The sequence below is a fragment of the Podarcis cretensis genome, assembly GCF_951804945.1.
Source record: "Podarcis cretensis genome assembly, chromosome: 4".
NCBI lineage: Eukaryota > Metazoa > Chordata > Lepidosauria > Squamata > Lacertidae > Podarcis > Podarcis cretensis.
In genome coordinates, this window is record NC_137173.1 from 40,933,055 (window position 1) to 42,059,690 (window position 1,126,636).

The 1,126,636-nt window shown below is 40.7% G+C and overlaps 18 protein-coding genes and 8 long non-coding RNA genes across 60 annotated transcripts; 11 read left to right on the forward strand and 15 right to left on the reverse strand.

Annotated features, from left to right (window-relative positions):
- Nucleotides 1-66,957: 66,957 nt before the first annotated feature.
- On the reverse strand, nt 66,958-79,112 carry LOC307215481. The gene is made up of 3 exons (XR_013838523.1): nt 78,909-79,112; nt 67,579-67,624; nt 66,958-67,433 (listed from the first exon to the last, which is right to left on the reverse strand). It is a non-coding gene; the product is annotated as an uncharacterized lncRNA (long non-coding RNA).
- Nucleotides 79,113-89,863: 10,751 nt separating this feature from the next.
- Nucleotides 89,864-96,003, reverse strand: LOC307215531. Its single transcript, XR_013838541.1, has 3 exons — nt 95,876-96,003; nt 92,386-93,661; nt 89,864-90,141 (listed from the first exon to the last, which is right to left on the reverse strand). It is a non-coding gene; the product is annotated as an uncharacterized lncRNA (long non-coding RNA).
- Nucleotides 96,004-96,886: 883 nt separating this feature from the next.
- Nucleotides 96,887-105,384, forward strand: LOC307215537. Its single transcript, XR_013838556.1, has 5 exons — nt 96,887-96,942; nt 98,171-98,306; nt 100,003-100,165; nt 103,692-103,860; nt 105,227-105,384. It is a non-coding gene; the product is annotated as an uncharacterized lncRNA (long non-coding RNA).
- Nucleotides 105,385-139,864: 34,480 nt separating this feature from the next.
- Nucleotides 139,865-487,625, forward strand: EPHA6 (EPH receptor A6). Of its 4 annotated transcripts, XM_079974767.1 has the most exons (19): nt 139,865-141,843; nt 172,256-172,320; nt 222,512-223,175; nt 305,633-305,788; nt 308,954-309,289; nt 369,820-369,944; nt 381,242-381,289; nt 381,676-381,838; nt 392,656-392,764; nt 397,492-397,562; nt 400,749-400,874; nt 403,227-403,412; nt 421,973-422,098; nt 431,747-431,808; nt 449,117-449,326; nt 480,933-481,082; nt 484,685-484,878; nt 485,979-486,128; nt 487,008-487,625. In XM_079974767.1, the coding sequence occupies exons 1-19, from the start codon at nt 141,738-141,740 to the stop codon at nt 487,120-487,122; spliced, it is 3,162 nt and encodes a 1,053-aa protein (XP_079830893.1). In that variant the 5' UTR covers nt 139,865-141,737; the 3' UTR covers nt 487,123-487,625. The 4 variants fall into 4 exon arrangements, with proteins under 4 accessions (XP_079830893.1, XP_079830894.1, XP_079830895.1 ...); XM_079974768.1 differs by lacking the exon at nt 381,242-381,289; XM_079974769.1 differs by lacking the exon at nt 421,973-422,098 and having other exon boundaries at nt 139,866-141,843.
- LOC307215551 lies at nt 269,978-276,535 on the reverse strand. The gene is made up of 4 exons (XR_013838571.1): nt 276,386-276,535; nt 270,857-270,948; nt 270,307-270,458; nt 269,978-270,143 (listed from the first exon to the last, which is right to left on the reverse strand). It is a non-coding gene; the product is annotated as an uncharacterized lncRNA (long non-coding RNA).
- LOC307215546 lies at nt 419,039-426,628 on the reverse strand. The gene is made up of 2 exons (XR_013838566.1): nt 426,482-426,628; nt 419,039-419,138 (listed from the first exon to the last, which is right to left on the reverse strand). It is a non-coding gene; the product is annotated as an uncharacterized lncRNA (long non-coding RNA).
- A 14,375-nt stretch (nt 487,626-502,000) lies between the features above and the next one.
- Nucleotides 502,001-513,990, forward strand: ARL6 (ARF like GTPase 6). 2 transcript variants are annotated; one of them, XM_079974684.1, is made up of 8 exons: nt 502,001-502,142; nt 503,831-503,981; nt 506,287-506,348; nt 507,241-507,309; nt 507,931-508,025; nt 510,058-510,187; nt 511,819-511,874; nt 513,298-513,990. In XM_079974684.1, the coding sequence occupies exons 2-8, from the start codon at nt 503,859-503,861 to the stop codon at nt 513,321-513,323; spliced, it is 561 nt and encodes a 186-aa protein (XP_079830810.1). In that variant the 5' UTR covers nt 502,001-502,142; nt 503,831-503,858; the 3' UTR covers nt 513,324-513,990. The 2 variants fall into 2 exon arrangements, with proteins under 2 accessions (XP_079830810.1, XP_079830811.1); XM_079974685.1 differs by lacking the exon at nt 502,001-502,142 and adding an exon at nt 502,210-502,426.
- A 12,262-nt stretch (nt 513,991-526,252) lies between these two features.
- On the forward strand, nt 526,253-589,240 carry CRYBG3 (crystallin beta-gamma domain containing 3). Its single transcript, XM_079974734.1, has 22 exons — nt 526,253-526,752; nt 537,958-538,036; nt 541,915-542,354; nt 555,356-560,171; nt 562,711-562,758; nt 563,323-563,432; nt 566,456-566,600; nt 567,276-567,409; nt 569,378-569,492; nt 570,461-570,496; nt 571,322-571,455; nt 572,966-573,092; nt 574,605-574,747; nt 575,736-575,862; nt 576,581-576,613; nt 577,676-577,785; nt 578,215-578,341; nt 581,251-581,390; nt 582,520-582,643; nt 582,930-583,088; nt 584,316-584,475; nt 586,171-589,240. Exons 1-22 carry the CDS (start codon nt 526,601-526,603, stop codon nt 586,257-586,259), a joined length of 7,548 nt encoding a protein of 2,515 aa, XP_079830860.1. The 5' UTR covers nt 526,253-526,600; the 3' UTR covers nt 586,260-589,240.
- On the reverse strand, nt 589,239-605,441 carry RIOX2 (ribosomal oxygenase 2). Of its 2 annotated transcripts, none has more exons than XM_079974811.1 (10): nt 605,225-605,441; nt 601,106-601,538; nt 599,015-599,134; nt 597,591-597,719; nt 596,379-596,482; nt 593,433-593,535; nt 592,476-592,641; nt 591,860-591,942; nt 591,400-591,504; nt 589,239-590,881 (listed from the first exon to the last, which is right to left on the reverse strand). In XM_079974811.1, the coding sequence occupies exons 2-10, from the start codon at nt 601,532-601,534 to the stop codon at nt 590,723-590,725; spliced, it is 1,398 nt and encodes a 465-aa protein (XP_079830937.1). In that variant the 5' UTR covers nt 601,535-601,538; nt 605,225-605,441; the 3' UTR covers nt 589,239-590,722. The 2 variants fall into 2 exon arrangements, with proteins under 2 accessions (XP_079830937.1, XP_079830938.1); XM_079974812.1 differs by lacking the exon at nt 605,225-605,441 and adding an exon at nt 605,049-605,218.
- A 1,056-nt stretch (nt 605,442-606,497) lies between these two features.
- On the reverse strand, nt 606,498-640,678 carry GABRR3 (gamma-aminobutyric acid type A receptor subunit rho3). Of its 7 annotated transcripts, none has more exons than XM_079974806.1 (11): nt 640,658-640,678; nt 632,478-632,663; nt 631,831-632,340; nt 626,325-626,437; nt 622,890-622,957; nt 622,001-622,224; nt 619,611-619,693; nt 617,725-617,865; nt 615,165-615,317; nt 610,915-611,111; nt 606,498-608,817 (listed from the first exon to the last, which is right to left on the reverse strand). In XM_079974806.1, exons 3-11 carry the CDS (start codon nt 631,959-631,961, stop codon nt 608,512-608,514), a joined length of 1,416 nt encoding a protein of 471 aa, XP_079830932.1. In that variant the 5' UTR covers nt 631,962-632,340; nt 632,478-632,663; nt 640,658-640,678; the 3' UTR covers nt 606,498-608,511. The 7 variants fall into 7 exon arrangements, with proteins under 7 accessions (XP_079830932.1, XP_079830934.1, XP_079830933.1 ...); XM_079974808.1 differs by lacking the exon at nt 640,658-640,678 and adding an exon at nt 639,005-639,649 and having other exon boundaries at nt 631,831-631,899; XM_079974807.1 differs by lacking the exon at nt 640,658-640,678 and adding an exon at nt 639,005-639,649 and having other exon boundaries at nt 631,831-632,073.
- A 3,558-nt stretch (nt 640,679-644,236) lies between these two features.
- Nucleotides 644,237-693,687, reverse strand: DCAF6 (DDB1 and CUL4 associated factor 6). 4 transcript variants are annotated; one of them, XM_079974779.1, is made up of 20 exons: nt 693,436-693,687; nt 682,666-682,727; nt 681,066-681,158; nt 680,012-680,197; nt 679,412-679,525; nt 678,398-678,533; nt 675,911-676,125; nt 671,232-671,307; nt 670,221-670,340; nt 667,989-668,231; nt 662,148-662,315; nt 657,216-657,327; nt 654,897-655,012; nt 651,885-651,968; nt 651,351-651,669; nt 649,448-649,586; nt 646,321-646,477; nt 645,818-645,906; nt 645,238-645,343; nt 644,237-644,674 (listed from the first exon to the last, which is right to left on the reverse strand). In XM_079974779.1, the coding sequence occupies exons 1-20, from the start codon at nt 693,527-693,529 to the stop codon at nt 644,610-644,612; spliced, it is 2,694 nt and encodes an 897-aa protein (XP_079830905.1). In that variant the 5' UTR covers nt 693,530-693,687; the 3' UTR covers nt 644,237-644,609. The 4 variants fall into 4 exon arrangements, with proteins under 4 accessions (XP_079830905.1, XP_079830904.1, XP_079830907.1 ...); XM_079974778.1 differs by having other exon boundaries at nt 671,214-671,307; XM_079974781.1 differs by lacking the exon at nt 693,436-693,687 and adding an exon at nt 683,075-683,180 and having other exon boundaries at nt 671,214-671,307.
- Nucleotides 693,688-694,213: 526 nt separating this feature from the next.
- Nucleotides 694,214-704,207, forward strand: MPC2 (mitochondrial pyruvate carrier 2). Its single transcript, XM_079974866.1, has 5 exons — nt 694,214-694,546; nt 698,871-698,911; nt 701,300-701,384; nt 702,037-702,148; nt 703,974-704,207. Exons 1-5 carry the CDS (start codon nt 694,441-694,443, stop codon nt 704,011-704,013), a joined length of 384 nt encoding a protein of 127 aa, XP_079830992.1. The 5' UTR covers nt 694,214-694,440; the 3' UTR covers nt 704,014-704,207.
- A 6,291-nt stretch (nt 704,208-710,498) lies between these two features.
- On the reverse strand, nt 710,499-740,642 carry LOC307215521 (myelin protein zero-like protein 1). Of its 2 annotated transcripts, none has more exons than XM_079974858.1 (6): nt 740,447-740,642; nt 724,703-724,863; nt 723,965-724,178; nt 722,570-722,702; nt 718,810-718,915; nt 710,499-713,402 (listed from the first exon to the last, which is right to left on the reverse strand). In XM_079974858.1, the coding sequence occupies exons 1-6, from the start codon at nt 740,625-740,627 to the stop codon at nt 713,301-713,303; spliced, it is 897 nt and encodes a 298-aa protein (XP_079830984.1). In that variant the 5' UTR covers nt 740,628-740,642; the 3' UTR covers nt 710,499-713,300. The 2 variants fall into 2 exon arrangements, with proteins under 2 accessions (XP_079830984.1, XP_079830985.1); XM_079974859.1 differs by lacking the exon at nt 718,810-718,915 and adding an exon at nt 721,034-721,107.
- A 15,151-nt stretch (nt 740,643-755,793) lies between these two features.
- Nucleotides 755,794-791,967, reverse strand: LOC307215460 (myelin protein zero-like protein 1). 5 transcript variants are annotated; one of them, XR_013838517.1, is made up of 4 exons: nt 791,810-791,967; nt 790,528-790,721; nt 787,716-788,404; nt 755,794-755,920 (listed from the first exon to the last, which is right to left on the reverse strand). XR_013838517.1 is itself a non-coding variant. In XM_079974693.1 (3 exons), the coding sequence occupies exons 1-3, from the start codon at nt 791,919-791,921 to the stop codon at nt 759,451-759,453; spliced, it is 618 nt and encodes a 205-aa protein (XP_079830819.1). In that variant the 5' UTR covers nt 791,922-791,956; the 3' UTR covers nt 759,419-759,450. The 5 variants fall into 5 exon arrangements, 2 of the variants coding, with proteins under 2 accessions (XP_079830819.1, XP_079830818.1); XR_013838518.1 differs by lacking the exon at nt 791,810-791,967 and adding an exon at nt 791,624-791,690; XR_013838519.1 differs by lacking the exon at nt 791,810-791,967 and adding an exon at nt 790,887-791,611.
- On the forward strand, nt 765,189-787,055 carry LOC307215458 (myelin protein zero-like protein 1). Of its 2 annotated transcripts, none has more exons than XM_079974688.1 (4): nt 765,189-765,468; nt 774,092-774,252; nt 780,894-781,107; nt 785,742-787,055. In XM_079974688.1, the coding sequence occupies exons 1-4, from the start codon at nt 765,204-765,206 to the stop codon at nt 785,915-785,917; spliced, it is 816 nt and encodes a 271-aa protein (XP_079830814.1). In that variant the 5' UTR covers nt 765,189-765,203; the 3' UTR covers nt 785,918-787,055. The 2 variants fall into 2 exon arrangements, with proteins under 2 accessions (XP_079830814.1, XP_079830815.1); XM_079974689.1 differs by having other exon boundaries at nt 785,745-787,055.
- Nucleotides 791,968-794,774: 2,807 nt separating the features above from the next.
- Nucleotides 794,775-800,249, reverse strand: LOC307215457 (myelin protein zero-like protein 1). 3 transcript variants are annotated; one of them, XR_013838516.1, is made up of 3 exons: nt 800,232-800,249; nt 796,840-797,036; nt 794,775-795,183 (listed from the first exon to the last, which is right to left on the reverse strand). XR_013838516.1 is itself a non-coding variant. In XM_079974686.1 (3 exons), exons 1-3 carry the CDS (start codon nt 798,212-798,214, stop codon nt 794,800-794,802), a joined length of 735 nt encoding a protein of 244 aa, XP_079830812.1. In that variant the 5' UTR covers nt 798,215-798,247; the 3' UTR covers nt 794,775-794,799. The 3 variants fall into 3 exon arrangements, 2 of the variants coding, with proteins under 2 accessions (XP_079830812.1, XP_079830813.1); XM_079974686.1 differs by lacking the exon at nt 800,232-800,249 and adding an exon at nt 798,061-798,247; XM_079974687.1 differs by lacking the exon at nt 800,232-800,249 and adding an exon at nt 798,074-798,224.
- Nucleotides 800,250-800,674: 425 nt separating this feature from the next.
- Nucleotides 800,675-844,367, forward strand: LOC307215533. Of its 4 annotated transcripts, none has more exons than XR_013838546.1 (6): nt 800,675-802,139; nt 834,091-834,198; nt 836,454-836,543; nt 837,710-837,801; nt 840,796-841,007; nt 842,324-844,367. It is a non-coding gene; the product is annotated as an uncharacterized lncRNA (long non-coding RNA). The 4 variants fall into 4 exon arrangements; XR_013838548.1 differs by having other exon boundaries at nt 800,675-802,133; XR_013838547.1 differs by lacking the exon at nt 836,454-836,543.
- RCSD1 (RCSD domain containing 1) lies at nt 810,517-837,287 on the reverse strand. The gene is made up of 6 exons (XM_079974841.1): nt 837,074-837,287; nt 819,602-819,706; nt 816,353-816,442; nt 814,856-814,927; nt 812,990-813,187; nt 810,517-811,521 (listed from the first exon to the last, which is right to left on the reverse strand). Exons 1-6 carry the CDS (start codon nt 837,122-837,124, stop codon nt 810,907-810,909), a joined length of 1,131 nt encoding a protein of 376 aa, XP_079830967.1. The 5' UTR covers nt 837,125-837,287; the 3' UTR covers nt 810,517-810,906.
- A 6,102-nt stretch (nt 844,368-850,469) lies between the features above and the next one.
- CREG1 (cellular repressor of E1A stimulated genes 1) lies at nt 850,470-858,794 on the forward strand. Its single transcript, XM_079974862.1, has 4 exons — nt 850,470-850,876; nt 854,931-855,050; nt 856,001-856,188; nt 856,847-858,794. Coding segments are annotated over exons 1-4 (585 nt in total). The 5' UTR covers nt 850,470-850,600; the 3' UTR covers nt 856,848-858,794.
- Nucleotides 858,653-861,846, reverse strand: LOC307215554. The gene is made up of 2 exons (XR_013838574.1): nt 859,538-861,846; nt 858,653-859,165 (listed from the first exon to the last, which is right to left on the reverse strand). It is a non-coding gene; the product is annotated as an uncharacterized lncRNA (long non-coding RNA).
- A 9,775-nt stretch (nt 861,847-871,621) lies between these two features.
- CD247 (CD247 molecule) lies at nt 871,622-915,855 on the forward strand. Its single transcript, XM_079974863.1, has 8 exons — nt 871,622-871,859; nt 904,840-904,943; nt 907,379-907,435; nt 910,770-910,856; nt 911,466-911,501; nt 914,102-914,158; nt 914,330-914,365; nt 914,866-915,855. Exons 1-8 carry the CDS (start codon nt 871,802-871,804, stop codon nt 914,932-914,934), a joined length of 504 nt encoding a protein of 167 aa, XP_079830989.1. The 5' UTR covers nt 871,622-871,801; the 3' UTR covers nt 914,935-915,855.
- A 1,686-nt stretch (nt 915,856-917,541) lies between these two features.
- On the reverse strand, nt 917,542-1,021,740 carry POU2F1 (POU class 2 homeobox 1). 8 transcript variants are annotated; one of them, XM_079974786.1, is made up of 17 exons: nt 1,021,588-1,021,740; nt 967,516-967,584; nt 960,076-960,170; nt 953,177-953,230; nt 950,379-950,498; nt 947,888-948,067; nt 944,225-944,351; nt 943,008-943,076; nt 940,324-940,418; nt 939,380-939,553; nt 936,295-936,436; nt 934,875-935,020; nt 934,375-934,554; nt 933,823-933,928; nt 933,126-933,468; nt 932,603-932,691; nt 917,542-930,863 (listed from the first exon to the last, which is right to left on the reverse strand). In XM_079974786.1, exons 1-17 carry the CDS (start codon nt 1,021,643-1,021,645, stop codon nt 930,553-930,555), a joined length of 2,358 nt encoding a protein of 785 aa, XP_079830912.1. In that variant the 5' UTR covers nt 1,021,646-1,021,740; the 3' UTR covers nt 917,542-930,552. The 8 variants fall into 8 exon arrangements, with proteins under 8 accessions (XP_079830912.1, XP_079830911.1, XP_079830913.1 ...); XM_079974785.1 differs by having other exon boundaries at nt 939,380-939,556; XM_079974787.1 differs by lacking the exon at nt 1,021,588-1,021,740 and adding an exon at nt 972,261-972,303 and having other exon boundaries at nt 939,380-939,556.
- Nucleotides 1,021,741-1,044,714: 22,974 nt separating this feature from the next.
- On the forward strand, nt 1,044,715-1,056,978 carry LOC307215410. The gene is made up of 2 exons (XR_013838500.1): nt 1,044,715-1,052,029; nt 1,053,535-1,056,978. It is a non-coding gene; the product is annotated as an uncharacterized lncRNA (long non-coding RNA).
- On the reverse strand, nt 1,056,520-1,072,396 carry STYXL2 (serine/threonine/tyrosine interacting like 2). Its single transcript, XM_079974610.1, has 6 exons — nt 1,072,222-1,072,396; nt 1,070,632-1,070,756; nt 1,066,471-1,066,565; nt 1,064,066-1,064,297; nt 1,061,090-1,061,307; nt 1,056,520-1,060,236 (listed from the first exon to the last, which is right to left on the reverse strand). Exons 2-6 carry the CDS (start codon nt 1,070,736-1,070,738, stop codon nt 1,057,358-1,057,360), a joined length of 3,531 nt encoding a protein of 1,176 aa, XP_079830736.1. The 5' UTR covers nt 1,070,739-1,070,756; nt 1,072,222-1,072,396; the 3' UTR covers nt 1,056,520-1,057,357.
- A 5,479-nt stretch (nt 1,072,397-1,077,875) lies between these two features.
- Nucleotides 1,077,876-1,099,093, forward strand: GPA33 (glycoprotein A33). 2 transcript variants are annotated; one of them, XM_079974635.1, is made up of 7 exons: nt 1,077,876-1,078,162; nt 1,088,669-1,088,823; nt 1,089,869-1,089,929; nt 1,091,367-1,091,531; nt 1,095,591-1,095,701; nt 1,096,926-1,097,049; nt 1,098,560-1,099,093. In XM_079974635.1, exons 1-7 carry the CDS (start codon nt 1,078,120-1,078,122, stop codon nt 1,098,699-1,098,701), a joined length of 801 nt encoding a protein of 266 aa, XP_079830761.1. In that variant the 5' UTR covers nt 1,077,876-1,078,119; the 3' UTR covers nt 1,098,702-1,099,093. The 2 variants fall into 2 exon arrangements, with proteins under 2 accessions (XP_079830761.1, XP_079830760.1); XM_079974634.1 differs by having other exon boundaries at nt 1,077,878-1,078,162; nt 1,089,869-1,090,082.
- A 6,364-nt stretch (nt 1,099,094-1,105,457) lies between these two features.
- Nucleotides 1,105,458-1,120,039, reverse strand: MAEL (maelstrom spermatogenic transposon silencer). Of its 2 annotated transcripts, none has more exons than XM_079974837.1 (12): nt 1,119,767-1,120,039; nt 1,118,486-1,118,569; nt 1,116,664-1,116,769; nt 1,113,223-1,113,378; nt 1,112,732-1,112,773; nt 1,111,663-1,111,790; nt 1,111,040-1,111,094; nt 1,110,812-1,110,953; nt 1,109,652-1,109,714; nt 1,108,545-1,108,677; nt 1,108,136-1,108,217; nt 1,105,458-1,106,329 (listed from the first exon to the last, which is right to left on the reverse strand). In XM_079974837.1, exons 1-12 carry the CDS (start codon nt 1,119,896-1,119,898, stop codon nt 1,106,229-1,106,231), a joined length of 1,224 nt encoding a protein of 407 aa, XP_079830963.1. In that variant the 5' UTR covers nt 1,119,899-1,120,039; the 3' UTR covers nt 1,105,458-1,106,228. The 2 variants fall into 2 exon arrangements, with proteins under 2 accessions (XP_079830963.1, XP_079830964.1); XM_079974838.1 differs by having other exon boundaries at nt 1,119,702-1,119,768.
- Nucleotides 1,120,040-1,126,636: the final 6,597 nt, after the last annotated feature.

Here is a 1,126,636-nt window from a genome sequence, read left to right on the forward strand (position 1 = left end):
ACTTTGTTGCGAAATTTTTTGTAATCCATATTTTTTAAGAAATTCTTCAATGTCTCTTTCGTTTTCCGGCCCTTGTGCATACAATCTTCTGAAATAGCTCTGAAAGCAGTTGCTGATCTCATTTGGTTTCGAAATATTCTTTCCATCTACCTCCAAGCTTGTAACTGTGTTCAATTTCAGTCTCTTCTTCAATTGCCATGACAGGAGTTTCCCACATTTATCTGCCGATTCAAATGTCTTTTGTCTCATTCGTTTAATTTTCCATTCAATCTCCTGATTCATCAATTCCATATATTGCTTCTGATACAATTTGATTTGTCTCAAGATCTCATGTGACTTTGGATTAGATCTCAATTTCTTTTCACTGTCTTTTATCTTTTCCAAAATTTTGTCTTTCTTCTCCTGTTGTTTCCTCCTTTTCAAGGAATTCTGCTGTATCAAGAAGCCCCTCATCACGGCCTTGCTTGCGTCCCAGATCACTCGTTTCTCCACTTCTGTCCTTAGATTTATCTCGAAATAGTCCTTCAAAGTCTTTTGGGCCTTTTGGTACACCTCTGGATCTTTAAATAGGGTGTCATTCATTCTCCATCTGAAGGAGCCAGCTGTTGTTGTTTTCATTTCCATCTTTACTGCATTATGGTCGGAGCAAGTCTTTGGGCAGATTTCCACTTTCTTTATCTTAGGAGCCATCCCACTAGTAATCCATATTTGATCTATTCTTGTCCAGGTCATCTGTGATTCTGAAAAGAATGTTCCCTCCCTCTCGAGGGGATTTCTTGTTCTCCAAATGTCGATCAGATCCAAGTTGTCAGTCATTTCAAAAAAAGTCTTAGGTAGTCTCCCGTCCTTGGAGATCACCTGTCTTTGTGCTTTATCCATATTTGTAGAGACGACCCCATTCATATCGCCTAATAAAATCACTTTGTAATCCAGGTAGTTTATTAATGTCTCATGTAGTTTCTTATAAAATTCTGCCTTCCCTTCATTTGGTGCATAAATTCCAAATATCAAAATTTTTTCTCCTTGAATCTGTATCTCAATTGCCAAGATTCTGCCCTGTTCATCTTTGAAAATCTGTCTTGGAGCCAATTTCTCTTTTGCATATATCACCACTCCTCTTTTCTTAACTTTATCTGATGAGATAAATTCTTGTCCCAATCTTTTATTTATGAGTAATCTTCTGTGTGCTCTTGTCACGTGGGTTTCTTGTAGACAAATCAGATCCAATTGTTCTTTCTTCAAAATGTGAAAAACCTCACGCCTTTTCCTGGGAAGGTTCAGTCCATTACAATTCCAAGTTAAGATTCTCAGAGACATTGTTAGTTAGTTACCTCCAACTGCACCTTGCAGCTGTTCTTCGTCCGTTGGTGATTTGAGTCCAAATGTCAAATTCCCCAGGTCTGTATCTGCAGTTGAGTTGAGGACCCCTTTCACCAGATCTTCTCCGTATTTATGTAGGAACTGTTCTTTATCTTGTACAGTTTTTATCTTAACTTTCTTTCCTTGGAAGTTGAAAGACAAACCCTGTGGAAATTCCCACCTGAAAGGTATGTTGTTCTTCTTCAGCAGGTCCACCAAAGTCTTGAACTGAGTTCTCACCTCCAAAATGTATTTTGGGATATCCCTGTAGATTTGCACAGAGACGTTTTGAATCTGAAGTGTTTTCTGGTAATGCAAACTAAGTATCTTGTCTCTCTCCTCTTTCGACCTCAATGTGATCAGGCAGTCCCTTGGAATCTTCCTGCCTTGTCTTCTACCCAATCTGAAGGCGGTTGTAATCTCAAATTCTGTTCCCTCTAGATTTTCCTGCCAGAAGTCTGCAATTTCTTTTGTGAGAAAGTCCACTAGGTTGTCCCCCTCACTCTCAGGAACCAACCTAAGTCTTAAGTTCTTCTCCTTACGCTGCATATCCCATAAAGAAAGGGTCGCCTCATGCTGGTCAAGCCTCCTACAAACAGGAACTAAATTTTCCTGTGTAGATTCCGCAGTAGATTTAGCCTCTTCTGCAATTTTCCTTATTGTGGCGTTCTCCTCTACCAACTGTTGTATAATCTGTGTATTAGACGTTACGCTCTTCGTGTTCAATTCCAATTTTGCCGTTAGATCTGCCAATTGCTTGGTATTTTCTGTACTCTGTTTATTCAATCTTTCTAAAGATTCATTTATCTTCAATAATGCCTGTGTCACTGACTCCATGAATGCACTTATTCCCTTTTCCTGTCCACCTGGGCCTGTTGGCAATAGTCCTGATAAAGAGCCCCTTTTCTTTTGTGCTGCCTTAGACTTGGATCTTGTTGCTATCTCATCCCCAGGGCCGCTCATGTCCCCAAGGTCGTTCTCACAGGAACAGGTTTAAGTGGAAAAAGCCAGTGACTAACAATCGTGTTGCAACTGTTACTTCCAGCCCTCTAGAGGGAGCTGAGACCTTCAATACAGCAAAGAAACAATGAATCCAAAAGCCCTCAGAGGGAAAAGTTACTAAAAAAACTTCTCTCAGTCTTTAGTTGCAACCATATAATTTTTACAAAGTCTCAATAAATTGTAGCAAATAAAGTCTCCTCTTTGCAAAGTCTTTGACAGCTCCCTGTCAAAGTGTATCACTCAGGCAGTCCGTTCCCAAAGATAGAGTCTGCGGTAGATTGTCCCTTTAAAAAGTTTTCCTGCAGGTTTCCTTTCTTCTTCACCCCCCCCCCCCGTTCCTGCTCCCTAGGGGGGAGGACTTAAGTCAATGCTGGGGTTAATCCTTTTTCTTAAATTTCCCTTAAAAGATGTCAATTGCAGCTTACCAAGTCCGTTGCTTTAGCAGTCATGCAATCTGGGGAAGGCAGGCTTCCTTTGTTTACCGTCCCCACTTTCGGCCAAATTTTAAAAGAAGTTGAATTTAAAGTCCCGAAAGGGTTGCCAATCCTACTCACGGGAATCTCTTTCAGTCCAAATAACAGGAAGAAGTCAGCGCTCTCCGCTAATGGCGATGCGGCTTCACTCCACGAGCTGGGTAGCGACTCTCAGCTCTGCGCTCCCCCCGATGCTCCTCCGGAGCCTTTAAAAAGGCTCTTTCGCAGTAAAAGGGGGCGCAAACGATGCCCACCGAGTCTCCTTGCTCACAGGCTTCCGCGCCTGTGATTTTAGGGGTCCCCGCTTCGCCGTAGCGGTCAGACCCGAACTCGCGGAGCAGCTCTCTCTCCGGAGAACGGAGAGCGAGCCGCCATTAGCGCCGGCGCCAACCGGAAGCCCCTGTGCCTCTCATTTTTTTTGCCCAAGTGCAATACTTTACATTTCTCCCTGTTAAAATTCATCTTGTTTGTTTTGGCCCAGTTCTCTAATCTGTCAAGGTCGTTTTGAAGTGTGATCCTGTCCTCTGGGGTGTTAGCCATCCCTCCCAGTTTGCTGTCATCTGCAAATTTGATCAGGATGCCCTTGAGTCCATCATCCAAGTCATTGATAAAGATGTTGAATAAGACCAGGCCCAAGACAGAACCCTGTGGCACCCCACTAGTCACTCTTCTCCAGGTTGAAGAGGAACCATTGATGAGCACCCTTTAGGTTCGGTCAGTCAGCCAGTTACAAATCCACTGAATGGTAGCATAGTCAAGGCCGCATTTTACCAGCTTCTTTACAAGAATATCATGGGGCACCTTGTCAAATGCTTTGCTGAAATCAAGGTAGGCTACATCCACTGCGTTCCCTTCATCTACCAGGCTTGTAATTCTGTCAAAAAACGAGATCAGGTTAGTCTGACATGACTTATTTTTCAGAAATCCATGCTGACTATTGGTGATCACAGCATTCCTTTCGAGGTGCTCACAGTTTGCTTAATGATCTGCTCCAGAATCTTCCCTGGTATTGATGTCAGACTGACTGGGCGGTAATTATTTGGGTCCTCTCTTTTCCCCTGTTTGAAAATAGGGACAACATTTGCCCTCCTCCAGTCTGTTGGGACTTCGCCTGTTCTCCAGGAATTCTCAAAGATGACTGCCAGTGGTTCTGAGGGAAGGAACGCTGAGGTGCATCTGCAGCACCACAACCAGACGCCTCCATCTGCCCCAGGTGCAACAAAATATGTCTCCTTTGCATTGGTCTCTATAACCACAGCAGGCACTGCAACCATCCAACAGCTTGACCTCACTCCCAAGGACACTTCCCCATTGTCTCCCAAGGCAGAGGGGTGCCAGCTCTTTCGCTGGGATTTTTTTATCCATCCCCCCCCCCCCGGACTTGTATCCTCCCCTCTCAAAACAAGTGACTTAGTGCTGTGGTGGCAACATCATTTGACCATGTTGCTGGCAGCATAGAGTGATGCAGATTTATTGTGATGTGGCTATTCATATTTGTCCCTCAATCACGGCATTGTACTAAGAAGCTCATACAACTATGGTTATCTGCTTTCTGACCTGTAAAGCGGGGGGAAGGGGCATTATAACAGCTTCCTGAAATATTACATCTTAATCCTACAAATATTTTATTCAACAAACATATTGCATTCAGTATAATGAATAATGCACTTTATAGCACAATCCTAATTATATTTATTAGGCCCTCTTCTTTCACACATGCCCATACATCAAGAACAGTGATATTGCATGTGCTACCTGGAAAAAGCAGAAAGCAAAAAGCAAAAAGAGCAGGGAAGACCGGGTTCATACACCAGTAAATCATTTTGAATTCTCCAGTCATATATATGTTTCTGACTGCCAATTGCATGATGGGGTGGGAGGTGGGGGGGGGAGAGAGTTCTTTCTTTCCTAATCAGAGATTTGCTCATTCATATGATGATCTACAGGGCTTGGAATCTACTGTGTGTATGGTTTGTCCTGTTTTCTGAGCTCCCTGGTTCAAGACTGGCTCAAGTGAGTCAAGGGAGATGCTGGACTAGATGGGACAACTGCCTGATCCAGCATGCTCTTCTTATGTTCTTAACTTTCCACCCTGCTGAAACCTGCTGCTCCTTGGTGGCTTGGTTTGTATTACACTGGAATGGTGGCCACAATTGCAAGTGGATTCCTGGGTTTCAAGTGGAAAGTGTCAAAAATGTTCCATTTTCAGAATTTCCTAGCAAGGAGTCAAAGTTCAATTTTGTATTTATGGAAACTTGCCAGTAATGTTAGTAGCAAAGTGTGTGAAATTCAATCATACACAAGAGATTTAAATTCCATCCTATTCCCTGTATTCAGAGGGAGTTGCATATATTGAATTGTGTGCTGTTCCCCCCCCCCCAAGCACTGGAAATTGATGGTTCTCCGTAGTTTGATCTTCCTTGAGAATTAATTTCTCCAAAATACAGGATTAGCATTTCAGCTTCCTTGATCATTCACTCTATTTAACACAGCTTGTTTACTTTCACCCTTTCCTAACAGCAAAATACGTTGCTTTAAAAAGGGGGAAAGGCTAAGGCTAAGGCTAAGACTATGACATGCCTTTTAAAACACGTTAAGTGAAGAAACTTAATAGACTGCATCAGCAGTGGCTATGAAGTGAAAAATTGTTCACCTGGGAATTAATTTTTAGATGTTGACTGATGCTGGTTGTGGGTTTGGTTTATAGAGAGGAGACACAGGTGCACTCCAGAGAACAGCAGGTCAAGCTTTAAAAAAGATTGGGTTGACTGACATATTTAAGAAGTGCACTCATAGCCAGCTATAAATATGTTTGGTATTTGCTGAGGTCACGGATTTTAGAGTTAGGGTGCCATATTAGCATCTGAAGTTTACTGTAGCTCAGAAGGGACTCTTGTTTTAAAGGGCATATTATCATTTCTCCCAGAAGTAAATGCAATTGTGGATTCCTAAGTAATTTTCATTAACATAACCAGACCTTCAATAACCTTATTTAAAAGAGGGAAACCATCTGTGGCATTTGGAAAGATGCTCATATTTTGCTGTTTAAACAACTTCTGTGTGTCTGTTCCACGTGAAGTCTGTATGGAATTGTGAAAAGGCATTGACTTTGATTCAGAATGAATAAACAGGGAAACTGCTTTAAGAAAAATATAAAACTAATAAATTGAATTTAAAAACAGCAGCAAAGCAAACTTCATATGCAGTAATAAATTATCTGTCTTTAAGGACAGGCATTACTGCATTGTTTGTAAATTATTCCCTCTTCAAAATATTTACAGCAAACTAGTCTAAAATCCCAGAGGCTGGGGCTGTGTGGTCTAAGTTTGAACAACAAAACAGTTTAAACTAAGGAAGCAGTCTTGGGCACAAGAAGCTGACATGAAGCACATTGGTGTAGATTAAGCTGGTGTACAGTTTCACCAAATCCAAATCCAAACCATATTCATCAGTGGGGTGCTGTTGCTGGTCTACTGAAGACTGGCAGTATGGAATAGTATTCCATACTGCCTTGCCAGGTCATGTGACCATGCTGAACAGCCAAAGGCCCCCTTCTCTAGTCTCACCCCCATACCTAGGTTATCTTTATGATGCATGAAATTTTCATACAGATTTCCTGGGCAGGGTGGAGAGGGAGAGAGACATGTGGGGAGAGATTAAATGAATCCTTAATGACTCCCTCTCCACACAAAAATTAATAACATTCAAACCAAACCTTTCCAGTATATAACGAGAATAGTACAAAAGTAACGAGAATAGTACAATAGAGCTGAACTTTTTGACCTTCCTCGCCATTTTCTAAATATGTGTTTCCCTAGAGACATACAAGCCATACAAGAAACCCTCAATAAGTTGCAGTCTTATTTATCCAGACATTTGGGACAATTGTTAGAAAGCCATTAGTTATACTGTAAACAAAGAAAAAAGCTTATTGAAGACTATTACATGCAAAGGCAATTTCAATTAAAGGAATGTGCAACCGATCAATAGCAACTATGCTTTAAACTGTTTCACTCACAAGACCGATTTGTGTTTTCAAGGTCTTTAAGGCCTCTTTCCCACATCACAAATAGTTTAACCTCTAGCTGGAAGCAAAGCTAATGTTCTGGAGTCAGAATCTCCTTATCCATTGATAAACATAGACCTTTGGTCTATATTGGCCATTGGCAGCACTTCTTAAAAAGTTGCCAGGACCTAACAGTGTAAAAGATTTATTACCACTAAGAACAAATGTTTCTAGATATTCTGTAATGAGTCTAGCCCATCTTCATTTTGAGCCGGGGTTGCTGCTGCATATTTTGGATGTGCAAAGAGAATAGGAAGTTGATTTACAAGTCAGCCTTTTTGTCAGCCTAGGGCAGTATTGCCTACTGTGACTGACAGCAACTCTCGGGGGCGTCTAAAGGAGATGTTTTTCATATCACTTGTTATGGGAACCTTTAAGTGCAGGTGTCAGGCTTTGAACCTGGGACCTTCAGCATGGAAAGCATGAGCTGCACCATGGAGCTAGAGCCCCTAATTCAAGAAATCCTACAATATAGGTAAAGGTAAAGGGACCCCTGACCATTAGGTCCAGTCATGACCGACTCTGGGGTTGCGGCGCTCATCTCACTCTATAGGCCGAGGGATCCGGCGTACAGCTTCCGGGTCATGTGGCCAGCAGGACTAAGCCACTTCTGATTAACCAGAGCAGCACACGGAAACACCGTTTACCTTCCCACTGGAGCGGTACCTATTTATCTACTTGCACTTTGATGTGCTTTCGAACTGCTAGGTTGGCGAGAGCAGGGACCGAGCAACGGGAGCTCACCCCGTCGTGGGAATTTGAACCGCCGACCTTCTGATCGGCAAGTTTTAGGCTCTGTGGTTTAACCCACAGCAACTCAACATTATTGTTGCAAATTGAAAGCTCAGAGCCACTTGCTAGCTTGTTCATAGTAGAGTCATAAGGTATGTAAAATAATGAAAGTTTACTACCCCCTTCTCCCCCACGCTCTCTCTCCACCTCTCTTCTCCCTCAACCTTATACTTTCTATAACATTATCGTCTCACATCGAATATAACTGATCTGTAGAAAGGATTCTATGAACTGAAAACAGAGACTCTGTATGTACTTTTGTAACCCAATAAAATCTTTAATAAAAACAATTTTTTAAAAAGATATAATCTAGGGATTTCCCAGCTCGCAACTCATCTCTTAACAGACTACTTTGTTCTTTCATGATGAGCAGATGGAAGAGATATAAACTGAAAGTAAAATATGTATGTCACTTTTTTCTTAATTTGGAAATATTATTTATGTGACCACACAAAGTCCTTTTAATTTGCTGACAATACGTGTGGCAGCTGCTAAAATGATATGGCATTATTGTGCCGTAGTATTTTTAGCAATAATTACAAGATGGGATTTAAAAAACAAAAACAGAATAATAAAATGGTGTGCAACACAAATGCTGAGTTGTGATAGATGCATTTTACCTAATATGCCACTGCCCATTTTGAACCCTGCCCTTCTTTAAAAACGGAAGATTCATGTTAAAGGCATCTACACCTGTAAAATAAAAGAGAGCCCAGTTTTTAATTAGACTCTGCATGTATTTTGACAATAAACAAAGGCCAGAAAACCAGATAATGTTGCTTCCAAATACATGGAACCCTATGAACTGTTAGTATTGTTATCTGCAACATCCATTGTATTGGAAGTTTCTACTTGAATCCAGCCCATTTGAAGCTTAATGGCATTTTCTGTGGCAGAGATAGTACATTGCTAGACCAGAGTAAAATATATTAGAAGATTCTAAACTGTAGGCATTAGTGAAAACAGACGTTAAAATCCAGGAGGGGGTATCATTTCCTAAATGAGGATAAGAGCTAATCAATCCATGTCCTTCTAAAATCTCATTACAAAGTCTTTTTAAGTGCTTTATGGATAAGAGGTTCTTATAATGCCCAAGCTGTTTAGCAATTGGAAACATACCTCAGGTGATAGTTTTACTAATGGCTTTAGCTGCACACAGTCCAATTGTGGCCATAAAGTTCCAAAACAGCTAAATAACTGTTTATTCAAGGGTAGAAAAGATGGGAAACATCCACAGAATGTGAACCTTTCATACTTTTGCTTATAAGAGGCCCAATGCCCCAGTGAGACAATTGCCTACGAAAGGGCACAGATTTCGAAAATTAATTATCGCCAACACAATAGTAAATCCTAATTCAGTTTTTTAAATGTTGCAAAGAGTTGCATTTTTTCCTTCTTTGTCTTTAGAATTTTTAACAGTTAATTTCTCATCAGGCCGATTTGATATGAGGGGCCGAGGAATACGTTCAGAAACACAGGATAAATGTTGCATTCATCAGTACCAAAGGTAGATACTGGAGAGAGAGAGAGAGAGAGAGAGAGAGAGAGAGAGAGAGAGAGAATTTATCAGGAGGGATTCAAGTACATACCAGAAATGTAGATTTCTGCTATGCACTCTTCTAAGCATTCTTTAGTCCAATGCATGCATATCCATTGTGGTTCCCTCTAGATACCATAGGAATACAATTCCCATCATCCCTTATCATTGGCGATGCCTGCTGAGGCTGATGGGAATTGTAGTCCAACAACATCTGGAGGGCTACTGCTGCCTTACTGCAACAGATCCATTTGCTTTATTTTAGTTAGGAAAGCACTTTAGAAATTAACTGAAAATTGTAGGATGAATGAATGATCAACAGGAAGATGTATAACCATCGTATAAGCAGCTGACGATGAATGCTCATTGTCTCATGAGCTCCCTGCAAAGAAATCAGAACAAATACTCAATGAAGCTCTTCCAAGTTCACCTTGGTTTAACTAAGAAATTATCTGTGGGGGACACTGGAATGCCACTTTATCAGGAGCTGCAGGGTGCAAACTAATGCAAGGGCTCAGAAAAATGCCTCTGTCCAGACTTTGTATTCCCCAACAGCATGTGAGCAACCCCAGAAGCTCGTTCAACACAGACTCCCTCTGTTCACTTTGTTGTTGTTGTTTAGTCGTTTAGTCATGTCTGACTCTTCGTGACCCCATGGACCAGAGCATGCCAGGCACTCCTGTCTTCTACTGCCTCCCGCAGTTTGGTCAAACTCATGCTGGTAGCTTTGAGAACACTGTCCAACCATCTCGTCCTCTGTCGTCCCCTTCTCTTTGTGCCCTCCAGCTTTCCCAACATCAGGGTCTTCTCCAGGGAGTCTTCTCTTCTCATGAGGTGGCCAAAGTATTGGAGTCTCAGTTTCAGGATCTGTCCTTCCAGTGAGCACTCAGGGCTGCTTTCCTTCAGAATGGATAGGTTTGATCTTCTTGCAGTCCATGGGACTCTCAAGAGTCTCCTCCAGCACCATAATTCAAAAGCATCAGTTCTTCGGCGATCAGCCTTCTTTATGGTCCAGCTCTCACTTCCATACATCACTACTGGGAAAACCATAGCTTTTACTATACGGACCTTTGTTGGCTAGGTGATGTCTCTGCTTTTTAAGATGCTGTCTAGGTTTGTCATTGCTTTCCTCCCAAGAAGCAGGCATCTTTTAATTTCGTGACTGCTGTCACCATCTGCAGTGATCATGGAGCCCAAGAAAGTAAAATCTCTCACTGCCTCCATTTCTTCCCCTTCTATTTGCCAGGAGTTGAGGGAACCAGTGACCATGATTTTTGGTTTTTTGATGTTGATCTTCAGACCATATTTTGCACTCTCCTCTTTCAAAATTGGGAGCAGGCAAAGCAGCAAGGATGTGGAAGGGAAACAAGGAAGTTCTATCCCCCTTCCCTTCTCTATCACCAATATATGTTGGGTAACAACAACCCCGGTGTGCAAAAATCAGGGGAAATAACATTTCCTCTTGTCTTTGGGCTATTCTGCCCCTGCAAGCTGCTAATCAGTGTGTCAGGGTGATGGAGAAGAAGGAAGAGAAAGGAAAACATTGAACATTCTCAGACAAACTTTTTCTCCACATTCTCAGGCGTTATGGCAAAAAAAAATCAGAAAGGTGAGAGAAGGTGTGGAATAATCTCATTCCTTTGTTGCAGCATTCTCAGGGAGGGGTGGATTAATTCAGCAGAGAGACACATAGGCTTCTCACCCTTTCAAAGCAAAACAAAAAACAAAAAAACCCCATTTTCTCCATGTGTTAAACAGTTTTTGCTTCCACTTTCGCACAGTGGCAGCTATACTTAACTGTCTGTCCAGGGTCACCTCAGCCCACAATGCATCTGAAGCAAAAAATGTATCTGAGGAGAAACAGAAGGGCACAGGATAAGCCTGAAACTGCTTGCTGGGTGGCAAAAGATCACTGCTATTCTGGGAAAGTAGGAGCAAAAACTGTTTTTATTTTTTAAAAAACAAACAGGAGAAAAGCTTGCCAAAGGTAGAGAAGCTTCTGGCTATGTACTAATGTCCCATGCCACCACAAATGAAAGTTATTTGAACAATTTCTCCAGGCCACCTACTAGTGTGCAGAAAGTAGTTTCCCACATTCTTGGCCTGAGAACGGGGTTGAGGAGGCAGAGAAGCACTTTGTGATCAGCCCAATAAGAAACCTCTGTCCACTGTCCTCCCCACTCACCCACAGCGTCACTCTTGCTGCTTTTGCCACCACTTAAAAGTAGTTGAATGGGAGGGGTGTGTGGTTTGGAGGTTGGAGTTCATAGTAGGGTTTGGGGAGACTATGAAGGCTGGAGGGTTTGGGCAGGGAAAAGCCAGAAATTCTTGTCTAGTTCAGATTTTAATAAACTTGGAAAACTCACTTCTCTTTTGTGAAAGACTCTTAGGAACTTTTGTTGCTGGTGGCACCTATGTTGCACTCACTGCGGAAATTCAAGATGCCCTCCCTGTAATGGCATTCTGCCAGTTGCTGTAACCATACAAACCATGCTGCACACATAACCCAGCTCTCACCTCTTCATTAGACAAAGCCGGATTGGAAGTTAAAAGATTGCATGGGGACCATAATAAACCAGAACTGAAATTAAGATAAAGGCATAAAATGAAAACGTTGAAGTCATTTCCAAGTGATACTTGTGTTTGGTGGTGCCTGGTACCTGAATGCACTTCTTTAAAAATTGTTATAGTTTCAGTTATTTCAATGAGCAAAGAAGAAAGCTGTGAACTGAATTAACAGGAGGGATGGAGAGGTGACATGTTTTTTTCTGACATGTATAAATTAGTACATCTAATTTTTTAACCAAGAAAAGAATATTGGAGGAAGGTTACATTAAGATAACCGCAGGGTATCTTAAATGCACCAAAAATATTAGAAGAAGTATTGTTTGACTGAGGTGCGTTGGCTTTAATAATGGGTCTGGGGCTGTAATTAATTTTTTACCATCTTGAGTAATTCCTATTTTAAAATTTGAATTGCACAGAACAGCCTTCAGAAGTAAGCCAACTTTTTTTAAAAAAAAAAATTTAAATGCTAAATTAATTGCAATGCACCTAAGTACAAAGCGGGAGGAAACTCTGAGAAAGTAAAGAAAAAAATCCTTCAAGATTCATTGAGTTTATTTAGCCTTTAGTCTTCCAGAAACAGGCACTTCTAAACTCGAGATATTGCATTTGCAAACCTGGAAGCATAAAAGAAAAGAAAATCAGGACTTGGTAGGAACCATTGTGCTGTCCTAGCCCCAAGTGCTGATTCTTCTAGCATGCTGGTTTTAGTACTAACCAGCGTGTGGTTCACTACAATACATCTAGCTTGTTCCTTACCAGTATGCTGACATATCTGTAGGTGGTTCAAGGTTTAAGCCAAGCAAGATGCCCTCCAGGCAAGGCTGCCTTCCAGGCCTGTGAATCTGTTTCAAAGAGTCTTAGAATGTAGTAGAAGAGACTGCTGAACCAGTTAGGCAAGTTTCTTCACAACACAATGTCCCTAACTGCTCTTATCAGCATTGAAAAACCATAGAAATAAATGGGTGGGCCTTTTCCCACTTCATCTTGATGGATGCCATATCACCCTAGAGTGAAGGACAACAGGCCAAGGAGATGATGGATGTGAGAGTTGTGAGAAAGCATTGGGCTGGTGTTGGAAGCTGTAGAAAGAGATGTGTCTTGCTCTGTGCTGAATTTGGGACTTCTCTGGAAACTGAATAGAGAAGCAAGATCTGTTAGAGTGCTAACACTGTGAGTCCTCACATCCTATGCTCAGGTTATATAGGTGTGTGAATAAAACCATATATCCTAAATACACCACAATATCCGCTGACCATTTGAAAGAAAGTGAACTCTGTACAGGCACCATTCAAACCTCTTGCCACACAGAGATTTGAGCTGCCTACAACAGAATGTATATAGGCAAATTGTTTTTTTTTTATATAATATTTATTTAAAAAAATTAAAACAATAAAAAGCATACATAATAACATAGTATTTTCCAATATCCACATTTCATTCTCATCCTAGGACTTCCTCACACCTCTTGTTCCTGCATTCTAAACTCATAAATTTTGCTGGCAAATTATTAAGATGGTTCCATTCATATAATATAATTTCCCAAGATTAAATCTCAAATTTTGGAATTTAAAATCACTCTTTTAGAGATTTAATTATAAAATACTATTTAACCAAAATTTATCTTTTCTTCCAATTACACTTAAGTTTGTATTCTTTATAACTAATTTGTTGAAGCCATATTATTACTAATCTTACATCTTTCTTAACATTCATACAATTTACAATATTTTTGTAGATAATCCTTAAATTTCTTCCAGTCCTCCTCCACCAGTTCTTCTCCCAGGTCTCGAATTCTGCCAGTCATCTCCGCCAGTTCCATATAGTCCATCAGTTGCATCTGCCATTCTTCCAGTGTGGGCAAATCTTGGGTTTTCCAGCATTTAGCGATAAGTATCCTTGCTGCTGTCGTAGCATACATAAAAAAAGTTTGATCCTTCTTTTGCACACTCTGGCCGACAATGCCCAAGAGAAAGGCCTCTGGTTTCTTAGGGAAGGTATACTTAAATACCTTTTTCAACTCATTATATATCATTTCCCAGAAAACCTTCACCCTAGGGCAAGTCCACCAGAGGTGAAAGAAAGTTCCTTCAGCTTCTTTACACTTCCAGCATTTATTGTCAGATAAATGGTATATCTTTGCAAGCTTGACTGGAGTCATGTACCACCTATATATCATTTTCATAATATTTTCTTTCAAGGCATTACATGCCGTAAATCTCAAACCTGTGGTCCATAACTTTTCCCAGTCAGCAAACATAATGTTATACCCTATGTCCTGTGCCCATTTTATCATCGCTGATTTGACCGTTTCACCCTGTGTATTCCATTTTAACAGCAGGTTATACATTCTTGAAAGTATCTTAGAGCTGGGTTCTAACAATTCTGTTTCTAACTTTGATTTTTCCACCTGGAATCCTATCTTTTTGTCCAACTTAAAAACTTCTTTAATCTGAGCATAATGTAACCAATCTCGCACTTTATCCTTTATTTTCTCCATACTCTGCAACCTCCAATTGTCTCCATCTTTTTCTATTATTTCCCAATATTTCGGCCATTTGGCCTCCATATTGAGTCTTTTCGGGGCCTTAGCCTCCATTGGTGATAACCACCTTGGGGTCTTGTTTTCCAATAAATCTTTATATTTCGACCAGACATTAAACACTGCTTTTCTGACAACATGATTCTTGAAAGCCTTATGTATTTTAACCGTGTCATACCACAAATATGCATGCCAACCAAAAGCATTGTTAAATCCTTCCAAATCCAAAACATCAGTGTTTTCAAGAAGTAGACAATCCTTCAACCAGCAGCAAGCTGCTGATTCATAGTACAACTTTAAGTCTGGCAGGGCAAAGCCCCCTCTTTCTTTAGCATCGGTTAATATCTTAAACTTGATTCTAGGCTTTTTGCCCTGCCAGACAAATTTAGAAATATCTCTCTGCCACCTCCCAAAACACTCCATTTTATCCACAATCTGCAAAGTTTGAAACAAAAACAGCATTTTTGGCAGTACATTCATCTTAACAGCAGCAATACGTCCTGACAAGGAAAGTTTCAATCTTGACCAAACATCTAGATCCCTTTTGATTTCAGACCAACATTTTTCATAATTATCTTTATATAAGTTCCTGTTCTTCGCTGTTATGTTTACCCCTAGATATCTTACTTTTTTGACCACATTTAAATCTGTCTCTTTCTGAAACCTTTCTGATTCTAAAGAAGTCAAGTTTTTTTCTAGAACCTTGGTTTTTTGCTTATTAAGTTTAAATCCCGCCACTCGACCAAACTCATAAATCAGCTGCAGAACCCTTTTGGTACTAGGCTCTGGCTCCTGTAAGGTCAATACTAGGTCATCTGCAAATGCTTTAAGTTTATACTCTTTCGCTCCGACCTGAATACCTTCCACCAACCGGTCTCCTCTATGTATATAGGCAAATAGGTTTAAAGAATGTAATAAAAATGGCCAGGGATGAAGTCCATGCCCGTCAACATTTCTCTGATGAAAATAGGGATGTCCTATTCCATCATCATCATAAAAACAATAATTTTACTATTTATACACCACCTATCTGACTGGGTTGCCCCAACCACTCTGGGTGGCTTCCAACATATATAAAAACATAAATAAATAAATGCACATTAAAAAAACTTCCCTATATACGGTAGTCTTCAGATGGCTCAGGGGTCGGATAACTCCATACATTGCAACATTTCTCTGATGCAAATAGGAACATCCTCCCATACTCTCCAACATTTCTCCGATGAAAATAGGGACATCCTAAGGAAAAGTGGGACATTCTGGGAACAAATCAGAAGAAACTGGGACAGCTTCTGAAAATCTGGGACTGTCCCTGGAAAATAGGGACACTTGTGGATCGAGGGCCCGACCCCCGCTATGTGAAATAAATACACAAGGACACGCGATATAAGGTTAATGGGCAAGGAAAGGCCACAACTTTATTGATTACAGCAGTGAAAAGGTATTGGCTTAGGCATTGGATGACTATAGGAGGTGGGTTTATTCAACAGTAGGTGGAGCCTGTTGATGCTAATCCAACTATAGGCTCTCCCCTGATGTCACCGAGGGTCGTGCCATGGCCTCCCACCAAGCAGGCATCGGACGGAATACACGACCGCCAGATTCCTTTAACAGAATAACCCACGGTAGATAGCATAGGCGATGGCCACACCTAGCCCTTGACACAGCACGACACATGAATCCAATGCCTAACCTACCCACCAATACCACAAAAGTTGTGACGATTGCTACAAGGTAGGCGAAAAAACCAAAAAGCCTAATGCCAAATGGAAAAATTCCTACCAGGCCCCCCAGACAACCGGGGCGACCAACCTAAGATCCATAGCAAGGCCAAAAACCTAGACCCTGAGCTAAATGGGAGTGGAGGGTAGGTGACTCGCTGAGGGACGACGACGAATGAGGAGGCGGAGCTGGCGCCACAGCATTAAGCTGCTACACACGCCCCCCGGAGACACCTGGTTGGCTGCCTCCAGTGGGCGTGGGCGCCAGCCAGGTAAGGAGGGGAGGGGGCTAAGGCCCCCTACCAGGGGCGGAGCTCGGTCTCCCGCCCACAACCACTCCCCTCTCTTCCAGGGAGGAGAGTCTTTAGAGGATCTAGAAATCCTGTGATGAATTTAAAGAAGTGGGCCTGTTTACTCCTTAAAAGACTTAGCAGGAACATCATAGCAGTTTTTAAACACTAGAATGGCTGCCACAATAGAAGATGGCAGAGACTATGTGTGTACAGACTTGACACAGCAGGGCTCCCCCCCCCCCCACTGCATTTCAAATCACATTTACACACAGTTGTACACATCATTGTAGATGGATAAGTTTCAAAGTCTCCACTGTTTGTACGCTCCAATGAGTACAGAGTGGGTATGTATGTCTTCATATGATTTATGTTCTCAAATTGAATTGAACCTGGTTTTGAGGAGAAGTGAATCAACGTGCGGTATTTCTCAAGAAACTACTGGATAGATGTGGCTTGTGGTTAATGTTGTGTGCATCACAAACCAACAGTGCAAGTCCAATGGATGCTGAGTAAATGGCAATGTGTAGACAGCCTAGTTCTCAGTTGTTCCAGAGGGCAGAAGCTAATCTAACTGGTCTAAGTAACAGAAGGCTAGATTTTGGTTGAATATTAGGAGGAATGTCTTGTGGGTACAAAAGCTCTGGATTTCCGGCATCAAGCAAGGGGTTGGAATAGAAAGTCTACAAGCAATGCTTCTTAAAAGCAGCATTTGCATACACAGGTAGGCTCTTTATATTCTGTTATAGATAGGATTAAAGTGTTAAGCAGAGACTCTAAGCATGCCTATATGATGTATATTCAGTTATAATAAATGGCATGCACTTCAGATTACATGGTGTTTAAGCTTGACAAGGGACCTATGAAGGATTCTCTTTAGGAAGATAAATTTGATATACACCTGAAAGTGATGTATTAGGATTAAGAGATCAATGCAATTGTCCTGCATAATAGAAGTATCTAGAAAAGGTGATCTCATAATTTTCAGTGCTAATGTTCAATGAATATAGAACATACACATACATTCTAAATAGTATCACCCAGTTATATTGCTTTTATTATTTTTAAATGATCACAGCTCATCTAAAAACATTACATATGAACCGTTACCAATATTCTGATTATGTCTTTTTGTTTTTGCCTGCACTGGAGCTGTAAACTTTCTCAAAATTTTAAAGGCATAGACAAATTCAAATTTATTTTGAATTTTAGGTGAGAAATGTAAATTTTATATAAATTTTATATAAATGTGAATATATATAAACTGAGTTATTTTTCTTTGACCAGAATTGGGGGAAACTGATTCCTTGAAGTATATAACAATTACACTGGAGAAAAAATAATGTCTCTGAGTCTATAGTTAAATATTATTTTCTTGTCCAATCCCTGTGTTTTATGACCTGTTACAATCAGACTCATATTTTGCATTCAAAAACAAAACAAAACTCCATGGCATAAGATCAAGTAACAACCCAATCCTGTACATATATTTACTCACACTGAAGTAAGTCCACCTAATTTAGTAAGATTTAGTCCTAGGTTAAGTGTATACTGTATAGGAATGCAACCTAGAGCTTCTCCAAAGCAATTCAGGGAACTTCAAAGTAGAAATTCACAATATTTGAAAGAACTATCACTAGGCTTCAGCACAATCCATCAATAAGGAGCTTTCTTCCTTTTCTCCCTTCAAACAAATGATCAGAACTGTCAAGTGCCAACCATATAATCAGTAGGTAGTCATGCAAAGTTATGTGCATAATTTTTGGGCATTTTTTTAAAAATGGGGGTGGGAATGGCTGCAATCCTACAAAGTTATGTGCCAGTAGGAAAGGGCCCCATGAATGCTGCTAGATATGTCTTTGAAATTTCTATTACAGCTGTTTGCATGGCTGAACAAGCAATCTGGTCATAAACCAAAAAGTTGCTTGCCGGCAGCCAGGCTAAGAGTTGCTTGAGAAACATCAAAGACACATAGTTTATCCTCAATACCCACATAAGTTTATTTTATTCCAGCCGAAGCATAAAGATAACGCATATGAAACTAGCTATACTGTAAGCGAATAACATGAGTTTACTATTTGTTTATTGCAAAACTATTAAACTTTCATTGTCTAATCTGTGTCTGGGAGGGGGGAAATGCATTATGGTCAATTCTGAAATTAAATTGCTGTTTCCTATAACTGTCAATTTCAAATAAGGAGCTCAATTTATTTAACTGCCTAGCATTAAGAATTATGAAGGGCAATAGTAGCAACATATTACTCTAAATTATTTTAATATTCATCAAGACAGTGTTTCATGGGATAATCACTTTTCAACGGCACGATTTTCCTTCAAAGGGCTGGGGAAAGGAAGATGGAGAGGAAATGTAAAAGTAAATATGCTTTCTCCTCTAGATCTTAATGCCCCTATCTTGTTCCCAGTTTCAGTACATGCAGAAGATATTGGCTTTTTAATGGAATATTTCATAGCACATGGTAAGTTTTATAAGATGTACTGTGGTCCTTTATTCTATTTAACATTTTAGTTAATGAAAAGTTAATGAAACGACATGTGTTGTAGTATATTTATGTAATTTCTGTTGGCTTACGGAATCATTCCAGTTAAGGACCTTCCCAGTCCTGGGTAACATGGTGCAGTACAATTCCAAGTCTCATATGTTGTTGCCTGCAGACTTATTAAACTTTAAACAAGGTTCATTAAGGTTTCAGGGAAGACTGGTAGCTGTGGGGCCCTGCACTATAAAATGATATTTGGCAGGCCACCAGCTAGAAAGGGAGTGCAAGAATAAAATGTACCACTTCACAGAAACACACACTAACAGCCATTCCCCAGACCAGCATTATGTCTAAAAGACAAACACTAAATGTTGCTCGGAAGTGTGTATCTGTGTTTCCTTGAGAATTCTCATAGCCTGGAAACAATCTGTTCATAGCCTGGAAATCATAGATTTCTCTATGAATTTGTTGTTACTGGAATTAATTGTGTGTGAATTCACACTTACTGCATTGTGCGACATGTGGAATTTCTCCAAAATGTAAGTAAGTGTGTCTGAGATTTCAACTCTGAGGAGCTTCGGGAGTATGGTGAGGAGCACAGGTAAAGGATTCAATGCCTCTTCATACAAGTGAAACCATTTTTCAAAATACTTTCCTCACTTATTCTCTTTTAACTTTACTGAAGTTAATTGCAGGATGGCAGAATGAACTAGAATATCTGTGACTTTGAGGGCAGGTTTCTTTCAAGGCTTTAGTGCTAAATTCAAAGCACTAAGAAGAGCTGACATTAAATTCTCTTCATTACATGCTTCCTTTGAATGTATGGCTTATGAGATAAACTAGAAACTCTGAAAGAAAAGGTTTAAAAGGAGCAGCTGCTTTCAGCTCTGTCTAAATAACCATTATGGCTTAGGCTAGTTTCTCTCCACAGTAGCTAATCTGCCCTTTGAGTTACTGTTCTAAATACCCTAGATGTATATTGTCTAGATGTGGGGGGGAGGGGAGAGAGAGAAACTATTTTTTATATATTTAGGCAGTATGTTAACAGTATTTTGTCTTCATTTTAGAAATATATTTGTAGCAAATAGCATACATCGAGTTTTCACCCCCAAAACTTGTCTCCAATTATCCCTGCCAGCTCACGAAACATTACCACTGAGGCAAGAATTCACACTAAAATATTAGTACCTAATATAAATTAAGTACAAACATGAATCATCCATAACATAAACAACTTAAAATGCATTAACTAGGGAGAACGAAGTGAAGGCACAGATTAATTTCCAAGGGAGGTTTTGCTCTCTCTTTTTTAATGTTTTTAGACTGGGCTATCTACAAAACACCTTACTTCCCTGTTTCCTTGGATATATTTTAATTTTAGTACATAAATATTCCCAAATGTTTGTGTCATCTATAGGGCTTGTAGGCCGTCTCTTATTTAGGCACTGAAAAGAGCCAGCCCTCTTGAGCTTCAATATGGTTGCCACATCACATACCTTCAGACCACAATATACCGGTAGCTCATTTTAGAAATGTCTAGAACAATAAAGTATAGAGAAAGTCTACTCATGTTGGGAATGGTGGAATCCACGGCAGAGGAAACACACTATTTCCAAACCCTACCAGGTGTGTTCCTCACCAGACAGATATTTTATTTTATTTTCTCCTTGAAAAGTCTGAACTTTTTATTTCTTATCCTCCCTTTAACCATAATAGAGAAAAAATAATTTATCCAGGCTGACAAAATTTCACAAGTGGATTTTTGTGTTTTGGGGTTTTGTTTTGTTTTTGCTGGATATGGGTGATGTCAAGGGAATGGGAGAATTTTTGATCTCAAAGGTCTCAGGCTTTCCCCATCCATACCACACATACCCCTTTCACCTCCTACCACTATTGATGCATAAACAGCAGGACAGCAATACTAGTGGAGCTCTTCACTACAACAACTTGTGTGCCTCCAGTGGCAAACCTCCATCTTCTAGATGTCGAGAGACAGCTCTGCAGCATCTTACATGCCTTCCATTGCCCTTCCTAGAAATTTAGGATTTCTACCTAAGAAGATTTTCTCCAGGTCAGACAAGAAGAAAAAAGTCCATCATCCATAATCATAAACTCCTGCTCATGGATATTCCCTACAAAATCTGTGTCTATTATGTTTTCATTACTGATAAAGTAAGGAGTAAATTCAACTGCAGAACTCTCAGCTCACTGCTAAACACAACTCCTTCAAGGTACAGTGGTACCTCGGGTTACATACGCTTCAGGTTACATACGCTTCAGGTTACAGACTCCGCTAACCCAGAAATAGTACCTCAGGTTAAGAACTTTGCTTCAGGATGAGAACAGAAATTGTGTGGTGGCGGCGCAGCGGCAGCAGGAGGCCCCATTAGCTAAAGTGGTGCTTCAGGTTAAGAACAGTTTCAAGTTAAGAACAAACCTCCGGAACAAATTAAGTACTTAACCCGAGGTAACACTGTACGTTCTACTGATTTCAGTGGAAGTCATTTCCACGTAACTGTGCCAAGATGATAGAAAGGTTGGTAGTATTTTGCTCATTTTGTGCTGAAATTATGAAAATTGTACCGATAACCTCAGTGTTTCAAGAGCCCACCTCATCAAGCAGTTGTTAAGTATGACCATAGAATCATAGAGCTGGAAGGGACCATGAGGGTCAGCTAGTCCAACTCCCTGAGCTGCAGGAATCTTTTGCCCAACGTAGGGCTTGAAACCACAACCTTGAGATTAGAATCATAGAATCATAGAATCAAGGCCAGTGAGGAATCTGTTTGACCTTATGCTCTTGGCTGAGTTTGACATCCAACAAATATCCGGGTAACTGAAGTCCCCCATTACTACTATCTCCCTTCCTTTTGCATGCTTGGCCATCTGTTCCAGGAAGGCATCATCTATGTCCTCCATTTGGCTTGGGGATCTATAGTAAACTCCCACAATGAGGTCACTATTATTCTTCTCTCCCTTAATTTTGACCCAAATGCTCTCACTTTGGCTTTGAGGTTCTAAATCTTGGATCTCTTCACAGGTATACAATGTCTCATGTTCTGCGACTGAGCTATCCCAGTAGTCATTCCATATATGATTCTTCATCAGGTTCAACTTATTTTCTCCACTTCACTGAGAAGCGGCAATTGTCTTATGTGCAGCACCCCCCCCCATCTTGTTCCTTCTACACATTGTGTATGTAGAGTTGTTGTTGTTTAGTCGTTTAGTCGTGTCCAACTCTTCGTGACCCCATGGACCAGAGCACGCCAGGCACTCCTGTCTTCCACTGCCTCCTGCAGTTTGGTCAGACTCATGTTTGTAGCTTTGAGAACAGTGTCTAACAATCTCAACCCCTGTCGTCCCCTTCTCCTTGTGCCCTCCATCTTTCCCAACATCAGGGTCTTCTCCAGGGAGTCTTCTCTTCTCATGAGGTGGCCAAGGTATTGGAGCCTCAGCTTCACGATCTGTCCTTCCAGTGAGCACTCAGGGCTGATTTCCTTAAGAATGGATACGTTTGATCTTCTTGCAGTCCATGGGACTCTCAAGAGTCTCCTCCAGCACCATAATTCAAAAGCATCAATTCTTCAGTGATCAGCCTTCTTTATGGTCCAGCTTTCACTTCCATGTATGTAGAGTAGACATACCATATTGGTTCCTGCAGGTTTGTTCCAGCTGTGTGGACTAGTAAGAGACCAGTGAATGAAAAAGCAACCATGCTGCTTGTGAATCATGGCAAAAGCTGGGTGGTATTGCTGATTAGCAGCACTATTTCTCCTTAATGCAACACTGAGCAAGCAAAACAGTGTAATGTGTGAGCTTTTAGGCCATTTAAAAGACAAGGAAGACAGAGAAGACTCTATCCCTGTTTGTCAAGGACAGGATATAATGTTCCTTTTTGATACCATGAATCTGTTCCATGCTTGTGCCGTTGTAGCGATATACATTCAGGCAAGAAAAAGGGAATGTTAACAATGCAGTAATTTATTACGGCATGTGTTATTTATACACAAACCAAAACTAATCATTTCACAGTGAAATGCGCTCTGCCCCACTTTTCCTGCTATATACCGTATATATACAAAGCAGGTCAGACTCGTTCGGAAGGCCAAAATATGCCAGCATGACACTGCAATCCCCAAAGCATCTGCTCAGCAATCTCTACTTTACCATGCATGCTTGACTTTGTACTTTGTTGTTATATGCGCCGCACAAGCCAGATCACTGAACTGGTTCCCTCGTTCACCTCTAACTAGGAGCCAGCAGGCAGGAAGATCGAGTGCCTCTTCTGATATGAAGATCTGGCAGTCGGCACATCAAGCCGTGCCTCAAATCAAACAACGGCTGTCAAGAACAGCGGGCAGGGCGCACAACAGCCGCCCAACGTACTGAGCTTTCATGCTCACTTTGATCATCTGAAATGAATAGTTGTGGTCTGGTAGCAGGAGGGGTGGTGGGTGCAATTTAAACAGCTCTGTTTGAATGCCTTTGTATTCCCAGCTTCGTTTCTGTCATAGGCAGGCAAGGGAAGGGCAGATGAGCCAGCGGGCAGAGAAAGGGTTAACAGTCTCAGTGCATCATGTGGCAGCTGGTTTAAATCTGACGTATTGTGTTCATGCCAGTCTCGGTCCTAGGTAATTTATAATAGCCTAAAGTTCCAGTATAAAAAGCACATAGCTGCAGGGAGACTTGTCAGCTTCCCTTACGCAGGCTGTCATTTCCTTGGAAACATAATAATTAAGATGTCTTGTATAACTGCTTCTGCCAGCAATATTTTTAGATTTCAAGCCATTTCGAGAAACTCTAAATTCAAGGAGAAAATTATTAAATGCTGCATGACAAACTTAAGAAAGGGATTCTTTACTAGTTGATTCTGCCAGAAGGAAGAGATACTCTTGACTCTTGACAATAACAGTAAACATGGCTTGCCTTGGCATGGGGGGAAGGAAGGGAGATAAGGAGGGAAAGACATATTAATCTGATAAAGGAAGAAAAGGTACAATTGAAAAAGAGGTGAACTGTAAAGTATTAATATCAAACTGCTTTATTTTATGTCATTTTTATGTGCTGTCATTCCAGTAGCACTGGCATCATGACAGGCATGCCCTTGTTTTTACATTGGAGTAACTGCAGAATTTATCGGAGGTGAAAGACAGTTCCCAGACCTGCCTAATTCCTTTTTGGTTCAGAACTTTGGACACTAGCACCATCAACAGTGCCAGCCCAAGACATATGCTCCGCTTGAGGTGTCCCATTCTGCCTAATGGTAGGGATAGCTCTTGCCATATGATCATCCCCATGTCACAGGTTTAGCTGTGTTCGGGTGAGGACCAGAGGGTGGATTTCTCTGAAACCATGTCCACTACTCAAATACTTATTCCAGCCCATTTGATATAAGAAAAAATACATCACCACCACTGCATACTTACATCTCAGCCCTCATCTAGTGGGTTACCAAGCTAATTACTTCCAGCTGAGGATCCTGGTCTTCCCTGACACTGTTACCTTCTTAAGGTAAAGGTAAAGGGACCCCTGACCATTAGGTCCAGTCGTAACCAATTCTGGGGTTGCGGCGCTCATCTCGCTTTATTGGCCGAGGGAGCCGGCATACAGCTTCCAGGTCATGTGGCCAGCATGACTAAGCCGCTTCTGGCGAACCAGAGCAGCGCACGAAAACGCCATTTACCTTCTTGCCACAGCGGTACCTATTTATCTACTTGCACTTTGACGTGCTTTCAAACTGCTAGGTCGGCAGAAGCAGGGACCGAGGAACGGAAGCTCACCCCGTCGTGGGGTTTCGAACCACCGACCTTCTGATGGACATGTCCTAGGCTCTGCAGTGACAACCTAATTTAAATTGTATATCTTTATTACTTACTTAGCAGGAAAAACTAGCTGCAGAAATATAAGATGGGGGGCACCTGGTTTGCCAGTATTACATGTGAAAAGGATCTAGGGGTCTTAGTGGACCACAAGCTTAACATGAGTCAACAGTGTGATGCAGCAGCAAAAAAGCTAATGCAGTTCCAGGCTGCATCAACAGAAGAACGGTGTCCTGATCAAAGGAACTCTATTCTTCCTTGGTCAGAGGCTGGGTGGCCATCTGCTTTAGTTGAGATTCCTGCAATGCAGGTGGTTGGACTAGATGACCCTCAAGGTCACTTCCAATTCTACAAATCTATGTTTTATGAATATTAAACAGAGCTTATGGTGGTGATTTAGAAAATCCTGGTGGGTATCCGGGACCTGACTGAAGTGGGTGATGGCCTGCCACTTTGAGACTGCTTTTTGAGCCGATTGGGAGGCTGAGGTCTGAGAATCCACCTTCCTCTTCCAAAGCATCATTCATCCCATTTGTGGCATTTCAGTCAGAAAGTATTAAAACAAGGCTTGAAGGTGACATTGCTTTGAAAGTTGGGCTAGATTTCAATTTGACCAGCTTGATCAGCAGTTGCAGTTGTTGTTGGCTTAAAAGGATTTCATCTTCCTGTCATGTAGAAAATCCTGAACTGTTGACCCTTAAATAATGAGTGTGGCGAATGTGAGCAAGAGCAAAGAATATCGCTGAATCAGTTGCTAAATCAACAGACGGGAAATCAGCAAGATCACCAGTCTGAGCCGATATGGTCTTAAGGCAGACTTCTGTTCTCATGAGAGCCAATGTCTCCCAACTGTTCCTTGCTCTGACATGCTGAGAGTCTGCTGAGCCCATTGCAGACTATACTGACATGCCCGAACTCATGTGACGCTGCTTCTAATAGCTCAAGGCATTTTAATTTTTCAGCTAATATCACCACTTCTCAACTCTCTTCCCTTAGCAACAATTACTTCTGTCCTGTCCTTGTCTTTCATGAGGCTGCTTGAAACTTTAGAGGATGCAGAAAGATGTCTTGCACTGAGCCAGACCATTATTAGTCCGTCTAGCTCAGTTCTGTTTACAATGAATACAGAACTTCAGGATATGAGGCAGGTTTCTCTTGCAGCCCTGTCTGGAGGTATCAGGAACTAAACCTGGGACCTTGTCCATGCAAAGCAGATGCTCCACCACTGAGTGAATGCCGTTCCTCTGGGAGCCAAGAAGTAGTGGATGCACAGAACAAGTAGCTATATCTTTGTTATTTCTGATCTAGTCATGAGATTCTTGGGAGAAAAGCAATGACAAACCTAGACAGCATCTTAAAAAGCAGAGACATCACCTATCCAACAAAGGTCCGTATAGTAAAAGCTATGGTTTTCCCAGTAGTGATGTATGGAAGTGAGAGCTGGACCATCAAGAAGGCTGATCGCCGAAGAATTGATGCTTTTGAATTATGGTGCTGGAGGAGACTCTTGAGAGTCCCATAGACTGCAAGAAGATCAAACCTACGCATTCTGAAGGAAATCAGCCCTGAGTGCTCACTGGAAGGACAGATCGTGAAGCTGAGACTCCAATACTTTGGCCACCTCATGAGTAGAGAAGACTCCCTGGAAAAGACCCTGATGTTGGGAAAGCTGGAGGGCACAAGGAGAAGGGGACGACAGAGGATGAGATGGTTGGACAGTGTTCTCGAAGCTACCAGCATGAGTTTGACCAAACTGTGGGAGGCAGTGGAAAACAGAAGTGCCTGGCGTGCTCTGGTCCATGGGGTCAGGAAGAGTCGGACACGACTAAACGACTAAACAACAACCGTCATGAGATGCAGTGCTAGCACACAGCTTTCCCACACTTATGACCAAAAGACCTAAAATGTGTGAATCGCTCTCCATCTTATGCATACATCAATTTTACCCCCTTTGTCTTGGCTTACTCCCTTTTGGAGGGAGAATGAACCTTTGCATAGCTAAATAGCTGGTCAAGCGTATGTAATTTGTTGTCTTTGGAGCTAGTGGTCCGAGATGTCATTTTGAAGCAGTAGCTTATTATGGGTGAGGTGTCCCAGTGGCGTAAAGCCTGTTGCAACTAGTGGATCCCCCTTTTAAAAACAAACAAACAAACCTGAATCTACCAACCACATCCAGCTCTCTTACTTTGTAGTTGAAAGTCCTGAGTCTGCAGAAAAGGTTTGCTAGGAAAAGAAAAAGGAAAGTCAAACCAGTTTCTCTTGTTAAGTAGATATTCTGTTTCATTGGGGAAATGGACTAACTTGATCTGGACTAACTGTTTCATTGGGGAAATGCATAACTGGCCAAAAATACAGTAGGTGATTTGCTGCCATAGTAGCTAATGGTCAAAGATGCCTCTGGAAGCAGCAGTGTCTGCATAATATACACTGCATTGTTGAAATATGAATTAAAAAAAACCCCTTTGCTAAAATATCTGGTGTTATAACCATCCATTATTGAAGAGGCTAGACTCGCACAATTATTCTTCAGTGCCTTTGTAGTTCTGTAGTTCTGTAGCTGCCGTAATCCTGGTGTTTACAAATATTTCATAAGTTACATAGGTTTGAGAGTTCCTTCATTGCTGTGCCCTTATGACTGTATACCTTTTACCGTCTTATGCTGCAAATATTAATGTTGTATCACGTTATAAGAATATGCAAGTTTTGTGCAGCACACTTCTGATAGTAAATCCACAGTTTACAAAATAAAGTACTGTTACAGAACCTTTATCCGTTGTTTGTTTATGCAATATTTTTGCATCAACACAACTTTCAAACCTGGAAAGCTACTTTACATATAACATAACTTTGCAAAAGAAAGTCCACATGAATAAGAATAGCATCTCAGAGGTCTCTCAGAATACATTTAACAGCTGTGCTCAAATAAGAATGTCTTTAATTAGAACAGCATTATGATCACACAGATTTTATAGACTCATTGCCAAAGCCTTCAGTGTTGAAATGATACCTAACAAGAATCTCTTGGTGTACAGTAAAGGATTTACTAGAATCAGCACACCTTTAAAAAAAATTAAAAAATGGTTGACTGCATTAATTCTTCTGCATATGAGTATCACAGGCCTATGGGATAGTCAAATATTTACTGTTATACTTTTGTATCCTGTTACTGGTGAAAGTGTATCCATCCTAAAAGAGGACACGTGTTGCCGTGAGACCTGAAGACTGACCTCCTGGTTGTGGGTGGGTATATTGGACAGCCACAGTACCCGATTGGTTAGTCCCTCTTTGCTGGGTTTAGTATGGCCAATGGGGAGCTTTCTAAATGGACCGAGGGACCTATATAGGCACATGACCCAGAGCTTCCTTTTTCGGCTCATGCATCGGAACAACCGCCCACCTCTCCCTATATGTAGGGCATTTTGCAATTGACCTTGCTATGCCGTCGTGTGTCGTCTGTCATTGGGACAGGGGCACGGAAGGAATTTTCCCCACTTGGCTGATTGGCTGCTGCCATTTGAGTTTTGCCTGTCACATAGCAAATCGTCACAACTTGTAAGGTTGCGGATAGGCACTGGTTCAGGTGATAGGGATGGGAGAACGGTCTTGCCATCCCTATGTGAAGGGTATTCCGTTAAAGGAATCCAGGGACTCAACTTGGTTTGGTCAACCCCCAAGAGGGGGTTGTGCCCGTGCCTGAGTCCAGGGGAGCATCTGGGGAGTGGACATAGTCTGTTCCCGGGCTTTCCACCTACCTCAGGTGTTCACCCTTGGCTGACCTATGATAAAGCTAAGGGTCAGCGCTACCTGCAAGTGTGCAGGGAGCTAGTCGAACCAGAGCCTATGCAGACACTCACTTTCTCTAATCAATAAAGTTGTGGCCTAAATTCTGCCAAAAACCAAAACTAAAATTTGAGTCAAATGTGTGTTTATTTAGGGGGGAGGTCTCTGGGTCTGAACATGCAAATGAGTGGCATCTGTAAGTCAAACAAATATGTGCTCCTTTTGTCTATATTTTTCCAACAGTGTCCTATTTAAAGTCCATAGGAATTTGTAATTTTATTTAATCGTATTTTTATTATTGCATTATAATGTTTTGTGTTTATGCTGCAAGCCACTCAGTTGCAGGAGCAAGAAAGTAGGTTATTTATATATTGTTTGTTTGTTTCTACTAAGCCTAGGTGAGTCTTTCAAATATTATAGCATTCTTAAATAGTGCTGACACATAGAAGAATCAACTGAATTTGCTTTGTTAGTCATAACACTGAATGGGCCAAAGTGTTACTCTTAGAGATGCTTGAGAAATTCAATTTTGTGAACTCCAAAATGATCTGCACCTCCAGGAATAACATGTCTATTAGGTAGGATATAGTTATCTACTCACATTCACAATGTTCACATATTAAAAAAAAAAACAGTTATTGGTGTTAGAGAGAGAGATGTTTTGAGACAGAATATATGTATTTTGAGATAAAATGTGCATTACAACTCTATGACACTTTAAAAATATCCCACTATTCTGAATTATGCTTATTAAGTACTGTGTGAGAGAGCACAGGGGTTAATCAATTAAATTGTATTATGTTTTAAATGGTCTGTTCATCTACTTGTGCTATTTTAACCCGATCATTCTTAGCTGTTGTGAGTTGCCTCTGGCAAGAATGGCAGGATATACAACTTTCAAATAAATAATTATTCCTGAGTAAATTGAGGAAAGGACCACAGCTTTGATCATTTTTCTTCCTCTGTAAAGTCAAAAGAAAGGATAATTGTACTTACACCTCTAAAAACGAAAGAGAGAATGAAGAACAAGAATGAAGGAGCTGAACTATGGGCAACAATTTTTTCCCATGTCTGATCTGAAGCATTTGTAGCTAGTTAAAGCCAACACCCTAAACTCATTATAATTGCCACCGAGGTGGAAGACAGAAAGTAGCTTCTCTTGCTGCTCTCTTCTGCATACGACCCACCCTACCTCCAAATACTGGATTAGAGTGTTATAACCATAAGATCAGTGAGGATGTTAGGCACCAAGGGCTGATCCCTATTTGAGTTTCCCTCAAACCGCAAGAAGTGATTTAGGATAACCCTGTCTTCACAAGCTCCTCTGTGTGTCTCCTTCCCATGAACCAGCACTGAACCTACCAATGGTGGTGCCAAATTTATATGGCAAAAGACTGTGGCCAACTGAAACCAGTTCTTGAACCCATTGATGTAGCAGTGCAGAAGAGCTGAGAAAGACCCCTTCCTGAAGCTGATTTTAAAACACTTAAGCAAATGGCTAATCTCTACTACCAAAATTCGTGTACTGTAGGTGACTGAGGTCTTAGCACAACAGGGTGAATGGCTTGCTTAAATAGGTATGGCTACTCTTACACTGCCGCACAAATGACCAACCTGCCCAAGAAACAGAAGCCAGCCCAATATCAATTTATTGCCTCATCTCATTAAGGATGATAGGGAAATTCTTTCCCTGGTTCATGTGGTGGGCTGGAAAACGTTCAGATTAGCAAATTTTAGGCATAAATGGAAGAGCATACCTATCTTCCTGTTTATAGCATGGACTACTAATTTCACTGTAAAAGTTCCTTCTATTGAGCATTTTCCCCAGTTTCCTTTCACAAAGCTTACACAGAGGTTAGCTTATATGTGGCCTTTACTAAGTATTCATTCTGATTTTTCTGTAGGGTAGTTATACAACAATGAGCATTCATTCTCCATTTATCCTGATTTGCTTGCAGAGCATTTATATGCCTTCCCATTAATCATTTGTTCATCCTACACTTTTCAATGTGTTTCCCCATCACTTTGTATACCACAAGAAGTCTGATTCTTTTTTTAAAAAGTGTATTTGTTTTCCTAAGAGGGCAAAGGCCTTTAAATTTCAGAATCCTAAATTTTCAGCATGTGTTTACATTTGTCCCAGAAATTAGTGACAACAGAACTAATTGGAGTCAACAGAACTACTACTCTGAAACAGAATCCATGCAAAGCGGGATAACTTGAAGAGAAAAGGGAGAATATGAATTTGATGTGTTAGGGGGAAAAACATTCTTGATTCGTTTTTAGCAGCTTTTCGTCAATTTCACACTGTTCCCTATGTCGTTTGGAGCCATTTTCCCTACCTGCAGGACTCTCTCAGTGATAGTCTTCATTACTTAAACGTAACAAAGGAGTAATGATTTGTCTGTCTCCTGCAGATGGATTTTGTTAGCATGTGTGCTTTTTCACAGCTAAAAATGGAATTACTGAAAAGGCAGGTGCTAAATACACATGCTGTTTTTACATAATAGATCTTTGCCTCACCTCTCCTGCCTGCTACCTCCACTCCCCGCCCTGCTTCAATGTTTAGGAAAGTTTGGGAAGAAAAAAATGGTAATTATTGCTAAGTCCAAGAAAAGAGCTGGAATTAGCCTAGCTGCTCAGAACTAATTGAAGTTCAAGTTGGTAATTACTGACTCTGTCAAATAGATTTATTCTGATTATTGTGCTGTATTAGGACTGTCATTCAAAAAAAAGTGTTAACAATATTTAAATTAACCTGTCTCTAGTAATTCACATAAGTTACACAATTACACAGATTGTAATTAGAAAAGCTTAGGCACCAAGTCTAAATAGTGCTAGCATTGTGAAAATATACACCTTGTCCAATATATGATTTTAATTGTATAGCTAATGAATAATGGGTACTTTTATTTCTTTTCTTAACAAAGCTCACTAATTCCTTCATCATGTTCAGAGTTCTGACATTATAAACAAGCAACGTTTAGCGTCCAGTCCCATGAGCCATTGCAATTGAAATAACGTATGTAAACATGTATACTCATTCAACTAATTCATGCAGAACTAATGGCAAAATTGCAGCTATCACCCTGTCCCAAAGCCCCTTGAACATGTCCTGGTAACTGCAACAAATTATACTTACTCATACACATTGGATGGATGGATCCAATCAAAATGTATATCCTGAAGACACTAGTCCTATTTGGGCATTCAGACTTCTCACAAGTAAAAAATACAAGAGCAACGGTCGGTGGGTGCTGCCAAGCCCTGCCCCATCCAACACATTATGTGTACGTACTTTTAACGCACCTTCCACATACCTGAGGGTGAAGATTTGAAGTGGGTTCTTGATTTAACCCTCTGCTTGTGCAGGGTTCTAAATATTCATCTTCAACCTTGTGGAGGCCCTAAATTGTGGACAGATAACACACCGGAGGGAAGCAAGACTTGGAAGCACTTCCCCACTTCTTGTGAACTTGCTTATGTATAAAGGAGACTGAACACCCGAAGAGTACTACAGGGAGAGATGTCTGATCATTTGCAATAAATGAGTATGTTCCTCTTAGTGGGGAAACTTTCTAAGCGCATTGGATATACTGTAACCAGAAGGAATTCCTGGACTGGGGCATCACTGCATCATTTGAATGCAGAGAATGTTCTACAACCGCAACAACGGTAGCGTCGCTCAGCCACTGACATTCTTTCATTCCCACAGGAACCTAAAGTTTTTAATAAAAGCCTTTTGCTGATGTACTCTTCTGAAGCCAGAGATCATGCCCACCAGACCTGCATTCTAAAATATTGCCTTCTTAGAGGGAAAACATTGGCAACATTTTTATTTATCCATGCTATGAATAAAAGCATATAATATCCATATGACCATCCAGAATCTGACAATTATCACATCATAAGCACATGAGAAGAGTTTGCAGGATTAGACCAGTGGTTCACCTAGTCCAGCATCCTGTTTTCACAGTGGGCAGCCAGATGCCTGTGGGAAACTCATGAGCAGGACCTGAGTGTCAGAGCACCCTCCCCTTTCCAGCAGCTGGCATTCAAAAGAATCCTGCCTCTGACCATGGACCGTCATCAAATATCATAATCTACTGCACACACCCAAAGCAGCAATCACTATCAGAAATATAAAATCAGCTCAACAATGGAAAAGCCTATAGGCCAAATGCATTACTGGTGTAGTGCCAGTGGAATAAAATTTCCACAAGACTCAATGGATATAAATGAATTATGAATAATTTAGCCTCCCTTTCTTATCTCTGAGAGACTTTAAGTTGCATATAGACTCTCGGAACTCCCTTCAGTCATTCTATCTAATGGAAGGGATAATTGGAAGTATATGCCTCCTTGGCTGGCACCTTTATGTTGTATTTAGATGGAACAGATGGAACTGTAGCCCTATGTGGACTCAGTGAAATATCCCGACACACAGAGGACAATTAAGTAGGTATTTATGGTTAACATGTGTTTTACTCAATTGTAATAAAGCAGATATGAAGAGAAAATAAGAATGTGAGTGGCTGTGGCTAGCTAAAATATTGAAAGCTGGCCTTATTTTGCATGGTATGGTAGAGTTTATGCATATAAACTCTTCCAGAGTGGTTTGGGGCAGGGTACAAATAATAAAATTATATTATTAAATTATTATATACCAAAAATCCCTAAACCTTCTGAAAGGTTGGAAGAAATGGAGGACTCATCCAGACTTTTGTTTGTGTTGCATTTCTAGGCACAGGTTCATTCTTTAAAGACCTATGTATGAGCACTTTCTTTCCCCCAGTGCTTTCCCTGTGAAAAACCTCATTTTTACTGCTGAATCCGAGCGAACGGCAATCTGCGGAAAACCAGAATTGCCATTTTTGTTCTGATTCAGTGTTAAAGTGTGGGTTTTCCTGGGGAATGTGGCAGTGCAGAAACAAAAACAATAAAATGCTTGGAAATGGAGTTTTAAAGCACACCCCTATGCCTAGAAAGCATGGGGCAAAAGGTTAATGTTGAAATATGCTTTGCATTTGAATAATTCTGTTCTCAAGCATACAGAAAGGAAGAACCCTTTTGCCTATGTTCTCCCAGCCATGTGGGGCTAATTTTAACAATGATGTTTAAATAAACAGATCATATTGGCATGACCCTACCGATCAGGTCTTTCCCACAGAATCATCACTAGGCTATACGTCCGGCTCCATTGGAAAAAATTAAACTTTCTCCATATAGTGCAGGAGCTATCCACAAATAAGCACTGTGGCTGACAGTTAGATCAGCTAATGAATATGAGAGAAGACACTCGTTTCAATGGGACATGCTCCCAGATAAGCTGGGTCTCTCATCATCCCCAGACAGCAAGTCCAGTCAGGAAAATATAAGAAATCTAATAGTAATAGTAATAATGCACTATACTGTATTTATAGTATAGCTTCCTTTAAATCAGTGCAATGCATATGAACACAATTCCATTGTAATATTTTAAAGCACATACTAGAGCAAAGCTCAATGGAAAGCCTTAGGTCATACCTCCCAGAGTTCCAGTGCAATCTGTTTTGCTAGTGATATATGTGAGAAATGGGAATCAATCTCTTGTGCACAAGGATCAATAGATTTCATAAGAAGGCTTGTGTTTTCAATTTAGGACCTTTCCCCAATATCATCAAGAGGAATTGGTTGGTGGGCACTGCGCTGCTGGAGCATTTCAATCCAGTCCTTAAGCTTCTGAAACCAGAGTGGACCAGTTCATTTGTATTTAATCTCACGCCTTGCTGAAATCATTGTTATTCAGCTGAAATAAATATTGGCAGAATATGGCCCCAGAAGGTTGACACTCCAATCTAGACACCTTAATTGGAAGAAAGTCCTTGTATGTCAGACAGAAGTTACTTTCAACAAAGACCACAATAATACTGTAGGGGAACCAGTGTAGCACAGTGACTGCCATTTGGGCTTGGAAGCAACAAATCAGTGTTTAAATCCATGTTTCGTCATGGAGCTCATTGGCCCTGCCTCTCGGTAGTTGTGGCTGTGGGCCAGAAACATATCATTTCATGAACACCTTAGAGGAACGATAGAACAACAGTGCAACATATAATCAATAAGGAACATGGTCCAAACCAGTGTAAGCACTTCTAAGATGGAATCTACACACATATAAAAACCATTCTGAAAATGCTTTTTTTTTAAAGCGTTTTTAAAAATACATTGAATTTTCTATAAGGCTCACTATCGTCATCTAAGGTCACATTGTATATTGCACTTAAAACATTTTATTTGCAGCTGTACTGTATAGCTGAGTCCTAAGTCCCATTGCTTCAGTGGGAAAGATAAACAAGGGTTTAAATCTCCTGCACTAAAATATCAAAGGGACTTGAATGCACTACTGTTTGATTCATTATGCCTAATAATAAAGAAATAGAGAGCCAGAACAATTATAACCAGGGACTGGATGGTGCAGAGGAGCACATGCACCACCACATTCAGGGCAGTGTTCCATTATTGGCATCCTGTTTCTAGAACTCTCTCGGAAGTGACATCTGCATTTCTGTCACAAAAGGTACCGGTATATTTAGGATCAAGTTAAAAGTGTTTTTATTTGTCCAAGTTTTTGGGACTTATCTGATTTGGAGTCCTGGAGTAGCTGTGGTTGTTTGATTATTGCTGCTGAACATTGTAAGTTATCTTAATTTCGTATGGTTTCAGTTTTGTATTTAGTGTATTACAGTACATCATATTCTGTTAGCCAACTTGTGGTGTTGTCTGGAAAAAGGGCAGGATACAAAAAGGGATGCGATGGATAGATAAATAAATATTAACTGGGGAGGGGGTGATCAAGTCTGAAATATCAATTCATAAAACAAGCTTCAAATCAAATTCTAGTACATTTCAAAAAGAATTTACTGCAGAAAATCTGTAAGTTTCTTGTCTCATGGTCTTCTGGCGACTAGAGTGTGCATTTCTACCTGAGCTATTAAAATTGCAATGAATAGAGGCATTCAAGGAAAAATAAGCTGCAAGACTAACAAACTGCCAGCATGTCATTAAAGGACGAAGGATGAATTTATGTTAAGCCATTGCAACAAAGAGCTTCTAATTATTTAAGGGAAAAGTCAATTGAGTCAGATGACTAGAGCTTTCATTATAGTCATGATGAGCAGAACAGACTTGAATTACAGTTTAGGGGATAATATCTTGAAGTCAGAATGCCTCCTGATTTTGATTAGTCCGCTGAGAGCTGTCTTATTATTATTATTTCTTTATATTAATAATTAGAAGATGCTTACGTATGCCTTTTTTAAAATATCAGAAGCAAGCTATTCAATGTTCCTCAAAAATTAATAAAAAATGCCTTTTGTATAGTCAGGAGTTAGGAACTTTCAGCCCATAGACATAATTTGGCCCAGCAGGATTCCCATTTGGCTCGAGTCTTTTTGCTCAAGCCATGCCAATCACCTGACATCATATATGGGCCAAAAGGGGTGATCTGTGGTGCTTCAGAAGCCTCACACATATTGCTTTATATTGCTTTAGAAGTTGAAAACACATCACATACATTCACTTGTAATCTTTGCAACAACTGTATATGATCATTTGGTTTTATTCTTTGCTGTAAACCCATTGTTATAGGTTAGCATATAAATGTTAATAATAATAATAATAATAGTTGTTGTACACCCACCCACCCAAAGAAATCTGCTTACAGCATATATAAAACATAGTAAAACATCAAATATCAAAAACTTCCTGATACAGGGCTGCCTTCAGGTGTCTTCTAAAAGTTATGTGGTTCTTTATGGCCTTACATCTGAAGGGAGAGTGTTCCACTTTACATAGGGTTTTTCAGAGTGACACTCCCAATACTAGTTTGGTGGCAATTCTATATCAAATTCCAAACATTTTTTAACTCAGTGGGTCTTACTTTTTAGTAGACATGCATAGGATTGTGCTCAAATTCCTATGCATACAGGATTATAACCATCCTATAGATATTTACCTGGATATTTGTTTCATTGGATTTGCTTCCGAGTAGTCATGTTTATGATTTTGCTGTTATTGAATTTATGGCAGAGGAGATTCCTGATACAAAACTGATTCTTAGGTGACAATCCAAACCCCTGTCCTGCGGCATCAGGTTTTCATGGACCAGGGTGGCCACCTTTGTATCCACAATTCTGCCACTCACAGGCGGAGCTGAGACAGGAAACAATACAACTTCAATATACCACTTCCCATCCTGATGCACCCAGATCAGACCCAGATCACTGCAGTTCATATGACAACAACAGGGCCAGTTCAGCTTCCAGTGGCTCCTGTACCAGCCCAGTTCTGCTCCCTCTCCAGCCACAAATTGCCCCATTTTGGTTGGTTCTGCTGCCATCGGTGAAGATACAACCATCAGTAGCTTTCAGATGCTAACCACTTATGCACCACCTTGGGGGCAATCTGTGGTGGACCAGGCTAGAGTCAACAGTAGGCAGAGTTGGAGCCCAAAGTGGTTGGCACCAAAAGTGATGGAGGTCAAACTAATGGGATCTACGCTTTCATCTCTCTCTCTCCCTCCATCCTCCCCTTCCCTCTGTCTTTCTGCCATCTCCTTTCCCCTCCTTTCCGTCCACATGAAATTAGGCCAAGCACCACACGGTACTGGATCGAGGGCAGTTTGCCCTAGAATAAATATTCCCCATATTTTACAAATAACTATTAAAATAGTATGTGCATAATATAATATTAATAGAGTGTGATGCACCACAATTTGGAGACAATTGAGCATGATTAAGCAAGTGCCATTAAAATCAATAGAGCCCAAGCAGACGGTAAAGCACTCAAGTTGTATTGATTTTAATGGGATTTCAGGAAGCTTTTGCTACAAGATTGCATGCCATAGTAAAATATCCCATTATAGCTATGTCCCTTTAAATTACTCTGGTTTTACGGCAGCCTGAATTACCATCTCATATATTCTTACTGGGCTGGCTGTCCTTCATATTCTGTATTTGTGGTCCTCAATCATTCTTTGGAAGGGGAGCTCCTAGGAACAGCAAGGAGGATTGAAAGTCTTGGAGTTGGATACATTTTTTATTACTTTGAATTTTCAGTAGTCAGAAAAGAAAACCCTTCATCAATCACCCTGATAGAAGCCCACAGGGCAAACAATCATTCTATTCAGAACAGGATCCGATGAGTTCAGATCCTTATTTATGTTCTCTCAGTGCCCAGACATTACACTTCCTTGGCTGTTATCTGAACATTACTATTTATTATTAGTCCGCAACAGAGATTCTATTGTAATGAACTGTAAGATACACTGACCTAATTCATGTTTGCCAGTCATATCAGATTTATTGCAACTGGTCTTGAGAGGAGTAGTGTAATTTACCAAAATCTCACTCTGTGGGAGGTCAACAACGTCTCTGTGTGTGCGCTTGTGTGGGAGGGGGATCAGGTCTAACAAAGATGGAATATTTTAAAATCAAAGAGTCAACTAGTGCAAAATCTAATTTAACAAACAGGTTTCTGGTTGCATTGTGTTTTTCTCCTAATGGAGCATTCAGAATAGTGGTTCCTCCTACCATCCACAGTCTGAAAGGATATAGCCCAGATGTTATGAAACTGTAGTCTGTTGATTACTGATGGTCCACAAAGCCCATGAAGATGATCTGTGTAACAGCTGTGCAACCTTCCAGAATATCTATAATTAGCCCTGCACTTTATTTTTACTTTTTTATGACAACAGAGATGCAAGCCATTGTGACCAGAGCCAGAATGAATGAATAGGCTGGTAAAACCCTGGTTTGGGGTCTCTGCTTTTCATAATATGGTGCTGGTGCATTCTACTAATTTTCCCCCAGGGTATTCTAAGGGGCCTTCTTTGCAGCCTGGCCTAGGACTGTGATTTTCATAATACAGTGCTGGGTTTGACAGTGATGCCAGCATGAAATTTTTAAAATTATTATTAAATGGTCCACAAAGGCCCCCTGCACTTTTCATGCAGTCCATGACAGCAAACCACTGATACAGTCAGTTCACAGAACTTGTCTACCTCATTACCACCTTATTCTACTACATGTCTAAACTTGACTGGCAGCTCATTGCAGAAGGCTCCCTAATGAATATATATACAGTGGTACCGCGGGTTAAGTACTTAATTCGTTCTAGAGGTCTGTTCTTAACCTGAAACTGTTCTTAAGCTGAAGCACCACTTTAGCTAATGGGGCCTCCTGCTGCTGCCGTGCCGCTGGAGCACGATTTCTGTTCTCATCCTGAAGCAAAGTTCTTAACCCGAGGTAATATTTCTGTGTTAGCGGAGTCTGTAACCTGAAGCGTATGTAACCTGAGGTACCACTGTAAACATATTACATATGTCTAAGGATTTCAGTAATTTGGAACCCTCCTAAAAAGCCATCCCCTTGCCAAAAATGTTTTTAACATAAAAAGAATTCACCGTTTGAAATGGTTTTAAATTTGTAAAATGATAAAGCTTGCTGCGACATAAGCAGGGTTACACAGTGAACACTATCAAGAGCATAACAGATCTGTCAAAGTCACTGCAGTGCACAGTCACAATTAAAAAGCCCAAAACATTATATGCATTCAATTATATGCCTCTGGAAACAGTACTGCTCTGGTGGTCCTTTGGATACATACTCTGCTTTTCAGTGTGTGTGTAAACATGGGTTGGAGCAGCACCAATAACTGTTATTCAGACCCTAGTACCTGTCATGCTATCTTCTGATAATGAAACAAGGTCTGTGGGAGGATTATACTGACCAGATTTCTAAGAGTGTGCAAGAATTTCAGTTTAGCTTTTTTCATTGTCCCATATGTTTTGTGGTTAAAACCTTAGTTTGTTGTGAGTTGAATGAATGAATGAGAACTTGTTGATTTGTACACCCATATTCATTTCCAGGTATAGGCAAACTCGGCCCTCCAGATGTTTTGGGACTACAATTCCCATTATCACTGACCACTGGTCCTGTTAGCTAGGGATGATGGAGCATGCATACAGAAAATGGTAAGCCTCCTCACAAATGTGACTAACAAAATTAAAATAAAATATCCATTTGCACACAACCATACCCATTCATTCCTCATGGAACTCATTTTGCAGAGAATGAAATCAGTCCAGATTTTCATTTATTCTGAAATGAATGCATACCTCTAGAAATGGACATACTGCAAAAACTAGGAATTGGACAGCTGGTGTGAACATTTTACTTTTTAAAAAATGGCAAAACAGAAGAGTTGTTGAATTGTGAGAGAAAGGGTAGGGGTCTAAAAGATAACTAAAATAAATGTCACAAAAGGCCACCAAAGATAAAACAGACAGTAATTCAAGCCCAGAATAGGGTGGGTTTGTTTTTTCCTGAGTTCAGTTCTGAAATTTGAAAATCTATTATGATCCCAACGACATCAAGAATACAATGTAGACTGGCAGCCTCTCCTCCATTCTGCAAGTCTATCAAATTATCTGCATGCCCACAAATTCCATCCTACTTATGAGTCTTTAAGGCCTATCTCACTGTCCTTTCTGCTCACTCCAAGTGTACCTGGGGAGTCAGTGCCAACAGGTACCATTTGGCCTTGCAGATTAGCTTCCATTTTTCCCTGGCACCTAGAACAATGAAATGGTAGCTTTCCAGTTGCCAGGGACCTTTTCCATTCTAAGCTAGAGAAGAGCTTATAGGGAAATGGCACTTGATCCACAGAGCAGCTAAGAATTATGGGCTGGAAAAATTCATATAGGTAAATATGAATGCCATTAGCAAAAAAAGAGGTTGTTTTCAAGAATTCCTAGAAATCATTATTGCATGTGGGAGGCCTCGTCTCTTTAAAGAGTCTTACTAATAATAGCAAAGGCACTTCACTGTACAAAAGAGTATACAATTTACCGTATTTTTCGCCCTATAGGATGCACTTTTTCCCCTACAAAAATGAAGGGGAAATGTGTGTGCATCCTGTGGGGTGAATGCAGGCTTTCGCTGAAGCCTGGAGAGCGAGAGGCATCGGTGCGCATTGACCCCTCTCGCTCTCCAGGCTTCAGGAAGCTATCCGCAAGCCTTGCAAGCCCCACGGGAGTTCACGCGGGCTCGCAAGGCTTGCGGGCAGCAGCCTGGAGCACGGGGCGCCCTCCGGAGGATGCCCCGTGCTTCAGGCAAGTGTCCACAAGCCTTGCACACCCGCAGGAACTCCCCCCGGGCGCGCAAGGCTTGGGGCGGCAGCCTGCAGCCCAGAGCACGGGGCACACTGTGGAGCACGCCCCGTGCTTCGGGCAGATGTCCGCAAGCCTCGCGCGCCTGGCAGGAGGTCCCGCCGGGTGTGCGAGGCTTGGGGCGGCAGCCTGTTCTGGGGGCTGGGGTCGGGGGAAGCTCGGGCTTCCTCCGCGCCAGCCCCGCACCTGGGGGGAAAATAATTTTTTTTTCTTTATTCCCCCCCCAAAAAATCTAGGTGCGTCCTATGGGGCGGTGCGTCCTATGAGGTGAAAAATACGGTAAGCAGAAAGAAACAGAGAGGTTTGTCCTTTTTGACAGGACTTGTTCACTGCAGGGAGACATTCAACTAAACACTTACAAGTTAACTTCCTCACACCTAGACAGCCTCTCAGAGCTTGTGCTACCACACAAAAGATAATGCTACCTTCACTGGTTGCTTTGCAACGTCTCCAATCACCCCCCTCCCCAGTTAGTTAACGTACTAAGAACAGAATTGACCTTTAAGATACACACTGAATGATTTCTGCTAATGCATTTCCAACATGTTTAACCCCTAAAGACTTATAATAATTAATTAATCTAGAGCCTGGGAAACAATGAGGAACCTTATATCTGTAGCATCTCAATAAAATGTGACTCTTTAGCATGCCTAATTTGTAATATGCTTCTCAATCTATAGTAGGTTTGCAGCCACAATAACCTCGGGGCATAGGGCATTTCCATAGCCATTTGACAAACTGAAAGATGCCACTAATCAAGAGTGGCTTGTCCATGAATTTATGGTAGAGGCAGAACTTGGACTTCCATCTCCCAGATCCAGTCCAGGATCCAGATCCAGTTTCCCAACCCTGGATAACACTGACTCCCCTAACTTCTTAATTATAAAGCAAAATAGATGCAGAGATTGATAGAACAGGGCCAGTTGCCAAACAGCGGGTTCCACATCATTTGTTTCATCTGGGCATATCCATCTTTCATGTAACTGTTACTCCATTGATTTCAGCAGTACTTGCAGTTTAATCTTAAAAACAGAAATTGAAGTGTTATTGACAGAAATCAAGTGAGCATTTCATTATTGTGCTCCTCAATCCTGAATATCAGGAGGAATTATTAGAAAGGGAGGAAAAGGCTAATCCATAAATTTCTCATTACCCAACAGGAAAAAAAAAACATTTGCTTGAATAATTGAGTATGTTTAGCATCATAGCTAGCAGTTAATCATGTTTACTCACTTTTATTTTTACTATGCTAAGAGACTCTGCTCATACTTGTATAGGATTTTACAGGGCATTTTGCAGATAATTGTTCTCTGTATGGAACCAAAATGTTTAAAACACCACAGTCAAACATACAGAATTTTAAACTAACAGGAATTCTGTGGTTTAGAATGATGAGAAGAAGAAAAACAGAGCGGGAGGTGATATATAGGAACATAGAAATCTGCCTTGCATGGGGTCAGATTATTTGTCCATATAACTCAATGATGTCTACTCTGTCAGCAACTCTCCAGGGTCTATTTACCTCATGTGTCACCTGATGGTTGTTGTTTTAACTGAAGATGCAAGGGATTGAACTGGAGACATTCTGCTTGCAAAGTTATGTGTTCCCTCTGCAGTGTTGTGGGGAAAAGGGAACATCAGAAACAATGTATGCAAACCATTCCCAATGAAAAATGCATGCAGCGGCTTGAATCAATTTCCTGCTGCTCCCAGAACGACGAGGAAATCACAATTTTCTTGAATGTATCGAATGAGCACAAGTTGGAGGGGAGTGAGAATTAAAATATTGAAAAATTGGACTTGATTGCTTGGAAGCGATAGATCACATTTGAACTCGTCATGCCTTTGCTCTGAGATGGAATTATTTCCACTAAAATATTGACCTTTTTTTTTTTCCAAAGGAAAGATTTACAATGTTGCCGTTGATTTAGCGAAATTAATCCTGTTGACTCCATAATGAATGGAATGAATGCCCTTCCACATGTTTCAGCTTCTAGACTGAGTCGCCTATTTTGCAGTCACAGTTAGGCGTAATTTCCCAAGCATCACCAGAATCTGCCATAGATTATTCAAGAGGCTGGATCACACACTATCCAGCAGTCTGTCTCCCCACCACCACCAAGGGAGTGTGCAAAGCTCCTGCCTAGAGAGAGTGAATGGTAAGAGCTCATAGGGAGGCAACATTTTATGAACTGATGCCTCCATCTGACTGTTGAATACGAATCCGCTACACAATCACGATAGCTCAGAAAGGGCCGTTATGAGCATACAAATACTCCAGGTTTGGCAATGTCTTGTGCAAGGGTGGCAGGAACCATTTTTAGCCCAAGGTCCACATTTTCCCATAAGCAGTTATCTAGGGCCACATGCCAAAAATGAAAAAGTGTGTGGGGCCAGAGGCAAAGCAGTTGGAGTCACCAGTGAGACTCTGACCTTGGTCTTGGCTACATTCTAGCCATGCAAAAGCCAGATGTTTTCTCCTCATGCACCTCTCTGTCCTGGCAGTTCTTGGAAACATTCCAGTTAGGCCAAAAAACTTGATAAGGGTGCCGAAGAGGGTTGGTGAGTGGTGTGGCCTGGGTAGGATCTTGAGAGCCAACTAGAGAGGCCTGAAAAGCTGCCCTTGGTCCCTAGGTCTGAGGTTGCACTGTAGCTCAGGAGTTTAGCATGCAAAAGGTCTCAGATTCATTCTGTGTCAGGTAGCTTGGAGCAGCCATCTTTAATTTCCCACTATGCCACTGATGTACCTTCACCCCAAGGGATTGAGTAAGAATGTAAATAGTGGCTCTACGCCACTCAGGGGAGTGCAGCCTATAAGACAGGTGTTAGCAGTTGGCCCTGTTGAGGCCTAGGCAGCTGTCCAAAGATGCCATCTGCTAGCACCTAAATTGCAGATTAAGGTTACTGTGCGTACTTTTTCTTTTTCCTTTTTTTTTAAAAAAAATTGATTTTACAACTCCATTCACATTCATAATCACAAATAAAAGTAATAACACAAGAGTCTTTGCTTCTCAAGACTTCCCTCCTCCCCTCCATGGGTTCTTTAAGTAACTTTTTTTAACTGCATATTATGCCCATCTAATTTACAATCCTCCATTGTATCCAAAGTCTGTGTAACATTGCAAGAGTTATTTAAAACCTGCCAAAGAGCTCAGGTGTTTACAGTGGTCTTTCAAATATAATGTAAATTTGTCCCATTCTTTGTTGAAGTTTTGATCCTTCTGGTTTCTGATTTTCCCAGTTAGTCTTGCCATCTCTGCGTAGTTCAATAATTTCATATGCTAGTCTACCCTGGTAGGTATCTTATCATCTTTCCAACTCTGGGCAAGAAGCATCCTTGCAGCTGTTGTAGCATACATAATCAGTCTCTTCAGTTCCTTTGGTAGACTATGCATACTTTTTCAGTGTTCATACAAATGTTCACACCTCTGCTTGAGCACCATCCAGCCATAAACTTAGTATCAGCTCCATGTCATCCCAAAACACTATATTGTGGAAGCTGCTGAGCCAGACCACATTCATTCTATTCTCAAGGGAATCTAAATATAACATAGTTTGGCCACCAACTGTTTGCATATTAACATGTAGTTTAAAATGACATGTGTGGTTTTCAAATTTAAAAAAAAACCTAAAATGAGCTTTCGCAACAAAAAATCTCCAGCTTTATATTCCGACTTCCAGTTCACCTGCCACAAAATGTAATATACATTTAATTTCCCTACTTTGAAATAAGCATAGTTTCTTGCTACCTTTTCCAGCAGCAGGAAATGTGGACATAGCAAGAACCATGCATCTTTCATTGGTGAGGATAATATGCGGATACATCTCCTGTTCTTAAGCCATCAGATTCTTCTAGGCTGCAGTAGCCCCTGGAATAAATTAGCCAGTGGGTTAATGTATTTTAAATGTTAATGGTTTGGTGCTGTAATGGTGTCGCTGGCCTCGTCAAAACAATCTTAGAAACTTCTCATTCCGCAGGAGCTTCATTTCAGACACTTTTCATTTCAGAGCTTTTAAAGACACAGGGCTGCACTACGTATTATATGCTCTGCCATATTAGATTTGGATCTCCTTTCTAGTAGCACAAGTTTGTCTAAAGCAGAATTACACATTTTATGCCCCAAGACATTTTTCTGCACGAGTTAAATGGCAAAATGGAACACACACCCCTTCCATCTATGAAATCTAACTAGACAGGCAGTTGTTGGCGCTCTTCAGCACATTCAAAGCATAACCAGTGTACCTTTAAAGCAAATTATTTCCTCCAAAGAATCATGGGAAATGTAATATGCCCCGACAGATCTAGTTTCCAACACCCTTAACATTGGATGTACTCTAAGTGTATGGTGTGGACCTGCCCCTAGTTTAGGAGGTGGTACAGGACAGACTGTGTGGAACGCAGACCTCTTCCTGAAATAGAAAGAAACACCTGGAACAGGCTTCCTCAACCTCAGCCCTCCAGATGTTTTGAGACTACAATTCCCATCATCCCTGACCACTGGTCCTGCTAGCTAGGGATCATGGGAGTTGTAGGCCAAAAACATCTGGAGGGCCAAGGCTGAGGAAGCCTGACCTAGAAGGTCAGCAGAAACAGGGAGCTGCCACTGCTGGTTCCCAGCATCTGCCACCTGAGGTAGCTGTCACACTCTTCTTAATAGCAGAGCCGGCCCTGACAAGTGATGTTCCACATAAAACATAAATTGTGGGTCACCTTTGAACACCTAAGCATATTGCCTATGGGAACCCTAGCTGGACTGTGTGAGCACATGGATATTAAAAAGAGCAAGCCATCCATTTTCAGTGGTGCTGCTAGGTGCAAACTCAGGGATACAGGCTCAGAGCCCTGCAGCACCCCACTAGCAGCAAGGCTATAAATAAATAAAAAAAGATTATAAATAAAAAAAAACCTTTCGCAAAGCAGGTGCACTGCTATGGAGCAGAAGCCAAACCACCTTCATTTTCCCAAAGTGATGGCAATCTGGAAAATGAAAATGCTGCACCAACGATCTAAAGCATAACTTCGGGGGGGGGAGGGTTGGGGGGAAGAAAAACATTGGAATGATCACAACCACTGCAACCTGGTAAGGCCATAAGGCAATGGGTGGGAGTCATTTTTTCACTCTTTAGTTCTTTTTACAGATGTTTCTGGGCATGCTGCAGCAAAACAATCCATACAAATATCTCAAATTACACCAAAATAAATACAACATGCATATATAAAAGCAAAAAATGAAGTGGTTCAGTGCCATAACAAATTTATAATAATGAATCAACTTATAACATTTTGATAATATAGTACCATCAGTGTTTACTAACAGCATAGCAATAAATATAACAAACTGCAGGAACAGAACAACACGTTAACATTGACAGAAGAAATTGTTAGGCATTCAGATATAAAAAGAAGCCACAACAAATGCTCCTAAAGCACCTTGGTATACTATTTTTGCAAATATATCTTGAATATATCAAAGAGCAAGCTGCTAAACTATACTGAGAATATCCCTACACAATAAAATAAAGACAAGATATGCAGCGAAGAAAAAGACATGCAAAATATCCTTTATTTCTTAAATTTATTTCATTTTCCCCCTCAAGCCATGTGGACTAGAAACTTGCTTTCTTTTAAAAGGCAGTATGAGAAAATTAGGCATCTTGAATCTTTGCCAGAGCTTCTTGGATTATGTGTTTGAGGCCACATGCTATCAAACTAGTTACAAGGCCAAATGTGTCAGTGAGAACTCCCTTGGTTGATTGGCCTTTCTGATGGGGCAGCTGGGACAGAGAACAGGGGACTACATGTTTAACAACAACAACAAACAAACAAACACCAATGCCTCTTCCTGCTCCTTTCTGATTCGACTGCTGCTCAGACTCTGCTGAACTGGGTCCGGGGAATATCTCCCACCCCAGGAAATAGCTACAAGTAGCACTGTACTAAAAGGTGTTTCGTTGGTGGGTAGGTGGTTTCTCCTCACCAAGGATTAGCATGGTTCCTTGGCCAGTATGCTGGCTGGGTAGCCTTTCTCCCAGAGCAGCAATGAAAGATGTTAAAGAGGGTTAGATGCTGAAGTCTGAATGCTCCTACCAGCTCTGAGCTGTCCTGTCTGCTGAGCAAACTGCCTCTGCCATCCTCAAAAACCAAATTCTGGCTACTTAACTGGATCTGCACACCAGTGTAGACCTAGACCCTGAAGAAGTCACATTCCTTAATCTCTGATCATCTGTGGTGGATAGAGCTGTTTATGTATTGTTATAAATCTAGGTAAAAGTAAAGGAGTTGCGGCGCTCATCTCGCTTTATTGGCCAAGGGAGCTAGTGTACAGCTTCCGGGTCATATGGTCATCTGGCGAACCAGAGCAGCACACGGAAATGCCGTTTACCTTCCCACCAGAGCGGTACCTATTTATCTATTTGCACTTTGTGCTTTCAAACTGCTAGGTTGGCAGGAGCAGGGACCGAGCAATGGGAGCTCACCCCGTTGCAGGGTTTCGAACCGCTGACCTTCTGATCGGCAAGCCCTAGGCTCTGTGGTTTAACCCACAGTGTCACCCACTAGCCAGTTTTAAATGGAGCCATTCTGTTTTCGGTGTTTATCGGTAAAATTACATTTTAGATTTCCCTTCTCATACCAATCAGAGTCAGATATACTTATGTGTTTGGCATGACTGCACACTTTCATTTCAGCCCCAGTCAAATGACTGTGGATCTGGAGTGTTAAGAGCTTTAATGCTGAATAAATTCCACACAGTTTCAAGTCAAATCCAAGTAAAGGAGTTCGTTGTGAATTTCCTTATCAAGACAACATCAGTAACATTCGGGATGCTTCACAATAAGGATATATGTTGCCATATAGCAGCAGCAAATCAGCACTTTGCTCAAGATTTGATCTTAGTCTACAGTTCAGTTTCTGTCTCAGTGTTAGCTTCCAAAAAAGGTGGAAAGTAGGTTTCAGGGTTTGTTCATCATGAGCTGATGCAGTATTTTGGTCAAGAACCTTGGTCACAGACTCACTCTGTGGCTTTAGACAAGCTGTTCTTGTCTGCCTTAACAAACCTGTCAGTGTCTCTATCTGTGGTAGAAATAATATCTGCTTACCTTGCAGGGATGTTGTAAATATTTACCAGAATGATGTAAGCTAAAAACTTTCAACACGTGAGAACAACAAATTATATAGTTAAATTTGTGGTAGGAGGGAGAACCAGTGGCCTAAGCTAATATAAGGCAGCATTGCATTGCATGGCAATGTATGTTTATAGTCAAAAAGCACATAACTGTCAGCTTTGTATAGCTTCCATAGCACTGCTCTGGCTTTTGTGGTGTTGTTTTCATGTCTGTTATTTTAACTGTGTTGAATTTTTATACTATTTTTACTGTTTTAGTTCAATATTGTTTTGAGGGCTCATTTGGTTGGAAAAATAGCCTGTACCTTAAAATAAATAAAATTAATAAAGCCAGCCAGTGTGTAAGAAATCTGCAGCAATTCCCAGTGATATTAGGTAAATGTTTTATTAAAGTTGGAGCATACAACAAACTATGATTTAGCATTGCATGCATAAGTCTACACAAGCTTCTGTCCTCATCCTTCAGTGCAGACCTAAGAAGACATTTTGGTACCTGAGGCAAAGCCCAAAAGCCCCATAAGCAGTGCCAACTAAAGTTGGATGTGCCAGGCTTCACCTTGCAAGGCCAGCCCTAGAAGATTGGAAGTTTTCACTTCTCCTTTTCAATTTATCAGATGTTATCTGCCACCAGCCAACGTGATGTAGTGGTTAAAAGTGGTGGACTCGTAATCTGGTGAACCAGGTTCGTGTCTCCGCTCCTCCACATGCAGCTGCTGGGTGACCTTGGGCTAGCCACACTTCTCTGAAGTCTCTCAGCCTCACTCACCTCACAGAGTGTTTGTTGTGGGGGAGGAAGGGAAAGGAGAATGTTAGCCGCTTTGAGACTTCTGAAGGGGAGTGAAAGGCGGGATATCAAGTCCAAACTCCTCCTCCTCTTCTTCTTCTTCTTCTTCTTCTTCTTCTTCTTCTTCTTCTTCCATCCAAACTCAGATGAACTCTGGCTAGTTTAAACTATGGTTTGGTCTAACAAGGCAGGATCAAACGATAGTTTGTGGGTCTGATTTATTAAAGTAAACAGAGTCCCCTTAGTTTCAATGTAGCAAGGAACTCAGATTAAACTGGAAATGGATGATTCCAGTCTCCTGCTTATGAGCACGCTAGAGAAGAGTGGGTGAACCCACAAGCCTAAGACATATGCACATGACACTGAAACACCGGTGTTATATCCAAAACTTGGCCAATGTGTTGTAGCCAGGAAAGCAATCTGGATAAGGAATGGAAGAATACCTGAACAGAAGTCTTCAGTGAGGAAGAGTTGTTAGATAGCTGGGTAGCCATTTGCTGTTCATAGAAAAGACAAGTGTCTCAGACAACACAAGTAGGTTCTCGGGCGTTAAACTGCTAAGTGGTGTTTCATTGATTCCCAGTGTCACCTGGCAAACCACTCAGTTAGCAGGGCTCAATTTGCACATGGGAGACAATATGCTTAATATGTCTGCAGCACCCAGAGCCAACAAGCTAGGCTCAGTGAAGCACAAGAACAGCAGGGGACTGGCTTCATGTATCTGCAGCTCCATCTTCTGGCAGATGCCTCACTTATGTGGGAAGTGGACATGCTTGTTTTTGCTGGTTTAAGACCAATGGCACCTTGCGGTCAGCGATTATCTAAGATAAAAAATCAATCAGGTGTTGAGTTGGATTTGCTCCATTCTGCATATTATTATACTTTAGGTTGTTTTCATATCTGTTTTTAGAGTTTTAAGTTATTCTTCATTTTTTTTGTTTTGAAAAAGCAACTAATAAATACAGTGGTACCTCAGGTTAAGTACTTAATTCATTCCGGAGGTCCGTTCTTAACCTGAAACTGTTCTTAACCTGAAGCACCACTTTAGCCAATGGGGCCTCCTGCTGCTGCCGCACTGCCAGAACACAATTTCTGTTCTCATCCTGAAGCAAAGTTCTTAACCCGAGATAATATTTCTGGGTTAGAGGAGTATGTAACCTGAAGCGTATGTAACCTGAAGCGTATGTAACCCGAGGTACCACTGTATAATAGTGAGAATAATATTTGCAGCAATAACAATATTGCACCTGATATCTGGAAACGCTTCAGGCTTTCAAAGGACACATATCCCCAAGATTCCCATCCCCACTGACTTCACTTCCAACCTCTGCATTTGAGACTTAAGGGAGATTCTTCACACATTCAGCAGGTTGTGTTTAGCAACATTCCCACAGTCCTCCACACCCTCTGCATCTTATTCCCACACACTTCTTTTTTCAGCATCTGCATAAGGCTACTGTATTGGTGTGGAACTACATATTTCAAAATACAGCAAGTCTGTATTGAATATGTCCCTGCCTTCATAATTTTTGGTTGAGCTTGACCCAGGTCCATAGACATCATTATCCACCCCTGCTCTCCATGCCATTCACTGGTGTTGGCAGGGGTGAGCAATCTCACATTTTAATGAAGTCAAGATACAGAATGGTTTGAACAGGATGTTATGGAGTGAGGCTCCCTCAACATGGGGATAACCTTCTCCTTTTTTGCTGTCAGCTCTATACTGTTCGCAATGTGTCATTCTTCCACCTTGAATTGCTCACCCCACCAGTCTGTTTAAGACTGTTGCTGCTGTTCTGTGGGTCACATTTCAGTGGCTTTTAATCACAGTTAGTGCAGAAGACCCCAAAGTTTGTAAAACAAGCACAGGTACTTTTCATAAATATAGAAATACCATGTCCCAAAGATGTAATTTTCTCCCAGCCCAGACTTCCTGTTTGGCTTAAGCTACAGGGTAGTATGCTGAAAAGAAAACAAGTCTTTAGAGATCACAAACAACCAATTTCACAGTACAAGCAGACATAAATAGAGCTGAATTCCCTTTCCTACTACACTATTCATCTTTGAGCTTCATTGAGTTCAAAGAAAAGCATTTTTCAGAGTTTAAGCAATTACGTTTATTTTTCTCTTTCCTTCCCTAGAAAGGAAATTATCGCAAAAGCATGGGATTAGGAACCACCATGATGTTGGAGGTACCTTCTGTGTATGAAATTTCAATTTAGAAAAGCATGTAAAACCCTAAAGGCATTTAAGACTTAATATACTAAAACCATTTTGTTTTCACAGTATATTTATTTTTGTATCGTCATTGACCCAGGCTAGTTACTGAATTAAAATGGCCAAGCATTTGAGACATGCAGCAACGTCTGCTGCAGCCCGTCATGCTGATGATTTACTGGGCAAATTAGCCAACTTTAAAGGGATGTGTGCTTACAAAAAGAATCCCAAAAGGCAGGGAGAAACTAGTACATGGACATGCTCAAAATTCAGATTAGAAAACTGACATGCCAATCTGACTGGGAACTTTGAAATGGAAAGGAACCGCAAGGAGGCTCTGAAGTAATAGCATAATAATTTCCCTATGGCAGATATGCCCTATTAGCTAGGCTGAGTTGGAAGGTTTCTGGCTCTCTCTGTAGCAATATAAAGAACACCCTGAAAACAGACCCATCAGGATTCCCTGCCCTCCTACCTTCTAGCTAATAATCCACATGCCCTCAAAGTAGCCCTACTTTCCTGAAACCCAGATACAGTAACTACCCTCTCTTCTCTACCAGTTCTGGTCTCCTAGAGTGGATTAGCTGATGGGTGTTATCTAGCTCCAAACACATACCCTTCGGCTAACTCTGCATTCACATTATTCACGGTAAAGGCATTTACTGCATATTTTTAACTGAAAAAAATACCTTTACTGCAATGACAAAATAAGCAAAACTTATGACTGTGAAAGGTAAAAGGAAGATAAATTAAATGATACAGAATCAGCAATCAGATTTAGCAGGAATGCTTTCACCCTCATGCCTCAAATATATGCCTCAATTTACAAGTGGACCAAGATTTATTTATTTTGGAGGGTCCCTGTTGTCAAGAATAGCACTTGTTACTCTAGCAACAAGTGCTACTGTTAAATGTGTGTTTGTTTCAATCTCACTGTTTTTGTAAGTTACAGTGATCTTTTGAAGATGCATGACATGGAGCCAAAGGATGCCATAGGATCTGTTAATAATGTGTACCTGACTAGGCCTGCAGAACCAGCAACTGCCATGAGCACACGGTAGAGCAGCCATGATGCACCAAAATGGATGACTGTGTCATTTGTATGTTGTTTGGAATTTTCCATTAACTATTGCTGCCTTCTATGGGAGACCTTGTATGGGTTTAGAAGGTAGAAAACAGCCATGAAGCCAAAATAAAAGTGAAACCTTCACATTGTTTTGGCAACCAGTGCTGTAGTGTGTCCAAGTGCCCTGAATGGACAACTGCTGATAAAACAGGGCTCCCAGTTACAGATTCTTCCTTCCAGATCAGTTAGATAGATAGATAGATAGATTCTTTATTGTCATTACACAAGTGCAACATTGCACAGTGCAACGAAATTGGATGTCATCCCTTAAAAAAACAACAAAAGCAAAACAGCAACAACAACCAAACAAACCACATTCCAGCCACACCCACACCCACACCCATCAAACTCCCAGGTCACACTATCGAGTTACAGCATTCAAAAAGGCCACAGCTCTTGGATAGAAACTATTTTTCAGTCTATTTGTCCTTGACTTGATGTTTCTATATCTCCTGCCAGAAGGCAGTAGTGCAAACAGACTGTATCCCGGGTGAGATGCATCCTGCAGGATGTTGTTTGCTTTCCTAAGACAACGGGAACCGTACAGTTCTTCCAAAGATGGGAGAGGATGACCAATAATCCTTTGGGCTGTGGTTATGACCTTCTGGAGCACCTTCTTCTCCCTAGCTGTACAACTGGAGAACCAAGCACAAATACAGTATGTGAGAATGCTCTCTATGGAGCCTCGGTAGAAGGACACCAGCAGTTTCTCACTCAGATTGTTCTTCTTTAAAAGTCTGAGGAAATAAATTCTCTGCTGAGCCTTCTTCACCAGAGCAGTGGTATTTGCGCTCCAAGTCATGCCCTGATCGATAGTCACTCCCAAAAACCTGAATTCCGCCACCCTCTCCACCCGTTCCCCGTTGATATACAAGGGCTGAATGACCGCCTTTTTTGTCCTGTAATCCATCACCAATTCCTTGGTCTTAGCTGTATTAAGAGCCAGATTGTTCTCTCCACACCAAACACAGAGCCGCTCCACCTCGTCCCGATAGGCGGACTCATCCCCTCCTGAAATGAGCCCCACCACCGTAGTGTCATCAGCAAACTTGATGATTTTGTTGCTGGAATAGATGGCTGTACAGTCATACGTATAGAGAGTAAAGAGCAGGGGACTCAACACACAACCCTGTGGTGAGCCGGTGTTAAGGCTAAGGGCTTTGGACATATGTGACCCTACTCTAACCCTCTGAGAACGTTCTGACAAAAAATCCAAAACCCAGAGACAGGTGGAGTTGGAGAGTCCAATCGCCTCTAGCTTGGACACCAGTCTATGGGGGAGGATAGTGTTAAAAGCAGAGCTAAAATCCACAAACAGCAGCCTCACATAACTCCTTTACAGTAATTACAGTAATTCATAGATTATGTCTTACTTGGGTTTGCTCATGTAAAGTAAAGGCATAGATGAAAACATTCGGCTACCTGAGGCAGTTCCTGATCAATTTAAAATGTGTGTAGAGAGCCATTTTGTGACAGCTAATGGTTCATTTTGAAGTTTTCTGGCCTTCAATTGACAACTATGAACTTTAGACACCAAAAAAGCTAATAAATGATTTGACTCAATTTGTTTATAATCCTGAATCTGTGGTTTCACTGGTTATGCTTACATACATGCTTACTGTAAAACTGGCACATCTGGGGGTTACAGAAGCCACCCCAGCTTCTGATTGGATCCTGAGATGTTCCGTTTTGACTCCCACAAGAGCATGGCCCCAAAAGACGCACATTTTGGGGGACCATGCTCTCATGAGAGTCACATGACTTGTTCGGGAGCAGGGTCCCAAAAGACACATGTCCTGGTTTTCCTCTGTGGCATGTTGGAGAGTATGTGCTTTGTTCCAATGGATTGCCTCTGAGCAAATCTCAACCTTGATTTAAATAGCCACATAGTGTTGGTGCTTTGGCCATGGTGGTATGTTCTAGCCTTGATCAGATCCCTGAATTAACAGGGTCTACCTACCTTCACTGCTATAATTCTATGTGGAACAAACTTGGAGTACAGCCAACTCTACTGGTGCCTGTTCAAGAGAAATTGCTTCCACGATTTGACATTTATTATTGTTTACCAACTCAAGAGTCTCTGCATAGATGCCTCATGGATTCCACTACTAGTGTCAAGGAGAGACATCAGCAAGAGCAGAATACAGGGGCCATATCCAACTATAGCCGTAGAAATTAATGGACATCCATTTCAGTAAGTCTGCTCTGAGTAACCTAGCTGGATACAACCTCAAATGTTCCATGAATATCTGGTACCAAAATCCAATTGGGGATCCTTGCAGAATTCTTTAGTGATTTTGTCTATCTCTAAAATGCCTTGAGAAAATATCTCTTTTCAAAATCCTTAAAAACATGAAGGAAATGTATAGAATTAGAGTTCAGGGTTTTTTTAAAAAATAAACTGTTCTAGTTCAATAAACCATTAGAGTCTGGCACTTCTCTCTGTTCTCAATTTAATCATATGTGCTGCTTTAAATGTACAGGAACCTGTACAAATTATTGTCTCTTAATTTATTTCCTACAATGCAATATTGACTGACACTCCCAAGCACTTTGATCCTAAGCACACTTTCTTGGAAGCCAGATATGGATATTGAAGGCACACTTTCTTGGAAGCAAGATATGAATGTTCTTAATGTGAAGGCATAATTATATTCCACTGCAGAAATTGATACTTTGCTTTCCAGGCTTAGGCTGTGTAGCTAAATGTCAGCAGTCTGCAATAAATCTGTTTACTGTTTAGAATCAATGGCAGTAAGAATAAATCTATAAAACAGGTGGGGAAACTGATCCATCCAGCTTGATGGTTCCTGGGTCCCCCATCTCCCGGTGAACCACATTAAGAGGTATGTGGTGCCCCACTCATCCATTTTTCCTTTGTACAAAGCAAAATCTAGACCAAGCGAGGTATTTCTGGGCAAAAGTTGTCATTAGACCTGAGTCAGGGCCTGGGAAGTATAGACTTTCAATGTTCTTATATAAGTAAGCCCACAACTTACGCACATTTAACTTGTGCATATTCAGCTTTACATGTGTGGCAAAATAAAAATAAATAAAAGGGAGCAGAAAGGTTGCAGGGTTCCAGGAAAAAATATTTTGGCAATCCCACCCACCAGTGAACCCAATGTGTTTTGACTATACATGATTTAGGCCAGGCTTCCTCAATCTCGGCCCTCCAGATGTTTTGAGACTACAATTCCCATCATCCCTGAGCACTGGTCCTGCTAGCTAGGGATCATGGGAGTTGTAGGCCAAAAACATCTGGAGGGCCGAGGTTGAGAAAGCCTGATTTAGGCTTTAGGTGCAAACCCCAGAACATAACCCCTGCATAAGTTGCAGGCTTATTGTGTTAGATATGTAGCGGCTAGACTTCTTTTCAGAGTATTGTCTGTTTAGATCTGTTCATGTCTGAGTAGCAAATCTTTTGCAAAAGCAGCCTATCCCATGACATGCAATGATGTGTGACCTTGAAAATGACCTTCAAAGGCACTTTCCTTTTTTTAGTGTTGCAGCCACCCACATCTTCTTCGCCACCCAATCTGTAATTGATTTGTCATGGATTCCAGTTTTCAACACACTGACACCAGCAAAAAATTATTATTATTATTATTATTATTATTATTATTATTATTATTACTACTACTACTACTACTACTACTACTATTCTTATTATTAGTTTGCAGAGCACTTTCTGGATATCAGTTAGCCTACCAGTACTGATGGGCAAGATCTACTTGGCTCAGGTTGTGCCATTACAAGAGGCACTGAATAAACTCTTCCCCTTCTCCAAAGACTCTAAATTAGCTCCTAAGTCTCAGCATGTAGGGAAGGGTGTTCAGATGATTCTTTGGACCTTTTCTGGAATCCTGTGTGCTATCCAGGAATCTATCTTCAAATCTAGATAACCACTGCACATTTCATCATTCCAAATTTCCCTATCCTTTCTAATAATTTATTTGCCTGTAAAATAAGCCCAAAGAAGTGGAAACTAACTGTAAACAAATCTCCTGAACAAGCATTTCTATATATGCCTCAACATTTCAGTTCTGGTGAAGTTTGGTTGCACCTCCAAATAAAATATTGAAATTCCTATGCATTCTAAGATCTGTGAATATAATTGTGTTACCTTTTTTTTAACAGAATGTCCAAGCCATTCACCAGTTGAGCTTTTCCCATTTCTACAAAAGGGGGGAGTACTATTATTGTATTGTGCCAGTTGAAATGTTGGACCTGTAATTGACTTACCTCAAAATTTCCCACGTTTTAAACTGCTGTTCACTGCCTTTGGGTGTATCCTCACTGCCTTAAGGTTTCCATTCCTTGTTTAACCTGCAATGAAAACATTGCAAAGAACTGTTTTGTGGAAAGTATAGATTATACAGAAGCAAAGTCAGAGAAGAAGCTTTCCCTCTGGTTTCTGGCACAAGAGATGTAGGTAAAGCTGCAGGGCTTACTTTAGGCAGGAATAACCAAATCATCAGGCCATTTCCAAAAATAAAAAGAAAATCAATTTTCTTTTGGCTAAATTATCCCCAGGCAAAAATCTACCCTGGTGTATATCAACTGTGGTAGGATTTACACGCTCAGTAATCTGAGGATAACCCACCTTGTTATTTCTGTCTCTTTTGTTATATTACATCTGAATCTTAGGACATGGTGTCGAGGGATAGGAAGATGTTCTGTTTGTTGGCAGTTTTATTTAAAGAAGGACCTTTTTTAAAAAAAAGCTATCTCTGTGCTGGTCATCACAAGAGTTCAGTTCTGTTCTGCTGACACAGATTGACCTGAGAAACATTTCTTTCCTTGTCACGCAATGCCTTAAGGAAAACGATTATGAAAGCACAACACTAAAACGCAAAGGAAAGGATGGAAAACAACAGGATCTTTTTATTTAAGAAATGTCTCTTAATCATGTAATCACTCCTCATTTTTCAGTTCCTCAGTACGAAGTATTTCTGCTAGAATGATCTCACCAAAAGCCATTTCCATACCACTAGAGAAATAGAACCGATTTACTTGCAAGAGCTATGACATATACCTATGGGTATTGCTGCAGAACTAGATCTTGCTAAATTCAATGGCATAGTTCTTTTTTCAAGTAAGAGTACACCAAATTGTATACTTAGAGACAGAAAATGCCTCATGGTGCAGTAGGTGGTGCATCTGATTCATCTGAGAGAATAACCCTGATGTAAATTCCTGGTTATCTGTGAAATTCACTTGGTGGTAATAATAACAACAACAACAACAACAACAACAACAACAACAACAACAACAACAACGTATTACTTATACCCTACCCATCTGATTGTGTTGCCACAGTGACTCTGGGCAGCTTCCAACAGAGTATTAAAAACGAAGCATCAATCGTATAAAATTTCCCGATACAGGGCTACCTTCAGATGTCTCTGAAAGTCATATAGTAGGTGGTCTTGGGCAGGTCATTATTTCTTGAGCTTACCTGCCCCAAGGCTACTAACCCTGTTGACTATGTTGTACCTCCCCTGTCAGAGGTAGTATGATTCTGAATACCAGTTACCGGAAATGGCAGCAGGGGAGATTGTTCTTGTGCTCAGGTCCTCCTTTAGGCTTCCCACAGGCACTATGGTCTAAACCACTCAGCCTCTTGGGCTTGCCAATCAGAAGCTTGTGAGCTCCCATTGCTCTGTCCCAGCTCCTGCCAACCTAGCAGTTTGAAAGCACTCCAGTGCAAGTATGAATGAATGTATCTTTATTTGCGTCAGCCATCGGCCATAGCAATAAAACAACAATACGATATACAAAGAATAGAAATAAAAAGTCAATTATATAAAATACATTTTAGGGTTTTGAATCAATAGTTGAATATTCTAATTGTCCCAGCTAAAAACCTTCCAACCTTTGCTGTCACCTGCTCATCTTGATCTGCCAAGAGAAAGGACACTGTGGCAGTGGTTGGGCGACCCAGAATGGATAATAAAAGAGGGGTGATAACCTCATTCCTCAAGTATTTATAAAGAGTGCAAGCCAGAAGGGCATGCACCACTGATTCAGTACTGCCATCTCCACAGAAACATAAGCATTTTTTGTGTGGAATCGTTCCTCAAGTACAGCTGAAGGCAATACATTAAATCTTGCAAGAGTGCAAGTAGATAAATAGGTAACACTGCGGCGGGAAGCTAAATGATGTCTCCGTGTGCTCTGGCTTACATGACAGTGTTCTGTTGCTCCAGAAGCGGTTTAGTCATGCTGGCCATATGACCTGGAAAGCTGTCTGTGGACAAATGCTGGCTCCCTCATCCTGAAAGCAAGATGAGTGCCGCAACCTCAGAGTTGCCTGACGTTAGCAAATCACTCCTCTGATGCTGCATATGTGACTAGTGTAATTCACATGCTGTATGAGTAGAGTGTGAGAAGAGGAAGAACAATCTTATCTCTTCCACTGTGGGTACTGTTACAATGTACTTTCGCTTTTATATCTGTCTATCGTTCTCTCCAAGCTGAAGAGAACAGACACCATTATGCTTTGTCTGTGTATAGTGTGTAAATAAATACTTAGTTTAGACCAACGATGTCTTACACTTCTTGCTGTGCATAAATCAGTTGATTAGTGTGCATAAATCAGTTGATTTATGTCGCTGGAGCGCCCTTGAGAAGAGGGAAATGCCTTCTCCAGAGCTGCGCTCACGGGAAGACGTTCGGAGTTCCGGGGGCTTGTAGGCGGGCCCAGAGTGTAATCCAACACCTTTGAGTAGACTCAACCGTCCAGAGGTCTTTTACCTTTTTACCTTTAGTTGGTCATTATGAGAATAGGATGTTGGACCAGATGGACCCCTGGCCTGATCCAGCCAGGCACTTTCCCGTCCTGCAGTTTCCAGAAACTGATATTCAGAAGCATACTGCCTCCAACCACATAGGCAGAACATGGTTTTTACTTTTATGAATTTATCTAAACATCTTTTCAAGTTGGTGGCCATTCCTTCCTCCTGTAAGAGCAAATGCCATAGTTTAACTGTGCTCTTTGTGAATAAGTCCTTTCTTTTATGTGTCCTGAATCCCCCAACACTCAGCCTCAATAGGCACCTGTGATTATGCCATGCATAATTTTATGAACTTCTATCGTGACTTCTCTTACTTGCCTTTCCTCTAAACGAAAAAGGTCCCAAGTGCTGCCACCTTTCTCAGAGTAGTGTTGCTCACTTTGGCTTGAACTTTTTTGAGCCTGTTTCCAACTGTACAATATCCTTTCTGAGGTGAGGTGCTCAGAATTGAATAAACTTCTTGTTTACAAGCTATTAGCTTTGTCGCCGCCTTTCAAAATTATTGGCTTATTTGGTGTTAGATCACTTACTGACAGTTCATTGACAACATGCACCATTTTTGAACATGCACTCAAAATTCAGTAGTCTCGTAAGCTCTGTTGCATATACAAAGCTTTTAAGTGTACATAGAACTCTGTGGAAGCAGAGGTTGTCTGCTTTGCTTAAATTCCACCCAAAGTTCCAAGCATGCTTTTGAAATGGAAGGTGACCCTTTGCTCAACATCAAAGTAAAATGGTCAGATAAATTTGTGAGATGTGGAGAAAGCACTGAAATAGTAATGCCTATTAGCAGTGCTGTAATACCAAATAGGCAAAGTACGCACTGGCCTGTAGACCCCACATCTTTTAGGGGCCCTGTGACAATATTGATTTGATCTTGAAAGACAATTACAAAAACGTGTTAGGAGATAATTTGTGAGAGGTCCCCCAATATTTTGACTGCCTAGGGTTTAATCCGGCACTGTCTATTAGAATGCTTTGTGCCGCAGACTAGTAGGGGCAAGTATGGTAAGAATTGGGTGAGACACAGTACTCACCGTAAGTTGACAAAATTCACCCACCACCCAAAGAGCACAGTTGATACAGTAGAAGAAAGCCAGAAGGCAAATGAAATCACCCAGACCAAATGTAAAACAACATTTGGCAGATTACTTCTTTCTACAGTAATTGCTTACTCCCTTTCCGTCCTTGAAAACAATGCAATTTACTTATTTTTTATATTAAAAAAAAATAGCTAGCATTTCCAATAAATTCAGAGATCAGTTAATTGACTTTGAGACTTCTGGGGAAATCATAGCACGGAGACAGCTCATATTTAAGGGAGACTTTAATCCAGTGAGATATTTACCTTTGACACCAGGATTCAGAATCTCCAGGAATTTGATAAGATTATACTGTGTTACTTACCATCTTGTGTCACTGGGTCATCTACACAGGACTTTAGAGCAGCAGTGAGATAATGCTAATGAGGTCTGCTGTCCCTTAGCGGTGCTTATCCAGAGTTATCTGAGTCTGTATTATTAGCAACACTGCTGCACAATTTCTCCATTGAGAATCTACTGTAGCAAAATGTAAGCGGGTTATGCAGCTGCAGTATGGAATCCATGACCTGAACCCAGCCCCCATACTGTCTGATCTTTTAATTAAAGAAGATTACCATAAGGCTTCCCACATTCTTTCCTCCTCAATCACACACCAAATCCCCCGAAATCCAAGCTTTTCTATTTCAGGACCATTTAGAGCCAGCACAGCTTTGATTCACCATAGTGTCATTAGAGAACTCATTGTCAATCAACCATTGTTGTCCCTTGCCCTATGAATGGCAGAAGAGTCATGATTAAAACTTCAGGCTTCCAACTTTTTTATTTCATTTTTGAGTCACTTCCTTTGAAAATGTCATGTGTACGTGTGTTGCTGGAACAAATGTAGAAAATTGGATTGCTGTAAAAATGCCAGCAGGGCACATGGATGTCAAGAAGAATGACTCCAACAAGAGCAGATATAATAATTATGTCAACTTTATCTTTGCCATAAAAGAGGAATTAAAAACAACAACACTGCTCCACCATTTAAGATGCAAAAGCCCCCCGGGCAAATATCAGAGTCAGAATACAGCCAATAAATGAAATTTTGGAATACTAATTAAATACGTATGCATTTTTAAAAGAAGGTCATATGCAGAATATATCGTATATATATTGGAAGCAACAAAAAAGTGAAGTTGGCATGCTTTGGTTTTCTGTCCTTTTTAAAAAAGAATCTGTAAATAGCTGGGTCTAATATGATTTTATTAATTTGTCAAAATATTAATAAAACAATATTTATATTTATTTAAAGCTGGTACTTCAGATTTTTTAAAAAAATAATTTATATACCACTCTTTATCTCAAGATTGCAGTCCCCAAAAAACAAAAAATACTTAACACAATAACAATCGCCTCGCACACTAGTTATAATTAAGAATTCAGTTATCTCTGGATATGACATTATATTTATTTATTTATTTATTTATAAGAGGATTTATAACAATGGAGCAGGCTATAAAATGCAAACACAATACATACATTACAATATATAAAAATCGGGTAGCATAATGAAATTGTAATGTGATATAACAACGTTATGGGTGGCATCTAATTGTGGCATTTCACTTGAACACCAGACTTCTGCTTGCTGAGTGGGGGCTTCCCATTCCTCTCCCCCTTGCAGTCAGTCCTTGTGCATCTACAAAACCTGCTCTGGAGGGTTGGAGAGAAGATTTGAGGTGTGTGCAAAGGCTTCAGGGAGAATAGAGGAAGGGGAAGTCCCATCATGCCCACCAGCCTGGTGTTGGCTATCACCCTAAGACACACCCAAGCAACTAAAACTGCAGAGTAGGCTATTCACTGTCCTCCAGAGCAAACCCTTGTATTACCATAAACACTGTCATTTCAATACAAAAGAGGCAAAGTGGTGCCCTGTGGCATCCTGTGAGCCGAGGACCATGGAGAAGGGCGGCAGTTACCCTGAACCTTATAGACTATTGTGGTTTTGCTTCTAGTCCATGGAAAGAGGACACAGTATAGCATTAGAGAATGTTGCAAGAGTGAAGACTTGACTTTGTGCCTCACCCAAACCCAACAACTATTCTCACACTATTTCCAGCCTTTCTGGCCCTCAGTTTGGCTAACATCAATTTAGCTCTAATAGGTTCTCATGGTCTGGTCCATTATATCCCTCGGAAAAGTAGTTTTTTAAAGTTTTTAGGCAGCTCAGAATCACAAATACATGCATATCTTTCTTCAGTAGAGATATAAAGGTTTTGTGCCCTTCAGTTTATATCACCAGGATTCCTGTTTCTGAGAAGCGCTTCCAAACACTCCATTAACAGGCAATTCTCAAGTAGGACTCATGCTATCACAGCCTTCATGATTGACTGGGTCTTCATTTTGGGAAGGATTTACAGCTAGCTCCACATGTGACAACAATTTGTGGAACTGTTGTGCCCTGGTCATATTTTTTATATGAACTTTGTAAGAGCTAAACGTTACAATATCCATGCAAATCAGACACCTAGGACAGCAAAACAGATTTGATAACATCATCTTCAGGCAGATAGATGACTTTTTTATTCTTAATCCCTAGCAATACTGTTGAGAATCTAAGAAAGTTGGACACCAGTATCGTATTAATGCTATCGGGACTTGTATATACAAATCCCTTATGGAGTTGAGTGAATCTGATCCTTAATATTCATAGCCTGATTTTTTCTGAGATTCATGTATAACCTGCCTCCAACTGCAAGTATAATTCTATAACTAAATACTATAAAAGGCTCCATGAATATATGTATTCCTAGTGATGCTGTGTAGAGCAATAGAACCTTATCTAGTATAACTAAAATTGATTTAAGAAGCACTGATCATATGAAGATAAGAGTGTGCCAACAGATTGCAAGGATAAGAGAGAGAGCATAGTTATATTTCATGTAGGTTTTAAAAGGACCATGTTAGATGAGGAAGGAAAGGCTCATAAAGTATTACAATGTTATGATAAGTGGAGGAAATGGTAACGGGGAAAAAACACATTATCAAATGATGTCAAATCAAAAGATGAAAAGGTATCCTGCGGAACCACATATTGATTGGTACTTCAGCGAGCATCATTCAGCATATCAGTAAATGACCTAAGGGAGAATCAAATCTTTCCAGCATCACAGCTGACTTAGTACCACCACTAGGCTTAACATAGTTTATTACATTATCTGAGGCGTCCTTTTAATTTGCTAGAACAAATTCAAAAGCAGCACATTCAGGATGCCATTGTCCTGTGATTATTATTATTATTATTATTATTATTATTATTTTCCCAAAGCAATTTTTAATTCTAGAATGGATAAATATTTTTAGCATGAAGGAAAGTAGAGGAAAAAATTCATATACTTGTGTCAGTATAAATATTTTTGGCTGCTTCTTTTTTCCCCTTCATGGAACACATTTATGGCAGTAATGTTAAAAGGAAGTAGAAAGCTGCGTTTGGCTTTGCTGCACTTCTTTGCTGCAGAAGAATTCCTTTTAGGGTATTTCACGGCAGCTCCTTAAAAATAAATCCATGCAGCACATGCCACCAATTAACTCAAGCTTAGAGAGGGAAAACTCAGGCCTGGGAGTCAAATGTAGCTCTCCTGTAAGGGCTCTGAGATCTTTGGGGGAGGACCTTTTCTCAGTCCCACCCTACTCATACGCACACTTGGTGGTGTCTAAATGATTTTTCTAAATGATTTTTCTCTATGTTTTTATAGCTGTTTCAAATTTATCTGGAAGCCACCTTGAGTCTCTGCCAGGGAAAAAGGCAGGATATTATTATTATTATTATTATTATTATTATTATTATTATTACATGCTTCTGCATGGCTGATGTGTCCTTTGATAATACCAATTGTTTGCTTTGACTGGTTCTCTCTCTCTCTCTCTCTCCATGTGCTTGTGTGTACAAAGCTCTGGCTGTTGCCTGGATAGAATGTGAGTAAGAGTCATGTACGCAGCTTCACCTATTTTGCCTCTGGCCACATCCACTAGTGACATGCAGGCACCAGAAGGTTGCCCACAAGGGAACATGGTCCTTATCCTGATAAAGGCTCCCCTCTCTGTCCTCAACACGTGTTCTCTCTGTCTCACATAATACATGCATGATCAATGAGCAGAAGGGGAGCTAAACAGCACTGACTGGCCCCACTGACACTGCTATGTTCATCATTAGTGAGAAAAGGGACCTACATGTCCACGACTCTTCTGTATGATTAGAAACTCTGTTCACACAAATGGAGTAGTTCTCATTTTCAGGGATTCCCTTGAGGCTGGTCTTAAATTCCCTCAAAAGAGTTGACCATGCCTTCAAATTGTAACCAGCTCTCTGAAAAACATTATAAACTTCAAGTAACATAAAAGAACACCTGTACATATTTCTCTGAGAATTGGTAGACTTCATAGACCCTGAAGACAGTGGCGGAGGAAGCTGGCATGGGGGACGGTGTACCCCGGATGCCATATCTGGGGGGTGACAAGAAGGCACCACGTGAGGGGCTTGCCCTGCTGCCCCAACCCCGCTGCCCCTGCAAATGGAAGATCCCTCCACCGCCGCTGCAGCCACAAGCAGAGAATCCCGCTGTTGTCCATACGACGCTTGAGCAGCACCGGTGGCAAACCACCTGGCAGCACATGTGCCGCTGGGTGGTTTTCCCCACCCCCCAACACCCCACACCTTCCTTTACCCCTGCCTGAAGAGGCCACTTTGTCTGTGAATTCCACCATTTTTGACAAATGGTTAAAAAATTAGCTCTAACTTTTTAACCATTTGTCAGAAAAGGGTGGAATTTGTAGACAAACTAGCGTCTTCAGGGCTTTGTTGCTATCCAGTCAGTGCAGTTATATGATGCAAGGGAACATCAGGCTTCAGTCCAAGATAAAGCAGATCATGCCTGAGGCAACCTGAAGCAACCCACTTTCTGCGGTAGTGAAGTGGGATTTAAACCCCATCTTGTCTTGGGTGTACATACCTGTGTAAAGAAGTCACCAGTGCTGCCTTCATTATGTGGGTGTCACCAACCTACAAACATTTGAGGCAAGGCTGCTGTAATTAAAATGGGAAGTGACTCCATGTGCAAATGAGTCTTATGTCAGCACTGTGAACAGACAGGCAGCCAACCAAATGGTAAGCAGATGGGCAGGCAGGTTGCCACCAGAGGTCTCCTGAGGGCAGCTTGCCTATGACTACAAAAAGTGGGGAGTAGCCCTGCTGTAAGTGGTTGGTGATTATAAAAGGAAGTATCTTAGATGCTAGAGCACCATTCTAGCATCTACCTAATACATTACAAATGTAATATAATATAAAGATTAAAAAGCATTGTGTATGCCAAGTTATAAGAGAATAAAGCTTTCAAGGTCATGTTTATAATAGCAAAAGGCAGAAACAAAATTATACCTGTACCGAAGTCAATAAAACTAGAATTTAACTCAGTCTTTATAATATAAAAAATCCTTACTGCACAGTGTAAGAAATGCTTGTTTTATGAGAAACAGAAAACAATTTCTATTACCTTTTAATGAAAAAACAAAGTCAATAATAATTGACTTTTTCTTCTAATTCTTGATCTCCTACTATTGGTTTAGGAAATACTCATTCTACTTGTTTGCTTTAGGCTAACCTTGTCACTGCTGAAACTGATCACACAGTAGATGCTGAAAGAAAAAGAGTTCTTTTTATAGCATTTCAGTTCATGGGGTAGATTTGTAAACATGGTAGAGCAAGCCGCAAAATAAATAAGCTAAATTAAGTTTACAGACCACAGAACCAAAAAAATTTAATGTCAAATGAAGAGTTCTTGACTACCATTGGAGGAAATCTTGTGTATCCCATTTCATAAAATACTTAGCCTTCTTATATATTGTCTTCTTTATGCGAGTAGCACATATAATGTTCAAAAATCCCAGGTTAAGCACTACACAATTTCTTTCATTGCTTATAAACATATAAAACTCACAGGGACCCATGCCTCTTCCTCGGAGAGGGTCTCCCTAGAACCTTCGTAGGATAGGATCCTGACAGATAAACTCCAGTCAGGGTTTATGAGATTTAGAGGCTAGTCTCAAATCTTCCATTCTTGGGCAAGGTGATTGAGCGAGTGATTGCTGAACAACTCCAGGCACGCCTGGAAGAAGCAGACAATTTGGATCCCTTCCCGTTGGGATTCAGGCCTTTCCCCCATGCTTTTCAACATCTACGTTCAGCCGCTGGGAGAGATCATCAGGGGGTTTGGGCTGGGTGTTCATCAGTATGTGGATGATACCCAGCTCTACCTCTCTTTCAAATCAGAACCAGTGAAGGAGGTGAAGGTCCTGTGTGAGTGTCTGGAGGTGGTTGGAGGATGGATGGTAGCTAACAGACTGAGATTGAATCCTGACAAGACAGTACTGTTTTGGGTGGACAGGAGGCAGGCAGGTGTGGAGGACTCCCTGGTCCTGAATGGGGTAAGTGTGCTCCTGAAGGACCAGGTGCGCAGCCTGGGAGTCATTTTGGACTCACAGCTGTCCATGGAGGCATAGGTCAATTCTGTGTCCAGGGCAGCTGTCTATCAGCTCCATCTGATACGCAGGCTGAGATCCTACCTGCCCGCAGACTGTCTCACCAGAGTGGTGCATGCTCTAGTTATTTCTTGCTTGGACTACTGTAATACGCTGTACGTTGGGCTACCTTTGAAGGTGACCTGGAAACTACAACTAATCCAGAATACGGCAGCTAGACTGGTGACTGGGAGCGTCCGCCAAGAACACATACCAACAGTCTTGAAAGACCTACATTGGCTCCCACTACGTTTCTGAGCACAATTCCAAGTGTTGGTGCTGACCTTTAAAGCCCTAAACGGCCTTGGTCCAGTATACCTGAAGGAGTGTCTCCACCCCCATCATTCTGTCCAGACACTGAGGTCCAGTGCCGAGGGCCTTCTGGTGGTTCCCTCACTGTAAGAAGCCAAGTTACAGTGAACAAGGCAGAGGGCCTTCTCGGTAGTGGCACCCACCAGATGTCAAAGAGAACAGCAACTACCAGACTCTTAATGTTTAATAGACTATTGTATTTTAATATTCTGTTGGAAGCTGCCCAGAGTGGCTGTGGAAACTCAGTCAGATCGGTTATAATCGGGTATAAATAATAAATTATTATTATTATTATTATTATTATTATCATCATCATTATTAATCTGAAGAATTCTACTTCTCCATTCCCCCAGATGACAAGTCACTTTAAGATGAGGACATAGCCCATTGTTCAAAATGTTCCAGGTCAAATTCCTTTCACTATTGTCTCAGAACCAGGGGGTACTACTCATGGGCAGAACAAGGATTTTTGTTAGGGGGAGCAGGCCTTTTGTTGGGGGGGGGCAGAACATCAGTTTGCTATGTATTTTATTGATTTTTATTGATGGGGGCAGCTGCCCCTCCCTGCCCCACCTTGGCCACATCCATGATAGTGCTGCTTGCTGTTTGGAACAGTGGAACACCACCAGCACAAGACATTTTCCTGATTGCAATGAAGGGCATGATGGTGCCCTCTTGTTCCACATACAGAATCTGACTGGTTTGTTACAACATTAGTGATTGTGCAACATCTACTGGCTTAGAGGACTCAAGGTGAATGGTGAGGGAGCTCCTGCAGACTTCTGATGTCTACCACCTCTGTCTAAGGCTAGGGTCAGTCCTGCAGTGGAATAAGAGAGAGGCTATTATAGATTATGCATATGCATTATAGACCATTTTAAGGAAATATAACCATATGTGTGAAAGTGTGCATTTTTTGTGAACTAAAACTTCTATAGCCAGTGGTTCAAATTCATCTCACTCACCTACAGTCATCTTGGTTCAAATTGGTCTCAATCACCAGGAGTAAATCTAAACTGCTTGTTTTCTAATATATGTTGGAGTCCAACACATGACACAGGTTCTGCCTGACTTCTGGGTTCAGAAATATATATATATATATATATATAGAGAGAGAGAGAGAGAGAGAGAGAGAGAGAGAGAGAATGAATATATGCATTGCAAAATAAAGCACTTTTGATAGGAAAAGGCAATAAGAAAGATAACTGTGATGCAAAATTTCAAGGATTAGAACAGAAATGGGGGTTAAAACTACTCCATGAATAGCCAGCTGTTCTTCCAATTTGCTAACAAGGATCAGTGAATTTCCAGGTGATCGATGCAAGGAGTTTAATGAGCCTTATTTCTAACTGATGCATCTGTATGCGGAAAGGTAAAAGAAAGAAGACGATGGAGAAATGGGCAGTGTACGTGATTAAAAATTGTTCTACTCTTAAAAATAGCACCTTTTCATGTGACATTTACTTTAGCAAATAACAAAATACATATTATTCTCATCCATTAACAGCACAATCCTAAATGTGTCTTCTCAATGGATTCCATGGGACTTAACTACCAGGTAAAGAATATAGGATTGCAGCCTTATCCTCCTAATGAATGCATTATCAATTTTCTTACTATCCTTATACAATTACATTCAATGTTTCTCTGCTACTTATAGGACTGCAGGTAGCATTACAACTTATGGCTACACTTCAGATGAGTGTGCAAGGCAGCAACATTAATTTGATTAAGTAATATTAACACATCCCTTCATTGCATCCCACATGGCTTTTTAAATTTCTTTTCCCCCTCCCAACACTTCTCAGATCAAAGAGCCTATTTTCTTTTTAATCTCAAAGGGGTTGTGTGTTAAGAAAGAGGTCTGAGTGTAAAGATACAGAAACTTTCAGAGTCATTTCCACTCTGCTAAACATACACCTCTGGATTATGTTGTGTTTGGGCTGGGATGTCCTTTATGTTTGGGATGTTTCACAATTTTACCTCAAAATAAAATGATACAAATTCCTATAATTAAGAAAGTGATAATGACATTGTGCCATATAACTTATTTTATTGCATCTTTTTGGTCCTGTCTGGTAGCCATGGAGTTGTGGTATCAGATATCAGCATTCACAGCACACAGATCAATTGCTTAATCTTTATGTCAGACATATGATCTCTGCCCTTTGTATAATAAGGTTCACGTTTCAAAAGTTTTCATGGCAAGAGATAATGGATAACATTAATCCAGATCCGAAATGCAATGCTTAAAGAGTTTCAGCTTCAGTTTTAAATTCTTCATGATACTTCCACTAGGATAGAAGTTGAGAGGACATCCCGTGGATAAGTGCAAATTTATTGGTAAAACCCAGAAATCTGAGACGGAATAGGGAAATCTTGCTTACAGAAGCAATCTTATGTGAAAGGGTCATTTAGATGCTCTGGAAAAATAAAAGCAACTTTGAGTGTAATTGTAACCCACTTTCAGATTATATTACCTCTTCCTAGACCTTTTCTTTTGGTTGAAATGTGCTTTGTTGTAGGCACTGTACTTCCATTTCTTTATTATCATTGTTCATAAAGGTGGCAGTGTGTGTGTTATGAAAGCCTAGTCAAATAGCTGGTATTTTTATCAATATGTATTAGCATTTCTATTATAAACCTTCACATTGCAGAATAATTGACACTTGGATTGTAAATAAAATCCATTGATGCTAATATTTTGCGGGGGTGGGGGGATTAACTGGATTTTTTTTTCTTCTTATCCTGAAGAGTCTTTCTAGCTTCTACTCATAACAGGAAACAATAGCTAACTCATCAGTTTCATTAAATATTCTGAAAACACCCCAGAACCTTAAACTGACTCTGTATTGAAGTAGGACATGCCCTCTATCCTTCATATAAATATTCTTCATCATAAAGAAAAATGGGAGTGTTGACGCAGTGAATCATATACAGGAAACCAATCTTCACATATTCCTCTTTTCCCCTGCAGCTTCCTATGTCACCTGATGTACAGCTCAGCCCTGAAGAGGAGCTTTTCAGGAGACGCAAGTGGCTGAACTTGCAGAAATCACCTCCCTGCCTCCTTTTTCCACCATGAGCAGAACTCCATTGACTTCAATAAGACATTCTAAGGCAGCAGTTTGAGCATCTCTGTTTTCAGCACTGAAGAGGTGCCTGAGGATGGTTCTGTTAGCATTATCTTTATGACCCTTAGTGTGACTTGTAAATGTATGATGGCTTCTCTGTTTGCCCCTGACCCTTTCTTCCCATACTTCAGGTTGTTTGCCACTGACTCCCCAGCTGGGATGCAAACTTTTCATTACAGACATCTTTCTTAGATTTTTGAGGCTCTTCACATTGCACCAGGTGTCTTAGGCCTGATTTGCACATGCATGTATATATGATGCACTTATTTAAATCCTGCTATGAGTATAGACTAAATTAATTGTGACATAGTCTTCTTTCAAGTAAGTAATCTACATAATGCCAGAATACTTGTTTTCCATGGTGTGCCATGTTAGGACAGTTAGGTGCTCATTTGGGGCATCCTTTGAAGCATATAAATTAACTGACAGCTTTCCCCCCCCCTTGTATTGCCATTTATGTAAATAATGGTAGGAGAACAGTTCTACTTCCTGTTAAAATGAAATAGTGTAGATACCCTGTGCTTCGCCATGTGACCAAAATAAAAACCACATGACCAGACATGATGTCACCAGCTGTCAAAACTAATGCTGTGGGGTTGTTCACATGACCAAAACAAAGACCACATGACTGGAAGTCACATGCTTTGTACATGGCCAGAAGTGATACCATGTTCAGCCACGTGGTCATATTTAAGTCATGTTGCCAAGCACACGTTGGCCCTATTATCTCATTTTAACAGGTGGCAGTCTGTACTACTTATAGTTTTTAGTGTCCTTTTCAGGAAAATGAAATCAATCACTGAATATCTCAGTGTTGTTTGACATTAAACTATATGAGGCATTATTTCTGATTGCCTTCCTCCAGTAGAAGTCCCTTCCTCTTTTATGAGGAAACTCAGCAGAAGTTTATGAGAGATCAGCCCAAATTCAATACAGACTGCCCATGTCACCAAATGCCCTCCGAAATCTGTCATTATCCATTGCCCTCCCACACCTTTTGCACCTTAGAAAAACTAATGAAACTTATGAGTTAATGACCAGTGAAACAGCTGAGAAGGCTGACATTTAAAGCATCATTTGCCCCTGAATTACAAACCATCAAAATATCACAGGCAATTGACACCTGCAAGTATGTTGTGGATTTTTGTAAACTCAGGCCAGCACAAAGGAGCCTAATATCTCTCGCAGTCATCAGATGACAGATACGCATGGATAAACTCACCCTTAGTGCAATAAACCTGGTTGGTTGATTGGCTGGCTGTTGCTCCAGGGATATTTATTTTAATTATTTGTTTAGCACATTTTAGTCCCACATCTCCTTTAAGGAATTTAGGGCACCTCACATCATTTCTCCCTCTCCCACTGTCATTCCCACAACTCTGTGAGGTGGTGTGTCACTAGGCCAAGCTCAACCAACAAGGTGCATTTATTTATTTACCATACCTATTAGTATCGCACTTACTATCAGAAAGATTTTAAGCAGTTTACAATGATATGTGCATAGGGGTATATGTCTGTATACACTAAGAACACACTAAGTACAATAAAGCCATGTCTGTCAAATGACTCACATAATGAACTACATAAACAACATCCATATACATCAACATAATATAAAAACAAATAACATCAGAGAGCACTACAAGGCAGTATAATATAAAAAATTCAATCTACACAACTTATGTGAAATCACACACCATCCATTTCACACAACCATTCACCACTGCAAACATTACTTCTATCAACCACTTATACATAAACCACTCACACGTGACAATATATATGCCGTGCAGAGAAAAGAATGCAAACTAGATGCCCATCTCAGATTCTTCTTGAAAACCCTCAAACCAATATTATGGCTGCCATCATGTGAATGCATGAATGTATAAAGATGCCATATCATGAGTCCGATCATCTAGGTCAGTGTCGTCTGCTCTGGTCATATTGTTCAGGTGCCTGATTATTGTCTTCCAAAGCAACCTCTCTATTCCCAACTTAAGAATGGAAAGCAAAATACCGATGGAAAACAAAAGAGGTTTAAAGATGCTCTCAAGGCAAATCTATAAAAAAAATGTGGCACTGATAACTGAGAAACACTGGCCTGCGAGTGCTCCAATTGGAGAACAAAGGTGTCATGGACTCTGAAGAAGCACGAACTGAGGGTGAAAAGGAAAAATGAGCTAAGGAAGGCACGTTTGGCAAACCCACACCGTGATCAACTCCCACCTGGAAACCTATGTCCCCACTGTGGAAGGACGTGTGGATCCAGAATTGACCTCCACAGTCACTTACAGACTCACCATTAAGACCATATTCATGGAAGACAATCTTATTCAGCTACAAGTGATTGCCAAAGAAAGAACTCCAACTGACAGCAGCTCTCCAGGGTCTCACCTGCTACATAATCTTTTGAACTAGGGATCCTCAGGACTAACCCTAAGACTATCTGAATGCAATGCATGAACTCCTCACAGAGACGTATGCCCAGACAGGAGCCAGTGTTGTATCACATAGCTTAAGCATCTGGAGACAGAGCCTTTCAGAGTTCCCTATCAGTCCCAGGCTACACCAATCTATTATTTTGAAAAAAAATATTAAGCATTTTTATCACATCCAAAGAGATAACATGTTTGATTTTCTGAATTTCAGTGTTTTTATTGTTTATTATTTCTCACTTTTTATTACTATTTATTATAAAGGGGATGAAGCATTTCAATAAACTGTAGATAAAAAGCATCTTTATCAAGATGGGAGGGGGAACCTTGTGGCAACTATCCTCAAGGAAAAAAATCCTCTTTAAAATATGATCTGCAGAAGAAATCAAAAGCAAACAGGCGGGGAGGGGAGAAAAATAAGAGAAAAATGGCAGTCATAAAAATGAAAACATAAAGCTGTTAGTATAAAGGATTCCACATTGGGGAAAATAATAAAAAGCTACTTAAGCAACAAAAAAGGAAACAGAGAAATCATTAGAAGAAATAGAAAATGCTTAAGAAGCAGAATGTCATAACTGCACGGTGCACAGTTCTTGCTGCATTAGCATGCTGCTGTGGTAGTATAATTTTTGAATTTTCGGTGATATGAACAGATTTTATCAGTGCCATGTTATAGCTTTGGTTTGTATTATTATATAAAGTCCTATCAGGGGCTCCTGTCTACACCACTGAAACCAAGCATTATTGAATATAATTTGTCTGTTGCTGTCTAATGGAGGCAGGCTTTTAACACCTATTCATGGTGTCACAGGTGCTAGAAAACAATCCTTTGTTAGGCTGTTGCCTCACAAGGGGAGCTATCAGGAGAAGTTACCTTGATAACTGGGAATAATTCTCCATTGTTTACAATGTCATACTCATCAAACTTTGGAATGCGACACCATCAAGCTAATGCAGGGGTAGGGGAACTTTGGCCCTCCAGATATTGCTGTCATCCCTGACCACTGGCCGTGCTTGCTGATGGGAGTTGTGAGTTCAGGAGGGCCAAAGGTTCCCCACAACTGAGATAATGCAAGGGGAGTAAACATGAAATGGGAAAAGAGGGGACCACAGGTGTTATTGCCTTCCACAAATTGGAACACATCTGTCTGTAGCAGGGAGTCTGTTCTATCCATGTGGTCCTATCGTGCAAGGTAGAACCATGGTTTGTGCAGGACTCTGCATTGTGCATGGAGCCTACAGAAGTAAAGCAAGGAGCCCACTAGAGATGCTCACCCTCCAACTTACAGAGGGCAACAGCAGGTGGAGTTAGCACGTTGTCCCTCACAAGTTTCAATTCAACTTAGAATATGTATTCCTGAATTGGGGTAGAGAAACAACTCACATACTGCATTGCCCTTTTGTGTTAAGTATATAGCAATCCCCTTTGGGAGGATAACTCATCAATTACAAGGCCATGAGCTGGTTTACAAGAGGAAAAGGCTGAGATTCTGAGAGAATCAGGGAAGGATCAAGGAGCAGAAGAGCTGGCATTTCTTTGGCCTTTTAAGAAGGATAAGGTAACATTGGCTGGATAATTGTAAAACTGATGGGGAGAAAACTGAGGGGGAAATCATGAAGCCTATGATGAAAAAACATTTTCCAATTTCTAACTAGCTCTAATTCAGGGAAGCTGAGATCAATAGTAATCAAGTCACTTTACCCTTGTAAAATAGACCATTACCTTGACTTTCCAGGATTGCTATTAAGAACTATCATCTCTCTTAAAGACAATATCTCACATCAATAGGTGGTCATGGTTGTACTGGGACACAATACTTGTCCTTACAGCCTGAGACTATGCATGTTTGCTTGGAAGTAAATCCAACTGAATTCAATGGTATTATCCAGGATACTCAAATAGTTGAAAAATGGAGGCCAACCTAAACACAGGGGAAAGTGATAAAATGTTTACTGCTGACTTACAACTCAGTTTGCAAAGGGTGAATTCAGAAACACTGAATACAAGTAATTGCATTTACTGTTTAATCTAAACCTATGGAATTGCTAGACTTAGTTATTAACTGGTGGTACATCAGTCAAGGATCTTTGCTTTTTATCTTGTCAGGAAATAACCCTGCAGGAAAGTCAAGCTGGTAGGTGTGAAGTCAATCACAGCTTAGCTATGTATTATTTGGAGTTGGCTGGCTTTATTGAATATGTGAATTCACTGAAAGACAGTGGAAAAATGAAATTATTACGTTGAATATTTAAGTTATTCCTATAAATGCAAACTGGCAATCACTGATAATCATTAACTCATTAGTAGCCAAGTTAGCCTAAAGAAAAAAATAGCTCAAGAAGAAATAGATTGCGAAGTACAGCCATGGGACATAATATCCTGCCCCCCCAAAAAACCTAGGTGTGCTTTTGTTTTACTGAATAACTGTGGGTCTAAATCCTGTTAATTTAAATAAGATATTATTGTGCCCCTTTAACTTCTTTATGCCCTTAGTTTGAGTGAGGACTCACTAATGTGGGGTTGGATCCAAAGTAAGCTACCCAAACCAATTTTAGTTCCACTAAAATCAGTGGTAACACGGTTTCATAATTAACTTCAGTTCCATTGATTTCAACTGAACCTAAATTTGACTAAGTTTGCAGTGCAATGCTATACATGTCTAATTGGAAATTACTCCTATTGACTGATGCTTACACCCAGGTAGCCGCATCCAAGACTGAAATGTTAATCTAAATCCAACGCAGAAAAATAAAATGAATGGATTACTTTTAAAAGATAGAAATAAACTTCACAGTTTAGAAAGATTTTTTCCCCAAACACAGCTATTTAATAGTGCCTTGGGAAAGTAAGGTTTTGTCATTCTGTTTTTCAACATTTATTTATTTTTTTGCTACCCTAACCCTTTGTATCCAAAAAAGTTTGAAAAGATAAAACTTACTTTAAAAAGAAGGCTTCTACCTATTATCACAAGATCAAGTTTTTAAGCGACAGTATGACATTTTAAAAAGGAGGTATACCGAGATTCTCTAATTTCTGTCAGACCTTTAATGTGTTTTGCATGATAATGGTACCACAGAATTACTTGGCTCAGGGCCCAGAGTAATTATGTTTCCTGTACTGATGTCTTAGCTTACTGCCAAAAGTGGCAAAGTAGGCATTTTCCCTCAGACAACACTGTTAATGAAAACTGTCAAAGTCCTTTCAACCCTCCTTATTTTGTTATACTTACGTTGTCATCGTACTTGGTAGATTTCTTCAACTCTTTTTTCTGGGAGGGGAGGCATCCCTTGATTGTACATTCATTCTTTCACAGGAACACAATGAAGCGTTTCAACTGAGTAGATTGTTTTGGTTTAAAAATAATCCATTCTCTAACTTTTAGAGGAGGGGAAATCCATCCGTTCTCCTCAGTTTGGCAAAGATACAGGCCTGCATACTTTCCTGCACCATGTGAACTTCAGTACAGTAATAATGAATAGAGAGCTTCTTCCTGTTTCTCTGGTCAACCATAGAATTAGTTCAAAATCAACCTCAAACTGGTGCCAAGTTGTTTAACAGCACATTCATACTAAACATATTTTGGCAGTGCTTAACCACCACCTCCTTTCCAAAGGATGGCTTTTTCCTTTTCTTTTTAACTTTACTGGATTTAATTAAAAAATTAAGGCACACATTCCTATTTATTGTTCCAGTTAGGTCAAGTGCAGAAAATTTTTGTAGTCTCCCTTTACTTGTGTGTTGCTTTGTCTAATATTTATCTGATCTATGGTCTGTGGTGCTGTAACTAGTGTCCTAGGATTCGTCAACACCATACCAGGGACCATCGCTGCCAGCTCAGCCAGGGATAAGGTTAGGCAATGGGGTGGATGGCACACCAGCAAGATCTCTGTTCTGTTTCCGCATCCTTCACATCCAAGTCCCAGATGGACTGGCTTCCAGGTAAGAATAATGGAACTTTTATGGATCATTGCAATACCCCGTCCTTCTTCCGCTGACTTTGACTTGTGCTTCACTGAATAACTGAATATCCATGTAGGCACAGCTGACTAAGATCAGGGCCTGCCAGCTCACCCACACAGGTCTCAGTAACACACCCCTGATCACCAGCCCCATCCTGAATCAAATCATAGATGGGAGGGGTTTTTTGTGGACAAATCTGGCATTAAGCAACATCATCACCAGATGGGAGGGCAGGTCAGCAACATGGCTACCCAGATCTCTGTTAAGAGAAGGCTGAACGGGGGCGACATATGTCGTGTCTACCTCCCCATACTATTCTATGATAATATTGCATAGCCTCCACTCCAGGAACCCTGGTAATAGCCCTGAAACTCCTCTACCTCCTCCGTCTGACCCTGGTACATGCTGCCATTATTGATTTTCTTTTTTTAAAAAAATAATATTTATTACTTTTAAAACTTACAAAAAAGAAAAAGAAGAAAGACAAAAGAACAAAAGAACAAAAAAGAGAAAAAACAATACAATACAATATATAAACTATACAAAACACAACCTTAACACATTAAACTAAACACAATAAACTAAACAAAACAATACAAAAACAATTTAAAAGCATACATCATACCTTTTCCATATTCTATCTTTCATTCCCTTGTTTCATCGACCTCCTCTCACCTCCCTTTTTGTATTCCACTTCTATTAGTTGTCTCAGCAATTCCTTTCCCTCTTTCTCTATTTTCTGTCATATAAATGTCTTAACATATTTTTTATCTTATTTTCCATTAAAACTAGTATACTTATTTAAGCTTAACTCCTTAAAACATTTCCACTAAGGCCATAAAATTCCATTCCAACATTTTTCTATCACTCATTAATTTTACAATATTTCTATATATAAACTTTAAATTTTCCAATCTTCTTCCACCATCTCCTCTCCCTGGTCTCGGACTCTGCCAGTCACTTCTGTCAACTCCATACAGTCCATCAACCTGGAGATCTTATGTCCGAGGCTCTTAACTCTTTTCCACGTCCCTTCTGCAGGTCTTCTTCATATTCTTTGATGCTAAAGAGCAGATCTCGGGGAAACTCCGACCTAACGATGCTTTTATTCCTTCTCGACAGGTCAGCCAAATTTCCATAGTTAAAGCTAAGATCCATAAAGTATTTCAGGGCATGTTTCAAGATTCCTCCAAATCCAAAGGCCGCCAGAACTCCAATCTCCTCCTGACCAAAGTCCATGTCCCAAAAGTCAGTTAATCCCTGCATGGAGGGATCTTTCCAACTTTCCTTTTCCAGTCCAGGCCGGGCTCCGATCCTCAAAATCTGACTTTTTCTAGTTTCAATCATAAAAGGCCTCAACTTATAGTCCTCAATTTGCCTCTGTAAGGCTGAGGCTCCCACTTGTATTACTTTAGGTTCAACAACAACAACTTTCTCCTTCTCCTTTTCCACAATTTGTCCTGCTAAAGTAAATTCCTGTACCAAATCCTGAATAATTTCTGTATTGGTGCTCACTTTTTGTCCCAAGTTAATCCCTTTTTATCCCAAGTTATCAATTTTAGTAGTCAAAACATCCGTCTTCTTGTGAAGTTGTTCCAACGAGTAGCTTATCTTACATAATGCAGTCACTAAGGCTTCTCCTGTCAACATTCTTAAATGGTCCAAGGTCAATCCCTGATTCTCACAGTTCTTATCATGCAGCTGGAGATTCCCCAGCTCCACTCTTGTAACAGTTTCAAAAGCTCCCTCTAGAGGGAAACAGTCTCCACTTGTATCAATCCTTTCAAGCACAGTTCAAAAAGTAAAGTTAGTTTCAATTTTCAGTTACTTTTCCTCCTTTTTAAACGCAGAAGAGGACAATGGAAACAATATATTTCTCTTATTTAACTAACTGTCAACATACGTTCTCTTCACTGTCAATGAACTCTCCCAAAATGTCAATCTACTGGCAGCCCGTTTCCAGGTTCAGAGCAGTGGTAATTTAATTTTTATCACTCTCTCCTGCAGGCTACACAATCCAAAATTCCCCCCCCCTTCTCCTGCTTCCAAGGGGGGTTTAATGATTTCAATCGATGGAAGTTTAATCCTTTACATAAGGCTTTCCAAGACCTTAGCTTGCAGCTTCTTTGCTTCAATCTATTTACAAAAGGGGAAGGCGGACTTCCTGTTTGAAACCTTCCCATTTCGGTACCAAATTAAGACGTTTGTAAATCCAATTTTCCGTTCTACTCACGGGTAGTTGTTTAAAGTCAAATTGTCCACAGGAAAAAGTCAGCGCTCTCCGGCAACAGCAATGTGGCTTCACTCCATGAAAAAAGCAATCAATTCGAAGCACCGTGCCACTCACCCCATGTCGCTCCGGACCCCCAAAACTGGGTTTCCCCACGAGCAGGGGAGGCGCAAAGGGTGCCAGCCAAATCCCACATTCACAAGCTTCTCCCGCCTGTGATTTTAGTGGGTCTCCGCCTTCGCCGTGGCGGTCAGACCCTGATTTCCACGGAGCAAATTCCTCCCGATCGGAGGAACTCCGCCATTGCCGGAGCTGCCAACCCGGAAGTCCCATTATTGATTTTCACTCTCAGCCCCAATATCACATCAGCACCCACCAATCATCCAGTTTCCCAGGCTGGCTCAGTTGGTTAGAGCATGGTGCTAATAACACCAAGGTTAGGCACATACATACCCTCCTCCTGGTTATTCCTGCCTCTCGCACAGGAACCAACCCACATAGAATATAAATTTCTGGCTGAGGAAGAAAGGCGCACCCAGTTCTCCTAGTTCTGACCCTGCCATCAGCATCCAGCATAGTAGGGCAATTGCTATGGCCTCACCATGCGGTTCATTTAAAATGGCTGAACCAATTAGCTGCAGCTGCCTTTTCCCTCAATGCCTCTGGGCCCATATATTGTTGGGGGAAGGGAAGGGACCAGAAGAATTGAGGATAAGAAAAATGGCAGTGTCTGCCTTGCCCAGAGCTCTGAGGGAGCTGTGGGTAGCTGGAGCTGCACTAGCAGCACCACGTCACAATTGAGGCCTGCCTCCTATGTCTCAGTAATGTTATCTGAAGCAAGCACCTAATTCAGAGTCCCCTCAAACCTGGCAGCATCCCTACCCAGGGCATATGTCATACTCTTAACCACTCCTTCATAGCAGCAAGCAAATCCCAAAGAATGCATGCTTAGGAGAAAATACTGTGTCTCCACTGAAGTGCTCCAGGAGCAAATCCACAGGAAGTTTTTGCCAGTTGGATTCTGGCCAATTTGTGCTTCTGTATATATGAGGTGGCCCATGCTTAATGCTTGAGTGCTGACAATTGGTTTGATTATAGGCAGATTTGGTGCCAGAAACACAGACCTCGTTCTGTCAGCAATTGAGCTGTATCATCAAGCAGTCTCTTCCAGTGTGAATTAGTATTTTAAGGAAAGACTGGCCTTCAAAAGCACTAATAGATTCAACAGTTTAATACAGGCTGCTTTGCATTTTTTACTTTTAGATTGTGTGCTAAAGGAATATACCTCCATTTTCTTCTCTTCTTGGTTAGGGGTTGTTGTTATTGTTTGGTTAGTATGTATTTTTGAGTTTTTAAATTGTGAACCACCCTGTGATCCTCGAATTAAGGGCAGTATAGAAATTTAATAAATAAGAATAATAATACTTTTGTGTATCTTAGCAGGTGATAATTCTATTTACCCAATGTAAGCATCACACTCCCCTATGTAGTATAAAATCATTATTGTCACTATTTGTTTAATATTACTGATGGTGCAAGCACATGGCTCAATTAGTCAGCTTGTTTGTAAATTAGGAAAATCAGGACCTTTCACACTGACCAGCTACATAGGAGAAAAAAAGATCTGTGCCAAAGCAATTCTCATGAAAAACAAACCAAGATGTTACAGAATTAAATACCAAGTCTACCACCCCTCCATTACATGAGCCTTCCAAAAGTCTCCTCATCCAGTATGTTTACAAGATTTCAAACTTCTGGCTTACCTGATCCTTTCCAAAGTCAAACAGATACAATGGGGCAGGGGTCCTTCACATGTTTGTTTCTTTTTACTCTAACTCCCATAAGTCTCAGCCATAATGGCCAGTGGTCAGGGATGATGGGATATAGTCCAACAACATCTGGAGGGTCTCAAGTACCTATTCAAGCATTTGGAATACACAATTGTTCTGTAATTAAAATACATAGTAAAACAGGTATAGTAGGTTTGCCATACATCAACGTATTGTGTATGGCAATCCAAGTTGGCAGTGTCGTTTTGGCTGACTTTCCTTTAAAAAAAAAAACTCAGCAAAAAGCTCTGAATTTTCACTTTTTGAAATATGGCAACCCTAAACTACAGTAAAACATCTATGACTAATATATATATTAAGCAAGCTCATCAATACAGCATGACAGTTAAAACAACAATCAAAGTTGGAGATCCAGGTTTAGATTTGGGGAATGCTTGTTTAAACATTCAAGAGCTCACAGAATGCCAATACTGATGGGGCCTCCTCCCCTATTTTAGCAGATACAGTGGATATATCTAAAAATTCTTTTGGTGTGGTGTTTTAATAATTCACTGGATTGCACATCCACACTACACAATTTTAAAAATGTGATAATTAGAATCAGATCTAAATCTTCTTCTTCTTCTTTAGTGCATTGATGAGTTATACAACATTAATATAGAAGGAAGAAGGAAATATACATATTACCTGAAGGAACTAAACATTCTGGCAAACTGTGCATGCTACAATTCTGAACTTAGTTTTAGAAATGGGATGTGAGCCAAAGCAAACTCATAGACTGCACATGCTCACACTCAACAATATTGGATGTCCAAACTGCACATCTATTGCACTACCAATTGTTCCCTAGCTATACTTCTTGTGTCTTAAGCTATGAGTAAGGAGATATTCCACCTGCCCAGGTGGTCCATTTGTTTTTCCTGGAAGAGCTGTCATTTGGTTCCTTCTCCCTGGAGCTGCTATTTATTAGCAGTGACTCCACCTGGTTGCAACATAAGTGATGGGATAGTGCAGGGCTCACTCTGTTGTCTTGCAGAGAGACCAGCTGCCATTTGGCTGTTCTTCTCCCTGAACCATTTCCATTCAAGCTGGCCATTCAAGCTGGCCGAAGTTTGCTTATTTCTCTTTCCATCCCCAATTATTTTTTTCTGTATGTTGTATGTATTAGATTGTAAGTCTGCAGGTGAGATCTGTCTTGTTTTGCTATCTTTTCCAGTGAGCGGTAATTTTTCTGGTAATTTATATAAATAGATAAATAAGTAATATATTATTCTGATTATATAGAAGATTTCCCCATAGGTTCCCCTCACCTCACCTTTCAAACAACAGCTGGCAATGGGGGATGGCATCCTGCCTTTAATTGCCTCTTGCCTTCTCTTCTGCTTTCTCTCAATTTAAGAAAGTGGGAAGGAAAAGTGAGTATGTGGGAGGTTGTCAGAAGCGAAAGAGACAAGGAGAAGCAGGTGGCTCTTCTCCTACAATTACCTTCCTAGCAACTCCCAACCTGCCCCCTATTATGCAGTCTCTACTATATGAAGCATGTTTGTACATTTAAACTTAATTATCAAGGAACTTTCTGCAGAGTGTGGCAAATGTTATTTGCTAATTAAGGATGTATTTATGCACACACTTTGCCCTTATGCCCATGGAGGGAAGGAACAAAACAGCAAATGGATTTAACCACTGGCCACAAGTTTATTATAACTTACAACAATCTGCAATAGACATTTATTTCACCCCAAAAAATTAACTTGACCCAGATACTGCAGGTTTCCCAATTTTTAATGCAGGTGTGAGGAACCTTTGGCCATCCAGGTGTTGCTGAACCACATCTTCCATCATCCCCAGCAAGCATGACCAATGGCTAGTGATGATGGGAGTTGAAGTTGAGCAACATCTGGAGGTTCCCCAGGCCTACTTTAAGGGGGAAATTGAGTGAGCAACCTATATTATTCTGGGGCATGTCAACTCTGGTTCCAATGTCCAGATCAGTCTGATAACTGATCAATGCTTTTCCTTACCTGTTTACCTTCAATGAGGTGGCTTAGGGACAAAGTTGTCCTGGGCTGAACATTGTAGGAGTAGCTTTTTCCCTCATGGGGTAGTATTTGTTGATTGGGAAGTCCGCATGAAGGCCATTCATCCAAATTGTCTCAATGCAAGAGAATACTCAATATAAAAAGAAGGCTCATGACATGTTTTTCTGCTATGCTACCAGCCAGTCTTCACAACTGAACAGATGAACAAACTAACTAATATAAACTGAAGAAAGCCTCAGTCAGTCAAACTTCCCCTCACTCCCCTATTCACTGCTTTTTCCTCCTTGTTCTGCTCCTGTTCCAAGTGGAGGAGGCAGGAGAGCTTCTGATTTATGGATGAGTGTAGAGCAGTTTACTAACTTGCAGCAGTCAGATAGGGACAAGGATGGTGACTGGGAGCTACTGCCATAAGGACCATAGCTAAGTGGTAGGGCATTGCAGGATGTCCAGGTTCAATCCTTGCAATCCCCAGGATGTGCTGGGTGCCCCCTGCCTGAAAACCTGGGAAGCCAATACTAGTCAGTGTAAGCTATAGTGAGCTACATGGAAAAGTGGTCTGACTTAGTATATAAGGCAGCCTCCTATGCTGCTTTGTGGTTAAACCCAGGGTAGACTCCAAGTCCCAAGAACCATCTCTCTGGTGTTTCTTTTATATATACAGTGGTACCTCGGGTTACATATGCTTCAGGTTACATACGCTTCAGGTTACAGACTCCGCTAACCCAGAAATATTACCTCGGGATAAGAACTTTGCTTCAGGATGAGAACAGAAATCGTGCTCCGGTGGCCCGGCGGCAGCAGGAGGCCCCATTAGCTAAAGTGGTGCTTCAGGTTAAGAACAGTTTCAGGTTAAGAACGGACCTCCAGAATGAATTAAGTACTTAACCCGAGGTACCACTGTATATAATTTTTTTATTAGATTTTCACATTTTTATACACTTTATCTCTAACCAATTCAAACATCAAATTACAAGGTTCTCTGAACCTTCAGACTTCCTCCCCTCCCTCCCATAGGTTCGTATAATAAAAGTTTTAGTTTTCTGGATCTTATGCTTTATCCAACTATTGTATATCCCTCATTATCATAACCAATTTCACATTACAAATGTCATTATAATACTACCAATAATCTAAACTGTTTACAGTGGTTTTTTAAAGTAAACTACAAACTTACTCCGGTCTCTAACAAATACTTGTTCCTCTTGGTTTCTGATCTTCCCCCTCAGTTTTGCCATTTCAGCATATTCCATCAATTTCGTCTGCCATTCTTCCTTTGTTGGTAATTCTTCTTCTTTCTATTTTTGGGCTAGTAGCATTCACCTCTCTGGTGTTTCAGTCACTTTCCCCTCCCTGCTTCCCATTGCTTCTGCCACCATCACACCTCTTTCCCTACTTCCAGGTAAACAAAGGGAAGGGTGCCCAAAGGTGTACACACACACATATTGCAAATAATAATGAAAACACGGTAAATTCAAATAATGATTGTGTGTGTGCGCGCGCGTGTGTGCTTGTAAGCAGTAAAATAATAATATTGTCAGCAAACCATGGCATTGCCATGACAATTTGAAACTGTCTCTGAAAGCATTTCCCCATGAATTCCTTCAGCCGACAGTGCAAAAAGACACCCTCCAAGTTGCATATGAGGGCAATCTGGCTGCAACATCTGTCACCCCATCGATCACGAGGGTTCATTTAGCTGATCTGGATGGCTAGCTGAGTGTCCTCCCTCACCGCTTCATGTACATGCCTGCCAAAGCTGCATGCTCAGTGGAAGAAAACAATCTTCCCTGATAGAAGGGGATGTGATGGTCAAGGATATATTATAGCTGAACTCCCCAGCTAAAACCTCCAAACATCCTGCAAGAAAATGCTGGTTTCAAGCTGCTCTTTCCAGAAGTGGACCTTTCAAATCTATTTGAATAAATCCTCATGTTTTCATAGGCTGTGGCACCTACCCTAATGTGATTTTTCTCATCTTGCTGGCACTTCCCTTTCTTGGCACATGAGACATGAATGTGCCTGTCGTTTAACAACCTTTGCCATGCCAAGCCAAAAAAACCTGTCTGATGCCCAGTCAAATATCTGTCCATAGCCCCAAGTGTCCAGCTGCATCATTATCATGCATTCAAGTACTTTTATCTAAGGATTCAAGCATTAAAAATCCTTTTAGCTCCCACAAGCAAGTATGTTTCCAACAGAATCAATGGATGTATTCTTTCTTCCCCATAACTGGGTCAAGTCTCCCCTGTATATGTCTCTGTCAATACATCCGTTGATTCACTATATACAGCCTAGGGTCCTTAAATTGTTCCCTATATTGCCTTCCCAGGACTAGACTATATCTGCTTTCACTGCTCTTATTTTCACTGCTGAGAGCATCTGTGACTCCATTCTGCTTTCCAGGTTTCTGATGAATTATGAATGCATATTCAGACAGTTTGTAGATCCATCTCCACGGGTCACCTTCTGGATTGTGTTTTGTCAGTAGCCACAGCTATTTTTGAGTATTGAAAGTCCCTACCGCTGATGAGGAATGAAGGCTGGGGCAGTGTGAACAGTGGCTTCCTATGGCACCAGGCAAGTTTGTGGCTGAGGTGAGATCTGAACCAGGAATGGCATTCTAGCCCGTGGCTCACACTTTTACCCATCATGTTGCGTCGAACCAGCAATCTGATGGAAGAATTTGTTGCTGTTCCTTGCCACCAGTGACGTGAAAGAGGGCTGTGAGGGGTTTGGGCAGCTACTTCTATCACCTGTGGATTTTGTGTAGCGAGGGAACATTTAGCCTGATGGCTACAAACATCTTTGCGCTGGTAACAAGAGCTATCTGATGGCATCTGTGCATCACCATCTCTCTAGAGAGAATGAGATATGGTGGGTTGCACGGGAACTGTGAGATGTCATTATTTCTACAGACATCTGGAGGAAAGGAGCAAGGCTTTGTTTACTAGAGCAACCAAATGCCCCTTCACACAAAGAACATTTGTCAGACTGTCTCAAGGAGAGAAAGCACTGCTGTGCTCATATTCAATCAGACTGGTATCACGAGAGCCACGGGGGGGTACAGTAGCTAGAGGCTGAGCATCTGTCTCATCTACAGCCAGAGTGCTAATTTTCGCTTTCTAAAAAAAAAAAAAACCTGGAGGAAATGTGTATTAATTTGGAAACAATTTTCAGAATACTACTTTCTTCCTCTCAACAGTGCGGTAATTACTGCCCTTATTCTGCAGTGCCCAAGAACACATTCCTCAGTCATCTACGTAAGTCATAATTATTTATCCCCCTCACAGAAAACAAACAAATTTTCAAACTATTCACAATCACTCTTTTCTCTTATGACAAATTCTCTGGGTGATGTTCCCCAGATGTTCCTCAGAATGTGGCTACCCCCCCACCCCAAAAATGGCATGTGAAATGAAAATAATGTTTTGTTGTTGTCACCATCACCATCAGGTTATGTATTTCCATAGGATGTGCATTTGTGTCAGAACACAAGTGAGCAAAATGAGGCCATTCAGTTCACCTTCCACTCATTCCAAAGCAAATGCACAAAATAATGACCAGGTGCTTTCCATCTATTATAAGTTACCACATAAAAAAACTCCAAAACATCTAAAAGCACATGAAACGCCACCAGAGTGCTAAAAACCCACAACAAACTTCCAATATCAGCATAAATAATACCCATTTAGCTTCTCTCTCAAAGGCTTTGTGAAGTTAAATGTTCTTGGCCACCCTCTGAAATACCCTGAAAGAACTAGCCTAATTGGCTCCCTAAACTGGGAGTTCCATAATGAGAAAGATATGGCCCTTGCAGCTACACACCTAACTTGAGATAACTGAGACACTCAAGAAGAGGAGTGCCTGACCAAGCTGTATGCTGACAAAGCTATGTGGGAAAGTTCATACTGAAGAAGTCATTCTTTTAGATGCCTTGGAATCAGACTTTTATGGGCAGTGCATTCTGGTACCTCACCGAGAATAATTGGTGGATAGAAGCTTTACTGGCCTTGAACCACTGTGTAATTGTCAACAGATTAAAATTGAGATTAGATTCAGATGGCTGGAGACCATGATAGTGATATGTCCTTAAAAGCTTTTCAGATGTCAATCTGTACTGCATGAAAAGGCAGCTCTCCACAGTCTCTTACGTTGTTAACCCCATGTTATCACTATTACAAATCCTGGAGAATCTGAGTGGTCATGTAGACTTGCCAATGCAGTGGTAACGTTGCATTAAGTCAAGCGGTCAGAGGCTACAGATGCAGTTTTATTTAAGGGCCGCGGAGAAAAGTCTTGTCTTTAACCACAATGCAGAAACCTTGTAAGGAAAATGTTTGTTGTTATTGTTACAAAGTGTCTTGCATAAGAAGAAAGCAGTATAATGATTGGGTTGTGTAGCTAATTAGAATTATGCTGTTTAACGTCTACACAAAACCACTGAGTTGGGTTATCTGGAGTTTTGGAGTACATTGTCAGCAATATGCTGAAGGCACACAGCTCAACTGTAGGTGTAGTGGTGGATGTACTAGACCAGTGTTTCCCAAACTTGGGTCTCCACCTGTTTTTAGACTACAACTCCCATCATCCCTTAGCTAGCAGGACCCGTGGTCAGGGATGATGGGAATTGTAGTCCAAAAACAGCTGGAGACCCACATTTGGGAAACACTGTACTAGAATGTTGTGTACCATGACAGGCAGAGACATTCCAAAATTTCAGCCAGGGATCTCTCCCATCACTACCTGAAGATGCCACAGATTAAACCTGGAACTTTCTGCACACAAGGCAGAAGCTGTACCACTGAACAGCTTCCCTTGATGTTAGAGCAGTGCCCTCCCATTGTGTTCCCACTGACTTTCAAGCTAAAATAAGCAACAAAATGGTGTTGGGTTAACTTTAGCAAACAAAGGTTTTTGCTTTAAATGAACACCTTTAGACCCCCTACCAAAATGCAAACTATATTGTTAGTGTTCACATCTGAATATATTTAAGCGACATTTCTGCATGTGTTACAAAGTCACACAGCAATCTGCATTTTCATTGAATTGTAAATATTTGCGGACCTCATACAGAAAGCTTTGTTGCTCTCAGATTCGTATTGTTTTAAAACTTGCTACCGCAATGCATTAGAGAGACAATAATCCAGGACAGCGAGCACCAATTTCAAAGAGTTTAATCTAACAGCTTGGTTCTAAAATGATTATGATAATGATTTCATATTGTATATTTTTCTTTTAAAAAATGTGTACTGTATAAAGCATGGCTCTGTATAAGAACATAAAAAGAAACTTACTGGATCAGACCAAGAGTCCACAACCTATTTGCAACACCGGGCAAGCAGATGCTTTAGGGAAACCCACAAGCGGGGCACAAAGACCTGATTAGCATTAGAAACAGGCCGATCCATTTTACATTTTGCAGGGATTAAAAGCAAATCTAGCTCGGTGTTCAGTTTATTACAGTCAGAAAACAAGCTGCTGCTGTGCTGGGTCAACTGTTGTATTGCAACACAAGCCAGCTGTATATCTTCTTCCTGAAGGTTACCCAATGCTCCTTGTTTTAACCATATGCACGCAGACACTATTTGGAGAGAGTTATTGGCAGCATTAATTATTTATACAATGTCACCATTGTACAACAACACAAGCATTACAAAAAAAGACAGCTCCCTGCCCCATGGAGTTTGCAATCTAAATATTGACAGCCACAGAAACAACAGAGGGAGACGGCAAAGGAAAGGAAAGGAAAGGAAAGGGCAAGGACGACTGGCAATGCCTTGCCGGGAGGGCAAAGGAAAAAAGAGATGAAGTCCCACAATGGGGTGATCTGCATTAGGGTAGGCTGGTTTTTTACTGTTGTCATCGCTTCTTGCCTCCTTGAGATGCACATGATGTTTACTGCCAATTGTGCTGATGCCGCTACTTCTGACCATCAGTTTAGCTTTATGCCAACTCAGTTTTTTAATGTGGCAGCACCTAAACTTTGGAACTCTCTGCCTATTGAAATCAGGCAGGTGTTATCACTGCACTCTTTTTGGCACCTGCTGAAAACACTTTTGTTTAGACAATGATACTCAACATTGTTTATATTTTGGAGCTCAAAAATAAAAGCTGGCCTATCCCATTCACTCCCTTCTAATGACATTACACTTCTCCTGTTTCCAGCCTTTATATCTTGAAGTTCATTTTTCAGATCTAGGTGAGAGCCACTTAGCTTTATGACCAGGTTGATTTCTTTCTGATTTGTGCAATGCGAGTTTCTGGTCTCTTGTATCTGCTTCCCAACATGCTTCCAGTTAGTCTGAAATACTGGAATAAGAAACGAGTAGAGATGTTAATATACAGTCCTTCATTTACTCTGAAACCTAAATGTTTATAGGTATATAAATCTGAAGTGTCATGCTGGATGCTTCATGAATTGTAAATGTAGACACGGCAGCTAAGGGGACATGGTGCCTTGTTTTATAGAGCCGGCAGTGACTAACAAGATGTTAGGTATAAACCTGATTAGGGTATTTTACAATAAAGCAGTATTGTATTTTAAAATGAGACTATGTCCCCCACATTCAAAATCCCTGTCTTAAATAACACCCAATAAAGAACTGAAAGGAAGGACAGAACCTAACTGAACACAAAGCTTCTAAATCCAATTGGCCTATGTGTTTACGTTCTCCTATCTATCAAGTAGTAACTATAAAAAGGCAAGCTAGACATAGTACAGTGTTTATTCATTTTTTTAAAAAATGTACGTTTTAAAACAGCACAATCCAAAGCAAGGATCACCTACCTCAGGCATGGACAAACTCGGCCCTCCAGATGTTTTGGGACTACAACTCCCATCATCCCTGACCACTGGTCCTGTTAGCTAGGGATGATGGGAGTTGTAGTCCCAAAACATCTGGAGGGCCGAGTTTGCCTATGCCTGACCTACCTCCACCAGAACCTGCTCATATGTAAAGATCATCATCAGAGGCAAGGATGTAGCTAAGTAATTACCATATTTTTCGCTCTATAACACGCACCCAACCATAACACGCACGTAGTTTTTAGAGGAGGAAAATCTGTAGGCATGCCACCCATAGGCATTTCCTCCATAACACACACAGACATTTCCCCTTACTTTCTAGGAGGAAAAAAGTGAGTGTTATGGTGCAAAAAATACGGTAAAAGATGCAGCCCTGTGGGCCCACATGTCACAAATGTGCATACACTGTGCTGTTCGTTTCCATCACTCTCACAGCCTGGATGGCCTGTCCCATTTCACTACCTGAGGCAAAATGGGAATGTGCCACTTCCTGTTCCCCCTGCTGCCAGATAAAAATGATTTTTAGAAAGAGAGAAGAATAGGGATTCTGATTAGAGATTCTTCCGAGAACAAATGTGGATTACTGCAATAGATCTAACACACGATGATGGGCTTGAGATAATAGGGCTATGGCCTAAAAGGAAAGTGGATCACTTGAATGACACAAACTATTACAAATTGATTGGGGGAGACCCTCTATTTAGAATATGCATCTTTTTTTAAAAAAAAAAAAAAGTATGTATGTATGTATGTGTATATATATATAAAGCTTCTGTTTCCCCTCAAATGAAGATTTGGAGGGAAAACATCAATATTCCTAATCATTCCAACTCTATGATTCTATGATTCTATGATTCTTTCATCAGACATTGACAGAGCAGCATCAAGGCTTAGGGCCAAACTACACATAACACCACAATTCACAATTACATGAATAGTTTTTTTCCTTCTTTTTTACCATGGGGGGGGGATCAGGACTCTGGCATTTGGTGAGGGGGCTTTAATACTTTGCTTGGTGCTACAGTTCTAATCCACATCAAGGCTTCCACTCCTTACAATACAAAGAAGCTCCCATAGAAGCAAATGGGATTTTTCCTCCCAATACAAAACTCAGGAGCTGACCACTGACTGTGGCTACAGCAGGTGACAAAGAAGAAAAAGAAGAGTTTGGATTTGATATCCTGCTTTATCACTACCCTAAGGAGTCTCAAAGCGGCTAACAATCTCCTTTCCCTTCCTTCCCCACAACAAACACTCTGTGAGGTGAGTGAGGCTGAGAGACTTCAGAGAAGTGTGAGTAGCCCAAGGTCACCCAGCAGCTGCATGTGGAGGAGCGGAGATGCGAACCCGGTTCACCAGATTACGAGTCTACCGCTCTTACCCACTACACCACACTAACTCAAAGTGTAAAAGGTCCCCTAACTCAGACATGAGGGTCCCAGTCCCAATTGCTTTCCAATGCCTACAGTCTACTTTAAAGGCTGTTTATCCAATTGCTAATTGTGTGAGTGGCACCCCCTCTAGTTTGTCCTTTGCTCCTACCTTTCATCAGCTTCAGAAGATTAGGCAGGAAAACTTCTATCCGTTACATCCACAATTTCTTGGCAACAGTTGTGCAAAAAAGTAAAGGTAAAGGTAAAGGTACCCCTGCCCGTACGGGCCAGTCTTGACAGACTCTGGGGTTGTGCGCCCATCTCACTTAAGAGGCCAGGGGCCAGCGCTGTCCGGAGACACTTCCGGGTCACGTGGCCAGCGTGACATCGCTGCTCTGGCCAGAGCCAGAGCCGCACACGGAAACGCCGTTTACCTTCCCGCTGGTAAGCGGTCCCTATTTATCTACTTGCACCCGGAGGTGCTTTCGAACTGCTAGGTTGGCAGGCGCTGGGACCGAGCAGCGGGAGCACACCCCGCCGCAGGGATTCGAACCGCCGACCTTTCGATCGGCAAGTCCTAGGCGCTGAGGCTTTAACCCACAGCGCCACCTGCGTCCCATGTGCAAAAAAGTACTTTTCTCTAATTGAGCACATTGAAATCTCATTGAAAGACAATTTCATTTAGTTGACAGGTACTAAATCAAGCAGGGGTTCTACTTGGAAGGAGAACCATGAAAAACAGGGGTACAGAACATGTGACAATGAGGCAAAGTTGCATCTACAGGAGTCCTTGCAGCTGAATTAAAACTGGAACACTGAACTGGAAATTGAGGCAGAAATATGCAGCTGTCCCTTATGGGGATTGAACCTGCGACCTTGGCATTATCAGCACCACAGTCTACCAACTGAGCTATAGCCCTGCACTTTAATCCCTGCTGAGACTTTGAAATCCAGGCTAATTAAGTTGCAGTAGCAGTAACTAGCTCAGGTACTGGAATTTTATTGTAAACTGCTTTGGGAGTGGATCTTAGCTAAAAAGTGTGGTACAAATAAAATGAAATCATTTCCTTGTGGCTTCTGGATGCCAGGTGAAAGAAGTATTGTATCTTCCATCTCTAAATTGTGATGAGGGGAGTGGCTGGGGAAACTCACCCAGATGGACAGGGTATAAATAATAATTATTGCATGACCAGGCGGTGACAGCCCCAGCCCCCAGGGATCATAAGGAAGGAGTAAAGACTCTGAAAATGTTATATGGAATTAAAATTATGCCACAACTTTATTAAACTTCCAAATGTAGGAAGACCTTGGCTTGGCCCAGCCCCCCAGTCGGGGGGAACTTGGGCTCATCAGGGTAAATGGGATATGGGGGTGATCTGCGAGATGTGTAGCAGGCAGCCAAGCCTATGTCCCTGCACGCAGGGTAGTTCACTGACAACCTTTCAGTGTATGGCCAGTGACACCCATATATATATAACCCCTTTAAGAGGGGGACCCTGGAATCACTGCCGCAGGGGGGTGAGTCACCACTTCACACACACACACCCATATAGGGAAGAAAAGACTAAAGGATTCCACCCAAGGCCATAACCGCCAAAGTTGTGACGAAATGCTACGGGGAAGACAAAACCTGCCAATGCAGGAAAATTTCTTCCCGGTCCTTCAATAGCAACCAGTCAAAGACTGTAGCAGCGCCCGTTAAACAGGAAGAAAAAGTTAACCTGCAAACAAGAAACATCAAACAAACGGAGGGTAGGGAGGGTGAATCTCCAGAGCCGACTGTCTGGCTATTGTCAGCTCCACCCCCTATTTATAAATGGGGCTGGCCCCACCTCCCAGCAAGAAATTTCATTACTGAGGCTGGGCGTGAACCTCCAAAAATTAACACTGAGAGGCAAACCAGCCCCTGTTTGCCAGTAAGCTCCCTTACTGGTTCTAAAATTCTTAATGGTAAATTGAGCTAACATTCATTTTTCCCTCTCTATGTTTAATTGCTTCAGCTTACCTCTTCTTCATCTTCTTCTTTTTAAATAAATTCTTTGGAGACAAATTGTGTCACTATGGTACAGCACCGCATTCAAGCTAGCTCTATAAAAACAGCCTCAAAAGTACCATTTTTGTCTGAGACAAGATGATTTTTCTCCTGTCAGTCACAGACCTTGAGAGGAGCTGTAAAAATAACCACAGTGGCTTTTAGCCAATAGACTTCTTTGACAGCATCACAAAAATGCTTCCAGCTCAGTAGTTTCATATCTACTGATACAAACACTTGTGCTGGCCCAAATGCTGAAATCTGGATTAGTGGTCCTCTATCATTTGGCCTCATAGAATTGTTTGGTGTCTGACAGAGCCTGACTAGAGTGAGACGTGAGGGAAGGAAGGAAGGAATATCTGTAAATGTATGTGATACATTAAGAAGTGTTGGTTTTTCTTCCAGGATTAGAAGTGAAACAGTGGAGCTGGACTCTCCTTGCCTCCTTGTACAGAGAGAAATATCCTTAAGGGGCCTCAAGAGTGCATGGCCCCCTTACTACATCCCTGGGAGGAATGGGCAACAGTCATGGGAATGGCACTAACAATCAGGGTTTTTCCAGACAACCTGCTCATCAAGCATTGCTCCTGATTGGCTGGCACAGAGCTGACACGACGGTTAGATCACGCCCAGCCTTTACTTAGCATTCATTTTTAGTTTTTTATGGGGTGGCTATATGACAATGAATATTCATCCTGCATCCAACCTGATTTGCTTGCAGGCTGTTTACACATCTCTGCATTAATCATGCATTAATATCACATTTTTCAATCCATTCCCCCGTCACTTAACAAATCAAAAAAAGTCTGTTGTTTTTGGGGTGGATGCATTGTGCTAGGGCTACAGTGCTTTAAGCCACTTTAAACATACAGACTTAACACGTGCAACTCTCAGTGGTCTTTCCTAACCTCACCAATTCACCTAGCAGCCAAGATCAGGTGGGTTTTCAGAAAGAGAATCTATGCCAGAATGGCATGCCATAGGGCTCTAGGTGAATGGTGGAGTCAAACACCCAAAGTCATTACACTAGGGTTTCTAGGAAAATCTTTATATGACAGCATCAAAGTTATATTACTTATCACTGCTTATACGTAGATTAGAATACATGACGGGATAAAGTTAGCCATCAAATACCAACAATAAACTGTTGGGTGTACTGGTAGCTGGATGGATTGGTGTCATGCATAACAGCACTTCTACCTGCTGGAGATACTTGCCTGAGTGCTACCAGTATCCTCATGTCCTGATCCTGTCATCACTATAACAAAGAGAGAAAAAGAATTATCCAGCAGTTCCTTTCAAGGGTTGCATTTACAGTGTTTATCCCATAAGCATTAGTGGTATTATGCAGACTTAAGTGATATTTCCCAACTAAAACGGATTGGCTAATCATATTGGATGGGATGCCACTGTCCTGCCTTTCCACTGCAACTCTTCAGATGCTCACACACATAAAAACACACACACACACAGCTGTTCTTGAAGTTCAGGCGACTCTCTAAAGCAGAATTTAACATGGCATGAAGGCTGCCAGGAAACGCAGTTAGCAAAATCTGAAATAGTTCTGGGTTGACATTTTTCAATTGGCACAGAGAAGAGTGTTAATGCAGGAAACAACCCACCCACGTATATTCAAACACTTGAAATGTAAATAGCTATCTTAGTAAAAATAGCTTCCTACTTCCAAAATTACATTTTCTATTTATGGTCAATGAAAATTATTGTACCATGCAATTATGAGTTATTATGGGTGCGTAACTCCTATGCTCATTTCCCCTAATAGCTTAACATTTCAATATTCTAGGGTAAAGAAATTGTGTGAGTACTTTCATGATAGTCACTGCCTACTAAACTGGAATAAAAATTCTGTAAATTTCCTAAAATCTTTATTACGTTCCAAGTGAACCTTGCAAATATGATTTTAATGGACATATCTCAGCAACCTAATCCTTAGATATCTGTTCCATCCTCTGTGAGCCAAACTAAAGAGTATCTTAAATATGTCTTTGCATTTGTGTGTATGTGGTTTTTGAATGAAAAGCAGCTAGGGGGTGGGGCTACAATCTGGATAGTTTCTCCTGGTCCCATTGTCATGATGAAAATACCCCTTTAGAGGGACTATTTGCCCCAGCCACTTTTGGTGTCAGTTAGTGGAGAATCTTAGTCAGGACCACAGTGCAGGGGAATTACCGGTAAAAACCCCTCCATCTACTCAATGTTCCTGATCTAGATCAGGATCCCAAACCAATTTCATTTTAAACACAAACATGGGTGTACAAGGAGACATTTAATGAACCCCACTTACAGATTCAAAATAGAAAAGTTATATAGCCAGAATGTTCTATAAACATTTTGTAAAGTTATAATAGTACTCATTTGATGGTAATTTGAACACTCATATTTACAGATAGCAGTATCCTTACACTAGAGGAAGCTACGACAAATGCTACACTGTTAGCAAAAGGGTGTGGAGTGGGGTATACCGCAAAGGCCTATGATCTCCCAGGACTCATTTTCTCTCCTTTGAGTTGGTGTTATGTTGTGGTAACAGAAGACATAGCATAAAACATTCCCAATAAAGTCAGTGGGCAGCCCTAGAACATAGATTTTCCACTTCTTAGCCCTCCAGTCCCACAGCCAGTCATAGGTAAAAGCCCTACCAAGATAACACAGATAAACAGAGTCAGCCCTAGCATTAGGCAGGGAGGCAGTTGCCTCAGAATGCAGATGCTTTGGTGAGGATAAGAAGAAGAAGAAGAAGAGTTTGGATTTGATATCCCACCTTTCACTCCCTTTAAGGAGTCTCAAAGCGGCTAACATTCTCTTTCCCTTCCTTCCCCACAACAAACACTCTGTGAGGTGAGTGGGGCTGAGAGACTTCAAAGAATTCTGACTGGCCCAAGGTCACCCAGCAGCTGCATGTGGAGGAGCGGAGACGCGAACCCGGTTCCCCAGATTACGAGACTACCGCTCTTAACCACTACACCACACTGGACATGTGATGGAGAGGTGTTGGAGAACAGAGCTGTGGGTGCCAAGCAGCCTACCATCCAGTGCACCTCCTAAAAAAGCCCTCTGTCCATATGTGCAGTGCATGGCATCATCCTCTTGGCAGCATCAAAGCAAAATTCAACTGTCAATCTAGTTTGCTTCTGTATGTGGAATAAGGGAGGGCATCCTCTTGCCCTTTGCCTCAGGCAACCACATGTCTTTAGCTCCTCCTTCAAATAAAATATATCAAGATGTGCAACCTAAAGTTTCATCCTTATGTCTTTAGAACTATAGGCACACAAAAGAGAACACAAAAGAGATAACTTTGCACAAACTGAACACTATGCACAGAAACTGAACATCCACCATGGGGGGGGGGGAGGCAGCACAGTGTTCCAATAGCGTAGTATTCCCATTGCAGTATCCCAAACTTGTCATTTTGATTTTATAAGCAGGATTGTACTTCTAGTACCTTAAGCTTTTGTATTGTTGTTGTTGCCATCAGTTTAGAGTTGGGAATGCCACTTATATCTCATTATTATTTGGTAAAAAAAATGTTGTTTATCTAACAAGTAAATAATATGTAACATTACAACAGGCCACTGTCAAAATGCCATATTGTCTTCCTCTCTCCCATCTGAATTCACAATTTATAATGTTAGCCAGGAAACCTACAATGGTCATACCAATTGCATTTTTTTCTGCATGTTATTTGCAGGTGGATCTCTTTCTTCAAACATAGAAAGTTTGGGGGCAGGGAAGGGAGGAGTTGCTTCAAAATTATGGAATTTGTGGCCCTGTCTCACACTATACATCTACATTCTGGATCGTATGCAATGCTGCAGTTTCACTCATGCAACAGATTTTTGCTTTTCCCACAGAACCTCCTTCTCTTCTCTTTCCTGCAGCCACCCCATGAGGGATGTTGGCATCCAAAACACATATTAAAGGGTTAATTGAAGAGCTGTAGAACTCTAGAATGTCATACACTCTGTGGCAGTTATTTCAGTTGGTACAGTTATGGCAGTTAGTAGGCCAGTTTCAACAGAGCAACAGGTATGTTGTGTTGTGCTGCTGCCTCAATGTCAGTCAGTCTGTAAATGTTAGTCAGCCTTCGATACAAATCTATGTAAGATGTTTTAGCAACTTAAGAAACATCCACCTGCATTGTATATTTTAATCTGCAAGCACAAATACACTAAGTAAAAGTTATATGTTACTTAAACTTTAACAGAGAGTGTCTTGCGCAGGTGTGGGGGGTTTTTTTGGGGGGAGAACTAATTAAAGGCTGATTCCACATACAGTTGTACCTCAGAAGTCGAACGGAATCCATTCCAGAAGTCCATTCAACTTCCAAAACGTTCGGAAACCAAGGTGCGGCTTCCGATTGGCTGCAGGAAGCTCCTGCAGCCAATTGGAAGCCGCAGAAGCCAAGTCGGATTTTTGGGTTCCAAAGAACACAAACCGGAACACTTACTTCCAGGTTTGCGGCATTTGGGAGCCAATAATGTTCAACTCGCAAGGCTTTCAGGATCCAAGGTACAACTGTACTCTGCAAATGGGAATGAGAGTCTAATTCCCACACACCCATGCACCCACAAAATCTGGTTCAGAAGGCTGGGGGACTCTCTGGAACATTGGGGGGGTTGGTGTGGGTGCTGGAAGAGGAGATGATGGGGAGGTTCTGTTGTGCAACCAGAGCAGCCCTTCCAAGGGGAGTTCTGCTGTGTAAGTGGAACACAGCTTGTGCAGCAATGGATGCAACCCTCTATTTCTACAAATAGTCTGCAACATTTTGTTGGAGGTTCTGTCTCCTCCCATCCTTGCACAGGTGCTACTGTTCAGGGTTTCTGCCAGCCAGCCAGCCCTGCTGTCCCTCAGGATGCTATAAGCTGCAAGGAGCTCACAGGCATTCTCATTTCCCTGTTTTCCATTTTTAAGCAGACTTGTTCTGTGTTTGTCCAGAGGGCACAGCTAAAAACAAGGGGGGGGGGATTGTAGGGTGGCCAATTTCAGATTAACACCAGGAGACTAGTGCAAGACAGTAAAATGAATGCTTTTCTAATATTGCAGAACATGGTCAGATCCCCAAACACAAGAAACTCCTGCAGATCTCTTATAACTATGCTAGATCATTCCAATGTTCTGTGAGAGAACTGTATAGATGCAGTTCTGAGGTGATGTGGTGAAATCCCAAGTCAGTTCTACCAGCTGAGTTCTCCCTCAAAAACATGTCTAAATCCTATCTATAGAGAAATTAGTCAATAAATTACAAGGACTACACATCAATTAGCTCAATCTTCACCAAGCACATCATTTCGTTACTAAAACATCACTAAAGGGATGTGTACACAGAGACTTAACTAGTTTTGAGTACTTACTTTTAGAATACAGACACAGTACAAAAGGATTAGTTTCAAAGATTTAATCTTTATTGAATGATAAAACAACAAACTCTCTTCATTAAAGGGAATATGGGGAAAGACATAGAACAAGTAGTTTCAGATAATGAGGCATGATCAAATATCTGGAATAGACAGCTAGTAAAATCCACTTCTGTGATGGCTGGGGAATGTTCTTTGAAATTGATTCATCACCCTTGAATTTAGCACACTGGCCCTAAAGGATACAATTCTTGGAAGGGATGTGAGACTCAAGGGTCTTATGTACACTCCTAGTTGGAGAAGGTTAGACTATTAATATAATTCTGGCTTAGATCTTTTATATGGTTTGGGGTAGTATTCCTAATGTATCAACTCCACTTCAGGAATAAAACTAGGATACTCAGAACTTCAAAACCGGGACAAGAAGAATTTTAGAACCATCTCTGAGAGCCAGTGTCTGTATCTGGATGGAGAGGTGTACTCAAAACTTCTGCAAATGCATGACCCCTCAGGCTTTGAGTGAGTACCTGATGTGTCCAAAGATATGCATGTTTGAGAAATTCAAGAGTTGTGATTCCTATGTACAATGAGCTGATCTTCTCAGACTGATGTGCGGATCAGAACTTAACAATCCACCACATGTATTTTGCCACATGTAGTGGTACACTTCTCAACATTTTAAATGTATCAGCATATACATATAAACATGGGACACAGGTGGTGCTGTGGGTTAAACCACAGAGCCTAGGACTTGCCAATCAGAAGGTTGGCGGTTTGAATCCCCGTTTGACTGGCCACTGACCTGATCCAGCAGGCTCTTCTTATGTCCTCATATCCTTAATAACAATTCATTTCTCTGACAGCTGGTCCATATGAAGGGGAAGGCCATAGCTCAGTGAAAGAACATTTTTACATGCAGAAGGTCCCAGGTTCCATCCCTGAAGGAGCGTCTCCACCCCCATCGTTCTGCCCGGACACTGAGGTCAAGCGCCAAGGCCCTTCTGGCGGTTCCCTCACTGCAAGAAGTGAAGTTACAGGGAACCAGGCAGAGGGCCTTCTCAGTAGTGGCACCCGCCCTGTGGAATACCCTCCCACCAGATGTCAAAGGAAAAAGCAACTAACAGTCTTTTAGAAGACATCTGAATGCAGCCCTGTTTAGGGAAGCTTTTAATATCTGAAGGACTATTGTATTTTAAAATTTTGTTGGAAGCCGCCCAGAGTGGCTGGAGAAACCCAGCCTGATCGGTGGGGTATAAATATCATCATCATCATCCCTGCCACAAGGCCATTCATAGGGGATGGTGGGAATTCTAGTCCAGTAATGTGGAGGGCTAGAGGTTCCCCACCCTGGTATACAGCTTCAGAATGAAAGCACAGAAACAATGATTCAGTAATAACACAAAGTAAAAGAAAGTAACTGTTCTGTTAAACCAGTAATCAAGAATCTGTAAGGAATGGCTTTATCAAGCAAATTTATTGCAAGCAATGAAAAAAATGTGCAATCATACATGAAGCCTTTCTTTAAAATAACACTTTAACACTAATATTAATTGTACAGGTTTCCTATATAATTTTATTCTTGAAGGATGTGCAGGGGGAGACAGGAGCATCATTCACAGCCATGAACTTACAGACATATTTTGTAGGTATCACTGCAGGAGTCTCACTGCCAACGTAAACATCAATGAATGGCAATTTTGTCACTGACCTCTTTGGGTAAAGGATCAGAATGCAGCTAATTAAAGCTGACAGCATCTATCAAGGCTTTTGAGCTACTGCAAGGCTCCTTGGGAAATACCTGATTACTTGTGTGAAAAGGGAATTGAAAGATATTTTTCATCTCCTAATATATCATGAGGATTTCTTTCATCATGGTATCATGATCTTCGGGCTCATCCACAAGGTGCTGTAATTTAAAGAATGCCCATCCTTGACTCCCAGAGAAGAAAAAGAACAGCATTATCAGGACTGCTTAAGCAGGTGCTGGCAAGGCAGTAAACAGACTGAAGGCATTGGTATTTGACCGATTCTCCTCTGCTGAGAGAGCACTCAAATATTCTTGCACCGTTCACTTGCAATCCAGACCCTGAAAAGGGAGAGAGACCCTTCAGCTGATACTACAAGTGGTGCTCAGGGGAGACTTCAACTGTAGCTGCTTCAATAAATGGCATATGCTGTACAAATGATCACTCTCTTCTCTTTCTCTTCCTGCCAGTCCTTCATGGTTACTTTCAGTGTCCCTTAGTCAGCTGCCAGAAGAAGTTGAGGGCCCAGGAGCTGACACCGCAAAGCCTGAGGGAACTTCATTGCTATACAGCAAGGAGACAGAAAGAGAGAAAGAGAGAGAGATTTGAAGAATATATATAGCTGCCAGTTATGTGCCCCCATGCCTGTGGTTCAACTAGTGCAGGAAAAATGGGATATAGGCATAATTGGCTCTCCTACATCCTTTGGGATGGCTGTTGCTACCTGGTAACATCTTCCTACCTTCCAGCAAGGCAAACACCATCAGCCCCATGTGTACTATACAAACTTCTTCTTTCTTATGCTTTCATGCTGAAATGGAAAAATGACAAGAGGAAAAAAATATATAAAACCTGTTGTCATTTCATAAACAATTAAGATTTGAAGATATAAAATATAATGAGAATAACAAAGCTGCAATCCAGAGTGCCGTTATATGTCTTACCATGTTCAAGATTATAGCCTAGAGATGAGATTTATTTTGCTGATGGCATGCATTAAACTACATTACTGTAGGTAAAGGTAAAGGTACCCCTGCCCGTACGGGCCAGTCTTGACAGACTCTGGGGTTGTGCGCCCATCTCACTTAAGAGGCCAGGGGCCAGCGCTGTCCGGAGACACTTCCGGGTCACGTGGCCAGCGTGACATTGCTGCTCTGGCGAGCCAGAGTCGCACACGGAAACGCCGTTTACCTTCCCGCTGGTAAGCGGTCCCTATTTATCTACTTGCACCCGGAGGTGCTTTCGAACTGCTAGGTTGGCAGTGCCCTATTAACATATATTACAGTATCTATTTTCTAAAGACACAACTCTTCTTCTACTTTGATTTTATTTATCAGGATTTTAGCATAACCATTCCTGGAAATTAAGAAACAACATTTCGTACAGCTACACACCTCTCTGGGAGTAATGGGCCCTTTTCAGTGTTGCTAGAGCTAATCAGTGAATTGGTGTTTTTCACTTGCACTTTAGCAAGACTCAGGAGGACACTTCCAGACTGTGACCATTTTGTGACAGGTTTAAAAATTTGAGCCATGTGACTGAGGTGGATTTGGTGCTCTTGTGAAACAAATCCATGTCCCGTCCCCCCCCCCCCCCCGAAAAAATAATTTTTGTGGCAAAGAAAGCGATAGGGAAATGCAGTAGAAAATGTGAAATGAGCATTGTTTCATGTGATGCCATACCACTTTCCCACAAACAAATTAGAATGAATACTCAGTGAGAGACCAACAATTTATAACCTCCCCACAAACTTTGTGTAAACAAATCAAGATGAATACTGAAAAAACAAGTAATTTGGAAACAACTTGAAACTAAGGAGAGGATTCAATAGCATTTGCACCTCTACAATTCCATTAAAACTTGTGGGACTGTGCCATCACAATGATCAGTGCTGAGTAAGGGAACAACCAATTCCTTTCACATAAAAAGTAAAACTATCAGATTATGCAATGGAAACTCTCCTGGGTCTTTGATGATTTTACTGTGATTTTGAAGTCTTGGTGCTCGAAAGCATGTAGGCAAACTCTTCTAAAATTAGATAATTGTTCATTGATATGCCAGTCATTTTGCTGCCTGTTCAATATAAGCTTCCTATAAATATACATTACAGACATATATTTTTTTAGAAATATAGGCTTGTTACCTAAAAATGAACATTATTGTCAGAATTCTCGTGTTGTTGATTTCTTGCAGCACCTCAAGACACTATAAGAAGTCCATAACACAGCAATCAATTTCCCTTTTAACAAAGGTATCAAGATCAATATCCATTACTTGATGCTTCAGCTGTAGTTGCAGTCTCTCCCAACAGTGCCCTCATAGCTCCCAAAAACACTTATCACTGTCCTCAATCCTATTGGCATATTTTTTAATTTGATACTTTTGATATTTTACAAGCCAGTGCAATTACAATATCAGATAGCCTTTGCCCATAGATTGAACCATAATAGCAAATTATATTTTACAATCCTAAGGAAGCTGCTGATGAAATGTACCTGTGTCCCTTGAACCTGAAATCATGGGGAAAGCAAAAGTTCACCTTCCATTCAGATTGTAAATTTCTGTCAGTGAAAAGCTTTGTGCCCTATAAAGTTGAGCTCCCTCCACATACAAAATGCCTCGCTCCCACATACAAAAAAATGCTCTCCTACTTAGAATCAGTAAATTTGGAGGTCAGCATTTCAGCATTGTTTTTTTTGGGGGGGGATGTTGAAGCAATTTGTAAGTTTTGTGGGTTTCTTTTTCTTCGATTTTAAAATATATGTTGTCTACTCACTACCAAAATGATGAAGGCTGGCTCTACTATTAGGCAGAGTGAAGTGATTGCCTCAGGCAGCAGCTGCAGGGGAACAGCAGAGCCCCTTTAACACTTCCTCCTGAGCCTTTGCCTGTACAATTTCCTTGGAGGACACAGCTGTGTGTTGTCAGACTTGGGTGTTGTGGAGGACACCATCCTATCGTCAGTATACAACTGCCAGTCCAGTCAACTTCCACACATGGAATGGAGGGGGTGCCATCTTGTCCTCCACCTCAGGCCTCACAGAGCTACAATTCACAGAATGGTCTAACAGTCCATCCCTCTTCCCAGGGAACTCTGGGAACTATACCTCTGTGGAAGGAACAGGGGCCTCCTAGCAACACTCAGCACCCTTAACAAACTACACTTACCAGAATTCTTCGGGGGAAGCCATGGCGGTTTAAAATGGGCCTTACTAAATAAACATGCAAGAAGGGAGAGGAGGGATGCACGTGGTAGCTCTCTCTCTCTCTCTCTCTCTCTCTCTCTGTGTGTGTGTGTGTGTGTGTGTGTGTGTGTGCATCCCACCACACCCTTCTACTAGTTGGAGAGTGATTAATTGCAGTAGGAGGTCTTCTCTGCTTCTGTAGGCACATTGCACACTTGTTCCCACTCATGTATTCTACTAGTACAGATGGTACCTCGGTTTACAAACTTAATCCATTCCTGAAGTCCGTTCTTAAACCAAAACCATTCTTAAACCGAGGAGCGCTTTCCCTAATGAGGCCTCCCACTGCCAGTGCCCTTCCACTTTTCAGCTTCCATTTGAGACCAAGGTGAAGTTCACAAACTGGAACACTACTTCGGGTTTTGCAGAGTTCGTGAACCAAATAGTTCATAAACAAGACTGTTCATAAACCGAGGTACCACTATATTGCAATAGGGCGATTGTCAAAACAGATTTGATATGCATAGCTGTCAACTTTCAGATTTGAAAATAAGGGATCAGCATCGTTGAAAATAAGGGATCAGCAGCCAACTGTCCAACCATCTCGTCCTCATGGTTCTATGTTACTAGTGAGCAAAGTTACCCAGTCAGGATTTGAATCTTGGTCCTAACTTTTGGGGTTAAGTTTCTATTTAGCTGTCCATTAATACTGACAAACCGTATCTCCCATTCATCTCTCAGATCCCCTTGTAAATCTAAAGTACTGGCCTCACCACATCCTGCAGTAAAAAAATTCCCCAAGTTAATTACACATTGTGTGAAGGTAAGTGTGTGAAGCTACAGCATTCCTACTATCGGCTTAAGTGACACATTCACTTTCTCTCTCTCTCTCTCTCTCTCTCTCTCTCACACACACACACACACACACACACACACCCACAGAGAGAGAGAGAGAGAGAGAGAGAGAGAGAGAGAGAGAGAGAGTAGAGCCCCTCCGAGCCAAAGGCCCAAAGGCAGAAAGCCCAGCCAGCAGTCAAACGAAGCCTCGAGCAGTGGTTCCCACAGCGCAGCAACCCGGCAAAGGGATACAGCAGCAAGGAAAACTACACGGTCACCTCTCCGCTGGGAAGCGCTGAAGCAAAGGTGAGTCCCCAGGCAATGAGGCCGATTTGATTGGCACAAGGCATGCAAGCTCCACCCCCCCAGTCGTTCTCAGACTCTTTATTGGTGAGCAATGCAGCCGAGCAACACAGTTGAAGAGCCTCCCTGGCTGGCAGGGAAAGAGAGGAGCTGCTTCCTTTGAAATCCGGGAAATTTACAGGATATCAACAATCCAGGATAGCAGCGGGAAATGGCGCTGGAATAAGGGAGTTTCCCGCCAAATAAAGGAAGGTTGACAGCTATGTTGATATGCTTTATCAATTAATTTACATGAAAGCATTCTCTTGAGTGATTCGTATAGTAAAACATACTATTTATAAATTTATATAATATCTAAACAGGCAAAAAATATGTGTTATCTGAGACATGAATATTCCAAATGGACTTTCCTGCCAGTTAAAATGGTGTTAGGAAGGCATGCCCTGCATTGCCCCCTGTAAGCTTCTCCTTTACAATCTTCCAGTGGCTGGGTGCATGGCAGCAGCTTGATACGTACACAATACAGACATAACACCTGGGCACAAAATCTATTTATTCCCTGGTGCTCTCTGGGGATGATACACTGAATGAAGAAAAATAACATAGCAGAAGCTTCAATGTGTTTAAGCCTCTGGCTGACACAATGTAATAGAGGAACGAAGGCTTGAGTTGAGGACACTTCATTGATCAAGGACTAACTCTGGCAGCCCACTGTAGGCAGTCACCCAGAAAAAATTCCTAAAGCACAAGAAAGATGATGACATTAAACAGGTTGTACTTGTTAACATGCAAAAGAAACTGAAACTCAGAGGCGGACAAGACAATCAGGACATTAAAATGGAGTAGAATATATGGGGAAAAGTTAGAGCTAGGAGGCTAAGGAAAACTGAACTGTTTCCAGTAAGAAGGGCTTTTAAAACATCTTATCGTTTTTCATTGTTTCCCAGCGCCATCCTTCTGGAAAGTTGTGGATTGATTCCTGTAAACAAAGCCAGTCTATATTTGTAATACAAGCAGCATGGTTCCTTCCCTGATCAACTCTTTCTCATTAAACTCAGAAGAGTTAACATCAAACTGAACATGTAAATCATATAGTTTATATTAAAATTTTGCTTTGAACATCTAAACCTGACCTGACAATATCTGAGCTGAAATATCTTACTTCCAGCATTTTAAAAGTTAGTGTACAGGTAAAGGTATCATCTCATTAGCTTTCATCTTATTATTCATTTATTTAGAGGATTTGCACTCACACTTGAGCGTAAAAATTCCCAGAGCATCTTACATAAAATCAATTAAAACAAGACTTTCTCTGCTTTCAGCTACATAACCTTCATTATTACACTTTTTATTCTGCTGTTTTTCTAAGGAGCTCGAACTGGTGTTCACAACTGTTTGGCACTGATGGCGTACTTTCAAAGGGGATATCATGCACCCATCAGCTGATTAGTGCCAAGAAGAGACAGTGTGAAATTGTTAACTGATGTCATAATGACATTATGTGAATGACAGTTAAGTGGTCCTGCCCATGTGACAGTGTTGACCCAATGGTGGTAGGGAAGCTAAGGGTTTGGTCTCACTCTTGTTGTTAAACATCCTTTCCATTGGGTGATGTCTGGGGCTACTGGGCCTAGCCTGCTCCTAGGCAGCTACTGTGTTAGTACTAAATTTGGCTCCATAACAGCTGCCTCTGCAGGGGGCTACCCCAGGAGGCCAGGGAGCATGCCAACCCATGGAGCAAGCACACATGGAAGGGTTGTCTCTTGCTTGCTAGCCTGACAGGAAGAGTAGTGCCCAACTATTAACCTTCCCCATAAGGTCCCAAGGTAGGTTACAACAATATATTCAGGTCCAAACCGGAAGGGGGGTGTGTGAAATGGTGGACATTAAACAAAAGTGATGGGTTCCACAAAACAAAATACCTGAATGGTCAAAGCCCAGGTGTGCTGGTCCCGGGGGAAAGGTACCGTGATCGTAGTCAGAGTTCACGAGATGAGAGGCGAGGTCCGAAACAGGGAGCCGGGCGGGGAACAGGAACGCTGGGAGGTCAGAAGCAGAAGGCTGGGCAGGGAACAGGAACGCTGGAAGGTCAGAAGCTGGGAGCCGGGCGGGAACAGGAGCGCTGGAAGATCAGAAGCAGGAGGCTGGGCAGGGAACAGGAACGCTGGAAGGTCAGGAACAGGAGGCCGAGCAGGGAACAGGAACACTGGAAGGTCTGAAGCCAACAACGACGTTGCTCCCACAACCTGGGACCGGGCTGACTGACCTTTATCTTCTTCTAAGGCCAGGGGCAGTCCCGGCCCCCAGGAGCCCCGCCTCCTCTGGCCTTAAGGCGAGCACTCCTCCTGGGAGCAACCAGTTCCCTTCGCCTCTCTGCCCTAAGCCTCTGTAGTTCAGGAGAGGCCGAAGGGTTACTGGGCCCCGGAGGAGGCTCACCTGTAGCCACTGAGTCCTCAAGCACCTCTGGGGCCAGAAGGGTTTCACCTGGTGCCTGCTCCTGAGGATCTGACACAGGTGCAGGCTCCTCAGAATCTAGGCCTTGCCCCAGTTCAGCCGGCCCTGGAGGCGGGGACTCCTGTGCAGGCTGGGATTCCTCTGGTTCAGCCTCTGAATCGGAATCCCAGGCCATCACACCAGGGTAAATTATTACTCTTGTTGTTGCTGTTTGTTTATTACATCTCTATTCTGCTCTTAAACTGAAAATCACAGAGTGGTTCACAATATAAAAATACAAAATGAAAATTCAGAATACATAATAAAGCAACACAAACCAATAACCCCCTCCCACAGAAACATTTAAAAGGCCATAGAACAGGCATAGGCAAACTCCCACCCTCCAGATGTTTTAAGACTACCATTCCCATCATCCCTGACCACTGGTCCTGTTAGCTAGGGATGATGGGAATAGTAGTTCCAAAACATCTGGAGGGCCAGAGTTTGCCCATGCTTGCCATAGAATGTTAATCAACCCAATGCCTGGTTGAAGAGAAACATTTTCACCTGGTGCCTAAAGATATGTAATGAAAATGCCAGGCAAGCTGCCTCTGGGAGAACATTCCACAAGTGGGGAGCCAATACAGAAAAGGCCACTTCTTTTGCTGCCACCCTCTGGAACTCTTATGGAGGAGGCACCCAAAGAAAGGCCTCAGATGATTATTGCAGGGTTTGGGTTGGTGTGTCTTCTGATAACCATCAGAGAGAGAATGGGCTCGTAAAGGATGAGACTGGACCAGAAATGGGAAGAAAAGGATGGAAACTAGGGAGCTATCTTCCCTCCCCCACAAAGAGAAAGAGGTAATGGAGTTGGGACAATTGAGATCTCTACCTCTCCTCTCAGAATTGGTCCCCTCCAACCAAGATCAAAGCCCCCTCAAAATCTCACTGAAAGGGGTTTTGCTCCTATATCTAAGACACTAGCAGTGCTGCTTCTCGTACACTTCTTTCATTTTTAGAAGTCCACATGTTTAGAACCCACAGATTTAAATATAAAAACTCTTATTCTCAATTTACCACATACTAAGCTGCTTTATGAAAGGGTGAACTCTGTCCATGACTAAACAACCCAATATTTTAATCATACTGAAAAAACTTAAAATATTCTATTGCTGAGAAGAGAGTGATTTTTAAAATAATGTTATTTATTGGGAATTTAAAATATTCTATATAGAGCTATTAGAGGGTACATAGCAAATACCCCATCTGACAATGCAGAATTATTGTTAGGTAGGTTATTCATTTCTTCACAGGATGGCAGAAATGATGAACACGTTTATTCTCTTCCTTTATATAAAAAAACTAACAAAAATGATGCTCTCAGCTCACTAAAACATTCATAGCAATGAACAAATGAATCGATAGCAAATATTAAAAGTTTTATCCCTATGAATTTGTTATAGCAATTTATTGAATGTTTGACAGCTCCATAGTTGAAGTCACACATATTTTATTTAAATAATAAATAATGGCTGTCAGTGCATCTTGTGTAAGGAAAGAGAGAGTAGCTTGAGAAATGTTACCGGTATACCTTTCCTTTTCCTTCACCTCTACTTGAAAATCTAACCCACCAAACCAATAACACAAAGGGAGCACTGAAAATTAACCTTTGTTTCCAATACATTAATTGTTGCATTAAGGCAACTCTCCAGTCCTAAACACATTTACTTGTAAGTGAGGTCCATTGATATCAGCAAAATTTACTTCTGAGTATAAGTAATTTAAGTATTCTAACTTGACTAGCGTATGAATAAATCAGGAAACCTGCTGAGCAAATTTCTGAGCAAAAGTGCTAAAGGCAACACAAGTGGGAGGAACAATAGATGAAAGTGTTCTTGACAGAATGAGTATTATACAGAACAGAAAAAGGGAAGTGAATTAAATTGTGCTGGACACATTCCAACCAACCAAGGTTAAGCACTGCTAACAATGGGTTAAGTCCCATTGATTTTAGTGGAAGAGAGTTAAGTGTGTGCCACACACAAAAGCTCCATAAGCCTCATTGCCCCCCACATGCCAAGAATGAAGACTTGAGATAGGAACTGGGTGTAGAATAGAGGGGTAATCAGTAGCAGGGCACATGTTTTGCTTGCCAAATACCCCAGGTTCAGTCTCTCTAGTTGAAAGGATCACAAAGCAGACACACGGGTCTGTACTGTACCGCCACAAAGGTCAGAGCCACAGCATAGATGTAAAGCATGACTCTTCCCCACAAAGAATCAAGGGAACTGCAGTTTAAGGGAGCTGGGAGTTGTAGCTCTGTGAGGGGTAAACTAGAGTTTTCTTTGGGGGAAATTGTGCTTGAAATGTGCACTGAATGTGCTTTAAATGTATGGTGTGGATCTGCTTGCACAGTGGACAGTATTGAGCTAGATGCTCTTATAGTCTAACTTGATACAAGGCAATCGTCCAAACATCTCTTGAGACATCACAAATAACCAGGACATCATTGGGCCAAAGTTTTCCTTTTCTTTTTGAGCAGGAGACCTGTGAAAGAGCTCACATTCATCACTGTTATCTGGAAAACGCTGCTGTCAGAAATGCTGGAGAACTTCTGCTTTGACAGCACTGAACTAGGTGAATCAATGGCATGAGTTGGTAGGAGGATTATTAATTTCCATATCTAATCTACAATGATTCTTAGATGAAGCCAAGCTGCCCAACACACTGCTGATATGCTTGTTACCAATTTATTTATTGTTTTTACTGGGTGTGTTGGACCAGAAGCAGATCCTGGAAGACATCCTGACTTTTATTTCCAGTCATGAACCTTTAAAGATCAGACATTGGTGAACATTCTTCCTGTGCCGTACTTGATAGGGTCATACAAATGTGCCATTTATTTTCTCTCATTGGTTTTCTATGAACAGCTACTTAACATGTAATGAAAAAAAGGTGGAAACTTGAATTTGTCATACTACAAATAAGAAATAGCTGAAGAAAAGCTGATCTGTCATTTGCTTATTGCATGTACTTAATTACTTTCGTGTGAGGTTGGGAGTTGTATACAAGGAACCTGCTGAGTACACACTCTTAAATATCATATTTTGAAGTCCTGCATTGAGTATTTTAAAAACTCTAGTCGCTTATTGAAATGTAGGCTAATTTTATGCATGCATTTGGGGAATGATAAATGATAATGACTTTTGTCCCCCTGCTTCTCATCACTGACATCTGCATCTGGGAAATACCATGCAACAAATGAAAAGCAGAATATATCCAGTCAAAACTATGAGAAACTGTAGCTTTTCACCCAGATAGACTGACATACTTTCATCACTGTACATAGAGTGTTCTACTGTATATATTAACTTTAATGAGTTTGAAGCAGTTTTTTCAAACACTGCACATTTGCATTTTATTAAACAATCCTAAATGAAAATGAAATAGTCTAAATACAATATGGAAATAGAGCTTCATTGTGTAATGTGTACTTATAAAGTGCATGTAAAAAAACCCACATTATTAATAGTAAGATTATGAAAGATAGCCTTCTCCTCTCTATAAATATTTGAAAACATAGGAATCGCTAACCACATGGATGTCCTAGCATTAATCTCAGGTGCAGTCAGGTATAACTACATTGTCTCAGCAGTGGTAAGGGGAATGTTACTCTCATTGTGCCAGCAAAATGATTGCCTATCTAGGGGTGTGTGAAAGAACCATAAGAGTCTTGAATGATGACCCACCCAAGGTGAAGGGCTTTGGGGGGATTTGAGGCTTCTATGAGGAAAGTAGTGCTCTCTACAGTGTAAGCATGAGTTGATGCAGAGGTCCTATAATCAATCTTTATTTCAGCAAAATTCATTCCCACAGAAGGTGTAGCCTTGCCTGCAAATTTCATCTAATTGTGCCCTTTTTAAAAAGTTATAAACATTGCCTTTTTATAAACAGACAAACTTTTTAAGGATGTCCAGCACAGAAGACCCTACTCTGAAGGGACTAGTACACCAGCATGCACTTCTGTCAAAAGAGGCAGCAGGGTGGGGGAGTTATAGCTATTTATAAGTTTTCCAGTAGTGAATGTGGAGTGGATAAACAAAGCTGATGTGACGGACAGGTAATCCATGGAACGGCTGAGGCTGTCTGATTGACAAGTGGCAAATCTTGTGCCTGTGGGACACCCCTTGTCTATGTATCATCTCAGTGGCCTGGTGCAGCTGTAATATTCCCAGTCCCTCCACAAATTACTAGGTTGGCAGCATGCTACAAGCTTCTGTGTTGTTTCTCCCTCCCTGCCTCCTCCCTCATATAAATTCATTTTTCAGTTTAAGAGCTCAATTCCCTTTTGGGGCAAACTTTAGAGTTCCATATAGCCGTGTTGGATGTGGCCAGAGGAAATTTTACCTTTGTACAGTAGACTCTCTATCCTCCACGCAGGCAAGCAAAAAACATTATCAGAGTACATGGACACATTCCAGCCAGGCAAAACACTGGAAGAGGTGTGGAGCAAGGCCACTGGCGAGAGAAGCTGTAGCTGGTAGTTGTGGCCTTCTGAAAGTCCTAAGAGTCCACCCCTGATTTATGGTACAGTGATACTTTTGTATCATTCACTCCTAACCATGGAGTGACAACTTTAAAAAAAGGAGGGGTAGACTTGAATAGTCTACTTTCAAACTCTAGAAATCTAGTGAGAGGTATTTTCCCAGTCCCCTGATCAGGAGTGTTCTGTCTGCACTAAATCACTGTTTGAACGCCTGTGCTTTCAACTAGATAGACTCAGGTTCTGATATCTCATACTAGCTCCTTCAAATCCTGACAAAATGCATTTTGTTAAAGCAGAAAAAGCTAAGCAACAAACACGTTGGTTTTTGACGAGCTGCTAGATTAGCCTGTCTGTTAGGATTAGTATATTTCTAGTTGAGTGTCATCTTTCTTCAACACTGAAAAAAAAGCATTACATTAAATTTAAAAAAAACAGAAAAAGAAAGGTTTGAAGATTGAAAACATAATGGATATTCTTTATAGTTCTCAGAATGTTCTTATTCACTATTTTTTTATTTTTCATAGTCTTCTTATTCTTTATTTTAAAGACAGTCTTGTCATTAAAACAGTACTAACCATCAAGCGATATTTTCAGAAGCAGTTGGGGTGGGGGAATTTCCTAGGCCTTGTTGCTGGGGAAAATGATAGCCTAGTTCTCCCCCTTTCTTGTCCAGTGCCTTGAGACAAGCACAATAGATTCTGAACAATGTTAGTGGAACGATGTGGCTCCCTACTGGAGCTTGTTTTATTACTGTATGAAGTGTGATTGTCTGTAGTCTTCAGTAAAACCTCAAGGAAGTGGTTCTGTACAATAATCCTATTCACAGACTCTCCATTCTTCTCTTTCATTTGCATCTGAATGTTCTGATCTTTATACTTTGCCATGCATCAGTATTCAGTGGATTAGATCATTTTGCCTATAAAAGAGTAACCTCAGTACAAGGTGAGGGAAAAAAATATTATTTTTTAAAAAGAAAGCCAACCACCTTGTTTCAAATTTAAAGGAATTACATTTTTTTGCTCACAATCTCTTCTCTAGTCTTTGGAGCCACATCTTCAGTTATTTGTTCATTATATGTGGGATTCCAATTCATAGATTTTAGGATACATGACTGATTTCCTCAACCCTTTGGTTTTATTTTGTTACACTCAACTGACAATGTGGGGAATCTCATGGGACAGGCAGGAGCCTCCCAGTTGGGCCACCATCTGCACTCTGAAGTTGACTCCAAAGCCTACAAAGCCCACACAGGTCTGTTGCTGCTATACTGACTTCATGCATTTGGAGTAAGGAGATTCAGAATAATTAAATATTGTTCTTAATCCCAAGATGTATTAAGTCTCAGACAAAACAAGTCCACTTTCAACATGCTGATAGAATTGACTAGCTAAAGGCAAATATGTATACAGTGGTACCTCTGGTTACATACGCTTCAGGTTACATACACTTCAGGTTACAGACTCCGCTAACCCAGAAATAGTACCTCGGGTTAAGAACTTTGTTTCAGAATGAGAATAGAAATTGTGTTCCAGTGGCGCGGCAGCAGCGGGAGGCCCCATTAGCTAAAGTGGAGCTTCAGGTTAAGAACAGTTTCAGGTTAAGAACGGACATCCAGAACGAATTAAGTACTTAATCCGAGGTACCACTGTACACCATGGACATCAACAGAGCTTTATTCACTTAATTGCACCTTCTGTATTTTTATTCCATTAAAGTTGCTTAAATTTGTTATTTTATTTACAGTGTTCAGCACAATTCAACATTTGTACCATCAATTATATACTAAAAAAAGGACTTACATCTCTTCTTAAATAGCTCGAATTGTCAAGCTCGTTCTCTTTGCCTGCTTTCAAAATTCCCCAGGTGATGTATGACTTGATAAGAGCAATGTACAAGAGCTTGTAGGATGCAAGCAATCCAGCTTCATATTTAGCTTCTATATTAAATAATGGAGCACTGATTGGTCCCTGGAGTAATTTACACCCATGGATTAAGTGTCAAGATTGAAAAATTGGACTTTAAATCATCTCACAGCTATAGTGAGAAGGTTTAAGCTATAGCTCAGTCACTGCTCTCTTGAACACTATATTTAGTCACTCTGCATGGATTCAATAAACTCAGCCTGGGAATTGATGTGTAAATGATCTTTTTTTTCTCTCATGGGAGTCATACCAAAATGTAGCAACTTTAATATAAAAGAGTCCTGGAACTCTATTTCTTAAGGGAGATATTTGAGCGCCTCCTAGCCTTAAAGGTGTACTATTAAATAGAACATTACATTGGCTTTTCTGATTGAAGCTGGTATAATATAAATATTATTTGTGGCAAATTCCTTTACTGGGCAAAGGAATAAATTGTTTTAAAGAGTCTTTGTACCATCTGGGTGAAGTTACTCCTAGTCTATAACTAACCCCACCATCTTATACTGAAGAATCATTCATTTGCTGAATGCCAAGGCAATCATATTCTTACTGCTCAAGACAGATTCATAGTCACTCATAAAACAGAAATGCATTAGCAGTAGGAGACTGGCTAGGGAAGCAGTTGAACCTCTGGACAACAAGATAGTCAAGGGTGTACTGAAGAAAGGAAGGGATATTGCAGATAAGATGAATGAATTCTTTCATCTGTCTTCACAGCAGAAGACATAGGACAGATCCCTGAGTCTGAACTAACTTTTTCAGGAAGAGAGTCCGAGGTAAATAATGGTAAAATGAGATTAAGTTCCAGGCCTTACTGTCAAATTAAAAACTGACAAATCATCAGTTACAGATGGCATCTGCCTGCAATACTCCTCCATACAAAAAAGTCGTGCATCTAGAAACTATATGTCAGAGAGAAGAGACCTACCCTAGCCTTCTCCTTGAAGCACTCATTTTCAAAGTGTAATGGAATTTTGGGAGGGATTATTATTTTGAGGCCTCACCTTCAGTGAGCACCCTATCTCATGTGAGCCACTACATGCAATCTGAAATACAAAAAACTAGACAGATGTTTGCAATCGTAGTGAGCACAAGGCCACTATTACTGAAGATAAAAAAAACACGTTCAAGTAAATTTCAAGCAATAAGCAACAAGTGGTAATATCCATTCTGAAGCTTTCAAAATTCTCTACAAGGCCAGCTTTACAAGAAAGCATTTTAAAATATATTTCTCTTATTTAGAAAATAAATATTTCCTGGTTAGGTTTTAAATCAAGGTCTTTGCAGAATGGGGTGGGTACATTTCCAGGTCAGAGAAGAATGAATTTATAAATAACCTTGGTGCAAATACGTTGTTGTTCAGTTCAACACAGAACATACAATTTTGTTAAAATATAATACTAGAATCACATTAAAATATACACATATCCCTTTAAAAGGTTTGAGGTATAGCTATGAATATTATATTGCTGCATGCCACCCCAATCTCTGAGCGGTGCGAGATTCCAACAGTTCCAGGCCCTTACCTGGGGTCCATATTTCCTTTTTGAAGTAAGGCACAGCAGAGACTGTGGTGTCTTTATGATATTTGGTTTATTTACACACACACACACACACACACACACACACACACATATGCCCCGCCACTTCCACCACAGCTAAAACACCAAAACTCTCGCCAAAACTTGGTGATAGGGTGGCATTCTGCAAAGCCTTGGGACTCATCTTCTTTGCCCCAGGGGCGAGAAAGGCACATGGCAATGCCATATGCTGGAATGCCTCCCTCTTGCCAAAATTCAGCGAAAGGGGTTGTTCTTTTAGTGGTGGAAGCAGTGAAGCAAGCGGAGCACCAACTCTTGCACTTCCGCCACCTGAGGTGGCTGGTTAAGATGTGACATTAAGGGCAAAATAAACCCATTTTAGGGTGACGGTCATGTTTCTTTAATTGTTCAGTTTGTTTGAACTTTTTCCTCAACAAACACTTTTTAAAAATGCTGGGGAGGGGTGTCTTTTCAACCAATTCCACTGTATTCTCCTTATAGCTAATTCTATGTTCATTCCCAATAATATATGAGATGCAAAATATAATAATGCAACCATCCAATTTGTTTAGGGCTTGTTACTTCTGTAGATAGTTGGATATAATTCAGTATGTTCACTGAATTTAGTTCCCATACATTCTCACAGCTACATATTTTAATTCAGCATCATCTTTCCAGACTGCATTATCTCCTTTGGAAACCATTTCACACAGGTAGTTATTGTTTTGTGAATGGAAACATAATATATTCAAATTGCAAATGGTAAGAACAATCACACTAAGAGCTCTCATATTAAATAGAACAGAAGTGCTCTTTTCTCTCCAGAACTTGCTAACAATTTTTCCCTCATGTATCCAATTCCACCATCTTCATCATCTTCTATTACTCTTTCCATATTTTATTCCATTTTTTTTTAATGCTTCTGTGTGGGCTTTTTGTTTCTTATGGCTCTAATCCCAGCTGAGGGAGAACAGTAATTTCAGTATAATAATGACAGAATATTCATAGTTTCAGAAATCAGAAGGCATTCAAGAGAAGGATTTGTCTTAATTTAGCCACTGTTGAAAGGATACATGAAGGAATTCAAAGAGTGAATATTTTTTCCCAAAAGTAGCATTCAGCCACTTTGAAGGCTGAAATTTGATCCCCATGTCCTCTCTCACACAGTTTTATCAGCAACCCTGTAGTGGAAATCCACTTGGATTTGATACCTTCCATTTAAACTGATTCTAAACCTCACTGTTTGGCAGTAAGCAATTAGTTGTTCAAACAGGATGCTGAAAGGCCTTTGGTCCTATACACCAGGACCTCAGTGTTGGCTTCAGCCAGAATAAGTTTATATGCTACTTGACATTTGGCTGGCAACCCTCTCACCATTCATTCATTCATTTATAGTTGATTAGTTAGTTAGTTAGTTAGTTAGTTAGTTAGTTAGTTGATTACTCAGAGTGGTTTACAATTTTCAAATACTAAAGCAAATACTACAAAATACAGAACAAGGAGGAGTATCTTTGCAGGTTCATGAAGTAATATGGTATAGTTAAGTCGTACAATATTTTTGTTTTGTATTGTGTCAAACCCCTGGTGCTCTTCTTGGAAAAAGGATGGAATAAGTGGAAATGGAAGCGTTAATTTTTTTAATCCAGGATAGAAAACTACAGGAAATACAACAGTAAATGGGAACAGAAGATACAGAAATTGGTACAAATTCATTAATACATAAGAAAGGAATTATGGAATATTATTTTAATATATAATTACAGTGAAGAGACACTTGTGTGGACAAAGAGGGAAATATTTATTATTATTTCTTATGGAGGAATGATTGTTGAAGTTATTAGAGACAAGGTTGATATGCTTGATAAGAGAAAAGCTATTGATGACATTTATTAATAACAATAATTACAGAACCCCTTTTGGACTTTTTGTGTAAAAGGGAAAATGAATTAATCTGAGACTTTTGAGGCGGAAGGCTGGGGAAATGTTGCCTAACAGAAAGTAAAGTAAACCAGTTGGATATCATCCTAAAGTAATATTTCATTGACTTCTTTGTCTATGGAATGAACAAATAGAAAATCAGAAGTCCTTTTATTTTTTTCTCTTTTCTTCTATTTTTTGGTTTTCATTTGCTGTTTCCTCTTTCTTTTAATGTTTTTTGTTTTTATTTAGATTAGTTTATTTTATCTTACTGCATTATGAAAAAGCTTTAATAAAATCTTATTAAAAAAAAACGATTGTCATGCAAATGATCCCTATTCAAGCTATATTTCCAGAGAATTATTCTAAACAACCTTTATCTCAATACACCTAAGATCCATCAAGTGATTCATGTATGTATTAGACATTGCAAATGTGAACTTGGAATATTGGAATATACATCCCCATCTACATTCTAGTGCAACTAGTCATGCCTTTTTCAAGTGTGCCTAGAGCAAATCGACATATATCTATGACAAAAAATGAAATGCATATAACATCCCAGGATACCTATTAATATTCATCTCAATAACTTAATAATCCAAAATCAAATAAACTCACACACAAATATGCAAGTACTAAATAATTTGATATTCACAGTAGACCAAAGACAAGCTCTTGAAAGCAAAATCTTGCTTAATCTAAAGCACAAATATAAATATGAGACTAAATTTGAAAGATGCTCCAGCTTCATAAATGCCTCCCTGTATCAGCATGAAAGATTAAACTGATCTCACTGAAATTGGCATCACATTATTTTGTTGTGCCCTTTATTTTTGTGCTTTAGGGATTTATTAATACAGAACTCCACACTGTGCCTGCAGGTGAGTTTTGTTATTCGTGACTGTCAATTTCATAAAAAGCAGACAAGGGAGGAAATTAGACTTTTGAGTTCTGAACAGTGACAGCTATTGGCTGTGTCCCTTTAAGATAGAAAAGCAGCTGCGCATAGCAGTCATCTCTGAGCCAAGTTACAGCTAGTTCACACACACACATTTTTCCCATTGTGCTGCAAGATTCAGACAGTTGTATTGCCACAGAGATCTGTGCAGAACCTGTTCCTGTGAGTGCTGTTTATTGTGTACTATCATTAGATACTAGGTATGTCTGGAAAAAGAATGGATTCTGTGCTGATCTGTAACACAGATCCAACCCTACTTCAATCTGGGAAAAGGGTAAGGTGAACTGAGCTTTACACTCAGTTACACTAAACCAGTTTCAGATATTTATTATTATTATTACAGTCATACCTCGGGTTACAGACGCTTCAGGTTGCATGTTTTCAGGTTGCGCACCGCGCTGAACCTGGAAGTACCAGAATGGGCACTCACGCATGTGCAGAAGTGCTAAATTGCACTTTGTGCATGCGCAGAAGCACTGAATCGTGACCCGTGTGTGTGCAGATGCAGCGCTGCGGGTTGCGAACACTGCGGGTTGCAAACGTGCCTCCCGCACGGATCACGTTCGCAACCCAAGCGTCCACTGTATTATTATTATTATTATTTATTTATTTCGTTTTATATAAAGGTAAAGGTAAAGGTACCCCTGCCCGTACGGGCCAGTCTTGACAGACTCTGGGGTTGTGCGCCCATCTCACTTAAGAGGCCAGGGGCCAGCGCTGTCCGGAGACACTTCCGGGTCACGTGGCCAGCGTGACATCGCTGCTCTGGCGAGCCAGAGCCGCACACGGAAACGCCGTTTACCTTCCCGCTGGTAAGCGGTCCCTATTTATCTACTTGCACCCGGAGGTGCTTTCGAACTGCTAGGTTGGCAGGCGCTGGGACCGAGCAGCGGGAGCGCACCCCACCGCAGGGATTCGAACCGCCGACCTTTTGATCGGCAAGTCCTAGGCGCTGATGCTTTAACCCACAGCGCCACCTGCCGCCCTTTATTGAAAGATCTCAGAGTAGTGTACATTAGAAACACATTATAAAACATCAACAGTTTTCTTTCCCACACTTTTACCAGCCACAGATTATTTAATAGCCATAGGCCTGGTTAAAGAGGAATGCTTTTGCCTGGCATCTGCTTGTGTGAATCCTGCATTCATACTAAGCACCCACATCACGTGATGTTATCTACATGGAGGAGGAGCTTTCACTAGCCTGAACTAATGACAGTGCCAGGCAAGCCTCACTGGGGAGAGCATTCCACAACCAGGGAGCCACCACAGAAAGAGACCATTCTCTTGTTGCCACCCTCTGAACCTCTCTGAGAGAAGGGACATAGGAGGAGGGCCTCAGATGACAAGTGCAGGGTCCTGGTCAGTTTGTACGGGGAGAGACGATTCTTAAGGTATTGAGGTCCTGAACCATGTGAGGCTTTATCAGTCAACACCAGCATATGAATGTCAGAGTTGTGCAATTCCTTTCCCTCAAAAAAATTGCTTGTGTGAATCCTTCATTCATACTAAGAACCCACATCACCTGATGTTATCTACATGGAGGAGGAGCTTTCACTGGCCTGAACTAAACTTGTCATTTTAGTGACACCATTTGCACAGTCTTTCAAGAAGCTACCTACATCATTAAAGGTATATCACCAAACGTCAGGTTAGTATTATGTTAAGCAGTGGAGGGACAGCTGTTCATAGGTTGTAAGTATGGTCTATGCATATTTCCTGGTTTCAGATACAATCCCTAGAATCTCCAGATAAGTAAGAGATGGGGTTCCTATCCCTTAACACCTTTTAAATCTTTAAGCAAAAGCTAAACATCCTGCAAGTTTCACCTTGTTTACTACCTTTGCTCTATTGCATGGAAATATTCCTGAGCTGCAGAATTTATTCTTTCCCTGTTGATTTTTTTTTAATAAATTCACATCCACCTCTGGCTATAACATTAAAAAGTCATGAGAAAGAAGTTTCAGCTATTTATAGTCCAAGGTAAAAGTACGTCGCATTGGTGTCAGAGTCTGGTGCATTCATCCAATGTTTCACATACCAAGCAAGATGGAATTAAAGTGATCAAGATCCAAAGGAGTTATTAAGGCTGCTGACATTCTCTGTTCCAAAGACTGCTTTTCACTTCAGTTACATTTCCCAAAATTTAACTTCACTTGAGATTGAGCTGAAAATACATGGAATTATTTCCATGTTAGTAAGTGTACACTCACCCATTCTTACCGCAGCTGATTACTGAAAGTAGAGGAGCTGGTGGGTAACCTAAAAAGTAGAATCCACTCTTCTTCACACATTCACTCGGGGAAAGCACTGCTATAGTGTTGTACAGTTACCTGACAGTTCCACATACTATAGATAGCCTATAGCTTGAACAAGCCTTGCCAAATGAATATCCCATCAGGTGGAGGCCTGCTGTAAACTATCTTCTCCCACTTTGTTTTTTTCTAGGGGGGGGGAGGGACATTAATTTTTAAAAAAACAGGCTTATTTGTGATGGACCATTGACCAGTGGCTTTGCTCACACTGCAGGCTATAAACAGGGCAGCGCAGGGAGGCTTGCATTACCCCACTACTGCAGCAACAGCACACAGTGAATGTATGAACCAGGGCTGTGTTATCTATCTTTCTATATTTATATTCTACCCCATCATGAAATATTAGGACAGTTAGCAGCAGATTACGCTTCAGTCTGTGAGTATAAGCTATGTACTTTATCAGAGAATTAGAACAGCTGGGTGAAAGCAAATCTTAAAATCTCTCCCCCTGCCCCCCACTTTGTTCCATTGCAACACGTAAGGACATCCTTACATGGCAGTTTTCTGTGCTGTGAATGCTGCACTGGAATGCTAATCTGATATAAGGTATTTCCATAAAGGTACCTTCCCCACGACTTAGAAGTTAGGAAGCAGAAATAATACACACAGCACCCTAATAATGCAAAAGGATCCCTGCTGGAGCAAGCCAAAGTCCTACCCAGTCCAGCATCCTGCTATCAGAGTTGTCTGCCAGATGCCTATGGGAAACCTGAAAGCAGAACCTAAGTGCAAAAGCTATGTACTCCCAGCTGGAAAGCTGTTATCCCTAGAAACTGGTAATCAGAGGCCTTCTACCTCCAGCAATGGAGGCAGGGCATAGCCATCATCTCTATCCTTCATGGATTTATCTAATCTGATTTTAAAGCCATCCAAGTCGGTGGCCATCACTGCCTCTTTTGGGACCAAATTGCAGTTTATCTGTGTGAAGAAGTACTTTCTTTTGTCTGGTCTGAATCTTCCAAGGTTCAGGTTCATTGGGTGGTCCCAGCTTCAAGTATTATGAGTGATGAAGAAAACCCAGGGTGATCCCCATTAGTAGTGTAGACTGCACAAGCAAAAGAGGAGTGATGCTGCCCACAGACCCATGCATCTCCATTAGTGCATCAAATTCAAACCACCTACAAAGTCACACAGGAAGCCATCTGAAATACTATTTTTGATGGCCATATGCGTTGTGTCAAGAGCCCCTTTCTTCTCAGTGTCTGTGCCCATCTGAGTTGAACATGATCACCATCAACGTACAGGATATGACACAACCTCTGGAGTATTCGTTCCGCCTAGCACCAGAATCTCGCAGATTAAAAAAGCACGGCTCATTAAACAGGTGGGGAGGAGTATATTGCCTTAGAAATATTACAGTCTGTCAGGACTGCCTCATCCCAGAACAGAAACTTATCTGTAAAACCTGCACACAATTACATTTTAATGATTTTTATCTTGGCTCATTAGGAGAGCAGTCACCACTGAGACTTTAAAAATAATCATGCAGATGGACCAGTGATACAGCTACAGCACATCTTTGGAGGAGAAAAGCATTTGCTGGCTGGAATAGAACTACAGACCCAGAACTGTTAACTGAAACAAGAAGAAAAATAGAAGTTTGTGTCAGGTCTGCTAGCCAGGCAGGCAGTCCTTTGCTGTTCAATCTGCACTGAGCAACAAGCTGAGCCAGAATGAGGAACCAGGACTATAATTAGATGTTATCTCATTGGCTATTTAGGTCACCTGATTCTGCTGGGCTGAAGGCTCCAGCACTGAGTAATAGCCTCCCCCTTTGTTTTTAACATCTAAGTGTGAAATCCAGTGCAACTGTTCTGCACATGGAATGGCTTTTGATCCAGCAGAGGTATCCAATATCACTAAGTTAAGAGAAGACAATTTTTGCTCATTCCCCTTTCTTGTTGCAGCGCCCTGCACTCCCTTCCATGGATCCCCCAACCATCTGGGACAGATTGGGGGAGTGTAAGGATGCAGCACTTTCCTTTCACTTATATTTATGGATACATCTAGTAGATCAAAAGCTGCACTGGAAGCAGAATGGCAGTGCTGTTGTTTTCCCCAAATATTTTTTGGTGGCAGTTGTAAATTATGCATCAACTTCTGAATGGATCTTAAAATTTCTAATGCATGATAAGCGTATGAACAATTTTTTTATTTGTTCTATTTGTTTTATTTGTCTATTTAGGACATCTGTATACTGCCCTTCATAATATATATCCCATACTAGTTGGAATGTATGGACACGCACCTGCTTTCTGCACACACACACACAAGACACACCAAAAAAGAAATCAGTTTGTTAAAGTGATGGATACATTTAATATGAAGGGAGCTCCATTTTGTCGCTCCTCTGGAAAATTAAAATCTACTTTTATTTCCTGGGCACTGTGTGAAAATATCCAACAAATGTCTATGTTCATTGAGCACAATACACAGCAAGCTTGGCACACCTGTGCCTTACGGCAATAAAAGAGGGTTTAAGGCCACAAGCATCCCTTCTTTTCAGCATGACACACAGGCACACCTATAGCTCGGTCTGGATTGCGCCCAATATGTCTGATTATTTACACCAGCTTGCATAGAATTTGTCAGTACATTATAATTTACAATTTCATAAGTAAATAAATTATTAATGGCATAATGTTCAACAGCTGTAAATAATTTACAGCCTGGAAATGGTGCAATAGGCATGCTCTTAGAGGAAAGCATAAACTACTGCAGTGTATCTTGAATACTTAATCTGAGTGTACTTAACAAATCAAAGTCCATTATTAAACTGTGCTTATGCATGTTATCCTTTAGCAATTGTGTTTTGGTTTGTAAAGGAAACTATGGCTTGACACATCAGATGCTTGTTCTTCATTTTGGGAACTCTTGTTTTGCACAAGGCTAGAATCCATATTCATTTTGTGCATAATGAAAACAACCCTTTTATAACTCATTTTAAGCAGACGAGGTGTTAAAGCATGACAGTTCAAATACCAAGCGCAGTTAAATAAGCCCTGCGTGATATCATTTTTGCATAAACCTTGACACTTCAGTTAAATTGAGTTCATTCCATTTTAACTGAACTGATCGTTTTTGCATAAATTTTGATACAGATTTATGGAACTAAGCAACATGTGAAGCTAAACATGAAACTCAGCCTTAAGCTGTGCAAGACCACTGGTCAATTTAGCCCAGTCTGTTTCAATATAATTCAAAAGATATTTCAGAATGCTACAACCTGAGATATTGTAAACTACAGCTACTGGGAACTGAACATGGAATTATGCATAGACTTGCATGCATAGTCTATGTTTAGCCACTGAGTTATGACCCCTCCGTGAGCCAACACTGCACATCCATATGTGTGTCAAGTGTGAGCACACATTTCTATAAAGATAGAAATGGTAGCATGAAAGAGCACATCATTTTTCAGATGAAAAGGTTGAAACCTTTAATGTGCCTCTTATTATTAAATAATAGTAGTAGTAATACCAATCCTAGACTGCAATGCTAACCCATTTACCTCGGAATAAGCCCCACTGAATTCAGTAGGACTTACTTCTGAAGAGACAGATTGTTGTGTTAGTCTTCTAAGATCTCACAAGCCTCTTGGTTTTTTTTACTGCCTCAAACTGACATCGTGGTAATAAGAACCATAGCAGTCATGTGACATACTTCTACTTCACAAATGTTAAGCTGCCAGGAATTTTAATTAAGTCACCTATGTAGAGTTATATTGTTTATCACCCATTTGATGGGGGGGACAACTATAAAGTTGGTTATATCTTTACAGTTCAATTCCATACATGTCTGCTAGGAAGTAAGCCTCGCTGACTTACTCCTAGGTAACTGTGTTTAGGATCACAGCCTTAGCAATCTTACAACCTCAAACGAGTTACTTCCGAAATTGAGAACAAAGAATTCTGCATGAAGGCACTCTGTGTATGTCTTCTGTAACAAGCTGAAGCCATTCTGAGAACAATGATTACTATTTCTGCCCACAGGCAGAGATCTCTGAAGTGTGAAGGTGAGGCAAATAAAGAAAGAGTACAACAATCTAGAAGTCCAGGATTCCATGAACAATTGTACTCTTTGTCCAGTGATTAAAATGTGAGGAGCTCCATACAATTGGGTGGATTTACTGGCTGACAATGAAATGAAACTCTGGGCATGGTGTTGCAATTTAAAAGTGGGCAGATGAAGAAGTCAGGAATTAGACTCGGTTATGATGAAGTCTTCAGTTGGATCACGGGTGATATACATAAGAATTTCCAGCCTAAGAAACTGGTGTTGCTGGGGGAGTGCAGGCAGAGATATGAATTTACAGCAACAAAGGGACAACTGTCTGAGCACCCAAGTTGGACAGAAGAACTGGATGCACGTTATTATACAAAAAAGAGAAATACACTTTACTCATTTTGCTACAGGTGGGATCAGAAGATCGTGCTCAAAGCAGCTTACAATGAAGAAGGGGATACATTTCAAACAAACACTACATAATAACAAAGCAAAACAATAGCAAGGTCACAATTTCATAGTAACATAGCCAAGCAACAATATGACATGCAGAAACTACATTTCAATACTTTGAATATAACAAGCTTATTTAAACAACATGCAGCATCCATTAGCAAAAATAACAAGAGAGCTTCACAGTTTCTCTTTGGTCCTAGAAGCACTCCTTCCATGATGTTGCTCACAGTCCCTCTCCAGCAGCAGCTTCTTATAAGGCTTCCAAGGGGGCGTAGCTGGAAACCTCCTTCCCATGATGCTGCTCATATTCATATGATGTAGGCAAAACTAAATGCTCACAAGTCCATGCTTCCTTTGTAATGGAAGTACGCTTAAAGATAAGGATGAGTAAATTCCCTCAGTTCTGATTCAGACTGGGCCAGCAATTATGAGATGAAGCAGAGCATGCTAAGAAACTGTTTCTAAGAGTGCTACCTCGTTGCTCAAACCATGACATGCTAAGCAAGCATGTTCTAGATCTGAACAACCCAGCAAGTATTCAGAGGAGGTTAAGAGATTTTTATTCCCATTGCTAGCTGGTCATCTCTTCCTGGTCATCTGCTGGGTCATTATATGCAACTTAATCTTCTCCCATCTTTGTGCTAGCAGAAAAGCCGTTCTGTTTGTGCGCGGCAAGACAAGTGCTTTTTGCTGATTGCCCCTTACTTACTACAATCCTAGTGTAAAACCACCATTGGATTCAACCTCAGAGTCAAATGATAAGATCAGAAATGATCTTTAAATGAGGAGAAATGGTAAATTGAAAATTATTTAGGGTATTAAACTAGATATGTTGCTCAGTGCCCATTTTGGCCAATGGCTATAGCAAAAACATCAACAAATGTACATGAAGGATGTTGATAACAGATTTTATGATGATTGTGCTGCATAATTTAATCCTTTTATGATCCTGTTGCTATGTACTTACTTTACAGTGATTTATTGTGACCTTTGGTCTTGTCAAATAAACCAACCCCTCATTCATTTGTTATCCATGCAAATTATTTCTCCTGTCCTTTTGTCATTCACAGAGTCATACATTCTCAGTGATTACAGAGCTTCCTGCTAAATTTAGCAATGAGGCTAAGATTTATGCCACTGTTGTTCAATGGCACTGAAAGGAAACAAAACACAAAGCTGAACAAATGTATAAATGTGCAAATATATATTCCATTATAATTACATTTTACAGGACCATATAGTTAAATGGGTACACACTCGTTAAATGAGAAATAACATGCCTTTCGTTCTTCTTATGAAATTTACAACCTAAAATAGAAATGCACAATTTGTCCATTGTCTGTTAATAACAATTTATTTGCTGCATGTGTCTTTCTGCATGTGTCTCTTGCTCATGCAAGAGACTCTTGACTGTACAAGTCCCTCTAGTGGTGTCCTGCATGAAACTGAAGATTGCAGTTTTGTTTCACACGCCTGAGTTCCATACTGTATAGGGAAGCTTTTTAAGGTTCAGTGTTTTACAATAGTTTTATATATGCTGGAAGCCACCCAGAGTGGCTGGGGCAACCCAGTCAGATGGGCAGGAAACCTATTATTATTATTATTATTATTATTATTATTATTATTATTATTATTATTATTTCTTGAAAATCTTTTCAACTAAACATGAGCAAATATACATATTCATTACAAGTAACTTATTATAATTCTGGGTACAAAATGTTATAACCTGAATAGTTTTTGTGAGCACACAAGAGCATACATCAGTCAGAGTAAGAGACAATGTCTGAAATATTTCCTGCTGGAATGCCTGTCGTATGAGTCTGTTCTATATGGAGGGGGAAAGGTTCTAAATTTGATTAAGAACACTGTAACCAGTTTTGATCTCTCATTCTCCATAAGTGCATGGAGCACTTTCCCCCTCCATTGCCAAATATTACAAATCCCACCCACCCCATGGGAGGGACTTCACTGCAGTTATTTAAGACTTCCATCCCATTCTGTATCCAAATTGTAGCAGAGTGAGGATGGGGAACCTGCTGCCTTCCAAATTTTGTAGGACTCCAAATTTTGGGAGCACCCTTGGCCATGCTGGCTTGGGTTAGTGGACATCTGGAGGTCTGCAGGCTCTCAACCCCTAAATTAAAGGTTAATAATAATAATAATAATAATAATAATAATAATAATAATTTATTGCTTATACCCTGCCCATCTGGCTGGGTTTCCCCAGCCACTCTGGGTGGCTTACAACAAAATATTTTTAAAAAACATTAAAATATCAGTCACTAAAAACTTCCCTAAACAGGGAATAATGTGCATTGAAGTGTCTTAAACATAATGGCCACAAAATCTGTTGTATGGTGTTCCATCAAATATAATTTCCATGTATATCTTGGCATATATTTCAAGCTGGATTGGTGAGCCATTAAATGTGAAATGATTACTTGTATGTGCAAGAACCCTGGTTCCCCTTATCCTGTCCCTCTTACCCTGATCCATTGTTTTTCTGGCATCATTTTAAGACCCTGGAAGATAATGCAATTTTCTTTTCTGCTGTAACTGTACTATATGTCCTCAAGGGTTGTTGATCCTGTAATTACATTGGGTAAGACCTGCAAGTATCATCACATGAATTCATGCAGTTGAGCATCTGGAAGGAAGGAATTATATTGCTCAAAATATCAATACCATTCTCATTTCTCTGAGAGAAAAAGGTAGCTGCCTGCAGTGAGACTCTGACTACAATGGTTTGATTAGCTTACAAATTATAACTGGTATATTTCTGCATGATTAGACTTTCTTTTTAAAAAGCAAAAACTAAAAAAGCCACTCAACTCACACTTGTTTCACAGGTAGATTTGTGGTCCTATTTGTGAATGCTGTAGATCAAACTGTTCCGCAAAAAGGAATATTCCGATCCCAATAAGAAGGCATATTAGGCTGAAATGTAGCACTTACATGAGATGACTCACTGCTGTCTTCAAGATGAGTTCATCAAACATTTGCACGGTAGAAGCAAAAGTTTTAAACAGAAGGAAAATGAAAGGACAGATTTTCTCATGGGGTTTAGCTGTGGTTATGCGACAAAATTCAATCCATTCAGAAGAAACTGCTGAATGTATATTGCTCGTTGGTAGCATATTGGAAATTGAAAGGATTAGTATTTATTTTTAGCCAAATCTATCTCTATGGCTCAGGGCATGTAACAATACTTCTCTTATCTCAGCCTTTCTCTCCCCTGTCAAGCAGGTTATTAATTGCATTTTAGAGGTGAAAGGCTGGCAATTAGAGAAATCATCGTGCCAGGACTATCCATTAAACACTGAGTAGCTGTGAACTGAATCCTAGTCCATATATTGTAATGTAGTGCAACCAGCTTTACCATATTAGTGCACCATGGCACAGGAGCATGAAGTCATTTTGCTGCTTGCTCCATTTAGGTTGATGGTGTCCACCTCCTTGCATGATTTTTCAAAGCCTCCTGCGTTATCAAAATTATCAGTAGCACACTTTGGGCATTAGCTTTCCCACATCTGTAGGTACCTAAATGCACTTAAGCTATCAAAACTATATAGATGAAATTGTTATAATATTTTTGTATCATTCCATGCTTCATCAAGGCTCGATACAGTTTCTGTTATTGTGCTTCAAAGATGTGTTGACTTCTCGAGTCCAGTCTACCACTATTACAATCAACACAATCTTCTCTGATACTGCAGCTTTTCAGAAATTCACCAAAAAATGGCAATTGCTGTTTTATTTTTGTGTATTTAAAAAGAATAGAGCAACATGTGACCTTCCCTACATAAAAATACAAGATTAAAAACCACAAAATACATAATAAAAATAAGAATAACAAATCAATAACCCCCCCCAACACATTTAAAATGGCATCAGATGTCAGTCAGCCAAAGGCCTGATTGAAGAGGAATATTTTTGCCTGGTGCCTAAAGGTGTTGTATCATGCAATTTCAATTTAGAAACAACAAATGGTGTTCTCTGAGGCCCATACAAATGTGGAAGCTGTTGTCCATGTGGTAACTGATAACTAAACAAGGCATCATTTACACAGCTTGGTGATTTGTTCTGTTGTCTGTTGAATTTAACCTTGATTATGGCTTTACACACATGTTGGCACATTCATTGCTTTTATCAACAGGTTCTAAGCAGCTCCCTGACAGATATGGTGGCTAGCTGAAAAAGAGAACATCTTCTTCACTTTTAACAGTTGTGAAGAACCAATGCCAGCAGTTCTAGTTTGTGTGACAAGCTGCTCCTGCTGAAATGAAATCCTTTCTACTGCACAACTATTCAATACAATAAAATTGTCTAAATTAGTGGTTCCCAATTAGCTAATTACTGATGACCCCCTATTTTTCAAAAGCCAAGCCATGGACCCCTTACTTTTGAATTTTTTTATTACTCTATGATAGTTACTTCTGCAAAAACAAATTCATGGAATCTGAAATTTAATCTCCATGGCAGATAACTTTTCAGTATTTGTAAATTTAATCATAGCTTTTATACAAGGTTAAATTAGGCAAAGATTACAAAGTTGGATATCATCTGATTCTAATACTTTTGAGTAAGACATTTTGGCTGCAATCATATACACGCTTACCTGGGAGTAAGTCTCACTATGGGGCTTACTCTCAGTAAATATGTATAGGATTGCACATGACATTTTACAAGAAACAGATGCACAAATGAATCTGATAATCAGTGGTAAATAATGTAATAAGCTATGCACTACCTCGTGGGGTATATAAATTCGTTTTGAATTTAGTATTGGAAATTATTTACTTAAATAGTTTAGGGGCAATAGAGTTTGACTAGTCAATCTATTATAAGAGTTGTGAGAAAATAGGATAACACAAGCAGCAGTTCTAAGCACACTTACTAGGGAGTAAGCCCCAATGAAACAATATGACTTACTTCCAAGTATGGATGCATAGGATTGCAAGGTCAATCAGACATTTTTCATTAGCTTTATGTTTGGGAAAATTGCAAAATAAATTGCTGTATCATTGAACAAACTTTTTTTTAACTTGTAAGTCACTTTGAGATTTAAAAGATTGTGGTGAAAAATAAGTATAATAAATTAAAAAAATAAAATTAACAGTGATAGATTTAAATTGATTAGGCAGATTTTTTTTTCTTATTTAATTATAGTGAAATTGTTATAGTAGCCAGTCCTATTGACTCCCCCAAAGTGAAGGCTATTGTTTAAATAAACGGTTTAATATTGGAATTAGATCCAATTTTTATACTGATAACTTATTTGGATGAAGAAGATAAAGGAGCTCGCAAAAAAAAAACTTATGCATAATGTTTTGAGTAATTGTGAAAAATAGGAAAAATATATAAAATGTATTGGTCAAATTAGAAGAAAACTGGATTCCAATTACTGCATATTGCAATATTTACTGTGGAAATTTAAGATTGGGGGAAATGTTTTTCTATTCTTACCAATATAAGAGAAAATTCTTGCCTTTAAGGTGACTTCTACCACACCATCATTCTTTCTTTCTGGCATTTAATCCTGATTTTCTTGAAATTTTAAACCCTGAATAAAATATTAAGCAACAATTCAAACTGTTTATTTGCCAGTCACTATTGCAATTCTGGAATAGTTTCATTAAACAATTTTGATGGAAGTTCCAGAGTATGCTCATTTCCATTTTTACTCCAAGATTTTGTCCATTTTATTAGCAGTTACATTAAGGGATAAATGTTACATACGGTAAGCACTTTAAAATATTTAATACCATATTGCTTAGGCAAAGGCCACAAATTCAAATTTGTTGAACTAATTTGTAATAATAATTATTAAAATTTATTACAAATCAAAATTATTGCAAAATATTACTGGATGATGAACCAATAGGAAGGAAGAGAAAAGAGACTTTAAAATAATGGTCAGTAAGCTAGCTCAGTCTGAAGTCAAAAAGTTAAGAAATTACAGAAGCTGTTTTCTTTATTTAAAAAAACAACAACCCAAAAGTAAGTTGTATTGTACTCAGTAGGATCTACATCTTAAGAAATGTGGAGTGAGTTACACAGTCAGAGACTGTCACCAATCAAAAGTTCCTATCATGAACACGGTGTGTGTTCCACAGTCAGAGGCTTCCCTATTTATGTCAGGACAGGCACATGCACAGACATTTTCCTGACATTAATATTAAGACTGCAGGTTTAATTTGTTTTACATGATAGAGTATTCAGTCAAAATTTGAGTGAACAATCCGCTGGGAGAGTCTCATGAATGCTCCCCACTGAAAGCAATGGAATCAATGCAAGAACACTGCACCATCATATTTATTCCAGGGCAAGTCACTATATTTCACTTAACCTACAGCACAGGGCTGTTGTAAGAATAATCAAGGTAAGAATTGTGGAGCAAACTGGCATTAAGCTGAGTGAAATCTCTGGATGAGAAGTCAAAGCCAGATGGAGGTTCTGCAGGCTTTTCTTGTAGTTCCTCAGCTGTGTTATATAGTACATTATCCATGCTAAATGCTAGTGAATGGAATCAGCCATGCATTTAGCAAGTTGCTAGTTTAAATCCTTCTCCACATTGTTCCAATGCCCTCCAAACACTGCCAGGATTAGACAGAGAGGCCACCAACTTTAATACAGACTGCAAACAATCTGTAAGGAAGACCCTAGTGGTGACTCTCCAGGGTGTGATCTGAGGCAAATGGTGGCTGCAAAAGAGTTTGAAGGTCCCCAGTTTTGTTTTGTTTTTTGCATTCTGAGATAATGCAGTATCTTACGTGGGCCTCTGGTAAAAATAACCATTCACCTTCTCTGCATTTATATTTTAAAATTACTGTTAAATTGCATGTGTCCTAAAGAGGGGGAGGGAGAGGGAGAAATCAGCTGAGGAGGGATTATGATGAGATGCTCATGATCTAAGTATTTAATAGCAGCAACAGCAGTGACAGCAGTGTTACTGCTGCTCCTTGCTTTAAATTCCATATGGAGGAAGTCCTTAGCTCAGTGACTGAGTGATAATTTGCATGCAGAATGACTCTGGTTCATTCCTTGACATCTCCAGATGGGGCTGGGAAAGACTTCTGACTGAAATGATAGAAAACTGCTACCAATCAGTGGGGACAATACTAACTTTGAAGGACCAATGATGTGACTTTGTCCCTACACTTATTCTCCACTCTTATTTATCTTCTAGGCAGCCTGCAGTATGTAAAACATTAGAGATTCTGAGGCTTAATGAAGTGATGAAGTTAATTAATCCAAGTGTCATCGTGGATTTATTTATTTATTTTAATTGGGAATCTTTGTAGTAAAGTCTCTTTTTATGTTTCATGAGAATTTCCTGTCACAAAGGGAACACGGAGTTCAAAGGAAGTGATGCTCTCAGCCATGTCTGTATAATAGATACTGTGAATAACTGAAGAACCCCTGCCATTATTTTTAAACTGATGCATTTAAAAGTAACACTGTCTCCATGTTTGTGTTGAAAATCTTTGGAGACATACATACTTTATTAGCTAAATCAATGGTTACTTGATTACAACCCAGAACATGTATTGACAACAGAACTATCTCAGACCCTCCATCATTTTCCAGGGACAGTCCCAGATTTACAGAAGCTGTCCCAGTTTTTGATTTGATTCCAGAATGTCCCACTTTTCCGTCCCCATTTTCTTAGGAGATATATTGGAAGGTATGATAGGATGTCCCTCTTTTCATCAGAGGCTATGTGACCCCTGAGCCAAGGAGATTAGTAACTATACTATACAATGTTTAGAAGACCTCTGAGCCGTGTACAGGGAAGTTTTTTTTAATGTTTAATGTTCTATTATGTTATTATATATGCTGGAAGCTGCCTAGAGTGGCTGGGGCAACCCAGTCAGATGTGTGGGGTATAAATAATAGCATTGTTGTTGTTGATGATGATGTTGTTGTTGTGGAATAGGATGTCCCTATTTTCATTGGATAAATGTAGGAGGGTATGCAATCCTATGCACACTTACCTGGGAACAAGCTCCAGTGGAACTTACTTCTCAATAAATGTGCATAGGATTGCACTGTGAAATATTTTCAAAATGCTTCCAGACAGGAAAAAAAATGTAAATATGGACCAAGCCATGAATTATTCTATGCCACTAGTTGCCAATGATTGTGCTGTGGATTACAGACTACAATTCTAGTTGCCTCATCTTAAAAGCAGCTAAAAAAGGAAAGGAACAACCAAAATGCTCAAGGGAGGGAAAAGAAGGAAAGGCTAAAGTGTTTTGACACTTTGTATGTAGAAGAATTTAACAAAAACCTAATACAGCATGCGATAGAAGTTTCAGGACCTTGAGTGCTTATAATACCTCAAAAAGAAGCAAGTGCCAGGAGCCCTGAAATTGTCTCCAGCTGAGACAAAAAAAAAAAATCCCAGCATACTCCTAGATGCATTTTGGTGCCTGGTGAAGAGCTTTGTTTTTAATTGCCTAAGTTGTTTTATCTCTATGAGATTCTGACACAGCTCAGTTTAGATTCTGGATCCAGCTGTTTTCAGTATATAGAGTTTTTGTGTTTTTTAAATGTTTCCATTCTAGCATTGATTTTGTATTGCTAGTTGCCCAGGGAATTTAATAGGATGGTAGACTATACATTATTGTAATAGACAAATATAATAGAATATTTGCATAGCATAACATTTTGCCCGGGTCACAGGACACGGCTTGGTTTCCATTTGGGTGCTGTGGTTGCAGATGCTTGAGCATGAACAGTGGAATTTGTGTATAGTAAAAGAGAAAACGATTTTCAGCCGAGATCGGACATGTTCTCTGTGCAAGGGATTGCAATCATGCCCCACATTAGCATAGTGTCCTGTGGGATGAATTGCTTGCTTTTACTACAAACAATCTTAGCATAGTGCATAGAATCATACATGCCACATCATGCCAAACAGAAAGATAATACAGGCACAACAAAAGCCAGAGTTATTGTTCAAACAGAACATTCATCTGTGGTGACGATAACCGTGTCTGTTCTTGAGCCTGAAGCACTTTCTTCATTATGGATAAGGGCAAAGATATACGTCTCAGTAATAAGTCGAGTTGTTTGCATTTCTTGTTATTTGTACTGTGTTGTGGTTTACAACCTCAGTGTTTTCTCATTTTCATCTGCAAGGCACCTGTACTGAGATGGGACATAGGAGAGAAAAAGGGGGGGGGACCTTTAAAAATCCAAACAATTAAAATCTTTAAGTAGATACCATATTAGGTCCTGACAGTCAATCAGTAGCCAAATGCTTTCAATTCAAAACCATGACATTTCCCCATTATTTCTTATAACGAAGGTATTGTGAAATGAAGTAGAACATGTAGAAGTGGAATATATAGTAGCAATTTGCATTTGCTCTAAACTTACAGTGCTGTCATGGCAAGGGCTAGGATTTGTAATGAGATTTCTCTGATCGTGTATGTATCTTAAAGCCCCATCCCATGTTTCCTCAGCAAAGCATCACACTATTAAGAAGGCTCATACCTGAGTAGAACTGGCAAATTTTAGAACAGCAAAGGTGTTGATGGTGACATATGGAGCCCTCTATCAGCCAGCCAAGGCTTGTTTGTTTGATTGATTGATTGATTGATTGATTGATTGATTGAATTTATATACTGCCCTATACCTGGAGGTCTCAGGGCAGTTCACAGAATATACTATTAAGATTGGCAGAGTAGTTCCTGCTTGTGGTTCCACCAAGGGTTTTGTGTAAAGGTAAAGGTAAAGGTAAAGGTACCCCTGCCCGTACGGGCCAGTCTTGACAGACTCTGGGGTTGTGCGCCCATCTCACTTAAGAGGCCAGGGGCCAGCGCTGTCCGGAGACACTTCCGGGTCACGTGGCCAGCGTGACATCGCTGCTCTGGCGAGCCAGAGCCGCACACGGAAACGCCGTTTACCTTCCCGCTGGTAAGCGGTCCCTATTTATCTACTTGCACCCGGAGGTGCTTTCGAACTGCTAGGTTGGCAGGCGCTGGGACCGAGCAGCGGGAGCGCACCCCGCCGCAGGGATTCGAACCGCCGACCTTTCGATCAGCAAGCCCTAGGCGCTGAGGCTTTAACCCACAGCGCCACCTGCGTCCCTAGGGTTTTGTGTAGGAACCCAGAATAGGTCCTTCTCTGTGGTTGTGCTCTGACTGTGAAACTCTTTTCCCTCAGAAGCACAGGTGGCCACAACATTGATGGGGTTTCAGAACTTAGTGAAGATCAGCTTGTTTTCTCTAGCTTATATAGCCACAGTTAAACTGTTTTGAACCTTGAGTTTATTAGGTATTATAGCCGTGATTGTGTGTGTATGATTTTATTATTCATGCTTTTTTATTGATTTTGAAAAACTGTGTTCTTGTAATGATGTTTATTATTATTATTATTATTATTATTATTATTATTATTATAGTCATCACTGAAATAGATTACAACACAAAACACAAACGTCAATTTAGAAATTAATAGCTATGCAATATAAAAATCAAAACAGTTATATAACTGCAATTAGAATAAGAAATACATAATAAAATACAGATTCTCATAACAGCAACAGCATAAAATGGGAAGGAGAAAATCAGCATCAGGGTTTCTAAAACAGTGCTCACAGATTTTTCTTTCTATCCAAAGGTGGGACATAATACCAGCTCACCACAGAAAATGGCAGACTCTTCCAGCTCTCACCTGAGAACTTTCCTCTCCTCTCCCAGTGTCTCACCCTGGGAGATCTTCACTCAGGATCCTTCTACCATCTATCTGCAACTTTTATGTGGGTGCAGTCCTTGACTCCCAATGGCATCCCAGCCCTACAGTGTTCAATGAGGTTTCCTCCCAGATAAGGGTTTGTAGGACTGCAAGTGTGTGTGTGCAGTATACATGCACTCCCCCCCCCTAAAAAACATATCATATCTCCTGACTTTAGCACTGCTTAATCCAGAAAACATACAAGCATTCAGTTAATGAAAGATTATATCCACAAATAACTAAACCTTTGTGGCAACCTAACAAGCCAATGCCTTGTTAAAATTAGATTAAGATCCAGAATAGAACCGAATGAAATACTGGGTGAAAGCTCAATAACTAGTAGACATATCAGCTTTACAAACCCACCTAACACCATATTTTATTTATTTATTTTGTTTTTGTTACTCTCTAAAATGCTATGTACGCTGATTAGACCATCCTCATTATCATCACACCCTGTAAGGTTGAGAATTAGCAATTTTTCAAGGGCCAAGTGTTGAACTTCAACTTATATAAAGATGAATTGCAGGAATGTATGAACAGGTGCTGAAGTTCAGATATGAAACTATAAAACTTAGCAGGTGTCTACTGGAATTAGAACCAATATCAAAGAAAATCAGATTGGTATACTCAAAAATGTTGGCAATTCACCTTAGCAGTACAGTTTAAGGTTCCATTAACAGATAATGTATATACACATTTTTAAAATGGAGATAGTTGTAGGAGAAAGTAGTTTTGCATCCCTGGCATCAAACCAGAAATAATGTGTTGGCAGGACACAAAGGTAAACATCTGTTATTGCATTCTTTGCTATATCTACAGCACAAGTCAATAACAAAATCTGCAAAAATTTACTAGAAAAGAGCTGCTAGCCACTGACAGTGAGTAAATGTTGGAATTGTACCAGACTGTAAATTATATCAGAGCTCAAAATTTTAAGAGCATTGTGTGATATAATTTCCCCATATTATTCTGTATAAATATTTTAAATTTCTCCATATGATTTTGAATGTCATTGGATATAAGGCTGACTAACAAAATCACAATAAAATTAAAGATGTTTAATTTGTTTTTTATACTATGTTTTTGAAAAGTGGTCTCAACAGCTGATAATATCAATTGAAAACCACATTTTTTCCAGCAGTATTTCCAACAAAGAAGAGCATATTTTATATAACTTTGTAGCAGAAATCTATTTCATCTTTAACATCTCTTATTCTCTTTGATTGTGTACTGCTATGTGTTTTATTTCCTTCACATGCTTCAAACATTATACATGACCTTTCTGCTGAATGCTTTTTTTGATTCCTGACGAACTATTACTCACTTTGCTTCCTAAAACATGAACTCTGAAAATTACTAATATAATTGAACTCTTTGCATTTCAAGCCTATGCATGTCTACTCCAAATTAAGTCTCATGAGGTTCAGCGGGGCTTACTCCAAAGTAAGTGGGTACAGGATTGCAGTCTTAACAAATGAATAGCACATTTTGTGAAACTGTTAATTACAAAAGAGAGTGAACTATTGACAGGGCTTTGATTTGATTTTATGAAGGCTGAGCAGCTTGAGCTAAATAATCAGCCTTCTTCCCTTCTGCACCAATTTTGTAAATAATCAATCACCTATCATTTGCTTGGTCTATGAAATACTGAATGGCCCCCTTGTCTTAAAATCACTATAGAAGACCACTTCAAGTGACTGATGGAAGTAACTGTAGGGTTGGATTAAGATGCAGTAGAAGTGGGATAACGAATTGGCCTATGAAATGAACAGTAGACCTAGACTGTAACTCTATACTGGGAAGTCAGTCTGCATAGATATGAACCACTTATCCCAAATTATGGCTGCAACCCTAAATTCTAATACAGGATGACTTAGAATAATACATTTAGGAACAGGCAAAACATGAACTAAAACTACGGTGACTTATTAAAATAAACCATCAGCTAACAATGGGTTGTTAGCTTTTTTAATCTTCTCTCAGTTAAATAGATTTTTTTACAACCACAACATACCATCTCTTTCAGAATCCATATATATATATATATATATATATATATATATATATATATATAAAACAATCTATTTCTGTTGCCTAAAACACACACAATCTTTAAATAGGACAGTAAAGTTTGGATCACAGTGTCCTTTTAATACCTGGGATAGTGTCAAACTTCCAAGTAATCTCACTGCACATTGCATCCTGAAGAATGACTTACAAGACAACCACACAGAATTTTGATCTATGCAGTATGGCAGAGAATTAAAAAAGAGAGAGAGATTGTCTTCCCTCCAGATCTAGACAAGGCGCCTACAGAAAACTGCAGACAAAGTATGCTTCACAGCTGCTTCCTCTGTAGTTTCTTGACTAATAAATGGTTTATAAGCATGCCATCAATGTGTATCAGTTGGCAAATTTTTCATTGTCTATATTTCTATATGTTTTAAAAAGCAAGAGAGAATCAATTAAATAATAGGACAGTTGGATACCTCCTCTCAGCTCTGAGGACAGTTAATTAACATCAAAAGAATATTTTTTAATAAACACACACACACACACTTTTGTGCGTGTCTGCCAAGAGCAGGTCTGTCTGATGAAAGCTTTCCCTTTGATTCTGCCCTAATGGAATAAATGATTTTACGGTATAAATTGTAGTTCTCTATAGAACGCCATACTAAAATAATATTTAAACTGTTCAGGGAAGTTCTTTGTTATTGTTGGTAAACAGGGTGCCAAATTCTATTCTGATTCTGGAGATGTCGATAGATAGATAGATAGATAGATAGATAGATAGATAGATAGATAATGTGAAACATCCATACCTGATTTACATTTGTAATTGGAAAATATGCATTCTGGTTTTTCTAATCACAAAAAATACTGAATGTGAGCCACCCCCTTCTATAGAGGTGATAATATAAATCCTTCTCCCCCACCAGCTATTACATTGTGAAGGTTTTTCAGGGTGATTATGATTTTTATAGGATGCACATAATGATTATAATTAACTCTAAGCTTAAAGAAAATTAGCCTAAAAGAATTAATGGAAATATAAATATTAGTAAGTTTTTCTAGAATCAATTTTTCAAACTATGATAAAGAACAATTAATAAGAAATTCACCAACAAAACATGCACATAAGATGTACTGTTAGCTCTTGCCAGTGTTCTGTTGTGTAACTGTTTCCTGTGTCTTGAAGAGTTCAAGGTTATTTGGAGTTCAGCCTTTACTCGGCTTGGTAGTGGAAGCAATATTCTTTTTTCCCTGTGATTTCCCCCCTGTTATATTGTCAGTCACTTTTCCCACAGCCTATGACACAGCACGCGAACATACACACAGAAATACATAAAAGGGTTAGGATCTTATCTGTGGTGTTAAAAAAAATACCTTTTTACATGTTTGTTTTTTAAAGTTCAGCTAAGTGCAACTTAGATAATATAGTAAACTTTCTTGATGTGGTCCATGGGTCCACTTTTGTGGCAGACATAGTCACACTGAAAGTATGACTATGAATACTATGCTGGTAGAATTTGTGGAATGGGAGGCCTCCATTCTTTCATTGCAATGTTCCTATATTTTCCAAGATATAAGGGCATTGCCATAAGACAATGGTCAAACACTTGCAGATCTGAATGCAGAAGATCCCTGGTTCAGCACCTGGCCTCTACAAGGACAATGTTTGCAAGTAGATAGACAAAGAAAGCTTCTGCTTGAGACCTCAGAGAACCAAGCCAGAGAAGACAACAATGCTGATTACAAAGCACTTTCCTGAGTTCAAATATTTCCAAAATTCTGCTAATTTATTTATTTTTTAAAATGTGTGAAAATGAAATTATGCTTCTGATTAGGGAGTCCTGTGTTTTCATTCCATGTCAATGAGGTAAATGGGAAGTTATAGGCATCTGGACAAAGGTACACACAAAAAAAAGGTAAATCCCGACCTTCTGATCTGCAAGCCCAAAGGGCTCAGTGGTTTAGACCACAGCACCACCTGCGTCCCAAAAGGTACACATAAAAGCATCTCAAACAAAGGTATAGGAGAAGTACTGAAGAGTGATGCTCTTGTGCGCTTTTTTCATCCACCTGTTACATCATGGTATGGGTTCTCTTTGTACTCCCCCTCCCTTAGTTACCTTCACTAGGGACTCCCTGCACCCTAGCTCCAAGCAGAGGGTGTTTTGGGGTGTTGGTGTACCCTCAGGGAAGCGAGCTTCTACATGCTGCTTTGACTGAGACCAGTCCATCACCCAAGCACTGCCCCAGGTAGGCTCCTCATTTGCTTGGGCTCCCAGGTCGGTCCTCCTTGGCTGAAACAGTGGTGCCCTCCTTCTCCCTTCACCTTCCCCACCCGTTTCTTCAGTAAAAATCAGTGGATATGGCATAGGCTGTCCTTTCTCCCCCAGATCCTTTCTTACTGCCAACTCTGTTTTGCCCCCATCCTCAACATCTCAACTTGAGACTCCTGTCAGCTTTCCTTGAGGCAGGGTAGCCCTGCCCTCCATCTCCTCACAGGGAGTTGAAGAGACACAGAACTTGTAACCATCCTGGATCCCACACAGCTGGCTAGCATCTCCTCCTGTCACCATCAGGTGCCTCTTCCCTTGCCTGGCCCTCTCCATTCCTTCCCTGGCCCCAGACTATGGGGGTCCTCTTCCCCTCACCCCCACCAAGGAACTTACCTAGGGGGTTGCCTTTTCCTCCTGCCCCTCCTTCTTGGCAGATCAGCCTACTGCCTCTGAGGTTGCAGCTGTTGCAGACATACTCACTGAAGTCAGGCAACACAAAAGCTTTGACCCAGGCAAAAAGCTGGGCTGCTACCAGTACCCTCAATATCAGCCTCTCCTCTGTTCTCCCCACTTGTAGCAGCTAAGCCCTGTGTCTCGCCTTGGCCAGAGCTCCCTCCACCCCCAATTTTGATCTTGCCAAACAACTGATCAGTGCTGATCAAGTGGCATTCAGCTGCTGCCAGATCCGGGGAGGGCACAGCACCCATGCATGCTCCTCTCCAGTGGCTGAAAACACACAACTGTACTTCAGGGCAGTTGATCTTGGCACAGGCATTCCATTCTCACGTCATTACACCACTCAGCTTCCCTTTGCCTCACAGTCTTATTGTAATCCCCTCTCCCCCCCCCTTTCCCCCCCAAGACGTTTTAGCTCTCTTTGTGCCACCACTGTACAGTATTTATATAGCATTTCCCCTAATCTGGACCCATGGGCCTCCAGATATTACTGAATTGCAGTTCCCATCACACATGGCCACTGGCTACACTGGCTTGGGCTGATGGGAATTGTAGTTCAGGAACATCTGGAGGGCCACAAGTTCTGTGCAATAATGCAATAAATGCTTCACTTATGTTATCTCAGTTATGCTTACCTCGATGCTGTGAGATGTGAGATGTACCTACATTAAAACTTCTGAATTCAGTGCTCGTTTCCTTACCCAACCCCCAATCGCTCACCTTCCTCATGACCTTAGCCTTGAGCATTATAAGTGGCAGAAAATAAGAAGGGAAAGTAAGTATTCCATAGCGAAGGAAGAAAGCAACTTGCGTTGGGGAGTGGCGAGAAAGCTGGAGATAGCAACTTGCCACCTGCGCCCTAAGGATTACCAGTGTCCTTTTAAGCTAATGCAATTTTAAAGTTTAGCCACAGCCGCCCTCCAAAAGCTAAATAGAGAGACCTTTTTGTGTTTTGTTTTCGGAGTTTTTTTTTTGTCTTGTCAACTAACCCCCTCTAGTGCCGAACAGGCTGTATTTGACCCGCGGGCTGCTCACAGCTTCTCAGCTTAAGCGAGAGTATCATCTTCCCTCTCCGCCTTTTGCCCACACATCCATATACATACCGGTCTCACCTCTTCTCCAGAGAACTGGGGAGGTGACACAACAAGAGTCCGATTTCTTTTATTGCTTGCTTTCCTCCCTCCCCTCCCCTCCCACACACCCATTTAAGGATCCAATATTATCGTGACCCCCCTCTTTTTTTGGCGAAGAAGGAGGAGAGAGAGAGAGAGAGGGATTTCTGCAGCAAGCGGTGGCTGCTGCTTGAAGTGTGGCGTGCCCAGAAAACCTCAGCAGCCCTCCTGCCGGCTCGGACGCCAGGTAATATTGATTCTGCTTAGCTCCCCTGCCCAGGGCTTCAAAAACAACCACCCTCCAGAAAAGCAAAGGAGGAGGGCAGGGCGGGGAAGAGAATGGTCCATCCCCAAACCGCAGGCGATGGGAAGGCGCGGAGATGCCGGTAGGCGCGCGGAAGACAACCAGCCCAACTGAGTGTGATCCGCGACTGCTTGGCGTCGGGGAGCCACCGTCCCAGCCAAAGGGAGTCCGTGGCGGCGGCGGCTGGGAAATCCCGCCTGGCAAGTTTTCTTGACGGCTGAGCGGAGGCGGGGAGCTGTCCAGCGTTTCAGCACCTTCCAGCCGCGGACCGGAGAAGGCGCCTCGGCGAGGGGACCTTCCCACCACCAAAGGGAGGAAATTATTCTGGCTCCCGGGCGTTGCCTGCCCCTCATGGGCAGCCGGGAGGACGGGCATTCGGCGAGGGGGGCGAAGATGTCGCTGCCCCCCAGGAGGCTGTTGCAGTTGTGGGGTTGGCGGCCAGTAAACGGGATGGTGCTGCAAGGCTGAAAGAGAAGTGAGACGCAAGAAGGCAGCCAGGTGGGCGCCACCAGGCTGGGCAATTCCCCCCCACCCACCCTCCACACACATACACACACACACGGATTTTACGCACACTGCGCCTCAGCCAGGGAAAGTTTGCCTGCCGTGCGCTCCTCGCCTTGCTCGCAAGCCCTTCGCCTTCCCAACTCGACGGTGTCCCTCGGCCTCTGCTGCTGCTCAGAGGGAGCCTGGCTCGGCTCAGGACGCCCTCTCACTCAGGTGGATGCGATTTCTTCAGGCTCGGCAGCGCCTGGTAGCCTGGACCCTCCTTCCCCTTGGGGCCTCAGGCATTGCCCACTAGCCTGGAGGAGGAAGAGAAGCTGAAGCCCCCTGCCTCTCCCGGAGGCCAGGACAAGGGGCTCCAGCACCAGCCATGGGCAGCAGTGAAATGAGGGGCTTCTTCCTTTGGAAATTTAGCCTGGTCTTCCCTCTGCTGACAGCGTGTCCGGCGGGCTGCAGCCACGTCTCCAGCAATCAAGGTAAAGGGAAACTGTTGGGTGGGAAGGGAGAGGGATGCGCTGGAGAGGGAGGCAAGACTGAATGTGCAATAATAATAATAATAATATTTTTTAAAAAAGCAGCTCAGGGCTGCAGGGTGTTTGCTGGGGGAAAGGGCAGCCCCCACAGGCATAGAAGGGTTATTGGATCCTCGTGATGGGCTGGCAAAAGCTTGGCTGCTTCTCATCAGCGAGTGTCTATTGACTTGCCCCACTTTGGTCGCTGACAGTGGGGGTGGGAAGAAGCCTTTGCATTCTCATGCACAGTGGAGAGGAAGTGGAACTCGGGTTGGTAATTGCAGGATTCCCCAGGCTCTGGCCACAGTGGCGGGTCAATTATTCTAAGTCTGAAGAGTGATCTGAAGCTGTGCTGCTGATTAGAAATCTCAGTGAAACTTCGGAGCTCTCCATTTTAGTTTGCATACACATCACGACTCTTGTTTTACTCGTGAGTTAAAGACCATGAGATCAGACCACTGCTTGATGGAAAGCACTGCTTCTCCTACAGGTATATGAGATGGATGGGATTTTTTTTAACACTGCAATTAAGAAAACCGGGGGTGGGTGGGAACCAGAGGGCATCAGTTTCAGTAGCATAGCCTAAACAAAAAGCCGAAAGCCAGTGCCTCTGGGTTCATTTGTGGGTTTTTGCTCATTTTCTTTTTCCTTCATCACATTGCCATGAAAGCGTACCCACCCACCCCCTGGTCACCTTCCTAACAACAAACTTAGTATTCTTTTGTTTTGGTTGGTATTCTGAAGACATCAGCATTGCTTCTGCAGATACACAGTAGGCTTCTGAGGCCTATCTTCACACAGAAGCCTCTTACTTCCCTGAAAAGTCAGGGGTTCCTGTAAAATAGTCTCCAGTATCTGCACAAGCCCTTGCAACTGCAAGGGAAACCTTGGAGAGTTCATATCATATTAGTCTGTGCACATGGGTCTTTTTGGATCCTATTTATTTATCATTTATTTCACAGGATTTGTATACTGCTGGATTGTAATAAAACCTAAAGCAGTTTACAAAGTGGGATCCTGACCTTAGCTTTCTGTAGCAAAGGTATCTTTTATAGATGTGATCATCTGAAACTAATTATCCCATTTGCATGCATGTGCCCTTTCACTATTACCACCCTCTCTAGCATTATCTTTTATATAATTATTTTAACACGCAACATGCTTTTGCATTCTTTGTCTTGCTTGCCCTTATACAAGTCCAGCTCAGGTGTCCTAAAACCCAAACACTGTAGTGTATGTTTTCATGGTTTGATACTTTTTATCAAATAAAATTCATTTAAAATATCAGACACTATATCCAGTAGACTGCATTGGCTGTCCCACTAAAAAAAAAAAAAAAAAACCAAAATGTTTCAGATTAAATCTTTTAAAGTGACCAGCTCTGTTGGCTGAGTCAGTAGAAAAGCTTTCAGGTGGGTCCTGCTCTCCTCAGGAGATTTCTGAGCACTTTCTACTCTGCCCTAGCAGCATAATTGGTCTAATAAAAGGTAACATCTGAGCCATTCAGGATCCTACCTTTCTTTCTTTTGGGAGCCTCATGGCAACCAGTCTCGTTACTACTTAGCAATCTGTGGATACTCATGATGACAGGAAAAGCCACAGAATGTCAACAGATGAATCTCTATTGATTTCTGAGAGTACAGAATTCTACCCTTGCAGGAGACATTGGGCAAAAAACAAAAAGATGCTCATCAAAGCAAGGTTATTTTGGGAAAGCCTTTTTTTTTTTTTAACTGAGCTACGTGTGAGAGTGCTATAAAGAAACATATAATGTAAGATGAAAGAAAGAATCAATCTGCACCGCTGTAAGTAAGGCTGCAGGCAGGCTCTCTCTTTTAAGGACTATTTCCAGAGATTTATAATTGGGTAACTAAAGTTGCTGTCAGCTAAAAAAAAATAGGCAGCCAAGGTGTGGAAGTGCAGTATGTTTTTTCAATTTGGATACCAGTTGTAGGTTTTGATTTTGCCAGTAACTAATTCAGTTTTCATACTGAGGATCCAATTTTACAGGTCCATGCAACCCAACATGGATTGACTGACACACCATTAACAAACAATCTAAGTCTCTTCATCTATCATCATACACATAATGAATGTTCAAGCCCACCCTAAATACCATTCTAAATACCTCATCATAAAGCCATTTTAGAATTGTGGATCTTAATCTTCATTCATATTTGCATAATGCAAAATGCATTTAGCAATGTTTTACTAGCTGTGGTATACTGTATTTTAGCTCTCTGGCAGCCTCTGTACAGACCAAAATTTACTGCTTTGCCTACCTTTATTAAAGAGAACCACTGACTCCTGCTTTGAGCCCTATGGCATTTGACTAACTAATGACTGTTAGCCTTTCATGCACAGCCGGTGTTCTGTACAACATCCAGCATATTGCTGATTATTAAATGGGAGGAGATTCTCCAGATATATATTTTTAAAAATATAACAAAAAATGGTGAAATTTACATTTTCTGTGCTATTACTTTCAACAACATACTAGAGCCTTAAAAAACCAAATACATTTGCTCAAATGCACTATGTACACTATCACGGGGTATATAGGAAATATTTAAACCCATGTTGCGATATCCCTTCATCTGCGAGCTTGAGCATAATTATCTCCTGATGATCCCCCATGTAGTGTGCTATGAGAACAAAATTGCATGATTTGACCCCTTCATTATTTGTGTCCACCAACATCCAACACCTGCCCCTCAAACCATTTGTCTTATTTGAATTGATCCAATTTTATCTCTAGGCCAAGCAACATAATAATTAAATGTGTGTTCCAAAATACATTAGACAGAACTTTGTATATGTCAGTTGCCTTGACCCTAGTTGTTCTTTGGTCTCATCTGCATAAATCAACACAGCAAAAAAACATTTTCAGAAAATAACTCAGAGATGTAGTCAACAAACTAATACAAGGCAATTTTTTTAAATAAACACTTGCACTGGCAGCTACCTCCATTTCTTAAATAGCTAGTTGACCTAGCATTTTATTTGTCTACATGCTCTACTAAAATTGCAGTTAAACTACACTGATAACCTTATCTGCTCTTAAACAGTATCTGCTATATTGCACTTAACTAATAAATGCTGTGTTATAGATTAGCCTTTAAGCAAAATTGGTACAGTGCGTGGTTTTTTCCCTAAGAGCTCAAATCTCTTCACATACTTTGTCTGGGTCTTATGATACTAAAATGCTGTGTGATTGCCATCTCTCTTTGACTTCACCCCAAACTGCTCCTCTGGTGTCTATATAAATGTGGGACACCCTGATGGTGATATTGTTTATACCACTCACCCACCCACTCCAGAGAAAGGCAATTGTAACAAGGCAAAATGGATGTCACTGACATCAGTTGGATTTACTGCATGAAGGTGAGCCATCACTAATCCATGCATCAACCCTGTGATATTTCTGTTTCCATACTATTCCATACTTAATCCAGATAAGACTTACTTAGTATTGGTGAGTAGCTCTCTAGACCAGATAGATAAGGTTCAACCTTCTCTGGATGGTGTTGCACTTTCTCTAATGAAAGTGGTGTGCAGCTTAGGAGTACTTCTGGGTTTGTTCCTGTCTCTGGAGGCACAAGTGACATCCATGACACAAGAGTGTTTTCCATCAGCTTAGGCTGGTGGCCTAGCTGCGACTGTTTGGATGGGGATAGCCTAGCTTCTGTTGTCTGGGTTTCGTGTGGTGCAATAGCTTATACTTGAGTGCACTTTTGAAGATGGTTCAGAAATTGCAGCTAGTGCAGTGGTTGGCAGCAAGATTGATGAATGAGACTAGATGTTCTGAGCATATAACACCAATCCTTACCCAGCTGCACTGACTACCAATTGGTTTCTGGCTTCATTTCAAAAATGGTGGTTGTAACCTATAAAGCCTTATATGGCTTGGGACACTGATATCTCAAGGAACATTTCTCCCCATATGAACCTACCTAGTACTTATTATCACCATCATAGGATCTTCTCTGGGTATTTCCCCTGATGGAGGTACAGAGGTTGTTAATGAGACAATGGACCTCCCCAATTGTGCAACACTCTCCCCAGGAAAGTCACATAGCACCAGTGCTATTTTTCTAGAAAAAGAGATGCCAGAACTCAGCATGAAGGCCTCAGCATGAGCAACATCCTTGTTCTCTTATAATAGCAATGGCGCCCACCTGAGAGGTGCTGGAACTGAATTCCAGTGTGTTCCAGCTGAAACAAGCCCTGAATAGCACCAACAGTGGCAGCTTTTTGAACACCAGAAAAAAACATTCCTTTTCCCCTGGATTTTCAGTCTAAATTTAGATCATAATGTACAGTAATATGATCTGTAACCTGATTTGTCCTTCTGACTCTTGTTGATGGATGAACACCTTCATTCCTTCATTAATTTAATAAGTTTAATATTTTATTGTTGTGTTTATGGGTTTTATCTGCTTGATAAGTCACCGTATTTTAACTATATTGTAAGTTGCTTTGAGATGTTTTCTAAAAAGCAATGAGATAAATAATAATAGGCTGCACATCAGATTTAGTAATTTGCCTAAGTCAATTCAATGAATATTGTAAGTTGCTTTGAGATGTTTTCTAAAAAGCAATGAGATAAATAATAATAGGCTGCACATCAGATTTAGTAATTTGCCTAAGTCCATTCAATGAATTCATTGACCTAGAACGGCCTTTCTCAACCGTGAATCCCCAGATGTTGTTGGACTATAACTTCTATCATCTATAACCACTGGTCCTGCTAGCTAGGGATGACGGAAGTTGTAGTCCAACAATGTCTGGGGATCTAAGGTTGAGAAGGGCTAATATAGGGATTTTCCAGCTTATAGCTCATGCACTTAACCACCAAGCTGCACTACCTATTTTATTTTTACAAATTTAATTTCCTTAAATGTATTATGAAGAGGAAGAACTTTAAAGAAATTCAAATTAGATATCATGTTTATCCTATAGGTTTGTTGTTGTTGTTGTTGATTTTTATGCTGCCTTTCTGCCATAAGACACCCAAAGTGCCAAAGCACAGATTGTTTCCAAAACAAGAAACTTTAAACCAGCAGTGTTTAAATGGAAATTATTGTAAAAATAGCAGTATGATTGTGAAGGAATGCTCAAAACTAGGCTAACCACTACCCCAGCAAAAACTGTCAAGGCGGAATTCCATTCTCAAATGTTATTAGGAAGTTTTAAAAAAATCAGAGTGAAATAGTATTCGGGGACAGGATGCCTAGCCTTTTTGTGAAGATTATAATTTATTCTAGACTTGTTAGCCCAAATTCACCACCACTCTTGAGCTTGTATTCAAAATCATTAATACAGATTCAATTGCTAGACCAGGCACTTAGAAAAAATCAGTTGATCCTTTCCCCTAGCATAAGCACACTAGCTGTGAGTCCAAAGGAGGTCATTGAAGTGACTGACTAAATTAAATCATTCTGCATGCTTTGGGGAATGTCTACTCAGGAAGAGGAACATGGCGCCCCCACCCACCCCCGATGTTTATTTACATATACAGTGGTGGTACTTTGTTAAATAAATAAATAAATAAATACTAAATGATGAATAAACAAAAAAAAAGTTCTATATTGTAGATAGCACTAAGGCATATTTACATGTTGGTTCTTTGTATTTAAATGGCATTTCTGTGCACTCTGGTTTCCATCACGGTGTTCCATTGCACCAGAAGCAGTTTATTCATGCTTGCCACATCATCCAGAAAGTTGTCTGTGGACAAACACCAGCTTCCTCATCTTGAAAGCGAGATTAGTGCCACAACCCCATAGTGGCCTTTGACTGGACTTAACCATCCAGAGGTCTTTTACCTTTTACCTTTACCTCTTTTTATTTAATGGTTGGTTCCTTTATTCAAACCTTTCCACAGTCTGCAAAATGCCAGTCTTAGGCAGCATGATCATGCTGTCAATCATATAATTTAAAAATCTGCTCAGATTGATAGACTGATCAAGTCTATGAAATATTATTTGTAAGCTCAAAAGCACCACACAGCATCCTCCTTAAGGATACACTACACATACTTTGCTTAAACAAAGTATGTTGAAAAGTGAAGCAGACTTACATAGCCTTGAGGTGGAATAATATAGAAAGGGGGCATTGCAAGTGTAGAACCACTGACTGCATAAATATACCTGAGCAAGTACCAATTAATTATTTTAATTGATAGGAGGCAAAATAAAATAAAATTCAAGGTTCTATAATCTGTTTCTTCTGTAGTCAGCAAAAACACAATGAAGCACTTCATGAGGATATTTTGTAGTGCTAATTTCACAAAACAGTTTGCTTAAGAATATATGCAAAGGGCTGAATCATTTCTATTTGCATATTGCTCTGTCAGCTACAAAGAAAGTTTCGACTTGGGTCTGCTTTGAGCAACCAATGTCTTTGTCCTCCTTTGTGTCAAGATAATTTAGTGATAAAGCACAAGTTGCACAGAAATTATCTCAGGGTGAGGGGGTAATGGGTGTGAACCAGAAAAGGAAAAGTCTTGGTTTCCCCTCTTTAGCCCACTAAAAATGCTTTTGAAGTAAACTTATGGACCACTGGAATGTTAAGCCTCATTGATTTCAGCGGCATTTAGGCATTGCCAAGTTGCTAATAGCATCATTATTGACATCGTCTTCATATTACTGTGGCTGCATATTGTACAAATTCAAACCCACTTTTTTGAACAACTCAGTTTCTGTTCCACCATGCAAGGCATGGGGAGAGATCATAGCTGAGCATATGCTTTACGTGTATGAGATTCTAGGTTCAAACTCTAGGATTTACAATTGTTAAAGGTAAAGAAGAGAAATAAGGTGCAGGCGATGGAATGATCTCTTCCTGAGACCCTGGAAAACCACTGCCCACAAAAGTAGATAATATGGGCTAGAAAGACAAATAGTCTGACCCAGTGTGAGGTGGTGTCATGTGTAAGAAAAGGTTGTATCTACAGTTCCTCTTTGAAAGCATAATTCCCCATAATAAGAGGTAGAATTCTAATCGGCTGCATGAAACCACAGGGTCTTGTGTTGTGGGTTTTTTTAAAAAAAAAAGATTTTAAAATTGGTATTCATGAGGTGATGGCTCTTTCTTCTCTGCTGTGCTAACAGAACGGAAGCTTTAATTCTTTAAATTTACTTCCTGAGCTTCTCTATGGTTTCCCCTCCCTTGTAAATCAATGGATGGTGCCGACTTCCATCTGTGGCAAGGCAGAGTGAAACAATAGTATTGACAAAGGAGTAAACTTCTTCGTTCTGTCTTAATTGAGTGGTAACTTCAAAAATAAATTGTGACTGAGGTAAGGACTGGCCTCCACTATTGAAGAGATCTGTGGACAGCCCAGATAATTGCTCACAGAATGCTGTGCACAAGCACTGCATCAAAAATCAACTTGAAATCTTGGTCTTTTGGCTGTGTGAGCTCTCCATGCAAACTGTTGTTGTTTTTAGTTCCCTTCCATTAGTATTCAACCAATAGCCAAGCCTTTGAAGGGGTAACAAAACAAACAAACCATCAAACAAAAAACCACAGTGGTTTTATTGCTGGCTGGAAAGTTCACAACACCCCTAATCTCAGGTGAAAGGGCTCAGGTTCCAGAATTGGGTAAGAACACTCTAATTTCACAAACCGAAAATACCAATAGGAGCAATTAAGCACAGTAAGTAAATATCGAAGATTCACTTAACATGCATGTTTTATCTTGATTATAATTTCTTTCTAGGTTTGTTAGGGAATTTCAGTTCCATAACAAACATAGACAGAAAAAGAAATGATTATGTTTTTAAATGATTGGAATAAATTTAAAGGAGCATAATGACAGGTGCTGAAAATAATGCAGTAGGACTGAAACATTTACTGAATGAGGAAGTCCTAGGCCTAGAAAGCTGATGCAGAGTAATGGCTAAAAGATTGCCTAATAGATAAGGAAGTCTATGGTTTGAATTTCCCATCTATCATGAACACATACTAGTTGGCGTTGGACAAATGATGCTTTGCCTGTCTTCTATATGGATAATAATTGTGGCCTGCCTTAAAGGATTGTTGGAAGGATTCCAGCATGATAATATATGTAAATATTTTTGCACATTTGAAAGAGCTAAAATGACATACATTTTAAATATTATTATTATTATTATTCGTTTAGTAGTGTCGATAGAAATGTCATTCTTAAGGCAAAGCAGCTTCAGAGAAGGTGACTTTAACTGTGAGGAGGGGAACAGAGCCCATGCCTCCTCCTTTTGCAATGTAATCCTGATCCTACTCTCCCCACCCCCAGCTGGTGCTGCTAAAGTAAAAAAAAAAGTCACATTAAATAAATGCACACATTTAAAGTTACACTTGCTTTAGCCCTAAAATGAAGCCTACTGGATAAAGTCATGTCAAATTCATCCCATCAAAGAGTATATTTATATGATTGAGTGAGAACATGTGAGACAGCTATCATCTCAAGAGCTCAACATGTTGAACTGTGTTGGCTCAAAAGAGAGCGTTCCTAAACACAACCCCTCCTTTCCTGGCATTTGGTTGTGGTCTTCACGGTGGTGAACAGCACCCTCTGGTGGCTATCTTTTATTTGTTTATTTTGTTAACCACAAAATACGAGACCGAGGGCAGAGAGCTTGGCCCTCTCTCTGATTTTGCTTTTTTATTATTGTTGCAAGTTGTTTTAAACTGTTTTTAAGGTTGTGTTCTAATGTTGTAACCTGCCTTGGCACTTTAGGGTAATAAATAAATGAAATCATTATTCTATCCTCATTCTAGGTATCTTGTGAATATGAGAGAGAGAGAGAGAGAGAGAGAGAGAGAGAGAGAGAATTGTGTAATGAGATTCCATGTATTTAAAATACTATTACAAACAATAGCAAATACATATTGGGAACTAGGTGCACAATAGGGGGTGGGGGTGGAATGACCAGGGTAGATGAAGAATTGGGGCAAGCCAAAGGCAGATAAAAGTATATAAGTGGATAGGGAAAGGATGTGGCGAGTAAATTAAAGGTTTACAATGGTGTCCTGCAGCAGAAAGTGTTACTACTTTCAGGGTAAGTGTTAGGAAATAATGCAACCTAAGAGCTAGCTGACAAGCATTTTGGATTAACAATATTAATAATACCTTTATTGCAATTGTACAACCTGTGTACAATGAAATTAAACAAGCCTCCCCCCAAAAAACACTCAATCTCTTATCAAACAACACACCACCTCGCAAGTCAATTTCACTGTTATTTTTTGTTCAACAGCCTAACAGCCCACGGATAGAAGCTATTTTTTAGCCTGTTGGTACTGCTGATTATACTTCTATATCTCCTGCCCGAGGGTAGAAGATTAAAGAGGTGATGGCCGGGGTATGAGTCATCCCTGAGAATTTTTCTCACTCTCCTAAGGCAATGATCCCTTGCGACTCTAGCGGACTCAAGGGACAGCCCATGATATCATGTGCTGTATTCACCACCCTCTGTAAAGACTTTCTGTCCGTGGCTGTCAGGCCAGCATACCACACTGTGATACAGTATGAAAGGACACTTTCTATTGTGGACCGGTAAAAGGAGTTCAGGGACGCGGGTAGGGCTGTGGTCTAAACCACAGAGCCTAGGGCTTGCCAATCAGAAGGTCGGCGGTTCGAATCCTCATGACGGGATGAGTTCCTGTTGTTTGGTCCCAGCTCCTGCCCACCTAGCAGTTCGAAAGCATGTCAAGTGCAAGTAGATAAATAGGTACCGCTCCGGCGGGAAGGTAAATGGTGTTTCCGTGTGCTGCTCTGGTTTGCCAGAAGCGGCTTAATCATGCTGGCCACATGACCCGGAAGCTGTACGCCGGCTCCCTCGGCCAATAAAGTGAGATGAGCGCCGCAACCCCAGAGTCGTCCACGACCGGACCTAATGGTCAGGGGTACCTTTACCTTTACTAAAAGGAGTTCATCAATTGTTGTTTAACATTATTCTTTCGCAAGACCCTGAAGAAAGGGAGTCTCTGTTGGGCCTTTCTGACCACCTGAGTTATGTTGATTTTGCAAGTGAAGTCCTCACTAAGGTAAACTCCCAAGAATTTAAAAGAGGAGACTCTCTCCACACAGCGCCGCCCCCCAATATACAACCACAAATATTTACATTCAATCTAGAAATACTGTACTATTTAGATGAGGAAAGAACAAGGCATCCAATGGCATCCAATCAGGTCGCGAAGCTCATGTGGCCACTAGTCATCTGAACCAGTTCTTAATTTGGTGACTACATAGAAGAAAATCAAATTATTTACCATTCCTTTTGGCCGTTGGGTTAAGCACAGCCATTGTCTTCTATTTGTGGAATATAAATGAGGGATTTATGGATAATTGAATATTTCTCTGAAGCATCCTGATTGAATAATTGGTTAGGTTACTTTTGAATCTCAGTGAGGCCAACAAAACAGGCTGACATAGGTGCAGCCATAGAGCACCAAGTTCATGATAGCATTTGCTAAGCACATAAACAAAGTTTAAGGGCTCTTCATAGTTTTAAAATGATTTAATTGTTAGCTTTAGCCTGTGGCTAAATTCAATTGTCCTTTAACAATGTTTCTAAGCAGTTTTTTTTTAAAAGAAAGAGTACCTTGATGGGGTACTTGTCTTTGGTGGTACACTCAGTCCTAACAAAATCCATTAATTTTCTCTATAGACATCTATGAAAGCAAATGTGGTATAGTGGTTAGAATAGCCTTTCTCACCCTTGGGTCTCCAGATGCTGCTGGACTACAGCCCCCATCATCCCTAGCTAGCAGGACCAGTGGTCAGGAACCATGGGAATTGTAGCCCAACAACATCTGGGGACCCAAGGTTGAAAAAGGTTGGGTTTGAGTGTTGGGATGGGGAGACCTGGTGTGAATCCCTGCTTCAGCCATGACACTCAGCGGAAGACTTTTTGCCAGTCAACTTCTCTTGACTTATCCTAACTTAGAGTCGTTATGAGTATAAAAGGGTAACCCAACCAAGTATGTCTCCCTGAGTTCTTTGGTAAGAGGGGTGGAATATTAATGTGCAGGTTAATACTGAAATGGAGGCCTTGAGAGCTGTCTCATTAAGTAAAATTTGAAAAGTATAATTTTGTGAAACCACTACAGCAGTGTTTTGTTTTTAAAATAAGCAATGGGATTTGTAAGAGAGATTTTGAACCTTTATAGTTAAAAATCTTGAATAAAACATTTATTTATTCTAGGGAATCATATTTATTCTTCAGAATTATGAGGAATCTTTAATCTAGCCCTTTTCAGACTATGCAGAATATTCTCCCTGTACAGCTGCTGTTAGGGTTACCAACTCATGGCCTAAAGCTGTCTCCTGTTCCATTAACATATGTATGAAGAAATAAACTTAACAGTTGTTGCATCTTCTGGAATATTGTTCCATCTGTCTTACTCCCTATAGAGATACTGCCACACTGTAATGGGAGGAACCACGACTGTCAACTTCTCCCTGCATGCAGATGTTCAAGGAACTCTAACTCCCTTAGGGTCAGAAGTTTGCAGCCCAAGGCAGCCTAGACGTTCTTACAATACAACCACTGCACACTGTATGCCCCAGATAGGAGACTCTGGCAAATCGTCCCTATCAGCAAGTTTCATACTCAAAATGTGAAGAGCAGATGAGAAAGATCAACAGCTTTCACCTGTAACTTTGATTCATGACAATTTTTTTCTAAGATGGAGTAGAGGGAGCCAGACACTTAAGTGAGACTAAATGCATTTTCAGTGCAGCTCATCCCCCCTTTTTTTTCAGTGGAAGCTCTGTTCAGGGACCAGATTGGCAGCACTTTCCAAAGAAGACTCCCACAGTTGCTTTTTTCATCAATATAAAAGTGACCAATTTAAGCATACTTTTTAAAGCACACGTGTAGCGTCACATGCTATTGGTTCAATGGGGACTCAGCAGCAGGAAGTGGGGGTGTTTTATAGGATCATTCATTTAATGTGGGTGCTACTTGGGGCTGAAAGTACAGTGGTACCTCTGGTTATGAACTTAATTTGTTCCAGAGGTCTGTTCTTAACCTGAAAACAGACTTAACCTGAGGTACCACTTTAGCTAATGGGGCCTCCCGCTGCTGCTGTGCCGCCGGCACGTGATTTCTGTTCTCATCCTGAGGTAAAGTTCTCAACCCGGGGTACTACTTCTGGGTTAGCGGAGTCTGTCACCCGAATTGTTTATAACTCAAGGTGTTTGTAACCCAAGGTACCACTATATATTATATGTGGCCAATCTGTCAGCTCAAGGCTTTCAAACATCAGTAAAGTGAGAAAAATAGTGTATTCTTGACTGGCATTAGATTTCTAGATGCTAAAAGCTAATACTTAAGCTTTATTAATGCTTTCATATCCCTGAACATTTTGCGGACGAAAATAGAAACATGTGTTTTGAGACATCTATTCTTACATCAAAGATCATGACCTGCTGAGTCCTTTCTTTCAGGCTGACTATTGTATCCATTTACTCTAGTAATCTGTGGAAAGTTGGCTAGTAGGGTATGTTGTGTTGTCGTTTTGTCATACGTGCTTTTCTTTTTAAAGACTCAGTCATGTTTAACAAAACATTCACATCACAATCCTGTGCATATTTACTTGGAAGTAAGCACCAGCACGGTGGCAAAAATAATAATAGATTATTATTGCTGCCCAAATAGAGGGCTCTGTTTTGCATATAGTATAGTTGCAATTTAGAAATAATCATTTAAACAGAAATATAATACACTTTGCCATAGTAGGGTGCAGTGTAATCAGGTGTCTACTCAGTCTGCTGACCAGGTTTAAAGGGTAAGGGTTTGATTCTCCCTTCTTATGGTTATTTATATTCAAACAGGATTTGGACTAGACTGCTCTTCAGATATAGGACTGCCCTCTGAAAGACCTTAAAACAGAAAACTGACCTCTGTAGAACAGGGAACATAGTCCATTAACCCATGCATTGGGTGGATTAAAGAGGTAGAAAGCAAGTAATACACTGGCATTTTGTCTCCTTGCACACACATTTACATGCATGCAAACTAGAATCAATATCCATCCACCAGATTCTGCATGCATGTGTAAACAATAGAGACAGGAATAGGTGAAAACCTGAAGGACTTGAGTGCCTATGTGAATGTGCTAACACAAATGTATAAAAAGGCATCCTGAGCATGTCCCCCTAAAAAAGTAAAAGGGACCAAAAAAACCTGAGGCTGAGCATCACTGGTAAATAGGAAAAGTTGAAGCATATGTGCTATTTTATTTTAAAGGAATGAAATGCCATTTTATATTTTGGTTATTGGAGAGACCAGAAAAGAAGTCTTTCCACAGTATAATGCTTTTGTCATTGTCTGATGGCAATTTATAGTCCAAAACAGCCATTGTGAGTAGAGCTTTTCATGTAGCTGTAGGATCTGACCATGACCCAGGAAATCGCAGCTGATACAGACATTTACATAAATTTTCCCCTGCCTGAAACCAACTTTAAGGTGACAAAAAGGTTGTAAAGAAAATTACTCAGAACACTCCATTAAATTTTACTTAAGAATTTATGATACACATAAATCCTTCAGAGACTCGGAGAGGTATGATCCACATATTTTAACCCTCTTGGGCCTCTGTAGAAAAATGTCTACAAGTCTGTAAAGTTCCATGTCGTGGTTGTTGGTTTTTTTAAAAAAAATCCTTCCCTCCCAATTAACCTCTTACCCAATTATAACTGCTAAATTGCTTCCAACAAATTAGAGCTAAATAAAAAACAACTGTTCCTATTTGTATGTGTACGTGTGCCTGTGTGTATGTGTCTGAAAACATGATTTCATCATTACAGTAAAGGCATCAAGAGGTTTGCTGGGTAAGTTTATTTGCCATATTACCTCCAGTTTGCTTTTTAATTGGAAAAATAGGCATGCCACTATGTATATTTATTATGGCCCTCCAAGTCATAATATTTGCACATCTTGCTCACTAGTGTCTACTCTGACTGGCAGTGACTTTCAGACAGAGGTCTTTTACATTGTCTTTGCAATCTGATCCTTTTAACAGAAAATGCCAGGAACTGAACCTGGAACCTTCTGCATGCAAATCTTGAATGCACTGGTTCTTTCCTTCAGTGGTGGACCCTGGGGTTTCAAATTTCAGTGCCCTCACCCTCTGCTTCTCACCTTCCATGCTACATCAGAAAATGGGTGCCCCAGAGACTCTGCACCCAGTGTGACTGAACCGGTCACACTCACCTCTGCTTTCCTTTATAGTCTAGTAGCCTATTACTTCACAGAGTATATTTATGCAGTCAAATTTTTTGTCTAAATAAGAAAACAAATTATATTTTAGACATTTTACTTTGGAAAATTAAAACTACAAATACCAACTATTCAGGCTTCATGAGCTGCTTCATACGAAACATAATAACTACCCAGCAAGGTGTGAATAGATTTATTTCACTCTGACAAGTGCAGTTCCTACACTGAAGAAATGAGGTAGACATGGCTGTTTCTACCACCTAGAAACAGTCATGAATCTGAGACATGTATCTATGTATGAGATTAGGAGTATCTCTGCTGATAGGTCCTGAGATTAAGCAATGGGGGCTCAGGTTATTCATGGCCCAAATTAATCTTCTCATAAGCGATAGAGCGCTCTGACCTTTTCGGACTGGGGACAGGCCTAAGTGCTCAGAGGACTGGGTTATTCCATCTGTGTTGGCACTGCAGACTTCTAGGTTAGTGCCTCAGTACAGTGTGTGGTCATTGATTGCTTATTCACAGGATCCCTGTGTAGCCAAAAAGGCAATGGAACCTATCGTTGCTGTCCAGCAGCTGTTGCTATCATGGTATAGAAGTTCAGTGGCCACTTGCCCTACTGCTTACTTGCCCCTGTAAACTTAAGCAAGACTTCCCAAGGGTACCTTTCATGTAATAAATATTTAGGGAAATATGAGTAAATTAACGTAATAGCACATTTGAAATATAACAATCCTATTTGGATGTTCTATTTACTTGCCATGTATAAATAAACACAAGAGAAAGAGTTGGGGTGTGCTGTTAACTGCGCTCCACCTGGAACATAATCTTTATCCAGTATTATAAACTATGCATGGTGCTTACACATGTAGAGGAGGCTCCCATCCTCATACTTTCACTCTTAAACACTTAGTGAAGGAGACAGGGCCTGGGAGATGCTTGCACTCCCCTGCATGTGTTTATTTTCATGCAAGTAAAGAAGATGCCTGAATAGGTTTATTATGTCAACAGGGCTTGTATTAGACCTGAAAGAGAAAAGGTGCAGTGATGATATTCTTCTTCCCTAGCCAGTTATGGAAATTTGATGGTGAAGATCAATGATACCTGGAACTTATTTTCTCTTGTAATATGTAAGGGCTGAAAATGAGCAAACATGTGGCTAATGGTACTCACAAAAGAACATCGGCTTTTCCAAGGATTTCCCTGTGCAGTTGTGCATCTTCATATTATAGCTAAATGATGTACTATAGAATTACATTACATCCAACTTTGGCTACAGTGGGAAAAAGGGACAACATTAGTTTTCTATCATTCTTCATTTTCATGTTGTGACTGCTGCAACTTCTATGTATAGTTTTGAATGGGAAGGGAAGTGCTGTATTGGCATCTCTTGATGGAGAGATAAGTCAAACCAGTCAGGATTATCTCTGACAAAACACAGCGTGAAGGTACTATATATGCACATACAAAATACGGGGCATGGTAAATTATATATTTTCCAAGAGCATTTCAGTCTCAATCCATTTTATGGTCTCTGCACATAGAACAAAAGGGGGAAAGTCATATATTGTAAACACTATCAGTGGTGCATGTAATATGTGACTTGCTGTAGCTGAGGCCCTCTGGTTAGACTGAAGTTGCAGCTGCCCTTTATATTTTCTGACTGTTCTCTGCTGCTTCCTAGGTATTCTCAAAGGTTAGCTGCAGCTTCCTACATACAGAGACACATAGGCTCCAATTATCCTATTTATGAGGGCAGTTTTAACTTTCTGATGTCAGTCTCTGGAAAACATTATTTCTATTTTACCTTTTTAAAATGTTTTGAGTCACTACGTATGGGGAAAGGAGTAGCCATCCAGTTTCAATATGCTAGAGTGGTTAGCTTGTTAGACTGGCACTAGGGAGTCTCAGGTTCAAATCTCTCCTCAGACATGAAACTCATCAAGCGACCTTAGGTCACTATCTGTCAGCCAAATCTACCTCACACAGAACTGTTACAGAAGTCAAAAGGGGGAAGAAGAATCACACATACAGCCTTAAGCACCCTGGAAAAAAGGAAGGATATAAATAATTCTAGCAACAGGGTTGTGGGTGCGGTGAGGTTGAGAATTAAAGAATTAAATATGTTTTACATATCCTTCAGCAATATATTTTCCTCATTAGGATTATAGGCTGTTGTTATACAGGCTGTTGTTGCTTCGTGCCTATTCTGTGACCATACAGTATTAATTACGGTAACTATGCCTAGGGTTTTACAGTGCAATTGTATACAAGCCTGGTCAGAAATAAGCTCCATTAAGAGCAATGGGACATGTTCACAGGTTAAGTATGTCTAGAATTGCTACCTACACCACCTTGTTAGTATGTACTGAATTTCAAAATTCTAATATTTAGGTGACAAAATGGGCTATGACAAAAAAAAAATCAAATTACAACCTCTAAATGTGTATGTGGGGGGGGGAAACCTTTTCCCTCAGACCTCGATACAATAATCTTTATTGTCATTGTCCTATACAGAACAACGAAATTGAAAAGATCTACATCAGACATGCAAAAACCAACAAGCCTGCTATCCCAATTATCCCAGCCTGGTTAGCCCCTAAAAACTCTGATACCCCATAATTGAATACAATATACTCACATAGAGACTACCTTACACTGCGTTTAAAACCAAAATCGCATTTGGATAGAAACTGTTTCTCAGGCCACTTAGACCAAGTCCTAGTCTTGGTCTCATGGAAACAGCACACCAATTTTGTTCATTACTGCAGCATTTTGAACCTCACTAATGGCTCACCGATCTGATCGCTACTGCTACATATTGAATCTTTTGTTCACTTAGGGTCCTTTGTACAATAGATTTTTCTTCTTCACACAAACAGCCCCAGACTTCCTTGGACAAACGTTTCCATGGACCAAAATAGCATGTGAATCATTGTTGATGCTGGGGTATCTCCTGCACTACTATTATTATTATTATTATTATTATTATTGAATCATCCATGACAATATATACCAGGGTACAGCTCATGTGAACTGAAAATAGATGGTGAGAAAATAGATGGTGTGCAAAAGCTACATATATATACAAGGGACTACCCAGTTTCTCTATACTGCATATATTTGCTCTGAACAAAAAAATTCCTTCCAGTAGCACCTTAAAGACCAACTAAGTCAGTTCTTGGTATGAGCTTTCGTGTGCATGCACACTTCTTCAGATTCATGTGCATGCACACGAAAGCTCATACCAAGAACTGACTTAGTTGGTCTTTAAGGTGCTACTGGAAGGAATTTTTTTGTTTTGACTATGGCAGACCAACACGGCTACCTATCTATATTTGCTCTGGTTTATCATAATGCTGTAGTGTGTGTACAGTTGCTGTAGAATACTAGGCAGTGGTAGCTTCAGAATGGGGGGGGGAGGTGAAAATGAGGTTTAGTTGTTGCAATGTGTTGAAGGAGGAAGATCCAGGTGACTGAGGAAACTGCCTGCATACAAGTGGGGTGGCAGAAAAGGAAGGGGGGAGAAAGTGGCATGTAAATAGGGGTGAAGCTTCAGAAATGGGGTTGGGAAAGTGCAAAGCAGGCTAAGTTGGATTTGGAGGAAAGGGAAAGAGGTGTAGGGTGTTACTATGGGAAGAGTAATGGAGGGTTGGCAAGTGGTGGAGGGTTGGAAAGCAGGGGGACAGATTACAGTGTGCAGGCCCACATGGGTGAATTTATTTTACATCTCCCTTGATACTTTTCAGTAAGACATTTAGCAGAGCTCAAACTAGCAGGCAACATGGTATCCCTGTTCTCCACCTTGCAGCCTTGAACGGATTACAGAATTCAAATGAGGGAAGCAGTAAGGCAGATATGGCAAACCCCAGATTCCCTGTGCCCTTATTCCATCAGTGCTGCTTCCTGTGCTTACAACTTCCAGCATCAACTGAAGCATGGGAAGCTTCCTCTGTGGATATTCATAATGCTGTCTGCTATAATGCAATGATCAGTATGTGCTGAAGTGAAGAGATGTGTCTTGTTTTTTCCACCAGCCTCTTTTAAAATCACAACACAGCAAACAAAAAAACCACACATCATAGCTATTCCATGGGGTTGCCAATCACCTAGTCTGTTTTCAGCCATTCTTTCCAGCAATTCTGCTATCCAGATGCATTTTCTTTCAGTAGCTTAATGTCAATTGTAGATAGCAGGCAAATTTAAGTGTGCATATATTTAAATGTGCATATATTTTTGAACTCATTAGCATAGATAATTGACAAATTGCCTTCTTTCTGCTTTGCTCTGGAAAAGATGGAAAACACCATGCTTCATTTGTGCACAGCAGACAGCAGTTAGTCATTTTTTCCAATTTACAGAAGCAGATATATATGTTTGCTTAATTATTTTATTTTATTTAAGCATATAAAAATCCAACAAATTGAAACAGAACAAGCCATTCCATTATGGTGACCACACTAGTGAAGCATACTGCTATACTGGTATATTTCACAGCCTGAAGAGCAGTATGATTTTGTGTTGCTTATGTATGTGTGGCATATGGGTTGGCAAAAGGCACCTATGCCCTTTAAATAAATTTCTCTTGAGAAAGCACCCTTCTTTCAAATACTGCCTCTGTTAGGTTCAAACTGACGGTCTTTCATCTCAGCCTTCTTGTAGTGAAAATGGCCAGCTAAATGACTGTGAAGTATAATAATGCTTCAAAGTTGAAAAGAATTTTTTACATGCATTAGAAACCCCCCAACCGTCTCATTAACCATATTTCAGGATTATTAAAATACTCTGCAGAGAGTGAGGACTGGCTTCCTGCCATAATTCCCTTGGATAGCACCATTCAGACTTGTAATATCTGGTAATGATCTTTGTATGTCACAGTTTAAACAACTGAAATACTGGTCTGATTGAAAAGGGACAGTGTATGTGTAAAATTAAGATGAATGGAATGAAAAAGTCAGAAAGATTTGTCATTAGCAATTGGTTTCAGTAAGATATCTGAGTTTAACCATACACACAATCATTACTCTTTTTGGTTTAAAAAATAAATAAATGATGTGCTGGTAGATAGAAGTGTCATGGCTGCCAGGACAAATTACCAGTAGCTGTCGTGTGCAGTAATAAAAGAAGTTATGATACTCTCTACTGGTGAGTACCAAACAAAAAGCACTACACACAATCCTTTTAATAGTAGAACCCTGAATGCTAAAAACAATTGACCTAATTCCAGATTACATAAATTGGAGTTTCTGGTCAGTCAGGTTTAGCTTATCCTAGCAAAAACGCTCGAATCACTTGGAATTCAGGGGTTAAAGATGCAACAGTGGGCATTCAGACAGGACCTCCAAAATCAGAGTGAGGCTTCTGATATCATGCTGCTTGTTTGACCTCATAGGGTCTTTCTGCAAAACCTACCGAAATCTCAGGACCTAAGATCACTTATAGTTTTTGAAACAAACACTACAAAACAAAGCTTTGAAACTAAGGTTACAAAAAAAAGTAGGGTAGTCTGGAAAGAGCAAGTTTCATGTACACAATGACCACGGCTTTTAGTGGTGTTTAAAGTAAATCTCGTATTATTTATTTCTTATATTTTTAAATCACCCCATAACATAGTTCTCTGGGCAAGAAATATTTAAATCAAATTACAAAAGACAAAAGCACAAATGATAAAGGAAACACACAGTCAATAACATCCAAAACAGAACAAACAAAAATATATAATGTGAACCGAATCCATTTCATCAGAGTTAAAAGACAACATATCAGTATCAGTCTTACTTTAATAATAATAATAATAATAATAATAATAATTTATTACTAATACCCTGCCCATCTGACTGGGCCTCTCCAACCACTCTGGGTGGCTTCCGCAGGATATTAAAAACACAATAAAACATCAAACATTAAAAACTTCCCCAAACAGGACTGCCTTCAGATGTCTTCTAGAAGTCAGATAGTTGTTTCTTTCCTTGACATCTGGTGGGAGGGTGTTCCACAGGGTGGGTGCCACTGCCGAGAAGGCCCTCTGCCTGGTTCCCTGTAACCTCACTTCTTGCAGTGAGGGAACCACCAGAAGGCCCTCGGTGCTAGACCTCAGTGTCTGGGCTGAACGATGGGGGTGGAGACGCTCCTTCAGGTATAAGAAAGAATGAGAATGTGTCAAAATAACATAAGCCTTTCTCAGGGGACACAACTGGGAGAAAGGTAGCTATTGATGAAAAGATTCTCTCACTCATAGCTAGCTACTCTGTACACTTGAGATTCATTTTTTAATTCTATTTATTATTATTTTGTCCTACCTTTCGTCCCCAATGAGCCTATTTTGTCCTACCTTTCCACCCCAATGAGGTGGAAAAAGTCCTCAAATGGTAGGTCACATACATCAAGTGTTCCTCTTGTGCAGGTCAGTTAAAATCTCTACAATCAACTGATAGATGTTTTGATTAGATTAGAGCTAGTGCATTTCAATAGTTTGAGCAGGTGATTTTCAAGTGCACTTTATATTAGTTTGCCATATTCTTACTAGCTCAGTTCCCCAGTGGGGACACCAAAATGATGGCAGAATGGTGCTCTGTGGCTACATCCCCCCCCCCAATAACCTAGTGGCAGAACACATGCTTTGCATGTAGAAGGTCCTATGTTCAACCACCAGAATATCCAGTAAGGCTGTAAACTCTGAAGAGCTACTGCCAGTTAGTAGTGAATGTGGAAAAAATGATGTCCCAAATTATCAAAATTCAATTAATGCATGTTGTATTACTTATTTTTATTCATCACTCTGAAGGGTCTTGTCTCTTACCTGAAATATGCAGAATAACATATGCTTATTGCAGAAAGGGACACAGATGGGCATTTTGCAAACAAGAAGATAGACTCGATAATAGATTAGGTTTGATTATGTGCTGACATTTAGTACACCATATCCGCAACTTAACTTAAGGAAACAAGCAACCAGTTTCCTGTTGATATATTAATGTGCTGCTTCTAGTGCTAACAAATATACAAATGAAAATATGACCTCATATAATCCTAGTACTCTATATTCTAAAAATAGAGAGTCCTTGCCCTAGATCTTCCATTTATTTGTATCTAGCCTTTTTGTAAAGACCCGCCCCCCATTTGTTAGTACATTGCTGAACTTCTTAAGGTTAATTCACAAAACCAATTTTGCACTGCAAACTGCCTTTTGGGAATTGCTCAGGTCAGTTGAAGATCCACCTCTGTTGCAGTGTTATAAACTGTACTATTTGTATAACAGGCCAATATTCATTCAGAAAAGGTCAATGTTTATTATATCAATTGAAGTTGGGGACCCAAGTGCAGAGTACCCCAGAGACTGGAAAGTGTAAGGCAGTAACAGGTGAAAAAATTAAAACAATTTTTTTCAGTTGAAAAGTGCCAGAACTTTATTGAATACAGATGTAGGTAGACTTTGGCCTGGGCACTGAGTGGAGCATTTTTAAAAATAATTTTAACAGTATTTGTGATCCAGTAAAAGAATAAAATTATTTTACTTCTTATCTTTCAGAGTGGTCAGATAGCCTTTTACCAGAAAACAAATATTCATATCCCTTTTAATGCTGTATATCCTTCCCCTCTCATTTTCAAATAATTAGATCTGTCAAATATTCTGAGGCATTTAAGCTTTTTTTTTTTTAATGAAGAGAATTAGTTTACACACAAAAAAAATGCATTGGAAAATAACTGCAGTTAGTCACTATGAAAAACACACTTTGCTGAAACCCAGAAGCTGCAAATATAGAAATTCTAAAGCCTTCATCTTTGCTGTTGATGCAGCATGCAGCATATATATTTGGCTTTGCCTTCACAGCTCCTCAGCAGCACTCCAGAGATTCTTACTGACATTCCCCTTGCCTCAGTGGGTTACATAAGAGGCACTTAAGGCTGAAGTAGACCTTTGGAGAATTACTTTGAACTAAGTCACTCAAAGTGACATTACTTCATTTTCAAGAGTAGTGATGCAACACTTCTGCTCCACTCCACCGGCCTAATCATCCTTCCCCCAGATATATTCACTACAGGCCATTGGAAGTCTCAGAAGAACTGCTTTCCTAGGACATATTTGTCACAAATCCCTTTCTCACAAAGCAGAAGGGTTTTGATTGTTCTGCAAGAAGTTTATTTATTTAATGGCTGAAGCACAGATTCCTATTAGTAATATTACATTCTACACTAATTTTGACTACTTTGGCCCATTTAACGCACAACAAAGATTTAGTGGTTGATTTTATTTTTATTTTTACTTGATGGCACAACAGAATGCTTCTTTCCTGCTAGGGAGTGACAGTCTGTTCAGATGTGGGCAGTTTGTGATGTAGGGTGGGGAGCCTACTTTTGAGTCCTTTGGCATTCTCAACAAGGTGTGTCTAGCAAGCTGGAAACAGACTTTTAAAATGGAATTTTCTGAACTGGACTGGGGTTCGCTGCCTCCCTTAGTTGACTCTCTTGTTCTATTACTCATATTGTTACTATGAAATGAAAAAAAACATAACTAATAAGGGCTGGTTTTTTGTAATGTTGTTGTTGTTGTTGTTGTTGTTGTTGTTGTTGTTGTTAATAAAATTGTTAGTCACTCTTCTCACAGAGTGACCCACACGTAGCTTTTGTGCTTTTCAAGGTGCATGACAGGCGGGAAAGTAACAGCTGCAGATATTCCCACCGTACAGCAACAGGAAAAACAGTATCACATACTGTAACATTTTTGCTAGTCACAAAGCTTTTAAAAGGCACAAAAGCCCTCACCAGACAAAATGAAGTGGCAAAGATTGTCCTGGTTGAAGCTTTCTAAAACACCACCTTTCCTTGGCCAGGACCAGCCTGTCTCCTTCCCTCAGAGTAGGAGACACCCAGTTTCAGGCCTATGTTTTTAGAGCTATGCCAGACAGTGACTTGAGAACTCAGTTAAGCTACCTGAACTTGTACAGCACCATAAATCCGGTGCTCATGGTTTAGCAGGCAGCATTTTGCCTCATGTTCCTAAGGGGTAGGATGCTTTTATTTTGTTTTATTTCATTGCTAAAAGCTTGCCTCAAGGATGGGACTGTTTTTAGATTGTGTCTGGTTGTTAAGTGTGGCAGCCTGCCATCCATGACCTACTGACTCTGAAGCTGACTGTATCAAGTGTAGTGTATGAGGGATGCTGTGGGCTCTTATGGGGACCCCAAAAAAGCAGTTGAGCAGGCTCTGGCAGCCAGGTGCCCCTCCACATATTTTGGACTACCATCAGCCTCAGCCCCACATCATTCTGCAGAGAAATAGGTTGGTGAAGGTTGCCATAAAGCCATATGTCTGATGGCCATGACCTAGTCAGGCTTGTTTCTTTCAGGCATTTCTTCCTCCTTGGATTCCCACCTGCTTTGTCCGTTTAACTTCCTGCCGGTACTACTGAGTTTCTGCTCCCTGTGTGAGCTTTTCCCATATCCCTTTAGTGTACTCCATTTCTCGGGTTTGCTCTTTTCCTCAGTCAGTTTCTTGCTGTTTTCCTCAGTCCTCTCCTGTAACTACGTTACCTCAGGTTTCTGTATTTCTCTCCCCTAGCCTCAGGGCTTTCTTCTCCCCCACCTCCTTTTATTCCTCTCCCATTTATTTGGAACAAGGGTATCTTACTTTATGAATAAAAACCCAGCAAAGACAAAAAGCAAATAAAACAACAACAAAAGTAAACAGCTATAAAGTGAGAGGGGGTTCTCCTATATGCTCTTCTCATACCTTGCCAGCACAGCTCTTCTTGCTTCTAACAATCTCCAGAGCCACCAATGTATCTTTTTTAAAATATTCATTCATTGATATTGTTATATTGCCTTTATATAAGCTGTGTAGGTATTCTTATTATATTGTGATTTATGGGGGGGGTGGGTTATATATAGATAAATAATGGTTGTTGCAAGAAGCAGATTGTACATTGGGACTGGGACATTCAGAAGTGTCTCACATTTAACAGATGGAAATAGGGACATCGTGGTACACCTTTTTCACAACGCCAAAAATGCATTGCCTGAGTTCTCCCACAACTGTTGAGACTCTTTCTTGCACCTGTGGTGTGCTGTGTTGGTTTTCCTTGCAGCAGCCAGCCTCCCCACAGGCTTCTGAAGCAGGTATATTCGGAAACTGGTTGCAATTTTCATAAAGCAGCTACAACCCAAGCACATTTGGCAGTGCTTACAATCTGGGCAGGGTGCAAGACCTCTTGAAATAATGAATTTAGACATAGCCTAGGTTTGTTCACATAGCAGAAGCCAATTCCAATGCAGGCATGCAGGCATGATAGTACCATTTTAAAATCCAAGTATCTGGGCCTCCATGTACCCCCAAATGCCAAATAAGAAATAGTGATTTTCCAGAAATATCTGTAGTGGCTCGGGAATCCCAGCCTGATGGGCAGGGAATAAATTATTATTATTATTATTATTATTATTATTATTATTATTATTGAAACACTGCCTTCAAATATCTTTTAATTTTATCAGAAAAGTTGTCTGTGAACACTCTGTATTTCTGTCAATACATAAAATGTTTATGAACATTCTAAGCAGGGGTGGCTAACCTCCAGATTTTGTTGGACTACAACTCCCATCAGCCTTTGTTTGTTGTGATGTTACTACACTAACAAAGACGTGTATGTAAGTGTTCCCTCAATGCAGTGCTTTTTTCTGGGGGTACGCAGGGGTATGCATACGCCTAAACATTTTTTGAATCTTTGTACTTTTGTCTATATACTGTAATTATTTTTCCTGATTTGAATTACAAAATGTTGATTTTCTTGAGTCAAACATTTTTTTAGAAAAAAGCACTGTCTCAATATATTGATGTACATGGAGAGTCCCTTCATGTATGGGGCATTTAAACTGATTTTTTCTCCTTTCCATTGAATTAAATGACAGACTTTTATAGTAAACTAGTCCACAGCAAACAGAAGGATCATGACTTCTAATTATTCACGGATAACTCTTGGGGTAGGCTAAGATTATTATTTTTAAAAAAATTAACCTGCTAAATCCAATACAAATTTGTTCTTCCTCTTTCCCCTCTTTTAATGTACAAAATAGGAAGCTTATTTCTGCACTTTCAAACCTTAGAAAGGCCAACTTCCACACTCAGTGTATTAATGTAAATTTTTAAATCCCCTTTATACTTTTTGTTATGCTTTTGGATTAGGCTCTTTTGGAAAACAGGCAGCTATTTGGGGCTTCTGAATATATTCTGAATGCACTGTTTTCTTCAGGCAGAACAATTTGCACAGCGGTAAAAATTATAGTTAAAAATACTAACCCTGGGTAGGCATCTATTATACCCATTATCCTAGAAAAGTTTCTATGCAAATATTGTCAAAGATTTCAGCATAGCAGGAACATTTTCTAAGCCATTAGAGTTGTTTTGGTAGAAAATGCTGCTAGTGAAAGTTGAAATAAAAAAGCTGTATTGTTAGGAGGTCCATATTTTCCCCATTTTAATTGCCTAATGGTACTTGCCAAAGAGACTGTAATTTTATTCAGCTGTGTAGCTTACTTTATAAAGCTTCAACTCTTAGTTGTCATTATTTTTTGAAGAATAAATTGACACCAAAGAATAAATTGTGTGTGCAAACTTGATGATCACACTAGGATGACTTTAATATCAGAAAGTCTGGGTACAAGAGCTAGACTAGTTCAGCCATCCTCAACCTGATGCCCACTAGCAGGGGCTGGTGATTGTTGTAGTCTAACAACATCTAGCAGGCACCATGTTCAGAAAGTTTCTTCTAGAACCAGGGAGAGGATAGCTTAGAACACATATCAAAAAAAAATTAGTCTTCTGAGCATATATTTAGGACTATGACCTAATAATGTAATGGGAATACTGAGCAAACATCCATAGACCAACCTGTATGTCCTTGTGGAGTTGCTTTACATAGATATGAAATGTCTTTTTGGCAACTCTAGGCAGTGGAGCAGTTAGGTAATTTTTAGTCTGGACTCAGTGTTCTTACAAAGCCTCCCTCTGTGCTCTTCTATGTTATCAGTGATACAAAACAGTTATTTCTAGTGTTCACCAAAGACATACTTGGTGAATATTCAGCAGCATCCTGTTTGGCTTTGGGATGTAAAAGCCATTCCATGTATTGCTTGCCTCATCACTCCTTTTATACTAGGATGAGGATTAAAGGTAAAGGTAAAGGTACCCCTGACAGTTAGGTCCAGTTGCAGATGACTCTGGGGTTGTGCGCTCACCTCGCTTTATAGGCCGAGGGTCGGTGTTTGTCCGCAGACAGCTTAACCAATTAGTCCAGGAGGTTTACTATAACTGGACAGCTTGTAGCTTCATAACCCACTTGTCTTGTATTGCATTTTCCTAATCAATACCTTTGTGATTTGGTTCTCTAATTATGTCACATTTTATTATTCAAACATCATACATTGACTTCTAACAAACTTTCCCTGACGAATAAGCAAGCCAGAGACTTACTTCAGAGATTAGACTTTATGGCCACCTAATGCTGCTGTTGAGCTGTCATTTCTACTTAGAGAAATATTAGGTGCATAATGTATTATCTACAGAGGCTTACAGTTTAAAATAAATTGCTGAAGACAAAACTCACTACCCTTGGGTCTTCCAAAACTGAACTTTATTTTTCTCCATAGAGCAATTAGACACTTTTTCAAAGTTCCACAAAATACCAAAAACTACGTTGGATGAATAATGCAAATAAAAGCATTTTTACCGGCAATTTAATTGCCTTTGTGGCTCATCCTAGTTTGTGTGTTCCTTCTTCAGTCACACTCATCCATGCAAAATTTTGGATGTTCTTAGTAGAGCTGCCTCCTATGTTATGGAGCAGAGGCAAAATAGATTATGCCTCTCTCGTTATAATCTAGTTCAGTACCTTTTAAAGGAGTCAGCATGCGTTTAACTATCTTAAAAACATAAGAAGATCCCTGCTGAATCAGAACAAGCCCATCCAGTTTAACATCCTAGTCTCACATTGGCCAGCCAGATGGCTATGGAAAGTTCACTAGCAGGACATGAGTGCAACAGCACTTTCCCCAGTTGTGCTCCCACCTACCAAGGAACTGATACTTATTACGCTAAACCCCTTTTAAAGGAACTGATACCTATTTGTCTAAATCCCTTTTAAAGCCATACAAGTTGGCATTGATATGCCTCATGGTAACAAATTTCATAAACAATTTCTGTGTGAAGAATAATTTCCTTTTGTCTGTGCTGAATCTTCCACACTAAGCTTCATTTGATGACCCTGATGACCCATATGAAAGAGGGAGTAAATGATTCCCTATCCACTTTCTCTACAGCAGGGGTTGGCAAGATTTACCTCTCCTGGGCTGCTTCACTCCAGTGGAGATCCCTCCATGAGCTGGATCGCGCCCGCCCACCCACGATTTCCAGCATCTGTGTCTTCACAGGTGTGATTTCCGGTGTCTGCGTCTACACAGACGGGATTTCCAGTGCCACAGAAGTGAGTCCCTGCCCCACACTGCACCGCTTAATGCAGCCCATGGGAACTTGCCAAGCAGGCAGCTCAGTTTGGGGCAGCTCGTGGGCCAATTAAATGACCCCCGTAGGCCACTTGTGGCCTATGGGCCTTAAGTTGCCGACCTCTGCTCTACAGCATGCCTCATTTTATACTACATCATTCATTTACACAGCTCTATCATGCCCCCTCTGTACTTGCCTTTTTTCTAAATTAAAAAGGCCCAAATGTTGCAACCTTTCTTCCACCTAGTAATAATGTTAGACGCCCTTTTCTGAACCATTTCCAGCTCTACAATATCCTTATTGATATAAGGCAAACAGAACTGTACATAGCATTCCAACTGCAGTCACGTCATGAATTTGTATAACAGCATTAGGATGTAGAGGGCCAGTGTGGTATAGTGGTTAAGAGCAATAGACTCGTAATCTGGGGAACTGGGTTTGCGTCTCTGCTCCTCCACATGCAGCTACTGGGTGACCTTGGGCCAGTCACACTTCTTTGAAGTCTCTCAGCCCCACTCACCTCACAGAGTGTTTGTTGTGGGGGAGGAAGGGAAAGGAGAATGTTAGCCACTTTGAGACTCCTTCGGGTAGTGATAAATCCAAACTCTTCTTCTTCTTCTTCTTGGCAGTTTTATACTGTAACCAGCTTAGAGGTCTTTTGTTCCACTAATTGGTATATAAATGTGGTTAAAATAAATTTGCAGGTTCTTTCCTAATGATGCTTAACACGTAATAAATTTCACAGCTACCATACTGTGGATCAACATTTTCATACAGCTATTAACCATGGCCCAAAATCTCTCTCATGCAGTCACTGCCATTTCAGGCCCAGAAACATATACAGTGGTATCTCAGGTTAAGTACTTAATTTGTTCCGGAGGTCCATTCTTAACCTGAAACTGTTCTTAACCTGAAGCACCACTTAACTAATGGGGCCTCCTGCTGCTACCGTGCCGCTGCTGCTGCCCGATTTCTGTTCACATCCTTTTTTATGTTTTAGGTGATATCACCATTGATATCCTTGATTAATTTATGAGCAGAGGGCGATGTATAGGCTACAAATTTATTGTAATGTATGATGGTGGTCTTTGTTTTTGTTTTGCTTCGGTTCCTGTCTGTCTTTTGTAAGTTTTAGCGGTTTTAAATTTGGAGGTTTAAGTATAACATGTTGGTATGGGAAACTGTCGTGTATCGGGCCAATGGCCGTAATAAAGATCAATCCAATCCAAACCTGAAGCACTATTTCTGGGTAGGCGGAGTGTGTAACCTGAAGCGTATGTAACCCAAGGTACCACTGTATATGAAGTTAATATATTTCCACCCCAGTGGGCATTACTTTACACTTGCTTTCACTGAATCACATTTACCATTTTAATGCCTGTCCACCCAGTTTGGAGAGAGAATTTTGGAGCTGTTTGCAATCTCTTTTTGTTCTTGACAGCCTCTATCATTTGGTGTCATCAGCCAGCTTGCTCACCTTGCTGCTCATGCCTAACTCCAGATCATTTATGAACAAGCACAGTTCCTAGTACTTATCTTAAGAGGACTCCACTTCTTATATTTCTCAGTTGTGCACATTAGAAAATAGTAGCAGAAACGTATATACTTTGCTGATACGGAAAACAAAGAGATTAGGTTAGGTTCAAAATGGCAGTCAAAACTCAGGTGGGAGTTATGCACAACCACGGGCGTTTTGAACATTCTTACTTTGCAGCAAGTCATCAGCACTTTAAATTAGAAACATGGTTTGCTTGTTCCAATGGGCAAGTGGAAACTTCCACACCTGGGTTTAATACATTGAGCTCTTAGGTAAAGGTAAAGGTACCCCTGCCCGTACGGGCCAGTCTTGACAGACTCTGGGGTTGTGCGCCCATCTCACTTAAGAGGCCAGGGGCCAGCGCTGTCCGGAGACACTTCCGGGTCACGTGGCCAGCGTGACATCGCTGCTCTGGCGAGCCAGAGCCGCACACGGAAACGCCGTTTACCTTCCCGCTGGTAAGCGGTCCCTATTTATCTACTTGCACCCGGAGGTGCTTTCGAACTGCTAGGTTGGCAGGCGCTGGGACCGAGCAGCAGGAGCTCACCCCGCCGCAGGGATTCGAACCGCCGACCTTTCGATCGGCAAGCCCTAGGCGCTGAGGCTTTAACCCACAGCGCCACCTGCGTCCCTACTACCTGTGTGCTATTGGTGCTTTAGATGTAAGGTCACATAGAAGGAGCCCATGCCTTGCCCCCTTCCCACAACAGCATCTCCCTGTAATGGAAATGGTGTTGCTGTGGAAAGAAATCATAGCATGGGGCTTCTTCCCATGACCTTGAACTTTTAGAAAGGAAGGAGGAGGAGCCTTATTGCAGAGGCTGATGTAAGAATGGGCATTCATTGTCATTGAACTGCCCTTCTTTCTTCTTTTGTTATGGTTTTTCAACTTCACTTTGTATTTCTCTGTTAATTTGTTATGTTTTAATACTAACCTCAGAACATGCCAATCTTTTTTCTTATTTTTGTAGAAAGTAAATGTTTGCTATAAGTAAGTTTTATTATCTGAGATGAAAAAAAAATCAAAGCAGCTGTTATTTACAGACAAGTTGTAAATCTATATGAGGTTTTTTTACATATCTGTATAAAGTGGGTTTTTCTTTCAACTAATTAACCTTTTATTTATTTCTAGTTGTATTGCTTGATACAACCTCTGCAATTGGAGAGCTAGGATGGAAAACCTATCCTCTAAATGGGGTAAGTCTATCTATTTAGATTTTCATTATTCTGCATTTGCAGTTTTAAAATAAAGTCAAACAAATGGGCAGTAACTTTGAGGACTAATGCAGTAGGGACAAGTGTACTCAGCTCAATGAAAAACTGGGATTTAGTAAATATTTCTAATAATAGAACTGCATACATAAAAGGCTATACATACAAAACAGCATAAATATTTATGACAGTTAGGATTTTTGTTGTTAAGGTGTGAATATATTTTTTTTGCAATCTTGTGAAAATTATGATTTACTTTTTTAAAAAGTATATGAATGAATGTTATACTTCAAATCATATTGAGCATGATTTAAAATGTATATTAGGGCTATCTGAAAAGTGTAAATAGGAAATTTCCCTACTTGCTGTTAAGAATATGAATGTTACCTAGATTTTGTTTTGTCAGGTTTAAAAGTTCATTATTGCAAACATTAACCCCAGTTCAATGAACCATCTGCAAAACAGGGTCCCATTGCTAGCCATGGAAGTCATGGATCAGCAAATGCAAGCTGTTGCTTAACAAGGGGAAAGCCCTAGCTGCACTTGCATTAGTCAGCTGTTGGATTCTGGCCGTGATGTTATGCAAATATAAAATACTGAGGATACAAATTGTTGGGAGTGCTTTATGAAGCCTCAGCTGTCATAGCTGGTGAACTGCTAGTCTTGCCACATTTTGTTATAAGTTATTGCAACACTCCTACTTGTAGAAATGAAACAAAGTTTGAGAATACTATGGGTATGCAATGAACCCATGGAGTGATTCTGTACACCTGTTTCAATCTTGGTATGAGACCAATATATAAACATGATAGCTCCAGTAAATAAAATATGAACAGCAAAATAATCAGATCTAGCCTAGCCTTTTGTCGGTAGGTCCATTCGCTCCTTCTCGGACAGGAGGCTTTGCAGGCGAGCCCCAGGGTTCCTCTGTGAACTGGCCTATTACGTACAGGCTGGATTGTCCTTCTGCTGCCAAATTGGCCAATGGTGGCAGGAATTAGAAGACATTCCCCTGGGCACAGGACCAACTGACCAATAACGGCACTTGGCCCCACACCCAGGGCAAAAATAATTTCCCAGCCTGCTGGGCCTTTTGGCTTCTCTCTTGGCTTCTGTTGTTCAAGGAGCCTTCCAGGATTGCCAACTTGACTAAAATATTGGGGTGGCTCAGGTAAGCCCTGCCCCACATAATCTATCACATGACACAGCACACGCACACACTACTTGAATGCCAATGCCCATCAACTTGGGGGGAGGGCCTCCTCAAATATTTTATTGGGGAGGGGCAAAGAGACCTCAGCCCCTAGGAGTTGGTTCCTACAGCTCCTCTTGTCCTAGCATTACATTTGACATTACATTACTGGTGTATAAGCCACTGCGGTATGTGGTCTACTCACTGTGGTCAGGTAATGTCAAAAGTACTGTCATGTGAGAATGACAAGTCCATGATGTGGCCCCTTCAGATTCTAGCATTGTTGAAATTTTCATAATGGGCACCTCTAGTGAACCACTTATCTCCAGCTTTGCTTATGTGATCTCAATCTTATGGCACTATTAAGGTATGAAGGGATTATTAAAAAAAGGTCTTGGAATCAGCTTCTGATTGGCAAATGGAAGTAACTTCTTGCAAAAAAGAATATTGACAGTCCACATGCTTTTCTGTGCATAGCAGTACCTATAAAACTAGGCCCTATATGTTTACAACTGGAAGTAAGTGGCAGGAGTGCTCTCATGATTAAAACATAAAGGTGGGAGCAGCTGTAAATTCATAATTCAATTTGATTGGTGCATGTGAGAGATTGAGAAAAGGAGATCCCCCCCCCTTAGAAATCATTAGTTCTTCACTTCAGAGATCAGGTTACGCTTTCCACTTGGCTAGTTCACTTAACAGCACATTGGAGGAACTTGTATAGTTCAACTTTTAATTAAGATGCAATATATTTAAGCACTTAATCCATTTTATAGATTAGCTTCTTATCCTGAGAACTCTTTAAATTAAGCAATTCTGTTGGCAGTATATAATTTATTTTTATGTGTTGTGTTGCCTTTTCAATGCTGAGTTTTTATGACGATGCTTGAGATGGTGCAAAATAATCAGAGATGTGGGGCACATATCACCATGCAACTCCTTTTCAATTTAGTGAGTTTTGTGCAGCAGAACATCCTGCTTGGTTGTGTGCACAGAGTATTGAAAGTGGTTTAATTTTTGTTTCCTCCTTTGGCTCTTTTTTTCTAGGAATATATATTATATTTCCTCAATACCGAAATATATATTTTTTTAAAGTTCTTTTAGTGACTCTGCCCTTAGGGACTTTAAGCAATATGGCATTTCTTAATCTTAGACTGTTTTCAAGTTTATGGATTTAATTTTTCAAGGTTTTACAATCCTTTTTATTCTCGGGTTGTATTTCCAGTCTATTAATAAGTACAATTTACATTTGCAGTCCTCTGTATTTTATATTTTTAACTCTGAAATGTGTTTTCCTTGGAAAACAGAGAGAAAACAAGATGTGGTATACTGTATTTATTATTATATTCATCTGCAGAATCCTTCTTAAAATCAATAGGATGATAAGAGGCAGATGACTCCAGTTTTTTAAACTAATTCATCTTCATCTGAGATTAAAAGTCCCACCAGATTACTCCTTAATTGATGCTGGTAGTAGCCAGATGAAACTGGGTGTTTTGAAGGAGATCGCAGAGCTAGGGTCAAAGAGCCACTGCATTCTAAACCAGTCAAGTTAATGGCAATGAGCCTAATTCAGGCCTATTGGCCTGCAGTTAGAATTATACAGTACTAACACTCACCTTCCACTCAGATTGGCAGAAGTAACAGGGCTCTGAAGGCAGCAGAGATTCCACCGCTCTTTACTGATAAAATAAAATAAAATACTGTACAAATTGTAGTGTAAATTACCAAAGACTTGTTCAGAAGGGAATGGGAAATGAAAATATATTGAGACAGAGGGAGAAATATGGGATAATGAACAAAAAATGGCTGCTTAGTGTACAAGGGAAAAGAGGTGATGTGCTGATGTTGAAAGTCTGAGAGGGAGACTAAATTAGAAAAATGAAAGAGCATGATATTACCTTCTTACATTTATCCTTCCTTTATTATTTATCCAAAGCATGCCAAAGGGTGGGAATCCTCAGTGTTGGCACCTAAAGGGAACTTACGTGTGAACGTAAGGGCAGGGTGATAATCTTTACTTTTCAAAATGGGGTGGAGTGTTAGCCAATAACCAGTTTCCTGGTTTGGACATAATGGAAAGGTATACCGTAGTTAACAGAACACATGAATGGAGGAGCAAACCAGCTGAGTGTGGGGAGAACAAGGCTAATTTACATCTTGGATTATTAAACTGAGAGATGACTGCTGAAACCCAACCATTCCATTGAAAGCCTGAGGAACCTCCACCCCACACACCTAATTAGAACTAGCACGGGTCCTAATTTGGCCGCCAAGGTAGTTTTCCCCAAGCCATGCCTACATCCTCCACATCTGGTATTTTATATGAATTGGGCTGCAGCCACACACAGAGAGACCAAGAGGAAAATTTATCAGCTTTTTTTTTTTTTTAGAGGTGAAAGTTTACTGGTAATACCACCTGTGAGTGATAGAGGTTATTTCAGCTGCTAAGAGAGTCTGTTAGTCTTGTTTGAAATTCACTAATATTAATTAAACCCTAGAAGTGAGCATTAAAAAGAGCTCTGAATAGGTCTATATGAATAACTGAATATGGCATATTCTGTTTCTTTGTAAAAAAAAATAGAGGCATACCTTTCTGAAAACTGTCAAGTTTAAACCCTTATGTTGATTACATGACCGCTCTTTAAAATGATACCCAGACAACCTCTTTTATTATTTCCATCCATCTGAAGAAATTAATGAAAACCCAGTAACAAATTCCTATACTTGATTCTGGGGGGAAACAAGCAAATAAGAGAAGACCGAACTGATTGCTACTCCCCACTATTCCAACAGCTTCCTCACTACCTTCAGTGTCTTCTTTCTCCCCCAAATCTATACTCTCTATTATCATTTTATCACTTCTGAATAGGTAGGGGGGATATCATGTGTATTAGATAAAACTTCAGAACTGCTGGGAAGATCTATGAAGGGTTTGCTTTCTGGTGTGCTGCTTCACTCAGTGTTTGAAGTGACAATTTTCCTCATGTTTCAATCATTTGTTATTTTCTCACTTTTATAATTCCATAAGCAGGAGTTGGGCTCAGTATTTCAGAAAAGGGCCCGGAAAGTTATTTGTCTTTGGACCTATTAAAATCAGAAGGCCATTTCATGAAATGTGCATGTAGGCTGTGTGGTAATACTGCCATTAAAGAGGGGGGGGAGAGGGAGGGAAAGAGAAACATCTCTGAAAGATCAGGTTTATCTTTAGAACTGTATTAATCAGAAATAAGGTATAGTCAGTAATGGGTTTGGAAGAAATAGGTAGTACCTGGCAATTCTGTACAACAGTGGTTTCTGGTGTATTGAAACTCGATTCTTGCCTAGAGCTGACATTTTGTGATCCAGGTACATAACTTTCAATTTTTTATTTTAAATTTTTACTGGAAATTTTATTTACAACATAACATAAATCCCCCACTCCAATACAGAAATCCACCCTCATTAAACATGAACATAACATACAATAAGCATAACATACAACAATGCAAACAACCAAATAAAAGACTTCATTTATCCTGTATCTGGCTTCCTTATTTACTTCTTATAAGCTGTTTCCTTCTGAGTAATTATTAAGATTTTTCTAAATTATAACTTAAATATCCACAAAGTCTCCTGCAGACATTAATCAAAACAAGTTCAGGTATGTATTTTAGGGCCAGGTGCATAACTTTCAAATATCCTTATGTGAGAGATAAATGGACATAGGAAGCTGCCTTATACTGACTTTATCCAGTGGCCTACCTTAGCTCAGTAATGACTATGCTGACTGGCAGCTGTCTATACTGTCAGGTTCCACTGTTTCTTTCAAGTGTTTCCTTCCCAGTCCTGTTGTCTGCTACCTCCTTTACCAACCATGGTCAAGAGCAGAGTGGTGAGCAAGGCAAGGGCAGGAGTAAGTCCACCTAAAGTTGCTACTTTTCATTCTTTCCTCAGCAGGATCGCTCTGTCTTAAACAGGTTGAAATATATCAGGCAACACTTTTCCCTGAATGGAAATGCAGTAGTGGAGAAAGCTGAATTTTGGCTGTTACACAGCTTTTATTTATTGTTCGAATAAATACATAAGATAAATAAGACTAGTTCAAGGTAGCTAACACGAAACAAGATGTCAAAGCAACATAAACATGCAAAAGTAAAAAACTTGAAACATGAAGCTAAGACCAGTGGAATAAAAAAGAAATCATCCAACTAAAACCAATTTCAGCAGAGCTTTTCTTTTCTGTTTTAAGTCTCAGCAAATAAAAACACTTATGAACCAATGCTGTTTATAAGAAAAAGGAATGTTGGGTTTTTTGTTTGTTTTACTGCCCAGTAAAGGGACATTAGCAAAGAGGCAAAACAGACATCCCTTAGAAGTTCCAGAGCTTAGGTGCAGCCACTGAAAGAGCCCACTCCCTACGTTCCCTACAACCACATGTTCACCTGAGGAAGCTGGGGCATTCAAGAGGGCTCCACTGAAGATTTAGCAGGTTAATATTAAAGGAATAAGAGCCTTGCTAGGACAAGAGGTGCTAAATTTACTCTCACTGTAGCTTCAAAAGCCATAGCTTTCATCTCAGTGGATCAATTTGAAGTTTACATTTTCAAGGCTATCTTTACAAGGGGAAGGGCAACAAACACTATTTTATTTTTAAATGAATGCTGAGCCTGGAATCCACATGGTGCCAGTGTTAAACAGGGAGTTTCTTGTGAATCTTCCAGCACATCAGTAAGCTGTGCTTACTTTTTTATATGCACACCTGTGTCTAAAATAGCTAATTAGAACACATCTGCATTGAACAGTCTAGTGTGAGCACCCCAGATTGTTTGGCTACAGCAGGACTCCTGAGAACATGTAATCCCTGTGATTGCAGCTATTGTAAATGCTTCCTTGTCAGTTAGCAAGCTTCCGATGAAATTAACCACAGATGTAATTACTTCACTTCATAAATGTATTCCACTCCCTGGTGAGCTCTTCTAAGGCTTTGAATAATTTCCAGTTGCTGATTTATTTATTTATTTATTTATTTGAAAGTTTCAGGAAGGAGTCTGTGGTGCTAAATTTATCATAGTATGCAAACAGTTGTTTCATATTGTTGATTTTGAGGATTTTGTGGTTTGTTGCTTGCTTCCAGTTGATGTATGATTTTGCTCTTTCCTTTTATAATGATTCACAGTATATTTTTCACTCAACCATAGAATATTTGTCTTTTCCTAAACCAATTTGATAACATTGTTAGGCTCTCTGGCATCTCACTTTTGCTCTTCCCCTCTCCCTCTCTTTGCATTGTTTATCTCATAGCTGTCAGTCCACTAGCAGTTTGTTAGCTATGATCATTTGTCTTGAAGTGATACATGTTTGTAGCTTCTCAAGGCTTTTAGGGCGAAACTAGATGTATCATTAGAAACCACACCATGAATTTCCCTTCTGAAACAACAAGTGTGGACACTTTGCACTGCTGATGAAAGTCACACCTCCCCATGTGGCTTCTTGGGACATATTTAGTGGCATGCCTGATTTCATCCTTAAACAATGGCCAATCTGGGAGGACACACTCTGCATTGACCCTGATGGGCCAAGATTGGCTTGCAGTCCAGAGGTTCCTTGCCTCTGATGTAGGTCAGTCCCTTATTGAAAGGCAATATGTCCTTTGTTTAAAATTGTGGTAGGAACCTGCAGCTTCAGTTGCAAGTAGCCTTCAGTGTCCAAAAACACTATGCACATTACAGCCCACTCTTGTTCTCCAGATTGCATTTCTGACATCACTTCTCTCTCTGTGTGTGTGTGTGTGTGTGTGTGTGTGTGTGTGTGTGTGTGTGCATGCTCAACTCTATTCTATTTGCTAAAAGAAATTGATTTGGTTTGAATATTCACCCAGTTGGAAAAGTACAGTTTGTATGTTTATAGTCATACAGACAATAGTGAAAAGGGCAGTAAGTGTAAAGAATAAGAAGTCTACTTGAATATTTGAAATCTTGGGAAAGATGGGAAATGAGCTTGTATACTGAACATAAAGTCAATGTTTATGGAAATTCATATCTGTATATGTTCTGATATATTTTAGAGTCTAGGGAAGTACCACTAACAGTAATTTTATTCAGAATCACCCCCTGAAGCTATCAAGTGGAGTAGTTGCATGTCACTGCCTCAGAAATGTTTCAGAAATTGCCATGTTTCCACAGATATCGTGATGCAGGAGCAAAGTTCAAGCAGTTGCCATTAGAGATTCTGTTATTTTCAAAAAGACTCAAACTCTCCTTTTAGCCACAAAGTTGGCACCTTATAGCTAAGTGTCTAACTACCGGGTATGTTAAATGTAGCACTACAGCATTGTATGTATCAAATCTGAAGAACCATTGAGTATCAGGCTCAAAAAATTAATACACATTTTTGTGATTTTCATTATCTCATCCATCCACATAGGTAAGTTGTTAAGATTTCTATTCTACAAATTGGTGAGGCTGAGATATAAAAGATTGTCCAATACCATTTAGTATATCAAGGGTTGTTCTGGAATTCTCTCTCATATTTGGGAATAGCAGCCTGTCCACTTGGTAGCAGAGAATGTCTGTGTAACTGAAGCTATCACTCTAAAAAAAATTAAAATTGATGTTGTTACATTAAGAACTGGGCAGCCTGGATTCAAGTATGCTAGCTCCTGCAGTTTCTGAGTTGCTCCGTATTTTAAAATTAAAACTATTTTATTATTATTTTATAATCTGTAAAGGTTATTTCCCCACTTTAAATTAAAATTTATTTTATTTTTATTATTATTATTTGTTTCATGTGAGCTGCCCTGAAAGCTTTTTTTGTTCTGAAACTGAAGGGCACATTTAAGAATTTTAAAGAAAGCAAAACCAAATCAATGCTTGTTGCCAAACTGAAGGGCACTGCTTGTAGAAGGGACCCACCTAAGGAGGTCAAAGGAGATGTACTGTGGGAAGGGGAAGAGGGAGGAAGGCAGGCAGCGGGGGAAGGGAGGGAGCAAGCAACAAGCTGAGGGAACTGCTGGCTTCCCTGAACAGCCTATAGACTTAGACATCACCAAAAACCTAGTGTGCGAGTTGCTGCAGGCACTGACTTACATCTGAACACTAGAGACACAAACCTTGTCCTACTCATCTGATGACATCTGCAGCACTAGTATGGAGGCCATCCAACAGTTTCTGTGTAGAAAATTAGGAACTGAGTTGGAAAGCGACCTAAGAGAGACTTTGGTGGATGGAGTCAGCAGGATGGTAACAAAATATGCAGAGAATGAAGCTGAATGACAGACAAAAAAATCAGGTGATACCAAACTGGGAGGGGTAATTAATGTTGCAGAAGACAGAATTGGGATTCAAACTGACCTTAACAAATTGGAGAACTGGCCCAAAACTAACAAAATGAATTTCAGTAGTGACAAATGTAAGGTTCTGCACATAGGCAGAAAGAAACAGATGTACAAATATAAGGGGGGGGCACCTGGTTTACTAGTAGTACATGTGAAAAGGATCTAGCGGTCTTAGTGAACCACAAGGTTAACATGAGTTAACAGTGTGATGCAGCAGCAAAAAAAACTAATGCTATTCCAGGCTGCATAAACAGAAGTATAGTGTACAGAGGTAATAGTACCTCTGTATTCTGCCTTGGTGAGACCACACCTGAAATACTGTGTCCAGTTCTGGGTGCCTCAACTTAAGAAGTATAAATTGACAAGCTGGAACGTGTGCAGAGGAGGATATCAGGATGATCAGGGGTCTGGAAACCAAGCCTTATGAGGAATGGTTGAAGGAGCTAGGTATGTTTAGCCTGGAAAAGAGAAGACTGAGAGGAGATATGATAGCCATCTGAAGGGCTGTCACATGGAAGATGGGGCAAGCTTGTTTTCTCCTGCCCTGGAGGGTAGGAGTCAAACCAATGGCTTCAAGTTACAATAAATGAGATACTGACTAAACTTAAACATTGGGAAGAACTATCTTACAGTACGAGCTATGTCACTATGGAATGGACTTCCTCAGGAGGTTGTGGACTCTCCTTCACTGGAGGTTTTTAAGCAAAGCTTGGGTGGTCATATTTCTTGGATGCTTTAGTTGAGATTCCTGCATTGTAGGGGGTTTGACTAGATAACCTTTGGAATCCCTTCCAACTCTATGACTCTTTGACATTTCTGGAGTATAAGAAGCAGAAGTGACCATGGAGCAGATGCTGGCTGACACGTACAAGAACAAGTTCCTTCAAATGGCCTGCGAGTCACGCCAGCAAGATCTTGACTGTGAGTCCTGAAGACCTGCTCCCTGCGTTACAAGCCTTTTTCCCACCTGGTCTGGGAGGGTGGGGCCCTGAATGACTCCAGCTACAAAAGCTGCTAAACACACTCTTGGGCTGTGGTATTGTTTAGGGTGCTTTGTTTGGGTTTGGGTTTGTTGTTGTTAATGATATTAATTTTTATATCTTTAGTTTTAGATCTTATGACTTATGTGGATACTATTTCAATTTGATTGTGTACTTGTTGATTGTTTGTGTGACTGGACCTAATGGTCAGGGGTCCCTTTACCTTTTTATTTATGAATTTTGTTATGTTTGCGATTATGTTGTAAGTTGCCTAGAGCATGGTTTTAACTATGGGAAAGCAACATAAAAATAAAATGATGGTGATGATGATAAAAAAAAGGATTAAGATGCACTTGGCGCAGTAAACATCTGGTCCAATACTGATTCTACTTAGCAACCTCACATATAGCTCAATGATCCAATGTTGACTTCATATTGGTTGTTTAAATTCTTCCACAGTGCAGTGTTATTGTGGTCTGAGGCAAATATATCCTCAACCACCACCACCACCACCCGTCCTGCAGAAAAAATCTGCAGCTATGTGGAGCCTTTCACAACTAAGGTGGCATCTATCAGCTGAAGAGTGACTGGCTGGTTCTTGGAAATGTATGGAAACTGGCTGCCTAGTCTGGTGTTGAAGGTTTTTGCCCAATGTATTTCAAGGTCCCTGCACTAATGTCCTTAGAGTTGCACAATATTAAGACCTAGCACTTCATGAACACAATGCCCTATATGGGAAACTTTTCAAGGGTTGCATTAATGGTCAATGACCTGTCAGGTAATTATGGATGAAAGCACGGGCTGTCTTTATCCATAGTTCCCAACTTTCTTCATCTTCTGGTCTGCACCTTTTAAAATCACGTTTAGTTTTGTACAATATGCTCTTACTGTGATTTATATTGTCAATATAAGTAATTAAAAAGAGCAATTAGCATGTAATATATGAATGCAACCAGTTCACTGCACCAGTAGATATTATTGTTTCCCTAATTAGGGCCTTTCTGTGTTGAGAAATATGTTAGTATCCATTTCAAGTCATAATGGCTTAAAGGGGTTGATGGAGTTCCTTTTTAACTCCAGCATAGCTAAAGAGATTGCTTTGACTCTCTGTTTCATGTGGGATAGCTAAGGGGATTGACTTTAGCTCCCTGATTCTTGCCATAATGATTAAGGGGATTTGCTTAAATACCCCATTTCATGTGGTATAGCTACTGTAAAAGGATTAGCTTTAGATCTCATTTTCATGTGGGATAGCTAAAGGGATTAGCTTTAGCTCCTCATTTTATGCCACAGTAACTAAGGGCATTTACTGGAGCTGCCCATTTAGTTGCTCTAAGGACTCCTGCCTTTTATAACAGCTTTATCTTTTGCTACTAGTATCAGATAAAAATAATCAGGTTGTATGTGTATTTTTATTCCAGTTACCACACACTACATGGCACTTAATTTTTTTCCTTAAAGTGATTAACCTAGCACCTTTTCTGTGTATGGATTTAAAACAAGTCATAGTAGCGCTGACCATCTCTCAGCCGATTAACAGTGCTTTTTTTCCTTTAAAAAATGTTTAGGGGTACTCTCATTTTTACTCAAGAAAATCACTATTTTATAGTTCAAATCAGGAAGAATAAATACAGTGAATGGACAAAAGTACAAATATTCACAAAATGTTTAGGGGGTATGCGTACCCCTGCGTACCCCCAGAAAAAATGCACTGCTAATTAGACATCCTCCTTTTACACCCTTCCTAGTCTCTGCATTCAGCATACTATATTGTCTGTACTCCCTCTAATGTCTCTTTACTCCACTTCTACGTTCACAAAATCTGCTGTCCAGTTTCTTCTATCTCTTATTCACTCATCCCATAATTGTTGTGCATGTCACTAATTGGAACCTTGTTTTTCTATGTTTATATGTTGGTCATCACAATATGAATACCAATTTACAACGTAGAAGCTTTCCCTAGGCCATTTCTGGAACTCGATCCCAAATTCTCCCTGACTCCAGTTCCAGTGGTGTATCCATTATTTATTTTTCTCTTTCCTATAAAAGAAAAAAGTAAAACCAGGAGGACATTAGCAATGTAACGTGATATTTACAACACATAATGGTTTTGATTTTGAAACAGAGAATTCAGGGGTGTCTTGTTGGCATTAACTTGCCAATATAGCACATCCCAAATATGTCATGATGCCAAGCATAAAGGAGCAAACAGGTGTTACTGCAATGACTACCGTAAGGTTTTATCTTTGGGGAGGTCTTTTCACAGATTGCATTAAACTTAGTAACTTTCACATTCTTTTTTCTGACACTTAAACTGTATAAGAACATTAACTTGCCATCCACACACGCACATATAAAATGCACCTTTTTTCTCCCAAGCAATATTGCCATATGCACCAGTAAACATCAATGAGAGTTATGTATAAATAATAAGAGGCCGAATTGCAGCTTTTGTGGATAACATCTAAAAGCTAAATATAAATAAATATGCACAGATTTCAAAGAAAGCAAGACACTATATATTACAGTTGTGATGATTTGTGAATAGATGCTGGGCTCTGTGCTGGACACTAAATGGGCATTTAAATTCTTTCCAATGGCAGTCCTTTTGATGTACTGCTACTAGATAATGCGCCTTTATTAAAATTCAGAGTACATTTTATACCCTACAAGTAGGAATATTCAGGGGGGAAAGATACGGCACTTCAGTAAGAAAGCAATAGCTCAGTAGTAGAGCACATGCTTTGCATTTATAAAGCACCTTCTTCAGTCCCTTGCTTCTCCAGTACAGGGAGGAATCTTCGGAGGCTGGACTGGAGAAGCCCTCTGCTGAAGACACTAGAGCAGGCATAGGCAAACTCGGCCCTCCAGATGTTTTGGGACTACAATTCCCATCATCCCTGACCACTGGTCCTGTTAGCTAGGGATGATGGGAGTTGTAGTCCCAAAACATCTGGAGGGCTGAGTTTGCATATGCCTGCACTAGAGAATCATTGCCAATCAGAGTAAGCAGTGGTAGTCGACATTAACCAAAGGCATATCATAGCAAGTAGAAACAAGCCTAGAAGCAAATCCATATTCAGTCTCCTCTTCCATTTTTCTAGAATATCTGGTGTTCAGAGGTATACTTCCTCTGTCCCACTTACCTACCTTGGCTCAGCGCCCAGCTTCAACTTCTTCCTCCTGGAAGCATGACTGGTGTCAACACTTAGCATTTCGGCATCAGGTAAAAGTGTACCTGTTTGCCCAAGTGTTTGCGGGATTTTAGCAAGCCATTGTAATGAGTGCCATTGTAGGTTCTCTAGGGTTTTTTGAGTGATTTGTATTGTTGTTTTCTCTGCTATTTATTTGTTTTTGTGTTTGTGGTTTCAAATGAAGTGTAGTGCACCCTCAAAACTTTAGATGAAGGGTTGGCTAAAAATATGTTTCATAAATACATTGTTTTACTTATTTGACATCGTTCCCGCTTCCCATGAAATTCCTTTTGTGTTTTGAAAAATTGTTGGATTTGATGGTATCCTTTACCTTCTTTAAAACCTATTGCTTAAGGTCCCTATGTTTCTGGGTGCCTGATTTATATTTTTAGTCAGACATGGGAGTAAGGAGTGTGTATGCATGTTAATTATACACAGTTGACAAATGCCCGTTATACATTGTTTCCTGTCCCTGGGAACTGTCAGATATTCTGGGTATCATGGAAATTGCTCTGGAAGAAAGAAAAGCTTTTTTTCAGATTCATTTAAAATATTGTTAAATGAATATTTTGTTCTGCTAAAGTTATATTATTCAAGTGATTTTGCAATGATTTTATTGACTAAAAATTCAAATTATATCACTAAACATGCATGCACATAACATTTGATACAATAGACATCTTGACAGCATACCTTCTCCACTGAGCTCTATTGTTAAATCTTATTTGGACTGTGGGAAGACTGCAAAGTTACCCACTTAAGCAAGTTGCAAGATTGAAAAATGTATTCCTTTTTCCCGCTCCTTCCAGTTTATACATGGTATAACATATCTTGGCACTGTGCGTTGTTCCACAGTTTCATTTGCCTTGATGTAATCTTGCACATGGCAAAGCCCTACCCAATGGCTTCAATATACATAAATATGTTTGCACTTTAAAAACTACCTCCTGAATTAACTAAGTGAATGGTGAGCCTCTTATAGAAGGGGAAACTGTGTGTATGCAGTGGAACTCCTGAACTGAAAAGGAATCACTGAATTAGGACAATTATCTCATTTCCCAGGTTACCAATTACAACTACACACTTCTGTTATTTGCTGATAGCCTTGAACAGTTTAGGCAGCAAACATGTTCCTAGAGAGACAAGCCTAATCTATACATTATTTCTTCATATGCACCACAAATAGAAACAAGAAAATGTAAAGCTAATACATTTCCTTACTTTCCTTAGACACTTTTGCTTGTTTATGCATTTCTGAATCAAGGTCACTGTAATCACACTAGTCACTCCTGGATACTTAGAAAGGTGTTGTTTTCTATTTGATTCATCATTCTTTGTTCCTAAACTAACATTATAAAGATGCTGACCAACATAGTATTTAAGATGGAGAATAGTATTTGGTATCTGAAGAAGTGTGCATGCACACGAAACCAAGAACTGACTTAGTTGGTCTTTAAGGTGCTACTGGAAGGAATTTTTTTGGTTTAAGATGGAGAATTATTGATCTTGAGATTTTAAAATTCCCTTTAAAGTTAAAAGTATTTTTATTAATTATTAAATATAAAAAGTACACAATCTTCCTACCATTATTTTAGTTTGTTTGTGTGTTCCCAACCCCCCCCCACCCCTTTTCAGTATATGACAAAAAACAATATGAACTTTAGGCTACATTCTAGTGCTTATATTTGGAGAACATGAGTTTGTAATTACACTGTTTTCCTGTGGTAGATTTTTTTATATTATAGCTCCCATAGCCTGGCACAAAATCCTGAAAAAGCCAGCTATTTCTCTGAGAAAAAGAGAGGAACTAAATGTTTCTAAAAGCCTAGGTTTCCAAACCATCATTTGCTAATATATTTACTTATTGTAAGCATTTATCTATCCTGCCCTCCCATGAATCATTCCAAGGAGAATTAAGATAATGAAAAATAGACAATTATCAAGTACAAAAATAAAACCCAATAAACATGTTAAAATGACCAAAAGCAGACAAATTATTCACAAAAATTGTACCAAGTGCATAACACAAATAATCTTAAGAGTACAGAAGTCTCTCTAAACAGGTTTTCCATACCACAGGAAAAAGCCGTAAGTGTGAGAGCTAGGTAAGCCTGTCTTGGGAAAGAGGCAGACATGCCTCTTTTGTCCCCAGCCAGCACAACTCTGAAACTGATGGGATATGCAAGAGTCTTTGCACAATATTTTAACAATCAGGGAGATTCTACCTTGTTTTTAATCCATTTGGGGCCATTAAAACCATAGCCAGTACTTTGAATTGCAGTTAGTGTACGGAAACAAACAAGAAGCTGTTTTTTACAAGAGAAGAGAGCAGGAGGAGAGAAATATTATCCAGAGATTGGAATTTATTTCAGAGATGCATTAAGAATTTTTATTTAATTTTATAGGTTTTTAAAAATAGTTTCCAATTTTAGTAATGAAGATTAAGGCTTTTCCAGATTCAAGAAATTAAACACCATTCACATCAATTGATAAGGAAGTTTGAAAAACAGCTGAGCAGAATAAACACTATATTACAACAAGCACTGGAGCTTATCTCCTTTCTGGTCCACCTACATTTATAAGGGAGGAACATAATCCCATAACCAGCTGCTGTTAACATTTTGGCTGCTGCATTGTGCAGTGCACTGAAGTTTCTAGATACTTTTTAAAGGCAGCCCCATGTAGAGGTCATTGCAGTAGTACAATAAGAATATAACTAAGGTATCCGGCACCATGGTCAGATCCAACTTCTTTAGGAACAAGCATAGCAGGTGCACAAATTAGACAGAAGCACTTCTGGACATGAAATGCACCCAGGTTATATACCTGAGGAGTGCAACCCCATCCAAAACAGATTGGATTTATATTCCAGTATCAACATTTCTGCAGACTAGGTGCACTGCTGTCCTGCCTAGATTAAGTTGCAGTTTGTTCACACATATCTAGCCCATTACCAACACCAAAAACCAGTACAAATGGGAAGAAGACATAGAGCCATTAGTATGCTGATGATGATACTCAAAACATATATCCAATTTCCCTCATTATTTTTATGTAAATTTAAAAAACCATAGGTGACAATAGGAAGCATAGCTAATAAGATAGCCTCCTCTGGAGCTGACCCTGTAGGAAAGACTAGAACCACAGTAGCACAATATCGCCAAGTCCATCGTGGCCAGGCAGTCTAGAAGGATCCCATGATCTATGGGAAGTGCTCTTTCATTCCCACATTCTCAGCATGTTCACACTTGGCCATATACACAGAGATTGGAAGATGGCAGGATTCCCAAGGATGTGCTTTACAGGGAGCTGGCTTCAGATACCAGGCCGTTGACACACCAATTCTGTGTTACAAATATGTCTGCAAATGAGACCTGAAGGCTGCCATGTGGGAATCCCTTGTGGACCACCACAGTGCTTAGAGACAAACAATTAAGTCATGTACTGTATTCACAGCAGCGACCAGAGGAGTAATGACTGCTGGGAGGAGCACAGAGAGAAGAAAAGCCATGGTGCCTTCATCCAGCAGCACAACTGGATGCCTTCATCCCAACTGTAGCAAAACATTTCTCTCCCTTATCAGTCTCTACAGCCACAGCAGGCACTGTAAGTCTCCAATGGTTTGACTTCACCCCCAAAGGCACACTCCTCCATTGTCTTCTGAGACACACAGATGCCAATAACAAAAAGAAATGGTAATTATGTTGTATTCCCAGAGGCATTTTGGAAATTCATCTATAGACAAAATATCCTAGGAATTCCTAGAGGAGCTAAATGAGTTTCAGTGGAGCTCATGAAAGTTTTGGGAGAGTAAATATACACTTGCCAACATGCATTCCTACTGGAATGGCTCTTTTTAATGTATGCTGCATCACAAGGAAGATTGAACTTATTTTCAATGCCAATAGAACTTTTTCATGCAAAGTTATGAGACTTCTGTGTTTTTACTCTGCATAGTGAATTTATTTCCTTTCACAGCCATGACAAAATTTTCATCTCTCCTCCCTCGCCCCCCATTCCTCTCCTTGAGTTGTCAGATGTACTTTTTATTCTGGATAAGTAATTCCTTTCTAAAATTGGCTTCTCTCTCTTTCCTTTCATCTTCCCCCTCTCCCTGAACTTGGCAGCTACATTAAGGCACTTTGATGTCAATACAATTTACCCTCCTTGGAAAGCATAAGCTAATTGTTATTTGGCAACTATAAGATGGCTGGCTACCTGTTACCTATGTACTGTTAAGCGGCTGCTAAATTCTCTTTACTGGGCTCCTTTTTATTGCTGCTGTCTCAATTTTGCATTGCTGACTGCATTTTCTCCTGGCTTTCATTTGTTCCCATTTTATTTGTTGTATTCAAAGTCACCTAGTTTTTGACTTCTTCCTTCCAGTTTTATCCACATGAATGCAGATGACTGCAACAAAGGAGCACTAATGCTTATGGGCAGGTGAACACACTTTATTAATCCAGACAGCTTGCATACACTTCAGGATGCTAGCCATACTTTGTCAACCACAATCCCTTTGTTTCTTTTCTTTGCTGCAATATTTGAATACTAATTACGCTGTTCTACATCCCTTAGAGCTCAACTAGCACAACCAATTCAGCTCCTATCCACTGATTGGTTATTGCTGGCACAGTCTTCATTACCTACTTTTGTCTCTTGGTCTTTTCTGACCTCAGCTATGTTAACTTATTAGCATGTAACACAGAGCTTAGGGATCCAGCCAACAGAAAACTAATATATGCCTGTAACAAAAACACAATGTTCTAGAATATAACACCACAACTTTCTGTCTTTGCATCATTCTCACATGAATACATATACATACACTGTGTGTGTGTGTGTGTGTGTGTGAGAGAGAGAGAGAGAGAGAGAGAGAGAGAGAGAGAGATTTATCTTATGAAAGAACAAATTTATATGAGTTTATGGCTCAAATTGCTACAGCTGGTTGTTATTATTAACTTCCCTTCCTATTTCCTCTTCTTTTGAATTGTCTGAAAGTGTGCTTTCGCTATATTTATGTTAACTGCTGGTGGCATATATCAGCAGAGGGGCATGGCCATTTTAATATATGTGTGCAGATACACACATTCTTCTTTACTATTACATTACCTTTCAGCCCTATACCTACCATTCAAGCATTTGATGTGCCAAATCCCAAGAATAATTTGGTTTTAAACTGAGCATTCTCTGCATGAAGCAACTGTGAACTTTAAAGCCCCTTGGCTGCAGGGAGCCTTTCCCACTTGCAGAGCCAAACAATAGTCCATATTTGCTGCAACTAGTGCTGCCCCATAATTGCATGCTTATTACCTGTTTTCTCACCCTTGCCTGAAGTCACACAAGCCATTCCTAATGTAAAAGGCCATCAGCAGCAGATAGAGGAAAGCAAACAGCAGGTGGTGTCAGCAAAGAAACTATTAAAAGAAAGTAAAATTGAGTATTAGCTTGTTTCACACAGACCAGGATGCCTCCACAAACCAGCAGTGCCCTGTGTAAACTTGCTTCAGGCTGGAGCTAGACTCTCCCATTTTCTTAAAGTCTTAATGAGAGGGCTCACAGCCAGAAAATCTGTTGGTGGAATTCAAAGCAAGATGAACAGAAGTAATATGAAAAGGTGAAACAATTCACAAGGTAAAATAGAACCTGTGCAGACAATGTCATTAAGAAGGGGAAGTTGAGATTACCTGAGAATAACCTGACTTCAGACACTGAAGTGCCACATAATAGTAAGAGCTTTTCATTTTGGAGAAACTTTATTGAAATGTGATTGCTGGGAGAATTTAGTCCATGCTGCAAAATAAATTTGACATGTTGGTTATGACAGCTCAGCTTGACATTGTAGGAAGAATCAATGAAGAGGACAGTAACAGCTTATGTAGTGCAATTTACTGGTGGAGAACGCTTATATAATGTAAAGGAAGGGGAAAGAAGCCTTAAAAGGAAATAAACTGTTCTGAAAGCAGTAGCAGACAGGGGAAAACAAACAGTTTTGAGAAACAACAAAGCCCTATTTGGTTTCTGTATCTTGTCTCAGATTTTTTGGGGGGAGTAAGGGAAGATAATAACCTAGCCTAAAGAGATTACTAACTACTAACTTGCATGGTGTGTTTTGTTCCATAGCACAGACCAAAATAGTGACCTCAATAGTGTCATCTAATCTTCTTTACAAAACTCCAGAATACCAGGTGCTGAATACAACACACAAGCGCGCGCACACACACACACACACACACACACACACTATCAGCACCCTGCTTGCATTCTCATACTGTACTGTCAGGAGTTTCATTCATACCACTGACTTTTACTCATTGGAAGGACAAGGGAATGAAAGGAATGTGGCTACAGCCACAGACGTTTTCTCAGTCTGAACATATCCCATCATTTGTGTGGATGGGGGAAAGCATGATCCTGCTCCAAAGCAGAGCAACACATCACCAGCGATTTGAATGGTCTGTTACAATTTTACTTGAAAAAACATTGAAACCAACAGCAACAATAGTGCTAAAAGCAGTGTATATGGTACTCACTCATTACTGGTACCTACTCACTGATTCTAAATGACCAAAGACAAAATTTCTGGCAGCTACTTAAAACAAAACTCTGCAAGGCTTTGCAGGTAGACAGTCATAACTCTTAGCCTCCCCTTCTTTGAGCTGGGTTTCTTAAATGCAGGTCAGAACTTAACTATTACTGCCAGTAAAAAACAAAACAAAAAAACTATTACTGCCAGTGCTCAGCCCTAGAAAATGTGAAGTACCTTTATTTACTCACCAAGTAATGATAAGCAATCTGGCATAGGCCTCAATTACAAAACTTCATACAAAAGTAGTTTTATTAAAGGCAGCTGCAGTTTTTACAGCAATTGTAAACTTTTAATTAGGGTTAAGATTATACTTTTCCTTATGACTCCACCTCTGGACAAAAAAAAATGTAAATAGAAGGAGATGGGACTCCAAAGTCAAACACCATATTCACAGAACATGGGAAATCTGGTGAGTGACATTCATTACCTTAATAATGTGCTGAGTTCTTGATCAGTGCAAAATGAATATAGACAGCAGAGATTCAAGCAAAACAAAGCAGATAGTTCCTGGTGCAAATATCTCTGCTCAATAACTGACAATGAACTCAGCATGGAAAATGGCACTGAACTGAGCATGTTCAGTAGACTTTAAAACAAAATATTTTAAGATACTAGACATTCTGAGGAACATGCAGCAAACTAAGGACTTTGAGTCATCTCCTGTTGCTTTGGGGAAATTCAAGGGACGAGACTGCTGTGTTTGAAGGCCACTATTGTAAATAAGTTATTTTTTGCAATTGTTTTTTATATTTATAGAGTTCAAATAAGGAAACATGACGAATTTGCCAAAATTGCTTTTGCTGTTTTGTAAATATGTTATTTGCCATTAAAGAAAATGAAGGAATAAATACATCAGAAGGTGTCAGTCAGTATGGTTATTAAAGAAAATCAGACTCCCTGACCTGCTCTCTGCCTGCTGCAGAAAACAGTTTCTCAACTTGGAAAGGTAGTAATAATAGGAAGGGATGAAACTAGCCAACTGCATTTCCAAAGATTATATTAAATGATTTGAAATATACTGCTGCATACAACCTTCTTCATTCACAAAAATGAAAAGTGCTGTTCCCCTTGTGCACTCCTTTGTCTGCAAGGAACTGTCCTCTCCATTGAAAAAAGTGGGAAGCTCAGTGTGTGCACCAGAACATTGTTTTCAAAGGGATAAATTTGCTCGTGACAGTATGTGAATAATTTTTTAGGCCAGATGTTCTTTCCAAAAAGATTTTCTGATTAAAGATCAAAAGTTACATTAAAATCAAAAGTGTATTGCAGAAACAGATCATTAATCCTCTGTTTGTGTGCTGAAATGCTTTTGCCCTAGGCACTGGCAATGTTACTGCATTATTACACAGAGGTTCAGTGTGTATATTGAACACTTTTTTCTTCCTCTACCATATGATTACTTGTGTAACCTACAGATGACTCAGTAAGACATGCCTTTTGAAGCCAGCTAGAAACTCAGCAGTTCTTAGTGTGGTTTTTATTTTTGTAGATTAAAGGGATGTTGCTCTCCAGTGACACTGCAATATTACCAGGTTAGAACTGTTTATTGAGTGAACAGAAAATACCAGTTCGCATCTGGAAGTCTATGAATTCGTATAACTCTGCATCTTTGCTGCCCAGGAATACTTATGTTCTAAAACAATTAATTTTATTTACTTTGATGTATCACCTGATGTATCAGAAATGGTGAAAACTACCAAAATGAGAATTTAAAACAAAAACAAAAACACAACAACCCTGGAATTCTGACATTTTAAATTAATGAACCCAAAACTCTGATAGCCAGTCAAATATTTCCCATACTTTTAAATTTAAATTTAGAAATTCAAAATACTTGCTTCTGCTTGAAATTCATTAGGGGTAAATGTTTTAGTAGACACAGGAATACACACTTTTACAAACTGGGTGGACACTTCTTCAGCATCTCATTTTATTTCACAGGTGCAGTGTTAAATATCCTCCCAAGAAAAGGTGGTTTTGAAGCAGGTGAGGGAGTTTAAAGATTAGGCATGCATAGCACTACACTGCTAATCAGAAGCAAGCCTCATGAGTTCAGTGGAACTTACTTCCAAGTAAACATGGTGAAAAATCATTAAAATCTAAGACTTTGAAACAGGACTGTAAAGTACCATGTAAATTAGAAGTGTTGCATTAATTATTGATGTTTTTATTTCTAGAAGGATGCCATACACTAGAAATGTAACTACACAGGAATGAAGATTATTTGTTGATAGCATCAAACTATAAGGCCCCCCCAAAAAAAAGTTAGATGGCAGTCTACAGAAAAAACAGTAACAAAGCCACCCCCTTCGTGATCAATAGCGGGTGGGAGGAATAAAGAGTATTCACATTTCAAACAATTGTAGTACTCAGCATAGCATGCACAATGCTTTTTGGCTTGATCTCATCCATGTATGCTGCACTAAAACAGATGGTTGGCACTTACCATTTTGATAGAACCAATAATCGGGTTAGGCAGAGTGAGATGGTAACTGTTACAAGCAGTCTTTGCCCAGTAGGTAACCGGCAGTGTTGAACCTGGCAGACCTGGCCACAATTCTGACAATTTTAAGCATGTTTTAAGCAAATGAGACAGTTAAGCACATTATTTTTTCCTGTTGAAATCAATCTGCCTTAATAATGTTTAATTTTGCCTAGATTATTCACTATTTCTCTAACTAGGAGATTCGGCTGCATGCTTACAACCAACACCTGAGTACAAAGATGTATGAACAAAGTTGTATATATTTATTTCATATATTTATATGCCACTTAGTATCAAAATAGCCTCTTAAGTGGTTTAAGTGTGTGTGTGTTTGAATTTGCCTTAAAATTATGGATTTTTAAATATTTAATGATAATGTGGGGAAACAACACATGCAAAAGAGGTGAACAAATAAACATACACATCTACTTAGCATCTTTGCAGTTGAAATATGTACGTCATATTATTTTATACATACACCATATACATACATATATATATAGACACCCCAGGAACAACTTTGACTGGCTGGCTAAACCAGGTGAGGGTAGCCAATGGGTCTCAAATCCTCAGTGAGTTAGGGAATTCCCCTGCATGAGAAGACGGGCTGTGGTGGATTGAATGGACAAGGCCAATAGTGGTTCCAACGGTCAAGAATGTGGTTTCTGCAAGTGCTATAAAGCTTATTCTTGTAACTGAACTATAAGAAATCAACTTATCCAATTCAATTATTGTGCAGATTGTTGATTGTTGATAATAGTAATGAGGTAAATGCAGCACTTTGGTGTTTGGATGAAGAAGATGCTTCTACCATCACCAACATCAAGAAAGTCCTATTAAAAGACTGATAGATGTGCACACAAAGAGGTGTATGTTTCCCTGGCTAAAATTTGGATCACATATCCCCTCATAGAGTACCGGTATTTTAAAGTCAACATAGCCTTGAAATTGATCAAACTGCTCTGAATAAATATACTCTGAGGAGAGCTTTTACCTGTCTCAGATTTCAGTTAATGCCCTCTGCAGCATTAGATGGAAGATGTCACAATAATATTCCTATAATGATAATGTGTGTTATTTCTATCTGCAGAATCCAGAAAAAAGAGAATTTGCTACATTCTTTGTTTTGCTTTCCATTATGGAGAGTGCAAGGATAAAATTCCTCCCCAGGCTGCTAAAAGGTCATGAGCATTGGTCAGACTCAAAAAAAATGTGATTTTTGCTCAAATCACAATGGCATAACTAGCCAGAAAATGACCACTTTTGTACTGGCATTGGCCAAAGCAAGATCATGTTTTGACTGCCATCTGGATAAATGAACTCTACAAAAATGTGATCCCATGCTTTAGACTATGTAACTATCTCATGAGAACAATCTTGTATTGTTATGATTGAAACAAATTTCAGCACTGATCTGAATGTAATGTGTTCAAATATCTCTTTTGATAACCCTTTAACCCCCCCCCCTTAGTTAAGAAAATCATATTATGCCTTCCTGTTCTCCTGTCCCTAGCTGCATTTTACATGAGTCTTATTTTTCTCTGCTAAGGGGGAAAATAAGGTGATCTCAGCAGACAAAGGTGTTTGCTTTGGACTGTAAAATGTATAAAAATACATTATTTTTATTTACTTATTTATTTTTAGCAAGTAATTCCTTCTCAACAGAGGAGTCATGTGCTACTTTCACATCTCCATCATTTTATATATGAAAGCAGAGGGCTGAGCACCTAGGAGGAACCAAAGATGGCATCTAGACATTCAGAGATGGGCCCAAGTGTATGGTGCAGTGGAAAGTATTGGGTCAGCAAGGATATGCATAGAAAGTGCAAGAGGGAGGATATATTTACATGTTAAACATTTTGAAAGTGAATTTAACATAGTGGCCATAGGGTTCTACATTGGGTGCTACATATTAACAATAACCGTATTAAATTACTATGTATGCTGGCTGTGTGACACAGCGCTGACTTCAGGTTTAGCTGGCAATTATAAGTGTGGTTCCCTTCTATGCCAGTGGGCTCCTGGACACCTGAGTTTCCCACAGTGGCCCACAGCACCCAACATATGGCCAGTGCCTTCAACCATAGCATAGGAGGCTTGGCTGCATGCTTGAGCCTTGGCAGCTGCTCAAGGATTCTGGGTGCCAACACCAGCCTTTGTGTGAAGCTACAGCTTTTATTCCAGTTTATCCCAGATAGCATGGTAATTTGGAAATTGTACATGGTGTGATGATCATACATGACTTGTGGCAGATCCAGTTAACAGTTTACTTTAACTATAGATTGCATACTGCTGCATACTAATATTCTCTGTTGTGTTTACACCCTCAAGCAGAGGCCACTATTTCAAGGTTGGGAGGAAGTGTTTGCTTCTCCCTCTCTGCCTTGTGACCTGATGGCTCTGCAAGAGAGTAGTATTTTGTCTTTCTTTTTTGCTACATAATACGAGTGTAGTTAATTGGAAATAAGTGTCACTGGAAACAAGTTACCATGCTTCTGAATAAACATGCCTAGCTTTCAGCTGTCTAGCAGGCTCTCTACCTTCTGAGTTTGTTGCTCTGTTGAGAATTCCTGTTTCTCTCCTCTCATTTTATAAGAAAAAGTATCTGATTATTTGCAATCCTCCACAAGCTGTTGCAGTCACTACAGACAAGGTGTCTACCAAATAAAGGAAAAGGAGCAGTAAAGAGAGGGAGTGCAGTTTTTTACAGAAATAGAATAACTTGTGGAAAATTTACAGAAATAGAATAACTTTTTCTTCAAGTCAGCCAATCAAACGCTCTCTTCCCACCTATGACTGACAAATAAGCAGATAGACCTAGCTAGTAGTAAAAGCTTCAAAAGCAAACCACCAAGCCAAGTGATCATCCCTCCACCAAATGGAGACTATTTAAGGTGAGCTTTTTCCCTGGGACAGTGCTTTGAAAATTATGGGAGCCCCAGCTAAATCTAGTTCAGACTTGTTGGACAGGTGGGGAGGGACGTTTGTCATTTTCACCAATGAGCAGCATGCACATGTCTCCTACATTAAAACACTGATTTTATCATTTATTTTTCCTACCAGCTTTCACATCCAGTGAGCAAGGAATTGTGTCCCTGTTGGGAATTAAGTTGGGTAGAATCAGATATAAGAAAGATCCATAAAACTTGGTCTACACCTGAGCTGCATTTTTTATGTTGGGAATTTAATATTGGAGGCTGCAGCAGCATTCCAAATTATGGATGATGCCCTAAACGAACCTACACAATAAAGGGTGGAGTATTGATACAGCATAGGTCAGAAAAGGAAAGACAGAATATTATTTTCCATTCTCTCACCCTGTGGATGAATAGCAGCTCAATAGGGAGTTGAATGCTCCATAAGAAATAAAATTGATACACTTTTAGTCCTGGAGAATATGCATACAGTTGTCCATTGCACTGAGCACAGCAGATATTTTCTGTATTGTCCGTGCTAATTCACAGGAGCCTGAAAGTATTAATACAACCTGCTCATCAAAAGCAAAGATCTGAGATTCGTGCTTGATGCCTCAGGAACACCACTAGCCTTGGCACACCTGTCTGTTCTTATGTATTCTAAACCCAAGGTATCTCAGCAACAACAGCTGTGATATTTGGCATTCATAAGCAAAGAAGACAATTTACAGAGTGGCTGTTGTAATTGCATGAGCCAGCAGCATTAACTACAGAAAAGGTGGTGAGTCTTAAATCCAGAAGTCTGCCTTGAGAGCAGTACATAAGTGGGGAAAATTAAGGTTACACAGCCAATATAAATCTAGCAACTCGAATCTTTGGAGCTCTTATTTAAACTTACTGGAAAGGGATCTAATGAAGTGTGATTTATTATAGATTCCTAGATGTAGTTGTAATTTAAATATTAATCATTGCCATATTAAAAGTGCTTCACAGACATAAATTCTGTGTTCCTTACGGCAAGCCCTGTGAAACTGGTGACTCTACAAAAGGCAAATACAATTCAAAGACCAGTCTTCTATAAAGTACCTGTTTTTTACAGACCCTATGTAATACATCTGGGTGTTTCACTGTTCCGCTTTCTCAGCATTGCAAGGTGCGCTATCAAAATATCCAGAAAAATACAGTAAGAATGCTGAAATGATTTCTGTGTATTTTGAAAGACTGAAAATCATGTGATGTATTAATAACAAACAGTTAAACATTATTGTGATGTCTGTCCAAGTAACAGAACTTCCCTATGTAAAGCAACCCTTGGGTTTATAACTTGGGATATTGTTGGATAGCACAGACAGCTGTTAATGAGTTTAGACATCACACCAAAACATAGTTTTGCACTAATCATAATTTAGAAACAAACCATAGTGTTAGGTTGCCAATGCAAATCATTGTTTACCTTTCTATTCAAGACCATTCCATTCCTTTTTGCTGCCCTTCGGATCATCTGAATGTTACTTGAATCCCCAGACACTATCCCAAATCACTGTATTTAATCTCACTGCTGGCAAAGTGATACCATGTGTGCTGTCAAATTATCTCTGGCCAGCTACTCCTAGGCAATAATGCTAGCCTATAGCTTGTCTCAGTAGCAACTTTGATCCATTGTTGGCTTGTAAACAGCAGAGCATATGCCTGCCTTTTCAGGTATCAGTCTCTAGAGCATTTCCCTCCCCTTCATCCCATTTTTTTTGTGTAGTCTCCTGTGATTGTTCTTCAAACATTTGTAGAAAGTATTATTTCCTCTACGGTATTGCTCACTCCCCATCCCTAGCTTTGTACCACAGACGAGAGTGTAGGTCCAGATTTTAAACTTCTGTAGTTGTTGCTAAAGCATCCCTACATGGTCACATTCTTCTTCTTCTTGATCCAGTGGCGTAGCGTGGGGGGTGCAGGGGGGGCCGGCCGCACTGGGCGCAACATCTGGGGGTTAGGGTTAGGGGGCGCAAATCCACGGATTAGGGGGCACAAATTACTTGCTTTGCCCCGGGTGCTGACAACCCACGCTACGCCACTGTCTTGATCAACACATATTCCAGCAAACACACTCCCGCAGGATTTCCCAGTATTCCCAGAAGGTTATCTGTCTCCTCCAGCAATATGCCTTCTACTAAAATGCAACAGATTCTCATAACAGCAAGCATTTCCTCTTCCATATACAGGACAGTGTAGAAGAACTTCTAGCAGATGTTAATGTTTAAAAATATTTCTTTATTCCTGTTTTCTTGAATATGGTAACATCTCAGGTGGCCCTATGGTATAAACCACTGAGCCTAGGGCTTGCCAGTCGGCAGGTTGGCGGTTTGAACCCCCGCGATGGGGTGAGCTCCCGTTGCTCGGTCCCTGCTCCTGCCAACCTAGCAGTTCAAAAGCACGTCAAAGTGCAAGTAGATAAATAGGTACCGCTCCAGCGGGAAGGTAAACACCATTTCCGTGTGCTGCTCTGGTTTGTCAGAAGCGGCTTAGTCATGCTGGCCACATGACCCGGAAAAACTGTCTGCGGACAAACGTCGGCTCCCTCGGCCAGTAAAGCAAGATGAGAGCCCAACCCCAGAGTCGTTCGCGACTGGACTTAATTGTCAGGGGTCCTTTACCTTTTTTATTTCCTTCTTGGTCCTGTTCAGATTTATCATTATTTAATTAATCCTGGTTGTTATATTGATACTAACTAGGGTGTAATTTCAGATCCAGATTTACAGCAGCAGCTAAATGCAGTAGCTGGCATAACTGGATTTTTCTCCAGCTAAAGTGGTTATGAATATTGGTCTACTGATAATGGAATTGCTGGCACTGCAGAACCAGGATCAGAATGTGTTGTCACATGTGCCTGAACTGTGGGAGGTGTTTGAATGGCTAGTAATATGCTCTTGCCTCATCTCTTGTGTCTGTGTGGCTGCTGAATACTGCTACCCACAGTATGTCTAGAGCATGAGAGAGCCTTTCTTAACCACCTCGTCTGACCATTAAGTGAAAATAATTTCCTTCTGGAAACAATTACTTCAGTCACTCGTGAGCATAGCTGCTCACCCACAGATCAAGGAGACCTCCATTTAAGGTTGCCACATTTCAAAAAGTAAAATTCCTCGCCATACATCTGGGCTTTCCCTGATGCCATTTTTATACCTGAAAACCAGGACGTGTCAGGCTCCATTTCTGTGTATAATGACAGCTCTGGCTTTCTTGCTCAGGAATACTTAGAACACCTAAGTTTGAGGAGAACATTACAGTGAAATTTATCTTTAAACTGGAGACTTTAAAATTTATTTTATTTTTCTTAGAAATAAATGTTGTAGGTTTTTTTATGTTGTTATTGTTTTACTGTTCTGCTGTGAATGTTTCTGAAAACTCTTTTATAGTGGGAACAGGTTGTGGTCAGGAAAAATTGACACAACAGAGGATGTTGCTAGGTAACCACTAGTGGGACTGCCTTGTGTGCTTTCAGTTTTCCACTAAGTACTACCATCTCTATGGTGCAGTGGCCTTCAGAAGTGGAGCATCAGCTATGACATGAATAAACAGTTGCCAAAAAAAAAAAGTTTCTAGCTCTGGTTTATTGACTGAATATAAATCATGATTTGTCAATTTCAATGTCATGCCAAGCCAAGGTTAAAATTCTACAAGGATATCTGAACTGAGATAATAAAAGGGAATGTTTGGGGGAGGGAATTAAAAATTGCATAAACACTGCTAACTCTTAAGTGCAGTCAATTTAAATTAGTTGGAGGCAGATCTGACTGAAACCAGGCTCCCTCCAGGTCCACCCCAAGCCTCGCCTTTTTGTTGGTGTTGATTGGCCCGTTTAAATTTGACTGTGGAAAGCCCCAAGAGTCCCTGCAGCTGATGACTTTGTCAGCTGGTTTCACAGGAAAGGAATTTTGACCCCTCTTCACCTCTGCCTTACGTGCATCCACACTGGGACTCAACCACCACCACTACTGCAATAAACAATAAGCAGTATTTATTTGTATATATGTATGTATGTGTATGCAAGGGACGCAGGTGGCGCTGTGGGTTAAAGCCTCAGCGCCCAGGACTTGCCGATCGAAAGGTCGGCGGTTCGAATCCCTGTGGCGGGGTGCGCTCCCGCTGCTCGGTCCCAGCGCCTGCCAACCTAGCAGTTCGAAAGCACCTCCGGGTGCAAGTAGATAAATAGGGACCGCTTACCAGCGGGAAGGTAAACGGCGTTTCCGTGTGCGGCTCTGGCTCACCAGAGCAGCGATGTCACGCTGGCCACGTGACCCGGAAGTGTCTCCGGACAGTGCTGGCCCCTGGCCTCTTAAGTGAGATGGGCGCACAACCCCAGAGTCTGTCAAGACTGGCCCGTACGGGCAGGGGTACCTTTACCTTTACCTTTATGTATGTGTATAGATGATAGATAGATAGATGATAGATAGATAGATAGATAGATAGATAGATAGATAGATAGATGATAGATAGATAGATATAGATAGATACAGATAAAGCCAGAAACTACAGAGGAAAAATAAATAAATGCATTTTAGAATGAAATGTTCTTTAAAGCACAGTGTAAATGTGTGTTTGCTCTTTATGGTGCTTCTCTAAGCTGTCAGTATAAACTATATTGAATATGTAGTATTAAATATGGCACCATAAACACACCAAACTATCAGGAAATAAAAAACTGCTAACAAATTGTGTAATAAATCTGCAGTATTAATTTTTAGTCATGAGACTATTGCTTCTATAACTTACACTGTGATCCCATACAAGTCTTCTCACTCAGTTCTTACTGCTGGGTAAGTCTTACTTCCAGGTACATTGGCATAGGACTGCAGCCTTAATGTTAATATTATGCCTTTGTGCATATGTAAAGGGTGTGTGTGGAATGATTTTATCTCTCCGTGACTTATCACAGTCATTATTTTCTTTCGTGAAACAGGCATTTGCAAATATTCCTCACTGTAATTTTTTTCTGAAGCCCTAAATTTGTCTTTAATCTACTTTTGAGCTAGTTTGTCAGATTTTCTTTTAAGATAAAAAAAATAAGCCAGATTGACTCAATGTACATGTTTTGAAAGTTTCTATGCCTATGTAACATTTCTGAGCAGCTGTTTGTTGAGTTGCTGTGGGTGAAGACTTATTTTAACCTGTCCATGGTGCACTTCCTTATATATTTTCTTTTTTTCTCTAGTACCATAATGTGTATTGTAGGATCCCTCGCTATGCTATTTTTTGTTCTTTGTTAAAAGTAGATATAAATCTTGAAGCTACTCTATTTTCTCTGCTTTAACTCGTCCTTTTCTATTTTTCTATTTTCTTTTTAAAATCTAACTTGGCTCCCTGTTGCTTTTAAGCTAAGTAACAATGCACCAGGCAGAATTTTATCTGAAACATTCTATAGTGAAGATAACTGTTTTTTTTTCATAGCACTGCCTATTTTTTAATTGCAAACACTTCAGAGGATGGCTGAGAGAAAGTTCCTTTGTTGGTGCCTTTTTGAACCTATGCAGTTCCGTTGATCCTTTCTCTAAACCAAGTGTGTCTTTCTAGCCACATACCAAAATCTTCAAATAGTGTTTATCATCAAATAATGTCATGGGGGGGGGGGGAATTATGGCTGCAATTCCCCCCCCCCCCCCCACACACACAATTTCCCCAGAGTACCAAAGCATGATCCACCAGAGGGGAACTGGGGGGGGGGAGAGCAACTGCTAAAAGGAACACCTGCAGGTACAGTACTCTTTTAACTTCAGCCCTCAAATTGCCAAAATATTTGCCACTAATTTTGCTGCCTGTTAACTGTGAAGTGAAAATTGGCATGGTTTAGCCAAGACACTGTTTATGTATCAAGCATGACCATCTTATCCATAGGCACTAGGGGTGTGGGGCACCCAGGTGCGGGCTCTCAGGGGCACCAGGCCGAGAGTCCGGAGCCCAAGAGCTGAGTCCGGGGAAGAGCCTGCCCGTCGGTCAGGGTGTTGCAACCGGCTCTTCTGCTACTCCTGCGAGTTTGGGAGCGACCAAGCCAGTGAGGCACTGAGGCAGCTGGCTGGCTCCGTCATCCTGTGTACCTGAGACTGGGCAACCCAGGGGGGGGGGAGCACCGGACAGATCTTTGCACCTGGGATCAAGGGCTAATTTTTATTCTTCTAGATTCCAGAAAACATATATAAGGTGATATTCAGTTGTGTTGTCCCACTTCTGCTTGTGCAAACAAGACTTACCCTTTGTTTCCCTTTACCCAGACCCTCACATGCTCCAGAGGGTTGGGAGGCCCTCTGAAGTAAATTCCCAGCATGTGGGAGGCTACATTGGGGAGCCAGCATCTGCTTACTCAGAGCTGGATCTCACCCTTTTGTTTGCTCTCCTTTTTTAAAAAAAAGGCAGTAAAAGATCTAATTAGATCAAATTTTGTTTTGTATATTAATTTTGAGGTTAGGGTGCACCTCATACAATTATCCATAAATACGTTGTATATCTTGGTACCACTGATCACACGGTGGCCAAAATATTAGAGCCTCAGCTCCAGGATCTGCCCTTCCAGTGGGCTGATTTCCTTCAGAATGGATAGGTTTGATCTTCTTGCAGTCCATGGGACTCTCAAGAGTCTCCTCCAGCACCATAAATCAAAAGCATCAATTCTTCGGCGATCAGCCTTCTTTATGGTCCAGCTCTCACTTCCATACATCACTACTGGGAAAACCATAGCTTTAACTATACGGACCTTTGTCGGCAAGGTGATGTCTCTGCTTTTTAAGAAGCTTTCTAGATTTGTCATTTCTTTTCTCCCAAGAAGTCTTGGGTTACTGTCACCCAAATCTAACTCCTCCTCCCCTGTGGCTTGGCTTGGCCTGAAGCAGGTTGAGTGGCAACCTGGTCCAAACCTTTAAATTCCTGTCAACATGCTTTAAGGGGCTCCCTACCCCCACCCTCATCTCATGGGACATCTGGATCCAGTGCCACCAGTAGATACTTTCTAGTAAATACAGCAGTACTGCTCCTAGCCACTCTGCAAGCCATTTGGTAGCTACAATAATTGCAACTGCAGACTCTGTGCCACTGCCTTCAGAATTTCTCACCAAGTCAGTCATCCTACTGAAGCCCAGATACCAAGTGGAGGTCATTCAAGTTTGGACCTGGACATGAGCTAAACTGAACCAAACAACTAAGTAACTTGAGACAGGCTCATGGTGGATTTTAGTCCTGTCCCTCTCTATAATAGCAGGATATTTGTAAGGGTACCTTTTCACCATTTTGAAGGGACCATTTTGCTTCTTTTGTAACAACCTTGAATTTTAGGGCCAGTCTATATATTACATTATCCTGGGTCAGGAATCCTGCAGCCCCTACACTGCAGCTGTAATGTGCAACATGACTTGCCAGTCACTAGGGGAATTTCAGCACCAGCATTTGGATGTTTCAGAAGCATGGAAATTCTCCACAAAGTCCCAAGTTTCTCATGGAAAGGTGAGGCCTTGTGCAGGAGTCTTCAGTGATAGAGAATAGTTAAGTAAGTAGACTGCTGCTTACAGCTTGGTGGCTTTCTAATAGTATATAGTATTTCCACTTAGTTGCCTAATATAACTTAAAGAGATCATTTTAGGGTAAAAAAAGTGTTCTGTTCACCATTAACTAATTTTTTGCAGTCTCTCTTGAACTAGAATTTGGGGATTTCAGTTTAATGAGTCTGGATATTTCAGCTTATCATACTAGGCTAGTCTATCAATTTGAGTAAAGCTTTTATTATTACATTACATTTTTAAATTAAAGATGGCAGATTTGATCTGCCATTTATGGATCAACTATTTCAAGCTTATTGAATTTAAGTAATAAAGCATTCATAGCTAAATAAATTACCATTTGCTTGGGTATAAAGAGCCATGAAGGATATATTGCCCTATCCAATCTTACTGTGAGAAATTAATTGATTCAAAATGGCTGCAGTATTGTATATTTTAATTTAATTTGCTGCTACCATTTTACTGCAAACAGGTGATAACCAAAATGTAAATGGGATGCAATAGTCTGGTAACAGGAAGCATATTTTTGTTACATTTTGCAATTATTGATCAGACATAAAAAATAGGACATATACCTTGACATTGACATAAAACATTCACAACATCTAAAAGGCTTATAGGTCATCTTGGTGTGATTTTTTATTTATTTATTTATTTATTTATTTATTTAGGATCTAGTATTGATGGTAATAGTTGGGGGGGATACTGTATTTGGGCTGTAGTATTTAATTACAATTGCTTGCTAGTCTGCTAAAATCAGCGGCATGTTTCATGTGTTAGCACTGCAATGCCACTGCTGCATAAAGAGCATTTTTCATTGTGAACTGCATATTGTACTGGGCACAAATTCGTTTCTAGATCATGTGGGACACCCAGAACGTGGGGATATTTTCCAGTACTAAATCTCCATTAGGGTCACTGAAACCAGCATGGAAAGCCGAAACATTATCCAGGCATCCCATTAATCTCTGCATTCAAGTGTGACTAACCCCAGGGGAGGTTCTTTCAGCACCCACTCTATATCATCACCATCATCATTTTTGCAGAATACAACATTGCACAAACAGACCAGCTCACATACAGTAATGGGATTTCACCTTCCTCTGTTCCTACCTGCAGTCTCCCATTGCCACAAACATATGCTCCAGGGGCTCCACCAAGTCCCCTTTGGTAAACTTTGAAGTGGGGCAAAAAGGGGGGAAGAAAAGGGAAATTGTTTTTTGTGGAGGGGTGGAATAAGTTAAATTTATTACTTTTGAGGGGGAGGGTGGAAACCCAGTAGCTCCTTTTTGCATAGGGAAACTCAGCTTTGTGCATTACACACTGCAAAGGTTTTCTGGATAAGAAAAACATGTTAAATCATAAAATATTTCATATATGCTGTGGCAGACCTTGGCGTCTCAAATGTTAGTGACACCCTATGCAACCCCAAAATCCAGCACCCCTTGCCTCTCGCCTTCCATTGGATATGATAGTTGTGCTCCCCCTCCCCCCACAGTTCTACACCAAGTGTGACCACACTGGTTGTGCTCGCCTATGTGTCCTGGATACGTCCAAGGTCAGGCCACTGGCACCAGCTGGATTTGATTGTCACTAGGTAATTGGTACTGAAGTGTGTTCATGTCACATGGAGCTAACACAGTGCCAAATGCAACACAGATCACTCCCTGGTGGTGAACAAGGTCCTTCTCCAGCCAAAGAGGACCCATAGCAGAAAGCAGCAAGTGCCGCTTTGAATCAACACTGCCAGAACAGTCATAACTGAACTCTTGATTCCGTCCAACATGCACTACTGAACTGCCCGAGACAGACGTGAAGCAAGGTGGAACTTCATCAAAGAGGAAACCAACAACACAGTTACATCCTCTTTTGGAAAAAGAGGACAGCAGATATCCAACAGTTTGAGGCTGGCATTAAGAACATGGAGCCAGTTATCACTGTAAAGCACAAGGCACTTGTGAACTACGAGTGTGCACCCTGTCAGAAGATGCTTACTGCACTGAGAAAGGCAAGGAGAGACACCCTTGTCAGGCAATATGCTAATAACTACTGGCTAAAGCTGTGTCAGAGCATTCATCTTGCTGCTGACAGCAGCAACACTCGCAAAGTCCAAAGGCATGGACTTTTAGACCAACAGTCAAGAAAACTGTACTGCTGAAAACCTTGTCTGGAGAGATCATCACAGACTGCAACAAGCAGTTGAAGCAATGGGCAGAGCACTAGCAAGAACTGTACTTGTGGGAAAACATCAGAGCAGAGGCTGCTCTGACTGCAAGGAAAGGTAAGAGGTGTTGCCCATTATTGACCTCAGAGAGGGGCCCAGTGGGAACTGGCCAGTGATGTCAGAGTAGTGATTCCAATGAGTCATTAAAAGTGGAGATTCCTGAGAAGAGACCAACCTCACCCCACTGGGCACCACTCCAGGGTCATCCATGGGCAACACCTTTCTCCCGATCTGACCTTCATCACCATGGTGCCCATGACAAACAGCTGATTAATGCTGTCCAAGTTGGCACTACTGATCATCAGTTTTGTTTGAGAACTGGCTTTGTGAGCACATGTGTGTGTAATTGAAGTAGTATTTTTCCCCCCATATTATAACTTGGATTATGCAGGATCTCTTTGGGGGCTTAAAATTTGCAAAGTGATGTGAATAGATTTGGAGGAGCATAAATTTGAATGGCAAGTTTTAAAAGTACTCCACAATCTTGACTACTTCAATCAGAAACCATAATTTGTGTGTTATTGTAATGAAACAGAATCTTCTGTGTTAAAGAACAGGACCTATTTATACAATCAGCAGAATCAGGTGGTAAAGCTTTTCACAGATTGCAAGACTTCAGGTTGCTGATGGGAGAATGCTCCCCCAAAAACTTCTTCAACAGTGATGAGAAGCACATGAAGAAAGAATCAGTACAGTCTTCTCCTTGAGTTTTTTATGAGGGATAAACAGCCTGAAGTGATACAGTCCAGTTGATTATCATGTGATTCTACTAATCATCTTACTTCATTCTGCGTTTGACAAAATGCAAGTTACACATTTTTGTTAATTCTTATCCTGGAGACATATTTTAAAATATAGTTTCACTTTACCATTTGATAAGCTAAAATACCATTTTAGAAAAAAAATGTGAAAATATTGCAGCAACCTTAAAATGGTTAAGTTTATTTTGCTTTTTTTGTTTGAGCCCAAGTACTGATTTGTCTCCACTATGTCATTCCAAATAACAACTCCCGTTTCATTACTGTGATTTAAATTACCCAGAGACCTGAACGATTCTCTGCATCATTTTTTATGCTAAAGTTAAACATGTTCCATCTATATTTATGCATACTTTGGATTTGCATTTTTATAAGCAACTTCTATTCTACTGGAAAGTGGATCAAGACACTGTGTGTATAGTGTGTGTGTGTGTGTGTGTGTAAAGTCTTGCAATGGAAGCTCCTGTTGAACAATAAGCAAGGGAAGTTCCAAAAATGTTTTATTTCCTCTGAGTTAACCTTCGACTCAACCTTCAGAGATGATTCTCATGGAGTTAAAAACAAAACTTTATTACCCGTGCCCAATAGACTAAAGGTTGTTTTGCTTTTTTCCCCCTTCTATTTTCATACCATGCTAATGATTTTCACCTCAGTGAATTTTAATTAAGGAAAAATAACTAGCTAGCTTGATAGCTCATCATACTGATGTGTGACCATGTGAAGTCTACTTGTGAATATATACTGGTAATGGAGATAGGAATTTGGCCACTGCAAAGACAGAAGGAAGCTATTTTTGCTGCAAGGGGAAAAATAGCCTATCCACATTCCTTCAATTAAAATACCATTCAGTATTAATGGCCCCAGTGAGAAAAGTTAATGTTAAGTTTAGGCAATCAGTTCAAGCTATTGGTTGTGGAAGAGTGGGCATGTGAGGAGCACGAGCAATGGCTATACATCCTTATGGAGAATGCATAGGTATGATCTGTATTTGAGAATGTGCAGCCTGGATCTAATCCACAATTAAAGACATGAGAGAGCAGTTTCTGAAATAATTTATATAATGGAATCTGGAAACTGTAGTACTAGAAAAGCCTTAGCAGCCCATTGAACAAATTTGCCCAGTTTCATGCACAGCTATTTTGAAATGCAATTAAGTGTTTCTTTTATAATATAATAACCTGTAGTTATTGCACAAAAATGTAGAGCACTCTCAAAAAATGTTTTTTAAAAATTATTTAAAATATATGAATGTCTAAAGTTACCAATGTGCAAAACAGAACTAATTGACCAATTGCTGTGCTTTTTATCAAATATCTGTTGTAGTTGTATCTGTTTTAATTTATGCTGTGAGAAGACTTGGCTGTACTGGGACAAAGTGGGATAAATAAATAAATTGTATATGACTTGGAGATGGCTCAAAATGAGAAGGAGCAGTTCATTATTGTTTCATTGACCTCAAAATTCCCTATCTGGGTCCATCTTTCTTCCCTTGGGGGTGCCGAAATAAATTCATGTCACCGTAGAATCAGACTTGACAAAAATTACCACATTGGAAAATGCCCTTGCCTCTCAAAGGAGGGGGCACAAAAGTTTAACATATTGCACAGTTGGCCAGGTTATATCCATTTTCTAGCCAGACCACAAATGCATGTTTGCACCATTGGCTGGCTCCAAATGCCCCTCTCTCTCACTCTCCTTTTAAAAAATAGAAGTTATGGACATCATAGAATCAGAGATACAAATCAAAATTAGCAAGCACTTTTTGTCACCATATGCAGTTGTTTCTCAGTCTGCCCCTGTTTACCTTGAATAATACTGGAAAATAAACTGCAACTTGCACTCTCCTGTAGTCGAAAGCAGCTGTCTGAGAACCCAAATTGACCTTATTGTGTGTTAAGTGGCATTTTCCTATTTGTTTGGTAGTGCCTAGGTAACCAACAAAACCAGCTTTCACATTATTTTGAGCCTTTTTAACTCTCCTGCAGACAGAAACAGCTGTAGTCAGAACACAAGGATCTTTCATTGTGTCACCAAATGGCTTTTTCCTGTTTTGCTTGCAAGTGCCTACGCAACCAACCAAAGCTAGCTTCCTCGTTATGCTGAATCCTTTCTCAAGCTGTCATTCCATTCCCTATGTACTCCCTGTTCCCCAAGCAAACCACAGACTAATCTGTGAGATATGACTGATAAACTCTCTGAAATATTTCTCCTCAAAATACTTGCTTAGTATCACAGTTTTGTGACTCAGCATCTCCAATATGTGGCCTTTGATGAGACCCACATATTCCAGGGCACAAAGGATATTTCATGATAGTCAAAACTATAAAATTAGAATGCCTTATGAATCAGCCCTTATTGCTGCAAATAATTGTGGCCAATGTAACATGAGAGAAGAATGTGCACAGAGAAAAAGATGGAATATCTATTCCCCCATTTTAATTGTTTGTGGGAGTTGTCATTACATCTTCAATATTAAGTTTTCATAATTTGCAGTTGTGGTTTCTCTTGCTTTGTAATAAGCACTGCCTACACAAAATAAAAATCTGACTGGTTGATATCTTCTATGAATATTGTTTCTGCTAGGCATTGTTCATACAGGATGAGACCACTATTGTGAGTTGATTGTTTCACAGATTAGTTCAACTCATAATGTATGAATGGGCCCCCTGAGGATTCGTGTAGTGTTGCAAATATTTCTGAGTCATTAGCATACAGAAGACCTGTGACAGGATGAGATCACATATAAACAGAACATAAAATAAAAATGCTGCAGACAGCAAGAGAAAGAAAAAACAGAGGCCTGAATACTTGAAAGAGATGCTGTCAGAAAGTATATCACAAGATGTGTGAAGAGATTTTAAGAGGTTGATCAACAGAGTCTAAAGAAGAAAAAAGATGAGAATGAGATGTGGGCAGGAAGAACTTTAATTAAAACCTTGGAGCATTTGTGTTATATTGAAAATGTCAGTCACATAGAAATAAATTTTGGGTAATATGTGACAGCAAGGAGAAGCTGAAGGTCACTATTTCTAGTCTGTGTTTTAAGATCTGCAGTATATCTCTGGTGCTTTATAATACAGTGATATATTTATTTCATTTGTGTTTTGCTTTGCATACAGAGAGTTCAATGGTCTCATTTGTAGGAACAAGCCAGTTGCTTCATTCTACTTTACTTCAATGTTTCACTGAATATTTTTTCTCTTGATGGGAGAGAGTCATATGTAGCCAAAGATTTACAGTTCAATGGTCTCATTTGTAGGAACAAGCCAGTTGCTTCATTCTACTTTACTTCAATGTTTCACTGAATATTTTTTCTCTTGATGGGAGAGAGTCATATGTAGCCAAAGATTTACAGTGGTACCTCGGGTTAAGTACTTAATTCATTCCGGAGGTCCGTTCTTAACCTGAAACTGTTCTTAACCTGAAGCACCACTTTAGCTAATGGGGCCTCCTGCTGCTGCCGCACCGCCAGAGCACGATTTCTGCTCTCGTCCTGAAGCAAAGTTCTTAACCCAAGGTACTATTTCTGGGTTAGCGGAGTCTGTAACCTGAAGCGTATGTAACCTGAAGCGTATATAACCTGAGGTACCACTGTACTATCAATATGTTTATAGGCCCAAGAGTTTGTTTCTTAGCCCAACCTTTCATAACTTTGTCAGTCTCTCCATAAGTAACATTATACTTTGATTTATGAGAATATTCTCTTCAATTCTTGTTTGTGCTTCAAGGCATTTTTCCCATTCTCCTTACTGCTGCCTCTTCCTGAAATATTTAGATGGGTAAATTCAACTAATTGTGGCCCACATAACATAGTGGTATGTATGTATGTATGTATGTATGTATGTATGCACAATTCTGAGTCAGCTTCCAGGATACACATTTTAAATGATGCTTAAGTCAACATCAACACATTTTTTTAAAAAAAAACACACCTTAAGATGTTGTATAAGCCCTCTTTCTCTCTACCTTGTAATGTTTACATTCCTTATAGCATACTGTTGGAATTAAATGAGACCTTTGTGGTGTGGTGTGGTGTAGCAGCTAAGAGACTGATCTTTGAATCTGATTTGACTCTCAGCTCTACCTTAACTCATTAGGTGAGTGAACCTACAAAGTTGTTGTAAGTCTTAGAAGTCATATTCATGAAAAGTGCTTTGAACACCAAAAAAACTCTGTACAAATGTTAAGCATTATTAATGATTGTACTGTAGTAGTATTAGTAATGTTGTTGGCGAAGCCCATCAGGAAGAAGAGCTAAGGTTTTAACTCTATTGTTTTGTATAGATTTCAGATCCGGTGTCCGCTCTGGGGCATTTTACAAGCTGCGGATCTCACTACTGTTCAAATTGAATATGAGTCACAGATTTTTAATAAGATGTAGGAATTACATTTCAGAATATTTTATCATGCAGACAAACTATCTCCAGAGCTTAAAAAAGAAATACTAGCAATACAAAAAGAAGAACCCTGAGTGTAGAAATGCCTGTTCAAGCACATTTGGCTACAAGCCTATAAAATGTCATTGCTAAAGAATGTCACTAATATAAACTTTTATTTTAAATCTTTAAAACTGGAAAGTGCAAACCATAAGAAAAAGTCTTAAATTTCATGTAATCCCTCTTTAAAGAGGCAGTCAAAATTACTGTGGTAAATATATTGTATTCATATTTATTTTAAGAAAATCATGAAGATATAAATTATTAGGATTATCATAGTTTTGGGATTATAAACTGTTCTTACGTTGAGAAGATTTATTGTGAAGATTTGGGTTCTTCAGTATAGCCAACATAAGCTATAAAATCAGTTCTCCAAATATCCATTCGGCATTTTGTTTTTCTTCAATACAGTCTTGCCCTCATTTATGTATTTTGTACAGTCTCCATAGTTTCATGGTATTTTAAAATGCTTCATTGGTTGCAAGATACTGACCTTAATATAGCAATATTTACAGTGCAGTAAATATTCAGGTCTCATTCATATGTGCAGCAATCCATATATGTGGTTTCTTGAAACTATGTAAACAAAGCTACACATCAAACCCTAATAGTGGCTCCATGGATCTTTTGTTCATGGATTTGTACTGGTATGACTAAAACTGCCCAAAATATATGGAGCACCTTTCATACCCATAAGGATGGAATTTACTCAGTTTTGACCTTACCCTCTGAATTTTTTCTACTTCTTGTCTTGACCCTGATGAGAAGCGAGGTTGTTTCCCCCCAGTTCCATTTAAAATGTGAACATTTTTCACAGATTGTATTTATTATTATACGTATAATATTAAGCACATATTATACACATATATGCATGTACATCAGGTTCCCTAAATTTACCAGCATATAAACAGATCCATACAATGCATACTACTTGATAAAAATACATGTGAATTAATGCTTATATGCTCTAGGAATATAGTCTCACGTAGAGCTTGACTTTTACTCATATACAATATACTTATTTTTTTGTATATAATTTTGCATATGGGCTTTTTAAAAAGACAATTATCCCTGACAGTGCACAAGCAGCTCAGGCATAAGCAGGTAAGAGAGCGAATCAATCGATAGTGTATACTTAAAAAATGCACACTGCCTCTCAGTTTCCTTTAATTATCAAAGAAAACAAATTCCACAGCCTGTCAAGCTATTTTGTTCCATTGCTGAACCAGTCAAGGTTAGAAAGATCTTTGCAATGCATTTCATTCAAACCCAGGAAACAGCAGTTGATATAAACATAGAGGAGGTGTTAATAAATTGAGCATTTCACTCAAAATGTTTCTTCTTGTTGTGATTCTTTCTCTCTACCAACACACTTAAATTCATAAAAATTTCATGCTCTATTTAAGTGAAGGACAAAATAGTGCTGACTTCAGCTAAGTTTATATACAAAGTTTCCCATGCAGGCCAATAAATGTCAGTTCTGATGTTTCAGCAGAAGTTTCATATCATGTTTAAATAATAGTTCTCTAACCCAGCCTTTGGAATGTTCCCCCATGCAAAAATACACTCAAAGTAAAATCGCTAGCATATGCTTCATCAGAATTCTGCATGTGTTAATAATATCATAGTACTTCTGTCTTCCAACTGTGGATCTGACAGTGAAAAATTCAGTAAAGGTAAAGGTAAAGGTACCCCTGCCCGTACGGGCCAGTCTTGACAGACTCTGGGGTTGTGCGCCCATCTCACTTAAGAGGCCAGGGGCCAGCGCTGTCCGGAGACACTTCCGGGTCACGTGGCCAGCGTGACATCGCTGCTCTGGCGAGCCAGAGCCGCACACGGAAACGCCGTTTACCTTCCCGCTGGTAAGCGGTCCCTATTTATCTACTTGCACCCGGAGGTGCTTTCGAACTGCTAGGTTGGCAGGCGCTGGGACCGAGCAGCGGGAGCGCACCCCGCCACAGGGATTCGAACCGCCGACCTTTCGATCGGCAAGCCCTAGGCGCTGAGGCTTTAACCCACAGCGCCACCTGCGTCCCGCAGTACAGCAATTCAAAAAAATTCAGTACAGCAATTCAAATTTGTTTATGCAGAGGTTTCACTATAGTAGTTCAAAACAGGAGTTTAGAAATGTGCAGAAGATTTGCTGTGGGTGTAGAGTCCAACTGAACTCTGTACTCAGCAGATGGGCAAGTCTTATACTTGGCTACACTCCATATGGAGTGTTTATCTTCACAGAGTAGAAGGATAATACTTTGCAAAGTATTAGAATTTGCAAAGCATTTTGTACATTATGAAGGGCACAGGAATGACAAGCCATAATTTTGTGTTCCATAAGTATAGGCATGTTAGTCTGCTACAGCAAAAGTAGAAATGATTCATACCTTAAATATGAAAATATTTATTACTGTGGTGTAGGCTTTTGTGGAGTATAGTCTACTTCACTGATAAAGTAATTAGAGTGCCATACTGAGAAACCTTTGGGACTTGGGTTACTTGCTATCCTATGAGAATAAAATGGGAATGGGGAACAACTGTGCATTGCACTGAACTCCTTGGAGTAGTTAATTAACAGAAGAATTCAAGAAATTATTTCAAAAGTTGCTTATTTACATTTAAATTACCATATGCAAATTTTATCCATAATTTTTGTCTTTTTCAATTATGCATATGCTATTCATTATGTGATGTGTAAGTAGGCACAATAGATCTAAGAGTGGTTTGGTGATGAACCCTCTGCCTTTTTGGTGGCCTTCGCCCACTTACCTCTCTGGACTAATGTCCCATTTTAAACAAGTTGCCAGCCAAATGTGTTGTAGAGGTTGTCAAACCATCATTAGTTTGGTTTGGAGACAGTGGCTAGATACTAACTTACATTAAAATAAATTAGTTATCCATCATTTATAGATACCCTTTGCATTTTTTTACTGTTTGCCTTGAATTCAATAGAGATTATCCATATTTGATAGCCCTCACCACCATTTTATCCTTTAAATTAGTCATTATTTAAATTTGGAATCCTTTCTTTCCTCATGAAGAATGGAGATTTGCACTATTAACTAAATGCCTAGTAGCAGAATTCAAACCTCTAATTTCTGAAGTTCAAACCAGGATATTGGTTCAAAGTGATATTTAAATAGTTTTCATGGAAACTATCCCATTAGGAGGATGACAGTTCAACCATTTTTCTTTTTGGTGAGAAAGAAGCACATTGTAACTTTTGGCTTTAAAAGTAATTCCCTGCAGCAAGACAATTCCATGCTTAAGCTGTTCAAATTCAAATTATTACAGTCATTGTGTTCTACTTTACTTTTCTACTTCCTTTTAAAAAGAAGAAAAATATTTTAAATCAAACTTTTTTGGAGTAACTACATAGCTGTCACAAATTGTAATCACATTTCTCATTGAGGCTATAATCCTAAACATCATTTCTGGGTAGTCTATTGAAGTCAGTGGAACTTGTATCCAAATAAGCAATCTGTCTACTATCTGATTAAATTTAGAGCAATTCTTTTTACTTTAAACAAGTCCAGAGTAAAGGATGGGAAATTGTAGCCTTAGTCTGAAAAAAATTCACAATAATTGCTGCATAGATCCTTGGGTTCAGAATTGTCGTTGTCATACTGGATGAGTCAGGTGCAGCCAACACCATTTTTAGCATTTTGGCATATCAGATACATAGGCTTGTGATGGCTCTAATACATATAATGTAATGATTTGGTGGTTCTCTGCTCCTCACATGCCTGCTCCTATATCTGTTTTTGTGATGGATGGCTTCATATGATAGAACATGCACACATTCGCAAGCACCCATGCCAAAATAAACTTGGTTGTGTTAGTACTGGTTGTTGCATGCCACCCCAATCTCTGAATGGTGTGAGGCTCCAGGCCTTACCCAAGATTTGTGTTTCCTTTTACAAATGAGGCACAGTGGAGACTGTGATGCCTTTATTATTGTTGTTATTTAGTCATTTAGCTGTGTCTGACTCTTCGTGACCCCATGGACCAGAGCACGCCAAGCACTCCTGTCTTCCACTGCCTCCCGCAGTTTGGTCAAACTCATGCTGGTAGCTAGGGGAACACTGTGGTTTATTTGCGTATACTGCATATACAACCTGAGTCTACGATGGAGAGGTTTCCAAGAGGGTCTCTTGCTTTCCCGTAGGCACAACAGCCTTGGATTAAAATCAGAAATCAGACATGTGTTCTGTCTCCTTCTTACAGCCTGTCCCAGTTTTTGCCAGCGCATCACTGCCAATTTTCATCCTAAAAATTCTGTCCTTTTGTCTCCTACTTACTGCCTCTCTAGAGGAAGGAGGGGCTCACACCCCCACTGCTGTCCAGCACAAAGTAACTGCTTTGTTAATCACCCACCTCCCTTCCCCCCTTGTTTCCATAATGACTCGGTTATTAACAAGCTTTGCTCCCCTAATAACCCGTAACAAACTGATGAGCGATCACCAGGTTGGCCTGCCTTGTATTTTTAACATAAGAGATTTGTAATGGTTTAACTTCCCAAATCTTGATTAAGTCTACCTTTTATTGGACCCAGGAATTTAGGGTGTCACACACCCCATAAACTGGTAACAGTATCATGGGTTGGTTTGCAGTGTTGCCACAATGCATTGGAAAATCTGGTAAGTGCCTTCTGGACAACATTTCCTGACTGCATTTCCTAAACATGCAAAACCAAACCAAAATACACTTGCATAAAACCTTTGCCTCTAATATAATCAAAAAGAAATCCATACAGTTTTTCTTATAAGGAGCTAATGCCTACTATGGGCTGCTTAGTTTTCAAAAGCATCTATGCTACAGTAACATTCAACAGACTTCCAATCTTTAATGGCAAATATATAAACTATTACTTACTTAAAATCAAAGAGCTTGAAGGAATGTCAGGTATTGTCTAGGTACATACAAATGCGGAGACAGGATTCCCTGTAATTAAACCTTCTCTGAAAGAACACTCCTTGGCATATCTTTAAAAATATTTCTTATAGGAGATTATCTGTGGGCCACTATGTTATATGTTACTCTTGGATTCAGAGTAAATGTGCAAGATTGTATATGGAACAAGTACTTAGGGTACCAACATTGGAAGGGAGGTAGGATGGAACTTCTAGTTGACTTGAATATGCACCTCGGAGTGCTTTGTGTAGCATATCGTGCACTACAGCATCTTATATTTTTTGAGTTATAAGCTTCAATAAAAAAATTCAAAAAAAGAACCAATTCTAAAAACAAAAATGAGGTGAGCAGCATAATTTATAAATACTATGCTTATAGAGGCACCATTTGGGTATGTGTATTTTGCCTCCAGCCAAGCAGACACATAGGCTGTACATGTACACATCATTCATAATATTTTGGAAATACTTTCTTTGTGCAAAAAAACAAGAGAGTGGAAAATAAAAAGTAGCAGAAAAACTCTGGCTTCATTAACTTATTCCTCAACAGTATTCATCAATTCTTACTTGTATTGAGAAACATTTGCTAATTGCCACCTTACCATTCCTATAGCTCAGATCCACTGCCTGCTGCTTCTCTCTGTGGCAAAGACTAAAAACAGTGAATTCCATTATCTTTAGTGCAGTTCTTTAAATATTTGAAAGTAGATCTATCCTCATTTCTCATATTTAATGTAGTATTAACATATTTTAAAAACTTCTCTTTCATTTCTTCATGGATGTGTTTGCACACATAGTCAGTGAATCCCAAGTCATGGACCCAACTGTACATTTGTGGTCAATAATGGCTATAAATGGTGAGTTTGGGTCTAACCAGGCATTCTGAAGGCATTCAATATTTGTCTTAAATTGAATTATCCATTGTTTCCAATTCCAAGTAATCATAGATGAAGGCAAACTTAGGTTCTTTATGCATGTCCAAATTTGTTCTTTTTTGATTAAGTGAGACTAAATCCCTGCCACCTCCCTTTCAAACATTATTCTTTAGAGAATTATGTTTGCATTTCAAATAAAAAATGTATTCAGTATGTTCGACTAACTTAGCACATGCTTTTATAGTATCTTTCTGCCTTCTCAGCTTTCTGACAGGTAATAAGAGATTGTGGGTTATATATTTGTTTATTAACATTGCTATTCAAGTTGTACCACTAGAAAAAAATGATATTATGTCTGCTTCTGTTGTACATTTATAAGCATGAAATGCTCCTCTTGTGAAATTTTGTCATCTGTAAAAGCTGCTACTGTAGAACAATGAGAAATTGACATACTTTATATTGAGGTCTGTTCTGACTTTAAACAGACACGTGCATAGTATTCGAACACAGTTATTGTTCTCGTAAACCAAATAATGTATTTTGGAGCTTGCTTGCATGTGTATTTTAAATAGGCAACACTAATTAGACAAGTTACAGAATCTAATTTAAGTTTTGGGAAATAGGAAGTATGCTGCAAACATTGTGCACAAGAACTATGAATAAATAGCTGCACTTGTAATTCCTACTAGCAGGGCACATTTGGAGGACATGAACATACAAAATAAAGAAATTCTAATTTGAGTATGTTGGAAAGGCAGAGCTGTGTGAAATCTATATACTTATAGATATTTTTAAAACTTTATTTTGATGTCTCTAGGGCTGCCTTTTTCAACCTTTGGTCCACAGATGTTGTTGTAGTTCATCAGGGGACCCAATATTGAGAAAGGTTGTTATAGTGTATGTAGATATGCATGCAAACAACTTTTATTCCATTTTCCTCAGAACAATTGCACAGCAAATATGAAAAACTGTAAAAGTTAGTAATAGACATTATGGAATTTTATAACAGTAAGAGGAAGAACTCTGGTAGTTGAAGTGGTATTTATGAACAGATGCTCATCTTTGTGGTATATCAATCAATATACAGACAGAATGCTACTCATCTATTGCCTGTCTCAAAGGCCTTTGTAGCTCACATGCTTAGTATTAGTGATTTTCTTCCTCAGGTGCAACGGTGCACACATTTGGAGGCTTTGTTTCTATAGGAGTGGTTAGAGCAAACATAATACGTTCTGTTGTACTGCATCTGTTGTCACCTTCAATGGCTATAAACGTACTGTATTTTTCGCCCTATAGGACGCACCGGCCCATAGGACACACCTAGTTTTTTTGGTGGGGGGGATAAAGAAAAAAAAATTATCCCCCCCCAGCTGCGGCTTCAGCGCGCCCCGCGCTTCGGGCAGCAGGCTGCTATCCGCAGCCTAGGGAGCCCTGTGGGAACTCCCACGGGCTCCCCAGGCTTGCTGATAGTTTCCCGAAGCCTGGAGAGTGAGAGGGGTCGGTGCGCACCGGCCCCTCTCGCTCTCCAAGCTTCAGCGAAAGCCTGCATTCGCCCCATAGGACGCGCACAGATTTCCCCTTCATTTTTGGAGGGGAAAAAGTGCGTCCTATAGGGCGAAAAGTACAGTAATAGGTTTTTCTCATTCCCACATGGAGAGTCATGTTTGCTTCCAGTTGCTAAGCAGGAAGAGTTAGCAGGAGGCAGGGACTTATTTGCCTCAGATTAATGGGTCTTCTCATGGTCAAAACCTAAGATGGTGCCATGCTTTCCCCCTATTTAATTGTTGCAGCTGCATTGCCATAGCACAGCTGACAAAAAAGAATTGCACTAGTAGTTCTCCTTTTTGGTGGCAGGCCAGTGTGGGCTGAAACTGATTGCCTATGAAAGCTAATTGGGAACTTTTTCCATTATTGCCTCTTGCTTTGTGGGTCTTTTCTCCTTTTCTGAAATACTTATGAGTAGAGCAGTCCGGCCTCTGGATCTTTCATGCTGGAGGAGGGTTGGATACTTCTACCTAGTTTAGTCTGGCTGTTCCCAGCTTACCCATAGGGAATAGACAGTGCAAACTGCCAAAATAGGGTGTACTGGGGCAAGGAGGAGGAGGAGTTCAAATAGGCAAGGATCTGCAGGACCCTTAGCCAGTAACAAGTTATGCTGAGAGACCTAATCTTGGTCTGTTTGCTGTTCAGGCATGATCACTTCCTGTGAAATTGCGGGTGTGCCTCATATAACAGTCCAAAGGATTTTAAAGAAATCTCTCAAGGACCAGTTGGTCTGCTGCAAAGCAGCAGAGGCTCATGAGTGTGTGCACATGTGTCCACATGGACCTCTGTGCATTCTGGGGCCTTTGGAGTGATGTAGCTTCAAAAAGGTTTACGGCAATATTCTATGCCTCCTTCAGGGTGCTCTTCCTTCCTGGGTGAATTTGTGTATGAGGCTGTGGAAAGCATAGCTTTATGATAACTTTCTCCCCACTTTTAAATAAAGACTCTCCTTCATGTGTGCATGTGTGTGCATGTTTAATGACAGTGAAGATATTCAAATTCATGCTGGAGTGAAATACAAATAAAGTGGAATTTCCTCATTTTCCTTCTGTATGGAGAATAGAGCGGTATGATTAGTTTCCTACATGACTATACTTTGGCACAGCTGTAGTATTCAGATCTGCAGCTAATATGTATGCCTAGAAGTGCTATCTTCCGATGCATTATTTAACTTTTTGCATATAGTATGATCTTTTATTTATTCTGTGTAAACTTTATTCTTCATGATGATGTTCTTACATATATTATCCATAATAATCCACTCAGTACTGCTGGCTTGTTGTACTGTATTTATCTTTACTATCTACTCTGCAAGTGTTTGCAGAGTAATAGCAAATAAGTTCAAATTTTCTTTTGAACGTACAGATATGAAATACACTGATATTCTCAGTGTCAGGGTTATAACCATGACTTAGATTTCAGTCCTGAATAAATCTAATTGGATAAAATATATGTTGATTTAAAATAAGACTAAAGGGTTATTCATATCTGTGTGTCCGTCATATGAAGTACAGTCTTCACATGACAATTGTGCCACATCAGTTTCATATGGAAAGTCACCTGTTCATATTGCTCTGATAAGAGAAGCTTGATCCTGGAATATAGCATGACAAACAAAATACAGGAAACCTAATATCCCTGCTGTTGCTATGGCTCACTTTTCACATGAAGGTCATTTTAGACAAATGCCTTCCCATATGAAAGTAAGTTATAGCTTGTATGTGCAAACTGTACACATATATTTGGTGCCTGCTTGCAAATGTGTATTGAGGTTCAGTAACTTAACAGGCTGTTTATTAAGACAAATCCCGTTTACCTTTTCAACTGTGAGGCCACAGTTGTGGCGCAGTGCAGCTGGCTGTCATTGCTGGGGCTTCTCTTCCCACACACCTCAACAGCCATGGGGATAATCATTTCCTCTCCTGTTCGCTGGGGTGGGGGGAAGGGGTTGAATTTTTCCCGCCCACAAATCTAGGAATTGTGGGTGGGTTTTGAGCACATTGTCAGGGGGTGGATCCAGTGGCGCAGGAAGGGGGGTGCGGTGGATGTGGGACACCCCAGGGGTCATCACTGAGGGGGGTGACAAAATGGCAAAAATATGTGTTTTTGGAAAAAATAACTCCCGCACCCACTGCACCCCCTTCTTACGCCACTGTAGGAGCACTCTCCCCTCGAGTGATTTCCAGAAACCAGAAGTATTGCTGCCTCCAACTTTTCAGGCAGAACACAGCCTTTATGGTTAGTAGCCTTCGACAGCCCTCTCCTCCACAAATCTGCCCAATCCAGAGGCATAGCTAGGTGAGGCAGGGGGCACTGGGCACCACACCGCAGGGCCTGCAGCATGCCTGAGCTACGCATCTCTCCTGAGAGGGAGGGGGCGGGCAGACTGCCTGCAAGCTCCGTGCTGCTTTTTCGAGCAACGCAGGGCTTGTGTCTGCCCACTGCCTCAGCCGCCCTACAGCTGAGGGAAAAGCTGCAGAGAGACTCCACGCAGCACGCCCTGCCTTGGCTCACCCTGCCCCCATGGGCAGCTCTCTCTCTCCCGGTTGCAAGGATCCTAGGGGAGGGGCTTCTTTCTGAATGCCCAGACAAGGGCTGAGGGGTGATCCTTAAGAATTGGTCTTATTCAATGTACCATATTTTTCAGTGCATAAGACTAGATTTCCCCCCTAAAAAAATAATGTCAAAAATTTGGTGGGCGTCTTATAAATAGATATATCTCCCCCCATTTCCCTAAATCTGAGTCCCCCAAAATAGGGGGCATCTAATACATGGGGGCGTCTTATAGACGGAAAAATACAGTATGTCATAGGGCAATCCAAACCCAAGATCAAACCCCAATTGTAATCAGCCAGCAGACTGACTGGATGGTTCAGGATAACCCTAAGCCTACTTACATCTGTAATCAATAAACGCTGTGGCCTGTTTTGATCCCAGATCATCCACTTAGGTTATTTTTTGCTTCTCACTCCCCAGCTTCAGGGGTGGTGTGCTCACTGCACCTGGGCACGCAACTGAATATTAATACACATTATTGTGTGGTTCAAAGTCATCTAGAGGAAAATAAAATAAGAATCATTAGAATTATAATAGCCTGATCCTTAATATGCATCTGATTTCAATATTTGTGTTGGTTTCCTTTCAATTTTAAGGTCAGTATCTATACTGGCAACAATTGAAAGTGTGGATAAAGATTTATTTATTTTCATGAATTGTATTTTCTTTTCAGTGGGATGCTATAACAGAAATGGATGAATATAATCGCCCCATCCACACTTACCAGGTATGTAATGTTATGGAACCCAACCAGAACAACTGGCTTCGTACAAATTGGATCTCCCGTGATGCAGCTCAGAAAATTTATGTGGAAATGAAGTTTACACTGAGGGACTGCAACAGCATTCCATGGGTACTGGGAACATGCAAGGAAACATTTAACCTCTACTACCTGGAATCAGACGAATCCCATGGAATTAAGTTCAAGCCAAACCAGTATAGTAAAATTGATACTATTGCAGCTGATGAGAGTTTTACTCAGATGGATTTGGGTGATCGCATCCTTAAATTGAACACAGAAGTTCGTGAGGTGGGACCAATAAACAGGAAAGGGTTTTTTCTTGCTTTTCAAGACATTGGTGCGTGCATCGCTTTGGTCTCTGTCCGCGTTTACTACAAAAAGTGTCCTTTCACTGTTCGGAATTTGGCTATGTTTCCTGACACTATTCCAAGGGTTGATTCTTCATCTTTAGTGGAAGTACGAGGTTCCTGTGTGAAGAGTGCTGAGGAGCGGGACACTCCAAAATTATACTGTGGAGCAGATGGGGATTGGCTTGTTCCTCTAGGACGATGCATCTGCAGCGTTGGGTATGAAGAAGTGGATGGTTCCTGCCATGGTAAGATCATTGTTCTTAATTAATTCCAGGGCACTTTTTGTTGTTTTACCACTTGGCCTGTCATCCAGGTTTCACTGAACTTAATGGTGAAAACAGTTTTAATAGGAGATGGATTGAGCTCATGATCTATTTTACTGTTGTATGTTGCTCAGGATATATTCAAATCAGAACAGTTTTCAACTAAGAATACAGAATGTGCATGTTCAGGGAAAACAAAGTTGCTTACTTGTAATAAATTAATGGGTAAAGCACAATAGTTTTTCGTTTGTTATGAAGAATACAAAATTTAAGTTGCTGCATGAATACCAAATATGATTAATTCAAAGGAAGATTAAAGTTTTACTGCTATGTAGCTGAGGATCAGAGTATCATAGAATTGTATAATTGGAGGGGATCCTGAGGGTGATAAATAAATTCATAAGTGTGAAACTATACAATATATAAAGGCAATATTTGTCTTTAAAGCACTACATATTGTATAAGATAAAATAAGCAGTTACTTCTGAGAAAGGAAACCGCAGATACTTTGCATGAATACTAAAGAACAGGTAGATGGTACATCCCAAGTATTGTATGGGAGGTCACTGCAAAAAAATTTCTGCTGCACAGTTACTTTGGTACTAGTTATTTCTGTGTTCTTTCTCACAGAAACAAATGCTCAGTGTAAATCATTACAGTGTGATCACTATATTTGCAAGTGCATGTAGAAAAGATTGAAATGTATATATTGTTAGTAAGTTGAGGCTATAAATGAAGGCTTTTGACAATTGAGTATGAGGGAATTTATTTGCGTCTCAGTATAGTACCTCCCCATTTCAGGTTAAGCAGTGGACTAGGGGGAAAAATAGCATTCTCATATTTGGGCATGTGAATAAATCTTCATATATTTTAAATATATATAAATAGAAATATATATATTAAGTATTTTATTTTATTTCTATTTGATTGTTTGTATAAATTTGTGAACCACTTTTTAATACCAATACTTTTGGGCAGCTTACATCCATGAAAGAAAATGATAAAAACATGCAAACAGATAATGCTTCTGTGATGGGTATCTACCTAGATAACCTGTTTAATATGACTAATAATTACAAATAATAAATATATGTTCCATTAAACTTGGGCTTAAATAGAAGAAGCACATGGCTTATGGAATGTCCATCTTTTTGGCCCAACCAGCCACCACAGCTTGACCTAGCATTCAAAATAAACAGATAAGATAGCTCTGAGCTTAATGTTCTTGAAAAACTCTTTGATTAAAGTTCTCATAAGAGCAAATTAAAGTTGTGTAGTAATGCTAGTACATTAATCTGGAAATGCAAAATGTAACCACATTATTATTTGGGTTTGGGCGAGGTGGTAGGACAGTTAGAACATCAGTTAGCCCATGAATTGTGTCCAAAATATATTAATAATTTCTCATATAAAGAGTAGAACTATCATCTAAATGCTCCATGGCCAATTATAAATCTATATATTAGTCCCCCACCCCACCTCTCATGTACTTTTTGACTGTGTATATTCAATAAGAGGATAAGGTCTGTTACAGAACCAAGAATGCCTAGGCAGAAGCATAATGAACTTAAAGTAGAGTACCTATAAGCATGCTTATTCAACTATTTCTATTTAATTGCTTAGAGGGTGGGAAATTAAACAGATCGTGTTGTAAGATGACTATTTTAGTAGTTCCTCAGTTCGGCTTCCTATAGAGACAAGTGGTTTTATGAATTATTCTCGGGGGTGAATTGCATTTTCATACGTCTGTACATCTTTGAATGGCTGTTCTAGGTTGGTGCTATATTTGATGTGTTTTAAAATTCTACACAACACATTTGTGTCCATGCATGTGTAAATGAGTTCTAAAGTAAGCTGCAAGATTAAGAGCACTAAAAATCCTCTCCTGTCTGCCAAATGTTTTTTTAAAAAAATGAACAGTAACAAAGAACTGCTCAAATCTTCTGGTTCAGTTGTCAGTCTCTGTATAAGCAATCAATTGCCTTGCTCTACAGTGATTGGAAACGTGGTCTGGAAATGTCTGGAAAATATGCACAGCAGTAGCAGACCATACAATCAAGAGCTGTGTGACCAGTGTAGTTCAAGAAAATGGCTTGTCACCTAGGACTGGTATGGGAAACCAGCTCTTATCCTCTGAGCCAGAGCAGCTGCAGGCCAACAGAACTGCTGTGTCAGTCCTTGGAGCAGCCCCTTCTTAATGCAAGTTTGAAAAATCCTCTGTATGACCTTGTATTCTGACATTGTCAAGAGTGTCTCAGCACTAAATGCCCTAGCTTGGAAGACCTAGATAGAGGATAACAAGTATGTGTAAAACTAGACTGTTGCAGAAATGTAAAATGTACATTCATTGCTTTTGCTTCTGGATCCATGTGCCATGTGGCCCCCAAAAGGTTTCCCGAAGGGAATGTGGCCCTTGGTCTGAAAAAAAAAATATCTATCCCTGGTATAAACAATTAGAGGCTTTTAGAGACGATTATTACCAGCCATTAAGCATCTTAATTCCTCTTTTGAAAAGTAAGTGTTTTCCGGAGATAAACCTTTCATCAGGAGCACCTGCTTGTATGGGGATATATATTGTTGCTTAGGACAGCACATTTTAATCACTAGGTTAAAGCTTTAGGGAGGAAAGCTTTGGAGATAGAAACTTTGGGAGACCGTGTTCTCCTTCATGGAGAGCACGGGTTGTGGTGGGGTTAATACGACACCTCACTGTTGCCGGACGGGTTAGTTTGGATGTCCACCGTTGTGATTGGGCTCCTCTTGTTATTGGTGAGAGTTTGATGTTGCCAATTACGGATTGACAGCCTTAGGTTATATATTCTCTGTGCGCAGCGTGGAGCTTCCTCTTTTCGCTGTGCGCATCTGATTAAGCAGTGGAGAGAAGCATTTCTTTCAAAAAAACGGTTGTATTGCTCCTTGCTGATACGTTGAATTTATACTTCTATTTCTTACGTTTGTACCTTCCTTCCTTTTCTTTCTTTGTTCTGTCCATTCTTTGCTTTACCCTTATTTAGAATCCTACCCTCACCCCTTTTCCCCTCCCCACAGGCAAATTTTAATCAGTGGCACTGACAATTAAGCTGTACTTATTTTTAAAACTGTTTTTGTGGTTGTTGTGTTATAGGGAGTGATAAAGAAAATATCAAGTAAGACCTTTTCCTATAGCAATGATTGGTATCTTTTTCTACATTAAGTTTTAATTTATCTTGTTCTTTTCTAGTTTATTTAAAATATATCTATATTTAGGTTTGGGTAATATGTAAATTTATTTAAATTTAATCTTTCAATTGTTTAAAACAGGGATGGGCAACCTGTAGCCCTCCTTGATCAATCTAGTTGGGACTAATGGGAATTGGAATTCAGCAACATCTGGATCCCCCATCCCTGGTTAGAAGGCAAGGGATCAGCTAAAAATTATTTCAAAGCCGACAGCTGACATTTTTCAGTTGAAAATGTGGAAAATACTCTGTACACACTCCATTATTGCTATACCTTAATTCTAAACTCATACATGCTTCTAATATTTATAATACAGTGGACTTATTTAAGACATAAAACTTCATCTAATCCTAAATGAAATGAAAGCAGCACATTGTACAGCATTGATTTTTTGCACACACACAAAATCCATATCCAAATTTATAAAATAGGAAGCTATTTCCTTTTTACTTGTAGTCATTAAAGGTAAAGGTACCCCTGCCCGTACGGGCCAGTCTTGACAGACTCTGGGGTTGTGCGCCCATCTCACTTAAGAGGCCAGGGGCCAGCGCTGTCCAGAGACACTTCCGGGTCACGTGGCCAGCGTGACATCGCTGCTCTGGCGAGCCAGAGCCGCACACAGAAATGCCGTTTACCTTCCCGCCGGCAAGCGGTCCCTATTTATCTACTTGCACCCGGAGGTGCTTTCGAACTGCTAGGTTGGCAGGCGCTGGGACCGAGCAGCGGGAGCGCACCCTGCCGCAGGGATTCGAACCGCCGACCTTTTGATCGGCAAGCCCTAGGCGCTGAGGCTTTAACCCACAGCGCCACCTGCGTTACTCGATGATAAAACTGTGTTTTCCTCCTGATGTTCATTGCAACATGAAGCCACTGCCATTCTCTTTTCCTGGCAAACATGCCTGTGTGTTACATTACATCAGGGGTCAGCAACCTTTTTCAGCCATGGGCCGGTCCACCGTCCCTCAGACCATGTGGTGGGCCGGACTATATTTTGAAAAAAATAATGAACGTATTCCTGTGCCCCACAAATAACCCAGAGGTGCATTTTAAATAAAAGGACACATTCTACTCTTGTAAAAGCACGCTGATTCCTGGACCGTCTGCAGGCTGGATTGAGAAGGCTATTGGGCCATATCCGGCCCCTGGGCCTTAGGTTGCCTACCCCTGCATTAGAGCAAGAAGCATGCATTGCTACAGTTTTAAGAGTACATTTTTGGGCAGCAACATGAAGAAGAAACATGAGGTACAGAAACCTAATAAAAGGCAAATATGAAAATAATGAATGAGTGAGAATGCAGTGCCTAAGTAATGCTTAAATCTGGAAACATCATCAGTCTAGGATTATAATTACATTTTATAAAGTATCATTTAATGCCATAGATATGGTAATATCTCTAGGAAACAACATAAAATCAAAATCAGACTTCTAAGATGATCATCTGTACTTTCATTGGAGTAAGTTATTAGTGCCTGCCATATTTTTATCTAAACCACATAATAATGCCTATTTTCCTTTGGGTTAGTGATTAACTATCAAAGCATTATGCTGAGAAATATGCTTTCAAAATCAGTAAAGGATTTCCTTTTGAATAATGTAGCTTGGGAAGTGCAACAAAGTTCATACAAGACCTAATTCATATTAAATCGCAAAAGCAAGCACAGATCTTGGGGATCATTAAGAGATCATGTTTATTTTCTTAAAATACTTAAGAAACATTTTTTTGCAATACAAAAATACATTGTTGAAATAAGTACTTGCAAGTATTGTGAAGTAAACAAACTAGCCACAAATTAGTTAAAACTCAGAGTAATAACTCTTCGGTTGTTGACAAGATCTGCATTCTCCCTGGGATGTTTTGATTCCAATACAGTACAAATTTCCTTCATTGCTCCATAAAAATGGGCACTGCTTTATTGCTGCTTTCACATGACTTAGTGATAGGCACTTCTTATTTCCTGCTCCAAATGTCTTTTTATGATTGCATGGAACTTTTCCTGGCTTTTACTATGATGGTTTTGCACATGCCAACAAATTCCCTACCAGCACCGTATTTCCATTCCTTACACATTTTCTCAAGCCATTTCAAGTATTATCTTTGATGTACATGGAAACCTTGAGTACAAAAGTATAATTTCTTGGATATTTCCCATATCTGGATTGGCTGCAAATGCCACAGGCTGGATCTTTGTAACAAAACTGGGATTGTACTGTCTCTCTCAGTGTTGTTGGGACATCTATTTAATGAGGATGACTTTCATGTGGATGCTGCAAAATACTGAGTTCAACTGCTACGAGGAAGCATCCTCAGTCCACTAAACAAGCCAATTAGCTCCTAACCTGGGAAGGATTAGCAGTCTTTTCTTCACCCACAGGGCAAAGCAGTGAATCTCCTACTTTTCTATTGCAGCAAAACTGCATTCTGTCCATATTAGCTTCTTCTTTTAAAAAATAAATAAATCCAAAATCACTAAATATGAATTGAGATTGGCAACAGAATTCTAATCAGCTCTTGAGTATTTCCCCAAGACTTTGTCTTGACTACACTTCAATCCAGTAACTACTCCAATCCAAGACATGAAATAATATAATTCACATTATGCATTCCCACTTGTGCTTTTTAGAGAACAAAATTATAATCAAAATATGCAGATTGCTTCTTTTCTGGACTTTCCCCCCTGTATCTCTGCAAGCATTATTTCCTTCGTGTACTACACTAGGTGGCAGTATTCTAAGACCTAATCAATTACTGTACTTACAACAGAAAAGCATATATTGACCAGGCCTTTGAAGATGATCAGCTAAATCAATGTTGTTTTCCTCATGCTGTAGTATTGTTAGTATTATGATTGCTTCTGATTTGATTTTACTTGATGTTTTAGTTAAAGCCTTTTAGACGGACATTTTCATATAAACTTCTCTGGGACCATTTGGAGAAGGGTGGGCTATAAATAATAAATAATAATAAATTAATAAATAAACTTCAGATGTTATTGCTTCCCTCTTTGCTTGTCTTAGACTGCTAAGCAGAGCTAGAAAATTAACGTTTATAAAATTCTTTATTAAATCCAAGATGAATTCTACATCTATACTAGAATGCATCCTTTCCCTGCAGAAGGTCCGAGATTCCAGCAATGGCATAGACTGTTTTTATAAAAGAATCTGATAAAATGTAATGGAATATATTCCTGCCTGAGACACCAGAAAGCTGCTGGTAATCAGAGAAGACAACATCAGGTTCAAATAATCTGACCTGGCATAAGGTAGCTCACAATGTTCCTAGAGTTCAGAATTACCCTTTTACACCCACCCACAAAGTTAACACATCACATATATCTAGGTCAGCACTAATCCAGTATGTCTCCTAAGCAGACATTAGATCAAGTCAGCACAAAAAAGTTTTGCACCACTCTTTATCTCTTCCCCCACCCTTTTTTAAATGTAACTAGATCTGACTTTCACACCTGACCTGGATCTCCCATCAGAGACAAGGGCTATAATCTATTATATATACTCACTTGGCTTCTGTCCGTGTGGAGTGTCACACAGGCTGGACCCATCTCATTCTCTACAGTTTTAGGGAACAGTGCCCTGTGAAATACAACTGTGTGCAGAAAGTAAATGCCACTCGCGTGGTTCTGTGTACACACAGTAGAAGCCCTTAGCTCACATAACACCCTGTAGTCGAAACAAAATTAAAAATTTCCTTCCAGTAGCACCTTAGAGACCAACTAAGTTTGTTATTGGTATGAGCTTTCGTGTGCATGCGGACACAATTTTTTTATTTTGTTTCGACTACGGCAGACCAACACAGCTATCTGTAACTGTAACACACTGTAGTCCTCAAATGAATGCAAAAACACTTTACCAGAGTAATTTCCTCTCAATATGTAATAATCTTTCACTGCCTTCACTGAGATTATCTGTAAAATACTTTTTGACTTGTATGATGTTGAGATTTTATATTATAACAATGGAATACATTAGAAACTGGAACTCATCAAAATAGTACTGAAGGAGGAGGAGGAGGAGGAGGAGGAGTTTGGACTTGATAGCCCACCTTTCACTCCCCTTCAGGAGTCTCAAAGCGGCTAATCTCCTTTCCCTTCCTCCCCCACAACAAACACTCTGTGAAGTGAGTGAGGCTGAGAGATTTCAGAGAAGTGTGACTAGCCCAAGGTCACCCAGCAGCTGCATATGGAGGAACAGGGAAGTGAACCCAGTTCGCCAGATTACGATCCACCTCTCTTAACCACTACACCACTACTGGGAAAAGTCTCATTCCTTAAATCTTTGAGCTTGTCATAGCACTGGAGGACATAGCAAAAGGGTCAAACTTGTTTTGATGGCAGGACGATGACCTGATGAGGACAGTCTTTAAAACTTCTAATTTGAAATTGATGTAACCCACAAAGTAAATGTTCCTAGGAGATAAAGATGGATATTTGAAACTTATCTTTTGCAGTTTGCGCTAACCAAGATATTCACTCTATCTGCAGAATAAATTATGTAAAATAAGTCTCCTACCTACCAGTAAAACATCTAACAGCGTCGAAGACTGCACTTGAAATGTCTCTCTTTTAAAGAAGTGTTACTTCAAAGGGATAATGATCAAAGTGTGCATAAATTCCCAAAGGATATCAGACTGTATGCACAGAAGGATTTTACTCTAAACACCAACAATGAATGCTTAGTTATTTGGAATCTACTTATTTTATAATAGTCTCTATGTATGTAAAATGTCTTAATTTTGCTATGACAGCTTGACTATATTCCCACAAGCTAAGTATTTCAAAACTGATCCTACATGTATTCACAGACAAGATGAAAGTGTTAATTCTAATTAAAATGATGTACAGTCCAATAGCATCAATAATAAGTCTTCATTTGGAAAAAGTTACAGAAATATTTTGATAACTTCCAATGTGGGTCAAACATTTATGCTCCAATTGTTTTTTTCACAAACCATTCTATTTCTGGGACAATGAAATCTTTAACAGAATCTTTCGGGTTCTTTAAGGAATTGTACCTCAGAAGACATTTGTATTTATAGCAAAAATGTGTTTAAATATTCTTTTTTTATTTGGGTGTTTTGCTTGTGTTTTAGGCTGCATGGTTCATAAATGTTAAAATACCAAAAATAAAATTGTAACAGTTATATAATGATAATAACTAGTATTATTATAAAATATTCCTACGTTGTAATTTAGAACAGTGTTTCCCAACCGGGGGCACCAGGATATTCCAAGTTTGTTTGTTGGTTTGTTTCCAACAGGAGGGGGCAATTGCTGAGGCTCCAGTTTTGACCACTGCTTGTAGCTGCTGCCAGTGCTGGGCCAGGTGGCAGCCTGGGCCTGACTCTGCAAGATATGGGGTGCAATCCACTCCAGCGCCTAGCAAATCGGGGCCTTCAGATGTTGCTGAGGAGCACAGCGCCCGTCGGCAGCATCAGCCTAGCTCTGCTAGGTGCGGGGTGAAACCTTAGCCTAGCTAAGCAGGGTGGTCTGGTGTTGCTGACTTGCATCTAGTAAATAACTGTCTACTCAGAAGAAAGCTGCACTGAGTTCAGTGGGCCTTATGTCCGGGTAAATTTGTGTGGGGATATAGTGTTTTATCTAGGCAGCCAGGGCTCCTTCAGATGACAAGATCTTTTGCACCGTCAGTGAGGACCACTTGCTTTTAAAAATTCTCCTATATATACAGAACTCCCTGTGCCCCTTTTGCAGACCCTCCAAGTGTCCCTATTTTCTAGGGACAGTTCTGGATTTACAGAAGTTGTCCCAGTCTTATTTGATCCTGGAATGTCCTGCTTTTCCTTAGGATGTCCCTATTTTTATTAGAAAAATATTGAAGAGTATGGAGTTATCCAACCCCTGAGCCATCTGAAGGCAGCCCTATAATAGGGAAGGGGTTTTGAATGTTTTGTTATGTTTTTATATATGTTGGAAGCCGCCCAGAGTGGTTGGGGTATAAATTGTAAAATTAGTATTATGGAATAGGACGTCCCTATTTTCATCAGAGAAATGTTGGAGGATATGCTTTTGAACTGTGTCAAATAACTGGGGTCAAATAAGTGTTGTTTACTTTTAAAATACACAGCAGGTAGATCTCCCTCGGGAAGTTCTGGACTCTCCTTTCTTGGAGGTTTCTGAGCGGAGGTTATCATGAATGCTCTAGCTGAGTTTCCTACGTTGCAGGGGGTTGCACTAGAAAGATGACCCATGGGGTCCTTTCCAGCTCTGTGATTCTATGCTCTTCTGCTTCAAAAATATTTCATTATGTTCCTATCATTTTATATAATTATATTTTGTATAAATTTAAAAAAATTTAATAAAACACGTTCTATTTACAAACAAAACATTTAAATAGCTACCTTTCTACCAGTAGGAATGGGTTAGGGGGCCACAGGAAAGAAACAAGGTTGGAAGGGGGCCACAGTCGAAAAAAGCTTAGGAAACACTGATTTAGAACACAATGTGCAGAATCAAATAGTATTAAATTAATATTTTATCACAAATTTGTATTGTACGCAATACTTGAAGTGCTGGCTTCTTTGAAGACGGGAGATTAGGTTTTCTGGATTAAGGTCTGCACAGAAATAATATAGAACTATACAGATTTGTGGAAGCATTGAGAAAATGTCATAGTTCAAACAGAACTTCCTTGCCTTACAGCTTTGCCCAATCCAGTAATGATAGGTTGACATACTTCAGTGCAACATCCATATTTGGTTGGCATTACCAGCACAATGTCTCAAATTGTGATCTGAACTGTGAAGAAGTCCTTTCACCATATCATATTATGATGCCACAACTTGTTGAATTGAATTGTATGTGCTTTAAGAAAAATTATTAGCAAAATGTCATATTGGATTTATAAAAACTAGTGACCCATATTTTGAAAAATAAATTGCGGGATACCTGTATTATGTTTGGGCAAATCTACAATATATGAAACAGATTATCCAATCTCAGTTCCTGTTGAATCAGCACCGCCTCTTCTCACCAAATGTAAAAATATTAAAATGTATCTTTGAGCCTGAATTATGATGAGGATGGCACTATGGAAGCATCATCAAGCAATGTGACCTTGATAATTTTCCATTAGTGTGACCTGTTGATTTTATACATATGTAGCAGCTACTGTATTATATTTGAGCTCTCTGTGCATATAAATATGCCGAGTTTAAACAGCCAGTGCATGAAGCAAACCTGTCACAAGGCTTTATAGATCTGTTTTAAACATCAGTTTTATCAGCCATCTGACATTTGCATGTAAATGTATTGCACTGACATTTAAAAATAACTACTTACCCTGCAGAGTGCTGAAATTCCAAAAAGCCTATAACTCAAGTTAGAGTTGAAATAAAATCTTTATAGATGATTGTTTAAAGTTGTGTGGCGTAGCTGAAATCAGAATAAACTTTGAATCTTTTTTTACATCTTTCGTATAATATTAATACATAAAGTTAGTGCAATGTTAATAGATCAAGGAACAACTGCAGAAATGCATGTTTGTTCAAATATCAATACAGAAAATTATGTTTATAAATTATTGCACGGTATCCTAGCTTTTCAGTTCTGGCTATTAAATTCATAGGAAAAACATCTATGGTAATTAGTTGGATTGAAAGGTGTGAGGAAGATCTTCCTTCATGGAGAATTGAAGAGTGGTAACACCACAGCAAACCCAAAATGCTAGAATTCCACATTGTCACACTACACAGATATCCTCTAACAATGTGTACTAATAACTTGGTGTCCTCCAGCCACATGGGGCCTTAATTCTGTGCATACTGCACATACCTATAAATCTGCATAATAGCAACTGGCTTACAAACCCTCCAAGTGTCCCTATTTTCCAGGGACAGTCCCAGATTTACAGAAGCCATCCTGGCTTCTGATTTGATCCTGGAATGTCCCGCTTTTCCTTAGGAAGTCCCTATTTTCAACAGAGAAATGTTAGAGGTTATGAGCTTACAATGATAAGAATTAATACAGTGGGAGAGGGAAGTATCCCTGCCAATGTACACCATAATTGACCCAATCCAGCAATGGCTACCCACGTGAAGGGGTAGGATTCAACACCCAGATCTTGGTAGATCAGGTCCCACACATGAAAGAATATGCAAAAACATTGATCCATACTGGTTTTGTCCGTATACAGATTCAATAACTAATAGTTGGTTTTGGTTGGCTTTGACAATACTGACCACTTGTTTGGAAGAAAGTTGACTAAGTCCCTTTTTCCTGTTAATAGATGACCAACCTTGTCAAGACTGATTTCACAACTGGGTAATAAATATAGATATGCATCTTCATGTGCATGCTATGTATATTAGTGATGGGTGAATTCCTCTGAATTCAGTTCAGAACTGGGTCAACAGTCAGAAGCTTCAGTCTCAATTCATAATACTCTGAAATATAGGCAAATATAGGCAAATCTGTATTTCAAAATAAAATTACTAATTTCAGCAACAATGCATTCCGGTGGATAAAGCACTGTATTGTTATTTTCATAAAACTGCAGTGGCCAAGATCCAATTGCTATGTGTTCCCAGAGGACCTCTGAGTCCTTGGGCTAACCTTAAGTTGTCACATGGATCCTAATAATCAGGTGCCCAAAATAAAATTTGGCATTATAAAACGAAAATATGTATGTAGGAAATATGGGTTTCTTTCAATAAATACCAAATAAAGATCAAGTTGGCTTAAAAAATGAAGCACCTGAAAGATTCTGTTTTGATGGTTATCCCAAAGCCTCATAGAAATTCCTCCCTATCTTCTTTCTTTTGCATTTAAACATAGAAAATATGTTGCATTGAGAATGCAACAACTCCCTCAGGAAAGCACTCTAACAGCAGTCAGTATTCAGTTATTCACCATGTGTCTGCTGTGAGAAATGTTTATCACCCTTCTCCCTTAGGTAGCAGTGGCTTTCTCTCTTCTAAAAGAATGTATACTGGTCAGTGTATTTCTAATTCTCTCAGAACAGTCATTTGCATATCAAAGCCCTGGTATGAGTAAACATACTTCATGGTTCCATCTGTGATTTCATTCCCCATTGAGACCTAAAATAAGAACAGAGTACTAGTGAGGGAATGTTTGTCCTTCAAGTCCATACTGTTTTTCTTTTGAATTTTGCAGCAAGCTATTTCACATTTCATTTGTTGCAAAGATTTTGCAGGAACCTCTTTCTGTTTGTAGCAGGTTTAAATAGAAAGAGATGCAATTTCATTTTTGCTTAATTCTAGTTAAGATTCTTCAAGATTCCTTAAGATTCTTTATTCTTTATTCAGCAATATACATGCTTACTCAAAATTAAGCTACACTGTATTCAGTGGGGTTTACTCTGCAGTAAATGTGTTTAGGTTTGTAGCATAGATTTTATTGCAGCATAAATTGTAGAATAATTTGTCAGAAACAAAAGTTGGTATTTATTCATTCGTTCATTCATTTGGACTTGGGCCCTTATGGAACAGGATATTTATGTTTCATTTTCCCAGACAACTAGGAGATATATAATGCTTTATTGGAAAAATAAACTATGTAGTTATGACTGTATTAGGAGCTGTAATGTTATTTGGAAAAGTCAATCAAATAAACTTTGATTAAAACCTACATATTGCAACATTAGTTTTTATGTGCACTTCTACAATTAATTACTGAAACAGAAAGTTATTAATAGATTTTTTCCTCTTGTATTTGCCATCCTTCAGTTTTTCTGTTGTTGAGTATACTGCAGAAAATTTTCATGGGAACTGACTTTCCAGAGAGAGAATTGATTAAACTAAGAATTTCCTTTGAAGAGGTTGAACAGTCATATCCCTGAAAGAAACCAAGTCTGTTCACTACTTATTTGTATGTGTGCATTTATTAAAATATGTGGAATTGCAATTCCTCACAACCTGACATTAACGTGTAGCTTGTTAGGATCGTCCTACTCTCGTGTAGGACCCTGGTCGAGACACATGCCCGACTGGCATGTTCTTTCCCTCCTGGTCAATCGTTCGGGAGCTTCAAAAGCTTTTTCAGCCAGAACATCACAGCGACTTATACTAAGAGGCAGGAACACACTTAGGATCCTGCAGAGTATTGGTGGTTCGTGTAACAGACTCAATAGCTCAGCATCTTGGCTAATCTACTTTATTTACATATAATACACTCGGAGAATTTTGCCTTAGCTCCTTCCTCTTTCTCATCAGACAGCAAAGAGAGAAGGAAAAAGGACAATAGTCCTACTTCACGGAACACAGTAACACAAAACATCCTGTCTTCGCCACTTCCCACTCTGTGGAATGAAAACATACACTGTCATGTGATAGACAACAATCTCATTACTGCAAACACGCAGCAAGAATCCTAACATAGCTATGGGGTTGGGAACTAGGGAGAATTTATTTTCCTTCTGCCTTCAGTTGTCCACCTGTTTAGACAGAACCTATTAGGGAGTGGGACCATGATTAGTTAGGAACAAACTTCAGGTTATGCTTAATGCACAACATGCAGCTAATTCACTTGTGGTATTTTCTTAAATTAATTATCTCCACAGAAAGAAAGGTTGCTATCAGGACCATACCCTGCAGGTAGGGAAGACATATTTCACTGCTCCTTGCCATACGCTCTACCCTAACGATCACACCCTGCATAGCTATAAGACTCAGTAACAAAGTGTCCATTGGTGTAAATGGGAACATTCTTATTAAGCCTCATAGCTGGGCAAGGCCAGTTCTTTTTTTTTGGGGGGGGGGGGTCACAGCTGAAGAGGAAAGGAATAAACATATGCAGTCTAATTATTATTATTATTATTATTATTATTATTATTATTATTTATTTATTTGTTCCCCAGCCACTCTGGGCGTCTTCCAACAAAGATTAAAAATACATTAAAATGTCACACATTAAAAACTTCCCTGAACAGTGCTGCCTTCAGATGTCTTCTAAATGTCAGGTAGTTGTTTATCTCTTTGACATCTGATGGGAGGGCACTCCATAGGGCGGGCGCCACTACTGAGAAGGCCCTTTGCCCGGTTCCCTGTAACTTTGCGTCTTGCAGTGAGGGAACTGCCAGAAGGCCCCTGAGTGCTGAACCTCAGTGTCCGGGCAGAACGATGGGGGTGGAGACGCTCCTTCAGGTATACTGGGCCGAGGCTGTTTAGAGCTTTAAACAAGTCTCCCTCTCCACAGCTTTTTTATTTTATTGATTTTATTTTATTAGAAAGAGGCGTAGCTGTGCACTATGCATTGACCATAATGTGTAGTTTGACCCTTAGTGTCAAGGTGATACCCACGGAAACAGCAACAAGACAGGCTCCACTTTCCTGTCGCCATTGTCAGTAACGCCACAAGTATTGGAGAGCAGCAGTAACATAGGATCCACCTCATTCCTTGTCCTAACCAAAGTTATATGGGCCAAGTTTGTAGGCAGTGGTGGGCAGAAGAAACATCCCTAATCTGCTGGATGTCTGTGCTGAGAGCACACATGAGGGCACCTGAACACATCTGGACTTTTCATCACTTTCTTACCTGCTGGGTCAACATAAAAAGTTGAAAGCAGGTTTCAAGCACTGCAAACCCCAGCAAGGTTCAAGAGAATTTTCAAACTGTGCAAGCTTCAGCAATATATCTATTATATTAACTGTGACATGCGAATCCATTCAGCTCTACTGTTTTTGCAGATTTATTTTACTTTTAAGCAAAAGGGCAGCTTGCACAGGGGAGAAGACAACAGAGGAAAGCAAGAGAGAGATTCATTATGGATACGCTTGGGATGAAGCCACACTCCAAATCGGAATTTGGAAGCTTCAAAGCTCACAAATCATCAGAATCCATGGGAAAAAGATATATTGTGTTCTGTGACCTCATTGCCCTCCAACAGCACTGTTCCAGAAGGAGACCAGCTGTCACTGGCTGGGTTCCCATTAAGCTGCTCAGTGGCAGCTGCAGACAGCACAACAAAGGCTTAATGGGGCTTCAAATATTAATTCCCATTTTAATATTTTCTATAGTATCTGGTTTTTTTCTAGGATACCATGTTGGTATGCTTAACCTCTTGAAACACAAATGAATGGTGCCAATTCCATGTAGCAAGCTGGATCTTTTTGTTTGCTTGTTTGTTTGGAGGCTGCTTTCCATTATGGTTATCATTTGACATAGTGGGCAGGGTGGAGACAGCACAGTCCTTTTAATGGCCTGGATATTTGTTGGTAGACAAAAGGGGTTAAAGTCACCCACACACATACACACAAAGCCTGGAATATGTCCTGATTTTAATTTGTGTACTGTATCTGTGTGTGTTGATTTTGTTCATGTCACCTTTGCAAATGCTCTGGACTGGAAGAGAGTCAGAAGTATGTGTTTGCATTCATTCACACGGTGTTAGAATGCGCACACAGAATTGGAAATGGTTGTGTCTTTCACCTGGCCATTGTCTGAGTCTTAATCTGTTCCTTCCCAAACTCGGCTAGGAGGAGGAGCAGCAAGAAGGAACCTAGTTCACAATAGCATCTTTCCTTGTTTCTAGGCATAGTGAACAATAGCAATAAAGCACTGCTGGGTGGTAAGAGGAGGTGGATCAATGGTGTGTGGCAACTCAGGGCTTGCCCACACTTCCACTTGTCATGCCTCTCCCCACTGGGGAAGCCTACTCTTTACAGTTGAATCAGAATAAATATCAATCAAGTTTTCGTAGGATTGACATTTGCTCCAATTTAGCGGTAAAGAACAGGTTTTTCCAACGTAAGTAGTGGGGCAAACAGAGAACGATTCTGACATATGCTTTCTAGAACAAGTGAAGTGTGGGTCAGCCCTCAGAGCCATACTGGTTGGCTGGTTGGCTTTTTGTTTTGTTTTGTTTTATTACTCACACGGGATAGGATCAGCCTGAAGAAGGCAAGGAGTTACAGACAGGAGCCACTGGCTTAAACAGCAGAAGAATTGCAGGCCAACAGGCATGGGGCAGCAACAAAGAGCCTCTAGAATGGGTTGCTAGCCCATTCTTCTTCAGCATTAATGGCCAATATGCAGGCTCTCAGCTTGCATTTGTGTTGAATCGCAGCTGGCTCACTTGGCTACATGTATGAGACTATTTAGAAAACTGGTGAATGGGAGCTTTCACTTCTCAGAATTACAAAGCAGACGAAGATTGCCATCTATGTATGGGATCAGAGTCAAGCTGAAGCTTGGAATTTGAATTCTTACAGATACCTGGATCTAATAACTCTACCAAACAGCCTCCAAGCAGCGGGGGGGGGGGGGGGGGGGGAATGCAGTTGGAAGTAGAGAAGCAGGTAGAAGAGTTTTCCCTAATTCACAACCAGTTCTCCCTGCAGTCCTCTTTTCACATTCTTCTCTCTCAGTTGTGCTTACCATATTATAAGTAAAAAATGGTGGAAGGAAGGGAAGGGATATGATTTGGGACATAGGGAAAAGAAGAAGGGTTAAATACCCAAGCATTCATTATTTCAAATTCATCCTGCTGCTGCTTTGCAACAATTCAGTGGAAACTCATGTTCTGAAAATTAGTGTTCTAACCCTGGGAGATAGCACTGTATATTGCTGATTACTGTAAGAGCACCGCAGGAAGAAGCAGAAAAGGTAGCCGGGAAAGAGAATTTTAAAAAGAAGAGAATTCACAATATACTCTCAGCAACTATTTACAGAATTGACTCCTGAACTCAGTTTGTTTGCATTCTAACTGTGAATCAGTCTCAATGAGCTGGAAGATGCAACCTCCACCCCAACAAAATCAGATTCTTAACATATCTCTTTCACCCATGGCTAAGCAATCATGCAAACATTAACAGGGTTTCTGCTGCACAAAGATCTGCAATTCAAGTTGCAGATATTCCTAGTGAAGCATAGTGGTGTGTATATTAGGCAGACAGTAAAGTGCAGGCATGTGATTGAAGCACTACAGAATTGTTTGTACACTGGATAACTTGTTAGTCCATTCTACATACCTGTGAACAATGAACACATGTGGAAGAGGAGCATCGCAATATCGGAAGTGTTTTTTTCAAGTTGGCAGATATAACTGTCCCCACTCTGCAAAAGTCAGAACCAGAGCCCACTTTTTCACCATCCCACAATCGTGAATCATGACAATTTGATTACTTATTCAGTATCTTTGTGTCTATTTTCAATCTCTGCTATCAGCTGAAAGCCTGTGGACACATATATCCAATTAGCAATTGTCATGTGCTGCTAGATGCCAGTACCTTCCATCATAGATAGCTTTTAGCAAGACCCACTAAAAATAGCCTGGAAGGGTGTCATCACCAAGTCAACTCAATTCAGCCCCTTTTCCTTGTGACTGAAAACACCTAGCCAATCTGGAGTCATTTGCATGAAAATGCCCCTTACAGACACATGCAACCAATTGTGTTGGTGGTGAAGCCCCAACTTCCCCCTGAGCCTATGTGCATTCAGCTGGCTCTGAACTTAATCACTTGCTCTGTCCCCCACTCCCCCCCCCCACACCTATAAGCAGGAGTGCAATGTGCCATGAAGGGAAAGAGCAGTTTCAAATTTGAGATATAGAGATGGACACAAGTTTTCATTCTTGGTGGCATCGCAACAAGATTTTTACTATTCCTTTTTTATGAAAGGTGAAAAGTCATAGGATAAAACAGCAATACTGCTTAAGTTTATTGCAGCCTAAATGTTTCACCTTAGAGGTTAGCATTGGAAGACTATTCAATGGTTCTAGGAAGCTGACACTTTATAAGGTCAATAGAGTTATGGAACTGGGCTTACCAAAAGGGACATCTGGGCTCTTTGAATTTGTTTTTCTGCTAGTTGTGTTAAGACCAGAAAGAATTCTACCAAGACTACCTCTGTTTCAGTATTGATTTAACCTGCAGCTGAAGGGTATAGGAGCTGAGAATTTCTAATTTAACAGGAGGTTTGACTGAGTACAAAGACAAAAATACAAACTGACTTACTGGAGAAATTATAGCTTCCATGTCATGAAAAAGTCATAAAAACAAAAAGGACAAGGCAAAAATACTGGTTTTTTTCTAACAATAATATAGGATTAGTGCAGGGAAGCAGGAGGGGGCAAATTTAGACTCTCTTGATCCCAAACTACTGTAGAGCAGCACACAGGAAAACAGTGATTACAAAGTCAAAGAGTTTGCCAAAGTATCATTGCTTTACTGGATGAGATAGTTGAAAGTTCTCTTGCGCAAACCCCATAGATATGAATGAAAGCTGTGCATGGGCATAGTCATATATTTCATAGTAATTTATTCTGCACCTTTAACTTTGTCCACCCTTAGTTGAAGCTGCCATAAAACCAATGCTAAGAACTCCCCCCCCCCAATATTCCAAGAGTTACAAAAATGCTTAGGTATTTGGGTTAACGTAATTCTTACATAATTTATATTTAAAGCCCATGTAAATGTTGTTGCTCACATTCCCTGAGCATATGCCTGAAATTCCCAATGTTATCTGGTACATCTGAAACGTAGTCTCTTAAATCCAGTCTGTTCGTTTTGTCAAGTGTCCAATAAACTTGTGGAATATTCTGCACTCTATCAAGCTTCACACATCATCTCTTATTGTGCAGTTCTTTCCTCAGCCCTGTGAATTAATTTCTGGCCTTGTTTTCTCATAGATCTGAAAATAGCATAACAAGTACTTGACAAAACTTCAAATATTTGCTCTATTTTTCTTATTTATTAACTACATTGGTTAAAACTTGTCTCAAATACATATCTCACAACTTTAAGTTCTTATTCCATCATTTTTTACTGCTCTTCAGTGCTAAAAGTTGCCATTGTGATGTAATAAGTACCTTGGTTAAAATGATTTTCCTCCAGTTCTTTCAGTATAATCCTTGACCGTTTATTTTAATGGTAAATTTCCCCAGATATATGTGTATTTTCTTGGATATGATTTTGATATATGCTGAGATTTTATCTGCACTATCCACTATGGCCTGGTTATTGTTTTTGTTGATTGTAAAGTTTGCCATTAATATTAAGAGAGCTTCCCCTGGGTTGCTAGTTTCTATGATGAAGTTTTCTTTCCTTACCTAAGGCATTAATTTTTCATGTTTGCTCTGTACTGTTATATTCAGCAGTGAAATTCATTTGCCATATTCTCAGACTGCTGGATAACCAATAATCTACTGTTTTGTAAGGGACTATTGCAATTCCCACTAAAGTTAAATTATGTCTTTCAGCTAATAACAATTGGAGTCAGAGGTAGTCTTCATAAAGAATAAAAACTAATTTTAATCCTTTCAGTAAACAGTAACTTCTAAATGATTTTCTCCAAGAATTGCACTGTCTGCTTAACACTATTATTTGAAATGGATTTGCTTAAATATATATACAGTAGTTGTACACAATATATCAGTCAATATTCCCTTTAGTTGTAACATTACAGAATACATATAGTATTAAAAAAGTTAGCAACTGTTAACAGATTTTAAGGGTGGGGAAGAGAACTCAAAACAATAATCTATTCCCAGTTTCATTTCTATCTGTGTTCCTGTTGTTCTGAACCACAGACATCCTAGAAATGTAACTTAAAATAAATCACTCCTTTGTATTGAGCAACAAACTAGCCAATAAGTAATAATTTGATTCAGACATACAGTGACCCACATGAATGGGTGCTCATAACTCAGTAATGAGGTTTGGCCTTCCCAGTGGCACAGCATTTATTGAGCAAAACAGTGAGTATGCATTTTAAGGTAAGCCGGCCAGTTCAGATCTAAAGTGCACTGATGTGACTATAATACACCTAAACCAATGGCTTGTTTGACCACACCACACACTGAAGCCATATCCCACCCCCACCCCTGAAAAATACTGTAGTTTGTTAAGGATGCTGGGGATTGTAGATCTGTAAGTGGTAAACTACATTTCCCTTTATTCTTTTTTTGGGGGGTGCACTTTAGCTGTATTCTGTCTATACAGCATTAGTGCTGCTAATTTTGGGGACTTCCCGGGTGTAATGATATGAAGGATTAAAGTGCAGGTGTCCAACATAGACCCAGGGTGTTGTTGTTTTTTGCTTGTTTCCTTGCTTGCTTGTTTCTATGCTACAATAGTTTCTAGAAGTATGGTTTTGTGAAGTGGGTTATACTTTGGAAACTGATAATTTCCCCTTTGCTCTTTTCTTTCATTTTCTTGTACCACCACTTTTTTCTCTTTTTTTTTAAAAAAAAAGAAAATGTTGTATATGGGCTTATTGAGATAGAATAATAATTTTCATACTTGTGTCACAGTAAATGTGCATTTGCCACACTGTATCTATCCTGGCTGAAAGTATAATGGGATAATTAAGCCAGTGGCAGATTTGCAGATTTGGGGCCCTGAAATTTGAACTGTTATTGAGGGCCTTTCACAATCAGCAACGAGGTGTGGGTAACCACTGTTAAAATTCAATGCCTGGTTTAAGAATTGTTGAAGTTTAATTTACATAAAATGTTTGAATTTTTTTAATGTATAGTATTTAAGTTGTTGTAAAAGAAGCTTTAGGGACATAGCCAGTATCCTTCCACCGGGAGTGGTAGACTACCTTGTGATTAAGCCTTGTGACTACATCACAAGTGTTAGGTCTGTGACTCAACAGGAAAACTGTAATTTGAGTACCTTATCAGTGTTTGTACATGTAAATTGAGGTTGCTTGCAACACAGAGCTGCACGTAGTCAGTTGCCAACATGCAGGAGAAAGGGACAGATACAGGATGTGCTTTTTAGCAGAGAAGCTACAATTTAGTAAAGATCATAGAATCGTTGAATTGTAGAGTTGGAAGGGACCACAAAGGTCATCATCCTTGCATGCAGGAATCTTTTGCCCAGCATGGGACTTGAACCCATGACCTTGACAGTAGAAGTCTCATGGTCCACCAACTAAGCTATCTTGATGTTTAGAGTCTCACCCTGGGATCAGCATGAGAAAAATTTGTAATGTAAAACTAATTGCTCCTTTTTGCAGTGTATCATTCTTCTTGTTTTGTAACGTTTTAAACCAAGTTCTGTAAGTAAAGCTTTAAAAAAATATTATTTTAAAGAAGATTTATTTCTACACAAGGCTCAGACCAAAGACTATATTGGTGCTATATCTAACAGGTTATAGGCCCAGAACATTCTGGACACCCAAATCTACTGGACATATTTCTCAATCATCCAGTTCTCTGGATAGCCTGACATAGGATTTTTTTAATATATTTTTTTTGTAAAGCTGCAGAACTACTGAACTACATACACACCAGTTTCCACATGCTTTCTCTTTCTCTTGACATAAAATCAGCATCTTGCAGCTAAGGGATATTCATATGTGTATGATTCAAAGAACTATCATATCATATTAACAGCAAAGGCATGAGGCAAATGCATTTGTGCCCTGAAAACTAACTCTATGAAAACGGCAACAATTATTCTATAGTTGTTGTCACATTGATTTTATTACTAAACTAACTAGGAAATTTCTTATGAGCAGGGAAGTTATCTCCGCTTTCAAACACTGTTTTCTGTCAAAAATATATCTTGATTGATGCGATCACAGGATTTGATTAACAGCTTAAATGATAGAACATTCTGGGTCATAAAAGCACGGTAACACTGGTGCTATAAATATAAAGTGATTCACCATATAGCTAACATGTTCACGCTATATTTCTGGGTGATTTAATGCTTGCATATGACCTTGCCTTAGATAAGCTGTTTAGTGAATGCTGAAAGTATTTAGCAATTTTCATGATGTATGACTTGAACTGGATGAACATGACAGTAAGTTGTCAACAGCATTTTACTACATTAGTGTATATATAAGAAATTTTGGCTCATGGTTTCTTGTACACATATATACTGTACATATGGGGAGCAGGGGGAAGAGGAGTCACAATTTCACAGAAAACTATTTTGGGGCAATTTTTGAAGTCTGTTTTTCAAGCTGCTACTAACTGTTGAAAATTTTTCAGTACTATCTTGGAAAATATTCAGTGAAATTACCTCCCCAGTTTTATCCATGAATTTTGGGTGCATTCATGGATCCAATTATAATATATTTGAAAGATTCAGTAGGCTTGCCCCTGTGCTTTCCATTCTTTTTTGCTTGCTTTCATATCCAATTCACTAACCTGAACGAACAACAGATTTTCATTCAGCAATAATAATGCCATACTATTTAACACACAGCGACCTCAGATATTCGACAAAATTTCTCTTAACTGTTTCACCACCCACAAACAAGAAATATGGGTAGCAATTTTTCCTGAGCTCTAACAAATGGATTACAGGGTTGTACACATCTCCTGCATATACTAGGGCTGTTTGTGCTGCATGTGAAATTATGGTCACTTGGTTAAAGTAGGATCAACTGTTATCTACTCTGATGGCATCCAAAGTAGACTCACCTGTTACCTGTTCTGATAACATCCATATTTTTAGTAATCAGCTAATGCGAAAGGCTGTTGGTAGGTTGAACAACATTTAACATGTGGGGCAGATGGTCCCTTAGATAGATTTTGTGTTAAACCCTGGACAAGAAATCCAAAGGGAGTCTTCCCAGCAAACTGTCAAAGTATTTTCTTATTATATTCAAGCAGGATAAACAATCCTTCTTCAGCCAATTCAGAGACTGCTGACTTCTGCAAAAAAAAAACCAACCACCCTGAACTTCTACTACTACTGGCAACTTATCTTCTTTACTGCTTTACATTTTTTCTCAGTTGTATTATGTTCCCCAGATTAGTGAGATATTTCTTGCAGTAACATTTAAACTATTATACCTTATTCATTTACTAATAAGACTAGATGTTTCATATTTGCCATTATTCCTCTGGCTTTTTGACAGATTAATCATATCAATTTCTTTCCAAAACAGTTATTGTATCAGTTCAGTGCAGCTCTCATGATATGGTTTTATATCCTACTATATAATTATAGTTTGACAGTCTTCTATTATCCATATATCATGACCAATTTGGTTCAGTTATGACCAGAAAGGAGAAGCTATAGCAATGAATATGCAGTGTCAGATGTTACTCATTATGACTGCATATTGGTGCCCTCAGTCTCATCACATGGAGTTATTTACTAATATATAAACTGGCCCTAAGGTGAATTTCTCGAATATGGTCCTGTGAATTAAATTATCTATACAATGTCCACTGACAAAACTGGTGAAATATCCCTGTAACTAGTTTTTGGCACACATTTTTCTTTCTGGAGAGGCTGATAGATTGTCAATAGCCATATGCTGAAAATAGGCCAAGTGTTGCTAATATTTGGGGCCACTGGGCACCTGTGGGATTTTGAGAGTGCCAAAGGCACCAGTCACAAGGTGGCTGCTGTGAAGATGTGAAATGACACAAATGGCTGCCACATCTAAAAGAGCAGAAAAAGACCACAAGGTTGTGTGTGTGTGTGTACTTAAATCAATAGGAAAAAGGGATTTACATCAACCACTACTGGTGAAGTTTTGTGCATCCTGTCCTCATTTCAGAATTGAAGGGAGGCTGGGTGTCCTGGCCTGGTCAATGAAATGTGGGCATTTTTAAGGGAGCATGTCCAATGTGGGAGAGGGGCTGAGCTGTGCAAAGAGAAACTGCACAGGAAGAGCCAGCAGTCTCTCTTGCATTGTGGATGTTTGATGGGATATTTACTGAAGCACTATGGGAAAGGATAGTTGTTTGTCCCCTAAGGAATCAGTCCCTTCTAAGACAGTCTTTTAATCTTCCTCAGAATGACATTGTACTTCCCTGAGACCCTCGTTCTCTCTGATAGCAGGGGAGTGGGACACAGCTATAATGCCAGGAGCTCATTGCACCTTGGACACACCCCTGAATTCTGTCCAACAGGAGATAGTTGTACATGTGACAGGCAGTGCAAACCACCGGAAAGCCCCTGATTACATTCCCCCTGCACAATTGTTTTTATAGTTCAAATTACCTTATTGAGAGCTTTATTTTTCTTTAGATCAAGGAAAGGAGGGACAGGGTGGTGTGCCCTGCTCTCCTTGCCCTGATCTCAAACTCACAGCTCTACTAAACTTGCCAAGTACCTGATCTATAGTATAGGCAGCACATAAGGTGTGAGGTGGGAAGCAACAGAATGCCAGAGGGCCACCCCAACTAAGACTGTCTATTCTGTGGTAAGCAGAGCATGGAAAGAGCAGCCTGGCCCAAAAGGACATAAAACCTCACCAGAGTTTCAGGCTTCATTGGACAGGTTGTCTCTGTGGAACTATCCATGGTACTGCAACTTCAGCCTGATGCTACTTGCTATCTGACAGTCTAGGCTCTCTCTTGTTGAGTTGTCTTGTGCACCATGTGCTCTCACATGTGGTCAGGCTACAACATGCTCAAAAATTTGAAGGAGTTGCAAGTTTTTAAAGCACCTAAATCTGAGCACAATAAGAATTGCTGGCTTTCCTGCATGACAAATTCAGACAGAGTAAAGTTTTTGTTAGTGAGATATCCTGGGGACTTACTAGCTAGAGCTACCATTGCTTCAGCTGCCAAAGCTCCCACATACTCCTTAAACTTAACCCTATACAATATAACATAGCCAAGCTGCAAGAGGCTATTTTTAAGAAGTGCAAGATAGAATCTGAGAGTTGGGAGTAAGGACTAACAAGGTATTCCCCCATGGCTTCCACTTTTGCCCCTGTAGCATCTTTTTTCTACCCTCAAGGGAACTAATGCCTTCTGGTGGATGTTGGGGAAAATACACTGCAAAGGGGCCAAAGGCCAATTTCCTATGAATCACTGTGGATGGAGTTATTTGTCCCTATGGATGCAGGGGAAAGTCCCCTGCGGATATATATTGTAGGTTCAGAAAATTTACCAGAGTTCTCCTAGAAGTTTTTTTTTTTTTTTTGGGTGGTAGGGAGAACCCATGTAATAGCCATTGGGAAGCTTTGGGAATGAATGAATGAAAGAAAGAAAGAAATTTATTACGGTCCCAGACCAGATTCACATACCGTACTAAGCGAACATAAAACACAATAGAATTAAGTTTGAATTAACAAATGAATATGGCAATAAACAATACGAATATGACAGCCATTAGAAATGTGGTTTAGGTCTTAGTCTCTAAAATATTATCTATATTATGTTCATTTAGGTCTTAGTCTCTAAATATTATCTTTGGGAAGATTGCCCATCTCTAGAGATTTGCCATTTACATTGCTATAACTTTAAATCATGTACCTGTATATTTTTAGATTCAGATTGCTGAGATGCCTTTTCTTTACTTACCGCATCTAATGCTGCAATTTCAAATTTCCTGAGAGAAACAAAACTCCTTGCAGCTATGTTAATTATAACATTAGACTGGCAAGCATGGTTTGAGCCAAATTCCTAAAGTATAATTGCAGAATATCTAAGTATGTACTTAGGGCTTTAACAGCTATGAGTATGAGATACCACACGCTAAAGCTGCTATTTCTGAAAATATGAAGCTATGTATGGAAAGTATCCAAGTAAAAAATGAGATGCTTTTCTAAACACAGATAATCCAAATATTGCATTTTGATCTGCTTGACAACTCTCCTATCTATCAGTCCCAAGCAAGTAGTAAGCATACATGATTTATGAAGCTATCCTAATAAACCATGTATGACTGGCTGGCTGTTTTTGGCTTGGTGGGTTGTCAGAGCTAAGCGGTAGACAGTTGTTGAGCAGGAGCCAGAAGAGGTCATCAAAGCAACAGCCAGAGAACAAGCTAAATATCAGAATCCAGAGATCAAACAAGGAGACAGAAGCTATAAAAACTAATGTTGCCCAGGCAATGTCCCCCACATATTTTTTTTTTAAAAAAATAGCTCTTCCTTCTGGACTGGTCATGTTGTTCAGGTGCCTGATTATCATCTTCCAAAGCAACTACTCAATTTAAAAATGGAAAGTGGAATGCCGGTGGACAACAAAAGAGGTTTAAAGATTATCTCAAGGCAAATCTAAAAAAATGTAGCATGAGCACTGATAACTGGGAAACACTGACTTGCGAGCGCTCCAATTGGAGAACAGCCTTTACCATAGGTGTTGTGGACTTTGAAGAACCATGAACTTAGGGTGAAAAGGAAAAATGAGCTAAGAGGAAGGCATGTTTGGCAAACCCTCACCATGATCAACTCCAAACCGAAAACCTATGTCCCCACTGTGGAAGGGCATGTGGATCCAGAATTGGCCTCCACAGTCACTTACGGACTCACTGCTAATACTGTTTTCAATCAAAGGTCTGTAATGATGCATAGTCAAGAAGAGTGGCAACACATAGTAAGAAGTAGTAATACATTATTTACCATGCCTTGCAGTTTTGTAGGCAAAGAGACTTCTTATAAAACTATGTATTTGGTTCATGCCAAACAACTCTCTGCTATAGGAATGAGTATTATGTTGCAGTGACTACTTGCTACTTGGTGTTACTCATATTAAGTTATACCAAACCAACACAATCTGCCAAAACTACATGATACAGTGAATCTTAGGAAGTCTGTCACAGATTTCCCTCCTATTTCTCTGCTGTAATTGGGGTTTCCCCCCTCCTTTTGTTGAACAAGTTGTCAAACTTATCTTCCACCTGATGGAGTCCTATATGTCCTACAGAAAGCCAGTCCCATTTGGATATCCTTCAGAACATGAATTTAAAAAATGACATATGTATTTCAGGGATGGGGAACCTTTTCCAGGCCAAAGGCTATGTTACTGCAGTGACAAGCTGCCACAGGCCATATTACAGCAATGGATGAGACCAGACAAGACACCCTTAATACACAGATAAATAGTCATATATCCAAAGATATATTTTCTTGGAAGGAAAACCATATATTTAATTCTTAGTAACTTCACTCACGTTTAACCTTCCTTTTTTCCATAGTTATTGTAAAAAGAGAGAGAAGCTCTCCAACACCCTTCATCTGTCCTGACTGTGCAAAAGGCACAAAGAACTCTGTAATCTCAGCAGAAGAATGCAAATAGGGCCAAAGCACAAATGAACTGCAAGCCTTGCCTTATAGCTATTTAAAACTTCAAACTTCAAAATGCAACTGCATCCTGAAACTTTTGTGCATATTTTGCATATTCGCAAGGAATGTAGTTCTTCTGAACCATTTCCAACTCTCTTATAATCTTTTTGCAGCAGATCTTCTTGCAGAGGAAAGAGCTGCATTTGTATACTTTGCACAACAAAGCCCTTTCCTCTCTTAGTTGCCTCTCACTGAACAGCTCATGATTAACAGGGGATTTAGAAAGTCAAATAAAATCTGGCTGCAGATGTGGGCCGGGGTTTCACTAGCCCAGTGCATTGGCATCCCAATGCTTACATCCGAGCAAAAATATATTTGTGTCACTGTTAATATCTTACAAGATTAATTGCCATGGCCTTAGCTCAGAAAAAATTAAATGCACCTAAGTCCCATTGCCATCAGTGAACCCAACTTTTTAAATTTGCTGTAATATACAAGGCAGATCTTAATTAAGATTTTTTTCCTAAAATATATGAAAAGCATATGTGTATATTTGGTGAACGATTTCTAGTGGATGGGATAAAAATCAGTCTATATGGGAGTGAAATTCTTAGGCCTTTTTGGGGTGAGGGGGAATATTCTTATTTCAATACGAGGTGCCAGTGTGTTTTTCTTCATCCCTTCATCTTAATAATAATAATAATAATAATAATAATAATAATAATAATGTCTTTCCCTTGCTTCAAGTGACAACTTGGTTTCCTACAGCAGCCCAAGGGCATTGCAGGCTGGAACAAAATGCCCCACAGGAATAGTGCTACAGCAAGGTTGTTTCTGTTTTTTTGTTTTTTGTTTTAGAAAAAGGAAGGAAGGAAAAGAAAGAAAGAAAGAAACCACTTGACCACCTCGTATTAAGGTAAGAAAACCCACACAGAAGACCTTAGAATTTCACCCCATGCACCTAATTCGCTGAATACCCTCCCACTTTTGTGTAAGTTAATTGCCCCACGATAATGGGACAGGGATATTTGTCCTATCATTAGGGGCAGGGAAACCACATGTTCCGGTAGTTACATGTTTTCAGGGATTCACATGCCCTTCTGATCTGTGGGAGAAACATGGACTCTATCTTTCATAGCAAAGCACAAACCACAAGGTTATTGTGATTTCAACTGGACTTAAGAACCTAAGAATTCCCTGGCTAGATCAGATCAAGGGCTCATCTAGTGTAGCACCCTGCGCTTACACTGGTAAACTAGAGGGCTCTAGAAAGCCTATAGGTAGGGCATGAAGCCAGTGACCCCTCCATGCCTGGGCACACCTAACTTTTTGGATTCTGTTCACTGCCAGTAGAAATAATATATGAATCTGCCTTCAATGTTCACACATTTGCACAGTCACATTTGTGAGCTTTTCTTCTGCTCTGATGAAAGCTAATACTTCATGTTGTGCTAAATATTGTGATTTTCAGTAAAATAAACGAAAAGAAGAAGCCCCCAGATAGTCCCCATTGTAGACATTCTGATCAATGGCCAACGCTACAAGCTGTATAATTCCTAATAAGCTGTAATGAAAAGAGGAGTTAGTGTGAGATTTTCATTCACATACTTGTGCATTTCAGGATCAATGCCAGGCAGACAATGTGATCCAGTGGCTTGTTAATAATCATAATTGACCGATTTATCCTTTTTATATATCACAGGCTTAATGGGGGGAAATCAATTCAACTGTGGGGATAAAAGGCAGGTATTTAAATTATATTTTCTCAGGGAAATAATCACAGCCAGTAACTTAGTTCCTCATCTTTTGTAGTAAAAAGTCCAAAATGTATTGTTTTGACATCTATATCATTTGCAATGACTGTCTTATTAAGAAAAAGTATGGTGATAATTTAGCAAAGAACATGACATACATGAAAAGAAATATTCAGCACATTTAATGTTTTGAATGGAAAATAGAGTAATAAAAATTAAATTGAAATTTGGTCTGTCTCCTTAATTGCTGTGCAATGCACAATAATTGATAGCTAAAGTGCTAATCATTTTAAATGTAATTACATTTAATGATTGTAATTGCCACTCATATCTTCTGTCCTAATAGAGGCCTTATTCACAAAACTGTTATCTTCCTGTCATATAAAAATGTGAATTGGAAATTTACAACAGTTTATTCAAAATGCCGTGCTGGTTCTATTAAGCAGAAGCTAGAATAACAGCAAGACAGTGTGGGTAGTATTTTCATAATGTGCATGCAGCTTTATGCCTGCAGCATTGGACACTCAACAAAGTAAATTCTACACACCCTTTACTTTTGGATACAGTGATACAACTGGCTGCAATGATCAATGTAATCCATTGTTACAAGTTCTCAAAAGAGTAGTAGAATAACAAGTGTTGCTCAGTGGTCAGCATGGCAAAGTAGGTTCAGGAGGATCTGGGTTCTAATCCCCACTCAGTCATTAAGCTTTTAGTGGAAACTTGTGTCATGAACGTGCCCCCCCCAAGCTCAGGAGATGAGTTAGACTCAGATATTGAACTAAGTGAACAAGGGACTGACTGCAGATGAGAACTGGCTAACAGAATCAAGAAAGGGCAGCTTGACCCCCCCTCCTAGTGAAGACTCTATTAGCTTTCAAGGAGAGGAAGAGCTGGAAGGCAGCCAGAGTGTTGATAGGCAATCAGCAGATAAGCAGAGATCTGAGTCTGTGTCAAGTCAGAGTGGGGAGGATGGGGGAGGTCAGTATCTCAGTTCTAGGCATTTGGATAAAATCAGAAGGCAACAGAAGGGCAAGAGGGGAAAGGCGGGAGTCTAGTGTCCTTCCTGCTGTGGGAGGGGCAAAACTTCAGACTGACGTAAATGTGAGCAGGAGAGAAGCTGGGCTCTGAATGTGTCTTTTTGTAAATAAACATACATAAAGTTGCTGGAGAGTCATTACTTCTTATCAGGGCTTGCTGGGGAGAATCCTGTGCTCTTTGGTGGAAGGGCTGGATAAATATGTAATAGGTAAACAAACCATTAATGGGTTAGGGAGCAATCCTGAAATGAAGTCTGATAACTGGTAAATACTTTTGAATAGATGTTATAGGATTGCACTGCTAGCCATAGAGCTGAATAAATTATACATAATTATTGGAAAGGCAGTCTGATCCATCACACTGTTGCAGAGAACTCTAATTCGTACATACAGAAGGTCTCAGATTCAATCCCTGCCATTTCTAGGTATGACTGGGTGAGTTGCTGCCAGTCCTGAGCTAGATAGACCAATAGTCTGATTCGATGTGGCAGTTTCCTAATATTGCTGTCCTGTGTCAGCCTTCTACGTGGCTCTTAATACCACTATAGTACTGTTCCAATTCACAGAGCACTAAATCCTCCAAGCACAAGGGTGGGCAATCTTTTTGATCCTGATGGCAACATCTCCTCATTGTCAAGCTTCTACCACCTAGATCCCAGTAGTGAAAGGGACCCAAAGGGTAGGTGTATCTTTATCTCTCACTCTCACGCACTCTCTACACTCATGTAAATATACACTCACATGCAGCCAGCCAGCCAGCTCCCTTTCAGAGGATCCGTGGGGGTATTGCTTTCATCTCCATTACAGCAGGTGGAATAGATGGGGAGGTTTAGACTTCTCTGTCCAGCCTAATGCCACAACTGAGGTGAAAATAGCACCCTTCTAATTATAGCACCCTCCCTTGGATTTGAAGCTACTGAAGACTCCTCAGTAGAAAAATGTGGGAGGAAGGCCAGTAGAAATGGAATTTTCCTGCAGATCTACATTAATCAGATGTTGGCAAATTGTTTCATAGCTCCAGGCGTACAGTGGAATGGCCTCAGTGACACATCCATGTGAAGGAAGTAATATCTATCCCGACATGTCCATTGGTATTGCTACTTCTTCCAAGTACTGATGTGTGTGAATGCAGCAGCATATTTTTCAGTTCCTGCCACATTCCTATGAATTGTCAAGGACAGTGGTTGGACCTGCGCAGTCAGGTGTAACTGGGTCACCAAGCACAAGATGGGCTGCTTCGTGCAGAGTAATTTACAGGCATCAAATGTGATTGTGTGACTGTTTGAAAATTTGTGCATCGTATTTGGCACTTCAGTCAGAAATAACTACACCAAATGCATAGCTTGCATTTCAACACAACTGCATTACTACTCAGCACTTTTTTTGGAAGCTTTATAATGCTGTGCCATAGTGTGCATACAACAGTATTATATGGTTGCTGTACCACTATTTGCCCTATTATTATTATTATTATTATTATTATTATTATTATTATTATCATCATCATCATCATTATCATTATTCATTTTATTTATATACTGCCCTTCCATCTGCAGATCTCAGGGCTGTTCACATGATAAAAAATAATAAAAATAAAAACAACAGCAGCAGCAAAAACACAAATCAATAACGCCCACCCCTCCCACAAAAACATTTCAAAGGGTATAGGATGTTAATAAGTCAAAGGCCTGGTTGAAGAGGAACATTTTTGCCTGGCACCTAAAGGTGTATAATGAAGGTGTCAGCAAAACCTCCATTGCTATGGAGTGAAGGCTGCAGCGATCTGCCAGTACCTTCTAGTTTTTAGAGGAACATATGTTTAATATGTTTCTCAGACTTAAGCAATTTATTCATACTGTTAACAGAAGGAAATTTTAAACTGGGGAGCATTTGAACCTATAGCCTAGTTTCAAAAAAACACACTCTACTGAATGTAAACTGGCCCTCTGTTACGTTAGCAGTCTTGGCAAAAATCAGATATAAGCAAAGAAACTAAGAGAGAGAAACACACTACTCTGAAGTAGCAATAAACATACTCGTCTTGCCTACTCTGGGGAGATTTTCTCATGCTTGCCTGGGTTTCTGAGTCACTGACAATGTAAGAAGCAACTGCATTGAGTCTGTTTCTGTTCATTCATCTGTGCTATGACTGATAATGTCAGAGAAAGTGTTTTTCATATATTTGTTGTTCATTTATTATAGGTTACAGTGAGTAGTTCAAAGCCTGAAATATGAGTAATTCTGGAAACAGATCTGGGAGAATGTACTGTGTGGTTTGTTTCAGCCTGCTTTCTTGACTGTTCTTTAGCAACAGTATATGGAAAATTTGCTTGCCAAGAGTGAAGCTTTGTGATGTATTTAGACAGTTTGATATGATAATAGAGTCCTAAAATGTCACATATTGCTCTACATCTGTTTTGATCCTTGGGAAGGGGGTTCATTTTAGTAAGCTCACTTGAGCCAGCATAACTTTGATCAGTAACTTTGGGTTGCATCCCGTTCTGCTCCAGAAGGGTTCTGCTGCCACAGTGGGGTTTTCATTTCCTCTCCTCACATTCATTCATTTATTCTCCCCCACGATCTGTTTCAAAGTGCCCCCCAGCTGTCCAGATCTGATTTTGAGAATGTGCAGGGGACATGTGGCGGGGACATGTTTCTTTCATTCCTTTCATTCTTTAGCAGCTTTTTGCCAGGTAGAGGGAGGAAAGACTGTTGTTGCCTGACAACCACCAGACTTCTCAATTAGTTGAGAAGTTTATCCTAGACAATGACAGTGTGAACACACCCAAACCTTTAAAAATGAGCGATTGGAGCAGTAAGGGTAGTAGGACTGGAAATTCACCATACTAAACTCTATATTGTAGTGGACAGATATATCCTGTTTCTTCCAGTCCTAATATCATTGCAATCGTAAAGCTAAAGATTTGTGCACTTTCTATTTTTCATGGTAGCTTATATTTTTGGCCCTTTCCATTAGCTACATGGTATGCTATCTGTTTGGCTATGTTATTTAGAATATTCAGTATTTGCTCATATCCTGAGTTGATCCACCTAACCCATGTCCTGAAACAACCCTCTGCTTCCAGCCCCGAGCCTCTCTTAAGCAAAATACAAGCAATCATCTTGAATTGTGCAGTAGCTTTCTGATGTGGACAAATGTCCCCCAGGGATCAGGGTTAGATAGCCTAATGCATTTTGCTTTCCTTGTCACCATAAGCAAGATTTGCACACAGGCTGAGTGCTTACACATTAGCCTGCTACACTGCGGCTACACATCGAGAATCTGAAATATTAAATAGTTTACTTTCATTCCTCCAATCCATTTTCTTGTTCTGCTTCTATTTCTTTCCATTTTCAGCAAGAGAATAAGTGAAAAGAATTATTTAATTTAAGTAACGTGCTAAGAAACGTAGAAGCTATTAAACATGCAGTTATGGATTTTTGATAGTGGCAAATGAAATGCAAAATAAACACTAATTTGCCAATTGTGTATTTCTGTTTCTGTTTTTCATATCGATAACATTAACTCCAAAAGCTCCTAATGCACTGTTTAGGAAGAGTTTTTGTTTTCTGGTACCAGGCCCTGGAAGATTTATCCCCTTAAATTTTGTCCCTGTTTAGCCTTTGAGTCAGTTTGGGGGACAAGGCTGACCCTACCATGAGGAAAGTTTAGCCTCTTGCCTCAGGGGGTGGAAAGAGAAAGCAATGAAGCAAAGCGGTTTTCCTGCCCATCCAGCCAACCAACCACTCAAAAAAAAAAAGGTGTGTGCCTTCTGTGTGAGCAGGCTTTCCATTTCAAGTACAGCTGTAGCAATAGCAGAACAACAGATCCTGGATGGCAGCAGCTTTATCCCTCTGCACTCACCCAGCCCCTGCCACTGACGGGCGGGCGCGCATGCACTAGGTGGGAACAGGGCACAGAGGGTGTTCTTCAGCCTCCACGGCCTGCCCCTGCCCGATGGTGATGGCAGCGAGGGCTGGGTTAGCATGCTTCAGCCCCACTTTGGGGGCGTGCTCATGCCCAACCCCGGGTGCTGGCGGACTGCGCTACACCCCTGCTTTGCAATACAATGGTACCTCGGGTTAAGTACTTAATTTGTTCCGGAGGTCCATTCTTAACCTAGAACTGTTCTTAACCTGAAGCACCACTTTAGCTAATGGGGCCTCCTGCTGCTAACGCGCTGCCGGAGCACGATTTCTGTTGTCATCCTTAAGCAAAGTTCTTAACCTGAGTTACTATTTCTGGGTTAGTGGAGTCTGTAACCTGAAGCGTATGTAACCTGAGGTACCACTGTACTGCTTTTACTCACTTGTGGCACCAACTGTTTGAGTGGTCATGAGTGAAATATTTTTAAGATTTGGCATCTTAGTATTGTTGTCTACTTATTAAAGTATACAGGCAATGTAAACACTTATCCAAATTAATGTAAAATGTATGGGACACATAAATGTGTTTATTCTACGTCTGAGAGTACTGTGTCTAATCTTACGTTGCTGAAACATAAAATGGCACATTTAGAGTGTGGTGGGTTTCGTTGCCTCCAGATTTTTCCATTACTTATACTATCTCTCTGTAAGTCAGTCCAATTACTGCACCAAAAAAACCAAAAAATTCTTCAGTACTATTATACTTTTCATCCTCTTAGCCATACGTATCTGCTAGTTCTTTCTTTTAACAGCACAAGTATTCTGTAACAAAAGGCATGTTGTTAGTTGTTCTTACCCAGAACTTTTTATCATTCCATTTCACAGTGCTTAAAATTCATTAGGTATGGAAGTGTGTTACTCCTAAACATCATGTTTCATAGCACCCTGTTTTATATGTCATCTATTGCTTGAAGGTTATCTTTGCAGGTGTTTTGCAAATAATGCATGAAGCTTTAAAGCAAATATTTAACAAAACCAATTTAAAGTTGTTCTTTATTGTGCTACAAATCAGCTTCTGTGACTGATTTACATTTGTACTAGTCTTATGATTTATTGCTCTTTGAAATTAAGCTTAAAGATTCTTAAACACATCCTGTTTAGAAAAGTACAAAGGAGCCAAAACATGTGAACTAACAAAAGAATTTAGGTTTACTTAGTTGAATTTTTTTTATTTTTTTATTTAAATTGCAGATACACTTGCACCCTCATCCTCCAAAATCCATACTGTACTCTCCTTCTTTAAAATAAAAATAAAAATGAATTCCTTCAGGTTCAAATCACATGAGGATTGCTGAGTTGCATGCGAGAACTACAATTTGAGAAACTTAAGTTCAGAGTTTCCTTGGGCATAGGTGATGAATTGGGGGACAGCAGTGCAGCATTTTACATGTGGGGTAAGGCAAAATTTCATGATGATTGAGGAGGGCTCATTGGTGACAGCATCAGCAGGCAAGCTCCTCTCATTGGAAACCTTGGTGGCCTCCACAGTACCCCATGAAACAATATATCATGTTGTGTAGTATATAACATTGTTTAAAGGAGGATCAAGTGTATGGAAAAAAATACTGCTGCCAAGAGGACTTCTCCTGTCATGGGAAGAAACTACCACTGCTCCAGACAAATGGTAAAGCCCCCCTGGAACTTTTTATATGCACACACAAATTGCCAGTCGAGTTTCAGGCCCTATTTTCACACACCAAACTAGTTGCTCAGAAATGCGAGTGGTAGAGTGTTTTTGTGCTCATGTAGTATTTACAGGCTTCCAACTGTATCTGGCTAGCCGCTGTAGGAACAGTATACGAAACTAGATAGGGCTTTGGTGGAATCCCAGCACAACTCTTCTTACGTATCTTCATAATTTTGGTGAAGGGCAGGTAATAAATTAAAATAATTTATTAATACTGCATGCATCCTTATTTACAAGAACTTGGTTTGCCATGGATGACATAATACTTTCATGAAAGAACCTCTTAGAGTCCTAATAAGTTGTCAGTGCTGAATGGCTGGTTTAATGTTTTGCTGGAAAGAGCTATTCAAGTGAAAAAGGGTTAAAAGGGGGTTAAGGCTCTAGTGAGACACTCAGGCTTTTCTGACCATCTGAGAATAATTACAACTGAAAATGACCTATGAATATTTATGGTGCTGTTAATTAAACAGGTGAATAGGCCTTGTAATGTAATATTCTTACTGATGCTTACAAATCCCAGACATTTTTTGTCTGTCTTAAAGAAAATCATAGAAGCAGACTATTTCAAAGCCTTTATTTTCTTGTATCCCTCTAAAAATATTTTTGTATATGGCAGTAATAAATAAAAAATGCAATGGGATGTTAAGAGTTGTTGGACAACAGAGGCAAATACAAGGGGGGGGGCATACTGGAAGTGTATAAATCCATGATCCAACTTTACCATCAATAGTGCTGCTCTAGAGTCTTTTCCACAAAAATAAAGGTAAAGGTAAAGGTAAAGGTACCCCTGCCCGTACGGGCCAGTCTTGACAGACTCTGGGGTTGTGCGCCCATCTCACTTAAGAGGCCAGGGGCCAGCGCTGTCCGGAGACACTTCCGGGTCACGTGGCCAGCGTGACATCGCTGCTCTGGCGAGCCAGAGCCGCACACGGAAACGCCGTTTACCTTCCCGCTGGTAAGCGGTCCCTATTTATCTACTTGCACCCGGAGGTGCTTTCGAACTGCTAGGTTGGCAGGCGCTGGGACCGAGCAGCGGGAGCGCACCCCGCTGCAGGGATTCGAACCGCCGACCTTTCGATCGGCATGTCCTAGGCGCTGATGCTTTAACCCACAGCGCCACCTGCGTCCACAAAAATAATGTATAATAGAGAGTGTATTAAAATAACCATAAACATGTTCAGGGATATTAAACACAGTTTGCAGTTTGAAACAGACTAAAATTTTATTATTGAGAGGGACAGATATACTGTTGTTGTTGTTGCTGCTGCTGCTGTTGTTGTTAAGATATATTAGTCACTATTTACCCAAAGGTATCCAAGCAACTTACAGCACATTTAAAAATACAAATGTATAAATACATTATACCACAAAACAAAGAACAACAAAACTCATAGGAGCCACACGGAGCTTAGGCAACACACTAGTAACAAAACAATATTATCTCAGTCCAAAGGTAAGTCTTTACATGGTGCCCAAAAGATGCCAGCAAAGACAGAAGAATGTAGTGGCTGAACTGATGCCTAGAGGAAGCCTGCAAGCTGGATATGAGTGCAGCAGTACTATCCCATCTGTGAAGTAGAGAGGGTGCAGGAAATCTTTTGCATCCTGGGTCTCCAACAACAAAATTCTTTCCAAATATATGTATCTGGGTGTTTCATATGTGTTTCAACACATATCTCAATAAGTTTAAACTGTACTGCAGCATTTAGAAGTGTGAAATTCATATTTTAGATCCACACATTAGTCCAAGAGGTGTGAATTGGATAATTTCATATCATAGCAGCATAAGAAATACTAGAGCCCTTACGATTCTAAGAAAGTGATTAATTCTGTAAATGATGCAGTTGCTGCCCAAATATTTTATTGTTAATTACATTAAAGGTCCTAAATTTTATTATGCTCAAAATGGTAGTATTTTCATATTCACTATATGTTAGCTGCAATAATATCATTACCTATAGAAATATCAGGTAACTCTTACATTAAATTATATGTAACCAGCTTTTACATTAAAGTATACATCAACTGTAGGGACGCAGGTGGCGCTGTGGGTTAAAGCCTCAGCGCCTAGGACTTGCCGATCGAAAGGTCGGCGGTTCGAATCCCTGCGGCGGGGTGCGCTCCCGCTGCTCGGTCCCAGCGCCTGCCAACCTAGCAGTTCGAAAGCACCTCCGGGTGCAAGTAGATAAATAGGGACCGCTTACCAGCGGGAAGGTAAACGGCGTTTCCATGTGTGGCTCTAGCTCGCCAGAGCAGCAATGTCACGCTGGCCACGTGACCCGGAAATCCCTGGCCTCTTAAGTGAGATGGGCGCACAACCCCAGAGTCTGTCAAGACTGGCCCGTATGGGCAGGGGTACCTTTACCTTTACCTTTATACATCAACTGTATGTGTGTGAGAGAGCGACTTACCATGTGACTTATTGTTGTAAAATCCAGATACTTGTTTTTTTAAATACCTGTTTTTCTGCGCTAAAAAAAAGTGTTCTTCCAGCCCACCCCGCTTCAGCCTGAAAGTGAGAAAACTCCTGTGAGAAAACAGCTGTGCTGGTTTAAATGATTCAGCTGACAAGCTGGTACAATTCAGGTTTCAACACCTGATGTTTTTTCTTAGGTACTGTATAGGAAATCAGTGGTCTAGATTTCTTGCAGTGTTTCCTATCACATAGTTGTGGGACATTTTAAAAATAAGGAATTGGGAATTACTGTAACTGGGTTTTTCTTTTTTTAAAGCCTACAGCTTTAAAAGTCTTTTTCATTTTTATTTTTTTTAAACCAAAACTAAATACATATGCCTAAACGGGCATGACTTTAGGCATTTTGAGTCTTCAAACAGCGTGTTTGAATGAAGACTTCTGGATCTGCTGCTCTAATTGATCAAGTAGCCATGGCTTCCAGTCATATCATAAAGAATCATAACAAATAAGCAGATAGAAAACATGTAGCCTCTGTGTGTGTGTGTGTGTGTGTGTGTGTGTGTGTGTGTGTGTGTGTCAAGTTGAACTATGTCTGGTTCTAATTGAAAGATGTGGGGTATTTTTTCATGTTAATTATTTTACAGAATAATTAAGGAAGAGTGAAGGGAGATATAACATGTTAAGTGTGGTGGAACTGCTTTGTATCCACATTTGGAAGATTCTGAGGCATTTCTTTTTTAAGCAGTGAATTTGTATTCATACTATGGCTGATATGAAATCATTTCCCCAACTTCATCTACAAAAAGGTGCTCTCTTATAGTGACTTTTCAGCACGCCCTGCAAACATTGGACATGTGATGCCCGGAACCCAAATCACACCTGGCCCAGAAAGTTTACTTTGTTCTGATTTGATTTGATGATAATTTCCAATCGCCAATGATATTTGACTTTGATTGAAGCCAAATAGTCCTGTAAGTCATGGGGGGGGCGGGGTTTCCACACAATCTAGATATATTGCCAATTTTTTCCACCTGAAAAGCACTTATGAAGAAACTGTATTCATTCCCAAAATAAAAGGTCATTGCATATTGATTCTATGTTACCCTGCACTGTGTCCAGTTGAAAACAGATGTAGATGGTCCCAAGAATGGGTGTGTACGAACACTTGCCCAGTGATGCTGTGGCTAGGCATATACCAAGATGGCAATCACCACTTCATTTGCCTGGGACATGTGGATGAAGGGGGAAGTGTGGGTAACCTAATCAAGGGAAGCTTTTTCAAACACATGTCAAGTAACCACACCCAATCCTTGTGGATGGCAGAATCTAGAATCAATCTAGATTTAAAGCAGCATGTTGAGGACAGACATGAACAATTCCAGATTGAGAAAAACTACATTTTGGTGCTACAAAAAAGTTAGTGTGTATGCAGCCACCATCACTGTCAGGGCCACAAACACCCAGCAAAGAAGAAGCAGAGGGAACTTGAGGAAAGGGAAGATTTCTCAACAGTCCCTACAACCCTCGGAAGCCCTCCTTTCAAACCAAAAATGAAACTTCTGGCTTAGTCTTCATTCAGACAGCTCCCACTACATTTAAAACATTACATCAGGCTCAGTTTTTTGCATACTTTTTTGGGCACGATCCATTTTTAAATTAAGAAGATTTTAATCCCAGTGATCTCAGGGGAGTTGACAAATGTCGATGCATTCTTAACTTTCCTTCAGAGGAAGCAATAGGACAGAAAAGTGGTCAGACTTTGCTGGATCATGCCTGTAGTGTTCGTTTATTGCATATATAAACTTTTTTAAAGGATAGTATTTGCAATTAGAAAGATGGGAAGAGTAGAAAATGTACATCGAAGCTGTTTAAATAAGCCACCAAAAGAAAACCCTTTGTTATACATAGTCAGTGACCTGAAACATTAGACTGTTGGCTCCTGGCTTGTTGATATGTTAATGTGAAGTAATTATTCCAGTGAATTGAAGCTGAAAGTCAACATGTATATTCATTAATTCAGTATAAGCACACTCATTGTTAATCACAGTTGGGAGATCTATTTTCAGCAAGCAGATTGAGAACCTACCCATCATGCTTTGCCAACCATAACATTTGATCACTTTTAATGTTATCTTTAAAAGTCCCATGGAGGAAATATTTGTGATAATGTTTTTAAGCATTCCATATTGCAAAAAAAGAGAACGAAAATAATTATATCACATATCTCTTGCTTTCAATCAAGACTGAATGCCATATTGCATTTATTATAAACTGCAGGGTGTAATTTCACACCACTGTATCATTTGGGGAATTATACTAAACACAAGAATAATTCTCAATTTTGTAATCAGAAAACATTACTTTAATTAAACCTTTAATGCATTATGAAAATCTCATATCTGCTTTGCATAGGGAAACACAGTATTTCAGGACAATCTGCATAAACTAAGGTAAAAGAGACCATAACTTTTGTAGCATTTTATTTTATTTATTTACTTATTTCATTTACCTTAGATCTCCAAGGAGAGCAATGTGATGTACTGTACATGGTTCTCCTTACTTCTCATTTAATTCCCACAACTCTGTGAGGTAGGTTAGGCTGAGAGGCGGTGACTGGCCCAAGGTCACCCAATGAGCTTCATTGCTCAGTGGAGATTTGAACAGTCATCTCCCAAGGTCCTAGTCTGACACTCTAACCACAATGCGACAATGGCATTTAATCTCCATTGTGATAGTATAAAGTGTTTTGGTATTGTTTACTGACCCAGTTCTGTCCAATTTTTCCTTTCTTTTCTCTTATCCGGATCAGCGAAAATTCACAGAAGAGCAAATTTCCATTTTCACTTGTGAAGTCAACAATGTTGTCCAGCCTTTCTTTTAAAATTGGCATTTGATATAATTAAAGTTCATTTTCCAGTTAATTTTAACCAAGCCTCTTGATAATCAGCAGCTTGAAAAAATATTTTGTCCTGAAAAATTTTGCACCACAGTTCCAAGGATTCAAATAAGGGCTCAGCTACTTTAATTTTGAACACCTAATGGCAAGTCCTTACTGCAAAACAGCCAGGAATCAGATTGCACACATTTTACCACCAGTCTGTTTATTTATTGGTTTGTGTTGGCTTGCAAAACAAACCAGTTTTTTTGCATGCCAGCTGCCTTATGCATCCAGCTTACCATACATGCAAATGAAATTAAAGTGACCATTAAACAACATGGCATTTCTGATTGTGACCAAAGAGGGAAATAAAGGGACAGGAACCAAAGACTGAGTGAACTGGGCCACATTTACGATCTGAATAGGGGAAACAAGGTGTGGGATCTAACTAATAACCAACTTTTGAGTGACCCAACCCTGCCAAACGTGAGGGGTAGATTTTCCTCTTCCCATTTACTTAAGACCCACATTTTCAGATGAATGGCTTTCCTGGTCAACCTCCTCCTGGGACTCCATAACTCTCAACAGGTGTTACATACAGGTTGACCCAAAGGTGCTCTTTAACCATACCAACAAGTCCCACAGCCCTGAAGAAAATTTTCAGGACAACTCTTTTAACCTTTAAAGGTGTCTAAGGGTGCTCACCCAACCTTAACTACTGCATAACATCCTGCACCTACCTGCCAATGTGGCCAATTAACCTATGTAATGACTGTGTAATGAAGCCCATCAACAGCTTCATTAACTACGAACCCCAAAATTTAGACCACCTCCAAACAGTGACAAAGTTTTATAGTCATTTTGTAGGGTTTTGTAGTGTGAATCGTGTGTTTTGTAAGGCAATCCAAACTGAGTAATGGATACTCAAACTGGAATCATTGGTATCACCCAGAAATCCAACACTGTCTGGTTCACGCCAAACTGGTGCCAAAGTTTTGTAGTCATTTTGTTGCGTCCTCATGGGAGTCAGGAGCTAAACTGACTGAAATATTGGGTTCTTTATAATATATTTTAGCCAAAGCATTCTTATAGGGAAGTAAGGGAACTTTGAAATGAGCCAGTTCTGCAATTTCAATAGTTCTGTGATTTTCTTTCCTGCCCAATTCTTTCCTTGCCCATATTGAAAATTAAGAGCTGAAAGAACATGCTCCTGTTGTACAATGGCTAACAATGGCCATCTTTTGTCTGTGTCCTGTCTCCCACCATTATCTGGATGCCAACCATAAAGGAATTATTCAGATTTTAAAGGTAGCTAGATTTAAATATGCTCATCTTTAAAGAGGTATGATGAACTCAGAATATTTCCTGAATCAGACAATGCTGGATTTTGAGTTCTGTTAAACAGGAACCCTGGTTTTGTAGCAGGAACCCTACAAAATGACTGCAAACCCTTGGGACCAGTTTGGAGTGAATTGGACAAGGATGGATTTCTGAGTAAAACCTATGATTCACCAAGTAGAGTATGGATTACTCAGTTTAGGGAGGGGATCACAAAAAATGGGGTTCATGCTACAAAACCCCACAAGACTACAAAACTTTGGCACTGGTTTGGAGAGGATCCAAAATTTTGGGGTTCATAATTAATGAAACCTATCACTCATGAGCAAAATTCCTACTCAGCTCCCAGATGGCAACCGGCATGCACTCACATGTCAAGCTTCCCAGGGATTTTCATTTCCTAAGTGACTACAAAGCTACTCACTGCCACACCTGTTTCAGGTGCCATAGTGTGTGAAACAACTTTACAGGTAAACGAAATCCAACCATTTGCATTTAGGTACCTGCTGGTTAATTTGCAGAGCAGGTTGAGAGAGAGAGAGAGAGTTCTTTCCTGTTTTCTATGTAACTGTGGAAAATCCAAGCCCTTTAAACATAGCCAATACCAAACATGATTTTGCAACTCACAGTGTCACAATAAATCCAACATACTATATATGCAGCTTAATTTGTTCTTGGACTTTTGAAGTGTAAATTATTCTCCTCCATGCCCATTTTCTGAAGTGCATATTGTTTTCATCCTATAGTAATTACTCAGAAGACTTATATCTGTGGGACTTATTTTAATGTAGCACTTTGAGGACTGGCCTGCCCATGACAGTATTTGAAGTATTCTTTTTCTAACCCAACCAAGCCTAATGCTATGGCTTTCAATTACTTAGTCCATAGCTTAATGAATCTTTCAACTCATTTTGAGTCTGTTCCTATGCCACCTGCTCCCAGCTGTGTTACCAGATTCGTATGCACATCACAAGAATGCTAATGAGGGCAAGGACCAGGGCTCTGAATGGTGTATAACTGTGATATATCTATGGCAATATTTTTTGCATCATACTCCTTGCAGAATAGCTTTCTGAAAATAATAATAATAAAACACTTTTCCAGTTAGAGCTAATTCATATCCATTAGTAAATGAAAATATTACCTATTTTGGCAGCTTTGCTATCCTGTAATAGGTTCTTTATATATTCAAATTCAAAAAAATAATAATGTCACAATAGTTGGCTAGAGTTTTGTGTTCACAAATCTCTTGCATTAAGTTAACTATCTGAAATGCAGGTTGTCTCTTCTTCCCCCCCAGCTGTCAGGATTAAAATAAATTAGATTACATTAAGATCAATTTAGCAGCAAAATCCAAATTGTTATGAGCAAGTCAGGCAGAAGACTACTTTATAGCCAGGGTATGACCTCACAGTTATGGTTCTTTTCTCAGTCTTTGAAGAGATCAGATTACTACAAGCTTCTCCCCCTTCCCCTTTTACACAGTATTAACTGAAGAAGGAACCCCTGCTGTATTCAGATACTAGCAAAGTGGTGTCATGAACAGCTTTGCTATCTACCAGATACGTCCACAGTAACTTGCAGTAACTCAAGCTAATCAGAGCTGAAGGTGTACTGAAAGCATGAGAAGATTTACCTACTTCCCAGATTGCTGGGCCAGCTTCAAGAGCACTTTGGCCCAGTCAAATACAGAAGGACTATATGGCATTTATGTAATGTGTTATTTTTTAACCTTGGATGTTTGGATCATCTTCTAGAAATGAATATAAACCAAAAACAATTTTTATAATGTGTACAGTAGTGGGGTAACAATACTTAATTGACTTCCTGATACCTGAGCTAATGCTGCTTACCAGGACAGAGAGACAAGGTGGTGGAGAGCTCCATGTAGTGTAAATATATAGCAGGAGTGCCAGATTTGCTGCACTGGGCACCATGGTGCAGAGGGCACCAAAGCAGTGCTGTAGAAGGGAGAGAGGCAGGAGCCCCTGAATGTTAGTGTTGCACAGGGTGCTGCTGTAATTTGAGATCCTGCAGTCCGCCACTGCAGTAAGCAGTAGTGACTCAGCTGTTGAGAAGTTAGGTAAATGCCACACACTCTACCATGCTGTTCATTACTGAATATGTAAGGACATTTAAAAAAAAAATGTTTTCATCCTATGTTTGTCTGACTCTTTGTAAGGAAAAGTTATATATTAAGGCCAAACTGTTAGGAACACATTCCTGGAAGTGAGTTGCCTTGAATACAGTGGGGCTTGTTGCAAACAAATGAAAAATGTAGTGTTTTTAAACAGAAAACATAAATCAAGCACAAGCCTTGCATGTATACATGAGAATTCCTATGTGTCAAAGGAGTACAGTACCTCATTTACTTCAAGCACTTACATTTGCAGGTAAGATTATTTTATTTTATTTTATTTTATTTCAATGTGAATGAGGAAGCTTGTTCATGCAGGAGCTCCATGGGTACTTTGTAGTGGCCACTGAGTTCTGCTAGGCTATAATTTTACTTTTTCATAAGCTATATATAAGTCATAATGAAATCAATGAAACTTGCCCATAGATAACAGATGGCAAGACTGTGTGGTATCTGTCTCCATTAAAAGCATTGGGTTTTTGCCATTGACTTCAATGGAATGTAAATTATGCCCACAATGTGAAACATAGAGAAGTAGGCAACAGACTGTGTTTGGAACAATATTTGTGGCAATAGTACAGAGAAGACCCCTTCCCCTCCCAAAGAGGAGTGAAAGGACATATAATGTAAAGGTAAAGGGACCCCTGACCATTAGGTCCAGTCGTGACCGACTCTGGGGTTGCAGCACTCATCTCGCTTTATTGGCCAAGGGAGCCAGCGTACAGCTTCCGGGTCATATGGCCAGCATGACTAAGCCGCTTCTGGCAAACCAGAGCAGCACACGGAAACACCATTTACCTTCCCGCCAGAGCAGTACCTATTTATCTACTTGCACTTTGATGTGCTTTCGAACTGCTAGGTTGGCAGGAGCAGGGACCGTCACGGGGATTCGAACCTCCAACCTTCTGATTAGCAAGTCCTAGGCTTAAAACCACTCAAATTAAATTGGCACATATGTCATATTGTATTGTGAAGCAGGCTGGGAGATGACTAGAGTCCTAGTGACAGAAGCCTTGCTCTGAAGCAGACTGAATGCTTGTTAAGTTACATAATTCTGCTTACCAAATACCAATTTGCACAGTACTTTCAAGCACAGTTTTGGAACTGAAACAGCCTTGGTCACCCTGATGAACGACTTGTATCAAAAGCAGGATGAGGAATGCAATTCTGCTTCTGCTCCTTGATCTCTTTGTGTTTATTTCTCTCTCTTTTCTCTTTTTTATCCTCTTTGAGGTTTGTCACACCATTGACCATGGTATCCTCTTCAACCAGCTCTGTGGAACACAGTTTTATAGTGGTTCCAATCCCACCTGCAGAGTTGTATCCACAGACTAGCATTGGGAAACTGTATTTTGACTCCACACTGTGGTGCACCACAAGGTACAGTCTTGTCCCCAATGCTGTTTAACATATATATGAAGCCACTGGGTGTGGTCATTCAGAGTTTGGGGGCAAAATGTCATCAATACGCTGATGACACACAACTCTACTTCTCCATAACATCCAAGTCAGAAGAGGCTGTGCTCGAGCTGGATTGTTGTCTAGGTGCAGTATTGGACTGAATGAGGGCCAATAAACTGAGTTTGAACCCTGGGAAGACAGAGGCACTGTGGGTTTGTGAGTTCTGTGTCCAGAGACTGGCCAGTGGCCTGTTCTGGATGGGATTGCACTCCTTCTGAAAGAGCAAGTTATGAATTTTGGAGTGTTCATTGGCATTGGAAGCTCATGTGGCTTCAGTGGCTAGGAGTGCCTTTTACCAACTATGGCTGATACATAAACTATGACTGTTCTTGGAGAGGGATGGTCTGGCCATAGTGATTCATGCATTGGTAAATGCAAAACTTGATTATTTCATTATGTTCTATGTGGGGTTATGTAGTCTCCCACCAGTGTAAAACGCTGCAGCTAAATTGTTGATGGAGACATACTATTGCCAGCACATAACTGGTGCTCAAAAGCTTGCATTGGCTGCCCATATATAACTGGGCTAGGTTTCAGCTTCTGGGCTGTCATTAAAGTTCAGGTATATATCAGTATTAGTCCAAAATTGTTCATTGACCTATTTATTGACTTGCTGTGATTTTACAATATTCTATGACTGCCCTATGTAAATAGCACCTTGCCTGTTTTATTGTATCATAGTGTCCTCCTCTGGTATCAAATACAGAAATGTTCTCCAAATAATGGACACACATTCTTTCTTTGGCTGTGGGACCCTCTGCCCTGTGCTATAATATAACCATATTCTAAACTTGCATCTTCCCCCTGCAAAAAAACCTCAAATATTTTAAAATATGACCTATTAATTTATATTCAAGAAATGCAGTTGTTGATAAGCCGTAAACTTGAATTATATTTAAAAGAGCTGTATATATGAATCAATGGATTTATGTGTCATGTGCTTGACAGTCAGTATGAAACAGCAATTATATTCTTCCTGGTCTATATGTTTCCAGCATTTATTATTAATTTTTCAATCTAAGGAGTTTTGCTGTATTCCCACTTAAGCTTTTGTTTTCAGTTTTTAGCATAATAAGCAGTGTGTGTCATCATAGTTTTAATTTTCATGCCAAGCAGAGAGTGACAGCTGGGAAGCAATATGCAAGACAGATTTGCATCTTCTACGAAACTGCAAGTAGGGAAGAAAAAAAATGTTCAAGTCACCATGTTTTAAATTTTCCTTTGTAAACATTATTTATCTTCCCCACCATAAAACAAATGCTTTTTTACTGATCCCTCCATTAATGTTTCAAATATATGTGCGATGACAAGCAAAACAAAAAACTAATTACACAGTGAAAACATTTTCCTCCCTTTGTGGGGCTTATGGGGTCCAGTTGCATAGCATCTGTTTTAACTCCTTGTTGCAGGAACTTTTAGGGCACTAGTTTGAATGACAAGTAAGCCCACCCTAAGATGACTTTCTCTCCTCCTTGTTGAATTCCTGTGAAGTATAAAACATATAAATTAATCATTTAAAAATGGTCATCTAAAACAGCATTGGTTTAAAATGATGGCTCTGTTATCCTGGCTCAGATAAAACAGAAGCTTAGCACTGAATTTTCATTTGCTTATTAGAGTACAGTTAACTGCTTCCTCCCCATTTTGTTCATCTAAAAGTTCCTTATCCAAAGGTTCACCAGTTTCCACACATCTTAACAAAAATATTATGGTATTTCTAGAGTGTTAAATCTGTAAAGGCGACAAACTCTGATTAAGATACTGTCTCCGTCTACCTCTTTGATGCTACAATCCTGCAACATTGATTCACTTTAAGTTTATTTGAAACCATTGTGACAACCAGCAACATTGTTAAGAAATTGAGAAATATGGGATCCTTACTTTTCATGCACCCCATTTTTACCATTTTAGTTTACGGCATAAGCGTTGACAGTTAGTAGTGACTTCTCTTTCTTCCAATAAACCCATTTCCCCTAGAAAATGCAAGAAATAAAAATCCAGCACAAATATTAGAGTATTATAAAGTGAAAAAATGCTGTCTATTTTAACCTACATGAATGCAATAATTATTGTTCTCTGTTGTTCAGTAAATGATGTGTATAAGACAGGAGTAGTTATGCTGGTAGTATTTTCTAATTTAGTTTTATTATATTTCTTATAAAGAACTATGTATATAGAATGATGATGATGATAATAGTACTAATCTGTAAGTTTGTTATGATTTGTTTATTTGATTTCTATCCATTCTATTCAATCTAGAAGGATCTCCTAGGTGGCTCACACAAATCAATAATGTAAAATATGGGGGGTGACAGATGTAACAGCTGAACCTCAGGTGAGGTGCTGAGCAATGGCAGTTGGATCTTGTGTTACTAGGATGTTCTGCTCCGTCGCTGGGTGCTCCTTTAAAAAAGTAGTATTTTTCTTGAAGACTAAGCATTTGTAAAGAGAGATAGCTTGCTAAAGCAAGAAATGGGTGAGGATAGATCTGCTCTTTCCTATGAGCTGGAATGGCTTATATCCTAATAAATATTTCATAACCATTTTGTGTGTCACAGTATCAGACTATAAGCACTGCTATTCCAGAAGACTGATGTTCTTTATAGGTTATTTTAGTTATGCTAAAGAATACAACTTTAATGAAGTGAAAATGTTTTTTTTAAAAAAAAGAAGAAGTAGGGCAACTTCTGTCTTCTTATCTTCTGTCTTGATTTAATCAAGATGGTTAGTGAGTACTGAATATCGATATATAGGAGTTTTCAGACTACCCTGACAAGACATTCTATTACAGTGGACACAAAAGTGACACAACAGATTTGAGAACTTGCTAACAGAAATATGGGCTGTGGGCAAGTTTTCAGTAGAAATAAAAAGGAAGTGTCAGATAGTGTTTCTTTAGCTGACTTGTTATAGTAATATGTCCATCTTAATTTCTGTTCAGTCAGATTCTGGTAGTTGTTCCTTAACCTGTGCATTTCCTTTGTGTCATCAAGTTTTTCTCCCTGACTGCTGCCCTAACCCTCTTCTGTGTTCCACATACATTGATACAGATAGGAACTTAATTAATTTACTTTTATTTTCTCAGTATTTTGCAACTATTTTCTTGCAGAAGATTGACTTATGTCTTTTGTATAGTATTATTTGAAAATGGCCTGCATTTACAGAACTGTAAGACTAGGGCCCCATCTGCACTTACACATTTAAAGCAGTGTCATACCTAGCTTCCCCCATCTCAAAGAATCCTGGGAACTGTAGTTTATTAATGGTGCTAAGAGTTGTTAAAGGTAAAGGTAAAGGTACCCCTGCCCGTACGGGCCAGTCTTGACAGACTCTAGGGTTGTGCGCCCATCTCACTTAAGAGGCCAGGGGCCAGCGCTGTCCGGAGACACTTCCGGGTCACGTGGCCAGCGTGACATCGCTGCTCTGGCCAGAGCCAGAGCCAGAGCCAGAGCCGCACACGGAAACGCCGTTTACCTTCCCGCTGGTAAGCGGTCCCTATTTATCTACTTGCACCCGGAGGTGCTTTCGAACTGCTAGGTTGGCAGGCGCTGGGACCGAGCAGCGGGAGCGCACCCCGCCGCAGGGATTCGAACCGCTGACCTTTCGATCGGCAAGCCCTAGGCACTGAGGCTTTAACCCACAGCGCCACCTGCGTCCCGCTAAGAGTTGTTAGTACACATCAAATCTTCTCCCAAAGGTATAATTCCCAAAGTTACCTGGGAAGAGGTTTGAATGTTAAACCTCCCTGAGAATTGTAGCTCTGTGAGATCAGCTATTTCTATTCTATGTCAGGTTTCCATGCATTCCATATATCCCTTATGTGTAGGAAAAAATATGATATATATAGATATAGATATAGATATAGATATAGATATAGATATATAGATATATCCCCAGTTTATCTACTATGTATGCTTTTTTCTCTATTATTTACATTTCCCTCCTAAAGTATGAATTTTTGTGTGATTTTCTATGCATTTTTGTAAACCTTGTCCACATAATATATCATTTTTGTGCACATTTTAAACTGAAACTATACTGAAAAATTCAGAGAAGTGTGTAGTGCAGTTGCTAATTGCATTCCAATTCACATATAAGTCTGGAAAATGCAAATTAGGTCCGTTTGCTTTAAAATGCAGGCCAAAGGAAATTTCCCTTCATATCTAGGATTCTTCGCAAGGAAGGGGAAACAGGGGGGAATCTAGAGACTGGGTTATACTTCCAGGAACTGTTTTTTGTTTACTCACTATAAAATACAAAAGGAAGAAGTTGCCTGCTTAGTTACATATTAAAGATTACATACTTTATTTCAGCAATTGGAAAGCAATGTTATATCAGTTCTGGAACATATTCATACTGCATGAACATATATAATGCATATAAAAATAACAGAATGTCTTCCACTGCATAATTCTCCATGACAAAGCAGAGGACAAGTTGCTTGGAAACCTTTAAGATAAAAAAATAAACTTAATCCACTTAACTCCTCTTTGAATTGATTTTCAAAGGTTAACATGCCTATTACTTTAATTAAAGTCCTTCTCAGTTCATAAATTATGTGTCTGGCACTTCAGGGATGCCAGCAATTGTCAAGAAGTAAGGAAGGCCAAAGTGTCCTCCCGAAAGACCAAGGTTAATATGGTCTGAGGACAAAAAGTCTTCTGTCTCAGTGGGGTTATATCACAGCAATTTATATACTGTTGCTCACTGTATTAGCTGTATGTCTGAGTTTCTTAAAAGACTATTATACCTTTTTCTTTAAATCTTTCGGCTCATGGCATTGCAAGTTTCAACCCTGTATGATTATAAATATAATCATACATAATAGCTGTGATTTTGAAATATTAGCCAGTCAAATTAAGTGGTAGTTTTCAATCATGATATTATTTCAGCTTTGAGAACAAGCCCATAAAATTTAGTAACCCACCCAAAAAAGAAAGAAAGAAGAAATCTAGTCTTCCTGCTTGGCATTATAGGATTTATAGCATGTACACAACTAATAAACGCCCTTTAAATGTAGTGTTCTGTACCTGGGATTTTGTGTCTGTTACTCAATGCAGTCTGGAAACCTGAGACCCAAGTCATTTGCTCACATGCATTCTGGGACCAATTAACTATCCTGGTTATCTCAGTGGCCCTAATTATTATAACACTTGTCCTTCTCTTTTGGCCAAATTTAGGAGAAGATTTGAGGGTGTTAAGCTTTGCTTGCTTCAACTGCTGCTGCCTGTGTTTCATGGTGGTTGGTGGTGGCAGCAGTGTTCCTCATAGCAGGCTTCTAACAGCCATTGTTTTCTCCAGAAGTCTCTTCTGCATGATTCTTTATTGCAGTGTTACATTGGTGGCCAGCAGCAGCTGCCAATGGTTGGAGAGGTGGGGTTGTTGCTTCTGCTGCCACCAATAACCCCACCCCTAAAACGTTTGCCCCAATATGTCTGCCATCAATGAAATGCCTCTTCATTCTTTGCCCCCTACAAATGGGGCTATGCAAATCAAGTGGGAATGTTTCACAACAGTTCTAGTAACATTTACTTAGTCCCTCCTTCCTGAGCACAGGAAAGGCTAGCAGAGACTAAAGAAGCACAGGGAGCTTCCAGACCAGCTGTTTATTGAGCATTCATCCTGATATGTTCATGCAGAGGTTATACAACATTACCAGCTAGTGGCTGTTATCCTGCACTTTTTAATACAATTTTTGGTAGTTTTCCTGCCGGATTTTTTGTGGACAGAACAGCGTTGGGATAATTGCACTAGACAGTGTGGGATAACAACCAAAATTTGTGTGAATAAACAGCCCACCTAAAAGCACCCTGAGACTTGATCTTGAACCATCATTTCACATAAATGTATCTTGGGGGGTATTGTGTTTTTTGTTATTGTCTTTTACACTCTGTGTTTTTATGTTGTAAACCACTCTGTGATCTTTGGGTGAAGGTTGTTTTATGAATTACATAAATATTAATAAGGTGTCACATATTTCTCTCCCTCCATTGTAGCAGAGGGCCTGGAGTAACTATTCAGCTTCAACTTAAGGCTTTTGCAATATGGCAGGTTTTAATTTAGGAAATAGCTCTCTGTTTTCCACTGTAATTTGCAACCCTTGCAGCTTCACTTTGTAAAAAACAACAAGAGCAAAGAACAACTGCATACAACTAATTCTGACAGGAAGTGTGGCTCACTGGGGCAGAGAGACACCATGACTTCCAGATGCATCACTTCCAGAAATCATGTCTTCTAGTTTTAAAATTAAGGAATGCTTCCCCTATTCCCATTCTGGAGTATGGTAGATATTAGGTAAAGGTAAAGGACCCCTGACAGTTAAGTCCAGTCGCGAACGACTCTGGGGTTGCGCGCTCATCTCGCTCTATAGGCTGAGAGAGCCGGCGTTTAACCGCAGACAGCTTCCGGGTCATGTGGCCAGCATGACTAAGCCGCTTCTGGTGAACCAGAGCAGCACACGGAAATGCTGTTTACCTTCCCGCTTGAGCGGTACCTCTTTATCTACTTGCACTTTGATGTGCTTTCAAACTGCTAGGTTGGCAGGAGCAGGGACTGAACAACGGGAGCTCACCCCGTCACGGGGATTCGAACCACCAACCTTCTGATTGGCAAGGCCTAGGTTCTGTGGTTTAGACCACAGCACCACCCGAGTCCCTATGTTAGATATTAGAGGAGTTTATAGTGTATTTTTAAGGACATGGCATGATTGTAATATATGGGGGAGGGTTGTTTTGTATATCTTGTTAACCACCTTAGAGGCTTTTAGTTAAAAGCTGAGATAAAGGTAAAGGTAAAGGTACCCCTGCCCGTACGGGCCAGTCTTGACAGACTCTGGGGTTGTGCGCCCATCTCACTTAAGAGGCCAGGGGCCAGCGCTGTCCGGAGACACTTCCGGGTCACGTGGCCAGCGTGACATCGCTGCTCTGGCCAGAGCCAGAGCCAGAGCCAGAGCCGCACACGGAAACGCCGTTTACCTTCCCGCTGGTAAGCGGTCCCTATTTATCTACTTGCACCCGGAGGTGCTTTCGAACTGCTAGGTTGGCAGGCGCTGGGACCGAGCAGCGGGAGCGCACCCCGCCGCAGGGATTCGAACCGCCGACCTTTCGATCGGCAAGCCCTAGGCGCTGAGGCTTTAACCCACAGCGCCACCTGCGTCCCCTAAAAGCTGAGATACCTGAGGCTTTTAGTAAAAAGTAAGAGTACCCAAAAAGCTGTTGCTTTCAGAGGTAACTAATATTAACAACGGGTGCTTTATGGCAGAATCTGCTTATTATTTTCAAAATGCCAGCTCAAGGGAATCAAATACACCCACGCATAGTTTTGTGCTTCAATACAATAGGTAACTGAAGCAATAATTAAAGCTGCTACAGATACTTGTTATTCAAACTGACTGGCTTTTAGAAGACTTACCTCATTAGGGTAACAGTAGTGATGCCTTATGCAGTGGTGTCAACTGTTAGAACTTTGGCTGTGATCTTGTCCCAGAAGTGCCAGAAGTTGTGTGATTTTATGTCTATTCTGACATTTTTGGTTGTTTTAAGCTTCCACCAAGAAAATCCGAGCACTGTGCTGAATACATCATTTAAACATGTATTTTAATATGTGCACCTCATAATGTATTACAGTTTATGTTCTTGTGTACACAGATAACTTTTGACTAAGGATTGGGGCAAATAAAACTCAAGGGGAACACTTTGGATGTACATCTATGTATATACATAAAAGTAAAGGTGAGAGAGTACAGTAAAGGTGAGAGAGTACAGATGCTTCGGGTTGCGCAATTTCTGGTTGTGCACCACACCAAACCCGGAAGTACCGGAAAGGGTTACTTCCAGGTTTCTGCGCTTCTACATGTGCAGAAGCGCTAAATCGTGCTTTGCGCATGCACAGAAGCGCTGAATCGTGACCCGTGCGTGCACAGACATGGCGCTGCGGGTTGCGAACACTGCAGGTTGCGAACGTGCTTCCCGCATGGATCACGTTCGCAATCCAAGTGTCCACTGTATTGTCAAGACTTAACTAATAAGAACACAGATTCCTTATTCCCTGATTGGCACAGCTGTTTAACACTGTGATTGATAGATATTGCATACTTATGAGAAGAACTGCATAAGCAGCTGCTGCTTTTCTGTGACATCATCTGCACATTGCTGACCAAGTAATCAGCTTTTGAAACTAAGCAGCAGCTAGTCTCTTTGACAGTGGGAGCTGAATTTCAGAAATGACTGGCTGTTATTAAATTTGTTTTTAGCATTTACAGCTGGCAGTAGATGTCATTTTGGGGGTAAATCATTAAAATGATGGCAGCATGGTTAGCTTCCTAAATATATTTTTTAAATTACTAGCAAACTTCTGACATTAATAATAATAATAATAATAATAATAATAATAATAATAATTTATTATTTATACCCCGCCCATGTGGCTGGGCCTCCCCAGCCACCCAACCATACCATATACTATAAGATATGGTGAATAGCTGCACATTCAATAAAGAAAAGAGAACTAAGCTTACAGTGCAAGGGGTTTTGTTCTTAAGGATATATCCAAATTAGGAAAATAAACTTTCAGCATGATTTTTGTTTGAGCCACTTGCCTCCTATGAGACATTAACAGGGGGGAATGCTTTGCTTTGGCAATGATTTCTTAGGCAATTACAGAACTCTCATATAAACATTTGCTTATAATATCTCTGAAAGGAGACATTTAGTGTCACCTCTTGAAGCCTGGATAGGCAGTGTAGGATTTCCTAGTCAGAATCCAGCCTTTGGCCATCTATGCATATTTTGATAACCCCACCTGGCAGTATATGTTTGTAAACTACAGAACACGACAGCAGATACCATTTGTTTTAATAGGAAGGACAAACATAACTTTACATATTCATATGTTAATGCTTTTGCCTAAGAGGAAGTGGCAACATAATTCGTATCATTTTCGCCTCCTGCTGCTCCAGGAGGGAAATCCAACCTATGTGCACGTTTGTGGCTCTTGCTTTCATTTCTGCTTCCTGCTGCGGCTGCTGTAAGACAGTCAAAGCAACAGCGGGGGGGCACGAAATAAAGGGGAAACATAGGGGGAAGTGGAAACACTGCAGCTACTGTTGTCATTTTGAATTTGACACATTCTGCAACCTCACAGTAGCTGAGGGGCAAATAGATTTCTTTCTGAACTTCCCAATTTAACTGCAGACAGAGAGAAGTGCCCACATTTATTGCTGAGAGAAATAATGAAAAAGCATTTCCCCTACTCTGGAGGGCTTGGGATTCATATTCTTAATAAAAAGATGTCAAGTGGGGCCTGGAAAGGTTGTCACTGATGTAACTTAAGATGTGGAATTAGGAGGAATGACCTTCTGACATGCATTCCCCTGTGATTGATGAGCAGAAGGAAACTTGTACACCCTCCTCGCTAAATATAACACGAGTATAAAGCTTTTTGCAAAAGCAAAAGGAAAAGCATTAAGCATCAATAATAAGCCTGAAACCAGGTTTCTAATAGGGTAGTAGTTTTAACTCTTCTTTAAGGACTTCCTCGTGTCACATTACCTCTGGCTGCCCAAATGTCCATCACATCTAATAGTCATAGCTTTATGATGGCATGATCTTACTTTGGGTTTTAACCTACAAGATGATTGGAGAATCATACCATGCATATTATCTGCAACAGTTGAGATCCAGATCTGGCTTGTTCTGGTCATTTTGATTGTTTGGATGTCCTCATGCTTTACAAATATGAGTACCAGGGTCTCCACCCATTAAGAAGTGTGATGGTCCCTTTCTTTCTCTTTCTGGCCATTTTCTGTATAATGAGTGAAATGTGTTAGTGACCTTTGTCTCAGCATAGGTTGAGGCAGTAAAAAAGGGGTCACATAAAATATTTTGACAAATTTTTGATACTGGGAATGTTGCAAAAATGCACATTTCTACAGGAACAGCTTCCAAGTCACAGTCATGGCGGTAGGGTGAAGAACAGCATAGTACACATGCCTTCCCATCGCCCCGGTCCTTGGACCAAAAAAAATCACTCCTAAGCTAAACAATGCTGTTTTTAATTTTAAGCACACAAATACTGTAACAGTGGGAGAAATGCCAGGTTACATAGCTCACAGAACCAGAATTGCCTCAGTTTAGGGAAAGATTATTATACTGGCAGCACGTTTCAAATCCTGTATAGACTCTGGTTGTTATTGATATATTGATAGTTATTATGAGGAAAACAAATTTATGGGATATAAAAGGGAAAATCCATGGAAGATGTCACTCTAAAACTTCTTAATAAGCACACTTTAATATTTTGTTGCAATATTAATTTATTTGTGCTAGGTTATTAAGCAGAGCTCTTACATACAGTGGTGGAGCTTCATGCTCTGGCACCGGGGGGCGGAGAGCAGGTGGGGGCTGGGCTGGCACGCGTCCCAGGGGCGTGGTGTGCTGCCCGCAGGGGCACAGTGCGCGTCCTGGGGGCATGGTGCCAGCTCGGGTGGGGGAGCAGCCACAATGGCACCCCACCGGGATCGTGCTGCCCGGGGCAGTGCGCTCCCCCTGCATTCCTCTTCCTCCACCAGTGCTTACATACTCAGTACAACACTGTTAGAAGAGGATGCTTTTTTCACCTCCATCAAGCCTGCACAATGCAGTCTGTGGTTTTACCTCCCATCAGGGTTTGACAGGAATATTATTCTAGTATTGCCAGAAGCAAATGGTGACCACAAAGGTGTGTTGTGAAATTTGCTGCAATATTGTAGAGGATGTGGCAGACCTGATGAAGTGTTTTTGGAAATGTTGTTTGAGCTGAGAGGTGCACTCAAGCACCTCTGGTGCTTCTGGTCTTGTGTGTTTAATTACTGTTTAATCAAAAGCATTTATATCCTTCCTTTCTGATTCAGGACTGAGAGATCCAAGGTGGCTAACACAACAAATTAAAAAAAGCAACTCAGTATAAAACATGAAAGAGGCAGACTGGTTTTTTTTTTTTTTAATTGAATAAGCAAAATAATAGCAGGAAAAAAGAAAACCAGGCATCATGAAAGAACAGGCTTGTAAAACTTAAAGTGTCTTCAGCTAGCAACAGTATGCCACCAGAGAGAGGGCAAGATTGATCTCCCATAACTAAGAACTCCAGAGTCTGAGATTTTGGCACAAAAAATATTATCCTTTGGGTTCTTACCAGTTTCTCTTGAGAAGCAGATGGGACATACTGAAGGATCTCTAATCCCCACTTCACATAAAGGAGTTAGCAAGATCATAGGAAGCTGCCTTATACTGAGTCATACTATTGGTTCATATAGCTCTGTATTGTCTACCTTGATTGCTAGTGGTCCTCCAGTGACCAGTACTTTGAATTGTAGCTGAAACTGACAGCAAGTTCCTACAGCATAAAAGAAACTTTAGTTGGACTTTTCAGAGGCAGCCTGACATAGAGTGCATTACACTAATCCAATCTTGATATAATTTTAAATTATGTGTGACTAATTGTGACCAGCTCTGCTTTATCCACACAAATGGGTGAAGCTAGCACCAGACGAAGTTAAACAAAAACACTCCTGAGCAGAGATACTAAAAAGATATTGCAGATTTGATTTTAACCCCATGCAGAATAGCTTTGAGTTCTTCTACTGCTAGCTCAACAGCCATACTGACCAGGGTCACTTCTCTCTACCTTACAGCAGTAGTTGGGTAAATGTGTTCATACAGTGGAGATTTCCTAGATGTTTCCACCACAATGGAATTCTCCCCCGAAGTTCTACAATATAAGTAAAAGATATACCATCCCTTAATACATTATACAGCATTCATATGTAGTGTGTATTGTAGCTGAAAATTAACATTGCTACACTTCTGAATATTGCATTAGATTTTTCAGAGAACAATTATAAATTTCTTATTAGCAGCCTTCCAAAGGAAAAGAGTCCCCCATCCCTAGATCCCTTTATAGAAAAGCATGTCTCAAAAAGATGCATAGCCATGCTCTTCCAATGTGGAATGCTGTAACATACCTGGTGCAATCATTACATTTTTCAACTTATACCTGGAAGTAACCATTCTCTGTCTGTTAGTAGTGACAGAAAGCATTAAAAGCTGAGAGATCCAATAAAATGGCATTTTCATTGAATCTGGAATCAGATATTGCTAAATTTGGGTGGGTGGGGGTTAAAAAAAACAACCCTGGATGCACCTGTCATGGGGAGGGTAATATTTTGTCTTGCTTGAAGCAGTGATTCAGAAACAGCAATGGGTTTTATTGTAGTCAATAACAGTTTCAACATCTCAACTTCCTTTCATCGCAGTATAGTAGCTGGAAGTTCTAATTCGCTGCTTGGCTTTGTATAAACGAATGTCCAACCCAAAGAGCAGACTGCTGCCGAAATACTATATATGTTCTGCTGTCCATTCTTCAAAAATGATGAGGTGATACTGAATATAGAATATTAAACACATCCACAAAATTTACAGCAAAATTTTAAATTATTTCTATTGCATAAGTGTCAGGGGGGAGGAATCCTTTTTCCTATTGTCAACAGTTCATCATTTGATAAAAAACCTTTATTTTATATTCCCAACACACATCTGTAGTACAAAACAAATTTGGTCACAGCGAATACTGAGAACTGGGAGCTAAATATTTTTCTTTCTTTTTTTAGATGGCCATAAAGCCATCTAAAATTGTTATTGTTGTTTCAAAAACAGCTTCACACTTATCACTGCTTATAATTTAAGAAGCTGATAGACTACTCTGTACTCTGACCAATGCACATTTCTTTATATTCTCTGATTGATTGATTGATTGATTGATTGTATTTCTATGCCACTTTTCATTCAAATGAATCTCAAAGCGGCTTACAACCAATAAATAACCATAACATAATAAAACATATTAGCACATCACGCACACAGCATATATCATATAAAATATTTAACAAATTATAAATAAAAAGCAATCTATAAAAAAACTTAACAAAACAGCAGACAAACATAAGACACATATTCAGCTTTGTGTTTTTAAACCTTAACAAGCTTGTTATGAAAAGTCCTGTCAAGGTTGCTCCCTTACTGTTATGAGGATTTATTACAGAGCACCACTAAACATCTTTTACCACTTCAAAAAGTGGAAGATACTTACATTTCTATTGGACAAGCATCATATTAGTGATAGGTTTAACCTTGGAGTACTAAAACCTCCAGATCAACAAAATATTTATTCTACATATATGGGTCTGTGCTCTTTTTATAGCCACCTAGGTTTTGTCATTTTCTATTAGTATTGCATCATAGGTAAAGGTAAAGAGACCCCTGACCATTAGGTCTGGTCGTGGCCAACTCTGGGGTTGTGGCGCTCATCTCGCTTTATTGGCCGAGGGAGCTGATGTACAGCTTCCAGGTCATGTGGCTAGCATGACTAAGCCACTTATGGCGAACCAGAGCGGCGCACGGAAATGCCGTTTACCTTCCTGCTGGAGCAACACCTATTTATCTACTTGCACTTTGACGTGCTTTCGAACTGCTAGGTTGGCAGGAGCAGAGACCGAGCAACGGGAGCTCACCCCGTCGTGGGGATTCGAACCACCGACCTTCTGATCAGCAAGTTTAACCCACAGCGCCACCTGTGTCATTTGTTGTTGTTGTTTAGTCGTTTAGTCGTGTCCGACTCTTCGTGACCCCATGGACCAGAGAACGCCAGGCACTCCTGTCCTCCACTGCCCCCGCAGCTTGGTCAGACTCATGCTGGTAACCTCAAAAACACTATCCAACCATCTCGTCCTCTGTCGCCCCCTTCTCCTTGTGCCCTCCATCTTTCCCAACATCAGGGTCTTCTCCAGGGAGTCTTCTCTTCTCATGAGGTGGCCAAAGTACTGGAGCCTCAGCTTCACAATCTGTCCTTCCAGTGAGCACTCAGGGCTGATTTCCTTCAGAATGGAGAGGTTTGATCTTCTTGCAGTCCATGGGACTCTCAAGAGTCTCCTCCAGCACCATAATTCAAAAGCATCAATTCTTCGGCAATCAGCCTTCTTTATGGTCCAGCTCTCACTTCCATACATCACTACTGGGAAAACCATAGCTTTAACTATACAGACCTTTGTTGGCAAGGTGATGTCTCTACTTCTCAAGATGTTGTCTAGGCCTGTCATTGCCCTTCTCCCAAGAAGCAGGCGTCTTTTAATTTCGTGGCTGCTGTCACCATCTGCAGTGATCATGGAGCCCAAGAAAGTAAAAACTCTCACTGCCTCCATTTCTTCCCCTTCTATTTGCCAGGAGGTGATGGGACCAGTAGCCATGATCTTCGTTTTTTTGATGTTGAGCTTCAGACCATATTTTGCACTCTCCTCTTTCACCCTCAATAAAAGGTTCTTTAATTCCTCCTCACTTTCTGCCATCAAGGTTGTGTCATCTGCATATCTGAGGTTGTTGATATTTCTTCCGGCAATCTTAATTCCGGCTAGGGATTCATCCAGCCCAGCCTTTCGCATGATGAATTCTGCATATAAGTTAAATAAGCAGGGAGACAAAATGCAGCCTTGTCGTACTCCTTTCCCAATTTTGAACCAGTCAGTTGTTCCATATCCAGTTCTAACTGTAGCTTCTTGTCCCACATAGAGATTTCTCAGGAGACAGATGAGGTGATCATCTGAGATGAGGTGATGACCTGTTCATCTTGGGTGCCCTGCTCGGCATAGTTCATAGCTTCTCTGAGTTCTTCAAGCCCCTTCGCCACGGCAAGGCAGTGATCCATGAAGGGGACCTGTGTCATATAAGTCCCCAAATGTTTTGGGCTGGCCTACAATTCCACTTGTCTTTGCTAGCTTTTAACCAATGCTTGCACTTTCAGTTTGCAGCCTAAATGGAATATTAAGTACCAAAAGTCCAAATTCTTAGACAGATGTGGTAACATAGCAAACCTTTCATCTTCAAGGAGAGGGGTTAATCAATTGTCCTCTTATTTTCTTCATTATATGCATTTTTGGGGTACTGGCAACATGCATCCTTGTATCATTTTAAAACATTATGCCCAAGAGGCTGCTGTTTGATTTCTGACCTCACATTCCAAGTATTGAATTATAAGTAATAAAAGTCAGGTGTAGTATTAGCCAGGTCCCAAAGTAGAAGATACAATCATTATTAATATAGGTCTCATTATTCAGCTGGTGACAGTCTGGATTTCAAGACTCTGCAATTTACCTCTTGTGTCTTTTAAATTAACTTGTGATGGAAAAGCACAGTTATATATCCTACTAGGGTGGGGAAGAGGGCAGCGCTAATCTTCTGAACAGCAAACAGAAGAAAAGAATTCACTACCTTATGTATTTATAGGAGCACACCAAATTTCCTGATGTATTTTGAGTACAACATGCTCTTCATCAGCAGCAATGGTCACTTCTTATTTGCTGAAAGAAAAAAAGGAACTCTTTAATTAGGATAAGTGATCATTGCCTTCATTGAATTTTGAATGTATTGCACAATTTGGAGTGCCTTGGTAAAAAAAAATTTAAAAATCTGTAAATAAATTATGCTGTAAATAAATTATGTAGACGGTGCCTGCAGCATAGGACCCATGTGGGTACCATACTTTAAAATAAACTATAGTTTAATATGAATGCTGCTTGAAAGTTCCCGTGACGCTCTGTCTCTGCTTCCATTGTCTAGGGTGTAGTGTCACATGAAGCCAGACGCACAGTTTGTTTCCTTCAGACAAATCACGCATGGTAAACAAACAACAAACCTTGGTTACTGCTCATGGTTTGTTTGGAGGAAACAAGCTATGAACCCTGGTTCAGACAAGCCAGACTCTATCTTGTTCTGTCTGCAGTGTTGAGAAACAAGGAAAGAGCACTGTGGGAACTTTTTGGATAGTCTGGATTAGGATGCTCCTTGTTCTCATTAAACTACAGATTGCTTTAAATTAAGTTATGCTACATGTTTTGCTGGGGAATTTAAGCTTCACAAAATAGCTTGTAGTTTTCTGATTCCCTTTTCACTAAAATACCTGATTACTCAGTCCCACCACTGGCAAATATTCAAGGAAGGGGAAGGCTCCTGATGCGGAAATGCTAGTGGGAAGTAGCAGACAAGGAGATGTGAATATGAAAGCCCTGCTGGGTCACACCAAAGGGACATCTAGTCCAGCATTCTGCTTCTAGCCATGAGCAAAGCCTACAAACACGGCATGGCTGCAGGAATGGGAGAGTGCAGGTGCCTCTTTTAACACTATTTGCAAGAATTTTTTTTTAAAAAAAACGCATATAGTGTGATGCTTCCAGATGCATCTCAGGAACTTTAATTATTTCTGCTTTTAAAAACAATACGTATAATAAGGCAGAGTTGAAAAGCTGAAACCTAAACTAATCTTGCATCTGAGGTATTTGGAACGTCATACAAGAGTGCAAAAAGAATGACTAATTTTCACACTTCCGGGTAACATTGTGAAGGATTAACTTTTGCACTTCTTCCATGCTAAAATGTGCAAGTTCCTCATGCATTTGAAACTCACAAAATATGCAAAGCATCTCGTAGTTCTGCCTTTGTCCTATTTATTTTATAATTCCTAATTAATCAAATCTGTGGTCTTCTCACTGACATTGACTAAGTGTATACTAAGTATAAAAAAATTAGATCCTTCCAGGTTTTTTAAGAAATTGCACTTTTCAATCTTGCTTTCTCACAAACAGTCCTTACGTACATTTCCTGATCTGAAAGGGTATGGAGCATATCTTAAATCCCCCGTCTTACGCCTATGAAAAGCATGATGGCTGTTGCCTGTTTCAATCCGGGGCTGCTATAGCTATGGGAGAAGCAGTATCATCTTGGAGTGTGAATGCTGTGGGCCCTTCCATTGTATGCTCAGGTTGTATATTATCTGAAAATAACCATATATCATAAAGGCACCACAGTCTCTGTTGTGCCTCATTTCCAAAGGAAACACAAACCCTGGGTAAGTGCCTGGAACCCCTGGAATCTTGCACCACTCATAGATTGGGGTGATGTATAAAAGTATATTAAAATATACAGAGAATTGTCAGTGGAGGGGAGTTCTGTTTGATGTCTTGATGTGGATAGAAATTAAAATCCTGGTTTTGTTGACATGTAATGCTAGTTGGTTGTAAAATAATAAAATCCAGGTTGTGTTTCATGTTCAACACCTATAAGGCAGAGTTAAATAATACATTATCGGGTTAAATGTTAAAGGAAGCTTGAACTTGTTTATTGGATCGTGCTTTGCAGCTTTGCTGTAGAAGCACCTTCTGTCAGGATCTTGTCGTGTCAGCAGTGTGAATTTGTACAGTTTCTAATGCTTCATATTTCATTAAATTAACCAATCGATGGGCAAAACGATCAATGGGTTCAGCAGCAGCTGGATTAATCACAGAAGGATAGGAAAGGTGCCAAATTTCATGCTGCCACTTAAATTGATTCTGCCAAGTTTCTCTTGCTGAAGAAGATTCAGCTGTGGAGCAAGTTACGTATTCTTATTTACAAACTGCTTCTGCAATTGGTCCCACATTTTCTCTTAGAGTATGCAGTTTACACAGGAGTGAAATAAAAACTATGTACAATTGCTAATAAATACCTGCTTCACAATTCCAAAGAGCAGAAATACTGTACACGCTTCCCATGGTTGCCTGTTCAGGGTGCATGTGGCACACTTCCCTCCTCATGTATGGTTATGGAAAATGTATGATTATTAGGACAATTTTGCATGATGCATAGGGATAGTAGATTTGCAAGTGTACATTCAATTGAGACAAACAGACAGTACTGCTGTGCTGAGTGTACCTGTATAATATAAGCTGTTTTCAGATATTACGGTGAACTAAATTAATGCCATTGGGAGCAGAATTGTGGCAGCAGGCTGCATCCCCAAACAATGCCCATTTATTATACATGCAGAGCTATCTGCAATCATTCTAAAATGCATGTTGGTTGGTGGAGAAAGCTAATATTGTGATGCTGCCCTTCTCCAATACGTGTGCATTCATTTAGCCTCTACAGTGGTACTTCTACTTACGGATGCAATCCATTCCAGGGTGCCATTCGCACTCCAAAAAGTCCATAAGCAGAGCGCCGCTTCTGCGCATGCGCATGATACAATAGAGCGCTACTGCGCATGTGCAAAGCACGCAGAATGTTTCTATGCGTGCACGCGCAGCGAAACCCGGAAGTATACACTTTTTGGGTTTGCAACCCGAAAATCCGCAACATGAACCTTACGCAACTAGAGGTATGACTGTACAACATATGAAAAGGCCTGTGTATGCTTTCACAAATCTGCTTATCACATTCATATTTTTATTTTTAAAAATACACCTTAGAAAATCATAGGTGTTCACCTAAGAATAAAGTGCAGGCTTCCTCAAACTCAGCCCTCCAGATGTTTTTGGCCTACAACTCCCATGATCCCTAGCTAGCAGGACCAGTGGTCAGGGATGTTGGGAATTGTAGTCTCAAAACATCTGAAGGGCCGAGTTTGAGGAAGCCTGATATAGTGCATGTAGAAACTATATATAGGCCCACCTGTTGGTGCATGAGCATCTACTCTTGGGTTTTAATTTCTTTCTGCAGCAGAGTTCCTTTTACAGAAAAGTTTTCCTGCATCTTTTACTTCTTTGCAGCAGCAGCAGCATTCCAGCTATCTCTTAGTGAAATTCCCATTACAGGAATAAACACCATTTGGTTCTGTTTCTCAGAGTCTTTATTATTTACAGAACTTTACACTGGTCATTAATAAAGAAAAGAAAAACAGATAAATCAACATAATCATTTTCTCTTTTTAGCTATCCAGCCAGAGACCTAATTCTGACTCATTCACATACTCATTTATACTGACCCAGACTTAGTTGATCGCATACCCTGATAAGGACACCTGTTGCTGGAGAGTCCCCTAATTTCACTTTATGCACAACTCAGGACAATTCAACAAGTCTTGACACTTCAATAACTATACATCCTACTTTAACTGAACAATCCTTGGTTGATCTGATATATAACATTCCTGATTTGTGCCAGAAAACTTCATAAGATTTATATAATAGATACAGGAAAATTGTTGTTGTTTAGTTGTTTAGTCGTGTCCGACTCTTCGTGACCCCATGGACCAGAGAACGCCAGGCACTCCTGTCCTCCACTGCCCCCCGCAGCTTGGTCAGACTCATGCTGGTAACCTCGAAAACACTATCCAACCATCTCGTCCTCTGTCGCCCCCTTCTCCTTGTGCCCTCCATCTTTCCCAACATCAGGGTCCCAACAACAGGAAAATAAGCTTCCATAAATATCCTCAAGCATGTTCTATGTCAGTTTCAATTTCTTCCTCATGGTAATGGGCCCTAGTGAAATTCCCTCTGCCCATGTGCATGTGCACAATTCCTGGCTACAGGATCTTGACTACTGGATTGCATGATAATGTTTTACATTGTAGTCTGTGTAGTCATTTTACATGAAAGTAGAAATGCTGAGTGACATAAGTCACATTTTTACAAGTGTTAATCTCACATCCGGGAATCTTAACTACAAATGTGCATTTTAAATTATGGTTCCAACTTTTATGGTTCCAAATTTTCTCCCATAGTTATGTTTATCACGTGTAAATTCACAATGCAATAAACTGTAATCAACAATGGAAGCAAATCTCATCTGTGAGGAAGATATTGCTGATATGAAGGAAGTACCAAAGCAGTTCAAGTCCTATTCTAATGTGATCTGGAATGTTCTACCATTCATCATAATTTAGTTTCTTTATCAGTTTTTTCCAGTCTCCTTTGCAGCTTGTGCATAGTTTCCTTTTTCTAATTCTAAAAGGACAGCTGATTAGACATGCCCCAGCTGGATGCCAAGAAGGACTTTCTGCCAACAGCAGAGAGGATTTTTTGCTTAGGATACATCATCTTCCCCAGTATTGTTCTTTATCTTAGGACAGTGATGGCACCCACTGTAGCATACAACAACCTTTTCTCACATCACACTCCAGGTACCTTTTCCAGCAAGCTTCTAATTCCATAATTTACATTCTGCATCCCATAATTTGTTATGATACTGAGTAACAGTTTGTGGTTGTAGAAGGGACCAAGAAAGAGCCTAACTGTGTCTACTCAGAAGCTAGTCCTGTTGAATTCAATGGATATTACTCCCAGGAAACTGGAGTTAGGATTGCAGCCTTAGTTTCATTAATGCATTCATCTCCTGTAGCTGGCTCTCCATAATGTCTAAAACTGCTTAGTGGTGTTTAACCTCCTGGCACAGATTTAAAAATTAATCCTCATTATTTTAAGCATTCTTCTAGGATGCAATAAAAGTGACTGAATTATATATATACAAATTTTCAGAGCACTGTCCCACATCAATGCTGATTATTGATATTTAAAAGGTTATGTGTAGCCCAAATGAAGTATTTCCCAGTAAAAAATTAGATTTATCATATCTCAGGCATTACTATATTACATTTTGTCAATTATAAAGCAATATAACATTTTTGCAATGAAAACACACAGCCGTGGAGAATAATTGGTCTTCATCACTAGAGGGATCAAGAAGGCAGAACCGTCTGTAGTTCTGCAGAAGGGTGAAGAGATTATTGTTTTGATTTTGTTTTGTTCTCTCTCATTACTAGCAACAATGAGAACCCTTCTGCATTACATGCTCAATGGCGTCTCAGTGGAATGGAAGATGGCAAGTGAAAAATGGATCCCAATCAAATAAAGCAACTTCTAATGTGCTTAGTATTAAACTGCTGTTCTGGGAGTCCTTTGTCCCTGGAGTTGTTTCTAGGCCTGCCAGTCAGCAGGTTTCAGAGTTCTCTTGAGGACCTGGTGTTTCTGGTCTGGCAGCAGCCAAGTGAAACTGCTGCCAGATACGATGCCACACTGAAGCAGAACTAATTTCATAGTTTATCAGTAACAAAATATAAAGCATAAACCACATTAACAAAAGGCTACAGAATCATCCATCAAGGAGTCATTTCAGGTCCTTGCCTGTGGATAAAGAATTATTTCAGTGTGTGAGCAAGTATTTTTCTCTCCCAGTTCCTATTTTATTATCAGATTAGGGAGTCATTGTGACTGAACTGTTGTTGGGTGAGAAACTACAAGATGGTTTGCTCTTTTGTTTGGATTCCTTGTTTTGTTTTGTCTTGCCTTGGCAGAGCTTGATAGAATATCTGCGTTGAGAATCACCTAAGCATGAGTTGCAATATACCATGTATGGCATCAATACCAAATACCATGCATACATTTGTGCAAAGCAAACCACCATATTATCATCTATTTTGCCATTTTCATAATTTGCTTTACTTATGTGAACTGATGTTTGTGATATAAGCAATACTACTAACACAGCAAGGCTATGGAAGTTTTTAGGTAGCATAGTCAAAACAAAATAAAAAAATTCCTTCCAGTAGCACCTTAAAGACCAACTAAGTTAGTTCTTGGTATGAGCTTTCGTGTGCATGCTAACTTAGTTGGTCTTTAAGGTGCTACTGGAAGGAATTTTTTTATTTTGTTTTGACTATGTCAGACCAACACGGCTACCTATCTGTTTAGGTAGCATACTTTAGTGAGTTTTTGACAATTATTTGTACAAAGTCTGCTAGAAATCATATTCACTATGTCCAAACCAATGGTTATTCCCACTAGTTCACTTGATTGTCACTTGCTTTCTTAGGAATGTTTAATTTTATTCTATTCTAGTATGACATTGACATGCTTTTCACTGTACTCAATGAGTTTGCATACTGCAGTTATTGGGGATATCGTGGTAACTTACTGGGGATCGTTTGTGTGAATGAGAACATGACCATCTTGCTAAGACTGCAGTCCTTTCCAAGCTTTCTTGGAAATGGAAGGAAACTGAACACGTCACATACACCACAAAGATGCTTGCCTAAAATGTATGAGCAGCATTTATGGATAGAAAAAAAGCCATGTGTCTTCTATTCATCACTACTTCATTTGTCGTCTACTACTACTACTACAGTGGTGCCTCGCAAGATGAAAAGAATCCGTTCCGCGAGTCTCTTCGTCTTGCGGTTTTTTCGTCTTGCGAAGCAAGCCCATTAGCGGCTTAGCGCTATTAGCGGCTTAGCGGATCAGCTGATAAGAGGCTTAGCGGATCAGCTGATAAGCGGCTTAGCGGATCAGCTGTTTAGCGGCTTAGCGGATCAGCTGATAAGCGGCTTAGCGGCTTAGAAAAAGGGGGGAGGGGAAAAAACCCGCAGGAACTCGCAAGACATTTTCGTCTTGCGAAGCAAGCCCATAGGAAATTCGTTTTGCGAAGCACCTCCAAAACAGAAAACCCTTTCGTCTAGCGGATTTTCCCTCTTGCGAGGCATTCGTCTTGCGGGGCACCACTGTACTACTACTACTACTACTACTACATAAAGATTCTGCAAATAGAATAGATAGATGGCACTTTTTGGAGAGAGAGATATGTTTATCCACTAATATTATTTTCAATCTTATGATTAAAATAAAACCAGAAATGTAACTGTTCATGTAATACAAGTTGAAATTTAAATACTAACAACCCAGGATAATAATGACTAGATGGACTGCATCCACCCTGAATTCCTCCCCTGCTCTGAAACAAGTCTCACTGGGTTAAGGTTGTTTGTTTTATCAAGCAACTAAATTCCTCTGCATTTTATATGTTAGGTTGCAGCAACCATGAACTACTTAAGTTTTATTGGGATGGAACTAAGGAGAGTTTCATACAACAGATTGAGACTATAATTTGGGCATGATCCAAGAGGCAGGATAAATCACTGCAGGTGTATGGAACTCACTGGGAACAAAAGGGAATCCTGAAGTCAGATTAAGGAAGGCTAGCTAATTCAAAGTAATTCATCAAGTGGAATATATTGTATAGAGTCTACACCTTAGCGTCAGATAGGAATTAATGCTGAAAGGCCAAGCCAATGAGCATGGCAGTACTGAGGCTGGAACAGGAGCAAATAAAAACAGTGATGGATTGGAGTTGCAACAAAATCCTTGGCAGGAAATTGGTAGGCTTGTACCCAGTAGAGCAAGGCTACAAAGCACTGCATGTATAATTAGTTTATTGCACAGGTGGGAGCTGCAGGCAGGAAGAGGAAAAGGGGAAAGGGGGAAATTCAGCCAGTTACACACAAGATGCCAAAGAGAAAGCTAAGTAGACCTAGAAACAATAGTGGCTAAAAGGGAAAATTGGTGCTTAAACAAGTTTCACACTTGGTTCCAAGAAGGTCCTGTTAGAACCATAAGAACATATGAAACTGCCTTATGCTGACTCAGATCATTGGTCCATCTGTTCTCAGTATTGTCTACTATGACAGTTGGTGCTTCCGGATTTCAGACAAGGGTGTGTCCTTGGGGTTGGGTGAGTCTATCAATTTCCACATTTCTACATAAGTATGTGATTTATTTAATTTTTTAAAAGTCATCGTGAGCATTCGTCAGTATGTTAGTTTGGATTTGTCTGTATTATGCACATTTCTTTGTATGCAGATTCCCCTAATACAGTATACACTTTTCTGCAAAGCAATATTCCTTAATAAAATTCCTTTTTGGATGTTACGTTCATGAATACGTGTGTTTTCATGCACACTAGTATATGCATCTTTGTACACATTAAAGGAGGGACGCAGGTGGCACTGTGGGTTAAAGCCTCAGCGCCTAGGGCTTGCCGATCGAAAGGTCGACGGTTCGAATCCCTGCGGCGGGGTGCGCTCCCGCTGCTCGGTCCCAGCGCCTGCCAACCTAGCAGTTCGAAAGCACCTCCAGGTGCAAGTAGATAAATAGGGACCGCTTACCAGCGGGAAGGTAAACGGCGTTTCCGTGTGCGGCTCTGGCTCGCCAGAGCAGCGATGTCACGCTGGCCACGTGACCCGGAAGTGTCTCCGGACAGCGCTGGCCCCTGGCCTCTTAAGTGAGATGGGCGCACAACCCCAGAGTCTGTCAAGACTGGCCCGTACGGGCAGGGGTACCTTTACCTTTACCTTTACACATTAAAGGGTAAAGGGGACCCCTGACCATTAGGTCCAGTTGTGGCTGACTCTGGGGTTGCGGTGCTCATCTCGCTTTACTGGCCAAGGGAGCCGGCGTACAGCTTCCAGGTCATGTGGCCAGCATGACTAAACAGCTTCTGGCGAACCAGAGCAGCACACGGAAACGCCGTTTACCTTCCCGCTGGAGAGGTACCTATTTATCTACTTGCACTTTAACATGCTTTCAAACTGCTAGGTGGGCAGGAGCAGGGACTGAGCAACGGGAGCTCACCCCGTCGTGGGGATTCAAACCGCCGACCTTCTGATCGGCAAGCCCTAGGCTCTGTGGTTTAACCCACAGCACCACCCACGTCCCTTGTACACAGTACCTGACTGGAAAACTGTACTACAAAATTCAGAGAAGTGCAACTTCAATTTGAATATTGTTTTGGAATGTGTGAATTAGGTAGGTTTGCCTTTAAATGTAAACAAAATAAATTTCCCACTCTATACCTATCCCAGTCCTACCTGAAGATGCTGGGAATTGAACTGGAGATCTTCTGCATGTAAAGCAGATGAGCTGATGCCCTTTTGAGCCTTTCTGCTTTCTGCTTTATAGGTGGCCTAGCAGGAGAATAATGTTTAAAGATACTTTAATACAAAATTATTTGTTGCAATCCAATTAACATTCTACTTTTATCTGGAGCAATTTCATTTCTGGCCTCCTATTTAATATGTGAATTGGCATCTTCTAATGCACAGAAGAGCTTTACACGCTATAAAATCACTTGTAAATGAATTGAACTGGATAATTAATAGAAGTTCTATTTAATATATCTCAGAAAGCTTACCAACCTAGAAAGAAATGCCACCTGATGATGTATTATTTATTAAAACTGACATTTGATTTATTGGTATTGACGACTGATGCTGAGTTTCGCTCTGTCAGCTTAAGAATTTGTACATAGATTTCTTCTGAGGTAAACAACAAATGCAAAGATTGCATGAACACAGGATTTGTAGATTAGGTGCAATAATTGGCTAGTGTAGCTATGCATTAATCACTGCTGATATATGAAGCTGATATTCATTGCTGATTCATATGCTCATGTAGAATACACATTTCATTTTTGTCACACTTGACATGTTATCAAATACACATTTTCCAGTAAAGAAATTTAGTCTGCAGAAATTTAGTCTGAAATCCTGTGTAAACTTTCTTCTGAGTAAGTTCCACAGAATATAGTGGGACTTACAAGTGAACAACCATAGAACTGCACTGTTAACTTTTTAAAAAACGTCTGTGAAGTAACTTGTAGTTTCTTGTTAGAAATTGGGCTATGTGAAATGGCATCTCAGAATTATCCCCCTTGTTTGTGGAATGAAGATTTTTTTGGCAGCAGGGGAATCATTTAATTGAATTTTTCCAGGAACAGAATAAGCATTCCAACAGTTTCTTGGTAGTACATGTCACCATTTGCAGTTGTACGGCTTCTGTCCTTTTTACAAAGATAAGTTATATAGGGGGGAAAGCACTGATTATCAGTAAGAGCCAGTGTGGTGTAATGGCTAAGAGCGGTAGACTCGTAATCTGGGGAACTGGGTTCGCGTCTCCGCTCCTCCACATGCAGCTGCTGGGTGACCTTGGGCCAGTCACACTTCTCCGAAGTCTCTCAGTCCCACTCACCTCACAGAGTGTTTGTTGTGGGGGAGGAAGGGAAAGGAGAATGTTAGCCACTTTGAGACTCCTTAGGGTAGTGATAAAGCGGGATATCAATCCAAACTCTTCTTCTAAGCTACAGCCCATTTTGTAGAATGACAGGTTCCTTCTCACAGGCCTTGGGTGGAAGATCTGAATTTGCTTAAAGACAGCCCACTTCTTAAATTAAAATGGTTTCTCCCTAGCAGTAGCAAGCAGCATGGTGAGGCACCACTCCTCACTTGACTTCTGTTGAGTTGCATTGCTGCTGCTTACGGGGAGACAGGGAGGGTAAGGTGGCAAGGCAGCAAAGTTGGCATGGTGCATATGCACTGATGGAATCAATCTGGCCACCTCTCCCCTCCCCTTCTACCTCCTGGAAAGCAGCAGCAGTGGAACCAACCAGGGGTCAGGTGGCCAGCAGCACCCCACCACAATGTGCCCTGCTGCTCATCAGCAACAACTGGCCATATAACAGAGGTATCGGTGCAGGGACCAGCCACTGATGCAGACCCAGACATCTTTTTTTATCTCTGTGCCTACTCTGGCAATACTGCTACTGAATTAATTGTTGTTGTTATTATATATATTTATATTCCGTCCTTTCCCCTGATTGAATTCAAGGTTGCTTACAGATAGAAACCTGAACTCAGTAATGTAATCCACTAAAATGGGACTAGGAAACAGGTAAACAGGGCTATGCTAGTTTTGCTCTCATCGCTTGAACTTGCAGGAAAGGGTATTTTGCAGATTTTGTTGATGTTGTATTCAAGCTGGTTTTTCAAATGAAGGCAAAGTGTTCTGGCATTCATCAAACCAAGTAAATGATCACAGACTGTATTTAGAGGGTAAAGTTTTGTGCCTGCAGTGTGCTTCCAAAGTTTAATTTATCATTAAGAAGCCCTGATGTTCGTTTACTAATAAAGTGAAAGAGTGGCCTTTTATTTATCTTTTGGTCTTTGAAATTTCTTTAATTTGTTTATCAGAATTAGTGGGCTAATGAGCTGAGGTAGTGAAATTAAATTATAAGTAGATATGGGAATACAGGTCTATTTTGATACTTTATAGCGAATTTCTTTGCAGCTAATATGCACATTCAGTTTAATACAGATGGTATGGGGAAAGACAGCAAAATGTACCCCTCTGTTTTTAAGTTCTATCAATTATTCTTCAGCAAAAAACATGGAAGCCAATTCTTAATATTGATTGTCTTTTAAAGATAATAATAATACAGAATAAAACTTCTGAAATAGATATGTGGCCTAAACGTTTTATCCTGGCCTCTAGACTTTTTTCCCAATTGCAGTATTGGAGTAATATCCAACTAAGTCATACTCAGAGCTGACCCACTGAAATTGATGTACTTAAGTTATTTAAGTCCATTTATTTTAATGAGTTTGTTCTGAGTATGTCTGACATTGGATATCACCCTTAGGGCCCCTCCAAAACATCATTCTTATTCCATATTCATTATCAATTCTACTCATGCTGATGGTATTAAGGCGGTCATACCCAATCCTGCTTACAATACTATTTGAACGTGCAAATATTTTGGGGTGGAGGGGCCACTAGGGGCGCATCGGAAGATGGCTGACAATAACATCTCTCCGACCCACAGGAGGTAATTAGGAGGCTGTGATGGGAGTAAATAGCCTCCCTACCCCCCCCCCCGGATTGTGGGGGGGGCTGCCTTTGCCTGCTGTGCCCTATACCACCCCTGAATTTGTGGGGATGGGGGCACTAGGCAGAATGCCCTTCTGTGGATTTCGGTGCTCCTGGACGCTGTCTCTGATCTGCGCCACTAGTTGCAAGAACTTTAAAAGGAATAATTAGGAAGAAGTGAATGCACATATTTCAAGGAAGGCGGAGGAGTAAAGACTGCTAACTGAAGAGTTCTCTGATAAACAAGATGAGTCGGAGGAACAAGAATCAATCATGAGAAGATATGCCAAGACTCGGTATGGCAAAGGGACTGGATGGGGGAGGGGAAAAAACTTTCCTTTCTTTCCTCTATGTGATTAAATAAGAATCCCCCCCCTTACAAGTCAGAAATGCCGTTTTAATGACTTAAGCTATGGATTTACGACTGTGTGGAGATGAATTTTCTAACCAAAGCATGTTTTAAGAAGAGTGTGGAAAGTTTAAGAGCTTTGGAATGACGCAGTTAAAAATACCGTCGCCATGATGGCCAGCTCTGTAGGAGGACTTGAGTCTGGGAGGAGGAAAAGAGATGTTTTTATATTGTGAGTGACTCCTCAGTGGGACTTAAGAACGACAGATCCTGAGATTAATGATGGAAAGAGCGATGTTATTTATGAAAGTGATGATATATGGAAACCATCTTGATACGAGGATTGGATGAACGGAAAAATTCACACAGGGTATAATTGGTGTTTATCTGCTTAAGGAGATTATCAGAAGAGATCATAAAGAAAAAAAGAAAAAATATACGAACAAGATGAGATATGAGATGTGGAAACAGCAAGATAAGACTGGATAGAATTATGAACTTTATTTGGACTGATTTGGACATTAACGCAGTAGCAAGAAGATGATCAGAATCCCCCTTCGGATCTTAAAATATGGGTCCCCTCAACAAAAAATTAAAATTCGGCTTTGTAATTCGGTATTTATGTGATGTGATTTGATTTGATTTGATTGGTCGGTTAATAAAAAATATTTTTTTTAAAAAAGCAAATATTTTGGGGTGGTCATACTGCTTCATTTCCAATCAGTGCATATCCTGTAACGTCCTGCAGAAATCCTGTAACTTTTCATACCACAAATGTTCAAGGTGAGGGGTGTACAACTTTTGTTTCACTACAGCCCCTCCAGACTGCCATAAAGTGGTAGGTAGGATTGAGGAAGCATTACAGAACAACTAATAAAGCAGAATACATCCACTGCTAATGAACTATAATTGTATCAAAAACATGTTCCAGAATACACTTACAGTAAAATACCAGTCTGGAGGGGCCCTCTATCTTCTTCTTTTTAACACTCAAGAATCATTATGGATTTTCTCTTTAAGTTAATAGGTGTATTTCATTATTACCTTGGCCTCATGAGAGGTGTTTGAGTTAGAAACAACTTCTGCTGTAGGGTTCAAGTGGTACTTAGATTCAGATGGTTTCAGAATGCTGTCAATTCTAGATATGTAATCTTCAGAAATAAAATAAGAATTGCAACTCATGGGAACAAGTGAAAGCACAGTTCAGCTTCTTTTTAAATCTTTTAAGTTCAGGACTGACTAAAAGAAGTTAAATAAGAAGTTATCATCTTAAAAGCTTATCTTAGGCATAAAACTATAAAAAGTACGTTAGAACAATTTTAGATAAAGCTAGAAACATAAAAGCCTTAAAAGACGGCAATCTGAAATGGATGAAATTGAACAAAATTTTAGCACAGCAGGACAGAGAACTATTGATAGAATTTCGGGGGGGGGGGTGGAATTAGAAAGAGAGTGAGAAAAAAAATCATCTCTTCAGACCATAATATTTGTTTGTTTATTTATTTATTTATTTATTTATTTATTTATTTACATTATTTACAGCCTGTCTTATAAGAAGTAGCTCTCTGGGTGGTTCATGGAATATGTATATATGTGTGTGTGTGTGTGTGTGTGTGTGCGTGCAATAAAGTAATGGAAAGTCTTGGGAATTGCCACAAACTCATTAAGGTTGATTCAGGTTGCCTATCAACTACCATTCTTATCTGCTGTCTCACACATTTTTGCCAAATGTGACCAAATTAACCTGTTGAAATACAAACACACACACACACACACACACACACCCCTACTTGTTCCTCCTCACCCATCTAGACAGTGCAGAGAAGGTGAAAAAACTGGGTGAAACAGAGGGTGGAAGGGTAGGTGGGCTCCAGAAGCAGAAAGAAGCCAAGGTCAGGTCAACTGAACTTAAATAGCTTCCTAAGCCCTGCTGACTGCCCCAGTATGGCATGTATCTTCACACTGATTTCATGCCTGCCTTGCCTCCTTCTAGCCCAGACCCAATTCTGTCCCAGCCTACAGTCTGCTGGCAAGGGTAGAGGCACAACTTTCTAATGTTCCATTTTATTCTACAGATTTTGCAAGTCAAGTTTGCAAATCTCCCATGAACAGCAGCAACCTGCTCTAACATTATATCTTGCACATTACTGTACTAGGCAATGCAATATTTAATTTACCCTATCACTGGGTAAGACATGATATAGCACTAATGGGTACATCTAAGTGGGGTCACATTATATGCTAGCAATTTACAAATTTAATCAAGCACTGATTAGTTATCTGGCTATTAATATATCAAGTAAAATGTTTTACTGATGTTCCTTCTACTTTCTAGCAAGGATTTATATTAGAATGCCTCCATACACACAAATCTCCATCCACCTTGTACAAGCAAATTATGTGCTCTAGAGCTTGTTTTTAAGTGCAGACACATTCCAGTTTTGAATCTCTGCTATTTAGGACCTTTGGTTATTAAAGGAAAATTTCAGTGTTCCAGAAAGTTCATTACATGTTCATACAAAACAAATTGTATGAACATGTACTGTAACAGCCTCTCTGCCATGACTTCATCTATTAAAGGTGCAGTAGTGAGTCCAAAGGAGTTTTATCCATATACGGTATATTGGGCTGTATCCAATGCTTGCACAACAGACTCCTCCCTCCTTTCCATCCCCATGCAGCCCCCCAGTCTTACTCCCATACTTCAAAATCTGCTCCAGGGGATTGGGAGACCCTCCAGAAAAGATTGTTGGCATTCCTGGGAAGAGGAGAGGAAGGGGAGATCCATTGGATGCAACTGCCCTGTGATCTTTGGCTGAAGGGCAGTATATAAATTTTACAGTAAGGAATCATAATAATTATCATCATCATAAATCAATAGCAACTCTGCCTTATAATGGCAAATGGGTCTCCAACAAAATATTGTAGTGTACAGTGCTTCTCTTCTTGCTGTATGCTCCATTCCCCCTCTCTAGCAGTCAACTTTCCATGCCAGTGAACCTGTACAATCCTCCACATTACCTGTTTGTTTGTTTGTTTAACTACGGCAACTTAGGGTTTCCTCAAAGCCTGCTTATACACCCCTCATGTGTGTAGATGGTGTCATTTTGACTGTATGATAACAAACTTTAATTGTTCAGTCTTAGTATATATGTAAAATAAAATGGTATACCTAAATTATGGGAGCAAAGGAAGTCAGTGCATTGGTCCATCTAGCATTCTCTGTGCTGGCTGGCAGCAGGTCTACAGGAGTATCCCACAATACCACAATAAACACCAGTCTGGAAATAACAGCTGTTATTTCATGCAACTGGATTACAACTGTTTGACCTGACCCCCCTAAAAAAAGCTCAACAACTCTGGACATCCCTGCCATATAGGAATAAAGAAAGAAGAATTAAATGAGCATTCCATATGAGGAACAATTCTAAGCTTGTTTGTCCACAGCAATTTTGCATCTGTATTAAACAGAATGCTCCTTATAGCAGTTATATGTAGGATTTCATCCTTATGATAGGATCCAGTTCACCATTTAATATCCCGTTAAATCAAAGGGACTTGACTGTGCTTTATGCTTGATTGTCCCTTCTCTATCGACTAGAAACTGTGGGTATTTTATAAGGGAAAGAAGTTGCACTTTCCTGTACTCTGAACAGTTTTGGAAGATTACTTTGTCAAATGTAAGGGGGGCAGAAGTCAAAGTGTACAGTAAATAACTAGAATCCAGTTTGGCATTTTCTCTGACCTTTTCTATGACAAATGCATCCAAGGTTATTTTAAGCAATCTAATTGCATCTCTGAGGTGGTTTTTTAAAATCCTGTTTCCAGCATAACTGTGGAGCATGTCACCATGACCAAAAATGAAAAATAAAGGTACAGTTTCCAACAAATAATTTCATTATAAGATAATAAAGACAAGATTGAGAAAGTCCAGAAAAGTTGCTATAGACTTTTTTTTTGAGGGGTGGGGATAGTGGTAAACAGACTCAATGTTAGAAACTCTTCTAAAAGAATTCATTCTGGTCAAAGTTAAGCACTTCTCTTATGGGTTCCATTTATTTCATTGGAAAGAGATTTCAATATATAAGATTTACAGGTCATTACACCGTGCTGCCTGTGAGCAATGCAACAAGTTACATAGGGTTGAAGAAGAAGAGGAGGAGGAGGAGGAGGAGTTTGGACTTGATAAGCCCACCTTTCACTCCCCTTAAGGAGTCTCAAAGCGGCTAACAATCTCCTTTCCCTTCCTCTCCCACAACAAGCACTCTGTGAGGTGAGTGAGGCTGAGAGACTTCAGAGAAGTGTGACTAGCCCAAGGTCACCCAGCAGCTGCATGTGGAGGAGTGGGGAATCAAATCCAGTTCACCAGATTACAAATTCACTGCTCTTAACCACTACACCATGCTGGTTTATCCTTTAGTGAACATATTTAAATGGCCACTAAACCACAGTGCGATAATCATGTTACAGTTTGTGTAAACTTGGTGTAATTTGAAGGTGTTATACAACAACTCTCAATGCAATTTCCCATTGCCTACGTATTGCTGCAGCACCCTCTGTTGTCACATTTTTTATAACATATTTTTAATGATAGAACCAACCGGTGCAGATTTTCCCCAAGCCTTTTCTAGTAAGGAAATATAGGAAGAAGAAAAACTTCACATGTTGACATTTTGTTTGTCATGCAGTTTATTAGTTCTGTGTAGCCCCTGATTTATTTGGAAGCTTGTCACCTGACCCAGAGAAGAGTATGTAAATTTGCATATGACACAAAGCATATGCAAATCTGGGTCCTCTTTTACTGGTAGAGTGGAGGGTTCCCAAATCCTGTTGGCAGCCTTGGTAGAATGTCATACTATCTGAATGGCTGCCCAGATCTAATGAGATAAAGGTGCATTTCCTCAGCACTCTGTACCCAGAGAATTCCAGAAAAAGAGAACCAAAAGAAAAATGTTCCATAGCACAAACTGAAAAGGAATTTAAAGGCCAAGCTGTTCATTCTCACAGTATCCTACCACTTCTGGCACTTTGCTAGCTCCCACGACTTGTTACAGTTTTCCAGATAGTGAGACACAATTGAATCACTAAAACTTATAAGAACAATTAAATAAAAATATAGCTTCGGTAAGATATATCTGTAGCTATGAAAACTTGATATAATCCAATTTAATCTCTTGAGATCTCTGACAATTCCCTGAGGGTAATTTAGGAGAGCTTCTGACAAGTATTAATTTCACATCACTGTATATATACACGGGCTAAAGCTGATTTCCTTACAAAGGAGCAGTGGGAGTTTGAGTGAAAGGACTTTCTAGACACTACAGAAATGGTTTCGTATAACTTGGTTCTCATTCTTGGTAAACCTCCACAAACAGCCTGTATTCGTCACTTTGAATGACATTTTATGGCAAAAGGTTTTGTGAGGTGATATTACTGGGTTACAGAGATAAAGCTTTATTGCATTTCATTCCTAGAAAATATGGATTTATTCATTTCAAAGTCAGTAAGAGGGAATATAGGCTACTTCCCATCCTTCTAAGAAGGCTGTAAAACCCCTGCTTGCAAGTCCGTGTACTTCTTGAGGTAAGAGGGAAGAGTAACATAGCTGTTAGTCCAGATTTGCTCCAGCCTGGCAACAGCAATGAACACAACCCCTTACACTAATACCTTTGGTTCTGCAGTGCTAGGTGTTGGGGGTCCCCAGTGCCCTAGCAGCATCGGACTGGTAGAAATTAAAATATAGTATTCCATCCCATTATGTAATCAGCTCCACCAGTTTCTGTGTAAGGATTGTCTACTTTTCAAGAGAGAGAGAGACTGAAATTGTTTCTCTTACAACAAAATCATCTTTCACATAACATTAATTTAAACATAAAGAAGAAGACTTAAAAGACATACATGTATTACCTTAGCTATAAGTTGTTTTCAGGTATGAATTTACATATACTCTCTTGGAAATTCAAATTATCTTTCTTTTGTTCTTCTTACTGAAAAAACTTTGTAAACAAGTTTTTTAAAAGCATTACTAGCACTTATGGGCCTGGTAAAATCTTAATGGAAACTTTTGTTTTGTGCAGACATTAATAGGTGAGCTATTACTACTGAAAATCAGCTATACACTACCACTGCATATAGGCACTGAGATGCTTATTTCAGATTCTGATTGCATATGCATTGGCCTGTAAAAAAGAACTTGCTTATTTTTTTCATCTTGAATCTGGCAATCAACATTCTGCACCGTTCAATTATTCCAAGCCTGTGATTGTTTGGACTTTCTCAGCATGTTAGCATATAATATCTATAAAGCCCTGATTTTTATTTTAATGTATCTAGTATCCATGATGGTGTCATTTTGTGTATGGCCTTGAGGTTTTCTAGTAGTTTTGTAAAACTAACCATAAAGCTTCTGCGCTATCTGCCTTGCATGATGGCATAACTGGATTATTAGCTAAATTTACTTGGACTGACCTTGTTGTGAATGGTCTTAGTCTTCCAAATGTATTATTTGTGTTATATCGACTTCCCATCAGGTTATCAATTCCACACATGATTCCCTGTAGGCTAAACACTTGGAAAAATATATTTATATATATTTGTAACATTTGAATTGTAACAACTATTGCTTGGTCACAACTATATTCTTCCTGAGCAGTTTGTTCAAGTGGCTGCCGTTTGTACAGCTCAGACACTCTTAGATGATTCTGACTATCTGCATCCATTTCAACCTGCTTTCAGACCAGTTTTCACCTCAAAAATGTACCTGGATAATTCTGCTTTGTGACTTTTGATACCTTGGTTGCAACATGCTCCTGGATAAACCATCTGGATTAGAGACTGGCAGACTATACATCAGTGGATCTGTTCCTACTTGGAGGCTGCTTCCATAGGGTGACACTGTAAAGCTACTGCACGTAGGGGTCCTGTCAGTCTATATTCTGTTCTGGAGTCTGCCTAATTAAAGCCTGTCATTTCTCACACACTCTGCATAAACCCCCTTGTCTGCCATCTGAAGGCCTGCTTCTGGTCCCATCTGAGGACCTCTTCCAGGTTACCCTGCTATCTTAAGTTTGGTGGATGGTGACTGGAGAGGGAATCTTGGCCATTGTGGCCCTTTGAATATCCAACACTCTCCCTAGGAAGGAATGCCTGGTCAAAATTCTAAAGTACTTTCAATGATGTGGAGGACTTTTGTTTGCTCAGGCTTGTTATAACTGGTTTTATTACCATTTTATAGCTTTGCTGGGATTTTTAGTGATTTTGATGTAATCTGTGATTCTGTTGCAGTCTTTAAAATGATTCCCCCTATGGCTGAAATGATTTGGTTGTACCTGTTTTTAAGGGTATGAAACTGCTGTTAACTAATGGGTGGCTTTAAAATTCACTAAAGAAAGAAAGAATACTGTATATGCTGAAGTTAAGAGGTATACACAGTGGAAATGAAGTTCCCCAATAGGAAATTATTGCACATAATCACATTGTTCCACTTCCGCACCTGTTCACCTTCCCTAATATCGGAATTATTTGGAGGAGAAGAGACTTGTGGCTTCTGTTCCAAAAGAACACAGGTAGAGCTGCTAGGGTTGTGAGCGCGTAGTCCTTTTTTAAAAAGCTGAACATTGATCAGAGGCAGTTTTAGGCTGGTGTGAATGCTGTAGAATGGAGTGAGAGAGGCAAGGGGCGCCAAATTTTAGCGCTGCGCAGGGTGCCACTGAAATTTGAGAGCCCCAGATCCACCACTGCATTGATCAACCAACTGTATGACATAGAAGAGGAAGCAAGGGAGACTGAATTGAGCTCCTCTTCCTCCTCTTGAACTTCTGACTGATGAAATTTTATTTGTACTTAAAGGTCTGTATGCACACAACTCTGCTGTTCAACTAAGAAGACAAATCACATACATATTGGTTTGCAGTTCCTTATCTAGTTACATAGATAATGGCTGATAGTAGTCTACTTAAATACATATGTGAGTATGTATTACATACAGGAACTACATCAATTTATAGTACCTAGATAACTCAAAAGATCAATAGTTTAGATTCGTTCTGATATGCAGTGACCACGTGGCATATATGGGATCTACCAAATTCCTGTGTTGGTTATGTGTATGATGTATGAATGCATACTCATCCCATAGGGATTTCAGTGCATTTCAGTGTGTGTGGCACACAAATGCATACTGCATATATATTCTGCAGGATCAAAGTTTTCATTAATGCAAAAATCAAAAGTACTAAGAAAACATCATCAAACTACAGTATAGTGGTTGACATTTCCAATTAAATAGAGAGCAGATAATATAGAAAAATAAAAGCAGCAAAACACATCATGAAAGCAAAAGTTCATAATTCACTGGGGGAAGAGAGCTTTGTATATCTGAATTTCACATGTAGGAAATGATCCCCACCCAATGATACAGAAACATGGTCTTCTTTACCTCTAGTCCCATGTGATGGTCTTTTAGGCACTGAGTGAAAATCTTTTTCTTTCCTCCAAAGCCTTTTAATTTTAATGGGCACATTATTAATTTTTGGTGCTTTCAGATTCCTGCATCAAGTTAATTTACTTTGCTGGTTTTATATTGGCATAGATACAAAGCTAGGTGGTGTGGTAGTTGTTGTTGTTGTTTCTGCTGTTTTCTATTATTATAGGTTTTATTGTCTAAACAAAGGATTGTATTTTGCATTTTAATAGGGCTATAAACTAAATTATAATGAATAAAAGAATACAATAGTGCCCCTACTTCTCTTGCTCATATATAGGGCATTCATTCATATGGGGGAAAGCAAGGAGAAATATAAACATTCATTATCTGAAGGGAACCTGCTTTCTTCCTTTATTGACCTCAAACATTGAGAATCAAACTTGCTGCTGTCTGTATAAACTCAAGCTAGGTTCTGTTTCTAGGTCACACTGGGAGAGTCAGGCTGAATGATGGATCTGAATTTTACATTTAGAAAAAGAGGTATACTTAATCAAATCAACTGTTCTTCTGTTTTTACAGCTTGTAGGTCAGGATTCTACAAAGCATTTGCTGGGAATATAAAGTGTTCAAAATGCCCTCCACACAGCCAAACCTTTGTGGAAGCAACGTCTGTGTGTCAGTGTGAAAAGGGTTACTTTCGAGCTGAGAAGGATCCAGCAACTATGGCATGTACCCGTAAGTGTGAATCATACTGGTATTTGAAATTCTTTCCTTGTCTCTCTCATTATCTCAGAAGACAAAAATAGCACTTATTTTATATTCCTCTCACAAAAGCTAAAAGTATGAGAGCATGTTTTCGTTAATCAAGAATGCAAATCAGGTTTTCATTTATTCCCAGTGCTCCTTTAAATAAGCAAAAAATGCTCTTCAATCTAAAGTGCCTTTTAAAAACACCACCACAATACTAGATAGAATGTTACCAGAACTGTGTTAATAACAGAGTGACCACACGTTTCAAATCTGGGTACTAGTATACATAATATATAATGTGTATAAGGGGGGAAACACCCTTGTACAAAATGAGCATTTCATCCATGCAGTACATGGATGAAAACACTCCATGTACTGCAACATATCTATATATATCCTTATCCTGAAAATGCCCTTGGAAAAATAAATACCAGACCCCTTTTACAGACTCAGATATAGTTGCAGTGCTTAGAGTTTAAAATGGGACTATAACATTATGGCTCAGGATGAAATGACCAATTAAAACAAAATAAAGCTATTCCAATTCCCATCAGCCACTCCCAAAGGCAGTCCTGGCTGGCAAGTAACATAGTCTAACTGTGTAAAAAGTCATACTGAACTTCCATTACAGCACTCTGGCGAAGAGTCTCAAACAGTTATACATATTGCCATGGCTCTCACAACCCGCTCATTCAAATGAATTGCTGAGGAAACCCGACCCACATTACCAGCCCCTTCCCACATGCCAATAAGCCTTAGGATGGTGATTCTGGCAGGCTCTGAGGAGCTTGATTTATGAGTAATGGAAGATAGCTTAGGAAGCTGCCTTTACAACTGCTTCAGGATATTTATCATGTTCTCGCACTTTCTCAACTCCACTCCGAGATTACATTACAACACCCAAGTAAACACAGGTGTCATCGTAGCCTGACAGTACAGAATAAGTGGACTAAAAATAACTCCTTAGCAATGTCCAGTTTAGATGTGGTATTTAAAAAATAAAAATCATGCTCAGCACCATGACAACTGGCCGAACCCATAGTGCTAGGTATCTGAAGAGGATGGGTTGTCCTGTTCCAGGAGGTGATGGTGATGGTTATGATGACAATAATGGCAAACAACAACAACTTCTACTATTACCCTGAATTTGTTGAACACTTAAATCTAGGTTGCACATACTCTAATTAAATACTATGAGAACTGTGTTCTAACTGCCTTTGGGACTGTTAAACCTCCAGGACAGCTGCAGAGGCAAAGGGTCATTAGGGTGGAAAAGAGACATTTGCAAATTGTCTGATACCTCTTGCCTTCCTGAATCACTTTCTGATCCTTAATAGTCATCAGTGCTTAATATTTTGTTTATAAACAAGACATATTAATAGTTCTAAAAGAAAATAAACCACAGTTGGCTTCTTTCTAATTTATGATTTTACCATGTGCACATCAGTACAATTTCAATCTATCTTGTTCGTGAATGGTGCAACACTTTATTCTACTTATATGATGGGATAGGCTAATGGGATGTTGAAGCTGGATTGCAATTCAGTAAGAAAAGCATATATTAAAGATATACTGATCAAGGACTAGATAATGACATAACAAATCCTTCATCCTTACTACGACTTTGGCATGTTTCTACAACAGCAGCTCCACACAATAAGCCATTTCTGAAGCACAAAGTAGTGTCAAAATAATTTTTGAATGTACACCAAGATCCCTTTGTATATTCAACATACCTTTCTGGATCCCAGGCAGCATTTTATTCTTTTCTATAAAATAAATTAAACAGGCATTAGTATAATCATTATACCTTTACTGTGCAAAACTGGAATAGTCACAATGTCTGATGCATGTTGGTGAAAAACATTAATCTTTTAAAACTGTCAGTATACTTGCTTGCCTAAACAAAATATATAGCATGAAGAAATTCCTGAGCGTATTGCTCACAGATGCCTGCAAAAAGGTTATGGCTGCCAGTTTTTTCCCCCCAATGTGACATATAATCTATGCATAATTTATAAGTGATAACAAAGCAATCAGGCCACATTCATAAAAATCCCAATGACACATAATTTAGCAGAATCTGAGGATTAGAATTAATTGTCTCTCTTTGTTCCAAGTTCTAAATCTTAGTAAATGATTCACTGCATGTCATTACAGCTTAATATTTGCATGAAATCACAGTTTAGATGGCATAATTTAATGGCAATTAAAAACCTATTTAATCGTCATGCAAATTGGCACGAGGGCCCTTGAGTATGAAGGGTGTCTATATCTTCAGTATCTGCAGGCGGACAGTTATAAACTTTGAAACACTCCTACTACAATTGATAACAATTTTCCTGTTCAGAGCAATATGAATGCATAATAAATCATATTTTTATCCTAAAATAAGACCAAGTTTCTCTGCACATTGCTTTACCAAACAGAACTATTAGCAATCATTGGGAAATTGAAAAAGAAAGAAACTAACATGCATATATTTTTTCTGGTGCACACTGAATATAATTATACATAACATACACAAACTAAAATAAATCAAGATAGCATAAAGGTGTTTTGTCAATAACTGGATGTGATGCTGCACATAGTCTCCCTCTCTGATACAAAAGTCTTTTTTTAAAGAAAGGGCTAAAATTCTTAAGACTGATTCTTCAAGAGCAGAAATGGGAGGAAGTTTCAACTCCCTGAATCTGTTTCCCCTACAAACATCTGATTGGTAGAATTCTCTGTATTTCTATTCCTGTTGGCATTTGTAGATAAAAGTCAATGGGTGAGAATAGTTGTGGCCCTGAGAGTTTAAAATCCAGATACCAGATTCTATGGTGTGGGCATATTTTGTCATCCTAACCATACAAGCCCCATCCTGACTCTGTCTCGAGTTCTGTTCCTAGTATATTATCTGACTTTGTTTCCTGATTTTGTGTCTAACATGTTCTTTTGTGATCTTGGCATGAGTTCCTGTAGGACAGTTTACATGTTCCTTAAGAACAATATGAGGGTAGCTGGCTTTTGTTTTGTTTTTAAGAATGTACCATGTTTGCCACATTTAATTTGTTTCTGTAAATGATGAAAGAGGGCTTTGGGGGTTAAAACGCACACATATATATATACTAGTTCTAATGACAAACTATTTCCCCTTTTCCTTAGGGCCTCCTTCTGCTCCAAGGAACGTAATTTTTAACATAAATGAAACAGCTCTCATGTTGGAATGGAGCCCACCAAGTGACACAGGAGGAAGAAAAGACCTCACATATAGTGTCATTTGCAAGAAATGTGGATCTGATGCCAGCCAGTGTGAGATATGTGGAGGAGGTATCCGATTCATTCCAAGACATACTGGACTAATCAATTCCTCAGTAACTGTGCTTGATTTTGTGTCTCATGTGAACTACACTTTTGAAATAGAAGCCATGAATGGAGTCTCTGAATTAAGTTTTTCACCCAAGCAGTTCACAGCTATCACAATCACTACAGACCAAGATGGTAAGTTTGTGCTATTTGTATATCAGATATACCTAGAGCTTATGTCAGTTTTGTGACACACACACCCCCCCTGGAGTCAGTAGAAACACTTAAAGCTACTCAGATCATTTATTCTTCCATGTTATTATTTTGTGCGGTGGAGAGGAAATGGTTTTAGGATGAAATAGGAGGTGTTTTGTTAAAATTAATGGGGCTATCCAGATGAAAAGGTGTTGCATTAACTGAAATTAATACAATGCTGGGACATATACTTAATTTTTTTAAGGCATGCCTGAGGTTCTGTGTTTTTTCTCTGTTTTACAATATGGAATTACTGGTGGGAAAGTCGAGGCTTGCTGATGTGTAAACTCTGTAAACTCCATTCATTTCAATAGTACACAGAGGAGTACCCAGTGGATATGACTGTAATTGCAGCTGTCATCCCATTGAAGTCAATGGTAACATTTCCATGGACTTCAGTCATTTGGTTGCACCCAGCATCTCCGTGTTTACCTGTGTAAAAAAAATGTACTTCAGATTTTTAAAATATCAATATATACATATTGATACATGTCTCATGAATTTAATTTCACAAAATGTATCTCTCCAGCTAGTTTGATAGGTACAAATGTAAGGTATTTAAATATTCTTATATGAATGACCATATAGAATTTGATCCATATAGAATTGGTATTGGAATTACTAAAGAGAGAATATTCAGTTCTTGTCCCCCAGGCCTCCCTATTGTTTTTGTGCCAGTTGCATAGGAAAACAGTTGTATACAGACTGACAAGTATGGCTTCATTTTGGTTTTATTAAGTTGACATCTACAATGATCAATATGTATGTCCAATAGAAAACCAAACCTTCAGAACTTAAAATCAAATTCACACTTACCAGTAATTTAAAGCTTTATGTAGGTATTTAATCAGTGTGGTGGCTGCATGATGACCTGGTGTATCTGCATGCCAAGGAGAACCCTAGATGCAACAACAACAACAACAACTGGCATGACAAGGTTTGAGCATGCTCATTGCTGTCCAGGAGACACATTGGCTAAAAGGGTGGAATTTGGCATCTTCTACTTGTTCTGTCTGTGGAAGCATTCCAGCTGGCCAAATGGAACCATGCTTCCTCCCCCTGCGCAATGTTCTGGAAGTTCTCCCAACCCTCTGCCAAACCAATTTCAGCTGGCATAGGGGGAAGAGAGGGAGGAAAGCTCCTTGCAGAAGCAAATGTCCTTGTGCAGGACTTTCACTTACGGGACTGGTTTGGCGAATCCTGCCCAAATTATCAAAAGGGCTTCAAATCAATTAGGATCAGTGGGAAAGCACTTCTTCTAATCCTAATTTGTTTTACAAGGATTCTATCAGGTGCAAAACCCTTTTTGCAGAGGTGCAAAATCTATGAGCCTCTGGTTGCTATTGGATTCCCATCAGCCTCTACCAGCATTGTCAGTGGTCAGGGATGATGACGGCTATAATTCAGCAACAGATGGAAAGCTCAGGTTCCTCACCTCTGGCTTAAAATATCCTGGGTTGTGAGTCCCTTCATCCCAATTTCCTCTTCACCCCCACCCTCCCCTCCCCGCAACACTATTGGGCAGAAAAAATAAAAAATACCCCCCCACACACACACACCAAGAAGTTTGGGGATGAATGAGCAGCTTTGTAATCACCTTGCCTCAAACCTCAGCAGTCAGAACCTAACAGTATCATCAAAAGGGTATTTCCAAACCAAAGGGTATCTCATCTCCTCATGACTCCTTGTGAGCCACCAACTTTTCACTGTATAGCCCTGTGGGTAGTAATTCCTGTTCTAATAGCACTTCTATAAAAGGGAGAGAAATCATATTGGTAAGTGAAATAAACAGCAATAATTAAACAGAGTTCACATGAGCTTCCTTCCATATTTATATATTTTTGTCTATAAGGCTTGCCCTGCTGCACTGCTTTTTAGTTGTTCTACTAACGTGTATTTTTGAAAACACTCTAATGGCCTATTTCAACTACATTTAAATTTACTTAACAGCTTATTCTCTACTTTACATTTCCTCAGTTTCTAGGGAGGAGAAGAATACCTGTTCACTACCATTGTTAAGATATGTGTGCAGCCCTTTACTTACTAGTGTGCAGTTTTCAAATGACTATTGCACTTGCTATATAATTTGCATCAATGCCCCCAAAGTCATTAATTTTCTTTGCAAAGATACTGACATAATTTACCTTTGCTCTTTAAAATATATAGTTTTCAACCATCCCTCTTTTGTACATCCATTTCTAGGCAGCAGAACTGGTGCTACCTTCATAAACATGCTTTATGAAGGCTTGCCATTTCATTTATCACCATGTCTTTTTCTGCAAAACTCTTCTTTTATGTCCAAATAAACTGACTGAGACTCTGAAAAGTGATCCTTAAATTCTTTGAAGCTTTACCAGTAGCACTGTTAATAATGGAAGAATTATTGTGGGGAATGCAAGCAGCGTACACACTTGGGTTTTACTGTCGGGCTATCATAGATTACAAAGGCAGAGGCCTTTCCTTGCTTGGATAAACTACAATGGAAACCAACACAGTTATATGAAAAGCAGACAGTGGTAAAAGATACATATCTGCTGTCTTTAAAGATAAATCTTATGCCATCTCTCTGGCCATGCACATTTACACAGGAATCCCAAGGATATGATCCAGCATAGCTTTCTTTCCATTGCTGGCATAACAACTGTGGTAAAGGAATGAAAAGATTAGAGCTCCTTGGAATTTGTTGTAGAGTATTGTGCATAAAGTCCAACCTCAAAAAGATTAATGAGATTCTTATACGAGGGGAGGGGATATAAGCATACCTTCTAAGTGCCCTGGGGGGAAACGGGTTATCCCGTTTTTTTTCATGCAAGTTCTCAGCAGCCATATTTGGTGCCTCAATCTCATCCTTTCTTGTGCTATGCTCTTGCCCTGAAAAGAATACCGGGGGGGGGGATGAGGCATGGGTCATGTGACTTGCCCGGGAGCCTGTCTCAGAAGACATGCATTGTGGTTTGGGGTAGTAACAAGTTGTACAATATGTTTAAGACCACCACATTTGTTGAATAAAGGTCAGAAAATCAAAGCTCTCTTAATTTATTTATCATTTGTTCCATTAAGGTATTACTTCCCATGAAACATTTTGAAGCTAGCAATAATAAAAACATCAACAAACAAAAACAGATGAAACAATTTCAAGTCCAACACAGATATAGACTGCGAGGTAAATCTATATATTAATTAGTTTCAATGAAACACTCTGTGAGAAATGCGGTAAGATACATAAATGACCAGAGATAGGTGCTCTGACTGCTAGATGGTCAGTCTAGGACACTATGTAGGGCTGTGTCATAACAGAGTGGGGAATGGGAACACTGTGTTACAGTGGTTCCTATGTCCAGGACCAAAGGCAAACAGTAGTATTGGGATAGTGCTTTTCAGCTCCCTGGGGGTTGTGTTATGGGCTGCTGCAGAGGATAATACCAGTGCTTTTTAATATCTATATAAAGCTTCTGGAAGCGGTCATTAGGAGTTTGGGAATAAGGTGCCATCAGTATGCTCTGTTTCTCCGTAACATCTGAACTGAGAGAGACTGTGCAGTCCCTGGACTGGTGCCTGGGCACAGTTGTGAGCTCAATGAGGAAAAACAAGCTAAGCTTGGATCCTAACAAGACAGGAGCATTGTGGGTGAGTGGTCCCCCACGTCTGAGAAATTGGTCAGTTGCCTACCATGGATGGAGCTGCACTTTCCTAGAGTTCCTAGTGAAGATTGATTGACTGGTAAACCACTCTGAAAATTATTGCTCTGGGAGGGGAATAGGGCCTCCTAACAACTCTCAGCCCCCTTAACAAAAAATAGTTCCCATAATTCTCTAGAGGAAACCATAATTGTTTAAAGTGGGTACCATATGATGTGAATGTGGCCACAGTCTCTCACACCAGTGGTAATGAAATGCCTTCATATTCCCATATGTAAGTGCAATTGGTCAAATTTAGATCACATGATTCTGTTGCTGGTGTGTGCCTGTCAACTTACCATAATTTTCATGTCCAGTTAACATTATCCTGCTGGGCCCAGTGTGTAAGGTAAATTTCCAAAAGGAATTCCCATCAGCTCTAGCCAGCGCAGTTATAGCCCAAACCATCTGGAGGGCATCAAATATCAAAACAGAATCCAGGATGTTACTCTTGAGTACGCCTGAGGGAAGTGTGACTCTTCCTTCAATTTATCTTGCTTCTCCAACTGATGAACAGAACAATTTTTACCTGACAGGCAGTTTAGAAACAAAGGTGATGAGGGACTATGTCATAATTAAATATGATTGGCTTTTACTAATATCTGAGTCAGAGATAAAACATCTATTGCAGACCTGAATCTGAGCACTTTTATCATGATAGAAGAGTAAGAAGAGGCTTCAGGAGGGTGAAAAAGAAAAAAGTGTCATGTTCCCTTCCCTCAAATTTTTTTTCCTGCTCTGCAGCATAACCTCTTTCCTTGGAAGTTTTAAAGCAGAGCTTGGATAGCCATCTGCCATAGATGTTTTAGTCGAGACTCCGGCATTGTAGGGGGTTGGACTATATGGCCCTTGGAGTCCCTTCCAACTCTACAGTTCTATGATATGACATCATTATGATATTCTCTGTGAACAAACTAACTGCCATCATTTTTCATTGTATACAATATCACATTTGTGTTTACCTCGTAAAAGACAAAGTGAGCCATGTATTTATACTATATTTAGTGCTTTTTTCTGGGGGTATGCAGGGGTACCCCTAAACATTTTATGAATCTAAGTTTGGCCTCATTGAAAGGCAGTATTTCAATATGAGTAGGAAAGTGAGAGTACCCCTAAAAATTTTTTTAGAAAAAAAGCACTCGTATGTGTGTACGTGTGTGCGCGCAGATAATGTATTTATCAAAGCATATAGCTAAAGAAATGAAAACATAGGTTTGGTTTTCAAGTTTTTGCAATTTGATCTAACAGTGTACAGAAATCTCTGCAGAGTTGATACAATGAACCTTAAGAAGCTCTTGAAACTGTTCTACAACTTGAGTGTTTTTTCCTCTCAAGAATAAGCCACCTTGTGCTATATATATTCCTGCCACTGCAAAGAACCAAATTAAAGTAATCAGGCTCGCTTCATTTAGTTGGAATCTTTATCACTGACTGATACAGTTAGAAGAGTCATTACTGACTGATATAGCCTCAGTTCAGTACAAGATATTCCCAAGATAAGATTGTGACTTCAGTAGTGTAATTAGAAACCTTTGCCACAATACTTAATTGACTGACTGCTGAAATTCTTCAGTCACATTAGCAGTATTCTTTTTTCAGAGTTTACCCAAACATTTCTGAGAGGGATTTAAATTAAAACACGATCTCTGGTGCTCTCACTTCATGACAAGCAAACTGAAGGCTTCTTTCCTTTCCTAGCAAAAGGAATTAGTTTGGTCAAAAGCAGTAAAGGGAGACATTAATCATGGATAGTCAGTCTGGAAAAAATTGTTCTTGTAGGTGTCATGACTTTCACACAAACCTTTAGGGAGCATGTTCAAAGTGAAGGACGTGGTAAATTACAAACCAATTCTGCTGATGTTTGCTGTGGGGTCTTTAAAGCAATTATGTTCGTAACAGGTTGTTTCAATTCATTTGCTTCTTAAAATGTAGTTTCTTCATTATGCTCCATAACCCCTTCTCCTTCTATGAGTTTGAGTCTCTTCCATACGGATTTGCCAAAGGCCTTGGCCCAGTGACTGATTTCATTTCTATATTCTGATGGCATTAAGTTGTGCATGCTGAGATAGTTTTGAAAGCCGATTTAAAGTTTTCATATTTTTGCAGCCCTTATAAATCTATTCATTCTACTGCTGAATTAGCTTCAAAACAGTATTTTTAAATAACACATTCACCTACTTATAATGAAGAAGCCTTGTCTTCCAGCTCTGGTTTTAGATTGCATTTTTACATGCTTTCAAGCTTGCCTCTTAGGGAATAGTAACAGAAAGAGAGAGTTACTGTGAAAAGGTTTTAATACGTTTTGGAAATATACAGTAAACAATTCATTTTGAATGTTGTGCAAGATACTTTGCAGAACCTCAAGCACAAGCGCCCCTTGTTTTGTTTGTTCTCTTCAGCACAAACAAAATGTATACCTAACAGTTACAGAATGAGAAAATATAATTAAAATTACAAGTAGTTTGCCAATGTATATACACATGAAAGACTGAATTATAATTACCTTAGGATAGTAGCATCCAGTGGTAACCGAGGAGTTGTATACACAGGGAGAAGATTCATGTTGTTGTCTAGAAAATATATTCTGTTATCAGGAAATAACATTTGCCATTGTGGCTAGATAGTCAAATGCCAAGGTTGGGATTAATGTTTCACTAACCATTCCTCTTCTTCTCGTCTCAGAAAAATTTCTATAACCAGCCATTATAACATATTTTCATTTCCTTCCCCTTCATTGAAAATCCAAAGCTACTAGTTTCCCACAGGCAATTGTTCATCCATTGTAAGAGCAGGGTCCTGGACTAGGTGGGCAATTGTTCTGATCCAGCAGGCTCTTCTTATGTTCAAGGCCTTTAAATACACTTAAAAATAGCCACCATTTGTTTATTTTTTACTGGGAATTTTATTTATTTATTTAAAACATATATAAACCACTTAATATGTTTTTTAAAATATCTGAGCGGTGTACAACAAAAAAACAGTAATATAATTAAAACAAAACTATAACATAAAAATAGTAAAACAGCAGAATAATAGCATATTAAGACATGTGATTCATACAGATAAGGTGTCTCTCAGCACATGGAATTTGTTTCCAGTACTAGAACTGAGCTCACAGACCTACCACTCAATAATCCACTCCTGATTTTCTCTCAAACATATCCAGACTTCCTTCATGTTAGCAGCCTAATTTAAAAAGGGAAAACCTTTTTTGTTGTTATCCTTGTTAAACAATTGGGAGCCTTTGATGATCTGCTTCGAATAACTAAAGAGATCTACTACAAGATCTCAATCTACCCTCTGTCCACCCCTACTCTAGAGCTTTTAGTGGGCTGATTCTTATATCTGTTCAGACACAGTGCATATTTTGATCCATTGTCCAATCCATTTGTGTACATAAACGGTATCTATACAGTGGTGGCTGGTGGCACTGGTAGGGCACAAGGCAGGAAGCAAACAGTATGTGGAGCCAGAGCCAATGACAGGCAGAGCCAATTGTAGTCCCCTCCACCACCACCCCAATTTTCCTGCTGGACTGGTTATAAGCAAGAAGGCAGATTAATAATAATAATGCCCCACCCATCCGGCTGGGTCTCCCCAACCAGACAGGTGGGACTGGCTGAGGGAAGACTGACATTTGTGGATCAGTGCCCCATTCACCCTAATGGACCATTGTGTTGTTAAGGGCTTTAATAATCTTTGCCACTTGCAATCAGACTCATCAATGATTATGGACATGGTGTTTGTCATTTGACACTAGACTCATCACTGACTATGAACAATTGTGCAGTCTCCCTCCCCTAGTGCACAGCTTTGGTGGACATCTACTGGACCATTGTTATTGTGGTAGAATTGGAGTTGGGTGTAAAAGATGTGTTAGCTTGTGCTTTTCATCTTGGAGTCTGTGGGATTGTAAATTATACTTATTAGTCTTATTTTTTTATTGTTTCCAATCCTTTGCAACATGTCCTGAGCCCCTGGGGAAAGGTATGATGTACATTTATGTCAATATAGTTAAATTCACACAGTGTGGATTTTCTAATGGCTCAGTAGAAATAATTTCCGAAGAAGAGTGCTTAAAACTTCAGCCTTAGTTAAATGTTAAAAGTCAAACACTTGTAAGACGTATTATGCTGCAGTAAGCGCAAAGCAAAATGTGTTTATCCAAAAGAGAGGCATGCCATTTTGTGTAGCAATTCATTCCCTGGAGTAACTTAGGCATTATTACAAGAACTTTAATTCTGCCTCATGTGCATCTTTATTCATGAATCATAACAATAGGCTTAATTATATGAGCGAGTACTCCTGTTTCCCTCTGTAGTTGTTGAGTAGTTGTTGAGTAAGTCCTGTTCTTATCTTTTTCATGTATATTGCTATGTTTACAGCACATCTTCTGGATCTTGGATGTAAGCCATTAAAAAGTGCTATGCCGAAATAGCACTTGGTGAATTGTGCCTCTTATATTGAATTTTTAAAAATGCTTCATAATTTTGTTGTTGTTGCACCTGGTTCCTGGTTCAGTTCAGTGATTTGTAACTGGCATTATGAACTGTAATGAGGGCTGTCAAAGTATAACACATCATGCACGTTTAATGAATCTGTCTTTGCAGTAGGGGCTTTCAAACTTGGTTTGAGTCAGTCTCCTAAGTTCTACTTGAGCATTCCCCTGGTTAAGGAAAATGATGGGTGGGAGGGAGGAGGAAATGCAGATGGCAGTACTTGTTCTCATCTGAAACCTGACAACAGACAAATTAAAAGAAATGGAAATGAAAGCTACCTGATTCCATGGTGGAAGAAACCACATTGCAACACACCTTTGTGGCCTTATTGGCTCAGACAGTAGACATTCGCTCTTGTAACAACCCCTCACTGCTGTAAGAAATGAGAATCTTAGGGAAGTGGGGAGCAATCCTTTGAAGTAGCCCACCACTCAGCAAAGTCATCTGTATACGGTAGTCTTGCAATGAAAGTTCACCTCTGGGAGTCAGTATTAGAGGCCTTGTGTGAGAAGATTCTGTCATTAGCAACTTAGAGTGTTTGTTGTCTGCATAGTGACTTGACTGCCTGATTGCAAATATTTGGTATGGGTGGGATAGGTTTTTGATAACTAAGGTGTGAAAAAATGCAATTTTAAAAATAAACAAATTAGAGAGGATGGTCAAGTGCATATTCAGTACTGCTTGGTTGCAGTCAAAATAAAATTTATCCTTGCACAGTCCAGATCACAAGCCCACATGGTAGTGACTTGCCAAATCGTTCTTGTGCAAACATTACAGGACGCACTGTACAAACTCACAGGAAGCACTTAGGGAACAAAACATTTGAGGATCTTGCACCAATGAATCCAGAAAGTATAAAGTAGCATGGGTCTCAAAGCCTGATCTGACACAGGCACTTTATTCCCAGAAATATCCTGGCAGCTGACAAGCAGTGCTAACTGCTGATCTGATTTTTATCTCTGTGGCAATATAGCACCACCATTACAGATGTTCATAGAATAGAACTGCAGCTTCCAGCCAGCAGAGATCAAGCGACAGAATGGCAATCTGGTCCCAACTGTCCCTGATACACTCTTGATTTTATTCTGGAGTCTGTACCTTTGTTGCTCAGGTGCAGGTTGAGGCTGCTTACAAATGGTCTTGCTTGTTTTCTGCTAACACTGAAGTCCAGTGGATGTTTCCTCGATAGTAAGTCCCACTGTTTTCAGAGAGACTTACTCTAATAAGTCTTTTTAGGGTTGCAGTCTAAAATATCTCCTTCATGCGTCCAGCCTACCAGCTCGAACAAATAAATGTGATCTATATATAGTACATAGCAATGAGCATGTGGTATTTTTATTTTTATTATTTTTATTTTATTTTATTTCTGGCAAAGTCAGTGAAATTTCACCATTTTAGTATGTATTTTATCTTATTGTGTGGTAGTTTTATTTAATAAAACCACTCTGATATTATTCAAATGAAGGGTGTTTTAAATAAAAACGGAATTGAACTAAAGTATGCATTAACGTTCATATCTCTTTGTTGGTGTTGGGAAATGGCATTACTTTCCTTGCTAATTCGTCTTATGCTACTGCTGGGAATGACTTTCTTACTTAACTGATCTGTTTCATTAACACTCCATACATTTTTTAAAACAGAAATAAAAATAAAAGTAATGGCCTAAGAGAAATGAGGTTCTCCATGCTTCTCTTGATTAACCACAACCTGCCTTGGGCACTTTGCTTCAGAATACATTCAGGATGTATTTTAATGCACTACCTATGCTCACAATAGAGTGGATTATTGCTGTAATGAAACTTTATTTTAGAAGGGAAAAAAATGTTTGGAACACTAAACTCATTATTTAGGGCCACTGTGAATTAACTAACATAGATTCAGTTATAAAATAGCATTTTTAATGTATATTTTCCTTTCGGTTTTTCTTAAATCTAGAACTGTCATGGCTTTTAAAACCTAAAATCATTGGCATGAGAATATAATTGACAACTGATAAATTGAGACTGCTGCTGGCAACATTGGACAAACACAAACACCACGGCTATGGTGTTAACCATCAGTGCATGCTTTATTTCAAATTAAGTGTGACAAATTAGAATGTTAATTGCTAGCTTTGGAATGAATACTGTGCTGATCATTGGAGGAGACTGATCATGTTGGAAAAATGAGTAATCACAAATAAAAACTATTGTAATTGATGACATAGGCATATGCTGATGGTAAATGGTTATGGATATTCCTGCAGAAGTAACACTTCTTTAAAAATACTGTTGCCAGTCTAAAAACTAGTAAATTGAAAGATGCATTAAAGTTAGTGTATCTAGGTCGAGCAGGTTCTTGAGAGGAACTGTATCATTATTACTGACTCAAAGATATTGTTACTGTCAACTACTCTTGAAGCAGCAAGTGCCAAGATGAACAATTGCTCTTTAAGTGAGTGTGACCTTAAAGACCCAGAAACACTGTAAATTACATGTCTCCTTCTGTACTTTTTAATTCATTTTGCTCTACATGCACTAGGTTCATAGATGTTCAGTATGGCTATGTGTTCTCAACTACAAATGTTTTAGAATTAACACTGGGAACATTCTGATATCGTAACTATGCCATAAGGGAAGACTGAAAATATTATTTGTATCTTTGGACCAGGATCACACAAACAGTTAAGAGTTAAGTTGTTTTGGTCTACCACCCTGATGGTGTCAAGCATCCAAGTGTAGATGAAAACTGCTGCTCCCGCCTTGGGAACCTTCATGCCAAGTTTGGTCACGATATCTCAAGAGGCATCCAAACCTATAGAGAACAAATGGACAAACCACTTTCCCAAATATATACTAGATTTCATCCTTTTTTATCATTTCCATATTTCTTTATAATTATTCTCAGCTTAACTCTTACCATCTGCTCCTACTAAAGCAGCTCCTAAAAAGCAGCTGGAGTAGAAGGGACAGAAGCTGGAGAGAGAACTGTGGGTGGTGCCCTTTCTCCATCCTTGGAACCCACTGGCACTCACCAAACCTACTGTACTTGGAACTGGGTGTGAAGAGTGTAGCTGCCTGCTTAGTGGGTGGAATGTTGTCAGGGGCTGGACTGAGAAGGAATGGTGGAGACTGTCCCCTCTCCTCCTGAAACTTCCAGAGAAGAGGAAGTCAGTATACATTTACAACAGGGGTTTCAAAAGGTCACAGCTCTGAGGCAGAAGAGGGACAAAGCTGTGAGATAATAGGAGAAGAGGAGAGGGGAGAAGCAGAGCCAGAGTAGCTGGCTGACACGTTATCACTAGAACTCCAGACCCTTCCTTCTCCCAGAACCCGGCAAGCAGTGAAAGTAGGAAAGCAGAGAGCTAAGAACAAATGGCCTTAAGCAGCCTCCATAAGGGGGCTGGGGTGTTGACGATTGAGAAGAGAAGGGGGTGGAGCTTACTTGAAGTAACACCATTACTTGGAGAGACAGCATTTCTAAGCCTCTCTCTGTGAATATTGAATAAAAAACTTGATAAGAGCTTCTTGTCTATCTGTTGCTAGCAGCCTGCCATAGGGGAGGAAGATCAGGTTCCCTGAAGCCTGACAAATATGGCTGTTGGCAGCCTGAGGTAGCTCCATACATCTTGGGCCTGCCCATAGAAAGCAAGCCTAGAGTGGGAGACTAGAGTGAAGTTAGCAGCCTGTTGAGGAGATTTGGTGGTTATGTTTTGCAGTCATCGGTCTGTCAATAAATAAGGCTTCCATTGCACCCAGCAGAAGAGAGGTGCAATCCTCCATGGAGTCTCTCACACAAGCTGCTTCACATTATCAATTAAGAGAAGATAATGGTAGGGCTGGGGAACATTTTTTCTTCAAAGGGTCATTGACCCGACCCACATAACTTTTTCTAAGATTTATTTGTTGTTTGGGGACCCAATGGCAAAGGTGTATGTGGTGATGTGCCCCTAAGGAAAGGAATGGGGTTCAAAACTTTATCCACCTTTTAAATGCAGCCAATATATTAATCTTGAGCAGTTAAACTGCAAGCTCTTTGCTACTATAACACAGCTGTTCTTGCATTCTGATTTATATTATCAGTAGCGTTACATTTCTATTATGGTTGCTGAGGTGGAATAAAAGATGCATGCCATTTTTTCCAGTATTTTTTGAATCAACTGCATATATTCTGAGATTGTTTGTAATTTGGTTGTAGCTATTGTATGAAATTCCATCTTATACAACAGTGTCACTGAATAGAAGCTGCTCTGTTCAGGTATATGACTTTTAAAAAGCTGTTTTATTTGACTGGTTTTATAACCCTGCAAAAAGCCATATCAGTTAGTAAAAATCTTTTTCTTTGTGCTTGCCTTACAGCCTGGTCTTTTAACAAATAAATTGCTTCAGAGGTTTTGTCCACACAGAAAGGTGATGAGTGCAAGTGCTTTAGAAACAGTAACTTTAAAACATTATCTCTGCTTTGAAGTTATGTTCAGAGCTGCAACAAGGTAAAAAAATAAATAAATCCAAATCATGCTAAGTTAAACCAGTGTAGTCGGCTACATAATCATTCAGTTCAGCCCAAGCTAACAACAATGTGGCTGCCACAGACTAACGCATTCATGTACATAGAAGCTGAAAGAAGCATTTTGAACTTGTGACCTAGGAGAGATATGTACCCTTCAGTTCATTTTGATCGATCTTACATGGTGCATACTAATTCTAGTGAAATTGTTTGTCTACATTAAGGATTTTTAGCAAGATCACTGATGAGTATATATATGAAAAGGTGATAAATCTGACAACAAGAATAAAGGTCACTTAGTCTGCTAAACATTGTTTCTAAATCAAACTCTCACTTGCTATTGCACAATCTAGAAGAATGGGCTGAATTGAATTTCGTCAGGGAAGTACAAGCCTGTGGAAATGGTCGTCTTCTGTTTCTCGGCTCTGTGATTCACTGTGTGACACATGAGCACTGTTTGGCTGCTGCAGTTTTTATTCTGACTTTTTGGGAGTAGATTTGTTGTCTGTGCTCACTTTTGTGAAAAATTCATGTATTTGATCCTGCCTATCAACAAAAAGAGTCTGTGCTGTGGAGCTTTCTTCATTAAAGGAGTATTAAACAGATGCATTTTGAAAATGCCATGTGGTTGTAATAGTCCTTCTAAATATGACATTTCCATTCCCCCCCCCCCGAAAAAAAGAATTATGCTATAGAAGGGTGAATCTTTTTTCTGGGGTTTTTTTTTGGGGGGGGGCAAAGCAAACCTGTAGCTCAAGCACATGTTGTTCAGAGGAAGACAAACTCACATGTAAGATCAGAGTAGGTAAGAGTGAGGTAGGTGGGAAACAATTATCTAGCTTCCTAAGTGCCTATTCACATGATCCTTTCAGTGTGTAGTGGCTGTCATTTCAGAGGATATTCTGAGCCAGTACAAAATTTGTTAAACTACAACAAAGCATCCGTAGAGCTGTGGTACATCGGGAGGAAAGGCGAGATGTGAATTAAAGAAAAAAAAATCTGGGTTTTGTTTTGTTCCAAAGGACCTGCCCTTTCGTACAGGCAGGTTTAAGCATGAGCAAATTTCAGAGCAAATCCCCCTTGGAACTAGTCAGATGCAGAATGTTTTATAGGATGGGAAGTGAGGCATTTATTCACACCTGAATTACAGAAGGAAGTTATTGCGGGACCTATTTAGGGATTTTCAGAGAAGCCCTTACTGTGACAATTTAATGACACACTTTCAAGGTAAAATACTTTGTCCACATCAATTTTTCATATGTAAGGCAGGCACTGGGCAATTTCATATCTCTGAGTAAAGTGAAATGGAAAACTGCTGAGTCTATTCATTATGTTGCACGTTTTATTTAGCACATTCTGGATAGGTGTTTTTTTGGGGGTTTTTTGCTTTGAATTTATTCAGGTAACAAACTGATCTAAATAATGAAAAGCAAAATGTTGCTTCACAAAATAATCTCTGCTTAATTTATCTTTGTGAAATTTTAATTATCTCAGCACTCAGCTCTCATAAGTACAATCTTAAATTAAATGAACTAATTCAATAGCCTTTTTAAAGCAACAATAAACAATTCCCTATCTAGCCAATAACTAGTGATGTCATTCATTGACAGTACATACAGGAAATTAAAACCCTTACAAACTTTTACTTAATATTTTCCTTCATTATCACTAGCAATATCACCATAAAGCACCTTCTCTTTTGGCATATTTATGGACCTACTGCCACACAAACTTCTTGTAGAATATAGTGCTTCCCCAGAACTGTAATTCCTTGTTGGGATTCAACACAATGGTTAAGCTTCCTTCCCTCTTTCTTCAAAGTGTAATATTTGAAAATAGGCATTTCAACTCCAGAATTGGTTAAATACAGAAATAAAGGTTTTCCAAAATAAACGAGTAGAATTTTGAACAGAGCCCTGAATATAAATGTTCAGTTTTTCTTCACCTGCCAAAATGTCCTTCCCTCCAGCATTTCCTTCAAATTTGCTACAGCCTATGTGTGTGTGCAAATATATGGTTGACAAGGTTGATTCAGTCCCAAGCAAATTAAAATGTGTGTCCATTGTTATAAATCTTTCAGTGTGCTTTGGGGAAAGGAACGAGAGTCTTATACTTTTATCTATTTCACCTTTCTAGCTGTGTTTCATTACTTGATACACATATAGGTAACCGAATGCAGCTGGATCTATATTGAAAATCTTATTGGCATGGAATTGCTATGTCAGTTCTGTTGTGTTCAGATGCTTCACATGCTTTCACATGCTTTCTCCTAAATTTAATACCATGTAGTATATTTTAGGATGCCTTTGTTTATACTTTAAATGAGATTTGTCCAGGATTTGTTTTTCTTGAAAGTTTGAAATATAGATAGCATTAAGAGTACCAATGCAAGGGGGAATGAATTTCCAGTATTTAAAGGCACAGAGTCAAAAACTTTTCTTCTCATTTTAGCATCATCTATTCCTTGAAATCTATGAATTCATTTAGTATATTCTATAGGAGTGGCTGAACACAGGGTATCCACTGGAACTACTCCAGCACTGTGTGCTAAAGCAGTATGGTAATTTATCTAAAACATCCCTGGCAGATAAATATCTTCTTTCAACATATCCTTAACCATCGAGGAGGGGCAATGAAGTAGTGGTTTTTCTAGTCAAACGCACATGATTTACTCAGCCATGATCGGTACATAAAAAGGTTCTCATAAAACAAGCATAAGTAGTAATTGTAGAGCTTCCCATAACAACATCTCACTCCCAAGTTATAATGCAATGTCAAGCAATATTCTTATAACCTTTCTTTACTCTTCTAAAAGGGATGATATATGCCAGAAATCATTAAGTATGAAGGTATTTTTAAACACTGAGCAGTATGATAGCAGTTTTCCAGTTCTACAATATCCTTTTTGAAGTGCCGGAACCAGAACTGTATACAGCAGTGGTTTTCAACCAGTGTGCTGTGGCACCTTGAATGATGGTCAGGGGTGCCACAGACAACACTGGCCTCTGTCCCTCTTTCCTTCCATCCCTCCTCTATTGCCTTCTCACGTCTCTGCCTCCCAAAGGCTTGCACAGCTGTTTATTGAAGCAGCTCTGCTGCTGCCACAGCTGCCTCCCAAGATAATGTGCTGGCCTCACATTCACGTTTGGTCAGTGTCCGTTGGGCCACTAAGGCTGGGGGCATCCTCTTCCCAGGCCCCTGTGGGGCAGTGTGAAGAGGCACCTCTCTTTGGGGGGCTGCTCAGAGACCAGGGTTGGCAGCAGCAACTGCCTGAAGACCCCCAAGGAGAGGAGGCTGAGGGAACACCCACAAGGGAGCATGTTCAAAAAAAGGCAAGAGGTAACATAACTGGGCTCCTAAGCCCCACAGGGGTGCTGCCGAAAGAAGGTAGTTGGTCAAGGGAGCCATGGGCTCGAAAAGGTTGAAAGCCTCTGGTATACAGTATTACAAGTTTAGTAGCACTATTCAATACTGTACTGTAGTAGCACCATTGATTTGTACAAAGATATTGTGATATTGGCAGCTTTACTTTTGATTCCCTTTCTAATTATCTAGGAAAATGGTTTACTGGTTGCTGATTTGACAAAGGTCCTCAGCCCTGCCACACACTATGGTATTTTTCCTTATGTTGGAACATACCACACTATGGTATTTTTCACATGGATCCACATACCATCCCTTCCCAGCCCCTCGTTAGATTTGCTCTGCAATTGCTAATTATTTTATTACAATGCAAAGTTGTAATAACCTAACTGGAGATACCCAAATTGTCGTTTTGTGCTATATAACCAGCATAATATAACCAACATGCTTAACTTTAATTAACGCATGAAGCTGTCCTGCCAGGCTTAGCTAAGTCACAACCCCTCACCTTGGGAGAAAGGGTTACCAAACTCTTTGTTCTCTCTCCTTTCACCACGTGAACCTGACCAATAATGATGTCTAAGCTGGATACTCCGAGCTTTGATCATACGGCTTTAACAAGCCATCTGTATGTTTTATATAAATAATTTAGAAACGTTTACGATTTTAAAATTAAGATATACTGCCTGTCTTTTCTTGGCGCTGTATGGGAAAGCACACAAATCAGACCTTTGAAGAGTTTGTAAGTAAACAATATTTAATTTACCAAACATGGTCTTTTTCTGTGCTAGAGGAAGTGGGGAGATTTGGAAGCAACTTAGAATGGGATATTTTAACAGCCTATATTTCCACGCTTTACTTTGCTGCATGTTTTGTGATTTTAAATCTCTGCTGGGTCTGTCTTACCAAAAAGTACTTGCCCCAAATCTCGATTTAGGCATCCAGGAAATACTCCTTGTTATTTTACTTACAGAGGAACGTGGGTGGCACTGTGGCCTAAACCACAAAGCCTAATGTTTGCCGATCAGAAGGTCGGCGGTTTGAATCCCTGCGATGGGGTGAGCTCCTGCTGCTCGGTCCCTGCTCCTGCCAACCTAGCAGTTCGAAAGCACGTCAAAGTACAAGTAGATAAATATGTACCATCCCAGCGGGAAGGTAAATGGCATTTTCGTGCGCTGCTCTGGTTCGCCAGAAGCGGCTTAGTCATGCTGGCCACATGACCCGGAAGCTGTACGCCAGCTCCCTCGGCCTGAAAGCAAGATGAGCACTGCAACCCCAGAGTCGTCCGCGACTGGACCTAATGGTCAGGGGTCCCTTTCCCTATTTTACTTACAGTATTCTATATTTTCAAACAAAATACAAGAACCAACACTTTTTCTATGAGCGGGGCCAGTCATCTTTTTGAAGTTCCTCAGTCTATGCTTGTATCCATTTTTAAGTTTCATATGAATGGCAGCCTTCTTTAGAGGAGAAAACAGAAGCAATCTACACAAAATTGGTGACATTCAGTGATCTCTATAGAAGTCTGTTTCCCTACATCCCAGCAAGTGATTTCAGTCAACAAGCCCTTATGATAATAAACTGGAACCTTTAAAATCACTATGCGTAAAAAACAACAACTCTACAGATTTGTTGTTTAAATAAATTGACGGCAATAATGATATTTAGTCCATATTTATATGGGCTCCTAACTGCTACAAGCATTTAATAAGGCTGAATGAAGGGTAGATGTTTTCAACAATTATGTAACCTTTTAGTGTCAGTCATTAGCTAAACAATGGTTGACTCTCAATGACTGATCTTTTCCAGAAGCAAAAACAAATGGAACCCGAATCCTGACTTTGTTTTTGCTTTTCTCAGAAGACAGAATTGTCTTTAGTAGATTCACTGTTAATAGTTGGCAAGATTGGTTTACAGCAGTTGAAGCCACACTGTTTTAAAACATGGGGGAAGGGGGCAGAATTTATTTTGTAAGCATCTTGCAAATGCAATACATTTAAATTTAGGTATTAAATTTAACATTTTTATGACAGATTATCTAAATATATGATAAGTGGATAAGGCTGTTGGCAATCTTTTTTCATTTAAGCCTTTCATGACAAATTATCCTCTAAACATTCAGTTTATAAAGGCAGTCAATCTATGAACTTTAAAACCTTTTTTAAAAAAATAAATAAAAACTGCCCCACTCTGGGTTAGGCAGCTGCAGCCATTATCTTCATTATACCAAAAGTTTCTTGGTTCTGTCCCAACTTACACGGCACTGAGATAAATTAATCTGGTAACTGAATCAGTTTTGAATCGAATTGAATTTAATATGGTAATTTGATCATTAGTACACTGGTGGCTTGTGGAATAAATTGTGATTGAAACAAATCCATTGTATTATCTTTACACAAACATTTCATTTAAAGAAAAATATTTGCCTGATAAGCAAGATATGCTGCAGTATCTTTGGCTGAGCCATGGTTGGGGACTTAAATGCCAGCTGAGCATTCATCTGTATGAACTAGAGATCTTCTGTAGATTAAACTGTAGATCTTCTGTAGATTAAACATCACAGTGGATCTTGCCATAGGATTTCCCCCAAAGTGACTGAACTGTTAAGCAAGTATGTGATTGAAACAAACTGAAATTCCTTGCCTGCTTAGAGAGGAATTCTTAACTCAAAATTTTGTTGTTGTTGTTTAGTCGTTTAGTCGTGTCCGACTCTTCGTGACCCCATGGACCAGAGAACGCCAGGCACTCCTGTCCTCCACTGCCCCCCGCAGCTTGGTCAGACTCATGCTGGTAACCTCGAAAACACTATCCAACCATCTCGTCCTCTGTCGCCCCCTTCTCCTTGTGCCCTCCATCTTTCCCAACATCAGGGTCTTCTCCAGGGAGTCTTCTCTTCTCATGAGGTGGCCAAAGTACTGGAGCCTCAGCTTCACAATCTGTCCTTCCAGTGAGCACTCAGTAAAATAGTAAAATATTAAACTGATTATAATTCAACTAAAATTTCTTAAATCAAGTGAGATCTCTACATTAGTATGAAATATATAACCAAGCCATAAAACACTTACTGACCAAAATTAAAAGTTGATGCACTTCATAAATACAAGAATAAAGCCAACTGAAGTGAATAATTGATAACACAACCTCTGTCCCTACAAACAGGATGGTAGGATGCTTTGATGTGTGTTAATCCTTTCTGATGTTAATTTTAAACACCTTTAAGCATTTTTAATTGTTTTAACTGTTTTTATTGATAATTTAACTGGTTCTTCTAAACCATTTGCAGTTTTACTTGTTTAGTTTAAATAAATAAATATGATGCCATTCAAATCAATTTTTAGATAATATAGGTTGATTACGCCAACAAAAAGCTGCAAGGCTTAGTAATACTTCAGCAGTTCATTTCTTAAAAGCTACAGTACAGTAGATGGAAACAGCTGGACTTATAAGGGAACACACATTTGTGTCTTCTCTTCCAGAAAATAAGCTGAAAGGTCTTGGAATCTGAAGGCTGTAAAAGACCCAGCTAAATAGCTGCAATTTAAAATTTCAAGGTGCTTTACAAAAATTGTGTGTAGTTTTTTCAGAAAGCTACCATGGAGACAACTTAAATTGTATAGAGGTCCATTTGCCTGGTAATATCTTCTGCTCTGAGCTGGATCTGGGATGTAAGATTCTTTGTTAATGACCCACTCAGGCCTAGTTCTGAGAATCCTCATGAGTTCAAGTAAGTGGCAGATGTGTAAGTCACAATTGGCTTTTGTTTCTGGAATGTAGTAAGTTGTTCCTCAAGGCATAATATTGGCAACTTATTTGAATATCTGCTGAATGTTTGGTTCTAGCAGCTAATGATGAGGCATTGCGTGTTAGACACAATGCAAAAGGTCTATCTACCCAAATTCAGGAAGTGTACCCCATCACTTATAACCTCTTGTCTGCTTTCCTAACTCAATGAATGGGCCACTCTTATACACATACTGACAATAAGAATTATCCTGAACTAGTTAGCTTGTGGTTGTGGTGGGCATGGTAACTGATTTATATGCCATACACCTAAATTTAAATGTTAAACAAATTTGTTCATGTCAGTCCTTTGAATATGAAGTTGACAGAAAAGCCATTTCACCTCCATCATAATATTTAAACAGAGCAGAGCAGGGGGCGGGTATCAGTTAGGGAGTATATTCTGTCTCCAGTTGGTATGAGGTACCCTAAAACTTGCCAACAAAGGTCTGTATAGTTAAAGGTATGGTTTTCCTAGTAGTGATCTATGGAAGCGAGAGCTGGACCATAAAGAAGGCTGATCACCAAAGAATTGATGCTTTTGAATTCTGGTGCTGGAGGAGACTCTTGAGAGTCCCATGGACTGCAAGAAGATCAAACGCATCCATTCTTAAGGAAATCAGCCCTGAGTGCTCACTGGAATGACAGATCCTGAAGCGGAGACTCCAATACTTTGGCCACCTCATGAGAAGAGAAGACTCCTTGGAAAAGACCCTGATGTTGGGAAAGATGGAGGGCACAAAGAGAAGGGGACGACAGAGGACGAGATGGTTGGACAGTGTTCTCGAAGCTACCAACATGAGTCTGAACAAACTGCGAGAAGCAGTGGAAGACAGGAGTGCCTGATGTGCTCTGGTCCATGGGGTCCCAAAGAGTCGACAACAACCCTAAAACTGCAATACTATACTTAATACGAACCGTAGGATGAGATCCACTGAAACAGGGAGACAACACACACACAGGATTGTACTGTAAGTAACCTATTTGCTGATGAAATTTTGAGAGACTTTTCTACAAAACTGACAGCCCAAGCAACTGCCTGTTGATAGAGAACCCAAGAAAAGTTTTCCAAAGTATTAAATTCAACTAACTTATATGAGAAGGCCATACATATGCATATGGGTTCAGTAATGTTTGTACCCAGATAAGTGTGTATAGATTGCAGCCAGAGTTAGTTAGTTATTGCATTTATATCCCACCTTTCTTTCCAAGGTTCTCAAGGTGGCATACCTGGTTCTCCCCAAAACAGCCGTACGAGGTTGGTTAGGCTGAGAGGTAATGACTGGCCGAAGTACTCCATAATTACTTATCAAAAAGCAAATGATGTCAAATTTCAAAATAAATGATTTCTGAATTTGCTTTACATATTATTTATACATTTCTGAAATAAAAACAAATTTACTATAAAAGATTATAATGATGATTGATTTATATGTTTTATATGCCCATCTGGCTGGAGAATATATCTCCTTTTATATCTTGTATTAAAAATATAGTAAAATGTCAACCACATATTTGCTTTAAACTACAGGAATGGCAAAGTTCAGATATTAAATCCACATTGCTCTAAAGATATCTCACCATATGAGATGTTATCAAAAAAATAATAAGAGTAGTACCTACCAATGTTTATATGTAAAGGAAGAATATTATTTAGGCACAAACCACCACTTTTCAGGATGTCCAAATTAATAAAATCTTTAGAATTGTTCCCTGACCTTCAATATTGTACTTTCCTACATTTGTGTACTATTGCTGCTGTGTAATTAGTGATGTAAATTCCTTTACATACATTTCTAATATTAATTCATATTACAAGAGTTCAAATAAAAAGGAATAAGTAGAACAGAATGAAGCCCACCTCTTTCTGAACTCAAGTCAAGAAAGTTTATTGGGTTAAAACATAACATAAGGGTGTAAAAGAAATTGGCTGGTCTATTAAATGTTAAATGAGCATTTTCAGTTACTCTTTGGGGATTTTCCTGTGGGTAAGCTTCAGGATCATTAAAGGCTGTTTCCAAGTGTCTTTTTGGCTAAACTGTTCTTTTAACGGTTCAGGAGATCATTGCATTAGGAAGGAAAAGAAGGGAGCAAGAAATAAGAATTTATCCAGCAATATAGCAGAGCCCTATTTATGCATGTGTAGAGCAGAATGGTGTAGAGGAGGAGGAGCTAGCCTGGGGACACGGGTGGCGCTGTGGTGTAAACCACTGTGAGGCATCTAATCATAAGCCTGCATTTTTATCAAGCTTATATTTTGATCAGGGCCTGTATTTTAAAATGAGCTTAAAGATTTTCAAATGTTTCATGCCAGGCAGAAGAGCAGCTGCCTAAGAACCTTGGCAATGTTTATCCTCCTAGACAAGGGGGTCCCCCTGATTTATAGCAGAAAACAATTCTCAAAGTCAAAAAGGGAATTACAGGCTGAGAGCGAGGACACTGACCCTACATATTACAGAAGATAAAAAAGCAGAGATAAACATAATTAAGAGTGGGTAAATAGTAAAATAAAGCCATGTGCCTCCCATTAAACTTGAGCCATATTTTCCTAAGGTTCAAAGGTCAAGAGCAATGGAAAAACATCTAGCTGGCAGAAAGGAAGAGAGTATTTTGGGAAGTCTGTTTCTTTCTTAAACTGAGATCCTTTTAAGATTTCTTTTCCTTTTAAAAAGCTATCTATGTTATGTATTAAATATATTGGCTTAAATGTAATTATGCAAAGGAATTAGAAGCTAAGAAATGTTAAATCCTTATGCTAGATTCTTATTTCATATAGTTGGAAGAGATCACAGGGGCCATCAGCCACCAGCCCAGCCCCCCTGCCAAGCAGGAAACATTAGAGCATACATATGGTTGTCAAGCTTTTGTTTAGAGACCTCCAAAGGAAGGAGATCTTTCAATGATGATCCTTGACATCTGTTTAAGATAAAAATTTAAGATTAACCATCTGTTTTGGAGGGCAATAGGGCGAGGTGAGCTGGTAATTAAGGTTCCTTGTTGAGACACATGTAAGATATATTACTACTTATTTGTCATTTATAGATAGAAGAATATATAGCTTTTTGTTTCCCAAAAAAGGACAAGAGGAAATGGGTGTATCTTTTGTGATTGGTTCTAGCAAACAGCCAATAGGAATTTCAACCAGGCTGATTGGACAGAGGCAGCCACAGGAGGAGCAAGGGGGCTGGATTAAGGAAATATAAGTGCTGGCCATAACGGCAGGAGGCCAGGCCAGAGCTTGGTAACCATATACCACTGTGCCTCATATTTATTTGTCTGACAAATAAATTATTATTTTAATTTCTCTATTGCTGCGTTGAATATTTCATTCCAGCTAAGCGTTAACCACAAGCAGGGTGCTACAACTGAGCCTAGGGCTTGCCGATCAGAAGGTCGGCGGTTCGAATCCCCGCAATGGGGTGAGCTCCCGTTGTCCGGTCCCAGCTTCTGCCAACCTAGCAGTTCAAAAGCAAGTCAAAGTGCAAGTAGATAACTAGGTTCCACTCTGGAAGAAGGTAAACCGCGTTTCCGTGTGCTACTCTGGTTTCGCCAGAAGCTGCTTAGTCATGCTAGCCACATGACCCAGAAAAACTGTCTGCAGAGCGGACAAACGCCGGCTCCCTCAGCCTGAAAGCGAGATAAGCGCCACAACCCCAGAGTCGTTCACGACTGGACTTAACTGTCAGGGGTCCCTTTACCTTTACCCTTTTTTAGAGCAGAAAGATGTAGAGGAGAAGTTAGCCCTTTTTGGCCTGGGGAAAGCATTGGGAGTCAGACACACAGTGCACTCACATGCACATTCAGCACACACATTCAGGCTCACACTGTGGTTTACGATTCTGGCTTGTTTGCATTATGTACAGTTAAAACCAACTGTCAGTTTGTTCCCAGTTCAAACAAAAACAACTGGTTAGTTCAAAAGAGAATCAAAGACTTCAAATGGCACACCAAGAAGAGCATGCACAAGGATGTAACACTCGAGTTTATAGTTACATCTGAACTAGCATTATATCCAATCCACACCATACATTAAAAACATATTTGACACACATTTAAAGCACATGACTTCCCCCTAAAGAATCTTGGGAACTGTAGGTTTTAAACAGAGATACAATTCCCAGCATCCTTTACAAACTACAGTTCCCAGAATTCTTTGGAAGCTTTGTGCTTTAAATGTACACTGAATGCACACAAAAGTATCCTTTTGAATAGTACTTTGAATATAAAAAACCCCAGAGAGAATTAGCTTAGATTTGAATGTTTTCAGTAGGTTAATGATCTAAATATTTTTTGCCATATCTAAGTTCCTCATTAATTTATATCATGAATGGTAACATGGTAAAATATTGCACACCTGCCTTTTGTTTAGCAGGTTCTGCTTAAAGGATAAAATATCATTTGCATTTTCTCCCCATTAACAAGCCAGTCCCTTGGTGAGAAATGAAACCTGCAATACAATAAAATTTACATGAAACAAGCTGTCATATGAGAGCTATGTAGTTGGAATGGTGCCAGTCAATAATAGATTGCATACCTTTGGTTAATTTATTAGCCACCTGTTCCTGAATTACATTATAGCAGCGCATTAAGAAGCTATCTTGAGAGAAGCATTTGGTGTTTGGGGCCTTTGGGGTATCTTTTCTTAATAACAATAACAATCGGAGAGGTGAAGTTAAAGAATATTGCAGAATACATGGAAGAGCAAGAAAAGCAAAACACTAAAGCTCAACCTTTTTATTTAGTATCAATGAATTCCCTCAATTAATTTGGCTTTCTTTTTCCTTTGAAGTTAATAGACTTTCCTGAGATGATAACATTGTTTCTCATTCAGGTAAAGAGGAAACTATTATGAAATAATAATTTAAAACCTATCTGCACTGTGCAGTGCTATTTGTAATTATGTGATTTATATAGCTCTTTGTGAAACCATAAAGAGGGTTTATAAAAGAGGATTTATGTATTATGAAAATATCAATTCCTTGATTAACACAGAGACATTCCAAAGAATGAAGGTAGTGGACTTTTCTGTTTTGTGGACTTGGATCAGATCTTTGTTTTGTAGCCTTTGGTTCCCCACAAAACCTTTATAGGCCCAAACTAAGAGACATCCCAGAAATTAGAACTGCATTTAGATTTAGTCCACAACTTTTACCTTAATGGAGGTTTTGACACTGATTTCAGTGATAAATTCCATTCAGTGTGCAAGGATGGCTGCTTTTTTTTAAAGCCTTTTAATAACTTAAAATGTCATTTCACACAGTGATTGAGAGTTAAGAGTTTGTTTTTCTGTGGCTTTTCCTGTTTGGCAAATGTGTGATTGAAGGAAGGAGACCCTTGCTAAAGAGTGTTCCTGTGAATTAAAAATTGCCAAACAGACGCTAGAACAAATATCATTGCTAATACTATGCAGCTGCAGGGGTGACACTCAGTAAGGAAAATGTTAAGCTACCACTGATTTCTTTGTGTGAGAACAAAAGTAGCAGGGGTGGAGGAAAGGGACATTTTTGTGTGGTACCATCTTGCCGGTAAGTGGTGGTTGTGGCCCGACATGGCATCTCCTCTCTCACCCAGATGCACAGTGCCGTTTTAGAACATTTCCTTGTCCCCTCTGGCTGCTGCGGAGGCTCCCAGCAAACCCATCCTTCAAATGAGCCAATCTGTGGCATCCCCTGGGAGGGAGACAGGACGGCCATCTATTTAGCCCAGCTGACCACTCAGCAAAGTAGCAGCAGAATGTGCTTAAGCTTTTGTCTTTCCCTTCCTGCCATTTTTCTGTAGCATGATCATGCTCTCTCTCTCTCTCTCTCTCTCTCTCTCTCTCTCTCTCACTCACACACACACACACACACACACACACACACAGTATCCTGATTATCCCTCCACAGACTTCCAGTTGTGTGAATATTCTTACAAGAACAAAGCTGAAAACCTGTAGGAATAGTAACTTTGGAGGGTAGTAGAGAGGGAGAAATGTAACCTTTAGTCAAATGACCTGGTCCCATATCTAAACACGAAACCCAATAGATAACCCTAAACAGTATCATGTAAATGGAATAGGAAGTTAATGGACTTCTAATTTAATAAACTAGACTATATTGTACAGCCTATTTTGACATTATCCATTGTCCTATATGATCTGGGTGAGTAAAATAGGAAACTGTCTTTCTACAGAAATGCACAGTGGATTAGTTTTGTACTTCTATTTATCTGCAATTAATTGGGTTATACACATACACAAATGAAACATGTATCATTGTGTTCATATTCCTGTTCTGGGTCTAATTATTTAGTTATCTATATTTGTTTCTGTTCTTGTTGCTTTACTAATTGGCTATATTCCATGACTACAAAACACTTCTAAACTGAATACAATACACTTCTTTGAATACAGGATTTATTTTCTTCAGATATAAAAATAGCATTGAAATCAGTAGTAAGAAATCATTTACAGCATTTCTATATTTAAAACATTTTCCCCTCACTTTTCAGTCAAAAAATTATCCCAGAGAGGATTACACGATCAATAAAAATAAGACAGGCCCTCAAAGTTATAATATAAGAGACAAAGCATAGTTACAAGTTATTTAAGTCACGTGCTGGGATAGAAGCAGCTCAAAGAAAGGCGGATCCAAAATTCATCTGCCAAACTTGCGAAAAATGTCCAGCATCCCTTCCCTGACTCCCCACTGCTTGCTATAATCTGAAGTAGTTGCTGCTATTTAGCAATAGTCATACCTTGGAAGTTGAACGGAATCCGTTCCAGAAATATTCGGAAACCAAAGCGCAGCTTCTGATTGGCTGAAGGAGCTCCTGTAGCAAATTGGATGCCGAGCTCCTGTAGCCCCATTGGACTTTCAGCTTCCAAAATAACGTTCGAAAACCTCAACAGTCACTTCTGGGTTTCCATCATTTGGGAGCTGATTTGCGGGGGGAGCCAAGGTATGACTGTAATTGATGGAGGGAGGAGCTTGACAATCATTACTTTTTAAAATGAGCATTTTTCAAATGTCAAAAACAAAAAGTATTCGCCAGATGCAAAACAACTTAAATACACTATACAATCCTCTGTTTGATATATTATTATTTTATCATATATTATTTTTTAACATATTTCCTTACAGAGCAGTAGGATACCAAAACTGCATAATAACTATCAAGTTTAATGGTGTGGCACTGTGAAACCCACAAGGAAAGAACTATATTATTATTATCATTGTAAAATAGTTTTATTGAATTTCCCATTATAACGGATAGGAAAGAACTATATTAAAAATGGACATTGACAAATGGTACCAGACTTTTTTTTTTAAAAGGTCTTTTCAGTAAACTACTTTGTCTTGCTTTTAATGCAGTCCTGTGGGTTATGGATTAATCCAGTTAATGAAGGAAATTGATCAATTCCCAAACATGAGATGGAAGTTGACTGTCTTTAGCTATTTGTTCTCATGCTGCTGAAATAGCCATTTTCAAGCATTAAGAAGGATGTGAGCAGCTCAAAAACAGCCAAGTATATTAAAAGCAGTCAAAGAGCTGTCTTATGACAAAGCGATAGAAAGGGTCTTACCCAGCAAGTTTTGTATTAGTAAGAGGGATCCATATAGTTAAGGTTGCTAGAATTGTTTGTGTTGTTTAAACACGGTCAAAAGCAGAGACAGAATCTCTACATGTTATTGCATTATACTGTGCTTTTCATATTCCAGTTATTGAATTTTACTTTTCAGAATTGCAATTTGGGATTTTTTAAGTTGAAGAATTCAATTCATCTCATGATTTATCAGTGTTACTAAACATTCTTATTGCTTAAAGAATCTTAGCTTGCCATCAATGGATCCATTATTTGCACTAGAGATCTAGGTGACCCCAGTGGCTCGGAATGCCCATTAACAATTTAAGTTAATGTGCAAACTACGACTGGTCCTCAACGGGGAATTCCCAGTGCTTTTTGTAGAACTAAGACAGTAGTCATATTTTTAAAAGAAACCTTATCAGCAGGCAGGAAACACAGCAGGAAAGGTATTAATGTTGGACTCTTCAGTGCATTCAGAGGCCTGACCGGAAGAGTCAGTGTTCCTAGTATGAACAAATATATATGAGGGGAGATGCAACAGTTTGGGCTTCACTCATTCTTAGAAGTTAAAAGATTTTCAATTGTTTATTATGATATGATGATAGTCAATATTGCATTCATTCCAGAAGTTAGCAGATAAATAAGCTTTGAATACCCATTTTTGTGTGAAAAGTATTACACTGCAATCACTAACAATTAGTTTTCCAATGAATGGGGTGCATCTGAATTGTACTTATTACACTGAAATATGCTGTTAAATGGGACGCGGGTGGCGCTGTGGGTTAAACCACAGAGCCTAGGACTTGCCGATCAGAAGGTCGGTGGTTCGAATCCCCGCGACGGGGTGAGCTCCCGTTGCTCAGTCCCTGCTCCTGCCAACCTAGCAGTTCGAAAGCACATCAAAGTGCAAGTAGATAAATAGGTACCGCTCCGGCGGGAAGGTAAACGGTGTTTCCGTGCGCTGCTCTGGTTCGCCAGAAGCAGCTTAGTCATGCTGGCCACATGACCCGGAAGCTGTATGCCGGCTCCCTCGGCCAATAAAGCGAGATGAGCACCGCAACCCCAGAGTCGGTCAGGAATGGACCTAATGGTCAGGGGTCCCTTTACCTTTACCTTTACTATGCTGTTAAATGATGATAATACATTTCAAGCATTACCTCTTCTAAAATGGCAATGTATATATTTGGATGGGAATTGTAATTTGATATTGATAAAATGTGGTTGTCACTGGATTTTAATAAAAATTATGTACAAAAAATAAAAATAAAATAAAATGGCAATGTAAAGGACCAACTTTGTACTCAGCAGTTTAGGCAGCTGGTCAGGACAAAACTTGTGCCGGACCAGGAAACACAAGGGACTTTTCCTGTTCAGCACCACCTGTGCACATGCTGATCAGGAACAACAGGGAGCAAAATAAATGTTGAATACCTGGGCAGGCCAGGTAAATTATCTGATTGGGTACAGGAGTGGTGTGTGGGTGTTGTTGATTTGGTGGCTGGAGCCTGTCTGGACCTGACTACCAAGATTTACTGTGAACAGAGCATAAATTAATGAGCTAGTATCTGTAGTAGATGTTGGCTGCTTGGTAGAGCTTTAAAAGCAGGAACAGGGATGGTGAACCATGTTTGTAGCCTAACAAGCTACATGGTTAGCATGGGTGCCTGATCAAATGTTGGCAGTGCCAGTTTCCAATGTTAGGTAAGCAAAAAGGAATTCTTTGCAATACTTTAAGTGGGTTGCCTACAAATAAGTTTCATATGGGAGAAAAGAGGTTCAGTAGTTTACTTTATACAGGTAGGTACAGAATGGCTATTAACAGTTGCGTTTGACTGGACTTAACCTTCCAGGAGTCCTTTACCTTTACCTAACAGATTGTTTACTCCAAGTCTGCTAAATAGAAAGATTTCTAGCTATTCTTGCAAAAGCTATTTATTCTACATGAGGGTAGTGAAATTACTAGTAGGAGAGACTGGAACATTTCCTGAAATATCATTGAACTTGGAAGTTGCTACTGATAGAATTAATTAGGACTGTTGATGAATGATGCTGTTTTAATTAAAAATGATTTGGTCTGCTCAGGATTTGTACATTTCATGTTCAGCATCATGTTAATGAATCATTACTATGTGCTTATTGTTCTGTGATTTCATTGTTTGCATCATGCAACTTGATTGACAAAGTTGAAATATGTAACCCAAAAGCTGAAAACTATTTCTGCTGTTTCACGTGCTATTTAAATTGTAATTTTAATATATTGTTTAAATTAGGATTTCAGTTTGATTTTTGTGATCCTTTGTAAGTTGCCCTAGGAACTTGTTGAAGAGCAGAGCATACCTCCGTAAAATTTCATAAATGAAAAAAATCCCTACATATAGAATTAGCATGTAGGGAGAAAATTAATGTATCAGCTAATCTAGAATCATTCTTCATTTTATCTAATTTTCCATTGGATTTCAAATAATTTTCACTTTATTTTATTTTATTTTATTTTTGTATGTGAATCCTCATCTGCAGTCTGAAATAGTTCCCAAGCAGCCACAAGTTTACTGTCTCGGTGAAAACTTTGTCTGTAGGCTTGTCTGTATATACATCATTTCATAAAGAAGGAAAGATTTACAGTTGCGAGCAGCTGAGTAAAGCAAGTCTAATTGTTAACAACCATAGCCACAAAACACTTATTACTCTGTTACTTTTTACAAACACCAGGCCCTCAAACATTGGGTTTTGGGTTAGGGTTTAAAATGGTAACTAGCTGACCATTCCTTTAACAGATCTGTTTATTATTCCGTAACAGAAAGCGAATATCTCTTCTGAAGGAGCTACTTGATAAGAGAGATTTTTCTGATAGGTGCAGATTCTTACATATCAATGCTAAACCAAAGGCAAACCAAACCCAAAGAGTGCTGCCCCAGATTTATTTTATTTTATTTTATTTTATTTTATTTTATTTTATTTTTGTAGTAGGTAGGGGCAATCTCTTGCCAACAAAGGTCCGTATAGTTAAAGCTATGGTTTTCCCAGTAGTGATGTATGGAAGTGAGAGCTGGACCATAAAGAAGGCTGATCGCCGAAGAATTGATGCTTTTGAATTATGGTGCTGGAGGAGACTCTTGAGAGTCCCATGGACTGCAAGAAGATCAAACCTCTCCATTCTGAAGGAAATCAGCCCTGAGTGCTCACTGGAAGGACAGATTGTGAAGCTGAGGCTCCAGTACTTTGGCCACCTCATGAGAAGAGAAGACTCCCTGGAGAAGACCCTGATGTTGGGAAAGATGGAGGGCACAAGGAGAAGGGGACGACAGAGGACGAGATGGTTGGATAGTGTTTTCGAGGTTACCAGCATGAGTCTGACCAAGCTGCGGGGGGCAGTGGAGGACAGGAGTGCCTGGCGTTCTCTGGTCCATGGGGTCACGAAGAGTCGGACACGACTAAACGACTAAACAACAACAACAACAGGGGTAATCTCAGATTAAGAAGTAAATCAATTAATGTATTCCGGGTTCTGCTCCTCTTGGTCATTCTGTTTCTCATAAAACCTTATACCTTATGCCTTATACCTTATGCCTTATACCTAGTCAGACGCTGGTTTATCTAGTTCAGTATTGCCTGAACTGACTGATAGTGACCACTGGTAGACGAAGGTGGGGGCAGGGGGTGGTCCGCCCCGGGTGCCATTCAGGGGGATGATATTGTGTCCACCCCCGCCCCCACCCCCCAGGACACTCGACACTCACCACATACCACCCAAGGTGCTCTGCGCTTGCCACACACACCCTAGGACAGTCACCACGCATGCCCCCGACACGCACCATGCCCCCCGCAGGCAGTGCACCATGCCCCCTAGGACATGCGCCAGCCATGCCCCTGGTGCCGGAGCAGGTAGCTTCTCCACTGGTAGTGGACTCTTCATAGTTTCAGGCAGGGATCTCACCCAGCCCCACCTGGAGATGTTGGGAATTGCACAAAGACTTTCTGCATACAAAACAAATGCTCTACCCTACACTATGGCCTTTCCTCTCGTCCCTCAGGACTGTCACAACTGTTGCTGTGATGGATAGATATTTGCTCAGATACGGCTCTTATTCATCTGGCTTGGTTGATTGGGTGAGGTGGCAGTGGTAGGCCTCCGATACACATCTTACCACACAAGAAATTGGGAAACGTATAACAATGTAATTGCAGATACTGTGTGTAGTTTAGTATTCTATGCTGTGATTGAAGTGCTGTCCATTTATTTGGAAGAGTGGTGGGAGGGAAATGCAATCCATTTGCAAGGTATATATACCACATGCGTACCGTTTTAGGATCAAAATTTCCCTCTGCACGCACAAATGTACGTACATGGTTTCTTATTTTCTCCCAGTTTTGCAGGAAACCATTTTGACTGGAAATATAGTGGGGGGGAAAGGATTTAACACATACACAGCCACTGATTTGAGGGAATTGGTGGCCTCCCTCCCACTCACTGCATTTCAGTTTTGTTTTTTTAAAAAAAGTTTCTGAAGATCCATTCTCCTGTGTATCAAGTATAAGTTTCCCTTATTCAAGGATAATGGTAATGCAAAACCCATTTGGCAGACAGTTCCTCAACTTTACAGGATGAGGTGCTCATGGCAGAAGTAATAAAACAATACTCATGAGTGTTTAAATTTCATGCCTAGTAGAAAACAATGGTATCATCTGAGGCATATTCCTGCTTGTTCTAACTTGGGTTTTCTACATATTCTGTTATGTGCATATTTTCTTTTTAAAACTGGAATCTTAGAAGAGAGCCTATGTTTTATACAATGGTTTATTCTAGCTTCTCAGTGAATATATTTATAGACATGGGTTCAGGATAATTTTCTTCAACAAGGGAAACCAATTATCTCAATGAAAAATGGACCATTACTGATGTATTGTTCCCATTGTTTTTAAAAGAAACACACAGATTTCCACTGAATGTATTTTTACATTTACCAACAAAACCCATTGTTACATTTTCTCCTGTGGGTCTGAACTCCTGTGAGTTGGAAGAAAAGTGAATCGGCAATGCACACAAAATATATTTTGTGTTGCTTACATACAATAGTGTCTAAGAATTGGGAAGTCTGCTGTGAATTCACTATGGGCAAACCACTTACTCAGAGCCTACAGCTGAGCTAAAAGTTCTTAAGAGAATCTTTTTTGACTCGGATTTGGAGGCCAGTGCCAAAGACTTGACCTCCACTTGCATCACTCCCACTTGCCTTTCTCTCTCTCTCTCTCTCTCTCTCTCTCTCTCTCTCTCTCTGCACAGCCAATTCCAATTTTCCAGGTACTGGGTGTTTGTTTTTCTATACATAGGAAGCAATACTCTCTCCACATAGGAAGCAATACTTCCTAGTTATGCTCTCACTGATGGCATCCATATTAAAAGCAGTTTTCAATGTCAGAATCAGAAAGCAAAACTTCTTCTATGGCAAGGAAGAGAAACAGAAGTGTTGTTTGTGTTTGTTTGTTTGTTTGTTTGTTTGTTTGTTTGTTTGTTTGTTTGTTTGTTTTTTAAAAGCATCAAGTAGCAAGGCAAGTGAACAATGGCACAAGAAAGTCAGGCAAAAATCCCTCCCTGTCCCCTCACCACAAAAATATGAAAACTTCACCCAATTTTGCAGCCAGCAAATGGAACTGAAAAGTTAAGTGCACATTTCGGCTTAGCCACCTGACTCAGTCCTGACTTCCATCCATGTATAATATGGGAACAATAACACTTCCCTGATAGGGTTTTTTTAAGATAATGTATGTTGAAAATTTGAACACTCTAAAATTCCGTGTAAGTATGACGTGTTATCGTTTTTATAACATGAGAGGTATCTCTGTTGCTAAAGAACAAATAATGGTGTATTTCTGTTCCCTTCTATGGGGAAATTTGGTACTTGTGTTTTGCATATTTGTTTTCAGTATAAACCACAGCTTTGCTGGGAACCTTATATCAGAGAATTTTGTTTATGATTCTAAACAAACTGTTTTTGAGCTATCCTACTGGGGAGAAATAGAGCTCAGAATACTTGGAAATTAAACCTACTATGTACAATCCTAGCCTTCCTTACTTAGGACATTAGCCTGCTTCTCATGCAATGTTTAACCAGAGTTTAAAAGAAGCTATGGTTCATTGCACGTTAGAATAATACAACTGCAAAACAAGCAAGAGTCCGGGTTCTTGTGATGTGTGAACCTAATCTCTTTACTTGTTTCCTCCATACAAACCATGACATACTGTAGAAGCCAATGCCTGTTCTCCTCCACTGCAGATTTCAATAGTAGCCTCAATACCACTGCAAAAGTTTTACATGTTCTGCTGGAAGATACCTATACTTGGAAGAACAGATGGACAAGACTGCCTTCTGAGGTTTTGTTAGTTCTCATTTTCCTGACTTAAGTGTTGCTCACAGGCATTTCTGTGGCTCTTCCAGGCTTGAATGCCTGCCCCATTTGCTACCAGAAGAAAGTGTTTCTCCTGTTTTCTTATTATCTTCACTCAAACGTTTATGTAAAGGTTAGAGAAGTGAATGATGCCTGATCACTGCAGGGTGTAGTTCTCAGGTCCCCCCCCCTTATATTTGCTTTACACCCCCAAGCCTAATTCCTGCATTACAATTGTTTTGAGGAAATCAATTCGTATTCACATCTCTATTTATTTGCTAATGGCGTTTTTGAAATTCATGTCTGTGAATCAATTGCCACAGCAAAAGCCAAGGCATTTTTAAAGAAAGTATTGAACTATGAGCTCTGCAAAGATAATAAATGTTATCTCATTTTGAATTTTATTGACCACATTCAGTTGAATAAAAATCCTACCAGGTCTGGAAAAGCTGCAGTCTATCTGTCATATTGCAAGTGCCCTAGTTTGCTCAGTCATTAGTGAGAGAATTGACATAGACTGGAATGGCTTGACACTCTGTTTGTGCTGGAGCCAAACGAGCGGCTGAATAAAAAATTCATTTTGAAAGCTGGATAACTTTTTGCTGGCTGTAAATAATGACTCAAAAAGAAGACAGCTTCTGCTGTGAATTTCACCTTTTCTTTGCTGTGTATCTTCCTCCTCCCTTGGTTTATCTAATGAATAGCACTAAAAGAGATATCATTGTTAAACATGCCATACAACCATAAGAAAAAAAAGTAAACCTGGGTATTATGTCCATAATTGGGGGGGGGGTTATTAGATTGATTTGCATACTTACATGTAAGAGTAACTATCTTAGAAAACAGGTGAAGAATTGAAATAAAAATGCATTATAGAGGTAGCTAAGGCAGCAAGTTTCCTTAAAACACTTCATGGCTTAAAATCAGGGTCCCTGATGGACTTTGTTCTCCATGTAAACCTACTAATGCTTTAAGATTATATTCTGAGGCATTTCTTCAATGTCCTGCTATTGTAGATATTGCAGTGGTCAACAAAGGAAAGAGCCATTTATGTTGTCACCCCAATTACAGAAGATTCCTCCCTGAGTTGCTTAACTGGTGTCATTTTGGCACCAAGCAAATACCTTATTTTATTTTATATTTTAGTTATGAGTTTTAAATCTCCAGGGAGTTTTTTAATGAGCTTTGTTAGCCACTTTTGTATTCATTCTCGGTGTTTTATTTATGCTTTGATTTGTGTATTGTTCTGAGCACAGGATTCAACTAGATCAGGTATGGACATCTGTGGCCATCCACATGCTGTTGCTGTAACAGCCAGCATGGCCAATGGCCAGGGATGATAGGTGTTGTAGTTTAGCAATATCTGGAGGCCACAGGTTCGCCACCCTTTGGTTAAATGTGATCTAAGGGTCTGGACAAGACAAAGACTGCTAAAGTGTTCAGACCAGTTAGGCACCCTGTGATGTGTCTTCATGGGAACAATTATCACCCAATAATAGATGGAGATTATGAATAATGCATATTCTTCCCATCTGCTGTAGCTAGAAGTGGCATGAAAGGTCTTTGTGAGAAGAAACCAGAGCCTTGAGCTGGGAAGCATGTGGATTCTGTTTCTAGAGCTGTGGCATGGGAGCAACTGATTGTGAATGTTTGCTGGAATATTTAAGATGTATCACCACCTATGATCACTGCAGATGGTGACAGCAGTCACGAAATTAAAAGACGCCTGCTCCTTGGGAGAAAGGCAATGGCAAACCTAGACAGCATCTTAAAAAGCAGAGACATCACCTTGCCAACAAAGGTCCGTATAGTTAAAGCCATGGTTTTCCCAGTAGTGTTGTATGGAAGTGAGAGCTGGACCATAAAGAAGGCTGATCGCCGAAGAATTGATGCTTTTGAATTATGGTGCTGGAGGAGACTCTTGAGAGTCCCATGGACTGCAAGAAGATCAAACGCATCCATTCTTAAGGAAATCAGCCCTGAGTGGTCACTGGAAGGACAGATCCTGAAGCTGAGGCTCCAATACTTTGGCCACCTAATGAGAAGAAAAGACTCCCTAGAAAAGACCCTGATGTTGGGAAAGATTGAGGGCACAAGGAGAAGGGGACAACAGAGGACGAGATGGTTGGACAGTGTTCTTGAAGCCACAAACATGAGTCTGACCAAACTGCGGGAGACAGTGGAAGACAGGAGTGCCTGACGTGCTCTGGTCCATGGGGTCACGAAGAGTCGGACATGACTAAACGACTAAACATCACCACCTATGCTCAACCGGGATATTTATATGTATAAATGAACACAAATATTACAATACGTCAATAAGTCTTCAATGACCTTCCTCCAAAGGGAATAAAACCTAGTTAAGTTCTGTGCCCCTGGGACCTTTTACTACTTCAAGAACACTTACCACCACTTGAATAAATTTTACTGTAAGCTTTCCAAGAAAAGCTTTTTTGAAGGACGGAGTACAAATATTTAAAATAAACAGATAAGATTGTATCATTAAAAGTATCAGTATCAGAGTGTGCATGACCCAGGTTGTTCTGGGTTGTCCCATCATACAGTAATGCAGGTGAACTCGTTCCGTGTGCCATACATTTATTTTATTTGCTTGTGCAACATTTCACTGCGCCAGTGTATTGGAATTAAGCAGATTGGTTATTAAGTGACAGCTAGTGCTTCAGAGTACAAATATAATTTCAGCAGAAGTCCTTTATAATGCCATCAATTTAATGTAATACAGAAACTTGTATATTTATGGATACATGCATATTAATCACAATCACTTTTGACCTTGCAAAAGATTGTTATCAAGATCATATTCTTACTCTCATTTTGGTTTCCTCTAAGATGGACAGCATTTAAATCCATAATTCCTTGCTCTACTTGGAAAAACATAGTTCATTTGTTCCTTGGTAGAGAGCATATAAAAGGTAAAGGTAAAGGTACCCCTGCCCGTACGGGCCAGTCTTGACAGACTCTGGGGTTGTGCGCCCATCTCACTTAAGAGGCCAGGGGCCAGCGCTGTCCGGAGACACTTCCGGGTCACGTGGCCAGCGTGACATCGCTGCTCTGGCGAGCCAGAGCCGCACACGGAAACGCCGTTTACCTTCCCACTGGTAAGCGGTCCCTATTTATCTACTTGCACCCGGAGGTGCTTTCGAACTGCTAGGTTGGCAGGCGCTGGGACCGAGCAGCGGGAGCGCACCCCGCCGCAGGGATTCGAACCGCCGACCTTTCGATCGGCAAGTCCTAGGCGCTGAGGCTTTAACCCACAGCGCCACCTGCGTCCCACAGAGAGCATATACATAATGACAAAATCATTTAGAATAGTAACAGGAGTTGATTGTGGCTTTTTTCACAACCCAGTGAAAATTGGACTGTTCTAAGTGTTTAGCCTTGAAATTCCAATGTGAAAAAGTTGCTGATATTAAATTTCCATTGTGGAATTACTTTATACCCACAAATTAGCAATAAGATATCTAGCTGTTCATTTTTGTTCTGTTGCATAACATTTGTTTCACAGAGACCTATTGCAAGGATGAAGTGCAGAGGTTTTTGCATAGTTAGCAAATTGAAGCTCCCACTAGTTCTCATAAACCAAAGATGTGATAGTAAGCATATATCTGGACTGCTTCAGACTCATATAATTGGCTTTCCAGACAAACATGTATGGATCTGATGGCTCCACATATGACCAAATTATATAATGTTCTTCTAACTGGAGACCCATTACTACCAACCTGGAAACAGTGAAGGATTGTAATAATCCCCAAACCATATAAGGACCCCTCAAAAGTAGACACAATTTCTCTACTTAATCTGGATTATAAAATTTGTATAGCAATCCTGGTCAACAAAATCAAAAAGAAAAAAGAAAAATACATTCATCTGCATCAACCTAGTGTTGTCCAGGGATGTAAAATTACAGATCCATTTGGTAAGATATTGAACATAATTTATTATAGTAAACAGACCGCTTCATCACCAACGTGCCTATAATTATCAAATTATCTGATTGAAGTAATTTTAAAAAAATGATTTTTCCATAAATTTATTAAAAACATGCTTTCTCAGCCACAGGACAACGCAAGGCTGCCCACTATCACCACCGTAATTTGCTTTAATTTTAGAATTATTTGTATTAAATCTACGCCAAACATTAGCTACAAAGGGAATAACTATTAATGGAAAGAAATACATCTTGGACTTTATGCTGATATTATCTTATGTACATCAGATCTGATGATCAGCAACAAGGGAAAGAGTTCTCAAATTTATACATGAATGGTATGGAACTCCCAAACGTTTTATCTTACCTAAACAGCTCTTCCATGTGTTGGAGATCATGCACTATCATAAGCACATATCAACATATTTGATAGAATTCCCCCCAAATAGAAAAAAAATTGGAAAGCTGTTTTTACAGAGATATCTCTGATCACAGCACAGACAGTCCCCATGACCTATATTGAATACATGTTACAAATTAGAAATACAAAACCTATAATACATTCCTTAACGGCTGCAAGAACAACCATTCCTAGAACATAAATTTTTTTACAGTTTTTAAATATGGACCAAAGCTACATTATTGTGCTGGAAAAGAGCACTGGTAGAAAAAAATACACCAAAATTAAAAGTGGCAAGAGGACAAAAGAAACATGACAGCTTTTATGCAGTTTGGTATGGTTTTATTAATTACACAAACCATGAAGCATATGGCAGGGCAGGACTTAACAGTATACAATACAGTCTGGCGCGTATAAGTCACCCCTTTGCCTTCACTCCTTATTATTTCTCTGTTTAGTTTTGATTTACGCAACCAGTAGCAAAAAGAACAAATACTGAAATACATATATTTAAATTATTATCGATATAAACTATTTTTTACCTGTGTTCACCAATCTAAACATTATACGCCATTGTATGTTGTAATGTAATTGTTATTTTTATTATTATTGAATTTATATAACGCCCTTTACCCGGAGGTGTCAGGGCAGTTCACAGAAAAGATCAACATAAAAATCACAATATATCTAATCAAAATAATAACAACCCAATAACAACAAACCCCCCCCCAAAAAAAGAGCCACATTTTAAAAGGGCATAGGATGTCAATCAGATCAACCTGCTTAAATCAGATAAGACCTGGTTAAAAAGGAACATTTTTGCCTGGCACCTAAAGGTGCAAAATGAAGGTATTCATCCTCACCTTTAACTCAGTCTGCAAGTTTAAATTAATATTACTTTATTTATTTCTTATAAGTTATATGTTAATATGCAACCAAATTTGTAAGTCAATGCAGTGATGTTTGTATTTTTCTTTCTTTTGAAAGCATGTTGTCTTTGTTGCCCTCACCGCCACATGATAGGTAAATTATGTGTTGTAAGCAGTGTTCCGTTGACCTCAAAATGAGATTTCCACCACCAGCACTGTACTCACTGCCCGACCTATTTCATATCCTACCAGTATACAGAATATCAAGTAACTCCACAGTCCCAGGGAGGACACTTGGGAGTGATTGTATCTAAGCCCCTTGATATCTTGCCCTGGGGAAGGGAGGGACTGTAGCTCAGTGGTAAAGCATTTGCTTTGCATGCAAAAGTTCTCTGGGTTCAATCCCCAGCTTCTTCAGATAAAACTGGGAATATCCCCTGCCTAAAATTCTGGAGAGTCAATGCCACTCATTGCAAATAATTCTGAGCAGGATGAACCAATGGTCAATATCCACTGAAAAATACCATCAATCATGTAAGAATCCCTGAGATTCTGTAAATCTCCAGGGTGGGCCATCTAAATAAGCCCCCACCCTGGAAGGGAAATGTGTCAACGCAAATCCAATACCATATATTAATAGTGATATAATTTAGAGCTTATAGTTGCTAGGAACTAGATGGGAAATTGTCAACAGCCAATAAACTAACGATTTGGAAGCTTTAAAGCTCCGTGCAACTTGCTTTTTTTCCTGACAGCTTTGTAGCATTCACAGGAATACAGCTTAATAAATAAATAACTTCTGTCAATAGATTGTTCAATCTTTTAAAAATGATTTTTTGAAGCACCTTTTATGCAGTGCACATTTAAAAACTATTTCCATTAAAAAGACATGGGGCTGTCACTTGTAGCATGAGATGACTGACCTCATATAGATTTGCCTCTACACCTATTGATTACTCCCCCCCCCCTCTTCGTTTTGACATTTCACATGAGTTAATTTAAGATTCATCACTTTGGAAATGTCAAGTTTAAGGGCTGCCTCTCATTGTTTGGAGAGAGTAATGTTTGAAATCGTTTACTTATCTTTTTAAAACAGTAGGCAGGATACATCCTTGCTGTACTGGCTCAGCGCTAAGTCAATAGATTGTTGTTTTCTTCCACAGAGTTTTCCAATACAGTATGTCATTTTTTTAAACAGGAAAGTTAATTGACTCAATTTTGGAGATATCAGTAACATCCCAAATAGATTTTCAGCATCTCAGCATATTCAATCAACTACACAACTTCTTGTAAGAAACGCTTTATCTTACATCACACTCTAGCAGAGACTGTGAGCAAGCCAGTGGGTGTTAAACACATCATTAAGTGTAGAAGTCAATGAGAGGTATAATGGATTTGAACTCTTATTTCCTCAGTTCAGTTGATAAGACGTTATTTTCTTCAGGTGAAAAAAAAGTACTGTATGCATTTTTATTTTATTTTTAATCCACTAGACAGAGTGCAAAATAAGTGATTTGCCTAAGGCCACTCAGTGAGCTTCATAGCTACATGGTCATTTGAATCTGGATTTCACATCTTCAAGATGAACACTTTAACCACTGACCCTGAAGTCTGATTTAAATTTAACAAGGCTGCATTGCAGGGGGATGGGGACTTCCATGTAGGTGTTTCATACCACAGCCATCTTATTTACAAGGTGTGTACGTACTACATGTATTACCTTATCTTTTACAATTGCCTTTTTCAGCCTGAGAGCCAGATCAACAACTGGCCACCCACCTGTCTATCTGCTAATCTCATTATGATGTCAGTTAACAACTTCAAAGAGGTTCACTAGCAGCACCAATCCTGCAGCCTCACTGGCCAAGGAACAATTGGAAGTGCACTTTAAGCTCCCATTTTTTTTCTTTGCAGTTGCAACTTTATTGCCCCACAACTGATATTGCATATGATGTTAAATGTAGGTCAAGTGGGTGTGGCTTAAGGAACAGCCTTGCAGGCCAAATTAGGACCACCTGCCAAACCTAGGTCTGTGGGCCCGACCAGAGGTTCTGCACTACAGTTTTATAAGAAACACAAGGAAAATATGATTGAGAGGATAAGGAACAAAATTGCCCATTGCATTCAACAAAGATCCTGGAGAACACAGAGGCTGACTTCGGCTGGATCTATACACATAAAAAGAATCGCTACAGAAAAACACATTATAAAAGCTCTTAATGGAAAATTCCATTAGCAACAGATCACAGCTCTACAGCAGCATCTTGTGTCACATGTTTATAACAGAGCTATACGGATATAATTGATGAATGTAGCTGAGTCCTTTGTCTCACTTTTGCAGAAATAGCCTGGGGTGTTAAAAGTGTTCCCTGTCTATCACCCATTGGGATACCAGAAAATACAACTGTCACTTTGCACGAAACTTACTATTCACTTTGGGGTCACAGCAATGGTCCCCCTCACCACAATCATAATGGCAACTCTTAATTAATGATCCCTCCCACCCCATTCAAAAAAAAAAAGATTGTTGCAGCATGTGTTGTTGAAGGTTGCTCATAACACTTCCAGGACACAATGTCACTGGCCATCTTTAAAAGAATCAGTGAAGATTTGATTATTAGTTTCAATGTCAAAGTACCAATGTGAGAGACAAGCTTGTACCTGTGTATGACCTGTGGGATATGTTTACCAAGACTGTCCCATAATGCTTTATGGCATATGATAATGTTAAAATAGATGGATCATTAATTTGCCATTCAGATGAGAATATACAGAGAGGCACCTTATTGCATCCAAAGCCCACACAATTACACAATTTGTAATTCCCAAATATCATGAGCAGCTTCATGTAGAGTGCATTATAATAGTCTAACATGTGACAAGTACATGGAATGCACTGAGGCAAGGTCCTTTTTTTCTCTTTTTTTAGATAATGTTGTAATTGGCATGCTAAATAATTTAATAAAATTTAGATTAGGCCAACCATTTTTTCCCAATGATTAAAAAAAAAAAGTACTTGTTCCAGAGAAGTAGCCATGTCTGCTGCAGTAAAACAACAAGCATCTTGTGGCACCTTAAATACTAAGAGATTTATTATGACATAAGATTTCATGGATGAGAGCCTACTTCATGCAGTTGACAAAGTGGGCTCAAGTCCATAAAAGCTTTTGCCACAATACAGTTGTTCTATTAATGGGTTCTATTAATCATAGAGGACTTGGGCAGTGATAATGTCATTCTTTTACTAAATGGGCCTTTTGTGAAAGTCATCTAACTGCACTGTACAGTATGTTTTGACTTCGAAGGCAAGCTAGCAGGCAGGTTTCGGAGTACATTATTTATTTCCATAAGTTGTAGGTGCATTTAATACTAAAAATTGCCTGTACAAAGTGAGGACCTCAGGATAATATGAAAGGTGTTCAGCAATTGATGGGAATAAAGTAACCATTCTTTACCTCTGTTGATAATCCTTTGGCCATATGAATGTTTGACCACATTTTAAATTCTAAACGTTATAGAAAACCATATACAGCTCATAAATCATCATTAATCATGGCACAACTTCAGCAGCCCAGGTTCTCCTCAGAGTCTGATCAATGTTCTTCCTGGAGCTTGATGAGGAGAATCTCCTCAAGTAGACAACATGTATGTCACTTTCTTCCTACCCACTTCTTGCCACTATACAAGAATACCAAAACACTATTTTTAGAACAAAATAAAAAAAAATTCCTTCCAGTAGCACCTTAAAGACCAACTAAGTTAGTTCTTGGTATGAGCTTTCGTGTGCATGCACACTTCTTCAGATACACTGAAACAGAAGTCACCAGACCCTTCTATATAGTGAGAAGGTGGGGAGGGGTATTACTCAGAAGGGTGGTGGGATTGGGTGATTGGCAGATAGCTGTGATGAGCCTGTTGACGACTCTTAATGAATCAACAATACAGGATGGGCGCATAGACACCACCTTATACCGTAAACCAACTGACCGACAAACATATCTACATGCCTCTAGCTACCATCCCAAACATACCAAACAGTCCATTGTATATAGCCAGGCACTACGTTACAGCCGCATCTGTTCCAATTCTACAGACAGAGACTCTCACCTAAGAGATCTACAGCAAACCTTTTTAGAACTAAAATACCCAGCAGATGAAGTTAGACAACAGATCAACAGAGCCAGACTGATACCCAGAGAGAACTTGCTGCAAGACAGACCCAAAAAAGAAAATAACAGAACACCTCTAGTCATCACATACAGCTCCCAAGTTGAAACAGTACAACGCATCATCAGAGATCTACAACCTCTCCTGGACAATGACAGTTCTCTTTCTCAAGCTCTGGGAGGAAGACCTTTCATTGCCTACAGACAGCCACCCAATCTTAAACAACTCCTAACCCACAATAATACTACAACCAGACTTAACACGGACACTGGCACCAGAGCCTGCAATAAACCCAGATGCCAACTTTGCTGCCACATACACCCGGACAACACCATTACTGGCCCCAACAACATCACACATACCATCTCAGGACTATTTAATTGCTCATCGTCTAACATTGTGTATGCCATCAAATGCCAACAGTGTCCTTCAGCTCTCTATATTGGACAAACAAGCCAAACCTTACGCCAAAGAATAAACGGACATAAATCTGACATCAGGAACCACAAGACAGCGAAACCAGTAGGAGAACACTTCAATCTCCCAGGACATTCTATACAAGATCTCAAAGTAGCTGTTCTATTACAAAGGAATTTCAGAAATAGACTGGAAAGAGAAGCTGCTGAATTGCAACTTATTACCAAACTTAAAACCATGGAGAGACCTGGTCTGAACAAAGACATTGGATTCTTATCTCATTATACATGACAAAGCCATTTTTCACCTTCTCACCCCTTGCTTTTTCCTGTAAGACCTATTGCAGTCGTTAAGAGTCGTCAACAGGCTCATCACAGCTATCTGCCTATCACCCATTCCCACCACCCTTCTGAATAATACCCCTCCCCACCTTCTCACTATATAGAAGGGTCTGGTGACTTCTGTTTCAGTGTATCTGAAGAAGTGTGCATGCACACGAAAGCTCATACCAAGAACTAACTTAGTTGGTCTTTAAGGTGCTACTGGAAGGGGGAAAAAAATATTTTGTTTTGACTATGGCAGACCAACACGGCTACCTATCTGTAACTGGAGCTATTTTTAGAGAGATTACTTATTCTTTGCTTTTTATTCAATTGCTATTCAGGACACCAGTCATTCCTGTTTCAGAAGTATGATTCTTAAATGTTGATGTATAATTAATAGTACTGTAGTTTTGAACATCCATCTGAGCTTTTTTTTTTTAATTGACAGGGCTAAAAATAAACTATTTTTCAGTGACTGATCATGTTCAGTTCCCTACCTTACATATCACAAACACAAGTATAAACTGCTCCCCCCAATCCCTGCTCCTGCTTTTTCTGCAAACTAAAACTTCAGCCTTCATTCATCTCACGGGACCAGAGCATTATGAATTCCATTGAAAAGTCCCCTTCTGTCATAGCCACCATCCAGAAATCTGAATGGGAACATATAGGGAAGATTAGAATCCAAAGACCAAGTAGGCTCTTATGGGGAGAGGCAGTACACAAGGTATGGAGATCCTAAACCATATAATTTAGATTTTCGACAGTGCTGCTTATTTCATTGCACATAGAATCATAGTAGAGTTGGAAGGGAGCACGGGGATCATCTAGTCCAACTCCCAGCAATGCATGTGGGGTTTGAATCCATGACTCTGAGATTAAGAGTCTCCTGTTCTAACAACTGAGCTATGTATTTGATCCTATTGCAATCCTTAAATGTGCCATGTTAATTGAAGCAATGGTAGCAAGCTGTCTCCCCGCCCACCCCCCAAAAAAATGTGTGTGTGTTCGTGCATTTCAATGCAATTTAGCAGATATTTTATGCACTTGGTTTCAGGACTATGAATGAAGGATATAATATAACAGGCTGTTTTCTGGTTTGGTTTCTTGAATGCTTTGTTACAAATGTTTGGTGTAACCTTGATCCAATGACTAGATTTCTGTCTATGTCTGAGCCCAGTTAAGTATGAAATCTTTACCACACAAAGACTGGCATAGGTATAAATACTTTAAAGAGAGTATAAAGGAATCGGATACTGCAAAACTGGTAGACATGAAAATCTAAAACAAAAACAAAAAAAACCTCTGCATAGATACACTGTATATTTATACATTATTATCCTATTAGATAAGTGGGAAAGCTTATAACCCTTTTGGCAACCAGCTCTCCTGTTAATATGATCTCAACCAGTGTTCATACAATTTGGCTAGCTAAAAGCTATTTAGAATGGCAATAGATTTCTTGTAAATTTAGGCAACCGGTTTTAATTGGGCCATGTTAACAGCAAGAAGAGAAAGACAGCCTCTGGGACAAAACTGAAAGATGAGATGTCAGTGAGAGAGCTTCATCCTGGCATACACCATAGTTTCTCCTCGAGGGTAGTAATTTGAAGTAATGAGTAGTCCTTGTTGAATGACCTTCTACATCTGTTGCACTGCCTATCCAATCTGTAACTCACTTTCCATCAATTGCACTTTTAGTACAATTAACTGTGCCATCAAAAGACCCTGAAAATGAACAGCACACTTTTTGCATATGTTCATAGCTGTTTAGCCCAGGATTGTGAGGTGGCAGAAGTCCATTTAAAACCTTCTGCTTGTGCCAAAGTGCAATTTGTTGATTGAAGAATGTGCATTGATATAGTTGGAAAAGGATGGCATAGCGTGCTTGGTATGCTACTGCAGTTCACAGAAAATGATTAGAGATTCGAAAGCATGCTTGAGTCAGCTTGCTGCTGGAGTGCCACCTGGACTATGCATGGCATTCAGAACTAAAAGCCCCTTCACCACCTTAGCATCATGTTAAAAATAAATCTGCTATTCTCCTGGCTACAAAGAGAGATGACTGCTTTGTTGACCCAAATGTTTTATTTATCCTTTTTACTTTTTTTTCATACCTGCGTTGCTACAGTCCAGACTTTTCATTTATAGTACTTTGTTTTTAATGCCACTTGTTACTTTTAATTTAAAAGAAACCAAAAATGCCTTGATGTTCCTTATCTAAAATTGTATATTCATTATTCATGACACAGCCTTGCAAAGGGAGTAAAAATTTGCTACCGATCTAAGCATATTCAGTATGAATCTAAAATCAAAGAACACTGAGCTTAATGTCATCCAGCAGCTTCAGAAAATCAACAGCAGGTTTTCCATTAATCACAGTAGGTTATCACGATAGCACATAAGGCAGCAATCCTATACACCTTTACCTGGAAGTAAACCTCACTGGAATTATTTCTGCGTAGATATGTATAGTGTTGCACTGCAAGGAGTAATACAATTATCTTCAGGTGGGATTTTCCTCAAGGATTATCTTTTACTTTTAGAGGGAAGAAGATTAAAATTAGATCACCGGAAGATAGAGACAAATTTTTGACTGCGCACGGAGAGGACCTCCAAAAAGGACTGGAACTACCCTCGGGGCCTGTAGTACGAGAGGTGCCTGCACCCTCGGATTCTGAAGACCCAGCGAACAAGGTACTACCCCTAGAAAAATAACCAGACTTATCCAGGATGTCTCTGCAACTTTTGAGTTGGAATATAAATGGCTGTAACATTCCGGAAAAAAGAAGGAAAATTTTTCATATATTGAAAAAGGAGCAATTGGACATTATTTGCTTACAAGAAACACATGTGACTAGGCTCCACAGGAAAGTACTAATAAACAAAAGACTTGGTCAGGAATTTATATCTTCAGACAAAGTAAAGAAGAGAGGCGTGGTGATATATGCAAAAGAGAGCCTGTCACCTAAATTTTTATTTAAAGATGAACATGGAAGAATTTTGGCAATCGAAATACAACATCAAGGAGAAAAGATTTTGATATTAGGAATTTATGCACCAAATGAAGGGAAGTCGGAATTTTTCAAGAAGTTGCATGAGACTATGCTGGAATATCTGGATTATGACAACATCATCATGATGGGAGACATGAACGGGGTCGTATCAACTAACATGGATAAGTCACAAAGCCAGAATGTTACAAAAGATGGCAGACTACCAAAGACCTTTTTTGAACTGACTGACAATATGGACTGGATTGACATTTGGAGAACGAAGAACCCCTTGGGAAAAGAAGGAACATTCTTCTCTGAAGCTCAGCTGACTTGGACAAGAATCGACCAAATATGGATAACTAGAGGTCTGGCACCGAAGGTCAGAAAGGTGGAAATCTGCCCAAAAACCTGCTCCGACCATAATGCATTGAAAATGGATATGGCACTATTACCAACTGGCTCCTTTAGATGGAAGATGAATGACAATTTGTTCAGAGATCAGGAGATTATTAAGAAGGCCCAGAAAGCATTGAAGGACTACTTTGAGATAAATATGAACACTACGGTGGAAAAAAGAATTATTTGGGATGCAAGTAAAGCTGTGATGAGGGGGTTCTTGATACAACAGAATGCTGCAAGGAAGAGGACACAAAATGACAGAAAAGATAAGATTTTGGAGAAAATAAAAGAACTAGAGAAGAAGCTAAGATCAAACCCGAAGTCCCTGCCGACCTTGAGAGAAATCAAACTCTATCAAGCACAGTATTCTAAACTGATAAATCAGGAAATAGAGTGGAAGATTAAATTAATGAAACAAAAAACCTTTGAATCGGCAAACAAATGTGGGAAACTGCTAGCTTGGCAGTTGAAGAAGAGACAAAAATTGAATACAGTTACAAATTTGGAAATTGAAGGAAGAAATATTCAGAACCCCATGGAGATTAGAAAGTGTTTTTGGAAATACTTCAAAAAATTATACACCCAAGGGCCGCAGAATGAGGTCGAGATCAAACAATTTTTAGAGAAAAATGGACTTAAAAAGTTGTCACAAGAAAATAGATCTCTCCTGAATAGTAAAATAACATGCCAAGAAATTGAACAAGCCATTCAAAACATGAAACTGGGCAAATCTCCAGGACCAGATGGGCTAACCTCCAAGTACTATAAGATATTAAAAGACCATTTGATACAACCATTGATGGAGGTTAGCAACGAAATTATGGAGGGGAGGAGGGCGCCGGAGTCGTGGAAGGAAGCTTTCATCACATTGATACCAAAATCGGAAGCTGAAAAGACACAACTTAAGAACTACCGTCCCATCTCCCTTTTAAATGTGGATTACAAAATATTTGCAGACGTTTTGGCAAGTAGACTTAAAAAAGTTTTAAATGAAGTAATTCATAAAGACCAGGCAGGCTTTCTCCCAGGTAGACACATGTTTGCTAATACAAGGAACATTATTGACATTTTGGAACTTTTGCAAACTGATATAAATACAAAAGCAGTGCTAATCTTTATAGATGCGGAGAAAGCCTTTGATAATATCTCTTGGAAATTTATGAAGGGAAATTTAAAAGAGATGGGAGTGGGTCGGGGTTTTGAGAATGGGATTGATGCAATATATTCAGAACAAAAGGCTAAATTGATAGTAAACAATGTGGTCACGGAAGAGTTTAAAATTGAAAAAGGAACACGACAAGGCTGCCCGATTTCCCCTTTGTTATTTATATCAGTTCTGGAGGTGCTCTTGAATATGATTAGAGGGGACCGGTTGGTGGAAGGGATTCAGGTCGGAGTGAAGCAATATAAACTTAAAGCTTTTGCAGATGACCTAGTTCTGACCCTGCAGGAGCCAGAATCTAGTACAAAAAGAGTATTACAACTGATCCAAGATTTTGGTCGGGTGGCGGGATTTAAACTAAATAAACAGAAAACTAAGGTGTTGGGGAAAAATCTGACAGATGTAGAGTCGGAACAGTTTCAGAGAGAAACAGAACTAACTGTGGTCAAAAAAGTAAAGTACCTAGGGGTAAACATAACAGCAAAAAATCTGAGTCTATTTAAGGATAACTATGAAAAATGTTGGTTTGAAATTAAGAGAGATTTGGATAGTTGGACAAAATTGAAGCTTTCTTTGTTAGGCCGAATTGCTGCTGTTAAGATGAATGTATTGCCAAGAATGTTGTTTTTGTTTCAAACATTGCAGATTGTGGACAAAACAGAGTGCTTCCGGAAGTGGCAGAGAGATATATCTAAATTTGTCTGGCAGGGCAAAAAGCCCAGAATTAAGTTTAAGATACTAACTGATGCGAAAGAAAGAGGGGGCTTTGCCCTGCCGGACCTAAAGTTGTACTATGAAGCCGCAGCTTTCTGCTGGCTAAAAGACTGGCTACTTCTCGAAGACACTGACGTACTGGATTTGGAAGGGTTTAACAATGCTTTTGGTTGGCATGCATATCTATGGTACGATAAGGTTAAGATCAATAAGGTCTTTAAGAACCATATTGTCAGGAAAGTAGTTTTTAATGTCTGGACAAAATACAAAGACTTACTGGAAAACAAAACTCCGAGGTGGCTTTCACCTCTGGAAGCTAAGGCCCGAAAGAGACCCAATATGGAGGCCAAATGGCCAAAATATTGGGAAATATTAGAAAAAGATGGAGACAATTGGAAATTGCAGAGTTTGGAGAAAATGAAGGATAAAGTGCGAGACTGGTTACATTACGCTCAGATTAAAGAAGTTTTCAAAAATGACAAAAAGGTAGGGTTCCAGGTGGAGAAATCGAAGTTGGAAACAGAATTGTTAGAACCAAAAACTAAGGTATTATCAAGAATGTATAACTTGCTGCTGAAATGGAATACATAAGACGAAATGGTTAAATCAGTTATGATAAAGTGGGCTCAGGATATTGGGCATAATATTATGTTTGAGGACTGGGAAAGGTTGTGGACCACTGGGCTGAACTTCACTGCATGTAATGCTTTGAAGGAAAATGTAATGAAAATGATATATAGATGGTACATGACCCCAGTTAAACTTGCCAAAATATACCATTTGTCTGATAATAAATGTTGGAAATGTAAAGAACACGAAGGAACATTCTTTCACCTCTGGTGGACCTGCCCTAGAGTGAAGGCCTTCTGGGAAATGATATATAATGAGTTGAAAAAGGTATTTAAGTATACCTTCACTAAGAAACCAGAGGCCTTCCTTCTGGGCATTGTCGGCCAGAAGGTGTTAAAGAAGGACCGAACATTTTTTATGTATGCAACAACGGCAGCAAGGATACTCATCGCTAAGAGCTGGAAAACTCAAGATCTACCCACACTGGAAGAGTGGCAGATGCAGCTGATGGACTATATGCAACTGGCCGAGATGACTGGCAGAATTCGAGACCTGGGAGAAGAGAGGGTTGAAGAAGACTGGAAGAAATTCAAGATTTATTTACAAAAGTATTGTAATTTGGTTGAATGCTAAGAAGGATGCCAGATCATAAATAATTGCCTACCATTGAATTAGATTTGAACTTGATGATAAGTGAGATTGAGGGAAACATAAAATTTTTGGAGATTAGATTAAATTAACTGAACAAGATTTAAGAATATAAATAAGATGATAAATTGCTGGAAAAAATTTATAATGATGTAAGTGGGAGTGGGAGACGTGAGGGAGTCCAAAGAAGTTCTGAAAAATGTGTTATGATCCATGCTATATTGTTTATTATTTTTGCATTTTGTATCTAAAAAATCTCAATAAATATTTATAAAAATATATATATATATAGTGTTGCACTGCAAAAGTATGTGGAATTTTTTAGCCATTAAATTATTCTTTTTATGACAGTGACTGACAGATTATCACATGGCTGGTGGCACAGCCACTAGTGTTGTCTCTGGCATATGCATCAGTGCTGGGGGCAGAGCTAGCAGAGTGTGTGATGTTGTGGTACATATGTGAGGTGCAGTGCTGTATACATTTGCTCTGTATACAGAACTGCAGCATGTGAGGTAATCTCAAGTGGACCCCCATAAATTATTGGATTGTCGAGTAATATTGGTAGATTGTTAGAAATTTGTTAGTTCCTCAATCCTAAATTTTGGAAACAAGTATCAAAACGGAACTCCTGCTCTAGAGGAGTGCATTCACACAGTGGCATAGCGTAGGGGGTGCAGGGGGGGCCGGCCGCACCGGGCACAACATCTGGGGGTTAGGGTTAGGGGGCGCAAATCCACGGGTTAGGGGGTGCAAATTACTTGCCTTGCCCCGGGTGCTGACAACCCACACTACGACACTGCATTCACAGGCTTCCGTGACAGCCTACTTTTTTTCCTCTTCTAATACCAGATTACTCTGGTTCACAGATCCTCACACTGATCTGTAGGGTGTGTGCACTCAGCAACAGCTTCCAAAGATTTCTCCATAGTTATCTGTGGAATATGTTATTTGTTCTAAATTGGGAGCCTGTGGAAACTTTTAAAGAGGGATGAGTTTTGAGAAATAGTGACTTATTAGCTTGAGGCATTGATAGGAGTTTCATGGCCCCTTGTGCATGAGGAAAGCCTCTCCTCTTCCCAGAGGGGAGTGGTTGTGAGCAGGAATCGCTTCCCACGCTTCCCCCTGCATCATTGGACTCCTGGGCCCGCATCATGCCCCTGGCCAGCCAATCTGGTGGGCCAGGGGGTGTGGTTTAGCCGGATTTAAACGGCCACGGGCCCATGAGCTACCCCTTGCTTTTCCAGCTTCCACGGATCACCCTCCCTCCCTCTAAGTTTTGCTTCACCTATGGACTTCGGTTGGTCGTCTTGTTGTCCAAGGGGCCTGGTAGGAATTTTTTCCACTTGGCAGATTGGCACCAGCCACTTGGTTTTTTTCTACCTCGTAGCAAATCGTCACAACTTTGTAAGGTTTGGCAGTTAGGTATTGGAAAATGCTTTGTGTGTTGGAGGGGAGGTTGTGGCCATCACCTACCCCTCCCCTTGAAGGGTATTCTGGTGGTCGTGGTTCCTGTCCAATGCCCAGGTGGTGGCTAGGGCCATGGCCCGACCCTCCGGTGAATCTCGGGGAAAGCTTCCAGTTGATTCGCATTAACAAGAGTGGGCAGGAGTCAAGTATAGTCTGTTCAAATCCAGTGCCTAAGCCAATACCACTCACATTCTGTAACCAATAAAGTTGTGGCCCTTTTTAGCCCATTAACCTAAAATACTTGTCTTTGTGTGTCTTATTTTATCACCAAGTGGGGGCGGGGCCTCGACTCACAACCTCAGTTTTGTGGTGGCAGGTCTGACATTTTGCTACCTGAGGCAAAGAACAAGACGCTGTCCGCCCACTGCACACATGACGACACACACTTATTTCCACATTGGCAACTGAACATGGTCTTTCCTTGCACCTTGGAGGAGGAGTCTGTTAACTTGAGGAGCATGGGACTGACATTTTTAATGTGTTGTTTTCAAAAAAGAAAATTATTTTTAATCATTGTACTTGGATGCATACGTCCGTTTTTTATATGTTTCTTTTTTGAACTGCTTATATATTGTTTCTATTTAGTGGTATATGTGATAGCTATATAAATAAATACCGGTATTTTCATCTTAAAGCTTCATTTTACTAATAGGTTTATCTTTCCCTTTCTACCATCTTGTGTGTGTTTCTTAAACAAAGACTCTGTTTTTCCCTTCCCTATGATTTAGATGCATGCTGGTCATCTTTATAAAATGCCCTGACTGCACAAGCAACATGCCGTTATATCCATATTATGTTTTGTTATACTTGTTTATTATACTTGTTTATTATACTTGTTGGAAGCCACCTGGAGCGGTTGGGGCAGCCCAGCCTGATGGGTGAGGCATAAACAATAAATTTATTATTACATTGTGATTATGAATGGCAGCATTGTTTCCTTTGTTTGGGTAAGGAGCTAATATTGAATGTTTCCTTCCCCATTCCAAAACAACACCAAGCAAGCCTGCCAAAATGCTTTACCAAAGGTCTTAAGACAGATTACATGAAATTTAAAAATGAAGTACTTAAAAATCACAGTAAATTCAACAAAACAGCAGGGCTCAAAAGCAGAGGTTAATGGAAAAACAGCACCTCCCCACCCCACCCAAAATCTGGGTAAAAAGGTGCAAATCGACTTACCAATTAAAAGTATAAAATTTCAACACAAGCTGCACCTCCTATGGGAGCCTATTTTGCATCGTAGGAGATACAGTTCAACCAAATATATGAATGTTCTGTGCCATAGTGATAAGGGCACAAGGAAAAAATGCTCATTAAAGAGTTAAAAAATGAAAATGAATCAATCAAAAGTTAAGGCAGGCTACTACACTCCTTATCCAATGATTCAAGAGATAGTGTAGGTTGTGAAAATGACCTCTTGCCTGAAATAACAGTATACCTAAAATATTTCCTGCTTCGTCCCGGTGAGACCATTTCTAATCAAGCTTTATTATCTATTAGTCCCTATGCTTCTGTGCCAATTATGCTGTCAGCAAAACACTGAGTGTTTCCAAATATGCTACAGCCACTGGTAACTGAAAGCCAGGCTCTGATGTGTTTGTTTTACATAGACTGTTTCCAGCCTCCAAGTGCTAACATCTGCTAAGTGTATTCATTAACCACTATTCCTTCACAGTTTTTTTCCCCACATTGTAATCCATCTTGAGCATGGTTTGAACTATGGAAAGGCGGCATGTAAATAAAATTATGTGTGTAGAAAATCTGCAGTGCAAGTCTATGCTTCTACTCAGAAGTATGCTGCACAGACTAGGACTAACTCCCATGTATGTATGTGTGCATAGTGGGGAACCTCTGTGGGCCTCTTTCATTCAGCCACACCCTCTATTCTTTGGCCTCACCCCTTACAGAAATTCATCTTTAAATAAAAAGCTTCCACTGGTGCTTAACTGCTGTGAGTGAATGATGGGGGAGAGGGTTGAAGAGGGTTAACCTTCCTTCCCCTGAAAACCACTCCACATTAACCTTTTGGTTAAGCTCCCAATTGCTAGATGCAAAGGCTTTAAAAAGCCTAACCTGTTGAGTTGACACACGTTCAATGCAAATAGATCATATAACACCAGTTCTGTTGCAGGTACATTGGCTGCCTGCATATTTCTGAGCCCAAGTATATATTTCTGAGCCTTGATGTATAAAGCTGTTTGTTATTTAGGATCCAATATCTTCTGGAACACCTCTCCTAATATGAACCTACCCAGACCATTAGATCTCAATATGAGGCCATGCTTCAGGTGTCTTCTCTGAGGATGGCTCAGAGGATGATAGCATGGGGTGGGGGTGGGGCTTTTGAGTTGCCCCCCCCCATCTGTGAAAACTCTCCTCAGTGATGTCTGTCAGGTGTATATTTGCTGCCAAGTAAAAGCTTAACTCTCCCCCACCCCCAAAGCTTTTGTTGCACTACAGTGATGATGTTTTTGTTAGTATGCTGCCAAAGCTGTTATCAGTTGGGGGGCAGCGTTGCTCTGTATATTTTTCATGAACGGCATAGTGTTTTGTATGAATATGTCCAAATTATGTAATTATGTGTAATAATAAATTTATATAGCTGTGCATAAATAAAAGTCCCCTTACAACAAAATAATAAAAACACAATATGCAATAATAATTAAAAACAAACAAACAATGTCTAGAAACAGCTTCCTAGCATAGAGGTAACATGAAATAATTTACAGGCCAGATTTAAAATCCAGTTAAAAAGCCTACTATTTATTATTATTTTTTATTATTATTTATTATTATTATTATTATTATTATTATTATTAATTGGCACCTTCATGATTTATCCTAGGATGAAATATGCATTCAATTAAATCCAGTAGTATGGATCCTTTGGCTTGTTGATCCAGAGTTTTGTATATATTCACATGTAAGTGTCAGTGCTGGTTCAGCTGCAGGTCAGCATGGAGACTCAGAGACGAGCAGTAAAGTTAATTATTTATTCAAGAAAGCAGTATATAAGCAGAGAAACCTCCATGTAAGACTGGCCTCCAATAACACAGTTACCAGGACTGACTATTTGTGTTATATAATTTGGTATTTGAATGATTGGTATTAATAATTGTATTATAAATTGGTATTGTTATAATGAGGTTTTATTGGACTGTAATTGAAAACTAATCAAAATTATTTTTTTAAAAGGACTGGTGACCTGTGCTTCCTACTTCTCCCTCAGTCTTCTCCCCAGCCTAATGTCTCCCAAGCAGCCTTAAACTGCACCTGGGAGGAACTACAGTGGTGCCTCGCAAGACGAAATTAATTCGTTCCATGAGTCTCTTCGTCTTGCGGTTTTTTCGTCTTGTGAAGCACCCCTATTAGCGGCTTAGCGGATTAGCACTATTAGCGGCTTAGCGGCTATTAGCGGCTTAGTGGCTTAGAAAAAGGGGGGGAGGGAAAAAACTCGCAAGACGTTTTCGTCTTGTGAAGCAAGCCCATAGGGAAATTCGTCTTGCGAAGCACCTCAAAAGAGGGAAAACTCTTTCATCTAGCGAGTTTTTCGTCTTGCGAGGCATTCGTCTTGCGGGGCACCACTGTATCTGTGCTCTTTGTTCTGCTGCTAGCAAGGCTCTTCAAGACCTTGGAGACGGGGCTTGCTACAGTAGGAGGCAAGCTCCATGGATTCTTCTGCCACTTCTGGCCCCTCCTTCCCAACTTCATGTCCAGAGTCTGAATTGCTTCCTGCCTCTGTTTCATCTCAGACTCCTCAAGTGTCTCAATTTAATTAGGACATCTTGAATTTACAGAAGCTCCCCAGCTTCTGATCCCAATCTGGGATGCCCCAGTTTTCCCGGATGCCGCTCTAGACTGTGCAGCATCCCCCGACGCGGCGAGGCCTGGAGTGACCTTCCGGAGGCCACTCTAGGCTGTGTGGCGTCTGGAGATGCAGTGTCTCATGAGCAGGAGGCTGAAGACCATGAAGGTAAGAGGGGGGAAGAAGGGAGAGGGCAAGGAAGCAAGTCAGTGGCAGGGAGGGGGTGAACAACTGTTGTTTCTTCAGCATTCAACCATTCTACCACTTCTTCATCCTCTGACCTGTGCTTAGTGTCCCACCACCAACTCCTCTGGCTCTGAGCCTTCCTCCTCTGTGGCTTTCCTAATGGGCTCTCCAGCTGGCACCTTCCACAACTCCTCATCACCCAGCCCTGACAGTAAGGCCCATTCATTTCTCTGTGAAACGCAATTCCATTGAAATGAATAGAAAAACATTTCAGGCAGAGGAGTTCCATGCATGCACTGGAGCTTCTGTGCCTGGAACAGATTGTCAGCATGTGTATCACTGTGTTCCAGTATTTTGTGTCCCGTTGCTAAGAATATAATGGTTTTCTTTTTCTGTCTTTCTATTACTCTTCCTTGCAGACTTTATAAAAATAACAAATGAAATAAATAGTTTTGCAGCAGTGAATTGAAATAGCATTTTTCTCAAGTCTAGTCTGTGAATGACCTTAGACTCTATTTATTGCTATATATGAGATAACGTTATACTTACTGTCAAACTTCATAGCCATTGTAATCCAGTTATAGAAATAAAGGTTGAGGCATTTCTTATAAGAATAATAGTATTTTCTGGCAGCACTGAAAGTACACATTTCTGCTGAAAACCTCAATTGCAAAGTTAGAGTGCACAAAGTTGTGTAACACATTTTATAATTAACAGTGTTTGGTAATATTTATTTCTGCCAACAATTTACCTTTCTTCTTCACCTGACCATATGCTCTTACCAAGGAAACAAGTTGTCCCCCTGCCCTCCCGCCTCCTCTCTTTTCTGTGCAGTTTACTTATGTACCTTTCAGTTGTTATCATTGATTTTGAGATGATCATCTGAAAATAGAAATAGGTCATTATTGTACCATGTGTAAGGTGCACAATCACTAGACTAGAAGAAGCACTTCTTATATTATATTTTCAGCATGATTCCTATCAAATGTGGTGTTATTTTATTTTTTTTTTGACCAATGGATATGTTAAAAATTATAGTGTTGGACCAGAAATAAAGTCTTTTAGTGTTACGGTTTAGAAAAAGGATCGTAGAAGCCGGGAAATAAATAATCAGGAACTTCCTACCTGAGAATGAAGTCATTTTTTAAAACTTGGTGACTGGCTATAACATACAAAACATCAAGGATTTCAGTTTAACATTTTTCTTACTGCATGGTGATATAAAAAACCTGACTTGCCAAAACTATGGTAGAAAAAAGACCATATCACTTTGGAATCTCTTCAGAAAACTCACTTTTGTCTCAAATCATCCTGCAGTGATTACCAACGTATTACAGTACAGGATACGTAACACTTGCTATAGAGATGCCATCAAAAATAACCTTCCTTGCTGTAAAGTCTGAAAACATGGTGTGACAACATAGTTTTTTGCATACTGTGTCTCTTTGCCCCAGCTCCCCATTCCTGAATATAAAGAGTATAAAGACTTGCAACATGATAACCCAGATTTATAGGGTAGTGTTTTCAATCATTATTATGAAAATGGACTGAGGATTAGTTGCCACAGAAAAGCTGTATTTGATGGTATTGCCATGGTAAATCATGATTGGCTGACTCCACACTTGCTTTCCATAAGACTGAGTATCAACTTGGATGTCCTTTTTCTGGTGAACAGTGCATGTTTGATCTGCCATTAGATCCTGATTGTGGCTGGGTGATTCAGTTCATTTTTGGAAGGTTTCTGGTGCGTTGCATAGTTGGGTCTTTGTCTGCGGTGAATTCCACAGGTGATCTTTCCAGAAAAAAAACAGGCAAGAGAAAATGTTTTGTATATGAAAAACAGTCCCTGATATTGACTTCATCAGTTACCCCCATTCCTATAAGAGAACAACTGAAAAGGTCAGTATAAAAAAAATGCAGTTTCAAACCAAAACAGTCAGGGGTCTTCAAGTTCCTGTAAAGCAGGACTGAGGTCACATCAAGGACTGCAAACCTTCAGTGGCACTTCATATAGGGAGAACAGTTTTGCTGCAGATGTGTATTCCTGGCATTGCCACGGTGGACATAGTTTTGCTCAATAAACAGGACAGAATGAAGGAAGCTTGATGGATCTAATAGTAAAGAAGCCCTAAGAGATATCAACATTTGAGGAATAGGAACAGTGAAAAGGTATGGGTGAAGTATCAGGTGGGTCCAGGAGGGTTAGCTGTACTAGCTCATTGGACCAAAGGGGTCTAGAGTTGCTAAGTATTGCATCTTTAAATATATTGTATTTTGTGATACAGATACATAGAAAGTTGCCTTATACTAAGTTAGACCATTGGTCAATTCAACTCAGTGTTTTCTACACTGACTGACAACTTATCTTCTCTGACCTAGAGTAAGTGCCATGGAACAAAGTAGGTTTTACTTTTGAATAAGCATACATAGGCTGTGCTGTAAAATCATCCTGGATTTGATGGGTTCAGGTTTGGGGAGTGAACTGAGTATTTAGTGAAAGTTTTCAATTATGCTAAGAACAATCTGAGTCCTTTGTTTGCATGTCTATATATTTTAGCTGTATTGCTTGGGGAAATTCTTATAGCATCATGGAATGGATGGTGGATTTGGATTTATGTATAATGAAAAAGGAGAAAACATTGCAGGTTTTAAAAAAAAATATTTAAAGGCACTCTGATAGACCTATAATTAAAAATATTTTAAGTGGCCTGTTGGCCATTTGTAGGGTGGAGCAAAGGAATTCAGTGTCGGACTTTTGGGAGTTAGCTAGATTTTCTTGTACTGTGGGTGGGATTGGTGATGGCTGTGTGAATGTTAATTGGGTAGGATAGTTCACTGTTTTCTGTGTGTGATGACCATGCCTGTCCAACCTGTATGTAAAGGATCAGATATAGACACCATAGGTTTCTTTCCACTGTTTTTTCTACTTAAAAGACAGCTCTGAATTTCCCACCACTTGAGGCAGGCGGAGCAGGAAAAATCACTAACCATATCTCATTCCCCTCCTTGACAGAATAATTGGTTTGATGGATAAAGGGAATGCAGTGCATATAATGTGACTTTGGCAAGGCCTTTGACAATTCCAGATGGCATTCTCAAAAGTAATTGGAGAACTGTGTGTTGGCAGATGGCTATAGCAAGGTAACAAATTCCAGAGGGGTAGTCGTGTTAGTCTGTTGCAGCAAAAACAACAAAGAGTCTTGTGGTGCCTTAAAGATTAATAGATTTATTGGGGCATAAGCAAGTGCCCACTTCATCAAGGGAACAAAGTAGCATCCTCACTTGACAGTTATATAGAGAAACATACATACATACATACATACATACATACAGCAGCAAGCAAGCAAGCAAATAAATCTGCAAACAGGGGAGCTATTGGGTAGCCTTGGGGGTGTGATGTTTCTGTGTAGATCCCAAATGGATGCAAAATAAGACAGAGTAATTAAATCACAACAACATACACAGTAAAATCATGCTAGATATGCTATGCTTATGCTAATTCAGCACATGTAGAGGGAAAGAAATCAAGAGATACATTAAATCTGAATTGAATAGAGCCTACCCTTGAAACCTTTTTGTTGAATAGTGGTGACTTGAGGTCAGTATCATTGTGTCCTAATTTCTTCCACTAATTTCTAAATGCTGGCATTTTTATTTTGGATACATGTCCTTTTATTCTTCTGCATAGACAATGAACTCTTTATTCTTTGCAAACAACATAAAACACCTGTAAATTGTATTATGTAGTAACTTGTTGTAGGATAAGCATGGGAATAAGCTTGTGATTATGCTTTTAGGTCTGGTAATATTGTCTGAGTATATAGGAACACAGAGGTGCTGCTGGCTAGTAACTTTTAGATTTACAAGCTGCTGCTAAGCAAGGACAAAATAGCCAATATCAAGGTAGTAGAATACTGCACCCAATGAGTTCTCATTCACTGTTATTGTACAATCTCTAGCAACATCTGGTGCCTACACAAAGGTAGAATGTGGGGTAGGTCTATATGGTAACACATGCTCTGTCAACTATCTAGGTCCTAAGTTTTGTAGGATCTCGTATGAAAATACAGAATTCTTGAACTTGGCTCAGCAGCACGTAGGCAGTCTGTGCAATTGTTCTAGTATCTGTGTAATGTGCTTCCAGAAGGCTGCCCCACAGAGCAGATATGCCACAGGATTCTGTTCTGTACCAGCTGCAGCTTCCAGACCTGGGTCAGAAGTCTTAGGAAACTTTTTCTCATCTCCTATAAGTCATACTACTTTTTATATGCCCTTGGTCATATCGATAATGAGTATAAAGTATGAACAGATGATATTTACTTCAACATTTGACCAAGTTCCAAAAGGAATGGTGTCTATTAATTTAAATTGTGATGATAAACTTTCTCTGGGCATTGAATACAGTAGTACAGAAACTTGTTGGATCACACGTCTGTTTCTGGAGTGAATCCCGTTTGAACAATTAACTTCTTAATGTGTTATTCTGCACTATCTTCTCCATGTTCCACCCAGTCTCTTGAAAACTCCAGTGTGATCTGCTGGCCATGTCCTTTGGACACCATCCCAAAGTTACCTCCTTGTGATAGTCTAAATATGTTGCATTGTCTTTAACCCATAGTTATCCTTTTCCTTTTCAGCACCCTCCTTGATAGGTATGGTCAGGAAGGACTGGGCTTCCCAAAACAGCATTGCCCTCTCATGGCAAGACCCTGATTTTCCTAATGGAGCCATTCTGGACTACGAGATCAAGTACTATGAGAAAGTAGGTCTTGACTTAAATGAAATAAAACCCTCAAAGCATCGTGTTTTTAACATTGACCCTTTTTTGTAGATCAACATACAGTATAGCCTGCAGTTTTATAGATAGATTTCTTGTCACCTTGTTTGAATGAGCTAGAGCTCATTTATGTGGCTGCTTTGCCTACTGTTGTCCCAGTACCTTGTCAAACTGAATTTTGGACACAGTGAAGTGGCTGTAGACATATTTTGCCATCAGTTTGTGCTGTGGTTGGCTACTCAGTCACAGTGTAGCAGTTTGCTCATGTGTGATCTAAATGTTTGGTGAAATTTTCACATGAGTACTTCCATCGCAGACAAAAGGTCATTGAAAGAAGCGCTGGAAAAAGAAATAACAGCCTGCCAGGATCAAAGTACTAATATGATCAGAGCATTACTTTAATATGCATCTTTTTGCCTTAATAAGCATAATTAACATGACTTGTTTTTAATGCCTATTAATTCTGGACAATAGTAAACAAGTTAATGACATTTCAGAAGCTTGATGGTGATGGTTATGAACACTAATAAATATGTGTAACCTGCTTTCATAGTGTCTTTTTGTATGCAAACTGCTAAGATGTAAGTTAGATGGTATGCTGTTGAGATAGTATATGCCAAACACCATGGTTGACATTCTGGTAAAGATAATAGCAGATTATTAATGTTTATGTTACCACATGTTAGTGCACAGAACAGGTTATTCCTTGATGATGAAATTAATTAGAAAAAACACCCCTTATGTGAATGGAGCTTGATGTACACTATCCCTGCACAGTTTTGTGTTATGACCTTTGTGCACAACCACAAATTGCAACTACACTTTACTAAACCAAGCATCCTTTGGGATAGGTCTATAGTACCCATTAAAAAAATGTTAATATTATGCCTGCAAGCAAATTATCATTTGCAGATTATATCCCAACAGAAAATAACAGTGAAAACGATTATCAGAATTGCTGATCTTTAGAAGTGCCCGATTGATATCCAATGCTATGTTAAAATGCTGACCTTTCTACAACAAAACCAGCCATGTAATGACTGCTTAGACCAGAACAGAACATGCTCTGAATATTTTCTTAAGGCAGATGCACACTGGAGGGTCATGAGGACCAAGTCTGGTATAATTCTCTTAGTTCTAACTAAGGCTGAATACTTTCGGTAGGGTTCCCCTCCCCCCATAGAAGTGGATCTCTTCCCTCCCCCATCCCACCAATGTCTCCAACAAACCAGTTTGGATATATTTGTATTGCTTCAAATTCCTGAAATAGCTATTTAACCAATAGGACTAAATGAATATTTGTGTACAGCAAGGGTAATGTTGCTCCTGTTATACACATTAATCTCTATGAAAACTGTTTGCCTCCAGTTTAAGAGTGTTATTTTTATTATTTTTATTTTTCCCTTATGCAATGTTCCCTTTTTAGGAGAAAATGAAATTAGAATAAATATTAAAAACTTTCCTAAACATCACAAATATCTCTTCTAGTGTGTCTTTTAAAATAAAAAGAACAATGTTGTTCTTGGAGGAAAGAGGGGACATTGCAGGGCACGGGTTTCTATTCTAATCTGTTAATGTAAGGAAGTTCATGGAATGAAATTTACCTTCTCCACCCCACATTATTCAGGAGGGTCCCAATCCTCCATTGAGGCTTTTCGGGGGGGGGGGCAAAGCTGTTGAGGAAAGTTCAGAAAACTTACCTTCCATGAACTTCAAGTTAACTTCTCTTAGAATCCAAGCCATTTATCTTTTTGACTCAAAACCATCCTTGCCTCAAAATCATAGTGTGTAGACTATCTTCATTTTCTGCAGGCCTTACTAATGATTTTAAAGTGTCCTTTCTCCCTGTTCTTGTCAGAGCAGTTGAGTTAACAACCTATTATTATGTATTCCTTACTGAGCAGTTAATAGCTTTATAGACTTTTGCAGGAATACACCTGCTGCTCATAAAAACATTTATGTTATAGTGGATATTTGACTCAGTTGATACATCTTGTGTTTGCAGTGACCTTGTACAAACAGTGCTCATCTTAATAACAGACCTGAGTGTAAAATATTTCTAAGTAAAATTGTCATGTATTTCATCATAGGCAGGGTGTGTGATGCCTGTTCAACCATATATCAAATTAGCAGTGGTACATTTATAATTGAGGAGATACTTTCATATAAATATATGATTTCACAACTGTATTTAAGTGGATTTGCTACACTTTAGTACACCAAAGTCTTCCCCCCCCCCATGTGTTGCTGTGTGGTCATGCATGGGAGCATTTTATAGTAATGAAAATAATTGGAAATTTCTACTATTCCCTGTTTTGATTATGTATGTGACAAAAAGCTTAGAAAAAAATATAAATGGGGGTTTGGATACAAAAACCTGTGTGTGGAACGAAACTGTGAGCTCTGTTCCGTGAACTGTTGGGTTATCCAGAGGGAGGCCTCTTGCCCTGCAGTGTCAGATTATTTCTGTAAGAGACGTCGTAAATACGGGAGCTAAAAACAAGTGGGCTTTTGAAAGGACTTAAGAGGCAAAGAGAGTTTTGCACAAAGAATTGTGCAAATGAAAGAACTTCTCTGGAATGGAAACATTTATTTTTCTATGTTAGAAGCAACCTTTCCACACACAAAAAGACATTTCCTCTCATGGAGGTGCACCATTGGATCCAAGGCAGAAAAAAACAGCAGGCTTTGACACATTACAGGAATATGTGAGCCCACCTTAACACCCCTCCCCCCCAAAAAAATCAGTGTAGAATTTTACAGACTTATACTGATCTCAGGGTAGTTAACAATTATCATGGTGTCACTCAAAAAAAATATATTAGGAATATGGAGTGGTTAAAATTGTTAAAGATATTACACTGATGCAGGGACAGAAAGTGGCAGTGTCTCTCTTTTTCCCCAAGCTATCCCATTATATCTGAAGTAGGACCGAATGCATCTCACGCATTATGAAAATGTGTAACACCCAGATGCCTATAACTCTGACACATCTGTCTGTGGCAGAGAGATCCAAGTTCTGATTTCAAATGTAATGCAGGAAACAACCAGGTCACTCACTCACATTCCCTCCTATCCCTATAGCTCTGTGTAATGCTTAAGTTGCTACATGAATAGCACATGCACCCCTTTATAACTGCCTAGTGATCAAATACCTTGTGCTTTGGCTAGCTCTGTATTCCATAAACACATAACTGGCCTGCAGTGAAATAATTCAATAATAATAAACCAAAGAGATCACATGTAAGTTGAAGCAAATGGACAAGACACTAAACTGCCTGTAATAAAAAATGTAAGCAGAAGCTTCCAGTCTTCTCCTTGCAGGCTACCAGGGGAGAGGTATGGGAGCAACAGGGCTCACACAGGTCTGTCTTGTAATGCTAAATCGTGGTTTAGCATTATATCAGAACTCATTATTGAGGACTGTCAGAGAGATGGAAGGAAGGTGGATTTTTTGAGTGCTTGGCTCTGGCTGCTGGGGGATGGATAATAGTGCATGCCCCTTGCTGAGTATGTGTATATACATATGAATAAATACATCCCAGTAATCTTACTTATTGTTTTTGTGTTATAGAAGGCTGGATCATTCTATTCTGGTCCAGTATTTAGGAAAATTGGGCCACAACCATAAAGCTTTTCGCTTTACAAAAATCTAATTTTAAATTCTGCTTCTGTGAATGTGCTTTGGAAACTGAAGCTTTCCCCCCCAATACCCCCTCCCCCAACCTATTTAGTTCCATAATTTCCAGAACTACTACTTCTTGCCTTTAGTTCTTCCTTCTCCCATGGTGGGGGGAGTGTATCCTAGCAAGAAAAGAATGTCAATTATAGTACAGCAGTTAACTTATTTGGTACCGTGAGCTGCACCCAAAATGTATCATGTTCATGCAGCAGAACTAATTTGCAGAACCTACTTGCATATGGTTATCATAATCTACATGCCTTTTTTAAATATGTGGATAGCAAACTAAAATAGACAGGTATTGTAGGTATTTCTTCTGTAATGTTCAGAAATTGTTAAGATACTTACCGTATTTAATACTATTACCCAGGTGTGAACATCCCCCTTTAGGACAAGGTGCTCAAGAAGGTGAGCTTTAAGCATGCTTGGAGGAAACTGATTACTTGGATCCATCCATTCTGTTCTGGCTTCAGGCCTGACCATGACAGTGAAACTGCCTTGTACAGGCTAGCTGGTGACATTTGTCATGAGAAAGGAAGGAAGAGTGTGATCCTACTTAATATCCTTGATCTCTCAACAGCCTTTGACCACAGCATCCTTCTGGAGGCCCTGTGGGAGGTTGATGCCTGGGGCATTATGCTTCAGTGGTTCTGTTCTTATCTTGAGGGCTGTTTCCACAAAGTACTTATGAGAAGCTATGGTTTGGCACCATGGGAGCTGTGCTGTGGTGTCCTGCAGGGTCCCATCTTGTCCCCCATACTATTTAACACCTATACGAAGCCACTGGGAGCTGTCCTCAGGAGATTTGGCATCAACAATATGCAAGTGACACCTAGCTCTAGCTCTCTGTTTCATCTGACTCCAGAGAGGCAATTGAGATGCTACACTGGTGCTTGGAGGCAGTTATGGGCTGGATGTGTGCTAATAAATTGAAGCTGAATCCCCAAAAGGCAGAGGTGTTGTGTGTCCGGAGTTTTCACATCCAGGAGTTAGGGAAATGGCCTGTTCTGGAAGAGATTGCATTCCCTTGAAAGGAGCAGGTTTGCAGCTTGGTATGCTCCTGGATTCAACACTATCACTAGAGGCTCATGTGGCCTAAGTGACTAGGAGTGCCTTTTTCAAGCTCTGGCTCGTTCACCAGCTCCAGCCACTGTACTCCATGCTCTGGGAACTTCCAGATTTGATGATTCAATGTGCTCTAACTGGGGCTGCCCTTGAGTTATCTTAGAAACTTCAACTTTTCCAAAATGCAGCAGCCAGATTATCGGCTGTATTTCCTTTTAGAACTCAAACAGCCCCTGTTTTGAAACAGCTGCAGTGGCTACCAGTTGTTTTTTAAGCCCAGTCAAGGTGTTCATGTTAGTGTTTAAAGCCTTAAAGACGGTGCGTTTTTCTAGAAAAAGGGGTGCTGGAACTCACCATTAACACCTCCCTTGTTCTCTTAGAATGGCAATGGCGCCCACCTGGGAGCTGCCAGATCCCACCTGAGAGCTGCCGGAGCTGAGTTCCAGTGAGTTCCCCCTGGGAAAAAAGCCCTGCCTAAAGACCACCTCCTTTCCCACAGACCCTCTCAAGTATTAAGATTAGCAGAGGGGGCCCACCCTCAGAGGCTCAGAAGGTGGTGGTCTTGAGAGGGTATTTTCTGTGGCAGCTTTATGGAATTCCCTCTCTACTGTACAATACCCTGACCTTTGCTACCGGGGATGTATATTTTAAATTCTCTCTGGGACCTTATACTTAAGGGTGGGTTATAAAATTATTATTATTATTATTATTATTATTATTATTATTATTATTATTACATTCCTTCCTTGTTTGCTTCCTATTCTTTTATTATCACATTTTCAAATGTACCTTTTCAGTTTCATAGTTTAGCGCCCAATCCCATCCTTGGCTGCACTGCAACAGTTATAGAGCAAACCTAGCATCCTATGTGAGGACAGCGGCGGAATTTGCTGGCACAAGATCATGCTAGCATTAGAAGGCCAGTTTCTCTATGGGACTGCTAATTGCTCTACCTTTCTTACAAGTCCCTTGCTGTCTTGAAAAGGCCCTTGCATGACACTCCTGTTGTACAAAAATATATACTGGAGCAGCAGTGCTGAATGAGAAGGACTGGTTTCCAGCACCAGAGCAAGGGGAAGAGAAAATTCCTTGCGCTGGTCCTGACACCTGCTCTGCTGCTGTTATGTAGGATTAGGCTCCTATAAACGTGTTTTCAGATGAAAGATGGCAAAATCTAAATACTAATACAGTACACAGAACTACAGGCACTGCATTCCTGAATTCAGTTATCATTTGACATGTGCATGCCTGCAACTGCAAAAAGCTGTCCTGTGTAAACAAGAGATCCATGAATACATTGTAGCAGTTTATGCCTTTTACAGGCTACATTGCGAACTGACCCTTAAAATTCAGGAGATAGAAGCAACTGATGGACCATATCTGGCCACTTCTTTTTTACTTCAATGGAACCTACATACGTAAAAGAAAGATTCACCTAACAAAGGAAATAATGTTATTGGTCATATAGCCTGCCTTTCTTCAGCCACATGTCTTAGATGGTTATCTTTATAGCTACTTTTTGTGGGTATTTTATTTATTTCAGGTATATTTAAATGTAACTGTTATGGCTCTTACAGCCTAAGATGAAAAAGTACCTGCCATACCTCAAAATTGTTGAAGTCCTCAGGCGTTATCCCATGTCACTGAACTGCAGGATATTCAGTAAATCTGTGGTGCTAGATAATTTGATGTGGGAAATATTGTTAGTAATACCTTAAATGCAGAAGGGGTTAAAATACTAATGTGCCATATAAATAAAGGTTTGTTCAATTAAGACAGCTGGATTTAAATCCACTGAAGAAATATGTCCAAATTTATAAGATCCTAGAGATTATAGTGAGAATGAAGATGTAATCAATATTTGGGGTAGGTAAAGCATGTTGTTGAATTAGATTGTCACTATCTTCAGCATTGCTTTATATCCTTTTGTTCATTACAGTCCTCTGCTACATTGGGAATTGGGATTAACTGCATCACTTGTATTATTTTGGGCCAATTTCATAAACATACACAACACAGTATTTGACATATTGATTCTGAAGCTTTCATGTAGGAAAACAGGCATTACTGGAGCATTAAACGGCAGCTGGAAAATGTAGCAATCAATATTTGAGCCATTTCAGTATTTTCCAGCATACACTTTCCACCTTGACTAACCCTGATTACATTCTGATTTAAGGCATGAGCCTAAGCTTTCAGTGTTACTGAACCTTGTAACTTTAGATCTGCTTTGTATTTAGAATCCATTTTTGAATCCATTTTTCCATGTCCCTTTAGAGATAATAAACATTAATAATTCTATGCCATGGTTATCAAATGTCTGCCATTTTGCTAGGTATGAGAACTGTCGTGCGCTCCCCATCTCCACTCACCTCAAATTTGCTTCTTTCTTCATCCTGGCTACATAAGCCTCATTAAAGTGATATTTAATCAGAACTCAGCTATTTAGCTCAACTATTTATTTGTATCCCACCACCTCTGCCCACTCCTCTTGTTGGCAGTTTTGCTGAAGGGCTAGGTGGAAACTGAATTTAAAACTTTAAAGGCCAAAATGTACGTTCAGTATTTAATCATTATTTCATGCTACAAAATTTGTTTTCCAGATTAGAGACAAATGTGAAAATAGAAAAGAAAAATGTGATAAAAGTATCCCAGTACACTTTGACAATATTTTCTGTGAAAAACTAGTGCAAGCAATTTAATTATTTTTATCAGTTACATTTTATACTGCCCTTCATCCAATGATTTACAGGGCAATTTACAATGAAAAAACACAAAAATGCATACCATAATAAGAAAGAAAAATAATTTTTAAAAACCGTCTCACACAGAGTTTAAAAGGCCATAGATTGTTTAATTAGCCAAAGGCATAAGAGAAGAGGAATGTTTTTGCCAAGTGACTAAAGATATGTAATGAAGGTGGCAAGCAAGCGTTTCTAGGGAGAGCATTCCACAAGTCGAAGGTCATCATAGAAAAGGCCTGTTCTCATGTTGCCACCCTCCGGTCCTCTCAAGGCAGAGGTACACAAAGAAGACCCTGAGATGATGATCGTAGGGTCCAGGTCAGTTCATATAGGGAGAGGCAGTCCTTGAAGTATTGCAGTCCTAATTCCTTTAAGGCATTATAGGTCAGAACCAGCACTTTGAATTGGGCCCAAAAACTAATTGGCAGCCAGTGCAGTCATGCGTTGGGTTGGGGGCATTTTGGGACAGCCCCATGGTCATCCTGAGCCATCCCAGAACCAGTTGCCTTAGTATGGATGTTGAAGTCACCCAAAACCAGCAGTTTGCGAGTCCTCAACACTGCCTCTAAGACCAGCTCTGTCAACAGGAGACATCTGGGCAACAAGGCAGCAGAATCCCTAATCTGTCCCGGTTGCCAGGAACACAGAGACTAGATGTCCCCCTCAAAGTGAACAGAAAGCCTGGAGAGAGAGAGAGACAGAATTTCTGTAGACCACAGCAACTCCCCCTCCCCACCCCTCAAGTCTGCCCTCATGCTGCACCATGTACCCAGGTGGACACAACTGAGTGAGACCAATTCCACCCTGCTCACCTACCCAGGTCTCAGTGATACAGGCTAGATTGGCCTCCTCATCCAAAATCAGATCATTGATGAGAGAAGTCTTACTCAGAGCCAACACAGCATTCTACAACAGTAGCCACAGACATCAGGGCTGGCTGGTAGGACGACCACAATTCCCAAGATTGGAAGAAGGGCTGGCACATGGGACAGTCACTAATTGCCTGTGCCATGTGCTCCTTACCCAGCCTGCACTACTTCCCACACCATATCTCTCCCTCCCTTGAACGAGTGTGATTGCTGCCCCTACTCTCCTCCCAGACACATCTCCCTTCCTCATTAAAAACAAACAACAGAGTCTGATTTGTCTCTTTAGTTGTCTCATAATCTTAACACTTGTTGAGCAGGCAAAATTTAATTGCTTTTTAGGGAATATCATTTTATAATAATCTGTTTGGTGTTTGTACCCTTTGTACATTCTATTTATATGTACATATTTTATATTTTCCTTGTTCATTTTACATGTTGATTGCTATTTCAGAATGTAATAATGTGCTGGAGACTTCATTAAAAAATAAATAGCAACCTGAAGACACCCTATAGTACAGTTTTTCATGTTGTCTACCCTGTTTTGAATTATGAGCATCACAGATCATTTAATTTTTTTCTCTGGTGCTTCGTTTTCCCTGAGCACCACAACTTAATCATATTGAAATTGTTATGTTTAGTTTATGCTGTTGAGATAGTGGTCATGCACTATTCCTCCTGAGCAGTGTTAAAAACTTTGCTGTGCCATAAATCACTTCAGCGGCATTACATTATGAGGCTGGCCAATTCTAAGAGTTAGGCCAATTCTATATACGAGGTGCTGCTTCATGGTAAAGATGTGCTATCCAAAAGCTTCAGCTCTGCTATTAACAATAACATTCCTTAGTTCTTCTCCTTGCCCTCCGCCCCCACCCAACGTGTCTCCCATGAACCTTATTTCTTTCAAGTTATCAGGAAGAAAGTGCCTTATGGTAACTTAATGCACCACATTTCTGAACATTGTTTTATCATATTACGGATTCATAAGGTGCCCTGTGGGTGCCAGTTATGTTATGTAGATATTTGTGGACAATTTTGTTCTAACCTGAATTATGGACCATATATTCTGATATCATACTGAAGGTACCCTAAAGGCGAGGAAGAAAAATATAAAAGATTGGAGCTGGCCTTGGATGAGTACCTAATACATAGGAACTGAACAAACTGCACATAATGCCATTTCATAGAATCATCATAGTCGCTAAATGCCTAGCCCTTTGACACTGGAAATCAGAGTGGTCCCCATGGTGTGGCCAGTACCTGTTGGTCAAGGAAGCATCTGACATGAGCAGATGGTATAGACAAAGCAAGAAAATGAGGATAAAATTCAAAGTAGTATGGAATAGTTCTTATAACTATATACCAATTGACACAGATAACAATGAGGAATGAGGAATATAAACAGAATGTTTTTATTATGAGACATATAATGTCTGTGTGTATGTGTGTAGATAATTGATATTGTGTGTGTGTGTGTGTACACCTTCTGTTAATGCATTTTATTTATTTGAATGAATAAATTAATTGAATTTTGGGATGATGCAGTAAGGGGGGTGTACCACAAATATGTTTTCAGTAGTTCATGCAAAAATTGTGGAACATCTCTTGAAAACTTTAAAATATAAATAACAAAAGGAGAGCAATGGCAGTTGCCTAATGAACAAGAAATATGCTTCTTGCTCGTAATTAAGCACGTGAACTGTTTTGCCCCAACACAGAATCCCCCAGAGCCTTACAAGAGGATTTATTTAATATTTATTTACACTGTTTCTATACCACTTAATACAGTATATATAAAAAAATCTCTAAGCAAGTACAGAAAACTAAAACAACAACAGACCTAAACAACAGCAAGTCTTACAAAAATGTTACTTTCATACAAAATTACTAATAAGTATAAACCAATATCAATTCCTTCTCCTCCTGAAATACCTTCCCTCTCGGCCTGCCAGCTCTCATCCAGGATTCTACCCGCCATCCCTGGCTCTCACCTAGGGCCCAAACAGTTTCACAGCTCACAAACGTCTCAGAAAGAGGATGATTCTTGGAAACTGTTGATATCACCCGAGTCTTTCACTCTAGGCTTGCTTTTTATGGTCAAGCCCAAGGTGAATAGAGCTTTCTCCGGCTGCCCACAGCTGTATCCCATTCAGCAGTCAGTTACACTCTCCACATCCAGTTCCACGTACAGCAGGTTTGGAAAGTTTCCCTGGGATCCAGAGAATGACACCCCTCCACTCATAGTTCTTTTAATAGCCTCTGACACCTTCTCCTCTTTCTGCCAGCATGAAACTCAGAAGAAAATCTGGCCACAATAAAAACAGAGTTGGATGCACTTAAGCTTGTAAATTTTGTTGCATTGTGGCCTCTGGACAGAAAAGAGTTTCTGAAGAAAAACCTTTATAAACACACACACAAACAAGCATCACCCTAAAAGGTCTCTGCCATGCCTTGCTGTCAGTAGAGGATATGGGGAAAATTCAGACCTTGAATTTTCCTAGACAGGTCAAGATGAAACCACGTGTACATGTGATCTTAACATGTGTAATCTTAACATTACACACACATTTATTTCACCATATATACATTACGTTTCCAATACATACACATTTGGCAATGCACACTCGTGCAAGAACTTTACACATTATAATGTACACAAATATATGTGTGCATTCTCTTTTCCCCTACAGGCTTTTATATCTGGAAAAAGAAAACACTATGTGTGAAATTACCCAGTAAGCATTTCCTAAATAATTTACCAAATCCAGATTAACAGCTGCTTTATTAGTGTGAGACATTTTGTGCTACTGCATTTATTAAAAGGACATTAAGAACAGATTTCCAAACCAGTGAGACAGTAGGATCCTGTTTCAGGTTTGCAAACTTAAAAATAAAGAGTTAATTTTCATTTTCTTTTACCCACAGGTCTACCCACGGATAGCGCCTGCCTTTTGGCACTACCTGCGGGTAGAAGTGAGTAGCGGGCATTTGAATGCTCCCACATCTATACGTTATGCTTGATTAGTCCTTATTGAAATCTAATTTGTCCATTATTCAAATTATATAGCTGTCATTTTTGCTGCCATTTGCTTTGTATGTAGTTTTGTACTAATTTCATACTATTTTGTCTCCAGTCTAATTACTAACCCAATTCACAAGGACACAGTTCTTGCCATATGAAAGATAACACAACATTTCTTACGATCTGTCTAAGTATAGGTTGCGCCATACATCGTGGAATAGCTGTCACCGCTTTCTGAACACACTTTGACATTCATAAGAATTTAGTTTTGAAAGATTGTTATTACGCAGCTTTCACAACTCAACTTGACATCGTTTTCCCCCCTTTTGTCCCTCAGGAGCAGGAGCAGCTCAGCTACTCCTCCACAAGGTCAAAGGCTCCAAGTGTTATCGTCACAGGCCTCAAACCGGCCACCAAGTACATATTTCATATCAGAGCCAGGACTGCAACAGGATACAGCGGCTATAGCCAGAAGTTTGAATTTGAAACTGGAGACGAAAGTAAGTCTTAATCAAAGACACAGAATTGTGGCATGTGTGACAGAAGTGGCAGACGTTTGACATGGCTAGGCACTGGGAATATTAGGTCTAAATTACATTGTAAACACATTGGGAGATATACATAGATCGATCACTTTTAATGTACCGTATTTTTCCGTGTATAAGACAACCCCATGTATAAGACAACCCCTATTTTTTGAACCCCAATTTAAGAAATCAGTATAGTACATTGTTTCAAAACAAAACCTGACCTCAGAATACTCTCCATCTTTCTGCAGTTTTTCTTCAGCTTTTACTTTTGAAGTTCCTAAGAGATTCACAATTGTTCTTTAGCTTGTCCTGAAATAAATGCTTGCAGAAATTCATGCTTTTTGTAAGATTTTGATCTGAACTCTGATGAAAACTCATAGGGCACTGATACAGTGCCTATTACTGCCATGACCTTTCCTTCCCCCACCCTATGGGTTCCGTAACTTACTTTGGAAAAAAGCATGGAAAGGTTGGGGTGGCAGGCACCCCCAGGCCACAGCAGATTGTTATTTACTGCTGGGAAATGCGATTTGAACTACCAGTCCCAGAATCCCTAGCGGGAAACTAATGAACTTGTATACAAGGGTGTAGCTAGCTGCTCCGGCACCCAGAGTGGCAGGGGCAGGCCGAGTTGCGCACGGGGACGCCGCAGTGATCCGCGCATGGGGGCACCGCGGCGAGCTGCCCATGGAGTCTGCCTGGCGGACGCAAGCCCCACGCTGCCATTTCAGGCAGCGTGGGGCCCGAGCCACCATGTCACTCCCAGGGGAGATGTGTGGCTCGGGCGCACTGCAGGCCAGGCCCCGTGGTAAGAGCCACCCCCCGCGGTTTGCCATTTTGTCACCCCCTCAGGGATGACACCTGGAGTGGACCGCATCCCCCCCACACCCTTCCTACGCCTCAGCTTGTATATCAAGTAGGCATATAGACTGATGCCCACAAGTGCACCAGTGTAGGTTTGAAATGCAATTACCCACCATTGTTGCATGTTCTTAGAACATCCTACATCCTCTCAGCATTTCACCTAAGAATTACGTAATGAAAACCAAGATGTGTGTGATGTTCTGGTGTTTTTGTATTTGTATATACATGTAAATATACATGTAAGCAGAGTGATGTTGCCTAATGGTAAATATAATACTTTTTTTAAGGTAATGCTAGAGGGGGAGGGGAGAGAGTGAGTTGCAGTGTTGTTGGTGAGTGATGACTGGCTGAGGGTTTGAGTACAAGTGTGATACAGCTGAGTGACAGCTGCAGTTTGGGGAGAGTTGGAGTTGGGTGTTCAGGAGTGTGGTGGGGATAAAATCATAAATCAGTTGTATTACACTACATGCCTCTTTCTTGGCTACATGAGAGGTGAGATGTTCAGTTTACAGTGATCTGTGGTGGTGCATGAGTAAAAGGTGTATTTAGTAGAAAGACTCAGCTCATAGCTGTACATGATACATTTATGCAAGCCATAAACACAACCAAGGGAAGTAATTGAATGTAGAATTTTGGCCTGAAGTGACAATAGAAAGTTTTAGCTTTCATTTCATTGTAGTCATTAAGCTGTGTTAGTAGAATCATAGAACAGAACAGCTAAAAAATAACAGTGTATTTAAACTTTGGGCTTTGAAAACATTTGTGATGCAAATAGTTTTTTGTGAAGGGTTCCTAGCTCTTGTTACTGCCTCTGTAAGACTTTCTGAGTTTTATTCCTGCTGCACTGCAAACTGAAATGGGAAATATTTAGAGTGGTTACAGGAATGCAAGAGTTGTCTTGCTTCTTTAGATCAAGACCCACGTAGTCCAGCATTTTCTCTCCAATGCTGACAAATTGGAGGTCCCTAAGAACCTTATATGCTGCTATACATGAAGCCTAACCCTTCTATCTCCAGCATTTGAGCATCAGATTTCTGTGCAGGAGAATCATGTCTACTCCATCTATGTGCTATTCACTATAACTGATGCTGGGTTTCCAACAGGTATAAGCATTCATTTATTAAGTACAGAGAGATATCTTTATAGGACCTTTTGGCTCCCGAACTCACAAACCCGGAAGTGAGTGTTCTTTGGAATCCGAATGTCCAACGGGACTTCTGCAGCTTCCAATTGGCTGCAGGACCTTCCTGGAGCCAATCAGAAGCCGTACTTTGGTTTTCAAATGTACTTCCGGAATGGATTCTGTTCGACTTCCAAGGTACGACTGTATCTCACTTGTAACATGCAATGATATGTATCTTGCTAAAGGTTTACCTGTCACGTACATCTCTGCAGTAGCTTCTGTTTCCCCAAACAAATCACCCTACATGATGATTTTAGATAGTTCCTGTGGTAAAAACGATGAACTTTCAGTGATCAATTAGCAGAGTCAGATTTGAATGTTTGGAAAGGTTTTCACATCATCATTAGTGTGCAATTGTTACTCACCCCAGCAACATTGGGCTAAAATAATTTAGTTGAGCATGTTTGAACTAATACTCAATAGTTCATATTGTTATGTACTGAAGTTCTCACCCTGGGCCAGCAGGAGGATACTGTAGATAGTTCAGGTCCACATATGCAAATAAGGGATCGAAAGTGATGTTCAGTGATTGGATAGTTACAGAAAGTTGTTACAGTTACGTTGTACTAGAGCTCTATATAAGCAGGCTGGCTGAACCCTTCAGTTCAGTTCTGTTCTGTTCTGGCCTGCGAATAAACAAGAGCTGTTTGAAGAATCACTGTGTTGTCTGATATGTTCACCCACAACTTAACACTGGCAACAGCTTGGTGCAGACTGATAACATTAAGCAATCCTATGCATGACTTCTCAGAAGTAATTCACACCGTGTTCAATAAAATATACTCCTAGATAAATGTGGACATGATTTCAGCCAAAGGCTGAATCCTATGCTCACTCATATAGAAGTAAGCCCTATTGACAGTGGACCTTACTTCAGAATTAACTTGCATAGCATTGTATTGTAATTCATTTACATCTCTGGTAAATGGCCCTTTGTTTTTCTTCCCCACACTAAACAGAACCAGTAGATCATTATATTTCTGCAAAATGGGAGAGATGTGAATACTTACTTTCTACATACAGATTAGTTTTTAAAGGATATAAGCTTAAAGTTATATGGTTTTTAAAATGTTACAATAATGTTAAACGAGGGATAGCTCAATTGGTAGAGCATGAGACTCTTAATCTCAGGGTTGTGGTTCGAGCCCCACTTTGGGTGAAAGATTCCTGCATTGCAGGGGGTTGGACTAGATGATCCTCATGACCCCTTCCAACTCTATGATTCTATGATTCTGTGAAATGTGCTGATTAACCCATGCTCAAAAGAACAGATATCAAAGTACAATATTTAGTGTAAAGAGGTATGTTCCACTTAAAAAAAAAACCAACCCAGGGTGTCATACAATGTAGTAAAAACCATAACATATTAATAAAATACAGATACCATAGCAATCACTTAATCTGTACAAGAAGTCAAGAAGAGGAATAGGAATGGTTTTTTTAAAAAACAAAAACAAATCTCAAACTGTTTTCTAAAAGCTCATATGCCCCTTAGTGAGTGACTTCTGTGATATTTTTCCTGGTTTGTTAGAAGGAATGCAATCTCTACTACTTCAATTATTTAAGATAAAAATAGATAAATACGAGAAGCACCCAGAAATTTTGGAATGGTTATTATTGGTGATACATGAAGCAGAAAGAGGACTTGGCTGACGCTGCAGGAGTAATAAGAAAAGTTAATTAATCAAAGAGGATGTAGTTTTATATTACATGAGGACTCATAGATGTAGTAGTGCATAAAATATATTTTGAAATCGCCTCTAATCAGTAATAAGCTTACAGGGCTAACTAGGAAATAGCCCCTGATAAAATCTCATTTTACTAAACTAGTGAGATTAGGCCTGGACTGACTTTGTCAGCCCAGCCAAAATTCCAGAGGTTACAGGAGGGGGGGTCTGAAAACTCTCCTGGATATTGGGAGTGGGAGACACACATTCCAGTGGGGGAATCAGACTTTCATGGTGAAGAATTAGATAGCTTAGAATGAAATTTTTTTTTAATGCTCCAGGCAGCGAGGCAGCATGATTCCCGCCACACATTTTCAAAGTGTGGCTGAAAGTGTTCCTGGGAATGATGCTACAAGATGGTGTAGAGTCATTTCCAGGAGCACTGTGTGGGGAGAAAAGCTTGTTGCCCTCATGGCAGGGTAATGGTATTGGTGGCTTCACTCAGCCCTAAGTGAGATGTCTACCAAGTGATCAGAATATGTGTGAAAATTGGCCATAAAGGTGGGTTGTGGCTGAATGAATGGGCAAGGTTACTTCCTGGTTGGATTTGGCGGATTCTTCTCCCCCACCTCCGTTCCATGAGACTCATGCTTCTAGCCTGGCCTCCCTAACTCCAACCTGCTATTCCATTGTATTTCATGAATAAGGCTTTTTCAAAAAACTGCCAGATTTTCAGATTTTTCAGTTCATTCATGCCTTTCCTCTCTCCTGCATTACCAGTTTCAACATTTGCATTGATAAATTCCTAGAAAAAAAGCAAACTTTATGTGATTATAGATGCGCTTGCATCAGTATTATTGCCAATGGACAAGAGCATCTGAAAAGACTGCACAAAAAGAATATTGATGCAATCATAATATCACATCAAGATCACATCAAGCTTATTGTTTGTAATGTTTTATCAGTACACACATTGGTAGCTCAAGAGGAAGGAAATTGTTTTAATTGTGAATTGGGGGGGGGGGGGGTTTCCCTGTTTATGTGAAATGCCCAACAGACTTAGCTGAATGAGCAGTATGCAAATGAAATAAATGAGTAAAATGAACTGAATGAATTGAAAGCCATAGTAAGCAGCACATGCTCCGATTCCCTAAATAGAAACTGTCCTTGTGAAAATGGGATTACAGAAAGTGGCACACAGAAAAATGAATTTTCCAGAATAATAATTTGGGATTTCTAACAGTGTTCATGGCAGTTGTGCAGGTCTGTCACTCATCTCTACATGCCTTTATTCATATTTTGTTTCCAGCTTGTAAACATGGCAGATTTTACCCTATTGCTCCATTGAGAGCTGTTTTGATTATTAGGCATGAAAACACATCTGAGATGAGAGTGGGGATTAAAGTCGTTACAAAAGTACTGATGAGTAATTAAAATTGTGTGTATATATACAGTTCCTGGAAGAGAAAGATTTGGGAGATTGAGGTTCTCTTCTAGATAAAAAGTACAGGTTCCCCAGTCTCCCTCTCAGCTTTCTTACCATGAGTCTTCTGTCCTCGCTAACAAAAGAATTCAGAGCAAGAAAGCAAAAACACAGATTTAGGATATACAGCTCTCTCATTTGCTTGTAGACATATGATGGAATGCGTCCATTAGATGATAGAAATGTATTCCTTTCTAGTCAAACCTTTTCCATATATTATTCTGTTCTCATAACTTTTTTCACCAGCCTTTACTCTGAAGACCACAGAAGCGGGTCACAAAGAGTCAAGTGTTTTAGAAATCCAAAACACTCATATCTCATGAGATAGACTATGACAGCAGTATCCCATTATAATAACTGAAACTATGAGCAAAGAGATCAGCTGACTGAAGGGGCCAGCATACATATTGTATTGATGTTCTTAGTATGTGTATAACACAACAAATCACCCATGAATAACAAGTTAGTTAAAAGGGCATAAGGATATGAAATAATGAGTAAGCATGTGTGGGAAATGAAAACGAAGTTGACTGATCGGAAGCATATTTGAGAAGTCAGGAAATGAAATACAATATTGCACATACTTTTTAGGTTTGATAACTTAGTAGTGGAGCAACAATTTGATGAATATGATCTTTTTGGTCCTGTAGGAGTTAGGTATAATAAACAGTTCTCGGTCATTGAACATTATGTGGTCCGGAAATTTTAGTCAACAACATATGGAGCACTAGATAGCTTCTGTACTTAAAAAAACCACAAACCTATAGAGTATCATCACACCATGTAGGGATATGAAAACAGTTTGTGTTTACAAAAAACCTGGAACATAAACAATTGCTATGGAGACTTCATTGCTTGCCATGCCATCATTTTGATTCTCTGGAATCAAACAGACACCTTGCAAATTCTTTTCATGATTCTTCCTCATGTATTTCTCATTATATTTAAGATTGCCCATATATTCAGCAGGATTTTACAGTATATCTAAAATGAGAATTAAAGGTTACTTCATCAGTACATGCTTTTAAAAAGCTCATGGTACATGCTTTTAAAAAGCTCATTTTTCTTTCTGTTGTTTTTAATCCCTTTTGTATCTATCTAAAATGTTGACAGTTAATTCCTATCCATTAGAGCTCCAGTCCCTGCAGTTTGTCCCTATATGTCTTACAGCTGCTCCCTTTTATCTGTCCAGCTGTCTTTCTGTCACTTTCCTATCTTTCACTCTGCTGGAGGGTCTGCTGGCTGATAGATGTCAAATTGCAATAACTAAAGCATGTAGCTTGCAGACAAAATTGAGCTGGTAATAGGGTGCCAGCTCACAGATGGCTGAATGCTCAACCTGCTAAAGAAAAATACTTGCACCCTTTAAATTAAGTTCAAGTCACCTTTTTTCATGTTGTACAGTAAAAATAGGAGACATCCACTCCTTGTGAAAAGGAAAAGAACTGCTGACTCCTGGCTGTGTGTGGACTGATTACATAGTAATTCAGTACTGGTCCTAGTGTATATTTTCTCACTGCTGGAGATGTACATGATTTTTCAGTCTAAGGTTCGATATTAAAGAGAAGCTAGTTATACCCATTGATGTTACTAAAATGAGGAAATGTTTAAAAGCCACGCTTGTGACTTGTGTGTGCAGTTCTGGCCAGCTCACCGCAAAAATGTTATTGTAGAGTTGGAAAATGTTCAGAAAATGGAACCAGAGTGGAACAATTCCCCTGTGAAGAAAGGTTACATTTGGGGATTTCTAGTTTAAAGAAAATATGTGCAAGAGGAGACATGATAGAGGTGTATCAAATTGTGCACGATGTGAAGAAGGTAGGGAGAGAAAAGCTTTTCTCTCTGTCTCTTAACGCTTGAATTTGTGGACACCCAATTAAGTTGAATGTTGGAAGACAGACAAAAGGAAGTACCTCCTTACACAGCACATAGTTATGCTATTGAACTTGCTCCCACAAGAGGCAGTGATGGCTGTTATGTACTGAAGCTCTCACCCTGGGCCAGCAGGGGGATACTGTAGATAGTTATGCAAATAAGGGATCGAAAGTGACGTTCAGTGATTGGATAGTTTTAGAAAATTGTTACAGTTACGTTGTACTGGAGCTCTATATAAGCAGGCTGACTAAACTCTTCAATTCAGTTCTGTTCTGGCCTGTGAATAAACAAGAGCTGTTTGAAAAATCGCTGTGTCGTCTGATATGTTCACCTACAACTTAACAATGGCCACCAACTTGGATGGTTTTAAATGAGAATTATTATTATTAACAATTTCATTTCTATACTGCTTTATATTTTTAAGGGGAAAAAATCTCAAGCGGTTTACAACCTACATCAAAACACCAAACAAAACAATTCAAAGCAAGCATAATTAACAGGAAGCTAAATTATTATCTTAAAGATTTCGAAATAAAACCTTAATAAAGGTAGTCAAATATAAAATGCACATTTAAAACAGCATCAGTAGCAAGAATATAAATCTTTATCGCAATCATAGAACATATCAGCTGCTGTTGCTGTCATTCCTGCTAAGGGTGGTTCATGGTGGGTGGTGGCTGTGGAAGCCAGGCTCAATGACCTGGGTTTGCTCTAAGAGACAGCCAAGATAGTCTCTGGGTTCTTCAGCAGCCTAAGATTTTATAGCCAGAGTCAGTTGGGGCCCTGACCTTCCAGGCCAGGTGGAAAAGGCCTGCAAGACAGGAAGCAGGTCTTCCATGACATGCAGCCAAGAATTATGCTTCTAACTACCAGTTGCTGTTTGTGAGCTTCCCACAGGTTAGCAACTGTGAGAATGGGATGCTGAACTAGATGGGCCATTGGCCCAATCAGCAGGCTTTTATAAATAGTTGTAAATAATGAGTTTTTAAATTAAATAATGTTAACCCAGACAGAAAATGGAAACAATTCTGTTTATATTCCACTGTTTATATCATCGAGGAAAGAGTCTGCTTTGCATGCAGAAAGTTCCAGGTTCAGTTCCCAGCATCTCAGAGCTGGGAGTATCTCCTGTCTGGAACCCTGGAGAGGCACTACCAGTCACAGCAGATATTACTGAGCTATATGGGCCTATGGTCTGACTCACCTTAAGACAGCTTTCTATGTTCCTATCCCACAATGATATTCCCCTCTGTGCTAGCTCCTTTGTCCTTGGTGTGACTGTAGTTTAGGAATCAAACTGGTGACATTTGCATGTGTTATTTCAATTAGAAAAAAACAATTTCAGTTAAGCTCCTAATATACAGTGGTACCTCTGGATGCAAACGGGATCCGTTCCGGAGCCCCGTTCACATCCTGAAGCAAACGCAACCCGCGTCTGCATGCGCGTGACGTCATTTTGAGCGTCTGCACATGCAAGAGCGGCAAAACCCAGAAGTAACGCACTCTGTTACTTCCAGGTCGCCACGGAGCATAACCTGAAAACGCTCAACCTGAAGCACATTTAACCCGAGGTATGACTGTACTCCTAATGATCCAGACCCGTAGGCAGTTAGTTGCCTGATAGCTTATAAAGTTCATTTGTCCCTGCCTTGGGATCCAGTCTTGTTTAGCCTTTCAGTACTGTAAACTAGGCATCTGAAAAAAATAAATGCTCAGGAAGTACATTTCTACATAAGTCACACAATATTGCTTCCAATGCTACCATTCTATAAGCCTATGAATAATTTGCATGTAAGCTTGCACTTGCTTAGCAAAAATTGCAGCTTATGCTGTCACCCTGAATTCTTGGTCACAAATGGCTTTTGAAGACACCCAGAGTATGTTGGTCTATGTGAGAACAAAAGTTAGTAGTTCCACTGGACACCTGAAGCTAATGGATTTGCTTTTGTCTGGACTCGGATTTTGATCATTTTTTTTGTATCCATTGACTTTGATAATCAAGTCAAACCTCTTCTTGTGCTGATCTTATCTATAGAGAGCTGCATCTTCTAGATGATGGCAATGTGCACTCCGCTGTTATTTCCCTTCCTTTTTATTGCTTCAGAACATCTTTTTGCTTTATTTAAAGCACCTATTGGTAGTTCAAAGATTGCATTCGATATTTGAACTGCATTCCTAGGAACTGTGTTATTACATGCATAGTTACTTGTGTGGCATCATATTTTCTTAGGTTGAATTTTTCCAAGCAATTGGGACACTAAGGAGCAGAACATGATGTGAAGTGTAAAATTGCTTCAGAATAGCTAGCTATTTGGTATTTGGGGGATTAGTTATTTAGCATTTCATAAAAAGCTTCAGCTCCCCACTTATTCTGCAGTCACTTCACCACTTCACATGCTTGACTTGTCTGTGAATAGTTTATGACAAAAGACATGAAATGCACTATTGTCATTTGCTGTCATCACATACCAGGAAACCATTGCCAGGAATATAATTACAGTGTGCATTGCAAATTGGGCAGAATTACCACCGCTTTTATTTTCATTTTATTTTAAACTGATCTTGCTAAATTCAGTGGAAATTAAAAGCTACAGGCAGAATTTTTAAAAATCGAGGGCAAAACTAGACACTATGCCATTCAATTAGTAATTGAATGAATGATTTGTTAAAAGCAAATTGCAGGCTTAGGAAGAAGTGGTCCAAATAGGAAACCTGGGGTCTTTAAGCCTTTGATACCTCCCCTCTGTGGGCCCAATTTTGTATTATGCCTCCTGCGACTCCTTTTTGCATTGTAAAAAAGGCTCCCCTTGGAGGAACTCAAGACATCTTACAATGAAAAAACAAGGCAACAAGTAATATTAAGTAAAGTTACACACAAATCCATTACAAAACATAACTTCAGAGCCAAAACTGAGACCACAGAAAAACCTCCTTAGTGAAGAATTAATTAAACAATAATATAGTGTTTTCGGGGAGCAGAAAAACACTAATAAAGTGGAGGACAACTGAAAAAACTGTGGTAAGTAGTTCCACATTCTGGTTGCCACAGCAGAAAACACCTGGTCCTCCAATTAACCTTGGATTCTACTATCATATTTTGATTGCCTTCATTAGCTTTGCCATTATCAATCGATAAAACATAGTGACTCAGATTGAGAGAATGCTGAATTTTGAAATGGGTTACAGGATCAAATATCTGCATGAATAACAGGGCTCATTGGATCACTAGCTGTGATGCTCACAGGATTGTTATAAGGATAAATGCAGTTGCATGATGGGGTGGCACCGGACCCCCCATTGATGCTGCTTACTGGGAGGTAGAGGGGTGGGGTGGGATGGTTGACAAAGTCAGTGTGGTGCAAATACCCCAGCATGCTATCTGCTAGTAATGTAGACCCAAATGCTGAATACATGGTAAATGATATGTAGATAATGTTTCAGTCCTAAAAAATGCTGGTTATATATAGCTATTACAATATTGCTTTCAGAAATTAGACAAGAAAACAAAACCCCATTACCTCTATCCTGCCCTCGGCATCATGCCACTGTCATTTTACTCCAAAAGCAAATGTTATTGTTCTGTTTTTGCTGAAACACCAATCAAATCATAGCAATTGCTGTTATTAACAACAGATGCATTTGGCTGGTAGAGTAATGTAATTTCTTCAAATAAAACCATTATTCAGAGATTTACTCCTGTGTGTTTCTGTTTCAGCTTCAGATATGGCAGCAGAACAGGGGCAGATTCTTGTCATTGCCACAGCGGCTGTTGGAGGATTCACGCTCCTAGTCATCCTCACTCTGTTCTTCCTCATTACTGGAAGGTAATTAACATTGGCATCGTAACTCATTTTCATGCAAGGCAATATTTATTTTATATTTTGTTTGTTTCATTTATACCCTGCCTTTTCAAGAAAAAAATGTCCAAAGTGTATCTGTGTTTGACCTAACAAGTCCCAGTGTTGTGCCAATGCTGGGGAAACTGGGCTCCTTGGAAGGGCAGTTAGGTCTGCATTTGACATTTAAAGCCATATTGTACTACTTTAAATAGCCATAGCTTCCCTCAGAGAATCCTGAGGACTGTGGTTTGCTAAGGGTGCTGAGAGTGTTTAGGAGACGCACTCCTATTCCCTTCACAAAGCTACAATTTACAGAGTTACCTAGGAAGCGGGATTGACTGTTAAACCACTCTTAGAATTGTAACTCTGTGAGGGGAATAAGCTGTCTCCTCTAACAACTCTTAACCCTCTTAACATACTACAGTTCCCAGGATTCTCTGGGAGAAGCCATGACTGTTTAAAGTGGTATGATACAGCTTTAATTGTACAGTATAGTGAAAATGGGGCCTGAAGTGTAAACCACTCTTGACTGCTCTGTATCTCATTTCACCACTTTCACATAATCTGAAAATGTTTAAACTATTCCTTAGCCTGAGCGACAAAGGAATGTGATGAGCAAAGGTGTCCTCTTGTGTTGGGTTTTATAGATGTAACATTTTTAGCCGTTTTGAATTTATGGTGGGAAAAACCATCTCCCCCTCCATTATTTCCAGTATAATAAATAAATACATTTGGAGGGAAACTCGCCTCCTTATCAAAGCATGATTTATGACTTAGCACTTTGAAATGTTACCGCTTATTATTTTTATGAACTTCTTCAAAATATATAATGCCATACTCTCCAACATTTCTCTGATGAAAATAGGGTCATCCTATTCCATAATAACAATTTTATTATTTATACCCTGCCCATCTGACTGGGCATGACCCAGTCACTCTAGGTGATGGGTAGGCAAACTAAGGCCCAGGGGCTGGATCCGGCCCAATCGCCTTCTAAATCTGGCCCACCAATGGTCCAGGAATCAGCGTGTTTTTACATGAGTAGAATGTGTCCTTTTATTTAAAATGCATCTCTGGGTTATTTGTGGGGCCTGCCTGGTGTTTTAACATGAGCAGAATGTGTGCTTTTATTTAAAATGAATCTCTGGGTTATTTGCGGGGCATGGGAATTCATTCATTCCCCCCCCCTTCTAAATATAGTCCGGCCCCCTGCAAGGTCTGAGGGACAGTGAACCAGCCCCCTGCTGAAAAAGTTTGCTGACCCTTTCTCAAGGCAGTTTCCAACATATATAAAAACATAATAAAACATTAAACATTAAAAATCTTCCCTATGTATTCTAAAAGTTGTATACAGTGATACCTCGGTTTTCGAACATTTCAGAACTCAAACGTCAGAAACCTGGAAGTAAATGATTTGGTTTCCGAACGCGCCTTGGAATTTGAACCAGAAACACAGCTTCCATATTGAGTTTTCTGTAATTGAGCCTTCTTTTTTGAATTTTTGGTTTTCAAACATTTCGGAACTCAAACGGTCTTCCGGAATGGATTACGTTTGAAAACTGAGGTACCACTGTAGTTACTTATCTCCTTGGTCACATAAGGTCACATAAGGTCACATACTTATCTCCTTGGTCACATAACTCCATACCCTCTGATGAAAACAGGGACATCCAAGGAAAAGCGGGATCAAATCAGAAACTGGGACAGCTTCTGTAAATCCGGTACTGTCCATGGAAAATCAGGACACTTGGAGGGTCTGTTACCTTTATTCAAATAGTCATAGACATGCCTCCAGTGCAAGAGATGAACCTGCAACCTATTGTACTCTAAGGTACCCAAATTTATCTTATTTTTTCCAGCTACAGTGATAGGAAAAGATTAAATGAAAGTTGAGCATTAAAACGATCAACATTGTAGGAAACAAAGTTTTCTGCTGTTAGATATCTTTTCTTAGAAACAGTGTTTTTATCAAGCAGAAACAGAATAAACTTGAAATTTTAGTAAATAAAATAAAAAACATTGCTCAGTAGACCTGCTGGTACAATGGAAATTCACCTTCCTCTTCTCTTCCTCACCCTGTACCAATCTGCTCTGGGGCACATTTGGTGGGAGGTACACAGGGGGTTGCAGGTGGGAAGAGAGGAAGATGAAATTCCATTGTGCAAGCAGAAGCCCGTTCCTCTTGCACACAGACACCATTAAATACAACTCCTATAATGTAACACATGAGTGGCAATAATTTTGGAAATTAGTATATTATCCTTGCACATAGAGAGTCTGAAGTCCTGTTTAGTGATCACTTAATAAATTTTTAGCTTTTCTTGAAGTATCTAGCATTGTAAGAATTACTGTACCACTTTCTGGTGAGCCCCATCGTGTACGGATTTAATTCACATAACTAATTATGGTTCACTTTGCAGTTAAAATTATGGGTGTCAAAGGCAATTGTGACAAATTACATCACAAGATTGTCTGTAAATAGCTTTACTAACAGACATCAAATAAGACAGGATAAATGCAAACATTTCAAAGCCACAGGCCTTTGAAATGATTTTGCTCAGCAAACAAATGACATTCTGAAGTGTGCTTCTCACTTTAGTGGAAAGAGAGTCATATTTTGATTTCTTCTTGTTTCATCATATTTATTAGATAACATTAAGAACGTTGGAAGCTATTCTTTAAATGTATCCCTGTTGAATTACATTCTTTCAATTACATAAGATATGGATTCATTTTCTTAAGTTACGTAAACATCAGGATAAAGAGACAGGGCAATTCAGAACAAATATTCAACATGTTATAGAATCTCAAGCAAATTTCAAAGTGGAAGATTGGGCTGGTATACTACAGATGTGTTCTGATTCACCATTTAGAATTAGCAATTTGATGCAATGTTGAATCACAAGGCTGCTGATGAGTCTATTCATACTGAAGAGTCAGAAGGAAATAAGCACCTGCATCTGTATTTGACTGAATGATTTACCTGCTATCAGCAAATCGGCATGCCAAGTTTTGAATGAATAAAAACCACAAAAATATTATGAGAGAATTAAAACTTAGGTTTGATCAGTATGAGATTTCTATATTGCTATGAGATTTTTCCGAGTTCAGTGAAGCTGTGCAACAAAGTGAAGCTCCTGTGATATGTGATGTTAGTGAATATTTTTGCTAGGGAAGGAATGAATCTCCCAGCAGTACAAGAATGTTCATAAAGCATCCAGATTGTCTGAAGAAAGTTAAAGCTCATTTTAGCAGGAAAAAGGAAAAAGGGAAGATGCTTTAATAGGTAAGGAAGGCTAAAAGAAGTAGAAATTTGATTGAGTGCAAGTCCTAGAACTCCAAAGGGACAGTTTGAGCCCAGCGGCGAAAATGGCTGTAAGAGGGGGAAACCTGAACCAAAAGACTGTGATGAAATGGACAAAATGGATGAGAAGTAGAGGAAGGGACTGGCTAATGAAAAAACATTGGTAATGAATTAATGATCATAGGGGAATAAGGAAAGATGATTCTGGGAGCTATTGAGGGCACAGGAATCAATGAAAAAAATGAAGAGGAGGAGTGAAATTAAGGAAAGAAGGCTCTAAGAAGAACACTACAATTTTAATTGTATGAAGCTGTTCATAAATTTTTTGAAATGTGAGACAGCCTGAATGACTAGGAAATGGCTGGATATAAACTGAAGAACTGGATACAAATATTCCTATCCTAGGGGCAAGAGGAGTAGATGCCATTAGGCTCATATGACTTGCAGTAAACCAGTGGGATTTTTCTCATTTAGAGCAGCAGGCCCATCAGAAACGGAGAAATACCTGGGTGGTAGAGCCAATCCTACCCCTGGAAGCTCCTGTTTTGGTAAAGGACAGATTTAGCCCCTTTTTTGCAGCCTAACCCCATCCTTGGTTTCATTTCTTAGTCATGTGGAGCGTCATCCCAGAGTATGGTGGTTCCTAGTAACATTTTTTTTGCACAGATTTTTTCACATAGATGAGGAAAGTTTGTGTTCCCATTGTAGATACATTAAAAAAAATACATCTTCATTGATACCTAAGCTCTCTTCAGGTGTCCAATAATGAATATATGTAGATTTCCAAGAATGTATTGACTTAAGTATAGGACCCCTGGACAGTTAAGTCCAATCAGAGGCGACTATGGGGTGCATCACTCATCTCACTTCAGGCCGAGGGAGCTGGCGTTTGTCCACAGACAGCTTTCCAGGTCATGTGGCCAGCATGACCACACCTTTACCTTTTTAATGTATTGAGTAGCCCCTGTATAGCATGCATGCATGAATGAACGAATATAAGGCCCCTTCTACTGAGACAAGAACCCTGGTCCATCAAATCTCTTGTCGCTGTCAGTGGAGCTTTGTGCATTGTTGGATCATTTTCAGAGTAACACCAATCACACATTTTCTAGATGTGTTGCTGATCCATGCCTTGGTGCCTACAGGATGGTTCTTGCTAGCACATTCTCAGAAGTACCTTCATGAGTTTGGTTTTCACAGGTACTAAATAAATGGAAAGGGCTTCAGTACAGTTATTTATTACTAAGCATGCCATTATTTTATTTGGTTGCTGTTTTTCTAGCTGCCCTGTACAATTAATATGGCTTTTGTAAGTTTAGTTCATAAAAGAAAAATAATCAGCATGTAAATTCAATGTCATTCCTTCTGCGGTGTTTAAAAAAGTGAAATGGTGTTCATTTTCTTAAAGGTGCCAGTGGTATATAAAGGCAAAAATGAAGTCTGAAGAAAAACGAAGAGCTCATTTGCAAAATGGACATTGTAAGCAAAGCTATCGGTGATGTTTCATATTTAAATGAAGAATGATCATTGCATTTTTTATGTATTTTCACTTCTTATATCTGGCTGAAAGAGGTAGAAACATTCTATCCTTCCACGACTTATCATATACGCACACCTCCTAAATTTACTTGTGGCTTAAGTGTACACTTAGAGCTCCACATATAAAGGAGTACCTTCATGTTGAGGGAAATACCATGAACTCCACAAAAACTTTTCTTAACATTGAAGTGATTGGCTCCACCTAGAGATGGTAGAGGGATTCAGTTTAGCTCACATTTAAAGGCACATCTACCTAATTCACAAAACACAGCTACAATTTGCACTTCTCTGAATTTTGCAATTTTTGATCTACCTAAGTAATGTGTACAAAAATGCATATACTAGTAAAGTATGCATAAAAATAATATTTTAGTGAAAATAACATAGAAAAATGGTTTATATTAGGGAAATTTGTGTTGCAAAAGTGTCTATATTAGGCAAAATCACATACAAACAATTGTATATTATTATGAGAAATTGAAGTTTATAGATCCATCCATCCCTAGTTTCACTCCCGCTCAGATGTGTTTATTATTACGACTAAATAATAAACATAGTAAAAACTAGAATTTCAGCATAAGTTTTAAATAAACATTAACTATCTATATACTAATTAAATAGATTTAAAATATGTATCCAAGGAAATACAAATTCTATTAAAATATATTTTTTAAAATAGAATTTGACTATGAGCTGTGTCAATTTATGACTGTGGAGCTGTGTGAACTTTTGCTTTCTTTGACTTATGGCTATTGCATAAAATCTAGCTACATTTCTAGTGACATAAGGATTCCATTTGGACAAGAGGCAGCTTAAATTAGGGTTGCCATATGAGTTGCAATGGGTTGCAATGAGAATCCAGACACAAAAGTTGTTGAGTTTTTGTTAGCTTTTGTTTGTTTGTTTTTAATCTCAACAACAACAAAACTGAAGCTTTTTAGCTATTTTTTTGTAAATTTTCAAAAAAAATCAGCACTTTCAGGTTGTTTTCCCAGACATAAACAACTGACTTCCAAAAATTCTGCCAGGACACCATTTTCAACGGAAGAATCCTAGCAATGTGCAAGAAATTGTAGACAGCCCTAACTTAAATAGAATTTCTCTGTTCTCCCTGGTACTTTCCGTACAAGAGGGGTTATGGGGGAAGTGTCTATGTATCTAAAATGTCAAATTAATAAATACATCAAACCCTACACTTATAGATCGAAAGTGTACCACAAAGTGAGTCTTCCATTATATTTTTAAGCCTACGTTATTCCAGGGTGTTTGTTTGGGGCTGCAGGGATAACTCCCCATCACCTCTTTAAACTTCAAAATAAATGCATTTTATCTGCGTTGAAAATGTTTTTGTTGATTTTCTCTCAACTTTCTAACTTATGCCTGCCAGAAACCACATCACACTTATTTGCCAAACATGAATGTTTATCCCTTTAGTTGTGATTTCATTCTCATTTCTAACATTTTCATAGTGAAATAATTTCCATAAAGGAAAAGCAGAAATGGGTCACAAAGGAGATAAGAATTTCGAATTCAATGTCATTTCTTCCACATATTTAAAGCGTGTAATATCAATGTAGCCTGTACAAAAATTCAACATGAATCAATTTATCATTCTTCCTAACCACAAGCTCAGTGCTTCCGTGCTGTTCTTCCTAACAACAAGAGAACAGTGAGATGGGACGGTTGAGAGGCAAGGTACAGGTAGTATACTTGGGGTAGGTAAGAATAAGAATGTTGCTTTAAAAAAAGAAATCTGAGGAGGCAAAAGAAAAACACTCCCATCAAGGACTGCGTGTACACAAAGCCCTCCTATAAACACCATATAAATGTAATAAATAAATAAAATTAATCATAGAAAGGGGGACAGAGAGAGAAAAGACAAAAGCAACTTTGTGACCTACTCACCATCCAACTCCTGGTGATTTGAGCTGAAGTGGCCTCTCCCCTCTAAACTGCCACTGCAGGACCACTTAAAAACCATCTTGCCAATCTGCCGTCATGCAGCCACTTTGAGGAAGTGAGAGAAGACAGAGCAACCTGTCAGATTACCTGATTGAAGAAAGCAACATGAAAAGAGCAGGAGACAGCATATATTTAGCTGTCAATTAGACTGTGAAATGCATGGGAGGCGTCTGCTCCAAATAAAAGTTTTGAACTGCTGTATTTTTACTGTACATCACTTCAGACACTTTTTAAGTGGAAAGGCAATTAATGCAGAATATAAATAACTGATAATAATAAATAAGAGGAGGAAGCCGGCTCCTGAGGGGCTAGCTTCTCGCCCCATCCCCCGTCAACTATCTCAGACAGCACTGGAAGGCATGCATACTGTGTGTGTGTGGTGTGGGTGGGTGTAATGAAGGGAGGTTTTGGAATGTACATAGTACTCTTATGTACTATAGCACTATATTTCTATATTTATCAAATTTATAGCTAGTCCTTCCTCCTAAAGGAGCCTAGGATGGCATATTACTTAAGTTAACAACTGGCATATTGCCTAATTTACAAGGAAGGGAAGTTTAAACCACTTTCCTTTCTCCAACAGTTGCTTCAAGGGAGAATGGAATCTGAGCCCCCACCCAGTGGGTACATGGTGGACAGAGATATTTTCCTGACTTTCCAGAAAATAAGTTGCTGTTGCTTGCTAGGCAAATGCGAGGGGTGAAGAAAGTGGTGGAAAGGGCAGTGTGGTGCAAACACAGTGGCAGGACTGGCTTGATTGCCTCCACTTGTATGTTTGAACCAAACTGCCCTTCTTGCCCCATAAGTAGCAGTTCAGCTGCCAGGAGGACATGTAAGTCCCTGCCTCCTTCCCACTGTCTGCTAAGGGGTTGGGGCAGTACAATAGTGGTCATTTATGTACTTAATAACATCAAGTTTTATCCGTAAGTACAGTAGTCACAGAACGTTTGAGTTAAAGTCCTTTTTTAGAAGAAGGTTCTGTTAAAATTAGTTGGGAATTAGTAATTGTTCTTAGATGTATATGAAGGAAGCGGAATCTGGAATTAGATTTACCGTTATGATTATTAACTACTTCTTAATAGTCCCATTTGATTTATTTTTCCTGTATGTGTGTTGCCTGAATTATTTTTGTCTAAAGCAAAAACAATATTTCTGGTTTTACAGTGCGATTCCCAGGAACCAAAACATATATTGATCCAGACACGTATGAAGACCCATCACTTGCTGTTCATGAGTTTGCTAAGGAGATAGATCCATCACGAATTCGTATTGAGAGAGTAATTGGGGCAGGTAAAAATTCATCACTCTTAATTTCCAAGTATAACTAATAAGTACTTTTTAAAATACAGATAAGCTGATCATCTCCATCAAGACCTGTATGGGAATCTAATGCTGTATAAAAAAGGAATGTAGTTTTCTAACAGGTGAAGATACTTCAAAGTATCACTCAAATCATTACACATATTTAGCCACATGAATTGATTGGTTGGTTGGTTGGTCTTGTAAGGGAAGGAAATAGGTTCTGGTTCTGATTTAGAACCTTACTATGCCAGAATTGCTTTTGCTTCTTCCTGTGGCTGATAGAACTCAGTGGGTATTATTATTTTTTGCTTCCCAGCCATCTGTATTTGTATAGGCTCCCCAGTAACATATGCCATCTCAGCAGCTAGTTGCTCTGTTGCTTTATATGGAATTTACCCACTAGGTCACTTCCTCTGATTTGTATTTTTATGACTGTTTAATTGTGTTTGTCCACACATATATATGTTCCTCTATGTCTAGGCCAGAAATCATATTTGAAACAATCTCTAACTTGGCTTACTTTTTCCAAGAGAGATTTCATAGAATATTGAACTATTTTTTTTATAAATAAGATTTATATTTCATTTTTCTGCACTAAAAAGGTAATAAATGCAACCTTATTTTTATTTGAATGGAAATTACTATTTGGAATAGAATTAATTCAAAATTCTATGCCTTAATTTCCTTATTTTATGGCCTTCTAGTAAGCAGCACATGCATACTGCTACAGTACAGTTCTTCAAACAAAATTGTTGTGGTTTGTTATTAAGGCAAGTCAAGACCATGAAATATTAAAATTAGGCTGTGGGAGGGGGAAGTCCTCCTATAAATATGAGATTATTATTACTAGTTCTCTGGAAGGTTCTGCAGTGGTCTACCATTCCCCATAATCTCTCCTCTTCTTTCTGACTGGCAGGGCAGTTGTGTCTTATTTATGTACAAGTAAAAGTCGTAATTTCCACTTGTGGATGGAAGTAGCACAACAGATTTTTAGACAGGATTTGTGTTAATTTGTTTAGGAATGCTAGAATGTCTTTCTTATTAGCACAGCTTACTTACTCAGCCAAACCTTTATTAGGCTTTACAACTGATTTTTTGTGTGAATGGCTATTCTTAATAATGCAGTTTTCACCACCTGTACTTTCCTGTATTTCATTTGCCTCTCAGCTCACAATTTATAATAACCCCAGCCACAACTGTGATGTATGTTGTCTTCTTCTATATTTAAAAACACAGTCTTAAGTTGAAATTCTGTTAGTGCTTGAGTATCTACAAACAACTTATTTTTAGCAAAGGGAATTAATAATTACTCTATAATAGAAAATGTCCACCAACAGAGGTGTTGTTTACCTCAGGAATTAATATAGTGGTGTTTTATAGCTGTATCAGGTAACTACATTGCTGATAATGTGAATCCTTTTGCTCCTTTTGGACTGCGAAGACTGATTAAAGAAGAGGTAGCAGCGATGAAAAAACTCATAAGAAAATACAAATCTTCATGAGTCATTCTGAGAAATATCAGGATTATTTTCTATATGCTACTACCTGGTACAACAAAATTAGCAGTTGATAAGTGGTGGTTAAATGTCACCAATGGCTATGAGTGAAATTAGATATATAATTTCCTTTTAGGGAAACGTTTTCTTGTCGGGGAGATGTAACCCATAGCACTAAAAAAGGGATAAAAGACGCCAAGATATGCATAAATGTGCATGTACTAATTTATACAAAGAGATACAAAATAATAAATTTAAATAAAAATACAGGATATTTCCCCATAGTGCTCAGTCTGGTTTCCAGAAGCTGATGGGCAGCTTCAAGCCGCCTGTTCTCCCTTTTGTTGTTTGTTTTTACAGCAAACTTGGAGTGGGCAATTCTTAGGGGACTCCTTCAAACAGAGAACTGTCCTCTTAAAGTAGGACACATGACCTCACTACTATTGTTAATTTTTCATTTCTCAGGGATGTCTGAATACACAGTTCCAAAAATGGACCCTCGAATTAGATAGTTATTTTATTCAGCTGTGTGGAATAGAATGCAGTTGTACTTCCTTGAATGTTTGTTTGATGTTTTCTTGTATGTGACTTGATCTGTTTTCTGCATGTATTAACTCACTAATTAGGATTCTTTATTCCTGTGTAGATCCCATTTATAATTTGTAGGATTTTAAGCATTTTTTACATGCTTTGAGCACACACTGAAGTGAAAGGATTTTTTTGGAACTGTTTGTACTTATTCAGGCATTGAATTCTGAAACTGCTACAATTACATCTGTCTCAAAGGCTTAGATCTTAAACACATACACTGCTAACAATCTAACCAACTGCTTTTTAACTTAAGGTGAATTTGGAGAAGTATGCAGTGGTCGCCTGAAAACACCTGGGAAAAGGGAGATTCCAGTAGCCATTAAAACTTTGAAAGGTGGATATGTGGACAGACAGAGAAGAGATTTTCTACGAGAAGCTAGTATAATGGGACAGTTTGACCACCCAAATATTATCCGCCTTGAAGGAGTTGTTACAAAAAGTAAGTTGCTTAGGACATTTTTTCATATTATAATTCTTGTCTTTTTGCTGCACTTATCCTAATCCAGATGCGAGTTTCCACATACAGTTGTGCTGCTTAATAGGGAAAAGCACGTACGAAGGGTATTTCCATCTTAGTTACTACACTGGAACCACATTCCCAATGATAAACAGCATATCTCTTGTTTGTGACACTCTTTCATTTGATTAAATATTTACCATATTTTTCCATGTATTGGACGAGGCTTTTTTACTCAAAAATCACATCAAAAAACTGGGGTCGTCCAATACACGGTGGCATGTGGGGGAGAAGTGGCGCACCACCAGCCAGCTTGTTGGCAGGAGCACAGCTTCCTCTGATGCTGCAGCAAGCAGGGAGCGATCTGGGGGGTGTTTCCTGCCCGCAGCTGCATGGGGGGAGAGGCTCAACAATTTGGGCCATCTCCCCTCATTTTCCTAAAATTGAGTCCCCAAAAATAAGGGGGGTCTTATACATGGGGGTGTCTTACAGACGGAAAAATATGGTATATTGGTTCTGATTTGACCTATTCAAATTCTGTATCATCAGTAAAAATAAATTGTACCCAGTGTATTGTTTTGAATATTCTCCATAAGATCTAAAAGGGAAGACAAACAGAATAATCTGCATAATTTTATAGTATACAGTACTTGTGGACTGTCATTTTACCTATTAATACTTCTGCTGCTTAACAAAAAGGTAACTAAAAATGACCAGGGGTAGAACAAATAATAGTGATCTCCATTGTAGGGGCAAATATTTCATATTCATAGTTGCAGGTAAGTTCATGGGGTTTCTGAAGACTTATGGATGTGCAAAACAAATCAGGTATAAATGTTTTATTACACTATATATTGTGTAATTAAGCCAATTGCATCAAATGGATGAGGGTCTGCTATTTAAATGGAGAATACTAAGCTTGGCATAGTGCACAACAGGCAGACAATCAGCTTATTGTCTGTTAGCTATGATACAAACTAATATGCACAGTAATTTTTAAAATACTAAAAGTATATATCTGATTTTGCAGCGTCCTTTCAACAAAACAAAACTTTTCATTCAAATAACGTGGAAGTTTCAGTGTATGCCTGAATCTACCTTTCTGCAATTCCTGTTCCTTTTAAACAATTGACTTTTAGGAGACCTTTCCCAATGTTGAAACAGAAAAGCAAACAGCAGTTTAGGCCATAAAACAAACTATACATATGTGTAGTGCTTTTTTCTGGGGGGATGCATACCCCTAAACATTTTGTGAATCTTTGTACTTTTGCCCATTTACTGTATTTATTTTTCCCAATTTGAACTATAAAATTGTGATTTTCTTGGGTCAAAATGAGAGTACCCCAAAACATTTTTTAAGAAAAGCACGACATATGCAGATGGATCTTAAAGACCGGTTTGTTCGTTCATTCTGTTCTAGGAGTTATACAGCAGGAATCATGTTTTCAAGACAAAATTCTTGCTTCCCCACCTCATCAGATTTGATTCTTTGTCATGCTTCCTTATGTTCATAACTATTTTTAAAGTGTTCTTAAAGCTTCTGCAAACGGATGTGTTGACAGCATGAGAAAATTCCATCCTTGTGTTGTTGCAGTGTAATTAAGCTTTCTTATTTTTATTCTAAATCACAAGATAATAGCACTACTACTATAACACATGATAAGATGGCAAAAACACTCACAAAAGCATAAGCTAATGAGAGATAATATCTAATGGTATTAATAGTTGTGTAGGGGTACCACAATATACTTCTTTTCCCTCTAACCCTTGTACATCCTGGTGCAACAACAATGTCTCAAGCACCAAGTACTCTGGTAAATGTGGTTTTTCCATTATACCTTGATTTCTTAGTGTGGACATCAGGTATCCCAGGGCTCCAAGTATGCTCAGTAGAATCCTTCACATAGGGCCCTCAGCCATGTTGTTATGAGAGCACCTGACACCCAATTTAAGGACATGGGCATCTGGGGAAATTACAGTTAAATAAGAACCTTGATCCCAGGAACATCTGTTGCAAAATTCAAGAACCTATGAAGAAGAGATGAAACAACAGGGTACAAGTTTGGTATGCTGCAGTAATAGGGAGCGAAAAATATTGTGTGCTAGCTTTTGCTTTTTGTAAGTTAGCTAACCGTACAATATCTTTAAAAAAGGAACCTATATTGAACTTTTGGTTATAGGGAAATATAGTTAAATTGAACAGATTAATTCAGAGGCAGATAATTAATCAGTGAAAAACAGTTTAATAGGCTAGTGTAAAATGTAAAGCAGCTTCATTTTGAAAACTGCTTACACTAAAGTAGTTCAGTTTGAGTCTGTGAGAATACTGTAGATTGAGCAGTTTCTGAGTTGCAACACAGCATCCCTAGCAATGGGATAATTATCAGATAGAATCTGACACTAGACTTACTGAGACATACACCACTATAAGTGGTTAATGAATCACTTTCTGACAGTGAGAAACAGAGTTGGTCTGCAGTACTTAGGCAGAGACTTTCTCCTTATGTTAGCCATAAGTTATTAAGCTGTAACCATTGCCTGTATATAGTCCTTCAGTTAGTAGGAAATGCAATCCATCACAATGTTTTTATCTGTTGACCTAAAAGGGGCGAAAAAACTCCACCAGATTACATGATTACAATACGTGTGAGAATTCCAGTTCGAAATTACTGATGAATGAAACAGCACAAATAATTTTTGTGTTGTATAATATCGGGAAAACAAGCATTAGCAGTCATTTACAACTCAAGTTACAGAGTATGGCTTAGCTCCTTCGTTCCTGTGAGCAGAAAGGTGGGGGGGGGGTTTCAGTGTTCTCCTGCAGCCAGCCCCCTGTGCCATCTGTCATAGAGTGTTGACTGATGCTCTGGAATATTGCGAGAAGTCATACAGGGAAGTATAGTGGGAAGGAGGAATTAGTAAAAACATTCTTACCCCCTCTTCTGCCAGAAGGAACTTCCATTAGAACAGTTTATTGTTAATAGAAAAGCAACTTGGGATCCAAGACTGTGTGGTCTTCTAAATAAAGGATCCTATATCATCTTCCAGGAGCATTCTTTTAGATTTCAGTAATTCTTATTCTTCAAAGACGAACACCGTGGGTTGGATCCAGAAGAGCTCTTCCTCCACTCACAGAAAGCAAGGGAAATATTTTAACTGGTTCCCCATGCAGCTCTGCACTGCTTCCTACACTACTCTAGAAACCCCATCCCAGCAACCCCACAGAGCAGCTGTTCAATGGGGAATAAGAAACTTCAGGGGGAAGGTTGCAATGAGCCAAAATTGCTTATTCTGCTTCTATGAACAGGAACACTCCTGGATGAAATAACATTTTTTAAACATTACTGTGTTAGAATGTTCTTAATTCTAACTGTTTTTAGAATCTTCTAACCATTTCTTGAATGCCTTTTAAAAAATAAAATGTGGATATGTTTGCCACCCATGCTCCTTTAGGAGGAAAAGTGGGATGTAAATTCAATAAATCAGCATCAGAATTATCCGTCACATTTATGTGGTTCCAGCCTCATATAATTTATGATTTCCTATCTGCTTGCCCTATGCTCACACAGGACATATTTCAACCATTCTGCCTCATTGGAGAATTCTAACAGTCATCCTCCCATCTAACCCAGTTTGCTGTTTTATAATACTGAAATTCCAGATTCTGAAGTATTTCCATTTTCTTGAGGCAGATATGTGTAGTCAATGATTTCCAGAGTTCAGCTTTAAATTTGGAATTGCTTTGTTGCATGTTGTGGTCACCTTGGCTATTCCATTTACACAAAGTCCTGCAACGTGGATGACTACTACTCAATAAAAGAACAAAAGCAAGAATTCACTCACACCGTTTTTGCTTTAGAAACATTATTGATTTTGTAGGCTTCAGTTTAAAAAGACTCATTTGTTTTATTTAAAATCCATTGACTGATTTGCTTGTTGAGAGTAGATAGAGAAAACTTTATTTGTTTGAGGTCAGTCTACTTTAGTGATTGCTTTCAACTTGCCTTTGGAAGTGTATTATCATGTGCCAATTTCTGATTTCACACTGAGCTTTTTTGGCTAAATCTAAAGCTGCAATGGCTACCTTTCCAAAATGAATTTCCAAGAATGTGCATCTCGATCAGATGTTGACAAAGCCAGGATAAGAACTCCTGAGGCTCAGGCATTAATTTGACTACCAGACTGCATAAAATACTGAATTTGTGTCAGCATTGGAAAATCCTCACTCAATAGATTCTTTGCAGCTGACTTTCTTTATGCTCCAAAAGGAGCTGGTAACTCATTAAAAGGCATTTGCAAAGTAATTGGCTCTTTAAGAGTAACTGTTCTCAAAATTAAAAGGTTTATTCAGACTTGGATCAGTTTATTCTTTTGAAAGATTTATATTCATTTTCATAAGAGGATAAATACCATGCTCCGTAAAGATTCAGATTTATGCACCCAGACATGATCTTTGGAATGAAAGTTAAGAAGTATATTACATTGCTGTTGTGTACACTCCAGTTCCCCAAGCAGTGATAATTTCCAGGGGTTCCAGCATGTCTATGTGGTGGTACACATTGGAACCATTTTGATTTGTATTTAATTTGCTATGAAAAACCAATGACTTTTCTTTCTCAGCCCAAGAGCATTAATATTTATTGTATAATACAAAATCACTGTTGAAAGTTAAGTGCAGATAGATGACTGACCTGGATCCCACTTATTTTATTTCTTCTGGATCTAGCCACCATTTTAATTTCTCACAATGTCTGTGGCCTAGCATTGCTCTGAGATAATTAAAGGGATAACTAAACCATTTGCCCCTTCATCTTCCAACACCGCCTCTTCCCAGTCTTCTCCCTCTTCTCACTCATTGTCCCACCACCACTTTCTGGACTTTTAGCCATCTTACCTAAGTGGCTCCCCAGCTGGTTCCTTCCACCACTCCTGTGTCCAACCAGTCCATTACAGCAGGGGTCTGGAAGAAGCAATGTGCTTCATATATAGATTGTGTGAATTCAACTTACCATATTTACACAAATCTCATGTGCCACTGAATCTAATGCACACCCCAGTTTTCAAAACCTTGAAACCAAAAAAATTTTTTGCTGGTGAATATAAATGCACCATCAAATCTAATGCACACTCTCATCTTCACATCTTAATTTGGCCAAAAAGGGTGTGCATTATTTTCAAGTAAATGTGGTCAGGGCCTTATAGAGCCAGGCAGAAGCCCAGGCCAGGTAGATAATGTGCCCCCCCCCCCTTTTTTACGCTGGGGATAACTGAAGTCTTATAAATAAGTAAGTATATAAATAATTTTCACAAAAGTTATGCTGACAAATAATTTTATTTCAAGGCTTGAACCATAACTGCATATAAAGACAAAATGGAAAATATAGATAAATATGCTGACCGAGACCCCCTTTGGAATCGGAGGCCTGGGCCAAGTGGCCCATATGCCATATGCCCCCTCTGTCTGGGCCTGAATACGGTAAATCAACTCAACTCTGATTATGAGCATTTAGATTGGGATCTGACGAGCCTGTATACTGATTGACAGAACCAAAAGTGAGAGCCAGTTGGTGACTGTGCCAACTTTTGGATTGTGGCTAACACTTAGAGGTGAATCTTACTATTTAAATGTTGGAAGTCATTTAAAGTTATTTCCAAGCCACAAGTAAAGGTCATAACTTAAAATTAAAAAAAAGTTTACATCAGTCACAACTGACATTAGGGTTAGGTGTAAAATAAGTTGGTCTGGGAACATGACAGCTTAACTTGTCTGTTAATTTGTCCATTGTGCTTTTGTCAAATACACAGTTTCAGTGTCAGTGGACTGTACAAATGCATCATTCATCAGAATATTTTCCCCCTGACATTAGCATTTTTAGAGTGGTTATAACAACTTGTAAATACTGCTTTTTCTGAAGCATTTGAACCTGTCAGGAACTGTAGCTGGCTGAAACACTGTTATAACATAAATGCAACACAAGCACATGGTCATAGTCTGAGATGCTTTGCTTCTGCACAATACAACTAAGCACTTATTTTGACAATACAGCTAAGCGCTTCTTTGCTTACCCAGCAGATCTTGGGGTTGTGCCATTTGCTGTTTGTAACAAATATAATTTTAATAAGATATAAGTTTTGTGCTGTTCTCAGCATCCTGCTAATTTCAGTGGGTTATATTGCATTTAGTAATAACTAGGGCAGCCAAAATGAACCTGTATAGTTGGAAACAATTTATACTTCCTAAAATCTTTATGATATCATATGTCTATGTTAAAACAATAAAACTATATTATAGCATGGGCAACACCAATTTAGGGTACTAGAACAGGGGGTGGGAACTGCATAGCTCAACAATGGGGCTGAAACTCAATCATATAGGCATTTAAGCACTGGGTTTAGCCATTTAGGGAATTGGAAATGAGCAGCAGCAAGCCTCATACTTGTGATATCCCTGTTCCCCTTCCCCTGTGCATGAGAAGATTTGAAGCTTCTGCATTTTATTTGCTGCAAGAAGAAGTTTCGCAAATGTAGCAATGTATTGTTTCTGCAGAGCATAGTTTGTTCTGAAATGAGGGTCCAAAATTAAGATCAAATCTCCTGAAAGGCAACCATTAAAGCTCTCTCAACATAGAGCTGAGTAATTAATTGAACTCTTTGACTTCAAATGCTTTCTCAAATTGCTCCACCATAACCATAGCTACCTGAAATGATCACAGGATGATCATTCGTCCAGGATATAACATTAAACAAGGTTTGGTTCTTTGTATGCACTTGTAAATCATTATAGCAAGAGTCTCTTGCAAAGCTGTATTTATCTTATGCCTTGGATCCTTGAGCTTATTTCTGTGCTTTCTCTGCTTAGGAAGCCTTTCATGTCCAGAGTGCAGATATTAAGTTGACTCGGAGCTGACATTGCTGCATGGCCTCCTCACTCATCTACTAGTGATCTTATTTCTTATATAAAGCGGTTTTTGTTCCCATGGGTTTTTCTAACACTGAGCATGTGGTAATAGTGTCCTTTTTGCCCACAAGACAAATTGATCTTCTGGGATCTTCTGTTGCCTGTCATTGGGGAAACATCAGGGGTGACATGGGAATAAACCCTTCCCCGGTCCACGTTTTCCCTATTCCCCTTCAGCTTCTGTTAATAAAATCATAAAATTAAAACATGGATTTCCCATGTCATTATTAGTTTGGCCCTGGATATTTTGCTATTCCTTCAGCTGCCTCTTGAGACCTGCTAATGATTTTCCTGCACACATGTTCAGGAATACAAATACAAATACAAATGAATTCAGGTCTAGATGAAAAGTAACTTCAAGCTTCACATAATTTGGATTTATTTATTTATTTTTGGTAGTTTGCCATGCTGCAAAGGAAAAACGAGTTACCCAACATCATTGTGATATCAGGTGATTGTACGTGAGTGAGGGGCCTGTCCACCACACAAGGTAGCTGTCCAGGGTTGGTGAAACCCAGGATCTGGGCCACTGGATTCAGTTCCCCACCCCTGCTAATGATCCACCTGAGGCAGCCAGACTTACTTGCAGTCAGCACTGTCTAATTGTGAGGAAATGAGATTTCTAGTCAAGCAGGGCTCCCTAGCACTGCGTAGTCCAGGGAGGCTGCACTTCAGTTTCTATCAGCCCAGCCCGAATGGCCATTGGGCAACAGTCAGGTATAGTGAGAGCTGCAGTCCAGCATCTGGAGGACCACAATTTGGTATAGTCAATCTGTACTCTTTTAAGGGAGCTAAAGAAAGATGTAGAAAAAACAGACTTCTAATTTAACTTTCCCTGTGAATGATATGCAAGAAAAGCAAGGTAGAATGCCCCACTTTCAGAACAGGCCAGACATTTCACTTCACAGTGTCTTACGTACAATCATAATTGAACATTGTGGTTCGAGGACCCGACCACCGCGACATGAAAAGAAGACACAGGGACACGTGATATAAGGTTAATGGGCTAGAAAAGGCCACAACTTTATTGATTACAGCAATGAAAATGTATTGGCTTAGGCATTGGATCGTGAAACAAGTGGGTTTATTCACCAGGGGTTCATCACCTGTTGATGCTAATCCAACTATAGGCTCACCCCTGCTGTCACCGAGGGTCGTGCCATGGCCTCCCGCCAAGCAGGCATCGGACAGAATACACGACCGCCAGATTCCTTTAACGGAATACCCCTAAACATTGAAGGCATAGGCGATGGCCACACCTAGCACTTCGACACACCACAGCACATTATTCCAATGCCTAACCGCCACCCGAGCCGAAAGGCTCGCCGCCAATACCCTCAAAGCTGTAACCAATCCCAGATGCATTTGCTGACACTAGCTAACCAACTGTCGTTCCCCAGATCCGATAGGTGGACACCGTCATTCCGGTATAAAGCTTGGTCGCCGATCCGGATACGGTCATGATAAATGACTCGGCCATACAAAAAGTGCACCCAACGGGCTATTGCACGATTTAAGAGTTTCCTGGATTTTTCAATGGCCATACAGTTCTGCACACTGCGTCACACAATTCTCTTCAGGAAGGAGGACCAGAACACCGTTGTTCCGGGACACAAGGCAGCCACCTCATCCAAATCTCTCTTTATGTGCCACGACAAGTCCACACTTCTTCTGCTGATAAGGATGTCAGGAGGGCCAAACGCGGCAACTCTCCCTCTCAACAATGGCATAAGCAATGCCTCGTCTCGAAAACCAGGAAACTCACACTCCAGGTGGCTGCCAGGAGGGCCAAACGTGGCAATTCTCCCTCTCAGCAATGGCATAAGCAATGCCTCGTCACGAAAACCAGGAAACTTGCACTCCAGGTGGCTGTCAGGAGGGCCAAACGTGGCAACTCTCCCTCTCAGCAATGGCATAAGCAATGCCTCGTCACGAAAACCAGGAAACTCACACTCCAGGTGGCTGCCAGGAGGGCCAAACGTGGCAACTCTCCCTCTCAGCAATGGCATAAGCAATGCCTCATCTCGAAAACCAGGAAACTTGCACTCCAGGTGGCTGTCAGGAGGGCCAAACGTGGCAACTCTCCCTCTCGGCAATGGCATAAGCAATGCCTCGTCACAAAAACCAGGAAACTCGGGTGGCTATCAGGAGGGCCAAACGTGGCAACTCCCCCTCTCAGCAATGGCATAAGCAATGCCTCGTCTCGAAAACCAGGAAACTCGCACTCCAGGTAGCAATCCGAGGTTAGGGGTGAGGCCACAGCTAACTGACCGTACGTGGGCCAATGGACTATACCATGGCCACAAATCCAGACACTTCTGAGAACGGCTGAAAATAAAGGAGAGAGAAGAAAAAGAAAAGAAAATTACGGATAAGTAGAGGTAAAGGAGCAGGGCGCATTCTAACGAATGTAGCCTTTATAAGCGTCGGATTCCACCGGCCCATTTCCTTAATCTTATCCACTGGCAGGCCCAAGCGTGCAGCTGTTGAGGTGGCGCCAATCCTAAATGAGTGTGCTGCATAATCCTGGGAAGATGAACCACAGGCATCAATAACTTTGCGGAGTGCCCTTGTGAATTGGTGTCTCAACAAAGGTGACCCATCCTCGTGAACCAGGACCGGGCCAGGACCGGGCAGTCTGAGGTAAAGGTACCATCTAGTGTCTTTGACCGGGCATGGGCCCCACTGCGCTGAAGCTGTAAGTTTTACGAGGGAACCCCTACCTGCCTGGTCTGTTTGGGATTGACGTATGCGCACAGTCATGCTAGCTTCGGTCAACTGCAGTTCCTCCCACTTGCGTTAACCTCGGCTACCACTTCACCAACCCTCAAGGTGCCAAAGAAGGCGATCGCATATGCTGCGGAAAAGAGGCGGGCCTCGAACTTGGCCCAGCAGATTGACCTAAGCTTTGTGCGTATCTGAGATAGCAGCCCGTAAGAAATTGGCTTACGGCTCTAGGGGGGTTGTAGCCTGCCCCAAACCTCAATAGCTCTGCGGATCAGGAAGTCACTGCACAGGTCAGAGGAAAACATGGCTCTAGCAAAGAAGCTGATGGCGACTACGTGTATCTTTAAAGTTTTGGGGTCCCGTCCCAAATCGTCAAGATGGGAAAGGTATTGCAGAATGTAATCCGTGGTGGGTGGCACGCTAGGCAAAAGCCCCAATATCCCTGACCTGAAGCCCATGAGCTCCAGGTGCTAGCCACCGGAAGCGAGACATCTGAGAGCGAGACCCTTAGGGTAAGAAAGATTGTGAATTAATCTAAACTCACCATGGGTCTTTTTGGGTACAATACCAAGGGGCGAGATATGCAGGTTTGGGATAGGGGGGTGTACGAATGGACCAGCCACCCTCCCTGCGGCCACTTCCTTAGCTATTTTCTTTTTCTGCAACCTCAAGCCTTTCCCTTACTGACATCTGGTTAGGGGAAATCCTTTGCAATTAAAGAGTCGGTTACTGGTATTCTGAAACCCTCTGACAAAACCCTTCCAACGAAAGGATGCTGCGCTTCCATCTGGATAGCTAGACAAGAGGTTGCGGAGAGGAGAGAGCTGGATCAGTGGAAATGCTAGACCCGGAGGGTCCCTATCGTCTGTTCCCTGCTGCAGGGGCTCCTCTGGAGCTAGAATGGTGGAACCCCGACCTCCCCGAAAGGGCTGCTTCTCTTTGTAACACGCTGCAGCTGGGTGTACCCCTGCACACCTCTCGCATTCGTGCGGATACTTACCAGACTGCCTTGGCATGACCCCTTATTGAATTTCCAACACACCTTGCGCTTTGGCTCCCTTCTTAAGTCCGGCTTACCCATGCAATGAGAATCTAATGGTTTCTTCTCAACATACGGGATGACCGCCACCGACCAGATGCCCTTTTCAAATTGATCCCAGCGTGCTAGTGGGATCCTGGAAGCCTTCCTTCAGAACTTTTAGCATAGCTAACGGTGGCGGCCCCCCATAAGGCACATAGGCTGTTCTGACTCATCTTCCGTGTTGCCCGTTTTCAACTTGCTCTTCTTACAAACGTGCTTCTTCTTAGTGCGTCTTTTGCCTGACAGTTTGTCCCCCTCAGCTGTCTGAAGTTTCCCCTCCAGCTGCTGTTCCTCCTCACCGGCTGACGAGGTGCCCAATTCTGGAAGCTGGACCCAGGGCTGCTTATTCTGCGAAGGACTAGAAGAACTGGACACAACAGGGTTATTGACACAGGCCGGCGGCCTCCTCGCAGGCGACCCAATGCAGTTCTGAGGACCAGATGTTGCCGAGTGAGCCCTAGACCTAGTTTGCACTGCTGCAGTTACTGTCCAAGAGCATATCAGGGGTAGCAGTGGAGGGCATGGGGTTAGGGATTGATTGGAAAAAAGCTGCTCATAATCATCAATGAACGATCTAAATGCATTTAGGCAGTGTGAAATAGGTTATTATCCCGTCCATGTGGCACCCCCAATGAATTACGGCTGTTGGCACCCATGCAGCCTGAGGTGTGAGCTGATTCCGTTGCAGAGCGCTTCCTCTTAGGCGCCATGGATAACATGCTAAAGCTACTGCCACCAACACGAGCTACCGCTTACAAGCAGTTGTACAGGGACATGTTATTGATTCTGGAACAAATATACTAATTAATGATTGTTTTACTTATAATAAACAATGATTCCCAAGCATTATCAGCCCCATGCTCTAACCAGTTGAGCTATCCAGGCTCTCTAGAATTGTGTTGGACCCCATGGGTCATTTAGTCCAACCCCTTGGAATGCAGTTTTCCAAACAGGGATCGAACCTGCAACCTTGGCATTATTGTCACCATGATCTAAGCAACTGAGGGTTCCGAAATATATGTCAATTATTTATTATTAATTTTATTTTTATTTTTATTAGTTTTATTTGTCTATTTATATATTTATCTTTAGATTTACTTAATTAATTAATTAATCAATTTAATCTTGGTATGTGATGCCATTCCACTTATTCTCTTCATTTATTTTTTATTATATATTATTATTAATATTCTTTATTTTAATGTTTTATTTTAATATTATTATTATTATTATCATTCTATTATTATTTATCTTTTATTTATTTATTGTTCTTATTATTTATTATTATTGTTATTTACTAGAATCTAATCCAATTATTTGTTCAATCAATTACCACTGTAAGTAGAATTAATTACTGATACTATCAATTGTCTACCGTAAGTGACGATATGAAATAATTATTCATCACTTGACTGTTCTGTTTGTATATGTCTATAAATTTATTTGACACCAAACAAATGGGTCAGGTGGATAGACCTGCCTCCTGAGGAGCAACTCACAAGCATGTAGTGATGAAACAATAGGAACAGCAGAGCAACGCAGCCCCCATACTGCAATCAAATGGAATCAAAGAAAATCGCTCTCAGGGAAATGTCCTTTAACTAACACTTTGCAAAACAAAAGGTAATGCTGGAGGCCCAGCAGAAGGAAAATACTGCCAAAAACAATGTTTCCTTGAGTTGATTATTAACGCTTGGCTATATAATGTTTCCTTGAGTTGATTATTAACGCTTGGCTATATAAATTCTTAACATCAGCTGAATTAACTACACTGTGCAAATTCCATGCAATAGTATGCTCAGAACGTACTTCCTTATTAATTTATGTATCTGTTAGTCAATATACAATTCAGGCAGATGTTGTTGTTGTTTAGTCGTGTAGTAGCCTTATTTCTTCCCCCAAACGCCAAGCGAAAGGGGGGGGGGTGGCTTAGATAAAGTAAGAGGGGTGAGGTTTAAATGCACAGTCTATTCTAAGCCCCAGCATCATTTAAAATTTCAGAGGGGGCTCCCGATTTAAGTGGTACCAATGGATGGCAGGGTAAATCAAACCCACACTAAAAGAGTAATAAATCAACAAACGGCAGGCACAAACACACGCTGCCAGCACACACACACACAACTTAAAATTAGAGAGGAAGAGTCAAGGGCAAGGGAGGGGGGAAAACGTACAAGCACCCTGGCCAACGAATTAAAATGTAAGGCAAACCCAAAGGCAAACCCACTCAGTCACCCAGACCAGCCAGGCAATCGGACGGGCAAGGGCAATAGAGGGGGAAAAACATACATGCACACTGGCCAAAATTAAAATAAAACGCACAGCCACCAAGGCAGAGGCCAGGGAAGGAAAGTGAGGAGACAAGGGAGATAGTAAGATGGCATTCACACTCAGACCTCGCTAGTGGTGGAGTGACCATGTGCTGGGCAAAGGAACAAGCTGCAGCTTAAGAAAGGTAAATTCGCACTTAAAAACACCCAAACAAATCCAGCACCAGGAGTGGGGGGAAATAAAAGGTTAAATGTAGGTTTTTACACAGAAAAGAGGACACAGCAAGACAGCAAGGCAAACTTGGGTGCGTAGGTTTTTAAAAGCAGTAAGCAATGAGCGCACGCAAGCCTCCTAAATTTAAAAAGGCAAGCCAGGAACCAGACAGCCTCCACACACACAAACACCCCCCCCCCGACTCCAAACCTCGTGGCTGAGCTCTTCCCTATGATGACTCCTGACTCGCACAGGACAACGAAGAGAAATGAGGCTGGGGAGAGGCTGACGCTGCAGCATCAAGGCTGCTGGACACGCCCCCCACAGCACCTGGTTGGATGGCCACCGGGGGGGCGTGAGCGCCAGCCAGGTGAGCTGGAGGCAGGGGGCTACACCCCCTGCTAGGGGCGGTGTTCAGGCTCCCGCCCACAACCACTCCCCTCTCTTTCAGGGAGGAGAGTCTTTCACGAAGAAACTTTTGAAGTATCAAACTCCACTTTAAAGTCTGCACTAAGACACTCATTTTAAGAAATATTTGGGGGGGGTTACAAACACAGGTCATTGTTGGCAGGGCTTTCAGGATAAATTGAACAAAATATGTTCGCATAGACACATCTAGCAAAATGGTCTTTATTATAGGCCACGCGTCATACTGTGTTCTATTGTGGTGGTATTCTAATAATATGGAGAATGTAAACTTTTGATACAGCAGTAAAACTCCACAGTTTTACAAAGACTAAAAAATGATATACTGCTACAGAAGCAGCCAGGTGCAATTGAAAGGTAATTGTTTTTATACCAGAAAATCATATTTGTAATTTACTCAGAGGAATCCATTAATGAGGTCATTATCAACAATGCACACCACTGCCAAAAAACTTGCTTAAATGAAAGCCATGAATCTTTCTAACAGCATTACTTGATCCTTAGAATTGAATGTGCCTGACTCCCACTCTCTCTTCTCATTATGGACTGGCAAGGATGAGCAAGATTTAACTGCAGAATCCTGCAATAACATTATCTAGGCTGCATCATTAGATACACCCAAGATAATACATAAACAGTTATTGAGGACAGTTCTGCCTCCTTAGTGTAAATTTGTTATACACAATGCTGAAAAATTGTATTAAAATGCTTAATTATAGGAGTGAGCTAGTAGCTATTTACGCATGCTGCAAAGCTGGTATGATCAGGTGAATTGAAATGCTGAGGACAAGAAGAATTCAGGTCAAGACTCTAGTACAGACTTAATGACCATTTAAAGCAGCATTTCTATTTGTGATCATGGGAACTGAACCTCATTTGCTGAGGTTTGGTCAACTGCAGTAGTTTAGTCATACTTGAGGCAAGAAAAGTACAGTAGTACCTCTGGTTACAAACGCTTCAGGTTATAAATGCTTCAGGTTACAAACTCCGCTAACCCAGAACTCTGGGTTGTGAACTTTGCCCCAGGATGAGAACGGAAATCGTGAACCAGCAGCGCAGCGGCAGCAGAAGGCCCCATTAGCAAAAGTGCGCCTCATGTTAAGAACGGTTTTGGGTTAAGAGCGGACCTCCGGAACGAATTAAGTTTGTAACCCAAGGTACTATTGCAATACCAGCCTGCGTTTTTCATAGGACAAACAATATGTGAAAGGTTAGTGCTGTAGATGGAAAATAGGTCCTCTTTCTCAGTCTCAGATTAGATAGGCAAGTCAGGGGCATACCCAAATCCCCCCCAAAATCTTCTTGTTTGTTGCTTAAAACGTCCCTGCAAACATCATTTGGAAATGGTGGTCATGCTTTACTACTCCTTTTGGCAATAATCCTGTGATTTACTCTCATGGGGATCTGTTTAGCCATATATCATCATGCTTGTCATATTTTTGTTCATTACATTCTTGTCGTGTACATGGGTTTTACACAAAGAGCGAATGAAACCTTCAATCCCCACTCTACTGAAATCTAAAATAGTAGCCTGCTTACTGTTACGGGCAAGAAAATCAGCAAGATCTACACGTAACTGATGGCACACTTTTCACACTTGAACAGTGCCTTAAATGGCTCAAGACCACAATACCTCAAGGACTGTCTCTGTCCATATGAACCTACGCAGACCCTGAGATCATCCTCTGAGGCCCTCTTTTGTGCGCCTTCTCCATGAGAGGCCTACAGGATGACAACAGAAGAACGGGGCCTTCTCTGCAGTGGCTCCCCATTTGTGTAATGCTCTCTCCATGGAGGTTTGGATGGCACCTTCATTATACACCTTTAGCAGCATTTATTACTACAGAAAAAGCAGCAATTATGTAGATTATTTAATAAAGTCACTCACCAGATACCCCTCTCTCTCTCTCTCTCTCTCTCTCTCTCTCTCTCTTCCTTCCTTCCTTCCTTCCTTTCTCCGTCTGTCTGTTTGAGATTATCTGAATAAGCTTAGGTGTCATGGGATAAGAGGACAGGTTCTCTTCTGGATCATTAACTGGTTAAAAAAAAAACAGATAGCAGAAAGTAGGAATAAATGGCTAGTTCTCACACTGAAGGGATACAAGAAGTGGGTTCCCCAAAGGATCACTGTTGGTACCAGTGCTTTGTAACTTGTTCATACATGGAGTTTGGTGTTAGCAGTGAAGTGATCATGTTTGATGAGGACACCAAATTCTTCATGGTGGTAAGAACAAAAAGGATCTCTCCAAATTGTAAGGCTGTGCAATAGTACAAAAGCAGACAAGGGCTGTTTAACGTTATTAGAAAGATATTAGATATATCATTTTTAAATGCCACAGGGCATACTTGTAATTTAAATTGTTTTTCTTACCTTGTTGTTGGGTTTATTTCCACCAAAACGTTACTGGTTGCTCTGCAACACCCTCTGGTGTCACATTTTAACAACGCATTACAAACATTAAAAGCAATGCGCCATTTGTGCCTCTTTGTTAACCACAACCCTTCCTTAACCCGTACTTAACGTTAAAAACATGAGCGTAGACCCTCCCAAGGACCGAATTGGATAATCAAAGGGCCCAGTGTGAGCAAGCAGCATCTTTGTGCGGCTTCTGTGACCCCAGTGCCTGGCAGGGCCTACCAAGGAAGCCTATCCTCAGTTCCACTTTCCTGGTACACCAGAGAGCTTCTGACCCCAAATATTTTTCAAAAATGGATCAATTGGAATTTTAGAGCTTCCCCCATCTAAGTTAGCTTAATGTGCAGTTCATAACCTCAGTCTTGCAAAGGCTTCCTAAGAAAAATTCCACAAGTATTTAAAGCTTGGCTCAGTTAGGTGAACATTACTTAACCCTTTGTGTTTAATTGATTTCTTACTAAAACAACATCATTGGTTTTGTTATAGACTCTCAAATGTATATGTAAATGGTAATTTACAGCGCTACAAGCAGTATGTTAAGTGGAAATGTGTATAGCAGTAGTCCAGTGGCTGGTTTAGATAAGTGTCATACATTTGTAGTGTAGAAGCAGCAGTGGGGAATACAGCATTTAACCCTTTCTTGAATTACTGTTTTTCCACTTTAAGTCATCCCTTCTAGGAAATTGAGCTTTTCAAACTCCATTGCTGGGGGTGGGTGGGGTGATTAGAGTGGGGAAAAGTGCCCCTGATTCTGATCCTTACTTTTCCTCATCTCAGTAGTAGCAAGTTCTTGCTAAGTGGGTTTATGTAGTGGGTAGTCTGGGCCTGATGTTCTTTGAGATATACAATAAAAGTCCAGCACGCTTTGTTTGTTCAAATATATACTGTTTATGTCTCACACTGAAAGCTAGAAGTGAAGCATATATTACGCAAAGGATAATGAGGCTTTGGCAATGAAAATCAGTGAGTGGGTGATTTATTTTATTTATTTATATCTTTCTAAGTTTGCATAGCACCAACATTACTTTTTGTTGTTGTATCTAAGTAAACTTAAAAAGATATAAATGAACTATGTTTTATCTGAATTTTCTTTCTGGGGTTTTTCTGCATTTCTGTTAATCACTACAAAATTACATCCCATGAAGATTAAGGAACCTGTTTATTTTCTGATTATAATGAGAGGCAGGTGTTGTCTGTCTCTGAGGAGCAAGCATGCAGTTCGTTCTAAAAATAATGGAAGTGTGAGGCAGAGTTAGCAAAACATATTATTAAACTTCCTGGCAAGGCACTTCTTCATACTTGTAGTCTTTCTCTCCTCATCCCACACCCTGATAGAAACTCAAGTATATGCCAGCTGAACATACACATCTGAAACAAGTACTTCCTAAAGTAGTTTTGTGTAGTAATTTTAAGTATATATCTCAATTTATTTGAAAAACAGAAGGCTGATACTGTACATAGGGCTTCTGCTGAATTTTTAGTAGGGTTTGAACTGCATGATACTTTGTTCACAAAAGTTAATATTTCTATTCACTGAAATTTGAAATTCATTCAATCATTGTTCCAACTCAGGCTTCATACACAACCTTTCCACAGTTGCAAAAGCCATGAAGAGTCTGCCTTGATGGGATTTAATGAAAAGAGAAATAACACAATGTATCTGTTAACATTTTAATGGATTTATAGTATGGATATATTTATAGTATATTATCAGTGGATTTATAGTACAAATATTATTGTCTGCCCTCCTCCCCGGTACCCATGTGCTTTCTCATAAAAACCCAAAGCACTGACATTAAGAGCCAAATTATACTTTAGTGATAATAGTCCTGGTGTTGGTAACCTCAGTACTTTTATATTTGTTTGAAGCCAGTCCGAGGGGCTGGGACAACGCACTCAGATGGCCGGGGTAGTAGTAGTAGTAGTAGTAGTAGTAGTAGTAGTAATAATAATAATAATAATAATAATAATAATTTATTTATACCCCGCCCATCTAGCTGGGTTTCCCCAGCCACTCTGGGTGGCTTCCAACAAAATATTAAAATACAATACTCTGTTAAACAATAAAAGCTTCCCTAAACAGAGCTGCCTTCAGATGTCTTCTAAAAGTCTGGTAGTTGTTTTTCTCTTTGACATCATCATCATCATTACAAATTTTACATTTTCTTCATTTAAAATGTCTGTCCTTTCATTATCAGAAAAGTTTTAGAGCAATCCCATACTCAGAAGTAAGTTTCATTGTGAAGGCATCCCTTGAATAACCTTTCTATGCCTGGCATCAGCTGATTTGGATACGGAAGCATACCAGCTTTTTGTTCAACCACAAACTGGTTACAAATTAATATTTAACAATATTGTCATGGGATTTTTTTCTCTCTTTGCAACCAACACCTTCTGTTCAGCAATTAAAATAACTGTCTGTATAATTAATGACAATTTTTATCTTTTATAAGGATCCTTCCCGACCATTGGGGTGCAGTCTCTTTGCCCAAGATTCCTGAGGGAAGGATTTTTAAATAACATTCCAGCCCCACATCCTCTGTCAGGGGGAGGATCTTTGCCCCCCAGGATTTCTTCTGGTAGGTATTCCATGTGAACATTCAAGCACTGGATAGGAAGCTTTGGTTCTTGGGACCAAAATGAGGAATACAGTGCATTTATGTTACATGATACATATTTTGCTAAATAGATACTTGCTATTTCACTCTTGTTACAGATCAAACAAATAGCAATGGCATACCCTCCAACATTTTTGTCCCCAAAATTGGGGTGTCAGGATTGTCATGCCAGAGTGCCTTCCAGTCCAGCACTCTGGCGCAACCCTGTTGACGTGTGCTGGAGGGCGCATCTTTTGGTCTGGCACTCTGGCTTGAGGACTCGCACCAGAGCGCCAGACAAAAAAAGGGACATTCTGTGATTCCGAGATGTCCTGCTTAAAATCAGGACAGTTGTGGGGTATGCACTGGAGAAGTTTATGTCACAGTGAGCAAAGTTTATAATTCATCAGAAATGCAGTAGAGCCCAAATAAGTATGACAAAACTAAAGATAACGTCAAAACAACAGTGAATCTGAAACGGTAAAAGGGGATAGCAGCTAGTAATTTAGATAAACACTTGGATATAATTTAGCATTGTGCAATCACAATGTGTATACAACATACCAATGATTTTCGTATTGTTCAAAATAGCCGTGTGAAATTTGTTTGGAATCTGCTATAGTATTAAAATACTTTGTACAACTTTATACAACCCTCTGGTGTGCAGCCTACACCAGAGTAAAACAAAATATAGTCAGAGCACTTCAAATCATTACATATTAATTTCTATGCATGAAAGTATTGCTTTACTTTCTTTACTTTCAACCAGAATAGTATTAAAAGGAAATTTCCATATGCACCTGAGAGGTCATTACTCTTCCACAACATAAATGGATTATTCTTATGCTGTATAAACTGACAATTAAGAATAGATTGAATTAACAAATACTTCCTGGAAAAAATATTCCGTAACTACCATAAGGGAGCAATTATTCATTCTGAAATTCAAGTACAATTTGCAATATTCTAGTATAATTTTTTTTTAGCCTGGATAAGGTTTTCTTCATCAAATCTGTTTATCCTCACTTTAAAATACCCAAATATGTATTTTTAAAAAAACAAAAACATCATTAATTCATTCCCCTTGGTCATATTTATATAATAAAAATGCAGAATACAGCATTGTATATTTTAATAATAAATGTACATGACGGAGGGGGGCAATCCAGATTTTAGTTCCTTCCTTTGTAACTGTAGTAAAGACCATTTTAAAGTAAAGACAGCCATGCTGAGTCTACAAAAGTAATCCATGCACAACCATTGGTCTGCATACCTGGGTTGCTCATCAAAACTGTGCCCAGGTGGGCAGATGGGTACTGAAAGGAAAAAGAAACATTGTCACCTGACGCCTCTTGCTGAATGAGGTGGTTGAGAACCACAGCACGCTTTCTCTAAAAAGGTGGCAGGCACTGTCAGTTCTGATACTGCTGACAACCTGTTTTCACTGTTTACGTCAGGAGTCAGCAAACTTTTTCAGCAGGGGGCCAATCCACTGTCCCTCAGACATTGTGGTGGGGCAGACTATATTGGGGGGGGAATGAACAAATTCCTATGCCCCACAAATAACCCAGAGATGCATTTTAAATAAAAGGACACATTCTACTCATGTAAAAACACACTGATTCCCAGACCGTCCACGGGCCGGATTTAGAAGGTGATTGGGCTGGATTTGGCCCCCGGACTTTAGTTTGCCTACCCATGGTTTACATGGTTTAAAGCACTCCAGAGCCTGTGACAAAAATTAACATGACATTGTTACTGTGCACGTGTGCTCAGGTGTGGTCACACTAGCAGAAAGTAACCTGAAATATACTCTTTCCTGCTTTATGTTTTCTGGGGCTACTGGAATGACTAACTGAAGCCATGCTTAGCCAGATTTAATTAGGGGTTGAAATATCTGCAATATCTGCAATATCACTGGTCAAAGAGTTCCCTTTTATTTTCTTTCAGTAGCATGGAAACAATTGAAACATGGGGTACATGTCTCAGTATCTAATAAAGAACTGGGGCACATATTATCCTTGTCATGGAGATGCCATGAAGAGCTTACTTCTCATGGTGTCTGATCTCCTTCCCACTTTAACTTTTCAAGCATGTGGTTGCATCCATTATGTTAGGGTCTCTCTGTGACCCTGAACCACAGTCTCAGAGGTCAGGGAATGACTTTTGGCATCATATCTGTTTCAAACAATGTGCATCCTGGGCATGTGTTGAAATATGTTCCGATGTAGCACTTTTAAGGTTCAATAATCTTGTTTTAATTATATCTTGGTAAAAGAAACTTTCATATTTTCCTGTTTTTTGGGGGAGGGACACTCTGCTTGTGCAGAATTGACTTCATAGCTGTATTAGTTGGGAGCATTTATTTGGAGTGAAACAAAGCAATAAAGGCATATACATACTGCATATTTTTATTATGTGTCCATTTTGAAAATGTGCCTTAATCACTTTTACAGAGAGGTAATATCTTATAAGGGACGCAGGTGGCGCTGTGGGTTAAAGCCTCAGCGCCTAGGACTTGCCGATCGAAAGGTCGGCGGTTCGAATCCCTGCGGCGGGGTGCGCTCCCGCTGCTCGGTCCCAGCGCCTGCCAACCTAGCAGTTCGAAAGCACCTCCGGGTGCAAGTAGATAAATAGGGACCGCTTACCAGCGGGAAGGTAAACGGCGTTTCCGTGTGCGGCTCTGGCTCGCCAGAGCAGCGATGTCACGCTGGCCACGTGACCCGGAAGTGTCTCCGGACAGCGCTGGCCCCTGGCCTCTTAAGTGAGATGGGCGCACAACCCCAGAGTCTGTCAAGACTGGCCCGTATGGGCAGGGGTACCTTTACCTTTACCTTTAACATCTTATATTGCAGAAATAAAATGAAATAAAATAAAATAATACCAAAGGAAGGGCTACTAAATTTCCTCCTTAACAACATTCAAGTAGAGAATGACAGAAGAGAAGGAAAGAGGGTAGAATGGATTTTGTGATACACAGTAAAGAGGTATGGCTAATGGCTGCACTTAAAACAGAACCAAGGGAGAAAAGATCATGGTTTATGTTGTGAAATTGGTGGGCTTGTGACATCTTGAAGTGGATTAAGTGTTGGGTCTGTTTCCTGCCCAGGATAATTCATCAGAGTAAGTCCCATAGACAACAGATGCAAAGAGCAGAAAGCTAGAGACTGTGTTTTCCATAGTAAGCATACAGATAGATAGAACAGAGAAACATTCAGTCAGAAACATTCAGTAATGGTGAAAGCTCTGCAGCTGTTATAGTTGTACTCCACAATAGTCATTTTCCTGTTTCTCTAAATTTTTGGTCAGTTACATATCAAAATCCTTGTTTGCTATAAATGTTCAACACTCATACTTGAGTAATGTATATAATTCAGCAAACATCAGTGTAAAGTATGGAACAGATGAGTCAAATGCCTGTTTCTGCTTAAAATGACTCTGAAAATATAGACTAGACAATTTTTTTTATTTCTGAGCATGAAGGTAACATAAATGTATTCACATAGCTGTGCAAAGCCTAAAGAGAATATCTACTTTCTTTCGAATGCCTACTGTGTTTCCAAACAAATAACGAGCTGTTCATACATTACAACAAGCCAGGCTCTAGCTTCTTTCATCTTTGGTACTGGAGCAGAAAAACTGGGGGAAGAGTGGAGCAAGACTGTTTCAACAGTTGCACCAGCACCCTGCATGTTTGCAGTAAACCAGTTTGTTCTTAACTAGGGCTGTGATGTGCAAATCAAGCCACTGGGTGACTTTCAGTGACCAGTTCAGCGTGAGGGAAATTTACCCATTTCTTCAATGTACTAAGATGCTGCGGTACAGATAACCATTGTTGCTATTGTATTGTTTTGTTGTCACTCTAGCCTAGTTACTTGTTTATTTATAATTACCCCAGTCAGTTGCCCCTCCCCCCTCCCCTCTCCCCTCTTTTTTTCCTTTTCCCCTTTTTTCTTCTTCTTCCTAATTGTTTAAACAAACTCATAAACCAAGAACTTATACATTGACCACTAATAATGAAACATATGTTGTAGATAACTTTCCACATTTATTATGCTATTTTTGTAATATACAATGACATGAGAAAACTTGGTGTACTTGTTTGTATAACATTATTCTTGCTCATAACTCCCCCCTCAAAAAACCCAATTAGGAAACAATTCACACCTCTGCCATCAGCTGGTATGGCTTTAGGAGGCTGTGGGGCCACTGCCCCATGTGCAGCCCTGCTGTACACAGTGACTGGGGCAGAAAATGACAGGATAAAAGCAGTGCTCAGGTCTGGATCAGGCCCAATGTAACGGCAATAGGACCAGCTTTAGATCCAACAAATCCTAGACAGACTGCATCCCTGCTCCTTCTCACCTCTGGAACTCCTGGTTTGGGGTCCTTCCACTGCCTGTCACTGGTAGCCATCTTGTTGACAGCACTTTTGCCCATCTGCGCATTTGGCAGGCAGAAGCGGGAGCTCCATACCGGAGGGGAATGCTGCTTCTCTCACTCTTGTCAGCGGCGCCTAGCAGGAAGCTGGCATAGCTGGGCAAAAGGACACCTGTGCTCAGTCCAATCCCCGCAGCCCAGCACAAGAGGGAGAGAGGGTGGGTTGCTGTGTTAATTATTTATTTTGAATGAATTTCTATACTGCATCACCAGATTTCAGGAGGAGTTACAGTTAAAGCTGTAGAATAGCACACTGCAAAATTAAAAATATTTCCTTCTATTCCTATGGAATGCTGTTTCTACCTAGCAGTTGGTTCGTTGTGATTTGTAAGTTCGATTGCTTATATTGCATTGAATGTTTTATTATTTCTCACCTTGAGACTTCAGCGTAGACAAAAAATAAATATCCTCCATACACTGCTGGAGTATGGTTTTTCATTTACGGAAAGAAAGGTTCGTTTTTGTTTCGCGGTTAGTTTTATTTAGTTATTTAAAGAGGCTCATAGTGATAAGGATAGTGTTCTCAAAGGTTTCAAGATACAGTCGTACCTTGGTTGCCAAACGCCTTGGAATGTTTTAGCACCCGAAAGATCAAAAACCAGAAGTAAGTGTTCCAGTTTTCGAATGATTTTTGGAAGCCGAACGTCCGGCACGGCTTCTGTGGCTTCCGATTGGCTGCAGGATGCTCCTACAGCCAATCGGAAGCAGTGTCTTGGTTTTCAAATAGTTCCAGAAGTCGAACGGGCTCCCGGAATGCATTCTGTTCAAGAACTGAGGTACGACTGTATATATGTATTATTTCTAACAAAACATTTGCCTATCTTTTTTAGGTTTCTTTGCCTGTGAAAGTTAAAACCCTTTTTTGTGCACGACTGAAATTCTCTACACTTGTCTATGCACATTTATTACTTTGCTAAAATGTGCCTTGTTAGTTGTATGTATGTGCGTATTGTCCCTGTGATGTGACAATAGTTGTAAAAAGTATTAACTGTATGGTGTAAAAGCAAGATTAAGGGCATATTCACATGCAGCCTGTCCTCACTCTACAGATATTGGAGACTGATAAAGAGAATCTCTCTCACACACTCACTCACTCACACACACACACACACAGAGAGAGAGAGAGAGAGAGAGAGAGAGAGAGAGACTACATGTATTTAAATCCTGGACTGCAAAATCTGAAAAAAGTGAAAGTATTTTCATTCCTAAAAAGACTACTTTAGCCATGAAACTTTGTAGCTTGGATGAATGACTTCGCCACTTAATATCACCAACAAGGAATTACTAATACATGAAGCCGCCCAACAATGTGGAGAACATGTGGAATATTAGAGGGTATGTTAGAGCATGCTGCTGATAATGCCAAGGCTGCAGGTTTGATCCCAGTAAGGGGGTATTCCTGCGTTGGAGGGGGGTTGGACTAGATGATACTCAGGGTCCCTTCCAACTCTATGATTCTATGATAAATCAACAATTTAAAATCTACACTGACAGATTTTTAAAATGAACTGTAAACATCAGTAACACAAAACAGCTAACCAAAATGCATAAAGAGATCAAAATGTAAACATATCAAGAGTACTGTTAAACGCAATAAAGGAAGAGGCATGAGAGCCATATTATATAATTAGGAGGCCACCACTGAAAAAGCCTTCGGCTTAAGACAAATACATAAATAGTTTGCATATATTTCACAGCTGAAAACACCTTCAAATTGTTGCCCCCAGCCAGATACTCTCAACAGACATAGGTCTAAGGGCAGGAAAGCCATCCCATAGATCACCTGGCTTGAACAAGGTGAAGCATAACTTCAGCTTCTCAGCTTGAGTACGGGGTAGCTATCTATATTCAGGTATTTTAAGACACAGACCATCTGGTTAAAAAAAAAAAGATTTCTCTTTCTTTAAACTGAACCATTTTATAGCCCCAGTTTCTGTTTTTCTGCTGTATGTATGTATACATTTGTGTATTTGTGGGGGTGGGTATATAATGTGCATTTATTATGCCTATTTCTTTTGCATATTTTTCAGCATTTCATTATAAACAAAATCTGTAGAGATTAGTGTGCACTGAATGTATTATTATTTGGGGGAGATTAATCTGATACTTAAAAAAATTCATTAGCATGGACTTTGCTTCAGTATTTAAAATGACAGGAAAAGTGTTCTGAATATCTTGCCACCATTCTCGTTCATCATTCTACCATTCAATTAAATTGCACACTGTCAAAATCCTTTGCTGTGATAAAAAATAGAAATTAAATTAAATATACATATATTATATGAATTGAAAATAAAATAGCTCTTATATTTAAAAAAATTACATGATTCTGAATGGCACTTGATAGTTCTATCATTCTTGCTTTTAAAATAACTAAGGGTACAATCCACTAGAGTTAAGCAACTTCAAGTGTCTGACGCCCACTTCCTCCGATTCAAATCAATTTGATTTCCAAACGTTGACTTTGGCGGGATTGTGTTTGTACAGCACAATCCTATGCAACTTTATTCAGAAGTACATTTGAGGGGCTTACTCCTTAGTACTTACGTTCAGGATTACAGCTGCGCAGCCCAGGACCTCCATATATAGTGTCCAGGCTTGCACCCCGGGCAGGTTACTTTAGTGCTGCTAATGCAGCAGTTTGACTTCACCTGCAGAGGAGTACCCCATTGTCTCTCAAGACAAATGGATGCCAACAACAGCCTAAAAGTATAAAATAAAAACCTGGTTTATTTTATAAACAGATGGTTTATATTGCATATATTAAAGGACAAGTATCTGCACATGGCGCTCTTATCTAGTTGTTCACTTTCTCTGAATCCCACAATAGAAATCACATAAGCCCAGGTGATAAGAGGGCCAATAGGTTGTATTGTTAGCACTTGCACTGACCAATTTATGAGAAGCAGTATTTTCATCCTTTGCTCTTTTAAGAAAATGAATAATTTAGATAGGCACATTACATTTTTGGATATTGGATGTGCCACCACAGGGTGTGCTATTCTATAAGGCCCTCAGGGGTAATTATTCAGGCAGTTTTATTACAGTCATCCTGCCCATTGTTAAAAATGTTCATTTGCACTGGCATTCATTCTGTAGATTGCAGCTGTATCCCTGCTTTTTCAGGGTCCTCAAATGCACAAAGAAAGTGTTAGTTCAGTTCAAACTGCCCACTGATTGCATGCTGATTGACAGAGGAGACAGTGGGTACAAACCTATCCCCCCTCCAATGTGTGATGGAGGTTTATATTTACCTCAGGGGCTAAATATTCTGCTCTGATCCTGATTTTCCCCCTACCTCTTTAAGTCTATACATGGTCTTTGTGTAAACAGGGAATTTATCTCCCTTTATTCTAATCGTAATGGAGTACAGATACAGTATATCTTTCTCCAGGTTAGAGTGAAGGTCAATGAACAGGAGCAGGTTCACACCACTTCAACCGTTTACCTGATGGTAGTCTATTTACTTTCTTGTCTCATTTGTTATAAAATATCATAATGGTTCACAATAATAATACGTTTATAGACAGCTGATCTTCCATGTAAGTCCACAGCTCCCATTGAGTTCAGTTGGGTAATCTGTTGTTATTTATGGGAGCAATGCTTGCCACCCAGCCTTTCTAGATAACAGCCTTTGTCCTGTAACCATGGAATGTAAACAGAATGTTTCCCTATGAACCCTTTAGGGAGCTCTGCAATATATTTGGCTCTCTGTGTGCTTTGCATGCTGTAAAGGCAGCCATTTTGCTGGCATAATACGATATCTTGTACTGTATTTCTAAATTAAAAGACAGTAGAATGTTCACTTGAAGATGTTCTCACAACTATTTCACTGACAAAACCCAATGTTACTGAAACAGATATTCCTCCTCACCAAGGGTAGAAAATGGTGGGAGGGCACGTGGGAAAATGTCCTTTTGCTGTGCCACAAGGCTGCTTCAGAATACAGCAATGCTTGTGCCAGCCCAGCTCTGCCCTCTCTCACACACACACCACCAAAAATCCCTGTTTTGGGGCCTGTCAGCTGGCTACTGCTATTTGGGCTGGCACATAGGGCACTCACTAGAAGAGCTTCCTTGCCAACAGTGGAGCTCCCCTGGTGGCAGAGGACAAGCTGAGTGGAGGGATACTGCTGCCCTATCCAGCACTGCAGATAGGTGGTTTGAACTAGTCTGTCCTTTCATATTCACAATGTCTTAAATTATATTTGTCCGTTTCATTGCATGAATGTCCACTAGTTCCAACTGGGTGCCCATTTGTTCATCCATGAATTTCTGTCCAAAGAAAGTTTAACAGACAGAAATTGCTGAAAGTATTATAAAGCCATTTTGTTAGTCTTCAGGAGAGTTGCATCATGACTATTGTGTGCAGTTCTGATTATGCTATCTATCTGATTATGCTATGTTGGCAGGAGAAAGAATGAAAAATAATAACAGGCAAGATGTAGGCAAGGTTCTTCTCAAGTACCTGTGTTTCTTTATTCCTTCTATCATTTTATCTGGTATTTGTTACAAATGGAACCAATACAGGCATTCGCACAAAATGTGTTTGTTGTTTTATTATATTCTTTCCTGTCTTGCATGCAAGATGATTCATTACAGTATTTCTCCATATATTATTCACGCCTTTGTATTATTAGCATTATCTAAATAACATCTGATGGAAAACCCTGATTAGCATGCAAATTGCGTTATTTCTTCTAGGTAGTTTTAGAGTGATGGCTTACTCCTGAACACACACAGTAAAAGGCTTGTCAAGTAAATACAGAAAGTAAATTAGTACTAGAATGACTTGGTTGTTCTTGTCACAAACATCAAATGTTAATTATATATTCTAGTCTAAGGGAGAAGGGTCGTATTCATAGCTTAGTAACACCCCCTCTCCTCAGCACTGTTTTGAGTGCACAGGGTTGTATCCACCAAGAATAGCATGGGCTATAAATAATAGATTATGATTTTAGCCATTTAAATAAAAAACCAAAAATATTATAATGCCTTTGGTAAATCCAGCAACATGACCAAGAAACTACTCAGAAATAATAGAACAATGAGATACATTTTTGCTACAGAGGAGGACTGGGAAATGAGCAACATATTTTACTAATGCAAATAATCTTTTCCTAACAGCTGGAACTATAACAAACCCTTAATATACCTATAATCCTAACACATTCCTTTGCTGTCTTTGCAGGCAGACCAGTAATGATTGTGGTTGAATACATGGAGAATGGATCCCTTGACTCCTTTCTACGGGTGAGGTGTTATTTTCACAAGAAATATGAATAAAAACCATTCTAAGTAAAGATTTTGAATCATTTATCACAAATTAATTTTTGCATAATGTTATTCATGGATTTTTAGTTGGAGAAGTATTTTCCCCAGGGTGCATTTCTTAGGTACAGTGATACATTAGAGCATAGCCAGAAAAGGAGAAGATTTAGACTTAAGAATATAATTGATTTCTTCTACAAGTTCAGTCCCCATATTTAGCAAAATGTATTTCAAATGGTGTTATTATGAACAAAAAGATAAACTGAAATGCAAATGCCTTGCCATATGGCAGCTGTTCATTTTGCTCAGTCATTTAAAAATATTTCTTTGTTGAGTTTTGTTTTTGGCTTACGGAAGTATAGCACAGGTTTAGTAGCTGATTTATAATTATTTATGGCTAATTGCATTTAACAAATTGAATTAGGAACTACTGAAGTGGCTTGACTATAACGGTGTTCCACTTAAGTTCAGTTGCTGGATCTAAATAAATGTCAAAAGCGTGGATAGGGAATGGCACAGAGCGGCCCTAAGACATTTTGTTGTCTGAGGCGAGGGACAAGATGGTGCTGCTCTCCCACTTCACATACAGAAGCTGCCTGAACTGGCAGCTGAATCTTACTTCAACACTGGCAACAGGATGATGTTTTCCCCACAGTTTAGGCAGCAGGTTAGTTTAAGAAGACCAGGACATGCCTTGGGACATATAAAGCTCCAACAGAGGAGAACTGCTGTGGGGCTCAGGAGAAACATTATAAGGCTAGATGGCACTGTGTGCTCACTGGGCAGGTATGCAGGTACTTCTGGATTCTTTGCTGTTGCTTGAGACTCAAGTGGCTTCAGTGGCACAGAGTGCCTTCCATCAGCTTCAGCTGGTGCCCCAGCTGTACAGGCACAGCCTAACTACTGTTGTCTATACTCTGGTAACCTCTAGGTTACATTACTGTAACATGTTATAAGTAGATCTGCCTGTGAAGACGATCCTGAAATTTGTGCTGGAGCAGCATTTGGCAGCCATATTGCTCACCAGGGTAAGATGGTTCTGCCCTGGTCCTTTCACTGATCCTGGCCTGACTGCACTGGTAGCCAAATAGTTTCTAAGTCCAATTCAAAGTGCTGCTTTTGACCTATAAAGCCTTAAACATGGCTCAGGACCACAATACCTCAAGGACTACCTCTCTCCATATGAACCTACACAGACCCTGAGCTCATCGTCTGAGACCCTTCTTCGCATGCCTCCTCCACAAGACGTCCAGAGGGTGGCAACACGACAATAGGCATTTCTGCAGTGGCTCCCCCTTTGTGAATGCTCTCCCCGGGGAGGTTCAGCTGGCACCTTCATTATACACCTTTAGATGCCAGGAGAAAACATTACTTTTCAACATCTGATACTCTTTTTTAAAAAGTGTTGTGGGAGGGGAGATTATTGGTTTGGTTTTGCTCTTATTTTTCTTAGGTATTTTGTGTTTTTTATATTGTATTTTTATAAAGTACTCATCATTACGCACTTGCAAATATCCACAAGATAACATTAGCCTTGCTGTATAATCGGTAATGTAAAGGTAAAGGGACCCCTGACCATTAGGTCCAGTCATGACCGACTCTGGGGTTGCAGTGCTCATCTTGCTTTATTGGCCAAGGGAGCTGGCGTATGGCTTCCGGGTCATGTGGCCAGCAGGACTAAGCCGCTTCTGGTGAACCAGAGCAGCACACGGAAATGCCGTTTACCTTCCCGCCGGAGTGGTACCTATTTATCTACTTGCACTTTGACGTGCTTTTGAACTGCTAGGTGGGCAGGAGCTGGGACTTAGCAACAGGAGCTCACCCCATCGCGGGGATTCAAACTGCCGACCTTCTGATCGGCAAGTCCTAGGCTCTGTGGTTTAACCCACAGCGCCACCCGCAGCCCTGTATAATCGGTAGAACTTAACTAATTTTTGAAGAAGAAAAACATATCGAAGACATGTACAATAATTCATAATGTGCATTTAATACAGATTAGCTGGCATGAAATACCATTTGAAAATATTGGTGGGGGAAAATGAGTAAGCAGCAAAGCAAGGTGACTATAGTGAAGCAGAAAGGGCACAGAGGCAGCATGACAAAGAAAGAAAGAAAGAAAGAAAGAAAGAAAGAAAGAAAGAAAGAAAGATGAGTGCCTAAAATCATTTATGAAGCCTCACTGTGAAGCACTGAAGAACTGGGGCCTATGAGACAAAAACCAGAGTTATATAACAAAAAGAGGAAATGACAAAAGAATTCCTAGTGTTTAATATATTGGATCATATAGGTGGTTGGAAGGGCAGAGAGATAATGGCAAAATATGAGGCTGGATCGGAATTAATAGTACTGTTCATTTTGTAAACAGACTCGTACATAAACTTTTTGCAAATCATGTTGCTACTTTATCTTTACTAATACCAAATGCTTCTACCTTCTGTTTCTCTTTTTTATGACAGAAGATTGAAGGGTTTGTATCTCATTTCACTCTAAATAGGTATATTCAGCACATAGCAAGATTTCTTTACTACATTGCCTTCCTTATGTCTGCTTCTAAAATATGACATTTATTTTTGTATTAGCAAAATGGTAGAGTCATGATAGAGCAGTGGTACAATAATAAGCATTAAGCTCTCAGTCACATTAATTGTTTCCCTTAGTTATATGCTTTCCTTTTCTCAGTTGTGGTTTATTAGTTCAATGTCTATTGATACGGTTTTTAGGTTACATGCATTCTGAAAGGAATGTAGATATTTAATCTCAGTAACATTAATACTCAGCAGATCAAAAGACTGAAAGCTCTAGATTTTAAAAGAAATCTGTTTACTTCTTTTAAAAATGTGATTTCCTTCTAGTTACTTGAAGAGTAAACTTTGAAATACCTTTATGAGAGTACAAAAAGTACTATATAAGTGTGTCTCTAAACCATCATAAAAGGTTAAATTTACAAGGGGTTTTTATCTAGTGATCTCAAAGGACTTCACAAAGCCCATATTTCTTCATATGTAATAATGCCTTTTTTGTAGCTTTGAGCACTTTTATAGAAATATATATAAAAGCTAGAGCTAAAAGATAAAAATCCAGAATGTGAAGAACACTCTTCAACATTTCAAGCTTCTATGCCATAATTTCTACAAATAAATCATTATTGTTCACCAGAATATTATGAGCATGACAGCATTAGCTGATTTTTGGAGGGGAATCTATAATGGCATTAGATGTGGCAATTGTTCCACATATTCCCATGTAAATCCAAATTATACCAGATCTGATTTATGGTTTTTTTCAGCAGCTCATATTTGGGGCTTTAAAGTTCCAGGGATGCTCACATCCTTATTATATTTAGAAGTAAAGGAATAATACTATAATACGTTGATCCTAAGATTTGTTGTACCATGTGCAAGAGCCTGGGCAGTGGAAGTATCAGAGGAGAAAATACTTGCTTGGATGGGAAAGAGATGAAGAGACAAAGTACATTCAGAAGGGAAGTTGTGCCTCTCATATTGACCCATATGTCTAGAGTGAAGTTTATTTAACTTTATTAACTCCCTGCTACTGAACATGTTGACTTATAAGTAACAATGATTATAATAACATTTAAATCCAAGTAAATTTAGGACTGTGGACTCACATTTTTTAAAAAATAAAAAATTATTCCTCTGTCTGATTTCAGACAACCTTCTCCCCACTGCAACCCCATAAAACACAATGTTCAGTAGGTCATTGTGGCCATCTTGAATAAATTTCAGCTGAACAGGGGGAAGCAGAAGCCTGAGGGGAAAACAGCGGTCCACTGCACGGCCTACCTTCTGCTCACACAACGTTGAACACAACACCATTATTAAGACACATTTATTTCTCAGTCCTTTGGCATTGGAAACCTTTGGAGCCCCTGCCTTGCTCTGAAGGATTAAGGCAGTCCGCATGAGAGACCCAGCATTATCCCCCAGCAGATGGAATAGCCAAGAGGGATCAGGAGGAACTATTTGGGCACTGCTGCCTCTAGCATTGGCTGCCTGTGGCAGGTGTCTCATTTCCCCCTAATAGTAGGGCTGGCTCTGAGAATATGCACTGTGGGTTAAGAGAAAATGCTTTGGCCACTTTTTTGATAGACTGCTTTGAACCTTCTTCCTGAATCCTGGCAGTCGTTGGAAGAAGCCATCTTGTCTGACTTGCTTGAGGCAGAATGTACCAAGTAGTTTATCAGCAAATGGTGTGTGTGTGTGTGTGTGTGTGTGTGTGTGTGTGTGTGTAGTGAATCATTTAATTCATTCTGCCTGACAGACTGCATGGCTTGGATCAGCGCTCTGTATGGACGTGTGGGGAGCTGAGCAGAAACCTATCAAGGTTATTTCATTGCCTATTTGTGATGTTTTCCCTGTGCTTAGAATAGGACATACCAACATCTAGGCCTATGGAATTACATATATATGATGTTATCAGTTGCCACATCATGACACAAATGATTTTTGCTAGCATTATGGATGGATGTGTTTACAAAGTGTTTAGGCATAAAGGTGGTTATAAATAATGGGTTGTTTCACACATGTGTGTACATCATATGATTAGTCATTGAGGAATGGCAGCTAAATGTGTGGATTAGCCTCAAGAAAAGTGTTGTGTTTGAAGTGTTGTTTGGTGATATGAAAACTTTATCTAAAGTGTTACATTTATGATAATTCCTACGTGCAGTTTGTCATTTGATGTTGCTTGTGTGAACCAGCCTTATATTTTACTAAAGCATCATAGTCCAACTCACTATGGCCAAGAAAGTCATTTGCACAGAGTTGCCTAACTGGATTGTATGTTCCAAATATTTTTAGTGTATCTTAGTATGTCCTAACCCAGAGGAAGAGTAGTCTTTTTAAACAGCGTTACACAAATAAGAGGGGGAATCATAGGGACAAAGGATGGTATACATCGCATATTGTATCCTGGGACAAAATAAAAGTTAACTCAGATCACACTGGAAGATGGTATAGGTTACAGTTGTAAGCAGTGTTAGTTCTTGCACAAAACCAAATTGCCCTAGACAGCATAAAAAGTATCTGGCGTAGCTATGCCTTGCAATGGTCAAACACAGAGGGTAACGTTTTCCAGAACAGCAATATTTCAAGCACTCATACCAAAGCATAAGGTTCAAGTTGCTGCTGGCACCCATCTGTATCAGGAGGCAATGGGAGTTACAGCACCTGCTGTGGCTGTAGAGACCAGTATGGGAGATATATGTTTTATTGCAGGTGAGGCAGATGAAGACTTCTGGTTGTGCTGCTACAGGTGTCCTATGGCGATTTCCATTTCTGTACAATGGCAGGTGTGTGGCAGCCAATAAAAGGATTACTAAATGTTTTAATATAACTGTCTTACAATCACAACCTTTGCTTAGTGCCTTAGTCACTACTAGATCTTGCAGCTAGGTAGTTACAGGAAAGATAGATACAGAAAATTGAAACATGGGGACAAAATGGAGGTGACCTGGCAACACAGCTTAGCAGACACTTTTTCCATTATTCTAGATTATGATATTATCTGATTTTAGTATTTAAAACAAAAGATATGTACTGCATATATCATTATTATTATTTATTAGATTTATAAACTTCCATTCATCAAAAGATCTCAGGTCAGTCCACAAGGAAAAAACACAAGATAAAAGCACTAATAAATAGCCAAAACAGAAGCAACACAACAGTAACGCCCTCTGTACTATACTACTACTATATCATACAAAATCCGAAGTCTCAATATTTCTAATTATTTTTGTGCAAATTTTTAAAAAAGCAAAGGTTCTGTCACTTTATGAATTGTATTACTAATGTTTACTATTTGTGTACAGCGTGTTCTGGTTTTTAAAGGGGCACTGCGGCTGTTTTATATCAAGGTATAAATCCAGAGAACCTTATTGCATTTGGGTAAAATAACAGATTGTTGCAGAAGTACTCCTTTTATTGTTGACATGTACTTCAGAACTTACGGTAGTAGTGTAAAGCACCATAATAAGTTTAGTTTCATTTCTGTGGTACATTAACAAAAGACAATACAGCAGAGTAAAAGACCAAAACGTATTACCAAACTTAAATTCCTAAAGGCAAGTCCAAAATAGGCCAAGGGAGGGAAGTGAAAAATATTTTCTGTGGGAAAGAAATGTCAGGATATATTGCTCTTTGAAGAAGCAGCCATTATATAATTCCCAGTACAGCCTTGCCATTAACCTTATCCTTTCTGTCAGTTAGAGGTTAGATGCTGCAGCAGAAGCTCATGTTAAATAATGTTGGGAAAGGAGACGAGAGTTCCATAAAATGAAGTCATAAAGTGTGTGCTATAAATCCATCTAACATATCCTCTCCAGTCAGAGTTCATTTTGGGTGGAGGAGACCCACGTGACTCTGCAAAGTTTAATAGCTCCCATCTTTATTTGTCTGCTGTAAAAGATGCTAAAAATGAGCTTGTTCTCATTCTTGCTCGCTCTCTCACTCTCATGCAGCATGCACACATGCCATCTTTAGCAGGCTTTGCAACAAAGTTGTAGAATGAAACCAGGGGCGTAGCAAGGGGTGTGTGGTAGGTGTGGGCTGCCTCGGGTGTCCCACTGAGGGGGTGACAAAATGGTGGGCGGCACTCACCGTGGGGCTTGCAGTGCACCCAAGCCACATGTTTCTCCTGGGAGTTATGTGGTGGCATGAGCGCCCGCAGGCTCCACTGTGCTCCAAACAGTCAGCCCATTGCCTCCCCCTCAGCTGTAGGACAGCTGAGTGGAAGAAGGCAGGCAGACTCCTCGGTGCCCCCGTGGATGAGTGGCCCCGCCCCCTTGGGCAGCTGGCCCCACCCCAGGCACCCAATCAGCTTCTTCCGCTGCGGAACGAAACCTCCCCATTTTATTTACTTGTTTTACTTATTTTGCATACATGTGTTCCTGTTACATGAGGGACCTGAATAGTGATTTGACAAATACTTCCTCTCCAAATTCGTATTCTGGTACATCACCATCCCTCTGAGATAATATTTTCTTAACAGTTATCTTACACATTTTTTAGTTGTTGCTTCAGGATTATTCTCTATCTCCTGTATTTGATAAGCTTTGCCAGTTTGTGATGTTTCACATTACATGGCTCAGTGTCTTTTACACTACTAGAGATAACTGTGTTTTCAGCTAACAGTTATAAACAACTGAGTTGTTACAAAGGACATGTCTCTTATATTGTTATTTATTAAATGTGTATACCGCCCTGAATCTGTAGATCTCAGGGCATACCACAGCTCAAACTCTCTTGCCCAGGTGAATAACCTGCCTGCCGAATTCTGCACCAGCTGGCTTCTCATTGAATAAAGGCTTATTGCCACAATTATACTAAATGGCAGCTTACCCAGTCACAGGGTGGGCAGCTGTTGTGGCCCATTGTGGGCTCCCCCCACCCGAGGGGCAATGCCGGGGGGGGTGCTAGGTGGCCAGTCATGGGGAATTCCTAGGCCGGCAACTGAAGATTGATGGGCTTTCTCACCACTGGCTTATTTTTTAATCCTGGCCAATCCAGCTAGACCAGGTGGGAGGGGCTTGGTCCCAATATAGGCAGCCAAACCCTGGGACTGCTGTTGGCTGAAGATTAGTCAATAAATTATGTGAAATCAGGACCTAAAGGAAGAAATAGGTAAAAGCGGCTGGGAAAGTCCTGTTTAATTCAATTCACGTATAGGAGTAAACCATAGATGGCATATATATCCAATTATACTAAGTCAGAGCATTAAAACATTAATACAGTGGTACCTTTGGTTATGAACTTAATTTGTTTTGAAGGTCCGTTATTAACCATAATGCAAAATTTAGTTAAAATAAGTGTGGATAGTATGCTCTCTCTCATGCATGATTTAAAACCCCAAATGCAGACACTATCACATGGCATAAGTTAAATGTCATGACACAAGCCAGGGTCAGCATGCTAGTTGTTTGCCAATACTCTTGTTTTTCAGTCCCAGGTAGAGGACTAAACTAGAAGGCAGGAGGGGAGCAACAATACACAGCTGGTTGGCTTTATTGGTCACAAGCTGTGCAGGCAAGCCTAGTTTAGATGTGCTTTAACTCTATAGAGTAGATGTGGATGTTCTGGAAAAAGTAAATTCTCTACCGCAGTTGCTATTGTACTGAGCAAAGTATTGATTGATCTTTTCTTTAATGGTGCCAATCCAGGCTGGAGGCCTGATTGAATCGGCAGAGTCTGGAAATCAAACTGTTACAGGAAAAGTATTTGTTTTAAAAACATGTACAAAAACTTGGTCCAGCAGCCTTTCAGCCTTTGGAAATTTGCTACACAGCTATTTCAGGATGAGCAGTGGGTGAGGGTGTTCTACCATCAGCCTTTTTTATAAAACTCCAGTCAAATACTGAGAATCAAGATACATTTGTGCAGGTCAATGACATTTTTTGTTGTTTTGTCCTAACTTTAACATGTTCTGTGTAGTGATCAGTTTGAACACTGAGCAAGTTTATAGCTTAGAGAGTAATATATGAGCTCTCTCCTGGTCTTCCTGAAGCAGAGACAGCCCTGTTGACATGTAGACAACATTCCTTTCTCCACATGAGCAGGGGTGCAGCTTCTTCTATCTCTGTTTTGTGTGGATTCCTTCTAATATTATCCTGTGGTGTGGGCACAATGGCAGCAGTGGTTCTTCCCACAGCTCTGGAGCAACATTAGAAGCTCCAGGAGTCAGGGCACATGAGAAAAGCCTACACTAGGGCTCGTGCATCACTCGTCTGGCAAGTGGTCAAGGGATAAGCCATAGCATGGGTTACTCCCACTGTTTGCTTATTTATATTTACAATATTTTCACCCCATCCTTCAAGTTGAGAAAAGGCTTCCAGAAGAGGAATCAGACAATACCTGCCTTCAGCTCACGGTCTAAATGGCATGATACAAAAGGAAAGGGGGCTGAGAATGACTCAGGCACTATTTACTGGGGCCTATCCACACTTTTGCTTTTTCCTCAACTTTCCCCCAGATTAACCTGCTGTTTATCACTGAACACCAATCGGTTTTTCTGCAGATTGACGTTTGTTCTAACTCAGCGATCAACAGTGGATTTTCTCAGAGAAGGTGTTGGGACAAATGAAAAGCCACTCTGATCTGTGTCTAGAGCAAGTGGAAAACCTCTTAGACCCATTCTTTCTAGGCATGGAACAAGTGGAAGTGTGGACAGGCACTTAGTGGCAATGTTCTTATAGTGACCAGCAGGAATGATAAGAATTCAAGGAGAGAAAGAGACAAAGGTTACTGGTCTTTCAGCTAAACTGATGGGATGGCTGCTGCTAGATGAGAAGTGGGCAGGAGGTGACCCTGGTGGAATTGAGTGGTGTTTTGTTTGGTCTGTTTCCATTGGGAAAGCATTGCTGTCCCATCCCTCCCTCTGTAATAGCCTCCTGGAAACATGACACAAAACTTTTCATCTTTGAATGCACAGAAAGCTGCCCTACATATCCACATCAAGTGGTAGAATTTTGGGCTGCATTGCTTCAGACTCTGCTGGTAGGACTTCATATTTTTAAATGAACACATAAAAAGCTTTCTTTATGTAGGAAACTAGCACATCAGGCAGAGAGGATACATGAGAATCCTTTCCCCTGATGAGTCGGTGTTGCCCTACAAGGAGTTTTTTATATGGGTAAATATTTTAAAAATTGCCCCACCTGCAGCCTCAGGTGATCCAGTTGATAATTGTACCACCTTGTGTAGAAGGGTACTTTGAATAAATAAAACATTCCCAATAACATCTTAATTAACCATTCCAAATGTATCCTAAGCAAAGGTATGAACTTGCCCAGGTATTTTCATAATTAAAAAGGGATTGGTGTCAGTTAAGTATCAGTATTCATGTCTTTATGTTCCATTATGTTATTCTGCAAGAAACTTTGTTCCCCGCACCCATGGTTCAGTTCTCACAGTTAAAGGCAATGAATACATAAATCAAAGTATAGGCTGTGGAAGTGTGAACGTTGTGCACTTCTGATTTTCTATAATTAAAGATTGAAGTGGGACTTGCAGGTCTGAGTCAGATTTTGTTTTTTGGGTGTAAAATGGTTTCTTCTCTGGAACACTTTAAGAGCAAAGTTCTGCTGCAGAAGGAACAGCTTCCACTGGGGAAGCTTGATTTGTTGCCCATAATACTTTATGCAGTGTTCTGTAACTGGACTGGAATATTTCTTGAGTCAAGTTTTGCAAACGGCATCAGATGCTGAATATAAAACAATTTCTCTCATGTGCATTGGATGGGCAGCATAAATGTGCAACCAGCCAGGCATTAGATATACTTTTGGCTGTCAAGGATAGTTTATTTGGCAAAGCTATTAAAGACTGTTTAGAATTTGATGGAACAGTGCTCTGGATAAATTCACTCTGGTTTGAATTGTTACAGAGGCTGAAAAACATCCTCAGCAGCCAACTGGGAATTGTATCAAAAGTACTTCTTGTGTTAACCCCTGAGAGTCGGAATAAGCCCTAGATAACAACCCTGAGTCACTTAAATACTTGGGGGAAATTGCATCTTCCCTCTTGAGACAAATAAAACAAAAAAGAAGAGGTAATTGCCAGAGGATATCTATATCAAGATGTGTATCTATTCTGAGTTTATTTGCATAAAGAGTCAAGTATATGAAGAAAAGCTGTATGAGTTGTTACGGGATCACAGTTAATGTCTGAGGAACATCAGGATGTAGGGCTGTGAGAGAATCAAGGCCTGTGGTAAGGTAAAGGTAAAGGTACCCCTGCCCGTACGGGCCAGTCTTGACAGACTCTGGGGTTGTGCGCCCATCTCACTTAAGAGGCCAGGGGCCAGCGCTGTCCGGAGACACTTCCGGGTCACGTGGCCAGCGTGACATCGCTGCTCTGGCGAGCCAGAGCCGCACACGGAAACGCCGTTTACCTTCCCGCTGGTAAGCGGTCCCTATTTATCTACTTGCACCCGGAGGTGCTTTCGAACTGCTAGGTTGGCAGGCGCTGGGACCGAGCAGCGGGAGCGCACCCCGCCGCAGGGATTCGAACCACCGACCTTTCGATCGGCAAGCCCTAGGCGCTGAGGCTTTAACCCACAGCGCCACCTGCGTCCCCTAAGGCCTGTGGTAGTTGAGGCCTAATAAATTGTGGCACCTGTCTTTTTAAAGTGGTTTTAAATTAGGGCTGTGTGTATGCTGTATGTGGAGATGTGTAGAGAGGAATCAGAATGTGGCAGCAGGGACAAAATTCAGCTGCCGAAGAATCCTGGACATCTTACTTTTTTAAAAAAGCAAGATTCTAGCCCTTATGGCTTCATAAATATAACTGAAAGTGGTGGGCAATATCTGCTGAAACATCTGAACCCACATAGTTTGCTGAATAAGATTTCCAGTAGTTGGGACACCACAGCTTCATTTACTGTTTATCCCCATGCATGAGTTGCAGAATCCAGAAAAAAATATGCAATATAGTAAACTGTATGATTATTTATGCCATTTGAGAGTAATTTTGATTAATTCCATAGTATCTATAGGTTCAATTACTTGGGGACATAGGAAACTGCTTTATACTGAGTCAGGCCACTGATCCATCTAACTCAGTATTGTAAATACTGTCTGGTAGCTGCTTTCTAGTATTTCAGACAGGGAACATTCCCCGCCCCACTTGAAGATGCCTAGAATTGAATCAGGGACCTTTTTTCATGCAGATGCTCTGCTACTGAGCCATTGGAACCCTGCTGCAGAATATATTTTTTGAGCCTTGTACAGTTCCATTGACTTGTATTTGTAGATCAGGCACGTCCAACTCCCAAGAGACAGTGATCTACTCCCACTATTTAAAAACTGGCAGTGATCTACCCATTGTCATTGCCAAGAGTTGTTGATCTTTTTTTGGGAAGGGGTGGTCATTTTGATATTTTGCGGCGGGTGCCCCAGAGTTGTTAAGCTTTTTGGGGGGAGGGTGCCCCAGAGTTGTTGCGCTTTTCAGGGGAATCGATCAGGAGCACCCCGGAGATCCTGCGATCTACCTGGAACACCCCCACAATCTACCGGTAGATCGCAATCTACCTGTTGGACATGCCTGTTGTAGATACATGCTCAGTAATAACTCCACAGCCAAGACATTTGACAGTTGTCTTCTCTGCCAGCTTCTGTAAGAATGTGCAAACTTTTCTTTATCTAGTCTGGAAGTCAGCTCTTGCCCACATTTATTAAACCTTGTTCTGAAGTCCACACTAGTATTTTTATTAGTGGGGAAGATGTTCCTTGAAGGCAATTTATAGTCACAGTTGTGTGAGAGACAAAAAATATTGTCCCAGCCCCCAAGCAGAGGAAATGTGACCTTTGAGTGTGGGACGTGCATCCCTGCCATAACAGATAATTATTTGACGCAAAAACAGCCAAAAGGAAAACTTCACTATTGAAAGATATTGAGGTAATAAAGGTAGCACAGAAAACAGTACAGTGGTACCTCAGGTTAAGTACTTAATTCATTCCGGAGGTCCATACTTAACCTGAAACTGTTCTTAACCTGAAGCACCACTTTAGCTAATGGGGCCTCCCGCTGCCGCCGTGCCACGGGGCATGATTTCTGTTCTCATCCTGAAGCAAAGTTCTTAACCTGAAGCACTATTTCTGGGTTAGCAGAGTATGTAACCTGAAGCTTATGTAACCCGAGGTACCACTGTATTTAGAAGCTTGCAGACTACGTTGTTTACAGATTAGTGTGGGTGTAGCATGACATGATCTGGAAAGTCAAGTGTGTGAGAAATAAAGGCATCACTTAGAAGCAGAACATATGGAATAAGGACAGGATAAAATCACACGCTATAGGCAAGTGTGAAATGCTGAAGTACTTGAAGATGGGGAAAAGATATATTTCAAATGTTATGCAGTAGCAATAATCATAGAGGTTTGGAGTGACAAGAATGTGGCAAAGAACATTTTAAAGTACTTGTTTAGAAATATATTACTAAATTATGACTGTCTTGCTTATGGTCAAGAAAAGACAAGAAGCAGTCTGAATTTTCTTAAGTTGAAGGACATATTCTATAATCCTTTCTTTGACCTTTGAAAGCTACCATATCCTCAAAGCGGTATTGTATCCTCACTCCTTTATCTGACATGCGTACCCATGAGGTAGTGCTGCGGAAGGGAGGTTGCTGTTCAGCCCTATACTATGTCCAGTTGGCCAATAATCTCTTTCGTAGCTCTGTCTTGTCCCTGCACACATTGGGTTTATTCCTGGGACTGGCTTTGCTTTGGAATGCTGACGTAGCAGCTGTGGCCAGGAATGCTTTTGCACAGTTTCAGTTAATATGGCAGCTGCTCCCTTTCTTGGATAAAACAGATCTGACTACCACATATGTCTCAGTCACACCTAGACTGGATCACTGGAACACATGGGGCTACTGTTAAAAGTGTCTGAAAATGTTAGCCGGTGCAAAATGCAATGGCTACATTGAAATCTGAAGCCCGTTTTTCAGAGCATACTATTATGATTTTGTTTCATCTGCATTGGCTTCCAGTTCATTTCCAGACTCATTTAAAGTGCTGGTTCTTAACTGACAAGGCCTCAATGGTTATGGATCAGGAAATCTGCCGCTCTCTATGTACAATATCTCAACTGCACCCCCAGAGGCTTGGAAACAGGCCCTTCTGTTGTATTGACAGATTGTGCAGCTCACTCCCTCTCACTTTAGGCAAGCTTTAGGCAAGACCTTTTTTCTTTAGGAACCTAGGAAAATGCCTTATTGGTCCATCTAGCTCAGTGCTACCCATACCAACTGAGCTACCACCTTTCCCATAATTTCACTTAAGTTTTTTGTTTAAAATGCCTAACTCCCCTGTGGATCAAGCTGTGTTTGGTTCTGCTTCTTTTTTTGTATTTAAATTGATTTTATTAGAAGCCATTTTGGGCCTAAAAGCAGCATATGAATTGTAAGTTTGTTTACAGCTCAAAAATTAAGTAATTAATTTGAACTACTTGTTATTGGCATGTCTGAAACTGTAGTTAAGAAGTCAGTAGTAAGATCTGAAGAATTATTATTTGTTCAAGTGAAAGAAAAATGCCTACTCTGTGTTAAAATTGCTGTTTAAACTGTCTGCACTTCTGAGTCTTCATACTGTGAGTCACTTTAAGTTCCCTTGCCAACCATCTTAAATGGGAAGGAGAAGTGTTTCAGCTGCTGGGTATATTACAGAAACTTCAGAATGTGTATTCTGTCTCTTCCTTATTAATCTGTGCATTTGTCCTCCAATAATTTATGTATGAAATATGTTTCTGTTGGTGACATTGTGCCTATGACTTAGTTGAATAGCCACCATGGTCTTCAAAATGTGTATTTTAACTTACAGCAAAATCATATGAACCTTTACTCAGAAGTCTCATTGTGTCCCAATTACTCCATAGTAGATGTGCTTAGGATTGCACTAGGAGCCACTTCCCTCATTCCTGACAAGAAAACTCTTCGTATTTCCATTGTGGATTGTTCACATTTTTTCCATAACTTTTGTGATATGTCTGAAATCACATGGTAAATGTTCCTCTTAGAGCTGTAACTTGCCTTTCAAACAGGACAGAAAAAGGAGGCAGAAGGAAAGAGCCCCTAGAGCATGTCAGCATCGCCCTTGAGCCAGTGTCACCAACTGGACTCATGCACTTCAACCCCGACTGGGCTAGGCGAGCTGGGTAGCACTTCCAGAGACCACCAGGTCAAAGTGCTGTGGACTCACAGCTTAGAGTTGTGAGCACCGGATTCACTTCCACAATACAGTCGTCGCACAGCAGAGTATAGCAGAGTCTGGCAGTGTATACACGACTCAGAGAGCAGCTCTGTAGAATATCTTCTTTTATTCTATAACTACAACTATAATACAAAACTATATACAGAGCTAAATAGGTCTAAGCATAAATGAATGCTGCACTGAGTGTCTGCAGCTGCTCTTAGCAGCAACCTTATCTCTACACACGATCTCTAACACTCAGTCTCTCTCTCTCTCTCCGACACACTGACTGACTGACTTGGTGCTGGAGCTGAATAAGTAGAAAGCAGAACACTGCTCCTCCTCTCTGGAGAATCAGCAGACTTGTCAGGAGATTCTTGGATATGGGAGGGGTGAAATCTCCTCAGAGCAGGCATGTCCAAAGTCTGTTTTGGGGGCCTAATCCAGCCCGCTGGTCAGTTTAATCCGGCCCCTGTGGCAGTTTATTTCCAGGGGTAAAATCCTAAAAAAAGGTCAACAACTGTGGTCGGCACTTTGGTCGGCCCCCACAGCCCTTCACTTCATCAAATCTGGCCCTCTTTGAAAAAGGTTTGGACATCCCTGCCCTAGAGCAAGGATGGGACATCTATAGTTCTCCAGATGTCGTTGGACTCCAGTTCTCATCAGCCCCAGCCAGAATGGTCAATAATCAGAGATGATGGGACAGCTCATGGAGAGCAACAGGTTCCCCACCACATAATTAGAGTAACAAATTGGTATTGAATATATATATATAACATACACAAATTATATCAAAGATGAGAATGAAGTGACATAACATCAAAAGCAGGAAAAGCTAATTGATGAAATACATTTCAAATTGTACAATAACAATCAGGCTTTAATGCTGATTACCTGAAGACAGCACACAATAATTCAATTTATAAACTTCAAAAAAAGAGGGGCTGATGGGTAACTGGCTTGTAAGAATAAATTTCTAATCAGAATTTCAGCAATCCATATAGCATAATCTGCAGACTGCTATATGCTAGAAGAGGCTTCCTCAACCTCAGCCCTCCAAATGTTTTGAGACTACAATTCCCAACATCCCTGACCACTAGTCCTGCTAGCTAGGGATCATGGGAGTTGTAGGCCAAAAACATCTGGAAGGCCAAGGTTGAGGAAGCCTGTGCTAGAACAACTTCAGTAAAGGTTCTGTAGCTTCCCAATGCTAGAAGCCCCAGACTTTTTCTTAAAGCATATTTTGTAATATTATAAAATATAAAATTAACTGCATCTAAAAGTTAGAAAAATGCAGAGTATTGTGCCAGACTTCCATATATGTATACCTGTTACTTAAATTTTTAAACCAGAAGTTTTTTTAAAAAAACACCATTGCCATCTGTTGCTGTAATGTGTTAAGTGGCCTGCATAAGATTGTGGGTTTTGCAGGCAAAAGGATATAAACATTTTTTTTTTTTTTACTGATTATCCAATCTTAAAGTCATGATTTTATTTCAAGTACTTTTTGAAGGCAGTTCTTGAGCCAGGACTTTTCTGTCCAAAAATGAATTAGTAATATGAAGAGCTAATATTTCTTATTTGGGTTATCTTTTCTACATTATTTCCATAGAGACAGTCTAAGTAGCTAACCTTGGAGAAGAGTGTATCTATTCTTAGGATTTTTTCCTCTAATTTCCTCAGTATTCATCTTTAATTAAAGATTGTTGTCACAGGATTAGGCAAGAGATAGCTACTAATTTAGCACATAGCATTTTCATTCATGTGTTACCACAATCTTATTTGACAGACATAGTAGTGTAATTTGTAAGAGCTTGTTTATATAACAGATATGTCTATCATTACTTTGGAACTGGTTGCTAGACATTGAGCAGTAAATATTGTGGATTGGTCCATTGTCTGGCTCTAAAAAGAGGAGCACATCAGACTTAACTGTGAAGGCTAGGGGAATTACAGTGAAATGGGGATGTAAGTCCTTCACGGTTTAGGACCACAGTTCTTGTAAGACTGTCTGTCTCCATATGTACCTACCCAAACATGAATGGAGGGCCACCATTTTAGGTGTAGGTACTGCCACCAAGATACTGCCACCATTTTAGGTGTAGGAAGTAGGTACCAGAGTATGGGCCGTCTCAGTGGTGGCACTCCATTGTGGGAAATGCTACAAATGTGAAAAAAGTTCAAAGACCCAAAAGCCAATGGGGATAATTAAATAAATTGCCGTATATACTCGAGTATAAGCCGACCCAAATATAAGCCGAGGCTCCTAATTTTACCACAAAAAACTGGGAAAACTTATTGACTTGAGTATAAGCTGGTTCACCACACCACAAACCTGGTGGTGGCGGCAGCAGCAAAGGCGGAGGAGGAAGGAGCAGCCCGAAAGGAACGTATAAGCTGAGGGGGGCTTTTTCAGCATAAAAAATGTGCTGAAAAAGCCATCTTATACTCAAGTATATACGGTATATGGGGAGGTGTGCCTGGATTAGCAAATTGTGGTTAGGCATTTGTGCAATGTAAACTGAAGAAAGTTGAGTTCAACTTGAAAATGTAAATGTTCTTGGAGCTGACAATCTACCTTCCTTGCAGAAGCATGATGGCCACTTCACAGTTATCCAGCTAGTTGGCATGCTACGTGGAATTGCTTCTGGCATGAAATACCTCTCAGATATGGGCTACGTACATAGAGACTTGGCAGCTCGGAATATTTTGGTCAACAGTAATCTCATGTGTAAAGTCTCTGATTTTGGATTATCGCGGGTATTAGAGGATGACCCTGAAGCAGCTTATACAACAAGTGTAAGTTTCTTTTTTATTTCTAATACAAAAAGACAATTGATGCAAGATTTGTATTTCTCATTTTCTTTTTACAGTAATTCTTAACTTCCGTCTCGATAATGTTTAGATTGGATGCTTCTTGTATTAAGCTATGTTTGTGACTTGTTATCTTTACTGCAAAATGGGATGTTTCAAATGCCATTTTCTTTATCACGAAAGTACATCCGAAGAAGGTCCCTACTCCCATCTAGCCAATTTTATTTTGCTCTTTTCATTTTCTAGGGCCAGAGTTCCCCATAACCTGAATTTATCTGTGATAATTGGAGTTTTATTTTTGAACTACATAAACTTACTATCTAGATATTATTATTTCATATCCTAGAGTCACCACAATAACAAAGCAGTGAAACTCTTATGCTTCCATTATTTAGGCATGGTTAGGTTTATTTCAGGTATCTTTTAAATTTGGAAATAAGGAATTACCTGAGCATGATGTCATTCATGCATCAGTTTGGTAATTCAAATTTTCCCTCCGATTCACCTTGATTCTATTTGTTGGAATATTACCTAATAACTTATGTAATGTTGTTCCTTCATTTTTTTTATATGAAGGCATGCAGTACAGTAGAAAACTGGTCTAGGTCATGAATGCATCTTAATGGAAACTCACTTTAGCATTTCCAAACACTCTGCAACTAGGTTTATAATTCATACCTATACTGTGTATGAAAATTTCATTTGTTTTGTTAGAACTGAAGTACCAAGAATGGCCATGGTGATATAGGTTTGGGGGAGGGAAACCCCCTAAACCCAAGAAATTAATGGCTGTCAGAATCTATGTAATATTTGGAGTATTAAAGGGAAGATTCCAGGCCACTGGGAAAATACAGGCTAAGCATCCTTTCTAGGCCAGGGCCTCACCTGGGATAGAGGCATTAACGTGTCAAAAGGTGTTAATGACCAACATCCAAGAGGAATCCTTGAGCCTGGGCAGATCCAAGCAGGGGTGTGTAGGGAAAGAGAAGACCAGAACCATCTTGGCAGACTGGCTGAAGGGAGGCTGGAGAGATTCCTTGGACTTGAGTGCTGCACTGCTGTGGGGAACAAGTCTCTCTTGAGATGACTATGCTGTAAGATCTGAACTCCCTCCATATAAATCCAGATATAAATAAAATATGTGAGTAAATCATATTTTGTAAAGCCCCAACAGCCTCCACCTCATCTTGATTCTCAGTGGAAACATGACCCCAGGATGAGCACCTGGAACCCCACTAGAACCTTGCTACTGCTCAGCAGAGATTGGGGGTTGGCGTGTCAGCTTTGTAACAGTATATTCCAAGGTGCTCTGTAACCCTATGTTTTAGATTCTGAAGCCTTGCTCATTTCTATGGGATAAATGCATAACTAAATACAGTGGTGCCCCGCAAGACGAACACCTCGCAAGACGGAAAACCCTCTAGACGAAAGGGTTTTCCGTTTTGGAGGCGCTTCGCAAAACGAATTTCCCTATGGGCTTGCTTTGCAAGACGAAAATGTCTTGCAAGTTCCTGCAGGGTTTTTTTCCTTTCCCCCCCCTTTTCCTAAGCCGCTAAGCCGCTTATCAGCTTATCAGCTGATCCGCTGATAAGCCGCTTAACAGCTGATCGCTAAAAGCCGCTAAACCGCTAATAGCGCTAATCCGCTAAGCTGTCAATGGGCTTGCTTCGCAAGACGAAAAAACCGCTATACGAAGAGCCTCACGGAACGGATTAATTTCGTCTTGCGAGGCACCACTGTACAGCAGTATAGGGAATTTACCTGTTCCTTATAGGCATGTGGGTTGTGTACTTTTACACAGCTCTCCCAACCTTCAAGGGCTTTTCTATTTTACTTCAATAGAGAACACAGGTCTGCACGCCTGTTGTGCACTCAGATCTGATCTGGATTCCATTGAAATCAATGGGGAACCTTTTTAGGCAATACAGGGATGAAGGGGGCAACATGACTACATGCCTCTTTTCTTTTGGCAAGGCACTTTAAGGCTGCCTGTTCTGGTGCTACACATGGCTAGTTACTGACTGCAGTGTCTGTTTTATTGCAAGGCACTTGTGGTATGATATGCTCAGGGTCTGCCTGCCCTGGGCAAGCAGGGCATGCAGGGAACAGGAGGTTCCCAGAGAAGGCACCCTCAAGTTTCCAGGCAAGGCAAGAGGCACTGCAGAATACATTGTACAATGTAAGATGGTTTAGAACTGTTCTACCAAAAGGCGCTTTCAAAAGAACAATATACCAGCACTATGAAGACAACTATGTGTACACTGTCCAAAAATAATTGCCTGTGGAAGGCAGCGAATGCACTCTATGCCTGCGTGTGTACACACTTTGTGTTTGGAGAACTGTTACCTGTAAAACACCTTCCCCCAAATGCCCAATCACCTAGTGGATTAATAGTCACTCTCATCATCAATCCACACTATTTGTTTTTGAAAACTGCAAGCTCTAAATTGCAATATTGGCCATGCTGCAGTGCTGTTAAATGCTTTGCATCAACCACACATTCTTCAATCTCCTTAGAGCCTGTTCAGTTATAATAAATACAAATATCTGCTCACAGAAGAGGTCTAATCACATATAAGCAGTGTAAAATTAGAAAGTAATCATAACTTCTCCTTTTTTAAAAAAAAAAAACTGCACAAGATCTCTCAAGCCATAATTTTTGCTTATTACAACCTATGAACTCGTTTTTAATCTAATAAGAGTTCCGGAGCAGGTTAGAAAGTGCTTGATTTAAAGCACTGCCATTAGGGGGTGTGTGTTGTGGTGTGTTTTTTTAAAAAAGGCTGCTGCATGCCTTTAAAAAGCTGCCTGAAAGGCAACTTTTCCCAGCATAGAGATGCAGAAACTGGAAAAACTTCATCTGTTACATTTCCCCCATCATGCTGTTTCTAAAGCCATAGGAGCCAATGCAGAATAAAAGATAACAACCATAGAGAAAGCAGATATCTAAGGAAGGAGACGTGATGCGAGATAGCCCAGTTGAGAACTGAGAAAGGAAGGACTTGGATGTAGCCTATCTTTCTAGTCATATTTCCATACACATTGGCTCCATTTGGTGGGTTAACTGCTAATATTTGTTCTGTTTCTTTAGAAACCAGAAAGTGTTTATGGACCTCATATTGAGTTTTATGGAAATAAGAGATAATTCTCTGCCTGGTGTCACTGAAGGCAAGACTTGTTTTAGAATATTAAAACAAAAGAGAAAGACTTACAATCTAGTAACATTTTACCTGTGGCACTTGCGTGTCAGGAATGGATAAGGAAACATCCAAGATAACTGACGAATATGTTTTTCACCATCAAAACACTGTTAATGTATACTGGAAGTTGCCAGGACAACAGCCACAAACACAATGACATGTCTATTTTATGAACAGAAAGAAACTCTTATCAATACATAGAGAATATAAGTTCTTGAACCTTTCATGGTTTATCAAAATTCCTGCATTCTAAGAAGTAGATTAATTTCCTCTGTCACAGTGTTTGTTCCATCTACAAAGAAGATGAATAATGGCTGGTTCACATTGTCACCAAACTTGGTGTTCTCTGGTGCAATAATGCAGCAAACATTTCTTTTGCCTTTTAAAAATTAAATTTGCATAAACTATCTTATCCAAATTATCTATATGTGTTTCCTCCCAAATGTATGACATAGCATGTCATGTCATGGTAAACACATAGTCTGATTCACCTGATTCTTGAAAAAGTAGAGAAGGATCTGTGAATTGGGAATATAGCTGTAGCCTATTATATTGCATGCAGAATAGAAGTTGCTCATACATACCCACTACCCTGCCATATGTTGATGATTCCCATTAGAACAAGTGCCGAAATTGGCTTTTTGGGGAGCAATCCTGATTTCTCCTATCAGTACTTAACAGCCACTACTGGATCATTGTCAAAAGCTCAGTTGCACTTTCTTGCAAGCTTGTTAATTCAATGTACAACCTACCACATGCTGCATCTAAGTATTCAGAATGACAGTTTTATGTTAACAGGAGATTAACATGTTTACAAATCCATCATTTCAGTGTGCTCTATGTGAGCATTAATGAGATGGTTGCTTTTCTTTTCCAACTAGCCTGATTTCCCAGCTAGTCTTTCTATAAAGCAGGGGTGGCTAATCTGTGGCCTTCCAGATGTTTCTGAATTACAACTAGTATCAACCCCAGAAGCGTGGCCAGTGACCACAGGTGACTCAAGTTTTGATCAGCAACATCTGGAAGGCCATAGATTTGACACCCCTGCCATATAGTTTCTGTACTGGGTCTTTTCCTGCCGCATTGAAAATGTAATATGCAGTACAATCCTATTCATGCTTACTCTAGTAAGCCCCTTTGAGTTCAGTGGGACTTTTGTTGTTTAGTCGTTTAGTTTAGTCGTTTAGTCGTGTCTGACTCTTCGTGACCCCATGGACCAGAGCACGAAGTAAGTGGGACTTACTTCCAGGTAAATGTGTATAGGATTGCAGCTGTCATGCAGCAGAATGATCTCCAAGGCTGGGTTTACCTGTCACTAATTTTTATTGTGATGAACTTATATTAATTTAGAATAATGTTCATTATTAACCTTCCTGTCTAGTATTCTATAAAATTTTGGCTTGAATATATACAGTGGTACCTCGGGTTACATACGCTTCAGGTTACAGACTCCGCTAAGCCAGAAATAGTGCTTCAGGTTAAGAACTTTGCTTCAGCATGAGAACAGAAATCGTGCTCCGGCGGCGCGGCGGCAGCAGGAGGCCCCATTAGCTAAAGTGGTGCTTCAGGTTAAGAACAGTTTCAGGTTAAGTACGGACCTCCGGAACGAATTAAGTACTTAACCTGAGCTACCACTGTAAATACTAATATAGTCACTGCCAGAACTGCTTTTGCAAGCATCTGTCGCATGTATAGAACACCAAACCAATTAGTCTTTTGCTATGTATGCACTATATGTACCTTTAAAGCACATTATTTCCTTCAAATAATTCTGGGCACTGTAGTTCACCCCTCACAGAATTACAATTCCCAGAAACCCTTAAATACGAGAATTCTTTGAAAGGAAAAATATGCTTTGGATGTGTTTAAAAATGTAGTGTGTATGTGTCCTTTAATAGGGTTGCATACTAAAATGACATGCAGAACTTATAGTGTAAACTGATCACCAATATCAAACATCTGCAATCATTTTTCTTATTGCTGCTGACCTTCTTCAAGCTTATGCTTGCCATTCACACTAAAGTCCCTCCACAAATATGTTTGACCAAGTACCTGGTTCTACACAGTTCAATCCCACATTAAATAATAAAAAAGAGAACACACAGAAAACCATAAATATTAATATTTTAATTAACCTGGAGATCACCACACCTGTTGTTTTGTATGACTAGTTGTGCTGGAGTGCGAATCAGGATGCATGGCAATGGTGAATTGAAAGTGAGGCAGTGGGACACATTAGTTTAAATCCTTGATTCCTGATCTAGTAACTGATACCTGCAAACTTTCTTTGGGTCAGGGAATATCTAAAAATATGTAATGTTGGCACACCAATATTGACGAGGTAGTAATTTCATATGATCGATTTTACAGAATTAGAAACATAAGAAGCAGGCTGGTAACACTGAAAGCACACTGACCATAGGAATAATTTAAAAAACAAAAACATCAGCAGAATAATTGTTCCTGCTATTAAGATTCATAGAGCAAAGTTAGAATCTATATTTTATAGAGAGCTGAATTATGAGAAATGTATATGCTAATTCCTAATGCAGAGTAAGTCAATATTTTAGTGATTATCTTCACAGAGTTCTGTCCCATGGGCCAAGACACATGCAGAGATAATAGAGATTGTCACTAGAGCCCAATAGAGAAAAATAAATAATTGTTTAACAATTACAACTGGCTTACCAAGCAGGTGGGTAAATATAAGTTTCCCAGATACTGATTAATTGACCAAAATCTGAATCACTGAAAAAAATTAAACACAGCCTTACGGAGATGTATGACAATGACATGATTTCCACACATAGAAATAAATTAAAAGCTATGGATGTTAGCATGCAGATTAATATATTAGTTAACAAAAGCCTATCCTCCTCCAGGAGGGGAGGGGTTGTGAGTGGGAGACGATTCCCGTGTCATGCAGGGGGCACTCCGCCCCCTGCTTCAACTCCAGGCCTGGTGCATCACGCCCCTTCCCAGTAGGGTACCCAATAGGGAAGCTGGGCGGGGGCATGGCTTGCCGCTCAAACCCGGCCGCGCCAGCCATCCCAGCCATTGCACACACATTTTCTTCGAGTCACCCACCCTCCACTCCCTTTAGATTAGCTTTCTTGAGACTTTGCTATGGACCTCTGGTTGGTTGCCCTGTTTAACCAGGGGGCCTGGTAGGAGTTTTTTCCAGTTGGCTAAATTGGCCCGGCCTCTTGGTTTTTTTTGCCTACATCGTAGCAACCGTCACAACTTTCGTGGTATTTGGCGGTTAGGCATTGGAATGTGTTGTTGGTGTTTCGGGGGGCAAGGTGTGGCCATCGCCTTCCCCAACAATTTTGGGTATTCCGCTAAAGGAATGCGGCGGTCGTGGATCCTGTCTGATGCCCGTGTGGCGGGGGGCCATGGCACGACCCTCAGTGACATCAGGAGAGAGCCTATAGTTGTATTAGCATCAACAGGCTCCCCCTACTGGTGGTTAACCCCTCCTCCGTGGTCCAATGCCTAAGCCAATACCTTCTCACATGCTGTAATCAATAAAGTTGTGGCCTTTTCCTCACCCATTAACCTTACATACTATGTTACGTGTCTTTATCCCCCAAGCGGGGATCGGGTCCTCGAATCACAACATGATATTACTAGCCTTGTGTTTTTATTTTTACTTTTAAATCACTGTAGGATGCTATCTCACAGCTATCTTGAATTTTAAGGTAAGAGAGATAATTACTCCCACTTTCTGCTGTACCCATATTCCATGATTGAACAAAACGCTGTCTCTCCATTCCATCTGAATCAAGAGAGGCTGTTCAGGTGCTGGACCTGTGTCCAGAGGCAGTAATGGGGTAAATAAGGCCAATAAGCTGAGACTGAATCCTTACAAGATGGAAGCACTATTGGTGAGTGGTTCCTGGGTCTGGGAGTTGATGAGGCAGCCAATTCTGAATGGGGTTATTCCTCCTGAAGGAACAGGTTCATAGCCAGGAGGTGCTGCTTCAGCCAACATTGTCTTTGAAGGCTCAGGTAGCCTCAATGACAAGAAGTACATATTTCCAGCTGTGGGTGGTTTGCTGGCTAAAGCCTTTCCTACACCAGAATATCCTTACAACAATGCTATACACTCTGGTAACCAGCCATTTAGACCACTGCAATTCAGCTCCCACTGAGCCTAGGACTTGCTGATCAGAAGGTCGGCGGTTCGAATCCCTGCAACGGGGTGAGCTCCCGTTGTTCGGTCCCTGCTCCTGCCAACCTAGCAGTTCAAAAATGGCGTTTCTGTGTGCTGCTCTGGTTTCCAGAAGCGGATTAGTCATGCTGGCCACATGACCTCAAAGCTGTACGCCGGCTCCCTCGGCCAATAAAGCGAGGTGAGCACTGCAACCCCAGAGTCGGTCACGACTGGACCTAATGGTCAGGGGTCCCTTTACCTTTACCTAGGGCTGCCGGTGGGGGTGGTTGTTGTTTTTGTTTGTTACTACATTAAGTATTCTTGTGTTTTTATCTTGTAAACCTGTAAAGGGCAGCATAGAAATTTAATAAATAATAAAACTAATATGATCCAGAGGTTGTAGCTTGCGCAGAATGCAGCTTCCTAGTTCCTTGTTGACAGAGCTAAGTAAGTGTGTTAAACCACTCCTGGGATAAGTGGATCAGCTGGCTTGTTTGCTGCCAGGCCAAGTTGTGGTGCAGAAAGCCCTACACAGCTTGGGTCCTTGGTACCTGAAGAAGTGCCTCTCCCAGTATTAGCTGGTCCATACCCTGACATTTGTCAGGGAGGTCATGCTGATAGTTCCATCTGTAACCACTGTGCATTCTGTAGTGGCGTGTTGTAGGGCTTTCTCAATGATAATTATGGAATTCCCTCTGGTCAAATATATATTTGCCCCTCTTGTTGATGTCCTTTTGACATCAGTTGAAAATGTCTCTTTTTATTTTGGCATGTTGAGGTTGGAGGAAATAGTTGCTCTGTCTGCTCCTGTGAATTTTTTATTTCTATTATTTTGTGAGTGTTTAATATTGTTGCATGCTACCCCAGTCTCTGAGCAGTGAGAGGATACAAGGGTTCAAGGTGCTTGCCCAGGGTTCAGCTTCCTTGGAATGAAGCTCAGTGTGGACTGTGGTGTCTTTAGGATATATGGTTTTATTTACAAATATATATGTACCCTGAACACAAGACGGAGATGCTCACATTAACACCCCAACAAAACTTGCTGCTCTATTAATAACAATTTAGGATCCCACACAGATCAAGCATGTTTCTATGTCCAGCTTCCAGCTTGCTTTCTGCTCAGCTTACACACTCAGTGGGCTAAAGTATGTCTAACTCTCTGTTGAATTGTGGCCAACAGGTTTAGATCTATTTGTTCAGACAAATCTTCCACAGATATAACCGATTTGACTTTGTAGATACTAAAACAAAGTGTGTACTAGTCTCAGCAGGAAACCTGTGTGGGCTAAAAAACATTTTGCTCTGAACTTTGTCTTTTTGGTATCTTGGAATGGATGACATTCGTTGCCTTTGACTGCCCCTCTGTGGCTGCACTGGAATTGTATTATAATACATAATGACTGTTAGCTGTCGTCTAACATTGTCTTTGCCTCTTTTGAAAAATGCATACTTGACATCTTTCCGCAGGGCCTGCAAGACAGAGCTGTTCCACCTGGCATTTGGTCAGGGCGCAGCCTGACCCCCTCCTCTGGCAATCTTTACAAAGCTTTAGTTTATGGTTGCCATCAATTTTGATTTTAATTCATTTTTATAATGTTTTATAATGTCACACTGTTTTAATGTTGTTAGCCGCCCTGAGCCCGGCTTCGGCTGGGGAGGGCGGGATATAAATAAAATTTATTATTATTATTATTATTATTACGTCTTGCTATGTAAATTAGGTTTTGTATACAAGTAGAGGGTTGTGGAGTTTTTTATATAAAAGTAGTGATCATCAGGAAATACAATAGTGTTCAACAATCAGCCATAATTGTCTGATATTGTGCTATGTGGTGCTTTTAGCTTTTTAAAAGAATTTATGACAAACTTGCACTTTTCAAAATAATCATTTTCTTCTTTTTCTTTTTTGTAAACTCATTCCTTATATATTTGATGAGCTGATTGGCTATTGTATTGGAAGTCATCTGATTTATACATTTCACTTTAAGTATTCTCTGGTCACAATTATATTGCTGAGTTTAGTCTGAACTAAGGGCAAAAATCAGGGAGTTAGTCAATCAGCCCAACCATTTGCCCAAAATAGCTTTCTTTGCTTGATTGCCTTAAATGAATACCTTTATTTCACTACAGACTAATAAATGAGTGAGCCTAGGAACTTTAAAAACCCTGTACTGACCTAGCCCTTAAGTTCATTTGTTAATAAAAGTCACTTTGAAATGAATGCACTTGAAAATGAGGCAGGGGGGAAGGATACTACTTTTCCAACTAATTAAAGCCTGAAGGACTTGTCAAGGACTCAGCTTTGTTTTCTAATATGTATGTGAATTGCATGGATTGGCTCTTGTTTCTGGTACCGGTAATCTGAAGATGGTCACTCTTCATTTTGTGATTTTTTGTGCTCTTATTGTATACCCTTTGCAACTTTTGCTAAAAGGCTTCCTAATTAAATTGACACTGTCAAAGCTGCCTCTAGGTCCCAGCTCACAGAGGACCAACGCTAGGCTGTAGTTATGTACAAAAGTCTTTATTGAGGTTCAGTTTCCATTTCAAAGCCGTAGCGCGCAGCTCTACGTCTTAAAGCCTAGACCGGCGAAGTACCGTCTGAGTCTCCTCCCCTATGACACCAGTTTAAGATCCTAGCCCGGCTCCACCTTTTACGCTCCTCTCTCCTCCTCTGGGTCCTCCTGCCCGCTGGGGCATTGCCCTTTCTGGACTCTTCCGACGCTGAGTCGCTTAGCTCCTCCCCCTCCCTCCGGCGGGCTTTAGGACCCGGTTCCCAATCCTCATTCTCTGCTGTCCCGCGCTCCTGTACATTTGAACTTGCCTTTCGCGCCAACCCAGTGACCTTCCTCCTGACCGTTACACTACTTCTGTCACTGCTTCCCTCTTCCGGGATACTGGCCGGATCTGACCTCCCCTCCGTTGTCTGACTCTCCGATGGAGGTGTGGTCAGCCCTGCCTTATCTTCTCTCCCTGGTGGGGAATGCACTGGCCCCGATCCTTGGGACTCTTCCCCCCCACTCTGCTCTGGTGGGGAAGCTGGTCCTGATTTCCAACTACTGCTCTGGGAGTCCCTGCTGCCCCCTTGCTCCTGGGGCGTTCCCCTTGGGAACCCCCTACCCCTGGCCACTGGCGCCCCCTTCTGTGAATCTTCCGATTCGCTGGAGAGGCTCATGGAATCCCTCGGTTCACTGTCCTCTTCTCCTATGCTCCCCTCGGATTCCTCCCCCTCGCTCTCCATCTCCTCTCCTCCCTGTGCCTCTGCTCCTGAACCCCTGACAGACACGCATTTTGATAGATAAAGTGGATGGGGAAGGTTCAAGATGCTGTTCAAGCTACACATGAGGAGAGCTGATGTGGTCTAGACGCCCTGGCCCCACTGATATGCTCACTGGGTATGACCACCGGCTTACATATTTGGTGACCATGAGAAAGGGTCACATGAATGTAGTGTTCCTACGTGAGAGGGGTTCCTGACTGGCCCATGATCAGAGGCAGATTTAGGTCAATGCAACCAGTTCTCCCATACTGGGTGCAGGGGCCAAGGGGGTGTCTTCCCATTTCCTTTCCAAAGCCTAGTAAGTGCTTGTCCAGATTTGGAAAGGAGGCAGGAGGGCTCAAGGACACGTCCACCTCCTTCCCAAAGCCCGGCACCTCACTTACCCGGTTTTGGAAAGCCAGCACGAGGACTAGGAGGCATAGGAGCCAACTCTTAGGGGCTGTGGGGGCTTCTGCCCCTACAATAGTATATTTGAGGGAACTGGGCCCCCACAAAGTTGCTGGGCATTCCCATTCAAATGGTGTGTGTGCACTGCATCATGTGATCAGTTATGTGGGGCGGGGCTTTCCTGGGCCCCCACAATATTTTATTCAAGTTGGCACCCCTGCTAGAGGGCATCCAATTTTTACCTTGCATGTGGCATCATATTACCAAGGTCTGCCCCTGCCATGATTCCCATCACATAGAAGAACCATATGCCACTGTGTTCATGTATGCACACAGGTGCTATATCTATGACCAGCAAGGGGCACAGCCAGCAGGCACTTCAGAGGCAGGGCCAGTTCACACTACTCCACAGCCCTTTACAAGGTTTTTCAATGGAGGGGGCGGTTTCATAAACCTTCATCAAGGCATTAAAATTATTGTTCCTTTTTGTACATCGTTGCTAAATGCCTGGATTGTGTTTGTTGATGTGAAGCAAGCTGGCTACGATAGTCATGGTGATGGTAATTCATCATAACAGGGGCTTGAGTTATTTGAAATGTTCTTCCCTTTCAATTATTGCTCACTCATGAAGGTCCCTGCACTGTATGAAAGTGAGTCCACTACAACGTTTGTAATGCTTACTACATGGATCTTTCCTCTCACTAGGGCAAGGCTCTTCACTATTGTCATATCTGCAATATTGTCAGCAGGTGTGAATTTTTCACACAATATGGGCATTCCACGGGGTCAAAAGATTAAAAATATTTCCCTCCCACTATCCCTTGCTATGGAGCCACTATCATCTAACCTCTTCTGGAGTTAATATTTGAATTGGATCTGAGATATATGTGTGAATTTAAGAAGCAGATTGTGCATTAACAGAGAAGATCATATTAAAAAACCAAACTCCCTGAGGTGGATTATCACAGCTTTTTCTGCCGATAATATTGACATATAATCTATCATTGTGCCCCAACACCTCAGCATTGCTTCTGTAAAAATAATTGCATTCCCCATGTTTCCATGAATAGAAGAAATTTTATTGCAGAGGAGGTAAATTGAGAATAGAAGGGACATTTTAAAACTGTATTTGATAATCACTGGAACAACTCCTTGTGCTGCTTCAGTTTCAAGTCTACTGAGGCAAGACAAAAAGCTACATCTGGTGGCGTTCAAAAGTCAAAACACAAGGACAACAGAGGCAAAGTCTAGAAACTGGTGAAAGTCAAAACAAAGGTGTGGGGTGAGAGGTGTTGTACAGTAAACTGCTACATCAAACGGAAGGCCGGGTGCAAGGATGTTGTTCCACCACTATGTGCCAGGAACCCTGAGCCTTCAGAACCCCACCCAGAGCACAGCTGTGTGTGTTTGTGGGTACTGGACATCCCAAACTGATGTATGGGTCCTAACTTGTATTTCATTAAATATAAAAGTAGGTGAGTCTAGGTAACATATGAGAGACTGGGGGGAGGGAATCTTCACTATTGCATTGTTCATTATTCTTAAAATTGACACAGTTATTAGTGTTGTTTTTAGTATCAATTACAGCAGTGTAAGTTATTAGCAGAAGCAGTTACAATAGATTTATTATTTTGTACTGTGGCATGGCAATATTTCAAGTATAAATTGACTTTCCTCTTAGTAGAAATAGCCCCTTGAACACATGTGTGTGTGTGATATTCATTCTCCGCTACCTATGCTTAATAAAATGAACTCCATATTTTATGTCTTCAGATTAAGAACAGGATGCTGCCTTTTACCAAATCAAATTATTAGTCCATCCAGCTGAGTATTGCTCACACCGGCTGTAGATCTCCATGGTTTCAGACAGAGGTTTCAGACCGGCTGTAGATCTCCATGGTTTCAGACAGAGGTCTCTCACAGCCCTACCTGGAGATGCTGGGGATTGAACCAGTGTCCCTCTGCATGTAAAACAGATGCTTCACCACTGAGCTATGGCCCTTCCCCATGGCACCACCACAAAATAAGAGGAAAGCAAATTAAAATTGCTCATAATAGCAATGGCTAAAAAGTAGGAAATGCCTCACTGTGTAATACCATTACCAAAAATAGCTAACAATAGAAAAAGAGAGTGAAATCTTATCCTTGTGTTCCTCGTAAATTATTAAATAAAAGTAATGGATGCTGTGCATACAAAGCTCCTTCTTAAAGCCTTTTGTAAATGGGTGCTACCAAAAGCAATGGCTCAAGGAAGAATCCTCCTCATAAAGTATTTAAAAGGCTTACTGCTTGCTCCTTGAAATAAATAGTTGGAATCCATTAAGTTAATACATGAGGTTTGTATTTTTTAAAAAAGAAAAAAGCAGATTACTTTCCTGCTGATTGTACATTCCAGTCATCATTAGAAGATGAAAAATTAACATATTTCTTATGCAGTACAAGGAAAATAAGTTGTTTCGCAAGGACTTTGATAAGCGGAATAATTTACAGTATCTTTTCTAATAGTAAGGTTGCATATTTGCTTTATATCATGGGGAAATAAATCCTATTTAGTATGCATGTCCCAAACAGGACAATTTCAGTGAGACTGTTAGTTCCTATAATGTATAATATTAGGATTATGCTTATATGAAAGAAACTATAGTTGGTTATTTGGTTATCAGTGTACGGGTGATTGCAGTCTCAAGATCTAAGGGATTATTTCAACTAATGTGTCTTGTCAGTGTAAGCCCAAGCAAATATTTCATCTCCTCCTCTGTGCCCTTTATGCCCCCCCCCCCAATTGGCTTTCAGGGGCTAAAGAGAACAACCCAGAACAGCATGTACGGTAAGGACAGGGAGGGGGGTGGTAGAATGCTTCTTTATTTGCAACTCATAGTGGTTGTTAAGACTGGCATACCTATGGATGTGTTCAGCTGCTTGAATGAAGTACCTCAGTAATGACCGCTCCCACATCAAATGGGGGCACCCTTTGCGTGGTCGTGCGCAGCCCCCCGGATCCCAGTGCGACTCCTGGTAGTCTCCTCCCCAGGCTGGATACCTGGAGGTCTCCGCCTACCTCAGCCAATCGCCCTATCCAGCCTGGGGAGGCGTTGCCAGGGGGTTAGCCAGGTAAGGAGAGGGACCGTCCTGCCCACACAACGCAGTGGCTCCAGAGCTTCTCCCACCCTCCCCTCCCTCTGTTAAGTCGTCTTTTGCAGGTTAACCTCTTCTTCACAGGTATACAGGCGCTGCTATGTCAGGGTCGCGGTTGAAGGGCCAGAAAGGAATTTTCCTGCATTGGCAGGTTTTGCCTTCCCCGTAGCAAAACGTCACAACTTTGGCGGTTTTGGGCCTTGGGCGGAATCCTTTAGACTATCTTCATAAATGGGGGGGCGTGAAGTGGTGACCCACACCCCCCTTGCAGCGGTGATCCCAGGGTTCCCCTTTAAAGGGGTCTTGAGGGGAGGCATTGGCCATATGCCAAGATGCTGTCACTGCTCTCTGGATAACCCTGAAGTCTCCCATATCCCCAGCTGGGTACTGGGAAGGATAAACACCCAATGCCTGAGCCAAGGTCTCCGTACATCTGAAACTTAATAAGGTTGTGGCCAATTTAATCCCATAGCACGTTGTCTTGAGTCATTATTCCACTTGGGGGTCGTCTGGGGTTGGGGGGACTCCGCCTGTCCACACAAAGGGAATAAATTTTACAGTTTTGGTCTAGGTTTAAAAAAAAGAATAGAGACACTCCAAAAATCAGAAAATTCCATTCACATGTTTCCAGCTATGGCACAGTTTTTTGAGAAAGATCATACAGTAAGTTTTGTTTGTATCAAAGGAGATGTTATGAAACATGTGGAACAGCTGATAACCATTCAATGCACATTTCCCCAAAAAATTGTGTGAGGGTTTACAGTGGATACAGTCATGATTTACTTTGAATTAAGATGAGAGTTACAGAGCTAATTCCTTGAACTCTTTTGTGACATATGCTTAAAAGGGCAATTTCAGCAACTATCATTGCCAAAGTTTTGGAGTTGGGTTAGTAAAGAATACCCAGAGTTGGCAAGTCTGCTGTCACCTGCCCTTGCCCCCCTGTTCATCATATTGGCCAGTAGGGCACATAATTTTCCTAAGTGTAAATATGACCTTAGTGACACTAAATGACAAGCAGTGGTGAAATAGATGCATAACAGTGCAAGGCTGTACTGTACATGTTTACTCTGAAGTAAGTCCTGAAACTTAGTCCCAAGTAAGAAGTGCTACAGGAATGCAGCCCACATTGCTAACTCAGTTTAAAAAGTAATAACAAGAAGGAAGGAACGCTGTGCTAATGTTCTAGAGCATGGGTAGGCAAACTAAGGCCTGGGGGCCGGATCTGGCCCAATTGCCTTCTAAATCTGGCCCACGAACAATCCGGGAATCAGCATGTTTTTACATGAGTAGAATGTGTGCTTTTATTTAAAATGCATCTCTGGGTTATTTGTGGGGCATAGGAATTCGTTCATTTCCCCCTGAAAATATAGTCCGGCCCTCCACAAGGTCTGAGGGACAGTGGACCGGCCTCCTGCTGAAAAAGTTTGCTGACCCCTGTTCTAGAGGAAATCAACCTGACTGTGCCACATCCATTTTCTTCAGGAAGGCTTCTGTGGGCAGCATGGATTATTCATAATCTTCAAATCTGAAGATTTCCGCCCACCTTCGTTTAATCATAACAAAGGTGCCAAATCAATAACTGTGAGGGCAGATGGGTCATTGGAGAAGATAAGTAAAAATAATTAAAGCAGCATTAACAAAGAAAACATTGTGGTATCGGTAACATAATAGGCATTCCTGTTTTTCCATAATATGATATAATAGGAAACAAAAACAATTACAAAGTTTTCCAAAGCTACAGCAATCCAGAACAAAGTCAAAGTATTGCTACAGGTCTATCGGTGTCCACAATGTTCCCACTGTTTATTCACTCAGAGCTATTGCAGTTTTCATATTGTCAGTTAAGAGGTCTTACATATCTGTTTTGAAGCATTCAAGCAGACATTAGTCATATGAAGTTGCTGACTTATTTATCTTGTACAGTATTCTAAAAATTAGAATTTATCAAGAAGCCACATTTTATTGATTGAACAGAAAAAAAATTATTCTGTGCCACAAAATGGGAAAGATACAGTTGTAATAACAATTTTTAGCAAATAAAAGATACAGTACTGTATCTGTATCTTTTTCCCCTATGGGGAGAAACACAGCTTGTTGTTGTTGTTTAGTTGTTTAGTCATGTCTGACTCTTCGTGACCCCATGGACCAGAGAACGCCAGGCACTTCTGTCCTCCACTGCCTCCCGCAGTTTGGTCAAACTCATGCTGGTAGCTTCGAGAACACTATCCAACCTTCTCGTCCTTTGTCGTCCCCTTCTCCTTGTGCCCTCCATCTTTCCCAACATCAGGATCTTCTCAACATCAGGGAGTCTTCTCTTCTCATGAGGTGGCCAAAGCATTGTAGCCTCAGCTTCAGGATCTGTCCTTCCAGTGAGTACTCAGGGCTGATTTCTTTAAGAATGGATAGGTTTGATCTTCTTGCAGTCCATGGGACTCTCAAGAGTCTCCACCAACACTATAATTCAAAAGCATCAATTCTTCGGCGATCAACCTTCTTTATGGTCCAGCTTTCACTTCCATACATCACTACTGGGAAAACCATAGCTTTTACTATACGGACCTTTGTTGGCAAGGTGATGTCTCTACTTTCTAAGATGCTGTCTAAGTTTGTCATTGCTTTTCTCCCAAGAAGCAGGCGTCTTTTTATTTCGTGGCTGCTGTCACCATCTGCAGTGATCATGGAGCCCAAGAAAGTAAAATCTTTCAGTGCCTTCATTTCTTCTCCTTCTATTTGCCAGGAGGTGATGGGACCAGTGGCCATGATCTTCTTTTTTTTGATGTTGAGCTTCAGACCATATTTTGCGCTCTCCTCTTTCACCCTCAATAAAAGGTTCTTTAATTCCTCCTCATTTTCTGCCATCAAGGTTGTGTCATCTGCATATCTGAGGTTGTTGATATTTCTTCCGGCAATCTTAATTCTGGCTAGGGATTCATCTAGCCCAGCCTTTCACATGATGAATTCTGCATATAAGTTAAATAAGCAGGGAGACAATATACAGCCTTGTCATACTCCTTTCCCAATTTTGAACCAATCAGTTGTTCCATATCCAGTTCTGACTATAGCTTCTTGTCCCACATAGAGATTTCTCAAGAGACAGATGAGGTGATCAGGCACTCCCATTTCTTTAAGAACTTGCCAGTTTGCTGTGGTCGACACAGTCAAAGGCTTTTGCATAGTCAATGAAGCAGAAGTAGATGTCTTTCTGGAACTCTCTAGCTTTCTCCATAATCCAGCGCATGTTTGCAATTTGGTCTCTGGTTCCTCTGCCTTTTCTAAATACAGCTTGCACTTCTGGGAGTTCTCGGTCCACGTATTGCTTGAGCCTTCCTTGTAGAATTTTAAGCATAACCTTGCTAGTGTGTGAAATGAGTGCAATTGAAACACAGCTTAGAGACGGAATGTTTTGCATAGAAAAAAGCAGAATGGAAAGGGTTAAGGAGCTGTATTTCCTATTTCCTCATTCCTCTACACAGACTTGTAGTCTCTTGTGTATGAACACTAGGGAGGAAAGCTACCCACACACCTAGTCACCTCTAGTTTTAGTGTTGTTGTTGTTATTATTTATTACCCGCTCTTCACTCTTAAGTTCCCAAGGGGGTTACAATATTAAAATACAATATTTGAAACAGTTTACAATTTACAATTAGAACCTACTGAGAGTAGATGCATTGGAGCTATTTTCAGGTGACATTTTTGATAGCAATTATTTTACTCAAGCTCATTTTTCTATTTCCTTTTAAAACAATAATTGCCTATAATGAGTAAATATTAGGATACAACTTCATTGATCAAAGCAGTAGGGTTCGCCTTTTACCAACACAGTGCAAATGGCTGTTAGTGCTGTTCCTTGTATGAAAAGAAACTAGGCAACAGAACAATGATTTGCAAGAACTTCAGAATCGACTAAAGAGACTGTGATGATAATGGTTATTATGATGATTATATGCCATGCACTGGAAAGGTTTCTTAGTTTTGAGAGCAAGTTGGCCTGGGAGAGTGTTCCAAGCACGCTCTCCCCACTTCTGACATTGTTCTGCTTGTTTAGCCCTCGTAAGCGACTGTAGGTGTTCAGTACTGCTGAATGTCATCTGAATGTCAAATGCAAAAACCTTTGATCAGTTTGCCAGCATCGGTTTTGTAATTTTTTCATCCAAGTGGGTATTTTTTATTATTAGTATTAGTATTGTTCATACTATTAGCAAACATTTAGAATAGCAACACAGTATTAGGCATATAAAATAGAACTGAAATTATTTATGTGCAGTAGGAATACAATATAAATAACTTTGTCAGAAAACAATACTCATTGGAGAGGCAGTTTGATGGAGCAGAAAGAATAGCTGCTGTGAGACAGTAAACTATAGTAGTTAGCACCAAACAGGTGAATCTGTGGTGATTCAGGAAAGGGGAGAAGGAAAAAGAGAAGGTTTTTCTGGTGTATGTGCTGGCATCAAAGAAGGCACAGTCAGTGGGTAGTGGCAAGGCAGGGAACAAAGAAGGTGAGTAGCAAGAGAGCTTCTATAGAGGGGAAAGAAAGAAAAGAACAAACACTATGTGTAGAACAACATATTTTCCCCGCAGTCTGCTACTGTTGTTCGCACAAAGTAGGGGCACATTTATTGAGCTCCACGTCTTGGATTTTATAGATCGGAACCAATATGTCTCATTTAAGAGGTAGAAAAGCCCTTTGCAGGTGTTCATATTTTGTGCACAGTGGGTGGCTGGTGTCCAAATCATGTCAGGCTGCTGATATTCATGCACTGGACTCAACATTTGCATATGGATTCTGTGCAGTTAGAAGCCAAAGAACATAAGCCAAAACCTATATGATCCACATCTTATCTTTGTGGTATATACCAGATGTGCTTTACACATGTAGGAAGATGTGCAGATATCAAGCTGAGTGCACTATGGGGACAGTAGGGGCAGCAAGAACCCTATTTCATCAATGACGCATACAGATTGAACATCTGCACAGATTCTGTCAGAAGCAACTGGTTATATGTGATTGTTCAGGATCCCAGTCATATGCTGCCCTGCTCTCTTTCTGACTAGCATCCCTCTATGTTCATTCACTTCTTCGATTGCCTTGTTAATGAGAGAGCCCGTGATCCACTGCTAGAACTTTGTAACGTTAGCATGTTAGGGGTCCTGATTTCAATTCTTGGCATCTCCAGTTAAAACGGCTCTCAGATAGCAGGGCTGGTAAGACTGTGGAGGGCTACTGCCAGTCTGGGCAGACAATCCTGGACCAACAGGTCATCGCTCTGAATCAATACAAGATCACATCCTAATTTTCTTTGCTAATCCATACAGAATCTGAATTCGAGTGTGTCACATTTCAGAGCCTGCTACTTCATAATGGAAGGTTTCCCCATTCTTACCCCCTTCAACAAACTGAATCAAATTATGAATCCAAATTATCTGAGGTATATGAATGTATGAATGCCATACAAACAGGGGACAGTCCACTGTAAAGTAAGCTACATGGCCACCGTAGAAGATTAAAAATGCCATTTGGAGAAAATAAATTCAGCTATTCAAAGAGCTTTTGGAAACTTTTGTTTTGTAATTAGCAATAGTTATGGAAGATACTATTTAGAAATAGCTATTGACACAAAAGATTGTGTTCTTTACAGCGTGGAGGCAGGGAGGAATAATTATAACAGTGTCCTCTGTAATGTTTCATTTAATTGAAGGGGCCTTTTGAAAACAATACAAAAACAGAATTTTTCTCCCAGACTCAAGGTTTCTCGTGGTACATTTGGTATGAATGCTATGAATGTCAATAAGGAAGCTTCAACCCATAGCTCTTTAACAGTCCATAGATAAAAAATCCAGTGTCTACTATTTTTTGTACTGTAGTTACAGCCAGCCAGAGCATCCTTCTGTTTCGGAAAGTGCCCAGAAATAGCACATCCTGTTAAAAGCCTTGAATTATTTATGATATAAGAGGTCTTCAAAAGTGCAAGACTGCAAAATTGCCATTTGATTTTCCTTTGCAATGCTGTGTTTGTTTACATTGACCCCCATTTTTAAGAGGTGCTAAAACAACTGGGATATTGGCCAAGGTGTTTTCTTTTCTTTTCATTTTTGTGCTTCACAATTTTGGAATACCTAAAGCCAGGGGGGAGGTTCAGATATTTCCACATGAACCTGCACACACGCATGCAATCAGTAATTGTGAGGATCTGGGCCATGTATCTTTGCTTCCTTTGTTTCAGACAGTAAAGATGTGTGGTCTTATTTTTGTCGATAAGAACCCATTGACCACCACATTAGTTTCTTTAAAAGAAAAGGGGGGAAGGTTACCTATTTCTATCTCATTATGAAGGCAACTTTTAAAGAAAATTAAAACCCAAAATAAATCAATTCATACCTAGTCAAAGCAGTGTTGTTTTCCCCCAAAATCACAGTTACTGTTAACAACATCACCCGCGTAGATGCACAGATGTGAAAACTATACATGATGTACCTTGCCTAATGTAGCACATGCTGTGCTGTTCAGTTCAAAAGCAGAGGTACTGACAGAAACGATGCAAGGAGAGTCAAACAGTTCAGCGCCTGCTGTTCACTTGGTGCATGAAACATCAAGCAGCCTTGAGATCCTAGAGAAGTTTACCCACTGACTATGAAAAAGGACAACATTTTAATCACAAAACCTTATCCCATGCCCTCTATAATTCGAGTAATCAGTCCTCTTCCTCACAGAGAGCCAATATAATTTATTGTAAACACAACAAATAATTAAAGGTAAAGGTACCCCTGCCCGTACGGGCCAGTCTTGACAGACTCTGGGGTTGTGCTCCCATCTCACTTAAGAGGCCAGGGGCCAGCGCTGTCCGGAGACACTTCCGGGTCACGTGGCCAGCGTGACATCGCTGCTCTGGCGAGCCAGAGCCGCACACGGAAACGCCGTTTACCTTCCCGCTGGTAAGCGGTCCCTATTTATCTACTTGCACCCGGAGGTGCTTTCGAACTGCTAGGTTGGCAGGCGCTGGGACCGAGCAGCGGGAGCGCACCCCGCCGCAGGGATTCGAACTGCCGACCTTTCGATTGGCAAGCCCTAGGCGCTGAGGCTTTAACCCACAGCGCCACCTGCATCCCTTACACAATTCTAAAAAGTCAACAGAGAGGCAGATTTTATGGCAATTTTTTACATATAGTCCTCCATTTCTAAGCAACTTGGGTATTGTGTGGAAATGCTTGGATAACTGATGGGAATAGGTTTTAGTGCTACATCTTCATATCTGTGAAGAGAGCTGGGATAGCACAGGAGAATGTGTGTTGGGATTGACCCCAGAAGACTTGAATTTGAAATTCTTCTCTGCCATACTTGTTGGCAAGCCACTGTATTTAGCATCAGTCCCCAGGAAATGTTAATGTTACCACGGGGATGAAATGAAGCTGTACAGCATAAGAAGTGCAAAACACTTTGTACATTAAGACAGTGAGCTTTGCAAGCCCAGCTGATCTTCTGAATACTTTCCACCACCTTCCAAAAACAACCCCTTGCACTGCCCAAAAATTGCTGTCATAGCTTGGTGCTACTCTGGGGGTAGCATTTTATATAGCACATGGGGCTGCTGTCCTGAGGTGTGGGGAATAAAAAAATGAATCCACTGCACCTAAAAATGCACCTAAAAATCCTTAAAATGCTGTAGAAGTTGTAATAAAAAACAAGCTTGTATTCCCATGCATCTCACTCGACATTAATCAGCCTTTTCATACTTCATTCTAGAATTGCCTTTACTAGGCAACAGTAGTTCATTTTAATTTACTTGACAGTGAAACCACAGCCTACCAATCACCAAGTTCTCTTATTTGACAACCAGATCGGAAGTTCTATCTTTGTGTGAGCAGGTGAGAATTCCTAAAGAGCTAAACATTCCCTTTGCCTTACCTTCTCTTTATTATCTACATGAATGTGTATGCCATATGCAGGCACTGCAAAAGTAGGGCTCTATTCACCTAGTGGGAAACCTCCAACCTGAGGGCCTAATTTGGCCTATCAGGCTTCCCACACTGTGACATCAGGTACAGGACAGGTAAACCTGATAGGCCAAATTGAAAAGGAAGGTTCAGGAGTCACTCTTAAGTACTCTCCTTTCCAGCCACTGGTAGAGTTTAATGCTTTGTGAATTTGAGACCTTTTTCTGTCAGCCTGCAGTAACTGAAAGAAGTGTCAGATTGCAAAAGCACCAATTCTGAGGAGGAAAGGAAGAAATGGGGGGGAGCCATTTAGAATGGGCTACTAATTCTTTCTCCCATTCAATAATAATAACTTTACTATTTATACCCCACACGTCTTACTGGGTTGCTCTAGTCACTCTGGGCGGCTTCCAACATATATAAATAACATTAAAAAAAATTAAACATAAAAAAACTTCCCTTGAGACGGCTCGGGCCAGATAACTCCATACCCTCCAACATTTCTCCAATGAAAATACGGTCGTCCTAAGGAAAAGCAGGACATTCTAGGATCAAATTAGAAACTGGGATGGCTTCTCTAAATCAGGGATGGCCCTGAAAAAAGGGACATTTGGAGTGTCTGCTTTTTAATATATCCAATGCATTTTCAGAGATCACTGAACTGAGGAGAAACAGGGAACATATGCTTCTTTTACAGTACACAGAAGAGACTTCCCGCAGAAACTGCGCTTGGACTATTAGGCAGAATGTTCCTGTAATCCCAGCACTAGCAATTGCTTGTACCCCAGGACAACAGTCAAACTAATTTGGATGCAATTTAGCCAGATGGACACACTTTATTTACATGAGATTTGAATGCTAGGAGCAGTATTTCTTAGTAAACATCTATTGTGATTGGTTTCTTCCTGTGAACCTGTACCTAAAATGAAGTGCTTAAGGTGATCTAGCTGAGTGTTCAATTAACATGCAAAACTAAGAAATAACCCTACTAGACAATTTGGGGACTGTTTCAGATTGAAAGGGAAACTATGTATAATTATTACCGTATTTTTCGCCCCACAGGGCGCACCGGCCCATAGGATGCACCTAGGTTTTTTTTTGGGGGGGGGGAATAAAGAAAAAAAATTATTTCCCCCCCAGGTGTGGGGCTGGGCCTGAGCTTCCCCCGACCCCAGCCCCCAGAACAGGCTGCTATCCGCAAGCCATGGGAGAGCTGCGCAACTTCACGCAGCTCTCCCACGGCTAGCGGAAAGCTGCGCGAAGCCGGAAGCCTGGGCGTGCTGAGCTCAGCGCGCCCCAAGCTTCTGGGTGCAGGCAAGCTCTCCGCTAGCTGTGGGAGAGCTGTGGGACTTCGCACAGCTCTCCCACAGCTACGGACAGCTTCCCAAAGCCTGGAGAGCGAGAGGGGTCGGTGCGCACCAACCCCCCTTGCTCTCCAGGCTTCAGCAAAAGCCTGCATTCGCCCCATAGGACGCACACACATTTCCCCTTCATTTTTGGAGGGGAAGAAGTGTGTCCTATAGGGCAAAAAATATGGTACATGTTTTTACAGTGGTACCTCGGGTTAAGAACTTAATTCATTCCAGAGGTCTGTTCTTAACCTGAAACTGTTCTTAACCTGAGGTACTACTTTAGCTAATGGGGCCTCCCGCTGCCACCACACGATTTCTGTTCTCATCCTGAAGCAAAGTTCTTAACCCAAGGTACTATTTCTGGGTTAGTGGAGTCTGTAACCTGAAGCGTCTGTAACCTGAAGCGTCTGTAACCGAGGTACCACTGTATTCTAAAATTTTCATAGGGTGCTTTAATTTTATGTGAATGTGTTTAAGGAACGTACACTTAATTCCTGAATGCAAATTCTTTAGATATTAAGGTTACTATAGCAACCTTAAGAATTTCAATATTTTAATCTGTTTATTCTGATATATTTTTATCTCATCTTTTGTATGATCCATGGAACTCACAACAGCATTTTGAAAACAAAGGGCTGGATCTAGAGGTCACGCCTGCTGGGTAGAGCATTCCCTGAGTGGGAGGTAGCATTCGGTGCTGCAGGGAATCAGCAAACGTTTCCCACCACCCACCCTGCCAGCAGGATCTGTTCACGGGATAAAAAGCCTTTTCACCCACAGGTGGCTAAGTCTGAATCTAATCCCAAATCCAAACCAGTCTGGAAGGTAATAGAGGGTCCAGGCTCTGAAGGGTTTAAATGTTTAGGTCTGACACCTTGCACTCGATCCAAAAGCTAATAAGCAGCCAGTGCAGCCACTAAATGATCAACAATGCGCATCCCACATGTGTTGGACTGGAACCTGGAGATCAGGGTTAAAATCCCCACTTGGGCATGAAACTCACTAGGTGAACTTGGGCCAGGCACTCTTTCTTAGCCCAGCCTACCTCATTGGGATGTTGTGAGGATATAGTGAGGAGGGAAACATGTAGATGACCATATCATAGACCAGGGCTGTTTTTTCAGCTGGACCTCAGTTCCGGCACCTCAGGTGGGAACCATTGCCATTCTCTTATAGAACAAGGGAGATGTTCGTGGTGAGTTCCAGTACCTCTTTTTCTATAAAAATAGCACTGACATAGACCATAATCATTTGTCCATCCGGACCAGTACTGCCTGACAAAAAAACTCTCTAAGGTTTCCAGCAGGGGTCATTCCTGTTATCAGGTTCTTTTTAACTCGAGATGTCATTGACCTTGGGGCCTTCTGTAGGCAAAGCATATCTTCAGCCACTGAGCTGTGTATTATGGCAGTGGTTTTCAACCAGTGTGCCATGGCACCCTGGGGTGGCTTGAATGATGGTCAGGGGTGCCACAGGCCTCTGTCCTTTTTTCCTTCCCTCTGTCTTCTGATGCCTTCTTAAATCTCTGCCTCCCAAAGGCTCGCAAAGCTGTTTGTTGCAACAGCCCTGGCTACAAGCTCAGCAGGTGAATGGTGCCTCTGCGGCTGGTCAGAAGGTGCTGGCTGTCAGGAGCTGAGGTGGCCTTGGAGTAAACAAGCAAGCAGGCGAGGGACCCCAGCCAGCCAGTCCACCAGCCCTTGGTGTTGGGAATGGACAGACAAGTCCCAGGTCCCTGTGAGGCAGTGTAAGGAGGCTCCTCTCTTTGGGGCAGCGGGGGCAGCTCAGAGACCAGGGGCTGCAGCAGCTGCTGCCCGGAGGATGCCCAAGGAGAGGGGAGAGGGGAGGAGGCTGAAGGAACACTCCACAAGGGAGGATATTCAAAAAAGAGTGAGAGGCTGCCAGCTTATCAGGCAAGTGGTGACATAACTGGGCTCCTGAGCCCCACAGGGGTGCTGCAAAAGGAATGTAGTTGGTCAAGGGAGTCAAGGACTCAAAAAGGTTGAAAATCTCTGTATTATGGTATTAATTATGCCTCTCAACGCCATTTGCTGGGAATCACAGGTGAGGAAAGTGCTATTGTGCTCATGTCCAGCTTGTAGGCTTCCCATAAGTATGTGGTTAGCCTCTGTGACAGGGGGCCGTGAGTGCTTTGGCACCCACAATAATATATCTGTGGGGCTGGGCCCCCACAAAGTCAGTGGACAAAGTTTAAGCCCTTCAATGCAGGCACCCACAATCTTCAGTGTGAGGTGGCACCTATGCTCTGTGTGAACAGGAGGCATGGTTAGATGGGCCATTAGCCTGATCCTGCAAGCTCATCTTAGGTTCTTATGCTCTTTTCCCATGAGCAAGAGACAGATGCCTTTGGAGAAACAGCCTTGCAGTATTCATGCTTAGCAGATATTATGGGGATACAAAATCAGGCACACAAGCCTCTGAAATCCAGCAAGCTCTCTTAGCAGTGCAAAAAAAATTCCCTGTGCATTCCTAGCAGCTACTAAATCATATATTTTTGTAATACCCCTCCTACCACCCACAAAAAAATTCCATATGTTCTATGCATTACAGTACATTCTGTATGGCTGAGGACAGATATATTTTAAGGGCTTCTTACTACAGCCACCTGCCTTATCTGTGCTAGTCCCATTCACTTGCAGCCTCTAATATGCCTAGAAGGGAAGGCAATTCCTTCACAAAGAAAGGGAAAGGTGGCATATAAATGGCATACAGTCAGAAGCATGACCGTTGCGAAATAAAATCATTTTTTCTTTATTATTATTTTTTTAATCTTTGTAATAGTAAATTATTTAATTGAATAGATAAAAAGAAAGAGAAATAACCAGGGCTAAAGCACATATCAAAAAAGAAAAGAAAGCATTACATAGGTCTGTTTATCTCTGTTCTCATGCTAAGTACTATTTCAGTTTTACTTTTCTGATGAGAATGTTCCACAATACATTGTTAAAGTAGCACCTAATAGGTTATAGAATATAAACAGAAACATCTCATGAGCAAGATATGCTGATGACATACTAATGTGTCATTGTCATCGTTATCATCACCCCAGATGATAATGATTTAATATGATGTATGGTCAGGGACTGATGACCTGATGATATATTGTTCAAAGAATTATACATGTATATAAAACTGGAAAGAGACTTGGCTGATTTATAGGATGAAAGGTCCCTTGATTCTATATCTAGGGTATGCTTATATATTACACAGTCCCAAGGTGCTGGAAAATGTTTTAGAGGCCTGTCCAGTACTGTAGCAAGTTGCATTGTATGAACTGGATTCTAAGATGCTGTAAATCAGACCAATCTCTACAGACCTCTGCAGCACACATTAATTTAGCAGCAGCCAACATAACTGAATACAACAGTATTCATTAAAAAAAGATAAAAGAGCACAGATAAAGAGTTACCCTGAAAGTATCTCCCATTCAAATACCTGAAACTGATACAGTTCTACAGTATTATTTAATCCCAATTTTGTCCACATTTCCATGCCAAAGTTTTCATGATATGAGTAGGTAGCCGTGTTGGTCTGATGCAGTCGAAATAAAAAAAAAAATTGTCCCTTAGCACCTTAGAGACCAACTGTTCTGGGTACAGTGGTACCTCTGGATGTGAACGTGATCTATTCCAGAGCCCCGTTCGCATCCTGAAGCGAACGTAAGATGTGACTGCGCGTCTGCGTGGGTCACGTTTCGCTGCTTCTGCACATGCACGTGACGTCATTTTGAGCGTCTGTGCATGCGTGAGCGGTGAAACCTGGAAGTAACACGCTCCATTACTTCCGGGTCACCACAGAGCGCAACCCGAAAATATTTAAGCTGAAGCGTATTCATCCCAAGGTATGACTGTATAAGCTTAGTTGGTCTCTAAGGTGCTACTGGACATTTTTTTCCCCATGATATGGTCACTCTATGATTAAACAATTTGCCAGTGATATTTTTCAGTGAACTGCAGTATTTGCCCCTTTGTATATAGAAAGCATCAATGTTTGTGGCTCAATGAACTAGAAGTAAGATAAATTTATATACGTCTCTAGCTATGTTGATGTGCCATACAGAATAGAGACATGAAACTCTTTTGAGGCTTTGGTATGATCTGCCATTCCATCATCTTAGACAGTTCACCGATCTAAACAATTAACTCTAAGAGGCAGTTAGCAATTATAAGCATCTGGGATGAGTGCTAATCTCCTTTAGGGGACTGAAACTGATTTTTCCAGGCTGAGTCTGATAGAGTGTGCAGAAGGAACAGGAAAGTGGTAGATCTGGATGTTGAAGGTGAATCTGGCACCGTCTGTGGATGGTGCAAAAACCAAGAATAAGGATAGTTTTCACCGGCTTCCTAGACTTAGTATTGCTCTGTCCCATTCACAATCTGTTGACTGAGGGAAGAACATCCTGCTAGGCTGCCTGTGGTTTACAGTTCTATTCCTATTACTGATTCTCACTGGCTCAGGATTTTCTTAGGTAGACCAAAGTTGTAGTAATGGCCTGAGACACTTCGCTTTTATCATTGGCCTGCCCTTTGTGTGACAACTCTGAAAAATGGCTAAGGACCACAATACCTCAAGGACCACCTCTCCCCATATAAACCGACCTGGACTCTGCGACCATCATCTGAGGCCTTTCTTTGTGTGCCCCCTCCACGAGAGGTCTGGAGAGTTGCAACACGAGAATGGGCCTTTTCGGCAGTAGCTCCCCATTTGTGGAATGCTCTCCCCAGGGGGGTTCATTTGGTGCCTTCATTATACATCTTTAGGCACCAGGTGAAAATGTTCCACTTCAATCAGTCCTTTGGGTGATTAATATTCTATGACCTTTTAGTTTTAACTATCTAGTGTGTGCTTTTTCCCCTGTATTTTTATCTTGGGAACTGCCCTGAGATCTTCGGATGAAGGGCGGCGTATAAATTTAATTAATAGTAATAATAGTGGACTATGTGGCAGTGCTGCTAACCATCTCTCAGAAGTCGCAACTCGTAAGGCTTGATATGGTAATATTGCATTTCATTTTCATTTTTTTCCTCCACCTTTCTCAACATATTTAAATTTTAATATAATATTGAGAAAGATGGAGGGGGAAATGAAAATGAAATGCAAGATAAGGCACAACAGAATGGTTCCCCGTCTGTTTCCCAGAACTGCAGACCTGAGAGCAGCCTATATTCTTGCTGCTCTACATCTCCCCATCATATATCAATCACTTACCTTTGATACTATTGCCATTTGCTTCATGCTTGCTACATTTGTGCTACAGTCCTGACAGCTCGCATAGTCTGTTGACATGTAATGGCCATTAGAATCGCTGAGCATGTTCACTGATTGTCCAGTATCTCCCGAGACAGATGGATCCCAACCCAACACAGTTCAGTGATATTAGTAGGTGTTGTAGCAGAAAAGCTAGTAGCAGTTGGTAGGGCGGCGTTGATCACCTGGCTTCACCAACATGGAGATCGCCACTGGTAACCAAGAAGGAGAGGGGTGAGGCAGCGGGGAGGCTGCTGTGCTGTAGGAGCATCAGATGCCTGGTGAGTGATGTCACCCCATCCTGCCACCTCCTACTGGCCATAGCTGTTAGCCGCTGGGTAGCTGCAGATATGGGCACATGTGCAACAGTGGAGCATGGTCTCAGCCTTCCTATTTCACATGTGATAATGCTGCAGGTTAGAGAGCTACAATTTGGGTTTATAGAGAGCTGGACTATGAGAACCAGGAAAACTTTGATTTCAGTCATATGGGTCCTGCTGAAACAATATGCTGCTCTGCTTGAGTGATCTGGCACTCCACTTACTCATTAGATAAGGAGTTTGTGGCAGCACATAGTGGCATCTTGTCTCTGAGCTGCAATCAAGAATAATTCAGGAGGCAGCAGATGAAAACAGACTACATCATAAGCATTTGAATAGTACCATTACTGCTGTGTTATAACAGGAAAGCAAAATTAGCATTTCCCCAAGTTCATTATAAATTTAAGAAATGAGGTAAAATGCAGCATGGCTTCAGAAGGCAAAAGGGGAGATGCTTGCTCATATGAAGTTTTACCATATGAGGATAGTGACAGTTTTGATCGATCGACTGTAGAAATTACATGTGGGTAACAATGGATATTTATTTTAATTTGATGATGGAGTACATTATATACAATAGAGTTTAATAAATATTTTTAATATGAGTATTATCAGAAAGAAGATGCCCAGCAGGGCTAGAGTTTTTTATTACTTTGATCGAGTGCTGGAAATATTATTTTAGCTGTGCAGAAGCAAATGCGCCCTTCTATTATTCATGAACAGATCTTATTTAGTTTCAGCCTTTCACTTTTCTATACAAAAAGTGTAAAAGATTTTTTACATTAAAATATACTTTACAAAAGTAATTAAGTAATGAAGTTTCCCATTCCTGTGCATATAAAGACTTACACAAGTAATTCATTGTCTGTATGAATATTAACAATATAATTTCCTTTTGCTATTAGCAGTAACATAAGAGATTGTCTTATGTCAAAATGCTGAGCATGAATAGATGCACCTTTATGAATTTTGTTAATTCTGTTTTGCCGTTCCTTTTTCTGTTTGTTTTCCTAATATACAGGAACATTGGTATGTACTTTATTGAAAATAATCTAGGCAGACATTCTTCAGAATGATCAAGTAGGTTGCTTGCCTTGATTGGAAATGCTACTGCAATTCTGAATTGGAAATTAAGCACACCCTTAAACAGGATCAGAAAAACACATGAAGCAGACATTGATGTAGTTGTAGAAAACGTTTTCACCATCCTTCCAATGCACTTGCATCACTCAGGATGGCTGACAAGAATTAAACATAAAACAATTCCATAAAAGCCATAGAAACAGCAGCAGATTAAAGCATTCTAAAAATGAGGGTCTGCTGCAGAAAAATCATCTGCCTAGCAAGATAAATGCTCACTGGAACAGGAAAGTTGTAACTAGTCAGTGAAAAACAATAAGAGAGTGGGGCAAAGGATTAGAATACTAGGGAGAGCTCTGCTGAATTAGTCCAGTGTCCCATCAGCATCATGGCCTCGCAGTTGCCAACCAGATACCTCCCCTTTAGGCTTTAAAAAAAAATTTTTTTTGTACTTCTGAAAACCTTGGGGTTCCAAAAGTCTTACAATGTCTCTCCCTTGGGCATGGAATGTGCCATGTTGGTGGCATAAGCTGTAATGTACTAGAGATTACTTTGTCAGGTGTGTGTACTCTCCTCCAAGCAGTCTTACTCCACAATAAATCTGCAGGTGCTAACCATGTCTGATCAGAAGTATGTCCCATGGAATTTAATGTAAAGTTACCAGATTTTTTTCAATGAATCCAGGGACACTTCACTGAAATGAGTTGGAATGATAGGATTTTGTCAGGGGACTGATTTTTAAATCTGGGGACTGTCCCTGGGAAGCGGGGACATCTGATAACCTTAATTTAATGTGGTTCTTAATTCCAAATAAGTAGTGTTGAGATTGCAGCTGAAGATGCTACAAGACCCCCTGTTTTTGATGCAGCAGATTAATATAACTCCTTCTTTTTCTAAAGTAACCAAATTTCCATCTTGTAGTACACGCACACACACATATGTATGTGTATACATGTTTTGCATATTTACACACATACACACACACCCCTATGATTTTAAGATGCAAAATATGCCAGTCGTTTCAGGATAAACCTATACTGCACACATCAATTTCAGTAAGATTTCTGCTTATGTGTGCAGAACCACAGCTTGTTTATAACCTACCAAGGGATTTTGGAATATATTAAAAATGAAACCTTAATAATGATAAATGTTAAAGGAAATAATAATTTCCACCCTGTTCACTTGACTTTGTGTGCTTTGTTTCTTCAGTTATTCTCATTATATTTGATGAGCTTTCAGATATAGCTTAGAAGTTATTAAACATGCCACAAGATGTGGTCTGATTAATTATATGAATGTTAAAGAACATAAAATGCTCTAATTGTGATACTATTCAAGCAGTCTCAAATTAGTAAATGAGATTTCAGGGGAAAGCTGGTATTTCTGTCAACGGCCAAATATATATTAGATTATTCATTAAAGAACAGAATGCCTGTTCTCAGAACTATATCTTGATAATTTTTCAATGTGTTTTCCAGGGTGGAAAAATTCCCATAAGATGGACAGCCCCTGAAGCAATAGCCTACAGGAAGTTCTCTTCCGCAAGTGACACGTGGAGTTATGGGATTGTCATGTGGGAAGTAATGTCATATGGAGAGAGGCCATATTGGGAGATGTCTAACCAGGATGTAAGTATTTTCAGGCAAAATTAGTTTATATAAATGTTCTTGAAAGTGGCAATGCTTACTGCATTGATATTGGATTCAGGGCCAGCTCACCCATGTAGCAGGGTGAGACAGCTGCCTCTAGCGACGGATGTGGACCCCCTGGGAGGAGTGGCAGATGCTGCCTCTGCTTCCCCTTCCTCCCTCACCACCACCTTTTCTCATTCTGATGCTGATCTTTACTTTCCCCTTCCATTCCAAGGCTGATCTTCACTCTCCCCTTTGATTTCCAGGCTGAACTTCACTTTCCCCTTTCATTCTGATGCTGATTTTCACTCCCTACCCCATCTCAGCTGGTGGAGGGGGCATTTTGTGTTTCACCTAAGATGCCAAAATATATTGGGCTGGTCCTGATTACATTGAATACATTCTAAGTAAAGCCTTTGGTATGTCTAACTAGGAATAACCCTATTACTGTCAGTGGGGCTATTATTGATTGATTATTGAGCACGCACAACCCTATGTTGGATTGTGGCCATTTTACATGGTTGTGCAGGCATTTGCAGAACTGTCACTCCTAGCAGAATGGAAAATTAGCTCATCTCTGTGAGGAAATAATCAAGGGCCTGGAAACCAAGCCTTATGAGGAATGTTTGAGGGAGTTGGGTATGTTTTGCCTGGAAAACAGGACACTGATGATAACAACAACAACAACAACAACAAAAACAAAAACAAAAACAACTTTATTTATACCCCGCCCATCTGACTGGGTTTCTCCAGCCGCTCTGAGCGGCTTCCAACAAAAGATTAAAAATGCATTAAAACATCAGTCATTAAAAATTTCCCTAAACAGGGCTGCCTTCAGATGTCTTCTAAACGTCAGATAGTTATTTATTTCTTTGACATCTGATGGGAGGGCGTTCCACAGGGCGGGCACCACTGAGAGGAGATATAGCCATCTTCAAATATCTAAAGGGCTGTCGAATGGAAGATGGAGCAAGCTTGTTTTCTCCTGCTCCAGAGTAACAAGAAGTTACAAGAAAGGAGATTCCGACTAAACATCAGGAAGAAATTTCTAACAATAAGAGCTGTTCAACAGTGGAATGGACTCCCTCAGAAGATGGTGCACTCCCCTTCAACAGAGGTTTTTAAGCAGACGTTGGGCAGCCAACTGTCATGGGTGCTTTAGTTGAGATTCCTGCAGGGCAGGGTATTGGACCCTCAGGGTCCCTTCCAACTCTACAATCCTATGATTCTATGAAATGAAAAGGAATCCAGAAGAAAACATATGGCATAATTCTATAACTTAATTTGGTTACATTGTCTTTACTGGTTCTGTCTCCTTTTTGGCCCACAATTTCCTTTGTACAGACTCATACCCACTTTTCCTCTTGTTAAAAGAAATCAATAAAGCAGCTTTATTCATTCTGCACAGATGGTAGATATAAAGCAGGGCTGAGACATAACAGGGACAAATGTAGCCCTCTATATCCAGCCCTCAAAATTCTCCCCAGACTATTACACCCCTCATTAGACCAGATCTATGCTCTTCTCAAATACAGTGGTGCCTCGCAAGACGAAAAGAATCCGTTCCGCAAGTCTCTTCGTCTTGCGGTTTTTTCGTCTTGCGAAGCAAGCCCATTAGCAGCTTAGCGGATTAGCGCTATTAGCGGCTTAGGGGCTTAGCGGATCAGCTGATAAGCGGCTTAGCGGATCAGCTGTTAAGCGGCTTAGCGGATCAGCTGATAAGCGGCTTAGCGGCTTAGAAAAAGGGGGGGAGGGGAAAAACCCCGCAGGAACTCGCAAGACATTTTCGTCTTGCAAAGCAAGCCCATAGGAAATTCGTTTTGCGAAGCACCTCCAAAACGGAAAACCCTTTCATCTAGCGGGTTTTCCGTCTTACGAGGCATTCGTCTTGCGGGGCACCACTGTACTTTTGCCTGGCTGGAATGTGCTCTTCCACATCTTAGCCCAGATGAAGAGGGTTGGGGTTGGGATTGTAGAAACCTCTGACTGTTGAATAGCTGGAATGTAGTATACTGAGCAAATATAAGAGTCTCCTCTGCCACACTCACTTTTACCCCAGACCATGCCTACCACTTCATGATGCCTGTGGAAGCTTGCCTGCAAGGGAATGAGGCCCTCAGGCTGAAAGAGATTCCCCACGCCAATATAGTAGTTGTAGTAGCATTTTTTTATTATTTCTTACCTGGCCCTCAACAGCTGTCCCAGGGCAGGATGTAACAATAGAAAAACACAACATACTGAAATCAGTTAAAACAATTTACAGTCAGAAAGGGTAGGTCCTAAAATATATGTGTATCCTAGGTGGCAAAAGCTAAGGTAAAGAGGAGTTTCTTCAGTGTAGGACAATGTATACAATGAAACATTCCACCCACGAAGTCTGCATATAACACCATAATTAAGCAACTAAAATGAGTGTGATGTTATCTTAAATCCTTGGAATTCATAGGCACATAAATTGAGCATGAATGTTGAATCTCACTATCTTAAAGCAAAGTAATTCTAGCCTAGGTGTCTGAACTTGGATTTTAGATTATATTTAATTCACAGAGACTTGAAAATATAGAGCATAAATTTTACATATTAATACAGTGATTGATTTTTTTAATATTCACTTTATTACTCTGGTATAAGAAATGTTACTTGCTCAAGTAGATAACTATATTATTATTGTATTCACTCAAAGCTGTGGTAGTCTTGATTAATGCATACTTAGGCTGTGTGGCAGATACTAGAGGTGTCCATTAATTGTGGGTGTTGCACAATCTTTCATATCTTATTGGTTAATTAATAAACATTAGCTAGGCTTTTGAACTTCCTGTGGAAATTAGCAAGCTGCTGAACAGACTGAACTGAGAGATTAGGTTTGGGACACTGTAAAATTCAGTGAATGTGTAATATAGAGGAGGTGTGAGTGAGTTCTCCTGTCACAAACCTATTCACTTGAGGGGGTTTGACCACCTCCTTTTATATAGGTTCTTGCAAATTCTGACTATAAATTCTGCTTCTCTGGACTTTACTATGGTATAGGTTTACAAAAGTGTGTGGGATATGGGTAGAGGGGTGTTTTTTCTCCTCTCATAATACTAGAATTCTTCTGTAACATTTTCTTGTGGAAATGCCAGACAGATCTTCCTCAGAAGAACATTCCTCCAGTGGCATAACAGTTGCAGTATCTTAAGAGGCACGAAGTTTGGAATGTTTTGGTCTGCCATCTTGATTCTAAATGCCATCCAATGGTATCCAGACACTGATTAAAACAGGCTCCATGATATCAGGAAGCATCAATTTTTAGAGATGTCCAAATGTGCAGAATCCAATTTTCAAAAAATGATAGTAGATTATTATTATGATTAGCATTCAGAACATCTTATAGGAGGGCTTCTGTCATCACATCTAAAATAGCTTATTAATTACTTCAGCTTATGCATAGGAAAAACCGTGACATTAGGACCTTTTGCAGACCATTTAGCTTCCATGTCTATTCACACCAGAGTGTGGGACACTGGCTACTGGCTCTGTTTTAGTGGCATAGCTTGCATATGGAAATGTCAAGTAATATGAACTTGCCTTGTGTCCCCTATCCCTCTTCTTCTATTTAGGTCATCCTATCCATAGAAGAAGGCTACAGGCTTCCAGCTCCCATGGGCTGCCCAGCTTCTCTCCACCAACTAATGCTTCATTGCTGGCAAAAGGAGAGAAACCACCGGCCAAAGTTCACCGACATTGTCAGCTTCCTAGACAAATTGATACGCAACCCCAGCTCTCTTCATACCCTAGTGGAGGATGTACTTGTGTAAGATGCAGATCAGTGTGCTCTTCCTGTGTGTATTACAGTCCCTAGACAGCACCATGCTATTCACAGAATTTGTCAAAATAAAGTTTTCAGTATAAAAGTTATCAATTTCCCCATTCATGTGTGACATTCTAACTTTTCTTTCTTCATCTTGCCCTAGATCACATGCATAAAGGCCAGTTCAGGTGTTAAACCTCTTTTCCACCTGATGGGTTTAAATTCTTTCCAGGGGTACATTCACATTGGAAACAGTGATGTGGAATGAAGTATCTCCATGAATACAGCTGCATCTACTTGAAAGTGATTTCTGTAATCACAACAGCTGGGGAAAGTGCTGCTGTGATTGAGGAAATTGCCACAAGGAATAGCATTAGGTTAATGCAGATAATTTGGCAGACATGTATGCGGCAAATATCACATTCTAGATCTGTATTTGTTCAGTCCCAAAGAATATCCTTTCTCTTATTTATTACACACACACAGAGACACACACACACACACACACACACGTATATCCACACGATCACACAATGCAAATAATCGAATACTTTAACAAAATACTGAGCAAATAATATCCACAAGTATTTATTTACTTCCAGTCCATTTCACTTTGAAATGTTTTCATCCATAAACCTATTATTTAAATCTGCATTAAAAATTATTTTTAATCTAAAAATATAGAGCTGAAAAAATAGATTGGAACATCTGGGAAGTTCAAAAGGCCAATCTGAATATTTGTTAGGGAGAGCAGGTTGGGTCATATTGGAATTATATGCACGTAGTTGTGTTCAGGGTTCCAAATTGTGGGGGTGGACCACAGTTCTGAATTAATTACATGGATAGAGATTTTATATTGTTCTACTGTTGTATTGTTTGAAAAAGAAAGAAAGAAGCTGAAACTAAAAAGCAACCTTTGTTTCTAAAATTATGGTTGAGAATTGTGAATTGGACTGTGCTCTTAGATTAGTATCTGAACTTTACTGCTTGGCTGATCTAATTCATTTTTTAGAGTAATTTACACATAAGCTGTCAGCAATCCTTATCATGAATTAAATGAAGTACAGTATTTCATTCTTGCCCCTGTGTTTGTGCTCCTGTAGAATGCCAGATTCACCTGGTGAAGTTCCCGAATACCCTTTCTTTGTATCAGTCAGTGATTGGCTGGACTCAATAAAAATGGGCCAATACAAAAATAACTTCATGGCAGCAGGGTATACAACTATGGATCTTGTTTCAAGAATGAGCATTGAGTAAGTAAACTATTTATACTGCTGTAAAGAAGTGCCTTACTGGGGGTGGAAATGGGTTTGATTCCCTCCTGCTCCTTCAAAAAAAGAAACTTCAAACAAACAGACAGACAAAAAACCCACTTGTTCAAAGAAGGCTTCAGGCCCTTGTGGACAGAAGCAGGAAGTTTAACTCAGTGCTATTATTTCTCATCCAGTAGAGCAAAAGTAGTGGAAAGTGCAACTATAGATGCCATTTGGGGCAGTTTTGCCCACTACAAATAAAAAGCCAAGGGCTTCATTACATGTTCATTCTAAACATCTCTTTACACACTTGAAAAATACTCGGAGTCGAGAGTGGATTTCATGATCTTTATTCAGCTCATAGTGGTGAGGAGGAATGGAAGTTCCCCCAGAATGTCTGCTTTATATACATTATTTACATAATGGGCCCCACGTGATTGGCTAATTCTGGGATTCACCTGTAGGCCAATCAGGTTGCGGATTCACTTCCACCTGGAGCTGGATTGGGTGGCTCCTGTGTACCAATCAGACTGCTGCATTCTGGACCCTATTGTTCTAGGACCAATCAGACTGCTGCCTTTTGGATCCTATTCAACTCAGTACATAACAACACTCCTGTCCAATTTTAATTTAAAAGGCATGAAATTGCAGACTTTGTTCACAAATAAATCATTTGCCAGGTCTTAGTTCAGTGGGATTCCTGGCTCTTTTTCATTTCTGTTGGAGATACACCTCTGTTGCTGATCATTTCAGGCATCACACAACATATTGTAATATAGAAAGTCTAAGACTAATAAGCATATGAAACCATTTGAATTCTGTTTTCTGTACTGCAGCTGCGCTGTTTACTGATTCCTAAATATACTTTTTTCCTTACAGTGAAATTAGAAGAATTGGTGTTGTACTTATTGGACACCAGAGACGAATAGTGAGCAGTTTACAGACTTTGCGATTACACATGATGCACATACAGGAGAAAGGATTTCATGTATGAAAGTTCTAGAAGCAACTGTGTTTTGTGCCTCAGCATTTCTAAAATGGAAGATACTCTCAATCCTTCTTTCTGCTCTTCCCAGCTTCAAGAACTGAAACTTCCTATTCATACTATAAACACATAATGTTTATGTTAATACTTCCAACTTGAAATTTTTAATCACATTACATAGTTCCTCCCTCAATAAACTGCCAATAACATCCTGGCCCACTGCAAGACTGTTGCTGCACAACGGTGAATAGCTCAGCATGGATGTATAACTTTGTGTAACAGTAAAGTATTTGGAAAACTTTCATTGACTTCTGTGAAAGTTAAAGCCTTCTAGGCTTGGAGTGGCTACCTTCTTGATGTGTTAGAGTTTGATGATAGTTTTTTTTTTTTCTAAAAAAAAGTAATTGACATTTCTTTTCATGTTTTGTGACCATTAGCTTCCAATATACAATGTGCAATCGAGAAAAAAGAGTTTGACATAAATATTTATTTTATGATAATGGGAAATCCCAGATGTATGGTTTGTGTTGTATTATTTACTTTGTAATAGTTCAATTGCTGGTAGGCTGGTATGGAAGTTGTAAGAATTCTTGGTCAGGATGAACAATGACAACTTACAGTGAATACTTTGTGTGTGTGTGTGACCAGGTTGAATTGGACGATTTGCGAGGATGATAGGCCATCACATGCTTGTGAAGTGATGTGTTTAATTAATTAAATTTAATTTGCTTGAAAATTAGGTACCTTTACCCCACGCTTTGCCAACCTGAGGTCCTCCAGGTTTTTTCTACAACTCTCATCAGTCAGTCTGATTTTTTTTTTTTTGCATATAATTTTTATTAATCAACATCAGCAAATAAAACAAAACAAAATACATTAATTTCACATCGTTTTCATAACTTATTGGACTTTTGGACTTCCCTCAGCTGTTCCGTAAATCATCCATAGTCATAATTTTAATTACACATTTCTCAAATTTATATTGACATTATTTATCTCTTTTTTCCTATTCCCTTTAGACAATATTTCTTGCTTTTTTACAGTGCTTCTTTAAATCCCTTAAGCGTCATCTGTCCTTCACTTAAATATTCCAGATATTCCACAAATTTCCCCCAGTCCTCGATGAACTTTTGGTCTCTTAAGTATCTAATCTTCCCTGTCAATTTATCTAGCTCTGCGTAATCTAACAATTTCATTCTCCACTCTTCCACGGTCGGTATTTCTTGCTGTTTCCATTTCTGGGCCAGTAACACTCTTGCGGCTGTGATTGCATATCGAAAGAATTTGCAGTCTTTCCTTTTTATCTCATTTCCTACTATTCCCAACAAAAAGACTTCTGGCTTCTTTATAAATGTGTATTTTAAGATCTTCTTTAACTCATTGTATATTTTCTCCCAGAAGTCTTTCACTTTCTTACATTCCCACCACATGTGGTAGAAAGTACCCTCTTTATCCCTACATTTCCAACACCTATTGCATGTCTTGTACATTTTTGCCAGTTTTACCGGTGTCATATACCATCTATAGAACATCTTCATCATATTTTCTTTTAACGTCATACAAGCAGTGAATTTTAGACCCTCCTTCCATAGTTTCTCCCAGTCCTCAAATTGTATATTATGACCCACATCCCTGGCCCAGCTAATCATCACCGACTTAACTTCTTCATCTTCCAAATTCCAGTCTAACAACAGCCTATACATTTTAGATAAATTTTTACCATCATTATCTATAACCTCACTTTGAAATTTCGATTCCTTATCTGTAAAACCTCGTTCTTTGCCATCTTTCTTAAACATCTCATTTGTTTGGAAGTAGTGCATCCAATCATATACATGTTCTTTTACCTGCTCATACAGTTTTATTTTCCACTTTCCTCCTTCTTTAAATAACAATTGACCATATGTTATCCATTTACTTCTCATATTAATTCTCCTTACACTCATGACTTCTAGAGGTGATAACCAACGTGGTGTTCTAGGTTCTAATAGGTTTTTATACCTGTCCCATACCTCAATTAAAGGACCCCGGAAGATGTGGTTCTCAAAGCCTTTATGGACTCTCCTTTTCTCATGCCATAAATAGGCATGCCATCCAAATCTATTGTCGAACCCCTCTAAATCCAACAATTCGTTATTCTCTAGTTTAATCCACTCTTTCACCCAGCAAAGACATGATGCCTCATAATACAGTTTCAAATCTGGCAGGGCAAAGCCTCCTCTTTCCTTTATATCTGTTAGCAATTTAAATTGAATTCTCAGCTTTTTGCCCTGCCAGATGTATCTTGAAATCGCTCTTTGCCACTCTTTAAAAATCTTACTCCCCTTAATTATAGGGATAGTCTGGAATAAAAATAATATCTTTGGAAGCACATTCATTTTAATTGTAGAGATCCTTCCCCAGAGTGACAATTTCAGTTTTCCCCACACCTCTAGGTCCTTTTTTATTTCCTTCCAAACTGGTTCATAGTTATTTTTATATAAATCTATATTTTTGGGAGTTATCCATATACCCAGGTATTTCACCTTTTTAACCACCTCTATTTGTGTTTGTTGTTGCATTACTTCTATTTGATCTTGATCCATATTCTTCACAATCATTTTTGTTTTTTTCTTGTTTAGTTTAAAACCTGCCACACTTCCAAACTGTTCCATTTCCTCCAAAACTTCTTTTACCGTACTTGTTGGTTCTTCAATCATTATTACCAAGTCAGTCTGATTTTTATTGTTTGTAGACAATGGCCACTACAATATAAATCATAACAGCTCCCATTAGCCCCAGTGGCTGAGGTGACTTGTAGTCCAAAACTACTGGAGGGCACCAACTTAGCAGAGTCTGTTTTACCCTAGTCTAGAATAACTGATAAGATTAATTATTTGCTACTTTTGCTGTTACTTGTTTTTAAATTGTCTGTATATGCCTCGACTGAACTATCCCAGAAAGGTTGTTTTAAGCAACATGCAATACATGATAGTTGTCAACTATCCTGCATAGTGCAGTTATGCAGGCTTTGTAATTATAAATGTACACTTATGCTGCAAAGCCCCAAGTATTTGCTATATTTGCATAGGAAAATGCTTAACTATAGCAGTTTTATTGTGGCATATTTATTCTTCGATAGGCCGGCATTTTTTTTATTATTAAAAAAAATGTAAAGGGCCATTTTTTCCAAATATAATTACAGGAAAAATGTTAATTTTACTCCCAATACTTTTTCTGTCTTGGGATATTTTCAGTTTTCCCTGCTTTGTCAGGTTTTCCAGTCTGTATGAGTGGAAGAGCATTCAAGTGATGGCATTATTTTCAAATAGTATCATGCTATTGCCCATTAATATCAAGCCCAAGTACTAGGCTGTGCAAGAATGTGACCCAAACTAGGCAGACGAAATAACAGTATCAAGGAATGTCTATTTGAGAGGTAAACCAGGTTGATGAATATGAATTCAAGTAACTAATCAGGTGGTGCTCATTAACTTAGCCATCTTAACTGATACCGTAGATAAGTTAGTCCTTGCAGTTATAAACTTTAATAGCCATACAATAAACGTGAAAGAAAATGCTCTAAAATATCTGTACCTCTACAAAACTTTCATAGATCTACTGGGCTACATCATACAAATTCTGCATGGGATATATGCTGCTGTGTACCAGAAATGAGCACATCTGCATGCTCTGAAAGCCATGCACAATTACACATATGCCACCTGTAGGTACAGCACAATGCATTTATACAGTTATGTGAAGCTACACTATACCTGAATATTTCTGATTTACACTTTAATAATGGATATGGGCAGCACCTAAACTAGGGAGATTTAAGACAAATTGATTACTAGAGTTTCACAATAATTAAAAGCTTACAATTTACAGTCTAAAGGATAGAGATGCTGAAAAGGGCATATTGTGTATGTCAAGCTAGCGTCCATAGGAAGATGAGCCTCAAAGGCTGGTCCTTTTGTCTAGTTTCAGTAAACAGTTCTTTTTGGCTCGCCATGCAATTGTTGTTTTTATTTTAATCTTCGTATAACTGGATTTCAGTGTAATTTGGCTGTAAGACAGACTACTTTTTAACTTTTTAAGAAGTCCTTCTCAAAAAAAAGAAGATAGAAAGAAACACAGGTTTTTGAAAGGTGTGGAATGAAGTCAATGGAATATTTTTATTTTAACTGTACCAGTGCTTTGATCATGTATTTAATGGATGCTAATATTTTCAACCTAATTAAGTTTGAATTTATTCCAACATATTCAAGTTGGCTTCATGCATGCAGGCCCTCCCCTTCAATGTGTCAGGTTTTGGTTGCAGGATTGGATGAAACTTGCTTCGCTTCATGTATTTCAAAATGATTTGGGGAGGGGATGTTTATTTTAATGTTTGGGGGGGGGGTTGCTCTTTATCTTTTAAGGGAAAAGCAGCCATACAAGTTGTACTTTTTTTAAAAGTTCAGCGTCATGTTTAGAAACAAGTCTTTCCTTTGCTGTTTAGCTTTTTCACTTGCCTGCCAAACCTTTGGCACTCAACTTTATGCTCGTTGAATGGGTTTGCCAGCAATCTTTTGAAACCCTGGGACTGTGGACTAGTTTACACAAGCAAGAAGCCATTTTAAAAGCAGCTATAAAGGGTTTCTCACTGCAGTGAGCTACTTGTGTGCAGCTGCTCACCACACAGGCCCACCTTGTCACAGCAATTCTCTTGATGGTTTGTCATAGCATGGTCCACAAAGCAAGCAGCTACACATGGATGGATGGAGCAGTCTCCACACTGCTGACTTTAAAATGGCCATGAAATGACTGCTTGGTGGGAAAGTCTGTTTGGATGTTTGTGAGGTGCCAAAAGGCACAAATCCCTTTGTTTAGTAACATTGCTATAATTATTTGGGTTTTGTTTGTTTGTTTTAAGTAGGTACCTGTGAATACAACAAATGCTCTTAAAATGCACTCCTTTTTTTACAATTTAATCTCAAATATCTATGAACTGGTGCCCCTACCAATTGCATAGTCATTTTCTGTATTCAGCTGGCGTTGCTTGACATTTGAAGGGAACTTGCACAGGTGTGCCTGCAACAATAGCCTGCACATTTTTGCTATGCAAGTTCTGTCTTTGAACATCACAAGAAGCACTTCCATCTGAATGCAGAAGTGGATTTGTGTTTATCTGGGGACACATCTTGAGGCACAGGGTGGAGGGGCCTTACTTTCAAGTAAATGTGTCTAAAGACATATATTTCTATATATAGAGATATGTGAGGGAGTAGCAACTATTTGTTTATCAAATGAGTATCTGCAGTCCCTCAACATTTATTAGAACTGTATGGACAAGCCCTTTCTCAAATGTAATTCTCTGTACCCTTTCATTCGTATGGCTGAAAAGATGCATGTTGCATATTCATCAATCTAGTTACAATCTATGGGCAATTTATTTCCAGGTTTATCACTCTATCAAGATATATATTTTCAATAGAAAGGATGGGGGGAATCACAGTGTAAACATTTATTAAATCTATTTTTATAACAATAAGCATTTAAAGAAAATGAAAAGGAATGAAGTTAGTATTGTTTTAGTAACTTACCTTGGATAAAATTCTCCTTAATTTTGTTGCAATTGATGAATAGTTTTTAGTTTTTGTTTTGTCTTTTGCTTCTCCTCCTGCTCCCTTGGCTAACTGTGTAACCTTTTCCTTCTAAATTTCTCAATCCAGAATGCAAGTTCAAAGTTGCTGTGTTTTGGGAGGGTAATGGGGCATTTCCTAGGTTTGGTCTCTGATGGGAAGCCAGTTTTGTAAGTATAAAATATGATGCAAATTATTTTGAACATTTTCACAAACAAAAATATATGTGGACTTTAAACATGTGTTAAAAACTGTTTCCCTGTTCCACCCAAACTAAGATTTTCCACATATTTAGAATTAAATAGATAAGCCAATATTTTCTGATAAATATAAATTAGTCAGTAACAGGAGGAAAACATACTTCGTTAAAAAATACACTCAAAATAAGTATATGATAGAGGTTTTTTAAAAAATTCAAATAATTTGTGAGTATAAGATACTGCATTTTATCCTTTATGAGGGCTGTAGCATGATGGCATAAAGTATCATCAATGAGTAGCAAGGCTCTTTGCTCTAGCCAAATCCCTCTGTTAGAGTGTGTGCCAGTGTGTAAGAGAAGGCTTCTACATTACAGTCAGTTTTTAAAATATTAATATTTAATATTAAAAATCATTGGATTGGGAAGACAGCATAAATAACAATGTTGGTAAGATATTCTCACATGTTTTGTTCTCCTTTAACTAGGGACTGCATATTTTCTTTCAGTTAAAAACCCTGTGGTACTATTTTAGAGAACTTGACCTAGACCAATTATATATCTGAAGTGCATATATCATTATTATTATTATTATCATTATTAATATCATTATCTAAACGGAGGATTCGCATTTTACCATTTGCTTCTGAACACATTACCAATTTTTTTTGTAAACAGGGGACAATGTCCTTCCCAGTTGGGCTTAATAGTGTCCCCTTCTCTCTGAGCACACACGTAGACATCATGGAAGGCCTATGAAAAATAGGGGATGGGTATATTTTCCATCCAGCCTCCCTTTTGTTCAGTCAAACTTGGGTAACTTGAGCACCAAAGGAATATTTCCATGGCTGAGCACCGGACCTGCATAGGAGCGTTGAAATACAAAGGCCAAAATCCTGTGTCTCATCAGCACATTTATTTCACTTGGTTTAAGTCTGTGTTGGGTTAAACCCAGGCTTCCTCAACCTCGGCCCTCCAGATGTTTTTGGCCTACAACTCCCATGATCCCTAGCTAGCAGGACCAGTGGTCAGGGATAATGGGAATTGTAGTCTCAAAACATCTGGAGGGCCGAGGTTGAGGAAGCCTGGGTTAAACCTGTGTTCAGGGAAGGTCTGTAGCACAGAAACCTAGCTGAGGTAGCTTAAGCATTGGTTTCATTTTGTCGAAATTCAATCAGCATCTTATTTATGCAAAGTGTGGCAGAATTGGTCAGCTCTGACTCCCACCAAAGAACTGCATGGCCACCCCATCCTGACTACAAAGAAAGATGTGTTCAAAGTTAATGCAAGCTTCTGTTTTATCTTGACAGGGCTGTCATTTGCACCTATTCCCAGGATTATTTCTCCCATCTTCCATAGCATTGTTTTGTACAGTACACATGAATTCAGATCCAAAAAGGGTGCCCTGTGTGTGAAAACCTTGCTGGATCAGGGTGAATGGATTTAGGCATCCATTGTTTAATTTTCAAAGAAAGAATAGCTGGTTTGTGTCTTTTAAGGCAATGATCCAAAATGCTTATTCTTCAGCAGCTCTTAAATATTCCTGTGTATTTCAGTTATACTTCAGAATGAAGAGTTTGAAGAATGAAGCTTACGTCTTAAAGATTACATGCTATGTTTTGATCACTACAGGCATCCTGCCTTATCTTAAAATGCAACCTCAAGACTTTTTGCTTTTAATGAGAACTAACCTCATATGCTGGACTGGCACATATTGGATCTTCCCATTTGCAGGTTCTGAAGGGCACTAACTATATTAAAAGAGTATCAAAACTGAATTCCTTTTACAGTAATTTCACTTGATAAGTTTAAACAAGTGCTACCCAAATGTTATTCAATCATCACTATTAAGAGCTGCTAAATATTTTTCTAGTGTTCTCAGATGTTGTCTGATAGGAACCTTCCCTTTCCCCTTCACAAAAGACATACAATATATTCCATATTATAAAATATGGAAAAGTAAGTTATATTAAATGTTGCTATTGTATTCCAAGAAACAGATCAGTAATGTTGTCATGCCTTTAAATAAATTACATTAAACACTAGGGAAATTTTAAATCATGTTTTAATATTAAAAACAGTTCATGTGAACAATCTCCCCCTCCCAATGTGCACCATATCTGAGCCTTCCCAGTTCAACTTGTGTTACTGAGACAAGCATACCACCCACTTTTATAAATGTATAGAGTTGTTTTTTAAAAAAAAATGAATCTAACCTCAGGATGTTGAAACTTTTATAATAAAAATATCAATCCACAGTTATATCAAGCTTCCTACTTTACCTTTTTTGTTGCATTCCGTATATTTATCATTTTGTTGTATTTACAAAATGGTAATTGGCTTGGGAATCTTCTGTTCAGATTTCCTGTGTGCACATCTAAGCTGTGCTGAGATGTGCAAGTTCCCTGCTCAAGGATTGCACAAGCAGTATGAATGGAAGTTATAAAGTCACTGTTTACATTGTCACTATCATTTATTTATGATATGTGAAACTTACTCATAGTGGAGGGCACCTTCCACCTCTCTGTAACAATTGGGCAGGAATCTTGGACTGGAGACACTGTGAGTTCTCCTTAGGGTTAATGCTAGCAAGTTAGCAGCCTTAAGAAAGGGGTGGGGACACTGTGGCCCTCCAGATGTTGTTGGACTACAGCTTTCACCTTCCCTGACTCTTGGTAATGCTAGCTGGAGCTAATGTGGTTGGGAGTCAGTAACATCTGGAAGGCCACAGGTTGCCCATCCATGCCTAAAGAGATGCCCCCACATTAGGAACCTATTGAGGTGCAAATAGGTGTGTGTTATTTGAAGTTAGCCCACAATTACACTAATTATACTCTGTCAATGTTAATACATGTCTTGGGATACCCACTGCAATGTGGCAATGAACACAGGATGCCAGGGACTGAATTAATAGATGCTGGAAGGGATGTGAATTCAGGGATGAGAAATGGGTGGGATGAAGTCTCCAGTGATTATTCTTCATCCTCTTCAGTAAAACTATTCATGGAAATGTCTTCTTGCTTCCCATTATGGTACAGGGTTGAGCTCATCAGGCTCCTGCTTCACTGAAGAACTTCCTGAGTACCATATATGTCTGGGTCCTGGGCCATGACACCCAAAAAATCTCTACCTGAAAATGGCAAGATAGAATTATATAGGAGTGTCTAATGTAAGAGAAGATGCAATCTTATACCACCTCTAATCTATTGTTTCTGTGTCAAGTTTTCCAAAATAAGCGATTCACATTTCTGTTACTTTATCAAGGACCAGCTGACATGTGCTTGGCTCTCCATAGTCACAAAGCACACGTATTTAAGCAAAAGTATTTGCCTTTCAGCCTACTCTCAACCTGATCTTTAATTTATTATAAGGAAATGCTCTCCAGTGACTTCAAGCAGAACTTGTTTGCAAGTAGACATGCTCATACGGTTGCAATTAACCACAACTTATATACACAAGTCCTTGACACTGTGGAGTGTTTTTCAAAGCAGATGTACCTAGAATTGAAGTGCTAGTTACTGTTAAAGCAAAAAGTGTGGGTGAGTAGGTGTATTCATGAAAATCTGCCAAGTTACCGTCGCTTATTTCTAGAGCACTTAAATGTTTGGTCCCTAATAAGAGACTTTCAAAGTGCAGTTATCATGTATTTTATTACTTTGAAAAAACTTGGCAAAGCAATTCAAGGTCAGGGGGAGAGTCTGTGGCAGAGGAACCACCACTTCCTAAGTCCTGGCAGGCTTGCACAGGTGAATACATAAAGTGAAGAGGAGCATTATCTCCTCATATTTCTTGTGGCGGAAAAGTTTTTCCTAATTTCCCTCCCACTGACTGTATAGAAGGAGGGATTAACTATGACAGCTCCAGGGCTGGCATAGGTTTGCAGTTATTTTGGGGTGACATTGGAGAAATAGGTGAATACATTATTATTATTATTATTATTATTATTATTATTATTATTATTATTACCCCCACTCTGGGCAGCTTCCAACACATAAAACCTTATAAAACATGAATCCATGCCTGGCACACACCCAGCACACTCCTTTACGTTGCCTACGGCCTCTGGCTCGTGGGCCAAATTTGGCCTGCCAGAAGGTCCAGTTTGGCCCACCAGGCCCTTTTGCCCAAGTCACTGGTGGTGCCAGCTGATGGGCAGGACAGGGGTCTATCCTGCATAGGGTGTGCTGCCCTTGTCTCTGTAAAGAACAGGATTGTGCAGCCTAGGCAGCAGGTGATGCCTAGCTCATCAGCTGATGTCATCAGCTGATGAATGGAGATTAAATCGCTTTCCCTTCTTTAAGTGGGAGATGTGGAACTACTGCTGCCCAACTACTTAACAGTGAAGCAGAGTAAAGTGAACACTGTGGAACTCTCTCTGCAGCAAGGAACGTTTCCAGCAGTGAACCTCTTCATCTCTAACCATGGAGAGGGCATTCCATAGTATCCTATGCCCCCCTTAGCTGCCCTTCCTGGGAGTTTAGAATTGCTCCCTTATTCATTGTCAGGCAGCTCTATGATACTAGTCTTACAAGTCCCCATTTGGTGGGGGGAACCAATGTCCAAGGGTAAATCCATAGTCCAGTGCTCAGTTACAGCTAACTTCTTCTGCGTCCAAAATCTTAACACTATTCATTTAGCGGCCTTGGTTGTCAAGGGTTTCAACTGTCTGAGATTTTGTTTTGTTTTGCTTTTTGAATAGAGTTACAACTATGTTTGCATATGCAATCATTACAGTTCTGTGAAGAGCAGCTCCTTTTTGTTTTGAAACAGACACAGACTGGGATAAATAACTGATATCATTATATAATGAACACCTTAAATAATAAAAAGCAGAACAGACTGGGATGAATAACTGATATCATTATATAATGAACACCTTAAATAATAAAAAGCAGAACCTGATCCCAGTTATATGTGCAGTTCTTTTAAACATTGGTAGTAGAAGCAAACTTACAATGTGTTTCAGGGCCATTCTGATAAATACAGTAACCCTGATATTCCAATAAAATAGAACCAAACTTTTAGACCTTTAGACTTTACAATTAATGTTCAGTATGGTAATTACATTTTATTAAAAGCAACCATCTGCAAGTCCAATATTTTGCCTGATCCTGACTTTTAAGAAATTTACTCCATTTAGGAAATGTGGCTGTCATTCTCCAAAATACAGATTGAAATGGTTCTAAAGTTAACGATGCAGTTTGTTTTCTAGTTTGTTTTCTTCCTTGAGCTTCATCAACACCTGAAATATATGAATATTAAAATAACTTTTTCATTTTTTGTCTTTATGTTCATTTGACTGCTATACTAAAATAATTTGCTTTACAAGCCCAGTCATAAAATTTGTTAAATGATATATTTGCAAATTATTTACACAGCAATTAAAATAACAATTTCAAAACACAAGGTACATGGCTTCAAAATGGCAGTATTATTATACCTAAATATAATGACAATTAATAAACAAACAAACAAATAGATAGATAATTTTTTTACAACCAGTAAGTGGCATCAGCACATACCTATCTTTCCATATTGTTTTCAAAATGTTGAATATTAAATAACTCTTGCTTTTTGCTATTGCTTCTTTCACTTTTATAGTCAACTATAACTGCAGCAATTCACAACAACAACAACGTTTCACCCTCATCCAGCAATTTGCTCTGAGTACTCCGAAATTGGGAGAGCTTCACATTTCATAGAAGAAAGCCAATTTGCATGCACATTCACTGATCATTTCATATGAAACATCTTCAATTGATCTGACTGTGGACATCACACACACACACACTCACACACTGCTCCTGCTTTTCATATGCATCTGAGCACCTAAGGAGTTTGAACGGGAAGTTTGTGCTCTTTAACATTAAGCTATGCCCATCATAGATTATGAATATGTATATGTTTGTGTCTTACTGACAATTGCAAGCTAAAGTCACCAGGTTTGAAGAGAAGGGCTACGTGTCAATTTTAGAAATATGACTTGGTTTTCCCCTTGGGTCTGCACCATTGTTTACAGTTATTTCCTTTTACTATACTTCCACTTAGATTTAATTTGCACTTTCCTTTCTTTTCTTAAATTGTAATGCAGGAATAACTGTCCAAAGGAAAGCCTAACATACTGATCTGCAGTCCCAAGGGGAAATGAAGCCATTTTCCTGTTTGAAATTAAAGATGAAGTAATCCACATTTACTTGAGAGGTGTTATTATTTTCCTCATTTGAGATCTACTACTATGATAATATGATGTTCCATGTAAATTTTCATGTGCTGGCATGCCTATAAGTTAGTAGTATAATAAAATGCTCAGCTCTCATAACTAGGGTGTTTTAAGGTGAATTGCATTCATATGCCATCTATTTGCAGAAAGAATATGGGGTTTGGCAAAGCTACATGCTGAGCAACATAATAAGATATTTGTACAACGTACAAGTTACTGATGATTATTGTATTTTATTTTTCTATGATTTCCTAAGAGGCATTATCAGGTCTTACAGATGGAGTAAGACTATTTATTAAGATATTTATTAGCAAATAAAAGTACAGTACTGGTGGTTATTTCTGAGTTGAATTTTTTTCCCATTTCACCTAAATCTTGCAGAATATGATATGTACATGCTAATAAAAGTCCATAAAGGGCCATAAAGAAACCAGCTACGTATTGTATCAAATTTCGCCTGCATTAGAGCCAATAGGAACCAAAATAACCCCAAGCAGCAGCATTTTAGGACCAGGTGCCAAACCAAGTTCCCAGATAACAGTGTCTCATGTGTCTCTTTATGTGATAGCTGGATAAATGTTTCTCTTAAAAAGCACAGCTAGAGGCCTTTCTCCCCTGTGGTTTATGAGCCTGTCTGTCTTGCATCAAAGCAGGTGAGAGGATATGAACAGCAAGGTCATTAGCTCTGGCTGGTATTGCTCTTGCAGGGAAACAAGAAGGCTCTAGCATGCAGTAGGTCAGATTTTTTCTTCAACTTTTATCATGTGAAATAGAGGTGATGACCTCCATTTTTCTCTAGCTTGTTTTAAGACAGTGGTACCGAAACTTCCCTCTCCCCACCATGGAACACTTGAAAATTGCTGAGGGTCTTAGCAGATTACTTAATGATTTTCCTGCCTGTTGCGGCAATTGTAATTCCATATCATTCAAATTGTAATGCAGTAAGAACATAAGAAATAAAATAAGCTATAAAAATACAATTAAAAATCAATATGAACATTTGATGCCATGGATGTGCATCCACAGACATGCTGTGGACCACTTGGATGAAGCTTACGGACCACTGATGGTTGACGAACCACAGTTCTGGAACCCCTGTTTTACAAAAAGGGATGAGACTATAAATGTAGTAGTTTGGTTTATTAAATTTGTATATCATTACCCACTAAAGAGAAAGAAAAGAGAGAGTCCCAAAATGATTTAGTAGAGACGGAGGCTGCAGTCCTAAGCATTCTTATTAGGAATACCTTACAGTTAACTTTGAAGGGCTTCCTTCTAAGTCAATCTGTTTAAGAGCACACTGCTGGTTCCAGATGTAACTCAGTAATTCATGTATTGGCTATTTATAATTGTGCTGTCACAGAATCTGTCAAAAAATCAGTTGAAGAAAAACTGGTTTCAGAGACAGAACTCTAATGGGCTCTGTTTGCATTATATTTCTGAGCTCAGGAGATTATATTTTTTTAAGAATGTAGGCCTGATCTGGAACTTTGGATGAAAAAGGAAGCTCCCTACACTTTAATTCAGACTTGTACATGAAGATAATTCTGATAGTCTGCCTGGTATTTCCTAATGTATTTACGTTCCCTAATATATTTGCAGTGCTTTATAGGTTACCTATAACCTGAGCAAATTTGTCCATATTAGGCTTTGCACTTCCACTAACAATTTTACAACAGTTCTCTTTTATACTACCCATATGAATGTAAAAACTGAGTCTGGTGAGTCAACACACCGTGGTGCTTAGTTGTTTTTTTACATGGAGGGCAAAGGTCCATTAGTTCTTGTGGAGAACCTCAGGTCTGAGAACTGAATATGGCCCTCCATGCCTCCCTATCTTTTCCTCAGCAGGTCTCTTCCCAGGCAACACCTCTCACTTGTCCTGCTCTATGGTCCACCTTGAGTGCTTTTGCCTGGATGAAATATGTCCTCTGGCAGATCCAGCAAATGATCTTGGGCCAGTCAGCTCCTCTTGGCCTAGCCTGTCTGACAGCTTCTTATGAGGCTTTGAAACTATGTGTGGCCCTTTGAATTTTATGTAGGGGCAGTGGAGTCTAAATATAATACACAAATCAGAACGTAAGCTTTGTTAGACCAGAGTCCATTTCATCAGATGCATTATCCTTAGTAGGCCATGACAGTTTATGCCATAAGAAGAAGCAGGTCATAATACAGCTGTCTTTCTGGAAGTTATGTCCGTAAGATTTTATCACATCAACGAAGAGGATCCTGCTTGTTTTATTTAAAATGTTGCATTGGTTCCTTCCAACACTCCAGCCCCGCACATGGAGCATTTTGATAGGAACGGAAGTGTTATGCGGCAGTAGGGTTTTTAAAAAAAAGAAATGCTGTATCTCTTTGTTGTCATAGACCTCAGGGGTTGCCATGCTCATAGAGATAAGAAAGTATAGCGTATCTCACCAATTTTTGAAGATAGAACCCATGAAATATCTGTTAAAATGGTTTTTTGTCTTCCTGCGGCTGAAGTAAGAGCCGCTTAAATTCACAAATTCAACGTAGCTGTGCTTTGGCAGGAACATCTCTTCTTCCCTACTCAATATAAAGCGGCAGCCAAGATATCACACGAACTATGTTCAAAATTAGACAAAGCATGAGCCAGATCTGTATTTGCTGTGGCTCAGTTACACTGTTACAGCACTTCTTCAGCACTGCTCTCTGTAGGTAACTCACACTTCCCTCCAGGCAGAAAGGGGGAAACGGACGATTCCAGAAACTGAACATTGGGCAGATTGTGTGAGTCTATATGGGCGATTTCCTCTCTCCTTCCCTCCCCCCTCCGCCCATCCAGCCAATAGAATCCACTGACGTCACGGAAGGCTGTCGAGAGTATCAGAATAATGAGCATTGTGGAGCCCAAGCCGTGGCGGGTGCGGCTCGTGCGTCGATTCCGTCTCCTAGGCAACGACGCAGGCGTCGGGAGAGAGTGCGCGCGGGAGGGGCTCGCTCTTCCAAGGCCTGGCCGGCGGCGGAGGCTGCGTTTCCCTTCGTGAGTAGCGCCGGCGGCGGTTGGGCGTTTTGTTTCTCCCTCAGAGGGCAAATAGGGGACGAGGGGAGCATTCGCGGGCGGAGGCTTGTCCCTCAGGGGTCAGCCTGAACCGGTCCCGGGGGGTTGGTGGGTGCGCCGTTCTCTTGTCAGGCAGAGAACAGTGAGGAACTCTAGTATTATTAATGGCTTTTATCCTGGCATTTCTTCCGACAAGCTAGGGGCAGTTTCGTTCCCCTTCTTCCCTTTCATCCTTACAACAACCCTGCGAGGGAGGCGAGTGCTGGGTGAAGTTCACCTCATGAGCTTCATTGGGGAGGAGGATTGTCGGGGGCGGGGGCGTTGTGTGTGTGTTTTATATATATAATTATTATTAAATTTTCTGTTTTACAACTTACTCGTTTAAACATCCTTAAAGTATCAGTGACTTCTCTTAATCTCTTTCCATGGTTCATTTTGCATATCATAAAAACCTGCATATTTTACATAAACGAAACCATTCAGTATTCCATTATGACATCCATCAAAACTTTTTTACACTGTTGAATTTATCTTAATGCTGCTAACGTTTTCAAGTGTACACAATCCCCGCCCCCCGCCCCATATATTCAAGGAACATTTTCCAATCTTCTGTAAACATATGTTCTTCTTGTTCTCTTATTCTGTATGTTAAATCTGCAAGCTGTGCATATTCCATCATCTTAAGCTGCCATTCTTCTTTAGTTGGGACCTCACTTGTTTTTCCAGTGTGTGTGTGTGTGTGTGTGTTTTCGCCAGACTGTAACAAAAAGTGAACACTCTGGCTACAACAACCTCTTCCCACCATACATATTCTATGATTCTGGCACCTGGGCTGAGTCAGGAAGCCTCTTAGCAAGTCAGGATGAAGGAACTCCACAGGGAAAGCCACCTTTGTAGGTGCCCTGCCTCACCTCTGCCTCTTTGGTGGTTCTGCTTCCCTCACCTGAGTAGCTTCTGAGGGCTTGTGGGCTTGTGAAATGGCTTGTGGGCAGGAGCTCATCACCTTCCTATTTACAAGCCAGTCCTGTTCACGTCTCCTTGGAAGAAGCTACCACCAAGTTGACTGGATGTTCACCAAGTTTGTTCAGTATTGCATGCAAAGGGAGCAGCCATCCCATCCCTTCTTACAAATGGGTTAAGCCCCAGCAAATTCAGTAGGGCTTGCTTTTTTCTTTCTTTCTTTTGAATACTAGGAATGGGGGAGAAATTCAGTTCGCATATAAAGAAAGGCAAGCCAGCCTGAATTGCACTTTCCAAAAAATAGTACAAGAACTAAAACTCCGTTATCCTTCAAAATATGAAAGGGGGGAGGATTTAAAATGTAAAACAAAGAATTTGCAATGTCGATTGCATTAGATATCATTGTAAATGAATTCACTAACCTGGTTACACAAAATAATCTATCTGTGATAATGCAGGTATCCATTGAACTAAAGAGTGATGCTTTAGACAGAGTGATAAGCAGCCAGGCTGCTTTGGCAAGAGACACTTGCCAAATAATCAGCTTATCTTCTACTTGCTTAAATTAACCAACCTGCTGACACAGATTGAAAACATTTTCTCTTGGGAATTTGTATGTACATATGTATTAAGCATCTGAAGACTTTTGCCTTCCATGTCCATCTACAGTAATTTCAATTGTTTTAAGTAGACATTATTTGCAAACACAGGTGTTGACTGTGCCATTATCTCAAAATTATGGGATTATTTGACAAGCTAGCAGGCTGGCTTGGTCTGAAGAAGAAAGAAGTTCATGTTCTGTGCCTTGGGTTGGACAATAGTGGCAAGACAACAATTATTAACAAGCTAAAACCATCTAATGTAAGTAGTCCTTTTTAGTATGTTACTCGCTTGTTTGCCAAATCTTGTAGTAAAGATAATGCTCTTATTTGGATACATGTATAGAAAGATTTAATTTGTACCATATTGAAATACTAATGTTTAAGATGGTATTCATCCTTATACACTGTTTTCTCTTTTGGAAGTAGATCACATTATTTTTAGTTTTTGATATGATGTATAATTCTAAACTGCTTGTACAATTTCTTAGGTAGTCCTATTGTGTGGTTTTCAGGAATCTATCGATGTTTATTCAGAAGAAATTCCGCTGTTCAAAGGGGTTTTACTTTCCAGGAAGTGTGTTCAGAATTGTAATTTTACCCATCTAATGAAGAAGAAGGAAGGAAACCTCTTTATTGGTTTTAATATAGAAAAGCAGAGCAGACCTCAGAAAAATGAATTAAATAAAAATATTAAACATTACTATCCCATGCCTTTTCTCAGGGGATATATTTCAGAAATAGCAGAGATTAAAAGTGAATTTATTAAGATCTAATATGAAGCATCCATTGTATAGTTGGAAATACATGATTTATGCTGCCCATGTTTGGGTTTTCACAATGGCCTGTAAACAAATTTAAGTTTAATCAACCAGTGCTTTGGATATGAATACTGTTTATACATACATACCCTTTTGCACACATGCAGATATGTATATGTTCCTTAAATGCTATTATAGCTTTCTTTAAATAGCTTTTCCTTAAATAGTATCTGTGATACCTCGGCTCTAAATGCAGGGCAAGAATAAATATATCATTAAGGTCTTTTCAAGTTAATACTATGCTTTGACATGATTTCAGCAAAAACCTATTGTGTTAAACAACTATAAGCAAAACATTAGCATATTGGTTCGTTACTTTCAACTAGTACAGAAAGGTCACACTTATTTTTGTTAAGCCATATTAGATTGAAAACATTAAGTACTTAGTCACTAGCCGTGCTAGCACCTAAATGCTAAGCCAAACCATGACTAAGTATGAACAAGCAAGCATGCATCTCTCTGGAGCAAAAGTTGTGGCCTCTTTGCTCCTCCCTGGTTTTGCTCTGCCATGCTTCCTGCAGCTAAACTCTCTTTTGTTGTATTGTGTTCAAACTTCACTCGTGGCTTGTCTCATTCCAAACAAATTGCAAACTGTAGCCAAGGTGTGCTCTTAGTTTACTGCTCATGATTTTTGGGGGGGAGACAAACCAGGAGACTGGGTTTGGATGTAACATTAAATCAAACCACGGCTCAGCTCCATATAGCAGAGAAGGAGCAAAGTAGCTATGATTTTCGCTCTGAGTAACCTGCATGTTTGCTCGTTCACACTTAGCCATGGTTTAACTGAGCATTATGTGCAAACTGTACAAAGGCCATGGGCTGAGCTCTGCATCCATTGCAGCATTTTCAGGTCCCCTTCGCAAAGCAGTTGCCATCCCCATGCCACTCCACAAAACTGTACAATTTGGGAATTGCAATATGTTGCTGAATGAAGAGCCATGTTTTATGGAGAGAGGAGAGGACCAAGAAAACCCTGGTCATGGTTTATTTTAATGAGTCTTCTCTTATGTATCACTAAGTTTGGATCCAACAAAATGTACCTGCTGTCTTACTGCTACACCATCCAATAAGGGAGCAGGTGGCACTGTAGTCTAAACCACTGAGCCTCTTGGGCTTGCAGATCAGAAGGGCAGCAGTTCAATTCCGCACAACAGGGTGAGCTCCCGTTGCTTTGTCCCAGCTTCTGCCAACCTAGCAGTTTGAAAGCATAGGTTACCACTGCAGCAAGAAGGTAAATAGCAGTTTAGTCATGCTTGCCACATGACCTGGAAAGCTGTATGTAGACAAACACTGACTTCCTTGGCCTGAAGTGAGATGAGCACTGTACCCCATAGTCGCCTTTGACTGGGCTTAACAATCCAGGGATCATTTACCTTTTACACCATCCAATGTTTCTTAAAAGCTTGTGTATTCCTGCAGTATCCATAGGTTGCCTGTTTAGGTATTGGTACTACTGTTCTCTGCTGCCAACACAAACATCATGCTGCATTAAATAACTGATTTAAATAAGCTAAATATCCACAGTACTGCTACTTAGCATGTATATAGCATTTTAGTATATTCTGAGCTCTTCACATACTTAGCCAGCATTAGTTTAGCATGATGAGAATGAGCCACGAGGGGGAAATATATGATGCCACGTGACATTTTAAACTATTATTTATTTGGATCGAGAGAATATATTACTGATTTTTAGTATTAAAACTGAACATGAATTTTTAAAGACGATTTTGTTTTCTTTTGAAGGCTCAAACTCAAGATATTGTTCCCACGATAGGATTCAGTGTAGAAAAATTTAAGACATCTAGGTAAGACCCTTTTATTTCATTATGTTTATATTCTATATAATTATGTATTAGACAAGAGAATTGTCTTTCTAATAGGCTGCATTAACTATAACATTTGCTTTGGCGTGAAGATGTAATGCTATGTGTAGTCATTGTGACAAGCCTGTGGGGAAGGGATCACAAATTGCTAAGACAGATTTCTTGTAGAAAAGGTCTCACATATTTAAGTGGTACTGTTGAAATTTTATGCCTTTCATATTAATGATTTTAAGTGTTGGAGAGTCTCTTTAACTAGACTTAAAAGAAAACATTGTCCAGGAGCCAGGCAGCTTCCAGGTTGAAGCTGGCCCAGCAGAATTGTTGACTTTTCCGTTTGAACAACGTGCCCCATGCCATAACAAAATTGCTTCTGAAAGTTGCCTCAATTTCAAGAGTGTCTTGCATTATAGCAAGGGTGAGATACCTCTTGGCCCGAGGCCTAATTAGTCCTGGTATCAGCATGTTTACTTAGTAGTAAGTCTCACTGAGTTCACTCAAACAATTTACTTAGTCAGAAAATAAATAGTGCAATGAAGCTATACCCCACCAATCAGCTCTGGGGGGTTGGGAGAACCCCCAGAATAGAGTGTAGGGGGTAGAGAGAGTGATCTCCTTAGTGCTATTTTGAATTCAACTGTTGGCTTAAGAATCAATAGTTACTTTTTTGTTTTTTAAGTATCCAGTTTTGATATTTAATTGAATATGATGTGTTGGCATACAAGTTAACATGAAGTTTTCTGTTATCAAAAGCATATCAATAAGTGGTTCAATAATGAGTCAGAAGTGAGCGCTACTATGTTCAGTAGACTGGGTAATAATTGTACATAGCCATCAAAGCATTTCAGTTTTAATTTAATTTTATTTTTGTTTATAGTCTGTCATTCACTGTGTTTGATATGTCGGGTCAAGGTAGATACAGAAATCTTTGGGAACACTACTACAAGTAAGTTCTTTTTTATTGTGAGACTGAAATTTGCAGTATTTGTACAGAGGTAGAAACTACAAGTCTCTCATCATTTCTGTATGAAATTTATGAAGGTGAATGGGAGTAATTGCAAAATATGATAATGATACTTCTGTTGTGACTTAAGACAATATTCATAGGCTTGCAAAATAAAAAAATTAATACTTATGCGTAATTAATTTTAAGTTAACTAGTGTTTACAGCAGCCTTTCCTAACCTCATACCTTCCAGATCTTTTGACTACAATTCCTACCAGCTCCAGCCAGCACAACCATAATGGGAATTGGAGTTCAAAACATCTGCAGGGCACTAGGTTCCATGTTGAAGTACTCTTGCAGCTCACTTGATATGAAAAGTTGGTCCGCCTTGTTTTAGAAGTACTATGTTTATAAATCTAAGCAAAGATTCATGTCTGTTTTGAAAATAGCTTGAGTTCCAGCATATGGAACATAATGTTTTTCTAAGAATCTAGAAGGAATATGCTGCTACCAGTTAGTACAGTAACACACAGCACATTGAAGTAGGATTCTGTTAATTCATTTTGTTACTCAACATTTTAGGAAGCATCTAATTTGCTTCTTTGCTTTCTATGACACACAGAGATTGCCAGGCCATTATTTTTGTCATTGATAGCAATGACACACTAAGAATGGTTGTGGCCAAAGAAGAACTTGACACTCTCATGAATCATCCAGGTGAGAAGATCCTTTATCATTCACTCAATTCTATTCCTACTATATGTCTTTGACATGAAACAACTATTTTCTTGGTAACTTTGTATTTGCATATAAAACCTCCTTATTTTTCTCCCCAGTAGACAACTAGAATAAAAATTTCAGTATATTTTCTGTTAATTGGAGTATCACAAGTATAATTCAAGATGAAATTAATATAAGGATACCAGAACAAATTTCAGAAATAAGAGATTAATTGAACTTGCATAAATTTTAAACTCTGAATTTGTCCCCTAAATTTAATGTGCTGCAACAGCTTGTGGGCGATTCAGTAAAAGATTTTACTACATTGGTTTCTGACAATTTTCACCAACAAGGCAAATACCTTCAGGTTGGGCCTGAGACACATCTCTGCAGCCCTCTTCACACATAAGAAGGAACTGCAAATATGCATCTCTGGCACCATCCCGAGCTTGTGTGACTCCTCAGCTAATCCCCTTATGTCTGTTTGGACACCTGTAAGGGAAAGCCTACATCCATCCATTCATTCTGGAATCCCAATCATGCATGGTTCCAAAAATTCATGGAAAACATTTGCACATAGAAATCTACACCTGCAAAGTTTTTCCTCCTGAGAAGTCATGCAAACTTCGTGAGGAGGCTGAAGTGTGAAGGGAGCTTGTGCTATATTTACTGTGAGAGAAAACTGGCTTTGTTTTTTAGAGGAGAAATTGATTCATGTATAGAAATATAATAAATGTAATGTTCCCTGTATATATTAATTTGAAAAATATCTATGGAGGGAAAACTACTGTTAGGCTGCATAACCTAACCATACTGTGTAGATATCAGTGGTTGTGTTACTGAGCCTCCCATAAATGTTTTTCACAAATCATAAATTGTTATGTTACATGGGATGGGTCCAGTGTAGTGGCTGAAATAATTCACTTTGATCTAACTGAACATTGAAATTGGGCGGGGAAATAATCTAACAACTGTATAATTCAGGAGTAGCGACAGATCTGTATTTTCAAAGCTTAGATTGAAAACTACACTGGAGATAGGATTTGGCTTTTATATTAAAAATAGATGCCTTCAGCAACAGCTGTAAGTAACAGAATACTGTCATATATATGGTTGTATTTCTATTCCATAATATAGTTATTTTACATCTATGGAAGTAACTTCTCTGATGTTAGTAGACTTAATAAAAACCATGAAATAAGATTGATGTTGATGAAATTGTTACTGATTGTATGGAATATTTATGATATATTGTACCCTGTACTGTATATATTGACTGCAAAGCTATAAACTAGATTTTAGGTTTTTTTCTTGTCAAATAATTTTCCTGATTCTGTATTATTGATTGGAATATCTTCACTAATTTGTCTTCAAGTGCAGCTTTAACCATGATCAGATCTCAGCCCCAGAATCTTTTTTCAGAACAAGAATCAAATTCTCGCCTGTGTGAAGTAATACTACTATTACTACATGAAGTGTCCCTTCTTATGTGCCTTTTCCTCTCTAATGAGCAGTTGCGGCTACACACACGCTGAGAGCTCAGTAGGCTCAGCGTCTCTTTGTTTTTAAAAATAAATCCCTGCTTTTAGTACTTGCAAGATATAATCCACAACAAGCTTATTTTGGTCAGTTCATATATCTTGTTACATTCTTGCTGCATGCAAATATGCCACAATCTCATAGGAGATTTTGAAACCCTGTATCATATCTACAACTTCTGTAGAAGAGCTTCTTAATGAAACACTTTGAAAGCGCTTCTTAATGAATAGGGACTTAGCTTAATTATAAGCATAGGGACTTAGCTTAATTATAAACTTTGCAGCCTTAGACATACATCTTTGGGGATGGGTACTTTCGGAACTGTACTGGAACATGCACCAGAGATGCCATGGCCCAGTGTCTCTATCTTAGTAGGATAAAACCTTGAAAGATGGCATTAACAGGTGAGGAGTATAGGCATATTGTCACCTTGTAAAAATGTGTTTATATAAAATATGAATGGATTAACAAAACATTATGTTACTCCTAGATCTTAAACACCGACGAATACCAATTTTGTTCTTTGCAAACAAGATGGACCTCAGGTTTGCTGTGTCATCAGTAAAAGTATCTCAGTTATTGGCTTTGGAGAACATCAAAGACAAGCCATGGCATATCTGGTAAAATTGGCTTACTTTCATTTTGTACTAAAATTAGTTTTAAGTTACTAATGCTTATATTGAGTGAAGAAAACTCTGTGATAACCAGTATACAAATACTGATTCCAAAAGCAAGCTGTAATCAGTGTCATGTTACACAGTTGTATAATGGTAATATCTATTTGTAGAAGATTGGTGTTTGAATTTGCAGGGTTGTTTTTCTAAGATAAACCAAGAAACTGACAGAATGTTATTAATCTCAGCATCTTGGAATACCTCTGGAAAGCTACCAGTGTTAGCAAATGACAGCTTGCCATTTGCTTGATGTAGAGCAACAATTGGTGGGATCAAGCTGTGTTTGCCCATCAGTGGAAAAGACCCGCTGAAGCAATGATATTTCTCCTTCCTCACCTCTGCTTGCAGCCCTTATACACCCCCCCCCCAAAAAAAAAACCCTGCTCCAGAAGACTGTGGGCAATGATAAAGGCATAGATTGCTATTATTTGGAAAGTTATCTTCTCACTAACTTGTTGGCAAGTGTGCAACATTTCAAGTTACGTCAGGCTTGTGCAGGATGAGAAACAGAGAAGTTTGTGTCCGTCCCCCCCCCCCACTCTGCTTCTGGAGGCTGAAACGTGAGCATGGGGGCTGCCTTAAATTATTTGCAAAGCCTCTGTTTGGAGAAGCTAATACTTCCTCTTTAAGTACAGGTAGTTGGTGGCAGCAGCAGTGGAGTATGGGACAGAAGTTCTATAGCTACCCTGCTGCCTTCCACTTACCTCTCCACTTGCCTATTTAAAGCAGAAGCACAAGTTACTTCAAACAGTGCTTTTGCAAAAGGCTTTATTCCCTTACTCATCAGCTGATGAGTGAAGATTAAATCCTGCTGCTTTGGCTGAGCAATCCAGTTCACTGGTGGGCACAGGCCATGCAGCCAAAGCAGGATTAAACCCTGTCCTCTTGTCCATCAGCTAATGTCACCAGTGGCATCGGGTGGGTGTGGTTTGGGAAAAGTGGCCTTGTGGGCTAAATTTGACCTCCTAGTGAACGATGATGGCCAATGGCCCAAAGGTTCCTTACCTCTGTAGTAAAGACTTTAGACTTTAGGGAAGAGGCAGATGAAATAGGAGGCAGAAGCAAGGGAGCCAAAGAGAGGAAGAGATCACGAGCCAGAGGAAAGAGAGAGGGTCAATAATGACAGAAATATTTTAAGAAATGGAGTGCTTACAGTTACTTCTCTACTGCTGCTACAGCCCTTGTAGTCTTATTTTCTCATATATTCCCATCGATTTGTGAAGATCTTGCTAATTCACATAATTTTTTGTATTCTCTTCTGGACACTGCAAACACCGCTTCTACTTTGTTAGGCATTCCTTATAGGGCAGGGAACCTGAACGTGATGGTGTCATGTTAGATTTTGTTTTATTGCAAGTGGTTGAAAGAAAGAGGAAATTGAGGTTTGCTGCTTCGGGCAGCAGCTAAGCATCTCAGCATCTTTCATGTTGGTCTGTGCTATGTACTGTCTTCATACACTAACAATAAATATACTTCCATGGCTATGATTTGATCTTAACTAACTGTAGAAAATGTAATCACTTTTTTCATTAGTTTTTTTGTGCCATTAAAAAAAGTTTGTTCTTTTCTCATTTTAGTGCTAGTGATGCTCTTAAAGGAGAAGGTTTGCAAGAAGGTGTAGACTGGCTTCAAGGTACATTTCATCATGCTTTGCATTACCAGCTTCCCTTTTCCATTCATTTTATAATCTTTTCTGTCATTTCATTTTGCTTTTCCCTCAATCTATTTTTGCTATCAGATCAGATTACACAGTGAGTATACTCATCAAACCTGGCTATTTGGATCCCTGCGTGTTACACTTTATTTTTTTAGCAAAAATACCTCCCTTTAAAGCTTCCCATTTAAATTAAGCAAATATATGGGCAGTATTGTTAACTCCTAAATTAAGACTAAAAAATAGTGCTTGTGGTCTGAGTACAATGCTATAAGCGTGGAATGTATGATTATTTTATTTATGTTTACAACAGAAAGCAAGTAGCATTATGATGTAGATTACAAAAAGCTAAAGCATTTAGTAAAATATGGCAGCTTTTATGCTGTGCATACCAGAGAATTTTCAAAATGACTAGATGATTTCTAGGTCTAGAGATAATTGCATTTTCAAGTCTCATTCTCGCTGTCTGCTCTCATTGACTGAATGAGTCTTGAGAAGTTTTATGCAGCATTCAAGCATCCCACATTATTATCCTCCACTATCCTTTGGTGTAAGTTATCATAATTAATGTTTAATATCTACCATTGTTTGAGCTTTAATAGTGATACTGTCTCTCTTCATTTAATTTATAATAATAATAATAATAATAATAATAATAATAATAATAATAATAATTATTTTATTATTTAAATACCGCCCATCTGACTGGGTTGCCCCATAACACATTATTTAGTAAATAAATTAATTTATATAACCAACATTTATTTTTATTCCAATGATCACTGTTTTGGAATGAAATATTCTTATAGGAAATTACTGGTTTACATAGAGTGGCAAGCTCTTTTGCATGCTTTGTAGAAGCTTTGCTCTAAGCTTTGGCCTTAGTTGAGTACAGTGTTTTATTTAAAATACACCGCTAGATGTCAGCAGAGACTAAAAGATGAGAGGCAGAGAAGCACCATTTATTATTTTGGCTGTGTGAAGATCCATGTTTACACACTCTAGTGCTGATCCATAAGAACATTTCTATGAAGGAAGCGCAAGTTATAGTTCATATTTCAAGGCTCTATAAAATAGTTCAGAAGCCTTAATACTACAGTGGTACCTTGGGTTACAGACACTTCAGCTTACAGACACTTCAGCTTACAGACTCCACTAACCCAGAAATATTACCTTGGGTTAAGAACTTTGCTTCAGGTTGAGAACAGAAATCGCGCAGCAGCGGCAGCAGGAGGCCCCATTAGCTAAAGTGGTACTTCAGGTTAAGAACAGTTTCAGGTTAAGAACGGATCTCCAGAACAAATTAAGTTCTTAACCCGAGGTACCACTGTACTAGAATTCTATGACGAATATAATTAAATAAAAACAGCATTTTAACATCAACTTTATTTGTTTTACCTAGATCAGATCCAGGCAATGAAGACATGAAAAACCAATGAGTTATGAAAATGTCATAAAGATAATTTGTAGATGTACATGATGACCTCTTGAAGATGAAGACTTTTTATAGGTCTGTTTTCTTCTGTTGGCTTTTATAAAAGCCCAATAAAAATAATAATAAATATTTTTGTAACAAAATGTAGTAGCTCAAATGCACATTCATCATACTGAAGGAAAAAATACATGTGGTTTGATAGAATAATAAAATCATTGTATGTAGTCTAAAAATGCTGGTGGATTTTTGAGTTAGGGGCTCAAGAGATCACATTTGACTTGCTGATTGTGCTCACCACAGTGTTTCATTCAAAAATATGCAGTGAGATGGACCTTTACCAGAATGTAAAAGTTTTCTCTTGCTTAGAAAACAGCTATTTAAATTTTACACACCATATTTCAGTAAAAATTTGGTTGAATGTGTTTACTCCGAGCCTGCATGCAATCCTGTATTTTTATAAGCAGTTGTGGATGTTTATGAATAATATGTACTGTTGATATGTACTGGACTATATTGTGTTCTATAAGAAGTGAAACAATATTTTCATAAATAAAATATGTTACTAAATGCCTACTGTGCTTTTAAGATAATACGTTGAAAATCAGCCAAGAACTAAAATAGTCTCTTACACATATTAAATCATCTTTTTGTTTTATAAAACTTTGCAGCGTATTATTCATTTTTTTTGCTTGATTCCTTTAATGTTAATATTTCATTCATTAATACAATACATAATTTGTACATCTTGACTTTTACATTAAACTAGGCTAGACCAAAACCATCTATTTAGCACTGTACAGTCGGTTCTGGATGAGCTTCCTACTATGAAAGGAGAAGGTTCTAGTTCCAGTCCTCTCTTCAAAACAGTCTAATGTACACATGATTTTGTGAACTTATTGAACTTTGCACATTTTAGTTGGGGTTTTTTATATAATATTTATTAATAGTTTTTTTTAAATTATAACATAATAAACAAAACATACAAAAAACATCACATTTCATAACATATTTTCTTATCCTTTTTGGACTTCCTCACATCTCCCTCTCCTACGTTCCAAAATATAAAAATTAATTCAGCAATTTATCACCTTGTCCCCACCTTATCTAATTTTCCAGTGTTATATCTTAAATTTTAGATATATTCATTTGACTTTTTAAAACTTTTTAGTTTAGCCTAATCATTATCTAAAAGTCGATTTTTTCCTAAATTTAGCTTATCTTCATAGTTCAGTTTATCTAATTCAATGGTGCCAAGTTGTTTGTGATCAAGCATCCTCCTTAACATTCATACAGTTTACAATATTTTTGCAAATAGTCCTTAAATTTCTTCCAATCTTCTTCCACCGTCTCCTCTCCCAGGTCTCGAATTCTGCCAGTCATCTCAGCCAGTTCCATATAGTCTATCAGTTGCATCTGCCATTCTTCCAGTGTGGGTAGATCTTGGGTTTTCCAATGCTTAGCAATGAGTATCCTTGCTGCTATTGTTGCATACATAAAAAATGTTCGGTCATTCCTTAGCACCCTCTGGGCAACGATGCCCAAAAGGAAGGCCTCTGGTTTCTTAGGGAAGGTATACTTAAATACCTTTTTCAGCTCATTGTATATCATTTCCCAGAAGGCCTTAACCCTAGGGCAAGTCCACCAGAGGTGAAAGAACATTCCTTCACTTTCCCTGCATTTCCAACACTTATTATCAGACAAGTGGTATATTTTTGCAAGTTTGACTGGGGTCATGTACCATCTATATATCATTTTCATTACATTTTCAAAGCATTACATGCAGTGAAATTCAGCCCAATGGTCCATAACTTTTCCCAGTCCTCAAACATAATATTATACCCAATGTCCTGTGCCCACTTTATCATAGCCGATTTAACCATTTCATCTTGTGTGTTCATTTTAACAGCAAGTTATACATTCTTGAGAGTACCTTAGTCTTAGGCTCTAACAGTTCCGTTTCTAACTTCGATTTTTCCACCTGGAATCCTAACTTTTTATCAAGTTTAAAAACTTCTTTAATCTGAGCATAATGTAACCAATCTCGCACTTTGTCTTTCATTTTCTCCTGACTCTGCAATTTCCAATTATCTCCATCTTTTTCTAATATTTCCCAATACTTCGGCCATTTGGCCTCCATATTGAGTCTTTTCCGGGCCTTAGCTTCCAATGGTGAAAGCCACCTTGGAGTTTTGTTTTCCAATAAGTCTTTGTATTTTGTCCAGACATTAAACACGGCTTTTCTGACAATATGGTTCTTGAAATTCTTATTGATCTTAACCTTGTCATACCATAAATATGCATGCCAACCAAACGCATTGTCAAAACCTTCCAGATCTAGTACATCAGTGTCTTCGAGAAGCAGCCAATCTTTCAACCAGCAAAAAGCTGCTGATTCATAGTACAGCCTTAAGTCTGGCAGGGCAAAGCCCCCTCTTTCTTTCGCATCAGTTAATATCTTAAACTTAATTCTGGGCTTTTTGCCCTGCCAGACAAATTTAGAAATATCTCTCTGCCACTTCCGGAAACACTCTGTTTTGTCCACAATCTGTAATGTTTGAAATAAGAAAAGCATTTTCGGCAATACATTCATCTTTACAGCAGCAATTCGGCCTAACAAGGAAAGTTTCAATCTTATCCAACTTTCTAAGTCTCTCTTAATTTCTGCCCAGCATTTCTCATAATTATCTTTAAATAGACTCAGATTTTTTGCTGTTATATTTACCCCTAGGTATTTTACTTTTTTAACCACGTTCAACTCTGTCTCTTTCTGAAACCGTTCTGACTCTGTAACTGTCAAGTTTTTCCCCAATACCTTAGTTTTCTGCTTATTTAACTTAAATCCCGCTACCCGACCAAACTCTTGAATTAATTGTAATACTTTTTCGTGCTAGATTCTGGCTCCTGAAGGGTCAAAACTAGATCATCTGCAAACGCTTTAAGTTTATATTGTTTCGCTCCGACCTGAATACCTTCCACCAGCCGGTCCCCTCTGATCATGTTCAAGAGCACCTCCAGAACAGAGATAAATAACAGTGGGGAAATCGGGCAGCCTTGTCGTGTTCCTTTTTCAATTTTGAACTCTTCAGTAATCACATTGTTAACTATCAGTTTAGCCTTTTGTTCTGAATAAATTGCGTCAATCCCATTCCCAAAACTCCGTCCCACCCCCATCCCTTCCAAATTTCCCTTCATAAATTTCCAAGAAATATTATCAAAGGCTTTCTCCGCATCTATAAAAATTAAAACTGCTTTTGTGTTGATTGTTGTTGTTGTTGTTGTTTAGTCGTTTAGTCGTGTCCGACTCTTCGTGACCCCATGGACCAGAGAACGCCAGGCACTCCTGTCCTCCACTGCCCCCCGCAGCTTGGTCAGACTCATGCTGGTAACCTTGAAAACACTATCCAACCATCTCGTCCTCTGTCGCCCCCTTCTCCTTGTGCCCTCCATCTTTCCCAACATCAGGGTCTTCTCCAGGGAGTCTTCTCTTCTCATGAGGTGGCCAAAGTACTGGAGCCTCAGCTTCACAATCTGTCCTTCCAGTGAGCACTCAGGGCTGATTTCCTTCAGAATGGAGAGGTTTGATCTTCTTGCAGTCCATGGGACTCTCAAGAGTCTCCTCCAGCACCATAATTCAAAAGCATCAATTCTTCGGCGATCAGCCTTCTTTATGGTCCAGCTCTCACTTCCATACATCACTACTGGGAAAACCATAGCTTTAACTATTTGTTTGCAAAAGTTCCAAAATGTCAATTATGTTCCTTGTGTTAGCAAACAAATGTCTTCCTGGGAGAAAGCCTGCCTGGTCTTTGTGAATTACCTGATTCAAGACTTTTTTAAATCTACTTGCTAATATGTCTGCAAATATTTTGTAATCCACGTTTAGGAGGGAGATGGGGCGGTAGTTCTTAAGTTGAGTCTTTTCAGTTTCCGATTTTGGTATCAATGTGATAAAAGCTTCTTTCCACGATTCCGGTGCCTTTTTCCCCTCCAAAATTTCGTTGCTGACCTCCAGCATTGGTTGTATCAAATAATCTTTCAATGTCTTATAATAGTTGGAGGTTAGTCCATCTGGCCCTGGAGATTTGCCCAATTGCATATTCTGAATAGCTTGTTCAATCTCTTGTGTTATTTTAGAGTTCAAGATTACTCTATTTTCTTGTGACAATTTTGGTAATCCATTCTTTTTCAAAAATTGTTTTATCTCGTCCTCATCTTGCGGCCCTTGAGTATATAATTTTTTTGAAGTATCTCTGGAAACACTTTCTAATGTCCACAGGGTTCTGAATGTTTCTTCCTTCAATCTCTAAATTTGTAACTGTGTTTAGTTTCTGTCTCTTTTTCAACTGCCATGCTAGCAGTTTCCCACATTTATTCGCCGAATCAAATGATCTTTGTTTCATTAATTTGAGTTTCCACTCTATTTCCTGGTTTATCAATTTAGAATACTGTGCTTGATGGAGTTTAATTTCTCTAAGAATCGGCTGTGACTTCGGATTAGATCTTAGCTTCTTCTCAAGTTCTTTGATTTTCTCCAAAATCTTATCTTTTTTCTCATTTTGTGTCCTTTTCTTTACAGCATTCTGTTGTATCAGGAACCCCCTCATCACGGCCTTACTTGCATCCCAGATGATTCTTTTTTCCACCGTAGTGTTCAAATTTATCTCAAAATAGTCCTTCAAAACTTTTTGGGCCTTCTTGGTAATCTCCTGATCGCTAAACAAATTGTCATTCATCTTCCATCTAAAGGAGCCGGCTGGTAGTAGTGTTATGTTCATCTTTACAGCATTATGGTCGGAGCAGGTCTTTGGGCAGATTTCCACCTTTCCAGTCTTAGGTGCCAGACCTCTAGATATCCATATTTGGTCGATTCTCGTCCATGTCAGTTGGGCTTCAGAAAAGAATGTTCCTTCTCTTCCCAGGGGGTTCTTTGTCCTCCAAATGTCAATCAAGTCCATGTTGTCAGTTAGTTCAAAAAAGGTCTTTGGTAGTCTTCCATCTTTTGTAAGATTTTGATTTTGTGACTTATCCATGTTGGTTGATACCACGCCATTCATATCTCCCATCATAATGATGTTGTCATAGTCCAGATAGTCCAGGACATTCTCATGCAACTTCTTATAAAATTCCGATTTCCCTTCATTTGGTGCATAAATTCCTAGTATCAAAAACTTCTCTCCTTGATAATGTATCTCTATTGCCAAAATTCTTCCTTGCTCATCTTTAAATAAAAATTTAGGTGATAGGCTCTCCTTTGCATAGATCACCACTCCTCTTTTCTTCACTCGGTCCGAAGATGTAAATTCTTGGCCTAATCTTTTATTTATTAGCACTTTTCTATGGAGCCTTGTCACATGTGTTTCTTGCAGACAGATAATGTCCAATTGTTCTTTTTTCAATATATGAAATAATTTCCTCCTTTTTTCCAGAGAGTTGCACCCATTAATATTCCAGCTCAACAGTTGCAGAGACATCCTGAGCAAATCTGTTATTTCTCAAGGGGTGGTATCTTTTTCTCTGGATCTTCAGGTTCCAAGGGGGTAGGTACACCAAGGGTGTTTCGATTCCTTTCTGAAGGTCCTCTCCGTAAGCAATCAAAAATTTATCTCTATCTTCAAATGTTTTAATCTTGACTTTCTTCCCTCTGAAGGTGAAGGATAATCCCTGAGGAAATTCCCACCTGAAAATGATTGAATTACTCCTTAACAGTCTCACCAATTCAAGATAGGCGGATCTAAGGTCCAGCAGTTGTTTTGGGATATCTTTGTAAATTTCTGCTCTTTTATCCAAAATGTCCAGTGACTTTTTGTAGTGTAATCCCAAAATCTTGTCCCTTTCCTCCCTCGATCTCAAAGTTATCAAGCAATTTCTGGGCTTATCTTTCTTTGCAAATCTTCCAAGTCTGAAAGCCGATACAATTTTAAAATCCTTTTCTTCCTGTATAGACCAGAACTTGGAAAATTCTTTGGTCAGGAACTCAGCTAGGTTTTCTTCTTCAGCTTCTGGTATTGACCTTAATCTTAAATTATTTTCCCGGTTCCGCAGTTCTATCATAGACAAATACATCTGATGTTCTCCAACTTGTTTACATAATGGTTTTACCTCTTGTTCTAATTTTTCAACTTTTTGGCTGGTAGCCTCAGCCAATTTACGATTCTCTTCAGAGGCCTCAGTTAACTGCCCAATTGCTTGTACGTTCTGTGCCACCTGTCCAGTTATTCTGTTTAGACAAGCTGTATTTTGATCAATTTTAGCTGTTTGTTCATCCGCTTTCTTGTCCAGAGATTCTACTCTTTTATCCAAGGATTCCAATTTTTCATAAATTTTCTCTAGGATTGAAGCAGTTGCTCCTGAGGCCATATCTTCCAACTGTAACTGCTCAGTTTCTTCTTCTTCCCCTGCCAACGGCAGAGTAGATACAATTTCTTCCTCCCCTGCTACCGGCAGAGTAGGTACAGATGATCTACGTGTCTGTAATGCTGAGGTTAAAGTTGTTTGTCTAGTTCTTACTCCCTTTTTTCTTGTGCCACTCATTCCAACTTTATCTAACAGTCAAGGTCAAGCTGAGTTGTTCCCATGAGAATTCCACAGCCCAAGAGTAAACAATCGTATAGGAGGAAAGGAAAGAGAAAGTAGAATAATGTCACTGCTGTAAGTCCAGAATCCTCTAGAGGGAGCTTGCAATGTCTTGAGAGAAGAAGTCAAATCAAATAAAATCAATAAAGTCAAATTTAATGTCCATAGACCTTCAGTAGCTAGTGCTTAGCAGAGTTAGAATTGACAGCAAAACATTGTTTCTGACAAGTGTCAACTGGTGTTTCAAAGTAACAAGTCTTAAAATGCTCTAAATGTTGCAAGTCCAAATCCACAATAGCCAAGTCTGCAAACTGACAGTTTTACTGTTCAGGCAGCTCAAGTACCTGGGCTTCTCAGTCAAAATCTATAGTTCCCATAGCAGAAGATTATCACAGTCCAAGTAAAGGTTAAATCCAGTAATTAAGTTAAATCTTTACTTTGTCTCAAAGCAGCTTCAGTGGGTGCTCAAATCAGATGGTTTAAAAAACCTCTACAGTGGCTCCACTCCTCCAGCTCTTTTTGCTTTGAAATTTAAATAGCAGCGGAAGACGGACTTCCTTTTAACATCTCTCCGCTTTCAGCCAAATTTCCATTAATTTAGACTCCAATTTTAAAAAGTCCTTCCTTACGGGTTGTTGCTTTTCAGTTCCGAACGTTCCAAGGAAAAAAGGTCAGCGCTCACCGGCAGCAGCTGCGCGGCTTCACTCTGCAGAGTAGCGATCGACTCACAGCGCCGCAACCCCCTCCATGATCCGAGGCTCCTTACGGGGTCTCTTCAACGTTTTGAGGGTCGCTCCTGGCGCCCGCCGAGTCCCAGGACCACAGGCTCTTGCTGCCTGTGGGTTTCAGACGCGGGTCTCCGCTTCGCCGTAGCGGAAGACCCGATCTCCGCAGAGCTCCCTTTCACTAAAGGAAAAGGACCGCCATTGCCGTTCGCGCCGCCTCCGGAAGTCGAACTTTGCACATTTTAAAGGTACGTCAAACCTGTGGTTACTTTTGATTATGTCTGATCTCTTCAAGTGAGATAGTTTTGCCTGGATTCCTCACCCCCGTCCCAGATCCAGCCAGTGGGGAATCTGGTTTCTGAATCCACACCCAAAATAGTAATGCAGGTAACCAAATATATGTTGATATATATATTGTGTTCCCTTCCTGTAGCTTATATATACTGGTACGATGCTTGATTAGCTACCGGCCTTGTCACAATTACGTCCTTCATTTTACCTGGTCACTGAACTATGTATATCATTAAGTATTGTGTTTTCTATTTTGGGGTGAACAGAAGATGCAGTAGATAGAGGTATAATGGTAGATGCGGATCTAATGGTAGATCTTTATGCAGTATTTTTCAGTAGATTAACAAGGGTTTCTGGCCCCTTTACAATGAAAAGAACTATAAAGTTGCTTGCTCTCCTTAAATTACACTGCTGAAATGAAGAAAACTTGAGGTAACCAGGAGTGAAATTTGTGTGACTGTACTGAACTTGGTTCAGTTCTGATAATGAAAACATATCTCTAGGCTCAGAGGCCGTTTTTTAATTCTAATAGTATATCTTCTTCACCTGGGTCTTGTTACAGATCTTGATGTTCTTCTAAAACACCAAATTAGATCTGACAAGCTTGAAGTCTGCTCAACCCTGCTGTACGCTAACATTTCACTAGTGCTTAATGCATAGTATGTTGAATTAAACTAACCAAATCACTCTCATTGCTGTGGTCTTCATTGCCCACCTTTAGCCTTGTAACTGCATTGGCACAGCTGCACAGTATTAAGATATAAACACTTTCTACCAATGCAACCCAACTTCTGAAAGCTGGGCAAGTGTAATGTGGCAACTAGTTGCCCTGCATCGCAAGCTTATCTCATGTCATTGGGTCTAAGGATAAGTTTGTGGTGTTAAGTACTCTTTCTTTATGGATAATAATATTAATGCAATTTTAAAAAATAATGTATTTTCCTTACTGCATAGGAAAGTTGTTCATAATAAAAGCTGTTCCTGCCTGCCTTTTCTAGCCAATAAGGCATTTGGTAACAGTTACAACTTAGTATATGCTTCTCAAACTCTCTTCTTATATGTGGAACAGAGTTCTGACCTTTGGGGGATACACAGAAATTGTGGGGAAAGTGGGCAACGCATAGCAGAATGTTACTACAGAAGGCACTGTTCAGAGTCCTTGTAAATATGCATCACAACAAATAAACATGCATAAATACATACATAATTTAATTTGCATGTGACCTTTCCACAGTTCGACCGTACTCAGTGTGGCTTAAAACATGAAAAAAATACATAACTCCAATATAACAAAAGTAGTCATAAACAATAAATAAAACATTTAAAAATACAAAGCCAAACTAAACAATTTCCACCTAAATCACAACAAAATCTAAAACAAAGATACAAAAAAACCCAGCAACAACCACAACAAACAAACCCAAACAGCATTCCAGCCCAAGAGTCTGTTCAGCAATCAGCCTCAGCTTTTGTAGCTTGCAATCAGTCAGGGCTCCACTCTACCAGGCCAGGTGGAAAAGGTCTGCAAGGCAGGGAGCAGTTCTTCCAGGACTCACAGGCAAGATGGTCCATATTTGAACACCAAAGGTAATTAACACAGAAGTATGTTGGCATGGAATTTTAACCTTATACATAAGCTGAGTGAACAATTATGTTTAGACCAAAAAAATAAATTGGAGTTGGCTGTTTATGTTTTGAAATGTGTTGCTGTAAAAAGTTCAGTAATGACCCTTGCTTTCCAAAGGACAAAGAAGTCTGCGTCAACTAAACATGTGGGCCATTTTGAAGCATTGTAAAGCTCAGCCTGCCACAGCCTACCTGTCTTTAATAGGAAGTAAGTTTATCTTCTGAGAGCTACTACAGACTGTGTTTCCATATCACTTTCCTAATTGTAAAAAGCCAAAAAAAAATTAAAAAATAGATCTGTTGTACTAGGGAGACAGAATGTTCTAATTATAAAATCCTAACTTGTGATATGTGCTTTAATTTCTCCCATAAAACAGCCTGGAGGCACCCATGAACTTAATGCTTGTATTGCCTTAATTTTGTTTGTTGAAACATAATTCTAGGTTGTGACAAATCTGTCCTTTAGGTGTATACACATGTACTAACTTTTCCTGTGTAAAATCCAAAACCTTTTATGTCATATCTCAGCAAATGTTTTCTTCTGTGCTTTTGATCCAAAGCATGGTTTTCTGTCCCAGAGTGTGCTGGAGGCCTAATACAAAATCCTATGTTTTGCTGGTGGTGGTAACAGAGCATGGGCTGAAGCTAAAATTGGGTTGCAATAAACTATTATTTATTTCAGAAAATTTATATACCACTTGATTGTAAACCACCTTAAGGGTTTAAAAACAACAACAACAGACTATACACTATCATTATCTGCAGCACAGTCCTAAGTGTTTGTTTAACAGTAAGGCATCCTGATAAAATGAGCCTGCACCCTTTTTTTTGCCACTGACCCAATTGGTGAGGAAGGGGAATTCTGGGGACATCCCTTCTCTCTGTGTAACTAGGGCTCCAGTGCATGCAGCATGTAGCTGGATTTGAAAACACATGAATAGCGAAGGGTGATATCCAATGTTTGTCAAAGCAGACCCTACTAAGGAAATATCCATGGATGCTTGCTTCTGCATACTAGTAACTAATTTGAATGAATAGCAGGAATTACTACTAAATAAATACATATTTGTAACTTTTAATTAGAATAAAAAAGTTTTGCTATTCAACTATAGTTCTCTCTGAGTTTATATTTTATTTAAAATTAGACAAGTTAAAATTTATTTTCTCTGTAGTCTGTATTTTTAAACAAATTTTTCTTAGCTTTGAACAAGCAACTTAATAAAATGTTTCAAAGGGCTCATGTGAGATGATTTTTTTAAATAAAAAAACAACAACCAAGATTATTTAATTTCACCATCTGTTCAGACTGAAACCGCAATCAGCCAGGAGGTCTCCCATGTGTGCAAACCATTCTAGTCTGAATGGCTGCAGAAAATAACAGCATGTCAAGTAAGTTCAGTGTTCCTTGTCATTTGAGAGAATGACTCTAGTGAAAACTGTAGCAAAATGAGCTGAGATACTTTAAAGGATAAGATACATCCTTACACTCTGGATTGAGCTCTGCTTTTACAGACATACTGGCTATCTTGGGCCATATGTTGTTACATCATATTCTCTGCACGTGGCAATTTAAGGCTTCATTACCATCTGCTTGATTTGCATGCATTTCCATGGTCCTTAATGTTGACAGCTGTGTTCAGAGGCCATTGCCACCTGCCACATGATAAATAACCTTGTATGTGGAAAATATGAATGGATAGTCAACAAATTTATATTGCCACATCTGCCTCTGTCATGGTCTTTTGATGACACAATAGGACAGAGGGGACACCACCTAAATTGGCCACTGTTTGCCCAGCCTAAATTCGTATTCCTAATACCTATCCTAATGATCACTCATTCATATACATACATTTTTTTAAAAAAAAACCTCCAGATTTTGGATGTAGAAATAGTCTAGCTGAGCTGGCCCAAATAATCCATTTCTAATTAGTATTGGAATGGTGTCTTTTAGGAGTAAAGGCTTGGTGTGGTTGTGGGTGATGAATAAATAGGATGAGTAAATGCTTGGTGTGGTTGTGGGTGATGAATAAATAGGGTGATGAAGAATAAGTACTTTGGACAAGAAAGGGAGTAAAAAAGGCCATGGTTAGGAGAACAATAATTTAATCCATGCTACATAGGATCATTGTACAATGTTCTGGGTCTAAAAGTTGAGAGAATGAATGTAGTGAGTATTATTTCGGAAGTCTACCAACTACGGTACTCCTTGGACCACAAGGGCTTGAAGTCATCCTTGAATGTTCCTGCATCTTTTGTATTTAAATATACACTTGTCAAATCAAAGGCAGTATAAACTATTTTAGGTTGCAGCATGTACAGTTTCAGGACTACAGCTTTGAGCTCTGAGAGGAATTCCAAATTGTGCGCCTCAGGAGTTTAATAGGAGAAAGGCTAACACCTTCACACACTGATGAAATTTGGATCATGCTCTTTGTTTTCAGTCACTCAGTTGATGTTGTACTCCATGTATTTGGCTTGTTAAAAATATACCCTCTTTAAGTGTGATGAAAATAGTAATCATAGTTAAGTGTTGTCTTTTACCTACTTACTTGAGAGTAAGCTCAATTGAACTCAATGGGACTTACTTCTGAGTAGATATACTGTACAGTGGTACCTTGGGTTACGGACGTTTCAGGTTACAGACTCCGCTAATCCAAAAATAGTACCTCGGGTTAAGAACTTTGCTTCAGGATGAGAACAGAAATCGTGTGGTGGTGGCATGGCAGCAGCAGGAGGCCCCATTAGCTAAAGTGGTACCTCAGGTTAAGAGCAGTTTCAGGTTAAGAACGGACCTCCAGAACGAATTAAGTTCTTAACCCGAGGTACCACTGTGTACAGAATTATACTATTTAAAAAAAATAAAAATCCACAGGTCACTTTAGTCATAATCACTTTATTTGTGAGTATTTACAGACACTATACTCAAAATGGGTGGACAACAAAGCATGGAAACAATAAAAAAAATGCTGAATATTGACATGTACTTTTATACATATGTTGGGCTTTGGAAAGATGGACTCACAATAAAAGCAAAACTGCAATTACTAAACATTAGTGACCATTCCCAAAAGCCTGTGCAAAAAGCCATATTTTGCACAGCCTAAACTACCTCACACTGTTGTTGAGATTAAATCAGAAGGGAGAGAACCATGTAGGTTGAGTTCCTTGAGCATCTTGAGCAAAAAAAGGGGATATAAATGCAATAATATAAATATAAAACCTGCGTAGGATCCAGGTGCATATTTTGGCAGGTGTTTTCAAGAACGGAGCAAGTTCACCAAAAACCTGTGCCAAAATGAAGTATTTTAAAGTGCCACAAGGCTCCTCCTCTTTTCTTGTCCTGCTTGCCTGCAAGGCAAGAGGCTTCAACAAGACTGGCCCTCTGTGAGGAAAAGTTGGGTGGTGTTTTTTTTTGTCTGGGGGTTAACATTTCAGTTTGGCGGCTGCACTGCAGAGCTGTTTGGGAGGTTCGCCCACTTTGCCCCCGAGCGGAATGCAAGTCGCCTCGCCGTTCCCGCTGCCGTCGAGAAACCCACGTGCCTCGTGGTAACCATTGTTTTCTGTGCTGAGGGGAGGCTGTAACTCGACCGACCTGAAGTTCTTGGCAGAAGCGAGAGAGGGCGGCGGCTGCAGCAGCACCGGGAACGTCCTGCCCAACCCCGGGCCGAGAGGAGCCCACGCTTCGGCTGCCTGGGGAGAGAGAGGGCGGGCCGTGGAAGAAGGGGCGTGCTCTGGAAGCGGACATGGCTCCTCCTCGTGGGCCGGGCGGCCGAGGGAGCCGTGCAGCGTTTCCCGCCTCCACAGGGGGCAGAAATCAGTGGCTGGCTGCTGCTCGGCATACTTCCTTTTCCCCGCGTCCTGCCGCTGGAGGACCGGACTAGAAACTTGGGAAAGAGGGCTGCTGCTGCTGCTGCTGCTACTGCTGCGAGCGCGGGAAGGGACCGAGGGGGGACAGCCGCCTCTCGCAGCCGCCAAAGCATAAGGAGGAGGAGGAGGAAGGAGAGGGCAGCAGCAGCAGCAGCCCTCCTCGTTTTCTGCCGGTGCCGGGGAAGATGTCCGGCGGGAGCAGCCGAAGGAGAAGCGGCTCCTCCTGGCACAGCAGCTTCTCCCGACTTTTCTCCAGGAGCCCGTCCAAGGAGCAGGAGGCAGCGGGCACAGCAGCAGCAGCAGCAGCTGCTCCTCCTCAGCAGCCGGGCGCACGCAGGTAGGGAAGGGCGCGAGCAAGGCCGGCAGCTGCGGCTCGTCTCCTCCTCCCTCCCTTTCTTCCTTCTGGGCTCGACTGAAGAAGTTGCTGCCCTTCGCCGTGCGGGTGGTTGCGGCTCGGGCGCCTCAGCCCCTTCTTCGAGGCGCTCCCCTTCGCGTTTCCCTCGTCGCCGGCCTTCCCCGCCGGTCCCAGCTCTTCTCTGTGGCGGCGCCCCATTGCTGGGCGACAGAAGCAGCTGTCTCGCTGCTGGGACTGGCGGGGGGGGGGGGGGGAAGCGCACGCGGCTGGGGGCGAAAGTGGCATTTCCTGGTGGTACAACACGGCCAGGACACTTCTTCGCCGCCTTTCTCCCCACCCCGCAAGAGTGTGTGCCGGGCGGGTTGAATGAGACTGGATTCCCCCCTGGGTCACTCGAGTCCACTGCCTTGTTTCCTTTCGAGCTCTTTCTTTCCCCTCCTACTTTCTCAAAGAAATCAGAGTTGGACCCGATTTCAAGCACTTTCTCATTTTGGAACAAAGCATTTGCCATGAGGCATTCTAGACAGAAGGCGGTGACCTTAACGTTGGCACTCCAGATGTCACTTGCAAAAAGGGAGCTCGTGGGGACTGACAGGGCAAGCGAAGTCTTTCATATCAGTATATATATTTTTTGTGAACTGCCTTTGGGTCGTGAGTTGTGACGGGCAGTATGTAAATATTCTAAAAAAATTAAATCTATTACTCCAGCAGTTAATAATCACTGGCAAACGCATCTGTGAGATTGAGCAATCTGAAGTAATTGATATCCCATATGGATGCCCTTAAAGTTCATTTCCTATAAAAGCAACTTCCCCCTTCCTCTCCTCCCAAGCAATTTTGACTGAAGTACAGTATAGCTGCCATCCTAGACATTCTTTCCTGGGAATAAGCTCCATTTAAAGCAGTGACTTGCATCCTGCTAAACATGCGTGGGACTGTGCTGCAGCAACATAACACAACTTTTAGTAAAGTAACATAATTTTGAATTTCTGTTAGGAATAACTTTTCTCACATACAGGAAATGCAGAGGTTCTCTGTAGAAACTAATTACCATGCAATTATTTGTAATCACATTCCAGAGTCTGAGTTAACCTTGTCCTATTACAAACCTCCTGACCAAGCCCACAAAATACTGTACTGTAAAGTAACTGCTTTACTTTAGCATACAGTAATCCCTCATTTCACATGCATTTGACTTGTGTCGATACGCAGTCAAAGGTGGGCTGGTTGAAATTGTGCAAGCCAAGTCTCAAGGAAGGCAGAGGATTTTAAAGTTCTTTTTGAACCAGGTTGCCCAAGCAGACCAAGCACTGCGAAAGGAGCTTTTAAGCTCTTTGCCTTTCTTGCTGGGAAAGGCCCACTTGGTGCATTGGTGCTGAGAGTGCTCTCTTTCCCTTCACCCACTAGCCACAGGGCAACTGAAGAGGTTTGACTATATGTGATTTACATGCATACCTGGGAACCTGGGAACCAAACCTGCACATAAGATGAACTATATATTAGACCTCTCCACGTTGCTTCATCTGGTGAATAAGCAGCTGTATATCTTTAAATGGGGTTTTAAATGTTTATTCTGGATTTTAGCTAAACCATAATTAGAATCAAGTGTTTTTGTTGGTTAAAATGAAGGAATAATTCCTTCACAGAAATATATTTTTGTTTCTGGCTTTGGCGATTTATTGTACAGGAAGTTGTAAGCCATTTGGCATCTTGTCTTGGTTTTTATTGAGCAATGAGTCCTGTTAAGGTATGACAAATAATAAGATGGAAGATTTCCTAGATTATTAAACAATGTAAACAAAAACATTGTTTGTTTAGGAAACATGCCACAGATTGGCTTGTAGTACTGGTGCTACTATAAGTTGGAAATTTTTCTCTTGTGTGTAAAATAGAAGAAGAATGTGGAGTAAACTTGTTCTGAATTGCACTGGACACATTTCTGCTTAAAATTATTTTTGAAACAAAGTATTTTTTGCAGACATTGGGAACACAGGCTATTGGTTGCAGGTTATTTAGGGCTGCCATACATCTGGAATTCCCTGAACATAGCTGGAATAAATATGGCAGTCAGAAACAGTGCCCAGGTGGAAATGTCAGAAATTTCCTTTAAAAAAAAAAAGCTCAACTACTTTTGTGTCCGGATTTTCACCCTAGTTTATTGCATGTGACTTAGACCCTTATATCCATCAAGTTCACTGTGAATAGGATGCACGTCTATCTCAACTGTGTAAATCTCCCTGGTTTACTGATTACTATCTCCAGAAGCAAATAGTCTTGACACCTTGCTGGGCTCCTTCATGAGGAAGGACATAGTATAGAGTGAATAAATGAATAAGAATAATAGTAATATCACTGCCGTGGTGGAGAGAATTAAAGGTTTTCATTTATTTTCATTGACCAAATGCAGCCTACTATATGAATGTTTAAAGTGACACAGTATGAGTACTGAACTCCTCCCTACCACAGCATGTACATTAGATGAAAGTTTTAAGACAATATGTACAGTGTTAATGAGCCCTTTACAGTCTTGTGAGACTATCATTTGATTCAGATTGTGATAATAGATTTTCTACTGTATAGCAGGTTTGGATGTGGTAAAGAGATGTTATGTACATGAACTATGTGTTTATAGTTGTAGCATATGACTGATGTAGACTGATTATGTGGGCTTTATTTATAAATATTTCTAGGTGGATTGCAACATAAAAATACAAAAGCCATTAAGGCAACAGAAGATAAACACTACCAAGTATTTATGAGACAGTGCTGTCTTAAATTGTACGTTAAAACCATATATGCATTTAATAACTGTCTTATTAGAATAAAGTTTATACTTTTGGATTCTACTTAACTATTGTTGTCTAATAAACATTTTCATTAATGGGTTATTCATTTAGGTTATAGTTACAGTTAAATGCTCACCATAATCTCTTGCTATCCTTGACTCTCCCTCCCCTCCCCTCTATTGTCTATTTTTTATCATGAGCTTTTTGGGAATGGAACCTTCTTCTTTTTCACAGTTTGCTACATGCACTTAAATGGATGTGCTGTACAAAAAATTAACAGTGACCCACATCTATTGGCTGATATCCAACATTAATCTTAAGAGTGCATCTATTTATTCCAGCAGGTCTACTATGACTATAACTGAGTTGGGTCTCACCCTTAGAGTAGAATAATTTAGTTACTGTGCATCAGATGGAATCCCCCCCCCCAAACCAGATACAGTGGTACCTCAGTTGTTGAATGTAATCCATCCCAGAAAACCGTTCGACTTCCGAAAAGTTTGAAAACCGAGGTGCAATGGGCAGTTGGCAAATTCCATTGCATTTACTTCAGGATTTTCAGTGTTCAAAAACCGAAACATTCGGCTTCCGAAGCATTCGACAACTGAGGTATGACTGTATGGGCAAATCCCCCCCATGCTGCTAAACTACAATTCCCATCATTCTTGGTCCCTGGCCTTGCTTGCTGGGGCTGATGGGAGTTGTAGTTCAATCACATCTGGAGGGCTAAAAGTTTCCCACCCCCAATTTTAAAACACATTTCTTTAGCTCATGGTTGTAAGTAAAAGAACATAAATGTTGGCTTGTGTTTGGCTGAACTTTAACTATATGGTTTAGAAAACTGACAACAGTGAATAGTGAAATGAAGTAGCAGTCCCATGGAGCTAGCACACTAAAGATCTTAGTGGTTGCTCCTGCTTTGCTGTGGAAAGATCTTGCAGCATATCAGCTGATGATCTTCACTGGAGAGTGTTCCTGTTTGCTGGCTTCATTGGAGACAGCTGGCTGAAGGACCTAGCAGTTGTGAGGCTGCTCAGCCTTCAGAGATCTCTCTGTCCAGCAGTTTTGTGACAAAGCCTCTATGCCTACTCTTTGCTGGAGAAGGCAAGCGGAATACTGTAGCAGAGAGGGCTTATTACTCAGGAGAAGAGGGAGGAGTTCTTCTGACAACCTCCACCAAACATATACAACCCTTTTCTAGCTGTCACAAGGCAAGCATGTGTATATTAGCCAACATTTTGGATGATACTCCTGGTAGCCTAATACTAGTACTATTAGACAATTCAGGGACTTGGTTTGGAGCAAATATGAGTTTGATTTAATATTCTGGGCAAGGTTAGGATGGTTCCTCTGGTAGAGATCTTCCAGTGCCTAACCCCCTCCTAAGATTGCTCTCATTTGTCCATTCAGTGCTGATGAACCAGGTTTGCAAAAGGTCACTTTCTGTAAATCACTCTGCACTTTTTAGGACAGACAATTTTGAATAAATATGATGCTTGATTTATACACTTGAATTCTGGAGTTGAGTCTTGTACAGGATAAAGAAGTACAACTGCAGAACTTTCTGTGACCACTGGGAAATGAGTTCTAGCATCTTGTAGTACTGAAATAATTTAAATAATTCTTATTTATTTTGCAATGCCTGCTAGGATTTTCTTTTGCTGTTACTGTATTTTATAGCCGAAATGAAATTGGTTTTTGACATTTAAAATTGCTACTGCTTAGATTTCACCATAGACATCATTTTCAACATCATAAATATAACGGGCACTTTAAACATTTACATAATCCTGTTTTAAACTGCGGGATCTATGAGCATATGCAAACATGGGCCAGTATCATGCGGTCAATATTTTGTATGACGTATTAAGGTCAATATTTTGTTTTCAAATACAAGATATTGCTGCTCCTTTCTTTGTGATGTAATTGGTTTAAATTTAATCAAAATTCAATATTCTCAAATGTGTTACTGCAAAGTAGCAGAAACATTACTTTTAATTTGAAAATCATGTTGGAATCTTCCTATGACCTATTTGTCTAATGTATAGTCTGTATTAATATTAGTTGCTATGCTTGACAGATGACAGTAGGAAAATCTCAGTGTAATCTGCCATAATCCTGATGCTCAATATTGACCTTGAGCTCTGTACAAAAATAAAACATTCTGATGTTCATATGCACTGCAGATTAAAAATTTTGCTTTGTGTAATATTGGTCAACAATATGTATTTTTAATGTAACAGTTAAAATTTGGAGCTGTTTAAGTTTTTAGTCCAAATTGGTCAAGAAGAATATGCATTTTATTTTTGCACTCCAAATTGGAGCCCTAAATCAGAAATAGATCCATACTGTTTAGTTCCCAGGTTGTGAGCATTATGTGAAGCAGAAACAGTTTCCTAGTTGCAGGCCCCTAGGAAGGGGTGGTTCTTCCTCACCCTGTAGCCACCTTCCAGGCTGTTCTGGAAGGTCCTCCTGAAATTTTAAGATCTTTGAGGGGCTGCAGAGGAATCTGAGAAAACAGCATCCCTCAACTTCCATTTGCAGATTAAAGGCCCAGAAGCGAATAGGCCTGAAAAACAGCACCAAGCAGCTGATTGCTATAGTGAAACTCAGCAGCTTAGTTGCACAAATAGCTGGTTGCCTTAGCTGTTATCCTCAATATTAATAATTCTTTATCCTTTCAATATTTCTAGAACTGCTTTTTGGATTATTTGAACTTTTAAAATAATTCTAAAGTCAGAGAACTTCAAAATGCTCTCAGGAGGAATCTAAGGAAGAACATGTGTGAATGTAGCTGAATTAGAGCTACTTTCTGTAGTAGCTGGTGTGGCAAATGCATCCATAATTCCATGTATCCCTGAACTTCTCCCTGTAGCCTTACTATCCTCTGTCAGCCCCACCACCATTGCGCTACTTAAATTAATGAGGGGTACTGACACTAGTATTCAACTCAGTCCTAGCAGGGTTTAAAATCTATTGCTATCGAGCATCATTCTTGGAATGACAACACCCTGCATAGTCTTTGAAAGTCCAACCCAGAACCCCTGTCTTCCAGTTTTACCCCTCCCATACTTACCCAACATACTTACCCAACTGCATTGTCAAAGCCAAGACATCTCTGTTCTCCTGCCAGCGCTCAGTTTCCTTCTAAGTTCCAAGCATTGCTGCCTAATACGGCAAACAAATGTTTGTATACATAATGTGGGTGGGGTGGTTCAATAAAGGAAGAGAAGGGATGGGCTTTTTCTTTACACATTCAGAGGATTGTTGTGCAGAATAAAGGTAAGGAAATGCACTTGGACAGTCTTTGAAGATTTGTGTTCTCTTGTATATGGTTTGCACAGGCAATTCGATTTGATTTGCAGGTTATGTGATTGAACTGGGCTGCTTCAGCAGCTTGGAAATAAAGTCTATTATAACATCTTGTATGTTCTAATTTAATCTCACCTTCTTCTAAATCTAAGGCTCTGCATTAAGACTTTAATCCTTTTCAAAGTTGGTTCATATTTCTTACAAATTCAGAATACAGTATTTCAGAATAACTAATTTGGCTCCTGCCATTTTAATGAAAATTATAAGCAAGGTATATAAACAGGAGATTGCCTGTAAATTTTTCCGCATCAGTCTTGATGTGGGTTCCAAAGAAGTTGGCTTTGAGGGGGGGGGGGGTGCAGTGGGTGTTCCATTCCATTTTGTAAGAAGTTGAATTTTCATTTTTGCAATAGTATTAAGAGGACACTATCTTTTCGTTCTGTTATTGGGTGAATGCTTAAGGGAGTGCAGTCGTGTGGCTACTTGCAAAGGAGAATTGGAGGATGGGAAGTGGTGCTCAGTCTTTCCTCTGCCTCCCTATTCTTCCCTGCAGTCCTCCCCTCTCCCCCAGGTCTTCAAGTCCCAATATGAATTTATTTCCAATCTCAGAATTGGCTGGAGGAAACTGAAGAAAAACTACTGGAGGAAGAGAGAATTGACAGAATTGTAGGACAGTTTAAGCACTCGTTTCCCACCTGCCATTTCTTATCTGCAGATGCCATCTCACCTGTGCATTAGTAGTAAATGTAGTAACATGTTTTTCCTCAAAAAAACTTATCTGAGCTATATAGATTAGTTGGCATAAACAGGAGTTTTACTTGCAGTGCAAATAGCAGGTGTGGGAGGCCAGATCAGATCTAGAGGGCAAATGGTTAAAAAAAAACCTCTACCATTAATCTGGATCAACCCCCCCCCCCCCCCATGTCTGTTTACTTTTTGGGAAGTATTCATGCAGTTGCTAATTGCAAGAATGGTGTCTTGTCTAAATTACCTATGAGACAACTTTTAATTTAATTTGATTTGATTTTAAAGCAAATAATGTTTGAATAGTATACAAGTGACTTTACAGAAAAGATGTTGTTATTGATGGTGCCCAATAAGAAACTGAGGGTGTGTACATTTATTTGTTTAGCTGTTTCTGTTAACTTGTAGTGTTGCTAACTTTGTTGTTCCTGCCATTGTGTGTTTGTTTTGTACAGTTTCTTATAAATGGATGGAATTTAAGAAACCAGATTGCTTCTACAGTGTATTACATTAGCTGGCCTCTGGTTTTAACATTATAGAGTACAGCTTTGTTAACCTCTAAGAAAGGCCATAATTCTTAATATCCTTTCTCATTTCAAAATACAGGAACACATTCCAGTATTTGCAGAAACAGTGGATTGTAATTTTTTTCTGTATTGCAAGTGGGTCCCAAAGGGTCTGTTCAGCAATAATTTTCCTGTTCTTCTAAATACAATATATTATTGGCATCAGCAGTTGTAGGCTTATTGTTTACCGCTCTGGAAGGCAGCATCACTTAATGGGGAAAAGTACAGTTTGGGAATAACCAACCTAATCACCTTTTTTCCTACACAGAGAATTTTTGGATTTAAAACAGGTGGTTTACTTTTTGTATAAGTCATCAACTAACAAGAGGCCTTGTACAAATAATGGCAAAAATCCAGCATACAGTATTGTATGTACTTAAATCATAATTTATTTCATTGTGTTTTAAGTACACTTGACAGCTCTTGATTAACAGCCAGTGTAGATAACCTGACCACCCAGTTCTCAAAAAAGGTTCTTGAAAAGGAGAAACTGTGTTGGCAGAAGTATTAGTTAATGAGCTATAAACCAGAGAAAAAAGCAGAAATTGTCATGTAGCCCAGGGTGAACTAGAGATACAATGCTGATTTTCCATTAATCCATCATGGGTATTAACTCCTTCCCCCTACATGATGCTTTATATAAATCTTCGTATTTCCTTCTCATCTAAATATTCATTTAAGGTATTTCTGAAAAGTATTGTTTTTTAGATTCTAAAACCACCCCACATTGCTATTTCTTTTTAAGTATAACTTTTTAGAATAAATAAAAAACAACTAACTTCAGTTTTGCTATACAAGTTATACATTCACAGAAGAAAACATTTTTTACTTACCATAATGCTGCAGTCCTATGCATGGAGGTAAGCCCCAATAAATAAAGTGGACTTGCTTCCAATTTAACTTGCATCAGATTGGGCTGCAGTTGTATCTTTTTGATAATATCAGTAGCAGAATTATGTGGAAAGTTTTTATTAACTGAATTGCACTACACACACCAATTTTACTGTCGGCTTCTAATTCTTTTGTTGGTGCATCCCTGTAACTGGTTCAAGCTCAGTCCTGTCCTAATTATTTATACTTGGGAAAAGCTAGCAGAGATAATGTCGTTACACTGAGGGAAGAAAACCTATTCCATGTCTTTATAAGCAGACTAATTAGTCTTTATATATTATCTTTACATTTTATACATCTCAAAATAATTGTCTTATGGCATGCAAACTATCACCATTGATCTCCACTTTTCTCTGTGAAGTTAATTTGTGAAATCCATGTGTAATTTTTCATGTGACGATTATATATGTGGCTTTCATATATGTACAGCAGGTCTAGGTAAAGGTAAAGGGACCCCTGACCATTAGGTCTAGTCGTGGCCAACTCTGGGGTTGCGGTGCTCATCTCACTTTATTGGCCGAGGGAGCCGGCGAACAGCTTCCGGGTCATGTGGCCAGCATGACTAAGCCGCTTCTGGCGAACCAGAGCAGCGCACGGAAACGCCGTTTACCTTCCCGCCAGAGTAGTACCTATTTATCTACTTGTACTTTGACGTGCTTTCGAACTGCTAGGTTGGCAGAAGCAGGGACCGAGCAATGGGAGCTCACCCCGTCGCGGGGATTCGAACCCCTGACCTTCTGATCGGCAAGCCCTAGGCTCTGTGGTTTAACCCACAGCACCACCCGCGTCCCATACAGCAGGTCTGCATGCACTGAAAAGCAATGACAAATAACAGCTTTCCATGAGCACATACATGTAAGAAAAACCTGCATATAAAACATCTTCTCCGAGTGTGTAACTTCAACCTGTTTGAGTCCTATGGTGCTTAGGTGAACTAAAACTAGCAAATATAGTAGTTAGAATGGGAAAGTATTTTTTCGTTGCAGCCATACATATTCGAAATAAGGCAGCACTTACAAAGAGCTAAATGCGTAATTAATTTAATGCACGAACAATGCAAAAATCCCTCTTTGAGTCAAGAGAATTCTTGCTTGAAAGCTTTGTGCTGACAGGCAGAGTCCCCCAATCCCAGGCGACCTCCTAGCAGAATAATGACTTGACAATGTGCTATGGGATTAAAATTGGCCACAACTTTATTAAGTTTCAGATTTAGAGAGACCTTGGCTCAGGCATTGGGTGCTTATCCTTCCCAGTCCCCAGCCGGGGATCTGGGAGACATCAGGGTTATCCAGAATGTGTGGGCATTGGGCTGGCTCTGGAGCCAACTGACGCTTTGCAGGTAAGATTCACCTTCTGTTGTGTGGGCAGGGCAGTCCCTCCCCCTACCTGGCCTATCCCCTGGCAACGCCTCCCCAGGCGGGATTGGGCGATTGGCTGAGGTAGGCGGAGACCTCCAGGTATCCAGCCTGGGGAGGGTGAAGCCAGCCCATACTACGAGGAGCCGCACTGGGACCCAGGGGGCTGCACATGACCACACAAAAGGCGCCCCCCATTTGATGTGGGGAGCGGTCATTGTAGTCAGCTGGTTCAAACCTTTCTTTAACCCAGGAAGATACTGAAGACATTCAGGATTGCTTCTGTGCAAACACCTTTACTCACTAAGTGACAGGACAACCACAGCAAACGGCAAACTTTTAATTTGCTTAACCCTGCAATCACGATAGGCATATAACAAACAATACCAGAAATACAAGAACTGATTCCTCATCCCAATGGCAATTAACCATGCATGTACATAATATAAAATTACCTTCTATAAGATGATAAAAGCACAGAAATATTATTCAGCTTCCTGGCAGAACAAGTTTCAGATTCCTCATAATACCTCTCCACTGAGTGACTCTACCCTTCTGTCTGAACCAACCCATTCATGGTGCTTACATTTTGAATAGACAAAATAAATATGAGGTTGAAGACCGGAACTGACAAAACAGTTCTGAGGCTATATTAAGGAACGGTTAAGAAATCAGAAGTGCTGCTATTTCAAGGAAGCCTTTACTAAAGAATAGGGAAGGTGTAGAAATTCAATTCAGTTTGCATTTAAAGGCAAAGCTACCCAGTTCACACTTTCCAAAACAGTATGTGAACCTCAACACACTCATAAATTTGAAAGCCATGTTTTTCTGAATTTTGTGATGCTGATGCTGCTCTCGAGCCAAATAATGCATATGTATACTTGAGTAAAGGGTACATAAAATTCACAATTAGTGAAAATAATGTACAAAAATGGTTGATAATAGGGATATTTGATTTAGAAAATACTGTATATTAGGGGAAATTACATACAATAATGTGTATACTGGGAGAAATTCACACTAAAATGCTGGTTACTTTTCATGAGGACTTGGGGGGGGGGGGATTGCAGACTGATGTGGATAACTGAACTTAAGATTGGAAAAATGAGAAATGGAGAGAAACCAAACCTGTCAGCTTCACCCATCCCTTCTGAAGAAACAGATTTAAGGAAGAATTTGAAAAGTGTAAATAGGGAAGCTATCCAGACAGAGCGAAACAGGAAAATAAAGTTAGGGATAGTGCACCCAGTTTCACCACTTGGGGCAAAACGATAATTTTTGTTCTGGCACTGCGGTCACGCACCCCACCAGCACCATTGCCCACCATCTCTTGTCACTGGCAGGATGGAGGGGGGTGCCCGCAGGAGTACCCCCTCAGGGGCTTCTGCCACTTGCAGAGCTGCTCCACCCCGCCTCATGGGTGGGCCAGTCTGCAAAAAAGCAAAAGGAGCTCATCTCTACTTCTACTGTTGGAACAGTTTCACATGAGCAAAAACTTTTTAAAATAGCTTAACTTCTCTCTCTCTTTTTCAGCTTTGAAATTGATCAAAATGAATGTACCAGTGTGGCATTTCAGAGAAAGCAGAGCACCCCTCTCCCAGAGCTGCTAAAGGTCAGATTTTTATTTGCTAATTTTAAAGGAGCCTTGATTGATTGATTGATTGATTGATTGATTGATTGATTGATTGATTGATTTGGTCTCTAAAGCCATAGCGGGTGCTTTGATTCTCCAATGGTTTGATTTTTCCGCTCTTCCATTGTCTCTCGAGACAGATGGATGCCAGCAACAATTAAATAAGTATGGAGAAGGCAGAGGAAACTGAACATATGTATTTGTAAACATAAGTTATGATGAGTCATGGTTAATGACTTAACAGGGTCGAGAAACATGCTAGTGCAGAGATTGCCAAACTTCTTGGACCAATGGGCATATTTCGAATTTTGAGAAAGTGCTGTGATTGGCACTCAACAAATTGCTGCCACAGGGGCATGCCATCATACAAATTTATTGCTGCTTCACTCTGCTCTCTTATAGCCTCACGTTTGCCATGGGAAGTCACCTATGTCCTTCTAGTCCTGACTGTGAAGATCACACAATACTGTCTTCATATCCACCCCAATACTGTGGCTGTCTAATAATAACAGGGATCATTCTGAAGTACCAGGAAAAAATAAAGGTGACCACAGCACACTGATGCACACTGTCACACAGACACGCACTCATAGAACACATACTGGCCACAGGCATTCCTCTTCCTCCTCCTCCTCCTCCCTTCTCTCTCTCTCTCTCTCTCTCTCTCACACACACACACACACACACACACACTCATAAGCTTCACATATACACAGCCACACATTTATCTCTTCCCCTCTCACACCACATGTTCTTGAAGCCATGGTTTGATCTTGGCTTGTTGATTGTGATTTGTTGGGGGGTGGAACACATTGGGATCGCTGTTAAGACATAACAAGCCAAAAAAATCTATAATTGTTGCTCCTGCCAGCGAGAAACAATGCAGGAATGATTGGCTGGCATACTTTAGCACACTGAGCGATCCCAATAAGCCATTAAGCGTGACTTATTGTTATGTGCAAATGGGGTCAGAGAGCGCCGTTTAAAAATAAGCCTGTTTATACCAGAAACAGTTGCAACATTGTGGAACAGCAAAAAGCTAACATTTAAAAACCTAGTATTTAGGAAAGAGGCCAGGTGGAAGCTGACTGACTGAGTAGAGGGACATGAGTAGAAAATCCAGAAATGGATTAAAATGCCTCTCTATGTCCAAGGCCACGACTTACTTAGTTGCAGATATGAGGGACAGTGAGATTAATAAATGGTAATTGCTTGACCCTTTAACTCACTCTGATAATTAAATGTTAATTAAATGTTAATATTGTCACAAGTTTTGCCAATATTCAAACTTGCATTGTTTTTCAGGCATAAATGTTCATTAATCAAATGGATGAAGTTTAAATTGCTTACCCTTAAATCACAGGATTTAACTAAATTGTGTTCAAAGCACATAAGGAATTAGGAATGGATGTGCCAGCAGCCGTGCTGGTGCAGCTTTTCAATATTAGAATCAGAGGAACAATCAATTTAGAGTAGAGGAGTTGTGGGTGTGCTGATGTGCACAGCTGTGGTGCTACAAAATAGCATGCTAACCCAAACAGCATCCTACATGGAGCAGGTCCATCCAGCTATTCTGCTTTATCAGTTTAAATAACTATATATGACACATTATTTGTTCCTACAGTTGTTTATGCTCTTTATGTTCCCAAGTATTGTTTGTGCTGATCTATATGGTTCATTGGAGGCTTAAGGGCCTTTAAGAATACAGTGGTACCTCGGGTTACATACGCTTCAGGTTACTTACGCTTCAGGTTACAGACTCCGCTAACCCAGAAATAGTGCTTCAGGTTAAGAACTTTGCTTCAGGATAAGAACAGAAATTGTGCTCTGGCAGCGCGGTGGCAGCAGGAGGCCCCATTAGCTAAAGTGGTGCTTCAGGTTAAGAACAGTTTCAGGTTAAGAATGGACCTCCGGAACGAATTAAGTACTTAACCGGAGGTACCACTGTATATGTCATCCACAGTTCACAATATGCCATGTATGCATCCATTTCTCATGTTGCTGTTTTATGTGATGCTATTATAAGGCAGGTGACAGCAGTGCTTGTTCCTGGGTGAACGCCACTGGTACAGATAACTGGTATAACTGGTTCCCCTAACCCTAAAGTTCCAACTTTCCCTTGTGATGCTATTGCAAAAAAAAAAAAACATAACTGGCTGAGGCTTTGTGCAGAGTTGATGGTGCTTGATTCTGAAAACTTCTTTTGGTAAGAGGCTATAAATATTTAGAAAATAATAACAACTCTTAGAAGTTTTGTAGCAGCTTGGGCGTGATACAAGATAATCACCAGGGGAAGGAAAACCATTATTCTCTCTTAATGTAAGTGGGGGCAGAAAAAATATATTAGCCAACTAGGAAAATAGTGCATAATTGCAGATATTCTAAAAACCTGAGGCAGATATTACTGAAGACCATATTTATGAATCTTCGTTTTGCCATGCTACGCAGGAGTTACTGAAAACATAACAAAGCAATTACGATGCCCATATTTTTGTTTAAAAAAACTAGAGTCTTTGAAAATATTTTCAAACTGGTTACTTTTACAGAGATTAAAGGTAATTGTTTACCTCTGATTTGAGGTTGAATATATTCCCTCTTAGGGGACGCAGGTGGCGCTGTGGGTTAAAGCCTCAGCGCCTAGGGCTTGCCGATCGAAAGGTCGGCGGTTCGAATCCCTGCGGCGGGGTGCGCTCCCGCTGCTCGGTCCCAGCGCCTGCCAACCTAGCAGTTCGAAAGCACCTCCGGGTGCAAGTAGATAAATAGGGACCGCTTACCAGCGGGAAGGTAAACGGCGTTTCTGTGTGCGGCTCTGGCTCGCCAGATGCAGCTTTGTCACGCTGGCCACGTGACCCGGAAGTGTCTCCGGACAGCGCTGGCCCCTGGCCTCTTAAGTGAGATGGGCGCACAACCCCAGAGTCTGTCAAGACTGGCCCGTACGGGCAGGGGTACCTTTACCTTTTACCTTTTATATTCCCTCTTATATAACACCTTAGCTCAGGTATAAACATTTTATTTGCTGAAACCAAAGTCTTGTCTTGTCTTGGTTATCTTACAACTTGACACCCCCCACTTAGCTATTTTTAAATAGCATCCAGTATGCTTGTTTCAGCTCTTATTTCTTCAAATAGAAACAGGTCTAAGATACAGCCATCATTTCTTTGTGAAAGAAAGCTGCTGAACAACATAAACCCATACACTTGTGCAAATATACTGCTACTTACATGTTCATTCCAGAATGTACTGACCTCCTAAAGTGTTTCTTTTGCTAGAGTTCTGAAATGTGTGGTTTGGATGATTTTAAACGTAAGCATGATACATGTCCACTACAGAGTAAACCGGATAAAGGATTATAATAAATAGGGTGTAGAAAGAAAATAGCTGCTAGTACTGTTCTGTAGCCAGTGTTGCACAATAGCTTGTACAGGAGTGTATGCGGGGTGTAATATCCGTTGATACTAAAAAGCTGTCTGATTTCCCACCACTCGAGGTATCTTTTCCCTTAAGCCTGCTGTAAGGAAGTTAAGTTTCCACCACTGATGGAAGCAGAAAGGAGTCTTGTCAGTATGAGTCATGTTACAGTGCATTAGCCAAATTGCTAGCATTAAAACAGTGTGTACTATACATGAATGCACTTCAGTGCACTTATAATACAGTCTGTGAGTTTAAATGGGCAGAGATTTGGACTTAGATATGAGAGTCCAAGGTTCAAATTCTTGTTCAGTCATAAAGCTCCCTGAGTCACCATCTCTCGGACTAATCTTCTTTGTTGTCAACCTCTCATAGGGTTCCTGCAAGGATAAACAATATAATTTAGTTTCTCTCCCATTGTTATTAATAAAATACCTCTTTCCTTACAGATTTCAGTCTGTGACAGTAAGAACCTCTCAACTGAAGAGCTGAGCAGATCCACCACTCAGGAGGAATTAAAGAAAGCTAATAGCCTTCCTAGTTTAGTTCATGAAGGCAAAAACACCAGTAATGATAGACAGCCCAAAGAAGGATTTTTCCAGTATCTTGGGAGTTTGTTTGGTATTGCTCCAAAATCATCCTACAAAGAATCTGAGCATTCCAACCTTGGAGATGGATGCCACAGAACTGGCAAAGACTTTGCAAGTCCAGCTAGTCACCAGGAAGGTGGACATGCAGACCACCCAAAACCAGAAATATTTGTCATTTCAACGCCTGGAGGTGACCAGACAGCAGCAAACAAAGAGGAACAGGCTAACTTTGTTAAAAGCACCAGTTCTGGCTCACAGGATTTACAGAAAGCACAGGAGCAATCTGCTGAAGTATCCAAGTAAGTTTTTTCATTTGTCTCCGCACAACCTCAAGAGAAAGGCATGCTCAATATTACAAAATATTTTAAGATATCCTTGGGACATCCTTTTTTCATTTCTGAAAGATGCTTACAAGTGGCCACAATATTAGAATGCTATGGTAATAATTAGTTTTAATGGGTTAGTAACCATAACTGGAATTTAAGGCACACCCTAGCTTCTCTTTTAAATTTTCTAATGAAAGTCACAAAATGATGTGATCCTGATTTGCATGATTAAATCCTGGCCTCATAAGCCACAAGGCAGAATTAAGAAATCAACTTCAAACCAAAGTTGACTTCTAAATCTTGCCTTGTTTGGAAACCATTGACTATAGTTACAGAGATAGTGTGGTGGCAATCAATTTATCAAACTCCCCAAGGACTATCAAACATCTTTTGGCCAGACATTTGGAGAGGATTGGCCAGACATGGCCAGCAGTAAATGAGTTGGTTGTAAGTTTACTATTACTATTACATTGTATTCTGATATTGTATGCTTTTAAAATAAAAACACAAATAATGGGTAGTTATAGTCTCCTGTGGATGTTCACCTGATGAGAGGAAGGAAGCAGCAGCAGCAAAGGGATTGTGCGTTAGTGCACAAAGGTAATGCATATCAAGCCGATATTTGATTGTGTGAATGTGTCCAAGGAGTTGCTGGACTCCTAAGCATTCTTTTTTTTAAAAAAAAATAAATTTTTATTAAGATTTTAAAGGTTACAGAAAAAAAAGAATAAAAAGAGAACAATCGAAGAAAAAACAAGAAAAAACAGTACATATACAAAAAAGACATCATCAAAAAACCGAAAAAAGAGAAAATAAAGAAATAAAGAAATAAAAAATAAGTCAAACCTTTAACTCAGTTACTTACATTCACTTATTTCCTTGACTTCCTCATGCCTCCCATTTTTGTATTCTAATTCAATTAGATATTCCAGCAAATCCTTCCAACTTTGTTTTAATCCCAATAATTTATCTTAGCATACTATAATTCCCCTCTTTATATTCTAATTCATATAAATATTTCAGCAAATCCTTCGTCTTATTTTTATCCTTATATCTTATCTCATTATACTATAATTTTCCATTCTTTCTTTCACCAAATAACCATCCACTTTTACTTTATCCAATCTTAACTCTCATCAAAACTTATATATCTGTACTTATTCTTAAGACGCTTCCCCTAGGGTCAAAAAAGATTCCATTCCACGATTTTCCCATCTCTCATTAAAAAAAACAAGAAACAAATTATATTATATACACTTTAAATTCCCAATTTTCTTCCACCAGATCCCCTCCCCGGTTTCGGCCCCTAGCAAAAGTCCATCAATCTCAGAAAACCATCAACCCGGAGATCTTAAATCCGAGGCTCTTAAATCTCTTTCATGTCCCCTCTGCCGGTTGTTTTGATAGTCTTTGGTGTTGAGAACCAGATCTCAGGGAAGCTCCAACCCAACGGTAATCATATTCCTTCCTACCAAACTTCCATAGTTAAAAATAGGGCCTATAGGATATTCCAAATCTTGTTTCACACTCCTTTCAAATCCAAAGGCCCCCGAAACTCCAACCTCCACCTGGCTCAGATTTGTAATCCAAAGGTCATTTGATCTCCACATAGGGTGATCTCTCCATCTTTCATTTTCCAGACCAAGCCAGGCTTCCATCTCTAAAAATTTGCTTCTCCTTGTTGCCATCATGTAAGGCCTCAAATTGTAGTCCACCATTTGCCTCTGTAGGGTTGCGGCTCCCCCTTTCATCACTTTAATTACCACATGATTCTCCTTCTCAAATTTTTCAATTTGTTCAGTTGGAAGAGGTTCCTGTGCCGAGTTCTTATCGACTTCTTTACTAATACCCACTTTTGTTCCCAAAATTACAACATTAGTAGCCATAACATTTATCTGGTCTTGCAGCTTTCCCAAGAGATAAAATGTCCTGTTCAGTTCACACTTGATTTCCTTCCCGACCGCCATCCTTAAACAGTCCAAGGTCAAAAACTGATTTCTCAAGGCTTTTATCTTTAAGAACAATTTCCCAGCTGCTCCTTACGAATATCCCAAAGCTCCCTCTAGAGGGATTCAAGTTCCTTTTCACTCCTTCCAGCACAGACCCAAAGGTCCCATACGTTAAATTGTAACAGTTTCTTCCTTCTTGTTAAACGTAAGCTTGTAACAAAAATGGACAGTAGAAACAAAGTCCTTCTTTTGTATCTTGACAGCTAACTTGACAGCTGTCAAATTTATCTATTCACCGTCAGCGGGCTCTCACAGACCACTCCCGGGTTTAGGGAAGTGGCGCTTCAATTCCCGAATTTTAACCTTCTCCTGCAGGCTCCCCTGCTTCCAAAAAAAATATTGATGGTAATTTCAGTCAGTGGAATTTAAATCCTTTACATAAAACTCTCCACGACCTTAGTTAACAGGTTCTTTGCTTCAGTTTATTTACAGAAAGGGGAGGTGGACTTCCTGTTTAGACCTTCCCCGATCAGTGCCAATTTAAAAATACTTTAAAAATCCAATTTCCGTTCTACTCACGGGTTGTTGTTTGAAATCCAATTGTCCACAAGAAAAAGTCAGTGCTCTCCGGCAACGGCTACGCGGCTTCACTCCGTAAAAATAGCGGTCGATTCAAAACACCGTGCCGCTGACCCCACGTCACTTCGGAACCCCCGAAAAGGGGTTTCCCTGTGGGTAGGGGGGCGCTCCTGGTGTCAGCCGAATCCCACGTTCCCAGGCTTCATCCGCCTGGGATTTCTAAAGGGTCTCCGCCTTCGCCGCGGCAGCACGAGCCAAATTCCACGGAGCGGGTTCCTCTCAGTCAGAGGAACGCCGCCATTGCCGATGGTGCTAACCCGGAAGTCCCCTGGACTCCTAAGCATTCTTACCAGGGAGATAGCCTTACTGAATTCAACTGGACTTGCAGTACAATAATTAACTTGCTTACTTAAAGCTAGGTTTTTCTTTTAGATCATGCAGATTATTCTACATAGGAAATATTGTTTAAAAAGTTTGCCTTTGTTCTATTTTTTAGAGCAGTAATATTGTAGCAACATCTGTGACAAAGAAAAACCTAACTAAAGATCATATAAACATAGTAGTATATAATGTGAAATATAAATATCTTCTAAAAACTAAAGTTTAGCTCAAGAAATTCTCAGGCAGATCAACCCAAAAGCCTGGGGAAGGAAGGTAAAGCAAGCCAATTGTATGCAAGTGCCATATTCAGAACCCTGCAGAGGAATAGTGGGTGGAGAAACATTTAACCTTTATTCCTCCCTGGAGTTTCAGGGTTTTTTTTAATGAACCAGCTCTAGAACTGGTGTGTTGTGTGTGTCCCGTCCCCCCCCCCCCCATTTCAGGGAAGTGTTGGAACAGGAAGGGCTATGGAGGTCCCCGTCTCCAGGGGCAGGCCTCTCTCTCCACTCCCAGATATTCTGTGTTCCCTGGGGCCACAGGACTGTGCAATTTAATTGTAGAATATGTATGTTGTACTTACTTGTCAAATTGCATCCTTTCAAAACTATTGTTTTCATTAGGTTTTGCAACTACCCTTGAAATGAACAAGAAGCCAATTCCAATTCCTAAAGGGTATGAGAGGAACAGTTACTTAAATACCTGGGCGGGATGGAAAAAATATATCTGTGAGGCCAAGGTCAAGGGGATGAAAGAATCACCATTGTCTCCACCTTGTTTTATTTTGTTAATTATTGTAAAGTTCCAAGACTTTCAATGTTTCCTTCTGCTTTTGACTTGGTGACTAGTATTTTCCATACTTTGCTGCTTTCCAGACTTGGAGATTTTCCTGCAATGATTAAAAGAGGGGTTATTTCAGGGGAGAGGAATGAAAAGCCCAGAATGTTATAGGCAACATATTTAACTGTTTCGTTTTCTTGGAGAATATCAAAACATTACATCAAAATTCCTGGGCATATTGGAGGTTGGAACCATCTCACTAGTATTTAGCCAATTTAAATGGTGTATAATATGCATAGTGAGTAATTTAAACGAGGGATGCAAGGGATGTTTGGCAAATGATGCAAATAGTATTCCTGAAATGTAGAAGTTCTTGAAAACCACTTTTGTTGTAGATAGAAAGCAACACTGAGATTGTGAGTTCTCAATTCTCTTATGGCTTGCCTTAAATGAAAGTGTTTTGCTTCTATAATCAAAACTTTGCCGAGAGACTTTTGGCTAACTTTAGTGAAATTGGATCAGTGTTGGTGTTTTTTTCTGTTTAGTCCATCTCTTGAAAACATGATATTTATATCCTGCCGCACCCTGTGCAGCTAGCTATAGTTAAAACATTAGGGAAGTACAGTTCTGATCATTTGAATAAACTTCTTAGAACACAAGTACTGATTGCATATAACTGCCAAGTACAAAAACTAGTTTGGCAAGCTCACATGCCACATTAGTGTGTGATTTATGACTGGTTTTCATGCCATGTCGATGACTGCGTAGCCCAAGTTAGTCTTAATTTATTCCGAAAGTTCATGTAGCATTCCTGTCAGTGCTGTGACAGAAGGAAATGCTGTGCAAATGCAAATCAAACCCTTTCGCTGCATTATAGCGAATGGAGAAAGTAGAGAGTGGTTAAGTAAAAAAAACAGATGAAAATTCTAATAGCCTGAGCATTTCTAGTGTGTGAGATCAAGGGAGAGAAAGATGGAGCGTTAAGAGGAGTGACACAAGATGGGTTGCAGATGGAGGAGAAGAGAAAGAGAGCTGTCAGTATATGTGTGTGTGCTTTTTTACGACACAAAACCAAAATTAAGAGATGCGATTATAGTAGAGCTGTAGGCTATAATTCTTGAGACATAGGAAGATGTTTTATACTGAGTTGGGCCATCGTTTCATCTAGCTCAGTACTCACTGCACCAACTGGCAGATCACCACGATTTTTCTCAGTCACCAGAGCATGTGCTCTACCACTGAGCACATGCCCCACCATTTCATTACCATGGTGTGGCGGGGGGTGGGGGAGAGACTATAGCTTTTCTTTTATGCAGTTGTCATTCAGATGAAAGGCAAACGTGGCAATGCTTTTGTTTTAGTTAATATTGGGGTATTACAGAGCATTGGTGGTTCAGTGGTAGAATTCTCGCCTGCCACATGGGTGGTCCAGGTTCTTTTTCCGGCCAGTGCAACTTGCGCTTATCTGGAATAGCTCAGGTCTTAATCTCTGGGTTATGTGTTCGAGCCCCATGTTGGGCAAAAGACTCTTGCGTTGCAGGAGTTGGGCTAGATGATCCTCATGGTCCCTTGGAACTCTACAATCCTGTGACCCTATAAGTTTGCATCCTGTTTTTCAGACCTTAATGCAACATATTTCTGTCCCTGGAAAGGATCATTTAGAAAATGTCAGAAAACCTTTGGTCCTGGAGCTGATGAAAGTGAAGCTATTATGAACATAGGTGTTTGTAACAGCAGATTTCAAATATTTATTTCTACTAGCTTTTCAAATTTATTGGCATATTACATATAGTAACAATTTAATAATAATAATAATAACAATAACAATAACAACAACAACAATAATAATACCCTGCCCATCTGGCTAGGTTTCCCCAGGGACCCCGGGGGTCAGTGGAACACACCCAGGGGGTCCACAGCCCCATCTCTTGCCTCCCCTCAACCTAAAATCTTTTGCTTATTAGGGGCTACCTCACATTTTGTTAAAAAAAATGCTTTGCAGAGGAAACTACGATAGAGTTATCAAAGTTTTCAAAAGTAGGAGGTCCGTGACTTGGCTTTTGAAAAATAGGGGGTCCTCAGTAATTAGCTAATTGGGAAGCACTGGTCTCGATATTCTGTAGTCAGTGGCACATCTCTTTAACACCTATGCCCTTGAGGTGCCCTCTGCCCCCACAACAGAACTAGAAAATCCAGCTACTGTGTGAACCTTTGCATTCTGAGGTTAATTTTGTAACCCCTGTTGGAAAAGACTCTGTTTTCCAGGCTGTGAGCCAAGGAAGGAGGAATTCATGAGTTCAGCTTGCAGTACATTGCAGGCGACAGATGACAACATATCCCTTGAGCAAACCCAGCCAGTTGATTCATTGAAGCAGTCACCCCTGACAAATGTTTGACACTTTTTATTAGCTGTTGTTAGTCCAATGACTTATTGTTTGAAAAACTGGACAGTAGCGAAAGTGTTTTGCAGAACACTTCTTAGAACATAATTCTTGGAAGATGAGTATTTATGATGGGTTACTTGCGAAGCAAGTTTAGTACCATTTACTTATCTGAATGTTTAAAGAAGTAAAAATGTTTCCAGTCAAATGCTATTGTTCCCATTTGTTATAAATGGGAAATGTAAATATTTAAACATTGCTCTGAACATGGCATGTATCTTGTAATAACTCATTTCTTAGAGGAACTTCAGGTGTTGCTATATGTTGCAAGGATCCGGAAATATAAATGGCTTGTGTACTGCTTTGCATTGTACCGTATTGGCCTGAATATATGCCGCACCCGAATATAAGACATACCTTTAAAATTCAAGGGAGGGAAAAGAAAAAAAAGTCAATACCTCAATATAAGCTGCTCCTTTAAAATTCCGCAGGCACTCACACCCATTCTGTTTTACCGTATGTCTGTTTCAGCAGCAATATTGTAAGAGTCAATTTTTGTAAGGTCATGAATTTAAGTCACACTTTAACTTTTCATGGTCGGAATTTGGGGAAAAAGTGAGGCATATATTCAGGCCAATACGGTATGTATGTAATGATATGAAGTGGATCGTGTAATATCTGTTTCTCTGAAACTCTGTGTTGTGGTATGGGTGTGCTACCAGCAAAAACAACAGTTCTGTGCACATTTCTACCAGAAATATACAGGAGCTCCATTTGAAACTTTAGAAAAAGGTAAGAAAATAGCAAGTGTGATCAGCTTGCACTTCCTGTAATAACTTTTAAGTATAAAGAATAGGAAGTGTGAGCCAATCACACTTCCTGTTCCCTGTGTGTATAATAACAATCAAGCTGCTCTCTTATAGTACTGATTGATAAGCCAAATGTGAAATTAAAATGTCTTGCACATCCTAATGAAAGGCATGAATCGCTAGAGATAAGTGGAGTGGTATAAGATTAAAAGTTCAGTTTTTGTATTTTATGCTTGCTTTCCACAATTAAGTTTAGAGGTTAACTTTAACCAAGAGTCAGAGTCATCAAAATGCCAGCATTATGAAACATCAGCCACTAAACAATCTTCTATAATGTTATTCTTATTCCCTCTGAACCATTTGCTACAAAGGAAATCTTGATAAGGTTTCTTCTCTAAATGTTATCTATCAGTAGCCATTCCATCTGGTTGCTGCAGGGGAAGAGATAGGAGAGCACGGTCTTTTCCATGGCCTGGCTGAAATACTAATGCAGAAATTTCTATTTCTGTGGGCGTTAATTGAGTTTTTTAAAAAACTCATTATGTGATCTTAAACACCATCACTTGGAAGAAAGTCCTATTGGTTTCAGTAAAACTTGTTTTCAGGTATTTTATATTTTGTGTATACTGCTTAAAATATTTATATAATTAAGCAGTATATAATTCCTGGACGCACAACCCCAGAGTCTGTCAAGACTGGCCCGTACGGGCAGGGGTACCTTTACCTTTACCTTTAATTCCTGTTAAATAAAATTAAAATATGAAAAATCCATAAATAGGTTAAGAAAGACCTCTGAACTACTTTCTTACTTAAAGCCCCACGCCTTTAAAAAAACCAAAGAGCAACAGCAATTCATAGATCACTGTGAATGCCTGTAAAACAAGCAATAATTTAATTAGGTTATGTGTTACATCAGCCCTTGATTTCGTCAATAAATTAAGATTATATTTATATTTAGGCAATTTTCTAAATGCCTGAATATAAAATATAACTGAAGAAGGACCAGCGAGCGAAATAGTCAGAGAAGCTGTGGACTTACTTTCCTAAAATCAAGCTGGATAAGCATTAGTCACAAGGGGTTTAGCTATGACAAATCCTGCCTCTCTGTCATAGATTATTTGGCACCTCCTCTTCTTCAGCTGCTCTCTATCAGCAGCCATGCCAGTCGACGTACAGCAGAGGGAGAGATGAAACAGCAGGGCCCACTCGGTCAACTGGAAGAGAATAGCAGCCATTTAGCTCCTGCTCTCCCTGAACTCTAGCTATTCAAGCTGATGTTTATGAGAATTGTAAAAAATGCAAAACTGCTGCTTGAGTCTCCTTGTTTTCTTCTACCCTCCCCATCCCTTTTTCCTTTTGGAACATGTCTTAAAAATAAAAACAAGACAGGTTTACAATATGCATACAACTGCTTAGTAAATTTTAGATGCTATAAAACAAGACTGTGATTAGCTACAGAAAGTCACAAAGCCCATATCTTCTGTTGTAAATAAAAATATGCCCTTTTCCCTTATGGGGTATCCAAGAGCCCATCTAGAGTCCTTACATAGGTTCCCTATTGGTAGGAGAAAATAACAGAGGCCAACCAGAGAATATTGAGAAGCAAAGCAGCTAGTAAGCTTGATCTTTATTGATCTGTTGCAACAGGGTGCTCCCCTCACACACAGGAAAGGAGGAGGACCCAGAACAATGCTGTGCAAGGGTTTATAAAGACTTTTGAAATTCCCATCCTGTAGATCAAGACCACCCCCCAGAAACATCATACATACATCACGTGAGGGGTGTAACCTAAGACCACCCCTCAGATACATCACAGAAAAGGTGGTCTTAAAACAGAAATTTCAATATTGTTTTTCTCTTATCCTTGTTTATTTCCTGTCTGGCAGGTTACTTGATTGGATTGCCTGAGGAGCCTGGCCAGTCTTTTGTAATGATAAGGCTCACACCCTTATTCAAACACAGACATACCCTTAAGACAGGATTTGTGAAGGAAGAGACAATGGGGAGGCTTTTCCATTTTGACCTTGCAGAGAAAACATTTGGTCAGTTTAGGAATCAAAATGGTTCCAGGTTGGTCTTTCTGTGCTGATCTATGTATGTGCGGTTATGAACATTACCATATATCTAAGACCATAAAATTCCTATCACACTTCCAATGTATAAGGCTCATTAATTGAACTTTTAACCACCTCTTTTGCAACATACAATTTATCTGCGATCTCATTGTACACATATGCACCTTGATTAGGCGAATGAGGAAGTACGTACGCCAACAGGTAGTGCATGCCTGTTCTTTTCCCTGATCCAGCACTGAAAGTTGTACATGCAGAGCCATTCCTAAAAAGCTAAAATCCCCAAGCAGTTGTTATGGCAGAGAAGTGTAGGGCAGAATCCACCCAAATCCTGCTTCACCTTCTCCACCAAATAGTAATGATTGGCAGGACATTTCTTTTCTTTTTCTTCAAGCCTCTGTGCCTGCTAGGTTGAATCAGAGTCTTAATCTCAAATATTCAGCATGTTTTTATGTCATGTGGTGTTTACTCACAGAAATGAAGATCTGTATGGCTGTATTTCACAGTAATAGGCTGTGATCCAGGAAAATGTATAATGCATGTGGAAACACGTTTTCACACATGGGAGAGCTATTTTCCTCATGCATATGGTTTGCCCAATGAAAATCAGTTTCCACATGCACAAGCCATTTGTGTTCTAATTGTCTACTTGTTCTCCTTTGTTCCTCATACCCAGTTGTATACAACTTATGCACCCTTATAGAGATATTTAAGTAGTTTATTTTGTGCACGTAGTTTCCTGGGTCATGTGCTATATTTACAGATAATCTAGTACAGTAGTTTGAAAGTTCAGTTCTGAAGGTTTCTCGTTAATTTAACTATGTCTTTATTTTTTACTCTTTTTTTGAAGGCATAGCATCTTATTCTATTTATATCAAACTATATCTTTTGTAGACATAGGTAATAAATACATTGTAAGTGAACAGTATATATTCAACAAACTCTATGACGCGGAGCATTTATTACTGGCTTTTTGGCTACACCTATTCTTTAGTACAATTTTAAAGGTCATTCAACAATAACTGGATGTAGGTTGCTATGAAATATTCAACAATGGTGCATGGTTGTTCTGTTGTGAAGCATCTGAGTCAGACAATGTAGGCAGAGCTTTCTTCACGACCAGGATTTTCTTTCCCACGTTGCATTGTTGACTGCATCATTCAGGGCTGCCATGGCATAGCTTTGGCTATGAATTGTGCTAGATACTCATTTCCCCCTGTAAGCTAATTTGCTCCTTCCCTACTCAAGCTAAATAGAATTTGTCAATCTGAATTTTAAATTCTATAATTCCCTTTCTTGGTAGCTCAGAACAATTGTACTTTTATGAAAATAGATAATATATTTACAGAGTGTGTTGAGCCGATTAAGTTTATGTGATACTTTGCAGGTTGGTGGTGGCCATGCCAGCATATCCAGTTTAAAATTTAATATGGTTCTTTTTTGCTTTTTCATGTGCACATACATGCATCTACATTCTTCCTTATCTCCATGTGTAGTCTTCTCTATTCCAGGCACTTTGAACAGCAGCTGCTGCTAGAAATGGAAAGGAGAGAGTCAGTCCTTACTTCTTGTCCTTCACCCAATCCTCTTCAGACGGGCTTTTTTCTATAAATTAATGTCTCTAGTCTACGATTACTCTGCTACAGTAGAAGGCTGTAATTTGGTATATCTGCTGGCAGTATTGGTGATTAAGCAAACGAGTAAATGAGGATGGATGCTTCTCTGTACCTCACTGTAAGAAGTGCTGAGTAATAAACAAGTATAAAGAAACTTAGCACTCCATGGTTTGGCCCTTGTCAATACCAATGGAGAATTATGCTTTGCTTTCTAGGAATCTCAGCAATTTAAGTGCATTGATTTACAGTAAACGGACTGAAAAATGAGTCTAGAATAAATTTTCTGGTCATGGCATTGCAGATATTTTTCATGTACCTTAAAATAATAGTAGAATATTGGTTATGAATTGAATCATGAATGCAAAAATCTCTGGGAACAATAATAAAAACAAAAGGCTCAATATCTTTTTTTAAAAAACCATGCCATTTTATAAATAATAATCTCTTTCAAACGTTAGCCTTTTTGTATTGGTGCTGTGGCAAAATCTTGGCCATAAAAGACTTAAATGTCTGGAGCAGCTCTGAAGTGGATAGACAGATGGTGCTGTTGGAATATATAATCTGCTCCCCCCCCCCCCGAGACTAAGAATGGCACCTGAATAATGTACCGATAATCTGTCCCTGCTGCATTTGTATTTCACCGATTAGAACTAACTGGGCTTTTAAACTGTATGCTCAAGAAGAATGTCATATTTGCTTCATATCCCCTTGGTCTTATAACACATGTTTAGTCTTTTAAAATTCATTTTTTTGCTTGAGAGTGAGAGATTAAAAGGCTTTAATTCATGTATAAAATGACATTAGCCCCACAGATAACCTCTAAAGATTACATCCAGATGGCAAGTATACATAGCAGAAAAGCACCAGTTTCTCTGTAGCCTTCATAGAGCTGCTGATTCATATGACACTTCTAACATGCCACATGGGGCTCATGATGAGGTTTGACTTTGTTCTGAAGTGGCCATCTGATTGCTTCAGGCACAGCCAAATTGTAGTTTAATTTGCAGTGCTTCTGCTCTTGAGTTTACAGTGATATGGTGAGCCATGCCACAGTCTGGTCACAATTTGTAGTCCTCAAACGAATCCAACATTCACTCCAACTGCAGTAACTCTCTCTCTCTTTTACATGTGGCATCATTTCTCTCAGTTTCACATCTAGTTGGATCTCAGTTCAAAGACACTTGCTCATCACCCAGTAACTTACTGATGGCTTGCATGTATACAATTAGCACCAATGATTAAATACTATAGACAGGGCTTTTGTATCACCTCATACAATAATTTTAAATAGAGTCTGTTTTTCCACGAACAAGTCATTGAATGATACACTGACGTGACAAGATGCTGTGTAGCATATATGTATGTGTGAATCAGTCCTGAGTTAAATGGTAAAGGAAACAGGCCTTACTTACAGATACACAGTCATCATATACTTTTAATTAAAATTTTCAGTGGATCATAAATGCACATGAACACAACAGACTGTATCTGACATTTGACCAAGTCCAAGTATTCCACTTAACTCCAGGAAGAAAGACTCAGAACTGTATCTGAGCTCTAATGGTAGACCATTACTGTAAATCACTACATGAATTGGGGGGGGGGACCTGAGGCCCTCCAAGTATTGTTGGACTCCAGCTCCCATCAGCCCCAGCCAGTATGGCCAATAGTCAGGAATGTTGGAGGTTGTAGTCCAACTTCCAGAGAGCCACAGGTGCCCCAGCCCTGACAAGCAATTAGGGTAACATGAACATTTTCAGAAAGAGACAGGCAAATGGTACTTTTGAGGATTTTGTTGATCATTTTATAATCTGAAACAATGTAAAGTGGATAAAATGAACTACTTTCATTTGCAAACCTCATCCAAGGGTGCAGATCACCGGAGTTAGGACACAATTATTTGACAAAAATAGCTTTACATACATGTTTCTGCCAGGGGTTAGACATGATGACCCACAAAGCCTTCTCCTCAGTGGTACTATGAGTCAATAGCTATTTAAAAATCTCCACTAATTACACCTGTAATGGCATACCTAGATATTATACATTTGAGTATTTAGATGGGTGGTGGTGGGAAATAACTATTAATCATGATGGCTATAATTCCTTCAGTATCAGAGGCAATACCAGTTGCAAGGGGCCATAAGTGGGAGAGAGCTATTGCACGTTTGTCCTGTTTGTGGGTTTCCCATAAGCATCTGGTTGGCCCCTGTGAGAACAGGGCGCTGGCCTAGGTCTGATCCAGCAAGACTCTTCTAAAGTAGAAACATTGCTTTACATTTTTGAAATAAAAGAGACCAGTGCCTATTGTACTAATCTCTCTGTGTCTGTTTAAAATTTCATTTTATACAGCTGAGTATGCCTAGGAGCTTTTGCTAATGTTCCAATAATGATATTTCTTCTGTTCCAGAAAAACAGAATGTGAACTGGGTGCACCTGCAGTTACTTATGCAACATATCGCGGTTCTGCAAGAATTAAGCAATTGCTTAAGAAACAAGCGGAATTGGAGCAAGAAAAACAAACCTCAACCAGCATTAATAGCACTACAGCCAAAAACAAAGAAAATAGGACTGTAAGCCTTCCAGACTCAGAAACTACTACAACAAAGACAGAATCTTCATTGAAAACGAACTCGGGACCTAAGACTAACGATGACACAAAGGATTCACAAGCAAACGTATTTTTGGCAGAAATGGATTTGGGGGGAAATTCTCTGGATGTCTTGGGCAATTGTGAGCACAAAGAACTGAAGAACAAAATTACCTCGTTGACAGAAATGGAAACAATCAAAAATTGCATTGAGGAACTGGTTTCTGTGAAACATACAGCAGTTTCCAGCACACCAGAACTTAATAGGAACCTTCTGTTGGAGCCAACACTGTTGCAAAAGAAAGCCAACTTCAGTTGCCAGAATAGAGATGCTGTTAGTATGAGTTCAGAAAACAGCAGATTGCTTGAAAATAGGGAGGAGGTGTTAGGGGAAATACAAATGGAGATTCAGTCAATCAATGCTACCACTGTTGGCTTTCAAAAAGGAATGCAGCTTTGCGCTTTTTCTAACACAGAAACAAAAGAGACAATGCAAGAGGAGTTTTTTTCACACCCCAAAGTAGACTTAGGTGATAATGAGCAACAGTTGCTAGAAAACAAAGGTCCCTGCAATAGTTGGACTGAGGATCAATTCAAACTAAAAGCAGAGAACCAAACATTGCATTTGAATAGTATTATAGGTAGGGGACAGGCAGTTAGCAGGGTAGAAAGTGAAACTGAAGAATCACACCAAAAAGTGACAGAGCAGAAGGAGAAAAACATGCAGATCATTTCACCAGATGAGCACTTACCTCTCCACGAACAAAAAGTTGGAGAAGAATTGCAGTTGGTGTTGCAGGATACAAATTGTAAAAAAAGTGATATATCAGCAGGTGTCGGTATGCTTGCTTCAGTCCAATCCAAAGAAATGGTTCAAAACATAGATATATTTGGCAAAAGCGATCTAAAGTGTGAAGAGACCACTGAGTCCATGGTACTTACAGGTGTACAAAACAATCATAACTTCCCCATGACGTCTGAGAATGGAACTAATAATTTTACCAATGATAATTTGTATGTGCCTGTGACACAATTTGACCATGTTAGAATGACAGGTTCTTCTCCTAACGCAACTGAGGTAAACCATGCCAACACATCTTTGTTAGCTGCTGAATATGAAAATGTGGTGTCTCGGGTGGCATCAGCTGCCTTAGAAACAGGTGATACCAGCACTGAGGAGGCTGTGAGCACTATGGATGGTGCCCCTCTTATCCTTAAGGCTAAAGATGACAACTGCCATATTTCTGAGAATGTTGAGGATGAAACTCTGATCGAAGCATTGACTGGTTTACATAGTCCTCTTCCTCTCGCTGAAGACAAAACCAAGCCCATCAAATTAGAGAACTCAGAACTTAAAAACAACACAGGCACTACTACAGTGGCCAAACCTATTCCATCCCTTCTTAAAATTGCAGAAATTGTGATATCTGCACACAAAAATGATCCATTAGTTGATGAAATAAAAAATCAAACTGAAGCAAAAATGGCTTATGAAACTGAAGAGGACATCTCAATAGGTCTACCTCCTGCCTCTTCTTCTAAAGAGACATGCTTCCCCGAGATCTCTCCTCCTGTTGTGAAATCAGAAGAAAATAGTTATTTATCATTTCCTTCTTCTCCGTTATGTGTCTTGGTCGGTAACTCTTTCATCTCTGGAGATAGCAAAATCATTTTGGACGATGTGTCTAAACCTGTCCTTAATTCTGAAGATCACAGTTTGTTGGGGGCTTTGTGTTCTTTGGCTGATAAACAGGATTGCACTAACCAGTCTCTAAGTGATTCTGCGGGGACTATCAATGGTAAAATATGTTGTTCTGCCTCTACATGTGAAAATAACCAAGTTATCTCAAAGTCAGAGAACTGTGGACCTGGGAGCCTTCTTATTGCTGCTGAATCTGGGTGTGCAGGTCAAGTTCCTGGTACTTTTTTGGAATCTGAAAGCATTCCTGAAACTAAGATTACCTTTGACACTGCTGAAATTGCTGATAGTAGAAGTGATATTTTACTGCGCTCTGAAGAAATGGATATGTCTGCCTCTTGCTTGGTAGACTCTAGATCTAACCTGGCAAAAGAGGATCTTCCTGTTTCTACATTTGAAAATTTATATACTTTCAAGCCTGTGTCACCCATTACTTGCTTTAAAGATAGCTCAAAGCTTAGTTCTCCTGCCTGTGAAACATCAGATTTTGTTTTAGACAAGAATCATTCTCTTCTTATTGATTCTGAAGAAAAGAAGGGCAAGGTTTCACCTAAATATAAACCAAATAGTCTACACTCTAAATCAGTGTCAGAAGCAGAGTACCCAGTCCCATTCTTGTCCCCAGTTGCCTGTGATGTGGAAGCTATAGAACCTGTAAAGATAGTACTAGGAATGTCTTTCACTACACAGCAGAAAAAAGAGGAGCAAAGAACTTCAGGCCAGCTAAATCTTCATTACCTTGCTGCTGCAGCTGTTAATTCAAATACCTTTGAAATGGGTGATCGAGAAATTACAACTTTGTTTACAGAATCAAGCAGCCAGTTTTCCGAGGAAGCACTGAATGATGTTGAAACAGGAAGGCAAGTACAAATTAAATCCCAAGACTTAACTGTTTTGCTCAAAAAGGCTGATGAAATAGTTGATGCAGTTCTGCGTTTAGCCATAGAAGAAATAAGATCAAAGCAAGCAGCTGGCGTCTGCCAGACTAATGACATTAAGGACAATTTATTAGGGCTTAGCCTTCAAAAAGATCAGAAAAATAGAAAAACGCTGTCAGAATCAAAAGAAATGCAGTCAAGGAATTCATCATTAAAGCATTTTAATGAGGGTTGTATCAGAAAGCTTTCTGAAGTTAAAGCAAAAGACACACTTGGCACAAATATTAAAGATGAAAAAATACCATTTGACATTACAGATAAAATTGACCTACATAGTTCAATAGCACTAAAAGCAAAAGAAATAATTGATGATGTTATTAATGCAGCCATACGAAAAGTGACATATAATCAGCATGAGGACCATCTGAGCAATGGCATTCTTCAAAATTCAGCCCTTAAGTCCAACACTGAAGCATCAAAGAAGCTTACTAATGATACTAAATTAACAGCTACACTTCCCAAAATAACTGAAGATCCTTTAAATTTAAGTCCAATATATGGAACCTCAGTATGCAATATAATCAGTGAAGGTAAAGTAGCAAACTCCTCAGCATCTTTGTATATTAATATTAAAGACGACCACAAAGAAATAACAGGTGGAGAACAGAAAAATGAAAATGACTGGTCTGGTCCCACAGCTACAATAGAATGCAGCCCTCCTATAGTCAATGGCAAAAACAGTAAACATGCCAATTGCACTATGTGCATGACAGATGCCGGTGAGGAAACAAAGTGGACAATTGATGATGAATCTGAATATTCCTCATATTCAATAAATGAAGATACTGTAATGGATGAAGTGCATTTGCCACCATTTGGACCTTTAGATTCACTTGGAAATAATCTAGGGAAGAATCTGCCTGAATATGTTTTTAAAGAGGGTGACTCTGCAGAAGTTGTAAGAGAGGAACCATGTGAAAAATATTATGAAATAGAAAGTGAAAAGGTCTGTGGTAAAATGACAAAAGCTTACACAGTGCCACAGAATGCTTATAAATTTGGCACCCAGTTCAGTTTGTCTGAACGGCCTGTAATGAACAGCTCAGCAAAGATTGGCTTGAACTCAGAGTTTTCCATTAAGGAAGAAGCAGTCGTTGAGACAGGTTTAACAGTGCTCAAGGAATATTATCTGGATGTTGATGATGATTGTGGAAATGAAGAGAAATCCCCCAAGTTATTTGCTTCTTCACCACCAGAAGAGTTGGACAGCAGTTCTTTCACCATTTTGTATGAAGGTGCTCTTCAAGACGAAAGCTATTTATTTTCAACAGAAGAACCAGATCATCCCTTATCATCCCTTCCTGACCAATCCCTGGATAATAATCAACATTTTCTTATGTGTGAAACTGTAAAAGGCAAACTTGAGTCTGTCCACCCTTGTGAACAAAGCAACCAATTAAACAATCTTTCTTCAGAAGCATTCGTGACAGTGGAAGCAAAGCGATTCAGTGTTTACCCTTTTTCTTTGTCTCCTATATATGAAGATGACAGTTCTCAAGAGGACTTGCTGTCTGCTGATGGCTCACCAGAAGGTAATCCTATTGAAAGAGCCAACCAATCCTTGTCAGTCTTATCACTTCTGCAGTCAGTGTCTGAACGGTTAAGATCTAGTAGCCAATGTAATGAAGAGGAGGAAGAGAATATTTGTGAAGAAAACAAACTAGAGGATGAAAAAGAAGCATATCTTTCCAGTCAGGGGCCAAACAGCTCATGCACCACAGTCCCAGAAAACATTCATGAGAGGAGATACTCACATTTTCTTTCTAAGGAGGCACTTAACGCAGAAGAGACCTTATCTTTAAGTTCAATGCCTTCAGCTCAGCTTTTACAAAAATCTGATCGTGACGTAAGTTCTTCTTCAAAGAGTATATACTATGAAAGTCTGCAGAGTTCAAGAACTTATTCCAGTGAGAAGGGAACTCGATTTAGGAGTGTTTTGGTGCCAAAGGACCAGCAGCCTGAAAGTAGTGGCTTGCAAAAACCAGCAGCTTTTCAAGTGGTAAGGTGCTTTTCATTAATTTTATATGTGTAACGAAACTATGAAATGAGCATAGTGGGGTGGGGTTGTAGGTGTACATACGCACATACATTTAGAGTATCCTATTGCATGTATTTGTGTGAGCGTGTTCAGTTTTAATTGTGCCAGATATTTCAGTTTTGGTTTTGTTACTAACACAGTTATTGTTGAGGTTATGTTCACGTAATAATTAGGCCGAGGCAATAGGCATAAACACCAATCTTTGGGATAAACACATTGTGGTGAGAGAGGATTTATTATATTCATGGGCTTTTGTCTGGGGGCAGTTTACAGACATAGTGTGGAAAATTACATTCTTTCAGTTCACCCAGTGTAGAGGGGATCACAGTACACTAGCCAGGTGAAAAGAAAGATGATGAATTTCACTTAGCAGAAATGCGAAGTAGAACACTCATCTCTTTCTTGCCCGTTCGTCCCCAGCAAGGTGAGGTAGGGTGAGGGAAGGAAACTTCATGCATGAATCTTAAAATAAGGGTAAGAATATATTGGCACGTATGTTTATGTTTCTATGTGTGCTGCACCAAAGACATTGAGGACCCCTCATCTTCTATTGAATAGTATGAGGAGAGTGTTTTGTATTAACATAAATAGCCACACAGGTCAGGAATCATAGACTTACTAATGTTTAATCAACATTAGCTCCAGACACCTTTATGAACATTTTAAATGATGTCTCAAAAGTTCATTATTTCTTAGGACATCACCCATGTTTGTACTGAAAGCTTTATGATCGGATTTTTATTTGATATACCAATCTTGTATTTTAAAACACTTGTAATAAGTTTCCACGCTAGCTTGTCAGTACTGATTTTCACCACTAATGAAAAATATTACTATTTAATTTAACAGAAAATGCAAAGACAGTTGCCCCACATCCACCTACTGGGTACTAGCAGTTGGACTTGACGACCCTTGTAACATATGGGTATCCAGTGCAGATGTTTTAGCAAAGCGTTCACATGCCATTGATTATTTGCCCTCTTCAGCAGTGTGTCTGCTGCATTGTGCAGTAGCTGTAGCATCTGGACCAGAGCGCATTGAAGTATCAACGCTATCAGTGATTACAGTGGTTGGGCTATTCTATATTCCAAATACAGGCATAGCTGGCATACCGTATAAACCTGGTAAAAGGCACTCTAATCTACAGAGGACACTTTTGCCTCTAAGGACAAAGCTGTACTCTAAGCTATGTACCTGCTCCTTCAGAGGGAGTGCAACCCCACATGGAACAGGCAGTTGTCGTATCTTACAAACACAGGAGCCACCTGCCCCCAGAGGCTTTACCTTCCCAGGAGTCAAACTCATCCAGTCTAATCTTGCATTCTTCCACTGGCTAGCACAGCCACACACCTGATTAAATGCTGTGGAGAAATAGATCTGTGTGTCATCCATAGATGTAACCCCATAGAGCAAGTCCAAGGGGGCCAAGGAACATGTTCCTAAATCTACTCTCTGGAGTCAATTGCACAGTTATGAATAGAACCAATGTAACATAGGGCTGAGGGACGCAGGTGGCGCTGTGGGTTAAAGCCTCAGCGCCTAGGGCTTGCCGATCGAAAGGTCGGCGGTTCGAATCCCTGCGGCGGGGTGCGCTCCCGCTGCTCGGTCCCAGCGCCTGCCAACCTAGCAGTTCGAAAGCACCTCCGGGTGCAAGTAGATAAATAGGGACCGCTTACCAGCGGGAAGGTAAACGGCGTTTCCGTGTGCGGCTCTGGCTCTGGCTCTGGCCAGAGCAGCGATGTCACGCTGGCCACGTGACCCGGAAGTGTCTCCGGACAGCGCTGGCCCCTGGCCTCTTAAGTGAGATGGGCGCACAACCCCAGAGTCTGTCAAGACTGGCCCGTACAGGCAGGGGTACCTTTACCTTTACCTTTAACATAGGGCCTCTGATACTTATCCAGGAAGATACAATGGTCAATACAGTGGTACCTCTGGTTACGAACCTAATTTGTTTGGAAGGTCTGTTCTTAAGCTGAAACCATTCTTATCCTGAGGTGCGCTATTGCTAATGGCGCCTCCCGCTCACATCCTGGGGCAAAGTTCGCAACCAGGAGCAACTACTTCCAGGTTAGCGGAGCTCGTAACCCGAAGCTTGCATAACCAGAAGCGTTCATAACCAGAGGTACCACTGTAGTATCAAAAGCCACTGAGAGTAAGAGCAACAGGGTCACACTCACCCTGACCTCTCTCTATAAACGTAATCCTTGAGTCAGCCAAGGGCAATTAACTTCTAAAACCAGGCCTGAGCCCAATTGACGTGGATCCAGATAATCTGTGTCATCTAGGACCATTTGCAGTTGCTCTGCCACTGTCCTCTGCACTACCTAACCCTGAAAAAGGGTATTTGCAACTGGCCAGTAGTTATTACACACCATTAGAGTCCCACAGCATTTGGAAGCCATGAGGATAGCTATTCCTACCTTAAAGTCATACTGCTTCAAAATATCTATTGTTGGTTCATTATAGCACTTAAATAATTATTTCCTCATTTCACTTTCAGTGTCCTGTTGGCAGGGAAGGACTCAAATGCAATCAAAGACCAGGGAAAGTGAGTATGACCTTTTCACCATATAAGCAAGTATGAGATATTGACTGTTTTGCCATGTACATTTGAGTGAAGCAATGGAAAGTAGATAGATAGATTAGGTAGGTAGGTAGACAGACAGACAGATTCTGCATTTTCCTTGGATGTAATTAAGATGATTGGCTGCTAGATTCTACTTTTTCCTAGAATGTAGTTGTTGGCTAGAGCAAACAACTAATAAAAACTTAGTTAACATTCTAGGAAAAAGTAGAATCTAGTTGTTGGCTAGAGCAAACAACTAATAAAAACTTAGTTAATTAGTTAATTTAATATGAAAAGTATAATCCAACTTTCACTGATTTTGCTCCATTTAAACCAGTGATAATATACTAGTGTAAATGATTTGTGGATGACCCGTTTGATTTGGTTTAGACTGCAGTCCTATATACTTTGAAGAAAGTCCCATGAAGTAAACATGACAAAGACCTTAAAGCCTTTATAAAGCTAAACACAACAAGCAGAATATTTGTTATATATGGGAAACTGAATTTGCTAGTGTTTCCTTAACGCCATCGCATGTCATTTCAGATGGTTATTTGTGATGTTCACGGCAACACAATTGAAATTTACCATGATGTGTTAGATGCTACAGCCTGGGTTTTTTCAAAAGAAGCACTGATCAGAGTTGTCAGAGGATGGTAAGGAACATGCACTTTATGGGTGAAGTGGCTGTTATTTATGTACCTGATTTTAGTGAAGATAAGCTAGGTTCCTGAAGTGCAAAAGTTAACATATATTGTAGTTAATTGTCATCCTATGATGAAATTAATATTTTAATGAAGACTTGCTGTTTTTCCATTGTTTGAATAATTACAGTTTTGTGGATTTGATAGAGAAATAAATAAAAATACAAATTTATCAGTTAAGGCAGGGATAGTCAACCTGTGGCCCTCCATATATTGTTGATTTCCAGCTCCCACACACCAGCCACATGGCTATAAAAAGTAAAGGTACCCCTGACCATTAGGTCCAGTCATGACTGACTCTGGGGTTGCGGCGCTCATCTCACTTTATTGGCCAAGGGAGCTGGCGTACAGCTTCCGAGTCATGTGGCGAACCAGAACAGCGCACGGAAATGCCGTTTACCTTCCCGCCGGAGCAGTACCTATTTATCTACTTGCACTTTGACATGCTTTCAAACTGCTAGGTTGGCAGGAGCTGGGACCGAGCAACGGGAGCTCACCCCATCGCAGGGATTCGAACCGCCAACCTTCTGATCAGCAAGCCCTAGGCCAGCAATATTTGGAGGGCCACAAGTTTTCCTAATTTAAGGGAATGTTCAGTTTTGAATGCTCAGTTTTTGAAATATGTTAATCTGAAATTTAAAAATATATCTTATCTGAACTTTATAAAATACTGTTACATTTCAATTGCAAAGAAGAGAAAGTAAACAAGTGTATGCTAAGTTACAGAACATCATATTTGAGGCATGTGAATATATTCGGGAATTCTGGAAAAAAAATTGTAGTGGGTTCATGTGCAGGAAAATGGTTTAAGGTACAGTAGACGCTCGGGTTGCAAACGTGATCTGTGTGGGAGGAACGTTCGCAACCCACAGCGTTGAGTCTGCGCACACGCGGGTCGCAATTCGCTGCTCATGCGCAAAGTGCGATTTAGCGCTTCTGCGCATGTGCCAAAACCCGGAAGTAACCTGTTCCAGTACTTCCGGGTTCAGCGTGGTGCACAACCCAAAAACACGCAACCTGAAGCGTCTGTAACCCGAGGTATGACTGTATCCAGGTACACCTTTGAAACATAATAAAAGAAACAGTATACTGAATAACAAGTGTTGGAAGTGTCATACAGAAGTGTGTATTTATTTCCATTTTTGATGATTTTGTAAGTTTACTAAGCAATAGAAATGATTACTTGTAAGAGACCCATATTGGTTCCTCTATTTTATTTTATTTTATTTTATTTTATTTTATTTTATTTTATTTTATTCTTTTACTAAAAAATGTTCATCTGGCTCCACCCACTGCAGGGATGTGGGCTCTGAAAGCTTTCCACTGAAGTAATGTGGCCCACAGTCTGAAAAAAGTTCCCAACCCATCTTACATGATTACAGCTACAAGACTATATCATCCTAAGCTTTGGAAAACAGTATCTGTTCTTAATATTGCTGAATATGAAACTGAATTGTATTGATACACATAATGATGAAATTAACCAAGTACATTAGACTAAAAAATCAACAACACAAAAAACATTTTTATTGGCTTATGCCAAAGTAAGGCATATATTCCAAAGTTATAAATCATATATATATTCTTTAAAAGGTATAAACTATAAAAGAAGGGCCATAGCTCAGTGATAGAGTACATGCTTTGCATGCAAGAAGTTCCAGATTAAATCCTAGGAATACCCTGTCTGTAACCCTGGGTTGCTGCTGCCAATAAACAATACTCTGTGAATAATAATACTTAGTAAATAATATTGAATTAGAAAGACAAGTGGTCCAATTCAATATTAGGCAACTTCCTGTGTTCTTTCCATTTGTAAAACTGAATTTGTGATACTGAATGTGTTATTTTATACTAATAATGAAATTGAAATTAAAGATTTCTTAGTGGAGTTGTTAAAAAACAGAGCATTAAATGCTTCCCCATATTATCACTTTGTTAAACAGTAGTTGTTTGGGGACTGGGGAGGATCCACATCTTCCCCTAAAGTAGTGTTTGTTTGGTAAAGAAAGCTCCTGGAAAAAATGTGACTTGGAGTGCCACATGAAACTCATGAGCATTATGGAAACATCTCGGATATCATCAGTAGTGACAAGCAATCCCACTCCAGGGCCGTGCACCATTTGGAAACTTTTAATGTTGAATGTTTCCCCTGCATTTTATCAGACTTTGGAGACTGTGCCTATTTATAGATGTCCACCCCTCATGATGACAAGCACTTTGCTAATGTATATTACTTGCAAGCCATGTTATAAATAGTTTGTACCATCTCCAGAAGGATTTCTAATTGCACAAATTTCAGATGACGATTTATAAAGCTCAGTTTATAAAGAAGCCTCCGAGTCAGTAGTGGTTGGCAGGACTTTGCTCACCTACCTCCCCAACAGAATGTTGCTGCTGGATCCTGAGAGGGGGAGAGGGGTGTCGCAGGGATGCAATGCAAGGTTCCTGCCAGTGCATCTACACTGCACAGAGCTTCCCCTGTCTCACTCTTCCCCCTCTCAGGAACTGGCAGACACATTCACCGTTGGGAAGGCTGGTGAGCCAACCTGCTCTGCCTGTGCCACCCTGCTGACCACTGTTGTTCTGTGTGTGTATGTGTTCCAGCATACAGTCATACTTTGGTTTTTGAACAGCTTAGTTATTTAACGTTTTTGGCTCCTGAACGCCGCAAACCCAGAAGTGACTGTTTGCGAACTATTTTTGGAAGTCGAATGTCCGATGGGGATTCCACGGCTTCTGATTGGATGCAGGAGCTTCCTGCAGCCACTCAGAAGCCACGCTTTGGTTTCCGAACGGTTTGGAAGTCGAACAGACTTCCGGAATGGATTCCATTCGACTTCCAAGGTACAACTGTGTATGGTAAAGAAATAGTACAATTTGTAATAAAATTAACCATGGCTTCTTACTAGTATTGGTGCTATGTTAGCTACCTCTTGGTAGATGTTTACAGTGTTGTGCTTATTTTATTAATATAGCTGGATTATGTATGAGAAACCAGGATTCCTGGGTGAGAAATATGTTCTAGAAGAAGGAGAGGAGATGCTGCATGATCTATTGAATCCTCACAGTGAAAAACATCAAAAGAACTTCAGAGTTGGTTCAATCAGACAAGTAGTGAAGGTGAGTGCTCATTGTGAGAAACAGATTCTACTGGCAATGACAGTAGAGTCCATTTCACTCCTCTCTGCTCCCGTCCACCACCATCTGTTAATTCCTTTATTTTGGTTTAATTCACATCCACACCATGCGCTTAAAGTCATGGCTTTCCACCAAAGAATACTGGGGAATGTATTTTGTTTTAAGGAGGGTGAGAGTTGTTAGGAGACTCCCCACAGAGCAACAGGTCCCAGCAACCTTAACAAAAGTACAGTTCCCAGAATTCTTTGGGAGAAGCCATGACTGTTACCATGTTCTGAATGTATGGTGCACATGGCATCCCTTTTAGAGAATACTCAGAACTTCCGATACCTTTCTCAATCTTTCTTAATGCTGCACCTTAGACTTCCCTTTCCATATTGCCCAGTTGCTTTCGTGAAAGTTGGTATTTTATAGTGCTTATTCTCATCACAGTCATATCCAACAGCTCTTTAAAAATAACCTGGATGTAGCTCAGGGCACTGAAGCAACAATGGTGCCCCACCATTGTCAGTACTCCTCTCTGCTGTGTACCATTCTTAACCTCCTGTTTGAAGCATGAAACATGGAACCATGTTTTATGGGATGTAAATAAATACAGTCAAGGGATGCACAGCTCATACAGTCATGTTTGTTTTTGTTATCTGATGTGTTCTGCAGGATTGCAGTGTTCCTGAGATTGAGCTTTACCCACAAGATAGCACAGATCATGTTCCTGTCTGCATCCAGAGTGCAGTTGCTAATTTAGAAGAACTGGAAGTCAAACCACATACTCTTTTTGTGAAAGCAGGAGTGTGAGTGCAGGTTCCATTATATATACATCATAAAATATACCTATAAAATACATATACATATACCTATAAAAACATGTAAAATGTCAGCAATCAACAGTTGCTGGCTGTTTCTAAGGCAAAACAAAGAAACAAAATAATGGGGTGTTTCAGAAAGCAGCAGTAATTTCCAATTTATAGCATAGGTTATTATTTTGCTTATACTCTCTAGGGGAAAACCCCCTCATAAATTTAGATTATGTTTTAATTTAACAGGGGCTTGCACCCAAACAGGCATTGTCCTGTTTTCAAAATAACTGCTTTTCCAAAGACAATTTCTGTTGCCATCAGTGTAAAATAAACAGATTTGGCTAAAATTAATTCTGTTTGCTAAAATTTCCCTGTATTCAGTACAGCTATGGCTGCACCAAATCTTCATATAGAATACAATGTGCCACCATATTCAACTAAGCATTCTGAAATGTTCTTCCCATCATTTTTTTGCATTTGTTTTTTTAAACCTAGTCATTGCCCCTCTTGACAGCTGCTACTGCATCATTTTTCTTTTAGAATGAACATTTTCTGGCAATGATCACTTTTCCAGCACATAGCCACATATCCAATTGGAATTGGCACCATTATTATTTTACAAAGTCAGTTCAGAATGAGGACAATGGGTTTTGGAAAGGAGGAAGTGCGGCGGAAACGTATGGTCCTGTTTGCGGCCTGCCTCCAAATTACTGAAAGAGGACACATTTGCAAGTCGCCTCTACTTTCAGCTCAGCCTTAAATACAACTGTCATGTTGTCTAAAGCCATTGCTTTCATTATTATTTTTAATGTGCTATTTTTAATGTGCTATTTTGTGAGTGCTATTGCTTTATTATTGTTACCCTTAAAAGTAGAACAAATAAAATCTGCCTTGGAATCTTTAGGAGACAACTGGCCTTTGGATTTCGTCAAAATTCTCTGCTCTCTTTTTCAGCTATTTGAATTTCTGTGTCAGCACTTCAAGCCGTAAAGTAGCCTAACTATACACAGAATCATGGGACTAATACAGTGGTATCTCGGTTTTCAAACGTAATCTGTTCAGGAAGACCATTCGAGTTCCAAAATGTTAGAAAACCAAAAACTCAAAATGGAAGCCTCAAAATGGAAATCTTAATGCAGAAAACTCAAAACAGAAGCTGCATTTCCTGTTCGACTTCCAAGGCGCATTTGAAAACTGAAGCATTTATTTCCAGGTTTTCGGCATTCAAGTTCCAAAACATTTGTCAATGAAGACGTTCGAAAACCGAGGTACCACTGTATATTTCTAAATGGTCAACCATTTACAGCAATTATGCTGTTGAGTGGGTTCCGCATGGAGAGGAGACAATTAAAAGGCAATATGATAGCCATCTTAAAATATATGAAGGGCTATCACATAAATGATGGAGGAGCTTTGTTTTCTGTTGCTGCAGAAGATTGGACCTGAAGCAATGGGTTCAACTAATAAGAAAAATCATTCATACTAAGCAATTAGGATAGGAAATCCTGATGGTATGAGCAGTTTGACCATGGAACAGACTGTTCCAGGAAGTGGTTTTTAAGCAGAGGCTGGATGGGAACTTTTATGGGATTCTGTACTAGTGAACCTCCTGCATTGAAAGGGAGTTAGACTGGATGGCATTTACAGTCCCTTCCAGCTCTCTCATTATGTAATTATTTTCTGATGCTAGTAGTCAAAATAGGGCATTGGGCATTATCCAATGTGTTCAGGGGCAATACACCTCCTGAATTAAGCAACAGGATGAGTGTTGTTTTGCTTCATGCTTTTCTTATGGGCTTCCCAGAGGCATCTGACTAGCCATTGCTGGAGACAGAATGCTGGGCTAGATAATTCTGCTGGATCAGATCAAAGGTTCATTTTTTATTAATTAAACTGCACATGAATCAGCACTGTTGATTACTTTAATTGGGTTAATCAGCCACTTTCTCCTCATTCTAATAGATGGCTTGCCTATTCAGACATTAATTACAAAGGAGAGGTGATGGTTTTGGAAGAAAACCACAGCCCATGTGAAATTTCAGCAGCTGATGTAAAATCTCTTCATCCGTTGAAAATGGTGAGGCAGTAATAGTTTTTCAACCGATTATACACCAATCCATATTCTTCTGCAACAATCGTGAATCTAAATCAGAATCTATTCCATGTCTGAGCACCCACATTGACTGAGATCAGCCAGGGCACAGATCTGATTCAGTACACCATCTTCTGAGTCTTGAAATAAGCAAAGAATTAGCCTCTAGATTAGACTTGACATAAGGCATTCTGTTTGCCTGGTGCTCCTAAAATGATCAGAACTAGATTAGAATAGACTTATAAAGTATTTATTCAGATTAATCATTTTAAAAGAAAATAAGATTCTAGTACCTAGTGGTTACTGCAAAAATCTGCACTATAAAGGATCATAATAGCCTATGATTGCCTTTATTGGATGTGATGATAGGTGGAGTGGGATATAATCTGTTCTTAACATTCCCACGAAGTTTCCAAAAATGAAATTGCTGTTGTATGAATGAAATTAGATATGTATAAAGTTGGTTTTGGATTCATAGAAATCTAACTCTTTATATGCCCTGTGAACATTTTTGCCACTGTCAGCAGCCATCTCCCCTCAAAACCTGCCAAAGATAGGAGTCCCTTTTGCAGGACGTAAAGATGTTCAGGCCATGTGAATACTGTCTTTCTTCATATCCGCATGTTGAAGAATTCCTAATTCTTCTGGAACAATCAAGCACTCATAAATGTGTTTCATATTTTGGAATCAATATTTAGTGCCCTTTTAAAAGGCATGTTGATGATATCAACAGAGGAATAAAAAAAGGTTTTATTCACTCTGAGCATGGAGAAGCTCTAATTAATATTTTTTTTATTTGTTTGTTTATATAAAGGGATTATATACCATCCTTCAGCAAATTTTGAGGGCAGTTTGTAGTAGCACTTATTCATATTTACATAGAACTAATGGAACTGAAACATGCATTCGGATTTTACATACCTGATCATTTGTTATTTTGTTTTACACTATAGGGTGGCCTGAAGGTTCAGATGCCTACAAACATTAAGGTAAATATGGATCCTGGCAACAGTAAACTAATCTGTTTTTAAAGGCCTTCAAGATTATAGAATCCTAGAACTTAAGGGATGTCACTTATGCCTAACTTTGCTATTCCCTTCTTAGAACTATGGGGTTGAATCTAGAGGTGCTCTCCCATTCCACTCAGGATGGAAGTTGGTACCTTCCTGCTCTTTACTGAAAATAACTCCCAACTAGGAATGGCTGAATCTGCCAGTTTTGATTTCTCTCAGTTTTTCAGTCTTAAGTACAGTTCTCTGCTTTTCCACATCATTTTTTTTAGAAGTCCACCAGCATTTTGGGGTGGTGACAGATGTGACAGTGAGCTAGCAGAGGCTCCCAGTTGAGATAGGTTCAGGGAGATGATTTTTGCCATTTTCTTCCTTTCCCTCTGCAGTTCCTGCACCATCTTCCACCCGATTCTAGAGGGGCCCAAAATTTCATAAAGCACCGGAAGCTACCAGGGAGAGGGGGGAATGGCAAAAAGTGTATTCCTCCAGTATGCACAAAATTCTGTTCTTGAGATCTCTGGATGAAAACCATAGAGTTGGAACAGATCACTAATCATTCAGTTTGATCCCTGGTCCAGCTATTCATACACAAGTTCAACTCAGATTAATTCATGCCGCTTCAGATCATTGTGTTCCATAATGGAACACATACAGAGCAGATGTACCACAATTAAGGTACCTGGGGTGAAAAAAGCATCAAATGATTGAAACTGGATAAGTAAGGATAATTTCATAGACTATACAGAACATAGACCTGGATATCAGAAATGTATTTTAAAGGATCAACTATTTCACATTCTGCAGATGATAATATATGAGACCCCATACTTTGGAGGATGGCATAAAGAGCTTTCTGAAAATACTGATTGTTTTCCAAACCTTTTTGAAAATGCTGATGATTTCCAGGGAATTGGATCAATACGTGTCATTGGTGGAATGTAAGTACAATTTTGTTTCCTTTTTAAAATTTCCTTCCAAATTCCCTCATCTGATCTGTTATTCTGCGAGCATAGGAAATCCTAACTCACCTAATTAACCCTGTGCCCTGAAACTCATCACAGTAAACATTAACAAATTCATTTTCCATTGAAATTGATGTCACCACCCATTTCTATTTACTGTATTTTTTGCACCATAACACTCACTTTTTTCCTCCTAGAAAGTAAGGGGGAATGTCTGTGTGTGTAATGGAGCGAATGCCTGTGGGTGGCGGGGGGGATCTGCTGCAGTCGTGAGCAGAGGATCCATGGTTCCCCTTCCTTCCCTCCTCTGTGGTTACAAAGCATGGATCCACATGGATCCTCAGGATTTTTGCATTGGGCTACTCCAAACTCACTGTCAGATCACATGTCTGTGGCCACAGCATGAACCACAAAAATCATATATCCACTATTTTGTTTACAATTTTTTTTTTCTTGTTTTCCTCCTCTAAAAACTATGTGCGTGTTATGGTCTGGTGCATGTTATAGAGCGAAAAATACGGTACTTTGTCATGTGTGTCATTTTATTTAGAACATTTGGTGAACTATCTTTAAAAAAATTACAATCCAGAGATGTTTACAACCATGTTTACATTAAAACTGTTTAACTTTATAAATTAAGAATGTGATTAAAACAGTGGATAATAAACCACAACATAACAAGAGAAAACGCCTGGGTAAATAAAAAATATAGACGACCTTACTAGGGGGAGTGTTCCAGAGATGGATTACCACAGCCAAAAAAGCTCTTTCCACAATTATCACTTCAGCTCAGAAAGCAGGGGAACCTCAAGAAGCATTTCTGAGGGGATTTTAGTGGCAGGCCTTTAGCTCCTCAAGGACCAAATAATATAGCCCTTTATAGGTAAGTACCAGCACTTTCAAATTGTGATTGGGAATGGATCAGTAGCCCCTGACCTATCCACTGGCAAACAATGAATCCCACCCTAAGTATTAGAGGTACAGCATATGCCATTCCTGAATGAATGGGAACAAGCAATCTGGCATGTGATATTTATGTACAAAGTAGTAAGTAGGGAATGGTAAAGTAAATACGAAAAAAATGCATCGAAAGGTTGGTATAAATTAATTGAATATTAGAATGTAAAACTTAGTATAAAATATAAGGAAAGTGGTTTTAGAAGTAACATAAGCAGAAATTGATGAATGAAAGCTGACATATTTCTTGTTATAATTATGATTTTCCTTTTCACCTGGATACCCTCTGATATTCTTTAAACAGGAGCTTTTTGTTATATTATGCATTATGCATTAATACATAGATCATTTTGCATACCAGTGTTATTTCTCAGAATTATTTTTTTTTTAAGAAAAAGCTGAAGCCGCTATATCTGTTGGAACATGGTATTTTGTATGTATGGATATCAAAGTTGAATACTTAATGACTGTTGATATATTTGTAGCTCATTTATAACTATTATACTGGTTTTTTCCTTGTGTGTTGCAGATGGGTTGCCTATGAGAAAGAACGATATAAAGGCCAGCAATACTTGTTAGAGGAAGGAGAATTTGAAGACTGGAAATCTTGGGGTGGAGCGAGCAGTGTCCTGCTGTCTTTCAGATTTTTGCAAGCTGTAAGTACTTCTTCTGGTCCTCAAGGCTATTTCCTTCTTCAACTCACCCCCACTCACCGCCTTTCATTGGCATTGTAGATGAAGGCATACAGATGAATACATACAGATACATTTTTAAAATATATATATATATATTTATTGAGTTTTCACAACAACAAAAAAAGAATTCGACAAAGACAAAAAGCACAAGAAAAAATACAAAAACACAGAAAAACAAAGATACAAAAACACAAACGATTTCTCTAGTTTCTCTTTAGTTAACTTATTTTCCTGACTTCCTCACGCCTCCCTTTTTTGTATTCCACTTAAAAATTAATTCAGCAAATTCGTATTTTTCACATATTATAACTTCAAATTTTCATATAATGTCAATCCATTTTTCATACAGATACATTATTTTTATAGTTGAATGGGCTTTTGTGCTCGGGAGGGCTGGTTGTGATAATTATAGTTATTTAAGTGATAATTATTTATTCTAGAGTAAATCTTCCACATCCCTTGTAGAAAATTTGTTTCCATTTAACAGTTCTGCAGATATCTTAACTATAGATTTTTCTGAGACCCAACGGTCACTAAAATGATTTGGGGTGTAATTGTATTCTCATATCTACTCCTCCAACATGAGAGAAAGCTGTAATGTAAGAGAGTTGTTTGTGTTCTACATAACTCTTTTTGGAGACAGTTTGACATACCAATTATTCTTGCAAAAACATGAAAATAGACAAGTTCCTAGGCTGAACCTGACTCAGATGTTTGAGTTAAGCACCTATGTGGCAGGGTTGTTGATAACAGTTCTTTTTCTGTAATGTTAAATGAGGCTGCAATCCGATCAATACTCATTTGGACCTAGATCCGTAACATCTAGTGTACAACTGGCAGGTAAGTAGCTCTGGAATGCTGCCATAATTTTTCTTTTCTAACCACAGTCTTGAAATTGTGACTGCTGAATTCAAGCAAAGGGAGAGGACCCCATGAATAATAAAGTTCATTGGTCTCTAGCAGGGGCAAAATTGTTGCAGATATTCAAACACTCATCTTTCACATACTGTATAACTGATTTCATTTAAGAACGAGGCAAACTTGCAATTGGCTGCAGAACTTTTACATAAAGACTGTAAAAGAATGTTAGCGATGTCAAAGAAAAACCAAATACACAAGCTGTATGTTAAGAAACAGCACTGTTAACATTTCATTGCTCAGGAACAATAATTGCATTTACTACTATTTACCCTGCTTAGGGAAATACATGTTAGCTTTGGATAGGGCCATTGTGATGATGAACAGAAAGATATGGAGGTGGAACTTGTTCAAGGAAATTCTGCAGGTCAAGAGTTGTGTGGCAGCTGTCCAGATAACCTGATGAAAGATTCTTCTTTCTTTCAAAACAAAGTCAGCTCTAAATGTATATGTAATATCTGAAGAATTTATTAAATAACAGCTTTATGTTGTTTAAAGAAGGGGAAAAGAGGATGTTGTATCTAATGCTCCCTAATTTTTGGTTTGAAATTCCAGGACTTCATGGAGTCTGCAATAAAGCTTTTTGAAACGGATGAGGAAAATGGCAAGTCGTTGGACATTGCCAATCAAGAAGTTCCTGATTTGGAAATGGCTGGATTTGGCTCACACACAAGATCAGTTAATGTGAAGAGTGGAGCGTAAGTTCTTTTTCAAATCTTTGTGTAGTAAGAAATAATTACCGTATTTTTTGCTCTATAAGATGCACCCGACCATAAGACACACCTAGTTTTAGAGAACAAGAAAAAAAATATTCTCTCCCTCTCTGCACAGCGCCCCTTCAGAGAAGCGGCAGGAGAAACATATCCCCTTCTGTTTCTCCTCCCGCTTCGCTGAACAGGCGCTGCACAGAGAGGGAAAGCTGCGCAGCGCCTCTCCAGCGAAGCGAAGCCAAGAGAGCAAGAGGGATTGGTGCGCACTGATCCCTCTTGCTCTCCTGGCTTCAGCGAAAGCAACGCGAAGCCATGGAGCCTACATTCGCTCCATAAGACACACACACGCACACACACACATTTCCCCTTACTTTTTAGGAGGGGAAAAGTGCGTCTTATAGAGCGGAAAATACGTTAACTTGCTTGCATTCCAAATCTTTCTTTTTTTTTCTCTTCATTTAGTTCTCATTCTCTGCTTAACCTATAAAGTTACCTATAAGTGATATCAATGGCTACTAGCCACAACGTCTATGTTTTGCCTCCACTGTATGCCAGTTACTGGGAGAATGTTGCTATGCTCAGGTCCTGCTTTCAGGCTTCCCTTATCTGACTGGCTACTGTGAAAACAGGATGCTGAACTACATGGGCCGCTGGCCTGATCCAACAGACTCTTCTTCCGTTCTTGTGATATATGATTGCAAATAGAAAGAACTTTTTGGCTTCACCCATAATTAAAATTGGCTAATAGAAATTATGTCTTTTCCTTTGGCTTTATAGGCTTAACTGGGAAAAGCTGTCTAGTGTCAGATAACATTGAACCACAACACATAAATTTTAAATGCTTGTTTTAAATTCATATTTGATGAACAAATGAAGAACGGACAATTCTTTTAGAGCAGTATATGAATTACTAGTATTTCTGAGTAGCTGTCTCATGAATTTGAACCTCAGAAATTCTCTTGTTCGTCACATCTAGATGGGTTGCCTATCAGCAGAAGCACTTCTGTGGAGAACAATATATATTGGAGAAAGGAAAATATAAATGTTTTTTTGACTGGGGAGGATCTAGTGAAACTATTATGTCAATTCGTCCAATTAAGTTGGTGAGTTATCACATTTGGTGGGAAATGGTGTATCATTCGCTAAAAATACTTTATTGTAATAATCCATAAACCAATGAGACAAATATTTTAACGCTCTCGTATAACAATGTAATAGTGAATTCCATTTACCACACACAGAACTCACACTTCTTGTGGTTTTAAAATTTATTTACAATTTTCCTATCATACTTTGATTTTTGTTGTAGTTGCAGGTCGTTCTGAGGTGGAATGAAATTTAAGTAGTGTCAAGATGTGCTATCATGAGGATATTTTTAAGAGAAGAATAGTTTGTTTGGGCCAAAGGTCTTAATAAAATTTATGTTTCCTTCCCCCCAAAAGTGTGCAGTCAATCCATAAGTTGTGTTTGGGGGGGGGGGATTCAGTGTGCATACTCTGCAGCAAGGGCATTAAAACCAACCTTGTGGTAAAATCTTCTACTACTGACTTATAGAAAATCCATATTTTATTGGTCTCACACACACACACACAGTTTGAATAAGAAGCTTTCCCAAGTACCTGCAGCTTATCTCCTTACAGAGGAGGAAATTAGAACAGAATATGCCATGTACATATTAAGCGTATCTATGAATCTCATTTCATTTTTGCAAGTAGAAAATGAAGTTGAGCCTCCATGATGAATCAACAGTTTCTCAATAATATACTCATATACTCAATGATATACTCATATTTCTATTTTATATATTTATGCTTTTTGTAGGAGCCACTAGGAAATCATGAACCCAAACACTGGGTAAGTTCTTGTGAAATCACAATTATTAGCACCATTAATTTTGTGGGATATTGGGGTTAGATCAAGATTTACCCTTTTGTGAATGGAAGTTGCCCTCCGGAGGAAGCAGGTGTGGCTTTGAAGCCCCCCAGCACCACCTCCCGTGTATTCTGGGATAGTTCCCCTCCCACTGAGAGCAGCTTTTCAGTAGTTAAGCTAAATAGGCTGTTTCAAAGGAAGAAAACTCATATTTAAATATTACACACACACACACACAAAATAGTGAGTTAAAACTAAACATGAATGGTAATTCCTAATATAAAACTAATCCTGGGTTTATTTTTGCAAGCAATTTCCTCTTTCTTCTTTTTACTGGAGAGAACTCAACTATTGTCCACTATTTTTTAAATCCCTGGGAAAGCACAACCAGCTGGTTGATTTTCCAGTTTCTCTTGCTCTTTTGCCCCTAAGGGTTGGTGCCAAGATTTTTTTATTATATTTTTTGCATCCTTACCAAGTTAAGCAAGTTACATGCTTACATCCAAAACGGCTGTGTTGTCTTGCTCTCTAGCAAGCTTACATAATGTTTTTCAGTTGTACTAATGAGTCCATTCTCAGTTGACTAGCATTTCCTAGTCTACCCTACTGGAGCACATCCTGTGATGGAAGCCTACCCCATTTTGTCAACTTCCAGGCCTAACTGGATGGTGTATACTTTTGCTGCCCATTAGGCAGTGTACTAGAAAACTTCACTTTCTACCAAAATCTTGATTTAGGCTGCTTAACCTTAATTGCATTTAACTGGGAAAAATTATATTGCATACTGCGCAGCTGTATTCCATAAATACGAACATTGCTAATAGTTTTCATACAGGCAACTGTTGTATCAACAAGTACATACATCAGATCAGTTACAAATCAGCCATAATACTATAGGGAAAATAACATGTTTTAAGTACAACTTTTTCTTTTTAAAACTTCAGAATGATAAAACACTGCTTCTCTGTGACAACTACTTATCATAATATATACATTTGTTTTCTAGTTTATACATTTATGTGTTGAAAATTTTTTTTTTAATAGCTTAAAGCTTTCAGCGGCACACATTTCAAGGGATCGTGTATAGATGTTACAAGAGAAGTTGCTGGTTTTGCATCATTTACACCTTGTTCTTTTAAGGTTCTTCGGGGATGGTGAGTTGATCTATTCACAATTTTTAAAGCAGCTTGGAAAACAATTTCAATCTATTTACACCTTAAAAGTGAAAGAATTTTCAAGGCAGTTTACAAAAAAAAATTATGATAATGCTCTAATTATAATATTTGCTTATAAACTGTCTTGAAAATTATCTCTCTTTTAAGCTGTTAACTTATTTAGTTGCTAAAGCCTACAGTCAGATTTGTGCCATGCTTAGAAATAGGCCCCTAATTTCATGACCGCTAGTATCAAATTTATGTTGTATGCATTTATTTTCTGTTTATATACCACCAGACTTTTGTCTTTAGTTGTAAGTCCCTCGAATGAAATCAGTGTGTGTTGACAGATTCTGTTGATATTTTATTTGGAGAAAAACATAATAACCTATTACGACAGCTGACCTTTTCTTGGATTTATCCTTCTAGTTGGTTACTGCATTACCAGGGGGAAACTACTGAGGATCAGTGTGTGCTGGAAGAAGACCTCTACCCTGACCTTACTTCCTGTGGTTGTCCAGCAGCTGCAGTCAAGTCCCTTAAGCCTCTTGAATATGTAAGATCTGTATTTAAAAGGTCTGTTTCATAGCCAGCCATACTCCGGGGAAGCCTCCCACGGTGGTGTCTAGCTCCTTCCGAATATGAGTGATTTTATCTGCAAAAAACTTTGCAAAATCGTTGCAGGGGATCTTGGGGTCTTTACAAGGCCCCGGTGGTAAAGGTGGTTCTGTTAAATTGCGAACCACCTGAAAGAGTCTCCTGCTACTATTTTCTGCAGATGCAATAGAGGCGGTGAAGAAAGTCTTCTTCGCCGTCGCTATCGCCACTTGGTAGGCTTGACGTTGAGCTCTAACCTGTGTCCGGTCAGATTCGGAGTTTTCTGCCACCGACGCTCTAGCCATCTCAGCGATTGTTTCATTGCCTTCAGCTCCGAAGAAAACCACGGGGCTGTCCGGGCTCCATGCAATCGGAGAGGAGCCAGACAGTCGATAGCCCTGGTTAACTCCGCATTCCAGCAGGCCACCAGGGAATCAGCTGAAAGGCCATCAACATGGGATAAAGCATCCCCTACCACTCTCTGGAAACCATTTGGATCCATTAAGTGGCGGGGGCGGACCATCCAAATTGCTCCCACCTCCCTGCAGAGGGGAAGGGTCGCGGAGAAGTCCAGTTGCATTAGGAAGTGTTGAAAGGTTGCCAGGTCTCCCCCCCCACTCCGATTTCTGACAGAAAAAAAGTTCTGCAGCTTACCAAGCAATCCATAATAGCAAGAACAGGATTAGCATATGATACAGCAATAGCTACACTGTTGTGGTGCTGCAAGATTCTTGTGACTGACACCATAATCCTAATTTATGTCTAATCAGTCAATCCTACTGAATTCAGTGGGGCTTACTCTTCGGTCATTGGGGTTAGGAGTGCAGCCTTGTTTAATGGGGAAATGATGTGTTAATTGGTGACAAATGCAAAGTGGGTAGCAGCAAATATATACCAGGTTTATTATTTCCCTGCCATAATCACAGGCAATGATAAATGTTACCTGACTCGAGCAGTTTCTAAACCTTCAGGTTAGGGCATAACTGAAGTTTTTATAGGTTAAGTTGCCCGTAATATGTCTAAATTGCCTCAAGTAGACTAACTTTAGTACCATGTGAATTGCTAACCTTAATAGCTCTTTGTTGCACTAAGAACAAATTGGGAAATGGTCCCCTTTGTGTTCAGCATTCTACTAGTTTAGTTTTACTGTCCCTGAGTGTTTAAAAAAATGTTTTGAAATAGCTTTATAGCTTTCACCAATGAATAGGCTAATTCTTCTCATCTTATCGCCTGCCTATTCATGATTGTCCCTTAGAGAGAGAGAGAGGAGGAGGAGGAGGAGGAGAAGAACATTTAAAGAATCAGTCTCTCATTTGGTCCATTCCTTCTATGTTTCGGTGTGCAACTATATTGTCTTTTGGCTGTTTTGCAATGTCATTTGGCCCTTATTAAATCCAGTTAATTTGAAATCTGCTGAAATTTGTTAAAAATTTAAGAGAGACTAGCATTCTTAAACCATTGTGTTGTGTCCTCAAGGGACTCTGTGGCAGGAAATTATGACCTCTGTACAAGGAGGAACTTCCCCTGGTTTCATTTACAAACAACATGCAGTTTAGCAGTATCGTGCACTTGCTGTTCTAGAAAGCTGCTTTTAGTAACAATGTTAGATGTTGATCTGAACACTCAAGAATGCAGTAATGGGCAGACATTATTTACTTCTGTGCACAACTGTTTTGAGCCTGTATTTTATACATTGCTTATTTTTGTGTTGCACTTGTTTTTAATTGCTGAAATGGCTTCTTTGCACGTGTCTATTGCAAAAGTACTTTCATTTTGGCTAGAGAAAACAAAAATGGTTCTTAAGCATCTCAGTCCATGCCCAGTTCAGCTGAAGTATTTTAGGCAATTAGGTATCATCAAATGTAACTGGAATGTAGTTTACAGTTTTTATGGTATTGCTGACTTAGAAGACATTTTAAAAGTAGTGAGTGGTACCTTGGAAGTTGAACGGAATCCATTCCAGAAGTCCGTTCAACTTCCAAAATGTTCAGAAACCAAGACAAGGCTTCCGATTGGCTGCAGGAAGCTCCTGCAGCCAATCAGAAGCCGCGTCGGATGTTCAGGTTCCAAAGAATGTTCTAAAACTGGAAGAATCACTTCCGGTTTTCGATTGTTCGAGAGCCAGAATGTTTGACTCCCAAGGCATTTGAAAACCAAGGTACAACTGTAATGTTTTGAGCTTTAGTGGGGGTTCAGGGCTCTGCCACTATGGAATTCCTTTGTTCATGTAAAACCATGGGGTGGGTGGAAGCTACCGCTGGCAGTAGACAGCATATTTCCCCCCCCCCCCAAAAAAAACCCAGTGTTTCAGAGGCCAGGGAAGGGATAGAACTGGACCAACCAAGGATGTGCTGTGTCCTAAGCTTGTCCAGCTTCTAGCAGGAAGCCAAATCTGGGCTTCTCTGCTGTACTAGTCTGGACCTGGCATAGCAAAAAGGTGGTTTCCCCACCTGCCCCCTCCCCCACCTTAAGCTCTGACCATCATGACTTGTGGGGCCCCAAATGCAGTTCTTCTGCCACTCTATTAAGCCTCGCTGCTGGCTTCTAATAGATTGCAATGTTCCTTAACTTTATTTGTTCAGAAGCCAAATGTGCAGTGATACCTGTCCCTGGAGGGAGTTGTCACCTTGCAAGTAGGGACACTAGCGAAATGGGGAACTACCTTCACAGCAACATTTGCTGTGCAGATGTTACCAGCTTTTCTCTTTTCTGTAGCTCCAGTTACAGATAGGTAGCCGTGTTGGTCTGCCATAGTCAAAACAAAATAAAAAAATTCCTTCCAGTAGCACCTTAAAGACCAACTAAGTTAGTTCTTGGTATGAGCTTTCGTGTGCATGCACACTTCTTCAGACTTCTTCTTTTCTGTAGGTTTTTGCCGAGCCTTTGATCAGCCTTTTCGCTTTGGAGAATTGCGAAGGCAGAGAGCTGCACTTGCAAGAAGCAGTCAGTTCAATTCTGAATAAGGATCTTCATTTTCTTACCCAGTCTGTGTGGGTGAAAAGTGGACTGTAAGTATCACTTTATTCTACAGAGTAAAAGTCCTAACATTGCACAAGCGGCATGACACTGTTGAGCGTCATCTAGTATTTCCATAAGAAGGAACTGCATGGAATTCTGTATTAATCCAAGTGCTTTTTGGGGATACACACACAGTAAATGTGCATGTATGTATACTTCAAGTAGTGAAATGTTTAGTCTTGCAGCGCTTTATTTTGTAATGGCAGAAATGAAGATCAGAGGAATTATTTGCTAACATGTTTCAAGCAGGACAGAACAAGCAAAAAATGCAAGAATAAATGGCTGTCTTAGATAAAAGCATTTAACTTGCAAAACAGGAAACACACAGCCTTCTTTTAGAATAGGTAGAGGAGAAAAATGAAAACCTGCTATATAATAAATTTCAGGTTTCCAACAACTATGATGCAATGTCTGTTGTAAAATAAACGCCGCTCTTTAAACAACATAAGGCAATATTCTGCCTTGAAAATACCCTTAGAAGTTACAAGTATAGGCTACAATGCCACATTACTCATCCAAGGTATTTTTAAATGATGGAAAGGGGGAGTGTTCCATGAAGAAAGCAAAAGTCTGCTGAGCATATGCTAGGCTCTAACAACTAAAAGAGATTTTAACTTAGAATTCTGGGGGGATTTTTTTTTTAGAATTGAATTAGAACTGAAATTAAAGTTGATTTGAATTTCTTCTGCCCATTCCCTTTTCCTTCCCCTATGATAGGAAGACATGTTAGAAAGATCTCTGGGGAAATGCCAACTTGCTGCCCAGAGCTGTTAAAATAACCAGAATCCTATCTGAATGGGAGGGTGATACTCCTTTGTGAACATCTGACGTGGTAGTTTGGTCTCTGTTTCATTATAGTCGAAGTTAACAAAGGCTGCTTGCTGTCTTTCCTCACAAATCAAATGTTTGGGTCCAGCCTTGTACATGTCTATTTGTAAGTAGGCTTCCCTAAGATGTGCATAGAATTGAAGCCTTAATGGCTTACAACTCAAAATCTAGTATAATGCGATCATGCGAAGCATGAGTATATTTTCAGTTAAAAACACTTTACTGCATATTTTTGTCTAGTTGAAATTTTACTGCATTAACATAGTTAATTCACATTCTATTTTGAACTAGATGGATAGCATATGAAGGATGCAGTTTCTTAGGGAAGCAACTTCTCCTTGAACCCAGCAAGATTTCGAACTGGACTCAGTTTAGTGGCTGGAAAGTAATTGGCTCCCTTCGTCCTGTAAAGCAGGTATCAGTTACAAAGTCTGTTTCTTCTTGCAGAATACATGCATCCTTTTAAAATGTTGATCCTACATTCGGCAAAGGTAGGGAGTTCTTTTCTGCTGAATGGAACCTAAACCATGTCCAATTCTAATATTCATTTAGTTATGGAAGTACATTACCATTTTTATGCATGCGGTATGCAAACAGAGGTTGTATGTTTACATCAGGAGGAAAAATGTATTTTTGCAGATTTATAACAGAGATACATACCTGTCCCTGAAGTGTGTGGTAATTATTCTTTTCTGTTTCAGCCAGCAGCGTACTTCAGAATAAAGAACCGATCCCTAGACAAATACCTGACAGTTGCTGGGAATCTAATGGATGCAAGAGCTGCATCATTATGTCTTTCCCCATTAAATGGCAAGACTACTCAGATCTGGTGCTACTGTTCTGGACTTCTCAAGTCCAAGGTACTTTGTCATTATCCTCAATTTTGTCTGTTTATAAAGCCCAGCCATTTCTTCTTCTGTGCAAGTAGGGACCAGGGTAATGTGATGGGCAGTGGAAATACTTTAGGTGCTTAGGAAAGCTAGCTAACCCTTCCTGCCTTTTCCCTCTCACAAGTCCATAGCTTGCTTCTTCAACAGCCCAGGTTCCAAATTCAAGTTTCCATTGCATCCACAAATTAATGTTTCTAATTCATATGAATAAGGCTTTGAAACTGCAAACTTTTCAGGGTAAAATGAGGTAATGTATTTTAAAAGCAAACAGCACACTGTGTCACAAAAATAAGGGTTGGGTTTTTTTAATAGCAGCCTTCATGGGAGAACAATTATTTTGACTTCTGTATCATTTTCAAGTTCAAATGCATTAGCTCTGCATGTGATATATTTCCTTGCATGAATGTCTCCCTGGGAGAAGAACCTCTCTAAAAGGTTACTTTAGTGTGTGTTTTATCATTGGAGTGTGCTAATTTGTACCAGACTTCTCAGACCACCTTTATCATGCATCTGTAAAAAACAAAACTGAGTAAGGAAAACCATGCCTTCTAGCAAGCACACTACTAAAGATGCAATTGCTACATTTTGCTTTATGGTTAGGCCAAACCTGCCGTAATCCCCTCCTTTTTTAAAAGTTTCCTTCTTGGCAATTGTCCTCAGTTACGTATGTTGAATTTGATAGCACTGAGATCACTGTCTCCGTTTGTTCAACGCTTAGAATCTGCTCCAGGTCCTGGGCACCATTTAATTCCAATTGCCTTAATACAACTAGTCACAGATAGACCTGCGTCTGTAGAACAGGGATGGGGAACCAGATGATTTCCAGATGTTGCTGGAGACCCATGTTCCTCTGCCCCAGTCAACATGATGGGCGTTAGGAGTCCAGCAACATCTGGATGACCACAGGTTCCCAACCCCTGCTATAGAGCATATGCATGCCTAACGATGAACTTTGGCCTGTTGCACCAGTCCTTTTTTACTCTTCATACCGTGCTTTAAACTGTCTAGTAAAAACGGTGATATCCTGTACTCAGTGAATCAGTTGTTTATTTTGGTGGTATGATGGATCCAGCTTCTTGTTGCTGGAGACTATATTCCTGCTATTGTACTTTTCTGTAGGGCATATATCCATTAGAAATATGTAAATATTAGAGCCCACCAAGGCAATGGACGAATTCTTTCCCCCAATTTATCTAGGTTAATGATGCTTGCCTTGATGTCATTGGAGGCAGAGATGTTCCTGGAGCTAAAGTGGCATTGTGGGTAGAGCATGGGAAGGCAAGACAGAAGTGGCTGCTCAACAGAGATGGGACCATCAGCTCATACCTCAGTGACCAACTGGTTCTCGATATCAAAGGTAGACTTTAGCTATTGTTTTATATGCTCTTTTAACTTGGTACAAAAATACAAGTCTTCACACAATTGTCTCCTCACTCCCCTTTTAAGGCTCTTAAACTAGATTTAGGTCATGTCAAGCTTACCCTGAATAATTGTCAAGCTTACCTGGAATAACTTCAGAAAGTGCATAGTGAGCTCTTCTGCACACTGAGGTCACGAATGCATAGCGATATCCTTAGATCTTTTCGCAACTGAAGTCAAAAGGCTTCATTGTCAAAACCACATTGGATACTCAAATCATGAAAATCATGCCTCCTAGGAAGTATTTCACCAGAAGTAATTGCTTCATTTAGCTTTAAGCTTAGTAATGCTCGAAGTTCCTTGGTCCGCTTTCTAAATAGACTGGCCCTTGTCAGTATCAGACTTGATTGTCCAAATAATGTTTATAATTGTCCATCTTAAAAGCAGGGTAGAACTACGCAATGAAATTATTTGTAGGGGATCATGACAAAAATCCAAAGAGGTGAAAGCACTTCAAGTTAAAGGGTATGTGCCAGAGATAGTGACACCATGTATAGGTGTTTATCCACTGATGCTAGAAGCCTATAAGCCAGAACAAGCAAGCTGTAGTGCTTGGTTTTAAAGGAAAGCATAGTGGAATGGAGAGAACCAGTGGCACACTATCTCTGGGTACAAACGCTGTAGGAAAGCCAGGGGAGGGTTAACTGGAGGTGGTGTCACTGTGAAAATAAGATGCTGGGCTAGATTAGATGAGCCTTTGGTCTGATCCAGCAGGACTCTTTGTTTTTTGTCTTGCCAGTAACAATGGAATCTAAAAGAATATTACTTTGCTATGCTAGCAGCAGCTGCAGTTTCCATAAGCATGCAGTGAAACCAAATCAAAGATTCATGTGTTTATAAACAATGATAAAACACACTAATTTCTTTGTGTATCCAATATTGAATTTGGATAATCCATTTAGCTACAATGATCATATTTTGCTTAGCTTTTTGGGGGGCGGGGGCGGGGGGAATACTCTGTAGTGCTGCCTTATAGAGCCAAACTTGGCCCTCCAGCTGTTTTGGGACTACAACTCCCATCATCCCTAGCTAACAGGACCAGGGAATTGTAGTCCCAAAACAGCAGGAGGCGAAGTTTGGCCATCCCTGTTATAAAGTATGCCATTTCTGCCTGACTTTGAGGTCAGATTTTTCATGTCTGTCAGTATTTGCGTTCCAAATTGCCATGCATACATTAGGATCTCAGCTTAAGAATACAATTATCGGCACTTAATAACAGGGCCAGGGTATCAACAGAGTCTGGACAGACCCAGGCGTCACTGCAGCTTTAATACAACCACTTTTTCTCAGAATCATAAAGAAAACCTTTATAGATAGCAGCTCTTTGCACACTGGAAAGTTGTCCTACATAAGCTGGAAAAACAGAAAAAATATAAGGCAAAAAAAATAATAATTGCCTGAAATACACTGTGCAGGACTAATTAATTTTGGATCACGTGTATATATTGTCACCATCTTGCTTCCAGTTTAGCTTGAAAGAGGGTTTTCTAATGAAAACAATTTTTAAAATAGTTTTTAGGTGTTAACATTTTACAAGTACGGCACATTTAGTGCAATGGAAAAAATAGGCTTATAAATAATCAATAATGAATTGACGTGAACTATTGACCTTCTCAAATGTCTCTTATTTTAGGAGGATATTATTATGACAGGAGCCACATTGTTGTAAACCAGCTCGACACCAGCAAATGCACACAGATATGGGACTTCGAAATATTGTGAGTGTGTCTCACTCCACTATAAAGGCATTTTAAACTCTGAACAAATGTGGGATGAAAACACTGTTGAACAAACTACTGAAGTCACACAGCACTGGAGCGTGTTATAGAATGTGCCTGACTCTGCATACAGGGAATCCAAAACTGTCACATGTTTTAAGTGGCAATGGAATGCTGAATCTTATGTAGTATATCTGTTCACAAGGGTAAAGAAGACAATATAAGAGCAATGGCATATTCAGCAGAGTCCTATTAAGCAATAATGCTACAGTGGTGATTATGCAAACATTCTCTACTTGCTAATTATATGTTTTTTACCCCCTTTTCCTTATCATGTGAGAGCTAAAAAACAACAAAACTTTGAGCTGAAATGCATCTCCTACAGTTTTAAGCTACAAGTAGAAGCTTTTTGATTATTGCACTGTTTCCTCATATCTAGATATATCTCACTTTTGAAAAATTGAGTGTTTTGCCTCAGGTAAGTTTCATCATTGTAACTCAAAATGGCGATAAAACAAATGCTTTGAGAACTGTATATGAAAAGACAGCTTATTTAATGTTAAGCTTAGTGCTAATTCTCCATTCTCAATAGTATTTTATTGTAGAGGAGAATTTATGTAAGAGATGTAGTGACTAGTTTAGACTATTCACTAGCAGCTTGGTAATGCACAGAGCATTGTCACAGAGAAATATTGGCAATGATTCAGATTTTGTATAGAAAACTTTCTGCTGTTGTTCCAGTCTACCCACTGTAGCCACAATTCCAGCCAGTTAAAAATCAATGAGATTAAAATGTGTTTAACTAGGGAGATTAAAGTATATGATTGGTTTTTGCAGTGATTAACTTTGGCTGGATTGTGCCCTGGTTTTTTTTCCCTTCCACTTATGAGTTATTAAAATCAGAACGCCAAAAGCGTTTGATAAACTTAACATAGCCTTAGCGTAGTTCATCCACTAGAGAACAAGTCAACACCACACATTGAGCTGTTTTCTGGAAAGTTGCACCAGCACTATTTGTACCACTTTACATATGCAAATTGTTGTTGTTGTTTTTTTTAAAAAAAACCCTTTCCAAAAATACGGAAAACCTAAGTGTAAAAGGATATGAAAATTCCAGTTGAAGATAAATTCAGACTTGGAGCTCTGCTTCTGCCTATCCTGAACCTTTCCACTTTCATCTTTGCTCTTAGTTTTAAACTCAAACTTAAATTGGAATTGTGCAAAACAATGTCTGAGTTTAAAACTAAATTTGCAGTCTAATACAGTTGTTCAGTGTATCTGGAGCCCCTAGTATAATTAAAATCCTTCTGACTGGCTGCTTTGGCAGGAAATGAGGAGCCACAGGGACTGAATTTAGCAGAATTTTAACCACTTTTAAAGGGCTTGAGGTATGCAACCTCTTATGTCAAAAAATGAAAATGGTGGCCACATGTTCAGGGCCTGTTTGCACATGTAGCTTTCCATGCAACTGTGTTATGCACCTGGAAGCTGGATCAGTTCGTTATTTCTGTGTACCTTAATGTATTTTTTGGAAACAACTGAACATCAAGCTTGAATAGCTAAAGCCAAACGGTGTAAGACTAGATTTCTCATATTTGCTATAGCTGCATAGTTAAGGAAAAGGTAAAAACTTTGGAGGAAAACCTCTATTTTTATAATGAAGATATGGCATTCTTAATATATTAACATCTACCTAAGGGCTTGAGCCACAACTCTGCTGCATTGTGCCATCAACCACATGCATTCTGGAGACACAACTGACCTTGCCACATCTCCTGTCACTGGTTGCAGAAGCAGCAGAGGCACCCTGGCCGCAAACTGTTGCAGTAGCTCACACCAGTAACAGCAGCCTTGATTGGCTCTTGCACAACCTCTACCAGCAGTTCAGTCTTTGTATCTTAAAAAAACCTAGTTTTTCTAGAACCAAGGGAGCTATGCAAGGTGAAATGCTGCATATGTGTGTGTGCACTGCATCCTAATAAGCACTTTAGATTGTAAAATAAATAATACACCTACTTTTTCATTTTTACGTCACTAGGATCTTTAAATGTATTTTCATCTGAAGCACTTATTTAATAGATGGAATTTGTGTATGCTAAAATCAAACAATTCTGAAACTACATTTAATACTTTTTTTAAAAAAGTGCTTTCAAGCCGATGTAAAATCCAGTCAACCTCAAATAAGATGCTCTCATTTGGTGTATCAGTGTTATGTAACTATGACTACAATAAAAACCCCCCTTAGTGGGAGTAAGCCTGATTCAACAGGAATCTAAGTAAGCGTGAATGGAGTTGCACTCTTAAGCGCAGCAGACTTTTAGGATACAGTCGTACCTTGGAAGCCGAATGCCTTGCCAGTTGAACGCTTTGGCTCCCGAACGCCGCAAACCCGGAAGTGAGTGTTCTGGTTTGTGAACATGCTTTGGAAGCCGAACGTCTGATGTGGCTTCCGATTGCATGCAGAAAGCTCCTGCACCCAATCAGAAGCCGTGCCTCGGTTGCCGAATGGATTCCGTTTGGCTTCTAAGGTACGGCTGTATTTGCTCTAGTCCCACCACAGGCACAGCTCCCAAAAGTGAAGGACTTACAGACTGGTGCTTTGAAAGACCAGTAACTTTTAGACATGGTGGTATTGGGGACCAAAACAGCTCTATTGCACCTGAGGGACTATTTCTATCCACAAGGCTTGTACCCACAGAGACTCAATACTTGAGCTGTAGAGTTTAGAGGGTCATTCTGACTAGAATGTACGTGTGTATATTTAATGTATATAAAGTGTTAAAGGATAGAAGGGGTGGATTGCCTTTATCCTGTTCATGGTATATTTATCGCAAACTGCAATAATACTTTTTAAATGATGCAAGGGAGAATTCCCCTCCTAAAAACCAGAATGCCAGTTATCACATTTTGTCCAAAAGTGACCTTATATATAGTGTATATAGTTGACATTTCTTTGTGCTATTTGATTAAAAATACTTCAAAATAGTATCAGCAGTTTTATTTTCGTTACACGAGATGTGCTGCTTTGTTTTCTGAATATCAATTCAAACCTTCATTATATAAAGGTAGCTTTAAGCTACCTTGTGGTGCCAAGCCATTACAAGGAAACTTGCATGATAAATACAAGATCACAGTATTTAAGAAAAAAACACAGTCACCCTAAATTGTAAAGGACAGCAGCAGACAAAAACAATAGAACAGACAATGCTTTGCATTTGGGGGTGAGGTGGGCAAGAATGTGCTAAAGGCCTCCTGGGTTTTGTTCACAACACCGGTACAGAATTGTAAGGATGAAGGAGCATTAAAAACATATGCCCCACATACTGATCTATGGGAGGTGCTGCCCAGATGTTATTAATTGATCAATGAAGCAAACAACCACGTGGTAGTTTTCCATCCAGTTGTTGCCTGGGTAGAAAGGAAGGCAAATGATAAAGTGTGCGAGAACTGTTTCAGTCTCTCGCCTCCTATGGTGCAAGCTCACACAATAGGCAAATGTGAAAGACAAAACCCACAGTGGATGCCTTAGCCTACCAAACAAGGAAGAAGCGTCACAGTAAGTAACAACGTTCCATTCTTACTTATTGTGATGCAATACTATTTTATGTATGTCTGGTTCTTCTCCATTTATACACCTTGAATAGTTACCTGAATAGGTATATAATTCTGTATATTTTGGCATGGGCAGATAGTTATAAATTGGCTTCTGCTCCTTTGTGCTTTTACTGTTGCTTTTTCATGCAACTAATTACATGATGCATCCTTTATGAGATGCAGTGCAGTAGGTTGGCTTTTTCTGTACAACAAAGCACACTTTCACCCCAAAAAAGGGCCGACACATTTATGTTTGCAGCCCATGGCACTATCCACAATTTGGGGCGTCACTGAATTTCGTATGGCAAGACCAGGCCTCCTTACTTTAGGTGTACAGTGGTACCGCTGTTTAAGAACAGCCCTGTTTATGAACGATTCGGTTTACAGTCTAAGAACGGAAGCCGACCGGTGGGAGGCCTCGGTTTAAGAACGGACTTCTGGAACGGATTACCTTATTTTTCGCCCTATAGGTCGCACTTTCCCCCTCCAAAAATGAAGGGGAAATGTGTGTGCGTCCTATGGGGTGAATGCAGGCTTTCGCTGAAGCCTGGAGAGTGAGAGGGGTCGGTGCGCCCCACCGCCAGCCCCGCAAGCTCGGGGGACAGCCTCCTGTGTGTTACCCTCCTGTGTGTTATTTTTATGTTCAACGAACCTAGTAGTACCCTTACTCACTATGCATACAAAAACTATGTAAAAAGCCTTTGTATGCCTGAGGTAACGTTTTGCTGTTTCTGTGCAATGGCAGATTTAAGCACTTTTAACTTTGGCTGGCTGGTGCCTTAGTTCCCTTCTATTTTAATTTAAGGGCACACTTGATTCTCCCAGCAACATCTAAGAGACCTACGAGTACTTAACTTTGACTGGATCATGCCTCTAGACTACTTCAATGAGCGATTCACTCCACAATGATACCACCAAGTTCTCTTTTTCTGCATCTGAAGTCAGATTCAGTTCTTTAACACGGACAGTGTTACCGCTCCAAATTTGCTTCAACGCATCCATATGTGAGAGCGGAAATCGTAACCCATGAGTCTATAAAAAGAAAGAGTGTGTGTGTTATTAACGCCATATTGAACTAAACATTTGACACATTTCATGCTCACCAATATGAATAATATATCCTGGGCCAGTAGTTACTGCTGTTATACAGATGAACACAGTTATTATAAATCTATCAACACATGTTTCTATATTACATTGACTAGGCTAGCTAAATGCAACCTCCAGGCACACAGGCAGTATATGCTGAATATCAGTTACCACCTTCATACTACACACCTGTGGGTTTTTGGAGATCTGGTTGGTTACAATTGGGACAAAGTAATGGAGTAAATGGGTCCTTGGTCTGACCCAGCAGCGTTCTCATATTGCCAACAAAATGCACAGAGCTTTTAAAACAGACAAACCCAAACAGCAGTCTGGCAAAAACTTAACGTACTGCTGACCAGCACCAGGTGTGGAGAGGGGCTAGAAGAGACAGATCTGAAAATAAGGAATTTCCACATGGACTTCATCAATAACTGACCTAACAAGCAGAATTAAAAACAAACCTCTGCTATTCCATCCTCATTCATATCCTCATCCCCCATCATATGGACTTCCCTCTTGTTCTTTAAAGAGTAATAGACAAAAACCATTTCTTTGCGAGACTCTTCCTAGAAAACAAGAGAAAAACAGATAATACATTGTAATTTATCAATCAACATCAAAGCACTTGCAAAACTCCTGCTCCATTTTACCAAAACTTTAGAAGCCTCACCTTTCTTATTTTTTAGCAGTAGTAATTAGGAAATTCCTTAGCTAAGGCCAGCACCTGGTTATATTTCAAAGGCTGTCTTTGAAACTCCTACAAAACACTGTAACGCTTTCTCTTTACAAAACAGAACTGAATTGCTATAATGTCAGAGCAAATCCCAGTCACATGCTGTGGGATTCAAGCAGCCTAAAAATAACATACACCCAATTCCTCACTGAAAAGCAAGTCTCCACAAGCACTTCCTCTGTACTCACCAAAAGGTCTGGTTCCACTGTAATTACTGTGTAGTCTTTAAACCGTAACCTGATTGTACTGTCTATTTTTGGTAGTGCTCCACCTAGACAAGGAAGAATATCAATATTAGTTGAGCGAAAGGAGCAGCAAGCTAGCCTGTGCTGCTTACATCTCTCTTGACTAAGGGCAGGTGCAGAAGTTAGTGCAGTTGGCTAATTCTTGTAAATATCTCTTTAGTTCAGTCAGCTTGTATGTACAGTATAACAGCTGAAGCAGAGACTCATGGAAGATCACAGGCTATTTTCCTAATTAGAAAAAAATGCCATCTATCACTGACGTAGCTGCTGCAGTATAATCTAGGTCCCTCTTAAGATGCTAACTGAAATATCAAAAAAAGGAAAGAAGGGAAGGGAATCTTCAGAAATGTAACATCTGTACAGGCTCTCTGAACCAATCCACACATTAAACTAATCTATGGCCCAATCCACACATTAAACTAATCTATGGCCCATATGTAATATATGTAATATATGTAATATATGTAAATAACTGGTTTACTGCTACATCTATGGAACAAACTGTCTTCCCAGTCCCCACACTTTATGAAAAGCACCCTCTGCAAACTTAAAATGCTACCTGGAGCCAGAGAGTCAAAGCTAGTCCCCAAGAAAGGAGGTAATCTGTTCATAATGAAGTCTTTTTTCATGTCGGATGACCTCAATTCTCTACCATTTTCCAGACGGTCTGCAAGGCATCTCAGGAAGCCACTTAATTGCTTGGATGAATCAGATAAATCCGCCTTCTAAAGAAAAAGACCAAAAAGAATTTATGCTAGTAGTTAGAAACACGATCCTAATTTACTTGAGAATGCAATCCAAAGATCTCTAGGCATTACAGATGTTGGCTCACAACCTTATTTTGGTCATTATAAGCTGTTTTAAACAGTTTTTAATATTGTGCAATATTGTGTTTTAATATTAATGTTGTGTTTTTATTGTTGCAACCCAGCCTGGGACCTTAGGGTGAAGGGCAAATAACAAATTGTAATCATCACTACCTACTGTGCTAGGACAGAATTGCAAAGGCAAGATTTTTGGAACAAACAAGTGTTCGTTTTAACTCTTCTTCCTGTAGCCAGTTATGGGAAGGCAGCAGTGGCTAAGTTACATAGATTCAAATGCCACATTATAAAATCATAAAATTTCGTATTAATTTGGACTTGGTGTTCTTCTTTGAAAGCTACTGGGTCAAGCTACAGATGGCATCTTGAAGGCTAGCAATTAGCTCTCTTTATTACAAGACCCATAACAAAACTCTGCAGTTTTGCCTACACTTGCTGGGACTATTATAGGTGCCAGGGAGCAGCTTGTGCACTGTTTGGTTTAAAAAGCTTTCTGGCTTAGTTTTGCAAACAAATGTGACCACACAGTAAAGAAGATCTGCTGCTAAGAAACAAGGCTGACCTCTTCCAACATTATGAAGCTACTAGTGGTGATTATGGGAGTTACTCTGTGTTTAAAATGGTGGCTATGCACTTTTCCTCTGACAGCAAGCACACACTGCTCTTCATTTTCTTTAGCTCTACATCTTTACCATCAGTAACTGCCTTGGAATGCTCTTCCGAAAGTCAACATCCTCTTTCGCCGTATCCAACACTAGTCCAGGAACCACGTCCAGCAAAAAATCTCTCCAAGAGCTGCCATACAAGGGAGGGGAGGGAAACAAAGGCATTAATGCCAAGCCAGTTAATTCAGAGCAATGTTTCTTGCCGAGGATAAAGAGAAAGTAAATCTGGTTTTGAATGTCAAGGGCTCATCCAGCACATCCTGTTAACCCACATGGATTGAAACTGAGAAAGTTTAGCAAAAATACTATCGTGTGTACTCATATCCTAGGTGATCAGGAAATACAGTCTAATTCTTTCAGGGCATCCTAAGGAAGCATAGGTCATTGACAGGCTGCTAGCTACAAGCGCCTGAAAGATGCTCCACTCGCATTGCTTAGGATAGCGTATCACAGCCTCAGTGTGGTCTCCTGTACAGAAAAAGCAGGTAGGTGAGAAACAGCATGGAAAAGTCTAATGGATTAAATTGTCCACCTCAACAGAGGTAGGTAGGTAAATAAATAAATAAACAAACCATATTTTTCTGTCTATAAGGCGCCCCCATGTATAAGACGCCCCTATTTTGGGGAACTCCAATTTAAGAAAATAGGGGGAGATGGCCCCCATGTATAAGACTTACCCAAATTTTGGACATTATACACAGAAAAATATACCCCTTTTCCCCTGGTGGCACTCAAGATAAAAATAAGAACTGCTAAAAACATAGAAAAATAATCCCTAAAATACAGTTAAATATTGATAGAATTAAAACTATATAACATCTGTTTAAAACATACCAATAATTACAGTAAAAATAGCATGGGACCAGCCCTTTCATTAAAAGCAGTCAATTCCCCAAAGCCCAAAGGAGGCATTCACTTGCTGGGGGAAGGACAGTCTAGCTTCTCTAGGGAGGGAGTTCCAGTCAGGAAGCAGCCACCGAGTCTGCAGCAAGTGTGCCTGTGAGGGTGGCAGGACTGAGAGAAGGGCCTCCCCAGGAAGATTCATAGGAGGGAATCTGATACTTCAGATAGCTTGAACCTAAGCCATATTGGGCTTTATAGGTGATAACAAGCACTTTGAATTGTGCGCTGAAACAGACCAGTAGCCTGTGGAGCTGTTGTAACAAGGGAGTCGCCTGCTCCCTATAACCAGTCCTGGTCAGCAATCTGGCTGTAGCTCTTTGAGCCAGTTGACGTTTCTGAGCACTTTTCAAAGGTGGCCCCCACGTAGCGTGTTAGAACATGATGTAACTAAGGCTGTGGCCAAATCAGACATCGTTTATGGAACAGGTGCGGCTGGTGCACCAGCTTTAACTGTGCAAATAAATGCACTCCTGGCCACCACAGAGACCTGGGCATCCATATTCAGAGGTGAGTCCAGGAGAAAACCCTAACTGCAAACCTGTGTTTTGGGGGCAAGTGTTACCCCATCCAGCACAAGCTGAATCTCTGTTTTCCCTGTTCTGCCTTCTGACTGACCAAGAGCACCTCTGTCTCCTCTGGATTAGGTTTCAGTTTGTTCACCCTTATCCAGTCCATTAATGATGACATACACCAGTTCAGAACCTAGAGAGCTTCTTTGGATTTAGGTGGAAAGGAGAAGTGACAAAAACCTTAATCCAGGGAATGTGATCTGATCAAGCCAGCATTATAGTTAGGTACCCCTCCCTGGGATGGGCCATTAATTATTATTATTAATTACCCACCCTTCACCCTAAGGTTCCAGGGCAGGTGACAACATCAAAACACATCATAACTCAAGATTAAAAACAGTTTAAAACAACAAACAACTACAGAAATAAGTAGGGCCTTAAAAATATACATCTCAAGTGTCAAAAGGCAAGGTAAAGAGGTGTGTCTTAAACATTTGCTGGAAGTTATATAATGAAGGTGACAGGCACACCTCTGTAGGGAAGGAGTTCCACAACTTTGGGGCTGCCAGAGAATGCTCTCTCCTGTCCTCTGTCCTTCTGAAGGAGGAGGAACTGGCCTAGGAGTCTGTATCAAGCTACAACGACCACAGAGCCTCCACAGAAGAAACAAAGACTTTCGTGACAAGACCAATTAGCACTGTGGCTATTCTATATGACATTCATGGTACCACAGCATGGAAATCTCTTCCTGAACATATTCAGTACAAAAATGTGCTTTGAAGCGAAGTACCACGGGCATAAAAAACCAGCTGTTCTGTTGCTTCTGGTCCCAACTGTTCATTATTGTGGTCCCAACTTAACTATAGTTCCATTTGCTGCTGAATCAGTCTTTGATTTAAAAAAAAAAAATCACTTTGCTGCCTGAACACATTAACTCCAGCTATGTTTACTACATGAACACAAAACCGCAGCATGAAACCCAGGATCTGACTTCATTATCCCCCTACTTCTTCACTGCCTCCCATTCTTGTCTCTGCTTAATGTAGCAGAGATTCTTGTTCCAATTAAGGATTTTGCCTATTGGAAAGACATGAGGGATGATGGGAATTGTAGTTCTGCAACATCTGGAGGGCCAAAGGTTCCCCACCCCAGATCTTCTAAGCTAATACTATTTCCCTTAAGAACAAAACAATGAATGCAATGAATGTTTTATGTTGCTTTATGTCAGTGGTGTCCAAACTTTTTCCAAAGAGGGCCAAATTTGATGAAGTGAAGGGCTGTGAGGGCTGACCAAAGGGCCAACCAAAATTGTTGAGCTTTTTAGGATTGAAATTAACTGCCACAGGGGCCGGATTAAACCAACCAGTGGGCTGGATTAGGCCCCCCGAAACAGACTTTGGACATGCCTGCTTTATGTAAACTGGTTAGCTTGGGTTAATTAAGCGGTATAGAATATAAATCTTCTATAGCTAAAACAAAATAAAAATAGCTTGCCAGATTCATTTAGTTTAAAGTCACTGACAAGAAAACTCATACTAGAAGAATAAGGCAGAGCGCTTACTTGTTCTGATAGGTGCTGATGGTCACATGAGTAGAATGCGATATCCCAGGAGGTGTGTCAGCTTGATGTATGGTCCCCCTTGGAAAATATAGCAGGTCTCCTGGCTGGAAGAAAATGTGGGCAGGACAGTTAAAAATAAATTATTTTGACAGTTTATTAAGGCTACGCTGCTGTGCTTGCAAAATAAAGAAAAATTTCTCAATAACAAAAACACAAACAGCTGAATAGACAATTCTGTCATGTTACAGAATTTTCCCCATTTTCATGTAGAGCTGTGCTGCAGACATCCAAAATCCTACAGCTAGGCTACATGGACTGTTAGAAACCTATTTTTTTATTTAAAGAAAAAAGTGAATAGTATTTAAGTTGCCTTACAATGATCAATAATATTAAAAAGGCAGAGCAGCAGAAACTAGGCCAAAGCAGCAGATAAAACACACTGCGCAGCACTAAATAACAAACGGAAAAAGCTCCAGAAATGCAAAAAACAACAAAGTACAATTAATTCAGACTAAGCAATAAAACAATAAGAACTAGAAGACAGCAGCAAAGCAAAATGAAACAAAGCAATTGTGTTATTGATAGATACAGTGGTACCTCGGGTTAAGAACTTAATTCGTTCTGGAGGTCCGTTCTTAACCTGAAACTGTTCTTAACATGCGGTACCACGTTAGCTAATGGGGCCTCCCGCTGCCGCCTCGCGGTTTCTGTTCTCATCCTGAAGCAAAGTTCTTAACCTGACATACTATTTCTGGGTTAGCTGAGTCTGTAATCTGAAGCGCCTGTAACCTGAAGCGTCTGTAACCCGAAGTGCCACTGTATTAATCCTGGAAGCGTGTAAATTTACACAATATTCACTGCAGTTTACTACAGATGCATGAAGCATTGCCAGCTCATAGCTCACAATACTACCCAAATTTAAATCAACTTCCAAAATGGGACTGCTAAATAACAAGAACAACACCAGGACACATCTGTGCCCTCTCATTCTCCTAACAGTGGAAAGGCTTGTATGAAGTGACGCTGAAAAATGTGACTGAAAGAAGAGGCATAGCGGAATAAGCCATGTCAAACAAGACAATTAATCTCTCTCTTTGAGACCTAGAGGGGACAGGCAACCTTATTCACCAACAACGAGCTAACTATGTCAAGGTCTTAGACATTTTCTTCATCTATAGCTCAGGCACTCAGAGGTGTTTCTGACACGAATACCTTTAATATGAAGTCGTGTGTTGGAGTCCCTATCTTCTCCTCGGGCTCAGTGTTGTATTCTTGAGCTAAATGTACAGTAGGCTTATAGAGTCGCCAGTGCTTCTTTCCTTCCAACTGTAGGATAAACACCTGCAAAGACCATAAGTCAATAAGCATCAAAAAGCTCACCGTTCCTCAGACTTTCAGCTAAGTTCACTACGGAATAAACATTTGTTGCAAGTGAGTTCTTTACAGTGGTACCTCGGGTTAAGTACTTAATTCGTTCCGGAGGTCTGTTTTTAACCTGAAACTGTGCTTAACCTGGAGCACCACTTTAGCTAATGGGGCCTCCCGCTGTTGCCACGCCACTGGAGCACGATTTCTGTTCTCATCCTGAAGCAAAGTTCTTAACCCAAGGTACTATTCCTGGTTAGTGGAGTCTGTAACCTGAAGCATATGTAACCTGAAGCGTATGTAACCTGAGGTACCACTGTATTTAGAACAGAATACTTGTAAATGTTGAAAGTAGTACTAAGTTTTATTTCAAACAGAATCCACATGTGATATGCGCATGCATCATCCATGTAAGATTGTGGACGCATGTAATGACTTCCACAAAATTAATCACAAGACAGAGAAACCAGTAGGAGAACACTTCAATCTCCCAGGACATTCTATACAAGATCTCAAAGTAGCTGTCTTATTACAAAAGAATTTCAGAAATAGACTGGAAAGAGAAGTTGCTGAATTGCAACTTATTACCAAACTTAAAACCATGGAGAGACCTGGTCTGAATAGAGACATTGGATTCTTATCTCATTATACATGATAAAGCTATTTTTAGCCATCTCACCCCTTGCTTTTTCCTGTAAGACCAATTGCAGTTGTTAACAGTCGTCAACAGGTTTACCACACCTATCAGCCAATTACCCATTCCCACCACCCTTCTGAGTAATACCCCTCCCCACCCTCTCACTATATACAGTGGTACCTCAGGTTACATACGCTTCAGGTTACAGACTCTGCTAACCCAGAAATAGTGCTTCAAGTTAAGAACTTTGCTTCAGGATGAGAACAGAAATCGTGCTCTGGCGGTGCAGCGGCAGCGGGAGGCCCCATTAGCTAAAATGGTGCTTCAGGTTAAGAACGGACCTCCGGAACAAATTAAGTACTTAACCTGAGGTACCACTGTATAAGGGTCTGGTGACTTCTGTTTCAGTGTATCTGAAGAAGTGTGCATGCACACGAAAGCTCATACCAATAACTAACTTAGTTGGTCTCTAAGGTGCTGCTGGAAGGACTTTTTTATTTTATTTTTTATAATTTAATTTAATTTATTTTGTTTCGACTACGGCAGACCAACAGGGTTACCTACCTGTAACTTTATTTTACTATGCGAAACTCTTGCAAACAAGAAACATACTGGCCATTGTGGGCCCTCTTACCTCAACATCATCGTAGTGTGGTGGCAGGCCTTGGGACCCCGGTGGGGTAATGTAAACGTTAGATCCAACCAATGAGCCGAAGTAGCATTCCAGCTTCTCCTGGATTCTCCAGAGCTCATCCTAAAAAGAAAAAAAGGAAGAGACAGAGAAATGGTTAACAATGCCAAGGCAACCTCCATTATTCTCCTATCATATTTACCCATTATATTTGCAATCCAATTGTTCCAAAAACATGTATCACTCTAAACAAGATGTCTGCCTGACCTGCTTTATAAAAGGTCAGAAGAAGAGTGCAACTTTCCCACATTGAAAGTGTGCCTGTTGCACACACAGGCATTCATACAGCTGCTGCATTATCTGAAAACATGTCAGCAAGCTAGGTGAGAAGTAGGCAGAAAACAGAAGTTCCAACACATGCTAAATTCAGTCTCCTTCCTTAGATCCAGTGTAAGTGGTTTCAAGATGCCTGCCAATACAAACCTCAATGAAGCCACTTATACAGGTAACAATATACAACTAAATCCTGTTTTGCATAATGTTGCTGGGCCATTCCTTCCAGCCAACCAAATCACTGCTCCTTTTTGCTTTCCCTTCAAATCAAGTTATTTTTATTGAAATGAATCGAGTTGTGCAAGCCAGTGTCTGCTTACTCAATGAAGCTTTTCCAACCACAGACATCCCCTGACTCTCCACTCCAGGTAACTGTCAGGAAAGGCCTTGGATGTGTGGCATAGAAGACTATAGTATAGTGGGAGCAGGGAGTCTGCAAAAATCAAGTAGAAGCAGCTTGCACAAGCTCAGGCACTAACACATTAACTGCAGTGTTTCCTTATAAATCTATTTGTTTAGTAACTTCATTATACAGATTTTTTTAAAGGGCTCATTGCTTCATTTCAAAAAATGGGATACTGGGATATGAGTATGTAACATTGAGTTTATAGAATATTCTCATGAACTGTCTTAATTCCATAATCCACAAATTGAATTTGAATAGCAAACAAAAAGCAATTGTTTGTACTGTATGTGTATCTTGTTCCCGCTCATGTTACACTTCCTCTTTACCCAACAGCAATTATTAACATATAATTTATGTATCAGATAATCCAATGATGATATGAAACCAGTATTTCTAGTGTACAAATGAGAATGGTTCATGATGTCTTTTGAGTTAGCATCCTCAAGGGAATCCCTAAGTTTGCTGAAGCAAGAGAGAAAATCCCTAGTGGTCTAATAAGCACAGACTAAGGAAGGAGTGCCTGGCGTGCTCTGGTCCATGGGGTCACGAAGAGTCGGACACGACTAAACAACAACAACAATGCTCAAGAGCTGCAAAATGCTGGACAGATGTGTGTGTATCAGAAAACCTGGGGCATAGGAGGGGACAGAAATGGCACAGAATGCCCTGAAAGAAGACTAGGCCAGTTAGACCACACTGAAACATTTTATTTTATTTTTGGTCCCACCTGTAATACTTTAATCATGATTCTGTAAGGGAATTCTCCTGAAAACAATCTGTAGTTCGTACACAAAAGGAATACTAATTTCTAACTGGCATTCACTCACCTCTTCCAAAGGTGACTTTTTCGTCCTAAAGACTCAAAAGGACATCCTGAATCATTCTTTCTTCTACACTAGAAATACTGGTTTTATATCATCTTGGTTCTTAAAGAGCCCATGTTTTCTGCAAGACTGGCACTCAGTGGTACTCCCTTCGAGTACAGAAAAATGAATCAAGTTTAAGCTTAAATTGTATCATTTCCCCAATTTTCTAAAGTCAAGCCAATGTTAAAAGCAAACATACCAGAGGATTTTTTCAGTAAGAGAACTATCCAAAAGCAATATATTTTTATGCATTTGCTTAGGAATAGGCTGTTTACCAATTAGGACTGATACACAACAAACAATATAAAAACAGAGTAATTTATGGCTTCTCAGTCAGTTTAGCAGTGTCCCTGGTCTCTTCAATCCAGTTTGGCAACAGCTGATTGTAAGAGAGGATAGCTCATAGTACCACAGCCTACTCCCTAAATTTCCAGAATCCCAGATTAAAACTCCAAAAGCAACCAACAATAGACATCTGATGGATCATACCTTAAACCTCTGGGGCTGGTGAAATTGTATTGTAGCCTTTTTCTGGTCAAAGTCTTTCTTCAGCTGTTCATAGCTGACTTTGCCATCTTTGTTAAAAATCTTTTTTTCCCCATTCATACTTCTGCAGACATTTATGTCCCTTCCATAGTACAAGCCCTCTTTGACCATGTCTTTCAGGTCAGTTAAGTGAAAAAGAGATTGGTAGTACAATGTCATAGAAGGCTCCTCTCTCTGAAGCAGCAATGGCTTCTGCTCCCAATATTCTCTGAAAAATTCATCTTGTTTGACAGGAGAGATCAAACTTTCAAATACGCTCTCTGGATGGTCACATTTCATAAGCCAAGGGGAGGTTGCTTCCACTTTTGCTTGTTTACATGGCAAACGTTGTTCCTTCTCTGTTGCAGCTCGTCTCCCTCCTTTCTTGGGCATGGTCCTGCATAAAGTAGCAAAAACATTAAGGGTGCCTCTAGAGCATCGCTATTTTGCAAAAGAAATTCAACTTTAGCTTGATGCAATCAAAGTGGATTAAAACAAAATAAAAAAATCCTTCCAGTAGCACCTTAAAGACCAACTAAGTTAGTTCTTGGTATGAGCTTTCGTGTGCATGCACACTTCTTCAGATACACTCTGAAGCTCACACGAAAGCTCATACCAAGAACTAACTTAGTTGGTCTTTAAGGTGCTACTAGAAGGAATTTTTTTATTTTGTTTTGACTATGGCAGACCAACACGGCTACCTATCTGAAAGTGGATTAAGGCACTCTGTTACCCTAGCGCAAGGTATCCACTTGAAAACAAAAACAAAACAGACTTGTTGCAGTCAGGAAAGTGAGAGGAAAATGCACTGAAAAGTGTGGGGTGAATGAATGATTAACAGGAAGTGTAAACACCTTGGAAGTGAATCAGGATGAATGTGCGTTGTACAACTGTCCCGTGAACAAATGCTCAAAAAGACCAGATATAATCTAACCTCCAAACAAGCTCTGTGCAAGCAAATCAGGATAAATGATGAATAAGCGGGAGGAGGAGCCCTATGTCTGAGGTAAGACCAAGTTCAATCACACTCCTATGTGTGCACAGAACTGCAGCCTGGGTAAACCTGCTGAGGATTGGACCATCAAAAGGGGTGGCCATGTTTGCACCTGATATTAAATTGCTCAAGGTCCTTAAAACAAAAAGATTGTGAAAAGTGCCAAAAGGACCTTTTCAAACTGAAAGCGGTAAAATGGCCAAAACATCTCAATTCAAACAATGTACAGTGATACATGTAAGACAAAAAAAAAAACCCCTTAACTTCACATAGGTCTGAACTGATGATGATAGCTCAATGAATCTGACACCAAATGTGTATATTTAAGGGCAAGTCAGTATCACCTTATTAAAATATGTCAAAATTATCTCATACTACATATTTGAAAGTCAGCTAACTGGAAACTCTGTTCTTTTCCAGAGGCAAATGCAGATTGAGAAAACACTGGGTGATGTACATGTATGCATAGATTAGTCTTAACTGGTTTGCTTCTGCATGAGATATTCCCTTTAGCATTTTTTTCCTAACATAGCTCACAGCTCCTCTTCTAGGTTTTCAAAACACAGGCTTTCTGGAAAAACTTAATCACATCTCAGCAGGGTCACTTCAGCTCATCAAGCCTCCATTATCAGATTGCATGCATGTTAGTTTTAAGATAAAGCTTTTAAAATTCTGCTCTGTTTCGAGTCCCAGAGATCCCATGACATTTTCTGTGACAATGGCAATTTTCTGATGTCCTCAATCCACCCTCCCATTCTCTCTGCTGGGTGAACACTGCCTGCTTGTTAGCAGCTGGTTTCAGCTAGGGAGTAGCGTTAACAATGCCACAGAAACACATCATGGAAAGCATGTTGAGATTTTGGAGCTCAAAGATATTATGCACACATCACCATTGCACCATGTAGCAACCTATGTGGTCCCCTGGGCAGGCAAGGTAATTCATTAAACATTAGTTCATTTTCCGTTCCACTACATCTTAAACTAAATATTTTAATGGGTACCACTTTATGTCCCCCTGCGTTTAAACCTACTTAAAAGCTGCAGGAAAATGGGGTTAACAGGAACAGACAGATGCAAATGTAAGATAGGGAGGGAGAAAGGAGACAGCAATAATGTTTCCTTGCAAATCTTTGAGGAGGCGCAATCAAAACATTAACAAGCTAAGGATGCGCATCACTGCTGTGCAGTATTTGGAAATGAGCTATTTCAGAATAAGCAACACTCAGCCCTTTCCAGAAACAGCAGCATGTAATTCTTACCAATTTATACAGCACTTTTCATGTTCAAAGAACTTTATTAGTATATTTATTTGCCACCCTTATTCCATCCCAGAATTCAGTCTGTTTAATCCAGTCCAAGCACTGATCAAGCCCAGGTCTACTTAGCTCCAACTAAGAGTATGCATTTTGTGTACATCATTTCAGCAAATCTTGCAATTAAGATGTCTTGTTGCACCATATTGCAAATGGGTGAATGTACTTGCAGAAGATCACATAGCAGTTCACTGCTGAGCTGACATTTGAACAGTGACACGGGATAGGTAACACATGTACCCCTATTTTCCACAGCATAGTCATAAATATCCAAGCAATGGTAGCTATCTCCACAGCGATTCAAATCAATTTGTTCATAACCAAGTAAGCAGAATAGTTTATTTAAGGGGAGTTGGGGAACTTACAGCACGCACCCCACAATTTTGTTGGGTGTGCATTTTCCATAATACTTGACTACTGATGAGGCTGGCTGGAGCTGATGGGCATGAAGAAGGTAGGAACCTAGAGCATGCTGGTTCCAGCCAAAGCCCATGTACAGTAATCCACTACAGTGGTACCTCGGATTATAGACGCTTCAGGTTACAGACTCCACTAACTCAGAAATAGTATCTCGGGTTAAGAACTTTGCTTCATGATGAGAATAGAAATCGTGCAGCAGTGGCGCAGCAGCAGGAGGAGGCCCCATTAGCAAAAGTGGTGCTTCAGGTTAAGAGCAGTTTCAGGTTAAGTACAGACCTCCAGAACAAATTAAGCTCTTAACCCGAGGTACCACTGTAGAGTCATACCTCATGTTACATTTGCTTCAGGTTGCGCGTTTTCAGGTTGCGTCCAGCGGTGACCCGAAAGGGTTATTTCCGGGTTTCACCGCTTGCTCGTGCGCAGACACACAAAATGACGTTACGCACATGTGCAGAAGCGGCAAATCGCGACCCGTGCACGTGCAGACGCGGGTTGCGTTCTTTTCAGGTTGTGAACGGGCCTCCGGAATGGATCCCTCCATTCCGGAATGGATCTCTCAGTGACCGACCAGATGCAGAGTCCGAGGGCTAGAGCGCTCTCCTTGTATTAACTCCAGCAATATCTGGAGGGCCTCAGGTTCCCCATCCCCAAATAAGGAGGGAAAGCAACTGCTCTGTGGAGGAGGCCCACCTCCTTCCACACAGCAGACCCTCTTGTTCTCATGCCCCGCAGAAAACCTCCCCTCGCCTTAAAAAAACAAACCCAAAGGTTTTCTCAACTGCATCCTTTTCTCTTAGCGGCACAAGAGCAGCGGCGAATTGGCAGCGTATTCGAGCCCCTCGCGCCAATATCCACGTGCGCCGGCAGTATTCCTAACTGGATCCCAGCAGCAAGTCCCGCCGGGCCCTCGCCCTCCAACGAAGGGACGTGCATTTCAATCACCCTCTTTGGAATTCATGCAAAAGCTTAGGCTAGGCTTCCAAAATGGGAATTTTCAATGAAATGAAGCAGCGGCAGCTACCAAAGATAAGCAAAGAGCCGACCGAGAATCACGCGGCTGCTCTTCTTAATGGTAGCTGGGGGGGGGGGGGTGTTCTAGATTTGCAGCACGTCGGGATACGGCCATAAAGAGTATCCAGCGCTGACGGTGCATAAGCAGCGGCGACTAGGTGCGAGTTACCACGTTGCTGTGGGGTTAGGCTGCTGGATTGGGCGTCCTGCCCAGGAAGAGCATGGCCGGCCTCGCCTCACACTGCAATATTAGACGGAGAAGAAGGGAGCGGAGCCATTTCTGTGGCGGAGGGTGGGGAGACCCGCAGGTGCTCTTCGGGCAGCCGCCCCTCGCTTTATACCGACCTGCTTGGGCGCGCGGAGAGTGACACGTGCGTTGCAGCGTGAGCAGAAGCTGCCCCTGCGCGCGCTTCCTGTGCGGCAGGAGGAAGAGTCGCCTTCCTTCCCTTCTCCTCCCTCCCACCCGCCTACCTCTCTCCTATCGCGGGAGACTTGTTGCTTTTTGCCCGCCTCCCAAACAGCAAGGCGGGGCGGTCGCGGAAATAAGCGCTTTTTTGTGGCGGCGGCGGCGGCGGCGTTGGCGTTAGGACTTGTTCCCTTGTGCCGGTTTAGCCGCCGTGTGGACGCGCAGGGAAAGCGCAGCTTTCTCATTGCACCCCCTTCAGGCTCAGAGGTGTGAGCGCGCACGCTCTCTCTCTGCACCGGTTGTATTTCTGCCCCAAAGGAACGAGCTATGCGAAGGGGAGACGCTCGTAATGAGATTTTTTAAAGGCTGGGGGCGGGGTAGGAGAGAAGAGCGCCTTAGCTCCCTTTTGTTTTTTTCGTCCCTCACGCACGCCTACGTCTGTTGTACGCACCTGGGATAATACACTCTTATCACTGCGAAAAGGGCGTTGCAGGAGCATCAGGCAAAGGCTAAAACTGCACAGAAAGAAGCCACAGCAATTAAGTTGTGTAATGCGATGATAACTCTGTGCTGTTATTAAAAGTGTCCCTTTCGGCATAACAAGGAGACAGTTTTGAGTTTTGCAAAAGAAAGACGGAGGCGTAGCCAGGACTTTTGGGGGAGGCAGTGATTGGTCAGTAAAGTATTTCTATTGTTTTAATTGGCGCTGTGGGTTAAGCCACAGAGCGTAGGACTTGCCGATCAGAAGGTTGGCAATTTGAATCCCCGCAACGGGGTGAGCTCCCGTTGCTCGGTCCCTGCTCCTGCCAACCTAGCAGTTCGAAAGCACACCAGTGCAAGTAGATAAATAGGTACCGCTCCAGCGGGAAGGTAAACAGCGTTTCCGTGCGCTGCTCTAATTTGCCAGAAGCAGCTTTGTCATGCTGGCCACATGACCCGGAAGCTGTACGCCGGCTCCCTTGGCCAATAAAGTGAGATGAGCACCACAACCCGAGTTGGTCACGACTGGACCTAATGATTAGGGGTCCCTTTACCTTTACCTAGGGGAGCAGCTCCCCCCCCCCCGCCTACGCCCATGGAAAGTAATCCTGCATGCCACCCCAGTTTCTGGGAATGAGGCACAGCTGAGACTGGTGTCTGATAAATGGTTAATGTTGCTGGAAGTGTAAAAAATAAATACACAACTTGTGAGATTCTAGGCAAGCACCCTTTTCTAAACAGGGAGAGCAGTTCCTCCTACCATCAGGAAAAATGCACACACCAGAGAATGCCTTCTTTTTTAAAACAAAATCTTTATTATAACCCACTACTTGCATATATTTTTATATTTTTATTAACAGATATTTCCATACTGCACATTGAATTGCAAAATTATAAAACATTAATCAGAAGTGCAAAACTACAAACCATTTTCCCTAGAGTAGTTCCATGACAATGAATGGGATTGCTCCTGTGGGTGTGATACAGTGATTGCAACAAAGCGTTCATCCACACTTCATTTTATTGTTAGCCTACAACATTATGCCATGTTTCTAGGCACAGCTCTCAACTTTCCAGGTCTGTGTTTGTGTGTGTATGGTGTGTTTCTTTTGCTTTACCCAGCAAGGCCTGCGTTTTACTGCTGAATCGGAGCAAATGTCAATTTGGTTTCCATGGAAAGCCTGGACCTGGACCTAGAAAGCACGGAGCAAAGGTATGGATGGATGAGCCCAAAGAACAGGAAAGTTGCAATTAATTTGGTTAAACTTAATAGCAGTTCTATTCTGATATATATTATATGATTAATACCTTATATGGGATCTTTGACTTGGCTCAGAAACAAGAAAGAGAAAAATTTCCAGCATGGTTTTCAAAGAGATGTCAAGGAGATAAGAGGTTCACAAGAACTTAAATGTAAAAAAACATAGAATCTTCCACTTTACTTCTGGGGTTCAAGTTTTATAAAATTTCTCCCTACTTAGCGACAGGTGCTCGCAGCCTCCTTATGACCTTTTAAGGGCCAGTATTTGTTCTTTGAGGAAATTGATCCAGTTTGTAGCATAATAGGAGAGTTCCTCAGTTAACTAATCAAACACGACAGGACACATATTCATGTATAATTTCCTGGATGTGCCCCCACCCTTTGAAATAAACACTTGGGATAATTGGAATGGAAAAATAATCAGAGGAAGAAGGGTTAAATAGCCCCTATATAACTATGCCTGCCATTTTTCACTTAAACTTGCAGTCTCCCTAGATTGCTTTGGTCCAGAAGATAATACATGCAATGTGTAGTTTTGAGTGCAGTCCTATGTATACCTATATGGAATAATGTCCCAATGAAAGAACTGGAGCTAATTTTTGAGTAAACATGCATTGGATTGGACTGTAAAGCTACTGCTGGCTGCCACCATATTTTTTACAGATATGGCAGTGACTGAAATTACTTGGCCTTAATTAAATTGAGCAGAATAGCATTTATACTAGTTACTATTTCAGAGATTTCTACCATAGTTTCCTGTTGTAAGCCTTCAATTAAAACTGATTATCTGTGGTTATTCCACAACGTGCACCTTCCAATGGCTGGATAGAATACCAGCTGCTATTATAACTCAGGCAGTCTATGGTTAGGTTCTCCAGCACCAGGTCTAATTTTGCTCCTAGTCAACTTCCTAAGTCAGCTCCTAGTCAGCTTCAATCATCCAAGAATGAAGGCTACGGAGCTTTATATATTTTTTAAGTCAGCAAGAAGCAATGTGAAGAGTGAAATTATTCGGAGAAAGATCCTAGTGCTGAGTGTATAACACTAGTCTGGATCATAGGTGGGAGTGGTGGGCAACGTTGGCAGAGGAGGGAAGATTTAGGTGTTGTATGGTGTAGGTCTGGCCACTCTTGGCAGCTTTAAAATAGTTCTGTAAGCTAGATGGCTGCGTTGTGGGAAGCTGCATAACTACCAATCCTGTGCATCACACAGCAGAAATAGGTATTTTACACTGCTGTCATACAAACTAGCTTAAAACCACCTATCATCATTTAGGAATAATAGCCCAGAGTGCATAACAAACTCAGAGCCATTGGGACTTCCATTTTAGATAATAAATTTTGCAAGCAGAGAGAAAAACCTGTTATTTGGGTAGCAGAATCTTGTTCAAACTCTAAAGCATCTCTGCTTACACAGATCATGGCATGTGTATTTTACTATGCATTTCTGGTGTGCTCATATGAAAAATATATCAGTTATAATCATTCATATATACAAACCCCAGTAAAAAAAGTTGAATACAATATATACAGTAGGAAATATAACCCTGGAGTATGTGTCAATGGCATGATTGTTCTGCAAAATAATCCTGCCCACATTCCCCTTCAAGGATCTCTTCCTCTTGATGCGAGCTGCATCTAGAGTGGGGGTGCTGGGTGCTTGCCCTCGTGTTGAACTTTCTTCAGAAGGGACTGAAAAGGTGGTCAGGTCAATGTCGGTGGTGTCTGTGTCATGATAGCAGCCATCAAAGGCCATTGCTTGCACTGCATCAATATTATACAATCCAGCAGCCTAGGAAAAAAGGGACAATTACTGGTTAAATAAAATGACTGAAGAACAAGTGCTGCTTCTTTTTAATCCCGCATACAGAAATAGTTTTAACAGCAACAAGGATGTTTCCACAAGTGACACCAATGAGGGCTTTGTTGTCTAACAATATGAATGTTGTTCATGTACGACAGAAAAGTGGAAGAGTATTTTTTTAAAATCAATTGACATTCTAACATTAAGTTTTGTATTAAAATTACAGATACAGGAACTATGTGTCTCTTATGACAACAACCTAGGATCCATAGTTACCTTTTTCAATAAACACTACAGAAGATTTGTGAAAACAAAAGTTATTTACCAGTGATATATATCACATTCATATTTGCTGTGAGGCGTGAAGGCCACTCCCCGCAAGGCCCTTTCCACCTGGCCTAGGGGGCGAGGCCCACACTCACCAGCCCTACTGAAGAAGCTCCTCATGTGGCCAGAGTGACATCACCCGGCTGTGAGGCGTGAAGGCCGCTCCCTGCAAGGCTCTTTCTACCTGGCCAGACTCACCAGCCCTACTGGAAGAGGCTTCTCATGAGGCCGGAGGAACGTTCCCCGGCTAATGTTTTATTGATTTATTGATTTAATATGCTGTAAACCGCTTTGAGATTTTTATTAAAAATATAAAGTAGTATAGAAATTAATAAATAAATTGAATAAATAAACATGATCTATCTTGTCAGCCTAACTTGTAACAGTTAAAAAGAAAAGAACAGGGTGGTATTTACGGTAAATCGTATTCAGAGTAGACTCCTTGAAATCAGTGACTTAAACTCATTGAGTCTACTCCAAGTCTGACTTAACTGTATACAGTCCATGATACATACAAGTCTTCCCCCACCACAAAATAATCTCAGTTTTTCTTTTTACCCACACAAATTAGTTGGTTCAACTCGACTTATCTGCAGCTTTCATGTTGGACTGCTGTGATGGGACAGGATTCAAAGGCAGTTTTACAGTGGTTCAGTCCCTTCTTGGATGGGATGGGACTTGAGGCACAGTTTTTATGGTGATTCTGAATCTTCTTGGACTGACAGGTTCAGAAAGTGCTGTTGGAGATTGTTATGTGATCCCTTAGCTATTAGCTTTTGGTGTTGAAAGGCAGATTAGGAGATGGGGTTTCGTCTACCTTGGAGTGGGTTACACTCCTCTTTGATACTTAGATTTGCAGTGTAAATCCTGGCTTTAGCCCTGAACTGGATGCCCTTATTTTTGCCACCAAGTGCACGCATGGTAACAGATGCCTTAGTTACATCTTGTTTGGAATATTGTAACATGCTCTACATGCGGCTGCCTTTGAAGAGTGGAAACTTGAACTGCTTCAGAATGCTGCAAGCGGACTTACAACAGTTTCACTGGCCCAATCCATTTTCAAGCATAACTGAAAGTTCTAGCTATGATCTGCACTGTCCAACACAACTTGAGACCAGATTACCTGAAAGACTGTATTCTCCAATACGAGGCTGTCAAGATTTTAAGTTTCTCGGGAGCAGCCCTTCTGTTTATCTGCTTACATCTGAGGGACAATTGGTGGGAAAGAGGTAGTCTTCTTGGTAACTGCTCTTAGCCTCTGGAATTCCTTGCCAAGGGAGACCTCTAATGATCTTCCATCAGCAGTCAATTACATTTTTATTTAAATAGGTCTATAAGCTGAACTGATGTTTTTAACTTGTGGTTTTTATTGACTGTAATGATGTTCTTCCTGCCTTGGTTTTATATATTTTTCTAAGTATTTTAATTTTATTTAGAAATATGTATTTATACATTTATAAATATATTTATTATAATATTTTCTTTTACTTTTGTTGTTAGCCGACCTTAGCACCATCTGGCTGAAGGTTAGACTACAGAAGTTAACAAAGAAAAGAGTTTAACTGTAATACTGGAGTTTGAGAAGCAGGCAATCCTTGGTTAAGGCTTGGTGAAATAATGGAGTTCTAGAACACAATGCAAGAACAGACACCATTTTAACAGGCTTCCCAAATGCCTAAGGACTGTGAAACACAAATCACAGCACAGACATCACAAACAATAGTGTTTTCTGTGACTAGAACACAAGCAAATGTATACCTTTCCTCTCTTTTTCAGCTGTTTTCTTTCTTCCACTGTTGTGAGATAATTTACAGCTGCATATTCAATGACAGACAGGAAGACAAAGAGAAAGCTGATCCATAAGTATACATCCACGGCTTTGATATAAGACACCTGAGGCATTGAGGCACTTACTCCTGTGATTATGGTTGACATTGTCAGCACAGTAGTTATACCTGCCAGGAGAGAGAGAGAAAAGATGAAGGGACAGCATCAATAAGGTCTTGCATTTTGCAAAAATATGCACAGTAATAACGTGTGTACAAATGGTTGGTGCCCCCTAACTTCCTTCCTCTATCAGCACATGACATATATAAATATCACATGACAAATAACTGAATTGAGTACCCAGGATTTGTGGTGGTGGTACCAGATTTCAACCCACGTACAAGGCTCAGTGGCAACACAAGGTTAGTGAGGACAATGTCTTTCCCAAGCCTTCAAGTGCTCTTTTACAGAAAACATTAGAGTTGCACCTATCTTTCTCCTTGAATGATGTTTCCAAGCTCCATTTTTCTCAGAGGAGCAACATGCAGAGTTAAGGAAGCCTCATATTTCCAGTGTAGAAGGGCCAGGTTTTCAACCAAGCTGCAAATCCCAGGCAAATATGATGTCAAGACTATTCTGGCTTTCATTTTCTTATAAGTCTTCTTGTCACCTTTTAGAACAAAATATCCCTACTCTTTGAAGGAATCTTACTGCTGCCTGATAAAACTCAACATGGATTTTCTTTGTTGTTGTTGTTGTTTAGTCGTTTAGTCGTGTCCGACTCTTCGTGACCCCATGGACCAGAGAACGCCAGGCACTCCTGTCCTCCACTGCCCCCCGCAGCTTGGTCAGACTCATGCTGGTAACCTCGAAAACACTATCCAACCATCTCGTCCTCTGTCGCCCCCTTCTCCTTGTGCCCTCCATCTTTCCCAACATCAGGGTCTTCTCCAGGGAGTCTTCTCTTCTCATGAGGTGGCCAAAGTACTGGAGCCTCAGCTTCACAATCTGTCCTTCCAGTGAGCACTCAGGGCTGATTTCCTTCAGAATGGAGAGGTTTGATCTTCTTGCAGTCCATGGGACTCTCAAGAGTCTCCTCCAGCACCATAATTCAAAAGCATCAATTCTTCGGCGATCAGCCTTCTTTATGGTCCAGCTCTCACTTCCATACATCACTACTGGGAAAACCATAGCTTTATACGGACCTTTGTTGGCAAGGTGATGTCTCTACTTCTCAAGATGCTGTCTAGGCCTGTCATTGCCCTTCTCCCAAGAAGCAGGCGTCTTTTAATTTCGTGGCTGCTGGCACCATCTGCAGTGATCATGGAGCCCAAGAAAGTAAAATCTCTCACTGCCTCCATTTCTTCCCCTTCTATTTGCCAGGAGGTGATGGGACCAGTAGCCATGATCTTCGTTTTTTTGATGTTGAGCTTCAGACCATATTTTGCACTCTCCTCTTTCACCCTCAATAAAAGGTTCTTTAATTCCTCCTCACTTTCTGCCATCAAGGTTGTGTCATCTGCATATCTGAGGTTGTTGATATTTCTTCCGGCAATCTTAATTCCGGTTAGGGATTCATCCAGCCCAGCCTTTCGCATGATGAATTCTGCATATAAGTTAAATAAGCAGGGAGACAAAATGCAGCCTTGTCGTACTCCTTTCCCAATTTTGAACCAGTCAGTTGTTCCATATCCAGTTCTAACTGTAGCTTCTTGTCCCACATAGAGATTTCTCAGGAGATAGATGAGGTGATCAGGCACTCCCATTTCTTTTTTGCATAGTCAATGAAGCAGAAGTAAATGTCTTTCTGGAACTCTCTAGCTTTCTCCATAATCCAGCGCATGATTTTCTTTACTACCTATTTAATTACTGTTAGTTTTCCACATTTATTCTTTCCTGTGTATCTCCTAACTGTATTTGTCATGCTTTTGTTTTATAATAATAAAATATTAATTTTAAAGAAGTTATTTTTCTACTTTAAAAGCATAGTTCTTTAATGGATATTTTAACAAACTCTGTATGTTTGGGATTTTTTTTAACCTATGGCCCTTAAGGGTATCCCTTAAGTAAGAAGCAAGACACCACAAATTCAGTTTCTTGGAATACTGCTCCGTTAGTTAGAATGAGAAATCAATCATTCCCTTTTAAATCTCTAGCAATTAAATATGGCCTGATTCTAGGTGAAGATATGGTGAAACAGTGGTTCTCAGAACAGGGTATTAATACCCATTAAAGAACATGCTTTTCAACATTAGCCACATTGATCCTTGAAGGGGCGGCAGGGGAGAAAGAGGTTAAGTAGCATGGTTCCTATGCAGTGCTGAATAATTGAAGTAGAAAACATATATTATTTGTTAGGTTCATAAAATGTATCCTTTCATATTAGATTTTTCTTTTAAAAAATTAAAAGGACTGCTGAATTTCATATGTTCTAGGGAGATGTCCACCAAATGATGTACCTGTGGGGGTTAACCCCTTCCCCTGCATCATTTTTCTCAATGACAATCCCTCTAAGCTTTTTGACCCACAAGGGAAGATGCTATATGAGCAGCTTCCCTTCCAGGGCAGATGGTAGCTCCAGGGTGATTACTTTTGTGGAGGAATAGTACAGGAAGAGATGGTTAACCCCCCACTTCACAGTCCAGGTTCATGTCCCCCTCCCACTAGCTGCTTTTTAAAATAATTAATGATATGCAAATATGATCACACATTTAATGTATTGACTAGTTTGCCTCATAACGTAAGGTTTTGTAAGCATCTGAAACCATGTTGCCCAGATTAATTACCTGACTCTCGGTTAACCACCCACAGTTTCAGATACAGTGGTACCTCGGGTTAAGAACTTAATTCGTTCCAGAGGTCCATTCTTAACCTGAAACTGTTCTTAACCTGAGGTACCACTTTAGCTAATGGGGCCTCCCACTGCTGCCACGCCGCCGCCACACAATTTCTGTTCTCATCCTGAAGCAAAGTTCTTAACCCGAGGTACTATTTCTGGGTTAGCGGAGTCTGTAACCTGAAGCATCTGTAACCCGAGGTACCACTGTAGTAGAAAGTTGTTCGCTTCCAGACATGTAGTCTTTACCATACTTTTCCGTGTATTAGACAAGGGTTTTTTAATCCAAAATAGTGTTTAAAAACTGGGCTCGTCTAATACAAAGGCAGTACATTAGCTGCAGCTTGTAAGTGGCGTTTTGGTGTGTGATTTTTGGCTGCGTCAAGGGCTGCCTTGGATTGGCTGCTCCTGCGTTAATTGGGCGGAAGTTTGGTTGCTGCATCAAGGGCTGCCTTGGATTGGCTGCCATCATGGCAATTGGGTGTTCAGTTTCCGTCTTGTGTTTGCGAATGGGCAGACACTTGTCGGATTCTGGTACGCGAGCAATTCTGAGCACTTGTCTTTGGGGTTAGTTATTTTCTGCATTTCCCCCCAAAATCTCTGCGCAATCCTTCCCGAAAGCAATCCCCCCAAAAAAGCTTAACAACTCTGGTAATATAGCCATCTCCCCCCATTTTCTTAAATTATAGTCCCCCAAAATAGGGGTCATCTTATACATGGGGGCATCTTACAGATGGAAAAGTACAGTATACCAGATTTGGCCAGTTGAGAGGCTTTCTGTTTCCGCTGCCATCAGGGCTGATGCTACATGTTGCTCTTCCCTTCTGCCACCAAGGCTTCAGATTTAGAGCTCACACAGACTCAGCTCAACAACCATGAGGTTCCTAGTTGCTGGCACTTGACAGTGTGTACTGAGATGCATGTGAGCACAAACATCGGTACATTGTACCACCTCACATACATAGAAAATGCCTGCAACTTGTACATAGTAAAAAACATTTTCTACCACTTTGTCACTTATGACTAAGCTAGTAAGTCTGGGTTTATTGCCCAGGTCAGCCATTTCTTTCACGCAAAGGAAAAGTGAAATCTCCCTCCAGGACAGATGATTTCACAAGAAATGCTGAGTTGAGTTAATTAACTCTCCAGACAGTTCCCCGCCTACCTTTCCTCTCACACTGCGGCATCTCACAGCTCTTTCTGATTAATGAACAACTTTGGGTATAGCAAAACTAGGCAAAGCACACTTAAATTCCTTCTACCAGAAATGAAGTAAGTGTTAGATAATGTAGAAAGAGTAAGATAATGATTATATACTTCTGTGAACTACCTATAATGCCAACACAAGCCAATTGCTACAACGTATTTTCCACCATACCCTAAATATATTCATATGAGAGCTTACCTAGTGATACCCTTGCAGGAACAGCTCTTCGGTCGATCCAAAATGAGACCCATGACAGCATCACCATCAGCATAGATGGGAAATAGGATTGTAGTACAAAAAAGAAAATATGTCTCCTCAGGGCAAAGTTTATGAAGAGTCTGTTGTACCAACCTGTTGAAATATGTAAATATATTCCTTAACATCCACATTCTGTTCTCCCTCCACTGAACTGTGACTTATTAATAAGCATACATTTACCATCTCCTTTACCTATTTAAATAGTGTTATAGGTGGGTCCTTTCGAAACCTGTGATCCTGTGTATGTGGGGTAGAATCTATAACCAGTTCCTTTGTTAAAGTAATGGCTTTGGAAGATCAAAAACACCTCTAATTGATGGGAATTTAAAAAATGCTATACAAGTACAGGCTAACAACAGAATTGCAGTTAATCCACCAGGAATTTGACTAATCATGTCTTGCATGATTAGTACTACCATTATGAAAATGCTTCAGGGATATTTCATAATAATAAATTCTCAGGTTATATTTGTTCTTGTTTCTTCATTGGCTTCACTTTTTTGCTGTTAAACCAACCATCTTACTACTGAATCAACAGCACTGCACAGGAGACAGTGCCATCTAGTGAATCATTGCATAATTCTGCAGGAACAGCACACATGCTGTTAATGGAAGAAAAACATAGCTTCAAATATAAAAGCCTGCTTTTATAATAAAAATCACATTGCATTATATTGTAGTAGAAATTCTACTCTAATAATCCTACTTGGCAGAGCAATCTGAATCTGTATCTGCAGCCCCACTGCTCATGCTAGCAGAGGCAGGCAAAAGTTGGCTCCAGGTGCCACCAACCTGCAGCTGGCATTGCAATTATACCTGAATTAAGCTCTGTGCTGTCAAATGATTACAGTGGAGCTGGCTCAGGCTCCAACAGACCATAGGTTGGCTCAGTCCCTCCCTGTCCAACTTTCTATGGGCTACCAGCCACAGGAAGCCTGTTGCAGTACTTCCACTGACTGTGTTTTTGGTGAGTGGAACAGGGAGCTCCAGGCCAGCAGAGTGATGCTTGATTCTGGACTGTTCTGGGCTGGGCAGAGAGAGCTCTCTTCTATTAAATTTTATTAAATTAAATTTTTTCATAAAAACTCCAATCATACAAATTTCCACATCACATATTTTAACTTATTGGACCTCCCTCAACTTCTCTGACAATCATTCGTAGTTCAATTTCTGTCTTCACATTCCTTAAATTTTAGTATTGCCTTTAAATACAATATTTCTGTCCTCATTTACATTCTTGCAATATTCCATGTATTTTCACAAAGCTTCTTTAAAACACACTAGCGTTGTGTATTCCTCACATACAGTTTTCAAATATTCTGTAAATTTTCCCCAGTCCTCAAAAAACTTGTGGTCCCTTTGGAATCTAATTTTTCCAGTTAGTTTGTCCAGTTCTGCATAGTCTGTTAATTTTGTTCTCCATTCTTCCAAAGTCGGTACTTCTTCTTGTTTCCATTTTTGAGCCATCAATGTTCTCGCTGCTGTTACTGCGTACTGAAAAAGTTTACAGTCCCTCTTATTTATATCCATTCTTGTTATTCCCAGCAAAAAGGTTTCTGGTTTCTTAACAAAGCTATTACTTTCTTCATCCTAAGTTTTGGAAAGTTGTTGCTTACAGAAGAGCGCATATAAGGAACAGGAATATCCCACCCTGCCTGAATATAAGAAAGTAATATATCCAGAATAATATGAATATTATGATTACACCAGGTTAGCACAGGGAGAATTAAAAGCCTACCTATTCACTGCAGCATAAAAACAAAATTAGAATGGCCTGGATACAAAGAAATATGCAATTGGTTCTGTATGCCCAAAAAATATTTGGCCTACCATTCTACTCACAGGTCCCTGGGAGCAAGCTCCACTGAATATAGTTCTTTCTAAGCAAACATGCATAGGATTGTATTGTTAGACTTGTGTTTTTCAAACATAAGTGCCCTCTCTTCCAACTGCACTGCAAATCCCATTTGAAATGGGGTAATTCCACAATCAGTTTGCAATATGCAATGGGGTTCTGCTGTTCATTGACCTGAAGCATGAACGTAATAACACTTTCAATTCTAGCCTTTGTATATAAAGTTCTAAAATTTGTAAGGCAATTAATTTCAGACTAACATACTTCTTAATGCTCCTTTCCCCTATGTAATTTATTGTGATACAGAGGCATTAAAATTTCAATTATTTTCAGTTCCTTTTACAGTTCTCTTCTAATTTTCTATACAGACCATGCACAGTGGGGGTAGATGAAACAAAATCAAAATTCAGTATGAATCATGAAATGGCTCTAGGTCTCTTAGATATACCAAAAAAATATATATGCATGTGTCACATAGAAAAATTAATAGGAAAATCAAAATATAGATACATGCACTGTGGATGTGGAAAAGAATCTTTTGAACTGGTTTCCTTCGTAACAACCATTCCACTGAGTGCTATTCTTTGCTAAGATCAAAAGGAATTTAGAACAAGAAAATCTATTACTGTCTGTCAGGCGCTATACCTGTACTGCTATAGAATGCTAGCCCACTAGAAGCACTGAATTCTTCAATGAAGAACTGGGAAAGGGAAATGTGCTCATCTGTGCTAAGAGATTCATTGCCGTGCTTCCAATACAGCATCAAGTCTTCTTCATTGTAGGCATCTGTGGGAAAATTAATAAATAAACTTAACAGACTATCACTTGCCTGTGACTCTTTTTCCTCTTGATTTACACCTTAACTCACATTATATTACCTAGATAGCATTTGAAAACACCAGACTCTAAACAGGAAGACAGCTTGGCTGCTTGATTCATTCCTTTCATATGAAGCCCATAACAGTGGGCAAGGTAAGCGAGGGGAGGGGATTATAACCAATTTGATTTTCAATCATCTATAGCATGGGTAGGCAAACAAAGGCCCGGGGGCCGGATGCGACCCAATCGCCTTCTAAATCCGGCCCACAGATTGTCCGGGAATCAGCGTGTTTTTACATGAGTAGAATGTGTGCTTTTATTTAAAATGCATCTCTGGGTTATTTGTGGGGCATAGGAATCCGTTCATCCCTCCCCCCCCCAAAAAAAAAAATATAGTCCGCCCCCCTACAAGGTCTGAGGGACAGTGGACTGGCCCCCTGCTGAAAAAGTCTGCTGACCCCTGGTCTACAGTAAGCCCACTGCATCCCAAGGCAACCTGTTTCACCACTGAACAGCTCTTACTATTAGGAAGTTTTCCCTAATGTTTACTTGAAATCTGCATGCCTGCAATTTCCACCCATTGGTTCTAGTTCCTCTCTCTGCAGCAACAGAGAACAAGTCTGCTCCATCTTCTGTATGGCAGATAAACTTGCCTGTTGCTATCAAACTCCTGTTAATCTTATCTTCTCCCAGTTATGCCTATTGGGCTCTTTCAACTGCTCCTCATAAGACATGGTTTCCTGACCCTTTACTATCTTTGTCACCCTCCCTTGAAAGTTTCACTGTCACAGGATGGTTCTTTTTAACTTAAGAAACTTGGTGGAGTAATAGGGTAAGGCTTGCTCATGCTTTAACATGGCCTGGTGTGCCACCTCTGATGACCAGGAAAAAGATGTCATGGGAGAGAGAGATGCTACGGCATGACAGATTCTGACTTTGTCCTCTAGAAACCTTTGTGTTTCATTAAAATCGCCATTCATCACCTTCCTCTTCTATGCTACCACAGTCCTCAGACAGACCACAGCCATTTAAAGGTAAAGGTAAAGGTACCCCTGCCCGTACGGGCCAGTCTTGACAGACTCTGGGGTTGTGCGCCCATCTCACTTAAGAGGCCAGGGGCCAGCGCTGTCCGGAGACACTTCCGGGTCACGTGGCCAGCGTGACATCGCTGCTCTGGCCAGAGCCAGAGCCAGAGCCGCACACGGAAACGCCGTTTACCTTCCCGCTGGTAAGCGGTCCCTATTTATCTACTTGCACCCGGAGGTGCTTTCGAACTGCTAGGTTGGCAGGCGCTGGGACCGAGCAGCGGGAGCGCACCCTGCCGCAGGGATTCGAACCGCCGACCTTTTGATCGGCAAGCCCTAGGCGCTGAGGCTTTAACCCACAGCGCCACCTGCGTCCCCACCACAGCCATTTACTACACAGCAAATAAGGTATACAAAATTATACCTAAGCAAAACCAAACATATGAAATGACAGAGGTTTCCAATATAGTTCCCTCTTTGCTTATGGAGGGGGAGTGTTCTGTCTCCTTTTATAAATATTCATTGCTTTTTACTAATGTAGTTCCCAAGAAGAGTATTTGAAGACCCCCCAAGTCCTTGAGACGCCATATGCCTTTAAAATACAGTATAGGTAAGGTACTTCTAATAATTCCTATTTAAAAACACATACATGTAGAACATACAATACCATAGCTGAGCCAGACTTACAGCTTTCCAGTTCTAGAGAGCAGTTCTGAGTGTCAAGTGGGAACCTACTGAAGTCCATGAAGCACATGGCAGAAACTGTTATTCTGTCAGAAAAGCAATAAAGCAAAACAAAGGGATAGGCTTTAGTGTTCATATCAACAATTTCATTATGTATAAGAGCCTTAAGGTCAATGAATGAGGGATTCCAGTTGGGGGTCTTAAGTTTTTATTTTTGGCTCAATATTTTGGCCTTATCATTTTAGTATCTAGAGAAGTAAAAATTATGAAAATTCATGGAGGAGTACAATTTCCCCATCTGTTGCAAGACTTTTGGCAGCAATGGCCAATTCCCCTTCAACAAAAGGAGCTGGTGGGGTGGATCTGGCTCCAGGGATGCATGCTAGAGGAGCTTGTATCCTCAGAACTCAAGTCCCCTGCCTCCCTTCATTATAGTTTCCCTCCCACACTGGCAGAGGGTTAACATCTGTGCCCTGGAACATCTGTGCTGCCAGGAACATTCTCTGGCAATATGAAGGGACCATACTTGTACAACTCTCACCACTTGGGGTTGAAGTGAGCAGTAGTTATCACTCCTCATTATACTTCTGTAGAGTTGGGGATCTATAGGTAGAAACACTCTCCTACCTTAATCTCTGTTCCTCTCCCCAGTTTCCCACTGTCTTTGGAAACAGAAATAGTTCTACGTACAATAAGCCCGCAACTTATGCAGGGGTTACATTCCGGGAATTGTGTCTAAAGCCAAAATTGCATGGCAGTCTAAACCTATTGGGTTCAGTGGTGGGTGGGATTGCCAAAGTCATTTTTTCTCAGAACCCTTTCCACATGTAAAGCAGAATGCACACAAGTTAAATGCATGTAAATTGCAGGCTTACTGTACATTTGTCTATGTACATCATTTTAGTAGTCTTAATCTTTCCATCACCTGAGCATCCCAAACTGCAGTTGTGGTGGAATAATTCACTGAATTGGACCGTATATCTGGTGCTTAATTTACATTATCCAATTTTCATACTAGACAGAATGGGTTTCCATTTGGTGCCATCTTCAGGCTGGGCAGCCTTACAGAATGAGCAGAGTGAAAAGCAGGAGAAAAGTATCTGGGACTACAGCCTGAAATTAAAATCCACTGAACAGACATGCAAGCCCTCACAAGAGCCAGGCAAGTTGTTCATGCAAATACCAAGCCTAACCAAGAAGCCTTTTTTAATCCTTCCCAGCATAAGGAAGCGAGTGGCTTCCTTGGGTGTACAAAGCCTGGAGCCCCAGAGGACTTAATTACCAGGTAACCTTCTGGGTTATCGGACCAATTACATTCAAACTTAGGTGAAATATATTGCTTTCTTATATCGCATAACATCATCATCATCCTGCTTAGCATTTATATAGCGCTTGGGAGTGTTCATTATCTCAGTAACATTTACAATAATCCTGTACAGTAAATGAGTATTATTTTCCCTAATCTGCAGGGTGGGAGGGTCTGAGGTGAGATTTGAACCACATGGCTTCCAGATGATATCCTTAGCAGACACTAATCAGCCTTCCCAAACTGGTGTGTTTGAGATGATTTGGATTTCAACATATCTAACCATTGACCATGCTGGCTAGGATTGATAGGAGTTGTAGTCCAAAACACCTGGAGAGCACCAGCTTGGATAATACTGCACAATATGTCTTATGAAATAAAAATATAATCAAAATACCTTGCAATAATGCAATAGTAAATAATTACATAACCATTTAAAATAGCAGCAGAACATGGCAACCAATAACTCAGCAGAGCAGAACAAGTCTCAACAGCTTAAAAGGGGGGGGACCCGGGGGAAATTATTTTTTTTAATTCCCTGCTGTTGAAATGACATCAAAGTGAGCACCAGGCAAGCTTTCCTGGTGAGGGTATTCCATAGACAGGAGGGACACCACTAAAAAGGCTCTTCCTGATTGCCACCACTTTACCTCAGAGGGCAGAGGCAGCTGAAGAGCCTCTGTGACTGGATGGACTAAAGTGGGAGAAGACAGGAATAGCAGAAATGGTGCAACAAAACCTGAGCCACCCAGGTTTCTGAACCTGTGGCCATGAAGCTGAAACTCAGCACACAGCTGATGACCAAACTATGCCATGGGCTCTAAGTGCCATGCGAATAAACCTTCAATGCCTATAATTTCTGCAAGGATCACAATGAGCTACCGCAGAGGTAGTCAACACTGTGTGCGCCAGATGCTGCTGGACTGCAGCTCCCATCAGTCCCAGTCAGCATGGCAAATAGGGAAGATGGCAGTTATAGTCTAGCAACATCTGGGGGGCAACACACTGTCTATCTCTGAGCTAGTGATTCTTCTCACCTTTATGTTTGTTTCCTGTGACTAGAAGATAAAGAGAGCATTGTGCTTACCGTAAGCTAAAGAGCACATTTCCATCTGGGTAGACACGTAACATAACGTTCTCCATAGTTGTGTCATGGATGAAAGATCTTTTGGAGTGGACAAAAAATATATCAGGTACCCAGATCTTTTTTATTAGTCTTCCATCAAAAGTCATGCTTCTGTTTCTGGTACTAGGAAATGACAGCCTCTCATCTTTCCAGTAATGTCTGAGGTATAAAGTCATTGTGAAGTCCTTTATATAAAGAAAATAAAGAGGAATATATAAACAATAAACCACATTGTATGTAGTCTGCCATAACACTGCTTTCATGGGCTATTTCCCAAGATTCTAAAGGCAGGAACAGGGGAAGGAGGATGAGGAAGGAAGGGAAAGGAGGGGACTCATGTCTACAGTTAATGTCATGTGGTAGGAAGGTCTCTGTGTGTGGGACAGTTTTAGTTCTCTGATGGTGAGGGGGGTGGGAAGAGAAGAGAGGAATTGGGGCAGAGGCATGTGGAACTGAGTGGGAGGTAGCATTTGGAGGAATGATGGGGAATATGGGAGGTAGGGAAGAAAGTAGATGTGTTTGCATGTGTGCAACAGTTTTAGGGCTCTGGTGACAGTGGGCAAGACAACTTGAGAGAAGGAGAAGTAATTGACTGTGCAAAGGAGAGTTGCACAAAAGAGGGGTTAAGGCAGAAAAGGGGGGTTGCAGAACAGAAGAGAGAAAGAGCTTCAAAAATAAGGTAGGGAAGGTGAGGAGTTTTAGTAGTATCACTTGGGGCTGGATTGGCAAGCAAAGTATATCAAGGGTATATCAATATTTGAAAAGCAGAGTTTGCTTTCTAAAATCTGTGTCTTTTGACATCTGATTTCTGGATACTAGTACTGCTGTAGAGAAATAATGAAAAGCTTACCATGTCAACTTCTGAAATGCTGTCAATACTCTCCACTTGCACATCAATGCCCACTGGTATTGGTGACCCTTGAACATAACAAAGAGAATAAATGTGATGATCAGAGAGTTTAACACAACCTTCAAAAAGAAAGAAAAGAGAAGTACCGTACCAACCATGAAATGGATGTATGTGGATTTTTTTTTAAACTGCTTTAAATAATTAAAAATAAGTATGCACCTTGTGAAACCCTTGTACAGCAAGATTGTCATTAAAGATCAAACTAGAAGGTATATGCAAACACATATATTTCTTTTGTTAACAAAAAGCTGCTCAGAGAGTGGTGGTTCTAAAAGCCATTCAGAAAAGTTTAACCACTTAGTTTAATAAGGTTTTGGCATTGCTTCAGATTTCTCCATTGTTTCAGAGTACATATGGTCTTCTACAATCCACAAATCAAAACTGTGAATTTTCTCTCTCAAAACCTGAAAACAGGGGAGGGGGTCATAGTTTTTTCTCCCACATGATTCAGAAAGAAACACTTAAGAGTGTTGCTGGATCAGACCAAAGACCTGTCCAGTCCAGCCTTCTGTTCCCATTGTAGCAAACCAGATGTCTATGGGAAACCCCAAAGCAGAACATGAGTGCTATAGCCTGCTTCCAATTAGGCTCCCCAGCAATTGGTATTTAAAGTCATGAGGCCTCTGGTCCTGAAAACAGCAGCTATGATGTCTAGCAGCCTTATTTGCCATAAATTTGTCCAGTCCTCCTTAACAGCCATTTAAGCTGGTGGCTATCACCACAACTCGTCGCTGTGAATTACAGAAGTTGTGCAATGAGCTGTGACTGTGAAGAAATAGCATCATTTCATGGGTCCTGTCTCTCCTCCCATTCAGCTTCATTGCAGGACCTCAGATTCTAATGTTACTATGAGAAGTGAAAAACAAAATAAAAACCCTTCTGTTTCTTCACGCCATACATAATTTTATAAATTTATTCATTTCCCCTTTTACTTGCCTTCTTTTCCTAACTAAAAAGTCCAAATGTCACCTTTCCTTCTAGGGGAATTGCTACAACCCTCTGAACATTTTGGTTGCATTTTTTAATGAAAACGCTAAACATAAAATTGTTTACTGCATCAGTTTCTGTCCTTGCAGGATATCTTTAAAAATCATCAAATGGCTATGCAGGGTTCAGGATGCCACAATAGTTGTGTTTATGCAAGTACACCATCATTTTGCTTCTGCAGCTACTGCCAGCTAATGGGATCAAGATACCATGTTCCCCATGTCAAATTTTAGAATGTAAACTCCTCAGGGCAGGAACCCGCCCTCTTGCACTCCAGAAAGTGTCATGTGTGCTGATGGCACTCTATAAATAAACAGGCATTTCCTTGAACTTTGGCTTTTCATTTTTAAAAAATTCTAGGAAATCAAGCCTGAATAAATGTGGAAAGACCAGCAAAGCCTTGCAATAGTAATTCATGTGTTGGTTACTTCAAGACTAGATTACTGCAATGCACTCTATGTGGAGCTTCCCTCATGCTTGATCCAGAAGCTGCTCTTAGTACGAAATGCTGCAGCATGATTGCTGACAGGAGTGAGGCCTTGTCAGCAAATAACACCTGTGCTCAGAGATCTACGCTGGTTGCCGTTTTGCTACTGGGTCAAGTTCAATCTAGTACTATTAGTGTATAAAGCCCGTAACAACTTGGAACCAGTTTACCTATGAAATCGCTGTACGCCACATGCGTCCACTCGACTGCCTAGATCAGCAGAATTGTGCCACATAATGTGCCACATAATACCCATTCCACATTTGTAAGGACTTGATTGTTTGGTGTGGCAGCACCAGCACTTTGAAACTCCCTACCTATTGAGATTGAGGTGGCACCTTTACTGTATTCTTTTCAGCGCCTGCTAAAAACATTCTTGTTTAGACATGTCTACCCAGATGCTTAGAAAGTTGAGGTAATTTTAATCTGTTTTTAACTATTGTATGTTTTAAAGTATGGTTGTGAAGTTTCATTGATTTTATTGTTTTATCTTTTTGTAAACTGCGTTGAGGTTTTGTGTATAAAGTTTTGCAGAAAATATATACAGAAAAAACACATGGGGGAGGAGAATTCAGCACAGTCTGACAATCAATCTAATCTATCTATCTATCTATCTATCTATCTATCTATTTATTGTATATGCCATCCTTCATCCAAGGATCAGTGGACACAGATGCTGGATGTGGGGAATGAAATGTAATATACCCTGGATAAAGACCATAGCTGTCAACTTACAGATTTGAAAATAAGGGACCAGCAGCCAAAATAAGGGACCTGCAGCCTCACCTGTTCCAGGCATTCCAGTCTTCCTGTCCTCCTGCAGTCTGGTCAAACTCATGCTGGTAGATTCGAGAACACTGTCCAACCAACTTTGTAACCATAGGTTCAACTGAATAGAATCTGAATCACATACACCACAAGGCCTATGCAGCCTCAACTTAAGATGGCTCCCCAGCCTGGCTTCACACTGCGAAGTTTGATAAATAGGTACGCAGCCGATTTGATCAGCACAAGGCATGCAAACTCCACCCCCCAGTCGTTCTTAGACTTCTTATTGGGTGAGCAACACAGTTGGAGCCTCCCTCCTCCCTGGCCGGCAGGGAGGGAGGGAGAGGAGCTGCTTCCTTTGAAATTTAAGGGACATCATTTAAGGGGCATCCATCAATAAGGGACAGCAGCGGGACATGGCGCTGGAATAAGCGACTGTCCCTTCAAATAAGGGACACTTGACAGCTATGATAAAGACTTGGCTGAACTTGCTAAAAGTTTGAACAGCAGCACTCTACCCTGCAACATGTTACCCGCATTGTTACAACAGCCCTGTAAAGTAGGCCTTATTATCAGTAAAATATCACAAAATAGTATGCAACCTTTTGAGTTCGCCAGAACTCTTCAATTCATGCTAGATGGTAAACCAGCAAATGGGGTGGGAGGAAATGGGAGCAGATGTTAGTTGAAGTCTTGTAGTAACACAGAATTGGTGAGGAGGTAGCAGACATTCAAATGTGGCCCTTTTGAGTGCTATGTAGGCATTAGCTTGCACCAACACCTGCAGAGAACAATAAAGGTAACAGTGGCTGAATTCTCCATGGCTGTTACCCAGGTCTATCTCCATCCTTAGGTAAAACACACAGGTTCCATGGTAGGTGTAAGACAGGAATCAAAAGAAACTAGGCAGTCCTTACTTTAGCAAAGTATTCTTTTGGAAGATTTGCTAGTGCTAGAAATTAAATACCAAGTAGTGTTTTATCACAAGTTGTTTTCAATTTTTGAACCTTCGGGAAGTAGAAACAGAGTTAAACATACCATTCTCTTTTTAAATGACCTCTTTGGCCCAGGCTCAAGCAGTTTGCTGCATGAGAAAAAACAATTAACAAGTATGAAAAGGCAAATTTACTTACCTCCAAAGCCAGGTCTCATTGCAAAATCATGGTCCTCTATACGGAGAAGCTGCTCAGATTTCATGGGCCGCACTTTGGTGCTGTCAATTTTCCTCATCTTAATTTCTCGTTTGCTGCAATAACAATAGATAATTAAATGTATACCCCACTACATGTTGCCAGAGGTTTCTGAGGGTGATCTATATAGGAGTTGCTGTTTTAATCAACAATTAAAACTGAGTATCACTAAAAGCAGAACAATTCAATCAGAGTGTACCATACTATAACCACAGATCAATAGAATGATATAAACAGGTCAGTTTAAAATAACAACCTGCCTTGCCTTCCAAATGGCTGCTAGAACAATGAATTTCAAGAAGGTATGGGCAGAGCCAGTGAGGTGCTAATTTAGGGTTGCCATATCTTGAAGAGAAAAAAAGAGGACTGTGCTGCTGCCAGCCTGAGCCAGGAAAAGAGGTGTGTGAGGCTGCTGTCACTGCATCTCTTTCCTTGGTTTGGGCTGGCAGTGGCCACGGCGTGCAGAGCAGCCCAAGCCACCTGAGCTCAAAACCCACCCACTCCAAACCCAGAATTTTCCCTTAAAATGTAAAAACCAACCCCGGATGGGCATGTTGGCCACCAAAAGGAGGATATATACAGGTTTTCCCAGAAATACGACAACCCTAGGTGGGGAAAACCCATGTGATCCATCGCCCACAGGCAGCTTTTGTTATTACAATGCTCAAATCCAAGGGGGGAAGGGCGGCAACCCTTACCTACTGATTTTAGAATACTGATAGGACAAGATTTGGTTACAGTTAGGGGAAGTCAAGCAACAGGTCTCTTAAGTTTTATTAATAATTTCACATATGCATACTTTTCTCAATAATTCACTGTCAAGTGTTTCAGATAGCAGCACAGGGAAGTGGCTCCTGTAGAAGTTGTGTGTGTGTGTGTGAGAGAGGGGGGGGAGGGAGGAATGTCAAACAGGCAAACTACAGTGTGGTTCTTCCTTCTATGATGAGACTGTACCGTGTTGAAGAGGGACAGATTTCAGTAATTCAACTCCCTGCACTGCCCCCACAAACAAAAAATGTAGACCAAATTCCTATTCATTGGGTGCAGTATTCATCAATTTCATCCACTTCAAGGGATCATTCTGAACATTACTTCAACAGAATGGGAGACACTCCAGGGCAGTGTGGCTACTTCATACACTACTCTGGTAATGCCAGAAGCTCTGGACCATATGGGACATGCCCACAAATTTGGCTGCTGCCAGCGCTGCCCCATCCTGCAGGTAACTCAGGCAAAGCTGCCTTGGGGAAAGTTGCATCTTCTCTGCTTGCACACAGCCCAAGACAGGAGGTTTTGAATGTGGTATTATATTACAGCTGTATATACAGGTTGATTGTGCATTAGGTTTATTTATTTATCCATTTTTCTCTGTTTGTTTGCCTTTAAGCATGACTGGCTATTATTGCCCTTTCTCTGTTTTTTTTTAATATAAGCTCCTTTCTGAAAGCACCTTTTGTCCATCAGGACCAGTATTACCTATTCTGTCGGTGGTTGCTCAAGGTCTCAGGTACATCAGAAGCACTCCTTTAATGGAATGCCAGAGCAAAGCCAGTGTTTCTTGCTGCCCTGGGCAAAATAAAATATACCCCCCCCCCTTGTTTCTTCCTGTATGCTAAGCAGTATAAGGGCAGCACAGTAAGGAAAGCAGCCTTGTTTTCTCACATTCATTTTTAACATCTGTGAATTCATCACCAATGGTGATCAGAAACCCCTTAGTCAAACCCCATGGAATGCAGCCAATGTCATCTAGAGAATGGACAAAAAGTATTGGCAGTATCTCTTTCCCCAGGACAAACAGCATTACTGAAACAGGCACCCTGAAATGCTGGCACTCAAGGCAGTTGCCTAGTTCACCTCTATGGTTAGGCCAATCATGGCAACAGACAGGTTTCTGGATCTTTCATACAAAACAATATCAACTGGACATAAGCATGTCTGGAAAAGCCCTTGGAAGAGCCTCTAAATTACTACCTCCACTTTCCTGTCACTTGTGTATTTCCTAGCTTGTCCATATTTTCTGTTAATATAACTGGAACTCAGTCACAGAGTCATTGCTAGAGGACTGTGCCCTTAGTGCATATCAATTTGATCACTTGGATTCTATATCCCAAATCTCCGGTGCTAGCTATGTCACATGAGAGCCTTTTAGAGTCACATGCTCAAACCCCCCCCCCCCCCAAAAAAAAGGTCATTCCTGGTCACACGTAACTGAATGTTAATATAATGAGTACTTAGAAATTGATTTCTTTATTATGGCTCCAACTTACTCTGCAAATCCTGAGTTAAGCGGAGCATTTGGCTTACGTAATCAGGACTGCTGTGGCTCTTTCAGAGGAAAATTGTGAATGGTCTGAGAGCTTGAGTTCACCACTGGAAGTTCTAGGAAATATTGTGTAACCCATATATACACACACATGTGTCATAAGCAGCAGACAATGGGCTTCAGGGATGCCTCCATGTTGCCCTGCAGCCTTACTTTGAATTAACATTTTGGTTTTAAACTCACAGCTGTGTCTGAAATGAATATGATGGGCAGAGCAATCCTATAGGGGCAGGGAGGTGGGGGGACTCCATGGTGAAGAAACTACCACTTCTTAATCCCTACCAAGTTAAAGATAGGGGCACCTTCTAATCTATCCTTAGATATTAAAAAAACCCTCTCATTGGTCCCATTGGTTTCTAAGGCTACAGTTCCCCCCCCCCCTTTTGATGCATGTGTCGGGAGAACAGGAGGGCTTTGGATCCTGCTGATCTAAGGCCTCCTATCCACCCCAACATGCTCTTTCTATTCGCATACCACAAATTGGAACACAGACAGTGAAAGAGAAATCTTGGCTGCGCTTTCTGCTGCTGCACTAAGGAAACCTCCAGAAACAACAGACTTCATCCGTCTGTGACCTCTGTGAACCAAGAGAGAGGTCTGCAACATCCAGCAGCCCCTCAGTTGCTCACTCAGGGAAGTTAGGATTGCTCCCTAAATAGGATCAAGGGAAAACACTGACTTCACTTCTAACTGTATGAGTTAGCAGGAACACAGGAAGATGTCTTGCATCAGAAGAGGCTACTTGAGTTGAGTTAGCCCAGTATTATATACTTGGACTGATAACAGCACTTAAGGGTCTCAGGAGGAGATTGCTCTTGTCACCGGTACCTAATAATTTTAACTGGGGGTGGCAGGGATTGAACTTTAGATCTTCTGCATGCAAAGCAGATATTCCTGTAACCCCTGAGTTACAGTCTTCCACACAAAGCATTATAGCTGGCACTCTTCAAAAGGATGCCCTGGTCTCCCCACCTAGATGCTTTCCCTCCATAAATATCAGATTATCACTGTTCTAGGGTGGTCCCTAATGTCAAAATGTCAAAAGGTTTGCCTTATTTCAAAATATTCCAGCTCTGTGAAATTGTTGTTTAGTCGGTTAGTCATGTCCGACGCTTCGTGACCCCATGGACCAGAGCACGCCAGGCTCTGTGAAATAAGCATCACCAACTCCACAATATTCCATTGAACAAACACTAACTCCACTGCATTTCCAGAGCTTCCAAAGACCAGTAGATAACTCCAGTGGATAACTCTACTCCACAATGCATGCCTTTAGTTCGTTATTCGTAAAAGGTGTGGTGTCCCACATTATACCCTGTTTCAAGATGTTTTGTGCCAGATGTTTTCTGTATCTCATTTTAGATGACCAGGTATGCTGATGACAAAATAATGACAATGACCGCTCCCCACTTAAAACGGGGGGCGCCCTTTGCGGGGACGCGTGCAGCCCTGGATCTGGAGTGGCCCCATCAGCATAGGCTTTGTCTTCCCTCAGGTGGGATACCTGGAGGTCCCCGCCTACCCCAGTGAGTTGTCCAATCCCACCTGGGGGAAGCGTTGCCAGGGAAACCAGGCCAGGTAGGGGGAGGGATTACCTGCCCACACAATAGAGGGTGGATCTTAATTGTTAATCCTCACTTGGCTCCAGAGCTGATGACAAAATAATGACAAAGGGTAGACACAGTTATAAGATCCTACACCAAATAATTATGGTGGGAAATATATTCCTAAATAAGACTACATAGGGTTTGTCCAGCTGTGCACCCCCTCATCTGATGCTATTTGCATTTTTTTTAATGTACACATTAAATGCAAAGATGCATTTGTCATCAGGTCTAGCTTGGTCCAAAGTTAAACCTGGTACTGGCCTGCCTTTTAACTGTAGTATCTTCTCCACTGGTAAAAAATCCAAGATAACAGATTCATTTCACAAAATACATTAAATAGCAGTAACCTTTGGGTCTAGAACTAAGCTCTTCACCTCAGGGATCAAGACAAACCCCTGAATTTTCATAAATACATCCATTATTATGTAATCTCTACTTGCATTTACCGTACTTAAAGATTTTCTTCCATTTCAGACAATGGGGGGGGGGGACGTCAAACTATACATGTCTAGTGCCACATGCATAAAGCCTCCTTCTGACTATCAAACAATAAGGTGATTGTCTCCTCCCTCATTTCCCTCTCCCCAGGTGATCAGTATTTATCTGTTCTCCCACCTGCAGCAGGCTTTGGAAGCAGATGCTTGAGGAAGAGAAAAGGAAGCAAGCTATATATAACAACCTACCGGTACTTCTGAAAATTGTCGACTCTCCCTAGATTGTGGTTTATGAGCACAATCTGTTGGAAACATAATTGAAAAGCTCTATATTTTGTTCTTCCTGCACAAAGCACACAGCTCCCAACCTGAATTATATTTCTTGTGACTAGGATTTGCTTTCATTTTCCTGGATAATGTGTTCTAAAACTGCAATGTACAGCAAAAGTCTAAGTTCAGGAATTCAACTAGAAACTGAATATAATATATTAACTAGCTTAAAGGCTGGGATTTAGAGATGCTGATAAAATAATTCCACGTATTATAACACAGTTAACTATATCCCAAATGAAAGGCTCCTGTAACATGATTAAAATCAGATTTAAGACTGATTTTAAAAAATCCTAATTATATACTTCCTTTGTTTTTAGAAACAAATAGCTACCACCACTGACATTTAGGGAAACAAATGTAATACAAAAATTATATATAACACTGGCTTAGAACTAAATATGTCATACAGAAAAGAAATAAGCTTTTATAAACAATCACCTTAGCTTTTTAGCATTTTACATCTCTACTTTCCATTTCTATATTTTTGCACCCAATAATTATTGTATAGTAAACATATAAATCACTATATGCTATATATAGTACCATGCACAATATACATATATGAAATGTAGAAAAGGAAATTTTACTAGCTTAGTTTATATGAATGCATTGTTCTGTTTCTGTTCCTCGATGCACACAAGAACAGTCCTTCCGATCAAACCAAGAGCAAGTCATCTTTGGGATGGCGGCAGACATACAGAGTGTACATAAACAGAACAGCAGCCATGATGCCCAGTGACCATTTTGCTCACCTGTTATGTCTTTTCATGAATGACCTTTGAGGATGGTGGTGGTGGTAATGATGATGATGATCACTGTGACTGATTAAAAGAGAAGTAGGCCATAAACAGGTGAGAAGCAACAGTTTAATTGCAAGGATCATGTCTTCAAGTCACAGGAGTAAAACCGATTCAATCAGCCCACATTAGTAAGCTTTCATTCTCCAGTTATTAAGAAACAACATACGATGAAGAGGATGCAAATAATATGAGGCACTGCAATATAGGAGAGGCAAAATCATCCCAGTTTTCATTCTTCTTCGAAGTATCCACTTATTCTTGAAATTTTATAAATCCTTAAAATCCGCATCATACCACATCTTATGGTATTGCTATCCAGAGGCTGCAGTTTTCCCTTTAGGACTCTATTAAGCAAAACAATATATTTAACTTATTCCCATTTTCATCCATTCTTTCGTTGTCTCTGGGTGTGTTCTTAGTCCAGTGTTTTAACACCCACTCACTGTACTCTTCAGTGGAGCTCTTGCACAGACAAAAGAGTGATGTCAAACATTTAATCCCTTTAATCCCACACAGCACCACAAGGAAAAAAAGAGCTTTCATTACCCTATGAAAATCTGTGATTAATGAGAAAAGATCAGAAAATTAAGCTTACTTACCGCATATGCAGAAAATCATTTTCAGCCCATCAATAAAAATGCTTAAATTGTGTAAGTAGCATAGATGGCAAAAATTATCTCTGGCTGCATTATAGGGTAACAAGCATTTGTCTCGACTGGGAAACTAGATGATGATGAAGTGTTTGGCAATTCATTGGAATCTTGGAGATATTAAGGTTTCTCCTTCTGAAAGCAAGTAAAGCAGAGCTGTTGGTTAGATCTAAGAATACACACATGCAAACACACACACTAGTGGTGAAATGTGTGTGGAAATGGTAATTATAGTCTGAGGACAAATTACAGTTTTCCTGATTAAGTGGTAATAAATTTATGAGAAATTTTGGGGAAGAAGCTGCTGCTTTCAGTTATGATGTACTTTAGCCAAAGCATTTTTACAAGTTTTCATTTATTCAGTAAATCCCAACGTTTGCAGCCAGTCTGACTCGTACAAATCAGAACTTAGAAGGAGCCAAAGCTCAGTTATAGAGAACACATTGAACGTACAAGGTCCTCAGTGCAGTTCTTGGTGTCTCTAGCATGGGCTGGCAGCAGGGCTGAGAAATACCCTCTTAATGAGATTTTGGAGAGCCGCTACAGGTCAGAAGAAACAGTACTGGGTCAGAAGGGCCAATGACCTGACTAGACAGTTTCATGTTTTCAGCTGCATCTGCTGATGCAGTTCAACTGTACTACTTCCTTGTTCACCAAGAGTATTATTTGGTTTTGAAGACAGAGCTTGAAATTTTATTTAAGAACCCCGCTGGATTAGACCAAAGGCATCTAGTCCAGCACCCTGTTGTAATGGAGTCTATGAGCCATGTGGTTAGATGTTACACTTCCTAAACAGAAATGACCATCAAAAGCTTATAGAACCTTCCAGTCTACAAAACACTGTGCCTGTCTCAATTGCTTCAAGGTATCCAAACTGGTTTGCTTTCTTTAGTACATCCAGTGCTAGAATGTTAATGTATCCCTCAGCTAGGATGAACACATGTGCTCTGTTTGAAGGGCTATTTAAAGATATAGAACCATAAGAAGGGAGAGAAGGGACTTTGAAGTTGTCCATCAACTGCTAGCACTTGGACAGCAGACTGAGCAGGCATGCAGGTCATCTGATTACAGTCTTCCTCATTTTGGTGGCATGTATTATACTTCTTTTTAAACTACAGTGGTTAATTCTCAGTTTGGATCTATGCACAGAAATTAGCACATCCAACCCTCAGGCTGATTCTGTATAGTGTTCTCTTTTTCTAATCTGGAGAGAAAATGGTACCAGAGCAGGACATAATATCAATATAAATCGCCAAAGCAGGTTAATCTTTCTGCTGTAATGATTCCTAAGAGAAGGTTTTTTTGTGTTGACATATAAATGCAACTTAATGGACAATGATTATAATGAGTCAGCCATTGATCGTTCCCCCACTACCCAAATACAAAAAATAAAAAATAAAATTGAACATCTGGCTTTGTGCTACCATTAAAATGTTTTCTTAACTTTATCCCTTCACTTTTCCCTCATGCAAAGCTCATAATGCTTAGCTTTTAAGGATATAACATATTCTGTGGCAGTCCTACAAATGGAAATTATCGACCAAAACATCCGCACGCCTGCGTGGGTGTGGGGGCTGAAACAAAGAATGAAATTAATTCCACAAATGCTTAGATTAATTTGTTGTTTTCTCTAGGATGTGTGGCAGGTGAAAAATTTAAAAGCAAACATATATGTAAATAACTATTCAAATGAGACAAATACTGAATTGTAGAGATGTGTTATAAGCACAATCTTAATGTCTTACCAGCTCAGCTCTCGACAGCAAGTTTTTTCTCGACGGCTTGTCCAGATAAAAACAGTTAGTGAGCATTGGATTCAAATTATTTGCAGGAACTAGATTTTTTGGCCTGGATAGTCCGTTTGGCATTGAACATCTGTAACTATTTCCCAAATCTGGTTGGAAGCAGGAATTTGTGTTCTGGATTCCATTTCACACAATATGAGGGTTCCCCAGAATCTCATGATAGATGGTAACTGGAGAGTAATGGGCAGAATCCAATTTTCATAGAACTAGTGATAGGCTTGTGCTTGCACAGAAGCATCTAGAACAGAGCTTTCCAAACTGTGTGTCGCAACACGTTAGTGTGTCAGCTGCAGTGTGTAGGTGTGTCGTGCAAATGCTTCCCATGCTTCTCCCAGGGCTGGAAAGGGGTTAGTAAAACTGAATTACTGTGTCACGAAATGGCGCATGTCTAAAAAGTGTGTTGCCAACATGAAAAGTTTGGAAAGCTCTGCTCTAGAAACTAATGTGAACTAACTGTGATAGTGCAGGAGCTGAATCTTATGCCTACAAAGAATGCAAGTCAAATATAGCTATACCAATATTTCAGGAATACGGTAGATCATCATACTCATATTCAACTAGCATTAGTTAATTTATCTTAGACAAAGGAAAATAAGGAGAGAACATTGATAGATATGTATAAAATCATGCCTGGTGTGGACACACACGAGGTTTCTCTCCCTCTTTCTTGAAGATACGGTAATTGAATTAATCGTTCCAGCATTATCTAATGAAGCTGAATGGTAGAGGATTCAGGACAGACTTCTTCACACAATACATGGTTATCGAATTTACTGCTACAATATGTGGTGATGTCTATCTACCAGCCTTAGAAGAATATCTGACAAATTCATGGATGACTGCTAGTCATAATGGTTACATGCTACATCCAAGATCAAAGGCCTCTGAATATCAGTAGCTGGGAACAACAGCCCTTGTATGTTGTTTGTGGGCTTCTCAGAGTCATTGACCAATGGCTTCAAGTTATAAGAAAGGAGATTCCAACTAAACATCTGACAGTACGAGCTGTTCAACAGTGGAACTGTCTCCCTCGGGACAGTGGAATGGTCTCCCTCCTTCCTTGGAGATTTTAAAGCAGAGATTGGACAGCCATCTGTCATGCATGCTTTAGCTGAGTTTCATGCGTTGCAGGGGGGTTGACTATATTTTTCTAGAAAGTTATGGGGCAAAATGTGTAGGTATTTTTTAAGTGATTTATGTAAAATGAAAGTGAGTGTGGTGTGGCTAGCTTGCATATTTTTCCTGGTACTGAGGAACACGCCCTTTTGCTATTAGGCAGCAATAGCATCACAAATCTGCTTGTAAAATCTGGTGCTTCCAGAACTCTCTGAAATTTGAAATGTGTGCACTTGTCCAAAAAGTTTTCGCAACCCCTGGTCTATAATACATATCGGTCAGAAAATTTCATTTAATTGTTTATATAATACCATTTATGTACACAGCATTTTGCAAATAACAGTTTGACAGGTCCCTACAGACGAACAGCATACAATTTTTTTAAAAGAAAGAAAGAAAGCAGAAGACCACTGTTTGGACAGATACATGAATTTTGGTACTTTGGATATCCTACCAATAATGAATTCATTTCCCAAGTTTGAATCCTCATTTTAAAAACAGCTTCCTCCATGCACACAAAAATGAGTTATCAGCAGATTTGGAAGAAACCCCAAGTTGGCAGAAGTTAAAAAAAAATCCTTACAAAAAAAACCCCTCTTAATTTAGGGAGGGAGGACACCCCAAAACAGCCCAGTTAAAAATGAGCAAGCTTAGGGGTCAAGGGCAGGGAGTGGAGTTTCCTAGAAGAGAGTTTAGTCAGTTGCCTAGAACATTAACAGGAACACTCCCACTGCAACATTTGTTGAAAGCCTCACTAGTACCTTTGCAGTACAAAATTAATAAAGTCACAAGTTTTTGAAGATGAGCAGAAGCATTTTTAATTCAGTTGGTGATGTTTCTAAAACTGTAAGACTGGGTTTTAACTTGCTCTGAGTTTCTCATTTTCTTTGAAGTCATAGCAGCTGTGCATTTTCATATAATCAGATATTAGTGCTGAAGTAGGGGGAAATCACATGGGTTGAGCAAGTATTTTGTGAAGCTATTTTGCTTCTAAATCCAAGATGCTTCATCATTCTGCTTTAGCAAGTCCAATCACTGAATTAATTTCATCCCTAAATCCTCTCATTTACTTTCTGCACAAGGCAGCATATCAAGTAAACTGTTTTAAAACAAAGGTAATATTAGGAGGAGATGTAAATCTGATGGTGGCGTGTGAAACTCTACAGCAGCTTGTACACCTTCCTGATCTGAATCTGTAAGGCATTTTTTATTACTGTTAAATAAAAATGAATGGCTTAAGATGGACGGTGCTTGTGAACAGAACATGCCAGATGCAGCTGAAGCTGACAACATAATCTTAGTGTGTTACTAGGGAAACACAAAAATGTATTCCAAATGCCCTCCTCACCCTGCCTAGCTAGACAGTGAATTGAACTTCAGATACTTGTGAGCACACACAAAGACCCTGCTCCCTTTTATTCTGTATTGGTAATTAATCTGCAATAACTACTATCAACCTATTTACAGTCACGTGGACAGCAGCATCAACAGAAATACACACTGAGAGATATTTTAAGAGGTGTTCAACTTTGGCATACTGGATTCCTTTCTGAGCCTCTTATATGCCTGCTTCATCATGGTTTGGTCTGAGGAAGTATTGAAGGTTTAAAAAACAGCTTGAGAATTAAAAGCTATTTCTTTTATATGAAAACTTGCAATGAAGTAGCGAAAGAAATTTTTAGACTAAGGGGACATATTGTTTTCTTGTATTTTCTTGTTATTTAAGGAGCCTAAAATCTCTCAGAGAGGGCAGACAGTGTTCAAAAAGTTGGAGGTAGGCTGCAGAACTAAGAGAAATTACAACAACCAAAGAATGTTTAAAGCTTACCTAAAAGTAAAGGTACCCTGGCCATTAGGTCCAGTCGTGGACGACTCTGGGGCTGCAGCGCTCATTTCGCTCCATAGGCTGAGGGAGCCAGTGTTTGTCCACAGACAGGTTCCGGGTCATGTGGCCAGCATGACTAAGCCGCTTCTGGCAAACCAGAACAGCACACAGAAATGCCGTTTACCTTCCCGCTGGAGCGATACCTATTTATCTACTTGCACTTTGACCTGCTTTCGAACTGCTAGGTGGGCAGGAGCTGGGACTGAACAACGGGAGCTCACCCTGTTGCAGGGATTCGAACCACCAACCTTCTGATCGGCAAGCCCTACACAGAGCCAAATTTGTTCTTATTGAAAATTGCTTTGTAACCAAAATGGTAACCTGAGTAATGTAGCTGGCTCCCTGTATCTATCTAGATTTTAGCTGAATAGATGTAATTTCGACTGGACACACAGGCAACATTACAATATGATAACACTGTGTGCCTGATAGATGCTAGCACGGAAAAGCTTAATGAAAGAAGCTTTCCCAGAGGACTGCCAAAAACAACAGCTGATTCCGGATACTAAAGGTGGGGACACACACAAGGAAACATACTACAACAGATTACAAATTACATATACTGTTGTTCAGTAATCCTCTTCTGTGTAGAGTAGGAATGTCTTATTTAATGCATGCAACAAGAAGACCCTACAAGCAGAATACTGATATGCAAAAAACAAGAGCTGATCCACAGCACTTTTTCCATATCTGGAAACATGATTCGTATTTCCAGGGAGAAATAAAGGGATCTCTTGCAGATTAGCAGAGCAAACCTGCAGATTTGTCTCTGAAAGCATTAGGAATTCTTAGTGGTCATGGAATAAGAGGATAGGTGTTCCTAAATATTAGTAATGGATTAAAAAACAAGAAGACAGAAATAAACAGAAAAAATAAGAATTACAGTGGGCAGTAATTGTGGAGTTCCTCAAGGATCCAAATTCAGATAAACAGTCTCTTCTGGAATCAGGGTAAACAGTACGGTAGTTGTGTTTTTATGAGGCCTATATTATCCAGGGTAGCAATATCCTGAAGATTGTGAAGAGTTCAAAAATCTCTCTCAAAACTGATTGACCAAGGGTGAGACCTCACCAACCACATGGCTACAAGCCCATGGGTCCTAATAGAAATGTGGGAGTGGGAAGCATCAGAAGAGGAGAATCAGTGGCTGGTAGAAAGGTGCTTATTCTCTCCCTATACACCAAAGACGTCTCTGCTGTAAATGTCCACTCCCAGCTAGCTGCCAGTTTTGGATCCCAGCCATGGAAAAAGCTATTTAAAAACAAGCTCCAGAAAGCAATTTCAGGAGAGAATCATCAGGCAGGAAAAAGTTTACATTCTCCTAATCCACATACCAATTCCTATTTGGACAGAGAGGGCTACCTGGACTAAGAATTAATTACCCAAAAATTATTATCACAAAGAGACATTAAAGAGCAATAAGAGACAGAAAAAAGTATCCACTGCTGTTATCCTTGCTGTAGGGAAAAGCAGGCTAAGGACATATAGGGAGCGGAAACTGCCAGGCCTCTGAATTTGGCTTTTAAGGCCGTTTGGGGCAAACCTCACTCATATCATATGATGTCAGGTGGTTGGCTAATGGTGGGCTAATGCCACAGGTTCTCTCACCCCTGCTGCAAAAGATGAAGTTGTATTCTCAAGATGAAGGGGTCAGAGCAGCCCTTAGTTACCATTTTGTACTTCCTGAAACTGCTTAGCCTTAAGAGCGCTTCTTTGTCCTTTTCACACATGAGGGAAGTGGTTGCTGCTTCCTCAGGAGAATATAGGGTTTTCATATAGGGTTTTTATGGAGATCCAGCATCTCAAGGGGAAAACCTGCCTTTTATTCTGGATAGAAACTATTTAGGCCTACAGCCTCTCCACACAACTGAACAGTCACTTTAAGCACCACCGCAAGTTCTTCCCACACTCCCGTAGGAGGCAGTGGGGCTGCTCCTCCAAGCATTAATCCTCAAGTCACCAAAAGGACTGTTTCCACATTCTTTCACCTTACTAGGCCTCAGTACTGCTAACAGGCTTTTAAAAAAAGCACACTGAAAGGGTGTGGGAAGAAGCCTGTTTGAGAATGAGAAATCTTCAGGGGATTAATCCTTCTCCCATAAGCCAGTTCTGCCTCCTGTGTTGTGCCCATCTTTAAGTGGGGTGAGGTAGGACTTACTGTATTGCTCAATGAGCATTTTAGGAATATTGTATTGTGTGTCATTTTAAATTTGGCTTATCTGTTTGCATTTTGTTGTTTAATTATAGAACTTATTACTGAGCATTTGGACAGAATACAGCTTGCATGTTTTTCTATCTCCAAAGGTAAATGGACAAGAGAGTGAAGGAATGTGAGGACAGGTGACCTCACCTAGGCCCGAAGTCACCTGCTCAAGAACGAGAACATGTGGCAAGCATGGGGTTTGCTTCCTGAGCAGGTAGCCACTGCACCCCATTGAAGGAGGCGTTCAGCTGACCTAGCAACAATTGCAGGAAGCAGCTCCCAGCTCCCAAACTTGGGGCAAGCATCAGTGGCCTCAAGAAAGGATAGTGGTCCATTTGGGACAGGCCTGGTGGCTGTCCAAAAACAAGCAGGGGGGAATGAAGGGACAAGATACCCAAATCCTGTCTGAAATCACCCCAGGCTTCAATAATCAACCAGGCCTCAAAACTGTCCAAAACTCCTTTTGGCTTCTAAAAATCCAAAACAGCTTTTCTCTGCTCTTCTCTGCTTTTCTCACAAGATGCTGTGGCAAAAGGCAAAATGTTACTTTTAAAGGCTAATGAATAGGCTCTGTTCATAGCAGGCCTGAGAAATGAATCTTATCTCATTCTAGCTGCAACTTCTTGGACATGCTGAACCACTCTCACCCCCCCCCTTTCCTGGGAAGGATGCCAAGAGCCCCAATAGTCCCAAGACAGCTTTCTGTTCATGCTCAGAGGAACTCATGGGGCAGGACTCTGGAAGGAGGAGAAAGGAGGGATCTGGAAGGGGTATATATGCTTGTGCACAGGACTGTGAACTTCGTGCATGCTTTTTGTGACTTATCACACTTGCTCCTTCTACCAGTTCATGGATGGTAGAAATAAAAGCCTTTTATCCGAAACTATTCCTTGAGTGTCTGTTGACTCCCACTTCCCTTTCCCAGGCGCAATATTTTTCCCACCCAAGGGCAAAGCCTCATAAGGCTACAAGAGAGGAACTGAACTACTGTATCTGTAGCCTGCCCCCCCCCCCCAATATTCCTGGCTGTTTTTCAAACAGAGGCTGCTTCCTTAAAGTTACAGGCACTCAATTGGCCTCTACCAGAAGTCAGGCATTTAGTGTTGCTGGTCTTACTTACTTCCAGCAGATTCCTGCAGTGAAACATGCTTCCAGTGGAGATTCAGCAGGCATCCTATCAGGTGTCTCTTGAGTACTTTTTTATGTTGATAGGCATATATAGCTGTTCAAAAATCTTCTCGATTAGCTAGGCATTTGAATGATTTTGTGCTCTTTTTACGTTTTATTGTTTACACCATCCTGGTATTTTATATGATTTATACTTTTATACATAAAGCAGCCATCCCAGTATACCCAGTTGTGGTATACTGTGGTCCATTGTGTCTGTGTACCTGCTTACAACATGGGCAGGCTCCAGTACATGGTTTATCTTCATACCCTTGCCAAACAGTCTTAGCAGCAACTTGTAGTAATCCAGAAACAAACCTTGATGCAGCGACTAAGGGTTTCAAGTGGCCCCCCACTAAGCAACTATACTGTATGAGTGGCCCAGTGATGAAGGGGTGGTTTTGAGTTTAATGAAATTCTTACTCTGACCCCTCTTCATTCAACTGTATGCATGCCTCACAATCAAAATTCGTGACTGTATATCAAAGGTGGGGATGGCAGCATGCTTTTCTTTGGGTAAGGACCAGTGGTGCAGTCCTGCTCTTCCTTAGCCATAGGTTATTTTATTTTGGACATTTCTGGAAATGTGCTATGAATAACAGAATCCAGGTAAGTAGTTTGTCCCTCAATTTACAAGATCTCATTAACGATATTCCATGTTCTCTTGTTCTTTGCACCTTTTTCACACATTCACAGTAGCCTGCCTTCAGATGTTCTTAGAAGTGTACAGAAGCAGAGTAGGAAAAGGACTATTATCTGGCTTTACAGTCACTCCCTAAGCACCTGCCACCCTTTAATTTCAGCTTAGATCTCACCATGAGGATTTGGGTTGGAAACTTTCCATGAGTTTAAATTCCTGCGATGCCTGCCTTTTTGTCAGCAGATTGTGTCATTACATTTTGTGACTGATGACAGAAGAGGAAGCTAACTGTGTGCCTCTGATGAGCTGGAGAGAAGCCTGGCAGATGAAACCTGTTACTATTCAATATTTCTCCATGAGATCACAAGCTTCTGTTTTTGTTTTAGATTAGATCATCCAAACCCTGAAGCAGTTAAATTTAACTATGATTAGTTGGGGAAAGTGTGTAAGGTTTAAACATGGCAAACTGCAGTCAATCTAAAACAGAAGTGAAAGCTTCCAAATTTATTGTGGCCACACCAGAGGAGTGCAGAGTCCAATGCTGAGTTAAATGTTGACTGAGGTTTGTTCTTGTAGTGCTAGAACCAAATTTTTGTGTCAAACAATACGCCTAAGGGAGAGCATGATGGCCATCTCATTCCCATATAAAACTGCCATTCAAGTATGTTTAGAATCACAGTGCAAATGAGCAAACATGTAGATTCCTGGAGTGAAGATCACAGGCAGCACTCCTCACTTGGTCTCACTGCTGTTGCACTACCCAGGGCTAAGCCATGGTTTGGTTTAGGCCCAAACCTGAGCTCATGGTTTGTCTCATTCCAGATGAACCACAAGCTATAACCACAAGCTGTAACCAAGATTTGTTCTTGAGTTTACTCTTTTAGTTTAGTAAGACACAATACTAAGCCAAACCACGGGCTTAGACGTGGTAGCGCAGGAGTGGCAGGACCAGGAAAGGAGTGGTGCAATGGCAATTTTTGCTCTGGGAACCCACAAAATGCTTGTTTGCACCAGGCCATGGCTTGGCTCAACGTTGCATGCAAAATGGGTCAAAGTTTGATACTCGTTTGGATTTTAAATAGGGCTGCAGTTTACTTAGTAGATGTATTTTAAAAAATTATTGATTTAAAAGGTGTCACCTATTAAAACTAAACTAGCTAATCTGATGCTCCTGATTTAATAAAAGTACTAACAAAACTGTAGATGGCAAACACCATCTTAAAAACGGAATTTCCTATTCTCCCCTAGGAAGAAACACCTATTCTAAGATGGTGCCTGTTGTAAGATATCTAATCAAAGTAATAATAATAATTTATAATAATAATTTATTATTTATACCCCGCCCATCTGGCTGGGTTTCCCCAGCCACTCTGGGCGGCTTCCAACAAAAGATTAAAAATACATTAAAAGTATACTTCTTCAGAGCCACTTTTTTTTTACCTGAACATTAATTGACTAAAATTGATATGATACATCTACAGTGGTACCCAGGTTCTCAAACGCCTTGGTTTTCAAATGCTGAAAACCCAGAAGTGTTTCAGTTTTCAAACATTTTTTGGAAGTTGAACATCTGATGTGGCTGTCGGCTATTGTTTCCAGGGCACCTGCACCAATCAGAAGCTGCAACTTGATTTTCAAACATTTCGGAAGTCAAATGGACTTCTGGAAGGGATTAACTTTGGTACTTTTGTTTTTGCGATTTATTTTGTCTTTTTGTTTTTGGGGCTTTTTCAGTTAATTTGTTTTTGTGACTGTGTGGAATCCAATTCATCTACTGATTTATTGATTGTACGACTGTGGAAATGGATAAAAGCCCCCCACCCAATCCAAACAGTGACTATCATCAGTGCAGCTAACAAAAAATAAATAAATCTACAATACTGTCTTATTTATTTTATAGTACAGTACATTGATTACTGCTTTCATTTTATGAATCAATGGTCTCGTTAGATAGTAAAATTCATGTTAAATTGCTGTTTTAGAGGTTGTTTTTAAAAGTCTGGAACAGATTAATCCATTTTGCATTCCTTTCTATGGAGAAAGTGCGCCTTGGTTTTGGAACGCTTTGGTTTTGGAACGGACTTCTGGAATGGATTAAGTTTGATAACCAAGTACCTCTGTATTACTATTAATCAAATGATAGCCCTTGTTATAAAATTTTAGCAACATCATAGTCAGAAAATGAAGTTTTTCTAAGCTGATGAACAGAAGTTGCTGTGGTAACTTGCTCTAAGATGTAGGATTTTAGGACAACTTTTTAGACTGAAAACTGCACAAATTAATGGTAGATGTACAGAATTAAGGTGGCTGGATAGTAATTCTTAATAAGTCTCCATTTCCAATAGCTACTATTCAGAAATAAGTAAATTTTGCAAAAACACTTAAGTGGCTTTAATTAGGAATTAGGTAGGAGGATACCCAACCAGAAGGGTGGGGTATATTATTATTATTATTAAGTGTCTTATTCTTATCATCACCCACTGCCTTATTATTAGCATTAAGATACAGTACCATCAATATAGCCCATTTTTTCCAATAGACTTTGATCCAGAAGGCTACATGGCTGGATCTGTGCACACAGTCGAGTATTGCAACAGCAGTCTTCTGTGCTGTATGACAAGCTGCTTTTTATCAGAGCTTCCAAAGCAATTCAGAGAATATATAGTCACACACCCCTAAAATGAAACATTTAACTTTAGCACATAAAAGTTCTGACTTAAATGTCTTTTAAGAAGGCAGAATAAGTTTCTAGTCAACTTACAAGTTATGTAAGTCTCCAAACCCCAATAGGATTTCTGTGGGGAAGGGTGGAAACTGAAATTTCTGTAGTCAGTAGAGAATGTGATGTGTTGATTTCCTCACATAGTTGTCAGAAAAAGACAAACACAAATGTAAAACAACCACATCTTTTAATAGAAAGCAACAAACATGCAAATAGCAGGTATAGAAATTTATTTGAACCAATGTTTTCACTATAAGGTAAGTTATTTTAAAACACTGATCCAAGCTCCCATGTTTGCAAGTTAAGGGAAAATATTGCACTTCGCATTTTCTAGCACCCCTCATACACTGCAAAACATTTTAAAAATATTTTGCTTATTTTACTTGCACACTTTTGCAAGTCATGCACACATTCATTCAAAATCAAAACGTTAGGTTACTCAAAAGCAAAACCTTAAAATTGCACTAAAGCTTTGTAAGGAAAAATATAATTCATGACTTATACAAATTTCATGACGTCTAGGTACTTTCAGAGAAGAGCCAATTACTCTTCATCTTCGTTTTCATTCTCCTGGCCAGATCCTTCAGACCTGTCTCCTTCCAGCCGGTCTGTAAAATATGGGAGTAATTGTTAAATGACTGAAACAATTTTAAAGCCATTTTTTCCAATTCAGAAAACAAAACGACATTTTGTTCAACCACTGTCCAGGGTCTAGTGATGAAGGAAGTAGAAATGCTTAAGGTATACTGAACATATATATATATATTACAATTTTACAAATATGATGGAAACACAGTAGGGAAAAAAATATGAATAGCTGCTAAAAATTCTGATTCAGATAATTTTCCACTTGTGACCAAGTGAAGATGCCCAGGCATCAGGATGGTGCCTGATGTCTCCACCACCTGGGGATCCTTGGATCTTGCCTGTTTTCACACACTGACAACATATCCTTTAGAAGTCTATCCATGATATTTTATCTGCACAATCAGAACGAATTTCAGGAACCAAAAAGTCGTATTGAAAAATACAACTTTTGAGCCGTCTGGCCCCAAAATGGCAACTAGTTGAAATGAAACACCTCACATAAGAAATCTAGTCAAAAGTGATTTCTGGTCTGTGACAGTAATAAATCAATTCATTCAGTGAAAAGTGTGTAGAATCTTCCTACCTGCTCTTATATGGTTCAAAGATGCCAACATCCTTAGCATAAAAGAAGCTGGAACAGTGATTGTGTTTCTGGTTTCCTCCAACATTAATTCATTTCGAGTTATAACCTAGGGTAGGGGTAGTGAGGAAGTGAAACAGTCACTGAGCAAGAATTTAACAGAGCAGATTTAGAAAATAAGGCTTGTTGTGTATATTTATGTGCCACTATTATATGAGCATCTGACATAAACACTGTATCAGTATTTACCAAAGACTTCTCTTTACCCAATACATGTTTCACTGGTGCACACAACTCTTTACCAATTTGAGGCTATTCACGATCAGTTCACTTCTGTAACAGAATTTACTACGTTTCAATCCATGTTGCATGTACCATAGAATCTAGTTCCATGTTCCAAAAACAATGACACAACTCCCACTGTGAACTGGTCTTTTTATGGCAATACATATATGAAATTATTGTTTTCTTCTAAGTTACAAATTGGTATTAGTAGTGCACAGAAAGTATTAACAAGCAACATCAATATTGTCAGGAAAGAAAATTATAGAAATAGGAGTGTTGCTGCAAAATATCAGCTTACCTCGTCAGCAAGTTTCCGATTAAAAATTTTGGATTCTTCTAGTGGAGACCAGATTTTTATATCATAATCAATACCTGATGAGGCTAGAACTAAAACAATTTAATAATATATTAAGTAGCCATTATTTTACATTTGCAAATACAAATATTATTTGGTGGCTAGCACACTTTGTTGCAACCCCCCACCCCACACCAATTTCTTAGAAGGGTTTCACTTTTAAATTCACTCTTATGTTCTACTTAGAACTCCTATTCCCTACGGAGCATTCACATGTGCATAATTTGCAACATGTAGGCAATAATCTGAAACAGACTATGAGGATAACTTTAAGACAAGATCTCTCATTAGTATCCACTTCACAAATTAGCTAAGGTCCTTCAGACTACAAACTATTAAAAATAACCTATCATTTTGGTAGAACATGGATGAAGCCAAGTGTTTTCAAGTGCTTCCCTACAAGCTATGCATATGCCTGTAAATTATAGAGAGAAAAATAATCTTACTTGGGTCAAATGGATGTGGCTGCAGACAGTTCACCACGTGGTTATCTGCTTCCAGCAGCATCAAGTGCTCAGCAGTATGCCGATCCCAGATGAAGATATGGCCACAATCTGAACCACTCATAACAAAGTTAGAACCCCAAAAATTGGCTTCTTTTATCTGTATAGAAAAAAAAATTGGGGGGGGGGGGACAAAACATTTCATTATGGTTAGTATGCACAGCTGCGAGACATTCTAATTCACTTTCAAAGTTGTATACAGGCTGCATTCATACACAACACTAAACTATGGTTCAGTGTCATATGAACATGTCTCAGACTTCACAACTCCTTTCCTTTCCTGACATGGCTATGCGCAATTGCTTCCATCTTTAACAAACAGCAATTTAGCATTAAGTTTGAATGCAGGCAAACTGAAATAAGCCAACTTAAACTGTGGGTTGATTTATCTTAGCAAGGGCAGAACTGTACCCATTACTTTTAAATAAAGATGTTTTTAAAAAAATAAGAAATAGTTTGTTTCAAATGATACTATCCATTTAAAAGGTGCCCCAAGGCCCTACATAGTACCTATAGCTAATATACGTACTACATACAATATATATACCTATACAATGTTTAAAGCATCTATTTAGAAGAGACCCTAAGCAGCACTAAATAGAAAGGACTGTTGGTTTAGCTGGAAACATATTTCTATGTGATGTTATAGTGGACTCAATTAAGATTGCTGCTCCAAACACTCAAAGGCAGGAATACAGTTGCCTCAAAGCAGTGGCGTAGTGTGGGTTGTCAGCACCCGGGGCAAGGCAAGTAATTTGCGTCCCCTAACCCATGGATTTGCGCCCCCTAACCCTAACCCCCAGATGTTGCGCCCGGTACGGCCGGCCCCCCCTGCACCCCCCACGCTACGCCACTGCCTCAAAGAAAGTCTTTTGTCTCTGTTACCCTGAAGTGACCAATTACATTCATGCCAAGCTAAGAGACATAGAAACAAAGTACAGTGGTACCTCGGGTTACAAACACTTTGGGTTACAAGCTCCACTAACCCAGAAGTAGTACCTCAGGTTGAGAACTTTTGCTCCAGGATGAGAATGGAAATTGCGCACTGACGGCAGTGGGAGTCCCCATTAGCAAAAACGTGCCTCAAGTTAAGAATGGTTTCGGGTTAAGAACGGACCTCTGGAACGAATTAAGTTTGTAACCCGAGGTACCACTGCACAAAACACCAACATAACAACAACTTCTCCAAATTCTCTAAATGTGGCAGGGCAGCAAACTGACATAAATGCATGAGATTGCTGCCACTGACCTCAGGACTAGAACCTGGATCTGTTCCAGGCAGCAGGGGCAGACTGAAAATCCCTACCGTTTTCAAAAGACCTTGGGGAACAAAAATAGTGGCAGTGGTGGTAATTGGGTAAACATAGCCTTCAGAGGCATGGCCTTTTTCTTTGAACTCCGCCAACACACCTTTTAAAGCTTCATGACTAAATAGCTTTCCACCTAACAAAAGTTTCAGAAGAAAGGTTAATAAGGGCTGCTGAATCAGCTTCCCTTTTATTTTTTGCGACATCATTAAAGAATCACTGCTGATTTTTATTCACAGCTGCACAGGGGCTGACTGCTGAGGAGCAGTACTGAAGACTGATCCCATTAATTGTGGTGGGGAGGGCTCAAGCCCTACAAACTTATTCCCAGAACTTGAATCACAGTTGATAATAGTGGAGGAAATGCCATGCTCCTTCTGGAGTAGTCACCTTTCGTCCCCCACCCTGCACTCAGCTCTCACCTGTGGCTCCAAGAAGCTGTCAGCATGCAACAGCAGTCACACCTTGGGAACGGCTTCGACTGGTCACCTGAGGGTACCCTAGAAGAGGGTAGCCAATAGGTCTTGCACCCTCAGTGAGTTAGGGACCTCCCCTGCATGCAAAGACAGGCTCCAACTGATTGAGCAGATGAGACCAATAGTGGGTCTAATGGTAAAGAAGGCAGTTTCTGTATGTGCTGTAGAGGGAAGTGAGGGGAAGATGGGGCCTGTCAACCTGGGAAGGTAGCCCATCAAGGAGAAGGAAAACTATGATGCTAAACCTCTGCTGCCTTGTGAGATATCTCTGGGAGAAGAAAAGGCTAAGGAGAAAACCCTCCACAAATCTGGAGTGGTGTCCGTAAGACGGTTGGATGGCACATTGTATGCCTCCTTCCAGCAACTCCTGAAGCCAAGCTTGTGCCAAATGTATTGCTTTGCTTTCCTTTGGACACCAGTGAGGCCAAGAGGGGGGTCCTGTTGTCTGGGCAGCCCAGGACACTGCCCAGCCTAACGCAACAGTTTGACATCACCATTGGAGGCACACTTCATTGTTTCTCAAGACAGACAGATGCCAACAACAAGGTGCCTTCCTCCTCTGACAGATCCTTCCTAGCTCTTCTAATCCATGAAAGAAGTTGGAGGGTTACTGGGTGCCCTCTGGTGGCTCACACTGCCAATAATGTCACATTTATTACTTGGCCCTCCTCAAGAATGATGGTCATTACTGAGAAAATTACACGTCGGGGGAAATCACTGAACAAATAAATTGCAGTAAAAATCATCACAAAATCAATTGCAAGGAAACACCTGTGAGAAACACACACTCAAATAGTCCAGGGCACCAAGAGAACAGACAAGAGTCCTAGACACCATAAACACACAGCAATATAACACAGATTCAAAATACAAGCCTGGGATATGGAGACGCAAAAAGGAGAGAGAAAATAGGTCTTAGGCAACTGCCCCCAGCGAGGGCAAAAATGTAACAGAGGCAAACAGAGGAGAACAGAGGCAAAATAGTTTGTCTGAGGTTTTTTCGAGGCGATTTTGTTCCTGCCTTTGAGTGGATGAAGCCAAACCCATGCAAGTCCATTATAACACCAGGGGAGAGTGTTACTTTTATTTTAAATTCAAAGTTATTTCATAATGTTGACCAGGCATGCAGTGCTCCGGACTAAGACTTTGCAAAGGTACTTGAGTAACCATAACTGTATTATGATGTGCATATATCTTAATTTTTCTTATAAGTTCTCTTCTAATATAGGTTAGTATAACACATATTTAGAGCAAACCAAATTATAAATTTAGCAGTAAACTATGTACCATTGTCCGGGAGTTTCGATGACCTTTGTAAACCATTTTTATTAAAGGGCGTCTAATATTCAGTGTTTCCAATTCCTCCATCTCTTTTCTCTCTTTCCTTCTTCTGAAGAGCTCCTGAATGCGAGCTACAGCAGATCGCCTATGGATTATGAACAGAAAGGCCATCATTGTCAGAAAGCTACATAATAACCTGGTTTGCAGTCCTGTTCAGAGTTTGGTTGTTTAGATCCCAATAACCTCAATGGGATTTAAACAGGCTAATTGTGGCTAGAGGGTTAGACTACTAGCCCATATAAAACAACCTTTGCCTTTTGATACATTATTAAACATTTGCTTTTACTCTCAAACAACAAAAAGAGGGAGGACAGCAAAGCTTGAGCATGCAAATACAGCCTGTGCAAGTTTTCTTTTGAGTATTATACTCAATGCCAATAATGAAATTGAGGATTTTATAAGCACCACCAGCAGGTCGCCCATTGACAGCATTTGAAGCAGAAGCTGTCAGTTAGCCAACGGATGCATTCAAGCAATATAATCATTTTAACATAAGAACACAAGAATAGCCTGCTGGATCAGGCCAATGGCCCATCTAGTTACGCATTCTGTACTCACACTGGCCAACCAGATGCCTATGGGAAACCAGCAAGCAGAACATGAGCACAAGAACAGTGTTCCCCTCCCATGGTTTACAATAAGTATATATTATGTTAGTCAACAAATCACGTAAGCCATGACACATGAAAAATACAATACGTGTTTAACAAAAGAGAACTACCTGGGCTTTAGTTCCACTGTATATTTTTACACTGCATTCATCTTTAATGAACACACTAAAGAGCTTAATAGACTTGTTAAACCTTTCACACAGCAATTACCTTTATTTGGGGGGGGCACAACATACAACTAAAATTACTCTCCGCTGTCACCCTCTCTATATGAAGTCCAATAGATTTAAAACTTGTATAGTAACTGGTACAAAAGGTGGTTAGATACCATACCAATGAAGGAAGTAATCATATTTCTACATGGGATGGTAATTCTGAATTACCTCAATATTCTACCACCTACTGCTGTTCCTCTTATATATCTAGTGAAAGGAATAACAGCTGAAGTCATTCAAATAAAAATAATGTATATAATAGTGTTAAGAAACTGTACAGTGCTCCAGGTCCAATTTAACCATCCCCATTCATTCATGAAGCACGCTAAGTGACCTCGGGCAGTTACACAAACTCAGCCCAGCCTCACAAGGTTGTTGTGGAGATAAAATGGTGAAGACACCATAAGCACTGTGTCAAGCTCCTCAGGGAAAAAGCAAACAATTCTATATCGATTTTCTACTAGTCACTAAAAACAAATACAACCAGAATGTTTTCCAAGTCTCTGGAAGACAATCAAGCTCTGTTAAGTACAAGGAAAGAGAATTCTATGTGCATGAAAAATTGACTAAGTGAACCTCTTTATATATGCCTGTTATGCAGACATGGCATATAAATAAACGCATGGGACCATGCACTCCTGCAGCACAATCTTATATATGTGTACTGAGAAGTAAGTCCTACTGAGTCCACTGAAATTTAACCCCAGGTAAATGTGTATAGGATAGTTGCCTTCAGTATGAGAGTCCAGGTCATTGAAGGATCACATGATGTGCTACAATACATAGACAATTATGCAAATCCAACTGAAAATATAAAAAGACAATGCACTGAGGTAGAATTTTAATATCCAAGTAGAGCAAGTAGAATCCCGTGGTGAAATGAGGGCTAATCCCTCATGCCTATCATGAATGCATGTTGACAGCATAACTTTTAAGAGGTCTGAATGCTTCTGCTGCATGATTTCCCATTTTTTACTTCAACAGAACTGTCTGTAGGAGGGGAGAGCGCACCACAATACTAACCTATGGCCTACTCCTCCACGAAACCGGGCTCCTGGTATCAGAACAGGGTCATCATCACTATCATCAGTTTCTTGGAAAGCAGAACTTCTCATAGATGATTCTTCATGAGAAGCAAGCCCTGAGGAATCTGGTTGGGATTGAGGTTCATGATTTGTATTATTTGAGTTGGCAGTGGACTCTGTACTTTGTTGACTCACGCTTCCTTGCTCTTCTGTGTCTTTTCTTGATAAGCTTTCACCTGGTGTCTGGCAGGTTATGTCAAGATGAGGATCATTTTCTAGTTCCATACTACTTTCCAGTTGGTCAGACACATCATTATCTGATAGAACAAACAATGACATTTAATCAGTTACCACACTAAAAACATTTTGAATTATCTTTGACAACTTTATTAAAACCTAAAGTAGAAAAAATAAATAGCTATAACCTGCCCTGGAGATATAAGTATTTCAGGGGTGCGGGGAGAAGAGAGCTTGAGTTTGCTTACATTTACAGCTTTTGGGTAAAGTATGCATATGTTACCATTTTACATACCTGAATGTGGTGTTCCAACATTTTCACTTATAGGTGTCAATTCTTCAACATTTGTACTTTCCCCATGTGAGTCTTCAGGAATTCCTGGAATTCAGTATTTAAATTATATAAATAGTGCAAATGGGCTACTAGCAATTTCTGAAATTAGCTATTATATACTGTTGTCACTATCATAAGCCTTCTAAAGTATTGTATAGCTTGCATGGAAAGTAATGAAAACTGACAAAAATTATGCACTGAAAAAATATTAAAAATACAGTAAGTCAGGCACTGCTGCAATGTGTACTACTGAAAAAATAAACTGGCTTTCTGATTCCATCTATATCTCTAGCTGTAGATTCTACATACTTATGTTAATCAAAATAGATTAGAATGTTTTGTGAATGAGTATTATTCATGTTCAACTGGAACAATAAAAGTGACTCAAGAATCACTTACTAATATCTAACATTCACAAGCTTATTACAGATGACTCCATAATCTTTTGCAGCAACCCATTTTACAAGGCTTGTTTATTTTTGAGATTCTTTTATCTTACTAATATTGAATACTTATCATGGACATTAAGAATTTAACAATTCATTTAAAATATATATTCATATAAATAGTTTAATATTAGGTTAATTTTATATTTTAAACGATAACTGTATTGTTTTATGCAGGGCTCTGGATTTACAACAGAATACTAAAGTCAATGTACAAAGAACTGTGAAACTTCTTTCATGAGCCTAATGGTGTGTTTGTGTTGTTTTTCTCAAACAGCAACCCCGACATGCCACACCGCACACTATTTCTGAAACTGAGCATAGTTTAAGTATCATATTGTGATATGTGGGCTAGCAGAAGCACCCTACAGAGCTCTGTGAATCACAGCATGGATGTTACACTTACCTCCTGTGCTCCGAACTCCCCAAAAATCAGATTGAAAACCTTGTTTTGTTCATAGTATATGTACAAATGTTTAATTTACTTAGATTTTTCATAGCTTTCCTCACCCATAGCCAAAGGAAATCCCAAAGTGGTTTATAAAAGGATAAAAATACAAGCAATGACAATATATCCATAAAAATAGTACAAATAAACCAAGAGTGTAATGATTTGAAATAAAGTAAGCACAGGCATACAATGATATAAAGGTGGCTATTTAATCTTTCTCTTTTTCCAGATTTTTCTAAGGAGGTGATTAAGGCATGCTCTAAATCTGCTAAAGTGAAAGCCCTTGCTAGGGCAAAAAGCTTGAAAAACTATATTCAATTCCTGGCAAAGTTCTGCATTGAATATTCAGGTCAAACCCATAAATTTGACCAGTCAGATTTTGTAAAACAAATGAAGACTGAGACTAAACAATTCTTTGACTTAAAAGCCAAGACTTTGACCACTAGGATGTATGAATGGGAAGCATAAAAAGCTTGTATTAGAGGCTGAATTATAGCATGTGCATCACATAAAAAAACCTTAGAAACAGTTAAGGGGAAAAATGAAAGAGGAATTAAAGATTTGTGGCCATTAATAGTTAATAACTCAACTGATAATCTGCGTAGTAAAATAAGAAAGAAGAAATTTGAGCTATGTAATACATTATCAAAACAAGTAGATATAATGCTTATGTATATGGGACAAAAAGTATTGGGAAACAGGTGAAAGGGGGGTAGAATTCTAGCAAATTGACTTAAGCAAAAGAAAGAAAGGTTAATAGTCTCACAAATTAGAAGTGAATTAGATGACGTGTATATAGCTCCAACAGAAAGAGGTATATTGGAAGAGGTGATGGAGAAGTTTTTTTAAAAAAAATAAAATTACCTGATTCAGAATCTATGCAAAAACAATTATTAATGTCCCTAATATCAGAAACTGAGATTATGTTTGAGAATAATCTCAAACATGGAAAACAGTAAAGCACCAGGCCTAGACAGATTCCTAGTGGAATGGTACAAAACATACATTGATCTCTAGGCACCTAGGTTATTTCAATTATATGATGAGATATTCAGAGAAGGAATTAGCTCAACATTATTGAGCTAATCAGGCATACCGTATTTTTCGCCCCATAGGACGCTCCGTCCCATAGGATGCACCTAGTTTTTTGGGGGGGGAATAAAGAAAAAGAATTATTCCCCCCCCCAGGCGCTTGTGGGGCCGGCAGCGGGGAGAAGCGCTCTTCCCCCCGCCACCCGCCTTCAGACCAGGTCCAGGGACAGCGGGGAAGACGTTCCGCCTCCCCGCTGTCCCCCGACCTTGTGGGGCTGGCGCTGGGGCTCTCCTGAAGCCTGGAGAGCAAGAGGGGTCGGTGCGCACCGACCCCTCTCGCTCTCCAGGCTTCAGCAAAAGCCTGCATTCGCCCCATAGGACACACACACATTTCCCCTTCATTTTTGGAGGGGAAAAAGTGCGTCCTATAGGGCGAAAAATACGGTACATTACTGTTATTCCAAAGCACCAACCAATGCCCAATTTCTCTGATTAATATTGATACAAACATTTTAATGGCAATATTGGCAAGTAGGCTGCAAACAGTAATACCAACTATTATTAAAAATGTCCAAATAGGCTCTATAAAGAGAAGACAAGCCACAGATAATATCAGGCTGGTTGTGGATTTGATAAACTTAAACAGGAACAAGAATGATATAGCTATATCATCTCTTGACAAATTGATAGAAGATATGTGCAAACTTGCAGCACATGAACAAATCACATATAAACGTAGACTTGCCATGGACAAATTTAACAATATTTGGAATTCATTTCTATAAACACTGCATTAGGTTAAATGTAAGTTAACTACAATAACAATCTTGTAATGTTTATAAGTTCTCTCTTAGTTTTTGTATATAGGTGTTATTCGCCCCCCCACTTTCCATTTTCTCCCCTCGGTTTTTTAAGTGTTATTTTATCCTGTGCCCTTACAATTATATACACATTACTTTTTATCTTTCAAAAAAGTGTATGTATATGTGTGTATATATATGGTGGCTGTATCACTGCTATAAAGGCAACAAATTCACATCTTACTTGATTCTGAACTCTCTAATATTGGTGTCTCTGAACTCTGAGTTCTCAGGGATTCTTCCTGACCTTCAGGTTTGCTGTAATTTCCACTCCCTCTGGAACTTGAAGCTGTACTGCTCCTAGCAACAAGAACATTCAACAGACGCATGTATTTATTTTAGATATTTATAGCCTGCCCTTCAAATATATTCCCAGAATAAAAACCATTTACTAGTATTATTGAAGTATGAGCTAGTTAAATAATATTATAAAATAAGGAAAAATATATTGCTATGGAGATATGGGAAATACTCTGTAATAAGCACCATAAAATTTTACTAAAGACAGCAGTCAGAAAGAACTGTTATATGGTAATGACAAGATGGTATATTAACCCTGTTATAATAATAGTAATAGTAAGAAGAACTACCCAAAAAAATACTGACAGCGTGAAAAGGAAGCAAACTTCTTTTGCTGGGAATGTTGCAGAGAAAAATTTACTGGAGAATTATTAAGAAGATTACAGAAAGCATACTACGATATGCAATCCCTCTAGATCCTCTTTATTACCTTTAAAATTATATGGATGTGTTTATTTCTAAAGGACGTTAAAAACTAGCATCTTGAATGGCTATGGCTGTTAGAGTATTATATGGAAAAAACTGGAGGTTGTATACATTATGCTTCATGAAGGAATGACAATAAAATGTGGACATGGAAAAACTAACACCTATCAGAATGAAACGAAAAGCAAAGATAAGAAAACATTAATTGAAATAGTTTGTGCTTTACATTGAGTATTGTAGAAGCAGTACAATATATCTAAATATACAATATTGATTTTCATCAATTTAGTTTGATATTTTATATACCATTAATTATAATATAGGAAATCTAAATATGTATGTAATCTATGCTGCTTTACGATGTCTTCCCCATACATACATACATACATATACACACACACAAACAAACACACACACTCTTTCAATTCTTATTTGGAAAAAGCTGCTTGTAATTTTCATTGTAGTTCAGAAATAACAAGAGTTCGTGTATACATACTAGTACTGAAGCAATTATAAATTTTTATAACCAAAATAGTGTTTGTTTTTGCTCTGTAACAAAATATTGTATTGATTATTGCTGTGTGGGTCATGACCATTATACCATCTGGTGCATAATGCTTTCTTCTTCATATACTATGCTATAAAAACTGGATTCCCACTTGGGTAACTGTAATACTTGGGGCTGCCCTTGAAGATTACCTGGAAGCTGCAGCTACTATAGATTGCTGCTTGCTAGGCTGTTGAGTGGAATAGTTCACTGGAGCCATGTAACTGTCCTGACTTGACAGTACCACCCTCTCAATGTCTTCCTGCACAGGCATTAAGCCCTTCCAGGGATGCCCTGCTCAGCACCTCACGTTTGGAAATTATGCAATGACACAGGAGAGCACCTTCTCTGCAGTGGTTCTCCGACTATGGAACTCCCTCCCTCTGAGGTCCATGTGGTGCCAACTTAAGATCAATTTCACCACCAGGTTAACACTTTGCTATTTTTCAGGCATATTTGAATTCTCAACTCTGCTCTGTTATAATAATAGAATAAGCTGCTCTCTGTGTTTTAATATTGTTATTTATTGTTTCACCTGCTTTTGTTTTATTATTGCAATTATTGTACCCCACTCTACTAAATTTGATATTCAATTCATATAGTAAGACTGAAAAGTGTTTTATGTGTAATCCCAGGGGTGGAAATGATCTCCAGTACGATTTACTATCCCAGTAAATGTAATGAAATAATGCTTGAAATACTTTTCAAAATGATTTTAAAATACTGAAAGCACCATGTAAAGCTTGGGTATGTGAAATAAATGTATTTTTCATACAATTCCTAAAACTTGCATCTAGCCTAACACAATATTCCTCTGGTCTAACTCAGCACTTTTTCCTAATGAAGTTATTCTGGCAGTGTAGCATATAAAAGCTATTAAGTGAAAAAGTTCAAGTGTGAGATCTAATGTTAACCATAGAGTAAACCAAAATACAACTTAAATCCATTGGGCAGTATCCAGTGTTGAGCAAGCAGACTTCACATCACCTTCCTTCCCTCCCCACATGGCCCCCTAAACTCCCCCATCTTCTCTAGAAGGTCCCCCACCATTCCAGAACAGATTTGTGCAGTGAAGACAAGGGAAGGCAAGTCCCACCACAAGTGGAAGTCTGTTCTGCTTGCACATGGACAGTATTGAATACAGCCCATTGATTTCAATGGCCCATTGATCACCCCAAAATGCTACAACTGAAGTCATAGCTAAAATTGGGAAAAGTAGTGCAATCTTACCATTCATCAGTGAAGTCTAATTTTATTGTGCTTGTAGTTGTCCCTTCTGTACTATAATGTAAACTTAAAACAGGTTCACTTGTTCCAGGATGTGGACTTGCCTTTTCATCATCTGAAAACAAAGTGTTAGTAAGTGTGAACATACCACATATGTAAAGATATCATAATTCTGAGGGCAATTCTGAGGGCAATGCTGTTGTCAAGCAGAGGCTTGACAACCATATGTCAGGAGTGCTCTGATGGTGTGTCCTGCTTGGCAGGGGGTTGGACTCGATGGTCCTTGTGGTCTCTTCCAACTCTATGATTCTATGATTCTATGTTTATTTTAGTAATAGCTTCATTAAAAGTAGAGCTTCGGAGCTTGTTCAAAGTTAAACGCTTACGTATTAGGTATGATCACCTTGTAACTCATGGGGAAAGGTCCAAACACAACAGCAATAAGGTGAAGTGGAAAACAAAGATTTAGAAATACATGTAACATTTCTGCTGAATCAAAGATATGCCATCTACGCAGAGCCTTATCTATTGTAAATGACTAATGTCTAAATATTACAAATCAGTAGTTTCCAGTAAATGTGTTTAACCATTTTCAACCAGAATCCTGAACAAGAACTGCAAATTAGCTGAATATCCAAAGAAGGAAAAACTTTTTTTTAGCTGCTCCATGGGATGGTACTAGGTACAATGGATAATTAAAAATTCTTCTTTGAAAGTTGGGTTTGGTACGTTTCTGGAAATAGTTTCTATTCAAAGTATAAAAAATATGAATGTTTTCTGGAAGACAGCTGCAGCAAACAAAACAATTTTTTTAAAGGAACAGCATGTCTTAGGACCAGGTATGTGAAATACATGTGACTGCCTTTTCATTAAAACTGTCATTGGAGGCCCTGCTCTATATGCTAATCATGTGGCAATTGTGGAAATTATATTTTCATATGTAGTACCCCTGTTGTGAAATACTCTCCCCAGGAGGCTCATCTGGTTCTTTTACTTTCATGTCTTTTTGACATTTTTATTTTTTCAAATCTTTTAAAATAGCTTCCTATGATGTTGCTGTTTTCACTGTTACTGCTGCTTCATTGGATTTTAGAAATGTTAAATTAGTTTTAATATATTTGTACTTTCCACCTAGGATATATTAATTAGTTTGAACTTAGTTTGAAGATGCAGGATATAAATTATATAAAACAAAGAGATCTTGTGCTACCTATTATATGTGTTTTTATTATATTATATATAATGTTTTTGCCTGGTGCCTAAAGATAAGTAACAAAAACATTCCTCTTCTGCCAGACCCTAATTACAAATCTATGGAGTTATTGTTTTTGTTTGTTACTATGTTACATATTTTTGTCTTTTTATATTGTAAACCACCCTGTGATCCTCAAATAAAGAGAGGTATAGAAATCCAATAAATACTAATTATAATTATTACTATAAAACTTTTTAGGCAAACCAGAGAGGAATTGATGAAAATGAGGCAAGGAAGGAAGGGATTTCCAAACAGGAAGCGAAATCAAGATGGAAATGGAAATGGGATAGGACTCTGGAACATGACGTTTTCTCTCCTATGAACTCTTGCTGGAAAAAAACCCTTCAATAATACACTTCTAGTTTGGCCCTGAGTGCTTTGGTAACCTTGCCTTCTATTGCTCTTTAATTAGAAATTGTTGCTGCTGTGCATGTCAGGCTCCACCCTGTATTTCTGCACATTGCTGCCTGCCTGAACAACCTGCCTGTGCCTTTGTCTCTCTATGAAGTCTTAAAACATTAGATTTCAGCACAATGTTCCCACTCTTTTAATTGCTTAATTTTGCTGGTTTTTATAACTAGAAAACACAACAAAGGTTTTCCTATAACTGCGTCATTCAGCCTTGTGTAATTTTGAATAACCAAACAAGCATTTTTTTTAACAAGAGTTTTGTAGCACTACCGAAGGCATCACTATTCAGTAGTAAATTCAATGGAACTTAATCTCGTGTACATGTGTAAACTTAAAACATTCTTAACAACCTTTACATGAATAATAGCAGAAGCATAGACTCTGTTTTCATTTTCTTATTAGTAGATTGTTAGTAACTGTGTGTTGTTACCTTTCAGTTTTCCCTGAGGAAAAACAGATTTTTAAAGCTCAAGAGCAATTGGGGACAAATTTAAAACCTATTTTCAATAAGTAGTTTTCTTCTCTGGTGCAAGATAAGCAAAAATGATGAAAAGGCCAAAAAATGGGGGGGTGCACAGGAGCAAAATATGTAGGGTGGAAGATGGTTGACTACAGATGCCTGAACTTATATAGTACATAATATTACAAACAAGACACCAGAAGCAATCACAACCAACTCCTGAAACATATATAACATAGCTGAAAGCTTTAGTGATCACACACAAACACACACACGCAGTAACTATCACTGGACAACACAACCCAATCTATAATTTTAGGACGTGCAGCTCTGCAAAGAAAGGAAGCCTCTTCTGTCTTAGTAAAGCTCCTGACATGATGCCAATAGAAGACTTGAGGTTGCCACACAGAACCCAGTCTTGTTGGTATCATTGCTCCAAGGCAATTCTCTAAGCTGGGCTTTATCTTCTGCACCAATACAGTCGTACCTTGGTTTTCGAACAGCTTGGTTCTCGAACGTTTTGGCACCCGAACATCGCAAACCTGGAAGTGACTGTTCCAGTTTGCGAACTATTTTTGGAAGCCGAACGTCCAACGGGGCTTATGGGGCTTCCAATTGACTACAGAAGCTTCCTGCAGCCAATCAGAAGCTGCGCTTTGGTTTCAGAACATTTTGGAAGTCGAACGGACTTCCAGAATGGATTCCGTTCAACTTCCAAGGTACGACTGTACATTGTTTGTAATGTAATTGGAAGTAGTTTTGCAATGGTAGCTCTGGTCCACTGGTTGTGATTTGCACCAGAAGCTTTGTCTCTCTTTTTGCAAAACCATGTCCTATAAGACCAAAAGTACTGAGCACAGGTGCCAACTCCTGGGGCCCTGGGTGCCTGAGCACCCAAAAAATTCCCCATGAAGGGGCTGGGCACCCACAAATTTCCATGCCAGGGCCATGCATGCTGCATGGCATCCACAGCCCCGGGCACCAATGGTCATGGGGCCAAGTTGGCACTCCTGGTACCAAGTACATGTAAGTGATGGTGAGTATATACCGTTCACAGAATTGCAATGCAGTGTAACATAAGTTGCATTGCTACCTTATCAATCTGCAAGTCAGCAAAACCTGCATAGTTGCAACCTGCACTAATCAGCTCCCAAATCTATAGAGAGAAAACTGATGACTGTACTTCCATTTCCAAAATCATAGGATCCAAGTATGAATTACTCTAATCAAACATATCCAAAATGTATCTATATTTCTTCTACAATAGGACATTGCACAAGTAATTCAGTCTCAGGTAGACCAGTGATTTGAGAGAGAAAATGTGATTTACAATCAGTTTTAGTCAAATATATTAAATTCACCTCAACTACAAACCTGTATAAGTGAGGGAGTGATAAAGTTAAGATCACACATACAAAGAACTGAGAACAAATCATTCAAAATAATTCCAATGTAAGGCAATAAAGCAGCAATCCTGTATGAACTTTCAGGGAAGCCAATCCCCCAGAATTCAATGTGTCTTACTTCTGAGTACATACACTTGAAAACATATCACCTAACTACTTGCATATATTCCTAGTGTGTAGGTATAAGGCTCAGTGGGGTGTGCAGCAAGCTTTAAGATCAAAATGTTTCACCATCAAGCCTAAATGTGTTAAAATCTTTCAGCTACATAAAAATCTACACATGTTGCATAAAAATCTACATAATCTGCCCATAGCCATTTTGTAGCACACAGTTGCATGAAGTGGGTCTACTTATGACAATTTCAAGCATTTTGCCTTTTAAACTTCAGCTTCTACATATGGTATAAGACAGGAAGAGCCAAAACTTGCTTCTACACATATAAAATCTACATGCAGAGGCAGAGTATGAACCAGATTTCTTTGTTTTTGATGTGAACGTTTATAAAGATCAAGTGGAGTTTTACTTCTCAAGTTCATTACAAACAATTATGCCTCATGATCCCTTAATATGTCTATTTAAAATGTTTACCACCAGCTACTAAAAAAAGTACAAATTATGAGGAAAAGAACTGAGAAACTTCCCTTTGCCATGCATCAGCATTTTAACAGTTTACCAATTAGCAAGTATTGTGGCAATGCAGTTTGACTGGGGGAAGCATAACTTTGATCAGGAATATGGTTGATACCACTCAAAATGGAAGTCACCCTGTTCTACAATAATGTCATCTATCCTAAACTGAGGTATGTGTCACAGCCAAGGGTAACAGGAAGCCAAGATGCATCATTCCCACACATAAATATGGCAAAATTATTTTCAGCTAAGGTCATTTTAGCACCCAAAGCAAAATTCAAAAAGGCCCAAACAAGAGTCTATAGAAATCAAAATAACTTCATCTGAAAAGGGGCCTCTTTCTCCTAGCTGATGTGAAAGAGCTGCTTAAAATGCCACTTCATTTCAGGTTTGTGAGGAGGACAAAGCATGGGATTTGAAACCAAAGTTAAACATTGGTGAGTGCTAGGGTTAGTTTTCTTTCAGTGCATCAGGCTGGAATGGGAAGCCCTTAACTCTACAACTTTGCATAGTGAAGCAGTCAATCTTATGGATCAGATATTATTCAAACAGGAACTATACTTAACAAAATTGTTACAGAAGTAAGGAGATATTCAGCCAAGTATTAGTTACTTTGGAGCACTGTGATGAATGAACACCACCAAATGCCAAGAACACGCAAGAAGCAACTGCATTCACTCTCTTGTTCTTGAGGGGAAGCATCTCAGCAAACAGTAGCAGCACAAACTATGTAACTACACCAGCTGCTTAATAAACCTTGACAAATGACAACCTGTAGGCTGAGGGTCCTGTGGGGATCCCTTAGGGGAAGACTGATCAGAGCTGGAGGACTGTTGTGCTGAACCCTCAGCTAGCTCTCGCTGTCTCTGCTGTTCAGCCTTCTTAAGCCTCAGCCGCTGCAGGCCCCTACGGAGTATAGCTAACTCAGGCGCCATTAATTCTGACAGACAGGAAAAAAAGGGTGTAAAAAGAAACAGGCATAGAACACAGGATAAAAAGAACATAAAGACTAAAGAGCGAGGTAATAGATATTGAGTAGAGAAATAAAAGCAGCAAACGTTTTGTTTAAAAGCAAACTACTAATATTCAGAAGGAAAATAAAATGTGTTTTATTGGTTATTTCCTTTCTAAATTATAGGAATTATGAAGCTCATTATTCATGCTTCATTGTCTCCAACTATTACCCAATTATTTAGCCATTTAAGTAAAGAATAATGTACCAAAAAAGCATGATGATATGAAACACATACATATGGAGCTTTCCTAGAGTATCCTTTGTGCAATAGATGACACTTTCTCTTAAAAGTTTTCTTTTGCATTACACATCATGGTATTAGGAAGAAGAGAGAACTGAAGCGTGACTAGCACAGTTCTTAAAAAGTGACTCTTCCCACCAGATTCTGTTTTTAAATCCTAATACAAAATTTTCATAAGTAATGCAGCCACATGTTCCCTATTTATGAGTAATTTTTTTGTAGCAAATAGAGAAGGTATGTGATAAAACACAGCTGAGACTGGGAAGTAACCTTAAGACCAATACAGCACTGAAATAAGAAACTTATCTCATACTTTTTTCCCCAATACAGAGAGAGAAGCTTGATGTAGAAAGATTTGTGTATATTGTAATAAGGGAAAGAGTGACATTATTTTTTTCATAATGCAGATACTCAGAATGGACAACTTCTGCATAGATCAGGAGTCCAATCTCCCCTTGTGTTATTCTACACATGTTACAATACATTTTAAAAAATTACATGGAGACTATCTCAGCATAGGGGGAAAATAATGTATAAAGTGTTTCAAAGGCAGACAAATATTGGAGAAATTATTGGAAAGCACTTCTGCTCACATAAGCTGGGACACTTGATTCTGGCAGATTCTCCTCCCTTCAACTAATGCATTCCTCTGAGACATACACCATTCTGTTCAGGAGGATCGCTCAGCACTTAGAAGGGTCCTCCTCACTGAGGGAGCAGTTAGCAAAAATCGGGTGCCCTAACATATGAAAGCAGAAGTGTTTTCCAATAAGGAAAGCCACTATTTGATGCAGCCCAATGTTTCGAAATGATTCTTTGAAAAGTGAGAAACCTGTGGTTACCAAAGTCTACTAAAAAGAAGCAGCAGCATTTTTGCTGAAATGGCTAACTCTGCTGAAATGGTCAACAGATTAAAAATGGATAAGAACAGGAACTACAAGCACAGGTAGAGAAAAAATAGTGAGTTCCCCTTTAAAATTACTGATTTTAATAATATTTTCATAGGTAGGGAAGATCAGCTGGTGTTTGACTTAACGTAGGCATATAGATATCTTTGCATATTTACTATTAATTAGATCAGTCTGTTTCATAACCAAGCTTACAAAACTCTAATGGTCTCTGAGTAACAACTCATTTAAGCTGTAATGGTAGGAAATTAATTTTAAACTGGTTTTAATATTTAACTTGTTTAGACTATTTAGCCTAAAGAAAAGTTTGGCTGTAACAGCCACAACACAGTAAAATACAATATTATTATTATTATTGTGATCTAATTGTTTGGATGATTTGATTTTTCATGAGAGAATAAAGCGTCTCAAGAAACATGCATGCACAACCCCATAATGCATAGCATGGGAAAAGGAAAGTCATGAAAGTTCCCCAATGACAGTAATGCCATCTGCAAATGGAATAAGCTAAGTAAAAATTGTATTCTCTCTGTTGAGTTACATTACCTGGTTCACATAGCAACTCTGACAGAGACAGCAGCTTAGCTCACAAGCAACAATAAAACATAGTTCAGCACTACATGAATGAGCCTAAGGAAAACATTTTTGTGTTCCCCTCATACCCCTTCTTGTCTGACAGGAGGACATTGTCAGAGTTTAGTTTTACTTTTAAGGAATCTCTGCTCTGCTATGCATTTGAACCAGAGGTCCTGCTTTAAACCAAACTCTGGTCAGTTTCACAGTGTGGTAAGAATTTATTTCTACACCACTTGTTCATTACCCAGGTAAGGGAACAGCTTTTAAACAAAACATGGAACCAAGTGAATTACAGCAAGCTCCAGCAGATCCAGTTAGGGACCTGGACTTTATTAGATACTATTGCAATAGGACAGAGCTCAACTTAACGTGGTTGTTCTAGCCACTTAAGAAGAAGGTCTGCCACAAGGAGCATCGGAACAAGGGTTTCATAGGCACAGCACACAAAGAGTCATAAACATCAAAACATTCCAAAACAACCTTCTACATACAACAAGAAAGGTTACAGGTCATGAGAGGCATTGGCTCCATACCGTTAACTTCACCTCCACAATTACCTTGGGGTGTCCCTAACTGCTCTGGCCATTTGGGTCTCAAATGTCCTTAGCAATCAGGCCTAGACAGGGTTGTTGACATTCCTGTCCCTATCTCTTCCTCGGAACCTTTCAAGGAGATGCCAGATTTCACCCTGGTGCTAACTCAAAACAAATATAACAAAACATCCTTCATGATCATTTGTGCCATTTTCAGGGTCAGATTGGAAAGGAATGCAGCATAGGAGTCATGAAATGCAGGCACACAAAATCAAGCCGAATACATTCTAGCCAAAGGTTCAATAAAATTAATATTGGAACATTTTAAATATCAAAATCTACACCCTTGGTCTTTTAATTCTTACATCAATAGTAAGCCAACTTCAAACTAAGGGTTATGAAACTGGCTTACTAAACAAGCGAGAGTTGATGTCTCTGGTTTGAACATAATGCTATGCAGAGATTTCCTAAAACTGAACTCTTGTAATGATTCATTCTTGTCCATGCAGTATGAAGTAAGTGGAGAGTGTTCAATCCTTTGCTTGCGTTTGTTCAGACTCATCCATGCAGCATTATACTATGGTTCAATGTTACAAGCAAACACAATGTATGGCACAAACGTACTAACTCCTCTGGAACACAAACGTTGTAACCAGATTCACTTAGGTGAATAATAGCTACTTTCTCAACAGACAGTAATTTAACTTTGTAAAAGTCTCAACATTTACAAATCTGATAACTATCTGGAGTAACTCCATATTATAGCTGAACAAGCATTATTTTAAAGTCATAAAGGACTGCTATGCAATTATTTTTTACATATTTATTTATAAACATTTTTCCTCTGAAAGATCTGAAGACCTAGGGTCAGGATTCAAAGAACCACAAAACTAGCATTGTTGTTGTTGTTATGTAATCAAATTTGCATGCTACCCTTCATCTAAAAATCATGGGGCAGTTTATAACATAAAAATATAAAATGAGAACACAAAATACATAATAAAACAAAAACAAACCAATATTTCCCCATATCACAAACACATTTAAAAGGTCATAGTATATTAATCAGCCAAAGATGTGGTTATAGAAAACATTTTCACCTGGGGCCTGAAGATATTAATGAAGGCACCAGGCAAACCTCCCTGAGAAGAGAATTCCACTAACAGGGAGCAGAAAAGGTCCATTCTCATGTTGCCACCCTCCAGACCTCTCATGGAGGAGGCACTCAGTTGAGCAGTAGCCAGCAATTGGATCGACTTGAAAATGCCAGTGCGACTAAGGATGCAATATATTTGAGGAATGTGGGAACAATGGAGCATGACTCTTAACAGGCCTCCTAACGTTCATTAGCCTTTGCCCAGCTTATTAAATGAAAACTTTTACTTGATCTCTCAGTTTCATTCCTGAAAATTACAGGGCTTCAGGCAGTGGAAGGGTTTCAATATATGAATTTTATAGCATCTTCATACATGACATTTTTCTTCCGCACAAAAATACCCCATGTACAGTAGTTTTCAAACACAATTGTACAGCTTCCCTTATACTGCGCTGTACTGCATATAGGATAGAAAAGCCTACATCATCTTTCTGTCCTGAAAGCGGCTTCCAGCAAATTGACACAATTCACAGTTAAACCAATCCAAAACATATAATTAAACAATGGAATGACATTGTAAAACAGAATGTAAAGTGTGAAGCAGCCTAACAAAATGAGCATAATTCCACTACTATTCCTCTCGGTATGTCCTCTGAAGCAAAACTTGCAGTTCTGAAGTCCATTTCCCTATAGTACTTACTTTAGAAGCCTCATTTCTTTCCCATTTTCTATAACTGTACTTGGTAAAGTTGCAAGTTTTTGTCTGAAAAAAGTGTATTCTTACAACAGCACAGAGAGACTGAGAAAGGAAACCAAGGCATATGTTGGAAGGAGAAGTTCCCAACAATCCAAACAGCAAAGCTATCAAATTCTGTACACATGCCACTCCATTTCTGAAGGGAAATAGGTCTACTGTGAGTTCTTGCTTTTTGATAAATGAGAAACTGTATCTCCTACTGCTAAAGGATATGGCCATCAGAGCACAGATAAGTTGGCACACATCTATAGGTAGAAAAGCCCAATTCAAGAAGCCCAAGAGAAGCAGGGGGCCTGGACAGTGCTTTCTATTTATATCGCGGCAGCAAACATATCAAACTGCATGAACACAGATGCAGAAGTGGTACAAAATGAAGTGCTATTATAACCAAAATCTCTAGGATTACGTGTTGTTTAATTTTTGCCTATGGTGTGTTTACCACAATTAAAGAGATAACAATTGTTGGAAAGGTTACTTAACATAACTGTGCAAACTGCAGTGATCAAGAACCCAAAGAACAGCACAATTAGCTGCATGTGTCAAAGGAGTCTTTATACAGTGGTACCTCCGGTTACAAACTTAATTCATTCCGGAGGTCCATTCTTAACCCAAAACCATTCTTAACATGAGGCACACTTTCACTAATGGGGCCTCCCACTGCTGCTGCGCCACCAGCACGTGACTTCTGCTCGCATCCCAGGGCAAAGTTCGTTACCAGGAGCACCTACTTCCAGGTTAGCAGAGCTCGTTACCTGAAGCGTTCGTAAGGAGGACGGTACGTAACCAGAGGTTCCACTGTACTCATGTTTCTTCAACAGTAAACCCAATGCCACAAAGCAAGCAACTTTTGAAGAAGAGGAATCTTTCAAAAGCAGTTTGTGATATGGCAAACCCAAGCCCTTGAGCACATTTCTGGAGCCCACCCAAAGTTTCTAGTCTTGCTAGTTTAAGTTATAAAATGGAGTTACTTCAGCTTTAATACATTACCTGTGTAAAAAAGTCTTTTTTCTAGTCAAAGCAACTATAGTCAGAATAATTTAATAGTTAAGTCCCAGATGGCTGGGGAAACTGTCAACCAAATAGGATGCAATTCAGGAAATGTTCCTGTAATATTCAAAAATGTTAAAATGCTGGGGCAGAGCCCTGATGATAGTTGACAGAGAACTAGATATTTTGTTTCATGCCATTTGGGAGGCAGATCACAACAGATAACTGACTGTGTTGTAGCAAGTTACAGCCAAACTCCAACATCACAGAGCTTTGAGTGAAGGGCTATTTAAAATAATAGTAGTATTTATACACTAAATGATTAGTCACTCCACCTGAGTGTCTTCTTTCTGGAAGCACATATTTCTCGACTACCACATACACAATTTAGTTGATTATTGGTATAATAAATGCACATTCCATAATTCCACACATTCAACAAACCTATATAGATGAGATACTTAAAGTGCCCAAAGATCGAAACTTTAATTCCAACATACCAGACTGATGGAGTGTAGGAGGTGCAGGGGTCTCCAAAGATGGCCTTTGTTCATTATCAGGAGAGGATAGCAAGGAAGTAGATGGGGGGCTTTCAGTTGAGGAAGATGTTGAGGGAGCTTGAGCTGACACTGTAGATGATGATGATTGCAGCTGTTCAGGACCATCTACTTCCATTGTGGCCTCTGTTTCAGCACTTGCTAAGACACTGCCAGCAGCAGAGACATCTGATCTACTGCTGCCACCTTTAAAGAAAAACAGCAACTTTATTTTTCAAAAGAGGACTCTCATACCATGTCACATTTGAAACAAAGAATATCTTAAGCACAGTACACTTTCAACTCTACATTAAACCAACTGGAAACACTGAGCATACTGCTATTGAACTTACATATATGTAAATGGACAATTGCCAAGAAAATCCAACACAAACCACATTTGACTTCAAAAGAGGAAACTTCCCAAAAATTAGGGGATTGGTAAAAAATAAAGTTGAAAGGGAACATCAGGAGGGTCAAATCACTCAAAGCAGAGAGCAGGAATAATAGGATAGTCTCCCAAAGGATGATGTAGAAAGTAGAGTCCTCCCACTTCAGACCTGTACCTTTTAACTTATTTATAAATTACTTCGAATAAGGGGTGAGCAGTGAGATAACAAAGTTTGCTGATGGTACCCAATACTTCAGTGTTTAAAACCAAAAATATTATGATAAACTCCAAAGGATCTCTCCAAATTGAGTGAATGGGAAGTAAAATGGCAAATGGAATTCAATATAAACAAGTGTAAAGTGATACACACTGCATCAAAAAATAAATCTTAATTTCATATACAGTGGTGCCCCACAAGACGAACGCCTCGCAAGACGGAAAACCCGCTAGACGAAAGGGTTTTCCGTTTTGGAGGCGCTTCGCAAAACGAATTTCCCTATGGGCTTGCTTCGCAAGACGAAAATGTCTTGCGAGTTCCTGCGGTTTTTTCCCCTTCCCCCCCCTTTTTCTAAGCCGCTAAGCCGCTTATCAGCTGATCCGCTAAGCTGATAAGCTGCTAAAAGCCGCTAAAAGCCACTAAGCCGCTAATAGCGCTAATCCGTCAATGGGCTTGCTTCACAAGACGAAAAAACCGCTAGACGAAGAGAATCGCGGAACGGATTCTTTTCGTCTTGCGAGGCACCACTGTACACTCATGGAGTCTGAGCTGGAGTGACTGAGCACAAACAAGACCTTGGGGTTGTAGTGGATAGCTTAATTATGATGCTGACCCAGTGTGAAGATGCTGCTGTAAAAGAAAAATTCCATGCTAGGGATCATTAGGAAAGGAACTGAAAATAAAACTGCTAATATCAGAATACCATTATACTAATATATGGTATAGGGTTGCCCACCCGCCCGCTCCTACACAACGGGCACCAAGCACACCAGCAGGGCCCGGATGCGCATCAAAAAAATAAGATTGCAGACAGTGGGTGCTATTGAAGTGTGCATGCCACGGAGGATGAAATGTATACATACATACAGTATATATGACACATGCACACACACATACATTATATGAGACTGCTCTGCACAAGAGCAGTCAATTTGTAGTAAAAAAAACACCCAGACATTTTGCCAAATTTCAAAAATCTTCCGTGACAGACATTTTCAACCTGAAAAAGAGGACATGTTTGGGAAAATCCAGATATATTACAACCCTATATATGACTGTGCTTGGAATACTGTGCTCACTTCTTGTCACTTCATTTCATGAAGGATGTTGTACAGCTGGAAAAAAAATATCAAGGGGGTGGAGCAAGTCTCCTGTGAAGAAGGTTGAAATTTTGGAGCTTTTTGGTTTAGAGAAAAGTTTTTCCCCCTCCGTCATAGCCCTAGAATTAAGATATATCTGATGAAGCTGGGAGACTGAGGAGAAAGAAAATCCAAAGACAATAAGGCTATCAATGGTTACTAGGCTAGGCTACAATAACTAGGTTCTACCTCCAAAGTCAGAGGCAGTGTGTCTGAATACCAGTTGCTGGGAATCACAAGTTGTGAGAGTGCTGCTTTTGGTCTTTTCATAAGCATCTAGTTGGCCACTTTGAGAACAGGATACTGGACAAAATGGGCCATTGGCGTGATTCAGATGGCTTTTCTCATGTTCCTATGCCAAGTGTGCCATTTTTAAAAATGTTGATTACTACCTTTTATTTCAAAAATCCCTTTGTCATTTCATGCTGAAGGCAGTTAAGAACATTCACCTCTAGACCGAGATCGTCCTCTTCCTCTGTTGCTCTGTGCAACTTCACTTGCTTCTTCAAACCATCTTGACAACATGTCAGACATTCTTTGCATTAATGAAACATTAGGGCTCTGTTCACCTATATATAAAGAGAGGTGTCAATCCTTTTACTGTGAAGTAGCACAGTACATTTTCCTTCTGTTACTTGAAATCTTGCATATTTACATCTCTGAAAGGAGAAAATATTTCTCAATATGTTTTTTCAACATATTGGTTTTCTCATTCTTCATTGTTCAGAAACTGTTAGGCTTTGTATACAAAATTTTAAAAATGCTTTTAGTGCTTTTTAAAGACACCCAGTCTGTATGGCTTTGCTGGTTTCATTTTTTCAGGTGTTTGATCATACCTAATTAAACTATTACAAAGAAAAAAAGGGTGAGGGAAAAAACCCTTCTCTGCTATAATTGCTTCAGCCAAGAGTTGTAGTGTTTGACTCACTGTCTGCAAGGAAAAGTGATCCCAGCTGAGTAATTTCAAGACCTGTACACAAGCTTTTAACTGGCAATTCCTCTATCCTCCTGTTGGTGGCAAGAGAATACCAAATTCATTTCAGTAGTGAGGAAATAGGACAGGGAAAATCCTATGTTAAGATCTGGCAGCTTGAGATTTCAATCCATCTACAATTTCCCTCTCCAGATTCAACCAAGCATGAGTAGTCTGTTTGATAAGAGCTGCTATATTCATGTTGTACATGTTATTAAGGGCCAGTGACCTTGCTGACTTGAACTAAGGCTGATAAAAGCAGTAAGAAAAGGCTCTGTTACTGGAAAAAACAGAAAGTTGGAATTTGCTTCAAGTAAAACAAGGTGCCACTATCTGACTAACCAGTGTTCACTTTTAGCTAGGAATACCATTTTTAAAACATAAATCTCAGAAATGAATAACAGAATAATCTGTTATTCACTGATTCAGATTTTGAACTGAAATCAAGCTACAAAAGACAAGATATTACCATCTCTTTCTCTCTCACTTTCAGGCCTTGCTCTTGGTCCAGTATCTGACCAGTCTCCTCTTAGTCGGAGTCGTTTGACAGGAGGCTGCCGTAACTAGAGAAATAATGACAAGAGGGGCATTTAAGATGTAAACATTTTATTTCTGTAATAAGCTGAAAAGGTAAAAATATTAAACCAAACTGAAATTCTCGGTTTTTGAGTGAAGGAATCCAAAAATTTGGGCTAAATGTTTTCTCAACTTAGTTGATCTGGTGAATCTGCTTCGATTACTAACACAGCTTAGGAAACAAACTGTGCCAGTGCAGTCATAATGGATCTGAACTGATCTGTATCCAAAGGGTACTTTAGGGGTACTCAATTAGACTTTTACCCACTTGGGTGGGAGAGGGAGGGATCTTTTACATGCTGTATCAAACTGTAAGACAGCTGAGATTTTATATTATAAATAGTTTTATTTATCTTGTGATAATGTCTTTGGCTGAAAAGCTAGGATAAAATATTTTAAATGAAATAAAATATACAGTAATACATATTTAATATACCTAATATTTAAGGTATACATCTGCCAGTGAAAAATGTTTGTACATATATTTAATTTGTATCCATGGATCACAAATCAGATTTTGCCACTGCAAAACCCTTCAATCTGCTATGTCATATGAGGTGAAGTAATCTATGTACAGTTACAATAGTTATTGTTATTTGTATACCATTCAGTTCTATTTTTGAGAGTCTGTTGCATTTTGTTTTTATCTTTTTAGAAGATTTTAGTGGATGTTGTATTTTTATTGCTTTTATGTAAACCACTTCAATATTTTTTATTATGAACTTTCAACATTTCATAAATGAGAAAATAGATAGATAGGTATAGAAAATGCCTACAAAGAAGCTTGATTGAAACTTGAGAATGGAGTTTAATTCCACGTAAGTGGGTAAAGGATTGAATGCCTTATTTCACTAAAATTTAGCCTGTATTTGTCAGCAATCATTTTATACTCTCAGCCCTGTCAAGAATGAAGGATAAACTTGTTGTTTTCTGCAACTCTAGTACAGTAGATGCTTGGGTTGCAAACGTGATCCGTGCGGGATGCAAGTTCACAACCCGCAGCGTTTGCAACCTGCGTCTGTGCACGTGTGTGTTATGATTTGGCGCTTCTGCGCAAGCGAGACCGCCAAAACCCAGAAGTAACCCGTTCCAGTACTTCTGGGTTTCGGTGGTCTGCAACCCAAAAAGACGCAACCTGAAGCGGCTGTAACCCGAGGTATGACTGTAAGTCTCTTTAGGTACAGATGATAATTAAAAGAAGATGACTAAGGTAGTATGGCAACAGTGAATGCATATTTTAATGTTCCAAAATATTCATATATTTTTAATACAATTGTATATATATCTGGGGAAGCTATAAAACTGAATTGTAGAAGTGGAACTGTGTCCTGAACATGCAAATCTTATGCTCATATCACATTATAGCATATTTTGCATATTTCCTTATCCTCAGAGGTAGAGCAGAAGTTTGAACATGAAACACATGTGTACCAGATCTCAATAATAAATCAAAAGCAGCGGAAGGACCAACATAATTTAGTTCTTTCTTAACAGTATTTGCCTGGCACCAAAAGAACACCACAACTAACAATGCTCATGTCACAGCTCACAGTCAGGGACTCTAGCAGCAGGGACACTCAGAGGAGAGTATCAGAAGTGACTGCAGCACATGAGCAGACCAGACATTTTATACACCTGGATAGAATCCACTGGGTACTAGTCTAAATTTAAATAGTAGTTGAAACAAGAGATCAGTTAACATAGCTTTCGCCAGCTACACCTGCAACACTGCTGGAATTTTCAGTCCAGATTCAGCCATGTGGAACATTTGGATATTCAGGTGGTCAGGTAAGCGCATGATAGTTACACTGAAGTGGAGCTAAGAAATGGGTGATTTTCACTTGGTCATACATAATAAAGATGTTGGCAGTGTTCATGTATCTTGCTAACAACCAACATGGTGCCCTCCTGATATTGCTAGCTACCATCATCCTTGACCACTAGCTGTGCTGGCTGAGACTGAAGGGAGTTGAAGGAGCACATTGGGTACCCATCTGCTAAGTAAGAGTTTACCATGATGTGAATGAGCTGCAGTGAGCCTCTAGCTCCCTTCCTCCCCATTCCTCTGGTATTGCTGTGAGGGGTTCAGAAGCTTTTGCTCCTGTTCTTCCTTAACCACAACCTGACATGTCACTGGAACTTGAAATCATTGGTTAAAAGTTGGCTTGTTTCAAAGAAACATTAACCATATTTCAGAAGTTCAGTCCACATGACAAGCTGTAGCGAAGCAAAAATGGAAGTAAAAGCTTCCAAACTCCTCCTCAGAGCTACACCACAGTAAACAGGAAAAGGGGGCACACTCAAGCTCACTAAGTCACATTCTTGTCATGCTACAGGGCAACCAAGATGATCAAGGTCTGGAAGCCAAACCTTATGAGGAATGGTTGAGGGAACTGGGCATGCTTAACCTGGAATAAAGAAGACTGAGAAGATATATGATAGCCATCTTCAAATATCTAAATGGCTGTCGCATGGAAGATGGAGCAAGCTTGCTTTCCCCTGCTCTGAAGACTAGGACCTGAACTAATGGCTTCAAGTTACAAGAAAGGAGATTCCGACTAAACATCAGAAAAACCTTCTGACAGTAGGAGCTGTTCGACAGTGGAATGATCTCCCTCCTGAGGTTGTGGGCTCTCCTTCCTTGGAGGTTTTTAAGCAAAGCTTGGGTGGCCATCTGTCGTGGATGCTTTAGTTGAGATTCCTGCATTGCAGGAGCTTGTACTAAATGATCCTCAGGATCCCACTTCTCTTACTTTCAAAAGTAAGCATTGGTATTGGGATGTGGTGTGGCAATTTTTGAATAAATGTAAGCCCTAGGGCATGTGAAACTAGTGTGGTTCTTTTGAATTCTAGTCATCACATTTTGTAGAATTTATTGAAATGACTGGATCAATATTATTGGCAGTGAGGAGGAGACATTTAATAAACTATTTATATATAATCAACATTTCTATATTTTAAAAAAACTTAAGAGTTTACATATAGCTTGCTAACAACACAGACTTCCTTTTTTCATATGTGGTCAGGACAGTTTTTGGGGCAGGGGTAATATTATTGATGGATTCTCACATATAGTGCCAGATGAACTCTTCATGTTGCTATTTTTGTCTTCAAGGAAACATTCTGTTATCAACACATGGCTGCTTCTATATCTAGAGTAGAATTACATATTGGTAAACTGGTCCAGAAAGTTTTTGCAGCCATAGCTTGGAACAGACTGGCAGGTTTACATCTGAATATATTCAGAATACCAAAACACCATGGCAAATGAGAAACCTCCCAGTTTTATTTGTAATTTGATCACGATTTAACACTATACAATTGATAGATTTTCTTTGTCCAATACAAGCAGTCATCTAAAATTAGTGAATTTTATGGTGTTTTAATGGAAGGTCAGTCATATTACAGGTTGACAGGGGCCAAATTTGTGCACAACAAGCAACGTGTGCACAAGCAACTATCATTTACATGAAAACCTATCCATTCTAACTAAAATGTGTATTTTAAATGTAACTACAGTATATGTAGGGGACGCAGGTGGCGCTGTGGGTTAAAGCCTCAGCGCCTAGGGCTTGCCGATCGAAAGGTCGGCGGTTCGAATTCCTGCGGCGGGGTGCGCTCCCGCTGCTCGGTCCCAGCGCCTGCCAACCTAGCAGTTCGAAAGCACCTCAGGGTGCAAGTAGATAAATAGGGACCGCTTACCAGCGGGAAGGTAAACGGCGTTTCCGTGTGCGGCTCTGGCTCGCCAGAGCAGCGATGTCACGCTGGCCACGTGACCCGGAAGTGTCTGCGGACAGCGCTGGCCCCTGGCCTCTTAAGTGAGATGGGCGCACAACCTCAGAGTCTGTCAAGACTGGCCCGTATGGGCAGGGGTACCTTTACCTTTACCTTTTACAGTATATGTAACTAACGGTGTATTTAATACAGTTATTTAAATATTTTTTCAGTCAGGATAATTGTATAGGTTCTCACTAAATCAATCTTATAGACGATATTTCTAATAATTTGCTCAGCTTAGTAGGATCTGAATTTGAATCTACAAGCAAAATCTCTATCTAATAACCTAACATTAAAATTATACTGATGTCTTGTTTCAAAATGGCACTAAGGCACAGCACCTTTTTAAATAATAAACATTTTCCAGTACAGCTAATAAAATTATTTGCACATAATTCTAAGCCAAATCATGGCTTAGTGGGAGTTTTGCTCCTCCAGTCCTGCTGCTGCAGTGCTGTGAGCTAAGCCATAGTTTGGCTTAGCATGTTGTTCAAACTGGTTGGTGGTTTATCTGGAGTGAGACAAACCACAAGCCCAAGTTTGGACAACATAGTAATCCAAACCACAGATTAGCTCAAAACATTGCAAAAGCTGGGAAACTGCTATTTTTTGTTCTGTGAACCACCCTGAGACCTCTGGGTATAGGGCGGTATATAAATTCAATAAATAATAATAAACTGGAGAAGCAAAATGGCAACGATCTCCTTTCCTGGGGTCTGTCTTTATGCTAAACTAGGGCTTGGCTTATCATTACATATTAACTCTCTTTTGTCTTCAAAATCATTTTAACACCAGTAACTGTGGAACACTTACTTCTTCTCTTCTTTCATCTGAAGACGGAACTTTAAGTTCTCTAGCTGTGTCATCCTTGGGATCAAACAAGTATATATAATCTGAAGAATAGCTCACAAGAATTTCTTGGCCATCTTCACTGTAGCATAGAGATGTTACCCTACAGGATTTGTTGTTCAGATGGGGAGGAACAAAACGCGCCACTAATCCTGTGGTACCCCGGCCTGCATAATTACCTACATTAAAAAATAATTGAATTAATTTTCCATTACACATGAGCCTTCAATTTACAAATGAGCCTTCTACTACATGATCTTTCCTTCCTAAAAAAAGCTCAACTTTGACCTGAACCCCCAAAAAGGGGGTAGATTACTGCCAGTTTGTAACTGTGAGTAGATCACAGTCTCTTGGAAGTTGGCCACCCCAGTCTAATCCATCACATTTTGTGGTAGTGAAAGCTAACTATGAATTGTCTAAAGAAGTACAGGCATCAACCAACTTACATGGGGAGTTACCATCCAAGACCCCGTGTGCATAACTGAAATTGCATAGAGACGACAAGAGCACCCTCTAAACACCCTCTCTACCACTCTCTCTTCGATCCATACCAAATATATCATATCCAAAAACATCCACAACTACAACTGAAGCTCTGGGGCCAGCAGGAAGCTGGAGGATGCAAGGGAAAGCAGCTGCTGCACTACCCCCATCAGTTGTTAGGCGGGGAGGATGAGCAGTGTAAACAAAGCTCTGCTGCACCTCAGGTCTCTTCGGGGCTTCCTCCGTCCTCATTGATATCCTCTTCAGGCTCTGGAGAGGGTCTCTTTGCAAGGACTGTTCAACTTTCTCCTGCCACTTCCAGGTTTGAATTGAATTTTTTATTTCCTAGCACCACTCATATACAGTGGTGCCCCGCAAGACGAACACCTCGCAAGACGGAAAACCCGCTAGACGAAAGGGTTTTCCGTTTTGGAGGCGCTTCGCAAAACGAATTTCCCTATGGGCTTGCTTCGCAAGACGAAATGTCTTGCGAGTTCCTGTGGGTTTTTTTCCCTTTTTTTCCCCCTTTTCCTAAGCCGCTAAGCCGCTTATCAGCTGATCCGCTGATAAGCCGCTTAACAGCTGATCCGCTAAGCTGTCAATGGGCTTGCTTCGCAAGACGAAAAAATCACTATACGAAGAGCCTCACGGAACGGATTAATTTCGTCTTGCGAGGCACCACTGTACATGGTGGTGCGCAAGTAAATTACACGCAACGGATGCCTGTACTATGTATATTAGTCCTAAAATGTGTCTATTTTTTTACACACTGCATTCTTTTATAAACCTCAGTTATGCCCCGGTTACTTGCCATTTTGCTACAATTTAAAGCCACATACACAGTACCTCCTCTTTGCCATTTTTCGAGGGCGCAATGAAATGAAAGCATTCACCAATTCAGAGTAAAAGCCGTCTACTGTCATTCCAAACTGGCCACATATCCAATGTGATTGGTTACGCAATATTGTTGTACATTACCAAGTTGGCTACATAATTTCCAACTAGGATCACGTACAGTATTTGGAAACAGAAACTGTACTAATATTAGTTACAATATTTTATCTAAACAGAAATTTAGATTCAAAGTATTAATATCACAATGAGACTATAAAATAATTCCACAGTACTTACATTAACCTCACTCTCCCTATGGAAACTTTCTATCCTATCCATCTATCCATCTGCTTTTTCCTCACCTCATAATTTCTAACAAAGAGTAGAGCAATAATAAATCACATTCTGCAGCCTTTTCTAGGCATTTTTAGCTACATTAAGTGCACAACTCAAGTTCTTATCCTTTACTGAAATCAAGCCTAAATGCATGTAATTGAACTTTTTTCATATTCTCCCATTTATCCTTGCATCAATATTCCGCCCTAGTCAAATTTTAGTTTGTCAGTTCATTGAAGGGCCAGGGCTTGCCCTTTTGTTGATATTCTCTGAAAAGCACCATGAACACTGAGACCACCATCATTTCTTTATACTCAAAACCACTAAATGGAAAGAACAGCAGAATTTCTTCATTTATTTACCATGGCTGCAAATCAAAGGAGTTCACTCAAATTTATTCAATGAGAGAATCCATCCCCCCCCTTAAGTTGGAATTTCCAGCAGCTCTTGTAGCAAACCTAAAAACTGTTCTTAGAAGGGTCAATTTTAAAGAGCAGGTCAGAGAGAAGAATTGCTCTATGGGACATAAAATAATGCCAATGTGCATACATGCCTCTGAATCATAGTCAAAATTTCACTTTAGGACATCAATACTTTTCAGTCCACATTACAGAATACCTTCTAAAGTGTGATACAAGTTTTCATGAGTATAAATTTAAAAATTATGAGAAGTTCTCCGTTTATGCAGAAAATATATTTTTCATTAAATCATCTCATTAAGAGGTTCACATCCTATAATCTTCAACTATGGTACTCAAAAGTCAGCTGTTTTACAGTATCATGCAAGTATTGTCCTACCTGTTGCTCTTGTGCCAAGCATTCGTCGATCGTAAATTCTTACTGAACTATCAGAGCAACCAACTGCAAGATAATATGGTATTGGAGGGCAAATAGCTACAGAGGTGGCTGCCCTCCTACAGTTTATTAAAATATCCTAGAACAAAAGGAAAATATTGCACTCATTTAAAATGTACAAGAACAAGTGGCATTAAATCACACCAACTAATACAATCCTAGAAAAAAATCAATATGGTTGTGTTTTAGAAAAAGCCAACTCTGGCCCTTGTTAATATATATTTTAAGCATGTTATTGGACAACAGACGGGTATGGCAACAACAAAAAGACTAAGCAAACAAAAGCATTGTTTAGTAACATCAACTTGCAGCTGTAAACACAAAGCTTTCATCTGTCTAAGATTTTCTCATATAAAGAGGCCAGAAAGTGAATCACAAGGGGCAGGGATTGTCTAAGCTACTTTAAAAGGATTGGGCTAGAATAGATTTATGTACAGATAATTGGATGTAAAGAGCAACGCAATGAGATTAACTCCTGCAAATAGTTTCAACATAAAAAGGAACAATACTGAGTATAGCCTATAAAAATGAGGTAAAATAGTTAAGCAAAATGCATACTTGGAAGCAACTCTGTATAAATTAGAAAAATAAATCCTATTACTATTACAGTCATAAAGAATTTGGTAAATTATTTTCACAGCTGGATTGATTCTTATGTTATCTAATTAGCAATGAATTTAAGGATGCTTCATAACAAGGTGCAGTAACATATCAAATAGTTCATAAAAAGCCTGAATTCAAACCAAATCAAATTTTTCATATCTGTTCAATATTATAGTATGACAGATAAGTAATACATATTTCAAAAATAACAAATTATATTTTCCTTTATATAGTTCATGGTCACCTCACTAGATTTCACAGCATCAGGACCAAAACAGGCCAGGATCATAAGATCTCAGGTTCTGAAAACAATATAGCTCTTTATTCACACCCTCTTATAAAAGTGTCTCTTACATCTTTACAATCTTCTTTTGTGCAACTTGTCTTGATTCTAGTATCAAACCATCTCACAGTGCCATCTTCTCCACAAGATAGAAAAGTATAGGGATCATTGGGGACTGTCATGATCTGAAATGTAAGCAAATTGTATACTTTATAAATGGAAACAGCCTTAAACAATTGAAAATAAAAGCCAGGATCCAAAGTACCATAGAACAAATTGTGTATGCAAGGAGGCTTGAGATTATTTCCTTGAAAAATATCCTCCCACCTGCACACCTCATGGAAAGCTGATTTTGAAATAGAGAGGCGTTTCAAATCAGTTGTAACAAAAGCAATGTGATAATGTAAGACTGCCTTATAGAATACAAATAGTTTTTGGAGGTGGGAGGGTGTTCTTTAGAAGACTGAAAGGCAAGGTACAAAAATTCATGCCCAGGCAATCTTCTTAAATAATAGGAGGTGAATGTAAACAAGAAAATTTGGACCATATTATCTAATTGGGCCAAACTTTAGGTTATTAAACTGCAGAGAGTGAAAAAGAATAGATAAGCAAAAGTCAGCACTCATGACTTTATAGTTATAAGATACAACAGAAACATTAATTTTCAGTACCTCATAAGTAGTTCCATAATGGCATGTGAATTGGCACTGTCTGTTGGTTTCAGCATCTTGCTCAACATTGGTAAAAAAAATGACTCCATCTCCTGAACAGGACACGATCTGTTTATCACTGGTGCATGGCAAAAATTTTGCACTAAAAATATTTGCCCTGTGTCCTGAGCGAATGGTTGTTAAAACCTAGAAAACAAGGATTACTGTATTAGCTTAACATTTTAATTACGGTAATATTGATCACATCTATCTTTCTCACCTTATTCCAAAAAGCAGGCTACCATACTATTTTATCTTCATAATCCACTCTCTTGTTCTACACCAGGGATAAGTAATCTCTGGCCTGAAAGTGTTTTCCCCAAATAACACCCATCTGCCCCACACCTGTCACCAGATGTGGGGCAGGTATAGAGGCACAGATATGCAACTGAGTTCTCCATATGAAACTTGATTGTGTGGTCAATCCTTGCAGAAAGTAACTTTGCCAGCCCTATGCTTGGCACTTGGGAAGAAGTGAGCACAGAGCCCCTTGCACTGTGGTTCCCAAGCCCAAACAGCCCACTGGCTGTAAGATGCTCAGAATGTGCTGCACAAAGGATTTGGACATGTGGGTCATCCTGGCCATCTGTCAAAGCTGACCTGCAGGGATGGAGACAGATGAGGATCTGGCCCTTTGGACCAAAAAGGTACACCACACTCTGGATGGTTCTACACCACCCAGGTAATTTCATAACTGAAGGCTTTGACCAATGCACAGCTCTAGCAACTGCACTACAACACAATAGTACAGTGCAAGGTGGTGAGGGGCGGTGAGACAATATAAAGAGTAATAAGGCAGAAATCATGGTATCAAGATAATACTGAAAACTTTCTGTGCAGAGCTGGTGGACTTAATATGTTTTGTGGTAACTCTCCTGCACAGGACAGATGTACTATTTTGAAAGAATAACCAAGCAATCCATGATATATGCAATGTCACAAAAAACAGAGCTTTCAATTACAAAAAAAATTAATAACATTTTAACTATTCAGAAAAATGGATAAAGGGACTTACCTTTCTACTATATGGATTAGTAATTACAAGATTTGTATCATCAGATCCAGATAAAATATATTCTCCTGTATCATTCCAGCATATTGTATTCACCTGTAAGCAAGTATTTAACACAATAATTAATATCTAAAGAAGGGGCGAACAATGTTAAGATGCAAACTATCTAACTTTACCAGAAAACAACACAACTCAGATAATTATGCATATACTTTGTATGACTTGCACACCTGTATATTCAGCTGCATGAGCAGTACTTCTCTCACACTTGCAGTCTCTTTGGTTCATACCACAGCAGAACATCACATATGACAGAGGTGGGGGAACTTTTTCAACCCAAGAGCCACATTCCCTTCTGGGCAACCTTTCAGGGGCCACATAAAAGCGGCAGGCAAGGCGAGGGACAAAAATGGGGCAAGAATTGTATCAAATTCTTCCATGGAACAGACTTCCACTCAAATAATGTTGGAATCCACCCTGTGTGCATAGGGTTGCAGCCTAAATTAACTCGTTTTCACTGGGGCATTTATCAATTATCCCCGGAATAAAAAACTGAGTATCTAAACTCTCCTATAATGAAGTCTATGGAGAAAGACCACACGGGAGAATTTAATTTTAGAGATAAAAGAAAATATCAAAAAATATATATATATTTTGATTACTCTTTAAAACATATGTATGAAAATTAAAATAATTATCATGTTCCCAACAAACCTTAATTCCACAAGATCAAATTCCTTGTGATATAATAATTAGAGTCCCAGGATGTAGATTATTTTTTTTTAAATGTTCCAATATTAATTGTATTGAACCTTTGGCTAGAATGTATTATGCTTGATTTTGTGTGCCTGTATTTTATTACTACTATGCTTCATTCCTTTCCTATCTGGCCCTGAAAGTGGCACAAATAGCCCTCCAGGATGTTATTCTACCTTAAGTTTGCTGTAGAGTGTAAAATCAGCTATCCTTGAAGCTTCCTGGGAGATAAGAGAACACAGCCAAAGGTCTGGTTGCCAGGGGAACAGTGACATAAATGCAACATTTGAGGTCAAAATGACCTGGGCACTTGGGGTACCGCAAGGTAACTGCAGAGGAGCCTTACATTTTAAACATCCCATTACCTGTAACCTTTCATGATGTATGTAGAAGGATGTTTAAGAATGTTATGTTTTGATGTTTATAACTCTTTGTGTGCTGTGCCTATAAATCCCTTGTTCTGATGCTCCTCGTGTCAGACCTTCTTCTTAAGTGGCTAGAACAATCACGTTAAGTTGAGCTCTGCCCTATTGCAATAGCTATAATAAATAATTCCCTTGGTTCCTTTACTTATTTAAAAGATGGTCCCTCACCTGAGTAAGAATAAGGCGGTGTAGAAGTAAATTCTTACCACACTTACAAGAACAATCTTGTATGTCCTAACATGTTTTTAAAAATGTGTTATAACAACAAATTTTCAGTAGGGAAAAAAATAAAATAAAGTAGATATACTGGGAAGAATACTAAAAGCTCATGTTCATCTTGTCATGGAAATGCCAGTTACCATTACTTAACTTCTTGTTCAAGCATGCATTCTTTTTAAACAAAACAAAAAAAATTCACTTACACAGCCATCATGCACATTCAGCGTTGCTTCAAGTTTTAATCTTTGGATAAATTCTCTCCTTCCTGGAGGGGAAAATGCAAAATTAGCAAAAAGGTTTAGATACTTACAAAAGTAATTTTTTAATATATTTATAAAATATAATGCTTTATAAATATATGTGTGTTTTATAAATATATATGTATTGGTGCCTTCTTTCTTTCTATGGAAGGTATTGCATTGCCTCTACAGCTAAGATTCTTAAAGCACAATGTGAACCTTCCTAAAGGTAATGGGATTTTCTGGGTGATGGGTGAGCTCCTTCTCAGTTCCATCCAGCCATGCGTGCATTGACCCATCCTAAAATGGGTCCAGGTGGAAGAACCATAATGCATCATCACCCAATCAGTACAATGTCAGAGGCAATACGTACCCGCCCCCAAACTTGAGCAGATTTCCCCACAGGCCTCAGCACTTAAAATGTCCTGGTTTTCCCTGGTGTCCCTTCCTTGAGGAATAGCACATCCCACATGCCCCTGATCCCTCCTGTTGTTTCATCTGCAAGGACAAGAGTGAACACTGCCAAATGAGTAAGTTGTCTTTGCTTTAACAAAAACATTGTGTGACCGAGATTCAGTATGATATGGTAAGACACTCGCCCCATACTTTAAGGTAAAATATTAGCTACTTTGTATCCACCTGTTGGCAAATAAGAGTTCTAGATAGCTATTTTCCTCTCACAAATCAGTTCCTTCATATGCCTGCTCAGCTGTTATGTGATTTTTTGGGAGAAAACAATCATATGCCCTAATCTAGAATCAAGAGCACTTAAATATATGAATTATTGCTGGTACATTGTGCAAAGAAAACCATGAGGAAAAGAAGCATGCACAATCATGTAAATGAATACATTGGAATTAAAAGGTTTAAGATGTCTTTCCACTCATACAAATCAGTATGAGTTTCAATCATATAAAAGCAAACTAGTATTGCTTGGACAAGCTTTCTCTACAAATAGACCCATGTAAACATAAATCAAGTCTACCAGTCTTAGAAGCATTACAGGTTGCACTTAAGGTTGTATCCAACATGCAGAACAGATTTCACAGAATCATAAAATTGTAGAGCTGGAAGGGCCCGAGTCCATTCCATTTGTACAGTAAGACTTCGCATTCCACTCCTCTCCCTTATAACCCCCACAACCTCAAAGTCTGCTTTGGAAGTTGTGGGACCCTCTGGAACAGATTTTGGGGCACATAGAGGCTGCAGAATGAAATAGTGAAAGAGACTTGTGTGAATAAAAGTGTTGAATTCCACTCTAAAGATATTCTTTTGAGAATGTATTAAAACCTTCATTTTATGAAATTAATACTTAACATCAGATGAGCACTGTAAGCAGAGGAATTGCCCATATCCAACTCATCCTCACCTATTTTTCCCTAAATGCAATCAATGTTATATTCTATTTGCCACTGGATTGGCCCAAAGCATTTTAGGTTTGCCAAGCAGAAGCTTTTGATCTCTCAAGATCAAATATATTAAGGCAAGGAAATCTACTTTCTCTTTTGAAAATAAGCCGTATGACTGACCCATATATGCTTGTACAGGTACTATAGCATAGATAACCTATACAACATCTACTCCAGAAAATTATCACACTAGGCATGATAGTTGTGTTGTAAAGTTATGTTTATAAGTCTTCACTGGAAACTCATGATCATGCAATGAAAATCTATTAAAGTTGGCCCATACCATCTTTCTTATGCTGCTATTGCCCTTCTAGTCAAATGTGTTTGTTGTTGCCAAGATATAGCTTTTAGCTTTTTCAGTTTCTTCAACACTGATTTTAACAAGACTTTTCAGGCAATTGTCATGATTTTGTTTTCAATATCTTCCTTTCCAGTCTGACTTTATGTCATCTTTTTCACCAGATGATGCATTTGCCATTCCACTTACATAGAATCATTAGCAAATATTATACGGTCATCATAAAAAAAAGCATGTTAGCTGTTCTCTGAAGAAAATTGTACACTCCCAGTTTGTTTTACTTAACAGTGATTCCAGAGCTATGACAGCTTCAGATATATTGTGGATCACTGAGTGATTCCTGCAGCACAGTTGGCTATTCTTTGCAGATCAATATACATGTTGTTAATTTCAGTGTTGCTCAGAGCATCGAGGACATCTGTCCCCAACAGGGTAAAAAAAAACCCCCTGAGAAAATTCAGATTTTAGTATTCTATGTGATGTTGGGAAGTGATAATTCTGAAACTTTTAAGTATTCTGAGTACCACAACCATTATACTTTAATTGAAGTATCACCTTTTAAAAATACTCTTCAATAAGTAAATTTAAGTATAAATTTCCCATTTTAATTTCAATAGTTGAGATGTATTTTCCTCTCACCCAGGAACAGGGGAAAAACTATTGTGCAAGTAGAAAGAATTCTGTTTGTAGCAATCCTGATAGCTGTATTACACTTTCAGACATACTACAGATCTTAAATGAGTGCATGGCTAAATATAACCTTTCCTGTTTAGTCACTGATAATGTTACAATCACTTGAGCTTTTAACTGAGGTAAACAGTGTTACAGCAAGACTAAGTCAAACATTTAAAATACTAAGTTCACAAAAGCAACTTAATTTTGATGACAAAGGGAATTTAATATGCTATATGCTTTTACAGGTTTAAGTGACCATAAAAGGTATATTTTGCACGTTTCATATTGTGTAGAAAACATTAGCAGAAGCAGAAGCTCACGCCCTCTGCAGCAAACCAAGGACTTAGGCCTAGTTCTCACTGTGTCCAGACTACACTGCAAATAGGTGGGGGCTCATAATCATAATAATAAAATTATACCCTGCCCATGTGGCTGGGTTTCCCCAGCCTCTCTGGGAGGCTCCCAACAGAATTAAAAGCACGACAGAGCATCAAACATTTAAAACTTTCCTAAATAAGGCTGCCTTCAGATGTCTTATAAAAGTGAGACCTATGTTTATTTCCTTGACATCTGATGGGAGGGTGTTCCACAGGGCAGATGCCACTGCTGAGAAGGCCCTCTGCCTGGTTCCCTGTAACCTCACTTCTTGCAGGGAGGGAACTGCTAGAAGGCCCTCAGCACTGAACCTCAGGCTGAATGATTGGGGTGGAGACACTCCTTCTGGTATATTTACCTCTCTACACTACCATCACACTTACCTTGGTTGCACTATAGCCCTGTCAAAAATGTTGAGGAATGAATGCCAAACACATTATTTTTATCATGTACGTATGGCACGGCTAAAATAGCAGATTTAGTATAACACTGGCCTTTAGGCAGCAAAGCAACACACCATGCTTTATATATCAGGTACATGTCTAGATAAGTCACCCATATATGGTATTGCCCTCCTCACCATCAATCAATCATGAATACAAGCAGGAATGCCATCTGCATTGAATCTAAAAATTATTTTAAAATTACTGTGTGTTAAAATAACTAAATATTTGCTAAAATTACTACACTGAACTTTTTCCAAACAAAAAATATTACTTGGTCATTGTCAAGATTGCTAGGTAAACTACTATACTTAAATTGTAGCAAATGACCTAAATGAAACCTTATTCACTTTACAAACCTCTAAAATTAACATATCTGCAGATGTGAGAGCAGCAAGGCTATATTCTAAAAGTATCTCTAGTCTTGTTCCCAAGCATGCTGAAGTTGTGTCATCCTACATGGAATGCAATGCTAAGCAAACAACTCTCACAAGACCTATAAACTTTTTCAAACTGCATTAGAGAGCCCCTTTCAAACTAATGCCACTGTATTAATAATGAACTTGATAGCACAAATAAAAGCTGCAGTGCTATGAACTAAAGATTATGCTATAAGAAGGTAGGCAATCTATGATCGTTCTTAAACAATTATACTTCTAACTACTGTTGCTTATGGTAAATATTTTGCAATATGCCACATATTCTCTAAAATTTTGTTTACTCTTCTTCAGTCTATCTTACAGTCTCTTCATTCTCCCTGCTCCCACTAGTGTGTTGCATTTTTTAAAAAAAGATGTATTTCCTAATAAAGCTGTGTTTTGAAATAAAATATTTTAAATATTAAACAACTCTTGACTTTATTTTTTTAAAGCTTTTAGTTGTGATCCAATATTTAATTGCACTGGGTTGTAGACAATGTTATGCCAGCAGAAACCCACCAGCAGAATCCCCCAACCCTCTGGAGCTGATGGGAGGGCGCAGGACAGAAGAGAAGAAATGGAAGTCCCAATGTACACATGCAAGTCCCTTGCACCAGCAGAGCTACAGCATTAGATATAGCCCAAGTAATTAACATACAGGCAATTGCAATGTATAGATATTGCTATAGATTTGCTATTTAATGCAAAAGTATCTCTCTGAAGAAACTTGGTGCAACCACCTTCATGACAGTGTGAGCATATCAGACCATCAGGATTGCTAACAGGACAATGTGGCCAAATAATGAGAATGCTATTTTACATTTTTGGAACAGACTGTCAGAAGCAGACTTCATACAACAGGTGGTGATGGTTTCTTTTTTAAAAAAAATATGCACTGCTTTTCACCACATCTCAGAGGCTTACAAATAAAAAAAATGTACAACGCACAAAACTTGAAACATAAATAAAAACATCAGCGTAGAGCATTAGAACCATGTTCATGATGCAAAGCCCTGAAATGAAACTGTTTTAAGCTGTTATCTGATACTTAATAGGGACAGTGCCTGTCTGATTTCTAGTGGGAGGAAATTCCAGAGTTGAGTCCACTACACTGATGTTGCTTTAGGACTGTTGCTGCTTTTTTCCACACCTGCTTAATTTGTCTGTATGTCTGTAAATGGGTATGACAAAACTTTCTTCTGGTAATTTTATATGCTGCCCTTCAATATAAATATGCTCATACAACAAAGCCAGTACAAAATATTTAAATATTTAAAACAGCAAAAAGGTTGTAAACAACTCAATGGTAAAACACTAAAAGCAGCAACAATACAAATCATAGTCAAAAAGTTGAAACCAAAAGAAAAGTAACTGAAAGCCCAGAAAACGTATTATTGTGGCAGCAAAAAAGGTATCAAAGAAGGCACCAGGCAAATCTTGCTGAGAAAAGAATTCCAAAGGCAGGACATCACAAGTGAAACAGCCTGCTCTCCCCACTTGTCACCCCCTCACCCCAGAAGATGGGAACACGGAGAGGTGCAAATCGCACAATGATCTAGATGCACTGGCCTACTAGCTGTGTAGCTGGCATACCTCCAAATGCCCTTGTCCAAAGCTGTGTAACCAATAATCAGTAAAGATATCTAAGAAATTATGAGGTATGGTCCAACTGGCTGGTCCCTATCAAAAATCTGCAGCTGTATTTTGTACTAGCTCATTACTTAACAGTATTCAAAGGCAGTCCTAGACAAAAAACATTGCTGCAGTGTAATCTGGATTATACCAAAATACTGATAACCTTCTACTGCACTTCTATCTACAATAGGCCTCAGCTGGTAGAAAGCACTTTGAACCACATGGGCATCAATGACAAAGTTGGATCCTAGAGTATTCCCAAGGTGCTTTAATATGTCACTGCTCTTTCCTCCCACACAGATTGAGTTTAGAAAGCTGCTTCATACTTTCTCATTGCTCAGTGTGGCAATTAAATAAAGCTATGAATACCTACACTACTACAAATGCAGGTTTGTTAGAAAATAAGTATAATAGGAATAAAATAGGTAATTTCAGACTTGAATATTGGTTGCTGATTTAACTCAGGCTACAGGTGGCTATTTTAATTCAAAATCAGTTACTGTGAACACAATATAGATATGCTTTTAAATTCCAAATATATAGAATCACATAGCCAAACATTACCTACAATTATTATTTTATATCCCAAACACATAACCTACAATTAGAAACAATTTCTTTGACAAAGGCTGTGACAAACATATTTTTCAAAACTGTGTTTATTTCAGTTCCTTTATCCAATAGCAAATTTTGTTTCCTTCATCTACATGGTTGGGGACACCATAGGTAAATGAGTCCACTTGCCACTTTAAGAACAAAAGAGAGGACAAGAAGGCTTATAGATTTAGCTACTTTCTTTACAGATTCTCAAACACTTTAGGTGATTACTTCAGTAAAGAGTAGCCTATGAAACTTATATAATTCTACATGTCTCTAGGATTTGATGTTCTCTGGGGGAAAGGTCAATTCCTTCAAAATGTTAACAAGTCAATATAAAGTACATTTTAACAGATTTCTCAGCCACAATGACTGAGGAATTTCAAAACTGTTACTGAATTAACTTGTAAATATGTGTTTCTCTTTAGGTATGTTTCAAGATATACAAGTATAGTATTTTAACATATTTTGACTCTAAATCTGCAACAAGATAACATAAAATGACTGTATAAGCAACCATTTGATGCAAATCAATAGAGAATGGGGCTCAGCTGTACTATTTATTACTGTAATAAAAACATGAAGGTGTAAATAAAATATAACAAAGAATATGTTGAAACTTTATGCCATACACATCTAAAAGTTATATTGGATCAAAATACACAAAGAAGAACCTAACACAAATGGAGAAGGACAGGTTTCAGAGAGAAACAGGTTTAACAGTGGTGAAAAAAACAAAGTACCTAGGGGTGAACATGACTTCAAAGAATGTTAATTTATTTAAGGATAATTATGAAAAATGTTGGTCTGAAGTGAAAAAAGATCTTGAAATATGGACAAATTTAAAATTATCCTTACTGGGTAGAATAGCAGTAATTAAAATGAATGTATTGCCAAGACTATTGTTTTTGTTCCAATCACTACAGATAATTGACAAGATGGATTGTTTCAAGAAGTGGCAAAAAGAAATTTCTAGATTTGTCTGGCAGGGCAAAAAGCCCAGAATTAAATATAAAATTCTTACTGATGTGAAGGAGAGAGGGGGGTTTGCCCTGCCGGACTTTAAACTATATTATGAGGCGGCAGCTTTTTGCTGGCTGAAGGAATGGCTACTTCTTGAGAACACAGACATTCTTGATTTGGAAGGGTATGATAATGCTTTTGGATGGCATGCATATTTGTGGTATGGCAAGGATAAAGTACAAAGGTCGTTCAAAAACCATATTGTCAGGAAAGCGCTGTTTAATGTTTGGATCAGATACAAAGATCTTTTGGAGAATAAAACCCCAAGGTGGCTTTCTCCAATGGAGGCTAAGGCCTTAAAAAAACTTAACATGGAATCTAAATGGCCAAAATATTGTGAAATTTTGGAGCAGGAGGGAGATAAATGGAAATTGCAGAGTTATGAGAAACTTAAAGATAAGGTGCGTGACTGGTTACATTATTTTCAAATAAGAGAGGCCTATAATGTGGACAGGAAAATTGGCTTCCAGGTGGAAAAATCGAAGCTGGAAACAGAATTACTAGAACCCAGGGTTAAGGTATTGTCGAGAATGTATAACTTGCTGCTGAAATGGAATACTGAGGATGAAACGGTTAAATCTGCTATGATAAAATGGGCACAAGATATTGGTCATAACATTATGTTTGCTGACTGGGAACGGTTGTGGACCACCGGTTTGAAATTTACGGCATGTAATGCCTTAAGAGAGAATATTATGAAAATGATGTATAGGTGGTACATGACCCCAGTCAAGCTTGCAAAAATCTATCATTTGCCCGATAATAAATGTTGGAAGTGTAAAGAGGTTGAAGGTACATTCTTTCACCTTTGGTGGACGTGCCCAAGGATTAAGGCTTTCTGGGAGATGATTTATAATGAAATGAAAAAGATATTCAAATACACTTTCCTAAAGAAACCAGAGGCCTTTCTCCTGGGCATGGTCGGCCAATTGGTGCCAAAGAAGGATAGAACTTTTTTTATGTATGCTACTGCAGCAGCAAGAATACTCATCGCAAAACACTGGAAGACACAGGATCTACCCACCTTGGAAGAATGGCAGATACAAGTAATAGACTATATGGAACTGGCAGAAATGACCGGCAGAATCCGAGATCAAGGAGAAGAGTTGGTGGAAGAAGACTGGAAGAAGTTCAAAGTTTATCTACAAAATCATTGTAAAATTTATGAGTGCTAAGGGCAGTGTAAATGAAATGATGGGGATCCAGTGATTAGGATAAGGAAGAGTACAAAGGGAAAGATAAAGGATAAAACGAATTTGAATGAGCTTGCTGAAAAAAACTTTTAAAGTGGAATACAAGACGGGAAGGCGGGAGGAAGTAAGGAAAATAAGGTTTTGAAGACTATTAGAATGAACCAGAGTTGTCTTTTAATGTTTCTTTTATTATTATGTTGAATCTTTTGTATGTTTTTGTTTTTATGTTTTTTGATATTGTTTGTATTTCTGATGTCTGTTGTTTGTTGTTTCGAAGTTTGTTATATTTTGTGAAACTTAATAAATATCATTTAAAAAAAAAAACAAAATACACAAAGGAGTTCTCTCATCTTAAGCACTCCTTTCTAAACTAAACTAAACTTTCAAACAGTAAAACAAGGTAACATGCCATGACCCTCTCCAAAAGATCACTTAAAAAAATAAAAAAATAAAACATGGTCATCACTCTGCTCCTGTGCCCTTGCTGTAATACAGAAAAGAAAGCAAGAGCAGTGATGTAAAAAATATTTTTCAAGTGAGCTGTTTTTGGTGGTCTACGCAGTAAAATCTATGAAGACCCCTTTCTTCCAATTAAATAATAACTGAAATACATAGTCAATATTTCTGCAGTAATAAAATACTTCTTTGAGCATTAGCCTCCCCAATTCATTCCTACACTTAACACATGGTTATTAGTAACTTACACTTAGTTATAACACTTAAGTTATCATCATAAGATAACTCTAGCCAATTAGATCTGTGATTCTATACCTAATGACAATGATGTCAATCAGACCATAGATAAAGAACAGAGTGGGGAAAGCTACTTGATAACGCCTTTAAATAGTCTTAAATTTCACTTTGAAGCCAATTCCCAGAGGAAGGGAGGTAATAAAACATGTGGGGAAAAGATTTGGCACAAGTCCAAATCTAGTTGTGCTCTGGTGCGTATCACTGATGAATGCCTCACTTCCATCCATATCAAACACAAGTTCAGTAGGAAGCGGATCAATGAAAGTCATGAGAACAAATGACTGGCAGAATCCGAGACCAGGGAGAAGAGTCAGTAGAAGAAGACAGGAAGAAATTTAAAGTCTATCTACAGAAACATTGTAAAATTAAGGAATGTTAGAAGGATGCTGGAATGAAGCTATGTGGTTTTAGCAGTAATGTTATAAAGGATTAAGTAAAAATGGATTGTTAACAGGTCAGAATGTAAAGTTACAATATATTAAGATAAATTAGTAAGATAAAAACAAAGAAGGAAAGGATTTGCTGAAACAACTAATGAACTAGAATACAAAAAAGGGAGGTGTGAGGAGGTCAAGGAAACAAGCAAATGATAGATAAGATATGAAAAGATGGATTTGTTTTTAATTGTTTTTATTTTTTTTCTGTATTTTGTATTTTCTTTTTCTTTCTTTTTTATTCTTGTAACTTTTTGAAACACCAATAAATATTATATATATATAGAAAGTCATGAGAACAAATATCCCTTGTAGACTGGTGCATTTGCTTTTAAACTATCAAATATATGTTGTCATATAAATTTTCATCTACTTTTTAAAGTAACATATTCAGCAATATCTTAAAGAACAGATTGAAGACCTCCCGTATTGGGTAAAAAAGTAAGCTGTCCTTGAGTCCAAAGAATATTTATGTTTGTATATCAAAAATTGAATTAAAATAAGAAAAAATCCAATTTTTGTAGCAATATTGTAATGCTTTCAGAATATGCAGTGAAATTAGTATTTTTCTAATAGAAAAAGTGCAACATTTAACGAGCTATCACTGCCCAAGACAAACTATACCCAGAAACCATGCATGATATAGTTATTTATGTATGCAGATTTGTTAACACAAACAAAAACAGCCAAACTTTTCTATGAATCAATATACCAGAAGCAATCACGTGCTACATTCTTCTTTGTAGGTAGTTGTGGGGGGGGATCTATGGGAGGTAGTTTTATGACACTTAAAAATGCCTTCAACAGTTAAATACATCCACAACCTGTTTAGCTCATGGCAATGGCAAGCAGAGACACTAAGCCATTCTGATTTCTCTTTGAGACTTTTTGCACGGGCTGGGGGTGCAAGCGTGTGAGAAAATTTATATATCATAGAATAAGTACTATCGAGTTCCAACTCAGCATCCAAAGATGAAGGGGAAGTTGCAGAAAGAGGGAGTGAAACGCCACTCCCCAAATTATTTCAGAAAAATCTCCGAGCGTAGTGCAAACGGGGGGGGGGGGGATTATCCGTGAAGAGAGACAAGCACACTAGAAATACTTCTGAACGTTTCGTGCCGTCGCAGTTCGGTTTTGCTTTTCCAAAAAGGACCCGACGCTCACTCCCACCGCCACCCCCTCACGAAACCGTCGTGGAAACTTGCTGTATATACAAGGGAAGGGAGAAGAAGGACGGAATGGGGTCAGCTATTGAGCCGACCACCATAGCTGAAGGGCCGCCTCTTCTCCCCTCCCCGCCCCGAACGATGACCCGAGGAGGGGGCTGGCGGTCAGCGAAGCAGCCCCACCACAGCGCGCAACAACCCCGCCCGCCCTTCCCCTCAGCCGGAGAAAGAGGGGGGGCCAAGGGCGACCCACGACCACCTCAGTTTTCCCCCAGCGCCTCAGACCCCGCCCTCTCGCCCTTCTCCTTCCTCACCTAGGTATCGCCTCCGCAACAGGCCGGGCTCCTCCAGCCCCAAACTCCGCTGCCTCACATCCCACAGGAGGTGGGTACAGCAGCCCCGGGACATGGCACCGCGCGCTGACCAGGGGGATCCGACTCGCCGCTGCCGCCGCCAGCGACATCAGTCGCTGCCACTTGCTGAGGCCGCCCCCTCCCCCGCCTTCACCATGGAGACCCGCGTGCGCGCTTTACGCGCGCGTAACCACCACCACCACCACCCCGCCGCTCAACAACAATATCACCCCTGTCGGGCGCCAGCAACGGCAGCCTAAGCCCCTCCCCTCGCTGCTCCTCTGCTCCTCCCACATCCAGGGATCCGCTCGCAAAGGATATCGCGAGAATTCACCCGGCCCCTCGTCCTACCGCCGCTCACGGTCACTAAAATGGTCATTGAGACGTCCGTGTCGGCGTTTAGCGGTCATCCCTCAGTACGGGTCTGGACACCGGGAGAAAGCCGCCTTATCGGCTTTTCTTACGCTTTCTGTACACGGGCTGCTCAAAGATGTCTAAGCAGGGGAGTTAAAAGGGCAACAACCATCACCCTTAACGAGCCTTTTCAAAACAAAACCCATCCTGGGTGAGGGCAAAGGAACATTGAAGGCGGACATGTTTGTTTTGGGAGCCAGGTCCCCGAAAGCTTTGCTTGAATCGTCATCAGTCATCGTCCGCCGCTCATACCGTCATAAAAAGAGGACGCCAATTGACCGCAAGAATGTCATCAACGTCGGGTGGCAAAGCCGGTAATGGCGTAGCTAGCCAATAACGCGAAAGCCAGTTGTTTAAGCCCCGCCTCTTGCTCCGTCCGTGGACAAATCAGAATCGGGAACAGCGGCTCGCCCCACCACCTGCTTCTGTTCGTGAGGAGGGGTTGTGGGTTTTTGTGTTTTCCCCCCTCCTCTGCTCAGACGGAGGAGAAGGAGGACGACGACAGGTCGAGCGGGGGCTTCGTTGCATCAGCCGCTGTCACCCGCACACAGAATGGCGGCCGCCGCCGCGGGGTTTCGTGCCTCTTACCACCGGTTCCTGGACCGAATCGAGCTCATGTTGCCGCCCCGGCTGCGTCCCTTGTACAACCACCCGGCAGGTATTTGAGGGGAGGAGGAGGATGGGGGAGGTCGTTTCCTTGCTCGGCAGCTGGGGATAACTCGTGAAATGGTGTATGTGAAAGTGTGTGCGTGTGTTTGAGAGAGAGAGAGAGAGAACCCTTATTTGTAAAAACAAATAATATATGCCTGGAAACAAAACAAAGCCCCCTCCCACCCTCCAGTGCCTCAGTTCCCCGCTTATAAACCTGGTAGTGAAAAATGTGTGCTTGTGTTGTATCTGGTCATTCTGCTCGCTCCAGACCAGGGACTGGAGTTCATCTCCCCATGGCCATTGGCCTTGGACCAGTTGCCATCTCTCATACTGGCCTACCTCACAGGATTATGGGGAGTAGGAAAAGGCCAGGGTGGGGACAGAATTCTCTGGCAAAAGAGTGGGGTAGAAATAAAATTTAAACGCCCCAGGTCAGAGTTGGTTAGTACTTGGAGACATGGCAAAGTAGATGGTTTAGTCTCTGTCCTTGAGAACTCCTGCAAGGTGGTAGCATTTCTTCCATGGTGATGGGTGGGTGGGCTTTGTGGAGGTCTGAGTTGCAGTTTTTTGGCCGCCTTAGTGCAGCCTGAGACCAGCCCTTCTATGCTTCTGCTTCCTGCAGGTTAATTGTTATTGTCGTTAACAAAGGCTGCATAGAAGTCAAAGTTCTGTTTGTCCTCTTTGACACAGATGCTTCTGGGAAAACAAACTTTCCTTTCACTAGGAATGGTGAGAGAGATTTATTATGGTGACCAGATGCAAAGAGAAATTGTCATGTTGGGGTAAGAGAAGCTGCACCTGCTGAAAGTCCTCTTTCTGTGCTGCTATTTAAAATTCAAGATGCCTGTCCTTCATTGAAGCAGGTCAGCTTAGAGGATAAAGTTGGGGCTTTCCTACATGGCATGGGTCAATCTTGCAACTGTCTGCTCCTTTAAAAGATTATTTTCTTGTGAAGGGATGCTGCTTAGTCAAATTGCACCAGCTCCTCAAAAACTTGCATGTTCAGAAAGGATTCACTGCAGTTCTGTTGCTTAGGGCCCACTAAAATCCAGAGGTGGCCTTAATGGTTGCCTAACCGCAGAAATTATACAGTAGGTCCTAGAAAGGTAGCCGACTGCTTTACTCCCACGCACGTTGAAAGAAAAGCAGTGAGTTATAGGAAGTAATCCCCCCCCCCACACACACACACCATCCCTCATTTATCATATTGTCAGGAGATTCTCTTCTGTTCATTCAAGGGGCTTTTGAAATATAGGTTTTCAGTGGAAACTGCCATTAGGTTTTTCTTTCTCAAAACTTCCTAAAACATTGTGATTCTTGGTGGCTGTCAGCAACCATACAACAACATAACTGGATAACAAAATAGTCTAAAAATTAGGAAACTGGTAGACTTGATTACAAATTCCTACTCTGTTGTTGACTTTTCCTCTAGACTGAATTTAACCATAATCACCCTTTGATTTACTTACTGGGGAAAGTACTGGTATTCTCTTATCATTACTTATAATCCATTTTTAAACATGCAGCTCTTTATCTTTCCTTTTTTATCTGCAACTGGCTTCTTTGGCTTCACTATCTCTCCAGTGTGAATCCTTTAGAGGTCATTTGCAGATGGGCTTTATAAAAAGACAAAAATCAATTAACACCATTATTTCTTCCTTTGCCACTCTTTAGTGCAAGCCAGTTTGTGGTGTTTGGACAGAGGAATCACTTCTCATAAGATTTTCTGGTAGTTGCAAAAGCTAATCTTATCTATACTTCAGTAACTGCATTACTTAATTATGGATGTAAATTCTCTGTGCAGAACATAACGTGTTCCTACATTATGCTACCTTATAGTCTCAGCTTTTATTGGGAGACTTGGATTTATTGGGAGACTTGAAAGTACTATGCCTCTTACACAATTGAAAAATACCATGAAAGGTGATCCAACTGATACCAAATGCCTGATGGCAGAAACATTTATTTCTTGTGAAAGAAGCTTGCAGAAGAAATAAACCAGTCTGTCAGGGAAGTGTGAATACAAATACTGAATTATAGTAGTGCAAAACTTGTCATATTGTATTTTAAAATTGAAGTTGGGACTCTACTTCACATTTATGCAAATTTATAATTAGTTTTGCATGTCATGACTTTAGTATAGTTCCTGACTTTAGATTGAGGCCACCTGATTCAGCGTTTGCTCTGGATTCTGTAGGTAGCAAATTACAGTGCTGCTCTAACTTACTCAATAGTGCTGAGGATTACTGACATAATGTTTGTGAAACATTATACCTCATAAGGTATGAGTAGTTCATATATTTGCTGTATTATTAAGGCTCTGAAGTAAAGTCAAGCAATGAAAGGAATACAATAAATTATTGTCAGGTGTTGCAGATTCCTTTCCTCACAATGTCATCTTCACTTTCTGGAAAAGGGAATTCATGGAATAATAGTTTACTGTCCACATGTAACAAAAAGTTTATTCCAAAAAGCATTTCTTCAAGAGCTTCTGACAAATGTTGGCTCATTTTTAAAGGAAAGGTTTCGACTAAAGATGTGGCTTAGTTTCATACCTGTTGAACTGAGTGTCCAAGTTTGAACTGCTGTTGGCATTCAGGCATATTTTCCAAATCTGCGTCATGTCCATGGTACAGGTCAGTTTGATGGCCTAATTTGATAAGTGACATTTTACCTAGAATACAAGCTGCAGTAGATGAGGAAAATCCTGTCACATCTGGTTTGTGAAACACCCTAATTATCTATACTTGTTTCAGTACTTTTTCTGTCTTTCATTATAGTTTGTCAGTCTTGCTAAAGGACATGAAAAGTTCTGAAAAGTAGCCATCTCTGCTTTTCGTGACTGTTGCTATGCAATAGAAAGTTGGTGTTGGCAGCAGTACCACATGACTTGGATCTTTCCATTTGTTCTTTGTGTAGCTCCTCTGAATAGAAAGCTCTTTAGAATTCCTCAAATGCATCAAGAATAACTGGGCTGCTGTCTTGCAAGAAATGTACAGATTGCAACAAATTTAAGTATATTTAGGAATAATGATTTCTTTAAAAAACAACCTGAATAATCCCATCACTGAAAGTAGCATCTTCATTTACCTACATAACATAGGTAAATGACTTAATGTTTCTCTCAGTTGCATAGCTTAACTCTAGAACAACTTCTATAGAAGTTCTTCTTCAAATCAGTACCAAAGTTTTGCAATGGTTTTGTAGTGAAATGCCCACATCTTGCTGCACCTTCACAAGTGAGTAACTGTTGACTTGCAAGTTCTGCTTCCCAGAAGGCCACCCTAGTGAGCTCTTTGGGGCATCTTCTAAGTATGCTTTAAACTTAATAGACACTAAAAACAGAGTATTACCAACAATGTGAACTTGCCAGACAGTTGTCTTGTTGTTTAGTGGTTGTGCACCAGTCTCATACATTCATTGAAAAACAAAGGTGAAGAACAATAACTCTAGTATGGACCCACAATGAGTAAGACAGTAACCTAATTTTGGAGGTGCTGCAAAATGTGAGGGTTTTGCTACAAAAAGGGTTGGAGTGAATCAAACAATGTTTCAAACAATGAAAAGTTCACATTGTACGGCAAAGTACTCTTTAAGACTTTGGTTTAATCTCTGAAGAAATTGGCCATCACTTCCATAGGAGTGACATTGTTTTCTGCATTTCTTTTAATTACACATCAAAGTGTTTGTAACCTTCAGGTGCTACAAAAAAGGTACAAAAGTAGTTTGAACAGGTCAGACAACAGAAGGTAGGAAGCAGAATATGCATTCAGCTTGGTGTCAGATTCCTCATGAAGTGCTTTGAATAGAGTTGTATAAGTATTATGATTGCACATAAGGAAAAATGGATCAACAGACAATTGCAAAACCTGTGTTGCAAGAGAAAAGCAACTTTGTGGATCTGTTATAGTTTTTGCACTGTTAACAAGTACTGTACTAGAGACAGAAACATTTGTTCCTGACCCACACATGATGGGGGCCCCAGCTAATCACGGCAGAAAGTAGTGCCTGGTACCTCTGGACAAAGGCAGCAGTGTTAGGGCAGGGGATAATATTTCTTCATGTGTGTGGGTGTCATCTGCATTTTCTTCCACCACTTTGGTAAAACTGTGCTTTGTGTCATAACTCCCATTTCCTGTTTCCAGATATTTGATTGCACCTCAGCAGAAGAGATTTTATCACTTCTCTGTGCTGTAGTGTAAAACATAACAATCCTGTTGGTGCATGTGCATCAAGGCTACTTGCTGTTTTAATAATTCACACAATTCAGTGGTTTTGTGCAAATTGTCACACAGCAGAATCATGTATCTAATGAAATATTTCTCTTTCAGGTCCTAAAACAGTGTTTTTCTGGGCCCCTATTATGAAATGGGTAAGTTGAGAAGAGGTTTGTACTATTGACAATTTTTTGTTGTGACTGGCCATTGCTAGTAATTATCACTATTGTACTGCATTTCATTTGCTTCTGACCTCACTGTTTTACACTTCTCCCCCACCCAATACATGTAGCTCAAGATAACACTTCATACATCTGAAAAGAGTGCACTGTAGTCTACAAAAGCCTATGTCATAATAAATTGGTCAGTATTTAAAGTGTCACAAGACTCCCCACCCCCAAAAAATGTATTCCACTCTGTTTCCTCCCTGGAGCCCTTTGTGGGAGACCGGCAGGCTATACATGAATAAAATAAATTGTGGTGCATGTATTTTAATGGAACCTGACTAAAAATAATTATGTTGTTTGTATATATAGACAGACAACTCTTTCTTCTTGCCTGAATTCTGCTGGTCCATGAGAAGCATTTGGATATGTTGGAAGAAAGATGTAGAAATAAATCCCACCTTAATTGTGTTGAAATGCCATCTGACACTTTAGCAGAAATTTCTACTAAACTAGGTACTAACACTGCATGTCTTCTCTCTGAACTAGCATAGTGCTATTTTGTTGCACCTGTACCTACAACCATGGCACTGGCGACTTTATACAGTCACTAGTTGGAAGCCACTGATATCAGTAGGACATACATTTAATATAAATACAGCAAGACTGCTTATTGGAATTGGGAAACACAACTTTCCAGGTCTTAAATACTGCATTTGGTTTTGATGCACAAAGCCCTTAAAATACATAGGCCTTGATATTTCAAGGGCCATTTGCTTCCACGTGAACTTTCCTGTGTAGTATGATCTTTCTTCTGCTCAGTGTCCTAACATTTTGAGGCATGGTGAGTGAGCATGAAGTGCAGGGTCTTTTCAGCTGTAGCACCTTTATTCTGCAACACTCTCTCCTTATTAATTCCCAAGTATTCACTGATGCTTTAAGTGACAAGAAATCTGTATTGTCTTGTCTAGCAAGTCCCAAAGCTTTTAGAAAATATTTCCTGCCCAATATGTTAATTAACTCAAACAACTCTTAGCTGGGTGTCAAGTTCCTCTGGGACCAGCCTTGTATAATTGCCATCTTTTTCCTGTGGAGACGAATCTCTTTGCACTTTTTCAGTTAAAACAGGCCAAGCTTCTTTGCTTCATCTGTACAAGTATGGAATGTCTGGGACAATGGGCAATGCTTCTTCATCAATCAATTATAGTGTGTTTGAAGCCTAATAATACCAGATACACTCAGCAGTGGCAATCATATATTTTGACCTGTGTAGCACAGGAAAAAGGCAAAACCCTTATCCCTGAAGTAGCACATTGGAGGCTTTCTGAAAGCAGCAAGAACTCTTTCTCTTTCAGTTGCAGTAGTACAAGCCACTATTTGTACCTCACCTACTTAATCCACTCAACAGGATTAAGAATCACAAGATTCAGCTGGCTGTCCAAACCAGCTAAAATTTATTATTTGTCTCCACCAACTTTTCCTCCCATGTAACATGTCCCCTAAACATGGGAGTTACTCTAGCTCTTAAATTGTGAAGTGCATGAACTATAGTAACGGTTGTTGTTGGAATCCGTCTGTCTCAAGAGACACTGGAGTGCGCCTCCGGGGCTGAAGTCAAACGGCTGTGTTAGCAGCACCCAGCTGACCTCCCTAGAGCATAAGCCTGGGCAGTGTGTATGGGGGTCCTGGGCTGCCCAGACAACAAGACCTCCTTCTTGGCCTTGCTGATGTGGTCCAAAGGAAAGCAGAGCAATATGTCTGGCACCAGCTTGGCTGCAGGAATTGCCGGAAGGAGGTATACAAGATGCCATCCAACCGTCTTGGGGACACCACTCTGAATTTGTGTAGGGTTTACTGCTTAACCTTTTCTTCTCACAAAGATATCCCACAAAGCAGCAGAGGTATAGGATCTGAGTTTTCCTTCTCCTAGATGGGCTGCCTTCCCAGACTGACAAGCCCCATCTGCCCTCTCACTTCCTGCTCCAGTACATGCAAAATCTACCTTCTTGACCGTTGGACCCACTATTGGTCTCATTCGCTCAATCTACCAGAGCCTGGCTTTGCATGCAGGGGAAGTTCCTAACACACTGAGGGTTTGAGACTCATTGGTTACCTTCACCTGGTTTAGCCAGCCATTTGAAGCCATTCCTAGGGTGTGGCTACTATTGCATGCTGATAGCTTCTAGGAGCCACAAGTGAGAGTCGAGTGCAGGGTAGGGACCAAAGATGAACAAACTACCCCAGAATGAGCACAATGTCTTCCTCACCAGAGGTGCTACTGCTCCCCAACACCCCATAACTCCCATTGACTAGGTTCTAATTAATGAAGACACACTGCTATAATACTGCACTAAAGCTGGCTGCTACTTCCTTTTATAGGGCTTGGTATGTGCTGGAATGGCTGATATGACCAGACCAGCAGATAAACTCAGCACATCACAATCTGCTGTGCTAACGGCCACAGGTATGTTTATTCTCACTTTGCTGTTAAATATTTTTTAATTAAATGTTAAAAAAATCATCAGCTGATAATAGAAGTTGTGGAGGAAAGAACCAGTTATTGCTTCCATGTACAGTGGTGCCCCGCAAGACAAATGCCTCGCAAGACGAAAAACCCGCTAGACGAAAGGGTTTTCCGTTTTTCGAGGCGCTTTGCAAGACGAATTTCCCTATGGGCTTGCTTCGCAAGACGAAAACGTCTTGCGAGTCTTGCGATTTTTTTCGCTCCCCCCCTTTTTCTAAGCCGCTAATAGCCGCTAATAGCGCTAAGCCGCTAATAGGGTTGCTTCGCAAGACGAAAAAACCGCTAGACGAAGAGACTCGCGGAACGGATTCTTTTCGTCTTGCGAGGCACCACTGTAATACATTATGGATTGGGATGCCAGTTCCTAGTGCTGCCATCTTCCATTCTATAAGTGGGGGGGGGGGGGAGAGAGATAATTGGCTCATAAATAACTGAGAACACTCAACTTGAATGGCATAAGCATGAAGTTTTCTATCATGTTTAGATAAAACTTTGCCCCAAATCTGAACATCTGATACTACAATCATTGTTGACCTTTGGTACTAATAAATCTACTTGATATTAAACCTTTACTTTCTTTATGATCCAACAGGTCTTATCTGGTCGAGATATTCTCTAGTTATTATTCCTAAAAACTGGGGTCTCTTTACAGTTAACTTCTTTGTTGGCTGTGCTGGAGGTTCTCAGCTATACCGTATATGGAGGTAGGTATGGCAAGTAGGTCAGAAGACTTTACGTTGTAGCCTATTCTAGGATCTGTTCTTCAGACTGGCTGGGCCGCTTTTTTCACTTTAGGGCTTCTCAACCTTTTTCCTGGCATGACTCATTTGCTTTAACAGTACATGAAACATCCAATGTTCTGTCATGGGGAGTGATGACGGAGAAACTTCATTTGCTGCCATGCTACTCAAGGCATGGCAACCAAGAGGCTTGTTCCCACACCTTTCCCTGTGAGACTTCTCAGTCCCCAGTCTAAACCATTGTATTTATCAATATCCAGGCTTTATTTGGCTTGTGCAGTGGAAATCCCCCCGCCTATCCTTGCCAGGCTCTTAAATCCTTCTGCACTATTCTTCTTCTTCCACCTGCTTCCTGCTCCATTTCAGCATCTGCAGTAACTATCCTATATGAAGTTGGGCGCTGTCAACCCTCTCCTCCCTTTAGGAATTGTGGCATATCCCACACCGTCAGCTCCTTAGCCCTGACTGCCTCAGTAAGATATAACATGATAGCCCTCTGACTCCCCAAGCCTCTACAGTTTGAGAAACTGTTTTGAAGCCATGCAACTGTTGCCCTGGCCCTCCTGCCAAAACATAGTTGTAGAGTGGATGTAGAAGCTTCTTAAGCATTATCCCTCACTGATCCAAACCACCAGTGGTTATACTTAATATCCTGGTAAAATAGATCACAATTGGGTATAGCAGTCTATTTGCATCAGGTGTTGTGCTAGTCTATATTCTGTCTTGAGTATTGGAACTGCGACAGTTGTAAAGGCAGAAGCCATCCTATAGCAAAGTGTTAGGTATAAAGAATAAGCATCAGTTGTAGCTAGTTTAAATATGACCTAATCTAAAGCTTCCTAGTAGCATTTAGAATAAACCTACCTAAGTTTATTTTCCATTCTTAAGGGTTCAGCATTCTAGAAATACTAGTTTGTGTACACAGCAAAAATGTTTGGTGCGGATGGGCAGCAATGCTTACATGGCCTCCTGGCACCAGCATCACTGAAGATTACTGGGAGGGGAAGAGGAAAGGTGTAGCGGTGGGGAGGTTGGAACGGTGTGAATGCCAAATGCCTTCCTTATCCTTTCTCCCTTTCCCAAAAACCACAGTGTTGCCAGTGCAGGGTGGCTAGGTAAGTGCCCCTGGCTGCTCCTGGCACACAGTGATTGTTACTCTAGCTTCTAGGTGACACTAAGACAGTTAAGGAGGAGCATGTTTTGCATCTTTACTTGATTGAGCGGAGTCCTTGGGTAGAGGAGACTCTGTCCATGCCAAATGAACAAACACCTTGAGTTGCACTGCAGCCACTTTTAAAAACCAGTGCAGATCAGCTGTAATATTCCCAAAGATTACCTATATGCCTTCTCCCAAGTTTTAACATAGAATAATTAAGTTACTTTTCAAATAGTGCTTAAAGGGGATTTACATCTTAAAAGGTGGCTGACAAATATTTGTGAAGTTGTAAAAGAGACAGGGTTTCAAAAGCAGATATCCTACCTTGCAACAGTAAGTGCTCCCTCACTTTGTGTCTGGTTGTAAACAGAGCAAACGCTTCCTTGAAATATACCCCCCCCCCCAAAAAAAAAAGTCAACAATGATCAGAAAACATGTAAGGGGAGGAGGGAAAAGCTGCTTCTGTCACTGCCCCCTCCTCTGCTACAGTCAATAGTAGTATATGATATCTTAACCTTGGCAAAGAGCAACCCCTCCTTGGACGCACATGCACCCAGATTGTGTCTGGGAAAGCTAAAATATGTAACCTAAACCTTGAACTGTAACCATAATTGGCTATTCTTTTTCTGACAGGTATAACCAAGACCTAAAAGCCAAAGAACTGGAGAAGTAGAAATTCAAGCTCAGCTCCTCAGATCTCATCTGCAAAGCAACTTCCCAAGGGACCTAGATTTAATCTTGTTCATTTTGCCCTGTGTGAATTTTTACTAAAGTTGGTAGAGCATGTTTTTTTCTATAAGTTTAGAAAGCAGTCTCTTTACATGGAAATAAAACCTTCTACTAAACAATAAAACCTTAAGCTATGTACCTTCAGTAGGTTTTTCATGATCTTAAGGGCTGTGAGCAGTAGTTGCAGAATACCCCTTCCTCCAAAGCTGCTCTTGAGGATAAGGGAACCAGCCCTTTCGGTAGCATTTGATGCAGTGTATGGAGTTGCAGCTGTTGGGGGTAGGTTTGGTGATAATTGGGCACACATCTTTTTGGCAAGGGGAACTACCTTGTGCATGAAGGTGCTACTGGACCAACTTGATTTACATTTTTCATGCCACAGTTAAGTCATGACTAAGATGTTGAAGATAGAAAAATACTTAAATTCATAATATGCTTTGTGTGATCCCTCCACCTGAAATATAGAAGGTAAACATTTTAGATTAAAACCAGTATCTTCAGATGGCAGAACGGTTGGAGCAGTGGTCAGTTTTCTGAAGTATAATCAGTGCTGAGCTATACTAAGTTCTGTACTGCTGGGGGGGGGGACCCTAACCATTATTAAATGCCCACTGCTGGGTCACAGTAATCTAAGGTATGTCACAGCAGCACCACACCTACCTAAGTGTAGGATAAAAAGTTGTGAATCTCAAAGCAGTTTGGCCTCACTGTGGCTTGCAGTCCTAAAAAGGTTGAAGAAGACAACTTGTACTCTAGTCCTTCAAAAGTTAAAAGGTATTGATAACTAACCAGCTAAATTAGGGTAACCAATTTAAATTAATTTAAATTAGGGTAACCAGATGTTGGATCCCAGTTGCCAACAACCCCAGCCAACATAGTCAAGGATAAGAGTTGCAGTCCAGCAACATCTTTCTCAACCTTTGAGTCCAAATCCATCCCAGAATAGCAGGACCAGCGGTCAGGGATTATGAGAGTTGTGGGACCCATGGTTGAGAGAAGCTGATTTGTAAAAACTTCCTCGAATGTAAAAGCTTTCCTGTGAGGCTAGAAAATGTGGCTCCTACCATGTGCTTTAATATATGGGGCTGAAAAGCATCCTAGAAATGGTGGTTCCTGACTATGTAGCTTTGTTTCCAGGGGGTGTACACAAAACTAGCTTTTAACTCTAATTTTAAAAAGGTACTTTAAAAAATAATAATACACAGACCATGCTATATTACTGTAAGTTTAAATGTGAAAACACTTGGAAATCTTGTAACAGATGTTTTGACCAAATTTATAATGTTCGTTTTGTAAGTTAGCAAGCAAATTGTGAATTTGGATGAGGTCAGTTTGCCCATCACTAGTAATGGCTAGGTTAATGGAAGAGCATGAGTGTAGTCAGGGGCTACTCCTGAAGCATATTCTCCTATACTGAGCACTATGCACTGTGCTAGATTGAGCACTTGCAGTCAAAGCTGAATCTTGACTTTGTAGCAGAAGTATGTGAAAGGCAAAGGCAATTCAATATCTCATGCTTGACAAATTATGAAACACACAACAGACCACTAATGGAAAAAGTGTATTAAAATATTCACAAGAGTACAATAGAAAACATGTAAATATCCAATGTGATGTGTGTCCAACTTAGAAGCAAGTCAAAACAAGTATGTTACCACTAGTTCCTGCTTTAACTTTACAGAGACCTTGTAGAACAATCCCTTGCCCAAAATTATACACCTATTTTATAGGTGTTTACCCCTTTTGCCCCACCCCGCCAATCTAGCAGCATCATAGTGTGGTGCCCTCATAGTGGTGCTTTCCAGAAGGTAGCCAACTGCCTGTGCAGCAGCAGCTGCATTTGAGAACATAGGGAAGGAAGGAAAGGAGACTGTACAACAACTTAATACAAAATGCAATTCCAGTTTTTTAAAAGTGCAGAAACAAGGTAGAAAAGGGCTCAGTAGCTGCATTCTGTGGAGTTGTATAGAGCCAAAGGAGATCTTGGTAAGACGGTCCAAGGGTTGGGGAGCTAAGTTTCACAAGTGGGAGTCCTTTGTTAGATCTTGATTGCCTTTCACAGAAAAGGGCATCTAAATTGAGCACCATAGGAAAATTGCCCTTTCACTGAGGCGTCTCCTAGATTTTAACTAGGAAACAGTTTTAGTAAGGGGGGATGAAACTTCTACCCATCACACACAAATAGAAAAATGTGGTTTTAAAAGGCTTGGTCGATACAAGAATAAGGTAAAACTCTGAATGAGACTTGACAGACAGACTTCAAGGCTCATCTGTTGATGACTGAACACCTGCTCACTTCACCAGAACAACTGACTGTACACAAAAAGGAAAGCCTTTGGAGTTTTGTGAATACAGAGCAAGTTACAAGACAGATGATCACCTCAACTACTTCAAATAATTAAGACAAAACTTTTTATAGTTTCCCTATTCACACTGAAATGTTGATACTGCAGACCCACAAAGCACTCTAGCAAGAGACAAAGCTTCATGAACAAATAAGATAGAACTCCTACAGTCTGAACGATCTTCCCCAAACCCTACTGGGATAAAAGCACTCTACCTATTCAAACATGGTTATCTGCCATGAAGAACTTCTATTGAATATTCTACTGAGATGAAACATGAGGAGTACAGTTGTTAAGGAGTCAAAACCTAGTAGCAACACTAGCCTCTACTTGCCTTGTCTCTCTCTCTAAAAAAAGGGCACTGCACCTCCACTAATATTGATGGCAAACTGGTTTTTAACAGGGTTAGACCACACTTTTAAGTTAGAAAATATACTATTTACAAATAAGATTATAACATGGATCATACTTCAGGCATGTTAAAGGATGTAAATCCTCAAGATGCCACAATATCTCATGAATAGAGGTTTTCAGCTTGAACAGCTACTAGGAAAAGTCACACTTGTTCCAATTTTACTGTTCAAGCCACATAACCTCTGTCGGGGGAAATGTAGCCCCTTTAGGGTTCTTGTGCTTGCCAAGTTGTCTGCTACTAAACTCAGAAGAGGAGCAACAAATGAGAGGACAACAAACCCAAATTCTCTCCTGCACTATAAACCATATTCAGGCTCCTTTCAAAATGCTGAAAAACAGGTGCGTATCACACAAAAAAGGGTCATCATGCTGCCAGCTCCAATTGCTGATGAAGCAAAGTGTCAAGAGTATCAGGCAAAGATGAAAGAAGAAAGAAAAAATAGTGACTTGCTTTTCTAGTAATAAGGTGCTAGAATTAAAAGATTACGTTAAGTTCTATAATATTCTGAAAACATTGAATAATAAATTGTTTTCTCCTACACAGCTCATTTGGCTTCAAGCATTCACAAGTCGCTGTAGTTTGCATCAGATCAAAGTATGCAGAGTAGTGTTTAGTTTCTCGTTATAATTGAAGCAAGTCTTTCCATTAAGTTATTTTTTTCTGGCATTCCTCATTTATTACTTATACCCTACGCATCTGGCCGGGCCTCCCCAGCCACTCTAGGCGTCTTCCAACAGAATATTAAAAACACGATTAAACATCAAACATTAACAACTTCCCTAAACAGGGCTGCCTTCAGATGTCTTCTAAAAGTCAGGTAGTTGTTTATTTCTTTGACATCTGATGGGAGGGCGTTCCACAGGGCGGGTGCCACTGCCAAGAAGGCCCTCTGCCTGGTTCCCTGTAACCTCACTTCTCACAGGGAGGGAACTGCCAGAAGGTCCTCAGCGCTGGACCTCAGTGTCCGGGCTGAATGATGGGGGTGGAGATGCTCCTTCACAAATACTGGGCCGAGGCCGTTTAGGGCTTTAAAGGTCAGCACCAACACTTTGAATTGTGCTCAGAAATGTACTGGGAGACACTGAAGGTCTTTCAGGACTGGTGTTATATGCTCTTGGCAACCACTCCCAGTCACCAGTCTAGCTGCCGCATAATGGATTAGCTGTAGTTTCCGGGTCACCTTCAAAGGTAGACCCACATAGAGCGCACTGCAGTAGTCTAAGCGAGAGATAACTAGAGCATGCACCACTCTGGCGAGACAGTCTGTGGACAGGTAGGGTCTCAGCCTGCATACCAGATGGAGCTGGTAGACAGCTGCCCTGGATACAGATTTGACCTGTGACTCCATGGACAGGTGTGAGTCCAAAATGACTCCCAGGCTGCACACCTTGTCCTTCAAGGGCACAGTTACCCCATTCAGCACCAGGGAGTCCTCCACACCTGCCTGCTCCGTTCCCCCAAAACAGTACTTCTGTCTTGTCAGGATTCAACCTCAATTTGTTAGCCGCCATCCATCCTCTAACCACCTCAAGACACTCCCACAGGACCTTCACCGCCTTCACTGGTTCTGATTTAAAAGAGAGGTAGAGCTGGGTATCATCTGCATACTGATCAACTTTTAGTCCAACCCCCCTGATAATTTATCCCAGCCCTTCATATAGATGTTAAAAAGCATGGGGGAGAGGATGGAGCCCTGAGGCACCCCACAAGTGAGAGCCCAGGGGTATGAACACTCATCCCTTAACATCACTTTCTGAACATGGTCCAGGAGGAAGGAGCCGAACCACTGTATGACAGTGCCCCCAGCTCCCAACTCCTCTAGACGGTCCAGAAGCATGTTATGGTTGATGGTATCAAAGGCCGCTGAGAAATCCAGCAGAACTAGGAAACAGCTTTCACCCTTGTCCCTAGCACCCTGGAGATCATCAACCAGCACAACCAAGGCAGTTTCAGTCCCCTGATGAGGCCTGAATCCCAACTGGAAGGGATCCAAATGGTCTGCATCTTCCAGGCATGCCTGGAGTTGTTCAGCAGCCACCCACTCAGTCACCTTGCCCAAGAATGGAAGATTTGAAGCTGGGCAATAGTTGGCCACATTGGCCGGGTCTAAAGAGTTTTTTTTTAAGATGAGGTTTAATAACTACCTCTTTCAACTGGTCTGGGAAGGCTCCCTCACAGAGAGAAGCATTCACGATCCCACCGAGTCCTTCATCCAGCCCTTCCCGGCTTGCTTTTATGAGCCAGGATGGGCAAGGATCAAGGAGACAATTGGTTGGTTTCACTCATCCAAGCAGCCTGTCCACATCCTTGGAGGTAACAGATTGGAATTGATCCCATGCAACTTGGCCAGACAGGACTCTTGGGGTCCTTACTGGGCCCCAATGGCGAAGGTCGTTCTGTTAAATTGTGAACCACCTAAGAGAGTCTCCTGCTGCTGTTTTCTGCAGATGCAATAGAGGTGGTGAAGAAGGTCCTCTTTGCCGTCACTATCGCCACTTGACAGGCTCGACGCTGAGCTCTAACTTGTATCTGGTCTGATTCAGAATGAGTTTTTTGCCACCGGCACTCCAGCCATCTCAGCGATTATTTCATCACCCTCAGCCCTGGAGAAAACCACAGGGATGTCCAGGTTCCATGCAATCAAAGACGGTGCTTCGGAGTCAGAAAGTCAATAGCTCTGGTTAACCGCATTGCAGCAGGCCACCAGGGAATCACCTGAAAGGCCATCAACATGGGATAAACAGCCCCCACCACTCTCTGGAAACCATTTGGATCCATTAAGTGTCGGGGATGGACCATCCAAATCAGTCCCACCTCCCTGCAAAGGGGAAGGGTCGCAGAGAAGTCCAGTTGCACCACGAAGTGATCTGACCATAGCACTTCTTTTGTTTCACTTTTACTTAGTGTCAGATCACCCACATCCATAGAGGTGAACACCAGGTATAAGGCACGTCCACGACTATGAGCTGGGCCAAACTTATTCAGGGACAGCCCCATGGAGGCCATGCTTTCCACGAAGTCCCGAGTGGCCCATTGTAAGGTCGTGTCGGCATGGATGTTAAAATCCCCTAGGACAACCAAAATAGGTGTCTCCAGGAGAAAATTCACCACGACCTGAAGCAGCTCAGGCAGGGAATCCTTGGTGCAGCGGGGAGGTCAGTACACCAAAAGGAATCCTGTACTGCCCCTATTGCCCAACTTTCCAGAACATGCACTCAGAAAACTGGGTCTTCCCAAAAGGACGCCTGGTGCAAGCTAATGACTTCCTAAAAATCACTGCAGTGCCCCCCTCCCCACCCATATGACCTGGGTTGCCGTGCATAAGAGAAATCTAGTGGCCAAGCAACGGCAAGAACAGGCCCATCTGCTTCATCCAACCAAGTCTCTGTTATATACACCAAGCAGAAACAGTTACAAAGTGGTTATGAGCCATGACAAACACTTGGCCTTCTCGGTAGTGGCGCCCACTCTTCAGATGTGAAGGAAATAAGCAGCTATCCTATCCTTAAAAGACATCTGAAGGCAGCCCTGTTTAGGGAAGTTTCTAATATTTAATGCTGTACTGTTTTTAACATTTGATTGGGAGCCACCCAGAGTGGCTGGGGAAACTCAGCCAGATGGGCGGGGTATAAATAATAAATTATTACTATTATTATTATTGTGTTGCAGTAGGCAAGAAATCCACTCTTCTGCTTTTATTGCTCCTCCTAGCAACAAAGTACGCACACTCCCATCGGGCTGTATACACCACAAGAGGTAGCTGCAAAGCAGAGCGGCCCAAATTCTACCTTGTGTGGTCTACATTTGTTTTTAGCTAGAATCCTTATGATCCACTGATGTGTTTTACATTAATAAAGCAAGAATGCATATTCAGGGTGTCTTAACCGTTAAGGCATAGCTTATCTGCATTATATGGTCCTCCTGTTTAACAGCATAAGATGTTCTCCATCAGACCACAGTCCACCTAGTCCAACATTCTTTGTGCACACAAAACATCCCAGTAACCTACCAGGTGCTAGGTGGTCAACCAGGAGTTTGCAGACCACCATGGGACTGCAATCTGTCAATCTACCTTCTGTCAACCCCTGTTCTGAAGAGGGCAATGAGACCAGTGCAGTACTGGAGAAAATTTAAAAAGCACCTGAAGTTTTTTTCAGTCCCACCCTCACTCCCCAACTGAATAAAGATTGAGAAGTCAAAAGGAATTCAACAGGCTCCTTTCAACAGTGACACTAAATGAGCATTAAAAGAGCAGCCTCATAAAACTAATCAACCTCTAAAATGGCACGTGGGTGTATTCAGATTAGCATTAAGTGTCACCTTTCATTAACTTTTGTCCCTCACTGTTCGAGACAAATCTTCACAAGTTGCTCATTCATCTACACTCCTGCAACGTTTTTGTTTTGTAGGGGGCGGGGTGCAATTCTAGGATGAGTATGTGCAGTTGTGCATAAGACGACAAGCCTACTGGGTCAGGCCAGCGGCCCATGTAGCCCAGCATCCTGATCTCACAGTGGCCAATGAGATGCCTGCAGGAAACCTGCCAGCCCCAGTAAATGATGTACTGCATGCACAAACCAATAGGTGGAGGTGAGACTAATAATGGCATGGCCAATTTCATTTACAGTAAAAGAAAGTAAGACAAGCAGTACCCAAGGCATGTATGATGAATGGGTGCATGTGTACAATGGCATAATTTCACTGTTTAGAAAGGAGAAAAACTCCAATAAAGCTTCAGTGAACACCAGCACTTCAGCCCTGTTCAGGTTTTCTTAGACTCAAGTGCCACCAAGTTCAAGGGAACTTACTTTCCTAGTAAGTGGATTTAGGACTGCATCCTACGTCTACTGAGATCACAGGAGACAGGAGTAAAGATGGCCTTAGCACAGAAGAGTAGGTAATCGAAGCCTTCTAATTTTTCTATTTTGGAAAAAAGAATCCATTAAGAAACAAGGGATTAAAGCTCATACAGGTATACCTCATTTTAGCAGTGATCCTGCTGTGGAAATGCACTCACCACATTTGGGCAAAAGTACAATGTCCCCTCCTCTTGGCCCAAGCTTTAGGGAAAGCCTGCTTGTTTGGCTCTGCAGAGTGCTGACTGGCCAGCCTTTGGGTCAAGCATAAAGTTTCATCTGCTAGCATTCACACTTTCTTATACTTTTAAGAAAACTCCACTGCACAGATAAACATGCAAGGGCCTTGGGAAGAGGAGGAGGAGGAGGAAGAGAACCAGACAGCCTGTCTGAAACAATGAAAAGGAGGAGGAAGAGAACTGGACAGCCTGTCTGAAACAATGGTTTGAGGCAGGAAGGGAGGAGAGAAAAGCAGGTGATTTGGAGGTTGTGTGCCCTTACAAGAATAATAGAGCAGCAACAGAGCAGAGCTAACCCCACAGTAGAGAAATCCACAGTCCTTTCTGTTTGAAGGTAAATCTGCAGTCTGAAAATGAGTAACAATAGAATCTTGGCCCTCACCTCTTGAAACAGGAAGTGTACTACTGGCCTATTCTATCATATATGGCTTCCATGAAGCACTCCCCTCCATGGAATTAGATAAAACAGTAAGAGGTAACTTGTAAATTCTGACTTTCTTTCTGCAACAGCTACATCCCAATAAGCCTTACTAAAAGCAGCCCAATGTAAGGGTATTCTAGAAAGCCATATTAGGATCAGACTAAGTTCATTCAGCACAACTTCACTACCCTATTTTCTTCAAAGACAAAACTGAATACCACTTTTATTGCAGAAAAATCACCAGCGGGAAATAAAAATTAGAGGGACTTCTTGTTAATGCTTCATGACTGAAAAGACCAAATGAAAATGTCTAAAAGCTATTGGGTTGGGGAGCGCGCTGCACCACAAAGAGACAAAGGTTAGTTAATGCCCTGAAGATAGAACTTTGGCTTCAGCCAATACGAGGACCAGGCTGGAAACTGAAGGAAGGGGAGGGCTTTCCGACCCTACTGTAGAAAGAGGTATTGGGGATGAAAGACAGGAGTGAATTTATATGAAACTGTGTGGAAAGCACCAGAATAGGAAAAGAGAATCCTCATGCAGAAACACTTATCCTCAAGTCTATTTCATCAAAAGAAATCAATCTTGTAAAAAACAAAGTATCAAATCCATTAGACTATCCAGGAATTTTCCAGTTTTTCCATAGAACAGAGAAATCACTTAAAGGTGTAATATGAATATTTGCTTTCTTCCTCTTATCCTAGATACAAAAAAAAAATATTAGCAATTTATAAGCAGAATTCATATCATATTTCAACATGCAACATTGGTCTCAGTTCTGTACGATTTAAATAGACTATTTACACACAATACATATATAATCTCTTTCTCTCTGTATGCACATGCATTGGTCCTAGCCTAGGCATCAAAGGCCACATGTGAGTTCTCTGGGTCAATCTTCTTCAAGCGATTCCAGTTTGAATTTTTGTTTAGCTTTGGGTTGGTTGGGATTTCCTCAGTTCTTCCGAATGTCAGCATAGACGACAGATTCCGACTTGTTGATCTTGTCACTGTAACGCCCTCCGGAGTGATCTAACTGCGCATAAATTACTGGGCCCTAAAAAAAAGAAATACAGAGTAAGCAAACTGATGAAAGAGCATGATTCCTTCAGTACATTGCTGGCAGGCAGTGTAAAGACAAAATTAATCTTTAGATTAGGAAGTTAATGAGCATTAAGCAAACAAAACACTATTAAATGTACACAAGACACACATTTCCCCCCTCTTTTATCTGTTTGGGTCTACCTATAAACTATGCAAGTCAAGTTGACTTTTTAAAGAAATTAATCTACTGCGATAAAGTCCTGCGAAAGAATCTGCAAATATTTTCTTATAGAAATCTGACACTTCATTCTTCAGGTAGATGGAATTGCTTGTAGCCTTCAGAACAATTCACCGAACAACAGAGCAGAGAATGGATTGATATTTTGAAAGAGTACATCAAGAATTCACAGTCCGGCTAAAATCAGCTCATTCAATAGGCTCCATTTGCGCTGAATCAGACAGGGAAGTGTCACGCTAGCAGTATTTTTCTTGGGAGCTGCTGCAATATACTAAATTAAGACAACAGGTTGGAATTTTAAATTTCATCTACCACCTTGAGCAAATACAAGGCTGAAAATTGTGCTCCTCAAACTGCACTTCATCCAGGTTGTCTTCACACTGACAATGGATCAGTTTTGGGGGCATACACACTCAAAGCTCCTTTCCTCTTCTTTTATCAGAAGCTGGCAAACAAACCAGGAAGACTTTCATTAACTACAGTTAATAGTAATATCTTGTTTTAGATGAAAAAAGAAACAGCTTCAGAACAAGAAGGATACTAGCCAACTTCAAATTGTGGCTTGTTTTGAATCTGTTAACTAGAGATTTCTGGTTCAGACAAAATGGGAAACTTAATGGAAGACTTCCTGGGTGCCAACTTGCATAAGGATGAGTGAAGAACCTGTGTCTACACACCCATCTTGGGTTATCATCATGATCATCCAAAAATTGTCTTTCAGAAATACTATTGACTTTTTGTGATTCAGTATTTTTCTGCATCTGTCTGCAGTGTCCACAAAGACACTACAAGAAGTTCATCAGCAAAAACCAAAAGCAAAGACTGTCCAGCAACTCTTACACCTCTAGATGGCAGCAACGCTCGTGGAGTATTTAAAAACATACAAATGAGAAACCAACAGGGAGTTGGAAGAATAATCCGTAATTTTTTATGTTCAATAAGGCTGTGTAGCCCACAAAGAATAAAGCTTTAAAGGAGGCATGATCTTGGCAACATTCAAATCTAAAATTACATTCACCAATGTTTAATTGGGCTACCATTCTTTCCCACAATCAGCCACAACAACTCTCTTTGGAAATGTGCATTTTAAAAATGTCAATACAGTTTAATTATAAGGAAGACTAGAGGATCAATAGTGCAGTAAGAAAGCACTTTAGGAGCCAGTTCAGAGGAGGAAGAAAGTAGTTGGGGATGGCTAGCTGGAAAGACACATATTCTTCAGCTGTAGACAGTGAAGTTATGGCCAAAAGTATAAATGTTTTTTTGAACATACAAAACTGTAGTATGTATAGCAAGCTTCTTCCATAAGCCACACAGTTCACCAAAGGTTTTCAACACCATTACTGGATCTAAGGCAGCTTCTTGTGGAAGCCACATGAATGAGTCATGCTCTGCACGTTTTTATTCCTGTTTGCTTTACAAATGATTTTGTTGTTCTTTCATATAAGACCACAACTCTCTCACGTCAACAGATGCTACTCCAAAGGCTAGTGCCCTGAGTTCTTGGAACTCAGCCAAGACAAAGGACAATCGTCTTTTCTTCTATATCAAAGTACTGGCCTTTTAAAAAAGCTTTTCCTTTGAATAATACCAAGTTCCTTGTTTAGAGACCGTCTGCTAGTTCCTACAAAACTACAGAGGATTCAGATAATGCGGGAAGAGAGGATTCAGATAATGACATATTTGCCTGGAAAATATCAAGAGATCACTGTCCATATGCAGGAATTCAGAACAAATATGTGAGCCTAACTATAATAATAATTCAATTAAATACATATAGTAGCTAGTTGATGGAAAACATCATCTGGAAGTATTCCTCTGAAGAGTTGCTCGCTGGGAATGACACCTTTTCTTTTTCTAAGTTGTTCCAATAGCTTTCCAATGTCTGTCTACTCCTATGCATCAGACACTGGGCAATATGCAGATTTTACCAGGCATATGCGTCCCATACAACAAAAGCACTGAATGGTGTGTAGGCTATCCAAGTATCGGAAGAAAGGAACCAGATGTGTGGCTTAGGAGTTAGAAGTAGAAAGTTTTACATCTGAAATTGCATCTGCCTATCAGATGAGAAGCACAGGTTAATAAAGTCAGGTACAAAAGTACTCTTTGGAATAGGAGACAAGAGGGATACAGTCTTCTTTCTAATTTATCAGTTATACATATGGGATAACTTAGATAACCAGCCAGTTATGCATTAGATCTAGAAATAAGAAAACATTGACAATTATCACATTCAAAATGAGCAAACACTGTACAGCCAAACAACAGAGAGGAATGAGAACCACTAGGACATTTGGTACCAGACAGACATGCACAGTTGTGAGAAACAGATGACATCTCAAATGAATTCACTGGTACGGACAAGAGTAAAAGCAAACCCAATGAGCAATCAGCCAGCCTCAAGATGCAGTGAGCCAAACAAGACAACTCTGATGCATGCTGTTTGAAACACAACCTCAGGCAACAAGCTTCCTGCTTTCACAACCATTACATTAACTTCAGGATTTAAAATATGTAGGATGGAAATAGCAAACTGGTAGACTAGACAGATAAAAGGTAAAGGTACCCCTGCCCGTACGGGCCAGTCTTGACAGACTCTGGGGTTGTGCGCCCATCTCACTCAAGAGGCCAGGGGCCAGCGCTGTCCGGAGACACTTCCGGGTCACGTGGCCAGCGTGACATCGCTGCTCTGGCGAGCCAGAGCCGCACAAGGAAACACCGTTTACCTTCCCGCTGGTAAGCGGTCCCTATTTATCTACTTGCACCCGGAGGTGCTTTCGAACTGCTAGGTTGGCAGGCGCTGGGACCGAGCAGCGGGAGCGCACCCCGCCGCAGGGATTCGAACCGCCGACCTTTCGATCGGCAAGTCCTAGGCGCTGAGGCTTTAACCCACAGCGCCACCTGCGTCCCTTAGACTAGACAGATAGACTGGAGTAAACCATTGTAATGAAATGTTAATTTCTCCCTCCTTTCCTCCACTACTTACTTACTTAAATAAATAAATAAGAAAGAAAGAAAGAACCTCTCATCTTCTCAACAATGTAAATATCCCATTCCTATAGAGAAGCTGCAAACCAAGAGTACTTCCTGGAAACAGGACACTCCTCTTACAGCAGCCTTCTAATTTTGCTCCAATATATTAAAAATATTCCACAATACCACCACTGTGCTTTTAGTAAGAAAAGAAGCAGATGTCTGCATATAAAAGTCAACTCAATCTGGTATACTTAAAAACAAAAGCACTTCCATCTATCTCCATGTTCCCCAGACATTATCTACTAGTCCCACACACATTAATAAATAAGGCATGTGAACCTCTGTATATTCCTGTTTAGGCTAGAATAAAAATAAGTGTTTCCACTTGCCAGATTTTGTTTATTGTGGCTCCTGTCATATCCATATTACAGAAACATTAGAAATAGCTTGTAAGATGAATGGCTATGTGCAAGTTTCATGTGCACACAACCTCCCCAGATAAGACTACTGAAATGCATGTCTTCATGGGGCTATTGACTTTGTAAGAGTCTACACAATAATGTTTTTCTTTTGTTTCAAAGTTTGTAAGAAGCAGGCCTACAGCGTTCAAAATCCTATGCTTCCCCTATTGTAGATAGCTGGCAAAGACAGTCTCTGAACCAGAACTAACTTCACCCAACAGCCAAGACTTGCTTGTCCTGGAAGCAACAAGGAAAAACCTGTGGCTTCTATCAATATTGTTGCCCCTTTCAAAGAGCACCTAATACCACCAGCTTCAACCAAGTGAAGAGGATCGCCAGGAATGAACTATGCCTTAAGAACTTCTTAAGAACTTCTTTTTATTTATTACAGGGGTGGAAAACCTGCAGCCTTCTAGATGTTGGACTCCAACTGCCATCACTCCCAGCATACACAGCTAATAGTCAAGAATGATGGGAGTTGGAGTCCAGCAACATCTGGTGGGTTGCAGGTTTCTTACCCTGCTTTATTAAACGGAAATGTTAATTTGTATAGTAATGTCTCAAACTAGCAGAAGGAAAGGTCTATATTGTCATCCAGCCATTTCATTTTCAAATAGTTTTATAAATATTTTATAAAAACCTATCTTTTCAATATATATTTTTTAATAAAATCCTTTCCTGCTGAAGCATCTCAGCCTCACCACAGCTCTATTCTGATACCCATAGCTTTCAACATATTTTGACAGACTAAGATGTTCAAGTTGATACAATTTGGAGAGCTAGTCGTTTCCATTATCTAGTTTCCATTTTTCCACCCAACACTTCACATCAAATAACTGAATACAAAAGAAAGGAAATCTGGCTATTTCCTTCCTCATCTGTCTGTTTTTCACCTATGTTTCCATGGAATCTGCTATAGGTTTTTTTAAATAGTTTGGTTGATTTCATCTGTTTTATTGATACATTTATTATGTACAGAGCTTTCTCATAAAGCAGTCTATATGTTAAAAAAACAGAAAGGAAAAGAAACACTATTCATTTCCTGTTGAGCAATACTCTATCTAGAATGAGTATTTCCAAGTGGGGAGCAATGGTCTGCTGTATATGTATACCTGACACTTTGGGGGGATAAGGAGATATACAGAACAATGAAGCAAAGGGGCTAAAATATTATTAGCTCTGATAAATGGTAATTGGAAAAGTCCAGGAACAATAAATACTCAGCACTGCCAAGATCATAGAATTACAAATAAAGGAGCTTCCTAGTGAAAACCTGTATCACAAAGAAGGACAATTCACTCAACCTAAAACAGATCAATTCATGTGAGTCAGATGGCTCCCTCAGAGCTAAGATCTTGTGGCACAATAATTGCTTTCACTGCAACAACTGTTTACTTACAAAGACTAGCCCTATTGAATCTTTTCACTATCCTTAAAGTACTGAAGCTGTCAAGTACAGAAAATGACTGCAGTAAACAACATCCTTCATCATCAAAAATGAATCATAGAATTGTAGAGTTGGAAGGGACCCTACCAAGAGTCCTCTAGTCCAACTGCCTACAGTGCAGGAATCTCAACCCGTGGTCCCCCATCCAATTTGAAACCATCCCGGAGCATCATGTCTATCTTTGTAACACTTTTAACTTTGCTCTAAGTCTCCCTCCCCTCAACAAGAATACCACCTTTCCCATCACTGAAGGTCTCCAAGTTAAGAGTTCCCAAAGCATCATGATGCCATTTACCTGGTGTGATCGGATGGGCACGCTGTTTACCAGACCCTCTGTGTCGGAGGGGGTCTTCCGTGGAGCCTGCTTAACTGGAGACACCAAGCTCTCAGAGGTACTGCAGCTGACGAGGTGGCAGAGCAGAGTTTGCAGGACAATGTTCAAGAGGCAAACAAAAAAAAAACAAAACAAAAACAAAGGCAAGTGATGGCAAGATGACGTGGCAACTTATGCCAAAGTAAAAGGTGAACTCGGTGAACAACACAACATACATCCTCTCCCTAGTGCTGGCTCAGTACCATCACTCCTAAACCTCCTCTTCTCTCTGATGTACATCCAACCCAGCCTTGGGATGGAAGAAAGCAACCCCAATAGAGGCCAGCAGCTTCCACAAGAACCAGTTTCTTGCTAACAGGGTCACACAAGCGTCCCTGCCTCAGGATCCAGGGAAGTAGTTCCTTGTTGTCTCTGCCCGAGACATCAGAATTCACTTACACATAAGTGTACAGTTGAAGATAGATTCCTTTCTAACTAGGCGTAAAATTGTTGCTTTTCTAGTGACTGCACCCTATCTTGCAAGTGCCACAACAGAACAGGCGCTCAGCAATGACATGTCCTCAAATGGTTATGGCACTCTCTCCCCAAGGAGGCTTGCCTGATGACCACTGTATTATATTTTAGCTGTCCAGTTAAGACATTTGCATTCTCTCGGGCATATTAATAATTTGTATTTTCAGTGCTGAAGGGATGCTGTATTTTAGGTCACTAGAACTGAAATTTTACACTGCTGTTTTAGATTTAAATTTCTCTTGTTTGTTTGTTTTGTTTTGTTTTACTGTATATTTTATTTCTGTTGGCTCTTTTAATGTGCATTACAAACCACCCTGGAATAAATATTATTAAGGGCAGTATATAAATGCCTTAAACAATGTCTTCACAGTAGCTGAAGTCAAGAAATAGATCTCGACCACCAAATTTTTTAGTCCAATCATTTTAGTAAGTGGAATGCCTGCAGCAAAGAAAGCATCCATCGACTGGAACACTGTCTGTTAATATATTAATACTACTATGTACAAAGCTTCGGAAACTTGGGGAACATCTATTTAGAAAGGACTTGGGGTACTGATATGTCAGCTATGTCCTTGAACTGATGCGCTCTCACTTCTGCTTAAAAACAAACAAACTAGGAATCATTTCAAAATCAATTGAACTGAACATTGACTAAGCCTCTCAATAATTCCTAACACTCGTGCTCACAGACACCTGAGGACCAAACAATACTGTTATGTAACTGTATGTATGTTGGTACAAGGTCTATTCTAGATGAGCGGCTGATACCGAAGATGTGGGAGCACAACATGTGTTGTGTTCCACCAACAAGCAGGGAATAATGGAATAATTTGGAGAGGGAAGAAATCACTGGGCAGGAAACAAGTTAAGCTTTCTTCCTCATCCCTCTAAGAATGGCTTGTCCTGTTTAAAAAGAAGCCATTGGGGCAATGTGTATAGGACCTAACTTGGCCTAGGAGGAATACTCACCAACGTTTCTCTCAATCATTTTGTTTTCTTTACACAACACACACACACACACAGCATATACAGGCAGACATGGATCATGACAATGTGACAATGACATTAAGCAGAATGCAGTTCCCTGCAAACCATTACTTTCTCTTATCCAACAGGAATATTTAAACATTAAAAAAGCAGACACGAGATATGCAGCAGTACATAGGGAAATATAGTACTGAGGGGGGGAAAGGCATTTCAGTACCAGTAAATGGGCTTCCATTCTTACTGGGATTGAATCACAGCATACACGGTGGCCAAGGGACTAATAAAATGTCTGGAGTATATCCCAAGAATTCATGCAACCTGGATCTAAAAATAACACTGAATTAAAGGTCTTTGCATGGAAAATTCAGTTATTTACTGAATGATTTTCTCCTCTCACAGTGTACAGAGTCCAGATCCCCCACACTCATTCATGCACATGAGCTTGCTGGCAAGAGATGGAATACTGATTCTGAAGGTAATGAGCATTGCCGTCACAATTAAGGAAATGAGACAACAAAACTCAAGCAGTAGATGAGATGTGCTGCCCCTTCACCAACAGTCTACAAAACAGAATTTCAGCACAAGTGATGGAGATATGTTAGCCGGGTAGTCAGCAAAGGAGGCAGAAATGTGTACACGCACACACACGAAGTACCAAAGAGCAACCACCAATGTGATTAGTTACCATGGTATATAGTGGGACCGGAAGAGGAGACCCAGCCCTGTTACATTCCCAATCTTGCGTCTATATCAGGATCTCTGTAAGCAGAGGAAGGTAAGAGCAGGATCCGATCCCAGCACACCAAAGCAGGAAGGAAAAAACCAAAATGTCAGAATAAGAACAGAAGTTGTGACACTGCCATGCAAGGGTTTCCACCACCACCCAAATCAATCCATTATAATGCTGGTGTTAGTTTCATCTAGAAATTAGACCCCTGCAAAATTATGTGGCCCTGCTCAGCAATTACAGCACAAACACACCCTGCCACTTAGTAATCAGTAGGAACAAAGAGCTGGTGTAGTCAGTGAAAGCAACGTTATCCATTTCTACATTGCTGGGGGTTGATTTTAGTTGTAGAAGACAATGCAAACATATTACTGTTCCAAATCCAGCACCTTTAAGTAGCTTTCAGCAATAACACACTGGACAGGGAGTTAAATATTGGGCTTTGGGATCCTTTAGCGCAGATCAGTGTAAGCTGCCTTTAAGTGGTTACTGAAAGAGCACATGCAGAAAGGAAACTGTGCTTTCCACACTGAACTCTGAGCTTACAAAGCACATTTCACTGCACTTGCTCAATCTTACCACTGACTCCTACTGCAACCCCTCTCTAAAATCTCCAGCTGAAAATAAGGTATAGTGGGATCAGTTGCCAATTAAACACACCCATCAGAAACTAGACTTTTGAAGGCTTTGTTCATAGCATTCACTGGATCTACAAAAAGCAGGAAAGAGTTGGGCAGTGGAATGACAATCCCCACAGAATACGTGTGCTCAGGTTTTTGTGTACAAGGGGCTGCATTTCTGTTGGAGTTACCATAAGTGGTAAAGCAAACAAGATAAAAGTCCCACCACCACCTCAAAGGAACCCACCAACAAAACATTTCGTGGCATTCTAAAAGCTCTGGATTAAAGCTCTAGATTCTACCCTGAAAATACTTTCCAACAGAAGTTATTCAATGCAAATTAAAAAGGTACTTTAAGTGCAAAAAAAAGGAAAAAGGAAAAAAAAGGAAGTCATGCAGATGGTGAAGCCAGTGAAGATAGTAGAGGAACCGTTTTCCCAAAGCTAGGTTTGGAAACCTCTGGCAAGCAGACTGTTGTAAAAGGAGCCACATTCCAAACTCATAAATAGAGTTGTACAATCCAAGATGTAGAGAGTTGTCCAGCCTTTATCTTGCACTTCATCCTGAGCTGCAAGAGCCCCTTTATTTTTGGAAGACAAGAGTGTAGGGCTGCCTCTCTGGACAGCTTTATGATGCACGGTTCCCTTCCAACATGTATAAGGATATCTAGTAGGACTTATACACCCTGAAAGGTGTATGCACAATGAAGTCAACAATTAATCGTTTGGGACTAGAGGAATGTGTCCCAGTGGCCACAGTCAATTTAGTACTATGAACAAAACATGTATGATTGATTCCTGTTGCAGGTTCAGCTACCCCAGCCTTAATAAAAAAACAACAACACCTAAATAAATGAACAAGGGGAGCATCTTACCCAGAGTAATGATTTTTAGAGTTCTTCTTTCTGCATGCGACACACACAACAAGAACGATGAGCAAAACTAAGCCCAGAACTCCACCAATGGATGCCCCTGCTACTAGAGTAATGGGAAACACAGGCAAGTTACCTGAGGAGAGAAGAAAAGTTTCAGTCCAGTCTGCTTAGCTTTTACATTTATCAATATATCATTGGCATTGGCTTTTATATGCATAAGTTAAGGGTGCATCTGTCTCAGTAATGGCATGTTCCTTGGTCTTTTTTATATCCCAAACCTCAAGTAAAACTCATGAGCATGATCTATGGTGTTAGGTTCATTAGATTTCAATAGCATTTTTACAGCATATCAAGTACAATTAATCTCTAATTTAGCCCATCAGTATCCCCATGGGAAAGATGAGGTGAACAATAAGTGGACTTCCCCTTCAGGCCAATTTTCACTACAAAAATTTGTAGTCTGCTATGCATACCAGCATACAAAACACAGAGAGCTCCTGCTGAGTGTAAAAGGCATCTACATAAGAGCCAGTGCTTTAAAATGCTCAGAAGAGCCAATCAGGAAATAATTGACCCCTGCTTCCAAGCATTTTCATGAAGAACTTGCCATGTTTTAGATGCACACCCATCACATTTGAGAAGCTGCCTCAACACCACAATCAAGAGTCAGTTCACACATTAATCACAATAATCATAAACTAGTAACTGTTGCCTCTTGGCAAGATTGCACTTCAGAGTATTGGAGCAGAGGGATACAACTATACTAAGACTCAGGATTCACAGAAGTACAAAAGTGAACTTGGCACATCTAAGAAATGTACATATACATATATACTTATGCCTAACTATGGAAATGAGCCACTGATGAGAACACCTTATTCTCTAGCTGTGAATGCCATTTGTTTAAAATAAGTTATTTTAGCAGTCTATTGAACTTTCTGTCATTCTGAAATCCACCCAGATCTAGTCTATTTCAAATCACTCTTTAGTTATATGCTTGGGCAACGTTATCTCTTCTATCTCTATCCACAAACAACTTAAAGCGTAAAATAAGCATACAGTAGCTGACTTAATCCTATCAATAGACTACAATATAATTTTCTCTTCTAAATTTGTAGCACCTTCCAAACTGTTTACTAGATAGCTAAGGCTGGCTCTAAGAAGCAAATTAACACCATAATTCCAAAACCTAACTACATACAGGATTTTTAGTTCTTTTAAAACAGTTCAATTTCTTCACAGAAACATTCTGAATAAAATACAAGTTATGCAAGAACAGCCAAAATAATACTCCTGTAAGTGATGGGTTTTTGTAGAGTAATTTAATCAAATATTTCACAAAAGCATTCTATCAACCATCATTACTAGCACTTTTGTATCCAGAGACGGCAGTACCTTTTTCCACAACTCTGACTTTGATTTCACTAGGTGTGACAACTATGTCTGGAGGGTTCTTGACATCGCAGATGAAAGTGCCATTGTCCCGGAATTGCATGTTGGATATACTGATAGATGCATCTTTCTTGTTAAGGTCACCCGCCCAGCTGCTTCTGTCCTTAAATTGTGTATCCTTCCCAGGATATGATTTGCCATGGGAATAATAGAAGAACTGTAATCGGGAACACAAAACAGGATACAGTGTTAAAATCCTAGTTTTCCCCACAAAGGGAGGTCTGGGAGTAGCTACAATTGCTCAGGGTGAGACCTTACTCTGACTCACTTGCCCCAATTTCCAGCTGCTGTTACAGGATCACTATTGGACCTATTATTGCCACCACCTCATACACCTTTAAACTTGATACATCCTGCTAACCAAACAGGAACCCATGGTGAAGTGTGGGTAATAAATCAACTCACTAAACTAAATCAGAATACATAGGTGGCTAACAAATGTGTCACTAGTTCAAAACAACCCCTCACCTTAATAATACTTCTGCCACTGAGGTATTGTGGAGCAAGCACAGAAGGACGACTGTCCATGATACCAAACATAACAGGATCAACTGGCATTCCAAGGTGGCCTAAATATGTACTCTTACTAGCGATAAAAGTGAGCAGGAGCAGACAGGTATGAAATAGCATTGTCGCAGGCTCTTGTTCAATTCTCATCTTACTTCAATCATCATCTCTTACCGACACAGTAGTAGTTGATCCCTCTGGTTGAAAGCTCCAGGTAACAGTAGCGGCACTGCTTATCACCTCTGAGGATGAAAAGCTGCACGGAAGCTTCGTTTCTGTCCCATTCTCCACAGAGAGTTCTGCTGGTGTGTATACTTCCACAGCTGAAACCTGGGCTGTCAAAAACACCACAAAAATCAGGATGCAGGACCCATTGTAAGCAATGCAGAATGAAATGATAGCATTACACAAGAGAGCTAGATGAAGAGCTACATTAGAAATCTTACAGCCCAGAATAAATGCCCCATCAAATATTCGTTGAGTCGCACTTAGTCCATTTGTTCTGGAAACATCCAGCGTTAATTCTGCTTTTGTGTGAGATCAGTCACTGTATAAACTTCATCCTGAATGCAATGCATACCCTATGAACTTGATCGCTGAATATTTACCCAATTGTTGAGTGTTGGTCAAGGGCAACTAACAACAGCTCATCTAAGTAACCATTCTAATAAAAGACTGGTAAGTTAAAACGTCCTCCAATGACTGAAGAATGCATAGAAAGTTCTTGTGTATTGTTCGCATATCCATCCTGTAGGGATATCGCGGAGTGGACCGTGGGGTCCAGAGGGAGCACATTCTCCACCAGCAGGCAGCCACAATCTGCCTGCACGCGTGACCTTGGGGTGCAGGGCAAACCCCCCCCCCCCAGACAAGCTTTCGGTACATCGTTCCCTCTGTCTAACCTTTTGAGGTCTCAGTAGTCGGCGGTGTCCTGTCTGTAACCTTTGTCTCTGAGACCTTTTGTCTCCTTCCTCATACACTGTGCAAGGGGAAAATGATGCTGTGGAAACAGGTGCCAGAATAACTTTGTACCACCCCACGATCTCAGGACGGAAGATGTGTAAAGGTCACAGCCCAAAATGTATTTGCCTGGCTTGCATATTTGTCTCAATAAAAGGAGGCTCCACAGGCTAGTGAGCAGCTCGCTTCAGACCACCTGTGCGCAGCTCACATGATGATCAACTCCTGTCTTGGGCCTTCACTTCACATCCTTTGGCAAAGGAGGAACTGTTATTTGAAATTGGGTAAGGTTTTGTACCTTTGTAAAGTCCTATTTTGCTCAATAAAATCCAGCCTTTCTCCACTAGTGCTCTGTCTTTGCTTCAAGGATCCTTTAAAAGGAAGCCTTTTGCCTTTGGCAAAACACCATCCAAGCCCTAAAGCCAGTTCACACAAACCTGCTCAACTCCATACCACCTTTACCGAAATCTTGGCAGGTTCAATACCAGAATATACAAGATGCAACATGTAATTACAATAAGCAAACATGAACTAAACTCATATGCAAGCTGTAGACAGTCACAACAACCAGTTATTCTCCAAAAGTAAGAAGTAGTCCTTGTGGCTAAGCTGGGACTCTCCAAAAGTGGCTAGACTATAGCTCCCACACTACCTGGCCACTGATGATGCTGGCTGAGGTGGATGGAAACTGTAACCCAGACACATCTGGAAGGCCACAGTGCAGCCTGCCTGCCTGCCCCCGCTTTACATACCTGTCCTGAAGCATATATTTAATTTGCTGCCAACATTGTTCTCAAATGCTTTCTTTCTGCCTTCACTGAAAAGTCTAACATGTCCTTAAGAGTTTCTACAGCTCACAAAAGTGGGATGGTTTTGTATTAATCCTGGCAGGAGCACATTGACAGCAGCTGTTTCATGGCCAGAGACAAGGTTATTTCATATGCTGCATTATCAATGCTGTCCTTCATAGGCTGTGCTAAGGATTCCAGATTCCCGACAGTCCAATTCTGTTTTAACGCAAAAACACATAAAAAATTAAACAGGCAAAAGTGTTTACTGAATGGACAGAAGAGAAAGGGAATCCTTGGGAAGGCTCCCTGTGAATTTAAAAAATGTACCTCAAGACTTACAACTTGTGAAAAGCCATTCAGCTGTTTGTTGGGAACAAGAATGAAAATTGGGAGCTTTCCCAAGCTCAACCCACACCAGGTGTAGCTAGCAAGCAAACAAACCAGCAGGGATTGATGAAACATCGCACTACCAAAACAGGAAATAGAACGTTCTCGCAATGGGGAAATGCCTTGGCACTTCCACATTCACTGCACTGCCTTCACATTCAGCATGCAGTAGAATAAAGCAGAATACCACTTAGGCAGGACACTCACCATTACACCATTGTGCAAGCAATGTCTCCCACCTCACTGCTGCTGTGCTACGACACTCAGACTTAAATGCTTAAATGTGCTTAAGAAAACCCACTCACGTTTCTATGATGCAAGTAATCAAGATTTATAGAAGCCTGCATTTATAGAAATGTGCCATGATATTATGGCTCAGGACTGTGTAGCTCAGGACTCCAATACCTTAAGGACTACCTCTTCCCACACAAGCTGACCCACACCTTACATTCAACATCTGAGGCCTTTCTCTATTTTCCCCCACCCAAAGAAGATGTGGAGGGTGGGAACATGAGAACATAAGAGAACTTTTCTGTTTATCTTATGATTGCTAAACTCACTCAGGAGTCCTTCAAAATCTGACACAACACGTACTACAGAATAAATGATCACAATTCAGGAATGAATGAAGTGGGATCTCTCCAAGGATCAGTACTGGGACAGCTCTTTTACACTTACAGTGGTGCCTCGCAAGACGAAATTAATCCGTTCCGTGAGGCTCTTCGTCTAGCGGTTTTTCCGTCTTGCGAAGCAAGCCCATTGACAGCTTAGCGGATTAGCGCTATTAGCAGTTTAGCGGCTTTTAGCGATCAGCTGTTAAGCGGCTTATCAGCGGATCAGATGATAAGCGGCTTAGCGGCTTAGGAAAAGGGGAAAAAACCCCGCAGGAACTCGCAAGACATTTTCATCTTGCAAAGCAAGCCCATAGGGAAATTCGTTTTGCGAAGCGCCTCCAAAACAGAAAACCCTTTCGTCTAGCGGGTTTTCCGTCTTGCGAGGCGTTCGTCTTGCGGGGCACCACTGTATTTGTGAATGACCTGAACTTTGGGGTAAACAGTGAAGTGGCAAAAGTTGCTAACGTTCAAAGTGGTTAAAACAAAAAGGGATTCTGAGGTCTAAAAGGGTCACTCAAAGCTTGGTGAATGGGCATTAAAATGCCAAATGTGATTTGCTGTAAGCAAATGTAAAGTGACGCACATAGGGGCAACTCATCCTTCCCCCCCAAAAAAATGTCACATGTACACTAATGGGGTCTGAACTGGCTAGGAAGGACCTTAGGTTCATGGTGGATAGCTTGATGAAACCGTCAGCCCATTTTGCAACTCTGAAAAATTCCATGTTAACAAATATTAAGAAATGGTCTAAAAATAAAATTGCCCAAATAACAATGCCATTTAGAAACCTATGGGGCGCCTGCACTTAAATATTGCACTTACAGTTCTGCTCACGGCAACTCAAAAGAGTGCGGAAAGTTTTAGAAAAAAGCACCAAAACTGACCACGTGGCTGAAATAATTCCCCTACAAGGAAAGGTTAAAACATTTGGGGCTTTTAAGGTAGAAAAGAAACACTATGAGGGGACATGATAGAGGTCACAAAGCAACCTGTTTTGAAGAAGGATCCTGAGGGTATAGTACAGAGTCCCTGCATCCATGAATTAATGCAAAGACTGCCGCTGATGTCTTTCCACCCCTATAGGCCCAGAAGCATAACTTGGTGTTGGCAAAACCTATCAGGCATTGGAGTCCTTCCACGACACCTGGAGCACCAATCATGCACATGCATGGCTCAGCACTCCAGGACCTGCTTTGTCCACAAAAGGAATCCTCTGGTATCTCCAGCAGGAAAAGCCACTGCTGCTGCTGCTGCTGCTGCTGCTGCTGCTGCTGCTGCTGCTGCTGCTGCTGCTGCTGGAGGGGATGGAAAGTGGTCCTCAGAGCAGCTCCTAGGCAAAGAGCAGTGCAGGCACCCTGCCTAGCCCTCCTGTCCAGACAAATTCACGGCATCTTGGATTTTATTTCTCTGTGTGTGTGTGTGTGCGTGCACGCGCACTCTCACACGCCAATATAGCTCCTTGCCAAGAGTACAAGGGACCCTAGGTATGCCTTGGAATAGGCCCTGGGAATCCAACAGTCTTTTTCTGTGCATATCCTTCTCAAAATAGCCACAAGTAAGCTGAGAAAGAGACTCATGCATCTACATGTCCCCACTGAGTTTACTGGTTTAGCACAACCAGTACTGCTTGTATTCTGTTACAGTGGAACCTCAGTTTTCCAGTTATCTTGGAAGCCGAACAATTCGGAACCCGAATTCCAAAAACCCAGAAGTAATTACTCCTGTTTTCGAACGCGCCTCGGAAACCAAACAGCTTTTGAGGCGCGTTTCTCAATTTTTTCAATGGATTTTGCCGACCGCCCATTGATCCTAGATTTTCGAACATTCCGGGACTCGAACAGCCTTCCGGAACAGGTTACGTTTGAAAACTGAAGTTCCACTGTATCACATTTGTCCTTCTCCAAGTTTTGTTACCCAAGAATATTATACAAGGAGAATTCATAACTGCTATTTAATTGCCAAGAGATCCAGACTAAAAGGCTATGGGTGAAAAGAGATACTGTACCATATTAGCCTACCCACATGGTTTGCCATCACAGCAGCTTTCTAAAACAGGACACCTTGGGATTGTGGTCCACCAACTAGCACAAAGATGATGAAAATGCAGCTGTGCTTAATTTATCATCCATCACTACTATGCAGACTAGAGCTCTGAAGGCTCCGAGAAGTTGTAGGATCTCAGACTAAATTGCATTTGGAAATGCAATTTACTCTGAGTAGCTAAGGAACAAGTTAATCTGAAGAATTAAAAGGCTCTTTAAAAACATTCACTTAAAGAGAGCTGATTTGGCCACAAAGAATGAACTGGAGGGATGCTCAAGACAATCTTCCAGAAGAGGCCTGTCCAAGTTGGACATTGGCCAAGGAAGATTGCAACACAAGACAGCTTCTCCAAAAGCACATATTTGCAAGCGGACAGCTCTCAGCAGTGTAAGCTAGTAAAGAAAATGCATCAAATCCTGAGACAGACTTAATACTTTGGTGATTAGGAAAAGGTGACAACCAGTTGGCAACACAGCTCCCAACTGAATAATTGATATTTCATTATTACACATGCCAGTTATCCTCACCATAGCATACTAAAGTGGAAATAAGCCAAACTAATGTCTTCTTTTCATAGCATTCACGTTTCTTCATTAAAGACTTTAAAACCCTCCTTTCGTTCCTCATTTTGTCTAAAACAGAAACTGCTAAGCTGTCAAGACTGCAACCGACATTGTCAAGAAAAATAGTTGCAGTGTTTCCTTATGTGTTCCTGGAACTATCAAGAATTTGCAAAGTAAGGTGGCTTACAGTATGTTCTTCCATTGGTGAATTATGGGCAACAATCAGTCCTGTTAACCTGGTTTCTAAATGTGATTGTGACCATATTGAGAAGGTCTTAAAACAGCTCCTAAATGAAGACAGAGGCAATATGTGTGTTTAATCCCTGTCCCTCAAAATAAGATAGTGGTTTGAAGTTTGTTTCTGTAGGGAAAAAATCACAATAGAAATTTTATTTTATTAGATTAACCTGCATCATTCTCCAAAGGAGCCAAGTAATGTTATAAATTCTGTGTAACGACTAGGAAAAGCAGTTCACATTGAAATGAATTATCTTCTTTATTAATCTATAATTAGTTAATGGTTTCCAAATGAATAGATTTCTAGCATATGAACTTTTCTATAAGAGCTGGTTTATGGATAGAAACGAGACATGACCAGACTTCCTGAAAACATCTACAACCTTCTTAGTCAAAGAACAATTCTTCTGTATTCGATTACATGAAATTATTCTGTATTTGATTACGTAACACAGAATTTACTTCTACTTAAAGGGATGCTAATGAAGTCAAACAGGAGAAACCTTGTGGGCTTTCCATAGTTACATCTGATGCATAGTGCTGAGTCTCTCCATAGATTAGCCAACATTTGGATTAAATAAGCATCCAGTTTTAAATTTTAAGATTCTGGAAGCCATGGATATGGGGGGATCAGGAGTTCAGGGCATAGCCCCCTCCTCACTATCACTCCAAAATTAATCCACAGAGTAGAAAATCCATTCTTGATTAGTAAACGGTGTGCAGAAAAACTGCTCCCCTAATTTCTCCGCTGATCCCACTCAGGTACCACCAGATGTTCTGCAAGGGAGGAGGTATGCTAGACTGCAAAGGCTGGGAACAAGCCAGTTTGTATAGGCTCGGAGGTGTTTATAGTAACAGTTGTCCTTTTATGTAAAAAACATATTGTGTCTAAAGTCCCTAGTGTAACATGGTCATGGTTTAATTTTAATCAATTTTTTTCCTTGTTAAAACAGAATTGCCTGAAAGTTGTCTGCTTTAGAACAACTTGTTGTCAATCTATATGTAAAATGTTAATTGAGATGAAATTTGGCCATCTTATGGCTACAAAAATCCCATGTGAAGCAGATCTTCAAATAGAAATGCCTAATGAAAAATGGAACAAGCTTTGGGGGCAGGGGAAACCTCTGAGACCAGTCTTAGCTCAATTAAGAGAAATATAATTGAAGCTCCTACCTAGGTGGTATCTTTCTCCTTTGCAAATATCCTATATGATACCAGGTGTACCACCTCCCTGTTGAAGGAGATATGGGGAGACTGGCTCCTTCATACATATGTGGTGGTTTTGCAAAGCTGTTCGATCCTTTGAGACCTCAATTTTTAAAGAACTTTGTTTAATAAATAAAATTGAGTTAGAATCTTCTCCTCGGCTTCCTTTGCTTGCAATAATGGATGTGTCTACTCCGCCAATTCCTCATAGAGTACTTTTAAAAATTTCTCCTTGCAGTGACATGTATGGATATTGAGAAGAAGTATAGCAAGATCTCAATAAAAGGAGGCTCCACAGGACTGATCAGCAGCTCGCTTCAGACCACCTGTGCGCAGCTCACATGATGATCAACTCCTGTCTTGGGCCTTCACTTCAACACAGAAGTAATAAGAAGCGATAAGTTGTAAATGACTGCAGCCTGAATTTGTTAAGTCTTAAAGATGTCACACTGGACTGTTAAAAATGAACCCCATATATTTCCAGGCCTTATGGAGAAATATTATTCCTCTGCCCTCTGCAGCTCAGAATTGAAACATTTCCAGACTTCTAAAAACTGAAGGTTTATCCAAACTAAAACAAACTTCAACTCTTCCACATCTTAGTTTATTTCTTGATTTGGTGTGGTATCTCGGTTGTCGAACGTAATCCATTCCAGAAGACCTTTCAACTTCCGAAACGTTCAACAACTAAGGCGCAATGGGTGGTCGGCAAATTCCATTCAGAAAATGGAGAAGCACGCCTCGGAAGCCATTTCACTTCCAATGCGCATTCAAAAGCGGAAGCATTCACTTCCGGGTTTTTGACATTCAGAAACTGAAACGTTCGGCTTCCGAAGCATTCAAGAACCGAGGTAAAATTGTATTTCCAGAGACCAGGTCCCCACCCCCAGCCCACATACAGGAGATGAAAGTATCTGACATGGCTAAGAAGCAGTTGGTGTCAGAGGCTGCGCTGTGCGAAGGCCTTGACACAATCTTGCAGTAGGATATGCTTGGCAGAATCCCAGACTACATTCCATGGCCAAACACCTGAATATGTTCTGTATGTTGCAACATTTAAAAGCACCTTTCCAACAGCAAGCAAGCCCTAAGCATACTGCTTGTTTTGTAATCCTGTCAAATGCAGAAGCTGTGCTTACATTTCTACCTTGAATCTTGGTTCCAACAGATTTGCAGCAGTCTGAATTGGAGATAACAAAATTACACTGCTCTGTACTTTCCCCCACTCCCAGTCCTTTGAGGACTGGTCAAGAGGTCAGAAACAGATCCAACAACCATGCCAACAAATTAAAGGCCACAAGCAAAGGCATTCAATCCTCCTTCCTTCTCTTGAGGCAACAGCAGTGCCCTCCAAGAGGCAGAAATGCATCTTACTCTTTCACTTGAGTAATGTACTCTCAATGTACAACTCAGGACTTGCCTCCATATACAGGAATTGAAACGATCTGAAACTGTACCTAGTCTTGCATAAAAGTCTTTTTGCTATGCAGCTTCAGAAATTATTTTGGGGGATTAATTATATGAACAGCTTGTCTCAAACATTTGTTCATCATTCTAAAAGTGTTTTATAAACAAACAAACAAACAATACAATACAATACAATACAATCCAACAGGGGGAAACAGAGAAAAAGCATTTCCCCCCTAAATTTTCCAGTTCTTTTCTTTCTTGGCCTTCACATCTGTTACCTTTGCTTTTTAATTTCTACATCTTTTTTCAAGAAAGTGGAATAAAATGTAGGGAAATTAAGTGGATTAGGACCTAGGGGAACAGGGTTAAAAATCACCATTCAGCCGTGAAGCTCACCATGTGACCTTGGGCCACCTACCATCTCTCAGGCTAACCTACCTCACATCGGGGACTTATGAATGCCACCTTGAACGTCTTGGAATACACATACCTATATCCAGCCTGCTTTCCCTGATTTTGAATGGGAGGAGGGGAAGATTTGAAATCATGAAAAAACCTAAACTAAAACAGTAAAGAATCTGGGAAACAACCAGAATATTCAGACCTAAAAACTTTGGACTTTACATGTAGTTCCTCAGCAAATCCAGCGTGGCTGCCTGCTAGAACAGGCTTGCCTGGGATGCAGGCAGGTTGTAACCCATGCTCCCATATTACACGTAGGCTCTGCACACTGCATTCTCATCTGAACCATCCCCTGCAGCTTTCTGTAATAGCATTTTAAATTTGCCAAAGTGTTTTATATTCTTTTATCCTCACATCAACCCTGTAAAGTAGGTCACGGTACAATTTTAGCAGAACAGCAAACAAAACAGCACTGCCATCTTAAAGGCTAAAAACTGTATTATGGCATAAGCTTTCGTGGGCTAGAGTCCACTTAATTGGATGCATCATTCTTTGTAATACATTAAGTTTCTGCAATAATCAAGGCTGGGTTAAAGTGGTTGTGAGCTTGATGCTCACAATTTCTAAAACAGGGGCCTCTTCTCCTAGAAAGGAACACCTGATATTACAAAGTAACACTCATGCTATCATCTAACAAATTTATTTATGGCATAAGGTTTTGTGGAGTACAAAAATGCCCTGAGCATGTGCAGTATTACAACCGTCAGCAAAACGTAACAAAAACATTTTGTAAAACCTGATAAGCAGAAAGCAAAGATAGAGACCTATGACCACAACTTCCTCCCCGCAGTAGGCAAACAAACTTGCAGAAAGTATCTGGGTGGGACTGGAGGAGATGCACAGACCCCAACCTCCTCCCAACTTTCCAAAGGCCTTTGTGAAAGCTTGCAGAAGAGGGGTTTTTAACTGAGCAAATCACCACCTTACACTGCAATCCTAACCTTCTCTACTTACAACCAAGACCTATTGAATTCAGTGGGGTACTTCCATGTAAGTGGAGAAGGCAGTGAAAGCTGAGTTGAACAAATGAGACGTCTCCTTCAAACTTTCTGACAGAAATATCATGGGCTTATATAATGGAAAGGCAGGTGGGACATTAAGCAAGTAGACATTTTCTTCATGCTACCAACTTTCCAAAAGCCTTCGGGAGCAAATACACTTGCGGAACAGGGAAATAAGTACGGCATTGGACTGCAGCCACAATGGCCAAGCACATGAAGGGAGGGCATGTGGGGGTATTGGGTATTAATTTTCCTTCACCAGCTACCCCACTCCCAACAGTCCATCAAGTGCAGGGATACCGACCACAGTTCAGCATTTATTCTGTTCTTCTCTCTCTGTGTTAGCAGATAATTAAGTACACATCATGGAAGATCTCCCTGTCTTTATTTTGGCTTTGTTGATGTGTTGGTTAACTGTCATGCAGCAGGGTAGGAAAAGTCAAGATACTTACAACATTAGAACAATTTGTGATTAGTCTAAAGCTGCTTTAGATTTTGATCAAGAGATAATTGGCAAGCCACTCAGGTTGCAGATTAGAGATTCTCTTAAGAACATTCCCTTGTGAAATTATTTCTCATAACACAACCAAGAACTACAGATAATGGGTACAAAAGGGATATAGAATTACTGTTGCCACCACTTATTCAGGGACACCCAAGCCAATACTTTCTGTTACAAAACTGCTAAAAGGAGTAAACAACAATAAATTGCAATTCAATGTCTGTTTCAGAGTTCATATGGCTTCCAGCAAAAAGAAGCCTGTGCAAAGTCCATAAGCACCAATTATAGGGACACAGAGCTAGATAAACAAAGTACACATATAGACAGCAAGAGTCCATGCTAAGATGTTTTCTCAATTACACAGCAAATACTGTGCATGTGTGTGTAAAAATATTAAAGAAAAAGTCTTACTTCAGCTGAACTAATATCTATAAGACTACTAGCTAGTTGTGCTATTTCAAGTACCAACAGAAGGCTCTCAATAAAAACTTATCTTATTGGTTTAGGAAACAAACCATGCCTTCTGAGTTGTATGGTTGCTAATATGAACCCAAAAGCACAACACAGACAGCAGTATACAAGGAACCCTGTATAGTAGGTCTACAACTCACATCATTCCTGACCACTGGCTATGCTGACTGAAGCTGTTGGGAGACCAACAACATCTGGGGGGGTCACAAATTCCCCATCCCTGGCCTATTTCCTCCCAAAAGTGTACTCAATAAGAAATGCACTAAAAAAAGCTAGAAGATGGATGTTGGAAATGTGTCATCAGAGAGCTCTTTACACTACCTTTGCTAAACATTACTTACGGCTCTGTTGAGCTGGTATTGCAAAATTTTGGAAGATGTTTCAATACTGAAATAGCCCAGTCTTGCATGGAAAATTACAAAACACGACAAGAAGGACATGGGGATTATTTTCAACAGCTCCACATAAGCAAAGATCACTGTAATTTGCAACAAGTATTTGCTGACTTCCACGCATGTAGGTAAAGAGTCACCAGTCAGTAGCAGTTTCCCCTAACAGTTAAGGTGGGACAAGGAGGAAAGAATGTATACTTAAGTCCAGTTATAAAAACTGACTTGGTCTGGGGAAAGCTTCTATGTTATTGTTGAGGAGAACAAAATAACGAAGTTTCACAACAATGCTACAACCACAAACTACGTGGTACCTCGGGTAACGCTTCAGGTTACAGACTCCGCTAACCCAGAAATACTACCTCAGGTTCAGAACTTTGCTTCAGGATGAGAACAGAAATCGTGCTCCGGCCCCATTAGCTAAAGTGGTGCTTCAGGTTCAGAACAGTTTCAGGTTAAGAACGGACCTCCAGAACGGATTAAGTACTTAACCCGAGGTACCACTGTATAACCATTAACAACTATCCAGTCAGAAATGAAACTATATTTTGTACCAATCAACTGAAATGTTAAGATTTGAAAATGAATCCACACAAGACTAAAAAAAAATACCATATTTTTCAGTGTGTAAGACTATGTTTTCCCCCATTTTTTTAAAGTTTAAAATTGGGGGTCGTCTTATATATGGAATGTTTAAAATATTTATTTCTTAATTTTGGGCTCAAAAAATAGGGGTCGTCTTATAAATGGGGGCATCTTATAAACGGAAAAATACAGTAAGTTGTGTCCCCAGTCCAGCTATATACTTACACTAGCAAAGATACATATACAGAACAAGCATGTAAGCACAAACACCTTAATTGTTGCTTTGTGAATAATTTTCCTTTCCTGTCTCAGCATGTGTTTGAGCTATCTCTATTGCTTATATTTCTGAGAAGTCAGAATGTTTAGCTGAAAAGTTTGATGTGGTGCAAAAAAACCAAATACAGATTCAGGAACCCTGTCAGTTAGCCTAGAATTTATTGAACAAAGAGTGAAAGTAGCAGTCTATAATATTGTTCCTTCGAACTGAAGCTAGGTTAGAAATAGGATTAGACTCTGAAATGGCCATTTATCTGACTGGAGCTCTGCAACCATGCCATAATGGACTACTGTTAATAACAGTTGAGAGTCCTATTATTCTCACTCTGGTGTATCTTAAGGCGCTCCATTTAATGGAAGAAAAGAAATACAAGTGCCTTTGTTTTGATTTGCTCAATAATTGTAAAGTGTGGGAAGGAAGTATATGACTAAATCTGAAGAGGGGAAAAACCTTCCATCCTGAAGCATACAAATAATGGCTTCTAAACTGTGGCCTGAAGGAGCACTTTTAGTTCATTTCTGCACACTGGTTAAGTCTAGGAGGCACGTAGTGGGTCCTCAGAATAAAGACTCCAGACTCCACAAGTTCCAAATTCGACATGCACAATTTACTTTAGTAATATCACTAATTTTCTGTGGTGCCATTTTCAATCCATGGCATCGATGCAACACAAAAATAGAATTTTTTGAAGACTGCCAAGTAGAAGGGAAAAACAAAATCTGACCTATTTCTATTACTGAAGCTTGCTGATCCTGAAAGTGATCTCAATAGACTTTCTGGAAGAGGCAAGTCAAATATATTTGGGCACACAAAAAACTTGGGTTCAAAAAGGGAACAATTCTCTGTCCCCTTTAGGCATAATATTTCAGTAAACCACAACCAAAATTGTTTTCATTTTTCACCACTTCTAATAATCCCATTCGCCTGCCAACCTAGCAGTTCGAAAGCACCTCCGGGTGCAAGTAGATAAATAGGGACCGCTTACCAGCGGGAAGGTAAACGGCGTTCCGTGTGCTGCGCTGGCTCGCCAGATGCAGCTTCGTCACGCTGGCCACGTGACCCGGAAGTGTCTGCGGACAGCGCTGGCTCCCGGCCTATAGAGTGAGATGAGCGCACAACCCTAGAGTCTGGCAAGTCTGGTCCGTACGGGCAGGGGTACCTTTACCTTTAATAATCCCATTAGTGCTACCACTGCCAGTTTTTTTCCTCCTATGAACCAGTTGTGCAAAAAGCTTTAAATTCTAATCAAATAAATGCTACATCAAATTAAAAAGTCTTACAATACCTGTCTTGATTAGTAGGAACTATGAGGTTTGCAACAGGAAACAATATTTTGTTTCCATTTGAAGTAACTCTTTCATTATTATAAAACAGCACTACAGTGGTACCTCTGGATACGCACACCAATTGTGTATCCTTCAGGATGCGAACGTGGCAAACCCAGAAGTATTTTTCTGGGTTTTGTCACGCGTGCATGTGCAGCAGCAGTCTACCGCGTTGTGCACATGTGCAGAAGCAGTCTTCCGCCACACGCGTGCATGCGCAGAAGCGGTCCCTCTGGTTGCGGAAACCTCGGAAACTGACCAGAGATCCAGAACAGATCCCGTCCGCAACTGGAGGTACCACTATATTTTTGCTAGTACAGTGGAACCTTGGTTCTCAATGAGCTTGGCTCCCGAACAAATCGGCTCCCGAACGCTGCAAACCCAGAAGTAAGTATTCTAGTTTGTGAACGTTTTTTGGAAGCCGAATGTCTGACGCAGCTTCCACTTGACTGCAGGAAGCTCCTGCAGCCAATTGGAAGTCGCGCCTTGGTTTTCGAACCATTTTGGGAGTCAAACAGACTCCCAGAACAGATTAAGTTTGAGAGCCAAGGTACCACTGTGCAGGCATTCACAAGACCTGCTTGTGGGACTGTTCCCGTGACTGGCTGGATTAATATCCAATACACTTAAACCAGTGTTTGAAATTAGGCAGGCACATTTTGCACCTTGCTTTCAACCACTTGCAACCAAGTGAATATGCCTGGGTGCTAGGATAGCACTTGACACTTCTACCATCTGCAGGTGCATGCCTGGGGATCATTGGATCTGAACTGTTTTCACAAACGAATACCCAGTGGTATCTTTCTAGAAAAAGGGATGCTGGAACTCACCATGAATACCTCCTTTTTTCTCTTATAATGGCAATGGCGCCCACCTAAGAGGTGCCAGAACAGAGTTCCGCCAAGTTCTGACTGAAAAAAGGCCTTGCTAATACCCCAATCTGTAGAATTCTATCAGTTATATTTTATCAGCACAATCAGAATGAATTTTTTTCTGTGCAGTCTGAGCAGGGGCAGTCACCATTGAGAGACTGAAAAAGACCAATATATGTGTGGACTGTCCCTGAATCAAATGACGTTTCTTTCTTGAGTTATCAAAGCTCAAGGTTGTTATCTGAACTAGCCAGATGCTTAAGTGAGAATCACAATCAGTGCATCGTCTGAGAAATAAGACTTCAGAACTGTCTTGCCCCAAAATGGCAACTAAGCATTCCATTTTGGTGACTAACCTTGGTTTAAGGAGCCATTTGGCACCTAGCTTATATATCGGAGTTCCTAACACTGATTTAAACCAGGTTATTCATTACCTCATGTATTAAGCAGCACATGAAGAAGTGCTTATGTTGATTCTATTTAATATGTTACTTCTGGAAGCAACTGAAATGCCCAGAGAACAGCTACTTGGGGATTAAAACATCATTCTAACATAGCTCAGCAATAAGGAACAAAAGGGAGTTTCAAACAGATAATATTCCATAGGTCCAAACCACTATCCTTTCACAAAATAAAGCACTGCTAGTTCATAGGGGGGAAAACCCTGCCCAGCTTACAGATGGATTGATTTCATTGCTGCAGAATAACAGGACATTACTTAATATAGCTAGCCAGTAGCCATTTTGCATACTAGTACATTTTATATTCAAAGAGCGTAACAGAGAAATGGCCAAGGCAACATTGTACATTTGTGAAATGAGTCAATTTACCCAAGAAAAGGAAACGGAAGTATGGGAAACTGTGTTTAATAATTATGTTGGTGCCTCAGAAGGAATCTGTAAGCTGATCACCCTCAGGCAGATCTAAGTCAGTTTGATCAGGTTGTGGAAAGCCAATTTCTCTGAAAGGCACATGTAAAAACTGTGTGCAACAACTCCTAGGATAGATTTTCATTACTGACTCTGTGTTAACACACATTTGACTTGAACTGACCCAGGCTAACTCTTGAGCATGTGCAGTGGAGCAGTATATCGCCATACCTGTTTGGGGGACTGTTCCCGTGACCAGACTACCTCATCGCATCCATTGCTTTACGACTAGTAAGAACTGTACACTGCTTTAAGAAAGCAGCGCTACAAATGAAGGCAGGAAACTCAAAGCCAAACAATGGCAACACCAATCCTAGACATACGAGGTCTTGGGCGCTTTATCCGGTACCAGCAGAGAGGAAAGAGATTGATTCATGGACGCAGCAATTTCCCTTCTTGCCTGCCTTAGCACTTACCCTTATTATTATCTGTGCAGAGCTCAACCTAAAGACCCAAAGGGCGGAGTGGCAGAGAGAGAGAGAGGTCACCTGCTCTTCCTTGATCTCTGTTCCGCCCTGGGCTCTTCTGCAAAGCGATTCACACGTACACCCGCCACCATCATGACACGTACGTTAGCTCACCCCCACCCACTCTTCCTTTTACCGGAGAGAGACCAGGGAGGGGCTGCGAGGGGGGCTCAGGGAGACCTGGAATCCCCCGCCAACACCCAACCGCACCGAGAAAACAGCGCTCCGCTCCGCCGCAGCGTCGCGTTCACACGCCCCAGACGACTCGCCTCCCGCCAGCGCTCCGCTTCCCCCGCCGCCCGAGTTCTGGCGGAGACGGCGGGGCTCAGCGAAGAGGAAAGGCTTTTCTCCCGCCCTGCTTTCTCCCTCCTTGGCTCCCCTCCTTCCCTTTCAGGCGCGCCGACCCCGACACGGGAAACCCACTCACACAAGCCGAGAGCCGCTGCCAGCAGCAACGAGCTGAGCCAGGCGGCGAGCGGAGCAGCGCCTTGCCTCGGACTGCAGCCGCCGCCTCCTCCTGGCGCCGTTAACGCCGCCACCGCCACGGTCGCCGCTGCCATTTTCCTGCCTCCACCTCCTTTTCCTCTCATTGTTCCACCCCCGCCCATGGTTGGAAGAGGGGTGGGAGAGCCGAAAGGAACCTCCACGCCGGTATTGAGCCGGAGCGCTGTCAATCACGCACACCTCCTGAATCCAGCGTCTTCCTTCTGGCCAGGCTCTGCCCTTCACTTCTCACGTCGCAGGGCGATTGGGAGCTCGGGATTTCACTCAGCCATGGGAGGGGCCATTGAGAAGAGAAGCTGCCCGCCCACTTTGGGCGCCTGTCACGTGACTGGAAGCTACCTTGGGGCTTTATTGTGAGGGCTGGGCAATTGCAGAGCGGTAGCTTTGCCATGGCCTGTTTTCGACAGAAAGGTTGTGGTGACGCCGGCTCAGTAGTAGTAGTAGTAAGGCGTCACCGTGGATCTTGTCCTTACTGGGGGTTTTTAAGGACTTGCTCCTCGCCACTCCACTCACATCTGTGCACATTTCCGTAGCCTGACATGCGGAAGCCCTCTTGGTTCTGTTCATGGCCCATATCGCTGCATTCATCATTTAATACTAGTTGAAAAATTATCAGTTTCCCCCATTAAGTCCTATGAAACTGCGAGCAGAGTTTAACAGGCTGCTTTCACTAAGTTTGGGGTCTGGCATCCCGTACAGTCAACCAAATAATGTTGGGAGTATTTACCTATATAGAAAATAAGGAAGTGTATATAAGTATGGGGAAAGGCAGCATCGTGCCACAACTTACAGCTAGCAAACAGTATAGTTTGGTAACTCGTATATTCACCAACGTTTAAAGTTCCTTTAAAGCAGGACAGTTGCTGTCATAAAGAGGTTTCCTTTTAATGTTGTTCCATTTATGCCTTGGAGGAGTGTTAGGGGTTCAAATACTCCACAATGCAACGTTTTGTTGCAGGTCCCACTTTTTCCCCTCCTGATAAAGACACACAAACACCAGGTAAAAATATTATAAGCAAATGTGTCAGGAGCATTCCAGCAGTAAATCACATTATACCAGTTAGAGTTACGTAATTCTTTATTAGCAAAAACATCTGCACAGACTAAACAGAGTGTTGGGCCTAGTGAGCATAGCAACTTATCTCCAGTAGGTCCTGCTTCCATGAAGCAGTCAGTGAGGGGAGCTGTTACTGTTGAGTAGGCAGGCAGGAACTTCCAGTAGTAGTTTGCAAACTCCAAGAACCTCTGCAAATCCTTCTTAGTCTTTGGTGCCTGCCAAGACGCCACACTGCTGACCTTGGCAAGATCAATCTCCATCCCTTTGGGGGTCAAGCAAAATCCCACAAAGTCCATCATCATGACACAATGCATACTCCTAACCCTGGAAGGAATTTTATGGCATATTTGACATACTCAGCGTCTCTGAAAAGAGGTAGTGTGAAGATAGCCATCGGTAGCAGCTTGCTTCCTAGGGCTACTGTTACTCTTGGCACTGACTGTGGAAGAGCCACACTTTCTTCACTAACTTTGTACAGGGCATCCACACAAAGTCTTGAACTAAACGTCTTCTCTAATTTTACCCCTTCCTCTTGAGTCCAGTTTCTGCCTGGACATTGAGGTCCAGCGCCAAGGGCCTTCTGGCGGTTCCCTTGCTGCGAGAAGCCAAGTTACAGGGAACCAGGCAGAGAGCCTTCTCGGTAGTGGCACCCGCCCTGTGGAACGCCCTCCCACCAGATGTCAAAGAGAAAAATAAGTACCAAACTTTTGGAAGACATCTGAAGGCAGCCCTGTTTAGGGAAGCTTTTAATGTTTAATAGGTTATTGTATTTTAGTGTTTTGCTGGAAGCCGCCCAGAGTGGCTGGGGAAGCCCAGCCAGATGGGCGGGGTATAAATAAATTATTATTATTATTATTATTATTATTATTATTATTATTATTATTCTCTTCCATTTTTGTCAGAGCTCAGAGAAATCTGACCTTTTCTTCCTCTGTAACTCAATGGAATAGCTTCAGAGTTTCCCCAGATGTAGATGGTCTCTTCTGTTATTGTTCCAGACAAGTGCAGCTAGTCACTTTCTTTATTTTTTTATGGAAATAAATTTTATTTAAGATTCGACAATAATAATAAATCAACAATAACTAATACAGTACATCAATTCATTGCAGTTGACCATCTTTAACAATAGTTAACAAACTACAAAACATCACTTCTGGTTAGTCAACTTTTCTTATTTAACTTTATCTTTTTCTTAGCTGATCAGAAAAAAGGAGACTAAAAGAAGAAAGTGAGAAGAGAGAAAAATTTAAAAGAGGAAAAAAGGAAGAAAAAGAAAAAAGGGGGGAGAATAAATAAATTAATAAAGAAAAAAAGAAAAAGGATAATAAATACATTTAACTTCCAATTAGACTCATTGTATTATTATTTCTATTGTTCTTTCACACACAGTTCCAAATTACTGTATTACTTTCTTTATTTTTATTGGCTATCAAAAACATTATGTTTCTTACCTTACAAGGATCATTCTAGTTCTGCCAAGAGATGTTTATTATTACAATCGTTTTCCAGGTATTCTTTAAAGATTTTCCAGTTCCCTCTAAATCTTTCTCAATATTCCAAAACTCCTCTCTAGAAAACAACTCTATCACTTAAATACTTCCCTTTCATAAACATCCATTTGTTTTCTTTCTGCCCGCTAAGTTGCAATGGAGGAGGCTTTGTGGACACCAGAAGTCCTCAAGTGAGCCACTGAGCCCAAGGACACTGCACCAGTGGCTTCAATGCACTTCAGCATGGGCAGTGAGCAAGCACTGCTGTATCCATCAAAACTGTATAGAAATATACCAATTAACTCCCACTTCCACAATGTCTGCATAGAAAGGAAAGGAAAGGAAAGGAAAGGAAAGGAAAGGAAAGGCGTGCACACCCTACAACACAGGTTTCTGATTATCATTTATAAAAACCATGTTACTAATGAAACATTCACATTTTTAGAGTGTATATATATATATATGCTCCTTGAAATGTGTGTGTGTGTGCTTCAATCCCAGCTATAAGAATTAATATCAAGGACAGTGGCATCTCAGTGCCACTGCAGGATGAATGGTTAATTTATCCTGACAGACACTATGGCTTTAACTGAGGCATCTAATCATAGCCTGCATTTTTATTGAGGCTTGATCAGGGCCTGTATTTTAAAATGAGCTTAAAGATCTTCAAATGTTTCATGCCAGGCAGAAGAGCAGCTGCCTAAGAACCTTGGCAATGTTTTTCCTCCTAGACAAGGGGGCCCCCTGATTTATAGCAGAAAACAATTCTCAAAGTCAAAGGGAATTACAGGCTGACAGCCAAGGTTACACTGACCCTACATATTACAGAAGATAAAAAAAGAGATAAACATAATTAAGAGTGGGTAAATAGTAAAATAAAACCATGTGCCTCCCATTAAACTTGAGCCATATTTTCCTAAGGTTCAAAGGTCAAGAGCAATGGAAAAGCATCTAGCTGGCAGAAAGGAAGAGAGTATTTTCTAAAGTTGTTTCTTTCTTAAACTGAGATCCTTTTAAGATTTCTTTTCCTTTTAAAAGGTTATTTATGTTATGTATTAAATATATTGGCTTAAATGTAATTATGCAAAGGAATTAGAAGCTAAGAAATGTTAAATCCTTATGCTAGATTCTTATTTCATGTAGTTGGGGGAGATCACAGGGGCCATCAGCCACCAGCCTAGCCCCCCCTGCCAAGCAGGAAACATCATTAGAGCATACATATGGTTGTCAAGCTTTTGTTTAGAGACCTCCAAAGGAAGGAGATCTTTCAATGATGATCCTTGACATCTGTTTAAGATAAAAATTTAAGATTAACCATCTGTTTTGGAGGGCAATAGGGCGAGGTGAGCTGGTAATTAAGGTTCCTTGTTGAGACACATGTAAGATATATTACTACTTATTTGTCATTTATAGATAGAAGAATATATAGCTTTTTGTTTCCCATAAAAGGACAAGAGGAAATGGGTGTATCTTTTGTGATTGGTTCTAGCAAACAGCCAATAGGAATTTCAACCAGGCTGATTGGACAGAGGCAGCCACAGGAGGAGCAAGGGGGCTGGATTAAGGAAATATAAGTGCTGGCCAGAATGGCAGGAGGCCAGGCCAGAGCTTGGTAACCATATACCACTGTGCCTCATATTTATTTGTCTGACAAATAAATTATTATTTTAATTTCTCTATTGCTGCGTTGAATATTTCATTCCAGCTAAGCGTTAACCACAAGCAGGGTGCTACATAACAACTGCATATCAAGTTCTGATCTGGGCTTTGCTCTGGCCTCACTGGATATCACAGGCAAGCCAATATTTTTCACACACACCCTTCCTATCTGTAAAAAAACTTCCAAAGTTGTTGGAACCATTTAACTGATAAAATGTTTCTGAAGCAACTGAGCACTGCAAATGAAGTGTTATGTAATTACCAAGCATTCTCATATTAATTATTAATCAATTTAAAAAGCTCAAAAAGCTAGGACAATATTTTGTCTTATTATTAATAGATCTGGCAAACTATCTTAATATGACCTAGCAGTAAGCTATATTAATAGATGGAGACAAAAGTCTGCATTGTATAATACTGGGACATAAAGTTTGAAGTAAAGTAAACATGAAATAAATGAAGAAAATGAATTAAATGAAGAAAAAGGGACAATGATGAGTGCAAGCTGTCAAGACCGATCACCAGTAACTAATTAAAACAATCATAATTTGTAAATCTAATATTCTAATTTAAAGAATGTACAGTGTAATAACAAGTTACTTAAATGTTTATTAACATAGAAATCATATTAATCAAAATGAGTGCATACTTAATAGGAATAACTATTGAATACCTAGAAATATTTGTGTAAGTCATTACAGAATATTGGTAGACACACAATTTGGTAAGATCTTTTGTTTGAAATATTTTTTCTTATGTTTCTATTGGTTGCTGAAATACTTTATACCGAACTATGGGTGTCTTGGTTTTTTTCTGATTTCCTTAAGGAAAACATATGTTTAGCAAACTAATTATACTGTACCAATGGAAATAAGGAAAAACTTTAATTATGCAGCCTATATCTTCATTTTGCAGTGTTACTGTTGTGCACCATTCATTCCAATTTTACAAGCTACTGGGAGGAGAAAACAATGTGTAGTTCAGTGCAGTCCTGTCCCTGACTACCTGGACAGCTTTTGAAATCTCAGGAGGCATTACCCACATGTTTTCAACCATGTTATCTTCACAGTGTAAAGGCTAGAAACTTGATTGTGTGTCTGTGTGTTTTAAGTGGAAGCTTAGATTATCAGGAAGCTGAGCTGACTAACCCTTTACCACATTCTGTGCTTATTCTGTGCTTCTACAGAAGCATGCACACAATCCAGACACTGCATTTCCTGTGTTTTGCTGAGCACTGCAGAAAGGCAAATGACTGGTCCAAAACATTTTCTTTACAGCATCTTTTTGAACTATAGGTCTTCCTGCACACATCCCTGTTTCATTGACCCCATCCTTTTGTTCACAATTACGCTGTGACCCCCTTCATATTTCAGCAATATGGTAAAATTAAGACATATATCCTAGTTTATTTATTAGGATTTAGAATCTATTCTGATTCCCCTCTTGTTTTGCCCTTGATACCCATTAGGCAATAAGCAGGGACAGTCTGACTAACAAAAAGAGGAACCTAAAGACTATCAGATGACAGGCATTAAAAAGGGAATCATCTAGCCCACTAAGGGAAATATTTGTTAGTTATTTTATCCGCACATCCCAGACAGACTGGAACCAAAATACACTCTATTCAGCAGATAATTATGAGAAACTTTCACATCTCTACACTGAGACACAGCAGCAGTCAGTACATGCAACTTCCTGGGGAACAGATTGGAGACTTTGCATGCTAGGCAGATCCAGTAGGGAAGATTCTTATGATTCCCCATATGTTACTGCTTGTGAGCATGTTTATTTCAATATGTACTCATTTACATGTAAGCTGCCTTGGTGTCCTGGAAGGTATAGCATAAATTACTGTAATAAATAAACAGGGTTAAGGAATTATCAAGTATTGGTTAAGCATTTTGGTTTATAAGAGTATTGTTCCTGTGTTAGAATGTGACCTACCAAAGGTTCTCTTTCCCATAATTCTAAGAAAACAATAAATATACTTGATTCTGTGAAGTTATTGTTGTTGAGTTTTGCAGAGTATTATAATGTCTGTCAGTGCATAACAGCTTAGTCCATATGGCAAAACACACTTCCAGAGGTATATTGCTGAAGAATGGAAGTTGGTCATGCCTAATCCTCGTAACGATGGTTCAGAGGACCGGTCTACTGAAAATGCTCTAATGTTCCTCCAGGCTATAGGTCATCAGTGTTTACCTCAACCTACGAATTTCTATTTAGGTTTCTAATTCAGACACATGCAATGTGGGCTCAAGTTCCTGATTCATTTAATGCCTATTCATGAGCAGCAAGTTACTATGGAAACTCCCACATTTTATTTTCAATACTGGAAGGAAACATAATTTCAGTGAAAGGCAACACTTAGTGACTCCTGGAATACTTGGCAATCACCACTCCTTTTGACACTGATAACTTGGTTCTCTCCTTCTCATATAAGTACAGTACTTATGGCACTTTGGGATATTGATAGTCCTAACAAGACCACAATGCAAAACAGTTTGAGGAAAAAAGAGAAAGACAGGGACACACAAAGCTCAGTTTGGGCTCTGTAAATCTATCTTAGAATGCTGGTTGCCGTTCTTCCTAGATATCTGATGTGGCAGAGTGTTTCTGCCTGTGTTCCCCCTGTATATTTGGAAAATAAATGCAATCATTACAAATTTCCAATAAGCCTCCAGTGATGTCCTTCCATACACACTGTGTCTCTTTAAAATACCTCCACACTGTATTACACACTGTGTTCCTATAACTTCTCTCTTGGAAAATGTGGTGTGTAATGAAATATATTTTGGGTCTGTAGCAGTCCAGACTTACATGGAGAGCCACTTTGAGGTACTATAGCCTAGTGTGACATACAAGCTTTGGGTCTGCCTCTTTGTGACCCAACAACCAGTGGGAGCTGGCAAGTGGATCAGAGAGAGAATGGAATTTAAGTTAGAGGCTGACAGTCAACAGATAGGGACGTCTGAGAGAGCACAGGCAGGGGTTGTCTGTGGGCTAGGCAGGGATCTGGGTTTTAGAATTAGGGACTTTCTGTCTGTCTGGAGAGAAGGGTTCTCTGGCTATCTGAATAGGCTCAAACGGGCTACCTGTTAGAGCAGGGGTCAGCAACCTTTTTCAGCAGGGGGCCAATCCACCATCCCTCAGACCATGTGGTGGGCCGGATTATTTTTTTTTGGGGGGGGGGAATGAACGAATTCCTATGGTCCACAAATAACCCAGAGATCCATATTAAATAAAAGGACACATTCTACTCATGTAAAAACACGCTTATTCCCGGACTGTCTATGGGCTGGATTGAGAAGGTTATTGGGCCGCATCCGGCCCCCGGGCCTTAGGTTGCCTACCCCTGTGTTAGAGGGAACAGATTGCTAAATGGCTTTCAGTTAGTGTTAGGTCTAACCTGTGACTGAACAAGGGTTTATCTATCTATCTGAGGGAAAGTTAGAGGGTTTGGAAGTATTTTATGGCTAGGGTAAAAGAATAGACATCCTAAAAAGAATCTCTTTGTCCAGTGACAGTTTGAAAGCGGTAAGACAGTTAATAAAGTGTCTCTTTGTAACAAAGTATTTTGCCTTGCAAAAGTAATCACTAAGCAATGACTTCTTCAGTGTAAACAAATTAAATTCCTGCTTTGTTTTAAAAGTGCCTCGTCCTTACCTAGTTCTTCTGAGTAAGGGTTGAGTGGCCAGATTACTCTTTACTGATTTGTAACATCTTGCTGCTGGTAAATAACCACACTACCACAAACAGTTAATACTAAAACCTTTGCTGGGGAAATAAAGCGAGGATATAACCAATAAAAGGTAAAGGTAAAGTGGCCTCTGACCGTTAGGTCCAGTCACGGACGACTCTGGGGTTGCGGCGCTCATCTCACTCTATAGGCCGAGGGAGCTTCAGGGTCCTGTGGCCAGCATGACTAAGCCACTTCTGGACCAGAGCAGCGCACGGAAACACTGTTTACCTTCCCGCTGGAGCAGTACCTATTTATCTACTTGCACTTTGACGTGCTTTTGAACTGCTAGGTTGGCTATATAACCAATACAGTAGTACCTCGGGTTAAGAACTTAATTCGTTCTGGAGGTCCGTTCTTAACCTGACACTGTTCTGAACCTGAAGCACCACTTTAGCTAATGGGGCCTCCTGCTGCTACCACGCCGCCACGTGATTTCTGTTCTCATCCTGAAGCAAAGTTCTTAACCTGAGGTACTATTTCTGGGTTAGCGGAGTCTGTAACCTGAAGCGTATGTAACCCGAGGTACCACTGTACAGTATAACTAATATTGATATAAACAATAGTACACCAATAGTGGCTATGTTATCCAGCACCCATCCTAAGTGAAGATGTCTGTCACAACTAGCTTCTTCCAGTTGTTTTGCCTGTTTCACAGTCTGCTCCAGAAAATGCCATTCAGATGTTGTACTGGGAAAAGAGATTTCTCCTAGTCCTTTGTCCTATTAATAGTTGTATAGAGTACTCCCCTCACAAGTCACAGTGTGTTATGTGAAAGTAACATGCCTGTTGTGATAGACACAACACTCCTAATTATAAAGAGAAGCTTGCACAAAAACAATGCAAGAATTGTGTCCTGAATGCTTATGCTGCCATTACCACATATTACTATAGTTTTAGAAGTTGAGTGTATGAGGTGCTATGTTTATCTACAACCCAGGTGAAATTTTGGTCTGGCTCTGCAGAGAACTGTAGCCCCTCAATAATAACACTGCCCCACCTCATCTTGCTTGTGTTGACAAGGGGAAAAACTTACATGGAAGAGGATGGTCAAAGGCCTGGTACAGGTCACCAAGGCATTCAATAGGGTCAAGCAGAGAGAAGAATATTATTCTGTCCCTGCCTCATGCATTCTAGTCTTTTCTTTTTCAGCCATTTTTAGTAGGTAGGCAATTGCCATGAAAGGATAGCTTGTCTATTCCCCCAATATTTTTTTTACTGTCTCTCCCATGCTGTACTCCTGCGTAGTGAGACACGCCAGAGGAAGTATTGCAGAAGTGGATATACTGAAGTTTATGGCACCTAAACAATATGGCAACACAGACTACTAGCCAAACTGATTTCTCTAACAGGATAAAGGCGGGGGTCCTATTTTAGGAACTGCATCAGGGCCCCCAACCACATTAACCTGGCTTTGGAGGGTTAACTCTAAGTATGACTATTACTGGATATGATTCACTGTGCTTAAGTGAACAGACCCCAAGCTTTCTGACCCTAAGGTAAAGGGACCCCTGACCATTAGGTCCAGTCGTGGCGCTTATCTCGCTTTATTGGCCGAGGGAGCCGGCGTGCAGCTTCCGGATCATGTGGCCAGCATAACTAAGCCGCTTCTGGCGAACCAGAGCAGCGCACGGAAACGCCGTTTACCTTCCTACCGGAGCGGTACCTATTTATCTACTTGCACTTTGACATGCTTTCGAACTGCTAGGTTGGCAGGAGCAGGGACCGAGCAACGGGAACTCACCCCGTTGCGGGGATTCGAACTGCCGACCTTCTGATTGGCAAGTCCGAGGCTCTGTGGTTTAACCCACAGCTCCACCCGCATTCCGAATTTCTGACCCTAGAGCACATTTAAAAGTTTAAGGCAGGGGTCAGCAACCTTTTTCAGCCGTGGCCCAGTCTGCTGTCCCTCAGACCATGTGGTGGGCTGGACTATTTTTTTTGGGGGGGGGAGAACGAATTCTTATGCCCCACTAATAACCCAGAGATGCATTTTAAATACACATTCTACTCATGTAAAAACATGCTGATTCCCGGACCGTCCATGGGCTGGATTGAGAAGGTGATTGGGCCGCATCTGGCCCCTGGGCCTTAGGTTGCCTATCCCTAGTTTAAGGCACTGCGATGGGCACCACGAAATGACCATTTCACAGAAGAAAACCAGGTGATCCTCAAAACCACATCCAAAAGCAAAACACGGGGTGGGGATTACAGAAGGGGGGGAAATCAGACCCTGCCCTGTAGGAATGGCATTCACATGGTGAGAGGCACACCTCACCTGACACAGACACGGCACAACTTGTCCAGTATGCCACATTATATCTCTGACCCTTTTGCCTCCTTGGCAAGAGCGTTGCTCTATCTCAGAGGTCAGCAACCTAAGGCCCATGGGCTGGAAGTGGCCCATGAGGGTCGCTTAACCAGCCCATGAGCCGCCCCCAAACTGAGCTGCTTGCTCGGCAAGTCCCCGCGTGCTGCGCTAAACCAGCGTAGTGTGGTGTGGGGACTCTCTTCCGCAGCTCTGGAAATTGCTTCTGTGCATGCCCAGACACCGAAAATCACTTCTGTGCGGGCGCAATTTTCGGCGTCTGGGCATGCGCAGAAGTGATTTCTGCTGCTGCGGACATGCGCAAACGCGATTTCCGGCGCTGCGCCGGTCTGGCCCACGGAGGATCTCCGGGGGAGTGATCTGGCCCATGCCCGGTAAGTCTTGCCAACTCCTGTTCTATTTCTAACCTTTGAATCCTTGGCAGAAGCATTGCTAAAAATCCCCTTTGATAGGAACATGACATGGTGGGACAGGGGGCTTTGTCTGAATAAACAAGGTAACACCTGGGCCACGTAGACAGTTCATGACAGAAAAGTACTGAAACACAAAGTTCCTTATGTTTCTGAATGTTTTGCATATTGCTAATATTAAAAAGGGATGCAGGTGGCACTGTGGGTTAAACCACATAACCTAGGGCTTGTTGATCAGAAGGTCAGTGGTTCGAATCCCCGTGAAGGGGTGAGCTCCTGTTGCTTGGTCCCAGCTCCTGTCAACCTAGCAGTTCGAAAGCATGTCAAAGTACAAGTAGATAAATAGGCGCTGCTCTGGCAGGAAGGTAAATGGCGTTTCCGTGTGCTGCTCTGGTTCGCCAGAAGCGGCTTAGTCATGCTGGCCACATGACCCGGAAGCTGTCTGTGGACAAACGCCGGCTCCCTCGTCCAGTAAAGCGAGATGAGTGCCGCGACTCCAGAGTTGTCCACGAGTGGACCTAACGGTCAGGGGTCCCTTTACCTTTAATAAAAGGGCTCTGCAGGGCTTGTAGAAGCAGTTTTTTTCTGCACAGCCCACCTGTATCCTCAGCGCTGGTGTTGTCTCGTTCTTTCACTCCCCCCCCCAAACTCCTTTTAGCCAGTGTAACCTCTGCTGGGTTCTTTAGCCATGTGACCAAACTAAACAGAGTTTGGAGCAAGGGTAAGTGTTCTCCTTCCCTGCCATGCTGGCAACACACTCATTTTCTGGGAGTTACCCCGGCTGAGCCCCCACTGAGTTGAAATGAGAGACTTCAGTACATGTAGCCCCGACAGTGCCCAGGATTAGCCAGCTTAGCTGGAGATCTACCTATTCCAAACTCTGCTCATCCCGGTAGATTTTGGGCTTGGATCCCTAATTTTTAAAGCAATTAACATTTGGAAGGAGCAGTGGAATTTCAAGGTTAACAATGCTGGTGTCTCGGGATACCATGGTCCTTCTTGAGTGCCACGTTAGGAACTTTGTTGTTTAGTCGTTTAGTCGTGTCCGACTCTTCGTGACCCCATGGACCAGAGAACGCCAGGCACTCCTGTCCTCCACTGCCCCCCGCAGCTTGGTCAGACTCATGCTGGTAACCTCGAAAACACTATCCAACCATCTCATCCTCTGTCGCCCCCTTCTCCTTGTGCCCTCCATCTTTCCCAACATCAGGGTCTTCTCCAGGGAGTCTTCTCTTCTCATGAGGTGGCCAAAGTATTGGAGCCTCAGCTTCACAATCTGTCCTTCCAGTGAGCACTCGGGGCTGATTTCCTTCAGAATGGAGAGGTTTGATCTTCTTGCAGTCCATGGGACTCTCAAGAGTCTCCTCCAGCACCATAATTCAAAAGCATCAATTCTTCGGCGATCAGCCTTCTTTATGGTCCAGCTCTCACTTCCATACATCACTACTGGGAAAACCATAGCTTTAACTATACGGACCTTTGTTAGCAAGGTTATGTCTCTACTTCTCAAGATGCTGTCTAGGCCTGTCATTGCCCTTCTCCCAAGAAGCAGGCGTCTTTTAATTTCGTGGCTGCTGTCACCATCTGCAGTGATCATGGAGCCCAAGAAAGTAAAATCTCTCACTGCCTCCATTTCTTCCCCTTCTATTTGCCAGGAGGTGATGGGACCAGTAGCCATGATCTTCGTTTTTTTGATGTTGAGCTTCAGACCATATTTTGCACTCTCCTCTTTCACCCTCAATAAAAGGTTCTTTAATTCCTCCTCACTTTCTGCCATCAAGGTTGTGTCATCTGCATATCTGAGGTTGTTGATATTTCTTCCGGCAATCTTAATTCCGGCTAGGGATTCATCCAGCCCAGCCTTTCGCATGATGAATTCGGCATATAAGTTAAATAAGCAGGGAGACAAAATGCAGCCTTGTCGTACTCCTTTCCCAATTTTGAACCAGTCAGTTGTTCCATATCCAGTTCTAACTGTAGCTTCTTGTCCCACATAGAGATTTCTCAGGAGACAGATGAGGTGATCAGGCACTCCCATTTCTTTAAGAACTTGCCATAGTTTGCCATGGTCGACACAGTCAAAGGCTTTTGCATAGTCAATGAAGCAGAAGTAAATGTCTTTCTGGAACTCTCTAGCTTTCTCCATAATCCAGCGCATGTTTGCAATTTGGTCTCTGGTTCCTCTGCCTCTTCTAAATCCAGCTTGCACTTCTGGGAGTTCTCGGTCCACATACTGCTTGAGCCTTCCTTGTAGAATTTTAAGCATAACCTTGCTAGCGTGAGAAATTAGTGCAATTGTGCGATAGTTGGAGCATTCTTTGGCACTGCCCTTCTTTGGGATTGGGATGTAGACTGATCTTCTCCAATCTTCTGGCCACTGCTGAGTTTTCCAAACTTGCTGGCATATTGAGTGTAGCACCTTAACAGCATCATCTTTTAAAATTTTAAATAGTTCAGCTGGAATACCATCACTTCCACTGGCCTTGTTATTTGCAGTGCTTTCTAAGGCCCATTTGACTTCACTCTCCAGGATGTCTGGCTCAAGGTCAGCAACCACACTACCTGGGGTATATGAGACATCCGTTTCTTTCTGGTATAATTCCTCTGTGTATTCTTGCCACCTCTTCTTGATGTCTTCTGCTTCTGTTAGGTCCTTTCCACTTTTGTCCTTTATTATGGAAATCTTTGTACGAAATGTTCCTTTCATATCTCCAATTTTCTTGAACAAATCTCTGGTTCTTCCCATTCTATTGCTTTCCTCTATTTCTTTGCATTGCTTGTTTAAGAAGGTCTTCTTGTCTCTCCTTGCTATTCTCTGGAAATCTGCATTCAATTTCCTGTATGTTTCACGATCTCCCTTGCATTTTGCTTGCCTTCTCTCCCCCGCTATTTGTAAGGCCTCATTGGACAGCCACTTTGCTTTCTTGCATTTCCTTTTCATTGGGATGGTTTTCGTTGCTGCCTCCTGTATAATGTTACGAGCCTCCATCCATAGTTCTTCAGGCACTCTGTCCACCAAATCTAAATCCTTAAACCTGTTCCTCACTTCCACTGTGTATTCATAAGGGATTTGACTTAGATTGTATCTTACCGGCCCAGTGGTTTTTCCTACTTTCTTCAGTTTAAGCTTGAATTTTGCTATAAGAAGCTGATGATCTGAGCCACAGTCAGCTCCAGGTCTTGTTTTTGCTGACTGTATAGAGCTTCTCCATCTTTGGCTGCAGAGAATAAAATCAATCTGATTTCTATGCTGCCCATCTGGTGATGTCCATGTGTAGAGTCGTCTCTTGTGTTGTTGGAAAAGCGTGTTTGTGATGACCAGCTTGTTCTCTTGACAGAACTCTATTAGCCTTTGCCCTGCTTCGTTTTGATCTCCAAGGCCAAACTTGCCAGTTGTTCCTTTTATCTCTTGACTCCCTACTTTAGCATTCCAATCCCCTATAATGAGAAGAACATCCTTCTTTGGTGTCACTTCTATAAGGTGTTGTAAGTCTTCATAGAATTGGTCAATTTCAGTTTCTTCAGCACCAGTAGTTGGTGCATAAACTTGGATTACTGTGATGTTAAAAGGTCTGCCTTGGATTCGTATCGAGATCATTCTATCATTTTTGAGATTGCAACCCAGTACAGCTTTTGCCACTCTTTTGTTGACTATGAGGGCCACTCCATTTCTTTTACGGATTTCTTGCCCACAGTAGTAGATATGATGGTCATCCGAACTGAATTCACCCATTCCCGTCCATTTTAGTTCACTGATGCCCAGGATGTCAATATTTATTCTTGCCATCTCATTTTTGACCACCTCCAACTTACCCATGTTCATGGTTCTTACATTCCAGGTTCCTATGCAATATTTTTCTTTACAGCATTGGACTTTCCTTTCGCTTCCAGGCATATCCACAACTGAGCGTCCTTTCGGCTTTGGCCCAGCCGCTTCATCAGCTCTGGATCTACTTGTACTTGCCCTCCGCTCTTCCCCAGTAGCATGTTGGACGCCTTCCGACCTGAGGGGCTCATCTTCCAGCGTCATAACTTTTATATGCCTGTTGTCTTTGTCCATGGAGTTTTCTTGGCAGGGATACTGGAGTGGCTTGCCGATTCCTCCTCCAGGTGGATCACGTTTGGTCAAAACTCTCCACTATGACCTGTTCATCTTGGGTGCCCTGCTCGGCATAGTTCATAGCTTCTCTGAGTTCTTCAAGCCCCTTCGCCACGGCAAGGCAGTGATCCATGAAGGGGAACTTAGAACTTAGGAACTTAGGCACCAATGACCTGTTCATCTTGGGTGCCCTGCTCGGCATAGTTCATAGCTTCTCTGAGTTCTTCAAGCCCCTTCGCCACGGCAAGGCAGTGATCCATGAAGGGGAACTTAGGAACTTAGGAACTTAGGCACCAATAATTAGGAAAAGTTATCCAAGACCTTCACAAGCACAGAACTGGAAGTACAAATGCATTTCATTTTTAAAATAGGTTATAGTAAAACCAAAAAAACACAAACTGCTGATTGTGTCATAATAAAACATCCTGAGTGCTTCATAAAGCTGAATTCATATCACCTTGACAGCAAAAGCAAGGTGGCATTGCAATTCATTAGACATTTCTGAAATGCCCTTTTTAATCCATTCATCCAACATCCATCTAGTCGTCCAAGTCATGTATATAAAAACACACACAAACAAAATCTCAGTGGTTGTTTCATAACTAAGAAACAACCTTCCTGCAAAGAAGGAGGTGCTGCAAAATTTCCCTTTGCTGACTAGGATTAAGGTTGCCATGGGGGAATGAGCTTTTAGTACATTTTAGTTAGTTCCCCTTCATGGTACATTTTAGTTTTAGTACATTTAGTACACTTTAGTACATTTTAGTTAGATCCCCTTCATGGATCACTGCCTTGCCGTGGCGAAGGGGCTTGAAGAACTCAGAGAAGCTATGAACTATGCCGAGCAGGGCACCCAAGATGAACAGGTCATAGTGGAGAGTTTTGACCAAACGTGATCCACCTGGAGGAGGAACCGGCAAGCCACTCCAGTATCCCTGCCAAGAAAACTCCATGTACAAAGACAACAGGCATATAAAAGTTATGACGCTGGAAGATGAGCCCCTCAGGTCGGAAGGCGTCCAACATGCTACTGGGGAAGAGCGGAGGGCAAGTACAAGTAGATCCAGAGCTGATGAAGCGGCTGGGCCAAAGCCGAAAGGACGCTCAGTTGCGGATATGCCTGGAAGCGAAAGGAAAGTCCAATGCTGTAAAGAAAAATATTGCATAGGAACCTGGAATGTAAGAACCATGAACATGGGTAAGTTGGAGGTGGTCAAAAATGAGATGGCAAGAATAAATATTGACATCCTGGGCATCAGTGAACTAAAATGGACGGGAATGGGTGAATTCAGTTCGGATGACCATCATATCTACTACTGTGGGCAAGAAACCCGTAAAAGAAATGGAGTGGCCCTCATAGTCAACAAAAGAGTGGCAAAAGCTGTACTGGGATGCAATCTCAAAAATGATAGAATGATCTCGATACAAATCCAAGGCAGACCTTTTAACATCACAGTAATCCAAGTTTATGCACCAACTACTGCTGCTGAAGAAACTGAAATTGACCAATTCTATGAAGACTTACAACACCTTATAGAAGTGACACCAAAGAAGGATGTTCTTCTCATTATAGGGGATTGGAATGCTAAAGTAGAGAGTCAAGAGATAAAAGGAACAACTAGCAAGTTTGGCCTTGGAGATCAAAACGAAGCAGGGCAAAGGCTAATAGAGTTCTGTCAAGAGAACAAGCTGGTCATCACAAACACGCTTTTCCAGCAACACAAGAGACGACTCTACACATGGACATCACCAGATGGGCAGCATTGAAATCAGATTGATTATATTCTCTGCAGCCAAAGATGGAGAAGCTCTATACAGTCAGCAAAAACAAGACCTGGAGCTGACTGTGGCTCAGATCATCAGCTTCTTATAGCAAAATTCAAGCTTAAACTGAAGAAAGTAGGAAAAACCACTGGGCCGGTAAGATACAATCTAAGTCAAATCCCTTATGAATACACAGTGGAAGTGAGGAACAGGTTTAAGGATTTAGATTTGGTGGACAGAGTGCCTGAAGAACTATGGATGGAGGCTCGTAACATTATACAGGAGGCAGCAACGAAAACCATCCCAATGAAAAGGAAATGCAAGAAAGCAAAGTGGCTGTCCAATGAGGCCTTACAAATAGCGGGGGAGAGAAGGCAAGCAAAATGCAAGGGAGATCGTGAAACATACAGGAAATTGAATGCAGATTTCCAAAGAATAGCAAGGAGAGACAAGAAGACCTTCTTAAACAAGCAATGCAAAGAAATAGAGGAAAGCAATAGAATGGGAAGAACCAGAGATCTGTTCAAGAAAATTGGAGATCTGAAAGGAACATTTCGTACAAAGATTTCCATAATAAAGGACAAAAGTGGAAAGGACCTAACAGAAGCAGAAGACATCAAGAAGAGGTGGCAAGAATACACAGAGGAATTATACCAGAAAGAAACGGATGTCTCATATACCCCAGGTAGTGTGGTTGCTGACCTTGAGCCAGACATCCTGGAGAGTGAAGTCAAATGGGCCTTAGAAAGCACTGCAAATAACAAGGCCAGTGGAAGTGATGGTATTCCAGCTGAACTATTTAAAATTTTAAAAGATGATGCTGTTAAGGTGCTACACTCAATATGCCAGCAAGTTTGGAAAACTCAGCAGTGGCCAGAAGATTGGAGAAGATCAGTCTACATCCCAATCCCAAAGAAGGGCAGTGCCAAAGAATGCTCCAACTATCGCACAATTGCACTAATTTCTCACGCTAGCAAGGTTATGCTTAAAATTCTACAAGGAAGGCTCAAGCAGTATGTGGACCGAGAACTCCCAGAAGTGCAAGCTGGATTTAGAAGAGGCAGAGGAACCAGAGACCAAATTGCAAACATGCGCTGGATTATGGAGAAAGCTAGAGAGTTCCAGAAAGACATTTACTTCTGCTTCATTGACTATACAAAAGCCTTTGACTGTGTCGACCATGGCAAACTATGGCAAGTTCTTAAAGAAATGGGAGTGCCTGATCACCTCATCTGTCTCCTGAGAAATCTCTATGTGGGACAAGAAGCTACAGTTAGAACTGGATATGGAACAACTGACTGGTTCAAAATTGGGAAAGGAGTACGACAAGGCTGCATTTTGTCTCCCTGCTTATTTAACTTATATGCAGAATTCATCATGCGAAAGGCTGGGCTGGATGAATCCCTAGCCGGAATTAAGATTGCCGGAAGAAATATCAACAACCTCAGATATGCAGATGACACAACCTTGATGGCAGAAAGTGAGGAGGAATTAAAGAACCTTTTATTGAGGGTGAAAGAGGAGAGTGCAAAATATGGTCTGAAGCTCAACATCAAAAAAACGAAGATCATGGCTACTGGTCCCATCACCTCCTGGCAAATAGAAGGGGAAGAAATGGAGGCAGTGAGAGATTTTACTTTCTTGGGCTCCATGATCACTGCAGATGGTGACAGCAGCCACGAAATTAAAAGACGCCTGCTTCTTGGGAGAAGGGCAATGACAGGCCTAGACAGCATCTTGAGAAGTAGAGACATCACCTTGCCAACAAAGGTCCGTATAGTTAAAGCTATGGTTTTCCCAGTAGTGATGTATGGAAGTGAGAGCTGGACCATAAAGAAGGCTGATCGCCGAAGAATTGATGCTTTTGAATTATGGTGCTGGAGGAGACTCTTGAGAGTCCCATGGACTGCAAGAAGATCAAACCTCTCCATTCTGAAGGAAATCAGCCCTGAGTGCTCACTGGAAGGACAGATTGTGAAGCTGAGGCTCCAGTACTTTGGCCACCTCATGAGAAGAGAAGACTCCCTGGAGAAGACCCTGATGTTGGGAAAGATGGAGGGCACAAGGAGAAGGGGGCGACAGAGGACGAGATGGTTGGATAGTGTTTTCGAGGTTACCAGCATGAGTCTGACCAAGCTGCGGGGGGCAGTGGAGGACAGGAGTGCCTGGCGTTCTCTGGTCCATGGGGTCACGAAGAGTCGGACACGACTAAACGACTAAACAACAACAACAACAAGTTAGTTGCTATTTCAACGGGGCAATATTATTTGTCTTGCATATTGCAACTCATCCCAATTCCTTCTCAACCCCACTGCTAAGTGTCCAGATAAATAAGATACTGGAGAACATTCTCAATTGCCACGAGAGGTGTGTTTTATTTTCAGAACAAATAGTTTGGCAAAGAGGCTAGAATGCAGCAGAACTGAAGTACAAGTAGCCAGCAGGATGAAATATTTCCGGAGCTTGCAGGAATATTCTCTTTCTCCACAACTTTAACTTCAATTGGCCTTTCTTCAGTGACTACATCTGGAGGGTTCTTAACATCACAGAAATAAGTGCCATTGTCTGTAGGTTGCATGTTTTCTATCTTGATGGATGCATCTTGCTTTAAAAAATCTCCAGCCCATGTGCTGCGGCCAGTGAATTGTGTATTCTTCCCATCATATGCTTTGTCATTTGAGTAATAGAAAAACTGTAAGCATAAAAACAAACACAATCACTTTGTTAATCGCTGCTTTCAGTTGAACATAGTTGTTGAAGAAGTGGGATACAAATTTTAAATCAAACCGTGATTAACTTTGCAGGAACACATTAATAAAAAGACCACAAAGAGGCACAAATAAGTAATTCTGTTAAATGAAAGGGAGAGAGATAAATAGAAGAAATATGTGAGCAAACTATCTCAATTTGACGACAGGCAAAAATATGGGACTTTTCCACATTAGAGCAAAATGTGGAGTTGCACTTGCCTGTTTCTGCATCAATGTAAGGGCATCCAAATGAGTCTCTCCCCATCCCAGTGTTGTCTTGTACTTTCCCCCCCTTTTAATTTGGGATTTGCAATTATTGGAAAGTCTACAACAGCCAGGATTGAAAAACCCCACACTGAAAGTGAGGAAGGACTGAGACATCACTGGGATGGGGAGGATGTTAATAGCAGGACAAGCAGGTACAAATCCACATTTTGTTCCTGTGTGGAAAAAATGCCTTTGGTTCTTATTGATGCTGTCAATACACAACAGGCAATACTGTTGTGAGTTTGGTGGGAGGTTAGACTTCTAATTCCAGGATCCAACAAGGATTTGATTGCTGAAATAGCCAGACCAGCTTTTTGGTGAGGTAATTGCCCCCTAAGCAATGCTAGAAATGGAGATATGAAAGCTAGGAGTTAAATGGCACCTTAAACCTTGGTTATCGGCACAACAATGGAATCTCTGGACGCGATTTTTAAATGAAAAGAATACAAAGCTGAAAATGAATGAACTGCAGCTAAAATTTTGTGTTCATTTTTCACATGGTCCAGTCCTTCCCCTGCCCACCCCTCTACTATTATTCAGGGGGTGTTATCTCCAGTCTTCAGAGAGTAGCTGGAAGTGGGGAGGCAGAAAAAGGTCCTCCTTTCCTTCCACTCTGCAGTTTTAATCTGAAATCTTAGGCGCATTATTGCGCCCAGAGGTCAGAAATTGCTTGCACTAATGAAATTCCAGGTCACAAAATGTGCCTAGAACAATGGGAGTTTCAAACACTGGCCCTAATTATGGGTCCTTAAGGTAACAAAGGAAATGGCTGTGAGCCAGAGAACAAATGGGTGTCTCCCCACCAGTGCCCCCCTACTGGCTGGTGGTTAGAAGGACAAAAGCCAGAGTTGGTATGTGTGAGAGCTAGGTGCTAGAAGCAGGCTGCAGACAGGAGCCTGTGAGGGGGAGACATGCTTGGTTTCTGCTGGAATCCAAGGTTGTGGGAGAAGCAAGACCTGCTGGCGTGTTAATGCTGTAAGCCCCTGCACCAGAGGGTCAGGTTGCATATATGTGTAAATAAACCATATATCATAAAGACCCCCCAGTCTCTGCTGCCCCTCATTCTGAGGAAACCAAACCTATGGCAAGCACCTGGAACCCCTGGAATCTTGTAACACTCAGAGATTAGGGTGGCGTGCAACAATACATTGCTTCAATAAGGCATTCATTGTTGACAAAAGAAAAGTAGTGGTTTCCAAACCTGTAATCCACTTTCACCACAAAATCTAATGGAAATCTAGCTTTCCCTCAGTCATTAACTCTTACAGTTATGGGACGGTCATCTGTTCCCCGTTTTTGATAGCTCCAGGTAGCAGAGGCTGCAGTAGTAATCTTCTCTGATGATGTGAACTTGCATGGAAGCTCCGCTACTTTCCCAATCTCCACAATCAGTTCTGCTGGTGTGGACACTATAACAGCTGCAATATTGGCGGTTGCAGAACAAAATACCAAACAGGTCCCTTTAAAGCAATAGAATTACACAGTTTACTTTAGAGCAATGTAAAGGTAGACGAAGGCATGCATAAGTTAGCCTACTTTGAATATTTATTTATTTTTGCTTAAAATATTGATATATCGCCCATAATGGGGGGGGGGGACCTCGAGACGGTTTATAATAAAATTGATTAAAAACAACATCTAAAAATCAATGCAGCTGCATTTACAGACAGAACAAAATAGTCATGAAAAACATATGGATGGTATCTAACACCGTCATTCCATTAGCACAATGCATTTGGGCTGCACAATGGAGATTCCTCTTCCCATGCAACCTGCTTGGGGGGTTCACCTAAAATTCTGGAGAAGATTTGAGGGAGGGGACTGAGGAGAAGTTCCACGTACTGCACAGCTGCAAGTTCTTGTGCCACAGACTATGACACTTATTTCCATGATCTCAAGAACCCTCAGACATAGTCACTGCAGAAATGCCAACTGAGAGAGAAAATCCCTGGAAAGATCACAACCACAACTTCTGGAAAAATGGACTTAGAATAGATAAAAATGGTTTAAGGTTTGAGTAAGGGTTAGCTAGGCCAAAGGGGTGCCATTGCCTTTGGCCCAAGCCACCCAGAAGTGGGTGGAGCTATCCCACAATATTGGAGAGATGCAGGACACACAGCCTGTAGATCAGCTGAGAAGCAGAATTATCACCCTTTCCCTACTCATCAAATGATTGATCTGATGAGTGGGGAACAGGCAATCTGCATCCCTATTAGGTCACTGGGATGGGAAGAGAGATTTCAACCTCTCCACCCACCCCAGAACCACCTATATTTTAATCCCTCCCCCTATTTTTTGCTGCTGCTTCCTGTTATGTACTGAAGTTCTCACCCTGGGCCAGCAGGGGGATACTGTAGATAGTTATGCAAATAAGGGATCGAAAGTGACGTTCAGTGATTGGATAGCTTTAGAAAATTGTTGCAGTTACGTTGTACTGGAGCTCTATATAAGCAGGCTGACTGAACCCTTCAGTTCAGTTCTATTCTGTTAATAATCAAGAGCTGTTTGAAGAATTGCTGTGTCGTCTGATATGTTCACCCACAACTTAACACTTCCTACATTGGTGGGGTCTTGGGGGGCCAAGCCCAGAGTCTAGAATCACTTACAGGCAGGAACCATTATGATCTGCCCATGAGTATCTGGTAACAGGTGTTTGGTCATAACTGAGCCAAAGCAAGAAATGGTTTGAACCATCCTTTAAACTCTCTGTTTTGTTACTGAGCCGCAACCCACTTTAAAGCTTTGTACTTTCTTCATGGCAATTCTAACAGTTAAGGAAAGCAAATCCTGTTATGAAGTGGAATTAGCCTGTATAATCAGTTCCCAAATGAACCTGTTCCTACAGCAGCTAATGTGCAAAGAAAAACACACACAAGACATTTCACAGCTACCCAGAAGGCTCTTCACCCACAGACAGCCTTCTTTTGTGATTCTGAATCTCACATAACAAAATATTTACTTCTAATAAAAGGGATATTTGTCAATTGGACACATGAATTTATATGAGTTTCCAGAGATAATTGGATGCACTTTCATTCTGTACTGGTGCTCAGTACTGAGAGCTTCTTTGATGGATCAAACTTTGGGACTTTAAAAGCGTGCAGCAAGTTTATTTTAAAGTAATTGATATTAGCTCATTCCATCAGAAGCAGAGCACATCCAATTTCACATTGTACTATAAGGATTTTCGTTCACAAATGTTTCATTGCTCATATTCTTTTGTTTACTATTCTTAAGATACAAGTATAGCTGTGGAATTGGCTGCTCAATTTATACTTAAGTTCCCAAGATTTTTCTTTTTGGTGATTATATACTGCATATAAAAAATATGTAGACTAGAGAATGGTCAAAGAAACTTGGAACCCAAAGCACACTTTCTCAGAAGTAAGGCCCAATTAATACAATGGACTCCGTAAACCTATTCAGGATTGCAAACTTAATTTACAAGCCCTCGGCATGTGAGCCGGACACACTGCACCAAGAGGGAACGCCGAAGGTCTGCAGTTACTAAGACTGCCCACGACCCACAGATCGGCCTTAACAGGACCAACCTCTGCTCCCCCCGTCGAAGCGACCCCTCTTTTCCCGCCCAAAGCGACTTTCGCTCCCCGCCAGGGACCCCAGGAAAGGGGGTGGGGCCAGGCCACGTGTTCGCCCCCCCTCTCGCCATTCCCGCGCGCCCCCTTCGGAGACCGAGAAGAGCAGCAGCCCTCACCGTGGCCCAGAGCCAAAGCCAGCGCCAGGCAGAGCGCCGGCGCGCCGGCGGGGAAAGAGCGCTTTCGCTTCCCCGGGCCGCCGGTTGCTGCAGCCGTGGAGGCGGCAGCCATTCTTCTGCCTCCGGACACCCTCTGCGCCCCATTGTTGCGCCGCCGCCCACCTCACAGCCATTGCTGGGGGGCGAGGGGGGGGGGCAAAGCGACGCCGTTGAGTCCGGCTCGCGCGAAAGTCAAAGTGCCCAAAGCACGAGGCCCTTTGCTGCCCTCGAATCGTGCGCGCAGTTGTGGGCGCTGAAACTCCGAAGGGAGACAGCAGGGAACGGGGTCAGGAAGCTGACCTTGTGGCGGGAATACAACTCCCCTACGAGGAATGCTTAGAACAGTGTTTCCCAAACTTGGGTCTCCAGCTCTTTTTGGACTACATTTCCCATCATCCCTGACTACTGGTCCTGCTAGGTAGCGATGGGAGTTGTAGTCCAAAACCAGCTGGCGACTCAAGTTTCGGAAACACTGGGTTAGAACAACATTGGGGAAAACCCAACAAACTTTGTGTGCTCACCTTCACAAAAAACACATGAAGTGGTTAAGCTGAGCAATGGAGACTTGCCTCCTCTACATGTCCCCATTGAGCTTACTGGTTGAACACCAGCCAGTACTATCTATTCTGTTATCGCATTTGTCCTCTAAGTTTATTTACCCAGGAATGTTCTACAAGAGGAAATCATAGTACTGTAACTTGTTTATTTGACAAAGAGATCCAAACTAAAAAGGCTAATGGGAAGTGGGGCTGTACTGTGTTAGTGTATCCACACATTTTGCCATCATGGCAGCTTTCTAAAATGGGAAGAAAATGTGGCTGTGCTTGATTTATCATCTGTCACTAATATACGTATTACAGCTGTACAAGCTCCAAGAATTAGGATCACAGAGCTTTAAAAGGCCAAGCTGGTTCCAATAGGAAAAAGGTTATTTGAAAACATTCACTTAAAGATGGCTTGTTTGGTTCCAAACATGTTCAAGACAGTTTTCCAGAACAGTCCTGCAGATTGCAACACAGACAGCGCTTCTCCAAAAACACAGATTTCCAAGAATACCATTATCAACAGGATAAACAAATTCCTTTCAGTAGCATCTTGGAGAACAAGTTTGTTATTGGTATGAGCTTTCGTGTGCATGCACACTTCTTCAGATCAACAGAGTCAGCCAGTAAAGCCAGAAAATGCATCAACTTCTGAAACAGGAAAGATTTATTATAGTGGTCACTGGAAAAAGTTGTCAATCCGCTGGTGACACAGATCCCAAGTGACCAATTGATATTTCATGTAATGTATGGAGTCGCTCTGCAAATGTGCCCATCCCTCACAGAACGCCCCCAAAGGGGGAGGGCAATTTCTCTTTAAATGGCCCTACATTGGGAGGCTGGCAACCTGAGCTCCCAATCGCGACGATTGGGAGGGCAGAGCCGGGCAAAAGAGCTCGACACTCGCACGTTGGTTCGACCAGGTTTCTGCAGTCCCCTTCCCGGCAGGAAAATGGCAGCGGCGACCGTGGCGGTGGCGGCGTTAACGGCGCCAGGAGGAGGCGGCGGCTGCAGTCCGAGGCAAGGCGCTGCTCCGCTCGCCGCCTGGCTCAGCTCGTTGCTGCTGGCGGCGGCTCTCGGCTTGTGTGAGTGGGTTTCCCGTGTCGGGGTCGGCGCGCCTGAAAGGGAAGGAGGAGAGCCAAGGAGGGAGAAAGCAGGGCGGGAGAAAAGCCTTTCCTCTTCGCTGAGCCCCGCCGTCTCCGCCAGAACTCGGGCGGCGGGGGAAGCGGAGCGCTGGCGGGAGGCGAGTCGTCTGGGGCGTGTGAACGCGACGCTGCGGCGGAGCGGAGCGCTGTTTTCTCGGTGCGGTTGGGTGTTGGCGGGGGATTCCAGGTCTCCCTGAGCCCCCCTCGCAGCCCCTCCCTGGTCTCTCTCCGGTAAAAGGAAGAGTGGGTGGGGGTGAGCTAACGTACGTGTCATGATGGTGGCGGGTGTACGTGTGAATCGCTTTGCAGAAGAGCCCAGGGCGGAACAGAGATCAAGGAAGAGCAGGTGACCTCTCTCTCTCTCTGCCACTCCGCCCTTTGGGTCTTTAGGTTGAGCTCTGCACAGATAATAATAAGGGTAAGACAGCCAGGCAAGAGGGGAAATTGACTTTTCCTACCCTGCTGCATGACAGTTAACCAACACATCAACAAAGCAGAAATAAAGACAGAAAGATCTTCCATGATGTGTACTTAATTATCTGCTAACACACAGAGAGAAGAACAGAATAAATGCTGAACTGTGGTCTGTATCCCTGCACTTGATGGACTGTTGGGAGTGGGGTAGCTGGTGAAGGAAAATTAATACCCAATATCCCCACATCACGGGATCGCGGGTGGCGCTGTGGGTAAAACCTCAGCGCCTAGGACTTGCCGATCGCATGGTCAGCGGTTCGAATCCCCGTGGCGGGGTGAGCTCCCGTTGTTCGGTCCCAGCTCCTGCCCACCTACCAGTTCGAAAGCACCCTTAAGTGCAAGTAGATAAATAGGTACCGCTTTCTAGCCGGAAGGTAAACGGCGTTTCCGTGTGCTGCACTGGTGCTGGCTCGCCAGCTGCAGCTTCGTCACGCTGAGCACGTGACCCGGAAGTGTCCTCGGACAGCGCTGGCCCCCGGCCTCTTAAGCGAGATGGGTGCGCAACCCCAGAGTCGGACACCACTGGCCCATACGGGCAGGGGTACCTTTACCTTTACCTTTATCCCCACATACCCTCCCTTCATGTGCTTGGCCATTGTGAATGAAGTCCAATGCCGTACTTATTTCCCTGTTCCGCAAGTGTATTTGCTCCCGAAGGCTTTTGGAAAGTTGGTAGCATGAAGAAAATGTCTACTTGTTTAATGTCCCACCTGCCTTTCCATTATATAAGCCCATGAGATTTCTGTCAGAAAGTTTGAAGGAGACGTCTCATTTGTTCAACTCAGCTTTCACTGCCTTCTTAATGGTGCAACTCAAACTCCACTTACATGGAAGTACCCCACTGAATTCAATAGGTCTTGGTTGTAAGTAGAGAAGGTTAGGATTGCAGTGTAAGGTGGTGATTTGCTCAGTTAAAAACTCCTCTTCTGCAAGCTTGTTTGCTCACAAAGGCCTTTGGAAAGTTGGGAGGAGGTTGGGGTCTGTGCATCTTCTCCAGTCCCACCCAGATACTTTCTGCAAGTTTGTTTGCCTACTGCGGGGAGGAAGTTGTGGTCATAGGTCTCTATCTTTGCTTTCTGCTTATCGGGTTTTACAAAATGTTTTTGTTACGTTTTGCTGATGGTTGTAATACTGCACATGCTCAGGGCATTTTTTTGTACTCCACAAAACCTTATGCCATAAATAAATTTGTTAGAAGATAGTGAAGAAATGAGACGAGAGCTGAGGATGCAGGCGGGCTGTGCGGAAAGAGCTGCCTTTACAAGCCCCGCAAAGCCCTTTTATCAGCAATATGCAAAACATTCAGAGACATAAGAAACTTTGTGCTTCAGTACTTTCCCATCATGAACTGTCTACGTGACCCAGGTGTTTCCTTGTTTATTCAGACAAAGCCCCCCCCCATTCCACCACGTCATGTGAAGTGAAGGACATGAGGCAGGAGTTGGTAATGCAGGTGAGCTGTGCACAAGCACAGTTAGCCAGCTAGCTCTGCGGAGGCTCTTTTTATTAGCACAATATGCAAAACTAGTCAGATACATTTGGGAGTGTGCCCTTTACACATCTTCCAATCATGAGATTGGGGGTGGTGGTGGTACAAAGTTATTTTGGCACCTGTTTCCACAGCGTCATTTTCCCCTTGAACAATGTATGACGAAGGAAACAACGGTCACAGACAGGCCACAGCACACCACTGAGAAAGCCAAAGGTTAGATAGAGGGCAGGATGTTCAGACAGCTGTGGCTTGTCTGCAGGTGGAAGTGTGCTCCACACCTGGTGGTCATTCCTTCAGTCATGTTCCTATCAATTGGGATTTTTAGCAATGCTTCTGCCAAGAATTCAAAGGTTAGAGATAGAGCAACGCTCTTGCCAAGGAGGCAAAAGAAGGAAGGAGGATTGAATGCCTTCTTTGCTTGTGGCCGTAAATTTGTTGGCATGGTTGTTGGATCTGTTTCTGACCTCTTGACTAGTCTTCAAAAGACTGGGAGTGGGAGAAAGTACAGAGCAGTGTAATTTTTTTACCTCCAATTCAGACTGCTGCAAATCTGTTGGAACCAAGATTCAAGGTAGAAATGTAAGCACAGCTTCTGCATTTGACAGGATTACAAAACAAGCAGTATACTTAGGGCTTGCTGTTGGAAAGGTACTTTTAAATGTTGCAACATACAAAACATATTCAGGTGTTTGGCCACGGAATGTAGTCTGGGATTCTGCCAAGCGTACGCTACTGCAAGATTGTGTCAAGGCCTTCGCACAGCACAACCTCTGACACCAACTGCTTCTGAGCCACGTCAGATACAGTGGTACAGTACCTCTAGTTACGGACATGATCCATTCCGGGGTGCCATTTGCACCCGGAAAAGTCTGTAACTAGAGTGCTGCTTCTGCACACACACACATGGCGCAATAGAACATTTCTGCGCACATGCACGCGGCAAAACCCAGAAGTATACACTTTCGGGCTTGCTGCGTTCACAAGCCGAAAAGACAGAACATGAACCTAATGCAACACAGGGTATAACTGTACTTTCATCACCTGTAGGATTTGGGGGGTGGGGAGTTGTCTCTGTTTGGAAATACAGTGGTACCTTGGTTGTCGAACATTACAGAAGCCGAACGTTTTGGTTTCTGAACGTCGAAAACACAGAAGTTAATGTTTCCGTTTTCGAACGTGCCTCAGAAGTGAAATGGCTTCCGAGGCGTGTTTCTCTATTTTCTGAATGGAATTTGCCGACCACCCATTGCACCTTGGTTGTTGAACATTTCAGAAGTTTAAAGGTCTTCTGGAATGGATTATGTTCGACAACCGAGATACCACTGTACACCAAATCAAGAAATAAACTGAGATGTGGAAGAGTTGAAGTTTGTTTCAGTTTGGATAAACCTTCAGTTTTTAGAAGTCTGGAAATGTTTCATCTCTGAGCTGCAGGGGGCAGAGGAATAATATCTCTCCATAAGGCCTGGAAATATATGGGGTTCATGTTTAAGAGTCCAGTGTGGCACCTTTAAGACTAACAAATTCAGGCTGCAGTTATTTACATACTTATCGCTTCTTATTACTTCTATGTTATGTACACTAATCATGGCAATAATGCACACCAGAAATTGTGACAGCAAGGGCCCCTTCTGAACCAAGGTAAGACACTTAGGGGCTATGTATTAATAAGACTACAGTGTTTAAGTATCCACTGTTTCTTTGCCAAGGAGGAGGATAGAGAAAGAACCAGGACAGGTGGAAGCCACACAAACGTTTATTCCATCAGTCTCCTCCTCTGGCAGCAGAGATTCCTTTGGTATCAAAGTAAGACGTTTCCAGTTGGGACTAAATAAATTAAATAAATAAGAAAAAGCAAAGCTTAAGTGTCTACAGTATGTTTGTAAGGGGGTAGGATAGGGAGAAAACTAGGACAACTTTGCCATGACCTGTGGCCTCTTAGCACTACCAGGCCAAGTGGGCACCAGCTGCCATTGGCTCTTCTAAACAGATTTATTTACTTACTTACTTACTTGTTCTCATGTTCCCACCCTCCACATCTTCCTTGGATGGGGGAAAATAGAGAAAAGCTTCAGATGCTGAATGCGAGGTGTGGGTTGGCTTGTGTGGGAAGAGGTGGTCTTTAAGGTATTGGAGTCCTGAGTCACACAAGGCTTTATAGCTGAAAGCCTATAATATAATGGCAGGTTTCTATAAATGTAGGCTTCTATAAATCTTGATTACTTGCATCATAGAAACGTGAGTGGGTTTTCTTAAGCACATTTAAGCATTTAAGTCTAAGTATTGTAGCACAGCAGCAGTGAGGTGGGAGACATTGTGGGAATATGGTCATTTGTCCATAAGAGCATGGGCAAAAGTTCATTATTGCAAGGATGATTTCATAAGCAGAAAGCATTGCTTGGAAGCATGAGCAGCAGGGGACAGCTCATGCCATCCGATGATTGGTTTACGTAGCATAGCATGATCAAATACGTGGTCTGGTGTGAGAACATGAGACTAATGCATTGTATTGTCTTTTATCTGCTGACTGAGGCAAAGCTCTCTCCTTGAATTTGTATCTTTTCGTGGACACACAATAAAGGTTGGGGCTACAGCAGCTTCTAGAAAAGACTTCTTCAACCCATCTTGGCGTGAGACTGATTATTTACGGATGGCGAGCGGGTTCTCGTCATTTGGTGCCCCGTGTGACTATCTTCGGACTCCACGTTGTTTCTCATCGTCCAGCGCTCACCACACCTTTTTCATCCACTTCGGATCCCAGTGAGTGCTCCCTGTCCTTCTGCCTTTGTGGGGCAGTCTCTTTCGGACTTCGACTGATTTCGGACTTCAGGGCTGCGGCTCTCTCAGCACTCACCTCGTCCGGCACGGGTTTCAGACGCGTCTTTCATCCACTTTGGATCCCCGGTGAGTGCTCCCGCCCTTTTTGCTATTATGGGGCTATCTCTTTCTGCACCACAGAAGAAGTTTTTTGATGAACTTAAGTCTCTCTTGGCCAGTAACAACCTTGTTGTCCAGGATGCCAATCTTAAGGCACTCATAGAAGCCCTGGACACCCACTGTCCCTGGTTTCCTCAGGATGGCACTTTGAATTTAAAAGACTGGAAAGAAATAGGGCAAATTTTCCAGAACCATCCTAAAATTGATGTCAAAGTTTTGCATGCCTGGTGTAAAGTCTACAAAGCTATGTCGAGTTTAACTCCTGCAAATATTCTCCTGGCTGCTGCATCGGCTTTTTCACCTACCCTCCCTCCTTCGTCTCTATATCTCACATTGCCTTCTTCGGAACTACCAGTTTATGCAACTCCTAAACCGCCAGAATTTTCTCCTTCGCCTCCTTCTGTCCCTTCTCCACCTCCTCCGCTTTCTACATTATCAGCTACAACTCCTCTTCAAAGATCTCTCTGTGCCGCCGCTCCATTGTTGGCCTTTGATTCTACAACTCCTAATCTCTTTCCTGTGATTGCTCCTGCTGCCCCGGGGGGAGGCCCAGCCCGGCACGAACAGTTTGATTTGAGATTCATAGAGGAAGCTTTGTCTTCTGTGCCTGATGACAAAAATGAGCGAGATGGCCATTGGGGCAGCGTCAGACAGGATCCTACAGAGCCTTCTGGACAATTTGTCGATCGCTTGTATAACACCCTTAAGCGACAAGTTCAAGACATGGCAGCCCAAGAAGTGATTGTTCGCCAGCTTGCATTTGATAATGCGAATGAGGACTGTAAGCAAGCACTACACCCTTTGATGACAACTCCCAATATAGCCATTGCAGATATGCTTAAAGCCTGCCAATCGGTGGGGACTGATTGCCTGCTAGCCACGGCTTTGTCCACCACCGTGTCTCAGAATCCTGCCAAGGATAAAACCTGTTTTGGATGTGGCGAAGTGGGTCATTTTCATGCGCAGTGCAGATCTATCGCGCAGCAATGTCACCCCAGCACAAAGTGCTCCATCTTTGATACAGGCCAGGACTTGTCAATTTTATGAAGCACATCTTAGATCTCACACTGGCCACCCTGGGTATTTGGCAGAAGGGATTTTACGCCTGCTGAACTTCACTTCGTCTTCGCCCAAGGAGACACCAGCGCCTTGCAACCGTATTTTACGCTGTCTGCCTGTGGGAATCTGCCTTCTGACCTCAACCCGCCCTGCAGCTGGAGACATCGCCATATTGACGTGCCCTGGATGGAGTCACCTTCTACAGCTGTTCCAGTGTTTCCAGGCACGTTGAAAGGCCATCTTCGTCTCTACTGCATTGGCCCCCTTCCCCCTGGGAAGCCACTTCAACCACCAAATATCATTACAGTTTTGCTGCTTCTTGTTTGGGAACTGAGCCTGGCTTTGAAGGATGCCCTCGCTATACTGGCATCGCTTGGATTTTAACCCCCAGATCTCTTCTTCTTTTCTCCTCCCTCAGGAGTCCTGCCCCGTGGTGTGTTCCCCTGAGCATGTACAGAAAGCTGTCTTGGAACTATTGTGGACTCTTGGCAGGAAAGAGGGTGAGGAGGTTTCAGTGTGTTCCAGTTGTTTCATTCTTGTGCTTTGGCATGGTTCCCAGACAGAAAGCAAGTTGCAATGTGGTTCTTTAGCAGGGCCTGAGAAGACAATGGGCTCTGTTCTCTACCTTGTTGCAATCTTTTTAGTTACAGCAAGCGGGATATGCTTGGCTAGTGCCAGTTGGCTGCTGAGAAAAATGATTTTGAAATAAATGTCAGAAATAAGAGATGTAGCGCTAAAAATTTTTTTATGTAATCCTTGCTTCCAAAGGTGGAGTTTGTGCCTTGATTCATTTTCATTGTTGTATGTATATATCTGATCAATTGACTAATATCTCTGCTATTATTGATTATATGGAACAAATGATAGCCCATAATCCTTTGAATCCACCCGAAGGTTTTGATCCATGGAATGGTTGTTTTCTTGGCTACCTAATAGAACATAGTTAAGAAAAATATTATTGATTGTAATTGCATGTATTGTTGGTTTTATTATGGTGTTCTGCTTAAGGTTCTCTCTTATAATATAAACAAGAAAAGAGGGGATGTGGGAATATGGTCATTTGTCCATAAGAGCATGGGCAAAAGTTCATTATTGCAAGGATGATTCATAAGCAGAAAGCATTGCTTGGAAGCATGAGCAGCGCGTGGACAGCTCATGCCATCCGATGATTGGTTCACGTAGCATAGCATGATCAAATACGTGGTCTGGTGTGAGAACATGAGACTAATGCATTGTATTGTCTTTTATCTGCTGACTGAGGCAAAGCTCTCTCCTTGAATTTGTATCTTTTCGTGGACACTCAATAAAGGTTGGGGCTACAGCAGCTTCTAGAAAAGAGCTGCGGTCAGACTTCTTCAACCCATCTTGGCGTGAGACTGATTATTTACAGATGGCGAGCGGGTTCTCGTCAAGACATTGCTAGCACAATGGTGTAATGGTGAGTGTCCTGCCTAAGTGGTATTCTGCTCTATTCTACTGCATGCTGGATGTGAAGGCAGTGCAGTGAATGTGGAAGTGCCAAGGCATTTCCCCATTGCGAGAATGTTTTATTTCCTGTTTTGGTAGTGCGATGTTTCATCAAACCCTGCTGGTTTGTTTGCTTGCTAAAGACACCTGGTGTGGGTTGAGCTTGGTAAAGCTCCCAATTTGTATTCTTGTTCCCAGCTGAATGGCTTTTCACAAGTTGTAAGTCTTGAGGTGTTTTTCTTTAATTCACGGGGAGCCCTGACAAACTGTGTAGCACACAGAAGCCTTCCCAAGGATTCTATTTTTCCATTCAATAAACACATTTACCAATTTAAATTTTTTTATGCATTTTTGTGTTAAAATGGAGTTGGACTGTCAGGAATCCGGAATCCTTAGCATAGCCTATGAAGGACAGCATTGATAGTGCAGCATATGAAATAACCTTCTTTGCTTATTGTTATTACATGGTGCATCATGTGTATTCTGGTATTGAACCTGCCAGGATTTCGGTAGATGTGGTATGGAGTTGACCAGGTTTGTGTGAACTGGCTTTAGGGCTTAGATGGTGTTTTGCCAAAGGCAAAAGGCTTCCTTTTAAAGGATCCTTGAAGCAAAGACAGAGCACTATTGGAAAAATGCTGAATTTTATTGAGCAAAATAGGACTTTACAAAGGTACAAAACCTTAGCCAAGTTCAAATAATAATTTCTCCTTTGCCAATGGATGGATAGGCAAACAATACACAAGAACTTTCTACCCATTCTTCAGTCATTGGAGGACGTTTTAACTCACCAGTCTTTTATTAGAATGGTTACTTAGATGAGCTGTTGTTAGTTGCCCTTGACCAACACTCAACAATTGGGTAAATAGTCAGCAATCAAGTTCATAGGGTATGCATTGCATTCAGGATGAAGTTTATACAGTGACTGATCTCACACAAAAGCAGAAATAACGCTGGATGTTTCCAGAACAAATGGACTAAGTGCGACTCAACGAATATTTGATGGGGCATTTATTCTGGGTTATAAGATTTCTAATGTAGCTCTTCATCTAGCTCTCTTGTGTAATGCTATCATTTCATTCTGCATTGCTTACAATGGGTCCTGCATCCTGATTTTTGTGGTGTTTTTGACAGCCCAGGTTTCAGCTGTGGAAGTATACACACCAGCAGAACTCTCTGTGGAGAATGGGACAGAAACGAAGCTTCTGTGCAGCTTTTCATCCTCAGAGGTGATAAGCAGTGCCGCCACTGTTACCTGGAGCTTTCAACCAGAGGGATCAACTACTTCTGTGTCGGTAAGAGATGATGATTGAAGTAAGATGAGAATTGAACAAGAGCCTGCAACAAAGCAGATTAAACATTTCCCTGCTATTTCATACCTTTCTGCTACTGCTCACTTTTATCACTGGTAAGAGTACATATTTAGGCCGCCTCAGAATGCCAGTTGATCCTGTTATGTTTGGTATCATGGATAGTCGTCCTTCTGTGTTTGCTCCACAATACTTCAGTGGCAGAAGTATTATTAAGGTGAGGGGTTGTTGTTTTTTTAAATAATATTTTATTACATTTTAACAGTAAAAAAAGTTATAAAACAATATATAGAAGAAAAAACACAAAAAGAATACAAAAACACAAAATACAAGAATACAAAAATACAAAAATGCAAACATTTAACATAGAACAAAAACAAAAAACAAAAATCCCTCTTTTTTAGTTTCTCGTCTTTGATTAACTTATTTTCCTGACTTCCTTACGCCTCCCTTTTTTGTATTCCATTTAAAGATTGGTTCAGCAAATTCATATCCTGTTAGTTTATCCTTAATTATTTTTCCTCACATATTATAACTTCAAATTTTCATCTAATGTCAATCCATTCTTACATATTCTTATACCTTATTACTAGAACCCCTTCATTTCATTTCAATGTCATTAACATTCAAAAACTTTACAGTGTTTCTGTAAATAAATTTTAAATTTCTTCCAATCTTCTTCCACCAACTCTTCTCCCTGGTCTCGGATTCTGCCAGTCATTTCTGCCATTTCCATGTAGTCCATTACTTGCATCTGCCATTCTTCCAAGGTGGGTAGGGCTTGTGTCTTCCAATGCTTTGCGATGAGTATTCTTGCTGCTGCTGTAGCATACATAAAGAAAGTTCTATCCTTCTTTGACACCAATTGGCCGACTATGCCCAGGAGAAAGGCCTCTGGTTTCTTCAGGAAAGTATATTTAAATACCTTTTTCATCTCATTATAGATCATCTCCCAGAAAGCCTTAATCCTTGGGCACGTCCACCAAAGGTGAAAGAATGTACCTTCAGTTTCTTTACATTTCCAGCATTTATTATCGGGCAAATGATAGATTTTTGCAAGCTTGACTGGGGTCATGTACCACCTGTACATCATTTTCATAATATTCTCTCTTAGGACATTACATGCCGTAAATTTCATTCCTGTGGTCCACAACTTTTCCCAGTCAGCGAACAAAATGTTATGTCCAATATCTTGCGCCCATTTTATCATAGCAGATTTTACCGTTTCATCCTCAGTATTCCATTTCAACAGCAAGTTATACATTCTTGATAGTGTCTTAGCTTTGGGTTCTAACATTTCTGTTTCCAGTTTTGACTTTTCCACCTGGAAGCCAATTTTTTTGTCCAAATTATAAGCCTCCCTTATTTGAAAATAATGAAGCCAGTCTCGCACCTTATCTTTCTAAGTTTTTCATAACTGCAATTTCAATTTATCACCCTCCTGTTCCAAGATTTCCCAATATTTTGGCCAGTTGGCCTCCATGTTAAATTTTTTCAAAGCCTTCGCTTCTATAGGTGATAGCCACCTTGGGGTTTTGTTTTCAAGTAAGTCTTTGTATTTTATCCAGACATTAAACAGTGCTTTTCTGACAATATGATTTTTGAAAGCCCTATGCACTTTAACCTTGCCATACCACAAATATGCATGCCACCCAAAAGCATTATCATAACCTTCTAAATCTAAAATGTCTGTGTTCTCAAGAAGCAGCCATTCTTTCAACCAGCAAAATGCTGCTGATTCATAGGTCTGGCAGGGCAAATCCCCCTCTTTCTTTAGCATCAGTAAGTATATTAAATTTTATTCTGGGCTTCTTGCCCTGCCAGACAAATCTAGAAATATCTCTTTGCCACCTCTTGAAACAATCCATCTTGTCTATAATTTGCAATGATTGGAATAAAAACAGCATTCTTGGCAATACATTCATCTTTATAACAGCAATTCGACCAAGCAAGGAAAGCTTCAGGCTTGACCATATTTCAAGATCTTTTTTCACTTCTGACCAGCATTTCTCGTAATTATCTTTAAACAAATTCACATTCTTAGCAGTCATGTTCACCCCCAGGTATTTTACTTTCTTTACTAATGTTAAACCTGTCTCCTTCTGAAACCTCTCTCTCTCTCAATCGGTGTTAAATTTTTCTCCAAAACCTTGGTTTTTTGCTTATTCAACTTAAAACCTGCCACCTGACCAAATTCCTGGATTAATTCCAAAACCCTTTTAGTACTAGACTCTGGCTCCTGTAATGTCAATACTAGGTCATCTGCAAAAGCTTTAAGTTTGTACTGTTTAACTCCGACCTGGATACCTTGGATCAGATGGTCCCTTCTGATCATATTTAGCAGGACCTCCAGGACCGAAATAAACAAGAGAGGGGAAATTGGGCAGCCTTGTCGTGTCCCTTTCTCCATCTTAAATTCTTCTGTCACCACATTATTAACTATCAATTTAGCCTTTTGTTCTGAATAAATTGCACCTATACCATTTTCAAAACCTTGACCAACCCCTGTCCCCTGAAGATTTTTCTTCATGAAGCTCCAAGAAATGTTGTCAAAGGCTTTCTCCGCGTCTACAAATATCAAAACTGCTTTTGTGTTGATATTCACTTGTAACTTTTCTAAGATGTTAATTATATTCCTCGTGTTATCAGACAGATGTCTACCAGGGAGAAAGCCAGCTTGGTCTTTATGTATCACCTCTGCTTATACTTTTTTCAGTCTTTTTGCTAAAATGTCAGCAAAAATTTTATAATCCACATTGAGCAGGGATATGGGACGGTAATTCTTAAGTTGTGTCTTTTCAGACTCAGTTTTCGGTATAAGTGTGATATAAGCTTCTTTCCACGACTCTGGCGCTTTTTTCCCCTCCAAGATTTCATTACAAACCTCCTTTAGTGGTTGAATTAAGTAGTCTTTTAAGGATCTATAATACTTAGAGGTTAAACCGTTTGGCCCTGGAGATTTACCCAATTGCATATTCTGAATGGCACCATCCACCTCTTGTTCAGATATTTTATAGTTCAGTAATAACTTGTTTTCTTGAGAAATTTTTTGTAATCCGTTAGTCTTCAAAAATTGGTCTATTTCAGTCTCTTTCTGTGGCCCTTGTGTATACAATTGTTTGAAGTATCTCTGGAAGCAATTTCTAATTTCCTGCGGATTCTGTATGTTCTTTCCATCCACTTCGAGGTTTGTTACGGTGTTTAACTTCTGTCTTTTCTTCAACTGCCACGCTAGCAGCTTCCCACATTTATTAGCCGATTCAAAAGTCTTTTGTCTCATCTGTTTAATTTTCCATTCTATGTCCTGATTTATCATTTTCATATATTGTACTTGGTATAACTTTATTTCTCTCAGAATCTCTTGCGAATTTGGTTTCACTCTAAGTTTCTTCTCTCCTCTTATTTTCTCCAAAATCTTTTCTTTTTTCTCATTCTGGGTTCTCTTTTTTATTGCATTCTGCTGAATCAGAAACCCTCTCATTACAGCTTTACTTGCATCCCAGATTACTCTTTTTTCCACGGTGGTTTTCAAGTTAATCTCAAAATAGTCTTTAATTATTTTTTGGGCCTTTTTGGTGATTTCTGGATCTCTAAATAAGGTGTCATTCATCTTCCATCTGAAGGAGCCTATTGGTATTGGTTTCATTTCCATTCTCACAGGATTATGGTCGGAGCAGATCTCAGGGCAGATTTCCACTTTTCGAATCTTGGGAGTCATTCCTCTAGTTATCCAGATTTGGTCAATTCTTGTCCATGTCATTTTGGCTTCAGAAAAGAAGGTCCCTTCTTTGCCTAGGGGGTTTTTAGTTCTCCAAATGTCAATTAAGTCCATATTGTCTGTCATCTCAAAAAAGGTTTTTGGTAGTCTTCCATCCTTTGTAACTACCTGTCTTTCTGACTTGTCCATGTTCGTCGACACCACTCCGTTCATATCTCCCATCAAAATAATATTACAGTCCATGTAGTCCAACAGTTTCTTAAAAAATTCCGATTTCCCCTCATTTGGTGCATAAACTCCTACAATCAAATATTTCTCTCCTTGAAATTGAATTTCAATTGCCACAAATCTTCCTTGATCACCTTTAAACATAAATTTTGGTGATAAACTCTCTTTTGCATAAATCACAACTCCTCTCTTTTTAACCTTGTCTGATGAAATAAATTCTTGGCCTAATCTTTTATTAATCAGTACTTTCCTATGTAGTCTAGTTACATGAGTTTTTTGTAGGCAAATCAAATCCAATTGTTCTTTTTTCAACAGGTGAAAAACTTTTTTCCTCTTGTCCGGGGAATTGAGGCCACGAATGTTCCAACTTGATACCTGCAGAGACATAGTGTAGTTATTTTACTTTTCCTCCAACTGCTCCTAGTAATTGTTCTTGTTCTGTCAGTGGTGTCACTTCTGGTTTATCCAATCCCAAGGGAGGCCTTGCTAGGTCTAGTATTCCTGGTCTTGGTGCCTTCGGCTCTTCTTCCTCAGCCTCTTTTTGTAGATTTTCTTTGTGATCTCTCAGAAATCTCACTTTGTCCTCTTCTGATCTTATTTTAACTTTTTCCCCCTTGTAAGTGAACGAAAGGCCTTGAGGGAACTCCCACCTGAAAATAATTCTGTTTCTTCTTAACAGGGCCACTAGGTCTCCGTAATTAGCCCTAAGGTTCAATAGATGTTTTGGAATGTCTTTGAAAATTTCTATTCTTGAGTCTTCTATTTCCAGTGATTTCTGAAAATGGAGACTCAGTATTTTATCTCTCTCTTCTTTTGATCAAAGAGTAATCAAGCAGTCTCTTGCCCTGTTCTTTCTCCCCCCTTTTCCAAGTCTGAAGGCGCTGACTATCTTGAAATCTTGCTTATCTGGGTCGAGGCCCCAAAATTCTTCAAATTCCTGTGTAAGGTAACCACTCAGGTTACCCTTCTCAAGTTCTGGTACTGCCCTGATCCTCAGATTAGTCTGTTTATCCCGAAGTTCAATCATAGACAATTGCGATCTGTGATCCTCTAGCTGTTTGCTTATTGGTGGTATCTTTTCCTCTACCGCCAATGCCTTCTCTTTCGCCTCTTCCGCTATTTTTTTATTTAATTTAGATTCTTGCAGCAACCTGTCAATGGCCTCTGTGTTAGAATTCACCTTCTGCCCCAAGTTATTAATACTTGTAGTATTTAAATCAATTTTAGTTGATAATTTTTCCAAAGCTCCAAATATTCTGTATAATCCTGAGGATAATGTCTCTTCAGATGCTATTCCCTTAGATCCAGTCTGTACTGGATCTTCCTTTTCTGGGGCAGAAGGACCAGATGCTGATTGTCTACGTTGCTGCAGCCTAGTTTTGACCCTTGTTGATTTTTCCTGTTGTTTTTCCTGAGGCTGAAGCTGATCCATTGCCTTGTGTCTGAGAATCAAGGTCACTCTCACAGCTCAGACTTGTTTTTATGGTGGGAAGATTCCCTGGCCAGCTGTAATAGAAATTCCCCAATTGTAACACTTACAAAGTTCCTCTAGGGGAGCACAATAGCAACAGTATTTGGTTCAAAAGTTCTTGTTTTAAAAGAGTATCTCTCACAATTTTCAAATCTTTCAATAATAAGCAACGGTTGCAAGTTTAAGGGAATCCTCCAAAACTTTCAGTACTCTTGCAGAGTATCTACATAAAGTTACAATGTCCATAAACAGTGCGTCGTTTAGCTCGGCAGTTCTGTTGTCCCTTAGCAGACCGATATCAAGGATTAAGCGGTGGTCTTTTCCTCTCCTTTTTTTTTCCTTACAGGCAAAAATATTTTTCCTTCCCTCCCTCTCCTCTCCTGCAACTCAGAGAGGGAGTTCTTTTACTTGGCATTAAAATTTCACTCCTTTTTTGGCGATTTTCCCATTTCTTAGTTTTAAAAGTCTTTGCTTTTAATCTATTTACAAAAAGCGGAAGGTGGACTTCCTGTTTACACCTTCCCGCTTCAGTGCCAATTTCAAGTTTGTTGCGTTGATCAAAGAAACAATTCCTTTGATCTCCCAATCTTCAAATATCCTACTCACGGGTTGTTGTTGTTTGAAAGCCGAAATTTCACAGGAAAAAGGACAGCGCTCTCCGGCATCGGCTGTGCAGCCTCGCTCCACAGAAGTAGCGATTGACTCTCAGCACCGCGCCGATCGCCCGTCCCGCTCCGGAGCCCTTTATGGGGTTGCAAGTCGGGGAGATGCAAAAGGTGCCCGCTGAGTCCCACGGTCGCAGGCTTCACCCGCCTGTGGTTTTTGAAAGGGTCCCCGCTTCGCTGCAGCGGCAGGACCCAATTTCTGCGGGGCTTCTCCCTCTAAGTCAGAGGGAATCCGCCATTGCCGATGGCGCCGCCTCCGGAAGTCCCATGAGGGGTTGTTTTGAACTAGTGACACATTTGTTAGCCACCTACCCACACTTCACCATGGTTTCCTGTTTTGTTAGCAGGATATGTCAAGTTTAAAGGTGTATGAGGTGATGGCAATAATAGGTCCAATAGTGATCCTGTAGCAGCAGCTGGAAATTGGGGCAAGTGAGTCAGAGTAAGGTCTCACTCTGAGCAATTGTATCTACTCCCAGACCTCCCTTTGTGGGGGGAAACTAGGATTTTAACACTGTATCCTGTTTTGTATTCCCGATTACAGTTCTTCTATTATTCCCATGGCAAATCATATCCTGGGAAGGATACACAATTTAAGGACAGAAGCAGCTGGGCGGGTGATCTTAACAAGAAAGATGCATCTATCAGTATATCCAACATGCAATTCCGGGACAATGGCACTTTCATCTGCGATGTCAAGAACCCTCCAGACATAATTGTCACACCTAGTGAAATCTCAGTCAGAGTTGTGGAAAAAGGTACTGCCGTCTCTGGATACAAAAGTACTAGTAATGATGGTTGATAGAATGCATTTGTGAAATGTTTGATTAAATTACTCTACAAAAATCCATCACGTACAGGAGTATTATTTTGGTTGTTCTTGCATAACTTGTATTTTATTCAGAATGTTTCTGTGAGGAAATTGAACTGTTTTAAAATAACTAAAAATTCTGTATGTAGTTAGGTTTTGGAATTATGGCGTTAATTTGCTTCTTAGAGCCAGCTTCAGCTGTCTGGTAAACAGTTTGAAAGGTGCTACAAATATATAATAAAAGTTTGGTTTATATTGTAGTCTATTGATAGGATTAAGTGAGCTATGCTTATTTTATGGCTGAAGTTGTTTGTGGATAGAGATAGAAGAGATAATGTATATAACTATAGGGTATAACTAAAGAGTGATTTGAAATTGACTCGATCTGGGTGGATTTCAAAATGACAAAAAGTTCAATAGGCCACTAAAAGAACTTCTTTTAAACAAATGGCATTCACAGTTAGAGAATAACTGTGTTATTCTGTGTTAGCAGTTCAAAGAGATAGCAGTGGCTTGTTTCCACAGTTAGGCATGAGTATGTGTGTATGTATGTATATGTATATTTCTTAGATGTGCCAAGTTTGGTTTTGTTCTTCTGTGAATGCTGAGTCTTAGTATAGTTGTATGCTCCAATATTCTGAAGTGCAGGTTTGCCAAGAGGCAACAGTTACTAGTTTATGATTATTGTGATTAAGAGCCCAGGGCAGAACAGAGACCAAGGAAGAGCAGGTGACCTCAGGAGAGCCAGTGTGGTGTAGTGGTTAAGAGCGGTAGTCTCGTAATCTGGTGAACTGGGTTCACGTCTCCGCTCCTCCACATGCAGCTGCTGGGTGATCTTGGGCCAGTCACACTTCTTTGAAGTCTCTCAGCCCCACTCACCTCACAGAGTGTTTGTTGTGGGGGAGGAAGGGAAAGGAGAATGTTAGCCGCTTTGAGACTCCTTAAAGGGAGTGAAAGGCGGGATATCAAATCCAAACTCTTCTTCTTCTCTCTCTCTCCTTCTGTTACTCTGCTTTTTGGGTCTTTAGGTTGAGCTCTGCACAGATAATAATAAGGGTAAGTGCTAAACCAGGCAAGAGGGGAGATTGCTGCGTCCGTGAATCAATCTCTTTCCTCTCTGCTGGTACCGGATAAAACACCCAAGATCTTGTATGTCTGAAATTGGTGTTGCCATTGTTTGGCTTTGGGTTTCCTGCCTTCATTTGTAGTGCTGCTTGATTGATACTTTACTTTCTGGCTGGGTAGTTGTTAGTAGTTATAGTTTGAGGCTAAGAAAGTAGCATTTTTTAAGGGTAATGTTTGTTTCTAAGATATGTTAATCTAGGAAAAGCTTTTCTCCAGACCTGTTGAGGTTTTTAGCTCCATTGAAATAACTGTTTGCTCCCTGTTTACCCCACCTTAATTGTTAGGGGAAGCCACTGCTGATTGGTGACAATTTACCCATAAGCATGGAAGTCAGCAACTGCTTGTTGCAAATTACAGTGATCTTTGTTGATGTGGAGCTGTTGGAAATCACTCTCATGACCTAAAGTGCTCTGTGTTTCCATTTGCCATGTTAGGCTAGTCTATTTCAGTATCTTCCAAAATTTTGCAATGCTAGCTCAGCAGAGCACTAGGTAGTATTTACCACCATCCATCTTCTAACTTGTTATCATGCCATCTTATTGATGACATTGTTAGGAGCACATAGGCCAGGGATAGAGAATTTGTGACTCTCCAGATGTTGGTCTCCCATCAGCTTCAATAAACATAGCCAATGGTTAGGGATGATGTGAGTTGTAGTCCAACAGCTGAAGGTGTCCGACACATGATTCTTTGTATACTGCTGACCGTATTGTATTGTTGAGCTCATATTGAGCAGTGATACATCCAGAAGGGAAGGATCTTTGCCTAATGAGACTGGTTTTTACTGAGAGTCTTCCTTTGGTAATGAATTTTCACAATTGGTTATTTTTAATTATTAGTGTATTTGAAATAAGATTTTTGATCAAAATTTTTTATAATCTATTTGGAAGACTCAACACCATACATCAGTTGTGACTATGGAATGCTTGTAAGGTTTTTCCTGTTGGATTTCATTAGCATCCCGTTAAGTAGAAGTAATTTCTCTGTTACATAAAATTATTCTGTATTTGATTATGCATTTGAATAAGGAATATTTTTTCTTTGACTCAAAAGGGTGTAAACATGTTAGATTAGGGTAATCTGCTCTTGACTCACTTCCATCCATACTAGGTCCACCTCTGGTAGAAAAATGCAGGGGTATAAAGCTGATAAATAACATAATTTTTCTACTGTTATTTTCCTCACAAAAAAACATTCAGACTGCTACTATATTATGCCAAGGGACAGACAATAAAGGAAAGGCAATTTTAAAAAGGTGTGTACAAAAATATCGTTATTTTGTAAGTCATGCTAATTTCAGTAGTCTGCAAAATAGGTTAATTTACTAGGAAACTTTTCATTTGCTCCTGCCTTTCTTCACTTAGAATTTTGGTAAAGTCAGATCAAAATTTTCAGACTTAACTTCCCTAAAAGAAAAAGAACTTTAATTGTTTGAATGTATACTTGTTCAAGTGTTCGTGTAGCTCCTTGATTGTGGTAGATAGGTTGGCATCCATCTGTCTCGGGAGTGAAGTCAAAATGTTGGCGATAAACCATCATTAAATTAGAAGATGAGTTGCAAGCTCACTGGGGTATTGAGCTCATGATTTCCTGGAATGTAATTTTATTGTAATTTTATTAAGGACTCCAGCCCAGTTTTTATTTTTAAAAATTTGGTCACGGTTTGGCAGGTCGGATACTCAAAATTGACCACATATTTTTAGAAAGCTATCACTGCAATGATTAGAATGTCACATTAAGAGATCAGCATTTAAAGCCTGCTCAGTCATGAAGTTTAATGAAGGAACTTGATTAGACACCATCTTTCAGCCTCGCTTATCTTACAGGTTGGTGGTCAGGATAAAATTATGTGGGGAGATGAACCTTTTATGATGCTCTTTGGAGAGGAAGAGTGCACTAATTTATTTTATTTTTATTTTTTAAAAATAGTCTGCACTGTGTTCAGGAGGAACACAAAAGTAGAAATAATATTGGATGTCTCTGAAGGATCAGGTTCACAATTTTTTATTTTTTTTTAATTAAATTTTCCAACATATATTTATAGTATCCAATCTAAATTTATCACATATTTTCTCTTTTAGACTTCAACCTCTCTGACAATCATCCATTATTCAAATTTTTTAAATACACATTTCCTAATTTTATATTGCATTTTATAAACCTTCACACACTTAATTTTCATCAATACAATAGTCCTCTATCATTTACAGAACTTCTTGAAATCCAACTAGCGTTATTTGCTCATCATATACACATTTCAGATAGTCTGAAAATTTTCCCCAGTCTTCAATGAACTTTTGATCTCGTATATATCTGATCTTTCCTGTTAGTTTGTCCAGTTGATCAGGTTCACAATTTAGGCATGCTTCTGGATCCAGCTCTGTCCCTGGAGGCTCAGCTAGTCTCAGTGGCTAGAAAAGCTTTTTACCAGCTGTTCAACAGCTATGACCATTCCTTAACCAGGAAAGCCTTGCCACAGTAGCTCATGTGTTGCTTATTTCAAGACTCGGTTACTGCAATGTGCTGTTTGTGGGGCTTTCTTTGAACCTGATCCGGAGTTTGCAGTAAGTGCAGGATGCTGCAGCATAATTGCTGACAGGAGTGAGGCCTTGTCAGCATGTAACACCTGTGCTCAGAGATCTGCATGGGCTGTGTGATTTGCTACCAAGCCAGGTTCAAGGTGTTACTATTGGTAGTATATAAAGCCTATAGCAACTTGGGACCACTTTACTTACGAGATCGCTTTTCCCTAGATGTGCAAACTCAGTCACTTCCATCAGTGGCTTGGGCACTACTGCATGTGCTACAGAATCCCCATTCCGCATTTGTAAGAACCTGATCCTTTAGTGTGGCTGCACTTTTCTGTGGAACTCTCTGCCTGTTGAGATCAAGCAGGTGCCTTCACTGTATTTCTAAAAACATTTCTGTTCAGGCCAGTATACCCAGAAGCTTAGAAAGTTGTTGTGGATGTTAATCTGCTTTAGTATTTTAACTTGTGTACGTTTTAAAGTATGGCTAAACAGGTATTTCTGTTTATCTTTTTGTAAACCGCTTTAAGGTTTTCTTTTGCAAATAAGCCATATAGAAATTTAATGAAATAAACAAATAAAATAAACATTTGAAGATAGAGTTTGCAGATAGAAGACATGCTGTAGCCCAAAGGTATAGCTAAAAGAGTGATTTGAAAGAGATATTAGATCATGGTGGGTCTCAGAATGACGAAAGTTCCTATGTGAGCCGTTAGCAGGTTGATTTAGTTTAGGGATAGTGGGGTGCCTTCAGTCTCTTTTATTTTGCAGTACTCTAGTTGCTCCTTTGGGGATTGCTTTGCATGCACGTAACCCATACATAAGTTAAAACCTTTCTTCAAAGAGCAACCTTTGTTAGCCTTTTAGTAAACGTTTCATGTTGGTTCATAAAATGTTGTGGTCTCTCCTTGTCTGTCTTCTGCATTAGTAGTCCCGAGGCTGCAGCATGCTGAGGGGCAGGTTGAGCAACTGGCACGGCGATTGCAGGCACTGGAGCTCTCAGCAGGTGCAGCACAGCGCATGATGGAGGAAAGAGTGACCAACCTCACCCACAGAATCGAAGCACTGGAGCAGGTCATGCAACATCGCCCCATGCAGCCGTGACACTGATTCTTTTGTTTTGAGCCTTCCTTAGTTTTTGTAATGCTCCTCTACCTTCCTGCCTTGCAAGTTCACCTGCTGTTTTTTATACTTTTGTGGTTTATTTTTTTTATACTCCTGCTTGTGGTGGTCGGGTAGTATTGCTATGAGGAATTATGAAAAATGAATCAAGCCATTGTGTCAATGGTGAAAGCATCGTTTTGACTGGGTTTGGGTCATTTGACATGATTTCTGATCAATCCAAGCCTCTGCATCTCTGCCCCATTTCTGTTGCCTGAAAGTCACATAAACAGACCGGTTGCTTCACCAGGCATCCTGAGCCATAAAGATAAGGAGGTAGCTTTGTTGTAGCTTTTGTTTGTTTTTGTTAATCTTAGGGCCAGGAAACAGAGTTTCACATGGAGGTGATAAAAATGCCTATCGTTCCTGTTTACTTCCTGTTTATCAGTTTGCTAAATACATTCCTCCTTGATTCCTGTTTTATTTAGCCTAAACATGTATGCATGCTCAAATTAGTTATTTGTAGTTAAGAGGCTTCCTCTGATCTAACTTTGTTCCAACGTGGGGATTTTTTTGAAATGCTCAGAGGAAATCTGATTGGTTCTTACAAATGCTGTGTAAAAGTTCTTTCGTTAATAAAACGGCCTAGACAAGGGAGTGGCTATTGCACTTCCTCCCAGAGTCTGGCTGGTCAAGCCTTGCGTCTATTGAATTAATCAGGGTCCAATCCTTCCTTTGCCTTCAGAACGCAACACAGCTTAGTGGTTTGCACGAATAGTGGCAGCAAGCCTGATGCCCCCCCCATCCTTAATACATTCCACCATGCTTGCTGTTGTTTTTCACCTGATGCCTTTTGAATTAATTTCCTTCTTTTTTAAGATTGTACTTTAATGCTGTGTAAAGCCATACTGTGGTGCGAAACTTGAATCCATGGGTTTCTCTGTCATGCTTTTATCTTTGCTGTGTATCCACTGTAAGCATTTTGTTTAGAGGGAGTATTATTTGAATGTCAATTAGTATAGTATCATGTCACTATGTTAGTATTACTTTAAGAAAGTGCCTTTTTGTCAATGTTCCAACGAAAAAACCAACTGTTGGCTTTTTGAGCATCTGCGAAAATAAACACAAGAATTTCTTAATAGCCAGTTTGTCTCATCACTTCCTGGGTGTGAGAGGCCGTGGATGTGACAGCAGAAAGCAGTGTCTTGCCAACTGCAAATTTAGGGGTGGGGAAGGGAATACCATTCAGACGTTATGCTGGGAAAAGAGGCCTCTCCTAGTTCTCCGTCCTATTAATAGTTGTACAGAAAGCTCCTTTCACAAGTCACAGTGCGTTATGAGAGATTAGCATGCACTGCAATGTGAAAGACACAACACTTCAAACAAAAGAGAAAATTGGACAGAAACAATGCAGAAATTATGTCTGGCATGCTTATGTTGCTGATACCACATAATTAGGGCATTTTTTTCACTGGAACTCACTGGAACTCAGTTCCGGCACCTCTCAGGTGGGTGCTGTTGCCATTATAAGAGAAAAAGGGAGCCATTCATGGTGAGTTTCGGCATCCCTTTTTCTAGAAAAAGAGCACTGCACATAACTATAGATTTCAGAAAACAGTGTATGAGATGTTATGTTTATCTAGGAAAAGGTAAAAGGTAAATGACCCCTGGACAGCATTGCAATTGGTTGGGCATTTTTGAAATGCTCTCTTTATTCTATCCATCCATCTAGTTGTCAAAGTCATGTATAAACACACACACACACACAATCTCAGTGGTTGCTTCATAACTAAGAAACAACCATCCTGCAGAGAAGGAGGTGCTGCAAAATTTTCATTTGCTTATTAGGATTAAAGTTGCCATGGGGGAATGAGCTTTTAGTACATTTTAGTTCAAGCATAGGCAAACTCCGGCCCTCCAGACGTTTGGGACTACAATTCCCATAATCCCTAGCTAACAGGACCAGTGGTCATGGATGATGGGAAATGTAGTCCCAAACATTTGGAGGGCCAGAGTTTCCCTATGCCTGTTTTAGTTAGTTGCTATTTCAGCGGGGCAATATTATTTGTCTTCCATATTGCAACTCATCCCAATTCCTTCTCAACCCCATTGCTAAGTGTCCAGATAAATGAGATACTGGAGAACATTCTTAATTGCCCCAAGAGGTGTGTTTTATTTTCAGAACAAGTAGTTTGTCAAAGAGGCTAGAATGCAGCAGAACTGAAGTACAAGTAGCCAGCAGGATGAAATATTTCCGGAGTTTGCAGGCATATTCTCTTTCTCCAGAACTTTAACTACAATTGCCCTTTCTTCAGTGACTATATCTGGAGGGTTCTTAACATCACAGAAATAAGTGCCATTGTCTGCTGGTTGCATATTTGCTATCTTGATGGATGCATCATTGTTAAAAAGATTTCCAGCCCAAATGCTTCGGCCACTGAATTGTGTATTCTTCCCATCATATGCCTTCCAATCTGAGTAATAGAAAAACTGTAATAACAGAAATAAACACATGTAACTTTGCATTTATAGCTTTAATTTTCATCCTCCTTCATAACATTGAGTGGATATATTTCCAACACCATGGAGAACTACGCATGATTTCCAGTAGTTACAGAGAGCAGAACACTCAGATGTAGCCACCTGACACGCCAGCCTTTATTTTTGTCTGGGTTTGAAAGAGTGGCATTTTGTGAGAGAAAGAGCAGGTTGCACTAAACCCATGGGTGCTACTTCTGCTTTTTCTGGATATATTGAGAGGCATCTGGCTGAAAAGTTCAAGGTGTGTCATCTCAGCATAACACTGGATGAAATTGCTTTGACCTCCAAGACTTCATCCTGCCTGGGGGTTGTTGGGATTAATTGTGGGTATGGTGGCATTGTTGCTGCATAGTTTAATTCACAACAGGTCTTTCTGGCAAGGCAGCTGTGCAAGAAAGGGTATAAGCAGGTTCCCCTAGCCTCCCCTTTCCATTACAAATCCCATGGGGTTCAAAGGAGCTTACTCTCAGGTACTATGCACAGCCTAAGGCAGTAGATTCAAGAAGAGATTTGGTTTTGATTGAAACATCCCTCATCTCAGACACATATACAAAGACATAAAGGTTTGCATTTATCCAGTACTTCCACATGCCTAGGAGGAGAAGAGCCAGCTTGGCTGCTACAAGTGGGATAGAAATCTTCCAATAACACCTTTAAAAAGAGAAAGGGGGGAAATGATGAGCAATCATCCCTAAGATTCTGCAGGAGGCTTAATTGAAAGGGAAAGGAGGCAAAGCAGAAACACAACTGGAAGGGTGGGTGGGGAAAATTGGAGACTGAGATTGCACTCCTATGAATGCTTACCTGGGAGTAAGTCCCCTTGAATTTACATGGGATTGGGGTTGTTTATGGTTTATGCTTTATGGGGCAAGATCAAATTCATTAAGAGGCTACAGAGACAGAGTAAAGAATTGTGATAAATAAAGGAGAGAGCCCAAGAGAAGAGAGATTAATAATGATGATGATAATGATATTTATTTATTTATACATACATACATACATACATACATACATACATACCCTGCCCATCTGGCTGGGTTTCCCCAGCCACTCTGGGCAGCTTCCAACAAAGTATTAAAATACAGTAGTCTGTTAAACATTAAAAGCTTCCCTAAAGAGGGCTGCTTTCAGATGTCTTCTAAAACATATGAAAGGCTTCACTTTATGATATCTGAGGACAGGCAAAATCATGGGCGTAGCCAGGATTTGTGCTGTGGGGACATGACACCCACCTGTCACCATCCTCTTGTTTGGCTCTGTTTAGTAGCAGATTTGCAATGAAATGTCTCAACAACAGTGGTTTTAAATTACTTTCTGAGCCCCCAAGGGCTCAGGAAAATCTGTCAAGATCTTTCTACCAATTTCTACTTTTAGTTAAGTTTTATTTATTTATTTACTTGATTTAGGGGAGAGCAGCACTTTCCCTGCTCTCCCTCTGGCTATGCCAATGGGCAAAATCTAGGACTTGTCCGCACTAGAGAAAAATGTGGATTTCAACCTGCCTGTCTGTGCTCATGTAGGAGCTCCCAGTGTTGTCTTGGAACCTCCCCTGTTTTAATGTGGCATTTTTTTTTTATTATCCTTGGAAAGTCCTGAACAGCTAGGGTTAAAAAATGTCCACATTGAAAGGTCTGAGACAACACTGGGATACAGGTGGGGTGGTGGAGAGACAGGCAGGTTCTGGGTTGTGGACAAGCCCTTGGTAGGGCTGGCCTACCCATCCAGTGTGACCAAGGTGGTGCCCCATGCGCAGCCTGTCTGTCCCACCACTTCCACCACTGGTGGAGAAGTGACACCAGCCATGGTGCCTATTTCCAGAGAAATCTCACGAGATCTTGCAAGATTTCACCGGAACTTGCAATTGCTGCTGTCCCTTCCTGCTGGTGGCATTTCGCCTCAAGCAGTGAAAAGGGGTATGCCTCCCCTGTCCCTTTGTCCATACTGAGTGCTGTCATTCCACGACATACAATTAATTTCTACAAGACATTCATACAATTGACAAAGGGTGGTGGTAGTTTCAAAACATGTAACCCACTTGCACCACAAATGCTTGTGCAGAAATTTGCTCTTACAGTTATGGGACGACTGTTTGATCCCAGTGCTTGATAGCTCCAGCTAACAGATGTAGCAGCACTAATCATCATTGATGTTCTGAACCAGCATGAAAGCCTTGCAATTTTCCCAGACTCCACATGGATTTCTGTTGGTGAAGATACTGCAACTGCTGTCTTCTCGGGTGCTGCAGAGCAAGATGCCATCCTGGCCCCTTTAAAAGCAATAAAATAAGACTGTAGAGCCAGACAAAGCTGTGCAGAGTAATGAGGTCTCCAGCCTCTTGACATATGACACTCTGGGAGATTAGTGAGTATAAAAAACATGGCAGCATATATGTTAAACAGATTTGTCCTCTCCACACCATATTCCAACTTACTGTACATGTAGACTTTTCTGTCTAGTACACTTATATCTCCTCTGAAATGGCATCTCAGACATCAGGCAGGGAAATCCAGTGTCTGGAGCTTTCCTCTCTAGAGTGACTGGCTCCTTTGATGTCCCGGCCCAATCAACAGTGGATCAAATTGGGACTTTATAAGAACTGCTAAGTTGTACTCTTCAGAGGTTCACTGCTCCAACTGAAGAGACACTTAAGGAAGAGGGGTAAGTTAGGTATGAGGCTGAAGATGCTTCTCAGTACCATCTTTGCAATTCCTAGGTCCTTGACTTGATCTACAAGTACAAATACAGTATTGCTGAGGCACTGGGGTGCAAAGCCACCAAATGCATCCAAAAAAGTAATTCTGGGGTCATACACCTTGCCGTGCTCCAGGAATAACTTAGAAGAAAGCACTACAATTAAAAACAGAAAACCAGAAGGCTGAAGTAACCAGTTCCCAATATTTTACTTTCTACAAAAATAGGTGTAGAATGAAATCCAAAGCAGTTTCTCTGAAGTAGGTCCTGTTGGAAACAATGGACCCCGCACGCCTGTTTAGGATCACAAGCTTCCGAGAGGGTACTAAGGCCGCAACGTCAACACCACACAACCAAGTGTGAGATCCCTCCGTAGCATTAGTTAATCTTTCTCTCTTTGCCACTGCTCATAAAGCCGCCTTCTTCCCAGCGTAATTCCTCATCCAGTGATTTCCCCTTCCAAGCAACCCCCCGTACTAAGGTTTCCCGCAATCCATCCTCTGCTCCCCCCGTCGAAGCGACCCCTCTTTTCCCGCCCAAAGCGACTTTTGCTCCCCGCCAGGGACCCCAGGAAAGGGGGTGGGGCCAGGCCACGTGTTCGCCCCGCCCTCTCGCCATTCCCGCGCGCCCCCTTCGGAGACCGAGAAGAGCAGCAGCCCTCACCGTGGCCCAGAGCCAAAGCCAGCGCCAGGCAGAGCGCCGGCGCGCCGGCGGGGAAAGAGCTCTTTCGCTTCCCCGGGCCGCCGGTTGCTGCGGCCGTGGAGGCGGCAGCCATCCTTCTGCCTCCGGACACCCTCTGCGCCCCATTGTTGCGCCGCCGCCCACCTCACAGCCATTGCTGGGGGGGGGGGGGGGAGCGGGAGGCAAAGCGACGCCGCCGAGTCCGGCTGGCGCGAAAGTCAAAGTGCCCAAAGCACGAGGCCCTTTGCTGCCCTCGAATCGTGCGCGCAGTTGTGGGCGCTGAAACTCCGAAAGGTGGCTCATAAAAATGACCCAGACGCAGAGAAGAATGCCTGTTGATCACTAGTACACGCCACTAGCTAGGGAACAAAGAGGATCTTTCGCTTGGTAGGGAAATCCTTCGGGGAAGATCTTGATGACTTGCTGTTATTTCATTGCTTTTGTGTTTTAAAACACACTGATGTTACTTCAAAGCTGCCTCCTGCCATGATGTAAATAATCATAGTATAGGAAAAGAGTCGAGGAATTAGATGACTGCTTAAGCAGTCTTTGGTTTGCTTGAGTATTCCTCATGCTTTATATATTAACAATGTACCAGAAGAACTGTGTGGTACATGAGAGCCACTGCATACCTGTTCAGAAGACAGTCGTTAAAAATACTCTGAAAATCTGAACCCAGAGACTGAAAACAATAATGCAATGTTTATGTTTATATTCTTCAAGAATCTGATAGGCAGTTGCGATCCTGACACTTGGTTGGTGTATTGATTGGACCAAGGGTTCAATCCCTCACAATTCTATAGGAAACAATACCACCCCGATACATGTGGTCCATACTGTGAAGTCATCATTCCCAGGTTGTGCAGAGTACAGTGGTACCTCAGGTTACAGACGCTTCAGGTTACAGACTCCGCTAACCCAGAAATTGTACCTCAGGTTAAGAACTTTGCTTCAGGATGAGAACAGAAATCGCGTGTTGGCAGCAGGAGGCCCCATTAGCTAAAGTGGTACCTCAGGTTAAGAATAGTTTCAGGTTAAGAACGGACCTCCAGAACGAATTAAGTTCTTAAGCTGAGGTACCACTGTATTATAAAGCTTGTCAATGTGTAAGGCAGTGAGGCCACGCTGGAAAAAAACATCTACAGATACCATATATGCTGCCGAAGAGCAGACGTTGGTCGTGCATAATCAAGTGACAGCTGTTGAAGACTGGCCTACAGACCAGCTTCTAGTCTCCAGATTATCTCCTCCATCATTCTACCTCAACCTACATTTTTATATTTGGGTTTCAAAGTCAATCACATGCAATGTGGGCTTAAGATCTTGACTCACAAGCATGAAGTTACTATGGAAACCCCCATATTTTATTTTCAGTACTGGCAGGAGATGTAAGTTTCAGTGAAATGACAACTTTTAGAGAAGCCTGGAATTCTAGCCACCACCACGCCCCCTTTTGACACTGATATATTTGTTCTCTCCTTTCCATATAAGTACTTAGGGAGATTTGGGATATTGATATTGATAGTCCTAGGCACAAGAGATGACAGTTCAATGGATAATGAGAAAAGGACACAGAGCTGAATCTGCAGAAGTGTCTTAAGATGCTGGCTGTTTTCCTCTCACAAGATCTGATGTGGGAGCAGTGGATTTCTCCTGTTGGTCAGAGTGTTTTAGTTGTGCCTCTGCCTATGTTCACCCTGTATATACATAGAATAAATGCAACCATTACAAATTACCAGTAAGGCCAGTGACTTGCTGCATAAGCATATCAAACCTGGGTAAGCACCGTGCCCCTATAACTTCTCACTAGGAGAAATGTGGTGAGTATAGTAAAATATATTTTGGGTCTGCTGCAGTCCAACCATGAAGAGACACTTTGAGGTGCAATGGACTAGCTTCTCCAGGTTGTTTTGCCTCTTTCACAGCCTGCTCCAGAGAATGCCTTTCAGATGTTGTGCTGGGAGAATAGACTTCTCCTAGTCCTCTGTCCTATTAATAGCTGTACAGAGAGTGCTCCCATCACAGGTCACAGTGTGTTATTTGAGATTAACATGCACTGCAATGTGATCGACACAACACTCCAACCCATAAAGAGAAGTTTAGACAAAACAAAGAATTGTGTCCTGAATGCTTATATTGCTGATACCACATAACTGTTGCATGCCACCCCCAGTATCCAAGGGTGCGAGATTCCAGGAGTTCCAGACGCTTACCCAGGGTTCGTGTTTCCTTTTGGAAACGAGGCACAGTGGGGACTGTGGTATCTTTATGATATATGGTTTATTTACACATATATACAGCCTGAGCCTACGATGAAGGAGCTTACAGTATTCACATCCTAAGAGGGTCTTGTTTCTCCCATACCCACAGCCTTGAATCCAAACAGAAATCAAACATTTCTCTTAAGTGAAGCTCTGACTCTCTCCCACTTTCAGTTCTCACCTTTGTATTTTTCTAACTACCATACAGGTTTTTTTTGGGGGGGGGCACAAATTTACCATCTCACACTGATCCACTTGCTTTTGTTTCTCTTAATGGCTTTTGTTTCCCTAGCATTACTTACACTTCAACATTTGCTGGATCCAGAGGTTAGAAGGGTCTCTGCATACTGCCTACTTCCCTGCCCCAAAGTCATAACATAACTGTGCAGCTGTGCAGTGTTAAAACTCCCTTCTCAAAGAGGTTTGTCTGACAACTTCAGACAACGTTTTGGCAAATGCTGAAGATGTACCTCTTTGCCCAGGCCTTTGACACCTCAAATATATATTTTCAAGACTTACCCTATCTTTTGTGATGGTATTTTTTTGTAATTCTGAATCTTTAATCTTTACTGTTAATCTTTACTGTTGTATTTTAAATTGTTGTAACCCACCCCAGGACCTTAGAATAAAGGGTAGGCAATTAATTAAAGTAGTAATAATAATAATAAATTGGAGAACACTCCTAATAATCTTAAGAAGTGTACTTTATTTTCAGAACAAATAGCTTTGAAAAGATGCTAGAATGCAGCAGAATTGAAGGACAAGTAGCCAGAATGATACTCCATTAAGTGAAATGTTTCCAGAGGCTGTGGTTGCCGTTGCCGTTGCCGTTGTGGTACTTGCAGGGGTTGGTGCTGCTCTTCCAGGGCCCAATATTTTCTCTATCTCCAAAACTCTAACTTCAACTTGCTCTGGCTCAGTGACTATGTCTGGTGGGTTCTTAACATCACAGAAGTAAGTGCCATTGTCTATAGGTTGCATGTTTCCTACCTTGATGGATGCATCTTTTCTATAAAAATCTCCATCCCAGGTACTTCGACCATTGAATTGTGTATTCTTTCCATTATATTCCCTCCCATTTGAGTAATAGAAAAACTGTAAGCATAAAAACAAACACAGTAACTTTGTTAATAGCTGCTTTGAGCTGAACATAGTTGTTGGAGAAGCAGGATACAAATTTCAAATCAAACCATGATTAACTTTGCATGAACACTTAACTTTTCTTCCTGCTTTAGTAACATTGAGTGGATGTTTCCAACACCTCGAGGATTGATTACACAAAACTTGGATTCTAAGCTTGATCTTCAGTGGATTCACAAAGGGTAACGCCCAGATGCAGCCAGCCAAACCACCAAACTTTATTATTGTTACATTTTGGAAGCCTCTCTTACTTTTTGCCGAATCCTAGGCATGTTCAATCTGAAGTACCGTAAGTCTCACTAAGTTCAATGGAGCTCAGGCTGTGTACACTTTACTACTTACTCTGGCTCCAGCATGCTGCTACTACAGTTATTTGAAGCCAAGTAACAACAACAACTTTTTTATTTATACCCCGCCCATCTGGCTGGGTTTCCCCAGCCACTCTGGGCGGCTCCCAACAGAACACTAAAAAGAGAATAAAACTTCAAACATGAAGGACCTCCCTAAACATGACATTGCCACAGTCCATAGGCCTCCCATAACTTCTGGTGATATATTCCTGTCTGGTGTGCCTTCCTTCAACCCAGTTTTCATCCAATAAGAATATGGAAACCATGGTTAAGCTATGTATATTTCAGGCAGCTGTTGCACATGTGCAGATGATAGATTTAGTGAATTGGAGCTTGCACCCTCTGTTGTGAACAGCAACATTTAAAAGTGATTTGAAATGCAGGGGGGTGGGAGTAATGACCTTACTTCAAGCTGTTAATGTGCACATAGCCCTACTCTCAAGTATGTATACATAAACAAACACCATTAGTTGTGCTGCTGGATAAGTGTTTAATGGTTATTGTATTTGTTTAAAAAACAATACAAAATTTATGTATATATATGCCCAGGATTGCAGCTGTCAGCAAATTCCAGAGGCTATATGGTTTCACCTGATAAATCACTCCACTCAGACACACTGCCCCACATTCATAGAGTTACCATTTCTAAGACCTAAGATATCAAGAGATGGCCATGCAGTGAAGCGGAAAGGAAAAGGGCCACCTTGGGCACGATAGCAGAAAGTGAGATAGAAAACTTCTAATAAATCTGAAGGAGAGAGTCAGTGATCAACCCTACATACCCCAAGCTGCAAGCTCTTACAGGCAGATTTGTTAAAGGACAAAGGAGGTCAAGTGCTGTCATTCCAAAGCAGACAATAAATTGTATGACATACAGTATGATCTTGAGGAAATAGAGGCAAGACCAATAAATTGTTTCCATAAGACAAAATTAAGGTAGCGCTGTCAAAACAGATACAGTGGTACCTCGGGTTAAGTACTTAATTCGTTCTGGAGGTCCGTACTTAACCTGAAACTGTTCTTAACCTAAAGCACCACTTTAGCTAATGGGACCTCCTGCTGCTGCCGTGCCGCCAGAGCACGATTTCTGTTCTCATCCTGAAGCAACGTTCTTAACCCAAGGTACTATTTCTGGGTTAGCGGAGTCTGTAACCTGAAGCGTCTGTAACCTGAAGCATATGTAACCCGAGGTACCACTGTAATCCACTTTCACCACAAATTCTTATGCAAAACGAGGCTCTCCTCAGACATTAACTCTTACTGGTATGGGACGAGCCTTTGATCCCTCTGGTTGAAAGCTCCACGTAACAGATGTTGCACTGGTGATTTCCTCTGATGACCTGAATGTGCATGGAAGCTTTGCATCTGCCCCAATCCCCACAATGAGTTCTGTTGGTGAGGAACCTTCTTCATCAGTTGTGCTATCGACTGTTGAAGAACAAGATGCCATCCGCGTCCCTTTGTAAGCAACAAAATGACAGTTTTTAAATATGCAGAGCAAGACAAAACTGCATAAAGATTTGCTTTTATATATGGATGTGTTGTCTGTTATGAAAGCATCTCAAGCTGATTACTAAAGGTAACAGACATCACAACTCTCTTTGTTCCACAGACACAAAACATCTGCATTACTGTTTTCATTATATTTTTAGTTTCTAATTTTGATTTTATTTGATACTCTGTTGTCATTTTATATTGAAGTTTGGCACATTTCCTGAAATGTGGGATAAAAGCTTGACCAATGAATAAAACTGAATGTTGAGAAGATATTTCTGAAGATATTTGAGTTACAAGTGCGTATACAATCTCAATGAGGAACTGGGGTGCAAAACCGCAAACTGCTTCCAAAATAAAAAAGAATAAAAATTCTGGGATTATTCATTTTACTGTGTTCCATGAGTTACTTAAAATAAAGCACCAAAAGTAAAAACAGAAAACCAGGAGGTTGAAGCGACACCTCCCAGTTTCCAAGATTTTACTTTTTAGGGGGGAAAGGAGTAGACTAGAAAATGGTCCAATAATGCTGCAATCCAAAGCATGGACATAGCCAGGATTTTTTTTGGGGGGGGCAGGCTTTTGTTGGGGTGGGGGCAGAACCTCAGATTTGTATTGATTTAGGGGGGGGGGAAGCAGCTGCCCTCCCCTTGGATTCTATAAGGACTGCAGGTTTCCTTTGCATGTTTTCAGCACGTGTGCAAGGCACCCTTGCAAACCGAGGAGATTGTCGAGGGTGTATGGTACTGAGACACGCGCAACCAGAGAGGGGTCACAACGTGCCAGCCCTCCAAACTGATATTTCGTGTCTTCCTTCATCCTGAACTGCCGCTCATAAACGGTGATCTTTTTTCAGTGATCTTGCATCTATGGACCGGCCAACCACTTCCCCTTTGTCAAAGCCGGAGAGAGCAGGAACCCCAGCAAAGGGGGCGCGGCTAGGCTCGTTCCCTTCCCGCCCGCCCCCACCCGCATAGGCGGAGAATACCAGGAGAGCTCACACTGACCCAGAGCGAAAGCCACTGCCAACCATAGTACGGGATCGCGGGCGGCAAACTTCTTGCGCTTTCCCGGAGCGCCGCCTGCTGCCGCCGTGGACAGGGCGCCCATCTTTCTGCCTCTGCCCACATTTTCTCGCCCATTGTGACGCCCACTCCCACCTCACAGCCATTGTTGCGGGCCGTGAGGGGCAGGAGGCTGGGAAAGAACGCGGCCCAGTCGAGGGGAGCCGCTGTCAGGGCGAAGCAGCCTCCGGGGAAGGGCTTCGAAATGCTCCCAGGCTCCAGCAGGAGCGTAAACAGAGAGCACTTCGGAAAAGCGCCTTGCCGCAGCTGCAACCCCATTATGCACACTTTCCTGCCTTAGAGGGTTTTTGCGAAGATAGAAGGAGAGAAGAACTATTTAGACAGTCTTGAGCATCTCGGAGGAAAGGTGGATTGTAAATGCAATAAATAATAAAAAAAAAACATATGGGTAAAAACAACAAATGTCCATAAGCCAAATTCAAGGTGTTAGCACACACCATGGCTTGGGACCAGGGCCGGATTTAGGTTTGATGAGGCCCTAGGCTACTGAAGGTAATGGGGCCCTTTATATGTCCAGCTGTCCTTTGTCAACAACACCTTGTCGCTGCTTTTTGTGTTGAATATATGCTAGTATGGCAATTTATGGACCTAATAGGTTTCTAAAGCCATTTGCACATGTTGCCATGCAACCAGTCCATGCAGAATGTAGGCACCCTATATACAGAAACGAGCAAACCAGTGATATTTTAGGGAGCAGGCTAGGCCTATTACATCATAGGAGCCTACACAACACAAAACACTGTTGCTGTATGTAGGTTTTATTTTATTTGTTTTTTATCTTATATTCTGGAAATGTACATCGAGGTTTTTTCCTTTAAATTTTTTGGGGGGCCCATTGGGACTCTAAGCTATAGTTTGTTTACCTTATACATAAATCAGGCACCCAAGTACCTAAATATCAACCATCTCAAGCCTCTCCTGCTGTTGGAGGTGCCACCACTAGAGGTTGCTCTGTCTGCAGTAGCCCATGGCAGGGCCTTCTTGGTGGCAGTCCCCTGTCTGCTGAATGCCTTCCCTAGTGAGCTATGCTAGTCTCACTCAACTTTTAGGAGAATTTTAAAAATTAAATAATTCCTGTTTGCTGTGTTTTTGGATGACTGAAATTTCTGTCCGTTAACCCTGACATCATTACTGTAACAGTAGGTCAGTGCTTTTCTCCTGGGGGGGTCCGCAGGGGTCCGCATATCAGTAAACATTATGTGAATCTTTGTACTTTTGTCCATTTACTGTATTTACTTTCCCTGATTTGAACTATAAAATGTTGATTTTCTTGAGTCAAAATGAGAGTACCCCTAAACATTATTTTAGAAAAAAAAGCACTGCAGTAGATGATTGCTTTTAGGGTTTTAGAACTTTTTTAAATGGTTGTTTTAAAGTCTGTATGTGTTTTTTTTAAAGACGTTGGCTGTAGGATATGTTTGCAGATCTGGCCTCCTTTGGAGTAAAGTGTGAGGGTATAAATCTGATTATTATGATGATTATTAGCAGTAGTAATAAAAAGTCCAAAATATACAGCTGGATTCTACCAAATAAAATTGTCACAAAATTATGGCAAGCTTTTGAGTTGCCCTTTTTGAGGTGGGTGGAATGGTGGGAGTGAAAACTTGTGCTAGTTTTCCCCCCCACCTTCACTCCCAAGTATTAGGCTGGATATTGCAACTCATTTTCAAATGGTCTGTCTCAGGCAGGAGGGGGACGCTGCTGACACTTCAGTTTTGGCGCCAGTTCAAAAGATGGCTGCTTACTCAAGGCTTTTGGGGATACCGCAGGTCTCAGCAGGTCTAGCAGTAAACAGATGCCGTTCTGCAGTTTCAAGATCACTATCTCGTATTGATTTTAGTCGCTCTCTTCTCGTTATAGCTATAATAATACGGTTGTTTTAAAGCGCACTTCATTGCACCCGCGTCCTCAGATCGTTGCAATGAAGGGCGCCTTCTAAATACTTTGCATACACTGGAATGAGACGTCTCAGGCCGTCTCTCTGCTGCTTTGATAATAATTCTATTAATTTTCATTTGCAGTCCAATAACAGCCTCATTATAACAACATCAAATTGTAATACAGTTACTAATACCAATCGTTCAAATCTCTCTACTGCTTTGAAAATGCCCCCCTCTGCCAGCCTGTTCCTATGACGTGGATCAAAACAAGGAAATACCTTTCTTTACGTCACTACGTTGTGTGAGGCAAAGGATCTATAGCAGCTGCAATACGTATAAGCAGAGAAATTTTGCGCGTGCTGCTGGTGTGGATTCACGCCCCCTCCCCATGCAAATAATACTGTCCTAAAGTAAACCACCTTTGAAAGGCGCGTAGGTATTTAAATGTTTTAATGTTGCTTAGCATTTTAAAGAAATTAAACTCTCTCTCAGATACGGCCATAGACTCCTTGTACAGCAGCGAGAGAAGCCGCAGAAGGCTGGCTCGTTGGTCTAGGGGTATGATTCTCGCTTAGGGTGCGAGAGGTCCCGGGTTCAAATCCCGGACGAGCCCATTTTTTAATTTTTTTTCTCGGTCGTCATCGTCCCCCTGCCACCAGTGCTAAGAGCACAATAAAAATGTATTCCACCCCCCATGGCTCCCGCCGCCCCAGAACTTAATATACATTGTCACGGGACTTATTGGTATGGTCGTTGTGCCATTTACTGGTGCACTATGATGTTTACTGGTGCGCTAAGATGTGAAAATACGTCCCTTTTTCTTTTTCGTTGCCTATTGTGTAACTTTAAGAAGCGGAGTAAGATTTTTTTTTTTTAAAAAAAACCCTTCTTCCTATTCACCCATCTCCTTTCCTGCATGCGTACTAATACTACGTACTAATAATTCATGACAATTGTGCTAGTAGAGGCGGTTTTATTAGGAAGCCCAGAATATAATAAAATAAATGCAATCGTTCCAGGTGACTTAATGGAAAAGAGCATCAGAATAAAAGACTATTTGATGCCTTTCTCTTCCCTTGCGTGCTCCGTGGAGGCGTCTTAATTTCCTTCTCCCGAGTCCTCGATTTGGGAATATGTTTTAAAAATAACCATCGCAACCTTCATGTCAAGGCAATATTTTCGCCCCGTTTTTCAACAGTGCCACCTCCTGTTAATCTTTATCTATTTATCATTTTCCTCTCGTGAAGGCTCGATCGCTTTCATGGTTATGTACCAAGCACCTTGTCTCCCGCTCCTGCTCCTCCTCCCACCCACAAGGCCCTGATGATAGAGCTGCAAAATTAATAAAATGCGGTCGTCCCCCAAAATAGGAAGGAACTATACCACCCCCTCCAACAACGGGCTCGTCCGGGATTTGAACCCGGGACCTCTCGCACCCGAAGCGAGAATCATACCCCTAGACCAACGAGCCGCTCTTGACACACACCTCCTCAGCTCACTTATTCACTTTTATCCCGCCCCTGTTGCACTGCGCAAGTATTCCACTTAATAGCCGGCTCGGTTTCTCACATAAACACGTGCACCCCTTCCATTTTGAAGAATGGTTTGGCCCACCGTCCCGGGGGACACTATTATCCAGTCAAATAGTTTCACGGCATTCTTCGCCCAACTCAAGGGAGAGTCCTTTCTCCGCAGAAGGGGGGTTCGGGGGAGGACGAAAATTCTGGCCGCCTCGCGAAAAATCTCTCTGTTCCTTTATATACCCCGTGTGAAGAAATACAGTAAGCCGCGTTCCGGCTGGGCCGCCGGATTTCAGGGCAAATCCATTTCTGTCGGCAAAACTAGGAAGTGAGCGTGGCCGTTTCTCCCTCTTCACAGAATTCCTTGGCCGTTTTCTATTGCTGAGGGGTCCCGTTCACTCACCACCCTGTGCCCCACGCGCATTCTCCCTTCCAACGGTCCTAGTTTAAATTCGACGACAAAGAGCGAGTTCCCGGATGAGGAAGCTCTTGTGGTGAATGAGATAGCCAACTTCCACCCACCCCTTCCCTGTCTGGGCTCCTGTGCTCTTTAACAGCAGCATATGGCAGACAGAGGTCAGTGTAAGTAAAACTTTCCTTGAAGAATTGATTTTGGGGAAACGCCATTTGTCAATTTATTCATGCCTGTTATGGGCTTCCTAAAAGGCACAACCCCTCTTGGAGTGCTGGATATAGGCAAGTGTGTGTGTGTGTGTGTGTGTGTGTGTGGAATGAGTAGTATTCAGATATTTTACATAAAAGCGAAATGGTCTTCAAACGCACAAAAGGGCACTGTTTCCCCTCTGCCTTAATAAAGGGAAAATACCAGGTGTCAATACAATCTCCAACATGGATAGATTGATTTTTTAAAAAATGGTTGTTCAGTACAGTGTACACATGTATAAAGGGGCTTTATATATTTTATTTTCATCTGCCTTAGCCTTTCTACATAACAGAAGGCTCGTTTCATCCATAGTTTCATCAAAGTGCTGGTGCTGACCTTTAAAGCCCTAAACGGCCTTGGCCCAGTATACCTGAAGGAGCGTCTCCTCCCCCAGCGTTCTGCCTGGACACTGAGGTCCAGCACCGAGGGCCTTCTGTCGGTTCCCTCACTGCGAGAAGCAAAGCTACAGGGAACCAGGCGGAGGGCCTTCTCGGTAGTAGCACCTGCCCTGTGGAACGCCCTCCCACCAGATGTCAAAGAGAAAAACAACTACCAGACTTTTAGAAGACAGCTGAAGGCAGCCCTGTTTAGGGAAGCTTTTAATGTTTAATAGACTATTGTATTTAATATTCTGTTGGAAGCCGCCCAGAGTAACTGGGGAAACCCAGCCAGATGGGCGGGGTATAACTAATAAATTATTATTATTATAGTCACACGTTGGGATTGGAAAATGCATATCTTCCTTGCGCTTAAATAGAGAAAACAGTTTCCTGACCCACCAGAGGTGTTAATTAACATAGTAAATACAGTATTGGAAGATTGTGTTACAAGAGAATGGTCACTGTGTTTATTTTGCACATACTTCATGTAATACAGACTATATTTTAACCATCTCATGATCATTTGAGCCCAGTATTTACACCCACCTCCCACTAACGTGTTTTTTAAAAAAATATTCCTGCCAACTGAGAACAATACTTCATGCATCTGATGAAGTCCACAAAGCATTTTGCCTTAATAATTGTGTTTGGCTTATTTTTGCTGCAACAGACTAAAACGGCTCCCTCACTGGAATATCTTTTTATCTTTAACTGCCTAAAGCAGTGATGGCCAAACTCGGCCCTCCAGCTGTTTTAGGACTACAATTCCCATCATCCCTGACCACTGGTCTTGTTAGCTAGGGATCATGGGAGTTGTAGTCCAAAAACAGCTGGGGGGCCAAGTTTGGCCATCACTGGCCTAAAGAGTCAACTGAAACATAACCAAAGCAAAACAACATGGCTTTTTCTGATGATTCTCCTACTTCTGTGGAGCTCAAGGTTTCAGTTGCTGCTATGGAGCACATAATTTATAACCTTGTTAGGTATATGTTTAACATTTCTCCTACAGGCTTGCAGAATCTGTTAATTAATTTTTGAAACATGAATGGTTAGAGAACAAATAAATTTTACCATGATTAAACCACAGGCCCTTTAGCAAAGATCAGTCAATACAAGCTGACACTAAATAAAGAGGGGTAATCTAGTAGTTTTATCAGATGGGGAACTTGTGGTCCCCCAGTTGTTTTTGGACTTCAGCTCCCATCACCCCTGGCGATTATTATTAATTATACCTATTAGGCATCCCCCCCCCAGTGAACTCAAGGGAATTTACAAAAATGAACATAAAAGCAAGCATAAAAACATCTTTAAATGCTCACCAATATTCACCAGCACCACATTTATTTGTGTGTGTGTGTGTGTGTGAGAGAGAGAGAGAGAGAGAGAGATAAGCGTTTGGGGGATAGGCTGTATGCCTGAGTCCCTTTCTAATTCCTAATCCAGCACAGATTCAATTTCTTGAATAGCCAGGCTAGTTTCCTGGTGAGGTACTGACCCTCTAAGTATGGGCCACTGAGGTTACAAAGGAAGTGGCTTAGGGGACAGGCAGAAAATGGGTGGGTTTCCCTCCCTCAACTCACTGGTAGTTAAAGAGGCAAAAGGCCAGAGTTGAGAATTTAGGTGTGTGAGAGGTAGAAGGTAGAAGCAAAGCTCCAGGCTGGGCAGCTGGGAGGCAGAATCATGCCTGATTTCTGCTGGAATCCAAGGCTGTGGCTATGGGAGAAACAAGGCCCTCTTGGGGTGTTAATGCTGTTAAGTCCCTCCATTGTAGGATCAGGTTGTAGATATGTGTAAATAAACCACATATCATAAAGACACCACAGTCTCCACTGTCCCTCATTCCAAGGAAACAACCCTCGCCTAGAACCCCTGGAATCTCACACCACTCAGAGCTTGGAGTTATATGCAACAATATAATATAATGGCTCTTGGTCGTGCTAACTCGGGCTGATGGGAGTTCAAGTCCAACAACATTTGGAGGGTCACAGGTTCCCCAACCCTTAGGTGATTTTGCAACTTGGTGTCATCAAAACATTAAATAGATAAGGATTAATTTAGTGCATTGGTCTGTACATGGCTTGGGACTGTGGTGTATTGAATATCTCTTAAGATGCCTGTAACTGAACAGTCAGTTTTCCCTTCTACCACTGGCCTGATGTTGTTTACTTTCACCTCTGTCCATGTATATGAACGAGTGGAAGGCAGTGTTCCTAAGAAAAAGGAAGCTGTTTATAAACCTGTCTTTGCTGATTTGGGATTTTTGCTGCCTTTAAATATTGGAAGCTACAGAAATATATTTAAGCATGAAGGTAGGGATGGAAAGCACTATGCCAAATCCAGGTTCATGGGGCATTGGGACAGCCTTATATTGCTGCCATGCAGACACTTTACACTTTATGAACCAGTGCATGCTTTCTGCTCCCTTTCACTGTGTCACCAGTTACACAGAACCCCAACTTGAGTAAATATGGTTTGGTAGCTTCTGCATGAGAAGGTTTTCCTATTTTTAAACTCATCCCATTCCAATGTTTTGTCTTCATTTTACAAGGCTAACATTGTTTACTCAGTTGTTAATTCAGTTGCTTACCCCCCCTACTATATTTCACTGGAAACTTCATTGCCAACAGTGCTTATGTTGTTTTGCTAATGAAATACAGAAGTTAAAAAAGTCTTACTGCATTACATGCAGGAAACTAATAAATTCCTTGTCTCTCCACAAGGCTTGACACCATTTTTCAGCAAGTGTCTATTTCCTAACCTAATTAGAAAAAAAGAGCTCGTTAAAGGCACAAAGAATTAAGCCAACTAATGCTTATCATGTTTTAATTTTGCTTTAGGCACATTTTTTTCTCCTCTGAAAACTTTTTAATAAAAAAATAGACTAAATTGCTGTGTAAGAAAAGACTTACATGTTTAAACACAATTCCTTGAAAAGCACAGGAAATATTTGAATGTCTTACAGTTAATGTCAGAATGTTCTAGGGTGTGGCATGCCCTGGCAGGCTATCTTTTCAGATCTATGGCATCTGAAGCTGTACTGTATCTCCAAACAACTTGAATAGCTCCTGCACCATTTGTGCACTTTAAAAAAATGCCCAATATTTTGCCCACTATTTATCTTTAAATAGGAATATTGTATTCATTAACATCAAGTGAGAACATGCCACATTTCTCTGTTTTGATTTTCAGGGAGGAAGTAGTATTTATTGCATTAGATTTATCCTTATGAGCTTTTAAAGTTACCGGTAATTCTAGACAAAGATAAATTTCTGTGGTTTGCAGTTTATATGCAGTTGGAAAAAAAATAGGCAAAAACAGTTGTGAGGGAGTAGGCAAAAGTTTGTTGTACTGATGTTTGGCTTGTGGCCATTTGTGCTATATTTTCATTAAAGTTAAATAACTATATAATTGCTTACATCTGTATCTTGCCAAAGACATAAGCCAAGGGCTTTCAGGAATCTTTCAGTTATATTTGTTGTTATGGCTGGCATTGTGAAACACTTATAAAATGGCTACATTCTTGCACTGAAGCAAGCAAAGTAATAAATTATGACCTTTAAATTTAAGATTAAATAATTAATGAGCGTGAGCACACAGGTGAACAATAAGGAAAGAAAATTTATCATCGCAACCTCCTGACCAATGCTATTTTTCTAGAAAAAAGAGGTGCTGGAATTCATCATGACCGATTTAGCTGCTAGCACACAGAACCTTAGTTAGGAATGTGACTACAAGAAGACAAAGGGTACAATTTGTATACGAGTGACATTTTGTCTGAGAGGGGGAAACAATTATTAAGTATCAGCTGTATTTATGAACAATTATGCTACAAACTATTGTTTAATAGGCCAAATCCATATCTGGCGGAGAGCTACATTGCCATCAAGAGCAAACAGGCCTAGGGGTGAGGGCAGGGTAGATAACAGAACACTTTACAGCAGTGATGGCCGAACTTGGCCCTCCAGCTGCTTTGGGACTACAATTCACATCATCCTGGACCACTGGTCCTGTTAGCTAGGGATGATGGGAGTTGTAGTCCCAAAACAGCTGGAGGGGCAAGTTTGGCCACCACTGCTTTACAGTGAAGCATTACCATTAGGCAAAATGAGGCAGCCATGGGTGGCAGATTTTGTGAGGTTGTAGCAGTAAGGGGCTAGTGGCTAGAGCTATGTGCATTAAGTGGCTTGCCCTGCACCCCTTGCTGTCTTTAGGTATGGTAGAAGATACTGTCTCAGCACCAGTTTACTGAAACAGCCATTCCAGGCTACTTCTGGATTGGGGGTGTGTGTGTAATGCATTTTCTCCACCTCATATTAAAATTGGACCAAACCCTGTGCTGAAGAGAAACCTAGCAAATAACTGAACATGAACCAACAGTAGCAATATCAAGAGGTTACCTCAGTGGCCTTGCTGTCTTCATGAAGTGTCCACTGAAGTGGCACTGTTACATGATGAATGCAAGCTGCCATGAAGAAACAATGCTCTTACGGTCTTTTGAGTGATGATGCCTAGGTTCACCTGGGTGCAAAACTAGAGTTGGGCCTCATTAGGCAGTAAATGGGCATACCTTCCAGCACATCCCAGCAACTAAGGGTTTTGACAGCTGTCTTTTCTCTGGATTCAGCATGTGAGATTAAGAGTGGGATTGAAATGTTGGCAAGCCTGAATAGTCATATCACTGTCTTGGCTTTTGCAGCAGATGAGAGAGAGGGCATGTTGACCTTGCTTTTACCCAGAGAAACATGACAAATCCAAAGTCTTACTAAGACAGATGGTTGCCACAAAAATTCTGTGTGTGTCAGGTCTTTGACTTTGCCATGAGCATAGTCAGCAGTGTATCTATTTTGAGCACTGTAGCAAGATAAAATTATTTTCAGTTCAGTCGTTCTATCCCTTGCTACACACTATAAGAAGTGCAGTGAACCAAACAATGAGTTGCCCATATGGGTTGCGTTCTTTGATTTTTAAAAATAAAGGAAAGAATGTACATAAATATATCATCTGTCTGAAATAAAACACCTTTTGCACAATTCATAGTGAATATACAGAATTCACAGCTGCTGAATGCTGTGTTGGCCATTAGAATAGACTGCTTTAAAAGGATCAGGCAAACTAATGTAATATAGGTTTATCAATTACCATTATCCATAGCAACTAAAACAAAGAACTTCTATGTCCTGAATCAGTAAAGTTTTGATTTCCAGATTCTTGGGACAAACAAGAGATGATTATCTTCAATATGCCTTGCTTAAAAGTCACAGAGCATCTAGTTAGCCATTATGGAAAACAATGGTGGAGATGCACCTCTGTTCTGATCAAAGCTGTACTTATGTCATATACAAATCCCATGCAGTTTGATACCTTTTTGAAATGCATACTGTTTCTTGCACTTCTATCTTAGTGCTAAAGTTCAGAACCTGTAAGGTGTGAAGCTTCTACCAGGACAGGCCTTTTGAAAGGGACGAAAAGCAATCTCATGTTCACCGCCAGCCAATCCATTGGACAAGGTGGACAATTGCCAGGACTTTGGGAACCTGTAGTTCTCCTGATGTCAGATTCCAATTTGCATCAGCTCTGTCAAGCATAGCTAGTGGTCAGGGATAGGAGTTGTAGTCAAGCAATATCTGGAAAGCCACAGGTTCCCCAGTCCTGACCTACAAGGTGTGTTATCCTTAGAGACTTTGGCATCACACACCATCAGAACATTGGGGCTTTAGCAGCATAAACATTGTTTTCATGGGGAATCCACTCAATAACTGGCTTAGTATTTATGGCAAGTGCCTTCCAGGACCTATATAAAAATCCAAAACCACAAGATGATCCAGTTCATTTAGTAAGGATGCTTTCTGCCTGAAGACCATTTGGAATTCATTGTTTGGGAACCTTATTGCTCACATATTCCTACTTAGTTACAGCTGGTAGCACTACAGTGATTTCCTGGCAAGTTAGGAAGTAATATAATAAATAATAATAATAATAATAATAATAATAATAATAATAATAATAATTTTATTATTTATACCCTGCCCATCTGGCTGGGTTTCCACAGCCAATGCTGCTTGGGTTTTTATAAGGCAGAAACATTACTAATTTTTAAGTTCTTAGCAAATTTGAATAATCATAAAATAAATTATTCTTATTTCAAAATACCATATTGTAGGTATACAACTTTAGATCCAACAGCAGATAAGACATGGTCATATCCATGCATGATTATTGATCACATATTGGCTCTATACAGATAATTCCCCCCACCATTCAAGAACAGTAGTAAAGGTTTATTTCTGCTATTACACTAGTTCCATTTCTGTAGCCATGGCATGGGAACTAGTCAAACATATTAGAGCAGGGATGGAGATCTTATACAGGGAGACTAGCCTTTCTAGGGTGGGGGAGATACTTTACTCCAAGGGCTATATATATATATATATATATATATATATATATATGAATATGAATAAATGTTTGTCTTATAAAGGGCAGGATGGCAGATAGTCGTTAGTAATGACTGCTCCCCACTTAAAACGGGGGGGCGCCTTTTGCGTGGACGCGTGCAGCCCTGGATCTGGAGTGGCCCCATCAGCATAGGCTTTGCCTTCCCTCAGGTGGGATACCTGGAGGTCCCCGCCTACCCCAGTGAGTTGTCCAATCCCACCTGGGGGAAGCGTTGCCAGGGAAACCAGGCCAGGTAAGGGGAGGGATTACCTGCCCACACAATAGAGGGTGGATCTTAATTGTTAATCCTCACTTGGCTCCAGAGCTTCTCCCACCCTACCCACCCTCAGTTAATGTCTTCTTTTGCAGGTTAACTTTTCTTCATAGGTTTTGCAGGTTAACCTGTCTCCACAGGTATGCGGGTGCTGCTACGATAAGGTCGCTGTTAAAGGGCCGGAAAGGAATTTCCCTGCATTGGCAGGTTTCGCCTTTCCCGTAGCAAAACGTCACAACTTTGGCGGTATCAGGCCTTGGGCAGAATCCTTTAGTCCATCTTCCTCTTTGCGGCGGCGATACCAGGGTTCCCCGTTAAAGGGGTTTTTGAAGGGAGGCTTTGGCCGTACGCCGAAAGGTCGTCATTGCTCTCCCCTGCGGCGGCGTAACGGGGGCGGCTATCTCTGCTTGAACATATGTTCTCCAGAGCCGGCCCATCCCCCCCCCCCCACACTGGATAACCCTGATGCTCCCTAGGTCCCCGGCTGGGGACTAGGGAGGGAGAACGCCCAATGCCTGAGCCAAGGTCTACCCACATTTGAAATTTAATAAAGTTGTGGCCAATTTAATCCCATAGCACGTTGTCTAGAGTCGTTATTCCACATGACGGGGGGGACCACTCGGGATCTGGGGACTCCGCCTGTCCACGCAATGCAAAGGGCACTGCTCTATCATATACTTGTGACAGTCACTGAAACACCAAAGGAGATAAAAGAATAAGGTCTCTTCCAGCACAGATGCACATATACACATTTGAGCAGCACATTGTGTGCACACAGGTCTGTTATGGTCTACTCTTGCCTTCCATCTTCCCAGTGATGTTTGTAATGTGGGGCCAATATATGCAGAACTGGATGTGATAGGGAGAGCTTGCAACTTAGTGGTGGTACATATGGTTAGCATCTAGAATATCCTAGGTTCAGTTCTTGATCTCTCCAAATAGGGCTGGGGGGAAGCACTGTTACCAGTCAGTATTGACAATACTGAGCTAGATGGACAATGATCTAAGTTTGTATACTTCAGAAAAGGGGATGAAAAGAGTTTGCTAGATGTTATTCTTGCAAATGGAATTTTTTCCTTTACCACATATAACAAAATATTCCATAGTCACAAACTAAACCAGAAGGGATTGTTTTGTGTGGTTGTGTGGGTGACCATGTAATTGTTATGCATGCAGCATAGTTTACAGCTGACAAGCCACAAGAGGTTTGGAAATGTCCACTTTAATCAGAAAACGTAACTAATATGCATGATAGTTCTTTCTATATGAAAAATGCTTAATAAGCCCCAGTAATTGTTGCATTCCTTAAGTCAACATACAATAATTCTCTGCGCAATCATTCTTCTTGGTGTGCCACCAGCTTGAAAAGCCTAGAATGTTAATTGTCTGTATCAGGCTATCCTCCATCACAGATGACCAGATTTGCTGCAGTAAATAGCCTAAAAACTGTCAAAGGAAAAGGATAACACTGATATCTTTGGGGTTTTCCTTTAAGGAAGAGCTTTTGCTCATTCATAAGAAAGTACAGTACTGTAGTGGGAATCCCTCCATAACCTTGGTTTCCCATTTACTGTGTGCCCAATGATTTTACTACTATCACACTCTGGAGCTTGTACAGGTTTCTGTGTCTCCTGCAAGCTCTGGAGTTGCAGTGTCTTGTTTGTCTGATATCAGCTGTGTGTCCTCACTCTCTCTTAATTGAGCCACCCTCTCTCCTTTATCTTTTATTTCCTGGTCAGAAGCAATACCATCTTCCCTATCACTCAAAGTACTCTTCTGTGATTTTATTTTTGTATCCTCTGCATTGTCATGACCTGGATTCTTCTCTTTGTCGTCTTTGATGTTCTCACATGAACTTCCCCTTGAAACATTCTGATGTGGCTTCTCTTCTTTGCTGTCTTTGCATAACACCGTTTCTTCTGCTCCTGCTTCTGTCTCTTTGCTTTCTGTTCTTCTGGACACTAGTCCTGGTGGGGTTTTTTCATCAGATGCTATCTCTTTTTGTTTCTCATGGTGATCTAGACCATCCACAGGGGGAGAGAGTGACTTTGTTGCCTTTTTCTTGTCCATAAATACACAATTCTCCTCCTCAACACCATTCTCCTGAGATGAAATTGTCACCCCTATATCTAGGTCATCTCCATATTCTGATTGAGACTTTCGAAATCTTCTAGAGGGTGGTCTGCGTTTTATTGATCCCCGTGTGCGTACCTGAAATGGATAAAGTTGTGACTGAAAACCATAAAGGAGATCAATGCTGCAAAGTCAACAAAACACCCAACATGGATGTTTACATGTTTAGACTCTTAGTCATATACTGTACTATTTCTCCTTTACATCAATAGCATTTGGCATCACCTTCATTTTCATGAGAGAGAACAGATGGTTGCCCCTTATCACAAAAGGGGAGAAGAGGTTAATAGATTATTTTCTGTGCCCACCTTTGTGTGTATATGACTGTTGTGTTGTTACACAGATGGGCAACATAGCATGCATGGATGACAAATATGATTCTCTGGTCCATGCCAACTTTAGGGATTCTACCATAACATGAGATTGTGTTCAAATCTGAAAACCAAGAATTTAGGCTGAAGAGTCCTGACTCATTCTCTTCCTGCTTATGAGTAAGAAATCAATTTCTATGGAAAGCTTTTTATTTATTCATTTTTGATCCCAGACTAAGTGAAAGAAATAACGATTTCACATGTTCAGTGGCACCAGTGAATGGTCCAGGAGTACTTGATGCTGCACTGCAATATCTGGGATACTGGTAGTTTGGGCAAGACTGAACTTCATGGCCAATAGCTTATGACTTTGGGATCAGGTCCTCAAAAGCAAGCATGCACAAGATGAACAGGCAAGGTCAGCTTTCAAGCAGATCAAATCAAAAGTGGCTGTTTGGAGATCAGGGAAGAGAGGAAGCACAAGAAAGGAATATCAGGGAAACCAGACAGAAGTAAGGAGGTCTTGATTAAGATGGTGCTCACAGTAATGCATATTTGGGTTGATTTTATGTGCTTTATTTTACACAAGATTGTTTGCCTCCAAAAACTATCTCAGTGTTTCCAATCTACACTAACCTATTTTGTGTTTTCCTTTTGCATTTTTATTCTGTAAACCACCTTGTGATCTTCGGGTGAAGGGCAGCATATTAAATAAATAAATAGTGGTGATTGTGCTGTGTATTTTATCACTTCCACTCAATTACTACTTCCCAACCCTCCAAATGTTCCATAAACATGTCCTTTACTGCATGTGTGCATATGTTTATTTACCAGTGTGCCTTTAAAAAATATTTTGTCCATGGCATTGTGCAAGAATTAAACTTCCACCAAAGCAAACATTTCAAGCATCTTTCACAGTAGGCAAAATGGACATTAAAAAACAAACAAATAAACCCCAAACATGTTTTACAATTTACTGGTTTTTGTGTGTGCGCAAAATGCTATTCAGAAATAAAAACATATCTGTATATCATGTCCAGCTGTGCAGCAACAGAGAGGCAAGGCAGGGCAGGGCAGGAGGAAACATGGGTGCCTCTGATCTCCAGATCCTTTCTCCAATACAAAAAACCATATTATCTCTCTCTCTCTCTCTCTCTCTCTCTCTCTCTCTCTCTCTCCTCTTTCCTAACAAGTCCTCTCCTGCATTGTGAAAGACCAGCACACATATACCATACCTTGTTATAAAATTGAAGATGAGTGCCCTCTGGTGGCTTATCAAAACTAACTGGTGTCTCATCAGCTTCACTTGATTGAGACTTTGGGCTGACAGGAGTGGATGGAGGGCTGTTAAATGGAGAAACCATTACTTTTAGGCCAGGGCTTTTCGGAGAAGCTCCTGGCATCAGGGCAGCTGGAGCAAATGCCAGATTGGCCTGCAAAGAAAAGAAAACAGTTGTGCCTCACCCCACCTATTACCAAACGTTTGTTCTGGATGTGAAGTACAGTTAACAGATTAATATACTAACACACATGTTCTCAATTGTTTGTCTTAACTCAGAACCCAGGTCTCAATGCCACACCAATCGCTGTCACTGGACACATGCATTTGGTGGTGGCAAGTTCCCATTGGCACTGGTGGGTTGGAAGGCAGAGAGATCAATGGTAGATGGAGCCAGAGCAACCAGCAGGCAAGGCCAGCCCCCCTTCCTCTCCCTGCTGAGTTCTACAGAGGCTACACTGAAACTCAGGAGGAAGCAGCTGACACAGTGCTCCATTCGTCCTTATGGTCCAACTTGCGCTGTATACAGAAGTACCTCTCGGAATCCTGTTTGCTTTTTCATGTGAGGTATGGAGCCTATGGCCTTCATCAATCCCCACCAGCATAGCCAATAGTCAGGGATGATGGGAGTTGTAGTCCAACAACATCTGCAGGATCAGAGGTTCTCTACCCGCCCCACCCCCAAGCTTCCAGAATGACCTACTGCCCACCATTTGGAAATTACTATTGTTTAATATGACCATAGGGGGAGCCCTTGCTCTTAAAACATTTGTTTAAACAGCAAATGTATCTAGCAGTGACATTATTAACAAATTATCTGGAGAAGAGAAGATATGACAGGATAGTTTCCCTTCCCAAATAGCTGGAGCCAAAGACTATTCTTGTGTCAGTGAAAACCTGAAGGATTTTCCAGCCCCTCAGCCAAGAGAATATATCTTCAGTGGCTTGGCACGGGAGAGCTTGTGAACAAAGCCATAATAATATTAGATTTAAATCTCTCTATCCATCTACATCAAGAGAATGCTCCTAAGCTTCCAGTGTTGTGAAATTTTTCTCACTTCCAGTCCGGATGACTACCAAAAATACCACAGGAGAAAAGCATGTGGTTGTGATGTTGTTCATGTCTGAATCCCCAGATAATGCAGCTGTTAAGGTGACCAGCGTAGCTGAAAAACCTGGTGTCATTAGCAGGGCAGTGATATGAGGAAGCTCATATTGCTTGGGATCCTGGAATGCTTTTGTAGTGGATTACTAGGGCCAAGTTCACAATACCAATAGCATGAGCTGGGACAAAAACAGACGGTCTCATCTTTAACAATTAGCCACACTAGCATCAAGCAAGCATTACTGACAGAAGCAATTACCATTGCAATTTTAAAAGCACATGGAAAGTGATAAAAAGGGGAATACATGTATAGCAAAGATGACTAACCCTTTTTGTCCCCAAAGCCACATTCACCCTTAGCCAATCCTCTGAGGGTCACATGCTAATGGTGGAGATGGCTACCCCACACTCTCACATGTATACATAACACACACAGCCCCCCTCTGCAGCTGATGTATGCTGATCAACCAAGGTGAGGGCCCCACCTCATTCATCAAATTATTGATCCCATGACAAGTTAGGGGATGATTTACATCCTATTAAGGTACTGGGCTGGGTGGTAATTTTTTTAACATTTTTTCTTTCTGCTGTGACTAACAAAATCAGTGAGGTGTTTTGGGGGCCCAGAAATATTTACTTGGAGGAGCTGAGGAGCTAGCTTCCCTTGGAGTATAGGACTGCATCCTAACTTGTAATGCGTATGTAATCAGATCTTACCTGTAGCTTTTCAATTAGGGGAGAGCTTTTTACCTTAACCTTTAGAGGTAGTGAAGCATTTGGAGATGGCTTCTGTAGAAGAAAAAAAAAAGATTGCTGCAAATAGGCAGTTTGCTATACATTAAGGCTGTGCATAAGGGATGGAGAAAGGTGGAAAAGGAACAAAATGAGCTGTCGTTACAATCCTTCTGATAATGAATTTACCTTATAAGTCAACAGTGGCCACAACTGGGCTCCTGAGAAATAAGAGGGAAACTTCAGCATGCATGTGGGAACCTCAAGGTGGGCAAAAGGTGGGTTCCCCAACAGTTTTAGGGGAAAAGACGGCCTGGCCTTAGCATGCTGGGCAAACACAGATGCCTTGGGCCCCTTAGGGTCTATTGCTGCTGTTTCCACCTTAGGGCAGCCCAAGGTATTTTTGCTGCCTGAGGTGAAGGCAGGGTGCTTCTGCCCCTCCATTTCATATCCAGAAGACAAGCAGTCTGGATATTTTTTTTTTTTTTACTTCCATACTGGTGACAGGACAGCCATTCCTGACTGCACTTGATGGCAGCAGGCTAACTTAGAGGGTGCAGGCCAGGCCTCATGGCATGCACTTGATGACTGGATATTCTACTAGTTTTGCATTTAAAAAACAAACAAACAAAAAACATTCTGATGTATTTTAAATTTTGTATTGTAAGACATTTTTTGTAGTGACAATTAAATATAATAAATAATATAACATTGAACCATGTGTACATGTACACCCATCTTCTTCTGGAACACCTGGGTTGTTCATGGATACCGTATATGTGGCTTCTGTGTTCCTTTATCCTTTTAGATTAGCCTTCCCCATCTTTGTGCCTTCCAGATATTTTGGATGACAACCTACACCAGCCCCAACAAGCATGGCTGTGCTGGCTGGTGCAGATGGGAAAACCTATGGAGGGCACTGGTTTGGAGAAGCCTGTTCTAGATCCTCAGCTAGAAAACCAGTTCAGATTCTCCAAACAGACTGATGCTTATTCTAGTTGTATATGATCCAAGCAAAGCTGACATCTCATACTGTCCAGGTAGAAAGAGCTGCTCTTTCCCGTATGCTACACAGCAACACTAGCCTTAACCTTAATGAGGTAGGGCACCCATAGGCTAGCCTGAAAGGTATCTTTCTTCTAGTAGTAGTGAATGTATGCAGCTGTGCCATGGCTCAGCAGTATCATTGGTTCGTGTGGATGGAATCATGTCTCAGTGGTAGAAGGAGAGCACCAATTGTGTCTGTGCACCGTTGTTTGACCTGTAATAAGACTGACTTTCCCTACTCTGTCAGCATTGAAGGATGGCATTGGGATTTAAAGTGACATAGGAAATGTGTAGCATAACAACATCAACCTGATACTCATTTAGTCAGCCAGCCCACCCATCATACTAACCTCTGGACCATTACATCTTTAGAGAGACTGACACTGCTTACAAAAGGAAAGGAAACAATAACTTCTTCAAAACACTGATACTTACTAGCTCACCATTCTGGCCAAGCTCTGCCTTGTTTGTGTGGAGAGGAAGGGAGCATGGTGGTTTTCTACGGGTTGGTTTAGTGACTGGTATCTAAAAATAGAGGAGCAGCTTATCAGTTGACAGAAGAGGAAGGAAGGAAAATCAAATGGAAAAATGCAATCTTTATATCGGGAAAGGACCTAAGAGCAGATGGTTGGGGAAAGCTCTTGAGATGTTACTGCCTATTTAGCAGAACTCCACTAATGTCTCTCAAGACAGATGGAGGCCAACAACAATCATTTTTTTGCTAGACTCACCTGTCTTTTCTGTTCTGGACAAAAAGAGTATAATCATGATTTCTGTTTCCTTTTGTTTCTTGTTAGAAATATGCAATGCTTTCTCCACTCAACAAAATCACTACACTACTCTATGCTGGGCAGAAAGTGTCACAGTCACCTATTGCATAGTGTCTATAACATCACTGATAACAAGTGACACAACTCTCTCCACATGCCTGCACTGTGTCTCAAGGCAAAGTAAGGAGAATAAATTGTTTTCCGAGTTCACTAGCTCGTTCACTAGCTTGTTACATTTGAAAGCTTTTTCATAACTGACTTTCACCAAGCAAGATTTAAAGTGCAAAGTTATATTCACAAGTACTATCAGACTAGTTGCAAGAACTTGTAAAAGTAAGAAGGAACAAGGGGGTGAGACTCGGGGGCAATTTTGCAAGTGCCTATGAAAATGGTATTTGCAGTTCTTGCAGCTGTAAACTGAATGAAAATATATTAAGGAAATATACTACAGTGGTTCCTGATTATCAGCACCTTGGAGCCCTTTATGATGCATGCTCTAATTGCATTTTAACATATGCACAATACTGCTACTGCTACAAGCCCTGATCTGGTAAAAATTGTGCAGTATCCTATTAATACATCATTGATACAAAGTGGGTAAATGTGTTACTGCTTGCATATGCATCCTTAAAAATAAACCATAGCTTGTGTGCGCTCCCATGTAGGAGAGGGGGTGCTTAGCTTACAAAATAATGATGAAAATGGAAGATTTACAAACAATTAGAGATGTGTGTCTGTGTTGATAAGGCTTTTTTTTTTACTGGTGTCACTGGTGTTATGGAATGCACTTCTTGCTGAAGTTTTAGAGGTCCTATCTGTACTGGCACTCCACTGGCTTTTGAAGACACACCTATTTAACACAAACATTTCTTTGATCTCTTTGCTGTGTTGTTTTAATGGGATTGTTTTGTTGCATATTTTAATTACAAGTTTTTGAAATGATTTAATAGGATTGCTTCCTGGTGCATTTTAATTATGGTTGTTTATATTTTAACACTTTAATTATTGGTTTTTATACTTGTAAACAGCTTAGAAGCCTATTTTGGCATTCAGCGCTATATATATTAAATAATGCTGCTACTAATGATAATACAAAACAGGCACCATAGCAATGGATTTGCTACTCTGAAGAAAGAATTAAGACAAATTAGTAAAAATAAATAAAAATGCAAATTTATTGTGGAAAAGTGTTAGGAAAATTCTAAAAATCCCAACTCAAGTTAAGGCATTTTTTGCATGCAAACACACACCCTCTCTTCTTGCACTGTTGTTTTCTGAAACTGAAGATTTCATTAATTTTGTACAGTTTAGTGCCAGCAGCAGTTGGCACAAAAGAAAATCTAGTTGCAGACCATTTCATCCAACAGCAAAACTAGAATAGTAATGCAAAATAAATAAATGCATTTCTGTGATTAATAAAGCATAAGCACACATGATTTACATTATTATTAAATTTGTATATTGCCCTTCATCCAAAGATCACAGGGTGGTTCACAATATAAAGTACAAAATGGGAACACAAAATACTGGTACTTAACACAACTAAAACAAATCAATAGTCCCCCTCCCACAAACACATTGCAAAGTCTATAGAATATTTTATCAGCCAAGGGCTTGGTTATAGAAAAACATTTCCCCAGGTGCCTAAAGATATGAAGGTGCCAGGTGAGCCTCTCTGGGGAGAGCATTCCACAAATGAGGTGCCACCCTCTGGGCATCTCATGGAGGGGGCAGATGAAGAAGGGCTTCAGATGATGATTGCAGGATCTGGGTCAGTTCATATGGGTAGAGGTGGTCCTTGAGGCATTGCAGTCCTGAGCCATTAAAAACTTTATAGCAGCAGCCACAGACCCGAGGGGTGGCTGATAGGGCTACCATAATTCTTCTGGTTGGAGGGAGACCTGGCACATGGCACATGGCACAGTCACTAACACCATACCTCCCCTTTCCCACTGTGATTGGGGTGCCCCCTGCTCTCCCCAGCTCCTCTCTTCCCAGGCACTTCTTACATCCCTTAATTTAAAAAAAACAGCCACACCCCCTCAAATTTTAAAACACACAAGTTTAAAAGTAGAGTACAGTAGTTTAAAACAATTTAAAATATTTTAAACAACTAGGGCAAGGCCTTTCCCAGAAAAAATCATGTTACGTGGGCAGCCCTTGCCTCCCCCCAAAGTTGCTCCCCCCCAAAGGGGAGACTTCGCCAGACCAGGTAATTACCGTATTTTTTGCTCGATAAGACGCACCAGACCACAAGACGCACCTAGTTTTTTGGGGGGGAAAACAAGAAAAAATATATTCTGAATCTCAGAAGCCAGAACAGCAAGCGGGATCGCTGCGCAGTGAAAGCAGCAATCCCTCTTGCTGTTCTGGCTTCTGGGATAGCTGTGCAGCCTGCATTCGCTCCATAAGATGCACACACATTTCCCCTTACTTTTTAGGAGGGAAAAGGTGAGTCTTATAGAGCAAAAAATACGGTATGTAGCCCCCACTCCCCAGGTAGATTGAGCCTAGGCAGACTCTCAGTCATTCAGCAGGGGTTGGGGTTGGTCAGGCTTCCCTAGGCCAGCCAAAGGTATGAAAATGCCAGCTTCCTCAAGAGGAAGAGGAATTCCAGCAGCTGTGGAGGAGGACCAGATGAACAGCTCGCCGCCTTCGCTGATGGTCTCTGGTTCCTGCTGCATTTGAGAGTGAAACATCAGTTCTCCAGATAGCCTATCGCTCAATTTCCCTTTCCTTTGTGGTTGAGTTTCAAACTATTTTAATACTGCCTCTATAACAGGAAGTGTTATTGTTTATTGTTAGGTTTCATTATTATTGTGTTTTAATATATTTTTTTTGCAGTAAGCCACCCAGAGAACGTTTGTTGTGGGCAGCTATAGAAATCCACATAACAATGATAATTGTACCTAACCTCCTTTGCAGACAGAGATGACTGATCTTGGAATTTTCCTGCCAGCTTTGCCACCGAGGGAGTTGTGGACTTCTCTTCCACCATATTGGTTCCTGATGGCTTGTCCTGAAAAAAGACGAGAAACAAAAAGCTTGTCACTGTATGAAAAATATGGCAATCAGTGGAGATTCTGAAGCTAAAAACAATTATTATAAAGTAACAGGGGCAGTCACTTCCAGCTCTGTCAGGAAGTCTTTGAGTGATAGCCAACTAAGCTATACTCAGACTAGACCTATTGAAACATGGGTGTAGCCAGGGGAGTGCAGGGGCAGCTGTCCCCCCTAAATCAAGTCAATAAATAAAAATACTTAACTAACTGACCAATTGTGTTGCAGATAATTCAGTTCTGCCCCCAAGTCTGCCCCTGAAAAATAAATCCTGGCTACGCCCATGTATTGAAATCAATAGACTTACATTAGGGGTCAGCAAGATTTACTTCGCCTGGGCCAGTTCACTCCAGCAGAGATTCCTCCATGGGCCAGATCGCGGGTGCACTTGAGAGTGCGCACCCGCAATTTCCAGCTTCTGTGCAGACACGATTTCCGGCACCGCAGAAGCGAGTCCCTGCACTGCGCTGCGCCGGTTTAGCACAGCGCACGGGGACTTGCTGAGCAGGCGGCTCGGTTGGGGGGGCTCATGGGCCGGTTAAACGACCCCCATGGGCCAATTGTGGCCCATGGGCCTTAGGTTGCCGACCCCTGACTTACATCCATTGCTTTCTGTCGATCTACTCTGAGTATAACTTAACAGGGCATGTCAACCTTTGTCTATTATTCAGCATGTTGATTTGACTTATTCTCTTGAAATGTTGGAAATCTTCTTTTGTGTGTGTGTGGGGGGGTGTTCCATATTCATTTTCAGAGTGGCTTCCTCCCTTTTCTGTTTTTATACAGGGTGAGGGAGTTTGAATAAAGGTAATGTTTGGGGCAGGTGACTGGGCCAGGGGGAGGGGCAAGGCATAGTTGCAAGAAATTGGTTTGTGGGAGAGGATGGGAAACTTAAGCCCCTGCCCTGTTTGGTATTTCCCTCCTTTAAACACTACCTAGCCCAGGCCATTCTTACTGGCAGAACTCCTTTATAGTTCTGGAGTCCATATAGGGAGAAAATGCTCAAACTGGGGGAAGGGAAACCCCCCCCCACCACAATTTGACCCATATTAAGAGCCCCTTGAGGTATTCTAAGAACAATAGCTAAGTGGTGCAGTACAAAAAGAAAAGGGACCACCAGGCCCACTCTGGATCTCCTGTAATTCAAGCACTCTTTAAAACTGCTTGAGGGGGAGAGTTATTGGCAGGAGAGAATTGGCAGGCAGTAGAAAGGTTAAACAACTCCCACCCCCTTACCCTCCAATTCTTTCCTGCAAGAGCTGGGAACTCTCTGTTTCCCTCATAACTTCTATTTCCGCCCATATTGTTCCCTATGTGTGAGAAAGAGGTTTGTCCTTCAATTCACAGGAGGCAGCTAGCATACCATTCTAAGATTAGACAAGAGCAAACTAGCTATGGACCGTGGCCTGCAGGACTGGCAGCTGCAGATGCTCAGATTATGCTCCCAAATATCACAATTAAAGGAAAACCTTTAAAACAGAAATGCATATACTAGGGTAAAGTGTGCATATGCACACATTACTGAAAATAGCATTAAAATGTATCATATTAGGGGAAATAATTTTGCAAAAATGTGTACAATAGGCAAAATTATTTATAAACATATGTAGGTTTGGCTAAATTAGGACTAAAATGCCGATGAATTTTTATGAAGATTAAAAAAATTAAATCACCAACTGATCTGGAACTTAAAACTGGAAAAATGAGAAACTGAAACTCACAGATTTGTCCATTCCCAGCTGCTACTTCATTTTAACAATCTTGAGATTGTTCCAGGTTGGGTCTCTATATCTCTGTAGTATTAATATTTGACCTCACATTTGCCCTCTTTCTGAGAATCACAACCATATCTATGAGTTCTCTGTCTGATGATCATTGGATAACTATTTAAAGTCCCCAACAACAGCAGAGCATTACACTAAAGGGTTGAGATGGGTGGAATTAGACTAGTGCAAAGTTGACAGCACAATCAGATGGAGCAGAGATGCAGCAGGGAAGGAGTGGGACTTCATTGGAATCTTGTGCCAACCCACAAATCTGTCCTGCAACATTGCCAGCAGAACACTACACGTGCAAAAGAGGTGGCATAAACATTCCCAGTCAAGTCAGTGGATGTCCCCAAGAAACTATCCCCCTACTTACCCTCAGAACTGCAGTGGAAGATAGGATTCCACCTAACTCTGCAGCCCATCACATCACATCACGTCACAAAGGAAGAAGCAATATGATTTTTGCTCATGGAAGTATTGCATCCCTAACCACCTAGAATTGTTGGAGGATATCCACAAGTGTGCAGATCTATATATTATATCAACTAGTAATTTGCACGAAAGCAAGAAGCAGAGAGGAGGAATAAACTGACAGTTTTCACTACCAGGATAAGTAAATAGAAAGCTTGATCAGCAATTGGGATGAATAGCAAAGTAGTCAAGTTTCCAAATGACACCAAATTATTCACAGGAAGATTACATCCCAAGCAGACTGAGAAGAACTCAACAGATCTCTACATATTGAATGACTGCCAACAAAATGGCAAATGAGATTAAACATAAGTGAGTGCAGACTGATATATCTCGGTACAAAAAAAGAGAGGAGAAAGAATAATCTAAATTGACTATAACCACTCAGGAAAAATGATTCTGAATCACTGAAAATGTTAGCTCCATGTGTTGCACCAATGCTAAAATGAATATTCAGAAATGAAAATAATACCATTACAGTGGTACCTCGGGTTACATACTCTTCAGGTTACATATGCTTCAGGTTACAGACACCGCTAACCCAGAAATAGTACCTCGGGTTAAGAACTTTGCTTCAGGATGAGAACAGAAATCGTGCTCCGGCCCCATTAGCTAAAGTGGTGCTTCAGGTTAAGAACAGTTTCAGGTTAAGAACGGACTTCCGGAATGAATTAAGTACTTAACCCGAGGTACCACTGTATATCAATCTACACTTGTGCCATGCTGTATGCAGCTCTGGTTGCTCCATCTCTAAAAATATACCAATGAATTGGTGAGGTACAGGAAGGGGTATCTAGAATGATCAAGAAGCAGAACATTTTCTCCACAATGAACTGCTTAAAAACTGGAGTTTTAATTATTAATATTGTGGACAGTTACAGCAGCCTCATACCAAGGTAGACTATCAGGTCACATCTGCATACAGTTTAAGCACATATAATACACCTACTACACAACTTTGTTTTCACAGATGAGACTCTTGTGGACATTGTAAGAAACAGAAAATAGTCTAATTTGTATATGGTTCCTACCTAAAATTTGTGTTTCTTTAATTTTAGTCTAATATGTCTTTAATAATAATAAATATGTGTTTTGTACATCTGATATGTACCATGTGGGTATCATACACATCAGGCTGAAACGACTATATTTACAAAAATATGCCGGATATTAAGAGCTGGAAAAACAGAGTCACACAGCTCTCAACAGCCAGTATCTTAAACACAGTAACAGTGACAATATTTGCAAAGGATAGCTTATTATCATAATCCCTCTTAGTAAAAAAAAGAAAAAAAAAGAGTTGCAATGGGAAAAAAATTCATCCAGCTGCATCTGTGAGTGTCAGGGAAAGACACTCAGAGGAAGTGGGCCTTGTTCCCACAAGATAGTGGAATGACCCTGAGGCTAGCTTTATCAAAACTTAAGTTTTTCTCTTCTCTTTAACTTTTCCTTCCTTCTAGAATAAGCAGTCTCATTTACAAACAGTGAAGGAACAAGAAGATTGATACTGCTGTTTATGCTTTACAATTCTTAAAATAGTTGAGAGGTATTTAAACATTGGAAGAACAAGGGCCAAGACTACAGATAGCTTGAAGAAGGACCACAGTTTATGGTCATATATGGTATATTGCACATTCTGAAAAGTTAACAGACATCTGGTTAGCTACAGACCAGGCCAAACCTGATATTTTTGAAGCAACTTGGTTCCTTTCATGTCCTTTAATTGTCTGTGGACAGCATTAGCCAGCTAGGGTCCCAGGAATCTATTGAGCATTGCTGGATTATTTTAAAGAGAAGATATACATAATCATATATGGTAACAAAGAACAAAAAAGACAACCAACAGAGTAAGATCCTGCCACTGCCAGTTCAAGTACATACAAAGACCAGGGAGGGGACTGAAAAGTAAACACCAGTAACAGTCATGGATGCAAAAAGGAAGCAGCAACGCTCAAGATTCCTGGGACCCTATGATATTGAGATACACACACACACAGAGTATATGGTACTTGTTTCAACTGAGGCAATTTACACACCATGCATTTTAAGCAGATGACTTTCCATAAGGAATCCTGGGACCTGCAGTTAGTTATGCGCTGGATTGCAATTTAAACAGAAAAACTTACACTGGTCAGAAAGCTCATTCGTATTTCAAATGCCTCTTTCTCTTTACATATTAACTATGGTCTGTCATTTGTAATATATATGTAGTGAGAGACTCATAAGCAATGGTTAAATTGCATGTCACATGTGAAAACGGTCTCAAATGGCAAGCATTTAATTTGTGTTATTTTACCATAAATATATTGCTTCAATTGTTAAGTGGAGGCAAGTGTTCTAGTAACTTAAAGAAGAAGCCAGTAAAGAAAGTTGGTGAAGAAACAGAAAACAAATAAGCAGAAACAGTGATCCCCCCCCCAAAAAAAATACTGTTTAGGGGTACTCTCATTTTGACTCAAGAAAATCACCATTTTATAGTTCAAATCAGGAAAAATAACTACAGTAAATGGACAAAAGTACAAAGATTCACAGAATGTTTAGGGGTATGCGTCCCCCCCAGAAAAAAAAACACTGGACAGAAAGAATACTTGCTCAAAAAGAGAGTGAATCAAGAGAGCCTCTATTGAGATTGTTAACTCTCTTCATGGGCTCAGCCAAGGCAGAAGTTACTCAGGAAGTGGCTAGACTCATGTTGGTCTGTAGATACGACCCTAGAAGGAAATTCCACAATGACTATTCTGATTGGGAACACACAGGAGCAAGCAGGGGCCCCTGCACAAGAAATAGCACATATTAAGAGTTGAGTAAACAAATCGCTCCATTCTTACCAACTACACTGATCTCTGCGTGAACATCCTTTTTCTACAGCCGGCTTTAGTTTTATTTCCCCCTCTCCGTATGTCATGACATTTGGCAATCTGATACACTCCTTTGTAAAGAGGAAATTGTGCAATTTTTCTTGCATCCTCTGCAGTTAAGCCTCTGTTGGTGTTTAATAAAAAAAGTAGCTGCAAATAATCAAAGCTAATATACTCAGGCTCCCAGTGCAACCCTTTCTATAAACTCAAGGTTGCTTTTCAGATGGCTGAAGTTCTTTTGTTAAAACTTCCATGTGTTTTACAAGTTGAACCCTTGCTGTTAAAAGTAAGTACCACTAAGTTCATTGGTGCTTGCTCCCAGGAAACTGCACAGGATTGCAGTCACACTGATCCTGATAAACTTACAGCAGTATGTTATATACTGCTGTTCCTTGGTGTAGGTGTGTATAATAACAGATAAACACAGTTGCCTATATTTTTGGATTTTTGTTGGACTGTGACTATAGGGTCTGACATGATGTGCTCTTGTATTTCAGAATTTACCACTGGGGAGGAGGGAAGGGTGGAATCTTTTAAAGCAGTCCATCCCCTAGCAAATATTAGTATTAATTGTAATGACAGTTTCCTACTCGATAATTCTCTAACTCATGTCATATTTAATAATTGTAAAAGTGAGTAACTAATTATTTGACAGTGGTGGACAGAATTCAAGATGGTGGCAGTTCTGGGAAAGACGTAAATATTATTACCCTAATTAAGACGCGGGTTCTCAATATTTTCCTACAACTCTTTAAAGTTCTTTCAAGGAACAAAACTTACTTTGCCAGGACCACCAAGAATAATGCCAATAGTTAAGAACGATAATCAATAATCATAGAACTAAACAAGTGCATAAAAATATTCAAATGTAGATATATCAATGTTAATGGAGATGTTTTGTCTGAAATTAATACCTGAAGTTGTCAAAGGCAAACTTTAATAAAGTTGCAGGAAATACTGTACTGTACTGTATTCAGAATTGCTAAAACTGTTGTCTGAGGGAAAGCGTTATGCCGTGCAGACTAATACCACTGAAACACACAAGAGCCAAGAAGAGCCTTATATAGCACAGTTATGCACAGTTACCCAGTAGGAGTTTTTAGCTGATGTTTAGTTTTTTGAGTCTGGATTTACAGTAAGTTGTTATGCTTTTCTTCTTTCTGTGGTATGCAAAGAGCAAGTGGCCCCTTCTCTTTAAATACTGTCTGTGCAGATTAGTGAAGTTGGCAGAATTCATTTGCGTAACCCAACATGGAAACATAAATCCCTTTAATCAGAAATATGACTCAGAACATGTGCACTACTTTTATTTTGTATTTTTGTGAGTAACTTGGGTGCCTCATTTTGAGACAGAAAGATGGACTAGAAATGTTTTTAATAATAATACTTTATGTGTACATAGCAACTTTGCGAGGTAAATGGGCATGGCTTGCTCCATTTTACAAAGAGGAGGAGATATTGCATGCCTGAGGGGAAGTAGAAAGAAATGGCCTTGTTTACAATTAATTAAGTCCAAATTTGCATTAAGAGTGAAATTTTAAACAAACATACTTGGAAGTAAATCCAGTTGAAATCACTAAGGCTCAATTCCTGATTAGCTTGGTTTAGGATCTTCCTGGATACTAAAATTAAGGTTGCAATTCCGTGCACACTTACTGGGGAGTAAGTCCCATTGCATTTAATGGAGCTTAGCTCTGAGTAGACATGTATAGGATTTCACTGCACCTGTTCCCAGCAGATTCTCAAACGTTTGTCTTCTGCCAGAACAAAATGCTTCCCTACTTGTATCACTGTTCTTCCCTTAGGAATCCCTTTAATCTTGTATCATATAACAAGGCGAACTGAAGGTAGGCTGTGGTTCACCAGAGGATCTCTGGCCAATTCCTGGTGGACCACCTAGTGCCTGCTGGTTGCTAGGATTCAAAGTAAAGAATGCTGGATTAAATTATCCTTGGGTTGATTTAGCCGCTTTAAAGCAAAAGTGCATGCTCAGTACCAGCTATGCATTAACTATTGAGATATCCTGAGTATGCCCTCTTGTTTTGTCAATATAAAAGGCTTCAGTTCACCACAGTGAAGTAAGCAGTAGTGGGCAGTGAGGCACAACATTCACCTGACCTACGGTTTCAGAGGACCTCTGGTTGCCCTAGTGGGAGTGAGGTTGGTGTAGTGCAAACGCACCATTGAGAGTATCAGATTTGGGGGGGGGGGTCACCTGTGAAATGTGCAACCACTAATCATCTTCATTTTTAATACTTCTGTATCATTTACTTCAGGCCCCACATTTTCTTTCACTCCTTTTAAAACCATTTTGTTAATATTAAATAGTAAAATAATTTTTTAATGTATGTGTCACTCCAAGGAGGGAAACCTGAGGTCTGTTGTGGGCATGCATGCAGGTATTTGTTTACGTGTGTGTGTTTTGTTTTTTAAAAAAATACATGGTTTTTTTATATACCAGATTTACACAAAAGAGCAGTTTAAAAAAAGAAAATCCAACCCAGGCAAGGATTTGGTGTTGCTCGCATGAAATGCTGCTGCTTCCTTTCCTCCTCTTTGCCTTTCTTTATTATCATTTATTATTATTATCATTTATTAAAATTATATACTGCCCTTCATCACAAGATCTCAGGACAGTTTACAGAATAAAATAAAAGATAAAAACACAAGTAAAAAATTAAAAGAAAACCAACAAAACAATAACCCCCCTCTCCCACCTCCTGCAGGCAATTTTAAGCTTAAGTGCAAGTTATGCACAAAAACAGTTCTCTGTAAAATAGCTGCTTTAAAAATAAAAAATACTGGGAATGTGCCTTCAGCAAGAACCTGGTAAAAAGAGGCAGGTTGCAGCCTTTCCTTTGGGCTGATGGAAACAAAATGGAAGTAGGTGGTGTGACAAAAGGTGATACCCAGTGAAACAAGAAAAACCATATATACAATGCGCGTCAGTACATCCATTGTTAGGTAACATAACTTTTATATTGAATTTTCCCGTCTTACTGGATTATCCGCAGATTGGGAAAATCTGAAAGCAGCAGTGGGGGCAGGCAGGCTGTGGCCTATATCATGTGGACACTGCGCAAAAAAAGGAAGAGACAAGTGGCTTCAGATCCACATTCGACTCCAGTGTGAATGTACCCAAAGTAACATTTTGAGAAACATGGCCCCAAGAACCTCTTTGAGCCTTTGAGATGAGTCCCCCCTCCCAGCATATGAACTAAATAGTTATTTTGAATGGATAGCTTTTTATTATTTAAAAGCTGTAGTAGCTGGCACGTAGTTATTTTTGAGTGGCAGCAAGGCAGCAGATATGTAAATAACATTGTACATTGCACGTTTTGTTTCTCTGTCACATGTACAGCTTGATTTTCTAGACTGAGGCAGAGTGCATTTTGTAAATTGTAGGTTTCTTATGTAACTAATGGCATATAACCACAATGTCCTTTCATAACAATAACATCCTGATCTAAACAAGAAGTTCTCCGTACCCCAAACTATACATGATCAGCAAATTGTGTACAGAGAAAAGGTGTAAAATGTTGTGAATAAATCAGGCCAGAAAAATGTGAATCCAAATAATGGAAGAAGGAATCAAAGGGGGCAATAGAAGCAGGGCATTTAATTGACAGTGCCACAATAGTCTGGAAGGAAAGGTATCATCCTTTATTATTTATTTAAAAGGGTTCTATACCACCCTTCAGAATAACCTCCAGGCCAAGGCCATTAAGCTTACTAATGAAAGTACTAACACAGCTGTGAGGGAAAGCATACTGGGTGATCTCCAGCTAAGAAACACTCAAAGTATGCCTACTGGTTTCAGTTATCCTTCTCCAAGTATGACTAACACTGGACATTTTCCATGATTAATAATATGAGTGGGGAACCTCAGGTGCAGGGGCAAAAAATGGCCTTTCAGGCCTATCTGGCCCTCAGGATTCTTGCCCCTCACTGGCCCTGCTCTACCTCCTTGAGTGCTTTTGCCGGGTTGGAATGTGTCCTTGAATAATCCATCCCCTGGATGGATGGATGGATGGATGGATGGGTGGGTGGGTGTGTAGAAACCTCTGAGTTTTGCATGGCTTGAATATAAAGGCATCTGCTGCTCTACCCATTTTTGCCTCTGGCCTAAGATATATACCCTCCAAAAAGTTGCCCATGAGGGAATGTAGCCCTCAGGCTGCAAAAAACTCTTCACTTGGTTTATAGTAGCTTATGAAAAACTGAACGTAAGGATTTGTTATTAAAATTGTGTCATAAGGTGAAATATGCAAAGATCTAAGATCACACAGGAAACCAGTCTCAGACTCCAATTCTATGCATACCCATTGAACTCAGTAGCACTTACTTCTGAGCAATGTGGATTATTTTAAGGTACAGCAGCTGTACTGCAAAGTGACCATTTTGTTCTGGAATAAGTGGCGACCCTCCCTGAAGAGAACACAATAGCAAGCAGTGGTCCTCCTAAGAGGGTGTGTGCAAATATACAAAGTTAGAAATAGCCAAGTCTTGGAACTGTCTCAGTTTTTACTCCACAGGACAAATAGCATCACTGGCTTCCTTCCTTCCTTCCACAGCTGGCAACAGCTGTTGTAAACACTGGGCCTCAACTTGTCTGGACCAGGGTATCCTTTATTCTCTGAAGTATTCACAAGCCTGTCCTTATTACAGAATGTTTAAAGCTCAGAGACGGTTGTGCCAAAGTGAAGAGAGTACTAATAAACAACCCAAAAAACAAGAGTGGGCTAATCCAGTTAGAAGCACAACAACCCCATCTCTGAAAGTTTAATCATTTTTTTTCTGTGTCTCCAAAAAATGCAAAGTTCATTTTGGTAAACATTGCACATTTGTTTGGTGAACGAAGGTTTTAAAACTTTTATCTTCTAAACCAGAAAATTATAAACTCTCAGCTATCATATGGATAAGTAAGACCTCGCCTACACACTGGCTGGCAGTGATCCACATGATGAGGAACTAGGAAATGGAAAACAAGGCTACACATTATGGTCATAAGTGTGTAAAACTCATATAATATGAACATATGATTTTCCGGTGGACTCCTTTGATGTGTAGACCAACCCCCCTCCCCCATGCCACTCTTTGTTGATCTCTGGTACGTCAGCTGTGAAGTCATGTGTCTCTCATTCTGGGAAGAACCCGAACAGCAAGGTAGATTTGTTTACAGTTATATGTTAAAAGCCATTACTTCCCTTCTTCTGAAGCAGCTTCTCTCCCATGATCTCAATATGCAAGCCTTTGGCTGATCACCACTACCTCCACCCCTTCCTCAGCCCATGAGACTAGTTAATGAGGGAAGGGAAAGCAGAATCACCCAAACAATAGAAATGATTTTCAAGTAACAGCTTTAGTGCAAACAGTACTGTATTCTCAGACTCTTACTTAGTGCCATTTCCAAACATGTACTTTGTATGTTTATAATAATGGATCAACACTTGTGCCTTAATTTTTCAATTCTCCTTGAGGTCATGGATATAAGAACTATTATGATGATCTCCTGCACTTCAGAACTTACCCATTTTAACTGGAGATGCCTGGGAATGAATCTGGGACTCCTGCACTGCTGGGGCCTGGACTGGATGACCCTTGGGGTCCCTTTCAACTCTACAATTCTATGATTCTGTGATGTTGTGCATGTGAAGCATGTGCTCTCCCACTCAGCTATGGCCCCTCCCCATTCCATCAGGCTGCTAAGAGGAAGCGGGACTATTCTATCACCTCAGCTGAGAGACCAGCAACAGCGGTCTCTTCCTCTCCTTGAAACGTTTCCATCCTAGCTGCAACTTGGAAACAAAAAACTACTACCTGAATCTGTTTTTTTCCTCCTCCTTCCCCCAATCTATTTTCCTTCCGTGTTGTAAGGACAACCAGTGTCTTAGTACGGATCATTGTAAGCTGCTGTGGGAGCCCTTTTCAACCAAAGAGCAGGATGAAAACCCTTCAAATGATCAATATTATCGGACCCCTGTTGATCACAAATTGAAAAGGCCTTAGCAGCTGGGAAATGCATTTTTGCATTGAGATTAGCCGTGGTACAACAAAAGTAGGTGAGACAGGTGGTGGTGTAGTGTGAATGACTTTTCTTTACAAAAAGTATTAACACTTGAGCTATTCTTTTAAAGTAATAAATCTGAGGAAGATACAACATAATATGCCTGTAGGAAAAGGTCTAGAGAAAATAGTTAAATGACATATTGGCCAGCATTGAATGGCTTGCATGCGAAAGACCTTAGTACTATTAAGGCTGTTTTCTCACACTAACCCAGGGCAGCCAGTGCATGTGTGGCACACTCAGCAGACAGTCACAGCCAGTCTTAGATCTCTGAAGAGTAGATTATGATGCGTGTATTTTCAAAAAAACAATTTGCCACTTTTACACTTTATAGTTTTTTGGCAAGAATAATATTTGCATTCAGATGTAAAAACAAGATTGTCATAATGTGATCAAAGTACAGTGAACCTTGGGCTCACATGCCTTTTTCTTCTATTTCCCATTTGTTTGTGTGTAACAGGAATAGATTAGATAAACTCCTATAGTTCTAATTTGCCACAAAGAAGCAGCTCACCCACCACCCTCCAAACCATGGTTTTGAGGGTTGTCTGAATCGAGTCACTATGGAAAGTGATTCTTAATTATGGAATATCACTGAAATGTGCCTATACCAGTATACTGGGATGATAGTAGTCCTTTTAAAATTTCAGATATTCTCCCAAAAAAATAACAATCCATGAACTTTTCCTCTCTATATGAGCAAAAGGACTGTAGTGAAGAATAGAATAAATGGCCACACCGCATTTAGGAAGAACGTATAACGCTTTTGTAAAAAACAAAATATGCCAGGATAATCCACCAGAATTGTTTGAAGGCACTAATCTAATATGTAGATAATACTGATCAGATACATATTGTATTTCTAGTCCTTCAGAAATCTTGTATGGTGCATTACAATTACAAATTGTAATTGTATAATATAATTGTATAATAAACCACAGAGCCTAGGACTTGCCGATCAGAAAGTCGGCGGTTCGAATCCCCGTGACGGGGTGAGCTCCTGTTGCTCAGTCCCTGCTCCTGCCAACCTAGCAGTTCAAAATCACGTCAAAGTGCAAGTAGATAAATAGGTACCGCTCCAGCGGGAAGGTAAACGGCGTTTCTGTGTGCAGCTCCGGTTCGCCAGAAGCGGCTTAGTCATGCTGGCCACATGACCCGGAAGCTGTACGCTGGCTCCCTCGGCCAGTAAAGCGAGATGAGCGCCGCAACCCCAGAGTCGGCCACGACTGGACCTAATGGTCAGGGGTCCCTTTACCTTTACCTTACATATTGTATTTCTAGTCCTTCAGAAATCTTGTATGGTGCATTACAATTACAAATCCCATGGCAAAGTGTTCTTAAAAATAGCCTGGCACAGGAAGAAGGGAATGGTCTTTCACTGACTAGCAGTTTGTTAAGAGTTAGCAAATTAAGATGTAAGGATTAATGGCCGCTTTTCATGCTCCCATAGATCTGTGTTGGGCCTGTTCTGTTTTCTTCTTCCACTAAAGATAAGGGAAGTAAGGCACACAGTGAAATGGAAAAACTGATACCGAGAAAATGAAGTGCAGAAATACAGAAGGGTTATAGGATAAGATGAAAGGTTCAAAGCGGCAGATACTGGGAGGAATAGGGATGATGACTACGTATATGCGGCTCCATCCTGCTTTTGTGATAACTCCTCATGCAAGTGATGGGCCTTATGGACTGATAGTTGAAAATACAGGCCCCACGTCTGATCCTGATCTTATCACATATAAAGTTAAGTGGGGTAATATGTAATTCAAGCAGACCCAGATACAATGAATGGGTGATGGACCAGATAGACCATCAGCCTGACCGAATATGCAAATTCTATTTTTTATTTATTTTTAAAAAAACATATGTTTAAGGCAAAGGGACATCAATTATCTTGCTTCCATAAGCTGATAAGTGGGAAACATTTCAACTCCATCTGCACACTTATATTTTCTGGCTTGCTCAAAATGTTGATTCTGGGAAACCCAGTTAATGTAGAGTGTGTAAGCATCTCTAATCAAGCTAGCTTCAAAATAGTTGGGAGTTGAATGAAAGCTAAATTAAAGTGGCTGGCACAAGGAGAAGCGAAAGTGTCTGTTTCCTGTTGCTTCTATGCATTATGCCTGCTCTGCAAAGAGGAACTATTTTTACCATTGCACCTGGCAAGGTTATATAGGCCAACAGCTTTTCTGACCACTTTTGTCAGATGTTGCTTACACAACTTAGTTTATTTCAAGGTCACACCACAAAACTCTGGGCACATTGGAAGCCCCTCTCCCACAAGAATAATGGGCACTGTACTTTGTTAGGTGTTGCTGGGAATTGTAATGCAACCCTTTGGGCTGGGATGCGGGGAGAATTGCTTCAAATGTACTTTAAAGGTATAGTGTGTATCCAGAAGGTTGTGTACACATTCCCAGTCTGCATCCAATGCACTGCCACCACTGCTTTGGGAACTGGTGTATACACATCATCACATGCCATCTCCATCTTTTATCTCATTGTGCATTTCCCCAAAACCATCTCTGAACTGAGAGAAAGGCTGAGCTAGCTGTGTGTTAAGAAGGCAATGAGCACACAGCCCAATACTACAGATCTGTGTCCCTTACTTTAGACTATTGGCCTTTTAACAATGAGATTAAGGAGAGAAAGGAGCTTGTAAATCTTAACACTCCTCTGAAATTTGACTTCTTTGAGACTTCTCATTTTTTTTGTCAGACACATGTCTACAAAAGTAAGCCCCAAAGGCAAGTGTGAGAAGCCAAATTCTCTGTTTTTTCAGCCACACAAGTATAGAAATACTTGATTTATTGGGCTGATATTTTTATGTAACATTTCTTCTATAGTTTCAATTCTGCAAACGGCTATAATTTAATTTATTATTAAGACACAGCTCTGGAAGCCAAGTGTTCATATTACTGGAGCTGGCAAACTAAGATGATCAAAGGTAGAAGGTGCCAGGAGCACTTTATATAATTACAGGAAACATTTGAAAGGAATGGAACTAATTTCTCCCAGGGGAAAACCCAAAAACAATAGAAGCAAAATAAGAAAAATATAATTACTTTAAACCATGAGGTGGCAGTTTTAGATTAAAGTTCTAAAACTAGGTCATATGTCAATTTCCTCAAACTAATTGATTACTTACCTTCAGTTCTTTACACTTCTCCCCTCCCCCCAGAGGAACACCCCCCTCCTGCCTGCCTCCAGTTCAGCGGAAGGCACTGTTGAATGCTTCTCCTATTCAGATGGCCTAGATGTGACCACTGTTTGTTCCGGATATAAGCTGGTAGCTACTTTTTGCATGTGATTCTCTCTATACAGCAATTAATAACTTGTGATCCGATTTGCCTCTGCTAGTCTCTAAATTACAAAAAAAATTAAAAAATGGGCTTCAGAAACTTGACATTATAAAATATTTCATTGCTTATGACACTGATTAACTGTTTGCTTCCAGGGAAGCCAATCTACAAGAACTACTTTTTGAGAGGCTTTGCAGATTTTCATATGATGAAGGAAAGCATTGGCAAAGACGTGTCGAAAAGGGCCAAACCTGAAGCTTTTAACCGATTTGATGTGCAACCGTCCTCTCTCAAACAACAGCTCATCCTGATAGGTTACACTCAGTCTTAATTTTGTTGTTGTTGGCATCTGTCTGTCTCGAGAGACAATGGAAGAGTGAGTGAGTAATCATGATTTGTTTGGCAGGCTGGCTGAGTTGGGAACTCCCAACTTTTCCCTTTAGGGCAGGCTGGGAAGCAGGTGGCCCTCCTGATGATGTTGGACTCCCAACTCCCATCAGCCTCAACCACCATGACAAATAGTAAGGAATCATTGGAATTGGAGTCCAATAACATCTGGATAACCATAAGACTGCCTTAGGACATTATATCATATTGATGGAGAATCCTAGTTTAAGAATTAGATGTCTTTTTACATGATGTCAGGAGCTGGAGTAGGTCAGGGGAGGGGGGAAACACCAGTGCCATGTGATAACATCAAAATGTGCCACCACCTTTACCTTAGCCTTTTGCAAGTCCTTTTTCAAAGATAGTAAACAACATCCAGTCTGTACACACTAGATGGCAGAGGACAGGATAGCCATGTTGCTTTCACCCTTTCCTCTTTTAAAAACATTTTGCACTCTAGCCCAGCAGAGGGTCGAATGCCTCCAGAAAATTAAGGGTTCCACTAGAATGGGTTTTTTTGCAGGTGTATTCTTCAACATGTAATTGATGCAATAATAAGACATTGGTGGTGGATTTATACAGAACTGACCACATCCTTTTACTTTTCTTAGTTGTTCTGCAATACTTCCCCAATGTTACGTTACTGCTGTCTCTGAAGTAGCTCTCCTGCAGTTTAGTGCAACAAAAGCAGGACAAACTCTTTAAACACCAGAATATTTGTAGCATAAAAAGTTACAGGATTTCAGTAGGGCGTTATGGGATATGCACAGACTGGAAACGAAACAATATGTCCACCCCAAAACTTTTGCAGGTCCAAACAGCACTGAAAACAGAATTGCATATATCCACCCTAATGCTATAATGAGCACAAATAATCATGAATACACAATAAAAATGATATCTGTAGAGGCCCAATAAACAAACTAAATAAAAGGCTTTAAATAAAATAAACTAAATAAACTAAAATAAAAACTAAATAAAAGGCTTTAAATAAAATAAACAAACTAAATAAAAAGCATGCTGGAGAAGGCTTGCTGTCAGCCACTTTACCAAACAAAAAATAAAACAAGCCTAGTAGGATGCATGCTTTCATCCTGGGGTTGTAGTGGAGATGGAAGGAAGCACACAGCTTGTAGAGATTTAAATTAGTTTTCAATACTAATAAAATAAAATCACAAAATGGTGTAGCTGTGGAGACGGATGGGTTGTTCATCGCTAATTGCATCACAAACACAGAACCTTATTCTGCAGCAGTCATAAAAGCAATCAATGCTCTGGTGACAGTAAGATACAAAATGCTGCAATTTGATTGCAGGGAAAATGAGTTAGCCTTGCAAGGAAAGTGCAACATTGAGGCTAGATATGCAGACATTGTGCAACATAGGTGTATTTATTATGCAATAGATCAACAGGGCAGCCTGACATTTGGCTGAAGTTATCAGAATGACGAAGCTAAGCTAGTATGGTGGAATGCAAGAAGCAATGGAGAAAAGAGGATCTATCATATGCATTGAACACTATTAAGCCTTGAAGAGTAAACATGTTCTTCTTTATATCTTGAATATTTATAAAAAATATGAGCAAAAGCACTGCATTTTCTGGCAGCAATCTAAGCCCCAGCCATATTTTTTTTGAGATTCTGTGGTCTTACCTATTTTCCTGCATATTATTTGACCTGATTCCATATTATTTGGCCAACTTTGCCCCCCCCCCCCCAGATATCAACCTACTACTTCTAGATACATAAACAAAATAAAGAAATGCCGCCCAGCTCACCTAAAATCTTATTAAACGAAATTCACTTGCCAGCTTTTTTTCTGGCAAGGCACCTGAGCCTTTAATATTTGTATGTCAGACAGAATTTAAACAGGTGAAGCACTCAATCACCACAGATTTTCCATGGGAAGAAAAACTTCAGCAGTTGGATTTCTGCAGCTTGTGTGTGGTGAGTGATACAGGGCATGAGAAATTCTACTACAAATAAAAAATGGAACCCTACGTTCGGTCCATGAGTGAGTGACAAGAAACTGAGCTCTAAGCAACAATGTAAGTTCTGAGAACATACAGCTATGACATTCCAAGCAGAGAAATAAGCTTATGCCTTAGCAGCAGATTATGTATATATTGTAAAGTTTAAAACTGGATTTCTGCATTCTGTCCCAAAGAACGTCGTGCCAGTTTCAATTTAAAGAAAAGTAGGCAAAGTTTTAATTCCTTAGTGACAGGCTCAGAAGTGAATGAACTTCCACACACTCTTGGACACAAACAGATTCCTGAAGCCAAATCAAATCAACCCACATTCTGTCAGGAAAGGGACATGAAAAATGCATTTCATCCAAAAGCTACAAAAACAACAAGAGCAGCAGCTCAGTCATTTGAGCTGTTTAACTTGAACCACATTTACTTGAGTCAAGTTCCAAAACAACACAGAGATAACCAAAGACTAAGACAGGGAGAAAGGTTGAATATTTTTACCTCTCTGTTGTGCAGGTGTGGGATGTTCTTGGGAAGTACTGGTTCCCCCATCCCCTTCCTCTTTGGAGCTTCCCTCTGTCTGTCTGGTCTGCCTGTACAAAGCCTTGCCACAGGCCGAAAAAAGAACACACACTTCTTGGGAGTGCTTAATATCCAAGCCCCAGCTCAGCTTAAAAACTGTCAGAGTCCTAAGTGGCCTGCACTAGAGAACCAGGAAGGCGGGGAAGTTGGGTGGGGGAGAGGAAGGGAGGGGGAAGGGGGGGGAGGCAAAGCGATCAGGGTTTAAATTTAGACATGAATCTAAACAGATACTGGCTTTCTCAGAGAACGCAAGAGAGAAAAAGACAGCAAAGCAGCCTATGCACCCTGCTTATTTCCTTCATCCTCACTCTTATTTCTCAATTTTCTCCTTCCTCTTCTTGCAGCTTCTTTTTCCGGTGAAGGGTGAAGGGTTTTTGCCCTGGCATCTCATCATTTTATTCTGCCCCTGCGTGGGCCAGCAAAAGTGGAGGCTTTTGTTTTTGTGGGAGTGGGTGTAACAAGGTAAAATGCATATACCGTGTCATAAATAGATAGGTGAGAAACAAGACTTATCCCATGCACCTTTTTCCTTGTTATCCGTTGCATTGTACAAAGGGTTTAGGCACCAGGGATAAGAAGGCCTCACAGTTCGGGAGTGAAAATATTCCACGTATGCTACACTTCTCCCTCACCCTGCAAGAGATTAGGTAAAGTGCAGATCTTTTATTTAGGTCATGGTAGAGTTAAAATATATACACAGAGAAAAACACACATGCACATGTGCCAAACTTTTGTTCATTCTGACAGCACCTCTGCCAAGTGTCACTCACTGAGGTGACAGTGAGGAGAACTCAAGAACGAGCTAGAAAGCAACTTTTGTAGCAATAATGCCACCTCTTGAATTCTCACATATTCTAGTTCTGGGCTAGAAGAGAGAAAAAATAGTTTTAGAAGTATTTTCTGAAAGGCATTACTTCCCTTTCCACTGCATTGTTGAGACCCTATTTAGCTGTGTCAAGGAAAGCTTCCTAAAGACAAGTAGATTAGGGTTAACTAGAAGGCATTACAGCTGTAATTGTACTCTGATTATTTTGTTAAATTGCAGCATGGTTTTTCTTGTTGCAAATGCTAGGGGCCTAAAATAATATAATTTTATTCCTCACACATTTGGCATGACTGCAACGATAACTGGAACAGAGTTTCTTTCTACCACCATGAATTCTGGATGGCCATCAAAGCCACTAGATTTTTGGAGCCAGTCTTGCTATTTCTTCCCTCCTCAATTTTCAGGATGATGTAACACCACCCTATTATAGGAACTGCTTTGCGGCAGTTTCTCACACAGAATGCAAAGGATTGATTCACACTATCAAATTCTTTGTGCAAATTTGCACCATACATTTAAAGCACCCTTATATGTTATGGCTTCCCCAATGGAATCCTGGGAACTATTATGTGAGTGTTGTTGCTGACAGACCTCTCACAGTCACAATTCTCAGCAGCCTTAAGAAACTACAGCTCTCAGCATTTGTTGTGGGAAGTCATGACTCTTAAGATGGTATAAGAGTGCTTTAAATGTATTGTAAAGAATGTGACCAAATATACAGCTACCTGGAGCAGATTAACAATGTGTGCACATGAAGCCAGCAGCCACCTCTGCGATCACACCCTTTGGAAACAGTACATAGCTGTCAACGTTTCCCATTTTTTAAGGGAAATTCCCTTATTCCGAATAGGATTTCCCTTAAAAAAAGGGGAAAGTTGACAGCTATGAAACAGTATAGCAGTAATCACAAAAATGGCCTAATTCAGACTAGCCTTTCACCACACGTGTGTGCCAAATTGCATGAAATAATTTGGAGTGAAGTAGCCCTTTGTGTCTTAGTGAGGAGTTGCCTTGCACCCAGTCCAACTACTGATTCATTCAATCCCACACTGTCTACACTGGTGGGCATGGTGGAAGAGGAGATAGTCCCACAAGGTGGGGACTATGAGAAAGTAGGTCAAGCCCCAAGCAGGGAAAGTATATTCATAATAAGGAATTTTGATGATAATTTTCACCTGAAGCAACAGATACAATCCTTTGTTTCCCAGGGTCAAATTTGGCATGCTGTTAATTGCAGGAATGCACTCAATGTGCATGCCTGAAAAAGTGCAAATAGCAGAAGTAGGGGAGGTCAGCAGCAGCGGGACTGCAGGGGGAAGGAGAGGGAGAGTTTAACCCTTTCCCTTACTGTGATCCCATAACTCATGCACACACTCCATTGCTATTTACCTCAGGAGGAAGCCTCCATCAGCACTGTTGCATCTAAGTTTTCTCCAATATTTTCTGTTTTTTAACTCAAAACACTCTGAGACTACAGTTCCAGTTCCAGGAACTCCTAGCAAAATAATGACATTTTAGAGCAGGTGATAGTGGAAGGAGGAGCATGCAGATAAAGGGAAGAGATAGGTTCACACAAACTATCACCAAGCACATCACAAGCCAACAAAGACTTCTTTACCCTGGCATTTGAACCTGACCTTAGATAGATTGATTCACCATATTGTTGTGTCTGCAGTTTGTTTAGAACTTATTTTAATATTGTGTTTTAAATGGTTGTAACATGTCCTGAGACATTATTATTTATTAAATTTCCATACTATCCTTCACCTGGGTTTACACTATAAAAACACAAAAAATACACACCATAGCAACAAACAAAACAATACTCCCCCCAGTTTAAAAGGCCACAAATTGTTTAACTAGCCAAAGGCCTAGGTGAAGAGGAATGTTTTTGCCTGGTGCTTATATGAAGAGTGGGTAATAAATTGCATAAATAAATAATGGCCAAAGGGGCAAGGGTTAATCATCCCCTTCCTCAGCTACTTTTTCACTTCCAAGCGTAGCCTCTGAATGCTAGTTTTTTTTAATTGCAAAAGCATTGGGGGGAAAGACACAAGCTACTGTATGCATTGCTTAGGCCTTAGGTGCTTTCCTCAGATGGTATGTCCTCATTCCACAGACTCTAATCCTTGAAAGGGGATAAGAACAACTTTTTCACCCTTTCAAAACAAGGCAAGTTGCATGGCAACTGCAACAGGGCTGAATACAGGACTGTGGGTGAAGGGTATGTTATCTTTTTCTAGCAGTTCCTTTTGCTAGATCTCAGCAGGCAGCTTCCTCTTCTTGACGTAAGAAGCACACGACAAGGAAGCTGAAGCAGAGCAGCAGTGGAATGAAGCATTTAGTAGCTCAGCTCTGCCATACCGAGATACATAACCTCATTGTCTGATCTTGTGACCAACCATTACCAGGTCGAAACACTAGGACTGCAGTCTTTAATTGATTTGATCAACTAATTTGATTATCTAATTTTTATACTGTTTAATACAGTAAAAAAGATCTGTAAGCAGTGCACACAACCAGACGCCTTCATCTGCCTCTGCTGCAACAAAACATGTCTCTCCCGTATTGGTCACTACAGCCACAGCAGGTGCTGTAAGCTTCCGAAAGTTTGATTTCAGCCTCAAAGCTGCACTCCTCCATTGTATCCCGAGACAGATGGATGCCAACCAAGATCTGTAAGCAGTGTACAAACAGCTGAAGCGACAACAAAATATCACAAAAATACGCATTTACATATAAAAATGTTAGATTAATACAAAATAACTAATATATATAAATAAATACCAATTCATTTTCCTTCTGGTGTCTTCAGGTTATATATCGCCCAGGGTATGAACAAAATCCCAGATAACCCACAAAATTCTCGAAATGAAAGGAGATCCTGGAAACAGCAGACATCACCTTAGTCTCTTACTCTAGACTTGCTTTTTATGGGTAGGCCCAAGGTGGATGGTACTTCCTCAGGCTGCTTGCAGCTGTGTCCCATTCAACTGTACTATCTACACCTAGTTCCAGATGCAGCAGGTTTGTTTAGTTTTCCAGGGGGTCCAGAGGGTGGGAAAATGGCTCTCCCTCCACTCACAGCTCTCTCTTTTTTCACCCTCTGTCCTCTACTCCTCTTCCTCCAACTGCAGCTTTAATTGCAGGTTAAAATTGAGTTTTCTGGCTGAGCCATGTAAAAGAAACATACAGATGGCATTGCCTACCAGTTTTTATCCCAACCCAGCACACACTTTGCATTCAGAACAAAATGCCTTGCAGTGTTTCAAGAAACTACAGAGAATCCAAGCTGAGTATTTTTAGAGAGATTTCATGTGAGCCATCCAAATCTGGACACCAGAGATAGTGTAGGATCAGATCTACTTAAGAACAAGTCTGGTCATCAAACAAAATGTTGCAGTGCAAAATCTTCCAGCTAACAGGGGTTGCAAACATACCCTACAAACAGGGCACTGCACTTTCCCCCACTCATTCCTTATTGCAATTTTGGTGGGTTTTTTGTTTTTTGTTTTGTTTTGCTCATTTAAGGTTTTTAAAAGATTTTTTTTTTTTTGGGGGGGGTACTCCTATTAATCCCGACGTATCGCATAACGTATTATACTGAGTGCTTTTTTTCCACCAGTGCGCATTTTCGGCACCTCTGATATGGGTGCCGTTGAAGGCTGACACTTTCCTCACCCCCTTCTTGCCTTTACGTACTTCTGAGAAGCCTCAAGCAATCATTTCAAGTCAAAACAGAAGCTGGCCAGTGTTTGCAAGCCTACACTTTTTTTAGATCTATGACTCCACCTAGCTGCTAGCCACTCCTAGCTGCAATTGGTCAGGCTACGGGGTGGGGCCAATTCATATTTCCTTTTCTTTAATCCATCTCCCATGTAGTGGTGACAGGCTTTAAGCTTTCTAGCCAGGCCTCTACCATTGCACATATGTGCATTTGCGTAGGGCCCTTTCCAGCTGCCCTAGCCATCTTCCTGAATCAAAGGGAATGAGGAAGGTGTGGGCGCATTTATTTGACCTACACCAGAACCAGGGATGACCCCCAAACCAGCTAGGGAGACAGCTTGCTGTAGTTTTAGTACCTCTGCAGGCAGTGAAAAATGGCTGTTGTCAAACTGGCATCTGTTCACGGCTGCCCTGAGTCGCCCAACAACTTACTGTAACAACTTCACGGTCAGTTCTGGCACCTATTTTTCTGGGGGGGAAAGCACCGATTATGGCCCTCCTGTTTCTCAGTGATCCCAATTTTGGCTTAGTTCTGCTGCACTTATCACCCGAGGTCACTATTATAGGGACTAATGTCACTAGAATACTGAAAACACATTTTAATCTCTCCTTTACAGTCTAAACTTTGCAGTTTTCCACTGAGAGAACGGAGAAGTTGTCTGTTCTGAGGTCAACCCCAAAACTCAAAAAAACTCAAAAGTCAAATTATGACTTCCTCTGCTCCCATACAACAGTGAGAAAAAGGATAAGGAAACCTTTTCTCCTCACAACAACCCCTCCAGAAGAAAATATGAAAGTCACAACAATGTGAGCCTGTTTTAACACGTCAGTCAGCAGCTTTTACCCTAAGCTGGGCACTGGAGCTTAGAGTAACACCCAATAGGAAAGGCAGCATAAACTATTCCTTAAATGGGTAGACGGAATCTGCCCTTCCATTATGCTGTTATACGACAGACAAAAATAATTCTTCCTAACACTATTATAGTATTTACTGCAACAAAAGCAAGCAAAACCATTCCCAACTCTTATTTAATTTGGATATAAGAGCGAGCATGCAAGGACTTGATAAAATGTCTGGTTTATTTCTAAAGTTATTTGTTTGGGGCTTGAATTGTCATTGGAACTGGAATTTGCTCTGAATTATGAAGGCTGTGTGTGCGCGCATTGGTGTATTATTTGGCTGCTAGTTTGCACATCACTTGCCAGCAGCAACATTACTAAGCAGCAGTGATCAGGTTTCCATCTAGATGTTGAACAGGGCAAGAAGCTGGCATTTGACCACTCACTGTTCCTACCTAAATCTTCTGTTACTAAAGAAGGGAGAGTGCCGCAACAGAAGGGGATTTGTATTTTGTAGCTTAATGAACTCACAAGCTAACATCCTGTTTTTGTTCCAGAGAGTACGAGTCTTTAACCCTTCTCTGATAACACCCACAGGAAATCAATAAGAGCAAGTTTTTAATATGGGAATTTTGTTTTTTAACTCAAAGGCTGGCCAACCGCCTATCTTTAAATATCTTTCCCATTTACTAGCCAAATTAGCACTGCAAATCTCTGGGGACGTAGTTGCAAGAAATTATATTAGTTGGAAATGTTTGTACTATTGCTATTTTTAAATGACATTCTGCAGCTGCACTTAAGCATACAGAGAACGTAGCATTGCAGATACCCGCCACTTTTCAAAGGACAGCGGGTTACTTTGAACCGAAATGTAGTACTCAGACCAAATTAAAATATTTAGAGTATATTCCGGTCACTTCTAGATAATCTGTTTGTTGATAATTTATTCTCATTTGTTTGCATAAAGCTTGGGGGAAGGTCATATGACAGCTGTGTGAAGCAACTGTTATCCTACACTTTTCAGTGCATTTCCCTCCTGTCACTTTCCTAACTGCAAAAAGTCCACCCCCCACTTAAAAAAGCAGGCATGTTTGTACAAGAACACCAAATCTACTTTATTGTATAACTTGGATTTGCTGGTATCTAGGTGAATCCCACCCACAATAGTGACAATTGGGGTGCAATATTAGGCTAAATGTTTTTACCCAATTTAGTTTCTAATTGACTCCGCAATAACCAGGGACATGCTATGTTGAAAACACCATCTTGCAGAGAAACCCTGGACTTAGGATGCCTTCTAAATGATTCTTACTCCCAGGATCACTCAGCCAGGAGTGCCAACTTGGCCTCCTTGGGTGCCCGGGGCTGGGGTGCCATGCAGTGTGCATGGCCCTGGCACCCAAATTTGTGGGTGTCCAGCCCCTTCATGGGGAATTTTGTGGGTGCTTGGCCACCCAAGGCCCCAGGGAGCTGGCACCTATGCACTCAGGTGTGACAGAGAAGGGTCCCCCGTTTGCATTTCTAATGTAATCTGTACGCCAACTGTGGCAGTTTTTAGACTAAAGCTGACTTTAGATTTCAGGATTACCACTATGGCTCATTTTGCCAGACTAATATTTATGCTTAAAAATCCTTTGAAAAACAGTGAAAATGAGTTTATATTCTGTGTGCTTTGACTGGAGTTTCAGACAAACAGCCAGCTGCAATGTTTGCAAAGAATTTCAGTACCACAGTATTTAGAGTAATGTTTATGCAACTATCTAATTGTGACAGAACAGGATATGCCTGTCGTTACGGGTATTGAGTGTATCAGCATATGAGCTTTCAGACACTGCTATATTACCAGTCAGATTCATCTATCACATACTGCAACAAAAGAAAAGAAAAAGGGTTTAATCTTACTGGCTGTCATCTGTAGAGACAGAGTTGGCCCCGCTCACAGACTGACCACTATCAAAGACTGCATAGGGATTATATAGGCAAAGAGAGGCTCATATTAATGAACTGATTAATGCTATCCGGACAGGAAGTTGGCCCAGCATATGAGGCAGTGCTCTCTCTTTCTCTCTTAAAAGAAAAAAAAAAAAGCTCAAACTTATTTCACAGAAAAACTAGACACATTATACTAGAACTGAGGGAGAGACGGGTTGTGTTGTCAGCAGAGGAGGCTGACCAAGCCCCAGAAAAAGATGGGGGTGGCAGGCAAATAACTTGCTTTGATGGCTATCAGACAGATACAGTGGCATTGTGTAATGCAGAATTAAGGCCAGGGCAATAACAATGTTATCCTGAAAGAAGGCAGAGCCTGCCTATGATGGAATCCAGTTATCTGGACACAGGGCTGGACTGGCTCAACTCACAAAGGAAACAGGCTGTCCAGAGAGTGGGCTGGTCCTTCCCATTAAGGGACTGTTATCTGGAGAGAAGGAGGAGGTTATCCGGATACAGATGGCTTTGTCCAGAGCAAGAACGATTTCAGGATGCTGGGCTGGCCCAGCTCAGAGGATATTTGTTCTAATAGCTGAAAAGAGCAAGCAGAAACGGTGTTAGGCAATGCTGCAGCACATTCTGCAAAGGCTTTGAAACAGCATTTCACTTGTGAAACAGTAGAAACATACTTCCATATGATAAGAAAGGGAGATTATTACTTTATTATTATTTTTTTAATTTATTTGCCCTTCTGCTTTGAAAAGGTGCTTAGAATGGCTACAATGACTGATAAAAACATAAAAAGCAGAAAGCAGAATGAAAGCAATTCAATGCAACACCAAACCAGAAAAATTATAATACAGTGGTACCTCGGGTTACATACGCTTCAGGTTACGTACACTTCAGGTTACAGACTCTGCTAACCCAGAAATAGTGCTTCAGGTTAAGAACTTTGCTTCAGGTTGAGAACAGAAAACATGTGGTGGTGGCATGGCGGCAGCGGGAGGCCCCATTAGCTAAAGTGGTGCTTCAGGTTAAGAACAGTTTCAGGTTAAGAACGGACCTCTGGAACGAATTAAGTACTTAACCCGAGGTACCACTGTACACAAACATAGCATCAGGATGATAAATAAACTGTAATACTACAAATATATCCAGCCCCTATTTCCTAGCTCAGTTGGTAGAGCATGAGACTCTTAATCTCAGGGCCATGAGTTTGAGCCCCACATTGGGGGAAAGATTCCTGCCTTGCAGGGGGTTGGACTAGATGACCCTCGTGGTCCCTTCCAAGTCTATGATTCTGTGATACGTCTCTGAAACATGAACACTTCCTTCAGTTTCTTTGTGGGTCCCACATTATCTGCATGGAGAAAAGTGCAGGGAACATAGGAACGGGATTCTGGGTGCCTCTTCATTACTCATCTCTCTCATGCAAAGCAGTGTAACTGGGACCTTTCCAGTCCTGGGTCTATTAGCATTTCAGTCTGCTCTTGTCTCTGCCCTCCCTTGAATCCACAGAGCACGGAGCAAGCTCTGCCTGCTATACTACTCCAGCACATCCAGAATGTATTTCTCAGGTGTGAAAACTCTGTGAAACTTGCCAGGTGCAGCTATTTCCATCACTCCAGTAACTTTTGAATCCACTCTGCCTTCTGTCTTGACAGAAGAATTCTTTCTTGCAAACCAAATTGTGAGAACAGCACCCTCTTGTGGCTGTAATCTTTTGACACACACACACACACACACACACAGAGAGAGAGAACAAAATAAAAAAATTCCTTCCAGTAGCACCTTAAAGACCAACTAAGTTAGTTTTTGGTATGAGCTTTCGTGTGCATGCACGCTTCTTCAGATACAAGTGTATCTGAAGAAGTGTGCATGCACACGAAAGCTCATACCAAAAACTAACTTAGTTGGTCTTTAAGGTGCTACTGGAAGGAATTTTTTTATTTTGTTTTGACTATGGCAGACCAACACGGCTACCTATCTGTACACACACACACACACACACACACAGAGAGAATTTTGTTTAACCCCAAAATTCTCAACTATGTAAGGATTATAGCTCCAGGAAGACACAATCATAATCACAAAATATTTAGCAAATGTAATAGTTATATTTTCACTAGGTATTAAAGCTAGGAGTCTGATCTAATTTAATTGGGTAGATTACTTGAATAAAACAGTTCAAATGGTGCTCCTGATTAATCAGTAAGCAGTTTTAATGCTTTAAATAAATATTTTGAATATGTATAAGAATTACATTTTTTAAAATGGTGCTTGTCATTTGCAGAAGTTGTAAATAAAAACAAACAAGTTCTGATCTATTGATTTGTAAGTCTGATGGCAGGGACTCTTGCTCTCTCTTACTGATATGAGCCACTTTAGGAAACATTAGTTATCTGAAAACCAGGTTGCCAATATAGTAAGTATTTTATATTATTTTTACAAATCTGCTGACTAATAAAATGGTAGCACCTTTTAAGTCAATTAAATTATTGTAATTGAAAAATCTGATTTATTAAAGGTTGCCCAACACACAAAATCCATCAGATGAGAGGCTCTAGGATCTGGCAGAAGCCCTGCTATGCTGGCAGGACTTGAGATAAGCCGTTGGCAGAGACACAGAGCTCATCCACACTTCCCAAACCTGAGGCTAGATATCACAGGACAAATGGCAGTGTGGATGAGCCCAAAGAGTGGAACCTTGGACTGTGAGATGATAGGCCTCTCGGGGTGCACAAGTGATTTGGGAGTTGCTGCTGGGTATATGATGCAGTCAGCAGAGGAGAGGGGATGAGGGGTGTGTGGAGGAGTGTCGGGGCTTTATGACTCCCACAGAGGAGGGATGCCTGATTATTAGTCCATGCAGTATTCCTCCTGATGGGCTCAGGTGCATGCTGAATGTGTGTGGAGGCTCTCCTCTTTGTAATGTGGAGTTGTAACTTAGATTTGAACCTGGGACCTGCAGCATCTAAAACATAACCTGTTCCACCAGATGCTCCATTAAACTGAGGCTATTCCTGTTAAGAAGGAAGTGCTGTGGGAGTGGCTCCCATGTCTGAGAATGTGCAGTACCTAATTTGGGAGGAGTTGTGCTCCCTTGGAAGGAAGAGGTTTGTAGTCTGGGAGTACTGTTGGATTTCAACTTATTACTTGGGTCCCAAGTGGCTTCTGTGGCTAGGAGTGCTTGTGCCCAGGACCAGCTTAAGCTGATTCATCAGCTACAGCTGTTCCTGGACTGGCATAGCTTTGCTTTAGTTGTTCATGCTCTGGCAACCTCCCACCTGGACGACTGTAATGCACTGTATGTGGGGCTGTAGCTAGTGCAAAACGTGACTGCTAGGATGGCAAGTTGGACAGATGGATAGGAATACAAGTCACTGGTTCAGAAAGTGTTGCACTGACTGCCAGTGAGCTACCGGAATCACTTCAAGGTGTCGGTACTAGCATATAAAGCCCTAGCTGGCTTGGGACCGAAGTACCTAAAATATGTCGGAATCTCCGTTACGACCGAGCTAATAAAGCTCATCCTCCTCTGGTCGAGTCCTTCGGAATCCCCTCTGATGATAATTAACGACCTGAGCCTTTGATGAGGCCTCCAGGCACGTTCCCATTACGCAGAGAATCAAAGCAGCAGAAGTGATGAGATTTATGGCTACATCACTATGAGTTTTATTACTAAGTTACGCCGACAGAAAAGAAATACATTCTCTCCCTGTGAGAGCAGAGGACAACTGAAAAACAAAGGAACAGGAAACCAGTAACGTCACATCCGTCTCCTGTCTTCCGTGAGACTTCCAACAGTCTGGAATGTGTGGAATGCAAAACAGAGTCTTGTGACTCCAAAGCACTGCACAGTGGCAAACAGAAACTAACAAAATTGTCTTCGGCAACACCTCAGACTCATGACCAGCAGGTGAGGCTTTGTTGGTGGTGCAGCCACTGGGGGCTGCCTAGTTGGTGTTGACCTGTGACAAGGTCTTTTCTGTAGAATGCCCTTCCTAATGTCTTCTTCCTTATTCATTTTAAAGAGAAATCTAAAAACATTCCTCTTTACCCAGGCATTTGATGACACACTGTTCATGGAAACCCTGAGACCACTGTTTTTTATGTTTTTAACTGTTTTTATTTTTGTTTTAAATATTTTATTTCAATTGTGTTTGCCACCCAGGGCTCCTTTGTAGGGAAGGGTGGGATATAAAATAACAACAACAACAACAATATTCTCCCTGGCCATTATGTTGAGTGGTTGTGAAATTGCTCTTTTGCCTGTGGCATTTCCCTCTTGGAATCCAAACAGCAGCTAGGGGGTGAAATTCACCCTTTCCCCCATGGGTCTCAAATGCCCACCTCCTGGTTCCCAACCTCACGTCTTATACAGTGAGCCAAGGGAGAGTGTTGCTGACAGTGCATGTATGCAGCTGCTGTTGCTGTATGTTCTGGTCCATCCATTTGGCTGATTGTCAAATAAGTATTTCTATCTCTGTGTGAGTTCTGAACTCTTGTCCAAGAAAGGCTGTGTGCCCTAACCAGGTATCCTAACCAGGGAGCTCTGTTGATGCTGTATTGTATGTTTCTTCCTCCGTCCTCTTTTTGTATATGTACAGTGGTACCTCGGGTTACATATGCTTCAGGTTACATACGCTTCAGGTTACAGACTCTGCTAACCTAGAAATATTACCTTGGGTTAAGAACTTTGCTTCAGGATGCGCAGCGGCAGCAGGAGGCCCCATTAGCTAAAGTGGTGCTTCAGGTTAAGAACAGTTTCAGGTTAAGAACAGACCTCCAGAACGAATTAAGTTCTTAACCTGAGGTATCACTGTATTGATGCTTCAAAAATGTATCTGAGGAATATAAAGGAATTGAAACCTAGGGGGACCTGGGAGCTGCCAATTATGGGGTCAATATGCTAGCTGTGCCACTGGGGTTGATGGGAGTTGGGGATTAGGGCATCATTTTATGTGTTTTGCATATGTGTGTGTTGGGGGTATGCCCTAGTCATGGTGAGTTCATTGGCTATGTGTGTCCTTGATTGCAGGAATCTCTATATGGTGGCATTTCCAGGAATACCATGTTGTGGTTGCCAGGTTCCCCTAAATTCCTGGGTCTAATAGGTGTTAAAACTGGCTGCCAGATGAATTTAGTGTTGAAATACAGTGGTACCTCAGGTTAAGAACTTAATTCGTTCTGGAGGTCCATTCTGAACCTGAAGCACCATTTTAGCTAATGGGGCCTCCCGCTGCTGCCGCGCCATTTCTGTTCTCATCCTGAAGCAAAGTTCTTAACCCGAGGTACTATTTCTGGGTTAGCGGAGTCTGTAACCTGAAGCATCTGTAACCCGAGGTATCACTGTACAGGCCAAACCCCACTGTGTTCAATGGGACTTCATAGAATTGAAAGGGATGCTGAGGGTCATCTAGTCCAACCCCCCTGCAATACAGGAATATCAACTAACTTAAAGCATCCAAGATAGATGGCCATCCAACCTCTGCTTCAAAACCTCCAGTAAATGAGGTGAGCGTGCACAGGAACGCTTTTTCATTGCTTCAAGTCGACACTTGACTAAGGCTAGAGGACTCCCCATTACGCTTCACAGTCGCCAACTATATGTACTTATTTACTTATTTCACTGTTCTAAGCCTTCGGCCTTGCAAACCAAACTAAAGACTCGCGTCTCTCTCCTCCCCTCCCTTCACCCGTATAAGGTGAGTGTTTTTGTCCCGTGACACCGTCCTCCGGCAAATCTCATTGGCAAATTTCGAGGCGCTGTGCCTCATTGGCAGAGAGCTGCATAATCCCCACCCCAAATATGTAAGCCGTCTGCTCATCTCTTCCGCCCTTAGCGCAGCTCTCATTGGGAAAAACGAGAGAATGGAGTGCAGCTATTGGCTAAAAATGACAAGGGCTGTCCACCTGACGGCTTCTCTCACTGTTTACTTCCGCTATACAGAAACGGGCAAAGCGGAGGGCCTCTATTGGCTGCGGCGCGCGCGGGGGGCGGGCTCGCACGGCTTGGTAGATGCCTGAGCCCCGCCGCCCTGGTCCGCAGACTAGCTAGGCAAAGGTTCACTCAGGTGTCCGAGGCAGGAGGTGTGAGATAGGCGCGCGCGAGAGAGCGAGCAATGTGGCCGTTTCTGCTACTGCTTCTTCCGTTGGTGGAGGTCTCCGGGGTGGTTCAAATCCCTCCGCACGAGGACGTGGCTCGGGTCGCGCGCTTCGTGGCGCACTCGTGCGATTGGGGCGCGCTGGCCACGCTCTCCGCGCAAGACCCGCCGATGCGGGGCCAGCCTTTCTCCAACGTCTTCTCCGTCAGCGACGGGCCGCTGGGGTCGAAGCAAGGCAGCGGGGTGCCTTACATGTACCTGACGCCGCTGGAGGTCTCCGTGCATGATTTGCAGGTGAGGGGACGGGCATTTCAGTTATTCTGAGATGAGGGAAGACCTCGCGACACAGCAGCTGCAACTGTCTGAGGCCGGCTGTAGTTGTTCAGTGCCCTGAAATGTACTCTGCACGTGTTCAGAGGCACTGTCGCAGGGCTGAGCTTCGTTACTGAAACAAGGTTCTGAAGCTGAGGCCTGGTGAGTTCTAAATCAAGTTTAGTCTTGTGTGTACTTCATCATTATTAATTACAATATGCATGTACAATTGATGTACCCTGATGTTGGGAAAGATGGAGGGCACAAGGAGAAGGGGATGACAGAGGACGAGATGGTTGGACAGTGTTCTTGAAGCTACGAACATGAGTCTGACCAAACTGCGGGAGGCAGTGGAAGACAGGAGTGCCTGGCGTGCTCTGGTCCATGGGGTCACAAAGAGTCGGACACGACTAAACAACTAAACAATAACAATATACAAAGTGCCTTAAGAGGGCATTTGGTTTTTTCTTTTTAAAAAAATCCATAAAATTTAAATTATTTCTATATATAATGACATAAATTATTTCTACGTTTTATCCCATTCATTCTGAGGAGCATTCTTTGTTCCTCATTTCAGTTGTTTTTGCAACAGCTTTGTGAGGTAAGTTAGGCCAAGGTTTATGATTGTCTTGGTGTCTCCCAGCAAGCTGTATGACTCTGCGCAGGGATCTGAATGTGAGTCTTCAGGGCCAAATAAAGTGTAACATGAAATGGGTCTCCTACATTAATAAATTTGAGAGGGTGGGATAAATGAAAATCCTGGAGTTAAGGGAGGTTTTTAGTCTTTCCCCCTGAGCTATCTTTCTAATAAAACCACATGCACACCCTCTTCCGCAGCTGCTGTTTGTCTTTCAGGGCAAAACATACAGTTATTGCTTATCATATGTTTGCCCTGTGTAATAACAACAGCTCTTAGAGACAATTTTGGGGAAGAAAAAAATAATGGTGCTTACCCATTCCAAAACTCCTGCCTGTCTGGGTAATTCTATGAAAACGTCAACATACAAGTGTTTTTTTCATTTATAGTTAGCATGTTCTATATTTTTCTAAAGAACCTTGTCAGGATCTGCTTTATGGGCCAAATTTGACAGGTGGGTAGGGCAACCATGGTTTAGCAAGCTCACCTTGGTTTCAACATCCCAGCTTGTGGCCAGTCCTGAGCTATAACTTAAGATCTAAACTGTAGGTCAGGAGCAGGGAACCTTCTACATCCTGAGGGCCACATTCAGTTCTGGGTATCATTCTGGGGTATACATGTCAGTGGTAGGGCAAGAGGCAACTGGGAGGAAGCAATGAATGTAAATGTTACATTTGTACAGTAGTTTAGTTTCCACACATACTCTCGCACATCCCTCTCTTATCCTCCATCCAGACAAGAAAGAAGTATTATCAGAGTTCAAGGACACATTCCAGCCAGGCAAAAACACTCAATGAAGGTGTGAAGCAGTGAGGTGTGTGGCTTGGGGAGAATCCTGTGGGCCAGATAGAAAGGGCTGGAGGGCTGCATTGGACCCCCAGTCCCAATATTGCTCACCCCAGCTTTAGTTAATAAAATGTTACACTTAATCATACTTTGCTTTACTTAGATGTGGTGAATAACTATGTCTCCGTATGCTTACTCTTCACAGTTGTTTCAATTTTGCAGTAAGGTTATTAGTATAGTTTCCTAATACATGTATGCAATTGATGACATAGAAAAATACTGATCTAATTGAAGCTTGGTAAGCATTGTTATGAACGGAAGGATTATTAACCTCTTTGCCTTCCCTTCTAAAGAATGCAGGAAGTTTAGCACAGCCTTAATCTGTATGTTGCGAAACTTGCATTCAATTGATGGAAACCAACTAATGGATATGTAACCAAATAAGATGAATACGAACTGCCATGGAAAGCTGTGTAGGGAAGTCTATTGTATAAGAATGAAAAGATGATCTGTAAATATAAATTGAGGAAAATGCATACACAATAAATAAATAAAAATCAATTGACAGAAACCTTCATACTCATTGGGGAGGGGATTGAGTATACCTGCAGTGTGAAAAGACTGAGGAGCAAACACTGCACAGCTATTGCAATAGTTTTATAATCTGAGAATCTTTACATTTTCCAAACATTTTAGTTGGCCTGTGGTAGAAATAACACTAGCAATATATTTCTTGGAATCTATTTAATTTACTTTGTCCACTTCAGGTACACTTGTACATTAACAGCTTCTATCCGTGGGCTGTTAGGCTGCTGAATGAAAAGATAACAACAACTGACTTTCGGGTTTGGTGGGTGTGCGTCAGTAAACGAGGGGAATTAAGAGAGCTGAGTGGGGGGTGCTCGTGTAATCTCACTGTATACAAGTGACAATAAAGTACCGGTATTTCAGTTTCAATTTGAAAAACGTCTTTTGCACACAGAGAATTGTGACATGATTTGCAGGGATTGATTTGTAAATAAACTTACTGATGAACAAACCCATCTTCAGGGGGTCTTATTTAATTTGAGCAGCTCAAATGAGGTGTCATGGAGGTCTAAAAACAGCATGCCATCCATGTTCTCTCTAATTTGGGAATGAAAAACTTGTGCCCTTCAGGTGTTGTTGGAATCCCACTCTCATCAGCTGCAGCCAACATGGCCAATGGCCAGGAATTACAGGAGCTGTAGTCTGGTAATATCTGGAGGGCATTGCATTGGTTACCCCTACTCTAACCTGTGAAGCCACTTTATTACAGGCAATAACTAATTTGATATGGCATACTTTGGTGTTAACAAAGCCGTGACTGCTAATAAATGCTCAGTTTTTCTGTAGGGCAGCAATAGAGATCTGTGGCCTCCAGATGCCTCTGGCCTACAACTTCCATCATCCATGACAACTGGCCATGCTCTCTGGGATGATGAGAGTTTTAGTCCAGCAACCTTTGGAGGGCTTACAGGCTCTTCATTTCTTCTGAAGGAAGCTCCAAATTATTTGCCTTAACATATGTTTTCACAGATACCTGAATACTCAATTCTTGGGCTTGTCTTCTTTTTTTTTGAAATAAGCACAGTGTTTGCTGTTCCTACACATTTTATTGTGGCCTTCCAGATCCCTTAAACACATAATGATATAGCTTATATGGTTCAATGAGTTTTTGCTACCTCCTTTAGAAACCCCAAGTGAATGTCATCAGGTCTTCTAAGCTTTGATTATTATTTATCTTGTTAGACTTCTCTGTTGAACTATCTGTTGTTGTGGTGGTGGTTGGCTATAACATGCCAATTTTGTCTCTTCGCTCCCACATACCCCAATTTCCCATTTTGCCTAACATCCAGTGTGATGAAGAGATTGGAGAACTTGATTTTGCTTGGTCCCAATAAAAGTATTGGCCTACCTATAATTCATGAATATTGCATGTTGATTCTGATATTTCAGAGTGGATTTCACTTGTATGCTGTGAAAATAGTCAACTGCAATATCACAAAACACTCCGACTTAGCATTGCTTCCCAAAATCTTGATATGGATTTAATGGACAATTCTGTTAAGCTTACTCAATAGCTTATTTCTTTTCAGAAAGTGGAAGGAATATCTCAACAAGTGCTGCCATCTCTTATCTCTTGTAACATACAGTACAGCTGTTTGGACTGCCTTCAGTCATATGGAGACATCTGCTTACAGATAACACTCCCAGTGTAACCATGATTCAGCTGTTTCTTGACTGTTTTTCTCCTGCAAATAAGTGCCAAATGTGTGGTTTTTATGCTTAAAATCATGTGCTGCTGAAACTTCACTTTTTCTGGCTTTCCCAAGAGGTCACTGACAGCTTTACAGCTTTGTGCCTGTAAAAAGGAGAAGCAGATTTTAACATTGTGTGACTTTTACAATTTCTCTGTATGACCATGACCCTTGAATTGCAAAGGATATGAAACTCATCCAGACACACAGTATCTCTTATTCTAGCATGGAAATGCTGATCAAGTATGCAGATCAGCTTGTTTTAAATGTGCTAACCTATTCAGCAAATCTAGAACATTTATGATATATATATATTTTGCCACTTGTATTGCAGGTAAATGCCAATGCCTCCCTAACAATGTCCTTGGCACAGACACCTTACTGCAAGAAGGAAGGTTATGATCCTCAGAATCCACTGTGTGCCCATGTGATCTTCTCTGGAATAGTTGAAAAGGTACACTGTGATATTTGGGCATACCAGAAGAATATAATGCTCACTGGCTGAGAACTAGAAAGCAAGTTTCATAACACTGATGATATATGCCTCTGAAATATACTTATTTTGAAGTTACCTTCCATGCATTCAAATAATTTATGAAAGGGGGAGTAGAGCTGTGTATGCTGGACATGTGTCAAAAATCCCTGTTTTACCTTTACACATTCCCAGGTGTGAAGTGGGAACGAAGTGGGAACCAAATGCTTATATATTTCTCCATGCAGTCAGGAACACTAATTGTGTAGGGCTCCAAATCACATGAAATGGTCAGCACACATTCATCTAAAACTGTTCTTGGTGGTTTCCACAACCCTTCAGAAAAGATTTGGGGTGGACAAGGGGGTGATGGAGATGAGACAGAATGAAAGTTCAATTTCGCAGCCTGAAGTCTTTGAGCTAACAGAAATACTTTGTTGGATACTTCCCTATGTGTACTTACATGTCATTAATCCTATTGAACTCAGTGGGACTTAGGTTGAGTAGACATGCCCAGGATTGCATTGTTAGGCAAAATCAAAGAGCTGTAACTTTCTTGAAGAAACCCCATGTGTTTTCTTGTTCCATGTATTTTGGGTGTGTTGAAAAATTAGGAAGTATTGTGTGAGCTTTATAATACCTGACTAACTTCACACAAATAACATATCAGAGTTTATGGGTCAAGTAGTCATGAAAACATCTTGGTTTGGATCCAGAGGAAGTTAGTCATACTTTTATCTCATTGATTTCAGAGGAACTGAAATGTGACTAACTTCCTCTGACTCCAACCCTGAGTATTCCTTGAATAATGTTTACATGTGCACTCTTCTCTCCCTTTTTCTTGCATCTTGAGATAGTTTGAAAGAAAGTACAAGATACTGTGGTTAACTAATATGTCTGTGAAATTACATATTTGGTAACTTGTTTGTTAGGTTCCGAATGGTACAGAAGCAGACTTTGCAAAGAAGGCTCTCTTCAGTAGACATCCTGAAATGGCTACGTGGCCATCTGGTCATAACTGGTTTTTTGCTAAACTAAACATCACCAACATCTGGGTCCTGGACTACTTTGGTGGAATCAAAACTGTGACTCCTCAAGAATATTTTAAAGCTACACCATAGTAAGTATTCAAGTTACATTGCTTGGGGAATCTTGTTTTTCAGCATCTGATTTCTTTATTCCACAGTACTTAAGTGATCCTGAAAGCCATAGGATTTGAAGTGGTCACTTATTTTTATATATATTTGAGAGAGACCAAGGAAGCAGAGGGCTAAGAGCAGATCTTTAAGGACCCCAACAATTTGAAGGAAGGCAGCAGAACAGCTCCTATGGAAATGCTGAAATACCTTTTAGATTGTAAAAGAGACATCAAAGGACAGAACCAGAGAGAACTAGGGTATCAAGGGGGTCAAAGAAGAACACAGCTATATATCTCTCACTGAAATAAATGGAACTTCAAAAGCTTAACCTTGGTTGCTTTAAAATGCTATCCAAAAGTTATGTTGGTTTTTCATCTAGTCCGGTAGTGTCTATTCTGATGGCCAGCAGCTCTGTAGGGTCTCAGGCAAATATCTCTTCTAGTCTTTCAGAGAGTGGTCCCTCTTAATTTGAGATGCAATAAGTGAAACTTAAGACTGTCCATATAAAGCATGTACTCTACCACTGAGCTATGGAATATTCTCTGTACAGCAGGGCCTTGCAAGAGAAAGTACCAAGACATTAAGACTGACTACATACCATTTTAATTTATTTTTATTTTTATTTTTTCTTCTCTGTAGGCAAGGAAGATGCTTGAATGAAACATTGTCTACTTTTTCACTGGTCACTTTTGTAACAAGAAACCATCCAAAAACTGAGATAATCTTGTAGAAACTCAAAACTGCACATTCCTTTGGAATTCTAAGGGATTGCTTACGCCATTTGAGTGCAAAAAGTATGGATTCCTTGCAAAGGAAATCTTAAATTCTGTGCACAAAATTATTTAGAGTATGCAAATCTGCATACTATGCATAATTGATTCTGCTTTTGGGACTTTGATTTTTAAAGAAGCTATTTTTCAACAAGCTTATTTAGAGAAAAATACAATTGGAGGTACATCTCTGAAATGGAGAAAAGAGAAAAGAGCAGTGGAGAACATTTGTTGTTGAAGAAACATCCTGAAATGTTCAGCTATATTCTGGACTTGATCCACAGATTCATGTGTAGCATCATTCGCTGGGTGATTTATGCTGTCAGCTGACCATATTGATAAGGGATATCCTTGCAGCCCTAATTCAGCTAGGGTCAGTTTATGCATATGTGTGCCTACAATACCAAGGCAATATATACTGGCGAGTGAAGTGCCAAACTTGATGTGTCTGTAGTAGTTCAGTAAAACTGCCCCAGTTATTTAGAAAGGGGGTGTCCGTGATTTAGTAGTAGAGCAGAGCACATGAGTGTGGGCACTAAACCATCTTTCCATCCACAGCTTACCTCCCTGCAGCATCTCTCTCTGAGTGCTTGTAGCTTAGCAGAGTTTGCTTGTTGTATTGGGGCTTAACTGAGAGGTAAAGCTACTAGGGTACAGACTGCAGGGTGGTAGGCCTTGGGTGGGCAAAGTGTCCTATGATCCTCAGCCATGTGGCTCTTTGCTGTTAAAATTGGACCCTACCCAGACCTTTCTTCTTACGCAATTTGGGGAAGTTCTGTGTTTGAACCCATAGCAATGTTACCACTATGTCTTATTTGGCCTGATACCGTATGACAGAACTACATGCTTAGCTATAGTCACCTCTGTGCCTTATTTACTGCTTATGCCAAAAAACTCTGAAGGCTTCATTTGAACTTAACATAATGTCAGTTCCATTATGGACCATCCTTTTTAAAATCAACTAAGTTGTAGTCCTTGATTATAGAGTTTGAAACCAGGTGCTGAAGTGTTCTGTAAACCCATTGTTAAAGAAAAATATGATTCTTCCCAGGGCCACAAGATTGATTGTTAACAGTCTTTAATTATGAGATTTTCTTATGAGAGTACCACACAGAATGCATTGATCATATGAAACCCTGTTGTCTTACCACAGAGCAGAAAAAGAATTCTAATATATAATGTGGAGCCATGTTCCCATACCTGGTGCCCTCCAGATGTTGCTGGACTACAATTCTATCCCTGACCAGCTGGCTGGGGCTGATGGGAGTTGGATTCCAACAATATCTAGAGGGCTGCAGGTTAGTCACCCCTGGGGAAGGCTGATGTTGAAGGCATGTTGCTGTCTCTCTTGATGAATATTGCTTGTTTTGTGTTGAAAAGTGTTCTGTCATAGCGGATACATGATTGAAATCTGAGGAGACCAAGCTGACATGACAGAAGAGAAGTGCAAAACCCACAAAGGGTAGTGTGAATCCTGCCAAGGACTTGTCACTTTCAAGGCATCAAATGTCTTTGATCACAATCTTTTCTTCATCCACAATTGTTAAGGTATAAGATAATTAGAATTTTTTGGTGGCTGTTCTTGCTGTGTTGCTGTCAGGTTAACTAAACAAGTTAGGCCTTAGTCATCAACATGTTTCCTTGGAAGTAATCTTCACTTATTTGTAGAAATAACTTTTCCTACCTCTGATGTGGCTACAAATGGCTTGCATATTTTTATCTTGAGAAATTACATAATTGTGTTGCACATGGAAGTTCTAGCTTCCATAATAAATCCATAGTTAAACAGTATGGAAATAAAAATATATTCTTGGAAATGAAGTTGTTCTGTTTCTTATTAAGTGTTGTATTTCATATTTGGCGGGGGGGAGGAAAAGAGGAAAATTTCTAGTAGTGTAAATTGTCTGAAAGTGTGTAAAATGTGTGAGTTAAAACTTACAGCATATTTTCCAGTTCAGATTTTCTGATGCCCGACATGATTTTTAAAGAAAAACATAGATTTTATTGTGAAACTTAAATCCGATAACTAATATATAATCTGGTGTTTTTCCTCAGTGTGTGCTTCTAGTTTGCAATTTTTTATTATTTTTTTTTTGCTTTTGTACTAATTTGGTAAGTCATTTCAGGAGAGTCTGATTTGGCTTAAGCAGTATGATTTAATGCTTCCCTCTTTTATATTGACTACTACCTCGGTTTCAGGGACGCAGGTGGCGCTAAACGTTAAAGCCTCAGCGCCTAGGACTTGCCGATCGAAAGGTCGGCGGTTCGAATCCCTGCGGCGGGGTGCGCTCCCGCTGCTCGGTCCCAGCGCCTGCCAACCTAGCAGTTCGAAAGCACCTCCGGGTGCAAGTAGATAAATAGGGACCGCTTACCGGCGGGAAGGTAAACGGCGTTTCCGTGTGCGGCTCTGGCTCGCCAGAGCAGCGATGTCACACTGGCCACGTGACCCGGAAGTGTCTCCGGACAGCGCTGGCCCCTGGCCTCTTAAGTGAGATGGGCGCACAACCCCAGAGTCTGTCAAGACTGGCCCGTACGGGCAGGGGTACCTTTACCTTTTTACCTCGGTTTCATATTCATAAAGGTAAAGTGGCAAGTGTTGGGAAAAGATCCCCTGATAGATAAACCATTTAAACTAGAGGATAATATTTCTGGAAGCAGCCAGTGGGAGCAGTCAGCTGCAGTCAGAAGTACTGATGCCGCCGAAGAGCATGAAAAGAGTCTACTGGATCAGGCCAATGGCCCATCTTGTCCAGCATCCTGTTCTCACAGTGGCCAACTAGATGCATATGGGAAGCAAATTATTCGTAATACGCAAATGCTGCACTTTGAGGCAGCTCACTTGCCTGATCTCTCCCAATCTAAACGCTATGGAGTGTGTGCGTGTCTGCGGAAGAAGAAAGGTCTAAATATTGCAGGGGTTTTGTGGAAGCACAAATTGACTTTTTGCTTTGCGCAGACACGTACTGTCTGAAGGATGAGCCATCCAGAGTTTTCTACTCCTGTATTGGTGTTCCCAACTACAGCATGTTACCTTTCCCCTAAAGTGAGAATGGCCTGCTCAGGAATCTTACTGTGATTAGTGCTAAAAGCTGCTCCCAGTGACCTTGCTAGGGCAAGCGGAAGCATGATTGTTTTGCTCCCCCTGCTTCCCTTGCCTTTAAGTGCCTAATTATATTGCCATTCTGGTTTGGATTTTCTCCTGTGACAAAGGTTACACAACTGTGTCACAAGTTCTCATTGACAACATTATTTTGTGTCTGCTCCTGTTCTTGATTTGAGGCAAGGAAGAATCAAAAGGAAATGAAGAAAAGGGATTCTTCGCTTAAGGCAGTGGAGTTTCCCAGCAGAAAGCTGGATATTATTCATAATTGTCATATCAGTGTTGAACAGAAGAGGGTGCCATACACTGTTAGATTATTTTGTTTGATCAATGAAGTTTTACAGCCTTTACTTTAAAATAGGTTCGCTTTTAAATGGAATCTAGGCACAGATTTTCAGTGAGAACAGAAGGAATCTGGGGTGCTGGTGGCCTCTTGCATTAAACCTCACTCACTTTTGCTATTCATTTCTTTGACAGTATAATCTTTTATTGGAATACGATGGACCCCTCTAAAGTCCTTGCTGGAAATAACGTTGAGGATTGATTCTCGTTATGACCTCAGTTTAACATAAAAATATATCTTTATTGGTACTGCAGTCCAAAAGCAGTCCAGTGCTGTAAGGGAAGGGCTGTAGCTCAGTGGTAGAGCATCTGCTTTGCATGCAGAAGGTTTCAGGTTCGGTCTCCAGCACCTCCAGACAGAGCTGGAAGAGACTCCTGTCTGGAACCCTGGAGAGTTGTCAGCCCATGCAAACAATACTGATCTAGATGAACCAGTGGTCTGGCTCTGGATAAAAGTAGCTTACTACATTCCTTGGATCCCACAGTAGTGCTGTTCAGATGTTCAAAGAACACAAGGAGGCATAATATGTGTAAAGGGTGTGCCCTAGTCACTGCATTGAGTGGGAAGATCTGAGGGTGGGATCCCAAGTGTGCTCAGTTGAAGTTTCTGCTTAAAAGTCCCTAAAAAATCAGAAGACCACTTCAAGTAACTCAGAGCAGAGCTTTCAGTGCACTTGCCTCTGCTCCATGAAACAGCATCCCTGCTGAGATATGACAGGTGCCCTCTTTCTGTACAATTGAAGCATTTGCAACCAGCTTTTCCATCTGGATGAAAAGGTCTACCTTAAGTGTTCATTTTGCATTGCTTTTAGAGCTCTCATCAGTTGGTTTTGTGTATTGTTTTAAAAATCATTTTAGGTGCTTTTATGGTGTGTATGTAAATTGCTTTGAGGCATACGTAAAAGGGAATTAAAAATTTTTTTTTATGTGATTAGTAACCATGATAATAAAGGGTTCCTGATTGCAAAGTGTAAGCATGAATGAGCTTAGAATTGCCTTTCAGGCCTTCCCAGTCAACATGGGGGGCGGGGTTAGGGGTAGAGGGAATGGGAATAGTGGCCCTGTCCTCCCTACACATTTTATACCCTTGGTGCCAGATTTAGGGCTATGTGGGTGGTTCCCCCGCACAGGGCACCAAGCCAAGGAGGCACAAAACTATGACATAGTGCCCTTGAGAGCATGCACAGAGCAGAAGGTGAAGGGTGGCGGAGGACACTAAATTTTGTCCTTGCTCAGGGCACCATATTACCAAAGTCCACCCCTGATATTCTCATGTGTTCTTTGAACACTTGATCAGGGCAAAAGTTAATTTAAATTCAGCACTAGACTCCTAATAGGAAACCCTGGATAAGAAAGTGGATGATAGCCATAGGTGAACTAATGGGCCCATAGTAAATGATGGAAGGGGGTTAATGTACCCCCAGTAGCCTATTCCATGCCCCTTAAAAATGTGTGTGTCTGGGGGGGGGAATTAGTCCTGTATCATGAGAATGCTAGCTCCTGTGTCAACTTGGAACAGAGTTAATCCCAAGGTAAAATTAACTCCTGGGGTCTGAGAGCACCCCCTGCCTCCCTGGGAAGTGATTTGTAATCTTTTTAAAAATGTACAGAGAGGAATTCCCTTTCTTGTTCTAGAAAAACTGAAAAAGCCTACTCCTGTGCTCTAGAAGTGCTATAACCACAACAATTAAAATCTGCAAAATGCTGAATTGTATCTCTGTTCCATTTTTAGAAGCCGCTGGGAATAAAATGGACTCCAGTTGCTTTAGGTGCTTGATATTTTAATTTCCAATGTGTTTCAATAGGGGAGAATCAGTCCCATTATCAGGTTCTCAACCTGTGGGTCCCCAGTGTTGTTGGACTACAACTCCCATCATCCCTGAGCTCTGGCCTTGTTAGCTAGGGGTGATGGGAGTTGTAGTTCAACAATATCTGGGGACCCACAGGTTGAGAAAGGCTGGACTATCTTTAGCTTCCTGAGGAGGAGGACATGGAACATCGTAGTACAAGCCTGCACATCCCCAACAGCAGCGGCAAAAAGGGGAGTCCTTGTGCCCACCAGGCCTAACCAACATGGTCCATGCACTTCTTTCAGGCAGTGTGCTTGCTGAAGGAAGATGGGCTCTGCTGAGCAGGCTGTCATGGGCCAGAAGTCAGCTTCACCTGCTGAGCAGCAGCCTGAAGGAGCAGAAAGTGAAGTGACTCCACCTGCTGCTGATCAGCCTTCTTGCTCCTGATGAGAACCAGCTGGCTCCAGCTTTCTTAAGCAGGGTTTCTAGCCTCAGTCAGTTGCTAGAAACAACATTCGTTGTTTCTGGCCAGACCTTGCTGCTGCTTGCTTTTCATGAGCTTGGACTCTTGGCTTTCTTGACCCCCGGACCGTCTGACAGGCAAGTACCCCCCTGAAACTTGACTGGTTAACTGGCCTTGCTCACCACTCAGCTCTGTTGTGGCAGAGCAGCATGGGACTAACGGGCAGAGTCACTGAGTCCATATATATATGGCACTGTCTGCCAGGAGTGCTGTTAGCTGAGACTGTGTGGTGGTGGAGGATCAGTAGCTCTGCCCTTCACCAAAGAGGCTGCATAGGGGCCTGGCAGAAATGATAGGCCGGCAACATGGAGGTTGAGGCTGCCAGGTGAAAGGACTTCAGTAGGCTCCTTTCCATTTCTAGGCTTATTCCTGGGGATAAGGCAGCCTAGGCAGATGTGGACATAGGCAACTGAATGCCAGGTATCAGTGGGGAGAACATGAGCATCTTGGCCCACATTGCAAGCATGTTTTTTCTTCTGTGCTTCAGAGTCCAGAATCTCCCAGACAACCCTCAGAAGGTCTTCATACTGGATCTGTCTTCTGTACCCACCTTGAAAGTGGGGTGTGGATATGGCCCTGTTGCTCTGAAGCCTGCTCCCATCTTGGGCCCTGCCAATTGTCCACCCTGGGCTGTGGGTTCTTCCTTTACTGAGCAATATGCCTCAGATGAAACTCTTGCTAAGTTTGCATGAGATCAAAGTCAGGTGCAAAAGATGCAGGGAAGGTAGATCTTATATTTAAAATAAGGAACAGAGTACTCTTGCTTTCAGTACCAAAGTTCAGTGCTACTGTATCAACCTCCAGTCCCAGTTTTCTTTATTTTAGCAATTTTCTTTATTTTATGGGAGGGATCCTGACTTTTTATTGCTGCTGTTTAATGCTTGGGAGTACAAAACCCTTGCTGATCTCTACTGCAAATTGCCCAGAGATCTACTACCTTCTTCCCACTCTTGGTCTAAGACAGGGGTCAGCAACCTTTTCCAGCCGTGGGCCAATCCACCATCCCTCAAACCATATGGTTGGCTGGACTGTATTTTTTTTTTTTGGGGGGGGGGATGAACGAATTCCTATGCCCCACAAATAACCCAGAGATACATTTTAAACAAAAGGACACATTCTACTCATGTCAAAACATGCCGATTCCTGGACTGTCTGCGGACTGGATTGAGAAGGTGATTGGACTGCATCTGGCCCCCAGGCCTTAGGTTGCCTACCCCTGGTCTAAGGGATGAGAGACACTTCTGTTGTCATCTGTGAATCTGGCACCTCATTAAAATATGGAACATATCTGATACCTTTTATATACAACCTGTTACACAGAGGATTTTCACATCCATCAAATTTTGACGTGGACAATTGGGATCCAGCCATTGCTTTGCATTGTTTGAGGTTTGAAGGAAAGACTGCTGCTTCAGGAACTTAGATACTTGTGGGGGTGTTGTTCTTTTAATGTCAGGGATGGGCAACCTGTGGCCCTCCAAATACTGTTGGACTCCAATTCTCATCAGCCCCAGTCAGTATGGCCAACAATCAAGGATGGTGGGAGGTGGAAGTCCAGGAACATCTGTAGGCCACAACTTCCCCATCCCTGTTTTATGCAAACTACTTTAGGAGCCTTTGTGAGAGGGATGCAGTACCAAGTGTTTTTACGTATAAATGAAAAAAGCAGCCTCATTTTGTGTTTTAGGGAAAAGTGCCTTGATTTTGACATAAAATAATCCAAGGCGAGATTTGTATAGGTTTTAAGATGGTGTTGGTTTTGTTCCCCGATGGGCAAAATCGATCCATATAACTTGGGTTGTGAGTGACTCTTGAATTACTTCCATCTGAGCAGGTATCACCAGTTGCCATCGTAGAAGAGAAACGCTTTGGTTTTGTGAGCTGAAATAGTTGCTTTTTTCAGTGTAATACAGATTCAGCCATTGCTGGTTAAAACAGCATTTGACAGGTCACTTTATAATGAAGGCCTGGCAACAATGGATTGTAATCTTAAAATGCTAGTGTATATATAATTTCCTCTTAACATGTTTAGTGCTGCTTGAAGAGAAATGTAATGAACAAGCGATTAAATCGGCACTGTATGAGAGTGCTCTCACCTCTAGTACCATACCTGCGTATTCTTTCGTTTTGGGCCTGTCTGCTTGTATGCATGGCCCTCTCTTGCATTGCCTGTCAAGTAGCAAGAGGCAGGCAGCTATTAGGGGTGGGGATGTGCTTCAAATGATGCCTATTGTTCAGAGAAACAAGGAAATGTGTAGAGTATTTCTTCCAGGAGTGGCTGCAGTAAAATACAGAGTCACGGATTCATGTTTACTTTTGTATGCTCTCCGGGGATTGGTCAATGTGCAGGGTGGAGGTGAGATAATCCCTTTGGAAGCAGCAATTAATATCTATTTGCTAGCAATTGCTGCATTTTGAGGAGATTAGCACAGTGGAACCCAATTATAGCAGTGAAACTTCCCTGTAAGGGGGAGACGTACATTGTCAAACAGTAAAGCAATTTGAAGACTACGATTCCATTAAACTTTCTCAATATAAATCACTGGTTTGTGCTCTGTGGATGAGATTGTTCTCGTTTTCTGCACAACAAATCACCTGTGTACCCCACTGAGGGTTACCAACTTACTCGCCACACTGTGCTACTTGCTACTTAGCGCCCATTATCTTTGTGTGAGCATCTCTAAAATCGGCTTTAAGTATTAGCTTTGATTTTCCTCCCTGGGACTAAAATATGATCATTTTTGACTAAGCATGAGCTGGGCTCTGTGGGAGACTTTTTGAGAGTGCATTTCCCCAAGCTTTACACATCTCCACCTCCTGCTCACAGGTGACAAAGTTATTCATTTTGCCTGCCAGCCCTATTTGTATTAAGTGGCCTCAGGAGAGCCTGTGCATAGGCAGCTGGCTTGTTCTTAGCTGCAGTTTGTGAGTGATGATTATGGATAAGCTGTCTGTGGTAACAATACATGAGTTATTTATAACTCCCAACTTGGTTCTGACGTAGGTTTGTTTTTTGACTTTTCATTTATTTCCTGTTAAAGCTTCAAACCCTGTGGTTGCCGTTACTCCAGGCAAGAGCACTACACAAGAACTGAAACACTGAAAGGTTATCTCTGAGGATGAATTAGCTTCCTAAATCATATGGGGCAATGCAAGATCTGTGTGTTTTTCTCCCCATGGCTACATATTATGGTTGTGTATTGAAGTGTGTGTTAATATTGGATTTTACAGGTCCACTGTACCTATGTTGATTTGACACAAAGCTGTCTGAATATGCAAATTCTGGAATGTCAAAGTCTGAAAAGTTGAGGGCACCTGCATATGAAGATTTATTTACTGAATGATAGGAAAGCGTCCACTTTGAATTTAACGGTTTGCAGTTAGACATGTCGTCATAGTCAGTATTTCTCATTTACATGTTTTGCAGGGTTATATGTTTCTGAGGCGGAGCATTTATATGGACATATGATTACAGCTCAGGAGCTGCTCTTGTGTAGACATAGGTTTACAGAATCAAATATTCACACAGATTTGTTTACATATTCTATATTGTTCTTTGTATCTTTCAATTCCGAACCAGATAATGTAATAGAATATACTAGTTATCACACTGCAGTAAGATTTTTAAAAAAATAATAACAAAATCCCTTTATAGGTGCTTTTATGAGGTGGATCTGTTCAACAGTGTCTTCTTTCTGCCCACTCCAACTCCTATAGCACATGCTTGATTGCTTGTGGAAATTTCTTCTTACTACCTAAAATGAAAATATTATCTGTTTCTAAGGGGCTTGTTTATTATTTTGGAATTGCTGCTCCTTGTTCAAAGTATTCAAACAAACCATGCTATAGTGACATCTAGTGATGGAAACCAAGTATTACCACATTAGACAATAAGGGGTACAAAAAAATTGTGGATCACATTGTTAGAAATAGTGAGGGATATACTTGTGCTGTGGTTCTGGGTACCTTCGTCTTGGTGGTAATGGGTGATTCTTACCCAGCTGAGTCAATCCATATCTGAAAAGTATCTCATTTCCTATACCAACTGGGGGTTTAAGAACAGCAGAAGAAGCTCTCCTGGTGGTTCTGCCATTCTCAGAGTTTAGCAGCGGTTGCTTGTGAGAGCTCTCTCAGTGATGGCCCCAAGAATGTGGAACTCCGTCCCCATAGAGGTGTGTGTTGCATCATATACTCACAGCTTTTGTCAGTTGCTAAAGGTGTATCTATTTACCTTCACCTTTGAATGTTGAATTGTTTTGTTTTTTGTTTTTTTTGTATCTTCCCTATAATGTGCTGTTTAGATTACAGTGGTACCTCGGGTTACAAACACTTCGGGTTACAGACTCCACTAACCTGGAAGTAGTACCTCGGGGTTAAGAACTTTACCTCAGGATGAGAACAGAAATTGCGCAGCAGCAGCGGGAGGCCCCATTAGCTAAAGTGGTACCTCAGGTTAAGAACAGTTTCAGGTTAAGAACGGACCTCCGGAACGAATTAAGTTCATAACCAGAGGTATCACTGTATTGACTTTGGAGTTATTGGTGCAATTGTTTTTTGTGTTTATTATATGTTGTAACCTAACCTGGGACCTTCCAGTTAAGGGCAGGTAAGAAATTATTCTTACCGTAACTACATTAACTTATACAACGGCAGCTACTATTAATTCCATTATGTCATCACAGAAATAGAACACTGTATCTGTTTCCTTTCCCTTTGATGGAGGAAAAGATTCCAGGATCCTGATTACCAGGAAGAAAAGCTGTTTTCCTTCACCCTAGTTGAGAAGCATTAATAGTGCAAGGAAGAGATCAATTCAAGGCAGGAACATACACACACCCTTTCCCACCCCATCACTGTTGGAAGATTTTGCAGCAGATGCTTCCCAATGATAAGTACTTTGATTATAGCAAAGTAGCTGTTGCCTGTGAACATTCAGTGACAGTACATAATGGTATATCTGTCTGTGGAAGCATAGCCTATCCCGGGAAAATTACCCCTCTTAGACGGTTGCTGTCAACAACAGGTGCACCTTAATTCCTCTGAGTATAGTTAAACTCCCACTGTAGGCTAGACAAACCCAATATAGGATTGTGGCATTAAATCATTTTCTTTGGATTAAGCATAAGACAGATCTATGTGCTGTTAATAATAGCATGGGAGGGACAATTTATTAGGTACATCTCCCTACAATGCAGTACTATGACAGCTAGGGCTGCCAGATGTCCTTTATTTCAGGCATTCCTCTAATTTTGAATCACATTTACTTTTTCAGTCTTAGATGCACACCACACCACACGACACTACAGCAGTAAGGTTTTTGACATCTTGGTCTGGCAGCTGATCTGATTTTTGGAAACGCTGTACCTAATGAAATTCTCTTTTCTCTTGGTTATCAAAGACATGGTTATGCTGCCTTGTACTGAATTGTGTAACCCTATTATTTTGACAAAGAACTCTTAAAATACTCCTAAGCATGGAAGGGTTAAATATGCGACCCAACTACTCTGCCTATAGTATTACAAAAAAAGGAGAATGTCAAATCTCAATCAAGTATTTATTAGGAGGAGGAGGAGAAAAAAGTGCACCTGTCTGGGCAGCTCACAGCCCTCTAATAATTAGTCTCAAATGGTTAAATGAACACTAGTCTTAATAAACTGCAATTGTAAATAAACAATAAAAATGCAAGAAGCTTGATGGTGCTCCAGTTTTATATAGTTCTCTACCATTCTTGCACTTTGCTTAATTTCCCCCAAGGCCAAGGGGGCTAGCCATATTCTTGCTTTGTCCAATGTGCTCAATGTGGCTTACTCCAAAATAACTGCACATAAGGCTGTGTACATACAAAACACATCCCACCCAAAGAACCCTAGAGACTGCAGTTTGCATCTCACAGAGCAACAATCCCCAGCACCCTTAGAAAACTACAGATACCAGAATTCTTGGGGTCTAGGGATATGCTGTGAAGGTACAGTGGTACCTCGCAAGACGAATGCCTCGAAAGACGAAAAACTCGTAAAACGAAAGAGTTTTTCGTTTTTTGAGTTGCTTCGCAAGACAAATTTCCCTATGGGCTTGCTTCGCAAGACGAAAACATCTTGCAAGTTTGTTTCCTTTTTCTTAAAACCGTGCATTCACTTCGAGGAGCAACTCATAGCACGTGGTGTGGTAGCCTTTTTTTGAGGTTTTTGAAGACTTTGGTGATTTTTGAAGCTTTTCCAAAGTCCGTGCTTCGCAAGACAAAAAAATTGCAAGACGAAAAAACTTGCGGAACGAATTAATTTCGTCTTGCGAGGCACCACTGTATGGTGATTACGGAGCCTTAGCAGCATGAACTTAGGCCCGGAAATGATCAACCCTGTTTTCTGATCCTTAAAACTCTTCCTACCTCACTTCATTGAAGTGAGGCAGCCTTCAAAAGAGTTATCTTTAATAAACAAGGGCAAATTACGTAACACCATAAACCTGGAATCTAGTCGGCTATAATGTAAAAGGGAAGGAACATTTGTTTGAAGAGGAATTAGGAGGAGAAAGGAAATAGGCAGGCAAGTGCTTACAAAGATACTGTGATGGTAGAAATTGCAATTGTGGGACAAATGGACTTTTCAAGGAGCAGATGCAGTCTCCTTAGAAAGGACATTTTTCCTTTGTTCATTTACTAGAGGTGTTCAAATTGGGCGGGTAATGCCAGCCTGTTTCCTCTGTGATGAGGAATTGTCGTCGTTCCCCCCCCCCCCAACTTGGTGCTGATGCTTTGCTAGGGACAATTTAAAATGTACATATATTTAAATGAATTTCTATGCAAATGAGCAATGACAGCTTCCCCCACCGCACCCACAAGAGGTGGTAACATTATTTGCACATGTTAATTAATTTAAATGCATGCACATTTTAGAAAAGCATTGCATAGCGTAGATGCTGAACTACAAAACCAAAGTAAAGTGATGGGGGTTGGGCGGGCAGTTCTGGCTAATGCAAGTCAGTGCTGGCCCGGGACAGTTTGCTGTTTGCACTATCTTCAAAGGGCCAACTTAAAAATCTGCCACCCTTCAGATACCTAGTTATGCCTTTATTTCCCCCACTCCTGCCCCACTCCTTTTGCATGGTAGGGCTAGCCCTGGTTTAAGTCTAGCTTGTTGTAAAATCCTGATTTTTATTTTATTTTACCAATATGCATTTTCCCTGCATCTTGCAGAAGTAGTGCCTGTTTTCAAAGTTATGAAGGGCACAGAATCTACTATGAGGGCTTTGCCCACAGTCTAAACCAGAGCTCTGTGTGCTAAATAATTTGAAATTGGTGGGCTTAAGGGTGCTGAACTGCAGGTTTGAACGTGCCCACTGTCTACACCTCACTTAAAAATATTTTGAAAGTGCATTGGGTTTTGTATTGGGTAAGCCTATAGACAGAAATATATTCTCAGAAAATCAAGCATAGTTGCTTCCTGACCGCTCTGAGGCTACTGTTGTTCTCCAGTACTGCTGATCAAGGGGAACTTCTAATTTATGTATATTCAAGCGAATTAGCATAACTGATTGGTTGTGTGTGTCTTTTCCTTCCTATTAACAGCTGCACAAAGCACACAGCTAGTCTAATTTAGCACAGCACCTAAATTGGCATTGTGCATTGGTTAAGAATATAAGCTATATGCTGGAGATCCTTGGTTGAAATCTCAGGAACTGAACCAAACCATTACATTCTAGCCCCAGCCTCCTATTTGACTTCCCAGGATAATAGTCCCATGCAGGGCTTTTGTTAGAATTCCATGGAGAGGGTGTATTTGAGTACTGAAGACAAGAGCTGCATTATAGTTTCTACTATTAATAACAGGTTTGTGGTAAGGCAGTGATGTGACTTCAGTAGGAACTAAATAGATTCAAGCAACTGAACCAGTTCACACAACCTCTTTGTTCCATTTGGACTGAAACCCTGAACACACATAGGACTGACTTCTGAGTAAATAGGAATAGGCTTGCACTGAACAACTATTGCAAAGAATCACTGGGGATCCTGGAGGCAAGGTCAGAGGTTGGCATAGTTGGGCCCCTGCTGAGGCCTGGGATCCCACTGCTGTGTGCCTGTTGGCCCTGCTGCCACACCTGTTCACCATTGCTGCCTGCTCATCTACCATCTACTAAGTGTGTGGCGACATCAGCAATAATAAGAGAGCAGCTGCTCCTGTGCATTTGTTCACCAGCTTCACTCTGGAGAACCCACTGCGAGTCTGTGTAGACAACGCTGAGCTAGATGGACCAGCTATCTGACTCTGTATACAGCAACTTCCTATGTTTATATGATGGGAGATGAGGAACAGCATGTCTTCTAGGAACCCTGAGGCTCAACACCCTCCCTCCCTTTGCTGGTAGCTACAAACGACTGCAGTCCCATCTGGATTTGATTATTAGTTTGGGCATTAAAGGCTGGTAACTATTTTTTAAAAACTCACCTGTGCTAGCCTTTTTGCAATGGGGAATTGCAGTGGGGGAAGGATGATAGCTCAGTGACAGAGCATCTTAATTAAAGCACGTCCTAGGTTTAATCCCCAGCATCTCAAGGTCCCCTGTCTGAAATCCAGGAAGGCTACTACCAGTTGGTGTAGACAGACCTGAGGTTGATGGACCAGTGAGTCTGACTTCGTACAAGGCAGCTTCCTTGGTTCCTATACCCAGGAACATAGTCAACACCTTCACCCATTTTTAAAAGCAGACACAGCATCTATACAAATCCTCTTGTAAAGTGAGTAAATTAATGTTTTTAATGAGATGTCTTTACCTGTTGAGCTGCTATCAGCTGCTTTTCTAAAAAAAACACACCTCATGCTAAAAAAGAAAAAAAAAACCCTAACAAAGTTCTAAAAACTCTCAAGCTTTCTGTTTGTGGAGCAAAAGGAGGTGTGTGTTTCAACTAGCTTGCCAGCATGTGGACTCCGAAAGATCTTATGAGCTTTGCACTTCCTGTGGAGGCAGGGAGAAGAACAAAGCCAGTGAAGGTGCCTTTTCTTTTCCTTTTCTCCACTATCTGCTAAATTGTAGCCTCCAGCCTCCCCCCTGCCCTGCGACCTTGGGGGGAGTAAGATGAAGTGTAAAGGAATCCTCCTCGCCGCCATCCTGCAGGCATGGACCCCAATTACAGGTAAGGCTAGCTTTTCATATTTTGGTACGAAACTCCTTTGAAACTCATTTCTAAATGGAGGCAAGATGACGCCGCTGTTGAATATGATGTTCCCCTTGTACCAGGAGGGGAGTCTCTGTTTGAGCTTCTGCCGTATGTGCACCCTCTTAGTTACAGCTAGCTATGATCTAGTGGGAAAACTGCAGTCCCATAATTAGTTTTAAAAGCACAGCATATATTGGCGCTTTGTGGGCTGGTGAGGAGCACGGGTGGCATAAAAGATAACGAACCATATCTGGAGGTGCAAACCTGTTGGCGTCTGCATGCAGAGGTGGGCAGGAAAGAGTATCTCTGGAATTACTGACCACCTGCTAGTTCCTCCTTTGCCCCTTCAATCATCCGTAGTAGAGTTCTGTTCCTCATGATGGCCAGACCACAACATATCCCAATTATCCTCTGGATGAGAACCATTGCTGCCGTTCTTGAAACTTGGTTAAGGGAGGAGCTATCAGATTCCAAGTTGTTAGGACTTCTACAGAAGCACATATTGCTCCCATGGTGGGGGAGTCCTTCTCCAAAAGAAGCTGGCAATGGTCAAACTCTGAATTGATTCAGACATTGGAGGGAAATAAGGAAGCAGCAATGGCGTGTTTGAATATAGCAGCTCCTTCTATGATTGGATTAAGATGCTATGCACATTTACTTTGTCCTTAACATAGTGGGGCTTGCTTCTGAGTAAGTAAGATTGAAACCATGCTGTATGCTTTCATCTTACCCAACTGTTTGTATGTCTGGGATGGAAATCCTGCAAACATTTCACATATTTAGCACCTCTGTGACTGCAGTCTTGTGTGCTCTTAACCTGAGCGTAAGTGTCATTGATCACAGTGGGACTTGCACGTCTGAATAAAAAAGCATACACAAGCCATACAAATGAGCACATATGTATGTCCTAATTTTGTGTTAAAACAAATCTGAAAACTTTGGTTTGTGTTTCAATATCGGTTTCCAAACTGTTCGTTTGCTCCAGTTATATTTCTATGGTTTTCTGAGTGATAGTTAGAAACTTCCTTTCAAAAAAAGCACCCAAAGCTGTTTGTTCTTCTGCGTTTCTGCTCAAGATAAATTCCCAGCAACAGTAAAATGTAAAATAAGTTGGAAATATTAAAGGTAATTCTAAGTTTAGCACTGGAAGGTTCTACTAGATTTTGTGATAAAACGTGCATTAATTGGCCGCCTTTCAATACCACTATACAATTAATAGCATAATAAGGACTTTAGTTACACTAAGCCTAGTCTGATGCTTGATTTGCGTGTGAAATATTTTAATAGCTATTAGCTATGAAATAGCACATATTAGGAGACCCATATTAGGCTACGGCACAATACCTACTTTGTAAATTCTTTTCTTTCTCCTTACGTATACTTCAAATATTGATAAAATAATCAAAAGTGAACTGGTTGAACCCACTCAGCTTTATGTGGGAGCTGATTGCATTCCTAATGGCATTCCTATATGGTATAATGCGGTTGAGATATTTGGTATAGAGAGCCATGAAGAACCCAGAGCATTTAAAAAGCTTTTGAAGGAAATGGAGCATATTCACCAGGCTCTAGGTAGAAGTTATTCCTAAGCTAGATCTTTATCTATTTTAATTTGTATTTATACACACACTCACACACAGAGCTAATACAATATTACTGCTGTGCAATTTTGTTTAAAGTATCTTCCCTGATTGGATACAGCAGCTTCCACAAATTGCTTAAGAGAGCTATGTTTCTGTCTTTGCCAAATGTGTTCCCCCCCCCCCGGGAAAGAGAAGTTGGTTGGCGGGGGGGGGGGCAGGTCTGTGCACAGACACACTCCATATTTCCATCCAGCTCTCTCTCAATCCATTCAGTCAAGTTATGTGAACTTCTGTGCTAAGGCAACTCAGCTGAATGGATTGGGAAGACTGGATATCATACAGGCCTCTTATTCCTTAAAAGTAGCTTGTCATTCTGCTTACACACACTTATATGGGCATGCTGAAAGGAGGAAAGCTTTGAACGCTTTGGGGATCTCCTGACTCCTGCCATGTGGGTACTGTACCTGCACAGGGATAGAGGATACCCATCATGTGTATGGACATCGGAGGGAAATAACCTACAAATATCCCTGATACAAGAAGTTATTTTCTTCAGTCTTTTCTAGTTTCACTATTATTTATTTAAATGCACTAATATTTAAATTTATTTAAATATTATTTATTTAAATTATTATTTATATAAACGTATTAATATAAATGTAACTTTCAAGAGAAAACGGTTTCCAGAATGGTAGCATTAATATCATAACATCCATTTAGTCTAGGGTTCATGTCTGATACTCCTTGACTGAAAAAGAAATATAGCTACAAGGGCAAAACGAAGGGCACGTCTCCCAATAAATAATACAAAATGAATGATTTTTGACAGCATATAGCTGTCATCTACATTAAATAAAAAAATGAATTCGACTTCCATAAACATGTATTATTTTTGTAGACCCCATGCTGCTAAAATATATATATTCAATTCTTAATAACTTCTGGGTCTCATGGTACATCATTTACTAGCCAATACATTTACTAGCAGATGGCTTTGATGACCACTCGTCATCAAAGCAATTTGGTAATATTGCTATTTGGACCTCAAGAAGAGAGCTTTTTGTTTTAAAGGTGTGTTCCATCAGAAATGTTTCAGTGGTCAGAGACCATCTAGTAAAATTTTTGCCCTTTACTCCTGGGCACACTTTAAATTGGTCTAAGTATTAACACCATTCTTACTGCTAACCAGTCCAATTTATTGTCAATTATTACCAATGAATATATTAGTATAGGGAAATACTAGCCATTTTTTCTTTTTCGAACATGGCCATAAAGATGAAAGATAATTAAAAATAAGGCCTTGGAAACAGTCCACTAGTTAAAAGCTAAACAGGTAGGAGCCAAGGGAGAAGTGATATGCCAACAAGACTATATCCATTTATCTCTGTGCATGAAGTTTGGTGATTATTTTTTTTTAGTTCATTTTGAGATAAAAACTGCTTTGGAGCAAGGTACAGCACAGGTAACTTGGGAAACATATAAACAGTTTCTGATCAAAAAGAGAAAGCAAATTAAGGACTGAAAACTATGCAATGTTGAAATGCATGGCTATGATGAATGATTTGAGTGTCCATTTCACCAATCCAGTTTCAGGCGCATGAACTTGATAATCCTATATGGTTATCCATCACAGGGAAGAAGTTCCATTCCTGCAAGGATTTTTTATTTTCTCTATCAATTTTCTCTATCTATCCGTCTGTTTGTTGATTGAAAACACATCTACATATAGCATTGTTTGCATAAACGATACATAGGCCTATAATAGACCTTCATTCATTGGTAAGTCCAACTAGCTCCACTGCTGGAGGCGGTATGCCTCTGAATACCATGCACTGGGCATCACAAGTGGGGAGAGTGCTGTTGCACTCAGGTCCTGTTTGCCGGCTTCCCATAGGGATCTGGTTGATCACTGTGAAAACAACATGCTGGACTAGAGGGGCCTTTTAGGCCTTATCCAGCTGGGCTCTTACGTTCTCAGTGATTTAAATTTCTTGGTGTTGATAGAACACATGGCAGTTTTCATTATCATAGCCAGTTGCTAGGGTCCACATGATTTTTGAGTCACCTGGTAGCTGGGCTCTTGTAGATGGTGTGATGAGTTAGTAGTTTCCAACTCAATTCCTTTGTAACACAAGATACACAGGAAAGCCATACATGCCATCTGTAGCTTATGTAGGCAAGTCCAATACCAGTAAACAACAACATGCCCACAACAACTGCTGCCACCATCGCTATTAGGACTTGTTTTCCACCCTGTGTTCTTTGAAGACACGCAAGTTTGCCAGCATAGCTGTCACAGCCACCTGCATTTAATGCCATTGTTTTTGAAAAACTGACTGCAGAAAGCAGCTTTGCGTTCTTGTGTTTTAGATGACACTGAAACAAATGCATCAACGTCCTTCAAGCATTCTGAATTAGTACAAGATGCCCCCAGATTGCAACTTTTAAAAATATACTTTTTAACCAAGAACAATAATCTGAAAATGTCGGTATCTGGTAATGAGAGTAGAAAAATAACCTTCATTTATATGAAGTTTAGTCTCATTTCGCTTTCCTGAAAGGTGATTAGAAAAATTGTATGAAAAGAAATATGTTCTTGCTCTTGGCTAGTACGTATATGGTTGAATCAAAATTAGGGGCCTGTCTTTGTGAATATTGCCTTGTTCCCAGAAACCTCTGGTTTGGGCTGGGAGGGTCTTAAAAGGATTCAATCCTACTTGCGAATGGTTTCTGTTGCTAAGACAATTGAGTCAACAGTTTTGGTCCTGCCAGCCCAGCTGCCTTATCAGCAAGAATGTTTGCTCCCTTCCACATACCAATATGGACAAAACTGTGCAGCCCAGATACTTCAGCTATAGAGTTATTGTCCTCTCTCTAATTTAGAATGAAGGCGAAGCTATGCACTCAGTGACATAAATATGTCACAGTGCCATGTAACTCATAACATTTCTTATGCAATTCCCGACTGGCTGGCGCTACTCAGGGAAGACAGAATTCCAAGGAGGAAAAAACCTTGTTTTTCAAGGAACATTGTGAATCCCTCCCCCAACAAAAAAGTTCCCCTTTTGTTTTGAAAATGTATGTGGGCAAAAATGCCTCACAGTCCAAGCCAAGGTAGTCCCTCTTTATTATCTTTAATAATAATAATTCATTAATATCCTTTAAAAATGAAATTCAAATGAGGATTATTATACAGGGATTATCCGAGATTAAACAGAATCAACTGTTGTTCATTGTGTGTGGAGGGCACTGATAGTGTATTGCTCCTGAACACTCTCTAACCCACCAACCCTGCCAATAATGAGAGATGTTGTATGCATACATAAGTGGGGGACCCATAGATGTTATCGGGGGCTTGTGATTAGTGTGCCAGTTGTTAAAATTCCCCCAATTCCCCCTCCTCTTACAATTCTTCTGGTTTGCAAAGGGGCAAACTGGAAAGAAGTATGGCTGACGTTGAAATTGGATGTGTATAAACTGAGCCCACTCCCTCCCCCCTGCTTCCCTGTTCTAATAGACGACGGTGAGCACCTACTCACAGCTCTTTGCTGCTGGGAGATTCCAGGGGGTTTGAATGCAGCGGCGGGAGGGGATCCTGACCCCCCCACACTGTTTGTCTGCCCTGCTTGACCCCACTGTTTGTTGCCTTCCAAGTCCATGTGCTGATACCCTACATTTCAAATAGATATATAGATTAAACGACACACACCACCCCTCTCTCCATATCCATTTAATATCTTTTTTCACTTTCCTTGCAGGTATGTGTGTGAGGATTTTGATTATATTACTAGTCTCTAGAGAATCAAGATAGCTCTTGGCTGACATTTACCATAAATTAAGCAGTCATTTCTTCTTCTGTACAGCTTAACCTCTGTAATACTGTGAGACTTGTCACAAGCCATGGGACTAAATATGCTAACACAGATAATCAGTACTATGCTTATTGTTTTGGAAATGTTTATCAGTTCTGCTTTCCAATTATCAGATGTTCTCCATTGATCATTGTCCGTTTCCTTTTTTGTATATATGAATGCTGACAGGAAAATCTGAAGGAGACTTTAATATTTATAGCCATTTTGCACCTTTTTATGCACGGTGATTTCATTAATTCATAGCAGGCTGTGAACTGGGACGTTGATGCATCAGACAAAAAGAAGCAAATTGGGTAGCTTCCATTAACGCTTTAGCAGCTAAACTTCTATGTATTTTCTGTTTATCAGCATAATCTAGCAAACGTGTTATATTCAGACATTGATAAATTCTTATGGAATGAAGCAACATGTTGTTTTCATTGGTGTTATCCGGGCTAGAAAATGGGTCAAACAGATAAAAATTAACAACGTATGCCACATTAAAAGCAAAACAAAACTCAATTTCTATTTGTGTGCCTTAATATTTAATATTTCTAGCACATGTTCTTTACTTAAGTTTAGAGTGACACAGCAGAAGTGGACAGTGGCGTGTATTTTATAAAGAAAAGAAAATGGATTTTGCTTAGGAAGAGCTGTATGTGTGTGGACATGCATTTTTTGACATTATTTAAATGAATTGTGTAATTAAAAGTTATGTTAAGACTTCATAATTTCCCCCCTACAGTAGTAACTTTGGATCTTTCTCAAGCAGAGGGCCAGTAGTTGTTTTTTAAATCCGTTAAAACATCATATTTTCATCCTTCTGGACCGTCTTGAGGGGCTGGGAGCTAGGGGCACTGTCATACAGTGGTTCCGCTCCTTCCTCCTGGGCCGTGTTCAGAAAGTGGTGGTGGGGGATGAGTGTTCAGACCCCTGGGCTCTCACTTCTGGGGTGCCTCAGGGTTCTGTCCTCTCCCCCATGCTTTTCAACATTTACATGCAGCCGCTGGGAGAGATCATCAGGAGGTTTGGGCTGGGTGTTCATCAATATGCGGATGATACCCAGCTCTACCTCTCTTTTAAATCAGAACCAGTGAAGGCGGTGGAGGTCCTGTGTGAGTGTCTGGAGGCGGTTGGAGGATGGATGGCGGCTAACAGATTGAGGTTGAATCCTGACAAGACAGAAGTGCTGTTTTTGGGGGACAGGAGGCGGGCAGGTGTGGAGGATTCCCTGGTCCTGAATGGGGTAACTGTGCCCCTGAAGGACCAGGTGCGCAGCCTGGGAGTCATTTTGGACTCACAGCTGTCCATGGAGGCACAGATCAAATCTGTGTCCAGGGCAGCTGTTTACCAGCTCCATCTGGTACGTAGGCTGAGACCCTATCTGCCTGTGGACTGTCTCGCCAGAGTGGTGCATGCTCTGGTTATCTCCCGCTTGGACTACTGCAATGCACTCTACGTGGGGCTACCTTTGAAGGTGACTCGGAAACTACAACTAATCCAGAATGCGGCAGCTAGACTGGTGACTGGGGGCGGCCGCCGAGACCATATAACACCGGTCTTGAAAGACCTACATTGGCTCCCAGTACGTTTCCGAGCACAATTCAAAGTGTTGGTGCTGACCTTTAAAGCCCTAAACGGCCTCGGTCCAGTATACCTGAAGGAGCGTCTCCACCCCCATCATTCTGCTGAGGTCTAGCGCCGAGGGCCTTCTGGCGGTTCCCTCATTGCGAGAAGTAAAGCTACAGGGAACCAGGCAGAGGGCCTTCTCGGTAGTGGCGCCCGCCCTGTGGAACACCCTTCCAGCAGATGTCAAAGCGATTAACAACTACCTGACATTCAGAAGACATCTTAAGGCAGCCCTGTTCAGGGAAGTTTTTAACGTGTGATATTTTATTGTATTTTTGCTTTCTATGGAAGCCGCCCAGAGTGGCTGGGGAGGCCCAGCCAGATGGGCCGGGTATAAATAATAAATTATTATTATTATTATTATTATTATTATTATTATTATTATTATATTTTGGTTTGCATCCTTTTGGTCCTGTTGTCTTTGGAATTTTTTTTCATTAATAGGATGTAAGTATTTAAGAGGAAGTTCAATCACAGTTTAAGGGTTGTGCTGTTTACACATTACCTAGTGTGTTGCCTTTGTGTTGTGTGTCCCTCTGGGAACATATGACATGGAAGAAGCCCACATGATGGCTGCTTCCACACCATGTATGCACTGTATGGAGGCACTTCATGTAAGTACACAGTGTGCTGTGTAAACACACAGCTTGGCTGTTCCATGTGGGCAGATGCTTTATACATTTGCAGAGTGGGAGAAATGGTGGCTTTCCAAGAACCCAGAAGGAGTCTGAAACGTGGTCTGAAACCAGTAAGCAGTCTGAAAATAGCTCTCTTGCTATTTTGAAGTGCAAAAACAAAGGGATCTTGCTGTTTACCAGTACAATGTGCTAGAAAGGCAGAAATATAAAGAGAGAGAGAAATATTGTGAGAGAGCTCTATAAATCAGCAATGCTATCAGCTATCTATCTATCTATCTATCTATCTATCTATCATCATCTATCTATCTATCTCTATCTATCATCTATCTATCTATTCCTCCTTTCCTCCTGAAGAAGCCCAGTTTAATGGAATTCCAGTGGCGTAGCGTGGGGGGTGCAGGGGGGGCCGGCCGCACCGGGCGCAACATCGGGGGGGGGGGCGCACTCGCACTCGCAGCTCTCTGCCCCTACCTGGCTCACGGGTTAGGGGGCGCAAATTACTTGCCTTGCCCCGGGTGCTGACAACCCACGCTATGCCACTGTGGAATTCCAATGGTGTTTTTCAAGGTACTAAATCTGGAACTCTGCATACTGTTTCTCAGGTGCTCCAAACTCTGTTATGAATTCAGGCTGTCTTTGTGGTAGGTACCATTAGTAGTGCTTGGTGGACAGAAGGCTGAAAGGCCAAAGTAGTTGCAGCCAGAGCCAAAGGAGGGGAGGAAGCTGACAGGCAATGCTGCCACTTACTGGGCAGGGTGTTAAGTACGGTAATCAGGCAGGCAGGTGGAGGTGTCTAAGGGAAAACTCAGGTTGGTGGGGCAGGGTCCACCTAATGGACCAGTCTCCACTAGGTACCATAAAGATGAACAGTGCATCTGATGAAGTGGACTGTGGTCAGTGAAAGCATCATAAATGTATTGGTGTTTAAGGTGCCATAATTCTTTTTGCGGTTTATTATCTTGAGCAGCCATGCATAGGATTTATGCTGCTATGATTTGCAGTCAGGTCCCCCTGAAATCAGTGGGACAAAAATTATCTATTTCTCTCATTGTGGGAGTATGGAAAGTAAAAATGTCAGAAAGATCTGATCTGTGCACATTGCAGGGGTGTAGTGATTTATGTTGCTGAAATGGTATCATCATCATCATCATCATCATCATCATCATGTGATATGGATGCTAAGTTCCCAAACTAGGGGTATGGAGTTGGACCAGGCTTCCCCAAACTCGGCCCTCCAGATGTTTTGAGACTACAATTCCCATCATCCCTGACCACTTGTCCTGCTAACTAGGGATCATGGGAGTTGTAGGCCAAAAGCATCTGGAGGGCCAAGGTTGAGGAAGCCTGAGTTGGACCATCTGAAACATTGGGACATACTTTTGAGTAAAGATGCACAATACTGCACTGTATGTCTTTAAAAAGTACATTTCAGAACTTAACATTTTAAATACTTTTGCTCCAGAATTGAATCTCTGCAGATAGCTAGCCAGCCCAGGGTCTACTATGTTGGAAATAGCTGCTACTCCTAGGGGCTTATATACGGTATCTTTTAAAGGCACTTCAAGGAACTGAAGAGTTGAGTTTACAATACAGTCATACCTCAGGTTAAATTTGCTTCAAGTTGAGCGTGTTCGAGTTGCGCTCTGCGGCAACCTGGAAGTAACAGAGCATGTTACTTCCTGGTTTCACCGGTCGCGCATGCGCAGACGCTCAAAATGATGTGACATGCATGCGCAGAAGCGGCGAAAAGCAACGCGTGCGTGCGCAGATGTGCCGTTGCTAGATACGTTTACCTCTAGATGCGAACGGCACTCCGGAACAGATCCTGTTTGTATAACGCTAAGTGGATCATCAGGCTGACTTAGTTCAAGCCAGTTTTATTCTTTGAAACACCTGGAAAAGAAGTGGAGTGCCACTGAAATGCCACCTTAAGAAGGTGCAGCCAATATAAAAACTATGCTGGAAGATACTAGACAATAAAACGGGTGAGGAACCTCCAGAATGGGGCCAAATGTGAGGACTCTGTCCAGCTCCATGGACTCTCTCTAGGTCACACCCCTCACTTGCCCTGCTGTCCACCCTCCTTGTGTGCGTTTACCTGGCTGGAATGTGTTCTTGCTCTGCCTGGATGGGGAGACGGAGAGAGAGGTTGTGGAAACCTTTGATTTTTGCATGTAGCATACTATACAAAGGGTTGTCTCTGTAACGAATGACCCACTTTGAAAAGTGTCGTCAAGATTAGAAGGTTCAGAAACTCAAGCAAGGCCAATTCCCATAAAAGCATACAATAAAGTTTATTAAAAGCCAAACTCTGTAAAAATGGAAAGCTTCAAACAATTACACAAGTTAAGACTCAGAGGCAAAAATAAATAAATAACACAACTACAGTGGTACCTCGGGTTACAGATGCTTCAGGTTACAGACGCTTCAGGTTACAGACTCCGCTAACCCAGAAATAGTACCTTGGGTTAAGAACTTTGCTTCAGGATGAGAACAGAAATCATGCTCTGGCGGCGCGGCGGCAGCAGGAGGCGCCATTAACTAAAGTGGTGCTTCAGGTTAAGAACAGTTTCAGGTTAAGAACGGACCTCCAGAACGAATTAAGTACTTAACCCGAGGTACTACTGTATTTTATCTAGCTAGCTGACAGAAACACATGCACATAAATCTTAGTAGGCTGAGTGGCAAAGCAAAATACAGTGGTACCTCTTGTTATGAACTTAATTCGTTCTGGAGGTCCGTTCTTAACCTGAAGCTGTTCTTAACTAGAGGCGGGCTTTCACTAATGCGGCCTCTTGCTGCCACTGTGCCCCTGGCGCACAATTTCTGTTCTCATCCTGGGGCAAAGTTCTCAACTCGAGGTAACTCTTTCAGGTTAGCAGAGTTTGTAACCTGAAGCATTTGTAACTTGAGGTACCACTGTACCTTCTAGGTCTGAACAGACACTGACCTTCCATGAAGGGAGAACTGCTTATGCTCGCCCCAGGTTTTAAGGGAACACTGACTATGGGCCTTCACCCTTTCCTCCCAAAGGAATTAGCACCTGCTCCCATCACGTGTCTGATTACCGTTCGACACTGGCCTTGAGGCCTTAATGAGAGACATCTGTGTTTAAAATCATTTTTCCTGGAGTTCTAACAAATTCCCACACAACCTGCATGCTAGTCTTAAAGGGAGAATATCACCACAGCCCCAGCCAATTTTGCTTCTGGCCCCTGCAACCTTTCAGAGTTTGCTCTCTGCACCCCTGCAATAAAATTGCTTGGAATGTACAGGACTGTAATTTCCCCTTGTTTTGATTATTTAAGATCAGTTGAGTTTGAGGAATAGTTGGAGTTCTAATTCGCTTTGATTTGATCACATCTATACTGTCATTGCAGAAAACAGGTCAGTGATAATATAGATAGTGCCTCTAAATAGTATGAAAAGTCTGCCCAGTTAATTAATGGGATGTACGCAGACAGGCATGCTTTCTTCTTAAATTGGATTTAAATGGGTCACCCAACAGTATAAGCCAGCCACCTCCTAAATGAAATTAAAATGTTTGCAGCAGAAAGATGCATATAATCACAGCATAAGCTTTCACAGACCAGCACCCTCTTCATCAAAAGTATATGCAGCAACAGACTAAGATGTTAACCCCTCTGGAAGATAGCTATAACAATGAATAATTCTAGATAATTATGTTTTGTACTTGCAAAAACATTGTCAAAGTATTAATTGCATTATTACAGTTTTGGTCTTTTAGTCATCTACTTGATTTTTCAGATTTATATTTCTAAGTAATTTGTATTTTGGGTTGTGGGTTTGTTTGTTTTTTGCTCTTTCCTTACTATGGCATATGTTTGCTTTAAAATCTATTAAAATGAAAAGATCACAAGTACACGTGAATCAGCAGATTACAGGAGAAGAGGGAATCCTCAAGTGCATTAAAGGCTGTAGGGAAAATCCAGAAAGTTGATCATGACCTGTTTTTGTTTCAGGCATTTAATGGAACTACTAGGGTTCTATGTTGAGGCAGAAGGGGAAAGAAGCCAACACTTATGAATATTCCTTCTAACAGTTAGATGGAAGCTTGAAAAGATGGGCTGGTGGTGAACTGGTTTGTAGTGAAATGCTAGTGCCTCTTGAGCCTGGTTGAGAATATAACAGATAGGCAAAACACAGTAGTAGGCTTGAATGAATTTTCTCCATCCCTCCTGCAACCTCTCAGAATGGAGGTTAAAGCTATGCATGTGTGTGAAGCAGTCAACAGCAGGCAAAATAATTACCTGGCTGCCTGGTGTTCCTTGGAAAGCTGGCATGTAGGACAGATAATCCATTAAGTCAAAGGCTGGTTTAGACTAGAGAACTGGAGCGATTGTTCTGTACTTCATAGCCATAGAGTTCAGAGATATCTTACCATTGATTGATTCATATTTTAAAATTATCCTGTTCTTCTTGTGCCCGTGCACCAGCCAGGGCAGCCACCATCCCCAGCACGGGGACACAGCTTTCTCAGCCAAGTTTCTTTCTCGCATTATATGGAGAACAAGCATGGGGAAACTGTGCCCCCCCCAATGTTGTTGGATTGAAGTAAACACCCGCCTCACCCAGCATGGCAAATGGTCTGGGGTGATAGGAGGTGTCGCCCCACAATACCAGGTGGGTCAGAAGTCCCCCATCCCTGACTTAAAGTTTCATCAAGGTAGAGTCTAAAGGACAATGACAGTCATACATATCTGTAAAACACAACGCACAGTGCTGACTCCCTAGACACACCGAGTCAAAGTAAATGAGTGTCATGCCACTGCATGCGCAAACTAAGGGCATGACACTGAGATACCATGTAGTGCCTTATAAGAATCAAATACTTTTTTTTTAATAGAAATGGGTGCAGACACCTGTGCCTTGGCCTTTTTAAACTTTCATTTAAGCTTCACTACAGTTCTTAGAACCAGCCATTTCTCTGAACGTGGGACAGTTAATGAAGCAGGATGTTCTTGCTCTTTGGGCAGAGTAAGTGTGAATTCAAACTTGTGTTGCCTTTTTCTTTAAAAAAAAAAATCAAGTTATATGGCACAAATGCCTTGGCAGTAATTGAAGCACTGCAAGGAAGGGAGATTCTGACTGGAGCTTGTATTGTCAAGCCTAGTGATCACTGGTAAATCTTATTCAGTGTATCAGAAAGAAGAGATCCTGTTTTCAGAGTTTCAATGCATCATTCCAGTAATAATAATAATAATAATAATAATAATAATAATATTTATTAGTGCAATTTATTGTATATTAATTTCCACCTGTCATCTGCTTGTTGGTACAACCTGTAAAAGCCTTTTTTTTTTTTTTGTAAAAGCCTATTTTTTGTGTCTTCATTTAGTTCCCCATGTCATAATTATTATGAAGTGTGGAAAAAATGACCCAGATCACCTGTGGCATGTGTTGTGCTGCAGGGGAAAAGAATTGTAACCAAGAATGTGAATTGTTTTTCACTCAGTACTTTGTTTACTGAGATGGCTTAGACCCAGGTCTCTGGCTTCTTTCCCCAACAGTCAGTGGAAAGTGTTGGTGCTAGTAATCTATTTCACAGAAAATGGATGACAAAATGCATTGTCATTTCAAGTGAACCCGCCCACACTTATCTGGTTAATCCAAGGTTAACCCATCTATTACGCCCATTTGGTCTGCCCAGGGAAGCTTGTTGTCTTAATCTCATGTAATAACTGCTGTGAAGTGAAGTTGGATCTGACAGCACCTGCTGGTGGAAGTGACAGCTTCATTCTGCCAACCTGGAAATCTGGGGTGGGGGGTGGGGGTGAGCAAAACAAGTAGAGATGGGAATGCTAGGAGTTCTGCTCCTCATGCCTGAGTGTTTTGTGGAATTAAAGGTTTATTTAAAACAGTCGATATCACAGTGGTTTCACCCCACCATACATTTGCTGGGTTCTGCCTCTTTTACCTTTTCCTTAATATACCCCTCGGCTTCCTTTGTGCAATTAGATGCTGACAACTGGTCTTTAATTAAATTTGCTGAAATTAAAGTATACATTAAAATGCCAGTAAATATTATAAATAATAGAGGAAAAAGAGAGCTTGTTAAACTGGATTCTGATATTTTGAATTAACAGTATGTAATTCTGCTCCTATGTAACAGTATTAGACTCCTGTTATCTATTCTAGTCTAACAGTGTGTTGTTGTTTTTTATAAGACATGAGTTAACCAGGGTATTTCCATCCTGGTACTTGTTTAGCCATTCTGTTCTACTTGGTACAATATTTTTGCTGAGGTCAGTTCTTCTTCATCCTCCAGATTCTTCCTCATGTTCTTTGTTGTGTTTCTGTACTGATTTCTCTGTAGCAAGCAGTTAAGATCTCAGACTCATTAAGGCACTACTCTTCTTCACACTTACTTGCATGCAAGCCCCATAGGACTCCTTTTTGGGTAAATATGCATTGGAGTACACTGTGGCCTTTAGTCAAGCTACTTACTATTTTAAGAACATAAGAGTCCTGCTGGATCAAATCAGTGTCTAGCATCCTGCTTCTCAGTGACCAACCAGATGTCTCCAGGAAGTCCATGAGCAAGGCTTGATGGCTATAGCTGCCTTCTCATTTCCCCTAGGAATTGGTACTCATCCCCCCCCCCCCGCATCCTAAGCTTTCATGACTCTGTCACTGCTCAAAAGAATTTGTTTCTGTATGTGCTTTCTTAAGTAATGATGTCATATTCCTGCTGATTTTTCCTCTGGGGTATATTAAAGAGGCCTATGTTTCTCGTGCTATTTGTGCCTTGAGGGATGTCATCATCATTTCTGAGTTTCCATATTGACATGTTGAGTTAGACCTGCCTTGGCCTTTGTTGCATGACCAACTGAGATATGGCCATGTTCTACCTCCACAGATGGAGGCAGTATGCCTCTGAATGCCTGTTGCTGGGAATCACAAATGGGCAGTGTTGTTGCACTTGGATCCTCCTTTTGGGTTTCCCACAAGCATCTGGTTGGCCACGGTGACAACGGGATGTTGAACAACATGGCCCATTGGCCCGATCAAGAAGGCTCTTCTTAGGTTCTTTTGGCTGCCCATTAACCAATTGTTATGGTTTCCATGTATTATTTTGAATTACAGGATAGGTATGTCTCAAGAATTTATTATGAGATTTACATAGTTTGATTAACCTGAGCAACATCTAAAATATTTGGGTGATTGAAAGAAGAACTATTTGCACAAAGCTATATTTATAATCACACAGCTCTCAGGATGGCAGTCAATATGAATAAAAGTGGTATTTTGGTTATCAGAGGGTTTGCTTATCCTTTTGATCAAACTAGATGGCATGGTGCCAGGTACGAACATCGTGTGAGAATCTCCAAATGTGCTTCACATGTTTGACACACGTGGGTGGCTCTTTGATGTGGCAGGCTGGTGGCAGGCTCTTCTCTCCTCCACACACCTACATGCCTTCATTTACAGGGTTTGAAAAGAACCCAGCACCTGCAACAGTGAATAGAGGGCTCTGTTCACAAATTTGGGAGTCCCCAACATGTAAAGAGAGTCCACTGTACAATAACAGTTGTTTCAATGAACACATGCATTTGTGGGATGAACCCTGGCCCCTGCCGCTGCAATGTTGCACCCTCCCCACACACTTTCATTGAACATGTGAAGAGATACAGTAGATAAGAAGAAAAAAAGATCAATGGAACCATTTCAAAGGGAGTGGCAGGGATACAAATTTAGGCTGTCTGCTCATTTTAAAGGTTAAATAAACCCTTTGCGTAGTATATTTTTGTGAAAAATAATTGTGGGACTCTACATGCTCTTCCTTGCATGTAGAACAGCTTATATAGCAGAATCTGAAGCTGAATCCTCTCTGCCCATCCCAGAACCCTGGTGGGGATGGAGATTGCTCCCTTTCATCATTAAACAGATCATTAGATGCCCAGGGAAGAGGCATTTGCTCCCCCTCTGCAGCTGATTTGCCCTGAGAGGGTAACTGTGTGTGTGTTTGAGAGAGTGGGGTGGCCACAAGCATTTCTTGCATGGCCCCCCTGCCCCCAATGGTTGGCCAAAGGAGAGCTTGGCCCTCAGAACAAGAACTATTAGCCATCTCTGTTTTATAGGTTGCCATATCTGCATTAAAAATGAACCAACTCTTTCCCTTTACCTTTAGTAAGAGGTTAAACTGTGGTTAAGTAGTTACTCAGAGGGGGTCTTCCTTCCCGGTCGTCTTCACTTCTGGTGTGACTGGGAGAAGGCAAGTGGGGGGGGGGGAGCAAGAGTAAATCTCCCTTGCGTGTGCGCATGTTACAGGCCTTATTAACTTCTGTTCACTTTCTTGAACTTCATGAAAGTCATGATTGAACATCAGTGCTGTGGTGCTTGAAAAGTATTAAAAGAGAGAGAAAATGGCCCCTGCTGAGTGCTCCAGGTGCTGCCTGGCAAACAGAAGAAAGCTGTAACATATGTGATTCTGCAGATCAGGTCTCACCAAGTGCAGGCCTGTGCCCTATTCTTGTGCGTAACAACACCAGGGTTCTTAGCAGCTCTTGGAACCAGGCCTTCTAATGATTTCCTCACTGATGCCCCATTTTCAGCCGGGTGCAATTTATGCTTATCAAAGAGAGAAAGCGGGAAAGCTTTTTCCTGTATTCTAAAAAAGATGAAAAGCAGACAGGGAGGAGGAGAAAATGGTGGTGACGAGGGAAGCAAGCGAATAAAGGCTGGTTAGAGAAATCAATTAAGCTGTAAAAGGTTAGGCTACTTGCCGAGGCAGGCAAGATGGGGAGAAAGCGAGAAAAGGATAAAAAAAGCCCAGTTAGTAGATCACAAGAGTGGCAAAGAATTAGATTAAGGGGGAGAAAACATAGAAAAGGTTGCTTGGTAAGAGACCTTCATGTTGTGTTCCCTTCACATTCAATTCTTTAGAAGCAAAAGCACAAATTGGGGGTAAAAGTACAAGTTAGATATGGCTTTAATCATGTCATTTGAGGCAATGGGAGAATTTGCCTTCCTGGATCTCTTCCATGAACAAAAAAGTAATAATTCCAATACAGTTTAGGCAGATTTGCTAGAAATCTGGGAAGCTGTGTGCATAAACAGCTTTTTCACCTGAGGTAAGCCATACACACCAAGTTAAGATAAAGCTCTGAACAATCCCTATTAGAAGTGAATGTAAAGTGTGAAGTATCTCTCCAGATTAATAGCTTGGATGGAAACAAATAATATCTCCTAATAATGGACAGAAAGGCATAGTGCACCAGAAGCCTGGCATGATAAGAAGAAAGAGCTATAATTCTCCATGTGAGAGGTAACAACTATTTAAATAAAAAGAGATATAAGCCTGGTGGTTTTTTCATGCCCTTCAAATTATTTGCTGTGACATTTGCTGTGTATTTATTCAGTAGTAAGTTGTCCCACAGGATGAGGGTGACACTGTGGTCTAAACCACAGAGCCTAGGACTTGCTGATCAGAAGGTTGGCGGTTCGAATCCCCGCGAAAGGGTGAGCTCCTGTTGCTCGGTCCCTGCTCCTGTCCACCTAGCAGTTTGAAAGCACGTCAAAGTACAAGTAGGTAAATAGGTACCGCTCTGGCGGGAAGGTAAATGGCGTTTCCGTGCACTGCTCTGGTTTGCCAGAAGTAGCTTAGTCATGCTGGCCACATGACCCGGAAGCTGTACGCCGGTTCCCTTGGGCTATAGAGAGAGATGAGCGCCACAACCCCAGAGTCATCCACAACTGGACCTAACGGTCAGGGGTATCTTTTACCTTTTTAAGTTGTCCCACCTACAATGGGACTTACTCCCAGGTGTGTGTGCATAGTCTTACATGCTGTGCACACACAACACCTTTAAAACATATTCAAAGCACATTATTTCCCTCAGAGAATTCTGGGCGCTGTGGTTAAGAGTTGCTGGGAATGAGAAATCTGAGTAAGGGAGATAATGTGTTTTGAATGGGCTTTAAATGTGTTGTGTAAACACATCCTTATAGCACAATCCTATACGTGTCTACTGAATTCAGTGGGGCTTACTCCCATGTTAGTAGGCATAGGATTGCAGCCTTATTTCCTTTAAATAGGGTTGGGCAACATGTAGCCCTCTGGATGTTGTTGGACTAGGATTCCCATCTTCCCTGACCATTGGCTGGCTGGGGGCTGATGAAAGTTGGGGTCCAACTTTGGAGGGTGACACGTTGCCCACCCCTGCCTCAAAACAAAGCATCATCTGTTCCGCTGATTCTTAACTCCCATTGCATTGAGGACTCCTGCTTGGGTTTGCTCATTCTTTACGTCTGCCATCATGTCTGTAAGGCTTTTATATTAGCACTGGTCCTCTAGGACAGATAGCAATACGGGTATATGAATACAGTATACGTCGGAGACCCTGTTGTTTTTAAAGTTTCCATTGCTACTATGTACACTTTGTTTTTCTTGCTGAGCATTATTTTATGATGGCATTTTTAAGCCTTGTTTTTAAATATTTGTTTTGAGTAGTAGTCAATGGTCATGTGTTGTAGCTTCATTAGATGTGCTGGAGGGTAGATTTTTCTTTTAGATGAAAGGTGGGGTCAACATAAAAATGCAAAAAATGAAACATAAGAAAGTGCTGCAGACAAAGAAAGTCAAACAGATCAATGGTTCTCACACTGTTGAAGAAGGACCGCCTGCACTTCAGGTACGGCAATGAAAATTACTGAGGAACATGCTATATGGTCAAGAGTTTCTGTGGTTTCTAATACATACAGGAAAGACAAGACACCTGTCCGTTTACAATGTAAGATAAAAAGCAGCTTGTCTTAGTATGTATTTAACTGGGATATCAGATTAGTAAAGTAGGTTTTATAAAGAGGGTTAACCTCCTTACACAACTGTGTTTCATCACACTTCCCCCCTGTGTTTTAGACTTTGCCTTTGTTGCTCTGTATTTGACCCCAGTATCGGTTGGATCAAAAAAGTACTCATTATAAGGTAGATGAGTTAAAGAGAATGAAGAAAACAACATATTTGTAAGATAATACTCAACAAATAAATATTTATAGTCATTATAGGCCATCTGCATTGCTGGGCTGCCCTTTGACCTTCAGAGGTATTTGTTACCTTGGTAAAAGCACAGCAGAAACTGTCCTAAGAGCATCAGAAGAGTCTGCTGGATCAGGCCAATGGTCCATCTAGTCCTGTGTCAGATTGTCACAGTGGCCGCCCAGATGTCCGTTGGAAACGTGCAAGCAGGACCTAAGCACACTCCCCTCCTTCTGGAAACTGTCTTTGGAAACTGGTCTTTTCCTATTCAATATTGTCATATTAACATTCATTGTCATCTTTTTCTCCCACCCCATTTATTTATTTTTAAGATGCATGTCTAAAATGTTTAATATTTCAACAGTCTCCATGCAGTATTCACTGTTGTTTAGGACTTTACGTGTTAACAACAAGACCTTGAACATGGCCCAAGAGCTGGTCAGCAGCCAGTACTGTTTCCTCAACACAAAATAATATGTGCGCATCCACTCAACAACTTGACTCCAGTATTCTGCATCAAGTGCAGCTTTTGGACCAATCCCAAGGGAAGCTACATACTGAATGCATTAAGGTAAAGGTAAAGGTACCCCTGCCCGTACGGGCCAGTCTTGACAGACTCTAGGGTTGTGCGCTCATCTCACTCTAGAGGCCGGGAGCCAGCGCTGTCCGCAGACACTTCCGGGTCACGTGGCCAGCGTGACGAAGCTGCTCTAGCGAACCGGCACCAGAGCAGCACACGGAAACGCCGTTTACCTTCCCGCTATAAAGCGGTACCTATTTATCTACTTGCACTTAAGGGTGTTTTCGAACTGCGAGGTGGGCAGGAGCTGGGACTGAACGACGGGAGCTCACCCTGCCGCGGGGATTCGAACCGCTGACCATGCGATTGGCAGGTCCTAGGCGCTGAGGTTTTACCCACAGCGCCACCCGCGTCCCACTGAATGCATTGCAGCAGTCTAATTGTGAAGTTACCAATGCTTGAATCACAGTGGCTAAGCTATCCCTGATCACCAGTCTAAGCTGATAATGGGTGCTTCTTGCCACAAATGTCACCTGAGCCTACAGTGACAAAGATGGATTTAAAAGTACCCCCAAACCATGCACCTGCTCCTTCCCTGTCCAGAACTGAACTCTCCAACTTCGACCTGGGATCCATCACTGTCTCTGTGTCTTACCAGGATGCAGTCACACTTTGTTGATCCCCCCCATTTGTTGGAACCTGGTGCCTTCCAGATGTTGTTGAACTACAGTTCCTATCAGCCCCAGTCAACATGGCCACTGGTCAGGAATGATGGGTGTTGTTATCCGACACCTGGAGGTCCACAGGTTCCTTATCCCTGCTAGGCAAAGGGACCCCTGACCACTAGGTCCAGTCGTGGCCGACTCTGGGGTTGCGGCACTCATCTCGCTTTATTGGCCGAGGGAGCCAGCGTACAGCTTCAGGGTTATGTGGCCAGCATGACTAAGCCGCTTCTGGTGAACCAGAGCAGCGCACGGAAACGCCATTTACCTTCCCGCTGGAGTGGTACCTATTTATCTACTTGCACTTCGTGCTTTCGAACTGCTAGGTTGGCAGGAGCCGGGACTGAGCAACGGAAGCTCACCCCATCACGGGGATTCAAACAGCCGACCTTCTGATCAGCAAGTCCTAGGCTCTGTGGTTTAACCCACAGCGCCACCCGCGGCTCTGTTAGCCTTGTGAATTTATTTCAGTTTTATTGTTGGAAGTATGGCAGATATGAGTTAACCACCTAACATTCCTTCTCATATTTTTGCCTGCTAACCAGATTCCTTCTATTTTCTTTTCGTAATTTCTTTTCTTTCTTTTTTTGCACTTTTTCTGTTCTGCCTTAATGGTTTCTTTCCCACCAAGCTGCACTTAACTGCGTCTAGCTGTGAAAGTCACATTGGTTACCAGTCAAGGCAGTGCTGTGCTGAGGAGGCGGCTTTTATGCTAGTGACTTTGAATCCAACAAATGGGGAGGGGGGGGGACTTGGTTTGGATCCTGCAGGAGGAAATCATTTAGGAGGTCTTAGCACGACTCTTTCAAGGGCAATTTCAAAGGTGATTTGATGTAGTGTACCCTGCGCTGCAGCTTCAATGTGTCTTCCTGCTGTGGTTGAGGGGGCAGGGTGGGGGTGGTTTCTGCATTAGGAAAGGAGGGTGAAGTATTGGCTTTTGCTTGTTCTTTCACTCTTTGTTGTTGTTTAGTCGTTTAGTCGTGTCCGACTCTTCGTGACCCCATGGACCAGAGCTTGCCAGGCACTCCTATCTTCCACTGCCTCCCGCAGTTTGGTCAGACTCATGTTTGTGGCTTTGAGAACACTGTCCAACCACTTTGTCCATGGAGTTTTCTTGGCAGGTATACTGGAGTGGCTTGCCGGTTCCTGCTCCAGGTGGATCACGTTTGGTCAAAACTCTCCACCTGTCCGTCTTGGGTGGCCCTGCACAGCATAGCTCATAGCATCTCTGAGTTATTCAAGCCCCTTCGCCACGGCAAGGCAGTGATCCATGAAGGGGCTTTCACTCTTTAGTGGGTCTTTATATAAAGATATGAGAGAGGGGATTGTGTTCAGGTGCTTTTACACATGTTTAGTGCTGGATCCAGGTGTTTTTTTGGGGGAGGGGGCAAAATGCCACCATTGGACTCTCTTCTCTTTGCCACTGTAACTGCTGCCCATTCAGTTGTCCTCTCTCTCTCTCTCTCTGGGCCCAATCTGCACCGAGAGCCCAGATGGAGGGTCAAGATTGGCATGTGGGGATGGGGTTCCACCCCTAAGCTTTGTGCAAGCAAATCAGGATGAAAGCCCAATAAATAGGACATGTGAGATAATTGCTTCCCCCCCAAAAAGGCGGTTTATTTTATTTTATTTTATTTTCCACTCTCCATCTGAGGATCACAGGGTGGTTTACAGTGTAAAAATAAATAACATAATAAGCAAAAAAATAAAAAAATAAAAAAAAATTAACCCCTCTCCGAAACACAATGTCTTTCCTCCCCCCAGAGATTGCTATGTTTTCACAGGGAATTAATATTTGGGGAATTTGAGGGGATCAAAATTTTGGCCCAGCCTCATATAAATAGGCGCAGTGGCGTAGCGTGGGTTGTCAGCACCCAGGGCAAGGCAAGCAATTTGCGCCCTCTAACCCATGGATTTGCGCCCCCTAACCCGTGGATTTGCGCCCCCTAACCCTAACCCCCAGGTGTTGCGCCCGGTGCGGCCAGCCCCCCCTGCACCCCCCATGCTACGCCACTGAATAGGCGGAATGATGGGCTGCTATAATTTGACCTACCACTGCTTATATCTGCCCTATTGCTCTTTGAAACTTGTTTTTCTACAGTCCTTTTCAGCTTAATTTCAGCTTTATTATTGCTTCTTAATAAAATATGAGTTGCTAGCTACATTTGAACACTACATTTGAACATTTGAAAAGCTTCTGCAAGGGAGCTAAATTTGCTTCATGCTATAAAGTATAAACTTTTATGGTAATACGCATTAGGAAGTTATTGACTGCATTGCAAGGTTACTGACACAAAGGCCTGGCTGCAGAGATTCAAAGTCCATGTGCATTCTTGAGGCCATTGTATATTAGACCTGTATATATGTTTAATCTGAGTGCACCTCAAACTGAGTTTGTATTTCACAATGCCTTCCCATGGCTTTAACAATAATATATATGATAGAATGCTTCATGAAGTATGGCCAAATAACTGAACATTCTTAATGATACAGGACATTCATCTACGTACTATGTAATTTTTTGTATTGATTTCTGGCTTTAATAGTCAATTTATTACATTCTCCAAAAGGAATGTGAAATTCTGAGGCGGCCAGTCTTAAGCAATTGTGTGTTTTTCTCATCAGTCTCTTTCTAACAAGTATACCAGCATATCTTTGCCGAGGAAGGTGGAGTCTAGATAAATATCTCTCCTTGAGGGGAAACCATTGTGAGATACGTTAGGCTTCAAAGGTGTGTTTGTGTGTAGATGGGAAGCTGAGACAACAAGACTGTTTCTGTGCCCTACCAAATCTGAATTCATACACCGTGTTCATCATCACACAGTAATTTGTTTGCAGCATCAAGTGGTGATTTGTGTGTATGAAATGACCATTACTGATTAAATAAGACAGACCTTTCATATCACTTGACATCCCTGAAGCACAATGAAGGCCATTTACCTTTTTGCTGCCACTCAACCAAGTGAAAAGCTTTTGAGTAAGGGAATGTACAGGGACTCGGGTGGCGCTGTGGTCTAAACCACAAAGCCCGGGGCTTACCAATCAGAAGGTCGGCAGTTCGAATCCCTGCGATGGGGTGAGCTCCTGTTGCTTGTGCTCCTGCTAACCTAGCAGTTCGAAAGCACATCAAAGTGCAAGTAGATACCTTCCAGTGGGAAGGTAAACGGCGTTTCCGTGCACTGCTCTGGTTCGCCAGAAGCGGCTTAGTCATGCTGGCCACATGACCCGGAAGCTGTACGCCGGCTCCCTCGGCCAATAAAGCGAGATGAGTGCCGCAGCCCCAGGGGTCTCTTTACCTTTACCTTTACAGGAATGTACATGTGTATACAAATGAGTCCTTTAGAGTAGGTCAAAATATGTCTTACTGATTTTGATGCTCCGTGTGTGAAAAATGCTTCTGTTGTGTTAGTCCCCTCCTCATATCTAACAAATGTCTTGTGGCCACTTCATGAATTAGGGATTTAAGGAAAGATCATGAGGAAATGAGGACATTTAAGATTGCAGAGATGTTCAGTTTTATTTGGATTCATCCCTACTTAAGCCTCATTAATTTCTCTCTCTCTCTCTCTCTCTCTCTCTCTCTCTCTCACACACACACACACACACACACACACACACACACACACACACACAGAGTTATTGGACAAGTGTATTGACAAGGCAGCTATGGCAATAGCTTCCCTCTCCAAAAGGGTATGGGAGAATGTGATGCTAAAGTCCAATACCATGATGAAAGTCTACCAAGTTTGTGTGTTGAGTACATTACTTTATGGAAGTGATTCGTGGGCAACTTACAAGCTTCAGGAATGACACCTCAATGCCTTCCACATGCACTGTGCCGGGAAGATTTTGAGTATCATATGGCAGGGCAGAGTTTCAAACAAAGATGTGCTCCACCAAGTCCACATCTCCAGCATGTTCACACTCCTGTCTTAGCAATGTCTACGCTGGCTTGGTCATGTCAATGAAAGATGGCAGGTTCCCCAAGGACATACTTTATGGGGAGGAGCTGGCTTCGGGCACCAGACCTGTTGACACACCTGCTCTGTGTTACAAAGATGTCTGCAAATGAGACATGAAGGCTGCCATGTGGGAATCCCTTGCAGACAACCACAGTGACTGCAGAAAGACAGTCAGGTTGTGTATCCACAGCAGTGACCACAGGGGGAATGACCACAGGGGGAGAAGAAACACTGTGGTGCTTCAGCAGAAGCGTAACTGGATGCTTTCATCTGCCCCAGCTGCAACAAAAAAGTCTCTCCCGTATTGGTCTCTACATCCACAGCAGGTGCTGCAACCTTCCAGCAGTTTATGGTAGTGCCAAAAAAATATTGGGGGAGGCACAAAAGGGACAGAGGGGGCAGTTTTTTTTCTACATTTTGTTGGCACAGGGGGAAGCTGCATTCCACTCTTTATAAAAGAGAAATATTTTGCATGAATGCTCCCATCTGAAATATATTTTCTCTGAACTCAGCCCTATTCATTTTGAGGATGGAGTTTAAAAGTTTTTGTTCCAACTCCAGTTCTGTCACTGACAGAAGTGAGTCTATAGGGAGTTCTCTCTCCGGACCATCTCCTTTCTGTGCTGCATATATCCATAGATTTCACAGACATGGTCATCTTCGCAGCACATGACAGGCTTATCCCAGTGCATAGCCCCATAATGAAATATATCCATCTGCTCTTGTCGCATGTGGGGATCTTAAGGTTTTAAATTTACACCATTCCTTTTTAAAAAATTATTTTTAAAATTATAGATTTACTAAAGAAAGAAAACACACAACAAACAAGAAGGGGAAAAACAGGAGGAAAAACCCCAGAACAAAAACGTCAGTTCATATTCACAATATAATAAAAATTGAAATGTTATTGAAATTTACACTATTCCTAAATGTCCATTTAGAAAAGCATATGCCAAGATACTGAGAAGCACTTTTACGTCAGGTTTGTGGTGTCTGCTTTTAAAACAGCCGCCTCAACCACCCAAATGTGCATTCCTTTCACCATTGTGGGTGAAGGTTTTGGCTGTATAACTGCATGGTATTTTGAAAAGATTGTTGAATAGTCATTTCATACTCACAAATCATCACTTGACGTGTGGATGTACTTGGCTGGTGAAGTTGTTGGGTTAGTTTTTTGCAGTTCTTATCTTTCGTACAAGGCCTCTGAAGGCCTAAAAATAGTTAAACTTAATATGAAAGGAATCAAGTTGCTGGGTAGATGCTGAGGTCGGAATGGCTGAAGCTATTTTTGTTCTACAGTTTTTTCTAATATTGTGGCTGTACGTATTCCGGCTGCACTTCTCGCTCCCTGCATGAGAAGCGAGAAGACACTGTATAGTGATATAACCCAGTCTTCATTTAATGGGTCAGCAGCAGGTGAGTGAATTAGGGAGGGAATATCTGCTTATACCAGAGGTGGGTCAGCCCACGGGTCACATTCCTCCATAGGCAGCCTATGTTTGCTGTGTCCAGTGCTGAACAGGGTCAGAGGCAAAAGCAGATCTGGGCCCAGGTGTGTGAGCTGAGAAGGGTTCTGAAGGCCAGCCAGTGAGGCCTGGAGGGTTGTATAAGGCCTTTGGGATTCCCTAACCTTGACTTGTGTGGGACGCAGGTGGCGCTGTGGGTTAAAGCCTCAGCGCCTAGGACTTGCCGATCGAAAGGTCGGCGGTTCAAATCCCTGCGGCGGGGTGCGCTCCCGCTGCTCAGTCCCAGCGCCTGCCAACCTAGCAGTTCGAAAGCACCTCCGGGTGCAAGTAGATAAATAGGGACCGCTTACCAGCGGGAAGGTAAACGGCGTTTCCGTGTGCGGCTCTGGCTCGCCAGAGCAGCGATGTCACGCTGGCCACGTGACCCGGAAGTGTCTCCGGACAGCGCTGGCCCCTGGCCTCTTAAGTGAGATGGGCGCACAACCCCAGAGTCTGTCAAGACTGGCCCGTACGGGCAGGGGTACCTTTACCTTTACCTTTTAACCTTGACTTGTAACTATGTACCCATCTGCTGCCTTAGTACACGGTGGGTGTCACCCCTGATCACCTCCTGACTGCCACCAAACTGCTGCTGTCTTGCCTCTTTCAGGCCTTTTAAAGTGCTCCAGGTTAGTGGTCATCACTACCTTTTTGTGGGTGTGAATTCCATAATTCAACCACGTGCTATGTGAATAAGTATTTACTTTTGCCTGTTCTGAACCTCCCAACATCCAGCTTCTTTGGATATCCCATCTAGCATTATGTGTGTGTGTGTTGGGGGGGGGGGGACCTCTCACTACCTACGTTCTCCATACTATGCATAATTTTATACACCTCTTTCATGTCACTTCCAATTCACATTTTCTGTAAAGTAAAAAGCCACAAATGTTGTAAATGTTCCTCACAGGAGAGTTGCTCCAACCCCTTGATTGTTTTTCTTGCCCTTTTCTGAGTTTTCCCCCAGCTCTGCAATGTCCTTTACGAGGTGAGGCAACGCCATAGATTTGTATACAGTGGTACCTCGGGTTACAGATGCTTCGGGTTACAGACTCTGCTAACCCAGAAATAGTACCTGGGGTTAAGAACTTTGCTTCAGGATGAGAACAGAAATCACACGGTGGCGGCAGCGGGGCAGCACAGGGAGGCCCCATTAGCTAAAGTGGTACTTCAGGTTATGAACAGTTTCAGGTTAAGAACGGACCTCCGGAACAAATTAAGTTCTTAACCCAAGGTACCGCTGTAATGGCATATGATATGGACAAGCACAGGATTTTCACAGTTGCTGCACACTAGGTCAGCATCTTCACCGAGCTCTCTGTTATGACCTGAAAGTCTCATTCCTGGCCAGTCACTGCCAGTTCAGACCCTGTGAATATATGTGTGAAATTGATTCCCCGCCCCACATGCATAATTTTACACTTGCTTAAATTGAATTGTATTTGCCATTTTACCCCCTTCATCCGGTTTGAAAAGATTCTTTTCCTTGCAGTCCCTTTTTGTTTTAACCACCCTGAACATCAGCAAACTGCTACCTCACTGCTTATCCTTAATGCATAAAGCCTTAATGACTCTCCGGGTCATTAATGAACAAGGCCTTAATACTGATCCTTGATGGCTTCCACTTTCTACAATCCTCCTTCGGGAGAGCTGTCCATTCATTCCGACTTTCTGCTTCATGTTTCTTAACCATTTCCTTTATGTGTTTTGACTTTTGAATCTGATATAGTATGACTACTTTTGTTATGTTGTAAGCTGCCTTGAGCATTGTTTGAACTACGGAAAGGTGGCATAAAAATAAAATTTATGTATGTATAGTAGTAAGTTGGAGGATAAGAAAATGGAATTTATTGGGAAATGCTGTACTTGACTTTTTCAGAAGGTATGGATGCTGAGCATAAGTAATTGTGCCCCTTGAGAAGATCACTGTCTAGGCTGGGAAGATGGACAATAACTGCTAATATGGAGATGGAAAACTCTGAGATAATTCAATTAGGTGATTGAATTTGGCAATTGATTTTCCTGAGATTTCACGACCTGCATGTAGATGATTGGAAACTCGTCCTTTGCAATGGCAAAAAACATGATTTCCATGTCCTAGTAATGTGAGGAGAATGCCATTTTTGTCAGCTTGCAGTGCCCATAATTCTCTTCCACTTTCTAGATGGGATAAAAAAAAAGTCCTCTTAAATCATTTGAACTGTTATTGTGTGATTGCATAATGCATTTATAGCATGGTGCGTGCAGTATCTTGTGTGTATACTTACATGACAATGTAGTCTGCATCAGCTTACCCTTGTACAGCTCTTGCTACAAAAGTCACATTTTCTATCTTTCATATAGAGATCCCACTTGCTGTTCAGAGACCAACGTGATGATCTCTAGCACAGAGAAGAACAGATATGAGTGTTTGTGTATGTTCGAAGTAAGCAATAGTTCAATAAGAGGAAAACCAACTATTCCTTAATTTTACAAGATTGTTCATGAAAGCAGTGGTTTCATTTAACATACGGCATAAGTTGCCTTTGTGCCCTGAAACCTCTTGCATTGATTTGAGCTCTTTCATTTGATATGAAAAGCTGAGACACTTCTGATGAGTGGCTCTTTTAGAAGCAAGGGCTGGATCTACTCCCATGTTCTCCTTTCTTCACCAACTGTTTACTGGAGGGATTATGCTACATTATGTTATTTACTCATATTTTAAAACTGTTTTTTTTTGGGGGGGGGCAAGTTCACCCAAAGTGGTTTACAACATTTAAACCCCACCCCCCCCACGCCATGGATGAACAATAAATTAAAGTATTAACAAACAAGCCTGTAAAAATCAAGGCTGTGTTATCCAGACCAGAGGTGGGAACCTTTTTGGCCCAGCAGGGCCCGAATTTTTATTTCCCCCCATGAATTTGTCTAGCTTCTAGACAAGAATCTAGTAAGTGTTTCCTGCTTGGCAGGGGGTTGGACTCGATGGCCCTTGTGGTCTCTTCCAACTCTGTGATTCTATGATTCTATGAAGTGAAGTAAGTTTGCTACCTTGATTTGGAACATTATTATAGACCAGAGGTGGGATATTTTGTACCCACCAGATGTTATTGGACCTCAACTCCCATTAGCCCTCCGTCAGTGATGATGGGAGCTATATTGTCTGGCAAACATCTGAAAGGCCAATTTTTCCCCAGCCATCCTGTCAAAACAGTACCTCAAGGAATAACTAATCTATTACGGCCTACATTTTTGTGGATTTAATCAAATATATGGACACTGAGAGGACTTTGTCCTGTTCTAAGGAAGCCGAGGAGCTTTTCAGCCTGGTTTTAAACTGGAATATTCTTATGTCTCAAGCAGTATATACGTTTGAGTTTCTCAACACCTCTGCTCAGATTGACCCAGTGCCCAGTGTTGATTCACAGGCCCTGCACATATATGTTTATACTTTAAAAACATCCAGTTACATGTACCGTGGGGTTCTGTCTGCCCCCAAGTCTATGAAATGAAGTTCCAGCTCACTTATGAACTATAATGTCACTAGGGTGGCAAAGGCATTTGTTTATTAAGCTATGGAATAAATTTACACCCAGGGAAGGAAATCTCTGTGTTGGATGCTTACAGGGAGACTGCGTGGGGAAATGGGCCATGAGGAGAATTGTCCACCTCTGTACAATGCTCGTGGGGCCTTTGACAGCAGCTCAACTGGCTCACACCTACTTTGCACAAACTCTGCTCTCGTTTGCTAACATTGTGAATCTCTTTTGGTTCCAGTCTTCTAGAATTGAAACAGCTGTGCATGTGTGTGTGTGTGTTTCTCCTCCTCTGAATGTGACTAAGTGTGTTTGATGCTGCTGGCAGCCCCCTCAAGATATGAATAAGTTAAGAATGGCTGCTGTGGCATGAAGGCAGGTTTCAAAGTTCATATCTTTCCCCTAGACTTTCAGGAAGATGCGTGTTCACATGCTGTTGGTTTTTGTGTGTGTTTGTGTTTTAAGAACTTGGCTGAGAAGAAACTCTCCCAGCTTGCTTTTGGCTAGACAGTTGTTCTAAATTCCAGTCCCCTTTTTCTTGTTCTATGAAAGCTTCCTATTGCTTTGGTTCTTAGCGTGTTGTAGATGTAGAAGTACGTCTACAAGAGTGGGAGGAAACTGTGCCCTGCATCTCTTCAGAATCTCGCTTTTTCTTACATGTCTTGGAGTTTGCATTCAGCCTTGTTGTTGTTGTTGTTTAGTCGTGTCCGACTCTTCGTGACCCCATGGACCAGAGCACGCCAGGCACTTCTACTGGCTCTTAATCCTTGGTGATCACAATATCAGCAACAAAAAGGAGCACCTCTCATTGCAGAGGTGGGGACTACTGTGCCCCTCCCCTGCGTTGTTGGATTTCAGCAAGGGTAGAGCAGTGATAGAACATCCACTTTGTGTGCAGAAGGTCTCAGGTTCAACGCCCAGCATTTTTAGGTGGGTCTCCGACAATGCTGAGCTTGATGGGTCCTAATGGTCTGTCAAGGTATGGCAACTTCCTCTGTTCCAGACTCATCAGCTGTAGCTGAATCTGGACAGCCACAGCTTTCCCATCCCTGCTTTATGGCATAATCTTTTGCTGTACTTGGTCTTGAAACTTAGTAGAGGAAACGTTGCACTCAGGAAACCTTGCAGGCAGGAGGCACAGCTGTCAGATCAGAGTGGAGGGGGCTGTAAACACTTAGCGTAACCACACCGAATGCCACAAACAGCCAAGGGAACTCTTTGCACTGATGTCAGAAGCTGAGCTCCATTTTACCTCAAGCACACAGGTTTCCTTTCCTTTATAGTGACTTCCAATCTCGTGCTTCAACAAAACTACGTATCTTGTTACAATGAAACTTCAGCAGGCTAATCTGTTGGGAAACAGACTGCTGCTGTTGTTTTTAACCTGTCTCTTATGGGGGCTACCCTTCCTACTAGGGCTGAAAGAGTTCAGTATTTTGTTAAGATGTGCAAATTTTCATTCAGCAGTTTTCTCTGAAAAGGACGCTTACACCTCATGGCACTGTTTTAAACCACAATTGGACAATTGCAAAGAAATTGACAGTTTTTTTCCATCTAGCTTGGTACTGTCTACACCTACTGACACTGGCTCGCTGGCACTTCAGACAGAAGCTTTTCTCAGCTGTAGCTAGAGACTGAACCCACTACCATGTGCTCCATGACTGAACTACAGTCTCTCCACACATGGACTGGAGCCAGCATGAGTAGGGCAGTTTCCCCAAGAATGGAAATTTATGACTGCATTTGATTGAAACATAAAATCAAACCGTGTCATGACAAACCACTGAAACAATGTGCCAAGAGGCTTACTTTTACCAAGAGACACTTTTTGGGATTTTTTTGGTCACTTCCAGGTTTGGTGCGGTGCGATGCATGCATGCGTGGTTGCACACATATGGGACTCGCTTAAAACAGTCATTAACATGGATAGGTAACGTTTACAAACAAGAACAAAAGCATCCAGTGATACTGAGGATAATCCTAAATGTATTTCTTATCAATAAATAATTAAGTGTGGCACGAGCACATTTTTATTCTGAAAGCGTGGCCCAGAGAAAAATGTTTGAGAACCACTGCTATACCCATTAACCTGGGAGCTCCATTTGATCTTTTGAGTAGACATGCATTGGATTGCAATTTTCATTTCTTGTATTAATATATGAACCAGAGAGCTGCCCAATACTCCTGAAGAACAATCACATGTGCCATAAACATGAAAGTGTACATGTATGAGAGACTGTCCTCTTTAAATGTTGCTGTAACTTGACTTTGTTCCATGTGATACATACTCGTGTTTATTCTGATCAACCTTTAACTGGCCTTCATTGAGATTGTGCTTTAATCCCATTGAAATCTATACTCAATTTCATGCAATTGTTTTAAATTCAATTAATTTCATTTTCCTGAGGAGTAGCCAACAAAGAGTTTTGCAGCACCTTAAAAGACTTCATACATTCATTATGGCAGCAGCTTTTGTACAGTTGACTTCATCAGATACATTAAGCAGTATCCTGAAGTGCAGGTGTCTATACACATGGTAGTGGGGAGGGAATTGTAAACAGCCAGATCAAAAGGCAATGAAAGTGCATAAAAGTATACAAATGGCTATTTGGCCATTCACAAAAAAGATGTTGGTGATGAGAAAACCCTGGCATTGGTAAGCCCATTAATGACACATAGTGTGATTAAAAAACCCTGCCCTGATTCAGTCCACAAGTAATAGCACTGAGTCTCTTGATGAACTGTAATTCAGTAGTTTCACATTTCAGTCTCCCTTGGAAGCTCCTTTGTTCTAGAATGACCAGTTAAGGGTTAGAGCCAGAGTGCGGCCGTTGGTGTTTGATCATTGTCATGAGACGAATTCACAAAAGCTTGTGCCATAATAAAGTTTTAAGGTGCCACAATACTCTTTTGAATATTTTCACTGGGCCTTTAGTGTGACTTTATTTGGATCTGAGTCGCTGAGTACTGAATTTTCCTCTAATCCCCACCTCTGATTTTCTCTGCTGCTTCAAAGACAGCACCATAATCTTTCCTCTAGAGCAGGCAAATGTGAATATGGATATACAGTATACTTGCATCCTTTTTTGCAGTGTTTCTCTAGGAACCATTGAGCAGGCTGGATGAGTCTTTAGATAGGGATGGGGATATGCATCTCAGTCTAGGCAACTGTTACTATAAACAGCACATCTGGGGGATAACCAGCAGTCAGATAAGGGGGTATTTTTTAGCAACAAAACCAGCATGGTCTCGCAATCTAGGGAGCTTGCTGAGCCAGAATTGTGGCTTGATGGGTGTTTTTTTTACTCCAAAATAAAGTGCAGAAAAATTTGTTTGTTAAAATATATGACTGACACAATGTGGAGTTTGATCCTTTAGCTGCAGGAAAGTGGGATGGGGCAGCCCTTAGTGTTTGTGTCACCCATTGTTTACACTTTGACAGCACATTAGTACCGATTCATGCAAATGTTACTGTCTTGTGAACTGAAGAAGTATCTGAAGAAGTATCTGAAGAAGTGTGCATGCACACGAAAGCTCATACCAGGAACTGACTTAGTTGGTCTTTAAGGTGCTACTGGAAGGAATTTTTTTGTTTTGTCTTGTGAACTGTTCAATCACATCTCTAATGAAACCCAAAGGTGGTCATTCTAAGAAACCTATCAACCTCTTTGTCTGTTAGGTAATTTGCCCAATTAGCATTTGTATTATTGATCTCTAGTCACTAAAGGTAAAGGTACCCCTGACTATTAGGTCCAGTCGCGGACAACTCTGGGGTTGCGGTGCTCATCTCGCTCTATAGGCCGAGGGAGCCAGTGTTTGTCCGCAGACAGCTTCCGGGTCATGACTAAGCCGCTTCTGGCAAACCAGAGCAGCACACGGAAACACCGTTTACCTTCCCTATTTGAAGCCACGAAGAGCCACTGCCAGTCAATGTAGACAATACTGAGTGAGGGGAACCAGTAGTTTGACTCTGGACTCAGTACAGGGCAACTTTCTCAATAATCAACACATGGGTTTGTTTGTTTTTTAATGCAGATGCCAATGCACTAGGCCTGACAGATCCAAGACTCTGCTACATTCTGGATGGGATCCTCTTGATTTATGCTATAATCATCACAGCCTGTTTCGTAAAACTAAAGGTGAGTCCTAAGCCTCTTTAAAATAGGAAGACACTTGATCTTTAACATACAAGGAATGACCTGGGAAACTTTATTTTTATTTGTAAACTCTGTGTCTTCAATTTCCTTCACCAATTCCACCCACTTTTTCCAACATGAGAATAAGGAGGAGTACTGATGAGCTGTTGGGCACTTGGATTCATTTGAGAAACCATGGTGTTTGGAAACTTCAGCATTTCAACAGAGCATTCCATTGGGCACCTGTATGCTGGACAAGGCTTTGAATGGTTATACAGTCATGTATAACCTCAGGAATTCAAAGATGCCTTGTGCTAAGGAACTTCTCACCACTCAGCAGCAGGTTTCTTGAAACTTGCTAGATCCTCCCAAGCCCTTTCTGGGATCGCTAGATGGAACAAGGAAGTCGTGCAAGGATGGTAAACCGGTGTCCTTGCTGGACTACAATTCCCATCACCCCTGACCACTGGCCATGCTGACTTGGGCACCTGGGGTGATGACAGTTGAAATCCAGCCACATCTGGAGGACCACAGGTTCCCCATTCCTGAAGGAGGGTATCCTGAGAAGTCACTGGAGATGCCTGGCACTTTGCGGTCTCTTCATTGATTCCTTAGGACCAGGTGGGAAATCTCTGGCCTGCAAGCTAAACTTCACCTGCCAGTCTTCTACATTTGGCTCAAGAGACTTTTTTCTCTCTGAAACCATATACACCTGCCCTACCCCTCATGTCAGGTTTGGGGGTAGGTAGCAACGAGGTTGCAGAAAGCAGGACTGAATATCCTGTGTATCTGCTGATGTGCAGAGTTCAGTCCTGTGTGGGTGTGGCTTGGCCGAAATGGCCTTGTGGGCCGAATGGAGAAGTGTGGCTGACCTAATGAGGCAGATGGGCTGGAAGTTCCCCCTGCTGACCTATAAGCAGGAAGCAACAATATGACAGAAAACTTGGTCCCTTTTCTCACTGGCATTAAATACAGAAGAAAGCTTTAAATGAAGAAGTGAAAATAGGCAGTGGCCAAAATTGGCAAGAAGGGGCCGCGATGCTTGCCTCCAGCAGAAAACAGCTGATCTTAACATTGGAAACCTTTCATGAGCTAGCCTGAGGGTAAAGAAATTGGTTTACATTCCCACTGCGTGATACATATTGTTTATAACTACTGGAGTCAAAACTTCTGCCCATTGCCGAGTCAAGATGGTGATCATTAGGGAGGGCATGATAAAGTACCCTAGTGAAAGGGTTTCTCTGTTTTACCACTGAGATTCTGATCGAGGAGTAAGTCAATTGACAACCAGCTGCTTGCTTCCAGCCCGATATTGGCCAAGTGAAAAGCAAAAACCATCCCTTCAAACCTAATGAAAGACATTTGAAATGGTGGCAGCTGCTGTTTGTGGTCCTCAGGTGACTCCTTTGCAAGCTGAGTTATCAATGTAAAGACTGAATCTTTTGCCTTTCCCACTCTGTATTCATATTCACACACAGGTAAGCAGTGTATACAGAGACAAGAAGTACAAAGAGAGAAGGGAAGATGCAGTCCTGTTGCCAACCTTCAGTGCAACTTTCCCTCTTGTGTCCACTGTAGTGGAGGTGTTTCTGGTTTTATCTATTTCCACGTGTACCCATTCATTTCATTCCGTCTTCTATGGGATTATGTGGTGCACTTCATAAGTGATATGGTATAGTTCTGTGTTGGGAATTCCCCATCATTCTGAGGATGGGAGGTGCAGGAATTTGGAATTTATTCATGTTTTTTGTGAGAGAAGTTAAATGAGTGTAGTTTTTTCTGCCACTTATGCCCCCCGCATAATGTCTATGACAACGGTACCTCATACCAAATGTAAACGAACTGTGAAAAAGACTCTATGAACTGAAAGTGGAGATGCTATATGTACTTTTTTTGTTACACAAGAAAACTTTTAGTAATAACTAATTAAAAACAGAACAACAAAACAAAACACTTTCCCTCTTGGAAATTTTGAGATTTCATACCTGCCATTAAAAGGTGCCTGATGAACAATACTTACTTTGGAACCGTTTTTCCATTTACCAACAAATGGGTAAATCTCTACCATTGCCACTAGGAGGTTGTTTAGCTGCAAATAAAGTTAGGATAAGATTGCAAGAACATTGCAGAGAAACTTTTCAGTACTCTATTAATATCCTAAAACATGTTTGATCTTCTTAACAGCTTGGTGCTCTGCATATCACAATGTATGCATAGTTCCTGAGAGTTTAGGAAAAGATGACCAAAGATCTAGAAATTCTATGATGAATCTACATTTTACATGCATTTTTAATATGCAGTTTTCATACACTTACATAACTGGCATTATTTGAATTTGGGAACAAGAGAATATTGGAATCGCCATGAAATCAATTACTAGCAGAAATTATCCTGTTAAAGTCACATTCAGAGATAGAAATGGGCTTTGTGTTTTCCAGATAAGCAAAGGCTCTCCTGAACCTCAAACTTCTCAGAATTCAGAGGACCTATATAATGTAAGTACTAAATTTATGTCTTCTTGAAATTGAATGATTTTTATTTCACAAATAAAATAAAATAATTATAATAGGACAGACAATTAAATGAGACCAGATTTCATGGATCTGACCTCAAGATTCAACTAGGACTCTTCCAGAGTCTGGGCAAATCCTAAGTGGATTTTTAAAATTCATTACCCCTTTTGTTCAGAGTCCTCTCAAGTTCCCCCAGCTTAGCAAGGGGGGAGAGTTAATGGCAGTGAGATCTTCTGGCAATAGAGGTATCAGTAGTGGGTCTCAGGAGTTAGGTTTAAATCAGAAGTGGAGAATCTTTTCTGTCTGTTGGACCAGATCTTAATCTGTTCTCCTGGTGGACCAAATTAAACAGGTGGTCTTACGGATGTCAGATGCTGCTGCACTTTGAAGCCCCAATAGTTGGTACTTCAAAGCACAGTGTGGGTGGCAGCCCCTCCACAATGAGGAGCATGCAGATCCAGTTTTATATCAAATGAAATTACAGCATCCAGTAGATCACCTCCCAGTTAACTAGATTTAAACTATATTCCATTTGGAATAAGAGTATATTCCAGTGTGTGATCTTTCAGCGTGTGATCTTCTCCATACTAATTAAAATAGTGGTTTTGCTTTGCTGCTTCCCCACTTTAAGAACTTGAAAGAAACATACCTTCTAAGGAGTTTCTGGATAGGGCAGCACTCTCAAGCGTATTTATTTTTAATCACTAGATTAAGGTCTAGAGTAAGGCAACCTTTGGCTTACCTGGCTTACCTATTTGCTATGAAAGAGATGGCAGTGCTCTGCTCTGATAATATGTACAGAAATACTCAAGAGTGTCTCCATTGCCCCACCCATACTTTACCTTTTGCATGTTACTTCTGCACATTCCTCCATTATGTCAACAGACCAAAACTGGAATGTAGCAAGTATCTGATAGGTGCTCACCACAAGCAATCATCTCCCAACCAACCAGGTGTATGCCCATTGCTGAGAGGGGATTGTGCCAGGCAATCAGCTGCCAATCATGTTGGAGGCCCTGTGGGTGAGTGGTTCCTAGGTCCAGGAAACTGGTCCATCAGCTGTTCTGGGTAGCTGTGTAATTGGAGCATTGCCACTGGAAACTCAGATGTATTCCATGTCCAAGAGTGCTTTTTGTCAGCTTGGGCTGGTTTGGCAGTTGCAACCATTCTTGGACAGGGGTGGCTTGGAGAAAGTGGCCCACGCATTGGTAATCTCTAGGCTTGATTACTGGAACACACTTTACATGGGGCTGCCCTTGAATTTGGTCCAGAAACTGCAGCTATTGTTGGTCTGTGGGGCAACCTGTCAACATATGACACCTCTGTTGAAAGCATTGCATGAGTTTCCAGTTTGCTCCTGGGCCATATTACAGTTCTGGACCAGGATAGCTGATAAGCCAGTCACTTAGATCTGTGGATGAAGATTTCTTGACAGTGCCACATGCTCGTGCAGTAAAGCCTGACATGACTTGAACATGTTGGGGTTTTTTTTAGCATTGTAGCAGCAGTTCTCTGGAATTCTTTCCCTCCAGAATGCTATTGCCAATATTGTTTGGTTTAAACACTGCGTATTTGTGGAACTTAACACTTTTACATGTGGTTTTTGTTTTAAATACACTACGATTTATTTATTTTTTGATGTTGTGTAAACCACTTTGGATACTGTGTAAATCTATAAACACTGGAAATATATAAAATGGTTGCTTTCGGTGTTGATTTACACCCATGGAAGGAAATCTGTGTGTTGGATGTTTGCAGGAGACTGAATGGGTCTGTCGGTAGAACATGAGACTCTTAAGCTCAGGGTTGTGGGTTTTGCTGGGCAAAACATTCCCACATTGCAGGGGGCTGGACTAGATGCCGCTTGTGGTCCCTTCCAACTCTACAGTTCTACGATTCAATGAAAAAAACTCTTCTCAAATCACCCTTTTTATTTCTGCAGCGTTTTATTCTAGCTGGCTTCACATTTTGAATATTGTTTAAAAATTCATATTATATTTCATAATAACACAGGTTGTTCCAGCAGAAGCCAGTGCAACAAATTCCTTTAGTGCAATGGAACTTCTCCCCCTACACCCTACATAAATCTGCTTGGGAGAGTCAAGAGGAGGAGAGGGAGATCATTCTATCAGGAAAGCAGAAATGTTTGTACTGACAAAATGATGCCCTTAGCCTGACATAGTATCCCACCCACAGTCTATTTTTGTACACCACTCAGGTATTCTTTTACTGTAGAGCAATTTCTAAATTCTTAAATCAGTCAATAAGCAAGGGAAGCCTTGTGTAGTTATGGGGAAATGGCTACACATATAGTGGTCCTATTCTGGCCTAAAGTCTAGAGACAGGTGGTTTGTGGGCTTTGAAGGAGGAGAGAGCGCGACCTACATGAGTTCTTCACAGCAGTGTCCTATGTGAAAGCAGGGTTAACCTTGTTTTCCTGTTTAGAATCAAGAGATTCTGGTTGGCTCCTGCTAGAAGAGAGAATGAGCTTGCACCTGCAGCTTACACCATGTTGCTGCCATGAAGACTCTATGTGTGGCCAGCTCGGTTTCCTATTTAGTCTAAGAGCCAGCGGCTCTAATGCTAGAAGGAAGGTGAAGACAGAGGCCTGTTGTACAAGGGCTGTGCATGGGACTGTGACTATGGCTATTCTCTCCTGCAATGAGAGGCAGCCCTGCAGTAGTAGAGAGAAGGATAATTGGCAGAAAAGTCTGGGGCGGCCCTTGTGAATGGAAGGGTTTATATGAGAGGTCACTTGGAAGCCTTCATTGGCATCCCATGAAAGGTGGATGGTGGGAGATTCAGGAAGCAAGTACTTCTCGGCACAACACAGAGTTGAATTATGGGATTTGCAGCCCCAAGATGTACACAGATGGTCACCAACTTATAAGTTTTCAAAGGTGTCTAGACAAATTCCTGGAGATCATCAACAGCTACTAGTTACAATGGCTGTATTACCTCTGGCATTGGGGGCAGTATGCCTCTGAATACCTGGTATGACTCAGGTATGGTCCAGAAGAGTGTTGCGCTCAGCATAGGCCACGGAGAGAAAATAATGCTGGACTAGATGGACTCTCCGTTTCTTAATTAATCCCTTGACTGCGGAAGGATTGGGGAAAGTGTTAGCAACTTGAGTCTAGGACCAGGATTTTATGGGATGGTTTTAACATAACAGAATGTGATTCACTGAGCTCATGTTTGTTTTTGAGTCTATTTTGAAGACACAGTACTGGTCAGCCCGTTAGGAGCTCGGGACTGCAACTTACCAATGAGCTGTCATTCTTGTAAATGTCCTTATCTATATATTTCATTTCAGAGATTGTCTCATGGAACCAGAGATGAATATGCATCGCTGGGAGCGAAACAGACAGATGCTGACATTGAAGGAGGGGGGAAAGCCCAGGTACCTTCACTCATCTCATCCTGGTCCTTTTATTAAATTCAGGCCACTCTTTTCTGTGCAGAGAAAGTCAGCCCAGCTCAGGCAGCCACTGGGACATGGCATCCCTGACCTCTCCTAAAACAGCAAAGAATCTGATGGCACTTTAAAGACTAATAGATTTATTATTAAGGATGGAATAAGGTTTGTGGATTACAGTCCACTTCCTTAGATGCATGAAGTGCTACTCTGAGTTACTGGGGTGGGTGGGTGGGTGGGTGGGTGGGTGGGTGCACACACATGTGGTTTGGTTAAGCCACTAAATTGCAATGTTTCAGCTCCATAGCCTGTGGACTGAATAGAGACAAAGGATCGTTCACACATTATATATGTCAGGATGTCAGTGCTATCAACAGATGTTGATAGCCCCCTTCCCACTGCCATGTGTACATATACCAGCAACTCAGGATAACGCTTCATCCATCGTCAAATGCAGCTAGAAATTTTGTGACTAATCCAAGACTAGCATCTCTGTAAAAATCTCTGCAATGCCTTGCACATCCCCAAATAATTTTTTGATATTGTCCGCAAGAACAGTTGTAAGAACTGCTTGTTTTTTCCTCCCCTTTTCAGCACAGAAGAAAGCAAGCTCAGGACAGAGTTTACAGTGTAAGTAAAACCAAGAACTGACCATTTCAGAAAAGCGTTTTGGTTTATTGCCATATTGTCTAGAATTTTTCTAAATTGCTTTTCAGTTTTCTAAAATGACCAGCCACCTTCACATAAAACCCACCTAAAGACATCTGAAACAACACTGGGAAGTAAATTGTGCTACCATGTAGGCATCACTCTCATTAATTTATCTCTTTTTGCACACATATGACGATTTGCCAGTGTATTTGTTTGACTGTTTGTGAGCCCATGGGTGCCAAATACCTCTCCCAGAAGGTGTTTCAAGACCCAGCTTGTTTTCATGCTGTTAATGAACCCCTAAAGCAGTCTGCTTTGGTTTACAAAAACTGATATTCTTGTTGCATTTTAGCCTCACTCTGCTGGAGTCCACTTTTTCTTTCTTTTTAATGTTTTCTGCACCTGCATGCAAACTTTTTTTTACATTCCTGTGCCATTTCAGCAGCATGCTACGTTTGTGATGTTTTCCTCTGCTGCAGCAAACAGCTGCCATGAAATAGCTTATTTCCTTTCCTTGCGAGGTGTGTAAACGAACCTCTCTCTGCCTCCTCCCAGCTAGGTTTATCTTCTGTATTCCTACTCCTTGTTTCTATCTAGCTGCTGCATCCCTCCCTTAGTGTAACTTGAAGGAGAGAAGAAAAACTATTGCTGGAATTGCTGCTTCTCAGGCATTGAGGTGCTACTGCAGTATCAGCAATTGGTTCCAAAGTCACAAGCACTGAACTTTAGGAAAGCAAAGCATAAGGCTCCATGTAATCACTTTTCAAATGAATTGTATGCCATTAATGACAGGTAGAATGTGCAATTGAACAGACTGTATGGCAGGCATGGGAAAACCATTGGCCCTTCATATCATGTTGGACTCCAACTCCCATTAGCCCCAGCAAACATGGCCAATGGCCAGGGATGTTGGGAGCAGAAGTTCAGCAACATCTGGAGGGCCAGAGTTTCCCCCAACCTGCTCTGTGGGCTAGTATTCCCCAGCACCCACCCCAGTTGTGGTAGTGCAAGTTTGTTGTACAGGAGGAAGTACTGTTGACTACAGCAATCTGCTGTGTGACCTGCCACAAGGCTTCCTGCCCTTTCCTTATGCAACTAGTAGCCCACCAAGGGATGCTCAATTAGTGCAACATTGAAATCCTCCCATGTCTGTAGTATGGGAGTAGCAGGGACCTATTTGACATGGGGGGGGGGGAATTACCAAATAAAGAGAGTATAAAGCAAGAGTAAGTGCTGACCTGCAGGGTCTCCCCATCTGGCCTGCAGCATCCCCCCTTCTGCAAGTAGACTTGAAAGGAGTTTTTTACTATACTCAACAAGTGGTTTCTTTCAAGTCTAACTGCAATGAACACAGGGAAAGTATTTGTCAGGGGTTCAGGAGCAGAGGCACAGGGAAGAGAGGAGATGGAGAGCGAAGGGGAAGAATCCGAGGGGAGCGTAGGAGAAGAGGACAGTGGACCGAGGGATTCCATGAGCCTCTCCAGCGAATCGGAAGATTCACAGAAGGGGGCGCCAGTGGCCAGGGGTAGGGGGTTCCCAAGGGGAACGCCCCAGGAGCAAGGGGGCAGCAGAGACTCCCAGAGCAGTAGTTGGAAATCAGGACCAGCTTCCCCACCAGAGCAGAGTGGGGGGGAAGAGTCCCAAGGATTGGGGCCAGTGCATTCCCCACCAGGGAGAGAAGATAAGGCAGGGCTGACCACACCTCCATCGGAGAGTCAGACAACGGAGGGGAGGTCAGATCCGGCCAGTATCCCGGAAGAGGGAAGCAGTGACAGAAGTAGTGTAACGGTCAGGAGGAAGGTCACTGGGTTGGCGCGAGAGGCAAGTTCAAATGTACAGGAGCGCGGGACAGCAGAGAATGAGGATTGGGAACTGGGTCCTAAAGCCCGCCGGAGGGAGGGGGAGGAGCTAAGCGACTCAGCGTCGGAAGAGTCCAGAAAGGGCAATGCCCTAGCGGGCAGGAGGACCCAGAGGAGGAGAGAGCAGCGTAAAAGGTGGAGCAGGGCTAGGATCTTAAACTGGTGTCATAGGGGAGGAGACTCAGACGGTACTTCGCCGGTCTAGGGTTAAGACGTAGAGCTGCGCGCTGCAGCTTTGAAATGGAAACTGAACCTCAATAAAGACTTTTGTACATAACGACAGCCTCGCGTTGGTCCTCTGTGAGCTGGGACCTAGGGGCAGCTCTGACAGTATTGTTTTGTTATATCTATATAGCAAGGATAGGGAACCTGTAGGTGGCTCTCTAGATCAGTGTTTCCCAACCTTGGGCCTCCAGATGTTTTTGGCCTACAACTCCCATCATCCCTAGCTAGCAAGACCAGTGGTCAGGGATGATGGGAATTGTAGTTCAAAAACAGCTGGAGGCCCAAGGTTGAGAAACACTGCTCTAGATGATGCTAGACTACAATGTTTATTGTCCCTGGCCACTGGACATTGCTTGCTGGGGTTGATGTGAGCTGGAAGAACATCTGGAGGGAGAGTCCATGGTTGCTTATCTCTGACAAAGAGGAGTGGTATGACAGAAATCAGTACTTTAATTTTATTCGTGCTGACACTATTTTCTGATCTTCCATGGCCAGGCTCTACAGCGGGATAAGATGGCTGAAGCATACAGCGAAATTGGAAAGAAAGGAGAGGTAAGTGACACTTCTTGCCAATTTGGCTCTACATATAAGGTGCCAAGGTGGCTTCAGGCACTACTCTGCCTGCTTTTTTCCTACCCTTTATTTAAAGCAGTACTGTCAAGCAAAACAGAAGTTATAGTATCCTCCTCACCCTTGTATTGATGCTGGGCTTGTTTTTTTCAGAGACGACGTGGCAAAGGCAGTGAAACAGTTTATCAGGTAAGGCACAGCAATAGCAAGCCTATCTCCCTACAAACTTCAGGGTCACAATCCTATGGAAGCAAGCTGCACAAAAACAGCTCACACAGGAATCTTGTTTGCCTTTGCTTTAATTAGTTTCTGGCATACATGCACCCTGTCAATTTGGATCACCTTTCTACAATGGGAGAACAGAGCAAGTGCCCTGTTCCTCACTTTGAGCCACCTAAGAGAATATTTTTGCTTGCCCAGTCTGTGAAGGAACAAGTACAGAGGCGCTTCTAAGGGCAGTATACAACTTTGCTTCCTCCAACAAACAATGGACCGGTCACATTCTTCTCCTAAGCAGGACTTTTGCCTTGCTATGAGTATCAGCCTGTCACCTTTATTTACTCTGGATAGAAAGCCAGAGTTGTTGGACTTATTTTTAGCAGGGGCATATGGACTTAGTACTTCTGATTAATAACTACAGTTATATTGATTTAGTTATAACTTTGAGTCATCTCATCTTTCTTTATCAGGGTCTCAGCAAAGCAACGAAGGATACATACGATGTCCTTCAAATGCAGCCCCTACCACCTCCTTACTAGCTACAGTTGAGTCTAGCAAGAGGAGAACTATTTCCATGGTGAGCGGGAATCTTGATTACCATTCTCAAGATGATCTGTTCAGAAATCTGTTGCCTTCTACAACAAATGCCACTTTTACATGAGCATAAAAACCAAAGCTCCTTTTAAAAACTAATTTCAAATTGTAGCTTTCAAAGTGTACATAGCTATAGAGCTTGGGCACCATGTTGTTGCTCAGTCAAAATTTAAGACCAGCTGTTGCGATGGCTATTTCAAAGTCATTTTCTTTTCTGGAGAAAGATGTTTTTTGAAGCTAAATGTGCATTAAAAAATGTTGCTCATGTGGAAGGATTTCGTTCCAAAACATCAGATAATTCTGACCACCAACAGGTTAACTGCCCCCCCTCTTGTTATAGGTTTGGGTTTTTATTTATAAATAGCAATTGGGGTTTGGGGGAGGAGATATACAGTGTATCACCATTGCCCTGAAGGACCTTTTTAAACACTCTTTTGCCAAGATACAAAAACATGCACCACCATTGACCTTGGACTGAGTGCAGTAGGGCATTCTTTTGAGTAAACATGCACTGCTAAAGGGATTTAATATGAAAATTGACTTATGCTGCATGAGAAGTATGGGCAGGCACAGACAGTATGTTCCCATAGTTAAGAGAATAGAAGTAGGTTCTTCTTCCACAGGACATATGGTTGGTTGAAATGAGTAATATATTACCTCCTGTTTTAAATGTAGATGCTTCAAATTCCTGTTAAGACAGAATCCTGATCAAACTTGTCAGGTGCTGGTGTCCTGGTTAAGGGAGCTTAATACCAGTGGAGCAAGGGGGGAATTAGCTGGGGAGCATGTTTACACAAAGGAATAGCCAGTGGATTTACTCCATAGTGTGTTTAGAGTTGTAGCCTTAAAGGTAAAGGTAAAGGTACCCCTGCCCGTACGGGCCAGTCTTGACAGACTCTGGGGTTGTGCGCCCATCTCACTTAAGAGGCCAGGGGCCAGCGCTGTCCGGAGACACTTCCGGGTCACGTGGCCAGCGTGACATCGCTGCTCTGGCGAGCCAGAGCCGCACACGGAAACGCCGTTTACCTTCCCGCTGGTAAGCGGTCCCTATTTATCTACTTGCACCCGGAGGTGCTTTCGAACTGCTAGGTTGGCAGGCGCTGGGACCGAGCAGCGGGAGCGCACCCCGCCGCAGGGATTCGAACCGCCGACCTTTCGATCGGCAAGCCCTAGGCGCTGAGGCTTTAACCCACAGCGCCACCTGCGTCCCAACATTGTGAGAATTTTATACCTTGAATCTATTTCCCTTACCTAGTTTCACAGAGTTTTATTCCTTCTGCCCATCTTATCAGACTGGTTACATCTCTATCAGCAAAATGGAAGTGAGAGTCTGCTTGTCAGAACTCATACCGGACTAAGGCTGCATACACCCACTTCCCAAACTCAGGGGCTGTAGTTTATTCCTTACAGAGCAATTCCAAGCACCCTTAAACTACAGATCCTAGGATTCTTGGGCTGGATTTACCGTAGGTTTGATGAGGCCCTTTGTATGTCCAGCTGTCCTTTGTCAACAACAAATTGTCGCTCTTTTTTGTGTTGAATATATGCTATATGGTAATTTATGGACCTAATAGGTATCTAAAGCCATTTGCACATAACAAAATATGTATTTTAGCAAAGTAATTGTTAAACATCTTCTCAATTGTATTTCAGTTCATCTTAAATATACATCCAGTTTTTTCCTTTAAATTTTTTGGAGGCCTCCAAGAGAGTAGGGCCCCAAGCTATATAGCTCTTTTTAGCTTATATGTAAATCCAGCACTGGGCAGAGGTGGTTAAATGTATGGGGTGTGCACAGCCTAAATCTGATCTTTCAAAAATACACTTCTGGAGCTTTAAATCTATAAATTAAGTTGAAAAGAACAAAGAAAATGCTTTTCTATCTAAAGAACTGAAACCATGTGTTCTGTGTATTTTTAAATAAAAGCTTCTTAAATATACCTGCTTTTCCCTCTTCTGGTCTTATTCTGGATTCATTTGAACTTCATAGCGCCATGTTGCAGTGGAAAGTAAAAGGGGAAAAAGAGCTTAATGAAAAGGAGCAATAAGTTCTACAAAACCTTAAGATTTAAAGCTAAACAAGGGTGCACAGATCTCACATCACTGACTTTTAGCTCAGTTTAGAAGGGCAGCAATATCTATTGTAGGACCAAACTAGCAGTATGCATGACACAAGTGCCTGTAGCAATAAACAAATTATCTTGTCAAGGACACAAATGTAGACAACCCGCACATGGTGGTTACTTAACTGAAAGAATTTAACACATCCTGTTCAACATGGAAGCCGTAAGTTACTAGTAGTGTAAGCTTTTAAAATAAATCTGGCATATTTATTTTCTGCAGAATAACAGAACTGAGAGGCTTACCTGTTTCTGCTGTCCAATTATGTGAGTCTTCTAACCTGAGATGTCTTGTAATTTGTAGTTGGGAGAAAATAAGGAGGAACATCCTTCAGCTCCGGATTGTCAGGTTTAAAACAACAGAAATACAAGGTTCTGCCATTTCTTTTCAGCCATTTCCTTTCACTTGTTCAAAAACCACAAACCAGTGCATGCATGTTAAAACACTTGGAAAAATGGTTTAATGATGTTTACAACAGAAATGAACTGTACAGTTACAGTAAGTTTTATATATATAAAAATTACAGCAGACAAATGCATCTACACAAAATCTACCATTTTTATCCTGATTCACTATAATCTACACAGTCTCTCTCAATGCCCACAGCCACCTGTAGGCAGCCACTAGGGAAAAAATAGAAGGTATATTTAAAGAGACAGCATCCTTTTCATCTCCATTTGGGAGACACACACAGTTTCAAATTAGGGCCTTACAGTTCTCAAATTTAAAGTTAGGCAAGAATGCATTGTATCTTAATATATTTATCACAGTTAGATACAAAGTGTTCATGTAAATTAAGCTGTACAATTGACCACATTAGCAGGCCTGAGGAAGAAATAAGCCAACTTGATGGTTGACGACAGGGAAGCTCTGTAATCAACACAAATCTCTCTTTTTTGCCATAGGAAGAGCTCAGGATTTTATAAATCAATTTCCACAAACCATAGCTTTCTTGGCAAGATGCCTCCCCCCACTATAAAAACAAAAAGCATAAATTCCTAGCATAGTAATATCAGTGCTTTTAGTTATTCAATTGCTACACTTTGAGTCTTGCCTCACCTTTCAAAATTAAAGTATGATGTTTTCAGGGAACTGGACCTTTATGGGAGGGCAAAAGTACAATCTCACTGTTATAAGCATGCTGTCTCTTTAAAAAAAAGGAATAAAGATCTCCCTGTTGGGAATGGCAATCAGAGAAAATGCAATCTAAATCGACAATCTGGTGGAAATCACAGATTATGTACACTTTTTCTCAATTATGAACACCTAGGCAGTGAAAACTGTTGTGTTAATACATACATTGACACACCCAAAACATACAAAAATACTATTATTTCAAACTACTAAGAATAAGACAATTCAGTTATCTCCATGCTATGACTTTAAGAGCATTACACTGAAACAAACAAGAATTTAAACGACATTTTTAATATCCCAGAAATATACCAAAATATACATCTAAGCTTTGGAATTACTGAGGTTAGACTAATGCAAGTGCTGGGTAATTGTACTTAATACACAAGTCTAAGGTTCTGCAGGAAAGAAATTATCTTTGGTATCTGCATCAGGCTAATATTATTAACATTTGGATTTTGCTTTGGGATAGAGCTTGTATGACCCTAGAACCAAACACCCCCTAATCAACTGAGATTTAAAAGATCCATGTAAAAAGTTCCTTCATTGGCAACCCCCCTCCCCCAAAGTTTAAAAAGTCATAGGCATCTACCTACCTAGCACAAAAGGTTGAGAAATACAATGCATAGTTGCACAGTGGTGCTGCAAAAATAATTAAAGAACAAAAAAGAAGTGGGGGGGAGGGAGAGAAAGAAAAACAAAACATTTTTTTTCAGAGATTTTGCACAACAGGACAGCCTCTTCCAAGCAGTGGCGGGGGGGGGGGGGGGAGAGCTCAGAAGTGCACCTCAGCGTGTATTAATATCACCCAGCTCCCAAAGGGTTAAAAGCACCCACCAGAGCCGCCAGTCATGCACCAATGTCTTCAGCTTCACAACCAATCTGTGGAGTCCATCACTTTTCCCCACTGAACTCTCCCTCCCAATGGCTGTGCGCCTTTGGATTTGTGGAGGTCAAACAGAACTTGGTCTCCCAAGCAAGTTAGCACAGGATGGGACCGCGCCATCTTAAGAGATATGATTGGTGCTGAAGACGCCCCTTTTGTCTTTGGTTTGTTTGTTTGTCTGTTTTGAGTTTATACAATCATTAGGAAATCTTTGGTTTTGGCTGGAAATTTCTAAAAGAACAAAACAAAACAAAGAAACCGCCCCCCTCGGCATATAGCAGTGCACCGTGACCTGGAAAAGCTTCTCTTTCCAAAGGGTGGGAAAACTACATTCAAAGTAAAATGGCAGAAGGGACAGGGATGCAGCTTCTGGCTAGCCTAGAGGTGGGGACGGGGAGGAACAAGATTGTCAAATAATAAAAGAAGGAAATTAAATATGGGAGGAGCATGAGAGAAACAAAATTAAAAAGTAGCGAGCAATATGCATGCAGCACTTGGCTGAGAGGAGCCGTCAGGGTCCTGCCTTGACCCTGCAGTACATTATAGCCCTGACATCTCACCAGGGGGAGGGAGAAGGCAGCATGGAGGTTTCATGCACGGATTGGGAGTGGAGATGGATATTCACAGACTACGAGAGGACCCCTGGTAACCAAAAGAAATAGAAGATTGCAATTTGCCCTCAGTTTGCAGTAGCTTTTAAGCAGCGACATTCAGAGGCTTTAGGGGGTCGCCCCCCAGGTTGCAGGTCACAGGATGCTATAAGCCAGAGTTCCACGTTAATTAAGGGAGGGAGGGCAGTCTTGGCAACTCTGTAGGGTTTGGAGAAAGTTAAAGCAAGTTACTCAGTTATGAGTTAGAAATGAGGTATACGACAGCTCCCGTACCTGTGGCGGATAAACACCCGACACTTACTCACACCTAGCCTTAGACACTACCACAGAAGAAGGAAATGGAACAGCGACACGGTGGGACCAGGGGAGTGCAAAACAGCCGGGGTTCCGTGATGCTCTCAAATGCACTTGCACCTGACCTCTTATCTCCTGGATTTTAGAGAAAAGCCTATATCTCCCTCCAGGGAGGTTCAAATAAATGGAAGTAACTTACCAATCAGTTTATGGGTATCTGCTGTGGCTTCTTCCTCAAATTCAAATACAGAAACTGGATCAAAAATGCCAATGTGCTAACATGGATTAGATGGGACAAGTGACAGTTTCTCCCCAGCCCTGACCAAAGGTGTTTGTTCCAAAGGCTGTTGGCCAGGGTGGGTGGCTTGAATTGTGCAAATATTAATTTGACACAGATCTGTACTCCTTAATATTTACCACTATTCCTGTAGTACTCTTGCCAGAAACATTCACCATTTACACTTATAGCCCCCTGGTGGGTTAAAGACATTTCTGCTAGAAATACTTCAGGAAGGCTTTTATTTTGATGGGTTCTACATTGTAAAAAGTAAAGAGAGAATTTTTGGTGAGAACAAAGATCAGAGTTTTAGAAATGTTTGGGGAAAGAGCCGACAACAAACTATTAAACCCATATTTTCGCCTGAGTGAGGTGAAGAGAAATAAGGCAGAAGAGGGGAGACATTCCAACCTTCCTCATACTACTAAGAATCTTCCTCTCACGAGCCCATCTCCCAACTGGTTGTTTCATTTCCTTCCTCAGATTTGTTTTCTTTTTAAAGCACACCTTGTTTTCCACATCTTTTGTTCCAAGTGCTCTTATCTTTGAGAAGTCATTTTCCATTTCCCTATTACCTACTTATAAATCTACCTAGCTCTTAGAAAAGTCACACAATATTAATACCACTTTACATAATGTCAGAACAATAAGTCTATTAGTAAAGCTTTCCAGGGAAGTTCTGCAACCCAGCTGATTTCCGGAGGAAGAATAGCTGGACAACTAATATATATTTACCTTCTCCCTTGCTTCACACATGAACACGTCAGGCTTGACTGATGCAATTCATCAAGCCAACAGCATGTAATGTGACAATGCCCAAAGCTATTCCAGGGAGGAAAGAAAGACGTTTCCGAGGTTTTCCACTATGAAAACCCACAGGATTTCTGAAATGATGTGAAACAGAGGACAATGCAGTTTTGATATTTAAGAGGACAATGAAGTTTTGATATTTTAAGAATAAAACCAAGTTTTCCCTACATCCAACAGTTGCTTGTGATCTTGGGTGCTGTACTGAATAGAACTTGCCTCCAGTATGTCCTCAGAAAAAGTATCCAAACCAACCCTGTGCATTAAGAAGGCAGGAAAACCAACACATGAGGAGATCCTCTAAGTCAAGAGTCATCAAATCAAACCTCTAAGACCACACAATTTTTTGCCGAAGACATCCTGAAAACAGCAGAGCTGCCAAAAACTAAGCAGTATACCTTTGGTTCCTATCAAAACATTGGAAATTCTCCCCCTCCAGCTGAAGCTCAGGTTTTCCGCTCCCACCCCTGGAAATATACTTCCTCACACAAACACACACTCTGTATTTTTCAGCAATCAGAGAAAGGAGATGCTTCAGAGTCAGGATGGAAGCAGATGAAGTCTCCCAAGAATGCCATCCAAAATCTGAACCATGTGCTGTGAGAGAAAAATGACTCACCTTCCATAAAAAGAAACCCACATCCAATATATCCTTTTTTCTCCTCAAGTCTGATCATAGAATCTTATCTCTTTCAGGGACTCTATACTTAGGTACTAGGAGCAGGTTAGCATTTAGTTTGGTTTCTCTTCTGCTATTTTTGGTCTAGACAGAATTAGCATTGCTATTAGAAAATTAAATTAATTACCACATACTACATTCAATAACAAGACAAGCAGGGATAAAAAGAACTGTTTCACTTTGTTCTCCCAAATATCCTCCTCCTTTTCCAAATGTAAAAGTCTTGGCCCAGCTGCAGCCCTAGTGCAACTACGTGGACTAAAATGGGTTGCTAATTCATCTCCTTGTATGCCCTCCTCCAAGCACACAAACTTGCTCAATATTTACATCCCCACCAAGGCCCTTGGTTTGCCAATAGAAAGAAAGCAGGGAGGCAGAGGTCATGCACACCTAGAAGGACCCTGGAAGCAATACAGCAGCTCAGTTATGTCTGCTGTTATGTAGCGTGTTGACAACGATAGCCAATGACAAAGTAGGAAAAGACGTTGCAAGCAACATTTGCCTTCTAGCACAGCTAACTCTCTCTCCTTCCCTCCCCCACCCCATACCCTATAAAGTTGTAGCCTAAATACAGAACTGCAAATACATACAGCATAAGTCAGGGTCTTCAAAACTAAATTCTACAGCTAGAATTACTTCCATTATTTATAAAGTTTCTCTCTCCCGATTTTCCATTCTGCAAATGATACTAAAGCTATGCTGAGGTATTTTTTTTTAATAAAAAAAGGTGCCAGAAAGCCAGCTGCTACCAAAAAGCATTGTTCCTACAACCCTGTAACAATGCCTGCTTACAGAAAGAGAGACAAGAAGGGGTGGAACAAGACTCCCAAGTTATGTCAGAGGAGAAGCCTTCATTTTGCTCCTTAGGGTCAAAAACATTTGGCATGCTTCATGCCAACATTCAGCCCAACTACATGTATACTGCATGTTTGGACAAAGGTCAGTAAAGGTCATAGCAGTAAAGCAATGTCAGGCAGTGTGACTATGACCTTTCTTTCTCTTGAGAATAAAGCTAATTTAATTCCAGTGTGACTCAAGAGTCATTTCACACACTGTAATTTGCCTTCACAGAGAATGTCTATGCATAAAATAGCAACAGGCACTGCACATTATGATGCAATTTCCTAAAAGGATGCTATATCTGTATGTAGGAAAGTGAAATGTGTGGAACAGACCTCTTATCATCCTGCATATTATCCCAGGAGGATTAAAGACTAATGTGATCTGTTGATAGTGAGGCTGAACTCAACATTGCAAAACCGATTCAGAAATGTATTAGGGATAGGCTGCGGCAACTAATCAATGCTAGGTCCAATATATCTCAAGTTTTCTTTCACAATCTATATAGATGTCTGTATTAAGAATTTTAAACTTTTAGAAGTCTCCCTAGAAAAGTGGAAATGAAATATAGGTTTCATTTTTCCATTGACTATTAATCAAATGTCTTTTGATTAAATTTGTGTAATCTGAAAATGTTTTGGGCACACAGGAAAAAGACAGAGAGGACTGGCATGGCTGGGCATCTGTCCAAGGCCCTCTACTGCCAAGAGTCTCCTTGTTCTGCTCCAGTGATAAGGGAGATTTGCTGAGGGACCGAGGAGGGTGGAGGAACCCATGGAAGATTTCTTGTTCAAGGGCCCTTCCCAACATGAAGCCAACACTGGGGAGGGTGAATGTTTACAAATTGGACAGTACGCCATCCCACAACACTCACAAAAGTAAGAAGACTGTGGGTAAATTGGCACTAGTTCCAGGTGCATTCCTTTCTTTCTGAAGCTGTTCATACAGGGCATGGACTTTGGCATCAAAGTCCATTCAAGAAGCTCGGGGATCTCAGCCAACTTTTATCACTTAAGCCAATAGAAAGCTCCCTATTGGCAAGATCGACTTGGCCTAATAACTGCATGGAGCAAGAACTTTGCAGGTGAATGTCTTAAAGGGTGTATTGCTTAAAAAACATTAGATTGTAACTTTGTAAAAAAATTGGCTAACGAGTCCTGAGAAGTTTTGGTTAGAGATGAATAACCATAATCAGCCAGCCAGATTCTCCTTTGGTAGTGTTTTCTCTATAATGGTTTATACCTATATACATTTATGAACCTCTAGAACCCTTTTAGAATTCATCTTCTAAAAAGTGCATGTAGGCACATACAGATCGAGCATAAACATACTCCTAATGTCAGAGAGAAAGGATTACATGTTCAAAGCAGAAGAGAGACTTCTACGTGGGATGTTGTTTTTTTAAAAAGGTCATTAACAGCACGAATATGATGAAATGATGCATCTGCCTAAATGTGCACTTCCATTACAAGAAATTATGTTACTGAAAAATATAGCCATCGATAAGATATTGTTAAATAATTCTACGTAACAAAAGTGTCGTCTGAAAGGTTAATAAAGGAACTTGTATGGTAAATATAGCTGCTACACTTGTGTGGCTCCAAAAGCAACAAGGCCATAGCAAAAGCTTTAATTATACCAAACACTAATCAAGCCGGTTAGTGGATTTTGCATCCTTGTGATGCTAACTTCCCCTGCAGCTCAAACCCCAAGCATAACTGTATGGCCCCACAGTGGAACCAGTGCAAGATTACATTTAAATTGGGGGAAATGTTCATAAAGCAAGACTTGAGTGATATTTTCCCACATCTTATCACTTACAAGAATGAATGAATGAATGAATGAATGAATCAATCAATCAATCAATCAATCAATCAATCTATGTGTTATCTGTTCAGTGCTCACACTTCCTATGTAATATTTGATGCAAATATGTTCATTTTGAATGTGGTCTCACAAAGTTCCTACCAGATCCTGAACATAAATAAATGCCCTATGCAAAAATCACGTGAACCCTCCACCTTAGGTGCCAAACACTGCATCAGAGCCAGTCTTTACTTAGGCTGCAGTATAGCCCAACATCCACTAACTGAAATAAGCCATCAGTGTGGTAGCAAATAAAATACAGGCTTTATCTTGTAATGGGCAGCCTACATTCTTCAAGGTTTTTAGAACAGCAATTAGAAAGACAGTTAAAACATGATATTACCAACCTAACCCCACATAATATACAACTGAAATAGGGAAGGGAAGGAGATAAGGCAACAATGGACTCTTAAAGCCTGGTTTCTGGCACCGGAAATTCAGCAATAAGTACTTCTGTTCTTCCTTTATAACTTCAATCAATAACATCTTTGGTTGAACTTATCCAGTAAAAATGTCTTAGATGACAATCAACATAAAACTAAACTTAACCTATCAGGTATTTTCCTTGGCAATTGAAGCTTAGGAGTTATTTTTAAAATATAGCATGGATTCACCATTCACAACTGCTTTTCCATCACAGGACAGCCAAGCGACCCATTTTTATAACATCACATTTGTAGCTTTTCCTAGCCATGTTTATACATAGGCTCAGGCATCAGGGTTCTGGTAACTCACATAAATATCATGTCATTGTAAAGCAACTCTGTAATGTTTCTGAGCAGGTACAGACTTAGTGCAGAGCAGGTTGTAGGACTGCAATTTCCCTACCCTATTTCTGTCAGCCTTAAACACGGTTAATGTCTGTGCTGGCACTCACCTGAGCCATGGTTAACATGAACGCAGGGATCCTGCAGCCCACCTTCCTTAGTCATGGTTAAGATATTGGTTATGATCCAACTCTATACATCAGGGGAAGTGACATTAAATGACCACTGTCCATTCACATTCACGTGGCATGCATATTTAGGTGGTAGGTGGGAAAAACAGCAAAAACTTTTCAAATCCTCCCTTTTATGAGAAATTGTCTCCATCTCATCTGTCATATGTTGTAATCCACTGCACTGGTACTCCTGAGTGCGCTGGGTTAATGACAATTCCTACATTAGGCATGCTTGCTTATCTCCAAGGTAAACTAATTCATGGCACAGACATCTTACTGCCGGTGCTACTGGGGCAGCATGCAGGAAGAGTGAACAGTGGGGCTGATCTCTGCTGCTCTGGCACTACAAATGGTCATAATAAGGTGACCCAAAGAGCCTATAAGACTCCACCCTACCTTATATAACTGTTGTCTCAGCCTTTGCTCTTCAGTCTCAGCAATCTATCACTCAAGTGAAGGTTGAGATGCTAGACTGCCTGGAAGACTTGCTTGGACCTGCAGAATTATTGGTTAACCTCCCATCCACCAACCCTGATGCAGATATATGGAGCAGTTATACATTCTCAAGATGGCAAAATAATGTAGAGATATAGGGTAGTACTCAACTAATTTTTATGCAGAGTAGATGCACTGAAATTAAGGACAACGACTACATTAGGTCCATTAATTTCAATGGGTCTATTCTGGGTAAAGCACAGTTGAGTATGACACATAGTTTACATTTATAACACTTCATAAGCACAAACCTTACAAAGGAAGTGGTCAAATATATCTACACACACTGTCTGAAAAACATGAACGTTCTGCCCCCCAAAACAGTGAACTGCAAAGCAAGGGCACACTCAGACATTACTTGTATGTGTGAGCCTCATACATGGAAATATGTAATGTGCAAATTGGTATATATGGGCAGATTCAAAAAGGTGTGGAAGAACAACTTTACTTTGAAATTATGAACCTTGTGAGTTTGTCCATCAGTATGATAAGCTATGTATTCAGCTGGAAGAACAACTCTCCTACAACAGAAAGTGTCCACACTGGCCCTAAGTGCACACAACTTAGATGTTTTAACTCATCTGCCAATGGTTTGTCTGCTCAATATATCCCCATTTTTCACACCTTTCAAGGAAGTAGTATTTGCACCCAATAAGGTTCTGGCACTCTGGCTTCTCTAAAATCAATAGAAACATTCCAACTCATCTGAAAGGGACACGGACTGAACTCTGCCATTTTCTTAAGTAACCTGCAACTGTGGAAACTGCAGGTATGAGGATTAACCTACTCCTTTCCTTTTTGGTAATGAAAGGTGTACTGAAATCTCTCAAGTTTGCAAGCAAACGTTTCAGACTTTGGCCTACGAAACAGATCTGAAACTGTGTGAAATGAAATGACAGCCTAATAACCCATGACTGAAAAAATGAAAATAAAATCAACAATCTCTAGAGCACTGGAATGCTGGACTAATTTGTTCAACTAATGCAGTAATGGAAGAATGGTTAGTACTGGATATTAGGGACACAGGTATCACACATTGTTTTGGATTACAGGAATTGCACTTGGTAGTGACCAGAAAATTTTCACTATACCAGAACGTTCATGACTTTTGTGATTATCCTTGTAACTTTGTGGTAAGAGAAATGTATTATAACTGTGAGGTTCCAGGGCAGATTCTCCAATTATCTGGATCTGATTTTCTGTTGAAGTGTGTATTGCAGAAGCTGATTATCCATCTCTCTAGAACAGCCTTTCTTCCAGAACAGCTAGGACTGATGGGAATGGTATTCTGGAGGGCACCAGGTTGGGGCTGGCTGCTCTAGAATGGGAAGGGGTGTGTGTGTGTGTGTGTGTATGGCCATGTGAAATATATAGCCAAGATCAACACGAAATAGTGACAGCTATTCAGATCCTGGTATCTCTGTGCTGCTGGGAACAAGCATCAATGCATTAGGTATGAGCTATATGAGGAATGGAATATGTAAAATAGGATGAATACAATTCAACCAAAGCATTTTAGCTGCATGTTTTTTGAGCTTCCAGTTTCTTTCACCAGAACCTGCTGTGAAATCTGCTAGTAGTGTGGCCGTGGCATGAATCTAAGAGAAATAAAGATTAAAGGTGCTCACACCAACAAATATGTGAATACTGTAAATACTACAGCAAGATTTTTATGGCCATCATCTGAGCTACATTAGTGTTCCAGATTCATCATGTCCTCTAACTGCAAACAGTGAACCCAAGAAGAGACAGCCAGTCAATTGAATAAACAGCTTCTCTTAATCCTTGAGAGTTTTGGGGCAATTTACAGGGCTGTGTTCTCTTTATTTTTTGTACATAAATATGAAGGGCTTATTTCCTCCTTGATGTTTGAAATTCATAGCTAAATAAATGCCACAGTTCAGAAGTCATCACCATCTCCTCTATTAAAATATATACGTATGGATGTGTGCGCGCCAAAAAACACAAGTTACATAGATCTAATTTCAATGGACAAAAAAAAATAAAATAAAAAATCCATGGGATTGATATTTCCTTTGGTAGAAACTAGTCAACACTATGGCCTTGAGACCAACATAGTGGGTACCTGTCTCTCCTCTGCCATCCTTTCATACATTTGACTGCTCCAAGCTGTTGCTATGGGCCACTTAAAACCTTAACACACAGTATTATTCATAGCCCTATATTTTTAAACTGAGACTGAAATCATGGAGACAGTCACACCACAGTATATAGATTGAGCCAAACTGCTAAGGAGGATGTGGGAACAGTTGAATTAGTAACCATCTGCCATTGCCATTCTATTTACACACCAAACCACGGAAATTAGATAATAATCAAGTTGAGATTTTGTCTGCCCCAAGGATATATAAAAGACCACCCCTACCCCCCAAAAAAGATTAAAACAAGCAGCAATTTTTATATAAAATAAAAAATGAAAAGAAATTGTCAGTAGCATCTATCACCTCTCTGCATCTGAACTGCACTTATACAAACTAGTCCATTAGTACAGCAGCTTGCTAGAAATTGACTTTGGTTCAAGCTTAGTTTTTAAAAAATAAAACATTAAAAAAAACCAAACACACATAAGACGGTGGACGGACATTTGCTCACTTCCCTGCTTACAGTTCACAAGTTTTTAAAGTTTTAGGAAGAATTCATTATTTTTAAATAGCTTGTGAAACAGGAAGTTGGAAATTCAGAGACGAACAGAGAGCAAACAGTATGACGGTATGCGAGAAGAGACAAAGATTTCTGCTAGTTGAGCATCAATGCCAGCTCTCTGAATTGGGATCAGCAGCCAGAGAAGGAATTGAGAATAAAGTTACTGCCATCATGATATCAGGTGATAAAAGGATATCAGGTGATGAGAGGTTAAATAATTACCTTTGGCATGAAATGCAATATAATTACATGCGTGTTAGAACTCCCCTTCTCCCCAGGCCTAGTGAAAAGAAAAACTGGGCAGCTCCTCCTTCTTGAAGATATTTTTCAATTCACCTTAAAAAGAGATTGGAAAGTTCCAAGTACATTGCAGTCATCCAATCTCTTCTCAGCAAAAAAATTTAGATTCAGACCAGCATAACATTTAAGTTCATCTTTGTCTCTTCAGTCTCTCTCTCATCCATTGTCAGCAGCTGTTTGCGCATACCACTTGTTACGTTGATTGGAAACATTTCCCCCTCTCTAGTAGAGGTGTTTATTACTGCCATAAATGATCTAGCTAGCAGCAGCATCACCCAGAAATAGCATGAAATATTGCAAGACGCATGCAACATGCCAGTGTTCACCAGATAGACAACACTCTCCACGGCATGCTGGTCAGCTTTCCAAGAATTCCTTACCAACTTTTTCCAGAGCAGTGAACAGTGTCAAAGAACATTACAAACTATTTAGAATGGAGCACGATCTGCTGTGTTGGCATAAAACAGTACTTGTTCACATGACCTAGTTTACTTCTGGAATAGAAATGTTTTAAGTTGAAAACATTTTCAGTACAATCATATTGGAGACACTGGAAAAAGTAAGTTCTTAGAGATGAACCAATGCAGCGTTCAGAAATCCTATGCCAAACAGCTGGTAGGAAGGTTCAACAAATGCATATGAATTATCACCAATACAGGCAGCCTCCTGAGAAAGTAAATAACAGAAATATTCCCAGTTGTAAAGTGGCCATTTCCATGCAATTATGAGACAAGACAGTGGCCAGCACAGATGCTGAAGACAGAACCTATGGGCCAAATCCTTCCTCCCTTGGCATCAACAGGAGCCAAAGACGTGCAAATGAGAGCTAGATTTGGCCCAAGTGTGCTGAGCAAACAGCTGTCCAATCAGAACGCCCATCTCACAAGCATGGACTATCTTTGCACATTACCCTCTCTATGTTCACTTAGCCGCCAACACTTCTGAGAGAATCCCGAAAAACATACCGCCAGGGAAAAGGAAACTAAAGAACATTCGCAATTCACATGCTTCCCTCTCTTTGCTCCTCCCTCTGTGTGGCATGGGAGCTCACTGAAACTGTTCCAGGAGCAGACAAATGTGTCCGAACTATATATATATATATATATATATATTTATAAAAATAATAATAATAATCATAAAGAGATACATCAGTAATACAGGCCTGCCTAAATTGTACCAGTTAAGAAAGGAACCCCCAACACGATTGATAAGATTATAAACACCTTGTATGACATTATGGCCTGTACAACAGACCAATAAATGATAATTAAAAAAAGATATTTAGATCAAAAAGAAAGAAGAAATCCCATTCCTACGTTTGAGTTGATAACCCACCTTAACTTGTCATTGATACTGCTGGAAATGATAAGTAGTCCTTTTTTGTTTTATACATTTTTGGTTAGAAAGTTCTCCAGTCAATGAAGCAATCCTGAAAAGACAGTGTTTATTATAAAATTAGGCAAATGTTTGTCCCAGTTTTAAATCCTTCTTCTTGGTTTTTTTTTTCCTTTTGTATTTTTCCTTCTCTCCCTTGTCCCCAGCAACACGGTGAGAGGAAACCAATCACATTTTGCAGTTTGTAAACCCAGCTGGCAGCCCATCTCACTGCAGAGTAAAATAGGCTATGGGTAAGCACAGCTCAGTCCAACTCACTGCGCCTTGGAGGCAGTAGTAGTGGTGGAGGCAGCCCCGCTGGCCGAGGCCACGGTGAAGAGAGAGTTCTGGATAGACTCTGCTGAGGTGGAGGTGGCATGAAGGCTGGCAACTGGTCCAGAGGCCCCTGCGGAGGCTGCAGCTGCAGAGACCAAGCTAACTGGGTTGCTGGTGAGCAGTGAAAGGTTCTGAGGGTTCAGGAACAGAGGGGCAGTGACGATGTTCGGCGTACCTCCAGCATTGGCAAATACCAAGTTCCCAGTTGCATCCAGTGATGTTATTGGAAGAGAGCCACCAGATGCAAGAGCTAGAGAGGGGCAGAAGAAAAGGTCAGCATTCGCAGCCCCACACATCAGCAGCACTGAAGTTTTTCTTCTGACTACCAATGGATGCTAACACACACACACACACACCCTCCAAAAATAGTAAACGAAGCCATCTCAACATCAGGAGGAAAAGCTGAATTGGATTTAGAGTGACTGAGGATTGAGAACTGACCATTTTATTATCCAGATAAATACACCATTTTCACCACAGAGGAAAAAGCAGGTGCCGTGAAGACCCATTAAAGCAGGGATGGAGAACCTCAGGCCCAGGGCCCAAATGCAGTTCTTGGGGCCTTTCTACGTGTCCCTTGGGGCTCTCTCCCCTGGCCACATCCTGTCCCTGTGCCATGCCCCTCCCCACAGGCTACATCCCTCACCAGCCCTGCTCCACACCCTTCTGGAGTGTTTTGCCTAGCTGAAATTCATCCTTCAACTGCAAACATGCCTCTTTCATTTGCCTGGTTGCAGAGATGCGGTGGCTAAGTGTGTGCACCTACTGAAACCTTTGAACTTTCCACACTCTGCCTGAAGACAAAAGTCACATCCATTGTTGTGCCCACTTTTGCCTCTGGCCTCACCCGCCAGTGGCATGTGGGCCTCACAAGGCTCCTTGAGGGAATGAGGCCCTGGGGCTGAAAAACTTCCCCAACCCCTGCATTAAAGTATTATAAGGGCTCATGCATAAAGATATATGAAGTCACATTTCAACCACCTGAAGAATGCTTAAGCCATTGTGTATTATTCACCTTCTGTGCTCTGATAATTAATTCATGGAGTACCTGCTCACTTTGAAGAATCATTTCATATTAAGAGTAGATCAGTTTGCCGCCTGGCTTTTTTGTTGACTTGCAAAGCCTGATCAGTTGCTAGCTTGGTTTGGTGGAGGGAAATATATGCAAACAAATGAAGTGCTTGATTATGAATATTAATAAAAGGATTTTTTGTACACCTAGAACATTTGCACATATATGTACTTTTCTTTTGTAAAAGAGCTACATATCGCTATGAATAAAATGTACTTGTTTGTTTATGACTGTGCAGGCAACAATGTCTTAGATGGGACTATATTGTTGCAGAATTTACACAGCACTGGATTTTCAAAAAATGCACTGGGGTGAAATTTTATCCCCAAGGACTAGGTTAGGATTTAATAGTCTGTTTTTCTGGTCTCAGCATGGTACTGGAATTGTGTTGGCAGCCTCTCTGAACTATCATCTCCTATAAAGTGATAAGAGGCAATAGCAATCATGCAGTTGATGCTTCAGGTTTCTTACCAATGTATCAGGAACTCACAAGTGTTTGAGTGACAGCCTTCACCTGTGTCGCATTCATTCCTGAAAGAAGGTCTGAGAGGATCCTGATGTATGAAGGTTGATCATTTCCCTGGAGGCTTCTAAGTGAAAATCCTCACAAGGGTGTTTTCATATACTGATTTTACTCAGACTAGTTATTATCTATGAATGTCAAAAGGAGTTTGGAATAAAATATGTCACCCCTTCATTGTCATGAGTGTGAAGTGTGCATGTGTAGTTGATGGAGATTTAAATATATAAAGGTAAATGTTTATGTAGAAGCAAGTCTCTTTAATGTGACATTTCCAAGCAAGGAGGTTTAGCATTTGCAGCCTTTGTCTCTCTCTCTTTCTCTTTTTGTGGGGGAAAGAACCCTATGAAAAACACAAACATAACAGACATGGGAAGACTGGTGAAAGTCCACTGACCTTGAATAGTTGCCAGAGTGCTGTTACTCATCAGAGCTGGGCTGAGAGCACCGCCTAGTGTCCCTGGATTGAGACTGAGTAAGGCACCTCTGCAATCCCAAAACAGGAAACAAAAACAAACTGAAGACATAGTGACTTTCCAGGTGAGCAGTCTTAGAGACAGAATTAGATTTTAAAAGTCAAATTCGAATTTCCCCTGTTGTTTATCACAAAAACGGACGCAGATCCTTCCAGCAGCATTTCTACCTAGGATTTATTATTGACTGGTTGCATTCTTTAAAATCGATCTTAAAAGTGGCAAGAAATGTAAAAACTTGCATTCAAACATTTTTATACCTGAAAAGTGCCAATAATCTCTGATGGGCTGAACTACTGAATTAAAAGAAAGAATTAAGGCAATCTTTATTTTGAAACAGCACTTATTTTTAAGTAAAGGTACTAAATGTGCAGTGTATTGACATCTGATGCCTGAAGGCTAGATAGTTAAAATGGCAACCAAATTTTATGAATGGCAGATACCTACCCAGCTGCAAACTGTGAGGATGCCATCAAGCCTGGATTTAGTCCTGCTGCTGCTGCCATGGCAGCAAGACTTGCATTTGCAGGCAACTGTGCAGCTCCTTGGAGAGCCGCCGCCGCTGTTTGCAACCCAGAAGCAGTTACCATCACCTGGCTGGTCCCAATTGCTGAGGACATGGGGGTGGAGGTTGTCTGTGTTGTGCTGGTCTCACTGGCACTCGATGCCTCAGAAGTGGAAGCGGAGGCAGAAGGAGAGGGACTCAGGGAGGGTGATGTCACTGCTGAGGAAGCCGGGGGTGCGGTAGAAATCACAGTCGCTGTGTTGTTGGGGATGGTTTCTGTGGTGCCTGAAAGGATGGTTTCAATCAGACTAAAATAGTTAATAGTCCTGGAAGAGATCTAAAACTACAAGACAGACAAAGAACAAAAGACACCATTCCAATGGAATGAAAGGGCAATGCGCCAAAGTGTAAGAAAAAGAGGACTGATTAACTCAATGGACACTGTGTGTTAGTACAGTATTGTGAACAGAACCCAAAAGGCACTGTTTATATTGGATCTGAGTGTATTAAAACTTGTTGCTTAACAAACAACCCTGGATATAAATGATTCTAGGGATTCTCTGACATAATAGGTCACTAAATTTCAGTCTTTGTAATAGCAAGTACTTCTGCGCTGATGAAGTCTGAATATTCTCTTACCTGTGACTGCCAAACTAGTTACTGCCGCGCTGGTTAGAGGGAGCACAGGGTTGACAGTCAGGGTTGTAGCTGCACTGCTTGTCACAAGGCTTGGTGTGGTTGCCACCTAGAGGTCAGAACAAAACAGCTAAGCTTTCTTAGAAAGGAAAAGAAACAAGATTTAAATGTTTACTACTTACCTACAAATATAGAAGCTAGCAAACACATACTATTATATAGCTTTGGATTTTCATTCATTGAAGCTTAGAACTATGCTACAGTGCTACTTGTAGTGAGAAAATCATTAAGCTATTTATAACGCAAACACCCATGTGAATCACCCAGCTCAATCCAGCAACAATTCATGTCTCGCTTAGTACTCAAAGCCCTCTGGAGGATGTCTTCTTCAATATGGACCAAAGTAGAAGCAATAGGTGGTGTACTGAACACAGCAGTGACCACTGAAGATAAAAACTTAAGATTTTGAAATCTGCATTATGTCAACCTCATTACCAAGAGAATAGGAGTGGTTTTAATTTCTTCCAGTCTGGTATAACTCAAGTTAATTCTTACCAATGAAGTTGGGCAAGGGAAAATTGCTTTGATGGGCGAGCTGCTGGTTCCACCACTACTCGGTGGGTTAATCCTTTTCTCCTTCTGGCGCCGGTTACAGAACCAAACGCGGATCACCTCTTTCTCCATGTTCAGCTGGTCAGCTATCATGGTGATCTCTTCCGAGGTAGGCTTTTGGTTCTGAAAGAGTAGTAATTTGAAGAGAAGAGCTCAGTTATAGTTTGGACACAGGGTGAATTCCTATTTTACAGGGAAGCTGCAACAATGAAAGCCAGCAGCTACCTATAATTGTTGCAGATGCATCTGAAATATCTCTCTCATAGCAGGCATAGCAGTTCCTCTTCTACTTCTTACACGGGAAGGACAGAAGGTCAAGTGATTCATATAGTCATAGTGTGTAAGGTAATATAGTATTTTATAATGTTATTTAATTGTTCTTATGCCATTTTATCATTTCATGCTATGCTGAAACTACTCAGCAGTGCAACAGATCGACTAACCTCCAGGAAACTCTTCTCTAAGGCCACACGTATGTTGGTCTCTATGCTGGTGCGTTTCTTCCTCCTGCGGTTCAAGCCCTCAATCCCCAGCCCTGGGGAATTCAGGGCACTTGGGCTGGAGAGAGCTGAATCTGATGAGAGGTTTTCTGAAAACAGTCAACACAAGTCAAGGTCACTAAAGCATGCTAAGATTATATTTTTAAAAGGTACCACTCACACTACTTAGTTAAACAACTACACATTAACTCATATAATGCCCCCCCCCCTCCTCAACCTAGGAATGACCAGCACTGGGCCTCCTGATGCCAGACTACACTCCGATAACTGAGGGTGTTCTCAATTAGGGTACCATGATTGTGGCATGCCCTTCCCTTACAGACCTGACTGACACCCACCTTAATTAGTTTCTAGCACCAGTTAAAAATGTATCCCAGGCCTTTAGTTAAGGGGTTTGCAGGCTGCCTCTGCTGACCTTATTCACTTGCTGTATGCGATGTGGGGTTACTGGTTTTGTACATTGTGTATTTCATGCAGTTATTGTACACAGTGTATTTCATATTGTAATTTAATTTCCTTTATAATGTGAACCACTGTATAGTCCTGAAAGGTAGTATACAAGCAAACAAATACCCAAAAATTCTATGGCTTGGATGTCAAGTTGCCTTGAGCAGAAATCCACTCATGGGACCTTCCCATCAAGTTTCACCAATTATCCCTCCTCCCAGCAGCCCCCTGTTCCTCCCCTCCTCCAAATCTGCTCAAGAGAATTGAGGCACCCTCCAGAACAGAGCGGGAGGTGGTGTGTGGCGGGCTACAGGATGAATTGCATCACTACCATTGGATCGAAAGCCATTCTGCAAACAGACTGAGCCCTTCAATTTGTGGAAGGGACATCTAGTATCTAAGCCTATAGGTCCTATGTAGCAGAAATACTGAAACTAACAGTACTTGCTATTTAAAAAGCCATACTATACAGCTTAGATGGAAAGTCAGTTCTCAAGATCTGAAGGAGACAAGGTTTGATCAAACCTAATTGCACATGGCCACATATAGGGTTAGCCGCTAACTTTTTATATGCACCAGCCAATATTTTTGCTCATGTATTTTTGAGCATTTTTTTGGTCTTAAGAATAAAAAGTACCAGAGTAAGCTTATGATTATGTGGTTGAAAAACACTGTCTATGTGCAATTATTTTCACATCAGAGCCAGTGCCGTACAAACGCTTCAGAAAGACCGCTCAAGTACGTAGCTATTTATGCTTCTTCAATCTATTCCACTTGCATAACAGACTGAAGATGAAAATATCTGTTGTAAGTATAACAAAATTGAACCCCACCGCAAAGAGCATTTGAATAAAAATCTTTATGAAATTCAGAGTTGTTCTGCGGTATTTCGGGAATTTTTAAAGGAAATTCTCACCTGCATCATTGAGCCACTTTTCCAGAAGTGGTTTTAACTTGCACATGTTCTTAAAGCTGAGGTTCAAGGCTTCAAAGCGAGAGATAGTAGTTTGACTGAAGTCATTTCCATAGAGTTTACCCATAGCGAGCCCAACATCACCCTGCATGGTTGAAAGAAAAGAAGATGGGAATAAAAGAAGTTGCTCAACAACATATACTTCTATAGGACAGATGTAATAAAATAAATCTCATCACAAAGCTATTGACAGATACAACTCACACTCAGATTTCTTCCGTCTTGTTGATAGATGTATGATAGCTTCCCACTGAATTAAACTGTCCTTTTGATGAATTTATGTCCAACACATGCTTTAAAATTGGTATAAGATAGACCATCTTGCAAAAGTGTTGCTCAAGAAGGAATAAAGATGTTATCTACAGGTCACCAAATGCACCAAATTCTGCATCTTCAAAGGCCAATTACTTGATTAGCAATGAACTGTTTCTAAATTTTAAAGTTAGCGCTTGGTCAAAGGATCTGACCCACACCCTGTTTGGTGAGGAGGCCTGGTGAAGTGTTATGTACAGTCAAACCTCAGTTGTCGAATGTAATCCATTCCGGAAGCCCATTTGGCTTCCGAAATGTTTGACAACCTAGGCACGGCTTCCAATTGGTTACAGGAACTTCCTGCACTCAGTGGAAGCCATGTCGGACGTTTGGCTTCTGAAAAACATCTGAAAGCTTAAAGTTCTGAAACGGAGGTGTTCAGGATCCGAGGTTTAACTGTTTAAGGGATTCTGCCTCAACACAGAGGGCTGAATCAGTTTCCACCGCCTTCAAGTCCAACAGTTAAGTGAAGTTAAGCACTTTCTTCCAACGTTAAGGGATGTCAGCTCAATGAATGAGTGCCTCTGCATATAGTCACATAAAAAGTATCAGGGTCAAGTACATAAACTCATTTAATTCATGTACAACTCATGACAGATCAAACTGACAGCAGCTGGGAAACAACTGGGATAACAAACTGAATTATTTTTGTTTATGTAGGACATCCACCACCTTTGGATACAATGAGGAGTATAATGACCATACCACTTAATCTCCTACTTTACAGATATTTATTTTAAATTGTAAAGTCTTCTTTTGATTTTTTTTAACTTGAGATTTGAACTGCAATAGGCAATTAGTCTATTAGTCTTCTATATAAACCTGAACCCAGTAATTATTTTTGAAAGACAGAACAATAAATCTATAAGCATCTGAAAATAATTTACTGTACCACTGGCAAATAATTCTCTCTCACACACACACTTTGAGAAATTAAACATTTATTACTTCAGTTTTCTAATTACTATCTTCTCACATAATTAAGCAATCACTATCATTAAAAACTAATTATGTATATAGCTTGTGCAATATAATTGTTAAGTAAATACTATGCTGTTTGGCATCCTAGTTGTACAATGTTTTGCTGCAAAACAGAGAAGTACAAGGTGCCCCTTTGACTTGGGGGGGGGGGGAGATGAATTTCCACCCACAATTGAATTTTTGCCCATCTCAGTTAAGGAAAGATTGATTAGGTTGTCACATAGGATATACATTCAATGGAGTTTGAAGTGCATACATCTTAAAAAGCTACAGAAGCATGGATCCTCCATATATGCTTAACATAAATAAGTTGATTCTCATTAAAGTCTGCTCAAACAAATTTTATTGGGAAAATTATGATGATCCTTTCCTAGCATTGCTTTTCTGTATGTATGGAGCCACAAGACCACTTTAAAAATCTCATCATAAGCCCAAAATATTATGTCAATACAGGGAAAGTCCAATCTTCAATTACTACCATGCTTTTCTCAAAAGGTGGGGGAACCTTAAGAAAGACATCCCCAGGTGAGCTCAGAAATGGACAGGTTTGTACAGCAGTAGGCAGTCCTTAAGAAAGCCTGTAAAGTCCTTTATAGCTACAACGCTCTGCACTAAGCCTAGAAATGTACTGTATAAGGAACCAACAGAGTTCTTTTAGAACTGATGAGATATCATCTCCCATAAAGTGTGTTTCAATGGGTCATTTTGGTTATAACTTTTCTCATAGAGAAAAGTGGTCAGTCTATCTTTGCCCAGGAGGATCACAGCATGTGCGCCAGCTTAAGCTTGTAAAAAGAATTTTATACCACTGATTTACTTCTGCGCACAAAGTGAAGGCCATGGACTCACCACATCTGAAACTCTGATCTTCAGCCCTATTTAGAAGCAAACCTCACTAGATTTGATGGAGGTGTTCTCAAATAAGTATAGAGGTATTCTTTTCAGTACAATGCACACAAGGCAGCAGCCCACCAATTTCTTCTTGGATTTCTGCTCCAAGGGTGGCATGGGGAGGTGAACAAGGAAAAAAAGGGGGAAGCGGAGGAAAGAACTTTGATGGGATGGAGGAATGGGGCAGTTTTAAGAGGCATGAAGAACAGTTTGCCTACCTGTGATGCAGTGGTAGCCAGGGGGACAAATTAGAAGCCTGTGGAACCCCATAGCATACATGCTATGGTGTGGGGCCATAGTCTTGCAGTACCACTTTCTGAACCGGACCCACCAGGTAGTAATAAAACAACTGTGCCATTCACTCTCATCCCAACCAGGCAGTCCAAAAGGATGCTGTGGATGATGGCACCAAAAGCTTCCAAAAGGTCCAGGAGAATTCGTAGGGGCAAACTCACCTTGATCTCCTTGCAAGACTAATCCATTTGGATAACTAAAGTGGTTTCTGTACAGAATCCATCCGAAGTGGCCGCTTTGTAGTTCAATGGTACAACACATGATTTGCATGCAAAATCCCTTCTACCTCCAGGTAGAAGGGGGGAGTTCTCCTGTCTGTAACCTTGGAGAACTGCTAGTAGCCAATGCAGACAATACTGAACTTAAGGACCAATGGTCTGGCTCAGTGTAAGGTGGCTTATGTTTGTTTGACATTAATTAAAATGCATTTCACTTGGAAATTCACAAATCCTCCACAGATACTAATAAAAGCCCACATAAGAAGTCATCACAAATTAGGAATCACTGGTATTTTATCCATTGTGAAGGGATCTTAAATCTTCCATTTTACCTGAGTGAATCCAAGTTTGATCCGTCTTTGTTTGAAAGTCTTGGCAAATTGCTCAAGCTCCTCAAGATCACTGGGCTCTTCCAAGCTGGGGGTATCAATTCGCTTTGGTGTTGACTGGCTCTGTGGAAGTGGCTGAATAGGGGTCGCTGCTATTGTGCGTGTTGGGGTTGCTGGCTGCTAAGAAATATAAGAAAGCAAAGAGTGAAGTCAGAAAACATATAGAAATAAAGCATGGTTAAGAAAAAAAGTATGGCTTTTCTTGGTAAATGCTAGTATCTACTATCTTCTAGCATACACACTGTATTTTAATTACATTCAACTCTAAAATAGGTATTGTAATCTAGAGTATTCTCAAAGGGAATTTTATTCAACAGAGCAATTCTTTTAAAAGGACAATAAAAACAAAGGTGTCTCCCGATCCTTTAATTTTTCTGCTTAAGAATGAAGTACACTTTCTCCCAATTATTCTCACTATGCAAAAAAGAGAATGACTGAACAAAGCAAAGGGGTGAGTGGGAAGAGTAAAGTCCCAAAAGTCCAAAACAGCTCCAGAAAGAGTTTATGGCTTTTCTGCTATAAAGCTTTTTAGCAAGTGACAAAGTGATATCAGATGGACTTAGGACTGGTTCAGAAGTTGCATCTAAGCAAAATTCCTATTCTGACAGTAGCTAGACTTCTAATCACTGCTTTCCAGATGCGTTAATACATTTTCCAGTAATTTCTTGATATGTAAAATATAGCATGACACATGCACACTGTGCTCAACATTTTCCAGTGCAAGTGCAAAGGTTTTTAGAATATGTCAACAATCTCTTAAGTGAGAGGTAGCCACCAGTTCATTGTCTCTCTAAAATAATAAAATGGACAACTTTTGCTATGCACCATGGCCTGAATTCTCTCATCCTACCCCCAAGTAGGAATAAGAAAATTTATCAAAAACTGACCTGAGAGGTGAAAGTGATGCTTGGCTGAGACTGCAGGAGGTTGGCTTGGCTTTGCTGAGGTAGTTGCGTTAAGAGATTCTGCGCTTGCAGGAGACCTGAAAGAGAGGAGACATGAATTTTAAAAATTACATAAATGCTATTGATCAAACTGATTTACTGCAGTATGGTGTCTTATGGGCACAGACCATATAGCTCCTTAGTATTTTATGCAGAAGTCTGCTGAAGGAAATCTATTTCAAGTATATCATTTCCCCCAAAAAACCAATGGAACTGAACTGCTTACTGGGCTCTGGGAAGCTCTTGCAAGATCTACCAGAACCCAGTAAGCAAGTCTGACAGCTCAGAAGCTCTTTCTGCACCGGGAAAACGCTGTGTAAAAAGAGCTTTTAAGCTCCTGCGTTCTGTGCTTTTAATTTGTGTGATTTCAACTGACCAGCCCTCAACCGTGCCAAGTTAAACGTCCATAAGTTACCCATATTCAGAGGAGAGAGGGATAGATATAGGCATTGAGAGTGCAGGGGCACATGATAGCAATTCAAAGGTTTGAAGCACTGTAGGGTAACACATGTGCTGAAGACACTATGTATAAGTATTTATATGATAATGCTAGAAGACAAGACAAGTTAGATGACAGAATAGATACAGTGGGTAAAATGGAAACTTGGTGGAATGGAGAGTTCCAGTGGGACATGATGATCTCTGGATACAGACTCTATACATGGTCTAGAGCTGAGGCTGCTCTGTTTAACAGAGAGAACACAAGTCCAACAAGCTATAAAAGGGGCAGGTTCCTTCACAGAAATGGGGGGGGGGCATTATGCAGCTCCCAAAAGTAATTTAGCACTGAGGATCCCCCTGACCAAAACGCCCAGGGTAATCTTGAAATGAAGGATTAAATCAAGGAGGCATCCAAATGAGAAAATGCTAATAGCGCTAATCCGATAAGCCGTCAATGGGCTTGCTTCGCAAGACGAAAAAACCGCTAGACGAAGAGACTCGCGGAACGGATTAATTTCGTCTTGCGAGGCACCACTGTAATGGGCTACATGCATTTTCTAGTAATAAAAAAAGAAATAAAATTTCTAGATATCCTAAATGACTGTTTCCTAACAGGTGGTCATTGTACCAACTAGAGGGGTGGCAACCCTAGACTTAGAACTTAAGTGAAACTCAGGACCAGGTGGAAGATGTGTTAAGCAGATTGGAAACAATTACCGCAGTGCTATCAAATTCAACATATATGTAAATTGCCAAGAAAATCCAACACAGTCACATTTTATTTCAAAGGAGGAAACTTTGCCAAAATGAGGTGATTGGTAAAATGGAAGCTGAAAGTCAAGAGGGACAGGTCTCTCCAGAATCCCCAGGGTTGTTCAAAACCACAAAAATAGAAGCCTAGCTAGAATATATTCCACAGATCTGGAAAGGTACCACCAGGATCATTAAGATGCTGGTGTGGTAAAGAGCAGAGTCAAGGAAGCTATCAGAGGCAGGAAGGATTCCCTCAGAAAATGGAAGTCTAGTCCAAAAGAAAGGCAGACAGACCAATAAATAATAAACCAATGAAACCAATAAATGATAAAAACAAGGACTGACAAAAATTATTTAATTACATTCAAAGCAGGTGACTGCATAGGGAGGTAGTCAGGCCTTTGGATGACAAAAGAGCCAAATATGTGCTAAACGAGTAAAAGGAGACTGCAGAGGAGCTGAATCAATTATTTGTCTTCACTGTGCAAGATGTAGGGAAGACACCTGTGCCTGAATAAACTTGCATGGATTTTTTTTTTTTTAAGAAGAAAAAGAAGAAGAAGAAGAAGAAGAAGAAGAAGAAGAAGAAGAAGAAGAAGAAGAAGAAGAGAGGCAAATGGTGGTAACAAGTTCTAGGTCTTTTTCACAAATTAGAAACTGAAAAATTATCTGGTCCAGATGGCACCCAAGAGTTTTGAAATGTGAAATTGCTGAACTTATAACAAAAATATGAAAACTGTCAATTAACCTCCATAACTGAGGACTCGGCAGTGGATTTTTAAAAAAGGATCTGGGGTGGGGTTGGGGTTCCTGGCAAATTGCAGGTCAATTATCTTAACATCTGTTCCACAAAAACTGGTGGAAAGAATTGTTATGCCTTGCTGAAGCAGAACCAGAATAGTTTCTGCAAGGGCAAGTCCTATGTTATTACAGTTCTCTCTTTGAGTATCAACAAGCAAATAGGAAGAGGTGATCCAGTTGACATGCTGTCTTACTACTTCAAAACTTGACTTAATAATTTCAAAAAGCTGCAGGTAAGTATCTCACCCAAGACTCCTGAATAAACTTAGCAATCATGGAGTAAGAGAAGTCCTCTTATGGATCAGGAATTAGTTAAGAAACAGAAAGCAGAGTAGGAATAAATGGACAGTTCTCCCAATGCAAGGATGAAGAAAGTGAAGGCCAACAAGGATTGAGGCCTTTGCTTTTTACTTTTTAATGACCTGGAGTTAGGGGTGAACAGTGAGGTAGCCAAGTTTGCTGACGATACCAAATTGTTGAGCTCCAAAAGGATCTCTACAAACTGGGTGAAAAAGCAGTAAAACGGCAAATGCAATTTATTGTAAGCAAATGTAAAATGCTGCACATTGGGGCAAATTTTTACCCCTCATTTAACATATACGCTAATGGGGTCTGAAATGGCAGTGACTGACCAGGAATGAGACCTTGAGGTTGTAGAGGGTAACTCGATGAAGATGTTGACCCGACCCAGTGTGCGGCAGCTGTGAAAGAGGCGAATTTCATGTTAGGGATCATCACGAAAGGGACTGAAAATTTAACTGCCAAAATCACAATGCTGTTATAACAAATCTATGGGGAGACTACACTTAGAATACGGTGTACAGTTTCTGATCACCTCCCCTCAAAAAGGATACTGCACAGCTGGGACAAAAAAATTCAGAAAAGAGGGAACTAAAGTGATCATGGGGTTGGAGTAACTCCCCTGAGGAAACAAAGGGATTTTAAGTTTAGGGGGGAAAGATGAGTGGTGGGAGTGGGGACGTGAGAGCGGTGCATAAGATTAGGTGTGGCATGGAAAAAGTGGCAGGCAGAAAACTCTCCCTATTAATATAGTACTAGAACTCAGGGGAAGCCAATGAAGCTGAATGTTGGAAGATTCAGGACAAAAGAAAGTACTTCTTCACATAGCGCATAGTTTAAACTATGGTATTCGCTCCCACAAATGTAGTGATGGCTACCAACTTGGATGGCTTTAAAAGAGGATTAGACAAATTCATAGAGGATCAGGCTATCAATGGCATCTAGCCACAATGGCTATGTTCTAACTCTACAGTTGGAGATAGTATGCCTCTGAATATGAGTTGCTGGGAATCACAGGAAGGGAGAGTGCTGTTGCACTCAGGTCCTGCGTAGGGGCTTCCTATAGGGATCTTGTTGGCCACTGTAAGAACAGGATGCTAGATTAAATGAGTCTTTGGCCTGATCCAGAAGAACTCTTCTTATGTTCATTACAATCATGACACTCAAAGCACTCTAGCAACTGCAGAAAAGGTGGGACAGAATTTTTAAAAATGAATTGTTGTAGCCTAAAGTTTTAGCCCAAATAAAGGCATATAGGGGAAAAGAGGTGTCCTGTATGCTGACTATTTCCAAAACTGTAAAAAAGGGAAAAAAGAGTACTATATTAAAGAAGGGAAAGGATAAGGATTCCAGAGAAGCCATGCCTGCATACTTATTGGACTTCTGCTCATGTGATGGATATATTCACCCAGATGGTCCCTACTCTATAGTAACAAACATCTTCCCTAAAATTTACGTGCCTGAGTATTAAATACCTCTGGTTGCTTGTTTGCCTGCAACAAAATATCTTTATAAAAAACCTAAGTCCTTTAGGAAACGTCTTGCTCACCCTGCTGCCCCTGCGGCGTCTGTGAGATGATGAACTGTGCTGGTTGCAAGTTGGTTGTTGGATGCACCAACACAAACTGTTGCAGGTTGAGATTCTGTTGTTGGAGCTGCTGCAGGTGCTGCAAATCCTTGAAGAAGCAAAACGAAATTAAGAGTTTTTTAAACTTAAACAGTCATTCCCTCCCCTTCAAAAGCAAGACAAACCTATTAGGAAAAGAACTGTGATCCAAAATTCTTACTCTGCAAACACAGGGCATCTGAATTTAATAGCACATAAAAAAATGAACATATACTAATTCATAGAATCATAGAATGACCTGGAAAAAGTTGCTAACGCGAAGGAACAACAGCAAAGTATTGATTTAAGGATGTAGTCCTCCTCCTGAGGTTTTCAGCATATCATCAATTTCACTAATAGAAACAAAATTTTAGCATCAGCAAATGTTGAAGTTTTAGGCTGCCATGGAGCTCTGCTTGTCCCCAGGCTCCTTCAGTTTTTGCATCTGCCCTCCGCAGGTGATGGGGGCTTTGGTAGGAAATGACTAGTGCAGCCATCAACAGCTCACCAGGCTCATCAACCCTGCTCATAAGGAGACCTGCTGGAATTTTATGCCAGCTGCATCATACAAGTCTTTGCTTTCTCATACATCTGCTTCCAGGCAAGCAGCAGCTACAAAACAGTGGTGAGAGAAAGTACATACCATCTCCTTCCTCTTGGCCCTAGTCTGCCCCACCCACAGAAGTGAATCCCACAATGTTTATGTGGGGACATATTCATCATATGGGAGGGGGAGGGGAAGTAAACATGGAACAATATGGTGTCTGGGCAGTAATCAACCATGTTTCACACATCAGAGAATTACCGGTAACTCTCGGAATCCTACTGACTTGATGGCTTTTGTAGGTCTGGTAAGAAGCCAACAGACTCAAAACACTAGCCCATTGTACCAGCATGATAAAAAAAAAGATAGCAAGAACTTGAGTGGTAAGAACATATTATGAAAAATGATAAACAATTTCCTCGCAGCATGCTAAATTGTGTTTTGTTATGTACATTATATCTATCAGGATGTGGTATAATTTGTATTAGCTCTGTAAACTGCCTTACCAGTAGGTGAACAGAGAGCTATACACACTACTATATAAATGTTAGGAAAAAACCCTGCTAGCATTTATTCATATTCTCACAGAAGATTTCTTGCGATGATCGCAGCTAGAGTTGTGTGTGTAAAATCAGTTAAATATAATGATGTGTCTGAAACGGCGATCAGGTTAGTGAATCAATTATTCAAGAACAGGGCTATAAAAACAAACAATTATTTGGATAATGTATTTATAATAGTAATCCAAACAAGCTAAGCAGGGCTCTGTTGTAAGCGACTGATGAAGTCCATGTACTCCAATTTGCAGTGGAAAAAGTGACGGACTTCAGATATATATATATATATATATGCAACCCTATAAGGTAGGTTAAGGTGACAGGTTAGGAAGTGGTCCTAGGTAACTGAACTCAGGTCTCCCAGGTTTAATTCTAATACTACACTGGCTCTCAACTTTCATTTTTGCTCCTTGTGACCATGATCTACCAGAATTATTAACTATATAGGCCACTCAAAAGCAGAGTTCACATGGAGACTTGCAACTAGAAATAAAATAATGAAAAATTCATTAGCAATTTTATATCTATATGTGTGTGTGTGTGTGTGTATGCAGCATACAAGTCCAAGAAATTTAACTTTACATTGATTTCATATACATCTCAAAGCGATTCATACCATACACTAAAAATCACTAAGAATAGGCTTAAAAACAATATACAAATCAACTAAAGATAGGCAAGAAACCTAGTTCCCATCCCTACTCACACCCAGCTGGAAAACCCTGTTGAAACAAGAATGTCTTCAATTGTTTCTGGAAATTACAAACAGTGGGCACCTGCTGTATCTCAACAATGATCCTGTTACACAAACAGTCACACTGAAAACCCTGCAACATATTGTCATGGCTAGAACTTATGATATTTTTAGGGTTTCAAGAACAGCCCCTATTGCAAAGAAGTAACTTGCTGGGCATATGGAGAGTAAGGCAGTCTCTCAAATAACTTGGTCCAGAGATGCTTAGGGCCTTATACATTAGTACCCAAATCTGTATTGGCTGCCTGGACTGGAAGGAGCTTGGCAGCCAATGCAGATTCCAAAGACAAGGAGATATATGCTGGCAGTAGTCTGCCCCCACAAATAGGAGCATACTTCCAAGCACCTTGTTTATGTCGGCAGGCTGCAAAAACTGAAACTGATCTCACAAAAAGGCTTAGTGGATGATTGGAAATCTCACTTGGAGCTGCATAAATCATGGAATCAAGTACATTATGGAGGTGAGTGACTTCATTCTCTAAAGTGTCTAGAAAGCAAAAGTCCCTGGGGGTTCCTGAGCTCCATTCACTAATACAGGGGTCCAGAGCCAACAGACCACTCTGAAGAACTCTGCTATGTAGTTATTCAATGGTGCAATGGAGACAGTGAAGTAGGCCCTCCTTGCTGCTTTCACTACTGCAAAGTAGGCATGATTATGTGCTCTAACACAGTGTTTCCCAACCCTGGGTCTCCAGCTGTTTTCAGACTACAATTCCCATCATCCCTGACCACTGGTCTTGCTAGCTAGGGATGATGGGAGTTGTAGTCCAAAAATAGCTGGAGAACTAAGGTTGGGAAACACTGCTCTAACACAGCATTTGAGAGGATGCTCAGAAGGAACTATATCCATGGCCCTCCACATCTCACCATTCTCCAGTGAAACGAGGGCCTTGGCAGGTTTGCCTGTTTCACCCATCAGAAAATAGCTATAGCATTCAGGAATCCCTAAGTGGTCTACCCTAATTGGTCCTCTACGCCTGCAGGGGGGAACTGGTGTCAGCTCAAGCTTCACCAGGAAGTGGTCTGGTGATGACAAAGGGGGCACAGAAACACCTCCTCATTTCCAGGCATCGAACCTCACCACCAGGAGCAAAAACCAAATCAGGAGTGTGTTCTGCATTGTGTGTCAGGTCAATGATCACTTGAAACAGCCCCATGGTTACCATGAAGTCCTGAGTTGGATCAAGAACCAAACTGCATATGCGAGTCTTGTTCAGATTTAACAGCTGAATCATGGTTTGGTTCTTGTGAACAGCTTTGTGCCCACAACCTCCCTTCAATGTCCTCTCTCATTTCTGGGTTTGAAATACTACATGTTATTACTAAACCAGAATTAGAAACTCATTTCAAACCATGGTTGTCTCCAAACCAGAATGGGAAAATAATGGTTTGCATAAACTTTAATTTACCCATTTTGGATGTCACACCAAATTGTGGCTTGCAAAAATCAGGAAATGAGGAAAGCAAGTGGAGTGGAAAGAGCAAGCAATCAAATGTAAAAACTGTTTATAAGAGCCAGATTATTTGACCTGAATGTTGCCATGCCTGCATTTTATAAAAGGAAACTTGTAGCTTTCTGTAACAGGGATGTGTGGTCTTTGGAAATCAGAGGGCCAAGCAGACTATGTTGCCAAGGTATTCAAAACACTGCCTTGTGAGCCCTTATTCAGTTGCACTGCGAACAAAAGAGTAACAAAAGAGACATATTAGGGCAGGCCAACATGATCAATGGTTTGAAAGACAAAGCTCACCTGTGCAATTTGTATCGGTTGAGATAGAGGGATTTGTGTCATGGGCGTTGCAGCAGAAGCTGAGATGGTGGCGCCTGCAGCATTGTGCTGCTGACTGGCTGAATGCTGCACTGCAGCTGCCAGCAACTGTGCCTGTGCCTGTTGTATCAATAATTGCTGCTGGGCTGGTGTTAACGTGAGCTAGGAACAAGTTTTAGGACAGTAGTTAATAGCATGAAACATCATCCCTTTTACAAACCATCGCTATTTATTTCTGACCAGTTGCCTTCAGACAAGCCACCGTATACAGGGAGAAGATGTTTATTCCAGGTAAGATAAAAATCAACCAATCTATCAACCTATATTTCACCTCATCTAAATGGTACTGGCATAAGCATTGTATCATTGTGACCACTGAATTATTGTGGCACTGCTTCAATATTAATGTGAAAAAGGTAATTAGCTAGCAAGCAATGGAAAGAAACAGCACTGACAGGAAATAGCAAGCAAAAGAACAAGCCATCACTGACAGGCTTTGAAAGGAAATTTACACCCACCAGAAGCAGAAGCGATTAGCCAGATGAATGAGAAATAGCAATACTGGCTGTGGTTACCAAACAAACTGATAATACTCCAGCTGCTTCACATTAGCATGAATCCCTGGCATGTTTCATCATTTCCATTATGCCTTAAGATATAGCTGAGGAACATGTGCACCATTTGTTCCCCTCCAAGTCAACCCCCCTCTTCCGTCTGCCTTTTTGTTTTGATAGGATTGAGCTGGTAGGCTGACATCTCTGCAGGTTTCCAAACACACATTATCTCTATGAAACAGGTGGCGTTAGACTCCCTTCGATACATGAATACTCTTCCCTGTTTCTGTATAGAAAGAGCCCTTACCTTCAAAGACCTGGATCTAGTTTCAATGTAGCAAAGAGCAGTTAGGCAAAATGACATTTAATGTATATGGACTAATTTTTACTGTATGCTTATATAAAAGTGCTGTAAGTAAAAGCCATGAAAAAAACTGTATTCAGATTACAGTAAAAGCCCACTACATATGGAAAACAGCCATTTGTAGAGCTTTAAGGCGAAGGATCTGGCATAAATAGAAAACACTGCCAGTCAATACAGACAATACTAAGGTAGACAGACCACTGCTCTGAGTTGGTATAAAGCAGTTTTCTGTATGCCTATAAATAGAATTAAACTCAAAGCAGTGCCATTTGATTTACATATTACATATACCTTTCAGAGATAAATAATATAGGGAGAAAAGTCTCTGATTAACTGCATGTCTCAAATTTTGAAAATAGCAGAAGTCATTTATCAGTTTTTAGTCTCCCAAGTTGTTGTAGCATACTTTTTTTTTGCAATTGAAAGAAACACTGATAGCTTACATTAAAAGTTCTCCATCCAATGAAAACTGTTAATAGGTGGATTTAAACCTCATTTTGTGTATGGAAAAGGAAACTTCAGCAAACCTAAGAGTGTGGTTATATCAACAATAGCACTGTGGTAAAATGGTTGATCAAATAGTCATAAATATGACCAAGACATTGTAACAGCGATATGGAGCAAGACAGGGGTCAGTAACCTTTTTCAGCTGTGGGCCGGTCCACCGTCCCTCAGACAATGTGGTGGGCTGGACTATGTTTTTTTTTTTTTTGGGGGGGGGGATGAACGAATTCCTATGCCCCACAAATAACCCAGAGATACATTTTAAATAAAAGCACACATTCTACTCAGGTAAAAACACACTGATTCCCGGACTGTGCACAGGCCGGATTGAGAAGGCGATTGGGCCACATCTGGCCCATGGGCCTTAGGTTGCCTACCCCTGGAGCAAGACAAACACTCCCCCCGAAACTAATCTAAAAGAAGAAATTTGCTATAATTTGTTGACTTCTTGAATCAACATACTGTGTTAAAAATTACCCTTATACTCATCAGCAAAGTAGAGAAATAGCATCTGATATGGTAGGTTTCATATTGTATATACCAGCTTTCCAGATAGATTACACAGCAATAACCACTATATCAAAAATAAAATTACAGAATTTAAAAACTACTCCCCATCTACAATTGTATCAATTAATTTCTAATATATCAACCTGATTTCTAAAAGATAGTGGTGGCAGGATTAACAGAGCCTCCCTAGATAGAAAGTTCAAAGAACGTAAGCTACAATAGAGAGGGTTCTACTTTTGCTCCAGAAGACAACTTTTCTCATGGCATGGCGACATAGCACAAGGTCTCCTCCTGCAAATCTCAAGAGATGTGGCAATTTCTCCAGATAGGCTGAACTCAGACAATATAGGCCTAGAAGCAAACAGGTCCATGGACTGGGATACCATAATCCAAAGCATCAAGTGCCACTGAGAGACTCATTAAACCAATAGGGAGATTTTCTCTGGCCACATTCACCTGGAATGATAAAGCAACAATCTACTCTGTCTAATACAACAACATGAGTTGGTGGCTCATTACAATTCACTTGGACTCATCTTACCCCAGTGATCTGTCCTCCAGCCAGCATGAGCTGGGTCTGGGGTATGGCCGCCTGTACTGAAGGCTGCTGGGAAGGCTGGCTTGGCTGCTGACTGTCCCCAGATTCTTCATTAGGTTTAGTCTAGGAAAGAAAATATACAAGCTTTTGTAGAAAAGAATGGGTATCAATGTAGACACAGCCATTTTCATAGTTTATTGTAATATAAAGAGGGATGATAGTAACAAGATTTTTGGTTATCAATAAGATAAAAAGCTGCTTATTTCAACAACTTGTTTTCATAGATAACAGGTGGGGGGAAGAAATGCTAATTTGGTATTGTAGCCATAAGCCAATATTTCCACGTTATCAGAATGGAAGAAAAAAACGCTGCTGTTACTTCAAATCATTAACAAAAACAGGGGCTCAATTGTAGTTGGAGAGGGCCTCCAGACACAGGGCCCCCTCAAAACACATATACATATGTTCAAGAAAATTTCCTATTTAGTGCTTGATTTGAAGGCACGGCCTTTAAAGTTTCTAAGCTTTCCCAGTCATTGCCATACTACAGACAGATCTGCACACACTTGTACCAAACTGCCCAATTCCTAGTCAATGTGAAACTCAGTAATCAGTAGCATGCAAGTTTTGGATTAGTGCAGTAGATTTTTCTTTTATACATTTTATAATAATTCATAAACATAGTATTTCAAACTAAACAAGGTATTAGCTTGAAAAACTTTAGATGCTGAATTGCATCCAGGAACAAAAACAAACACTCACCATACATCTTGTCTCTAAGAAACAGAATTTGGTATTTATATAGGCAAACACAGTTCATTTATTTAAAACCATCTTATGAAAGATGAAATTACTGTAGCCATGAGGGAAAAATGCAAGTGAGAAAGCACATGAAAAGGAAAAACAAGGAGAGGGGGTTTATGGTAATTAAAACTGCTTATGCAGAACATTAAAATTCTGCATAGATTTGCATATTTTCCACCACCTGTTTTGGGGACTGCAGAGCAGGCTAATTAACATAGAGGCTCTGATTAATTCTGCCAGTCATTGAGAGATAATTACAGCACAGGACTGTAAACATTCTGCACTGGAGATATAGCCTGTTTGCCAACATCTCTCTCAGGGACTCAAAGTTTGCCATGGCAACCAAGGCAATTTTCAGCCTCTCTCTTTTAGAGAGGAAGGTCACTATTTCGCCTCCTTTCAAAATTATCATATGTAACTAGGTGCATGTTCTAGGGGGTTTAAAGAATGCCCTACCCTAGTTCCTTAGCACTCATAGAGAATGACGCCACTTCACAATAATACTATTTTCCTTCCCCTTTGATGCATTGCCTGAATATTTTAATGAAAGGCAGTAAGCAGTAGATTATAACGCTTTAAGGCATCCTACACCTTCCAGTTGAGATTCAGGCCTCATCATGGGACTGAAACTGCCTTGGTTGCGCTGGTCGATGATCTCCGGTGAGCTAGGGAAAAAGGTGAGAGCTGTTTCCTAGTTCTGCTGGATCTCTCAGCAGCTTTTGATACCATCAACCATAACATCCTTCTGGACCGTCTAGAGGGGCTGGGAGCTGGGGGCACTGTTATACAGTGGTTCCGCTCCTTCCTCCTGGGCCGTGTTCAGAAAGTGGTGGTGGGGAATGAGAGTTCAGACCCCTGGGCTCTCACTTGTGGGGTGCCTCAGGGTTCTGTCCTCTCCCCCATGCTTTTCAACATCTACATGCAGCCGCTGGGAGAGATCATCAGGGGGTTTGGGCTGGGTGTTCATCAATATGCGGATGATACCCAGCTCTACCTCTCTTTCAAATCGGAATCAGTGAAGGCAGTGAAGGTCCTGTGTGAGTGTCTGGAGGCAGTTGGAGGATGGATGGATGGATTGAGGTTGAATCCTGACAAGACAGAAGTACTGTTTTGGGGGGACAGGAAGCGGGAGGGTGTGGAGGACTCCCTGGTCCTGAATGGGGTAACTGTGCCCCTGAAGGACCAGGTGCGCAGCCTGGAAGTGATTTTGGACTTGAAGCTGTCCAGGGAGGCGAGGGTCAATTCTGTGTCCAGGGCAGCTGTTTACCAGCTCCATTTGGTACGCAGGCTGAGACGCTACCTGCCTACAGACTGCTCACCAGAGTGGTGCATGCTCTGGTTATCTCCCGCTTGGACTACTGCAATGCGCTCTATGTGGGGCTACCTTTGAAGGTGACCTGGAAACTACAACTAATCCAGAATGCGGAAGCTAGACTGGTGACTGGGAGAGGCTGCCGAGACCACAAAACACCGGTCTTGAAAGACCTACAATGGCCCCCAGTACATTTCTGACAGTTCCCTCACTGCGAGAAGCCAAAGTTACAGGGAAGCAGGCAGAGGGCCTTCTCGGTAGTGGCACCTGCCCTGTGGAATGATGGATGACTGTATTTTAATATTTTGTTGGAAGCAGCCCAGAGTGGCTGGGGAAACCCAGCCAGATTCAAAGGGTATAATTTTATTATTATTATTATTATTATTATTATTATTATTATGCTTAAGCAGTCAGCTGCATCTTACAGAGAACCGAAGAGCAACCAGTTTCAGATTTTAACTATAAATCTTTATTATTATAAAGGAAAACCCGAAGTGATTAAAGTAAGGCCATGCTGACCATCTTATTTCAGCTCCAACTCTTGGGAGTTTTTCAAACATCTTTTAATGTCAAACAGGACTTCTGTACTGAACAACATTTGTTAATGGCTGCCAAACTCTCCCACTGGTATTGCAAAAAGAAAAGTAGAAAGAAAAAAGGTTGATGCAGACGCAAAAGCACTTACCTGTACATTTAAGGACTGGGCAGCAGCCTGTAAACTTGATCCAGGGAGCTGAACCTATAAAAATGATGTACTTTTAAAAACATAAAACTGGAGAGAAGTAAAATAGCCGAAAAAGAAAGTTTCTCTAGTTTTCGAAACACCTAAGACCACTGAGATAATTAGAATTTTAAAATATAATGCATTGATTCTGATCTAATGCCAGACCATGGTTTGCCCTAACTATAGCTTATACTCCAAATGATAATTTGCATTCCAGAGGTTCAGCCAAACAATGATTTGGGGTTACTTTCTCCTCCTGCCTTTCCCAAGAATCCCCAGATATTATCCAAACAGTGGTCTCTTCAAAGATCCTTTAGTAAAAGGCAAAGGATTTATACGATCTGAAGAGAAACCAGAGTATATGAACTTTTCAAAAATCCTGGTTTGGTGGACATTCACAAACCATGGATTGATGGCTGGTGGTGCTACAGGCATCATGACAAGCCATGGTTTGGCAAGCTATCTGAATTATCCTGCTTCATTTAAAATCTTTAGGTGGAATCTTAACTTTGAATGTCAGTTTTTTACAAACAGAAAACTTTTGGGAGTAGCCACAGTTTATCCAGATTTTGAAGGTGCAAAGTCAAGTGAGAAAAAAGGAATGCAACTTTTATGAAAAGGTATTCCAAAACAGATATGTTGTTAGTCTGCACTCCATCAGCTGTGACACAGTACTAATTCAACACTACCTTTTGCATAACCTAGGCAAAATAACAATACAAGGAAGTGTTATGCCGTGTCTTCAAATGGTTCCTACATTTCTGGGTTGGATTCTACAAGATTACAACATGCCATCTGTCACCAAGCAGGCAATTTCTCTCCAAAAAAGCTCCTATCTCCAGTGCCAACATCCAGTTTAATCTTTTGCCCTGTAGTATTCTGAGATAGCAACCATATTAATTAGAGAAAGGCTTCCAAAGCATCATCATGCACAGCTGTCTTAGAGAATTGGCTAGGTTAATAAACTACCAGTTTTTGGCCTTTTCAGCTCTTTTTGCAGCATAAGCTTATGAACAAAGGCCTCTTAGGTACTGATTGCAAAGGCCTAAAAGCCCATTTTAACCAAAGCCTGAGCTGAAGTTGCTCCAAAGCAAAAACTTTCTGCTGTAGATAGTGCCTTGCAAAATATATATATATATATACAGCACAGGGATGGAATGATAAGGTGACTCTGGCTCGTTTTACCATGGGAAACTGCCAATTCAAGATAAACATATAAACACAGTAGCCACTTCAAAGTTCAAGATTCATTATACCCTGGCACTTGAGATTTAAGAAATATAGCATGCTAAAGTCAAAGACAGCTGTATGTTATCTTTTAGAATTTTTTTATAAAGAGATGAACGATTGCATGGAGCCCGGACAGCCCCGTGGTTTTCCACGGATCTGAGGGCAATGAAACAATCGTTGAGACGGCTAGAGCGCCGGTGGCGGATAACTCATTCCGAATCTGACCGGACACAGGTTAGAGCTCAACGTCGAGCCTACCAAGTGGCGATAGCGACGGCAAAGAAGAATTTCTTCACCGCCTCTATTGCATCTGCAGAAAACAGCAGCAGGAGACTTTTTCAGGTGGTTCACAATTTAGTGGAACCACCTGCAACATCGGGGCCCAGTACGGGCCACATGTTCTCCTGCAATGATTTTGCAAAGTTTTTTGCAGATAAAATCGCTCAGATTCGGGAAGAAGTAGACTCCACCGTGGGAGCAGGGCCGGGGCAGGAGAGTGCTAGAGTTCTGTCTAGTCAAGTTGAGTGGGATCAATTCCAATCTGTTACCTCCGAGGATGTGGACAGGCTGCTTGGACGAGTGAAGCCAACCACCTGTCTCCTGGATCCTTGCCCATCCTGGCTTATAAAAGCTAGCCGGGAAGGACTGGGCGATGGGCTTCGTGGGGTGGTGAATGCTTCCCTCCGTGAGGGAGCCTTCCCAGACCCGCTGAAAGAGGCGGTTATTAAACCGCTTCTTAAAAAACCATCTTTAGATGCGGCCACGATGGCCAACTATCGCCCAGTTTCAAATCTTCCATTCTTGGGCAAGGTGATTGAGCGAGCGGTGGCCGAACAACTCCAGGCACGCCTGGAAGAAGCAGACCATTTGGATCCCTTCCAGTCGGGATTCAGGCCTCATCATGGGACTGAAACTGCCTTGGTCGCACTGGTTGATGATCTTCGGCGGGCTAGGGACAAAGGTGAGAGCTGTTTCCTAGTTCTGCTGGATCTCTCAGCGGCGTTTGATACCATCGACCATAACATCCTTCTGGACCGTCTTGAGGGGCTGGGAGCTAGGGGCACTGTCATACAGTGGTTCCACTCCTTCCTCCTGGGCCGTGTTCAGAAAGTGGTGGTGGGGGATGAGTGTTCAGACCCCTGGGCTCTCACTTGTGGGGTGCCTCAGGGTTCTGTCCTCTCCCCCATGCTTTTCAACATTTACATGCAGCCGCTGGGAGAGATCATCAGGAGGTTTGGGCTGGGTGTTCATCAGTATGCGGATGATACCCAGCTCTACCTCTCCTTTAAATCAGAACCAGTGAAGGCGGTGGAGGTCCTGTGTGAGTGTCTGGAGGCGGTTGGAGGATGGATGGCGGCTAACAGATTGAGGTTGAATCCTGACAAGACAGAAGTGCTGTTTTTGGGGGACAGGAGGCGGGCAGGTGTGGAGAATTCCCTGGTCCTGAATGGGGTAACTGTGCCCCTGAAGGACCAGGTGCGCAGCCTGGGAGTCATTTTGGACTCACAGCTGTCCATGGAGGCACAGATCAAATCTGTGTCCAGGGCAGCTGTTTACCAGCTCCATCTGGTACGTAGGCTGAGACCCTATCTGCCTGTGGACTGTCTCGCCAGAGTGGTGCATGCTCTGGTTATCTCCCGCTTGGACTACTGCAATGCACTCTACGTGGGGCTACCTTTGAAGGTGACTCGGAAACTACAACTAATCCAGAATGCGGCAGCTAGACTGGTGACTGGGAGCGGCCGCCGAGACCATATAACACCGGTCTTGAAAGACCTACATTGGCTCCCAGTACGTTTCCGAGCACAATTCAAAGTGTTGGTGCTGACCTTTAAAGCCCTAAACGGCCTCGGTCCAGTATACCTGAAGGAGCGTCTCCACCCCCATCATTCTGCCCGGACGCTGAGGTCTAGCGCCGAGGGCCTTCTGGCGGTTCCCTCACTGCGAGAAGTAAAGCTACAGGGAACCAGGCAGAGGGCCTTCTCGGTAGTGGCGCCCGCCCTGTGGAACGCCCTTCCAGCAGATGTCAAAGCGATTAACAACTACCTGACATTCAGAAGACATCTTAAGGCAGCCCTGTTCAGGGAAGTTTTTAACGTGTGATATTTTATTGTATTTTTGCTTTCTATGGAAGCCGCCCAGAGTGGCTGGGGAGGCCCAGCCAGATGGGCGGGGTATAAATAATAAATTATTATTATTATTATTATTATTATTATTATCAGAGAAGCTTGAGAAAATAGAACAACTTTCGGTAAATATGTGTTGCTGCCTTTGAAAACTCTATAGCTATTGGCCATAAGGAGACTAGCTTCAGCTGCTCGACATGAACGCTGCTCAGGGTTTAGCTGCTCAGGGGTACAGAAGGTTTACCAACAGCCTTTTAAGTTTCAAAATTAGTCAGCATGCAAGAATTAGGGGCAGAGGGTGGTGTACACTCTTGACAGGCAGATGTTTGGTTGAGAGGGTCAAACCGTTGGGTCAACTGTTGGACTGTGCATGAGTGATAATGATATGTGAAAGGCATGCATGAAGAGTGTTATAGAATCAAAGAACTGCAGAATTGGCAAGGACCCTGAGGTTCATCTCTTCCAACCCCCTGTGATGCAGGAATAATACATGACAGATGACCACCCAACTTCTGCTTAAAAATATCCAAGGAAGGAGAGTCAACCACCTCCTGAAAAAGTCTGTTCCACTGTCCAACAGCTCCTACTGTCAGAAAGTTTATCCTGATGTTTAGTTGGAATCTCATTTCTTGTAACTTGAAGCCATTAGTTTGGGTCCTAACTACTTTAGCAGGGGAAAACAAGCTTACTCCATCTTCCTTTATATATTTGAAGATAGCTATCATATCTGTTCTCAGTCTCCTCTTTACCAGGCTAAACAGATCCAGCTCCCTCAATTGTTCCTCAAATACTAGGCTTCCAGACCATTTATCCTCTTGGTCTCCCTCTTCTGAACATGCTTGTGCATATTATGGCCATCGTGTCAGCATCACCATTCACCAGCCTATCTACTTTCCTCTTTCTACACACACACACACACACACACACACACATGCATGCGCGCGCGCGCGCGCACACACACACACACACACACACACACACAATGCAAGCACACTCCACATTAAGGAACATTATAGGAACATTATAGAAAGATGAAAGAGTGAGCAAATATTTTCTTTTATTTATTTTTATTCCCCAAGGCTGCTAAGCAGCAGCAGCAGCAACAATGGAAACAACATAATAAAGCACACAATTTATACAGCAGCATCAAGCAGCACAGCAAATAAATTTTAAATGATGTGGAGAAAAATATTTCACTACTCAAACCTAAGTGCAATGAAATTGCATTGGCTTTATTAGTAGCTCTTAATACAATAACCAGCACTTTTAAAATGGGCTTTGAAATGAACTGGAAGCCAATAAAGCAGAAGCTACCTGGGGCGGGGGGAAACCTTTGGTATTTTGCACCAACTGATTTCTGAATACTTTTCAAAGGCAGCCCCATGCCAAATGCAAGTAACGCAATATGAAAGTGATTAAGGCACACCTGACATGTGTAGAACATAGCTAGATCTGCTTTCAAATGGTTCCTACTGACTTCAAATCGGGTAGATAAGCTGAAGTCTTGGTGTCGGTTAATAAGGGATCATATCTGACCTCTTAAGACACTTGAACCAGCAGGAGACATGTTTTTATCTCTGTGGTGTTTCGCCTTCATGGTATCCATAAGTTCATACCCTTCTTTTCTATGGTATTTATTTATTGCATTTATCTACTGCCTTTTTACCAGGGTGCCCAGGGTGGTTTGCAATTTACGATATTAAACATAAGCAAGCAGTACAAAATATTCAGAGGCTGACTTCGGGAGCAGATGCAACTATCTTCTTGGCCTGAGTTTCCTGTCTGATGCTTTCTCTCAGGGCATAGTAGGTCCAATGTTCCCTAGTGGTTATGTGCTACCTAGCCTGGGTATATAAGTAAACGGCTGCCATTCATTCCTATGAGGAAGAGTATAAACCAATTTGGGGACAACAAACCTGCCTACACCCACAACAGGAACTTATGGGAAGAATGGTATGCCCCTCCTTCAGGCAACTCCAAGGTTATGGTGGACCAGTGTTTCTCATCATCACTAAAACAAAAACAAAAACCCAAAGCACCAGATTCAAAAGGGAAAGAGGCAACACAGAGCACTACTTAAGCTCCTCTTCCCTACTTCAAATGCAACACCTGAGATGGGTGGGGAATGGAAACATTTTTCATCTGCTTCTCAGAGCCTGGAAACAATGTTTTGTTTAGGGAGGAGAAGCAGCAGGACTTGGAAACCTAACTTGCCTCCACCAACTCAGTAGCTGCTATGATAGACAAAAAGAGTAGGCAGAGGAGGTGGACAAAGGGCTGGGATTCTCAGTTGCTTCCCTCTCCCCTCCCCAAGCTTGAAAGACTCTTATGGAGTCAAAATCTAAGACAGAAAACACATTAGTCACAGTCCTTTCAGATTAGATGGCTTTCAAGTTTTGTCAGGAAATCAGCAGGCAAGCATACTTCCAAGTACAGTGGTACCTCGGGTTACAAACACCTCGAGTTACAAACACTTCGGGTTACAGACTCCACTAATCTGGAAGTAGGACCTCGGGTTAAGAACTTTACCTCAGGATGAGAACAGAAATCGCCCGGCAATGGTGTGGTGGGCCCCATTAGCTAAAGTGGTACCTCAGGTTAAGAATGGTTTCAGGTTAAGAATGGACCTCCGGAACAAATTAAGTTCGTAACCAGAGGTACCACTGTACTCTGAGGAAAGGACTCCCTGCCTGCAGAACTCTGCCCAGGCCACAAATACCCAAACCTACCTGTATAGCCTCCTGAACTGCTTTTGCCTGGCTATAATGTATAATGAAGTCTGTCCATGCCTCTTGCTTGCCAGAATGAATGATATTGGTGAATGGGTGGGGTGGGATGTGAAACCACAGGCTTTTGTGTGGCTGGAAAGTTGCCTGCTGTGTGAAGGTAAGAGTCCCATCAATTGTTCCACCCACTATGTCTCTACCCACATCTGCCTGTAGGCCTACTTGCCAATGACATGCAACCCCCATCAAGGGAACGTGGCACTCGGGCTGAAAAACGTTTCTCACTCCTAGGTAAGAATATTCACATTTCTCAGAAGAAAATGGAAAGACAGACATAGAATGGTGAAAACAAGCTCTATTTCCAGATATGCCTACCATACAGGTTGACACATAGAATGATAGCTTTGATTCTTTGGAAACCCATTTGAAAGTAGCCTACTAGTCTCATACGGTCAACTGGTCCCATCTATTATCCAGTTGTACAAAAAATGTCAATGTACTGTGAAATTATGTTTTAGGTCACAAAGACCTCTAAATGGCCATATGAGACACTGTGCAATGTGGGCCTACTCAGAGGGCCTGTAAATCATCCTTTCTTATGTTGAGATAGAAGACACTGCTGTTCTTTCTAAAGCTTTGGTAGCCTCTATGCATACCTCCAAAAGAAGATACCAATCTTGCACTGCTTTGTTGTTTCTGGTTTTGCCAACATAGTGCGGAGAGAGAGGAACCCTTTATATTACCTTCCAAATTTCAGAATAAAAAAACAAATATTTACCTGATGAAGGTGTCCAAGGAAGGCCTGGGCTGTAGATATTGCCCCCGCGGCAGGCACAGTCTGTTTCTGAAAGTCCAGGCCATTTGTCTGTGTGCCTGGGGATGCAAAGAAAGATATATTCTATTAAAATTCCCCTCAAAAGTCAAGTCTGAAAAATCTGTAGATTCATTCACACTTTTGTTGCCAATTTATCTACATGTCAGCAAGAGCAGTAATTCAGGGCCAATAAACCTAAGTCACCACCTTTTCACCTTATCGCCCCCCTGGGCTCAACAATCAACTGGCAGCACCCTCAAGACATGTAGAATCAAGTAGAATCAAGACACGTGTTATGTTGGGGGGGGGGAGAAAAGGGGCTAAGGCTATATTAGAAAGATTTAGAAATGTTATAAAGATGAAAATGACAAGTTTAGCATGAGAGTAAATACTGGAAGAAAAGGATAAAACAAAATCTAACATGGCCACCCAAATTACGGGCTTGAAAAGAACATGAATAAAAAATACCACTGGGGTTAAGGGAGAAAAGGATAAGAGGAATGAAAAGAGATTAAGAATTTAGCATTGCTGAGCTTAAGTTCAATATGATGCTGGGTCATCCAAAATGTGACAGGGAAAAGCTAAAAGGTTGGCTTATGTCTAACAATGTAAGACCGAGACAGCATGGAAGCAAAAATAGTATTGATTGTTATCACTACATAAATTATATGGACTATAACAATATGTAAGCTCTGGTGTAATCCGACCTCATGCCTTCAGAAAGAAGAGGAGGGTGGGTTTTGTTCCAATACTGGTATTCCAATTCTAGAGGTTACCAGAGACAGAAGTTAGGCTATCCCTGTCCAGATAGGGGCACAGCTGAGCCACTAGCCAAAGTGGATAGAAGGCACTCTGCACCACCAAGGTCACCTGAGCCTCAAGTGACACAATGGATCCAGATGTACACAAGAGCAAGTCACCTCCCACCCTCAAGTCTATGGAAGTGCCCACTAACAGTGCCTTAGTCTAATCCAGAAAGTTTCAGTTTATTGGCTCTCATCCACTCCATTATTGAGGCAATACAATGGTCCAGCACATCCACTACCACACCTGTAAAGAAGTACAGCTGTGTGTCATCAGCATATTGCTGACAATAAACTCCAAAACTCTGATGACCCCACTTGTGTAGATGTTAAACAGCATGGGGAATAAAATTGAAACCTGGAGAATCCTGCACTGAAGGCTCTACAGGGCCAAAGGGCACTCTCCAAGGACTACCTTCTGGAAACAACATTCTAGTAGGACCCAAACCACCACAAAGTGGTGGTGCCATCCACCCCAAACTCAGAGAGCTGCTCCAGAAGGATACCATGGTCGATGTTATTAAAGCCACTGAGAGGTTCAGAAGAATTAACAAGGACATATTTCCCTGTCTCTCTCCTGACATAGGTCATCATACAGGGCAACCAAAGCTGTTTCTGTGTTGAAACTGGGCAGAAACCTCAACTGAAATGGAGCTAGAAAATCAGTTTCCTCCAAGAGTGCCTGGACCTGATCTATGACTACCTGATCAAGAACCTTGCCCAAGAAGGGGTAGTGGCAACTGGCCAGTAATTACCAGTAATTTCTTAATCCAGGGAGGGTTTCTGGAGAAGTGGTTTTACCACTGTCTCCCTCAAGTCAGCAGGGACCACACCCTCTTGAAGGGAGGCAAGAATCACCTCCCTAGCCCAGCGAGCTGTCCCCTCCCTGCTAGTTTTTATCAGCCAAGAGGGGCAAAGGTCCAGAGCGCAAGCGGTCGTGCTGACCAATCCATGCACTTTGTCCACATCCAGGTATGTTTATTTTAAAAAACCCTGTTCACTGTATTATTCGGCTTCATACTGTACTTGTTTTGATAAAGGAAGAGTCAATATTATGTAAGTTGCTATGCCTTAAACTCAGGATACTAATAACATTTTTAAAAATTAAAAATCTGATTGTAATAATGTATTATAATAGTGATCTCAATTGTTGGAGTGTTGGACCTCATGCAACTATGCATAGGACGACTTACAGACTTGGGAGAACTCAAATTCCCCTGCCCCCTAAGACAGTGCAATGAGTTCTGAAAATGCTCATGATACTGCACAGGATACTGGCTGAATGGTGGGAGAACAGAAAATTGGGTGGTTGGTGGGATACAACAGGGTATCCTGGAAAGAGGCATAACTGGAATGCTGAATACAGCATTGCAAACTGCTGCAAACAGCAATGCAACAAATTTTGTTGCAGGTCCACTTCCTCATTCCAAATATATGGCAATATATCGGAGCAACGAGCAGGGAATTTCCCTTAGGAACATTTGGCCAGAGCCTATAAAAAACTGCAATGATTTCAAGAATTAGGACATACTAGTGGTGCTTGGTATTAATGTGCCAAATAATCAGTTTTTAAATTACGCTGATTTAGAAAGTACAACTCTGTGGAATTATTCTAAAGAAACAAAGACTGGGGTAATAGCCAACCAAGTCATACACAGAGTAAACTTAATGAAAACAATGGGCTAAGGGTATCACCCTAAAAGTTTAATATATCAGTCACTGGTATAGAATTTTAATTCTATCATTTGACCTACTAAAGAGGCAGGGAACTGGATCTAGCTGGAGGACCAGTAATAAGTCTTAAGCCACAGCTTTTCACCTAACTTTGTGTTGCACAATGTTCTAAAAAGTTTCTTCCCCTCTGGAATCCCACAGGCTCTGAGACTGCTAGTTAGAAACCATGTGTGTGGTGGTTGTCCAATGATGTGGGGGTTCCTGCTCCATTGATGACTGCTGCTTTTAGGAGATAAAAAGAATAACTTACTTGGGGTTGTATTTAAACCTGACGGAATTAACTACCGTTTCCTCCCACACACCCCATTTTGGGGGTTCTCCTGACTCTTCAGAGAAGATCTGGGGAAGGGGCAGATGGAGGAGGGGGTTTCTGGTTATGCTAGAAACATTGCTAGTGCAATGATTTAGTTGAATACAGCCCCAGGCTTTCCTAGCAGCAATCATAATCATGTGGATGCAACCTAAAAGGCAGTTAAATTGACATAATGCCAATCTTCCATCATGGCCACCAGAAGATAACTACAATTTATTGAATCATCTTGGCTCTTACAACCTTGATAAATAATATCCAACAGCTCTAGAAAACTGGCTGAAATCTCTCCTACAAAGTACACAGCTGTAAAAGCAACATTACAGTATACCCTGTGTTATTTCTCTAGAAAAAGAGCAACTCACCATGAACGCCTCCCTTGTTCTCTTATCATGACAATGGTGCCCACCTGAGAGGTGCCGGAACTGATTTCCGGTCAGTTTGGGCTGAAAAAAAGCCCTGTGTATACCTTCTCGCTTCGCCATTGAACTAGGGGTTAGTAACTGAAGGCCCATGGCAGAATTCAACCTGCATAATACTACCAGATAAATATTTTAAATAAATAAAATAGGCTATTACCAGTTCTTTATTGCCAAAGCCACCCCAGTATTGATTACATTAAAATCAGTGCAAAATACATATAGATAGAATGAACAACGATCTGGTGAAGAACTGAGTCTTCAGCTGGTGCAAAATCCTCAACAGAGTTTGCACGAACCTTATATGAGAAAGGAGGGAGTTTTATAATCAGGGCATTGCTACTGGTCCTAGAGATTGTGTCTATGTTCACACTTCAATTGGCACTTTAAATCAAAGAAGGATGCATAACAATTGTGTAACTTTCTAGCCGTGTTTGTACCAATTAGGACAATAACAGGTAAACAGGTAAGGGAAAGAGGGGAAATAACATTTCCTAGTCCCATAATACTTCTACAGCTAATTTCAAGGAAAGACTTAGCAATGTTTCCACCTTTTCTCCCCACTCTCCTTTTGCAGCTTAACTCTTACTAGCCCAGTCTATTTGAGCCCAGTTAGAAAGTTATGAATCAGTCACAATTCAACTCAACGAGTAACATCAATGGTGGTGATACTTTCAAAGACTGAAGGGAGGAGAAAATATATTTCTCAGAGCTGAATAATCTGCTGACCAATCAGGCTGCCTTACATTACACTAGGAAAGCCTGGGGCTGTATTCAACTAAATCATTGCACTTCAGCAGCCAAACCCAGCTCTTCCAGCTTCTATATCTGACAGGGAACTTCAGACCCAGGGACCAAATATTGTCCCTCAGGCTCTGCCTGGCCCTTGGGACATTTCTTATGTCATGACCCCGCCCAATCCTTATTTTGCACTATCCTCAAGTACTTTCAAGTTGTCTGGAATGTGACCTAGATCTACGATAGTGAGTTTTGCATGCCTGGATGGAAAATGTCTGTGTTTATGTGCAAACCTCCAACTTTGTAAGGCTTGGACATATGTAAAGGTAAAGGTAAAGGTACCCCTGCCCGTACGGGCCAGTCTTGCCAGACTCTAGGGTTGTGCGCTCATCTCACTATAGAGGCCGGGGGCCAGCGCTGTCCGCAGACACTTCCGGGTCATGTGGCCAGCGTGACGAAGCTGCTCCGGCGAACCGGCACCAGAGCAGCACACGGAAATGCCGTTTACCTTCCTGCTATAAAGCGGTACCTATTTATCTACTTGCACTTAAGGGTGCTTTCGAACTGCTAAGTGGGCAGGAGCTGGGACCGAACGACGGGAGCTCACCCCGCCGCGGGGATTCGAACCGCCGACCATGTGATCGGCAAGTCCTAGGCGCTGAGGTTTTACCCACAGCGCCACCCGCGTCCCTTAAGGCTTGGACATAGCCTACTGCAAAAAGGTAACAGTGGTATCTGGGCTCTTCTCACTTTTGCCTCAAGCTCTGTCCACCAGTGGTGTGTAGCCCCTAGAAAGCTGCCTACAACAGAATGCAATCCTCTAGCTGAAGGGCCCCCCTCCTCATCCCTGCACTGAATGCTTCAGAAGTAATATATAAACTATAACAGAGCAGAGGCAGCCGCACTAACGGAGAAATTGGCTGCTGCCAAAACAGCAGAGCCAGGTTGAATCTTCCCTCCTACCTTGCATAACAAATACAACAACGTCTCTTGTTCTGAGGTTATTGCCCTGCATTTTTCTGTTCCTGCTCCACATTGTTAGTTAACATCCGTACAAAGATCACACACATCGTAATGACAAGAGGGCAAGGCATATGTTGTACTATATCTTGGGGGGGGGGTGGAGGCACAGCAGCCTCATGACACTTATGACATGTAGTTCTTCCCTAAAAGAACCCCTATAGTGAGTACACTAATACAACTCTAGAATTAGATTGTAAATATTCATGTAGTTCACATTTAGGGCTGGTCATGTCTAGGTATGCATCTTCTATGTCATTCTCAATGAATGTAAAAAGTTGTCACAAATACAAAGTGAACGCTATTTGTGTTTGTTGACAATTGTTCATCCAATCCTAGGATGATTCAGGAGCAGCTGAATGTATGGACCACAAGGCTTTGTAATACTTTAAAAGGCTTTTCTCCACAATATTTATAAAATTGCTAACTTGGCCAGTGGGAAGGTTCAAATTGTAATCTCAAACAAATCTCAAAATATTTCAAGATAACAAAAGCAGAAAAACCAATGTACATTTGTTTGTCTTAAGCATATACTTAAAGAAACTCAAACCAAACCAGGAGAGCATTAGTAGATTGAATTCAAAACTACAATTTGCTTGAATTAAAATCATTCCAGAAAAATCTTCAAACAAATTTTCTCCTAACCAGTGCTGGTGGTGCATTTCAGGAAATCAATTCCAAACAATCAACATTTATTTCCCAATTCAATCACTCTTGCAGTTAAAAGTATTTCTGCAACACCAATGGCCTCATCATAAATATGTTTAAATTGTAATCCTAACACACAGGAAGAAAGTCCAACAGAATATTGTGAGACATATTTGTGAGTAAACAGGTTAGAATGAGGTGGGAGCCTGCTTTCCTGGAATCATGGCTTCTTGTTCATTTTACTCACGATGTGAATATTGAAAAATAATGTTTATGATAATGAATGAAGGAGTACCACAGTTGTTAACTACAGACAAAATTACTGCAAACTCATTTATAAAAGGATAACGTTTTCTCAATGAACCAACTACCTGTAAAGCCTGCTTCCAAATGTATCACAAAGAGACTAACTAATACTTATATCTTCTTGTAAACTGCTTTCAGGGGTTTTTACAATCAAGTGGCGCATAAATTTAATGAAATAAAAATATCTTTCTTATCTAGCCTGCATTGGTACAAAAAGATTAAAAATGCAAAAACCACATTGGAATGGAATTACTATGAAATGAGAAAGTGGCTGTCATCCAGAGAAAAATGGTATGCCGTATGCTCAACGGAAATAGGGGACACTGTTACAATGTGAGAAAGAACTGGAAGCATGGAGAGGACATACAAGAACAGATGGCTCTGCAAACTCAACGATGGTAACAGATGTGCACACAAAATGTATGAAAATTGCAGGAAGTAGGTATTACCCTTTATGAACCCATATCACAACACCTCAATACTGTGTCAGTTTCTGTAAAAGCTAATCATTTTATATTTCAAAGGACACCAATGTCTTCAACAAACATTTTTGGGATGCACTGCTATCACTGGCAAAAACACTTCTGTGACAGGTTAAGGTCATAAGCAGTCACAGAATTTCGTATCACCATCTTGAATTCATTTAGGGTCAAGAGGCAGGGTATATTTATTCATATTTAGAAGGTTACATGATCCCCAGGGAAGAAGACAAAGGTATCCTGCTTAATGAATGAGCTGTGACAACTACAATATTGAAAAAAGGGCCAATTAAGAAGCCATAAGGAAAATAAAACTTCAGGAGCTCTAACACAGATACACCAGTATGAGTACTTGGTAGCTGTACTAGGAAAAAAGATACTGGGAATATCTAGCTCTTAAGTCACAGCAGATCAGTAGCTCCTTGTACCCAGCTTCTACTCCATAGATAGTGGTGTTTTCATCCCTATCAGCAACACAAAAGTGCCAGGAAGTGGCTAACCAGTGTCACAGAATGCTGACTGCTTCCTAGATAGAACAGTCTCTCTAGTGCAAGAAGAAAATTCAGAGATGGGGATTTGATAAGAAAGAATATGAAAAGAGGATCTGCCAAGGCCAGCTCTTTGCTTGGAGGCTCCAGGACACAATATCTATGATAATTACTAGTCCACATTTACACAGTACCAATGTATAGGTCCCATACAAAATAAACACTGAGTAAAGAACTAAGAAGTAAGTGCTGTTTCATATACTTAGAAAACACTGCTAAGTCTGCAACCCTAACCCAACTTACCCAGTGAATTCAATAGGACTTATTTCTGAATATACACGGTTAGGATTTTACTGTAACATACCATTCTTCAATGTATTATAAAACCAGACCAGAATAAAATTGCCCCTTCCAAATCCATGAATTCATTAGGAAATCACACCATTATTTTATTCTTACCTGTGTCCCCATCACCACTCTCCATTTTTACAGGTTTACTGGTTTCTGACGGAGTGTTCATTCTTGAGTCTGCATTAGAAGCAACAGAAAATATGGTTTTAAAAATCCTACTCACACCGTCCTCTTTACAGCACAAAACAGGACATTTCATATTGGTGAACAGGGGGCACTATAAAATGACCAAACTCAACTGATGGGTATGGACCCTGAAATATCAAAAGGGACACAGCAATGTATCAGTGTAAAATACTATATATTGGATATAGTCAAAAAGCTAATTGAAAAAGGCGTACTTGAGGTGCTTCATAAATACAGACCAATTATGTTTGCTACATTTTAAAAAAATAGTGTCCAAACCTGAAGGATTGTATTAAAATTTCATTTGGATTATTATAATTTTTGTCTGAATTCTTATAAAATTTCCCAAAGTTCTGCTTAGACCTCTGATCTGCCCCTCCTCACCCACCCTTTAGGTGTTTCCAGTGGTGCTACTAGATCCTTTTCTAAACAGTACACAGGCATGTTGCCATGAGACTTCCATGCTACCACTATGTGATTACATCACTATGCTAAACTGAATATGATGGTGCATGATGGTGTTCAGGGTATATATAATTCATTGTATCAGACCAGGAACAACATGGTGATGTCATTGTGCAATGGCAATACAAAGGCAATGTAATAGCAATAAACTCTTTACAAGACGTAGTTCTGGCAAAAGGAGAGATGCAATTTATCTGTTAAGACTTCTGAAACAGGATTTAAAAATGGGGGCTGGGGGATGAAAAGCTGCTGATAATAAATGGCAAAAATAATCTAAACCACTGAGAACAATTTTGACAGGTCCTAGTCCTATCATTCACTGTGCTTTTGGTTATAGTCGTATCAAACTCCTTTTGCAACTAAACTGATGCTTGTTAGTATGGTGCTGAAAAAAACAACCATTGCTGATGCCAACAGATTTATTCTCATTACAGAAGACCACCCACTCTTGGTCTTCTCCAACTGGGATAAGCCTCTGAGTTTTTAATTACTACAACCCATGTGGACTCTTGTTGAATATTTTGTTAAAATAGGACACAAAATGTTCAACTCATTTTCTCCCTTGGAACACTGTAATGAATTTTTTAAAATTCAATTTTTGTTGTAAAAGTTACCTTTTCAAGGGGGGGCATGTTTCATGAAAAGCACCACGTTCCTTTCTTTTGCAGCTATTTTCTGTATCTGTTCACAACCATTGTTCACCTGACCTCTTGCTGAGTGATTTGGGGGTGGGGTGGGGGTTAAGCATGAAAAAGAGGGCATCACAGTTGTGAAAGATGCCATCACACTGATATACACATCCTGTTGAAAGTAATGCAGAGGAATAACCACTGTATTTGGATGCTCACTTGGATTGTGACTCAGTTTATGTGGGTTTTTTCACATCATGACTTTTCACAAAGGTAATGGCTCCCAGTTTTGGTGCACTAGGTAACTATTCACATCAAAATGGATGACAAATCTCACAACACACAACCTTAAACTGGTTTGAACATTCTCCCAGACTTTTCTAAAAGGCTACTGAAGAAACTAGAGTTAAATAGTAGCTAGTTATAGAAAAAATCTATTAAGTTGCCATACTAAAAGAACAGCCATCGATAGAAACAAGGAGACGGGGTACTACATTAGAACTACAGCAAATATTCACTAGCAAGGCTGGCAAGATCCAAAAATACAAAGGTGGTGAGACAGATGAATACATATATTGTGGCAGATGGCAACAAATCATGGGAATGAGCAAACCAATATGCCAAAAAATAGAATAAAATTGTGAGCAACGACCAGATCCAGAAAAGACTGGACTATAAGAGAAAAGCGAAAGAAGAGGAAAGAAAGTAAAGCACCAGAGACCTGACTAAATTAATATAGTCAAAATAATTTGTTGCCTTTCCTAAACACACTATAGCCATAATCCAGGCAAGAAAGTACTTCAAATTTTTAGATATTCCCCCATGTAACAAGCAATCTAGGATTTCCCCAGCTCTGCTCATAATTAGCAATAGCAGAAAGAACCCCCCCTCAACATTTCCAGTTGTCAGATTTCACCTGTTGAAACTAAATCACTGATGTTTACAGAAAAGCATTTAACAATGGAATTTGACAGTGAAGAATACATTATTGCATTCTTTACAATTTAGCTGATGCTAGAGTTAAAACATATGCCAGAGGTTAGGGTAACAGTATAGATGTGAAAGTATTATTAAGAAGTGCTGCAAAAGAAATCCATTTGTCATATCCTATTTCTTAAAGACATTTGCACCAGTCAAGCCTCAGAAATAGTAGGCAGGTAGGAAAGATTACTTCAGCAGCTACTGCTCCACCAACAATGCAGAATCTTTTCCTGTTGCATCATGCATGCAGTTATTTGCATAACAGGGAGTCAAATCCCTGGATATTCCCCAGTATACAGCAGTTCTCCAACAGGAGAGCAAGGTTAATCTGAAGCTAATTAATTCCATTTCCTATACAATATCAGCGTCTTGATGATTACAACCTTGAAGAGTAATGAAGTAATCAATAGTTGTTTTTTAAAAAATTGAGTACATATGTGCCATCAACTCTTAGTGAAAATACTTGCATTATAAATATGAAGGCTAAAAACCTCCGCAGTACCACAGCACACAGTACAATTTCTTTTTAGAGTCCATTTGGCATCTTTCAAAAATGCTTTCTTCCATATCTGTCTGCTAAGAAATTGTACATAATAAGCATTGGTACATAACAACAGTATACTATGTTTAAAAACAGCAGAAATAATGAGCTGGTTTCACAAGGCTATACTGGAGCCTTTGTAAGTTAAAAGATGTTGGATATATGTAAGGGATAGTCAGAAGTTCATAGAATTGTAGAGCTGGAAGGGACCATGAGGGTCATCTAGTCCAACCTCCTCCAATGCTGGAATCTTTTGCCAATGTGGGACTCGAACCCAGAACCGTGAGATTAAAAGTCTGATTTATTGACTTGAGCTATCTCTGTTGCGACCACAGAAGGGTTATACTCCACGGGTTCATATTTGGAAGCAAAATAAATTTAATGCATCTTTTGTTGTATCATTAAAGAGGGTATATTTAAATATGCTAATCATTTCATCCCATTGCCTAGGACAGTCTTCCCAACCTGCTTGCCATCCAGATGTTTTGGACTACAGATCCCATCGGTCCCAGCCAGTGTGCAATATGTCAGTCTGTCAAGAGTTTTTAACAACCACAAGATATAAGGGCAACCTTTAGTTTAAGATGATATGAAGAGGAACTATACAAATTCATGGAAGACAGACTCATGAATTGCTATTAGTCACAACAGTGAAACTGAACCTCCATGACAGAGGCAGTAAACCTGTGAATGTCATGTGCTAAGGCCAAGCATCAGAAGAGGCTATTACTCTGATGATCTGCTTGTCAACATCCAAACACATGTGGTTGACAATTGCTAAGAACAAAATGCTAGATTAGCTGGAACTTGATCTGATCCAGTAAATTAATTTCAGTGATTTGCACCACACACACAAAAACACAAGGAATGGATTAGTGATGAAATAGGCAAAATCTACTATCTACAAGTTAATTTGGCTAGTGGATGTTCAAATAAATTTTCTCTATAATTCTTATAGAGACTGCCATTTCCTCCTCCTTTCTTTCACAAGCAGCATAAGGCTTAATTTGTAACAATGACACGAAAACACTGCCATAATCTAAAGTACACACAGCAAACTGAAGCATAGATTGAAAGCACCAGGTGCAGTGCTGAGGTCACATCCTGATGAGTTTCTAGAATCTAGATTCATTCTTACTAGCATTTTAACAGATATCAAGGCCAGTCAGCAATAAAATTATTAGCATTTCAAAATATATAGGGGGAGGGTGGATTTCTTAGAACTGATAAACCCTTTAAATTCAGCTACAGTTCTTCACACTAAGATGAAGGTGTCATTTGCTAGGATTCCTCCATACAGCATTGTTAAAAACGGCATATATGGAGGGAAAAGCTGTGTATCTTGAAGCAAAAATCACATTAAATTTTACATTTCTAAGGTAAGCGTAGTCTAAATCCTTAGATTATGATTTTTATAATTCTAAGGCCTGAAGATAAAGGATAAAATTTGCAAAACCTTAAAAACATATTTGCAAAATATGTTTTTGAATGAAGCCTATACTTTAATTTAAAAACATTTTTTTCAACTGCCAGAACACTAGTAGCCACATGCATCACTTCTTGTAACGATATCAGCAGTGGTATTAGCAGTGCTTGCTTCCTATTAAACATTGAACAGTGTGGCTTTATATCACCTACACCCACACAAATATACCCAACTTAGAAAGATCTGGTCAGGCCAGGAAGTTATGGCAGAAGACTCTCACCCCTATGCAGTTTTACATAAACAGACACATGAAATGAAGTTCCTATTTGTGTCCAAAATCAAATGCTTTTAAGATTGAAATATCAGAAGCTTCTGTATTAAACGACACTGAAACCGAAGAGCAACTCCATTCTATCCAAAAATAAAGAACAAGATTTTCCTGAACACAGAAAAAAAAAAATGAAGAACAGAGGAGGCACTTGCCACCACATCACTGGTAGTCCTCAGCCTTTCAAATAAATGCCTCCCTTAGTCTTGCATATGCGATTAAGCCACTGCATAGTCAATCCAACAACCACTATTTCCATATTACACGCTTGCAAGAGTCAGTTGAACTGGTACCCACCTAGAATGTAGTCGCTGCAGTCCAGCATTGCTGTGCAGTCCTCTGCAGATTCAGATAGTCCAAGGAAAGGGGGGGATTTCTAAAATAAAAAACCTACACTACTACTTTTAACAGAAGAAAGGGAGGGGTAGGGATAGGAAATACAACTTCAGTTACACCATAGCAATCTTCAACTGAACAGAGAAACTTCAGTTGCTCTGTAGAGTTTTAGTCTCTCCTACTAGCTGTGTCTGACATTGTCAAGGCGACTGAAGCATGAAAAGTTCCCCTTTTTTTAATAAAATAGAAACAAAGATTGCAGCTGGCAGTTTCCATAATGAAGCTTAATCAGTATGCGCCTGATTAGGGCCTTATGCAAATCTCCCCTCGTTAAGCACAGCAGCCAGCACTTTGAAGTCCATGAACAATTCATTTGCAGAGTACACTGAAAGCGCTCCCTGCATAATTTAAATCATGATATAAATATTTATCAGCTCATTTGCATATTAATTGGCAGTGCATGAAGGGAAAAATTATCTCCCAAGTGCCAGCATAATAATTAGGGAACAAAATGAAATTTCTTCCAATAGCTTTGCTTCTCAGACCTAACTTGAGCACAGTACCATGGGGAAGTAGGGAGGGGAAAGAGGCAAGACAAAATTCTGTTAAAATGCCACTGAAATGACATATACAAATTAGAAACAACTCTACAGACTTAAGCACCTTTAATCTTATTCCTGCTGGCAACAATGACTTCAGTAATAAAGGAGATTTGGAAAAGCTTTCTACAGAATCCAAATAATCCCAAGAAAACAATTAGCAAGGTAGGAGCTGAACACAAACCTGTCTTAACTACTACTTGCACATTTATGTGATCTTTTCCAAATGTGTTATGCTATAATTTAACAGTCTCTCACACATAATTGTGTGCAAGGAGAAGCCATATAACTTTAGGCAGCATATAGGAAGCAATTCACGTTTGCTGTTTTACAAAGGTAGTCCAACACTGGTAGATGTAACAAGTAATATTTGACCATTCTCACTCCCTGTACCTCTAATAAAGTTGTGGTTATCTAGAACTGCTGGCTCCTAATTTATATGTATCTGTATATGTACATAACATTAATTCCTAAATAAATAGTCTGACTTATTTATTATTGTATTTCTAAATAAACAGTCTTCCTAAATAGTCTTTATAGTAAACTTTATTTTACAACTGTACTTCTTGAATCATCAGGGCTACTCAGAAACTCTTGTACAAAGATTGTATAAGAGTAATTTAAGACTCTGTGATTAGAAAGTAAATGTCAGAAGGGAAATGAATGGTCATGTGAAGACTTCTCCCCCACAAAAGGGCGCAACAAAATGATGAAATAAACTCCTCTAAAGCTATCTGCTGCAATTTTTAAAAAGCATGGATCATTCAAAAGCAGAACAAGGGACTGGAATGTTACACATTGCATAATCTAGTTGCTCTTCAGAAATCAAAAGAGCTGTTGATTGTTGGTACTTAGTGGCTACTGGTGTGAAGGAAAGTCCCTTTTTTCAAAAAAATAATAATTAAATGTTTTCTCATCCATGGTGAAAAATCATTGCATCTAGAAAGGAAGTTGCAACAGTTGAATTTCATAGATTCTAAAATTCATTTTAACTAGAAGGCAACAGAAAAAGAATTGTCTGCTAGCTCGAATCCAGCACAAACCCAATATTTTCTTGATCCTTATCGCCCATTACAATTATCAAGTCACAATGCCAGAGAGATAGCAAAAGTCACAGCCAGCAGAATACTCAGAGGTGATATAGCAGACCTGTCAAAGTCTAGACTCAAAAAAATCCTGTGGCTTTCTAGTTCACAATTTGCAGGACCTACAAAATACGCTCAGCTTTCTACATGGTTTGCAGGATTCTGTTCATTACATGGGCCACTTTAACTGAAAAGAGGATATTTAATTGATTAAATACCACATAGTTTAAGCACAAGTAACAGAGAAAAGCTATGGATGCCTGTCACCACTTTAGGAGAGACATCAACTCTCTTCTCAATACAAGAAGGAAGGCATCTTTCAAAATGGTGCTTGCTGCTACATGTATGTTTGGTTGCCTTCTTTAAAATGCTTAATTCATATGCATATTTAATCAATTAAAACTTAAACCACCCAATGCTTAACCACCCAGTACTTAATAGTTTTAATCAGTGCACTTATGTGTGTGTGTGTGTGTGTGTGTGTGTGTGTGTGTATGTATTTGTTTTTCAGTCGTGTCCGACTCTTCGTGACCCCATGGACAAGAGCAAGCCAGGCACTCCCTTCTTCCACTGCCTCCTGCAGTTTGGTCAAACTCATGTTGGTAGCTTCAAGAACTAATATATAAGGTGCTGGTATGAAGTTGTTACAGTAAGTGCCACACTTTTAACATGTGAGGGAGGAAAGGTGCCAGTACTGTGTACCCTTGAGTACACCCTCCACCCAAAAGCACTGGTTTCAATCTCTAAGACACCATCCCAAAGTGCTTCCCCGATGCACATTGTCACCATATCTGACATCCTCGTCAGCAGTCTGCTGACCTGCTTTACAACATCCTTACAAGACGATCCAGGTACTACTACAGTGGTACTGCTGGTTATGTACTTAATTTGTTCTGGAGGTCTGTTCTTAACCTGAAACTGTTATTAACCTGAAGCATCACTTTAGCTAATGGGGCCTCCCACTGCTGCCGCGCCTCTGCTGCACGATTTCTGTTCTCATCCTGAAGCAAAGTTCTTAACCCGAGGTACTATTTCTGGGTTAGCGGAGTCTGTAACCTGAAGCGTATGTAACCCGAGGTACCACCATACTACTGTTGGAACAATTTAAGAATATCTTACATTACTGTAGATTGGTTTATAGTGTTCTTTGTGTTTCGTTGCAGATTGTTTATTCTTTTCAGTGATTTCTCCTTTATAGATTTGAGGCCAACAAGACCTGTCATAAAATTTTCTTCTACAGTGGTGCCCCGCAAGACGAACGCCTTGCAAGACGGAAAACCCGCTAGACGAAAGGGTTTTCCGTTTTGGAGGCGCTTTGCAAAACAAATTTCCCTATGGGCTTGCTTCGCAAGACGAAAATGTCTTGCGAGTTCCTGCGGTTTTTCCCCCCTCCCCCCTTTTTCTAAGCTACTTAGCCGCTTATCAGCTGATCCGATAAGCCGATAAGCCGCTAAAAGCCGCTAATAGCGCTAATCTGTCAATGGGCTTGCTTCGCAAGACGAAAAAACCGCTAGATGAAGAGAATCGCGGAATGGATTCTTTTCGACTTGCGAGGCACCACTGTAACAAGTTATATAGCCTTTGACAAGAGTTGCTTTTTGAGGAGGGGGAGGGGTCTTCCAGGTTTTAATCTCCTTGAACTTTCCTGGTAACAAAATTAAAGTTCAACTTTTTGAGATAATGGTTTGAGGGTCAAAAACAAACAAACAAGGGTGATAGAGAGCAACCTTCCTTTGTAATCCTGGAGATTTTGTATAGTTCTGAGCTGAAGTGATTCATAGGCACCACCACAGAGAAGGCTGTATAAAGTGCAATGACGTGAGAGAAAAGGGCACCCATTCGAAACTTCTAAACACTCACACAAGAAAAGCCATTCAACGCAATCAAATGCTTTCTATGTATCCAAAGCAAAAATACACGAGGGGGTTCTGGACATCTACTATGTATTATTCAATCTATACTTTCCTTGATTGGATATGATATTTATCTCTCTTTTATAAATCTTGCCTGGTCTGAGTTTGAAATAATATTACTGAGATGAGTTGCCATTAATTGCAGTAAATATTTTGCAATCAAGTTTCTAAATAAAAAGCTGAAGTTATGAAGGAACATCATTCAAATCCTTCTGTAGTTCTGGAATTACAATAATCCACAAATAGAACCAGGAATAAGGGATTTTGTATAATATGTTGTTCTTGAATCTTTTAAAAAAACACCAATCACTTCAGAGACCATCAGATCCTGGAGATTTGTGGGCTTTAAAACTGGCTATTGCTTGTTTAACCTCATTCATCTGTATTTTACTGTCCATGTATTTCCTATAGTCTTTCATGACAAAATATTACTGAAAGGCTTGTGGCTGTTATTCATGAACTTTGGTCAAAAGGGAAGTATTGAACTTATAGAGATTTGAATAAATCAGACGCAGATGTTCTTGGAACTGCAATAGCACAGGAGTGTGGTCTGATATTTTCCAGGGTCCTATAACATCTAGCACTACTGTGCTAGCCTGGGGTTTGGTAGGCAAGACATAATAAACCATAAAGTATGAGGAATGATGGGCCAAAAAATGAAAGAGGCAAAATCAGAGGACCTGCAGTACAGCATTCTTAAACCATTCTCAACGCATGTTTCTTAATCAAAATGGCAAATGTGCACTGTACTAAAGCTTTGGCCTCCTTGTATGTTCTTCCCAGCAGATATTAAGCTGTGAAACACCCCCCCCACACACACACACAAATAATCCAATACAGTACTGCATTTGAGCTGGTCTCCTAGCCCTTTGAGGACACGCGTCACGACTGGACCTAATGGCCAGGGGTCCCTTTACCTTTACCTAGCCCTTTAAAGTTCTAATACGTAACCGTTAGGTTGTGCCATTCCTGTATCATTTGTAATGACATAGCTATGTAACTACTACCAATATGTCCTGTTCACCAACCGTACAGATCAGCCTAGATTCAACAAGTTCAGCATAAACAAAAACTTAAAACACAATCTATGAAATTTCCATGTTTCATAATACCTGGGTGCCATTCTAATGAACTTGCAAGTGTTAGACAACACAAACATATATTGGTAGAGAGGAGGCAACATCATCTTGCATTCCTGTCATCAGCTAAGATCACCTTTGAACAATTAAGCCATTGAGAGCCTGCAGCTCTTCAGATGAACAAGGATGTGTGAGACCAATTTTTAAATTTGAAATGTGTGATTTGGATTTTCAGTTTGCCAATATTTTGACTTCCTGTTTCTAGAAAAATCTTCAGGAGCTTGGTATTGGACCACTCCTGGTTTGCTCCTTTCCCGATCTCAAGTATTTTTGTGAAAATTTTACTTTAGTCAAAATGACAACTTTCACTTTCTTCAGAAATGCAAACAGCTTTGTTCCAATTGGAACAATGATATATTTTCTGTTGCCCCACAACTATTCTGCTAACCGAAGGCAGAAGCTTCACTGACACAAGCCCACAACAGATACAGTACTTGTGATGCAACTGCTTCTTAGCAATTCAGTACCACTTCAAACATTGTACTTTTCTAATAGTACACAGACACATGCACACCTAGCATACAGTTTCAGCCATCTTCATGCTTCCCTATATAGTTCATAAAAATGAGCAAGTAAATGCCATTTCTGAAGCTCCCCTTATTGTTGCTCTCATATTTCTTCATCAGACCAAATCTGGCAGAAATCTACTTCCCAGCTAAACCACCTACTCAAAGATGTCTACCTTCTCAATCTCGGGCAATTCTATTCTTTCTTTGAACTCATAAGTAAACAGTCTTTGCGTAAAAAAGGGGGGGGAGAGAATACATGTGAAGAAATCACTTTTTATTCTTAGGTAATGTTTTGTGTCAAAGGAATGTATAAGGGAATTCACACTGTTGAATGTAAAGGGTTAATCGGCTATAACTATCTTGATTTACTGCTGTGAGCTGTGACAAACACAAAGTCTCAGAGGGAGCCTGCAGGTGGCTGCAATGTTCAGTTAACTGCTACTTTACTTTGTGGCAGATAAGAGCTCTGAGACTGAGGTTTCTGTTTTTATAGACAGACACTGTGGACTGAAAATTTGCAAGTTCTAACTGGTTTAGTAAGTGGACATTCTGTCTCAACCCGCTGAACCAGAGTTGTGGCATGATGAAGGAGGTGAATTTCACCCAAATTTGAAATGACTGGTGGGAGGGAGACCCTGTTTGGACATAAATGGGAAGTCTCCAGCCAATAGTGTGCTTTGAGAGTGGAAGAGAAGCAGCAGAAGACGGCAACAGAAGATTGAAGAAGAAGCTGAGAAGAAGCTGCAGCCAGGTGGAGGTCACTGAGGCTTAGAAGTTCTGGGATACCTGGAACAAACCAAGAGCTGAAGAACTCGGAAGGCAAGAGTCAGTGGGGTTGCTGAGTGCCTGAAGTAAGAGAAGTTGCTATACCTAGGCAAAGACTTCAGCAGAACTCAAGCTTGAGAGACTCCAGAGGCAAAAGGGCATAGGCAGTGAAAAGGGTCTAGTTGATGAGTGCAAACAGGGTGTGAGTCCTTTAGGAAAATTTAGGTTTAAATAGGGGGGGGGGATGGAATAACTCAAAGTACTGTATCTTCTTTAAAAATGAGTACTTTATTCTGTAATCATTCTGAGTTAAAGGAAGAGTAAGTAAGTAAGTAAAATTCAATATACAGTAACCATACAAGCTAACATCACCATTGGTTCATTGTGTTATTTTAAAATAAAATGTAATTTATTTAGTTTTACACATTACATGTAGTCTGTGCCATTTGCTTACCCACAGCTATGGTATGTAAACTGAGGTGTATAATTGACCTGGTATCTCTTTATACTGTATTTGTCCTAGTCCATCATCTCTTTGCTTTCACTGGCTGTTTCTCAAAGGCAGGGGCGAGGGGCAGGAAGAAAATGGAGCAGACTCATGTCTGTAGTAAATGATTTGTGGGAGTGGGGAGATGGGTCTCTCTCTCTGTGAGTGAGAGAGTTTTTATGCTCTGGTATGGGGGAGAGAAAAGAGAAATTGCGGAAGGGCAGGGTGAAGTTGGGGTAGAGGTGGCATTTGGAGGAATGTGGGGTAGTAGTAGTAGTGGTAGTAGCAGTGGTAATTTTATTAGTAATGCCCTGTTCATCTGGCTGGGTTCCCCTTCCAGCAGAATATAAAAACATAATAAAACATCAAACGTTCCCAATACAGGGCTGCCTTCAGATGTCTTCTAAAAGTTGTGTAATTCTTTACTGCCTTGACATCTGATGTAGGAGGGTGCTACCGACAAGAAGGCCCTCTGCCTGGTTCCCTGTAGGAGGAGATGGTGAAGTTCTGTTGCATGAGCAGAAGTACACGATGCTCATACAAGACACCTCTAGCTTTTACCCTAAACATTTATAAATTGTCAACTAGCCATCACCTGTCATTATCCATGTCATAACTTCAAACTAGGGTGGCTTACCATGTCATTTTTTTATTTTAAACATGTAAAAAATAAATATACAAAATATCAGGGGTATAATTACAAATAGTATCAAATCAAAGATGAATCCTTGTAACTATTCACGGCTAATTTATTTTATAAATTCAGTAAGGAGGAAACAGTTTACTTCAAAAGTCTCTGATTTATTTGCCAACTCAAAAAATACATGTCTCCTGACACAAAACCCCACATATATTAAGTAAAATAGAAACATCACCACCCAACCCCAACCCCACTCATCTCCCCCCCACCTCTTTCCCCCTATTCTTCCTAATGTCTCAACAAATGAAACCGATTTGTTTGTTTGTTTTTTTTTAAATGTTACATGGAAAAAAATTACGAAAGAGAGACTTTGCACATATCTTTGTAAATCAAGAAAATCTTTAATAAAAATACATTAAAAAAATACATGTCTCAATTAATTTGGACATGTCAGCTATCTTTCAAATATTTGCCACACCTTTTGAGAAGAGACAAGTAGATTGAATATTGTTGCTATGTAAGTACATTCCTCCATTCTGAGTGTCTCCCAAGATTATTGGTTCAAACGTCTCTATATTGCTAGAAAAGTGATCTTGCACAGGACTAGTCATGTTAACACAGACTACCTAAGCATTCCACCCTATATTCAGTAGGTGTGGGGGTCTATGGAATGTATATACACCCTGCTCTCTGCCCAGTTCCAATTTAATTAAGCTTTGCAGCACACCTAGTGATTGACTTCCTAGGGTACTGAAGGGGGAAAGAACTATACAGGAAGCACTGAGCATCCTCCTGGGATAAATTAAATGCATTAGCACCCATTAGCACTAGGAACCCCCAAGCTAAAAGGTTGCAGACAAGACTCCTTTTGCACTTCCCCTGCACTTTATCACTGACCACCCATAGTGGGAAAATGAAAATTCCACTATGTTCCACAGTGACCTTCCCCTCTATTGACTTAGGGAAAACTCTCCATGGCTTAACAATAACTTTAACAAGAATCCAAAACTAGAAGTATGGTTCTGTTTGGGTCAATTTTTGCTTGAAGCCTTCACTTATTGCTAGATATCTGCTCCCCACTGTTTCTGTAATTTTTGAACTCAATTTTGCAAGGGCTTCAAGGGATCAAGGGAGGGAGAAAGGTTGTTTTCTGCTGCTCCAGAGAAGCGGACACGGAGCAATGGATCCAAACTACAAGAAAGAAGATTCCACCTAAACATTAGGAAGAACTTCCTGACAGTAAGAGCTGTTCGACAGTGGAATTTGCTGCCAAGGAGTGTGGTGGAGTCTCCTTCTTTGGAGGTCTTTAAGCAGAGGCTTGACAACCATATGTCAGGAGTGCTCTGATGGTGTTTCCAGCTTGGCAGGGGGTTGGACTCAATGGCCCTTGTGGTCTCTTCCAACTCTATGATTCTATGATTCTATGGATCTCATTGTCTGTCAATGCCTGAGTTTTCCTATCATAGCCTTAACCCAGGAAACTAATACAACTCTTGTGCAATAGTTTGCAACAGACCCTTAAGAGTCTTTTTTAATTCCCATAATCTTGGAAAACTTAATAGCCATGCTTTGATCTCTGCCTTTTTTCTTTCTCATATCTATCATTCCAAGAAAGTTATCCACACTGAATGCTGTTGTTTACATTTACGTTTGGCTCTTTTGCAGAGCCACCGGGGCGGGGGGCATGCTTACCCAGGTGTTTTGCCCCGGATGAAGCCTCCAGAGGGACACCATTGAGGCTCCCAGCCTGTGTGTGTATGCAAATACGTTTGGGGGGGTTTGTTCCAAACTGGGTCACCTACAAACCCCATAATTTGAGTGGTGTAATGCAGAATATCCTGAAAGACTGGATTTTTTGTTCCTAAAGGGGGATAGAGCTGCTCTTGAACTGTTCCTGACTGCCTTGTGGGCAAAGGGAGAAATGGAAATTTTGCTTTATCTGCAAAATTTCTGTCCTGATGGATGTAGAAGAGTTTAGGCAACTACTCAGTAACATGTCCTCTCTTTCCACTGATTGATGGGGGATTATGAATGGTACAAAAAGGGCTGTCTCTGTCACCTTCTCTGTCTTTTCTTGGTTCCTAAGTTTGCACATTCAAGTTGGTGTATTAATATTTCAAAAAGTTGGGACCCTACCCTGTTCAGACTGGGTACCTAGAGAGTCTCTTTTTCTAGAGGAATAAATTCGTTAGAGAAGGATTCTCACTGTGGCCGGAAGTAGGCACAAACCCAGTGAGTAGACTGCTCTGCTGGAAGCAAAAATGTAAAAAGTACAGTGATGTTTATTCCTATTTTTCTGACCAAAACATACATAAAAGCTATAGCCACAGATATCTGCTATTAAATTTGGCAACCACTCTCTGAAAGACACTAGGATATATTGAAGTCAGTGTAGCATAGTGGTTAGAAGGCTTGTCTAGGACTGGGGAGATCCAGGTTCTGAGCTCAAAAGGTAGGTTATAAAGGAAATAATTAACATATAGGTTATGTAAACTCGCCCTTCAAAACAGGTGATTAATTAATATTTTTAGAGATTACCTCAGATTAGACTGCTAAACTACAGTAAAATTTTTTTTAAAACCTGCTCTTCTAACCCCACAAGGCTCTGGAGGCAACTCACAATAAAAACAAAATGCAGGCAACACCTGTTTTAGGTGCAAGTGGTTTGTACGTGATCACGCAAAGCGCCAAACCCTGAAGTGACCTGGAGACGTAATAAAAAAATGTCACAAAATGGGCAGAGCAGGGTGTTTCAACTGCAAGCGATTTCACATATGTGCACAATGACCCAGAGCACAAGCCCCATGCAAATCAGTGCTTACTTGTCCAAAATAACATTTAACATAATCAAAAGAAAACAGCAATTTCAGAACAAACAAACAAAAACAATTCACAATCAGAATATAGAATTATACATAATTTCAGTTGCAATTATGTAATTCGTAAACCAAATTTCAGTAGACTCTCTTGAAGTGGGACAGGAAATCTTACTATTCACGCACTACATTTTTAGGGCATGTAGCTAACATGTTTTGATATAAAACGTGAATGTCAGAACTACATGTCTATCATACAGGTACACTCATCAGGGAGTCATGACTGGCAGCCATGACTGGCAGCCACTCCCTCTAAACTAGAGGGGGGATCTCTAGATGCTGTTGGATTCCAGCTCCCATCAGCCCCAGCCCACATAGCCACTGATCAGGAATAATAAGTTGTAGTCAAATGACATCTGGAGGGCCATTCGTTTCCCACTGCTGTTTTAGGCAATGTTCAACAGTAAACCTGGGTTTACCTCTGCATAATCTGTGAAATGTCCTTGAGTAAACAATTTTAGTCACCTGTCTTTTATCACCTAAGTGGCCATAGAGCTCACTGGGATCCCCACCTCCACGCCTAAAAATCAAGAGCACAAACTCACTGACTTCCCAGTTTCATTGAGACACAAGCTTCACAGAGAACTGAACTGGGATTAACAAGACTTCAGACATCTGTCTGTGCTATGGACTAAATTCACATAGTTTAAATCTGCATATATACCTAGCCTAATTTTAAAGCACAAAAATGAATCAGCTCTGTGTTATTCTTGTAAATCTGCACTGTATTCTAGCTTTTTTGAAATAGCTATTTAGTCCCTACTCCTTTCATCACATGGTTTGAAGAAGAAAAAAACATGAGAGAAAATGACATGAATACTGTTACTTAGCAGTATGCTTTCTGCACTGTCAAGCACTCACACTGGGAAGACACTAGTTGTATCCAGTTGAATTCCACTCAGAATAGATCTATTGAAATTAATGGACCTAAGTTAATCATGTAAACTAATATGAATGAGTCTACTTTGAGTATATCTAACACTGCATATAATCCTATGTTTGTAACTGACCACAGCCAACTGAGTCCTGTTCTTTCTCCAGCTCTGCAGCATGAACAAGAACAACTCTTTAATCAGAATTCTTTCCCTGCTCTTGCTCACCCCTCCTTGCTGCTGTGAGAATATGGCTGTCACATCCCAATTCCCCTACAGCCAGAATAAGAATTTGCATATTATGCAAAACAGCTGTGCTAATCATGCAAATAAGGTGTGCTAAATTAGCATGCCTCGTTTGCATAATTCCCATCTGGTACTTCATCTCTGTTTTTACCAAATTCTAGAGGCAGAAAGGGGAGCTGTAATAAAGGTCTTCTTACCTGACCATTTGCAGCTGTCAGAAATGAGGTGCATTTTCTCCCCACAGCCCTACCACTCCACTACAAGAGCACAGCCATGCTACAAAATAAGTACGGGGTTTTCCCCTAGTGACCACACTTTAATAAAGTAGAGACAAAATTTATTGATGTTTAAGGTCCTATTCTCTCTCCAATTAACATTGCATTCAATTTCAGAGATCAGGTAGAAGGGGTTCTGTCCCCCCCCCTAAAGAAATAGATTTCATCAGCAACTGCTTTTAAAAGGAAGAGAACTTTGACAAGGAGGTAGAGGGTGATGGCCTAGGCTGGCCAGGGTGCCACTAAGAACCCACTGAAATGAACAGTTAGCAATCCCATAGATGCAGCCACTACCCTCTGCACCAGGAGACTACCAACCTGGCACTCATGAAGGCCTTCTCTGGCGTCAGACAGGGGCCTTTATTTAATAATAATGAAAGAAAGTCTCTAACGCTCTTAGAAATAAAGTTATTAAGCAAAATGTGTAGGTATCAGTCTATGTAATTTCTGTAAAATGAGTCATGATGGCTGCTCCTGCCTATCAGTGTTTTTAGTCAGTAAGAATTCACAGTACAACGGTATACATTTCCATTCAGAAGAAACTGTTTTACAGGACTTACTCTCAGGTAAGTGGGTACAGTATGCAGCATAGGCTTCGGTTTAGGATTGGAATGGGAAAAACAAGTTTGCCATGCCTTTATGGCTGCATCTCTACTATCAGGACCAGCAGGACATGCCAAGCATTGGGGGTAGGGTGGGGACAAGCAGCAATGACTGTATCTCAGTTTTATACTACACATGCCTCCCACACCATTCATGTTGTGTTATACCATCCCCTCCCATGAACACAATTTTGTGATTGGTATCCACAGAATTCTCTCTAAATCTGAAATGTGCCTACAATTCCCAAAAGTTCCACGTCCCTCTTGCTCTTGGGCTGAAGACTGGGATTTGGCTCAGAAGAATGTTGTTGAATCTGGCAGGGATAAAAAATAGCTCCAGAGCACCTATAACAAGGAAAACTTGCAGATCAACAGGAGCACACTAAAGTTAGTGAGAGTCACATACTAGAGTTTGGTCTGTTAATGCAGACCCACTCTTGCAAATACTCTCCCAACAACCATCACAGAATAGACCATTCTGCACCATTTAAGGTTGGGTGTGTGTGTGAAAACAGAACTCTTAACTTTTCATTGATTTGACTGGACTCTCATGCACTGCAAGTCATGAGACCCCATTATGCTCAAACAACTGTAGTGCTGAGCTATACCAAATTATTTTTAAAAGGCACAGTTAATATTCAATAATAGCCTTGAACTGGAACCCTGTGCTTCTCAAGTATCTCTCAATGTATTTAATTTGATTCACAGAAGCAATTACTCATACTAATAAAGAAGTGAAGGCTTTCTGGTACCTTTTCAAGAAGATCACCAGCTGCTTGCTAGAAAACTGCAGCACAGGAGCCCAGAAATAAAGCATATGCTTTGTATGCAGAAGGTCCAGGGTCAATCTCTAGCATTTCCAGATAAGGAAAGAGATTTGCCTGAAACCCCCAAGACAGCTGCAACCAATGAGGGCAGACCACAAACAGCTGGATGTACCACTGATCTGCCTCAGTATAAGGGAAATCACATGTTCCTGTGAGCAATACAGCAGGTACCTGCTTGTGAAGTGTCTCTTTTTATCACTCATGATAGTTTTAAGAATCAAAAATCCATGTATTTCCCTCCCCCAGTGACCTAAGCAACTGTCTGGGAAAGGAACTGGTAAGACAGGAGGAGAATGTCAAGAGAAAAAATGGATATGATTCCTAGTAGAAGTAGGCAGCACAACACCTGTTGATGCAAGCACAATGATTTTTGTCAAAATTCACTCACACTAATGAGATTGTAAGCAACAGCAGATACACCTGGGGAATGATGATAGTGGACTAGGTAGCCAAGTGCAAAGAGGGAACTGGATGGACTTAGAACTGTAATTCCAAGGTCCACACTAATTTGTTTTAAATGCCATCATTTCCTAGTTGTGAATGTCCAACAAGTAGCTTTGGAGTCTTAATTAAAAGGGATAGGTGGCATTTGCTGCTTAAGAATCTTTTTTTGTTTTGTTCATATATATCTTTTTGGGTGCGTATATCTTTTTTGTACGCTGCTTTAAGGTTTTTTCCTTTCAAGAGGTATATAAATTTTATGAAATACAAAACTGACATCAGAAAACAAGCTGCAGTTTCTTAAACTACAAAAAGTATTGTTGTATAAACCTCTGGATACCACACAGCATTAATATGGATCACTAGTTTTTATCATTATTGATTATTTGTTTTATTTTTATTTAACCTTCATTAACAGTGTACGGACAAAATTAACTTTATAGCAGTGACCATGCAGCAACGCACAATATTTGTCTGAAGGTGCTGTATCCTACTCTAGATTGCCTAAGAGGAGAAATATGAACAACCTAACAAATTGGCTATTTCTCTTGAAAAGACAAAACAGAACTGATAGTTGGACTGAACCGAAGAGCCCTGTAATTGAAAGAGGAAAATGGTCAGATAAGAGAACATCACACTGTCCTTTTCCAGGCTGCCATCAGTATGCTGGAAGAGCATATGTTAAATAATAGCATTGCAGAGTTGGAAGGGACCCATAGGGTCATCTAGTCAAACCCCATGCAATGCAACTATCTCAACATGTGGTCCATAACACCTGCTGGAAATTATAAAGGCCAAATGCTAATCTGGTGAATTGCATTTGCATCATCAGGAGATAAGCTATGCACAAGATACATATAAACTACCCAGATTTGGGAATCCTGCATATGGAAACCCTAGCATGGAGTTATGCACTATGGGCTTTGAAATATTTGTGCTTTATTTCAATATTTAACACTTTGTGGAAGAAAGTTCTGTACATGTAATTCTGTACATGTGCGAATCTCACATTGCAGAGAAATAAAATGGTAAATATTAGACATGGCTAACATTCTGGCTCTCAATATATGAGCAGCATCTGTGAAAACAGCTCCACTGCTCTCCTTCACCAATATCTGTGTTCAGACAAACATTACACTGGCTTACTAAGCAGCCATATACAAGCTTGTGGCACACACAAGCAGCCCTTTCACAATGAGCCACAATTAAACTGTAGCTTCTCATTTTGTCTGAACCAGGAATCTACCATTACTAGCTTCAGAGCAAGCAAAGATCTGAAGCCAGCTTCAAAAAAAAAAAAAAAAAGGGGGGGGGGATTTAAAAACTTGGCTTGTTTAGAAACTGGTAACCAGGAGAAAAAGGACTCTGTGCATGAGCAAAAATATCATGCACAGCTCTTCTTAATAAACCAAGGTAAAATAACCTGAAGTGGTCCATTCTTTCACAAGCCTCCTACTGTTTGAAATGTAAGAGGTAAAAAAAAAAAAAGAGGTATGATTTCAACCTTTGCTTAATGCAAGATGAAATTTCTCAAGAACAAAAATCTGTTCAGCATTCTCCCTGCATAACATATATCACTTTAATCAGACAATATATTATAGATGCAGTACTGTGCAATGAAATTTACTGGATTGAGGTAATAAGAGACAACGATGCAAGAGAATTTGAAGTAGCATCAAGATTGAACCAACAACCCATTTCCAAAATATCTACAAAATTCCAAACGATGTGTGGGTCTGCCAAGAAGTCTGATGAATAAGAAAACAGCTTTTGTCGTCCAAACTGGCAGCCTCAAAATGACAAGCCTTTTCTGGCTGCCCACTGGCTAATCTAAGCTCCCCTTTTCTTCTTTTGAAATTTCCCCAACTTAAATTGAATGCAAATAAGCCAGGTGTGGTCCTTAGAACAGTAATCAGCAGCTAGTCCCTACTGAGTTCCCATAGCAACATGCACAGCTGGCAATGAAGCAGAGGTTGTATTTGCCTCAGATTGGTTAGAAAGTTTAAACACTTAGTGAATGAAATGCCAATTATGGCATCACACAAGGGTTTTTTAATTTTTTAAAAAGAAATCTGTACTTCCTTGTCTAATATAGAAAATAAAGCAAGAGGCATACCGCTGGACCTACTGCAGTTCACAGCCTGACAATGAAAAGCAATTATCTGTTGTTTGCAGAAGAGGAAACAGTCTGGTAGCAAGATAGTATGCACTACTTTTTGTAAAAATGAAGGGACAAAAGAAACGGGTTACATTTCATATGACCACAAACAACTCTATGCAAAGGCCTAAAAAAGAAATTAGTGAACCAAAGACAACCAAACTTTTGGACCTCCTCTATGTATTTCCTCATTGTGACAGGCATTTCTGATTTTTATTTTACTTATGTTATATACTGATTTTCATAGCAGATATGGATGTTCATACAATGAATCTGAGATTAAGAAACAGAGATGAATTAGGCCATTTTCAAAAGTGATGCTTAAGTTAGTTTTTGACAGATAATACAATGAAAGAACTACATTAGCTGGAATGTACATTCAATTTCAAATGGGTCTCTGCTAGTTTCTATACCACATTAACACCCACAAGTGACACATTCTAGTCTAAAGGAATTCTTAACACTTGTGAAACTGTTTTCAGTCACACTGTGCTATTTATTACAAAGTAACTGTACAAAGACCACCAGCAGTGATTGAAACCAGTTTCGGAAATGCATACTTTAAAAAGGTCCCTCAATGTCACAGGCAGAGCAAGACTTTTCTAGCCTTGTTTTTGAGGGACAACTCTTGTCTTCTGTACAGGCAGAGCAAGCCTATAAAGCAAAATGAGCCAACTGTCAGCATTTACGGACCACCATGAAATCCTTGCAACTTATCTATAACATACATAAAGGTAAATCCTTATAATTTCAATTACACTTAATTCCAAAACTTGATTTAATTTAAAATAAGGAAATTTAAATCACTAAAAAGGAAATGCTCTAAAACGTATTTCCAATTTTGTGTTTTATTTTATTTTTCTGAATGAGCAAACCAAAACATTTTGCTGTATCAGATAAATAGAGCTTATTTCACCACCCAAGAACATTATTCAAAACCTCTAGTCATACAGGCCTCTTGCACTGCAGAATTATTCCCCTTACAGACTTGGGGTGCAATCAACAGAAATTGAAACGTAAATTTCCTCAGCAAGAACACTGTTGTGATACTGTGCCATGCCTACATTTTACCAGGACTTGGGCAGAACTTCCCAGGTTGTTTTATCAAAGAGGGAAATGGGAAGGAACGCCTGGAGAAAGACCTCCAAAGATGATCTCAGAGTTCAGGTCAGTACATTTGGAAGGGCTGTCTCTAATATGTAGCTAATTCCTATCTTGAGATATTCAGAGGACTTTTTCTGGGCGCTCCCAAGTGAGGGCTTTTTCTATGACGGCACCCTGGTTATATGCTTTCTTATATGCTTTTCAGTACCAGGTGAACATCTTATTTTTACTTGTTTTCAGATTTGTTCATTTTAGATTCTGCTTTTAGCAATGCTGTGTATATTATTATACTGTTTTATTTGCTGCTTTTGACATGTTTGTATTTCTGTTTATTATTTTATTGAAGGTTGATTAATTACTACTGTATTTTAATGTTTTCTTGTTGTAAGTTGCCCAGAGAACAAAGTTATTGGGCAGCATAAAATACTGTAAATTATTAAACTGTAAATACAACCAGAAGCAGGTAAATACCTATAAATACAACCAGAAGCAGATGGCATGAAGGGGGACACTTGCTTGACATCCCAGCGGTTAAGTCACTGCTACTCCCCGAGGTGGAGGGACGAGGAAGGTGGTGCAGTGCAAACACAGTAGCAGAAGCACCAGACTAACTCTGTTGTGCATTTGCACATTGCCACTGTCTTGCCCCTCACCCTCCTGGTAAGCAGCAGCAACTCACCTGCTGGGACACCTCTACCACCCCAAGTCATCCACTACTGCATGCAATAGCATTAGAAAATCACTTACTTGAAGACCAAATCCAGAGCTTTCTAAAAGCAATGGCTGATTGTTACAGTGCAAAGAAGTGTTTCTTCATGACGACAACAAGAATTGTTTATTCAGTTTGGTTGACAAAATATGAATACTTTGCCACAAGAATATATGTAAGCATATACTTTAGCAACTATGCTTTAAATTTCAGATTTTCTGTTAGGATATATTTCATACAACTGAAACAAAAAAACTGAAATTGGATTTAAATCCTAGGTGGCACTTCCCCACTGCTGCCATTTTCCAACTACCCAGCATTCCATGACTACTACACATGCTCAGCCCTCACTGAGCTGTTTAGGGATTATTTTGCCCCATAGGTTTTAACTTCTACAAATCTTGGGTCTGCCCTGAGCTTGCCAATATCTCCCTCAGTTTCTCAGGGTTTAGTTTTCGCTCTAGTCCTGGTGGCACTTACCACTTGAGTTCACAATTAGAGTGGTCACGTGTTACAGAGTTATTTAAGTAGCTAGTAAAAATTTTTGGAAGGTGCAGCAGCAAGAAGAAATTACCATTGCTTAGTGGGGCCTGGGGCCTGAGGGTGCCGTTCTTCCTTCTCACCACCTACCCATCAGCAGCTTCCAGTGGGGTAAGGTATTAAGCGTGAAGCCACAGGGAGAGGCTGTAGGCAAGGGAGTGATCAAGGAGCTTTCAAGTTAATGCATCCTAGAAAAGAAAAATGGCAGCTGCTGGGTTAAGGGAAGTGGCAACACCACTACCAATAGTGACTAAAATGGCAAATCTCTCTTTTGGGTCCACAGCCGTTTTGCCTGTGGGTAACAAAAACCTGTGAGCCAGATCTACTTTTATACAATATACTGTTGTTATTTTTTTACTAATCATATCAATTTTAATGTCACTGGTTTAACAGAATACTCAAACTGATAATGTAAGTGTGCTGTAGCCCTTAATATTGCCATTTAGGAATATTTCTTCCAAAGCAGGTGTTGCAGTTTGAAGTTACAACACCAAATCATGTTTAGCATGCCCAAGTGCCTTCTTTCCTCATTACCCACCACCCAAAATGTGACTGTGACTTTCAATCAAATCCTGCTTGTAACGTACCAGGTGGAAGAAGAGGAAGCCAAATGGAACAAAGATCAGGTAGACCTGAAAGGACAATAAAGTACTGGGCCAGGGCCTTCAGGCGTATTACAGAGTGGAAGTCGGCCAACATATAATTAAACAGGGAACTCGCTAACAGAGAACTGAACAGCAGATGGCCAGGGTCTTTGGGCTCAAAGCCAGGAGTGGTTGGTACACTCAAGACCAGACCTGCTATGGATGATAAGCAGAATATGGCCAACTGGGGAAGGGTAGCCTAGCCAAAATCCAAGCTAATGGATGATATCAAAAATCTAACCGCCAACAACTGCGATTGGATACAATCCTTTTTCATTTATCTTTTTTTTTCTCTCTCTCTTCCTTCTTCACAGATGGGATATATTTGCTAAGAGCCAAATACTGTCACAGGGAAAATACTGCAGTATTTCATATTTATACTATTCGTATCTTCAAAAATTCCCAGGATGATGAATCCTTGGAGTAGATATTAGGTAAAAAAAATTCAAACGCTCAATATTTTTAGTCAAGTCACTGGCCCTTCATATTTTTGAACTTAGTTCTCTGATCTTGCTCAGCTACACACATTCATAAACTGGAAGCATTTAATACAAGCTCTGATAACTTTGGATTTCTAATACAAGTTTCTCATTGGGTTCTATATTATAACATTATTGCAAACAGGATTTATGTGTTCACTCTCTCCAGTGTTAGAAACTCAGATATATAAGCTAATTGCCAAATCACATCTTAAACCTGGGCTACAGTTGCCACAACGGAATGTCTAGACTCCATTTCTCCCCAAGTGTGGGATGATGATGATGATGATGATGATGATGATGATGATTATTATTATTATTATTATTATTATTTCTATACCACTTTATATTTTTTTAACAAAATCTCAAAGCAGTTTGCAACACATTAAAACATCCGATAAAACAATCCAGAGTAAAACAAATGCAAGCTTCAAGGAAAGCATTTCACATCCTTCTCTAAGTGACATTTTGTTTCCCCCATATTTACCTAATTAATTTATATAGCTGCCCAATAGCAGTTTATTTTTGGGAAGACCTACTTTCTTCCAAACACACCTGTAATCTCTGTGATAATGCCTTTGCCCCATGTGGCCCAGATCATTTAATAAAACATCAAATTGTTATATTGATTAGTATGATAAGGCTGTGGGTATAGTTACTCTATTTCCTGGTGGGGTTTTTTTGTGCAACTGTCAGTATCTACTGCCAACACCTGAAAAACCAAAATGAGATAGCACTATCCTACCAAAATTTCAAAGAGATTGGCTTGCATATTATTGGTCTGCCTTCATCACTAGATCAGAAATGGAGCCACCAGGGACTATTTATGCAGCTACTGAGGCACCAAAACATAAGTGTGGGCAGATGGTAGGCAGAGTAAAGAGGCACGAAAGCAAGAAGGAAGCCAGAATGGCTCACTGGAACAGAAGCAAAACTCAGAATAAGCACGAGAGTCATTAATGGGAGGAGCATTAAGAACAGGGACTTGAGCAGGTGTGGCACCCTAGTAATTGGTTTCTATTTTTGAAGACCCTTTCTCCTTGTTCATAGAGTGCCATTTACTCTACCAATAGGGGGGGAGGAAAAGTCTTATATCCCAAAAGAAACTTGTGGGAGGGGCATACCTGGAGACATTGGTGAGAACTAGATATAAAGCACTGAAAGCTTATTAGTCATACTATACAAGCATCTGGTGTCTACCCCTTATACCATTTGTCCATCCACCCATGTTGCAAATCTATTCTTAACAGTGGCTCTCCAGGGTCTCAGGCACATATCTTTTCCATTATCTACCATTGTGCTCTACCAATGAGCTATGGTTCCTCCTCAAAGTATCTGACAAGAATGCAGTCTCATTTGGCTAACATATTACTTCTCTTTACTCTTATGACCAGTGAAGAGCCAAAATAATTCTTACAATAACTCAGATTATACTTCATGCATCTGGTGAAGTGAAATGACTTGAGTGTGAGGGTTTATGCCATAAAAAAATGTGTAAGTCTTTAAGATGCCACAAGACTCTTTTTTGGTTTTGCTGTAAAATTTCAATCCTCTGGAAATTAGGAATATGGCTGAACAGAAACATGCTATTAATCCTTCACTGAAAAACTTCCAGATACATATCAGCATTCTTACTTGACCTAGCTTGAAAGTTACACCCCCAACAGATCAAGACAATATATATTTGCCATTTTCCAAAACAACTTGCTAAGCTTTCAGGAAGATGCAATCTTTTCTTCTATTATAGTTACTGACTTATTTACTAGGTTGGGAATTCCAGAACTTTATACAGAAAAGAGGTAGGCAAAATAGATGTCATAAAGGCATCAACCTAAGTCATGAGGCTTAAGGTTTCACATAGGAAAGTGATTTTATCCCGCTGGTGGTGCCATTTGTTTTTACTATAACTGCTGCACCTGTTTTATTTGCTTCCTGGCTTTATTCTTTGTATTGGTTTGTTTTTTATTATAACAACCAGTAAGATTTGACACACACAACAACTGTGCACACCCTAGCAAAAGCTGGCTTGTGTATTTCATCAACATTTCCTCTCCATTATGGCATTAGGACTGACTGAAAGATGACAAAACCAAAGCTCCCTTGAGCTTGCAGAACTTGTGGTTGTCTGGACCCCAATCACAGCATCTTATATTTTAGTGAGTCATGCTATCCACCCAGAGCTCCCTGGTTAGTGCAAGTTCAAATTATAGATTAAGAAATCAGATCTTGCAGGCAAATATTAAGTATGAATTTCTTTTTTGAACTCTCACCAAGTGACATACAGGAAGAACTGCCCTCCTCTCATATTTCTTTCCTGTCTATAATATGGTGGGCATTTATTTCACAGCAGCTGACCTTCAACTTGAAGGGCAGGCCAATGTTTCTGAAATCTAGCTTATTAGCTTCCACAAATGCAGTGTCAATCAAGGTCAGCACAATGCAAAAGCAGTTCTAAGGCTGGAAAGGAAGAATAAAGCTTGGAGAGACTTAACACACTGGCTAAAATAATATGCACTAGGAGGGTAAACTTCAAAGAAACCTACTTATACAGCAGAAAATGAAAAGCAGAAGGAAGAGTATGTTCAAAGTCTATTGGACACCATGACAGACTCTGTGGCCTTTCTGACCTGAAGAACCGTTTTATTACTTTGAGAAAGAATGCTTGGTTTTCACGCCCAACTTCCATGGCACAGAATTTTTCAGAGTAAAAGAGGAAATTCTAAAGGTATTTGTCCCAAGGGAGCATTTTTTAAAAAAACCTAAAACCAGGAAAATTTACTTGCCTTTTTGAAGAAAGCATTTCTTTGACATGTTGAACATCTCCTTTTCATATATATATATATTTCTACAGCTACAGAGGCCATGCTACCAGACGCAGTAGAGGGACCAAGTATTAATTAGTGATAACTTCCTGCAACCTTCTAGTTATGTTGGGACTTCTAGAATGCTTCAACATCTGCCACCAAAACCACCTCTAGTCATCTACCTTGACTAAAATGGACAGCTGCAGAAAAGTTTTGAGAACCACCACTCTACTAGAAAAAAATATATTTTAAAGGATAAAGAAAAAAATATATATATGAACCGAAGAATCACTTTAGCTTCCTGCACACTGATCTATTGAAATTGATTGGAAGAACAGAGTTGCAGAGAAGTAGAAAGCTACCAATATTAGAACATCTCTTGTAGTTAATTCACTACAGCAGTCAGAAGAAAAACACCAGCCACAGTTCAGCAATCAATGCTTTGCTGTAAGGACATTTTTCCTGAAGACAGATGCCACCCAGAGGAACAAAAACAGAAGAACAATTCTGCTCCTGACTAAGAGGCGGTGCAAAGATAAATTAGGAACGGCAACTGAACCTTGCTTCATTCAACCACTACCCATCTGCCAAGCCATCAATCCTTAGTCCATATCAACATGTTATATACATCGGAATAGGCTAACACGGCCCTCCAGATGTTTTGAGACTACTATTCCCATCATCCCTGACCACTGGTCCTGTTAGCTAGAGATGATGGGAGTTGTAGTCCCAAAACATCTGGAGGGCCGAATTTGCCTATGCCTGTTACACACAATGTTAACAAACAAACAAAAAAGCAAATAGTTTTATTGTTGCCATTCTTCAGGAATAACACAGAAAGAAAAAAACTGCGGCATACAAGGATAGTAAACAGACTCAAGGCCCAAATCTGCTTTCCCCAAAGACTTTCCAACCGTGCCCTGGCATAACTTGTGATCCAAGGAATACCCACAATACATCCCTGAGTTATTTTCTCCCAAGCCAATTCAGAGGCTTACAGGAAAATGTCAACAGCAAGTTGACTACAACTATTGGGGGAGGATGGGAAGGTTCATTGGGAATGTGGCAGAAATTAAGGTTTACATCCCTTATTTGCCCCATGGCACTGTTCCTGATGCCCACCCCATGCTGCAGTTTAAAAAAATCTTATCAATTGCATTTGGATCTCATTTGACCTAGGACACATTGGAGTAATGGTGAACAGCTGAAGTGTATGCAGAAAAGGCACTGCCAAAACCTTTGTTGCCATTCACACCCTGGGGAAAAAATGGTTAAAGAACTTTTTTACAGTTAACAGAAGCTTCCTATCTTTATGGCTGGAGATAACTTTTGGAAAACAAAGAAATTGGCTTTCATAAAGTTTGTTGCCTCCCACTGTGTTGCCCTTCATCTGCAGCCCATCCCCCCACTTCTCACACCATTCTAAAATGTCCTACAACTTCTGGAAGGGTGCAGAAGGCTGCGAAAAATAAGTCACACTCGCATCCAAGACAATGTGTGTTCACATGGACACTAGAGCTGTACAGAAGTTGCTTTGTAATTCCTTTACTCACATCCTAAATGCGAAATTAAAAAGTTCAAATTAGAAAGGCCTAGATTACTTCATTATGTTGTCTTTATTTTATTTCTATGGCACCTTAAACCTAGGTTACAGTCGCTACAATGGAATGACTAAGCGCCATTTCCCCCCAGTGGATTGTATTGTTATTACTACTACTATTATTATCATTTTCATTTCTATACCACTTTATATTTTAAAGGGGGGGGGATCTCAAGTGGTTTACAATACATTAAGTCATTCTTACCAATCTGTCCCTACCCCTCCATAGCTCTACCTGGGAAATTTCTTAGTCAATTTTGGTTTGAACAGACAGTCAGGTGAACAATGGATGGTCTGAGGCTTGCTACACTTTGCATTAGAAATTAATTCCCAACATTTCAAGTGATTCTCTGACTTCCAACAACTTTGATACCTACACCAGCTTTTTCCTTACCAGAACAGCACCTTTTCGACTACTTCCATGCCAATTTATCAAGTGTCCATCATGCCTAAATTGTCATCTGCCCAGGGCTTCAAGCAATCAAAAATCTAGGGTCAGGTTGCCTATGGCCTTGGCAGACTGAAGAACAGGTAAGTAAACATTACCTTGTACTTTCCTTAATTTCCAATGGCAAGGCAGCTGTTGAAAATTAAACAGATTAAGTATGCTAATGTAGAAATTCTCCTGCATAATTAGATCCTCCACTACTGATTTGCGTAGTATGCAAATCAGGCCACCCACATTTAGGCACCATAGATATGGCACACTTCTCAGCAGTTACAGAAAAAAGAGAGACATGCTTCAGGGCTCTGGATTTCCCCCATACTGCTGCTTATAAGGGCTTTTGAGGTTATATTTTCTGACATGACACAAAAATACATGAACCAGATGAAATAATTGCTATATCCAGGGATTTTTTCCAGCCAGAACTCAGTTCTGGCACCTCTCAGGTGGGTGCCATTGCTATTCTAAGAGAATGAGGGAGGTGTTCATAGCGAGTTCCGGCACCTCTTTTTCTAGAAAAATAGCACTGGCTATATCTGGAATCAGCATCTTAAAAAGTAGAGCTATCACCTTGCCAACAAAGGTCCGTATAGTTAAAGCTATGGTTTTCCCAGTAGTGATGTATGGAAGTGAGAGCTGGACCATAAAGAAGGCTGATCGCGGGAGAATTGATGCTTTTGAATTCTGGTGCTGGAGGAGACTCTTGAGAGTCCCATGGACTGCAAGAAGATCAAACCTATCCATTCTGAAGGAAATCAGCCCTGAGTGCTCACTGGAAGGACAGATCGTGAAGCTGAGGCTCCAATACTTTGGCCACCTCATGAGAAGAAAAGACTCCCTGGAAAAGACCCTGATGTTGGGAAAGATGGAGGGCACAAGGAGAAGGGGACGACAGAGGACAAGATGGTTGGATAGTGTTCGTGAAGCTACCAGCATGAGTTTGGCCAAACTGTGGGAGCCAGTGGAAGACAGGAGTGCCTGGCGTGCTCTGGTCCATGGGGTCACGAAGAGTCGGACACAACTAAACATCTAAACAATAACAACATATCTGGAATAAGAAATATATTCACTAAAACTCTAAAACTTTCTACAATGTATATAGGCATTTTTAGAGCTGGAATGGGAAACACGGATAAACCCAGCCATGTTTAAACTGCAAAGAATTCAGTATTCGCCTGTTACCCCCCAGTGCAGCCAATATATTTTGATGGTATCACCTTATGGTAAACTGGTCTTGAGGAATCACATTCAATTCCAGCTGTATTTTTCATTAGCCATTTCTCACAACTATGAAGGTAACATTTTTTATTTTAAAAAGTAACCAGGCTATCAAAGGAATATTCAGTACTATACAGTAACTGCAATTTTTATCAAGATGAGGAATATTGGTTTTAACAGTTTTGAAGAAGGAACTACAATAGACACAAGGAAAACACTGCAATCTGTTGTACAAACCAAAGACAGCAATAGAAACCATGCATGAAGATATTTGGGCAGATTCAGAAGAAAAACTAGTACAGCAGCCTAATTGGGGGTCAGAGAGAATTTGTTCATAAAAAGGTCTCTTTTTCCCATAGTTTGAACTACTGGACCTTGGTAGACTGGAAAAAAAGAACTGGAAGACAAAAGAGAAAAGAACAGAGAATTTTGCTTTGAAAACTCAGTTCTGCTCCATGCACTGCTAGCCCTTCATGATGCCAAAATAGGATCAAAACGCACTTGATCCTACAGTGAGGTTGCATGAATTGTTCTGATTCACATTAGATAAGACAGCAGACAGAAATGAAACCCAGTATTATAAACAATCTTAGGAAGTTTATTCTTCCTGGATTCTTTTCACATACATTTTCAAACTGTAACTGCTTTTAGGTGTTTTTTATTGTAATTGTTTTTATAATGGTGTAACTGTTTTAGAATGTTTTTGCTTTGCTTTTATTTTTAAATTGTCTGTTTACCACCTACAGCTCCTTTAGGAGGAAGGGTGGGATATAAATTCAATAAACATATAAATAGGTTCATTTTTACTCTTAGACGAACCTGAAAATGTCTACACATTTTAACATTCCTAGAAAAGTAGCTGGTTTCAAATACTGCCTTGCAATACATGAATTTTAAGCATACTATATTTAAATAATCTCACAGAAAATTCTCACTTCAGTCACTAGGAAATAAAGAAAAAATGTAGTGCCATCTGGAGGACAAAAAAATAATACCACTCTAAATGTAAATTAAAATATTTGACTATGGAAGCCTCTCTCAACCTTGGGTTCCTAGAATCATGATGTTGGACTACAACTCCCATCATTCCTAGTCAGCATGCCCAGTGGTCAGGAATGCTGGCAGTTGTAGTCCAACAACATCTAGGAACCCAAGGTTAAGAAAGGCTGGACTATGGAGAAGTTTTTCTTTATTTTTAATTACACATATTGAATACAGAAACAAAGCACTTAAGCAACCAAATATGTCATTCATGAGACCAGTCTTTCTGAGCATCCCAATATATAATTTATGCTAAAGTGCATTGGGGAAGAATAAATCACGAAATACACCATAGTACCATGCTTAGAAGTACAACCACATTAAGTAAACACATCCAACATCAAATAGTTACATTGAGTGTTTTTCCTTTTATTTTGTCCCATGCCCAAAAGTATATTACATCAAAAATTTAAGCAACATCTTGAAACCTTTATAAGGGAACTAGAACAGAGCATGCAGTTAAACAAACAGAATGGATACAGTGGACACTCGGGTTGTGAACGTGATCCGTGCGCAGATCTGCACACGTGCGAGTTGGCGTTTCTGTGCATGCGCAAAGCGCGATTTAGCATTTCTGTGCATGCACGAGTGCCAAAACCCGGAAGTAACCCGTTCTGGTGCGCAACCCGAAAAAACGCAACCTAAAGCGTCTGTAACCCAAAGTATAACTGTATTACTAATAAAGGTTCAATTGTTGCTGACTGGAGATGTATCACTTTCTATCAATAACAAAGGTATTTATTACCCCTGGTCCTATTCACCTAGAAAAGCAGCTACTACAGGTCTTTCCAGTATTCAACTATCTCAGCTGCAATACTGAACTGTTTTTGCAGTTGAACAAGTTGAAGCTTAACCCAAGTTACAAAGTACTATTAGAACGTTGGTGATGTGGGAATGGTGGCATACCTTGCCTTAGATTAAATTGCATTTCCCCTGAAGACTCACACTTTCAACTCAAAGGTTCTTCGTGATCGTACTCTGCTTTTGGGTGCTGACTAATATGCAAGCTGTGTCCTTTCCTATAGAAGACAAATCTGGCCATATGCATTAACCCATCAGTAACCATAAAACTAGATTACTTTAATGCACTCTTTTGGTAGTATGCAACTAAATAATTGGGCAAGCAAAACTCTTTTAGCTATTAGGAATGCATGGGAGGAGGAAAATGGGAGAACATTCAATTTCACAATCGTGCTGACAGAATTTCCCCCTCAGTATTACAGTCATACCTCGGGTTGAAGTAGTTTCGGGTTGCGCTCCGTGACGACCCAGAAGCAACAGAACGCGTTACTTCCAGGTTCCGCCGCTCGCGCATGCACAAACGTTCAAAATGACGTCATGCGCATGCACAGAAGCAGCGGATCACGACCCACGCACGTGGGTTGCGTTCGCTTCAGGATGCGAACGGGGCTCCTGAACGGATCCCATTCGCATCCAGAGGTACCACTGTACTATGAATACAAGACTATATGGACTGCCTGCCCTAAAAATGCCCAAAACCTTCATTTGATGCAAAATACTACCACCAAGCCAGCTGGATGGAACTGGACTGTGAGAATCAGTGTTCGAAATTAGCTAGGCACCAGGTGTATTTTGCACCTGACCACTGACCACTCGCGACAAAGGGAAGATGCTGGGATGCTAGGATGGCGCATGACATCACCATCTGAAGACGCATGCCTGGGGATCATTGGATCTCGGCTCTTTTCACACACTAATAGCACATCCTGTAGAATTCTATCAGTTATATTTTATCTGCACAATCAGAATGAAATTTCAGGAACCAAAATGCTTTTCCTGTGCAGGAGCAGTGACCTTAACTGTTGTAGTTTGCCTCCACTTACCACACCCCACTCTCCTGCTCACAGTTGTCAATAATATTCTTACTTATTAATGGTCCGTGTCACCATTAAGAAAAATAGGCAGGATAATGTGACCTTTCTTCTTTAAGTTCTTAAATTTCTTAACCTCACAAGGTTGTCATCTGAACTAGCCTGATGTTCAATTGACATTTAATCTCAGTCAGTCCATCATTTGAAAAATAAGTCATCATGCCCCAAAAGGATATCTAGACATTCCGTTTTGGTGACTGTAACTTTGGTTTAAGGAGCCATTTGGCACCTAGCTTATATATTTGAGTTTGTAACACTGATCAGGATGCATCACTCTACTGATACTCGATCTCCACTGTTGACCTATTCATTTTCAGGACCAACTGAATGTTCAAGTTCTGTTCCTTTAAAATCCTAGGGTGCTTGGGCTCTAAGTAACTTAAGGGCCAACTTCTTCCTATGTTGTTCATTAGCTGCTTCATCCAACACCTGAGGTGCCAGATTCCCTCACTGATTTAAGTATGACAAGCATTTACAGCAAGCAGGGACCTTCTGGTTGTGGCATCAACCTTGTGGAATGCCTTCTCTAAAGAGGCAAATAAATACCTGGTTCTTTAAAATAACCTTTAGCATCCAATTCCAAACCCATTTTACTGAAATGTATCGGGGGGGGGGGGTAGGCAGAGGAAGTTGGAACACTACAGATCTAATGACCCTCCTTATTATATGGAAAGTGAAGTACCGTATTTTTCGCTTTATTGGACGCACCGGACCACAGGACGCACCTAGTTTTTAGAGGGGGAAATCAAGGGAAAAATATTATTCCCCCCCAGCCCCAAAGAGCAAGGGCGCTTCTCCCAGAGCTTCTCGGGGCTGCGGGTGAAACCTGGGGTCCCCCCCCCAGCCCCAAAGAGCAAAGAAGCCAAGACAGCGAGCGCGATCCATAGCCGTGCAACCTCTCCAGCCAGGAGCTTAACCTCTCCAGCGCAGCTAAAGAAGAAGACAAGGGAGCGAGCACGATCCATCCCGCTCACTGCCTTGGCTTCCTCTTTAGCCTTGAGCAGCATCTTTAGTCTTGCGCAACAGGATGGATCGTGCCCGCTGTCCACCGGGGCTGGACTAGATGACTCCTGGGGTTCCCTTCCAACCCTGCAATTCTATGACCTCGGAAGGCGTTGGGGGTCTCCACCACTGGAGGCTTTTAAGCAGCAGCTGGGGGACCATCTGCCTGGCGTTCTTTAGCTGTAATTCCTACATTGTGAGGGGGCTGGGCTAGATTACCCTTGGGTGGCCCTCCCAACTCTATACAGTCCTACACTTCTGCGGCAGGAGATCCACAGCCACTTCACACAATGCCCACTCCCAATTTTCATTGGAGAGACATGTGGCTTCAGTGTCTAGGTAGGTACCCCCCTACCTGCCACTCTTCCCCCACCCCACTTCCCCACGCCGAGGGAATTCCTGCCCAGAGAAGCTCCCAGGTGAGGCAAGGGATAAGATCTACCTCTGGTAAATGGCTTTCCCTTTTCTCTTCTTCTTCTATGCTATTTCCTTCTTTTGTGTTTTGTTTAATCTGTTTTTATTGTATACTAAAAGCTGCAAAGTTTCCTTTTTTATAATATCCCCCCCCCCAAACTAAAACGTTAATCTAGATAAAAACACTGATCCAGAGGCAAAAGAAGGGGGTGGAGAAAGGACGAAGAAAGAAAAAGAGGTAGAGAGATTTTTTAAAAGTTGGCTTCTTTAGCCTTGTGCAGCCTCCCACGGCTGGAGAGGCGTGCTAGGCAAAAGAGGAAGCCCGGGCAGCGAGGGGATGGATCGCACTTGCTGCCCTGGCTTCCTCCCGCGGCTGGAGAGGCGCGCAAGGCTAAAGAGGAAGCCCGGGCAGCGAGCGGGATGGATCGCTTTTGTATTGTTTTATTGTTGTTAGCCGCCCTGAGCCTGGCTTCGGCTGGGGAGGGCGGGATATAATTAAAATTTATTATTATTTGGGATTAGTTATGACCCCCAAATGCACAGGGAAAATTAAGTGTTACAACTAGGAAAATTGTATTTCTCCTTCTGGCTTTCCGTCTTATGTTTTAGAATGAAAGTAGGTGACCTCATCTTTTCAATGCTGTCATTGGATAAAAGATGAGAGATAAACAAAACATCAAATTATCCTTTAATTTAGAATGAGATCACATACTTGAGACTTTGAGGCTTTCACCTTGTGTTTGCTTAGATGGTTCTAGTAGGTATTCTAAGGACACCTAAATAGTGTGTGTGCATGATGGAGAACTGTGCCACACCTATTTAGCATGTGCCAAGTCTATCCAACATGGGTTGGCCCTGATAGCTCAGAATAAACTGGGAAGAGTGAACTTTCCTGAACTTCTTATTGTAGGCAATTTCAACACATAGTGAGAACAGGGTGGGGGCACACTTCCTATTTTAATCAAGAAGTGGCTCTAAGCTAGTAAGTTAAGTATTGACAAATTAGCCCAAGGCTCCATTAGAGGTCCTTTGGACACAGATTTTCTTCCTCCCTACATTGATCCAAGCACTCGGCTAACACTTCCTGCCCACCCGCTTCATTCAACTACTGATCCATAGGACACATTTTCATGTATATTTGCTACTTTAAGGTCTTGTAAAAGCCTTTTCAGAATATTCAGTGTATCTACTGTACTGCTTCAACGCACATAACATAATGCACATTCATTATATACAATTCAGCATACAAAAAAGGCAAGCATTTATAGTGTTTCAATAAAGCTCCCGGTATTGAAGAGTGCAATTCTTTAGCAGTGAAGGCAGCAAAACCGCCTTTCCAATGAAGTGTATTCTTAAAGCTCTGTAGATGTCCAAAACCATGACTATTACTAATCTTACTACAGATATATGTAGTAAGATATATGTAGTCCACGACTCTCTTTAAGGCTTCTATAGATAATCAGCAGCTTTAATAATATATCTGTAGCTGTACTGCAGGTGGGAGAATCCAACATTTGAATATTTCCCAACACTAACCTGGTGTGTTTAATAGGAACTATGGTTCAATGTAACATGAAAACTGGGCCAAAAACTACCACAGCTCAACAATATGGGATCAGGAACAGGGCTAATCTAGAAGCCTTCTCTATGACATACTAGATTCACTCAACCAGATAGCTTCCTTTCTTGTAAAGAGGGGAAACTATTAAACATTTGACTTCCCAACCTGCAGAATAAAGATGTACAGTGCAGGAACAGATACATCACATAATTCTGTTGATTATGCATTTTCTCCTCAAACATTTGTGTAGCGAGATCTTTTAGAAAAAATTCTATATTGCTGCCTTCCTTTGTTATAGGCAATTCAGCTGTGGAAAAAAATCACAAAGTCCTGTACAACTCTGAAAAATAAAACTTTGTTCTGAGAGAGCAGGATATCACACACTATGATCACCGAACCTGGCCTCCATTGACTCTTTACCATGAACTTTCTAAATTTATATCTGGTTTTGCTACTATGTGATAGAAGGGATCTAAAGAACTAGCCTTTTAATTGTATGTTTGCATTTTTAAATTAGCATCTTAAGGGCCTTTGTTTTTTCTTTGAACATCCAACCCATACTATATCACAATCTACTTTGGAAAATGCCCTGTTTCAAAAAGTGGTTTCCAAAGAGAGACAGGAGAGACTAATTTGAGATTTAGTTGCTGAAAACACCCCTTGAGATCTGGGCACTAGCCATATTTCTTCTTTTCAACCGCAAACTATTTTTATCTGTTGTAAATTGTGAGTCCTGTGAAGCCCACAACAGAGTTCCGTGTAATCTGAAAGTTGTTTCCACCATTTTAACAAGAAATTCCCCTAAAATGTTTTCTGTCAAAAATGCTCCATTTAATACAAAAATTAACTAAATAAAGTACTTTTTGGAAAAATTGACACACTGCAATTAAAGGAAGTATAATAAATAGGATTGTTGATTGTATGGTCTCCAAGACTCAAACGGTCAAGTACTTTCTTTTTAAAAAAGGAAAAAAATGTATTAGCTAAACTAATGTTCACAGTCTCATGAAAGTAGTTGGCATTCCCTCTTTGCATAGAAAAACAATTTAAGTTGCCTAGATTTAAAGCCAAATGTAGGACAACTTCTACTAGATATATCTGGTGAAAAGAAGTATGTATTAAGTTTACTTTTGTAAAGTATGTCTTCTAAGTCTGCTCTTCCTTGCCTCAAAATACTCTAAAATCCTTATGCCACAGTTTACCTTCACTATGGTGAATATTGTTGTTGGCATTCATCTGTCTTGAGAGAGAATGGAGTGCGCCTCCAGAAGTGAAATCAAACTGCTGTGTTAGCAGCACCGAAGTGATTTCCTGGGCTGTGTGTATGGCAATTCTGGACTGCCAGATGAAAAAACCTCCCTCTCGGCTTTGCTGATATGGTCCAAAGGAAAGCAGAGCATTATGTTTGGCACCAGCTTGGCTGAAAGAGGCATACAAGGCACCATCCAACTATCTTAAGGACCTCACTCCAGATTTGTGTAGGGTTTACTCATTAGTCTTTTCTTCTGCCCAAGAGATCTCTACAAGGCAGCAGAGGTTTAACATCAGGGTGTATGGAGTGTTAGGCGAGGTGTAGTACCTCTGGTGTGAGACACATAGTGCTCCTTCTGAGATACAGTGGTGCCTCGCAAGACGAAAATAATCCGCGAGTCTCTTCGTCTAGCGGTTTTTCGTCTTGCGAAGCATCCCTATTAGTGGCTTAGCGCTATTAGCGGCTTGGAAAAAGGGGGGAGGGAAAAAACTCGCAAGACTCACAAGACGTTTTCGTCTTGTGAAGCAAGCCCATAGGGAAATTCGTCTTGCGAAGAGCCTCGAAAAACGGAAAACCCTTTCGTCTAGTGGGTTTTTCGTCTTGCGAGGCATTCGTCTTGCAGGGCACCACTGTAGTTTGTCCACCTTTCATTCCCACTCAACTCTCACCTGTGGCTCCTGGAAGCTGCAAGCATGTGGCAGCAGCCATAGCCCGGAAAATAGCTTCAATTGGCCAGCTAAACCAGGTGAGCGTAACCAATGGGTCTCAAAGCCTTGGTGAGTTAGGGACTTCCCCTGCATGTGAAGACAGGCTCCAGTGGACTGAATGGACAAGATCATAGTGAATCCAACAGTCAAGAAGGCAGTTTCCGCATGTGCTATAGAGGGAAGTGAGGTGCAGATGGGGTTTGTCCACCTGGGAAGGTAGCCCATCTAAAAGAAGGAAAACTCTGATCCTAAACCTTTGCTTTGGTGAGTAGAATACAGCAATATATACATGGCTACATTCCCACTAATCTGCATCAATAAAATTCGACCCATTCCAGCAAAATTCACACTTTTTCTATTGCCACACAGATCAAGAAACCAATTATGTAGTACTTTTTACTTTAAAATAATGTTGATTAGTATTACTATTTTCTATTAATTATTACTGTAAGATTGTTATTAACCATTAGTTCCATACAATTGTAGCACCAACAGCCAAAATGGTTTCTATGTAGTTCTCACACATAACATGTGGCAGTGATAGAAAGAAGAAAAGCGGAATGCTACCATACAATGTAAAATGTATTTATTATACCTGAAGGTTAAAGAAATTAAAGTCAATGATTTGATTTACCAAACCAGAGGATCTATTTTCATATTAAAATACCAAGAGCTTTAGGTAGATGTAAACCATGTAATTTGCCTTATACAAATTACACAGAAGCTAATTTGGTCCAGTGAAAACCTTCCACAGAAGGGTGCCAGAATCCAAAGAACTATTTTAGACATACATACTCAAAAACTTGAAGTTGCCCGGTGGAATTTTTTTACTTTACTTTTTACATCATTCAACACCAGACTCTCCTCCTCTCCCAATGCTGTATCACAAACTGTTTTTTGAGGATTCTGAGTTTGCTGTGTTTAAGAAACAAAATAAAATAATAATAATAATAATTTATTATTTATACCCCGCCCAAGGCAGGGTATAAATACGAATCCAAGGCAGACCTTTTAACATCACAGTAATCCAAGTTTATGCACCAACTACTGGTGCTGAAGAAACTGAAATTGACCAATTCTATGAAGACTTGCAACACCTTATAGAAGTGACACCAAAGAAGGATGTTCTTCTCATTATAGGGGATTGGAATGCTAAAGTAGGGAGTCAAGAGATAAAAGGAACAACTGGCAAGTTTGGCCTTGGAGATCAAAACGAAGCAGGGCAAAGGCTAATAGAGTTCTGTCAAGAGAACAAGCTGGTCATCACAAACACGCTTTTCCAACAACACAAGAGACGACTCTACACATGGACATCACCAGATGGGCAGCATCGAAATCAGATTGATTATATTCTCTGCAGCCAAAGATGGAGAAGCTCTATACAGTCAGCAAAAACAAGACCTGGAGCTGACTGTGGCTCAGATCATCAGCTTCTTATAGCAAAATTCAAGCTTAAACTGAAGAAAGTAGGAAAAACCACTGGGCCGGTAAGATACAATCTAAGTCAAATCCCTTATGAATACACAGTGGAAGTGAGGAACAGGTTTAAGGATTTAGATTTGGTGGACAGAGTGCCTGAAGAACTATGGATGGAGGCTCGTAACATTATACAGGAGGCAGCAACGAAAACCATCCCAATGAAAAGGAAATGCAAGAAAGCAAAGTGGCTGTCCAATGAGGCCTTACAAATAGCGGGGGAGAGAAGGCAAGCAAAATGCAAGGGAGATCGTGAAACATACAGGAAATTGAATGCAGATTTCCAAAGAATAGCAAGGAGAGACAAGAAGACCTTCTTAAACAAGCAATGCAAAGAAATAGAGGAAAGCAATAGAATGGGAAGAACCAGAGATCTGTTCAAGAAAATTGGAGATATGAAAGGAACATTTCGTACAAAGATTTCCATAATAAAGGACAAAAGTGGAAAGGACCTAACAGAAGCAGAAGACATCAAGAAGAGGTGGCAAGAATACACAGAGGAATTATACCAGAAAGAAATGGATGTCTCATATACCCCAGGTAGTGTGGTTGCTGACCTTGAGCCAGACATCCTGGAGAGTGAAGTCAAATGGGCCTTAGAAAGCACTGAAAATAACAAGGCCAGTGGAAGTGATGGTATTCCAGCTGAACTATTTAAAATTTTAAAAGATGATGCTGTTAAGGTGCTACACTCAATATGCCAGCAAGTTTGGAAAACTCAGCAGTGGCCAGAAGATTGGAGAAGATCAGTCTACATCCCAATCCCAAAGAAGGGCAGTGCCAAAGAATGCTCCAACTATCGCACAATTGCACTAATTTCTCACGCTAGCAAGGTTATGCTTAAAATTCTACAAGGAAGGCTCAAGCAGTATGTGGACCGAGAACTCCCAGAAGTGCAAGCTGGATTTAGAAGAGGCAGAGGAACCAGAGACCAAATTGCAAACATGCGCTGGATTATGGAGAAAGCTAGAGAGTTCCAGAAAAACATTTACTTCTGCTTCATTGACTATGCAAAAGCCTTTGACTGTGTCGACCATGGCAAACTATGGCAAGTTCTTAAAGAAATGGGAGTGCCTGATCACCTCATCTGTCTCCTGAGAAATCTCTATGTGGGACAAGAAGCTACAGTTAGAACTGGATATGGAACAACTGACTGGTTCAAAATTGGGAAAGGAGTACGACAAGGCTGCATTTTGTCTCCCTGCTTATTTAACTTATATGCAGAATTCATCATGCGAAAGGCTGGGCTGGATGAATCCCTAGCCGGAATTAAGATTGCCGGAAGAAATATCAACAACCTCAGATATACAGATGACACAACCTTGATGGCAGAAAGTGAGGAGGAATTAAAGAACCTTTTATTGAGGGTGAAAGAGGAGAGTGCAAAATATGGTCTGAAGCTCAACATCAAAAAAACGAAGATCATGGCTACTGGTCCCATCACCTCCTGGCAAATAGAAGGGGAAGAAATGGAGGCAGTGAGAGATTTTACTTTCTTGGGCTCCATGATCACTGCAGATGGTGACAGCAGCCACGAAATTAAAAGACGCCTGCTTCTTGGGAGAAGGGCAATGACAGGCCTAGACAGCATCTTGAGAAGTAGAGACATCACCTTGCCAACAAAGGTCCGTATAGTTAAAGCTATGGTTTTCCCAGTAGTGATGTATGGAAGTGAGAGCTGGACCATAAAGAAGGCTGATCGCGGGAGAATTGATGCTTTTGAATTCTGGTGCTGGAGGAGACTCTTGAGAGTCCCATGGACTGCAAGAAGATCAAACCTCTCCATTCTGAAGGAAATCAGCCCTGAGTGCTCACTGGAAGGACAGATTGTGAAGCTGAGGCTCCAGTACTTTGGCCACCTCATGAGAAGAGAAGACTCCCTGGAGAAGACCCTGATGTTGGGAAAGATGGAGGGCACAAGGAGAAGGGGGCAACAGAGGACGAGATGGTTGGATAGTGTTTTCGAAAGGTTACCAGCATGAGTCTGACCAAGCTGCGGGGGGCAGTGGAGGACAGGAGTGCCCGGCGTTCTCTGGTCCATGGGGTCACGAAGAGTCGGACACGACTAAACGACTAAACAACAACACCCCGCCCATCTGGCTGGGTTTCCCCAGCCACTCTGGGCGGCTTCCAAAATAATATTAAAATAGAATAGGACTAACTGTACATTTCCTTGAACCCCACCCTATGTTTGTGATCTTGACACATTTTCAGTCTGAATATTTATATGCAACTACTTGAACTATGATGTTGGTAGGGATGAATAGCCACAGGTCCTATTAAAAAAAAAATACAGATAGACAGCATTCACATTTAAATGCTGTTTAAATAAAATGTACATTAGATGTACATCCAGTTGATACCTATGTTTGTTCATCCAGCAAGATATATGCATCCACAAAAGACTAATAATAATAATAATAATAATAATAATAATAATAATAAATTTTTATTTATACCCCGCCCTCCCCAGCCAAGACTGGGCTCAGGGCGGTTAACAACTAATAATAAAAACAAGTTGATTAAAAAACAATTTAAAAGATTAAGATACAACATTAAAACATTAGGGTGCAGCCTCTTCACAGGAGGAGAAAGGAAAAAGAAAGGGGGGAGGGAATCAAACTGATTCTAAGCCAAAGGCCAGGTGGAACGGAACAACTCTGTCTTACAGGCCCTGCCGAAAGAAATCAGATCCCGCAGGGCCCTGGTCTCACGAGACAGAGCATTCCACTAGGCCGGAGCCAGTGTTGAGAAGGCCCTGGCTCTTGTTGAGGCTAATCTAACTTCCTTAGGGCCTGGGACCTCTAGGGTGTTGCTATACTGTATATGGATCTTAAGGTCCTCCGTGGGGCATACCGGGAGAGGCGGTCCCATAGGTACATATCTTCTTAGGTGGACTGGCAAATAAGAAATCAGTTTCCCCCCAAAAAATCTTGGGGATTTGGGGTGGGGAAGAATATTCACTTTTTGCTGTAATGCAAAGTTAACTTGAAAATTAACTACAAAAAATGTACAAAGCAATCTATAAAATTACCTACAAAGCAGTCACTGAATAATTATTTCAATTATTTCAATTATCTAGAATCAAATAGCTAAGCAAGGACTAGTTTTAGAAATCATATTTATATTCCTAGCACCATATATTCATTTACTCAATTCACTGAACTAGCATAGGGCAGTGAATCAGAAATCTCATTTGAACATGGGAAATCAAAATTCCTGGGCAAGCTGCCATCTCTCTGGCTATTATCTCCTAGGGTGCTTGAGAATTTGACTAGGTAACTATTCTAGAGTCTTCATGATAGTACATGAAAAAATCAGTTTAAAGAGTTTCTGAAACAGGGATTTATGTTCCCAGTTATGGAAATATAAGCAGTACCAGAGGGTCATTCCACGCCACATCACCTGGTGCCATGTGCTCTCACGACTCAGATTTTCTTTTTAAAAAATTATGTGTAGATACCTATGAGATAACCTCAAATTTATTTTTTAAGTTTTTTGGTCCAAAATTGGGCACAAGATAATTTTTTAAAAAAATTCAATTTTCGTGGGCTAATGCAATTTCTATGTCAGTTTAGAAAAAAAACCCTCCTGTTTCGCTTATTTTTCAACCAATTGGGCTTATTTTGGTATCAAAATAAAGCTAATTGTGGTCTCTTTCAAAATAAGGTATAAAAATTGTATTGACACAGAATAGGGTCACTGACCATTCAAAGTGAATTTTTGTCATTTTATTCCCAGTAGATTCAATAAGCCATAGCGCGCAAACCACAACTAACACATGTATCACACTTGTTTTGTAGAATGGGCTAACCATGTACTTGTTATGTTTTAAAAATAAGGAGGGTATTTTTTGCGGTTATAAAATAAATTGATTTTGAAGTAATTTTTTTACAAAAAATAAAACTGTACAGGTTTAAGGTCGCTTTGAGTCTGAAATAACTCACACATTTGTGAGAATACTTAAAATTGTACCCTCTTATGTTAGGGATGCGGGTGGCGCTGTGCTCTAAACCACTGAGCCTCTTGGGCTTGCCGATCAGAAGGTTGGTGTTTCAAATCCCTGTGACGGGGTGAGCTCCCGTTGCTCAGTCCCAGCTCCTGCCAACCTAGCGGTATGAAAGCACGCCAAAAAAGTACAAGTAGATAAATAGGTACCACTCCGGCAGGAAGGTAATTGGCATTTCCATGCACTGCTCTGGTTTCGGTGTTCCGTTGTGCCAGAAGCGGCTTAGTCATGCTGGCCACATGACCTGGAAAAACTGTCTGTGGACAAACACTGGCTCCCTCGGCCTTTAAATTGAGATGAGCGCCGCAACCCCAGAGTTGTCTGCGACTGGACTTAACTGTCAGGAGTTCTTTACCTTTACCGTTTATGTTACAATGTCATCTGATATATTTTAAAAATTAAGTTTTATTATTTAATAAAAACAAAATACATCTCAGAGCCCTTGTCTGTTTTATTGTTGTTGGGAAAGATCAGGAGGCCTGAGGCTCACTAGGCAACAGTACCCCAGCTATGGAGCACTCTCGTCTCCAGGCTTTGACTGGCACCAACCTTGAGTCTTTTTCAGCCCCAACTAAGACTCTCCTCTTCCACCAGGCTGTTTGGCATAGCCTTTATGTGCCCAAGTTTCTGCAAGTGCACTAGTTAACCAACTAGTCAGATTGATATATTTACTAGATGGAGGATTGATGCATTTTAAAGTGTATTCTATTTGGCTTTCTTTGTTTACTGTGTCTTGTGACTTGCTCCAAGATCACATGTGATGAGGGGTGGGATGTAAACCTTATAAACAAACTAAAAAATATATACTGGGAAAGATGTTGTAGGAGACATCTTCCTCAATGAAGCAACCCCCTGCCCCCCACATCCCTGCTACAGGGAAAGGTAGTTGAACAGCAGAGGGTTGAAAAAACAGTTAAAGGAGAAAGACATGAGAATTGAATATCAGAACTGTCATAGAAAAGAAGTCTGCAGAGGGAAGTACCTGTCCCCACAGTGAAGTTCAAGTGAGATGGGTGGAAGAGCAATGAGCTGGTTGTCACTGTACTCTTCATGAAATACCCATGGGATAATCCCATACTATTTCATACTGGACACTGTCAGTCTTCTGTAGGAGACTGTCATTCCACTCTCTACTTTGTTATTTTATCTTCTGCGCTTAGATCATGCTGTCATTGTATTCTGGACATCATTCTGATGTCATTTCAACAATGTACATTATACTGTTTTTTCATTTTAATTTTAGGCATTTTCATTTACCCTGGGGACTGCAATCTTATTTTTCTTCATATTATCATTCCATTGCTACTCCTCTTTGGATACTACCATCATTCCAAGGAGAATTATTTTGCTCTGAACACTACAGCAAAGGCTGGAGCTGGGAGAATCCATCATTCACCCCCCCCCCCAAATTTCCTTGCCTTCTACCTTCCCACTCTAAAAATTGCAAGTGCTGGTTTGACCTATAAAGCCTTAAATGGCTCAGGACGTTAATAACTCAAGGACCTCCTCATATGAACTGATAAGGACCCAGCAATCATAATCTAAGGCCCTTCTTTGTGTGCCACAAGAGGTCTGTGGAGAGTGGCAACATGACAATGGGCCTTTTCTGCGGTGGCTACCCTTTTGTGGAATGCTCTTCCCAGGGAGGTTCGCCTGCCGCCTTCATTACGTATCTTCAGGTGCCAGACAAAAATGTTTTTCTATAACCAGCCCTTTGGCTGATTAACGTTCTATGGCTTTTTAAATGTGTTACTTTGTGAGGGGCTATTGGTTTGTTATTGCTGTAAGCCGCCTTGTGATCTTCAGATGAAGATGCATATACAGTGGTGCCCCGCAAGACGAACGCCTCACAAGACGGAAAACCCGCTAGACGAAAGGGTTTTCCATTTTGGAGGCGCTTCACTAAACGAATTTCTCTATGGGGTTGCTTCGCAAGACGAAAAAATCTTGCGAGTCCCCGCGGGTTTTTTTCGCTCCCCCCCCCTTTCCTAAGCCGCTAAGCCGCTTATCAGCTGTTCCGCGGATAAGCCGCCTCTCAGCTGATCGCTAAAAGCCGCTAGACCGCTAATAGCGCTAATCCGCTAATCCGTCAATGGGCTTGCTTCGCAAGACGAAAAAACCGCTAGACGAAGAGAATCGCGGAACGGATTAATTTCGTCTTGCGAGGCACCACTGTACAAATTTAACAAATAAATAATAAAATTGTTTAACTTTGTATTGTTCCTTCGAGGAAGTAGTTTGGGAGTGATACAGGGAGAGGTCTAAGATAAGGGAATATATTTTTCTGTAATTCCTATTAAATATTATGACAATGAAAGAAACTGGAGTCTGATGCTCCTGTCTTCCTTTTCTTTATGGTTTGTAAAAAGCAAGAGTTTAGTTTGTTGTAAGCAAAGCTTGTCAGTTAATAAAAGAAATCTATGTTAAAGAAGTAAACCTTCCAAGGACCATCATTCCTATTGAGAAGCCTTGGCTGTCACAATAAAGCATGAACTTCATCGCTAGCCAAGGCACTCATTCATCACATGTACCCATATCTCACCTTCTGTACAAGGAGTGGAGTTATTGTGGCTTTATATATGTTGCTGGCCTACATCCCCCATCATCCCTGACAATTTGCCATGCCATCTAGGGTTGATGGGAAATGGAACTCAACAACATATAGATAGCATCAGTGTAAAACAAGGATGGAGATCCTGTGGCTATCTCACAGTAAATACAGTGTGTGCTACCTACTGAAAACACAGTGTGGGGAACCAGAACTCAACACCATTAACAGTTGTTCCAATATGCTAAAAAAATAAAGAGCAAACTGTTGAAAGAAAATATGCGTGCCCACCTCTGTGGGTGCTCTAGAGATACTGACTCCAAAGAAACACATGTCTCTTCCTCTCTTATGTGTATGTGTTACTGCAGGAGTTGGTGAAATATCAAGCAGAAAGAACTACATCAGGAAAGATGCTACGAGTAGCAGAGTCAAAGCAACTCGCATATTTGACTTTATACAACTATTATGATTTTAATAAATGCTGCAACTTCCAAACTGCTGCTGGTTGCCCAGTTTTACTGTTCTGAAATTACCTCTAATGTGAAAAGCTTTAGCAAGTAGAATTGAACATAATGATTTTTACTTGGTTCATTGTTTCTGAAACTTATATATTTAAAGTAGTATTTAAGGTTTTTTTCTAAGCACTGAAGGCTCAAAACTTAAATGAAATATCTAATGAGACAACAAAACAGCCTTGTATTTAAGCATTCGGTTGGTTGCCATGGGCACTTGGGAATTCCACATCCATTGGCTGTTAGATGATGACAAGATTATTCTATCCTTCCTTCACCATTTCGTTCAGCTTCCATGTTACCCATGAAGGAAAGCCCTTTCCTCCACAGCAGCAGGTTGTCAACAGCGTTCAAAATTTGCCATGTGCCAGATGAATTTTGCACCTGGCTCTTGGCCACTTGTGACCAAGTGAAGATGCCCGGGTGCAATGATGGCGCCTAACGTCTACACCATCTGGAGGTGCATGCCTAGGGATCCTTGGATCTTCCCAGTTTTCACACACTAACAACACATCCTTTAGAAGTCTACCAATGATATTTTACCTGCACAATTAGAACAACTTTCAGGAACCAAAAGGTCGTATTGAAAAATACGACTTTCAAGCCATCTAGCCCCAAAATGGCAACTAGACATTCCATTTTGGCGGCTGTAACCCCGCCACCTAACTTATATATCTAGTTTCTAATGCTGGTTGTCAAAGGAAAGATAAATTACTCTGTCCCTCCTTTGCCAGCCCAGTGTTCATCTTGGCTGTGGAGGAAATGCATTCTCTTCTTCAGCAGTCAGAACAGAAGCTGAGCGGCATGGCAAAGGAGAAACAGTGCATTCTGTTTTATCTTTGCCAGTCCACTCAGCTTCTGTCCTGGTCACAGAGGAATGAAGTGACCCATGACACAACTGCCAGCTTCCTATGATGGACACACAGGAGGCAAAGCCCTTTTCGGTGCACCCAGCACAAACAACAAACAGGCTGTAGCAGGTAAACATTGCTCCTTATCTCTTCTCCCTGCCAGTTGTGTTTCTAGTATAGCTGCAAAACAAACAAACAAAAACAAACAAAAACTCTAGTCTGATTTTTAATCATAGAAAAGGATGGAAGAATTCTTTTTAAGGCTAGTAACTTTTAGGGGCTCAATAATAATAATCATAATACAAACGCCTCAAGTTACAAACGCTTCAGGTTACAAACTCTGCTAACCTGGAAAAGTTACCTCGAGTTGAGAACTTTGCCCCAGGATAAGAATGGAAATCATGTGCCGGCAGCACAGCAGCAGCAAGAGGTCCCATTAGCGAAAGCACGCCTCTAGTTAAGAACAGTTTCAGGTTAAGAACGGACTTCCAGAACAAATTAAGTTCATAACTAGAGGTACCACTGTAACTTGCAAGGTAGTAAGGGCTGGACAAGAGTTTCTCAAGGGCATGTTGCAATACTTAGGCAGTGAAGCTGGGTTGATGGACAATGATGCATTTTTGAAATGTTTCCTGTCCTTATGGTTGCAGCCTTTTAAAAAAATCCCACAGCTGTTTAGGAAAAATTACTGTAAGGCGGCAGCAAGTACAGCAGTTGCTCCAATATGTTGTTGTGTGAATAAGCAATTAATAACTTGCTTTTGCTCCTTCTTAAATACAGTGGTACCTCGGGTTAAGTACTTAATTTGTTCCGGAGGTCTGTTCTTAACCTGAAACTGTTCTTAACCTAAAGCACCACTTTAGCTAATGGGGCCTCCCGCTGCTGCCTCGCCACCGGAGCACAATTTCTGTTCTCATCCTGAAGCAAAGTTCTTAACCCGAGGTAATATTTCTGGGTTAGCGGAGTCTGTAACCTGAAGCGTATGTAATCTGAAGCGTTATGTAACCCGAGGTACCACTGTATAGCAGTTTACACCACCTTTACCTGATCCCATGGCCTATTTAACGGCTCACTGTATGAAAATGGTAACATTGGGGATGTGGGCCAATAGCAAACTTCTTTTTAGAAAAAGAGCAGAAACATATTATCCACATTTCACTGTTAATTCATTGTATGGTTTTTGTTGCTGCTACCAAAAGTTACGAAACTTTACATTAAGCATTGTAGTAAAGAGAAGCTGATGACTCTAACTTGTCAATATTTCAGTCCATGTAAAAGGGGGAAACAGAAGACTTAAATCAAACACGGTGATTTGGGGGGGGGGGGAAGAAGTCATATGCTAACATTTGTTCACTGATATTTAAAGTGCAAACTAGGATAGAATTAAAGTCTGCCATAAACCCCATTACCTCCAATACTCAAAGATCACTAATTTTGCCTTATACTTTGTACAGTCGTACCTTCCTGCCGGAGTGGTGCCTATACAGTGGTACCTCAGGTTAAGTACTTAATTTGTTCCGGAGGTCCGTTCTTAACCTGAAACTGTTCTTAATCTGAAGCACCACTTTAGCTAATGGGGCCTCCTGCTGCCGCTGCACTGCCACTGCACGATTTCTGTTCTCATCCTGAAGCAAAGTTCTTAAACTGAGGTACTATTTCTGGGTTAGCGGAGTCTGTAACCTGAAGTGTATGTAACCTGAGGTACCACCGTACATCACATGTTCCAATGTGATGTACAGACCAGAATACTGCAACCTCAGCTATACAGTGGTACCTCGGGTTAAGTACTTAATTCGTTCCGGAGGTCCGTTCTTAACCTGAAGCACCACTTTAACTAATGGGGCCTTCTGCTGCTGCCATAGCCCGATTTCTGTTCTTATCCTGAAGCAAAGTTCTTAACCTGAAGCACTATTTCTGGGTTAGCAGAGTGTGTAACCTGAAGCGTATGTAACCTGAAGCGTATGTAACCCGAGGTACCACTGTATCTTTTACTGGACCAAAATTGTCATTCCTACACACTGAACCTAAAAACTATCTGCCCTCACCAACACCTTACTTCAATTCTACTCAGAGTTCACTTTTCAGCTGATTCCCTAAAGTATAAGCAATTAAAACTCTCCTGCTAATATGAATATAGAGATTTACAATGTAATCTTCAACATGTTTACTCTGAATTAAATTCAATCTGCCTTATTCCCACATAAATGGATCTAGGATTACAACCTTAGTTACCATAACAGTGCGAAATGTCAACAGAGGTCTCCAATGCTATTGTTTGCTCAAAAGTCCAAAGTAACACTGAAAAAAGCTGGAGTGGCAGGGCTTCCTAAACTGGGTGAAAATCTCAAATAGAGGCAAGCACACTGACTTCAAGCGTCACTGGTGTACAACAGCATGCACAAAACGAAGCAGCAGTAACTCTTACTTACAATTTCAACAGCACATGGACTGTGGGTGTAAACCTCTCTGTATGTTTCTGGTATGAGCCAGTTGCATAGAGAGAGATGAGGGAGATCCTATGCTTATCCTGCTATGTTTCTGACTGCCTCAAAGATTGCCTGGCATGAAAGAGCCTGAATAAACCCAAGAACAGCCAGATACCCCCCTTCATTGTGCAAAGACAAGCACTACATGATATGAGCTACAGTCACCCAGCAGTAAAATAGGATGCAATGGAGGCTACCGCTGAATCAGACAACTCCATCTTCTGTAACTCTTCACAAGTTTTACTTTAAGAAATGCCCCGAATTCAGGTTCAACTGCACAAAGAACAAAGTAAAGGGCCCTCTGGTGCCTTTTAAATTGCTGCAGAAAATATCAATACTGGCTTAAAACACCATAGCCAAAGCTATGCATGGCAAAGTATAGTTATTTTGAATTAAACCATAGCATGCTAGCTTGACTGCATAATGTAAGTGTAATGAGAAAGGACTGTTACCCAGACAATTACATAATATAAAGTGGAACCATGGTAAAGCTAGCATGGCCCAACTACACCCCAGTTTTTTAAAAGATTGGTCAGAGTTCTCCTATGATTTTGCATTGCAATAATGACAAGCAAACTGCACAACTGTTTTACGACTTTTACCCAACATATATGACTTCTCTCGAAGCGGACCAAACAAACTCAAAGTCTTAACAATTAAAACAAGACTCCCAAACAGATGTTATATAGAAAAGCAAATTTTAGACTATCACAAGAACCAGAAAGTTGAGGCAATAGTGTTTAGTCTATGGATACTGTATAGTAGGTGCACAGGCTGATTCTATTCCAGTCAGCCCAAGCACAATTAACACTTTCTACTATTAATATCAGGGACGAAGGTGGCGTAGTGGGTTAAACCACAGAGCCTAGGACTTGCCGATCAGAAGGTCGGCGGTTCAAATCCCCGCGATGGGGTGAGGTCCTGTTGCTTGGTCCCTGCTCCTGCCAACCCAGCAGTTCGAAAGCACGTCAAAGTGCATGTAGATAAATAGGTACCACTCCTGCAATAGGCACTGCTCCGGCGGGAAGGTAAATGGTGTTTCCGTGTGCTGCTCTGGTTCGCCAGAAGCAGCTTAGTCATGCTGGCCACATGACCCGGAAGCTGTACACCAGTTCCCTCGGCCAATAAAGCGAGATGAGCGCCACAATCCTAGAGTCAGTCACGACTGGATCTAATAGTCAGGGGTCCCTTTACCTTTTACTATTAATATCACTAGCCATACCAGGAGCCCTATTAATGCCAGAGTTACTATGCAGCAGCAGCATGAGCCAACAAAACATTTGATAAATCTTGAGTTAAAGACCACAGGTGATTACAACCACAGGTGATTACAACAGCTAAGAACACTATTTCAGTTTCATTCAAGCAACCTAAGGGCCATGAGAGAGAACAGAATAATACATGAGCCACTCTGGGTTGAGGGGGAGACCAAATGTTTTCTCCCCACAAGCTACATACAAACAGCATAATGGAACTTCAGCTTAACCCGATATCAGAATCAATGCCTGATGAGAAATAATACTTGTACCACAGCTGGAGAAAACATCCTAGTAAAATGACAATATTAGATCTACAGCCCATTCCAGGTAAATTATAGTTAGGGGCCTTACTTAGTATTAAAAAAAACTAAGACAAAGTAAAGGAACACAGAATTATCAGTTTTAGTCCAAAAATGAAGAGGCTAGTAAGCTCCTGGGTTTATAAAACTCCAACTCTTCCCTTACACACCAGAATTTGCAGTTAGCAAAACATCCTTTAAAAATTATTAAATTGTCAGCTGCAATAAAATTTTGTTCATAAGATGCGATATATATTTTTTATCATTCTGGATAAAATATCTATAGCCACAGCAGTGGTTGAATTGTAGCTAGAAAGGAAATTGTCTTCAGATAAATGGTTTCCCTATGAGAAGGCTTCACCACTACACCTAGCTCCAGGTCAATAAATCAAATTAACTGCACCTTGTCCTCTGGCTAGTGACATCATCAGCTGGACCACATCTTTTTAAATAGGTGGAGAAACATATGCTTCTAAAGCATAAAATCATATTACATTTTTGTCTGGCCAACACCATGAAAGGGAAAACTTTGTAAGGGTGAAAAAAGGCAGAAGACCAATTACTTTAAAATAAAATAAAAACATCATGAAATTTACAAAAATTCAAACTGTTCCTGTATATGCAGCTCATAGTCATGCTTCAAGGACTGTTCAATATTAATCAGACATAGATACTGTAAAATATCCTGCTGTCAGATTATTTTTCTGCACAGATTGAAGAGAATGGTCACTAATGAGGCCTACATAAATCTGTCAAGTGTGCTAGCACTATATTAATAGATACCACCTTTAAAATAATTAGGGAGAGAGCTACTGTAACTTACTAGGCATTGTGCCGAATTGAAATGTTTGTTTTAACTAAAAAAGTGTTCCTAGTTTCATGAAGTATAAGGAACATTCATCCTTTTTCAATCACTCTTTTTTCACCACCCATAATCATTTTTAGCTTTAATACACATCTACTAGCTTTAAAGGAGACAACAGAATTATATACCAAACATATTCTGTCCACAGCATTCAGATCCTAAATATCAAAATGGAAGTTATTTCTAATAACACCTCAGATTACTGCACATAATTTATAATGTGGGTTGTAGTGTCTAGATTGTCACTTATTCTATCAATGCTTGATAATACATACTATATTTATTACAAATAACTGAATTGCTAATTTCAGGGAGATGCAGTTTTCACAGTCCCTCAGACTGTAAGTGAGAAACTGTTCTTTTCTACATGAAAAAGTCAATCAGGACAAAGGGAGAAGAAAGCCCCCCCCCCCTCCACTGCTCTATAAGGAGCAGCTTAGAAAGTCCTGTTGTTGCTATAAATTAAAAATAAGCCCCTTATATTTGAGGCATGAAGGGGGGGGGGAGAGAAAGAGAGAGAGAGGAGCTGTGAGCAGATCTGATGCTGCTCATGCCCCAGGAGGGTTTTGTTTTTGCTGTCGGGGCTGAGAGGGGGCATTTTGGTTATTAGTAAATAAATCAAGCAGCAGAGAGTGAGGCCTAAGCGCCTGCCAAAGGAGTCCGGGCCTAGCTTTCCTCCCTCCCCTCCATGTTACAGCCTGGGTTTGATCTCAAGGCCCTGCTCGTTGCCAAGAAAATGTAAAAAAAGCCAGAGAGCAAGAAAGAAGAATCATATTGAACCACAAAAGCACATGGGGCGAATGTAAAATATAAACACGGCATTGGGCTCTGAGTGGCTGTTATTAAAGGCCTGAATTACTAAACATGAGAGGCGGGGAAAGCCGGGCGGCCATTTCAATAATATAAACCTCCCCGAATTAGACATTATTCAAATGAGAGAGAAGGAGACCAGAGACGGGGTTGGGGAAGGAGGAGGAGGAGGGAGGGAGAATTAGAAAGCAGCCACAGTCCGCTCGCGGCCAGCCGGCCACCCCGGAACCTTGACCCGGCCACCCCATAATAATAATAATAATAATACGGGGATGGGAGACAAGGCATTGTCAAGTGTCGTCTCCCTCTTCCTCTGCCGCCGCACCCCCCACCCCACCCCCGCCGCTATGATCCGGTGCAAGCCATTCAAGGGCTCCCTCCACCTCGCAGAAGGGCAGGCGAAGATTTGTCAGGGCAGCCCCAGACACCTCCGGGTGGGGGGGGGGGAGAGACAAGCCGCCCCTTATAGATTTCCTGTAGGGGGCACACAGACACACACTCCCCCACACACTCCAATTTGCACGCGCACTCTTTCTTACACACACACGGAAGGAGGAAGCCCCCACTGCCGCCCCTCTCCCTCCCCTTAGGCCAGGCAGCCCTACCCCAAACACCCCTTGTTTGGCGCGCAGTAACCCCAAACACCCCTTGTTTGGCGCGCAGGCCTCGGCCTCTGGGGAAACAGGGCTGCCTTGGGAAAGGGGCGGAGGGGGGGGGGGCCGTTGCAGGGCGGGAGCCGAGGCGCTAAGAAAATAAAAATGAATAAATGCACGACTTCTCCCTCCTCCGCCCCCCTCCCTCCCCGTCCAATGCGACACCAGAGGGGCCGGGGGGTGCGGTTGCACCCGGGGACCGGTGAGGAGGCTGAGGGGGAAGGTGCTGCGCGCCCGCCGCTCCGTCCCTTCTTCCCAACCGCCGACACCCCCCCTCCCTCCACACCCCGGTCATTATGACGAAGCCCCCCCCCCGCCTCGCTTTTCCGCCGCTACCCCTATTATACAGTCTATATGAATATGTAAAGCGGCTTCGTGGTAGCGGCGGCGGTGCCCGGCCTAGCTGCCCGAGCAGGGCTCCTCAGGGCGAGGGTGGTGGTGGTGGTGGTGGGGGACCCTGCCCGTTGCCCCCCGTCCCCCGGTGCCCGCGTGTCCCTCCGTGCGCCTCTCGCTTTTCCCCCGCACGGCGGCCACCCCCAGCTCCCTCCTGTGCCGTTAATTATAATAATCCTGAGTACTAATAAATTATGCTAAGCGGGGAAGGCGGGCGGCGGAGGGGGGGCGCCCGCGTGTGCGAGTATGAATATGAATATGTAAAATGCAGTAATGATTACCTGCCGCCACCGCCGCCGCCGAACTCTCATCTTGACTCGCTGCTCCTCCGTCCGCCATTTTGAATATTTTAATCAAAATCGGCCGCCCGATAAACCCTCCCTTGCTCGTTTGCCTCCTCGGCAGGGGCCCCCTCCCCACTCGCGGCGCCCTCTGCGCACGCGCGGCATCGGCGGCTCCCCTCCCTCGGCCTCGCAGCCTTTACGCGGCCCGTGCGCATGAGCGCCTCCTCCCCTCGCTTCGCTGAGAGGCGCCCGCTAGATGTGCGGGGAGGAGGGAGCCACTCGGGTGCTGCCGCTGCCGCCTTTTCCCGCTCTTGGCCGCTTTGGGACCCAAGCGGGTGACAGCAGCCTTCGTGGTGACAGGGGCTGGCTAGCAGGCTGCGCGCTTGGGGGGCATCTCCAAAAGGCTTCTTGTTATCCACAGGAAAAGCGCGCCCCGCGCATGTTAAGCAGAGCCGCCTCCCCTTAGTAGTCTGCGCTCGCCCGCATCCGACGAACTGAGCGCTCACCTGCGGGGAAATCTGAGCTAAGGGATTTATTATGATCATTATTCGCACTTTGCTCCCTCTTCCGCCTCCCGGGAGCAGGCGGGGAAGACTGGCGTTGTCCTGCGCGCCGGCCCCCTTCTGCAATTCCAACACGTGCAGCCCAATCCTCTGCGTGTTTTATTTCCATGCACGTTTTCTCAGAAGTAAGTCCCGGTGCATTGAGCAGAGTTTACCTCCACATAAGAGTGCGTATATGTTAAAAAATATTAAACTATTTCCAGAATGGAAATTTTTGAAATACGATTTTATTATATAAAATCCCCCCCCCACCGCAACAATTTTACAAAACCAATGGAAAACAAAAACCCACACATACAAATAACAAAACAGAATGAAACACCCCACTTTTCTAACCACAAAAAAATGGATTCTGCTGAGAGACTGGCTTCCTTTCTCTCCTAGCAGTGAATAGTTTTCACCCCAGTTGAGCTGGTTGTTACAATGACCAGGTATTTGAGAACCGGTGTTTGAGTTTCGTGTTTTCCTCCTCCCTCCATCTCGCTTTCCTTTTGTGTCATGTATTTTAGATTATATTCTTGAGGTCAGGAACTGTGTTGTTTGATTGTTTTAGAGTAATTGATCTGTAAGCCACTTTCAGAGCCTTTTGGCTGAAGGTAGGGTGAAAATGCCTATAATAAATAATAAATAAATAAAGATCCACAAGGCTGTTTTTAATAAAAAAAAATTAAACAAACAGCAAGTATCCTATAAATACCAATTAGGGCCGGATTTAGATGAAGAGAGGCCCTAGGCTACTCCACTTGTGAGGCCCCTCCCGACCCCCCACCTTCAGGGCTAGAAGAAAATGGAAGAGTGTTATAAACAAAATTGAGTGAAGCCAAGGATGATGATGGGTATTTAAAATTTTGCAATTCTCAATTTCTCCTCTAAAGGACATAAGATGTTATTGTTAAATACCATGGTGATTTTAAAAAATGCATAAAATTAACACTGAAAAACTTTTGCAATAACTGCACTTTGTAAACCTTTTGTGGAATAAGCATTAATTTTTAGGAAAAAGAAGTTGTAATGTTATTCTTTAAAAAACAAAACGCCTTGAGTTTACAAATTATATTGCCTGGGAAGTGTAAATAATATGACCATGATTACCTGACAGTGTGGCACTTTTAGAATCTAATTTATGTTGTCATTAAAAAGTCAGTTTTAAAATATATATTAGGAAGTAAACTACAACCATCAAATACAGGAAGGCTAAAATGTTTTTTCCTAGCCTTCCTCATAGCAAAATCATCCAAAACTTCATCAAAATTTGTTTGTCTAAGTTTGTCACTTTCAATGTACACAATGCTCAGTGCAGACAACCTCTCTTGAAACACTGTGATCCTTAAATCACTTTTAATTCTTTTGAGTCCTGAAAAACTCCTCTCTCCTGAGCAGTTAGTGGCCATAAGGCTAAGAAATAGCTGCAAGATTGCTTCCACATTAGGAAAGGCCATATGAATTTTTGCTTAATTTCTTGCTTAGATGCTGTCAAATTAGCAAAAATGGCAAACAATTGTGCAACATCACTGTACACAGTACTTCTTCATTTTAAATTGGCCTCAAGTGCATCTAATAAAGGAATAAAGGATTTTATCCTAAACGTATCTCTTGAAGAAAGCGCATCTAAGGCATCAGGTGCACTTCTGTCATTTCTTTGCCATTCCCTCTTTGTCTCCTTGTTTTGTAGTTGACATCTGGCAAGGTGTCTTTTGCTTGTTTCTCAAGCTCATCAAAACCATCTCGGATTTTCCTTTAAAAATCCAGAAGTGAACTGTACAAACCTGCACAAGAACTCAATAACAGATCTGATTTTTGGAAGGCTTTGCTGACCCTGTGAAAATGACCTAGCACACGGGTCCAAAAATGCAGCCTAAGCACAGATTCCAGTTCTTCCATTTCCTGCAAAAGATTGTTAGCTTGGAGTCTGGTCTCCCCCTTCCCATTAACATCAGAGTCAGGATGAGGTCCAGTTACCAACCTGCAGCCTAGCCTCCTGCCTTCTACAGGTAGTTTTGGATCCCTCCAAGGTCCCCTTCCCACTGCTGCTTTCCCTGATCCCAAAGGCCTCTCTCTGCCTGTGGGCAATCTGCAGTGCATGCTGCAGGCACCAACAGGGCTCTGTGAAGTGTGAAAGATAGACTTCTCTGCCTGGGAGGGATGAGGCCAGTGCCAGTCACATGTGCTTGCCTTGCTCTGTTCAAGCCAAGGAGAAGGGAAGGAATGGAAGAGACTTGGGAGAGCTCGCTTGCCTAGTCTATCTGCCCCACTTGTACTCTCCCACTGATTAAAGTGCAGCATGTACCACTACTGACCTGACCCTTGAACTAGGGAAGGCTGTGCAGCTGGTCGTTGACTCTGGGCCTGCTGGCTCTGGATTCTAAGATGGAAAATTTTGGGGTGTGAAGATACTCAACAGCCCAGCTTGTCAGGGCAAAAGTCCCTGCAGTTCTCTGTGGTTAGCAGAAGAAGGAAATTCCAGCCAAATATAGGAGCAAAACAGCGGTCAGTAGACCACAAACTTTATTGTTGCGCAACAGGTCTGCACACAGAGTAAGAACCTTGAACATGGGTTACAAGCTCTTTGATGACTTTCCCTCCCTACCAAGAATACATTTCCAGAACCATCACTGATACGTTGCTGATACATCACCATCATGTCACAAGGAGGGGGGGAAGTCGTGAGTTACCCAAGTTCATAAACTTGCCCCAGTTATCAGATCAAGTTCCTAACACCTTAAGTAAAAAGGTAAAGGGACCCCTGACCATTAGGTCCAGTCGTGACCGACTCTGGGGTTGCGGTGCTCATCTCGCTTTATTGGCCGAGGGAGCCAGCGTACAGCTTCCGGGTCATGTGGCCAGCATGACTAAGCCGCTTCTGGCAAACCAAAGCAGCGCACGGAAACGCCGTTTACCTTCCTTCAGGAGTGGTACCTATTTATCTACTTGCACTTTGTGCTTTTGAACTGCTAGGTTGGCAGGAGCAGGGACCGAGCAATGGGAGCTCGCCCCATCGTGGGGATTCGAACAGTCGACCTTCTGATCGGCAAGTCCTAGGCACTGTGGTTTAACCCACATCCCAACACTTTAAGTACCCGCCAGCTAAAGAACAATAAAACTATTTGTGAGCACATGCACTAAACCCTGACTGTGCTGCCTACCCTTTCCCCCAAAGAATGAGACAAGAGACCAGAGTATGGATTCAAATTGACCACAACTTAATTGAGCTTCAGAAGTGAGAAACTTGGCACAGGCCTTGGCAGGTAACGCTCTCAGCCCGTCTGGCTGAGGATATGCAGGCTGATGAGGTTCAGTGAGAGGGGACTATAAAGCACAAACTTACACAGCATGCCCTTCCACTAACCTCGTCCCAGGAGTTTGACCTACATGCCGCTGCTCTAGGGCCAGGGACTCCCGGTTTTGCCCTTTAATGGTCCCTGCAAGCGCTGCCGCCTGGGAAGGGAGCATTAACGCATCCCCCCGACTTGATGATAGACTAAAGGATACCTTGCCAAGGCCTAAAACCGCCACCCGAGGATGCCAGCCGCCCTCTAGAGCGGCGGCGGATGGGCCCAAGCACCCACCCCACACCGCCACTGCCGCCAGACAAATTGTGGCCTAGCCGAGCGGCTGCCGCCCTCTTGCGCCAACGAAATGCCCGACGGCAGGCAGTGGAGGGACCCCACCCCCCAGCGGCGCAACCGGCAGATGGCGGTGGCGGAGGAGCCATGCCCCCTGTCGCCGCCAAAAAACAAAGCTGGGATGCCCGCTGCCCTCTAGGACTGGCGGAGCGCTCCCCCTTGTGGCAAGCGGCGGTGGATGGGCCCAAGCACCCACCCCATGCTGCCACTGCAGGAAGGAAAAAGGCCGCAAATGTGGCCTAGCCGGGTGCCCGACCGAAAAGAAAGGTCACAAAATGTGGCCTAGCCTGGTGGAGGGGCCATGCCCCCCCCCATCAAGGCAAGAACACAAAAAGGCTGGTTACTTACCTCAATCTGGCCGTCAGGACACGCTCCTGTTGATCCTGATCCTGGAAGAAAGAAAACCAAATGAGGCTGGGTCAAAAGGGTCAAAAGGAGCAATTGGGCCAAATTGGGGCCCGCAGGCCACTCCTAAGGGGCCCTCCGCACCAGGGTAATTAGATTGATTGTATTTCTATCTCTAAGATTTGAAGTTGGGCCACAGAGCTTCAAATTGGGCCCCACTGGCTTATAGTTGCTGAGCCCGAGTTGCCCTGCCCTCGCACCAAGTCTTGGGTTTGCAATTGTGGGAGAGGGGAGGCTGCCTGCTGGGGAGCAGGCGGGCTGGTGAGGCCCCCTAGATTTAGAGGCCCTAGGCTCCAGCCTACTTAGCCTATCCATAAATCCGACCCTGATACCAATGCAACAAGGGAAAATTTTAAAGGGTTACAACACAACAGCAGCATTATAGCCAGTAATCACCTCAAAAGCCCTCTGGAAAGAAACAATATTTTACCTGTTACCGAAGGGCCAAACAGATCTTACTAGAAATGGAATTCAATATTCTTGGTACCACTAAAAGGAGCTAAGGCACTAGCTGCTCTCTGCACCTCAGGGGATGGAATGCAGAGGAAGTCCTCCAATTATGATCTGGATCCACCAGTAGTTTAGTAGTCGTTGTGAACACCATAGAAGGGATAGCTAAGCTAAACTGAGTTTCCTGACTCTGCCTCAGACTTAAAAAACAAAGGGAGTTGTTATAAAGCACTATCTCTCAGACTCAGTACCATTCTCCACAGCAGCTACACACAGATCCGCACTATGTGGATAACAGTGCTGGACTACATTGTTTGGTAGCCCCTATAGCCTTTAACTTGCCACAGCTGCATCGGCAATATGCCCTTTACCAGGCTGTAGAGTAGAAGGAGGGGAGCGAAGCAGGGCTATCCTGCCATCACCTCTGCTGAGAGACCAGCTGCCGCATCATTCAATTATTATCATGCTCTCTGGACTGATCCATTTTAGCTTGTCATTAAATAGGAACTGTAACTTTTAAGAATTGGTGTCTGAGCTTGCTTCCCCCACCCCTTTCCCCTTGTTTGACAATATTTTTAACATTGTAAGCCGAAAAGGTTGGTCTGTCTTACTAATGATCTTTGTAAGCCACTCTCAGGATCTTTTTTTACTAAAGTGGAGGACAGAATAAATACATGTGGAACTATGTCATAGGCATGTTGTAAGCCCGATATTTTAGCCTCAATGCACATCTAAAATGTAGAGATAATAACAGGTTTTCAATTTACAGACTGCTTTCAGTTTTCGTGCACACAACATCTGCAAGAGAGGAATAGTAATCCTGGACAGCTTATTTCTTCCTATCTAATCAAGGAAGCATTTGCAGGACAATTCTTTTAAAATAAAGTAAAACGTGGCATTTTCCCTGCATGAAGACTTGGTTTTCAAGCCAATGTGTCTTTGTTTGAGGGGACTGATGATGTGAAATCACAGCCGTGGTAAAGCATTGCTTGTCTACATTGCCTCCTGTGTACAGCTGTCACTGTTACCCGTGTAATGGAAGATATTCAAGGATTAAATATATATATATATAAGCTATGTCTGGAAAACAAAAGAACCTCTCTGCCCTCTGCCCCTTAGTTTTCTCCTCCAGAAGGATCATATTTAATGATATCATATGGAGAAATCCAATAGTTGCTCTTGGCTCTGCTGCCTAAAGAGTAAATAAGTCCACGCACTTGGCGGACAGAGGCAACTTGGGAAGGAGAAGAGCAACACCAGAAGGAGAGTGGCAACACAAGAACAGGCATTTTCTGCAGTGGTTCCCTGCTTGTGAGGAGGCTTGCCTGAGGCCTTCATTACATATATTTTGGTACCAGGCCAAAACATTCCTTTTCACCCAGTCCTTTGGCTAATTAAACAATCTATGGTCTTTTATACTGGGGAGGGGGGTTGTTTAGTTTGTTATGTGTTTTTATACTACAGTGGTACCTCAGGTTACAGACGCTTCATGTTACAGATGCTTCAGGTTACAGACTCTGCTAACCCAGAAATAGTACCTCGGGTTAAGAACTTTGCTTCAGGATGAGAACAGGAATCGTGTGGCGGCAGTTGGAGGCCCCATTAGCTAAAGTGGTACCTCAGGCTAAGAACAGTTTCAGGTTAAGAACGGACCTCCAGAATGAATTAAGTTCTTAACCTGAGGTACCACTGTACAGTGGTACGAATTTAATCCGTTCTGGAAGTCCGTTCTTAAACCAAAGCATTCTTAAATCAAGGCGTGCTATCCCATAACAGCAGGGGATTCGATTTAGAAACGGAACACACTCAACAGGAAGCAAAACATGTTCTTATTCTAAGGCAAAGTTCACAAACCAAAACATCTACTTCCGGTTTTGCAGCGTTCTTAATCCAAGTCGTTCATAAACTAAGCTGTTCTTAAACCAAGGTCCCACTGTATAAGCCTCTCTGTGATCCTCAGATGAAGGCCAGTATATAAATTTAATTAATTATATATATTGTGTGTGTGTATCCCCCACCTTAGAGGCAGTTCTAGGGGAGTGCCTCTTGTGGGGTCACACCGGGTGCAGAGTTTCTGAGGCATTGCCGCAGGCACCACCATTGGAAGGTGAGAGGTGGCAGGTAGATGTTAAGAGATTTTAAGGAAAGGACTCAATAATAAGAGGCCAATCCCGTAACACATATATCTATGGTATGGTCACATTTGGAATATTATGCAGAGTTCTATCTGCCTAGTATCGTAGAGCTGGAAAAATTTCAGGAAAGGTGAATCAAAATACTCAAGACATTGGAACAATGCATTCTCTTCAATGGTTTTTTTAGTGTGGGCAAAAACAACTAAGTTTTATGAGAGTATATATGGAGTAGAGAAAGTGCAAAGAAAAAAGTCCCCCCCCCCCACAATACTAGAATTTAGGGGTCATCTCTAACTACATTAATAGGCAATAGATTCTGACAGAAGAAACAGCTTTTTCACACAATGCCTAATTAATTTGTGGCTTTTTGCTGCCACAAGGTGACCATAGATTAGGCAGATTCATGGAGAATAAGTGTATGGCTGCCAATTATGATGGCTAGAAGCATCTGGCTGGACACTTTGGGAAATAAGATGCTATGGTATATGGGCCTTGTATACAATCCAGTGTGGCTATTCTTGTTACGTTCTTCATGTTCGCTTGAACATGTGCAATACTAATGCAGGAAGTATCTTTAAAGACTCTGTGCTCCTGATTCTCCCTTTCAACTCCTCTTTCAGTATGTACGGTATCTTACTGGAGTCTGCTCTAAAGTGGAAGGCAAATCAAGATTTGATCCCAGGACTTTCCTGGTTCACAGCCTAGTTCAGATTCCTAGAAATTATAACTGCTGAAGGCATTATACATTGATAACACTCCTCCTGTCTCTAGTGGCAGGACACCTTGTTCTGGACCAATGTCAGTCCTGTGCAGCAAACACCAACAGCCCACATATGCCCAGCATCACTGGTTTCAAGGTAATTCACTAGGCTGTGACAAAAATCACAGTGCACTCCTATATGTATACTGAATATGTCTACTCAGAAATATGTTCAGTGGAAGTTAGGTAAAGGTAAAGGTACCCCTGATGTTAGGTCTAGTCGCGGACAACTCTGGGGTTGCGCCGCTCATCTCGCTTTACTGGCCGAGGGAGACGACGTTTGTCCACAGACAGCTTCCAGGTCATGTGGCCAGCATGACTAAGCTGCTTCTGGTGAACCAGAGCAGTGCACGGAAATACTGTTTACCTTCCTGCCGGAGCGGTACCTATTAATCTCCTTACACTTTGACATGCTTTTGAACTGCTAGGTGGGCAGGAGCTGGGACTAAACAATGGGAGCTCACCCCATCACGGGGATTTGAACTGCCAACCTTCCAAATGGCAAGCCCTAGGCTCTGTTGTTTAGACCACAGTGCCACCCGTGTCCTCAGTGGAACTTACTCATAGGTAAATAGGTACAAGATTTCAGCCTCTGCCTGCTTTTTTTGTTGTTGTTTAGTCGTTTAGTCGTGTCCGACTCTTCGTGACCCCATGGACCAGAGCACGCCAGGCACTCCTGTCTTCCACTGCCCCCCGCAGCTTGGTCAGACTCATGCTGGTAACCTCAAAAACACTATCCAACCATCTCGTCCTCTGTCGCCCCCTTCTCCTTGTGCCCTCCATCTTTCCCAACATCAGGGTCTTCTCCAGGGAGTCTTCTCTTCTCATGAGGTGGCCAAAGTACTGGAGCCTCAGCTTCACAATCTGTCCTTCCAGTGAGCACTCAGGGCTGATTTCCTTCAGAATGGAGAGGTTTGATCTTCTTGCAGTCCATGGGACTCTCAAGAGTCTCCTCCAGCACCATCCCTATATTTACATTTGTGTGACATTCACTCATGCCATTTCCTTCCTTGTGTAGCTACTGCATTTCCACCCTGTTTATTTTTGTACGTGCTTTGGGGGAATGTAGAGGTTTATGCGATACCATGTGAAGGTGGAGAGATTAGTCACTGCATTGTTTCAACAGAAAAGAGTAAGGTCAGCCGCTCCATTCCATTTATCACTGTTTTACGCCAGAGAAGAAAAAGCCTGTACAGTAATAACTGACTCCAAGTACAGATTATTTAATTGACAAAACAGCACCATCCACACAGAAGGAACCACACACAGTCAGGTTTTAGGGAATCTCAAGATTGCATACATAAATAAATAAAGTTTATTGGGGTGGGGCTTAAAAGGTGTAGTGGGGAATTCATAACAGGCCAATGAGGATTGAGCATATTTTGGTGGCTGCAGAAAGCATGTGTTGGGAGGGGAAAAACAAAACAATACAGAGAACTGGAATGGAATGCAGTATCCTGGTAAAGAGCATGTCTCGCTGCCCAGCATCTGAACAGGAGTACCCCACATTGCGTATTTTGTTTCAGGTACCACTTGTTATTTGCATCCTACCATTCCTCCAATGATGTGAGAGCAGCATTTTAGCCTCTGAAAAGCCCTGCAGAGTTGATTGACAGTAGCTAGTGCCGGACCATTTAGGAATCTTTATATATGTGAAAAGATTTTAACCTGGGCTTCCAACCTGTAAGGGCATTCCTGCAGCCACTACACTACACTGGTTGTACATGTCTGTATGGAAACATATTTTCATATTTTAAATATATCTTGAAATACAATTGCCAACCAGAAAAAAGCTCTTCAGAAAGCAGCATCTTTCTGATAACGTTGGCCTATAAAACACAGAACACAAGACCATAACAATATGTGCAAGACAAGTTCTCCCCAAGTACAATATGAAATTAATCCCCTATGAATAGGAATGTAAAATAATAGAACACTGAATACTGTGTGGAGATGATAGCATGAATAGTGGCCTATTATATCTTTAGAGAAAAACTCTTACAGGAAATAAATTGTTTCTTCTCTAAAAATACTCATCATAGTGTATCTACACTCTTGGACAGTGCAAAGCTCCAGGGAGCCTTGCATCAAATATATATTCTCTTCTTCTATACTGCAGGCAATACTTGACTGACATACAGTAAAGAAAAAAAAAGCAAGAAATTAGATGGGCATCCCAGTTCATAAATCAGCACAGCTGGCGTGCTTGGATTGAATTCAGCACAGTGTTAGTTCAGTCCATGGTCTTGCAAAGCCCTTTTGGCTCAGCCAAGTCTGTCACTTGTAAGGCAACAGGTGCAGGCAGGTGGGCAGTCCTCCCCCCCCCCCCGGGGACTAGATTGCAACATCCTCTGAGGGAGGGAAAGACACCTTTGCCAAGCAGGGAAAAACAGGATTCAAGAAAACCCAAGGAGAACCACAGCTACACATAGGCAGCAGCAATATCCATTAGGGCTGGGAAGCAGGAAGATGTGAGTTTGAGCCCTACCAGAGCCCCACTGTTTCAGCCCTACTGTTTACATCACTCAGCTGGGAGAACTGTCCATCGATTGCTACTCTTTGCTTTCTTTAACCAGTTGCCAATCCATAAGAGGACCTCTCTGCTTATCCCATGGCAACTAAGTTTTCTCAGCAGTCCTTGCCTTGTTTGCTGTAGTTTCAGTTCAGAGCCACTTCTTACCAATTTCTTCCTTTCTTACCAACATCCCCCTCCCCTCCTCTCTGTTATCACACTTCCTACAGTCTTCACATTTGGTCTCCCACTTGGCAGCTCCCCCAACTGTCAGGGAATCTTACGACGCTGACATTTTGTTCTTGTCATCCTAGTATGTTATAATTAGCATTCTGCTGTTAGAATAGCAGAAAATAGGATGCACATATTTCTATCTATGATAGATAGATTTAGAACAATGTAAATCACCCCAAATACTGATTTTAAACCTTGTTTTCTATTTGTAATTCACATTATTTCCTGCACATATCAGTCGATCACTATAAAAGGTATAGTGCATTTCTTTGCAACCTATCTCCAAACCTTGTTCATGAAGCCCAAATGTCGTTTGCGCTACAGAATTATTATCTGAGGGTCAAACTAAAAGTGATATAGTTTGCCATGTGGTTTTGTAGTTACGAATCATAGACCTATTCCTTCCCCTTCATTTCTGTGGACACCCATGCACATAGACTGGCCCTGATAGAGAAAGGAAGAAGCAGGGTGGGTGGGGAGAGCAATTATTAAATTAACTGAATTCTGCTGGACTCATTATGCAAGGGCTTTAAGCAACAGCATTTGCCTGACGACAAAGTGACCAGAATTAGCCAGAATAAAACTCACCCGATATTAATTCAAGCAGCATGGGCCTCTGCATTTCATGTGGGCTCTGGTGTTTTGAGCTACTACAAATACTTTGGTTTTATCTTCACCTGTTAACAAAACTCTTTTAGAACTGAACAAGGACACAAAAATAACTTTCCTGAAACAGGAGTGGATTGTGAAACAAATACACAGCTGGATTTGGGGTGTCTTTGAAATCTCCCTTTATCCTCTTTCTCCACTTTTATTCCAGTTCAGGTTCTTTGCTTCTCTGGCACACAGCCTACCCTGGGTGGAGATTAAGGATTCTCTTTGCCCCTTCATCCTTGAATATTTCTTTTTAATTTCACAGTTTAGATTCCAATTGGGTAATTACATTCTTCCTATCTCAAATTCCTCTGTAATTTCAATTGGATACGGTATCCTTCACCCTTTCGTCTCAACTCTTGGAGTGGCTCGGGGTATTGTTCAAAGCCTACTCTGTTCCATTCCAGTCCCATTCCATGTCTCTTTACAAGAGGATGGGCACAAAGCCATCGCTCACCCTAGAGCTGGACATCACTTGCTTTTGAGTTACAAGACCACCTTATCCTTTTGTCTCAAAATGCTTACTTTTGTCACGCCCTTTATTCTGCAGACCTTTGGAGGGACACTTGTGTTACAGACCTTTTTCTCCCTTCTGCCCAACTACACAAACATTTGTTATATCAAAGGAAACCACGCAGGTTACTGCTGCAACTTTAAACACATTTAGCTCCACTGAACACAGTTGGACGTGCTTGTAAGTCAACAAGCGTTGGATTTCATCATAAGGGGCTATTGATCAATCTATCTATCAATCTATCAGTCTAGTGTATTTTGCATAAAGGAGAATAAATCTCAAATACTTTGGCCAAGAAAGCCAAGCAAATTCAGCAACAGGAATACCTTTTTAAATGAACTATGCAGTGCATGAGAGTAAGTCCCACGGAACTCCTTGAGACTTACTTCTAAGTAGACAAGTGTAGGATTGCATTCTTCCTGTGTTATCGACATGCAAAAGATTTTTTTTTTTTGTATGTTCAAGAAATGGTAGTAAAAACTATAAATAAAACATGGAGGAGACAGCATAGAGACTGAGCAGAAAATGGGTTGGATAGGAGAGACAGGGAGAACCTTGCTGTAAGCCTCCTCTTCCTGCCCTGCATCTTTTTACTATACCGCCTACCCACTTAAACACACCATTTATTTATTTTTAAATTTGCAGGGGAAGGGAGAGTAAGAGGAGAATTAGGGGACACATGTGCAAAATTATTAGCAATCTAGAGAGACTAAAGAGAGAGAAATGGCTTTCTTTCAGAATAGTTGGACCTCTGGGTGATACATTGAATCAGGCTCGCGGTAAATATGGACCAAATACAAGGATGTACTTCTTCGTGCAATGGCTTCCTCAGCTTGTGAAATTCATTCCAACCATCTGCGATAGAAACTCCTATTCCTGTTGACTCTTTAGAAGGATTAGACAAATGCAAAGGAAGGCAAACGAATCTGTTCAGTAGGAGAAATCCTCATTACCATATTATTAGAAAAACAAGCAACTGTTCCTCATGCCATGTTTGTGAGCTTCCTGGGAGCCTCTTGACATTTTGGCACCTGAGATGGACCCCAAAATGACATCCTCCTCCCTGGCAGAGAAGAAGGGGTCAGGGAAAATCTACATTAGGAATGAGGGTGGGGAGAGAAGGATTGACATTGGAATCCACTGTCCTGAGGAACCTGCTACCTGAGGTGGTTGCCTTAACTTGTCTCATAGGTGGGGGCTCTGCATGACAGACTTAGGTGGGCCTTTGGCCCAATCCAGGAAAGCAGTTCTCATATCTGTTTGTTCTTCTATGGATAGGCTGTGAAACGTGGCATCTGCTTTGTTAAAGTCCCACCAGCATACGCTTACATTTATTCTTTCTGCCTTCTGCCGTTTTCATTTCTTCCTTTTTCTCTCAGTCAAACAAATTAGGTCTCTCAGACGCAACATTTTCCTTGCTGTCTGAAACAAAGGTCTGATAGCCAGGTTTAAAGCTCTGTTTAAATTTAGCCTGAGCGAGTGGCTTCCAGACAACCTGTTTATTGAACATTATTGAACATTTGTTTGCACAATGTTTGCGGGGAGGTTAGGCACTGGCTTTTCATCAGGAGTGCCAGCTCTGTGGGTGCCAGGGGCTGTGGGTGCCATGCAGCGTGCATGGCCCAGGCACCAAAATTTGTGGGTGCTGTTGCAGGAATTTATGTATGGGGGGTGGCCCCTCCAGCAGATATCATGTACATGCAGCCCACTACCCAAATCTGCACAATCACTTTTGTATTTTGTCCCCACAAAATACTTCATCAGTGTCTTCCTATCTATTCAAAGGGCATCTGCTGCACAATACCAAATGTAACAATTCACTGATAATTTTATCTATGTACTGGGTCACTGGGAAAACTTTAGAAATTCATATAGGCATGTGAGCTCAGCTACTCAGCAGTGATAATCCCTGGCATCCTGATACCTGAGTGCCAGACAGGTAGCCATTCCAGATGAAGACAAAAGGGTATGATTAACTTGGCTGGGAAACAGGGAAATGTAAATATCTCTTTGGTTTCACTTAATGGGTGTGTGTTGGAGGGCAAGGGGAGGAGTGTGGCAGGATCCAGGATGCTCAGATTACTGCCACCAGACCTCCCCTTTCATGATGTAACCATGATGTAACCATGATGTAGTTTGGGTTGTGTATAACATGGGGCTCATCTCGCTTTATTGGCCGAGGGAGCTGGTGTACAGCTTCTGGGTCATGTGGCCAGCATGACTAAGCTGCTTTTGGCGAACCAGAGCAGCACATGGAAATGCCGTTTACCTTCCTGCCAGAGCGGTACTTTGATGTGCTTTCGAACTGCTAAGTTGGCAGGAGCAGGGACTGAGCAATGGGAGCTCACCCCGTCACGGGGATTCGAACCGCCGACCTTCTGATCCGCAAGTCCTAGAAGGACATGGGGATTAGGAGCTGATAAAAGTTTGGGTTCTCTTTTGTATGGGGCTTCCATCTTGTTTCACCTGGTGGCAGGTGGGAGTCCTGTCATGACAGTCTTCAGTAAAGACCAAGCCTACTGGCTACTGTTTTGCTCTGGTATTCCTAGCTGGTGTCCTTCTTTTTTTGTCCAAGGGAGCCCTCAGATTTCTCCGTTAACAGTGCCCAGCCCCTTTTTTGGGAATTTTCTGGGTGCTTGGGTACCCAGGGCCCCAGGGAGTTAGCACCTATGCTTTTCATTGAGCATTCATTCCAATTTGTCAGTAGGGAGATTACATGACAAGTGGGCTTGTTGTTCAAGAGCACTAATCCACTTTCATTGTGCAACCTGAATTTGCTTGTGATTAAATCCTACTCAAAGATAGCAAAAATGTCCGGAAGTGCACTTGGTGTCCTCCATGACCAAAGGATATGTCAGGAACTATAACTGTGTGCATTACTAATAGACTTTCAGCTGGAATCTGATGCTAAAGCTCCCTTCACGGTGTTCCCTTTTTCTCCGCTGCAGATAAAGCATCCATTTGAAGGCTGGCCTGGCCGTAAGTAACCATAGGAGTGCAATCTGAGCAGATTAGTGAAACAGTGGACAGCAAACAACCCTTAACAGAACCACCCCTCTCTTCTTCAATATCAAAATGGAGCATTTTCCTGAAAAGGACAAACAATGCCAGCTGCTTGGTCCATGGTTTTCTCTGTTCTTTTCCATTTTACTCATAAATCTACAAGAAAGGGGTGGGAGTGGGGGAAAGGAAGGAAAGGTAACCAATAATGTTTATTCCCAAGTTTTCCAGAGTCAGCAAGTGCTGAGAGAGTGTATCATTAAAAAAATGAGACTTCTGAGTATACAAATGCCAGCAGGAGGGAAAGTCACTGTTGCTTATTGTCTACTTTGGTGCCACATGGAAAGTTCAGCTAATCCTCTTAGTTACAGAAAGGAAAGATTGTTATCTCAAGCAATTTGCTGGCTCTGCTCCTTTTATTCTCTTCAGTTTTCTTCCTACCTAATTGAACACCATTTCCCCCTCTGGATCTTGTTTTGAGTAATCATGGGGCCGCATCAGGGAAGGAGGTTTTTTTTTTGGGGGGGGGGATAATAAGATAGTGATTCTTAAGCTTTAGGCATACTTTTTAGTATTCTGTAAAACCACAAGAAGAAGAATGCAGGAAAATGCCAGAAACCTTTTCCCACCGCAAACAGTAATGCACACCCAATTAAAAATTGACTCCTTCTGCACTCTGGGACACCTCTACCGAACACATGGTCTTGGGATATACTCTGTGTTTGTGACATCTTTGTCAGGCAGGACATAATTGTTCAAGGCTGATTTTTTACGCTATGGCTGCTGCATCTTAATGGCATGGAGAATGTGCAAACAGCAATACATGCCTGTTGTCCAGCAATGGCTTCTGTTTCTCTTTACCTTGCATATTAATTCCTTTGGGTAGAGCAGACAGTACAGCTGCACTGGCATGCAGAATGTGTTGATTCAGAAGCTTCTTGTCTGCAGAAAGGAAGAAAACTAGAAGAGTAGTACTGAGTACAAGAAGGCTTAAGAATTAGTAAAACTGGAAAATATGGATGTGAGCTAGTCTATGCTGTCTCTTAAAACTTCACAAGGAAGTAGTTTGCATGCATTTTGAAGTGAAATGTGGTGAAAAATTCGTGCATATACCTTCACATTTGACAGGCAGAACAACTATCTAAAGTTGAATTGAAAGGATCTCATGAGAATTGATCCTGTATAATTTAGTGATTGTGATGTATTATAATTATAGACCAGTCACCCAAAACCTGCCAGTCTGACAATGTGGAATAAGAAATGAGAAGCACATTGATAACATGTTGTTTTCACTTTCATGGCTTAACTGAACTTAAAGTCATTCAGTTTCAAAGAGTGGGGGAGCAGAAGTGAATTTTGAAATGCAAGAGGAAAGAAGGAAATAAAAAAAATGCTAATTCTGCCACTCATATTCAAATGCCAAGGATGTTATTCCTGCATGTTGTGTGAGGCTTAAATGAAAATATTATTACACCCCAAAAGCCTGTTAATAGTTGTTAGGTGGGTGGGTGGGTGGGGGGGAAACTTATAGTAGCTATTGAGTCATTTTAACTATCATTGGATCTGAACTCCACATGCAGAAGGACTATGTTGCTTTCACAATGTGCCAAGAATGTGATATCAGTGTTAGTGCTGTGATTGACCCAGAATTCACAACAAATTGTATGTTGGCAAAGTATTTATCATAGCCCAGTATCAAGCTTGAACATTCTAGGAACATCCCTCATCTGTGGGATGCTATAACTGAGTTAGCATTTTGCCCACCTGGCAAAATTACTGCTATGAAAGAATTATTCACACCCTTCATTGCCCTACAGGTATTTATTTGAGGAATTTTTGCCCTGCCCTTTAGCCAAAAGGGCTCCCAGAGAGGCCTAATATTCATTGCTGATTCCCTAGACAGCTCCATCTCCATCTAGGCTATCTGCTGTGTCCCATACACACCTAAATTCTTGTCTGGCTTCTCCCCAAATAGATCTCTAATAGTGAAGCTATCTGCTTCCAGATGAACACTCTTCTGCCGGCTCTGCACTTCTTACTGGACCCAACACCGCCTCAGCTCCTAAGGGCCTTGGAATAAAGGGGGAGAATCTGGGGGCTGAGGCATGAGTCCATGTACAGAGTTGAGGGAGGCAGATAAAGTTTCCTTGGGGCTGGGTAACATTGGATAACATTGGTAACATTGGGCTGAGGCATGAGTCCATGTACAGAGTTGAGGGAGGCAGATAAAGTTTCCTTGGGGCTGGGTAACATTGGATTTCTCCCCTGCAACTGCAAGTTCTTAAGTGTTCCCAGTTGCCCAGGAGGTTTCTGTAAGTCCCACTAGGCTTCCTCAGATGAGGTTGACCTGGAGTCATGGTCAGGCTGGACTCTGAAAGGAAGATGGTCTCTGTTCTCAGGCTTACAACCAAAACATGACTGAATTTTACAAGTGTATGATATGTCATTCCAAATTCAGGACAATCTCTAGGCAGGATGTGTCTTCATGCTGCAGTGTGAGCAGGTACTTTTTGTAGGGATGGCCTGAGGAGCAAAAGCAGTGTTCTGATGCTCCCATCACCTGGAGTGCTCTTCTGTGTTTAGGACCACAATAGGCACTGATGTCAATTGCTTTTTGTCAGCTCAGGGCTCCTTAGCAATTGCTCCCCCTTAGTCCTTGGTCACAGTCACACTGAACACAATGTTGTCTCTGAATATATAAGGTACAGTACTTCCAGGCTATCACTGTTTTGGGGTGGGATTCAATCTCACACTGGTTCCACAATTAAAGTTGATTTGGTGCTCCTGCACAACAAACTTGCTCCCTTTGATCACCAGTTTGATCTTTTCCAATACAGAAAAGGATGGAAAAATGCACCGGAAAGTGTGGGATAATAATTGCATGATGCAGCACCATAAAATGTCATAACAAATGCTCAATAAACAGCCAAAATCACCTAACCTCCTTATGAAATCAGGGCAATGGCGCAATTAATTGGCCTGGAAGTGGCCACAATCTTCAGTATGACATTTTATTTTATTTCTTTTTATTTTATTTGTTTATAAAATTTCTATATCACCCTTCATCCAAGGGCCACAAGGCAGTTTACAATACGAAAACACAAACATACATAACATAGCAACAAACAAAACATGACTTCCTGCTAAATGTGATTGTGCCATAACCATAACCCTGAGCAGCAGCCAGGAGAGAGGGGAGGGGAACCAACTGAATTAGGAAGGCCTGTGGTGCAAGCCACAGAGGTACTGAAGACCCAGGCCTTGACACTGAGCCTCAAGTGACTTAGAACTTCAGACTGGGACCACTGGAGGCATCACCCGCTGAGCCAGACTCACCTGAGAAACCAGCCACCTTTACACCAGGGACCAGGGGTGTAGCCAAGGGGGGCAGGGAGGAGCAACTGCCCCCCTTAGATCAAGTAAAACAATAGGAATTCTTAACTGACCAATCACGTTGGTTCTGCCCTCCCCCCCAACAAAAGTCCTGCTCCCCCAACAAGGGGCTCCTTATTTCCTGTGCAAGCTCACTAGTACAGTACTGGCAACACACAACTGACAGAGAGGCAGCAGACTGCCAAAGGCCTAGCCCTTTAAGACTCTCCAATGTTCAGGAAGGGGGTGGAGACTGGGCGGGGTAGTCTGGCTCAAGAGGAAGAAAAGGATTTACTTAAGCTCCAGACATCATTAGAGCAAGTTGTCTACATGGAGCTATCCAAGGTCCTGCAACTTCAGCCTGCTCCTATCTGCTACTACACCATAGGGCTGACTGGATTCAGTAATTCTAGAAAGGAAGAGGGCAAATGCCTTGTCATTGAATTCCTGCCTTTTCTTCCTTCCACAGTAATTCCAAGTATATATGGCTTGCTTAGCCACCTAGTGGAGCTTGTGTTAGTTTGCAATTTGCTTTTCAAGGGAGGGTTTTATTTATTTATAAGTATTTTGACTTATAAGTATTTATAAGTATTTTATACTGTCCATCAATCATATTCCCAGGGCAGTTTGCAAAAAAAGAAAGAAAGAATAAAGCCATTAACCAATTTAATTTTAAATAAAGCCATTAAAATTTAAATACAGATAACATGAGAAACTAAAAGTCCATAGTCATAAGGCCACCACATAAAAATGAGTCAGGGGAATTAAAATTGCATTCCAAAAGTGTGGGGGAAAGTGATGGAATGAAGTCATATGGCTTTAGCAGAAATGTTATAAGGAATTAGGTACAGATAGATTGTAAATGTATTAAAGGGAAAAAACAAGGTTAGAATATGTTAAGATAAATTACAGGACAGAAAACAGAGGAAGATGGAAAGGAATTGCTGAAACAGTTAATTGAAGTGGAATACAAAAAGGGAGGTGTGAGGAGGTTGCTGAAACAAGTGAACGAAAGTTATGATATCGAAATTAATGGATGTGTTTTTAATTGTTTTTGTTTTGTTTGGTTGAATCAATGTTTTAGGGTTTGGGTTGTGTGGTGTTTTTGTTTTTGTTTTTGTATTTGTATTGTATTGTTTAATTCTTTTTCTTTTCTTTTGTAATCTTTAAACTGCTAATAAATATTATTTTTTTAAAAAACAAAAGTGTGGGGGAAAGAAGGTCATTGTCAGGTGTGAAAAGGACAATAAGGGAGGTGTGGAGACAGCATTCCAAAACTGATGATATTAAAGCACTAGCTAATAAAAAAAAGTCAAGCTTCTTAAAAGGTCTGGAAGAAAAGAAAGGGTTTAGCCTGGCAACAGAAATATGTTAAAGTGGGTACCGGGTGAGCCTTTTAAGGGAGAGCATTTCACAAACAGGGGACTACCACTGAATAGGCCCTGCATACTTCGCAGGAGGGGGCATTTAGTGGAGGAACTCTATAGGTGACCTTAGTACCTACATAGGTTCATATGGGAAGAGGTGTTGATTCAGGTTCTGGGGTCCCAAGTAATGTAAGATTCTATAGGTTAAAATCTGCACCTGGAATTGAGCCTGGAAAGAAACTGGTGCAATGAATGAGACCCAGTGTAATATGCCCAAGCTTCCTGGTACCCATCAGTAATCTTAGCACCAGTTTCACCATCAGATGTCATTTTGGAACTGTCTTCAGATGCATCTCCATATATAATACCCAACATCACTCGGTCCATTCACCATGAATGAGGCTGTGCCAAAACATGAGCTGAATGTTTCTGGCACACAGCCATGCATATATTGGATAGTAGCTGTTTTAAGGCCACTGTTTCAGGATTACCTCTTGATAACACTTCTGAAACATATTCTTGTTACTTTAGTATGCTTTCATACTAAATGTCAAAATCATGAGGTCAGCAAATAAGCTGCACAATTTGCCTGCCTTATATTTGATGGTAAATATGTATATCTACCATATACAGTATAAGGTTTGCAAACCACCCTGGAATCCATTTTTGATGAAGGTTGGTTTAGAAGTCAAATGAATAAATAAATAACATAAAAATCCTTGACCAGCATATGCAATCACACTGCATTTCCCTCTTTCTTCTTGATACACTGCTGTCAAATTGGCATCTGTATGTAATATATATGGAAGCTTCCAATCAGCAGGCCCTGACAGGTGCAGTTGTCAGCACTATTTCATGGCTGCAAATGCTTTCTGAGATTCATTAGCCTATTGTTCTCTTAGTTCTTGACAACTCCTTCCATGCTTCTGTTCTACAATGTCTTGAAAATCCCAGGAATGTTCTTGGATTTCATGGTTCTTGGCTAATCCTTCAAAGCTGGTCATTTGTCAGGTTCAGATCATAGACTCTCCTGTAAAATAACAAGTTGTTTGGAACAGCTTGCACTTAGGAACTGGGAGTCTAAACTCAACTGACAGCTTTAAACACTGAAGTGCATTGTCCTAAAGGGTCTGAAAATATTATTGTCATTCAAGAATTATGTGACTTTATTGAGAGTAATGTTTTTCACAACACTTTCCACCATCTTTTGGATGATTGCCAGAGCATTTGTCAGTCCTTGTTGCATTATATAGAATTGCTGATTTCCTATTGAGGGTGGTAAACACTGTTTTAGGTCCATTTTCCTTCTCCACTTCCATTTGTTATTGTCCACACTTCAAATAAAGGATATTGAATTACTTAGATCAAGGAAGCCTGAGCAAAATGTCTTCTGTTCAGGGTAAAGGAAAAGTGTTCTTCCTGAAAAGATTCCTGTCCACCACCTCTTTATAACCTCCCCTTTTGCAGTCTCACACCTTTTAGGCAATGCAGTATTGAGAACTCACATGCTGCAGCTGCTCAGTGATTCTGTTGCAAAATGTAGTAACTGTCTTGGTAATTTGAGTTTTACCCACGACCCCATTGGATCTCTGTATCTTCTATCCTGGCAACAACCTGACAGTTCCAGAAACATCTTTTACCTCATCTGGAAGTAATGTTTGCTTGCATCTTTCCATCTTACAATTATTTCATAAGTGTGTGTGTGTGTGTGTGTGTGTGTGTGTGTGTTTGCAACCTTTTCTGTGCCAGTGGGCATCAATTTAAAGCAGAGGTTCCAAATCTTTCTGTTCACAAGGCCCACCTGAGAAGGCTAAGAAGTACTGAAACTCACCAGTCACAAAATGGTGTTATGGGGGCACAGCCAAGCACAAAATGACAGCAGACAGCACTGGAGTTTGACATTATCAGTAGGCAATTACTGTCATTATCTTCTGTTAACATTTAATATAGAAACTGCTGAATTCTTTGCCATAGTGACAGGGAGTTCCATAGTTCAGCACTCAAACTAAATTCAGACACTGACTCTGCAGGTATTATGATTCAGCCTCCCAGTTTTAAGCCAAATTTAAGCTCTTAGTGGAGAAGGCTCTGCATTTTTCTTTCTTTCTTCATGCCTCTCAAAGTACTTCCACTAATCTCCTGTCATTTTCTCCTCTTCTCCTTGTGCAATGAATTTGTATCCTATTCCCACCCAAAACTGCAAGTTTCTTTTAACCGTCTTCCCTCCCACAACAGCTTCCCTCTCCTATTCCCTGCTTCCCTATTCCCAGTTTATTATTATTACTTGAAAAACGAATATTTTATCTCTTTCTAATGTGCTTCAGTGCCCCCTCCAGCGGCTCTTTCCTCCCAGAGAGGGGAGGCTTCCTGGCTCTTCCCCAGGCAGGGATGAAGGAGGCCTGTGAGCATGAAGCTGAAGGGCCAGAGGGCAGCAGCCCTGGGGGCTTCCTCTTTGCCTCTCCTTCAGATCATCTATCTCCCTGGCCTCTCTGTACTTTCTCTACCTTCCTACATATTTGGCAAGCCACAAAGTCCATTGACTCCCAATCGTACTCCTGCTGTCCTTTCTCTCCTTCCGGCTTGCTGCTCAACCAACTCCCACTTCCTCACCATCTTATTTACTCATTGTAGATGGGGGCAGCTGCTGTTAAACTTCTGCCCAACCACAATGCTGCTGTAATACCAGAGAGTGGCTGTGGTGCAGAGGCCCACCGGTGGCCCCTAATCCACAATTTGAGAAATACCAGCACCAGTCTGCAATCTCTTCAGGAAATGCATGCCTGCAGTTTGTTCACAGCTATCCTTTAACTACCTGCACAATAACAGGTTCAGATGCTGGTCTTAATGAACACAGCAGGGCAAAACCTGTTTGCCTCTTGTAGGTTCCACATCCTTCCTGAGGAGCTCTAAAAGTGATAATGATATATCCCAAATAAGGAACTTCTTGACCATCTCCCCCTATCATCTGCAGGACTTTTTCAGTTGGATTTTCTTTTGTGTGTTTTATATGTTTCCTGTAAAATGTCTCAGTTATGCAGGTTACCCGGGATCCTGTATTTTGGCTGTCTCCTAGTGCAGACCCAGGTCACTGAGCCTGAGTTTCCACAGCTGCCACCTGCCATGAACCACCATTAGCAGCAGCAGCTGCCGCCATCTTCTAAGCTTTTGATAATATTTTATTCTTGCCAATTATGCTGTTTTAAATGTACATTTTATATTTGACTTCTTTTAGTAATGCTTTATCTTGAAATCTGCAAGATAATATTTTAGTTTCCTGTTAAATACATTACTTTGAATGTATACTTTATATTTGACTTTCTTCAGTAGCATTAAATTCTGGATTGTTTTATTTTATGGTTTGATGTGTTGTAAACCACCTTAAGATCCCCCCCTTAAAAATATAAAGCGGCACAGAAATGAAAATAATAATAATAATAATAATAATAATAATAATAATATCTATTAACAGTTGCATGAAGCTCTACCTATGAAGATCCAGACCCAAGATGGCTCGCTATCTAGTTAACACCAGAGTTTTTGGAAACTAACTTCTTTTCCACCAGATCTGTATTGCACAGCTCATTGACCTCACTTGTAGGCTGTTTTCCCCCATAGAATTGTAGAGTTGGAAGAGACCACGAGGGTTATCTAGTCCCTGCAAGTCAGGAATATTTTGCCCAAAGTGGGGCTCAAACCCACAACCCCGAGATTAAGAGTCCAACTGAGCCATAGAAGAACCATGCATTAAGATAAGCAGATCCTTTAGCAGCTGAGGGTGCCTGAAAATCATTTTGCCTAGGCAGATGCTTCCCTTTCTTAGAAGAGATATCCATTTATATTGCAGCAACATCAATTTGAGCCACATGTTATTTTCCATTTGTGTTGATTTTCTTCAACAAATTGCCCACAGCTTCCTGCTTCCATACTTTTAGGCCACAGCCACATGGAAAGGTTGTAACAGGGCTGTGTACACAAAGCAATTTAGAGTGCTTATGATGCATTCCATGGGTGCATTTTTTCATGTTGTTCACATAATGTCCTCATACTAGGGGAAGACCCCCCGCTCCCCCCAAAAAATCTGGATTTACTTGATTTATGGATGATGAAACAAGGAAAATAAATCCAACAGAAAATCACATGTCACCCAACTGTGTATGTACTGAAGCACATTGTGTGGCCGGGTTTGTGGGTGTGGTGCTGTTTTCCTGGGTGCAAGTTTGGTACAGTGGAAAACTTGTATCTAAAACATAATAAATGGCCACATGCACTCATAAACAAATACCTGCATGTATACCCATCATGGGAGGTTGGGGATGTACAAATTTCAGGGAAGGAGGTGGAAACACCACAGTGTAAATACATCCCCTCAAGCACCACCACTAGTGTGATGGACAAACATGCTAAAAATCACACATGAAAAAGTGGATCTGTGTGATCCTCAGGCACTATGTGCACAGCTCAGGTGATGCAGCCCCCTCCAGCTGAAAAACGTTAGCTATCACCACTCTGCAGTTTGACATGAGCTGCTTGGTTTGCTTTGTGTGCTCCCCCATGGCTCCATTTTCTTCCTCATATTGTAGAAGCTTATAGAGCAGCTGTGTGAATATGACACCCTAGAAGCAGAATGGCTGTCTGAGCAGGTCTTAGATGGAGCTTCACAATCACCTAAACCTCCATGAATAAATTGCTTTATCAGCTGCACATCAGAATTTGCTGGCATCCACAAGTACGTTTTCTAACACTTTTCTCCGGCAACTGTTTAATCTGCTCAGATTCTCTAAGGGGTTTTCCACAGACTTTTGGAATGTCTGTAGAAATTGGGCACATTGTTCATTAGCACTGGAAAGAAAGTTATGTGCTGACAAACATTCTACTGCCGTCACATTTCCCTTCACTGAAGGCTACACTCAAAGCTGGAAGGGAAAGACTTTCTATTAATTTTCTTTTGCCCTCTTACTGATGGCAATTCTCAGTCCACCAGTAGCTGTTGTATTAGCAGCTTCCAGGTTTCAAAATCCACCTCACTACTGGGAATTGAAGAATGACATGAAAAGCCATTCAGTCTGAAGGATGTGTGAAGGTAAGTGGCAGTTTCCTCATTAGATTTTACCACACGTTCCACTAGTGCCTTTTGCACTCCTTCAGGGATAGTAAAAAAAGGTGTAGTAAGAGTATACATGGTGATTGGGGAAAGCAAAAACTATACCTGCCCAATAGAATACTTTGTTCAGAATCAATAGACTTGCCCCAGAATTGTCATCTGAAATGCCAGCAAACATCTTTTCTATGTCAGTATGGGGAAGACTCCCTCTATTTAAAATCGGTATAGCAATTTTCTGTTTTTTTCTTATGATCCTAGCTGTACACTACCTAATATAGTTATAAATGACAATGTTTGCCTCAGTAGCCTGTCTTTTTAAAAATCCTATCTCAAAGTCCAAATCAAGTCCTCATCAATCACAACAGGGAATAGCTGACAGAATGCAATCCTATATACTTTACCTGGGAGTGAGCTCAGTGGGCCTTGCTTCTGATTAGATATACATATAGCATTGCTCTATCAATCTAATTTAGTGTTCTGTATCCATATACCTGAGTGCTCACTGGAAGGACAGATCATGAAGCTGAGGTTCTAATACTTTGGCCACCTCATGAGAAGAGAAGACTCCCTGGAAAAGACCCTGATGTTGGGAAAGATGGAGGGCACAAGGAGAAGGGGACGACAGAGGACAAGATGGTTGGATAGTGTTCTCAAAGCTACCAGCATGAGTTTGACCAAACTGCGGGAGGCAGTGGAAGACAGGAGGGCCTGGCGTGCTCTGGTCCATGGGGTCATGAAGAGTTGGACACAACTAAACGACTAAACAACAACAATCTATATCATAATACTTACAAAATTCCATTCCAGTAACAGGTAGGTATTTTTTTTTTGAAATTAATTGTCACAGAACAGAAGAAAAGAAGCAAACCAATTGTCTTCCTCAGCCACCAGATGCATCTGTTCCAGTTTGGGGCCCAATGATTTGGAGGTGATGTGTGGTTCTTCCTCATTTACTGTTGTGATTACACAAATATCACACTACCAAAACAACCTCAAACAGAGCAAGGTTCATCTGTTTGACAGTTTGATTCCTCGTGGTGCAAAAACAGGTAATAAAACATATGTAAACAAATGTGATAGGTTTTATGGTTGGATAGTGTTTTCGAGGTTACCAGCATGAGTCTGACCGAGCTGCGGGGGGCAGTGGAGGACAGGAGTGCCTGGCGTTCTCTGGTCCATGGGGTCACGAAGAGTCGGACACGACTAAACGACTAAACAACAACAACATGGCTAATTGAAACAGACTGACAAATGTTTATTATTGTTGACAATCAGACTGTGCAACCCGCTCTCTAGCTGTAGCACATAAGTTAATATTGTCAGAGTTTAAATAATAGATTATTGCAGCACAAGTTTCTAACACATTACAGCTCATATAACAAGCAGAAGAAACAAATTGGTTCTCCCCAAGATGCATCTACTTGGTGCTACTTTTGTTGTAGTTAGCCTTTCTTGATAGAGAGTGATATAAGTAAAAAAACCTGCTCCTTTTCCCTTATGGGGTACCCAAGAGCCCATTTAGAGTCCTTTGTAGGTTCTTTATCAGTAGGAAAAAATAACAGAGACCAACCAGAGAGTATTGAGAAGCAAAGCAGCTAGTAAGCCTGTTGCAACAGCGTACATCCCCACATGCAGGAGAGAGGAGGAGGACCCAGAACAAAGGTGTGCCTGCCTTTGTATAGACATTTTAAATTGCCCACCCTGGAGTCCAAGACCACCCCCCAGATACATCATACCTACATCACAGAAAAGGTGGTCTACAACAGAAATCTGAGTGCGTTTTTTACCCTGTCTGCCAGGTTACCTGTTAATGGTCACTTGACTGGATTACCTGGGGAGTCTGGCCATTTTTTTGTAATGATAATACTTAATTACTGAGCCAGGTCACAGGCTCACTCTATTCACACCTTAAATGTGCCCTTAAGGCAGGATTTGTGAGGACAGAGACAATGGGGAGGTTTCTGCATTTCCTTTGACCTTGCAAAGAAATATTTGAGGTGGCTGAAAGAGTCAAAATGGCTTTTCCCATGGGTTTCAGACATGTGCTTTATATATTTATATATGTGTTTGCTTGGTACATATATGAACATTTATTATATATATATAAGACCTAAACATTCTTATAACAGAGAGCATACCCTCCAACATGTCCCAGAGAAAAACCAGGATGTGCATCTTTTGGGGCCACGCTCCTGCGTGAGTCACGTGACCCGTACAAAAGCACAGTGCCCCAAAACACAGTGTTTCGGAGCTGTGATTTTATGTGAGCGCACAGCCCCCCAAAACAGGATGCCCTGGTTAAATCGGGACAGTTGAGGGGTATGAGAAAGAGCTGAAAAGGAGATACCAACTATTATTATTATTATTATTATTATTATTATTATTATTATTATAAAACAAAATTCCAGTTATGTCTTGCTAGTCTCTAAAGAATCCCATCAGCTTCCTTCTGCTGACTGGATTTATCCATTCTCAGGAGTTCATAATAAAGGCAGTGTAGGATATTAAAGCTGAGAGCAGTTATAGAATCATATGGGCAGCAATATGCCAGGTCAGATTTAGCACCTGATATTCTTGGGCAGCTGCCAGGGACCCAGCACTGGCCTCAGCTCCTGCAGCCCCCTTTCCCTTTCCTCTAATGAGCCCCACGGTGGCATGACAGTTTTTGACATTACCCCAGTTTAGTAATAACAAAATAAATAAATGGGAGCTCTAAGCTCCACAGAACTGCTGCTGGCTGTGCCACTGCCTAGGAACCTAGCCAGGACTCATGGGAAGTCCCATTGATGTAGGAAGGGGCCTTCTGAAGGCAATATGCTGAGCCCCCCCACCACAGAAGTGGAACTGGCCCTGCCTATAGCATTACAATGACAGCTGCTCTAAACAGGTCACTAAACAACAACACATCACAAACTGAGCTGTAAAACAATGACTAAGTTTTAATTTATATATTTTTAACTGTTGCTATATCTGTATTGTCCCCATTACACCTAATTGCAAATTCAAATGTATCCCTGTCTTGTTTTATGAGTTCCTTGATATTGTATGTGGGCTGGAACTGGTCTGTGACCGAAAGAATAAAATTCATTCATTCAAGACAATGATGGGAGACAGTTACTGGTACAGAATCATTTTGACTGATAAATTTCTCTCTCCTCTTTCAGGATCATAGAATTGTAGAGTTGGAGGGGACCACAAGGGTCATCTAGTTCAACCCCCTGAAATGCAGGAACCCTTTCACTAATGGAAGCAAAGGCTCTGAAAAAGCTCAATATGGAGGCCAATTGGCCGAAATATTGGGAAATATTGGAACAAGAAGGAGACAGATTAAAGTTGCAGAGTTTTGAAAAACTAAAAAACAAAGTACGAGATTGGCTTCATTATTATCAAATAATGGAGGCTTATAATTTGGATAAGAAAATTGGTTTTCAGGTGGAGAAATCAAAATTGGAAACAGAATTGTTAGATCCTAAAACTAAGAACTTGTCAAGAATGTATAACTTGCTGTTGAAATGGAATATTCAAGATGAAATGGTGAAATCTGCTATGATAAAATGGGCACAAGATGTTGGACATAACATTATGATAGCTGACTGGGAACAGTTGTGGACCACAGGTATCAAGTTCACGGCATGTAATGCCTTAAGAGAGAATATAATGAAAATGATATACAGGTGGTACATAACACCAGTCAAGCTTGCAAAAATCTATCATTTGCCCGATAATAAATGTTGGAAATGTAAAGCGACTGAAGGTACATTCTTTCACCTTTGGTGGACGTGCCCAAGGATTAAGACCTTCTGGGAGATGATCTATAATGAAATGAAAAAGGTATTTAAATATACCGGTACCTTTCTGAAGAAACCAGAGGCCTTTCTCCTGGGCATGGTCAGCCAATTGGTGCCAAAGAAGGATAGAACTTTTTTTATGTATGCAACAACAGCAGCAAGAATACTCATCGCAAAGTATTGGAAGACACAAGATTTACCCACCCGGGAAGAATGGCAGATGAAAGTGATGGACTATATGGAACTGGCGGAAATGACTGGCAGAATCCGAGACCAAGGTGAAGAGTTGGTGGAAGAAGATTGGAAAAAAATTAAAGTTTATTTACAGAAACATTGCAAAATTAAGGAATGTTAGAAGGATGTTGGAAGGAAGTAATGTGGTTTTAGCAGAAATGATATAAAGGATTAGGTAAAAATTGATTTTTTAATTGGAGAAAGATGAGAATGTAAAATTACAGTATATTAAGATAAATTATTAGGATAAAAACAAAGCTAGAAAGGATTTGCTGAAATATCTAATTGAACTAGAATACAAAAAAGGGAGGTGTGAGGAGGTCAAGGAAATAAGCAAAGGAAAGAAAGTTATGTAAAAGTTTGAGCTGTTTTTTTCTCTTTTTTCTTTTTTCGAATTGTTTGTATTTTTGTATTGTATTTTTTGTATTTTTTATTTTCCTTTTTTTGTTTTTTCTAATTTTCTCTTTGCAATCTTTAAAAATTGAATAAATATTATTTAAAAAAAAAAAAAGAAATGCAGGAATCCTTTTGCCCAACATGGAACTCAAACGCATGACCTTGAGATTAAGAGTCTCATGTGCTACCAACTGAGCTAGCAGGAAAAGGAGATCACAAATCTTAGAAAACTGAATTCCACTTAGGCCCTTCTGATCTTTGAGGTAGACCTTCTATATCCATCGGCTGACTGGATTAAGAAATCCTCTAAGCATGGGAGTAGCTAGGATTTATTGGGGGGGGGAAAGAATTTTTATTTATTTACTTAATGGGGGGGGGCAGCTGCCCCCCTGCCTCCAAGGGTTATTTATCTTCTTCACTGAATCCCCACCCTTTCTTCCATATATGGTGATTCCATATGACTCTGTGAGATGCCTAGCCACCTAGTGGAGAAAATTTTGGGCTCCAGCTAATTTGCACTTTATTCTGCAAGCTGGGCTTATCCACCAAGGCGGAGAGGGCAGAGTGCACTGCCCTAGCTGCTGCAACACACGTAAGGGCTTGTATCTTCCACAGTGTTGGAGATTTACAGAACTGGCATATAAATGTTTTACAATCAATCTTTCCCTAGACACGCAGAGATGGGATTTCAAATCACATTTGGGAACTCTGGCCAGAAAGGATCATTAGAGGAGAAAAGCCAGCGATTTGGAAATTAACTACAATAGCTATGTCAAAATAGATTTTAGAAATACCCTTATGGTGCATGGAGATATTGCAGTTTAACTAAATCCCTCTGTTTCCCATCAGTCAGTGCGCTGACTGGGAAAGAAGAATGAAATTGACTGTGCAGTATAATGGAACAAGGTATCTGTATCTGATGGCGGTTGCTTGTCTTGCTATAACCTTTCTCACATGCACAAGTGACAGCTGCTTGTCACAGGCTGAGACCCCAAGAATACTGCATCTTTCCTCATCCTCCTGCCACATGGAAATAATGCAGGGCATAGAATTATTATGTAATAATATATTGGGAGATGTCATCCACAAGCCAAGGTCTCACCAGCACACAGGTGCACACCAAGCTCAATTCATTGTTTCTACCTACTATTCCCAGTTAGGCTACGGAAACTTTTAACAGGCACCCAGAGGCCATTTTAGGATGGATGAGGGCAAACCAACAGAAACTGAAACTTAAGACAAGATGAAAGTACTGTTAGCTGGAAACAGCTGAACTACATAGAGGTTTGCAACATGTATTGCACAGGGCCGCACACCTCCTGAAGGATCAGGTATGCAGCTTGGGGATAATTCTGTTGTCTGTGGAGGTGCAAGTGGATAGAGGTATATTAAATAAATATTGATTAAATAAATAATTTTGATGGTGTCAATGATAATACTCCAGTGTGGGATAAAGTCAAGGTTGAGTCACAGTCTGCGGTTGCAGACAAAGAAGTTCAAGTCCTGGCTCTGACAAACAGAGGGATAAAATCCCTTATATTCTGTAGTCCCATTGAAACCAATAGGGATATGTGTTGTGATCACTGGGTACTATTTAGAAAGCTTTGTGAAATTTAAAAAAAACAAAAAGCCAAGTGGAAAAACTGTTCCATTTCCCAAAGTGTTGGCATGACCCCTTGTCATGCATTTTGACCCTGAAATTTTGCCCAAACAAAATTGGTGCTGCATGAAACATTTCTGGGAAGCCCTATTTTTGCTGTTAGCAGCTGCACTAAAAACCTTGAACTTGGTTACTTTCTGTGGCTAGTGTTATCGGACTCTCTTCAAGCTGTTTCTCAAATGCTTTGAAAATATGTTAAACAGCTGGAGAAAGGCATACAGCGCTGTGAAAACAGGCTGTTTTCTCTGTAATCCTTTGCGGCATTTCTCCACCAAAATCACAATCAAGCCAGTTTAAACTATGCTCTGTTTTATAGCATACAATAAATAAATATTAGTTATTTGTTGATCTGATTAATTTGTTGATGTTTTTACATGCTACTTGTTTTCTAAACTGTAATGAAAGGGCATTCCTGCATCATGAGGAATGTCGTTTTAGTGCAGACAAATAGAAACAAAATATTAGCAGGACTACAATTAAAAAGGACAATATACAACAAATACACAGTCAGAATAGCAAAAATGAGTATTTAAGTCAGACTTCAGCAGAAGAAACAAAAAGCCTTGTACTTACGATTGGTTATTTTACTCCCCTTCTAAGTTTTTCCTCCCCTTCTATTGTTTTTTAAAACACTCAAAGCTGCATTCAAAATTAACAAAAAATGCATCAAATAAAGCAATATTAAAAGGCACATATTAAAACGGCTGACATGAAGAACAGTAGAAAGCTGCAGTTAAAAAGAGTTCAGCAGTCCTAAGGCTGTCTGCTTAGAAGCAAGGCTGAATGTGTTTACGATGTCTTACTCCCCAGTAAATCTGTAAAGGAAAGCATCCTAACAGATACTTAACAAGGAGAGAGATGCCTGGCAGATCTCCCTAAGGATAATTTTCCAGTATGTCAGCATCAGTACCTAAAAGACCCTGTCTCATTGCACCTGTTGGATGACACACAAGGGCAGAACAGAGCTTCTGAAGCTGATCTTGAGTGAGGGATGGGGAAACCTGTGACCCTTCAGATGTTATTAGACCCCAACTCCTTACCATTGGCTATGTTGTCTAAGCTAATAGAAGATGGGGTCTAACCTCTGAAGGGCCACAAGTTCCCCATCCCTCACTCAAGATCAACTTCAGAGGCTCTGCTGCCTATTCCACCCTTGCCTGCCTCTTTTGTTTCAAGTGACTGGCATGGGAGCAGATTGTACCTGATGCAACCTCTCCCCCATGGTCTCATCTGCTTGTTGCGAGAACTAAGGTCTCATCCTGGCAAAAAAGGTGAGGCCTTTTAACTTTCATCTTGGTTTCAAGTGGTTATTGCTTCAGGGGGGGGAAAGATCCCCAGTTACTGGATAATGAGGTTTTTATAAGGCAAACAGGAAGCATGGGCTACAATCAGTTAATTCCTGAAAGACCAATCATTGGGCTGATATAATGGTGGTGAAAAATTGTTCTTCTTGGATTTGTTCAATGAATGAGTGGCTTTCCCATAAAGTCACTGGAAGATTCTTCAGGCTTGTTGGCAGTCTGTTATTTTGATGCAAAAAGACTTGTTTTTGTGGGTAAAAGGTTTTTTTTGCTGCCCAGAACTCTAGCTCCTTTTTTAGGGTGCTGCAAAGTAAGTACTGCCCCCTACTGCCCATTCACATAGGTCCTCCAGAGCAGGAAAGTTCCATCCCTACCCCATGTTTTATTTGATTTTTACCAAGGTAAAATGAATTCATTTAAGACTTCACCACCAGCAACTGTGACACTATCAAACCCAGACCTGTGCAATAATATTTGCAGTTATGTAGATTTGGGCATGATCCCACCTGTCTCTGGTAGGGATGAACAAATCTGTCATTTTCTCATCTCTCTAATCTTATGTTGAGTTTGCCACATCTCTGCACCAGTTTGCAAAATTTTTGTTAAAAAATCTTTATGAAATTTGTCGGCATTTTGGTGTACATTTCTCCCAATAAACACATTTTTGTATGCAATTTTGAAAAATATACACATTTTCCACAAACCTTTTCCCAAAATAATGCATTTTGTATGTTATTTTCACCATTTTATGTACACCTCTTCCTTTTTTGTGCACATTGGTTGGGGCCAATTGGTTGCACTGGAAAGTTTGGAGAGTTGCCGATTCCAAAGGATCAATTCATGTATTGTTTTTGAAACTGTGAGTTAGGTATGGTAAGTTTAAAATGCAAGCCCCGTTCCCTAATACCTGGCCTTGGTCCTGCAAAGATTTATCCCTGGGATGATCCAGGAGAGAGGGGAGCTTATCAGAGCCAATATCCAATTACTGTATGGACAGGAATAAATGTCATCTCTTGATTACACCTTTTAGTTGGTTGTCCCAGAGTTTGTTAACCTTCATTTTGTGCCTCTGGCATACTAAAGAAGATATAGCAATTTCAACTTTCTATATTAGAGGGGAGGAAGCACTCTCTCCCCCACCCCTCCGTAAAAGCTTTCTGAGAATGTGCAAACGAAGCCATTTTCCTTATCCAGCGCTGATCCTCCTTCACACTTGCAGAAGCAACAGAGAGAAAAAGAAGAGCTATGGCAAAGCCTGGTCAAGATGATGCAAGGAACAAAGCCCAGAAGAGAGCTTTCAGTTGCAGCTAGTTGAACAGAAGAAGAATTCTTCAAAGAATTGAACTCTCTCTATCATTCTCGCAGGAAGGAGTCTCATGGGAGGAAGAGAAAACAGCTTTCATTTTAACGAGTCATGGTATTTATGGCCCTTTCATGAGTTTTGTTTGAAAATATGAAAGTAGATGGACTTAAACCTTGTTTCCAAAGAGAGCAGAGGGAGGTGAGAGCACACGAAAAAGGCAGATGCGGCTGAATCAACTTTGCCGATTTAAAAAGAATCAAACACCCTTTTGTCTAAAAACAAGCCTCTTATTTTAAAAATGATGGACAGTCATAATTACCTGAAACCAACTCAAAACACTGGTTAGAGAGAAATAGGTGGTGGGAAGGAGTGCCATTTTTATCTGGGGAAAGCAAAGGTGTTTTGGACTTGGGATTTCAGGTCTAGTCTACACATGCAGTAGAATCCTGAGGTAACAGAATCCTGAGGTAATTTTGGATGGCACCAGGCCTGATGCCAAAAGCTGGTGCCCTAGCACTGTGGCAGGGATTCCTCCTGGGCTGGCCCAGCCTGCCTGATTGACAAACCAGCACTTCCTATTTCCCATGATGTCCCAGAACAATGCTATGTGAGGGGCATAGTGGAGAATGTTAAATAGAGGCCCACAGTCACCTGCTGTGGCCAGGTAAGCCGACAGTCAGGGGCCTGGGGAGGCCACGTTGCCCAAAGCCCCATCAAATCTGAATCTGCCCTGGACTACCCTAGGTTAGGTTGCTGATGGGGTATGCTATTTTTTAAAAATTGCTTTCCCATGTACTAAGCTTCCTCCAAATACCACCCCATAGCACATCAGTTTTCTGATTGCAGTGCATTGTTAATATAGAGGAGCTTTCAAAAATATTTTTCTCTTCCCCTCCCAACATTTGAAATGATGCAGTCAATTCTATCACCTCAGGCCTCTGCCACTTTATTACTTTATTACCAGCTCATTCTTATGGATGTAGAGAAGAAGTTGAAGATGGTGTCAGGTCTGGCTGCTCCTGATTTATGCAGGGTAGGGGGAAGGTCTGAGGAGCAAGATGAAGGACATTCTGGACAAAGAATAGGCTGGGTGGGGTGAATTTATGGCAAGGAGAAGGGCGACCAAGATGACCAAGGATCTGGAAACCAAGCTTTATGAGGAATGGTTGAGGGAGTTGGGTATGTTTAGCCTGGAAAAGAGGAGACTGAGAGGATATGGTAGCCATTGTCAAATATCTCAAGGCCTGTCACATGGAAGACGGAGCAAGCTTTTTTCCTTCTGATACAGAAGGTGGCTTCAAGTTACAAGAGAGGAGATTCTGACTAAACATCAGGAGAAACCTTCTGACAGTAAAAGCTGTTTGACAGTGGAATGGTCTCCTTCCTGAGGTTGTGGACTCTTCTTCCTTGGAGGTTTTTAAACAGAGGTTGGATGACCAACTGTCATGGACGCTTTAGCTGAGATTCCTGCATTGCAGGGGATTGGACTACATGACCCTTGGGGTCCCTTTCAACACAACAATCCTATGATTCCATGATCCATAGCAAACAAACAGATGTGACTCTCTTTCCTTTAATGTGCACACACCAATATATATCCTGGATTTAAAAGGGATAATCACCAGTGTAGCATATGTTTTCTAAGGCTGGGCCTGATGTTTTGTTCTAAAGGTAATTTGTTCTATCTAGTGTAGTCTCCTTTATAGCAAACAAAATTAAAACCTTTAAACAAGATCTCCCCATGTGACCAATGATTGATATTTTGCTCAGTTACAAGTTGTCATGGGAACAAACATTACATTTATTCTCTCAGTAGTTTCCCTTCTATTGATACACACAAGAGAAAGAAAAGGCTCTGTGGTTTGGGTTTTAGAAGGAAAGGAATAATATAAGTTCAATTGTACTATCTACAAGGGAACAGGGCATATATGCTGTAAGAGCAGTTACGTTTTCAAACTGGTGGCAAAGGCTGCTGATTTTGTTCCAATTCTAATCATGATGAAGTGGAAAGGGGGGCGGGAACCCCAGAGTGACTCTTCAATGATTGCAGTAAACAGAATCAAATGAATATCTGAAGCAAATTAGCTGAGCCTCTGTTGTTTCTTTTGATTATTATTGTTAATTATGTTTACTGTTTTGTTGAAGAAATTGTCTCAGAAACAACTTGATATATTTCTGCACACCAATAATTGACTATTGACACAATTCCTTTTTCTTGGGAAGAGCCACTGTCATTAGTATCTTCATCTCAGGTTGAGAATTAAAGATAAGAGAATACCTGTAGGATTAATGCAGTACTCTGTTCTGGGAAGGGTGATAGGAAATGCAATGGAGGTTGATGAAACTGAGGAGCATTTTAGTCTTGGTTTCTCGTAGGGACTGTGGAAGTTTTCTTTCAAATGGGAGGGGGAGACATGGAGCTGGCGTGACTTTGTTCTCTATCACTCCGCTCCTCTCTTCTTCGACGGAGCTTCGCCGTAGTTTCTTCTTGCCGATTCCTCCAGGCAGCAATTATGGCATCATCATCCATTTCTTCCTCCTCCTCCTTGCGCATGCTTTGCCTGTGTCTGAATAACTGCCTTGATGCATAACACTCTTTTCTTTCTTCTACCTTTTCTTCTTTCTCTGCATTCTCCTCAGACTTTGAAAAGCTCTGGGTGAACTTTCTCTTGGCTCCAAACTCAGATGTGTCTGAACTGGACTCCTCTTCGCGCTCTTCCAAGCGATGTGACCTGATCCGATTCCTGGTGGGTGGTTCAGGGGATTCTGAGCTGCAGGATGGTTCTGGTGTCCTCCTGAAAAAAGATGGCTCTGGACTTTCTTCTCTGGAACTTGTCTCACTGAATTTGGACCGTGTAAATGTGCGAGCTGCCTTATCTTCTTGTGCAGAGGCAGAGGAAAATCGTGAGGAGGTTCTCTGCAAGTCATCTTTGCACTGAAAGGTTGAAGAGCGATCAATTTCTTCTCTTTGAGATCTGCAAAAATTATAGCTAGAAGCCTCAGTGTCCACCTCTCTGAATGATGATCTCCTGTATTTTTCTCCACTAGCTCCAGAGAAGTCCTGGTATGAGGACTTTTCTTCTGTTTTCAAGCCACTGAGCCACTTACTTACATTCTTTTCTACCTCCGACCTTATAGCACCTGCTCTGGCAAACTGGCCTGAGAAAGAAGATGCTGTGTCACTCCTGTCGTTATGAGCTTCTAAAGGGTACCTAAGGCCACCAATTACATTTTCTGCATAATTTTCTGCCTTCTCATCTTCATCCTCTTCCTTGATCTTTTTCTTCTTAAATAAAGTGCTACGTTTATTGTCACTGATAACCTTCTCGGTCTGGTAATCTGACATTTTCTCTCTCATCTCTGTTTGCATCTCCCTTTCTTTTCTGTTAAGTTTCTTCAAGTCAACCTCATCGGCAAAGAGGCTGTAAAGAGGCTTGCTTGTTTGTGTCACTTTCCTGCTTGAGCTGGATCCTCCTGTCCTTCCACTCATTGAGGTGTTACAAGACAGCATGGACTGAGTGTCAGCATATTGGTTGCCCTGCTGGTGAAATAGTGAGCTGGGTAGTGATAAGCCACTTTGTGCACTAAGCAGAGATGCCTTGTCATCATCAACTGATTTAACACTTGAAGCTAATACCGATGATGGGCGGGACAACATTAGGATCTCATTTTGTTTCTGAGCAATAGTTTCACTAACAACATTGGCAATCCAATTCTGAATACTGGCTATAGATATAGTGTCTTCTGGGCCAACAGGAAGGTTGGGAACACCTGTAGCTACTGAATGGTTTGACATTGCCCCACTACCGCCTCTAGCCTGAGAGAAAGATGAGCGATTGGTCTGCATGCTCAATACTGAGGCAGAATCCTGTGCACCATTTGCGGAAGCTGTTGATGGCAAAAAGGCTGACAAAGGGATGCTTCCACTCATTGTACTCTCTGCCTCCCAGCTGCAGAGAGACTGACTTTCTTCCAGAACTTTCTTTGAGTGTTCAAGTAACTCCATTCGCCTTTGCTTTCTTCTGGAAGAAGCAGAATCTTCACCTTTAGCAAGCTCCACAATATCATCCTTATTCTCATTGCCTACCTTCTTCTGATGTTTAGCCTTCCAGGCTTGGTAAGCTGTCAGGTTGATATCTGACAAGCTCTTCTCCTCTTCCATAGCCTCTTTATTTTGTTGGCTGCCATCTTCATCCTTTGATTTCTCAGAGGCCTCTGAGTCTCTTTTGTGAAATCCAAACTGGATTCTCTTGATTTTCCACCTTTCTAAGGCAGTAAGCTTGTCTTTGTTCTTTTGACAGAAATTATAAAATGAGCTAGTATCAGATAATATACTTTCCTCATCCATATCCCTCCCATTTGTTCCATTGTCAGGCCTTGGATTCTCATGACCACATTTAGTTTTGGAATGATATTTCCGAGAAGCTTCCTTCTCTATCTCCATCATCCTCTCATTCCACATATCCCAGCTGCTTTCTGTAGACATGGAATCTGTACGCCCTCTCCTCCTTCTGTTAATGCCACTTGCTTCTAGCTGTTGTTTCAAGATTCTGATCTCTTGGCTACTCACACTTTCTGTTTCACTGACATCATTTACAGAGCATGGCCTTTCTCCCATTCTAGAACCTTCATCCTCCTCCTTGGGAAACAAGTAGCTTTCCATTTGGTACTTTTCATTTTTGGACTGCCACTCTTGGATCATCCGACTCATATCCGCCTCAGATTCCTCCTGTACCTGAAACGTAAGGTCTGAGGGTTTGCTTTCTCCATCCTTGTTTGAAAGTTCCTTTGCAGGCAAGCCTTGCTTCTTCCTCCATTCTTCATAGAGTTGTTCCTCTTCTTCTTCACTGATAAGAGTAGGCTGCTTGGAAACCAAGCTGGATTTTCCCATAGAGGAGGTACTCATTACACTTCCCAGGAGGCTTGTTGTGTCTTCTTCTTCCACCATGATAGAGTGGACTTTGGCTCCCATGATACTCCCAGAATCTTCTCTCCCAGACATCAAGGAAGAGCTTCCAGCTCTGACAACAGAACTCTGGCTACTGGTTGTGTCATCATCTGAGTCTTCTTCACCTTCCTCTTCTCGTTCCTCCAATAGCTTTTCATTGAGCTCCCGGAGCTGTTTCAGGAAGCCATCATTGGGATATATGGCGCGTTTCTTGCGTATAGTCATCAAGGCTTCTAAGATTGTCATATGATGAAAGATCATCAGATAAGCAGCTACCAGCACTGCTGAGCGGCTGATTCCCATTTCACTGCTGACCAAGACTTTTCCTAGAAGTAAAATTATATAGGTGGTTAACTACTGCCAGAGGAATACTGGGAACTGTTGTTTAACAGTATCTGGAGGACACTGGATTTGGGAAGTATGTAATAGTCTATTTCTGAAATAGTTTCTGGATCAAATAAATAGTTGGTGGGGGTGGGTGGGTTCTGCCATCAATAGTCTTGATTTAATTTATCATTAATACCTAAACTGGGAACATGGTAAATTAAGTTAAATAAGTAATTTATATATTTCATCACAGAAATCTCAAAACATTTTAAGCATAGCAGCAAATGGGGGAATATATGCTGCAATCCCTTCTAATCCAAAGCAATTCTTATTGAGCTCAGCCTGGCTTACTCTCAGTTAAGTGACACCATGTTGGTACCATGGTTTCCACCACACTGGCCACTCCTGCATCTTCCCCCAATTTATATTCACTAATGTTGATAAACCACTGGTATGAAGCTTGGTGCAAATCCGTAGAAGAACAATGCTCCAAAACTTGGGAAGAATTTGCCCCTTACCATATTAAACATGTTTTCCATTATTATATGTATATAAATTATAAAGGTGGTACCCATACTCAGAGGAGAAACTTTAAAATGGACTTAAGTCAGTCATGTCTGATGCTTTCAATGAGTCCACTCTGAGATGACTTAGTTGGCTTCAACCCAATGTACTTATTTATTTTCATCTTCCTAAATGGTTAACATTGCCATGGTAGAAACACTGAAAAAACAGTCTGAAGAGTAGAAGGAACTTCATTAGTGTGTATGAGGGGCCCTAATATCTATTTCTCAAATGATAATGAACCAACAGAAGCTGAAAATGAGAAGTTGTGCAGTTTGCCCTCCATACCTCTGTAGGTTAGTAGTGCTTCATCAAGGAACTCTGCAGCCTCACGGAAATGTTTAGAGATGTCCATATCTGGGAAATCATCCACCTCAGTGCCTAAATACTGGATGTTCATGCCATTGTAGAAGTCTGGTCCTGTATACACACCAGTGCCATGAGCAGCATTAAGCACATGAGTAATTCCTAGTCTCTTTAGGCGACCTTTATTGACTGCAACACTCCTTCAAGACAAAGGAAGAGAGGTTAGATTCTGCCTACTCTCTTGAGTATTTGAAAACTAGCCTAAGGCCAGCAATAAAAAAACGGGTTGAGTTGATGAGGAACTCTGCAAGATTGTACAGACCGGCAATATGAATGATCTACCCCCAGGTGATTAAAATAGTATTGTAAGTGATCAGCATGTTCACAATGTGTGTTAACTATCTGGTCGAACAAAAATGGTTACAATGGACACAACTGCATGCAATGCTAAGACAAACCATTGCTCAGTGCAAACATCAGGGCCGTCTTACCCATAGGTGCTAGGGGTGCGGGGCACCAGGGCACCAGGCTCTCAGGGGCACCAGGCTGAGAGTCTGGGGCCCGAGAGTTGAGTCCGGGGAAGAGCTCGTCCATCAGTCAGAGCACCGCAGTGGGCTCTTCTGCTGCGGGCAGCTCTGCGCTATGAGTTCAAGGGTGATCAAGCCAGTGAGATGCTGTGGCGGTTGGCCAGCTCCGCCCTCCTGCGTGCCTGGGACTGGGCAACCGGGGGTGGGGGGCGCTGGGTGGATCTTTGCACCCTGGCATCGCATATGCTTAAGACAGCCCTGGCAAACATGCTGGCTTCCAGGAAGGAAACTGCATAGCATAGCTCTTTCCTGGTCTGTTTAGGTTAGTGCAGCACAGCAGTTAATCACTGTTTGTTCTCCAGTTCCACAATCATGGTTAAATGCTCTCATCTTTAACCATGATCCCAAGGTTTGTTCTTGGTCATAGATCATAGTAGAAGACGAGCGAGTTTAACCACGACCCCAAGTTTGGATGGTATGCTAAGCAAAACCTTGACTTAGCATGATTGTGCAGTGCCAGATATACTTTGGCTTACAGTGACATGTGCACCAGGCCAACATGACAAATCTCTGGAAGTCTCATAACGGTGTTTTATATTAGGCAGATTTATACCTCACCTTTCTAGTGTAGCCACATTACTCTGGGTGGCTAACAACACATTTAAAGAACACTTACGAAATCAATTAAAGAAACATCAGTGATACAATAGTAAAACAAAGAGCCAGGAGCAGGATATAAAACCAGCTAAAAAAGGGCCAGTCAGCATGGCAGATCAAATACCTGCCTGAATAATAATGTCACAACCAGGCAATGGATAGTCAAGAGAAAGGGAAATAAACAGACCTCATGAGGAAGGAAGTTACATAATTTAGGTGGGATCACTATAGCAGCCATCGCCAATGTTTCACCAAGCCACGCCCCCACCACTGATTGGTCATACAGAAGAGCCTCCCTTGCTGACTGTAATGAGTGGCCATGCTCATTTGGAATGAGATTGCCTTCTGGGTAGCTGAGCCACCAAACAGGGTATTTAGAAAGTTGCTGCACTTCATCACTGGGGTCATAAATGCCCCACTGATAAAATGTTTACTATTGTTGCCCTGGGCACTGTGGCAAATGCAGGGAGCAAATCATCTGCAAGGCACATAAATGATTCTTCCAGTGCAACACCATCAAGATATCTCATAAGGCCTTCGTTCCAATATGTACTGGGATTTTGAAATAACTGGGTTAAGAAAATATGATGGCTGAAAATGTTAAAAGACTCATATACCAAATTGTGTCATAATCACCGTGATTTGACATTTGGAAACTGTGACAAGCAACCATTGGGGGAAAAGCTTTTTTTATGAACAAAAATGGCTCAGAAATTAGAAGACCTTATTTATAATTCATGCTCTTTTGTTTAAAACAGCACTGACAGCAGCTGTTATTTGTACATTGGCTGGTCTTCTTAAAGCAGGCTTTATTCATACCATGAATCAGAGAGAATCAGGGCATGGCAAGTGGAGGCTGGAACTACATAATATGGTCAACACCTTTCGACCTCTGAAAGTAATGGCTGTGCATTTTCCTCTGGCATCGTTTAATAATGCAAAATGCATGGTGTGATGCCATCACGTTATAATTTTTTCCACCCCCGCAAATGGCAGCCAATTAGGTGGAAAAAGGAAGTGAAAAGTCATAATGCCATGTTACAAGTTCTGCATAACTAAATGTTATGAAGGTGATAGAAGGAAGAGACATCAGATTGCCTGTTTCAGTGGCAGCTGTACCTTGGCTGCAAAGTACAATTCTGGCCTGATGGAGGGAAAGGAATCTTCACTTGTCCAATTTAAACTTTCAGATTCCAGCAATTATGTGAGATGCCAATTCCCCAGTGCAATAGAAACAGCACCAACTAGTTGACTAAGAAACTGACTTCCCTCATTAATTTGGTTTAGGGGTTTCTGATCTCCCACCACTGGTGTATGTACAATCTCCTTGACTGCATTCAAATCAAGAATGCATTGTGTCATTCACAGGAATGCAGGCAGGAGATCGGGATATAATATTCACCCTATACACTGGAACCTTGCGTTATAAATGGGATCCATTCTGGAGGCCCATTCATAACACGGAACTGATGTAAGCTGAAGTGCTGCGTCGGCACACACTCATGCGGCAAAACCCAGAAGTAACCCATTCTGGTACTTCCAGGTTGCCGCGAGACACAAGACAAAAACACGCAACCTAAAGCAGACGTAACATGAGGTATGTCTGTAACAGATTCTGCCTTTATAGTGGTATTCTTTACATAAGTTTATCTTGGGATGGGACATTTGAAAGATTTTAATTTTTCACCTAGGATTATTGATCATCTTCTCCAATAAAGTGTGAGAAGTCCAACTCTAGGAATGATAATCAAAGAGAAACAGTCTTCCTACTCACTTTTCTGCTATGAAGACATTTGGCCAGACTTCATCAACGGCATCCTTTGGAGACTCAAGACGGTCTTTCACAAGTGCCCTCTGCAAATCCATGACACATGGTGTGTTGAACAAGCTGGTATCATCTATCTTTTCCTTAACACGATTGTACAAGTCTTCCACCAGTAGCTGCTCTGCAGATTCCAGCATCCCTGGACACCCAGAATCTGCTTTCACCTCCTTTGTCTTCAGCTCTGGAATGAAACAACACTTACATTTTCAAAATTGCACCTGTTTACCTTTGACAACGGTAAAGCAGCTTAGTCATGCTGGCCACATGACCTGGAAGCTGTACGCCGGCTCCCTCGGCCAGTAAAGCGAGATGAGTGCCGCAACCCCAGAGTCGTCTGCAACTGGACCTAACGGTTAGGGGTCCCCTTTACCTTTACCTTTGACATGCTTCTCAATGAGTGTTCAACAAAGGGCAGATTCACACCACTCATTTAAAGCACATTCAGTGCACATTTAAAGCACATTCAGTGCACATTTAAAGCATCCCAAAGAATCCTGGGAACTGTCATTTGCTTGGGGTGCTGGGAATTGTAGCTCTGTGAGGCTGAAACTACAGTTCTTAGGATTCTCTGGTGGAAAGCCATGTGCTTTAAATGTGCATTGAATGTGCTTTAAAGGCATGGTATGGATCTTCTCAAAGTGCCTGGGCCCTTGATCTGAGCTATGTGCACATCAATGCTCAAGCTATAATCTTGATGGACTATTGAATACTGAAATCACATTGATGGGATCTTGGTAAGCCTAAGCCTTGTGATCTTCATTTGAGACCTTTCTCCAGATTTCCCCACCTAATGAAGTGAGACAAGGAAAGGGATTTTCAGTGACTTTGCCTCCTGTATGAAATTCCTTTCCACAAGAGGCTCACCTGATGCCATGCTATGGTGTTTTAGGTACCAGCTGGATATATTTTTTGTTCTCTCGGACCTTTTAATTATAATGGAGACACCTGTTTTGTGCTTTTAGAACTTTTCGCCAAGTTATTCCCTTTGCTGGTTTCACATTGTTTTAGCTGCCACATTGGTGTTTACTTATATATTCATCACTGGTTTTAGTGCCATGCAAATGTCGAACTTTAGTTTGTATTTTTAATAGTCCATAAACTGCCCAGAGAACTCAGTCACATGAGTATACAAATATTATAGAACACATAAAATACTGTATCATAGCATTCTACTGCATTATAGTATTTCAATATAGAGTTAAGTAGAATCTCATTCCAATAATGAATGGAAGGCAGAAAGTAGCCTGGCTAGCTTTTAGGGCAAACACTTCATCTACAGTTGCAGAGTGCACTGTGATGCACCACCACTGAATTCAAAAGAAAAACCCCTAGAGTCTTGCTTAGCAAAATGTAAAAGAGAGACATATCAAGAGGGGCTGTTTGGCACTAGAGTAGCTTTCATACAAGGCCATTTAGCCTTGTTAAGGCGCTTGATTATAACAATGAGTAGAATTCACTGAATAGAATTTAAATGGTAAATCCATGTGCTACTTAGTATAGCATTAAATATCCAACAATACCCAACCCCATGGCCAGGGTTCTTCTACAATATTTAACTTGGAAGTAAGGGCTGTTCAGCAAAGGTCCTCAGCAACTGTACTCGGAAGGTTTATCCTTGCGTCTTTTGCCTCTGATTGCTTCTTGTTCAGTTTGGCAGTAGCATTACTAATGCATTGCCTCTTAACTCGCTGGCTCCTATAACCCATGGTAGGAAGGTTTAATTATTGATCTCTATTCATTATTCTTTTTGTATTAGAGGGAACCAGTAATTAAAGCCCTCTCTCCCCAGCTGAATGGGAGATGACTAATTAAGGGGCAATTGCCCTGCTAAATAGGAAGCATTTAGAGGCAAAGGTGAAGAAACCTTCTAATTCAAGGTACAGTAGCCCAGTGAAGCTTCAGTGACACTTTGCCAGTTCACACACTAGATAGGCTGGAATGGCAAATGTTTTAAATTAAACAACGCTACCCAAAATATATTAATAAAGATATGAGAACAATACAGGAAAACACAGGAATGGAATAGTGATCAGTATTGATATCTGTGATTGAGTCCCTGTCAGAGAAGAAGGCGTGGTTATGATGATGATGATAAAGATGATGTCATTTGGAATCTCTGTAAAAAGTGAGTGCACAAGGACAGCAATTAAAAAATACACTGTGATTATGGAAGTAACCTTAATCAGGAGAGGTTCTATAAATGGTCTCCAGATATTATAAGATAATTGAGTTGAGAGGGAGGGACCAGAAATCATCTAGTCTATTCCTCTATTCAAAAGTGAGGGCACCTACTCACCAGCCTCCCCTTACTCATAAACCCATTGTCTTCATTGCCTTTTCTTTCTGCCTCCTACCTTCATTGATGATCTGTTTAGCAGCCACAGCAGATGACAGATGGATGGGCTCCATGAAGATGCTCTCAGTGTCTGTATCCGATAACACCGAATATCTGTTAATAAATGACAACGATGTGAGGCAAGCTTCTACAAGTTGTTTGACTCACCTTTGACAGCTTCCACAACTATTTCAAAACAGAGCAGCCTGAGGGTGAGGGGAGACTGTACAGCAGAACAGGAAGCGGGTGACGTGGGAGATGGCCCATGTTTGCATACACACAAGCAATTTAAAAAATGGCAAAACAAGTTTAAATTTCCCCATAATGCTTCTTTTATTATTCACTCTCATCAATGTGTTCCTCTTCCCAAAAGTGCAGAATTAAGATACTATAACATAAAATTCATCTACAGAAAACGCTACATTTTCCTTTGTTGTATGTTGATTTTACCATATGGAGGCACATTTGTAAACTGGAGTAATCGGTGGGGGAAAAGCATTTCCCAGCAAAAACAAAAAAATGTTTGTATAAACTAATCTACTGTCTCCCATTCCCTATTCCAAAATGAAGAGCAAGAATGCTCTCATAGTAGATACTGTAGTGATACACAGATTTTGTAATATAATGCTTGTAATATTCTTTGATGTACAGTAATGCAGGTGGGGACGAGGAACTTGTTGAACCCGGTATCAGCTCAAAGGCAGCTCAGAGGCAAATGATGCACTGCTGTCTCCCTTTGACTCTGGGGTTTATCAGTCCACATCTCTCCCTTGCAGATAAAGGGGAGCACAGAGCAAGGAGCAATGACCAAGCATTAGGCCATGAATCCCCCTGGCCTCTAGTGACACTCTAGTTACCACTGTGGTAAAGTTACGGAGTCCTGTGGCTCTTTTTACAGAAGAGGAAGATGTTTCCTCTTCATCCACTAGAGGGTGGATGATAGTCCAGATGTCTCTGACTCTTGTAAACAGAGGGTTGCCTGACAGCTGCATTAATCAAAATTGGTCTCCATAGCAACCAACCATGAAACGTTATATGGGCAGCCAGCTTCCCAAGGCAGTGGCAGTGGAGAAGGCCGGGAGAAGCCTGTGATGTCTAGGGGTCAAGTGTACAAAGCACTAGAGAGCTGGGGCTTTAGCTAATGCATATTAAGCTGGAGGGACTGGCTGAGGAAAGAGCAGGAATGGAGCGCTGGTGTTTATGTAGCAAGTGTGAGCATTGCCCTTTCATTGCCTCTGTCAAAGTTAAACAAAGTTTTTGCGCCCCCCCCCCTTCAGCCCTTTTAAAGTTAAGGCTGCCATTTCACCTAGAAATTGATTACTTAGGGCAGAATTCAACTCATGCATCCCAGCAGCAGAAGCCAGCATTAGGACTTCAGTTTGTACAACAGGGTTCCCCCCTCTCCTTCTTCTGTGTCCCCCCAAATTGGCTAGGAATGGTCAAGAGAACCCCCAGAACAGCACCTGATTGTTCCATCTGGCAAGCTATAAAGCTTGCCCAGGCAGAACAATCAACATAGTGCAATGTTGAATTTCACCCTTAAAATCTAGACACACCATCCTCTGCAATACACCCTGCAGCACAAAGATGCTTTTTCCTTTATAGCACCAGAGGATGTGTTTGAGTTACGCCTCCTCAACTTAAACGAAGCTCTGTAATTAAGGGACTGCAAGGTGTTGTTCTGCCAGCATTACAAGCAAACATACAAGTAGAACTCATACTTTTAAGAGATCCCTTGCCTTCTTGAGTATGCTGAAACTGAAGCAGAGACAATGTTTTGCTCCACTGATAGTGCTACTTTCAAAGCCACCTGTTTGAGGTGTTGATGCAGAGAATCCAATTAGCTTTCTGCTCATGGATGTGTGAAGGAAGCCACCAAGCGGTCGTTCTGCAATGATCAAGCCGGTCGGCACTGATGGGAATTGTAGACCAAAACATCTGAAGGGCACTAGGTTGGGAAAGGTTGTTCTACAAGCTAAGGATATGAAAACTATCTCTGACAAATTCCTAATTGACATGCCATTTGTAGAAAGCATGAAGCCTTTAATGGCTGTGTATCTTTAAAGCACATCAAAGCACATTCTGGGCACTGTAGTCCACCCCTCACAGAGTAACAATTCCCAGAAATCCTTAACAAACTAGTGCCCAGAATTTTTGGAAGGAAAGAATGTGGCTCAAATGAGCATTAAAGGTATGGTGTACACAGCCAGTGGCAGGGAAAATGTGGCAACTCTAAGAACAGGAGTTTTGGGTTTGGAAGCTCTGTTCTACTAGAGCAAGTGAAGAAACAAACAGAGAGCCCTTCCATCTCTATTGAGGACTGCTGGATCCATAGTGAAGAACAACAGGCTGGTATAAAAAGCCTCTCTCTGCCAACAACAAGAAAATTTTTAGTTAAAAGCATTTTGAGTTGCTTAAACCATGAATTCCTCCAATATTTTACAGGAGGAAAATAAAACACCTGTTGAAAACATTGAAAATCAGGCACAATAATTTAGGGAATATATAGCCCTTCAGATGTTATTGGACTCTCCTCCGATCAGCGTCAGTCATCATAATCAATGGTCAGGAATGATGGAAGTTGTAATCCAGCAACAGCTGGAAGACCAAACTTTCCCCATCCCTGATTTAGGCATATTTAACTGGCTGAGAGTAAATTCCATTGAAAACAACAATCTGAGTAGATATGAATAGAATTTAACTGTTAAGTTGTTTAATCACAAAATAGATTTGTGTGTCTCTAAGAGAGTGGGTGGTCTTTTCCCCTTTTGCTCCTCCCCAAAGAATAATCTAGCAGCATGGTAAAGAGAAAGAACAGATCACCCCAATAACATCTAGAGCCAAAGTGACTGCCCTCACGTACATATTCAAAACACTATGGAACTTTTTTTAAAAAGCAATTGCAAGTAAGTTTAGGGCATATTAACAATGTACATGCAAATGAGCCATATGCAAAGAAAAAACCGAACTTGGCCAAGTGTATCTAAGCTGCAGGAAAGACAGATGGTTTGGCTAGCAGCACTCAGTCTCATCATCAGCCATGGGAACAGAAACAGATAAAAGAAAAAATGAATCAGCCTACAGAGCCTGATTTATCCTTTAATATCCCTAAGGAATGGAACTAAGAACACGCCAGAAAACACGAGCCCCTTTTACATGTTCAGTGAATGCATGGGGTGAGGGTTACTTGTGACTATGTCTTTAAGTGTACACATGTTCATTAATAGGCTCTACTGAGACACTCATATAGACTGGACCATGCTTTTGCTCACTGCCTCCTTCCTCTCAGAGACTAAAAAGTTACAAATGGTGCAACTTTTCCACCTAGAGGACTTGCTCAAATTCCCTTGACCATTTTGGTTGCTCTTTTCTGAACCTTTGATGGCTCTACAATATCCTTTTTGAGGTGAGGCGACCAGAACAGCACACAGTATTTCAAGTGTGGACATGCCGTAGCTTTGGAAAACAGCATTATGGTATCAACAGCCGCATTTTTAATTCCTTTCTTAATGATCCCTAGCAAGGAATTCACTCCCCCCCCCTCTGCACCAACAGTTGCCACACACTGGGTTGAAATCTACTGAGTGATGCCTTTGAATGAGAAAAAGGCAAGATCACACAGGTTTGGGGCATTGAAAAAGGCTCTCTCTTGCAGACTAAAACATGCATGATAAAGAAAACCACAAAAATAGATAGGGGCTGACTACTGTTTTCTAACTGGGATTACTGGGCATGTCTCTATGCAAGACCCAGAAATCCTGCTTCACATAAGATTCCAAATTTGTACAATCAACTGAATCAAACGCTTGAATCCAAACAAATCAAAGAACTGTGAAAAGACTGATGCAAATGATGGCAGCTTGGGTGGGCTCTGTTTCCTCTGTGCTGCCTCACTTAACTTTGATAATGCTTTCCCCCAATAACACTTGAATTTGTGGAAAACCTCAGTTGACCCAATTAGATTAGCTAAATAATGCATGAGCTCTCCACCCTGGCTTCTAAAAGAAATAAGAAAGAACTCTTTAAATTCTGCCTTGCTCAGGGTTTGGATAATGCACAGGGTTAGCGTAAGGTAATTTTAAAAAAGGAAGGGGGAAGGCTAGAAAATAGAAAGGGGGAAGGCTGGCATTTGTTCCGTGTGATCAGAGGGATATAGAGGCCTACTTGGCAAAAGACTCACCGGCTGGGAGAGGGACTGCGAAGATAGTGGGCCTGCACGGCTTTCACATCAGGGCCTTCTCCATCGGGCACCACCTGCTCACCATCTGAATCCATACCACTTGCCATAGTTGCTGTGGGAAAACGCTGGAATTGGGGAGGGTGGGATTAGGAGGATCAGAACGTACTAAAAGGCAGAGGCACATTGGGCAACCCATCTGCCAAGCTACAAAAAGCAGATCGGTGTGGTTCAGAAAGGGGGTTTGTGTGTGACTGAGAACGTGAAGTTTGAGAGGTTTCCTTTTCACGACGAACCACCCCATGCAATTGAGATCAAACATTTGATTCCACACGACTTTAAACCCCAGGCCTCTCTTCCAAAGAGGATGTTTGCCATAAAGCAATACCACCCACTGGAAGGGAGGCAAGACACTTTGGAAGCACTATATTAATGGAAGTTAGAGAAACTGTTAACATACCCTCCAACATTTCTCTGATGAAAATGAGGATGTCCCATTCCAGAATGATAATTTCTCTATATTTACCCCACACATCTTACATGGTTGCCCCAGCCACTCTGGGCAGCTTCCAACATATATAAAAACATAACAAAACAGCAAACATGAAAGAAAACTTCCCTATACAGGATTGCCTTTGGATAGCTCGGGGGTCGGATAACTCCATACCCTCCAACATTTCTCCGATGAAAATAGAGACATCTTAAGGAAATGTGAGACGTTCCAGGACCAAATCAGAATCTGATAGGGACATTTGGAGGGTCTGTGTTAATACCCCTGGGCTCACAGTCCCCAGCAGTCTGCCTGCCTCCACCCCACTTGGCAAAACTGAGTTGGCTGCTTCTCGGGGAGAGCAATCCAGGGCCATGTGGATCCAAAGATACACACAGGTCCAATACATACACAGAGGGGTAAGTGAGGGCCATCACATCCAGCCCAAAACCAATGGTCCCTGATTAGTGGAATAGGCATATGCATTAAAATGCCTTCTAAAAGCAAAATCCTTTTGCTTTTTTTTTTTTTTAAGCATGAATGTTCACATAGGTAATAGCTATTATGAAGTATAAAAAGTAATCACAACAAATGCTCTTCACAGTGCAGCCCTATGTCTACTCAGAAATAACTCTGGTTTTGTTTAGTGGGACTCTCCCCCAACTAAGATTGCAGCTCAGAATAAAGTAGGGCTAGAGGTTTTTTTATTATTTTGCAATTCAGTTTTCTGAGTGGACCTATAAGCCTTACCACCGCACTTTGTCCCCCACCCCACAGCAATCTGAAATGGCACCCCTGGGATCCTGCTCTTGGGTTGTTAGGACGGAGTCTAGAGAGGCAGCCCTTGTTTCCTGAGGCTTCTCCATACAGGGGAGATGTGTGATCAATGTGCAACAAAAATACCTGCTCCATTTCAGTCCGCGAGGGAAGATGCCTCTTCCCTTACACAGTCCCCTTTCTTGCCCCCCTTGCAGCTTGTCTCAGATGTCAGGAATGCAGCTAGGCCTCCGCAGGCAGGGTGGCGGTGGCAGTTGTTGACACCACACAATGACCCAGCAAGACCAAGCGAAGCAAGAAGCTATGAAAGCCCCACAGCAACTTACCAGTTCTGCTGGGAGGGTACGTCTCCTGACAGTTTAATGTTCCTTGTTAGCAGTAAAGTGAAGCACCCAGTCAAAAAAAGAGCAGGGAATTAGGCCGCCGGGATCACAGTCAGGACAAGGGCCGCTGCCCTCCTTCCCTCGCTGTGGTTTCTTCCCAAAGGGGCAGGACAACTGTCAGCCTCAAATTTTATCAGCCTTCTAATAATAGCACTTCCAGGCACTGGCTGTCAGGTTGGCGAGAGAGAAGTGCAGTCCCTGCTTGGGCTTTTTAACTCTATCCCCACCCATCGAGGGACCTCACTTGGCTGCGGAATAGGCCAAATATATGAAGGGCAATCTTGCTACTTGTTTTTATTGGGTGCCTAAGCCGTGTCTGTTCAGAGGTCAGAAAAGAAGCTTCCTCCCTGCCTCAGAATTTTAGTCCTTGTCATCCCGTTTCCCCACCCCCCTCTCCCTTTTGGACAAATTTGCCCCAGGGATCTTCCCCAGAGGGAATCAATTGCTGCATGATAAGAAGGAGTCTGACACCGAGATCAGGCAAAACCAAATGTTTATTATCAAGACAGCGCTGCATGTGCAACTCCCCAGCTTGTGCTGTAAAGAGGGAGGCCCCCTAAAGTACGTTAAAGGTACTTTATACCCTATAGTCAGTCCGAATTTCCCTCCTACATTCTCCTGTTGGTTAGGAGACTGCAGTTTACAGGCTTTCCGGGCCGCCTATTTCGTATTTCCCCCTTGATATGTACCCCCTCCATTACATACATCTCATGATCATGCTGATTAGCTGTAGCTCCACCAGGGGTGGTTTGACCAAAATTCATAGCCTTTTTCAGCATGCTCAATTGTTTTCTAACTGTTCTCCATTTTTCCTCGCGATTCCAAGTCACCCAGAAACCTTCCTAGTACCTTATAAGGCATTATCTTTCGGCTACTCTCAGTGATTTCTTAACTTGACTTATTGCCACGAGTTTCCTCTTTCTTTGCAATGCAGGCAGTTACAACAGCAAGGCATGGTCATTTCTGCTAAGCTTTTCCTACCCATTTATCCCACACCCCACATCGCATTTCTTCTGAGCCATCTTGGATTACCACAGAACAAGACAAATGGTTGAATAAAGGTCCTCTTAGGGGACCTCAGGAGATTAATATTCTTTCATTCCCATGAGGTAACTCAGAACATAGGAATATGCCTTATACTGAGTCAGGGTCTAAGAATCCCACACCCCTTGGCCTAGGCAGCACATTAGTGGGTGGGGGGCAACAGAGAGAGACAGAAATAGGATGGGAACCCCAGATTTACTAGGTTACCCTACTGGGTTGGTACCGTACTGGAACATGCCACTTTCCTTATCTCAAAAGTACAGTCTTAGAAGAATAGATAACCAACTATGACTGAAGGACTTTGTTGTTGTTTAGTCGTTTAGTCGTGTCCGACTCTTCGTGACCCCATGGACCAGAGAACGCCAGGCACTCCTGTCCTCCACTGCCCCCCGCAGCTTGGTCAGACTCATGCTGGTAACCTCGAAAACACTATCCAACCATCTCGTCCTCTGTCGCCCCCTTCTCCTTGTGCCCTCCATCTTTCCCAACATCAGGGTCTTCTCCAGGGAGTCTTCTCTTCTCATGAGGTGGCCAAAGTACTGGAGCCTCAGCTTCACAATCTGTCCTTCCAGTGAGCACTCAGGGCTGATTTCCTTCAGAATGGAGAGGTTTGATCTTCTTGCAGTCCATGGGACTCTCAAGAGTCTCCTCCAGCACCATAATTCAAAAGCATCAATTCTTCGGCGATCAGCCTTCTTGATGGTCCAGCTCTCACTTCCATACATCACTACTGGGAAAACCATAGCTTTAACTATACGGACCTTTGTTGGCAAGGTGATGTCTCTACTTCTCAAGATGCTGTCTAGGCCTGTCATTGCCCTTCTCCCAAGAAGCAGGCGTCTTTTAATTTCGTGGCTGCTGTCACCATCTGCAGTGATCATGGAGCCCAAGAAAGTAAAATCTCTCACTGCCTCCATTTCTTCCCCTTCTATTTGCCAGGAGGTGATGGGACCAGTAGCCATGATCTTCGTTTTTTTGATGTTGAGCTTCAGACCATATTTTGCACTCTCCTCTTTCACCCTCAATAAAAGGTTCTTTAATTCCTCCTCACTTTCTGTCATCTGCATATCTGAGGTTGTTGATATTTCTTCCGGCAATCTTAATTCCGGCTAGGGATTCATCCAGCCCAGCCTTTCGCATGATGAATTCTGCATATAAGTTAAATAAGCAGGGAGACAAAATGCAGCCTTGTCGTACTCCTTTCCCAATTTTGAACCAGTCAGTTGTTCCATATCCAGTTCTAACTGTAGCTTCTTGTCCCACATAGAGATTTCTCAGGAGATAGATGAGGTGATCAGGCACTCCCATTTCTTTAAGAACTTGCCATAGTTTGCCATGGTCGACACAGTCAAAGGCTTTTGCATAGTCAATGAAGCAGAAGTAAATGTCTTTCTGGAACTCTCTAGCTTTCTCCATAATCCAGCGCATGTTTGCAATTTGGTCTCTGGTTCCTCTGCCTCTTCTAAATCCAGCTTGCACTTCTGGGAGTTCTCGGTCCACATACTGCTTGAGCCTTCCTTGTAGAATTTTAAGCATAACCTTGCTAGTGTGAGAAATTAGTGCAATTGTGCGATAGTTGGAGCATTCTTTGGCACTGCCCTTCTTTGGGATTGGGATGTAGACTGATCTTCTCCAATCTTCTGGCCACTGCTGAGTTTTCCAAACTTGCTGGCATATTGAGTGTAGCACCTTAACAGCATCATCTTTTAAAATTTTAAATAGTTCAGCTGGAATACCATCACTTCCACTGGCCTTGTTATTTGCAGTGCTTTCTAAGGCCCATTTGACTTCACTCTCCAGGATGTCTGGCTCAAGGTCAGCAACCACACTACCTGGGGTATATGAGACATCCGTTTCTTTCTGGTATAATTCCTCTGTGTATTCTTGCCACCTCTTCTTGATGTCTTCTGCTTCTGTTAGGTCCTTTCCACTTTTGTCCTTTATTATGGAAATCTTTGTACGAAATGTTCCTTTCATATCTCCAATTTTCTTGAACAGATCTCTGGTTCTTCCCATTCTATTGCTTTCCTCTATTTCTTTGCATTGCTTGTTTAAGAAGGTCTTCTTGTCTCTCCTTGCTATTCTTTGGAAATCTGCATTCAATTTCCTGTATGTTTCACGATCTCCCTTGCATTTTGCTTGCCTTCTCTCCCCCGCTATTTGTAAGGCCTCATTGGACAGCCACTTTGCTTTCTTGCATTTCCTTTTCATTGGGATGGTTTTCGTTGCTGCCTCCTGTATAATGTTACGAGCCTCCATCCATAGTTCTTCAGGCACTCTGTCCACCAAATCTAAATCCTTAAACCTGTTCCTCACTTCCACTGTGTATTCATAAGGGATTTGACTTAGATTGTATCTTACCGGCCCAGTGGTTTTTCCTACTTTCTTCAGTTTAAGCTTGAATTTTGCTATAAGAAGCTGATGATCTGAGCCACAGTCAGCTCCAGGTCTTGTTTTTGCTGACTGTATAGAGCTTCTCCATCTTTGGCTGCAGAGAATATAATCAATCTGATTTCGATGCTGCCCATCTGGTGATGTCCATGTGTAGAGTCGTCTCTTGTGTTGTTGGAAAAGCGTGTTTGTGATGACCAGCTTGTTCTCTTGACAGAACTCTATTAGCCTTTGCCCTGCTTCGTTTTGATCTCCAAGGCCAAACTTGCCAGTTGTTCCTTTTATCTCTTGACTCCCTACTTTAGCATTCCAATCCCCTATAATGAGAAGAACATCCTTCTTTGGTGTCACTTCTATAAGGTGTTGTAAGTCTTCATAGAATTGGTCAATTTCAGTTTCTTCAGCACCAGTAGTTGGTGCATAAACTTGGATTACTGTGATGTTAAAAGGTCTGCCTTGGATTCGTATCGAGATCATTCTATCATTTTTGAGATTGCATCCCAGTACAGCTTTTGCCACTCTTTTGTTGACTATGAGGGCCACTCCATTTCTTTTACGGGTTTCTTGCCCACAGTAGTAGATATGATGGTCATCCGAACTGAATTCACCCATTCCCGTCCATTTTAGTTCACTGATGCCCAGGATGTCAATATTTATTCTTGCCATCTCATTTTTGACCACCTCCAACTTACCCATGTTCATGGTTCTTACATTCCAGGTTCCTATGCAATATTTTTCTTTACAGCATTGGACTTTCCTTTCGCTTCCAGGCATATCCGCAACTGAGCGTCCTTTTGGCTTTGGCCCAGCCGCTTCATCAGCTCTGGATCTACTTGTACTTGCCCTCCGCTCTTCCCCAGTAGCATGTTGGACGCCTTCCGACCTGAGGGGCTCATCTTCCAGCGTCATAACTTTTATATGCCTGTTGTCTTTGTCCATGGAGTTTTCTTGGCAGGGATACTGGAGTGGCTTGCCGGTTCCTCCTCCAGGTGGATCACGTTTGGTCAAAACTCTCCACTATGACCTGTTCATCTTGGGTGCCCTGCTCGGCATAGTTCATAGCTTCTCTGAGTTCTTCAAGCCCCTTCGCCACGGCAAGGCAGTGATCCATGAAGGGGGACTGAAGGACTATGACACATTAAAACATACTGGTGTAAGTTGGCTACAATATCATCAACTCAACTGAATTTTTAAACAAGATAAAATGGAAAATGGGTTTGACAAGATAATTTCTGAACTAGATAAAGAACTCTCAAATAAAAAAAAATCTGTCTAAAATGTATAAATTATTATTAAATTGGCACCTAAAAGACGAAGAAGTCAAAAATGTAATGGTAAAATGAGCGCAGGAACTCCAAACCTGCTTTACTTTTGTAACCTGAATTTTCTGTATGGATATAATCCTACATAAAATTAAAGACAGTTTGGAAGTGCCCTCAGTTTCAAACAATGGACACAAAAATACTCCATACCTGGAATTTTCTAATAGTTGTGATGTCTTGTGTGTACACAGAATGTGTTCCAAACTTGCACCAAAGTTCAACTTTCTATGTATTGTGAAAGGGACACATTTCTGGTACTCTTGTATGTGAGTGAAGCAGAAATATATGATAGCAACAATACAGTGATCTCTCAAGGGTTTGTGAGAGGTAACACAACCCTTTGGCCCCTGTTTCAGGCAACTACAGGTGGTGCCTGAGGAAAATTAAGAAAAGCCAGGATTCCAGAAACATAATAGTGATTTTCTGAGCTATAGCTATAAATGTACCCTAGACAGTAAATTGCAGCACAGTGGGTGGAGAAAGTGGAAAGTGTTTTAACAGCACACAACATGAAAACAGTGCTGAATAAACAAAATATTGTAGCACATCTGTCAGGTTAGCAGAATGAATAGAAATTAGGCTAGGCTGCCACAGATAACACCTAGTCTTGATGTCTTTAATGGCTGAAGCAAGCAGCACTCTTGAATAATCACCATAAAAATTGTAGTGCCTGCAGCAGCAGCAGCAGCGTGGTCTTCTTACCATAATATTTTTCTCATGGTACTTGCACGAGCACTTTCACCTGGGCGTTTGTGATACGTTATTGCTTCCTTTGTGTACTCGTCTGTCAGAAGGGATCAGGAATGATAGGTTGTTTGCTTAGGTGCGGATAGGATCAATTAAACAGGCAGGGTAGTTTCCTTCAGCTTGAAAGGGAAAAGATAAGAACACAGCCTGCCCTCCTAGTTTGAAGGGGCGGGAAGGTGAGCAAGGGTGAAAGGGGAAGGAAGCAGAAACAGCACATACAGCACAGAAGAGGGGAGACAGTCCAGGCAACAGCAGGAAGGCAGGTTGTCCTTCCCTCAAACTTCAGATTTATCTTTCATTACCTGGATATTTGCTTGGGTGAGGAGAAAAGCACACCATGATGGCGAACAAGGAAGTAACATGGTTTATACTCAGTGCAGGTGAGTACTACTTTTTGCCTACCAGTGGTATGCTAGTGCGATGGACAGGGAGAAGGTGCCCATGGATATTTCATCGTACAAATCTCAGGCCTTGCAGTCCAACAAATTTATAGTAGATACCAATCTGTTGTGCAGGATCTAGGTGTCTCCCATAAAGTCTTTCTGTTACTGGGATACTGCACTGACCCTGTACTCATACAATTCTTTGTTGCTGTTGAGAAAATGTTATTTTTTCCCCCATTGGCACCTCTATGTATTTTGCAACAGCTGCGTAGAATGTGGATGAAGAAGCAGTGTTATGGGTACCTTTGTGATATTTCCAGGGTTAAGCAGCACAGGACCTAGGACCACACCAATTTATAAATGTTGACTTTTTAATGTTTCTTTAAATTATTCCCTTAATGTTGTGGGCTACCAGAATGCAACAGCAGTGCCAGACTGTTCATCTAGGATTAGATTAAAACAGAAACACAGAAGCAGGAAGGCTACCCTGGCACACTGCTCTGCCAAGATTTTAATTATCCTAAGTTGTTTGCAGTGCATTGACACGAGGAAAGGAACATTCTGAAATGGTTTTCTTAGATGAATGAAGTATCTCCACTTAGGTTAAGTGGAGAAATCCTAAGCATATGAAGCTTCCTTATACAGAGTGAGGACATTGGTCCACCTAGCTCAGTACTGTATTGCTCTAATTCATAGTGGATCCCTAAGACTTCAGAATCCGTACATGAGATCCTTTATCCAGAGATGCCAAAGTTGAACCTTGTACATTTGCTGCACTACTGAGTTATGGTCCTTTCCTAGCTTGCCACAGGTGGATAACTAACGGATTTATGATGGAGATGGGATTTGAGGGGGCGGGGGGCTTGGGTTCCTGAGTCATAATCTACTCTCTTAACCACTACACTATGCATTGTTTCTCCCTTCCCTGCTCCCCAGTAGAATAGATTAAAAAGAATCCACAGTAATACAGGATGCAAGCTCACACCTCTTTGTGTGGCTATTTGCCACAAAAGTGATCAGTGTTAAAAAGAGAAAGAAAAGAATAAGTGATGGATGGGACAGTGTTGCATACTCTCATTTCATTCAGGATTAGATACCTTGGCGGGACTTGGGCTATGACCTGAGCAGCACTTTTCTGTGCAATCTGCTACTGATGTTTGTACAGTGAGGAGACACAGCACACACTACAGTATTTTCTGAGCTAGATTGTCACTTCTTTTATCCCGCCCCCCCATGCAAAAACATGTACCCCATTCCTGGGCACAAAAATATGGGAAACCCATAAAGACTTGTTCTGACATAGTGGGTGACAAAACTCAGATGACAGGAAGTGTGGCAAGGAGACCTAAAGTGCATTTAACTGTGGGATGAATTCTGGCCTGCCTCACTAGGGATGAGCAACCAACTGGCTCACCCTAGAAGTGCTTGACTGGAACACTACAAGAACTTCCCCTCTGCTAATCTTAATTATCCAGGGGCAAGCCTTTACCCTGAGGATTAAGTGGCACTCCCATCAATGCAGCTAAAGGTCCACAGTGGGAGGGGGCAAGGAATCTCAGCACATCTGTGGGATCATTTGTCACCTTTTCCATCAAGGACCCACCCTTCTCATAACCTCTTGCTTCCCCAAGGCAAGACAACCTGTTTTAGGAAAGGTGAAGAAAGTGGAGATACTGTTGGAGGCATTGAACACCAATGATTTGCAGAGCACCTTTTCTCATTTGGGACCTAGGACTGCAAGTCCCAGGATTCCTAATAGGATGTCCCATGTATCAGTTGTTGATGCGCTATCTCTTGTCCTCTTGGAGTCAAGTTCCAGGTTCCCAGTGTGAACATCTAGAATGCATCATTTCCTTCCAGAGATCCTTGGATGTCTAGCCAAGTCCCAGGTTCTCTGGGCAGGGGGAGATCAAGTTGATGGGAATGTCTTCTACTGCTGAGAACATACCCCATTCCTCTTCCCTAAGGCAGAAAAACCCTTATCTTAGGGAAAGGGGAGATGATTGTGGTAGAGGGAATGGATTAGCTAGCAGCAATGTATGGGGCATCTTTTCCTCCCAAAGATCCTGGGATATGATTATACTGCCCCTGGTAGAAAAATATGTTTCTCATGTCACTGGGGTGGGAGTGAGGTCCTGCCACCATCTCCCGAAGTAGGATTTTTTGTTTTTTTTGCTTTGTGGATTGGTTCAGATGGGTGGGGAGGGAAGGGGGCAGAACTAAGGTAGGTTATGTGCTTGTGTTGATTTTGCTCACATTGATTCAAACAGAGCACTTGCATATTTGAGCACTCTTGCTTGAAATGCTTGCCTCACCATCTGTGGATGAAGACATACAGTACAAAATAAGTTACAGAGAAACTGTGATCATTTAGAATTCAACAGGTACACCTTTCATAATAAATGAACTCCATGTTAACTGTGGGATTTGTGCCTGTTGGGCACCTTCTTAAGACATAAAGAGTGGATTTACCTAGAATGTAAGTCAGAAGTAGATCATGAACCCTTTAGTTATGTGATAATTGGAGCAAACACCATAACCTGAATGTGAGAAACTTGTGATAATCAAGTGATAAAACACCATTGTTCCCCCAAGCTGAATCACATTTTCACTTTTTAAACATTTTCTTTCTGTTCGAGTTTTAACAACTGGCTAAAGTATTTCTCCTGTATTCTTTGCAACTTTTGAAAACTACTCATTGAACTCTGATACTAAAATTGTTGAACTCATGATTTGAAAGAGTCAAATAGGCAGCTTACTGCAGCAGTTTGGATGTTTGACACAGGGGCGAGCTGGCATAAATCCCCTGAAGCGTGCCAAGTGACCTTTGGCGAGCCAACCCTTCTCATCGTAACCTGCCTTATAGTAATGTTGAGGCAACAAAATGGAGGGCAGGAATTCATGTATGCTGCTCTGATCTCCTTGCAGGAAGGGCAGCATAAAAATGTCGTAAGCAAACAGAGCAAAGTTCATATGTTTACACAGCAGCAACGTGGCCCCATCCACCCAGAAACTGTCCGTACCTGCTGCCTCTGCCTCTACAGACACCCGTGCAATAGCTTTCTGTGTATGATACAGGCTATTCTCTGTGTGATCAAGGGCCCTGCCTTTCGTAGGGTCCTCCATTGTAAGTCCCATGCCAGGGGTGGGGACCTATTTTCAGCCAAAATATCCCAGTTCCTTCTGGGCAGTCTTCCCAGAGCCACAGGCCAGTGGTGGGCAGAGGAAGGCCAAAGTGGGAATGGCAGCAAATGTGAAAGTTACCTTTGTACAGTAGGCTAGTTTCTATGCCCATTCCCACACCCCTGCTCTTGTTTATCCAGGCAAACAAGAATCAATTGTCCCAGTTTCAGCCAGACGAAAGAACTCAAAGAAAGGTTGTGGTCTGATGAAAGGGGATGTGGCTGGGAAGGGGGGTATGGTCTGGGGAGAATCCCAAGGGCCAGATAGAGAGCTGATGGAGAGTGGGAGCAGAAAGAACACCCCTGAACAGACATGCCTCCTTGGATTCCTGGCACATGGTTTCTGACTGTCTATCGACTCTCTCTTGATGATGGATTTCCTTCTAGAATTACAGGAAAAAAAATATTTAAATTAGTACAAAGTTTCTGTTTAAAGTTCTCATGAAAGACATCCGTTTATGACTGGGACACACTTCTAGCGCTCTCTCTCTTGTATCATCCTGCTGATCCTCAAACGAATATGAGCATGCTTCCACTTGCCCGATCATAGCCCCAAACTTGCATTTTGTGCAAAGGTATGTAACAAAGTTGTGAAGACCTTCTTCCGAAAGAACAGCTCTGGGAGGAGAGGATTTTGAATAGAGAAACTGGAAGGGCAAGGAGAGTGGGTGACATATAGGGGAAACTATAGCAGGCACACACATTTCACAGGGCTCTCTGGATGCTGCAGGTGAGGCTACTCTTGCTTTCTGGACCGCTTCTCACTGAGAGCAAACGATCCATACAATCCTGCAGTAAACTCCACTCATTTTTGGCTCTCACCACCCGCCTTTTGGCTCCTCCTACCTGCACATTCCCTTGGGGATGTTCTTTTGGTCGCATGTAGCGACCAAAAGAACATCCCCAAGTGAATGTGACCCTCAATAGAAAAAAAATGAATAACCTGAAGCCCTGTTCTAGACATAATAGTTATAATAATTGTTATTTATTGTATCCCACCCATCTGACAGGATAAGGAAGTCTACGTGGGGAGGATTTGAAGTAGAGATAAAGCAGGCAGGGAAAGGGTTAAGCACCCCATCTTTCCTGTTCTCCCCTCCCAAAAACTGTTTTTCTTTTAAAAAGAATTATATTGGAGTGCCATTACTTTTATTTGTCCATAATGCCTTGATAGCTCATCATGCTAGCAAACAAGCTTTTTTTCAGTCCTCTGCTTCCTGGGTATCCCTAGATCAGGCATAGGTAAACTCTGGCCCTCCAGATGTTTTAGAACTACAATTCCCATCGTCCCTAGCTAACATTACCAGTGGTCAGGGATGATGGGAATGGTAGTCTCAAAACATCTGGAGGGCCGGAGTTTGCCTATGCCTGCCCTAGACCCATCCAAGGGAATTTATAAAATAAGCTTAATATTTTAAGCTTTTAATTGTATAGGGCACCCCCCGCCCCCCATATTTGTGGAATTTTGTTAAAGTCCTGTCTCTGCATTTGCTGGTCTTAAAACGATTTGATCAGTTTCCAAAACCAATTTATTTCATATTTTTAGCCTATTTTAACTTGCTTGTTCAACGGAGGGTTTTTTATTTTTTATTTTAAAAAGCATTGACGGTTAGCGATGTGATGAACATCACAGGAAGAAAAGAGAAAGAAATACAATGGATGCAGAAGGAAGCATGCCAGGATGGAACAAAACAGGGAGTTGTCAAAGCCCAGCGAAAAATGCAGCGATTATGCTTTGTTCTCGAGGATCTTCCCATGTTGAAACTGGATTACAAGCCAGTCAGGGAATGTCAGCGCAACAGAACAGATAAAAGAAAAGGCACCTAGGATATTAACCCATTGCCTGCCTGTTGCCAAGCAAACTTGATATAGAAATCTGATTAGGAAAGTGTTTCACAAAACACAGGGCAGCCCAGGCTTTCCAAAGCTCATCAAAAGTTGCTTCTGGCAATTACCTCATCAACTATGTCAAATGCATGACTTCATTAAAGGCTGCCAACTTCACTGTTGCCACTCCATACTGTTGAGTGCCCTTGTGATGACTGCTTGGACTTATTACTGCAAGACTCTGTTTTTGTAGGCTTTTGCTTCCGTGTTGTTCCTTCCAGTGTGGCCTTCTCTGTCTTCTTCTTCTTCTTCTTTTGTGATCACTCGCAGCTGAGTAAGATTGTCTTCCATAAACACAGTTTTAACAATGAGTCCGTAAGTGACTGTGGAGGCCAATTCTGGACCCACACGTCCTTCCACAGTGGGGACATTGGTTCCCAGGCGGGAGTTGATCACGGTGTGGATTTGCCAAGTGTGCCTTCCTCTTAGCACGTTTCTCCCTTGCGTTCTGAGTTTGAGTGTCTTCAAAGTCTGTGACACCTTTGGAAAAGGCTGTTCTCCAACTGGAGCGCTCGCAGGCCAGTGTTTCCCAGTTGTCAGTGTTTATACTACTTTTTTTTAGATTTGCCTTGAGACAGTCTTTAAACCTCTTTTGTTGACCACCAGCATTACGCTTTCCATTTTTAAGTTCGGAATAGAGTAGTTGCTTTGGAAGATGATAATCAGGCATCTGCACAACATGACCAGTCCAACGAAGTTGATGTTGAAGAATCATTGCTTCAACACTGGTGATCTTTGCTTCATCCAGTACAAATTATTAGTTCGCCTGTCTTCCGAAGTGATGTGTAAGGGCCTTCTCTGTAGTGGCACCCTGACTAGAATAACCTCCCGCTAGAGGCTCAATGGACAAAAATTTAGTGTAGTTCCAATGGATGATTAAACACACTTGTTCTCTTAGGCTTTTGGATAAATTCAGGGCTTTTTTCGGCCATAATTTGATGGAACTGAGTTCTGGCACCTCTCAGGTGGGCATCATTGCCATTATAAGAGAAAAAGGGAGGCATTTGTGGTGAGTTCTAGAACCTCTTTTTCTAAAAAATAGCACTAGATAAATCTCACTGGGTGCCTCCAACTCCTGGTATATTCTGAATTGCCCCTCTTTTTGCTGGCGATGGTTTAAATATTGCATTATGTTGTATTATCTGATATACCATGTTGTTGGTTTTTTAAATAAAATTTTATTGCATTTTTGAAAGTTACAGAGAAAAGAATAAATTAAAAGTTTCACCCGAATACACAAAAAAGAAAAAGAAAAAAGAGAAAAAATACAAATAAGAGAAAAAAGAATTAAAAAGATGCACACAATTGCTCAAAGGATACAAACCGTAATTTGAATATTCTATACAAAAGGCTCCCAGAAAGAAATTACATTAATATTCCTTATTTTCTATCTTTCCTTACAATCACTTTCTTTCTGTTCCATTAAACTTGTTTGAATCCCTAATATGTTAATTGACTTCCCTCTATCCCTTTGCGGCTTCAACACTTCTCATTAGTTACCAGTAATCTGTATTCCTTTATTTAAATCAATTTCCCTCCATTAATATGAAATTAATATTTAAATGGTACCTGACCCCAAGCAAATTAGCCAAAATAAATAAAAATAACAGTAATAAGTGTTGGAGATGTAAACAAAATGAAGGAACCTTATTCCACATGTGGTGGACATGTCCCCAAATGTAAAAATTTTGGGACATGATTTATGAAGAACTAAAGAAAATCCTAAAACATACATTTTTAAAGAAAGATGAAGCTTTCAAAAATGCAATAAAGATGAAGGTACCATTTAAATCAATTTCCCCCCCATGAAATTAATATAAGTACAAGCAAGTATTATTTTTGGAACAATATTTAGTCAAGTACTGTAGTTTTTGAAGCAAACCCATTCCTTTTTTACCTTGTCGCCTGAGTGGTTTCTTATTAGTTCTTGTCATTTTGGCTAGTTCAAGGTACTCCAATTGCCACTCGTCTTTTGTTGGTATTAACTCACTTTTCCAGTATTTTGCTATTGATATTCTAGCCACTGTTGTCGCGTAAAGAAACACTCTTTTATATTCATTTGGGATGCTTATCGTTAAAATGCCTAATAGGAAAGCTTCATCTTTCTTTAAAAAATGTATGTTTTAGGATTTTCTTTAGTTCTTCATAAATCATGTCCCAAAATTTTTACATTTGGGGACATGTCCACCACATGTGGAATAAGGTTCCTTCATTTTGTTTACATCTCCAACACTTATTACTGTTATTTTTATTTATTTTGGCTAATTTGCTTGGGGTCAGGTACCATCTGTGGATCATTTTCATAAAGTTTTCTTTTATAAGATAGCACGTGGTGAATTTTAAATCTGTTTTCCATAGTTTTCCCCATTTTTCCATCTCGATAGGATAACCAAAATCATGTGGTTATCTGATATACTATGTTGTTTTATATGTATGCTGGAAACTGCCCTGCGATTCCTATGTAATTAATCAAGGGTGGCCTAAAAGAATGGCAAACAAATAAAGTGCCAAAAAGATTCCCACTGCTAAATAACTTGCCCTTTGGAGAGGGTGTCACGGTTGCCAGGTAGGAATGCTAGTTACATGCTGGAGCCCTAAGCTACTCACGTTCTGAGTTTGGTGGGGGAAGGCAGTTCAGAAAGCTCTCAGTTACAGATGAGTTGAGGATAGAGAGCACAACATTTTAATATTTCGCCATTGCAACCATGGATGTCTAAATCTAGCCCTCCATGGCTCTGCCAGGAAAAGCTTTTCTCTCTCCCTGAAAAATAAGCTACCCGAAGTCAAGCAGAATGCTTGGGGGTGGGGGGATGGGATACCAGAGGGTGAGGCCTTCATGCCTAGCAATGGGTCAATTTTGGTTTCTCTCAGTTTTTCATTTTTACAATCAGTGCTCCACATTTCCACATCAGTTTGAAGTTTTTTTTTAAAGTCCTCAAGAAAATCCATCTGCATTTAGTTTAAATTTTTCCTATTATACACATTTTTATGCAATTTTGCCTAATATATACACTTCGTTGCAAAGCTATTTCTTCTAATAGAATTCGTTTTTTTATTTTCACTAATATATGCATTTCTCTCTCTGTGTGTGTATACATACATACATATATGTGTGTGTGTGCATTGTGTGTCTATGTGTATGCATTTTTCTACCCATTACTTGGTTTGCATTGCAAAATTCAAATGATAACTGTATTACAAATGTGTCGCCATTTACTGTAATATGCTTATGTTTTTTTTAAAAAAAAGATGCTGTGTTTGATTTGCGTTCAGAAAGTGTGAATTAGATAAGCTTGCCTTTAAATGAGAACTGAATCTGATTTCTCCTACATACCTATTCACAGCGCAAGAAAAACACTGGAAGTGACTGTAAACCAGGACAGACTATTTGTCCATCTAGCCCAGATAGAATTGTGATGGGCCTTTAGCAGTTCCCCAGGGTCTCAAGCAGGGGCCTTTCTCATCACCTGCTACCTTAAACCTTAAACCTGCTACCTGGTACTCCCCAGATTCCATATAATGCTTATGGCTCTCCCACCATGATTTATATATCCTCGGTGTTGTATTGGGATTTGGATCCTATGGAAGCAGGGCCAGCCCTATCATTAGACACTTGTCTCTGGCAGCAGATTTGGAGAGGAACTGGGGTGGGCTCTCCCCCACCGGCTATCCAAGCTCACTCTGAGTGTGCCTCCTTGCCAACTGCTTCCACTGTGCTTCAGTCCCTGTTGCCAGTGGCTGCTCGTCTTATTTTATGTGGCAAAATGGCTTAGGGTGACAATGTATGTATATTTGCTCACAAAGGAATTAGTTAGTGTGTCTGATGGGACTGGCTTTCTGTATGTGGACATAGGATTGTAGTCTTAGTTTTATTTTAATTTCTGGTCTCTAGACTTGAGAAAATTCCAGTGCCATAGACATTTAAACCAAAGAATTCCGGGAACTGTAATGTAAGGGTATTGGGAATTGTAGTTCTGTGAGGGGTAAACTACATTTCCCCAGGATTTTTTTTTTTGGGGGGTGTCTTTTAAATGTGCTTTAAATAAAAACACTGGGAGTCATTCCTTAGTCCCCGAGCCCCTTCTCTTTAAGCTCAGCTAAATCCCCCATTACGTGGGAGAAGTTCAAGGGGTTCCCAGGTTACCTTGGTTACAGAACAAATACAGCTTTCTGATAGGTTCTTGGCATATATGAATTTTTATAGAAACACTCCCCTCAACTTAAATTTCAGTGTGCGGGGGGCGGAATTTTCTGAGTGAGACATTCCTCTGGTTGGGCTCTCTCACTTTTTCTCTCTGCTTTTCTCTTTTCTCTCTCTGAATGCTGGTCTTATGACCTGATTATGAACCCACCCCTGGAGGAACCGGTTTCTCCAGCACAATTGAGTTACCTCAGAACATAATAATGTACACTGCCAGGGGAAAAAAAGCCTTGTGGGCACACTTGTTTGCTCCCTGAGCTGAGAGAGGATCTGAGAGCCTTGGCCACCAACAGCAAGCTAGCTCTTTCCACAGATAGGAAGACTGTCCAGGAAGTTGGACAGGTGCATCAGGGATGTAAGATATAAGATAATATGCAAATAGATAGAATCATAGAGTTGTAGGGAGCCTTATGGGCCATCTAGCTTAATCACTTGCTCGTTGCAGAAAATTCAGAGGTAGGTGGTGGTCAAGCTGTTGTCAAGCTGCTCTTACTGTCAATAAGTTTTGTGTGTGCAAACTGAATTGTGGGAGACAGTGGATGGAACCCCCCACCTGCCATCCCTTATCGTACTAGTTGCAGGCAAAAAAAGTGGAACTGCATTATGTGTCAGCTGGGTGTGGTGACAATAAAAACTTTACGTTCAAAGGACCTTGTCCCCCTGTACATCCCTGACTGAGTCATTGAACTCAGCCTCATGGAAGCGGGGGAGGGACAGGGACAAATAAGATATCTGAGAAGTCACAGATGCTCTGCCAGATCCTTTCTCGCCCCGTGTTATGTTTTACTGTATTAAACTGATGTGATATGCACAGACTACTATTATTTTATTAATTGTTTTACTGATTGTTCTGCAAACCACTTTGTGATCATCTGTGGTCTATTAATACTGGAAAGAACTAATGCTTCTTGCTTGCCTGGAGGGAGAAATGTGGGTGTGGATGTAGAAAGCTCTGGTTTTTGTGCAGCTGGAAGGTAACCTACTGTACAAAGGTCACATTGATTGCCCTGCTTACCTATGTCCTAAGGAGATGCAGCCTTTGGGTTGGAAAATGTTTCTCCAACCCTGTCCTAGAGCAGGCGAGAAAGCGCGTTTCTTACAGAAGGCAGATACAGATGTGGAATGCAGATGTGTGCGATATCTTAGTAGGGCGTCCTAACTTATGCATGCTGGCATTTCAGTCAAAGTGACAAAGATAACAGTGGACCTTCTGACCTCTCTTTCTCTTTGTAGTTGTGGCAGCTGTTCACGCCCTCTCCGTAAACACACCTCAGAAGCAAGTGCAAGTGAAGAAAGGAGATAATATCACCCTACCATGTACCTATGAAAGCTCTGTTGTTACTCCAGCTAAGGGGGACATTGTTGCCTGGATGAAAATGCCAGAAGAGGTGGGCAGCCATGGTGCAAGGCATATGATATGCATGAGTGTCTGGGAGAAAATGGCACTCTGTGAAGAAAGAGGTGCGCCAAGACACCAGAGGAGCCTCTTTGACCTCTGTCAGTGAGCAGCCTTTCAAGGGTTCCTTTGGTCTTGGCTGCAAGAGGATGGGGCCAGATGGTAGCCTGAATTTTGTTTTAATTCCAGATCTTTAGTCTTGTGGCACATAACATCAGGCTGTCACTTTGGCTTTGATCCAGCACTTGACAGAGGCCGCCAATCATGCATAGCAACTGGTGGCTCCAGATGGGGGCACATATCCCCCAGGGCCTATCCAGTTCAATTCAATGTGAGCAGGATGAGCAGTACTGCTTCAGATGATTCAAAAGCAAGTCTGCCTGTGTTCAGCGGAGTTAACTCCCAACTAAATGTCCAGTACCCCAGGTCTGTGCATGACTACATGGATAAGAATATTGTGCATGACTACTCACTGAATAAGAATATTGTGCACTGGGAGCATTGCCTACTAATGTTTAAGGCTCCAAAGGAAAGGATTTGGTTTGACTGATCGTTTGGAGGCAATGCAGCAGATTGACTTGGCCCCTAAAACAACTGATCATATCTTCCCTGCTGCTGACAACCATGTACATAAAATGTATTTCTTGAGGGTTGAGAGGTAGGGATGGAAAGACCTGTTAATTTCAGTTTGCTCACTTTCTCATTTTTTCCAGTCTTAAATTCAGTTCTCCAAATTTTTCCAGCAGTTTGTGTTTGCTTTGTTCATGAAAATTCATCATCATGAACATATATTTGTATGCAGCTCTTGACTAATGTACACACTTAAAAGTGATTTCTTCCCCTACTATAATGCATTTTTTGATTTTTTTTTACTACTGAATTGCCTCAGCAATGAGACAGTTCAGGAGATAGGGATAGGTTGGGTCTCCTTGTGTTTTGTTTGTTCATTTTGTGCTTAAAAATACTATAGTGACAAACAAAAGATTTGAGCCACAGTAATTAAGTCTTTTAAACTGATACTCTTCTCTTATTGTTAGGCAGAATTTATTAACCGGTACCTTGATGATGGTGGAACATGGATTAGTGATACTTATAAAGGTCGGGTGAACTTCTCTAGCAATACAAATAATCATGACATTGGCATCATCCTCAGTCAGGTGACCTTGAATGACAATGGTACCTATGAATGCTCAGTCCGTCTTCGTGATGATCCTCCCTTGACACATTCAACATTGGAACTTTTGGTCCTTGGTAAGGCATTCTGCCCTTTGTATACATACCAGTCTCACACCTTAGTTCAGTAGCAGCGCACAGCAAGCAGGAAGTGCTGCTTGCAATGATCAGGGAGTACTCGGATCGCTAAAACTGCTCCACTGCAACATAAGGCAGCCATGCACATTTGTTCTAGATGATGATATCATGTAGTGTTTGTGCCATAGATCACTGGTCTTCAGCTGGTGGATCACGACCCACTAGTGGACTGTAGCCTAATCCAAGGTGAGTCATGATAGGAGCACTGCCACCATGCAAATATATGGTAAAAGATTAAGAAATGGGTCCCCAAATGCATGTTCGGGTTAAAAATGGATCCTGGGTCTGAAAAGTTTGAAGATACCTGCCATACATGATCTTAGACTTGGTACTCATGGCTTTTCCTCCCACCCGGAACTCACCAGAACTCAGTTCCGGCACCTCTCAGGAGGTATTGCTATTGTAAGGGGGAAAGGGAGTTCTGGTACCTCTTTTTCTACTGTTGGTATTCATTACAGTGGAACCTCAGTTTTTGATCGTCTCAGAAGCTGAATGTTTCAGCTTTTGAACGTCAAAAACCTGAAAGTAACTGCTTTGGTTTTCGAATTATTTTTGGAAGCCGAACATGCCACACGGCTTCCGTTTTGAGTTTCCCTTTTGTATTGAGGCTTCCATATTGCGTTTCAGATGTTTCAGAAGTCAAACAGTCTCCCGGAACAGATTACGTTCAAAAATTGAGGTTCCACTGTACTAATGGAAAGAATGGTGAAGACAACCATATATTTTAACCAAGTTTTCACTCAATGGGAATATGAAGAAGTGAGGAAGGTTGGAAGTTGTTCTATAGCAGATAACACTACCCATGTGTTCTGACAGCAGTTCTCCAGGAATTCAGATGTCTAATTTCATCTTGTTGCAAACTGACCCATGATCATTGGATGAAGGGCACTGTATAAATTCACTAAATAATAATTTTAATATTTCCCATGACTTGCTATTGATCCTTAAATTGGAGTAGTTGAGGTATGAACTTGATACCTTCTGCAGCGCATGTGCACTTCTGCTAAGCCCCCACTCAGTCAGTTTATGTGCCTAAAGAAAATTGTGAAGATGTGCAGATTTTGGAATAAAACTGTAATGGGTCAGTGTTGTTTGTGAAGGTCAGCATGCATTACTGCTGGTGATGGGATCTGAAGACAGAACATGTTTTAGGCTCTCCTCAACACAACAGCTTCCATTCTTATGTTGCTGAATTTGCTCAAGTTATTCTTTCCTCCTATCTAGTGGCTCCATCCAAGCCAGACTGCAAAATTATAGGGACCACAGAATTCGGACAAAACATTAACTTGACCTGCAATTCTATCGAAGGATTCCCCAAACCTGAATATTCCTGGCAAAGCTACAATCCAGAAAACAAACAACGAGCACTCGTAGGAACAGTAACGCCAGGTAACCAGTGAGATGTTGGTACTTTGTGAAAATCGGTTTTCTGTATTCAGTTTTTAAATGCATGCAAATATTTTGAAGATTATTAATGTAAAAAGAGGAATGAAAAACCATCATTTTAATTTAGTCCTTAAAGTGTTATCTAGCAAGCACAGTGTAGATGCGATCTTCCCTTGTCCATTGTAATGTTTTCCTTCTCTCACTGGTTATCTCTGCCATTTTCTTCATGCCTGATTTCATTCAACGGCAGCAACCGTTTTAGGCACACCTGATATGTGTGAACCCAGAATTGACTCAAAAACTTCACAAAAAGGAGTGGAACATGGTGGGCGCGAAATGGGGTAATTGCAGGCTTTTTCAATGGTGCTTCAAATATACACAATTTCACTTAAAAGCGTGGTGCCTTGGAACGTAACCCCCACATAAATTGGGAGTTTACTGTAATAAATTCTGGATGCAACAAGGCAAAAGTGGCACTCTTGTGACTTTCATTTCAGCAAGAGGCAGGCCCCTAATTCTACCAACAGACCTTGAAAATTAGTGCTAGCTCGATTGCAATGAATCCAGAATCATGCTCACTGCCTGGTTCTTCTCTCACAGTGATTAAAATCATTACTTCGAAAACATACATTAGTTAATGTAGGGTGAACATAGACAATTGTTCACCATGAGGCCATTAGCCACAGTGGGGCTTGTAATTAATGGGCAATCTAGTTGCTTCTCTCTCCTCCTGCCAAGTGGTGCTAAGGAGGACTCTATCATGCTCTGGCCTCTCCAGTTCTCTGATGCACCTGTTCCAAGCTCTCCCTTGTGGCACTGACACAACCAGGTTTCTTGTATAGCAATTAAGAGATCCAGATTTTTTAAGCCCACATGTGTCAGGCTGGGTACGTGGGAGGTTGCTGCACACCCATCTGTCTTGGAACAGATTATATCACTGTAGAAAGAGAGGGCAGCCCTGCACTCTGCGTATCTTACTGTTTCCTTAACGTGAAACCACATACATTTGTTTGCATTTGATGTTGAACAGCATTGCACAAACCTAACCAGCTCTGTTGGGATGCTGATTCCAGGGCCGATGTAGCGCTAGCTGAAGTGTCCAATGCCACTACCCTATCAGATGCTGTGAGATCACTTGATGTTTATGCAGCTTAATGATGTCAGCAAGATACTTGCTACCCTCTGTTCCCCCTTGATCTCTGCCCCTCTTGGTTTATTCATCATCTTCATAAACTTTATTTCACTAGCCAAAGGCCATGATATCATTCACAAAGGAAACAAAAAGAAAGGCAACAATAACCATAAAAACCATAAAAACACCAGGCACTGTGAATACAAAGAACAACAATCACATCTCCTAGAAATTATTTGTTGCATATGATATAATAGCAGGGGGTTCTCAGGTAGAATGCGCCAGCTTAAATGTCTGAATCACCTTTGCAGTTGACCGCTATTTTATTTAGTTCTTTTCTCCTGATCTTCTTAGCTGCCAACGCATATAGTGCTAGTTTATAAGTTATGAAGTTCTTGATTTATTAAATGTAGCAGACTTGCTGGGTCGGGAACATGGTTAATGCTTCATTGCTTGAGGGGATGGTTCCTGCAGCCACTCATAATGAAGCCTTGTCCCCATCTGTTGCTTTGGACTAACTACTGACCAGTTGCTAATGCCCACTTTTTAGGAAATGTGGCTGAGAGGGTTATGATGGGGCACTTACAGTCATTCTTGAATTGTGTAGATTATCGAACTCTAGTCCGAGTTCAAACCTGGCCATGGACGGGACTGAATCAGCCTTGGTCAGCCTGATGGATGACCATTATGAAGAATGGGACAAGGGGAGTATGACCTTGCTTCCTTTGCAATTTATGTGTGGCTTTTGATACCTTTGACCCTGGATATCAGGGGCACAGTATTACAGTATTCTAGTCCTATTTATAGAGCGAAGAATAGCATTGGCAGATTGTTTTTCAGCCCCTGGCAGTTAAGCCATAGGACACTGGAGGGTGCTGTTTTATTCCCAATGCTATTTCTGATCTATATGAAGCCATTAGGACTGGTTGTGAAGGAATTTAGGACAGGATGCTGTCAGTAAGCTGATGGCATTCAGCTCTATTTCTCCATAACATCCGAATCAGGAGAGGCCATACAGGAGCTGAGCTGGTACCTGGATGCAGTGATGAGCTAGATGAGGGGAAATAAATTGAGCCTAATTTCTGACAGGACAGAGGCCCTATGGATCTATGATTCTGGTGCATGAGAAACTGGCCAACTGCCTGCTCTGAAGAGGGCTGCATTTCTTTTGAAGGAGCAAGCCTAAGCATTTTCCTGGATCCAGGTTTGTCCCTGGAGGTTTAGTGGTCTTGGTAGCAAGGGGTACATTTTACCATCTTTAGCTGGTACTTATTTATTTAATTTAGATGATTTTTGAACCACTTAATCAAAGAGCTAAGTGGTGTGCAAATAAAATTGTAAATAAAGCTAAAACCTGCAAAACAATTGAACCATTTTAATTAAATTAAAATACAACAGCTGCCTGTTCCATGACTGGGATGGCCTGGCCACAGTAGTCCAGATATTGGTAACTTCAAGACTGGATTACTGCAACACACTACATAAGGGTTCCCTTGGTCCTGATTGAGAAACTGCTGTTGGTGCAGGGTGCGGCTCTATGATTGGGGACCAGAAGCGAGATCTTGTCCACATATTATACTTGTCCTCAAAGATCTGCACAGTCTACAGGTTTGTAACTTGGTCAAGTTCAAAATTTCCCAATTAGTACATAAAGCCCATAACAGCCAGCGACCAACTTGGCTGAGGGGTCACCTTGCTCATGTGGGCCTATTCAACTGCTTACACTTTTATGTGTACCATATAATGTTTGTTGTACATTTATGGGGAGGTGATGGTAGTGTGCTGAAACCACTGCTCCAGAATTCACAGTCTGTTGATATTTTAGGCACCTGCTGGAGATTTTATATATATATTTAGCTGCCTTTGGTTTTTTAAAAAGCTTTGTTGATCTCATTTTGTACTCTGCTTTAGGTAGCCTACATATTTTTCTCAATACTTCTTCAGCTAGCCTTTGTGGATGCAGATTGCACACCCCCAAAACATGCTTCGTTGTGATTGTCTAAGTAAGCCCTTAAAATAGCTCAAGATTTGCAAAGAAAATGTGTGCAAAACGTGCTCGTTGTTCACCAGTTTTGCCCATAGGTGGCACCACTACACCAGAAAATAGGATCCTAGTCAGGCAGTGTAAATACTGACATAATCAGTATTAGTTAGTTTATTGTTTTCTTCTCATTTTGCTTCAGAATAAAGATTTAACTCTGGCCCATATTTTTATATATTAAATTGTCAGTCAAGAAATCTACAAAGAAAGATCAGAAAAGTACAACTTAAAGAGCAGTGTCCAGTTATTGCTGCAATTGGAGCCCGTAATGGAGGGCAGAGGATAGGCCTGGCATATTCTTGCATGTATCTGTATCCATGTTAGGATTAATGCAAGTTGCATGGGAAAAGTACATAAAACATTGAAAACTGTGCTACAGTGAAAACACGGAACAAACGGGGTTTCGTGTTGTTCCAACGACCCGCCTAGTTTCTATGTGGTGTGAAATGTGGAACTGCTAACTCAGTCACAAGCATTATCAGAAAGCCAGCATTGTGCACTAAACTGGATTCTAATCCCTCTTCAGTAGTGAGCTAGTCACTCTCTTTCATTTTAACCCATCTCATGGATTGTTGCAAGAATAAAATTGGAGCAATGGCCGCCTATACTGACTGGTCCGCCAAAACAGAATAAGGACTGCATTTGGGAACACATGGTGACAATGCAGTAAGCAAAACCACATGTGTGGCTTGCCTGCATCTTCTCTGCAATCGATCCTTGCCAGAGCTGAGGCTCCTGGGCAATGCTCTGGTCACTATGAAACCATCATCCAGGGTCCATAAGACTCCTCACATAAAGTGGATTTAAAACCGCAATATGGCTGAAGACACTGATTCTATTTGCACCTGCTAAATAATGATGACCCTTTGCATCTTCTCTTTTGCATCAGGAGTGCTTATGCTGAAGAACATCTCTATAGACAACACTGGCTACTACATCTGCCTTGCCAAAAACTCTATCGGAGAGAGTTCATGCAACATCACTGTTAATGTCACACCACGTAAGATTGCAACATGCAAGGGTGGGGGGGGGGGGGGAAGAAAGCATGGCTATGGTAGTCTGATCGGCAAAGCATTTAAGTCCCTAAACAACCCCACGTCCCATTTTAAGAACTAGTCTCACTTTGCTTAGTTGCAAAGCTTAGATGTGGCTGCAGTTGAGAATAAGCCCAAGACTTTATGATGACGTACGGCTCTGATTATGTTTCCACCCTAGGTATTTGTTGCCTAATAGCCATGCTTTGTTTGCTCACTTTTTAGGGAGTGTCTACATAGGACCATCAAATCACCCTATTTCCTCTAGGCTCTTCCTCTTTTTTGAAAACAAACCAAAACAGCACCACATTGGTAGATCACCAAAACTCAGCTATCTATTTTCCCTAAAAGGCCTGGTTTTGATGTGTGTAATAGCATATTGATCAAACAAGTCTACTGTCATTCCTCTATACCTCACACACCTCCTTTACTATTTATCACTTTTCTGGCCAAATGACATTTTAGCCATGTTTCTTTTAAAGCGACCTTTTAACTTGCATCTTCCCACCTATTTTAAATTATTCAAATACTAATACAATAGAATTTGAGATAAAATTAATTTCAGTGAATTAAAAAATGATTTTTTTAAAAGACCGGCTTTCTCTATCAGTGCCATTTTATCAGCATGTTTATTACACAAAAGGCAAGTTACTTCCTTTTTATTCTGCTTTTAAGTAGAGCAGTCATTTTTCTGAGAAAATTTATTTAAAATTTTCACTCACCCCCTAGAAAAGCCCCCCCCTTGCATTTCCCCCCCCCCCGACTATTCTCCCCCATTATTGCTGTTCTTGGTGGCAGCTGCCATTTCCAACGTGCTGAAACACCCCCCCCCCCCCAATTAAGTAGTAAACTACCCTACTGCCAGTGAACCACTGAGAAACTGTTTGGTAATTTTCCTTGGGGTGTGTGGAGTTTTGAGTGACCATTTTCACATAACTCTGTTATTCATTTGACCCCAACAGCAGCTAGAGGGCCAGACTTTCCCTAATCCTGTTCTACAGAAACCATCTAATTCAACCTAGATGAGCCCCCTTCCTGGCTTGTCATTCACAAGTTGCTCATTTGTCATATTATATTTAGCCAGAGCCACCCTCAGGCTAGAGCGAGAACAGTAGTAAGAGCTCTTCCCCAAAGGAAGAGATTTTGTTTCTCAGCTATGAGGTGACTAATGCTAGTATTTTCTTCTACAGCATCCATGAATTTTGCCCTACTTGGTGGAGTCGTTGGTGGGCTTGTTGCTGTTGTCATTATTATTGCCATTGTGGCTTACTGTTGTTGCTGCAAAAATGGGAAGGACAAAGACTATGAGATGACGTGAGTGCCTTTCATTAGGTGGGGGGTGGAATAAAAGTAGCATGGAGAAATTACATACTGCATGCACCTCTGAGGCAGCCGTCTCTCTCTACCCCCCCCTACAATGTCCCTGTTATTGCTACTTCCAATAGCTTTGTACTCAACACTTCCCCAACAAGCACAGCTACTGCTGAGCTTTCTAGCTGCTAGCAGCAGGTAGAAATGGTTTAAACCAGAGCTTTCCAAACTTTTAAAGTTGGTGACGCACTTTTTGAACATGCATCATTTTGCGACACAGTAATTCATTTTACTAACAAACTGGAGGTTGAACTAACCCCTTTCAGCCCCAGGAGGAGTGTGGGGAGCATTTGTGTGACACACCTACACGCTGCAGCTGACACATTAATATGTTGTGACGCACAGCTTGAAAAGCTCTGGTTTAAACAAAAGAATGAGGAAAGGCTTTGGACCCCTTGGTAAATAGTTCCAAAGCAGTTTCAATCTGCAGATTTTTATTTTTTTTGGGGGGGGGGTGATTTTCCCTTTAAAAATTCATACATACTTGATGGGAGTAGAATTGCTGATCTACTTGTGTGCAAGAAAAATGGATCAGCTCAAGATGTCCATTTCTACCTGCTACCAGGGAGGTGTTTAAAACACACTTTCTTTTGATCCACCAACTATAACATTGAGGGTAGCTACATAAACAATTAGGTTTAAATGCACGTGGCTTTACCATTTCTTCATGAATTCCTGCTTCATAACAGCAAGTCCCAACTTTATATTACCAATTTTGAAATTATGCTGTGAAAATGTTGCAAATGGAGATTTATACCATATGAATTCTCCAAACGGAGGTTATTCCTGTGAGATTAGGCAATCGTGAGAGTAAATAAAATAAAGCTGGCTCGGAAACCACACAAGGATATTTTGAGATTGACTTCAGAAATAGATTTGTAGCACGACTTAATGTTAAAGTGTCTAGCATTTACATCATGCTAGTCCTTTTTAGTATGCATAACAAACAACATATGTGAGGGGGCTCTGGAAAGCTTAAGCAAATGGAAATTTACCCAGTAGGTCAGAGACACCTCTTTGCCAAACTAAATTATTAAACAACTGTCTCTGAAGTTAAGTTGTTAACAAGAACCAATTCAGTCTTCACTTTCAGGTTTGTTCATGAATTACTGTTTTTACATACATGGGCAAAGCATAACATGATGGTGGTAGCACACAGATCTCCACAGGGAGACTCATGAAACCTCAAAAGCCATGGGGCCGAGTAGTAATTTCCTAGTATTACGGTACTTTCTGGTAGAAACAGAACAAGTCTCATATGGTACCTTCAACTCCCATTTCCTTGGGCCCCTCCAGGAGGGTGTCATGATCGACAGTGTCAAAAGCCACTGAGAGATCAAGGAGAACCAACAGGCTTGCACTCCCCATCTCTTTCCTATAATACTAAGGCATCAGTTAAAATTAAGAAATACAGATAACTGAAAATCCATCTTCTTCTGCACCAAATTATTAGGGAGACAGAAAATGGCTATCATCCACCTGATGTAAAAATACGGGGACCTGCTGAAGAGGAGATTCAGGACGAGGAGGAAGAAGAGGAAGACAGGCACCACCCAGTACGGCCACCCATTTCCAAAGTGTCTCCGGAGGTGTAAGAAGCTGTGGCCCAGAGATGAGCATTTCCATTTGAGGGGGGGGGGGGGAGACTGTTGTTAAATATTTCTCTTTCACCTTAACTCATGTGGCTTTCCAAGACAGTATAGGCAGCAAGTTTGTGGAGGCAAAATCTGACTTGTTTCCTTATACGCATTTGGTGCATATCTACTCATAAGCTCCTTTCCCATTTGCCCATCAGAGTTACCTTAAAATGGAAAAGGAAGGGGGACTCCAGGACAACCATTATATTGTCAAATTGATATATACACTCCATTCAAGTTTTCACGTGGTGCGATTTGAATTATTGTGAACTGACACTTTTCAGTATATAGGAAAACAGGGATATCTTTTATTTCACTTTTCACTAAGTAGGCCACTGCGATGCAAGAAACTTAGAGCCTTTAGATGAGCAGTTTAAGACACCAGCTGTTACTTATTTGTTGTGCAGCATCTACATAACACCCATTATGTGTTGCTATTATCGGAATATTATACACTGGTACCTCAGGTTACATACACTTCAGGTTACAGACTCCGCTAACCCAGAAATAGTGCTTCAGGTTAAGAACTTTGCTTCAGGATGAGAACAGAAATCGTGCTCCGGCGGCGCGGCAGCAGCAGGAGGCCTCATTAGCTAAAGTGGTGCTTCAGGTTAAGAACAGTTTCAGATTAAGTACGGACCTCCGGAACGAATTAAGTACTTAACCTGAGATACCACTGTAGTTTCCTCAATATTCAAACCAGAAGCTGCTAATTCCCGTCAGTGCATTATTGTTTCTGCTCTATGGAGTTTGATACGACTGTCACACACATTTCTTGGACAATGCATAGACATGCCCCATCTCTATTATTTTATTTTAAAATGGCTCTGCACTCTTAATGGCTAACAAAAGCAGTCATCTCACATGTTAGGAAAGGATCAGACTTTCCCTGCTTTTGGAATGTATTTTTAAAAATATATAAATTGCTTGCTACTAGCATTGTCACTGCTGGTGCAATTATACTGCTAACAAGTTTTTTTTAATAAAAAAAATCACCTGGGGGAGAATTAATTTTCAGCTGCTTGGAAAATCTTCAATACATGGGTTATTAATGATGCATTTTCTTTGAAATTTGCTGTTTTTGAACTTGCATTTTTTAAAAAAAATAATGAAGTGACACTTCACCACTACTCTAAGCGTTGGCTATCACAGCTGAACTCAAATAGAAACAGTAATTACATTGAATGAAGCTGCTTTCTCTCCACCCCTTTCTAGTCCAGTACTTGTCCCTCAGTCTACATTATGTTAACATGCCTATATAATTGCAGCCATACTGGATAATGTATAATCTAGTTTTCTAGTGCATCCTCTAGCAGTTTTTAAAATCCTGAAAATTACATATTCGAAATATAGTCACCCTATTTTTCGGTGATAAGTGTGTTGTTTTTGGATGCCAAGGAAGGGAAATTCAGCAAATCTTTAAAAACATGCCAGTACTTCTGGTGCTTTGAGTACTTAATTCACAAAGCAAGAAGTCTTCTTTTAGTACACACCAGGTACAGCACAGGGAAAGCTCCCAGTCACACCATCATAGTGCAGATAATAGAGTGCACTGTGACTAAACTGTAGGCCACACAGAGGTGGGGTCTAGGCAAGGAACAGTTGAAGCTATATAGAGGTTAGATGTGTATCATTGCAGTATCTGATCAACAACTAACCTAGTTTGAAATAGACGCAATGAGTCAGGATTGGAAAGGCTGGGTGGGTGGATAGATTTTGGCATCTACCACAGAACTCTGTTCTCAACATACAGCTTGCTTTGCAATGCGTTCCCTGTAGTCCTTTACTATTCTTGCCCTTGCCTAAATACCTCAATTCTGCAAAAAGCTGCTATCTTTGTTATTCAAATAAGTTAGTAAATTTATGCTCTTTTTCCTAATTGCCAAAAACAAATTAAGAGCAGACCTCACAACGGGGCACTGAAACATTAATTTCATTTCAACAAAGGATGCTTATGACCTGCAGGACTCGCTAAGAAAGATTACAAGCTTTGTTGTCTGCTCCATTTTAGCTCCACTTTTTTCCAAGCGCTAGTTCAGAAAACAGACTTACAGAATCATACCGGGGGGGGGGGGGGGATGCTGCCCTTACTAACTTTATAATCCTTTATATGACATTAGGCAGTAAACGGAATGAAAGCCTGGACAAAGGAAATCTGCCGAATCAACATTTAAAACATAAAAATGCCAATGCTTTATGTTCCTGAAGCAGTAACACGTGTGCAAGTGGGTCTTACTGAAAAGAGAATCTGATGACACAATCCTGTAGCATCAGATGGAGAGAAGGAAAGGCCTCTAAATTCCTGGCAATGAACTTCCCCTCCCGCCTTAAAGTCCTGCCCTTTATGAACTTGTCGTTTCTTTTAGGGTCACAATCCGGCTGGAGGTTTCCTTTTGTACCCATTAGGAGAGGGACCTTTCCTCCACTGTGTATTTCAGACCTGACAAGTGACCATTCCTGATTATTTATTTAGGAGCTGCCACTACATGGGTTTGGAACTGGAATGCACCTTCACTTGTAACATTGAACCCTGGGACAGTTATGGTTTACAGTTCATCACATGACTATGGTCAATATCCCTACCCAGTATACAGTAATTTCCAGTGCTGCAGACAAGCCAATGGAGAATTCAAGTTGGAAAGCTGCCAGACTTGCAGGATCCAAATTTAAGGCAGCTCTGTCATATATTTCATCATTTAAAATCAACACCTTCTGCCCCTTTTCATCATTGCATAGTGTTGGTATCTAGTACCTGCACACCCGCAAGTTCATGCACAACTTTAGCCAACAAAATCCAGGAAGCTTAGTCATACTGGCAGTGTCCGATGAGATATGGGAGGTTAATTTTTACACTAAGGAAGCTCTCTCTAAACAGGACACACACACTTTCCTGCTTCTGGAGACCCTCCCAAGTTCTCAGAACAGAAGAGCAGAAGTGTTTCCTGTTAGGATATAAACTAAGCAAGAAGTCTAAACAAATTAAACAAGAATCCAAACAATTATCTGCATAATTTTTGAAGCATTCACCTCACAAATGGACAACCCCTAGATAGGATGTGTGTGTGTTTCTGGCCTGTAATAGGTTTCTATTGCAGCCCAAATACATTGTGCTTGTTTCATTTGAACTTTCTGGGGCAGACAACAACTTTGATGGTCATACAAATGCACACAAACAACAAACCAGGAGAATTGGTACTACATGCTGCTCCACTGAAAGGAGATCTGGAAGAAACTCAAATCCTGGCTTCACCTGCTGTCCTGGGGGTGTGGAATTGCCAGAAAGTGGCAATTACAATAGCTTGCGAGGGTTTAAGTCAGAGCTTGGGAAAAGCGAGGGAACAGAGATAATACAAGGTTAAGTTAATAATAGCATTCTTTGTACTCCTTTAAAGAAGTTTATAAAGCAACTCTCATTAGCTGCTTGGGTATTATCAGGATATCAGGGCTTCATGGATATCGCAGACAATACCTTGCAGGCAGGCAAGCAAGCAATAGCCACTGAATCAAAAGTCTAAATGAGCACTTTCCAAAGTTTCCTCCTCAGATCTCCTCTCAATAAGTTTCCAGCTGTCATGCTGTACAGAAGACTCTTCCTTCAGATGACAAGCTAGTTATTTCTATGTTTGTCACACTCAGCTATCAGCTAGGAATAAAATTTCGTTTGCAAAGATGCTGCCTGTAATTGCTTTCAGGTGCACATGGACCCAGCTTATTTATACATTTGGCTGCTGATAATTATGCAACGTAGACTAGTTCACAGCCCAGTTGAGTTGTTTTAGGCCTTAGGCCTTATGCCTTATGCCCAAGGACTTAATTTATGCCACAGCTCAATCCTGGAATGTATAAAAACAGATAAAGGACTCATTTACACATGGGGCATTAGGGACAGGTTACCAGACAAAGTTCCCTAAAAAGATACAAACTACAGCTCCATCAAGTTTTCATCCTGAAATCAATGAGTGTGCATTCATTCATTCATTCTGCACCTTTCCCCTAGAACTGGGACTCAAAGCAGGTCACAAAAAGTAAACCAAATATAGATATAAAATACACACAGCTTAACATTTAAAGTTTTTTTAAAAAAGTAATTAAGCTATATATGGAATTTTTTAAAATATAAAAAACCTATTAAATTGCAGGTTACACTCCCCCCAAAGAAAGAAGATTCGACAGTGGAATTTGCTGCCAAGGAGTGTGGTGGAGTCTCCTTCTTTGGAGGTCTTTAAGCAGAGGCTTGACAACCATATGTCAGGAGTGCTCTGATGGTGTTTCCTGCTTGGCAGGGGGTTGGACTCGATGGCCCTTGTGGTCTCTTCCAACTCTATGATTCTATGATTCAGTACAGCACACTATCAAGACCACTTTAAAAACAGTCAATTCTCAAAGACCTCCTGGAATAATAGTCTTTGCCTGGAGGGAGCCAGTCTAACTTCTCTAGGCAACAGTCACTGTGAAAACCCTCTCCCAGTTTCCTTTAGATAGCCTAGACCTAAGCCATGCAGGGCTTTATAGGTCAAAATCAGTAACTTTGAATTGTGCCCAAAAACAGACTGGTAGCCAGTGCAGCTGTTGTAACAAAGGAGTAGTGTGATCTCTATGAGCGCCAGTCAACACCCTGGCTGAAGCTCTTTGAGCCAGTTGAAGTTTCTGAGCACTTTTCAAAGGCAGCCCCATTTAGGGGACATTACTGTGATCTAAATGGGGTGTAACTAAGGCATGTGCCACTGTGGCCAGATCAGACACCTCCAAGAATGGGCACAGCTGGCACACTAAGCATTTTCCCCCAAGCTCCTTATCAGATACAGTACTTGAGAAGATACCCAAACTCAGCACTTCATACAAGTTGTGATGGGGCTAAATATCGAGACTATACAGAGGCCTGTTTCATATATCACCCCCACCCACTACTGATACTAGAAAGTCACAAGAAAATAGTGGCAGCTAACTTTTCCTTCCTCCCAGCTAACCCAAGCCAGTTGTTTCCAGGTAGTGGCAGCAGCATCAGCACTGCTACAAGAAGTGTGGTAGGGGCTGCCATTTGGAGCAAAGAGCTGCTATATGCTTGAGGCATCTATACATGTAGGAGTGTAAGCTCTTGTGTGGAACATCCCTTTGAGGTGAGGTGCCTCAGAGATTCATCTGACAATGATGCCTTCTGATCAAGAGATTGCTAGGGGAGTTTCTGATTATCTTCCTCGTTCCCTATTTACACAGCTGTGAGTGTAGGCCAACTAATGACAGAATGGAGGTGGCATGATACCTTGAGACCAGCTGAACCAGTCTTCGCCTGCTGCAAGCATATGCCCAACTGCGGCTGGGTCCCTTTACTTCCTACCAATGCTTCTGGTTTGACTCAACATATAGTTTCCTATTCTCTTCTGTAAGAATTAGGAAGCTACAGCTGTCTACTGTCTCTCTCATAGAAAAGGGCCTCAACAAACTTGTTCTTTGTATATCCCACTTTGTAGCAAAAGTACAAAGCAAGAATGGTGGCTGAAGGATAAACAGGGAAGAAACTGTACTGTAAATATATATCTGGTGACTAGATATCAATGAATAAATACCTGAGACTCTGTCTTCAAGTGCTGCAGAGATAAAAGTAGTAGAATATAAGGCCAATTTCTGTACCATGAGTGCACTGCAGCACCCACTTTAGTCCAAAGCATTGGAAACCTCACTGCAGCAAGGAATGGAACGGATTGCAAGAACTGTGACCTTAAGAAGTTACAGAAGCAACTGCATCTGTTCGGACTTTGACAGTGAGAATGAAAGAATTTATAACAGGCAGTCCTCTAACTACAATATCCATGAGAAGTAGAAAAAGCCAGCAGCAGCTGAACAAGGCCAAATTAGTATCCAGCAATGGTTGTCTACAGAAAGGGTGGGGAAGGTTCGGCCCTTCAGATGTTGTTGAACTACAAATCCCATCAGCCTCAGCAGGCATGACCAGGAGTTGTAGTTCAACAACTTATAGAAGGTCAAAGGCTCTCCATGCCTGGTCTACAGGACAGATGCATAACAGAAAAGGGCAGACCACCGCTTCTTGTGGCTTGTAGTTCACAGCTGAAATCACTGAAATGTATCACCAATGATCTACATCTCACCCTCTCACTGGCCCTGGAAGCAGGCCTGTACTGGCTTACAGATGGCCCCCTAACTTAAAACTGCTCCTCATCTCCAGCAAAAAGCCAGAAAAGGTGCAAATCCAGAAACCTGACTCTATGGCAGATCCAGATGTCAACTCTGCAACACGACTTAGTAATTTATTCTACAATTAACAGGGGATCATTCACCTGTGCATTTTCCAATGTGATTTTTATAGCAACAATGTCCTACTGTCTTTTACACACAGCAGACTGGTTTCTATGCAAATGAAAGGGCACAAATCTGACATCAGAAATTGTAGTATCTGCAGTTGGGATGGGGGGCAGAGGGAGTGGATTTGATGTCCACTCCCACTGGACCAATAGCATATTCCTTTGCACAGCAAGGAAGCAAGGACGCATTTCATACATCTAATTTTCCCTAAGTTACTTTCACAGATCTATATTCTAGTTGCATGTTTCTTCAGTGCATGACTGTCCTTCAGACGACTCAATCTAAAATTTGTTTTCATCTCAGTTTAAATAACTTTAGCATTTGAGTTTTCCCTTTCTGCACTTGACAATACCATACTACATTTGGAACCACAAAATACAGACAGAACATGCCAAATCAAATTGGAAAGAAGTGTTTAATTAAACACACAAGCTGGTCTATCATGGTTAAGATTTAGAAGCTTTCTGTACTAAATGACTGAATGTATGTATAACACAAAAGAAAGGAAAAAGATGGTTTTAAAACAACTTTTAAAGTACATCATTGTAGTACCTTTATAGAACTTCATAGGTTTTTTTCTTTTGTGAGGGAGATATTACCTGATTACAAGTTTTACCAAAAAAAATGTATGTTGCTTCTATTGTTGGCTAATTTAAGGGCTTTATACCAAAACCTTGCCCCTCTGACAAAAACAATATATAATTGGTACCATACCAAATCCTAGAATAGCTTATTAAAAAAACATAATTGCAACTGGTTCCTTAGCAAAGGTTTACTTTAGTAAGGTACCAGTAGGTGTAAATAGGCTTTGCTCTAAAGAAAAGAACTTAAAAATCCAGAACTTAAAAATCCAGACATCATTTCACAAAGTTGCCCTTCTGGTTTAATTATCTAATCTCTTATCCTACTGACTTCATTATTTCAAGTTTCTACTAAATATTCCTACATACAAAAATAATAATATTTCACAACTCACAATAACATTTGTTATTTTAAAAACTTAAATTTTACCCCTTGCAATGGGATTAGAATGGCTTTTTTCATTAAACAAAGATAATATTTAACACATGACAGACCAAGGAAATATAAAGTATTTATATTCCCAACAATGGTGGGAATCATTATATGCAGAGCTGTTCTGAATGGGAGGCACTGTACTGCAAATGTCTAACTGCTGGACTGCTTTGAGACGCTCTCCAGAAACCGGGCAATTCCTCTTCCACGCCTAGTAGTTTCACCTGTTGTTTTCACTCCTGAAGGATGGTGACCTAAGCAAACAATGCATGTGTCAATATATAACACAGAAGCCATGATAATTGAATCTTAATTTACACTAAACACCAACAGCTAGATATTTTCTATCATAAATATCAAAAAATAAGCTCACAGGAGAGTCACAACAGTTTAATTGGCTTCTATAAAACTAGGGACGCGGGTGGCGCTGTGGGTAAAACCTCGGCGCCTAGGACTTGCCGATCGCATGGTTGGTGGTTCGAATCCCCGCGGCGGGGTGAGCTCCCATCGTTTGGTCCCAGCTCCTGCCCACCTAGCAGTTCGAAAGCACCCTTAAGTGCAAGTAGATAAATAGGTACCGCTTTATAGCAGGAAGGTAAACGGAGTTTCCGTGTGCTGCTCTGGCTCGCCAGAGCAGCTTCGTCACGCTGGCCACGTGACCCGGAAGTGTCTCCGGACAGCGCTGGCCCCCGGACTCTTAAGTGAGATGGGAGCGCAACCCCAGAGTTGAGGCCTTTATAATCATGGAGAACTGATAAAATAGCAGGAGCTGCATTTTATTTTATCAAAATAGCCTTGGCACAGTGATCCACACCTAGTAATCTCCATCTTCGGTATTAAAGCCAAGATTGATACCAAGGCAGTTTAAGCCAAGGTGAGTGTTTTTTCATGTGGCTAAAGGAGATTGCCATAGTACAAGCAACCACTTCTTGAAGCTGCAGCACCACAGAGAGATCTGTAACAGAAATGGGTGCCGATATTGAGTGCATCTGCTTAGCTGGCACTTGTGGACCTGTTTTGGAATGCTCATCTCGCAGGCCTCTGGCAATGGGAGCAGTTGTCTACTTTATGCTCCTTGCTTTAGGAAGAAAAGACAGCAGTTGTGACCACAGGATGACATGGTGGTTGGTTGTAATGGAGGAAGTTTGCTGTCACAAGTTGAGCACTTAATGTACACTATGGCATTCAGCAAGTATTCAGATGGCACAGACTATAGAATTAAACAGGTAAAAGGGGGGGGGGGGAGAGAATGAAGATGGAGGCAGAAAGAGCCTTGCTTCTCTACTGATGAGTTTGAAGGAAGAAAGTTTTGAAGTTGCAACTACTGTGGTGATCAACAAGGTCTCGGGACCATGTAACACTAGTCTTTAAGCATTGGCATTAGCTACTGAGTCAAGGTCTTAGTCTCCACAGACTAAGCATTTTAAGGCCTAGGACCAAGTTACCTGAAAGACTATCTTCCTCCTCAAGTCTGTAACTTGAGATCTCCTAGTGTCTTGAAAGCAAGACTTCTCAGTTTTAACACTCCAGTTTTGAAATTCACTTCCCTTGGAAATTCATTTGGTGCCAAACCTACAGTTTTAGATGCCAACTTTTGTCAGGCCCTTTATGCATAATATGCTTGTTATCAAGGAAGGTAAATAACTTGATGGTTTAACTGATTTTAATATTAAACTAAATAAAATCAATGCAGAACCTGCCATGAGGTCTACAAAGGACAGTATATAAATGATAAAAGTAAGTTATAACATGAGTGGAGGAGCAACTCACTCAAGGAAAATGCCTTCTTAAAATTTTAGCCAGTATCACTGCAGAGAAATTCTGTGACTGTTTAAACATACAAGCTTCATTACATTTGCTTTATGCAGATATTTTAGTGGTAGACTACAGTGAGCAGGAACACTCGAAACTCCAGAAAAGAATCAGGAAAGAATGTGTTGGACTTATCAGTATACAGGCACATTTTCTTTGACAGAAATGCAGGTGTGAAACACTAGTAATGATTCTAACAGCAACTTGTTTTCATTACGTTTAATTTTCCAACATAGATAATCACTCACCAGTACAAGAGGCAGCACCTAGTTCCTCATTAAGAGATTGGAAGTACCTTTCATTTCCAGTGCGCTCAGCAGCCCTCATTTTCTGTAATGCAAAAAGACAAGAGCACCCACACATTCAGAGATATTCTTTCACTGACTCATTCACCAGGTTTCCAGGACATCCTTGTATACAAAGAAAAGATGGATATAGTGAATAAGGAATATCTGCCTAATATGCCTATTGATGGATGTATTAATATTCTGCATATAATTAAACAGACATATTGGTCAAATAAAAGTGTTTGTAAAATATAATTATATCATTATTTTTGAGCATATATCATGATTACATCCTACATTTCCAAGTACACTCCAGAAATGTTACCGATAAGATATAGAAGAACAAATCTGTTAAATGAACAAGGCTGACCTGGAAACGTCCAGCATCCAGAACCACCATTTTAGGATTTGCTGTGCTTTGGGAGTCCTTCTCACTCAAGGGTAAGTGAGATGCAGTCAGCTGGACACAATACATATTGGCTAAGGAATTGCTGATACAGTATCTATATTGGACAGGAAAACACCAACATGAAGATGTGTTATCATTTCCACAAGCTGAACAGAAATTTAAAAACTACATACTACTGACAATATACTGCACCAAGACCATGGATACAGGAACATAATTTGTGACAGGAGGCAGTGGTTGAACTGCGGGGGCGCAACCAACTTGGGTGAGCTAAAGAAGGAAAATCAGCCAGGAGGCAATAAAAAGTCGTTCCTTTTAGTAACTTCTTCCAAGAGAATAGCAGCAGGAGCCTACAGAAACTGGGACCTGAAGAACCCCTCTGCCATGAGCAGAGACTATAACCTCCCAAAGAACTACTTGCAAGTGAGGCCCAGGTTATTAAACTGCAGGTGTCAGCCTATCAGAGACAGCAGAAAGGGGAAGATCTTTTGAGTTGTCTGAGAGACAAGTTGCTGCTTGTCAAGCCCCTTCTAGTTAAGGCCTTGGACAACCAGTTTGGATGAATCAGGTATGTGTTTGTGTGTGTGTGTGTGTGTGTGTGTGTGTGTGTTAAAACTGGTCTCTGCATATATGTGGCACATCCTCCTCCAAAATAATTAAACCACAACAAAGTTTGCAAATGCAAGGTAAAAAAATTCTTCCTCATGAAATATACTCAAAATTCAAAGACCTTTTTGGTGACAATGCAAAACTGAAGGTTTTCCCAACTGACCTGTCTAGTAAGTGACACTTGGAAAACTTAATCAGAAAGAAATAGATTGTATTTTATTTGGATCTTTAAAATTCCTTTCTTCTTATAATAGCTGAAGTGCCACATAAATCACATCAGTTGCTCCTTCATTCAAATGCAGCCGACAAAATGCCTACTAAAAAAATATCCAAAAGAACCAACAGGTTCTACTTGAAAAAGAGACAAGATGACCCCCGACATTGTATATGAAACTAATGTCCTAAATAGTTTTAAGATGCAAAAACATTCTAACATATTCACTGTATTTTCATACTCACGCAATTTTCTTGCAAGTAGCAAGAGCACAGAACACTACATCGTTTTCTTCATGCCACTTGCACCTAAGTAGAAATAATACTTTCATCATGAATGTTGAGTTTCAAATACAGTGGTACCTCGGGTTAAGTACTTAATTCATTCCGGAGGTCCATAATTAACCTGAAACTGTTCTTAACCTGAAGCACCACTTTAGCTAATGGGGCCTGCCGCTGCGCCGCCGGAGCACGATTTCTGTTCTCATCCTGAAGCAAAGTTCTTAACGCGAGGTACTATTTCTGGGTTAGCGGAGTCTGTAACCTGAAGCGTATGTAACACGAGGTACCACTGTATATGCTTCAACAGTAAGACATTTTCAAGTTCTAGACAAACAACTTACCTTTTTTTTCATCTACTCCACTGTTTGGCATTAGAAACTTCTTCAAGACAGAAACATTAATTTTCCCAACCCACTATCACAAGATAAAGTGCTTTAAGAGGACAATCCAGGGGGTTTGTGGATGAGAGTAGTGAAGAATGTTCAATAGCTTTTTCTTACATAGCGAGAGAGAATAGAAATAGGCAAAGTGAGACATTTGGTAGAACTCTGAGGCCGGCTGCTCAAAGCTAAGGCAGGACTAGAACATGTAGAGGCACTATCCCACACAGGGTGCCAGTTAAAACTTGCATAATCCTGCTTGGCCTATAGAAGCAAATGGGAGGAATAACTCATTCAATGATACCCACCTTCATTGTAGAAAAATCTGGCTGTTTAGACTTTAAAATCTACTAAATACTTCAAAATAGCTCTATGGGTGGTTTTCAACCAAATTTTACTCAAGAGCAGACCTATTGAAATTAATGAACTAAACACAAGCATGTTCATCAATTTCAATGAGTCTAAACCTTAGTTTAATGTCTCAAACTCTTTTCTGAAATGAGTGCAAAGCTTTAGATTAGCATTCAACATGCACGCTTATAGCACCATAATTTATTTGTACCCCACCCATCTGACTGGGTTGCCCCAGACACTAAGCCATAGCTTTGTGTAATGTACAACTATGGAGAATCTGTCAATCACATTTTTTCCTGGTCATAAAAGACTCTCATCTCATAGTAGTCAAGTCACTGTGGTTCAGGTAGGTACAGCAGTTATTATGATTTTTAGAGCTATATATTATACCTAGTATTGCTGGAGTAATCCCACATGGAGGCATCCAGGGAGTTACACACCCATGCCTTAGAAGGCTCCTTTTGAAGCTTCTGATAATACAGCTCCACAACAAGGTCTTCCACACAGAGACTCTCCAGATTATTAACTGTGCCTATTATAAAAAAGTAAGTTTTAGGAGCAGCCGAGACTGTATCTAAATATTAACTTATTTCCTGTTGTAAAGGAAAATTTTCTTACCCACTTCTCTAGCCATATGCTGCAGGCACCAGTTGACCCTAAACTGGTCAGAAGACTGCAAAAGAAGTTTTAAGTATACATTATACAATCAAATAAACAGAATTAATAAACCTATACTATATATTATTATAAGACCTCTATGGCTAAGGTTTCCTGATATGCGAGAAAACTGTTATTCTTGATAAGGGTATCTGCTCCAACACCGTAACAGGAAGTTTTCCTGTCTATAGCTGTTTGATACATAATCTGACCAAAGCCAAAAGAACTGTCCATAGGTATTTGGTCTGCCTTGGAGAAGCAACAATTCAGGAATACAACTATAAGCTCTTTATGTTGAATGTAGACACCACTTTGTACCAATGAAATATCCTTAAGGAAAGGCCACAAAACTGGAAATCTTTATGTGAAGCCCTTATGTTATAGAGATTGTCAATGGACAGCTTAAAAGTTAAAACATCTGTGTACTCCAACCTTACTTGAGGTGAGGTCACCTATATTTTTACACACACACACACCACAGCTAACCAGGGAAAAGGCTAACTGAAGCATGTGGGTAGAGATTTTTGTTCTGACTTCTTCTGAAAAGCAGAGAGCCATTAAAGTCTAAAAATATTACATTATACCTTACAATACACAGGTGGCCAGGCGCCCCACCGTGGCTGAATAAATGAGTATAGCTCACGTAACACAACGGAATGATTTGCAGTTACAAGCTCAAAGCCAGATAGGGGAATCCTATGTGTAGCATCACCTAAGAGAAAATCAAAGTGCCTTATCAGGGCTTTTCAGAAGAAACACCTCATTTCACATGCATTTGTACTATTAACTTTAGTTACAGTTCGCAGGATTAATATATCAGTTTCACTAAAAACACCTAAATATATCATTCAAGAACTTGTCTGTGTTTTATTCAAGTATTTTATCACTGCAACAACCCTGTGAGATAGGGTTTATCACCAATGAAAAGGAAGATTGTCTAGCTGAACCAAGTGCAGGTCAGTCAAGGCCTGTCAATGGTTGAACTTCACTAGCTGTCTAGAAAGGTAAATGATTACCCAAGGATCCTATTTATTTACATGCATTTATAGCCTGCCATTCACCAGCAGTCCCAAGGCAGGTAATATACTGCCTAATATTCAAGAATTGAACTACTCTGTGTAAAATACCACTGAACCAAAGAATAGGGCAAACCAGACAGCAAACACCACTAACACTGCAGTCCAGATACTTTAATTTCATCTTCCTTCCCCAAAGATTTGGGCAAGGTGGTGTATGCAATGTCTAACCATTATTATCTGGAAACACAAGTGAATGACTGAAACCTAAATGAATGCATGAGTATGAGTCTGGTTAAGAGCATAACTTCAACATGTTACCTGGGAAGACATACTAAGCTTTGTAACGGAAACAGGCCCATACAGTTTTTTTATTGAGTAGCCAGTCCTTTTAAAGATTGCTTTGTCCTTCTTTTAATAGTTTGTGTTTTTATACTGTTTATATTGCTCTGATATTTTATGAGGGTGATATAAAAATATTTTGTATAAATAATAATAAACAAGATACAAATAAAATGCCATAGGATATCTGGCATAAGAACTGTTCTTTAAACTAAAAAATAATTGGAAGACTATATGTGGGTCATAAAAAAATGCTGCCAATCCATAGGTTCCACATCTCTTGCCCAATACCTACTTGCTGTCTGGCAATGAAAGCGAAATCCCCTTGGCACCTCTCCTGCAAAAGACCAAAAAGAACTCAGGCTTTATTATGCAATACCAAGCTGTCTGTAGGATTTCATGGTTATAATACACCATTTTCTGCTTTCCTACAGAATAGTAAATCAGTGTCCAAATACTCATCTAGAAGTACAATTTTATTTCTTTATAATGTATCTTTCGTAACACAGAGATTAAAAATGCAGAACATACAAACATATTGATTTGAGCAGTTCATGTATTCTGCTGATACAAGGAATGTTTCCAGTTAAGTTTCATTTCTTCATTAAGTAATGCTGTCAATGTGGTTTTTGTCCACTATATGAAGCCATTTTTATTTTTTCATAGTGCAAGAATGCATACAAATAAACTGTCCTGGGCAAACAGAATTCTGCATTTCTTCTCCCTCCCCCCACCCCCCGCACAGATGAAAGACAAATTTCATCTCTTCTGATTCCAAAAGCTCACCAGGATCTAAAAAATGATGAAACTCTGCAATTATGCCGTCTTTTAGTGAATACTTCACACATCCAATTTCGCAAGGAAGGAAACGTTGTTTGCAATGAGAGGGTAGAACTCCATGGCTGAAGATATTCAGGTAGAAGAATGTGGTTTCAAGTACAACTGAAACAAAATTTTGTATTAAGAATATTAGTGGAGAGTATTTGTTTATTATTATTACTATAACAAAAAAGTAAAATACTTGGAGTAAAATGTACACCTATAGCACTGAAAAAAAAAATCATGCAACTACCGTATTTTTCGCTCTATAACACGCACCTGACCATAACACGCACATCGTTTTTAGAGGAGGAAAACAAGGAAAAAAACATTCTGAATGAAACAGTGGATGTATCATTTTTGGGCTTCATGCTGTGGCCACAGACATGTGATCTGATGGTGAATTTGGGGTGACCCAATGCAAAGATCCTGAGTATCCCTGTGGATCCATGCTTTGTAACCACGTTTTTGCACCATTGCAGCCCCAGGCAACAGTGGGTGCGTGATTTTTTTGGTGCAGGCTGTAGCCATGGACATGCTATGTGATCTGATGGTGAATTTGGGGTGACCCAATGCAAAGATCCTGAGAATCCCTGTGGATCCATGCTTTGTAACCACATTTTTGCACCATTGCAGCCCCAGGCAACAGTGGGTGCGTGATTTTTTTGGTGTAGGCTGTAGCCATGGACATGCTATGTGATCTGATGGTGAATTTGGGGTGACCCAATGCAAAGATCCTGAGAATCCCTGTGGATCCATGCTTTGTAACCACATTTTTGCACCATTGCAGCCCCAGGCAACAGTGGGTGCGTGATTTTTTTGGTGCAGGCTGTAGCCATGGACATGCTATGTGATCTGGTGGTGAATTTGGGGTGACCCAATGCAAAGATCCTGAGGATCCATGTGGACCTATGCTTTGTAACCACATTTTAAGTTGGGAGCGAAGGAAAAACAAATAAGGGACATGAGAGGGGTGTGCAGAGAAGCAGCTGGCTAAGAATGCAGGAGAGGGATTTAACGGGAGGGAGTAAAGAAAGGCAAAAGTTTCCCCCCACCCAAGCCAGCTCTCTCTCTCTCTCTCTCTCTCCCCCTCCCTCCCTCCCTCCCCCTCCCCCCTCTCTCTCTCTCCCCCTCCCCCCCTCTCTCTCCCTTCCCCCCTCTCTCTCCCTCTCCCCCACCAGCACAGAAGCACAGAGAGGAATTCCCCTCTGCTTGCCTGGAGGGGAGGGGCTTTCCCTGCTCTTTGTTCCGTTTCAGCAAACACAGCAACGAAACAGAGGTGGGTGGGCAGTAAGACCCTGAGGCAGAATGCAGGAAAGCATCCACTTCCTCTTTTCAGTTTTCCCTTCTCCGTGAAGCGCCGCGATTTGATTTTTGCCTGATTTTTCGGCTCCAGGGACCACACATTCGCTCTATAACATGCACAGACATTTCCCCTTCCTTTTTAGGAGAAAAAATCTGCGTGTTATAGAGGGAAAAATACGGTAAGTCACTTACCTGCAACTCCAATTTCCAGGCAGCCCTCAACTGAACTAGGACTGCATGCACATTATAACTTTGAAGCACATTTCCCCTCTCAAAGAATTCTGGGCACTGTAGTTTATCTCTCACAGAGTTATAATTCCCAGCAACTTGTAGCAAACTAGTGTCCTTGAGAGGGGAAACGGGATTTAAAGCGGTAATGTAACCAAGTTTTGAATTGTCATGTGGTGTTCCACCCCCAACCTGCTACAGGCACAACAGTCTGCTTATAACGATGCAGCAATCTTAGATCATAAAACCAAGGCTAATATTCTTTATAATACAAAAGTGGTTAAGAAACCTCAGATGAGACAAGTGTCTACATTGAAAAAGTGGTCAATAGTAGTCCGCTCCCCACAATGTAGTAGACATTATCTATTTAATTACGTATGTTTTTTGGCAGTTGAGTAACAATGGAGGCCATCTCAAAAGATAGTTTTCTGGCAGACCAGAGACGACATTTCCCCCCAAGCTGAGCCTAAAAACACACCAGAAACCTGTCTGGGATGTTGAGATGCAACCCCAGAACTCACAAAGCCACTGCTGACACCAAGAGAATTGGAAAGTGTCATCTTGGATCTAATGCTTTAAATGTATCAGTGAATCCTATGTAATACTAGAAAACTCATTCTATTAAATTTATTCTGTATGGATCCCTACGCATCCCACATTACACCACCCATGCACTAGGGGAAGTATCACAGGCTTGAAGAAAGCCTGAGTTTGCAAACGTACAAAAAACCAAAATCACACCATCTTTACATATCAGCTGGTGGCTAGTCACAGGCAGTGAATCCTTCTAAACCTGCTTAGCAAACTTTCAGCTACTCCCTTAGTTACTGAATGACGTTTATCCTGCTCTGCAGTCAAAGAAAACCTCCAAAGTGGCTTACAAATCACTACCAAAAAAAGTGCCTTGCAGACAGCCATGCAGGCATAACCAGAGAAGCCACCAGGAGATTTTGGATGTTTTATACATTTGGAGAGGGAAGAACGGATGATTTAAAAGTAGTACCATGTGCCAGTAACTGCAACATTGCTTGTAAAATGATGAGTCATTGTCACAAATATGCTGCAGTTGAGTGTCACTCAAAAAAAATGCATAAGCAGTTGGAATATCTGGGAGAACTAGAACTACTTGCCCATGTTAAGAGCTCCACTAGATACTTCATGGGTCACCATAACCATCAGACCAAAGCAAGTTGCTTGTACCATAAGCATCAGAAGGACCAAAATGTCATGGACACAAAATGCTGCTCCTGAATGTTCCAATGAACTTTTTGATCAAGGCATGTAGACAACAACTCTTAAGAATTACATTGGGCTTCAATAACTTCTTGTTTCAACATCAAATCCTGTATCAGCTTTAGTTTCTTATTTGGAGTCCCCACTCCCAATGCTCTATCACCTACTGCCTCTATTCCACCAGGTTCAGTACTTTCACCTCCTCCTTATTTGAACTCTGTCCTGCTCTCAGGCTTTGGTCCTGTATACCTGAAGGTATGTTTCCACCCCCATTGTTCAGCACTGAGGACCTTCTGGTGGTTCCCTCACTGCAAGAAGTGAGGTTACTGGGAACCAGTCAGATGGCCTTCTCAGTAGTGGCACCTGCCCTATGGAACACCCTCCCATCAGATGTCAAGGAAATAAACAACTACCTGACTTTTAGAAGACATCTGAAGGTGGCCCTGTATAGGGAAGTTTTTAATGTATGTTTTACTGTGGTTTTATAATTTGTTGGAAGACACCCAGAATGGCTGGGGTAACCACAATTACCACTCAATTTCCTGGAAGCAACAAAAAGCAGACCTGCTAGCACAGTCTCCAGTCACAATGAACACATTGAAGGTTGGGCAGATCAGGTGAACTAATATAACTATCATTTACCTTTATCACTCTTCCCAAGTGGACCAATGAGGTTTGGAGCAGAAACTCTCTTCTCAGTTTGTGTGGAAGGAAATGTGGGAAGAGGTGGTGGGACTTGGCTGGGCGGCTATGAAAAGTGTAGACAATCCATCAGTTAATCATATATGAATGAAGGGAAAGCAACTACAGTAGTATCCAATTAAAACTGCTAAGACTAATCTTTCCCTCTCCTGGCCCTGTAGAACCTGCAAACTATGAGCCAATCACGTAACATACACCCCCTGCCATGAAGTCACCTCATTACAGTGGTACCTCGGGTTACATACGCTTCAGGTTACACACTCCGCTAACCCAGAAAAAGTGCTTCAGGTTAAGAACAGAAATCGGGCTCCGGTGGCGCAGCAGCAGGAGGAGGCCCCATTAGCTAAAGTGGTTCTTCAGGTTAAGAACAGTTTCAGGTTAAGAATGGACCTCCAGAACGAATTAAGTACTTAACCTGAGGTACCACTGTACTGGGCTTACACCGAGGTGACATCTGTATGAACTCCCACTTTCACATAGGTGATGTGCAGCCACACCAATGGCAGGGGTCCAAATTACCACAATGGTATGATGGAATGGATGGATGGAATGGAAACCTCACCCAGTACTTTTTTTCTGGGGGGACGCAGACCTCTAAATATTCTGTGAATCTCTGTACTTCTGTCCATTTACTGTACAGTGGTACCTCTGGATGCGAACGGGATCCGTTCTGGAGCCCTGTTCGCATCATGAGCAGAACACAACCTGCGTCTGTGCGTGCTGCGATTGCGTGTGATGTCATTCTGAGCGTCTGCGCATGCGGTGAAACCCGGAAGTAACCCGTTCCATTACTTCCAGGTCGCCGCAGGATGCAACCTGAAAAGATTTAACCGGAAGCGTCTTTAACCCGAGGTATGACTGTATTTATTTTCCTCAATTTGAACTATAAAATGGTCATTTTCTTGAGTCAAAATGAGAGTACCCCTAAACATTTTTTTTTAGGAAAAAAAGAACTGACCTCACCTATAGACCTTCCATTGTAACCTATGGGTGGGAGTTAGTGTAGTGCAAATGTGCTCTGGATTTTGGACCTTTCCAGAGCAGGTTTTGTGGGGACTGGGAAGAAGAACAAAGGGAAGTCCAATTTCACAAGCAGATTTCAGTTGTGCAAACAAATAGGCATCACTGGACGCCATCATATGCTAAAAACAATCTTCTTGTGGGTTATCTATAGTTGAAACTCAGTTACACTGTGATATATCTAATTTAAATATTAACTCACAATTTTCAAGACTAGAAAGCTTACAATTCAGACTTCCCATCTATTTTTACAAGAAAAAGTAACATACAACACAATCACCAGTTTTAAGGCTCCCATTTTTAAATTATAAACGTTGATCCCTGCATTCTATTGTTACGTTTGCTTATTAGGTCACATCCACACCACACATTTATTTCCACCGAAGAATCCTGGGAACTGTACTTTACTCCTCACAGAGCTATAATTTTCAGGATTCCTTGGTGGAACTCATGTGTCTCAAACTTTGTCAAAGGATTCAGTCCTCCTATTTCAGGAACAGCTGCAACATAAAAACCTAGCTGGCTTGTTTGGAAGGGCTCATTATAATCACAACTATACAACACCTGTGACTGACCAGCTCACTCAGAACCTTCTTTCAAACACATCAAAGTTACTTTTCTTTTGTTCCCATGGACTATAAATAATGGGATTTTCTTCCAATTTATACTATAATTATATCATTATTAACTTGCCTCTGAAAATATAAAACTGATTTTCCCTATTCCATATTCATTCATTCACCTCTTTTGTTGCTACTTCCGATTTCTTAGCTTTCCGTTGACGAGCCATTTCTGCATACTTTTCTTTTTGCTCCTCAGTCAGCATCTTGAAGTAAAACCAGTATAATATAAGGGCTTGCCATCATTTCTCTACCATAATTAAAGCAATTTCCCCTATCACTACAACACCAAGATACTGAACATGATGCAGTCAGTTAAGGCTTTTAAGCCTCAGTAATTCCACTGGGAAAGTTATGAACAATCTTAACTCTCATAGAAGTCAGCCTAACTTTAAAAAGTGATTAACTTTGGGTGGATTGTGCTCAGCAACTTTCCCACCACTAAGAACTTTGCAAGCTTGTCTAGAGGAAAGCCCTAGCCTACAGAATTCAATGTGGTTCACTCACCAGTAAATGAGTGGCATCAGATATTAGCCATACTCAGAGCAGACTTGGACAACAGTTAAGAAATGTCAATCCATCGATTCCAAACGGTCTAATCTGACTACAACTTAGTTGGATATATCCCAGGGTGCTTGTAGCATAACCTGAAGCAAGACTGTTGTACCTAAAGGGTGTAAACCCTGTTCACATACCAAGAATTCAAAGCCACAGTTAAGTAACTCAACTTTTAAAGGAGAATTTGGGAAGTCTGCAACCTGTATATCTGCAACCTGCAGTCTGTCTATTTATATGCACTGACTTTAGTCATCTTTCTAGTTTCTCCAATCTTTCACCTTTTGGATTATTGCGAATAGCATGGCATGACTACTTTTTCAAACCTTGGCAGATGCCTCTTTGTGCATATGACTGGCAGTGGGGGAAAAACCCATTCGGGGAATGCACTTACAAGAGCCCACCATTTCTTTACAAACAGACATTTTTTTTATTTTTATTTTTTAAAGGAGGGCTGAAACCAAACCTAAGTGGTAGGGTAGCCAGTCACTCCCCATCACTACAATAGCAGTTACTAAAGTCCGCACCAAACTTTTTTTTTAAAAAAAGTTGCTCATTCTAAGCCACCGTGATGGGAAAAGTGAGGTAAAAAGGGTCTAATTAATGAAAATGTTGACCTCACTTTTCTTTTTAAAGTATTTTACAGCATTGATTCTTCAGCTGGGGTGTGTATGGGGGGGTTTAAATTCCCCAAACAGCTTATACGTAACCACTATCGACAACTTGTCCCCCTCCCTCTTTGAGAATCAAAACCAGGTTATCCAACTCCATGGAGGGTCTAACGTGGCTCCCCGCGCCGACCAAGTAGGGCGAGAGAGAGGAGGCCCGCCCCGCCCCGCCCCGCTCACCGCCCAGTCGTCGGAACAGAACGGGATGGCATCCCGCACGCCCGTGACGGCCAGGCCCCGCCGCTTCAGCTCCGGCAGCTTCTCCAGCACGAAGAAATAATAAGCGTTGCGCGCGCCTTTGCGGTTAGGCATCGTGCTCGGGGCAAACGGCCGAAGCAGAGAGGAGCAGCACGTCCGCCTCCTTCCCCTTCTCCCCTCTTATAAAGGAGAGGCCGAACGCCGCGCCGCCCTTTGGGCCCCGCCGCACGGACGACGGAGCCTCCACGTGCGCGCGGCTGGCGGCGAGGGAAAGCCGGGATTCGCTGAGGGGAATGAGAATGATAAAAAAAAAAAAAATTAAAGTGACCCGAAGTAGAGCCAAGCGCATTCTTCTTTTTTCACGTCTTTGATATTAATTCGCATGGAAGTTGCAGGGTGTTTTCATGGGGCTGTGGGGTGAAAGGCTTTTCTAATAAGCAAGTCTTGATGTGAGGCCTACACCCACCACGGTGTCTCGGAGCTTGTTTGCTCCTCAAAGTTTCGCCTCTTGTGAATTTCTGCAAGCCAGTCATGGAATTCTTCAAGTTCACCTTATTGGCTTGCTAAGTTTGACCTGGCACGCTCTGCTATATATTTATCTTGATCGAAACATATTATGAAACTGGCAAATGGTGGGGGGGGGGGGGAGGTCAAATGAAAAGTAAGAATACACCCCCATCCAAATAAAGATTAAACGTACAAAAAAAGAGAGAGGTATGCTTTTGGGCTGATGCATTCACAGTCCCTGGAATGAATTATTGGTATTGGAGGGTAACCTCCCACCCTTTCTTATTTCAAAGTCATCTTGGCTCATTGGGTTTGAACCTGCAAACTATATTTCAAGATCGCAACCCTGTTTTGTGAGAGGGCTCCTTGTACTTTTAACTGGGCAAGCTTTTCCTATCAGTTCATCTCTATGCTGTTAGATTGTGGTTCAAGAACATTTAGATACCAGAATGGGAGTTTAGTCCTTTGCCCCCATGCAAATAATGTTTATTGCCCCCCTCCTGAAGCTGCAATCAGCCATAGTGTGGGGAAGATTTTCCTATTCTGTGGCTAATAGCTTCAGGGAGGGAATATTTGAATCCCTGATCCAAACTGGGGATCCCATGGCTACTCTTTAAGAAAGAAAAAGCTGTTGGGATTGCCAATGGAGCTTCAATGTTATCTTTTGTTTGAACCACACTTCAACAGTAACAGAAACTCCAACTTCAGTATATTCAGTTTGGTTTTAATTGGGACTCCAGATATTCACTTAGTAAACCGCAGACAGGGGGAAAAAATAGTGTAGTATTACCTGGGTCTACTGCTGTGCATTGGTCATTTTGTTGTTTTGGCTCTGCACATAAATGCTCCAAACTTTTGAAATTCAGGACTCTTTGGCCCCATTAGTTACACTCGTCTCCTCCGTTCTTTAGCTGTGTGTGTGTGTGTGTGTGTGTGTGTGTGTGTATCTATATCTATATATCTGAAAGTAACCTTTCATGTCTCTGGTGAGGAGGAAGTCTAGTCAATGCAAATTTATGCAGCAATGCATCTGTTAGTCTGACTCTTTCTTGTTTTTATTTTTATCTGTAACCCAGTACCCACACAGTACAGATGGGCTTTGCATAGTGAACACCGTAATCAGAATTTCCAGCAGTTTTTTATGGTGAATGTTAACAAGTTGGGCTCATGCTGTACCAATGCTGCAGAATCTCTTGTTGTGCATTAGCATTGCTAGTTGCCTCAGCGCATCAGAAAAGTGCAAGCTGAAGCCATAATTGTTAGGTGCAATGTAATGGCATCATACAAAGCTGTTATGTAGAACAAAGTACAACAGAGGCAAGACCGGGTATGAGTCACTTACTAAGGATATTTTTGGCCATCATGCAAAACCTATGCTAGGTATGTTACAGATGAGTTTTCTTAATTCCTCATCATTTGCCAATGTAATTGCCATACATAGTGCCCCCAATGCATATCTCTGCAGTTTCCCATTTGAATTGGGCACAGTAGAACTCACCCCTAAATTAAATAAAGTCCAAGAATGTATAGTGGGCTGCATTTGCTCAAGTTTATACCTTATTATTCCAACACATCCCTCCCTCTCTTCTCTTTCTCTGCTGTTTCGCATCATACCCTATATTGCTTATACTGTATTTAGACTGCAATATTCTGGAGGCAGGACCTACTGTTAATAGGTCTGCAAAGTGCAGTGTACACTGATGGTGCCTTATCAATACAAGTATAACAAAACCAGATATGTTGATGATAGATAGGAGCAGAAATTGAACACTTACAATCCTATCCTGTATATTGTGGTGTTAAAATAGATAATCTAAATTTGAAAGCTTGCTGTGCCCTCCGAAACAGCGGCAGCTATTCTGAAAATATTATCAGGCTGTGCATCTCTGCCAGGAGAAGGATGCTATCCATGCTCTCAGAATGGCTACCACTGAGCCCTGGATTGCACCAGTACATGGTAGTCAGTATTAAGCTGTCCTTATTCAGAAGCACCTCTACGACTCATTACCTCAGCAGCACATTAAGAACCCTGAAGGAAAAAGACATGCAGGCACACATTAACACATGCAGACAGATTGTACCCACTTTCCTGAGCCTTATGGAAAGAAAAGGCTGCAGACTATAAATTGACTAGATTCAGCCAAGAACAAAAATATTTGTCATGAGGCAAAGTAAGTACCGTAAGTGCTTCAGCAGCAATTTGTTGTGAATGTGCTAGTGATGAAAGAGAGATTCCAATGTGGAGTGCTAGCAGAGGAAAGCTTTTATAGTGTATGGCAGTCTTAAAGAAACTGACTGAACAATGTGAAGTCACTGCAATATTAAATGGTGCTTTTTGTGTCATGCTGTCCTTTAGCAAATATAATGAAGCAATTTAGCAGCAACTATTTGTTGAATGCTGCCTCACGTCTCAAAAAGCTATAGAAATCACAGTTTCTATGGAAATTGCTGCAAGGTAAATCCAGAGTGTGAGCTGTAGGGATGTGCAGACAAAGACAAAGAAATAGTGAATCAAATAAAGATTCAAGGGGAAGATTTTAAGTAAGGGGATGTATACCCTACCATTTTCTTGCAGATCAAGCTGCCATTTTCTTATACCTGACAGAGCGTAGCCAAGGATACGTTGCTTGTGCCCCTATGCTCCTAATATTTGCAGACATGCAGGTGAAGTGTTGATGCTGGGCCACCCTGTGCCATCATACCCCCACATTTTGAATGGCATTCTTAGATGCCTTGCATCCTTCTTTTTAGCTTCCTGCCATGTGGGAACTTTAGAAAAGGAAAGTGCAACATATGGAGACAGCTTATATGGAAGCCTGATTATGCAGATAGAGGGTGTCCATGTAAAGATGTCAGGAGTCAGCAGCATGTTGGGAGGGGGAGAGAAACATGACTATAGTGAGAAGAAATTAGTGATAGAGATTAAAGCTGGTAAATTAGGGGGAAAGGAGGAATAACTGGGCAGAAGAGCAGCTTTTATGGTCTGCAGCACCACTTTTATAGCATTGTATTACTCTTGCTCTTGCAGATTGCTAGGACACTATTACAAAAAGGGCATCGCCAGTTCAAAACCATTTGTTCACAGAAGTCCCAGTTTTGTTTTGGTATTGAATTTAGTGTGGTATTCTTTCTCAACTCATTCTAAGACAACATTCTGCCCATGCTCTTATGTACAAACAACCATTTTCCCACAACCTTCACCAGCTTGGTGGCTTCCAGAAGTTTTGGACTACAACTTCCATTAGCCTTGGCCACCTCAACAGTACTAGCTGGGCCTGATGGGAGTTGTAGTCCAAAACATCTGAAAGGCACCAGGTTGGCAAAGGCTAGATTAAGGCATTTCCAACAGTTGATTTATATATTTTATTGGACTAACAGAAGTTTGTTTACTAAAAAGTATCAGTGTCTAACTGGAATGTGTTACACACCAGGACAATCATGCCCTTTCCTGTATCAGCCAAATATAAATCCTTTAAAGTCAGTTAAGAGCTGCAATTGGTGACTGGGATGGGATCAGAGAGATTCAAAATTAAACTCCATTATACAATGCAAGCTTGTGCTGAATAATGCAAAACCGTTCTTTTTGGCCCAATAGTGGATTATACGTGCACTACTAAATAATTGGCCGGTAACTGAGATAGAGGTTTTACAACATGTTTTTTCCCTACTGAAAATTAAAAAGAAGAAGAAATATATCACTGTAAAGAGGGGAAAAACACTTAAACCCTCCCTAATTTAAGAAAAATATTGTTTGAGCTGCCTGGAGTGTAACTGAGACAGTACAAACACAAGAGTGTTTGTCTGGTAGATTTCACCCTAGTCTTGGGACAGAGTCGTATCAGATCAACAGAAAATAATCTCTGTTCTTCAGTATCACTGAAGGTCCATAGAATGGGGCCACACAGAAGCAAAAAGTATGCAATGTGGCATTGCTCTTAGATTGGCCCATTCAAATGCTTTTTCAAACAATGGAAAGGCACACAAGTATACAGATAAACAGACATACAAATAAACAGGTGATGACAGCTGTTGGCTGGGAAGTAGAGCTATGAGACAGGTTAGCACTCCACTTCCTGACCTAAGTCAGGAACCAAAACAACAGGACTGGGGGAAATGGTGTGTCAGGAAGGTGCTTGTTCTGTTCACCACAAAAATGACATGTTCATACCTCCATAGGGAGGTTTATGGAACTCTGGTTTTCAAATTAATTTTTAAGCTGAGCAATCAGCATGAATGTCAGAAAGGAGGAGAAGGAGGCCAAAGGTCTATTCTGTTCTGTGGTCTGAGCTAAAGGGAGAATTAAATTGTTTGTTGTGCTTAGCACACAGAGCCTAACTAATAATAAACTCAGAACACAGGGGTATTGCACACAGAACAATACCACTTCCTTGAATTGAGAATATCTTTCCTGAGCGATGAGTCAAACTTTATTTTCAAGAAAGGTGGTCTTTGCCAAGTTGGCTCGCCAGTACTGGAGGGAAAAAATAAATACAGAAAACATTAACCAAATACTTATGTTTATAATTTGGGAAAACATCTGCAGATTTGTTCCAACAAGGAGCTACGAGTTAGATTTTGCTGTTTAACAAATAGTTGAAATAAGCAGAAAAAAGGAATATCTAATTCCTTATCTTTGTGTTGTGAAGACTTGACTCTGTTCTATACAGAACTTTACAGATAATATTTTATGCATAAAATAAGGAATCAGTCTTCAGCTGGTACAAATCAGTCTAACTCCATTCTTATCATGAAATGTGTTACTGTGGTGCCATAATTCATGCCTCTGCTGGGAAAGCGAAGGGGTTGCATACATGTGGTATTGTGGTAGGTGAACTGCATAGTGGAATTTGTAGTTAAAGGCATAAAATGGATCTGGGAGGAATGGCAAAGAAAGGGCAAGGCTGAAGTGTTTGGAGAACAGCAGAGTTTAGCTTTAGGCTGCATACACATCACAGTACTGTTTACTCTGGCTCCAGTGTAACATCCACTGTCTGAAGCCAAGTACACATGACGTTAGCCATGATCCATGCATCCTGTAGCTTCTTGAGAAATCCTGTTGATTGATGGACATTTCCTCAAACCAGCTTCCATCTGATTTGAAAACGTAAGCCGCAGCCTAATGATTTGTGCCTTTGTGCCAGCAGATCCCTACAATCTTCAGAGAAGGTCCTGCTGACTATACTGAAATCAGTGGGGTTTCTGTGTCATCACGAAAGAGGGTCTTCTATCTTGTGGCACCTAACATCTGAAAAACACACTTGGGAAATTGAGTATATATTAACTGTGATTTCAAGAGGCATCTGAAAACCTTTCTGTTTAGAGAAGCTTTCCCTGACTGCAGATTTTTTTGATCACATATTGATCAGTTTTTGCTTACTGGTATTTTACCATGAAATTTTAATTATTTTTTTAATTGTGTGCTACTTTGATGTGTTTATTTTTTGCATTTTTCATCTGTAAACTGATTGATTGATTATATTAAGTGCTGTGTAAATATATAACAAAGGATTCATTTAACACAGTTATCTACTAAGCAGCATCAGGGCCATTATTCCCTCCCTAGGTTTGAAACCAACTGCTTAACTAGCTGACTGATTTCTGTTACTCTTTTTCTTCTACAGTGACAGCTGTCTCATTCCACCACTTACTTGACAGATGGTTGTTGTTGTTGTTGTTTAGTCATTTAGTCGTGTCCGACTCTTCGTGACCCCATGGACCAGAGCACGCCAGGCACTCCTGTCTTCCACTGCCTCCCGCAGTTTGGTCAGACTCATGTTTGTAGCTTCGAGAACACTGTCCAACCATCTCGTCCTCTGTCGCTCCCTTCTCCTTGTGCCCTCCATCTTTCCCAACATCAGGGTCTTTTCCAGGGAGTCTTCTCTTCTCATGAGGTGGCCAAAGTATTGAAGCCTCAGCTTCACGATCTGTCCTTCTAGTGAGCACTCAGGGCTGATTTCCTTAAGAATGGATACGTTTGATCTTCTTGCGGTCCATGGGACTCTCAAGAGTCTCCTCCAGCACCATAATTCAAAAGCATCAATTCTTCGGCGATCAGCCTTCTTGATGGTCCAGCTCTCACTTCCATACATCACTACTGGGAAAACCATGGCTTTAACTATACGGACCTTTGTTGGCAAGGTGATGTCTCTGCTTTTTAAGACACTGTCTAGGTTTGCCATCGCCTTTCTCCCAAGGAGCAGGCGTCTTTTAATTTCGTGACTGCTGTCACTGTCTTCTACAGTGACAGCTGTCTCATTCCACCACTTACTTGACAGATGGTACAAAAGATGAAAGTTTAATACAGCACTTTCATGTTGAGCATTTGCAGATATTACGAATAACAAT

Bases quoted from the DNA above. Each gene is read 5' to 3' on its own strand.
- GPA33 (XM_079974634.1), top strand. From the start codon at position 1,078,120: ATGATGGCGAACAAGGAAGTAACATGGTTTATACTCAGTGCAG. The intron at 1,091,532-1,095,590 runs GTAACCAGTGAG...CTTTTGCATCAG, and splicing joins CGTAGGAACAGTAACGCCAG to GAGTGCTTATGCTGAAGAAC. The intron at 1,097,050-1,098,559 runs GTGAGTGCCTTT...CCAAATTATTAG, and splicing joins GACAAAGACTATGAGATGAC to GGAGACAGAAAATGGCTATC.
- MPC2 (XM_079974866.1), top strand. From the start codon at position 694,441: ATGGCGGCCGCCGCCGCGGGGTTTCGTGCCTCTTACCACCGGTTCCTG. The intron at 698,912-701,299 runs GTAAGTTGAGAA...TTCCTTTTATAG, and splicing joins GGGCCCCTATTATGAAATGG to GGCTTGGTATGTGCTGGAAT. The intron at 702,149-703,973 runs GTAGGTATGGCA...TTTTTCTGACAG, and splicing joins CAGCTATACCGTATATGGAG to GTATAACCAAGACCTAAAAG.
- EPHA6 (XM_079974767.1), top strand. From the start codon at position 141,738: ATGGGCAGCAGTGAAATGAGGGGCTTCTTCCTTTGGAAATTTAGCCTG. The intron at 172,321-222,511 runs GTAAGTCTATCT...TTTTCTTTTCAG, and splicing joins AAACCTATCCTCTAAATGGG to TGGGATGCTATAACAGAAAT. The intron at 449,327-480,932 runs GTAAGTTTCTTT...TGTGTTTTCCAG, and splicing joins AAGCAGCTTATACAACAAGT to GGTGGAAAAATTCCCATAAG.
- DCAF6 (XM_079974778.1), bottom strand. From the start codon at position 693,529: ATGTCCCGGGGCTGCTGTACCCACCTCCTGTGGGATGTGAGGCAGCGG. The intron at 670,341-671,213 runs GTAATATCTTGT...CTTTATATATAG, and splicing joins AAGTGAGAGAGAAAGAGATG to GTGAACAGAGCCCTAATGTT. The intron at 662,316-667,988 runs GTATGTTGGAAT...CCTGTCTGTCAG, and splicing joins TCCTACACTCCATCAGTCTG to AATTAATGGCGCCTGAGTTA.
- CD247 (XM_079974863.1), top strand. From the start codon at position 871,802: ATGAAGTGTAAAGGAATCCTCCTCGCCGCCATCCTGCAGGCATGGACC. The intron at 904,944-907,378 runs GTGAGTCCTAAG...TGTGTTTTCCAG, and splicing joins CCTGTTTCGTAAAACTAAAG to ATAAGCAAAGGCTCTCCTGA. The intron at 907,436-910,769 runs GTAAGTACTAAA...ATTTCATTTCAG, and splicing joins ATTCAGAGGACCTATATAAT to AGATTGTCTCATGGAACCAG.
- POU2F1 (XM_079974785.1), bottom strand. From the start codon at position 1,021,645: ATGGCGGACGGAGGAGCAGCGAGTCAAGATGAGAGTTCGGCGGCGGCG. The intron at 953,231-960,075 runs GTAAATATTTGT...TCATTTTTATAG, and splicing joins TCCTTGGACACCTTCATCAG to GTTCAGCTCCCTGGATCAAG. The intron at 933,929-934,374 runs GTAAGAATTAAC...TCTGACCTCTAG, and splicing joins TCCCTTGCCCAACTTCATTG to GTGGCAACCACACCAAGCCT.
- LOC307215460 (XM_079974693.1), bottom strand. From the start codon at position 791,921: ATGGCTGCCGCCTCCACGGCCGCAGCAACCGGCGGCCCGGGGAAGCGA. The intron at 761,548-791,809 runs GTGAGGGCTGCT...ATTGCTTTAAAG, and splicing joins GGCTTTGGCTCTGGGCCACG to GGACCTGTTTGGTATTTTGT. The intron at 759,763-761,353 runs GTAAGAGTTAAT...TTATGCTTACAG, and splicing joins CAGATGACCGTCCCATAACT to TTTTTCTATTACTCAAATGA.
- LOC307215457 (XM_079974686.1), bottom strand. From the start codon at position 798,214: ATGGGCGAGAAAATGTGGGCAGAGGCAGAAAGATGGGCGCCCTGTCCA. The intron at 797,037-798,060 runs GTATTCTCCGCC...TTGCTTACAAAG, and splicing joins GGTCAGTGTGAGCTCTCCTG to GGACGCGGATGGCATCTTGT. The intron at 795,184-796,839 runs GTAAGAGTTAAT...TTATGCTTACAG, and splicing joins CAAAGGCTCGTCCCATACCA to TTTTTCTATTACTCAAATGG.
- GABRR3 (XM_079974806.1), bottom strand. From the start codon at position 631,961: ATGATCCTTGCAATTAAACTGTTGCTTCTCACCTGTTTATGGCCTACT. The intron at 619,694-622,000 runs GTAAGCACAATG...CTTTTCTGACAG, and splicing joins AATGTGCTCTTTAGCTTACG to AATAACAGTTTCTGCCATGT. The intron at 611,112-615,164 runs GTAAGCTCTCAT...CTCTCCTGGCAG, and splicing joins TCCTGCAAGGGTATCACTAG to GTATAACTACTGTGCTGACA.
- STYXL2 (XM_079974610.1), bottom strand. From the start codon at position 1,070,738: ATGGCAAGTGGTATGGATTCAGATGGTGAGCAGGTGGTGCCCGATGGA. The intron at 1,064,298-1,066,470 runs GTAGGAGGCAGA...GTTTCATTCCAG, and splicing joins TAAACAGATCATCAATGAAG to AGCTGAAGACAAAGGAGGTG. The intron at 1,061,308-1,064,065 runs GTGAGTAGGAAG...TTTGTCTTGAAG, and splicing joins AATGTCTTCATAGCAGAAAA to GAGTGTTGCAGTCAATAAAG.
- LOC307215521 (XM_079974858.1), bottom strand. From the start codon at position 740,627: ATGGGCGGGGGTGGAACAATGAGAGGAAAAGGAGGTGGAGGCAGGAAA. The intron at 722,703-723,964 runs GTACTGCCGTCT...TTCTCTCCTCAG, and splicing joins AGTCAGAGTTGTGGAAAAAG to GTAACTTGCCTGTGTTTCCC. The intron at 718,916-722,569 runs GTAAGATGCTCC...CCACCTCGTCAG, and splicing joins TCTAAAAATCATTACTCTGG to CTGCAGTACCTCTGAGAGCT.
- RCSD1 (XM_079974841.1), bottom strand. From the start codon at position 837,124: ATGGGGGAACCAGTACTTCCCAAGAACATCCCACACCTGCACAACAGA. The intron at 819,707-837,073 runs GTAAAAATATTC...GTCTTTTTTCAG, and splicing joins CACACCTGCACAACAGAGAG to GACAAGCCATCAGGAACCAA. The intron at 816,443-819,601 runs GTTAGGTACAAT...CTCTATTTTTAG, and splicing joins CATCTCTGTCTGCAAAGGAG to ATACCAGTCACTAAACCAAC.
- LOC307215458 (XM_079974688.1), top strand. From the start codon at position 765,204: ATGGCCCTACATTGGGAGGCTGGCAACCTGAGCTCCCAATCGCGACGA. The intron at 765,469-774,091 runs GTGAGTGGGTTT...TGTTTTTGACAG, and splicing joins GGCGGCGGCTCTCGGCTTGT to CCCAGGTTTCAGCTGTGGAA. The intron at 781,108-785,741 runs GTACTGCCGTCT...CTTCTGCATTAG, and splicing joins AGTCAGAGTTGTGGAAAAAG to TAGTCCCGAGGCTGCAGCAT.
- RIOX2 (XM_079974811.1), bottom strand. From the start codon at position 601,534: ATGCCCAAGAAAGGAGGGAGACGAGCTGCAACAGAGAAGGAACAACGT. The intron at 597,720-599,014 runs GTAAGAGGGCCC...TGGTCTTTGCAG, and splicing joins CACACTACGATGATGTTGAG to GTGTTTATCCTACAGTTGGA. The intron at 592,642-593,432 runs GTAAAGATGTAG...CTTTTTCTTTAG, and splicing joins TTCCAAGGCAGTTACTGATG to AAGGCGGATTTATCTGATTC.
- CRYBG3 (XM_079974734.1), top strand. From the start codon at position 526,601: ATGTCCGGCGGGAGCAGCCGAAGGAGAAGCGGCTCCTCCTGGCACAGC. The intron at 573,093-574,604 runs GTAAGTACTTCT...TTGAAATTCCAG, and splicing joins CTTTCAGATTTTTGCAAGCT to GACTTCATGGAGTCTGCAAT. The intron at 583,089-584,315 runs GTACTTTGTCAT...CAATTTATCTAG, and splicing joins CTGGACTTCTCAAGTCCAAG to GTTAATGATGCTTGCCTTGA.
- MAEL (XM_079974837.1), bottom strand. From the start codon at position 1,119,898: ATGCCTAACCGCAAAGGCGCGCGCAACGCTTATTATTTCTTCGTGCTG. The intron at 1,116,770-1,118,485 runs GTGAATGAATGA...CACTTTTCATAG, and splicing joins CGGAAGTAGCAACAAAAGAG to CCGCCCAGCCAAGTCCCACC. The intron at 1,106,330-1,108,135 runs GTGAGTGATTAT...TTGTTTGCTTAG, and splicing joins AGGTGCTGCCTCTTGTACTG to GTCACCATCCTTCAGGAGTG.
- ARL6 (XM_079974684.1), top strand. From the start codon at position 503,859: ATGGGATTATTTGACAAGCTAGCAGGCTGGCTTGGTCTGAAGAAGAAA. The intron at 508,026-510,057 runs GTGAGAAGATCC...TGTTACTCCTAG, and splicing joins CACTCTCATGAATCATCCAG to ATCTTAAACACCGACGAATA. The intron at 510,188-511,818 runs GTAAAATTGGCT...TTCTCATTTTAG, and splicing joins GACAAGCCATGGCATATCTG to TGCTAGTGATGCTCTTAAAG.
- CREG1 (XM_079974862.1), top strand. From the start codon at position 850,601: ATGTGGCCGTTTCTGCTACTGCTTCTTCCGTTGGTGGAGGTCTCCGGG. The intron at 850,877-854,930 runs GTGAGGGGACGG...CTTGTATTGCAG, and splicing joins TCTCCGTGCATGATTTGCAG to GTAAATGCCAATGCCTCCCT. The intron at 855,051-856,000 runs GTACACTGTGAT...CTTGTTTGTTAG, and splicing joins TCTCTGGAATAGTTGAAAAG to GTTCCGAATGGTACAGAAGC.